The sequence below is a fragment of the Toxorhynchites rutilus genome, chromosome 2, assembly GCF_029784135.1.
Source record: "Toxorhynchites rutilus septentrionalis strain SRP chromosome 2, ASM2978413v1, whole genome shotgun sequence".
Taxonomy (NCBI): Eukaryota; Metazoa; Arthropoda; class Insecta; order Diptera; family Culicidae; genus Toxorhynchites; species Toxorhynchites rutilus.
This window is the reverse complement of record NC_073745.1, coordinates 331,873,645-333,001,392: the sequence shown is the minus strand read 5'-3', so window position 1 is coordinate 333,001,392 and position 1,127,748 is coordinate 331,873,645. Positions and strand designations below refer to the sequence as shown.

General features: G+C 38.2%; 19 protein-coding genes, 5 long non-coding RNA genes and 4 pseudogenes across 33 annotated transcripts; 15 read left to right on the top strand and 13 right to left on the bottom strand.

Moving 5' to 3' along the window:
• Positions 1-8,236: 8,236 nt before the first annotated feature.
• Positions 8,237-10,509, bottom strand: LOC129767459 (poly(A)-specific ribonuclease PARN-like). Of its 3 annotated transcripts, none has more exons than XM_055768386.1 (6): positions 10,365-10,509; positions 9,382-10,306; positions 9,037-9,321; positions 8,921-8,976; positions 8,625-8,863; positions 8,237-8,557 (listed from the first exon to the last, which is right to left on the bottom strand). In XM_055768386.1, exons 1-6 carry the CDS (start codon positions 10,381-10,383, stop codon positions 8,345-8,347), a joined length of 1,737 nt encoding a protein of 578 aa, XP_055624361.1. In that variant the 5' UTR covers positions 10,384-10,509; the 3' UTR covers positions 8,237-8,344. The 3 variants fall into 3 exon arrangements, with proteins under 3 accessions (XP_055624361.1, XP_055624362.1, XP_055624363.1); XM_055768387.1 differs by having other exon boundaries at positions 8,634-8,863; XM_055768388.1 differs by having other exon boundaries at positions 8,638-8,863.
• Positions 10,510-17,704: 7,195 nt separating this feature from the next.
• On the top strand, positions 17,705-18,176 carry LOC129767382 (DNA-directed RNA polymerase III subunit RPC10). Its single transcript, XM_055768241.1, has 2 exons — positions 17,705-17,927; positions 17,991-18,176. Exons 1-2 carry the CDS (start codon positions 17,787-17,789, stop codon positions 18,174-18,176), a joined length of 327 nt encoding a protein of 108 aa, XP_055624216.1. The 5' UTR covers positions 17,705-17,786.
• A 54-nt stretch (positions 18,177-18,230) lies between these two features.
• On the top strand, positions 18,231-19,095 carry LOC129767380 (threonylcarbamoyl-AMP synthase). The gene has a single exon (XM_055768239.1). The coding sequence runs from the start codon at positions 18,231-18,233 to the stop codon at positions 18,984-18,986; it is 756 nt and encodes a 251-aa protein (XP_055624214.1). The 3' UTR covers positions 18,987-19,095.
• Positions 19,057-20,031, bottom strand: LOC129767381 (mitochondrial inner membrane protease subunit 2). The gene is made up of 2 exons (XM_055768240.1): positions 19,418-20,031; positions 19,057-19,359 (listed from the first exon to the last, which is right to left on the bottom strand). The coding sequence occupies exons 1-2, from the start codon at positions 19,764-19,766 to the stop codon at positions 19,151-19,153; spliced, it is 558 nt and encodes a 185-aa protein (XP_055624215.1). The 5' UTR covers positions 19,767-20,031; the 3' UTR covers positions 19,057-19,150.
• An 11,921-nt stretch (positions 20,032-31,952) lies between these two features.
• Positions 31,953-32,159, top strand: LOC129772256 (U4 spliceosomal RNA; annotated as a pseudogene).
• A 14,618-nt stretch (positions 32,160-46,777) lies between these two features.
• Positions 46,778-87,306, bottom strand: LOC129767110 (uncharacterized; annotated as a pseudogene).
• A 35,671-nt stretch (positions 87,307-122,977) lies between these two features.
• On the top strand, positions 122,978-345,824 carry LOC129767236 (uncharacterized). Of its 3 annotated transcripts, none has more exons than XM_055767917.1 (9): positions 122,978-123,984; positions 159,642-161,118; positions 257,143-257,331; positions 257,463-258,313; positions 258,385-258,520; positions 266,987-267,223; positions 343,949-344,070; positions 344,136-344,301; positions 344,371-345,824. In XM_055767917.1, exons 2-9 carry the CDS (start codon positions 160,359-160,361, stop codon positions 344,424-344,426), a joined length of 2,517 nt encoding a protein of 838 aa, XP_055623892.1. In that variant the 5' UTR covers positions 122,978-123,984; positions 159,642-160,358; the 3' UTR covers positions 344,427-345,824. The 3 variants fall into 3 exon arrangements, with proteins under 3 accessions (XP_055623892.1, XP_055623891.1, XP_055623894.1); XM_055767916.1 differs by having other exon boundaries at positions 122,979-123,984; positions 343,946-344,070; XM_055767919.1 differs by having other exon boundaries at positions 122,980-123,984; positions 257,487-258,313; positions 343,946-344,070.
• A 2,354-nt stretch (positions 345,825-348,178) lies between these two features.
• On the bottom strand, positions 348,179-349,318 carry LOC129771116 (uncharacterized). The gene is made up of 3 exons (XR_008742288.1): positions 349,098-349,318; positions 348,601-349,038; positions 348,179-348,545 (listed from the first exon to the last, which is right to left on the bottom strand). It is a non-coding gene; the product is annotated as an uncharacterized LOC129771116 (long non-coding RNA).
• A 970-nt stretch (positions 349,319-350,288) lies between these two features.
• LOC129764225 (uncharacterized) lies at positions 350,289-350,907 on the top strand. Its single transcript, XR_008741085.1, has 3 exons — positions 350,289-350,684; positions 350,740-350,789; positions 350,849-350,907. It is a non-coding gene; the product is annotated as an uncharacterized LOC129764225 (long non-coding RNA).
• Positions 350,908-354,479: 3,572 nt separating this feature from the next.
• On the bottom strand, positions 354,480-355,571 carry LOC129769727 (serine-arginine protein 55-like). Its single transcript, XM_055772159.1, has 3 exons — positions 354,918-355,571; positions 354,736-354,827; positions 354,480-354,639 (listed from the first exon to the last, which is right to left on the bottom strand). The coding sequence occupies exons 1-3, from the start codon at positions 355,569-355,571 to the stop codon at positions 354,480-354,482; spliced, it is 906 nt and encodes a 301-aa protein (XP_055628134.1).
• A 12,408-nt stretch (positions 355,572-367,979) lies between these two features.
• LOC129770262 (uncharacterized) lies at positions 367,980-382,375 on the bottom strand. Of its 2 annotated transcripts, XM_055772974.1 has the most exons (5): positions 382,038-382,375; positions 369,264-369,417; positions 369,026-369,197; positions 368,401-368,969; positions 367,980-368,343 (listed from the first exon to the last, which is right to left on the bottom strand). In XM_055772974.1, exons 1-5 carry the CDS (start codon positions 382,056-382,058, stop codon positions 368,072-368,074), a joined length of 1,188 nt encoding a protein of 395 aa, XP_055628949.1. In that variant the 5' UTR covers positions 382,059-382,375; the 3' UTR covers positions 367,980-368,071. The 2 variants fall into 2 exon arrangements, with proteins under 2 accessions (XP_055628949.1, XP_055628948.1); XM_055772973.1 differs by having other exon boundaries at positions 367,980-368,969.
• A 14,284-nt stretch (positions 382,376-396,659) lies between these two features.
• LOC129767713 (cuticle protein 8-like) lies at positions 396,660-398,834 on the bottom strand. Its single transcript, XM_055768870.1, has 4 exons — positions 398,726-398,834; positions 398,401-398,538; positions 398,123-398,315; positions 396,660-398,053 (listed from the first exon to the last, which is right to left on the bottom strand). The coding sequence occupies exons 1-4, from the start codon at positions 398,729-398,731 to the stop codon at positions 397,977-397,979; spliced, it is 414 nt and encodes a 137-aa protein (XP_055624845.1). The 5' UTR covers positions 398,732-398,834; the 3' UTR covers positions 396,660-397,976.
• A 22,173-nt stretch (positions 398,835-421,007) lies between these two features.
• LOC129770701 (uncharacterized) lies at positions 421,008-423,461 on the bottom strand. Its single transcript, XR_008742181.1, has 3 exons — positions 423,324-423,461; positions 423,000-423,256; positions 421,008-422,940 (listed from the first exon to the last, which is right to left on the bottom strand). It is a non-coding gene; the product is annotated as an uncharacterized LOC129770701 (long non-coding RNA).
• An 828-nt stretch (positions 423,462-424,289) lies between these two features.
• Positions 424,290-426,919, top strand: LOC129769278 (uncharacterized). Of its 2 annotated transcripts, XM_055771407.1 has the most exons (4): positions 424,290-424,428; positions 424,492-424,657; positions 424,720-424,997; positions 425,062-426,919. In XM_055771407.1, exons 1-4 carry the CDS (start codon positions 424,310-424,312, stop codon positions 425,150-425,152), a joined length of 654 nt encoding a protein of 217 aa, XP_055627382.1. In that variant the 5' UTR covers positions 424,290-424,309; the 3' UTR covers positions 425,153-426,919. The 2 variants fall into 2 exon arrangements, with proteins under 2 accessions (XP_055627382.1, XP_055627381.1); XM_055771406.1 differs by having other exon boundaries at positions 424,296-424,657; positions 425,062-426,916.
• Positions 426,920-490,375: 63,456 nt separating this feature from the next.
• On the top strand, positions 490,376-495,787 carry LOC129767109 (uncharacterized). Its single transcript, XM_055767730.1, has one exon. It carries the CDS (start codon positions 490,376-490,378, stop codon positions 495,785-495,787), a length of 5,412 nt encoding a protein of 1,803 aa, XP_055623705.1.
• A 21,534-nt stretch (positions 495,788-517,321) lies between these two features.
• LOC129770038 (uncharacterized) lies at positions 517,322-525,713 on the bottom strand. Its single transcript, XM_055772626.1, has 2 exons — positions 525,619-525,713; positions 517,322-518,422 (listed from the first exon to the last, which is right to left on the bottom strand). Exons 1-2 carry the CDS (start codon positions 525,634-525,636, stop codon positions 517,850-517,852), a joined length of 591 nt encoding a protein of 196 aa, XP_055628601.1. The 5' UTR covers positions 525,637-525,713; the 3' UTR covers positions 517,322-517,849.
• Positions 525,714-533,621: 7,908 nt separating this feature from the next.
• Positions 533,622-537,709, top strand: LOC129767108 (uncharacterized). The gene is made up of 4 exons (XM_055767729.1): positions 533,622-535,199; positions 535,305-536,534; positions 536,853-537,464; positions 537,684-537,709. Exons 1-4 carry the CDS (start codon positions 534,182-534,184, stop codon positions 537,707-537,709), a joined length of 2,886 nt encoding a protein of 961 aa, XP_055623704.1. The 5' UTR covers positions 533,622-534,181.
• Positions 537,710-538,740: 1,031 nt separating this feature from the next.
• LOC129770040 (uncharacterized) lies at positions 538,741-539,959 on the top strand. Its single transcript, XM_055772627.1, has 2 exons — positions 538,741-539,015; positions 539,264-539,959. Exons 1-2 carry the CDS (start codon positions 538,851-538,853, stop codon positions 539,597-539,599), a joined length of 501 nt encoding a protein of 166 aa, XP_055628602.1. The 5' UTR covers positions 538,741-538,850; the 3' UTR covers positions 539,600-539,959.
• Positions 539,960-554,457: 14,498 nt separating this feature from the next.
• On the top strand, positions 554,458-556,962 carry LOC129770037 (uncharacterized). Its single transcript, XM_055772625.1, has 4 exons — positions 554,458-555,063; positions 555,123-555,703; positions 555,761-555,941; positions 556,003-556,962. Exons 1-4 carry the CDS (start codon positions 554,602-554,604, stop codon positions 556,870-556,872), a joined length of 2,094 nt encoding a protein of 697 aa, XP_055628600.1. The 5' UTR covers positions 554,458-554,601; the 3' UTR covers positions 556,873-556,962.
• A 23,214-nt stretch (positions 556,963-580,176) lies between these two features.
• LOC129770710 (intraflagellar transport protein 88 homolog) lies at positions 580,177-583,175 on the top strand. Of its 2 annotated transcripts, none has more exons than XM_055773705.1 (5): positions 580,177-580,377; positions 580,445-581,242; positions 581,315-581,659; positions 581,716-582,673; positions 582,733-583,175. In XM_055773705.1, the coding sequence occupies exons 1-5, from the start codon at positions 580,219-580,221 to the stop codon at positions 582,876-582,878; spliced, it is 2,406 nt and encodes an 801-aa protein (XP_055629680.1). In that variant the 5' UTR covers positions 580,177-580,218; the 3' UTR covers positions 582,879-583,175. The 2 variants fall into 2 exon arrangements, with proteins under 2 accessions (XP_055629680.1, XP_055629678.1); XM_055773703.1 differs by having other exon boundaries at positions 580,445-581,257.
• An 11,070-nt stretch (positions 583,176-594,245) lies between these two features.
• Positions 594,246-596,922, bottom strand: LOC129770711 (uncharacterized). The gene is made up of 3 exons (XR_008742183.1): positions 596,549-596,922; positions 594,947-595,065; positions 594,246-594,775 (listed from the first exon to the last, which is right to left on the bottom strand). It is a non-coding gene; the product is annotated as an uncharacterized LOC129770711 (long non-coding RNA).
• A 5,021-nt stretch (positions 596,923-601,943) lies between these two features.
• On the top strand, positions 601,944-1,105,750 carry LOC129764363 (bifunctional heparan sulfate N-deacetylase/N-sulfotransferase). The gene is made up of 8 exons (XM_055763357.1): positions 601,944-602,954; positions 873,788-873,838; positions 982,524-983,518; positions 994,419-995,440; positions 1,056,376-1,056,579; positions 1,100,403-1,102,251; positions 1,103,825-1,104,177; positions 1,104,242-1,105,750. The coding sequence occupies exons 4-8, from the start codon at positions 994,686-994,688 to the stop codon at positions 1,104,342-1,104,344; spliced, it is 3,264 nt and encodes a 1,087-aa protein (XP_055619332.1). The 5' UTR covers positions 601,944-602,954; positions 873,788-873,838; positions 982,524-983,518; positions 994,419-994,685; the 3' UTR covers positions 1,104,345-1,105,750.
• On the top strand, positions 686,002-691,443 carry LOC129764362 (fibrillin-2-like). Of its 3 annotated transcripts, XM_055763353.1 has the most exons (4): positions 686,002-686,077; positions 686,135-689,748; positions 689,805-689,870; positions 689,988-691,443. In XM_055763353.1, the coding sequence occupies exons 1-3, from the start codon at positions 686,064-686,066 to the stop codon at positions 689,843-689,845; spliced, it is 3,669 nt and encodes a 1,222-aa protein (XP_055619328.1). In that variant the 5' UTR covers positions 686,002-686,063; the 3' UTR covers positions 689,846-689,870; positions 689,988-691,443. The 3 variants fall into 3 exon arrangements, with proteins under 3 accessions (XP_055619328.1, XP_055619331.1, XP_055619329.1); XM_055763356.1 differs by lacking the exon at positions 689,805-689,870 and having other exon boundaries at positions 686,135-689,100; XM_055763354.1 differs by lacking the exon at positions 689,805-689,870 and having other exon boundaries at positions 686,135-689,632.
• On the bottom strand, positions 742,468-742,636 carry LOC129772249 (U4 spliceosomal RNA; annotated as a pseudogene).
• On the bottom strand, positions 788,996-866,864 carry LOC129767107 (uncharacterized). The gene is made up of 7 exons (XM_055767727.1): positions 866,572-866,864; positions 857,709-857,831; positions 821,125-821,360; positions 812,531-812,611; positions 812,107-812,225; positions 793,588-793,883; positions 788,996-792,767 (listed from the first exon to the last, which is right to left on the bottom strand). Exons 1-7 carry the CDS (start codon positions 866,862-866,864, stop codon positions 788,996-788,998), a joined length of 4,920 nt encoding a protein of 1,639 aa, XP_055623702.1.
• LOC129764364 (platelet glycoprotein V-like) lies at positions 1,004,192-1,005,634 on the bottom strand. Its single transcript, XM_055763358.1, has 2 exons — positions 1,005,475-1,005,634; positions 1,004,192-1,005,408 (listed from the first exon to the last, which is right to left on the bottom strand). The coding sequence occupies exons 1-2, from the start codon at positions 1,005,495-1,005,497 to the stop codon at positions 1,004,469-1,004,471; spliced, it is 963 nt and encodes a 320-aa protein (XP_055619333.1). The 5' UTR covers positions 1,005,498-1,005,634; the 3' UTR covers positions 1,004,192-1,004,468.
• LOC129764365 (uncharacterized) lies at positions 1,031,519-1,032,869 on the top strand. Its single transcript, XR_008741120.1, has 3 exons — positions 1,031,519-1,032,106; positions 1,032,202-1,032,277; positions 1,032,362-1,032,869. It is a non-coding gene; the product is annotated as an uncharacterized LOC129764365 (long non-coding RNA).
• On the top strand, positions 1,051,567-1,051,691 carry LOC129772214 (U4 spliceosomal RNA; annotated as a pseudogene).
• Positions 1,105,751-1,127,748: the final 21,998 nt, after the last annotated feature.

Below are 1,127,748 nucleotides of genomic sequence, written 5' to 3'. Positions count from 1 at the left end.
AAATATATGGCTCTTTTAATGCTTAACTTACAGCTTTAAATAAGCATTACTAAAACTCACTTATGGCTATCTGAAAACATCACTTGTTATGGCAGGCTCAAATAAGCATCATTCATTCTAAAATATGGTTTCATAAAAACGTCAAGATGTTCTTCTTCCGTTTTTTCTAGGAAAAAGCCATTGATATCAATCGACAGAAAACAAAAAAAATCATATACATTTCATGGGCCCCCACCCACACAGATTTATTGCAGATTATTGCAAGCTGTTATTGAGGTTATAACAGTACTCTTCTTTATTTAGATCTACGGCACACTGTTTGGAATGAGAAATAATTATTATATTAAAATTACATTATGAGATTCGAACCGGGGTACTTCTGCAACATGTGTGCTTCTCTGTTGTGCCTTTGCTATCTGGACAACTGTTGATATAGTTGATATATATTATATCAGGGGTTCTCAAACTGTTTTGGGCCAGAGACCCCTTTTCCAGAATGAAGTAATACCAAAGACCCCCATAGCCAAATTTCTTTAAAAATCTGTAGTTTTTTCTTATTCATACGTAATACTTATCAATTCAAAAACATTGCGGGTTTTTTTTTCCAAAATATATATTTTATTAAGGCACATGTGGCGTTAGCCTGACGGGGCCGAGAGTCCAATATTTTGACAATTTTTGTCTTACAACTATGTTAGTAATATGTAACCGATTACTCGTGGTTGGCTCGAGGATAATATTACAAAGATCTCATAATTGGGATGTTGCAGTCTCCAGTACTATGTATGTGTGGCCGACACGGGATACTTCCTATTGGGGTGTAACTGACCATTGATCAGCGACGCCCCCCTAGTCTGTACCTCATATCAATCGTAGTTCATCTCTCTTGACTCGAGGAATCCAGGGTAGAATGGTCACTGGGCGGTACAATCTTCAGCTCGTGTAGAGTTGCCATGAGCGGGGCAACCTTTAGCTCTTGTTAAATGATCAGTGGCCTGCACAACCTTCGGCCTGTTTATCTGTAAAAAGTATGTGTATGTATTGCCGCGACTAAGTAAAAGTTTATCGACATTGCGGTTGATGAAATTAAAAAACTTAACCTTATTTTCTTATTAAAATTCAACAAAATAAATATATACATGAAATTCAGTAATTATCAAGTGTTACTAATAATTTTTAAATACACATTACATACAAATACTTAAGCTTGAGCTTGAGCTTGGGTAGACTGTACAATTCGTAGTTGCTCTCCGTGATTGACCTGAACCAACCAAATTGCACAAAGACACATTACATACAAATACTTAAGTAGGTAATTAATTTTTGAAACTGACTTTAAAATTGCAAAGCGAAAATAAAAAAAAATATGTTCCGGAAAAACGAAATCCTACGTCAAAAACTATGGATGGGTTATACCTAAAATACAACCGCAAGGTTGACCTAGGGCTACCGTTGGCTTGGTAGATATTTGAGTGTATTGATTAAATTATTGATTGAACCAGTGATTAAATCAAACAATTTCTAAATTCAGATGCGAACCAATCCCAATATAGGTCAATTCATATATTGTGAAAAGATTACTTTCTTTGTTGCAAGTCGTATGGCATGATGCCTTGTTCATTTCATTCATTTCTCGTGAACTTCCAAAATATGTGAACGAAAGGATGGCTAAACGATCAATTTGTTTTACATTTTCCTCTGAATTTATTGCATCTCCCAAGTGTATGTACTTCTTGAACCGCAAATTTGCTTGATTTGTTCAACTTCAAGCACTCATTTTTTATCTTGACATGTCAGTTGAACGCGTTCAATCGACGTTATCGTAGCAAATTGTTATCAGAATTTTGCCAAACGGTATACGTAGAAGTTCAATTAGCTGAATATATCAAGTAATGTCTTCTAATGCAGTCTTGAATAACCGAGCCAAAGCATTGTGTTCATATTGCTTTTGAAGTCTGCACATATTCCCGAGTGTAAAAATACATGCGGGTACAAAAGTACCCTTGCATCAAATTAATGTGACGAATGAACAGTATGGTATAGAAAATTTGCATTAGGCACCAATCAACGTAAAAAAACGAAAACCAAGAAAACCGAACATTCATAATTTTCGGTGACAAGTATCCTGAACGCTACGCTCTTTTAAATTATGTTTAATCACTTCATTTAAGTTCACTTTCACTGTGTAATCACGTTATAATCTCTTGAATTAAATTAGTCGATGAGTATATTATCATTCAGGGCGGAAACTCTACCAGGAAAACCGGTAAAATCAGGAATTTTAATTCAAAACGAGGAAAAATCAGATGGATTGCATATTGTATGTTTTATATACATTGATCTTCAATCAGAGAGTCAACGGATTTTTCGTCGTCACTTGAGTCCCGTCTAGAGTCAGAGGTTCTAGTCGACGCAAGATTGATTTTTCATCTTCCATCAAACAAAAACACAAACATAAAGAATTACACCATTTCTTTCGATTGGTTTATAATTCAGGCTGTTGAAAATCTAAATTACTAAAAATAATAAAACTGAAAGTAGGCGCTGCCAAAGAAGATTCAACAAAAATCGCAGTCGTGGATACAATTCAAGACAACTGTAATTAGTTCATTTCCACTGAAACGCAGGATACACGCATGAGTAAGGTCGTGAGCTCATTTGGGCAATCTTCCTCAGCAAGTGGTAGACATGATCCCATGTAACTCTAGTGCTCTAGTGCTAAGCTCTTTCTTCAAATTCCGGACAGTGGAATGGTACCAAAGATGCAGCTCTGCAGAACTAAAATGAGCTACCTGATCACATACGGTATTGAGCTATACTTTTTGAATGGCATCCTTCGTTTGCTTGAAAATTGCAAGGATGTCGTTATCGGATTCGACGAAACGTTAAATAAGATTTCACAAAAGCAACAGATGGATGTTAGCGTCTGTTACTGGAATGTACCAAAGGGAACGGTGGAATCCAGGTACATAGGCTCAGCTTTTCTAAGCTCAACGCGTGCACTGGACTTGTTCGACGGATTGAAGAAATATTTTGAAGCTAAACCTAGTTTGAAGTGGGTCAACTCACCATTGACAGTCCCCATGTTAATTGGAGAGTAGTGAACCAGTTGCATGATGAAATTCGTGAATTCCGTGGCAGCCAAAACTACGAGCTCACGAATATAGGTAGCTGCAGTTTGCAAGTTTTCACAATTCATTCAAAGAAGGAATGAAAAAGACTGTTTGGAAAATTGATGAATTTCTCCAGTGCTTGTACAGACTGTTTTAGAACGTTCCGTTAAGATGTGCGGAGTATTCTTGAATTATCGGATCGGCGGAAGTTTTGCGGAGTAAAATGGATCGAAAACCAACCGATGGTATAAATAGCTCTGGACATGCTGCCGTACCTTACCGTACCTACGTAACCGCAGTTTAAGCACAAAAGGAACGTAAGTACAAAGATACACATCCAGATTTCCGTAGGAGCTTTGCTGCTGTTTTCACAGCCAGTACCTTCAGAGTAGTTGCAGAGGATTTTGAGGATAAATTGTTGGGGGCTTTTATTAACATCAGCTGCTGCAGTTCAACCATTTATGACGAGCTTTCAGAGTGACGAGCGTATAGCACCTTCTCTATTCGAACTGGCGAACCTTTTGAAACCAGTAATGAATAAATTGATCAAGCCAGCACATTTGAGAGGGAATCTGAAGTTCCTTATAAACGTCTTTCCGATGATTCGTTTCTGCTAAGCAGCGGCTAAAATTGAATTAGGATTCGCTGTAAAAGTTGCAATCAACAGTGTTATGGAAACAATCAAGTTTTTGAGATAAATATCTCGATTTTTGACCGAACTGTAAAGAGTACTACGTTTAGTTTGATGAATTCTATGAATTAATCTTATTTTGCAAACAACTTGCAACCTAAATACAAGCTTGTTATGTTTGTTTGAACTTAAATTTGATTATGGCTTCATTCGTTCTACTAAAATATTAGTCATTATTGTAACAAATTGCTTCACGTAATATAACTTATACAGTATCATGAAAGTTTCAAATAAGAACAAGTGTTAATTAATAGGGGTCGATTTTTAGACCTCGTCGACCCCCAAAATCAATTTTCGTTTGTGGCGAACCCTTGGAAACCGAGATCGACCCTAAGGGGACGATATCGACCACTTTGAGAAACCCTGATATACCTCAAACAAAACAAAATTGTGTGAAGTTCACTTCAGCGCTTTCTCGTTCATGTCTGTAGATTATACACGATGGAATGCAAAAAGCACACAACAAAAACCCCCCAACCCTGATATAGATTTTTTTTTCCAAAAAATATATTTTATTAAGGCACATATGGCGTTAGCCTGACGGGGCCGGGAGTTCAATATTTTGACAATTTTTGTCTTACGCCTATATTAGTAATATGTAACCGATTACTCGTGGTTGGCCCGAGGTTAGTATTACAAAGATTCTCATAATTGGGATATTGCAGTCTCCAGTACTATGTATGTGTGGCCGACATGGGATACTTCCTATTGGGGTGCAACTGATCATTAATCAGCGACGCCCCCCCTAGTCTGTACCTCATTTCAATCGTGGTGCATATCTCTTGACTCGAAAAATCCAGGGTAGAATAGTCACTGGGCGGTACAATCTTCAGCTCGTGTAGAGTTGTCATGAGCGGTACAACCTTTGGCTCTTGTTGAATGTTCAGTGGCCTGCACAAACTTCGACCTGTGTATCTGTAAAGAGTATGTGTATCTATTGCCGCGACTAAGTAAAAGTTTATCGATCGGATAGGAGGGATATGTTACAGGGATACAACGGAGGAAACATCATTAAACGTTGACATCGGCGTTTCTGAGGAACAGGTATAGATGAAGCAGAAGATCAGGATCGCGGCTACCTAAGATATCCCGGACGGGGCCCTGATATAGATGAATGAGTTGAAAATGGTCATATTAAAACAACCGCTCAGGTACCTGCTCAAAAATATCATGTATGAGCGGGTTTTGCTGGCCGGCTTGGAAGCATATTTTTGGCCTAAAATATCCATGTTATTTTTATTTTGAGCTTGCATCCGGATATCTAATGCTGAATGCATGAATGTTTTATCCTAATGCTTATAAGCATTATATGATAGCACTAAACGCGTATATAGGGCTTTCATGAATGCTTAGTTTCATATGGTTTATCCTAATGCTTATAAGCATTATATGGTAGCATTAAATGCGCATATAGGACTTTCATTAATGCTTATTTTCATTAATGTTTATATGCATTAATAATGTTGATATAAGGCCTAGAAGCATACAAAAGCAGATATACTGCCATTTGGCATTAGAGATGCTAAATTAGTGCTACAATAGAGCTTAAAGTATATAATAATATCGCAAAACTTCTGGTGCTTGAGGGATCCTCAAAGCTTCGTCAATAGATCCGCAAGCATATCGGCTGTAGGGCAGTACTCCAGAATGATCTCTTTCTTGTCAAAAAGTTCCTGAATAAGCCGTTCTCTGGTGTCCTCCTTAACGCCCATTGAAGTATCCTGATTCTCATTGAAATCAAAAAGCAGCTTCCTCATCCATAGTATTTCCATGAAGTCTCACGAAGTCTCATCTCACAGCTTCCATACTCGAGATGGTGACACTGTCTTGTCGACGACTTCCCACGAAAAAACCCCTCCACCGAGCGAAAGTACGAATCCAGTTGTCTAGCGTCTGGTATCGATGTCACCAGCCCAATCGGCATCTGAATAACCGGCTAGTGGTTGATCCTGGTTTGCGTACAGTTGTAATTTATAATGTCTCGTTCCTTTAAGGTATCTCAAGACCCTTTTCGCAGCAGTCCTATCTGATTCGCTGGGAGCACTCACTTTGCTCCCCAGGATAGCCATACATGCAGCAATGTCCGGTCGTGCAATCACGGAGATGTATAATAAAGGGTGTGTCACACCAAATTGCATCACGGAAAAAACGCTGTTGAAATTTAATTTTTAGGAATTATATCTTCAGCTTTCGCTTAAAATCAGATAAGAGTGTATAGATCACGTTGGCCATGCTTCACTGTCAATTTTTCGTAAATTTGGAAAAATGTCGTCGAACGAAAAAGAGCGTCGTGAATTAATCCTGTGCACTCATTTCGAGAATCCGGATTTGTCACATCGGGACATCGGTAAGATGCTGGGAATCGTCCAATCCAAGGTCAGCAGAGTACTAAAACGATACTTCGAGAACCTAACCATCGACCGGAAGGTGAAGAACGGCAAAAATGGATGCTCCGTCAGTGAAAAAAATCACAAGCGCGTAGTTAAGCAGTTTAGACGTGATCCGAGAAGTTCGGTCCGGGATGTCGCCAATAAGCTGAATTTGTCAATTTCATTCATCCAGCGGACCAAGCAGCGGGAGGGCCTGCGTACATACAAGGTTCAGAAGGCTCCTGACCGCGATGAAAGGCAAAACATGGTGGGGAAGACGCGAGCCCGGATGCTGTACACCGAAATGCTGACGAAGCCGCATTGCCTGGTAATGGACGACGAAACCTACGTCAAAGCGGACTTTCGTCAGCTGCCGAGCCTGTTGTTCTTCTCCACAGAGGACAAATTCAGCGTTCCGGAGGAGATTCGCAAGCAGAAACCAACCAAGTTTGCCAAAAAGTACATGGTGTGGCAAGCGATCTGCTCTTGCGGAAAGCGGAGCGCCCCCTTCGTTATGACCGGCACGGTAAATGGGCAGGTTTACATTAAGGAGTGCCTACAGAAGCTCTTACTACCACTATTGAAGCAGCACGAGGGCCCGACCATCTTCTGGCCGGATCTCGCTTCGTGCCACTATTCAAAGGGCGTGTTGGAGTGGTACGAAGCCAACGGGGTCATCTTCGTGCCAAAGGAAATGAACCCGCCCAACGCGCCGGAGCTTCGCCCAATAGAGAAATATTGGGCGATTATGAAGCAGGCCCTCCGGAAGAACCCAAAAGTTGTCAAATCGGAGGCGGACTTCAAGAGAAAATGGATTTCTGTTCAAAAAAAAAACTACAATCTGACGTTGTACAGAATCTTATGGACGGGGTAAAGAGGAAGGTGCGAGTATACGGGCTTGGGCTCGAAGTATGAATAAAAAGAAAATGCCAAAAGTTGTTTAATAGTTTTTATTTTACTGTCTAAAATTTTCAAAAAGATCGGTCTACTGGGCGAATTTCTACAGCGTTTTTTCCGTGATGCAATTTGATGTGACACACCCTTTAGTCCTCCAATTAGGCTGTGGTACTTAGTTGTATATTGTATTTTGACAATTTTTGCAGCCCAAAAAAAATAAGAGTATTACCGTATACCTTTAGAAGTCTTTGGTTAAGCAAAATATTGAAATAATATTCCAAGTGCGGTGAAAAAAATATTTTTTGGGTGGCAATATAGTTGACACGGCCTTATAAAGGGTTAAGCTACATTAAAAGAACGCATACTTATCTTCTAATCTGTGCTAATGAAATGCTCATTCTCCATCTTTCGCACCGTGGCCAGTCTGAGCCATTTTTGTACTGGAATGAAAAAACCAGCTATTCTGGTTTACACTAAAGTAAAAATGGCACATGCCGCGCATCGTGCGAACGCAGATTTAGCATGTAGCTTAAATTGAACCCAAACAGTTTTGTTTGTTGGGATTATTCATAAAGATCATACGAGTTGCGTAGTAAAGGTCAACTGCATTAGTGACTCGCTTAATGCAGTAGGGGCACAAAACACTGTGGAGGGCGCCCTGGTACTCCAAGGCTCCGTTAGTGGCAAGGTATTTAATAACGCTCGCTAAAGCTCGGACCTTACTAAAGAATCGTATCCTATGTTTCAAACTAACCGGGCAATCAGTGGAACACAGGGTAGCTCGCCAGAGACCGCCGCTTCCGACGGCGGATCGACATCCGACTTGGATGGTGTCATTCCGGCGACTTGCGACTGCCTCGATTTCATATCCTCGTTAACTGGGGATTGACTCCCATTATATTGACCTCGGAATGAATTTCGTAAAATGAAAACGAGAAAATAAATTTAGAATAAAAATTATACTTTTTTGTGTTAGACATTTATACCCATGATGCTTTACCCGCGTCACGATATTTCTAGCCTTCTTGTGACATTACTTTTTTTCTGTGCGGTTATTTCTGTTGCTTTTATTTCCCTTCCGATTTTTTCCGATCACGGTTTGTTGTGTGTATGAGCAGTGTTTTCAAACATTGCGTGATAAGTTCGTAGAATAATACAAATCTTAATTTATGATCAATATACGTTTTATGGAGAATTTATTTCCGTCACAATTATATTGTTATATAGAGTGTTTTTAAATTCTCTAGAAAACGTCGTCTTGCTCTTCAGGATGTTCACCAGTCATCGTTGTCAGCGAATGTCCTCGTCTTCATATTTTTGGCCTTGCTGGGTGATCCGAAATTGAGTCCATCAACTTTGTTAACCTTTGGCAGGGCTAACGTTGCTTCTTCTTCTTTTTCCTCCGAGCCTTTGGGCTGTTGTTGCAGTTGCTGTTGTTGTTCTCTGTCGGGACCACCACTATCATGTCTTCGTTTAATTCCAGTGCGCTGTAAAAAAGAATAAACAAAATTTGTAATGACATCAATTTCCATTTTACAAGAAAGGGTATCACACAAGAAATACTTGCTGCTTGGCTTTGAACTGATTGAAGGTGCAGATATTGATCTGGGACTTTTCGATGGTTCGTATCACATGGCTTGCGTAATCACGGTTATGCAGCGTCACGAATGCGGAAGTGTTGTTTACCCAGCTGACGTGAATTGGGCCGTAATTGCGGAAACGGGTCACTATGTCACTTTGGCGCCAGTTTTCCGGGAAAGTCACGAAGAAGATGTGCTCCCGCGAGAAGCTAGCTGTTGAAAGATAATATAGAAATGAAAATACGACTACGAATGTTCATTAAAACCTACGTTCTTTCCCATGTGTATGAATGAAATTTATTTCCGAAACACGAAGCAGAAAGATCCTGTAAAAAGCAAAACAATATTTCAATATTTTACGTTATGACAAAATGACAAAAACTCACCTATTGAAGTAACTCTTCAATATGGGATCGTTGGAAAGATTGCGCGTGTCCACCTTAAAATAACTTATCAAACCGAGAAAACAAATCCCGGTCAGATAGGCATCATACCCTGCTTCATGAAGCTTCATATTCTCTTGAGAATATTGATGATTCTCCAACTCAGATACGACTTCTGGCATTTTGAATGGTGCTTTTTTCACAGCTTCAAAGACGTGTCCCAGAACAGACGAATTCACGTGCACCTTCAGTTCCCCGTTTGTACAAAGATATTTTGTATCTAGCAGCCTAAAATATCAATATGTCAAATACACCTTCTATTCGTTCCGTTAACCAAACCGAACTCACATTGGAAATAGTTCCCGAACCGTTTTCTTGAATTCTTGAAAATTATTCGGAAGCGGTCGGAAGAACTGACGAATTACAAACAGTAAATCCAGTAGCATATTGTGACCGACAACTAGTTTTCTCGCTTTAGACAATTCCTGGAGTACGAGCGAAAGCCCTACAGCATTCTCCAGTTCATTGTTTTCCTGAGCTATCCGGTCTGCTTCGAGCTGCATTTCTTGCTTCTTCGTACGTTTGCGTTCGACCAGGATAGCCTTTTGATTATTCTCTAACACAACGGAAGCGGTCGACACTAGTTTCTGAAATTTAGAATCAATCAGTTGATAAACGAGCTTCCGCTGAAATCCATTGCAGTTCGCTATCGCCAGTTCTTTATCCTCAGATTTGATAAAATTCTCTATCCGCTCGCTGATATCCGATATTAGTTTCTCTTCCTCTGTTGGCACAGGAATCATGTTCAACGAGTCCTTTTCGTCATTCTGCTCATCCTCGGTCAGTTTTAGTGCGGCAGCCCGTTGAGCCTGACGATCCTTCAATTCAGCTCTCTTACGTTGTTCCTCCACCTCTCCACAATATGACAGACCCTCGCTGAACAATTTATTAAAATCAAACCCATTGTCAGCTAGAAAACGGATGCTCTCTCCCTGACACGCAAACACTTGCGTTCGACCCTTCGGGTAACAGTAGAAATTGTAACATTTGTAGCTCCAATGTCCGGTGTCCGGGTTGAGCTTGAAGGCGCACAAACCCAACTGGACGATAACGAAATTGGTTGAATTCTGAATCGTTTTCAGGTACACCTCTTCTGGTGTATCGAAAGGATAAACATTACGATCCGAGGTGAGACCGGTAAATTCGCCATCTATAGCGAAGAAGTTCGCCTCCTGGATGGTTTGTCGGATCGAAGGCAGCTGCTCGAGAAAGTCTGAAAGTATATACACTGAACTTGCTGCATTATATACTCAAACTTCACCAGTACTTACTTTTACTAGTTATTTCCATTGAATAGTATGGAACTTGTTTCTGTTTCGTACGTTATTAATATTTGAAATAAGTGCAAAAGTGCCGCTATATTTATTTATAAACAATTACACGAGTGATTTGTTTACGGAAAGTGAAGTTTACTGGGTTTGGTCCGAGACATTTGCCATAAAAGTAATCTCATTTTAATGCCATAAAAAGCACGGATGCCATGAATTCTCATAAGTTTGAAAGGTTTTGCATTTTAAATGATTTACTGAGAGCTACACCGAGAGAAATAATTAGTAAATATAACGAATTTTTTGGTAAATACTACCAATCTATAGTCATTTTCGACCGTACTAATAAACACATATGTCAAGCAGAACAATGATTCGGAAGCCCAATATCGGCTACATTTTCTCGCCGAAAATGCACGTATCAGAATTATATCCTTATTATACCTCCGTATTGCCTTATAGGAACAATGAAAATGGTTAATACGCGCTTTTCTAACCAATTTTCAGATATGACAATATCCAAGCTTACTAATGTTATCGAGTAAAATATACTAATCTCTGGTAGGGATGCGGGTTTGTTGACAATATGTACAGAAAATTTGTACATTGTACTAATTTTGCATTATCAAATGTATTTAGTAGTTTTCGACTGAGGATTTTTCTAAGGGTAGGCGCAAATTGAGAAGCGTATTGCGCTCGTAAGCGAACGCGAGACTACCAACACGACTCATACGTGCAACAAACGTATCGTGGTGGAGCGCATATTGAGTCGCAGTTTGGTGTAAATAACATGCCACTCGCATACAATGACTGATTAACACAGAGTTGCGTGATATATTTATTTACTAACACAATCACCCGACCAGTACAGCCATACAGTGTCAAATCCACGGCGCTATATGATTGTTCACCAACACAACTACCACAACCGGCATGACCAGCACGAGAAACTGTGGTTCAGCCACAGCGTCGCGCGAGTCGTGTCCCACGAGCGCTCCACCATCTCGCGTCATCTGGCCAATTTGCGCCCTTCTATCTGTTTTCATTAGCCACAAAAACAGGCGCTATATCGCGCCAAGTTACTCGCGCTATATGCGTCTCAATTTGCGCCTTGCCTAAGATTCCTGAGCTTCGGAACCACATTGAATTGGGACGTTCTTGAATAATGAAACTGATTCCAATAATGGACTTTGATGGATAATTCGCCTTCATGAAGAATAACAACAGTTAATAGTTAACAAGTAAATGACATGATTAAAGTATGAAATGATTGGTTGTAACATCACACATTATTTTGATGGAAAAATAGTTGAAAACACTCCTAAAAAATTCTAGTGTTGTAGAAACTTGCACAAAGGATGTTTACAAAAATGTTCAATTAGAGATCAATTGTCCAATAATTCGTGTCGCATTACAGGTTTGTCCCTAAGTAGTGCGGACTCAATCCACTTCATTTTCAAGCAAATTCATGCATGTTTTCAAGCGATTTCTTGCAATAAATTCTCAGACCACCAGAGATGCCAGATTTACAAATATGTTTGTAAATTTACAGACATATCTGTAAAACTCTTTTTACTTTTTTGTTGACTTTTTGGATATAACAATATGTCACAGGTTTTTTTTGAAAAAAAGATGCTCTATTCATCACATCAAAAATATTTGACTCACAATATGACCGTAGTCTTAGATCCATAGTTTTAATACAGAAAAGTTATTATATTTAGTATATATCAATACACATGACGTTAGACCAGCGATACTCAACCTGCGGCCTGGCAGTCTTTCTGGTTGGCCCCCAGCAAACATTAAATCGTATAATTTTGCACATGCCAAGTCTTACAAGAAATCCGAATAAATCATAATCGCATATAATATTAATCAAAGTATGTATAGTGTATATTGGAAATCGCATAAAATGTAAAAACTCGATTTTATATACCATTATCAAATTAAGTCGCAATTCGGTATAATAAACATCAATTTTATGATGTACATTGTCGTAAAATATATTTAATCCGCATCATATGCGTAAATTACGCTGATGCAGTTTGTTTGTCGTATAAGCGTATAATTTAAATCGATTCAGTACTGTAGTAAATCGTGTTGCATGCTGAAGAAAATCATGAAACAGTAAATCATATTAGATCCTAATAAAGAACATATTACATCATATTGGAACGTCAATGAAATGCTGATGCACTCGAAAGTTGCTAGAGACGTCGGTTAATCGTTCGATTAATTCAAATAATCGAATATCTGTATCAGTAATTTTATATCAAATAATGAAAAATCAAGGTATGAATACATCGAATAATTATCAAAGTAATCGCGATTAATGAAAAAGGGAACCATTTTTTTTCAGAAAATACAGTGCAAAATTTGTTTAACCGTCATGGTGTTTCGTCGAAATTAATAGAATATGCTAAATCATTTACGGTAGAAGCTCGATTCCTAGGTGGTGGAGGAGACTGGGAAGAAGAATTCAGGGTCTGCAGGAGTAAAATGCGGACTTGAAGAAGGTGGTCTCAGCTCCCGTTCTAAAATAGTAGTATTCAAATTCAGAGCGCCGAGGAAAATATACCACAATAGTGATCAATGATTCTATGACCAAGCAGAGATATTCAAACAAATCAGCTATTTCAACAAACAACATTCGAAGAACAGATAATTTTGAACAGCCAAAATTTTGTTTGGTGCAAAAAAATGCATGTCGGACTCGACTAATATCGACAGACTCGATAATATGTGATTCGATTATATACAATTTTGAACTCGATAATATACAGTTTGGAAAAAAATATTTTTTTTATATTTTAAGTATGACTTATTTCAAGAAGGAAGGTAACCTTTTAACGATAAGGTGAAATTTAAGTGGCTATTACATGTACAGTGGGGTGAAAATCGTCATTTTTGAAGATTTTGCTTGAGTTTTCACCAGTTATATCGTTATATCGTTATTGCAGCCAAATTAAAAAAGCAGAAGTTATGTGTCAAAAAACAAATTTTAGAGCGATTAGAGAGCTTTAATTTAATTGATAGAAATGATCTAGTTCAATATAAATTTTCAGGATAAAATTAATAATAACACATTAAATATTATTAACTTTCAAGTTTTCCACTTCCAAAATGTTAAAATCCACTAATTTAGATGTTCCACTACTATATCTTGTACAAAATTTTCTCATATTTCAAATGAAAGCAACAGAATCGTCTTCCGTAGCGTAGTTTTTAAAGTAGAGCCAGTCCGAAACAAACAAAAAATAGTTCTATAACTATTTCATTTTTGAAATTCGAACATATGCGTACAAGGATTTTTATTCATCAAATATGATCGTCTATTACCTCCTGAAAGAATCCGGATAATTTTATTTTTTTCATGCGAGAAAGGTATTTTCTGACTTTGAGGGGGTGAATCAAAAATCAAATTCCTCTTTTATATTCAAGAAATGAAAAAAACATACAAAAAACGATTAAAAACTTTTTGACGTAGGACTACGTCTTTCATTTCTATACCGGGGTGTAAAACCAAAGTTTCGAGAACGAAAGCGTTACGCTGGAGACCGAGATTTTGAGCGTTAATAGCTCTTAAACAACTGAACGAAATGGTATGATAAACACTTCATTTGAAAGATAAAATGTCTACGCGTCATATACTTGTTACTTTTTGATCCAAAAACTTGTTTCAATAGTCTTAAAATTGCTTTCAAAATAGGCTATTGCAATCACCAATCGGTATATAAGCGAGCGCCGCTCGTAAACCCACTCAGTTATGATTGAACAGCGATTGGAGCATGTTGTCGCTGTTGTTGTGAAGCTAATTTCGTTTATCATGAAAACGCTGATGAACGGTGTCACCAAGAGCCTGTTTGTGCACCTAAGGCCAAAAGGGAATCCATCAGAAGGAGAGTGATGCCACGGTTCCGCTTGAAACATCGGAGCAGCCGCCACACACACACACATACACGCGCGGAATTCTCGTTGCTGAAAAATAATCTGCCAGTTCCCCTGGGAATTGAAAAATACATTCATGCGAAATAGTTTATTTTAATGTTTTCTATCCATATAACACTGCAACCAAATACATTTGGTTTTGTTATTTTTCAATCAATCGCAATTAACAGGAAAGCTTCTGAATATATTTTTCCCCATCAGTGGAAATTTTCGTATCCAATATTGGATGCATAACATGAAAAACGGAAAATGTTTAACATCGCGAAAATCAAGTCATTTTCGAGCGATTATTTGCTTTCTACTCATATAATGCTGCGACCAAATACATTTCGTTTTGGATTTTTTCAATCAAGTGCGATCAACGTAAGACCACGTCTTTCGGCAATTTATTAGAGGTGCAATGAATATTTAGGAATTCCCGCTCTACGCGCACTGGCAAACAATGTTTACTCAACAATTTCTCAAACTAGAAATGGGTGTTGTGAGAAAGGATTAGCGAACGCGAAAACGACAAACGAGAGAAAGATACGTTTGGAGGTTGAAGGAAATTGGCAGAAAACTTCTTCATTCTATCATTCAAATAATGTGATTCATACCACATCGTTTTGCCAGAAAGAGATTATTAATGTTCAAAGGAGGAATCGAGTCCTCCGAGGAAATTACCCAACGCAAATTAGAGTCGACTATCGATTGCGGCATTCGTACACAAATAATTTCATAATGCAGTTTCACCAAAGTGATTTCTTCGGATATATTCACTACATCATGTCATATATTTCATATTCTTCATTAAGAAATCCATATCCATGGCACCTATCGGTAACGAATTATTATCGAAACCACGATTTTCGCTAAATGCTCCTTTCAGTTCGGCCTGTAAAAAACTTTTCTGTACTCTAATCCATCAAATTTGGAGCCCTGAAAAGGGCCGTTGATTATATGCTAAGCTAATATAGCACGCTCTCCTCGGATACGATGGGCCAGCTGGATGGCCTTGGGCATGATGTGACGCGTTTTGCATGGATAGCACACAAATTGGTATCTTCGAATAAGCCTCCTGCAGCGTCATAGCCGCGGAACTTTGGAAGCGCAAGTCGGTTTTGAAGTCCTGAGCAATTCCACGATCCAAATGCTGCAAAGGTAGCTGTGGATCCGCAATTCGGTCGATATCTGATAGCGACGAATTTCATGCGAAGTTCCCGGTCGATAGCGATGTGGCTTCTCCACCTATCCTGCTACTGGTGCGCTTATCCGAGCTGACTTCGTGTGCCTTACCACCGAATGACTCACGAGCTGTCTGCGAAAGACCAACGAGCTCGAGTCCTCACGGTGCGAGAGTAGAGTAAGAAATGAACGAAAGCAAAGGAAGCGTCATTTTATAAACCATAAAAGTATAGAATCTAAATCCCACCCTTATTATATTCGTGAGTATACAGTAAGCTTATATAATAAAGAGGGTGGGGTTTACATTCGATTCTTTTATGTTTTATAAAATGACACTTCCCTTGCTTTCGTTCATTTCTTACTCTACTCTCGCACCGTGAGGACTCGTTTCATCGGGACTAAGCAGACAGCTCGTTAGTCCTTCGGTGGTAAGGCACCACGAAAGCAGCTCAGATAAGCGCACCAGCCGCAGGAAGCGTGAAGGAGCCACATCGCTATCGACCGGGAACTTCGCATGAAATTCGTCGCTATCAGAAGTCGACCGAATTGCTGATCCGCAAGCTACCTTTGCAGCATTTGGTTCGTGGAATTGCTCAGGACTTCAAAACCGACTTGCGCTTCCAAAGTAATTAGCTGGAAAGCTTCTGAAGATTATTCTTTCCCATCGGTAGGATATTTTCGTATCCAATAATGGATGCATAACATGAAAAACGGAAAATGTTTCGTATCGCCAAAATTATATAATTTTCAATCGATTATTGCTCAGTCGCCGAAATTTTCATACTCAGAGAGTTCATTCTCCTCTAGTTTGTCTTCCAAATTGCCATCGTAAACCACACCTTCTCTCGATTCAATCACGCACGAAAAGCATACTGAAATAATATTCTGGTGGTGAAACCCATTCATTTTTCGTGAGGCGTCGTGCACAAATTACGTAACGCGATAAGGGGGGAGGGGTTAGATGTTGCGTTACTTTCTGTTTATTAGAGATAGGAAATTGCGTTACGAAAGGGGGGGGAGGTTCAAAATCCGGATTACGTAATTTGTGCACGACGCCTGAGGACATCGACAAGACAACATCGTTACTGAACGAGCTGAACGGCGAGGGATCGAGGTATTCATTACCTGGCTTGACCTGACCTGAAATGCAATCAGTTTGTTTTAACTGTGAGGAAGCGCAGAAAAGCCGATCGATCAGAAGGAGAAGAGAAGGTGACCAAGAGAGTATCAGCATCGAAATACGGTTCCTCGGGAAGACATAGAAGCAGCCGCCACACACACACACACATACACGCGCGCAACTCTTTTCGTTTGCTGGTTATCGAGAGGAAACCTGGAAAGAAATGATCGTTGCTGAAAAATAATCTGCCAGTTCCCCTTGGAATTGAAAATTACATTCAAGCGAGTTTATTTTAATGTTTTCTATCCGTATAATACTGCGACCACATACATTTGGTTTTGTGATTTGTCAATCAAGTGCAGTTAACAGGAAAGCTTCTGAAGATTATTCTTCAGAACAAGGTTTTTTGTATCCAATATTGGATGCATAAAACCTTGAGTCTTCAAAGTAACACTCTCGTTTTTGAAGTCACCCAAATATTTATTTATTCATTCATTCAGGATGGATTTAGATTCAACTTCAAACAAATGATCTCTAAATCAACGATAGTCCTACGTCACCCTTGCGGTTATACCATAGATATAACCCACTTCCTGTTTTTCTGACTCGATTATATACAGTGAAAAGGAATCAGAAACTGTATATAATCGAGTCCGCCCTGTATTGTGCATCATTTTCATGGTGTGCTCTTTTTTCAATCATCCTCAAAAAATCATGAACTTCAAAGTTATGACATATTTTTTTTATCATAAATGTCTGTTTGTTTTGATTAAAAGAAATAAATATTCGCTCGATTAATCGAATACTGAAAGACAATTATTCGAATCAATCGAATATAAAAAAATCACCCCACGATTAATCGACAATCGAATAAACGAAAAATTTAGACATCTCTATTTGCAGTCAAATCCCTTCCCACAATCCTCTGTATATTTATACCGTTTCCCCTCGCGCACTTATTGACCACACGGTCACACCTTTATTCTACACATTTTGGTCTCTAAGTAGGGATTTCCATTCATACATCTGGCAACAGTGCAACGAAGTGCGCACCTATCAAATAAAACATTGCGGCTGTGATCACACTTGCCGACAGCTCCAGGTAATTAAACGTGTTTTTGACAAATTGAGAAATTTAATTTAATATTGCTTCATTTTCGTGTAACTGCTGAACAACAATATACATTACAATGTTAATGTTTTGTCCTACCTGTGGAAATTTGCTGCTAGTGGAAGAAGGAACTGATTCTCTACGCTTTTCTTGCAACACATGCCCATATATCTGCAAGATAAAGCGAAAAATATCCACCCGTATCTATCCGAAATTGAAGGTTAGTATTGTTTCGGTTTATCAATTCCCGTATCGTATGTTGGATTACGTTATCTCTTTTCAGGAAGTGGATCATGTTATGGGCGGTGCTGCAGCCTGGGAGAACGTAGATTCAACTGACGCCGATTGTCCCGCGTGTGCCCACAACCGAGCCTATTTCATGCAGATGCAAACTCGGTCCGCCGATGAACCTATGACCACATTCTACAAGTGCTGTAACCCCGTTTGTGGTCATAACTGGAGAGAATAGTCTGATACTCCTGGTGAAGGGAAAATTTTATTAGTTCGTAGGGTCAGTATCAGAATGATACTGAATGCTCTATTTAAGATAAGAGATTTAGTTAGAATCAACCAAATACGTCTGCTTGGAAAAGCATCCACAAAAATGAACGGCATGTCTCAATCTGCCGGCAGCGTTTTTAGAACCAGTGACCAACAAGCGATTCGCCAGGCTGCTAACCTGCTCGAATCGGGTCAGGTCATTGCGCTTCCCACGGACACTGTGTATGGATTAGCGTGTAGTGCTAATGATCCGGAGGCGATTCAACGATTGTACGCAATCAAAGGTCGGAAGGAAACGAAACCCGTTGCGATTTGTGTAGCCGACATCGATAACTTACGCTTCTGGGGACAGGCGGATCATTTGCCGGGTGAAATGTTATCTCAACTGCTTCCAGGACCAGTAACGATCGTCGTCGATAAGTCTGCCAACCTTGACAATCCATTTTTGAATCCTGGTGTGCAAAAAATTGGCATCCGTATACCGAACTTTGAGTTCATTCGAGACGTGTCGAGAGCATTTCGATTTCCCATCGCTCTCACCAGCGCTAATAAGAGTTCCGAACAGAGCACACTGAATGTGCGGGAATTCGAGAATCTTTGGTCCACTTTGGGGGCAGTTTTCGATGGAGGACAGCTGGGATTACGGGAAGAGCAGCGGGCGGCCTCAACTGTGATCGATCTTTCAAATGAGGGTTTGTACAAAGTTATACGCAATGGTATTGCCGTTCAACGCACAGTTGAGCTTGTGGAGTGTTTTGGTTTCAGAAAAATGCTTTAAAATGTTATTTGAATAAGGAATTATAGGCATATTAAGTGAACTTGTTTTTATTTTCCAAATAATTTATTATTTAAAAAAAATCAGACAGTAAATATATTTCACTGGCAGAATATAATTTTTGGGATGTTTTACATCATGTTGAGGTACTCTAAATATGGACATGACTAAGTCTTCTTTTGAGCTTGTAATGTTTGATGGTTGACGCTAGCATTGTTTCCCGAAGCAGATTTACCCAGGGAAATGGGATGTCGCGTTTTCTGAATATCCGATTTTAGAGATTGCCAACGTGTCGGGGGCCACACAATCTGCGTGGCCCGAGCCGTTATTAACCCAAGCGATATTGGGCCAAAAGTATTGCTATCCAGTGAGTTCCCTGTTAGTTATTCCATAGTTTAGCGCGCTTTTCATTGAAAATAGAACCGAAAATATACCTGTATGATCCCCTTCGATCCAACAGTGTCCTTCGGGCACCTTCACGTACGGCATTTTATATCCTAACGTTGAGATCACGTCTCCCTGTAGCCCAACCACACGTTTGATAATTTTTTGACTAGGATCTTTGGGTGATATCAACGACACCACATCTCCCCGCTTCACATCCATGTTCCGAACGGCCCAACGTGACAGGAAAACATAATCAGTCGCAGCGCTCTCATCGGGATTCAAGGCCGGTTGCATCGAGATGCCATCCACCCGGACAACATATCCGACACAATCGAAAAAGGTCACTCCCACCGGAATGCTCAGCAGTACAGATTTGAAAAATAAAGGAATTTTCATAGTCGCGCTGTTGTCGTTCGTGGGGGTTTTCTGGAACTGCAACACTTCCGTTTTTTCTGTGATATGATTTGATCTTCAAGAGCCCAGCTTACATTGTGCACTTATAATTTGTCCTGTTATGCATTATATCTTAAGAATAGTTTAGGATAGGATTAAAGCGCACAGCTCCAGTATTTGACAGAACACGAATTTTATTCCGCTGTTTTGTTGAATAATCAGAGCCTTCGGAAGAGTAGCCGATCAGTTTTTGTTTTTAATTTGAGATTGGTGGGTAAGTGTTGCCAGTTGATCCTATTTTTAATTGAAAAAGCCAGTGTCTTAGAATATCAACAAATATTCACGAGTAACGAATATGATTTTGTTTCAGTGTAAATGACCTTTTTTCAGCTCGAAACACACTGCCCTCATTATATTGATGACAATAACAAACGAGTTCATTTTGTTCATATCGCTGATGCATGAACAAATTTGCTATAATGAATGAATGCGACATTGAGTAGGGTTCATAACTTCGCTGTTATTTATACTTTGAATATCAAAAGCAACAAATTGATATTCCTCACATTCGAAACGATATTCGTTCTGGCATTGATTTCGAGCCAAAATTCAAAAATAAAATTAAATTAGTCATGCTGGATCATTTAGAGAACAAAAACGCCAGAGCTCGATGAAACGATCTTTGCAAGAAATCGCGCAGGATTTTGTTTGGCGAGACGGTAACAACGGCATCGCGAACGATCCCTAAACACCGTATTGCAATTGAATAACAATTGCTCCTAGACTCGATGGTCAAATGGATTACAACATATCATAATCTTCTTGTTGCCTGCGTTGATTTGGAAGGACTTAAGCATCAGTACAATCCGACCTACATAAAAACCAGCCGCACACAGCTACCTCTGGTTAAAAGTAAACAACAGCTGATATTCATTTGGCTAAAATGAAATTCTGTTCTGGCATTCTGAATAATCAAGATGAAAATGACATTGGGTGGAAAAACAAACATCAAAACATATTGATGAAGAAAAGTTCATTTGCTCATATTCACTGGTTGCTTGGATCTGTAATTTTGATTTTCGTTTGGAGTATATAGGTTTTCGATGCAACCTAGCCCGAAAATATAAGCTTTTGAGCTAAACGAAGGTGATTTTTTTCAACACTGGAAAAAGCCACAGGAAGATTGTGTTCGAGAAAGGTCGCCTAGTCGGGGTAGGATTCCGCTAGGTCGCGATGGATACGACATCTGGATACGACATTAGTTTGTATGAGGCCAACTATTCTCTATCAGATTATCTTGTTTAGTTGAATAAAACACGTCTTGGTTGAACAAATGAACAATTACGAATGAGGTATATTTCTGATTATTCTAATGACATAAATAATCCTAGCTTACTACGACCATTTCCGTTTCTACAACAACAGATTAGTCGGCCGTAAAGGGTCCCTTACACGATAAATAATAATGACATTACTTCATCAGAATGACAATAATAATGATCGTGTTAAGGTTGACAAAATTGATATAAAAGGCAATAATGATGCAAATCCGGATTTTCTGATCTCGCTCCATCCAAGATGCTGAACTATAGGTGTTTCGTTCTTGACACTTTCAGGACATGACGTGAGACGAGTAGCGAGACGTAACTTTCAGAATTATTTACTTTTTGTTTGGGTGTGTGGTTATGATTTCAATGTCAATTCGCTAAGGAAAATAATCGAAGGAAAAAATAAGCAAATATATATTCGTGGAATATAGTGCACAACCTCCTTTTGCTCTAGCCAATTACCGTTACAAGCCCTTTCCGGATCTCCTTCCCGGTATATTCACAGCATTTTCCTCCTTCTTCTTCTTCTTCTTCTTCTTCTTCTTCTTCTTCTTCTTCTTCTTCTTCTTCAATGGCACTAACGTTCCTAGAGGAACTTCGCCGTCTCAACGTAGTATTACTTGCGTCATTTTTATTAGTACTTAGTTGAGATTTCTATGCCAAATAACACGCCTTGAATGCATTCTGAGTGGCAAGCTCTAGAATACGCGTGATCACAGTGCAAGTCGGAGGAAATTTCTTTGACGAAAAATTCACCCGACCAGAACGGGAATCGAACCCGAACACCCGGCATATTAGTTATGACGCTAACCACTCGGCCAAGGGAGCATTCTCCTCCTCCCTGAGCGAAATCAGTGGAGCCACAATCAGCGTTATTGTTTGTCACCATCGCCGTAAGCTAATAGTACTCTTTTCCCCGCTGATGGGAGCCAAACAGAATTACATTTTGCTTGGAAAGAAAGGCGAAAAGATATACTAAAACATCCTTCTGCACTGTTATGATTCGGCAATAAAGCGCGAGCAGCTATTTTGCCAACGAATGCATTTGTCACCAAAAGATACGACTTGTTTTGTAAACAAATTTGTTTTTTCACGAGCAATGGCCGAACAGCAATTTTGACATTGCGGTCCACCTATAATACAACGCCTTGGCTCCATCATTACTGTAATAGAGCAGGGACACTATCATTCGAAGTGCACTGAGAGAAATAATTAGTAAATATAACGAATTTTTTGGTAAATACTACCAATCTATAGTCATTTTCGACCGTACTAATAAACACATATGTCAAGCAGAACAATGATTCGGAAGCCCAATATCGGCTACATTTTTTTGCCGAAAATGCACGTATCAGAATTATATCCTTATTATACCTCCGTATTGCCTTATGGGAACAATGAAAATGGTTAATACGCGCTTTTCTCACCAATTTTCAGATATGACAATATCCAAGCTTACTAATGTTATCGAGTAAAATATACTAATCTCTGGTAGGGATGCGGATTTGTTGACAATATGTACAAAAAATTTGTACATTCTACTAATTTTGCATTACCAAATGTATTTAGTAGTTTTCGACCGAGGATTTTTCTAAGGGTGTCTAGGATGCTGTGCGACATCTTGTGTCAAAATCCATGTAGGTGAGCCAATTTACTCTCTATCAGATTAGTGGGCCCAAAGCAATTTAAAATTCTTAAAATTTGAATGAAAGTTATTATTTGCTGTTACTTGAATGCATAAAACATTTCTATGCATTTCTATAATTTTTCTGAAATCCCTACTAAAACTCATTAGTATTAAATAAAATTACCACCAGAATTAGTTTTAGCTCAAGATTTTTTGTACTCGCTTGTCGTTGTGCAGACCGGAATATGTTTCCCTAAAACGTACTTTCAAACTGAGAAGCCTGGGAAAATCGTCATTTCAGATATTAGAGGCGAATCAACTTTCGCGGTTCGTGAACTACGTAAACATGAGATGTGCAATAATTTCAGAGAAAAATGTAAAATACAATGATCGTTTGACAATTCATCCGTTCACATATTTTGGTAGTCCTAGGCATCACATCAAACGAAAAAGGACGTTCATCAAATTTATTTGTAACGAAGAACATAACCTATTACAATAATTTAGATGCGTTCTAAAATAATATTCGAAGTGGTAAAAAAGTGGATTGCATAATGTAATTGCGTAGTTCTACGTCTAAATATGCGATCGTGTCCTAGATACAAACCCTTAATTTTTTTCTTAGCGTTATTTACCTACTAGAAGTAAGTTGTTCTGACCCTGATTTGAATTATTTTCTATGAATTTTCAGATATTCTCACCAAAACTTACCATTATAATATAAAATGATCTTTAGACACAATTTTCGTATGATATTTTTTTACTACTAGCAAGCGAAAGTAATTTTCATGTACAAAGAATCTTCTACAACCCAATATCGTCATGCCTACTCCCCCATTCCGTAATACGAAGCTCAATGCCGTCAACGCGGATTGCTTCGAAGTACATACGAAAACTTTGTTCCACTTTGCTCGCTCCAAGGCGCCTCTATATATACCAGGTGAAACAATCATTTGAAATGCACTTTCAGCCATATTGGAATTGCTGTCGGTATTGTTTACAAACAGTTACCGGTAGCTCTCTACAAACTGCCACGACGCTTATTCGAACGATGCCTACTATGTTCGGCTTTCGCGAATTTATGTGAAAAAGAAGGGATGATTTTGTAGAATTTCATTCTCATCCAGTTCATCCACTACTCTCGCATGTGAAAATGCAATAATGGCGTATCCTAGCAATAACAAAACAAACAACCCCCGCTCCACAAACCATAATCCCCTTCTTATTGAAGTGATGATGTTGCTTCACCTGTTATACATTTATACAAGCGCCTTGGTTCGCTCAAAGCAGACGATTTCGAACGAAGCGAGGAGGAGCAATGTAACCAAACCAATACAAGTCTATGTAGTTGTTTACCTCTCACGATTGCATGCAGCCACATTTTCGTAAGAAGTTGCAAGCAGTCCCAGCAAACATTAAGTCGTATGGATAGCTATAATTGGAGGCGATATACATACAACCAAGACACATTTGTATGATATATGATGCTGATAACTAGCATATACACACAAAAGTGGAGGCGATATACGTATATGCCATATTTTGTACGCATATAAAGCCGTATATAACGATATGCGATGCTTTTTGGACTGATATGCGATTTGATACGACAACGTTACCACTCAATCCATCGATGACATGGAAAATCGTGTTTTTGCATTTTATGCGATTTTAGATATATATGATCGATATTTTGATTGATATTTTATGTGATTGTGATTTGATACGAAATTATATGTGACTTATCATGTGCAAAGTTATACGATTTAATGTTTGCTGGGGTGTCACCGCGGCGTTAGGCTATCTGTTGCATGCTGATTTTGGATATCTTTGAAAAATTACATTGTCAAACTGTTGACACGTCCCACTGTGCGATCTGGTGGTTCAAAACTCTGTCTTCCCCCACGGTGCCTCACAAATATATCAATCGTTAGTAGAGGGAGAACACACAATTATTTTCACAAATATAGTTAGCTAGAATATTTAAAAACATATTTAAAAACAAGGCCATACTCGAGTCGGGCACTTTATCTAAACCATCGGACAGAGACGCACAAATATGCAGACGTTATACGATATATTTTGATATAGTTCGCGGATAAGGGTAAAATTGAACCCCAGAATATTGAAGTGGAGATTCCCTTCCGTTCCCTTCGAACAAAACATACCGTTTCCGGAGGAAGTTCGCGTAGCGAGAGTTATACCGCTTTGTCGTCAATCATTGATGTGTCAACGGATAGTGAGACGGATTCGTAGTTTACACGTATCCTATCCAAACTCCCGTCTCCTGTGCACCGCTCAAGGAGCTGAAATAGGATGAACCAACGCCAGCAGACTGAACCAGTTCACCTGAAAACGGAGATACGAGCAGCGGACCGTGAAACATTCCGGACCGTAACCGTACCACGACATCACGAGAATCCAGGAAATTCAGGAATTACATAACAAATCTCCTTCGTGAACCAGAAGAAACACGTGTATTTTCTCTGTTGTGCCAACCTCTTACGGTTTATCCTAGTATAGGCTTTGATTGAGCTGACCCTGGGAAGGATTACAGAGTCCATGCAGGTAGGTAGGACGTAACAGAGCCTTGTTACATGTCATTGATTTCTATATGGGGGGCTCACTCTACGAAATTGAAAATGAGGCATGTAACGATTCACTAGGGACTGCCCACATACCAACGTGGACAGAACAAGTACGATTTCAGACACCCCCTCCCCTTCCGTGAACAAGCATGGACACTTTCTATACCCCTCCCCCTGTTATCCACGTGGACATTTCTCCATTTCATGGGAAAAATAATCAGATAAGTAGTCGAATTGAGCCTAAATTCAATTTTGTGCTTGTTTGCATTCTTTATGTTATGTTTTTATATTATAAAAATGTAAACTTAATAGGTTTCTTCTCAATTCTTTGAACAAGTTCGGGGAATAACAACCCGTATTGCTGTTTGTTTTCTTCCAAATTCCATTTACGTTGTGGTCACGTTATAAAACATTACATTTACGTTATGGCAAAACATCACATGTGAATCTCGGACATGTGAAATCGGACATTTTCTATCATAAACCGACGCAAGCTGGCTGAACTGTTTGAGTTTTCAAGAAAATCAGCAATGAAATCAAGTGCTTCGTTATTGGAACCCAATTATTATCATTGAAGAAAAACTGATTCTCGAAACAAGACAGCAGGTGTATAAAAATCGATTTGCATATTATCATGCCTTTGAGGGTAAGAACAGGTTGTGTTGTGTTATGTAGTTTTCGCTAGGTCAACTCCAAAATTGTCGGTCGATCTAATAGATGTAAGTCAGTACCAAATATTTGATGCCGTTCACTTAGCTGATTCGCAAATTCATCATCCCATTGAGACCAGTGTACTATTGCAAAATCTTTTCTCGTCTGAGCTTCAGTAATGAGTCCCCGCGTTTCATCTACCAAGATATTTCTTCGTTCAACTTCATAAATCTTGGGAATCATTGAGTTGTTTGGAATAATCATGCCGATTTTTAGGAAAAAAAATCAAAAGCAAAATATATAAGATACACATTTATACGATTCTATGTGCCCCGTTTTGTTCCACAATCTATCGTCATCCTTCACGCAGATTTCAAAATACATCATCGCAGATGGTTTGGCCTTATTCTAGAAGAGGACCTTGGCTAAACCTAAATGTTTATCTTAGATTGTCGATTTTGATTGGATTAGCTGCGAATAGTATTTATTGGAATTTATCGATTGATTGTTTGGTAGAAGCTCATAATGCAGAATTTCTCTCCTATCGCATTAGATAAAGGGTGTGTTACATCAAATTGCATCACGGAAAAAACGCTGTAGAAATTCGCCCAGTAGACCGATCCTTTTGAAAATTTTAGACAGTAAAATAAAAACTATTAAACAACTTTTGGCATTTTCTTTTTATTCATACTTCGAGCCCAAGCCCGTATGCTCGCACCTTCCTCTTTACCCCATCCATAAGGTTCTGTACAACGTCAGGTTGTAGTTTTTTTTTAACAGAAATCCATTTTCTCTTGAAGTCCGCCTCCGATTTGACAACTTTTGGGTTCTTCCGGAGGGCCTGCTTCATAATATTTCTCTATTGGGTGAAGCTCCGGCGCGTTGGGCGGGTTCATTTCCTTTGGCACGAAGGTGACCCCGTTGGCTTCGTACCACTCCAACACGTCCTTTGAATAGTGGCACGAAGCGAGATCCGGCCAGAAGATGGACGGGCCCTCGTGCTGCTTCAATAGTGGTAGTAAGCGCTTTTTTTTATATCTGTATTATAGTGACTTTCAACACTTTTGGCTGGTTCGTCACTTTTTACTTCCAATTTTGGAAGAATGTTGGGAGTGAGAATTGAACTCGTGATCTTCAGCGTGAGAGGTATGGATGTTACCACTACGCCAGATCGGCTCCATAATAAGCGCTTCTGTAGGCACTCCTTAAGGTAAACCTGCCCGTTTACCGTGCCGGTCATCACGAAGGGGGCGCTCCGCTTTCCGCAAAAGCAGATCGCTTGCCACACCATGTACTTTTTGGCAAACTTGGATAGTTTCCGCTTGCGAATCTCCTCCGGAACGCTGAATTTGTCCTCTGCGAAGAAGAACAACAGGCCCGGCAGCTGACGAAAGTCCGCTTTGACGTAGGTTTCGTCGTCCGTTACCAGGCAATGCGGCTTCGTCAGCATTTCGGTGTACAGCTTCCGGGCTCACGTCTTCCCCACCATGTTTTGCCTTTCGTCGCGGTTAGGAGCCTTCTGAACCTTGTATGTACGCAGGTCCTCCCGCTGCTTGGTCCGCTGGACGAATGAACTTGACAAATTCAGCTTATTGGCGACATACCGGACCGAACTTCTCGGATCACGTCTAAACTTCTTAACTACACGCTTGTGATCTTTTTCACTGACGGAGCATCCATTTTTGCCGTTCTTCACCTTCCGGTCGACGGTTAGGTTCTCGAAGTATCGTTTTAGTACTCTGCTGACCGTGGATTGGACGATTCCCAGCATCTTACCGATGTCCCGATGTGACAACTCCGGATTCTCGAAATGAGTGCACAGGATTAATTCACGACGCTCTTTTTCGTTCGATGGCATTTTTCCAAATTTACGAAAAATTGACAGTGAAGCATGGCCAACGTGATCTATACACTCTTATCTGATTATAAGCGAAAGCTGAAGATATAATTCCTACAAATTAAATTTCTACAGCGTTTTTTCCGTGATGCAATTTGATGTGACACACCCTTTAAAAGGAATGATTTTCTGCGCGTGAAGAGCTTCGGAGATACGATTCATTTCGCTCACCTCAAAGATCCTTTTTTTCGCTCACATTCTGGTAAATGATTATATTTTTCTTCGTCTGTACGATTTGCTTCAAACTGTGAGTTTTCATTGCATATATAAAGCGAGCCGTTGACGGAGATGCGATCCATTTCATGTTTTCGGTCAAAAAGCTTAGAACTCATACATTGTAGCGTTTGACGTAATCAAGCTTCATCATGTGCTCATGGACATAGATACTTGTAAGAAACAATGTCGTGAATTTTTAATATCATTCATATGCAATATTCTCGGAATATAAATTTCAGCAAAGAATTTCAAATATTTGAAGAAATATAGAATTGCCATCGCTCTGTACTATGAGATAACCTTCTATTCATACTACATGGGCTGAAAAGGTCCGGGATTTTAAATGAAAACAATCGTTTTTGGGCAAATCTGTATTTATTCCTCAACATAGTTTCCTTCGAGGGCAATACACTTGGTATAGTGAGTTTCCAACATTTTGATTCCCTTCCTGTAGCACGAAACGTCTAAGTCTTCGAAATATGCCTCAATGTCAATCTGCAGACTGTCTATTGGACTCAGGAGTGTGGTAATGGATTCACCTTTCGTCGTTTGTCACAAATCGTCGAAACAAGTCTACTCGTCGATTATGCTTCAACAACGCCAAACCGGCCGTTGAATCATCAACGCGCCGCTGTTTTTGGTCGTCTTTCATGCCCAAAACGTCGTGCAAAATGTATCTCAGTCGTTCTTTTGAAATGCCTATGACCTCAGCTAATTCGCGTAACTTCACTTTACGATCGTTCAAAACAAGTCGATACATTTGTTTTACGATTTCTGAATTCGTAGCCTCCTTTGGCCTTCCAGAGCGATCTGCGGTGCTTGTATGGTCCATTTTAAATTCACTATACCACCGATAAACTGTTGGTATCGAATGTGCAGAAGTGGAATAACATTTCGTCAACCACTTGCTCAGGAGTTTTTCCCACCAAAAAACAATGTTTGATCAAAATACGAAATTCCTCTTTTCCCATTTTCTATACGAATGCTCAGGTAGTGACACTTAAACAACTGTAGTTTGTGAGAAAATAAAAGAAATGACATGAAACTTCACATATAAGCTAGTGACAGATGAACCTCTCGAAATGAATCTGGTCCTTTTTAGTGGCGCTATCTGGGACTTTTCAGTCCATGTAGTAAATACGGATAAATTTCCTGGAAATGCAGAATATTTTTCATATATTATTGAATACAGATATATATATATATTTTCTTCAAAATATTTGTCCACGTGCATGTAATCTGTACCCCAACCCCCCTCACTGTGGATATTGGATGTTTTCAAAGAACATTGAAAAGTCGATGGATTGTTATCTTGCAGAACATTATTTGGGGTACGAGTTTGAAACCAATCTCTGAAGCATTCTGAAAGAGAAGGAGACAACACAATTCCCAAAGTAAAGGTGTGATCCAGTCCGTGGTGTTATGGTGGAGAAGCAGAGGGAGCAATAGAAATACGAGTTGGTTAACGAATCTGCAGGAAACCAGGAGGCACCCGACAGCGACGCATATAACATGGACATGCAGTCGAAATCAACGTGGGAACGAAAAAGATAACATTTTATAATGGGGGTTGAGGGAGGTCTCGTCGGTATATGTGTTTTGGTTATGACTAGTTACATGACAATGAGCACACCATTCTGAGAGTCAGGTTCTATTTTACCCTAGGCATATACAAGATAGAATGTGTGCTACAAAAGAAAATCTCGCCACTTTTGAAGTACGTTCTGTAATCATTGATTTGGCCGTTTTTAATATCAATACACCACTGTTTTACTTTGCTTTCACTCATTATTGCTTTCCCGTACACTTCACAAAGTTCGTGATGGATTACAATTGGATTGTAATGCCAACAAAAACCTAATCATGCAATATCTCAATGCTGGTCATATTTTAAATAGTCACAGTGAGAAACATAACGGATATGTGAACCTTCCCATATCACAGCTTGATGTGTACTGAGCGTAGCAATCTTTTGGCTTTAGCTTCACCCACTACCGCGCTAGTCAAAAACGTCTTCTACTTTCTGGATAGCCCTCGTGCTGTTGTTTTGCAACAAACGATGCCGTTACTGTGTGGGGTTTAAGAAAATTTATTCGACATTACATCGATTAGCATATTGCTCGAAGGTAGACGATTTACGAGGAAAGTTAATACATTTTATTTGGGTAGCGTATCCGTGTCGACGAAAAGTTCGATTCAATCATGTTCTATCGGTTGCCACACCTGGTGAATAATATGCATGTAGCCACTTAGAACTAAGTAACACTTTTGGGAACACCAGATGATAATCATTGAACAATAATCCATTCCCCGTCATGTCAACAGATACGATATCTATGAAATAACTGACCTAGGACTCTTATTCTAGGTTTTTAGCCTTGTGGTAGGTAAGATGAAAATATTCGAATAAACCAAAATCAGGTGAAAAAGTAACGAATGCGTTTAATCAGAACATGAGAATAAGAAAAATAAGTGTTTTAATAGAATATGTATGATACTGTTGGATTTGAAAAATTGAAAAATGCTTGATTTCCTGGATCCCTCGAGTTGAGATAGATCTCATTTCTTTGTATTCATAAATTACGTACAGCATACTGAAGAACGGAATGAAAGTGTTTCTTACTTTTTAAATGTATAACCACTCATTCATACAGAAATCACGTCAGGAACCATTAATTACATCAACCCTTTGGCGGTCGTATTAAATTTGGGCATGGGTGTTGTGCTGGTCGGAATTATTTTTCATTTCCATTTATTTTTTGACGTAGGACTACGTCTTTCATTTCTATGGCGGGGTGTAAAATCAAAGTTTCGAAAACGAAAGCGTTACGCCGGAGACCGAGATTTTGAGCGTTAATAGCTCCTAAACAACTGAACGAAACGGTATGATAAGCACCTCATTCGAAAGATAAAATGTCTACGCATTATATACTTGTTACTTTTTGATCCAAAAACTTGTTTCAATAGCCCTAAAATTGCTTTCAAAACAGGCTATTGAAATCATCAATCGGTATATAAGCGAGCGTCGCTCGGAAATCCACTCAGTTATAATTAAACAGCGATTGAGGTATCATCGCAGGAATGAATGGATTTTTCCCTAACACAGACATCTAAACCATGGAGTCTGGAGAAATCGGCATTGCAAAATGGATACAAGCAGCGGATACTTTCGTACTCGTTTGCGCTTTTGCAAATCGGAATGTTTCCCTAACACAGACTTCTGAACCATGGAGCCTGGGGAAATCGGCATTGCAAAATAGATACAAGCTGCTGGTACTTTTGTTCTCGTTTGCGCTTTTGAAAATTTGAATGTTTCCCTAACACAGACTTCTAAACCATGGAGCCAAGGGAAATCGGCATTTCAAAATAGATACAAGCAGCGGGTACTTTTTTACTCGTTTGCGTTTATGCAAATCGGAATGTTTTCCTAACACAGACTTTTAAACTATGGAGCCTGGGAAAATCGGCATTGCAAATGAGATACTTTTGTACTCGCTTGCGTTTTTGCAAACAGGAATATGTTTTCCTAACACAGATTCCGAAACCAATAAGTTGGGAAAATCGGCATTCCAGATCTCGGCAGTACTTTTTATACCTCCATGCATTTTTACACTCCGGGAAGGCGTTTTGCTAACACGGTCTACAAAAGCGGTTACAAATGCAACGCTTTGGCTCGGTTATTAAAGACTGCATGCCCCTTCATGTCGCCAACTCACTGAACTTCTACGCATACCGTTTGATGATTAGGCAAAATGTTGATAACTATTTGCTGCGATAACCATAATGCCATAATGCATGAATTGACCTAAATTGGGATTTGTTTGCAATTGAATTCGTGAATTGTTTCATTCATTTACTAGTTTAATCAATAATTTAATCAACAGCTTTGCGCAGCGGCGATATCGTACCCAATGAGGAACATTCGAAGTGCGATTATTGCTAATTGAAAAAACACAAATGATTACTAAGCCAACGGCAGTCCTACGTCAACCTTGCTGTTATATCATAGGTATAACCCATCCATAGTTTTTTATCCGTTGAATATGAGAAATTTTTGTCATTGACGCAAAAAATGTGCAATTAATGCCAGCAATGTGTATCCGAAAAAATCAGCACTTTTCACTTTTAACAAATAAAGATTTTTTTTTTGCATGAGGTTATTCAGATAACATAAGACAATTATTGTGCTCTTTAAAACAACTACTTCGACATAATTTCTGCGTATCCGAAATGATCAGAACTCTTCATTTTAAATTTACTAAGATTTTGTCGCTTGAGACACTTATGCGATTATTCAAATAATGTGAGACATTTATCCGAACAGTAGTTCTGATACTTATGAACAATCTTTTCCGGCACACGAAAGTGTTACAATGGTTAAATTCTGCTGTAATGATTTTTGTCCCACATTCCTATGCATTCAACGCACTGTGTGTTGTCTTGTGTGGGTGACTACTTTGTATGATACTGAATACCGCTATCTATTACTCTTAGAAACACCGTATTGATTCGTGAACATGTTCACTAGACAACAAGCTTCGTTTAGAAAAAAGTATAAACTGATACTTTATTGAGTAGAATATAAGATTAGAATGGTTTCCTGCTGTGGTGGCTGAGAGCAGACAAACGACCACAAAGAGTTAAATCCTGCAACAAAAGGTAAAAAAACAGTCGATTCTCACTGTTGTTTCCAATCACCCCAGGGTTGAAAAATCATTGCGTTAAGACATTCCAATATTCTGGTTATGACTCTCATAAGATGGGTTAAAAGGCAATATATCACGTCAATCCATCTTTCCTAGTGAAAGTATGAGTTAATTTAATCCAAAACCATTTTTCATACTGATGCTTCAGATTATCGTATAACATATCACAACTCCGAAACCTCTTCCTGAACCCCTACTTAAAGTTATTTGTCAGAGAAGGGTTTCTTTTTTTCGAGTCTGTCCTTCATTAGCAATGAGAGACTATCATCATGATATCTGTTAGCAGAGCTTCAGCGTGACCTTGATCTGAATACTTAGGTTTGAGCTGTATTTATTCCCCATTATAATTTTCTTCGAGGGCAATACCCATGGTATAGCGAGTTTCCAACATTTCGATTTCTTTTCTGTAGCTCGAAACGTCTTCTTCTTCTTCAATGGCACTAACGTTCCTAGAGGAACTTCGCCTTCTCAACGTAGTATTACTTGCGTCATTTTTATTAGTACTTAGTTGAGATTTCTATGCCAAATAACACGCCTTGAATGCATTCTGAGTGGCAAGCTCTAGAATACGCGTGATCACAGTGCAAGTCGGAGGAAATTTCTTTGACGAAAAATTCCCCCGACCAGAACGGGAATCGAACCCGAACACCCGGCATGTTAGTTATGACGCTAACCACTCGGCCAAGGGAGCACAGCTCGAAACGTCTAAGTCTGCCAAATAAGCCTCAGCGCCACTCTACGTACTACCTATTGGACTCAGGAGTGTGGTAATGCATCCACGTTTCATCCATTGTCACAAAACGTCTAAAGAAGTCCACTCGATTACGCTTCAACAACGCCAAACCGGCCGTTGAATCATCAACGCGCCGTTGTTTTTGGTCGACGGTCAGCAAACGCGGCACCCATCGCGAGGACAGCTTTTTCATGTCCAAAATGTCGTGCAAAATGTATTCCACTCTTTCTATTGAAATGCCTACGGCGAGTTGGATCTGAAATGTTTGTACGGCCCATTTTAAATTAACTAATCCACCGATAAACTGTTGTTCTCAAAACAGCGAAAGTGGAATAACATTTCGTCATCCACTGCATTGATTGTTAAGAAGTTTTTCCCATTAAAAACAATGTTTGATCAAAACGCCATCTGTTGAAAAATTCTGGGACTTTTCAGCTCATGTAGTAAGTCCAGCATATTCAGCATTTTTTTTTTTGTGAGGACTGCATCTGATTTTCCTGCATCTTCTTCCGAACCATAAAATCTCCGTTCGGTAAGTGCATTCCCGCTAGTTTCGCGAGCTCAAACAAGAACACTCGGGACCGTACGCAGCATCAAGTTCACGAAACGTTCATTCAATTTAAACTTCAGTTATGTGAAATTACATGTTTGGGTTCTCGAGCTCCTCCGCACGTTATTCACAGGTCGCTGTCTGTTATTAAAACAAACAAACAAGTACATATTTCGGCAAAAGTTGTATTTTTTTTTGCTCGCTCTCTCATCTTAATACACAGTGTCCCACTCTCGTAACTCTTTCGGTCCTCCACGGATGCTGCAACGATAAGAGCTACGGGCAGTTTTCATATGCTTTTGAGTAGAGTTCATCAAGTCGTGAGACTTTCCAGACATTCCAGCCAATATTTGTGTTGCCCGGAGTCATTTTCCCTCCGAAAGTTGCAGCGAGAAAACCGACGGGGAGAGATAAATCATATGAATACAAAAATAATAAAATTACATCCTATAGGATGATATGCTGCTGATGCACAGTTATCGGACATAAGGGTTAAGTGGTCCAGCTCACGATGATTCCAACGGTACGGTGGATTAAAAGTTTACACCCTGCTCTTCGGTGCGATTTCGCACCTCGAAGATAATTTTACGAGGCATCGGATGTGAGAGAACCAGCAGAGAAATGCACGTAAAACTTTATTGAAGAATAATAGCAGAAAAATAAGCATACGATGAAGGCTGAACTTGGGCTCTCGTTTGATCGGTATTCACTTTGGGAAACTTCCCTCGCCCCAGCCAGCTCAGGAAAAACAATCTCAACGTGTCCGCTATGAGCTATGAGCTATGATACAGTTATGTTAGTGGTTCTCGAGTTTTTCGGTCCATGAACAGGCGATTGAGTCTCGCCAAAGTTCGATAAAGTAGAAATCGTGACCAAATGGAGACGCACGGTGACCGCTCGAATTTTATTTTCGATTCTCCAGGCACAGGAGCACAGGAGCTTTGTTTTAGAATTGTTATGATTGGTACCGAAATGTATACCTTTTACGTTATATTATGGTTACAGCTGGTGTGGAATTATGTAAATGAATCATTTGTGATTTTTCCACCAATGTCACCCTTTTTTGATGTTTGTTTCACCATATCTTTTCGCGAAGATCAATTAGGATTGGGCGATCTTGGATCGATATCTAGAAGATCAATCTTTTCTTTCCAATTTCCGATTTTTTGGATTGATCCCCTGTACTTCGAAAAATGGCGAAAATCGATCTTTCCGATCTTTTTGATGGAAGATTTTTTTTTGTAAATTTGTTTTACAGTAAACATTGATTTCAATCTTTCCGAAAACTACCGGACAAATTTAACACTCCTATACTCGCGCATTGGTCTGTCAGACCGAGAAATCAATAATTGGTTCATTTCTCAGAAAATATCAACACTACGACTTTGCGATTCTCTCTAGCTTCGTTATTCGTCGTTCGTCATCGTTTAGCGTATCGCATGTGTTGGTACAAAGGGGACGTGTGCCACTTTCTGAACACTTTCGGTCTGACACACTGACGCGTGTATAGGAGTAACTATTTTGGACAAGTGCCTTTTTTCATATTCTAGAATATTGTTGAATGAAATGTATAAATTAATGTTAGTGGCGTGGAATATTTATTGAATATAATGCATAAGATCATTACCGGACTATTCTAATTTGATTTCAGTCCCTTTTGTAACTGGATTGAACGGATCCATATATTAACTATTCGTCGATATATTCGTCGTTAGATTCATACGTTCAAAAGCAAAATATAAATGTTTGACTTTCGTATAGTCATTCGCTAAATATAATGGTCATCCGAAAAACACGCAACAACTGAATGAAATGTAAAAAATATGTTTGTTTCGAGGATGAAGTTATGCTATGTTCTGATTCTTACTCCATACAACCACAATCGACTAATACATTTTTATGTTATTTTATAGCTCTTTATACTTCCATGAATTATATTCAGTTGCTTACTTTTAATTAAAACAGTGAAAAATTCGAATTTCGTTATTTGTGTTGGAGTATCAAAAATTACTCTATTTCGAGGAGGCTGAATTAGATGACTATTAAAACATAACAAAGACGAAGAAAACATGTTTTTTGGATTTTTTTCATTCGATCATACCCTCTTCTTCAAATAAATGCCAATAAAGCCTGGAAAATACACAATGGCAACATTACAGAGAAGTTCAATTTTCGGTCTGTGACACCGTGCGCGAGTATACGTGTTATGATTTTGCACGCGAGTACAGGAGGGTTAATACACATTGGGTCCCTTTCAAGGTTGTCAAATTAGTGGTCGTGAAGTTAGGAGAAGCAGTTTTGTAAGTTGGGTCATTACAAAACAAGTGGTCACAAGTTATATTAATGGTGATATCAGGTCCAACGGAAGCATTCTTTTCTAGAACTGGAACTACTACCAAAATGAACACCAGTTGTTGAATTTCTAGAAATAATTTTCAATTAATTTATTTAAATCAATAATTGCATGGCGGTACAAGATTAATGCCCTGGAAAATACAGTTTTTGTGAGTTTTATTTTTTTGTGACCTTCATGCTGATAATCAAGATAAAATGCCTCTAATGTTTGAATAGAAATGTGAAACACGTATATAGAACAAGTAATAACTGAAAAAAGCATTCGATTTTTCAAAGATCGAATCAGTAATGGTCGATTCTTTGGTATCGACTTAATCAGTAAATCGATCTTTACGCCATTTGGAAAGTCGAACCGTAAGAATTGATCTTTTTTCTAAAGTTCACCCAATCCCATAATCAACATGTCACAATCAGCGTCAAAAATACATGTTCACCTTCTCTTTCTATATTTGAATCCTACAAACAATTCATTTAAAAACTATGACGCAAAATGATTTGTCTACACGTATATTTGAATTATTGAAATATTAAGTAATGTGCAATGTGTCTATCTATTTCACAACTTTATAGATAGACAATTTCAGTAACAGTTCGACTGAGAAGTTTATAAGGTAACACAGTAAAACTATTTTTTTTTTTGCAAACTCAATTTAATTATTCAACATAGTTGCCTTCGAGGGCGATACAGCGATTATAGCGATCTTGCAACTTTTCGATACCATTTTTATAGTACTCTTTCGGGTTTTCCTCAAAACAGGCCTCAGTTTCGGCAATCACTTCATTATCGGTCTCGAATTTCTTGCCAGCGAGTGTTCTCTTCAGATCTGCGAACAGAAAAGTGTCGCTGGAGCCAGATCTGGAGAACACGGTGGATGCGGAAGCAATTCGAAGCCCAATTCATGCAATTTTACCATCGATACACGAAGTTCGGATTTTTCCATTTTTTCACAATAACAAAAGTTGCTTCACTCTCAATGCTGTGACTCACGAACCAATCGACCGATTGTTTTCAAATTTTGACACGTATCCATTGAAAGATGGTGCTTTGTGATATTCAAGTAGATTTTTGCAAGAGGCGCCATCTAGACATCAACTTTATGAACTTTTCAGCCGAACGTAAAAATAAGATTGCGTACGCGGGTATAAATTTCGTTCCTAGGGGAGTAGAAATGTGGATTGAAGTCAATTGAATGGAGAGGCAGATTTGTATTCATTAGTCGAGTCAGTTAAAATAACCACTGACTGGACTAGTTCACCAGTCATCCTCGCTAGTCAACTCTAGTCAATTCATTTTCTAGTCAAGTCACTTTTTGTTGTGGGCGACTGCCGAAGCAGTTCTAGTCGAAGCGAAGCTACTAAGAGTAGAGTCGGTCTTATTTGTCACCTTCGAAAATATCGGGCCCTGGTTATAAAACCAACGAGAGATATAAGAGAAGACTGTTGGTTTGTTTTAGAAATTTGGTCGAAGGAAATTGCGTGAAAAGGCGGGTTATATCGTGGATCTGACCGGAGAGACGTAGGACTACTCCAAGGGTTTTTGATTCCGGTTATGACCGGGAGATTTTGCGTCGAGGACATTTATTCAGGCTTGCATTGTGGGTATGCATATTCTAGAGCTAGCCACTCATAATACATTCAAGACGTCCACATTTTGGCACGTCCACGCAACAATCATCATGTGACGGTGACACCAGTTCCTCACCACCCCACATAGGGTCCGCTACAACATTAACAACAGAACAATGGAAGCCTGGTATCAACTGTCCCGCTGTCTAATTGCGAACATTTGAAAAAAAGGAATTCTCTTACGCCGAAAATAGGCGACATTGGAATACTCTTACGCCTAAATGTGTACTCTGTAATTTACAACATATTATCGATAAGATAATATTTAAACTGGATTAAATTCGGCTCTGTTACAGCTGAAGTGCTAAATGGACCTAATAAAATAAACAGGTGGGATAAAAAAATAGTTGAGGATATGTCTAGTCTCTATCTCGTGACTCAAACAAGTCCCGACACAATCCAACCGGAACTCATGACCCGCCAAATCCTCCTTTGAGCTGGTTTACACCGCCTTCAATAGTGCCAACCGCAGCGACTTTTCCAATAGAAGATGCAGATGGCCTGATGAATCATGCACTTTTGTGTAACTTGGATAGTTTTATAGGATAGAATACAATTTATAGTTTTTAGGCTAAGATTGTTTTCGTTGTTCACATCGGCACAATCAAACTTCGTATGCAACTCCGTATTAAACTTCCAGGTTAGTTGTTTGACCGTCGTGTTCAACCTGCCGTCGCGACTCGGAGTTTTCCCCTTCTTTAGGACGATAACCCGTTGCGTTTTTTTGCTCGCTGCCAGGGCTGGGATAGTCAGCTGACTATTTTTTTTTTTTTTCCAAAATATATATTTTTATCAAGGCTCATATGGCGTTAGCCTCACGGGGCCGGGAGTTCAATACTTTGACAATTTTTCTTATTATCTATGTTAGTAATATGTAACCGATTACTCGCGGTTGGCTCGAGGTTAGTATTACAAGTGTTTTCGTAATTCGGATGTTGCTGTCTCCAATGCTCTGTACGTGTGCCCGACTCGGGATACTTCCTATTGGGATGCAGCTGACCCTTGATCAGCAACGCCCCCCTAGTCTGTACCTCATATCTAGCGTGGAGCGTCTTTCTCGACTCGAGGAATCCAGGATAGAATGGTCACTAACCGGCGCAATCATCAGTTCATGTAGAGTTGTCATGAGCGGTACAACCTTTGGCTCTTGTTGAATGATCAGACGTTGACATCGGCGTTTCTGAGGAACAGGTATAGATGAAGCAGAAGATCAAGCTGACTATTTGACTGACTATTTCCGTATCCAGTTGGAAATGACTTTTGGCTTCTTCACGCAGTTTCTCCGCCAAAACGACTGAACATACAGTCGGGCGTTTAGTCGCTTTCGCCCTCAACGACTCGACTATCACATTTCATTATACCTGCTGTATCGAGGTGTGCTGCGACAAAGAAGAACAGCATACGCGAATTTTTTGTGCTAGTACGGATATGGAAGAGTATCCAGAATTTTGGAATAAACAAATACACTGCATTTATTTAGATAAACGTATATTTCATGAAAGTATGCTTTCAAATACCAGCAGGGTAACATTACTGTTGCATGTTGTGGGGTTCGATCACATCTCAAGCGGAATATAGGAGCAAAAGGATTCATAGTTTGTGATCGATATCTGAGTGGGAAAGAGAAAGTCTGATGCGAATTGAGCCAAATAAACGAGAAGTGCTGATAGCCTTCGACTCTACTCGACTCTTTCGAGTCTACTGAAGTAATAAAAAATTAAATAGCTATAAAGATATTACAAAAATTTCGATGCATTCTAAAATAATATCCGAAGTGATAAACGGGTGAATTGAATATTATAATTCCGTAGTTCTACGTCAAAAACTGCGGTCGTGTCCTAAATACAACCCATTACAATTTTTTTTGTCGTCACCGCCGCCTCCCGCTTCCTGGCCGTTGATGAACGTTCCCTGAAGATAGGCGACATTGGCGTTCCTTACTGTTGTTTTGGCTACATTCAACGATTTTTCTCTCTCGCAAGAAGCTTACATTTTTCCGTTGTGCGAGCAGCGTGCTTCTCTTGTTTTGGGGCTCTTTTGAAAACCCAAGACTAAACTTAAAAAATCAAAATATAAGAATTATTGTACATGCACATACTTACAAAACGTAGAATGTTTTTTTTTCAAATGCACATTGAGAAAAAAAAATACGTTGAATATATGTTGACCAAATTTTGATCGTTCCACCTGTTTGGTGGCCCGAGATCGAACTCTACGTATGTGGGATTTTTAGTTTTTTGAGAGGTAAAAAGTAATGTAAAGTGAGTGAAAAAGATGGATGGGTCATGTCGGTACTTAACTAGAGACGTAGGACTACAAAGTTCATTATATTGCTTCTTATACATATTTCAATGGGGATGTAATGTAAGTAAACTGAATGCTTGCACTGTCTGACGCAATCTATTCACGAATCACTGAAATTTTCAAAAAAAGAGCCCTCGCTCACTGCAGACTTTTTTTAAGCCGATAGTTTGGTCGGGTTGGGTTGCTAGTGTGCACACTGAGTCAACCAAACAGTCGTGTTGGTCAATAGTGCGCACCAGTCTTCCATGTTTCACAAAAAACACTGCGTCCAGAATAAACATGTCCACGCTGCTGTTCACAGTTTTGTGTTTGAGTACAAACATGATTTTTTCGTACCTATGTTAGAAAATGTGACATGTTTGTATTCGTGGTATGTTTGGACATACGATGTTTAATCCCAATGTTTCACATGATGTTCGAACATGGTGTACAGTTTCTCTTGCATTTTCACCCCAAGCACCGGCAATGCGTAGAGTAGAAGAAGCGAATCGGACACCACACCACCACCACTCAACGCGTGGTGTGTTGGTATGTTGACATGGAAAAAATGCTTTCCTTTCATGACAATGGGTGCTTCATCAAAAATATTGGGCAAATAAAATAAACCTCTTTTTCTGTTCTGAACAAAATAAACATCGATTGATATGAGAGTTTTTCACATTTGATATCATTATTTAGTGCACGCATCAATTTATATATTGAATTCATGTAACATTCGCTATTATTAGCTATTTGAACAAGTACTAAAATTGAATTATTCAACAGTGACATGTTAGGCGTGACGCTAACCACTCGACCACGGGAGCAACAATTTTGGCTGGATCTTTAAATACAAATGGACAAAACTGCTTGTTCGCGACGATCGCGACCCGAGCTATAAAACGAGCGGAGAAGAGGAGAAGAAAGGATGATACAATCGCATGCACACATAGCATATGTAGTGCAGTGTAAGTGTAGCTTTTAGTTTTTTCCTTCATTCAGTTTGTGATAACATCGAGAAATTAATGGTGTGTTTTAGCCGCTGAAATTCCTCTGCTGGTTCTGCTGTGTGCCGCTGAAGGTTGCATCTAAAACTAATTTTTGGGTATTTATTTTTTTTTTGGTCAGCATTTGTACGACGTCGCTCGCTGTGCAGTCGGCTCCCCAGACTTTAATTGCCAACATGCACGCAAAAAAAAATAAAAAGCTTCTTTCTATTCAGAGAATGTTGATGATTCAACAAGAGCCAAAGGTTGTACCGCTCATGACAACTCTACACGAGCTGATGATTGCGCCGGCTAGTGATCATTCTATCCTGGATTCCTCGAGTCGAAAAAGACGCACCACACTAGATATGGGGTGCAGACTAGGGGGTCGTTGCTGATTAACGGTCAGCTGCATCCCAATAGGAAGTATCCCATGTCGGGCACACGTACAGAGCACTGAAGACTGCAACATCCCAATTATGAGAACACTTGTAATACTAACCTCGAGCCAACCGCGAGTAATCGGTTACATATTACTAACATAGTTGTAAGCAAACATTGTCAAAATATTGAACTCCCTGCCCCGTTAGGCTGACGCCATATGAGCCTTAATAAAAATATATATTTTGGTGCATGAACTTACTTATAGCCTCTTAGTTCGTGCAATTTTTGAAATGCGAACTAAATTTCAAGTTCGTTTCTGTGAAAAAGTATTCTACGAAGAAATGTTTTGGGATGAATAATTTCTTTCCGTGTATGAAAAGAAACGAAACGAAAGCAATGAATACTGCGACATCGGGTGATATGTTTGTACATGATGTTCTTGAATTATAAACATCGTGTTTGTTTTCACATGTCTATATTTGTGTATCATTGTTCGTGTTGGGGATAGACACTCAACACTAGCTAGAATCATGTTCGAATTCAAACAAAAGCATGGAATTTTCACATCGCGTGGACATGTGTAAGTGTTTTTCGGAAGACTGGTGCGCACACTAGTCAACTGTCGGCCGAATATTCTCGAAAGACTGTATTTAATTTGTGTTTGACAGGGGAGAAGAGAACGGTGGAGGAAAATCAAAAAGAGATTCAAAGAGCATTGGGTGCATCACACTCTCAGTGATTCGCACGGCACGTATGCGAATTGAGAGCGAATTGAACTATCGGCAGATAAACAATCGTCGTTTGTGCGTAAATCGATGCTAGCTAGTACTGATTAAACGCACAGTCGATAGTTGACCGACAGAATAGTTTGAATGTAATCGGGAAGCCTATCAAACTTTTTTATCGGTCGTTACTGAATCGGTGCAGTGTGCGCATAAGGATCTAGCTCCATACTGATTAAGTCGTCCGACCAATCTATCGGCCGACAAAAGTCTGTAGTCTGCGGGGGCTCTAACTCTCAATCTTAACGATAACATCTACTGTTCATTGCTCGCTGTCTGGAGCGACATTGAAACACTGCACTTATTGACTATCCAAGTGGTTTTTCAGTATCGAAATAACGTCTCCTTTGTTCCCAAATATACCATTTTCAAAGAATCAATCCTCCAATTATACTATGCGATACTTTCCACAGAACGGCAAGAAAAAATCCGAAACCTACATTGGGTAAGAGAAAAATGAAAATTTTTAAAGCTCGCTGGCTGGACCGAAACTAGAAATAAAATCCCCGCGATAGGGATGTCTAAGGCAATGAATAAACTTCATATTTCTCTTTTGCTTCGCTTCCGCTAATCGATGCAAACACAGAACTCTACAGTTTTATTTGTTCATATTTGGGATTGCATTCTTAAGTCAACCATTCTGCATATCCGTTCAGCACGATAGAAAACCGCACCTACCTCGTAATCTCCCACATTTTGACTCACCTGAACCCGAAAGATCACTCATTCACACAAATATCTGGAAACCAAAGATCGTATTGAAATCCTATCGTCCTTACACAACAACAAATCGTGAGAAATCCTGGGCAAAGAACTACCAACATTTAGTGGGAATCCAGAAGACTGGTCACCTTGTGGGGGCAAAGTGGTCACCCGCACATATCAAGGTAAATGAGATAGATTTATGCGTTTTTTTTCGTCCAAATTTGTTCAAATCATATTTGATATAGTAGGTACATGTATGAAACAAGCTTGGTCTATTCACCTAGAATCTCAATTAAAATTTTCTCTAGCATACAAAAACGTAGTAAGAAACACATATCGTTCCGCATAATGAGGCTTGGTTTAGTTGGAATGGCATATTTATCCAGGGTCAAAGCCACAAAAGAGTCTTCTTCAAGAGCAGAATGTGGTGAGGTATATCAGCTTTAGTAAACAGAACATTGTAAGTTGTTATTCACCTATGACCACTTTGCCCCCAAACATCAAAATAATGTCTATGCTAATTAATCGCTGAGATTGAACAAAATATCTGTTCACCTCTTCTAGAATATGTGAACAGCCGTCCAAACTGATGATTTGTCCAATAGGGGAAAAGCGGGGGAAATTGGGCCACCTAAGCAAATCGCCTAATATTTCCAAACCAATACGGTCTAAATAAAAAATGTCACATTGTATACTGAGCTACACTTGTTTTCTCTCAATAAATGATGTTCAATCATTATATAAAGCTTCAATCTACTAAATATATCATAAAATAAAAGAGATGATTTTTGGACATTAGAATTTGATGCGGGGTGATTTGGTCCAGTGTGTGTTTCATCGAAAAAAAAACTCATGTTTAGGTAAAGTATTTTGGGATAATGTTACAATCAGTAACAATGTTTTGGGATCGATACCAGTTGCCTTGGCCAGATTCCAGACCAGAGAAGTTGGATTGACACCATTTCGAATTCTGCATGAATTTTTTCACTGTTGGTCGAGCATTTTCAAACACTTTTGATGCTTGGTCACAGAAAATCCGTTCTCGATGGCCTGCGTTGCTCTTTCAAGCTCCTCCTTCTTCCAACTTTGTCTGCCCATCCTCTTTTTGTAATTCAGCGACATCTGGAATCAATTAGACCAAACAAAAACCTCAAATATGTAGGACCAAATCACCCCACAAAAACGTGTCCATGTCACCCCACACAACATACAAAAACTAAAATGCAATTAATTTCATTCATTGTTATCAAACTTACAGTTTCACTACATCAAATTGTTTCTCTTCTGTAGGCGAACAGAACTTTACTGCACAATACACGAAAAGTTTGTTTAATTAGCGGGAAAAACCATAAAACCACGATCGGAAAACTCACATTTTTTGACGATCAAAGTGCTTGCTGTCCTCATGCTTCCGTTTCCCTCTAGTTGTGGAGTTTTACCAAAGTTTTTTTACTTTAGGTACATACGGTTCAATAATAGAAGGAAATCCAAAAATCCAAGTTGAGCCGTAATTTTTGAGATAAAGGGGTGGTCCAAATCACCCCATATGACCAAATCACCCCGTGTTACCCTATATCAGATTGAATAAACTAAATTTCACGAGAAATTCCTTAGATAGCATGCGCACTGAACTCCGGTCGAATAGCAATCGAGATAGTAATTTCTGTTTTTATTTGTATTTTGACATACGACAGCTCTACTGAAGTGACTCGAAAGTCATAAAATTTTTCAAACATAAGATGACTATCAATACGGCATCTATAGTCAATAGTTATACTACCAAACAAGCAGGTGACCACTTTGCCCCCCATGACCAATTTGCCACACTACCCCTATGATTCTGCTGCTTCATCATGCATGAAGAAGTTCGACAGGTAGGGGAGATGGGGGTAAGACGGACATGTTAAGGAAAACTTCAATTATATTTTTGGAAACTCATGAATTTACTTTTTCGTACATACCTAACATCACTTCTCTGTCAACTCACAAACTGAAATATAACCATCAGTGAATTCAATTTTGCAATTAAACCACTCAAAATGCTTAATATCGAAGCCGCAAAAGTTACATCCACACGCGGAATCATGTTCGATTTTCGGGTTTTGTTTCTCTATTCCACATTTGATCAGTATTCATTGTCATAGGATGGTTTAAATATTATAGAATAGCATGGAGAAAGGTTTCCCATCAACAGAAATTTGAAATTCATAATGCAACTATACAAATCAACCACCTGTCCATTATACCCCCACTGTCCGTCTTACCCGTGGCTCGTCTAATGAGTTAGAGGCAAAGAAGAATATAAACTTTTTGCACCGAAACCGTTCATGACGGTTTTGGTTTGCTTGTTCGTGTATCATGAAGTGTCGAACCGAAGCAGAAGTGTACCATTCTCTTTTGTGTCATGATTTGTAGCACGTAAAAACAAAGGAATGCCACTGGGGAAAGTGATTTCTGTAAGATCACATTTGAACAAACGAAAGCGAATTATTCAGTGAAATGGTCAATCGGAAAATACTGTGGATTGCACTAACGTTCCCAGATGAACTTTTGCCTTAGTAGTAGTATTAGTAGTACTCAGTTGAGATTTCTACGCGAATAACACGTCTTGAATGTATTTAGGAGTGGCAAGTTCTAGAATGTGCATGACCACAGTGCAAGTCGGAAGAAATCTCTTCAACGAAAAATCCCCCGGCCAGAACGAAACGAAATGCACGAAGTGTACTCGACCCACAACACCTGAAAAACCTTGTGGAGAGCATGCTGAAGCGCTTACAGGGGCCTTGAAGACTAAATACAAATTGATGATAAAGTCGAAAGCCTATCGGAGCTTCTAGTGCGTATGCAGGACATATTTCAGGACACAAACGCTAGGATTGATTCCTGTAAGCAGGATCTGCAGATGGAAATTTCGACGCTACGGAATGATGTTCAGCTTCTCAAATCGGAGTGCAGCAGAGAAATCAACTGTCTATCTTCATCTGTAAACAAGATTCGTACTAATGTCAACCAGAACTATAATCGAGTACGTGCAATGGAGAAGAGTTCTGACTTGCTGTTGGCTGGTGGTCCATACGCTACAAATGAGGACCTAAATGAAATATCTCGGAAAGTTGCGGTCGCTCTTGGTTACAACGAACAATGTATGCCATTGATCTATGCCAAACGTTTGATTAGGGGAAACATCTCGGTTGGTGCCACTCCAGCAAATGCACTGCAATTTGCGTTCAAACTGGCTCGCGAAGACTTCTTTCGTTGTTACTTCTCATTGAGAAATTTGTCATTGATTCACCTTGGATTCAAGGTTGACAAGAGAATCTATGTTAATGAAAATCTAACGGAAGAAGTTAGGAGGATCAAAGGTAAAGCCATCAGTCTGAGACGATCGGGAAAATTACACACCGTGTTTACTGAGGACGGATGTGTGTTTGTCAAAACTACGGTTGACGTAGAAGCAGTTTTGGTACGTACGCTGGAGGATTTGTCGCATTTTAATGATCGCTCCTGATGAAGTCGAAAATCTTTCCTTCGAAGCTTTATTTATTCTCAATTATGTCCATGAATCCTTTCCAATTTACATCCTTCTCTCCATCCTTCCTAAAAGTAAGGGGGGACGGATGTACAGATGAGCTGAGGCTGCTGCTGTTCCTGTGCATGCTGTTGCTGCTGTTGCTGTTGTTCCTGCTTTTGCTGCTGTTACGACCACGTTGTGAAAGATACATTCTTCACTTGAACCACTTCACAAATGTTAACTGAAATAATCGAAATACTAATGAATTGATATACGAAAGATTACGATTGATTCAGATTATGATTGTTGATTCTAACGGGTTGGGCTATATGACGCATTTTTTGTGGTTTCCACTTCTTTTGTTTTGTTTCGATGTTAGGTGATGGTGCCTACAATACTCTTGCGAATGTTTGTATCCCTCGTGTTGTGATGAATTGTGCACTAAAGACAGATAACTTAAATATCTGTCATGTTAATATTCAAAGTCTTTGTGCGCGCCAATTAGGTAAATTAGATGAGTTCTAAATGTGCTTTCGTGACAGTAAGATCCATATAATTTGTTTGAGTGAAACTTGGCTGACTGCTGATGTCCCAGATTCTGTTATAGAATTTTATGGTTACCACATCGTTAGAAATGATCGCAACTACAGCCGTGGTGGGGGCGTTTGTGTTTATTACAGAAGCCTCTTGAAGTCTAAAGTACTTTCCGCATCAGAGATACTTGTCGGGTTTGGTAGCATGTCTCGCACTGAATGCATGTTTCTAGAAATAATGCAATAATTCGGAGAAGTTTCTTTTGGGGGTTTGTTACAACCCTCCTAGAAGGGATTGTTCTAAGCTTCTTTTTGACAAACTGCGTGATATATCTGTAAATTTTCAAAATGTGATACTTTTGGGTGACTTTAATACCAACTTCAATAGAACTGATAGTAGATCAGAAAGATTGGAAAGTTGTCTTGATTTTTATGGCTTGAAATGCATAAATCCTACAAACACTCATTTTTTCTTAGGTGGTAGTTCGTTAATTGATTTATTTTCAACAAATAATGCAGACTTTGTTTTAAATTTAAACTAAGTTTCTGCACCAGCATTCTCAAGACATGATGTTTTATTTTCATCCATTAAAATAAGTCGATCTCATGTCGATTCTATCCATACCTTCCGCGATTATCGGAACTTGAATATATCGTCTTTTATGAATGCTTTTGAGAGGATTAATTGGGCATATCTCTATATTAGCATAACTGATGCCGACTTGGCTTTGAACTTTTTCAATGGAAATCTATTAAACCTGTTCAATTCTTTTGTTCCATTAAGGACAACACGTGCTAAAAAGAATCCATGGTTTACTAATGAAATTGCGTAAGCTATTCTGGAAAGAAACATTGCGTATCGTTTATGGATCTCGGATAGATCTGTTTATAACCAAAATCAATTCAAGCGCTCACTGAGTAAATACTGCAAACATTCATTATGCATCCAATCAACTAACTTCGACACATTCTAGCAAGGACTTGTGGAAAAAACTGAAAAGTATTAATGTGTGTCAAAATTCACAACATGTTGAACAGTTTGATAATAATAACGACGAAATACAAATGGTTTTGCATTTTCAGAAATTTCTGAATACGATATTATTTTATCGATAAACTCAATTAAATCTGATGCAGTGAGTTTTGATGAAATTCCTTTGAAATTCATAAAATTTTTGTTTCCTTCGGTTTGTCCTGTTTTAAGATATATATTCAATCTTATTATTGTCTCTTCTAAATTTCTACAAGCTTGGAAATTTTCTAAAATAATTCAAATTCAAAAGAAAGGGAAAAGTTAATTTCGCTAATTTAAGACCGATAAGCATTCTGTGCGCCCTGTCAGAAGTTTTTGAACGATTGATAAAAAATCAAATTCAAGACCATATTGATAGTTATAATCTAACGCACCGTCTTCAATCAGGTTTTCGCCGTGGACATAGCACAACTTCTCCTTTTTGGAATGTGCATGATGATACTCACTCGGTTATTGATAGGAATGGTGTTGCTGTTTTAATACTGATTGATTTTTCTAAAGCCTTCGATAAAGTATCGCATACTGAACTTTTAAAAAAAATATCCTCTGAGTTTTCGTTCAGCCGTTTAGCTGTTAGCTTGATTCACTCGTATCTATCGAAACGAACGCAAGCTGTTTTTGCAAATGGAAAATATTCCAAACACATTCAATTTTGGGCCCCTTGTTATTTTCATGCTTTATTAATGATCTATCGTCTGTTCTGAAGCACTGCAAGATTCACATGTTCGCCGATGATGTGCAACTTTACTTAGACGCAGAAGGTTTACCAGTGCCTATGATATCTGACTTCATAAATTTTGATTTGGGAAGAATTGATCGATGGTCAGTTCGAAACATACTGCCAGTGAATACATCATAAACTTAAGCTATGTTTATTACCAGAAATATTCAAAATAGCGAATATTAATAATATAAATAAGAATATTAATAGTGTGAGTGGATTTCATAGGGAATGCGTTGAATGGTTTAACAGGAGGAATTAACTAAATTAATTGGTTAAATTTAGAATTATAGATAAGTAAAAGTAGATAGAAGAGCTCAATGAATTAAAACTAAATGTAGTACATGAAAAGGAGAATTCCTTACGCTACAATGATTTGTGTATCAATAAATAAATAAATAAAAATAAAACAAATTACGATGTTTACTTTTCGTTTCAAGCACAAAAAAGAGAGAAATGAAAAAAAATGAGTGGACACTTTATTTTGCCAATCACTGTAATATTAATTTACTAATTAGCGGCATAGATGAGGATGCATTGTATTTACAAATTATATTACATTCTCTGAGTAAACGCAAATGCTGACCATTCGAAAATATATCGCAGATCATGGTACGAATATACGAGAAAGTAACAGAGAATCAACTAGCATCAAAAATAATTTCAATTGTCCATAACGGAAGCACACATCAATGTACAATAGCATTCATCCTCAATTCCATCTGCAACCTGTTGAACAGCCCCGGAGCTCGCACCGAGGATATATGCTTCATTCTTGAGAACTCGTGACAACGTAACAAGGGTAACGACCCTTTGCTACGGATAATGTTTTTTGCCATCATTGGGTGCTTGTTACCGCCGTTGTTGAGACATCATGCCGAGAGTCCTGGAAGATGAAGAGCCATTCTACGTCATCTTTGTTTGAGATTATCATTAACATAAGTTTATACTTCATTGAAGCCCGAAAAAAAATCAGCGCAACAAAATAAAACCGCACATCTGTCGGGCTCAACAAGTTTTCGGTCCATCCAGCCAGCCAACCAGATTACTGTCTGCGGTGTGGGTGGCACGAGGCTCCGATGCGAAAACCGCTACTTTTGCCTGGGATTTTGGCTGAGCTGGAACGTGGGTGCGGACGGGCGGTGGGTTTCGACAGCAGAAAAAAAACTGAATAACAACAGATGATGAAAGATGAAGATGTCGCTCAAACAAGTACATTCCAAAGTCAACCTCCACCTCAATGACATGGTTGAGAGGACTCTGGGAGCAACCCGGCTGGTATCGTGTCCCACTCTTGCAGAGACAACGCTCCCGAAAAAGTTTCAGAATCCCACAAGTTTCACCGGAGAGCAGACTGGCGGTTGCCAGTGGATACACATGGATGGTGCTTTGCCTGAACCCAGGGGAGCAAATTAAAAAAAAAACGCAAATCAAGTTCACAAGACTTCGTTTGTTTCGAAGGTACGCCTCGAGTATGCCCGGCGAGACAACTTAACTAACCACTGTTCATTTAATCTTAAAATTTCGTTGTTTTTGCACGCAGAAAACTTTCCAGACATGTTGATGATATAATGGGGAAAAAATAACACACACGTGTGTGACGTTAGAAACCAAATCTTCTACTATCGAAGACCACAATGAATGGCCGGTTGAATAATTGTATCCAGAAGAAAAAAACCCTTGAGCGCAACAAATCACATTTTCAAGTTCTCTCGAGAACGAGGCGAAAACAATGAAACATAACAGGAAGAACCTGTCAATGCGCACATGAACCAGTTCTGCTCGACGGGGCCAGGGAAGCACCCGAAACCTAACCGCACCTGCCGCTCGGTTAAGTCACATACATAATTCCACATGCACATTTTGCCAGCTTCATTCATGAAATGTTTCCTTTCTCCGTCAAATAAACATCCGCTGGCCGGTAAGCCTTTGGCACTGGATGATCCAGAGGGCAGCAAGGAAAAAAAACTGTTGGCCGTGTGTTGCGTTTGGTACTTGTATTTTTTTGTGTTTGCTTCTTCTTCGTTTGAACGTTTTAACCGAAGAAATTTCACGATCAAGATCAGGGACATGGCATGTCCGGTAAAAGCGAGAATATGCGCAACAAGTGGTGCGTCCTGGCAGTGAACGCAACCTTGTTGTAAACAAACACAGGGGGTAGAGAAGATTGGGTATGTTGTTGTTGTTTTTTTTTGCTCTCTCGGCAAGAAGATTCAGCTTCGAAGATAGCATTCAGACAGTGACAGTGACACACGCATCCCGCATTTTGGGGAAATTGACTACACTTGCACTTGCACTTGAAAATTTGAACGGTTCGTGGGGAGGGAAGGTTCCAATTACACGACCCCTGGAGTAACAGACATGCGCATGTAAATATATGGTGCTTTGGTAAGTACGCATCAGCCCATTAACGATCAAGCTGAAAAAAATATTTTTTTAAGGAAGGTTTTGGTATAATTTTTATTATTAGCGTTACAGAAACCTCAATCTTCAAAAATTATTTTTTTCCGTTCTTTCGTTTTCCGGAAAATTAAAAAAATCGAAAAATCGCCAAACAAAAACATTGATCAGACCCTGCATTTTTTGTTCCTGTAAAAGGATCAATCCAATGGTTTTTTCGTACATCACAATGTGTGTTTTTTTTATCAATGTAATACTGTAGAAAATTTTACATTTTTTTGGCATTTTATAAGATTTACTTTGTTAGGTTATGCAAGGTTATGTATTTTCCGCACACAGTTGCTTTAAATCGAATTTATTTCCCAATAAAGTTGTACAAAATTGAATTAAATCGATAGTAAGTGATAGCTAATAAATTAAGGTATCATTTGATGCCAAAACCTTAACATTTGGTTGCTTTCCAAAGCCATGGAAATTTCTCAAAGTTCTTGTTCGATTTTTCGAACGCTTGGCCTAATATGGGTTAAGTGGCTCAATATATATACTACAAAAAAAGTTTTTCTGAGTAAATGTTTCGTTTCTGGACGGAACCCACATTAATGCCTATTTAGCGTGAAACATGACGTGAACCCACAAAAACATTGAGCATTCTGGAAACGTTTGAAGATACGCAAATGGAGGCACTTCTTAATGAGGATTCAAGTCAAACGCAACAGGAACAAGTATAATCGTTAGGCGAAATGTGACAAGCCATTTAGTATAGTAACTTTAGAAATAATACAAAAACACGGCATACATGGAGACTTCGAACCGTGTTAGTTTGCGTTTGAATAGATGGTCCAACGTCATAAACGGAAGGTGTTCTAACCAGTGCTTCACGTTCACGACATTCAAATTCGGCGAATTACTGCCTTCCTTGTATTGATAATCTACTGCTCAAGCGAGAGTCGATAAATATGAAACAACACTATCAATGAACCCCAGTGGAATGAACATCAACATCAGCTTGCCATGAAGTTTATTTTTCATTTGCATCTTCCTTTTCGTCATGGTATTCGTAAGGTCGAAAATGAAGATCATTGCGTGTTAGTGAAAATCAGAGCATAAAATTCAACATCACCAATTGAGAGTGCAATCGATTAATGGTAAAGGATGTCAATTAATCACACAAAATTCTTGTTTATGACGACTTCGGCAATGGAATGTATAGAACAACTCTTGCTACGTTTTATAAATCTACTTACGATTGCTCGGAAATGGCATACACCACCATTTATATGTGCAATGGGTGACACGTTTTCAATAAAAATTCAGTGCAAGCGATGAAGATCAACTTAATGTACGTGATAATCACCTAAATTTATTGACAGTAATGAAAGTGCCTAAATACAAAATGCTTGTGCTCCCGTGGCCGAGTGGTTAGCGTCATAACTAACATGCCGGGTGTTCGGGTTCGATTCCCGTTCTGGTCGGGGGAATTTTTCGTCAAAGAAATTTCCTCCGACTTGCACTGTGATCACGCGTATTCTAGAGCTTGCCACTCAGAATGCATCCAAGGCGTGTTATTTGGCATAGAAATCTTAACTAAGTACTAATAAAAATGACGCAAGTAATACTACGTTGAGACGGCGAAGTTCCTCTAGGAACGTTAGTGCCATTGAAGAAGAAGAAGAAAGTGCCTGAATGTAGGCTTTTCGAAATTCGTTCATGCTGTTTTCGATCAATAAACCAGACAAAGTTCACGCGTCTCGACTCTTGTGTTATACTCATTATGGCAGATATGGTGTTGAGTTTCAACAGAAGAGAATTCATCCGATACTGGGAAAAATCTGATTCCTTCATTCGTGAATAAATTTTGATAATCTGTAGCACTGGTTCTAACATTGAATTGTTACTGGAGATGAGAAGTGAATCCATTACGACAATCCAAAGCGAAAAAAAATTGTAAGGGGCTGTATCTACGGCCGAACCGCATTTTCGACGTAGAAATATGGATTTATGAATTTAGATAATCCGCTTTTTTATCACTTCCGATATTATTTTAGAATGCATCGACATTTTTGAAATAACTGTTAAGGTACTTAGTTATTTTAGTTATTTTTACTACTTTAGTATTAAGAAGTTTCATTTGAAATTTGAAGAATTTAATACTGTCTTCCGGCCTGGTAAACTTATAGAGAACAATATGCCTTCTTAAATAAATATCGCTACCAGACGTCGACACTGTAGATTGTAATGTTTCGGTTTACTTGATAAGTGAAAAAATACACGTGATATCAGTTAGATGATCAATTATCAAAATTCTATCTTTATAACGCGCATCATCTCATATCTTCGAAGCACTCATTTAATTCATGTGTTCATGCAAAATCTATATCAAATCGGTCGATATCACTGACATTATAGTTCTTTCCCCTAAAGGTAATAGCTACACAATTCACGAATGAACCCAAATTTCTAAAACTAACATTTTTTCTACAATCAAGCAATTACGATATAATATTCAATTCAACATTCGAATGAACGAAAGTTCATCTGATATGACAGAGTACGATCCATGCATATACAAAATCATGTTTAATTTCCGGCTTTTTGATTCGCGAAGATCTCCGTAGCGTTGGAAGAGTAGTCTCTGGATCTATCAATGTTTCCATGTTTGGGTTTTTTTGTTATTCGATGTTGATGACATTTGATTTTTCAGAGCTCCTGCGTAGTCATCATCTACCGTCACCACTCTTTTCCTCTTAGTTGAGGTAATTGGGACCATTACGTTCAAGGTAGGACTTCTCACCTTCGGGATCTTCAGTTGATTTCGATGTGTATATGTAGTCACGTTTCCAACTGGCACGGTTTAAAGGTTTAAAGGATATCAGTTTATTTATCGATACTTTACAGTCCATGACCATCCTGATTTGATCATTTTTCTTTATCAACACAATTACAGGAGACGCCCACTCACTTGCTTCAATTGGAGTAATGACATTTTTTTTCTAGTTTGTTCAAGTATTTACAAGCCTTATCTCTTAATCGAAACGGCACCTCAAAGGCACGTTTTAAAATAGGTTGATCGTCTTGAGGTAACTAATTCGCCCTCAAATCCTACTATCGATGATGAAAAATCTTTTTAAAAACGTTAGCAAATTTCGTCTCAATATCACTCAAACAAAAATTTTGGTCTCTAGAAAAGACATTCTGAACAATGGTTAGTTTGTGGAAGGTGCTTCTCCACTCAGGAAAGAATACATCCAACCATTCTCTTCCTAATAATGGAATAAACCGATGTCGATTGATATAAGATTTCCAGTTGGTTATAACTATCAGTAAAACTTTTTTTTATAGATTTCTAACAACTACAGTTACTTCAGCCTCACCAAAAACATTCAGATTTTCTCCATCCGCAAACTTCCTGTTATTTTTGCGACAAGGCAAATTGAATAGTCTTAAAAATGTTTCTACATCCATTACAAAGACAACAGACCCACAATCAAATCCCATTTCAACTGATTTAGCCTGATTCTAGTAATAGACACCTCCTTCATACACGTATAATCACCTGCAGAATCTTCTTCAGATTCGTCACTGAATTCCATTTTCAAACAATTCATTGCGGTGTTCAAGTTCGATGCTGTGTTGTTAGGTGGGACAATTACACTTTGAACTTTATTTGACCTTGGGTTGAAACCACTTCCTTTTCGGCACTGACGTTTAATGTTACCCTTCAAACCACAGTTGTGGCAGTAAAAGTTTGCGTAATGATTCCAATCCTTGTTCTTATGTTCGTTGTTGAACGTTACTCTTCGTTGATGGCTAGTACTTCTGCTGCGGTTGCGATTGTTTCGCTTGTGGAAGTTGAAGTTCATTTCTATTGTAATACACTCTGTCCAACATCTATAAGACCACCCTGATTCTATTTCGTTGCAATACAAACAGTTAGAATTTCAACGAGATACATTCATACATTGTTGAATGCTTAGAATAAAGTATATTCAACGTTAATTTCATTCAAAAGGGTTGTTTGTTTATTTATTATGCTTAAATATGATCATTTCAGCTGTCCAGTTTCTATAAGACCATTTCAAAATTCATAAGTATTATCAATGAAACATTCAAAACGATCGGCTGATTTGCATGTCAATAATTGGCAACCTTGCCATTTCGACTAATAACTTGGAAAAAAATCGGTTAGCGGAAAATTTATTACAGAAGTTGATTTCATCAGCTGTAAAATTAATCGCTGTTTGGGATATTGAATGGCCTATACCAAGTTCTTTAAGATTTCTCCACAATTCCTTCACAAATTTTTGGATCAAATCGAGAAGCAAAATTATCTTGTTTTGCTGTGGGTATTAGTCTGTTAACCTGATTACGAGCCCTTCTGAATGCCAGATGGTCATTCAAGTCGTTACTGTTTTTTCATTTCTTGAATAATATATCACAGTTTATGATAGCTCTGCTTATTATTGGATTAAACCAAGGATTGTGCTTTTTATTACAAGAAAAAGTACGGATGGGAACAAATGTATCATGAAGATAAGTTAAAACATTATTTAAGAATTCAAGCTGCAGATTTTAGTCAACAACACTATAAAAAATACTCCAATCAAAAGAATTAAAAGCATCTATCAACGAGTCAATGTGTATGGCTTTGTAATCACGATATTCGATTGGCTTTGAAGTTGACATGAAACCGAAATCGAGAGACACAAAAATTAAGTAATGGTTCGATAGTACCGGCACTTCAATTTGACCGAATCTCAACACTTTCGGTGGTTCATTTGTGATGCATAAATCGAGTTGCGAAGCTCGCTTTCTATGAAAAACGTTCATTACCTACAAAATATAAGGAATGAGTATCCATTAGACTGTAAAGCCTAGCACATTTGGGTGAACCGTTATTCAACATTTTTTTTTTTATCCAAAATATATATTTTATTAAGGCTCATATGGCGTCAGCCTAACGGGGCCGGGAGTTCAATATTTTGACAATGTTTGCTTAGACTATGTTAGTAATATGTAACCGATTACTCGCGGTTGACTTGAGGTTAGTATTACAAGTGTTCTCATAATTGGTATGTCGCAGTCTTCGATGCTCTGTACGTGTGCCCGACACGGGATACTTCCTATTGGGATGCAGCTGACCATCAATCAGCAACGCCCCCCTTGTCTGTATACTGTAGATATGGTCTAGCGTGGTGCGTCTTTCTCGACTCGAGGAATCCAGGATAGAATGGTCATTAGCCGGCGCAATCATCAGCTCGTGTAGAGTTGTCATGAGCGGTACAACCTTTGGCTCTTGTTGAATAATCAGTGGACTGCACAACCTTCGGCCCGTGCATCTGTAAAGAGTGTGTGTATGTATTGCCGCGACTAAGTAAAAGTTTATCGATCGGATAGGAGGGATATGAAACGGGGATACAACGAAGGAAACATCATTAAACGTTGACATCGGCGTTTCTGAGGAACAGGTATAGATGAAGCAGAAGATCAGGATCCCGGCTACCTAAGATATCCCGGACGGGGATATCCGATTGTCTGTCTTGTGCTCTCAGTGCTCTAGAGAGCTGAGAGCGAGCAGCATGGAACCGGATACACGACCAGACAACATGCTCGATGTCGTGGTAGCCATCGCCACAATCACAAAGATTGTTTGCTGCGAGCCCAATGCGATAGAGATGCGCGTTTAGGTTGTAGTGATTGGACATAAGCCGAGATATCACGCGAATGAAATCACGACCTACATTCAAATCTTTGAACCATGTACTCGTCGAGACCTTAGGGATAATCGTGTGTAACCAACGACCGAACTCATCTTCACTCCACATGCGCTGCCAACTTACGAGCGTGTGCTGACGAGGAATGTGGAAACATTCATTATAAGCAATTTTCCTTTCAAAAAGTGTACCTTCTAAAGCGCCCACCTTAGCTAGCGAGTCCGCTTTCTCATTCCCCGGAATCGAGCAATGAGAGGGAACCCATGCTAAGGTAATCTTGAATAATTTTTCGACCAAAACACTCAATAGTGGTCTTATTCTTGTTAGGAAATAAGATGAGCGTTTATCAACTTTCATTGAGCGGATTGCCTCTATTGAGCTGAGACTGTCTGAAAAAATAAAATAGTGGTCGATGGGCAATGTTTCAATGATCCCTAATGCGTAATATATCGCACCCAGTTCAGCGACATACACGGAACAAGGATCTTTGAGTTTGAAAGAGGCACTGGAATTTTCATTGAAGATGCCGAAGCCAGTGGACCCGTTTATGAATGAACCGTCAGTAAAGAACATTTTATCAGATCTAACTTTCCCATATTCTGCCGACAATATCGGCGGAATAGAATCGGAGCGTAGGTGATCTGGGATTCCATGGATTTTTTGTCGCATGGACAGATCAAAAATGACAGAGGAATTGCAGAAGTATGGGAAGCAAACTTGGTTGGAGATGCCTGGTGAAGGGTGCACGTCGTGTGTAAGGTACTCATGGTATAAAGACATAAAACTTGACTGAGGAGTCAGTTGGAGTAGATTTTCGAAGTTATCAATTACCAATGGATTCATGATCTTGCAACGGATGAGAAATCTGTAGGATAATTCTGTGAATCGAAGAGTAAGCGGGGGTACTCCTGCCAAAACTTCGAGACTCATCGTATGTGTCGAATGCAAACACCCCATGGTTATACGCAAGCAACGATATTGTATTCTTTCCAGCTTGAGAATATGAATCCTGGCAGCCGATCGGAAGCAAAAACTGCCATATTCTAACACTGATAATATCGTTGTTTTGTACAACTGAATGAGGTCTCCTGGATGGGCACGCCACCATGTTCCGGTAATTGTTTGGAGAAAATTGATTCTTTGCTGGCATTTCTGTTTCAAATACGCAATGTGTCTCCCCCAGGTACACTTAGAATCAAAATATACACCCAGGTATTTGAAAAACATAGAGTGTTGGATCGTTTTGCCGGATAGGTGAAGCTGGAATTGGGCGGGTTCGTGCTTCCTAGAAAAAACGACCATTTCGGTTTTCTCCGTAGAGAATTCGATACCCAGCTTGAGAGCCCACGTGAACAGGTTGTTCAGGGTATCTTGCAACGACTTTTGCAGAACGACGGGATTAGTACCCGTGATGGAAATAACTCCATCGTCTGCAAGTTGTCTCAGCGTGCAGTCTCTAGTTAGACAATCATCCATATCATTGACGTAAAAACTGTACAAGAGGGGGCTTAGGCAGGAGCCTTGTGGAAGGCCCATAAAACTGTAACGAGAAGATTTCGAGCTGCCATGAGAGAAAATCATGTGCTTTTCTGACAGTAAATTGTACAGGAAATTGTTAAGAATTGGTGAAAGTCCACGATTATGAAGCTTCTCTGAGAGAATTTCCATGGAAACTGAATCAAATGCCCCTTTGATATCGAGAAAAACGGAAGCCATTTGTTCTTTGCGAGCAAATGCGATTTGGATTTCAGAAGATAACAGCGCGAGACAATCATTTGTCCCTCTACCTCGGCGGAAGCCAAACTGCGTATTTGACAGCAAATTGTTCGTTTCGACCCACTTGTCCAAACGAAGTAGAATCATTTTCTCTAACAATTTACGAATACAGGATAACATTGCAATCGGCCTATACGAGTTGTGATCGCAAGCCGGATTGTTGGGTTTCCGTATGGCTATCACTCTCACTTGTCTCCAGTCATGCGGGACAATATTCAGCTCCAGAAACTTGTTGAACAAGTTCAGCAAACGCTGTTTTGCCAAGTCGGGAAGATTCTTCAACAAGTTGAATTTAATCTTGTCCGACCCCGGAGCTGAATTGTTACATGAGAGAAGGGCAATTGAGAATTCCACCATCGAAAAATTCTCATAATCGTTTTGAAGTGGAATGTCGCGTACGACGTTTTGTGCAGGAACGGTGTCGGGGAAAACCTTCCTTGCAAAGTTAAAAATTCAACGGTCAGAGTATTCCTCACTTTCGTTTGTATGGTTCCAGCCACGCATTTTCCTAGCCGTATTCCAAAGAGTGCTCATAGCGGTCTCCCTTGACAAACCATTGACGAACTTCCACCAATATCCACGCTTTTTTGCTTTAATCAAACCTTTTAGTTTGGCTTCTAGAGCTTGGTACTTTCGAAACCATTCCACTAATCCAGTTTTCCTGAATTTTTTGAAAGCGGATGATTTTTCAAGGTAGACCTTTGAACATTCCTTGTCACACCAAAGTGATGGAGGACGACGTCGGAAAGTGGTAGCCGGTACACGTTTCTTTTGAGCTTGAAGTGCGCTTTCGTAAATCAAACTCGATATAAAGTTATACTCTCCGAGTGGAGGAAGTTCATGCATTGAAACAATTGCTTCAGATATTATTTCCGCAAATGTTCTCCAGTCAATATTCTTCGTGAGGTCATACGAAATATTGACTGACTCACGAGAGCTTGATTCATTAGCGATCGATAAAATTATTGGTAGGTGATCACTACCGTGGGGATCTTGGATTACCTTCCACATGCAATCCAGGGATAACGAAGAAGAGCATAGAGATAAGTCTAGCATGCTTGCCCGTGCAGGAGGGTTGGCTATTCTGGTTGCTTCCCCAGTATTCAAAACTGTCAATTTGAAGTTGTCGCACAGATCATAAATCAAAGTGGCACGGTTGTCATCGTAGAGTGATCCCCATGCTGTTCCATGGGAGTTGAAATCACCTAAGATTAACCGCGGCTCCGGCATTGCCTCGATAGTATCAAAGAACTGATGGCTCACTACCGTAGTTCTGGGAGGGATATATATCGAAGCAATGCAGAGGTCTTTGCCATTGATTTGTGTCTAGCAAGCAACAACTTCAATGCCTGTCATCGATGGGAGAGTGACTCTATAGAAGGAGTGGCATTTTTTAATCCCCAATAGTACGCCACCAAACGAGTCATTTCGATCGAGGCGAATAATGTTGAAATCGTGGAAATTCAGCTCATCGGCTGAAGAAAGTCATGTTTCACAGAGAGAAAATACATCACAGTTAGAGCTGTGAACTAAAAATTTAAACTGATCTAGTTTGGGAATAATGCTTCTGCAATTCCACTGTATTACAGTGGTCAAATCCTTGACCTCTTGCACTGAATCAGGCATCGAGGGAAATGAACGCTGCCAAAAAACCACATTTTTCTTTCAAAAATGTTCTCACAATCGGAAGCAAACATAATACTATGCTTTTAAGAGGGTCGTTTATATTTAAAGCATTAAAAATGTTGTCCACCAGGTCAGAAAGCGCAAGCAAGCCAGATTGTGGCTGTTGCCTCGACCGCGAAAAAGGAGCAGACGTGTTGGGTGCTGCTCCGGGAAGTGCTGAGGACCCCTGGTGCGTAGAAGAACCGCTTAAACCAGGAGGTACTTGCTTCGGTCTATTCTCAGCACGTTCGATTCGAGTTTTCATTCCAACTTGGGAAGTTTCGGTTTTCTTTCTGGGGAGTGATGGAAAAGAAGTAATTTTTCTTTTCCTGATGGCACCCTGCGATGTACCGGAACTTCCTGCATTGGGAGCGTCAGCAACAGGCTCGTCGTTCTGCAGAATGGAGTAGGGATTGTCCTGAGTCGTTGGAACGGGACTCTTAAGCATTTCTGCATAAGTCCGCTTGGAACGTTCTTTTAAGGAACGCTTGATTTTTTCCCCTCGTTGTATGTACACCGGGCATTGAGTAAGATCATGAGGAGTCCCGCCGCAATGAAGACACTTGCGCTCTTTCGGGCAAGGATTCTCATCATGGCTCTCTCCACAATCTGCGCAACGTTTTTTGTTGCAACAATAGGCGGCCGTGTGACCGAGTTGCATACATTTGTTGCATTTCATTACCCGGGGTACAAACAACCGAACAGGTAAACGAAGTGCACCTATTGCAACGTAGTTAGGAAGGGCGGAACCCTCAAATGTCACACGAAAAGAGTTTGTCCGATTGAGGACTCTTTTGTCATTTTTAAGTGACACAGATTTCAGTCGATCGCATGCAAGAATCTTCACACTTTTAAGTGAAGAGTTCTTGAAGCGACCGACACCATCGAGTATCTCTTTTCGAGTCAAACCCTTTTCGTTTATTACACCGTCTATTTCAACGTTGCAACAGGGTACGTATACGCGATACTCAATCGCAAAGAGATCACAGCGCGTTATTGCATTCGCTTGGGTCCTGCTGGAGACGACAACTCGTAATTTGTCTGGCCCCACCCGAGTAATCTCGGTAACTTCGGAAAATTTCTGTGTCAACTCTTTTGAGATGCGAATGACGTTAAGAGGTTTGGATTTTCGTCTAAAGTATACGATAAATGGGCCTTTGGCGCCATCAGAGTATTCTTTTAGACGAAAATCCTGCTTCTCGTCTTTTCCTCATCTTCAGAGCTTTCTATCTCGTAAACAGAATTTTCCTCCTCATCTTCTGTTTCATCCTCCTGCTCATCAGGAGGAGGATTCAACATGTTAGTGTTAAAATCACCCATGAAGATAATATGCTTGTAGGTAAAACCATTCGAAGACCCTAAATTTTCCACTGAATCAGAACAGTCCATTTCTGGAGGGTTATACAAAGTTGTAATCATTATTTTCTCATTTTTTGACAATAACCTCTATTGTTATGAACTCTGTACCAGTTACTCCTGTATCATTATTCGATTTTGAAATAACATTGAAGACGAGACCATTCTTTAAATAGAAACATACACCACCTCCTATTCGTCCAACACGATCATTTCGAACAATACTATAACCATTGATAGTTACAATGGTACTCATTGATACTTTCGCTTAATCATGTTTCACTCACTCATATTATATCAACATTACTAACCGCCATGATCTGACGTACTTCTTCAATTTTGCACAGCCTACGAGCACAAAAAATATTTACAGAACATATCGAACGCTTTCCATTGTATAAGGCGGATTTCATTACGGTTCGTTGAGGTGTAAAAACTGGAATCACTAGCCATTACGTAAATAAGGAAAGGACACAGCAAAAAACAGAGGATAGTATATGACCTTTTTTTCCAAAACACTATTTACATAATTCTTTTTTTTTTTTCTAATAATGTGACGCATACAGTAAACAGTAGAGATTATATTCCAGAATCCACAGCATCCAGGTAAAAGTACCATCCACAGTCAGCAACAGCAGCAACAGCATCAGCAGCATCAGCAGCATCGATAGGATCAGCAGCAACTCGAACAGACTTTTAGGAGGGGAGCGAATGGAATGTGAGGATAGAAGAGAAAGGAAATGCAAAAACTAGTAAGGAACGGGTTTAAATTGATTCACTTAAATCACTGTCTGACGATACAGTAATCTCCTTCTCATATCCGTTTCTCTTTATAAACAGAATTCCACCTCGCGTAAATACTCCGCTCAGCCTCCTTCCTTCTTCATGTGTAGCGCCTTGGAAGCTCTGAGACTAGGTCCCAAATTCTCATTTATGTAGATACGTTTGTTTACTGAGAATCCTATCCCAGATAGTGACAATGAATGGGATCGTAGATACCGTGAGTAAAAGTCGTTCCGCTGTATGGTTATAGCGAATTGTAGCAGGATCATATAGACTTTGCCCGCAGCAAAAGCTCCCTTCGAGAGCCGACGAATGTCTACTAGCGAGAACTCACTCTCGACGTATCCAAATGTTTTATACCATGAGTGGAAGTAGGAGAGCAGATTTTCACCATCCACAAACGGAATTCCACTAATGACAAGATCATTCCTGCGTGTCGGTCTATCCACTGCCAACGATGTATCTTTGTTCGATTTCTCGATCGAAGATGAAATTGTAGTAAACGTTTGTTTATTTTCCTCTCGTAGTCTCTCCATTTCAGTGGTGATGTTATCACGAAATTTATACACCACGTATACACCACCACTAAAACACTGATCGATGTCTTTTTGAAGGCACGTATGCCTTCTAGCAAAATTTCGGAATTAATTTTTGCACCTTTCTGGATATATCACAGATAAATCGATTTTGAATCGACACTTTTCCGTGGGAAAAAAACAACTATTATACTGTATGCACCGCAACAACAAATTTTACGTGCGCTTCATTCTACGTATGGTATGGAGTCGATCCATTATAGTCATTTTTTTTTCCCTGTTGGATGTGAACCACTGCGTCCATTATTCTGAACTATTGTGGTATATCCCATTTTTTTGTACTCCGCTTCAAGCTTACCTACTGCTTATTGATGAAGAAGTAGACTGACAGCTATAGCGAGATAGGTGCCAATCAGGAATACTCTGTTTGATAAATTTTATAATCCTGATCGGCGACGCAGACCAAATTTCCTTGGGCTCCAGAATAGCCTTATCAAGGTATTGAAGTCTGCGTCTAGTTAGAGCTCCATAATTACAGAGCAAATGTTCCGAAGTTTCGCTTTTCGGTATTACAAAAACGACAAATATCATCTTGCACTAAACCTATGTTTTTGAGATGGTATTTACTCGGACAGTGTCCTGTTATAAGGCTTGTGATTGTGCCTAAGTCTTTCTTATTAAGACTCAGCAATTGTTGAGTAATTTTAATACTCGTCGTGATAAATTTTTTTGACTGGTTAAGTTGTACCGCCAACCAGTTGGCTAACACTTCCCGGTCTTCCCAGTTCTTCAGCTCACCTTTCAACACACAGTCAGATATTGTGTAGTGAAATCAAGGTTTCAAAAAATTTTTTTTTGACGTGGGACTACGTCTAACCGGAATATATGGAGGGTAAAATGAAAACGTAAACACAGAACATGCAGGAAAAAATTAAAGATTTCGAATGCTTATAATTCGAACATTTCCTGATATATCGGAAAGATGTTTGCATCAATTGATAGGAAATATTCCTACGCTTCTATCGCAATTAATAAAATGTTATTTTTCATTAGATAAACAACTAAATAACTGTAAAATGTTGAACGTTATCTAAACGTCCTAACTGCCCCGTTTTGATTGGCCCGATTTACGGTTTCCCCAACACAGACTCCAAAACCAAGCAGCCTTGGGGAAATCGGCATTGAAAATACATGAAAGTAGGGGGAGCTTTTGTTCCACCCGAAATGAGTTCGAAAAGAAAGTTGAAACTGTTAATTGAAGTTTTTTTGGCACTCCGAAAAGTGTTTTCCCAACACGGATTACAAAAGCGTGTACGAGCACAACGTTTTGGCTCGGTTATTCAAGATTGCATTGAAGGATATGCCTTCATATCTTCGGCTCACTGATGTTCAGGCAAAATGTTGATAACCATTTGCTACGATAACGCCTATTGATTAAACAATATGCGTTCGACGTACATTTCAAAATCGAAACTGAGTGCCTGAAATTCATCAAATCAAGTAAATTCGCGGTTCGAGAAGTACATAAATTTGAGAGATGTAAACTTTAGAGGGAAATGTAACATAAAATAATTGTTTGATAATTCTTCCGTTCACATATTTTGTCCTAGGCATCATACCAAACGTAAAAGGACTGTCATTAAATTAACTTGTAATGAAGAACATAATCTATCATGATTCATGATTTGACCTCACATGGCATTTGTTCAATCTTTTTGCTCACAAATTAAATATATTAAATTCAGTTGAATTCGGGAATTGTTTCATTCAATCAAAAATTTTATCAATACAAACAAATGATTGCTAAGCTAAGGTAGTCCCACGTCAACTTTGCGGTTATATCATAGATATAACCCACCCATTTTTTTATGCCAAATGTCTTAACATTGCATGAAACATCGAAATTTACTCAGCTCAATCCGATTTCATTTACTAATGTCGCAGACTTTAAAATTCAAGTTTTTTGAAAACCTAAAATTCACCGGAGATCGGGGTTTTGAAAAAAAAAATTTGCATGGCAATTTTTTTATGGGATAATAATTTTTTTGAGGGTCGATTCCTCTCCTACATTCATTTGCATCCTAGTGTACACCTTTCGTGGTAGCAATTATCTAGAATGGACAGGTAGGGTAGGGCGGGACTAGTTGGTCCTATGGGTAAGTTGGTCAGTGACGATATCTCGGGATCTGAGCGTCCAAAAAATTTGCGATGAAATATAGCGGATTATTGATGCAATAAAATAAGCAAATCGGCAAAACTTTGTATTAAGTAGGTTGAAAGATACGGACATGGTTCCGATTTTCCCAAAAATCATTCACGGTTTGTGCATATATTCCAAAATATATATTTTTATTAAGGCTCATATGGCGTCAGCCTAACGGGGCCGGGAGTTCAATATTTTGACAATGTTTGCTTATAACTATGTTAGTAATATGTAACCGATTACTCGCAGGTATAGATGGAGTAGAAGGTATAGATGGAGCAGAAGATCAGGATCAGGTGGTCGTCATCGTCACAATCACATAGATTGTTTGCTGCGAGCCCAATGCGATAAAGATGCGCGTTTAGGTTGTAGTGATTGGACATAACGCGAATGAAATCACGACCTACATTCAAATCTTTGAACCATGTACTCGTCGAGACCTTAGGGATAATCGTGTGTAACCAACGACCGAACTCATCTTCACTCCACATGCGCTGCCAACTTACGAGCGTGTGCTGACGAGGAATGTGGAAACATTCATTATAAGCAATTTTCCTTTCAAAAAGTGTACCTTCTGAAGCGCCCACCTTAGCTAGCGAGTTCGCTTTCTCATTCCCCGGAATCGAGCAATGAGAGGGAACTCCTGCTAAGGTAATCTTGAATAATTTTTCGACCAAAACACTCAATAGATGTCTTATTCTTGTTAGGAAATAAGATGAGCGTTTATCAACTTTCATTGAGCGGATTGCCTCTATTGAGCTGAAACTGTCTGAAAAAATAAAATAATGGTCGATGGGCAATGTTTCAATGATCCCTAGTGCGTAGTATATCGCACCCAGTTCAGCGACATACACGGAACAAGGATCTTTGAGTTTGAAAGAGGCACTGGAATTTTCATTGAAGATGCCGAAGCCAGTGAACCCGTTTATGTATGAACCGTCAGTAAAGAACATTTTATCAGATCTAACTTTCCCATATTTTTCCGAAAATATCGGCGGAATAGAATCGGAGCGTAGGTGATCTGGGATTCCATGGATTTTTTGTCGCATGGACAGATAAAAAATGACAGAAGAATTGCAAAAGTATGGGAAGCACTTGGTTGGAGATTCCTGGTGAAGGGTGCACTTCGTGGGTAAGGTACTCATGGTATAAAGACATAAAACTTGACTGAGGAGTCAGTTGTAGTAGATTTTCGAAGTTATCAATCACCAATGGATTCATAATCTTGCAACGGATGAGAAATCTGTAGGATAATTCTGTGAACCGAAGAGTAAGCGGGGGTACTCCTGCCAAAACTTCGAGACTCATCGTATGTGTCGAATGCAAACACCCCATGGCTATAAGCAAGCAACGATATTGTATCCTCTCCAGCATATCGTGGGTAAATATAAAAAAAGTCCATTCATATGTAATACAATCTTAAAAGTACTGTGGTTATAAGGTAAAGTACTGGCATTCATACCCGAAAAATAATTTAAATAAATTAAAGAAGACTAAATTACTAAATTACAGATTACTCTTTTTTTTATTTTGACAACTAAATATCACACCGGTCAAAATGATCGATTTGATAATGATAGGTATATAAAAACTGTCGGTAGCTCTAGTATTAAGATAGTAGTATATAAAAAACAATGAATCAATAAGAATCATAATTATTTAAGTGAACTATTTTAAAAAAATCGGGAAACGTAAGAAAACGTTTTAAACAGCTTTTTTTTCAAGCGGCCGCCATTTTGTCAAAAAACATATATATCTGACTTGTCTGAGGTTCGTGCAATAGCACCATCTTTACTGTGTTTGTTTTTTTATTCAGATAACCAGAAGGGCTGGAATCGTGTACGCCATGGAACATTTTTTTCCTGAACCGCGTCACTTCATCAATTTGTAACTATACTAATCATGATTTTTTTTCCGTTCTATTTTTGTTTTATTGCTAATAGATAGGTAAATAAATAATGATAAAATGGACAGTTAAAATATTCGTTGTATTTTTTTTTCGGAGCTCGAAGAATCGTCCGAAATTCGTATCTCATCAGTTTATGCAACAGTTAAATCATCATGCGTTATAAGACATGTGTGGCGTTATCAGTTAGAAAAATTCGTAGTACATAGGTATACACAAAATTAAATTACACCCTAATCCATCTCTATCTTAGTTTTCAAATGTTGGCTTGGTTACATAGGAACGTAAACTAAAATATTGTCACTCAAACGAAAGCTAAATTCGCTGGCCAACAAATCTACCTGCGCAGTCCAGACATAGCGCAAATTTGAAAACCGAGACAGCAAAACAAACAGAAAAATGGTACTGTCGAAAATTATTTCGGACCCGGGCAAATAACTGGAAAAAAAATGTGACCATCAAATATCACGAGGGCAATAAAAATCCCCCATCGAGAGGAGTGCGAGAAAAAATATATATCGCAAGAGCACAAGTTTCAGTGCGGCGCATTGAGTGCATTTACTCTGCTGCCGGTGCGCCGTCGCAAGTTATTCGCCGAAGTTTTTGGAAGTGTTATTTTTTGTCCATCTTGGACTGCAACCGGGACGGGGTGGCATCCGGAGGGGAAGAGTCCGAGGGCAAAAATGTGGACTGGCCACAATTCACAGTCGTTTGGGACTCCGTCTGTTGGTCCCTTCCGCGACCCCTCCCACGGAGCGTTGGTGAAGTGCGCTGGTTTTATCATCTCTATACCATCGAAAGATGTCAGCTGCGGGCAAACTTTTTTTCCTCGGTCTGGGAATGCGTGAATTGCACCGAGACGAACAATTCAGCCCCAAAAAAGCCCAACGATGTGTACTTGAAAGAGACTGTTTTTGGCCATAATATTCTCTTCGGACAACGTCGTCAAGGGGAGGGAGGGCACGGTGACCGGCGACGGTCGGGCAATTGCATTAAAAATTCAAATTACATACTATTGCACCACATACATCCGCAAGGTAATCGGTACAGATGATCGAATTTCTCGCCAAACCAAGCGGAGAAACCCACCACAAGCAGAATGCTGCGAGTCAATGTCAAAGGGTCGCACAAATTTTCGAAAGCATTTTTTTTCCGGAAGGCAACATTTTCTACGCTGTTGCATAAATGGTTGCGGTTTCGAGGTAATATACAATGCAATGTGCAGCAGGGTTGAACCGATGGGTAATGAAGGGTAATAAAGTCTAGAAATTCAAAAAATTAAAAAAAAACTCATATTTCTGCAGTTTAGATATCCAAGAGTATTCGCTGTGAAGGGTTTTCCGACATTCTCATTATTCACAGAGTTCTTGCCATATTAGTGAAGCAGGCCTTGAAAGGAAACTTTAAACGCGTTTTTATGGAATCAATTTTTTTAAGCTGCACACTTGAGATATGCACACGATATCTCAAGTTCTACTGAACAGATTTGTTACAAATCAGATCTGAATAAATCTTTATACATCTTTCTGGTGGATCACACCATTGAGGGAGATTGCAGTTCTTCCGGCTGAAGGAGGCTTCGATGATAACTCAGGATTTGGAATGCGGCTTGTATGGAGATTTAAAAACACTTTGGAACAATACTCTAAACTCATTCGTCTTCGTGAAGTCGAGGCCGCCGGGTGTATTTTCTCCCGTCTGGTGATACCGTTATCTTGTAATACTGTTGTGATACCGTTACTTTCGCTGCTGGTGAAGTAATTGTTTCACCCAAACGGGATTTTTGGACTGCAATAGTGTGAAGCAAACAAAGCGGAAGGAAGAAGACCTGCATCGCCGACGCTGTGTGCTGGCGTGTTTATCGCCATATCATCGTCATCGAAATCATCATCGCACTGTGGAGCCATACACCGTTGCAGCTGTGCTGTACGATCGACACGCGGTTCGCTGGGAACCGTTCTAATTCAACCGCACGGGTGTGCGATATAAGTATATTTTTTATTAGATTAAGGTTTTCAGTTTAAGAAATAATCAGAAAAAAGATTGAGAAATCACTGAAAAATTGTACATCTGCCACTTTATATGGCAGAATGCGGAGAACCCGTTGACATGGAGATTGAATCCACTGTCTATCCCTCCACATCTACGGGAGGTGGGAAGTCGCTTAAACGCGTCCCCCCTTCAGAAGAAGTCTTTTCGGGGGAGGAATTAACCCACCTAAACAAGCCCCCCTCAAGAAAATTTGCAAACCTCTCCTCTTCACCCCCTCAATCTCCTGCTCCCGTTCCTCCTCTCGCTTCCGTTCTCGCTCTCCCTCTCGCTCCCACTCCCGTTCTCGCTCCCCCTCTCACTCCCGCTCCCGCTGAACTCCCGATCACGCCATCCAACCCTGCTGTTTCCGCTTCCGCTCAACAATCGACCCCGCTTTCCTCTCCTGTTGTGTCTCCACCCCGTGTCAAGGTTTATCCAGAAAATGCAACTGGAACTGGCACATGGGTTGTTTTCTTCCGACCTAAACCTAAAGGAAAATCTCTGAATGTCATTCAGATCATGAAAGATTTGACAAAAAAATATTCCTCCGTGGTCGAAATTCGCCCGAACAAACTGCGTGTTGTCGTGGCTGATCGGAAGCAAGCTAACGCTATTGTTGTCGACAAGCGGTTCATGTTAGAATATCGCGCATACGTGCCCTGCCATAACGTAGAAATTGCGGGAGTGATTACAGAAACGGGTCTGACGTGTGAATTTATTAAAAAAGGAAATGGAAAGTTCAAGAAGCTCCCCTCGATGGAAGTCGAGATCTTGGACTGTCGCCAATTATGCAAAGTCTCCCAGGAAGGGGGAGAAACTAAATTCACGCCGTCCGACTCGTTTCGAGTAACTTTTGCTGGTTCCGCTCTCCCTGACTACGTTATGGTGGACAAATTGAGACTGCCGGTGCGACTCTTTGTGCCAAAGCCCATGACTTGCAACAAATGCAAGTCAGTTGGTCACACTTCAGATTATTGTGCCAACAAGGAGCGCTGTGCAACTTGCGGAGAGCAACATGTGGGGGAATCCTGCAGTGCGACTGAGCATAAGTGTCCATATTGCGGGGGAACTCCACACGCGCTCTCAGCTTGTGAAACTTATAAAAGTCGCTGGGAGAAACAGAAGCGCTCTTTAAAGGAACGCTCGAAGCGCACATTTGCGGAAATTTTAAAGGGCGCTTCTCCACTGACCCAACAACAACAACAACCAATCTCAACACACAATACTTTTTCCTCGTTGCCAGTTGATGAAATGGAAGCGGACACAGCTAGCGGGGACACACCGTTTATTTCCAAAGGGAATCCCCGGCGCAAGAATGTGACCACTCCCAAAGTTCAAGAACAAGTCCCCCCGGTGATACCCCCTGTTAGCTTGCCTAAAAAATCGAGTGCCTCGGATAAGCAAAATCAGGTTCCTCCTGGCTTCCGTGGGAATAGTTCACCTTCGAACGACCCAGCACTCGAGGGGACATCAAAAACCCCAACTGTCCCTATTTTTTTGTCCAGTTCAACTTCCCAATCGGGATTTACAAAGTTGTCTGACCTTCTGGATCAAATCTTCAAGTGTTTTAATGTTTCCGACTCCATCAGAACCATTGTCATCTCATTGCTTCCAGTATTAAAGACAATTTTGCAACAATTGATGCAAACATGGCCCCTCCTTGCAATGATTATCTCTCTTGATGCCTAATTTAAATAGAGAGGTCGGAGATATCACTGTTTTACAGTGGAATTGTCGTAGTCTCATCCCTAAATTGGATACATTCAAATTTTTAATTCATAAATTCAATTGTGATGTTTTTGCTCTGTCCGAAACTTGGCTTTCTTCGCGAGATGATATCTCTTTCCATGATTTCAATATTATACGCTTGGACCGTGATGACAGATACGGAGGGGTGCTATTGGGGATCAATGAGTGCCACTCATTTTTTCGAATTGACCTTCCACCTATTGGAGGGATTGAAGCTGTTGCTGGTCATGCAAACATCAGAGGCAAAGACCTCTGTATTGTCAGCTTGTATTGGCCTCCGAGAGCTGCGGTTAGCCGCAAGCAACTTGTTGACATGTGCTCACTCCTTCCTGAGCCACGATTGATCTTGGGAGACTTCAATTCTCACGGAACTGCCTGGGGGGAACCGTACGACGACAATCGTTCATCGATGATATATGACCTTTGTAACAGCTTCAATATGACCGTTTTGAACACTGGGGAAACAACACGTGTTCCTAAACCTCCTGCTAACCCAAGTACTCTTGACCTCTCGCTTTGCTCGAATTCACTATCGTTAGATTGCAAGTGGAATGTAATCCAGGACCCCAACGGTAGTGATCACTTGCCAATCAAAATTTCCATCACCATTGGGTCGAATTCTTCTGAATCTATAAACATGGCATATGACCTCACAAGACACATTGACTGGAAAAAATATTCGGACGCGATTGCTCTAGCCATCAATTCCAGAGATGGTTTACCTCCATTGGAGGAGTATAACTTCCTTTCTCGTTTGATCTATGACAGCGCGGTTCGCGCTCAAACGAAACCCATCCCAGGTTCCACTATTCGTCGAAGGCCTCCCAATCTATGGTGGGATAGCATATGTTCCAAGCTTTATGTAGAAAAATCGAATGCATTTGAAGCTTTTCGGAAACGTGGAACCCCTGAAAATTTTCAGACGTATTTGGACCTTGAAAATCAATTTAAAAACTTGATCAAAGGGAAAAAACGAGCTTATTGGCGAAATTTCGTGGGAGGTTTGTCACGAGAAACGTCAATGAAAAAATTATGGAAAGTGGCTCGAAACATGAGAAATCGCTCTTCAACGAATGAAAGCGAGGAATATTCACATCGATGGATTTTTAATTTTGCACGGAAGGTTTGTCCTGATTCCGCTCCTGTGCAAAAGATTGTTCGAGATATACCACAAGATAGGTGCGATCTTGATTCTGAGTTTTCGATGGTAGAATTCTCTCTTGCTCTCCTTTCATGTAACAATTCTGCTCCGGGATCGGATCGAATTAAGTTCAACTTGTTGAAAAACCTCCCTGATGTGGCGAAACATCGCTTGTTGAATTTATTCAATCGGTTTCTGGAACATAATATTGTTCCAGATGATTGGAGATAAGTACGAGTTTTAGCTATTCAAAAACCCGGAAAACCCGCGTCCGACTTCAATTCGTACCGCCCAATAGCAATGCTGTCTTGTATCCGGAAATTGTTGGAGAAAATGATCTTGTTTCGCCTTGATCGATGGGTTGAAACGAATGGCCTACTCTCAGATACACAATATGGGTTCCGCAGGGGCAAGGGGACAAATGATTGTCTTGCGTTGCTTTCTTCAGAAATTCAAATGGCTTACGCCGAAAAAAACAAATGGCTTCAGTATTCTTGGACATAAAGGGGGCCTTTGATTCAGTTTCAATAGAGGTCCTGTCAGACAAATTACACTCTCGGTGTCTGCCGCCTCTATTGAATAATATGTTATATAACTTGCTTTGTGAGAAACATTTGAATTTTTCCCACGGGAATTCGACAGTAAGTCGGGTCTCCTACATGGGACTCCCCCAGGGCTCATGTTTAAGCCCTCTTTTGTACAACTTCTATGTAAGTGACATCGACAATTGCCTTACACAAAATTGCAGCCTAAGACAACTTGCAGATGATGGAGTGGTGTCTGTCGTAGGATCAAACGAATCCGACCTGCACGGGTCCTTACAAGATACTTTGAACAATTTTTCAACCTGGGCCATTGGGCTAGGGATCGAATTCTCCACGGAGAAAACAGAGATGGTGGTTTTTTCTAGGAAGCATAGACCAGCAAAACCAAAGCTTCAACTTTTGGGTAAACCGATCACTCATGCTATGTCATTCAAGTATCTTGGGGTCTGGTTCGACTCCAAATGTACTTGGGGGACCCATATTAGGTATCTGAGTAAAAAATGTCAACAAAGAATAAACTTTCTCCGTACAATTACCGGCACCTGGTGGGGAGCCCATCCCGAAGATCTTATAATGTTGTATCGAACAACTATTCTCTCAGTGATGGAGTATGGCAGTTTCTGTTTTCAATCAGCTGCCAAAACACACCTCATTAAACTCGAGCGAATTCAGTATCTTTGTCTCCGTATTGCGTTGGGATGTATGCCCTCAACGCATACCATGAGCCTCGAGGTTTTGGCAGGCGTACTCCCACTTAAAGATCGCTTCAATTTATTATCTCTTCGGTTCCTCATCCGGTGTAAGGTTATGAACCCATTGGTGATCGGAAATTTTGAGCCGCTGATCGAGCTAAATTTTCATTCTGGATTCATGAGCTCATATCATGAATTCGTCTCCATGCAGGTTGATCCTTCTTCGTATATTCCCAACCGTGTTTGTTTTCCTGACTACATCAATTCCTCTGTGCATTTTGATCTGTCCATGAAGCAGGATATCCATGGAATTCCAGATTATCATCGATCGGGGATCGTTCCTACGATTTTCGAAGCAAAGTATGGGCGTGTCAATTGTGATAATATGCACTTTACTGATGGGTCCTCTATGAATGAGTCCACAGGATTTGGAGTGTTCAACAAATTTTTTAGCACCTCACACAGTCTTCAGTATCCTTGCTCAGTGTATATTGCTGAATTGGCAGCAATACACTGGGCGCTGGACAGCGTCGCCTCACGACCTGTTGAACACTATTACATTGTAACGGATAGTCTGAGCTCTGTCGAAGCTATCCGTTCAGTGAGGCCGGAAAAGCACTCGCCGTACTTCCTTGAGAGAATACGAGAAATTTTGAGTGCTTTATCCAGACGCTGTTATGTCATTACCTTTGTCTGGGTCCCTTCACATTGCTCAATTCTGGGTAATGAGAGGGCTGACTCATTAGCAAAGGTGGGTGCAATTGAAGGCGAAATTTATCAGCGTCAAATCGCCTTCAATGAATTTTATTCTTTAGTTCGTAAAAATACCATCGTTAACTGGCAACGCAAATGGAACGAAGATGAATTGGGCCGGTGGCTCCACTCAATTATCCCTAAGGTTAGCCTCAATCCGTGGTTCAAAAGTCTGGACTTGAGTCGGGACTTTATTCGCACCTTCTCCCGACTCATGTCCAATCACTGTTCGTTAGACGCGCTGCTTTTTCGTTTTAATCTTGCCGACAGCAATCTCTGCGGTTGTGGCCATGGTTACGACGACATCGAACACGTTGTTTGGTCGTGCGAGTTGTATCTTGTCGCCAGATCGAATTTAGAAAACTCCCTTCGGACCGGAGGAAAGCAGTCCAATGTGCCGTTGAGAGATGTGTTGGCTCGGTTAGACCTTGATTACATGTCCCAAATATATGTTTTCCTTAAAGCTATCGATCTTCGAGTGTGATTGTTCATACATCCTTTTCCCCTCCTTTTCGTCCTTCGCGAGCTATCGGTTCCCTTCCTACTAACATTAGAATAAGTTAAATTGTAAACACATATTAAATGTAAGGATAGTTTTAAGAATTGAGTGTGAAGTGTCAGTGTGAATGAGAATGTGAATGTGAATGTGAATGTGAGTGCGAGTGTAAACACACATCTCCTTACATCCCATCCTTTTCCTAATGAAAATGTGTCACCCTTCTAAACTCGAGTCGACCGCGAGTAATCGGTTTCCTATTTCATTAACCATAGAATTAAGGAAACAACATGTTGATATATGCTAGTTGAAATATAGTTAAGAGTTTGGCTCCATTAAACTTATGTAACTGAGCCTGTAAAAATAATCGGATTAATAAAAAAAAAATACTCTAAACACTGGATTTATCAGCGATGCTTTACTTGCAATGATTGTAGTTGTGTTATGCTCCACATACTGCATTTCGGTCAGGAGAGAGAGGTTTGGATGAGGGGGTCTTCGTAGCCTAATTGGTTGCGTGTCCGCTACTAAGCGAACAATCATGAGCTCATAACTCGGGACCTTCAACTGACCATCTTTGTGTGTTATTCTAGCTACTAAGTCCACGCAACAATCATCATGTGGCGGTAGTCCCAGCCCCTTACTGCTCGAATTACGGTCTGCTGCGGTAATTGGTAATTGGTGCTATTTATAACACAACAATGGAAGTCTCATATCAACAGTCCCGCTGTGTATATAGCTCAACTGTGAACATTCGAACAATAGCAATATTCTTACGCCTAAAAATGGCTAATTTGTAATATACAACATGAGAAAAATGTACGCGATAAACACGATCCTATTACAGTTGAATTGCTAATAGGAGTACCGGCAAGTGTCTTCGTTTTTTTCAAAAAATAATGCTTTATTCCGCAAAAATGGTTACAAAAATGGACGGAGCAATGTCTGGAGAATACGGCGGGTGGGATAGGACCTCTCATTTCAGCGTTTCCAAGTATGTTTTGACCGGTTTCGCGACATGCGACCGAGCATTGTCGTGCTACAAAATAACTTTATCGTTTTTTTGCTCGTATTGTGGCTGTTTTTCCTTCAGTGCCCGACTCAAACACTTCAACTGTCATCGGTAGAGGTCCCCCGTAATGGTTTCATTCGGTTTTAGCAGTTCATAGTACACCACACCAAGCTGGCCCCGCCAAATAGACAGCATAACCTTCTGGCAGTGAATATTCCGCGCGGCCGTCGATGTTGATACATGGCCGGGGTATCCATACGTTGCCGACGTTTAGGATTGTCGTAATGGACCCACTTTTCATCACCAGTAACGATTCGATGCAAAAAACCCTTTCTTTTATGCCGTTGGAGTAGTTGTTTGCACGTGAAAAAACGGCGTTCGACATCTCGTGGCTTCAATTCATACGGCACCCAATGTCCTATCTTTCTTATCATTCCCATTGCTTTTAAACGATCGGATATGATTTGTTGAGCTACTCCAAGTGTATCTGCAAGTTCTTGTTGCGTTTGTGACGGATCTTGATCGAGTAAAGCCTTCAACTCTTCATCTTCAAACTTTTTTGGCGGTCCGGAACGTTCTTCGTCTTCCACGTCAAAATAACCACTTTTAAACCATGCAAACCACGTCTGACACGTTCGCTCTGCTGGAGCACTGTCACCACAAACTTCCACAAAAATGCGATTACTTTCCGCAGCTTTTTTCTTCATATTGAAGTAATGAAGTAACACTCCCCGCAAAAGCACTCTCGTTGGTACGAAATTAGACATATTCGAAGTGGCAAAAAACTATGTTGTTTACGCTTAAACTTTGGAGATAGGGATACTTGCCCCTCTTTCGCGCTGTGGGTCACGAACACTCTCTATCGCATGAACTAATACAAAATTATATTTTGTTTATTTTAATATTTAAAAAAATTGAAATCATCATAAAAAACGTGCTAAAAACAAAGCAAGTGTTTTGTGTGTCTTAACAAATTCAGAACCTGCTAGGTTTTTTTTTTGTTACAGATAAATAGAGTGACTGGAATCGTTTTTTTGACTCCCACACTCCACACACTTATAACTATTCTAATTTTAATTTGTTTACCCATTTAGTGCTTGTTGTATTGGTCAAAACAAAGATTAAAATAATGAATACTGACAATATTCTCGAAAAAACCAAATTCGTGTCTCTACACTAGAATACCCCATTAAAAACAGATTGTTGCCTTTTCCGTAACAGAATATAGTTGGTTGCCCTTCCAGGTCCGACTTGGCAGACTATCCCTATACATGTTCGATTAAGTTGCACAATGATAATCACGTAACTGTGTGTTCCCAAGCTGTGGAATCCGGCAAATACTCCGGAGCTTATGCCGATTGAGGAATAACGTTTGCATTAAAAAATGGCCAAAAATTGCCGATTTTTCATGGGTTTACTGACGAAACTACCCATGCAGCATCAATCATAGTAACTCATGAGTCAGTAGAAAAAAAATGGACAGCTCTATCAGTCGGACTCTAACCGTGATGGCGAAAACAGTGAAGCTATTCTGTTCAGAAGTGTGCGCGTTCAAAAAACGGTACCCCGCCGCGTCGAAAACGGACATCGTGCGGCACTTTGTGGACGCTGGATACGCCCGTTCCGACATCTACAACATCTTGGCACTATTGGACAACAATCAGAGCATCGAAAGAAAGCCCGGTTCCGGACGGCCGACGACCCTGAGTGACAAGAAACTCCAAAGGATACTGACGAGGAAGATCGAGGGAAAAGTGGCTACATCGCTGCGTGCGCTTGGCCGGGAGTATCTGGCGAACATGGACATACATGTCAGGAAGCGAATGTTCTGTCCACTGATCTCGGAGCTGCAGACAATGACACAGCGGCAGCGGCTGAATAAGATGGTCAACCCGTTTTTCTCGGCGAATCGCGACGTGGCGGTGGTGATGGACGACGAGACCTATCTCACCCTGGATGGCAGTGACTGGCAGGGCACTTCGTATTTTTGGGTTACGATCTTTCGGCACGAACGGTATCTTTTTCTCCTCAAGATACGCCAGCGTCTTCTTGGCGTGATGGGAAGACGCCTTGTCCGGCCAGAAGACGTACTTCCCATCCGCGTGATGCTCGTTCAGGAACGGCAGCAGGTTTTTATCGAGGCACTCTTTTCGATAGATTTGTTGGTTGATTGCCAGACCGCTCGGCTTAAACCAAGGCTTTGAAATGCCCCGGTCGGAAATGGCGATGTACAACATAAGGTTTTTTTCAAACTTGTGTTTGAACTTATATTTCACTTCAGGCGGTGTGGATGACTTGTCGCTGGAGTAGTAATTATCATTTCTTGGAATATGCGTTTTGGACAGCGTTTTGAAAAGCTTTCGTCGCCCAGAACGAAAGACGTCCCGCGGTTATTTTTGGTCATCCACCGACACTGTGATTTAACCGTCTCAATCTGTTCATCCGTGTACTCCGGCGACCTCGTCTTCTTCCTGCAGACGATTCCTTCCATTTTGAGGGTCCGATGGATCAATACGTGGGAGCAGCCATATTTCCGACCGGCGTCACGCAGGCTGGTTGCGTCCTTGTTGTCAAACAGCTTCTTTAACGATGTCTTCCTCTGCTTCGTAATTATCGTCATCGGACGACCACTTCCGACCTTCCGATCTACGTTCAGGGAACAGTCAGGTACATTTTCTTCCTTAAAATGTGCCACCGTGAACTTTTTTCCTTGCTGGAAATGCGTTTCGTAGAACCGTACAATGCGTTCGCGGAGCACGTGCTGTTTCGACGCCATCTTTGCTTTGACTAAATTCAAACTAGCAAAACCAAACACTCCTACTGTTTCTAGGGAGCCCAATGAGCAATTTTCTTGGAGAAAGAAAATTTTACGCGCTTTATTTGAGTTACTGAAAGGTATAAAAAAAATCTCATTTCTTATTTAACACCCGTTACTTCCCCCACGAAGGAAGTGAGCTCCGAACTGAAGTTTATTTCACACACCAAGTTGCTCAATAACGTGCTGCTGTGACTGACAATCAACGAGAAAGGGATGTCAAAGCCGCTCTTCTTTGGCTCCGGACTGGCCGTGAATGGGGAAATTTATAGTACGAAGTGCGGAAGTTGCGTCGTTCATCAAGAAATACCATGAAGGTGGATACGCGGCCCACTACTCGAAGCGATCGTTAGAGGAGATGGAGCGGCTGAATATCCATGTGGTACCCAAGTCGGCGAACCCGCCTAACATCCCCCAGGTGCGTCCCATCGAGAATTTCTGGGCAAACCTGAAGCGTAAAATCCACTCTAACAATTTTGTCGCGAAAACTGAGACGGAATTGATGAATAAAACGAAGAAAGAACCCAAAAACATGCCTACACGCATGTTTTCGTGCGCCATGGCGAATGTCCCGGTTAACTGCCGGAAGGCCGCTCGCAAGGGCGTAACTTTTTTTTTGCAAGTGAGCTAATATACGAGGGCGGCTCGATAAGTACTTAGCCTCATCGCCCGATGGTGTCAGTATCGCAAGAGAGATTACTTATCATGTAAAACATTCTCATAAACGGCTACTGTCAAAATTTCAGCCGAATCGGACTTTGGCTGTTTTGGCTGTGTGCGGAAGCGTGTGTGTACGTGGATTTTATAAAAAATGGAAACAATGGAATTTCCGCCGTCGCCACGGCCAAATTGGTCAAATTGTACTACGAACTGTTGCCCCATCCACCGTATTCTCCAGATTTGGCCCCGTGCGTTTTTTTTTGTTTCCAAACTTGAAAAATTCTCTCGCCGGGCAGAAATTTGGGTCCAATGAGAGGATCATTGCCGCCAGGGAGGCCTACTTTGTAGACCTCGAGAAAACGTATTTTCCAGATGGATTAAAGAAGTTGGAGCATCGCTGGATCAAGTGAATCGAGCTAAAAGGAGACTGTGTTGAGAAATAAATCGCCACTTTTCCAAAATTTTTGTTTTTTTTTGTAGGCTAAGTACTTATCGGACTGCTCTCGTAATTACCTTCCCTTGGAAAATTTATCAAACTAAATTATTTGTCTGTCTTAGTTTTTTTCATCATCATTCGAAAAAAGTCCATTTTTTATGCAAACGTTAAGCAGAGCATTCGCAATTTCTATCACACTGTATTGTTCCTGCCAGCGAGCAGTCAACATTCTTTTTTGATGTTTTTTAATGGCGTGTCCCGGGCACAACACTCTTTTTTGGATATCTGCTTATAATATTTAATTTAAATTTCATCCAGGACTTAGAATTCAGCCAGGTTTGCTTAGTTAAAGGGCGAACACGAAATTATTGCGACACCGAAAATGTCATGTCAATTTTCTTATAATGTTTAGAATCAAACCAAAATTTTAGGGTAGTTTTATACATATATTTACTTCAAAAATCAAAAGAAAAGTTAATCGATGGAGCCTTGAGGTGTAAAATTGAACGCATTTTCGCTTGATGCCCTCCATCAAAGTCTTCACAGAGTCATCCGGTACCAGTTTCTCAGTTTTTTTTCCATTTTCTTGACATATCCTTCTCGTCTTTGACTGTCTTCTTGCTCTTCCGAAGTTCCCGCTTCATTATTGCCCAGTGCTGCTCCACCGGGCGCAGCTCCGGACAGTTTGGTGGGTTCATGTCCTTTAGAACAAAATTGACAGAATTGACCTCATACCACTCCAGGACACTTTTAGAATAGTGGCATGATGCCAAATCTGGCCAAAATAGCGGAGCTTCGTCGTGTTGCTGCAAGAACGGCAAAAGGCGCTTCTCGAGGCACTCAGATTTGTAGATCTCGCCATTTACTGTGCCCTTTGTCACGAAAGGCTCACTCCTCAGTCCGCAAGAGCAGATGGCCTGCCAAACGAGGTATTTGGAGGCGAACTTCGACATTTTCTTCTTCTTAAATTTGTCGTCCACATCGAACTTGCTCTTGCCGTTGAAAAACTCCAACCCCGGAATTTGCTTAAAATCGGCTTCTATATACGTTTCGTCGTCCATCACACAGCAGCCATATTTTGTCAGCATCTTCTCGTAGGTTTAGCCGTCGATTGTTGCCACTCATCGCGGTTTGGGATGTTCTGTACCTTCCAAATCACGGCTTGAAACGTTGGGATTTGCTTTAATCATCCGCTTCACCTTTCCCTCCGTCTTTTTGTTCTCCGGTCCCGGTTTTCTTCCAGATCCTTTGCCGTGGTCCAACGTCAACCGCTCCTGGAACCGCTTCAACACTCTGGAGACGGTTGAATGGTGAATGTTCAACATTTTTCCCAACTGCCGGTGCGACAGGTCAGGAAATTCCAGGTGTTTGGAAAGAATTTGTTCTCTCGACTCGCGTTGGTTCACCTCCATTTTCGTTGAATCGAAAAACACGACTTCGAGTTTGACAGCATGTAGACAATACACATCAATGAGAAAGTGTGCAAAATTTGGTTGATTTTTACCCAATGGTAAAAAAGTTATGCCCTGTTGAATGTGTCACAATAATTTCGTGTTCGCCCTTTAATTACGTTAGGTTTTAAATGAAAGACATGACTTCAACATGTGTAGGGAATATGATCAATCCAGGTTCTTGCTAGGCCGCCATATTTTAGATGTCGTTATCTTTAGCACCGCAAATGTCAAATTCGCTGGTTTGAGTGGTTTGTTTGAAAGTGTATCTAGTGTATTGTAATAAAAATCAAATAAATAGAGGTATCAGTGATATTTTCATCGAGAAAAACTGTCAGCCCTGTACCCCGAAATCCCGAAATAATCGTTATCATGCAGTACTCGAAAAGTGCATTCAACGAGGACCCGTACAGATAGCGATCGACTTTTGCACCGCTGGCCGCCAAAGGGAGCAACAAAAAAAAAACGCATTCACTTTCGTTTTCGAGGCATATCTTCTTCTTTTCGTGACTTTGGACAGACTTGTCTCAAAGCAGTTTAAAATTAAATTTTATGTTCCCTCTGTCTATCCCGTCTGTCTCGAGATGGCCTCAAAAGGTCTTCTGAGTTGAGTCGCGGTTGCGGTCAGCCAGGCCCCGTCGTCACGGAACCCATCCATCCGTCGTCACCGGTTGTAATAATGTCATGGGAAATGTGCAATTTTTCGGCGGTTTGCGCTTGGTAATTCAAATGGTTATTAGCTTCAAATTGAAATTAGAAAGAAGCGTTTGGGCGCGTGATGTGCCCACTGATAAAGGAGGGAAGGTTTTTACATGCTGGTAATTTATTAGCGCTCATCATGCTAATAAAGGCAAAGGTGCAACTTAATGCTGCCATCGGAACGCCTTTAGGCGGAAACTGCAGGAGGTTTTAGAGCATTAATAATTTGCAGCTGGAAATATTTGGATAAGTACTCTAATGCATATTAAAATTGAAAGTGAATGCAGAGGGTGAACATTGCAACGAACTTGGGTTGAGGAATTTTTAATGAATTTTAGAATATTTATGCATTAAAATTGCGAAACAGTTCACCTGCTAGATGCACTATTGACCATTTCCCAAGCAGCAGCAGCAGCAGCAGCAGCACCGATCAACACAAAGTGCAACAAATTGGTACTCTCGGCTGCGGCAGGTCAATTACGGTGCAGAAGGAATTAATAAATTTAAACATATGTAACCAATCAAAACCTCCCCGTTTTCCCCATAAATCTTTGTGCTTTGATTCCAATAAACATTTACTATTATTATAGCCGAGCCTCGTTAAAAATATTTTCCTCCGGCTGAGCGCCCTTCCTCCTTTTTTTTCCTATCGATCGACCAATTCGATATGCGCGCGATCCTCGGTTCTCCTTTCCGCCGCTAATACATTTTCCATGCTCTCTCTCTTTCTATGAATGGGGCTGTTATTATTGTTATTGCGCTACACATCCATAAAATACGCGCACGGCAACAAGAATGCAGCGAAACCTTGGCGATTTGCCGCAAGTCCCGGTCGGTCAATTGGGAGGTTGGTTGTGGATTGCAGAGATTGCGCACCGCGTTGCAACAGCAGCAGCAGCTGAAAGGCTAGAATTTGTAATGGACCGAAACCAGCGGACTTAGAGGATCGGCCGTGGCGGCCAAACCACCTCTCATCCATGGAGTTGGAGGGGTAGCCGCACTAAGCAGCTCGAAGAATTATTAAGATTTATCTCCCGACTCGCGGCCGCGATCGGGCATAGTTTATTGGAGTTTTATGTTTTCGATTAAAGATTGGTGATTTCAGAATAATGACTATGAACGTGCCCCGTGTTTTTGTCCATGCGGACCGTGCGCGCACTGTCGTAACCGTTCCAATAAATTCCGAGGATTTATTGAAAGTGCATAGCTTCTGGCGGTTGAATGTGTAAATATAATTATAATTAAAACGAGTGTGAACTATTAGATCGAAGAATGGTTCGGCCGTGCTTAGATTGGCAGTTGTTACTTTCGGTCGTTAGTGGCTCAATCAATGATCCATTGTGGGAAATATTGTGAACGGGGAATTGTCGGGTGAAAATGACTGTTTTTATTTGTATTATTATTGTTCGTTTAAAATATAGCAAGAAGCCATGGACATCATTATTCGCCCTTATATCCCAACAATATTCTTCCATCTTCTGGCTTGATGAGTCCATGAGGAGATTGATCAATGATTGAGAAAAATAATGTTGTTCAACAAGATACATTCATACATCGTTTAACGTCAATTTCGTTTAAAAAAGTTGTTTGTTTATTTATCGTACTTAAATATGATAATTTCAGCTGTCCAGTTTCTATAAGACCATTTCAAAATTCATAAGTATTATCAATGAAAAATTCAAAACTATCGGCTGATTTACATGTCAATAATTGGCAACCTTGCCATTTCGGTTAATAACCTGCAAAATTCGGGTTGGAATACTATTTACCAAATTCTGCTGAACGGATTTCTCGAAAGCAAGCCGACCAGTCCAAAAACAAAAAAATAAGTTTTTGGTACCTAATCCATTGCTTAGTTTCCTTGCTGGTATGAATAGTAGCATTGTTTTGCTGGAATGTGAATTTTTTGTGACGATATCGACGCAAAAACGGTAGGAGAGGGATTTCAGAACATATATGTAATCCTTGAATGATGTGAAAGCTATCTTGAGCTTTCCGATTGCACAGAATCCCTCCCAAACCATGCACCAACCTCCACCAAAATTTCTGATTAGAAAATACAGTTCCTTTCTCCCGTAAATCACGCCAGTACCCATTGAAACCATCAGGACCATCCAAATTGAACTTTTTTTCGTCAGTGAAGATAAGCTATACATTGAAGAACTTTTCGTTATGTTATGGATTCGCCAAATAATCCAGCACTACTTGATGGGATCGTCCAACCCGACGAGCAATTTCTCTGACACTAATATTTTCTTGGTGGAATGAATCGATTTGTCTTTGTTCTCTCTCTCCGTGAGCACTTTTCCCTTCGGCATTTTCGAGATTTATTGATCAAAACAACTGAAACAACGGAAAATGTAACTGGTCTTATAGAAACTCGACACTTGAAAAATACAAAAACATTCGTTCACGCTCAGCGCTTGCCCACACACATATGAAAATCATGCAGTGTATGGTAGTCACCAATACCTACACACTAGAATATAAATTGAAGCATTGTTTGTATTCAACGACACAAAGCAGCAAGATCATCACCTGGTCTTATAGAAGTTGGACAGAGTGTACTAGAATAAGAAAAAGATAGAGAATCAAGATTTCTTGATTACAAAAAAAAATTGATGTTCGGATATTTTGTTCAGACATTTTAAATTGGACAATAAGAAGAACGAATAGAGCACGTTTGGAACAGTGCTTCAAACATCTAGTCAGTTTGATCATTTTGAGAGTTTGAAAATAAAAATGATTTTTTCAACTGATATTCGCTATATTCTTCGTCATTTGGTGAATCTAGTATGGAACGTGTATCAAGTCATTCAAACAATCATCATTAGATTCTAACCGCATTACAAATATCAGACATAGATCCGAAGTCAAATTGTGAATTGTTTTAAATAGATTCAGTTTGAATCACCAAACCTCTATAATAATCCCTCATTTTATGCATTTTATGTTGCTGAGTCTATTCCGAAGCTTATTTTTATTCTGATTATATTCAGAAAAAATTCGCTCGGCAGGAGTGGGGCATAGTGAGAACGTTACACACAAGGCATCGAAGTGCCGAAAATGCGAGTGAGCCGTCAACTCTTTTTAGGCACCCTATTTTTATCCACCAATCTTGCACATGCTCGTTTTCTGAATCTATGATTTCCTTACGGAGTAATTTTATCTTCAGGGTACGGAATTCATCCTCCAGATCTTGTATAATCCCATCGTAGAACCCTGGAAACGCCTCTAATATAACGTTGATGCTTGTCAAATTGGGAAAGTTTTTGGGATTCAGCATAGCCGCAGCCTTGAGCGTCGGATCATCAAAATCGTATCTTTTTCTCATTTGCTTGATCAACTCCACGAAAAAACTGCGACAAATGTTCTTAAAAACGGTCTGCCTTTCGCTGTCCATTGTTCTGATATTTTCTTCTGCATAAATATTCTTGCCGCTTTTTAAATGATCTTCAAATTTACTAGCATTGGACATTGAAACAACGTATGATTCCTCACAGATATTAGTGAGAATGATCAAATAAAAAATTTTAAGCTCTTCATGTAGCATCGTGAATTCAGGTTTTTCAGCCTGGAACAAACGATTCAATCTATTTATCTGAGGCAAAATATACTCCAAAAAAAGCAACAGAGGTTTTGTCATTAGATCTTTGAGAGCAGTCAATATTCTGCAAGCAGTCTGATTTCTGTCACATTCATACTGAATGGTGAAAAACAAAATCAACTCGGAAAATCGTGAAATGCATCTCTTCACCACCGCCGCTAACGAAAGCCAACGGGTGGCCGAAGGGTGTAAGATTTTCAGCGGCTTGAGTTCCAAAACTTCCTGTATTAGCTCGAATTCGTTAGTCCTTTTTGGACTATTGGATATATAGGGTATATATCCCTCAATAAATGCTCAAGATAATCGGGGATTTTCTCACATGCATAACTAGCACACAAAGCCAGCGAATGACATGTACATTTGACGACTACTAGATTTGGACAATGGATTTTTAGCAAGCGCATTACGGAATTTGAAACCCCCATCATCACGGTCGCACCGTCCGACGCGAATCCTTTCAGACGTTCCTTGTAAGGAACTCCGTCCTTATGAAACTGATCAATAATTGCATTGTAAATGCTTTTATGATCAGCAGCACCGACGGATATTGCGGCGTAAAAATCGTCATGTACTTTAATATTATTTTGTTCATCAACATCGCACATTCTCACTACCATTGCCAAAGTTTTGGTTGCTTTAATATCAGTTGACTCATCGACGATCAGCGAGAAATTAGGTTTTTTAATTTTTTCTACCAACTCCGCATGCTGCTCTTCTGCTATCACTCCACCAACGACAGCGGTTGCCATGGTCCTTCCGAGCTTAACTTTGGACAACACCTTAGAATATGGATCAATAGTTCGAAGAGCATCTACCTGCTTATCGATAGAGTTGAACGAAACGTTGTTTTCAACTGCCAATGCAGAAATCCTTACTTCTGCTTGCGTTGTCATAGCTTCGTCGGGTTCCTGAATATTTGCAAAATCGTCCAGTTTGTTATTGTCTTCAGCAATAACTTTCGAAGCAGCCTCCTTATGACGCTTAGTTAGAAGGTGGCTTACGAGGTTCGATTTTCCACCTCTTCTGATACTCAGTTTATCAAGACAAATCTTACACCATGCAAATGATTCATTTTTCTTGTATCTTTCGAAGCATCGGTATTCTGATTCACGAGTCCATTCATTCCTGAATCTCTGCAATTTTTCTTTGGCAGTTCTTACTCTCTCAGTGACCGGTTCTCCAACTATAATGTCTGTGTCAAGGTCATCAGCGTTCTCTGTATCATCGGAACCTTATCGATAAAAAAAAATGAATTAAGAGGTAGGAATCATAGGATGCGATTAAAAAGATTTTCTTACGGCGCGTAATCACGGGGTCCGTTTCTGTCACACTTTTCTCGGTGCTCTGTCCTGCGATCGCAATATCTTCATGTTCTGTGTAACACGAGATTTGTGTCCCTAAAATAAAGATATGTCGAATTGTAAATAATGTGTTTACCCGGCGAACTTCGTTCTGCCCAAAATTGATTTTTTTGGTTTGAATAATTTTGAGCAGTTACGTTTTCTCCCGATTGAATGCTTCATAGTAGATTACGTTGCAAGTGAATGTAATGATGAAATTACAACAATAACATCTACCATGTCACAAAATAATAAACTCTATTCGATTAGAAAGTCTCAAAACATTTTCAAATCGTACAAATATTAATAGAAATTGTTCCTGGATGTTATTTGAGTGCTCAAAATACGTGGTTCTGAGCCTTACGTAATAATATTTCTGTAAACTCCCTAGCATTTCCAACAAAACTCAATATTATCATATAAATCTATTATCAGACACAATTCAAGAATTTTCTCTACTTACAAAAAAAAAGTTACTTTTACATAGAACATACATTTGATACGGAATTTTCATCTATAACTCTATTCCAAAATAGCGTTTATTCCACCTACAATCTGTTGCCATTTTCGCCAGACACCAACGGAACACGAAGCTCAATGCCGTCAACGTGAATTTGAATCTCACTATAGAACATATCGGAAATAGATTTTTCCGGTTTTTCTTTCAAAATTTTCCAATTGTTCGCCGTAAAAACATCTCTTGAACAGTGACGAACACAACAACAATATAAAAAAAACTTCATTCTAGAGTCATGCGCGGATGAACATATGAACAACTTGTTTTTCTATATAGAACCGGGTTTCATACCAATCTCAAAATGCTCAAAATCCGTTTCTTTCGCTTGTTTTTTGGGATTCAAATCATCCATCTCATCACATGATGAATGCGGTATCGAAATAATCATGCCTTAAAAATAAATCAATAATAAAACACACATCAATATTGAAAAACAAATTAATACTAGGTTCGTACCACTCGACATCTCTGAATCTTTTTCGTTCGTTCTTTTTTTTGTCTTGGACTTTTCCGTTTCATCAATTTGCGGACGTGATGAAAGAATCTTGCCTAAAAAACAAATCGAATAATCTAATTTTTGCCATTTACAGTAAAACATACCTGCGTCAGCTCTCTCCTGTTTTTTAAAATAATCCTTCAGCGTTGTTTTACGGGACATTTTCACTTTTTCTCACTATAACCTTCGTAATCGAAATAAAAACCGAAAAAGGCTATTTCAGCTAAGCTTGTAAATGATTTCAAATGGCGGTTTTCAAGTCAATCAACATATTTTCTTTCTTATACATAGTGTCTTGACGTTTTCTCGGCAATGTTTTCAAGTTTACTGGAAGAGAGAGCAGGACAACAACAGATGCAATCATGGAGCACAAATCTGCTCTTCACATTGAGCTTCACAGATACGTTTTGTTTTGCTTTCATTCATAGCAAGGGGCGCATCTCTAGTGATTTCAAGTAATAACACTGAGCAAAAAATATTTAAAAAATCTGTACCAATCGCGGAAAAAATCTGTACCAATCTGTACTTTTCGACGAAAATCTGTACCCTGTACCGTACAGAATCTGTACCAAAAATATCGAAAAAATCTGTACCTTTCCAGATAAATCTGTACGTGTGGCAACACTGCTTGTACATTATAACCTTTCCCATGGTTCATCAAATTTAGCCCTATATTTCCAAAAAATGTAAAAAGTTAGAGGAGGATTGTGTTCGAGACTAGACCGCATGGATGACCCAGGATTACGTTAGGACATATGTTGCATATTGATTGTATGATGTTTTGATGTTTGAAAAATTCCATTATTAAACACTTCAATGATAACTAAAGAAACGTTTAGTTTGATTGTTTGAGTATTGTTTGTTCACTCATTGATACAATCAAACAATGATGGCAATCTATCTGTAATTGACAGTGTTTGCCAAATGATCCACTCATTGAAAAAATCGCTTTCGTTCGTTCAAATATGATCTTTCAGGAAACATTTCCCCCAGCGGTATTCTATTGTTGTTATGTGCTGCAAATCACGACACAAAATCGGCTCGCACTTCATTGCACACCAGCATGCAAGCGAAGCTATCATATACGCTTTCGGTGCAGAAAGCTTATTTTCTTCTTTGCCTCTAACATATGCATACCGACCTCTCCATGCATCATGAAACAGCAGGATCGTACGGACAACGCAAAGCGAAAGATTCATATTCAGCTAATGTAGCAGATCCTGATTTTTAAGTCTCAGAGAGTGCAAACTATATGATTATTTAGCTCGATAGAGGCTAAGGGAAGGGTAGTCAGATTATATTTTCCATTTTTAACGCCTCTATCCCTTGAAATGTGTATATTCATATAGACCGTATAGTTTTACTAGCAACACTGCTCTCTTTCCCCATTTGTTGCTCTCCGCAAATGGTGACCGAATGATGACGTAATTTTCTTGTATCATTTATTGCTTTGCACTTGCCTGTGCAGTGGGTTTCGCTATAGTAGAGCGGGACGATATATGCGGTTCAAACTTGTATGCAGGCTTCGAACATGGTATGCGATGTTTGATACAGATCGGATATGCAATCAACAGTCTTCGTTCCTCTCTCAGTTTAATCACTAAATATTACACAAGTGATTACTGACATTCATACAAGTATCTGAATGATCCTCTCATATTTGGTTATATGTTCGTGAGAGTTTACTTGCATGACACATTGTGTATCATTCGATTTTGATCGAAATCCAAACACTGGTAATTGATGAAGCCCTCGAAAAAATACGTCTGTGTGGAATCACTTTGCGATTTGAATAAGAGTCCGAAGTTTTCTTGTGTCGCCATTTCCTAGGGGCTGACATTGAGCTTTTCTAGAAAAACATTGATCACTGTTACAAAATAAGGTAAAAAAAGAACATGGTTTGGAACATATATTACTACTTTCTAGTTAACTTTCTGACAATAACTTTTCTACAACTTTGACTACAACTGACAATAACTTTTCTTTAGCTTTCTACGATAACATCTTTGGGAGCGAGGACCGAGACTGATATTATGAAATTGTCCTTAAAACGGACTGAATGGAAAGCGCAACAAGAACAATCCGGGGCTAAACCTGTTTAGACTAAGATAATCATCTTTGAGTCGTCCAAACAATTTTTTGCAAAATTTTTTCGATGGTACAGGGTATCTAAAAACTTTCACAAGCATTCGATGTGCTTCAGCTACACCTTTCATCCAATGGAAACAGAAAATCTAAACCCACAAATCATGCTACACAGTAAAAATTGGTCTTGTTGCGAAAAAACTCAAATAATTGGAAACAACATTTAGTTGACAGTTGCTTACCCAATAACTTTCATTCACACCATTGGGAATCTCCAGCGACGCGGCATTCTACAAATGTTCATGCCAACTAAATGTTATGGAATATTTAAACTGAATTTTTTGTGCTTATCAAATAAACGTTGAAATCCATAAACAGAGCTTGATTAATTTCCCTCTATCAAAAATCTGCTGCTGAATTGATAGTGGGATAGATTATCGCGAACGTAATGTTGTTCAATTTCTGATTCAAGGTTGAATGCATGCATTGGATGTTGTACTGTTCGGTTCAGAACTATTTATTTTTATAAGTTTTTATTCAAACATGAATTCATCACAGCAGTGAATCGAATGTTGAATTCTGTTCACGTTTCGTCACTGTGAAGCGGAAATGATAATATGTTTCATGATAATTTCCATGTGGAATATACACACTCTTGAAGTTAAAATACTGAATGAAAATTAACCATTTTTTTGAGGATCGGCAGTCGACTCAAATAACATTATATCGGTGGCTTGCGGCCACCCCTGTTGCTTATCCATGGATAGATGGGAACTTCATACTAATTATATTGACCTCAAAATAAATTTCATTGCGAAAAAATAAATTCATAATAAAAATTGCGTTTTTTTTCTGTGTGACATCTATATCCACTGCGCTTTTTCTCTGCGGTTATTTCCGTTACGCTTATTTCCTTTGCGATTGTTAAAATGTGCTTCTTCCTTTCACTCGGGGTAAGCGGTCATAATATTTCCAGCAAGAAGCTCGTCGACATTTGCCAGGTGTTCTCGGTCGAAGCTGCCGGAATCTTTGAAGCTGCCACTATGCCGTCAAGCAAACCGATCCTGATAGTTACCGACTCGGCTAGCGTCATCGATGCTGTTGGCGCGGCTATCACTAGGCACTCATGGATACAAGCTATCAGGAGGTATCTGCTGCCGGATACAGTCCTCATGTGGGTCCCCGGACATAGTGGCATAGCCGGCAATGAAGCGCCCGACCGTTTTGCCGGAATCGGTCACCTTGGACGACTTTTAACGCGCAACGTATCGCTAGACGACATCAGACTATGGATCGCCAACACCTCCAAAAGTTTTTGGGCGGAAAAATGGTCCGTTGAAGCGACGCTATTCCTCCGGAGCATCAAAGGATCCGTCACCAGTTTCGAAGACGTCAAAACGATGAGAGAGCAACGAATCTTATCTAGGTTAAGAACGGACCACTGCAACGTGTCTCATAACTTCAACAGAGGACCCTTTCATCCCCTTTGTGACTTGTGCGAGGTTCGCAATTCAGTCGAACACATCGTCTGTATTTGCCCAAAGTACGAGAACCTCCGGAACTTACACGGGATCAGCGGGAGCATTCGTGATGTGCTTGGCGACGATCCTTCACAAACTGCTGCACTGCTCTGTTTTTTGAAAGATGCCGATCTGTTTTTTTAAATTTAAACAAAAAACTTGTGATCAACAAGAACAGTCGGCATCTTCGAGTGGCGCGGATTCCCCACCTGTGGCCTGGGGCCATGGTAAACGGACATCCTCGTCAAACGACAAGGTAAAAAAAAGCTCAAATGCGTGGTACTTCTCGTGACGAAATCTGTTTTTTGTTTATTGTTTTATTTTTAATTGCTTATCCGTTTGTGCATGTAAAATGAAATATAGTAAGCGCACATCGCGGCATGGTTTCGGCCGTTTTTGCTGAGACGAGGCTGATAGTCTCAAAAATAAAGAATAAAAAAAAAATTCTTCCTTTCCTTCCCGTATTGCTTTTTATGGCTAAGAGGACATTTATACATTAACGCGGTATTTGGAACATTTTTTTTCGAAACTGTAGCGGGTGGTTTGACCATAAAAATCTAAAGCATTATTGTCTAGAAACTCTTCAAAGAAAAGAAAATTAAGTGTAATATTCTGTTGTTTTCTTTCCCTTCTGAACTTGAGCTTGAGCTTTGGTAGACTGTACACTCCGTAGTTCTTCTTCTTGAATGGCGTTAACGTTCCCTGTGGAACTTTTGCCGTCTCAAAGTATGCATTAACTAGCGTCATTTATTAATACTTTGGTTGAGATTTCTTAAGCCGAATAACACGCCTTGAATGTATTCCGAGGGGCAAGCTCTAGAATACGCGTGACCACAGTGCAAGTCGAAGGAAATTTTTTTGACGAAAAAATCCCCCGGAAAGAACGGGAATCGAACCCGAACACCCGGCATGATAATGTGAGACGCTAACCACTCGGCCACGGGTGCACTCGGTGTGCGAGAAGTCAAACTTCATTGTTCTCATTTCAGTTTCGTAGATTTTTTATGAATGGAATGGGAGCCCACATTTGTCCACACTCTGTAGTTGCTCTCCGTGAATGACCTGAATCAGTGGAATTGCACAAAGAACACATTGAATGGTACCTAGGAGCAGAAATTTATAGTAGCAACATCATTGTGCTTTAATACTTTCATCGCCCCGTCACCCAGATTTGGGTGACACTTTTCTCCTTCAATTTGAATAGGATTTTTGAACGAAATTTGATAGAATAGGCACTTTATTGTAAATATGGGATTTGTAGAATAATCAAAACATAAAAAAAATAAAAATATAGTTTTTATACTATACTTTTAAACGGTTTTATGTAACATGACCTATTGTATTTATGTTAGTATGTTTATCTTTAGGGTTGCCCCACATCAATAGAAATTTAACCCCCTTCCTGTTGACCGATTGATCTGAAATTGGGACCACACCTTTATCTCTGCTGTCGTTATAAAACTGCGTATTTCATGATCCTGAAAATCCAAGATGATGGCCGCTACAAAATGGCGGACTACGTATTTTATCAAAACCCCTCAATATGAGTATCAAATGAAAGGGATTGACTAGTAGAACACAGTTATTTATGAAAAATGCAAATTCAAAATGGCCGGCATCATAAAATGGCGACATTTTTTTCAATTCATCAATATGGGTATCGAACGAAAGGGTTTGACTAGTAGAACATACTTATTTGTGAGAACACAAATCCAAAATGGCGATATATGTTTTTTTCAAAACCCCATGGATATTAAATGAAAACGCCTGAATAGTAGAACACATTAGATCATGAAAAATCCAAGTTCAAAATGGCCAATTACTTTTATTCATACAACCGCCGTGTAGTACAATTCCACCCCAAATCAGCCGGCTGTTGACCCGACCCTCTACGAATATTTTAAAACTTGGTTCAAATGATGGAAACCACTTAAAATTACAAATTTCATTATTATATGACTAATTTAACCCTCAACAGCCCAAGCCCGCCTTTAGATGGGCTTCGCGAATTCTCTTTTCAAATTATTCAGACATTATTTTCAATGTTCACCCCCACTAGAACGTCTTTTGATTATTTTCATCTATCACACATACACATTGTTTTTATGCTGGCAGCTTTCTGCTAGGAGTATTTTATGTTGAAAGTCGGAAATTCGAGATAAAAGTGGAGTAGGTTTTTTTAGATAAATAAAAAACTTGGGCGGTAGAGGGTTAAATTACGACTGGTTTTTTAATATGGCGTATTTAAAATGATTGATCTTTTTTTCAAAAAATTGTAACTCAAAAACCAGATATCTGATTAAAATATGATGTTTGACAAAGATGTTGGAGGGGGTCTTCGTAGCCAGTTGGTTACGCGTTCTCTTACTATGCGATCGGTCGTGAGTTCAAACTCAGGACCCTCAATTGACCATCTTTGTGTTGTTATAGAATAACTACGTCCACGCAAACATCATCAACGATGGAGATCAATCCACGGTCGAAATTAGATCGATTCATCCATGCAACTGCTCTGCTCTGCAAGACACATCGGGCTGCTGTTCTATAAATAACCCAACAATGATCAATATCAACTGTCTCCGCTGTCCGGTCTGCTGAACAATGGAAGAACAGATAGAATACCCTTACGCCGAAATGGCTATTAGAGTGTAATTTACCATAATGTAATGGAACAGAAAACTTAACGCCTAAATGGCTACTACTAACTACTGTGTAATTTACAGTTTATAGAAACATAAACATATGTACATGTACACGATTAAAATCCGGCTCTGTTACAGCTAAAATGCTAATGAGCCTAATAAATAAATAAATGGGATAAAAAAAAAAGATGTTGGAAAATCAATAAACCATTTGAGAAAAATTACATTTTAAATGTACTGTTGAAAAATCATTCTCAAAAATTAATTTTAATATTGAAAATTTCTATATCTTTATGTCGTCTATAGTAAGTTCTTCTAACATATCGTCCATGTCTTCACTTGCGTATAATTCCTCAATATCCGAATCGGAACTCGATGAGATAATAATCGAAACTTTTCTTCTAACGCTTCGCAATAATTCGTCGTCACTACTCGCTTACAGATTTACTATAACGCCGTCCGGTGAACATTTTTAAGATGAAAAAAAAACACATGTGCGTCTAAGAAAAAAACTTTTTGGAATTAAAAGAGGTCTATCCGAGTTGCGCAATTATTATTCTCATTCTCAGAAAAAAAACTAGCAACTTGCTTCTTTTTTTAGCTTGTTATCTACTAAGCGCAAAGAACAATGAAAACGAATCACGTGAAAAGTCGAAATTGCCAAATGTGATATAGTTTATGATGATTATTTCCCCACAAAAGTGACATATGTTCTTGGTATGATATATTCAAAGAATCGTCGCAACCGATTGAACAGAATATTCCATATTAAATTAAATTGTAGTTATTCATCGTCATCGAATATAGTGTATAGAGCAAGTACGTTCGGTTGAATTTCATTTTTTACGTAGGACTACGTCTACGATTACGTCTACGACTACGTCGATAAACACTTCATTCGAAAGATAAAATGTCTACGCGTTATATACTTGTTACTTTCTGTACCAAAAACTTGTTTAAAAAGTCCTAAAATTGCTTTCAAAACAGTCTATTGAAATCACACCAATCGGTATACAAGCGAGTGCCGCTCGGAGATCCACTCAGTTATGATTGCGCAACGATTGAGATACGATCGCTGGAATGGATGGATATTTCCCTAACACAGACTTTAAAACCATGATGCTTAGGGAAATCGGCATTGCAAAATAGATGCGAGCTGCGGGTACTTTTGTATTCGCTTGTGTTTCTGCAAATCGAAATGTTTCCCTAATACAGACTTCAAAACGATGGAGCCGGTTGGCTCGATTATTCAAGACTGCTTTGGAAGATATCTCTTCATGTCGACAGCTCACTGAACTCCTACGCTTACCGTTTGATGATTAGGCAAAATATTGATAACTATTTGCTGTGATAATGACTACATTAATGCATGAATTGACTTGAATTGGGATTTGTTTGCAATTGAATTCGTAAATAGTTTCATTCATTCACTAGTTTAATCAATAATTTAATCAATACACATAAAAGATAGCTCTGAGCAGCGGCGATACCGTACCCAATGATGAACATCCGAGGTGGGATTATTGCTAATTGAAGAAATACAATTGTTTACTAAGCCAATGGTAGTTTTACGTCAACCTTGCGGTTATATCATAGGGTTTAACCCATCTATAGTTTTTTTATTATCATTAACAACAACAATTGGCTGAAAAATGATTTTCATAAGTTTTCTAATCAGCAGTCGGTTGATTTCATTCGGATTCAACAGAAAAGTAGTTCTGAATCGAACCCGAATTGATTATTATCATTGCCCGCTTATTTCTCTAGCGCACCGACTGTTGAATTTGGGCCCCGCCTGAAACTCGACCGAATCGCGCTGGGCGACGAAAGTGTTAAATAGTCAATAACGACGCCGGCCACGTTCTTGCAGTCACCTGGTAAAGTGAAGGAATGTTAGTATGATGTTCGCGGCCAGAATGGTCGCCCCTATAGCGTGGTTCCCTTGCGATTAAACCATCCCCTTCCCCTTTCTTAAACATTTTACGGGCCGGGTCGTAGTTTTCATTAGCTCGGGGGTTAAGTCATTTCTTCCTTTAGATATTAGTGATGGATGAAAGCTATTACAACCAACCTTCTTAGGGACTTTGGACTTTCTGCTCTGGTTCTCAATAGTTTTAGGTTCATTTTGGACATGCTACTTAAAAGATCCGTAATTCGCAGATGGAGTAATTAATTATTTTTAAATATTATAGAAACTTAAAAGTTCATTCGATACCAGCCTCTTTAGGTCTTGAGATCAGACCCATGTTCGTTCGATTGGTGGAACATCAAGGTCATACGATTCAAACGTCTACTTTACTAAACATGTCAATTTACTTTAAGAAAGGTTTAGGCCAGTTTCTTGAGCTTCATCTCGACTCCAAATATTACGTACGCTATGCCTAATAAGGTGTTTTTTCGGGCGTCCTCCGTTTGTTGATAATCAAGCAAAATGTGGCTAACGGCTACCGCAGTTTAAGGTTTCGGTTTTTGTATTATAGACTCTTTAAATTTTATAGTTATTTCGTCTCTAGCCTTGAGAAAGGCCCTTTTTGAAAACTTAACTCAAACTCCGCTCATGCCTTGAGAAAGGCAGTTTCAGACTCGTTCAACGCACGCCGGCAACCGATGTTGACACGATGACACGCTGAACCACACTGTATATCTTGTTTCTATTTGGTATCTTACTTAGGATAACAAATTCAACTAGTCTGTTGGCTGTTTTGTCGTTATACTTGATATAAAATCGATATATTTGCTCCACTGAAGAGGGCCAACGTCTTACTGATAAGGACATCTCTTGTTCCATATCTATCTTCTCCGTTAGTGAACTTTCCGTATGAGCCAGACAATGGCTCAATATTTGTATGCTCCCGGCTTTGCTATCCATAAATTGTGGTGCCTTATCATAGAGGTGAGGCTGGATCACAGGTGCTCAGCATCCAGTTCATCTATCGATCTCGATCACTCAGAAGTTTTTTGTACAGTGATAGGTGTATCTCATGGAGATATTCTATTGGCGTTCGATTGCATTTCAAAAATCAACCTCATATAAAAGAAATTACCTTTCTACAACGACTTGCGAGAGAAAATGAGTCCACAATTTGCCATTACGTAATTACCTCTAGAAATAACAACCCAGCGCCCAGCGTAATGACTCTCGCAAATGACTGTTCAGTAGAGATTTTCTTAGAAAAGTAAACCAGGCTTGCGACCTAAGACAACGTTATGAAGAAGGATAATTCTCCATCCTGTGAGCTAAAGCAGTGCCTAAGAAAATAATGAGTTGATCCCTGGCCCTGGCAGCTTGTATTCCATCGATCTAGCGTTGCTGAAAAACTATCCTCATTTCAGTAATTACTATACATATTCATCATCTTGGCTTGCTTTTATCTCATTTCCGCGGAAGTGATGCTGCACACTGCTGCTTCTACTGCTCGGTCCATTTATCGTAATGATGCTCTGCAGAAGTCATACCCGTACAATGCACAATGCCTTTAGCTGTGGCGAAAGCTTTACAGCATCTGCTTTAGTTTTCCCAGCGCAATCAAACCACAATTTTCCCCCGCTATTGCAATGGCCGAGACTCGAGTGCGCGAGTTCCACAGAAAGCAGCTAAAAGGGGAAAAAATAGTTTAAACTATAAGCGTTTTTTGTCGTGCCTTATCTAGCTTTCCAGTTATAGCTGTTCACCTTTACTCGTGGCACAACCGGTGCAGCAAAAATGGATTAGACATCAATTTTCAATTATCAGTTATAGGTTGCATCGAGCTAATCTCGAGTGGTTCGCTGGGGGAGAGATTGCTAATCGAGGCAATATTTATCTGATTCATCACCGTCATCGTTATCAATAGGTTTATGTTGTCATGCAACGGCATGTACCATGTGCGTTAGTTTTTTTTTCTTCTTTGGACTTATCTATTATACCCACTAGAGAAGGTGTGTGTATTCTCTTCTAATCCGGCGATAGCCACCATCAGAAGATGCAAGACCCTGGCGGCTCACTTATGGGTGACTGCTATTTTTCCCTTCCATGGCTGTAACTGGCGCAATCAGTCTCACCCGGCCTGCCCTGACCATGTTTGTTCCGATTGGACATCAGAGGTGGTCTGCGGGACCTGCCGTAACACTGACGACAGTTAATTTTTATGCGACTGGCGTGACAAAGCATAAAATGACCTATCATCGATCATGGAGAAATTGAAATTAATGTGGACATACAATTACTGTCCACTGAGGTTGAAAATTCATTTGATGATAAGAAATCTTGGCACTCTCTATCGACTCTAGCCAATAATTCAAGAAAAACATCGACAATTAGTTTGGGGAACTAACCAGCCAACAAATGGTGAAAAGTTATCGTAGCGGAAATTGAAACAAATGGAAAACTCGGATTCTAACTTCTAGCTCAAAATTTCTACGAATAGCTTTGGAGGTAGCTAGCCAGCAAGTCCTGCTGTGAGTTTGTGTTATTTTTTTGAGGAAGTGATAAGTTTTCTCGTTCAAAAGGCAATAGCAAGGCGGCGAAAAACAGAACTGGAGAAATATAGAGAGGGGATAAAAAGCATCCAATGCTACATAATTTCGTTCTTCTGCTACATCCCAGCGTATCTATCGGAATAACCATGTTTGCACTCTCGATTCTTCCAGGTTTCCGGCTGGCGGAGATGCCGCTGAAGCAGGCTGCTCGGAAAGAGGGGGTTGATAACCCGGAGAAAACATTGAATTTTATTGCTGAAAACAATAAGCGAGCTCGGTGAGAGTTTTGCTCCAGGAGTTCGTTTTTTATGGCGAAAATAACATAATGTATCCTGTCCGTATGCTAGGAAGTGCATTTCCTCTTTTTGCAGCTGCAAGAAATCGGACAACAATCGCAATGTACGCTTGAGTACGCTGGTGAGTCGTGCAGCGGAAAAAGTTTTGAAATTAATGATTTCCATGAAAGTGAATTTATTTTAACTGAACAAAGCGCATCCAGCCAGTCTCCTGCCGAGCATTAAACGAGCAAAGTTCTTTTCAATACAACCCCAAAGATGAAGCACTGGTCTAATTAATTTGACATAACTAGAGAAAAAATTCTCATATTTGCGACTACCGGCTAATAAGCCGGTTTATAAGCGCATAAAAACAATGCCAGTATGACATTTCTGCTTGTTTATAGTTGGCTTTCAAAACGAATCGCGCTATTTGAAGAATGAGTTCGAAATGAATTCGTAAGGCTCTTGAATGCTTTAGAGTTGGAAAGCGAGAGGAAAGCGGGTGAGAAGTTCATAAGGATGACGCCTCTTGCAAAAATTTACTTGACTATCACAAAGCACCATCTTTCAATAGATACGTGTCAAAATTTAACAGCAATCGGTCGATTGGTTCGTGATTTACAGCATTGAGAGTGAAGCAACTTTTGTTATTGTGAAAAAATGGAAAAATCACAAATCAATGAAAACAATGGCAAAATTGCATGAATTGGGCTTCGAATTGCTTCCGCATTCACCGTATTCTCCAGATCTGGCCTGCAGCGACTATTTTCTGTTCGCAGACCTGGAGAGAATACTCACTGGCAAGAAATTTAAGACCGATGATGAAGTGATTACCGAAACTGAGGCCTGTTTTGAGGAAAAACCGAAAGAGTACTATAAAAATGGTATCATGTTGCAAGATCGCTAAAATCGCTGTATCGCCTTCGAAGGCAATTATGTTGAATAATAAAATTGAATTTTGCAAAAAAAATTGTTTTACTGTGTTACCTTATAAACTTTTCAGCCGAACTGTTTCTGGTGTAATCCAGTTTCCCGATCAGAAAAGCGAAAGGCGATTAGCTGTAGTTTCTCGAGAATATTTTAATAATAAGTCAATAAATTCCATTGCTGTAAAACAATGGAATAGATTGACTTTGATTACAAACAAATGGTTATTAATGGTTTTTTGAGAGTTTGTGAAATTATTTACAAATTACAAATTTTTCAAAATCAAAAGAAAAAAAAATATCTATTAACACAATTTTTTATTTCAGTTCAAATAAAAATGGATAACATCATTGTCCGATGATATTATTATTGAAATTATTTTTTCAATCTATTTCAATATTCTATTTGAATTATATTGTAAAGTTATTTTCACTTTTTTTCCGCGATTTTTTCACTATAATTTTCATATTCACGTCGCAATAGTGAGATTCAACTAGGCCTGAAAGGATTATTATGCTTCAAATTATATTTGAAGCTTTTCACTTGATCATTCAAAAATTTGGCGACATAATCGATAACGACCTTATATCTTCAAAGCATTTTTGCGGAGCAAGATTCTGACTATCTAACAAATTAGAACAAATATACGCCGAATTGGTCGTTTTAATATGACCAATTATAGTCACGCCTAATTTTTATGAAGGTGTATCCACCATCGTAGACAATCTTTACAAAAATCGAAATCTAGCTGCCTGAATAAAATAAAGTTGTTGGAAAATCAATGAATATTCTAGGAATAAAAAAAACATCAACACTGAATTTATTATGAAACATTTTTATATCTCACTAGCTGACCCTTCGTCTTCGCCCAAAATATGATTTTTGTTATCAATACCTTCAAACATTCACGTTTTTTACCAAGCGCAAGTTCATGGGTCCAATCGCAGAACTGTTCATTGATTGATCTTCTAATCGACACCGTTGAATTTACCTTTTACTATAAAATTCCTAGTACTTCTACCAACACTCATCATTATAATATCAGATTATTTTCAGACACAATTCTCGTTCAAATTTTCAACCACTTGCAAATAACATGTTTCTCCGTTAAATGGAATAAATGTTTGATACCGAAAATGGGCCTGATTCTCGAAAACACTTCACGGTGAAAACGATAGATCATAATGGATTTCATGCAGAATGAGCACTTTTCAAATAAAAACTATCAATGAAAATTAACTCCGTTTCAAATTAGTATTCAATGTGAATGGAAAACTTTGTTTTCTTCATGTGATAAAATAATCTCATACAAAACATTTTTTCTGAAGATAATTTTATAAGTTTTAGTGGGAAAATAATCTCGAATCCAGATGTCGACACCGTACCGCTTTCATAGCGGATACACTTCATTTCGTTTCCACCGTGAAGTGTATTCGAGAATCAGGCCCAATATAATAGAACAAGGACAGCCCTAAATTGGACAATTCCTTCCTCGAGTTTTGCTCCTATCAACATATTCAATCCATTTTTATTGGTATAGATAGAAGAAGATAAAGATATTTCGTTAGCGCAAACATCAAATGGACTTTGATTTTGACAAACATCAAACAACGCTTGTCACTATATAATTGTAGAACATATGGGAATTTAATTTTCCGAGTTTTCCCTTTTTCATTCACAGTTTTCCGAAAGGTTCCCGGAATAAATCGCCACAGAAAACGACTGCAACAGAAACCACCGCTTATAAAATGTGTAGTAGGCTATAAATATTGTGGCGCGGTATTGTATTTCAAAACAAGAATTAACCGGGCAAACGTATCGCCCCAGGCAAACGTAACGCCCCGGGCAGACGTATACCGTCCGACGCTCGCTAGAGCTCGGTCGGACATTGCTAAAGGATCGTATCCTATGTTTCAAACTAACCGGGCAATCAGTGGATCCCAGGTTTGCGTGCGAGACACCGCCGCTTCCGACGGCGGGTCGGCGGTGGACTCGGATTGCGTCATCTTGGCGGCATGGGCCGCCTCGATTCCTTATCCTCGCCAAATGGGGACTTCGTCCCCATTACATTGTCCTCAGAATAAATTTCGAAAAACGAGAACAAGAGAATAAATTTATAATAGAAATGTGAGGCACATGATGTTTTTCCCGCGCCAAATATTTCTAGCCTACTACACTTTTTCTAAGCGGTTGTTTCTGTTGCAGTTGTTTACTGTGGCGATTTATTCCGGTCACCGTAGTGTCTAACCACCGTAAAAACATTTATTGCACCCTAAAACCTCCACATGCTTAATTTGGTTTCATTTGCTTGATTAATTCTCGAGTAATGCATAAATTTGTGTTTCCTTTGTATGGCAGCCCCTCTTAAGAGAGAGGGAGGAGTATCTAACTACCATAGAATCATTTATTGCACCCTAAAACTTCCACACGTCAAATTTCGTTTCATTTGCTTGATTAGTCCTCGAGTAATGTAGAAATTTGTGTTTCATTTGCATGGCAGATTCATTTCTTTAACACAAAAATCACCACTTTTAAATCGTCCAAATTATTCTCTGCGAAATCTAGCCGATGGTGCATAGTTACCATAAACTTTCACAAGTATTCGATGCGCTTCAGCTGCACTTTTTTTCCAATGGAGACATAACATCAGAACTTCCCACAAATGATGCTTAGTTGCAACGAAACTCAACATTTTCAACGTAGTAAAAATTAATCTATATATATAAAAATGGAGTGATGTCTGTCTGTCTGTCTGATTCTTATAGACTCGGAAACTACTGAACCGATCGACATGAAAATTGGTATGTAGGGGTTTTTGGGGCCGGGGAAGGTTTTCGTGATATTTTGAGACCCCTCCCCCCTCTCTAAGGGGGGGCTGCCATACAAATGAAACAAAAATTTCTGCATTACTCGGAAATTAACCAAGCAAACGAAACCAAAGTTGGCATGTGAAAGTTTTAGGGTGCAATAAATGTTTCTATGGTAGTTAGACTCCCCACCCTCCTTTCTAAGGGGGGCTGCCATACAAATGAAACACAAATTTCTGCATTACTCGAGAATTATTCAAGCAAATGGAGCCAAATTAGGCATGTGGAGGTTTTAGGATGCAATAAATATTTCTATGGTGGACACTCCTCCCGCTCTCTAAGGGTGGGCTGTCATACAAATGAAACACAAATTTCTGCATAACTCGAAAGCTAATCAAGCACAATTTGGGATGTAAGGGTTTTTGGGTATGAGAAATGTTTCTATAATGGTATGATACCCCTCCTTCCTCTGGAATGGAGAGGTGGTCCCATAAAAATATTACACATATTTCAACCTAAACTATTCCAGCCATACGTGACAATTGAAAATTATCGGAAAACTCCGAAGGAAAAAGGGAAAATTCGGAAAATTAAATTCTTATATGTTCTACAATTACAAAACTGGAAATGGATTTTAATGTGATGAAACGCACTCCTATATCTTCTTCTATCTATACCAATGAGAAAGTATCGCCGAATGTGTTGATAAGAGCAGAACTCGAGGAGGGAATTGTCCGATTTAGGGCTGTCTTCATTCTATCATATTTTCTGTATTAAACATTTATTCCATGTAACGGAGAAACATGTCATTTGCAAGTGGTTGAAAAATCTTGAACGAGAATTGTGTCTGAAAATAATTTGATATTATAATGATGAGTTTTGTTAGAAATACTAGTAATTTTATAGTAAAAAGTAAATTCAACGGAGACGAATAGAAGATCAATCAATGAACAGTTCTGCGATTGGACCCATTAACTTGCTCATAGTAAGAAAACGTGAATGTTTGAAGGTATTGATAACGAAAAACTAATTTTGGGCGGGACGAAGTTTGTCGAGTCAGCTAGTAATATAAATAAAAATAATATATCGACATTTCACGATTCACCAAAAATCAGCTTTCGCCGTCAATTATTATAGCACCTTGAGCCATCATGTGGAAACGGAATGAATTTTGCCTGTTTGTGTGGGTCCTAGATGGAAGATGTTGATGTTGATTGATCGTTACTTGCAAGTTCTAAGACGAGTTCTACTATGACTGGGTGGAAGACCTCTGGAACATCATCGTACACAGAACCGGGATGACTACAGGGTGTTGGGGGAATGGCTCGACTGCGACGAGAGGCTCAGGGATTTTCATGAAGTTTGCAGGCATGCATGCCGGAGACATCTGTGCTGTGGTGGACAGTACAGCCTGGTCGAAAGGTCGATTCCAGTTTTGAATGACACGAATGAAAGTATCCGTATCTCAGAAATAGCCATCGTAAGCGAATCATGCTCAGTAAGTTCAGTATGCTTCGAGATTATTTGGAAATGGAAATACTGGAACAAATTGTCGCAATCAACACACATCCAAAACATGTTGTTCTCGTTTGTTTGGCATTGGTCTACGACAAAGTACTGCTTCAAAACCCTGCATGATGCGGGAGCGGCCTTCAATGACTTTATCAATTCCAGAACTCGGAAGCTTTACGTAAACACGTTAAGCCTCGTCCGAGCGGAGGACCGACTATGCATTTTCTAACCGGCCCTCCGTCGATCCCTGTGGACCAGTTTAAGTTACCAGTTCCGACTTTCTCTTAACGAAAAGACTATTGTCGGTCTGCAGGGACCGGCGCGAACCAGAGGGTAATTTAAATGTCAGTCTCCAGGGATCGACAAAGGACTCAATTAGTAATCGTTTGTTGGGATGTTGTTTCTTGTTGACAAGAATGTGTTGATAAAAAATCGCGAATATTTATACAACCCAAAGTATTTCCGGACAACTCATTTTGAGTTTTTGATTCATTTAAATGATTCATTTAATATATCGTCCTTGTTCTAGCAGAATTCTTCGGAAGCTGGTCAAAGCTTCTAGCGTCCCACCGAGGGGTAGCTGGATCAACATACCTTGCATTTTCCATTCATCACAACTTCAACACTTCACAGCATCAACTCACCATAATTGCCTTGGTGATGTTGATGGCCCGAGAGAAAACAAGACAATCCTATCGCATCGGGAGTACCACGAATACCAAGCCCAAAGCAAACGGGACAAAAATAAAACGCGAACCAATGCAGCAGAAGCAAAAACCCTCTGCCCGAAACAAAGGAGAGTTTTCGCAACTTTTCAATTCCCCGTGTTAACCAGCTTGTTAAAAACACAACCTCTAATGTACGCGCAAGATTCTTCGGATATGCGATATTGTTAGCTCGGCGCGGAAAGTGCCCACTTAGGGGCACATAGATCGAATAGGCCAGATTTGTGTCTAGCATTCCAGCCTCTGTCGTCCGTGTCTGGTTTATGACCCCAAGGTGGTACGTACACTCTCCGTGTCCGGACGTCGCGCCTTCCGTTCGGGCGGACAGTGTCTGCGGTGGTAAGGTCGCTGCTTGCACAGTCGTGCGCGTCTGCGCTCGCCGATTTGTGCGGTGGATTATCGGTCGGTCCCCTTCGTATCAGGGCTGTAATTTTACCGCTTTTGACCTACCCACAATCTTTCGCGACGTGTTCACCCTCAAAGTACATCACTGGTCCGTCTTCATCGCATGCGACCAATCGTAAAGGTCGTGATGGTCCGCTGGCACGGCCAGTGGGGCTGATAGTTTACCATTGATTTATGTAAATCTATGTAGCACACGCAGCCTGGACCTGAACATGTGGACTTGTGTGCACTAGCATTATTGGTCCCCAATCAGAACAATATATTCTGGAAAAATGCACTTTTCACTCACTCTTCTTCTGACTTTGCTAATCGGCAGTTGCATGTTTCACCGTTAGCAGAGAATTCGCTTGTTGCTCACGCCAGCTCTAAGTGCTAATCAAATAGACAAATAAATTATGTCTTGAGATATCGGGGAATTCACAATGTCACACTTTTCTTTGTTGAATTCTGACGATTACGTAGAAACAAAATAATGCTATTTATTTTCCGTCACTTTATATTTGCTGCCGGTCACGATTGGTAATTTTCAAACAACTGCAGAGCCATTTTGTTCATCCGTTAGGTATCTATACAATCCATTTATTATTATCATATCCACAGTGACTTACAGTGACTCCTAAGAGATACCTAAATCTAGAACAACTATTCGCTACCTGACCGACCGATCAAGAGATTTTTGGCAGATGGCTATTGTTTCTCTCTGAATTGAAACATATTGTATTTGACTACAAAAACAAGCTGAAAACTGTACTTTAGTATCCAAGGGGCACTATAAATCCATTTCTACCTGTTATTGGTTCGATCTCCGTTGACATCGTTTGGACTTTTTTTTGGTACAATCCCAAGCTGAGAGGAAGAGATGTCTGCCCCATACATACAAACATTTTAAAGCTTGTGGAAAGGGTGCTTTCATTTGTTCATTTCACTCTTCAGCACATAAAATTTTTTTTTCTGCCGAAGATGAAATGATTTCTGCCAACGCTAGTTTGGGTGTACTTCGAACAGAAATATTTTGAGGTTCTTTTGAAAATTAAGTGTTTTGTTCAGCGAAAAACCAGATATTTTCGACTTACACACATAAAGTCTCCATTTTGTTTTACTGTATGTAATCGAATCTTACATATAAAACAATGTTTTTCCCACGTACGTATAACTCATCATTACAGGAGAACTATACAGAAATAAACAGATCAAGATAATCTAGATAGACAGAAAAATAAGAAAAATCAAAAAAATATGTTCTGCAGCGAAAAGTGTGTTCCAAAAAATCAATCACGAACTTATTCTGCAATGAATAAATTGTCCGATCGGGGTTAATTTCTTCAATTGGAATTAACTTTGACATACTTTGAAATTGAGATTCATGTTTCATTATTGTTAAAATCATAAGGGATGGTCAGGTGGAATATGTATATTAGGGTGCCAATGAAAATGGTCATCTCGAATTTCAAAAAGTTACCCCATAAAAAATGTTCACCACCCCGAAGAAACACCCTTTGCAAAATATCAGCTCAATCGGGCTAAAGGTGTGGCGCAAAGCGGTCAAAGTTTGAGTTTTTTGAAAATCGAAAAATCACCCAAGGGGGGAGTAAAGGGAATCGGGGTTTTCCGATTTTTTTTTGTGATGCCAAATGTCTTAAATTTGCATAAAACGTCAAGATCTAGTGTCATCTCGAAAAAAATCATGCAGACACTAGAAGCAAATTAACTTTCCAGTTTCAAGCAAATTCGCGGTTCGAGAAGTACGTACACTTGAGAGATGTAAAATTCAGAAAGACATGTAAAATAAAATAACCGTTTGATAATTCTTCCGTACATATATGTTGTCCTAGGCATCATACCAAACGTAAAAGGTCTGTCATTAATTTTACTTGTAACCAAGAACATGATTTCTCGGTTTTCAATGAACTCCCAACGCCGATTTTTGACAATTTTTTTTTCTCGAGATGACACTAGATTTCGACGTTTCATGCAATTTTAAGACAGTTGGCATAAAAAAATTGAAAATCACGATTTTCTTTACTCCCACCTTGGGTGATTTTTCGATTTTCAAAAAACTCAAACTTTGACCGCTTTGCGTCACTTTCCCTTAAGTCCGGTAGAGCTGAAATTCGGCATAGAGTGTTTTTTCAAGGTGGTGAACATTTTTTTATAGGATTACTTTTTGAAATTCGAGATGACCATTTTAATTGGCACCCTAATATATATACAGCCATTCCATGCCAAACCGATATAGTGGTTCTCAGATTTTCGTGAAAAGTTTTGTTCTTTATCGCTTAACATTAGATCCGCATTTTTTTTTTCAAAAAAGACTATCTGATTGGCTCTAATTTTATGTGTCGATCATCTGTTATTAATTTTTGTGTTGAAAACAAAAAGGAAAAAATTGATTTTTCGAACCATCGGTTAACTTTGAAAAATTTGGTTTAGTTTGCAGGATCAGCTAGTGTCATATAAAATGTATAAGATATACGTATGTTATACTGAATATAGTGGTATTACAATGCTCATTATATCAATATATGACTCAATCCATCAATGGTATATGAAATGGAGTATTTGCATTTCATACGATTTTGGATACACATAGTTTTGTTGATATTTCATACGATTGTGATTGGATACGAATTCATATGTGATTTAGCATGTGCAAAAAATAAACGATTTAATGTTTGCTGGGTAGCCACTCTTTCGCACCGCTTCTTGTTGAAAAGCTCAAATTTCGATTCGTCAGTGCAAAGTACCTTTTTAGAAAAGCTTTTGTAGAGAATCTGCTCTTAAATCCATGCTCAGCAAGTCTGCGGTGTACAGTTCTGGCCAATACAGCCAACGAGAGGTTTTCCTGAATGACTTTGACTGATACTTATGGAGATTTCTTCACTTCCCGGATGATTCGTTGATCCGTCCGGCTATCGGTCTTCCGAGAACTTTTCTGAAATCTTCTACAATCTGCTGCAAATGATCCGAACAACGAGATTTCGGACTTGTATGCTGATTTTCTTTGCACCCATTTTTATTTTGTTGCTTGTAAATAATATCGCACAGCCCTAGTTTCCATAACATGTGAAAAAGAGGGGTTACTTAAAGGTTTTCAATGATTTTAATATTATTTTTGTGGGTGGCCTTTCATTTTGTCATCGAATATATTTAATATACACTTTACACAATATACACTTTAAAGAATTCATGTAAATAAGTAAACAAACTCTAACAAAACTGGCAAAACTTGATAATTACCTGAAATAGTAATAGTTAATATACATTTTTATGAAATTACGGTTGTAGTTTTTGATGAAATAGTCCAGAAATTGAGAAAAGGTTTTCAATATTCAATGTGGGCTTTTTTATGCCTAAAGGGTGTGTCACATCAAATTGCATCACGGAAAAAACGCTGTAGAAATTTAATTTTTAGGAATTATATCTTCAGCTTTCGCTTTAAAATCAGATAAGAGTGTATAGATCACGTTGTCCATGCTTCACTGTCAATTTTTTGTAAATTTGGAAAAATGTCGTCGAACGAAAAAGAGCGTCGTGAATTAATCCTGCGCACTAATTTCGAGAATCCGGAGTTGTCACATCGGGACATCGGTAAGATGCTGGGAATCGTCCAATCCACGGTCAGCAGAGTACTAAAACGATACTTCGAGAACCTAACCATCGACCGGAAGGTGAAGAACGGCAAAAATGGATGCTCCGTCAGTGAAAAAGATCACAAGCGCGTAGTTAAGCAGTTTAGACGTGATCCGAGAAGTTCGGTCCGGGATGTCGCCAATAAGCTGAATTTGTCAAGTTCATTCGTCCAGCGGACCAAGCAGCGGGAGGGCCTGCGTACATACAAGGTTCAGAAGGCTCCTAACCGCGACGAAAGGCAAAACATGGTGGGGAAGACGCGAGCCCGGAAGCTGTACACCGAAATGCTGACGAAGCCGCATTGCCTGGTAATGGACGACGAAACCTACGTCAAAGCGGACTTTCGTCAACTGCCGGGCCTGTTGTTCTTCTCCGCAGAGGACAAATTCAGCGTTCCGGAGGAGATTCGCAAGCAGAAACTATCCAAGTTTGCCAAAAAGTACATGGTGTGGCAAGCGATCTGCTCTTGCGGAAAGCGGAGCGTCCCCTTCGTGATGACCGGCACGGTAAACGGGCAGGTTTACCTTAAGGAGTGCCTACAGAAGCGCTTACTACCACTATTGAAGCAGCACGAGGGCCCGACCATCTTCTGGCCGGATCTCGCTTCGTGCCACTATTCAAAGGACGTGTTGGAGTGGTGCGAAGCCAACGGGGTCACCTTCGTGCCAAAGGAAATGAACCCGCCCAACGCGACGGCTATGGCTATAGATTCGATAGCGGAGAATACGAAATGTTTGATATGGGATAGAGAATATTTCACCATATCAAATAAATTGCATTGTTTGCTGAAAGCAACAGCTCTATTATCGAATTTTCACGAATGTCACAATCGATTGATGATTTCAGTTCTCGGGGAGGGGAGTATTATTTTGCGCTAGGTATTACCGAGGAGGAATCGATTCACCTTTTGAGTTTAATAATTCTTTTCTAGGGCCAAAAAAAGTGGTATGATAATCACTTTATTCTAAAGATGAAATGTTCAAGAGTTATATGATTCTTCCTTATTGATCAAAAACTTGTTTCAATAGCTCAGAAATTGCTCTGAAAGTAAGCTTTTGGAATCTTAACAATCTGACTCATCTCATTTCTGGAGATCGGAATGTGCTCCCGAACACGGACGCAAAATAAACGCAACATGGTAAATCGTCTTAGCAGATACATGCAAGTTGCGAGATCTTTTTGCTCGCTGTCATTTGTGCTGATCGGAAAGAGTTCCTGAACATGGACACAAAATCAAGACGCCTCGGTATTTTCCAGGACCACCAAGTTGAAATGAGTTGAATTTCATGTGTTTCATGTGAATTATTTATACAGGAATATAAATAACTCTATACATATACTCATTGGAGGCGATCTGGCGTAGTGGTAACATCCATGCCTCTCACGCTAAAGGTCACGAGTTCAATTCTCACTCCCGACATTCTTCCAAAAATAGAAGTAAAAAGTGATGAACCAGCCAAATGAGTTGAAAATCACTATAATACAGATAAAAAAAAATATATATATATATACTCATCCACTAACCGCCCACTTACAAGAAAAAAAATCAGCGATCATTCAAAATATTCATTTATTCATTCATCGATAATTGATTCAGATGCAACTTCAAACAATTTTTTAAAGAACCAGTGGTAGTCCTACGTCTACCTTGCGGTTCTATCACAGATGTAAGCCACTCGTAGTTTTCGTTTTTTTATTTTGTTTTTGTTTTTCGAATACAGAAGAAGAATTTGATTTTTAATTATTTTTTTGAAGCCAGACAACTCCATTCTCACATGCAGAAAAAATATTATATATATACTGGCGGACTCGATTATACAAAGTCTCCAGTTTCATTCCACTGTATATAATCAAATCTTGTATATAATCGAGTCGAAAATATATTTTTTTATTTGTTTTCTATTCATATATTTTTTGTTTATTGATTATAAAAGAGAAATTTATTTTTTACTAGCTGACCCGTCAAACTTCGTCCCGCCCAAAATTTGTTTTTTGTTATCAATACCTTCAAACATTCACGTTTCTTTACTATGAGCAAGTTCATGGGTCCAATCGCAGAACTGTTCATTGATTGATCTTCTATTCGACCCCGTTGAATTTACCTTTTACTATAAAATGCCCAGTATTTCTAACAAAATTCATCATTATAATTCCAAATTATTTTCAAACACAATTCTCGTTCAAGATTTTTCAACCACTTGCAAATAACATGTTCTCCGTTACATGGAATGAATGTTTTATACAGAAAATATGATAGAATAAAGACAGGCCTAAATCGGACAATTCCTTCCTCGAGTTCTGCTTTTATCAACACATCCGGCAATCCTTTTATTGATATAGATAGAAGAAGATATAGGAGTGCGTTTCATAACATTAAAATCCATTTCCAGTAGGTAACAAAGATCAAATGGACTAACAGCACTTGTTACTATGTAATGGTAGAACATATGGGAATTTAATTTTCCGAATTTTCCCTTTTCCTTCAGAGTTTTCCGAAAATTTTCAATTGTCATGTTTGGTTGAAAAATTTTTGGTTGAAATATGTGTAATATTTTTATGGGACCCCCTCGCCATTCCAGAGGAGGGAGGGGGTGTCATACCATTATAGAAACATTTCTTTTACCCAAAAACCCTCATATGCCAAATTGTGCTTGATTAGTTTTTGAGTTATGCAGAAATTTGTGTTTCATTTGTATGGCAGCCCCCCCTTAGAGAGGGGGTGGAGAGTGTAACCACCATAGAAACATTTATTATACCCTAAAACCATCACATGCAAAATTTGGTTTCATTTGCTTGATTATTTCATTTGTATGGCAGATCCCCCTTAGAGAGGGGGGTGGGGTCTCAAACTATCACGAAAACCTTCCCCGGTCCCAAAAACCCCTACATACCAATTTTCGTGTTGATCGGTTCAGTAGTTTCCGAGTCCATAAGAATCAGACAGACAGACAGACAGACAGACAGACAGAAAGACAGACAGACAGACAGAAAACCATTATATATATATATATATATATATATATATATATATATATATATATATATATATATATATATATATATATATATATACATATATATATAATATATATATATATATATATATATATATATATATATATATATATATATATATATATATATATATATATATATATAGATTCCTCCCCTTAAGGCAGTAATTTAGTCTATAAATTTGAAAAAAAAATCCCTCATATTTCTGTAGTTTAGAAATTCAAGAATATACCCTAGAAAGGACTTATCGAAAATCCTATTATTTATCGAGTTAGAGCCATTTTAGTTATGCGGTATCTAACCTGCTACGGCCATAACAATGAACTTCAAACGCGTTCTTCTCGAAACTAGTTTTTTCAAACTGGCGTACACGATATCTCAAGTTCTACTGGACCGATTCGTGTCTAATGTATATACTTACAATCTGCAGGCATCTCTCTATCGCATGAATCTCTTAAAAAATAATATTTTTCAAATTTTACTGTTTTTTAAAAATTGGGAAACGTAAGAAAAAATGTTTTGAGCCATATTTTATTTTTTAAACGGTCGCCATTTTGTCAAAAAAGATGTTTTTGACTTGTCGGAGGTTCTGCAATAGTGGCATCTTCGCTGATTCAGAATCTGTTCGATTTATTTTAAGATAACCAGAAGGGCTGGAATCATGTACGCCATGGCACAAATTTTTTTTAATCCTTTCACTTCATCAGCTTGTAACTATTCTAATTATGAATTTACCGTTCAATGTTTGCTTTATTGTTAAAAGATAGATGAACAAATAATGATATAATGGATAGTAAAAATATCCTTTGTTTTATTTTTATGGAGCTCGAAGAAACGTCCGAAATTCGTGTTTCTACACTGGAATACCCCCTTAAATGTAGAAAACATTTTTCTTACATGGAATAATTAATTCATTCAGAATCTCTCAGGAGGTGATAGACGATCATTTTGATGAAAAAAATCCTTCTACACATATGGTCGAATCTCAACAATGACAGAGTTATTGAACTTCTTTATTATTCCGGGTTTTGTTTGCCTTAACATTAAACCTACCGAAGTCTACCCTTTTGTAAATAGTTAGTGAACAATGACTCGATTTGACTCGATTTATAAAGTTTTGTTGAGAAACGTGACATACCATATTTTTCCTGTATATTTCAACATTTTGGGATAACAATTATTAGCAAAATATTGAAATTACAATTTTTGACACGCAAAACAACACTGTAGCTGGGAATGGTTACTGGTAGCTCGCTTGGATAGTCAGCAATACAATTCATTCTGATCATTCACTATTCATTCACAAATACACCAAAATATATAAAGCAATGGCAAACAATGTGTAATGCAATGGTTTTGTATCACAACCACACATACAAATCTTTCTGATATCATATAAACGCTTGCAAGGGTCAAATGACCCGTTGCGGTAGTTAGGGCAGATTACATACACTCGACAAAAAAATTAGAGGAACAGAGTGCGAAGTCGGAAATTTTAAGTGATTTTTGACATGTTGTATCTTCGCATCATTTTAAAGCTACTACGTTTTTTCTAGCCGATAATTCAAAGTTTGGAGTAAATTAGAGGAGCATTTGATCGCAATCGTTTCAGAAGTACAAAATCTTACGCGACTCTCAGAACGAACGATTCGTAACTTTCGTTTTCATGCATTTGTAGTTACAAAAATTGTAAGGAGTGATGATACTCACACATATTCATACGCATTTCCACACATACACGCACTCTTCACCCATAAACTCATAGAGACGAAAGTTACGAATCGTTTATTCTGAGAATCGCGTAGGATTTTATACTTCTGGTACGATTTGCGATTAAATGCTCCTCTAATTTATTCCAAACTTTGAAAAATCGGCTACAAAAAACGGCTAAACGTATCAATATGGAACGTTCACAGATGTTTAGGAAATACACTAGGCTAAAAATTTCCCTGCAAACATTAGAACTTACTGCGATATTTGCAGAACTACAGTGAATTTTGTAACTTTTTTTTAAATCGATGCAAAAAATTTAACTAATTTTGTTTTCGTCAAAGTAATAAATTATCCTTGTGCAGAATTTATTGGAGTTTTCAAAACTGCCTTTCGATTTGCGGTGCGATGGTTGTTTATTGAATTATTCATTATCAAAGACGAAGGGGTAATTTTTCATTCAAACTTAAATATCTCTGTGGGGGAAGGTCCTACAGGAACGTTGTTTGAAAAAAAAGCTGATTGATGAGGTTAATTGGATTTGCTGTTGAGTTGGTTGGCAAAAAAATTGTGTTAGTCCAGAGTATTCTTGAAAAATTACAAAAAATCGTTTTTTCGTTTCTTCCTGATATTGTTGCCCACTACACCTGCACACACCAAGATAAAAATATGTACAAACTATATTCTAATACTTGAAAGTTGTAGCTTCAAAATGATGCATCCCCCATCGATATGCGTTTATTTTTCACGAAGTTACAGCATGTCAAAAATCGCTAAAAATTTCCGACTTCGCATTCTGTTCCTCTATTTTTTTTTTGTCGAGTGTATATTTCTCAGTGAAAAAAATTGCAAGAGAGGAGTAAACGCTGAAAAATACATTCGATGTATGTTTTAGGAAAAGTAGTGTAGGCAAATGATGTTGTGACAATGTAATTTGCAAGAAAATTTTGATTAAAAGTTTAAAATGGGTCATTTGACTCCTCGTGGTAGCTTTAGTGTTAAACTGGTTCTACTCTAAAAAAAAAACGCTACATAGGACGATTCTGTTCCTTCCGTTTGAAAGATGAAACAATTTAGTACAGGATATAGTTGTTAAACGTCTAAATTAGTGGATTTTAATAACATTTTGGAAGTGAAAGCTTTAAAAAAAAACTTTAAGGTGCTATTATTAATTTTATCCCAAAAAAATCGCAATAAACTTTTTTTTTGTCAACCAAATTAAAGCTCTCCAACCACTCTAAAGTTTGTACTTTGACACCCAACTTTTTTCTTTCTTAATTTCACTGCAAGCCTATTAAATTTCTCCTTAGCGCTGAAATATTACAATTTTTTTTAAATAAGTCATATCTGAAATATAAAAAAATATTTTTTTTTCAAACCGCATCATGAAACCGCATCCAAGGTTTCAGGTAGCTGAAAGAGGATCATATTTTAAAAAAATCGTTTTAAGCCAGTAACAGGTCTTTTCCTCATTCTACTCATGTGATCGCGTAATGTCGTCCGAAGTGAAGCAGCAGGAGCAGCATATGTGAGAACGTAAGTGAAACAGGTTATCTAATGCAGCACATACTAAGCTCAGAACATCATCAGTTGAGGAGAGACGACGTTCTAGGCAGCATGTTACATCATGTGCTTCGGTTTCCCCAACTGCTGTAATCAAGAGAGGATCCTCTCTGAGTCACCAATATTGTTTCAGAATACTGTTCAGTACTAGTGGATGTATTTTATCAGTTCTTGGATAATTCATTGATAAATATTTGAAACCTTCAATTATCGCATCATGCAGAACTGTCGATCAACAATCATTCCATTTAAATTGTTACTTGTTTTATTTGCCTTGAATTGAAAAGGTCTACTTACAGATGAAGACGATAAAAAATATAACATTATAAACAAAAAGCGTCCTTCCCACAATCAAAACAACAACTGCAATTAACTTTCATCGCGCGCAAACGTTCCGTTCTATCAAAACAAAAATTCGACGTCGCAATTTTCCGCCTAGGCTGCTGGTGGTTTTCCCTCCCGATTCTGATTCTCTCGAGTGAGTGCAGCATTCGGCGAATTGCATCCGTCCGAGAGAGTGTGCTCTGAGTGACGCTTGGAACTCAATGATGCATCGCATCGCGCTCTTGACGATGATGATGATGCCCCACGTAAAGTGTATGTATACCACCCCACACCGGGTGCCGCTTAAACTCACAGAAACATGCTCTACGAAGTTAAGCCTATCGTGGATTTGTTTTACTCGCCGATTCGGGTTGTTGTGGCGAGCTCTCTCTCAGGAATGATTTAAGAACACGGCTAACGGTGCGCAAGAATAGGTATGTTGTTTGATTAAGAATTTCTGTCGATTATTTTTTTTTTTCAGTGTGTAATTTGATTTACCGTATAATAATAGATTATAGATGAAATTCTTACATGTTGTAATTTAAACAGATCAGTAAATAGTTTAAATTATTTTTACCACGTTTAAAGTACTGTCCATATTAATTAGGACTACTGATCAAGATCGAACCATTTAACCTAACTGAAGCTGTAGTAAGTATATGTTTTCAAGACACGGTACGAGAGTGTGATGTTGAGAATGATTCAAAGCGCTCGTCATCATCATCACGTAGCAGCAGCGGCAGCACGCTTACCGGCTTATGCCGTGGCTATGCTATGGGTCTACATAGGTCTCGTGGCTGGCTGTTTGGTACGAGCCCACCACCTTCTCAAGCCGAATTATGAAAGGAACTCTCCTGAGAGATGAAGTGAGAGCACGAGAGGAAGTCAGCAAAAAAAAAACGGCGAACATGAAAAAAAAACATGTGCACGTGTGCCGCACAGAACTCTACAGTTGTGCAATGCTTCCTTTTAGAACATGCTTTCGCGAATAAATTCTGCAGGCTGCTGTGGAAACGGTTCGTGAAAGTTGTAGAGTTCGGTTCACTTTCATCTAGAAACAAAGATGGATTTCAAATATTGGATCAAATGTTTCTTCGTATGTAAAACTTGTATAACTAGTGACCAAATCTCAGGTCCAACCACATGTTTAGTTTACTACAAAAACAACATCTGTATTCAGTCGGGTTCTTTGAATTTCGGTGTATTGATAAAGTATTGATGAATGGGAATAGCTGAAATTTAACATTTTTTAAACCTACGAACTTATTGAACTTACGAATTCTCAAATTTGCAAAAAGTAGAGACTCTATCACCGTTACTTTCTAGTAGTTTGTTGAAATATTCTCTCTTTCTGTTGCAAAAAAATGTATTTGCACAAGGATGGGAATAGAACACCGAGACTACCTTGCACGAGAAGCGAGGTTTGCTGGAGTTTTTCTTTCAGCTCCTTGAAGAATTGTTCACTACTGTTAAAAATTAATGTTAAGAGTTGATGGGTCTGATTCTTGAATACACTTCGAATACACTTCACGGTGGAAACGGAATGAAACGTATCTGCGATGACAACGGTACGGTGTCGACATCTGGATACGAGATTCTCACTAAACTTATCATTATAATATCAAATTATCTTCAGATGAAATTTTTGTATGAGATTATCATATCACATGAAGAAAACAAAGTTTTCCACTCACATTGAATACCAGTTTGATACGAAGAAGTTAATTTTCATTGATGATTTTTTATTTGAAAAGTGCTCATTCTGCCTGAAACGTAGTTCAATGGCGTGCCATTTATTTTGTTTCCACCATGAAATGTATTCGAGAATCAGGCCCGATATTAGTTAATTTTGAAAAAAAAATCTGGCATCAAACCTTGTTTTCAATTATGTATGAATGTTTCAATGCACTATTTTGTTATGTTTTGTCTTATTGTTTTTATTCTAATATTCGGTATCCGGTCGTTTAGTAAAAAGTTCAGCTCTTACAATGGATACGTTTGATGAATACCGGTTCATATAACAAACAGTTTTTTCACTACTAAAAGTGGGGTTTTTGAACAATTAATAGAACTCCATTTAGAAGCAATTGTATCTAACAATTACAGTCCTACGTCAGACTTGAATCTGCGCCCCTCGGTGCAGATCCTTCTATTTTTTCATTTGTTTCAGTGTTTCAAAACAGCTTTGAATAGTCGATAATAAAATTACAACCGGCTGATCTCGCCAAATACAGAAGCAGAAGATTCGATCCAGATCCTCAATTACTGATTTTGCTTTACAAGATACACCCGCATGAGCTGCTGGCTCTCATGAATCACTAAGATGTGGGAACAGGCCGTAAAATCTGTTAGTGGAACGCCGAAAAAGACCAAATGTATCATCTAGGCTAAGACCACTTGATCCCGTGTTTAATACTCAAAAAGAGGGAGAGTTTGTACGGAATTTGTTTGATTGGAGAAAGGCTGTATGAAATGCGGCCGAAAAAAAACCCGATTACATCACATATTCAACAAGCTAAGCAACTTTCTGAAATGCAATCTCAAATTGTCATTCCGGGAGCCTTCTGCTACCTATGCAGCTTGATCCAGGGGGTTAAGTAAACTATTAGTGTCTACATTTTTCGATTCACTGGAAGAAGCGCTAAGCGGACGCCTGAATACCGAACTCAAGCTGACGGAAACCGCTGCAAATTAGACGCACGTAAATCTGTCGCTCGACCAGAGCGTAAATGCAGATTGTTTGCAAATTAAATTAACCAGTCTTGTTCCTGCCAGCGAGTGGTCAACATCACTTTGGAGGGACCATTCGTCGTTTGCAATTTTTCTTCGCATGCAGATGCACAATGCTTTAAAGACATGAGTAACACGTGGAAGCAGTTTTGCATGCCATGCATCGGTTTACATGATAGTCGAAATAGTCAATGTAGTGGCTCGTTATCTCCATCAACAGAAAATACTTGAAGTTGTCGGTCAATATGACATTGCAAAGTTTATGAAACCAGCATTCAATAAAGCGTTACCACAGAGATTGCCGATGGGTTCGAAAGAACAGGAAGTTTTTTTGAGAATTTTCTGAAAAAGGCCTGGTCTAGATAACCCACCACCAACACGAATGAACAGTCAGAAGTGCAACAAAGTACTTCAGAATCATTTACGGCTGTTTTTGCATCAAAAACAATGTGATAATTGGGTAATTTGGCATCAATTGGTAAAATCTGGAAGGTCATGGCATGGTTTAATTAATAGGGGCTTCAGATTCTGGACTGGTCAGCTCGTTTACCAACTCAAAATCCTATCAGGAACATATGAGGAGTGATCGGACAAATGGGAGATGCAGCATACCTACAGTATGAGTGTATTGAAGAGCTTAAACGATCAGTATCCTCTGCGTAGAACGAGATATCCACTATAACACGGCGCAGCTTGCTCGTAACCCCCCCGAACGGGTTTTTGAACTAATTGAGAACTAAAGATGACCTACGAATTAGAAATTTATCGTAATTCATGTTAAATTGGCTTTACTTCTGTAAAGGAGTGAGAGTTATTCCATCTGGTTCTATAGTTATGAAACACTGGAGTTTCAGTTTTTTTAATGTTTCGCGCTTGAACACAACAATAAAGTTGAAATGGCCAGGCTCATAAATGAAGATAGTTATTGTACTCTACACTATATACTTCAATTCAACCGACTTCTGACATATCTATGGAAACTCAGAAAAAATGAGTGGTTCTATAGTTGTGAAACGCAGTGTACTAACCTCGAGCCAACCGCGAGTAATCGGTTACATATTACTAATATAGATGGTATTAAAAATTGTCAAAATATGGAACTCCCGGCCCCGTCGGGCTAACGCCATATGAGCCTTGCTAAAAATACGTATATTTTGGAACAAAAAAAACTATTTGCCAGCATTGTTCTGAACAGAACTGAAAACGAATCAATTTCATGATATATCACTATCATTGAACATTTAAATGGTTTTAAATTTTAAATTAACTTGACCACTGGTTGAATTTTTTTTGTTATGTTTTATCGATACTCTACCGCTATGTTGAAATATTTTGAAGTAACTTTTTTATTATTTAATTGAAACTTCACTTTCCTGACGGGTCATTCACACTATATGTACAGCCATTCCATGCCAAACCAATATAGTGTTTCTCAGATTGTCGTCAAAAGTGATAGTTTTGTTCTTTATCGCAAATTATTAGAGTCGTATTTTTTATTTTTTTATTAGGGTGACCATTTCCATTTTAGGGTGGTCCGAAAAATAATTTTTTTCGCATTTTTTCCAAAAATGACTTTGTTAAAAACAATTTAACTTTTGAACCACTGTACCAATTCAGATGTACCATATTGTAATTAAAAGCCAATTAGCTGGACTTTTTTGGAAAAATACTACAGTCGCAGAAAATTTGAATTATGTTTTCGTTATTATTGATTGTATTTGTTTTTTATAGTTTTCATGGTCTCGGGACCAAAGGACCAAAATTTTTTATATTTTTTCCTGAAAGCTGAGGTTTTTTCACATAATACATTCGAATACCAGAGAGGTGTTATTTTTCGTTTTTAAGTTATGACTTTTCTAAGTTAACATGTTTTCAGTTTTCGTTCAGTATTTCTATGCGACTAGACTGGATGTATGTGACTTTAATCCAATTAATTGGCAAGTGCGTTATTTTTTCAAGAAAGGCTAGCTAGTAGGCTTTAATTTGATATATCCATCATCTGAATCGGTCCAGTAGTTCAAAAGTAATAATTTTTTGAAAAAAGTCATTTTTGGGAAAAAAGGGAAAACATGATTTTTTCAACCATCGGGAAACTTCGAAAAATCATTACTCAAAAACGGAAAAAACGCCTCCCTGGTTTTTAGATATGTTATTTGAAAAATCCTCAGCTTCCCATAAAGAAATATAAAAAAATATAGCGCCCTTGGTCCCGAGACCATGAAAACTATAAAAACAAATACAATCAATAGTGACAAAACCAAAACCTGAAACTTTTGCATGCATAGAATTTTTACAAGAATGACTAGCTTATAAGCTTCATTTTAATATGTCAACCGTCTAAATCGGTTCAGTAGTTCACAAGTTATGAATGTTTGAAAAATGTCATTTTCGGAAAATATATTTTGGATCACCCTAATGAAAATGTGCACCCTAAAAAATAAAAAAATAAAAAAATACGGGTCTAATAGTTTGCGATAAAGAACGAAACTACCACTTTTGGCGAAAATCTGAGAACTACTAAATCAGTTTGACATGGAATAGGTATAGGTTTTTTGGCGATTTTAGATCGGACAATTCCATCCTCGAGTTTTGCTCTTGTCAACACATTCGGCGATCCACTTTTATTTATATATAGATGAGTTATTTCTGCAGGTAAGTAATAGTGATAAATGCTTACATGTATAGCGTTTCTACTTTTTGTTACAGGTTTGCGGTGTGACCTACAATCTCATCAGATATGCGGCCAACACTAAAAGTTGTAATTGTAGGTTAAAAATTCAGTAAGTAATCATATTAAAGCTACTGCAAAAACAAACCTTCGATATTTGTTCCTTCTCCGTTTACTGCATGGGTGGAATACTACTACAAATAGTAATAATACTATTCCGAAATATTACCACTAAATAAAATACAGATTTGAAACAACGCTTTAACTTGAACTTTCGCTTTCTCTAAATGTTCCAATTCACATGTCCAAACATGAAAACCAAACCAATGAGTGCACCCGTGGCTGAGTGGTTAGCGTCGCACATTATTATGCCGGGTGCTCGGGTTCGATTCCCGTTCCGGCCGGGGGATTGTTCGGCACTGTGGTCACGCGTATTCTAGAGCTTGCCCCTCGGAATACATTCAAGGCGTGTTATTTGGCTTAAGAAAGCTCATCTAAATATTTATAAATGACGCTAGTTAAGGGGGTATTCTAGTGTAGAGACACATAAAACAAAGGATATTTTTACTATCCATTATATCATTATTTGTTCATCTATCTTTTAACAATAAAACAAAAATTGAACGGAGAAAAAATATTCATAACGAGAATAGTTAAGAGCTGATGAAGAGATGGGGTTCAAAAAAAAATTTGTGCCATGGTGTACACGATTCCAGCCCTTCTGGTAATCTGAAGCAAAAAAATCGAACAGATTCTGAATCAGTAAAGATGCCGCTATCGCATGAACCTCGGACAAGCCAAAAATCTGTTTTTTTGACAAAATGGCGACCGTTTGAAAAACAAAATGCGATTTCAAATGTATTTTCTGACATATCCCGTTTTTTTTTAAATAGTAAAATTAGAAAAAAATATCATTTTTAGAGGTTCATGCAGATTATATTCATATAAATTCGACATGAATTGGTTCAATAGAACTTGAAATATCCTGTACGCCAGTTTGAAAAAAAACTAGTTTCGAGAAAAACGCGATTGAAGTTCATTGTTATGGTCGTACCAGGTTAGATACGGCATCACTATAATGACTCTAACTTGGTAAATTAAAAGATTTTCGATAAGTCCTTTCTAGGGTATATTCTTCAATGCCTAAACTACAGAACTATGAAGGAACAAATTTTTGATTTTTTCCACATTTCTAGACTAGAATACTGACTTAATGCATACGTTGAGACGGCAAATGTTCCACATGGAACTTTAACGCCATTCAAGAAGAAGAAGAACATGAAAACCAAACGTCATTTTTTTTCGTGTGCCGTCCACTCTTTATTTGTTCAACAACTCATGGAACAACTGCACAGACGCAATTTAAGCCTGCAATATATCTTTTTTACACTTTTACATTTACACTCTGCCATACCGACACGAACCCTTCATTAGATGTAATAGAATTAATCTGTTTAATAATGGTCGAACAATAGTATTGAGTGCTCAATGAGACAATATGCTTAACTATACGTTGTATAAAAGCTTATTTAGACCAAATTGAAACTTTTATTCAACCATCGATGTTTACTTGGATAATATGCCACAGAAACGATTTGAAAAAAGTTTATTCAACTGCAAAGCAGCTTTTGTACAACACATGACGGACTACCAAAATGAGCATTTGCTGCCAGTGTTTTTAGCTCAAGTTCGACTGCTTGACATTACATTTTAAAGTGTTCCAACGGAGAAAATGGTTTGAAGGAGGATCATCAATGCAAAAGTCGTTGGGAAGTTGAAATCCGAGGCGCCAAAGCACATTTAATCTTAGTAGACTAAAATATTCAGAGAGAGGTTTTTTCATCCCCTTGGAAAATTCTTTAAAAAAATTCCGTGCAAGTGAAGGTGAATTCAATGTTTTCGCGTTATTCGTAATTAAAGCACATTTCGTGAATATGTGATACTTAATAGTTCTAAATGTAAATAAATAGAAACGTTATTCGCAGCTCTAAATAGACTGCTTTTACTTGGGGTAGAAAACATTCCCCCATTTGAAGAACATCCTCTTTTCAGCCGTCTCACAAGTGGAGTCTCACTAGTCCCGTCATCATCGTCGTCGTCATCCTCGCCGCAATCGTCTTCTCCTTGCAGCACCAGCAGGAAAGGGCTCCGCTTGAGTTTCGTTTCGGGGAGAGCAGCGCGCACTACTGTCCAGAGCAAGGCGGCATCATGCCGTCATCAGTAGTGGCAGCCAGTAGGTAGAGCGCGCGTCGTGTTCCGTCGTCGTAATACACACAACACAGCTCGGCAACAGCAGCGTGGCCCCTCACGTTGTATACACGCCGATGCGGGATTTGTGATTGTGTATACATAAGCAGTAGCACGACGGCAACAACAACAACAAAAAAAAGTAAAAAAATAAACGCCGATTTTCGCACTGAGACCTCCGAGAGACTTGACGACTGTTGATTCTTTTTAGCGTACTGCCTGCCAGTAATCGCACAGTTTTCCTTCGGCCGTTCGTGAGGTACAATCTCGCTCTCGCTCTCCGTATCGTCGTCTCGTCGTGTCATCTGAATTTGTGGTTGGCGCGCGACCCTTTTTTCACCGAGTTCTGAACTTTACGAGATTCCTTGGTGCAAGTTCTGCAGTTCTCAAGTACCGCTGGGACGGTCCTGTTCGATGTGTGTAGACGGTGAGGACGACTTAATGGTCCCAACTGCTGATCCTAAGTGTTGGCTTCAGTGTTCCCGAGAGGGCGTTCTTATCAAGACCGAATTTTCCTTCGATGAGGCAAGCGAATGCTGCGAACGAAAAACTATATGTGGTGAAAGTCTGGATTTTTGCGATCGTTCTTTTCCCTCGCTTGGGGCCGTGGTGTTTCGTGTGGAGATTTTCGCGTTAATGATTGAAGATTAATTTAGCCCTCATCCATTCCGCGGGTGACGAGAGAGCGCGAAGAAATTAAAACCGGGAGGATATAGATCGCGTGTGGTTCGCGTTTTTTTTTCGTCTGTTATTTGATGTGTTGTGCTCCATCTGCAGCACTTGGCGGAAAAACGGCGTTCAACTGACGGAGGGTGTCGGTTACGAACCGTTTGTGTGATCATGGTTTATTATCAGAGTGAAGAATACGACAAAGAGCATTAGTGACAAATAAGTGATGTGAAGAATGTGAGATCTTGGAATCGGGCCAAAAATAACCACATATTGTCGAAAAATGTGCACTTCTTGTTTACATGCTGAATGAAGGTATTTGCTTCTATGTAGAGTATACACAATGTTGAACAAAATATCCTGTCAATAAAAGAGTTTATTTTCGTTGTTGCTTTTAGCAAGGTGTAGGATTTGTGGGTATAGGTCTTTGGTTGTACTTCAACAATACACTAGACAAACTTTTGAAATAGAATCTTCAAAATATGGTTGTTGTTCTGAAATCCCTTTCCAATATGAGTTTATCTTTTCCAACAGATGATAATATGTTTCATTTGCTTAATTGTAGTAAAATAACTATCTGAATGAGTATTCAACCGATTATTTTTATCGAGATCATTATGAATCAGCTCTATCGTTCAGTGAGGGTTACAGGAGGGGGTTATTTTTCTGTTGTATGCTGGCCCATATTTGAATATAAAATCGCATTGTGAACTGATTGCACCCATAAGCAATAATAAAATGCACATATTGTCGTCAGTTAGTCATATTGTAAGCCCTTTTGTTGTTTTGCCAATTTTGCGTTTTTTGACTCGTATGAGTTATGAAATTTCGTGTGCTGTTGATCAATTTTTTTATGCTGGGACGATTGTTTCTATTATTTGTTGAGAGTTGTTACAAAAGAAAATTTCAATGCTTGTGTACAAACGAAGACGAAAATTGGTATATGTGAGGCAAAAGCTTATGAGATATATAAACGTTGGATCTGCAGTTGGTCATGCGTTCTAGACGCCGATAATGACAATAACGTGAAAGAAGTGAAGAAAATTGTTTTCAATAATCAGTGAATAACTAAAGGGTGTGTCACATCAAATTGCATCACGGAAAAAACGCTGTAGAAATTCGCCCAGTAGACCGATCCTTTTGAAAATTTTAGACAGTAAAATAAAAACTATTAAACAACTTTTGGCATTTTCTTTTTATTCATACTTCGAGCCCAAGCCCGTATGCTCGCACCTTCCTCTTTACCCCGTCCATAAGGTTCTGTACAACGTCAGGTTGTAGTTTTTTTTGAACAGAAATCCATTTTCTCTTGAAGTCCGCCTCCGATTTGACAACTTTTGGGTTCTTCCGGAGGGCCTGCTTCATAATCGCCCAATATTTCTCTATTGGGCGAAGCTCCGGCGCGTTGGGTGGGTTCATTTCCTTTGGCACGAAGGTGACCCCGTTGGCTTCGTACCACTCCAACACGTCCTTTGAATAGTGGCACGAAGCGAGATCCGGCCAGAAGATGGTCGGGCCCTCGTGCTGCTTCAATAGTGGTAGTAAGCGCTTCTGTATGCACTCCTTAAGGTAAACCTGCCCGTTTACCGTGCCGGTCATCACGAAGGGGGCGCTCCGCTTTCCGCAAGAGCAGATCGCTTGCCACACCATGTACTTTTTGGCAAACTTGGATAGTTTCTGCTTGCGAATCTCCTCCGGAACGCTGAATTTGTCCTCTGCGGAGAAGAACAACAGGCCCGGCAGCTTACGAAAGTCCGCTTTGACGTAGGTTTCGTCGTCCATTACCAGGCAATGCGGCTTCGTCAGCATTTCGGTGTACAGCTTCCGGGCTCGCGTCTTCCCCACCATGTTTTGCCTTTCGTCGCGGTTAGAAGCCTTCTGAACCTTGTATGTACGCAGGCCCTCCAAATTCAAATTCAGCTTATTGGCGACATCCCGGACCGAACTTCTCGGATCACGTCTAAACTGCTTAACTACGCGCTTGGGATCTTTTTCACTGACGGAGCATCCATTTTTGCCGTTCTTCACCTTCCGGTCGATGGTTAGGTTCTCGAAGTATCGTTTTAGTACTCTGCTGACCGTGGATTGGACGATTCCCAGCATCTTACCGATGTCCCGATGTGACAACTCCGGATTCTCGAAATGAGTGCACAGGATTAATTCACGACGCTCTTTTTCGTTCGACGACATTTTTCCAAATTTACGAAAAATTGACAGTGAAGCATGGCCAACATGATCTATACACTCTTATCTGATTATAAACGAAAGCTGAAGATATAATTCCTAAAAATTAAATTGCTACAGCGTTTTTTTCCGCGATGCGATTTGATGTGACACACCCTTTATCAGGGCATTTGCTCATTTTGTCAGTATTTAGATTCAATTCTACAAATCCAAATACCAAACACGAATGTTATTTGGATCATTTGTAGCAATATCTCAATCATTTTTGTTATTACATGTTTGGTCCAAAACTGATGAACTTCGATAAATAATAAAGAAAAATGACGATTGTTCTGGAGTTTATGAACAAAAATTCATTATTATTTTTATCAGTGAGGTAATATAAGTTTATGGTTGAAATGAAGCTCAATTTCAATAATCGGTAATTCGTGAAGAACCGAGACTGAAAAAAGCGGGAAATCGTTTTGGGAGTTACGGATTCGATTCCTCTTCTTGCCGGATTATTTCGTCAAAGAAGTTCCTCCGATTTGTGCAGGAACAGACGTTTTCTCGAATTTGCTGCTAAGAATTACGTATTGTATAACACTTTTTTACTGAGTACTAATTTAAAATTACGCAAACTCGTCTAGGAATATTGCTGAACAGAACGTTGAGTTTTTTCCCGTTTTTCACAACAGGCTCGTATGCTTACATAGCACCGTATTCTCACGATCTGGCATCTTTATATTCTATGACATCTTTCTATTCTTGAAAGTGGAAAGAAGAATGATTCAGTGTTCAGATGGTTTCGGATAGTTCGTGTTTACAAATTACATCACTTACCTCAGTGAATCCTGATGCTTATCTCTCCCTAATTTACAACTGTCCCTCCCAAGATAATCGCAAGGGAACCACGCTATCTGGCCGCGAATATCATACTAACATTCCTTCCTTCGTCGTTATTGGCTATTTAAAGTTTGAATCACCTACACTTGCACAATGAGAAAAGTTTGCTACCCTCAAGCGTCATTTAGTGTGTTCTTTGTTGATTTAGGTCAATTGATTCGTTGATTTAGGTCAATTACGGAGAGCAACTAGTTCAAGCTCAAGTTCGAAATTGGAGTGAAGAATGAGGGATGACACAATGAATTAGGCTTTAGGACGAAGTTCCTTAATGAACGACATTTGAAAAAAATCGACTACAGTATAATTTTCGTTATTTCCGAATCAAGTTTTGTATTTTAATTCTGAGTCAATATGGGAGATGTGTAAAAGCTTTCTCTTGTTCAAGTTGACAACATTTATCACAGCATAAAAAATCATTACTTTTATATTTCAAATTCTACATCAAAACTGTCTTCGCACGACTTTTAGAACTGATCAACCCCAACATTTTTCGATGCAGAACACTATCTCAATCCTACTCAAAGTTATTGAGGGTTTCTTACCCGAAAAATCATGATTTCGATTTTAATTTACTCAAACACGAATAATAACATAGTTTTGAAATCACACATAATGTAGAGTGAACTATGTTCTTTCAAATGCCGCCAATAAACTTTGGTTATGTTTGCCCCAGAAAGAATGACAAACAATTGCAGAGAGCGTATTTTTTGTGAAAAATATCAATAACTATGAGTGAAGTTGTGATATTGACAAGTTCTGCATCACAAAATATTTGTATTAGTAAGCTCTAAAAGTCTGTCGAAGACAGTTTGTATGTAGAAATTGAAATATGAAAGTTAGAGCAAAAAAACAGTTTTTTTCATGGTGACCCTAACGCAAGAGATAGGAAAAAACTTTGTTCTACAAGGATGTTTTAAATAACTGGGACTACAATATTGTCGAACTATGTTTACCTCTATATACAGGTCGAACTGGATTATCCGGAGATTCGATTATCCGGTATTCAATTATCCGGAATTTGAGACTCGATTATCCGGAGTATTTTATTTTTGATTTTCGGAAATTTGGAATAATTTGTATAATAATTCTATATTGAATAGCTAATATGGGTATCAAAAGGAAGGGCTTGATTAGTAGACTGCAGTTATTTATGAAAAATAGAAATCCAACATGGCGGCCGCTACAAAATGGCGAATTACATATTTTCTCAGAACCCCATCCATATGGGTATCTAATGAAAGGGCTTGACTAGTAGAATACAGTTATTTATGAAAAATGCACATCTAAGATGGCGGCCACTACAAAATGGCGTATTACCTATTTCCTCAGAACCCCATCAATATGGGTATCAAATGAAAAGGCATGACTAGTAGAACAAAGTTATTCATGAAAAATGCCCAAAAATGTATCAAAAGAAAGTTCTCGACTAGTAGAATATAGCAAAAAATGATAAATTCAATTTCAAGATGGCCGCAGTCCCCAAACAACTAATTACTTTTTGAATGGTTTCATTCAGCTTGACCTGTTTGTATGTATGTTTGAATGTTTTTTGGGTTGTCCCACATTAATTGACCCCGTTCCTGTTGAATGATTGATCTAAAATTTGGAACATACATTTAATTCTACTGTCATTATAAAACTGCGTATTCCATGAGCTTGAAAAATTCAATTTGGCCGCCGTAAAAAATTGCTGAATGGCTTGATTTGGAGAATACACTACACTATGAACAACATAAATTCGAAAAGGTCGCCGCCACAAAATAGTCGACTATGTATTTTTTGCAATCCCCTCAATATTGGTATCAAATGAAATGATTTGACTAATACAGACTCGATTATATGTGATTCGGTTATATACAATTTTGGACTCGATTATATTCAGTTTAGAAATTTTTTTTTTTTAATTTCAAATATGGCTTATTTCATGAAGAAATGAAACCTTTCAACGTTAAGGTGAAGTTTAAGTGGCTATTACATGTACAGTGGTGTAAAAACCGCGATTTTTGAAGATTTTGCTTGAATTTTCACCAGGAATTGTTTATATCGATATTGCAGCCAAATTGAGAAAGATAGAAGTTGTGCGTCAAAGAACAAATTGTGGAGCGGTTAAAGAACTTTATTTTAATTGATAGAAACAATCTAGTTTAATATAAATTTTTAGGATAAAATTAATAATTACACATTAAAAATTATTAACTTTTAAGTGTTTCACTTCCAAAATGTTATTAAAATTCACTAATTTAGTTGTTCCACTACCATATCCTGTACTAAATTTTCTCATGTTTCAAATGAAAGCATCATAATCGTCTTCCGTAGCGTACTTTTTAATGTAGAGCCAGTTTGAAGCAACCGAGTCCGAAACAAAAAAAAAGTTCTGTAACTCTGTCATTGTTGAAATTCGAACGTATGCGTAGGAGTATTTTTTTCATCAAATATGATCGTCTATCACCTCCTGAGAGAATCTGGATAAATTAATTTTTTTCATGTGAGAAAGGTGTTTTCTGACTTTAAGAGGATGAATCAAAAATCATATTCCTCTTTTTTTTTTTTTTTCAAAAAACGAAAAATACATGCAAATAAACAAATAAAGAAAAAAGATTGTTTTGACTCGATTATCCGTAGAATTCGATTATCCGGAGTGAAAAAAAAATCAATACTGCGGATAATCGAGTCCGACCTGTATAAAGATAAGAAAGTTCGATTTTTTATTTCATCGACAATTATGGTCACCCTATTTTTGATAACATATAAATGAGCGCTCTATTATGTGTAACAACTTTTTTGAAGACTGTTTTTGTCTAGAGAGTAACTGTCGAGCTCTAAATGCTGATTTCCATTTAAATGCATCTCCTGGACCATTGTGCAATGGTAACACTGCATTCCCCACTTCGGGACGATAATATTCAGTTACTCGTTCAGTCTGATCGGATGGTTTTTAGTGTAAGAATGTACAATTTACAAGAACGTGTATTTTTAGTGAAATCGTATTACTCGAGCATCCGAAGCCTTAATGAAACTCTGTCCTCTTATGGTAAGAATCTCAACATTTATCGTCGTCGATTACTTCCTCTGGGGGTACATGAAGGACCGTTGTTAATAATGTTAATAATCCCCAAAATTCGGAGGAACTTAGAGCAGAAATAACTGGGATTTTCAACAGCATCGAAGCATGAAGAATTTTGTTCGCCGTTTCTAAAAATAACGATGTTTAAAACATATTAATGACAAAATTGATAAATATTCCTTGCGAATACACCAAAAAACTCGTAGATAAGGCCAAAAGCAGCTAAAGATAGTTGCAATGAACGAGGGATATCATAATAATGATGGAATTCGGAAATTGGCCAAAGCCTTCGAAATCGAGTAGAGATTTCAACCAGCGTACGATTCAATTTTTTTTTGAGTCAATTTTCATACATTAACACATACATTCGTCATTTTTAGAGAAATAAAAACCATTACTCTGAAAACAGATAGCAAACCTTTTAACTCTCATACGACACTATGATTTTATCTAAATAGAAAGTTCCGAAAGCTTATTTTTAATTTTTAAAAGAAGGGAAAAGAGATCTGCATGGTGGAGTACGATTACGGGTTTGAGTCACTGTATATTTTTTCGTCAATGTAACAAATTATCCTAAAACTGCCTTTCGATTTGCGCTGCGATCAAGTCTATTGGGATTTGCTATTGTATTAGTTGGCAAAAATTTGTGTTAGTTCACAATTTTTTGCAAAATGCAGAAGAATTTTTATTTCTACCCGACATATTTGCCCCCTACATCAAGATAAAAATTTGTTCGTAAAATATCAAAAACTTAAGAGTTAAAGCTTTAGAATCTTGTACATCCACTATTTATGCGTTCATTCTATTTACAAAAAAATGTATTTTATTTGTAACCCAATATAAATACACTCGACAAAAAAATAGAGGAACAGAGTGCCAAGTCGGAAATTTTGAGTGATTTTTGGCACACTGTAACGTCGTGAAAAATCAACGCATATCGATGGGATGTGCAGCATTTTGAAGCTATAACTTTCAGGTATTAGAATATTCTACGTATATATTTTTATCTTGGTGTGTGTAGGTGTAGTCGGCAACAATATCGGATAGAAATGAAAAATAGTTTTTTCTTTGTATTTTCAAGAATATTCTGAACAAACACAATTTTTTGCTAACCAACTCAATAGCAAATCCAATGAACCTTATCAACCAGCTTTTATTTGGTTCTAAGAACGTTTCTGTAGGACCTTTCTACACAGAGATATTGCAGTTTAAATGAAAAATTACCTCTCGACTTTGATGATGAATAATTCAATAAACAACCATCGCACCGCAAATCGAAAGAAAGTTTTAAAAACTCCAATAAATTTTGCACAAGAATTATTTGTTACTTTGACGAAAAAAAAATTATTTATATGAAACGTTCACGGATGTTTAGGGAATACACTAGGCTAAAAATTTACCTGCAAACATTGGAACTTACTGCGATATTTGCAGAACTACAGTAGATTTTGTAAAGCACTATAAAAATCCTGTTTTTGGCACTTTTTTGAAATCGATGCAAAAAATTTAAATAATTTTCTTTTCGTCAAAGTAGCACATCATCTCTATGCAAAAATTTTTGGAGTTTTCAGAACTGCTTTCCGATTTACGATGCGATATTTGTTTATTGAATTATTCTTTATCAAAGGCGTAAGAGTAATTTTTCATTCAAGCTGAATTATCTCTGTTTGGGAAGGTCCTATAGGAACGTTCTTGGAACCAAATAAAAGCTGGTAAGGTTAATTGAATTTGCTGTTGAGTTGGTTAGCAAAAAATTGTGTTAGTCCAGAATATTCTTGAAAAAAACAAAGAAAAATCCACTTTTCATTTCTTCCCGATATTGTTGCCGACTTCACCTACACACACCAAGATAAAAAATGGCTACGTGAAATATTCTAATACCTGAAAGTTATAGCTTCAAAATGATGTGCATCCCATCGATATGCGTTGATTTTTCACGAAGTTACAGCATGCCAAAAGACACTCAAAATTTTCGACTTCTCACTCTGTTCCTCTAATTTTTTTTTCGAGTGTAGATCAATAAACCGACTTACAAACTCAAGAGCCCAATTGTACAAAATTGGTTATAACATAATAATATTAGGCTGTCAAAAAAGTCCTGCGGTATTTTTTTTTTAATTTTCATTTGTTCATAAAATTAGTTACAATCATCTGTTTTAAGTCAAATATGCGCCGTTTTGTTCGATGACTTGTTCCCAATGAGATGCCAACTTCATAATACCCCTGTTATAGAAGCTCGCTTCCTTATTGGCAAAAAACTCGGATAGCCAATTTTCACAGGCCTCTTTTGTGGCTAACTTCTGACTACCTAGCTCGTTTGCCATGGACAAAAACAGGTGGTAGTCACTTGGTTCAAGGTCCGGACTATACGGCGGATGCAAAAGAACCTCCCATCTGTATCGGGTTCATAAACTGCACAAATTTTATTGGCAGCTTGAGATGCATTTTTGCCTTTGTCATAGTAGTACTGTAAAATATGTCGGATTTTCTCTTTATTTTGCTCCATATTTGCGACACTATAACTCACGAACGACTTAACCAAACAAAACACTGTCAAGGACTATATTATAGCGCGCAAAAATACCTTTCCAACAAGCTATAGTATGACTCGATACAATGAATACAACTAGAACTACGCGCTTACAACGACACCTCGCGGAAATACCGCAGGACTCTTTTGACAGCCTAATATAAAAAATTATAGTTGTAGAACTAACGATAAATAAACAATACAATGATAATGCCTTTTAGCTGCAGCAGCTGTTCACAAAACATTACATCGAGACAATTGCAAAATATCGTAAGCGGTACGAATTCAGAACTGTTAAATTGAAAGCTTGCCTCAATCTATTAGCTCTTTCGCTACGAGCGTCGTCTAGAGACGACATCAGAGTGATACTGGACATCGATCACACCAGCGCGATATGCATACTTTTCGGCGCAATGCTCCGTTCAGTGGTAGCTCTCCGAGGGAGTACACTGCCGTAGAGAAAGGGTTAAGAATTGCAACTGCTAAGGACAGGGAAGGAAAGACATTCACTCAAGAGAGATGAAGAGAACTCTACGATTTCCCATACATATTTCGGGGATTTAGGAAATGTGTCAGTAGGGAAGGTAAGCCATAAGATACATGCACGCTACTCGCTGAGTTTTCCGATGTTGAAATGATATCTTCTTAATCCTAAATTAACGAGTCTTATCAGCCAGAGAGGAAATGAATTTTCACAACGAGCGTCTCTTTTAGTTAAATTCTGGCTACCGATAATCAATGATTATTATCTGATTCTATTACTTGCTATTAATTTTCACAATTTTGTGCTTCATTTCTATCGATTTAATGATTCGTCCAATTGACCGATTTCTTCTTGAACACTCTATGGAAAACACTGAACTGTACTATTATACTATTCTTGGAAAGCTTTTACACTTCAATGCCACTTGACCGATTTCCGATCTTTTTACAGCAATTTTACAGGTCTTTAAATGAACTTTCTACAAAAATTTGTAAAATTGCATACTAAATGTCTACTGCAAGACTAAAAGAAAATAATGATTCGTATAACATAGAAAAATGTGATGAACTTCTGAATGAGGTTCGTGATTGAAATTGGATATGTATCCATAGTATATATCTTAAAAGGTATTGGTAATGTGGTTCCTCTCTGTACTTCACTTGGAGAAACACAACTTTCCTACTCTGATACACAATTTCCCGGCTGAGTACATACTATTATACTATGGAACCAACATTCCTAGAGTAACTTTGGCTTGTTAATGTTACTTACGACTTTTTTTTCCAATTCCAATTTCCGCAATACGCATGTACAAATGAATATCAGAAAAACCATTCTTGACGAAAAAATCACCCGACTTGAACGGAAATAGAAACAAAACGATTTTTTCAAAAGTTGTTCATGTGAAGTGCAAGTAAATCCACACCAACCTTCCATTTGAATAATAAAAATTTTAATAAAAAATTCAGTTTTCTAGCAAAATCGGTGATATATGAGGGCAACAAGTTGAGATCCGATAACGACGTAAAAAAATCGATGAAAAACTTTCGAATAATTCTATCATTTCTCTGCAATAATGCAATAATCAGTAAGGCCAATACAGCCCTATGGGCATGTTCTAAAATGATAGGAAGAACATGGGGTCTTAAACCAAAAATGGTAATGTGGGTCTACACTGCCATTGTGCGGCCTAGAATAACCTATGCCTCATTAGTCTGGTGGCCAAAGACCAAGGAGACTGTAGCTACAAAAAAGCTAAACAAACTCCAACGACTAGCATGCATTGTAATTACTGGAGCAATGCGAAGCACACCCTCGAAGGCACTGGAGGCTATCCTTCACTTGCTACCTCTGAACCAACATGTTCATCTAGAGGCTAAGAAAAGCGCTCTAAAGCTTAAACAATGGAAAAAAAATACTAGACGGAGACAAAATTGGTCACTTGAGAATCCTGAATCTCTTACCCGTAGGACCATCCTCAGAGATGAACAGTGATTGGATGGAACCTAGGACTAACTACGACATTCCATACAGTGTAATCGAACCTTCTCGTTCAATATGGGATGAAGGCGGTCCCAGTGTTCGTAATGGTTCAATCATGTTCTACACTGATGGGTCAAAAATGGGAATCAGAACAGGTGCTGGAGTGTATGGTCCCAGAACAAAAATCTCTGTAGCTATGGGAAACTGGCCAACAGTTTTTCAAGCAGAAATAGCTGCGATAATAGAATGCTCAAATGTCTGCCTTAAAAGAAAATATAGACATGCTAACATCTGCATATTCTCAGACAGTCAAGCGGCACTTAAAGCTCTAAATGCTTTTAAATGCTCCTCAAAAATTGTCTGGGAATGCATTCTCCTCTTACGGCAACTAAATCGGATAAGTTCGGTACAACTGTACTGGATTGCTGGCCATTGTGGAATAGAGGGAAACGAGCGAGCAGATGAACTTGCCAGGAACGGCTCAAGCTCACCTTTCACTGGTCCAGAACCATTCTGTGGAATATCTGACTGTGTGTTGAAAGGTGAGCTGAAGAACTGGGAAGACCGGGAAGTGTTAGCCAACTGGTTGGCGGTACAACTTAACCAGCCAAAAAAATTTATCACGCCGAGTATTAAAATTACTCAACAATTGCTGAGTCTTAATAAGAAAGACTTAGGCACAATCACAGGTCTTATAACAGGACACTGTCCGAGTAAATACCATCTCAAAAACATAGGTTTAGTGCAAGATGATATTTCTCGTTTTTGTAATACCGAAAGCGAAACCTCGGAACATTTGCTCTGTAATTGTGGAGCTCTAACTAGACGCAGACTTCAATACTTTGATAAGGCTATTCTGGAGCCCAAGGAAATTTGGTCTGCGTCGCCGATCAGGATTATAAAATTTATCAAACAGAGTATTCCTGATTGGCACCTATCTCGCTATAGCTTTCAGTCTACTTCTTCATCAATAAGCAGTAGGTAAGCTTGAAGCGGAGTACAAAAAAAATGGGATATACCACAATAGTTCAGAATAATGGACGCAGTGGTCCACATCCAACAGGGGGAAAAAAATCATTTCTCTTTTATTTTAGATTCCACAGAATCTTCTGTTCTAGTGTTAATATGGTTAATGATGTGAGGCATAAAATTATTAATTAATTAAGTGCAAAATGAAGTTTTGCATTGTACTAATTGGATATATGAATTAATGGATTAATATTTTCGTACTCCTTGGTAATAACAGATCTAATCGTCGATTGGTATAAGAGTTTTCCAGGTTATACAGGGCATATAGACAATCAAACAAACATGGCGGTGCAAGTAAGGCGTGAAGCGGTGAAAATTCACGCAACCTCGCGCTCAGTTTTATTCCTACGGAGATTTAACAATTTGTCGCGAATAAATCACGCTAATTCAGTGTGTCTCACACGTTCGCTTCCACGAACAGTCATAGTGGCCATCAACATTCTGATATCATAAGCTATCCAATAAGGTAAAAATAAGAAATTCGAATTATTCGTTTTTTTTGCTCGGGATAATTACCATACAGCAATTCCAAATGAAATCGTCCTAAAAATGCAGAACTTGTATTTTAAAATTTTAATTTGCGATATCAAAAAATATGTATTTTTTAATATTTTTTTTCAATTTTTGCATATAAAATGGAAGTCATATCGAAAATTTAAAAAATGGGCCCAAGATGGTAAAACTATTTTTGACGAACTTTGTGGAACATCGAATTTTTAGGAATTTTTGTATGTTAGCAGTCATTTTCAATCACAAATTATGAATCCTGGTGTTATTTAAAACAAAAAATGTTATTATCAATCTCCTTCTAAATGTAGCCATTCTCGAGATATTTAAAAAAATATTTGTAATTTATTGTCTTTTTAATAGTAAATAGGCCCATTAAATAAGAATGTCGTGTTATACCATCGTTCATGAGATTTTATGAATTCGCTTATAATTTCCAACAACTTTTCCAAATACCTCGTTATGGTAAAGACATATGTTTAGGAGTTACGTTACGAAACATTCGAAGACATGTGGGTTAATACAAAACGTAGCGAAACTAAAAAATCTTTTTTATCTTAATACAAGCTTCAATCAATCAAAAAAAAAATGTCTGAAATTATAAGAAAATTCATAAAATTTCATGAACATGACGGTATAACACGACAAACATATTAAAAGGGACTATTTACTATAAAAAAGGCAATAAATTAGAAATATTCTTTTAAATATTTCGAGAATGGTTACATTTAGAAGGAGATTCATAATAACCTTTTTTGTTTTAAATCACATCAGGATTCATAATTTGTGGCTAAAAATGATTGTTAACATACAAAAATTCGAAGTTTCGAAAATTCCTAAAAATTAGATGTTCCACAAAGTTTGTCAAAAATAGTTTTACCATCTTGGGCCCATTTTTTAAATTTTCTACATGACTTCTATTTTGTATGAAAAAATAAAAAAAAAAATTTAAAAATTTGTATTTTGTAAATAAAAAAAAGAGTACTAATTTTTTTTCTCAGTGTACATTTTTTTCATATTCAACCATCAATACTCTATAACTCTTTCTAAGACACTATTTCGGTACAAAACTATTTCATAGTTTTTGAGATATAAATTATCGAAGATTTCTCTTTCTCGAATCGATACGCCCTTTTCAAAAGTTACGCTTGAGTCAAAAAATTCCCAATTGCTGTGGAAAACTCATATTTCCTCTAACCCAAACGGAATACACACTTTCATTCGAATCAAAAATACTCATGTTTTGTCATTTGTCGATTTCATTTGGAAATACTCCATAACACTGAAAAGTATACTCATTTTAAACCAATATTTTGAATCTTATCGTTGTTTTGTACAAGAAACTTTAATTCCATTTCACAGAGTGTGTGATGAAGAAAAAAATCCAGAATACAGAAGCGTAGCCAAAATTATTCTCAAAGACAAGCTTCATATCTCCCGTCATCGCTTGACGATTGAAACTAAACTAAGCTAATCTAATCGCTGAACATGGAACGGTTCCGAAGAAGCAAGTTACCGTTCCCTTCCGCGGCATCGTCGTAATGATTTATTCAATACAAAAGATTTTTCATAATTTGAGCTTTTTCTAGATATTCAGAGTTTTCCTGTCATCTTGCAGATGCACAAGTATGGATTTTTTGAAAGAAAAAAAGAATACAAACAGATTTTAGCATTGAAATGAAAAACTCTACCTCTTTCACAGTATTTTCCGTCGATAACTGTACAGTTTTCTCTAAGTTTTGACAATCATTTGATGCGATTCTGCAATCTTCTTTGAATTGTGCCAGGAGATCAATGCTGACCGCAAATTATACTTTCCAGGCACGATAGTCGATATGTTCAAAGCTCTCCGTACCTATACTAAAGAGTAAAACTTGTTTTGTTTTGAGTTGACATCCTTTGCTAGATGTAAAAAAAAAAAAAAAACAATAGTGCATTGAGAATTACATTGACAGTTAGAGCCATTTTTTGACATGGTGCATAAATTTATGGAAGCTTTCAATTCCAACCATATTTAACAGATTACCTATTGAATATTTTACATTTATGTTGCAATAGATTGTTAGTTTTCTCTATTATAGTGACTTTCAACATATTTCGGCTGGTTCCTCACTCTTACTCCCATTTTTGGAAGAATGTCGGGAGTGGGAATTGAACTCGTGATCTCTGCGTGAGAGGTATGGATGTTACCACTACGCCAGGTCGCCTCCGATAATTTTCTTGACGTGATCGATATTTATTATTTTGCGATTTGTACCCCCCATATGTAACCGAAAGACGTAACCCTTCATCAAAAAATGTTTACACTAGTGGAAAAAGAACTTTGTGTGTTTGTGAGCTAAATGTGTGTGCAATGCATCATGCAAATCAAAACCAGTCGATTAAAAATTGCCTTTTCACTAGGTTATTCCGGCTTGGAATGCTCGAAAGATGAATGAATAAGCAGGGACTGAAATGTACCAGTGATTCAAGAGAAAATTATATCGCAATACAGAGAAAACTATATTTTACTTCACTCGGAAAATCGTTATTCAAGGGAAGAAACAGCATCAAGTCAAATCTTCACTTGAATCGGCTTTCTCCAGTGGGTAGTGAATTGACATAATTTAAGTTTCAAGATATAAACATTATCCATCGTAGTAAGATATTATGTAGGTCTACTGAGAATGAAGAATTGTTCAAGACAAAAATGATTCATTCAATTCTGTTCCCAAGAAAATATAATTCCGAGACTCAACGTTGAATGACATGCTCGAAATGGAAGTTCATTCAATAGGCCAGATAATATCCCCTTCTAGGTACTCCTCATGGCTGTACGTTTACGTTTGATGCAGTTTCGAAATTATTTTCGGTACTCGATTTTCGGGTTTCCCTTCAGCGTCGTTTTCTAGGAATATCACAGCGAGTGATGAGAAGTGTTCAGTTCTTCATCGGATACTGATAAATTGGTTGACAACGTAATAGGTTGGTAACGACTTCTCTTGAAAATCGTTAATGGAATTAATCTCGCGAATAGAAGCTTTGAAATAGTGTAATTTCAGGATTATTTTACAGACATTCGCAGAAATAATTATATCGTGTCAACAGTTTCTTACTGCTTACTGCATCTCACGACTGGGATTAGCAGGAACGAAATGGATTGAAATCCATGCATCCTACACACAAGCCAATAAATTCAATTCACTTATTTGCAGCCTAGCCCCGATCAACAAACACTCGAGAGGCGTATTCACACAAACGGTTCAGTCAGCAATGCGCGCGACACGCTCTGTGGCATAGCTGGCATTCTTGTTCAATTTATTTATTCAGATTTTCTGCTGATCTTATAATATCCTCGCGGCACTTTTCTATTAATATTTCCTCCTCCATCACAATGGTCCTCATAATCATCGCGATGATCATCATGATTATCAGAGGAAAAATAACAAACTCTACGAAAACAACTCACCCATACTTGACACTGCGGCCTAAGAGGTTCCTCCATTTGGACCTTTCCCAAACAAAACATATTCGTGCATGAAAATGTCCACAAATAGCGAACCAGGTGAAACCATGTGGCATGTGTTGTTCTTGCAGCTAGTGTTCGGGGCAAAGCTTCTAGATTTCGCACTCAAAGAGACACTGAATCTGTACTCCCCTGGAATTTGATGAGACGAGATAAACTATGAATGTAAACATTCGATGTTTTGTCTACATTTATGATGGACTTGCACAGGATCTTCCGCACAAATGCCATTCACAAAACGCTGTTATTTTGAACGCGCTGGGGTCGGTTTAATATTTGTTTATCGAGTTCATTTCCTGAAACAGCTTAATGCTTTCAGGAAATTGATGAGGTAAACGACCGCTACACTTGATTGTGAGCCGTTTGAACTCTAGAGATTAGAGGGCTCGTTGATGTCAAGTTTGTCTAAGAGTTTTCTTTAATCTTCAGAAATACAGCAGATGAACACGAAATAATATTAAACTCTATTAATAACTGTCTGTGATTTTCAATTAAACGAATGAAAACTGCAAAATCTGTATGATTTTTTAAATTTTAAATGCCAAATTGATGTCTGCCATTTACTTTCTGGAAATATTGGGTTATCTGAAAAAATCATGCTGATTTTTTAGAAAAAAAAACGGAAGCGTCGTTTTATAGCTACCGTTCTGAATCATATTTCGGACACTTTGTTCTAATATCTTGAAATGCTTAATGCACTGATGACATAACTATAAAATTAATATCACAATTGCTTCTTTAGAGTAATTCTTTGGTTTCACTATCATTTCATATGAGAACTACATTTGAATTATAACACAATCGGCAAAAATCTGACAACACTACTCATTATCGTTTGTGTTTGACGTTCCCTTAGCGTGAGCACGTAGAATTTGCCCGTTCATAAACATTTAAATTTCTCCCGTGTCTCATTACCACTGATTTTTCATAAGATCGTATGCAGAAACATTGAAATTTTTTCGAAAAGATGTCTAGTTGAAATATTATGTACAGCGAAGTTGTTGCAAAATTATTGAATCATTTAGGAAAAATAATATTTCAAATACCGATCTGAATCATATTTCGGACGCTATGATATTATTCGGTTGATATTTTTAATATATTAGTTCAATATGCCTTCAAGCTTTCTACTTCGGTACCTATTTGATTAAAAACATAAAAAATCATCGAATAATTTTATTCGATGATTTTTTTTATGTTTCTATTCAAATCAAGCGAATAAGAATGAAACTTCGGACACTAATTATAAAACAATCTAATTTCGGACAGATTGAATTTAAATTTCGGACAGTTTATTTTGTAATTTTTTTAACTAAAATTACATTACACTTGATTACATTTTATTGTCAACTGCGAAACACTTACCAAGCAATCACAGTAACCTGATAACGACGATGAGAACTGATGAAACACGAGAGAAATTTAAATATTGATGAAGGGGTAAATTCCATGTGCTCACGCTAAGCAAACGTCAAACACAAACGATATTGAGTAGTGCTGTTGGATTTTTTTTCTACTATGTAATAATTCAATTGTAATTCTCAAATGAAGTGATTGTGAAACCAAAGGATTACTCTAAAGAAGCAATTGTGATATTATTTTTATAGTTATATTATCAGTGCATTAAGCATTTCAAGATATTAGAACAAGGTGTCCGAAATATGATTCAGAACGGTACCCCTTTAGAAAATATTACTCAGAAATTGAATTCGATGGTAAGAATGTATCTTCAAAGACCTCTCCTTCGATATTTTTTTCAAATATTTCTTTTAGAAAACTCCTTCAATTCAAAAAAAATTGATATGTAATGGTGCGTTGTCGGAGATATGATATTTTTTTTCAAATATGGAATTGTAAAAAAGTATTGAAATTGCTTAAATTTTAAAAAGATCATATCTTTTTTTAAGAGTGCGATACCGAACGCACTTGACGTGCTTGATATTTATTATTTTGCGATATTTACCCCCAATATGTATCCGAAAGACATAATCCTTCATCAAAAAATCTTTCGATTAGTGGAAAAAGAACTCCGTTTGTGTGCTAAATGTGTGTACAATGCATCATGCAAATCAAAAACAGTCGATTAAAAATTGCCTTTTCACTAGGTTATTCCGGCTTGGAATGCTCATAAGATGAATGAATAAGCAGGGACTGAAATGTACAAGTCATCCAAGAGAATAACGAAATGGTTCGTTGTCGGTCTTTTAAAAATGGAGATATGATATTTTTTTTAACATGGAATTGTAAAAAGTATGGAAATTGCTCAAATTTAAAAAAAAATCATATCTTCATTTTTAAGAGTGCGACACCGAACCACTATATGTCAAAATTTGTTGAATTGAAAGAGTTTTCTTATAAAAGTATATTAAAATGTATCGAACGACCCATACGTTTAGATACTAAAGTTTTATATATTGAAATCAATTTTCGATTAAAATTTTTTAATAGTGTATTCAAAATATTATTTTTCCTAAATAGTTCAACGATTGTACAACAATTTTTCAATGCATCCTATTTTAATCAGTCATCTGGATTTTCAACTATGATTTTTTGAAAAAAAGTTCAATTTTAATTTAAGTTAATAAAAAAAGGTCATATGATATTGAAAATTGTGATTTTGGGTAGCAGCCATGTTATGCACAAGTTTAAAAATAATCGGAGGAAATTGCTACATATACAGCCATTCCATGTCAAACCGATATAGCGGTTTTCAGATTTTCGTGGGAAGTGGAAATTTGTTTTTTGTTGCAAACCATTAGACCCGTATTTTTTTAATTTTTCTGTTAGGGTGACCATTTCAATTTTAGGGTGGTCCGAAAAATCAAATTTTTGCACTATTATCAAAAAATGACTTTTTTCAAAAATTCATAACTTTTGAACTACTGAGTCGATTTAAATGATCGATATATAAAATCAAAGACAATTAGCTGATATTTTTTGAAAAGAAAAAATATCAGAGCTGCAGAATATTTTAATTTTGATTTCGTTATTATTGATTGTATTTGTTTTTTATAGTTTTCATGGTCTCGGGACCAAAGGTGCTATATTTTTTTATATTTTTTCTGGAAAGCCGAGTATTTTTCACATAACATATCTCGAAACCAGGGAGGCGTTGATCTTCGTTTTTGAGTTATGATTTTTCAAAGTTAACCGATGGTTCAAAAAATATTTTTTTCCCATTTTTTCCACTACAAAAAATCATAACTTTTTATCTACTGGACCGATTCAGATGATTGACAAATCAAATTAAAGCCAATGAGCTAGTCTTGTTTGAAAAAATATTACTTTCTGAATAAAAATGGATTTTGTTTTCGTAATCATTGATTATATTTGTTTTTTATAGCTTACATCGTTTCGGGACGAAGAGCTCCATATTTTTTTATATTTTTTTCTGAAAGCTGAGATTTTTTCACATAATATATCTGAATAAGGACCGTATCGTTAATTATGGGTACGCTCAAAACACAGCTTTATTTCAAATATTGCATTTATTTTTCAGTTCTGATATCAAAATATTGTATCTTATGAATGAAAGAAAGGAGTAACAGTAAAAAATAATCAAGATTCTGATTTTCGCGCCAATGATCGCACCTGCTTCTTGATGTCCCTCATTAGGTTCTGGACAACCGTCTCATCGACTTGTTTGCTCACATTTATCCAATCCTTTTTGAACTGCTCAAGGTCATCGGCTGCCTTGTCCTTCTTCCGCAGTCGTCCCTTCATCAAAGCCCAAAATTTTTCAATAGGTCTTATTTGCGGACAATTTGGAGGATTCATCTCCTTTTCCACAAAATCGACATTATTCTCGCGATACCAATCCAAGGTCAAACGTGCATAGTGGCATGATGCCAAATCAGGCCAAAATAGTGTCGGACCAGTGTGCTTTCGGATGAGCGGTAACACACGCTTTTGGAGACATTCTTTCCGGTAAATTTCACCATTCATATTCCCGAGAGTGAAGAAAGGAGATGATTTCATGCCACATTGACAAACAGCTTGCCAAACCAGCACTTTCTTACCGAATTTTTCGCAAAAAATTGACTTCTCCGCGTTCGGGACATCTGTTCCTTGCTTTACAGTGTAAAACTGTGCCCCAGGAAGAGTTTTGTAGTCCAGTTTGACGTAGGTTTCATCATCCATGACGATGCACAGTTCGCGTTTGCTTAAAATCCCATCGTAAAGCTTACGGGCACGGGTTTTCACGGAACTTGCCTGAATTTGGCTGCGTTTGGGACATTTTTGCTTTCTATATGCCTTCAGTGAGTTACGTTCTTTGGCACGTTGAACCATACCGATTGATGTTCCATACTTTTTTGCGCAATCCCGTATCGATAATTCCTTTTTTCTTTCAAATTGCCTGCAAATCTTTTTATCCAAGTTTGGCTTGGATGGCCCAGGTTTTCTGCCGCGACCGGGTAGATCCTTCAATGTATTATACATACCAAATCGCTTGATAGCGTTTTGGACCGCATGGACGCTTACTCCTTCCGCCTTCGCCAATTTTCTCATTGATATTCCTGTTTCGGAGCAGTATCTGGTCACAATGGATTTTCGTTTTTCTTCTGTTAGCCCTCTCATGATTGCACTTTTAGGAAAAAACGATCTTTTAACAATGCTAACTGAACGCTAACTGTGTCAACAACAGGAGAAAAATAAACAGCTGTCAAAACAAGCTATAGTCTTTTTCAGACGGAGACTCTAAGGCGTACCCATAAATAACGATACGGTCCTTACCAGAGAGGTGTTATTTTTCGTTTTTAAGTTATGATTTTTCTAAGTTAACGGAAGTATATGAAAAAAAATTATTTTTTTTCGTACGTGTAACCCATCATCAACTACTCGACCATTGTTTTCGCACACTTCTCATCAAGTAATATCAATCAAACTCTACTCGATTACTCACAAGATATTAAATTTTCATCTGTCGTCGTAATGTATAATGAAAAACATTGCACTTCCAAAAGAGCCCCAATTCGCATGTGTTATAAATTTGCTCATGATACACTCGCGTGTAATCAAAATTTTACTTCATATGCAAATACACCTTTTATATATATTTATACTAGCTGACCCGGCAAACTTCGTCCCACCCAAATTTTTTTTTTATTTGTTTTTGTTTTGATTAGTTCTCGAGTACCTACCCTTAGAGTGGGGGGGTGGAGTACCCTTAGAGTGGGGGGGTGGAGTGTCTAACCACCATAGAAACATTTTTTGCCCCCTAAAACCTCCACATGCCAAATTTGGTTTCATTTACTTGATACATTCTCGAGTTATGCAGAAATTTGTGTTTCATTTGTATGGCAGACAAGCCAACACCCCCCCCCCCCATGTGTTTCATTTACTTTACATTTACATTTTTTGTTTATTTAATAATAAAACTCTTTAATACAAATGATAGCATTTTTTTTATTAATCCGTTCATTTTAACAGGCTCAGTTATGTAGGTTTAAAGGAGCCAAACTCTCAACTATATGTTTACTAGAATATATTAACATGTTTCTTTAATTCTATCTATATTTATATAAATGGATTTCTGTCTGTCTTTCTGATTCTTATGGACTCGGAAATAACGGTACCGATCGGCATGAGAATTGGTATGCAGGGTTTTTTTGGGGTCGGGGAAGGTTCTTATAATACTTCGAGACCCCTCCCCCTTCCCTAAGGGGGGCTTCCATACAAATGTAGCACAAATTGCTGCATTACTCGAGAATTATTCAAGGAAACGAAACCAAATTGGAGGGTTTAGGGTACAATAAATGTTTCTATGGTGGTTGGATACTCCTTCCCCCTCTCTCTAAGGGGGGGTGGGGTTGGTCTGCCATACAAACGAAGCATAAACTTCTGCAGAACTCGAGAACTAATCAAGCAAATGGGATTTGGGATGTGAGGGTTTTTGGGTACGATAAATGTTTCTATGATAGTATGACACTTCTCTCTCCTCTGGAATGGACAGGAGGTGCAACAAAAATAATACATATATTTCAACAAAACAAGGCAATTGAAAATTTTCGGAAAACTCTGCAGGAAAATGGGAAAATGGGAAAATTCGATTCCATTCGATTCGACAAGCGTTGCTAGCCCATTCGATGTTTGCGCTAGCGAAATTGATCTTTATTCGAAAGTGGAAATGGATTTTAATGTGATAAAACGCACTCCGCACGCATCTTCTTCTATCTATATAAATAAAAATGTATCGCCGAATGTGTTGATAAGAGCAAAAATCGAGGAAGGAATTGTATGATTTAGAGCTGTCTTTATTCTATCATATTTTCCGTATCAAACATTTATTCCATGTAACGGAGAAACATATCATTTGCAAGTGGTTGAAAAATCTTGAACGAAAATAATTTGATTTTATACTGATGAGTTTCGGTAGAAGTACTAGGAATTTTATAGTGAAAGGTAATATTAAAAGGGTCGATTAGAACATCAATCAATGGACAGTTCTGCGATTGGATCCATGAACCTGCGGTTAGTAAGTAGAACGAGATTGATAACGAAAAATAAATTTTGGGCGGAACGAAATATGCCGGGTCAGCTAGTTCACTATAAAATCGTTCTCTTTTTGGAAATCATGTAATTAATCATGAAAATGCGAACCGTCAAACCGTTGTCATGTCACGCTGAGATGGGTCATAAGTAAATTTATAAATTTAGTTTGATGTAAGCCATTGAAAAATAACTTCTGTGTCGCCTCCGCCCGCCTCATTTTGACGCGATCACACGTTCAGCGCTATTAATAAAGTACATTATGTGCAATAAAGCTATAAAACAAGACTATAAACGTTGTTACTTGGTCAGTTGAATTACGAGCTGAGAAAATCAATTTTTAACCCCCGTCGCGGACATTCCAAAACACCACGAAGTCATCTCCTCTGGCTTGCTGCAGTAGGTAGTAGGCAGTTAGGGAAGGTAAGCTATGAATTGAAATCCAATCCGAAGGAAACGATACCGGCAAGCAGCGAAATGCTTGCCTTTTGCGAATCTCGATGTGTTTCGCGTGCTGAAAGTGCAGAGAACCAATTATAAGACAAGCAAAAAAAAACTCGACAATTATTGGCGTTGGCGATTTTATGGGCGAAACGGAATTGCTTCTTAAACAAGTTTTTATCGACTTCGATCGTAACTGGATCAATTAGGTAGTTCACTCAGCAATACACGTCAGTTCTGGGAAAAATGGTCGTCGCGAGTTCCGATTTCTCACAAGAAATCTCTCCGAGTGCACCGCAGCCTCCGGGTGGATTCAAATTCCGGTTCCCTTACCCCGTTGATGCAGTGAACGTAAAAAACGCGACGTACCAATCCCCGATCGCTCGCTCATATTTCACCGGCCGGCCGCCACTATTTCTTTTCCGAGGTGTAACGTGACATTCAGAATAAATGAATTTACAAATTCCACGAGTTGCGAACCTCGCGGTTCGCGGTTGGCCGACTCGTAACAGAAGACAACTGCATGGACCACGACCACGGTCACCGCCGTTTGGTCGTTGCACGTCTCGCAAACCACGACCAAACAACGGTCAGCGTCACAGTCGGTGATTGTTTTTTTCCTTTTCGTCACTTAAAAATACATTCAGTTTATAAAGGTTTTTAATTGAATTGCAAGTTGGTCAACGTTACTGCGTTTGCCCTACCTCTCGGTGCCCGGGTATGTACGGACCATATACAACAACGAAAAACTGCTTACTCCGTGCCGTCAGAGTAAAAAAATAGAGGATAAATGGACGGCGAATGGCCGATGCAGTTCAGCTTTGCTTCACGCTGCACAACTGACGACGACGACGGCGGAGGCAAAGTTCTGCCCCAACTCGGGCCGGAGAGACTTATGCCGTTGTGCCACTAGAGCATGATAGAATACGAAATGTAGGTCTGTAGTTCACATGGTCCTGGTTGCGTGCATTTTTGCTTTGTTTTTCGGTGTCCCATCGCATACAGTGATGCAAGACGAATTCCGTGTTATATTCCTGAACTACAGTTCCAACAAACATGGACGTTAAAACGTCCACATTGTATCGCTGGCTAAGAATATCGTTCCGTACGATCTTTTGCGTGTACTGCATTCACGCATCCTGAATTTGCGGTCGACAGGACAGACCCCGAAAACCACACAAAACAAACGACGACGCAGAAATGGGGACCATATGACATGTGTGTCAAAGATTTCTGTATTAGATTACAGTTAACCTGAGCCCATTGAATGTAAACAAGAATTTCATCCCAGAGCAGTATCTCACGTGGGGGGGGGGGGGGGGGATGTAGGACACTTTTAGAGGACAGCAGAAAGTTCGTCGCAGCAATATGACGCAACAAGTACACGTACACGTATAGTACCAGTTTTGGGTAATAGGGCACCGAGAGGACATTCCTCGCAGCGGATCAAATTGCCTAATCGAGGGAATGTGTGTGAGTGTGTGAATGGTGCCTGCTGCGCTCTTCATCCTCCGTTTTCACGAAGGTCAGGAATGTGGCCACACCGTCGTCGTCGGTCGAGAGTATCAGCGTTTTATTTTCGTCTCGAACGCCTCCCGTCATCCGTGCTTCGATTATTATTATTATTTTCGTTGGTATCCGTGTGCAATACGGGTTTGAGTGGCGTCGGGAGGAAGATGCAATGAGAAAAAAAAAGTAAGAAATAAACAACAAGTACAATAAGCAATCTGTGTTTGCGGAGTGAAAAGACAGGAAAGCATGTTCGCAAAAAAAAGGGGGATGTAAACAACAAATCCGGTTCAAGTGCATTCGGGCAAACGATTCCTGTGGGGGGCAGTGTTCAGAGACGACGCGCGAACCAAGCCATGAATCATTTGTTGATTTAATTGCTCGGGAAGGAAGTTTCACAAATATTGCATAATGACCCATTGAAAGGATGTGTCAATATTCTGCGTGATTTCATGCATAATTTATAGCGGTTTTTATGATGTAAGACGATTCAAAGAGTTGAATAAATCCATTCACGACTCCAACTAACAAGTCAACTGTGAAATGCTACACTCAAACTAGCGTTGGCAGAAAACATGTCATCTTTGGCAGAAAGGATGCCATTTAGTGTGCTGTTGAGTCAAATGCGCAAATAATGAGCTGTTTTAAAAGCTTAATAATGGTTTGTATGTATGCGTGCAGACATCTCTTTCTGTTTTCTTTTCTCTTTTCATTTAGGATTGCGCCAAAAAAAATCCATAGGACGTCAATGAGGATCGAACCAAGGCCGGCTGGAATGCAAAGCTATTTTACACGACCACGCTATCCCCATGGTTAATGATGCTTCAGCAGTTGTTCAGCAAATACGTAATAATATTGCGCCTGATTATGTAATGAAATTGGGAAGTGTTTTCTAAGAGTAAAAAAGGAGCGCATGAAGGAGAACAATATCTATCTCGGTCTGGGCCGTGTATTTTAAAGCTTATTTGTCTTTTGTTTCGCTCGCTCATATTAATCTTATATTGCTGTACCATGTATATTATACAAATGCTTACCAGTATTTGTGAGTCATGACATTTTCTGTTATGTTATGTCTCATTTAATGTCTTAAATTGGGATGACAAAACATGAACTAAAGTCAATTTTGGGTGTAGCGTTTAATGTTCAATGTAGCAAACCAAAATCAAGTATAAACTATCATGCATCTCATTCATATTTCTACAACCTACAAAGCCGCCTTAAAATTTAAATAATTTCATATGCTAAGAGGGATTTTCCGCTCATTATTTTCTAAATAAAAAGGACTAGTGGAGTCACATCCGACGAAGAAGCTGATCTCAATTTATTCGGCATGATGTACGGTCAATGATTTTCACACCAGTGCGATCTTCTTAAATAGTAAGAGCATGCTTCATCAAATATCAGCTATCTTAAAGACATTTACTCAAATGTTCTATTTACAGCTATATTTATTCAAAAGGTATGCGTTATGAAAATGATCACATTCATACGTTTGTCAGATTTTTTTTTGCATTGAAATATGAATGATGATGTTCAAAGCAAAAATTAACCAGGGAAACGTAAAGCACCAGGCAAACGTATGCCGTCCGACGCTCGCTAACGTTCGGACTAAAGGATCGTCTCCAGTGTTCAAAATTAACCGGGTAATCGGAGGAACACAGATTTGCTTGCGAGAGGTCGCCGCTCCCGATGGCGGATATTTTTTATGTTAAAATTACCTGCCTAGTTTTCGAAATATTCCATAGCCCATGTTCATTTCCAAAAAAAAAAAGTCTCTTGAAGCACTAAATTGTCTTTAGAACGGAAAGGAAAGAAAACCACATGTTAATTGTACCCAGAGATGCCAACATTCCTGATTTTTCAGGATTTCCCAGACTTTTTAGCACGCTTCCTGATATCCTAACGAAAACTCAATTTATCCTGATTTTTCTGAAATGATCCTGATTTTTCCTGATTGTTGTACTCTTCATATTATTCGTAATAAATGTACTTGTTTCCATGCCAAATATTTCTGTCATGACAGTTCTCCGGTTACGTAAATGTATCTCACATTAAGTTAAACTGTGTACTTAACTTTTTCTATCTCTTCCCTCAATTGTTCCGTGGCATCCAAAAACAGTGCTAGAAAATTTTATGAAACCAGATTGTCTGAAGAATTTATGAAATTACAACGAGATTTAGTTTGAGTTTGTAATGTGTATGTAGATGTATCCCCAGAGTTATTAATGTAGGAATACGTTTCAGAATGTAAAATTACTCAAGAGAAAATTTTTGAATCCACAGTCAATATAAAAAGATCTGATTGAAAGTAGAATAAACTTTAATTATGGAACCATGGTAAAAATATCTATAACTGTACTAGATATCATAAAAATTAGGAAGAATTCAACAAGTCTTCCACTGCTGATATGCTTTCCTCATTTGTTGAGTAAAGATTTATTCCAAAGCATGGATGATGAATTCAGTGAAAATTTGAATATTGATTTCTCTGCAATTGACTGTATTTTTCGGAAAAAATATAAACAATCAAAAAGTCAGGCGGAACACTAGAATTTCCGCTTATGCGAGGATTTATACCATGCTTATTAATTCTTTTACATATCCGGTCTTCAACCGAAGGAAGATATACTCTGTTTCTGGAGAGATTTGGAATGGATTCTGTATTATGAGCTATTACCAAGCAACCTCTTTCTCACATGTATGGCTCGCAGTCGTGTGAATGTTGCATTCGGGAAATTGTCGCATTCGGATATTTTTTTTGCATTCTGATAAACTTCTGATTGGGGTAAATGTTGCATTCGGATATTTGTTACATGCGTGTAAATGTTGCATTCGGGAATTGTCGCATTCGGATATTTTTTTTTACATTCTGATAAACGGTATATTCGGGCAAATTTTACATTCGGGTAAATGTCGATTCTTGTATTATCTATTTTGTGTTTTTTTAAGAGACTTTCAGCCGTAGGCTCAAATGATCTATCATTTATTTTCGAATAGAGGTTTCTTCCATATTGTTTTCACTCGTCTTGACTTCGTTGATCAGTTAAATTGATGGCACAATATTGACTCGCGGATCAAATTATCTGGTTTAGTGTTATCACAGCAGTGGAACTCCATGCAATCCACTCACCAAAAAGTGTCCACATTTTCAATCCTTGTTTTTTCTTCAGGCATACTTGATTTGAGAGTGTATCGATTCCTAGCTGTCTTGACGCAATGTCTTTAATGAAGAATGATAAGATGGGAAAGTTTATATAAACATGTTTATGATTACATAAGTTTATTCAAACATTAATATTGCCCTTATATTAACTATTCAGTGCAATTTTATTAAAGGGGGTCTTCGTAGCCACTTGGTTACGCGTTCGCTTACCAAGCGATCGATCGTGAGTTCAAACTCAGGGCCCTCAATTGACCATCTTTGTGTTGTTATAGAATAACTACGTCCACGCAACCATCATCCGCGATGGAGAACGATCCACGGTCGAAATAAGATCGATTCATCCATGCAACTACTCTGCTCTGCAAGAAACATCGGGCTGCTGTTCTATAAATAACCCAACAAAGATCAATATCAACTGTCTCCGCTGTCCGGTCTGCTGAACAATGGAAGAACAGACATAATACCCTTACGCCTAAATGGCTACTACTGTGTAATTAACCATAATGTAATGGAACAGAAAAAACTTAACGCCTAAATGACTACTACTAACGACTGTGTAATTTACAATTCATAGAAACATATGTACATGTACACGATTAAAACCCGGCTCAGTTACAGCTAAAATACTAATGAGACTAATAAATAAATAAATGAGATAAAAATTTTTTTTATTAAAAACTTATACAAAATTTAAAAAAGTAATTTGTTTTTTCAATATTTTTTTCTGATATGATTTGTTCGGATTTCCGGTATATATTTATGCAGCAGTTTTGTTCGTAACAGCTCGAAACTGTAATAGTTTTATTTTAAATAAATCGATTCAGTACTTCTTTCTTCTTGAATGGCGTTAACGTTCCCTGTGGAACTTTTGCCGTCTCAACGTATGCATTAATTAGCGTCATTTATTAATACTTAGTTGAGATTTCTTAAGCCAAATAACACGCCTAGAATGTATTCCGAGGGGCAAGCTCTTGAATACGCGTGACCACAGTGCAAGTCGAAGGAAATTTCTTTGACGAAAAATCCTCCGGCCAGAACGGGAATCGAACCCGAACACCCGGCATGACAATGTGAGACGCTAACCACTCGGCCACGGGTGCACTCCGATTCAGTACAAATATAATGTCACTTACATTCTTTGGTATAGTAACCCGAAAATCAAACAAATTTCTAGCTCTACTAATTCAAATCTATTAGCTCCCAAAATAATAAATTTCAGTATATATTTCTCAAAAAACTAATAAATTCACCTTTCTTCTTCTTCTTCTTCTTCTTATATGGCACTAACGTTCCTAGAGGAACTCCGCCGTCTCAACGTAGTATTACTTGCGTCATTTTCATTAGTACTTAGTTGAGATTTCTATGCCAAATAACACGCCTTGAATGCATTCTGAGTGGCAAGCTCTAGAATACGCGTGACCACAGTGCAAGTCAGAGGAAATTTCTTTGAAGAAAAATTTCCCCGACCAGAACGGGAATCGAACCCGAACCCCCGGCATGTTAGGGTTGACGCTAACCACTCGGCAACGGGAGCACTAGCCTTTCACCTTTCTACTATTTCTAATTTAAATTTTATTACTTTTCCAGGCTCCTATTATAGTTTCTGTTCCCTATAACTTTATTCCTTTTAATTCAATTATAGTTTAATTTTCTTTCGCTTTCAGATTTCAACCAACTATAGTTTCCTGCTCAATGCACTGTATGGACCCTTTTCTTTTATAATTCAAATACTTTTTATCTCCTCCTTCATTCGATTATTCTTCAGTTTTCCATCTGTCTCTATCAATGTGCTAGAAACAGTTTCCTATTGCTTCACGCGCAGCATCTTGGTCCATTCTAACTCCGACAACTCCGATAATGGGATTCGGTGCATGGCTAACATGATTATTAAAAATCCATGATGACCTTTGCTTTAGCATTTACCCCCCATTATTTGTCAAATTTTCCTGCTTTTCATTCTTTCACCTATCATTTTAAGAGGTTTAAAATTGCAACAAGATGGAAATTTGTTGTGAAAGAACAAATTGTCGAAAATTAAGTTAAATTAATTTTGCCAGATATATAATTACAGTTTTTCTGTAGTCCTAAATTTCTGAGTTTGTTGAATGACAGATTGAAGTTGATTCATAGAAGAATATGATTTTATTTGATATATTGATTTTTGAATTCGGCTCAATGGTTAAAAAGTTATGAATTTTTGAATGAAATCATTTGTTTTAAATGTGTTTTTTTTAATTCTTAACTTTCAAATCATCGAGCTTATTTCAAGGATCGACATATCACATAGAAACTTATCTCTCTATGAATCCGGAAACATGCCTAGTAGTTACTTAAAACTTAAAACTTAAAAAACGTAACTTAAAACGACAAATGGAGTTTCCGATTTTAGGAAATGTAATGATAGAAAAATATTATATGATAAAATTTAATTATGTATAAAAAATATTACACTTACGATGGCGATATCCAAAAAATTAAAAAAAAAAACTTCAGCCATTCCATGCCAAACCGATGTAGTAGTTCTCATACTTTCGCCAAAAGTGATGATTTTGTTCTTTATCGCAAAACATTAGACTCGTATTTTTTATTTTTTTTTATTGGGGTGCCCATTTCCATTTTGGGGTGGTCCGGAATACCAATCTTTTCCACTTTTCCCAAAAATGACTTTTTTCAAGAAATCATAACTTTTGAACCACTGAACTGATTCAGATGATCGACATATCAAATTGAAGCAAATGAGCTTGTCTTTTAACCCTTTCACGACCACGGGGACGCCGATGTCCCAAGCAAAAATCATGGATTAATTAAATATTCACGTAACCATTGTAAATTATTTTTTTATTTTAATATTTCGGAATGTACCTTTTTATTATTTTTACTGGCAATACATAATAGCGACCATAGGGACATATTTGTGCCATAAATTTAACAAAAAAAAAGGTAAAAGTTTTTTGAATTTTTAGTATAAATTATGTTTTTAGGGTGCCTATTGATTCATAACATATAGCTAAATTGATTTAATAAGGTACCGTAACCTTATGGTCCTGAAAGGGTTAATAAAATTAAAAATTGAACTTGCAAAAGATATGGATTCTGTTATGGTAATTATTGATTGTAGTCGGTTTTTATTATATTCATGGCTTTGACTGAAGGGCGCTATATTTTTAATTTTTTTTTCTTTAAAGCTGAGGATTTTTTACCTCACATATCTAGATTTCGAAGAGGCTTTTTTGCGTTTTTAAGATATGATTTTGAAAAGTTAACCGGTGGTCCGAAAAATATTTTTTTTCCCTTTATACTTTCCCTTTCCTTTTATCACACTATATCGGTTTGGTATGGAATGGCTTATTACTTATATTTACTTATTTTATTGTCAATGTTTTCTGAACTCCTTATTTCCCAAAATTCAAGCCACTAAGAACAAAATCGACTAGGGCTATAAATAAATCAATGCAGTTTATCGTGTTTACATTTGAATGAAATTGAAGTTTACCGTCTTGTCTTACTATAGAATGAATCGACTCTTGAAGTAAAACCATTGACACTTTCACAGTTTTCGACAGCACATATTTTCTTTCCCATTTTTGTGATTTCATGAATCTTTTTCGATAAATCTGAAATACTACAAATACTTCGAAATAAAAATGGCTTTTTACGGAATGTGTTTGAAACTGAAGAATGAGATTTATTCAGAAATCATATTTTTATGTTGTATTTTAAGCGTATATAAATTATTTAGTCTTATAATTGTTTGATCATTCAATTTATTCCGATGAAAATACTTTTAAATATTTTTTTTCACAACTGATGCTCTTATCACGTTTCGATTTTTTTACTCAATGTCCACTTTCTATGGTGCAGCTTTATTCGTAAATTACAACACATTTGTTCTCATTGCTGAAATATGACCATAAATGTTGTTATGAATAGCTCAGCTAGTTAAGACTACGATATATATGTGTTTATTTTGATAATTCAAATATTAACGATATCATACATAAACCGATTAAAATGTGTTATAATATTTGTCCACAGCTCTGCCAGCATCTATATATATATTTTTCATTCAATGTTCAGTTCGTAACTTCTATCCTATTCGCCGTGTTTGTCATGGCGATGCTCACATTAATAACATAATATACGAACCTCCCACCTTATATATGATGTCTTCCACCGTTTTAGAAACATCTCAACAATCTGTTAAATTTTTGGAGCGTAAACCGCCTGTCAGTTTTTTCACTGTTTACATTTTCTTACCACAAATCGTTGCCACTTTTTTTCTCTCAAGTTCCACTTCGCTTCTCTGGTGTTATTCTAGACAGCTTCGACTCGATGCCAAGACATATTAAACGTGCAACAACACTTACAGAATTTAAGAGGCACTGTATTTCACACGTGAAAGCTGTGTTTCATTAACAGCCGACCGATATATTTTTAAATTTTATGACGAAGATTGTTACTGACAAAGTTTTATACGAACGGATAATTTAATGTGGGATTTTTTTGCAATTTGTTTTTAATATTTTCAATTAACCTAACGAAGTTTTTTTTGAACGGATTCTATTATGCAAACTACTTAATTTTTTAAATTATCTTTTTTTAATTTGTATTTATGTCCTCTCTATTATGTCCGTCATGATCCTGGTGATGATGGACTATTTTTATTTTTATTTTGTTGTTTTATATTATATTAGTTAAAAAAAATAAAAGTAGTCTACATAAGTTTGAGCGTCGCGCGTAACGCAGATATAAAGGATATTGAATTGAAAGTTTTCTAAGTGCCGGTCTAGAAATTTTTCGTTAAGGAAATTTTCTCGATTTCTCTGGATGAGGATATTCATAGTCAATCCAATACAAGGCTGGCGGTTGGGCTTGTGCTCTGGTGGACCACTCGGCTGCAAGGGCCTCGTCGGGACCGTATCGGCTCTGTTGCGGACATGACTGAATATTGGCTTGTCATTTGACATTGCAATTTTTTGAACTTATATCTGTAAATAAAATCAGTTCGTTGTTTTTTTTTATCTTTTAGATAACTCGTCTTGCTCAAATCTCTGTAGGGGAAGGAGGCGGGACCTTCATCATCATCTTTAAAAAAAAGGACATAGCTTATTAAAAATTCATTACTTGAATAAAATTTCAAATAAATAGTGTAAGCACCAGTAAGCTTGTTGTAATTTAGTCACAATATGCAATCAATTATATCCACTATGCAACACAAATTGAGCGTAGGCTGCATAGAAAGGGCTCAAGTGTACATGTTTCTTTTGTTCTTTTCGTGATGTGATTGTGGTCAATTTAGTCGTGCTGTCAACTACCTTTTTTTTTGGTCACAATGTGAGTGCAGTTGGAGTAATTTCTATGCTTATGATTTTCTATGCGAGTTACAAAAAAAAATAGCGACATACCAGGGCATTGGTCAGAACGAACTTTTGTTTTTGTAACCTACGTAACAAATATTTTTTTCTGTGTGTTCTGCCCCAGTTATTGTTTTCACAATTTTTGGATTTTTTGACAAACAGTCTTCCGTGTTTCACATTGAACACTGGGTACGAGACGAACAGTGTTCTCCCTACTCACGCAGTTTTATGTTTGCAGACAAACATTATTTTTTGTACCCGTTGTTTAAGAATGTGTCATGTTTGTTTCCCATGATGTTCAAACATGATGTTCAGTTTCTCTCGCATTTTCATCCCAAGCAACAGCAGTGTGTAGAGTAAAAGAAGCGAATTAGACAGCACACCACCACCACTCAACACACGGTGTGTTGGTGCGTTGATATGAAAAGGGAAGGGAAGCATTTATCATGACAATGGTGCAGTCGCTTCCCCAGACTTCAATTGGCAACATGCACGCAAAAAAATCTCATAGAAACTTCTTTCTATTCAGAGAATGTTTTCTTTGCACGAAACCAAGGATTATATAATCAGACTTGCAAAATGTGCATGAACTCATAGCCTCTTAGTTCATGTAATTTTTGTAATGCGAACTAAATTTCAAGTTCGTTTCTGTGAAAAAGTATTCTACGAAGAAATATTTTAGGATGAATAATTTCTTTCCGTGCGTGAAAAGAAACGAAACGAAAGCAATGAATACTGCGACATCGGGTGATATGTTTGTACATGATGTTCGTGAATTATGAACATCGTGTTTGTTTACAATGTTTATGTTTGTGTATCATTGTTCGCGTTTGGGATAGACATTCAACACTAGCGAAAATCATGTTTGAATTCAAACAAAGACATGTAATTTTCACATCGGGTGGACATGTGTAAGTGTTTGTCGGAAGACTGTTGACAAATATGACAAGTTGGGCCAATTTTTAGGTGTGATCATAAAGTTCAATGATTCGTTGTAAATGTAAATATTCTGTTATTTGAACATTGACTAATTGCAAAACCTTACGAAGCAACCATGAATATTTGCAGATAAGGCAGATGCATCACGTTTTCTTAATTTGTATCTTATTTTATTGTAATGGGAATGTTTTGTGTACTGAGGATATGTGGAGGAGATTACGGCGAACTGAAGTGAATAATGTAACATATCATTTTACATAACTAATCCAACGATTTTTAACAATTACTGGCTTGGGTCATTTTACCCCACCGGTGCGTTTTGTACAGTTCTCCCCTACTGTGTATTTTGTGCAATCTTTTTTTTAACGAGAAGTTGTGCGCCTCCATCAGAATGTGACGAGATTGTGGTGACGCATCATCTTTTTTCAATAGAACATTGAATGGGACTGTACCGATTGTTTCAGCCTCATACAATGACGGAAAATTCCCAATAATATACTAGCCATTTAAACGGTCTGTCAGTCTAATCTACTATAAAATCATGATACAGCTTACAGATCACTTTTTTCGTTTCTATCAGGGTTTAGGCTTTGGATTGCTTAGCTAGCCTTTGCTCAACTCAACTCAAATAGCTATCTCTGCACTAATGAGCATCTTCAACAATTATTCATGTTCGAGGAAATGTATTCATAAATTTATCAAGAAACTCAATTCAAATGAAATAAAAACATATTTTATACAAATATACTGAAAAGTAAAATATCGCGACCAAGCATTAGTCACAAAGAAAACTTTGCTCCATATAAATACAAGGGAGCAAGGAGGACCTTTCACTTTCAAAATGAATTGATCGTACATCAGCAATTTTTTTTTAATTTCCAGAAAACATGCTAAAATAATAACATCGCTTAGATCTTAATACAGTATGGCTCAGCTACATTCGAACATATGAGACGAGCCATAGAAATGAGTACATGAGGCGAATGTTGTGAGCCAACGTGAAGTAATTTAGTCGATCTTATGACAAACACTCCTCGCGTATTCCAAGACTTAGTGTCTGATTGGATGAATTGTCGCGTGTTTTCGTGACATTTATATTTTGTATGAGTTGATTTTTTCAATAATGAATGGTGCGATTTTCAAAGCCAATTGATAAATAATAATATAATTTGAATGTTGTCATTCTTTTTTCAATAAGTGTAAGAAAACAACATGGTTACTGTTGAGTCTGTATGGATAAATTATAAACGGTTGAATGTGCATTGTTTTTATTTATTGGTCTAGGAATGAATAAATCCATAATTTTTCAATACATTGCCTGTTCTCTCTATGCACGGTTGGGTTACACTAGGTGGCATATGAAGGGTGATATCCCATATCAAAAGGTGCACATTATTCTAATTGTTGCCATAGATTTGACCAGAGTTCCCCAGCGAAAATCGACCAATCATTTTTGGTATGATTAATTAGTAATTGTGTGTCTATTTGATGATAGATACGGTTACATATTTCTGTCATTTTTTTGTCATTTATGTAATTTTTATAAATACCATACACATATTTTTTGCAACGTACTCTGCCCTTGTTTTTAAACATTAAATAAATATATTTTATTATTTTTAAATTAGATTTGGATAATCTCTTCAGTTTAATTTGTTTACTTTTATTACGTTTACATTCTATAAATGCGAATTTTTCTTTAAATGAGTACACCCGGGGTTTTCTTACGCGGGAGATACGTACCTCGTAAAAAAACCGCGTAAATTGGAAAATCCGCGTAAAAAAACAGCGTTCATTCCAAAATCCGCATAAAAAAACCGCGTTAATTGGAAAATCCGCGTAAAAGAAACCTAGTCACCTAATGATTGATATCGAATGGGACTATCCTTGTACCGCTGAAATATTTTGTAGCGCAAGTTAATTGCGATTTCTATCTGTCCCAAATATTCCAATTGGAATTCTATTGTTTACGTCCTCTGTATGTTTTTTTTTCTTGTCATACTTGTCTTGTTTCAATACACAACGTAGAACGGAAGTAAAAAGTGTAGTGTTGTGTTGCTGTTGGACCGTCCAGAGCTAAGTAAACAGGGAAAGACATTCAGGAATCGATGCCCGTGAAAACCCCTCATCATCGATTCATGCATTTACGTTCGACACTTGTTTTCCCAAAACCGCGCCGTGACCAGCTAACCGTATAGCATTACGTAACCGCCCAGATATATTCGCGATATTCACACATTCCCAGCCGTCTGCGCGCCTATCGCGTGATCGAGAAACCCCACGAAAACAAAAACTTATTCAATTTCGCGGTAGCGGCCAACCGTACCAATTTTTCGAACAACAACTTTTTGTTTTTCAAGTTCACCACAAATTAAACTTTATCTTTCTCTTCTCCCCATTGCAGATATCTTACCGCGCAGGCAGCCAACAATTTTGATGCCAAACATTGGCACACAGCCGAGGCCATCGACCTCTCTGTGTCTGTCTCTCTCGCGCTTCATCTCTTTCTCTCTGTGGTACTTTTCGCAAACAGTGGAGTCTGTGCTGATGTCGAGGCGGCGGTGGCGGCGGATGCGATACGCGCCGAAAATGTTGCGTGCCGCGTACCGGTTCGAGCCGGCGTATATTTAGCTCTATTTCATCACTTTCGCTTCGCATCATCCCAACCAATAATAAACAATCCGATCCAGTCGTGCTTTGGGACGGTGGAAGAAGCTCTTTAAATCTTAACCTACGCAACGCGGGACGACAAAATTGGTGCTCGCTACTACTGCTACTACTGGAGAACCTCGAACCTTCCTAAAACAGCAAGCGACTCAACGCAGCCGCCATCGAGCGATGAATGGCGGCTGAGCTCATCTGTTACTCAATGAGTGTCGTAGTTTTTTTAAAAATAGGCCGCATCGTGACGCTACGAATAAGAGACGTTGTTTTGGGTTTTCTCTGTTGTGTCCCATCCTACAGTGTGCGAATGATGGATCTGAATCGGTCCTAGGAGCCGGAAGATCAAACGATTGAAGAGTTGTTGGCGTGTGGCGAAGGTGGGACCACGAGTTCCGCGAAACTGGAGCAAAGCCGGGGAAGATGTTGTCGCCGAGTTGCCGCATCGCGACCTGTAAAAATGAGCGTTCCATCGTATGTCGTTGCTGGGCTAAAATTAGACAGCGACATAAATTGTGCAAAATGTGTTGCCCAAAATAACGCGTCGATCGAATCCATGTATCGGCCAGCCAACAACAACAATAGCAGCCACAACAGATTCAGTAAATCGTTGCAATTGTCGAATCGAGGCGCATCGAGTGTTACGGAAGAGAAAGGAAGTATTAGCCTAAGTGATCCCACGGGTGACGACCCAGTGCAGCGAGACCTCGGCGATTGCAGCAGTCCTCAAGGTAGAAGAAGACCCAGTGGTCGTAGTCGTTGTCGTCACCGTCGCAGCCACCGACGGCTAAAGTGTGACTGGATGTGGTGGCGGTGGGTGAGCTCTATTCCGTCCTTGGTTTCTTCCCTTCTTGTTTCAGTTACCCCTGTCACGAGACCGTCATCGGCCGACCATGTTCTTCGTCAGAAACGGCGGGAGAAATATAGGGCCCGCCAAATCGGTGCCCCAAGTGAGTGCTCGACGACGAGTAACGAAAACAGAGAAGATGAAAATCGTTACGATCTGAAAGGTGTCAGTGATTGTGGAAATAATAATAAGCAGGTGACAGTGAGTGACGATGATGGTAGGAAAATGTGCGGCAGCAGCCATCGGAGGTGCCATCGGGCAGCAGCATCAGTGTCCCCATCGTCGCAATCGCTTCTCGGCGGCATCATTGGCATCGATGTGAAGTTGGTGCTGGTGATTATGGTGTTAATTGGCGTTATTGATTACTCGGAAGGTAATTTTCTTCAGTATTTCTCATTATTTGTATATTACTGCTATTTGCGTATGCAAATTATGGCCAGAGGGGACATGCAGGCTGGGCGGTTAATTGGAAAACGATATTCCCATGAAAGTTAACGCATATATCCATACAGATTTTCATTCGAACTACGAATGTCGAATGCCATTCACAGATATTTTACGCGACACAAGCGATTCGGTAGACGTTCTTCTTTCTGTCTACTACTTTCTTTGTTTGTTCTCTCCGTATTTGGTTATCCAAAATTATCAAAAAGTGTCAGTGTTTTTGCCACGGATTTCTTCAGATAGCTTAGTTCTATAGACGGATCTCGCGCCAACTCGTCTATGGAATTGGCATGACCCTCTCGCAACTTAATGAAACTTTCTGTGCGTGAAGACCTTATTTAATAAAGCAACTTGGCATACTCAGTTTTCCGAAAATTTATCTAGACTAACATATGGAAAAGGGCTAAACATTCATGATAATTTTTTTCTAATTTTTTTTACCCAAAAAATGTAAGTGATCTATGGGAGGGGGAAGATAATTGAATTTTCATAAAAAAATATTGAAAACATATTTTTTTATAATCCAACACTGAAAAAAATCGATTTCAAAAACTAAAAGTCGATTTTCTCAAAATGGTCATATCAGATTTCGATGAAATGGTAGATAAGTAGTAGATTAATATGTGCCATACAACTCATTCATACATCGCAACTTGTGCATATTGAGGGCAAAAAAAATTTTCTAACAAAAACTTTTTCAATATTTTTTCTAGAAATTTTTTTTTGTGTACTGTTATACAAAAAAATTAATAGCAGGTATGGATTTACGGTGACCCTAAAGTTTTCAGTTTTCAGCTTGTTTTTGTAGTCAATATGTTTCGATTCAGAGAACAACGACAGCTCTCAAACAATAGCCATCTGCCAAAAATCTCTTGATCGGTCGGTCAGGGATCGAATAGTTGTTGTAGATTTATCAACATCAACAGTAATAGAGAAAATACGTTTACTGTGATATACTCATCCGTTGGATTATACAATGGAAATTTGTGAATCTTGTTTGGCAGTGATTTGGCACAATAGGTGTGTTCCAAAGAAAAAACGACGTATAGATGAGGATAAAACTAACCAAAGTATTGAAGATTCACAAGCTTAATCAAGTAGTCTGGAGTTCGATAATGCAGAAGGCACGTAAATGAGTAGCCGACCGATCAAGAAACTTTTAGCAGATGGCTATTGTTTGGGAGCTGTTGTTGCTCTCTGAATTGAAACATATTGTATTTGACTACAAATACAAGCTGAAAACTGTACCTTAGCACTCTAGGGCCACCATAAATTCATTTCTACCTGTTATTGATTCTTTTCTATAACTGTACACAAAAAAAAGAGAAAATTTTCGAGAAAAAATCTTGAAAAAGTTTTTATTAGAAAAACTTTTTTGCCTCAAATATTCCAAAGTTGCGATGTATGGAAGAGTTGTAGGACACATATTTATCTACCATTTCATAAAAACCTGAGATGACCATTTCGAGAAAATCGACTTTTAGTTTTCAAAATCGATTTTTTTTCAGTGTAGGATTTCAAAAAATATTTTTTCAGCATCTTTTTCCGAAAATTCAATTATTTTATAGCTCACTTTTTTGTAGAACTTACCATTTTCGAGTAAAAATATTTCATGAACAAATGGTCAACAATATTTGGCCCTTTCCAAATGGCCGGAAAACTAAGTATGACAAGTTGCTCAATAAGGTAAGGTCTCCACGCTCAGAAAGTTTTATGAATCTGTGAGAGGGTTATGTCAATCCCATAGATAGATAGTTGGTGCGAAATCCGTCAATACGCCTTGAACGTGTTCTGAGTGGCAAGCTCTAGAATACGCGTGACAACTGTGCAAGTCGGAAGAAATTTCTTTGAAGAAAAATCTCCTGGCCAGAACGTGAATCGGATTATGTGAGAAGCTAAGCTGATAGCCACTCGGGCACGGACACTCTTGTGTGTTCGTTGCATCAGTCAAAACGGGTGTTTCAATAAATCGAATGTTCATTTCCAATATCCTTACGGAGTGTTTTGTCACTTTTTTTTATTAAGTTTTCCTTTCTAATCTAAGCTTGGTTTTTGAAGGTTTGATCGGTTAGACAGCTTCAAATTTCAAAAACAAGTGTTTCGAGTGAGTATCAATTCGAGAAATTTGATATTGGCTAAGTAGATCGGGTAAAGAAGTAAGAAACTGTTTGAAGGATCCAGATAACTATGCTATGCTCAAACGGAAGTGAGAAAATCCATATTGTCAGCGAAGCTTAATCGATCCATTGTGAAATTAGCTCTAAATTTCGCCAGATCAGCTCCAATTTTAGATCGATTTAGATAGATATTCTAAAATAATAATATCATAGAGAAAAATGTTTGAAATTCGCCAAGCTTAACACGACACGTTAGTGGACCCGGTAAAATTTTGAATTATTTCGATATTTTTTTCAACTGTAGATTAAATTTTCTGATGAAAAAATCAATTTTATTTTTGAATAGTCAGATTCACGGATTCACGGCTCTTTGGCAAGATCTAAGGAAGAGTTCACCGTACTTCTCTTCTCGCAATTTTGTAGGTGGACTTATACTGCCGTTCTACGTATAGTTGTCCCATTTTCCAAAATCAGTAACTGAGAAAAAAGCAATTAAAGATTTATAGCATATTTGTCTACCAGAAGCTTTAAGTATTTCAGTTTAGCAATAAACCGAGCTTTTTATGAACAGCAAAGTATTGTCCAATGAAATGTGTAGGATTCCCCTCACTTGAGTCAATCAAGCTTGATTATAAGTTTCAAAATTCATGGTGGGACAGTTATGCCTAGAATATCAATATGGGACAATTGAACTTGATGTTGTTTTTTGAAATACTGGGAGCAAACAATAAATTTTTTTATGTTTTTCCGAAAGATTATGCATAAAAACATCGTTCTTTGAAGAAGGGAGTTAACTTGCAACACCTCTGCAGAATATAAATATCATTGTTAGTAGGCATTCACTAACATGGTTTACACGTGTTCTGTAAACTTTTTTTTTTATTTTTTTCGAGAATCAGTTCTTTCTTCCAAACCAGAAATGAGTGCATTAGCCCTGTTGAAAGCGAGGCATTAAATTCATGTACTTGAACCTATTCATTTATTATGGATCTACAAAAAATATATGGCGGGACAGTTATGTCTAGAATTTCAACATGGGACAATTCAGCTTGGTGTTATTTTTTTTTAAAGCTGGGAACAAACAATAACGTTTTTTGTGTTTTTCCAATAGATTAGGCATAAAAACATCGTTTAATGAATAAAAGTAAAAATTGTCCAATAGTAACATGGGACAACTATGCGTAGAACGGCAGTATAATGGTTGAGACTGTATTTTGTGCGACTGGGATGCTTAACCTGACATTCACATCTTGCAAGATGAACTTGTCAAATTATGCCAAACTGATATAGTGGCTCTCTGATTTTTACGAAAATTTGTAGTTTTGTTCCTTATTGTAAAATTTTAGACCCAAAGTAAATATGTTGAATTCAATTGAGTTCATTCAATCAATAATTTAATCACATCTAAGCCAACGGTAGTCCTACGTCAACCTTGCGGTTACATAATAGACACCCCATTCCGTTATGAGTTATCGCATATGAAAAACTAGCGTAGTTTTATAGTCTAGTTGTCTTAACGTTTCGGGAGAATTATTAAGTTTTGCTGGTCTTAAATTGTAGGTTATTTAGGTTATGAACAAATATTATTTGATTGGGAAATGTTGACTACAAGTCATTTTTTATTTGCAAAAATTGTGCATTTTACATGCATTTCACTATTAAATAAATATCAAATATTCTTCACCATATTTCGCCAGTGCAGTTCCCAAACCTCGGACTACATGGTTAGTCATTCAAAATGTACTACACTCTGTCCAACTTTTATAAGACCACCCTGATTCTATTTCGTTGCAACACAAAAGTTAGAATTTCAAAAAGATACATCCATACATTGTTGAATACTTAGAATAAAGTATATTTAACGTCAATTTCGTTCAAAAGAGCTGTTTGTTTATTTATTGTGCCTAAATATGATAATTTCAGCTGTCCAGTTTCTATAAGACCATTTCAAAATTATCATATATTATCGCGTAAATCACGCCAGTACCCCTTGAAACAATCAGGACCATCCAAATTGACTTTTTTTCGTCACTGAAGATAACCTATACATTGAGGAACTTTTCGTTATGGTATATAGCAAAATATATTCCTTTGGAAACATTCTTTGTCACAACATACCATGTCCCACTGTCGGTTTATGTGAGCTTTGGCGATACTCAGACGTCTTCCGATGTGAGATGGTGTATGATTAGGAGCCTTAAAATTTTGAAGTCCCTTTTTATGTAAGGATTTTTTACCAAAACTTGACACATTGTCACCCGAGTAACATTTAAATTGAAATATTGATTTATTTGTATAAGCGTTTGTAAGATATTCGAAGCTTTTCTAGCTATTTCCCGCTTATCCCGGTCAGAGAGCTTCGATTAACGTGGAGCTCTCTTTTGCTTCCCGTATCCTTGAGAATTTGCCAAATAGTTGAACACTACTTGATGGGATCGTCCAATCCGACTAGCAATTTCTCTGATACCAACATTTCCCATTGGCATTTTCCAGATTTTTTAATCAAAACAACTAAAACAACGGAAGATGTAACTGGTCTTATAGAAACTTGACACTTGAAAAATACAAAAAACATTCTTTGACGCTCAGCGCTTGCACACAACACATATGAAAATCATGCAATGTATGGTAGACACCAATACTTACACACTAAAATATAAATTAGAGTCTTGTTTGTTTACAATGACACAAAGCAGCAAGATCATCATCTGGTCTTATAGAAGTTGGACAGAGTTTATGTTGTGCACCTCTACTTTGAACTACTCAGAAGACTCACGGGTACTTAGAATTGAAATGGTGGGAAGATTCATTGATAATAGATCTTGTATGGGGGCAAGATTCTGTATCGCATTCTATGGTGAGTTTTATGAACTAGACTTTCCAATAACTGAGTAGAACAAATCATGAAAAAAAAATAAAAATTAAATTGTTGCAATACGAGAATTGCCGATGCATCCAGCAAAATGCGTTATTTGGTGCGGAAATGGCCCACTCATTTTAAACCTGTAAATTGGCCACCTACATCGTGCGATTCAACGTTTATAGACTACAGGGATTTTCAAATTCAACGCTCACGCAAAAAATCGAATATCTCCATATAAATTTTTTTTTCGCTCCGTCGATGGTAATACTGCATTCCCCACTTCGGGCCGATAATATTCGGTTACTCGTTCAGTCTGATCGGATGGTTTTTAGTGTAAACATGTACAATTTACAAGAACGTGTATTTTCAGTGATTTCGTGTGATTTCTCGTCGTCGATTACTTCCTCTGGGTATACGTGAAGGACCATTGCTATGTTAATAATCCACAAAATTTGGAGAAACTTAAAGAAGAAATAACTCGGATTTTCAACAGCATCGAAGTTGTAATGTTAGAGGTGTGCATGAAGAATTTTGTTCACCGTTTAAAACGATATCGAAAAGTCCTAAAATAAGCTTTTTTTTTCGTTTTTTTAAAAATATTTTTATTTTTGTTTGTTGTTTATTTGTTGATTCACATTTGTAGAAGTTATTTATATTTGTTGCGCGAGCGTATAATCTGAAAGACCCTGTACTTGTTGTGGGGTTACGTAAAGTCCCTCTTCTATACGGATGAACCAGCTAGACCGAACCAGCAACAATCTTCAAATCCGGCCGGCTTGGGTTCAATTTTAGCTGGCGTCATTTGGATTTTCTGAGTAGAAAAAGCTCTGGTTACATTGTCTTTCGGAAGGGAAGTGATGTCGTTATCCCGGCCCATGAGTTGTTGATTCTGATAGGCAGGAGTCGCCTCCCTGATGCCGATGATTGGCACTAAGCGTGGCGGAAATATACCTACGGAAAATAAGCGAAGATAAAGATGAAACAGCCAAAAATGTAATACTATAATACAGAAACAAAAATAATGTTTTTTTTTATTTTTATGAAATTCATTCCTAAACGAACAGCTTACGTGCTAATTTATAACTTTTTTCATAAACATGAACACATAAATTCAATAGTAATTACTATGAACCGTTACCGAACAACTGCACAGCTATTTTCGATCACTGCATAAATAAAAGTTACGTTACCCTCCCAATGGCTCCAATCGTCTATCCAAACCAACGATATTTTTGATTAATGAACTTGTTTTCAATTGCGGGGAGACATTTACACCCAAGTTACAAACGATCGCTGCAATCAGCAGGCGCTCATTTGCACTTTCTCGTGTGAACAAACAAGTGTATGTACCACCGATTGCCAATTGGCCGCAAAATGATTATCATCGGGAAACTTTCCTCCTCCTGTTGCTCTAGGGAGACGAGAGATGGGTGAAGCCGCAAGGGGTACTTTTTCTTTTAATTAATTTAATGAATATCTTTATTTGCAATTAATTTATTATGAGCTTACATGATCGTTATCTTAGATCGAGGTCGAACAGACCCATTCGTGGGGACTGGTTTGGGTTGGCAGCCCCATAGCGGATAGCGGTACAGATCCGTTCGATTCAACCGACTGAGAGAGTGTCAACATTTTGACGAATGGGGCCGATTCAAATTCCAAAAGCGTGATGATGAATACGATATGCATACGGTCCTCTTGCGAACCACGTAACATAGTTCGACGATTGCCGCCTAGTACGAGACCTCATAAAAATCTCGCTAGATGTGTGACATCTCAGAATGGCACTAAATAATAAGTTGTTTTTCTACAATAATAGCAGCAGAAACTGATGAGGTGGGACGATTCCACTCTCGCGTGTAATAAACTTGTGCTCCCTTGGCCGAGTGGTTAGCGTCATAACTAACATGCCGGGTGTTCGGGTTCGATTCCCGTTCTGGTCGGGGGAATTTTTCGTCAAAGAAATTTCCTCCGACTTGCACTGTGATCGCGCGTATTCTAGAGCTTGCCACTCAGAATGCATTCAAGGCGTGTTATTTGGCATAGAAATCTCAACTAAGTACAAATAAAAATGACGCAAGTAATACTACGTTGAGACGGCGAAGTTCCTCTAGGAACGTTAGTGCCATTGAAGAAGAAGAAGGAGAAGTGTAATAAACTTGGTAAATATTACAAGGGGGGAATTGGTACGACGGTGGTTCCATTTCCTCTCCCCCCACTGCCATAAACATTCGGGTGGCCATCCGTCGCGTACTTTACCGCGCGCGTTCACAATTTGCGTCGCGCGCTGTGGCAGTCGTTGCACTTTCCGGACATGCAACTTGCACTACTCGCAAGTAAGTAAGTACACACCTCTGAGGCGGCAGGAAGAACGAAAGAACGGAAAGGGCAAAATAAACGGCACGCGGCCATAAAGGAGCGAGGCATTCTCTCCATATACACATAACCCGACAGAATCGTCGAAACAAAAACCGAATACTGCGGGGAGGGAGCGGGTAGACGCTCAGCAAAAAAGAAAAGCCGGATCGCCCGTCAAGCAAAATAATTAAAATCATAAAAAAGTGTAAACCACGAATCTGACCGGCCGGTTTCTTCTTCCCCGTTAACCTTCTCACCCTCGACCAGAAGTTTGGTCGTCCCTTGCAGGTTGGGAATAATGCTTTTTTATGGCCGCTCACTGGGCCGAGCGTTGCTGTTAAGTGTTCAGTGTTCCCAGCAAGACTGTGTTAAATTTGCATTTTTTTAGGAAAATCCACAAAAATTCACAGATAGTTCTAAAATCTATTTCCATCAAATTCCATCAATGTTCCTTAAGGAACTTCGCAGTCTTAACGAAGTATTTCTTGTGTTGTTTATGTAGTTCTTAGTTTGGGTTCCCAGGCCAAAGAACACGCCTCGATTGTATTCTGACTACTTGCTGGTAGATGTAAGCGTGGCTGGTGTGTTTGACCTAGCATGACTACTCGAAGATTCCGTATCAGCTTCAGCCGGTGGGGGCTAATTTCGTAGAATCGGCATCTCAGGTTCGGTTTGTAAGTTTGTTCTCACTTCACACAGTTGGTCGATGTGGCGCTTGCAGATACTATGATTGACTAGCTGTAATCGATAGTGTAACTCTTCCCTAGATTCTCCAGTACACGGCCATAATTTAATTTCTCCTGGTTCAAGGAGTTGCCGGCAGCCACTCTCCCTATTTCGGAAATAGGTCTTACATTGCTATCTACTTTCACAGTGTTCGAAGAACCAGGCAATGTTCTTCTGTAGGGCCCTTGAACCATTGCCAGGCAACATTGGATCGAGAAGAGAGCAAATGTGGCGATTAAATAAGTAACATTGACACTTGTCTGTCACTGGGTGGATAGTCTTTCAGAAACTCACAAAAATCCCGCATAGTTAACCGTGCATACCTGAATTTTCGCAGCGTATATCTTTCATTTTGTACTAGAAAGTCTGGACGAATCTTTATACTGGACCATTCGTCGCTGAGTTTTACGGCGCGCCCATTTTATAGAAGATGAAATTCAACTAAGGTGAACTGCACGTCGTGGTAACTGACAAAGTCGCAAGCTATTCTATTGGTGGCGAAAAATTCTCTACATGCATCATTTTTAGTAACAGTTCGGCTGAAAAGTTCATAAGGTTGACGTCTAGATGGCGCCAAAACTCTACTTGACTATCACAAAGCATGGATACGTGTCAAAATTTGACAACAATCGGACGATTGGTTCGTGAGTTACAGCATTGAGAGTGAAGCAACTTTTGTTATTGTGAAAAAAATGGAAAAATCACAAATCAATGAAAACGATGGTCAAATTGCATGAATTGGGCTTCGAATTGCTTCCGCATCCACCGTATTCTTCAGATCTGGCCCCAGCGACTTTTTTCTGTTCGCAGATCTGAAGAGAATGCTCGCTGGCAAGAAATTTAAGACCGATGATGAAGTGATTACCGAAACTGAGGCCTATTTGGGAAAAACCGAAAGAGTACTATAAAAATGGTATGTTACCTTATAAACTTTGCGGCCGAACTGTTATGAGTCCACGAAAATGATGATGTATTTTCCAATGAATGTCCCCGCGTCAAGATGGCAAGACGCGCAATTCTTGACCAACTCCTCGATGTCTCAGTCAATTCGGTTGTTGTGAATCTTATTTTACTGCGCTTTTCGCGCTTAATGCCACATGCAAGCATACAAAAGGAATAAAGGAAAGGGTTGCCCCTGCACTCACCAGATTTGCCTTCCAGTTTCCGTCGGCCAGGTCGTCATCAGTTGACCAAATCTGCGCTCGTCTGCGGAACTTCCGCGATGTTATTCGCGAGCACCACCTGCGCGCAGGTAGTGGGGAACTCGTTCTCGATTAAGCTTTGATGATGCGGGGATTTTTCCACGTGAATCTATCCAGCGGGGCAAAGTTCATCGATCTGAACCAAATTATGCTTTTTGGAAAGCTTACGCAACGTACCATAGCGTACCTACGGGGATTTTTAACGTTCCTCAATAGTTTCGGAGTTATATAACTTTTTAAGTGCGCGCTGGAGTAAATTTTGATCGTCCATAACTTCTTAACGGATTGACACAGAAACACCGAAATAGCAAATATCGAATGTACCAAAATTGTACTTTAAGAAAATGTGTGGGTTTTGTAACTTACTTAAAAAATTAACATACTTCTCTTATTAAAAATTCTTAAACATCTTCATATGTGTTATATGACAACAGATTCGGATTCCTAGTCGAATTCTAACCGGATTTCATGTATATATGTCTATACTTAAGTGATAGTAACAGTATTCATGATAAAAATGTGTGGTACTCTTGAAATATTTCAATGAGGCAATTGAATTAATCTAATTTGTCATTTTTTTAATCGACACATTCACAAGACGTTAGATTAGATCAATTCTAATGATTTTGATCCTGTTCTGTGTAATATCTCCGAATTCGCTGAAAAAATCTTTTTAGAGACCCGTTTCGACATTACAATTTCATTCTGAAGACCAATTGGTATTTATATGATACATTCAAGAAAAGCTCATTGAACTGCACATTCGAAGCAGGAAAACTAATGATAGATTATCCGCAAACAGAAAGGTTAGGCCACGTACAACGTACCTTCCTAGTTTTGGCTGAAATGTGTATGCGAACTTATAAATTTTTCATGAAATATTTCAATCAAATATACCATCTAGTATTTTATATTGAGTTGTTGGAAAAAAAGTCTTCAATTTTTATGTCCGAGGCATAGAAATTTACGTTAGATCATCCCCAATCAGAATTGGTATGTCACATGCAACGTACCTCGTTAGTTTTTGGTAAAATTACAAATTAGATTAATTCAATTGCCTCATTGAAATATTTCAAGAGTACAACATATTTTAATCATGAATACTGTTACTTTCACTTGATTATAGACATGTGGATTCAATTATTTTAATTGAGACTTTCGTGGGATCGGAAATCGATTGTAATAACACGCGTAGATGTTCGAGATAAAAAGAACTAGTTTATTTTCTACACGCTCTCTTCTTATATAGAAATTGGAACAATCATGGAATTCTCGTCTATAGTCCTGACCATCAAAAGGGTTATAGTAAGGCAGAACAATTGTATATTCAATTTGAACAAATTGATTCGCATTCGTATGGAACCTAAAGCACTTTCGTGTGCGACAAAAAGTGTTGCACTTCGGATGTCACACAGGGGCTGCAACGGTATCTCAGATGGCACTACAGACATATATACATGAAATCCGGTTAGAATTCGACAAGGAATCCGAATCTGTTGTCATATAACACATATGAAGATTTTTCAGAATTTTTAATAAGAGAAGTATGTTAATTTTTGAAGTAAGTTACAAAACCCACACATTTTCTTAAAGTACAATTTTGGTACATTCGATATTTGCTATTTCGGTGTTTCTGTGTCAAGCCGTTAAGAAGTTATGGACGATAAATTTTTTTTTTTTTTTTTTTACCTGTATTATAGTGATTTTCAACTCATTTAGCTGGTTCGTCACTTGTACCATTTTTGGAAGAATGTCGGGAGTGAGAATTGAACTCGTGACCTTCAGCGTGAGAGGCATGGATGTTACCACTACGCCAGATCGCCTCCACGCGATCAAAATTTACTCCAGCGCGCACTTAAAAAGTTATATAACACCGAAACTATTGAGGTACATTAAAAATCCCCGGAGGTACGCTATGGTACGTTGCATAAGCTTTCCAAAAAGCATAATATGGTTCAGATCGATAAACTTTGCCCCGCTGGATGATTGACGTGATTTTTCCTGCTTGCTGCTCGGCAGCTCTGTGCCGTGAAATCCGCCACGACACGAGCCCGTGAGGGGGCATTGTGAGGGTCATCCACAACTAGATTCGGATTTATAGTTTATAGTTCTTCAAGCACTCCAAGCTGGGGAAAAAGTAATCCATTATTTTCTCGATAGCTGATTGTAGTGGTTGATATCATCGATCCAAAAAATTCAAGTTTAGGCTCGCTGTAAAGATTATATTTCACACTAAAACAAATTCTTTAGCCGTTTTTTGTTTGTTCAATTCAGTTGTGATTTACAGGGAGTTTACAATGGAAGTCAACAAAGAGAAAATTCGGTACATTTTACATTTTTTATTTTATAAAAGCGAAAATGCAAGCCAAAACGCTGTAACTGTGAACGGTGTTTATGGTGCCGATACTGTAACGGAAAAATGTGTGCATCTTTTTTTGCAGACTTATCTCACTTCTTAACTAGCTTAACTAACTTAACAGAATTTTCACCTGCCCCCGGGCTTCTGAATGCCAAAGGGGGGCTAGGCTTTGCAGAATGCACGTATCTGCATGCTCGTGCTTTTTAGTCCTGATCGAGGGATTGTCGGACAATCGCGCAGGTGGTAAGGTTGACCGACTTTTGCATGTCGGCTCATTCCTTCTCCATGTTCAACACCTTTAGCGCTTCCAGAAGAGAGTCTTCGGGACAATTTCAGTTCCAGAGAGAACAACTGGAACAATTCTTGGGACCTCTCTTAGCCCCCACAGTTCCTTGAGCTTGACGGCCAATGGTCGGTACTTTCAAATTTTGCGAGCGTGGGTCTTCTCCAGATACTGTGGAATCAGTGGAATAGCGACACCGATGATGGTGACGTGTCGGTCGCTTTTGTCATACACCATAATATCTGGACGGTTGTGGTGGATCGAAAGGACGGTCAGAACAGTGCGATACCAGTACAGCTCGAAACGGTCATTTTCCAGGACCAGTGCAGGCAGGTACCAGTAGTTGGGTACGTTGTCTTCCAATAGACCACATTGGAGCGCCAGTCGTCGATGGACAATGCGGGCCACTTTGTTGTGGCGCTCGGTGTAGGCTGCGTTGGCCAAAATGGGACAGCCTCCCATACTGTGCTCTATGTTTTCACCTGGTTGATGACACATCCGGCCAATGTCATCAACGTCTTGATGCCAGACGTACCGCCTGCAGTTTCTTGTCGGCATTATCCTGTCCTGGATGGGTATCATGTCGGCTTCTACTACTGAAGAGAGTTCACCACGCGTTAGCCACATATTAGATGCGGCCTTGTCGACGTGTGGCCGGTCCAGTTGATGGGGGTGGGCACCATGCACTTCCTTCTGCTTCCAAGCTGCAATCTTCTCCTCCACTGTCTGCAGATTGCAGTTGAGTTGGTAAGATCAAACTAAGTTTGTAGACAACTTTTATATGATCTAGCAATATTTTATTTAATTTGAAAATTAGTTGACAACAATAACACATGCCAAAGTCATATTATATGGGTTTCGCAAAAAGCTGCAGTACAAACCATCCGCACTTTAAATTTAAATAAAGCATAGTATAAACATTGTAATAATATGGTTACAATTTTATTATTTCTCTACATGTCCTAAGTTACACTTAGGTGCCTATTCTATGAAGTTTCTTTTAAAAATCCTATTCAATTTGAACGAAGAAAGTGTCACCCATATTTGGGTGACGGGGCGACGAATGTGTTAAGAGTGATTCTACACTTACCGACAGCATTTCTTCTTCTTGTATGGCGTTCCCTGTGGAACTTTTGTCGTCTCAACATATGCATTAACTAGCGTCATTCATTAATACTTAGTTGAGATTTCTTAAGCCAAATAACACGCCTTGAATGTATTCCGAGGGGCAAGCTCTAGAATACGCGTGACCACAGTGCAAGTCTGAGGAAATTTCTTTGACGAAAAATCCTCCGGCCAGAACGGGAATCGAACCCGCACACCCGGCATGATAATGTGAGACGCTAACCACTCGGCCACGGGTGCACCCTACCGACAGCATTTATCAGAATCAAAGAAGAAGAGACGACTTGGAAGATGGCAACACTCTATTATCCCCAAACTTTCGATGAGATCACGATTATATTGAATATACGTTGAATACGTTGGTAATGTTGAATATTGAATGTACGAGTTAGCGCAACAGCAGTCAGCCACTCACAATAAATAAAATGCGAGTCATCACAATATCAATCTGCGAAACATAAACATTCACACGCTGCATCAACGACCACGATATCCGGACCGTTCCCGATAATATAAACATAAACATCAGGCCACCCAGAGCGTTCTCATCAAATATGCTGAATTAGGATAAGTTCAAATATTGTAAATTATTGCATTAAAGGCAAGGATAATCTTTGTGAAGAGTCAGTTCAGTTCTGAGTTATAATTCAAATAGTGAATAAAGGAGCTTCACTCCGAAATTTATTTTTTTTCAATAACTTAAGTACGAAAAGTATTAACCATACGTTGAATACATTGGTAATGTCGAAAAATGCTATGAAAAAATTAAACTAGCTACCGATTGAAATGTTCGGAAAGGTGCTATTACAAGGTGCTATTACAATTACTTAAGTTTAAGAATCCCCTGTAAGATGATGGTCTCTTATAGTCTTCTACTAAATTGAATAAACGAAATAAAAAGGCAACCGATCATTTAATATTTTTATTGCGACGGTTTTATTAGTAAGAATTTTTGTGTACATTTTTGAACATCGATACAAGGAAACCAAAAAATGTCGAGTTTTTCGTTTTAATGTTGGGCTATATATGTGATTTTTTGTTTTTAAAAGTACGCTATTGAAAAACAGAAAGTATTAATTATAAAAGGTTCCGAATTCAACCGCTAACACTTCAGTTCAGTTTATATAACAAATATTTTTTTCGAGGGCGGAGTATTGAAAGAGATTTTTGGATTGCTGAACAGTTACAAAAACTCAATTTAAAAGCAATTGTCCTCAAAGTTCTACGATAAGTTTCCGTCCGTGTCTCTAGGCACGAACATCACGGAAGAAAAATTGTTAGTGGGAATGGGTAAGAAGAACCAGGATTCACTTTCGTCATATGATCCTGAAAACGAAATTCAATTGGGCGGAACGAGATTTTAGGAATTGAAATTTTGGTATTTTTTTGACCTTTTAAGGTCGCTGAGAAAACTCATTCAAAAACATTCAAACTATATATTTTTATTCACCAATCGTATTACGTTTCGAAGTTTTCAATGCATTCGGCACAAAAGTCACTTGTAATTCCTCATTCTGCAAGATACTGCAACATACGTTCAAAAACGCTTCCGTGAGCGGGTGACTATTGATCAGAAATGAGGATCCGGCGGTAGAAATGAAGAAAATTTAAATTCTAAGAGGAATGCAATAATCTGAATGATTGAGCAAACACTAAACCATCCCGTGTGAGAGATGGTCCAAGAGGTTAAGGTGTCATCATCTTACGTTCAAAAAGTTTTGAAGTTAGATATAACTACACCTCATTAGAACATGACAAAATCATCGATTTTAATATTTTTGTATAGACAATATTCAAATAATTCAACCGTTGTTCGTTTTTCCAATCAAAACTTATTTATTTTCGTTGTTATATGACAGATAGCGCTACGTCCGTTTCATCGAACATTCATCTATACATGCACAAGTAACCTCAATTTGTCTAAAGTCAGGTATTTTTGAATGAATTATTGAAGTACTTCACATCACACTCGCTCGAATTATAAAAAGACAATCACGTTATTGTCTTCAATTCTGATGAAACAAAAGCTGAGAGGAGAGCAGCTGTGTAGATTTATTGCGCAAGTGCTGCTGGAATCATAGTAAGCGACTGCACAGTGACGCGAGAGAATGTGATTCGAAGAAAAAACAATAATCGAAAATTCATCTCTGACACACACGAACGACTGCAATTTCTACGACACAATCAACAAAAGCGGCGTGACGAAGAATACATTACCTTGCGAGAAGCTATCATGAGCAAAGCCGACACAGTCTTTGCTATCGCCAGGCCTAAAATGCATTATCATGACATTATAGCGCGCGTGTTCAAACAACGAATGAAGTCCGGTCGGATTCGCTCCTATTGTCAGACACAACTTGCAACTTGCCACTTGCAGGGAATGTGTTATGTACTATGTATCATAGATCAAAAGAGAGCTAATTTTTTTTTAAATTTTCGTGTTAAAAGCGTGATTACACCCATTGCAGAATTTACAGAAAGCAAGGGTTATTCCGTGATCCATCCGTAACAGATGGAACGTGAAAAACGAGAAAATTCGTGATCGGTCCGCAACAGATGAGACGCGAAACACGAGAAAACTCGTGAGCGGTCCCTCATATGTTAATGGAACACAAGAGTCACAAACGTTTCACTCTGGTCTTGTGAATCCCAATGCGCACCATCATTTCTGGCAGCATGAAATTCAAACACACTTCCGGTCAAATCGTTTCATTCGTTCTATTTTATCGATCACATTCGATTAATTTTACATTTAACATTTAAACACACTTACGATGCATTAGTTATTTTTTATTTAACAAACCAAATTTTTCACCAGAAATAATTTATATGGCAGAGCAACGTTTGCCGGGTCAGCTAGTAGGAAACATAATAAATAAATGTGTGTATTTGGAATCAAAATCCATCCATTAATTCAAGAGATGTTAACGAGCAAAATACCTTTTCCATCCAAAACGTTGAAATAGCCGCCTTTATTGAAATGTTAGAAGTTCCTCTACCTCTGAACTAACCTGTGTTAAGAATTGATTAACATTCCCTTTTTATTTAGCACGATAAGATTCTTTTTGCATCGATGTTTGTATTGGACCTTCAGCATACTTTTGATCGCTTCTCACTACGTGTAGGCCAGTTTACCTTTCAATTAGTCTGTCCTTGAATTGTTGAAAACCTTGATTGTTTTTCATGTTAAGAGCCCTACTAAGTTCAAAAACGTTTTTCTATACATTTTCCGCATTCCGCAAACCATAACCGGCAAAACACTGGCGACAGAAAAAGGTTCGGGAAGCCTGATCTGGAACCACTGCCGCAAACCGGTCAACCTCCTTGCAGGATGACGCGTTGCTCAGCTGAGACTGAGACGCGAACAGTCAGTCCTCGGCTCAACCGGTAACTGTACTCGGTGGCGCAAGACGGCATAAAGGTGAACGGTAATCGCCTTTTTTATACATTTATATGTACCCATCCACCAATCTCTTCCCCCTCGTCATCCCTTTGGTGCAGCCAAACCGAACCGCTGGGAAGTGGCAATAAAAATGCTTCTTAGCGCGACTTACTTCCCGAGCGAGGATAAGAAGACCGGGTGGTGCGTAGGATGGTCCGGGGAGTGAGTTCTCTATTGCATCATCATATCATCACCGGCCGGTAGGGTCACCATGGTCGTTTCTCCCATTAGCGCGCGATGACTTCTGGCTCGAAGGAAGGGAAAAGATGAATTATTACCAAGTTCTGTAGGATTTGCGCGCGCGGCAGTGGATTCGCGTGGTGATTTATACCTCTGAACGAGTTATTCATTCGTGTGCTAATAAACGAGCGAAACAAATTGAGTTTGTTAGTATTACGTACTTCACTCGGTCGGCAATTGACAACACAATTGACGCCATTTATGTCCAACTAATCGAACTTCCAGCGCAGACTTCCTGCAAATTGCAGAAAACATCGGAAACAAACAAGTCTCGGAAATTGCAAATCGTTGCATGGCACTTCCTCGATTAGAAACAACGAATAGCAGTCAGACCGATGAGAACAGCATGAAAGTGCATCATAGCATAATTGCACTCTCGACGTCGTCAGCTTTTGTGGCGGGAATGGATGGGTCGGTTGGGGGGGGAGGCAAGTGGAGGAAACCACACTTCATCAGAAAGTGCATATACGTGTTCGGGAAAGGATGAATGAAAACTAGCTATAAATATCGTTCCACATTTCACACATTCCAAGGGGTTTTTCCCTATCCGATTGTGGCAAGGATTCTTGACATCGGTTCTGGCTACTGGAGAGAAGGTTGCGAAAGGGGTGGCAATAAAAAAAGAGGTAAAAACGGTCTGACGTTCGCGCCAGTTTGCAGAAGTGATTTGTTAACATTTCACTTTCCGTTCTTTGCTACCGTTCGGTTGCAGCAACTTTTTCCTGTGTTTTTTTTGTGCTCCTCCAACCATAAGGATAATGAGAATTTAAATTGAGATTTTATCTCTCCGCTTTCACTTGCGCGATTTTTCCTTTGCGGTGGAAAAATCATGCTCCATTTCGGTGGGGAGGGAATTGGGGTTGGCACGAGAATCACGACACCTTTTCTTTTCAACCGGTGATTTACAATGCTCAACTATGAAACTGCATGTCGGAAGAGGCGGTCTACGAGTTGCTGTGGAATCCGAACAGGAGGGTGGGAAGATGTAATGCCAAGCACACATATTGGGGGAGACAAGGATGTACAAGTTCTACGAAATGTAATCTTCTAGTGGGCGGACCACATAAACTGCAAGTCCGGAAGAGTCTTCATGCTACACTAGTACAGGAACTCGCTTTGAGGCCGATCTTCAAACAGGAGCAAGAAAGCAAAAGAGTTCCGCACTCGGTTTCATTTTCAAAGGGGCGACCACAAGTGGTGGAGGCATGTTGACTTACAAGAAAGTGGTTTGCAAGTGTAGCTTGACGAAAAATCTAGGTTTTCCATCGCTTTTCCCCACTGAACCAGATTTTCACGTGGGGTTGGTGCGGCTTGGATCGGGCCTTACCCGTCTCGCTTCTCTCCGCTCCTCTGCGCGCTGCATGCTGCACACTGCGCTAATGACGACGAGATGGAAGTGTGTGAGAATGAAAAATTAGGGCAATATTCATCGCCGGCAGGCCGGGAGCTTTGTTTTTCGTGTTGAGGAAGGTTCGGTTTCGTGTTCAAGTGTGTATTTCAACTGACCGGTTTTGAGGGCTCTTCGCGAAATAATGACTCGCGGAGATAGCGGCGGAAAAGTTTAATCTACCGCACGAAAACTGTCTTCAAAGGGTTGCCACGGGTTACGTGTTTCGAAGGTTGTGTCAAGTCTGTATTTGAGTATTCGTGTTTGTAGGTTTGCAATGAATTATGTTTCTTAACACACGCTACCATAAGAACAACTTTTCCTTAAATTGTATTCTATCCCCCAAGCAAGGCATCAAAGAGTTTACAAGATGTTTTTTCTAGTTTGAATTTTGCATGACATCAATTTCTGCTGAAGCGTTCTGGAGAAAAAAAAATGGGATGGTTATATCTAAAACGTGAAAATCTGGTTCAGTTATATCTGATATAACCGCATGGTTGACGTGGGACTACCTTTGTCTTAGTAAGCATTTGTATTGTATTGATTAAATTATCGATTGAATGAAACAATTTTCGAATTCAATTCAATTCAACATATTAGCTTTGTAAGTAAAAAGTTTGAACAGTTGCCATGTGAGATCGATTCATAAATTGTAATAGATTATGTTCTTCGTCACAAGTAAATTTGATGACCCTCCTTTTACGTTTGATATGACGTCTAGGACTACCAAAATATGTGAACGGAAGAATTGTCAAACGATCATTGTATTTTAAATTTCACTCTGAAATTATTGCATGCATGTTTACGTAATTCTCGAACCGCGAAAATTCTTTCACCTCTAGTATCTGAAATGACGATTTTCCCAGGCTTCTCAATTCAGAAGTACATCACTGTTTTGAAATTCATCTTAGGGTGGATTGCTCGGTGGGAACAACAATACCCCCAACTTGTATGTATTTGCAAAGCGGATTCACATTGATTTTGAAGTCCGTGTTAGGGAAACATAGCTCGGTGGGAACAAAAATACCCCCAACTTACTCGTACTGCACGCCCAACATCATTGGACTCTGAAGTGCGTTTTCCTCTTCTGGAAATTTAATTAATTAGATCCATTGTCCTTAAGTATTACTTTAACCAGCAAACTAAGAAGCAAAAACTTGCAAAATGTTATTGTGTAGACAAATCATTTTCAACAAAACCCGTTTCTTCAAAAAATGGTTTATTTTAAATTATTTTTTACTGGTAATTTATTGGTAATGAAATTTTCATTACCGGTTATTGAAATTTTGGCACGGTAATGCAATCCCTAGTTCCTGCAGACCCTGTCGATAGGAATTGCTTCTTTGTATCCGAAGAATTGCTATTTAGAGCGGCGCACAAACTTAAGTTAAGCCAGGACCCGACGATCTATCAGTTATTGTTTTGAAACGATACATTCAATTATATCAACGCCACTCCTGAAGATCTTCAGACTTTCAATGGATCGAGCAAAATTCCCTGCAGAATGGAAGAAATCATACATGTTTCCAGTTTTCAAAAAAGGTGAGAAACGGTCTGTAAGTAACTGCAGAGGCATCAGTTCGTTGTGTGCTGGCTCTAAATGGCTGGAAATAATTGTGAGTGAAGTAATTCGCTTCCACTGCAGGAGTTACACTGCACAAGAGCAACATGCGCTCGTACAAGGCAGGTCTGTTGATACAAATTTGATGGAGTTCATCATGTTTCGCATTGACAATACTGGATCCGGTCACCAAGTTGATGTCATCTACACTGATCTGGAATCAGCTTTTGATAGGATTGTTTACCACGTTGCCAAACTCGCATTTTCTAGTAACCTTTGCCGTTAGTTGGAATCATACCTGAAGGATAGAACGCTGCAAGTCAAAACAGGTTCTTCGTTGTCGGATGTTTTCGTGAACGAAACAGGTCAGCAATCTCGGTCCCTTGCTATTTGCGCTATTTTCAAACGATGTCACTGTACCACTTGATGGAAGGTGCGAGCTGATATATGCTAACGACCTGAAAATATACATCGTTGTGAAAAGTTTAGACAATCGCTACTTTCCTGCCATCACTATCGTATCCTAGATTGATATGTTGGAACCAACAATCTGCCGTAGCCTAAAAAACCAATAGATAGCTTGGATTTATGTTCAAGATTGCGAGAGAGTTCGATAATCCGCACTTTTCCACAATCATGTGGTCGCCATACCACAATACGCCCTTCGAATAACCCGCAGAAAGAAGAAAAATGGTTAAAGCTGTTATGGCAGCTAAAATTCTCACGTCTGATGTGGGCAGCCCAATATTACTGGAATCGTTGCAAGCAAACGTGTTACCCCGGAATCTTCGTCAACGCAACGGATTTCTGCGTAAGCCACAGAACCGTTCGGATTTCACAAAAAAACACTGTTTCAATCTATGTGTTAAGCGTTTAACGAGTTTTACCATTTGTTTGAATTCGATGAGTCCTCACCGGTGTACAAACTGCAAGTGCTTCATCTGCTTAGCTTATCTAGATAATTTGAAGTGACCCCAAATATGTTTAATGTCTTATTTGTTTATATTTTAACCTAGTATTTGTTGGCCCATACATGTATTTGTAGTGTTTCTTTGGAGTAGACTAAAGTACGATGAATGTATAAAATAAATAAATAAAAAATAAATGAAGAAATAAATATTTTTCCACGGTAAAAACTTCACAAGAGACCCCTGCAAGATCAGAATGTGATAAGGTATATCAACTTTAGTAAACAGAACATTGTAAGTCGTTATTCACGACTGCCCACTTTGCCCCCAAACATCAAAGTAATTTGAAATTACTCTCCAAGAATATGTGAACAGTCGTACAAACTGATGATTTTTCGAAGATATCAGAATGAGTAAACTAAATTCTACGAGAATTTCCTTAAATACGATGCGCATGAAACTATGGTCGGATGACTACCGAGTGAGCGATACCTGTTTTTATTTATATTTGACATGCGACAGCTATACTGAAGTACAGAGTGACTCAAAAGTCATGAAAATCTTCTAACATATAGATGACCACTTTGCCCTCACTACCCCTAAAGCTTGTATTGAGCTGAGTGAATAATCGCAAAATGAGTCGCAAAAAGCCAATCTGATTTTTTTTCAAATTAACTCTCAGCCTTAACATATAGTGTTGGCTACTTGGTGTCTAGAGCGAAATGTGGAGAGAAATCACGAAAATTATGATTTATATCCTTGTCTGGCTGCCGCTTACTAATAAACCTGAACAATTCTTTTCTACGCCAGCATATTTTCTTGGCGGCTATTCAGTTTTGTTTACTAAAAAAAGTTAACCATTCCAGTCTCGTCTTCAATAGATTAACCCTCTACAACCTAACCCCGCCTTTAGATTACGTCTTTCGGGAACATATTGGGGTACAAATTGAAAATCGAGTACATCGTGAAAATTGTCCAATTTCAATCGCTTATTCCTCAGTCAATTCATGAAGGATTGATGACATTTTTGCGGCAATCGATTTCGGCACTCCATAACAATTTTTTATATTGAAGAATATAATATATGTCATGAAACTAACTATCGAACAATTGAAAAATCTCAACCCCTATCCTAACGGAAATACCCACTTCTGATTGGCCGAAATTGACGACACATGCGGCGGGTCCCTAACAGAGACATCAAAACCAAGCTGCCTGGGGAAAATCGGCATTGCAAATACATGAAAGTAGGGGAAGCTTTTGTTCCTACCGAAATGTATTCCCTAACAGAGACATCAAAACCTAACTTCCTGGGGGAAATCGACATTGCAAATACAGGGTGGGCCATTTAAAGTGGAAGCATCTGGCAACCCCATAACTTTTGACAGAGATGTCAGATTAACAAATGTCATACCGCGTTGGAAGCGTCATTTCAGTACAATTGTAACCATGGAACAATACACACCTAAACAACGCGCTGAAATTGTTCAGCTGTACATTCAAAATAACTTCTCAATTGTGTTAACTAAACGTGCGTGGAAAAATAAAAATAAAGTTAAAACATCGCCTGGAGACAACACTATACGTCGATTATATGCCAAATTTATATCGTCTGGTAGTGTTGGTAATGCCAGTCATCTGTCCAGACAACGACCAAGACGTTTCGACGAGAATATTGATGCCGTTCGAGCCAGTGTTGCAGAGACTCCATCGACATCAGGTCGCCATCGTTCGCAAGAGTTAGGCATCTTTTTATTGTTCCATTTGTTCGTGAAAATGAATTGGACAATTACTGGTTCCAACAGGACGGCGCTACATGCCATACAGCGGCTGCCACGACCAAATTATTGCGCGAAATGTTCCCCGGAAGATTAATATCGAAAAACGGCGATTATGACTGGCCACCGAGATCACCTGATTTGACGCCTCCTGACTTTTTTTTTATGGGGATATTTAAAATCCAAGGTATATACTGGTAAACCAAGGACCCTGGTTGCGCTGAAAGACAATATCCGACAAGAAATTGCTGCCATATCGGCCGAAACATTGGGCAAAGTGATGGAAAATGCCGAAAAAAGGGCACATTTTGCGGTCAAGGCCAGAGGCGGTCACTTACGAGATATCATAATCAAAAAGTAGTTAGAACAAATCTCCTTGGGCCAAAATAAATGAATTTCAAAAAAACAAATTAAAAATTCCACTTCTTTACTTTGCTATTGCAAAAACAAATCCTTCTACTTTAAATGGCCCACCCTGTACATGAGAGTAGAGGGAACTTTTGTTCCTATCGAAATGTGTTCCCTAATAGAGACATCAAAACCAAGCTGCCTGGGGGAAATCAGCATTGCAAATATATGCAAGTCGGGGGCATTTTTATATTGCAAGTAAGGTGAGCGATACGATTAGTTCTAGTAAATAAAATTTAAGTTTGAAACTTTAATGTTGGTTGCTTCGTGAAATTTCATATCAATGACCGATCGTGCATTGTGAAAAATTTAGCACAAGTGTAAGTGTAAAATTGTATATGGTAGCAGTTGTGTTAAAAATGACTTGACATATGAAACGATTTATTTCAATTTTCATAAATAAAACCAAGGTGTGTTCCCGCTCGAGAACGGGTCGTTTGGTCTGTTTTCTGTCTGTTTTGTTGTGTTCATTTTCACCCAAGGAAAGTTCATACGGCGAGAAAAATTGGAAAAGAAATATTAGAAAAAGTAATTTCCCATATGTTCTATTTATAGTTTTAGGTGCTGTTAGTTCAATTAAAATTCGCATTGAGTTGAATAAACATTCAGAAAGTAAAAAATAATAAAAGAAAATTACCTTTTCCATTTCAAATATGTTTCCTCTATATTAAAGAAACCTGTTTTTACCGATGAGAAAAAATGATAATTGTGTTCGGTATTGGTAATTATCATTTATTACATTGGTGATTTATTTTTTTTCTTTATTTCATCCATACATATCACAGGAGGCATCTCGTCTAGGATCACAGAGGGCGGTTTCATAATATCTCGTTCCACTTCGGTATTTTTTATCTGATATGCACCATACAACGACTGTTTACAACCCTTCTATTATCATCACTCAGTAAACACTGGTGGAGTGAACAAACAATACCCAACAACCAAACAAAACGGCCCTTTTCAGGGCCACCAAATCATTATCAAAGAGTGTAACGATGTAATTCTTCAAACATATCCAAAATTAACAGATAGCCTAACGGAATCCTATGTCAACTATGCGGTAGTGTCTTGGACATAACCCTCCTGTGACTTTTTTATATTTTTTAAATAAACCTTTAAAAAAAATTTAAAAACAAACCGAATTTTTGAACATTTCATTGGAGGAAAAATTGTTTGGTAAGTTTATTTTGATTAGCATTTTACGTCCGACATCAAGTTTTGTTGCTATGGTAACACAAAATTACAGTTTTTCGGTAAAAACCATAACCCGCTTTGAAGCGGTGTTGGACAGTTGAGCGAAAAAAATCCGACCCCTGCTGAAGTGTAACCTACTGAAAATTAACATCGGATACAGCTGTTTTGCAGGAATTGTTTTTTTGTGTTTTTTACAGGTTTGTCAGGCATGATATAATGGATCATTTTTCAGATACTAAGGAAAGAGGACTTGCAAAAACCCGTGATGCACATCAGAAACGCAGGTCATATACCTTCAATGCGACAACAATTTACACCTGCAGCCAAACCAGATTTGTTTTTATGCTTTCCATCATAAGGAAAAACTACTAGGAGCAGTTCAAAAGAAGGATTTTTTTCGACCAGATACCCAACCCCGCCTTAAGGCGAACTACTGGTTTTGTGACATAAATAAAAAAATCCGTGATTTAAAAAAAAAATGCCGCTATGTTTTTCGATTTTCTCATCAAAGATATGATCTGCTGTAGTTTTTTCACGCAAATCAAAAAATTTGGGCTTTAGAGAGTTAATAAGCGCTGCTCCAACAGCGATATCGGAAGTGTCTAACTCGAACGCAAACGGTAGGCTCAAACCTGAATTGGGTAGTATAGGGACAGAAATTAGGACGGCTTTAAGCTTTTGAAATCATTGTTTGCTGCTTCTGTCAGAAATAAATTACTTTGGTTCGATTTTGAGCAGATTTGAAATGGAAGGCCCAATACACTCTGTCCAACTTCTATAAGACCACCCTGATTATATTCCATTGCAACACAAAAAGTTAGAATTTTAACAAGATACATTTATATATTGTAGAATTCTTAGAAAAAAAAACATTTATATATTGTAGAATTCTTAGAAAGTTAAATATACTTTAACTTCAATTTCGTTCAAAGGAATTGATTGTTTATTTATTGTGCTTAAATATGATAATTTCAGCTGTCAAGTTTCTATAAGACCATTTCAAAATTCATAAGTATTATCATTGCAAAATTCAAAACTATTGCGTGATTTACATGTCAATAATAGGCAACCTTGCCATTTTGGGCTAATAACCTGGAAATTGGAATACTATTTACCAAATTTTTCTGAACGGATTTCGCGATATTTTTGCATTTTTCCAAAATTGCGACCTTGTGGATCCCCCTAAGATTTTCAACAGGATTCCAGCCTGAAGAGCGAACCAGTCAGTCCAAAAAAATAAGTTTTGGTCATTAATCCATTGTTTTTCTGCTGATTTCTTGCTGATATCAATAGTAGCATTGTTTCACTGGAATGTGATTTTTCGTGACGATATTCACGCAAAAGCGGTAGGAGAGAAGATTTCAGAACATGTATGTAATCCTTGAATGATGTGAAACCTATCTTGAGCTTTCCGGTTGCACAGAATCCCGCCCAAACCATGCACGAGTTTCCACCAAAATTCCTGGTTGAAAAATACTGTTCCTCCTTTCGTAAATCACGCCAGTTACCGTAGAAACGATCAGGACTATCCCAATTAAACTTGTTTTCGTCACTGAAGATAACCAGCAAAGATAAAAGTAAAAAAGTCACAGGAGGGTTGAGTAGGAGACACGACCGCATAGTTGACGTAGGATTCCGTTAGGCTATCTGTTGTTTTGGATATGTCTGAAGAATTACATTGTTAAACCCTTCGATAATGATTTGGTTTCCCGGAAAACTGCCGTTGTTGTTAAGTATTGTTTGTTCACAGCCGAGTGATGAGAATAGAAGGATGGTTATTAGACATTGGATGGTGCGTATCACGATAGAAGACGCCAAAGTGGAATGGGATATGATGAAAGCCGCCTCCTATGGCCCTGAACGAGATGGCTCCTGTGTTATGTATGGATGAAATAAAGAAAAAGAAACTCATGGAACTGCTTTTTTCCAATTTTTCTCGTCGCATGAACTTTCCTTGGGAGAAAAAAATCGTTTCATATTTTGAGTCATTTTAACACAACCGCTACCATATACAATTTTACACTTACACTTGTGCTAAAAGTTTTACAATGCATGATCGTTCATTGATATGAAATTTGACGAAGCAACCAACATAAAAGCTCCAAATTTAAATTTTATTTATATTCTACCAAACATAAGTTCAGTTCAGTTCATTGAAACATCATTCTTCAATCAATCCATCGAAAGATTGTTGGAACGAAAATTAAAAAAAAACACTCGTTCAACGCTCCCAACTTATTCGCCAGCACGTATGCAATCAGCAATGCACACGCCAAACAAAATGAGCACTATCCATTTGTGTGCGTCATTTGTTAAACTATTGACCACGAGGGTATTTATATGCTGATTTCCCCCAGGTACCTTGAATTTGAAATCTCTGTTATGGAATACATATCGGTGGAAACAAAAAGGTCCCCCTGTTTTCAAGTATTTGTAATGCCTAATCCCCAGGCAGCTTGGTTTTAATGTCTCTATTAGGGAACACATTTCGATGGGAACAAAAACTCCCCCTGATTTCATGTGTTTGCAATGCCGATTTCCACCAGGCAGCTTGGTTTTAATGCCTCTGTTAGGGAACACACTTCGGTGGGATCAAAAGTTCCCTTTACTTTGTTGTATTTGCAATGCCGATTTCTCCGTATCTTCAATTTCGACCAATCAGAACGAGGTATTTCCGTTTGGAGATTTTTCGATTGTTTGATAGCTGGTTTCATATAATATATTATTTTGTGATTAATTGTTATGGAGTGCTCAGATAGATTGATGCAGAGATCTCGTAAATCCATCAGGAAATAACTGACCACTAATTGTAAGTACATGAGCCATCGCATGTTTCGTCAATTTCGACCAATCAGTGGGTATTTCCGTTAGGATAGGGGTTGAGCTTTTTCAATTGTTCGATAGCTAGTTGCATGACATACATTATTTTATTCAATTTAAAAAATTGTTATGGAGTGCCGAAATCGATTGACGCTAAAATCTCATCAATTCATTATGAAGTGACTGAGCAATAAGCGTTTGAAATTGGATAATTTTCATGATGTGCTCGATTTTAGATTTTCAATTTCTCCCCCAATATGTTCCCGAAAGACGTAATCCTACGTCAAAAATAATTGAAGCACTTTTCGTTATGGTGTATAGTAAAATGTATTGTTTTGGAAACGTTCTTTGTTGTGACATGACTCATGTGAGCTTTGGCAAAACTCAGACGTCTTTCGATGTGAGATGGTGTAAGATTAGGAGCTTTAAACTTTTTAGCCCTTTTTATGTAAGGAATTTTTACGAAAATTTGACGAATTGTCTCCCGTGAAACATTTAAATTCAAAGATTGCTTTATTTGCATAAGCGATTTTGAAGTATTCGAAATTGTTCTAACTATTTCCCGATTATCCCGGTCAGAGAGCTTCGATTTACATAAAGCCCTCTTCTTTTTAACCGTATCCTTGAGGATTCGTGAAATGATTAAGAAGTACTTAATGGGATCGTCCAATCCGATGAGCAATTTCTCTAATTCCAACATTTTCTTGGTAAAATGCATTGATTTGTCCTTTTTCTCTATCCGTGAGCACTTTTCCTTTCGGCATTTTTCAGATTTATTAATCAAACTAACTAAAAACAACGGAAAACGTAACTGGTCTTATAGAAACTTGACACTTGAAACATACAAAAACATTTGTTTACGCTCAACGCTTGCACACAAACATATGAAAATCATGCAGTGTATGATAGTTACCAATACAAATACACAATAGAATATAAATTGAAGCATTATTTGTTCATAGTGACACAAAGCAGCAATATCATCGCCTCGTCTTATAGAAGTTGGACAGAGTGTATCGTTGTATCGTTGTATGGGCATTGATAAAATCCGGAAAGTCAAGGCATGGTTTGATGAATAAGGGCTTCAGATTCTGGACTGGTCAGCTAATTTACCAGATCAAAACTCTATCAAGAACTTATGAGGAGTGATTGTTCGAATAGTAGATGCGGCTTACAAACAGTATGAGTGATTTGAAGAGCTTGAACGAATCGTATCCTCTGCGTAGAACGAGATAAACACTACAATATGGCGCAGCTTGGTAAAAACCACCCCGAAGGGGTTATTTGAACTGATTGAGAATTAAAGATGACCTACGAATTAGAAACTTATTGTAATTCATGTGGAATTGATGTTAATTTTGTGAGGGAGTGAGAGTCTCTCCATCTGGTTCTATAGTTATGAAACACTCGTCAAAGTCGTAATCGTCAAAGTTTCATGAAATAATGAGGGAATTGCTGTGTGGTACTGAATAAAAGAACATTAAAATTCAACGATCAGAATCCAGTTCCAGACGCACCTAAACATTGTGGAAGAGAACAACGAAGCATATTCGGTGGCTACCTGTCGTACGTCTTCCTAATGCTAAAAATTAAGCACTGTTAAAGCGGCAGCCCCAAAAATACGACGATCCCCAACCGGTCAACCGTCGGCCATCTGTATGAATTTGTCTGGAGTCGTGCTTGAGTGGGAACCAGGCTACGTTACGCAATCATAGTAATACATTATCCGGATCCTCGCTTTACGCCGAGATTCTTTTCTCGTTTTTATTTCCTTTTTTTTTTGGGTATTTAGGTCTGTCTCGTCAGCAGATTCCTCGTGCTCCACAGCTTCCCACCTTTTCGCCACTGGCTGCCGGACGGGGGTTTGTCTTTATGGGATTTGTCGGCCGAGAGGCAGCAAAAAAAAAACGTTCCGACCAGCCGCACTTATTGGATGGCGTGAAACGATAGGTGTCTTGGAGAAAAAAGAAAATTAGAATGAATTTGTTGCTGGAAGTGCCGCCGTCGCCGCCGTCATTCGCCGGCTACTCATTGCGAACGACCGCTTCCTATGGATTCGTCCGTATACGTGGGTAAGTCTCGGTTCAGACGGTGGTTTATAAATATTTAACGAGCAGAAGAGACAGCAGATTTGCACCGTTTTTTTTTTGCTGCTGCCGTAGCCTCCAGCCTCTTTGCTGTTGGTCAACACGGCGTCCCGTAGCCCCCGTCGCGCAGCAGCCAGCTGTAGGCCCATTAGACACGAGAATACATTTGCATGCATAATTTGCGTGTAAGCGTGTGTGTGAATATGCGTTTTTGTGGTTAGATGGACATCAGGCGGGCGGTTGGCCAGCCGGTGGAATTCGGGCTCGAGTGGCAGTAATGTGTAAGTCATGTGTTTGCTGTGTAAAGAGAGATAACGGTTGTGCTTTTTCAACTCGGGAATGCCATCTCTGGACCACAACGATGAGATGGTATTTAGGGTTATTATGTGTGTTCACTTGTTTCGCCACATTGGGGGTTATTATCTTGGAGTAGATAAATATGACAGGGAAAAACTAACATTGGATGGGGACGACAATGGAGGATTCCGTATGGACCACACTTCATCTCGCGAAATTTAATTGCTGTTCCTCTGATTACACCTTGTAGGTGATTCTCAGCGAGGCTGACATTCATATTGAGGCTTACCAACTAAATGTTTTAATTGTATTCATTGCAATCAAGATAAGTTGATACTGGGGAGACTGGAGATTCTTCCACATCGAAATCAGTGAAATATCGAAAAAATTAGCAATGGCATTGCTGTTCTGGTCTGATCTGATCTGATCTGAAAAAAGTGGCTTCGGAATAAGTTCTACAAGGAAAGCCCTGAAAGGATAGTTCGTGTATTTTTACAACCACAACAAAAACCCCCACCATCAGGCAGCCAACCCTAGCGGCAAGGCGGAAGTTGGGACATATTCGGGATGACCTAGATCTCCTAGTTTACGTCAAAATTTGATATGCATATGTATGTGCATTGAGAAAATGGTTCAAGTGACAGAGTGTAATGGCTTCAGAAGCACTTTAGCGGCGCGAGACGTGTGATTGGCGGCCAAGTGTCAATCAATGCCGAGGCTAACTGACTTAGATTGGAGTTGTTTACACTCTGCATAGAAAGGCAAGTTTCTCTCTGGGAAAATATACATATGTCAGCTCCTAAAATAAGTGAAATGGTTGAAACCCGACAGCGCAAAGCGCTGCAGTGCATTCGTTGCAACAGCAGGACAGCTGGCAGGAAATATCAATACGATGGAAATTTGTAAAATGCTGCGCATTTTGCTCCCAAAAATAAAACATCAATTGGCGCCTGTTGATATTAATAGCAATATTTACATTAATGGAAGCTGGCTAGTGATTTCGGCACCCACCGGACGAGACCTTGAAATTGCGCCAATTTTCTTTTGCGTCCAAATACCAGAACCAAATATTTTCACCGCCGGATATCGACCACCTGGAAGGCAGCTGACACCGAGTGCAAATGATTCGGTTTTCTGAGTTTTCATCAGGCAGATTGATGAGATGAATTGTGGCGTTTCCATATTTTCGATCCGTACAAATTATCTGCATTTGATTCGAACAAATGAACACCAATCACGTCCCATTACAGGCGACTGTCCACAAAAACTCGCCTCGCCATCTCAAGTACTCACGTTTAGCGCCAGCTGAGCGTGCGAGGTGCGTCATTTCACCGAATGGATTGGCGTCAGAGTGCAATTGCTCGTGCTGCACTTTTTCAAGGGCATTTATTTCCATCGCCCGCTGCCAGTGGTTGTGTGGCTGGTGCTGCTGCGTCTTTTCGCTTCTAGCAACTGGCAACGAATTTCCTCTGGTGGTGGTTACGGGTTTCGGCGCCGTGGAAATTGGTCTCACAAAAATTTATAGCCTACCGGCTGCCGGCGGCTGATTAAAAACAAATAAACGGCACGAGATCAAGGCGGCTATTATTTGAGATATTCGCTGTAGATTACTGTTAAAGCGTACAAGATAGGATGAGTTATCTAGAGGATGCCTACACGAAGAATATTCTTTTGCTTGTTATGATGAATTCAAAGTTTTTAAATAGCTTAGCATCAAAATGTTTTAATGAGTCGTGTTTGCGAATAGGTTAAACCGTTTTCAAGAAGAACAACAATCATGTCCTTGAGTTGAAAATATCCTTTCATTTTTAAACATTATCGAAAAAAAATTAATAAGGTACACCGGAGCAAGTTCGCACGTCAGGTAATCAAATAGGGGTAATCAAGTGTAGTGGTTTTGAAAACTAAACTGAAAAATCTTTCCCCGTATAGCTCTGAGCATTTAAACTCACCTCATGTTTCTTTGAACCCTGAAATCAGTAAAAATCGACTATTTTTTAAACATTACTGCACATCCCGGACGATATTTGTCGATGATTGCTGTATGAATGAATGATGATAAATTCCATATTTCCATATTCCATATTTTTTTCCATATATCCATATTTCGTTCTTCAGTATGTTCTACATAATTTATGAATACACAGACATGATAAAAGTAAAATTTGTTAATTTTGCAACTAGGGTTCGTTCAAATATTACGTAACGCATTTTTTTTACCATAGTGCACCCGTGGCCGAGTGATTAGCGTCTCACATTATCATGCCGGATGTTCGGGTTCGATTCCCGTTCTGGTCGGGGGATTTTTTGTCGGAGAAATTTCCTTCGACTTGCACTGTGGTCACGCGTATTCTAGAGCTTGCCACTCGGAATACATTCAAGGCGTGTTATTTGGCTTAATAAATCTCAACTAAGTATTTATAAATGACGCTAGTTAATGTATACGTTGAGACGGCAAAAGTTCCACAGGGTACGTTAACGCCATTCAAGGAGATTTTTGTACCATTTTAAACTCCCTCTTTTCTACATGACATGTAACAAATGGTCATTTGGATAAAAATGTTTAGATTTGGTTGGATTCGAGCTTGAGCTTGAGCTTGGGTAGACTCAACAATTCGTAGTTGCTCTCCGTGATCGACCTGAACCAACCAAATTGCACAAGAACACACAGAATGACGCTTGGGACCAGCAAATCATTCTCGTTGTGCAATTTTCGGGGATTCGAGCTTTAAATGGTCAATAACGACGCCGGCCACGTCCTTACAGTCACCAGGGGAAGGGAAGGAATGTTAGTATGATATTCGCCGCCCGAAGGCCAGAAGGGTCGCCTCTATAGCGTGGTTCCCTAGCGTTTATCGAGGAAGGAATAGTTGTTAGTGGGAAGGGATAACAATCAGGATTCACAGCGGTAACACCCTCTTTGATAAAACAGACCAGACGTTGCATTCTTTCAAACTTTTGTATTTTTTAACTATCAAGTGCGAGATGTCAGTAGAATTGAACTGATATCTCGAAAATCAGTATTTTCCGGACCAAAAGTGGTTTCCTTCGCAGTTAAAGCAAACTGCAAATATAAATTTATTCCACCATCACCAATACCACACACAAAACACAATATCCCATCATAACTCTACGATGAACAATTTTTTTTTTTTTTTTTTTTTTTTTTTATCTGTATTATAGTGACTTTCAACTCATTTGGCTGGTTCGTCACTTTTATTTCCATTTTTTGGAAGAATGTCGGGAGTGAGAATTGAACTCGTGACCTTTAGCGTGAGAGGCATGGATGTTACCACTACGCCAGATCGCCTCCACATGAACAATTCAATCTCACTCTGACAAAGCTTAAAATCAACAACAGTGTGAATGAGTGATGCAAATATAGCCAAACATACTTCTCCAATTCATCGAACCTCCGTCACGAGTCTGAAATCGCATTCAAAATTCAGAATTTTAAAAGCATATGTTTTCGAGAAAAATAAATTTTCGTTTTCAAAATATATTTTTTTCAATGATATTTTTTTCCAAAAATTTCTTTGATAATTTTTAATGAAAATCAAAATAATTTCATACATTCCATTCTTTGACTAAAATTTTGTTGGTCTGATAGATTTTTTTGTAGTTTTTTTTTAATTTTGAGTTTTTTCAACTTTTTTTTTTCGAAAAATCTTAATTTCAAAACTATAAGATTTATTAAAAGTTGGTCAGAGAATGAAATGTAGGAAATTACTTAGGTTCTCATTAAAAATTATCAAAGAATTTTTTGGAAAAAAAATTCATTGAAAAAAAAATATTTTGAAAATTAAAATTCATTTTTCTCGAAAACATGCTTTTAAAATTCTGAAAAATAGATATAAATAGCCCTTAACATTTCCAACAAGTTTTCCGTACATCGGACAATGGGCACATTTACATGGAAAATTTTTTTCGAACAAAATCTTTTTCATTTTTTTCTTTGTATAAATACTATTAATGTTTAATTGATTGATCTTCTAATCGACCCCGCTCAATTTATGTTTTACTATAAAATTCCTAGTATTTCTAACAAAACTCATCATTATAATATCACATTATTTTCAGACACAATTCTCGTTCAAGATTTTTCAACCACTTGCAAATAACATGTTTCTCCGTTACATGGAATAAATGTTTTTTACAGAAAATATGATAGAATATAGACAGCCCCAAATCGGACAATTTCGGCGATACTTCTTTATTGGTATAGATAGAAGAAGATATATAAGTGCGTTTCATCACATTAAAATCCATTTCCGATTTAGAACAAAGATCAATTTAGCTAGCGAAAACATGGACTAACAGCACTTGCCACCATGTAATTGTAGAACATATGGGAATTTAATTTTCCGATTTGTCCTTTTACTTCAGAGTTTTCCGAAAATTTTCAATTGTCATGTTTGGTTGGAATATTTTTGGTTGAAATATGTGTAATAATTTTATGGGACTCCATTCCAGAGGAGAGAGGAGTGTCATACCATCATAGACACATTTCTCATACCCAAAAACCATTAAATTCCAAATTGTGCTTGATTAGTTCTCGAGTTATGCAGAAGTTTGTGTTTGTGTACCCCCTGTAATTTGTGTTTCATTTGTATGGCAGTCCCCCCTTAGAGAGGGGTGTGGAGTGTCTAACAACCGTAAAAACATTTATTGCACCCTAAAACTTCCACTTGCCAAATTTGGTTTCATTTGCTTGATTAGTTCTCGAGTTATGTAGAAATTTTTTATTACTTTTTATGGCAGCCCCACCTAAGAGAGAGGGGAGGAGTATATGACCACCATAGAATCATTTATTGTACCCGAAAACCTCCATATGCCTAATTTGGTTTCATTTTCTTGATTCATTCTCGAGTAATGCAGAAATTTGTGTTTCATTTGTATGGCAGCGAGACCCCCCCCCCTTAGAGAGGGGGTGGAGAGTCCAACCATCATAGAAACATTCATTGCAGCCTAAAACCTCAATATGCCTAATTTATTTTCATTTTCTTGATTAATTCTCGTGTAATGTAGAAATTTGTGTTTCATTTGTATGTCAGACACCCCCCCCCCCCTAAGAGAGGGGGAGGAGTATCTAACCACGATAAAAACTTTTATTGCATCCTAAAACCACCACATGCCAAATTTGGTTCCATTTACTTGATTAATTCTCGAGAGATGCAGAAATTTGCGTTTCATTTGTATGGCCGCCCCCCTTAGAGAGGGGGCGGAGAGTCTAACCAACATAGAATCATTTATTGCGTCCTAAAACCTCCACATGCCAAATTTCGTTTCATTTGCTTGACTAATTCCCGAGTAATTTAGAAATTTGTGTTTAATTTGTATGACAGCTCCCTCTTAGAGAGGGAGGAGGGAGGGGTCTCAAACTATCGCGAAAACCTTTCCCGGCCCCAAAAAGCCCTACATACCAATTTTCATGTTGATCGGTTCAGTAGTTCCCGAGTCCATAAGAATCAGACAGACAGACAGACAGAAATCCATTTTTATGTATATAGATTATCGCAATTTACATGCTCTGCTAACTTTTCTCTATTTAGAAACAATTCTCCGTTAAAAATGCTTCAAGAAACATAATGAGCCAAAAAAAAATCGTTCAACAAAATTACCAAAACACATGTTAGAAAAACACACGCGAAATAGTGGCACCGGCGAGCAGTCTTCCATGTTTCACAAAAAACACTGCGTCCGGAATAAACATGTCCACGCTGCTGTTCACAGTTTTGTGTTTGAGTACAAACATGATTTTTTCGTACCTATGTTAGAAAATATGACATGTTTGTATTCGTGGTATGTTTGGACATACGATGTTTAATCCCAATGTTTCACATGATGTTCGAACATGGTGTACAGTTTCTCTTGCATTTTCACCCCAAAGCACCGGCAGTGCGTAGAGTAGAAGAAGCGAATCGGACACCACACCACCACCACTCAACGCGTGGTGTGTTGGTATGTTGACATGGAAAAAATGCTTTCCTTTCATGACAATGGGTGCTTCATCAAAAATATTGGGCAAATAAAATAAACCTCTTCTTCTGTTCTGAACAAAATAAACATCGATTGATATGAGAGTTTTTCACATTTGATATAACATTTGATTTGATATTGATATTAGTGCACGCATCAATTTATATATTGAATTCATGTAACATTCGCTATTATTAGCTATTTGAACAAGTACTAAAATTGAATTATTCAACAGTGACATGTTAGGCGTGACGCTAACAACTCGACCACGGGAGCAACAATTTTGGCTGGATCTTTGAATACAAATGGCCAATACTGCTTGTTCGCGACGATCGCGACCCGAGCTACAAAACGAGCGGAGAAGAGGAGAAGAAAGGATGATGCAATCGCATGCACACATAGCATATGTAGTGCAGTGTAAGTGTAGCTTTTAGTTTTTTCTTTCATTCAGTTTGTGATAACATCGAGAAATTAATGGTGTGTTTTAGCCGCTGAAATTTCTCTGCTGGTTCTGCTGTGTGCCGCTGAAGGTTGCATCTAAAACTAATTATGGGTATTTATTTTTTTGGTCAGCATTTGTACGACGTCGCCCGCTATGCAGTCGGCTCCCCAGACTTTAATTGCCAACATGCACGCAAAAAAAAATAGAAAGCTTCTTTCTATTCAGAGAATGTTTTCTTTGAACGAAACCAAGGATTATTTAATCAGACTTGCAAAATGTGCATGAACGATCTATAAACTTTTACTTAGTCGCGGCAATACATACACACACTCTTTACAGATACACGGGCCGAAGGTTGTGCAGTCCACTGATGATTCAACAAGAGCCAAAGGTTGTACTGCTCATGACAACTCTACACGAGCTGGTGATTGCGCCGGTTAGTGATCATTCTATCCTGGATTCCTCGAGTCGAAAAAGACGCACCACGCTAGATATGGGGTGCAGACTAGGGGGTCGTTGCTGATTAACGGTCAGCTGCATCCCAATAGGAAGTATCCCATGTCGGGCACACGTACAGAGCACTGAAGACTGCAACATCCCAATTATGAGAACACTTGTAATACTTACCTCGAGCCAACCGCGAGTAATCGGTTACATATTACTAACATAGTTGTAAGCAAACATTGTCAAAATATTGAACTCCCGGCCCCGTTAGGCTGACGCCATATGAGCCTTAATAAAAATATATATTTTGGTGCATGAACTTATAGCATCTTAGTTCGTGCAATTTTTGAAATGCGAACTAAATTTCAAGTTCGTTTCTGTGAAAAAGTATACGAAGAAATGTTTTGGGATGAATAATTTCTTTCCGTGTATGAAAAGAAACGAAACGAAAGCAATGAATACTGCGACATCGGGTGATATGTTTGTACATGATGTTCTTGAATTATAAACATCGTGTTTGTTTTCACATGTCTATGTTTGTGTATCATTGTTCGTGTTGGGGATAGACACTCAACACTAGCGAGAATCATGTTCGAATTCAAACAAAAACATGGAATTTTCACATCGCGTGGACATGTGTAAGTGTTTTTCGGAAGATAGGATTTTTTTTATGCAGCTTAATTTTTTGGTTTTTCTGCGCCTAAATTTTCTCAGGGACCCCTGTGCGTCGGTCTGATCCGCGGACTGACACTGAATTATCCGTCTTTATTGTGCCGATCTCACCAGATCGACAGTAGACTTTGCGTTCGGAGAGTGTCGGCATTGGAAACGGCAACGACAAAGTTACAAAATGATGTTTAGAAAAGTCCACTATCGATACGCTGGGACCGACACGGGTCATTGTTCGGTTCATTGTCGGTCCCCTATTTCGGACGGGGCTCAACGTGTTAAATTCCGTCAATACGCCCCAACCGGCATTTCTAAGAAAGCCTAGCATCAATGATACTGTGAATATGACACGAAGAACTCAGCAGCCACTATCAATTTTGCTCTGGGTCGCAAAAAAAAACGTTTCGTTTTTTAATGAACACGACACAGCTGTATTCTAAAAAGGACGGTTGCATTCGTAACGCGTAAAATCTCTCAAATATAACAATACACATATTACCATTCACACATAATTCATCAACATATCACAATGTGCGATGGCATCCCGCGATGACGTTAAACTCGATTAGATAATAATAATAATAATCTGCTCGGTACCCAAACAAAACAAAACAAAACCAAAACGACACCCTACAATCGATTAACTTATAGACACAGTCGTCACCGGCGCAGACAGTGAGATATGTCTAAACGTGATAAGGAATGCGGGGCGACGTCGTCGACGAATAGTCGTAAGGAGGTAGGTAGGCGGAAAAGAGCAATCCAGACGCACCGACAGATTCTGTTGACTGTTCGGTGCGGTATGGCGTGGTGTGGATGCGAACACCAGCGCACCACGCAAAAGGAAGAAGACAAATTTGGACACCTCTTCCGTCTTCATACAGATCCTCCCTCGCCCCCCTTTTCACACCATCCCCCGTTCTCGCCTGCCACGTTTCCGCCTGTGTCGTAAATTGGCGAGCGCGGAGCTTTTGTTGTTGATACATAATCCATTCGAAGGCACAATCCAAGTCGTCAGACAGACCGGCGGGGAACGCTGTGGGTTGCCGGCAGGGATCGGCAGCAGTGGGCGGCGGGGTGCGTTAGTATAAACACGAATACGTTATACGTAAGAGCAGTGGCAGCCGCTCGAGACGACCTTGAAAATGTACGAAAGCGTGATGCATTCGACAGCGCGTGAAAGCTAGCAGGGGTGAAAAAAGGCGTGGAAGAAGTTTATTCTTTTCTTGGGCGAGATATCCTCCTAGCAGGTATGAAATCGAGTGTGTGGGGGTTTGGGAGCTAGTCAAGCACAGTTGCTTGCTGGCATCGATTGAGCAACCTGTAGGTATAACACTGTTTCAGTCATTCCGCACGAGGACAGTAATTTCGACGCGGTAATGCACCGCATTTTGGCTGGTTGGCCGTGAAAGAATGCTAGTAGCGTCGAGGCGATAACAGCGCAAAAGAAACCAAAGTCAGTGGACGGCCGGAGGATGATGAGGAGACCGGGAACCGCGTGTAAGTGGGTGGTAAAATTCTCTCTCCAGGCGAGACAAACGCAATAAAAATGTTTATTCAGTCGAACGCTCACACACACGCAATGGCTGAAGGAGCAGAAGAAATAAGGAGAAGAAGTCATGGAATGTGTATCAGGCGTAAAAATGGAAATGCATCTCGTATTTACGATATATATATATATATATATATATATATATATATATATATATATATATATATATATACTCTTATATTTAGGCTAGGAAGGTAGGAACGAATATTCAGATTGTGGCACAGACTGCAAAAGCAGCTATAAACATTATAAATGTGGATTATATGGGGAGATGCAAGTCCGGAATGGAACGCGTTACACAATACAAAGCTGGGTGCGGGTGGGTTGTGGTTCGTGTTGTTTTTTTTTCACAATTATGTAAGTCGATTTGACATTCCGGAATTCAACGAAGGGGAGATATTTTGTATTTGAACTGTTCGCAGCGGTACAATAGATTTCATAGCAGTACTGCATGCTGTGTAGTACAAATATCCAGGCCAGAAAATGCTACGATTTGGATTGTGTCGGTCAGCCAATTTTATTTCTCGGCTCATTCGTTCATGGTCATCAGCAGAATAAAACCAACCCTGTAAATTCGGAGTTCTTCAAATTGAAAATGTGGAATTTAAATTCATGGGCTGCAGATCCTCATTAGTTTCCCATTATAATCGGGAAAAATCTATTCGCGCTTCATATGTTTGTGTATGTTTATGTTTATGAACTAATCGAAAACTGACAAACTTTTTTCCGATTACAGTATTATGACAGTTTATGTCAATGTAATAAATAAGGTAAAGTATCGTATTGTACCTTTGCCGTACAAATGAAGCATACATTTCTGCATAACTCGAAAACTAATCAAGCAAATGGAACCAAAGGGCCTGGCCGGGTAAGGAAGTAAAAAGTGCCCCCAAACCAAATCACTAGCTGTATGGCAAATATTGTATAGGATATTAAATAAGAAATTTTGGCGGTTTATTTGAACCCCTATGTGGTTTGACGTAGTATCTATAGCGTTTATTTCACGCCAAAATTATCAAAAAAATTTCATCAAAAATTTTAGTACTAAAAAAAAATTGAAATTTTGAAATTTTTTTTTTTGGGATTGAGAGATTCAGTACTACTCTAATTCATATTTAAATGTGTTTCTACGGCTTTTCTAGATACGTGTGATTTTTTTTCAGATTTTTTTCAGTGTTGCGCGGTACTAAAATTTTTTTTTTTATATTTTCAAATAGTCTGGCTGGGTAAGAGAGTAAAAAGTCCCCCAAATCAAATCACCAGCTGTATGGAAAATATTGTATAGGGTACTAAATAAAACATTTTGGCAGTAGTACCATATATTCGAGTCCTTATATGGTACACCATATGATCTATGGTGAAAAAGGCACCTTTTGGTTCTTTTTCACGTCATTCTCAATAGCTTTGAGAAAAAAAATTTAAAAAAACCTGAAAGTGCATCTTACTTACGTGTATCGATCAATATTTTCAAACAATTTTTTCCTCAGAAAATAAAACACTAAAAAAAATTTTAATTAATTTTAATCTTCTTTTTAAATTAAATTTTTATTTTTTTTTATTTTGACATTCAGTACTACTCTGATTTGTATTCAAATTTCTTCCTACGTCTATTTTAGGGATATGTGATTTTTTTTTCAAAATGTTTAAGTGTTTTTCGCGGTACAAAAAAAAATATATATATATTTTCAGGTATTTCGAAATTTTGAAAAAAAATATTATAGACCTAATTTTACTCTACTTTTTATTTAAATGTGTTCGTATGTGTTGTTTTTTCCACATGTAGCTTATTTTTTTCATGAATTTTTAAGAGGATTGTGCGAAAGAATTGCTTTTTTGGCCTTTGGCCATTTTTAATTTATTTCGAATTTAGAAACCCATAACTGCTCTAATATTTTTTAAATTTTGTTTTTCATATGTCTAAATTTTGTCGGTATATTTAGAGTATTGCGCTGTACAACTTTTTTTCTTGCATCTTAAAATATATGAGATTATCTTTACATTGGATTTAGATGGTTTACCAAATTCATAGGAGTCAGCAGTACGATAGAGCTCTGTGAGAAAAAAAAATAAAGTCCTTGTGAAAAGATCATTCGGATTAATGAGAAGAACAAATCCGATTTGTTTTTTTTAATTTTAATCTTACAATTGAAAACCACGAATACAATAAAATAATCTATTTCGAGAAAATAAAAAAAAATAATGCAGACGATGAAGAAAATTATTTTTGTGCGCCGCAATGCTCTTAAAAATTCAGGAAAAATTACGCCACATGTAAAAAAGACACATAATAAAGCATTTAAATAAAAATTTGAACAGATGTGGGTCTCGAAGTTATTTTTTTTTTTAAATTTCGAAATGCCAGAAAATCTATAACATTTTTTTGTACTGTGTATTTATTTTTATTATTAGACGAAAAAATAGTTTGAAGATATTTATAAATCTAGAAAAGCCATAGGAGCACATTTAAATATGAATTAGAGTAGTACTGAATCTCTAAATCCCAAAAATTTTTTTTTCAAAATTTCAATATTTTTTTAGTATTAAAATTTTTGATGAAATTTTTTTTTTGATATTTTTTCTTGATACACCGTAGTAAGATGCACATTCAGTATTTTTTTCAAATTTTCATCTCGGATCTGTTGAGGATGGCGTGAAATAAACGAAAAAGTACGTTTTTCACTATAGATCCTATGTTCAACCACATAGGGGTTCAAATAAACCTCCAAAATTTCTTATTTAATATCCTATACAATATTTGCCATACAGCTGGTACCGCGCAACACTGAAAAAAATCACACATATCTAGAAAAGCCGTAGAAACATATTTAAATATGAATTAGAGTAGTACTGAATCTCTAAATCCCAATAATTTTTTTTCAAAATTTCAATATTTTTTTAGTACCAAATTTTTTGATGAAATTTTTTTTTGATAATTTTTCTTAATACACCGTAGAAAAATTATCACATTCAGTATTTTTTTTAAATTTTTATCTCGAATCTTTTGAGGATGGCGTTAAATAAACAAAAAAATACGTTTTACACTATAGATCCTACGTCAAACCACATAGGGGTTCAAATAAACCGCCAAAATTTCTTATTTAATACCCTTTACAATATTTGCCATACAGCTAGTGATTTGGTTTGGGGGCACTTTTTACTACCTTACCCGGCCAGGCCCTTTGACATATGGAGGTTTTAGGGAGCAATGAATGTTTTTATGGTGATTTGACACTCCTTTCTCCTTCTAAAGAGGAGGAGGGGAGGGTGCTGAGCAACTCGAGAATTAATCAAACAAATTGGATTAAACTTAGCATATAGAGGTTTTAGGGATCGGTAAACGTTTCTATGGTGGTTCGACACTCCTCCCTCCTCTCTAAGGAGAGGCTACCATACAAATGAAACACAAATTTCTTAGACACTCCTAGAGACGAATGAACTCTCAGAGTTTAAAGTCTCTCTAATTCAATACCTTCCTTCCTTCCTTAGACACTCCACCCCCACCCTGCATAACTTGAAAAATAATCAATCAAATGGAGCCAAATTTCGCATGGAAGGATTTTGAATATGAGAAATGTTTCCCTTCTTCCTCTGAAATAGAAAGGAAGTCCCATAAAAATAATACGCATATCTCAACCAAATATATTCCAACCAAACATGACAATTAAAATTTATTTTTAATGTGATAAAACTCACTCCTATACCTTCTTAAAAATATAAATAAAAATGGATCACCGAATGTGTTGATAAGAGCAAAACTCGAGAAAGGAATTGTCCGATTTGGGGCTGTCTTTATTCTATCACATTTTCTGTGTCAAATATTTATTCCATGTAGCGGAGAAACATGTTATTTGCAAGTGGTTGAAAAATCTTGAACGAAAATTGTGTCTCGAAATAATCTGATATTATAATGATGAGTTTTGGTTGAAGTACTAGCAATTTTCTAGTAAAAGGTAATTTTAAAGGGTAGATTAGAAAATCGATTAATGAACAGTTCTGCGATTGGACCTATGAACGTGCGCTTAGTAAAAAAACGTGAATGTGATAACGAAAAAAAAAATTTGGGCGGGACGAAGTTTGCCGTGTCAGCTGTCTTGCATAAAAACACACGTTCGAAACAGAACGCAAAATGTTACGTCTCGTACATCAGATGCGGACATTGTCTCGTGCGATAACCATCGATATGCCTGCTATCAGATTTAATGAAAAGTAGCTCGGAGCAGAAGCAAAAAGCGTGACACAAACGCTATACACCGCGCGTGGTCCCGCATACCAAACATTGGCAAAAGCACAAACAAATCGTAGAGTTGGCTCTATCAGGCGACCACTAACCATTCTGCAACTGCAACTTGTGGTTTGCCAACCTCGCAGCTCTGCGCTACGTTCCGGTTCTGGTATTCTTCTACTGCATTCTTGTTATGACTGCCATTGGCCGCATACAAACAGTTTGCAGTTCGCCAGACTAGGCGTTTTTTTGCTGGTCCTAGGCGCGAGGTCACTATCTCCCCGTTGGATTCGCTGTCAACGATTCCGTGTGACTGCACCACACCAGGATTCGATGATGGGGAAGGCTTCACTAGTGGCAAAAACGTGAATACATGTGGCGCGTCGATAGACGCGTCGTGTGTCGTTTTGTGTGGTTAGTCACTGTAAAACAGGCTCACATGAATTGGTGCGTTGTATTCAAGGCATGTCACGTTGGTAATTTGACATTATATTGTATAGATGGTACATTTTTTATACGGTTTATACGGTCCGCCACTTTGTCCCTTCCATTTCGTACTTGCGAAACTAATGCTATGTCCTGTGCATCTTTGTCCATGGGGACTTACAAGACGCCTGTCTCATTCGTCTGTTTAGTTTCAATATATTTGTTCTATTATTTTTAATCGCTGGGATTTTTCATCGCTTGACATCGCTTTGAGTTACAAAAAAAAATAATTTTTCATATCTTGGGAGCAAATAATTGAGGCAAAATCATTTTGATGTGTCTACAGGACGGAGAAATTAAAAAAAAAGTTGATGATGTGTCCGAAACACGATCGTGTAGTTGATACAGAATTACGTTAGAATATTTATTACATATCTGTTTGAATAACTTTGAAAAGATACACCACAGTTTTACTCGGCTGCTCGCAGCAACGCTCTTGCCGTTACTAACTTCTAGCTTGACTGACTGACTGACTTGTTCAATTTTTTTTATTCAAGGAAATGGCACATAAAGGGTGTGTCACATCAAATTGCATCACGGAAAGAACGCTGTAGAAATTCACCCAGTAGACCGATCCTTTTGAAAATTTTAGACAGTAAAATAAAAACTATTAAACAACTTTTGGCATTTTATTTTTATCCATACTTCGAGCCCAAGCCCGTATGCTCGCACCTTCCTCTTTACCCCGTCCATAAGGTTCTGTACAACGTCAGGTTGTAGTTTTTTTTGAACAGAAATCCATTTTCTCTTGAAGTCCGCCTCCGATTTGACAACTTTAGGGTTATTCCGGAGGGCCTGCTTCATAATCGCCCAATATTTCTCTATTGGGCGAAGCTCCGGCGCGTTGGGCGGGTTCATTTCCTTTGGCACGAAGGTGACCCCATTGGCTTCGTACCACTCCAACACGTCCTTTGAATAGTGGCACGAAGCGAGATCCGGCCAGAAGATGGTCGGGCCCTCGTGCTGCTTCAATAGTGGTAGTAAGCGCTTCTGTAGGCACTCCTTAAGGTAAACCTGCCCGTTTACCGTGCCGGTCATCACGAAGGGGACGCTCCGCTTTCCGCAAGAGCAGATTGCTTGCCACACCATGTACTTTTTGGCAAACTTGGATAGTTTTTGCTTGCGAATCTCCTCCGGAACGCTGAATTTGTCCTCTGCGGAGAAGAACAACAGGCCCGGCAGCTGACGAAAGTCCGCTTTGACGTAGGTTTCGTCGTCCATTACCAGGCAATGCGGCTTCGTCAGCATTTCGGTGTACAGCTTCCGGGCTCGCGTCTTCCCCACCATGTTTTTCCTTTCGTCGCGGTTAGGAGCCTTCTGAACCTTGTATGTACGCAGGCCCTCCAAATTCAAATTCAGCTTATTGGCGACATCCCGGACCGAACTTCTCGGATCACGTCTAAACTGCTTAACTACGCGCTTGTGATCTTTTTCACTGACGGAGCATCCATTTTTGCCGTTCTTCACCTTCCGGTCGATGGTTAGGTTCTCAAAGTATCGTTTTAGTACTCTGCTGACCGTGGATTGGACGATTCCCAGCATCTTACCGATGTCCCGATGTGACAACTCCGGATTCTCGAAATGAGTGCGCAGGATTAATTCACGACGCTTTTTTTCGTTCGACGACATTTTTCCAAATTTACGAAAAATTGACAGTGAAGCATGGCCAACGTGATCTATACACTCTTATCTGATTATAAGCAAAAGCTGAAGATATAATTCCTAAAAATTAAATTTCTACAGCGTTTTTTCGTGATGCAATTTGATGTGACACACCCTTTAGTACAAATATGGCTTTTTGTACCGAGCTATACAATACTTACATATACAAGCTATAACATATTACAATCTTAATAACTCATCCTACTTATAAATAACTTTAATCTAATTTAATTTAAGGTCTTAATTTTGTTATTTAATTTTGACTAACTAACTTTAACAAATTTTCAACGCCAGTGAGATCGTCTTCTTAGTTTGAAGTACTGATACCGAACTTTTGTCTCGCTTTTGCATATAGAGCGCAATCATCTAGAATGTGTTTGATTGAAAGATATGAATTACATCTTGTACCTGGAGGGCGAGGGGAATTATCGAGAAGATAACTGTGTGTCATGTGTGTGTGGCCAATTCTCATTCTCGTTAAAATCACTGACTCTTTTCGTGATTGCCTATATGACGTGAGCCATTCATAAGGTCCTTTTTTTATAATTCGTAATTTGTTCTCGGTGATGTCATTCCAGGTTTTCAACCAACACTCTTTTATTTTTGCCTTTATTTGAGCTTTACCACTAGATATGTCTAGAGCTGGATCATTAATGTGCAACACATAAGATTGTTTGGCCAGTTCATCTACCGTTTCATGACCATATAATCGAGAATGACTTGGAATCCATAAAAAGTTGATTACTTCGCCATAGCCTTTAGCGGTTTTTAAATCATCTTGGATATGTTGGATAATTGGATTATCACTGAAAATATTCTCAATAGCTTTCAGAGAACTCAGGGAATCGAATGCAATTAAGGCTTTGGTGATAAAACCTGCTTGAAATACATATTTTATCGCATGATGTATTGCTTTTAATTCTGCGCAGACAATCGTTGATCCTGGTGCGAGATGTTCTTGATACTGATACGACGAACTAAATACTGCGAATCCGGTGAAGTCGCCGGATTGAGAGCCATCAGTATACACAAATAAAAAATCACAGAACTTGTTTTCTATTTCACTAAAAAGCATACGATATTGATCATCTGAAGTACTAGATTTTTCAAACTAATGATAAATCTATGTTTGGTTTCGTTCCAGTCCATGGACAAATCGTATGAAAACCATGACGAGAAACACTTTCAATTTTCGATTGATATGTGTGTTTCAAAGTACCTTACATAGAATGGTCGTGCTAGACGAGGTCGAGATGAGTAGTGATTTGTGATTTCCGAATTATCCATATAAGAAAACAGAGGGTGGTTCGCTTGTGATTGAATTCTAATTCCGTATGTAACAGTCTGTATGTCTCTTCGTAACGTCAGTGGAATCTGTAACGTTTTCCGGTTGTTATAAATCAAAATGCATGAAAAATTTAAATGAATAAATTATAGCAACCAGTGCGGAATCAATAATACGCAATGCCATCTATGCGTCGTAATTTCCCAACTATTTCTTTGGGGTCCAGCTCCTCTCAAATAATTGCAAACGAGAAGGGAATATTCGGCGAATTTCTTTGCAAGAAATTTCACGGGCGGAAATCAATGGCCACTTGGCATACCACAAGTAGAACCTGTAATTTTTTGGAACTCTCGGCCATTTCGTTTGCGAAGCGGTCAGAGAGCGGAACGTTTTTTTTAAGTGCGAATAAGTACAAAAAGGTACATTTGTGAAATATTGTTTCGGAAGTGAAAAGTAGTATTATAATTTCATTTTATTTTTTATTAGATACAGCAGTTAGTAAAGTGTGAATTCAGTTTCAGTTTCGCTATTTTTACGTTGATTTTGAGAAACAAAGGTAAATTCCATTTCTTCCCAATCTAACCCAACACTGTAATTAATCACGCGTTTCCGTTGAACAGATTGCCTGTTCAACAGGCAGCATATCCGGGATTCTGGATATCCCATTTAACCGGAATAAACAGAGCTGAGGATTCTTTATTCGCAACGAACGGGTGTGAGTAATCGAGGATCGCCCGACCGGCACTCGGCGTGTTTCGCAGTGTCCCGCAGCGTCCGTCCCCATACGCTGCGTTTTTTGAGTTTCCTGACCGCGGAATCCTGGTCGGTAGCAACGAGCAACAACGGTGGCTTACCGTCAGCAAATTCAGCTGCGACTGTATCCAGCTCGTTTCCATCGCACGCTATCAGTCCGGTAAAAACCCTGCGCGCAGGTAGGTGACGAAAGTGAACGCATGGCCATAGCGTAGAAACGTAACGCTACTAAATTCCAAGTCTTATTGAGAGTGTTGGGAAGAGAGAGCTTTCGTTGAGAGTTTAGGATTTGAGAAATAGAGGAAGATTTTTTTTTTTTTTATCCAAAATATATATTTTATTAAGGCTCATATGGCGTCAGCCTAACGGGGCCGGGAGTTCAATTTTTCTACAATGTTTGCTTACAACTATGTTAGTAATATGTAACCGATTACTCGCGGTTGGCTCGAGGTTAGTATTACAAGTGTTCTCATAATTGGTATGTTGCAGTCTTCGATGCTCTGTACGTGTGCCCGACACGGGATACCTGCTATTGGGATGCAGCTGACCATTAATCAGCAACGCCCCCCTAGTCTGTACCCCATATCTAGCGTGGTGCGTCTTTCTCGACTCGAGGAATCCAGGATAGAATGGTCACTAGCCGGCGCAATCATCAGCTCGTGTAGAGTTGTCATAAGCGGTACAACCTTTGGCTCTTGTTGAATGATCAGTGGACTGCACAACCTTTGGCCCGTGTATCTGTAAAGAGTGTGTGTATGTATTGCCGCGACTAAGTAAAAGTTTATCGTTTGGATAGGAGGGATATGAAACGGGGACACAACGAAGGAAACATCATTAAACGTTGACATCGGCGTTTCTGAGGAACAGGTATAGATGAAGAAGAAGATCAGGATCACGGCTACCTAAGATATCCCGGACGGGGATATCCGATTGTCTGCCTTGTGCTCTCAGTACTCTAGAGAGCTGAGAGCGAGCAGCATGGAACCGGATACACGACCAGACAACATGCTCGATGTCGTGGTAGCCATCGCCACAATCACAAAGATTGTTTGCTGCGAGCCCAATGCGATAGAGATGCGCGTTTAGGTTGTAGTGATTGGACATAAGCCGAGATATCACGCGAATGAAATCACGACCTACATTCAATCCCTTGAACCATGCACTCGTCGAGACCTTAGGGATAATCGTGTGTAACCAACGACCGAACTCATCTTCACTCCACATGCGCTGCCAACTTACGAGCGTATTCTGACGAGGAATGTGGAAAAATTCATTATAAGCAATTTGCCTTTCAAAAAGTGTGCCTTCTGAAGCGCCCACCTTAGCTAGCGAGTCCGCTTTCTCATTCCCCGGTATCGAGCAATGAGAGGGAACCCATGCTAAGGTAATCTTGAATAATTTTTCGACCAAAACACTCAATAGTTGTCTTATACTTGTTAGGAAATAAGATGAGCATTTATCAACTTTCATTGAGCGGATTGCCTCTATTGAGCTGAGACTGTCTGAAAAAATAAAATAGTGGTCGATGGGCAATGTTTCAATGATCCCTAATGCGTAATATATCGCACCCAGTTCAGCGACATACACGGAACAAGGATCTTTGAGTTTGAAAGAGGCACTGGAATTTTCATTGAAGATGCCGAAGCCAGTGGACCCGTTTATGAATGAACCGTCAGTAAAGAACATTTTATCAGATCTAACTTTCCCATATTCTGCCGAAAATATCGGCGGAATAGAATCGGAGCGTAGGTGATCTGGGATTCCATGGATTTTTTGTCGCATGGACAGATCAAAAATGACAGAGGAATTGCAGAAGTATGGGAAGCAAACTTGGTTGGAGATGCCTGGTGAAGGGTGCACGTCGTGGGTAAGGTACTCATGGTATATAGACATAAAACATGACTGAGGAGTCAGTTGGAGTAGATTTTCGAAGTTATCAATCACCAATGGATTCATGATCTTGCAACGGATGAGAAATCTGTAGGATAATTCTGTGAACCGAAGAGTAAGCGGGGGTACTCCTGCCAAAACTTCGAGACTCGTCGTATGTGTCGAATGCAAACACCCCATGGCTATACGCAAGCAACGATATTGTATTCTCTCCAGCTTGAGAATATGAATCCTGGCAGCTGATCGGAAGCAAAAACTGCCATATTCTAACACTGATAGTATCGTTGTTTTGTACAACTGAATGAGGTCTCCTGGATGGGCACCCCACCATGTTCCGGTAATTGTTTGGAGAAAATTGATTCTTTGCTGGCATTTCTGTTTCAAATACGCAATGTGTCTCCCCCAGGTACATTTAGAATCAAAATATACACCCAGGTATTTGAAAAACATAGAGTGTTGGATCGTTTTGCCGGATAGGTGAAGCTGGAATTGGGCGGGTTCGTGCTTCCTAGAAAAAACGACCATTTCAGTTTTCTCCGTAGAGAATTCGATACCCAGCTTGAGGGCCCACGTGAACAGATTGTTCAGGGTATCTTGCAACGACTTTTGCAGAACGACGGGATTAGTACCCGTGATGGAAATAACTCCATCGTCTGCAAGTTGTCTCAACGTGCAGTCTCTAGTTAGACAATCATCCATATCATTGACGTAAAAACTGTACAAGAGGGGGCTTAGGCAGGAGCCTTGTGGTAGGCCCATAAAACTGTAACGAGAAGATTTCGAGCTGCCATGAGAGAAAATCATGTGCTTTTCTGACAGTAAATTGTACAGGAAATTGTTAAGAATTGGTGAAAGTCCACGATTATGAAGCTTCTCTGAGAGAATTTCCATGGAAACTGAATCAAATGCCCCTTTGATATCGAGAAAAACGGAAGCCATTTGTTCTTTGCGAGCAAATGCGATTTGGATTTCAGAAGATAGCAGCGCGAGACAATCATTTGTCCCTTTACCTCGGCGGAAGCCAAACTGCGTATTTGACAGTAAATTGTTCGTTTCGACCCACTTGTCCAAACGAAGTAGAATCATTTTCTCTAACAATTTACGAATACAGGATAACATTGAAATCGGCCTATACGAGTTGTGATCGCTAGCCGGCTTGTTGGGTTTCCGTATGGCTATCACTCTCACTTGTCTCCAGTCATGCGGGACAATATTCAGCTCCAGAAACTTGTTGAACAAGTTCAGCAAACGCTGTTTTGCCAAGTCGGGAAGATTCTTCAACAAGTTGAATTTAATCTTGTCCGACCCCGGAGCTGAATTGTTACATGAGAGAAGGGCAATTGAGAATTCCACCATCGAAAAATTCTCATAATCGCTTTGAAGTGGAATGTCGCGTACGACGTTTTGTGCAGGAACGGTGTCGGGGCAAACCTTCCTTGCAAAGTTAAAAATCCAACGGTCAGAGTATTCCTCACTTTCGTTTGTATGGTTCCAGCCACGCATTTTCCTAGCCGTATTCCAAAGAGTGCTCATAGCGGTCTCCCTTGACAAACCATTGACGAACTTCCGCCAATATCCACGCTTTTTTGCTTTAACCAAACCTTTTAGTTTGGCTTCTAGAGCTTGGTACTTTAGAAACCATTCCACTAATCCAGTTTTCCTGAATTTTTTGAAAGCGGATGATTTTTCAAGGTAGACCTTTGAACACTCCCTGTCCCACCAAAGTGATGGAGGACGACGTCGGAAAGTGGTAGCCGGTACACGTTTCTTTTGAGCTTGAAGTGTGCTTTCGTAAATCAAACTCGATATAAAGTTATACTCTTCGAGTGGAGGAAGTTCATGCATTGAAACAATTGCTTCAGATATTATTTCCGCAAATGTTCTCCAGTCAATATTCTTCGTGAGGTCATACGAAATATTGACTGACTCACGAAAGCTTGATTCATTAGCGATCGATAAAATTATTGGTAGGTGATCACTACCGTGGGGATCTTGGATTACCTTCCACATGCAATCCAGGGATAACGAAGAAGAGCATAGAGATATGTCTAGCATGCTTGCCCGTGCAGGAGGGTTGGCTATTCTGGTTGCTTCCCCAGTATTCAAAACTGTCATGTTGAAGTTGTCGCACAGATCATAAATCAAAGTGGCACGGTTGTCATCGTAGAGTGATCCCCATGCTGTTCCATGGGAGTTGAAATCACCTAAGATTAACCGCGGCTCCGGTATTGCCTCGATAGTATCAAAGAACTGATGGCGACCTACCGTAGTTCTGGGAGGGATATATATCGAAGCAATGCAGAGGTCTTTGCCATTGATTTGTGTCTGGCAAGCAACAACTTCAATGCCTGTCATCGATGGGAGAGTGACTCTATAGAAGGAGTGACATTTTTTAATCCCCAATAGTACGCCACCAAACGAGTCATTTCGATCGAGGCGAATAATGTTGAAATTGTGGAAATTCAGCTCATCGGCTGAAGAAAGCCATGTTTCACAGAGAGAAAATACATCACAGTTAGAGCTGTGAACTAAAAATTTAAACTGATCTAGTTTAGGAATGATGCTTCTGCAATTCCACTGTATTACAGTGGTCAAATCCTTGACCTCTTGCCCTGAATCAGGCATCGAGGGAAATGAACGCTGCCAAAAAACCACATTTTTCTTTCAAAAATGTTCTCACAATCGGAAGCAAACATAATACTATGCTTCTAAGAGGGTCGTTTATATTTAAAGCATTTAAAATGTTGTCCACCAGGTCAGAAAGCGCAAGCAAGCCAGATTGTGGCTGTTGCCTCGACCGCGAAAAAGGAGCAGACGTGTTGGGTGCTGCTCCGGGAAGTGCTGAGGACCCCTGGTGCGTAGAAAAACCGCTTAAACCAGGAGGTACTTGCTTCGGTCTATTCTCAGCACGTTCGATTCGAGTTTTCATTCCAACTTGGGAAGTTTCGGTTTTCTTTCTGGGGAGTGATGGAAAAGAAGTAATTTTTCTTTTCCTGATGGCACCCTGCGATGTACCGGAACTTCCTGCATTGGGAGCGTCAGCAACAGGCTCGTCGTTCTGCAGAATGGAGTAGGGATTGTCCTGAGTCGTTGGAACGGGACTCTTAAGCATTTCTGCATAAGTCCGCTTGGAACGTTCCTTTAAGGAACGCTTGATTTTTTCCCCTCGTTGTATGTACACCGGGCATTGAGTAAGATCATGAGGAGTCCCGCCGCAATGAAGACACTTGCGCTCTTTCGGGCAAGGATTCTCATCATGGCTCTCTCCACAATCTGCGCAACGTTTTTTGTTGCAACAATAGGCGGCCGTGTGACCGAGTTGCATACATTTGTTGCATTTCATTACCCGGGGTACAAACAACCGAACAGGTAAACGAAGTGCACCTATTGCAACGTAGTTTGGAAGGGCGGAACCCTCAAATGTCACACGAAAAGAGTTTGTCCGATTGAGAACTCTTTTGTCATTTTTAAGTGACACAGATTTCAGTCGATCGCATGCAAGAATCTTCACACTTTTAAGTGAAGAGTTCTTGAAGCGACCGACTCCATCGAGTATCTCTTTTCGAGTCAAACCCTTTTCGTTTATTACACCGTCTATTTCAACGTTGCAACAGGGTACGTATACGCGATACTCGTTCGCAAAGAGATCACAGCGCGTTATTTCATTCGCTTGGGTTCTGCTGGAGACGACAACTCGTAATTTGTCTGGCCCCATCCGAGTAATCTCGGTAACTTCGGAAAATTTCTGTGTCAACTCTTTTGAGATGCGAATGACGTTAAGAGGTTTGGATTTTCGTCTAAAGTATACGATAAATGGGCCTTTGGCGCCATCAGGGTATTCTTTTAGACGAAAATCCTGCTTCTCGTCTTTTTCCTCATCTTCAGAGCTTTCTATTTCGTACACAGAATTTTCCTCCTCATCTTCTGTTTCATCCTCCTGCTCTTCAGGAGGAGGTTCATTATCTGAGATATTCTTTGGCGTGGGTGGGGGATCCTCCCCGCCCTCTGCCATATTAATAAAAACGAAGAAGTAGACAACTGTTCGATATGAACAGAAAATAATAATTTGGAAAATATAAATTAGTAAAAGAAATTATATTTCTATATTAGTTATTGTTGAAAATTTTATTTATTTCAATTTTTGTTATTATGTGTAATTTGAAAATGAAAAAAAGTTCCAATAAATGTTCAACGGTGATGTAAGAAATGAACACCCCTAATGCCAACGCTTGCCGATATGATAAACACAAAGATAAACAATGGTATAAATCGAGCACAGAAGCTATACAGAATGATGGAAGAGGTAAGAGGAAAATAAACTTCTACTTGCCCCGCTGCTGTGTAGCGTGTGTGATGATGTGACTTGCTGCCGGATTGTCTCGATAGCGCACCACTTTTTATGAGCTTTACTCGCTCGCAGCGCACCAGATGAAAAAATACACACTAGAAACGGATGTAAAAAAAACACCTGTATCGGGTATCGGAGAAGGAAATAAATTGTAAATAGGGATGTAAATGAGTTTTTTTTTCTTTCACGAAATAATATTTCGTTTCGGTTAATTTTATTCAGAATCTTTTCTGGTTGATTCCATCTCCTAAAGCTACCTACTCGAATTGGGAAGGTTCCTGAAAATTCAGGTATTCGCGGAAATCGGAGTTTTGGGTTATCGCATTTTTTGCAGGGAAGTTCACGTAGGTTTCGTGACCTTTTCCCTATATCGTGCGTGGTCGTTCGAGGCTAGCTTGACCCTGAGAGAAATTCCAATAGTTAGTCGGGCAAATAACACGACAGGTGGTCTCCCTTTGGGAGTGGCGCTAAAGCCACCTGATTTAGCTAAACTCGCGTGTCGGGACTTCGAACGGTTACAAATCAATCCAGAATCAGCAAGAATGCTGGAAATCGGGCTTGTTCTGAATGCTCCTATGGCTAATCTCATTCCGGAATTATGAACAGGGTCGAGTTGCTTAAGAATGTTCTTTCGAGCTGTGGAGTATAGCATCGATCCGTAATCCAATCTCGACAGGACTAGAGTTTTGTGTAATGTAAGAAGTGTTTTTCGGTCTGATCAACAGTTTGTGTTTGACAGAGTACGTATGATTTTGACTGCTGCCATTGAACGAGCCTTCAATTGTTATTCGGTTATTCCAACTGAGTTTTGAAGCTAGAGTCATCCCAAAAATTTGTGAGAATCCACAACATTCAGTGTTTGCCAATTTAAGAAGAGCGATGGACGAACATGACGTTTGTCTGCAAAAATGCATGACTTCTGTTTTTAGGATTGAAATTCTGAATCCAGTATGATTGCTCCATTGTTGGAAGCTATTCAACAATGTCTGCAAATTTTGTTGAATTTCTCTCAAGAATTTCCTGCGGAGGGAAGCTACTGAATCGTCAGCAAAGATGAGTTTTCTTATAGAAGAGGTGAAGTATCTCTTTATGGAATTCATTGCAACCAAAAATAACGTTACACTTAACACTGCTTTCTGAGGGACTCCGTTTTCTTGATTATGTAGCGATGAGAAACTGTTTCCGACGTTTATTCGGAATTGTCGATCACGGAGGAAATTATCTACGAATCTAAGCATATTTCCTCTGACGCCATAGTCAGATAATAGTTGAATTATCAAGTATTTCCACGAAGTATCGTACGCTTTTTCAATATCGAAAAAGATACACACTAAGTGTTCCTTGTTGACAAAAGCCTCTTGAATAGTTGATTCTAGAGTGATCAAATTATCCATCGTATTTCGATATTTACGAAACCCGGATTGTGCCGAATCTAGTATCTCATTAGATTCTAGATACCACATCAATCTTTTGTTGACCATTTTTTCCATCAGTTTGCAGAGACAGCATGTTAACGATATCGGTCGATAGTTAAGGGGATTCAAAGAACTTTTCAATGGTTTTAGAATAGCTATAACGATTGATTCCTTCCACTGATCTGGGAAAACTCGTTGTTCCCAAATCTCATAGTTCAATTTTAGTAGGTGGTACAGTCCTTCCAAAGACAAATTTTTAATCATGTCATAATGGATGTCTACTCCAACTGACTCCTCAGTCAAGTTTTATGTCTCTATACCATGAGTACCTTACCCATGAAGTGCACCCTTCACCGGGCATCTCCAACCAAGTTTGCTTCCCATACTTTTGCAATCCCTCTGTCATTTTTGATCTGTCCATGCGACAAGATTACATTCCGGGGATATTTTCGGCAGAATATGGGAAAGTTGGATCTGATAAAATGTTCTTTACTGACGGTTCATGCATAAACTGGTCCACTGGCTTCGGCATCTTCAATGAAAATTCCAGTGCCTCTTTCAAACTCAAAGATCCTTGTTCCGTGTATGTCGCTGAACTGGGTGCGATATATTACGCATTAGGGATCATTGAAACATTGCCCATCGACCACTATTTTATTTTTTCAGACAGTCTCAGCTCAATAGAGGCAATCCGCTCAATGAAAGTTGATAAACGCTCATCTTATTTCCTAACAAGAATAAGACATCTATTGAGTGTTTTGGTCGAAAAATTATTCAAGATTACCTTAGCATGGGTTCCCTCTCATTGCTCGATTCCGGGGAATGAGAAAGCGGACTCGCTAGCTAAGGTGGGCGCTTCAGAAGGCACACTTTTTGAAAGGCAAATTACTTATAACGAATTTTTTCACATTCCTCGTCAGGACACACTCGTTAGTTGGCAGCGCATGTGGAGTGAAGATGAGTTCGGTCGTTGGTTACACACGATTATCCCTAAGGTTTCGACGAAAGCTTGGTTTAAGGGATTGAATGTCGGTCGTGATTTCATTCGCGTGATATCTCGGCTTATGTCCAATCACTACAACCTAAACGCGCATCTCTATCGAATTGGGCTCGCAGCAAACAATCTTTGTGATTGTGGCGATGGCTACCACGACATCGAGCATATTGTCTGGTCGTGTATCCGGTTCCATGCTGCTCGCTCTCAGCTCTCTAGAGCACTGAGAGCACAAGGCAGACAATCGGATATCCCCATCCGGGATATCTTAGGTAGCCGTGATCCTGATCTTCTGCTTCATCTATACCTGTTCCTCAGGAACGCCGATGTCAACGTTTAATGATTTTTCCTTCGTTGTGTCCCTGTTTCGTATCCCTCCAATTCGATCTATAAACTTTTACTTAGTCGCGGCAATACATACACACACTCTTTTCAGATACACGGGCCAAAGGTTGTGCAGTCCACTGATGATTCAACAAAAGCCAAAGGTTGTACCGCTCATGACAACTCTACACGAGCTGATGATTACGCCGGCTAATGACCATTCTATCCTGGATTCCTCGAGAAGACACACCACGCTAGATATGGGGTTCAGACTAGGGGGGAGTTGCTGATTAATGGTCAGCTGCATCCCAATAGGAAGTATCCCGTGTCGGGCACAGGTACAGATCATTGAAGACAGCAACATCACAATTACGAAAACACTTGTAATACTAACCTCGAGCCAACCGCGAGTAATCGGTTACATATTACTAACATAGTTATAAGGCAAACATTGTCGAAATATTGAACTCCCGGCCCCGTCAGGTTGACGCCATATGAGCCTTAATAAAAATATATATTTTGGATAAAAAAAAAAAAAAATAATGGATGTTATCAGGTCCAGTGGATCCTCCCTTGCAGCTATGTAATGCCCATTCAAGCTCAGCGAAAGTAAACGGCAAATTGAGTTCATTTAAACCTCCAATTTAATTAATTATAGTATTATGTTGTTTAGATTGAATTTTGTGTTCCAAAAATTCGGGGGAATAGTTTTCTGAGCTAGATGTAGATGAGAATGTATTTGCGAGTGTTTCAACAAACTTACTTTGATTTGTTAAGACATTATTATCAACTTTCAGTGTCGTAATTGCTCGAAGTTTTCCTTTTCCACTCACTTTTTGTATTTTTGCCCACACTTCTCGAATATGTGTGTTTAGATTTATACTTGGTACGAATTTAGACCATGATTCATATTGTGCTTTTCTCGTTTCTCGCCAGGCCCTTGCCCGCAAGATTTTCTATTCAGCTTCGTTTTCAGTGGTCATGCATCTGTTGAATTTCTTTGAAGCCTTCTTTCGGGCTTCAATACACTTTATTATGTCCTTTGACCACCATGATGGCTTAACTTTTTTGATTTCACTAGTAGTCATCGGAATAGACCGCTTAGCAGCATCTACGAGACAAGAGGAAAACTGTTCTACTTTATGCAACACATCGCCAGGCTGATCATAATCAGCATTTAAGGATACTAAATGTTGATAGTTCGCCCAGTCAGCTGCTTGCGTGATCCAACGAGGGCGTTTCGTAATATTGAGATTACGTTGGAGAGGTGTCAGTATAATAGGGAAGTGATCACTCGAGCAAAGGTCGGAATGTACCTGCCACGAAGAGTGGGAGAGGAGACAAGGAGAACCGAATGACAAATCAATAGCTGAATATGAGTTATTGGCAACACTATAATGCGTAGGAGAACCATCATTTAAAATATTTAAATTGTGTTCATCAATTACACATTCGATAAGTCTGCCCTTAGAACTTGTATTGCCAGAACCCCAAATTACGTTATGTGCATTACATATGGCACAGGAAGCTGTTTCAAGAGATCATTAAGTTCGGTATCAGTAACTGGTTTGTTTGGTGGCAAATAAAGGCTACAGTCATTTGGATTGGAAAAGTAATCGCTACAGCTACAGCCTGAAGTTCTGTGTCTACGTAAATTTCTTCAGAGAAGAAGGTTTCATGAACCGCGATTGCTACACCTCCTGATGCACTTAAATGGAATTGATCAAGTTTATAATACATATTGAAATTTTTTAAAGTAGGTCTACGATCATAATCGAAATGAGTTTCTTGAATCGAGATTACATCCACTATGAGTAATTTGAGTTCATCAAAATTATTATAAAAACAGTTTTCATTCCATTGTATGATTGTTTTGTCCATAATAAAAAGGATTAGCGTATTATGAAAGAAACTCAGAGGATCTTTAAAATTCATCTAAATAAACCTCGTCAACAAATATGGACATATTGACAGCTTGTGATATTGTAGATAATTCGTTATCGTCCATTACGGAATAAGATATTGAATTTTCAAATAAGTTTTCTGTTGTTAGTGTTTCATCTTGTCCTTTCCTCACAATGGAGGATTGAATGTTATTTTGCAACATATTTGTTTCATTCACTTCAGTTAAATTAGTATCGTCCTTTGGTGTTAGTGTTGTTAGTTTACCTTCGTTTCTTTGTTTTGTAGTTGTTCTTATCGGAAATTCTTTAACTCTTTGAGCCGATAGAGCTCTCGACCATATCAGCATCTTTGGATTTGTCGTTCGGATTCATTGTCAATTCAGGTTTGTTAGATGAATGGGCAGTAGCGTCTGTAGTAGTAGCCACAACAATATAGCAGCAGCATCTTCGGGTCTCGCTTTCTCGGTGACCATGTGCAGCAAAACTTCTAGTTAAAAAACGTGGATGATCGTATCGTTTTTCCGTCCTTGATGCGATCCGAGAATCGTCTGATGCTAATTACGTGTTCAGTCTTTAGAACTTCCAAGATTTCTTCATCCTTGAGAAACATAACACCCGACAATTTATTACGCCCTTGGTCAAATTGAGGGTTGGGTGTTCTTCAACTTTAAAGCCATATTTCCCTCCCAAAATTGTTTGTTTCAACAATTTTTGCGCCTGTTATCTGTTGATCGATTTCAGTAACATTTTTTCGCTCAGCTACAAGAGCAGCCGCAGCTTGTTTGTAGCGTCAGATGATGATGTTTGAATCATAGAGGCTTTTTCTCAGTTTCGTTCACCTCTTGACTTGAAAAAGACCAATTTGGAAAAGTAAACTAAACTTTCGGCCTTGAGAAAAGCCGCTTGGAAAGTTTTTTTTGTTTATAGTGGAATTTTTGGCTGGTTCGTTACTTTACTTCCATTTTTGGAAGAATGTCGGGAGTGAGAATTGAACTCGTGACCAGTGTTGTCACATTTTAATCTGTACCAGAGGGGTTAAAAATCTTTCTCATCTGTACTTTTCCTTCAAAAAATCTGTACCAAAAATCTGTACCATCGAAAATATTTGTTGTAGAGAAAAATCTATTTCATTAGCATGAAAAATACTCATTTAATTGCTACAAATACTACATTTGTATTTGCAAGTCATTCGTGTGTTTGATAATGCTTATACATAGTTTTTCTGGATATAGATTGCATACTATCATTTATTAAAAATTTCGAGGTGTGTCACTATGTTTAATGAAATCTTTTGATCTCAGAATAGCGTTTACCGTATCGTGGCAGAGCCGATTTCGAACCTTATTTTTGTTCTGATTATGATTAGCAAAAAAATCGCTCGACAGTTGCCGAGGAATGAGGTATAGTGAGAACGTTACAAACAAGGCATCGAAACGCCGAAAAATTATCAAATGATCTTCAAATTTAATAGCATTGGACATTGAAACAACGGTTGATTCCTCGCAGATATTAATGAGAATGACAAATAAGAATTCTTCAGTTCTTCATGTAGCATCGTAAATCCAGGTTCAGGAAAATCTGTACCAATCTGTACTTTTTGACGAAAATCTGTACCCTGTACCGAACAGAATCTGTACCAAAAATTACGAAAAAATCTGTACCTTTCCAGATAAATCTGTACGTGTGGCAACACTGCTCGTGACCTTTAATGTGAGAGCTACGGATGTTACCACTGCGCAAGATCTTCTCCACACTTGAAGAGTATCGCTGAGCTGCCGGATGACTGATGAATCGTGATTGAATGAATGATCGTCAGTGATTGATTGATATTCTTCAATACAGACCCTTGAAACTACAAAGTTCACAAACTTTTTTTTAATGGGATTTTCAAAGGGACCTAATGGAATAGGCACCTAAATATAAACAAAGGATATATAGAATAATCATAACATCGAAGTCATTAAAATATAATGTTAATACTATATTTTTTTATCAATTCATATTACACAGGGTTTGCACTGCTGTTTCTTACGAAACTAATATAATATGTCATTGATATGTGTTATTGATGTCAATTCGTCTTCAAATTAAAAAAAAATATTGCTAGATCATGCCGGAATCCATTTATATCATTCTACAATTTAGTTTTGTATAATTTTATTAACCAATTCTTCCAACAGATACCACTTGCATCAAGTAATAGTGATAGTAATAGTAATAGTAATAGTAATAGTAATAGTAATAGTAATAGTAATAGTAATAGTAATATTAATAGTAATAGTAATAGTAATAGTAATAGTAATAGTAATAGTAATAGTAATAGTAATAGTAATAGTAATAGTAATAGTAATAGTAATAGTAATAGTAATAGTAATAGTAATAGTAATAGTAATAGTAATAGTAATAGTAATAGTAATAGTAATAGTAATAGTAATAGTAATAGTAATAGTAATAGTAATAGTAATAGTAATAGTAATAGTAATAGTAATAGTAATAGTAATAGTAATAGTAATAGTAATAGTAATAGTAATAGTAATAGTAATAGTAATAGTAATAGTAAAATAATTATTAAATACCGCTAGATTATCAGTAATAACAAGCTTTGCCAGTAACACCGGCTGAGTGTATCCTATGGCTTACCTTCCCTACTAACACATCCCTGAATTCCCGTGACATTTATGAGAGGTCGTAGAGTTCTCTGCATCTCTCTTAAGTAAATGTTGAACTAACATTCCTTCCATTTTCCTTAGCAGTTGCAAGGACGTGGCCAGGACAATTCTTAACTGTTGGAGAAAACATGTCTTCATCTAAGAGATATTACTAATCATCAGCAACGGATGGAGGCTAGTTTTTAACATAACAGTTCTGAATTCGTACCACCTACGATATTGTGCAACTTGCTCAATGCTAATGCTAATGCTAATGCTAACTACAAAAAATTATATAAGATCTTACCATTAGGAAAACAAAAAAAAAAACGAAAAGGCTTTCTTTTCCCTTAATGACAGCCATCAGTCGGCCTGATTAGGTGTCGTACACAAATTACGTAACGCTAAAAGTGCGATTTTTGAACCTCCCCCTCCCCTGTTTAACAAAAAGTAACGCAAGACAAACCCCCTCCCCCTTAAGTTACGTAACGCTAATCTGTACACAAAGTCAAAGTCGTTGTAGATTTTCTGAGTAATGAGAATTGGAATCAAATATTTTTGCCAGCTATAGTTTTCAAGAATCAGGAATAATGAAAACAATAGTCAGGAAGCAACCAGGTTGGGTTGTCCGGAAAATCCGTGTCGATTTTTAGGAAAATCATCATTCTTGTAGGCAGACTTACATTTTTAAAAATTTCATTCTTCATTCTTCTTGATTCGTTCTACAATCTTACACCATCTTTCAAACAGCTTAGAAATATTATTCTCGTATTTTTTATGCTGACCATACAATTGTAGTTCTCGCCATTGAGAGAATTTTGCAGATATCATTTCATCGTTTATATATTTTTTCCCCAAAACCTACAGCAGCGCTACAATGATTTGCTGTGAAATCAATATTCAGAATTTCGTTGAATTCATCGCCCATACTTTGGAGTGAATCTTTACTCATTAAACGAGGAAAGCAGATCGACAAAGGATGAATTGTTGTTTTTTTTAAATTTATGTTATTTAATTCAATTGACTATAATTCACTTTACTATGGTAACACGCTTCAAGTTGATTCTACTTTGAATCTGATCTGACGAGCGAATGTTATAAAAATATTATTACACTGACTATGAATTCAATTCGTATCTACACATCATACAAGGTCATAATACAACGTTGTTCCTCGGACATAATCTCATCATTATTTCTTAGATTTGTCAAATATTCTGGTAACATGAAATTATATAGCACTGTTTCTAAAATCCTTGAAATATTTGTGCGTTGTGAAAATAATTCGGAGCTTTCACTCTGAAAAATCTGAAAAGTAATCGACTGAATAGATTTGCAACGATCATGCATATTAATAAATAACTTTGGTAGAGCATTGTATTAGGAGAATTTAATTTAATGTAAGCAATATACATGTACAGACCGGAGATCCATTATGACAGTTTTCATTTCGAACCAAGAATATATTTTACGAATAATTTTTATTCTGATAAAGTAAAAAGTACAACAATCAGGATCCATTTCATAAAAATCAAGCAAAATTTACTCACATCTGTTGGAATTGGTGCTTTCAAAACATCTAGTGAAACATGGGCTGGTATAAATTGATGTTTATCTACACAAAAGTAACTAATCCTTCGTTCAATGCAGCAGTTCCTATTGTTACATTTCACTACTAGTTCTTGGGATGTCCTTACATGACGAGCGAACCACTCGGCTTAATACCAAATCAATATATTTTGCTTTGACGGAATATCCGTCGATCGCTAGGTTATTCCACTAATCAGCTAACTATTCCCTCGCATACTCAAAATGTTTTGTTTCCAGTTCCGGGTTTCTTGTTTTGAGTTTTTCATCCAAATGAGATTCCTCATGATCATGAGGAAGTATTGAACCGTCTAACTCCCGGTAAAGAGGGGCAATCCGACGTTCAACTCAGTTGAAAGCACTCATCTGTAAGAACTAATATTGCATCAAGATTCCACTGATTAAAATGATAAATGGAAAATATCTAGCTGCTCTGTAGCTGCTAGCTGCTCAAGCATATAGGACCGCATGAAACTATTTAGGAATAAAAATGGAATTTTGTTCCGAACCTTCCAGCTGGTTGCAATTATTTCTTCTTTGCACATGATACTTCAAGTACAGAAGAGGGACGAATTTCGTGAGAGCTGACGAATAAACGAAGCTGACGAATAAACTTCTGAGCTGACGAATAAACTATCATCTTCCGTCACAATTTATCCCACAAACTTATCTCAGCGCCTGATTGCAAAGTTTGACTCAATGGTGAGCGAATTGAGTGGTCCTCGCAGGTCACTCAACTTTCGTTACCATTCTACTCTTTCGATTCCAAACTACTCTTCAGCATGTGGATAAAGCGTTGCTCAAAAGTACAATTTTAATTAAAGCTTTATACCCGCTAATTTGTCGAAAATCCAGACTCTCCAGGCCTAATAAACTTGCTGTCCATAAGCAGATTGTCGCACTCGCAATCATTCGTGGCTCGCCAGTGTGGGATTCCTGTGCAGCATCGTAAGAAAGTCCAAAGAACTCGGAACAAGTCCCTCCGGATGATCCTAGATATGTCTCGTAGAGCTAGAACGTCAGAGCTCCACGAATTATCCGCCATCAAATCTGTGTAAACAAACCTCTCCGAAATGAAAATAAAATTGATTGAGAGTTTCCACCTCCTCTGAATTTTCATATACCATTTTGGAAATTACAGCAAAAATAAGGATATAGGAAAAAAATTATACTAAAGATAAGAAGCAATAAGCTCATCCATGAAAAGGAAAAAAAACAAGATAAGTGCGAACATTTGTTATCAAGGTGGGCCTAGAATAGTGAGATTGCTTGAGTTATTTTAAGTTATCAGTGGGAACATCGACATTTGACTTTTGTCAGTATCTGATAGTACAGCTCATGGCCTCGGATTTTTGGCCTCTTCATTTTGTTCAAGGGTCCGATTGGATTGTTTACTTGCTCGATACGACTTGTAGCTTGCTCTCTAACGGAATCGACGCATCATGCAGAGATCAGCATCTTATTTTTTTCGCCAAATTGTAAACTGAGATTTTGGAATTAGCCTTGATTGGGTGGATAACCGCTCCCGCAAAGGTAGAGGCATTATTTTTGAACGATTTTCCGAGCTCTGAATAAATAATACACCCTGGTTTTTTTTACGCGGTTTTTTACGAGGTTTTTTTACGCGGATTTTCGAATTAACGCGGATTTTCAAATTAACGCGGTTTTTTTTACGCGGATTTTCCAATTAACGCGGTTTTTTTTAACGCGGTCACCGCGTAAAAAAAACTGAGCAATATCAAATCTGTCCCTCATGCTTCCTGAGACCATATGACGGAACTTAGTGCTATTGACGGATATTAGTGCCGCACCTATGTGCCAGGTTCGATGCATCTGTAGCGAACACAGATTCAATTTGCCCGCGTTGTTCACCACCGCCTATGCCAGTTTCGATGGGAACGACCACGTCAAGTCGGAGGACAGATTTTGCAACGCAAATGCCTGACAGAACAGAAAGAATTAGACCAAAAGCTGTTAGAGTTGGAACAGAGGCAATTAGTGCTGCAGAGAAAGCATTTCCAGGAGAAATACAAGCTGGGTCGCTAGCTGATGAATCTGCAAGTGCAAGAAGAAGTATCTCGAGATAGCATAAAGCTTGTGCAAGAATGGGTTGATGAGCACACCACTGCGAAGCAGAAATCCTCCGTACGACCTTCGTGTGCAACGAAGTTTCATCCAACCCCACATAACGGCTGGGGGAAGAAAGATTCATGTACATGTATTTAAGTCCGCTCGTCGAGAGCCACACACAATGAAATTCATGCATAGCATCAATCCCATTTAGGAATGAAATAAGCGCGATTTTTGCGCGTAAACCTGAGCAACATCACTTTTCTCTCTCAGTTCATATCTCTCCCTTTCAAGCTCCCTCAGAGCGTATGCCGCACCCCATCACGATTCTCAAGAGGATTTTTATGTGACCTTTTTTTCTTTACGGGGAGTTTCCAATTAACGCGGATTTTCCAATTAACACGGTTTTTTTTACGCGGATTTTCGAATTAACGCGGTTTTTTTTACGCGGATTTTCCAATTAACGCGGTTTTTTTTACGCGGTTTTTTTTACGAGGTACGTATCCCCCGCGTAAAAAAAAACCTGGGTGTACAAATATTAGTCAGTAATTCCAAATCAAAAATACAAGTTTTTAAAATCTGCATTTTTAGGACGATTTCTAAAAATTCAGATTTTAAAAACTTGTATTTTTGATTCCAATGAAAGTGTGTATTCCGTTTGGGTTGGAGGAAATATGAGTTTTTCACAGCAATTGGGAATTTTTTGACTCAAGCGTAACTTTTGAAAAGGGCGTATCGATTTTAGTAAGAGAAATCTTTGATGATTTATATCTCAATAACTATGAGTCGTACCGAAATAGTGTCTTAGAAAGAGTTATAGAGTGTTGATGGTTGAGTATGAAGAAAATGTACACTGAGAAAAAAAATTAGTACTTTTTTATTTACAAAATAAAAATTAAATTTGCAATGTCTAAAATATATTTCTAAAATAAAAAATGGGCCCAAGATGGTAAAACTATTTTCGACGAACTTTCAATTTCCAACAACTTTTCCAAATCCATCGTTATGGTAAAGACATATGTTTAGGAGTTACGTTACGAAACATTCGAAGACATGTGGGTTAATACAAAACGTAGCGAAACTAAAAAAATCTTTTTTATCATAATACAAACTTCAATCAATCAAAAAAATTGTTGGAAATTTTAAGAAAATTCATAAATTTCAAGGCATAACACGACAAACATACTAAAAGAGATTATTTACTATTAATAAGACTATAAATTAGAAATATTTTTTTAAATATCTCGAGAATGATTGCATTTAGAAGGAGATTGATAATAACCTTTTTTGTTTTAAATCACATCAGGATTCATAATTTGGGGCTAAAAATGATTGTTAACATACAAAAATTCGAAGTTTCGAAAATTCCTAAAAATTTGATGTTTCACAAAGTTCGTCAAAAATAGTTTTACCATCTTGGGCCCATTTTTTAAATTTGCTGCATGACTTCTATTTTGTAGGAAAAAATTAAAAAATATGTATTTTGGATATTGCAAATTGAATTTTTATTTTGTAAATAAAAAAAAGAGTACTAATTTTTTTTCTCAGTGTACATTTTTTCCATATTCAACCATCAATACTCTAAAACTCTTTTTACAAAACTCATAGTTTTTGAGTTATAAATTATCAAAGATTTCTCTTACTCAAATCGATACGCCCTTTTCAAAAGTTACGCTTGAGTCATAAAATTCCCAATTGCTGTGGAAAACTCATATTTCCTCCAACCCAAACGGAATACACACTTTCAAAAATCAAAAACACTCATGTTTTATCATTTGTCGATTTCATTTGGAATTACTCTAGTTTTAATATCAATTTATTTATCGGATCGGTAGAACTTAGGATATCGTGAACACCAGTTTGTACAAAAGTATTTTCGAGAGAAATGTGTTGAAAGTTTTGTGTCATAGACGTACTGAATTAGATACCGCGACACAAAATTTGCGATAAATTTTTTAAGGTTTTGTTTTAAGACAATCTCATCAACGTCCGCTGAGTTTGAACCCAAGTTAGATGGAGTTTGAGACTGTGAAGCTAAACACTTATCTGGACATTGAAGGAAGTTTCGATATAAAATTATGTGTATATTTTGTAAACACGCATATTCAAAAACGTGCTCCGCGGGAAGGATCGATGAAACCCCGACAAGTCATAGCTAAATAGTAACAAATCCGTGCTATTCTTGCATCCTTGTCAGATTTATCGCTACTCAAACAAAATCCGGGGCCAGATTCCCTTCGATTTCCTCTCGTCCGTACAACCCTCGACGGACAGCCACTCGAAATTACAGGTCCATTGTGTAGCTGCTGCCTATAGCTTTTGAATTCCATTGAGCGAACCTAGTGAATGTCTGGTAAGGGCACATTGGTTCCGACTGCACAAAAGTGCATCCAATGCGGGCCTCTATGCTGGCTCGTGCCGGTTCATTCCCATTGAAAAGGGGTTTTCGCCCGCCCTACAAGCGTTTCGCAATGGATCACATTTCGGACGGGCATCAACACAAAATAACAGTCAACCTGGACGTGAATGATGGAAGATTGGCTTCATAATAGATTCTGTTGCACACACAGAGCCACTCAATTGCATCTAGCTGCAGTTTGTGGATGCTCGACGGTAAATAGCACCGTCTCGCTGGAGTGCTGAGAGGAAATGATGCTGAAATTGAGTTTGACAGACTTTTCCAAAGATTGATTAATGGACAAAGCGGTAAATGCAACCGAGCTGAGCGATGTTGACATACAGTCGTTTACGGTATTGATTTACTGTAAACATGGACAGCAGAAGAACCGTGCAAATTAGGTAAAGTGGATAATTGAGGTTTAGCTGCAGTTACGGTCTATTAATAGAGAAGCAGGATGACACGATGTGGAAACACTGCTTTTCGACGAATAGTCTCATCCAATCAAATCATGTGGTTTGTGCGATTAATGACAACCTTCTCTGCGAACGCATTAGGCACACTTCAGTTGCTTTTCAATGATTGCATTCTAGTTTCCACGCTTCCCTAGTCACGTTCCATTGTAATGCATCTGCCATCGATCCTACAGTCCATAATACGTTACTTCATCGCAACAATTTACTTGTTTTCAAACCCCCCTCAGCTAAAAAATTGTCGTTCATTGATGGGGTACATCAGCTCGAGTTTTTGTACACAAACATCATGCCGCTGAACCCACTGAACTCTACTTCGCGCAAACAATAATGAACTTCAAACCCTACCTCATCCCCTTCCAGATTCCTTCACTCCCAAACGATACATGCAATTACTACAGCTTCTCGTTACTTGCATCACACTTGGTTTTCTTTTACGACGATAATCCGAATCTGACCCTCATTGGAGGGCGGCAGCAGCGGCACAAACGACACAACCGAAGGAGTAGACAACACATACACACACAGAAGGGAATCACATTCAATCCATGGTTTTGCTCGTAGTACGTAGTTACTACGACCTCTGCCCGTGGTTCCACTTCCCTGCCTGCTTACGGGGCTCACGACGACAACCTGTTGAACGTACTCCAGAGTGTACCACACATGAAATACGTCTATCTAGTATTCTATTTTATCATTTATGCTCTGTCTTTTCCGTTTGAGTTCTTGTTCACCCCCTTCGCAGAGCATCACTGAGTGAATATTTTCAGAGGGACGAACGCGGGGGATGCTGCAGAAGCAGTGTCAGCAGCACTCCAGTAGAAGTGGTGTTGATGAGAGCAAAACGAGAGCACGTGAAAGTTTCAGTTGTCGAATCAAGACAACAGACGACAGTTTAAGGAAACTGACATATTCAACACAAGCAACGTTAGTTATCGTGCGTTTGTGTTTTTATGTTTACAAAAATTTAGAGCTCGAGCCTGTTTCTTTATTGACTTTTTGAGGATCAATGAAGTTCGTCAACTGCGTTTTTAACTGTACCCAATTTAACATATTGAGTCCCGAAATGTGCTCGCTGCGCTTTTCATTCGTGAGCATCAAGAGCGCTTGCACAATATCAATATCGGTCCCAGTTCTCAAAGATATTCACTGTAAAAGCAAGAAATTCCACTAGAAGGAAGTCACATTTTGTAACAAATCCGAAAACAAAATCACTTATTTTTCATTTTTTTACTCTCCAAATAAAAAGCTCGATGTCGGTCTCTAGAAACTGACGCGCGGTAAAACGTGTTAAAAATTGAAACTTAAGCCAGATATTCGATCGAGCTTGAGTTCAAAGCTTGTGTTGCAAATCGAGCAAATAATTAAGAGCTAGACACTGAAGTTTTATTTATGGTGTCCATTAACTCTTTGCGGTCGTATGTCTGCTCTCATCCACCACAGCAAGGAACTATACTAATCTTACACCCTATTCAAAAATGTAACAATTCGTACTTTTTAGGCGAATCCTAATGTCTAGTGAACCTATTATCGAATAGAAAAATGGTGCTATAAAGAACGGTACTCAGTATAAACAAAAAATGTCACCCATACTTGAGGAAAGGTTTAACTCTTTGCGGTCGTCTGTCTGCTCTCAGCCACCACAGCAAGGAATCATACTAAGCTTATACTTTATTCAGCCATGTATCAATTTAGACATTTTTTAGCGTATCTTAATGTCTGGAGAACCTGTTCACGAGTTAATATAAACAAAAGATTATTAGCGTAGAAAAATGAGAGGATAGTCACGACGCTGAATAGCTACGATACATTAGACACAACAGTTATAGTAAAAGAGGAGTAAAAAAAATTGTACGATAGTTGGTGGAATGCCTTGTAGGTTCATTGACTTTATTCGAGAGACTTTCAACCGTAGGCTGGTTCGTAAGACTTGTAGGTTATTCTCGTGTGATATACACGTAGGAGAATTATAAGATATAAGTGCTATATAAAAACAAATTGTTCAGTAGAGTAGTGCGGGGCAAAGGTGCGCACCTAACTGTTGTCCAAAAACAAATAAAATTCAGTTTGCTGACCTAATTGTAACTATATATATTACCTTCGAAACGTAGTACAATTATTTCTCGAGTTTCGTTTGTAGTTGGGCAAAAACCTATTTTAATACAAAATGACAAATGCGTACTTTTGCCCCATAGTGGGGGCAAAGGTGCGCACCGCACGGGGCAAATGTGCGCACTTATTGAATTGTACTTCTGAGGTAACTTGTAACAAAAATAAATGCTTTATCATAACCAGCGGGAGAAGCAACATTACCGAAGTGTGTAGGCACCATCCAGTGGGGAGGAGGAGCTGCTGTATGATGTTTTATGGGCGGAGATGAATGGGTGTTATGGTCGAACATACCACGTGGAAAATTTTTGGGAGGGAGGAAACTGACAATATAAGATATCTGGAAATGTCCAACATTTGAAACAGAATTCGTTTTTATTAACAAACTAGCTGACCCGGAAAACTTCGCCACACCCACATTTGACATTTGATATAAACCTGATGAAGACTAAAGGGTGTGTCACATCAAATTGCTTTCGCTTATATTCAGATAAGAGTGTATAGATCACGTTGGCCATGCTTCACTGTTAATTTTTCGTAAATTTGGAAAAATGTCGTCGAACGAAAAAGAGCGTCGTGAATTAATCCTGCGCACTCATTTCGAGAATCCGGAGTTGTCACATCGGGACATCGGTAAGATGCTGGGAATCGTCCAATCCACGGTCAGCAGAGTACTAAAACGATACTTCGAGAACCTAACCATCGACCGGAAGGTGAAGAACGGCAAAAATGGATTCTCCGTCAGTGAAAAAGATCACAAGCGCGTAGTTAAGCAGTTTAGACGTGATCCGAGAAGTTCGGTCCGGGATGTCGCCAATAAGCTGAATTTGTCAAGTTCATTCGTCCAGCGGACCAAGCAGTGGGAGGGCCTGCGTACATACAAGGTTCAGAAGGCTCCTAACCGCGACGAAAGGCAAAACATGGTGGGGAAGACGCGAGCCCGGAAGCTGTACACCGAAATGCTGACGAAGCCGCATTGCCTGGTAATGGACGACGAAACCTACGTCAAAGCGGACTTTCGTCAGCTGCCGGGCCTGTTGTTCTTCTCCGCAGAGGACAAATTCAGCGTTCCGGAGGAGATTCGCAAGCAGAAACTATCCAAGTTTGCCAAAAAGTAAACGGGCAGGTTTACCTTAAGGAGTGCCTACAGAAGCGCTTACTACCACTATTGAAGCAGCACGAGGGCCCGACCATCTTCTGACCGGATCTCGCTTCGTGCCACTATTCAAAGGACGTGTTGGAGTGGTACAAAGCCAACGGGGTCACCTTCGTGCCAAAGGAAATGAACCCGCCCAACGCGCCGGAGCTTCGCCCAATAGAGAAATATTGGGCGATTATGAAGCAGGCCCTCCGGAAGAACCCAAAAGTTGTCAAATCGGAGGCGGACTTCAAGAGAAAATGGATTTCTGTTAAAAAAAAAACTACAACCTGACGTTGTACAGAACCTTATGGACGGGGTAAAGAGGAAGGTGCGAGCATACGGGCTTGGGCTCGAAGTATGAATAAAAAGAAAATGCCAAAAGTTGTTTAATAGTTTTTATTTTACTGTCTAAAATTTTCAAAAGGATCGGTCTACTGGGCGAATTTCTACAGCGTTTTTTTCCGTGATGCAATTTGATGTGACACACCCTTTAAGACCCATCAATCCTGATACTGACTTGTTAAATCCGTTGCTCCGTTCTTGAGTTAAATCGTGAGGAACGAACACCAAATCATTTTTATTAATACAGATCAAGTTTATAAATACATAGTTACCTTCACTTGATTTATTTGGAACTCATTGTTGAAAAAAATATATTTGAAGTTCACTGTGAAAACATATACATAAACGAAACATAACCGTTATAGCATTCAGGTGAAAATGAAAACATGTTTCTTTCGAAATTCATTTTGAATTATTTTGAAGCAATTGTTTATTTTTCTTCTTCATCTTGGATTTCGGTTTTTAAGGATTCCGACGCTTTGCCTTGGAGCGCTGTTGCGCTGTTTTGGGGTTCGAAGAGACAGACGATGGTTTCTCATGAAGCTAGAAGCCCAATCATTTCCTGCTAGTTTTGCTACTTGGTTGAATTCGTACTGGAGACTGCTCACTCGTAAATACTGGTCTGAACCACCCTAGGTGCTCGCTGGCACATCCCAGCAGAAGTAGAAATGTCAATAAAAGAGGATTCAAATCATAAATAACTTACTGATATGAGCCTCTTCCTCAGAGTTGATTCAGAAATACCGAAGTCTGTCGCAATCGGAGGCTTCGAGACTTCTTCCCGAAGCCTCTGTCGGGCCATTTGAGTATTTCTGGAGTGCATTTCTTCAAATCAGTTTTCTTCTTGTGGGTCCCGTAAAAAATTTGGTTGAAAACATTTTTAAAATTTTTTTGAGAGCAAAATGCTGCTGTACCACTGCGCACCTTTGCCCCACAAGCAGTTTTTGAACTAATCGATTTTTTTAAAAAAGCTTTTGAACTTTTACACAAGAGAATACATTGTTCAATAAATACATATTTTACGTTAAAAAAGTTTAAAAAAACACATGGTATAATCATATTTTGTTTTAAGAACAAGTTCTACTAGCAACTCCTGCCGATCTAAACAAGTTTTTGAAATTAATGGTATCAACAGAGTGCGAATTCTTACACACTATGGTTTTAAACAGTATCAAATAGGCTCAGTTAATTTCAATATTAAGAAAAGGTAAAAAGCGTATAAATTTTCATGGTGTCTGCCGCTGGAGCAAAAGTTCGGGTAGATTGTACAGCTCGTAGCTTTTGTTCATTTTTCATGAATTTTTTCTTCATTGAAAATCAATTTTAATCGTGAATATATTGGCCATTATTGTTTATGACCTACGTGTTGTCTCGTGTTGCCATGATGGAAGACAATACTTTTTCTGTTGATTGCTTCTGGTCGTTTTTTTCTCAATAGTGTAATCGATCCGGTTAGCGTAAACAGTAGAGCATGTAGAGTAATTTCACTACTCGGCTGAACATCTTAGCGCCTTGTGAAATGCAAGTGCACCACGAGAGACACTCGATGTTGTACGTGGACGGGTTAATCATGTTCTTTTGCGGTAATTCATGTGACATTCAAATATCGAGTTTCGTTGCGTAGCCGGTCTTTTTCGATCGATTCCAAGCTGCCGCATTGTTGATTCATAGTGTATACTGTCTTCTGTATGCCGGTCTTGTTCGACTAGCTCGAAAATTTCATCAAATTCTTCGGTGACAGGCCGACTACAGCGAGATCGATCTTTGGCATTAAAAACTCCGAAACGAAATCGAACGAAAGACTATATGTTTTGCATCCGTTCCATTAAAATTGTCCAATTTCGAACGCTTATTGCTCACTCATTTTCTGATGGATTTAGGAGATTTTCGCATCAATCAATTTGGGCACTCGATAACTGTTTATTGCAATGAAGAAATGTATATATTTTATGAAATTCACTATCAAGCAATTGGAAAATAACTAAACGCAACGAAAATCCCGCGTTTTGATTGGTCGATGGGCACAAGCGATCTGTGCTCAAGAAATCCGCATATGAAACTGTACCGTGAAATACGCGATTTTCTCCTGACGTGCGTCACACATATCACATGTCTCTGATGGCCTGGAGTTTAAGTCGTTTTGTTTTTGTTGTTGCTGGAGTCAAATTGTTCCTATACTTTTTTATAATTACTTTAATTAAAAACATCATCATCCTCAAGCAAGATGCGACGGCTCTTGTACTCAATCGAGAGATTTTTGCACACATTGGTGCAGATCGTTAGGTGTTAAGCTCTTGAATAGAAGCGAAAACTGCATCACAAGCCTCGCCCCTTAGTGATTCATTCGCCTCTCAGAGATGCATAAAAGTCGCGGTCTAGCAGCGAGAACCATTTAGTATATTGCGAAACGTTAAGTAGAGGATAAATAATGGAAAATGCGAAAAAGTGAAATGAAAACCGATGTTCTTGTTATGTGAAAAAAATATGAAAATCAATTTGCTTGTTATTATTTCGGAATGCTTATTTTAGGATGCAATCCAACTTCTTGAACAAAACTCTTTAGTAAAACTTTAGGTGGTCCTGACAAGGGCCGATAGTCTGCGTGCGTTTATGGAACTAAAAATGACTGATTCATAATTCATTCATGTCGGAATCTGTATCGCTACAGCCAATGCAAATAACGCATTTCTTATTCTAGACACACCCTGCAGCCATAGGGATAATTTCTCCAGATTTCTCCAGTTTTCTCCAGATTTATCGTAATAATATAACATTTAGTATTCTGGCTGGCTTCAACTTTCGTGAACAGTTGATGATTTTTAGCAATAACTGACATCCTGGAGGTACCTTATATATGTGTCATTAGAGTTATAGCAACCGAAGCTGTAGTCCTTTGTAATGCAGCAAATTTTATGCGATTCATAAATTTTTGATTGAATCGTTTGAGGATGTTACATTTTTGTATGAAAAGATAACGGTTATTAGAAGCAGTTACTCAGAGAGTCCTTGGTAGTGTGAGTTTATAACTCATTGAACGATAATTTTTATCAGTTACATTTGACTTGTCATATAACCTCAAATTGATGAATAAAACAAACATTCTCTGGAAAGGTACGTATCCGGAGTTGTAAGGTTTATTTTCTAACATTTAACGACAGTATTGCAATGTATGATTCACATACCGTTCCCTATGTATCAGCATCTGACTAATACCGTTCCATATGTATCAGATATTTAAAATCTTTTAAAAAAATCTGTATTCGAATCGGAAGAAATCCTCTTGAAATATCAGGACGGATTCAGACTTTATATTTACACACATCCATACTTTGCTGAAAAACACTTGACAACGCTGCTTAGGTGTCATTTACATAAAAAGGTATGATAGCCGACCTGAAGTATTTTTTCATCGAGTGTCCATCTCGGATTTGGATACAAAAATTCAAAATAAAATAAGAATTGTAATGCTTTTGCAATGGTTTGACATATTTCATTCGCAACTCTCCCTGCGGAGCGATTCCACGTTGAGAAAAAAAACCCTGGCTGTCTGACTGAAGAACGAACGACTTTGATAATGTCTTTAATTAAACCTCTTCAGTTCATTCGCCTCTAGCCGTGTACCTTGAACTCACAGTTACTTGTTGCATTGTGAATGGACGTGAGCTATTTTATCCGTAAAGTTGGTTATTTATTTCACTCTTTTCACTATATATGTCTTAGGCTTATATGTCCCATTAGTTTTTGTGTCATCTATTATTTCATGAGATTATCATTTTTTCAAATCCATCTCCATAACCTCTATGTAAGTCTCTATACTGAAAGGTTAGGTGTTGTCCAACGTCACAAATTACCAAACCACGCGGTCAAATTTTGATCATTCCACCCTTTATGAATGTTTAAGCATGTGTATTAAAATGTCAATATTTTATTCAACAAACAACAAGAAATTTTAATGCACATTTCTAAAAATGACGGGTGGGTAATGTCGGGGACATAACCGGAGTGACGTAGGACTATACAAAGGGGACAGCTTTTGTTAAATATATATTTTAAATATATTGTTTTATTTTCTTCTCCTACGTGAATACCTACCTATCTACCTGAAAAATGGATTAGTTTACTGTTTACTCTTTATGAATATGTTGATGGTTCTGAAAAGAACCTTTGGTGTTGTGTTTTTGTTATCACTCGATATTCCCATCTTGTTCGGTTAAACCTTCCTGTTTAGCTATTGCGTTTGCCACTCGCCACAGCTTTCACAGTTGGAAAATTTCTTTCCATCCAGCTTGTGACATATTGTTCAGTAAATTACATTCAATGCGACGTGCCGAAGCGCCACTCAGTGTCGCATTGGAGGCGATTTTAACCTGTAATTGAACATTTGCGATGACAGTGGTACAGTGTCGACTTTCAATGTGGGGTCATAATTTGGATCTATATGTTTACAAAAATGTCCAACTAAATAAGTCGCATTACATGTCCGTCCAATTAACTAAATGTCGAACTAATTGTAAATTACTGTACTTTAAATCTGGAAACAATTTAAGAATTGGTGAAAATCAATAAGCTCAGAACAACTGCCTAATTCACATACTCATCATATCCTGGCAAACAAATTATGAAAAAATCAATTTGTGTTTTATTATTATTTTGGATATTGTTTTAGAAAGCATTGAACTGTATTTCCTAAACTCTTTTTTGGAAGGTTTAATGGCCCTGAAAAGCGCCTTGTTTTATGGCATGGTTCCAATTTAGGAAACTTAGTACTCGTGGTTTTGAAAAAAACCATTTCGAACGCCCTCGATGCCGCCTTGTTCTGGATTTGCCACCAAAGCAGTTTGTATAAAGAACAAACTTTTTTCTTCTGCTACCTGATGCCGTTTTGCGATTGCGTTTGCCACTCGCCACTCGCTGCAACTGCCTGTTGTCTTGATGTCCACCGAACCGAATGTGTTCTGTTCCGAATGCGGGTTTTCTTATCGTCGCGAGCAGCTTTGCCAGCTCGATCACTTCGGCGGCCGAAACTATATAACGCCGGCTAGGTGGACTGGTGCACTGGTACTAACGCGCTCGGCCTAGCTACCCTTGCGGGGAACTCCAGATCAACACGGTTCGAGCAGGATTTTGCCTTTCCCTTCACTTTTCCTCCTTTACCATGTCCAGACATGGCTGCTTGTGTTGGTTTGTTGATGTGTTGTGATGCGAACCGATGTGGTGTACGGTTTGAATGAGAATGATCGTTACGGCAGCGGAGCGGGGATTTTTAAGCTGACTGGCTGGCTCGAGAATTACGCATGTGTGAGACTGCGACCAATGTTTCGTTCATTTTTTTCTTTTTCCTTTCCAATCGTGCTTCATTCTATTTCGCTGCTGCTCTGGTTTGGTCGGTACAATTTGAGGAGCACAAAATGGACCAATCAAAAATGGGCACATAGTGCATTTTAACAATGCTTGATATTTCACAATTATTCAATTATTTATCTCAAGAAAAATGAAATGTTATTCGTAATGATAGATGCGTAGATATATTTCCTATCAATTGATGCAAAAACCTTTGCGATCTATTGAGAAATGCTCGAGTTATAAGCGTTCCAAATCTTGCATTTTTTCCTACTTGTTCAGTGCCTAGATTTCCATTTCACCCCCTATATCTTCCGGTTAGACGTAGTCCTACGTCAAAAAATATTTGCGAAACTAAGTGGAAACTTTTTGTTAGATTGTCCATCTTAACAGTAAGTGTGCCTCAACAATTACTTTTCCAAAGTTTGATTTCAAGATTAAGGATTGACAAAGATTGCATTCGAACGCAATCAACTATTGAAAACAATGTGATAACAATGATAATGATTCTAAAAGCTCGTTACCGGATTTACTTAAAAATTAATTAAACTACGGTGTAATAAAAATGAAGAAAAGTAAGACAGGAAATTTTGTTTGCAACTAATAAAAATATGTCATAAGAATTCGAAACGCGGTAAAGCCAGATGAAACCTATCCCAACTAAAGAAAAAAAATATATACCAAGGTTTATACATCGTATTTTGTGAAAGATATTGACAGCCTGGTATTTTTGCAAGCGATATTTACCAATTCCAGAAAAGGATTTGAAGCCAGCTGTGATTGGTAGAATCGATCGGAAAGGGTGAATAGGCGTGACAAATTTTTGCTCCATCATGACTACACCAGACTAAGGCAAGTATCGTTAAAATATTATTGAATTGGTAGGAGAAAAGTGTTCCCTATGTGCCGTATTCTCCATAGCTCCTTTTTTTGGGATTATCGCTCATTCCGGACGATGTAGTTAGAAAATATTGCTCGATCATGAGAAAATAGGGAATTTTCATATTTCTATTATTGAATAAAACATTAGGGGAAGGTTGCCCTAATCCGACCGGTGGCCTTGAACCGACCACCCCTTGGATCTCGGGAATAACACTACCTACCGATTTTTTAGTAGTGTCAAATGGAAAATGTCACTACGTTGACAATTTGGTTGAATGGTGAACTTTTTTCAGCTCTCTTCATTCTAGCGTTTTGGTGCCGTTTTTTGTTTTCAATGCCCAAAGTTAGATTTTTTACCAGTACGAAAAATGTGGTCAATATTATGGTAGATGTCGAAAAATTACAAAATTAGGAAATTTCTATTGCTTATGGTCTGCTCTTTGAAAACAAGCTAGCAAGCAAGCAATTGAACCTACCTGTTACCTATAGTACAAAACATGCCGTTAATTGAAAAAAGTCAGGGCGGTCCTAAATCGACCCTTTGTTTTTGCTATGTGTGTGGCCGTTTGTGTTTGGGTGTTGACAGTTGAACCGTGAGCGTTGAGCATTGAACATTGAGCATTCCGTTTTCGGTTCCGTTTCCGGTTTCGTTTCCGGTTCTGGTTCCATTTTCGGTTCCGTTTCCGTTTGTGCATGTGTTCTTTCACTACCGCCATTTCACCCTAAAACTTTCTTTGTCTCGCTTTAATACTTGTCTAACTCAACTCCTTTATCTTCATATCCGGTCTATCAGTGCCGATTTCAACTAACCTGAAGCCACCATGTTGGTTTTCAAAATGGCATCAGAGTACGATATTCGACTTCCGTCTTTTCACCCAATATCCACATTATATTTTTTTTTCAGTCGTCAGTTATTTTCATCCATTATCTATATAATTAGGGGTATATGTTATTTTCGGGTGATTGGGAGTAGAATCGCTGTAAAAAATCGAAGGCCAGTTCAGGACCATGGGGAGGTCTGTTTAGGACCACCATTTTTGAAGGTGTCGAAAACTGAGACTTCCGATTTGGCCTCTTTTTTCCCCTTTATTTAGCACTCATGAACCACACCGACCAGTATAAAACATAGTTTGAGAGTTACAGTATTCATTGTAATGCCGAAGTTGCCAAAAATGAAAGATAATTTTATGTGATGAATGGCCGTTGCAATTTAGGGGGTCGGATCAGGGCTAGCTTCCCTTTTATTTGTAAGAATGTCCCAAATTTAGGAGTTCTAGAGAACAACATTCGTCTCTACTCCCATTTTTTTCATGATTCCATTGATGAAGGGGTATTCTAGTGTACACCCAAACTAGCGTTGGCAGAAAACATTTCTTCTTTGGCAGAAATGATGCCATTTACTGTGCTGGAGAGTCAAATGCGCAAATAATGAGCTGTTTTAAAAGCTTAAAAATGGTTTGTATGTATGCGTGCAGACATCTCTCTCTGTTTTCTTTTCTTATTTCATTTGGGATTGTGCCAAAAAAAAATCCATACGACGTCAATGAGGACCGAACCAAGGCCGGCTGGAATGCAAAGCTATTTTGCACGACCACGCTATCCGCATGGCTAATGATACTTCAACAGTTGTTCAGCAAATACGTGATAATATTGCACCTGATTTTAAAATGAAGTTGGGAAGTGTTTTCTAAAAGTAAAAAAGGATCGCATTAAGGAGAACAATATCTATCTCGGTCTGGGCCGTGCATGTGGCAAAGTATGCGGAAAGCTTATTTGTCTTTTGTTTCGCTCGCTCGTATTAATCTTATATTGCTGTACCATGTATATTATACAAATGCATACCAGTATTTGTGAGTCATGACATTTTCTGTTACGTGATGCCTCATTTAATGTCATAAATCGGGATGATAAAACATGTGCTAAACATCAAATTTTCGGTGTAGAGGCGAAAATTTCGAACATTACTCAAGCTCTGTACAAGTGAAAGAGCAAATATATTTTTACCATTCGTTATTTTATGATTAATCGTTTGAAGATACAAAAAAGTGAACGAGCCACAAGCAGGTGAAGTAGGGGATCCAAAAAAAGAGTGGTTATCTGTGATAAAAATCTAATTGGTTTTTGATTAGAGAAGGTAATGCTATGCAGAGTTACCTTCTGGGTTTTTCTTGATATTTGCAGTTTTTTTTAGCATGCCAGCGAAACAGCCAAAGACATTAAATCTTCAATTTTTTTACTTCTGGAAGGAATATACACTTTCTGCTAATGACTGCTTTTGTGACTTGATTGCTGTTATCGACACTGACTACCAAAAACTATACTGCGGTTGCCTGCTTTCATAGACATGGATATAACTCCGTAAACAATGAAAGTTTTGAAGAATTCGTCCAGGAACATATTCTTGAATGCCTAATATGTAGAAATCTATATGTATATAAAAATGGATTTCTGTCTGTCTGTCTGTCTGTATGTCTGATTCTTATGGACTCGGAAACTACTGAACCGATCAACATGAAAATTGGTATGTAGGGGTTTTTGGGGCCGGCGAAGGTTTTCGTGATAGTTTGAGACCTCCCCCCCTCTCTAAGCCCCCCCCCTTGGCTGCCATACAAATGAAACACAAATTTCTGCATTACTCGAGAATCATTCAAGCAAATGAAGCCAAATTGGGCATGTGGAGGTTTCAGGGTGTAATAAATGTTTTTATGATATTTAGACACTCCACCCCCCTCTCTAAGGGGGGCTGCCATACAAACGAAACACAAATTTCTGCATAACTCGAAAACTAATCAAGCACAATTTGGGATGTGAGGGTTTTGGGTATGAGAAATGTTTCTATGATGGTATGACACCCCTCATACATGACATGACAATCGAAAATTTTCGGAAAACTCTGAAGGAAAAAGGGAAAATTTGGAAAATTAAATTCCCATATGTTCTACAATTACATAGTAACAAGTGCTGTTAGTCCATTTGATGTTTGCGCTAGCGAAATTGATCTTTGGTCGAAACTGTAAATGGATTTTAATGTCATGAAACGCCCTCCTATATCTTTTTCTATCTATACCAAAAAAAGGATCGCCGGATGTCAAAAAACTAATTTTGGGAGGGACGAAGTTTGCCGGGTCAGCTAGTATTGAAATAACATTTTGCTAATTTCTAGGCTGGAATTGACTTAAACAATCAATTGGTAAAGTTAAGTCCCATCTTTTTACTTCGAAATACTCTAAGCTACACTCAGTTCGTGGAACACAGTCCATTACTCGAATGCAACAAGTGCTATCTGCAGTGGACCCCTATCTCAGCTTGGCATCCCCAGTCTATGACTGAATGCACACAGCTTCCAGCGAATCGCTCAGATGCATTCTTCTGTTCGTCACATACTACCAGCCAGCCAGTCAACAACCAGCTGGCAATAGAAATAGCATACAATCACTGCATGAAATAAGATATCCATTCCAACAAATTTCTTTAATTAAGTTCAAACATCCAACTCTCTGCTGGGCAGCTGCCGCATCGTCGTCGGTCGTGACACGGAGCCAATAGGAAAGTGCATAGACACGGAGTGAAAGCTGTTCAAACAATCAGTGCAATCAACGAGTGAGGGGGGAAATTATCATCAGCGTCGAAACTGCCAGGAGCATCACAAGTTGGAGCTGTGCGCGCTGTCATGTTTACCGCTCAGCTTGTCTGCTATCATCATCATTATCGTCATTATTGCGGACAACATAATTGAAAAATATAACTCAATAACAACAGCAGCCGCTGAAGTGCATTCTAAACTCCACCAAGCGCTGCAACGGAGTAATGCACTCTGGCACAGATGGGTGTGTATGTAACCATGGGTCATCTCATCGCATAGCTATAGCGACCTGCTTTTTTATTCATTTTGAGCGGTGTTTATGCGATGCATCGGTCGGTCTTTCAAAAGACGTCGAGCGCTCTGATTATCGTTTGCACTAATTCGGAATTCTGTTATGTTCATTATGATCCAGCCTCTCGTTGATTGAATTAGGCCGTAAACATCACACCCAACCCAATCTACAACTTTTACTAATTTCGTCATCAATTAGGAGCGAGTTGTAAAAAACAAACTTTACAGACAACATTGACGACGGAGAGGCTTCTTCTGGGAGCAAAGTTTTCCTCTTTTGTCCCAATTATTTTGTCGAGACGAAGATAACGCAGGCAGACCCGCAACGCGTCTGCGGTTGTTTGTGATAAATTTGAACATTTTAATATATTCCATCAACAGAGCCGCAAGGCGTTTCGGAAACTTCCGAAAAAAGGGGGAAGCAAAACTTTTCGGCCGACTTTTCCCGTCTGGCTGCGGCTTTTTTTTTTTGCATGAGGACCCTCAGAAAGAAGGTAACTGGGTGAGTGAGTTTCTGAGGTAACGTTTGATAATTTCTGCACAATGGCGCACAATGTCTCGGAGCCTAAATTGTTCTGCCTCGAGCGGCAGAGGGAGACGCCTGGCGTTTCGAATCATAATAGGAGGAAGTGATTACTCAAATTATTGTCAAAAGCAATTCATTCATCAAGTGGGAAGCCTTGTTTTACATAATTTCACTTGCCTCTTGAGTGTCTCGAGGCAGCGCGTTTATTGTTTTGCCTCTTTCCGCTTGGCGCGACGCGACTCCGCTGATTGTAGTGCCGATGGGCCGCTTTGGGGGCAAGTGCGTATTATGTATGGGTGAGAGGGAGAGGGTGGAGAAAGAAGCTGGAGAGGAGGGCAGGAGGGACTCATAAAACATATTTCATTCTGAGCTAAGCTGAGTTGAGCCAGTGGAGGCAGATGCATGTCACGTTTGAGCGCACATCGCACTCCTCGCATCATCAACGCGAACGTCGTCGTGCTGTTATTTATCATAAGACAATCACAACGGAAGGACAGCAATCAGCTTGATAGTCGAAATTCAATTTGAGTGCGGTGACATGCTGTAATGTTGCTGTAATAAACGTCGACAGCCATTCATTTCGAGTGGTGGGAAAGTTTGGAGATATCAGTGTGGGAAATTTGTTGATAACTATTCAGGCATTTTCAGGTTTATAAATATTGAATATCCACTGGTTGAACTTTAGGCGAGTACACTCCATAGTTGCTCTCAGTGTTTCAGCTGAACATGAAAATTAGCCTAAATAACGTTCGAGGGAGGAATCTGTTCTCATTATGCAAGTGAAAAGTAAGCATCAGTACTCAATACGGTATGTGACGTGATTATGTAGAGGAACCTTCAACCCCACGTCGAAATGAAATTCGAATCGAATGCATTTCATTACAAGACGGTCGGACCGACAATGTACACTCTATCCAACTTCTAAAAGACCACCCTGATTCTATTTCGTTGCAACACAAACAGTCAGAATTTCTACAAGATACATTCATACATTGTTGAATGTTTATATATATATTTAACGCATATTTAAGTATATTTAACGTCAATTTCTTTCAAACGAGTTGTTTGTTTATTTATTGTGCTTAAGTATGATAATTTCAGCTGTCCAGTTTCTATAAGACTACTTCAAAATTCATAAGTATTATCGATGAAAATTTCAAAACTATCGGCTGATTTACATGTCAATAATTGGTAACCTTGCCATTTCGACTAATAACCTTGAAAATTCGTGTTGGAATACTATTTACCAAATTCTGCTGAACGGATTTCTCGATATTTTTCCATTTTCCCGAAATTGCGACCTTGAGATCTTCAATCGTGGTGTACCGTTTTCCCTCAGTGTAGATTCTGCGTACAAGGATCCCCCCTAAGATTTTCAACAGGATTCAAGTCTGGAGAGCGAGCCGGCCAGTCAAAAAAATTATGTTTTTGGTCCTTAATTCATTGCCTAATTTACTTGCTGGTATGAATAGCAGCATTGTTTTGCTGGAATGTTAATTTTTTGTGACGATATCCACGCAAAAACGGTAGGAGAGAGGATTCCAGAACATTTGTGTAATCCTTGAATGATGAGAAAGCTATCTTGAGCTTTCCGGTTGCACAGAATCCCGCCTGAACCATGCACGAGCCTCGACCAAAATTCCTAGTTGAAAAATAATGTTCCTTCTTCCGTATATTGGGCCAGTACCCGTTCAAACCATGAGGACTATCCAAATTGACCTTTTTTTCATCACCTATATATTGAAGAACTTTTCGTTATGGTATATAGCAAAATGTATTCTTTTGGAAACATTCTTCGTCACAACATGCCATGTCCCACTGTCAGTTCATGTGAGCTTTGGCAAAACTCAGACGTCTTCCGATGTGAGATGATGTAAGATGAGGAGTTTTAAGCACTCTTTATGTGACAATGTTTTACCAAAATTTGACAAATTGTCACCCGAGCAGTTGAGTAGTAGAAATATTGCTTTGTTTGCACATGCGATTTTGAGGTATTCGAGCCTGTTCTAGCTATTTCCCGCTTATCTCGATCATAGGTGCTTCGATTTACGTGAAGCTCTCTCCTTCTTACCGTATCCTTGAGGATTCGTCAAATAATTGAGCATTACTTGATGGGATCGTTCAATCCGACGAGAAATTTCTCTGATACCAACATTTTCTTGGTGAAATGCATCAATTTGTCTTCCTTCTCTCTCTGTGAGAACTTTTCCCTTCGACATTTTCCAGATTTAAACAACGGAAAATGTAACTGGTCTTATAGAAACTTGACAGTTGAAAATATGAAAACATTCGTTTACGCTCAGCGCTTGCACATACACATATGACAATCAGGCAATGTATGGTAGTCACCAATACCTACACTCTAGAATATAAATTGAAGCATTGTTTGTTCACAATGACACAAAGCAGCCAGATCATCTTAACTTGTTCTTATAGAAGTTGGACAGAGTGTATAGTGTGATTTATCGTGTGTCGAATTCTTTGTAATTTATTCATAGTTATCATCTGAAGATGTACATCTGAAATCTTAAACCACGTATCTTACTACAGAATCTATAATCGGAATCTGGGGGCTTTTGCCGTAGGACTACGTCTTTTAGTGAGGGTGCCTGAGGAAAAAGTCATGAAAATTATGAAATACAATTAATGTTAATATCCACTTTCGCTACGAATTAATCTTTATAATTTGCACACCAAGCGAATCGAAAATTATCTATGATTTTTTTGGTATGCTACATGTTATGATTTCCCAATCCATTCCAGAAGCATTCCTATTTTTTCATACATTTGTTCTACCCATTTGTGTGCTAACCTATCTGTGTTGTTAATATCGGCGAGTCACAATAGTCATATACCAGTGCGGTAAATCTACGGGAGCTGGTATTACTGGACCAGGAATCGACATGTCAATTCCAATGGGACAGTGGCCTACAGTTTTTCAAGCAGAAATACAAGCTATTCTAACATGTACAAACATTTGTTTGACTAGAAAATACAGGTATATATATATCTGTATCTTCTCAGATAGCCAAGCAACTCTTAATGCAGTAAAAGCAAACACATGTCAGTCAAAGCTAGTTTGGGAATGTATTTTATCCTTAAAACAACTAGCTGTTACTAACGAAGTTAACCTATACTAGGTGCCTGGTCACTGCGATATAGAAGGTAATGAAAATGCCGGTCTCTTGGCAAGATTAGGATCTTCAACTAAATTCGTCGGGCCTGAGCCATTTTGTGGATTATCTACATCATGCATGAAATCGGAGCTCAAAACCTGGGAAATATCAATGATTGAAGCCCAGTGGAGGGCTCTATCAACACCAAGACAATCCAAATTATTCATTACACCTTGTAACAGAATAACACGCAACCTACTCAGCTTGAATAAGGCAGATTTGAGTACATTAACCGGTCTATTGACCGGACACTGTCCGAGCAGGTATCACCATAAAAAAATCGGAAAACTGGCAGATGATAAATGTCGTTTCTGCATATTCAAAGCTGAGATTTTGGAACATTTACTGTGTGGATGCAGTACACTAATTCAGCGAATACTGCGAATTCTTGGAAAGGGCATTCTTATGCCTAACGAGATTTGGTCTGCTGAACCAAAACAGGTAAGGAATTTCATAAAGGAAGTCTTACCTTCGTGGGGGGATATGCAAAGTCCTGGTGTGACTCACTTATTCCCTGAGTGATGGAACGAACTGACACTGCATACATACCAAGCTGGAGTGCACTACAATAGATCAAATTAATGGTCGCAGTGGTACAATGCTCCTTCAGAAGAAGTGTGTATTCACTTCTTTGAATTTGAAAGCAAACGCTTTCCCTTGACGATTCAAAGTGGTCTATTCATCATCATTTGAATGGGCTTTATGTCGCTTTCAGTTTCACATGTGAAAGAACAATGACTGTTTTCAATTAATTTCATTTAGATTTCGTCGTTCAAAAAAAGTCTTACAACCGGCGCCGACAACTGATTACGTCGGCTAATAAACTGCATATTCTTTCACATCGTCAATTTCATTAGTTTCTGTGAATACGGTTCGAGCTCCATCGAAATTTTCATTCGAAATAAGACATTTTCTTTCGATATAAAAACCATTCATTTTCATTTGACGATTTAATAATTTAGCTTCGGTGTGAAGAATGAAAGCAATGGACGTGAAGCGAAACGAGACTGTGTGAAGGTGAAGTGGTATTTTGTTTATTGAGCGTGAACAGAGAGTAACACTATTTTCAGTCTGCACGAGTTTGCAGCATATAGGAAGGCGAAAGGATCATTATTGAGTGGCGATGTTAAAATTGAAGTGAAATTGTATGGCCCTGGTGAAGACATTTGATTTTGTGAAGACTTTTTGAAGACATGAATTTTGTGAAGACATAATTGGCATTGTATGGAACAAATCAACATTTCGTAGCAAGTTTTGAATGAAAAATCGAGATAACTATTTTTTAGCACCAAAACCATACTTTTCGTTTCGTACTCCGAAAAAACTAATTCCCAGATTGCCGATTCCTGTCAAAAAAAAAAAAAAAAAAAAAATTCGAGATGACACTAGATCTCGACAATTTCAAGACATTTGACTTAAAAAAAAATTGAGACCCCCGATTTCCTTTACTCCCTCCTTGCGTGATTTTTCGATTTTCAAAAACTCAAACTTTGACCGCTTTGCGCCACTCTCCCTTAAGTCTGATTGAGATGAAATTCGGCATAGGGTGTATTTTCGAGGTGGTGAACATTTTGTATAGGGTAACTTTTTCAATTTTAGGGTCGATTTTTTCCCATACATTCATTGGCACCCTAATATTGTCCCTACACCCAAAATTGATTTTCAGCTCATGTTTTGTCATTCCGATGTATGACATTAAATGAAACATTACATTACAGAAAATGTCATGACTCACATATACTGGTAAGCATTTGTGTAATATACATGGTACAGTAATATAAGATTAATACGAGCGAGCGAAACAAAAGACAAATAAGCCTTCCGCATACTTTGCTTTATACACGGCACAGACCGAGATAGATATTGTTCTCCTTCATGCGCTCCTTTTTTACTCTTAGAAAACACTTCCCAATTTCATTTTATAATCAGGTGCTTTATTATCACGTATTTGCTGAACAACTGCTGAAGTATCATTAGTCATGTGGATAGCGTGAACATGTAAAATAGCTTTGCATTCCAGCTGGCCGTGGTTCGATCCCCATTGACGTCGTATGGACTTTTTTTGGCACAATCCCAAATGAAATGAGAAAAGATAACAGAAAGAGATGTCTGCTCGCATACATACAAACCATTTTTCAGCTTTAAAACAGCTCATTATTTCGGCATTTTACTCTCCAGCACACGGAATGGCATCATTTCTGCCAAAGAAGAAATGTTTTCTGCCTACGCTAGTTTGGGTGTATAAGACATTAGTTCATTTACACTCGAGAATTCGAATGATTGTGACATTTTTACTATTTTGGGCTTATACTATACAATATATCAACCTAGGTCTATCAAACGACTACACAAATCGAAGGTTTTCCGGTTACATACCATTTCAATAATTAGTTTTATGGATATGGTTTGAGTTACAACCAAAACTTTAAAGCTGAAATAAACAAAATATATCAAGGCATCATTTCTGAACCCATAGAATTTAGTTCACAGTTGCGGAATATATTCTTTACTTCATAAACTTCAAACCCTCATGGTAAGTTCGATGAAATGCACTATATAACAATGCCAATTAGAATAAACATAGAATGAGCTATCAAACTTTGTTCAAAAGTAAGTTATGAATTTTAGTTTCCTTCGATATGATTGTGAAGACATTTGAAAAAATCACCTGGCATCCCTGGTTACTATGTCTACATAGGAATCTCTTTTTCTACAGTTTTTCAGCCGTTTTGGAAACCAAGAATCTGTAGTTACAGATCGCAGATTTTTTGGGATTTATACAAAATTCAAATAATCGAATAATCTTTCAAATAACGTTCTATTATCAGTATTGGTGTCTTGATTGCTTGAATGCGTTTGTAATCTCAACAATTTTATTCATATATAATTTGAAAGAGATTGAGTCAGACTCACTCATTACATTTAGACATTCATATGTAGCGTGATTTCCTGCTTTCTCATGTTCGATCTAACGCGAGGAGATGTAAAAGTCTGCGCCATCAGTTAGCGTTACAATAAATAAATAACATGGTTTATCTTTTTCTTACTAAAGCACAGCAGTGTGAGCTTTAAAAGTGCGCTCATAAGGATTGAAAATGTTATATAAGCACGGAAAAGACCATTGTAGGTTTAGTCTGTGTTAGAGACACGCATTGCTGTCTACACATTTTTACTTATTGAGTGAACAAATGAGATTAACTGCATTCATGAAATATTGAAACAATTGAAAATAATGTCAAAAGCTATCTGTATCCTAAGTATACGACTAAATTCTATGATGATATTTATACTAAATGATACTAAAGCTAAGATTAATTTTCAAAATTGGACTTAATTTTGGATAATTTTTTATACAGGTACGAGGGTCACTATTTATATTTCGTAAATTGGCAACACTGATGTCATGTGAGTCCATCTGACGGTTCCATCGTAAAGTTTGACATTTTTGACGATATACGTACTCAGAACATTTTGTCATACGGACGCTATTTGTTTATTTTATATTTAGTTGAAAGTTTGGTCTCGGCAAAAAAATGGAACTGAATCGTGAACATTTTCGTGCGATGATTTTTTACGACTTTCGACGTGGATTATCACAACAAGAGTGCGTCAATCAACTTAATTTGACTTTTGGCGATGAAGCTCCATCAAAAACCACTGTGTATCTCTGGTATAGTGAATTCAATCGTGGTCGTAGTTCGCTGTCCGACGAGTTTCGTGAAGGTCGTCCAAAATCGGCTTTCACACAAAAATGCTCAATGTTGGCCTTTAGGGATCAACGCAGGGCTCAACATGTTAATACCGATTTCCTGGGAAAAAAACTATGATGAAAAGATAGATTAGATCAAACCCTAGGAGAGACAATATTTATACATTGTAAATTTATTTTACATAAAATGGGTAAAACTGAAGGACACATTTGTTACGGATCCTTACACCATACTTACCTTACCCTAGAATTAAAAGAAAGAAAATCAATACAAAAAGTCACAGCAAGGTTGTGTCCGAGACACGACCGCATAGTTGACGTAGGATTCCATTAGGCTATCTCTTGCATGCTGATTTTGGATATGTTTGAAGGATTACATCGTTAAACTCTTTGATAATGACTTGGTGGTCCTGAAAAGGGCTGTTTTGTTTGGTTGTTGGGTGTTGTTTGTTTACTCCACCAGGGTTTATAACCGAGTGAAGATGATGAGGATGGTGATTAGTCGTTGTATGGTGCGTATCACGATAGAAGATTTCGAAGTGGAATGAGATATGATAAAAGGCGCCTGGACGAGATGGCTCCTGTATTCTGTATGAATGAAATGGTGCGTTAGAAAAAAAATTCACCTATATAACATAAGACAATTACCATTATCGAACACAATTATCAATTTTTCTCACCAGAAAAAACTTGTTACATTATTATAGAGAAAACATATTCGAAATGGAAAATGTAATTTTCATGTATAATTTTTATTTTCTGCGTGTTTATTCAACCCATTTCCATTTATGCTTTAAAACCAACGGAACACGATGTGAATTTCAATTGGACTAACAGCACCGAATGTTTCTTCATTTTTCCAATTTTTCTAGTCGCAGAAACTTTCCTTGAGTGAAAAAAAATCGTTTCAAATTTCAAGTCATTTGAAAACAACAACTACCATATACAATTTTACACTTACACTTGTGCTAAAAGTTTCACAATGCATGATCGGTCATTGATATGAAATTTCCAAATCAACCAACATGAGAGTTCCAAATTTAAAATTTATTTATATTCTATCAAACATAAGTTCTATGCAGTTCAATAAAACATCATTTTTCAACCAATCCATCGGAAGATTCTTATTGGAACGAGAATAAATAAAAACCAATTGCTTTGGTCCGCACTCACTCATCGTTCCCAGATTGTTCGCCATCGCGTATGCAACCAGCAATACCCACGCTAGTTACAATGAGCACAATCAATTTGTGCGCGTCGCTTGTCAAACCATCGACCACGAGGGTATTTACATGCTGATTTCCCCCCGACACCTTGAATTTGAAGTCTCTGTTAGGGAATATATGAGCATGAGCCGCCTCATGTGTCGTCATTTTCGTCCAATCAGAAGTGGGTATTTCCGTTAAGATAGGGGTTGAATTTTTTCAATTGTTCGATAGTTAGTTTCATGACTTACTCAATGTGAAAAATTCTTATGGAGTATCGAAATCAATTGACTTAAAAATCTTATCTATCCATCACGAAATGACTGAGCAATAAGCGTTTGAAATTGGACAATTTTCACGATGTACTCGATTTTCGATTTTCAATTTGTACCCCAATATGTTCCCGAAAGACGTAATCCTACGTCAATATACTTACCTTTATTAAAACCTAGAATGAAGCCAACACGGAATCAATATAAAAATGTACTTACCTTAACTATACACTTACCTTATACATTATGACAGCTGAGAAAGAGATGAAACACACACACACATACTTACATTCATGCATTGTCAATCATACGTTGTGGAAGAAAGAACAGAGAGGAATAAATTGAATTTGCCATTGAGAGTTCATCTAGTGATGTCTAAATTTTTCATTTATTTGATTATCGATTAATCGTTAGGGCATTTTTCAATATACGATTCATTCGAATAATTGTTCTTCAATATTCGATTAATCGAACGAATATTTATTTCTTGAAATAATCACGTATCACGTTGTCATTCTGGTCGCGTGGTCTATCGGGTTGTCGATGTTAGATGGTTGGATAAAATATGTTGGATAAAAAAAATTATATAGCCTAATTCTTAGCCTAAAAATGCATTAACCTTGAGAAAGATTCCTTTTTTCATTAATCGCGATTACAGTGACAATTATTCGTTGTATTCATATTTTGATTTAAAATTATTCGATACAAAATTAATCGATTATAATTTCAGATATTCGATTATTTGAATCAATCGAATGATTAACCGACGTCTCTAAGTTCATCGAGTTAACATATTTTCTAAAGGCTATCCGAAAAGTATTTTTCTTTTGTTACATTCGTGTCCGCCATCGTGAGTTTTAGACCGGAACATTGCCGGCAAATCATTATCGAACATAATATTTGGTGCCGAAACCCGGGACAGTCCCGAAAAGTGAATTTTGTTCGAGTAACACCATGTGTTCTCGCGAACGATTGCCGTCACATAACCAACTCCGCCATTTTGGTCGTTCGTGCAATGCCGACTAAAGCCAACTCGGATTGCGTAGTTGCTCCAGAGTGAACGTAATCTTCGCAAAGACACCGGAAGAAAAATTTATTGCGGAGGAAGGAAGAATCGATGTACCATTGCTGTTGCTACTACAAACTGCTGTTGCTGATACAAGTTGCTGTTGCTGGTATCCATTGATGTTGCTGTTATCCATCGCTTCAAGACGCTTGCACTATTGTTGCAAGTCGCTGTTGCTGCTTCAAGTTACTGCCGCTGTTACTGCTGCCGAAAATCTTGGTTGCTCCCGGAATCTGGTTGTTGTTTCACATTCATTGCTGATTCCCAAGCGATTCTGAAAACGTCTACGACGTAGCGATTGAGGTTAAGTACCTGGAAATAAGGTGGGTGCTTTTTACTATATCTTCTGAATGCAAAATAAAATGGCGATGACCACACGGAGTAAAAAGGCAAAGCAACTTAAACTTTTACATGCCAAGCGTGCGTATGTCGTGGGGTCTATAGATTTGATACGTGGGTTCGAAGAACATTATGATGAATCGAAATGAAGCTCATGCCCTCAGAGATGTTGTCCTAAAAGGATTTTTCGATAGGATATTTGATTTCGCTGGAAAGTTACAGCTAAAAGTATGAAGTTACCTCAAGGAATATAGTATTGCTGTACGATTTTTGAAACGCGTTATTCTCGAACCACGTTTTTTTCAGCTGGTAGTATCGATATCTCAGTATTTACTCTACCGATTTGGCTGAATTTTTTTATCAGCATGTAAAAATGAATTATCTAAAGCGTTACATAGGCGTTTTTGATATCTCATTTTTCCGATTTTCAATGAGCTTCTATGACACCCCGTTGCTTCAGAACTGATACCACCAGTAAGGTACCGATTTAAGACAGCATATACGCATCCAGCTGTCAACAGCGTAATAATCATTATCGTGCACTCAAAAAATGGCATCTTCAAATATACCTTAAACAATAACTAAAATACCCGAACACTTCACTTTGTTCCCAACATCGGAAAATAAAATCACGGAAAGGGGTCCCCCCTTCAAGAAGTTTTCTCAATTATCTTATTAGGTTTCCTACAGTTAGCTCCCTCATCGCGATTGGATCTCGATGAAAAGTACGTGCGATAAATAACAGAATATATCCTAGTATTCCAATGCGCGATGTATTCTAGTATTCCAATTTTGTTCCAAATAATTTCATGGTTTACCCTCACAGATTACCGAGAGATCATCTTTTCCGCGTGTTGTGGCATAAGATTTTCAGAATTTCGTTTCGTTGAATCGTCGATAGATCGCGTTTATATAATCACATCACTTACCTCAGTGAATCCTGATTCATACCTCTCCCCACTAACAACTATTCTTCCCATGGTAATCGCTAGGGAACCACGCTATAGAGGCGACTATTTCACTGGTTCAGGTCAATCACGGAGAGCAACTACGAAATGTACAGTCTACCCAAGATCAAGCTCAGAACAGTAATGTAGCGACAAGCGTGAAACAATGACAAGGAATAAAGCAATGGAAAGGGAATAGAGAGATCGGTTCAGTACTAATTTTCGCGTAAGTATGGCACAAAATTATTCAAAATGTACACCACTGAAGCGTTAACGTGCTACTAGATAGTATATCTAGATGAGATACCAGCGGAAGAAAGCATGTTGGCCTAGCTTCAATTTATTATCTCTTCGGTTCCTCATCCGGTGTAAGGTTATGAACCCATTGGTGATCGGAAATTTTGAACAGCTGATCGAGCGAAATTTTCAATCTGGGTTCATGAGTCCATATCATGAATTCATCTCCATGCAGGTTAATCCTTCTTCGTATATTCCCAACCGTGTTTGTTTTCCTGACTACATCAATTCCTCTGTGCATTTTGAACTGTCCATGAAGCATGGAACATCAGATTATCTTCGATCGAAGATCGTTCCAACGATCTTCGATGCAAGGTATGGGGATATCAATTGTGATAATATGTACTTTACTAATGGGTCCTCTATGAATGAGTCCACAGGATTTGGAGTGTTCAACGAATTTTTTAGCACCTCCCACAGTCTTCAGAATCCTTGCTCAGTGTATATTGCTGAATTGGCAGCAATACACTGGGCGCTGGACAGCGTCGCCTCACGACCTGTTGAACACTATTACATTGTAACGGATAGTCTTAGCTCTGTCGAAGCTATCCGTTCAGTGAGGCCGGAAAAGCACTCGCCGTACTTCTTTGAGAGAATACGAGAAATTTTGAGTGCTTTATCCAGACGCTGTTATGTCATTACCTTTATCTGGGTCCCTTCACATTGCTCAATTCCGGGTAATGAGAGGGCTGACTCATTAGCAAAGGTAGGTGCAATTGAAGGCGATATTTATCAGCGTCAAATCGCCTTCAATGAATTTTATTCTTTAGTCCGCAAAAATACCATAGTTAACTGGCAACGCAAATGGAACGAAGATGAATTGGGCCGGTGGCTCCACTCGATTATCCCTAAGGTTAGCCTCAAACCATGGTTCAAAAGTCTGGACTTGAGTCGGGACTTTATTCGCACCTTCTCCCGACTCATGTCCAATCACTGTTCGTTAGATGCGCTACTCTTTCGTATTAATCCTGCCGACAACAATCTTTGTGTTTGTGGCCAAGGTTACCACGACATCGAGCACGTTGTTTGGTCGTGCGAGCTGCATCTTGTCGCCAGATCGAATTTAGAAGACACACTTCGGGCCCGAGGAAGGCAGCCCATGGTGCCGGTGAGAGACGTGTTGGCTCGGTTAGACCTTGATTACATGTCCCAAATATATGTATTCCTTAAAGCTATCGATCTTCGTGTGTGATTGTCCTTATACCCTTAGTTTTTCCTTTTCCTTTTCCTTTGTGAGAGATCGGATCCCTTCTTAAGAATAAGATGAAATGTAAATACATATTAGATATAAGATAGGCTTAAGAATTGAGTGTGATGAGTGTGATTGAGTGTGTGAGTGTGATCATTGTCAATATATCCTCATATCCCCCTCATAACTGCCATTTCCTGAAGAAAATATGTCACCCTTCTAAACTCGAGTCGACCGCGAGTAATCGGTGTCCTATATTATTAACATTAGAATTAAGGAAAAATGTATATATATACTAGTAACAATACAGTAAGGAGTTCGGCTCCTTTAAACCTAATCGATTTAAATTTAAAAAAATAACATCTTGTTCAGTGATCCTATGAGCCACTGGTTACAATACATCTCCTCAGCTTTCGCTAGTTCTGTTTCTGCCAATATTTGTACGGAAGTAAATCGTAGAAGAAGCGATACAAATCTTGATATTATGTTTGAAACAATGGTCAGGTTTGGTGAGATTAAAATCGCTGTGCACTGAAAAACAAATCTACAAAAGTATTGAAAAAATCGAAAGCAAAAAAATCGATTTTCTCGATTTTCTCGAGTACAACAGATTGATGCAAAAAATCGGAAATCGGCATGGAAAAGATCGATCTTCTATGAATTGATCTGAGATTGCCCAATCCTACGGCAAAAATCATCGGATTTTCATCCAAAGTTGTGTTATACACTTTTGAAACACAGAAAGTAGAAAGTGTTAGGTATGCCCGAATCGGACATTTCATCTAATACTGCAAAAGCATACATGTGAACAATTTTCTTTAGAATTAAAACTTAAAAATTAACTTTGAAGTACAAATTAAGCTGATAAGCATATAAAATCTTTCTCATATCTTAATTGTTTCACAAACATTGATTGTTCACCACATTGGATTATTCGTATTTTTTATTCAAGCCTCAGTATGCAACTGACATTGAAATTTAATAAAAAAAATCTCATTTTTTTTAATCTTTAAAACAAATTATGAGTCAAACCAGCAATGACATAGTGTAAAGCTTAATTGAAATCAGCTCATTTTTCATACCATATCATAGTAATATACACCAGCTATCATTCTTTCGAACAGCCGACAATCGTCACGTGAAGTAACGGCCGCAGATCGGGGATTTCACGTCCAATTATTCGCCCCCGATCGTCGCTATGCCGACAGCAATTTTTGCGTGGGAACCTATAAATATCGCTTCGCCGAGTAAACTGCAGCACTACCCTCTAGGTTTGGCGAGTCAAGCTCCATTAAGTGCACCGACGACAGATAGCGAGATCCTCCCTATCGCGCGATCTCGCGTTTTCCGAGGAACTCCGCAATGGTAGTGATCAAACGAAGTAAAAAGTCACCGTTCGTTCTGTCAGTCGGTGTCAGAATCGATTAGAACGACCCACCTTGTGCCAGTGTTCAATTAGACGTCGATTCGTCGCTTGGGAGTGTAATTGGAGCGCAATGCCGACAAACAACCGGTGTCGGCCATGTGTACGAATGTGGCCGCGGTTTCCATTAAATTGCACCGATCTCTCCGTAGCTCTTCTCGTGGCGAGGCGTGTGCTGGATGAGATGATGCACTACAAACAAACTGCACTTCTTACACCCCTCTCTGGCTGCACTCCTCTACTTGCCTGCGGTGAGCGAACTCTGGACGGAAAAAGGGCCTCAGAGGACCTGTCAACGGCTATGGAGACGCACGGTCTGCCAAGGTTAATTGTTTGAAAAATGAGATGAGCGTTGTCAATTTGTACGTCGTTTTCGTCGCTGGCTGTGTGCAGAGGCAGACGCTTTGCACCACTCCCTAATGAGAATAATTTAAAATTGCCAGTTCGAACTTGAAAGTTGTGCATTTTGGCTTGAAAGATGAAATTAATTAGGGGAATTTGTTTGATGTGTCCGTTTTTGCTGGCCGTGTCGTCGTCGATTCCCGCCGTCGTTGGACAGCGACATCATCAATCATGATCGCCGAATGTAAGACGGTCATGATCAGCAGAATTGTAAATACACGACCAGCACACTCATTTGTCCGCAATAACCAATAAAATTCCAGCTTTATGGTTATTTAGAACGCATCAGCAGAAAGTACAGAATTCAAATTTTTATTCCAAAGGTGTCCACATCACTCAGTAAGGAAGGTAAGGATAAGGTTTAGAAAGGGGGGTATCGATTGGTCGGCTGGATCGTCCAATAAATCTTAAATTTCGATTGTTCGTCACTGTCAGACTTTATGACTTCTTCGTACGGTTGGCTCCTCCTTTGGTGAGTTCCTCTCTTCGTACAGGTTGCGTTTCATTTAGTCCTAAAGATGCACAAAATATCCCTGCTTCTGTCCGCTGTCCGCTATGTGTAATGGCGTCTGGCTCAGCCGTATTTTCGAATGCATTTTCGTTTCGTTTTCGATTCGGCATATCAAGCAGGAACGCGATGGTGCCGTCGCAATATGGGAGCTTTTCGGAATACTTTCTGGCAGCATAAAGCAGCAGCATTGTTTTATTTTCAATTAATTTATGACGCGACGTGGTCGCTAATATTGCCGATGATGTATTTAAATTTTGTTTGAATGGTTCTGTGGAAAAAAAAGGCACGAAAGAAAGGGGCGCGCCTCTGGGTGAGCTGTTTTATTTTATTATTTTGTGCTGGGATTGGCCGAACATTTTTTGGTGTGTGGTTAGAGATCAGCACTAGTTGATTTGTGGTTATGTCATGGATGTTTGCATTGGCGTGGACTTGCATAGGGGTCACAGAACCCAGGAAACTTGTCAGTAAAGTTGGTCTTATTGTTCGTCTTTTTTTCTTTTCAGCTGGTACCTGTTGGCTGCGGCGGATGGAGAGCACCGGAAAATGCAACAAATTGTTTGCCCGCAACGTGACGAGAGATCACTGCTGTCACGCCGGTTCCAGTCTGGGCTTTAGTGATCGCGACATCACTGACGTGCAGATCTTCTTTGTGAACGCCTTTAACGATGGGATGGATTGCGCGTCTTGCTTGGGTAAGAGACGCCAATTGGAGGGAGTAGATTTTTCCATGTTCATTTTGAGTTCTCCGACCCTCCAATTGTTTCCATAATTTAACTATTTTCATTTATCCAGAATGGATTCAACCATCCTTAATTATCTCCAGCGTATCTTTCTTCTCCCTCAACAGACAATTGTGATCGGGCCAAATGTGGTCCAAACAAGCGCTGCGTCATGAAGAAGGGCCGCCCGAAGTGTATATGTGCACCCAGCTGTAAGGCCTCGAAGCAAGCCAAACAGTTGCCGAAGCAGAACATTAAAGTGATCAATTTGAGTGAGAGTCAACGAAACCGTGGACAGTATTTTTCGATTGGACCCCGAGCTGCCGCTTCCCGGTCCGCTCCGTCGATCCAGCTTAGCGCTTCGAGCAGCAAACGGAGCGTTCGCGTGCTGGGCGATGACCCTTCAACCCACCATTCAAGGACTCTAAAAAGTAGTAGTCTAAGTGAGAAAACGCTAAGCCAAAGAAATAGTAACCGTAAGCTTGATAGCTCTAAGCATAAGGATAACTTATTTGAATCTGTGACATTAGTGGATAGTAAGCATACAGACAACCGTTCTAGACGGAACAGAACTACCGTCGGGCCCAAACGGCCTACCACCGAGCGTATGGTATTTATGGCGGACGGCCCGGCGAAGATTGACATGCTTTCCGCGGCCAATGGAAGCCTAGCATTGGAAATAAGTTCCACAGCAGCCAGCGTACGCCATAGAAATCGAAAGGGTTCCGTCAGTCGAAACAGAACCCGTCATGAGCAACCGTTGCATCACAGTCGAGATTTCGGCACGCCACGATTGCTCCGGGTTGCGTCCCGAAAGGGCAATGCGACCACGTCGCCAGCGCGACTTCCCAGGCATCCCCAGTATCTGGAGGAGATGTTCTACGTGGGAATGGTCCCACAAAAACGGCGGGGTCGAATGCAAGGAAAGGATCTCGACATTGGGAATGACATAATGGTTAGTTACGCTTGGTCAAGTAGTAATGATGGTTTTTTCACTTATTTTTCTTTTTTTATTTTGATATTCAGCAGCAACACATGAGATTCTACAACCCGGTTTGTGGCACAGATGGCAAGACATACAAAACAGAATGCCAGTTGAAGAAACGAGCTTGTCGCCAAGAGAGCACGACTCTCACAGTTGCCTACAAGGGACATTGTCAAAGTAAGTAATCTATTATTATTTCATAAAATTAATAAATTTGTTTGCAACAGAAACAGTAAACGTTATCAGCCTTTATCCGCCTCTTACCGATGAAATTTCCAGAGGGCGTTTTACGTGATTTTTAAACCTTGAGTAATTTACCTTTTATTTCCATACCAGTATATTATAACTCCAGAGATCGCTAGCTGGAGTGAGATCGAGTGTTAGAAATTGCGAATAGTCCACTAAGTTATGAAGGGGTGGAGCTTAAATAGCATTTTTCCTCACTCCACAGTGTTTGTAGAAAAAATACTTTACTTGCATTTTGGAAGAGTGATTAAAGCAAGCAAAGCCGCCATGAGAAAAACTTTTGACCGCTCTTAGGTTGAAGCGAAATTGTGTATTAGTTGATGATGATAATGATGAAATCGGCGGAGCTTGAGTTGTTCAATCTTCTTTCTCCACAATGTCCGTAGAACGAACACTGTTTTGGAGCTCTTTCTGTATACAAAACGAGCATTCAATTCATTCCAGCTGAAGGAAACAGCTCGCGTCGGAGAAACTTTTTTCTCTTTTGACGTAGGATTTCGTGTTTCGGGTATATATTGAGAGTAAAATCTGAAAAACTACATATCGGTCGGTCACGAAAATTTTCCGATTTTAAGCGCCTGTTGCACAGTCAATTCTTTATGGATTTACCAAATTTTTGCGTTAACAAATTTAGACACCTCTTAGCTATCTATTACAGTATAGATAATCATTCAAATTTCAATAGTAACTGTGTCAACATAGGGTTAGCAGCATCATCAATCATGCGTCAAGTATGCAGTGATGCCTGGCACTCAGCTCTGTTTTTTCTCTCTCAACTCAGCTGTTCTTGTCATAAAAGTAAATCGGATCGAAAGTTGAGTGCATCGCAATGTCGAAGAAAATTACGCCGGAAACCGCTTCAAGTAGTAGAATACTGTTATGAAGTACTATGATTGCCCATATAGCTTACATTAATGTTCATTCTACTTTTCAAGCAAGGCCGTGGGGGGCATGTGGGGTTTATAATCGTTTCACAAACAATTTGACAAGTTTCGTCTTTCCTGTTGGGTATGGACCACACCATCCATTGTTTTGAACTATTGTGGTATGTCCCCGTTTTTCTTTCTGCACTTAAAGCTTACCTATTGCATATTGAGGAAAGAGTAGACTGAGAGCTATAGTGAGATAGGTGCCAATCAGGAATAACTTGTATGGAATTTTATAATCTAGGCCGGTGGCAAAAAAAACAAAAAAAAAAGATGTTGAGTTATGCGCCTTGTTAGAGCTCCGCAACTGCAGAGCAAATGTTCCGAAGTTTCGCTCTCAGCACTACAAAAACGACAGATATAATTTTGTACGAAGCTATGTTTCGAAAATGATATATGCTCGGACAGTGTCTTGTTATAAGACCAGTAAATGTTCTGAAGTCATTCTTATGAGAACTGAGAAAATATTGAGTAACTTTTATACTCTACGAGACACATTTTTTACTGTTTAAGTTGTACAGCTATCCCATTGACCATCACTTTCCGGACTTCCCATTTCTTCAGCTCACTCTTCAAGAGGGCCTTACAATTCCACTTCAATTGTCTCATCGTCACTCAATAATGAGCCTATCGCTTTTCAATTTCATGCAAACAAATGCCGGCTGAAAATAGTGCTACTCTTTTTACGGTTTAAAAATATAAACCGGAACGAATAAAAAATAAGCATAAAATTTAAAAAAAACAACTTATTAACACTAACAAGATTCTTAAATGTACCTACCTATGTTGAGGCACAGCATGTTGTCAAAAAAAAAATAAATAAATGATGTCAAAAAAAATAACAACATGGAAAAATTAATAACCACACCCATGGAAACGGTTGTGATATTTCCGGTCCCAACTGACTACGGTACAGCGGAAAGGAAGACCCGCAGGATACAAATGAGAGAGAGAGAAAGCGAAAAGAAAGGTTTGAGCTGTAAAGGAAAATTGAAGGTATTCGACGGCTTCTTGGCGCACGGACCGTCGAAGGAATCGAATCGTGATAGATTCAAGAAAAGAAATTCTAAAAGTGAAGTGCGAGGGAATATAAGGGATGGAGAAGTTGCTGCTCCCGGGAACCGTCCACGACGGGCGACATCCACCCTCCTCGCTGGTATACCGACGGAGAAGGTACCTAAAGAATGTGCCGGTGGTCAGCGAGCCCCATCGTTATCGCTGCTCCACACGCACACAGGTGAGTCGGTTGAACGTTTTGGAGGCCAGTACGGTGAGGTCTGGTAGAGCCAGGCCTCCGCTCATCGTACCTGGACCGATGAGACCGGCCCCTGTGTGCGGGCATCGTGCGTGAGTAACAAAACCCAAGCTAACCTCTCTCTCTACAAACCTTCGCCATACTTACCTGGTTTCTGCTCGGCCGCATCGATTGACTAACTACTAATCTGGAAAAAAAGAAAATATAATAAAATAAAATAATACTCACCATTCCCTTCTTATTAAAATACGATTCCTTATAAAATAGTGGTTCTATCTTCTACCGCCTTAATCGTGAGTCCGCTTCGTTCTTGGTTGAATGACGACCCTGAGGTTAACTTCCACCTCTGAGCTAGCCGCTACTTACACTCTCTCTCCACTCTCAATGAAGAGAATATCACTTCACCTTCGTTCAATTCCTTCATTCGACAAACTGAAGCGAAATTATCAAATCGTTAAATGAAAACGAAAGATTCTTATATCGAATGAAAGTCTTTTATTTTATATATAAAACAAGGTTTTTGTCACGTACGTTTGACTCATCATCACAGGCGAACGACTGATCAGACCTGCGTCGTCTTTATAGTTTGTGAGCCTGTTTTCACCCAAATTAGAATGCTAGAGTACGTTGGAGAATATTTGAGATTAATAGGAAAATTCGAAACGACACCAAATTAGGTATATGGAGGTTGTAGGGCGCAATAAATGTTTTCACGGTGGTTAAACACTCCATCCCCCTCTCTAAGGGGGTGCTGCCATACAAATGAACTCGACTCTCGAAGCTAACTCGAAAACTAATCAAGCAAATGGAGTCAAATTTGGCATGTGAAGATTTTAGGGGGCACGTTACGTTGCTATGGTGAATAGACACTCCTCTCCCCTCTCTAAGGGGTGTAACGGAAAAACATGTTATTTGCAAGTGGTTGAAAAATCTTGAACGAGAATTGTGTCTGAAAATAATCTGATATTAAAATGATAAGTTTTGGTAGGAGTACTAGGAATTTCATAGTAAAAGGTAAATTCAACGGTGTCGATTAGAAGATGAATCAATGAACAGTTCTGCGATTGGACTCATGAACTTACGCTTAGTAAGAAAACGTGAATATTTGAAGGTATTGATAAAAAAAACAAATTTTGAGCGGGACGAAGTTTGCCGGGTCAGCTAGTACTGTATATAAATAAAATGTATATAAATAAAAATTTCGAGTTACTGATTGCATTATGTTAAACATTTTGTGAGCTACATTCTGCATTCATCAGATTTGGAAAATCACGCGTACAGCAGAAATAACTTATCGAAATTGTTTTGAACGCTCAATAGAAACCCCTTGTAACACCAAACTTCAAACTCGTTTTTTCTCGAAATCATGAAAGTGTCACTTGGTCCGGTCTGACTTAACACCGACCATATGTGCCAATGAAATTGAACTTTGATCGAAAGTGAAAAAGGATTTTAGGCGAAATAACGCACTCCTATTGTCGGCGCTGATTGTAAGACTAATATGCCCCCTCTTATTTCCATTTTTCTAAAGGACCGTCTTTAAAATAAAATAATTTAAAAAATCTTTTTAAGTTCAACGGTTTAATTGTGATTAAACATAACAATGTACTAAAAGCTAGAAAATAATTAGGCAAGTAGCAGTTGGCAGTTATCACACCTCTCCTTCATTAGTCTAGGGTATTGATAAGAATAAAATAAAATCGGGGGCACGTTGGATTTCCATTATCCACGATTAGCGACTTCATCATTTTATTTTAGTCTTGTCAATGTCCTAGACTAATGAAGGATATTAAAATATTTTTATGTTATTCTCGCAGCAGGGATTTTCTTCCCAATGGCAATCCGTTTTTCCTTAGCCCAAATAATAACGTTTTCGATTCCACATAAGGGTGTTTCTTTTCAGACCTAATTGAGGGGCTTAGAATGGAAAGGGTGTAAGTGATTTGATCGATATCTCTACATCGACTCTTTCTTTTGGTCATAACTTAGCTGCAAATACATTCCCAGCTGTATTTGATAATGTGGAAGATAGGTCAGAACCACATCTATCGGATTCTATAGAAAACATAAATTGGAACATTTTTGCAATTGAGTTATTAACCAAAGAAAAAGTTAATGAAGAGAAACCGATCAAGTCACTTACACCCCTTGCATTCAAATCCTCTCAATTTTTGGACTCTTCATCATCATCAACCTGATGTAGTTCTAAAATTGATGAATCATTCACACCTTCGGAACTCGAAAATGAATTTTCATCCTTGTAGAAATATGTATTTGAACGCAAATCAATGTTGACTATGCCATCGTCGAACAGGGCCTCAAATTCCACATCCTCGTCATGTACGGCATTGTCCTAGTCAATCAATTTCCGCACAATCGAAAGTATGCGTTCTTTTACAACCGACAACGGGATATCAGCATTTTCCATGACTTGACAATGGAATCAGCCGGTACTTCGCTCCAAGCTTCGGTTACCCAAAACATGGCATCCCTAATGTTGATTCGCTTCTCATCGAACTCTTCTTCGCATCCAAGAAGCTCAAGTTTAAGACCCATTCCATGAGGTTATGCACCAGAAAACCAAATTTCAAATCTAGTTTTAGGAGAAAATTGAAAACGTTATTTGAATAAGCACTAATTATATCATAATTTTTTGCAACAAATTTAATTTTTATGCACCAACCTTTGAGAGAGGTGAGTTTAAAAAACTACTTAATTATATTTAAAATATTTTAGGTTTTCACTATTTTTGTGTTTTTTGAGATATCTCTGCACATGCTTAACCAAACTTCAATGTCTATATACCATTGAATGGGTGATTAAATGCTTGTATGAAGAGCCGTGGGTAGACCTACGTTTCATTTTGTAATTTATGAGAAAGAAGCATTTGAAAAACAGGTATTTTGAAGCGTTGTCACGTCACAAAAATAGAGCATTTTTTTAGTTTATCAAATGAACATAGGTTCAAACATTTTTATACTTGGGTTTCTCTGAGCAAACAGGGAAAGTCAACAACTCACAAAATTTGGTTGAGATCGGTCCACAAATAGAGGAGTATCAACTGTCTCCAGAAGTTGTTGTCACGTCACGAATAGATACATTACGATCTATTCAAACAATATTTTGACTCACTACAAACACTTTTTTGCGTTTTCATGAATAAAGCACACAAAATTAAACAATTTTATAATAAAATTAAGAAAATTTCCAACAATAATCATCAGTTGGAGAATATTTTATAATTAGGTTGGCTTGTTGTCAGTCAAATACTTTTGTGACGTGGCAACACCATTAATTACCGTTTCGTTTCAAAACATACAAATGATATTTCTCCTATGTTTTATCAACAATATATGAACGTAGATTCCATAATATAAAATATAATCTTATTTCAACTTCCGGTTTGCTGATGGTATTATTGAATGCTAAAAAAATATGGAAAACCAATACGATATGGGCTTACCAGCGGAAGTCGAATATCGTATTCCGATGCCATTTTAGAATCGAGGATGTTGACTTCCGGTTCGTTAAAAACGGATATAAAAGGCCGGGAATGGCATGAAATCCCACAATACGATCGTGAATGGTAATGTTGGCATACAACCATGGGTGCACGAAGAGGAATAAAAAAGAATAATGTTTGATAGTGAGAGATAGGATTTAAGTGAGAGAGAGATAATGTTTGAGTGGGAAGAACTTAGTCTTAGAGCGACGTGTGTGGAGTTATACAAAGAAAGTGCACATACAAATGTACACGTAAACATCAACGATTAACGATCAACGATCGAAGTCAACGTCAAAGTCAAAGTCATCTCCAATACCCAAACATAAACGCCCTTGCACAGGTATGTGAGTTTATCAAAAGTTTCTGATAGCAAAATCAAATGCGTTCCCTCTGTAGTGAACGCCACTCGATGAACCAGGATTGTGCTAGCCATTGATGGCAAGCGCCAGAGTGAACGTGTTAAACAATCACGATATAAAAACTGGAGCTCGGTTCTGGACCACCCCGACTTTTCCCAAATAAAGACATATCGTGTATTACAGGTAACAGGTAGATTCAAGTTATATAGCTTTTTTTTGATGAACATACCATAAACAACTAAAATTGCCTTGTTTCGCAATGTTTCACAAACTAAAAGAACATAGAACTCATTTTGCACACAGGTAGAATATATTTCTTTTCTGACTTTGGAGGAATGAAAACGTAAAATGGCGCTAAAACGCTAGAATGAAGAGAATTCACCATATTATTAAATTGTCAGCGTTATGACACCATTGAAAATTCAGTAGGAAGCACGGTTGCATTAGGACCACTTTCCCCTATAGGATGGACTTTTGGAAGGGGAAGGGGAGACCTCAGAGGAAAGTAAGAAGTATTCAGAGTAATAAAAAAAAATAAAAAATAGTATATCGCTTGCTACAATACGGTGAAAATCTTATTTAATACAACTTATTGATTGTATGACGTGACAACGCTTCGTGGAGACTGTTTATTCGCACAGAGCGCGTTGTCACGTCACAAAATGCATGCCGTCAAAATGCATGTTCTTGTGAGTTTTTTGAAAAACTGAGTATACAGGGATCTTCGTTCATCTTTCATTGCCAAATCATAGAACAATGTTTATTTGTATGTATTGAACTGAAAATACAACATTAATGTTCAAAAGTCGGAATCCGCAAAAATACAGGTGTTGTCACGTCACACAAGTGTTGGGCTGGCAACAAGCGAATTCAACTGCAAAATATTCTCCAACTGAAGATTCTTGTAGGAAATTTTCTCAAATTTAGTTTAAAATCGTTTACCTTTTGGAAATCGTGTGATGTATACATGAAAACGAGAAAAAACCTGTTTTTAGTGAGTCAAACCGTTGTCACGTCACGCTGGAATGGGTCATAAGCTTTTGCTTGTAGTTGGACTTGACAATTTGAATAATATATTGGTCCATGAGCTGTAACAAAGCGATGATTTTTTTTTCGGTTTTCAAACATAACCTCTCCCCCAGGAGACGTTAGATAATTTCATAGTTATAATCATAGTTATTTAACGTTTACCGACAGATTTTCTTTCATATTTTTTCATGATTCGATTATCCGGAGTGAAAAAAAAAAACATTCTGGATAATCGAGTCCGACCTGTAGTGGAGTTATACGCGTTCGAAATCTTGAGAAAAGTTCGATTTGTAAACCGATACAACAGACACATTAGAGAATAAAGAAACGAGGAAAAATTGCATAGATAATTGAGCGCACATTTAAGTTTGTGCCCATCCATCGCACAAAAAAAAACAAACCCATTCGAGCGGCTGCGAGCGTTCCCCTCCGTTCCTGGGCACGGTTCATTAATAAATTTAACACTTAATCTACGCCACGCGGCCAGAATAAAATGACCCTTCGCGCCGCGCAAACCCAACTCGACACAAGCGGCAGGCGCCAAATTTCTCACAGCCGCCATTCACTCGAGTCAACCGCTGCCGCAAGGCCCAACTCAAATGTCGTGTGTCGTATGAAGTGTACACTGATCATAACATATTTCAACTGCATTAAAGACACGGATCCCCATGTCATCGCAGTTGTTGTCTGTCGGGTCCGTCACCATTTTCCCTATGATGAGTATGATGATCGTGATGATGATGGTCAACGACTCGATCGTCATCATGATATTATTTTTGCGCAATTGCGAAACGCAAGGTTATTTAACAGCTCATTTAAAATTAACCATCAAGTCTCTAGGTCGAAGTTAAGCAATACAGGCCAGCTATCAATTACGCTTACGGTTCAGTTCAACTCGCTTTGTGACAAAGAAATCTCTGCTCAGCATCTGTCACCCAAAACAGTAAAACTAACATTAATTTGAGAAAACAGACGCTGCTCTGTTTTCCCCTCATTTATGTTTTCTGGCAGGTGTTCAAAGGCTTGTTATTTGCTTTTCATTCAAGAAATAATCCGTTCTTGGCAAAGATAAATATGGTATTGATTTTGTTCAGCGTTATGAACAGTTAACTGAAATTAAACTGTTCTCAGAAAGCATTGCTTCGCACTTGCGATCATCACGTATCGGAAGAACAGTTTCGAATGACAGGTTAATAGTTTGCAATGAGCCGTGAGGTAAATGTAGCACCTGAGCTGCTGAAACAAATGCGTCCCATGATCTCAATAGTGCATCACCATTCCCGTAACTGATGATCGACGAATAACAGAAGTCTATCATTTCAGCTTCTTGCCGTTTCGTGCAGTGCCCGGATGACAAGCACTGCGTGGAGGATCAGAACTCCTCCCCTCATTGCGTGACCTGCATAAAGGACTGCCCGCTGGAACCGAGAGCATCATCGGCAGCCAAATCCGTGGTCTGTGGCACCGATGGTACCACCTATCGGAGTATCTGTGAGCTGAAACAGAAGGCCTGCCTGTCGGGTCGAGCTATCCCCGTTGCCTATCGGGGTCATTGCATTGGTAGGTAATTTCCCTTTTTCACACAGCTTTTCGATCCGATCCGAATGCTAAGCCGCGGGTTGATCGCCCATGGCGACGGTCAGAACCGCTGCACACGAGATGCAAGTGTCAAAACAGAACCTGGAAATGCGCCAGATTTTACCCACACTGCCACTTAGCACCGAGTCGCGTGCGTCGACACAAACGGAAAGTCCGGTCTGGTCACATCCTGGAAGCCCCCGAGGATGAATTGAAAAAGGCAGAGACACTAATGATTGGCCTTCTCGTTTACTGTCGGTCGTCAATTTTGCAAAGTGAGGCGGGCGGACGAACAGACAAGCGGGACAAACTACTGGTTTAATTTCATGTTTTATGACGAATCTTCGCGTATAAACATAATCATTATGTATGGATCGTTCGGGTCCCACAGCGGAACGAGCCGATTGGAGTGCTGTCCAAACAGAATCATACACGCACACACACACATACACAATCACGGCTGTGGTTACCGATTTACAATGTGATACTTTTTTACGCTTAATAATGCCGTTGGGGTAGCCATGTGATCGGCAGGTTATTAAAAAGCAATTTGGTGCATATTACCGGCCTAATTGGGTAGTGAAACAGGGGTCGGGTGCCCACGGGGATACATGATCGTGTATTTTAAGTACTGCTTACACCGAGACGGTGGATACTATGCCTCGCAATGCAGTTTATAATTGTAGCATACATTTCAATCGAAGCTGGTTCCGATGCGATCAGTTGGAGAATGCACCAGGGTGAGTGGCTGATTGGGTTGTTCGTAATTTCGTTCTTTCCACCTAGATGACATATCAGTTGCTGTACACATTTCTTCAGAGTCAATTGGTTTCAATTTGATATATCGATCATCCGAATCAGTTCAGTAGTTCAAATCTTATGAATTTTCGAAAAAAGGTAAATTGGTGTGATATTATTTTTTCTTAGCTATAATAGGTGCGTTTTATAAATGAGCAGGCTCTGATCATTAATAAAAAAAAAAAGAATGACGGATCCTTCAGCTAAAGGAGGCCTCGATGTTGATAGGTCAGGAATTCAGGAGCACTGGTTTAAAAAAAGGGGTGGAATCAGTTTGCACTGGAGAAACAAAAACACTTTGGAAATACTTCTGGATACTCTTGGATTCATTCGGTTCTTGTTTTTTAAGGTGACTTCAATCCAAAGGTCATTTGTTCCTGGGTTAAAGGTTGGATTGGTATGCCTTACATATAGGTTCTGTTTCTTCTCTTTTATTCTGTATTTCAAACAATTTGAAAATTTCTAACACTTGCTTATCTTTAGCGCTGGTGATTCCGACACGGCACCACTATAGATAAAAATTTGTTAAATTGGAAGAGTTTGCTAATAAAAATACTTAGAAAAATATTGTGTGGGACATGTTTTGAGTTTGAGAATTTTTGATTTGAAATTAAGTTTTTCAATGGTGGATGGAGAATGTTTTTTTCCTAAATTTTGTTTTGCTTTGATTTGTTTTTTTTTTTTTTTGACGTAGAACTACGTCTTTCACTAAGGGTGCCAAATCAGAAAACAGACGTTAACTTTATGAAATAAAGTTAACGTTAACAACTATTTTTGCCGCGAACGGAGTTTGGCGATTTACATGCCGAACGAACCTGCAATTCCCTAAGATTTGTTTGATATTCTATACATCACAATCCCCTGGAGTGTAAATGGTTAAGTCATGAAAACTATAAGCCATTTCCATTTTCCCATACATTTGTTCTGCTGATGTGTGTGCTTTCCCGAACAGAGCTGTCAATAAAGAGCAACTTATCGACGACCGACGAAGAGGAAATCGTTAGACTTAAAGTCTCCGTGAACAAAGGAAAAGAAGAAGAATGAAGGGGAATACTTGCCTAGAGTATAAACAGTGGATCTCGCTGAGGCAAACTATAGAGGCGAATGAATTGCAAAGTTTAAAGCCTCTTAAAAACAAAGAAAGAAAGAAAGGCAAACTTTCATTCGGCATCGGACTGTTGAGCAATCCAGTTCACTTTGCGTTATTCGTATCGTGTTTTTCTTTCCGCGTCATAAATTGGACGCTTCGCATAGTGTGTGATGAGCAAAAAGAAGAGGAAGGCCCTGCGAGCCCTGCAAAAAACGAACGCATTGCCAGGGGCAATAAAATTTCGAGGCAAGCGTCATCTAATGATGCACGCGATGTTGGTGCAGTAAAAAGCGCTCGCACTGAACCGAGCCTTCGCATCGAACTACAGCGAAGTAGGCGAATTCGGCGCGTCGGTCGAAAATGTACACGCCGTTACCCAGGCAGCAACCAGCTCCCCCCCGCTGGTGGCAACCGCCTTCAGCTCTTGACAAACTCATCAGCGAATTCGCATTGAAGGGTGTTACAGTAGAGTACAAGCTGTGTGGCATAATTCAGTCTTTTTCCAAACAGTTAACATTGTTTGTTTTCCGTCATAAGGGCTTCGTTGGTGCTTTTGACAATGCATGAATGCATTAAACTGACGTTATGGCGAAGCAGGCGTTAAGGTTGTGCGCCAAAAAATCATTTGGAGAATACCAAGCATCTTGAATGTCTGGAATGTTATAAGTTATTTGGGTTCGCGTGCCAGTCGCAAAACTGCCTTCAGCTAGGATTGCATTTGCACTAGTCTTGATCATAATGAAGCAATGCTACTGTTTTCGAGTTTATTGATGTTAAAAAAAAGTTTATTTGGCTTGTTTAATCACCAAGAAAGTGAATGTCGTTCTGGAATTTTGTATGTGATTAGGTTTCGCCAGTAGCAAAGGTTTCGCCAGTAGTAAAACTTCCTCCATTAAGGGTGACAGCTGCGCTTATCTCGAGTATGAGAAAGTAATGCAACTTTTTTCGAGGTCAGTGATATAAACAAAAGTGTTTCTTTTGAGAATAGCACAAAATGATGAGAAGTGTTTATATTCTTAGTAGTTTCAAGCCACCAATGTATGGCTCTGTATGCATGCTATGGCGAACGCTTGTTTGGCGCTTGGTTTACGTTGTACGAACGATGCCTGAAGGTTCAATTCCACAGAGGTAATACTAAAAACATGTAGCATGATATTTGATACTTGCAAGTGTTGTATTGTTGTTGTTTCCTCGCGGTGCCAAAGATATATTGATAAAATCGACTGTAACCGAGTCTATGTCAATTGCGAAAAAGGCCACCGGAATAGCGTTCGTGGTAAATTTTCAATGCATTGACATGAAATAAATTGCGACATACGATCAGCTAGTGTATTGTTCTGCGAAGGCAAGAATGAATCATCAGTCAATTATCGTCAACTGATTCTACAATGAAAAAAAATAATTCAGAGATTATTCAACTAAGCAGTTGTTTCTAAAATTTCACAGCATTATAGAATAATATCCGAAGGTTTAAACAAGCGACTTTTATAATATAACAGCGTAGAACTACGCTGTTATATTATATATATATATATATATATATATATACGTAGAACTACGTCAAAAATGCGGTCGTATCTTGGACACAACATCCTATAATTTTTTTTGTTTAAACCGCATTGGTTTGGACATATAAGACGAGTTGCTTATGAAGTCCAATTTACCCTCTCCAATCCTACCAGTGAGAACAGTTGAACTGTTACTGAGAGAGAGAGAGAGACAGAGAGAGACAGAGAAAGACAGAGAGAGACAGAGAAAGACAGAGAGAGACAGAGAAAGACAGAGAGAGACAGAGAGAGAGAGAGAGACAGAGAGACAGAGAGAGAGACAGAGAGACAGAGAGAGAGTCAGAGAGAGACAGAGAGAGAGAGACAGAGAGAGAGAGAGAGAGAGAGAGAGAGAATACACGAACTAAATTGGATCGACAAGACGGCGCCACATGACAAACAGCACGAGATGATGGACCAATTCCGCAATGAACTTGGTACGACAATTCAAGCACTTGAAGACAACATCACAAGTGTTATCATCAAGATACAGGTCGGCATGCTCCAAAAAGTAACGCGAAATTGTACTTCGCGTATGGATCACCTGAAACGCAGTTGTGACCCTCATTTACATGAAATAATCTTAAAAGAGGCAAGGATTGATTTTAACCCCCAATAATGAATGTTACATTTCCTAACAAAAAATCTGTGTTTGTTCTGTTAAACAAAATCCAAACGCTTATAAAATCACCTTTTATTATTATATCCCTAAAAACTGCTGCGAAAATAGACCGACTTGATAACAAAATTTGGTTGGAGGGGTGACACCCGCCCCGGGTCACGCTACGACACTGGTTGGGTGTTTTTATGAAGTTATAGAATTTTAGGAACACATTCCATTATATGCGCCATTATGATAGCTCTTTTTGTGTTTGGTTTGATTCATCATTCCTTCAGTAATAGAGTGATTCCTAACAATATTGCAGATTTTTGACGTGACGTCATGATTTAGTCCGCGAAATTCATTGAGAATTTCACATAAATTTGTTTTAGAATTTCATTCAGAGATGTTTTTTTTAGGTTTAATGGACAGATTAATAGTAAAAACTGCCGCATTATGTGTGAAGCGAATTCTTGTATCAGAGTCGAAACACTATTGTACTCTGGAAAAGTCACTGCCGTTCAAAACATCACAGTTAACGGTGACTCACACAAGTCCATGATCACCGATATCAATAAAACGGTGCAACATTCCAATATTGCGGTTATAGCTCAATAACTGCAAAAAGTGGAGAGAATTGAAAATTTTATTCCAAATAAGCCAAATTTATAAAATATCGTTGAGCATGAGTTATTTGAGTAACCCCAATTGATAATATGAACTTTAAAAACAATTCTTCAATTGTTGAAAATCAGCAAAATAACAATTAGACTGTCGTGAATCGTTAATTACCAGCCATGTACAGATAACCCCCCCCCCCCTCGACTAGGGAGTGTTGAACAATCTGGCATGGTAATTGGTAATTAACACCGCACAAAGTGTAATGCGAATCCATTCAGCACTTCATATTTCCACCATGATACGATCAATCATTTGCTTAAAGTGAGCTGGCTGAGCGACTAATTATCAACACATTCCCTTCACTCGCACTGACCAGGCATCTTGGAGTCATGGGTAAAAGAAATGATATCAAGACGTTGATCGCATTCACAGTCATCACAAGCTGATTAGTGCCTCGATAACTACCGGCTCAGCGTTCGCTTCCAGCACTTCTCTAGTGCCGTTAATGATACAAGCTGGGAGAAATTTCGCTTTCGCTCTAGAATTATCACAATCCGTAACATTCGGTTCCTTCGCGAGACACACGAAATGATTAGGATGGAAATGAATGCAAATGTTTTGCGGTATTTGTTTTTTGCATATTGCATGATTAGAACGATGAGACAATGAGTGTATTACGACTGTTTACATGGGCTTTGTCTCGGGAGAATTGCGCATTTCGCAGATTCTTGTTATGCTAATAGGGTAGTTATTTAAGCGGGATAGATATCCATACATATCTATTTTTAGTCTCGTAATCACATGTCATTAACGCTGTTCAACTCCATTCATCTTTCCCAAAAGTACAATATTAATCATGTATATGGAGACAATCGATTATCTCCGTCGACCACCCTCTCTCCGCATTCTGCTGCGGGCATAATTCCTGCATCTCGCGCGCGCTAATGAAATAAGTGCTTTGTTTAATACACGTGCTCCTCCGCCAACGCCGCCCAGCATCCCAGCGCCGAGGTGAGGTGTTAATTGCTTATTTTCCACACGTCCTACACGCCTTGTTCGGCAGTAGTCACTCGAGAGAGTAGACCTGTTTTCAGAAGTCGCTTCCGATCGATTATTCATAAGTAATCATTTATATAATGGTTATAATTAACTTAATGTCATTCGGCGTTGTTGCAGCATCGTTACGGCTGTTATCGTGGTGATATGAATTCTTTCTGAAGAAAGTTGAGGAACAGAAAAAGCACACTGCCATTCGGTAGGACGAAATGAAAACGTCACACGGTATATATTCTTCAAACAAACAGCATTTTCGTAGCGCCTCGACAGCAATATTTCACCAATTTCCAATTCCATACCACAATGCACCATATTTTAGGCGCCGCGATCGTGGTTGTGGCATATGCATAAATATCGCGGCTTCACTGTTCCACTCAGGCGCGTCGAAATGAAGTTGTCACACTGTCAATACCTGGGAATGGGAAACATTGGTGCTATGACGTACGTAGCTTCAGCGGTTCGATGTAGGAAGAAGTTGAAAGGAGGAGAAACATGAACAAACTGTCCCATAAACAAGTCAAAGGTGCCGTCAGAAACGAAAAAAATAACCAAACGTCTGGGAGCATCTGGTTTTGTGTGGATTTATTGGAACTGGAAATTTAAAGCAGGATTCGTTTTGTTCAACTTATCTTAACGTGGAATTGATACGATAGTGATGTGATGCATATAATTCAAAACAATAATCAGATTCCTTGAAAAAAAATACACCGACTGTAAATATCAAAAAAAAAAAAAGTTGTAATGTTGTTCTTTATGGCAAAACAGTAGACCCGTCTTTTTTTTAATTAGGGTGGCCATTTCCATTTTCCGAACTTTTTCCTTTTTTTTGTTTTCCAAAAAAACTTTTTTCAAAAATTCATAACTTTTGAACTACTGGACCGATTCAGATGATCGTCATATCAAATTGAAGCCAATCAGCTGCTTTCTTGGAACTACTACATTAGTAAAAACTAGTTGAATTATGTTCTCGTTATTATTGATTGTATTTGTGTTTTATAGACTATGAGACAAGGACGATCTATATTTCTATATTTTTTCTGGAAAGCTAAGGATTTTTAACATAACATATGTCAAACCAGATAGGCGTTTCTTTTCGTTTTTGAATACTAACATTTCAAATTTAACCAATGGTCCATCATTTTTCCCTTTTTTCAAAAATTTATTACTTTTGAACTACTGGACCGATTCAGACGATCGATATATCAAATAAAAGCCAATTGGCTAACCTTTTTTGAAAAAATAACACATTTTACAATTAATTGGATTCTAGTCGCATACATTAAGTCTAGTCGCATAGAAATATTGAACGAAGACTGAAAACATGATAACTTTGAAAAATTATCCTTAAAAACGAAAAATCTCTGATTTTCTGATATGTTAAGTAAAAAAAAACCTCAGCTTTCAAGAAAAAAATAAAAAAAATATAGCATACCAGGTCCCGAAACCATGTAAACTATAAAACACTAATACAATCAATAATTACAAAATCAAAATCCATTTTTTAGCATGTCTGATATTTTTCAAAGAAAATAATCTAATTGGCTTTAATTTTATGTGTCGATCATCTGAATCGGTTCAGTAGATCAAAAGTTATGAATTTTTGTGTTGGAAAAAAGAGGAAAAAATTGATATTTCGAACCATCCGTTAGCTTTGAAAAATAATTACACGCCTTTCTGGTTTCGACATATGTTATGTGAAAAATACTCAGCTTTCCAGAAAAAATATAACAATATTTAGCGCACCAAGGGCGAAACTATGAAAACATTTAAAAAACAAATACAATCAATAATAACGAAAACTGAATTCAAATTCTCTGCAAGTGTAGTATTTTTGCAGAAAAGACCAGCTTGATTGGCTTTAATTTGATATGACGATCATCTGAATCGGTCCAGTATTTCAAAAGTTATGAATTTCATTTTTGAAAAAAAGAGGAAGAAGTTGATTTTTCGGACAACCCTAAAATGGAAATGGTTACTCTAATAAAAAAAAAAAAGAAAAAAAACAGTCTAATGTTTTGATATGAAGAACAAAACTTCCACTTTTCACGAAAATCTGAGAACCACTATATCGTATTGGCATGGAATGGCTGTATATTAGGGAAGATAATCAAAAAAATATATAAATCTCGTGTCACGATGTTCGTGGTCGAACTCTTCCGAAATTGCTAGATGAAATTATATACATAAAACTTGGTACGCATGAGAATAGCTCGTAAGCTATATATGTTACAGCTAGGATACCAATAACCGTACATTTAACCCTCTGCGGTTGTTTGTCTGCTCTCAGTCACCACAGCAAGGAATCATACTAAATACTTTATTAAACCATGTTATAGTATACATTTTTTCTAGACGAATTTTAATGACTAATGAACTTTCTCACGAATGTATACGGAGATTCTATGAACAATAGGTAACGGTATTCGGTATAAAAATATTATTAGCGTGGAAAGATAAGAAGATCTTTTTCAAGGGAAATAAATTCCGACCGCAAAGAGTTTTTTTTTATTAATCCGATTATTTTTACAGGCTCAGTTACATAAGTTTAATGGAGCCAAACTCTTAACTATATTTCAACTAGCATATATCAACATGTTGTTTCCTTAATTCTATGGTTAATGAAATAGGAAACCGATTACTCGCGGTCGACTCGAGTTTAGAAGGGTGACACATTTTCATTAGGAAAAGGATGGGATGTAAGGAGATGTGTGTTTACACTCGCACTCACATTCACATTCACATTCACATTCACATTCTCATTCACACTGACACTTCACACTCAATTCTTAAAACTATCCTTACATTTAATATGTGTTTACAATTTAACTTATTCTAATGTTAGTAGGAAGGGAACCGATAGCTCGCGAAGGACGAAAAGAAGGGGAAAAGGATGTATGAACAATCACACTCGAAGATCGATAGCTTTAAGGAAAACATATATTTGGGACATGTAATCAAGGTCTAACCGAGCCAACACATCTCTCACCGGCACATTGGACTGCTTTCCTCCAGCCCGAAAGGAGTTTTCTAAATTCGATCTGGCGACAAGATACAACTTGCACGACCAAACAACGTGTTCGATGTCGTGGTAACCATGGCCACAACCGCAGAGATTGCTGTCGGCAAGATTAAAACGAAAAAGCAGCGCGTCTAACGAACAGTGATTGGACATGAGTCGGGAGAAGGTGCGAATAAAGTCCCGACTCAAGTCCAGACTTTTGAACCACGGATTGAGGCTAACCTTAGGGATAATTGAGTGGAGCCACCGGCCCAATTCATCTTCGTTCCATTTGCGTTGCCAGTTAACGATGGTATTTTTACGAACTAAAGAATAAAATTCATTGAAGGCGATTTGACGCTGATAAATATCGTCTTCAATAGCACCTACCTTTGCTAATGAGTCAGCCCTCTCATTACCCGGAATTGAGCAATGTGAAGGGGCCCAGACAAAGGTAATGACATAACAGCGTCTGGATAAAGCACTCAAAATTTCTCGTATTCTCTCAAGGAAGTACGGCGAGTGCTTTTCCGGCCTCACTGAACGGATAGCTTCGACAGAGCTCAGACTATCCGTTACAATGTAATAGTGTTCAACAGGTCGTGAGGCGACGCTGTCCAGCGCCCAGTGTATTGCTGCCAATTCAGCAATATACACTGAGCAAGGATACTGAAGACTGTGTGAGGTGCTAAAAAAATTGTTGAACACTCCAAATCCTGTGGACTCATTCATAGAGGACCCATCAGTAAAATACATATTATCACAATTGACACGCCCATACTTTGCTTCGAAAATCGTAGGAACGATCCCCGATCGATGATAATCTGGAATTCCATGGATATCCTGCTTCATGGACAGATCAAAATGCACAGAGGAATTGATGTAGTCAGGAAAACAAACACGGTTGGGAATATACGAAGAAGGATCAACCTGCATGGAGACGAATTCATGATATGAGCTCATGAATCCAGAATGAAAATTTAGCTCGATCAGCTGCTCAAAATTTCCGATCACCAATGGGTTCATAACCTTACACCGGATGAGGAACCGAAGTGATAATAAATTGAAGCGATCTTTTAGTGGGAGTAGGCCTGCCAAAACCTCGAGACTCATGGTATGCGTTGAGGGCATACATCCCAACGCAATACGGAGACAAAGATACTGAATTCGCTCGAGTTTAATGAGGTGTGTTTTGGCAGCTGATTGAAAACAGAAACTGCCATACTCCATCACTGAGAGAATAGTTGCTCGATACAACATTATAAGATCTTCGGGGTGGGCTCCCCACCAGGTGCCGGTAATTGTACGGAGAAAGTTTATTCTTTGTTGACATTTTTTACTCAGATACCTAATATGGGCCCCCCAAGTACATTTGGAGTCGAACCAGACCCCAAGATACTTGAATGACATAGCATGAGTGATCGGTTTACCCAAAAGTTGAAGCTTTGGTTTTGCTGGTCTATGCTTCCTAGAAAAAACCACCATCTCTGTTTTCTCCGTGGAGAATTCGATCCCTAGCCCAATGGCCCAGGTTGAAAAATTGTTCAAAGTATCTTGTAAGGGTCCTTGCAGGTCGGATTCGTTTGATCCTACGACAGACACCACTCCATCATCTGCAAGTTGTCTTAGGCTGCAATTTTGTGTAAGGCAATTGTCGATGTCGCTTACATAGATGTTGTACAAAAGGGGGCTTAAACATGAGCCCTGGGGGAGTCCCATGTATGAGACCCGACTTACTGTCGAATCCCCGTGAGAAAAATTCAAATGTTTCTCACAAAGCAAGTTATATAACATATTATTCAATAGAGGCGGCAGACCCCGAGAGTATAATTTGTCTGACAGGACCTCTATTGAAACTGAATCAAAGGCCCCCTTTATGTCCAAGAATACTGAAGCCATTTGTTTTTTTCGGCGTAAGCCATTTGAATTTCTGAAGAAAGCAACGCAAGACAATCATTTGTCCCCTTGCCCCTGCGGAACCCATATTGTGTATCTGAGAGTAGGCCATTCGTTTCAACCCATCGATCAAGGCGAAACAAGATGATTTTCTCCAACAATTTCCGTATACAAGACAGCATTGCTATTGGGCGGTACGAATTGAAGTCGGACGCGGGTTTTCCGGGTTTTTGAATAGCTATAACTCGTACTTATCTCCAATCATCTGGAACAATATTATGTTCCAGAAACCGATTGAATAAATTCAACAAGCGATGTTTCGCCACATCAGGGAGGTTTTTCAACAAGTTGAACTTAATTCGATCCGATCCCGGAGCAGAATTGTTACATGAAAGGAGAGCAAGAGAGAATTCTACCATCGAAAACTCATAATCAAGATCGCACCTATCTTGTGGTATATTTCGAACAATTTTTTGCACGGGAGCGGAATCGGGACAAACCTTTCGTGCAAAATTAAAAATCCATCGATGTGAATATTCTTCGCTTTCATTCGTTGAAGAGCGATTTCTCATGTTTCGAGCCACTTTCCATAATTGTTTCATTGACGTTTCTCGTGACAAACCTCCCACGAAATTTCGCCAATAAGCACGTTTTTTCCCTTTGATCAAATTTTTGAACTGATTCTCAAGGGCTAAATACGTTTGAAAATTTTCAGGAATTCCACGTTTCCGAAAAGCTTTAAATGCATTCGATTTTTCTATATAAAGCTTGGAACATTGGCTATCCCACCATAGATTGGGAGGCCTTCGGGAAATGGTGGAACCTGGAATGGGTTTCGTTTGAGTGCGAACTGCGCTGTCATAGATCAAACGAGAAAGGAAGTTATACTCCTCCAATGGAGGTAAACCATCTCTGGAATTGATGGCTAGAGCAATCGCGTCCGCATATTTTTTCCAGTCAATGTGTCTTGTGAGGTCATATGCCATGTTTATAGATTCAGAAGAATTCGACCCAATGGTGATGGAAATTTTGATTGGCAAGTGGTCACTACCGTTGGGGTCCTGGATTACATTCCACTTGCAATCTAATGATAGTGAATTCGAGCAAAGCGAGAGGTCAAGAGCACTTGGGTTAGCAGGAGGTTTAGGAACATGTGTTGTTTCCCCAGTATTCAAAACGGTCATATTGAAGCTGTTACAAAGGTCATATATCAACGATGAACGATAGTCGTCGTACTGTTCCCCCCAGGCAGTTCCGTGAGAGTTGAAGTCTCCCAAGATCAATCGTGGCTCAGGAAGGAGTGAGCACATGTCAACAAGTTGCTTGCGGCTAACCGCAGCTCTCGGAGGCCAATACAAGCTGACAATACAGAGGTCTTTTCCTCTGATGTTTGCATGACAAGCAACAGCTTCAATCCCTCCAATAGGTGGAAGGTCAATTCGAAAAAATGAGTGGCACTTATTGATCCCCAATAGCACCCCTCCGTATCTGTCATCACGGTCCAAGCGTATAATATTGAAATCATGGAAAGAGAGATCATCTCGCGAAGAAAGCCAAGTTTCGGACAGAGCAAAAACATCACAATTGAATTTATGAATTAAAAATTTGAATGTATCCAATTTAGGGATGAGACTACGACAATTCCACTGTAAAACAGTGATATCTCCGACCTCTCTATTTAAATTAGACATCAAGAGAGATAATCATTGCAAGGAGGGGCCATGTTTGCATCAATTGTTGCAAAATTGTCTTTAATACTGGAAGCATTGAGATGACAATGGTTCTGATGGAGTCGGAAACATTAAAACACTTGAAGATTTGATCCAGAAGGTCAGACAACTTTATAAATCCCGATTGGGAAGTTGAACTGGACGAAAAAATAGGGACAGTTGGGGTTTTTGATGTTCCCTCGAGTGCTGGGTCGTTCGAAGGTGAACTATTCCCACGGAAGCCCGGAGGAACCTGATTTTGCTTGTCCGCGGCACTCGATTTTTTAGGCAAGCTAACAGGGGGTATCACCGGGGGGACTTGTTCTTGAACTTTGGGAGTGGTCACATTCTTGCGCCGGGGATTCCCTTTGGAAATAAACGGTGTGTCCCCGCTAGCTGTGTCCGCTTCCATTTCATCAACTGGCAACGAGGAAAAAGTATTGTGTGTTGAGATTGGTTGTTGTTGTTGTTGAGTCAGTGGAGAAGCGCCCTTTAAAATTTCCGCAAATGTGCGCTTCGAGCGTTCCTTTAAAGAGCGCTTCTGTTTCTCCCAGCGACTCTTATAAGTTTCACAAGCTGAGAGCGCGTGTGGAGTTCCCCCGCAATATGGACATTTATGCTCAGTCGCACTGCAGGATTCCCCCACATGTTGCTCTCCGCAAGTTGCACAGCGCTCCTTGTTGGCACAATAATCTGAAGTGTGACCAACTGACTTGCATTTGTTGCAAGTCATGGGCTTTGGCACAAAGAGTCGCACCGGCAGTCTCAATTTGTCCGCCATAACGTAGTCAGGGAGAGCGGAACCAGCAAAAGTTACTCGAAACGAGTCGGACGGCGTGAATTTAGTTTCTTCCCCTTCCTGGGAGACTTTGCCTAATTGGCGACAGTCCAAGATCTCGACTTCCATCGAGGGGAGCTTCTTGAACTTTCCATTTCCTTTTTTAATAAATTCACACGTCAGACCCGTTTCTGTAATCACTCCCGCAATTTCTACGTTATGGCAGGGCACGTATGCGCGATATTCTAAAATGAACCGCTTGTCGACAACAATCTCGTTAGCTTGCTTACGATCAGCCACGACAACACGCAGTTTGTTCGGGCGAACCTTGGAAATTTCGACCACGGAGGAATAATTTTTTGTCAAATCTTTCATGATCTGAATGACATTCAGAGATTTTCCTTTAGGTTTAGGTCGGAAGAAAACAACCCATGGGCCAGTTCCAGTTGCATTTTCTGGATAAACGTTGACACGGGGTGGAGACACAACAGGAGAGGAAAGTGGGGTCGATTGTTGAGCGGAAGCGGAAACAGCAGGGTTGGGTGGCGTGATCGGTAGTTCAGTGGGAGCGGGAGCGAGAACGGGAGTGGGAGCGAGAGGGAGAGCGAGAACGGGGGCGAGAGGAGAATCGGTAGCAGGAGACTGAGGGGGTGAAGAGGAGAGGTTTGCAAATTTTCTTGAGGGGGGCTTGTTTAGGTGGGTTAATTCCTCCCCCGAAAAGACTTCTTCTGAAGGGGGAACGCGTTTAAGCGACTTCCCACCTCCCGTAGATGTGGAGGGATAGACAGTGGATTCAATCTCCATGTCAACGGGTTCTCCGCATTCTGCCATAGAAAGTGGCAGATGTACAGTTTTTCAGTGATTTCTCAATCTTTTTTTCTGATTATTTCTTAAACTAAAAACCTTAATCTAATAAAAAATATACTTATATCGCACACCCGTGCGGTTGAATTAGAACGGCTCCCAGCGAACCGCGTGTCGATCGTACAGCACAGCTGCAACGGTGTATGGCTCCACAGTGCGATGATGATTTCGATGACGATGATATGGTGATAAACACGCCAGCACACAGCGCCCGCGATGCAGGTCTTCTTCCTTCCGCTTTGTTTGCTTCACACTATTGCTGTCCAAAAATCCCGTTTGGGTGAAACAATTATTTCACCAGCAGCGAAAGTAACGGTATCACAACAGTATCACAAGATAACGGTATCACCAGACGGGAGAAAATACACCCGGCGGCCTCGACTTCACGAAGACGAATGAGCAAAGAGTTAATATTGTAATATATTTTCTGAATATATATTTTTATTTTTGTTGTTTAAATTTGGCTTCAAATAATTTATAAAACCTAAAATTTTCACCTCGATCCCCTATTTTAGTGTTTGCCAAATGATCCACTCATTGAAAAAATCGCTTTCGATCGTTCAAATATGATCTTTCAGGAAACATTTCCCCCAGCGGTATTCTTTTGTTGTTATGTGTTGAAAATCACGACACAAAAGAGAACGAGACAACTCTGCATCGGCTCGCACTTTATTGCACACTAGCATGCAAGCAAAGCTAACATATACGCTTTTGGTCAGAAAGCTTATTTTCTTCTTTGCCTTCAAGGGTGGTGTTGGAATTATTTATAAAAAATTGTACCTTTATCCCACCGTTCAACCATAAGATACCGCTCGAAATGAAATGAACTATAATTGTAGTTTCTAAACCAATGTGTGAGAGATGAAAAGAGAACTGACCGATAGCCGACGGTCACTATATAAGCCACATCATTTGATAAGCTAGACCTCTTTTACCAAATATACGTTCTACACAACAAGTACGGTCGAATATTGTATCTCTTCATTTCGTTGGTCGGTCGATGACACTGGACATTGTCCTTTTCGCGTGGTTCTATTGTGCATTGTGCACAAGTTTTGGAGTGCGTGCTTTTCGGTTGCTAGTATCATCTAGCGAAGAAGTCCTTCGAGTGCGGTAAAGACGAGTGCATCGTCATCAGGTGGGTTTAGACTAGTGATATATTCATGTGAAGAAATATGATGAGATTTATAGAAATCGCATCAACCGTTTACACTAGCGTGAACTTCTATAATGAATATATTCATATTTTCGGTGAATTTATTCACCTGAAGTAGAACTGCATCCAACTTTAATGATTTCTCACCAGTGAGAAACTCACAAGCGTTTACATATGCTGAATTTATTCAAGTTATATATACCTCGAATAAGTATATCATATTTATTCTCACCCGTTTACACCTATTTTCACGTGAATAAATCCATCTATAGCTATAGATCTCCCTAATGTAAACCCGCCATAACATATGCATATCGACCTCTCCATGCATCATGAAACAGTAGGATCGTACGGACCACGCAAAGCGAAAGATTCATACACTGAGAGCAAAATTTAGTAAATATGACGATTTTTTTGGTACATGTTACCAATTCTCTAGTTATTTTCTACCCTACTAATCATTGGTACATGTTACAAAAAAAGAATGGTAGGCACATATGTCAAACAAACTACAAATTGTTGGTCCAACATTGGTGCAATAACAGTGAAAATTTTGCTTCATATTTGTGAGAGGTAATCATCAGGGAAAATGACAATATTTTTATAATAATTATTCTTAATTTAAAAAATTGTATTTTATTGCGTTTAATTCTACTTACTTAGAATACATTATACTAATAACTTATTCTATAAACAACATCAATAATTCTCGTTGGAATCATTCTATAAACTGCGTACAAGAGGCAAATTTTAATCGCAGCCACAACCACCTCAATTTGATGAGCATTTCCAAAGCAAGTTCCCGTTCCTCTTCCTGCTGCATCGCTCTGATTTGCAATAGCTGATTAGCAGCTGATTATCAGAGTGACGGTAGAATTAGCACGTTTCATCCGTATTTTGTTCTCTCGTGTCCCTATTAAGAAAAGAAATACATATGTTAATGATATTAAATATGCAATAAATTATGTATGTTAACCTTAAGTTTTTTACGGTCGATGATGTGTTGAAGAAAGATTCCAATCTTAGCGACAAACTCGTCGTTACCTTCAATCCCATAGCTTGGATGGTTTTTGGTAAACAGGTATTACGAGTCTGGGATCATGCCAGCTGTAAAGACAAAGAAAAAGGTCAATAGTGTTGTAATGTATAGAATATAACTGATGTTTATCCTTGGCGGGAATATGAAAATAGTTTCCCGACCGAGGTGACTGATGTAATGATGTAAAAAACGAATACTTATCTCCGATTTGTTTATGATGAATGATTGTACTGCATATAATTTTAAGGCCAACTAAAAAAGAAAAAAAATGGTATTAGGTCAATTATGTTAATATGGATCAAAATTTCTTGTGATATTTTCCCCGCCGAAAATATGAAAACAAATTCTCGGGGGAGATGAATACATAATTGAATTCAATAAAAACAAAGTGCTTACCTCCGAATCGCTTCGTCTCCAAAAGACAAAAGATAAAGTGCGCACATCACAGTTGTTAGGTATGACAATAAAAACAAACTTACTAATGGTATGAAGTAAAATATACGAATTCCTGGTAGGAACATTCATTGCGTCTGACATTTTTTTTACTCAATTTTAGTAATATTTACAAAAAATGTGTATATTTTACCAAAGTTTTTGCTACTAAAGATTTGATAGCTGCTTTTACTAAACTATTTCTCCAGTGTATTCAGCTAATGTAGCAGATCCTGATTTTTAAGTCTCAGAGAGTGCAAACTAACTATATATAGTGCTCCCGTGGCCGAGTGGTTAGCGTCATAACTAACATGCCGGGTGTTCGGGTTTGATTCCCGTTCTGGTCGGGCGAATTTTTCGTCAAAGAAATTTCCTCCGACTTGCACTGTGATCACGCGTATTCTAGAGCTTGCCACTCAGAATGCATTCAAGGCGTGTTATTTGGCATAGAAATCTCAACTAAGTACTAATAAAAATGACGCAAGTAATACTACGTTGAGACGGCGAAGTTCCTCTAGGAACGTTAGTGCCATTGAAGAAGAAGAAGAAGAAGAAGAAGAGTGCAAACTATATGATTATTTAGCTCGATAGAGTCTAAGGGAGGGTAGTCAGATTATATTTTCCATTTTTAACGCCGCTATCCCTTGAAATATGTATATTCATATAGACCGCATAGTTTTACTAGCAACACCGCTCCAGTGAGAAGCAAAAACTCTCGCGTTTTATCTCTTTTCCCATTCGTTGCTCTCCGCAAATGGTGACTAAATGATGACGTAATTTTTCTTGTATCATTTATTGCTTTGCACTTTTCTGTGCAGTGGGTTTCGCTGTAGTAAAATGGGACAATATATGTGGTTCAAACTTGTATGCAGGCTTCGAAAATGGTATGCGATGTTTGATACAGATCGGATATGCAATCAACAGTCTTCGTTCCTCTCTTAGTTTAATCACTAAATATTACACAAGTGATTACTGACATTCATACAAGCATCTGAATGATCCTCTCATATTTTGTTATATGTTCGTGAGAGTTTAGTTGCATGACACATTGTGTATCATTCGATTTTGATCGAAATCCAAACACTGCCCTATTTTTAATCGCGATTTTAGCCAATATTCACATAATTCAACCGGTGTTCGTTTTTCAAACAGAATGAATCTGTTTACGTTTTTAAATGACAGATGGCTCTATAACTGCTTCATCGAACTTTCATTCACACATTCGTAAGTAAACTGAATTTGCCTGAAGCCAGGCACATTGCCGATGAGCTGGAAATTAAATGAGCACAATGAATTCACGCTTAACTTTTCAATAGGGCATATCTGTTTTGATCGATTCTCTTCAACGGCTTTCTCTGCCATTAATAACTCAGCGATAAAAGTATTTCCTGATGTGTTCAATGATCTGAATCCAACAAGGTTCTCGTTTATCAAAATATCTAATAAAAATGTCGCAAAATCCGTTTACAAGGCAGTTGTTGTCTAAATAGAATGCCGATGAAGAGAATTGATCAAAACAGATAGGTCCTATTGAAAAGTTAAGCGTGAATTATCACACATGCTTGGACTGCAAAATAACAATTACGCTATTGTCATCAATCCACTGGCTGGAATGCACTCGTGTAGGTCCAATGCGCATGTGGTTGAAAACATTGCGACGATATGATAGGCGACTGCACAGGGCCACGAGAAATTGTGATTCGAAGAATAAACAATAATCTGAAGTTCATCGTCGACACACACCGTTCATATGACGCTCTGGTAACGTAAAATCCCACGACCGCTCTGAAGAGACAACACAGGTATTGCATGATCGTGAAACAATGTGATTATCACGAATTAATATTTATGAACATACGGATAGAAGAGACGAAACGGACGAGAGATCGCGGTCATGACAACGCCATTCTACGATGTCGAGAGCTGTGCCAACAATTCATCGTCGACATATACGCGAAGGTAGAGAGCGAATGACCGCGATTCTTACGACACAAGCGGCGAGAGGAAGAGTACATTCACTTACGAGACGCTATGATGAGCAACGCCGATACGGCGATACGGTTACGGCACATCTGTTTAAACGAAAGAACGAGCCTTTAAAGAGCTTCAGTACAATATTACATTATTCGGATGAATGGTAAAAAACGAGGATTACCTCATTCACACTTTTTAGTGTGGTTAGTTGGCAAAATAAGTCTTGAGAAAATCGAAAATCGTGCATTTTCCTTGGAAATTTCACATCTGACTAATGCTGAATTTGCCCGCAACAAAATGACTCTCACTGGAATAGTTTACTGTTTTTGAACAACATTTTGCTATTGATTGTTGAATTGGACAGAACAAACTGAAACACCCGAATTCACTTAGATTAATTCGGAAGTTTATCTTACTCTCTTGAGCAGTATATGCCAATAATAATACATCGAATTGTATGTAGCAGGACAAAAGGTTTGGAAATTTTGGGAAGCATCTAAATATATCGGTGTTGAAGCTGTAGGAACAGTAGCTACTGAACTGGGCGAGAACAAAACAATAACTTTTAGAACCATCCGCTGAATCATCAAATGGTTGAACGACGCATGTTTGAATAAATTTGAATTTAAATAATAATTTAAATAAAAACATATCCAATTAAATATTTAGAATGAAAAATTCCTGTCCTGTCCGTATCATAAGCATCGATAACTTCATTCTTTATCGATAAGTTTAACTTCATAGTAACTTTATGTCCCCTTTTCAAGCGTTGACAGTTTTGAAATTGTTACTGTATTGTGCTACCTTTGAATTCATTACAATCATTACCTTTGCGTATGTAATAGAAATTACGAGAGTACGTAACGTTCGGACGGGCTTTCAGTCGTAACACATGTTGTTTTTAACGGTTCTCAGTAGAATTTATGAAATGTATTGCTGAATCTTAAAACTCATGTGTAAAATAAATGTAAATGTTCCTATTTAAAAAATATATGTATTCGTGATTGGAAAAAAATGGCTACGAGAGTATATTGGAGAGGAAAATCGGAACTCCGGAAAAATACCCAATCGATGTAAGGGAGCCAATCTATAGAAGAAAGGCTCCCACATTCACGGCTCCCCTACACAAACTTTTGTTCAAATCGTTTAATTCGTTCAATTTTATCGCACATATTCGATTAATTTTATACATCGTTAAAACATTCAAACACACTTACAATACATTAGTCATTTTTTAATTAACAAACAAAATATTCACTAGAAATAATTTATATGGTAGAACAACGTTTGTCAGGTCAACTAGTAATCTAATATATTATAATACATTGAGTAGTGACTCATCAGCAAATAGTTTAAGTTTGAAAACATTTCATCCAGCGTAAGTAAAAAATACAACATATTAAGTGACAGTAGTTTTGGAGTCCCAAAAAATGTACAATTTCAATGAACAGAAAAGTTAAAGCATGATTTATCGCTATTTAGTTTTCTTATAATACTGTCAAATCTGTGAATCCTAAGCCTACAATAAATATATTTTCCGGAGAAGCTTACCAACGGCATAAATAAATATGTACACCACTTGCTAAGGATACTTAATTCTTCCTCGGTGAAACCAAAAACAAAATCTCTATCGTGTGATCCACACAGCGCCTTCCGCGAGTCGCGATTGTCAAATCTCCGAATAATCATTCCAAAAATTCCAGTATGATGCAAAAATTGCCCTTTCGAATGTCTCGACCGACCAAATGTACCATCCACAATAATAAAATAAAATAAAAACTGCAAAACGTCTAGACTTATTAATGATTTGACTGTTTTCCCCTCAGACTCCTCCTCCTCTCAAACCCATCAGAAATGCATGAGCTGGTGCATTTTTATTGTTATTATCTTATGCAATTTGTTTATGCCAGACTGATCGAAGAATGAAAACGAAGAGCATCATTCTGTTTCTCGTTCTCTCTCTCGCTATCTTATTCCCCTCATACTTATACCATCGCCATCACCTCCCCCCACACCTAAAATTGGAACATTTAGGAACATTTGTGTTCTCCGGTGAAACGAAACGAATGAATATCATATCAAAAACCTGGGCAAAAAGACGCGAAAGAAGTACTGCTTCCCCCTCGGCTGAGCCGTTCCCTATAACCTGCCTCGATGCATACACGAATATGTGGCCCGATTGAGTCGGGCTCGACTTGTGTGCATGATGACTGGCAGACGAATTCTCCAGCTGAGGATTGCAGTCGAACATGCATTTCATGACCGGTGGAGATTTTCCAAACATGTTTCTCGATTCGCGACTTGCCTTGCCTGTTTCCTCTTGTGGTGTGCGCCCGGCGATGGTTTCCCGACTGGTTTTCGTTTTGGGGAGACTCGAGCCCGAATTCAAACCCACGAACCCCCCTCACGATTCGCCCCAGGTAATTGTATCGAATTTCCTGCATTGCCAGCAACAGCAACAGCAGCAGTGGGCTCCGAGATTGATTGATGCTTATCATGACTACGAACGTACGTTCGTTCCTCGCACGAGTTCCTCCGAGGAATGATACGAACAGTTCTTGCTGCTCGAAATCAAAACAAATGCGAAGAAAGCGGATAAAAGTGAAAATGCTTCAATTAAAAATTAATTTGAAGCCAGAGGGAACCAGAACCAGCAACCGGATACTAACCGAACACAGAGCGCATTGAATTAACGGAGGAAAGAGAGGAATGTGATTGAATGTATCTTGTTCGAAACAATTCCAGCCAGTCTAAACTAAACTGTAGAAGCTTGTGTAGCTGCGGAAGGATATCTGTTCAAAGCTGCAAAAAATTCCGAAACGGGTACGAACTTGCAACGTGCCCACACGACGCAGAGTAGTGTTGCAAGCCGTAACCGAGCCGAGAGGAAGCGACCCACCGGGCCTATCAATTAGGCCAGATTACCTTCTCAGCCGTAATAACACATCATTATTGCTTATTCATGTTTATTACCGTCTGAGCAGCAATGTTGCACAAGTTTCGCTTACTGCATCTATCACTCGGCCATTCGACGGCAACAAGTTCTCTAGTGAAATGCAGTTATTTTCTGACATTTATCATGAGCAGCGAATGTTGTGAGACGTTTCGAAATACGAAATAGTTTCGGATTTGTAACCCTCAAAACAACGCGATGCTTCCTAATGTCGGTTTGATAAGAATTCATGTTCCCGATATGACTGTGTGACGGATGACACAAGGCCAAGATCTGTTTTTCGAAGCGGAATTGATCATCCAATCAAATGAGTCGTGAAGATGGTCACAGTTCCCGGAACTTATAATCTTATCAATCAATCCAATGCGTTTTGAATTCTCAAGTGTTCGATTGCAGCTGAGACAATTTGCATCGGAATTGCGGAATCCGTGTTTATGATTCTGGGAGTTACCTTCAAAACGACCTTCTATGCCTTTGCGGATAGATTTCAGACTAAAAAGATACCTAAATGTCAGAAACTCAGAGACATACAGAATCTGCTAATTTAAACGCTGTAGCCAAGTTCTACGTGTTGTTTGAACAAAATAGCTCAAATTGGCCCATACTTTCTTTTAGAATTAATTCCAGAAACAGTAGTAAAGATGTCAAATCACATTGATGCGCAGCTTATGCAATATTTTTTTTTGTTTCTTACCGGACCAAGATACAATAAATCAAGGTTTATAACTTCCTATCTGATTTTTGGTGTTCTGTATCGGCTAAATTCCCGGTAGAGGAGATGTGTCTAAAACGCCCCTGCCGGGTAATTTTATCCGCCTGATTTTCTCGTAAACCAGCAAGAATAGAAATGCATTGGTTATAGGCAATTGTGCTAGTCAATGATTGATGCCTACCATGCAAGTTTTACATTTGTTACATGCTTTAAAAAAAATAAGGAAAATAATTTTCTTTGGAAGCGATTTTCGTTGTAATTTTTTGTACAATTTCTATAAGGTTTTTGTTGCTTGAAACCGATTCCGAGACGATAACTGTGAGTCATATTTATTGAGTCGAGTTCTCAGTGGATATCTCAGATGAAGAAAACGGTAAGAAATGATTCATTTCCTTCTCAATTTGATATTTTCCGCATGGTTATAGGCAATCGGGCAGTATGGCATACCCTCGATCGGGGCAATTTGCTCGCTTTCGGTCGGATAACATTATCACGAGAGAAACAGCTTGTATGAGAGGGATGCCAGATGAGTTTTTCAAATATCTCTGCATGACACGAATAAATCAAGCCCCGGGCAAGGGGATATGATCCGCGAGTCAAGATGTGCTACAAATTTAGCTGTCATTGCCAAACCTATCAAATTACTCGGCGAACTCAAGGCAAATCTATGGAACAAGGTGCGCCCATTCGCTAACTAAAAAAAGAATTGTTTTTTGAAAAAAAAATTTATGTGAAATGTAATGATCATGATGATCACAAGGGTCTGAATGATAATATAAAACGTAGAACCCTAGGTTGATCACTTGAAATGTAGTATTATATTATAATGTAAACCAACTTAAGAAATTGAAAGAATTTAAGTGAAATAAAAGGGTTTGAATGAATTCTGCATTATTTCAATAATTTCAGTTGTATTTAGCTGCTGCTCATGCTTTATTCGAAAATTTGCGTTTTGCGTGCGGAAAAAATGAAGCGTTTGCCGAATAAAACGTTCTATTGAATAGAGTTCACAAACCGTGCACAAGTGTATTATGTTTTGTTTACAGGTAATTCGTATATTTTAAAAATGGCTACAGTATGGTTGTGAAATGTTGACCCACCACCATATTGAGATGCTTAGAAGTATACGCCTTGGATGAAAAGTGAAAACAAGCTAAAAAAAAACAACGGACGTGTTAAATTTTTGAATTTTGAGTTGAATTTTGCGATTTAATCATGAAGTGTCTAGTGCCGTCGTGCCCAAATAGTTTTCGGTGTATGACGGATCATCGTTCCTATTCGCGGCATCGGTTTCCGAAAGATACGAACAGACGACTGCAATGGGTGCGAGCTATTGCAGCTAATGACAAACGCATAATTAACATGGCCATTAATTTCGGAACGGCAGCAATTTGCTCCATGCACTTCTCCCAAGATTGCTTGAAAAAAACCAAACTGAAATTCGTGAAAATTTAAAGAAGGTAGTTTTGAAATCTTATAAATAGTATGTAGATTTTTAAGTTATTCGATTACTTAAAACACGTAGTCCTGACGCTTACTTAGCCATTTGGTTGTATATTTCCAAATATTTTACAACACAATAATCACAAAAACTCACCATTATAATATAAAATCAGCATCAAACACAATTTCAGTTTCATATTATTTCACAATTTTCGAGGAAACGTATTACTCTATTACATAGAATACATATTGAATACAGAAAAGTAAATTTTCATTCATTATTTTTTGTTCTAGAAGTGTGTTAATTTCGTCCTTAATTTCGTTTTCCAAATGGCGCAAATCATTATGGTGCCTTCAACGCAAAGACAATAAATGAAACGCTTGCAGCGTAAAACGTAATGAATATAATGAATATAGCAATGAGTATTTCATAAAGTATCAGTATATTCCACAAATTGTGCTCAATCGTCTTAATTTACTTTTGTGTATTTTTTAAATGGCTGCAGAAAACCACTTCACGTTTTGACCCACCTGGTAGTATGTTAAGTGCCTTGTTTTACACCAGCTTGAGAGTTTGGCAGTTCTCGCGAGTAACAGTGGTCGCAAATTGCATTTGCGACCCGGACATGTTTGACGCTGTCAAATCCTATGTGCTAGTATACGGATGCCCTCAGGCTGGAATAAATGTCTTCAAATGTAATCATAACGAACAAAAATGCGCAAACCATCACGATATTTCTGAAGCTGTTTCTCTGAGCATCATAGTCTCTGAGAGAAATAGCCTATGAGCATATTATACTGCTGCTGAGCCATTTAACACCTATGATTGGAGAATAAAGAATTTGGGCGCCTTACAAAATAAAATTCGTAGCACCTTTGTTACTCAATATCTAAAATACAGAACGATTACAGATGACTGATGGTTAACTAATCTACGTACTGACGTAGTTGTTACCTCAATTTTTAAGAGCACGGTCAAGATAAATCCAATATATATCCAATATATATTTGACAGAATGTATGCCAACTGGAAAAAGGCCGCCGCGATAGCTGTTATAGTTATCACCAATAAGTACATATGAGGTGGAGCAGTAGGCAGGGTATATTTGTATTAGAAAACAAAATATTGTGTCGTTATTATTTGAATTCAATATGGAATTTATATGGAACAAACGAAACAATATTTCAATAACTCACAATTTTATGATGTCATGATCCAAAATGCTCATGAAATCTTGTAACTGATTGTTTTTTAATATATAATAATTGTATTGTGATTTATTTCAAGAAATTCAAGGAACAAAAACGTCCAGAGAATAGTCGTGTTCTTAGTCCTCGGAAATAGAAGAATTTTCAATGAAATGTTTCTTAATTGTAAATTATTTTTCTCAAATCACATACACCGGTACTAGGAGCCTTCAAAATATCATCATATCATCGCTAAAATAACAAAAATTTGTTTGTTTCTATGAAGGTGAGAGAGTGAAAAGACACACAAAAATATCACAATTCATCTTTTTCGACATAATTTCAAAAATATGTGCAGTGGAGCATTATACGCATATTCAGTGGGAGCTTCACGAAAAGATCTGTTTTTCATTGAATAAAAAACATGCCGAAAAACATGTTTTCACATGGATGTGGAAGGCAATTGATTGTAAACACAAATATTGACGTCACAATGTGAAAAGTAGCTAGGGCGGCGCATGCTATCACGCACACTACGTTCGAAAATTCTGCCATCTGCTCCACCTAATAATCCTGCTCATGAAGCTATCACTAAGAAGAAGAAGAAAAAATACTTGCGATGCTTGACCAGTATTCTCGTGCTCGACGTATTGAACCATGACTCACCCATCATCAGCTGATTCAACAAATACACGCAAACCAATCGGTCCTTTCGAGGGCCAGAAAACCTTTCCAATAGAGAGTTTTTTTTTGTAATATTTGATTCTAGGGTAATATCCGAAGTGATAAATAGCTAATTGATTTTTATTATTATTTTTACCGGGAAAGAGCTTTTGTGAAGTGAGAAGAGTATTCGGATTTGACTTTTTTGATAGCTCATTCATCTCTTGTATTGTATGATATACTAGCTGACCCGGCAAACGTTGTTCTGCCATATAAATTATTTCTAGTGAATATTTTGCCTGATCAATTAAAATAAGTAATGTTTTGTAAGTATGTTTAAATGTTTTAACGATCTATAAAATTACTCGATTGTGATCGATGAAGGAGAGATTCCACGTGGGTATCGAGCCGATACGTGAAGGTTTGACCGTGTATTGCATTGGACCGTGGGAAAATGAACTTCCCGTACCCGAGTGAGATGTGAAGATGGAGATGAGATCTATGTGATACAGAGAAATGGAGCGTTTTAGACGATGACCGCTCACAAAAATTAAAAAAAAAACACAAAAATTCGTATATAATCTTATTGGAAAACGCTTTGTGCATTTTCCATCAGCTATGCAAGATGATGTAACATTTAAATCAGTACGTGGGTAACAAAATCGAACAGTATAGATCCATGTTTGCGGTAACAATATTGAACAGTCACTCATATTCCGGAATCCGATTGCTTTGAACCTCGATCGGATCTCACGATTCGTCTTTTGCATTCTGAAATCCGATCGATTTCAATTCATTCGTGTTTTGAAATGTGGTAATCTCGTCTTGGTGCAGAATAAACATCAAACTAATTAATCCATTTTCGTGGAGCAGTTTACTCTCTATCAGATAGGCAGGCACGAAATTTTTTAAATAATTAAAGTTGGAATGATAATCATTACTCGATGTCTTTGCATTTCCACCAAATTTTATCCATAAATTAAAATCATTGTCAGAGACAATTTATGCTCAATATTTTTCCACAATTGCAGAGAATGTGTTATCCTGTTACACAGAACACATGAAGGGTGTGTCACATCAAATTGCATCACGGAAAAAACGCTGTAGAAATTCACCCAGTATACCGATCCTTTTGAAAATTTTAGACAGTAAAATAAAAACTATTAAACAACTTTTGGCATTTTCTTTTTATTCATACTTCGAGCCCAAGCCCGTATGCTCGCACCTTCCTCTTTACCCCGTCCATAAGGTTCTGTACAACGTCAGGTTGTAGTTTTTTTGGACAGAAATTCATTTTCTCTTGAAGTCCGCCTCCGATTTGACAACTTTTGGGTTCTTCCGGAGGGCCTGCTTCATAATCGCCCAATATTTCTCTATTGGGCGAAGCTCCGGTGCGTTGGGCGGGTTCATTTCCTTTGGCACGAAGGTGACCCCGTTGGCTTCGTACCACTCCAACACGTCCTTTGAATAGTGGCACGAAGCGAGATCCGGCCAGAAGATGGTCGGGCCCTCGTGCTGCTTCAATAGTGGTAGTAAGCGCTTCTGTAGGCACTCCTTAAGGTAAACCTGCCCGTTTACCGTGCCGGTCATCACGAAGGGGGCGCTCCGCTTTCCGCAAGAGCAGATCGCTTGCCACACCATGTACTTCTTGGCAAACTTGGATAGTTTCTGCTTGCGAATCTCCTCCGGAACGCTGAATGTGTCCTCTGCGGAGAAGAACAACAGGCCCGGCAGCTGACGAAAGTCCGCTTTGACGTTGGTTTCGTCGTCCATTACCAGGCAATGCAGCTTCGTCAGCATTTCGGTGTACAGCTTCCGGGCTCGCGTCTTCCCCACCATGTTTTGCCTTTCGTCGTGGTTAGGAGCCTTCTGAACCTCGTATGTACGCAGGCCCTCCCGCTGCGTGGTCCGCTGGACGAATGAACTTGACAAATTCAGCTTATTGGCGACATCCCGGACCGAACTTCTCGGATCACGTCTAAACTGCTTAACTACGCGCTTGTGATCTTTTTCACTGACGGAGCATCCATTTTTGCCGTTCTTCACCTTCCGGTCGATGGTTAGGTTCTCGAAGTATCGTTTACCGTGGATTGGACGATTCCCAGCATCTTACCGATGTCCCGATGTGACAACTCCGGATTCTCGAAATGAGTGCACAGGATTAATTCACGACGCTCTTTTTCGTTCGACGACATTTTTCCAAATTCACGAAAACTTGACAGTGAAGCATGGCCAACGTGATCTATACACTCTTATCTGATTATAAGCGGAAGCTGAAGATATAATTCCTAAAAATTAAATTTCTACAGCGTTTTTTCCGTGATGCAATTTGATGTGACACACCCTTTATTAGAGACTATTTTTTTCCGTCGAGTTTTTTTTTCCATTTATAATTTTTGTTCTAAAACCGTGTCCATATCACCAGAAATTTCATTTCTATTTTCGTTTCACAGAAATAGATCAATATCGAATTGAATGGCAAGGCTGCTAGCTTTGCATAACTCGATTGAACTTGAGTTGCGATTCGTTCGGGTAATTCTGATTCGATCGGGTTTCTGAATACAGGAGAATAGTTCATCAGTAGACGAATCTGGAATCCCCCAGGAAATACAATTTTTTTTTGCTAATAGCGTATTTTGTCGACTAACCGAAATAAAAATGTGCGTATAAGGTAATCCTCGCATTCGAATACATACAGCAACATGTTGGACAGAATATGTGTAATTTTCTAATGGAGTTCTTCCAAGGCTTCATTTCTTTTATTTGTATTCACGGGCTGTCGTTGAAACAAAGGCTGTGTCCGTGTTGCTCATGATAGTGTCTCGCAAGGGAATGTATTATTCATCAAACCGCTTCTGTTGATTGTGTCATATAATTCGCATTCGTTCGCTCTCTACCTTTGAGTATATGTTGACCATAGATTATTGGCACAGCTCAAGACATCGTAGAATATCGTTGTCCTGACTGCGTCAATTAATCAAACGACACACATAACAATCCATCGAGCGCACTCTCTTGTTTGTTTCGTCTCCTCCAACCACATGTTCAAAAATATTAATTCAAAATGAGTAATGATGTTCTCAATGATTGAAGTAACTGTGGCGCATCTACACACATTTTCTCCAGCCAGTTTTTTTTCATCAGAATTGACGACAATAGCGTGATTGTTATTTTACATTTCGAGCATGCGTGTGATTAGTATAATTTAAATAATTCATTTTGCTCACCCAAAAAATCTTCCAGTTCGCTGGTCCGGCGCCTAGCTAAATTGAGGTTACTTGCGTATGTGTGGGATGAGGAGGATGAAGTGTCCTCTGGCATTTAACAACGTAAATAAATTCGACCTGTTTGAAAAACGAACGACGGATCAATTATTTGGTATTGTTTATATAAACATACAAATATCGCGGTTAAAATAGGACATAGGGGAGAAAATTGGTTGTATATGATTATATGTATTTTTTCAAGCCAAATTTATGCAAAAAAACACAAAACCAAAATTATTCTTCTTTTTTGCGTAGGACCACCCTAATCGGTATTAAATATACAGTAATCGGTATCCTAGCGGTATCATACAGGGGTTTCCAACTTTAAATTCCGAAAGTAAATTGAAATAAAACACACTTAGAATTCGAATTTCGATGAAACTTTTATTTCAAATTAAAGTTTGGTTTATGCCATTATGTGTGAAATACAACATCATTCAAATGTCCACCTAGGGCTTCCTCGCACACCTTGATCCGGAACAGGTAATTTTCGATGACTTTTCTGCACATATGGGGCGGTATCTCGGTCGTAGCTTCACGAATGTTGTCTTTCAAATGTTCAAGAGTTTGCGGAGAGCTGGCATAGACACGGTCTTTCGCATAACCCCACAAAAAAAAAGTCTATCGGGTACAAATCGCATGATCTGGACGGCCAATTGGCATCACCAAAACGCGAAATTATGCGTCCCTCAAATTTCGTTCGCAATATGGCCATGTTCGGTCATGTTGTGTGGCACGTGGCGCCGTCCTGCTGAAACCACATGTCATCCGTATCCATATCTTCAATTTGTGGCAAAAAAAAATCGGTTAACATGCGGCCATAGCGCTCACCATTCACAGTTACCGTCTCGCCGTCCTCATTTTCAAAGAAATACGGCCCGATGACTCCACCAGACCATAATGCGCACCAAACAGTGCCTTTTGGTGGATGCAATGGCCTCTCTACAATCACGTATGGATTTTCTGAGTCCCATATACGGAAATTTTGGGTGTTTACATAGCCCCCGAGCTCGAAATGTGCCTCATCGCTGAAGAAAATTTGATGCGAAAATTCAGCATTTTGCTGCTGTTGTTCGTTCACCCAATCGACGTATGCCCGACGCATTCCATGGTCACCACGCTCTAATTTTTGTACCAGTTGGACTTTATATGGATGAAGGTGCAAGTCCAAATGCAAAATTCGCCACAATGATGTGTTTGACAAGCCCAATTGCTGAGCACGCCGTGGAATCGAAACATTCGGGTCATCCTCCACACTGGCAGCAACAGCAGCAATATTTTCGGTCGAACGCACATTACGATGATGCACAGGTTTCACAATATCCGCTACGGATCCAGTTTGTTCGAATTTACGCACTACATTAGAGATTGTGTGCTCTGTAGGCCGTCCATGACGACCAAAATCCGTCCGTAATGCTCGAAAAACATTTGCCGGTTTTTTATCATTTTTATAGTAAAATTTAACAAAATTAACACGTTGTGCGATGCTAAAACGATCCATATTGTAAAATGGCAGACATTCAACTAACGATATGACGCTTTGGTTGACAGCTATGTCAAACGGTTGTCAGCGCAGGGCTGTATACTTTCGGAAGCCCGAAATGGAAAACCCTGTATACAGTTTACGACCTTTTCTCATGCCTACCAAGTTTTTTGAGTATAATTTCATTAAAATCGATCGAACCGTTCCGGAGGTGTTCGACCACGAACATCGTGACACGAGATTTTTATAATGATTAAACATTATAAATTGAGAGAAAACAATTGTAGCTCAGTATACAATATGACATTTTTTATTTACACCGTATTGATTTGGATATATTAGGCGAGTTGCTTAGGGGGTTCAAATTCCCCCCATTTCCCCTACACTTTCAGTTTTTGAAATTCGATGACGATGATGAATAATATATACAGCCATTCCGAGTCAAACCGATATAGTGGTTCTCAGATTTCCACAATTTTTTGAATATTTCGACTGCTAGAAATTGAACCGGGGTCCAATGGAACTTAAAAATTCATTGAAACGATTGGCAACGGTAGGACCATGTGAAGTTTACTGTCCATCCACTCCGATCATCACCACATAATCCCTATCTTTCAGTCCGATAATCCCGCTCAAGTTATTCCATATATTTTTCTGACCGGCGTTCCGGGACAGGTTATCACAGTTGCCCCTTTTACACTTATTTTTCATTTGTTGTACTCGTTGGGAACCGTACTGTAACAGGTTTCTTATATTACCGTCATGAGGATATTTTTCTGAAGAATATTATCTTTCATTCGCACCGTTTCCAAAGCCCAAAGGACATCCACGGACAGTGACCTTTGATTCCTGCTCTCACCTGAATTGATCTTGAAAATTTCTCCTTTAATCGGTTATACAAATTGAACAAACGTTCAAAAGCGGTCCCTTGAGGTATTCACACTGTGGCTGATGGTGATGGTTTTATTAAGAGTTCGACATGTGGCAGCCTTATGTACATTGAAGGTGGATAGAACAAAGTTGTGGTCGAACGAAGGAGGTCTATCAATAGCATGAATATGAAACGGGGCTCCACTGCATCTAGTCACAGGTGCACGTGATGGAAACCATTTGCATGTACATTTTCTAACACATCAAACATTACAGCTTCCCGAATGTAAACTGCTAATCCAACTCCAGAAAATTCAGGACGACAGAAAAAAAATTACCTGTAACCATTTATCTTGAAAAGATTTGTACGTTCACTTTGCACAGAAGTCTCTCCTGCTATTAAAACATCAATCGCTCCAATCAAAAACTCCAAATTTATTCAAAAACTCCTTTATGCCTCCTCCTACTCCGTGTGCGGGAAACACAGCTCAGTGGGATCAAAAATACCCCCGACTTGCATGTATATTTGCAAAGCGGGTTTCCACAGGTATAGTAGAACCCCGATTATCCGCGGAATAGTCTGGCTAGGTCACCGCGGATCACGAAAATCGCGGATAACGCAATAAATGACTAAAAAAGAAATCCAAACACAAAACGAAAATATTTCAGCGTGATAACTATGTTTTATCAATACAGGAATCATTTAACTATCTATCTATAAGCTCGCCAGAAGTCAAATAATGTGAAATCCATGACCAAAACACAAAAGTAAAATCCTACCAATCCCTGGATAAATTCCGGGAAAGTCCATAGCATTACTATGGAACTCGCTTTCGCGGATAAACCGCACCGCGGATAATCGAGGTTCCACTGTACATCGATGTGTTGAGGAAACCGTAAATCGGGCCAATCAAAACTTGGCAGTTAGGGCGTTTAGCTAACGCTTGACATTTTACAGTTATTCAATTGTTCATCTCATGAAAAATAATATTTTATTAATTGTGATGGACGCGTAGAAATATTTCCTATCAATTGATGCAAACATCTTTCCGATCTGTTAAGAAATGTTCGAAATACGGGTAAGTTTAAGTAATCATGAATTTAAACCGTTAAGAGATTAGCGAATTGTAATGTATAGCATATCAAACAAATCTTGAAGAATTTCCGATTCGATGGGTATGTAAATCATGAGAATTCGTTCACAGTGAAAATAGTAATTAACGTTAACTTTATTTCAAAAAAACGTGACCTGTTTTCTGATTTGGCACCCTTCCTGAAAGACGTAGTTCTACGTCAAAAAGTAACCGTTCAAGTGGGTTATTATAAACGTCATAGTGGAACTTGCGATCCGGGAAATCGGTCTTCGGGAAAATTATCGTTCTTTTTGTGTTGCGTCTGCAGAATCGAGCAACACTATATTCATGTAGCTTCCGAACACTATCTGGGGAAGAAAAACCGTCGGGTTAAAGCCCCTTAAAAACAAGATCTGAACTGAATACTTTATCAATGTGTAACAACTGTTTTCTTAATTATGTTTTGACTGATACAATAATAACGTCGCTCAAAGCACATAACAATTAGGTTAAATCAGGATTCCAACCAGTTCGAATAAGCATTCATAGCAATATAATGTGAATCCTCTTTTTGTAATGCTGTCTCCGTCGAGATACCAGCCAGTGCTGATTTATTCGCGTTTCGTACTAATTCTGACTTTGATTGACAAAACCAGCGAGCGTGCATGTAAACTCATCAACCATGTTTGCAATCGGCTTTGCACACCTGAGTGCAGCGGAGACTCATGCAGGTCCGCAGCTTTTTTTTTTACAGAGACCTGTCAAGTGATGTGTCACAACTCGAAGAGAAGTAGAAGCAATGCCATCGGGCAGCAGGCAACAGCAACAGTAACTGCGAAAAAGTGAACAACGAACGAGACAAGACACTGATCGATAAAGCTGTCCAATTGCGGGCCCCAGACTTTCGACAACATCCTTCCACGGGGGTTAAATATGAGGAATTTCGCGCGATCGTTATCTCCTACAGACGATCGTGATCTTCGCGATTCCGGGCCAAGACGTAGAATTCGATTTCGGCCCACATAAGCAGCTTTTTTTTCGGTGTGTGCTCCATCATCTCAACCGTCGCGCTCGCTTCACTTAAGGAGAACTTAAGAAGTCACGCGCACTTGTAGAGAGCGTCACTTTGGCGGAGGACGCAACGCGGTGTCAGCGCGAGAAGTATGCTATGAGCCACCCGCAGTTCCGGCAGAGTTCTGGCACCTTGCAACCAGCTTAGCTGTGGAGATACAAGTGTTTGGCTAACACCGTGTCAAGGAAGCTTTGTGTGTTCGATTGGTAATTCATTAGGATCTGAGTGCTGGAATTTGCACGGTACGGATGGCTGGACAGGCGTCCTTCGATTTTTGATGTGGGACTACGTCTTACATTAAGGGTACCAAATCAGAAAACAGGTCACGTTTTTCTTAAATAAAGTTAACGTTAATAACTATTTTTGCTGCGAACGGATTTTAACGGATGCATACCAATCGAATCGGTTTTTTTTATATTTGTTTTATATGCTATACATTACAATCCCTTAGTATTAATATGGTTTAAATTGATGAAAATTGGAAGCATTCCCATTTCCCCATACATTTGTTCTGAACATTTGTTTGCCTTCCCGAACAGAGCTGTCAATAACGGGCAACTTAAGCAGCCGCTGGAAAAGAAACAACGAAGGGGGATAGCGAAAAGAGAATATTTGCGAAGTAAACTCCACCCTTGCATAGTAAGTAAGCTGTTACTAGCGTATAAGTATTGCATCTCCTCTAAGGAATATTCTCAGAATCTTTCTGTGCCCGAAACAACAGAGGTCGCTTATTCCGCTCGTTTTGTGTTTTATGTTTCTCCTCGAGCTGTGAACGCTAGCGAATTTTTCACTTGAAGTGCATCTGGCATTGCAATTAACACAACTATCCTTTTTGTGTGTTCTGCTTGTTTTCGTTGCGCGAAACTCAGAACTTGTTCATTTCTTGTAAGGTAAATGATTTTGGTTTTTCCAGTCGAAAATATGATCATGGTTTGTCCACTGTTTTGAATGCTCTATATCAGCGCACCTGTGTCAAATCAGGTATTCGAATGTTTCAAAACATATAAATAAAATTGTCTTTTTCATGAATTGCATTAGTTTTTTATATTTTAAATTTTAGTATATTTTTACGGGTTCACATATTTAAAGGATTATAAAATCCACCTTCTATTGATGTCAATGCGCCCCTCATTTGAGCTAGCATTCAATCAATCACCAGATGATTATTTCGCACGTATTCAGACCTTTTCTGGGTTACAACACTTACAAATATTGTAAACATCATGCTTGCACACCATTTGTATCAGATTTACATAGCTAAACCACGTAATTAACGCATTTATATGATCTCAATTCTGATCATGAGTTGTCCGATTCACTAATGTTGTTTTGTCCACATGATTTCTATGGCAACCGCTTGGAACGCTGCAGTTTGTTTACGGTGTCTTTCGCACATAGCAGAAATAATGTTTCTCTGTATTGAGTGTGTTGAGGTGAACATTTTGAAAATGCCCAAGAAACGGCAATATTCTGAAGAAAGCCTAAATTATGAATGGATCAATATGATGACAGTATACTCAAACAATGATAAATGCAACATCTACTTGAAAAATCGATTTTTTTCATTCCAAAATGGTGATTTCTAAAACCGGACAAACCATGATCATTTTTTGGGCAAACCATGATCATAATTCCTCTTTGAGGAAAATCGTTAAAAAACATAAAAATTTGAATAATTACAACGCCTTATGGTCGTATTAGCTACTAGAAACTTGGGGCTTTTCAACAAACCCAAACTCGTATTGATTATATGTGATTTTCATGAAGAAAAAAAAAACACCCTAAATTAGACACACCCGGATCATTTACTCGACATGTGAATGGCACACCTTCGATACTTGCTATTCGTATTTGCTCTCGTGCGCATCGGCTCTGTTCTGATGCAACATGCTCCTAGCTTTGTTTGAACCGAGAGCCGAGAAACGATTTTTCATAAACGGTCATTCTCGCGATATTTCATTTTTATCGCTGCAACCAGAGATGCCAACCTTCTTGATTTTTCAGGATTTCCCAGACTTTCTAGCACGCTTCCTGATATCCTGACGAACATTCAATTTGTCCTGCTTTTTCTGAAATGATCCTGATTTTCCCTGATTTTTGTACTCTTTACATTATTCGCAATAAATATAGTGGCTTCCATGCCAAAGTTTTCTGTAATGATAGTTCACCGGGTCGCACTTGTATATATCTTACATTAAGTTAAACTTTGTACTTAACTTTTTTTATCTCTACCCTCAATTGTTTCGTGGCTTCCCAAAACAGTGCTAGAAAATTTCGTTTCATGTAATTTCAAAGTTATTAACGTAGGAATATGTTTCAGAGTGTAAAATTACTCAATAGAAAATTTTTGAATCCACAGTCAATATAAAAAGATTTTATATGTAATTTGTTCATCTGATTCAAAGTAGAATAAACTTTAATGATGGGACTATGGTACATATATCTATAACCGTACTAAATATCATAAAAACTAGGAAAAATTCAACAAGTCTTCCACTGCTGATATTAGGGATTGTTAACCGGTTTTACCGTTACCGGTTCATTTTTCATTACCGAATTATCGGTAATTTTACAATCGATAACCTGTAATTTTGGTAATTTATTGTTTACACCATAAATAATATTTGCCTTTATGCCGCTTCGAAATATTACTCGAGTATCAATAATAATACAACTGGCAGTGTTGCGCCGATTCTAGAACATCCGAGCTTCAGCTTCAGAACTTATTTCTCTGAAGACGAGGTACAGGATAAGCTTCAGCGATGAGGAACAGACAGTGATAAAGGAATGTGAAATTAATGCTCTCGAACCAGTTCTCGTCGCTGTTAAACTGCTATGGCGAAGGAACTGCACCCTTTATGAAGCTGATGTCGGATTGCAATTTATGTTAGAACAGCTATCGGAAAACCATCAGAAATCTCGAAGCAGCTTGAAGCCCTGATTGAAAGGATAAAGGAAAGGATAAACGTTTTGTAGATTTGTTCGCGTATATAAATAATCATTCTGCTCGTGGTCGTGACACAATTAATGATGACTTCGGCGTCTTCCATCAACCGTCACGGATTGCATTGATCAATCAGGCGTTTGAAATCGTTCGTGATTTCAGACTTCAGTAGCTGGACAACAGGAGGGAAAAAATCCAAAACCTGCAGAATAGTTGAGCATCAAGTGAAAACTTGAACGACCATTGCATCAATCAAAGGTATTAACAGGGGGTATCAGAGGCAAATACATGACAAGAGTATTCGATGCTTTTCGTACTGTACCCCCAACATCAGTGAACTATGAACGTGTGTTTTTCTCTTCTGGAAATTTCGTTCATGAGATCCAATTAAGATCAGAAGACGACAAAGTCAATATTATTTGTGTCCCTAAGCAACAAACTAAGTAGCAAAAACATTTTCTTGTAAACTAATTATTATCAATAAAAGCCGTTTCTTCAAGAAAATGGTTTATTTCAAGGTATTTTCTTACCGGTTTTACCGGTAAAGAAATTTTCATTACCGAATAACCGGTTATTGAAATTTTGGGCACGGTAATGCAATCCCTTGCTATTATGCTTTCCTCATTTGTTGAGTAAAGATTTATTCCAAAGCATGGATGATGAATTCAGTGAAAATTTGAATATTTATTTCTCTGCAATTGGCTGTAGTGATGCTGTAGGGTTTACGGAAGAAAATATAAACGATCAAAAAGTCAGGCGGAACACTAGCATTTCCGCTTATGCGAGGATTTATACCATGCCTAATAATATCTATTTACATATCTTCGCCCGAAGGAAGATATACTCTGTTTCTGGTGGGATTTGGAATGTATTCTGTATTATGAGTTACTACCTAGCAACCTGTTTTTCACATGTATGGCTCGCAGCAGTTTTTGACGAGGAAGCAAACATATTCTGGGCTGCCGTGATCTCGCAAAGTGACGTAAGCGCCAAAATTGACATTTTACTTTTTTTTTTTTTTTAGCGCCCTTTTCTACTGTGATGTGGCGCAAACGCCATTTCCCTTAGAATGTGACGTAATTTGAATCTGACGCGATGTGATTTTTAATTCGTTCCGATGGCATAGAATGAACGAGAAGGGACAACAAATTTCAAATAACAACATCAATCAACGGACAAAGCATCTTGACGATGTTCACTTACCTCACTTGCTCAATGTCTTTTTCGGATGAATTGAAGCTGAGAGTTGATCGAAGGGTAAATGTCGGATTTGCTGAACAGCTGCACTCTTCTAAAATCTCCATCGAAACGCATCTTACAACAAAATTTAAAACATCCTCGCGTAAACTGTATTTGCTTTACATCGGATAATTTCGGACGGCATGATCTTATTCAACAAGGATGTTTTCAATTGCATTTTGGATTGGAAAAGAAGGTGCTGTCCATAGTTTTACAATCGGGTTCTCAACTACGTTGGCCCGCTTGACACACGCTAAAAAGATGGAAAATGTGTAGAACTCTTCTCCCTGATGCTACCTCATGCTCCACTCAACGGTGGCATGTTGTAGAAAATATTTGGAAACAGATTCTCCCATACTTTGATGGATGAACGCCAATCGGTTGTGGAAACAGCGATTAAAAGTTGCTGTTTCCACAACAAACTGGCGTTGGTAACATAGCTTAAATAAAACTGCATTTTTTCAAAAATCGAGCCGATGGCAATGTATTTCCATCAATTGTACATAATTTGTACAGATCAGATTTTCGTAATGTACGCGTATGCTGATTATACATGCAATTTTGCGAAAAGTCTCGTACTGAAAATTTCTCCCTCTGGCGCTTGCGTCACTTTGCGAGATTACGGCAGTGGGAGGATAGAATATTTATGCTATGTGAAAGATGGCGAAAGATTGTGAAACAGAACCATGCATATAAAATTAAGTTATAGTGATTTGCAGTCTTCCGAAAAACACTTACACATGTCCACGCGATGTGAAAATTCCATGTTTTTGTTTGAATTCAAACATGATTCTCGCTAGTGTTGAGTGTCTATCCCCAACACGAACAATGATACACAAACATAGACATGTGAAAACAAACACGATGTTCATAATTCAAGAACATCATGTACAAACATATCACCCGATGTCACAGTATTCATTGCTTTCGTTTCGTTTCTTTTCATACACGGAAAGAAATTATTCATCCCAAAACATTTCTTCGTAGAATACTTTTTCACAGAAACGAACTTTTTAGTTCGCATTTCAAAAATTGCACGAACTAAGAGGCTATAAATTCATGCACCAAAATATATATTTTTATTAAGGCTCATATGGCGTCAGCCTAACGGGGCCGGGAGTTCAATATTTTGACAATGTTTGCTTACAACTATGTTAGTAATAAAGGGTGTGTCACATCAAATTGCATCACGGAAAAAACGCTGTAGAAATTTAATTTTTAGGAATTATATCTTCAGCTTTGGCTTATAATCAGATAAGAGTGTATAGATCACGTTGACCATGCTCCACTGTCAATTTTTCGTAAATTTGGAAAAATGTCGTCGAACGAAAAAGAGCGTCGTGAATTAATCCTGTGCACTCATTTCGAGAATCCGGAGTTGTCACATCGGGACATCGGTAAGATGCTGGGAATCGTCCAATCCACGGTCAGCAGAGTACTAAAACGATACTTCGAGAACCTAACCATCGACCGGAAGGTGAAGAACGGCAAAAATGGATGCTTCGTCAGTGAAAAAGATCACAAGCGCGTAGTTAAACAGTTTAGACGTGATCCGAGAAGTTCGGTCCGGGATGTCGCCAATAAGCTGAATTTGTCAAGTTCATTCGTCCAGCGGACCAAGCAGTGGGAGGGCCTGCGTACATACAAGGTTCAGAAGGCTCCTAACCGCGACGAAAGGCAAAACATGGTGGGGAAGACGCGAGCCCCGAAGCTGTGCACCGAAATGCTGACGAAGCCGCATTGCCTGGTAATGGACGACGAAACCTACGTCAAAGAGGACTTTCGTCAGCTGTCGGACCTGTTGTTCTTCTCCGCAGAGGACAAATTCAGCGTTCCAGAGGAGATTCGCAAGCAGAAACTATCCAAGTTTGCCAAAAAGTACATGGTGTGGCAAGCGATCTGCTCTTGCGGAAAGCGGAGCGCCCCCTTCGTGATGACCGGCACGGTAAACGGGCAGGTTTACCTTAAGGAGTGCATACAGAAGCGCTTACTACCACTATTGAAGCAGCACGAGGGCCCGACCATCTTCTGGCCGGATCTCGCTTCGTGCCACTATTCAAAGGACGTGTTCTTCTTTCTTCTTCTGTAGGAGCATTGAACCACTGCGACCATTAGTTTGATCTATTGTGGTGCACTCCAGTTTACTATATATGCGCTGTCAGTTCGTTCCATCACTCAAGGAATAAGTGATAGTCGCACTAGGACTTTGCATCTCCCCCCAAGAAGGTATGACTTCTTTTAAGAAGTTTCTTACCTTTTTTGGTTCAGCAGACCATATCTCGTTAGGCATAAGAATGCCCTTTCCAAGAATCCGCAGTCTTTGCTGAATCAATACACTGCATTGACACAGTAAATGTTCCGAAGTTTCAGCATCAAAATTGCAGAAACGACATTTATCATCCGTTATTTTCCCAATTTTTTTGAGATGATACCTGCTCGGACAATGTCCGGTCAATAGCCCAGTCAACATACTCAGATCGGCTTTATTCAAGCTGAGTAGGCTGCGTGTTATTCTATTACAAGGTGTAATGAATGATCTTGATTGTCGTGATGTTGATAGAGCTCTCCAGTTGGCTTCAATCATCGATATTTTCCAGGATTTGAGCTCGGATTTCAGACAGGATGTAGATAATCCGCAAAATGGCTCAGGTCCGACGAATTTAGTTGAAGATCCTAATCTTGCTAGAAGATCAGCTTTTTCATTACCTTCTATACCGCAGTGACCAGGCACCCAGTATAGATTAACGTCATTAGTTACAGCTAGTTTTTTTAAAGAAAGAATACATTCCCAAACTAGCTTTGACTGACAAGTATATGCTTTCAATGCATTTAGAGCTGCTTGGCTATCTGAGAAAATACAGATACTGGCATACCTGTGTTTCCTAGCCAAACAAATGTTTGTACATGTTAGAATAGCATGTATTTCTGCTTGAAAAACTGTAGGCCACTGTCCCATTGGAATTGAGACATCTATCCCTGGTCCAGTAATCCCAGCTCCTGTAGATTTTCCAATTTTTGACCCATCTGTGTAAAACACGAGTGATCCCGGACGAGTTATTGGACCACCTTCTTCCCATACGCTGCGATTGAATTCAATCACTTTGAAAGGAACGCTGAAGTTAGTCTCTGTTTCCATCCAGTCTTCGTTCATGATTAATATAGGATTCAGTTGAAAATCTTTCAGGATTTGCAAGTGCCCCTTAAGATCTCCTTGTTGGAATTGTTTCGTACGTTTAAGCCTAAGAGCACCTTTTTCCGCTTCAAGTTGCACATATTGGTGCAGGGGTAGAAGGTATAAAAGAGCATCTAGGGCTTTGGAAGGAATACTGGGCATTGCTCCAGTTATTGATAGGCATGCCAGACGTTGTAGTTTATCAAGCTTTTTCTGAGCTGATATTTGTGTTGTTTTAGGCCACCACACTAACGAAGCATAACTTAACCTGGGTCTCACAATTGCCGAGTATACCGAGGACGTGTTGGAGTGGTACGAAGCCAACGGGGTCACCTTCGTGCCAAAGGAAATGAACCCGCCCAACGCGCCGGAGCTTCGCCCAATAGAGAAATATTTGGCGATTATGAAGCAGGCCCTCCGGAAAAACCCAAAAGTTGTCAAATCGGAGGCGGACTTCAAGAGAAAATGGATTTCTGTTAAAAAAAACTACAACCTGACGTTGTACAGAACCTTATGGACGGGGTAAAGAGGAAGGTGCGAGCATACGGGCTTGGGCTCGAAGTATGAATAAAAAGAAAATGCCAAAAGTTGTTTAATAGTTTTTTTTACTGTCTAAAATTTTTAAAAGGATCGGTCTACTGGGCGAATTTCTACTGCGTTTTTTCCGTGATGCAATTTGATGTGACACACCCTTTATGTAACCGATTACTCGCGGTTGGCTCGAGGTTAGTATTACAAGTGTTCTCATAATTGGGATGTTGCAGTCTTCAGTGCTCTGTACGTGTGCCCGACATGGGATACTTCCTATTAGGATGCAGCTGACCGTTAATCAGCAACAACCCCCTAGTCTGCACCCCATATCTAGCGTGGTGCGTCTTTTTCGACTCGAGGAATCCAGGATAGAATGATCACTAGCCGGCGCAATCATCAGCTCGTGTAGAGTTGTCATGAGCGGTACAACCTTTGGCTCTTGTTGAATCATCAGTGGACTGCACAACCTTCGGCCCGTGTATCTGTAAAGAGTGTGTGTATGTATTGCCGCGACTAAGTAAAAGTTTATAGATCGTTCACGCATATTTTGCAAGTCTGAAAAAATAATCCTTGGTTTCGTTCAAAGAAAACATTCTCTGAATAGAAAGAAGCTTTCAATTTTTTTTTTTGCGTGCATGTTGGCAATTAAAGTCTGGGGAGCCGACTGCATAGCGGGCGACGTCGTACAAATGCTGACCAAAAAAATAAATACCCAAAAATTAGTTTTAGATGCAACCTTCAGCGGCACACAACAGAACCAGCAGAGAAATTTCAGCGGCTCAAACACACCATTAATTTCTCGATGTTATCACAAACTGAATGAAGGAAAAAACTAAGCGCTACACTTACACTGCACTACATATGCTATGTGTGCATGCGATTGCATCATCCTTTCTTCTCCTCTTCTCCGCTCGTTTTGTAGCTCGGGTCGCGATCGTCGCGAACAAGCAGTATTGGCCATTTGTATTCAAAGATCCAGCCAAAATTGTTGCTCCCGTGGTCGAGTGGTTAGCGTCACGCCTAACAGGTCACTGCTGAATAATTCAATTTTAGTACTTCAAATAGCTAATAATAGCGAATGTTACATGAATTCAATATATAAATTGATGCGTGCACTAAATAATGATATCAAATGTGAAAAACTCTCATATCAATCGATGTTTATTTTGTCCAGAACAGAAAAAGAGGTTTATTTTATTTGCCCACTATTTTTGATGAAGCACCCATTGTCATGAAAGGAAAGCATTTTTTCCATGTCAACATACCAACACACCACGCGTTGAGTGGTGGTGGTGTGGTGTCCTATTCGCTTCTTCTACTCTACGCACTGCCGGTGCTTTGGGGTGAAAATGCAAGAGAAACTGTACACCATGTTCGAACATCATGTGAAACATTGGGATTAATCATCGTATGTCCAAACATACCACGAATATAAACATGTCACATTTTCTAACATAGGTACGAAAAAATCATGTTTGTACTCAAACACAAAACTGTGAACAGCAGCGTGGACATGTTTATTCCGGACGCAGTGTTTTTTGTGAAACATGGAAGACTGGTGATTTGATTGAAAATGCTGTTTTTGTTTTCCCAAAAATAAACATTAACTTTTCGGACAACCCAATATTAGCTATCCTGATTTATCCTGATTTTTATTGCTCACTAGCTGACCCGGCAAACTTCGTCCCGCCAAACATTTATTGCATCCTAAAACCTCCACATGCCAAATTTGGTTTCATTTGCTTGATTAATTCCCGAGTAATGTAGAAATTTGTGTTTCATTTGTATGGAAGCACAAACCCCCCGCCCCCCCCTTGAGAGGGGTGTGGAGAGTCAAACCACCATGAAAACATTTATTGCAGCCTAATAACTCAATATGCCTAATTTGGTTTCATTTCGACGTATTCGCGAATAATTTCCGAAATGATAAACCAACAAATTTAAAACAAAGATTGCGTAGTCCTACGTCCTAAGCGGTCGTGTCTCGGATACAACCTCTTGAATTTTTTTTCCCGGTCATCCGACGGAGTGCATAAATCGAATAAATGAAGTCCGTTCAAGGAACAGAAGGCGCTATATACGATATGATTATAATGGATACAATCATTAGATGCGTCAATTTATATTAGCCGATAACTTCGGCTTATACTTTCTCCTATTCAGACGTTTTTCTTGTCTTTTTTCTCACTCATCGCAATCTATGCGACAAATAAACGCACCATCAATGGTTATTGTAAGATCAATGAAACTTGCATACACGACAGTCGCGAAAGTAGAAGATAATTCCAGTCGTTTTTAGATGGAAAATATGCTACTGAACAAGCACGATTTCCCCAAGTCGTTGAGCAGTTGTTGCTACCAGTTACAATAACGATGACTGTTAAGGTAATATTATATTATCAGGCACGTAGCGTAACCGGCACGGCACTTTTCATGCAAGACAAATATTGTTGCGTGTGTTTCAAATGTGTATTCGTACATATAGCGGAACGGCTCCGTGCATACACAGCACGTTTCAGACAAATGCATGAAGGAATTCTCGAAAAGAATATTTTGCCGGTGCCGGCCACGAACTACACGGGCGAGTAGCACCATACATACAAATAAAACGTCGAAGTTCGTGGTATGGGTGCGTTCGTCGCTCTTCGGTACGACATCGGTTCAATCACCAGTAGCATTTCTCCGCTCCGTCTGCGCTGCCGGTCCGTACAGAGAAGTTGCTATGCCTGATGATATGAATACATCATGTATTTGTCTGCCGGTGTCGGTACGTGCCCTTTACGCTACGTGCTGGATAATATAAAACGGCCTTTATTATCACGGTCGGTGTGAGAGTACATGCGATTAGTGTCTCAGTTGAAATTGCAACTTTGATTATCTGCTGTATTCCCGCGCTCTCTAACCCAGCTTATGGCTGTTCATGATCATTTGCATGCGTTTTTTTTCCGATTCCGTAGTATGTCCGGAGCGACCTGTTCCTTCGACACGAGATGCTACGACCTTTTTTTTCTTCGAGGTGAAAAATAAACTAATCGTATGCAGTCTGAATTGTCAAAATTTCAGCACAAGCTGAAATTGTATTATTTTCTACGGTCTCGATGACCACATACCCATAAAGCTGCCATTATTGCTGAAATTGATTTTTTTTATCAAATATCTCGGGGTTGTTGGGATGGAACATTCCAAAAAAGGGAATTGAGCAGGTTTTTTCGATTATTTTGCCCCCAACGAAACAAATGCAACTATTTTTTTGTACAACAAACATTCGATGGCGAATGTAAAAATGTTTAGGTACTGTAGCGCGAATGAGTCATGCCAAACGGAACGAAATCGGAAACCGATAACACAAGTGAACATACTACACATTCCCCGTTTCAGGAGCTAATTGCGTATGGTACGGGAAGTCGCCAGGAACTCGTGTCGTGCCAAACTAAAATATCTGATAATGCAGGCGAAGGGAATTAAAAAACGAAATTAGTGTTGAACTATCCGACCTTTTCAAATGGTACATTGCAATTGTGAAACATTGTAAGCAACAAGCAACAAGTCCAGCTGCCAGCTAACCACCGCCATAGGCCCCAAACAATTTCCGCACTCCTTCGGTTAACCATTGTTCTTGGCGGGCAGTAATTTCTTCCAACTGGAAAATAGCACAAAACAGAATGCCACACTATTCTCCTTTTTCAGGTTGATTGCGTTTTGCACCTCGTCTCAAACTGCAAACGGTCTGTCGGTCTGTCGGTGAGCATAATAAGAATTGCATCCGGGCTTGAATTGATTGCTACCTACCTCTCTTCCATTGAGCCCTATTGCCACTGATGGGACGCTGCTTACTTCTCGAACGAGGTTCGTGTACTCCTTCGAATCGGCTTTGGGCACGAATAGTGCCTGGAATCTGCATTTTGGAACCAGGTGGTATAGGGTTTGGATAATAGTTACCGTCAACGGTTGCAATAGTCTATGAAAAGGGCCTTTGTTTTGCACTGATTCTCTATCGTTCAGCTATTGAGGGCAACTTGCAGCGACAAGTCTTTCCGTTTTTTCATACTACTGCAAAGAAGGTCGTAAAATAATCGAATACCTTCTAAGTCAGAATTAACAATGTTGCGAGGCAGCGCAGAAGTCTCCCGCTGGGGAGAAGCGACGAACCTCGTCCGAGGTTCGTCCGAAATAAATCCTTCAAATGCTTTATGGTTGTCAAAATTATCAGCCATCACATAATTATCATGCTATTAAAAGACGGTGTGAAGAGCGGGGTGAAAACCAAAAAAAGAACCACATCGATATTTGGTGTGGTGCAACATTGTACATACTGTTTGCTGACAGCCAGAAGATGGTAATAAATATGATCCAATTTTCCGTCTGACATAGAACATATGAAAACATGAGACTCCGACGATAAAATTGATTTTTTTGTGGAAAACACAATTCATCACACCTGCAAAGAGCCAAAATTGAATGGCTCTAAATGCATGGAAACGATGGTAACATTTCACAGTCTGTTTTAGGTTTTTATGTGTTCTGCAATTTATTTCTTTAATTCTTTTTAAAATGACCAGTGGTCATTAGGATGGCAATGGATATATGGAAAAAAAATCATCATCGTATTTGAAGAACCGAAAACCCCGATTTTCCCCTTGGGAGATTTTCGAGGGTCAAATTAAAACTTTGATATTTTTTCCTAGGAACAGTACAGGATACATTGCTTGACTTATTTTTCAAATTGTTCTTGTGATTGAATGTTTGATGTTGAACCAAGTATGGAATATATCTTCAAGTCATTTAGGAATATTTCGATTCATTTGCTTTCTAAATTTCCATGTTCCATGACTTTGTTTATGATCTTTCATATTTCATATTTCATTTATACAGAATCATTTATCTTTTTTTTCTAAAAATCCCTATTCGAGATACAGCTGTCTGATTACAATATGGTGTAACGTAAAGTTGATGATAAATCAATGAACTATTTAGGAAAATAACATTCTGAATATACTGTCAACAAATATTACTCAAAAATTGAAAATTTATTAAAGCTTTTTACATCTCAAAACACCCTGTTTCGATATTTTAAAAATATAATTTATAAGATTTTTGACGTAGAACTACGTCTTTCATTAAGGGTGCCAAATCAGAAAACAGGTCACGTTTTTATGAAATAAAGTTAACGTTAATAACTATTTTTGTCGCGAACGGATTTTGGTGATTTACATACTAAACGAATCGGAAATTCCGTAAGATTTGTTAAATATGCTATACATTAGATTCCCCTGGTTTGTAGATGGTTAAAATTCCTGAAAACTTTAAGCGTTTCCATTTTCCCATACATTTGTTCTGTCCATTTGTGTGCTTTCCCGAACAGAGCTGTCAATAACGAGCAACTTATCGACGACCAACGGGGGAAATCGTAGGATTTAAAGTCTCCGTGAACAAAGGAAAAGGTAGAAGAATGAAGGGGAATACTTGCCTAGAGTATAAACAGTGGATCTCGCTGAGGCAAACTTTCATTCGGCATCGGACTGTTGAGCAATCCAGTTCACTTTGATTTCGCTGCGATTCGATCTAAGATTGGACCCCACCAGTGGTAATCCAACTTGGATATCGTCGTGTGGTTTTCTCAGTTCGTTTTTGGCGTTATTCATATCGTGTATTTTTCTTTCCGCGTCATAAATTGGACGCTTCGCGTAGTGTGTGATGAGCAAGAAGAAGAGGAAGGCAGGCTCGAGTCCTGCAAAAAAACGAACGCAATGTAAACGCCGTTACCCAGACAGCAACCAAAATCAAGCTCCCCCCGCTGGTTGTGAAGGCGGTCGCTCTTGACAAACTCATCAGCGTATTCGCATCGATGGGTGTTACAGCAGAGTACAAGCTGTGTGGCATAATCCAGTCTTTTTCCAAGCTGTTAACATTGTTTGTTTCTCGTCATCATAAGGGCTTCGTTGGTGCCTTTGAGAATGCATCAATGCATTAAACTGGCGTTATGGCGCAGCAGGCGTTAATGTTGAGCGCCAAAAAAATATTTGGGGAATACCAAGCATCTTGAATATCTTACTGCAATGTTATAAGTTATATGGGTTCGCGTGCCAATCGCAAAACTGCCTTCAACTAGGATTGCATTTGCGCTAATATTGATAATAATGAAGCATTGCTACTGTTTTCGAGTTATTAACAAAAAGAGTTTATTTCGCTTGTTTAGTCATCAATAAAGTAAATGTCGTTCTGGAATTTTGTATGTGATTAGATTTCGCTTGCCAATAGCAAAACCTCCTCCGCTTATGGTGACAGCTGCGCTTCCCTCGAGCATGAGAAAGTAATGCAACTTTTTTCGAGGCCAGTAATATTAACATAAGCGTTTCTTTTGAGAATATCGCAAAATGATGAGAAGTGTTTATATTCCTAGTAGTTTCAAGCCACCAATGTATGGCGACTTATATAAAATAACCGTGTAGTTCTACGTCAACAATGCGGTCGTATCTTGGACACAACCTCCTATAATTTTTTTTCGATTCAACAAAGATTGGCGAGTGGAGATTTAATTTTTTTTAAATTGATGAGCCTCCGATGTCTTGTGAAATCTACTACTCGTTTTTTTTTAAGAAAAAGTTTAATTATTATAAATAAACTCTTTCAAAAAACAGTCATATTTGATTTGATCATACTATAATGAAAATTGTGATTTTGTGTAATTGCCACCTCATGTACCGTTCTGAATCATATTTTGGACACTTTGTTCTAATATCTTGAAATGCTTAATGCACTGATGATATAACTATAAAATACCCCGTCATCAATATTTAAATTTCTCTCGTGTTTCATCAGTTCTCACCATCGTTATCAGGTTAGGTTACTGTGGTTGCTTGGTAAGTGTTTCGCAGTTGACTATAGAATATAATCAAGTGTAATGTAATTTTCGTTCAAAAAATTACAAAATAAAGTGTCAGAAATTGGAATTCAATCTGTCCGAAATTTGATTTTTTTTTATAAATAATGTCCGAAGTTTGATTCTTATTCGCTTGATTTGAAATGCATTTTTTTCGATGATTGTTTTATGTTTTCAATCAAATAGGTAACAAAGTAGAAAGCTTAAAAGCATATTGAACTAATTTGTTGAAAATATCAACCAAATAATACCTGTGCATAAGGTTGAGATCTGTCTTCTGCATCATATGCCTTAAGCGTCCGAAATATAATTCAGAACGGTACAAGGTTTTAAAAAAACGGAGAAGGTCGCGTTGAATCGCCTGTTTAAGGCGGATTAGGTGTGGAATTGCTCTATACAAAACATAACTCAATTCTCATAGCGAATATTCTAAACTTATTATCGACCAAACTACACTCTGTCCAACTTCTATAAGACCACCCTGATTATATTTCTTTTCAACACAAACAGTTAGAATTTCAACATGTATCTTGTTGAAGATACATTCATACATTGTAAAATGTTTAGAATAAAGTATATTTAACGTCAATTTAGTTCAAAAGAGTTGTTTGTTTATTTATTGTGCTTAAATATTATAATTTCAGCTGTCCAGTTTCTATAAGACCATTTCAAAATTCATATGTATTATTAATGAAAAATTCAAAACGAACGACTGATTTACATGTCAATAATTGGCAACGTTGCCATTTCGGCTAATAACCTGGAAAATTCGTGTTGGCATACTATTTACCAAATTTTACTGAACGAATTTCTCGATATTTTTCCATTTTGCCGAATTTGTGACCTTGAGCTCTTCAATCGTGGTGTACCGCTTTCCTTCAGTGTAGATTCTTCGTACAAGTATCCCCTATGATTTTCAACAGGATTCTGGAGAGCGAGCCAATCAATCCAAAAAAATAAGTTTTTGGTTCTTAATCCATTGCTTAGTTTCCTTGCTGGTATGAATAGTTTTTTTGTTTTGCTGGAATGTGATTTTTTGTGACGATATCCACGCAAAAACGGTAGGAGAGAGGATTTCAGAACATGTATGTAATCCTTGAATGATGTGAAAGCTGTTTTGAGCTTTCCAGTTGCACAGAATCTCATCTAAACCATGCACGAGCCTCCACCAATGTTGAAAAATACTCCTTCCGTAAATCACGCCAGTACCCGTTGAAACCATCAGGTCTATCCTAATTGTACTTTTTTTCGTCATTGAAAATAACCTATCAAGGTTAAAAGTAAAATAATAATTGACGAACTTTTCGTTATGTTATATAGCAAAATGAATACTTTTGAAAACGTTCTATGTCATGGCATGCCATGTCCCACTGTTGATTCATGTGAGCTTTGGAAAAACTCAAACGTCTTTCGATGTGAGATGGTGTAAGATTAGGAGTTTCAAACTTTTTAGCCCTCTCCTTAGTCCTTACATAAGACTTTTTACCAAAATTTGTCGAATAGTCTCGTAGTCTCGTAGTAGAATAGTGAAACATTTAAATTCGAAGATTGCATTATTTGCATAAGCGATTTTGATGTATTCAAAGCTGTTCTAACTATTTCCCGCTTATCCCGGTCAGGGAGCTTCGATTTACGTGGAGCCCTCTTCTTTTTACCGTATCCTTGGGGATTCATCAAATAATTGAAGACTACTTGATGGGATCGTCCAAACCGACGAGCAATTTCTCTAATTCCAACATTTTCTTGGTGACATGCAAACGATTTGTCCTATTTTTTCTATCTATTTTTTCTATTTATTTTCCTTTCGGCATTTCCCAGATTTATTAATCAAACTAACTAAAAACAAAGGAAAACCTAACTGGTCTTATAGAAACTTGACACTTGAAAAACACAAAAACATTTGTTTACGCTCAACCCTTGCGCACACATATATGAAAATCATGCAGTGTATAATAGTTATCAATACACATACACTAGAGTATAAATTGAAGCGTTGTTTATTTACAATGACACAAAGCAGCAAGCAACCCTGGTCTTATAGAAGTTGGACAGAGTGTATGTTTGTTAATTTTTATTTCATTTCGATTGTTCATTTTTCGAAAAACCGAACACTTCCAAATCTCGCAAAGTAAAAATACGCAGCGAAAACACATTGGCATTGAGGGGTGGGCGGTTGTCTTTCAATTAAAAAGATTCATCATTTAGAGTTTCTTCATCGATGTGGTGGCCCATAATATTTCACTGGCAAGAAAATAAAATCCAAATAGTATATATCGAATCTATTCGCACAGGAATTTTGAACGAAGACTAAAAACAAGATAATTTTGAAAAATCATAATCTAAAAACGAAGAGAGACACATCTCTGATTTCTGGATATGTTATGTAAAAAATCCTCAGCTTTCTAGAAAACATATTAAAAAAAAAATATAGCGCTCTCTATCTTTAACCATTTTTTGACGTGGGACTACGTCTAACCGGAATATATGGAGGGTAAAATGAAAACCTAAACACAGAACATGCAGGCAAAAATGAAAGATTTCGAATGCTTATAGCTCGAACATTTCGTACTGGATAGGAGAGATGTTTGCATCAATTGATAGGGAATATTTCTACGCATCGATCGCAACTAACAAAATGTTGTTTTTCATTAGATAAACAATTGAATAACTGTAAAATATTAGGCGTTATCTAAACGCCCTAACTGCATCGTTTTGATTGGCCCGATTTACGGTTTCCCTAACACAGTCATAAAAACCAAGCAGCCTTGGGGAAATTGGCATTGCAAATACATGAAAGTAGGGGGACTTTTGTTCCCATCGAAATGTTTTCCCTAATAGAAATTTCTAAACCAAGGTGCCTGGAGATATCGGTATTTCAAATTCATGCAAGTTGGGGGTATTTTTGTTCCGACTGGAATGTGTTTCCCTAACACAGACTTCAAATCCATGGAGCGTGGGGAAATCGGCATTGCGAATTCATACAAATCGGGGGTATTTTTGTTCCGATTGAAATGTGTTTCCCTAACACAGACTTCAAAACCGAGGTTTCTGGGGAAATCGGCTCTGCAAATAAATGCAAACTGCGAGTACATTTGTCCTCGCTTGCCTTTGTGCAGAGTGGAATGTATGTCTGTCCTAACATGCTCTTCTAAACTTAGGAACCTGGGAAAATCGTGCAGACACTAGAAGCGAATGAACTTCCCAGTTTCAAGCAAATTCGAGATTCGAGAAGTATGTACACTTTTGGGATGTAAACTTCAGAGGGAAATGTAAAATAAAATAACCTTAGCCTTAGGCTGGTTCATCAAACGTTTGATAATTCTTCCGTACATATATTTTGTTCTAGTCGTCATACCAAACGTAAAAGGTCCGTCATTAAATTTACTTGTAACGAAGAACAATCAATCACAACAAATGAATTGACTTTACATGGCATTTGTTCATTTTTTTCACTCAAAAAGCAAATATATTGAACTCAATTGGAAACTGTTTCATTCAATCAAGAATTTAATCAATACAAACGAATGATTGCTAAGCTAAGGTAGTTCCACGTCAACCTTGCGGTTATATCATAGATATAACCCACCCATTTTTTTTTGCAAACATGACAAGCTCATTGGCTTTAATTTTATATGTCGATCATCTGAATCGATTTAGTGGTTCAAAAGTAATGATTTTTTTGACGTAGAACTACGTCTTTCAGGAAGGGTGCCAAATCAGAAAATAGGTCACGTTTTTATGAAATAAAGTAAACGTTAATCACTATTTTCACTGTGAACGAATTCTCATGATTTACATACCAATCGAATCGGAAAATCTCTAAGATTTTTCTGCCGATATGTGTGCTAACCCTACCCGTATTTTGAATGCTCATAACTCGAACATTTCTTAACAGATCGGAACGATGTTTGCATCAATTGATAGGAAATAACAATTAATAAAATGTTATTTTTCATGAGATGAACAATAGAATAACTGTAAAATTTCAAGCGTTATCTAAACGCCCTAACTGACAAGGGTTGATTGGCCCGATTTATGGTTTCCCCAACACAGACTTCAAAATCGATGTACCTGTGGATATTCGCTTTGCAAATATATATGCAAGTCAGGGGTATTTTTGTTCCCACCGAGCTGTGTTTCCCTAACACGGACTTCAAAGTCAATGTGCCTGGGGGAATCCGCTTTGCAAATACATGCAAGTCAGGGGTATTTTTTGGTTTTGAGTACTTTTGTACTCGCTTGTCGTTGTGCAGATCGGAATATGTTTCCGTACGTACGTTTAAACTGAGAAGCCTGCGAAAATCGTCATTTCAGATACTAGAGGTGAATGAACATTCGCGATTCGAGAACTACGTAAACATCAGATGTGCAATAATTTCAGAGGGAAATGTAAAATACAATGATCGTTTGACAATTTTTCCCTTCACAGATTTTGGTAGTCCTAGGCATCATATCAATCGTAAAAGGACGTTCAACAAATTTATTTGTAACGAAGAACATAATATATTACAAAATTTTCGATGTACTCTAAAATAATATTCGGAGCGGTAAACAAGTGGATTGCGTAATATAATTGCCTAGTTCTACGTCGAAAATATGCAGTCGTGTCCTAGATACAACCTCTTACAATTTTTTTATTGTCATTTTTGGAAAACCATCGGTTAACTTTGATAACTCATAACTTATAAATGACAAGAATCACATCCATGAATTTTGGATATTTTATGTTAAATACAGCTTTCAGGAAAAATATATAAAAAATATAGTGCACTCTAAAGCAAAACAAACAATCAATAATTACGAAAAAAATCAATTGCAAGTATAATATTTTTGAAAAAAAAAAACTGATTGGCTGTAATTTGATATATCGATCATCTGAATGATCATCTGAGTGAATTTTTCGACAAAGAAAATCCTTCCGACTTGCAAAGCGGTCACGCGTATACTAGAGTTTGCCACTCCAGAATACATTCAAGGCGAGTTATTCGGCATAGAAATCTAAACTAAGTACTTCTAATAAAAATTACGTAAGTTACACCCACGTTGTCAAGGCAAATGTTCCACTGGGAACGTTAGTGTCATCCAAGGAGACAATAAGCATCTATAGGTTCAGTGTTAAATATGGGAAAGCTAAATTAATCCTCCCACTCGCATGTACACTACATTTCGCAGGCACAGCAGGCTTCGCATTGCATATATAAACATATTTTTCGCGTCCTAACATATCGATGTAATCGACCAATCAGAAAGCGAGATTTCCGTTTTAATAATGCAAGACATTTTTCAATCGTACGTTAATCAGTTTTTTTTAATATATCGTTACCTATATAATGTAATACATTGTTAGGGAGTGCCCAAATCGATTGATGCAAAAATCTCTTAAATCCAAAAGGAAATGAGGAAATGATCATCCTACATCAAAACACCATTAACAAAATCTTCCTTTTTATACTAATCGATTAGTCGCTTTTTTACTCATTTAAGTTGATTGACTAGAATAAGAAGCCATCATCTTTCACTGAATTTTCAAACAGCTTCACTAGCTATCTTGCCTCGTCGATATTATGATTGTCCGGAACATTTATTGTGGTGAGTCATAATAACTATATCATCAGGCTGGTGATATCATATTTCATGGCTGTTATTGCACCCTTATGAACAGAACGCCCTTCATAATGCAACGCATTGCTGATGTGCAACCAGTTTTCCGTACTCAATTGAACTCTCACTCCTTGTATACACATGCGCTCGTATCTGAATTCTGCGTCGTGTTTAAAACCGTCTGTCATGAGTTTGGTACATTTCGTTCCAATAGAGAACCCGTTTTTCTTATGAATACGCGCCTGATGAAAATGAAACTGTAGTGCAGCGCAGCTATGTGTTTTCTGAAGACTGCTCATAATGTTAGTGTGAGTCCTGTAGTGAACTGATTTCAACGGGTGCCGCTTAAAGGGTGTGTCACATTAAATTGCATCACGGAAAAAACGCTGTAGAAATTTAATTTTTAGGAATTATATCTTCAGCTTTCGCTTATAATCAGATAAGAGTGTATAGATCACGTTGGGCATGCTTCACTGTCAATTTATCGTAAATATGGAAAAATGTCGTCGAACGAAAAAGAGCGTCGTGAATTGATCCTGTGCACTCATTTCGAGAATCCGGAGTTGTCACATCGGGACATCGGTAAGATGCTGGGAATCGTCCAATCCACGGTCAGCAGAGTACTAAAACGATACTTCGAGAACCTAACCATCGACCGGAAGGTGAAGAACGGCAAAAATGGATGCTCCGTCGGTGAAAAAGATCACAAGCGCGTAGTTAAGCAGTTTAGACGTGATCCGAGAAGTTCGGTCCGGGATGTCGCCAATAAGCTGAATTTGTCAAGTTCATTCGTCCAGCGGACCAAGCAGCGGGAGGGCCTGCGTACATACAAGGTTCAGAAGGCTCCTAACCGCGACGAAAGGCAAAACATGGTGGGGAAGACGCGAGCCCGGAAGCTGTACACCGAAATGCTGACGAAGCCGCATTGCCTGGTAATGGACGACGAAACCTACGTCAAAGCGGACTTTCATCAGCTGCTGGGCCTGTTGTTCTTCTCCACAGAGGACAAATTCAGCGTTCCGGATGAGATACGCAAGCAGAAACTATCCAAGTTTTCCAAAAAGTACATGGTGTGGCAAGCGATCTGCTCTTGCGGAAAGCGGAGCGCCCCCTTCGTGCTGACCGGCACGGTAAACGGGCAGGTTTACCTTAAGGAGTGCCTACAGAAGTGCTTACTACCACTATTGAAGCAGTACGAGGGCCCGACCATCTTCTGGCCGGATCTCGCTTCGTGCCACTATTCAAAGGACGTGTTGGAGTGATACGAAGCCAACGGGGTCACCTTCGTGCCAAAGGAAATGAACCCGCCCATCGCGCCGGAGCTTCGCCCAATAGAGAAATATTGGGCGATTATGAAGCAGGCCCTCCGGAAGAACCCAAAAGTTGTCAAATCGGAGGTGGACTTCAAGAGAAAATGGATTTCTGTTAAAAAAAAACTACAACCTGACGTTGTACAGAACCTTATGAACGGGGTAAAGAGGAAGGTGCGAACATACGGGCTTGGGCTCGAAGTATGAATAAAAAGAAAATGCCAAAAGTTGTTTAATAGTTTTTATTTTACTGTCTAAAATTTTCAAAAGGATCGGTCTACTGGGCGAATTTCTACAGCATTTTTTCCGTGATGCAATTTGATGTGACACACCCTTTATTCAGAAGCGAATGAACGATTCGGGCAAGTACAGTTGGCTAAATAAGACGAAACATGAAAATCGACACTCCTCTTAGTCGCTCCGCTTCGAGCAGGACTAATTCCATAAGCATCGAACATGACTAGTTCATCAGTTCATCACCTCCCTCTGAACACTCGTCAACTCACTTCTAGTTGAAGCAAATCGTTATTCTTATTGGCGTGGCGAATGAATACAAATCTGCCTCTCCATTCAACAAGACTTCACTCCACCACTACTACTCTACCCCGACATGTACCTCGATGCCCGCGTACACAATCTTATTTTAACACTCATATAAAGAAAAACTTAATTTCTGATGCAAAAAAGTAGTTACACCATTCATGGGTGGTTCCATTGTTTACCCATCGTGAACTCATGTCCAATTTGCAACTGAGAGAGAGCGAACGAATTTCGTCATGGGGAGTTCATTTCAATACGCCGTGAGGTTCATTTTACGGTGAAAAAATATATGAGCACAGACCATCGTTGAACATGTAGCAACGCAAAGATCCGAATGGTTTTTGATTTATGTTGACAGAGAAACTGCTGAAAGAAGCGAAAACTCATTTCAAATAGAATGGGAATTCCGATGCTTCACAGTCCCCTGACAAGCCACAGTTGAAAATGACTTGGCCGATCTTTGGCAAGGAGATTAGAAAATATATCGACTTTCACTGAAATATGTGCATTAAAGCGCCAATGAATATGGCCATCTCAAATTTTCGAACGGGACTTCCAACAAAATGTTGATTCCCGCGGAACAAAAACTCTTAATTTACGAGTGTCACAGAGATCAAGAGATCATTTTTATTGGCACCCTAAACCATGCCTTCTGTCCCGTATTTCGAAAAAAACGACAAACTTCCAGAATGTTGATTTTTGTAAAAAACTAAATTCGAACTGACAGTAGATCTCAACGTGTTATACAATTTAAAGACATTTGGCATCATTTTTGTTTTAAACCCCGATTTAATGTACGGCTTTTAAAAAACTTAATCTTTGTCGTCTTTGCGACACTTCTTCTTCTTTTTTTATCTTCAAGAGGCTTTAAGCAGTTCATTCTTCTCTAATATACGACACTAGTAATGTAATCAAAATCCTAGTCAAAGTAAAGTCCGATGGAGCTGGAATTTTGCATAGTGGTTTTTTTTTTGCGGGAATAAACATTTTTCAGTTCCGTTCGAAATTTCGAAGGTTACTAATTCCAATACATTCATTGGCACTTCAACGTACATCTCCCATCATGCTACAGCGGCATAAAAAAACAAATACAAAGTTCTTTTAAAAATTAATTGATTAATAGATACTAAATTATTTAACAGTAGATATAGCAACTATATGGCGCGCTAAAAAAAGAGACAAACATTATTACAAAACCCAAACTATTTGTAAAATTACGTTATAATGAAAGTTTATCGATAATTGATGTGTCATTTTACTATTAAAATTTAAAATTAATTCCATATAATATGAGTACCGGTACGTTTCTCGTTTTTTTTTTTTTGTTTTAATTAATGCTTTATTTTGCAAAACTGGTTTCAAATTTAATATTCAAAGTATTGCCCATCGCTAGTCACAACTTTTTCCCATTTTTCTGGCAATTCACGGATCCCTTTACGGAAATAATCGGCTGGTTTGTCGGCTAACCACGAATCGATCCAATTTTTGAATTTCTCAAAATTGGAGAAGTGCTAGTCAACCAGGCCATGTTGCATCGATCGAAAAAGGTAGTAATCGGACAGAGCAATGTCTGGAGAATACGGCGGGTGGGATAGGACCTCCCATTTCGGCGTTTCCAAGTATGTTTTAACCGGTTTTGCGACATGCGGCCGAGCATTGTCGTGCTGAAAAATAACTTTATCGTGTCTTCGCTCGTATTGTGGCCGTTTTTCCTTTAGTACACGGCTCAAACGCATCAATTGTCGTCGGTAGAGGTCCCCCGTAATGGTTTCATTCGGGTTCAGCAGCTCATAGTACACCACACCCAGCTGGTCCTACCAAATTGACAGCATAACCTTCTGGCCGTGAATATTCCGCGCGGCCGTCGATGTTAATGCATGGCTAGGGTATCCATACGTTGCCCGACGTTTAGGATTGTCGTAATGGGCCCACTTTTCATCGTCAGTAACGATTCGATGCAAAAAAACCCTTTCTTTTATGCCGTTGGAGCAGTTGTTCGCACGCGGAAAAACGGCGTTCGACATCTCGTGGCTTCAATTCATACGGCACCCAATGTCCTATCTTTCGGACTATTCCCATTGCTTTTAAACGATTTGATATCGTTTGCTGATCTACTCCAGGTGTATCTGCAAATTCTTGTTGCGTTTGTGACGGATCTTGATTGAGTAAAGCCTCTATTACTTCATCTTCAAACTTTTTTGGCAGTACGGAACTTTATTCGTCTTCCAAGTCAAAATTACCACTTTTAAACCGTGCAAACCACGTCTGACACGTTCGCTCAGATGGAGCATGGTCTCCATAAACTTCCACCGAAATGCGATGACTTTCCGCAGCTTTTTTCTTTATATTGAAGTAATAAAGTAACATTCCCCGCAGAAATACTCTCGTTGGTACGAAATTCGACATATTCGAAGTGTCAAAAAACAATGTTGTTTACGCTTCAATTTATTGTACAGAAAAAGACGCGCAATGACAGTAGTTTTCCAACGAATGTCTGGAAATTTTATTCACTGGAATAATAATCAAGTTACGCCATCTGTTGTAAAACCGAAGAAACTTACCGGTACAACTTATATTATAATTAAAACAGCACAAAACTGAAACAATGATTTATATTTTTATACAACTTATGAACATAGTCTCAATGCATAATTGATTGCAATTACAATCTTTGCGAGATCCGTTAGATTTCTAGTTTCTAATGAATCCACGTTCGTTCAAATAGTTTGAATCATTCTCCAAAAAAAAACAAACCATTCTCCGCGTGTCCTTGAGCACCATGAGGAAAGAACAAACAGAGCAAATCCACAATCCGACTGCCAGACCGGTTCCGTCCGGCTACTCGCCTACAGGATGACAGGACGGAGCAGACGGGGAACCTTCTTGGCGCGAGCCACTTGTCACATGTGTTTAGCACTCTGTCCGCTGCCAGTCGGCGGGAAGCTCGTCCCAGCAGTCGAAGATTATTTATGATTCGCGGAGACGCAGTCGGTCGCCCGGCTATTTTTTCAGCTATTCCGTTTTTGAGCAGGTATTCACCGCCACATACCCAAGAGTCGGCCAAGCCGGAAATATAAAAATAGCACAAATCATAAGCACACCGGACCGACGGCGAGGACTTTTTACTTAAACGTATTTTCGCTTGTTTCCCTTTTATCTGGTCGTTGCTTTGGAGGGCGTTCCTTGAGTGAAGCTTCGCTCTGAGTCGTCAAAGTGTACCGTGCAGAATGTGACGTAATTCGTGGAACTTCCTTTCCCGGTTGATGGGGTTTCCACTGGTCTAGTTTTTCTGTCGATTTAACGATTTTCCTCTCTTCGGTTGATGAGGAGCGATTATGTTTTTGTGGTCATTCACATGATGATTGACGGCCTGCGGGGGGAGGCAGATACTATGGGGAGCGTGTTTTAAGATCTCAAGTGTCCAGCACTTGAGGGATAATGATGTCAATTCACTGTGCTCCGAAAGTGACGCATTGAATTTCTTCTTCTACTGAGGGGAGCAACATTGTATGCGTCCATTCAGCTGGGCAAGGGCAATTGATGTAATATTTCGAAGGTAAAAATTATATTCTTCCCGGAGTTGCATTGCCATCGGTTCAATGACTTTGCAGCAACCAACACTGCCCATAGGTGATGCTTTTTCCATCTCTCGCACTACAATCCATGGTGCGGACGATGCGATGCTTTTCATACGCGCGTGTGTACCTGTTTACCCATCAGCGCTAATCCAACCGGACATGCTTGAAACCGCGCGCAAACATCAGGCGAGAACTGCGTGACCGCCTGTCTCCCCACCGTTTGATAGATGATGCACTGGGTCTGCATGTTTGGCTCGCAGCCCATCGAATTAACCATCCGCTGCATGTGTCAACGCGTGTTGCCAACGCAATACGTTATTTTATCATGCAGTTGACATAGACCCCGGCCCCTCTGTCGTCTTCTTCCCTTCAACGGAACAGTTCCGTGGTGCAAGATTCAACTCAGAGTCATCAATTCCACGATACCGATGAGGAAGAGTCTCACAGTCTCGAGCAAGTCGAATGGTAATAATTACTTTTGCATAACATTGCCAATTGTGGAATGAAGAAGGGCGCATATCGATGGGATGGAACTGGAGGAAACTCGCGTTATTTGTTTTCGCACGATTAATCTCTGGTCGGACTCATGCGGGATGCGCAATAGGCTTGCCTAAGTCGGTGCAGAAACTGAAACGAAAGAGATGATAATGACACCGAGTGCTGATTCAAAGCAAATATTGACTTTTCATTTTAGACATTTTCTCATAAGTAGGTGGTGTAAGTAATAAACTACGGAGAGCAATTCTGTACCGTGTGCTTTTACTTCAGGAAGTTTATTTCCATCTAATTGAAGGTCGAGCGCAATCAACAGAATAACAAAAATGATTTGTTTTTTATGTTTGACCCATGGAAAAATGTTTGAACCATGGAAAAATTTCATGGGAAAACCCCAGGGAAAAATTTAAAAAAAAATAGGATATATATTTTTTTAGGATATTAGCAAGAGGTATTTTTTACATTTCATTTATTGAACTATTCATTAACGAAGATATTATATGACATGAGGAATTTTGATGGAGATCAAGCTGAAACCAAAATATGGTTTAGGCTTAAAACTTGCTCCAATTTGAATCTGTGCACAAGGAATCAGTTCTATTTTAGGATAGCTTTGATAATAAAAAAAAATGTTGTGGGCTCGTGATAAATGGTTTTGTAATTTCAGAAAAAAAATCGATTTTGTTTTGATGAAATTGTGTGCTTCTTCCACTCACACACTCTGTAGATCAACCTGCTCGGTATTCTGAAGACACTCCACCCTGTAAAGTTCATAGTTGTTCCCGTGATGAAAACCCGTAGTGAGTTGTAAAACATACAACAATTATATTGTATTGTATTTGAGTCCCTATTACTTTCCCAAAATATGTAAGTCTACGTGAACAAATACTAGAAAGTAACCATAGTCAATTTTCTTCGTATCAACTCTTGACCCGTTCTGTTTAACAGGTGTTTCCACTTAACCTCTGATTTCAGACTGAAACATGCCGAACTTTTTCATATTCTCTAACTCGAGTATGGGTGCTTCAACTCAGTAGTAGTGTTGGATTATAGAGCCTTTGACCTATTCAGTTCATTCGGCCCTGGTCTTAAAAAAGACAAATTAGAGGAAAAATTATGGCGTTGGGGTTGGAAAAGGTTCTTTGAACAGATTTGAGAAAAGTGGTTTCGTTTTCTTACGTCAATATTAAAATACAACACTCTAGTGGTGACTTCAACCAACATAAAAACAACATCAATGTGTGCATGTTAAGCAAAAATATACAAGCGCTCTCCGAAGTGATTTTGCTCTGGGATTTCGTATCGTACAAAACCGTTGCTTTAGATGTTGTATTTTCTTTTTCCTCAGTACCCATAGGGCAAGTGCTGTATTTGCACTTCAAGTGAACGATTTACGCGCGATTGACTCGTAGAGGTATAGGTTGCCCGTTTTAGACAGAACGGGCTTGAAAGCAAATAAATACAAAGTACAAATGTATGATAAATAAGAATAAAACCTTCTTTCATCGTTATTTTGATAATTCAATTTCTGATGATCTCAGAACTTTGTATATTACGATAGATTACTAAGGAATGTTCCAATTGATTGGAGCAAGAACCTTGTAAATCCATCAAGAAATGACTGAATCAAAATTGGACATTTTTTCGTGTCGCGACCGACCTTTAGTTTCGCAATTTACATTCCCAATATTATCGAAGAACGTAATAGACCCATTCCAGCGTGACGTGACAACTTTTTGACTCACTTAAAAACTGTTTGTTTGCTCGGTTTCATGTATAAATCACACGAATTCAAAATAGCAAACGATATCAAAGTGAAATTGAGAAAATTTCCAACAAGAATCTTTAGTTGGAGAATATTTTACAGCTGATTTCGGATTTCCACAAAGCGTTGTCACGTCACACAATCAATAAGTTGTATTAAATAAGAATTTCATCGTATTGTAGCAACTATTGTACTCTTTTTTATGTTTTTATTACTCTGAATACTTCTCACTTTCCTCTGAGATCTCTCCTTCCCCTTCCAAAAGTCCATCCTATAGGGGAACATGGTCCTACTCCGGCCGGTGATTCTGGACCTGCCCCTCTTTGTATCTCAGGGACGGTGCTTCCTATCGAATTTTCAGTAGTGTCAAATGAAAGGTGTCACAACGCTGACAATTTGATGATATGGTGACTTTTTTCTGGCTCTCTTCATTCTACACCCAAACTAGTGTTGCTATAAAACATTCCATCTTCGACAGAAACAATGCATTTTCGTGTCCTGATGCATCAAAACAGCATCAGCAATAAAATCATCTGTCTCAAAACCTTTAAAATTTTTGTATGGAAGTAAACATCTCTTTTGGGATTGTACCAAAAAAATTGTAAGGGGTTGTATCTAGGACACGACCGCATATTTTCGACGTAGAACTACGCAATTATATTATGCAATCCACTTGTTTAACACTTCGAATATTTTTTGAAAATGCATCGAAATTTTTGTAATTCGTTACAAGTAAATTTGATGAACGTCCTTTTACGTTTGATATGAAGCCTAGGACTACCAAAATATGTGAACGGAAGAATTGTCAAACGATCATTGATTTTACATTTCCCTCAGAAATTATTGCACATCTCATGTTTACGTAGTTCTCGAACCGCGAATGTTCATTCACCTCTAGTATCTGAAATGATGATTTTCCCAGGCTCCTCAGTTTAAAAGTACGTTTTAGGGAAGCATGTTCCGGTCTGCACAAGGCCAAGCGAGTACAAAAATACTGAACACCATAAAATACCCCCGACTTGCATGTATTTACAAAGCGGAATTCCCCCAGGCGCATTAATTTTGAAGCCCGTGTTAGGGAAACACAGCTCAGTGGGAGAAAAAAACCCCCGACTTACATGTATATTTGCAAAGCAGATTTCCACAGGTACGTGAATTTTTAAGTCTGTGTTGAGGAAACCGTAAATTGGGCCAATTAAAACTTGGCAGTTAGGGCATTTAGATAACGCTTGACACTTTACAGTTATTCAATTATTCATCTCATAAAAAATAACCTTTTATTAATTGTGATAGACGCGTAGAAATATTTCCTATCAATTGATGCGAACATTTTTCCGATCTATTGAGAAATGTTCGAGTTATAAGCATTCGAAATAGGGTACGGTTAGCACACAAATAGGCAGAACAAATATATGGGGAAAAAGGAAATTCTTCCAGTTTTCATGAGTTTCAACCGTTTAGAGATTAGCGAATTGTAATGTATAGCATATCAAACAAATCTTAGAAAATCAGATTCGATAGGTATGCAAACCATGAGAATTCGTTCACAGTGAAAATAGTTATAAACGTTAACTTTATTTCATAAAAACGTGACCTGTTTTCCGATTTGGCACCCTTCCTGAAAGACGTAGTTCTACGTCAAAAAAGTCCATACGATGTCAACGGGGATCGAACCAAGGCCGGCTGGATTGTAAGGCTGTTTCACACGACCACGCTATCCATATAGCTTAGGGTGGCAGCGAAAACGGTCATATCAAATTTCAAAAACCGACCATGTACATTTTGTTTAGTTTTGATTTTTTGATCCTCGAAAAACTTCCAAGGGGGGAGTAAAGGAAATTTGGAAAATCGAATTTTTTTTCGATGCCAAATGATTAAAAAATGCATGAAATGTCGAGATCTGGTGTCATCTTGAAAAAAAAAATTGTGACCGAAAATCGACCTTTTGGGACTGAGAAGCAATGAAGGTATGAAAAAAAAATTATCGAATTTAAAGAACTGACCATTTAAATTTTGTTTATTGGCCCAAAAAATAAGCTGTGCAAAATATCAGCTTAATCGGACATGGTTTAGGGGTGCCTCAAAGCACTCAAAGATTTTTTTGGCCACTTAGGCTAAGCCACAAAAAGTCGATTTTCGGCCAAACTTTTTTTTTCGAGATAACACCAGATCTCAACGTTTTATGCATTGTTGAGTTATTTAGCACCGAAAAACACATTTAGATTTTTCAAATTTCCTTTACTCCCCGCTTGGAAGATTTTCGAGGATCAAAGAAATAAAACTTCGAGTGCTTTGATGCACCCCTAAATGATGTCCGATTGAGCTGAAATTTTTCACTGGTTATTTTTTTGGACCAATAAACAAAATGTACATGGTCAGTTCTTTTAATCCGATTATTATTTTTTTCCATACCTTCATTGCTTCTCAGGCTGTTCATTATTATACCACAAGAGCCAAAGGTTGTACCGCTCATGACAACTCTACACGAGCTGATGATTGCGCCGGCTAGTGACCATTCTATCCTGGATTCCTCGAGTCGAGAAAGACGCACCACGCTAGATATGGGGTACAGACTAGGGGGGCGTTGCTGATTAATGGTCAGCTGCATCCCAATAGGAAGTATCCCGTGTCGGGCACACGTACAGAGCATCGAAGACTGCGACATACCAATTATGAGAACACTTGTAATACTAACCTCGAGTCAACCGCGAGTAATCGGTTACATATTACTAACATAGTCTAAGCAAACATTGTCAAAATATTGAACTCCCGGCCCCGTTAGGCTGACGCCATATGAGCCTTAATAAAATATATATTTTGGATATAAAAAAACTGCCTTCTTTAAATTTTAGCGAATTTGACGATTAATTCGAGCTAAATATGATTACCGAATGGGCGCACATTGTTATGTCGATCTGCCTTGAGCTCACCGAGAAGTTTGATAGTTTGGCAATGACAGCTAAATTTGCGACACATCTTGACTCGCGGATCATATCCTCTTGACCGGGGCCTGGGGCTTACACATCATGGTTCTGCTTGACATATATGTTTATACGTATGGTAGCTAATGATTATAGATCGGTGGCATTTACAAAAAAATCGTTACATTTACTAATTATTTCCCTCAGTGTGCAGTTTTACATGGAACAGTAGTATTTCTGCCAACCCTGCTGTTTAATTTATACCTAGTGATCCCCGATTTTTGAAATTAATCGTTCATCAGCTAATCGAATAGTTTTCAGCAGTTTGTTATTCGATACGATTAAGTGCGATTCACATACTGTGATATTCCGTAAAACATCGATATATCTTTCCTGTAAATACGTCCAACAATAACTCACATACTATCTTTTTGACGTATCAATCTGAGCTCTCTTTGGTTACCATCCCTCATCAGAGCTACACTCTAATTCAGGATACCACATCCTCCCCCGACAGGAACAATAATAAGAATAGAATGTAATCTAATCAATAGATGCAATGCCCAGACCTTCGAAAAGAGTATTTCCAATTCTTGTATTCTTGTTAACCAAGTTACCGCAGCATCTTTCGTATCATCAAAGTTTGTTTATTCAGTTGCTAGATGTGCCTCATCCTCCGGAAGCACTAAAACGATCAATAAACGAAATATGTCTGAAGCCTGATTTTGAAAAAAATAAATACTTTTTTTTATCATTCGTCCTGTTGATTATTTATTGTTTTAATTTGGAAAATAACGTATCGATACTTTCAACTGATTCTACGATTTTTTTTGTTTGTTGCTGGACAATGGCTAATTGACTGTCTTAGAAATTTTTTCTTGATTGTGATGTGAATAAATAGAATTTGAAATGATTACGAGCATACTTACGTGCAATAATTCTGGCCTTGAGTCAAACTCGGCGTAGTTCTAACCAAATATTGGCCTTGGGCTGAACCCGACTCAATATGGTGAATCTATAGATCTTGCTATTACTACAAGCTGGCCTTGGGCTTTACCCGACTCAACTGTTTCACATGCAATGGTTCTAGTCTTGAGTTGAATAGATTTTGATATTCCTATAAGCTGGCCCTTGGGTTTTACCCGACTCAACTGTTTTGCATGTAATGATTTTGGCCTTGAGCTGAAACTCGGCGCAAATACAATCAAATATTGGTCTTGGGCTGAACCCGACTCAATATAGTACATTAATAGTATTTAGTATAACTAGAAGCTGGACTTGGGCTTTACCCGTCTCAACTATTGTATCCTAAAATAATCTGAGGTAAAATCCAACTCAACTGTTCAGTTCACGAGATTCTTCGTTTTAACAATAATATTTGTTTTCTTGTTCTTTTATGACATTTTCACATAGCCAAACATATAGTTTGAGAAATTTGAAAAACTGTCAGTCCCAAAAGGTCGATTTTCGGCCAACAATTTTTTTTCGAGATGACACCAGATCTCGACGTTTCATGCATTTTTAAGTCATTCGGCAACGAAAAAAAAAAATCGATTTTCCTAATTTCCTTTACTCCCCCCTTAGGAAGTTTTTCGAGGATCAAAAAATCAAAACTTCGAGCGCTTTCATGTCCGATTGAACTGAAACTTTGCACAGGTATTTTTTATGGGCCAATAAAAAATTGTAAATGGTTGGCTTTTGAAATTCGATGATGATTTTTTTTTCATACATCCATTGCCACCCTAATATAGCTACTGATACTGTTGTGTAATGCGTGATCTTTCTCGGTCTAGGCCGTGTATGTGGCAAAGTACGCGAAAAGTTTTATTGTGAGTTTATTCGCAATGTGTATCTTTTTTCGCTCGCTCATATTATCTTATATTGCTATACCATATATATTATACAAATGCCATACAAGTATTTAGGAGTAGTACATTTTCCGTTATTTTTAGGCTCATTTAATGTAATAAATCGAGATGTACAAGAACATGTACTATAAATTAATTTTGTATGTAGCGTTTTAGCGTCATTTTGCGTTTTCATTGCTTCAAGAGCAGAGAAGAAATATGTTGTACCTGTATAGAAATTTAGTTCAATGTTCTTTTAGATTGCAAAACATTACAAAACAAGGCAATTTTAATTGATTATGGTATGTTCATCAGAATGAGTTATATAAATTGAATATACCTGTTACATGGTCCGTGGTTACGTGGTCCTGAACTGACCTCCAAAAAGGTTTTACATCGTGATTATTTAACATGTTGACTCTGGCGCTTGCCATCAATGGCTCGCACATGTCTGGTTCATCGAATGGTGCTCACTACCGGGGGAGCGCATATGATTATGTTTTCATAAACTTTTGATAATCTCTTTGTATACATCCGTGTGCATGCGCATGTACCTTTGCAAGGGCGTGTATGTTTGCGTGCTAAAGATGACTTTGACTTTGACCGTTGACCGTTGACGTTCGCGTTGTATGTACACTTCCTTTGTCTAACTCCACACGCGTTGCTTTAAGGCTAGGTTCCTCCCACTGAAACATTATCTCCATCTCGCTCAAATCTTGTTTGCTTATTATCAAACCTTATTCTATTTGTTCATTCTTCTTCTGACGATCATATTGTGAGATTTCATGCCATTTCTGACTATTTAGATCCGTTTTTAACGAACCGGAAGTCTCCATCCACGGTTCCAAAATGGTATCGGAATACGATATTCGACATCCGCTGGTAAGACACCATATTTTTTGTCATTCAATACTATTATCAGCCAACCGGAAGTTGAAACAATTATAATCTGGAATCTACGTTCATCTATTGTTGAAAAAAACATAGGAAAAAGTTCATTTGTATGTTTTGAAACGGAACTGAGAATATGATATAAATGTTCAAAAGTTGGAAACAGCAAAAAGTCAGGTGTTGTCAGTTCACAAAAGTATTCGACTGACAACAAGCCAAGCTAACTATTAAATATTCTTCAACTGATGATTCTTATAGGAAAGTACATGGAAACGTAAAAAAACTGTTTGTAGTGGGTCAAAATGTTCTCACGTCACCCTGGAATGGATCGTAAACTTTGCGTAACGTGACAAAAACTTCATGAGACAGTTGATACTCCTCTATTTGTTGACCGAGCTTAACCAAATTTTGTGGGTTTTTGACTCTCATTGTTTACTCTGAGAACCCCCAGTATAAAAATGTTTGAACTTAAGTTCACCTTTCTTTTATTCGTTTATTTTTGCAGAAAGTTCACCTGATAAACTAAAAAATGCTCTATTTTTGTGACGTGACAACACTTCTAAATGCATGTCTTTAAAATTGTTGTTTCTCATATAATACAAAATGAAACCTAGGACTCAAGTATTGCATATTGCAAGTAAACAAGTATTTAATTATCCATTCAATGGTATATTGACATTGAAGCTTGGTTAAGCAAATGCAGAGATATTTCAAGAAGCATATAAAATACAAAAAACCTGAAATATTTTAAACGAATCGCAAATTCCCTTAGATTTGTTTTCCCCTGGAAGTATTTTCATTTACCCATACATTGGTCATTTGTGAGCTTCCCTATCCATGCCGTTAATAACCAACAACTTATCGGGGATCTACGAAGAGGAATGATTTAAAGTCTCCGTGAACAAAGAAAAGAAAAAGAAGAAGAATAAAGGAGGGGGATATTTGCTTAGAGCAGTGGTTTTCAACCTTTTTTGCTCAATTCCCCCCTTTACGAAAATTAATCCCAGTGCTTCACCCCTATCAGTATTTTGTAAGAAAGCCTGTAGCATATCAGTAAAGTAATGTGAGAATACAAACGGTTTTCAAGTTATATTCACAACAAATTTGATTTTATACTTATATCCAGTGTTGCCACACGTACAGATTTATCTGGAAAGGTACAGAATTTTTTCGTTATTTTTGGTACAGATTCTGTACGGTACAGATTACAGATTTTCGTCAAAAAGTACAGGTTGGTACAATTTTTTATCCGCACGTGAAATTTATCTCGAAAATTTTATTGAATGACAGTACGCAAAAAAAAACAATCTAAAAGACTATGTATAAGCATCATCAAACACACGAGTAATTCGAGGCTATCAAATGTTAATGCACATTGTAGTAAGTAAATCTAGATATAAAGTAAGCAAGTAAATATAATATTCTCTAGTAAATAAATGAGTATTTTTCCATATTTCATGATTTTTCTCTACAATGAATAACACCAATGGTACAGATTTTTGAAGAAAAAGTGCAGATGAGAAAGATTTTTTATACAGATTAAAATGTGGCAACACTGCTTGTACCTGATTACAAAAAAGGTATATAAATTTTGGCAAGTCAGTACGGCACCTGCGCCTGAACGCCAGAATCGTAATTCTTGAGAACGTTGTCGTTGGTTGTCTATTCTTCGATATCCACTTTGTTACGATGTTTTGTTCTCATCAGCAGCATTGTAGGAAATCCAGATTCACATACATTCTACGCAAAATACAACAACAACGCTAACGCTTTTTCCGCATATCAGGAAAAGGATTGACCATTTGTAAATCGTTGAGTTTGTTCTGAAATTGATCCGAAAATTTCGTCACTGCCAGTCCGAAGGCATTTCAAACCATGTCCAATTTTTTTCCCTGAAAAAAATGGAAAATATGTTTCAAGTTTAATTTCTCGTTAAAAGTCGTATGCTGTACATGTTCCTATTTTATGGTCTTCTGTATTGTTTCCATCATCATTCACTGACGAAAGTCTTTCAAACATTGCGAATTACATTTCAGATTTGGAAATGTTTGCCGAGGATCGCACATTTTAGCGTATTCGATAAAGTTTTGACGTAGGACTACGTCTTTCATTTCTATACCGGGGTGTAAAACCAAAGTTTCGAGAACGAAAGCGTTACGCTGGAGACCGAGATTTTGAGCGTTAATAGCTCTTAAACAACTGAACGAAATGGTATGATAAACACTTCATTTGAAAGATAAAATGTCTACGCGTCATATACTTGTTACTTTTTCATCCAAAAACTTGTTTCAATAGTCTTAAAATTGCTTTCAAAACAGGCTATTGAAATCAAAAATCGGTATATAAGCGAGCGGCGCTCGTTAACCCACTCAGTTATGATTGAACAGCGATTGGAGCATGTTGTCGCTGTTGTTGTGAAGCTAATTTCGTTTATCTTGAATGCGCTGATGAACGGTGTCACCAAGAGCCTGTTTGTGCACCTAAGGCCAAAAGGGAATCCATCAGGAGGAGAGTGCTGCCACGGTTCCGCTTGAAACATCGGAGCAGCCGCCACACATACACACACACACATACACGCGTGGAATTCTCGTTGCTATCATCGTTGCTGAAAAATAATCTGCCAGTTCCCCTGGGAATTGAAAAATACATTCATGCGAAATAGTTTATTTTAATGTTTTCTATCCATATAACACTGCAACCAAATACATTTGGTTTTGTTATTTTTCAATCAATCGCAATTAACAGGAAAGCTTCTGAATATTTTTTTCCCCATCAGTGGAAATTTTCGTATCCAATATTGGATGCATAACATGAAAAACGGAAAATGTTTCACATCGCGAAAATCAAGTCATTTTCGAGCGATTATTTGCTTTCTACTCATATAATGCTTCGACCAAATACATTTCGTTTTGGATTTTTTCAATCAAGTGCGATCAACGTAAGACCACGTCTTTCGGCAATTTATTAGAGGTGCAATGAATCTTTAGGAATTCCCGCTCTACGCGCACTAGCAAACAATGTTTACTCAACAATTTCTCAAACTAGAAATGGGTGTTGTGAGAGAGGATTAGCGAACGCGAAAACGACAAACGGGAGAAAGATACGTTTGGAGGTTGAAGGAAATTGGCAGAAACTTCTTCATTCTATCATTCAAATAATGTGATTCATACCACATCGTTTTGCCAGAAAGAGATTATTAATGCTCAAAGGATGAATCGAGTCCTCCGAGGAAATTACCCAGCGCAAATTAGAGTCGACTATCGATTGCGGCATTCGTACACAAATAATTTTATAATGCAGTTTCACCAAAGTGATTTCTTCGGATATATTCACTACATCATGTCATGTATTTCATATTCTTCATAAGGAAATCCATATCCATGGCACCTATCGGTAACGAATTATTATCGAAACCACGATTTTCGCTAAATGCTCCTTTCAGTTCGGCCTGTAAAAAACTTTTCTGTACTCTAATCCATCAAATTTGGAGCCCTGAAAAGGGCCGTTGATTATATGCTAAGCTAATATAGCACGCTCTCCTCGGATACGATGGGCCAGCTGGATGTCCTTGGGCATGATGTGACGCGTTTTGCATGGATAGCACACAAATTGGTATCTTCGAATAAGCCTCCTGCAGCGTCATAACCGCGGAACTTTGGAAGCGCAAGTCGGTTTTGAAGTCCTGAGCAATTCCACGAACCAAATGCTGCAAAGGTAGCTTACGGATCAGCAATTCGGTCGACTTCCGATAGCGATGAATTTCACGCAAAGTTCCCGGTCGATAGCGATGTGGCTTCTCCACCTATCCTGCTACTGGTGCGCTTATCCGAGCTGACTTCGTGTGTCTTACCACCGAATGACTAACGAGCTGTCTGCGAAAGACTAACGAGCTCGAGTCCTCACGGTGCGAGAGTAGAGTAAGAAATGAACGAAAGCAAAGGAAGTGTCATTTTATAAACCATAAAAGTATAGAATCTAAATCCCACCCTTATTATATTCGTGAGTATACAGTAAGCTTATACAATAAAGAGGGTGGGGTTTACATTCGATTCTTTTATGTTTTATAAAATGACACTTCCCTTGCTTTCGTTCAATTCTTACTCTACTCTCGCACCGTGAGGACTCGTTTCATCGGGACTAAGCAGACAGCTCGTTAATCTTTCGGTGGTAAGGCACCACGAAAGCAGCTCGGATAAGCGCATCAGCCGCAGGAAGCGTGAAGAAGCCACATCGCTATCGACCGGGAACTTCGCATGAAATTCGTCGCTATCAGAAGTCGACCGAATTGCTGATCCGCAAGCTACCTTTGCAGCATTTGGTTCGTGGAATTGCTCAGGACTTCAAAACCGACTTGCGCTTCCAAAGTTCCGCGGTTATGACGCTGCAGGAGGCTTATTAGAAGATACCAATGTGTGTGCTATCCATGCAAAACGCGTCACATCATGCCCAAGGACATCCAGCTGGCCCATCGTATCCGAGGAGAGCGTGCTATATTAGCTTAGCATATAATCAACGGCCCTTTTCAGGGCTCCAAATTTGATGGATTAGAGTTCAGAAAAGTTTTTTACAGGCCGAACTGAAAGGAGCATTTAGCGAAAATCGTGGTGTCGATGATAATTCGATACCGATAGGTGCCATGGATATGGATTTCATAATGAAAAATATGAAATATATGACATGATGTAGTGAATATATCCCCATATCGAAGAAATCACTTTGATGAAACTGTTTATCGTTTGTCGTTTTTAATTGTTGGGAAAGGGCATTATTTCTGCTGACTAAATTCCAAGAAAAAATCCATTCCTTCTTTAAGCGTGATTCATTCTGCTTCGGATCAACGGAACAGTATGATAATCATTTCATACAAAAGATAAAATGTCCAAGAGTTATATGATTGCTATTTATTGAGTCGAAAAATTGTTTCAATAGCTTAATGATAGCTTCGAAAACAGGTTATTGAAATCATTCGTATCCGTATGTAGCGCGCCCACTTGGAAACCCATTAATCTTATTGGAATGTGAGATGGGGAAGCTCATACTTACGTCTATGCATTATGCTGTACACTACAGACTTTTTTCTCCGTACTGATTAAGAAGCCGACCGAACTATCGGTCGACAAGTCAGTCTGCAGTCGGCGGGGGCTCTTAATTTCGTTTTTGCAGGTCGAACCGAAAAAATTTCAGTCGAGTTAACTCTTTTTTACAGTAATGCTTTTGAATCCGGACACTTTGCATTACATTCAATATCATACCACAGCCATAACATTTTTTTCATGTTGAATTTATGCGATTAATAGTTGCTAATATAGTTACTGATAGTTTCTTGATAGTTACTTATCAATCGCATTAATTCAACATGCAGAAAATGTTGTGGCTGCGGTATGGTATTAAATGTAACGTAAAGTGTCCGGATTCAAATACATTACTGTATACTTACTTCGATGTTATTCGTTTCTCTCTCAGGGTAAGCAACGAATATAATAAGGGTGGGGTTTAGATTCTATACATTTATGGTTTATAAAATGACGCTTCCTTTGCTTTCGTTCATTTCTTACTCTACTCTCGCACCGTGACGACTCGTTTGTTTGGGACCAAGTAGATAGATAGTTAGTCTTTCAGTGGTAAGGCACACGAAAGCAGCTCGGATAAGCGCACCAGCCGCAGGATAGGTGAAGAAGCCACATCGCTATCGACCGGGAACTTTGCGTGAAATTCATCGCTATCGGAAGTCGACCGAATTGCTGATCCGCAAGCTACCTTTGCAGCTTTTGGATCGTGGAATTGCTCAGGACTTCAAAACCGACTTGCGCTTCCAAAGTTCCGCGGTTATGACGCTGCAGGAGGCTTATTCGAAGATACAAATTTGTGTGCTATCCACGCAAAACGCGTCACATCATGCCCAAGGACATTCAGCTGGCCCATCGAATCCAAGGAGAGGGTGCTATATTAGCTTAGCATATAATCATCGGCCCTTTTCAGGGCTCCAAATTTGATGGATTAGAGTTTAGAAAAGTTTTTTGCAGGCCAAACTGAAACGAGAATTTTCGTTTGGATGCCATACAGCATCGAGAAAATTCCGGAAAGATCTAATCGTTGCTGAAAAATAATCTGCCAGTTCCCTGGGAATTGAAGAATACATCCATGCGAAAGAGTTTATTTTAATGTTTTCTAATTATATGGCGAACACAGCGACCAAATACATTTGATTTCGTAATTTTTCAATCAAGTGTAATTAGCTGGAAAGCTTCTGAAGATTATTCTTTCCCATCAGTAGGATATTTTCGTATCCAATATTGGATGCATAACATGAAAAACGGAAAATGTTTCGTATCGCGAAAATTATATAATTTTCAATCGATTATTGCTCAGTCGCCGAAATTTTCATACTCAGAGAGTTCATTCTCCTCTAGTTTGCCTTCCAAATTGCCATCGTAAACCACACCTTCTCTCGATTCAATCACGCACGAAAAGCATACTGAAATGATATTCTGGTGGTGAAACCGATTCATTTTTCGTGAGGCATCGTGCACAAATTACGTAACGCGATAAGGGGGGAGGGGGTAGATGTTGCGTTACTTTCTGCTTATTAGAGATAGGAAATTGCGTTACGAAAGGGGGGGGGAGAGGCGGTTCAAAATTCGGATTTTAGCGTTACGTAATTTGTGCACGACGCCTGAGGACATCGACAAGACAACATCGTTACTGAACGAGCTGAACGGCGAGGGATCGAGGGATTCATTACCTGGCCTGACCTGACCTGAAATGCAATCAGTTTGTTTTAACTGTGAGGGAGCGCAGAAAAGCCGATGCTGATACTCTCGTGACCAAGAGAGTATCAGCATCGAAATACGGTTCCTCGGGAAGACATAGAAGCAGCCGCCACACACACACATACACGCGCGCAACTCTTTTCGTTTGCTGGTAATCGAGAGGAAACCTGGAAAGAAATGATCGTTGCTGAAAAATAATCTGCCAGTTCCCCTTGGAATTGAGAATTACATTCAAGCGAGTTTATTTTAATGTTTTCTATCCATATAATACTGCTACCACATACATTTGGTTTTGTGATTTGTCAATCAAGTGCAGTTAGCAGGAAAGCTTCTGAAGATTATTCTTCAGAACAAGGTTTTTTGTATCCAATATTGGATGCATAAAACCTTGAGTCTCCAACGTAACACTCTCGTTTTTGAAGTCACCCAAATATTTATTTATTCATTCATTCAGGATGGATTTAGATTCAACTTCAAACAAATGATCTCTAAATCAACGATAGTCCTACGTCGCCCTTGCGGTTATACCATAGATATAACCCACTTCCTGTTTTTGTGACAATTCTTGCTAATCATTGTCCTGTTAAAAGCGAAGAAAATGTGCAATATTTCCTTGTACAATTCCCCCCTTTTAATGACCAAATTCCCCACCGGTTGAAAATCACTGGCTTAGAGCATAAATATTGGATCTCGCTGATTCAAACATTCAGTATCGTTCTAGATACGAAGCAATTCACATCGTTTGTGCTCCCTTGTTTTGCGTCATCACATGTCTTCGCTTTGGATGGAGCTGTGGACGCGACCAAATTACTTACTCACTGATGTCTCTGGCATTGCAATCATTCAATCAAACTGACGCCATTCCATTAAGGTTTTGAACTACACAATTGTGTGGGCAATCATCAAACTGGGCTATCATCGGTTCACCAAGAAAATAATTGTTCAGGAATTTTGTGTGTGATTTGGTTTCGCATGACAGTAGCAAAATATATTAATAGGAAGGGCTTCTGTTGAGGAAAGCGCAAAGTGGAGGACTTGAACGAAGTAACATAGTAGTTCTACGTCAACAATGTGGTCGCGTCTTGGACACAACCTCCTATATATTTTTTTGTATTGAACCGCAATTTCTGTATATTATTTTCAAGCACTATTCTGCAAAACTTGTAGTTGTGTGACCCTTGTTTTCTATACATGCCTCCACTCCATTATTTCACATTGCAATAAGGAATCAATGAATGCAATGTAAAAAAAATAGTTAATGCTCTTTCGACACAACAAAGGGAAGCACAAATAATTTCTAAAAAAGTGTAACAACAATTTTGATATCAATTCCAATGGTATCGTAAGTACTGCTGAATCCTGAATCCTGAGTTTGTACAAAACATATTTTTTATTTCAGAGAGTCATGAAATCGTTCTACAAGCAGCTCTTCAAATGTGTTATTAAGCACAGATAGTAGGGACTCCGAATTTAAATATTTGTAACCATGCTACAATCCTTCATGTGTTAAATTTCCTGAACACATCATAATATATCTGAAATATATCCGTGTGTTGGACATGTTAAGAATATATTAATTCATTGTCGTTATCACGTCGTTTGTAATTCGTAGATTCACTTCCACTGTTATTTAAGCTGACGTGAGAACGTCTTAAAATTGAATCCTTATGTGTTCCACGGTCTAGATTTATTCATACTGTTGGTAGGATGCTCCCCTAAATTGAAATTTCTCCTCTTCACCTTTGGGAAATGTGAAATGTTAGCTCGTCTTCAACTAATTTTGTTCCATATTTCCATGAAATCAAGGGGTCGATTTGATCCAAATAAATATATAGTTCTGATGTTTTAGATGTCGACTAAATATTTTACAATTGGGTAACAATTGAGTAATGAATCAAAGATTCCTTAAAAAGTCAAATGTCAACCGCTTATTAGTTCGACAGTTCGTAATAACACAGTCTAATCGTTGAGATTCAGCGCCCACATTAAGGTAATTTGGCTGAAGTTTTGAAGGCATCAATTCTGATCATGAATTATTTGGTTTTTTTCTCCGATATTTCCATCCTAAATGGCTTCAGCTCAGCGTATAAATTATCTTAAATCGGACAAAATATATGAGCAATTCCAAAACCATAAAGCGACCGCAACTTTTGAACGTTTATAAAAGCAAGATGACCAGAGACATACAGAGAAAAAGAAACGCACAGGAACAACCAATCGTAATGTATTAAGCCAACGAAAACCTATCAATATCCCATAAAAAGTTTAATCCGTCGAAACGAGCGCCCGATCTGAGAGAACGGAACGAGGACAGCTGACAGGCTCTCGTTTGGCACTACGAGTCTTGAGCCACAAGAACTGCAACAGCAGAACAGAGCAGAATGTCTCGCCGTTAAATGGCATTTTATTCCTGTTGTATTATTTTGTCCGAAATCTTATCGCAGACACTCGCCAACGCAATATTCGCGAAAGTCCAATTTGAGGATGTGGAAAAAAAATGGAGGAGATTACAAATCTCATATGTTTTATCGTATATTTTAGTCAAGCGTAAAATCTGAAACTGAAAGCGAAGTGTTTACGCAGATAAGTTATTAAAACGATTTCCGATTTCTGATTGACAAAAAATCTTTCCCATGAATAAAAATTCCATCAAAGGAAAAGGCAATTAAAGTGCTTCTAATGGTTGTCGAAAACCCACTCAAAATTAAGTAGACTGTAAAAAAAGAGCCGAAGTGGGTAAAGATACCGCCGATCATAAAATGCACCAACGCACAAAATCCTCTCCTCTCGTGATCGTCTTGACGACTCGGGTCCGATTGACGGGTCCACCGTCGTTAGTTTGAACAGTAAAACCAAAAGCCTGCCCCAAACAGACTGTTTTGTACCTTTGATCAATCTTCTAAATTTCGGTCGTTTGTTTTCCCTTATCTCACTCTAGAAGCCGCTACCTGTGAGACCATAAAATGCAAAGATCGGCAGCATTGCCTTACCGATTTGAGGACACACAAACCACGCTGTGTCAGCTGCAGCTACAAGTGTCCCCGGGTGAAGCGACAGCAGCAGGTGAGTTGTGGCGAATATGGTCTTTTCGGGCTTATCGAAAAATGATAGCGTTGGGATTTTTGCAGGTACGGCCGCGACAATTTGGTTCCGGCGGACGAAATCAGCATCAGCCAAACACCAAACTTTGTGGCACCAACAATCACACGTACCACTCCTGGTGTCACATGCTGAAGGATTCGTGTAATACCGGGTTCTACATCGACGCGCAGTACGATGGAATGTGTAGCATTGGTGAGTAGAGGCAAAGATTTGGTGACAAATAAAACCAGGAAACTAATTCTATACTACCCTACTTTCCAGAGAGAAGTATCGCTTCGCCTTCGATTTTAACCCATTCGGTGAACCCGCAGCCGTAACGGAACAGGTCGCATCCAAAGCTAGGCAATTTAGACTATTTGAACCCACTGATTTGGCAGATCTTGGCTTGAGTGAAACAAGAGGTTTTTCACTGAGCCACGAGAAACTTATACCAAATATTGGACAGTCGTAGTTGATGTTTCAAAGATGTAAAAAGTAGGTTATCTCAATGTCTATGGCACTAACACAAAACCACAGTAAGATATGAACGAGCAACACTAACAATGTAAAGAGGATCGCTGTATAAAAACATAGTTTCATCCCTTAGCCTGTAGAAATGATTTGTAAAAAAAATCGATCCGATGGAAACGAACCTATTTATATTTAAACACACACAGAAACTGTTCTATTTATAAATGCACACAACACCCATTTACATTATTTATTGTACTTGTACATTAGAGAGCAGCTTTAGCGGTAGCTATTTTGTTTTTATCTCGAAAACTATTTATTCGTTTTTTATTCTGGGAGACACTATTTATTGATTGTAAGATTCCAACACGAACCAAAAACTAACCCTCGATAAGACGAAAATCCTTTAAATCCAATGTGAGAGTATCCAAATTAATACAAAAAGAGTAGTAGATAAAGTCGGTGCTGTGCTCATTGACCTGTTAGAAAAAAAAACACAAAATACATACAATGATCAAGAAAATTCCAACTGTTGTTATAGATTAATCGTTTAAAAAGTGCACTGAACTAAACAAAAAATCACAATTCAAGCGAAAATAATACTTAATTGAAGGCGGAAAAACACACCCATTCTAGTTCAATCAAAATTCCTGTTGTTCAAGTTGTAAAAAGTAAGCAGTATAAAAGTTTAGTGGGAGGAGAAAGGATAACCAAGATGAATCTGTATTAAGAGATTGACTGATTTTATCAAAATATAAAATGCAAACAAGTATATATCGCAAACTAATGCAAGCAAAAAAGAAACATAAGTTTTAGGGTGTACAATTTATCTTCTAATAGTAAAATTCTATTTACTTCCTACATACGATGGAGTCAGACTTAGACTAGAGAACATGGTTTACATGACAAACACCCACACGTTGCAAACTTAATAATAACTGTCGTACAAACAACGCCACTCACTCACACACACACACACACACACACATGAAATCGTTAACTGTTTTTCACAATGAAGCTCCCCACAGTTTGTTTCAGTGTTCACTCCGGTAGCGGACCTGAATTTGGTGTATACAATATACAATTAGCAGTTTTATTTGAAGTAGTCAGAGTTGTCGAAAATCTAGTACAGAAAGCTGATAGCCAACGATACCCAGATACGAACAGATACGGAAATTGTAATGGTTCTAGGCACATTGACAGCGTAACGAAAGTGAACACAAAATAGAAAGGAAATAAATGTTTATTAATGTTGATGAAAAGAATCTTAATGGTGTTTTTTCTTACATAGAAAATTGTTCATTCTCCATTCATTTCTCAACCAAACACGAGCAAGCTAGTCTATCAGGAAGGAAGGTATTGTATTATAGAGACTTTAAACTTTTGCAGTTCATTCGTCTCTAGCCTTGAGAAAGGCCCTTTGAAAACTCTACTCTATTCTACTCCAGCGCTACCACCTCCACCCTCTTGCCTTGAGAAAGGCACTCGATCCCTCGCCGTCCAGCTCGTCAAGCAACGATGTTGTCCAGTCGGTGTCCACACAAAGAATGCTGGTCTATCAGTTTGAAACGGATTTGAATTATACTCAGAGATTGATGAATAATGAATCCGATTATCGCTGATGTTCTGGAATTTAATACTACATGGGCTGAAAAGTTCCGGGTTTTTAAATGAAAATAATCGTTTTCATTTTTTTGGCCAAAGCTGTATTTATTCCTCAACAAAGTTTCCTTCGAGAGCAAAATACTTGGTTTAGCTAGTTCCTCCTTGGTATAGCTTTCGATTCCCTTTCTGTAGTCCGAAACGTATAAGTTTCGAAATATCCCTCAGAATCACTCTGCAGACTGTATATTGGACTCAGGAGTGTGTTAATGGATCCACGCTTCATCCATTGTCACAAAACATCGAAAGAAGCAAACGTAGCCCCTTTTGGCCTTCCAGAGCCCTTTCACGTACAACATCGAACCTCACTCGTGGTGTATCGATGTGAAATGATTGCACAGCTACAGGCGCATGGTTTCATGGGAATGCAAGGCCAGACTCAAAACTTGTCTCATTCACGCACACACAGCATAGTAGGGGAACGACTTGTGTTCGTGTTTAATCCATGATGACGTCTCCATCGTCGGTTAGCGTTACAATAAATAAATAACAATGTTTATCTTTCTGTTATTAAAGCACAGAGCACAGAGATCCCCTACCAATTTATTTCCATATGATTACAGAATTTCAAATAATTGATATGTTAAAATAGCGTTGAAAAAAGAACTTCTAATTTCATATGTTTTAGTTGAGACCGTTTCGCACAGCTCAAAGTGAACATAAGGATTCGATTCTAGTAACATTGAAGCTCAAATCAATGAAAATGCTGAATTCGTCCGCAACAAGATAGGACTACGCAATATTTTTTTTTAATTTATTGGTTCGAAAGTCGAAAAGTCGAGATTTCATAAATAACTCTTTAGTAAAAAGTTCCGGACCCTGAAAAGGTTTAATGGCTTGCGTGGTTTTGTAGAATCATTTCGAAAGGCAACGATTCTTTCTTGCCTTCGCGTAAAAAAATACAGTAATTAGTCATATGTCGCAATTTGGTTCCTTTATATCAATGCACGCATTGCACTGAGTATTTAACCTTTTCGCTACGAGTGTCGTCTATAGACGACATCAGGGTGATACTGCTAGTGATCCCCGGTTTGTGAAATTAATCGTTCATCAGTTAATCGAATACTTTTCAGTCGTTTGTTATTCGATACGATTAATCGCCCCAAATAATCGATTAATCGATTAATCGATTAAGCGTTACACTGAGACAAATAATTAGTTAGACTAATATTTCTCATTTGCTAGAAAGCCATCTGGAATCAAAAAAGTGTTAATTCCGCATGAAAATCAATCATTATCTTCTCGCTCCCTTGAACTCGTTCACGAAGCTCAATTCGCGTTGACGGCATTGAGCTTCTTTTACGAGTTTAGGGGAGCGTCAAAGATAATGATTGAATTTCAGGGTAAAACTGTAGCGGTCGTATTTTCTGGGTTTGAATCGATTAATCGATGTTATTCGTTCGCTTCGATTACTACCCACATTCCGTTTTGCCTGCCAAGATCGGGTCGAGGAAATGTCAACAATCGACCCCAAATGCTGCCACCAAGACGGGTCTATGGTACTAGGTGAGGCCGTTTCGTCACTAAGTTGGTTAGGGGAGCGGTATATGAAAACAGTACGGAAGAAAGCAGAAGGGGAATTATTTCCTTGAAGCGTGAAAGAGACAGACTGATCAGGAGCGAGCTTCGACACTAGCGTATTGTGTTTTGTTTACAAACAAAACACAGTAGATTTCCAAGATGGCTGAAGAGTGGTTTTAGCAAGTTGGCCCACCTTAGGATATACTTCTACGCGCCTTGGCTGCCACCTTGCAATCGAGTTATCGACCTTTCATATGCATTCATCGAACAACTTGACGCCACTTTTTCGCCAACATGTGCAAGGCGTCGACCTGCTTGCAGCGCTGCTCCAGCACTGCTTGCTGCTTGTTTGTATTGGTTTGTTATTGAAAATGAAAAGGAAATACATTAATCGATTTTAATCATTTTATTGAAAAAAAATAATAAAAAACCATGTGTAATAAAAATAAGGTATATAATGGAATCGGTGCATCCGGGTTGTCTGGAATGACGATTCAAATCCGACTGATTACATTGATGAATACCTCCTTGCCCTTGATGACACAGATATGTGGCTGAGGAGGATTCTTCAATGTGCGTGAAGCACGGGATCTCCGATGGGGAAAATTGCTCGAAATACTATCTATGGCCAGGTCCTGCTGTTGTTGATGCTGTTCCCCGGAATAGCACCCTGGACTTAAAGGATACTGCTGCGGGAAAGCTGATGCTGTTGGCTGGTGTGACAGAAGAGGAAATAAGCAATGTGGTGATGAGGGAAATCATCTTTCTCACTCGCCGATTGATTGAGTCGGATGTATTCATAGCTGAAACAAAATAAAATGATTAGTAAGTGAAAGCAGAAATGAATTCCCTACTCACCAGTTGTATGATCCGGATAAAAATGCGAACATTAAAATTTCATGCGATTACGTTCGCTTACCTCGCCTATTTTCATTCTACTATACTACGGAATCAGTGCATTCGGGTTCCTCCGGGATGGTAATTCAGCTGAGCAAGTTGATAAATACCTCCTTGTCGTTGGGTTTTCGTGTCTGAAGAGGATTTTTGAATGTGCGCGAAGCACGGAACCTCTAATGGGGAAAGTTCTTCGCAATACCATACCATGGTCAAATTCTGCTGCTGCTGCTGTTGATGCTGTCCCCCGGCATTGCCAACAGGGGTTGGAGGTTACTGCTGCAGGAAAACGGATGTTGTTGGCTGCTGCGATAGAAGTGGAAATCCGCACTGTGGTGATGGGAGAAATCATCTTTCTCACTTACCGATTGATGGAAGCAAACGAGTCAAATGTATTCATAGCTGATAAGACAAGAAAAAATAATTAATAATTAAAAAGCCGAAATATATTTCATACTCACCAGTTGTATGATCCATTTGTTTTTGTTTGAGATGACAGTTTAGCGGAGTGGAAAAAAGAACCACCAGTGATGCCATTTGGTTTGTTTAATTATTCAGTATTTTCGACTAACGAACTATCCGCGTTGGCGATATTGGGGAATAGGCATGACAGTATGGATTTGCAGAAGGAATGAATACACTTTTAAAATGAAAATTATGAATGAACATGATTTTTCCTTAATCAAATTAGTACTCTATGTAAGTGAAAATCATCATTGCCTGCAAGTGGTGAAAAAACGTCATAAAAAATATGTTTTGAGATAATTTTATATTATAATGACAAGTTTTTTTGAGAATATCTGAATAATTCAAATTAGGGTCATGACAACGTACTTTAAGTAGAAAAAATTATGCCAAGAAAAAAATTTCATACAAATTTTAGCAAATATAAACTGATTCGGGCCGACTAATATGATAGAGAATAGTTTGCGTCATACAAACTAATGCCGTATTCAGATGTCGATACCTAATCGTCGTCATCGTGAATAGGTAACAGCGTTACGGTCGTTGTTACCCACAATCCAATCGACGAAAAAATCATCGACCTAACACCGACCGTAACTCTGGAGCCTATTCGGTACGATGTTGACATCTGGATACGCCATTAGTTTGTATGAGGGAACCTTTTCTCTATCAGATTAGTCGGCCCGAAGGCAGTTTTAGATTGGTAGAATTTGTATGAAAATTGTTTCTTGGCTTTATTTATCTACTTGAAGTACGTTTTCCTGACCTTAGTTTAAATTATTTTCTATAAATTTTCAGATATTCTTACAAAAACTTACCTTCATAATATAAAATTACCTTTAAGCATAATTTTTGTATGACGTTTTTTCATCACTTGCATGCAATAGTGATTTTCATTTACATTGAGTACTAATTTCATTTGAGAAAAATAATGTTCATTCATAATTTTTATTTTAAAAGTGTGTTTATTCCTTTTGAAAATCCATACTGTCATGCCTATTCCCCAAATACGTAACATCGAAAATTCGTTGGTCGAAAATACAGAATGATTAACAAAACGAATCTGCATCACTTTTTCTTCAACGATGAACTGTCATCTCACACCAAAACAACCGGATCATATAACTGGTGAGTATGGAATCTTTTTCTGTTTTTCATTTTATATATTTTTTTCAGACCCATCTCAACAGATTTTCCTCTAGTGGAGTTTGTGGAATAGATAGGTTTTTACTTTATGAATCTGGAACGAACGAATTGCTACCGGCGGCATTCCTGAACGCAATTGGGTCCAACACGGAAGCTAAACTAGTTCATATGCATCCGGACAACGTTGCCCAGAAGCAGGCACAACAAGCAATTAATTTCGATACGGAACAACTGAGCAGATGCATATCAGTGAAAGTTTATTCCGTTCTGAGACATTTCTACCAACGAAGTAAGGACACGAACGGTATTGAATTGAATGATGCTAAGCCAGATCAACAGTGTGGGGAGACTGACGGTGTAGATTCGCCACAGGTGGAAATTAATCACAAACGCAAGATGTGACATTATTAGATTCTCCCAAAGTGGTTTCTTACCAGGTATACTATTAGATAGCAGACATTTTAAAATACTAATTATTTTATTTTATTTCAGCTATGAATACACCCGTTCGGATGATGTGGCTTTTTTGCTTCCATCAACTGGTGAATGAGAAAAATGAATTCCCCCATCACCACAGTGCTTATTTCCACTTCTATTACAGCAGTCAACAGCATCGGCTTTCCCGTAGCAGTATCTTCCAAGCCATGGTGGCTGTTCCAGGGGACAATATCAACAGCAGCAGCATCTGGACCTGACCATCGATAGTGTTTCGAGCAACTTTCCATATCGGAGATCTCGTGCTTCGCGCACATTGAAGAAACCTCCTCAGCCACAAATGTTTGTCAAGGAGAAAAAGGAGCTGGATTCGAATCGTCAATCCAGACAACCCGAATGCACCGATTGCATTATATATCTTGTTTATATTTTATATGCATTTTGTGTTGTTTTTTGAATAAAATGATTAAAATCGATCAATGTTTTTCCTTTTCATTTTTCATAACAAACCAATACAAACAAGAGACGATCAGTGTTGGAAGCAGCGTTACATGCAGGTCGACGCCTTGCACATGTTGGCAAAAAAGTGGCGTCAAGTTGTTCGATGAATGCATATGAAAAGTCGATAAATCGATTGCAAGGTGGCAGCATTTGAGGTCGATTGTTGACATTTCATCGACCCGATCTTGGCAGGCAAAACGGAATGTGGGTAGTTGCGCAGTATTCGTTCGATTAATAATCGATTTTTGTAGGAATTATTCGATTAATAGATTAATCGAACGATTATCGTAGATCACTAGAAGTATCTAGTACATCGATCACACCAGCGCGATATGCACACTTTTCGGCGCAGTGCTCCGTTCAGCCGTATCACTCCGACGAAAAAAAAATGGAAAGGTTATATTTTTTCGTGAAATAAGTCATATTTGAAATATTAAAAAAAAATTTTTTTTTTCAAACTGTATATAATCGAGTCCAAAATTGTATATGATCGAATCACATATAATCGAGTCTGTATATAATCGAGTACGACCTTTATATTGAACATATTTTTAATACGCTATTAATACCCTCTGAAAATTTCCCGAACTATCGCGGAAAAGGTTTCGTTTTGCGCTGACGACTAAAAGTGAATCGAATGTGAAAATGAACCGACATTTCCTGTGACTTTTTTCCAAAAATCTGTACCATCGAAAATATTCGTAGTAGAGAAAAAATTAATTTATCAGTATTGAAAAAATACTCATTTATTTACTACAAATACTACATTTACATTTGCAAGTCATTCGTGTGTTTGATGATGCTTATACATAGTTTTTCTGAACCTAGATTGCATATTATCATTTATTAAAATTTTCGAGCTGCCGCCACTATATTTGAGCAAATCTTTTGATCTTAAAATAGCTTATTTTTGTTCTGATTCTATACGGAGTAATTTTATTTTTAGGGTACGGAATTAATCCTCTACATCTTGTACATGGAATCGCTTCTAACACAACGGTAATGCTGGTCAAATTGAAAAAGTTCCTGGGATTTAACATTGCCGCAGACTTGAGCGTCGAATCATCAAAATCGTATCTTTTTCTCATTTGTTTGATCAGCTCCACGAAAAACTGCGACAAATATTCTTTTAAATGATCTGTCTTTTGCTGTTGATTGTTCTGATAATATCTTCTGCTGCTAATCACACCTAAAATCTTGTCGCTTTTCAAATGATCTTCATATTTAATAGCATTGGACATTGAAACAACGTAAGATTGCAGACATTAGTGAGAATGATCACATAAAAATCTTTCAGCCCTTTGTGTAGCATTGTGAATTTAGGTTTTTCAGCCTGGAACAAACGATTCAATCTGTTTATCTGTGGCAAAACAGACGTCGCACTGTCCGACGCGAATCCCTTCAAACGATACTTGTAAGGAATTTCGTCGTTATGAAACTGATCAATCATTGCATTGTAAATGCTCTTTTATGATGAGCAGCACCAAACGATACTGTGGCGTAAAAGTCGTCATGTACCTCAATTTTGCTTTGTTCAAATGTAAGAAATTTCACGCGTGGAAAAAATCTGTACCAATCTGTACTTTTTGACGAAAATCTGTACTCTGTACCGTACCAAAAATAATGAAGATATCATTACCATTCCAGAAAAATCCGTATTTTTCTGTCCACGTTAATTCAAATAATAGAATACAGGCAATCCTGTTTTTGTGCGGTCCTTTTTCGCGTGATTCCTCGTTTGTGCGACTCTTTTTGTGCGATTTTATTATGACATCTGGTCTTGAATTACACAAACTAATCGCACAAATAATAATATCGCACCTAAACAGTCACACAAATGAGAAATCGCACAAAAAGCAACCGCACAAAAACAGGTTTTCCTGTATCTGAAATTATAATCGAGTAATTTTGTATCGAATAATTTAAAATCAAAATATGAATACATCGAATAATTGTCATTACAACTAATAAATATTCGCTCGATTAATCGAATATTGAATGACAATTGTTCGAATGAATCGAATATTGAAAAATGTCCCAATGATTAATCGATAATCGAATAAATGAAAATTATAGACTTCACTACCCCTAAGGGGCTGTCCACATACCACGTGGACAACTTTAGGGGGGGTAAGGGATATGAAAATGTCCACGCTTGTCCACGGTGAGGGGGGTGGGGGTTCAGATAATGTCTACGTGGACGCGTTAAACAAATATTTTTTAAAAGTACATTCAGATTTGTTTTTAAAAATAAATAAAATCTGTTCCGCATTTTCAGGAGGGTTGAAACTTTCCGCCCATTTTGAGTTCTCATATTTATCCATAGAATGGTCATGTCGAATATTTTTCCATATCATCGAAGTTCTTCACTGAAATATGTATTTTGAATGAAACTTACATAAACGGTTAGCGATCGAGCTTCCATTGGTAGTGGAGGATCATCGTTTTCAACTTCTAAGCTACGTCATATTTAAGCATAAACAGAACTCTGTGTTCTAGGTCCAGGTGTTCACGAGAGTAAATTTAACATGGCGAACTGCTGATACATTTTTATCCGCAACATCCCATGTTGATAACTTGATGAAAAGAAGGACTTAGCGAAACGAGTGCTATCCAAATCTCTATAATACCTGCTCAAAACAGAATTCTGCACTTTTGTATTGAAAGAAGCAGATTTAGTTCACCTTTTCTGATGGACAGTACTCTCGTTCCCGAACTTCCCGAATTTGGCGACATTATCTTTGATACAGCTGAGTTAGGTATGCTCATCACCGAAGAGCAGCTTTTTAACACATTGCGGAACGCTCACGAGATTTCTAGTGTTTCGTGTTCCGTCTGTTACGGATGGATCACGAAATAACCCGCGTTTTCTACACTTGAAAGTTAAATCCTTGGTTTGCTAAGAATCTAATAAGGTCTACACGTGTCTAGTGCATGTCTGAAGAATTTTCTATGACGAAAAATCCCTCAGCTAACAAAGGAATGGAACCCGAAGCTCCCGGCATGATATGCGTGAGGCTAACCACTTGACAACGGGAACCACAAATATCATATAATCAGATTTGAAACAAATAGCAATGTATCATTTCTAGAAAAAAAATGTGAGAAGGGTGACTCAAAATGACTAAACGCAGTTTTTTTCATTTTTCTTTTGTTTAATTTTTATTTGCCATAATTAAACTAATTAAGTAACTAAAAAACATATACAACTTTCTTCATTTCTATCAGCAGTTCTATTGCTATGTAATCTCCTCTCCTCTAAACGTTGTATTTACCCTGTGAACGGGACAGATTCTTCATCGAGTTTTAGAGCCAGAGTGGGAACGTGAAGAGGATCGCGAGCGGGAGCGTGAGTAAGACTTTGAACGAGAACGACCTTTGTTGTCTTTTGATTTTGATCGACTGGTTGAATGACGCTCCGATTTGGAACGAGAACGAGAGCGGGCCGTATCCTTGCTTTGTTTTTGATCACGTTTTATATCAGAATTACTCGAGCGTGATCGTGAACGATGGCGTAGTGTTTCATTCTTGGATTCCTTAAGATGCACAGACGAGCGCGAACGAGAGCGTGATTTGTTATCCTTTGAGTTGGATCGCGAGCGAAACCGACGTTCTGACTTTGAACGAGATCGAGAACAATATTTCTTCGCATCGCCATTGAGCGATCGGGAGCGTGAACGAGACTCGTCACGATAACGTTTCTGTCGTTCGTAGCGTGGTTTTTTCGGCGACACCGATCTGCTCCTTGATTCTGAGCGAGTGCGATAATAACTGCCAGATCGTGATCGAGAACGACAACGCGATCGTGATCGGGAGCGACTGTCCAATGAACGAGATCGTCCACGTTTGTTGCGACCTCCATCGTCCTCTATCAATCGAATACGACGGCCATTTAATTCGGTGTCATCCATTTTATCGATCGCCTTCTCCATATCTCTCCTCGTTTCAAACTCGACTATTCCTTCATTCCTCCTTGGCCGATGAGTATCGGCATAGATGACTTCCCCGGCTTGACGAAGGTAGTCTTTTAAATCCTGCCAGCTTACACTTGATGAGACATTCTTCACAATCACACGATACTTGGACCTTCTCGGAGGCCCGTACCGAGATCCACCCCGGGCCTTTTCAGAGCGTCCACCCCGTCGTACATCACCTCCACGGGGTTTCCCTCTAGCTTGCTCAACGGACACCCTTTCGCCCAATAGATCTTTGCCGTCCAATTCATAGACGGCATCGTCCGCATCTTGGTGGTCCTCGAATTCCACGAAAGCATAGCCGTTTTTAATCATGATGTCACATATCCTTCCGTAGCCTTTGAAGAACCGTTCTAAATCACGTTCCCGTGTATTACGGGGTAAACCACCAACGTATACTCGTGAGCCAACCATTTTCGATTGATTTTTTTGGTTCTTTTTCACAACGTTCTGTTGATTGAATCTGCTGAAACTGTCTGATGAATCTAGCCAGAGTACAAGCTTTTATACCGATTAATATCTCAAATTACTACCCATGCTCGGGTAGATTATTCAGAGCTTGCGGTATAGTGTAATCATTCAAATGGATACACTAGATCAGGTAACATTTTTTTATTTTGTTTTGTTGCTCCTTACGTTGCCGGGTTGGTCGAATAATCTACCTAGACTGCACGCTCGTAGCGTATTCGAGAAGTGCGCAAGTATATCAGGTATTGCATAACATTATTGTGAAATTTTGTGTAATTTGATATACAGTGACTCAAATCCGTAATCGTACTCTACCATGCAGATCTCTTCTCCCTTCTTTTGAAAGTCGAAAACAAGCTTTCGGAACATTCTATTTAGATAAAATCATAGTGTCATATGAGAGTTAAAAGGTTTGCTATCTACTTTCAGAATAATGGTTTTTATTTCTCTAAAAGTGGCGAATGTATGTACTAATGTATGAAAATTGACTCAAACTCATATTCGTACGCTGGTTGGAATCTTTACTCGATTTCGAAGGCGTTGACCAATTTTCTTATTCCATCATTAGTATTGTATCCTTTGTTCATTGCAACTATTTTTAGCTGCCTTTAGCCTTATCTACGAGTTTTTGGTGTATTCGGAAGAAATATTTATGTTTGTACATATGCTCGTTTTTGATTGCGTGTTGGCCGTTGATCGTTGAGCGTTGAGCGTTAGCGTTTAGTCGTTTGATCGTTGATCGTTGACCGTTGACCGTTTCCGTTTCCGTTTCCGTTTCCTAGAAAGAAAGATCAATCATTTGGAATACGCACTTTTAAAAAATCAGTCATAATTAAAATTGGCCATATTATCATGAAAATTGTGATTTTAGGTAGTTTGTATAGGAGAAGTGCGTGATACGCACTCCCTAAGCGAGAATGGATTCATCTTGACCGATCTCTTAACAAATAAGGTTACAACTACGTCAGTACAAAGATTAGTTAACCCTGTGTCATCCGTGAACGTTCTATATTTTAGATACGGTTCTGAATCATATTTCGGACAGCTTCATATTTCGGACACTCCTTATAAATTACTTGAAATGCTTAATTCCTTGATGATATAACTAAAGGGTTACACTAAAGAATCAATCATGATAATAATTTTGACATAGGACTATGTGTTTGATTTCTATATAGGGAGTCACTCTAAGAAAAATGTAACGATTCATTAGGAGTTTTCAAACGCATATTACATAAAATGGTAATTGCGACATATGTTGTGTTATATATCATTATACAGGAAATTTATCCAGAATTTTTTTTGCTTGAAACATGAACAGTGAATTAGTAAAAAAAAGTTAACAATTTTTAATTTAATTGAGTATGTTTTCTTTCAATTGCACTATCCAGTCGCTTCCTCCCCGACGCAACGAGCAATCTTTTTGCCTAAATTCGGGCGTTAGCTCATAATGTGAGTTGATGCGTAAAATGAATTATTCTCCATTTACCGATTATATGGATTTATTTTATAGGTGCACCCGTGGCCGAGTGGTTAGCGTCTCACATTATCATGCCGGGTGTTCGGGTTCGATTCCCGTTCTGGTCGGGGGATTTTTCGTCAAAGAAATTTCATTCGACTTGCACTGTGGTCACGCGTATTCTAGAGCTTGCCCCTCGGAATACATTCTAGGCGTGTTATTTGGCTTAAGAAATCTCAACTATGTGTTAATAAATGACGCTAATTAATGCATAAGTTGAGACGGCAAAAGTTCCACAGGGAACGTTAACGCCATTCAGGAAGGATGGATTTATTTTATATTAGGGGCTGTCCACACACCACGTGGACAACTTCAGGGGGGGTATTTTTCCATATCATCGAACTTCTTCACTGAAATATGTATTCTGAATGAAACTTACATAAACGGTTAGCGATCGAGCTTCTATTGGTAGTGGAGGATCATCGTTTTCAACTTCTAAGCTACGTCATATTTAAGCATAAACAGAACTCTGTGTTCTAGGTCCAGGTGTTCACGAGAGTAAATTTAACATGGCGAACTGTCGATACATTTTTATCCGCAACATCCCATGTTGATAACTTGATGAAATGAAGGAAGGCGAAACGAGTGCTATCCAAATCTCTATAATACTTACTCAAAACAGAGTTCTGCACTTTTGTATTGAAAGAAGCAGATTTAGTCCACCTTTTCTGATGGACAGTACTCTCGTTCCCGAACTTCCCGAATTTGGCGACATTATCTTTGATACAGCTGAGTTAGGTATGCTCATCACCGGAGAGCAGCTTTTTAACACATTGCGGAATGCTCACGAGATTTCTAGTGTTTCGTGTTCCGTCTGTTACGGATGGATCACGAAATAATCCGCGTTTTCTACACTTGAAAGATAAATCCTTGGTTTGCTAAGAATCTAATGAGGCCTACCGATGGCTCGCCTTCGTCTCATCCCCATCGAAGGAAACGAAGAATCCGAACAAATGAAGTGTTCAAGTTTGCCCCGAAACGTGCGGTCCTTAATGTGTTAAGATTCACTTTGTCCTACCGAAAGAAAGATTGAGGTGCTCCAAGTGAGATTGCCGTTTATCAGCATATGTTTTTACGACATTTATTTTTTTTTACAAGGAGGTTTTGAATCCGGGATTGGACTACATATTCTGTACCTCGACCAAGAGGAAACTCTTATCAATACGATCAATGGCATGGTTGAAATCACAAGCAATAAGTCTTCCTGCTCTATATTTGGAATTGAGCTTGACAATTGTACGTTTCATGGAATTTGCCGCATTGAAAATATTTTCTTCAAATTGGGGCATTTTAGGCATTCAAAATATTGTTTTCTTTATTCTAATTATCGTTTCAATATCTTAACTAGCATCTAGCATCCAAAGTTCAGTAAATAAGTATGCCTAAACCCATTGGTTGCTTTTTATTCGAATGCTTTCGACACATTTTTTTTAATAGTACCTCGATTAGCTTCAATCAAAATAGTTTTCAATTGTGCTAAATCATTTCAGAAGTCTTCAGAAAAATTCTTTTCCATAGACACTCGTTTTTCGGAGATTTTCTGCAGGCGAATTACATTTCTTCAGATATTATTTTATGCGTCGTTTGATTATAGATTATTGATTCCGCTGTGATTTTTTTTTCTTGATTGTGCAGTGTTTACAGTTCTTTGAAGTCATCGAAGAAATGTTTCTAATTTCAGTAGGATTATTTAGGGTGCAAATGTCGGATGGAATCAATAGTGTTTTCGTTTTTGCTTTGGAAACACCTTTAGAAAAGCAGATATGTATTTGTCGTTGGTTCTCTCGAATTTTCCCGAAAATCGGAGTAGTATTTTAGGCTTAGTACCTGTTATTATAGTGGGATAATTACATAAATGATTAAATAGGTTTCCATACGTATTAGAACAAATGCGATGAAAAAGAATGAATTTTTGTTATAGTAACTTCAACCCACCATTTCATACAGTTGCCATAACCGAGCTTTTCCTGCAGCCAACGATTTCACATATTTTCGAACTCTAAGATTGGTAGGAAGAGCGTGATGCAATTATTTCCATTTTTTCAATTAAAATATATGGAAGAATGTCCACGTGGACAACAGGGGAGGGGTATAGTCAATGTCCATGCTTGTCCACGGTTGGGGAGGGGGGAAATCCTTAGAGCAGCCTTATTACATTATTGTGTCACCCTGTAACTTGAAGTACTCAAAACACACTATAGAAACGCCTTAATTTATACGTAAAAATTCCCATATCCAACATCAAAACTATCGTTTCCTCAATACTTTGCCAACAAATCTACCGAAAGTTGGAGAACACATCGCCAGTTTGCAAAAATTTTACTAAGGTGAAAAGAAAAGGTAGGGGAAGTGGGGGCATAAGGAATATGCTCATTTCCTGTGTCTAAATAACTCTTCAATCCTCGTTTTAGAAGAATATTGTAGTTCAACTTATCGTTGTTCAACAACGCCTTTTACTGTAAAAATTGAAAATATTACATTTTTCATCAGGGGCTGTCCACATACCACGTGGACAACTTTAGGGGGGTAAGGGGTAAGAAAATGTCCACGCTTGTCCACGGAGAGGGAGGAGGGGGTATACACTGAATCCACGTGAACAGGAAGATTATTTTGTTTAAATACAATCATCTATACATTCCAAATTAAATAAAAAAATACATGTTCAAGAATTTCAATTTTTATCAATAAATGGATTGAGCCGCCTGAGAGTGCTGCCCAGTCGAAAGTTCATATATTTTATCTGATATCATTGAACTTCTTCAGAGAAATCTGTATTATTAAAATATCTCACGTAAACTGTGAATGACGAAGCTATTTCCTATGATCGAACTTTTATAGTAACGGAGTTTGCTACAAAAAAAAAACGATATCATAATGGTTGAGCTTTCATGGTATGCGTAAATTGTTTTATTATCAAATATGATTTCCTATACATTTTATTATATTTCGAGAACAGTCTGTATAGTTTTTCATACAGAATTGCGCGTAAAATCATCCTTCCAAAGTATTTTTATTTCGTCAATTTCTAGGAAACAATATTTACATTCGCGTGATATTGTCGTCAAACTTAAAACAATTGATCCAGTATTCTGATAAGAATATACATGGAATTAGGTAACTGATCCGGAATATTTCAGAAGGTGACAGAGGAACATATTTGATGAAAAAGATTCTTCTACGCATATGGTCAATTCTCAAGTAGGACACCGTTGTTGAACTTTTCTTGAGCCTAATTTCATGTCTTGAACTAACTCTAATTTAGAAAGTACGCTACATAGAATAATTGTGCTGCTCATTTGAAAGATAAGAACATTTTGCATAGAATTCAGTTGTAAAACATTCAATTTTATGTAACCAAGAAACCTTAAGAAAGAAAAAAAGAACTTTAAAATGTTGTGTCTTTAATGGGCTTTTATTAATTTTCCAAAAATGCATGATAAACTGGATTGTTTTTATCAACCAAATTGAGGCTCTCCAACCACTCTACAATTCTTCCTTGATGCCACACTGTTTTCCTTATTGTTATTGTTAAATGTTTCACAACAGAATTTTATGCAAAATTTCTTCAAATGAAAGAAATTAAATCGTGCTAAGCCGCGTACTTTGTGAATTAAAATCAGTTTAAGGCAAAAAAAAAGGAATGTTCAAAAAAATTTCGTAGTTGAGATTTGACCATAAGCGTGGAAGATTTTTATCATCAAACATGATCCTCTATCACCTGAAATATTCCGGATCGATTACCTAACAATATTTTATTCAACTTATGAGAAAGTTTGTTTAAATTTTAATAGAAAGTTGATTGATCTCTCAAAAACTTATCAATCTTATCAATCGGGCAGAACTATATTTTTTTGGAAAAATTGAACAAATTTAAAATAATGAGTGGGGAGGGGCAGGAGGGGCAGTGGCTGATTAATTTGGCGTTTAATTACTCTCTAGTAAACTGTTGGAATTTCATAAGTGACGTTTTGATAAGGATTTAAACGGAGGAAAATCAAAACAACATAAATGGGAGAAACTAGAGAGCAATACAAATAACTTTTCGGGAAAGGTTAGTAAAAAATCAATGAGACGTGAGTTTTTTTATGTAAGTTTTCCCAACGAGCTCTTTGGAAGCCATCTAGACACTCAATGCAGAATGGTCAATAACCAGTTGAAAAATAAGAAATATATATTGAAAATATTTTTAATACGCTATTAGTGTCCTCTGAAAATTTCCCGAACTATTGCGGAAAAGGTTTCGTTTTGTGTTGACGAGTAAAAGTGAATCGAGTGTGTAAATGAACCGACATTTCCTATGACCAATCATATTCCGGAGTGAGCAAAGAACTACACTCAACAAGAAAGGAGAGCAAAATGCCACATCGAAAATTTTGAGTGATTTTTAAAACTCTGTTATAAAATAATGCATTCGTCAAAGCAACAACTGGACCTTGTATAGAATATTGTCAAGTTTGCAGTGGGCAGTTTTGACCATCGATTTGCTGTGCGTTCATTATCTCATGAAATATTCTTAATTCAAAATTAAGCATAATTTTTCATTCGATAGAGAATACGTTTGTAGTAAATAGAATCAAATGCGAAATAATCAGGTTGATTGGATTATTATTGGAAATATATTTAGAAATCTATAGAAACTTTGAAAGCAAACCAAAAACACTTTATTTTTGTTGCAATGTCTTGTCTACAACGCATATACATATTTGTAGCTTGAAAATGCTGTATTTTTTATTTTCATGTAATGAATTATATCGAAGCTACAGGCGTTCCGAAATCGCTTTAAAATTTCGACCCGTTACTCCTCAATCCTTTGTCAAGTGAAGATCTATAGATATCAGTAGAGTAGCACGGGGTGAGTTGGACATACGGGGTGATTTGGACCACCCCTTTATCTCAAAAAGTACGGCTCAACTTGTATTTTTTATAACTTCATCTCCTTCTATTGTTAAACCGTATGTAAAAAACGTAAAAAAAAAAATTTCTCATGAACACAACAAAAATTTTTTTTTCATGAACACAACAAGCACATTGATTTTCAAAAAATGTGAGTTTTCCGATCATGGTTTTAAGGTTTTTCCCGCTGATTAAAAAAACTTTTCATGTACACGTAGTATAGTTCTGTTCGCCTACAGAAGAGAAACAATTCGATGCAGCGAAATTGTAAGTTTGATAACAATAAATGAAATTAATTGCATTTCAATTTTTGCATGTTGTGTGAGGTGACATGGATACGTTTATGTGGGATGAATTGGTCCTACAAGTTTGAGGATTTTCTTTGGTCTAATTGATTCCGGATGCCGCTGAATTACAAAAACAGGATGGGCAGACAATGTTGAAAGGAGAAGGAGCTTGGAAGAGCAACGCAGGCCATCAAGAACGGATTTTCTTTGACCAAGCATCGCATGTTTGAAAATGCTCGAACAACAGTGAAAAGATCCATGCAGAATTCGAGATGGTCTCAATCCAATTTTTCTGGTCTGGCCAAGACACCTGGTATCGATACCAGAACACTGTAACTAATTGTAACATTATCCCAAAATACTTTACATAAACATAAGTATGTTTTTTTCGATGAAATACACACTGGACCAAATCACCCCGCGTCAAATTTTAATGTCCAGAAATCATCTCTTTTATTTCATGATATATTTGGTAATTTGATGCTTGATATAATGATTAAACATTATTGATTGAGAGAAAACAAGTGTAGCTCAGTATACAATGTGACATTTTCTATTTAGACCGTATTTGAAATATTGGGCGATTTGCTTAGGGTTTCCAAAATCCCCCCATTTCCCCTACATGCGTCCTACTTCATCTTTTCATTTCCTGGAATTCTTTTTAATTGATAAAAAAAACTATGCATATAAAACTGTTATGTTCGTTTTGGTGCGCTTCAAAAACTCGAAATATCCGGCACTGATAAAGCTCATATACAATATACAATCCACTTCAAGAATTGTTGTTGCTACTGCCAATACCTCAGGAAGATTTAAGATTTCCAGATAGAAGAAACACACTTCGGAAATAAAGCTGTGAACGTAAATTAACTTTCTAATATTGAATATGTATCTTTGGAATTCCATATGTGTTTTATATTCAGATGCGGATTGTTCAACTGTATATTACGCGTTTCCGTGTTAGTCTTTTTATCATCGCAGATAATAGAAAAACAAAGTATTACAAGTATTTCAAAATTAAACTCATATGAAACATATGTTTTGTTTTGCTACTCATTTTTCTGCAATAAAGCCTCAATGTGCCACAGCAAAGTGTGGCATGGTACAGCTAGTAAAATTTGAAACAAAATGGACTTAAAATTTAATTTATGCGCAATGCAGTTATTTCCTCAATTATTCTAATAAAATAAGGAAAAATGTCCATGTGGACAACAGGGGGAGGGGTATGAAAATGTCCACGCTTGTCCACGGAGGGGGAGGGGGAGTCTAAAGTCGTGATTTTTCTGTTTTTCTGTGTTTTTCTGTTCTGTTTTTCTGGTATGTGGGCAGCGTTTCATTAGAAAAAAAGTAGAAAATATTTTTTGATGTAGGACTACGTCTAACCGGAAGATATAGGGGGTGAAATGGAAATCTAGGCACTGAACAAGTAGGAAAAAATGCAAGATTTGGAACGCTTATAACTCGAGCATTTCTCAATAGATCGCAAAGGTTTTTGCATCAATTGATAGGAAATATATCTACGCATCTATCATAACGAATAACATTTCATTTTTCTTGAGATAAATAATTGAATAATTGTGAAATAACAAGCATTGTCCAAATGCACTATGTGCCCATTTTTGATTGGTCCATTTTGTGCTCCTCAAATCGTACCGACCAAACCAGAGCAGCAGCGAAATAGAATGAAGCACGATTGGAAAGGAAAAAGAAAAAAATGAACGAAACATTGGTCGCAGTCTCACACATGCGTAATTCTCGAGCCAGCCAGTCAGTTTAAAAATCCTCGCTCCGCTGCCGTAACGATCCATTCTTTGTGTGGACACCGACTGGACAACATCGTTGCTGGACGGGCTGGACGGCGAGGTGAAACTCTAACATGTGTCCTAGCAATTAAACCTGACCTGTAATCACTCAGTTGTAATTTTTCGGTGGTTTAGATTTTGTTTACGCCTGAAAATCTCTCACTTCCGCCAGATATAACCAATCTGGTATTTACAATATCCTCTCTCTGCAGCTCCTTAAGCCGGGAGATCGAAGCAACCGATCAAATGATGAAGGAGAATCTGGTCAAAATGGACATTTTTATGCGGAAGCGTCAGACAAGACCGACCGTATCAGAGCAGCAGGCAATCATCCAGAAGGAGTAGCTTGAGGTACCGGTGAAGAACTTCTTTCCGGTTAAAGAAAAGAAAAACTTCTTTTCGTACTTATAATGAAAGACAAAACGTACTTGATGCTAGAATTCAACGAATGCAAGGGACCGGATACTTTACGTTCCCCAGAGAAGTGATGGCGACGAATATATCACCCACATCAAGTTCTCCGAGAAGGTCATTCTCTGACAAACGAGAAGGGAATGTCCAAGCCGCTCTTCTATCGAGTCATATAGTAAACTGGGAGATATACAGTACGAAGTGCTTGCCGGAAGTTGCGAAGGTGATGTGGTCGAACCGGGAATCAGCCCATTATGCCAAAAAATCACTGGAGGATGGATCGGCTGGAGATAAACCGCCAACCTTCCCAACATCCCCCAGCTGCGACAGATAGAATACTTTTGGGCGAATGGCCAAAATGGAGAGACAGCCGACCACCAAAGCCACGAAAAGGTAAAAGAACGCGCTGACATACATCTTCTCATCGGCCATAGTTGAGGTTCCGGCCAATTTCCGCAAGGCCGCCAGGCGTTTCATTTACGATACTTCATCAAACAACCCTGTCTCTTCCTGTCCTGTATTCACTAGTTATTCCGGCTTATTTAACACGTTAAGCCCTGACCGAGCTAGGGGACCAAAGATGAACTTTTCGTCTGACTCACGTTGGTCCCTGCGGATCAATAGGCTACTTTTATAATAAACATTTTCTAATTTTTTTGCTGTCGTTTCCATTTGACACTCTCTAAACAAAAAGTCCACTGTCGGTGCGACGAAACCAGCTCAACGTATTAATCTTTGGATGCATTGGAAGATCTCTTGAACAGTTCATCCATTTAATAAAATCAACAATTGTAATATTGAAATATATTGATATCGCGGGATATTTTCGTTTCTTTTGCCAAATGCGGGACGTTTCGCGGGACGTAATCTAACGCGGGACATTTTGTTGAAATGCGGGACTGTCCCGCGTAACGCGGGACGTCTGGTCAGTTTAGGTATATCAGCTTGAGTAAACAGAGCATTTTAAGTCGTTATCCACCACTTTGCCACCTTGCCCCCAAATTTCTATGCGAAATAATCACTGAGATTAAACAAAATATCTGTTCACCTTTCCTAGAGCTAACAGTCGTCCAAACTGATGATTTGTTGGAGATATCAGGTCGAATAATCTAAATTTTAAGGGAAATTCCTTAAATACGAAGCGCACAAAACTACGGCCGAATAGCTACCGACATGCGACAGCTCTACTGAATGACCGGGTGGCTCGAAAGTCATGAAAATCTCGGGGCACAGGGCCAAATCTGGAGAATGCGGTGGATGGGGCAGCAGTTCGTAGTGCAATTCGACCAATTTCCCCGTGGCGACGGCAGAATTCCCATTTTCTCCAATTTTTTAAAATCCGCGGACACGCCCGTTTCCACACACGTCCGATTCGGCTGAAATTTTGACAGTAGCCGTTTACGAGAATGTACTACACGATAAGTAATCTTTCTTGCGATACTGACACCATCGGGTGATGAGGCTAAGTACCTATCGGACCGCCCTCGTACATTATATCCGCATTAACATTTTGAAAGTTTCAAAGTTTGAAGAATTGCTAATTTATCCTGCTTCATCCCATCAGCTTTCAAATGTTTCGTTTTATTCTTGAATTATCTCTCCTACTTTCTTTGCAACATTTTCTTGCGTTTCTGATCGCGGAATTTCGTTTTTTTTTCAGGTCACTACTTCAGCTTGTTCTTTATCTTTCATTCTCTGTTCAGACTTTTCTTCAATTCCCATTTCCCATTTCAGTGTTTTCGATATTTCTAGTTTAATTGTGAATTTTTCAATATATTATCTATATATATAAAAATGGAGTGATGTCTGTCTGTCTGTCTGATTCTTATAGACTCGGAAACTACTGAACCGATCGACATGAAAATTGGTATGTAGGGGTTTTTGGGGCCGGGGAAGGTTTTCGTGATATTTTGAGACCCCTCCCCCCTCTCTAAGGGGGGGCTGCCATACAAATGAAACACAAATTTCTGCATTACTCGGAAATTAACCAAGCAAACGAAACCAAAGTTGGCATGTGAAAGTTTTAGGGTGCAATAAATGTTTCTATGATGGTTAGACAGTCCTTCCCCCACTCAAAGGGGGGGCTGCCATACAAATGAAACACAAATTTCTGCATTACTTGAGAATTAATCAAGCAAATGAAACCAAATTTGGCATGTGGAGGTTTTAGGATGCAATAAATGTTTATATGGTGTTAAGATACTCCTTCCCCCTCTCTTAGAGGGGGCTGCCGTACAAATGAAACACAAATTTTTGCATTACCCGAGAATTAATCAAGCAAATTAAACCAAATTAGGCATATGGAAACTTTAGGGTGCAATGAATGTTTCTATGGTGGTTAGATACCCCTCCCCCTTTCTTAGGGGTGGCTGCCATACAAATAAAACACAAATGTCTGCATTACTCGAGAATTAATCAAGTAAATGGGCGGGACGAAGTTTGCCGGGTTAGCTAGTGGTAAATAAAATTGCAAGAAAGAATTGTTCTAATACAATTTTTGCTACAGCAGAGGTGTTTGCAATGGTATTACTTTGGTGCGTTACAAATTTCGTAAAAAATTGCAGTTTGTATTACTCTCAATTGAATGATTGAATAATAGCTGTAGTAATAAGTTTTCAAAGCCATAAAGTTACCAAATCGTAGAAATGTTTCCACAGAGCCAATACAAATTATCTGATAATGGTAAAAATGGTAAAGTCGCGCGGGTGGATGGTATGCCATTGTCCCCAGAGTTGTGCTGGGGCTGCAAATAGCTATCGAGGAAATGTATCCTTTTTTACCGATTTCTTTATCTGAGCCATCGACTGGGCACTCAAATAAATGAATTTGACTTACAGCAATCACCTCTGAATCGGTTCTAACTAATGAAAATCGCTCCGGGAGATTTATTTTTATTACTTTTCAAAGCTTGTTAAAGGTATCAATCTTGTATTGTAGGATACTATCATTAACTATCGGACATTTTCAATTATATGTTTTTTCACTTTCAGGAAATTCAAGCTGGACATTTTTGCGAGAGGCACGTTTTAAGAAGTTTTTATATTTTACGACACAACTCTGATCCGATGTAATGTTCTTTTCGATAATTGTTTGGCCGGACTCTTTATCCGCATTTAGAACACTTGAAAGACTTGCAATAATGTTTGTCTTGTATAAAACGCAACGTTTCCGCCATGTGTCGTATGAGAATAGCGTAACACAGGAATTGTAAGTGTGAAAGAACATAGCTCCTATGAAAAAGTACTAGGTAAGTAAAGTGGTATACAACTGACCTAAAAATTTCAACATAATCGTTAAAACTCGAGAATGAGCGTTACTTAATTTGTGTACCGAGCCTAATAGGATGATACATGTGTATTTCAAATTTTCCAGGAATTCATTGTGGAATGAAACAACAGCTTGAAAAAGAGTAATCCAAACATTATTCCAATAGCAGCTTTATTCCTAGCATTATTAGTATTTGAATAATATGTTTAATAAATAAATAAATTACAATAAATAAGTTAGTACATTGTTTTCTTTACAAAATAATCTTCAGCTAACCACGGCTTCGGTTGTCATCCCTTCGCCGGTATTCATCGCTGGTGTCGTAGTAGTTAATCCGAAAACCACTTCTCGTTTGCGAGTTTCCAGAAAACCATCCAGCCAATCATTCCCGTCGCGCGTTTTATATCCACTCTTTTTCTTCGTTGGGACTGTGGATCTACGCTTAGTTGTGGGAATCCTATTCATCGTACCCATCGCCGCGGGCATATCGCTGTAAACACCAGCAGGGAGTCCTGGACTGTTAAGCATGCTGCTGCTCCCTGGACGAGTAACGATCGGTAATGATTGCGTTTGAACACTGTTTGTGTTGAACCAACCTGCGAACGGATTGTTCTGCGGAATAATCTGCTGAAACTGCGCCTGAGCATTGTTTATCAGGCCTCCGAATGGGCTGTTCTGGGCTAGCTGCTGAACATTATTGGCGATCGTGTTGAAAGGGTTTTGCTGAGGGACAATGTTAGGGAAAGTCGTATGCAAATTGTTGTACAGATTTGAAGGAGTCAGGCTGGATGGGAACTCGCTGACTAGGGTCGTGAAGAAGTTTCCGTTCCCCGCACCGGCATCGTAGAAAATGGGCATCGGCAAGGAACCTGGGACTGCGAATTGCTGTCCCATGGGCGGCCCATATGGATATTGGATAATTCCCGCCGAAGGATAATATTGTTGGTTTTTTATGTGACTGAGTATTGCATTGGTATACTGAGGATCAACGAAGTTGGGATTCAGAGCAGGATTGTAGGAGGGTGGTAATCCGAACGATTGGTAGCGATTCGATGCTGCCGCATTGGTATGTTCAGCTGGGATATTTTGAGAACTCAGAGACTGTGCCTGGTTAGGGATTGAAGCGAGAGTTTGGCCGTCAGCTTGTTTGATTTCGGTAGTTGCGCTACGAATAAATATAATTTTAGCAAATGCTACCCATTTAACAACAATGTATAATACCGATATCCAAACAAATCAGCCACAAATCGGGTTATTATCACACTGCCATCCGGCTGCATGTACCCATATGACCCACGAACGGTCCCATTCTGGAGTTTCTCTTCATCTCGGAATTGAATGTTTCCGGTAGCAGGATCGTCCACTTCGTATCCAAATGCGTATGTTCCAGGACCTGGAATGTATAAACGAAAGAGTGTTTATCTTATGTTTCAAAAGTATCGGCCGCCCGAGTTCTCACCATATGGATTTGGAATGTTGTAAGAGGGGAACTCGATCATTTGCAGTCGCGGCGCGATGTTTTGCGGGAAATCGCGTACAAGTTTGGCCGTGCGATGTTTTCTGTGTTGCTCCTGGATAGCATACGCGAAGGCGATCGTCATCGCGAGTAGAATCTGAAAATGTATGAGAATACGTATTATTTTATTTTATAAGTAGAACCCCGATTATCCGCTAAAGCAAGTTCTATTCTAATTATGTAGAACTTTCCGAAATATGTCAGTGAGTAGTGGACTTTGCTCTTTTGTATGACATGGCTTTCACATTATCCGACCACTGATGTGCACGACCTTACAGATGGATAGTTCAATGATTAATGTATTGCACTACGCGCTATTTTATTTTTTTGCACAATTTCGCGTATAATCGGAATTCTACTGTATTTTGTTTCCATCGAAGAAAATAAATGTTTGAGTAAAAAGAACAATTTTTATTTAATGTACACAAAAACTGTGCCTTTCGTCAAAACTGTTAATATTGTAATTTCCTATAGCAGAAAATGACGTTTTTTTGTAATATTATATGCCGTCTTCAAACAAGAAGTAGATTCTACAATAATTGTATTAACTAACATATGTCTATTGAAAGAAAAAACGTCATTATGATTAATAATATAATTTTTTAATTTTATATATTTGTAACAAGTGCTGATTTGACAACAATCAAGTACAAACATAAGAAAACAGGATACAGAAGTCTCTACTCAATTTAAATGAATGCGGTTTTATTGATATGAGCACCACACAGCACTAGTAGCTGATTACGATATACCATTATGATTTCGTTGCATTTCTCAGGAAAACATCCCCACTTTTCCACCCTATTTTTACAAAGCACACAATGTACCCATCAAGTTTCGAGACTGATAGTGAAAATGAACTTTTCAACAAGTTGATTCACTATTTCATACATCATTTGCATCGATTAAATAGTGATTCAAATGCAACTCCGTCTGCGAATGACGATCTCTATAGTAGCATGTCCGAAAAAAGAACCTGAAACTATTGAGAACCAGAGCAGAGGGCACAAAACCCCTAAGAAGGATATTTGTAATAGCTGTTATCCATGGTTATTATGCAAAGAAAAAAAATGGATAAACTCCGTCACAACACGTCACATTCACTTCTTTCTTGAATGGCGTTAACGTTCCCTGTGGAACTTTTGCCGTCTCAACGTATGCATTAACTATGCATTAATCATTTATTAACACTTAGTTAAGATTTCTTAAGCCAAATAACACGCCTTGAATGTATTCCAAGGGGCAAGCTCTAGAATACGCGTGACCACAGTGTAAATCGAAGGAAATTTCTCTGACGAAAAATCTCCCGGCCTGAACGGGAACCGAACCCGAACATCCGGCATGATAATGTGAGACGCTAACCACTCGGCCACGGGTGCACGTCACTCACCATAGTGAATCCTAGTTCTTAACTCCCCCAATAACAATTACCCTTTCCTTGATAAAGGCTAGGTAATCACGCTATAGAGGCGACCCTTCCGACCTTCGGACGGCAAATATCATACTAACATTCATTCCCTTCCCCTGGTGACTGTAAGGACGTGGCCGGCGTCGTTATTGACTATTTAAAGCTCGAATCATCGAAACTTGCACAATGAGAATGATTTGCTACTCCCAAACGTCATTCGGTGTGTTTTTGGCGTAGGATTACGTCTTTCGGGAACATATTGGGGTACAAATTGAAAATCGAAAATCGAGCACATCGTGAAAATGGTCCAATTTCAAACGCTTATTGCTCAGTCAATTCATGAAGGATTGATGAAATTTTAGCGTCAATCGATTTCGGCACTCTATCACAATTTTTTATATTGAAGAAAATAATATATGTCATGAAACTAACTATCGAACAATTGAAGAATCTCAACCCCTATTCTAACGGAAACTCCCACTTCTGATTGGTCGAAATTGACGACACACGCGGCGGGACCCTAACAGAGACATCAAAACCAAGCTGCCTGGGGAAATCGGCATTGCAAATACATGAAAGTAGGGGGAACTTTTGCTCCCACCGAAATGTGTTCCCTAACAGAGACATCAAAACCAAGCTGCCTGGGGAAATCGGCATTGCAAATACATGAAAATAGTGGGAGCTTTTGTTCCCACCGAAAAGTGTTCCCTGACAGAGACATTAAAATCAAATCATTATCAAAGAGTTTAACGATGTAATTCTTCAAACATATCCAAAATCGACAGATAACCTAACGGAATCCTACGTCAACTATGCGGTCGTGTCTCGGACACAACCCTCCTGCGACTTTTTGTTCAATTTCGCTGATTCAGGACAATCACGAAGAGCAACTAAAGGGTGTGTCACATCAAATTGCATCACGGAAAAAACGCTGTAGAAATTTAATTTTTAGGAATTATATCTTCAGCTTTCGCTTATAATCAGATAAGAGTGTATAGATCACGTTGGCCATGCATCACTGTCAATTTTTCGTAAATTTGGAAAAATGTCGTCGAACGAGAAAGAGCGTCGTGATTTAATCCTGTGCACTCATTTCGAGAATCCGGAGTTGTCACATCGGGACATCGGTAAGATGCTGGGAATCGTCCAATCCACGGTCAGCAGAGTACTAAAACGATACTTCGAGAACCTAATCATCGACCGGAAGGTGAAGAACGGCAAAAATGGATGCTCCGTCAGTGAAAAAGATCACAAGCGCGTAGTTAAGCAGTTTAGACGTGATCCGAGAAGTTCGGTCCGGGATGTCGCCAATAAGCTGAATTTGTCAAGTTCATTCGTCCAGTGGACCAAGCAGCGGGAGGGCCTGCGTACATACAAGGTTCAGTAGGCTCATAACCGCGACGAAAGGTAAAACATGGTGGGGAAGACGCGAGCCCGGAAGCTGTACACCGAAATGCTGACGATGCCGCTTTGCCTGGTAATGGACGACGAAACCTACGTCAAAGCGGACTTTCGTCAGCTGCCGGGCCTGTTGTTCTTCTCCGCAGAGGACAAATTCAGCGTTCCGGAGGAGATTCGCAAGCAGAAACTATCCAAGTTTGCCAAAAAGTACATGGTGTGGCAAGCGATCTGCTCTTGCGGGAAGCGGAGTGCCCCCTTCGTGATGACCGGCACGGTAAACGGGCAGGTTTACCTTAAGGAGTGCCTACAGAAGCGCTTACTACCACTATTGAAGCAGCACGAGGGCCCGTCCATCTTCTGGCCGGATCTCGCTTCGTGCCACTATTCAAAGGACGTGTTGGAGTGGTACGAAGCCAACGGGGTCACCTTCGTGCCAAAGGAAATGAAGCAGGCCCTCCGGAAGAACCCAAAAGTTGTCAAATCGGAGGCGGACTTCAAGAGAAAATGGATTTCTGTTCAAAAAAAACTACAACCTGACGTTGTACAGAACCTTATGGACGGGGTAAAGAGGAAGGTGCGAGCATACGGGCTTGGGCTCGAAGTATGAATAAACAGAAAATGCCAAAAGTTGTAATAGTTTTTATTTTACTATCTAAAAATTTCAAAAGGATCGGTCTACTGGGCGAATTTCTACAGCGTTTTTTCCGTGATGCAATTTGATGTGACACACCCTTTACGAATTGTACAGTCTACCCAGTATAGTGCGTGCTCTAGATCGTTTTGAAAAATGGAGTCCAACCCATCGAGTCAAGCTGTTTGAATTGCACTAATGTCGTCAAAAATGTCATTTGAATTTTGTTGTAGCTTGGTGCCAAATCAGGCGGATGATTTTGGACACAGATGCTTTTAGCATCTTTCACGACAGCGCAGCGATAATCGTAGGTATTGGACAAATGCCATGCAAAGGTGATTTTTTTTTGCATTTTCAGAATACGCATAGCATTTTGTAGTTACTGCTGGTATAATTTGCGATGAAGTGCACCCCTTATTTACTCAAAACTTTGATCGAAAAAAAGGCTAAACGTATCATTCTGAAATTATCTCTGGGGTTTTGGGAATACACTAGACTAGGTTGAGCAAACGTACCGTTTTTAGCGAGACGGTACCGTTTTTTCGACCATTTTTGATTGTCCCGTCTAGGTTATTAATCTGTATTTCCGTATTTTGGATACGGAGAAAAACATATTCCTTTGCCATTATTTTCAATGTTTTTCTCCAATTGAACTTCTGATTGGAACTTGGATTTAAATTTTGCTCAGTGTATCCGTAGAGAAAGAGTTTTTCTGCCAATAGTTTGTTCATGGAGAACAATGGACAAATATATATTACCAGACATTGTGGTTTCGTTGGTGAAAATTACGATAAATTGTTTGTGCATGGTAGCACGTTATTCCTCTCACTTGGATCTGCTATTTCATACCGTTTTTATGGTTTAGTTTTCTATTTTCTTTCACAAGAAAAACGTTTTGTTGAATAACGTGACTTATTTGAAATCCCGTGCCTCGGACTCTGGTTGCTTCTCATCAGAGATTGTTTAGCGACCTTTCAAACATTTATTGTTCTTGTTGAGACACTGAAGTTTCGGAAGTTACAACATAAAAGAGAAGAAGTATTTTGACTAATGAGATGCAAACTGTTCTAAAAAGTTTAGTTGATTTAGGTGGTATACAAGAGGCTAAATTTATAAAAACTATGAACATTTTTTACGATCCTGCGTTGGAGTACATCAAAAAACGGAAGACTGGTCTAGGAAACACAATAGAACAATGAACACTCCGTGTTCAGATAAAGGGTGTGTCACATCAAATTGCATCACGGAAAAAACGCTGTAGAAATTCGCCCAGTAGACCGATCCTTTTGAAAATTTTAGACAGTAAAATAAAAACTATTAAACTTTTGGCATTTTTTTATTCATACTTCGAGCCCAAGCCCGTATGCTCGCACCTTCCTCTTTACCCCGTCCATAAGGTTCTGTACAACGTCAGGTTGTAGTTTTTTTTTTTGAACAGAAATCCATTTTCTCTTGAAGTCCGCCTCCGATTTGACAACTTTTGGGTTCTTCCGGAGGGCCTGCTTCATAATCGCCCAATATTGCTCTATTGGGCGAAGCTCCGGCGCGTTGGGCGGGTTCATTTCCTTTGGCACGAAGGTGACCCCGTTGGCTTCGTACCACTCCAACACGTCCTTTGAATAGTGGCACGAAGCGAGATCCGGCCAGAAGATGGTCGGGCCCTCGTACTGCTTCAATAGTGGTAGTAAGCGCTTCTGTAGGCACTCCTTAAGGTAAACCTGCCCGTTTACCGTGCCGGTCATCACGAAGGGGGCGCTCCGCTTTCCGCAAGAGCAGATCGCTTGCCACACCATGTACTTTTTGGCAAACTTGGGTAGTTTCTGCTTGCGAATCTCCTCCGGAACGTTGAATTTGTCCTCTGCGGAGAAGAACAACAGGCCCGGCAGCTGACGAAAGTCCGCTTTGACGTAGGTTTCGTCGTCCATTACCAGGCAATGCGGCTTCGTCAACATTTCGGTGTACAGCTTCCGGGCTCGCGTCTTCCTCACCATGTTTTGCCTTTCGTCGCGGTTAGGAGCCTTCTGAACCTTGTATGTACGCAGGCCCTCCCGCTGCTTGGTCCGCTGGACGAATGAACTTGACAAATTCAGCTTAATGGCGACATCCCGGACCGAACTTCTCGGATCACGTCTAAACTGCTTAACTACGCGCTTGTGATCTTTTTCACTGACGGAGCATCCATTTTTGCCGTTCTCCACCTTCCGGTCGATGGTTAGGTACTCGAAGTATCGTTTTAGTACTCTGCTGACCGTGGATTGGACGATTCCCAGCATCTTACCGATGTCCCGATGTGACAACTCCGAATTCTCGAAATGAGTGCACATGATTAATTCACGACGCTCTTTTTCGTTCGACGACATTTTTCCAAATTTACGAAAAATTGACAGTGAAGCATGGCCAACGTGATCTATACATTCTTATCTGATTATAAGCGAAAGCTGAAGATATAATTCCTAAAAATTAAATTTCTACAGCGTTTTTTCCGTGATGCAATTTGATGTGACACACCCTTTAGATGAAAAACAATTTTTTATAAGTAACAATGATTGAAGAAATTATAATTAAAGAGATAAAAAGGAAGAATAAATAATCCGTGTCAGTTGCAAATTATTAGGTGCAAAAATTTTCAGAAATGGAAAACAAATTTATAAGGTCTAATGAAATCATTGATTATAATTTGTTTCTGCCAAACATTACCGCACCACTTGAAAGAATTTTTTTCCTATGATGATAATCTACGATTCCTACGTTGTGGATAACGGAAAAGTCACGACTCAATGTTAAAACCATTAAAGCTATGATAATTGCCCAACACAACTTTGATCTGGAATATAACAAATTTTATGAATAATTTTCCAAAAATCATAATCTTCTTCCCAATGTCGCTTCATCATCTAAATACCCTTTCGCTGTAGAGCTTTGAGTTGTAGAGCGTTGTAGATGTTTGATTGCTTGGTTTTATTCTCGGTTTTATTCATTAAGTGAATAAAAGTGAAATTCTTCCAAAAAAAAAGACGGGTGGATAATGTCGGGGACATAACAGGAGAGACGTAAAATTGCATGAAGGGCTGTCAATTGAAATAATTTATTGAACATCCGAGTAGTTTTTCTGTACCTGTTAGCAAAAGTGCATAACCAACGACACCACTTCTAACCATTGTTTCCGGCACAAATACGTAGAAAATTCATTATTGATCGGAATCGAATCACCATGGTAGTGGATGTGGATGGTAGAGCTCAAAAACACTCCCAAAATCAAACAAGTTTTCCGCAAGCAAACCAAAATCAGTTTACTTTTTTTATTATTTTGAATATCACTTTAGAGGACATCGATTGTCCGTTGGATGGCAACAAAATTTAACTCGTTGACCATTGCTACCGCTGCACACTGCTGATAATTATATCCGTGGTTATGCTGGAACGTTGACAAAGCTCTGCTTTATGGTTAGAAAATGAATGATGTTTACAGAAGGCAACTACCAAATTTATTTCATTTGACTGGCGGTAGACTTGACATTAACATTTCACAGTTATTCAATTGTTTATCTCAAAAAAGATGTCATTCATTGTGATAGATGCGTATAAATATTTCCTATCTATTGATGCAAACTCCTGTGTGATCTATTGATAAATGCACGAGTTATAAGCATTCGAAATATTTATTTTTGTCCTACGTGTTCAGTGTTTAGATGTTCATTTTATTCCGTCGATCTATGTAGACCAATACATTCTTAATACTAATGCTTAATACTAATACTACTTAATAATAAAAGTCCTGTTGGACGTAGTCCTACGTCAAGATGTCCCGTTTTTAGCCCTGAACTATTTGGTCAGCCTACACTAGACTAACATTGTTTCAACTAACATTAGAGCTTACTACAATATTTACAATTGCAGAATTTTTTTCTAAAGCATTTCGAAAAACGTGTTAGGGTATTTTTTTAAAAACCGACCCAATTTTTTTTTTCTTTTTCGTCAATGCACAATGGTCCAGGAGATGCATTTAAGTGGAAATTAGCATTTAGAGCTTGACAGTTATTCTCTAGACAAAAACTGTCTTAGACAAAGTTGTTACTCATGATAGAGCGCTCGTTTTTATGTTATCAAAAATAGGGTGACCAAAATTGTCGATGAAATAAAAAATCTAACTTTCTTGTCTTTATAGATAGAGGTAAACATAGTTCGACAATGTTGTAGCTCCAATTATGTGAGACATTTTTGTAGAACAAAGTTTATCTCTATTTCTTGAAATAACCGATATAGCGCTTTTTTTCTAAGTTACGTTTGGGTCACCACAAAAAAAAAAACTGTTTTTTTGCTCTAGCTTTTATATTTCAAATTTTGCATGCAAACTGTCTTCGAAAGACTTTTAGAGCTTTCTAATGTAAACATTTTTCGATGTAGAACTTGTCAATAACTCAACTTTACTCAAAGTTATTGATATTTCTTCCCGAATAACACCCTCTTTTCATTTGTTTGTCATTATTTCTGGGGCAAACACAAAAAATGCTTGTTGACGGAATTTGAAAGAACATATTTCACTCTATATGATGTGTGATTTTCAAAACTATGTTATTTTTTGTGTTTGAGTAAATTAAAATTGTAATCATGAGTTTTTGGATGAAAACCCATCAATAACTTCGAGCAGGATTAAGATATTGACATGTTCTGCATCGCAAAATGTTGGTATTGATAAGCTCTAAAAGTCGTACGAAGACAACTTTGATGTGGAATTTGAAATATAAAAGTTAGAGTAAAAAAATCCGTTTTCTCATAGTTACCCTAATGCAACTCAGATAGAAAGCGCTAAAAACAACTTTGTGGGAGATATTTATTGTTTAGACATAGGGCCTGATTACGAACGTCACTTCACGGTGAAAACGGAATAAAATGCATACAAATTGCATACAATTCATTTCGTTTTCACAGTGAAGTGACGTTCGTGATGAGGCCCAAAAACTGTCTTAGACAAAGTTGTTACATATGATAGAGCGCTTATATTATGTTATCAAAATAGGGTGACTAAAATTGTCGATGAAATGAAAAATCTAACTTTTTTATCTTTATAATTAGAGATAAACATAGTTTAACAATGTTGTAGCCCCAGTTATTTTAAACAACTTTGTAGAACAAAGCTTTTTTCTATCTTTTAAAATAATCGAATTAGCGCTTTTTTCTAAGTTGCATGAGGGTGACCATGAAAAAACATGTTTTTTCTACTTTAACTTTTATATTTCAAATTCTACATCAAAACTCTCTTCGTACGATTTTTAGAGCTTATTGATACCAACATTTTGCGATGCAGAACTTGTCTATATCTTAATCCTACTCAAATTTATTGATGGTTTTTTACCCAAAAACTCATGATTTCAATTTTAATTTACTCAAACACGAAAAATAACATAGTTTTGAAAATCACACACCATATAAAGTGAAATATGCTCTTTCAAATGCCGCCAATAAACTTTGTTTACGTTTGCCCCAGAAATAATGACAAACAATTGGAGAGAGCGTATTTTTTGGGAAGAAATATCAATAACTTTGAGTGAAGTTGAGATATCGACAAGTTCTGGATCGAAAAATGTTTGTATTAGTAAGCTCTAAAAGTTTTTCGAAAACAGTTTGCATGCAAAATTTGAAATATAAAAGTTAGAGCAAAAAAAACAGGTTTTTTCATGGTGACCCAAACGTAACTTAGAAAAAAAGGCGCTATATCGGTTATTTTACGAGATAGAGATAAACTTTGTTTTACAATGATGTCTCAAATAATTGAGACTACAACATCGTTGAACTATGTTTACCTCTATCTATAAAGATAAGAAAGTTATATTTTTTATTTCATCGACAATTCTGGTCACCCTATTTTTGATAACATAAAAAATAGCGCTCTATCATATGTAACAACTCTGTCTAAGACAGTTTTTGTCTAGAGAATAACTGTCGAGCTCTAAATGCTAATTTCCACTTGAATGCATATTTTGGACCATTGTGCAATGGAGGTCAACAAAGAGAAAATTCGGTACATTTTACACTTTTTATTTTATAAAGGCGAAACTGCAAGCCAGGCCGCTGACATTGTTAATGGTGTGCTAGCAGTGATAACAGTGAAATACGTGCAATTTAATTTATTTTTATTTATTTATTTTTTTTAGTGCATAACATGCATAAGTGCATAACTAAATTCAGATCACTGCTGTCAACAAATGGTCCGTTTGGAGTTGAAATTGATTAGAAACAAAATAAGAAATAGGGACCAAGAGAAGATTGTAAAAATCTATTGCTAGAGTTTTTCGCCGTTAAGGACCAAGACTTCTATGATAGAGACATTATGAAGCTCCCCTTAGAATAGCAACAAATTTTACAACAAAACAGTACATATTTGACCCAAATCCAATCCGAAGCATATTAAAAATAGTTTTGAATTTCACCCAAAAATTATAGATAACTATTTCCCCAACCTAATACATGTATATAAAACAGTTGAAAAACCCTTTTCTCGATTCGTTTATAACCTGTGAGTACAAATTGGAGACAGTATATAAAGGGTGTGTCACATCAAATTGCATCACGGAAAAAACGCTGTAGAAATTCGCCCAGTAGACCGATCCTTTTGAAAATTTTAGACAGTAAAATAAAAACTATTAAACAACTTTTGGCATTTTCTGTTTTATTCATACTTCGAGCCCAAGCTCGTATGCTCGCACCTTCCTCTTTACCCCGTCCATAAGGTTCTTTACAACGTCAGGTTGAAGTTTTTTTTGAACAGAAATCCATTTTCTCTTGAAGTCCGCCTCCGATTTGACAACTTTTGGGTTCTTCCGGAGGGCCTGTTTCATAATCGCCCAATATTTCTCTATTGGGCGAAGCTCCGGCGCGTTGGGCGGGTTCATTTCCTTTGGCACGAAGGTGACCCCGTTGGCTTCATACCACTCCAACACGTCCTTTGAATAGTGGCACGAAGCGAGATCCGGTCAGAAGATGGTCGGGCCCTCGTGCTGCTTCAATAGTGGTAGTAAGCGCTCCTGTAGGCACTCCTTAAGGTAAACCTGCCCGTTTACCGTGCCGGTCATCACGAAGGGGGCGCTCCGCTTTCCGCAAGAGCAGATCGCTTGCCACACCATGTACTTTTTGGCAAACTTGGATAGTTTCTGCTTGCGAATCTCCTCCGGAACGCTGAATGTGTCCTCTGCGGAGAAGAACAACAGGCCCGGCAGCTGACGAAAGTCCGCTTTGACGTTGGTTTCGTCGTCCATTACCAGGCAATGCGGCTTCGTCAGCATTTCGGTGTACAGCTTCCGGGCTCGCGTCTTCCCCACCATGTTTTGCCTTTCGTCGCGGTTAGGAGCCTTCTGAACCTCGTATGTACGCAGGCCCTCCCGCTGCTTGGTCCGCTGGACGAATGAACTTGACAAATTCAGCTTATTGGCGACATCCCGGACCGAACTTCTCGGATCACGTCTAAACTGCTTAACTACGCGCTTGTGATCTTTTTCACTGACGGAGCATCCATTTTTGCCGTTCTTCACCTTCCGGTCGATGGTTAGGTTCTCGAAGTATCGTTTTAGTACTCTACTGACCGTGGATTGGACGATTCCCAGCATCTTACCGATGTCCCGATGTGACAACTCCGGATTCTCGAAATGAGTGCACAGGATTAATTCACGACGCTCTTTTTCGTTCGACGACATTTTTCCAAATTTACGAAAAATTGACAGTGAAGCATGGCCAACGTGATCTATACACTCTTATCTGATTATAAGCGAAAGCTGAAGATATAATTCCTAAAAATTAAATTTCTTCAGCGTTTTTTCCGTGATGCAATTTGATGTGACACATCCTTTAATCGAACTCACCCTGTTATCTAATTTATTATCAGGGAATTCGACAAAACTCACAACCTGATTTGTCGGATATTTTCCTTTTTCTTTCGGATGAATGATACATTCGGGTATTTGTCACATTCGGGTAAACGTGTTTGTTACACAACTGTTTCCGTCATAGACTCAATCAGATGTCGGACCATTCAAAGACTATAACTGAGGTCAGTCACTGTGAATCAGAACAACATGAAAAACAGGCAGATTAATAGATATAGGAAAATGCATCTGCCCATCATGACAAAACTTCCAAACTCACTTTGCCAGTTATCATGGACGCATTGTTCGGCACATTACATCTGAATTCAGAGATTCGGATCTTCCAATCATATATGACAAGTTAATCAATCCATCTGGATTTTGTCAGCTAATTTTGACTTATATTTGCAGATTAAGCAAACATTTACATTGATTAATTTCAGTTGGAATTATCCCATATTCATCGCACGATCTCAGGATGATGTCAAGAGCTGATAATTATAAGCAATCTGCATCCAGCCTCTTGCATACGAGAGTGGTGGGCGGTTGGGTTGTTTCCGCACATGACCATATTTTCGTGCACCTTTCGCTCTGCCCCGCTCTCGGTGATTATTGCGGCTTGTGGACAGCCGCAATTAACGGTCACCCAAAAGAACCGAATGGTCCGTGTGGCTTGACGAGTGGCGTGCGAGTCTTTTTGATCATCCGCCCACCCCGGCTTTTTTTCACTTGTGTGAGAATGGTACTGAAGGGTGATCTTGTCCCCTCTGGCGTTATGGGTAATAGGTTAGGTTCCCAAATACGAACACCAATGGTAGCAAGACATATCCCAGCGGGATTCAGTACAACGGCACAGGTTCATCAATAATCGACGTCCGACGCAATCGACACAGCTGGAGAGCAGCTAACAAGACACATTAAAAGCTACCAACTTGATGGGGCTCGCCTTCACGAGACAAGCCAAAACATTGTGCGATTTGAGGTTAACGGCCAAACGCAAACGGAGTACCAGCAGCCTGAATAGCTTGAATTGTTTTACTGTCAGGCCAAATGCGTCACTTCTAGTTCAGAGCGGAGGAAGATAATAAACTTTGCGACTCCCAGTGATGACGAATGAATTTTTCTAACTAGGAGCTCCTAGAAAAATGGTTCAGAGTTAAATGCCGAGAAGAAACCCGTTATATTGAGGCGAAATGTCAATAACCGGGTTATTGTACGAAATGGACACATCCTATTCAGATTAAGCAGACCGTTTATTCGCAACGAACCATCATCCAAACCTAAGCTTTCAATTTCTTCTCAGTCGTTAGACAGACATATGATCACCCATAATCGGTGTTTTGTTTTCTCATTTAAAATTCATCATGATTATGATTTTGGTTAATAAGTTTTTATCGAGTTTAATAACCCAGTACACTTACAATTATTGTTGGCAACTTCATCGTTATGTCCACTTTTGCAATCAATCACTTTTTTTAATCAACAAACACTTGAGTTCACTTCGGTAGCCGTAAAACAGTTGCCGACAACAAGATCTTAACTCAGCAATTTACCAAACAAGTCATTATCTTAAGTCCCGAAAAGATCCGACTCTTTGTCATATTAATTCACTTCACAACCTCACTTGAGAATTATACACACGCACATGTCCCCAGAGGCCACTTGCAAAACAAAGTTAAGCTCGAAGTCGGTCGAGGAAGAAAAATAAGCAGAAAAAAATCTCCAAGTGTCGCTACCACGAAGATCTTGCTCGCGGAAATCAACTCACTGTCAGACTGATTTGAATTGCCGGTTTGACAATTGTATTTATAACAAGCTTTTGGCACATCACCGGTACAACAAATTTCTTTTCGCACATTCCGCTTGTCTCGGCGCGGAATGGGTCCTGGATCAGCCAATGAGAGAAAGAAACCATTCTTCTTCCCCTGGCGCGATTGGTCGTTTGCGGGGTACAAGGTATGAGGTACGGAGATGCAGATGAGGAATAAACCTAAACTGTCTTCCACGCTTCTGATTGTGTCGTTTTTTTTTTCTTTAGCTAATTTGAAGAATCGCATGCTTTAAGATGAGCAACAGATGTTTGAACGTGCTGGGAGCCAAACTGGGCCAGCACAGTTCTAATTTGGGGTGAGGAGAACACTTGAAAGTGTCCATATAGGGGCGACCTGTTTTGCGCAGCTTTTCTCGGGACTCGCTATGATCATAGTTTGAGTTGTTCTTCGTTTGTGTATGAATACAATGTAAGAGCTAAACATTTCTGGATGGAGTTCGTGAACTTTGACAAATAAGTAGGATTTTAATGTTCATTCATAGCTAAAACTTGAAATTCGTTAAAGTGATCATTCTCGACAGTAGATTTGCCACTGCTGCAATACTTCTTTTTATTAATTTTCTCCCAAAAATGCATGAAATTCATCGTTTCTATTATCTAAACTAAAGCTTATCAATCGTTCTTAAATTCGTTCTAGTAAGTATAGTAAGGCATCAAACTATTATAAAAATGAAATTAGTTTGAAGGTAATCCGATCACACTTTATGACGCACATACGATTCGTTCCGTATTGATTATCATTGTTAAGACAAACAATCCTTCCAACTTTAATTGCAGCTTTTTGAGGGGTGTTATTTTATTTACAGCTTTCTCAACCAAATTGTTGAAAAACAAACTATAAAATTCCATGATTGAATACTTTATTCTTCCCGCAAAACCCACGCGCAACAAAACCAACAACAACCAACAAATCGAGTACTTCAACAATGTAACCCATAAATTGTACGTGAAGCATAATAAACGCTGTCCCCAAAAATGTAAATGTCATTTGACACCTCGGAAGGTACCGCCATACCATGAATCATCCCGTCTTCAAATCCGGAAATTTGAGAAAGTTGCACTAACCTAAAATGTGTGTAACATTGATTGAGCACCGGCGCGAAAAGGGCGATCACCTGAGCTAACTTCCTCGTGGGAAACCTTTTCTCGTATAATTCACTGTATGCGTCACCATTGTTTGGAGACTTTAGTAGTTAGACAATGAAACGCTCCCACTGATGACACAAATCAGCCGTTCTAATTGTCAGTTAATTGCGATTTTCAAATCAGATAAAAACCATTTAGGATCAGCGAGTTCATCAATCTATCCGCTCGTTTCGATTCGATTCAGATGTCAATCAGATTGTCGGGGATACTCGATCATTGTCAACCCGGGGGTGTTTACTGACGAAAGCTAGTACACAAGAGTGTACACAGTAGCATGATTCTGAAATTGGATATACAAGTCGCAAGTGGTTATTATTGGGGGACGGTACACTTTATGTCATCAATAGTTCCCACACTCCGTCTTCAGATATTGGACAGTAACACTTAGTGAAGCATCTCATTACAATTGAAAAAAAAAAAACATTGAAACGAATCTGATCGAATATATCGATTTTTAGTCTCAGTCTCAACTCTTCCGACATCTTTAAATCGAATATTAGGCAATATTATTATTTTGTACACTGTTTTCCACATTTCTACGAAGAGCACCATGATTAACAAATTTAATGGTCGAACACGGGACAAAAGGGACGTGGAAATCTTGTTTTATGCTTTTTGTAACTTACTTTTTATCAAACCCGATCGCCAGAACTTTTCCCCGAACACGGACCATCATCCTTCGCACCAGCTGTTTTCCTACTTATATGGTATTGTTGCGTCATTCAATTAGCAAAAGGCTAATCAGTCTCATGCTGTTCCAGAAAAAGCAGCAATCTCGTCTGAAGGTTCATGATTCCGGAAGCTACAGAAGCGTCACTTTTCAGTCCGCAGCTGCGATTTGCAAATTGGTCGATAAACGGGAAGAATTTCTGGGAATTTTCGTCTCTTTTTTTATTTAACCATGTTTCAAAATACCGTTTTGTCTCATATTCCTAACAGTCTCAAATTCCGAACACTTCATTTTTAAATGTAAATTTACTAAACTTTTATGTGATAAATAATTGAATAATGAAAACACACACATTCTTTGAGGTATAGGCTTCACTTTGACATCATTTACAGATATTGATACAGCCTATAAGTTATAATATTAGACATTTGCAAAAAAGTGACAGTCAAAACCAATGATAAAATATTTGTATCAGCAAATTCCGCAAAAAACAAGCATTGTTCATTTTTCAGTATTGGTAGTTGTTTCAACTATTTTGTTTGCTGTTTTCATGTTAAGTGCTAGAGAATGTAAGAACAAACAATAACTGGTTGAAAAAAATGATATTTCATGCAGAAATCTTCATTAAAATTAATATAGAAGTAGTGTTCGGAATATGAATCAAGTTTCTACGCATGATTCAAATTCCGAACACTTCATTTTAAAATGTAAATTTACCGAACTTTAATGGTTAATGAATGAATAATCAAAACCCTGAAATTCTTTGTGTTTTAGCCTTCATTTTAACTTCATTTACAGGTAACGATACAGCCTATAATTTTGTAATATTAAGCATTTGCAAAAAAGTGACAGTCAAAACCAATGTTAAGATGTTTGCGTTAGCAAAATCTGTGAAAAACAAGCATCGGTAATTTTTTAGTTTTTTTGTAGTTTTTCAACTATTTTGTTTGCTGTTTTCATGTTGAGTGCTAGAAATTGTAAGAATCTACAATAAATGGATGAAAAGAATGATGTTTTATGCAGAAATCTTTATTTAAATTAGTGTTCGGAATTTGAATCAAGCTTCTACGCTTAGCTCAAATTGCGAACACTTCATTTTTCAATGTGAATTTCCTGAACTTTAATGTTAAAAATATTGTAATATCTTGTAATATTGTAATATGGACTTCATTTTAATACAGGGTGGGCCATTTAAAGTGGAAGGACTTGTTTTTGCAATAGCAAAGTTAAGAAGTGGAATTTAAAAATTTTTTTTTTTTGAAATTAATTTATTTTGGTCCAAGGAGATTTGTTCTAACTACTTTTTGATTATGATATCTCGTAAATGACCACCTCTGGCCTTGACCGCAAAATGTGCCCTTTTTTCGGCATTTTCCATCACTTTGCTCAATGTTTCGGCCGATATGGCAGCAATTTCTTGTCGGTCTTTCAGCGCAGCCAGGGTCCTTGGTTTACCAGTGTATACCTTGGATTTTAAATATCCCCATAAAAAAAAGTCAGGAGGCGTCAAATCAGGTGATCTCGGTGGCCAGTCATAATCGCCGTTTTTCGATATTAATCTTCCGGGGAACATTTCGCGCAATAATTTGGTTGTGGCAGCCGCTGTATGGCATGTTTATACGGAAACATTTTCAAATCAACACGAATTATGCGTCGGAGAGTGGTTTGAGCGATGCCTAACTCTTGCGAACGATGGCGACCTGATGTCGATGGAGTCTCTGCAACACTGGCTCGAACGGCATCATTATTCTCGTCGAAACGTCTTGGTCGTTGTCTGGACAGATGACTGGCATTACCAACACTACCAGACGATATAAATTTGGCATATAATGTCTCCAGGCGATGTTTTAACTTTATTTTTATTTTTCCACGCACGTTTAGTTAACACAATTGAGAAGTTATTTTGAATGTACAGCTGAACAATTTCAGCGCGTGGTTTAGGTGTGTATTGTTCCATGGTTAAAATTGTACTGAAATGACGCTTCCAACGCGGTATGACATTTGTTAATCTGACATCTCTGTCAAAAGTTATGGGGTTGCCAGATGCTTCCACTTTAAATGGCCCACCCTGTATCATTTACAGGTATCGATACCGATATAGCGAAACCATGGTCCCGAAACCATGTAAACTATAAAAAACAAATGCAATCAATAATTACAAAGCAAAATCCAAATTTTTTGGAAGTATAAAATTTTTCGAAAAAAGACTAGCTAATTGACTTCAATATGATATCGATCCAGTAGTTCAAAAGTTATGATTTTTTTTTAATTGCATTTCTGCTGTTCGGAATTTGAGACAAAAGTGTTCGGAATATGAGTCAGTGACAAAAATGGTGTTCGTAATTTGAGACGAAAGTGATTAAACATGTTTTTAGTTTTTCACCATGAATATGTATTTGTAAATCAAATTTATTGTAGTCAAATGAAAAAGAAGGCTCTATTGTATCTAAAAATCAAATTAATTTCGCGTAAGTGCACCATTTTGAGTAATGAGACACTGTTTAATGGCCATCAAAGCTTAAGTGTTCAGAATTTGAGACAAAATGGTACTCTGTGAAGGTAGGAAGTTTTTTCCCAGGTTTTTTTTTTCTAAAATCCTAAATTCCCTGAAGCTTTTAACAACGCGATCGTAAATTTTCAGTTAATTTTTGTAGAGCTTCCTGGAGGGTTTCATTACCTCCGGACTTTGCTCCACGTTTCGGTCCGGTAAAACTTTTACCTTGGAACTTCTCAAACCATGCCTTTTCTTTGCTTCTTTCACTTAGGATTGCGAAATTTCTACCATTTTCGGCACGTCTCTCGAAGAAAAATTCGCGTTTCATTCGGAAAAAACCATCACATTCAAATGATTCTAAGTATCAGCTGCCTTTGCCTTACTGTATCTTTCGAGATTTCGTTCGATGATCAGATGTAATCTTAAACGAAGAAGTCTCACTGGAAAGGCGCAGTGTCTGACCAGATTGTGTGGGGTTTAATGAAATAAAACGTGAGATGCTTAACTCGGATTAAGTCTCAGTCACAGGGTCGGTCCTCCGACCCACATGGCGAGGCTTTGGTTTTGTCATTGAATGCAATACAGCGGCTGTTCAGAATGGCTCCATATGACGTTGATTCACCTTTTGAGAAAGGGTCTTCAGCTGATAATGTTAAGTTCTTCGGTTCTTCGATGATTTGGGTTGAATTCGACGTTACGGTGGCAGGATTCACCTCAACTGGAAGGATGCGGTGCTTGTTTATCGGCCACTTCGTTGCCACAACCAGGGCCAAGGAGAATGCTGATAACGCGTCCCAGTGACCACTTTTATAGCGGAATGTTCTCCTCCTTGAGAAAAACGATGGATCCTACGGCGAGGTTGCCGCTAGCTCGATTCCAGCGGGATCATAAGGGACACACACCAGTCCGCAAATCGTCCACTGAACTTTGATAGATTGAGCTCCGGCAATCGATCGTTTTCATCGGTTTGACAGATGGTGGAGGAAGAGGTACTGGTGGACTTCGACTTTTCAAAAATCTTATCTTCTTCGGTCATTTTCACTCAATTGAGCTCACTTTAGTTTTCACGGATTTGATCAGCAACTATTCGTATGTCGCTTCCACCAACGCTTGTTTTTTCGATATGTTTGAACTTATTTTATCAGTCCTTATAACCTTATCCCCTCCTTTTCTTTCTTCGCGAGCAATCAGTACCCTTCTTTCTAACAATATAATAAGTTGGAATGTAAATACATAATAGATATAAGAATAGCTTCAAAAATTGAGTGTGATCATCTACATTGTTACAGTCTCCTTATATCCCATTCTTTTTCTGAAGAAAATATTACACCCTTCTAAGCTCGAGTCGATCGCGAGTAATTGGTTTCCTACCTTATCATTATCCTACCTTAGAATTGAGGACAAATGTTTATATATACTAGTAACTATATAGTTATAAGTTTGGGCCCTTCGTACTTATGTAACTAAGCCTGTGAAAATAAACGAATTTAATTTAAAAAAAACTTTTTTAGTATACTCGAACCGCCAAGCAATCGATCACAGCGATATGCAAACAATATCGAATCAGACTAACTCAGGATACAACAATACCACAGGATTATTAATACCAAACCAATATCCACGTACCACATATCTGATGAAATTTTCTGTGTATATAAAAATCTCCTGTCATTTTGATGAAATTATACACAAAAACTTGGTAGGCATGAGGATAGGTCGTAAACTATATACAAGGGTCGGTCAAAAAAAAATAAGTTTCAGTGCCTCAGAAATCGCGGTAAATAAAGTTAGGACAAAAAACAATAAAACGTAAATAAAACGTAATCTACGTTTTATTTTCTATTTTTCTACATAATCGCCGTAACGTTCGAGGCATTTTTCATAGCGTGGCACGAGTTTTTCTATTCCGAGCGCGAAGTGCGTAGCGTCCAACTTTTTGAAGTACGATGTAATTGCGTCACGCATTTCTTCAGTGTTATCGAATCGTTGACCGCCGAACGCCTGTTTCATCACCGGGAATAAGTGATAGTCGCTAGGGGCGAGGTCTGGGGAGTAAGGAGGATGCTCGAACACAGTCCATTTGAATTTTTTCAATTTCTCTTGAGTTACGCGAGCAGAATGGGGCCGCTCATTATCGTGGATGAGGAACATTCCTTTCGTCAATAAAGCTGGCCTTTTGTTCTTAATCGCGGTTCTCAATCGGTCCAAAACTTCACAATAGTACGATGATGAAACAGGCGTTCGGCGGTCAACGAAGAAAAAAAACTGGAGTTCATCGTTGACACACATCGTTCATACGATTCTCTCCATGCTCTTCTTCAATTGCACTAACATTCCCAATGTAGTATTACTTGCGTCGTTTTTATTGGTACTTAGTTGGCCTTCTATGCCAATACGCCTTAAATGTATTCCGATTACCAAGCTCTAGAATATGTGTGCCTATAATGCAAGTCAGAAGGGTTTATAGTATTTGACGAAAAATCCTCCGGCCATTTTGAAGGAACATGAGAGATATTGCATAAACAATAAGATGAGAACGCGCCACAGGTACTTCGTTCATTATGAACATCATTTCCCATTTAAAAATAATATTTATAAACATTCAGTTTGTGGGAACGTAACCTACAAGAGAGTGTGCTAAATGATTTTTATGTGTATCATATGATGCTTCGACATGGTTAGGATAACAGCATTCTACTATGTCGAAAGCTGTGCCAACAATTTATGATCGACTTGTACGCGAAGGTAGAGAGCGAACGATCGCGATTCCTAAAAATAAAGGCGGCGTGATGAAGTATGTATTCACATGCGACGCTATCATGAGGAAAACCGACACAGCCTTTACTTTTGCATTTACAGTGCGCGTGTTCGAATTTGAACCCACATATTTCTGTATTTCTGTATGCATCCGGTTGAAAACAAAATACGCCCTGAGGAAATCGACGGTATAATTTCCTCAGAAATTCCAGATCTATCTACTGATCAACTACACACCCGTATTCTGAAATCCGATCGAGTCAGGATTGTGGGAGAAACAAGAATTACCCGAAGAGATTGCAAATTTTTGTTCTGTAATTTGTTCATCTCAAGTACAATCGAACTGTGCAAATGGGGAATCCTCGCAATTCAACATAGACGACAATGAGCTTCATGTTCCATTTCTGTGAAGCAAAAATGGTAATGGATTTTCGGATGGAATAAACACGCTTTTATAATAAACATAAATTATAAATGAAGATAAGCTCTACACATCCACTATTTTGTCTATATGAAAAAGTAACACATTTTCTGCAAGTGGGGAAAAATGCTGAATGAAAATTGTGTAATTATTTTATAATTTAAATTTTAAGTGATAACAGCAAGGTTGCTAAATGACGGGCTGAATCATCAACAATGGATGAAGTTTGATGAAGGAGCAAGGAAATTTATAAAAAAAAAGTTAAGTTAGGGTCAGGATTATGTCTTCTATCCACGATTATATCGGGTAATAATTTTCAATCAAATTTTGGCAATTTAAATTATTATTCGGGTCTGCCAATCAGATAGAGAGTAAATTGATCCCCATATATGGATGATTCATTTTGGCGTTTGATTTTCGTCAAAGTATGTGTAGAGAACAACTACATTTGAGTCGAACGGATCTATGATTGCAAAAGTTGATTTAAATCGAATCGTGAAATTCGTTCGAGTTTCCAGCTAATCGGACTACGGAATATGAATGACTGTTACCACAAGCGTGGTCATGATCTGGTACTTTTATCGCCTTGCATGACAGGTGAAATATGTACAGGGTCTTTCTGGTTAAACGCTCACGCAAAACATTTCAATAACTACTACAAAAGTGAACCGATTTTTATTTTTAAAATACGAAAATGAAGCTCCTAATTGCCCTAATTTTCGATGTGACCACCCCTTTTTTCGATAACGCATTTTAAACGGTGAACAAAATTCTTCATGCACAACTCTAACATTACGACTTCGATGCTGTTGAAAATCCGAGTTATTCCTTCTTTAAAATCCTCTAAATTTTGTGGCTTATTAACATAGCAACGGTCCTTCACGTACCCCCAGAGAAAGTAATCGACGACGAGAAATGTTGAAATTCCCTTTGCTAGAAATTTTATCAACGCCACGTTTTCAAGCATAGGACTGGTATACAAAAAAAAAAAAAAAGAAAAACTGATAATTGCGGACAATCATTCACAAATATCAACAACGTAAGTATTGGCATTGAAAATCGTTGAGTAATACCATATTCGCCTCAGCTGTGCAAAACATTCAATGCTCATATTAATGTTCTGCAGTTCTGCAGATCGGTAAAAAGCAATTAATACTTATGCAAGTCCGTGAATAAAGCAAGCAATATAACTGTTTTCAAATTTAGAATACCGATGTGAATACTCATCGACTGAATGACACGAACGAAATAATGCGGTTTTAAACATGGCGGGTTCTTCAGCTCCATTCAAGTTGTGTGACGTATACAGAGATGCTAATCTTCCAGATTTTTCAGGATTTCCCTGATTTTTTGACACGTTCCCTGATATCCTGACTAACGTTCATTTCAGCCTAATTTTTCTGAAAACATGCTGATATGATTTTTGGACTTATTACATTATTAGAATGAAAATTACTGTGATAAAAACACGAACCTAAATATACGCAATATTTCCTGGTTGGAAATCTGAACTGTCATAATAGTCTACATAAGAAGCTCTCCGATTCGCCAATGTGTAATGTTTAATCATTCTTTCGTTGATTATCTATTCCGAAGCTATTCGCGCTATATGTAGCTTCCCGTTGGCGTGAAAGAAAGATACCTTATAAGATTGCCGAAAGGCAATTTTGAAATCGTTGAATGAAAATAATTGCTTCAAGTTTTTTGAATGCTTAAAACATGTAGTCCAAACTTTTACCTAACCCTTTGTCTGTACATTTCCTGATATTCCCACAAAACTCCTCATTAGCATAATCTTTCAAAATTGATCTCGAAACTGAATTTAATCATTATTCTTAAACCTCCATCAGCGATTCGTTCTACAGAAGGAACGAAAAGATGAAAATAGCTCATTTAGGGAAACCGTGGGTAATACGGACAGTGGGGGTAATATGGACAGGTGGTTGATTTGTATAGTTACATTTAGAATTTCAGATTTCTGTTGAAGAGAACACCTTCTACAAGTTATTCTATAATGTTGAGGCGACCCTATGGGAATGAATACTGATCAAAAGTGGAAAAGGGAAACAAAAACCGAAAATCATACATGGTTCCGCGTGTGGATGTAATTTTAGCTGCTTCGATATTAAGCATTTTGAGTGGTTTAATATCAAAATTTAATTCGCCGATGGTTATATTTCGGTGTATGAGTTAACAGAGAAGCGATATTAGGTATGTACGGAAAAGTAAATTCATTTTTGAGTTAAAAATTTGAATCATTGAAATAATTGTACTGGTGGAGTAAAACGAACAGTTGCTAGTGGGGGTGAGATGGACTGTGAAAAGTCTGTTTCATCTATTCCTAAGGAATTCTTTGCGTCTATAAATGGAAATTAAATCGCCAAATGTGGACTGTTTAGAAGCTGACTGGAACCAAAAGCGAAATAGTTGAGGATCTTTCCGTTTAAACTGTTGAATAGCACGATATCACTTCTATGTGGATTAATTCGATTTTTTCGTCATTTAACGGACATTCGTGATGAGTTCAAATCTTGGTTGAATAAATTTATCCCTCTCGCGATCGATAAACCTCTACGCTTCATATTTTAGGCTGTCAAAAAAGTCCTGCGGTATTTCCGCGAGGTGTCGTTGTAAGCGCGTAGTTCTAGTTGTATTCATTGTATCGAGTCATACTATAGCTTGTTGGAAAGGTATTTTTATATATATAATATAGTCCTTGACAATGTTTTGTTTAGTTAAGTCGTTCGTGAGTTATAGTGTCGCAAATATGGAGCAAAATAAAGAGAAAATCCGACATATTTTACAGTACTACTATGACAAAGGCAAAAATGCATCTCAAGCTGCCAATAAAATTTGTGCAGTTTATGAACCCGATACAGTTTCCATTTCCACCGCACAACGATGGTTTCAACGTTTTCGTTCTGGTGTAGAGGTCGTCGAAGATGCGCCACGCTCCGGAAGGCCTGTCGTCGAAAATTGCGACAAAATCGCTGAATTAGCCGAGAAAGACCGGCATAGTAGCAGCCGTAGCATCGGCCAAGAGCTGGGGATAAGTCATCACCATTTGAAGAAGCTTGGATTCACAAAGAAGCTCGATGTATGGGTGCCACACACGTTGACGCAAAAACACATCTTTGACCGTATCGACGCATGTGAATCGCTGTTGAATCGCAACAAAATCGACCCGTTTCTGATGCGGATGGTGACTGGCAATGAAAAGTGGGTCACTTACGACAACGTGAAGCGCAAACGGTCGTGGTCGAAGCCCGCTGAAGTGGCTCAGACGGTGGCCAAGCCCTCATTAACGGCCAGGAAAGTTCTGCTGTGTGTTTGGTGGGATTGTCAAGGAATAATCTATTATGAGCTGCTTCCCTATGGCCAAACGCTCAATTCGGACCTGTACTGCCAACAACTGGACCGCTTGAAGGTAGCACTCATGAAGAAGAGGCCATCTTTGATAAACAGAGGCCGCATTGTCTTCCATCAGGACAACGCCAGGCCACACACTTCTTTGGTGACGCGCCAGAAACTCCGGGAGGTCGGATGGGAGGTTCTTTTGCATCCGCCGTATAGTCCGGAGCTTGCACCAAGTGACTACCACCTGTTTTTGTCCATGGCGAACGAGCTAGGTAGTCAGAAGTTAGCCACAAAAGAGGCCTGTGAAGATTGGCTATCCGAGTTTTTTGCCAATAAGGAAGCGAGCTCCTATGACAGGGGTATTATGAAGCATATTTGATTATGACGCATATTTGACTTAAAACAGATGATTGTAACTAATTTTATGAACAAATGAAAATGCAAAAAAAAATACCGCAGGACTTTTTTGACAGCCTAATATTACAAACCTGTATGTATGTGTATGTGTCAATGTCTGTGCCTACGAACGTCAATAGTCTATGTTATGTATTATAAAGTTTAATCAACTGTGAACATTTGTTCACGCCCAACTAATATAAATTTTCGGATACTTACAAAAACAGAAATTCAAGCCATAAACGATAGGGAAAGCTAATTGGAACAAATTAATCGAAGCATTGTTGTACAAGAATCCCGTCCGAGAGCAAAAGAATAAACTGCATTTTGCAATACATTTGAAAATGAATGTATTGTTTACGCAATTGTTTCATGGATAAAGCTTTTAATATCGAAATCAGGCAATAACTTGAAGTATCGTTTGTTTCACTACGAAAACATTCACTGCCCAAAATGCGTTGAAATACACGAATATCTTCAACGCTAAAAATAAATTGGAAAAAATTCAATGGTTCGAAAGGGCACTAAAAAGATAACATTGTCTGATGAATTCAATGTGCCGCACAATGCGAATTCATTCATCATCAAAAATATGGACTAGAGTCGTGGAAAGGGTAAGAATAATGACTTCAATTATGTTGAACATTGAACATTGGTATATTTTGTTTGGCGATGAGATAAAAAAACAATCATTTATTAAATCAGGGACTGATGGAGTATTCAACAATGAAACTATGAGCCCACCCTCTCAAAACCAGTAAGCAGGTGCTTTCCAGATTATCTATGCTGGTTTATTAACAAAAAAAAACAATTACAAATTACCGGACAAATGAGCTGAATTTCATTGTTTAATAAAAACATTAAGATGTTCCAAGATGGTTAGACATCAATTACTTTTGTTTCTGATATCATTTGATTGTTTTGCGTGAACTTGGGCGTTTCTCTCCTAGCGACATTTGAGCTCTCTATAACGACAATCTTTTAAAGCGACAATTCTCTATAACGACGGTTCCTTCAGTTGTCGCTATAGAAGGCTTTCACTGTATGTCAATTACGTACATTGAATCAATAAACATCATACAAACTTCCATTCAAATCGTTCCATTCGTTCTTTTTTATCAAACATGTTATCGTTCAAAGATTCAAACACATTTACAATACATAAGTTATGTTTTATTTAACACCCAAAATATTCATTAAAATAATTTATATGACAGAGCAACGTTTGCCGAGTCAGCTAGTAAGTATGTGAAAAAGATGTGAATTTTATCGGTAAGCAACTCGTTGATTATTTTGAATAATAAATCTTCAATTGTGATTATCGTTAAACCATAATTGTTATCTGAAGAATGTACAGTACAGGCTAGGATTATAGGCTATGTGTCCATATCCACATTTATTATTTCTATAGAAAACTAAATATTTTTCATGTCATTTGCTATACCTCCACTATATGAGCATGAAAACGGTTTTCGAAGCAGGGACGATCTGACGTTGTGGTAACATCCGTATCTCTCACGCTAGCCACGAGTTCAATTCTCACTCCCGACATTTTTCCGAAATGGAAATAAAATGACGAACCAGCCAAAAATGTTGAAAGCCACTATAATGCAGAAAGAAAGAAAAAAAGGACGAAATTATAAGCAATAACCCTCAGTTTAAATTGTTCGAAGGGAAACTGGAACTGAATTCAATCCGATTCCCAGTTTGTGAATTGATATTGACATTCATTGTGTTATGCAGTGTCAATTCAAACACGACAACAAACCGGTCAAGTAAATTTGTAGGACTCTTTTTTCTCAATAGGGGTCCCTAGATTCCATTAGACATTCAAGCAACTCGATTTATTGGAACTATTTCCAGTGTTCTTGAAATAACCAGATTTTTAAACGTGATTGTATCGAGTATCATTGTACCATTCTAAGGATTGAAGGCTCCCTGTCATACGGTAAAAAAAATCATCGGAATGTTTTCAAAATCAGGGAATTCCTGTTCTAAAAAAGCCTCCAAAAAACCCAAATCTGAATTAAATTGAGAATAATCGAAAGAATAGGGATAACCAGTTACTTGTTTTGAATATCAAATAAGAAATTCGACCGAACTCGAAGGAGCCATTACGAATATTTGATCAAATAAAATATTGAAACACAATATCTCTAATTCATAGGGAGTTAATCGAGCTGCCTATAATTATGACCACTTATTTGTTTAAGTTGTAATTCAATTTTGGATCACATTATAGTTGTTGAGTTGAGTGCAAGTATTCAAGACATTCAAGACTCAAAACTCAAAACTCTTTTAAAAAATTAAATATTCAACCAGAATTGGAGGAAGATTTGTCAATTTATTCATAGCATCAATAGAGCCTATGATTTTGACCAGCACTGAGTTTTACTTATTAAAATATGAACATTACATCAATAGACTAATTCATAAATGCCACTGCTTCTAAATATTATGAATCAAATTGAAACTGAAACGGTTTTTATGTTCCGTCACCGGTTGACACCAACTAAATGAGAAGAATGCACTAGCGTATACCTTAAATCAACAACACACAACCAGGGGACATACAAAAACCGCCTTGTTAAATTAATCAGCATCCATCGGCAGCTCTTTCCAACTGATTCCGAAATGATGAAGCCATGTCGAAAGCGTACATGCTTCTCCGAAGTAGCGAGCAATGCGGTTGATTTAAATGTTTCACTCATTACCCAAATCGAACGAGATCGAAATCCAAAACAGACACAGCCTCCCCCCTAATGAGCTGAGTCTGATCCTAATACGACCGTCGTTTCGCAGGCGCCATAGAAGGGTTCTCCTCCCTAACGGCGCTGAACCAGTTCACCAGTTTTCCATTTCGAGATTTATGGTCGACGACTATTGCGACAACCGTTTTTCTGTTTTTCTTTCGTTAATTTTTTTTTTTGCGTAATCCGCAAACAGTGATGAAACACGTGTGACTTTTTTTCGTTTTTTAAATTTTTGTATTTACAGTTTGATGTTTTTGTTTTTTTGGTTTTGCTTCCCACATCCTGCGATGGGCGCAATTTTCTAGTCTTTAGTAAAAGTACAGTTTTTTTTCTCGTATAAAAACAATTCACATATTGGTTCGTTCACATGTTTTGTCTAAAGCGCAGTTGACTAAGGAGGAAAATAGATACCTAAGGGGGGGTTTTACGCGGATTTTTAGGTTTTATACACAAAACAAAACTCGATAGCTACAAAGAGTGTATAGGAGAAGATCAGTTTGAAAGATAGTGTGTAACAGAGGTAATGGCAGATAACAATTATCACATTCGAGGGTAGGGCGATTGCTAGCACTCAAAACGTCACCAGATATCGATGCGTTGGGATCTTCACTCGGCTGCATTACGGGGTGTGACTTGAAAATAAGTCCCCCTGAGATGAGATGATTTTTTTTCTAGGTCTGGTGACAACGGTTTGACTTGCTCCTTCGAAAGGCGCCATTCTCACGTCGTCCAGGATTAGTTTTGTTGTTTCATTTTTGGTTCTTCCGAGGACACAGTTTTTTTTTTGTTTCGTTCATTTCCAACAGATGGCAGCGAGGTCAGGTTGCGCTACACTTTCCGCTGTGGCGCGTGTTTGCGTATGTGCTCTCACGAGAAGTAGGGGTCACTCAGTTCGGGAGTATCGGTGATGAAGCGCGCGCAAGAGCACCCATTAAGCACGTGGTGGCGGATGGTTGAAGAACAGAGCCGAACTTAACGTTCGCTGAGATGTTTTTGTTTACGTTTCTCGTCGTTGTTATTTGGCACGCTTATGCTTGTGCCGAGAGAGTGAAAGTGTGTGCGCTTTCGCGGTTCCGTTATCGTGGAGACCGAAAGGTTAAGGACAGTGTTGGAAAGCAGACAAAGTGTTGGCGGAAACAGGTGCCGAGCAATTGTGTAGGCGAGTAACGCGCTCTGAGTTTGTGCGGTAGACGAAGGTGTAATAGGCTAAGTATGAAACGCGAATAATTCGATAATTACTTAACAAACAAACAATATATAAACGATTACAATCGATGATAGCGGGCTTGGTACGTATGATCCATGTGTAGTAGCTTAACGATTAACGAGTGAGTAGTGGCTTGCGATGTAATCCCACGCTGTGGGGGAGTTCAGACGCGGTTCAATGAGTTGAAGCTTCTTGGCGGAGACAGTTTGTGGTTGTTGTTGGCTTTCGTGTTTTTGTGAGAGAGTGACTAAATGGGGGTGAGCCTTGCCGGTGGCCATTCCACGGATGCAACTTGGCTCAGCTCAACCCCAGTTGCAGTGTAGCGAACTTAGTGGATGTAGTGGCTGAGAGCTGGGGCGTGGTGGTAGACTGGGGCAGCAACTACGGCCTTGTGGACAGCTGGGGCTAAAGGAAAAGAAATAATTGGGGGTAATCCCTCATACTTCTAGCTATGCTCTGGTTTGTCAATCTTACCAGATTTGTGCACGACGGCGTTGAATCCGTTGTGGTCATCGGCGGTGTAGTCAACGGTGCGCACGGAACCGTCTGGTTCGACGAGGGAGTACTGTCCCTTGACAACATCACCGTCGCGTTCCTCGGCTTGGGACTTGATATCACCGGTATGGGGATCCTTGATGCCATAGTTGAACGAGTATTTCGGGTAGGCCTACACAGAGAAGTTTCAAGGTCCAGAAATGCTTGTGTCAGAACTATGTGCGCTACACCAAGGGGGCTTGTTCAGGGCTACTTACAACAGGCTCAGCAACGACATGTTTCACAACTGGAGCTGCATGTAAGACTGGGGCGGCATGCACCAGTCCTCCGTAGTGTCCGTAATCGATTGGCGATGCACTAGCGGCAACGGCAAGCAGGGCAATGGCAATAAAACACTAGAACGAGGATAAAATCCGTTAAAATTGCACTTCTCACTCGGGATAATTCTTCATCTGTTCACAAAACTTTAAAGTCCATTTTCAGTAATAACTCATATATCGTCAAACACTATTGTTCCACATCCTTCAGAACCATTTTTTCAAACACCTTCGGTATCATTCTAGAACTCAAACAGAACCGTACCTTCATGGTGATTTGGGTAATTATAATTTAGCTAACGCTTAGAACGAACTAAAACTTCTCTCTGGTACTAGAAAGCTGGTACACGGTATTGCAAAGAACTAAACTGAACTGATGACTATTGGAATGGCCATAACGTCTTTTATACCAAATGGAAACTCTGAAAATGTTTGTGTTTCGTGCTATGCAGTTACTGCCGCCTGTGTCTAGAACCAGCGGCTGGAAACGGTGACGGCGACGGCGAAGAACCCGCTTCTCTGCGCGCCTTTTTTCCGCCACAGCCACATAACGGGGAGGGGGATGCTGAGAGCTAAAAACTAACACCGCGCGCTGCAGATGGAAGAACAGAGCATGTAGCACGAGAAGATATATGGAGAAGCAAAAAAAAAACACGGTCGATACGGTCGCAGACGAAGCAATAAGCCTACAATTTCATTCATTCCGTAGACCCGAAAACGAACGTTTAGTACGCGCTCACACGCGGAGCGCGCGCCCCAGAGAAAAAGAGAGAAACCCGCGCAAAGACACGGTGGGGTGAGGTGGTGACGGACCTTCCCCCTCGATTGATCCTACTACTACTACAACTACTACTACCACTCGGTGACAATAACAACAGTAACAACAACAGGTTGGCGGCACCGAGCACCGAGCATAGGAAAAACGTGGGAGAGTCTGTTGGTTTGGGGGCCAGAAAGCGAGAGTAAGAGAATCTCATAATTTCCTAACTTCGTGCGGCAAACAGAACTGGCCTGGCCTGGCATAATGGCAGGAGTTCTGCCTCCAAAGGGGGCTGCCTAGGACCCACACATAGAGTTTATCACATCTCAAAGTGCTCTTGTACTGCGGCGCAATTAAAAACATGAAAAGTGGAATTTCGCTTTCTGTGGGTCGTGTTTCTTTGGGGTGGCCCATTTCTGCGCGTTGAATTGATCGGTGGTCGGTTCAGTTAGATGGTGAGACCGCAGGCCGCTTTGCAGGACCCAATTTGGTTTATTTCGGCCGGATCGTGCAATGCATGCAGTTGTGTCCAATTTTGGAGCAGACCAAACGCGACCCGTCTCCAGGAGTCAGTGAAATTTGCTGGTTATAGTTGAATTCTGTTAGTGTACCGTGTTCTCCAGTTTAGGAATAGCTCCAAAAAATAGAAGAACAATCAATTGAGGATGTTGTACCACATTCGGGATATATTGTGCTTGATGTTTGATTTTGTGGCACAATGAAGGGTCGTTGGAATAAATCATTCAGTGATGCACTTGATAGAGTGAGATTGAGATATCTAGATTTGTTGTTAAACACCTATGTGAATGTGAATGTGGACCATTTCTCGGAAATAATCTGATTCATTATGGTTCGCTTTGATTTTAAAGTCAAATGTGTTATTCGGTGAAGCGCTCTTAAAAGGATCCATTCTCGTGATATGAAATGATTCGATTTGAGCTCGACGTTGGGAATTTTGCAATGTGTAGTGTTAAATTATTTTTGAGTATGGCTAGAAAACACTGTTCTACATTCTTCAACGGTATTTGTTTCGTCAGTGTCAAAAAAGTATATGATTCTTAAACACGAATTTAGTTTGACTCAAGACTATTTGAGAAAACTGACTTTTTGTGAAAAAATATTTGTGAATTTTGATCAAACTCACTATCGATTTACTTCATAACGAATTGTTGAACAGTGAGGTGTTTTTTCTCTGTTCATCAGTTACGTTTTCGTTATTTTCGGCCACGCTCATCTGAAATATAATGTTGGATCATGTAGGATTCGATGTTGAACTTATCCTGGGAATTGATGATGGAAACCATGCACATAAATATGCAATGCTCGAAGTATTTGATGATATTGAAGTTGTGATAGACTCGTTGTGATAGACTCGCACTGAATGCTAATAAAATAAATTCCATTGTTATTTGTGGTTTTTTAAATGAGTCACTGAAAACGATTCTGTTGTTGAACAATGAGATTGTTTAATTCGTCGAGAGCGCAATCAGTTTAGGCATTCGTATCGAATCTAACATCCAGTGTGACAAACATGTAATGTCACAATGTGGAGAAAAATATATGCCTGTTTGCGAACTTTCTCCAGAACATCTTCTTTCTTATCTACTGCTACAAAACTGTTGTTGTTTAGAAGTTTAGAAGTTTAGAAGCATGCGTTTTTTTTACTTAACTCTATTTGTGTGGCAACCTTCAAGAAATTGAAAGTCGCCTCAATTCATGTAAAGTACACTGAGAGGAAAATTTAGTAAATATGACGAATTTTTTGGTACATGTTACCAATTCTCTAGTCATTTTCTACCCTACTAATCATTGGTACATGTTACAAAAAAAGAATGGTAGGCACATATGTCAAACAAACTACAAATTGTTGGTTCAACATTGGTGCAATAACAGTGAAAATTTTGCTTCATATTTGTGAGAGGTAATCATCAGGGATAATGACAAAACTTTTAATAATTATTTTTAATTAAAAAAATTGTATTTGATTGCGTTTAATTCTACATACTTAGAATACATTATACTAATAACTTATTCTATAAACAACATCAATAATTCTCGTTGGAATCATTCTAACAACTGCGTACAAGATGCAAATTTTAATCGCAGCCTCAACCACCTCAATTTGATGAGCATTGCTCTTCCAGAGGAAGAGCAAGCAAGTTCCCGTTCCTCTTCCTGCTGCATCGCTCTGATTTGCATTAGCTGATTAGCAGACTGACGGTAGAATTAGCACGTTTCATCCGTATTTTGTTCTCTCGTGTCCCTATGAAGAAAAGAAATACATATGTTAATGATATTAAATATGCAATAAATTATGTATGTTCACCTTAAGTTTTTTACGGTCGATGATGTGTTGAAGAAAGATTCCAATCTTAGCGACAAACTCGCCGTTACCTTCAATCCCATAGCTTGGATGGTTTTTGGTAAACAAGTATTACGAGTCTGGGATCATGCCAGCTGTAAAGACAAGGAAAAAGGTCAATAGTGTTGTAATGTACAGAATATAACTGATGTTTATCCTTGGCGGGAATATGAAAATAGTTTCCCGACCGAGGTGACTGATGTAATGATGTAAAAAAAACGAATACTTATCTCCGATTTGTTTATGATGAATGATTGAACTGCATATAATTTTAAGGCCAACTAAAAAAGAAAAAAATGGTATTAGGTCAATTATGTTAATATGGATCAAAATTTCTTGTGATATTTTCCCCGCCGAAAAGATGAAAACAAATTCTCGGGGGAGATGAATACATAATTGAATTCAATAAAAACAAAGTGCTTACCTCCGAATCGCTTCGTCTCCAAAAGACAAAAGACAAAGTGCGCACATCACAGTTGTTAGGTATGACGATAAAAACAAACTTACTAATGGTATGAAGTAAAATATACGAATTCCTGGTAGGAACATTCATTGCGTCTGACATCTTTTTTACGCAATTTTAGTAATATTTACAAAAAATGTGTATATTTTACCAATGTTTTTGCTACTAAAGATTTGGTAGCTGCTTTTACTAAACTATTTCTCCAGTGTACACCAGGGTAAGTGGATACAATAGAATGAAAAGTCCTTCTTCAACTTAGTGTCACATTCTAAAAAAATAGTATTTTACCGTCTACTCAACATGGAATAAATCTGAGGATATTGTAAAGAAGACAGGTATGAAACTAGAATCTTGGGTTTGACTAGAACACTATAGAAGCGAATTGAAAAAAGAATAACAGGTGATCCACTTACCCCTATGTTAAGGGGTAAGTGGATCATGATTGTTCATATGGATACAAAATCATAGGAGAAAAAAAGGCAAATATATCTTATTAACTTTTATTAGCTCAAATAGTGTATAGATAAAAGTCAATTGAGAAAAAATACATTTTTTTTCTTCAAAGTGAGTCTATCATTAAAAAAAATATAATCACTTGGCAACAGGTGGCTTGTGTGAGGTGGGAGTTTCAAAACCACGACTTGCTTCTCCATAGCCTTTACAATCAGTTTCAGAATGATATGCGATGAATGGCCGTCATATATCAGAAAAACTGACCGTGTCTTCGGAATCACTTTCAAAATTGGCGCTCGAAATGATTGGTGGATGGTTCAGTATCCATCCATCCGTTTGGAGTAGCTGCGTAAGAAACTCGTCTTCTTTAGATGCCATCCAGCATGTCCATAGTTTTTTTTTGTTTTAAATACCACCAACGGAGGCAGTTTTCCACCAACTGCGTTCCCACCCATCAACCACTCCCTTTCTCTCCAACAACCTTCACACGAGTAGGATCAAGACAGAAACTAGATTCATCTACATTGTAGATTCGATCAGGAGGAACTCCATAAGTTACTTCTTCTAGGAGTTGAAAATAATTAGCCATTATAAATGGATCGACATTTCTCTTTCGAGCAATCTCAATAGATTGAGCCTTCTTTTGAGATAAACCGTGACGTTTCTTGAAGTGATGGAAATATTTATCTTCGGGCAAAGAATGTTTGACAGGATTGGGAATATGGTTTTCAGTCAGATACCGTGCGATGGCCTATAGAAGCTCGGTCTTGGATAAGCCAAAACCCCATTTATCTATCGTTTTAATGCATGAGGCAATATTAGCTTCGACATTAAACGAAATCGCAGTGGGTCTTCCTCCTGTAGTACTTTTAACGCTTCTCTGTCCGTTAAATCTTTTTCGTAGAGTAAATCTGGGGATTACATAGCATCGTGCAGTTTGGGACACTGTCATTCTTTTACCTTCTACTGCGCCAATGGCCGCATCTAAAGAAGCTTTAGAATATGCCGGTGCCGACCTTTTCTTCACGTATGTCCAAGCCATTGCTGTTGGGATGATATGAGGAATAAATTGAATTTTCTATTGAACCACCAGGTAGCGAAATAAGCTAACTAATTATGCTGCACTCTAAGTGAACAAAAAAAAATCCACTTCCCCCAGTTAAATTAAATAATTGGGGAAGTGTATCATGATGAACATATTAGCTTATAATGCTTGAATCATTTGTTATTCATTCTAGAATTGTTTCATACTTTGTTATAGTTTCCTGAATATCAAAAAAATTGTTTTAACAATTGCTTTTAGCGCCTACTGAAGCTTACATTGACGTCGCAAACTAACTTTTTCTAGAGCTGAAAAAGACGTTTCGTGTGTTGCGCTTCATAAATGTGTACATACACTAGATTTGTTCGTAGTATTGGTGCTGGGGTGTTGTTACGGATCGATTCGTTATAAGACGTTCATTTAGATCGAAACGAATGCACAGTAGATTTTATAAAAATCAATTGATCCACTTACCCCGATGGTACACTTACCCCGGTGTACCTTATACGCTACGTTTTTAATTTTGATGAGTATAAGTATCTACTTATTGGATGTCGATTAGAAAATTACCGCAAACTTCGTTGTTGCTTCCTTTTGACTACAAAACAACCGAATTATTTGCACAGCAACAGTGCCGAAAATATTCACGTTCACGACACTCAAATACGGTGAATTTCAGCCTGCCTTGTATTGATAACCTACTGCTCAAGCGATAGTCGATAAATATGCAACAACACTATCAATGAACACCAGTGGAATGAATATCAACATCAGCTTGCCATGAAGTTCATTTTTCATTTGCATCTTTATTTTCGTATTGATGTTCGTAACGTAGAAATTGAAGAACATTGCGTGTTAGAGAAAATCAATGCATAAAATTCAACGTAATCCAATTGAGAGTGAAATCGATTAATGGTAAACCATGGCCATTAATCACAAAAAAATCTTGTTTTTGGCGACTTCGGCAATAGATTGTATAGATAACTCTAGCTGTGATTTATGAATTTACTCCCGATTTGGCCGGAAATGGCATACACCCCCTATTATATGGGCAATGGTTGACAATAACAATGGGCACTGAGAGAGCGGAAAACGAACATAATCTTGTTTTGATTTCCGGTTGAATGATACGCTCAACACCGAAAACCGGTTAACCCTCAACGAAAACTTATGTTGCCTTTTCCGGATTCCTGGTCCTTTCTTTTGTTCTAAATATGGAAATCAAACACGTTTTCAATGAAAATTCACTGCAAGCGATGAAGATCAACTTAACGTTTGTGATAATCATATGAAATTATTGTAACTAATGAATGTGCCTGAATGCAGGCTTTCCGAAATTCGTTCATGATGTTTCCGTTCAATATACCAGACAAAGTTCACGTGTCTCGACTCGTGTGTTATACTCATTATGACGGATTTGGTGTTGAGTTTCAACAGAAGAGAATTCATACGACACTGGAAAAAAAGCTAATTCTTTCATTCGTGGATAAATTTTAATAATTTGTGGCACTGCACAGCAAACAACGAATTGCGACAGCAAACTTGCGAATACTACCGCGGTATGGTACAACCAAGTACCGGAGCTCATTTTGACATACAGTGACATAAACTCTAATTCGTATGCCACCATGCACATATTTTGTCACTACTTTTGAAAGTCGAAAACAAGCTTTCGGAGCATTCAAATTCAATAATGGTTAGACATCATCTTAAAGCTTTTGGAATATTATACGAACATATGAAATTTGATATTCTTATTTGAATGAATAATTTCGTCTTCGTGTTTGATGATGTTTGTGGGTAAAGTGAGCATATATATGTGGGAATGCGTATGAATAAAGGGTGTGTCACATCAAATTGCATCACGGAAAAAACGCTGTAGAAATTCGCCCAGTAGACCGATTCTTTTGAAAATTTTAGACAGTAAAATAAAAACTATTAAACAACTTTTGGCATTTTCTTTTTATTCATACTTCGAGTCCAAGCCCGTATGCTCGCACCTTCCTCTTTACCCCGTCCATAAGGTTCTGTACAACGTCAGGTTGTAGTTTTTTTTGAACAGAAATCCATTTTCTCTTGAAGTCCGCCTCCGATTTGACAACTTTTGGGTTCTTCCGGAGGGCCTGCTTCATAATCGCCCAATATTTCTCTATTGGGCGAAGCTCCGGCGCGTTGGGCGGGTTCATTTCCTTTGGCACGAAGGTGACCCCGTTGGCTTCGTACCACTCCAACACGTCCTTTGAATAGTGGCACGAAGCGAGATCCGGCCAGAAGATGGTCGGGCCCTCGTGCTGCTTCAATAGTGGTAGTAAGCGCTTCTGTAGGCACTCCTTAAGGTAAACCTGCCCGTTTACCGTGCCGGTCATCACGAAGGGGGCGCTCCGCTTTCCGCAAGAGTAGATCGCTTGCCGCACCATGTACTTTTTGGCAAACTTGGATAGTTTCTGCTTGCGAATTTCCTCCGGAACGCTGAATTTGTCCTCTGCGGAGAAGAAAAACAGGCCCAGCAGCTGACGAAAGTCCGCTTTGACGTAGGTTTCGTCGTCCATTACCAGGCAATGCGGCTTCGTCAGCATTTCGGTGTACAGCTTCCGGGCTCGCGTCTTCCCCACCATGTTTTGCCTTTCGTCGCGGTTAGGATCCTTCTGAACCTTGTATGTACGCAGGCCCTCCCGCTGCTTGGTCCGCTGGACGAATGAACTTGACAAATTCAGCTTATTGGCGACATCGCGGACCGAACTTCTCGGATCACGTCTAAACTGCTTAACTACGCGCTTGTGATCTTTTTCACTGACGGAGCATCCATTTTTGCCGTTCTTCACCTTCCGGTCGATGGTTAGATTCTCGAAGTATCGTTTTAGTACTCTGCTGACCGTGGATTGGACGATTCCCAGCATCTTACCGATGTCCCGATATGACAACTTCGGATTCTCGAAATGAGTGCACAGGATTAATTCACGATGCTCAGTGAAGCATGGCCATTACGAATCGCTCTTGCTGAGAGTACGCATAGCATTTAGAACTCCTGGAACAACGTATCAACATAAGATGATCACTGATGTTTTGGGGATGGGATACACTAGGCTAAAATTCTTCTGCAACATTGAAAGTTACTGCAACATTTGTAAAATCACAGATGATTTTCTGAGACAATACAAAATCCCTGTTTACGGCACTTTTTTTTTAATTGATGCAAAAATCTCTATATATATAAAAATGTTGTGTTCGTTTGTGTACGCGTTAAAAATTCGAAAAGTACGGAATCGATTAAGCTCAAAGTTGGACACAATATACATTTCACTCCAATGAATGTTGTTACAGCATAAAAAATTAAAAAAATTGGAGAAAAATGATTTTTTATATGGCCATAGTGCGTTTCTGAAATTAAGGTTCTAATGGAAATTGACCATTCCGTATTAAATATGAGTTCTTCGTGATGGAAACATTTTTTGTGTGTTTCGAAATGATTTAAAACTTATCGATTTCCCTCTTCTATCTCTATATGTATATAAAAATGTTGTGTTCGTTTGTGTACGCGTCAAAAACTCGAAAAATACGGAACCGATTAAGCTCAAACTATGATACAATATACAAAACAACCTACACTTCTTGGATTGTTGTTCCGATATGAAAAATTGAAGAATATCAACTCAACCATGTAACCATTATGTGCCACAGCAAAGCGTGGCAGGGTACAGCTAGTATAGAATAAATTTGTTTTCGTCACAGCAACAAATTAAACTTGTACAGATATTATTTAAGTTCTCAAAACTACTTTTCATTTCGCGGGGCGATCATTGTTTTTTAATTATTTATCATCAAAGACGGGGTAATTTATCATTTTAATGAAGAGCTAATTCTTTATTCAAACAAAAATATCTCTGTATGCACCGTTATACAAGACAAGAACGTTATAAGAATCAAATAAAAGCTGGTTAATGAAGTTAATTGGATTTGCTATTAAGTTGATTAGCAAAAAATTGTTTTGATCCATTATTTTATTTTGACGTGGGACTACGTCTAACCGGAGTATATGGGGGGTAAAATGAAAACCTAAACACAGAACAAGCAGGAAAAAATGAAAGATTCCGAATGCTTATAACTTGAACATTTCTTACTGGATCGGAAAGATGTTTGCATCAATTGATAGGGAATGTTTCTACGCTTCTATCGCAATTAATAAAATGTTATTTTTCATTAGATGAACAATTGAATAACTGTAAAATGTTAAGCGTTATCTAAACGCCCTAACTGACTCATTTTGATTGGCCCGATCTACGGTTTCCCTAACACAGCCATCAAAACCAAGCAGCTTTGGGGAGGAGGCGATCTGGCGTAGTGGTAATATCCATGCCTCTCACGCTGAAGGTCACGAGTTCAATTCTCACTCCCGACATTCTTCCAAAAAATGGAAGTAAAAGTGACGAACCAGCCAATTGAGTTGAAAATCACTATAATACAGATAAAAAATCTTTGCTTTGGGGAAATCGGCATTGCAAATACATGAAAGTATGGGGATTTTTGTTCTCACCGAAATGTGTTCCCTAACACAGATTTCAAAACCAAGCAGCGTTGGAGAGATCGGCATTGCAAATACATGAAAGTCGGGGGTATTTTTGTCCCGACTGAAATGTGTTTCCCTAAAACAGACTTCAAATACATGGAGCATGGGGAAATTGGCATTCCAAATACAAATACATGTAAATCCCCAACACAGACTTTAGAACTAAGGTGTCTGAGGAAATTGACATTGCAAATTCACGCATGTCTGGGGCATTTTTGTTCCGACTGAAATGTAGTTGCCTAACAAGATGTCTGGGGAAATCAGCTCTGCAAATAAATGCAAACAGCGAGTACTTTTGTACTCGCTTGCCTTTGTGTAAACTAGAATATTTTTCCTTAACACGGTCTTCCGAAGTTACTTCTGCACTCGCATGTTTTTTTTTTGCACTCCGAAAAGTGTTTTCCAACCACGGATCACAAAAGCGGGTACGAACACCACACTTTGGCTCGGTTATTCAAAATTGCATTGAAGGACATGCCTTCATATCTCTTCTGCTCACTGAATTCCTTCTTCTTTCTTCTTCTTCAATGGCACTAACGTTCCTAGAGGAACTTCGCCGTCTCAACGTAGTATTACTTGTGTCATTTTTATTATTACTTAGTTGAGATTTCTATGCCAAATAACACGCCTTGAATGCATTCTGAGTGGCAAGCTCTAGAATACGCGTGATCACAGTGCAAGTCGGAGGAAATTTCTTTGACGAAAAATTCCCCCGACCAGAACGGGAATCGAACCCGAACACCCGGCATGTTAGTTATGACGCTAACCACTCGGCCACAGGAGCACTGAATTCCTACGCATACCATTTGATGATTAGGCAAGATGTTGATAACCAATTGCTGCGATGACGCCTATTGATTAAACAATATGCGTTTGACGTACATGTCAAAATCGAAACTGAATGCCTGAAGTTCATCAAATCAAGCAAATTCGCGGTTCTTCCGTTCACATATTTTGTCCTAGGCATCATACCAAACGTAGAAGGACTGTCATTAAATTTACTTGTAACGAAGAACATAATCTATCACAATGAATGAATTGACCTTACATGGAATTATACAATATTTTTACTCATAAAGTAAATATATTGAATTCAATTGAATTCAAGAATTGTTTCATTCAATCAATACAAACAAATGATTGGTACGATAAGGTAGTCCCACGTGAACTTTGCGGTTATATCATAGATACAACCCACCCATTTTTTCCCGATATTTTTGTAGTACACATCGAGATAAAAATATGTTCGTAAAATATTCCAAAACCTGAAGGCTTAAGCTTCAAAATGATGCATATACCATCTAATTGGAATGTTTCGCTTGTTTTCGGCCTTCAAAAGTAGTGAAAAGAGATCTGCATGGTGGGGTACGAATTCGAGTTTGGGTCACTGTACATTTTGATCATAAAAATATCAGGCAAAATCTGTTGGTAAGCGGAAAACCCGAAGAAGGGATGGTCCGATTTTAGGCTCCTGTATTTTGTTGTATTCGTCCCTTCCCGTAGATCGATATAGTGGAGAGAAAAATCGGAAAATCCTGAAGGATGGTCGGAAAATTCGGAAAATTGAATTCCCACATGTTCGAAAATTACATCATAATCAGCGTTGTTAATCCATTCGATGTTCGCGCTATCGAAATTGATCTTTGTTCGTAAGTGGAAATGGATTTTCAAGCGAAATAACGTATTTCCATATCTTATATCTATATAAATAAAAATGTAAGGCAAAATCTGTTGGTAAGCGGAAAACCCGAAGAAGGAATGGTTCAATTTTAGTCATCCTAATTTCATTGTGTTTGTCTCTTCCCGTAGAACAATATAGCGGAGAGAAAAATCGGAAAATTCGGAAAATTGAATTCCCATATGTTCTACAATTGACTAAGCTTTGTTAGTCCATTTGATGTTGGCGCTAACGAAATTGATTTTTGTTCGAAAGTGGAAAGGATTTTCAGACGGAATAATGCATTCCTATATCTTCTATCTATATAAACAAAAATGGAAGGCCAAATGTGTTGGTGTGCCCTAAACCCGAGGAAGGAATGGTCCGATTTGAGCTGTCTTTATTTTGTAATATCCTCTTTATCAAACATGTATTCCATGCAACGGAGAAAGATGTTATTTCCAAATGCTTGATGAATCTTGAACGAGAATAGTGCCTGAAAATAATTTTATATTATAAGGACGAATTTTTGTACAAGTACTAGACAATTTATAGCAAATGGAAATTGTAAAGGGTCAAAATGTAATCAATCAATGAAGAGTTCAGTGATTGGACTCACTAACGTTCACTTAGTAAGAAAACGCGGATGTTTGAAAGTATTCAAATCAAAAAATCTATTTTGGGCGGGACGAAGTTCGCCGGGTCAGCTAGTTCGTAATAAATGTCTGCGCTGTTATCTTAATCATTTTATCTATCAGAAGCACATCTCTGGGTGATTCGTTCTAGCAGACGAATTCACGGCACATTTTCTGGAAGATATTCATTGTATTGATTTGCATTCAAAAGAGCCGAAATCTAGAATTTTTGGTCGATACTTTTTGGGTTTATTTTCGCAGGGACGTATCGAAAACTTGTAAAGTGATGGACACAAAAATAAATCCACCCCCAGTTGAAATCAAAGTGTTCCAATATTAAAAGTTTTTTTCAAACTTTTCGGTATTCCAGTCAATACTGCATAAAAAAACAATTTGTTTTTGTTCTTAAATAGAATATGACATAAAAAATCCACTTCATGATTTATTTTGAAAATAATAATAAAAACAAAAAAACAAATAGTTAATAGTCAATATGACCCCTTTTATTCTCGGTAACCAACTGACAACGCTTTGGCATACTCTCCACGAGGTTCCGGAAGTGTTGGGGGTTCAGCTCGTCCCAATCCTTCCTCAACTCAGCAAAATAGTTCTGCTTGTTCGTAGCGTCAGTTTTGTCCACCTTGTTGTTCCAAAATCGCCCATATATTCTCAATAGGATTCAAGTCGGGGCTTTAGGGTGGCCACACCATTGGTTTGATTCAGGCCGATCGGGAGAATGCTGCTGTTTTCTCCGCAGTATGCTTCGAGTCATTATCACCGTGCTTCATAGTCGGTTGTAGATACCGGTCGTAGGGGCCTTAGTCGTACTTCCGCCACACTCGGAATCGTCTATTCCTGTTAAACAGCTCGAACTTAGACTCGTCTGACCAAATAACGCGCTTCCAGAACTACAGCGGCCTTGTTGTCATGGTCGTTTTTTTTGTTGGTTTGGTGTTGCTGATCATCGGTCGCTTTTTAGCGAAGTAGCTCTCAGGTCCCGTTCCCCCAAGCGTCGTCGGATAGTGTGATTGGAAAGAACTAGATCTAACCTTTCTTTAATCGCCCGAATAATCGTTCGTGGGTTTTTCTTTACTTCACGGATCCTTTCTAGCATCAGTCTTACGTTTCGATCGATCGGCCACGCTGACGAGTGATATTTCCGAATGACCAGCTGGATGACCATCACAACAGCGTAATGTAATGGCGTAGTGTCCGGGGGTGAGGGGGCGATTCGTTCTTCTAAGGGTGACACCCGCGACCATGATAATAGTTCTGTTATTTGCACTTCTGGTGCAATGTACTACGTGAAGTAGATCTAGCGCGGAACTATTTGCAGATCAAAAGACTTGATGTAGGGGAACCGCGAGTAAGACGGACAGTATGATGGTATGATGGACAGGTGTTGATTTGTATAGTTGCATTATGAATTTCAAATTTCTGTTGATGGGAACCCCTTCTACAAGTTATATTAGAATATTTAAACCATCCTATGACAATGAATACTGATCGAAAGTGAGATAGGGAAACAAAAACCGAAAGTCAAACATGATTCCGAGTGTGGATGTAATTTTTGCGGCTTCGATATTAACCATTGTAGTAGTTTAATCGCACAATTGAATTCGCAGCTGGTTATATTTCGGTTTGTGAGTTAACAGAGAAGCGATATTAGGTATGTACGGAAAAGTAAATTCATTCGTATGTGGTAAACTAAAATTATTAAAATAATTGCACTGGTGGGGTTGAAAACTGTCCATCCATAATCACATCCAATGCATGTTGGAAAGTGAAGGGAAGAATATTGAACTCTTTTTGATTTGATTTATTGATTTTTTCTATGTTTAATCTTTTTTTGCTTTTATCTAAGAAGTTCATTCCCCTCTAGACTGGAAAAAGGCCTATTAGAAGATCAATCAATAGAGGGTCCTGGGATTGAACCCACTGTCATTCGCTTAATAAGTGAACGCGCAACCGTTGAGGCTACGGAGACCCAATTGAACTTTTTTTTATATTGTTTTCTCTTTTTGATCTATTTCAGTTACTGGACACACAAACACTGAGAGAGAGCGAAATTATTCCTCTCGCGAGCGGTAAAGTTCTACGCTTCGTATATTATTATCCTGTCCATATTACACCCACTGCATGTCCATTATACCCGCATCGATAAAAATTCTTTCGGCTTTCTTGATTAACTTAACTTAATTACCCTTTCGGCTTGTTTTAATTTCAGTAAAAAATATGAAAAAATACATTTTTATAAAACATTTGGCCAATTATTTCGAAAACCAGTATATTGAACTGTAAGAAACTGCTTTTAAGTTTTGGAAAACATGAGTTTCCAAAGATACAATTGAAATTTTCCTTAACATGTCCGTCTTACCTCCATCTCCCCTACTGGAAATTTTCCTGACAGCTGAAAAGAAAAAAAAACTTGAAATCCTTAATGCCCCGATGATATAACTGAAGGGTTACTCTAAAAAATCAATTGTTATTTTAATTTAATAGTTATAGGAATTCGGGGTTTTCAAAAAAAAAATTGATGTCAAATGGCTTAGAACTGCATGAGACGTGGAAATTTACAGTTATCTCGATTTTTTTTTGTCAAAAATCGACCTTTTAGCACTTGGTTGCTTTTTCGTTTGTTTTCAGGATTATATACATTTACCCGAAAAACATCTACTCGAGTAACATTTACCCGAATGTAACAAATACCCAAGTGCGACATTTACCTGATATTTACATTTATTTTTTCATTAGGAAGTATTTGTATATTTGATTCCAATAAGCGGTATTAACATGATCATATATTTACAGTCACTAATGTCCAAAAATATTATGTTGTGTGGGTTCAGCAATAACAAGAAGAAGCGATGTTGCGTACTATATTGTTCAAAGTTTCGAAAAGTGATAAAGTTTCTCTTTTTAATGAAAACATTTAATTAAATGGTTTCGTATAAATGATGGATTTTAAAATTCGTTCACGAATATTATCCACTCATTTTGATCACTTAGTTCATATACCTAGAAGAAAGTTACCAATTTCAAGCAGTCGACATAAAACTCATAGAATAAGATACTGAAATTTGTTGAAATACATCCTGGAAGACATATAATAATAACACAGCGAGATTCTGGAGCATTTACGAGAAACACGGTCATTCGAATTCCATTTATCCGGATAGAACATTTACCCGAATGTCAAATAATCCCGAACGAAAAAGAAAGAAATATTCTAAAACAGACAATTTCTGTTAATTATCCTGATAATACATTAAAATCAGTTAAACTCCTCGAGGAAAAAAAAAGCTCATTTGTAAAATGAAGGTGGTGGATCACACCATTCAGGAATGTGGCTGTTCCTTCGGCTTAATGAGGCCAGGATGATAGCTCAGGATTTGATATGTGGCTTGTTGGAGAATGGAAAAACACTTAGGTAACTTTTCAAACACGTTGTTTATTTCGCGAACTTGCTCGAGTGAAGGTTGAATTTGGAATGGTTATGACATTGGTAGTGATCATCGTTATGCAAGATTTATATTTATATTTTGGTTTATGGCCAATCTGTTTCATATTTTTAAGGCATTTATGCTTTAGGTTTTTTTATTTTTTTAAATTACCCGCGACGAAAATATCCAAAGCTCAAGTTGATGTATGTATGGGAACTAAGTGTCAAAGAGCAATACGAATAGGAACGAAGAAGGAATAATAATTGTGCCTACACTAATTTCTATAGAAGAATCACCCAGGCTTCGCATTATTTTTTAAATTTTATCTTGACAATTTTCCATTTTACTTCGTATTTCGCTGTAGATCAAGACATTTAACAACAGTCATAATCTGATTTTTCGGAATATTTCCTTCTTTATTCAGTGAACGTTCCGTCGGGCGCAATATGTTCAGAAGTACGGTCGGGCGCATTGAGCCTGCTTGATTTATTAAACCTTTCTCCCTCTATAAACTTTTTTTTTCTTACATAAATAGTTGCTAACTACTATTAATAAAGACATATATGTTCTAAGAATACGGAAGAAACAATTCAGAGATGGGGGTTGATGTTTTGAGCGGGCGGAACAATCCAAAAAGTTCGAGATGTGCCTACCAGATCAGTTGCGCCCGACGGAGTGTTAAACATTACATATGGGTTCATGTTACATCCAGGTGAACGTAATCCGAATATTTGTTGCATTCGGATGAATGTGCTTCGGATAAACGTGTTTCGGGTGAATGATATTCGGGTAAATATTACTCCACCCATTGTGGTTTCTATAAGATGATCGCCTCACACCCTGCCTTAAAGCCTCTCCAGAAGCATTCCAGCAACTGGTAGACTCCATGATGACCGCAAGCTCAGTAACATCAGTAACATTGTGATTGACGGCGAAACCAAAAAAAAGTACTGGTCGATTTTTGGTCGTCGTATACGCAAGTGGCAAATATTCTTCGACTGAATTGGTAGGCTTGCAGTTTTGAAATAATCTTAACACAATAATGGAAGTAACAAGGCATAAATTAATCTTAAATGCGTTCAATGTCGAAGTGTTTATAGTTTATTCATGACATCCAATGATATGTCTACATTTTTTCCAAAGACATGAAATGATTCTCATTTGTATCGAATACAAATCCAATCAATCGCTTATACCTAATTTCCGGCAATTAAAATTAATTTTGCCGTGACCAAACTCCACAATGATTCATCGTAGAACCACAATTTATGCAGAAGATCGACAATGCGTAAGAGGATGACCAACTTAATAGCTATCACGAAGACGGATTTTCTTTGTCTCTAACTTCTGCCCTCCTGTACAACCAATTTTGAAATGTCATGTTCAATTTATCGACAACGTTTTGCCCACAGATTGACACGTAGTTCCGTACACCTGGAGAGCGTGTGGCCGGAGCGAGTTAAATCACGCCTCAAGTACTCTATGCCATCGAGCATGGTTGAACTCCGTATGCTGTTTCGAGTGTCCAACTTGTCACCCACCCCCACCGAATGTGCCGTGAAGAGAGAATGAAGAAGCTAATTAACATTCTAACCGCAGAAACGTGACCACAAATAGATGCACTATGGTCGATCGGGTTTCAGATGGGTACTACTCACAACGTACCCGAGTTGATCTCCACCGATCCTCGTCTGGTGGGTTGCACGGGGTTGTCTCATTGTGAGTCCCCTTCTGGTGGGATTTATTATGCCACTGAGCATAAACATCGCGAATGTCACAAACGTGGCATCTGATTTCGATAACTTTTCGCTGCTCGGCTGCTGGCTTCATGGGAAAATTGTGCATGGTTCGGCCGATCGATTCCATGGAATCGTTTCGGAGGTTTGTATTTCTAACGCAGATGACAATTAACATGAAACACTTGCTGTGAATGGTGGAACGATTATTACTGAACGGGGATCGAGTTCTAGGAAAATCTGAACAAGTTTTCTTTAGAGCATGAAGGTCGAATCGATTGCACTATTGAAAATGAACCTTTTGGAATGAAAAAATATTGTTGAATATGGGATTCGATTAATCATAACAAGTTAATGCAATAGTAATTTCAAAAAAGAAGAAAAACATTCCTACTACTGCTGAGATGCCCAATGATCAACCCAAAACATCACTTAACAGCATCCCTCATGGAGAAAACCGCAGACACAAAAACACACGCGATGGTATCAATCAAGTTGAGTTAATTTAATTGCCTGCTTCACAAGCAATCCGTTAAGCTACCGTGTACTTTGGTGTATAATGTTCACATTTCGCGATAGAGCAGGAACTTTAATTACTCATTAAGTCAGAGCACAAGCTGTTCGTTTTTTTGTCTTCTATTTTGGTGGGATGAGCTACCCATCCCACACTTCTTTGATGATCTAAAGATATCCAGGAAGCGTGTTGCTGACATTGATGCTGGCTAACGCCAAATTAATCTCGAAAACCAATCGTGTTAATACATTCATTCAGGAGTACAAAGAGAACTCGTCGTGACTAGAAGTGGACGTAAAAATCAAATCCATAAAAATGTTTCGTTTCCCAATCCTTTGTTCGGATGAGTACCAAGGATTCAAAGCATCGATGTTTATTCAGTTGACCTTTGCCTCTCTGTTCATCGGATGTATTTTTATAGCATGAATTATTATCGTTTGAAATCACAGCTCTAGATTGCAAACAATTGTTTCACACATTCTGACAGTTATGTGGCGATCACGATCGACTGGTCAGCGCGTTAATGTAGTGCACATATATCATGGTACTTCAGGTGGAATTCCGGCCACATTCCCAAACAGGATCTATAACTTATTGAAAATTCGTCCAGCTTGCATTGCTCTCTGAACTTTGCCACCCAAGCAAATGCAAATTACGCAACTAATACAACATCCATAGAGGCTAACTATGGAACACTGCTACTGATAGAGCAGTAGAAGAAGTAGACGCTAAATTCAATTAATAGCTTGTACACCTCAACCACTTCAATTGCCGAGATTATGTTTCGGGTTGCTCCTATGCGTATGGCAAACCAATCGCTACTGTCATTAAATCACGAACCCTAAAATTCGTCTGATTGCAAATTACACGTTAGGAATGTAGTCGGCTCAAGTGCAGGTTCGCTAGTTATGTTTTTGTTTCTGCAAAGACACAACTCACCGTCCGCAAATTGGAGGCTAGCTGAACGAGAGACAATTCGCCTTACTGGGACAAGGTCGATTCCAATAAAAGGAGCTGTATGGTCTCTGGTCTGGGGAGTATTTTAGAGCAACGATGCAGCAATATAACACTAATTGAAAACTATTGCTTTATATGGGTGGCAATTGCCAACCTTTAGTTTTATTTTGCCTGTTATTGCCCTTCGCTTCAATCCTAGATTCTAACTGAACTTTCGATTAATATTTTACTCTTACTTATTTACTGTTCCTTGAAATGGAATAGAGAGATATTTATAATTCGAACACCAAATAGACGACCTTTGCGATGGAAATTACATTTCGTAATATTTAGTTAAATTAGCCATCATGTGTTGGGGTAACCGCCCCACTTTTTGTTTGTGTTGTTTATGTAGCTCCGAATAAAAATTTTGTATTGGAACGAAACTGTACATACTCTAATATCCTGTAATAACTTCGTATAACTTTCGTATAACTGCGTATACTACCTGAAGTTTACACCGTCTTTCGATTCCAAATCTCTTTATTCATCTAGAATCTGTTTCGCCTTGAAGTCCTCAGATCGGTGGTAACGCTATCTCTGTCATTTTAAAAATTTGGCTCTTTCCTAAAACCAGAAAACAAGAGAACAACGTTTATCTTCAGCCAATATGGGTTAATGAACCGAGGCCAGGTCCTAGCATCCTCCTCCACGCGATGAATTTGGAAGGCGGTGACTTCCAACAGACACTTCATACTGTATATCTCTCCTTTCAACGCAAAACATCGAAGGAAAAAATAGCAGCTTGGACAATTCCTTCTCGCTGATCGTCAACCACAGAAGGTGCTTCTTCGGGAACTTGGTGAGGGAGATATATTTGACGTCATCGTTTACCTCCTTGGTCCGCTGCCAGTTGATACCGTCATGTAGGACTCGTCGCTTCGTCGGAAAAATGTTTTCTAACAGCACATTCAGTCGCTCTTTCGGGGTGATCGCCTGCTGCTCTGGCATGACCGGCTTCGACTGTCGCTTCCGCTGTCCATCGCTTCGGCTCCGGAGGAGAGTAAATTTTTTTTTATTTAAGTTATTAATTCGCATAGCTGCTCTCGAAATGGTCCAGTTTGTTGCTTTGATCCTGGGAATATATGCCACCCCAACTAAAACCAAGACTCATCGTGTGCTTCTTACTACAATTTTGTACAAATGATAAAATACAATTACAACTCTAGCTGAATTAGCCCAGCATATTTCATAAATGTACTGACTATTTCAATATTTTTTTAAATAAATTATAAAAAGAAACAACGCATAAATGTATTCTATTTAGCATGATCTGTACGAGGTCCTTTTATTCATACCAGGATTTAACACCACGGTAAAATTATATATTACACCTTATTTTTCATAATGGAAAATGTGCTCTATTCTAATTTTCAAAGTAAAAATAATTGGCTGTCTTGAACAACAATAAGTTGGGCTACATTATTCTTCAAAAAATAAAGATTGTAGCAGTATGTGAACGCAAAATATGGGCATATTCCTCGGGATCACCACTTTACTTCCATTTCCTGCAATTCAACTGATAAGAAAGCCAAAGTATTTTTGTGGAAGGCTTAATAGATGTAGAATTTAATCAAAATTTATTCCATTGAATTATCTGTTGTAGTTTTTTTCATCGCCATCCGAAATTAGTCTATTTTTGTATACATGCGTTAACCCAACATATCCAAGACATATATATTAAGAGACAACAGAAAAGACATATATATTAACAAGTTATCCGAGATTAATAATTTAAATAGAATGTAGGCATAAACTGCCGTTCTATGCATAGTTGTCCCATGTTCAAAAATCAGCAACTGAGAAAAACGCATTCAAAGCTTTCTAGCATATTTGTCTAGCAGAAGCTTTAAGCATTTCAGTTTAGCAAAACACTGGTTTTTTTTATAAGCAGACAACTATTGTTTAATGAAATGTGAACAGATCTCCTCACTAGAATCAATCAATCATAGTTACGGGCCTAAAAATTCATGGTGGGACTGCTATGCCTAGAATATCAACATGGGACAATTGAACTTGATGTTGTTTTCTGAAATACTGGGAATAGACAATACGGTTTTTTGTGTTTTTTTCCGATAGATTATACATAAAAACATCGTTTTATGAAGAAGGGAGTGATCTGCAACACTTTGCAGAATATAAATCTTATTGTTTTTAAGCATTCGCTAACAGGGCCCGAAATCTTCGAAGGTGAAAAATGAAGACCGACTCTACTCTCCGCAGAAAAAAAAAATTGACTAGCGCTGACTAGCGGGGATGACTGGTGAACTAGTCCAGTCAGTGGTTATTTTAACTGGCGCGACTAATGTATAGAAATCTGCCTCTTCATTCAACTGACTTCAATCCACACTTCCAATTCCCTCTGACGATAATTTTCTACCCGCGTATGCAATCTTATTTTCACGTCCATATAAAGAGGAACGAAAACATGATTTCTGATGCAAAAAAGAAGTTACCCCATCAATGGACGGTTTATTGTCTACCCATCGTGAATTCAAACCTACGAACTTACACATTTATCATGTATGCTATAAAGGTCCTCGCGTTAGTATTAGTAAATAGCGTGCAAAATAGCGCACACACACTGCACGATTTTTTATATGTGTGAATAATTTTCGTGTATGATACAAAAGAATCTAGCTCACCTGTGGCGTATAACAAGCCATGTTGAATTCGAGCATCGATGCATGCATACGTGCATGGGAGAGAGAAAGAGAGAAACGAATTCGTTTTGGGGGAAGTCACAAATGCAATGAGGACAATTTGACTGGGAAGAATGAAATGATATAGTCGATTCGGTAGAGGGAGATAGCGACTAAACGCCCAACTGACTGTTTAGTCGTTTTGACGGAGAAACTGCGTGAAGAAGCCAAAAGTCATTACTAATTGAATACGGATATAGTCAGTCAGATGGTCAGCTGACTATTCTCAGTTGACTATGAATATGCAGAACCCTGTTCGCTAATACACGGTGTACACGTGTTAAATGTTCCAAACCAGAAATGAGTGCATTGGCCCTGTTGAAATCGTGACATAAAATTCTTGTACTTGAGTCGATTTACTTGATATGGATGTACAAAAAATGCATGGTGGGACAGTTATGAATAGAATATCAACATGGGACAATTGTGCTTGATGTTGTTTCTTTTTAAAGCTGGAAACAAACTACAAACTACAAACTGCATAAAAACATCGTTTTATGAAGAGAAGTGTAAATTGTCCAAAAGTAACATGGGACAACTATGCGTAGAACGATAGTAAAGTACACTGAAGTTACATTTTTGAAAGGAAGAAAGTGGTTTGGGTAGGTATAAATGTTGGGATGAGAACGTGGACGGGAAACTTTTACATGGGACACTTACTCAACTTTCGCGCTATCTGCCGCAAACGAATATACATATAACATGTTTTTCATTAAAAACTTTTTTTTTCCTCCAAGCTCAAGCAATATTCAACAAGTAGAAAATATTCATTTAAACTTTTGCTTGGCCAGATTTTTTTTCAGGGAACTAGCAAAGTTTCATGATTTTGAGGATGTCTACCAAATTACCAACAAGCAGACCTAAATTAAGTAAACTCTTGCTAGTGAGTAAGTCAACAATGAATCCAAATATAGCTCTGAAAATCACATAACGTTAACGTGCGTTTCGCTTTCTATCTAAATTGCATTAGGCTAACCATGAAAAAACGTTTTTTTTTTGCTTTAACTTTTATATTTCAAATTCTACATCAAAACTGTCTTCGTACGACTTTTAGAGCTTATCAATACCAACATTTTGCGATGCAGAACTTGTCAATATCTTAATCGTACTTAAAGTTATTGATGTTTTTTACCAAAAAACTCATGATTTTTTACTCAAACACAAAAAATAACATAGTGTTGAAAATCGCACATCATGTAGAGTAAAATATGTATGCTCCTTCAAATTCCGTCAATAAACTTTGCTTGTGTTTGCCCCAGAAAGAATGACAAACAATTGAAGAGAGCGTTTTCATTTGGGAAGAAATATAAATAACTTTGAGTAGAGTTGAGATATTGATAAGTTCTGCATCTCAAAATATTTGTATTAGTAAGTTCTAAAAATCTTCTGAAGACAGTTTGTATGAAGAATTTGACATATAAAAGTAAGAGCAAAAAAAAACATTTTTTTTTCATGGTGACCCTAACGTAACTTAGAAAAAAGGCGCTATATCGGTTATCGGTTAAAGATGTCTCAAATGACTAGGACTACAGCATTGACGAACTATGTTTACCTCTATCTATAAAGATAAGAAAGTTATATTTTTTATTTCATCGACAATTTTGGTCACCCTATTTTTGATAACATAAAAATAAGCGCTCTATTGTATGTAACAACTTTGTCGAAGACAGTTTTTGTCTAGAGAATAATTGTCGAGCTCTAAATGCTAATTTCCACTTAAATACATCTCCTGGACCATTGTGCATTGTGATATGGGACAAACATCATTCGAGTGAACCTCCAACAGGAAAAAATACAGGTTTTGGCCAATGTTCGATTTTTTTGACCAGTCATTATCCCGGAAAATAGAAGATTGAAAGAAACAGTAATTCTTGAACGTTCGGGTTTCTTTATCGCCAATAATAAAAAATTACACAAATGACTTCCGTCAAAAAATATTTCAACAACTTGGTCGCTAATGGGTTGAATGTTGAAAACCACGCATTCATGAACACTTATGCTATGTAACAGTGAAGGCATTAGCTGTCCTCGGGTACACTATAAAACGACTGTAATCTAGTTCCATTGATGCCATCCCTTTGAAATCTGTCTCCTGTTTATTACTTCATAACATCCTCGAGAACGTAGTTCAACTATAGATTATAGACTATAGACTGAATAAATTCTTAATCTAACATTAATCGATCATAAAGTATCATCGTATGAATGTATCATAAATGTCAGAAAATCAAATTCACTGAAATTTTGTGCTTTTAGACGATTTGTATAGACGCCTATTTTTTTTCTTGGTTTGCAAATGCTAGAACAATTAGTGACGGGGTTTGAAATGCTGCGTTGAGCAGTTTTATACCAGAGAACAAGATGTAGAAACTGGTATTAACATGAATAAATTTCGCCCAACAATACAGACTCCTTACCAATTGCAAATAGTCCAATTTATATTCCGAGCATCGACTTTGCAGTAGTTCGGAATTTGCTCACAATTTTGAACAGATCACTAGAGCCCATACGCCGCGCTCACCGTCAGCAGCCTTTCTCTGCACCTTTTCCCACGGTTCAATAACATTTACAGTTTCACCTACACACAGGTGCTTGTACTCGGGCTGACATCAACCGCGCAACCGGGGGTGTTGATTTTAGCAGTACCCACCATTCAAGAGGGCACAGGTCAACTATCGAGTTTGGCAACGATTTTCCAGTCCGACACCGACACTGACTGAAAGGCAGCCTTCAGACGGTGCTCTTATAATGGCAGCTCTCGACAACGATCGGATCGGTACTCCGCACCCTATGTGGTCTTTATTCAGCGATTGGAAGCCCTGGAACATACATGTTGAGGAATAATTTAGGTAAATACTGTTGCTAATTATCTAACACGTTCGTAATAGATTTGGGGATCGGTTGAGCCGGTACAGTCGCCAGCTGATTATGGTTAGCCGATATCGGCGTTTAATTGAATAACCATTTCCTCGATCCAGAAAATGCAAATATACTGTCATAGTGAAAGCAAGGTGAAATTTTTCATCGCACAGCCCACCGCGCTCCCACAGGAGCACTCGCACACCCCGGCATGTATCGAGGTCTTAGGTATTTCGAAATTTTGCCTCACTCAGAGTGCTGACGCCTCCAGTTTTCCGCCGCACGCCATCCAACCTACGAGCGAAACATTGTCAATTTGCATTTGCATCAAAAGCAAAAACAAAACATTAAACTTTGTAGATTGGAGCGCCCTCAATCTTCCACTGAACACGAGATTGTACCGTAGCTTTAATAGCTTACCGTCAGCAGGTGCACTTAATAGCAAGCGACAAACGGAGCTCAAAACAAAAGACTTCATGTTGGGAGAATTGCGCGGTTCAAACGACGAACCCACTTCTCAGCGTGAAAGAAAAAGAATGCAATCTGTGTCTTACTACTTGCAGAACAAAACTGATTCCAATCAAACAATTCGCCACCAGCTGGGATATTGCTGAAATAATCGATAATTTTCTTCTTATTTTATTTTTCACTGTCAACCTCTTCATTGGAAAACATACCAGGTTCTGGTGATATGATTTACACTATCTGCAATGATTTATCCTATCCTCGCACTGATGACGCTGGGACCGCCAGAATGTCCTTCATGCTTGCCATTTCGCTCTGGCACTGATCGGTAGTGCTGGTAGTGCTCCCCAACCTGCAAAGCAACTGAACTGGGTACGGTTCTTCGCTCTATGGGAACTTTGATACACACAGGAGGAAGCCAAAGCACAATCGCAATAATCGTGACTGCATTTATTGTTGCGATTAATCACAACGCGCGAATCTCATTGACCGCCGATGAGATGAATTTGTTTGGCATTTGAGACTGCATACATCTTTTTCTGTAATTATACACATAGGTGGTACGAAAAATTGAGGGGATCTTGCCAATAATTACACGTTTCTGAGATCTGGATAAGGTGAGATCATCTAACTATTCTAATATACTCTGTGGCAGTAGCTACTCTATTACGGGAAGGGAAGTGATATATCTCCGAGGTTGTCCTACTTACATGCAAACATTTGCGGCGAAATGAGCAATGAGATTATTGTCGATTTGGATGAAATATTGCTCACGCTTCCAGTATACGGAACTAAGTATTCCATATGGATTGGAACACCATTCAGATTTTTTTTTCTCAAATGTGAATATGTTGAGTGGTAAGCAAAAACCAAAACCACGTAAGTTTCAAAACATCCTGAAAAAATATACACTGAAAAGAACCCTAGAAGTAGTAGATCTTTTTGTTCATTGCATCCCTCGGTAAAATATTGGAACTATCAATTCGACACCAACAGTCAACACTTACACTAACAAATGAACTCCAACTTTACCACCAATTCCCCTACATCTGATTAGGGGGAGTTACTTAATGATCATTGATTAGAAATGATTTTCTACTATTACTTGTGGGGGTAGAGTTCTGTGAACAATCGTGATGCGAAGTGATACTTTCCGTTGAAATGCAAGTCAGTTTAATCTCATATTCTGTGAGTGAGCATGGTTTGGACACGACCACAGGAACCGTCGATTCCGACTGTTTGGTACACTTTCAAGGCGAGAGATGCCGAGGGCGATACCTTGGTGAAGTATCGGGTGGAGGATTTAACCGATGATCGGTACGAAGATATGATCAAACACTTCTGCGAGAATTTAGTCGGAGACTCTTCATTCTATCAAAGTAAAGGACTGTCCGGCGACTGTCGTGCGATGTCCGAGTTTGTGGACATCTGGAAATGGTGCTTCGGACAGAAGATGACGCTCGTTTGCTACAAGGAGGGCTCAGATGAAATTGTAGGGGCGAATCTGCTTTATGTTAGGACATCGGACGAAGAAGAGGGTCGGCAAGTAGGGATAACCATCACGTTTAATTACAATTATTTTCAGTGCATTACAATCCATCTACCCAGTTTCAAAGCACTGTCGTTCAGGATATAATGGCCACAATTGAATACACGACCCAGCAGTTCAACCTCTTCGAGCACTATAAGGTGGACCACTACCTCAAATCGTCTGGGTTGGCCATCAGTCGTCGGTATCGAGGACGAGGGATAGCAACGGAAGTCCTGAAAACTCGCGTTCCTCTCTGCAAGGCCTTCGGTATCAAATTAACGGCGACCAATTTTGCCTCGGATGCTGCGCAAGTGGCAGCTACGATAGCCGGATTCGAGACGAATTTCGAAGTGACGTAAATAGCCGCCTCACCTCTGTGATGTGTGTACACTGCTGTATCGCATGAGTTTTTTTTCTAGCTACGAGGACTTTGCGAAAATGGGCTCCAGATACTCATTCCCTGGCATCCAATCAAAAAGTTTGAAATTAATGAGTTTGAGGATAGTATGAATAAATTATGATGAAAGTCTCAAGGTAGAAGATGAATCGATGATCTTGTGGTAGGTATAACATACATGGGTATACTCGCTCTTGGCCGCCACGAAACGGCTTGAATGATTTTTTGCTTGATAAATTAAACATAGGCACCCATCACTATTAGCACAACGTCGTGCGTATACACGTAAATTCAAATGTCCTTTAGTACGATCTCAAAAATACCGTACATCTTCACAAGGAAGAACCCCACGGCTAACACGCAGCCCTGGGGAACCTTAATTTCTTCTGCAAAACCCTAGATTTTGGGTTTTTAAGCCCGGTCGTACACCTTGACAATGTCCAGTGCACCTTACTCGATATGAAAGCCTTGCCTGTTCCAGAGCATGGCTCAGGGTACCCAAGTACGTATCGATCCTGCAACTTGGACGGAACGCATATTGTCGAAAGTCCAGCAGTCGGTAATGGGATAGATGCTGGGTCAGCCGTCGGTTGACCATTCTCTCCGTGATCTCGGATGCACGGCAGGTAAACGATATCAGGAGGCAGTCTTCCGTAGACCGTTCGGATTTGCCTGGTTTCTTGAACGCAACAACCGATCCATGAGACAATTTTAGAGTAAATTCGCGTTTTGTACATTTCCAACAATTTCGTATTCTTTGCTGGGGTGAGTTCATCTTAGAACGGGTAATGTATCTCGTCCGGTCCTGCTGATTAACCCTTGACGTTGACGCGTGCCAGAGTGAGTTCGTGGCGGCGGAATGGTTGGTTGTGATGTGGTTTAGGGTCATTATCTGAAATTTTGCCGATGTCAGATTTCGTCGGAGTACAACTATCACCTCTTCATCATTTACACATTTTGGCATGTTTCCGTGTCTCCGTGTCTCCCTCTTAAAGAGAAAAATCATTCCTTACCAAGCATTCAACAAAACAAGTCCGTTTGTGTATATTTCCTCAACGTTCAATAACATAATTTGTTAAAGTATTCTCGCGTGTGTAATTATTTTCTGTATCGAATTCCGTACGCTGTATTCCGCTGTGGTGTTCCCTCTGTCTGCCCGTCAGGTATTAGATATCGAACTTATCGCGAACTTGAGTGGGAGAGCGGTGTTCCGTTCGCCATGGATAGAGGAAAGCCTTGGCGTATCCTCTTCCCTGAAAGGGCATTGTCCCGCTGCCAAAGCTCGGCCGTAGAGCCTTGGTCATCGATTTCACTGCTGTTTTCGCTTCAGGAGATCACCATAGAACTGCTCTCTTGCCGACGACAGAGCTGCTTCTCGGTATTGATGTGGACGCCGCTCCGAATAGCACTTTTGGTCATTGGTCCGGAGTCTCTGTCATAATACAAGAATTCGTCAACGTTAGTTTGTTAGGTTCCCCAGTCTGTTTGATCGTACCACCACCATGGTCGTCTAGTGAGTGCCGAAGGTTTATCGTCGAGGATCGTTATGCATTCACCAAAGTAGGTAGGGTAGTAGATTAGGAATTGTCAAGCTCAAATATGTCGTTGTTTCAGTATTACCACGTTCGAAAAAAGGAGGTAAGTCGTTCAATACTACCAGGTCGGCTTGCTTTATGAACTCTGTGCTGTCAATCCCGCTACGGTTGTGATTGTTTATACCTCATGTTTGATGATGCCCATTGAAGTCCCCTAAAACGATGGTAGAGGTGGTTATGTTCCGCAGAACGTGGACCAGCTTGCTCGTAGAATGGGGATTTTCTAGTTCGGCCGGTATATCGAAATGATTGTCACGAGAAACAGTGTCAGTCCCAAGGGACCGACGCGGGGCTTAACGTGTTAATATAGAGAGGTAAATATAGCTCAATAATATTGTAGCTCCAGTTATTTTAAGCAACTTTGTAGAATAAAGTTTTTTCTATCTCTTGAAATAACCGATGTAGCGTTTTATTCTAAGCTGCGTTAGGGTCACTATGAGAAAAGCGTTTTTTTGCCATAAACTTTATATTTCAAATTCTATATGCAAACTGTCTTCAAAAGACTTTTAGAGCTTACCAAAACAAACATTTTGCGATGCAGAACTTGTCAATATCCTAATTCTACTCAAAGATATTGATATTTCTTCCCCAAAATCACGCTCTCTTCATTTGTTTGTCATTCTTTCTGGGGCAAATATAAAAAAAATGTTTATTGACGGCATTTGGAAAGGCATATTTGACTTTATATAATGTGACATTTTTAATACTATGTTTTTTTGTATTTGAGTAAATTTCATTTGAAATCATGATTTTTTAGGTAAAAAAACAATAATGACAATTTCAATTGGGATTAAAATATTGACAAGTTCTGCATCGCTAAATATTTGTCTTGATAAGTTCTAAAAGTCGTCCCAAGACAATTTTGATGTAGAGGTTAAAACATAACATTTGGTTCGAAAAACCCAGTTTTTTTCATAGTGACCCTAATGCAACTTAAAGAAAAAACACTATATCGGTTATTTCAAGAGACAGAAAAACAAACTTTGTTCAACAAAGTTGCTTGAAGTAACTGCTGCTACAACATTGTTGAACTATGTTTACTTTTATCTATAAAGTTAACAAAGTTTTATTTTTTATTTTGAAGATATAAAAGTCGTCGAAGTCTAGATGCTAATTTCCACTTAAGTGCACCATTGTGCAGTGTTGCCCCATTTGCATCTGTACTGGAAGGGGAAAAAATCTTTTTTAACTGTACTTATTCTTTCTTAAATATGTACTATAGAAAATATTCTTTACAGAGAAAAAGCTGTTTTATTAGCATGAAAAATATAGTCATTTATTTTGTACAAAACATTACATTTGCTTACTACAAATACTACATTTGCTGCACACTTACATTAATATTTGCAAGCCTCCAATCACTCGTGCGTTTGATGATGCAAATATGGGGCATGGACGAATCAACAGAGTGGTTTTTAGAAAGTGATCCGAATCTGTCTTTCCAAATGCCGGAAGCTATAAAATTAGAAAAATTACAAGCCTTCTAGGTGATTTTAGTCAAGCCTATTTGTTCGATTATCCTTAAGGCCTATTTGAAGATCTTCAAAACTTATCGAGTACATAAACTTGAATTTTTCAGTTAGTGTCCATCTTTCCCTTCAGGTGTCTTTCCCGACTTTTTTTATGTTTCCAATGATGCCGGACACATAAGTTTTGCAAGATTTCTGCCTCAAAAACAATCTTTATTATTAAAAAAAAACTTAGATTATCAATTCGTGGTTGGATAGATATATGTTTGTGGGATTGTGAAATTCACGAAAAAATCAACTTTTACTTAAGGTGTTCGGCTTAGCACCCAGGGGAACTTTACCACCCAGGGGAAGGGTGGTAAAGATGTGTCCGGCATCTTTTCCCTACACGTTTTCTAAATTTAGATTGCATACTGTTCTATAACATGTTCGATCTGCCGCCACGATGTTCAATCAAATCTTTGATCTTAACATTCATCGCATTCATCGCGTTCATCGCATCGTTGCTAAGCCGGTTTCGAAGATTATTCTTGTTCTGATTATATTCAGAAGAAATTGCTCGACGTATGCCGAGGAGTAAGGCGTAGTGGATTCGTCAAAAACAGCAGCCTTGAGCGTCGAATCATTTCCCTCAAAATCTACTGAAAGAATAGTACTCAAGCCACAAATTACTCATTTCTTTGATGATTGTCATACACACTCTTGCTAAACTTTGACTGCATAAGTTTCTGAAAGTTGCGAGCTGCTTTATGCTGATTGATCAATTTTTTTTTATCTGTATTATAGTGACTTTCAACTTATTTGGCTGGTTCGTCACTTCTACTTCCATTTTTGGAAGAATGTCGGGAGTGAGAATTGAACTCGTGACCTTTAGCGTGAGAGGCATGGATGTTACCACTACGCCAGATCGCCTCCGATTGATCAAATGTTTAAAATTCAAGATTATAGCCATCGTATCGATGCTTTGTTAGATATTTAGTTGATATATTCAGAAAAAAACATTCGATAGTTGCGAAGGAGTGAGGCATAATAAGAATATGCGAGCGCACTGTCATTTCTTTTCATGCATCCGATTTTTGTCCAACAGAGATTTTTCTTTACGAAGCAATTTCTTATTCAGGCATGGTTTTCATTCCGCATCATAAAAACATCCAATACTTCTTTGATGCTTGTCAGTTTTACCGGGGGCAAATTGATCAGGAATTTCAGAAAAAATGTGAATATTTCTGAAATTATTTGCTAAGTTTATACTCAATTGTTTTTAAAACCAGTACTGGTGCTAAAGCCATGAAACGTTATAGAAAGTTTTGTTTAAAAAATCCTTAAGCGTTAATTTGGAAAAAGAATCAGCTAAAAATTTCAAAACGTAGCTTCGGGGTGAAATTGATCAATCTAAAAACAATCTAAAAATATGTTTTTCATGATTTTCTAGTGTAATGTGCATAATGTATAGAAAATCATTGATTCCCTCACCTACGGTCATTTGAATGACAAGGGTTAGGATACAAAAACCAGATTTAATCCACCAAAAGGTGTAGTCCTGTCTTTCCATAACTCGATCGTAAAACTGATCTGCAGGTCATCCTGGGACCATTCGGATTATCCTAATGTGGCTAAAAACCCTTGAAATGGTCAAAAATGAGCTAGTTTGACAATCCAAGAAGTTCAATATGTCGCACGATGGGATTCGGTTCCGGTCATTCGCGGTGCTTTTTTGCAAAATAATTTTTTCTCACTTGTTTCAATAGTAATCACAAGTGTTTGATTACTATTTTAACTCATAAAGTATCGGCTAGGAGTGAATCAATATGTTTAGCGTCTATAAATGAATCGTTTGTTTGAGAAACCCCATAAGTCCATTTGACGCACTTGCGAGAAAATGACAAAAAACTGTTTTTCTCAAAATTTTGACCTGGACCTTAAACTTGTTGGTATGAGGTTTGATTATTAGACCCAAAACATATTGTTTGGAACCACAACTTCATCAAAATAACAGGTTAAGCTGAATATATAGCGCTTCAAAGTTGGTGGACTTGAGGGGTTTCTCAAAAAAACGAGAATTCAGTGGTGTATTTGGCTGTTTTGAAGAGACTCAATCCACTATTATGTATTTTGACGTAGGACTACGTCTTTCATTTCTATACCGGGGTGTAAAATCAAAGTTTCGAAAACGAAAGCGTTACGCCGGAGACCGAGATTTTGAGCGTTAATAGCTCCTAAACAACTGAACGAAATGGTATGATAAACACTTCATTCGAAAGATAAAATGTCTACGCGTTATATACTTGTTACTTTTTGATCCAAAAACTTGTTTCAATAGTCTTAAAATTGCTTTCAAAACAGGCTATTGAAATCACCAATCGGTATATAAGCGAGCGGCGCTCGGAAATCCACTCAGTTCTAATTGAACAGCGATTGGAGCATGTTGTCGCTGTTGTGGTGAAGCTCTTTATTTATCATGAAAGCGCGGATGAACGGTGTCATCAAGAGCCTGTTTGTGCACCCTAGGCCAGAAGGGAATCTATCAGGAGGAGAGTGATGCCACAAACGGTTCCCTGGGAAGACATCGCTACACACACATACACGCGCGGCTATTAACAGGTGGTTATCAAGTTGGCATTAACCACTGGTGGGCTTCCAGTATCGAGGAAAATGTGGAAATATCTAATCGTTACTGAAAATAATCTGCCGGTTCCTTTGGGAATTTTCAAAATATATTCATGTGAAAGAGTTTAATTGAATGTTTTCTATCCATGTTACACTGTGACCAAATATGTTTCAATCAAGTGCTATTAACAGGTGGTTATCGAGTTGGCATTAACCACTGGTGGGCTTCCAATATCGAGGAAAATGTGGAAATAACTAATCGTTACTGAAAATAATCTGCCAGTTCCTCTGGGAATTTTCAAAATGTATTCGTGTGAAAGAGTTTAATTGAATGTTTTCTATCCATGTAACACTGTGACCAAATACATTAGGTTTTGTGGTTTTTCAATCAATCGCAATCAACAGGATAGCTTCTGAAGATTATTCTTCCCCATCAGTAGGATATTTCCGTATCCAATATTGGATGCATAGAACCTTGTGCCTCCAACGTAACGCTCTCGTTTTCGAAGTTCTCCAAATATTCATTCATTCAGAATGACAGAATTCAACTTCATACAAATGATCTCTAAATCAACGATAGTCCTACGTCACCCTTGCGGTTATACCATAGATATAACCCACTTCCTGTTTTTAATGTTCATACCAAGTAAGAATGGGGCTGTCTATAAGTTACCCGGCGATCTACGTCCCAGCCAAGATTGATATTTTGATATAAATACTTTCAAACATTCACGTTTTTCTACCAAACGAACGTTTGTGGGTTCAATCGCAGAACTCTTCATTGGTTGATTACCTCTAGACCCTTTAAAATTTCATTTTACTATGAATTTCCTAGTTTCCTTCTACAAAAACTCGTCATATTCAGACACAATTCTTGTTCAAGATTCTTCAATCACTTGCAAATAACATGCTTCTCCGTTACATGGAATACATGTTTGGAACAGAAAATATAATAAGATGAAGACAGCTCAAATCGGATGATTCCTTCCTCGAGTTAGGCCTTTTTTACACAATATGCGAACGCACCTCCGTTACTGTTTTGAGCCCCTACCTGAACTCATCGTCACTGACACGGACAAACGGAAACAAAACTCACAATGGAACAAAATAATGTGAACTCTTATGATTAAATAGTTGAATTCCATGTTGAATTCTATACATATTTCATATTCCTAAAATCTTAAATACTATTCTAAAAGTAATTAAAACTATTAGTACGGTTTGATGAATTAAAGGTAAAACTGAGCTTAAAAATAATGCTTAAACTAAATTAAACTAGATATAATCGCAGGTTGTTTATAATAGGATATTGCTGAAATTGTAGGAATAACAATAGACCTCACAAATTTACATTAGCAAATCGCTCTCTGGATATAGCGGAATTTTAAGAAGACACTAAACATGAGTCACTGAATTTATGAATTGTATACTGTAGCTATATAAAGAAATATTCTTAACTTGCAGGGAAAATTTAACAACTCAACCTATAATAAAGAGTCTGTTCAAGTTTACGGAAATCCGTCTTTCATCTTGTTACCGTTTCGGAAACAGCCTTAGAGAGGAGGAACAGTGTCGAGCCACTTTAGAAACATCTCTTGCCCCCTAAAACCTCCGCATGCAAATTTTGGTTCCATTTGCTTCATTAGTTCTTGGCTTTACACAAATTTGTGTTTCTTGGCAGCTACCTGAACGAACTGCGAAAACTTGAAGTGGATTTTTTGGTCATTTGGGGTTTTCCAACCACTGCTTTCCAACTTCCTAAGCAGCACACAAAACACAAAACAACAACACAACAAAACAACATCTGAACAATCATGTAAACAATAACATCCCAATTGTCACGGTATAGGGAACGCATGGAAACGAACCCGCTATACAAAGCATATTGTTTATAGCGAACATTCGAGAAGGAACCCGACCAAAGAATCAATAGCAATTCAAATAACTATAGGACCAATCACATAAATAGGGCACGAAATGTTCAGAACAGAGTCAGTTGCAATAAATTCGTCGATCAGTGTAGATCAAGCCTTTGACTATATTCGATCTCATCTCTTATCCCTCTTCGGGTAGCCAGTCTACTCTACTTCGGAACTCTGCTCAGATACCTCTCTGGGCAGAGACATATTGGCGCTGTAGACAGGATTCTCTACTCTACTCAACTCAACACTCTGGAACTCCGCTTAGAACCTATCTAGACGGAGACACCAACTAAATGGTTGTTTTCTCGCGTAGTTTCTCGTAGTTTTCTCGACGATAGTATAGTGGGATACTTTAACGGGAATCGACAAAACGTGTTGACTTAGAAGATCAATTATAGTTTTCAGCTTGGCGTTTCCGACAGATTATTTGCCTCTATTTTTGTATGCCTTGCCATTGACTCTAGCCCTTTTTATGACTTCCGCTTTGTAATTTGTTGTCCGCCGAACATCACGCTTACATTTCGCAATCATGTCTGGGTAACAATCCGAATCAGAAGACATTCCGATTATGTTGGTTTGTGCATGCTTCTTAGGAAATCGAATGGAATTGTATATCTATCGGAACGTTGCCCATGGTGATATTTAGAAACATGGACTTATGTGGTTCCTCAAACAAACGAATATTTGCAACCCCAATTCAAGGAGGTTCGTAGAACTAACTAACTTGATAGTCCATGTAGGTACCCTCAAGGAGCAATTTGCCAAAAAGTCAATTTTGATAAAAATGGCGTTTATGGGGTTTCTCAAACAAGCGAGTCAAATATTGTGTTGATGTGTTGAAAATATGTTTCTTCACCATAGTTAAAAATGGAAGCGAAAATGCTATTCAGAAAAATATAAATTTTCATGCAATTTAATAAGTCATTTATTGATAGCCATTGACAAAAAGAATCTTCAGATGAGTATTGAACATGTCAGATGAAAAAAAGTGTAAAATTTAGTTGAATAATACCTTCGAAAATTTATGTTTGTTTTGAGCAATACGTTTGTTCAATTTCACCCCGGTAATCAATTTGCCCCCAGATGTATCTGTACTTTTGCACAAAAATCCGTAATCTTTCAGCTCTTTTTTATGTCCTCCGTTTCGTATTAAGTGGTTTTCGGACGCCTCATCTTCACTGTTTCGGAGTAGGGTGATCATAAGTTTGTATTTTCGTTCCACCTTGAAGTTTGTTGATTGTTCTTTCAGGCATCGTTAGGCATCGATTTGTTTTTTGGTTCCACATTTTTATTATATAGGAGGTCCTATTATTTTCTGGTCACGCGTCAGAAATTCTGGTGCCCAAGAAAGTTTCCACTGATTTGCGGATCTCGAAAGATTCCTTAGGAAGTGCTTTCGATACACCTGCTTGTATTGGTATTTGCAACTCATCTTTTTGTTTGTTGGCCGGAATTTCCGGTGTTGATGTTGAGGGTGAGGGGAGCTGATGGTAGAAACACACCTCGTATTATCGGCTCCTAAACTCGATATTTTATATCGAAAGTTGTTGGAAATCGAGTAATCATAATACTAGTTTATCGTCGAGTGACGCAGTTACATATTTTTCCAGTTTTGAAGGCCACTTATTTCAGTCACAACATTCTTTGAATGCGAGCAATTGATTACCCTGAATGCGAGAACACTTTATGTGGCAATTATTCGGCTTAAAAAATACAGCGTACCAACCATTATCCGAACGCACTTGCATATTACTCCGCCCTTCCCCCAGTTACGCAGGTACAATGATTTATGTGGATCGAAACTTGGTCACAGATCGTGATCTCGTTTCGGATCGTAACGCCAGCGGCATTTTTTGTTGATGTTTGTCAACCGAGAGTGCCTTGTCGCGGCATTCCGTCCAGTGAATAGTGCGAACCATTCCACCCACATGCTCTTGCCGTCTTGCGTTGGAAGGCGCCAACTCAGCCGATTCGCGAATACAAGAATAGAAACGAAATGCATCAGCGCGAGATCGTTCACATTGGATCGCATGGCGGTGTCGTGCAATTCATCATGGCAATTCGACTGCATAAATCAACACGTCGAAATCAGCAAATCGGAGAGCGGGGGGGGAGAGGGTTTGTTTGAGTAAATTCGATCGTTCCATGAACCGGAGAACGCCGAACGACATGTGATCGTGATGACCCCGTTTTGGATTTGTGTCCAGCGCATAATAGCTATGCTAATTCAATCAAAAGTGGCTGTCGCGAAAGTATACCCTCGGAACGGGTAGGCATTCTAGATGAAGGACGCGGTGTTTCGGGCCGCGCGCTAAAGGATTAATGATTGAAAATATTCTACGTTTGTTAAATTCGTCAGATAACGTGTCAAATCAGATTGTGACTAATAAACTTCACGAAATAATTTCAAACCGCTGCGTGACGACGACAAATCGATTGTATCAAGAAACGTTGATTCGAGTACCGTGGAAATTCAAACGAGTTTGTGAACACGCGAACGGTGCATCCGCACTGGTACGCGTATGCTGAAAACATAATATTAGTCATTGCTCAACCCGATTCTGTCAAGTGAGTTTCCGAGGCGATAGGACCCATTGAAGGTTGTATCTTTTCTGCAAAAAAGAAACAAACAATCTAACTACGAAAAAAGTCACAGGAGGGTTGTTTCCGAGACACAACCGCATAGTTGACGTAGGATTCCGTTAGGCTATCTGTTGATTTTGGGTATGTTTGAAGAATTACATCGTTAAACTATTTGACCCTATAAAGGGCCGTTTTGTTTGGTTGTTGGATAATGTTTGTTCACTCCACCAGTGTTTACCGAGTGATGATGACATAAGGATGGTAAACACTCGTTGGATGGTGCGAATCAGATATAAGATACCGAAGTGGAACGAGATATGGTGGAAACCACCCTCTGTGATCCTAGACGAGATGTCTCCTATGTTATGTACGGATGAAATAAAGAAAAAAATGAACACAACAGAACAGAGAGCTGGAACCAAACGACCCGTTCTCGAGCGGGAACACACCTTGGTTTTTATTTATGAAAATTGAAATAAATCGTTTCATATATCAAGTCATTTTTAACACAACTGCTACCATACAAAATTTTATACTTACACTTGTGCTAATTTTTTTCACAATACACGATCGGTCATTGATATGAAATTTCACGAAGCAACCAACATTAACGTTCCAAATTTAAATTTATTTGCTAGAATTAATCGCATCACTCACCTTACTTGCAATATAAAAATGTCCCCCGACTTGCATATATTTGTAATGTCGTTTTCCCCCGGGCACCTTGGTTTTGATGCCTCTGTTAGAGAATACATTTCGGTAGGAACATAAACTCCCCCTACTTTCATGTATTTGCAATGCCGATTTCCCCCAGGCAGCTTGGTTTTGATGTCTCTGTTAGAGAACACATTTCGGTAGGAACAAAAGTCCCCCTACTTTCATGTATTTCCAATGTCGATTTCCCCCAGGCAGGTTGGTTTTAATGTCTCTGTTAGGGAACCGCCGCGTGTGTCGTAAATTTCGACCAATCAGAAGTGGGTATTTCCGTTAGGATAGGGGCTGGGATTTTTCAATTGTTCGATGATTAGTTTCATGACATTCATTATTTTATTCAATATAAAAAAATGTTGTGGAGTGCCGAAATCGATTGACGCAAAAATATCATCAATCCATCATGAAATGACTGAGCAAGGAGCGTTTAAAATTGGACAATTTTCACGATGTGCTCGATTTTCGATTTTCAATTTGTACCCCAATATGTTCCCGAAAGACGTAATCCTACGTCAAAAAAGATCAGATTCGCCGTGTAGTTGTTTTTGTTTTGCTTCAAACTAATTCCAAGTGCTAATGGTCTTCGTTGTAGAAAATGAGAGTGAACATCTGGATCGAACCTTATAAGAGGAGAAGCTGCGTCTTTTTTTACTGTCGTTCGAACGCGACCTTCGGTTGGGCTTCGCTTGTTTCGATCGACAGTTTAAAGTGCCACTAACAATAATAATTGATCCCCAAGAGCGATGGTTTGCGGTCCGATTTATGGGTTCAGCCTTGGGCCGGAAAAACAATATAACCATCGGTGTAAGCCACCGCTATTCGGTGAACTTTGAGGTAAGGTTTGGTGTTTACGCGGATACAGGCTGGGAGAGGATTTTAGCTAGGGGTCTGAAGGTGATGGACTCCGCCAGGGGAATGCCGTGCGCGACTAAAAGGTCGCGAGGTCGACACTGACATTCTTCAAGACGCTTTAAAAGTTCTTTCTCTGTTAGCCTCAATCTATTGTTCCAGACGAACTATTGCTATTCTTGTTGAGCTTCGGTTCATTGGTTTCACACGATCAATTCAAACATTTATTAATTTTTATTCATCCTTATTTCAAGACACTATTGAACAGCACGGTTAAGTTTTATGACTAGTTTCTTATTGGCCTATTCGTAGAGATTTTATCGTTTCTCGTGGCACGCCGTGATGGGGCATACGAAAGGCAAGGGTCGAACTGTTATTGGCAGCTTTCCGCTACTTTGAGGCCTGAGATTTCAATTATGCAACCTTAATTGTGCCAGCCAAAACAGAAATTGACACACACACACACACACACTCGAGAAGAGCGACCGAAAGATAGTTTGAATGACCAGCAAGCAGATGGCGAGACAACCGAGAAGCCGTATTTGCATACAGTATGTGCAACAAACAGTGACGTGAACTCTGCAACTGATTCGGAATACTATACGCGTTTACATTAGGCCGCGGTGATGCAGAAAATACGTTACACAATGGATGTCTGTGAGCTGGTCAACCACTGGCGAGATTCATATCTTGTCAAACGGTTTTTGTTGGAAAAATTGTCGCGAACGTCATCAGAATTAACCGAATTCATTAACTATATTACCGAAATAATGTGTGTGATAAATTCTTTTAGTAATTTCACTACTCTTCCACATAGAAATCCGAATGTATGTCGAATTTTCCTTATTTGCTCGTATAGCGTATAGCGTATAGCGTATGAAGGTATAGCGTAATAGTAAGTAGTAATTTCTTCCCTGCTCCCTTGGCGAGTGGTTAGCGTCATAACTAACATGCCGGGTGTTCGGGTTCGATTCCCGTTCTGGTCGGGGGAATTTTTCGTCAAAGAAATTTCCTCCGACTTGCACTGTGATCACGCGTATTCTAGAGCTTGCCACTCAGAATGCATTCAAGGCGTGTTATTCGGCATAGAAATCTCAACTAAGTACTAATAAAAATGACGCAAGTAATACTACGTTGAGACGGCGAAGTTCCTCTAGGAACGTTAGTGCCATTGAAGAAGAAGAAGAAGAATTTCTTCTTAGTGTCTAGTTGTAGCTGTAAACTTATGTTTATCCTAGTATTTATAATATAAAATAATAATCAGCTAAACTGAATCACTAGGTAATAAGGTACTAACTTTTAGGAAAAGTATTTTTAATTTAGAATAGAATCGTATATCTTAAGGCTCTTGCAAATGATCATCTTTTATCCCTCGCAGATAAATGAAAAATGCTGATCATTGTCCACTGACAGATCACGATTGTTACGTGATGGCCAAGCAGACCGGACGATCGACGAACGACGATCTATCAGTAAGCAGTTACATTGCTACTGTGTACTGTACGTGAGGATCGCCGAATCAACGGGCGTATTAACAGTTCTATTAAGCTTGCCCTGTTTGTATGTTTAAAACATGTATGTAGCGCTGTGCCTCATTAATAGAAATTTGACCCCCTTCCTGTTGACCGATTGAGCTGAAACTTGGAACACACCTTTATCTCTGCAGTCACTATAAAACTATAATCACTAAAAATGGTGCAATATATATGTTTATCAAAAACTCATCAATATGGGTATCAAATGAAAGAGCTTGACTAGTAGAATACAGCTATTTGTGAAAAATTCAAATCCAAAATGGCGGCCGCTACAAAGCGGCGGATTACAGATTTCAGAACACCATCAATATGGGTATCAAATAGAATGGCTTAATGTAGATTAAAGGGTGTGTCACATCAAATTGCATCACGGAAAAAACGCTGTAGAAATTCGCCCAGTAGACCGATCCTTCTGAAAATTTTAGACAGTAAAATAAAAACTAATAAACAACTTTTGGCATTTTCTTTTTATTCATACTTCGAGCCCAAGCCCGTATGCTCGCACCTTCCTCTTTACCCCGTCCATAAGGCTCTGTACAACGTCAGGTTGTAATTTTTTTTTTGAACAGAAATCCATTTTCTCTTGAAGTCCGCCTCCGATTTGACAATATTTCTCTATTGGGCGAAGCTCCGGCGCGTTGGGCGGGTTCATTTCCTTTGGCACGAAGGTGACCCCGTTGGGTTCGTACCACTCCAACACGTCCTTTGAATAGTGACACGAAGCGAGATCCGGCCAGAAGATGGTTGGGCCCTCGTGCTGCTTCAATAGTGGTAGTAAGCGCTTCTGTAGGCACTCCTTAAGGTAAACCTGCCCGTTTACCGTGCCGGTCATCACGAAGGGGGCGCTCCGCTTTCCGCAAGAGCAGATCGCTTGCCACACCATGTACTTTTTGGCAAACTTGGATAGTTTCTGCTTGCGAACGCTCCGGAACGCTGAATTTGTCCTCTGCGGAGCAGAACAACAGGCCCGGCAGCTGAAGAAAGTCTGCTTTGACGTAGGTTTCGTCGTCCATTACCAGGCTTCGTCAGCATTTCGGTGTACAGCTTCCGGGCTCGCGTCTTCCCCACCATGTTTTGCCTTTCGTCGCGGTTAGGAGCCTTCTGAACCTTGTATGTACGCAGGCCCTCCCGCTGCTTGGTCCGCTGGACGAATGAACTTGACAAATCCAGCTTATTGGCGACATCCCGGACCGAACTTCTCGGATCACGTCTAAACTGCTTAACTACGCGCTTGTGATCTTTTTCACTGACGGAGCATCCATTTTTGCCGTTCTTCACCTTCCGGTCGATGGTTAGGTTCTCGAAGCATCGTTTCAGTACTCTGCTGACCGTGGATTGGACGATTCCCAGCATCTTACCGATGTCTCGATGTGACAACTCCGGATTCTCGAAATGAGTGCACAGGATTAATTCACGACGCTCTTTTTCGTTCGACGACATTTTTCCAAATTTACGAAAAATTGACAGTGAAGCATGGTCAACGTGATCTATACACTCTTATCTGATTATAAGCGAAAGCTGAGGATATAATTCCTAAAAATTAAATTTCTACAGCGTTTTTTCCGAGATGCAATTTGATGTGACACACCCTTTACATTTGTTTATAAAAAATGTAATTCCAAAATGACTGCCACCACTAAATGACGCAATATATGAATTATTTTTGAAAACCTCATCAAATCCAAAATGACCACCACTGCAAAATGGTGAAACGGTGGTTTTTTTTCAATACCTCATCATTATGGGTATCAAATGAATGTACTAAATATTAGAACGTAGTAGATCATGAAAAATCCAAATCCAAGATGGTCGCAGTCCCCAAATAACCAATTACTTTTTTAAATGGTTTCATTCAGCTTGACCTGTTTGTATGTATATTTGAATGTCTGTGGGTACCATTGTGCAGGGAAACTTCGATATAACGTACCCTCGATATAACGTCACTCGATATAACGTACACGTAGTGCGTAGTGTAAAGGAAATTTTTTTTAATATTTTTTTCTGTCAGAACAATAAATTATCTGTATTTTTCGACTAGAACATGTTTTGTACCTTTAACAAATCCCGAAATACAACTGGATTTGTGATTCCAGATTCTAAATGAATAAAGCTTTAATCAACAGTACGAAGGAAAACATCATGAGAAAGGCTTCGTTTTCTAGTTCAATTTATTCATTAACCTTACCCAAATAACAACACGATAAAGCAATATAAGCTACGTTTCTGAGTTTTTATTATGCTTCGATATAAGGTACAATTCGATACAACGCACAATTTTGAAAGTAAAATGTACGTTATATCGAAGTTACCCTGTACCATGTATTTTTGCAATCCCCTCAATGTCGGTATTAAATGAAATGATTTGACTAATAAAATACAGTACACAATGAAAATATTCCGAGGAAAATTAGGTAAGAAATAAAAGACAAGATGAGACTAAAATAAAAATCGTTGGGCACGTTGGATTTCCATTACCTGCATTTAATGGTTTCATCATATGCCTCGCGATTTTATTCAGGTCTCATCAATGTCCTTGATTAATGAAGGAAGGGGTATGATAACTGCTAACTGCTACTTGCCTTATTATTTTCTAGCTTTTAGTACATTATCTGTATTATTATTATGTTTAATAAAAAAGAAACCGTTTAACTTAAAACGTTTTCTTACTTATTTTATTTTTACTGTGAAATTTTGATGCGATATATCAGATGTCGCGCGCAAATATTTGTTGAAATTTCGTGGTAAAAATCGACAAATTAGATTCTCATAACAAACGTGAAATGACAGATTTAATAGCAATTTGGACCATCTTCAATTTAAAAGCTATGGATGAGTTATACCTAAGATATATCCGCAAGGTTGACGTAGGACTGCCGTTGGTTTGTACCTGCTTTAGTCCGTGTTAGCAAAACGCATTCCGGAGTGCAAAAATTCATGGAAATATTGAAGAACCGCCAGCTTCAATAGCCTGTTTACAAAGCAATTTTAAAGCTATTGAAAAATTTTTGATTCAATATGTAACAAGCACATAACGCGTAGACATTTTATCTTTCGAATGAAACGTTTATCATACCATTTCGTTCAGTTGCTTGAACGCTTTCTTGTTGTTTACGTTTTTTGAAATTTTGAACTTACACCCAGTGTTGCCACATTTTAATCTGTACCAGAGGGTTTAAAAATCTTTCTCATCTGTACTTTTGTTTCAAAAAATCTGTATTGAAAATCTGCACAATCGAAAATATCCGTTGTAGAAAAAAAAACTAATTTATTAGCATGAAAAAAAATACCCATTTATTTACTACGAATACTATATTTACATTTGCAAGTCATTCGTGTGTTTGATGATGTTTGACGATGCGAATCCATTCAGACGATCCTGAGTGAGGAATTCTGATCTATGAAACTAATCAATTATTGTAAATGATTTTATGATCAGCAGCATCAAGCGATACTGCGGCGTAAATGTCGTCATGTACCTTAATGTTGCTTTGTTCAAATGTTAGAAATTTCACACGTGGAAAAAATCTGTACCATCTGTAATCTGTAAATCTGTACTTTTTCAGAAAAATCAGTACTCTGTACCGTACAGAATCTGTACCAAAAAAAGCTATCCGCGCGATGGGTGCCGCGTTTGCTGACCATTGACAAAAAACAGCGGCGCATTGATGATTCAACAGCCGGTTTAACGTTGTTGAAGTGTAATCGAGTGGACTTCTTTGGACGTTTTGTGACAATGGATGAAACGTCGATCCCTTACCACTCTCTTGAGTCCAATAAACAGTCTGCAGAGTGGCACTGAGGCATATTTCGAAGACTTATACGTTTTGAACGATTGTTTCATTGAAAATCCCGGGACTTTTCATCCCATGTAGTATCTGCATTCCGCAGAGCCTAGTCCCCCTTGGGCATTCTGAAGCCCGGGGAGCAGGTGAATATTCTTGCTAGGTTCGCCTAAAGGGTGTGTCACATCAAATTGCATCACGGAAAAAACGCTGTAGAAATTCACCCAGTAGACCGATCCTTTTGAAAATTTTAGACAGTAAAATAAAAACTATTAAACAACTTTTGGCATTTTCTTTTTATTCATACTTCGAGCCCAAGCCCGTATGCTCGCACCTTCCTCTTTACCCCGTCCATAAGGTTCTGTACAACGTCAGGTTGTAGTTTTTTTTGAACAGAAATCCATTTTCTCTTGAAGTCCGCCTCCGATTTGACAACTTTTGGGTTCTTCCGGAGGGCCTGCTTCATAATCGCCCAATATTTCTCTATTGGGCGAAGCTCCGGCGCGTTGGGCGGGTTCATTTCCTTTGGCACGAAGGTGACCCCGTTGGCTTCGTACCACACCAACACGTCCTTTGAATAGTGGCACGAAGCGAGATCCGGCCAGAAGATGGTCGGGCCCTCGTGCTGCTTCAATAGTGGTAGTAAGCGCTTCTGTAGGCACTCCTTAAGGTAAACTTGCCCGTTTACCGTGCCGGTCGTCACGAAGGGGGCGCTCCGCTTTCCGCAAGAGCAGATCGCTTGCCACACCATGTACTTTTTGGCAAACTTGGATAGTTTCTGCTTGCGAATCTCCTCCGGAACGCTGAATTTGTCCTCTGCGGAGAAGAACAACAGGCCCGACAGCTGACGAAAGTCCTCTTTGACGTAGGTTTCGTCGTCCATTACCAGGCAATGCGGCTTCGTCAGCATTTCGGTGTACAGCTTCCGAGCTCGCGTCTTCCCCACCATGTTTTGCCTTTCGTCGCGGTTAGGAGCCTTCTGAACCTTGTATGTACGCAGGCCCTCCCGCTGCTTGGTCCGCTGGACGAATGAACTTGACAAATTCAGCTTATTGGCGACATCCCGGACCGAACTTCTCGGATCACGTCTAAACTGCTTAACTACGCGCTTGTGATCTTTTTCACTGACGGAGCATCCATTTTTGCCGTTCTTCACCTTCCGGTCGATGGTTAGGTTCTCGAAGTATCGTTTTAGTACTCTGCTGACCGTGGATTGGACGATTCCCAGCATCTTACCGATATCCCAACTCGGGATTCTCGAAATGAGTGCACAGGATTAATTCACGACGCTCTTTTTCGTTCGACGACATTTTTCCAAATTTACGAAAAATTGACAGTGAAGAATGGCCAACGTGATCTATACACTCTTATCTGATTATAAGCGAAAGCTGAAGATATAATTCCTAAAAATTGAATTTCTACAGCGTTTTTTCCGTGATGCAATTTGATGTGACACACCCTTTAGTCAAGAAATAAGACAAGTCTGCTAAAAATAAATGAGAATAAAAAAAAACAAATTGCATGTATTTAACTGTCACAGTATCGGTACCATAAACACCATTCACAATTAAGGCGGCCTGGCTTGCATTTTCGCCTCTATAAAAGAAAAAGGTGTGAAATGTACCTTATTTTCTCTTTGTTTACTACGATTGTTAACATCCTGTAAGTCACGACTGAATGGAACGAACATAAAACAGCGAATGATTTTTTTCTGTCTGTTCAATGTCACCTTTACAACGAGCCTAAACTTGAAATTGTATGATCGATATTACGCGAGACAAACATCAATCAATTCAAAATTGGCACCCTTCTTTAACCGTGCATTTAAAAAAAATGTCGTGCATTTTTAATGTGGGCTCGTGCGTCTAACGTACTAAAAAAGAGAATTAATTCCCATTCCCGATCATACAAGAAAAAAAAAGTTCAGTAAAAGGAAAACTGATTTATTTTATTGAAGATATGTAACGTTTTTCTGAATAAAAATGAATCTAATTGCGAAGCTTTGTCATTACTCGAACAGGAGCATTCTACACCTTTTTTGACCGACTTGATGAATGCATGTTTTGATTTTTAATGAATCAATTTTGGGCAATTCTTGGATCATTAATTGGTTATGTACATCAACGCGTTTAGATATCTGACAAAATCTTCAATTGTGATTTTTTTGCTTTAGTTGTAACCTTACAGTTAAACATATATTCAACATATTGAGACATAGTAAATTTTAAAAAAGAGAAATATCAATCGTTTGGAGAGAAACTTCAATGAAAATTCATATCTATAACCGATCATGCATTGTAAAACGTTTACTATAAGTGTGAGTGTCAAATAATTGTATATGATAACGGTTGTGTTAAAAATGAACACGACATTCGCTTCGAGGCATATAGCATAGTTTTCTGAAAATGGAAATGAGTTGAAAAAACACTCAGAAAGTACAAATTATAAAAGAAAATAACCTTTTCCATTTCAAACATGTTTTCTTTGTAATAAAGTAACATGTTTTTCTGGTGATAAAAAACCGATAATTGTGTTCGATAATGATGATTATCTTATACTACATCGGGGAGGCATCAGGAGCTATCTTGTCCAGGGCCATAGAGGATGGCTTTCATCATATCTCATTCCACTTCGGCATCTTCTATCTTGATATGCACCATCAAACGACTAATCACCATCCTTCTGCCATCATCACTCGGTTGTAAACACTGTTGGAGTGAACAAACAATACCCAGCAACCAAACAAAACGACCCTTTTCATTATCAAAGAGTTTAACTATGTAATTCTCAGGATTCTCAGCAAAATCAGCATGCAACAGATAGCCTAACGGAGCAATTCCAAATGAAATCGTCCTGAAAATGCAGATTTTAAAAATATGTATTATTGATCCGACTGAAAGTTTGTATTCCGTTTGGGTTGGAGGAAATATTAGTTTTCCAAAGCATTTGGGAATTTTTTGACTCGAGTGTAACTTTTGAAAAGGGCGTATCGATTTTAGTAAGAGAAATCTTTGATAATTTATATCTCAAAAACTATGAGTCGTACCGAAATAGTGTCTCAGAAAGAGTTATAGAGAGTTGATGTTAAAATGTGAAAAAAATATACGCCGATAAAAGTAATTAGTACTTTTTTTTATTTACAAAAAAAAATAATTCGCAATATCTAAAATACATATATTTTTTCATATAAAATAGAAGTCATGTATAAAAATTCAAAAATGGGTACAATATGGTAAAACTATTTTTGACGAACTTTGTGGAACATTGAATTTTTATGAATTTTTGAAACATCGAGTTTTTGTATGTTAACAATCATTTTCAGGCACAAATTAATAATCCTGATGTGATTTAAAACAAAAAGACTCTTCAATCTCAATCTACGATAACTCCTCCGTAACTCCTAAACATATAGTTTTACCATAATGATGTATTTGGAAAACTTGTTGAAAATTATAAGCAAATTCATAAAATTTCAAGAACATATAATACGATATAATACGACAAACTTATTGAAAGAGCCTATTCACTATAAAAAAAGATAATAAATTTGAAATATTTTTTTTAAATATCTCGAGAATGACTGCATTAAAAAGGAGATTGATGAAGAGCTTTTTTATTTTAAGTCACATCAGGATTCATGAATTGTGGCTAAAAATAATAGTTAACATACATAAATTCGAAGTTTCGAAAATTCAAGAAAATGCGATGTTCCACAAAGTTCGTTAAAATAGTTTTACCATCTTGGATTCTTTTATGAATTATCTACATGAATTCTATGTTATATGAAAAAATAAAAAATAAATAAAACATGCATATTTTAGATATTGCAAATTAAAGTTTTTTTTTGGTAAAAAAAGAGTACTATTTTTTTCTCAGTGTATATTTTTTCACATTTCAACATCAATTCTCTATAACTCTTTCTAAGACACTATTGCGGTAGTTTTTGAGATATAAATTATCAAAGATTTCTTTTACTAAATCAATACGCCCTTTTCAAAAGTTACACTTGAATCAAAAAATTCCCAATTGCTATGGAAAGCTCATATTTCCAACCAACGGAGTACAAACATTCATTCGAATCAAAAATACATTTGTCATTTATCGATTTCATTTGAAATTGCTCAACGGAATCCTACGTCAGCTTTGCGGTCGTGTATCTGACACTACCCTCCTGTGTTTTTTAAAGTTTTTTTTTTCACAAACCATATAGCAATTACAAATTTTGAATTTTGGATTTTAGTTTAGTTTCTTTCAAATATCATTTACTATCATTTACATTCATTTTTTTTTTAGGTTTTTGAGTTAAGTTATGTCTATTGGGACTATTCAAATAATTTATCCAATACTGATATTCCAGGCGTTGACTGCCATATCCGTTGTATAGCTGCCTTCAGGGCGCTGACACCGGGGTGAGATGTTTCAAAGACATTTGCTTGGTATGAGTTGTATGGAAAAATATGAGCTATTCAGCACGTAATTTTATTCGATTCCTCCGAAAGAACTGAAATCATATAATTTCAAGTGCACAATTTTTTCTCCGGTGTTTCCACATTCAACTATTGACGCAAGTCATGCTATTAGTTTGATCGACCTAGTGTCTAGCTTACGGATTGCCTACGAGTAAACCGTCTAAAACGGGAGACATTCTCTCTTTCCATCTGGCAGTTTCAGTGCACCGTATTGGCTTGCTCTAGTAGCTCAGATTGGGATTACGTAACGCACGTGTCTTTCATTGCTCTGTTAGGTGTCCACCGTTCAGCGCGCCGGTTCTGGCTAGACATTGAGTTCAGACTTAACAGCAGCAGCAGCCAATAGCAAACCACACGGCAATGTCGACTCGCCGCTAAATATGGGTCAGCAAATTTTAGCTGCCTCCGGAGCGGGAGCAAACGCAGATCAGCGGTGGGTGGGTGGTTTGTCGAAGGCTGTATTGTTTTGTGCACACTGTCTACTTTTTTACCCGCGAATATTCTACGAGATTGTATCGTCGTCAGATCAGCTGTTTGTGATCGCGCGCTGATGGCTTGCTCAACGAGTTGGGTACAAAAAGCGGTGACATGTACTGTTTTCTTTTGACGCGGGGTGCACTGAGACCCAAAACGCGAAGTAATATGGCGATACAAGCCAACGCACGAATAATCAGGTTAATGAATCAGTAAATGGAAATTATCCGATCCTAGCCGCTGATTGGAAATTAAATTGGACGTTTATGGCGAGGAAAAAGAAACTTCTATACGATGTCTGCCATTGGATAATGCTCTTCGTGCTTGACATTTTGTGTGGTTGAGAAATGCATGAGAAAAAGTGATGACAAGAGCTCCCTTTTTGTTTAGACAACAGTGTATCGAAATACCATGAATCATTGAATTCTGATGGCGTTCATTCCGAACATGTTTTACAAACATAACATAAATGTTTGAGCTGATTCAAATTCTTGAACAAAAATTTACATGTGGTTCAGGAGATCGCCAGGGATATAATCGAAAACCACATAGCACCACGATTCGAATAAATTTGAACTTCTGCCATTTTAATCTCACTAATGCAGGCTTTTGGTGCAGGAGCCATGGTAGCAGTGGATGTATTATTTAATGGTCATTGATTCTCAATGTTTATGGTACACCAACCATCCAAACTATGCTGAGTGTGGTGCATTTTCTCACGGTTTTTGTGGGGACACACATGCCACCATTCGAGCATGGAAAAACATGCAGTTTCAACGTTCAAGCAAGCATAAACTATTGATGCGGTTTTAAGTGGCAAACGAGCCTCGCACCGAATCTTAATTATCTTTTCGATACACGGTGGTTATTTTTTTTCTAGAGAGACGTCATATGTTTATGAGTTGGAATATAACTGAAAAAAATGTGTCCGAAAATATCGAACATAATCGTCGAAATTTATCGAATCAACTTTTCGGTAGCGTGCAAATTCGTCCCCACTAAATCAGCTTCCGCCGCTCTCCCAGCAAGCAGTCGCTTGAAACCATACATTTATGGCAAACAAGCCACTGAAATGTCAATGGTAATGATCCATGCAATGTGTGGTTCATAAGAGCTGGTTTTTCTTCTAGGAGTACTCGCTACAAGCGAATGAGAATGCTATTTAGGCACCCAATTAGCAGAGTGCATTTTTCCGCCTAAGCAAGTTTTCTCAATGCGGCATTGGGTGCTGCAGTAGCGTTCTTTTCTCTGATGCAATCGTTTTTGGAAAATGGCGATGGCTTTATCGGAATTGAAAATTATGTTGAGAGCATGTTTAAGCAAATCGTTACAAAAAACCATCGGAGCTTGCCAATGACTGAACTAAGAATTTAATGGATTTACTATGTAAATAACGTAATGAAGATACCATTTTGGGGTAGTCGGAATAACATCAATTCCATGCCAAACGGATATATATTCGTGTAAATTGTAAATTGGTAGTTTCGTTCCATATGGCAAAATATTAGACCCGTATTTTTTCATTCTTTTATTGGGGTGCCCATTCCGATTTTATAGTGGTTCGAAAATTATTCTTCCTTTTTTCTAAAAAAAATTTTTCTTCCTGTTTTCTAAAAATAACATATTTAAGAAAATCATAACCTTTAAACCAACCACTGGGCCGATAAAGCCTACTAACCAGACTTTTTTTGAAAAATATTTTGTATGCTGAAGATTTGGATTTTGTTTTCGACATTATTGTTTGTGTTTGTTTTTATAATTTTCATAGTCTCGGGACTAAAGGCGCTCTATTTTTTTTATATTTTTCGAAAGTCATGTAGTCTCCTTGTTGATATGATCGATAGTTCGGGTTGTACCTCCAAGAACAGCGGCGATATTATCAGCGTCGTGTTGGGCACAGTGACTTTTTCGTTGCATACACAAATCAAGGCGGACAAACAACATGTAGATCAGAAGAGAACTCCAACGATCAGCTGGTTCTCCCAAGCTCTTGAGGACCGAAATTTGCTGTTCGCAACGGTCCACCAAGGCCAGAAGTTCTTCGGAGGATTTTTTTATCATTTAAAATCTGAGCAATCCAATTACATACAATTTCCAACTATCCCCCCTTGCCGCTCTTAAAGTGACAACATAGTATAAGGTTGGGGAAAAAGAAATGTCGTATTTATGATCGATTTATTTGACATACTTAAAATTATCCAATTTAAGTCAAATATGCGCCGTTTTGTTCGCAAACTTGTTGCCATTTAGAAGGCAACTTCATGATCTCCAACCCTTCCCCCCCCCCCTTATAAAACCGTCCCTCCTTATTTGCAAAGAAACTCAGGCAGCCCATTTTCGCAAGCCTCTTTGGAGGCCAGCTTAGTATCACCAAAAGCGTTTTGCATGGACCGGGAGAGATGATAATCACTTAGAGCCAAATCCGGACTATACGGTGAGTGCAATATGACTGTTGTGACCTCCGAAAAAAGTGGTCTTTCATATTTCCGACGCGTATTAGGTTTCCGGGGTGATTATATTGCGCTTTCCCTATATTTGTTGCGTGGGCTGCTTTCTTTGGTATAAAGTCACTACGAAAGCTTCTGTCTCTTCGAGCTTATTTATTGCACGCGATCACACACAACATTGTACAATATTTAAAAACTTTATTACACGTTACATTTACACAAGACGAACTCTTTATTTGACGGTAACACTACATGTATTCTACTCAACTACTTTTAGTTCTAACATTCAAATGATAGCCGGCCGTGCGCCATTTGTTTTATTGGACATTCAAAAACTGAGAGAGCGTATCATGGATGCCGCGCCTTTTTATATCGTAACAATGATACGACAGTAGTGTAATTTCGTACTGCTCGAAGTGATCGGCACCTATCGGAAAATAGTGCAGCCGTGTATTCGCTACAGTGGATCTTTTTCGACTACGACTACAGTTGAGCTTTTCAGACTACCTACTACACTACTGCTATGACTACTATAGTCTTTTTCGTATCATACAATGACTTCCCATCCGAGCTCCCGTAGCTTCTGGCGGGTCATCAAAGATGTGTGAGGCCGAGCGTTGTCCTGGTGGAAAACAACACCATTCCTATTGATCATTTCTGGCCGCTTCTGGTCAATCGCCTGCTTCAAACGGTCAAGCTGCTCACAGTAGAGAACCGAGTTGAAGGTCTGGCCATAGTTGAGCAGCTCATAGTGGATGACTCCCTTCCAATCCCACCAAACACACAGCAAAACTTTCCTGGCCGTCAATCCAGGTTTGGCGATGGTTTGGGCCGGCTCCCCGCGCTTCGATCACGACTTTTTTCGCTTTAGGTTGTCGTACATGATCCACTTTTCATCACCAGTCACCATCTTCTTCAAAAATGGGTCGAGTTCGTTCCGTTTCAGCAGTGCATCGCAGGCGTTGTTTTGGTCTAAAAGATTTTTTTGTGTCAACTCGTGTGGCACCTATACATCCAGCTTTTTTTGGAATCCAATTTTCTGCAAATGGTTCCAAACGGTTTTATGGTTCCTGGCCAATCGAGCGAGTGCTCACATGCCGGTCTACTTGGATGATTTCAACGATTTCGGTTTCCACGACGATTGGCCTACCAGTACGGGATGTATCTTCGACAGACACTACACCAGAACGAAATCGATCAAACCAACGCTGTGCTGTGCGAATCGTTACAGTATCGGGTCCATAAACTACACGATTTTTTTCGGCCGCCTCCGTTGCAGTTTTACCTCGCAGGTAGTAAAAACGTAGAATATGACGAATTTCTTGCGTCCGTCTAAATATCATCCATCGTGTATGGATGTGTGAGTGAGAAGGTGGATGTATGTGTGCAGCTACGCTTGAATGCAGAATAAAGAGAGAAGAAGCATGCATACCACTGCAGTTTTAATGTCAAATGACATTAAAGCTACAGTCAAAGTAGCCGGAATTAAAGGATGGTTATGAGCACGAATGGTAGAATGGAAATAGCATATTTTCACCGCTCTTCTGGGTACGTTCGACAGAAAGAGTGAATATATAAACTTTCAATTGATTGTCGTGTTTGCGGCTGTGCGTTTATTTCAGAGGTGACTGTTCAAACCGAGCAATGCTTTCTTGGTCACATTCGCAATACATATTGAGCTATGACTCTCGCGCAAGAGCAGTATGTGATGGTTGAGAGAAATGTCGACCGTTTACAACACTGGGTGGACCATCTTTGACGCACTATAACTTTAGACTGAGAAGGACAATCACAACACTGTCAAAACGACACTTGTAACACAGATTGTCGTCTTTAAAAAGCCGTATAGTTTGACCCGATGCGATAAGTACAACACAAGATATGTTTAAGTGTTGCCATATATTGACAATATAGGACATTTCTTTTTCCCCAACCTAATACATAGCTACTATGTTTAATCAAATCTTTTGATCTCAAAATAGCGTTCATCGTATCGTTGCTGAACCGATTTCGAAGCTTATTTTTGCTCGGATTATATTCAGAAAAAAAATTATAGGAGGTGGTGTCCAAGACACGACCACATTGTTGACGTAGAACTACGTTGTTATATTGTTCAAGTCCTCCACTTTACGCTCTTCTCAACAGAAGCCCTTTCTATTAGTATTTCCGGTCTCGATTAGTTCAGCTGTCATCCTTGGTGGAGAAAGAAACTGTCATTCGAAACCAGATCACAAACAAAATTCCTGAACAACTATTTTCTTGGTGAGGCGATGATAGCCTAGTTTGATGACTCCCCACGTAATTGTGTAGTTTTGAACCTTAATGGAATGGCATCAGTTTGATGTAATAATTGCAATGCCAGAGACATCAGCGAGTAAGTAATTTGGTCGCATCCTCAGCTCGATCCGAAACGAAGGCATGTGATGACGCAAAACAATAAAGAACAAGCGATGTTCATTGCTTCGTATCTAGAACGATACTGAAAGTTTGCCTTCTTCTTCTTCCTTGTTTTTAAAAGGCTTTAAACTTTGCAGTTCATTCGCCTCTATAAGTTTGCCTCAGCGAGATCCAATATTTATGCTCTAGACAAATATTCCCGTTCGTCCTTCTGCTTCTTATTCTTCTTCTTCTTTTTCGTCTTCTTCCAGGGTTTCTCAAAGTGGTCGATATCAACCCCCTGGGGTCGATTTCGGTTTCCCAGGGGTCCACACAACCGAAAATTGATTTTGGGGGTCGAACAAGATTATTTATTTAAAATATTTATGATGTTGCATAAGTTGTGTTACGTGAACCGCCTTGTTATAAGAATGACTAATATTTTAGTAGAAAGTATAATTGCTGTCCATTTTAGAAAACTCAACAAGACGATGAGCGTGCACAAAATGGAAAGAAAAAAGTAGCGGAAGACGGGGTAATATCGCCCGGCGGGGAAATATAGACCACTCATAGTTTTATAAGAAATCCTCAGTATCATATTTGGCAAATATGCTCCGCAAGATTCATTAATAATATAAATATAAGTTTTCGTCCATTGCGGTTGCAGGTGATCTAATTTTCAAGGTAACCAAAATATAGATTTCTCTAGCAAAAACTGTATATTCCGTTAGTTGCCAGTATCCTAGTCCTTCAGCAGATTGTTCCGATTCTGCCTGCATGAATAGGTATTTAAAATATAATATAAAATGCGTGCAAAATAATGCAAAAGGAGCTTTGGGGGGAAGACGGACCACTTTCGACGGGGTAAAAGCGCCACACGTTGTGATATTGAATGATTTTCATATCAATAAAATACCATGTTTTTGCTCGTCTCTTTACACACAAATGCCTCGAAAGTACATGAAGAAGTCGTCGCGGATGCAGTGGACGTTGGATAAGCTGAATATGGCTAAAGCAACAGTGGATAACGGCATGTCCATCAGGACAGCATCAGTCAGTTCTGGAATTCCTAGAACCACCAACAAATCAAAGGCAACAAATCACCGACGATGAAGCTCGGATCCATTGATCCAGTTTTGACCACTACTCAGGAACAATAACTGGTGAAGCATTTGCTGCAGCTGTAGAATCGATTCTACGCCACCACAGATTTTGAGAGATTTTAGACCCACGTAGATAATCGTCCTTATAGATACCGAAAATTTGGTAAATTTATCATATTTTTAAAATTCTGCACGTGGAATATGGATGGCCTTTCCATAATTTATGAACAACCATAAAAATTTAATACCTTATACAACACTGTTCCTGTTATTTTTACTAGACTAAACTGTTTGAAAATAGCATCGCTCCGTCTTACCCCGCCATGGTTCGTTTTACCCCGCGGGTGGTCCTTCTTACCCCGTTAGCAAAATAAAAAGTAATTTTTTAGCATTACAAAAATTAATGAAAAAACGTCAAAAAACTTATATAATCAAAAGTTACACATTAAGGGTGCAAAATCACGTCTTTCATTAAGGGTGCAAAATCAGAAAACAGGTCACGTATTTATGAAATAAAGTTAATAGTTAGTAGTAGATTGTTATATACTCAATGATATGCAGCACAACAAATAGTGAAAAATTCTAAAGGATGCTTCACTGAAAATTGCTTTTCTTAGGAGGGTGGTCTTACCCCATCTTCCCCTACAAAAAAAATCATAGGAGGTTGTGTCCAAGATACGACCGCATTGTTGACGTAAAACTACGCTGTTATTTTATATAAGTCGCTTATTTATACCTTCGGATATTGTTCTATAATGCTGTGAAATTTTAGAAACAACTGCTTAGTAGAATAATCTCTGAAATGTTTTTTTTCATTGTAGAATCAGTTGACGATAATTGATTGATGATTCATTCTTGCCCTTGCAAAACAATACACTAGCTGATCGTATGTCGCAATTTATTTCATGTCAATGCATTTTTCGGAGTTGGCAGCCCCCTATGGATGATGCACCACTGGCATAATGCGAATTATGGCAAATATATATATATATATATATGAGTGTATGTAAATAGAGAAGGCGATAGGGTAATTGTCAGTTTGATGTTTTTGTTATCTATAGAGTAATTGTTGTCTTTAAATTTCAAATGGTTGTGTAAATTGAATAGAAGGTATAGATTTTAAAGAAATAATAGGAAATAGACATAGAGTTGAGAAAGGAAGTTAGGGGAAAATTGTTGAAAGTCTAGTTAGTCTCAGTCCAGTAGTCACACGGTTCACATGTTAAAATAAATGTAATTCCTGTAAAATAAACTGAGTGTAGTTTATCAAGTATCAATCGTTTTTAATTGTTGGTTGTGACAAATTCTCTGAGCTATCGGAAATTGTGACAAATTCTCTGAGCTATCGTTGGTGGATCGGGTCGATCCAGACAGCACTGAAAATTCACCTCAAACGCTATTCCAATGGCCTTTTTCGCAATTGACATAGACTCGGCTACAGTCGATTATATACATGTTGCACCAGCACCATTTTTCCAGATCTCATAACTACATCAATATATCTTTGGCACCGCATGGAAACAACAACAATGACAACACTTGCAACTATCAAATATCATGCTACATGTTATTTAGTATTGCCTCAAAGGAATCGCACCTCTAGACATCGTTCGTACAAAGTAAACCAAGCGCCAAACAAGCGTTCGCCATAGCATGCATGCAGAGCCATACATTGGAGGCTTGAAACTAATAGGAATATAAACACTTCTCATCATTTTGCGCTATTCTCGAAAGAAACGCTTCTGTTAATATTACTGGCATCGAAAAAAAAAGTTACTTTCTCATGCTCGAGAGAAGCGCAGCTGTCACTCTTAGTGGAGGAAGTTTTGCTACTAGCAAGCGAAACCTAATCACATACAAAATTCCAGAACGACATTTACTTTTTGGTGACTAAACAAGCGAAATAAAATCTTTTTGTCAATAACAACCTCGAAAACAGTAGCAATGCTTCATTATGATCAATATTAGCGCAAATGCAATCCTAGTTGGAGGCAGTTTCACGACTGGCACGCGAACCCAAATAACTTATAACATTCCAGTAAGTCATTCAAGATGCTTGGTTTTCCCCAAATAATTTTTTGGTGCACAACATTAACGCCTGCTTCGCCATAACGTCAGTTTAATGCATTGATGTATTCTCAAAGGCACCAACGAAGCCCTTATGATGACGGAAAACAAACAATGTTAACTGCTTGGAAAAAGACTGAATTATGCCATACAGCTTGTACTCTGATGTAACACCCATCGATGCGAATTCGCTGATGAGTTTGTCAAGAGCGACCGCCTTCATCACCAGTCGGAGGAGCTTGATCTTGGTTGCTGCCTGGGTAACTGCGTTTACATTTTCGAAATTTTATTGCCCCTGGCAATGCGTTCGTTTTTTGCAAAGCTCGAGCCTTTCCGCGTCATAAATTGGACGCTTTCCGCGAAATAAAAACACACATACGAGTAACGCGAAAAACGAACAGAAAAACCAAATGACCATATCCAAGTTGGATTACCACTGGTGGGGTCCAATCTTAGATCGAAGCGCAGCGAAAGCAAAGTGAACTGGATTGATCAACAGTCCAATGCCGAATGAAAGTTTGCCTCAGCGAGATCCACTGTTTATAGTCTAGGCAAGTATTCCCCTTCATTCTTTTTCTTTTCCTTTGTTCACGAAGACTTTGAATCCTACGATTTCCCCTCCGTTGGTCGTCGATAAGTTGTTTGTTATTGACAGCTCTGTTCGGGAAAGCACACAAATGGACAGAACAAATGTATGGAAAAATGGAAACGCTTAAAGTTTTCATGAATTTTAACCATTTACAAACCAGGGGATTCTAATGTATAGCATATGAAACAAATCTTACGGAATTTCCGATTCGTTTAGTATGTAAATCGCCAAAATCCGTTCGCGGCAAAAATAGTTATTGACGTTAACTTTATTTCATAAAAACGTGACCTGTTTTCTGATTTGGCACCCTTGGTAGTTCTACGTCAAAATATGGTTGGTCGTCATCGTGGTTTTACAGCTCACTCAAAGTTACAACTGCGTGAGGTACAGGCCATTAACTGGGTGATTCACAGACAGCATTTAGAAGCAAAAAAAACTGAGCCCTAGCTCGCATCAGTCTTTACTATATGTTATAAGTGCTATCAATTAGCTTCGAAACAACTCTTTGAACACTCGATTATTTGCTCAGTTATATGAGAAAAACGACGAAATCTTTACTCGTTTACTTCTACACGCTGGAGTTCGCTACTATCAAGAGGATCTTGCTTAGCAAGATTTTTTGAATTTGTGTTTCAGCTGCAGGGTGACGACTTCAACTTGGGTGAAACAATATCGAGAATATCGACCTTTCTGACGGAACTTTAAAAACAAAATTTAAACAGAAAAGAATATTCAGTGTCCGCATTTGTCAAAATTATCACAAAAGCTTGAAGACCATCACACAAGGATTTTACTAAAATGTTTGAGGAAAATTTTCAAATTCCTCAATGGATAATAAATCCGTACTATATCGTAGCCATGCAATAAGCCAAGGTGATAATGCAAGAAAAGTTGAATATCATCAGCACAGATGATGAGCTAAAGCAGGAGTACAACCAAGGTTGTCATAAGTTCTGGTTACAACGTATTATTGAAACACAGTATCCTGTGTTGTGGGACATTGCTGAAAAATACCTTCTCGTTTTTTCATCATCATACTCGAAAAAGGCTTCAGTGTGGTTACAAACAACGCGAAACCGAAGGAACCATTTGGAAATCAACGAACGCGGAGATTGAGGGCTTTAACTAACTAATATTGAACCGGCTTCTGATATTTTTGTAGATGCGGATAGATTGGTTTGCGATTTGAATGTGTTCATAGTTCATGAGTAATTTGTATTAATAATTATTAATTACACTTGATATTTACTAAATTTTATGTCTGTTCATTTTGTTGAATATAATGAGAAAATAATTGTTTTTCTGTATAATAGTGACTTTCAAGCACTTTTGGCTGGTTTGTCACATTACTTCCATTTTTTGGAAGAATGACGGGAAAGACGCAGTTCTACGTCAAAAAAATAAATTGCACGTAATCCATTATTTTCTCGATAGCTGACTGTAATGATCGATATCTCGCGTAATATCGATTCGCCAATTTCAAGTTTAGACTCGTTGTAAAGGTGGCATTCTATACTAAAATAAAAATCTTTTGCTGTTTTTGGTTTGCTCCATTCAGTTGTGAGTTACAGGGCGTTAACAATGGAAGTCAACAAACAGACAATTCGGTACATTTTACATAAAAATATCTGAAGCATATTGAAAAAGGTTTGAATTTCACTCAAAAATAATGGATTGTTTTTTCTTCATCCTAATATAATGAAAATACTAATCATGACATAATCAATCATCTTCATACTTCCACAGATCCAATAGCAAACACTTACATTGAAAAGGAGGAAAATATTTGCAAAAAACTTTCAGATGAAGTAATATCTCTATTGAAGAAAACAAATATTGAATCAGGAAAGGATGATAATGAATCAGATGACAGTTATGAAGCAGGTGAAGAAAAAGATGATTGTTCTTATTTGTAGTTTTTTTGTATTAAATTTGTTGTTTTAATTTGTGATCTAAAAATTTTTTTTATAGCTGAAATTGTTTGATTTGAGAGATTATCCATAAACTACACGATCTTTTTCAATAGAAAAGACTACATTGGAGTTGCTTATGCTCAAAGGTCATAAAATTATACCTTAAAAAAGTATGTAAAAAAACGGGTGGACGGTGCTATAATGTCCCAAAAAATGGAACACGTGCCTTATGGACGGCCAAAAAAAGGGTGCCAGATTCGTGTTCAGCATTTAACGGACCTTTTTTATGCCAGCCTTTGTATGGAGTCGCCCCACTGTGAAATGCTGTCAAAAGATATCGAAAATTAGACTGCCGAATTGAACCTACTTCAAGTTAGTGCAAAGAAATATCGCCAGATTTTGGCTCTTATGTCGGCTTCTATTACCACCGAGAGTTCACAGGTATGATGATTGCACCCCCAATATAAACATAACATGATATAACAAAATGTATAGAAAGCGTAGTATGAATTACACTTCTCAGACAGTTCCCTATAGATATGAAGCATAATTACAAATCAAAACATTTTGCGAAATGTACCTTTCAAGAACTATTGGGACCAGCCGGACCACGCGATCGAATACTCAAACAGCAAAGTTTTATAAACCATGTCACTACGAAGCAAAACCCCTTGGACAAACAGTAATAAAATGAAATAAAATATCACCGATCGCGATCGTGAATAGAGCCAACAGTCAATAGAAATGCGGCGGCCTTTTTCCCTTTTGACAGCCGACCCACAAACATGTTACACATTCTGAAGTGCTGGTGCCGCATTTCATTTGGCCACAGCAGTTGCACTCATTGCACTCATATTTTGTCGTTCAATGTTTATGGCTTGTAATTACACTGTAGCAGCCTTTGGCACCTCACTGCTGTTCTCCACTTTCCGTGGCTGAGGGTCTCGTTGGTGGTCAGGACCGGGGGTAAGTGGCCGTAATTCATAATAATAGCTATCAACGGTTTTTGATTCTTATCTGCGTTCAAGGCAAAATCGTGAGCTTATTAAAACTCAATTTCCACAATTGCCAAATTAGCCAATTAGCACCGACGAACGCACTTTCAAAAACACCCAACTTGAGCCTCATTTCCACCGCACATTTCCTGTGACGAACAAGTCTCCGATTCGATCTGCGCTTCGAAGGCCATTCATCATTGTGATTTGATTGCCATGTTCGTCTATGAACAATAAACTAATTTTCCCTATTTCTGATGCTGTTCGTGTTATGCAATTCGTGTTCCAACTTACGATCGTTCATCCGCTCCGTCATATGTCAGCGCGATGCTTTTATTAGGGTTATTCCGACGCGAGTGTTTGTTTGCCGGTGGCAAATTTTCTCAACCCTTGCGGCCTTGGCGACCTTGAGCAAAATTCGATGCATGACACGATGATTTTTACCTTCTGATTTTCGGAGAGCGTTTAAATTTTGATTGAATTCAATCGGATCGCGGCGAAGCCGGGATCCATGCGAGCGCGGATTATTGCGAAAGTGGCGTGTCATGTGGCCGCGATGCCACAAGGCAGATGACGGAGACTCCGATGGGTTTCGCTGGCTGGGCAAGGTCTGCATTCGTAGTAATAAATCATGTGCGCTTCGCGCTTGGCTGAATAATGAAATGTGTTTAAGTAGAAAATTGTATGTAAACACTTAAACTTTGATTTTTTCACTTAGTAATGATCATTCCCGGAGTGCACGGGGATCATCATTTTATGACAGCCCGGTGGGCAGTTCGAAGATATTAATCTTTGAGCAGCCGCGATGTATGCTGCTGTTATGGTATGAATTTATTGCATAAATTACTGTAAGCGACCATTAGCTAGATGGAAGTGACGGTTTGAAATGTAGAACTGCGGGAGTAACTGTTGGCTGAGGTGTGGGCTAGAGGGGGTATCCAAATTACTCGCACGCCATCTACGGAATTGGTATGTGCAATGGTGGGTTCGTTCCGCACTACAGCTAATTACCATGTATTCGTGAACCGAATGATCCGACGGATTTGCTCTTAATGAAGTTCGGTCTCGTAAAGGCCAAGGATTACATACCTGCGACAGCTTGTTTATGGCTAAAGGTTGGTTTACCACCTAGATTACGCTAAGGGATTTATATTATAGTCAATTTATCAATCTTACGGTTCCTTAAATCAATTCAATCGCTTGTAAACGTAGGATTTGAATTCTTGATTTATTCTGATGCAAAGATAAGAAACTTAAGTGTCCGCATTGCTGCAGCAACCCTATCCGAGATCCCGATATGTGAAACACGCAACACATACAATGTATCCGCCTCGTAGCCAGGGCACAGTTAACAAGGACACATCATTTATTGAAAAAAAAAGGGTAATAACGAAGTATCCACTCCCACAATTTAAGTTCAAACTGTAAATTCCCGTTGACTAATGTAGTGGACAAGCAAAATCAGGTTTCTCTTGACTTCCGTGGGGATAGTTCATCTTCGAATGTATCAGCACTCGAGGGGGTTATCGAAAACTCCAACTATCGCCATCTAGCTGTCAATTCCAACTTCCAAATCGGGGTTTTGACGTAGGACTACATCGACTTCAGGCCACAGTTCACGTTTTCATGAAATAAGGTTAACGTTAATAACCATTTTCGCTGCAAACAGATTTTGACGATTTACGTAACAATTAAATCACTTTTTTTTCAATTCGCTCGATACAATATCCCCTATTGATGAAAATTGGAGCCATTCCCATTTTACCATACATTTCTGCTCATTTGTGTGAGTAGGTATCCGTACCAACAATAACGAGTCGCAAATCTGTCGCTCAAATTGCAAATCCAGAGAAAAAAAAAAAACAATGCAACATGTGAACGGACACTCTGAAGAGAGGAAATATTGCAATTCAAGCCCACCCCGATGGCAACTTTCTGATGCGGCCAGAGCGTGAAAGCAAAGGATTTTCATATTCTAGTACACAGTTTTACTATTTCCAGCGAGCAGTCAGCATCGATTCGCAGTGCGATTTTGTTCGCAGTCTCAAATCCAAGATGGACCTCGATGAAATGATACAGAGCGTCAGTTTACATGCCGTCTAGTGGAGAACGCTTGTGAATTTTTGTATCAAACGCGCTGATCAGTCGGTGCAGAAAAGTGAAATTTATATCGGCCACCTCACTGATTAAATATCAAATTAGAAATATATAAAAATAGGTGCCCCACACCGAAGTAGATGAATCTTCTCCCAACAGTGAAGCAGTTATCATTCTATTAGTAGAAGCAAAAGCAAAAGTCTTAGCAAAGTAGTAGAAACAGCGTCAACTGTTATAGATATGAAACCAATAAGAAATAACAGGTATGGTCATCGAGTCGTTGAAATGATTTAAAATTAGTTTCACTATCAGGTTTCGGTTGAACCTCTCCATATTACGTTTAACGATGTATTCCAGCAATAGCCATCTTTTTTTTATCCCATTTCTTTATTTATTATTTAGGCTCATTAGCACTTTGGGGCTGTCCACATACCACGTGGACAACTTTAGGAGGGGTATGGGTTACGAAAATGTCCACGCTTGTCCAATATTTTGAAAGGAATATCTTGGAAATGCAGAATAGATTTTATTTATTGTTGAGCACACAATATATAAATAAAATCTATTCTGCATTTCCAAGAAATTTATCCCTGTTTATCAATAAATCAATAAAAGTCAGTTTTGAATAATCATAAATAAGGTCAAAGATACATAATACAAAACAAATCATCTTCTCAAAACCCTCTTTTCAAAGGAATTTCCCGATGACTACATTGAGGTTTTAAAACACTACAGATAAATTTGCCGGAATAGAGACGTAGCTACTCAATCTAACGGAAACCAAGGAAGATCGTAAATGCTTTTAGAATAGTTATATAATAATTTAGTCACATACATTATATGAAGTGCGATTCTGATATTTTCATATGTATTTAATTCGTGAAAAAAAACCTTGCTACGTATAAGATGAATTTGAGAAGCGATTAGATAAAACCATGAGCAGTAACCCTATCTACCTGGTTTGGGATAAGTGCAGATAACAGGTCGAATGTGATAAGACATCTAAATACGATAATCACAGTTGGAATTCACACTAATTAGTCAATTTGATACATTCAGTTTGAGTTTAGCTCAAATCCACTTCCGTCGGAACAACCAATCCGAAATATGTACGGATGACCTCAGTGAATCTATAAACACTTGAAGTGACTGTAAATGAACTAATGGAAAATTACAGTATATGTGGTTGAAAATATGGTTAATTCTGACCTTATTGAAACGGATTGCAAATGGCTGCAACGTGGTTTTTCATAAATTCTCAATTATTTTCGAACAATCATACCATGTTTATATAAAGTGGGTTTTGATCATGTTGGCGCTTACGTCAACCATGCACATTTGTGCATATATTAGATCGAACATGAGAAAGCGGGACATCACGCTACATATTTGCCATTAAGATGTAGCGTGATGTCCTGCTTGTGTGTTATCACTCTTCTGACTCGAACTGATTCAAATGTTATATGAATAAATGTAGATTGTTGATCTCAAAAAGACTGAAAAATTTGTAGAAATACAGCTTATTTTGTAGTTATGGTAACCCTGACGAGAATTCCTTAAAAAATACTTCGATAAAACTGGGTCGTGTCAAACGAGAATCATTGTGGTGATGTACGGGGATTTGTATAAAGAGTGAAAAAAGACCAACGACCGTCATACGAATGAATATTTCTCATACTCAACTGAACAGAGCGGTCAGTGTTCATAGTAGTTATGACAGGAATAATTCAACGCAAACCGATGTGGTGTCATGAGGGCCCAAACAATGTTGCATATTTCAATGTGATTGTCAAATCTCGATAAATCACGTACAGTCTACAATAATGGTAAATACAGAGCTGCCTTCTTAATTTGTTAGGTACAAAATATCAACTTGTTTGAGCGGTACCTAAACATCGTGTAGGAGTTGTGCAATATACAATCAATCGCGCCGAATACTTCGACGTATCAAAGGACACAAACCACGTGCAGAGTCGTGACTGTGCCAATTTCGCCGTTCGATCATAAATCAACCCGGTATCGACCCCAAAACACCCTGATGCAACTGCAACAAACTCTCCTGCCGGTGGCCCGAACTTCCCCATCTAATGATTCAATAAATTTCTAATGAGCAGATCATTAACGTTCCTGCTCAAGTGCCACGGATCGCAGTGCCCAACTGCAAATTGTCTACGGCTCGTTGGTACTCCAAATAGAGCCATTTGCGATCGAGAATATGTATCTGCTCATTCATGCGACTCGTCTTGTTCTGTCGACTGTCGCGCGAGGCGGTGATCCTCGTAGAGCAAACTTATTTGCATACCTTTCGCGGACTTTTTGTGGCCTAGCTGCAGTCTAGCACGGTGAGATCAGCTCGGATCGAAGCATAAACTGACGCAGACAAGATTGTCTTCGAATCGCAGTCGTAGCTCGTCGATGCTTAGCATGAAAATAATCATACCGTATTTTAGCATTAAAGAATTGCCGTCATTAGGTGTGCATGCGATCCTGCAGTGTAGTGGCCGGTCGAGGAATCCGATTGTTCGCGTGGAAAATTTGTGTGCAAATAATGTGCATTTCCCAGCACTTCTCTCGTACACCTCCGACGTTGGCCCTTGAAGGAAGGGTATGATAGCTGTTGACCATCAAGTTAGAGTTCTGGTCGTCTAGTTAAGGTAAAGAAAAAAGGAAAAACATGATTTCCGTCCATTGTCCGAACTAAGGTTCAATGATAAGGTACAGAATGCAATTATTTAGTTCTAATGGTAGCGAGTTCGCTGAGTGTGGAAATCGTGCATGAACGTAGCATAGATTATATACCCCCGGCCCTAACCAAGTCATAATTCAACCAACCATATCATTCAGCGGTATCCCACTTCCGCACGTCGTATGCCGCATTATGCGTCGATCGGATATTTGGCAATCGACACAAGAGAACGACGGTACTTATCCTAATGGACAAGACAACAACTCTCGTCCGAAGTGTGTCAGCCGCGCAAAAACGACCGCCAATGCGACCGATACGCCGAGGCCCCTCGGGATTGCAACACTTTGCTCCATAAAACCTAAACGCAGCTGTGCAAGTCATGCGCCCAAAACCTGTTTCTACGTTTCAGTTTCGCCGCGGAATGTTTGGATCGGCGACCCGCGGTTGGATCCAAACACCAGTCTAATCTCGTTGCAGTTTCCATCGCCGCGCGGTTTGTATGTTTTTGTCAGATGGCCTCCTATGGAACGCGGCGTTCTTTCTGGTCGTAATTATCAAATAACCTATGCTATAATTTCTACATAATCATAAACATTTTATTCTATCAATTAGACACCCAATTCCGAACGTTTGCATTTAATGAGCGCAAGCTGCGTTTGGCTCCGAACATGACACACGAATGTGTCGCCCTCGCTCGGTTTGGTTTGGTTTTGTTTTCTTTACCTTTACCATCGTTGCGCCCAGGGGCACTCGCATGCGGCCAGAGTGAGTGAGGCAATGATCAATTAATAGCCGATATGAATATGGGGACCCTGTTGTCGGTCGGTGGCAACAACATGTCGCAGGATGAAGTAATCGTCGGAATCGTCTAGCCAGCCGGGGAGCCGTGGTGGTTAAACCTTGGTTAAGAATGCTGCGAAGAAAAATCAATAACATAAAGCGTTCGATCGAGTCGTGCTTTCGCACTAACGAGCACCATTTGTTTCCAATTGTGAACCGCGAAGGAGTTACCATAAAAAGATTTTCCGACGGCCGTGGCGTTTCGGCAGGACATTCATCTGTGGGGTATTCCATCAATCGAGGGGCTTCAGAATTTTTGGCGTTGCATTCTCCGAGCAGTTTCTCGATATTCATATTTTGCAGAAGAGATACTTTACCATTCATGACACGCAACGAATTCTTCTAGTTTCGATCAGCCCCCAGCTCTGCGATCAACGGCTGATCTTCAGAGGTGCATGTCACAAACTACTGATTGACGACGGGTTGATTGATGGAAAGCGGTGCAAAGATTGTAGTGACCGACGCGTTTTAGTATTTGGCGTTTATTAGATAAAGCTCGACTCTCCGTACGCGGCGATGGCCACAGAAACGCACCGTTGCCTCATGTTGGCGACAAGTGTAATTTAAATCAATGTTTTCCAACGAGTACCCAACCAGTGTGCTCGTTCGCTCCATTTTTCCAACTGAATGTCTGATTTATGCTCGCTGCCGTTTGCAAACGTTTTGCAAGCACCTCACATTCGCACACAAGTCCGGGCAGACGGCATTCAAGGTGCGGACGAAACGAAATATAGATATCACAATTAGAAGTGTCTCCTAATCACTTTGGATGGTGATTAGGTTTTTTTTTCTGTGAGACTTTTTCCACCATTTCACTCTCTTGTGGGAGGGGAAGGCGCAGATCTATCGTGATGTGTTTATAGATTTCAATCGCGTCCAGTTATGCTAATCGATTATACGCTAGGCAACATTACGATTATAGGAGAAGCGGAAGATTCAGTGCCCTCATACTATGCATTGTTGAGATGTCGCAGACTGCCCCTTCGATGGACGCTCGAGGAATCACAAAACAGTGTGCCATCATAAGGCTGTCTGGTGTCTAGCCAAGTCGGCGGGATCTTCCGTGAGCTGGCGAATCGTAATTTCACTGATCTAGATTCGTTGCGTCACTATTGTTTTTTTTGACGTAGGACTACTTCTTACATTAAGGGTGCCAAATCAGAAAACAAGTCACGTTTTTATGAAATAAAGTTAACGTTAATCACTATTTTAGCTGTGTACGGATTCTAACGATTTGCATACCAATCGAATCGGAAATTTTCTAAGATTTGTTTGATATGCTATACATTACAATTCCATAGTATGTATATGGTTTAAATTGATGAGAATTGGAAGCATTTCCATTTCCTCATACATTTGTTCTGTCCATTTGTATGCTTTCCCGAACAGAGCTGTCAATAACGGGCAACTGTGCAGCTGCTAGAATAAAAACAACGAAGGGAGATAGCGAAAGGAGAATATTTGCGAAGTAAACTCCACCCTTCCATAGTAAGTAGCGCATTGGCTCTATTCTGATGCAACAAACTCCTAGCTTTGTTGACGGTTTTGACCGAGAGTCGAGAAACGATTTTTCATAAACGGTCATTCTCGCGATGTTTCATTTTTATCGCTGCAACTGTGTGTATCTGTTAGACGCGTGTTTGATGCTTGTTGAATGGCGATGCACGGAAGGTGCATATGAAAGGTTAAATACTCAGTGCAATGCGTGCATTGACATGAAGAAACAAATTGCGACATATGACCAATTAGTGTATTGTTCTCGCAAAGGCAAGAAAGAATCGTTGCTTCTCGAAATGATTCTACAAAACCACGCAAGCCCTTCATCCTTTTCAGGGTCCCCGGATCTTTTTACTAAAGAGTTATTTATTAAATTTCGAGGTATTCGCAAATGATATCCGGAATGATAAACCAACAAAATTTAAAAAACGCGTAGTCCTGCGTCCTAAGCGGTCGTGTCTCGAATACAACTCCTCAATTTTTTTTTGACGTAGAACTACGTCTTTCAGGAAGGGTGCCAAATCAGAAAACAGGTCACGTTTTTATGAAATAAAGTTAACGTTAATAACTAGTTTCACTGTGAACGAATTCTCATGATTTGCATACCAATCTAATCGGAAATTCTCTAAGATTTGTTTGATATGCCATACATTACAATTCGATAATCTCTAAACGGTTTAAATTCAAGAAAACTGGAAGAATTTCCTTTTTTCCCATACATTTGTTCTTCCGATTTGTGTGCTAACCCTACCCGTATTTCGAATGCTTATAACTCGAACATTTCTTAACAGATCGGAAAGATGTTTGCATCAATTGATAGGAAATATTTCTACGTGTCTATCATAATTAATACAATGAAATTTTTCATGAGATGAACAATTGAATAACTGTAAAATGTCAAGCGTTATCTAAACGCCCTAACTGCCAATGGTTTATTGGTCCGATTTACGGTTTCCCCAACACAGACTTCAAAATCGATGTACCTTTGGTAATCCGCTTTGTAAATATACATGCAAGTTGGGGATATTTTTGTTCCCACTTCAAAATTAATGTGCATGGGGGAAACCGGTTTGCAAATACATGCAAGTCTGGGGTATTTTTTGGTGTTGAGTACTTTTGTACTCGCTTGTCATTATGCAGACGGGAATATGTTTCCCTAAAACATACTTTTAAACTGAGAAGCCTGGGAAAATCGCCATTTCAGGTACTAGAGGTGAATGGACATTTGCGGTTCGAGAACTACGTAAACCTGAGATGTGCAATAGTTTCAGAGGGAAATGTAAAATACAATGATCGTTTGACAATTTTTCCGTTCACATACAGTGATAGACATTCGTTTAGCCGCACTTGAAAAAAAAACTTGAAACACTTACAAAACAACTAGGAGTGTTCTTTTTATCGGGATATTTATTTGCTTATTAGTGATAGTGATAGTATATTTAAGTCACTTTTATTGAAAGGACGTGCGTCACAATCACACACACAAGGCGGCATCGGTGGATATAAACATTCAAACGTTGTTTTTTCCCGAGATATACGTTAAGCCGCAGGGCATAAAAATCGAGTTTTCGCATAATCACTAAGCCTTTATCTGTGTTTTTTAAAAAGAATACTTGGGAATGTTCAATTTACAAGATAAATATTAGATGTGCAACGTAAGAAGTTGGTCAGATTAGTGATTTACGTGAAAATTAAAGGAATGGCGAAAGGTATTCTATTGACGGAAGAGGGGCGAAAATTATAAAGATATTCAGTGAACAAAAGTTTTCTAATCGCTCGATCGTAACAAAAATTGGTCTATTTGAGAAAGTGGTACGGAATTTCGTTAAATAGTGCCAGAAATATGGGATATAACGACCAACAAATGGGAACACCAAAGTTACTTTGCGTCTTAAAGGTCGGAAAAGACACGAAGCAACCAGGAAACGATGTCCTGCTCATATATTAAGACAGAATCGGTTGTTCCAGTAACGAAGAGGCATATTGCGTGCATCTTGAATGAGTCCCCAAACATCATGTGGAAGAAACCTCAAGCACGGCAGTGGAACTTCATACAAATCACTCGTCGAAAAGTGTCTCCTTTTTCACCGCTTGTTTACATCGACGAATATATTTTTTCCACTATGTTTCGTAGGAGAGTGTATGCATACTGACAAATTTGAAAAATTTGGTAGGAAATTTAATGAAGGATGAAAGGTGGGAATGTTTATGTTTATAAGGACCGTATCGTTAATTATGGGTACGCTCAAAACACAGCTTTATTTCAAATATTGCATTTATTTTTCAGTTCTGATATCAAAATATTGTATCTTATGAATGAAAGAAAGGAGTAACAGTAAAAAATAATCAAGATTCTGATTTTCGCGCCAATGATCGCACCTGCTTCTTGATGTCCCTCATTAGGTTCTGGACAACCGTCTCATCGACTTGTTTGCTCACATTTATCCAATCCTTTTTGAACTGCTCAAGGTCATCGGCTGCCTTGTCCTTCTTCCGCAGTCGTCCCTTCATCAAAGCCCAAAATTTTTCAATAGGTCTTATTTGCGGACAATTTGGAGGATTCATCTCCTTTTCCACAAAATCGACATTATTCTCGCGATACCAATCCAAGGTCAAACGTGCATAGTGGCATGATGCCAAATCAGGCCAAAATAGTGTCGGACCAGTGTGCTTTCGGATGAGCGGTAACACACGCTTTTGGAGACATTCTTTCCGGTAAATTTCACCATTCATATTCCCGAGAGTGAAGAAAGGAGATGATTTCATGCCACATTGACAAACAGCTTGCCAAACCAGCACTTTCTTACCGAATTTTTCGCAAAAAATTGACTTCTCCGCGTTCGGGACATCTGTTCCTTGCTTTACAGTGTAAAACTGTGCCCCAGGAAGAGTTTTGTAGTCCAGTTTGACGTAGGTTTCATCATCCATGACGATGCACAGTTCGCGTTTGCTTAAAATCCCATCGTAAAGCTTACGGGCACGGGTTTTCACGGAACTTGCCTGAATTTGGCTGCGTTTGGGACATTTTTGCTTTCTATATGCCTTCAGTGAGTTACGTTCTTTGGCACGTTGAACCATACCGATTGATGTTCCACACTTTTTTGCGCAATCCCGTATCGATAATTCCTTTTTTCTTTCAAATTGCCTGCAAATCTTTTTATCCAAGTTTGGCTTGGATGGCCCAGGTTTTCTGCCGCGACCGGGTAGATCCTTCAATGTATTATACATACCAAATCGCTTGATAGCGTTTTGGACCGCATGGACGCTTACTCCTTCCGCCTTCGCCAATTTTCTCATTGATATTCCTGTTTCGGAGCAGTATCTGGTCACAATGGATTTTCGTTTTTCTTCTGTTAGCCCTCTCATGATTGCACTTTTAGGAAAAAACGATCTTTTAACAATGCTAACTGAACGCTAACTGTGTCAACAACAGGAGAAAAATAAACAGCTGTCAAAACAAGCTATAGTCTTTTTCAGACGGAGACTCTAAGGCGTACCCATAAATAACGATACGGTCCTTATATGATTTATCGTACGATTTAATTGAATGCATAAAAGATGTCAACAAAACACCAACACCTTTTTAAATTTGAACAAATATTGATAAGAGATTCCCAGCAATTCTTGATGTTTATTGCGTGATTTGGTTACAAGTTGTTTGAAACGAAGGTTTAGTGTAATGATTTTATTTTGAGGATTATATTCACAAACATACAAGTATGATTAATATAAATTGCATGTATATGAAGCGCCTGCCAGCCCATACATGCAAACATGGAAGCGATATACATATTTCTTCTACGAACGGATTTAAACGATTTGCATACCAATCAAATTGGAAATTTTCTAAGATTTTTTTTGTTTGATATGCTATACATTACAATCCCATAGTCTTTATATGGTATAAATTGATAAAAATGGACAGAACCAATGTATGGGCAAATGGGAATGCTTCCAAGCATTCCCATTTTCCCATACATTTGTTCTGTCCATTTGTGTGCTTTCCCGAACAGAGCTGTCAATAACGGGTATCTTATGCAGCCGCTAGAACAGAAACAACGAAGGGGGATAGTGGAAAGAGAAAATTTGTGAAGTAAACTCCTCCCTTGCATAGCAAGTAAGCTGTCGCTAGCGTATAAGTATTGCATCTCCTCTGAGGAAAATTCTCAGAATCTTTCTGTGCCCGAAACAACAAAGGTTGCTTATTCTGCTCGTTTTGTGTTTAATGTTTCCCCTCGAGCTGTGAACGCTAGCGAATATTTCACTTGAAGTGCATCTGGCATTGCAATTAACACAGTCATCCGAGTCATGGCAAAGAAGGCGAAAAAAGAGAAGAATGCAAATTATTATAGGTCGCTTCTAAACATCGATGTTTGGTTGTTTGTGTGTTGCTTGTTTTCGTTGCGCGAAACATAGAAACTTAGAGAAACTTTGTTGACGGTTTTGACCGAGAGTCGAGAAACGATTTTTCATAAACGGTCATTCTCGCGATGTTTCATTTTTAGCACTGCAACTGTGTGCATCTGTTAGACGCGTGTTTGATGCTTGTTGAATGACGATGCACTTCTTTTTCTTTTGTATTATAGACACTTGAAACTCAGACAGTTCATTCGTCTTTAATGGCGATGCACGGAAGATGCCTCTCGTTAATATTCAGTGCAATGCGTGCATTGATACAAAGAAACAAATTGCGACATATGACCAATTAGTTCACATGACCAATTAGTTCACATGACCAATTCTCGAAATGATTCTACAAAACTACGGAAGTCATTAAACCTTTTCAGGGTCCCCGGAACTTTTTACTGAAGAGTTATTTATTAAATTTCGATGTATTCGCGAACAATATTCGAAATGATGAACCTTGATTCCAAAAGAAAAAAGATTGCGTAGTCCTACGTTTTAAGCGGTCGTGTCTCAGATACAACCCCTCGAATTTTTTACGATTTAATGTTTGCTGGGCAGGCCCGAAGGCAGTTTTAAATTGTTAAAATATGAATGAAATTTTTTACTTCATGTTATTTGATTACTTGAAACATGTAGTACTGAACTTTATTTAACCATTTCTATATACATTTTACGATATTTCCACTAAAGCACAATAAACAATCAGAAATGACGTATCCGATTGCAACTCTTTCGTATCAAATGTAAGAGCTTTAATTGCCCTAAAATCACATTTCAGATAGCCGATAGCTGCGGCTTGATAATCCAAACAACCGGAGTTGAAATCCCATCGGAGCAATTTTATAACCGTCGTCACCACTCATACAAAATTACAAAAATCTATAATAATTATTATAATTATCAAGAACGTTTTCCGCCATTCGTTTTTTGGTTGTCTGTAGTAAATCGTATATACGCATGACAATAGTCGTACTAGATACATGTATAAGTCGTATATTCATCCATCCAGTCATCGTGAATACTGCTGTGGAAAATAAATGTGTGTTCGTTGCGAACATAAATAACAATATAATACAGTAATTTAAATTTAATACGACATGCCGAGACACCACTTATTTATTTATTTATTTATTTATTGATACACAAATCATTGTAGCGTAAGGAATTCTCCTTTTCATGTACTACATTTAGTTTGAATTCATTGAGCTCTTCAATCTACTTTTACTTATCTATAATTTTAAATTTAACCAATTAATTTTGTTGATTCCTCCTGTTAAACCATTTAACGCATTCCCTATGAAATCCACTCACACTATTAATACTCTTAATTTCGTTAGGTAACTGATCCCAAAAACCAATGCCCCTGACAAACAATGTATTTGCATAATGCGATGAATTATATCGTGGTATCACATAGTTCCTACTACGATTACTACGAAAGGCAGTCAGTTTTTCATATAAGTATGTAGGGGAACGAAAATGAGTAATTTTGAACAAAGTTAGACATGCTCGCAACTTTACAAATTCATGGAAGGGACAGCCCAGTAGAACATGATGCTTATGAGACACTCTAGAAAATCTACCTAAATTAAAAACATATCTAATACAACAGTTTAAAACAATTCTAAATCTGTCAATCGCTCGAGTAGATGCATTCAACAGAAAAACATCTCCATACATAAAATGAGGAAGAAGCAATGATTGAAACAGACGTAACTTTATAGGAGTTGGAAGCATGTAAGATGAAAGCCTCAAAAGTCGTAAACCAGCGAATATTTTGCTACATTGTTTATTAATGTGTTTGTCCCATTCTAGATTGTTTTGGAGCCGTGTCAACGTAATCTAATTTCTCGGTGCCTAAGAACAAGGATGGTAACTCGCTATTTTGATTATTTCTGGCAATAAACATAGCTTTAGTTTTTGATGCATTCACTGGCAGCATGTTCCGAATCGACCATCGATAAATTCTACCCAAATCAAAATTTATGAAGTCAGATATCATAGGTACTGATAAACCTTCTACGGCTAAGTGAAGTTGCACATCATCCACGAACATGTGAATCTTGCAGTGCTTCAGAACAGATGGTAGATCGTTGATAAAGCATGAAAATAACAAGGGGCCCAAAATTGAACCCTGAGGGACACCAGACATAATTGGAATGTGTTTGGAATATTTTCCATTTGCAAAAACAGCTTGCTTTGATTTGGATAGATACGAGTGAATCAAGCTAACAGCTGAACGGCTGAACGAAAACTCAGAGGATAATTTTTTCAAAAGTTTAGTATGCGATACTTTATCGAAGGCTTTAGAAAAATCGATCAATATTAAAACAGCAACACCTTTCCTATCAATAACCGAGTGAATATCATCGTGCACTTTCAAAAAAGCAGAAGTTGTGCTATGTCCACGGCGAAAACCTGATTGAAGATGGTGCATTAGATTATAACTATCAATATGGTCTTGAATTTGATTTTTTATCAATCGTTCAAAGACTTTTGACAGGGCGCACAGAATGCTTATCGGTCTTAAATTAGCCAAATTAACGCTTTTCCCTTTTTTTTTGATAGGAATTATTTTAGAAAATTTCCAAGCTTGCGGAAATTTAGAAGAAACAATAATAAGATTGAATATAAATCTCAATACAGGACAAACCGAAGGAAATAAAAGTTTGATGAATTTCAAAGGAATTTCATCAAAACCCACTGCATCAGATTTAATTGAGTTTATTGATATAATAATATCGTTATCAGAAATTTCTGAAAATGCAAAACCATTCGTATTTACTGGAGGAATAGGGAATAATTCCGTGTCCTTAGAGAAATTAGAGCTAAAATATTCGTTAATTTCGTCGTTGTTATTATCAAACTGTTCAACATGTTGTGAATTTTGGCACACATTAATACTTTTCAGTTTTTTCCACAAGTCCTTGCTTGAATGTGTCGAAGTTAGCTGATTGGATGTATAATTAATTTTTGCAGTGTTTACTATGTGAGTGACTCTGTTTCGAAGACGCTTGAATTGGTTTTGGTTATAAACAGATCTATCCGATATCCATAAACGATACGCAATATTTCTTTCCAGAATAGCTTGCGCGATTTCATTAGTAAACCATGGATTCTTTTTAGCACGTGTTGTCCTTAATGGAACAAAAGAATTGAACAGGTTTAATAGATTTTCATTGAAAAAGTTCAAAGCCAAATCGACATCAGTTATGCTATAGAGATATGCCCAATTAATTCTCTCAAAAGCATCCATAAGAGACGACAGATTCAAATTCCGATAATCGCGGAAGGTATGGATAGAATCGACATGAGATCGACTTATTTTAATGGATGAAAATAAAACATCATCTCTTGAGAATGCTGGTGCAGAAACTTGGTTTAAATTTAAAACAAAATCTGCATTATTTGTTAAACTTAGTGTCGCTTTGGAGGCGATTTTGGCTTGTAATTGAACATTGGCGATGTGAGTGGTATAGTGTCTATGTCTGGTGGCAACTTTAATGTGGCGCCATAATTTGGACCCCGAACTCGATGTTTACAAAAATGTCCAATTAAACGTGTCACATTACAGGCCTGCCTAATAATCTAAACGTCGCATTAAATGTAACTTACTGTATATAAACAATAATTATTCCCACCTGTTTTGAGGCATCTCGCACAAATTGACAATATCATTCAGTTGTCAGTGCAAGTCGGTGCAATTTTTAGAGTGTAAAAAAAGTTTACTGTTTACATAAAAGCAATCTCGAATCGGTCCCACTTTTTTGCTTGAAGTTACTATCCCCTGCCTCAAGGGAAGCCGAAACTGACCGCCACCCATAAGCAAAACCATCTCTTTTTCGCCCGGCAATACATGGAATTGAAACTAGAATGGAGAAATGTTGTATTTTCCGGCGAAAAAAGTTCAATTTGGATGGTCCGGACTGTTACAGTTGCTATTGGTACAATTTAAGTCAACGGCATGTCGTGAGATTGAAGCGAAGCTTTGGGGGCGGAAGTTTGACAGTGTGGGGAGCCGTTTCCTATCACAGTACAATATCACTGGTACAAAATTTCCCCAAGCGAGAGGCGAGTTTGTGTATAACATGTATGACAGAGCATCCAAAATAGGGGAAACATTTTAATTTACGCATACATCAAAGACGTTAACGTTAATATACTGTTTTACGCTCTCTGTTTTGCTCTCAGCAAACACTGTCCCTGTATATCTATAAGATTCGTTGCGTTTTATAATGTAAGGTTATATTCACGTGCATTGGTATGTGTGATCACGTAACATAGAGTGGAAATATCTATAGGACGACTTTAGATGGACAGTTTGATTTAATGGCTGATGTGATTCTATGAGGTGCAAAAACAAGAAAATTAGACAAGAAACGATAAACAGTGGATTTTATTTTTTTATACAACTATTTTCATAGTTATATTTTGAAAGAATAAAGAACGAGTCTCAAATGATGTGCGATTTTGAATGTGAATGCGTGACAGCAGTGGTAACGGTACTGTAAATTTCAATTAATAGTTCCGTTATCACTACTGCCACATATTCAGCGCAGCATTACAACAGCTGCTACGCGTGCAGGTTGCACTCACGCACACATATACAATTGACAACATTGATACCCATACATGTACAATTCCATGCTGACACTCTCACAACTAAAATGAAAGTTCAACTAATACAAATGAGAAGTCTGCTCCATACATACAAGCATTTCACTCTCTCAAAAAGATCGTATCTGGGATGCTTTTTTCTGCGCATTTGCCTCCTCAAGGCAGGAAAAAGCATGTTTTGTGCTAAGGATGACCTATTTTCTATCAATGCTAGTTTGGATGTACTGGGGTGAGTTTTTCAAGGAGCTGATAACCAACCCCATCTGGGGCTGCTGAATTAACCTCAGCGACTGCAAATGCCAGAGCAAGTTCGTGAGGAAGGAATGGTTTATTGAGGCGTGGGTTAGGATCACGATCCGGAATTTTAAAATTTGATATCGATTCTTTCGTGACGACGTTCCTATTGATGAAATCCTTGAGATAGCCATTGACCCGCCGCCAAAGATCGGCTGAGGTATTGTCGTTGGACACACCGTCGATGAATTCCTGCCAGCTGTTTGTTTTCGAATTGCGGATTATCTTTCTGCACCCGTTCCGGGATGCACTATAGGATTCAGCTGTTTTCTCTTTGTCCAGGTGCCCAGCGGGTATTCGCTTGGTCGCCCGTAGTGCCTTCCTTCTCAATTTCACTGCAGTTTTTACTTCAGGGGACCACCAAGGATCTGCTCTCCTGCCGCAGACAGAGGTGCTTCTTGGTATTGATGCAGATGAAGTAGATGGCAGATGTCGCTTTGAATAATAATTTCCGAGAATTGACCAATAGTTATTGGTCCTGGATTACGGAAATGATACAGGAATTCGTCGACATTGGATGACTGCCACCGCGGTCGTCTAGTGAATGTAGATGCTTTATCGTCGGTCCGGATGATGATAGGATAGTGGTCGCTCCCCATCGGCTCGATATGCGTTTTCCACAGTAAGCGGAGGTAGTAAGTTTGGGTTGATCAATTGCTGTTTCGGTATGGCCTCGCACGAAGGTAGGAGATATGTCGTTCAACAACACCAGATCCACTTCCTCCATGGCATCAGTGGTGGCAATTCCACGGCGGTTGTGTTTGGTGCTACCCAATGCTTGATGATGTCCATTGAAATCTCCTAGAGAGTGGAGCCGATCTGGCGTGGAGGTAACATCCATACTTCTCACGCTCAAGATCACGAGTTCAATTCTCACTCCCGACATTCTTCCAAAATGGAAGGTAAAAGTGACGAACCAGCCAGAAGCGTTGAAAGTCACTATAATACAGAAAAAAAAAAAAAAAAAAAAAAAAAATCTCCTAGAGCGAGAATTGATCCGGTTATATTCCTCAAGGTGTGGACCAGTTTATTCCGTAGATTGGAGATTTTCTGGTTCGGTAAGTACATCGAGATGATTGTTACTGGGAACGGGTATTCAATTTTTACGGCAATCGCTAAAAGCTCCGTGTATCGACCGCCCAGTTATTTTAAGCAACTTTGTAGAACAAAGTTTTATTCTATCTCTTGAAATATCCGATATAGCGCTTTTTATTAGGGTGACCATGAGAGAGCGGTTTTTTTTCTCTAACTTTTATATTTGAGGGGCTTAGAATGAAAGGGGTGTAAGTGATTTCATCGATTTCTCTACATCGACTCTCTCTTTTGGTCATAACATAGCTGCAAATACATTCCCAGCTGTATTTGACAATGCGGAAGACAGGTCAGAGCCTCATCTATCGGATTCTATAGCAAACTCAAATTGGAACGTTTTTGCAGTTGAGTTATTAACTGAAGAAAAAGTTGATGAAGAGAAATCGATCAAGTCACTTACACCCCTTGCATTCTAAGCCTCTCATTTCAAATCCTACATCAAAATTGTATTCGAACTACTTTTAGAGCTTGTCAAGAAAAATATTTTGCGATGCAGAGCTTGTCAATACCTTGATCCTACTTAAAGTTATTGATGCTTTTCCCCCCAAAAAATCCATTTTAATTTACTCAAATACAAAAAAAGTAACATGATGATATTTTCCTTTGCGAGCGAAAAAGACTGCCACTAGACCGTTCGCGATGAACACTCAGTACGAGGCAGGCATTGACATAAGGAAACAAATTTTTACATTTGAAAAGCTTGTGTATTGTTCTCGTGAGAGCTGAAATTATTCATCAATCAACCATCTTCTACGAAACCACGCAAAACATTCTGTGGAAGAATGTTTTTTTCCCAAAATATCTGTGTATTCCTCACATAATATGTTTTCTAAATAAAGCAAAAATTTCCGCGCAATAAAAAGAAGCTATTTAATTACCTTATACTAAAGGGTGTGTCACATCAAATTGCATCACGGAAAAAACGCTGTAGAAATTCGCCCAGTAGACCGATCCTTTTGAAAATTTTAGACAGTAAAATAAAAACTATTAAACAACTTTTGGCATTTTCTTTTTATTCATACTTCGAGCCCAAGCCCGTATGCTCGCACCTTCCTCTTTACCCCGTCCATAAGGTCTGTACAACGTCAGGTTGTAGTTTTTTTTTGAACAGAAATCCATTTTCTCTTGAAGTCCGTCTCCGATTTGACAACTTTTGGGTTCTTCCGGAGGGCCTGCTTCATAATCGCCCATATTTCTCTATTGGGCGAAGCTCCGGCGCGTTGGGCGGGTTCATTTCCTTTGGCACGAAGGTGACCCCGTTGGCTTCGTACCACTCCAACACGTCCTTTGAATAGTGGCACGAAGCGAGATCCGGCCAGAAGATGGTCGGGCCCTCGTGCTGCTTCAATAGTGGTAGTAAGCGCTTCTGTAGGCACTCCTTAAGGTAAACCTGCCCGTTTACCGTGCCGGTCATCACGAAGGGGGCGCTCCGCTCTCCGCAAGAGCAGATCGCTTGCCACACCATGTACTTTTTGGCAAACTTGGATAGTTTCTGCTTGCGAATCTCCTCCGGAACGCTGAATTTGTCCTCTGCGGAGAAGAACAACAGGCCCGGCAGCTGACGAAAGTCCGCTTTGACGTAGGTTTCGTCGTCCATTACCAGGCAATGCGGCTTCGTCAGCATTTCGGTGTACAGCTTCCGGGCTCGCGTCTTCCCCACCATGTTTTGCTTTTCTTCGCGGTTAGGAGCCTTCTGAACCGTGTATGTACGCAGGCCCTCCCGCTGCTTGGTCCGCTGGACGAATGAACTTGACAAATTCAGCTTATTGGCGACATCCCGGACCGAACTTCTCGGATCACGTCTAAACTGCTTAACTACGCGCTTGTGATCTTTTTTACTGACGGAGCATCCATTTTTGCCGTTCTTCACCTTCCGGTCGATGGTTAGGTTCTCGAAGTATCGTTTTAGTACTCTGCTGACCGTGGATTGGACGATTCCCAGCATCTTACCGATGGCCCGATGTGACAACTCCGGATTCTCGAAATGAGTGCACAAGATTAATTCACGACGCTCTTTTTCGTTCGACGACATTTTTCCAAATTTACGAAAAATTGACAGTGAAGCATGGCCAACGTGATCTATACACTCTTATCTGATTATAATTATCTTAGATATAATTCCTAAAAATCAAATTTCTACAGCGTTTTTTCCGTGATGCAATTTGATGTGACACACCCTTTATATGGTATCTGTGTGCAGATCACGGATAATTATAGGTGACCTTTTCATATCTGACGATATCCCATAGAGAGAACTCAATGTTGCTTTCCCAATTACCGATTGCTAGCCCGGTTGATTGCTGATCACATGTTTTCAGTACTTTATTACATAGTGACAAACAAATTACAATTCGGGTTTGGGCATACATTACATAGAGTAACCTTCTAGTGAAATACAACTAATCTAGCATTCTTCATAAAACATTTTCTTCTCCTAGCTTTTATATACTGAGGTAAAATACCGGAGAAAAGCAACGGACAGACTATCGAAATAAAGCCATTTTCGAGCTCGGATTAATTGCTGCTGCCTGACGGACACGGCCCCAGTCTGTAGCTGGCCGACACTTGCGAAAACCCTTTGCATTTCTTTCGCAAAGGTAGCGCTGACCGCGCGGAGTACCGCCACACTTTCGCCGCCATGCATCAAATTGTGCCTTTCCTTTGCAATATGTAACGGGGAGTAGAGCACAAGGTATGCCTCCGGTTTGCGCTTACCTATCCGCACGAGCGCCGTGAGTGTGATACCAATTGCTCACCTCGAACTTTTGCTCACGCTCGGCATGAGACTCGATCAGAACCAGTGACGAGGTGGGTTATGTAAGCCTGACGCGAAATCTAAACGAGATTAGCCATGGGTCAGCGGAGGCTCATTGGAACTGGACGAGTGCTACCCGACCAGTGAACGGTTAGCGCTTGCCAAATCCACACTCTTCCCAAGCCTCGGTAAGGGCTTGGCAAACTTTAATTACTACCTTATCTGTCGTCCGCGTGTTCCAATAAGTGATCCGACCGAAACAACCTACCAGAAACAAATACGAAGAATTAGACTAGCGATCAGCCCCTATCAAGCCGCGGATCCGCTAATCGACCCCAGCCCACCAACCCGTTTATGAATCACATTCTACATTCTGAGCACGCTGTGATTGACAGAAATGTAATAATCTTCTATCAGATAAATCTGAACTAAGCGGCGAATGAAAAACGCGATGCCCACGACTAGACTATCGACTTAATGTTGGTGCCGTTGTTGGTACCCTCGGGCTAATTATCGTCACTCCGTTTCTGGGCAATGAGAACGAATTCGCGGTGATTTAGATTGAGGAAAACGCACTTTCGAATTCCGAAAATTTTTGATTGAAAGTTTCATTTCTTACCATAGTTTGGCTCCTTTCTGCGAACGGAGAAAAATTGGAACGCAGGACAAGATTTATGGAATGCGGCAATTAATGCCCTTTTCTTTACAGTTAGGGTGTGTCGCCGGAGAAATCCACGAAGTGTGAAGTTTTCACATATCAATCTAGTGTGAAGGCTTGTATGCTTGTGAAATTCTAATTACTTTGTAACGCATTGTAAAACTAGTTATGTGGTCCTGTCATCTTACCAACTTTTAAATAGCTTTATTATCATCAATTTATTACGAAACATGCTCTCATGCTAATACGCTCTCACTAATATATCACTTGCTCATAATTTTTAGCTGGACTTCCTGTAGAATATTTTTGATTTCTGCCACTGTAAAAAATAATCATAAATTCATATAATCAATTCATGTGCAATCATTACTTTTGAATTCAAATTTCTAACTAGTGACCGACACGTGCATAACGCGCCGTGATGGAGAAGCCGCAAGAAACTAAACAAGCCAAAATCTTCGAATATCTCATGCATAACTGTAGGCGTTAATAAAGTCATCGATATAGTAGGACAGAACAAACGGCTTCAAATAGATATAGAATCGTTCACACTAGTTTATCCCTTTAGGGGCTGTCCACATACCACGTGGACAGAAAAAGCATGATTTTAGACACCCCCCCCTTCCCCTCCGTGGACAAGCGCGGACATTCCTTATACCCCTCCCCCTGTTGTTCACGTGGACATTCCTCCGGTTTTGAGAAAAAAATCAAGAAATTTTTTTTTGCTTAAATTTCCTTTCAAGTTTGTTTCTATTTTCTATTCCATATTTTATTGATAAAAGTTATAGCCTTACCAATGTTAACGATTTGTCTTGAAATCTTAAATTTTTTTCAACATTGTCCAGGAGCTCATTATTTTTTTTCCGAATTCCATTTACGTTATATCATTCGCTATCCAACTCTTGACGAGTAAAGTTCAGTGTCGGTATTGTGCGTTGCCACTTTTGCTATTGTGCTATTGGTACGAGTGAATCGTGTACGAGTGAAGGTCATTGCTGTCCGCTTTCGACCTGACCTTTTGTGAAGTGGAACGAAGGAACAAAGGAAGCAGCGCTCTTGCAGCGAGCCGGATTGCGGCTGTTGAACTGATTCGGCATAACGGGATCGCCATCGCGTGACTGTCGCAAACGGGATTCATCATCACGTGGCTGCGTAAGCTATTCTTGCGCTATTGTGTTGTCTCCGTAGCGCGTAGCCTCTGTCTCTCCCTGATTAGGGCAGTAGAGCGCATTATTGGAACAACTTATATATTAAGGTACACATATTTATTATTAATATTATTATTCAATTCATTTGTTCATTGTTTGATATTATTATATTTTTTTTTTGCTATTTTTTTTTAAGATTATTGTTAAAATCAAAAATAATTTAGAAATAAGACAGAAATTTTTGTAAAATGGAGAATAGTGGAGGATCTCCAGAGATGGAGATCTCCGATAATGAATCTCATACAAGATCTGGGAAAAAACATAAACGAGTCCCTCATAAGGAAGATAATTCTTCTGGGGACGAATCCGCTCATCCTACCAAGCCCCCCTCTAAGAAAATTGCAAGCCTCCCTTCTCAACCCACTGTTACTTCCACTCCCCCTCTCCCATCATCGATTTCGCTTCCCCCTTCTGATGCTTCCGATCCAACCCAATCCTCGTCCTCGTCCTCATCCTCATCCTCGTCCTCGTCCTCGTCTTCCCCCTCTGTTGTCTCCGCTCCACGTGTCAGAGTTTATCCAGAAGATGCACCTGGAACTGGCCCTTGGGTTGTTTTCCTCCGGCCAAAACCGAAAGGAAAAAACCTTAACGGGATTCAGATCATGAAAGATCTGGCCAGATACACTTCTGTATCTGAAATTCGCAGGGTTAGACCGAACAAATTGCGAGTTGTCGTGAATGAACGGAAACACGCAAACGAGATTGTTGCTGATCAACATTTCACTCTCGAATATCGAACATTTATACCCTCCCATAACGTAGAAATTGAGGGGGTGATAACTGAAACGGGTCTGACGAGCGAACAAATAAAAGCAGAAGGAAAAGGCAAGTTCAAGAAGCTCCCCTCAATGGAAGTGAAAATCTTGGACTGTCGCCAGCTCGGGAAACTTTCCCATGATGGGGACCAAACTAAATTTACGCCGTCCGACTCGTTTCGAGTCACCTTTGCTGGTGCCGCCCTCCCTGACTACGTTATGGTGGACAAATTGAGACTACCTGTGCGACTCTTCGTGCCAAAGCCCATGACTTGCAACAAATGCAAGTCAGTTGGTCACACTTCGGATTATTGTGCCAACAAGGAGCGCTGTGCCACTTGCGGAGAGCAACATGAGGGGAAATCCTGCAGTGCGACTGAGCATAAATGTCCATATTGCGGGGGATCCCCACACGAGCTCTCAGTTTGTGAAAATTACAAGAGTCGCTGGGAGAAACAGAAGCGCTCTTTGAAGGAACGCTCGAAACGCACTTTTGCGGATATTTTAAAGGGCGCTTCTCCACTGGCCCAACAACAACAACCAATCAACACACAAAATGTCTTCGCCACGTTGCCCGTTGACGAAATAGATGCGGACACAGCTAACGGGGGCACACCGTTCATTTTCCAAGGGAATCCCCGGCGCAAAAATGTGACCACTCCCAAAGTTCAAGGACAAGCCCCTCCGGTGATACCCCCTGTTAGCATGCCTAAAAAATCGAGTGCAGCGGACAAGCAAAATCAGGTTCCTCCTGGTCTCCGTGGGAATAATTCACCTTCGAATGGCCCAGCACTCGAGGGGACATCAAAAACCCCAACTGTCCCTATTTTTCCGTCCAGTTCAACTTCCCAATCGGGATTTATAAAGTTGTCTGACCTTTTGGACCAAATCTTCAAGTGTTTTAATGTTTCCGACTCCATCAGAACCCTTGTCATCTCAATGCTTCCAGTATTAAAGACAATTTTGCAACAATTGATGCAAACATGGCCCCTCCTTGCAATGATTATCTCTCTTGATGTCTAATTCAAATAGAGAGGTCGGAGATATCACTGTTTTACAGTGGAATTGTCGTAGTCTTATCCCTAAATTGGATACATTCAAAATTTTAATTCATAACTACAATTGTGATGTTTTTGCTCTGTCCGAAACTTGGCTTTCTTCGCGAGATGATATCTCTTTTCACGATTTTAATATTATACGCTTGGACCGTGATGATAGATACGGAGGGGTGCTTTTGGGGATCAATAAGTGCCACTCATTTTTTAGAATTGACCTTCCACCTATTGGAGGGATCGAAGCTGTTGCTTGTCATGCAAACATCAGAGGCAAAGACCTCTGTTTTGTCAGCTTGTATTGGCCTCCGAGAGCTGCGGTTAGCCGCAAATAACTTGATGACATGTGCTCACTCCTTCCTGAGCCACGATTGATCTTGGGAGACTTCAACTCTCACGGAACTGCCTGGGGGGAACAGTACGACGACAATCGTTCATTGTTGATATATGACCTTTGTAACAGCTTCAATATGACCGTTTTGAACACTGGGGAAACAACACGTGTACCTAAACCTCCTGCTAACCCAAGTGCTCTTGACCTCTCGCTTTGCTCGAATTCACTATCGTTAGATTGCAAGTGGAATGTAATCCAGAACCCCAACGGTAGTGATCACTTGCCAATCAAAATTTCCATCACCATTGGGTCGAATTCTTCTGAATCTATAAACATGGCATATGACCTCACAAGACACATTGACTGGAAAAAATATGCGGACGCGATTGCTCTAGCCATCAATTCCAGAGATGGTTTACCTCCATTGGAGGAGTATAACTTCCTTTCTCGTTTGATCTATGACAGCGCGGTTCGCGCTCAAACGAAACCCATCCTAGGTTCCACCATTTCCCGAAGGCGTCCCAATCTATGGTGGGATAGCCAATGTTCCAAGCTTTATGTAGAAAAATCGAATGCATTTAAAGCTTTTCGGAAACGTGGAACCCCTGAAAATTTTCAAACGTATTTAGCCCTTGAAGATCAATTTAAAAACTTAATCAAAGGGAAAAAACGTGCTTATTGGCGAAATTTCGTGGGAGGTTTGTCACGAGAAACGTCAATGAAAAAATTATGGAAAGTGGCTCGAAACATGAGAAATCGCTCTTCAACGAATGAAAGCGAAGAATATTCACATCGATGGATTTTTAATTTTGCACGGAAGGTTTATCCTGATTCCGCTCCTGTGCAAAAAATTGTTCGAGATATACCACAAGATAGGTGCGATCTTGATTCCGAGTTTTCGATGGTAGAATTCTCTCTTGCTCTGCTCTCATGTAACAATTCTGCTCCGGGATCGGATAGAATTAAGTTCAACTTGCTGAAAAACCTCCCTGATGTGGCGAAACATCGCTTGTTGAATTTATTCAATCGGTTTCTGGAGCATAATATTGTTCCAGATGATTGGAGACAAGTACGAGTTATAGCTATTCAAAAACCCGGAAAACCCGCGTCCGACTTCAATTCGTACCGCCCAATAGCAATGCTGTCTTGTATACGGAAATTGTTGGAGAAAATCATCTTGTTTCGCCTTGATCGATGGGTTGAAACGAATGGCCTACTCTCAGATACACAATATGGGTTCCGCAGGGGCAAGGGGACGAATGATTGTCTTGCGTTGCTTTCTTCAGAAATTCAAATGGCTTACGCCGAAAAAAAACAAATGGCTTCAGTATTCTTGGACATAAAGGGGGCCTTCGATTCTGTTTCAATAGAGGTTTTGTCGGACAAATTACACTCTCGGGGTCTGCCGCCTCTATTGAATAATATGTTATATAACTTGCTTTGTGAGAAACATTTGAACTTTTCTCACGGAGATTCGGCAGTAAGTCGGGTCTCTTACATGGGCCTCCCCCAGGGCTCATGTTTAAGCCCCCTTTTGTACAACTTCTATGTAAGCGACATCGACAATTGCCTTACACAAAATTGCAGCCTAAGACAACTTGCAGATGATGGAGTGGTGTCTGTCGTAGGATCAAACGAATCCGACCTGCAAGGACCCTTACAAGATACTTTGAACAATTTTTCAGCCTGGGCCATTGGTCTAGGGATCGAATTCTCCACGGAGAAAACAGAGATGATGGTTTTTTCTAGGAAGCATAGACCAGTAAAACCAAAGCTTCAACTTTTGGGTAAACCGATCACTCATGCTATGTCATTCAAGTATCTTGGGGTCTGGTTCGACTCCAAATGTACTTGGGGGCCCATATTAGGTATCTGAGTAACAAATGCCAACAAAGAATAAACTTTCTCCGTACAATTACCGGCACCTGGTGGGGAGCCCATCCCGAAGATCTTATAATGTTGTATCGAACAACTATTCTCTCAGTGATGGAGTATGGCAGTTTCTGTTTTCAATCAGCTGCCAAAACACACCTCATTAAACTCGAGCGAATTCAGTATCTTTGTCTCCGTATCGCGTTGGGATGTATGCCCTCAACGCATACCATGAGTCTCGAGGTTTTGGCAGGCCTACTCCCACTAAAAGATCGCTTCAATTTATTATCTCTTCGGTTCTTCATCCGGTGTAAGGTCATGAACCCATTGGTGATCGGAAATTTTGAGCAGCTGATCGAGCTAAATTTTCACTCCGGATTCATGAGTTCATATCATGAATTCATCACCATGCAGGTTGATCCTTCTTCGTATATTACCAACCGTGTTTGTTTCCCTGACTACATCAATTCCTCTGTGCATTTTGATCTGTCCATGAAGCAAGATATCCATGGATATTCAGATTACCAACGATCGAGGATCGCTCCAACGATCTTCGATGAAAAGTATGGGGGTATCAATTGTGATAATATGTACTTTACTGATGGGTCCACTATAAACGAGTCCACAGGATTTGGAGTGTTCAACGAATTTTTTAGCACCTCACACAGTCTTCAGAATCCTTGCTCAGTGTATATTGCTGAATTGGCAGCAATTCATTGGGCGCTGGACAGCGTCGCCTCACGACCTGTTGAACACTATTACATTGTAACGGATAGTCTTAGCTCTGTCGAAGCTATCCGTTCAGTGAGGCCGGAAAAGCACTCGCCGTACTTCCTTGAGAGAATACGAGAAATTTTGAGTGCTTTATCCAGACGCTGTTATGTCATTACCTTTATCTGGGTCCCTTCACATTGCTCCATTCCGGGTAATGAGAGGGCTGACTCATTAGCAAAGGTAGGTGCAATTGAAGGCGATATTTATCAGCGTCAAATCGCCTTCAATGAATTTTATTCTTTAGTCCGCAAAAATACCATCGCTAACTGGCAACGCAAGTGGAATGAAGATGAATTGGGCCGGTGGTTTCACTCGATTATCCCTAAGGTTAGCCTCAAACCGTGGTTCAAAAGTTTGGACTTGAGTCGGGACTTTATTCGCACCTTCTCCCGACTCATGTCCAATCACTGTTCGTTAGATGCACTACTCTTCCGTTTCAATCTTGCCAGCAGCAATCTCTGCGTTTGTGGCCAAGGTTATCACGACATCGAGCACATTGTTTGGTCGTGCGAGGTGTCTCTGGTCGCCAGATCGAATTTAAAAAACTCCCTTCGGGCCCGAGGAAGACAGCCCAATGTGCCGGTGAGAGATGTGTTGGCTCGGTTAGACCTTGATTACATGTCCCATATATATGTTTTCCTTAAAGCTATAGATCTTCGTGTGTGATTGCCCCTACATCCTTATACCCTCCTTTCCTTCCTTTGCGGGTAATTCGTCCCCTTGCTATAAATAGTAGAATAAGTTGAAATGTAAATACACTATAGTATACTATAGATATACTAGATATACGAATAGATTTATAAATTGAGTGTTCATCAACATTGTTACAATTTCCTTATATCCCATCCTTCTCCTAAAAATATGTCACCCTCCTAAACTCGAGTACACCGCGAGTAATCGGTTTTCCACCTTACTAACCATAGATGTAAGAAAATTGTTTATATATATAGTTTTAAAATTATATTTAAGAATTCGGCTCCTTTAAACTTAAGTAACTGAGCCTGTAAAAATAAACGAATTAAAAAAAAAAAAAAAAAAAAATTACGTTATCTCCATATCCATTGTTTCCTCTAGGTATAGGGCCCTTGCCCTGTGGACTGGTTCCACCCTCGCGATTACTCGGTTGGTAATTTAATATTGAAATACACTTCGCTCAGTTTAAACGCCAATTACACAACTTTAATTTATTCTCAATATAAACTACAATTCACTACTTTATTTACAATAATTTACAATAGTTTTACAATAGGTTTTAAGTTTAAAAAATTGGTTTGACTTCCTTGGCTTCCTTTTTGGGTAATGGGTGCTTCCTATAAAACCTTTTTAATCTTCTATCCTCTTTTGAAATTTTATCCTCAATAGTCACAATACTTTCCCTTGTATTTATTGTTTTTCTCTTTTCTGTCCCTTTCCTTTCCTGCTTCTATTTCCATGTTTATGTATACACTGGAGAAATAGTTTAGTAACGGCAGCTACCAAATCTTTAGTAGCAAAAACATTGGTAAAATATACACATTTTTTGTAAATATTACTAAAATTGCGTAAAAAAGATGTCAGACGCAATGAATGTTCCTACCAGGAATTCGTATATTTTACTTCATACCATTAGTAAGTTTGTTTTTATCGTCATACCTAACAACTGTGATGTGCGCACTTTGTCTTTTGTCTTTTGGAGACGAAGCGATTCGGAGGTAAGCACTTTGTTTTTATTGAATTCAATTATGTATTCATCTCCCCCGAGAATTTGTTTTCATCTTTTCGGCGGGGAAAATATCACAAGAAATTTTGATCCATATTAACATAATTGACCTAATACCATTTTTTTCTTTTTTAGTTGGCCTTTAAATTATATGCAGTTCAATCATTCATCATAAACAAATCGGAGATAAGTATTCGTTTTTTTTACATCATTACATCAGTCACCTCGGTCGGGAAACTATTTTCATATTCCCGCCAAGGATAAACATCAGTTATATTCTGTACATTACAACACTATTGACCTTTTTCCTTGTCTTTACAGCTGGCATGATCCCAGACTCGTAATACTTGTTTACCAAAAACCATCCAAGCTATGGGATTGAAGGTAACGGCGAGTTTGTCGCTATGATTGGAATCTTTCTTCAACACATCATCGACCGTAAAAAACTTAAGGTGAACATACATAATTTATTGCATATTTAATATCATAAATATATGTATTTCTTTTCTTCATAGGGACACGAGAGAACAAAATACGGATGAAACGTGCTAATTCTACCGTCAGTCTGCTAATCAGCTAATGCAAATCAGAGCGATGCAGCAGGAAGAGGAACGGGAACTTGCTTTGGAAATGCTCATCAAATTGAGGTGGTTGAGGCTGCGATTAAAATTTGCCTCTTGTACGCAGTTGTTAGAATGATTCCAATGAGAATTATTGATGTTGTTTATAGAATAAGTTATTAGTATAATGTATTCTAAGTATGTAGAATTAAACGCAATCAAATACAATTTTTTAAATTAAAAATAATTATTAAAAATTTTGTCATTATCCCTCTCTTGACCTCTCACAAATATGAAGCAAAATTTTCACTGTTATTGCACCAATGTTGAACCAACAATTTGTAGTTTGTTTGACATATGTGCCTACCATTCTTTTTTTGTAACATGTACCAATGATTAGTAGGGTAGAAAATGACTAGAGAATTGGTAACATGTACCAAAAAATTCGTCATATTTACTAAATTTTCCTCTCAGTGTAGGTGAGTCTAGTTCGGAAACCAAATGATTCGACCTATGCAGCAAATTTTGTTGTACCAGGGGGTTCACCGAATTGAATTCGCTCTTGTATCCAACATCCATTTTAAAGTATCGATTGTGAACTTATTCTCGAGTATTTTTATTAAAGCTGGTTGGCTGTTTGAGTTTTCAAAAAATCAGCCAATGAAATCAAGCACATTGTTTGAAAACAGAATTTTCTCGTCTGAACATCAATGACATTCGCTTTTACAGGTTCGGTAGTGCCTGATGGCTATAATGAACCTTGTAAAAACAAAACATCTGCAGTATCATCGTGATCGATGATTCCGTTGACCTACAACCCTTAATTGTTAAATCATGCTATGTATTGTCCTGAAAAATTCTTGCCAATTCTGAGGAAAACACCAAAAGCATTTTTTGTAAACATATATCTTTTCGATCATAGATGCACCGTTTTTCCTGAATATTTCAGCATCCTTCATGCAACTTGAGAATTCCATCCTCTCGGAGCCTATTCTGTGCAGTAAGTTGAAGTTCTTACAAGAATCTTAACAGTTAATAATCTGAAGATGCAATATCTGGTGAGTAAGGCGATTGGAGTTTTAGAAGTGTACTGGAAGCGTTCTGGATCGTTGATTTTAATACATTCAGCTGCTAGCAAGACTTGTTGGAATTCATCGAAACTAGTTGCTTGGTTGCAATTCGCTATAAATATGTATTTTCGTCGCGTTTTTGAAACGAATCGCAGATTGAGATAAGTCCCTTCAAGTGTTTTTCGGTAAAATAAATCCTTAGTCCGAAATTCGGTCGCATTTGAAATTAGGACTATATTGCGTTCTTTAAGAGGATTTTCTTGTCTAGAAATTTTCAAATTTCTCTAATTCATACATTTAAGAATATACCATAGAAGAGACTTTTCGAAAATCTCATTACTTACCGAGTTATAGCCGTTTCAGTGATGCGATATCTTATCTGGCATGGCCATAACAATTAACTTCAAACGCGTTTTTATCGAAACGTGTTTTTTCAAACTATCTACACGATATCTCAAGTTCTGCTTATCCGATCTATGTATATATGAATACAATCTGTATGCATCTCTTTATCGCATGAACCTATAAAAAAATCATAAGCGAAATAATAAATGTAATGTAATGGATGTGTTGCGTCCAACGCAATATGGGTGGAGTCAACAAGCCGAGATCAGCAGCATCACATCACATCAGTTTGACAGTAGCAACCGCTACCCAACGAGTGATATAAATACGGGTACACTTGCCGCAAAACATTCATTCCCATTCCAAACTCTGTATAAACCAGTCGAAATAAATAGTGAATTGTTATAGTGCCACGAGTCTTTCTCTGCAGTGTTGAGCCGACCCCGAACAAAAGCCTTTGTCAAGGCTCAAAGAGTTTAAGTAAAGTTTTCTACCGTTTCAACGCTCACCGTTGCAGTCTGAGTGGCTGCCCCACCGTTGGGAATTCCCCGCCTCACCAACTAGTTGATACAGCATCAGTCGCTGTCCCACCGCCGGGAATTCTCCCCCGATACCGTCGCGTCAAGACGAGGATCCGTGATCGGACAACGGAAGGTCCGTAGCGGACATCTTATGGTCCTTCGAACCGGATGACGCTCACCTGCAGTAGAGAGACTCGCTTGGCAATTGTGTAGTGAACAATAGGAAAAAGTACATTGTGTTGTGCACAAAGTGGTGTTTAAAAAGAACAAATAGAGCACATTGTGTACAGTGAACAATACGACAAAGAAAAATATAACAAAGAAAAGGACAATAAGTGACACGAACAATACATTGTTAAAACAATAGTTAACAAAGAAAGTGATATAAAATATACAGTGACGAACAATAAAACGTATCCCAATTGACAAATTACAAAAAAATCAAAAGAAAATAAAATCAGTGAAATAGCCGCAGCAGCGCCCGCAGAATAATTCAACACTTCTACACCGCAGATTCATCGTTCCGAAACAAGTGGCGTGGCTTGGGTGTGCCAGCATAGATATTTGGTGAGTCCTTTCCAATTATACTTTAACGTAAGGAGTTTTTTTTGGAATTTGTTGGGAGCAGGAGTGAGGAATTGGACAGATTGTAAATTCATCGAATTTAGAAGTGAATTATTTTTTGGTAAAGGCATATAGCGTCCCTGAGGGTACACCATGTCTCAACTTAGAGAAAACATAAAATTGTTGAGTGTTACTAAAACTTCAATTTTGGCGATTGAAAAGTTTAAAAACGGGTACGATGCAGAAACTGATCGTGACCAAATCGAATCCCGTCTAATGAAACTTGACCAATTGTATGAACGCTATGTGAATACATCAATCTCAGTGGAAGTATCACTGGATGATAACGCCGAAATTGATTACAACGAAGAACGAGAGGAAATGGAAGAGAAATACTATAAGCTGCGTGCCTTTTTGTTAGCACAAGGAATAGATGATCGTAGATCTGCCCCATTAGAATCTACACATACTACTTCAACTATTGTTCGATTACCGAAGATCGATTTGCCAACGTTCGATGGAAATATTAATAATTGGATTCCGTTCCGTGATGCATACGATAGTCTCATCCATGATAATAAATTTCTAAAACGAATCGATAAATTCCACTATTTACTAGCTGCGCTTAAAGATCCTGTAAAGAAATTACTTGATACGATCAGTATTAGTGATGATAATTACACCATTGCTTGGGAGCTGTTGATAAGTCGATTTGATAACAAACGCTTATTAATCAGCAATCATATCGCTTCTCTTTTCTCTATCGAAGCTATAAGGAAGGAGACATCTAACGCAATATTAAAATTAGTCGATCAATTTGAACGACAAGTAAAGATTCTCACGACTTTAGGTGAACCAACTGAATCGTGGAGTTCTCTTTTAGTACATATGATATGTAGTCGCCTGGATAAAAACACTTTAAGAGAATGGGAAAGGTTGACAAGCAAAGAGAAAGGTAAGATTCCAACCTACCACGAAATTATAAATTTTCTACAAGAACAAGCTCGAATATTATTATCATTAAATAATGGAATCACTAACTCCAATCCGAAAGAAACAGCACGATATTCACTCGCCCACACCGCATCTGTATCACATTCAACACCCCCCACGACTATTATGACGACTAATTGTATGGTATGCAACAATGTACATCGAATATATGACTGTGACAACTTCAGACATATGACTCTAGGACAGAAACAAGACATCGTTCGTAGGAACAATCTCTGCTGGAATTGTCTCGGTTCCAGTCACATGAGCCGCGACTGCTCATCGAAATGTTGCCGAAAATGTAATGGCCGACACCACACTCTTTTACACTCTCCCCCACCAAACGATCAGTACCCTCAAACGACTATGAACACGACCTCGACAAGACATCAGACCACGACTAAATCTAACGGGAATGATACTCCAACTCGCTCTCCGACGCTTACATTCACGAAACTGTCCTCACCAATTCAGAATAATTCACACGGAACATCCTCGATGCACCCCAAGTCCACTGCCCCACCACACGTAGCAACCAACGCTCTCACTGCCGCCCAATCAATTGATAACACCTGTTCCACCGTACTTCTCTCCACCGCAATCGTGAAGGTTTATGGGCCTTCAGGAAAAGCAGCATTTGTTCGTACATTGTTGGATTCTTGTTCCGAAGCAAATTTCATCACGGAAAACATTGTGCAACTACTCGGATTGAAACGCAATCGGAAATCGTCCACCATCGTAGGCATGGGTGGTTCTACAGTGAAAAGTGTTCACTGCACAGAAGCCACATTCAGCTCAGTCGACTCTACATACTGCCACACATTAACGTTCAGCATACTACCGAAAATTACGAATGATCTTCCTGTTAGACCAATCAATATCTCACAGTTGAATATTCCTTCGGGTCTGGTTCTTGCGGATCCAGGTTTTGCTTCACCTCAGAAAGTTGACATGGTTATCGGTGCTCAACTCTTCTTCCATCTATTGTGTGATGGACGAATTTCCAGCAGCGATCTTACCACCGGTACTCAACCCGTTCTACAGCGTACAGTATTCGGCTGGATTGTGAGTGGTGCTGTTGCAGATCAAGTTTCATCCACCGAACCATGCAATATTGCCCTACTTTGTGTTACCGAATCGCTGGATAAACAGCTAACAAAATTTTGGGAGACAGAGAGCTGTACTGAATTTCGAAATCTGTCCAAAGAAGAATTAGCTTGCGAGAAACTATTTAGTGAAACCACCACTAGGGATGAATCAGGTCGATTCATTGTCCGATTGCCGAAGAAAGAACCGATGATAAGTCAACTTGGCGACTCTTCATCAACCGCCATTCGCCGTTTCTGTTGGATGAAGCGACGTTTGGCTAAAAATCCCACGCTACAAGAGCAATACTCCATTTTCATGCGGGAATACATGGAGCTGGGGCACATGATTCCAATCAACAACACCGAAAACATACTTTGTTCTCCCACGTTTTACCTTCCACACCACGCAGTAATAAAACCGACTAGCACTACCACTAAATGTCGGGTTGTTTTCGACGGATCAAGCAAGTCATCAACGGGAATTTCATTGAACGATTGTCTGATGGTTGGTCCAACGATTCAAGATTCACTAGTCGCTATTATTACACGCATCCGATTACATGAAATTGCCCTGGTTGCGGACATCGCCAAGATGTACCGGCAAATTTGGATACACCCTGATGACAGACCACTCCAACGTATATATTGGCAGAATGAATCTGAACCCGATATTCGACAGTTCGAACTCACGACGGTTACATATGGCACTGCTAGTGCCCCGTATTTGGCAACCCGCTGTCTCAAACAGCTATCTGTTTTACACTCCAAAGAGTGTAACGATCCTGCTGCGAAATTAGGCAAGGATTTTTACGTAGATGATCTGCATAGCGGCGCAGACACCTTTGAGGAAGCGTTTGAAATTTACACACAACTACAAAAGATTTGTAGTAGTGCAGGGTTTGAGCTCCGGAAATGGGCATCAAATTCCTCTGAAATCTTATCACGCATCCCCCCTGATATGAAAGATGAGCGATCAATTTTGGAAATTGATGACACACTCAACGACTCTATTAGTACACTTGGTTTACTGTGGCATCCTGCCTCTGATACATTTCGTTTTAAAGTTCCTGAATTCACCCACAACCGCCCAATCACAAAACGAATTGTAGTATCGGAGATGGCCAGACTTTTCGATCCACTCGGGATTCTGGGTCCAATTGTTGTGAAGGCAAAAATATTCGTCCAGAAATTATGGAAAGACAACCTCTCCTGGGACGAAACGCTCCCTGATAATTTGATATCGACATGGGAAGCATATCGTCTCGATTTAACAAACTTGAATGACTTTTCCGTGCCTCGTCTGGTCAAGGCTCCAGGTTCACGGATTAACATCCAGTTACACGGATTTTGTGACGCATCGGAATATGCATACGGTGCATGCATTTTTGTAAGAAGTATAGGAGTGGATGGCAGAGTTACCGTCCGCTTGCTCATAGCGAAATCTCGAGTCGCTCCAGTGAAATCGTTAACAATTCCACGACTGGAACTCTGTTCAGCAGTCCTTCTCAGTCAACTTTATTATCAGACAGTTCTCGCTCTAAACATAAACGCTAATGCTTTCTTTTGGTCTGATTCTATGATCACACTCCACTGGTTAAAAGGTTCCCCATCCAAGTACCAGACGTTTGTATCCAACCGCATCGCAGAGGTACAGCGTCTCACCGAAGGTCATCCCTGGAATCACGTTCCCGGACTGGAGAACCCAGCAGACATAATCTCCAGAGGCATCAGTTCTAGCGATTTGATCCACACAGCCTTGTGGTGGAAAGGTCCACCTTGGCTAACATCCGAAGCAGATGAGTGGCCGAGCATGCACATTCCTCACCATCCAGTGTCAACTGACATCCTCGAGGAAAAACCCCTCAAGAAGATAGCAGCGATTGCCCACCAAATAATCGACAATCAATCGTTATTCCAACGGTACTCATCTCTCACCAAGCTGGTGCGAATCGCAGCATGGTGTCGCCGATTCGTACAGCAATGCAAATCGAAGAATCAGGGGAAGCCACTGAACTCAACACGTTACATAACTGCTGAAGAATTTCACCAAGCTCTCATGGGCCTCGTTCAAGTTGTCCAGAGAGAAAAATTCAGTAGTGAAATAAGCTCAATTTGCGCTGGCAGAAGCGCTGATCTCAAGCGGTCATCCCTCCGAAGATTGAACCCGTTTTTTCAGGATGGAATACTCCGCGTCGGTGGCCGGTTGAGCCACTCACTTCACACCTTCGAGAAGAAACATCCAGTCGTCCTACCAGCTGACCATCCTTTCACCGCGCTCTTGATCGCATCCGCACACAAGCAGTTACTCCACGCTGGCCCTCGATTGATGATGGCACACATCCGAGAGCGTTTTTGGCCGCTCAATCTCCGTAACCTGGCACGGAAGGTTGTACGAACGTGCATACAATGCTTCCGCACCAAACCTGAACTACAACAACAGCTGATGGGTCAGCTTCCGAGTGTACGGGTGACACAATCCCGTGCATTTCTCGACACCGGCGTCGATTTTTGTGGTCCAATCCATTTGAAGCCCCAAGGCAGAAGAAGCAGAGCAGGTCCCCTGATTAAATCGTACATTGCACTGTTCGTTTGCATGACAACAAAAGCAATCCACATCGAGATGGTCAGCGACCTCACCACCGAAGGATTCATCGCAGCGTTGAAGCGGTTCGTGGCTCGACGTGGAAGACCACGAACTATATTCTGTGACAACGCTACCAACTTCACCGGAGCCGAGAAGGAGTTGAAAACTCTTCTCAGGCAGTTCAACGATCAACAACATCAGCACACAGTAACTTCACTATGCGCCGAAATCGGTATACAATTTAATTTCATCCCGGCTCGCGCTCCCACGTTTGGAGGTCTGTGGGAGGCGGCGGTAAAATCATTGAAGCACCATCTACGAAGAGTTGTCGGCTTAGAAGCTCTTACCGCCGAAGCAATGCAAACGGTTTTGACCCAAATTGAGAGTTGTCTCAATTCCCGACCTCTGACTGCCCTGTCTGAAGACCCCAATGACTTGGCAGTCCTCACTCCTGGACACTTTCTGGTCGGATCAGCACTCCAATCAATCCCGGAGCCCGACCTGGCCGAAGTTCCAGTAAACCGATTATCCTTATGGCAAGCGATGCAGAGAAAGTTACAACTATTCTGGAAGCTCTGGTCCACTGATTATCTCCAGCAACTCCAGCAGCGTACAAAGCATTTCATTCGTCAACCGAATGTCTTAGCTGGTCAGCTAGTTCTGTTGAAAGACGACAATTTGCCCCCACTAAAATGGATTGTGGGACGCATCATCTCGACGCATCCTGGCACCGATGGTATAGTACGCGTCGTGAAAGTCAAGACATCATCTGGTGCAGTATTCGACAGGACTGTTGTGAAGGTCTGCATTCTCCCCTGCAACGAGCCAGCTGCAGCTAACCAAACCCATACCATGGAAGAAGACACCGACCGACAGCTCCCCACACGTTCCTCCAGCTAAGGTTCCTGAATGGAATCAAGATCCCATTGGTGGCCGGTATGTTGCGTCCAACGCAATATGGGTGGAGTCAACAAGCCGAGATCAGCAGCATCACATCACATCAGTTTGACAGTAGCAACCGCTACCCAACGAGTGATATAAATACGGGTACACTTGCCGCAAAACATTCATTCCCATTCCAAACTCTGTATAAACCAGTCGAAATAAATAGTGAATTGTTATAGTGCCACGAGTCTTTCTCTGCAGTGTTGAGCCGACCCCGAACAAAAGCCTTTGTCAAGGCTCAAAGAGTTTAAGTAAAGTTTTCTACCGTTTCAACGCTCACCGTTGCAGTCTGAGTGGCTGCCCCACCGTTGGGAATTCCCCGCCTCACCAACTAGTTGATACAGCATCAGTCGCTGTCCCACCGCCGGGAATTCTCCCCCGATACCGTCGCGTCAAGACGAGGATCCGTGATCGGACAACGGAAGGTCCGTAGCGGACAGGATGGTAAAAATATTGTTTGTTTTACTTTTTCGGAGCTCGAAGAAACATCCGAAATTCGTGTCTCTATCCCCCTCAATCTGATCGAGTCAAATTCTATCGGATTGTGCAAATGTTGCAAGCTTGAAATACAGAATGCAAAAGTTTATTTCGTTCGGATTGCGATATGTCAAATCCGATCGGGTTCCGTAATATGGTTTAATATGTAGTCCTTGCATTGTAGCGTTTTTCGTGATTTTTCGTCTCTCATGAACGGTGATTTTCGACATCTGTAGCGAATCTACTAATTCATGTACATCAAGGATTAATCTTTTCTTCTAATTAATCAGCAGTAGCAGCAGGAACTTTCCAGACAACTCAAAAGAACCGTATTACAAAAATTACCAGACATCAATGAAGAACAACATCATTACAAGAAATAGATCTCCTGAGATACGGCCCGTACAGTCATGGATGAATTTGTTGTTCGTTTCAATGTTCAGAAAAACCTTTGAGAGTTCTCGAAAAAAAAAAAACAAACAGTTTTGTCATCAAGAGCAAAGCTGAATTCAACCCGCACTTAAGTCGTGATTTTTAATACTACAAAAAATCCAACATTCTTTGTGTTATTGGGTGTCTTTATCCTGACGGATTTAATGGCCCTCTATTACCGATTGGAATAAATTGATGGATCCTAGTTCATGTGCGTTACCTTCAGAATATACATTTCAGGAAAGAGGTTCAGTCATATGAAAAAATATGGATGTTTGACCGTGCAGCACTCTGATGCAATTCAGTCTTTTTATTGATGAATACTGAGTACTCAGGGTGGCCGTGAAGCTCAAAAAACCGTGTAAATACAAAACAGATCCCATTCAATTTTGACTATTAACTTGAATGTTTTACTTGACAAAATTACTTAACGTATCCACGTGGACATTATCAAAACCTCTTCCCCCTCACCGTGGACAAGCGTGGACATTTTCGTAACACCTACCCCCCCTTAAAGTTGTCCACGTGGTATGTGGACAGCCCCTTATAAGGCCGTGACAACTATATTGTCATCCAGAATTTTTTTTTTCACTGCACTTAGATTATTATTTCAATATTCTGCTTAACTGAAGATCATGCAGTTTTCCGATAAAATAAATGATGCATTTTGATGATTTTGTTCCCACCGAAATGTGTTCCTTAACAAAGGTGTGACGTCACATATTTGTGTGTGACGTGTGACGTCACATATTTTATTTATGTTATGTTACCTTTCTTAAACAATCCAGTACACAGGAAAAATATTGTTATTAAAAGTAAAAATAATTGAATAAAAGATAATTAGTTCATTATCTTCCAATCGTCCAATAAATTAATACCATCGTTCCAAATCATAAGGGCCCAACTGACATTCTGGCATAATTACAATACAATTTTACTTCTCATCATAAGTTTTTATGATTCTTAACGCTAGAATTATATTATTTGAACTTTTTCCCTCATTGAAACAACAGAAAATACAATTTACACAGGCTACAACATTTATCTCATTTGTGTTCAATTAAAAGGCAATCGAGATCAATGCACCGGACTTAAGTGAACAAGACTTTTCTGTATTCAATCTCTTTTTATAAACTCTTCAAATCGTGGCAGTATAACTACTGAAACTTACAAAGAATTTCAATATTTCGGATAAACGTTTCCTGAATTTTCGACACCTTCGTCTCTTAGCTGCGTATAGCAGTAATCTAACTTAACAAAACAATGAAAGATTTCTTTTTTTTTAATATAAATTCGTTTATTTTTACAGGCTCAGTTACATAAGTTTAAAGGAGCCGAAATCTTAAATATATTTTTAAAACTATATATATGAACAGTTTTCTTAAATCTATGGTTAGTAATGTGGGAAACCGATTACTCGCGGTGGACTCGAGATTAAAAGGGTGACATTTTCTCAGGAAAAGGATGGGGTATAAGGAAATTATTACAATGTTGATAATCACACACACTCAATTCTTAAATCTATTCGTACATCTGTTGTGAATTTACATTTCATTCTCCTGTTTATAGCAAGCGGACCAATTACTCACAAAGGAAGAAATGGAGGGTATAAGGATATAAGGGTAATCACACACGAACATCGATAGATTTAAGGAAAACATATATTTGGGACCTGTAATCAAGGTCTAACCGAGCCAACACATCTCTCACCGGCACATTGGGCTGCCTTCCTCTAGCCCGAAGGGAGTTCTCTAAATTCGATCTGGCAACAAGATACACCTCACACGACCAAACAACGTGTTCGATGTCGTGGTAACCTCGGCCACAAACGCAGATATTGCTGCCGGCCAGATTGAAACGAAAGAGTAGCGCGTCTAACGAACAGTGATTGGACATGAGTCGGGAGAAGGTGCGAATAAAGTCCCGACTCAAGTCCAGACTTTTGAACCATGGTTTGAGGCTAACCTTAGGGATAATCGAGTGAAGCCACCGGCCCAATTCATCTTCGTTCCATTTGCGTTGCCAGTTAGCGATGGTATTTTTACGGACTAAAGAGTAAAATTCATTGAAGGCGATTTGACGCTGATAAATATCGCCTTCAATCGACCTACCTTTGCTAATGAGTCAGCCCTCTCATTACCCGGAATTGAGCAATGAGAAGGGACCCACACAAAGGTAATGACATAACAGTGTCTGGATAAAGCACTCAAAATTTCTCGTATTCTCTCAAGGAAGTACGGCGAGTGCTTTTCCGGCCTCACTGAACGGATAGCTTCGACAGAGATAAGACTATCCGTTACAATGTAATAGTGTTCAACAGGTCGTGAGGCGACGCTATCCAGCGCCCAGTGTATTGCTGCCAATTCAGCAATATACACTGAGCAAGGATTCTGAAGACTGTGGGAGGTGCTAAAAAATTCGTTGAACACTCCAAATCCTGTGGACTCATTTATAGTGGACCCATCAGTAAAGTACATATTATCACAATTGATACCCCTATATTTTTCATCGAAGATCGTTGGAGCGATCCTCGATCGTTGGTAATCTGAATATCCATGGATATCTTGCTTCATGGACAGATCAAAATGCACAGAGGAATTGATGTAGTCAGGGAAACAAACACGGTTGGTAATATACGAAGAAGGATCAACCTGCATGGTGATGAATTCATGATATGATCTCATGAATCCGGAGTGAAAATTTAGCTCGATCAGCCGCTCAAAATTTCCGATCACCAATGGGTTCATGACCTTACACCGGATGAAGAACCGAAGAGATAATAAATTGAAGCGATCTTTTAGTGGGAGTAGGCCTGCCAAAACCTCGAGACTCATGGTATGCGTTGAGGGCATACATCCCAACGCAATACGGAGACAAAGATACTGAATTCGCTCGAGTTTAATTAAGTGTGTTTTGGCAGCTGATTGAAAACAGAAACTGCCATACTCCATCACTGAGAGAATAGTTGTTCGATACAACATTATAAGATCTTCGGGATGAGCTCCCCACCATGTGCCGGTGATTGTACGGAGAAAATTTATTCTTTGTTGGCATTTTTTACTCAGATACCTAATATGGGCCCCCCAAGTACATTTGGAGTCGAACCAGACCCCAAGATACTTGAATGACATAGCATGAGTGATCGGTTTACCCAAAAGTTGAAGCTTTGGTTTTGCTGGTCTATGCTTCCTAGAAAAAACCACCATCTCTGTTTTCTCCGTGGAGAATTCGATCCCTAGCCCAATGGCCCAGGTTGAAAAATTGTTCAAAGTATCTTGTAAGGGTCCTTGCAGGTCGGATTCGTTTGATCCTACGACAGACACCACTCCATCATCTGCAAGTTGTCTTAGGCTGCAATTTTGTGTAAGGCAATTGTCGATGTCGCTTACATAGAAGTTGTACAAAAGAGGGCTTAAACATGAGCCCTGGGGGAGTCCCATGTAGAAGACCCGACTTACTGTCGAATTCCCGTGAGAAAAATTCAAATGTTTCTCACAAAGCAAGTTATATAACATATTATTCAATAGAGGCGGCAGACCCCGAGAGTGTAATTTGTCTGACAGGACCTCTATTGAAACTGAATCAAAGGCCCCCTTTATGTCCAAGAATACTGAAGCCATTTGTTTGTTTCCGGCGTAAGCCATTTGAATTTCTGAAGAAAGCAACGCAAGACAATCATTCGTCCCCTTGCCCCTGCGGAACCCATATTGTGTATCTGAGAGTAGGACATTCGTTTCAACCCATCGATCAAGGCGAAACAAGATCATTTCGATGTGAATATTCTTCGCTTTCATTTGTTGAAGAGCGATTTCTCATGTTTCGAGCCACTTTCCATAATTTTTTCATTGACGTTTCTCGTGACAAACCTCCCACGAAATTTCGCCAATAAGCAGGTTTTTTCCCTTTGATCAAGTTTTTAAATTGATTTTCAAGGTCCAAATACGATTGAAAATTTTCAATGGTTCCACGTTTCCGAAAAGCTTTGAATGCGTTCGATTTATCCTGATAAAGCTTGGAACATTGGCTATCCCACCATGGATTGGGAGGCCTTGAAAGATTTCTGCAGAAGGATAATCTTTCTTGGGTGAAATTCTGGCTCGACCAAAAACGTAAATAAACAAAGTTATAGTAACAAAAACGTTTTTATTTTGATCGGAGAAACATTTGACAAATAGGGCATGGGGAGAAAAGTTTTTTTTTCATGCAAAATGTACTTGAAAAAGAAATTGATTGACTCCACAAGACCTAGATTGAGACGAAAAGTTTTCCGCTTGCGTTCAAGGTTTGAAGATTTTTCACAATTAAGATGTTTAGCGCTCCAATTATGAATGAAAGTAATTAAATGATCTCGTGGGTTGAAAATTTCAATACCATTCTCAAGGGTTTTGTTAATGTTACTAGAGCTGTACCTGTGACATTTTCCAGCTTTGTTGGAATAGACTAATACGTTGACATAATACACTCAATAATTAATTTATTTGTTCCTATTTGTAACACTCGGCGTGTGGTCGGACATCACAAAAAATTGTAGCCATATCGTACTGGTCGAAATTAATTTCACTTGATAGAGATCATCTTTTCACTTTCCACCCAAACAATCTTTGATTTATACCGAGTACCGTTATCTATTATTCATAGAAGCTCCAAATTAGTTCGCGAACAGGTTCAATGGACATTAAAAATCGTTCAGAAAAATTTTAAACTATCACATGGTTGAATAAAATATTTAGTATGATTCCTCGCTGTGGTGGCTGAGAGCACACATACGAGCGGAACGGTAAAAATGATTTGGTGGTTGAGAACAGACATACGACCAAAAAAGTTATTTTGCCTAAACCTAAAAATTCAATTATTCATTAGATGATACTTTTTTTTTTTTTTTTAATTCGTTTATTTTTACAGGCTCAGTTACTTAAGTTTAAAGGAGCCGAATTCTTAAATATAATTTTAAAACTATATATATAAACAATTTTCTTACATCTATGGTTAGTAAGGTGGAAAACCAATTACTCGCGGTGTACTCGAGTTTAGGAGGGTGACATATTTTTAGGAGAAGGATGGGATATAAGGAAATTGTAACAATGTTGATGAACACTCAATTTATAAATCTATTCGTATATCTATAGTGTATTTACATTTCAACTTATTCTACTATTTATAGCAAGGGGACGAATTACCCGCAAAGGAAGGAAAGGAGGGTATAAGGATGTAGGGGCAATCACACACGAAGATCTATAGCTTTAAGGAAAACATATATATGAGACATGTAATCAAGGTCTAACCGAGCCAACACATCTCTCACCGGCACATTGGGCTGTCTTGCCCGAAGGGAGTTTTTTAAATTCGATCTGGCGACCAGATACACCTCGCACGACCAAACAATGTGCTCGATGTCGTGATAACCTTGGCCACAAACGCAGAGATTGCTGCTGGCAAGATTGAAACGGAAGAGTAGTGCATCTAACGAACAGTGATTGGACATGAGTCGGGAGAAGGTGCGAATAAAGTCCCGACTCAAGTCCAGACTTTTGAACCACGGTTTGAGGCTAACCTTAGGGATAATCGAGTGAAACCACCGGCCCAATTCATCTTCATTCCACTTGCGTTGCCAGTTAGCGATGGTATTTTTACGAACTAAAGAATAAAATTCATTGAAGGCGATTTGACGCTGATAAATATCGTCTTCAATAGCACCTACCTTTGCTAATGAGTCAGCCCTCTCATTACCCGGAATTGAGCAATGTGAAGGGACCCACACAAAGGTAATGACATAACAGTGTCTGGATAAAGCACTCAAAATTTCTCGTATTCTCTCAAGGAAGTACGGCGAGTGCTTTTCCGGCCTCACTGAACGGATAGCTTCGACAGAGATAAGACTATCCGTTACAATGTAATAGTGTTCAACAGGTCGTGAGGCGACGCTATCCAGCGCCCAGTGTATTGCTGCCAATTCAGCAATATACACTGAGCAAGGATTCTGAAGACTGTGGGAGGTGCTAAAAAATTCGTTGAACACTCCAAATCCTGTGGACTCATTTATAGTGGACTCATCAGTAAAGTACATATTATCACAATTGATACCCCTATATTTTTCATCGAAGATCGTTGGAGCGATCCTCGATCGTTGGTAATCTGAATATCCATGGATATCTTGCTTCATGGACAGATCAAAATGCACAGAGGAATTGATGTAGTCAGGGAAACAAACACGGTTGGTAATATACGAAGAAGGATCAACCTGCATGGTGATGAATTCATGATATGATCTCATGAATCCGGAGTGAAAATTTAGCTCGATCAGCCGCTCAAAATTTCCGATCACCAATGGGTTCATGACCTTACACCGGATGAAGAACCGAAGAGATAATAAATTGAAGCGATCTTTTAGTGGGAGTAGGCCTGCCAAAACCTCGAGACTCATGGTATGCGTTGAGGGCATACATCCCAACGCAATACGGAGACAAAGATACTGAATTCGCTCGAGTTTAATTAAGTGTGTTTTGGCAGCTGATTGAAAACAGAAACTGCCATACTCCATCACTGAGAGAATAGTTGTTCTATACAACATTATAAGATCTTCGGGATGGGCTCCCCACCAGGTGCCGGTAATTGTACGGAGAAAATTTATTCTTTGTTGGCATTTTTTACTCAGATACCTAATATGGGCCCCCCAAGTACATTTGGAGTCGAACCAGACCCCAAGATACTTGAATGACATAGCATGAGTGATCGGTTTACCCAAAAGTTGAAGCTTTGGTTTTGCTGGTCTATGCTTCCTAGAAAAAACCACCATCTCTGTTTTCTCCGTGGAGAATTCGATCCCTAGCCCAATGGCCCAGGTTGAAAAATTGTTCAAAGTATCTTGTAAGGGTCCTTGCAGGTCGGATTCGTTTGATCCTACGACAGACACCACTCCATCATCTGCATCAATTTTGTGTAAGGCAATTGTCGATGTCGCTTACATAGAAGTTGTACAAAAGGGGGCTTAAACATGAGCCCTGGGGGAGGCCCATGTAAGAGACCCGACTTACTGCCGAATCTCCGTGAGAAAAGTTCAAATGTTTCTCACAAAGCAAGTTATATAACATATTATTCAATAGAGGCGGCAGACCCCGAGAGTGTAATTTGTCCGACAAAACCTCTATTGAAACAGAATCGAAGGCCCCCTTTATGTCCAAGAATACTGAAGCCATTTGTTTTTTTTCGGCGTAAGCCATTTGAATTTCTGAAGAAAGCAACGCAAGACAATCATTCGTCCCCTTGCCCCTGCGGAACCCATATTGAGTATCTGAGAGTAGGCCATTCGTTTCAACCCATCGATCAAGGCGAAACAAGATCATTTTCTCCAACAATTTCCGTATACAAGACAGCATTGCTATTGGGCGGTACGAATTGAAGACGGACGCGGGTTTTCCGGGTTTTTGAATAGCTATAACTCGTACTTGTCTCCAATCATCTGGAACAATATTATGCTCCAGAAACCGATTGAATAAATTCAACAAGCGATGTTTCGCCACATCAGGGAGGTTTTTCAGCAAGTTGAACTTAATTCTATCCGATCCCGGAGCAGAATTGTTACATGAGAGCAGAGCAAGAGAGAATTCTACCATCGAAAACTCGGAATCAAGATCGCACCTATCTTGTGGTATATCTCGAACAATTTTTTGCACAGGAGCGGAATCAGGACAAACCTTCCGTGCAAAATTAAAAATCCATCGATGTGAATATTCTTCGCTTTCATTCGTTGAAGAGCGATTTCTCATGTTTCGAGCCACTTTCCATAATTTTTTCATTGACGTTTCTCGTGACAAACCTCCCACGAAATTTCGCCAATAAGCACGTTTTTTCCCTTTGATTAAGTTTTTAAATTGATCTTCAAGGGCTAAATACGTTTGAAAATTTTCAGGGGTTCCACGTTTCCGAAAAGCTTTAAATGCATTCGATTTTTCTACATAAAGCTTGGAACATTGGCTATCCCACCATAGATTGGGACGCCTTCGGGAAATGGTGGAACCTGGGATGGGTTTCGTTTGAGCGCGAACCGCGCTGTCATAGATCAAACGAGAAAGGAAGTTATACTCCTCCAATGGAGGTAAACCATCTCTGGAATTGATGGCTAGAGCAATCGCGTCCGCATATTTTTTCCAGTCAATGTGTCTTGTGAGGTCATATGCCATGTTTATAGATTCAGAAGAATTCGACCCAATGGTGATGGAAATTTTGATTGGCAAGTGATCACTACCGTTGGGGTTCTGGATTACATTCCACTTGCAATCTAACGATAGTGAATTCGAGCAAAGCGAGAGGTCAAGAGCACTTGGGTTAGCAGGAGGTTTAGGTACACGTGTTGTTTCCCCAGTGTTCAAAACGGTCATATTGAAGCTGTTACAAAGGTCATATATCAACAATGAACGATTGTCGTCGTACTGTTCCCCCCAGGCAGTTCCGTGAGAGTTGAAGTCTCCCAAGATCAATCGTGGCTCAGGAAGGAGTGAGCACATGTCATCAAGTTGTTTGCGGCTAACCGCAGCTCTCGGAGGCCAATACAAGCTGACAATACAGAGGTCTTTGCCTCTGATGTTTGCATGACAAGCAACAGCTTCGATCCCTCCAATAGGTGGAAGGTCAATTCTAAAAAATGAGTGGCACTTATTGATCCCCAAAAGCACCCCTCCGTATCTATCATCACGGTCCAAGCGTATAATATTAAAATCGTGGAAAGAGATATCATCTCGCGAAGAAAGCCAAGTTTCGGACAGAGCAAAAACATCACAATTGTAGTTATGAATTAAAATTTTGAATGTATCCAATTTAGGGATAAGACTACGACAATTCCACTGTAAAACAGTGATATCTCCGACCTCTCTATTTGAATTAGACATCAAGAGAGATAATCATTGCAAGGAGGGGCCATGTTTGCATCAATTGTTGCAAAATTGTCTTTAATACTGGAAGCATTGAGATGACAAGGGTTCTGATGGAGTCGGAAACATTAAAACACTTGAAGATTTGGTCCAAAAGGTCAGACAACTTTATAAATCCCGATTGGGAAGTTGAACTGGACGGAAAAATAGGGACAGTTGGGGTTTTTGATGTCCCCTCGAGTGCTGGGCCATTCGAAGGTGAATTATTCCCACGGAAACCAGGAGGAACCTGATTTTGCTTGTCCGCTGCACTCGATTTTTTAGGCATGCTAACAGGGGGTATCACCGGAGGGGCTTGTCCTTGAACTTTGGGAGTGGTCACATTTTTGCGCCGGGGATTCCCTTGGAAAATGAACGGTGTGCCCCCGTTAGCTGTGCCCGCTTCTATTTCGTCAACGGGCAACGTGGCGAAGACATTTTGTGTGTTGATTGGTTGTTGTTGTTGGGCCAGTGGAGAAGCGCCCTTTAAAATATCCGCAAAAGTGCGTTTCGAGCGTTCCTTCAAAGAGCGCTTCTGTTTCTCCCAGCGACTCTTGTAAGTTTCACAAACTGAGAGCTCGTGTGGGGATCCCCCGCAATATGGACATTTATGCTCAGTCGCACTGCAGGATTTCCCCTCATGTTGCTCTCCGCAAGTGGCACAGCGCTCCTTGTTGGCACAATAATCCGAAGTGTGACCAACTGACTTGCATTTGTTGCAAGTCATGGGCTTTGGCACGAAGAGTCGCACAGGTAGTCTCAATTTGTCCACCATAACGTAGTCAGGGAGGGCGGCACCAGCAAAGGTGACTCGAAACGAGTCGGACGGCGTAAATTTAGTTTGGTCCCCATCATGGGAAAGTTTCCCGAGCTGGCGACAGTCCAAGATTTTCACTTCCATTGAGGGGAGCTTCTTGAACTTGCCTTTTCCTTCTGCTTTTATTTGTTCGCTCGTCAGACCCGTTTCAGTTATCACCCCCTCAATTTCTACGTTATGGGAGGGTATAAATGTTCGATATTCGAGAGTGAAATGTTGATCAGCAACAATCTCGTTTGCGTGTTTCCGTTCATTCACGACAACTCGCAATTTGTTCGGTCTAACCCTGCGAATTTCAGATACAGAAGTGTATCTGGCCAGATCTTTCATGATCTGAATCCCGTTAAGGTTTTTTCCTTTCGGTTTTGGCCGGAGGAAAACAACCCAAGGGCCAGTTCCAGGTGCATCTTCTGGATAAACTCTGACACGTGGAGCGGAGACAACAGAGGGGGAAGACGAGGACGAAGACGAGGACGAGGATGAGGATGAGGATGAGGATGAGGATGAGGATGAGGATGAGGATGAGGATGAGGATGAGGATGAGGATGAGGATGAGGATGAGGATGAGGATGAGGATGAGGATGAGGATGAGGATGAGGATGAGGATGAGGATGAGGATGAGGATGAGGATGAGGATGAGGATGAGGATGAGGATGAGGATGAGGATGAGGATGAGGATGAGGATGAGGATGAGGATGAGGATGAGGATGAGGATGAGGATGAGGATGAGGATGAGGATGAGGATGAGGATGAGGATGAGGATGAGGATGAGGATGAGGATGAGGATGAGGATGAGGATGAGGATGAGGATGAGGATGAGGATGAGGATGAGGATGAGGATGAGGATGAGGATGAGGATGAGGATGAGGATGAGGATGAGGATGAGGATGAGGATGAGGATGAGGATGAGGATGAGGATGAGGATGAGGATGAGGATGAGGATGAGGATGAGGATGAGGATGAGGATGAGGATGAGGATGAGGATGAGGATGAGGATGAGGATGAGGATGAGGATGAGGATGAGGATGAGGATGAGGATGAGGATGAGGATGAGGATGAGGATGAGGATGAGGATGAGGATGAGGATAAGGACGAGGATTGGGTTGGATCGGAAGCATCAGAAGGGGGAAGCGAAATCGATGATGGGAGAGAGGGAGTGGAAGTAACAGTGGGTTGAGAAGGGAGGCTTGCAATTTTCTTAGAGGGGGGCTTGGTAGGATGAGCGGATTCGTCCCCAGAAGAATTATCTTCCTTATGAGGGACTCGTTTATGTTTTTTCCCAGATCTTATATGAGATTCATTATCGGAGATCTCCATCTCTGGAGATCCTCCACTATTCTTCATTTTACAAAAATTTCTGTCTTATTTCTAAATTATTTTTGATTTTAACAATAATCTTAAAAAAAAATAGCAAAAAAAAAATTATGATAATAATATCAAACAATGAACAAATGAATTGAATAATAATATTAATAATAAATATGTGTACCTTAATATATAAGTTGTTCCAATAATGCGCTCTACTGCCCTAATCAGGGAGAGACAGAGGCTACGCGCTACGGAGACAACACAATAGCGCAAGAATAGCTTACGCAGCCACGTGATGATGAATCCCGTTTGCGACAGTCACGCGATGGCGATCCCGTTATGCCGAATCAGTTCAACAGCCGCAATCCGGCTCGCTGCAAGAGCGCTGCTTCCTTTGTTCCTTCGTTCCACTTCACAAAAGGTCAGGTCGAAAGCGGACAGCAATGACCTTCACTCGTACACGATTCACTCGTACCAATAGCACAATAGCAAAAGTGGCAACGCACAATACCGACACTGAACTTTACTCGTCAAGAGTTGGATAGCGAATGGGCCCTTCAACGTTAAATTCCTTTCAGATGGAGGTTGGATGCCAAAAACTTCGACTACGTAAGTCTTTTTCCACACAGCAGTCAGAACTGCAGTTCCAAAATTTGATGAAACACTGCATTACAATTTTCTCAATATTTTGAGAACACTCCGCTCCGTGAATCACTTTCGAAAAAATACAAATGGGATGATACTTGAAATTATGATGCTTACAATTTCAGTTCGCCATCTAACTTAATTATTCCTCTAACAAATATGTTTTGATTATTAGAAATTCCACGCAAAATCAGCGAAATAATGAACATGATAATTAACCCCTTTTGCAACAAATCAACATTCTACTAGTCTAAATGAACTAATCAGACATTAAGTAATACCTAATTAGATATAGAAAAGAAAAATGTTACCAAATGTTAACACACGTATTAACAACTTATATTCAATAGATTATTCCATTATCTGGCCTCTGCAGCAGAGTTAAAAGGACGGCAAAACAATCGTTTACGTTTTCTTTGGTTCATTTTGTCGCAAAGAAATACTGTTACGGACCCAGCTCAGATAACAGGGCCGGCAATAAAATAATAATATATTTTTGAAGCGCAAACAAGCGGACCAATCTGGAGCCGTCTGATTGTGAAGTATTTCTGCGACTACGTTAGTCGGGATTTGCTTGAACCAGGGGCTTGACCCATAAGCAACAATTAAAATTCCATAAATCCAAAGAATTAGTTTCCCTAATTTTATTAGTTTTTTATTAGATTTTATTAATTTTAAGTAGTTATTTGTTCTCGAGATTCTATGACAAACATACGTTATCGAACACACATTATAGAGCGAGGTTTGCGCGTTTCGGAAGTGGTTATTGGTTTTCGTTTACGTTTAAATGATATTTTGAAGATATTGAAGCGTCCTCGAGAACCTGGACTCCATGAGGCGAATCGGAAATGTATTGCTTGAGAGTCGAAGTCTACATTGATGATACCAAGGTAGTGATCTGTATTTGGTGGGATCCGAAAGGATTATTGCGAACTAAGCTCTCTAGTTATTTTTGACCACCAAGGAGCTAAAAATTCCGAAGAAGTATTTGTCGGGTGTATTCCGGAGCTCCCGTCTTCTTCCGACAATTCATTCCGACTCTTTTCAATGTTTTGCAGATGTACTAGGGAAAACAGCTAAACTTTTTGGCGGCATCCCGTTGGCTCAGTGGAAAACAGTTGAGGCCTCAACGTCTTCGCTCGATTTTAAAATTTTCTGCCCGTGTTTGTATAGGAGACGTAAGCGACAAAATGAACAAAATCCACTTTTTCGCCGTTATGCATTCTACGCAATGTAATACGTTTGCTCAACATGCAAACAAACATGCTTGTGACGATAGTTTCCTAATAGATATATTATGTATTATTACTTAGTGTTTCCTAATAGAAGAATATGTGCTCCCTTGGCCGAGTGGTTAGCGTCATAACTAACATGCCGGGTGTTCGGGTTCGATTCCCGTTCTGGTCGGGGGAAATTTTCGTCAAAGAAATTTCCTCCGACTTGCACTGTGATCACGCGTATTCTAGAGCTTGCCACTCAGAATGCATTCAAGGCGTGTTATTTGGCATAGAAATCTCAACTAAGTACTAATAAAAATGACGCAAGTAATACTACGTTGAGACGGCGAAGTTCCTCTAGGAACGTTAGTGCCATTGAAGAAGAAGAAGAAGAAGAATAGATGAGTATAAAAAAAACCATTGAAACACTGCTCATATAATTACTATTTTCTGTACACTGCACTGCGATGAACAAAGAGAAGCAATTGTGTTTCTCAATGTTATAACTACCTAAATTTCTGCATTTGAATCTTCAAGTAGATAATGAAACAATCAGATCAGTAGTAAAATTAAAATAATATTGGTTCTTAGCATTGTAACTCCTTGAATTCGACATCGAATTATTCCACATACTCAGCATTTACTCATACCGTTGGTGTAAGTCACCCCACCATCTTTATGCGATATCGGTAAACCATGTTGCTAAAATTACCAACATTGCAGATTGCCTTTACAAATTCAATTGATTGAAAAACACGAACCTGCCGTTCTTATCATATCTCAAAGTATTCAGGAAAAAAGTATCATAGTATCCAGACATTTCACTAAATTTCTTCCAAACCTTTTTAATTTTATTCGATAACAACTGAAACTACCGACGGAGACGTTTTCACCATTATCGAAAATGTAAATACTAACGCTTCAGACAGGGCAACCTGGTGATTACGTCTAGCTATGCGAAAAATGTTCATTGAAACTATTGATTGTCCGCATAAATAAACGCAATCGTTTTCCAAATGTAAAAAATATGTTTTAATCCGGAAAATCTACTAGGCCCTCTTTTTGCCGATAATATCCTTCAAGTGGACAGATTATTTCATTGAAAATTTGCATGGTTGCCCTTGTAGACAAAAAAAACAATAAAAATACGTTCTCCCATCACTAATGGTGTTGGTAATCTCCTATACAGCGCATTCGCAAAATGCTTCTTGTTTCGACGCCTCTCTGAAAATAACTGAGCAAGCACATAGGGGAACCGCGGGTAAGACGGACAGTGAGGGTATGATGGACAGGTGGTTGCTTTGTATAGTTGCATTATGAATTTAAAACTTCTGTTGATGGGAACCCCTTCTACATACTATTCTATTTAAACCATCCTATAACAATGAATACTGATCAAAAGTTGAATAGGGAAATAAAAACCGAAAATCAAACATGATTCCGCGTGTGGATTTTGCGGCTTGGATATTAAGAATTTTTAGTGGTTTAATTGCAAAATTCGCTGATGGTTATTTATTTATTTATTTATTTATTTATTTATTTAAATCTGATTCATCTGACATCTGTGGTCTTAGTGAATAAATATATAAAAATATAGTACAATTATTTATACAATCGACGAACTATTTAATCTTTTTTTAAAGCGACTGGATGTCTCGCCGAAATCAAATAGATCCTCCACCAATGTGAAAGTTCGAATCATCGACGACAGCGGTTCGTTGTATCCGAACAAAGTACGATGAAATCTGTTCTGTAGCAAAGATCGCTGTCGGAGAGGTCGTTGAGCAGCACGAAGGTCCAGTAATGAAAGTAGCCGAGGAGAATCAACTTCAACCATTGAACAGCTTTGATACGAAAATTGCCTGTTGTATTCTGCGTCTTCTCTCAAGGGTGTCCAGGCTTAAAAGTCTGCATCGATCCGGGTAAGCAGGAAGATTCAATGGATCGCGCCAAGGTAGATGACGCAAGGCCAACCGGATGAATCTTCGCTGTACACGCTCAATCCTCAAATTCCAGAAAATCACATTTGGAATCCAAACTACGGCTGCAGTTTCGAGAATTGGTCGTACTAAAGCGCAATATAAGGACTTCAAGCAGTATGGGTCAGTGAAATCCTTCGCAATTTTCGAAATAAATCCGAGCTGTCGGTTTGCCTTAGCAATGATTGAGGTGTAATGAGCGGTGAAGTTCAATTTCTGATCCAGCACTACTCCAAGGTCAGTAACTTTTTCAACTCTTTCAAGCAAAGCACCATCGATGCAGTAATCAAATTGTAACGGACTTTTGGAACGATAGAACGTCATGACGGAGCACTTCGGTACGCTGATAATCAGTTTTTTTAGATGGTCAGTCAACAAACACATTCAGCAAATGTTGCAAGCGTTGGCAGTCTTCACCTGAACGGATCATGCAGAATATTTTCAAATCATCAGCATAAATTAATTTGCAGTTCAACCCTAATTTCGCAGCAATGTCATTAAAAAATAATATGAACAACAAAGGGCCTAAGTTGCTTCCTTGAGGGACTCCAGAAGAATTGCAGAAGCACGAGGAAACGCAACCATGAATTTTAACGCGCAGTTTTCTTTCCGTCAGGTATGATCTCATCCACGACACGAGTTTTGCAGATGATCCGAGACGTGATAGTTTAGACAAAAGTATGTTGTGGTCGATCCTATCGAAAGCCGCCTTCAGATCGGTATAGATGACATCGACTTGAGCCTTGCCCTTCATAGCAGTAATGCAGGTGTTGGTGAAGTTCAACAGATTCGTGGTGACCGACCTGCCGGGCATGGAGCCGTGCTGATCGGTAGAGATGTAACGCTTGGATTGAGTAAGAATAACTTCACTGACGATGATCTCAAATAGTTTGGACGCAGCCGACAAACTTGTTATTCCACGATAGTTCCGTTTCGCTTATCACCGTTTTTGAAGACAGGAAACATGAAAGACTCCTTCCAAATTTCAGGAAATACTCCATCATTGAGTGATCGGGTAAAGATGACAGAAAGTGGCTCAGCTAGATCAGCAGCGCAGCGGCAGAACAATACCGATGGTATGCCGTCAGGACCCGGCGAAAGCGAACTTTTATTTTTATTTGTAGCGGAGATCACCATGGCAGGAGTGACCACGAACGTCGTCAAACTTATGACGTCCGAAGGAACACCTAAGGAGGCAAAGTTAACTTGAGCTTCACTGGCTGGTATATGGTCAAACACGGATGTAAAGAACTTGTCGAAAAGCTCACAACATTCAGTATGAGTATTCGCTTCGACGTCGTCATAGAGCACGTTGCTTGGGAGGGTTGAGTTTTTCCTCTTACTGTTGACGAATTTCCAAAAGTTTCTCGAATTTTGTCGCAGATTGGTTTGCATTCTCAAGACGTGGGCCTTGTACAAAGTTGAATTTAGCTTACGATACGCATTACTTGCATGTTGAAATCTGAGTTTGCTGTCAGACGATTGTAGAACACGATGTTTTCGCTGACAGGCGTTTTTTTCGCGTTTCAGCTGTCGAAGTAAAGCCGTACTCCAAGAAGGCGAAACTGGACGTCTTCTGTGGGGTACATTCTCCCGCAACCAACGTTGAATGGTGAAACAGAAATTGGAGGCCATTTCATCAACATTTTGACAGGCATTCAGGTATGTCAAGAGTGGGGAGGTAATAACCAAGTGCATCGTAGTCGTAGTAGTAGTTTCCAAAATCGGGGGTGTATTCATCGGCAACAGGATACCCGTCACTGTACTGGCACGTACGAGGTACTGGTAGAGATATTTCCTATGGTGGATGATGCGTATCCACGGGTAACAGTGCAACCACAGCTGCATTGACGATTACATTACAGTCATTTGAGCAAAAAACAAGATCAAAGGTTCGATCCAGTTATATTTCGGTTTGTGAGTTGACAGAGAAGCGATATTAGGTATGTACGGAAAAGTAAATTCATTCGTGAGTGGAAAATTTGAATTATTGAAATAATTCCACTGGTGGGGTTCAAATGGACAGTCACATCCATAATCACATCCAATGCATGATGGAAAGTGAAGGGAATGATGATGATGTTGAATTTAAGAGGCTTTAAACTTTTCAGTTCATTCGCCTCTTGAAAGTGAAGGGAAGATTATTGAACTCTGTTTTATATTGCTTTCTCTGTTTGTTCTATTTCAGTTACTGGACACACAAATACTGAGAGAGAGCGAAATTATTCCTCTTGCGAGCGATAAACTTCGACGCTTCGTATATTATTAACCTGTCCATATTCCCCCCATAACATGACCATTATACCCGATAAAAATGTTCTACTTTTCGGCTTGTTTTAATTTCAGTAAAAAACATAAAAAACCATTTTTTATAAAACATTAGGCCAATTATTTTGAAAACCAGTATATTGAACTGTAAGAAACTGCTTTTAAGTTTTGGAAAATATGAATTTCCAAAGATACAATTTAAGTTTTCCTTAACATGTCCGTCTTACCCCCATTTCCTCTACAAAACAAAAAGTACTAGCAGAAAGAGGAGAGAGACCTAAAAAATATACTATCTCATTTCTTTCTGAACTCGTTTGTTCTTGAGCATAGGGGCCTCAAAAAAAATTCAAAATTGTAATTGCTACCTGTAAGTACCATAAATGTAAATTCATTTTAAAGATTTGGCAATTCATATTGGCCGAGTGCTGCCGCAACGCCGTTGGAGTGCAAAGGGTCAAACACTAAAATTACTTCGAACCGATGTGGGTTCTTTTTTACCTTCCAGGTTTTGTATGAAATTGAATATACCTTTGATCCACAAAATAGGCAACCGGAGTACCATGAAATAACATAGTAACTAACTTGACTGATGTTATGATGAAACTTTTCGAACAAATTGAAATATTTCAGTCTGGTATCTACCATGGTATCTCGTTTTGGCTTCAAATATTGGGGTTTGTTTTCGAAGTTACACCACTTTATAACCAATTAACGTATTCATGTCCTTGGATACGAAAGTGACCCAGTTGGCTTGGTAGCACACCAAGACATCCTATGAATAGTGGCGCGAAGCTAGATCCGGCCAGAAAATCGTAGGGCCCTCGTGTTGCTTCAACAAAGGAAGCAGACGCTCCTGTAGAAACAGCTTGAGATAGATCGTCCCGTTTACAGTCCCGGAAGTCACGAACGGCGTACTCCGTTTGCCACATGAGCAGATCGCTTGCCAAATCATGTATTTCTTGACAAACTTTGAATGTTTCGGCTTCCTTACTTCCTCCGGAACATCAAATTTGTACTGGGCGGTGTAGAACAATAGCCCCGGAAGCTACTGGAAATCCGCCTTGACGTAAGTCTCATCATCCATGATGAGACAATGAGGCTTCGTCAGCATCTGGGTGTACAGTTTTCTGTGGGCATGTGATTTTCCCATCGTATTTCGCCGTTCGTCACGGAGCCTCCTGACAGACTTGGACAGATTCATTTTTTTGACCACATCCCTGACCGAAGCAATTTCCGCCTCAACGTGGATTCTGCTTGAACGCTTTCACGACACGCTTGAGGAACATCCATTCTGACCGCATTTCTCCTTCCGTTCGATGCTCAAAGTTTCGTAGTAACGTTTAGTCTCACGACTCACCGTTGACTGCACGATTCCGAGTTGCTTTCCGATGTCCCTATGAGAGAGTTGAGGATGTTCCAGGTGCTTGCAACGTCGCGAGCTTTTTGGGTGACGCCATTTTATTTTCAATTTTAGAAAAACTGACAGCGATAAAAATACAATACAAAAAATACAATCCACTCTAAACTACTTCTACCCAAATTTTCATGGGAAAACAGTAATTTTCTACAGCGTTTTTTCGTGATACAATTTGATGTGGATATGGTAAAATACAGACACAAAAATATTTCGTTTTGTTTTTTGAGAAGATAATATTGTATTCTACAAAATTATATTTACATGAAAAATATAGTTTCTTTTTGTTGTTCCTCTTGATTATTCAGGATATTCGTGAAAATTATACGGTTTCGAATATGGTGTTCCCGAACTGTGATAGAAATGCTAAAACATGGGTAACAATGCAAAACAAAAGTCGATGCAAATGTACAAAACCTCATGAGTTGTATTGAAGCTGAATTTTTATTTAAAAGTGAATGGATTGCAAAGTTTCAAGCCTCCTAAATACAAACGAAGATTTTTATTCCAGTCTCGCTGCACCCAGTGAGCTGAATACATGCTAAGAATTCACTTTAAAAGATGATGATATTAATGTTTAATTACAGAGACTTTAAAACAAAAGAGCCTAATTCGATTATAAAGAATTGATTTTAATCTTCTAGGTTTCCTCAAGGTTTGCGGAAAACAAAATTTGCGCATTATGATACGTGTTGGCATTACGACTGAATATTGCTAATGGAAGGTAAAAAGTCACAGGAGGGTTGTGCCCAAGACACGACCGCATAGTTGACGTAGGATTCCGTTAGACTATCAGTTGATTTTGGATATGTTTGAAGAATTACATCGTTAAACTCTTTGATAATGATTTGGTGGCCCTGAAAAGGGCCGTTTTGTTCGGTTGTTGGGTATTGTTTGTTAACTTCATCAGTGTGATGATAGCAGAAGGATGATAAACAGTCGTTGTATGGTGATATCAGATAAAATATACCGAGGTGGAACGAGATATGATGAAAACGAATTTTAATTGGACTAACAACTTCTAATACTATATGTAGAGGATATGGGAAATTACTTTTTCAAATATTTCTTCCCTTTTCCAATTTTTCTCATCGTATAAACTTCCCTTGGGTGAAATCAAAACAGACAGCTTAAACAAAACGACCCGTTCTCGAGTAGGAAATTAAAATAAATCGTTTCATATATCAACTCATTTTTAACATTTAACTGCTACCATATACTATTTTAAACTTACATTTGTGCTAAATTTTCCACAATACAGGATCGGTCTTTGATATGAAATTTCACGAAGCAACCAACGTCAAAAGTTCCAAATCTAAATTCGATTTACTAGAATTAATCGTATCACTCACCTTACTTCCAATACAAAGATGCCCCCGAATGGAAATATATTTGTAATGCCGATTTCCCCCAGGCAGCTTGGTTTCGATGTCTCTGTTCGGGAACACATTTTGGTAGGAACAAAAGTTCCCCCTACTTTCATGTATTTGCAATGTCGATTTCCCCCAGGCAGCTTGGTATTGATGTCTCTGTTAGGGACCTGCCGCATGTGTCGTCAATTTCAACCAATCAGAAGTGGGTATTTCCGTTAAGATAGGGGTTGAGATTTTTCAATTGTTCGATAGTTAGTTTCATGACATATATTATTTTCTTCAATATAAAAAATTGTTATGGAGTGCTGAAATCGATTGACGCAAAAATTTCATTAATCCATTCTTAAATGACTGAGCAATAAGCGTTTGAAATTGGACAATTTTCACGATGTACTTGATTTTCGAATTTCAATTTGTACCCCAATATGTTCCCGAAAGACGTAATCCTACGTCAAAAAGTGATTTGTGATTTGAACATTTGTGAAAACCGGAAAATTAAAACACCTATGTAAGGGGGGTTCCAGTTAACAAAAAAAAATTGAACAGCTCTTCCACAACTTGAAAAATATCTAATTATAATAACAAAACAGTAAAACTACGATAGATTTTCTGTACTCAATCATTTTTATTGCGTGAGCACTCGTACTCATTTTTTAATCGTATACCGTTTACCTACATATATCGTAAAAATTCATAACAAACTAGTTAACAATACATTTTTTTTTTGTTTGTAGATTTCATGGTAGTGTCTTTCGACTACACTAACTACAGAGGGCGGCAGTGCAATTTTCGTGTAAGCAGCTTCGATTGCTTGACGAAAATTGACTTCATCATTTCGATTTTTATCACATGTACGGATTGAGCTATTTAACGATTGACTTTAAAAATTATAACTTTGAAACAGATGGAATTTGAAGCAAGCATAGGAACTCGATGTCGATGCGGCAAAAGGAACACGAAAAGCGATAACTTCGTATACGTTATTTTTGAGCTTCGACTAGACCTTCCAAACAATGCGAAAATCCTTTACAAAAATTAGGAAAGTAACTTCGGCGAGCGATCCAACGACTCAACGCGAGTCACGAGACCGATTGAGCTAAAATCGTATACATATCTCTTAACATTAAAAGGTAACTTTCGAACAATAATCCTAATCTCAGCGTGATGTGGAGTTTCCTTCATTCTCAGTGGTAGTACTCGTGGCCGCCCTCGTCGCTTCCGTAGGATGAGGATTCATCGGCCTCGTAGGTCTGCCCCTCATGGCCACCATACGAAGGCTCCTCCTCCTGATAGGAATGTTCGTGAGCCCGGGAACTCTGTTCCTGGGCTTCCTGGGCCAGCTTGGCCAGTTCCTCCTGGTACAGTGGCTTTCCATCGATCAACACTTCAGCGTGGAATCCGGTGTGCTTGTTGGCGGAGTACTTAACGACACGCAGCTTACCGTCCGGCTGCTGGACGCTATATTCTCCGTGCAGCTCATCCTCGTGGCGATGTTCCTTGCGGCTCTGCGAAACCTTGCTTTTGGGATCCTCTACTCCGTACTCGAAGTGGTAGTCCGGCTTGGCCACATAATCGATGGCGTGGCCGTGGCCGTGCTTGTCTTCGACGTGGATTTCGTGAGCGGGTCCACTGACCGGTCCACTGAACTTGGCGTACGAGAAGCCCACCTCTGGTTCGAGATGTTGATGGTGGTGGTGCTCTTCCTCTTCGCCATATTCGGCCGCTGCCAGCGACAGCAAGGTGAGACAGGCAATGATCTGCAAGAAAAAAAATCAAGTCGAATTTAAAATATTAAAATGTTGTCTGAAACTGTGCCTTTAGTTGAAACTTTCTGACATATGTAGAGGAGATTGGAGCGATTGACAAAAGTAATTTTTACCAATGAGTACCCTATCTTCATGCTATTCTATGATATATGAATCATCCTATAACATTGAAGACTTATCAACAACAACAAATTCGGAATATCACAGATAATTTCTGCTGCTTCTATTTTAGACATTATGAGTTGTTAAATTTTAAAATTTGATTCTCTGGTTGTTATATTTCGGTAGGTATTTCTACGCGGCTGGAATTTGCGAATTTATTGGATTTTGACGAGAAATTTGTGCAAGGAACCTCAATACTTTCTAAGAAAAAATTTGAGGATTGATTATGGTCTAGGATGCATTCTGGTATTTTTGAAAACTGAAATTTCATCCGCCAAAGCTTAAGTTCCAGCAGGACAACGTAAGAATTCACAACCAGCTAAACTGAGTTTAGAACGTGACTGAGATCTGAAAACTTATGTTTTGGACTAACCTGATTATTACATAGATTCAAATTCAATTGAAAACATGTGGGGAATAATAGTTCGACGGATTTACGCTTACAGTTATTCCGGTATTGGATGAAATTGAACTGTTAACACTACAAAACTAACACAAAGTATGCAGAAAAGTAACTTTTCGTAACGTACCGTACGTATCTTTTTTAATAGTTTGTCTTATCCGTAATATTCCGGAACTTTGGTGGTTTTTTTAAATTTTGGCCTCTAACAACACACAAACAAACACAATTGAGAAAATATACGTGGATGTACAGCCAATTTTTTAATGTTTCGATATCAGATTGACTACCTGTGTGGCTGAAAACTAATTCGATCGCAATGTGATCATAAAAAAATCGGAATTATTTTTCGATACTTTTTCTCGAAAACTTAATTTCGTCGTCTCTATACTTACTCTAATTTAATCCAAAAAATTCCGAATATTTTGACTGACCCGAGCTATAAGACAGGAAGTTGCTACTACTATAAAATCCGATTATAGTTTGGTATCCTCCAAACAGGTTCAAATGTTGAAGTGGTAGGAAGAATCCGGATTCATTAATTATTAATGCTTTCTATTTTCAATAGTCACCTATTGAAAAAAAAATCAAACGAATATTGCAACATAAGCACGAGAAACTCAAACAAATTGATCGCTACGTTTTCGGTTTTTTTCCTTCGTTTCGTAAGACCTATATTGCCCCCAAAGAATAAATTTGACTGCACTGGGAATATTATTTCAATATTTTGCTTAACCAAAGACTTCTAAAGTTATCTAAATGTTAATGTACGATATTAATCTGGGAGTCATTTTTGTGTAAAAAAAGCGCGATTTTAGAGCGCCGGCAGAAAATTCTGTTCAAATTCGTTGAAAATGTAACGAGTTGATAAGTTCTCCGATGCAATAGAAATATTGTTTTAATTTTTGCATAACCAAATGCGCAATTAAGTAAGGTTACAAAGCAGCGTCAAATAGTGTGCCACCAATTTTTTCAACTGTTTCAATAGTTTATTTTTTATCAAATGTTAATATGTGTTCTTCCTCATGTAAGGATTACGTTCTCTGAAATTGAAGTCGATTCCTTACCTATTTCCCACGGTCTTATAAAGGGTTAACACGTTGAGTCCCGCGCTGGCCTCTAGGGGCCGACGTTTGTTAATCACTGGGACGCATAATTGCAAAGTAAGAAAAAAAAAGTTTTTTCAGATGTGTGCGACTATGCGAAATGTGCGAAATGTGACTATTTTATAGTCGAATTTCTGACTATTTTAATTTTATACAACAATATTGTTGTGACCTAAGACCAACATTGATTAGTACAAGCAGAGATGTCATCCTTCTTGGTTTTTCAGGATTTCCCAGATTTTTTTGTCACGCTCCCTGATACCCTGACAAACGCTCAATTGTCCCTGATTTTTATAAAATAATACTGATTTTTCCTGAGTTTTGTGCTTTTCATTTTATCATATAAAAAATATCCGTATATCCGTAAATACACTAGGATATCTAACAAAATCCATCTGGTACAAAGCTGTACCTATCCTAATCCTGTCCAACTAATCTAGTGTTTAGTTATTATTAAATTGTTAGTCTTAAGTATATAGAAAATAAGTTATATTTTAAGGTGATATTTGACTCTGTAAACGTTAGATAATAAGTAATTCATTCTGATTAATAAACGTTTTGGAAAAAAAACTGTACCTAACTTCATATCATACATATTGCCAGATGCAAATCAACTGAATATGCTTGTTCAGATTGAAAACCCCGAATCATATTCACTACACACAAAAAAATCTAATATTTCCTAAACAGGGCTAGATACTTTCGAGAAACCAGGATATTTGACGAATTGAAGGGATTATAACGAGATTATGTTTAAGGCACATCATAACCTTAGTGAGGATGATGTGTATGGAGGAGTAGCCGCAAAATTATTGAAATTATTGTTGTAATTACTGAATTCTTTTCAGAGGGTTAAATTACACATATGAAAGTTCAATTCTTCCTCTGCCCATATGCTTTCCTCATTCTGTGAGTAAATATTCAGTCTAAAACATGCATGCAAAATGCAGAGAAATTCTGAAAAAATTCTGCATTGGGCCGAAAAGTTGTAAATTATATTCAGAAGAACCGGTCTGCATCTCTTCGTGATTCGGCCAAGAAGTTCAAAACCAGTATTGGGATGATTCAGCGGATTAAACAGAGACATGGTCTAAAGACCTATAAAAGGCAGTGGCCAAACAAACACCGGAACAGCAAGATCGCGTTAAAACACGAGCTCGAAAGCTATATGGGCGAATTTTGAACAATCCCAACCAGTGCATTCATATAGAGTATTGTTGTTTAAAGGTGAAAAAATATACACTTAGAAAAAAATTAGTACTCTTTTTTTTGTTGTAAATAAAAAAAAGAGTACTAATTTTTTTCTAAGTGTATATTTTTTCACCTTTAAACAACAATACTCTATATGAATGCACAAACAATTTAATTTAATTCTTAATTTTAATTTTTTTTTTCTAATTTTTTTCATATGAAATAGAAGTCATGTGGAAAATTCATAAAATGAGTCCAAGATGGTGAAACTATTTTTGGCGAATTTTGAGAAACATCGAACTTTTATGAATTTCGAAACTTCGAATTTTGTTATTTACAATCATTTTTAGCAACAAATTATGAATCCTGATGTGATTTAAAATAAAAAAGCTCTTTATCAATCTCCATCTAAATGCAGCCATTCTCGAGATATTTGACAAAATATTTCTAATTTATTGTCTTTGTTATTTTTTTTTAAATTTCTATATCTATTTTTTAATCCTTCTTTAGATTTTTCATATAAAATAGAAGTCATGTAGAAAATTTAAAAAATGAGTCCACGATGGTAAAACTATTTTTGTCGAACATCAGGCGAGAGAATCATGATTAAATTTGGGACACATTGGATCAAATCCGAAACATAGTATGATTTCAGTCAAAATCGAATACGATGCTAGTGGTTCTTCGGGGTTGCAACTGTGTTGAGCGTTTTTTGCCAAAAAACCACAAATTCAGTATTGAGTACGATTTGGATGTAAAGATGAATTTTTCGCAAAAGGAATTATTTGTGATAAAAAAAACTTGTAGATTTTGTACCATGATTCGACCTTTAACATTTTGTGAACAAAAATGAACTAAAAATCTAGGTTTTCATTCATTCTAGTGCGAGGTTGGTTGCATAATTCGGGTCACGAGCAAAGAAGAATGTAAATTTACTCACGAAACCCTTAGTTACATTACAAAACGATTTATAGGCAACTGTCCTGATTATAAGTCACAAACAAATATTTTCAGTATTATTTAAACGCCAACGATGCTCCCTAGAGTTTTAATGCATTGTGTTCCTTCATGGTCAACCAAATCAGTTCTAATTGGTCAAATTATGAATATCTACTCGCGAGGAGACTCGTAAGTATACTGTTGATGAGTTAGAGGTTTGCTACATTCACCATGATTCAAAAACAGTGAATAAAGTTAGAGCTGTGTGAATAGTGAGAGTATGTTGTGTATGTTGAATCAGATATCACACAAAATGCTCATGAATTTCCATCAGTATTTGCGATTTTTTACTAAAAACGACTAAGAACAATTCAGTTGAGTAAAAACACAATTTTAACAGCCGCAGTTTTAGCTGCCAAATTTTGAATATAGTTCGGATGATATATCATACATCAAGTGGCGGAATGTTTCAAGAAATAGATCAAACGTAGAGAGAATGCAAATATTACGCAAGATTATCCATTTCGTGGTTGGCATTTTGACAATACTACAACATTTATCCATATTTCATTAACCTGAATTTCACATAAAGCATAGTATAATATTTGGTCGAAAAAAAATAAAAATCCTAAAAAATTGTTCAAATTTACAGATTAATAAGAATAAGAATTGTCTAATGCAACTTAAGGGAGGACCCCTGTCTGGAAGGTCGGAAAATAATGATTTTTCGTAGATTTTTTTCGGATGTTACGAATAGAGTGAGGCGTTCGTGAATTTCGGTTATTATTTAAGATATATTTGAAGATGTATTTTCCATTTTTTGAGTGCACGAATAATAATTATGACGCTGTTGACAGTTGGATGCGTAGATGCTGTCTGAAAATCGGTAGCTTGCTGGTGGTATCGGTTCTGAATATTTTGAAACTTTAGGACAATACCTAAAGCGTTACATAGGGACTTTTTAGAATTCGAAAAATTGCCAAAACGGCGACCATTTTTGCTAAAAATTAGATATTTTTCATGAAAAATCTCTAAATAACGAATTCTAAATAATCGGAAAAATTAGATGTCAGAAAACGGCTATGTAACGCCTTAGATAATTCATTTTTACATGCTGAAAAGAACATTTCAGCCAAATCGATCGAGCAGATCCTGAGATATCGATACCACCACTTGAAATAAAATGGTTTCGAGCAAAACGCTTTTGGAATTCGTACCGCAATACTATATCCCTTGAGGTGACTACTTTTCGCTGTAACTTTCCAACGAAATCAAATATCGAAAAATCCTTTTAAGACAACATTTCTGAGGGCATAAGCTTCCCAAAAATGCAAAAAACAAAAAAAAAAATTTTTCGATTTTCCAGACCGGGGTCCCCCCTTAAAAGAGCTTGAAGTATTAAAAATATTCTATACCCATTTTGAACGCTGTCAAATTTGGATGTCATTCAGCTTGTGAATCGTTTAATTCCAAAATTACAGTTTTAAATATGCATTATTTCTCAATGTGTGAGACATTATTGGAAACTCTGTTATGAAAAGTTACCTGAATTAGGAGCGAAATGTCGGTTTTATGGTCGAGAAATTCTCAAATAACATAGTTCAATGTATTCAATTTATGACCGACACACGAAATAAAATGTGCTTGAACGTAATTTACAGACACCTCAAAAGGATTGAATTTTTGGGTCGTGGATGGTATTTTAGCGACTCAATCTAACATTCCAAACAACAATGAAAAAATTAAAATACTGGAACTACTCTTGCATTTTTCAACTTCACTTCCCGAGACAAGAAATAGATACAGGTCGGACTCGATTATGTATGATTCGATTACATATGATTCGATCATATACAATTTTAGATTCGATTATATACAGTTAGAAAAAATTATATTTCAAATATGACTTATTTCAAGCAAAATTGAAATGTGTCTACGTCAACGTGAAAGTTAATTGGCTATTACGAGTACAGTAAAGTTAAAGTCGTGATTTTGGTAGATTTTAGTTGAAGATTCACCAAGAATCGTTTAAAATGATATTGCAGCGAAATTAAAAAAGGTTGAAGTTGGGTATCAAAGATCAAATTGTACAGCGGTTAAGGAGCTTTAATTTGGTTGATAGGAACATTCAAGTTTATTATGTATTTGTTTGGATAAAACTAAGAGTAACACCTTAAAAACCACAAACATTGAAGTTTTTCACTTCCAACATGTTACTTAAATCCACTAATTTGGAAGTTTCACAACTGTATCCTGTATAAAATTTTATTATCTTTCAAATGGAAGCAACATTGTATTGTGCTACGTAGCGTAATTTTGAATTAGAACCAGTTTAAGGCAAGACGGCCAAAAACAGAGAAAAAGTTCAATAACTCTGCCATTGTTGGAATTCGAACATATGCGTAGAAGGATTTTTATCATTAAATATGAACCTCTATCACCTCCTAAAAGAATTCGGATTTTTTATATGAAAAAAGTATTTTATGGCTTTAAGGGGATGAATCAACTTTTACTTTTATAGTCAAAAAACAAAAAATATATGTAGGAAAAACAAATAATTTTTTTTTTAACTCGATTATATACAGCGTTCGATTGCATACAGTGAAAAGAAATCGAAGACTGTATATAATCGAGTCCGCGCTGTAGTACAAAAATTTCACTTTATTTGTCACGTCTTGAATTTTCATGAATTGAAAGTTTCAGAGCAGAATTCAGTTTTTGTTTCGATGACATTCTTACAAATTCGAGACAAATATGTAGATGCATTATATCCATCTGGTATCTTTCTATACACTTTTGTTTATGAGGTTTACTCAAAACATAGCCATAATTAGTCCCTTCAGCAATATTTTCACGACATTAAATATGATGTTATCATTATTGCTCCATCATCACTATGATTCTATAACTGGTTTTCTTTTAGAGTGGAGCATCGCACCGATAATGCGCTTATGCAAAATAACGTTAGTCATCCAATTTTTTTTTGCACACATTCACGTTCCGTAGATCCACAGCAGATAGTGTCAATCAAGATCTTACTAACAACACTTGGCACAGCATTACCATTCCGCTAAACCGACCATAAATTACATCACAAGCACATTGTTATGACTCTCGGCTTCCTTATTACACCTCACATGATCATTACAAAAAATCCATCATCCAACTTTCGTTCAACCGCTAATTATCTCTCCGCCAGTTTTTCTCCCTTATCCTGTACGACACCGCATAAATAATCAGCTGCGATTTCCACCAAAACACGATCTACGCTTATCTCCCCGCGGTAGTCTCCAAGTACTAAGTACCATTCATCACTTTTCACTTTCACATCAGTAGGGAAAATAGTGCGCTCCCGGGTTAGAATCTCTACCACTGCCAGTACTACTTACTTTAAACAGGAACGCCATTTTCGCGCTAGTTCTGTGCTAGATTCCCTAGATGCTTCCACGAAGCTGACTATTGTTTCTGTATCGATGGAAAACGTGCGACTGTGATTTCGGTAGGCCCAAACAACAATATTTATAAGCGCCCAGCGTTCACCGCTTTTCTCCACCTTGAGGAGGATGGATTGGGGGAAAAGCTGCAATCGCGGCGCACTCGCGAAAAGTTTACATACAAGACGCGACGCCACAACGGATGGCGTAACTCTAACGGCGAAAATGAGTGAAAACGCGTTCGGGAAAGACACAGCCGCGGACGGAGAGAACCCATCCAAGCTCGAAACCAAAACAGACCGGAATTTGCCCATGCCCGCCTGTGGCAAAGGGAAAATTTGAGAAAAAAAACTAAGCGGAATTAAATAAACTGTGCGAAACCCGAATAACCAACCGAGAAGCGGGGGAAATTATGATAAATATCGGATGGAATGAAAAAAATGTGTTCGTGATATAAACAGAATGTTTACGCTTAACTTCTCATTCGATTTACGCTGGCTCCCTTCACGGACAGATTAGTTTCGTTTTGTCACCTGTTTGTGAACTTAATGTGTATTCATTAGTGCGTACTAATAAAGTGTCTAGTAATTCACGGTTTTCCCCGAAGACTTTACTATTTTTTTTTTGCTCATGGCTTACCGAAGCAACAATTTTCACTTTTCTTCAAAAAAAGATGTTTTTGCGCATGATCTTCCGGGAAACACTAAAAAAATTATTGTTTGTTCCCAGTTTCAAAAAAAAAATTATAGGAAGTTGAGTTCAAGACACGACCGCATTGTTGACGTAGAATTACGTTGTGGTTTAATTGAAGTCGCTTGTTTATAACTGCAGATCTTATTTTATAATGCTACGAAAATTTTGAAATAACTATTCTACCAGTTTGGTCGCCCTGAAAAGCTTTTTTTATTGTAGAATCATTTGACGATAATTGTTTGATGATAGATTCTTGTGCTCGCAGAACAAAACATGCTCGAGAAAAGCGCAGCTGTTATCCTTAGTGGAAAAAGTTTTGCTACTGGCAAGCGAAACCAAATCACATACAAAATTCCAGAACAATATTTACTTTCTTGGTGACTAAATAAATGAAATAAACTCTATCTGTTAATCTCCATAACCTCTAAAAGAGTAGCACTGCTTCATTATGATCAAGATTAGCGCAAATACAATCCTAGTTGAAAGCAGTTTTGCCACTGACACGCGAGCCCAAATAAATTAATAACTTAATATAACTTATTGAATAACTTGGTATTCCCCAAAGAAAATTTTGATGCACATCCTTAACACCTGCTTGACCATAGCGTCAGTTCAATGCATTGATGACAGAAAACAAACAATGTTAACTGCTTGGAAAAAGGCTGAATATTTGTCTCAGGAGAGATTCATTACTAATACCCTAGCGTAAATATTTCCCTCCCGCTATCTCCCCTCTTCGTTTATATTTATCATTACGACTGCATCATTTGCAACACCAAACAATCGTCAATCTTAACATAAAAAATAGGCGATTGTTGCATCGTTACAGGGCTAATGCACACGGGAGCAGATACAAATGGGATTTCAGCGTAGCGAAGATGCACTATTTTTACGTACGGGTTATGAAGCACGCACGTACGCACACAAATATCCATATATCGATGGCTAAAAACAACTAAATATACACACACTAATCTCTGTTTTGCGCTCTTCTCAACAGAAGCCCCTTCTGCTAATATTGCCAGTCTAGATTAGTTTAGCTATCATCCTTTGTGGAGAGAGAAACCAAATCACTGACAAAATTCCAGAACATTTATTTTCTTGGTGAGCAGACGATACCCTAGCCTGATGATTCCTCACACAATTGTGTAGCTCAGAACCTTAATGCAATGGCATCAGTTTGATGCAATGATTGCAATGCCGGAGACATCAGCGAGTGAGTAATTTGGTCGCGTCCACAGCTCAGTCCGAAATGAAGATATGTGATGACACAAAACAAGGAAGAACAACCGATATTTATTGCATTGAATACAGAAGGATACTGAAAGTTTGCCTTCCTTCCTTGCCCGAGACTTTAAACTTTCATCAGTTCATTCGTTTCTAACCTTCAAAAAGGCCCTTGGAAAACTTCGCTTTGTCCATTATATTACTCCTCCACTCCCATTGCCTTGAGAAAGGCATTCGATCCCTCGCAGTCCAGCTCGCCTAGCAACGATATTGTTCCGTCGATTTCCTCACGAAGAATGAAAGTTTGCCTCAGCGAGATCCACTGTTTATAGGCAAATATTTCACTTCGTTCTTCTTTTTTTCCTTTGTTCATGGAAACTTTACATCTTACGATTTCTCCTACGTTGCTCGTCGATAAGTTGCTCGTTATTGACAGCTCTGTTCGGGAATGCACACAAATCGGCAGAACAAATGTATGGGAAAATGAGAATGCTCCCAGTTTTCATTAATTTAAACTGTTTAGGCATTGATGGGTTGTACTGTATAGTATATCAAACGAATCCTAGAGAATTTCCGATTCCATTGGTGTGCAAAGTATTAGAATTTGTTCGCTGTAAAAATAGTTATTAACGTTAACTTCATTTCACAAAAACGTTACCTGATTTTCTGATTTGGTACCCTTCCTGAAAGACGTAGTTCTACGTCAAAAAAAGTTCAACAGCACACGTGTACACCTTGTTAGTGATTGCCTAATAACAATGAGATTTATATTCTGCGAAGGTATTGCAGATCACTCACTGCCCTCACACCACTGTGCGATTCATAAGCGATATCACTACCATATACTACATAGCGATAATACTTGCTACGGCACCAATTGTGTTTACTTTTTCATGCTATTAAACTGCAGTTTTGCGCATAGTTCTCACATGTTACTTTTTGGCAAATTTCACTTTCCTTCATAAAACGATGTTTTCATGCATAATCTTTCGGAAAAACACAAAAAACTTATAGTTTGTTCCCAGTATTCCAAAAAACAACATCAACTTCAATTGTCCCATGTTAATATTCTAGGCATAACTGTCCCACCAACTTGTCACATTTCATCAAACAATAGTCTTATGCTTATAAATAAACCCAGTGTATTGCTAAATCGAAGTGTTTAAAGTTTCTGGTTGATAACAATGTTGTGTTTGTTGCCAAGAATTTGATTTTGTTCGAATTGATTTTCGGAATATGTTTTTTTCGATAAATTTTCGATAACTTTTTGCAGAAATGGAGGCCGTATATCAGTGATAACGCAAATGCTGACTTCCGAGGGATCAATTATATGCGACTAATCAACGTAGATCATTGAATTGAAATTGAATTTCATTAACAGTTCCACAAAAACGATGTCAACGGTGTTGAGCAGTATGGTCTTGGAGACAAATTCACAGGTTCATTATATAAATTTTTCTTCTGCCAAACTTTTCCGTTTCCGATAAATGGATTGTAACATACACGAAATGTGTCTTGTTACACCATCTTGTTGAAACCATAACTACATCCATTGAGGGCACTCAATTTTCGCACAAAAAAGTTGGTGATTAGCGATCACCTTCAACTGTTATTCTCTGGCCGGCATCATTCTTGAAAAAAAAAGAGAAATCATTCCGTCATCCCATAAAGCGCACCAAGTGTCGTCACGCACTGTACGACGTCTCAACGACGCGTAGTATTTATCCATGTTTGCACGATTTAATTAAAATGTCAAATTAAACTAAACATAAAACAAGTGATAGCGCCTATCAAAAAGTGGTGGCAACATAAAGTTCAAAACCTCTATGGAACACATTGGAAATTGCGGAAATGTATGCTAGCTGAATATATCAGCCTCCACCAGACGATTCACGTTTTAAAAGAATGAGAAACTGTTTTCTGAAGCACTATTTTATTCACTGGTCTCCCCTGTTAATCCGGATTTTGACGCATCTGAGAAGGCTGCCGTCTCAACATACTTTTTATTACATTTATGTGTGCAATCTGAGACATTCGCGATGGCACATAGTGATTATGATGATGGTTATGATGATGATGATAATGAAGATTATGTTTGTTAACTTCACCCGTGCAATGCTACTATGTAGATATGGTTGCGTTGTTAAACTACATAATTTACACATGATTATTTTTTCAGAAACATACCGTGTTTAGTTTCGTATTATTCAAATTGTATTAAAGTAAATCAAAAGGGGTTGAGCTTTGTCCATCCTAATGATTTGAAATGATTGTATAGAACTATTGTTTTTCCTGCTATGATATATGAAAATTAACGCTAAAGCATTGTCCCGCTTCCTGTACTCATATTCTGCATCAGGAGAGGATCCAAATGTCACCAATTGCCTGTATTGCTCCAGCTTGCATACAGTCTTACGTAGAATGATTCTAGAAATTCTAGCTGGCATGCTATTTATTCCGTTTGTTGATACGCTGTAGAATAAATAACCCGTCATTCATAAACAATAAATTGAACAATATTCCTCCAATCCACTCGGATGTGGGCTGCGGGTCTCCAATTTCTTGGGCATCGTGTACTCGCCGCCAGATGGCGCTTCACCTGGTCTAACCATCCAGCTCGCTGGTCGTCTTGTACCTACTGGATTTGCGGCAAACATCATCGTCGCAGGGTAGTTGTCCGGGATTCTTGTAACATGCCCTGCCCACCGTATCCGTTCAGCTTTGACCACCTTTGGAATGCTGGGTTCGCCGAAAAGCTGTGCGAGTTTATGGTTCATCCCACGTCTCCATATTCCGTTCTTCTGCACGCCGCCGAAGATCGTTCTTAGTACTCGTCTTCCGAAACTTCGACCACTCGCAGGTCCTCCTTGAGAATTGTCCACGTTTCGTGCCCGTAGAGAACAACTGGTATAATAGGCGTATTGTACAGTATACACTTTGTACTTTGGCTCAGTCTGTTCGACCGCAATTGCTTGTGAAGGTCATAATAGGCACGGCTTCCGCTTACAATACGCCTCCGATTCTCGCGGATAGCTCATGGATAGCTCAATATTAATCCCTCTGTTAATATTGAGCTATCCATGAAAGATTCTGTGCATGGTATTCCAGATCATCAACGTTCATTCGGTATACCTGCGATAGTACTGTCAAGTTAGAAACATATTATAATATTAATTATATATTGCTATGGAGTGTATCGTGAAAGAGGTTTTGCCAAATCATGGTTCAAAGGGAGTAATGCAGAGTGCAACCTTATTTCTAGCCATGACTCCTCGGATGCACATCCTTTTCGAATTAACGTAAGTTATAGCAACCTATATGCTTGTGGGAGAGTTTATAAAGATATTGATCAGAGGTTTTATTCTAAATTTCAAATGATTATAATTGATAGATTTTTATTTTGCTATAGACGGATTTCATGGCAACTCTGGCTTTTTTTTGAACTTTTTAGTTTTTTTTTAATTTTTTTTCAAAAAATCTTAACTCAAAAACTACAAGACCTACAAATTGATGGTTAGAGAATAAAATGTAGGAAATTATTTACGTTTTCATTAAAAAATATCAGACGAATTTATAAATCAAAATTTTATTGGAAAAAAAATATTTTGAAAATTTAAATTCATTTTTCACGAAAATACTTTTTTTTTCAATTTAAAAAAAAAGATGTGAATAGCCCTTACAATTTTTAACAAGTCACCCATACATCGGAAAGTGGCACTTTTACAGAGAAAGTGTTTTTCTAACAGCAACTTTTTCATGTTTTCTTTGAAAAATTACTAACGGGTATTTCAATAGGGACGCTACAAATGTAGACTGATAGGGCAGCAAACGACGCCATATTTATTCCCGCTCTCTTCGACATTTCTCTTCAGTAAGGTTTTCATAATGGAAAGATATACGATTCAACAACGAGTCGAGGTTATTAGGATTTATTCCCGAAATTCGGCGTTAATGGCCTCAACTTTAAGAGCGCTACGTCTAATTTATGGTCGTCGAAATAGTCCTGCCAGATCAACAATGGAGCGTATAAAACATTTATTCCATGTAACGGAGAAACATGTTATTTGCAAGTGGTTGAAAAATCTTGAACGAGAATTATGTCTGAAAATAATCGTATATTATAACGACGAGTTTTGGTAGAAGTACTAGGAAATTTATAGTAAAAGGTAGTTTTAAAAGGTAGATTAGAAGATCAATCAATGAACAGTTCTGCGATTAGACCCATGAACGTGCACTAAGTGAGAAAACGTGAATTTTATGTCGAAAAATAAATTTTGGGAGGGACGAAGTTTACCGAGTGGTGCTCCCGTGGCCAAGTGGTTAGCGTCAAACCTAACATGCCGGGGGTTCGGGTTCGATTCCCGTTCTGGTCGGGGAAATTTTTCTTCAAAAAAATTTCCTCTGACTTGCACTGTGGTCACGCGTATCCTAGAGCTTGCCACTCAGAATGCATTCAAGGCGTGTTATTTGGCATAGAAATCTCAACTAAGTACTAATGAAAATGACGCAAGTAATACTACGTTGAGACGGCGGAGTTCCTCTAGGAACGTTAGTGCCATATAAGAAGAAGAAGAAGAAGAAGAAGTTTACCGAGTCAGCTAGTGAAGTTATAAAGCTGCTAGAAATTCCGAGTAGGACCTGTCGGGGATTCTTGGAAATAGCAACTGTTGATCCTAGAGATAAAACTACGAATATTCCAGGGAACAGGTTGACGATACACTCTTTGAACGAGAATGTTCAATAAGTCTCCAAGACAAAACAAAGGGTAGGGAGCGCGTTAGTCTATGCCAGGCATTCTCAAAGTGGTTTCCCGGTGGTCAACATAAACGAAACCTGATTTCGGTTTTAAAATAGAATTCTATTATTTAACACAAGTTGTTTTTTATGCTATCAAGATACTGTATAAATTGTGTTACGTGAACCAACTTTTTACTAGAAAGACTAATATTTCTGAGAAAGTATTACTGTTGTACTTCACAAAAACTTAACATGTCGATGAGCGTGCACAGGTTCGTACGAGATGAAAAATTTGGCAAGTAAAAAAATTATAAGAGGTTGTGTCCAAGACACGACCACTTTGTTGACGTAGAACTACGCTGTTTTTCGTTTTGTTCAAGTCGCTTGTTAATAACTTCGGATATTATTTTACACACACACACACACACACACACTTATCTCCGCTTTGCGCGCTTCTCAACAGAAGCCCATTCTATCAATATTTCTGGTCTCGATTACCATAGATGTCATCCTTGGTGGAGATAGTTTTGCTACTGTCATGCGCAAAATTCCTGAATAATTATTTTCTTTGTTTAGTTTATGACAATCTAGTTTGATGATTCTCCACACAATTGTGTAGTTCAGAACTTTGATGGAATGGCGTCAGATTGATGTAATGATTGCAATGCCAGAGAAATCAGCAAGTAAGTAATTTGGTCGCGTCCACAGATCAATCTGAAACGAAGACATGTGATGACGCATAACATAGGAAGATCAAGCGATGTTCATTGCTTCGTATCTATAACGATACTGAAAGTTTGCCCCAGCGAGATCCAATATTTATGCTCCAGGCAAATATTCCCCTCCGTTCTTCTTCTTCTTTTCTTTGTGACTTCAAATCATTCCCCTTCGTTGATTACCGATAAGTTGATCGTTATTGACGACATGGGTAGGGAAGCCCACAAATGAGCAGAACAAATGTGTAGGAAAATGGAAATGCTTCTAGTTTTCATCAACTTAAACCGTTTACACATCAGGGGATTGTAATATTTGGTTGGGGAAAAAGAAATGTCGTATTTCTGATCGAAATTTGACGCTTTATTTAACATACTTAAAATTATCCAATTTTAGTCAAATATGCGCCGTTTTGTTCGCAAACTTGTTGCCATTTAGAAGGTAACTTCATTATCCCCCCCCCCTATAAAACCCCCCTCCTTATTTGCCAAAAAAACTCAGATAGCCAGTTTTCGCAAGCCTCTTTTGAGGTCAACTTAGTATCACCAAGAGCGTTTTGCATGGACCGTGTTTGATATTGCATTTTTTATACGATAATGTATTCAGAAATACTTTTCCGTGCATGCTATAAGTATGGAACACCTTCAATCCAATGTACTGAAATTACACAAGCTTGAATATTATGAATTATTTTGAATTCTACTGTTTCCTCTGTCTATTGGTATCGCATTATATAAAAGCCCGAAGTGGATAAATAAAACTCTCTCTTATCATACAACTCTACATCTGTGTACATCATTTATTGGAAGAAGTCAGTGATTTCGACAAGTTCGCCTCGCTCGCTCTCGGAGGATAGAGAAAATAAGTTTATCTAAGTCTACAACAGTGGTGCCGAAACCCGGGAATCGTCTCGCCGGATAACTATCGGGTCAAAAGTGTGTCGCAGCAGTACAATTCGAATGTGTCTGAGCCCCCTTTGGCTGACTCGAAGCAATTGATCGACGAATTCTACATCAAGAACACGTGACCAGCCGTCGTCACCTCCGAAAGCGTGAAGTTGCCTCAACTTCTCTTATTCATCTCGTTCATCGAAAAACCGACTCAGTTACCAGGTACGTCACATTTATCTCGTTGATTGTCCGAGATCATGCCAACACCTGCAATGAGAAAAACTCGCACTAGTGTAGTGAATCGGTTAAAAATTTTACACAGACGTAGGTCGAACATTCTCGGCTCCGCGCAGCTTATAAAAACTTTTAATGATGAATACCATGAAGGCATGGTTCATCAAATACAGGTTAGAATAGATCTACTCGATGATCTATGGAAAAGATTTTGTGAAATACAGGATGAAATCGAAATATATGAGGAATCTGAAGATTCTGAGGACCTTTCAGAACAACGTGTGTCATTCCAGAACATTTATGTTGATCTCAAATCCTCTCTAATCACAAAATTGCCTCGTGATAATCTCGTTTCAACTTCTCGAGTACCGACAGGTCAGGTACAGCCACAAATCACACAAGCAATTCGTCTTCCGGAGATTAGAGTCCCAGAATTCGATGGGAATCCGGAAAAGTGGATTGAGTTCCGAGATCTTTTCAAGTCGCTTGTTCACGCCAATGGGCAGCTAACTTCCGTTCAAAAAATGCATTATTTGAAGGCTGCATTGAAGGGTGAAGCACATCAAATAATTTCGTCAATTCTCGTATCCACCGAAAATTATCAAATTGCGTTGAAAGCTATCGAAGAAAGGTATGATAATCCTAACCTATTGATTAAGCGTCATATTTCTGCATTGTTCTCTATTCCTACATTGAAACGCGAATCTGCTTCAGGGCTATCCGAATTGCTCGATCAATTTGATCGCCATGTTAGTGTGCTGAACCAATTGGAGGGTCCAGATCGTCACTGGAATTCGGTCCTCGTGGAGAGTCTAAGTCGTCGTTTAGACTCAGTGACATTAAGGGAATGGGAAAAACAGTGCAAAGATAATGAGCGACCAACGTATGAACAATTAGTGAACTTCGTCAGAAAACAAGCTCGTATGTTACTATCGGTGAAACTATCCCAAAATGCAAGTGTATTTAGCAATGATGAGAAGCGACCAACCAAAACGGGTTCGACATTGGTCGCCACCGAACCTTCGATTAGATGCCCTCAGTGTAAGCAGAGTCATTTTTTGTATAACTGTGTACAATATAAGAGTTTACCGCCAAAGCAGCGTTTTAATCTTGCCAAACGATATAAATTGTGTATAAATTGTCTAGGTGGTTATCACATGGCTAAAAATTGTAACTCGGCTAATTGTGGAGTGTGTGGAAATCGGCATCACACACTATTACATCTGCCGACAGCAGATAGTTTGGATCGTTCTCAAACTAACTCGAGAGTATCGCACTCATTTATCGCTAATGAACAATCGGTAGAAAGTGAAGAACAATTATATCCTAATCAGTACAATACGCAATCGTATAATACATCACCGTCGGGTTCAAAATCTACGCATATGCCAGTGGTTCATACCCTCGCGACTCTCTCGTCGACTACATCTACCACAGTGAGTTCATTATCTGCACACTCTGAAGAAAATAAGCCAGAGTCAACTTTAACACAGATGTATCCGTCGCGTAATATCGGGTGTGAAGTGTTTCTAGCAACAGCCTTGATCAAGGTGAAAGATTTGTTCGATCGTAATCACTTCGTGCGTATCGTGTTGGACAGTTGTTCGCAGTGTAATTTCGTTTCGGAGTCCCTAGTTATGAAACTTGGACTCAAGCGTAGTAAAACAAACGTGGATGTGATCGGTGTCGGCACGGGAAAAGTACATATCACGGAAACAGTTATGCTTAATATAAAGTCTCGAGTAAGCAAATTTGAAGCTGCAGTGTCATGTCTGGTTATCCCGAAAATACCGGCGATTTTGCCCAGTAAAAACATCAACATTTCGAAATGGAATATACCGTCGAATGTAGTGCTCGCTGATCCTCGTTTTAACATTAGTGCGGGAGTTGATGTTCTCGTCGGCGCGGAATTATTCTTTTCGTTGCTAGAATCTAGCCGAATTTCGTTTGCTCAAGGTTATCCTCTATTACAGAGTACCGTATTCGGATTCGTGGTGTCGGGAATGTATTCATCTGCTGCAAATCAATCGCCGATTTGCATTATTAGTACCGCCAATAGTCTAGAAACAATGCTCCAAAGGTTTTGTTGGGAAATTGAAAATTTCGACGTCGGTAGAGCGTTAACTTTAGACGAGCAACGGTGTGAAGATCATTTTAGAAGAACTGTGTCGCGGGAACCTGATGGAAGATACGTGGTTCGACTACCGCTACGCGAAGACCGGTTACCCTATCTTGGAGACGCGTATCAGCTGGCTCAGCGCCGGTTCCTATCAACTGAACGGCGTTTCAGGACGGACTCGAACCTCCGTGACAGCTATCATCAATTCATGGATGAGTACGCAAGATTGGGGCACATGCAGCGCACTACGCATACAGGTAAACCATTTACTTTTCTACCTCACCATCCTGTAATCCGCCCTGATAGTACCACTACAAAAATACGTGTAGTTTTTGATGGTTCGTGTAATGAAGGTAATCAATTATCTTTAAATGACGTTTTATATGCCGGACCAACGGTTCAACCAACTTTAGTATCGATTGTTTTAAATTTTCGAATCCCAAGGTATGTGTTCATCGCTGACATTGAAAAAATGTTCAGACAAATTTGGGTTCATCCGGAGGATCGACGTTGGCTTCAAATTTTTTGGAGAATAAATTCGACTGATCCGCTTTCAATATTTCAATTGACAACAGTTACATATGGCACAACGTGTGCTCCTTTCCAAGCTACGCGAGTTTTGATGCAATTGGCAGATGATGAAGAGTCGCGGTTTCCGTTAGGTGCAAAAATAATTAGGAAAAACACTTATGTTGACGATACATTGGCTGGTGGTGACAATTTGAACGACGTTGTCAATGCTGCAGCGCAGTTAAGGCTGCTATTAGCCGCCGGCGGTTTCAGTCTTCGGAAATGGTGTGCTAATGACGCGAAGGTTTTACGGGAAATACCCCCTGACCTAATTGAGATGCCGAGTGAGATTGAAATAGATAGGTCGTCGTCAGTGAAAACTCTAGGGTTGCTCTGGAATCCTCACATCGATCAATTTGCTTTCAAAATTCCAGATTTATCCAGCACAGATACGATCTCTAAACGCGTTGTTGTATCGGAAATGGCCCAATTATTCGACCCCATGGGCCTAGTCGGATCGGTAGTTGCAGCAGCTAAAATCTTCGTACAGCGTTTATGGATAGGTCAGCATACGTGGGATGAACCACTCCCGGATGAGTTGAAAGACTGGTGGCAAGATTATCGCGAACAACTGCCGCTACTGCACCAGTTGAGAGTGCCTCGACGTGTAATCACTAGTACGTCATATACGATCCATTGTTTTTGTGACGCATCCGAACGAGGCTATGGATGCTGCGTATATATAGTTTCTACTAACACGAGTGGTGGAAGAATAAGCAACCTACTAATCACTAAATCGAGAGTTGCTCCTCTAAGAACACAATCAATCCCTCGCTTGGAATTGTGTGCTGCTTTGCTAGGCAGTCAACTGATTAATCAAATTCTAACTTCCACAGAATTTTCTGGATCTGTGGTATTTTGAACAGATTCGTCAGTGGTATTGCACTGGATTAATTCACCGTCATTTGCTTGGAAAACGTTCGTATCGAATAGAATTTCAGAAATTCAAAAACTTTCTGACGGACATACATGGAGGCATGTTCCATCAGAAATGAACCCAGCTGATCAAATATCTCGAGGAGCTCAGCCGAAACAAATTTTAAATGATAAATTGTGGTGGCATGGTCCAGAATTTTTATTGAAACCTGAACATCTTTGGCCAATTATTGAATCTGCAACAGGTGAAAATGATATACATTCAACTGAACGTAGACTTGTCGTTTCGTTGCTCACTAAAAATAGTGCTCATGAGCATTGGGACATTTTTGAAAGATTTTCGGAGCTGTCGAAATTGTTGAAAGTCGTTTCATGGTGTACGAGATTTTTCTACAATACTTCGAAGAAGCATTTAAAAATTACTGGTCCGTTAACACCAAACGAGTTAAACACTACACTGAAACTATTAATTCGAGTTGCACAAGAATGTTCTTTCCCGAATGAATTTAAATCAATTAATAAAATGAAAGGTGAAGACTGCACTCAGCCTGAAATGAATTTCAAATCGCTATTGAAAGGTTTAAATTTGTATTTGGATGATTTTGGTTTACTTCGAATCAAAGGGCGCCTCGAAAGATTGTCCGCACCTTTGGATACCAGATGTCCGATCCTGTTACCTTCAAACCACAAAATTACATTTTTAATTGCTCGGTCAATTCATCTTCAAACGTTGCATTCTGGTCCTACATTATTATTATCAACCATTCGTCAACGTTTTTGGCCATTGCATGGAAGGAAGATTACACGAAAAATAGTTCGTGAATGCATCCAATGTTTTCGTTGTAATCCTCGGATGAGTAATCAAATCATGGCTCCACTTCCTGAAGTGAGGATTACGCCAGCGCGAATATTTTCGAACTGTGGATTAGATTATTGTGGACCTTTCCTCGTTCGTCCACTCGTAGGTCGGGGTGCGTCGGTTAAAATTTACGTTGCGAATTTTATTTGTATGGTCTCGAAAGCCATCCACCTGGAAATCGTGTATGATTTATCGTCACAGGCTTGTATAAATGCAATGAAACGCTTTATTGCCAGACGTGGACGTTTAGTAAACCTGTACTGTGACAATGCAACCGCCTTTGTTGGAGCAAATCGAGAGCTCAAAGAACTTCGCTTACAATTTCTCGACCAATTTAAACATGAGTCTTGGAACAGTTTTTGTTTACAACAAGGAATTAATTTTAATTTTATTCCAGCTCGTTCCCCTCACTTCGGAGGCTTGTGGGAAGCAGGTATAAAATCTTTTAAATTTCATTTCCGTCGAATTTTGGGAAGTAAAGCACTTCGGCTTGACGAAATGGTAACAGCTGTGACTCAAATTGAGAGTATACTAAACTCCAGACCACTAACGCAGTTGTCTGACAATGCAGAAGATTTGAATGCATTGACACCAGGTCATTTCATAATAGGAGAGCCAATGTTCTCTATTCCTGAACCAGATATATCAAATTTAGAACTTAATCGACTGAATCGATTCCAGGAGCTAAGACGTTCCGTCCAAGATTTTTGGCGCCGGTGGTCCCGCGATTACGTGAGTCAACTCCATCAACGACCGAAATGGCAAACCGAAACGCAGCTCCATCCCATCGAAGGCGTTTTGGTATTGGTCAAACAAGAGAACCTCCCACCTCTACAGTGGAACTTAGGACGCATTGTACAAACGTTTCCAGGGAGCGACGGTCACGTCAGAGTAGTCCTAGTTCGCACCGCAAATGGACTGTTCAAACGCGCCGTCACCGAGGTATGCATCCTCCCAATAGACGTCCCACAGAAGCCAGGAACAATCGAGGACCAAGTGTGGACCGAACCAAAATAGGATAGGGTTCGCATGCGGATGCACTGAAGTGGAGGACCTGGATGTCGAAGTGTTGAAACTAGGGAGTTTCAACGGGGGCCTGTGTGTTTGATATTGCATTTTTTATACGATAATGTATTCAGAAATACTTTTCCGTGCATGCTATAAGTATGGAACACCTTCAATCCAATGTACTGAAATTACACAAGCTTGAATATTATGAATTATTTTGAATTCTACTGTTTCCTCTGTCTATTGGTATCGCATTATATAAAAGCCCGAAGTGGATAAATAAAACTCTCTCTTATCATACAACTCTACATCTGTGTACATCATTTATTGGAAGAAGTCAGTGATTTCGACAAGTTCGCCTCGCTCGCTCTCGGAGGATAGAGAAAATAAGTTTATCTAAGTCTACAACAGACCGGAAGAGAAGATAATCACTTGGAGCCAGGTCCGGACTATACGGTGGGTGCAATAGGACATTCCATCCGTAGCTTCTGGCGGGTCATCAAAGATGTGTGAGGCCGAACGTTGTCCTGGTGGAAAACAACGTGATCCACTTTTCATCACCAGTCACCATCTTCTTCAAAAATGGGTCGAGTTCGTTTCGTTTCAGCAGTGCATCGCAGGCGTTGATTCGGTCTGAAAGATTTTTTTGTGTCAACTCGTGTGGCACCCATACATCCAGCTTTTTTTGGTATCGAATCTTCTATACCCAGTTCCTGGCCAATCGAGCGAGTGCTCACATGCCGATCTACTTGGATTATTTCAACGATTTTATCGGTTTCCACGACGATTGGCCTACCAGTACGGGGTGTATCTTCGACAGCCACTACACCAGAACGAAATCGATCAAACCAACGCTGTGCTGTGCGAATCGTTACAATATCGGGTCCATAAACTACACGAATTTTTTTGGCCGCCTTCGTTGCAGTTTCACCTCGCAGGTAGTAAAAACGTTAAATATGGTGAATTTCTTGCTTGGTGGACTCCATTTTTGACGCGCTATAACTTGAAACTGAAAAGGACAATCACAACACTATCAAAACGACACTTCTAGCACAGATTGTCGTCTTTAAATAGCCGTATAGTATGACCCGATGCGATAAGTACAACACAAGATATGTTTAAGTGTTGCCATATATTGACAATATACGACATTTGTTTTTCCCCAACCCAATATTTGCCTCATCCCTCAGCTCTCACTCGTTTTGTTTTTTTTTCTTTTTAGGCCATCAGAAATAGCTAACCATAAAAAAACTAAACCAAGAAATAATCTCAAATAAAAAACTAATAATCTCAAATAGAAAATTACAAACTCACCTTCCTGCTATAATGTGAAATGTAGAACTAATGTTTACTTTTGGACATGAATGTCAGGTGCCCAGATTAATCTGCCCAATTTTTTTTTATTTATCCAAGGCCTAAAATTCATTGATTAATTTTGGGGTTGATGAAATAACTCAGCTGAGCAATTTAGGTACAAAATACATGGTACACAGATTTTCACAGATTTTTTAAAGAAAATTATTTTTTTGCAATGTCGGAGATGAATTTGATTGAACACGGTGAGGTATTGATGGATCCAGATTTAGATTTCAGGCAGATTTATTTATTCACAACACGTTTTAACTTCAAATGCCTGAAGGCTTTTTTGTTTATTATTCATGTTAAGCCTGTTCATTAATCAAGGCAAAAGAAAATCAAAATGACGATTATGAAACATGCTACGACCGTAGAGTTGTCATGAGCGGTACAACCTTTGGCTCTTTTAGAGAAAATCATTCACAAAACTCAAAACGTGGAAGTTCGTTGAATTCGTTGAAAAAATCAAACTGTCTTCAAACAACTTATTTCGTGTCAAATTTTGCTAAGCATCTAATGCAATTGTTATACTTTCTAAAGTGACAGTAATTGAAATAACGCTCCAATAATTTAGTGAAAAGCTAAACCCACAACGAAACGCATACGCAAAGACATTTTTCCCGATTTTACTCACCTCTCGATCCATCGATCATGATGAAATGATCTTCCTGCCATCATGTAGAGCGGCGCAATCCGAAACCGCGCTCACCTTCTAATCGACCGTTAATTCGACCAAAAAAGGTAATTTCTTTTGGTGGTGGTCTTGATTGAATTAGCACCGGCTCATCCACCACTGCAGGTGGCAACAGTTAGGATTAATTTGATATTTTCCCCTTTTTTGCCAATTCCATCATCGAGCTACAGCTTGTAACGGAATGCGAACAGCTACTGGACACACCGATGGGCCACCTTGTACAAATGCACCGCTGGCAAAACAGCTTGCAGCGGTCATTAGCTACAGGGGTTTATAATGCATATCTTCAAATGCGAGTAAAGTATACTTCGCACATGTTAAACCACAGAGTCGGCTGCTCAACACTAAGCTGGTCATTTAACATGCTTTGGTAGGTTTTTAACGAAACTAATTCTACGCAATCTTTCATTCAGTTTAGAAACAGGTGCAATTAATTTCTACTCCAGCAATCAAAACTTTGCATAACAATATAAATGTGGTGAGCTTCAAAGTTTCGTTTTCAATCATCCCTCGGAAATATGGATAAATCTCTTGCCCAATACGAAAATTGCTTCGGTTTCGCTCTGAATTTTGATTTCGATCGATTTTCCCCAGTTAACGCATTTTGTAGAACTGGGCTTCGTACAGTCTGACTGCTGTGGGGTTTTTCTTCGCTTCAGTAGGCCTCAGTAGACTGACCACACTCTGGGGGGTCTTTGTACCACCCACACCAGCCTCGTGGCCAAATGACAGACTATCGGCAACATCGAATCCGAGTTACACCTGAAGCCCGGTCAATAATCGGCGCGCATTGGTTGTAAGGTTGTATACATAAATGATTCTCAGGTTGGAAAATGCCGGCAAAGCTATACGCCAGAATCAGCTGAGCGTAAATTCGGGTCGAAGAAATGTTTGCGAAGCACTGCGCTGCGCTTGGGTAGTAAAACATGCTCATGCCGCGAAACGATTATTCAATACTAGCTTTCCGCCACACCGTCTGTCTGTCTTCAATCGTGTCTGTGAGAATTATGCGCTCGATAACATATGCTTCCAGGTGTGAATTAGTGGCCCAGATCAGAACACCGATTTTGGAAGCATTTGTTCGTACTAATCTTTTTGGAATCAGTTTTGATGTCTGAATAGAACTTTCGTTATGTAACCAATAGAGCCCAACCCAATTGCAAGTATTTTTCTGACGAAGGGTTTTTTGTTGTACATAGTTTATCCTACCCAAAACCAATTAATATATCGCTGTCATGCGGAAACCTACACACAATAAACTGAGCATGTTTCAGCTCCAAGTCAATTGCGCGTGTACCTTTCGAGTTGTGATCGAAATAAAACAGCGCTCTAATGTTCTCCGGTCTGTTGATAAACGACGCAAGTTTTTTTTTTCGTTGCTACTACTGTATTGCTCCAACTAATTATTTATTACGTGGTGTGCCTAATTGTGAGATCGTTGTTTGGAAGGCACCCATCTACTGATGAAAAGGTTTGGGCTAAATCAGGCGAAATGACGTAATAGCTGAGTCTTGATTTGATCGTTCAAGTTGCATGGCATCAATTTGAACCAGGGCACTACAAGTCTTCGAGGAAGTTCCATCACCCGAAACAGCAGGAACCTTTACTGCGGATATCTACATACCGGTGTCGCGTGTAGAGGACCTATAAAAGCATATTCGAATGCTACCGCTACCGGAACACTGCCGGATGCGCGACTGACACGCATGAATATGAGCCATTCGTTGAACGCGTAAAATGTAAATGAATCGGAACATCAGCTACTGTTGGTTTGGTGTGTTTTGCCCGTGACTGTCGGGGTTTTGGCAAAAAAATTGTATCAAACTTCCGTAAATTCATGATATGAAATCAAAAAGGGTCGTTTGTTCCCCAAATGTAAGGGTAGACAAGTCAGTACTACAGTTCGCTATTGATTTATTAAATCCTATCTGGCTCTAAAAGTGAACTGTAACTGAAAGAGTGACAATGAGATTTATTGTAAAGAGACAATAATTATGCAGATTATGCTCTAAAATAGCAGTTCCACGCCAAATTAAAGAATGAGTTGATAATTTCTTTCGAACTTGCGTAACTTTTTTCATACTTGATCGAAATAAATCAAATATTGCTCAGTTTCTATTGAAAGTATTTATTTACATTCGCTCAGTTTTGTAGTTGTAAGGGTGCTCATACACTGTTTGACCGAAGCCAAATATTTGACTCTTTTTGACAGATAAAATTTGGTCAACGTGTACTGATCAAATATATTCTACACAAAACACGACAAGCAAATATTCAATTATTGGATGCCTAAAATATTTTTTCAGTCTGTTCTTCGAACCTGTCGGTACATGGTTAGGTTACCTTGAATATTTCAGTTGATTTTTTCCATGTTCGGTGTTTGATATTGTTTACTACTGTTGAAAATTGAAGAGTGGCAAACAAAATAGTGTTTGTACAAATATCAAATCAAACCTTATCTGTCAAAAAATATCAAATATTTGACCTCCGGGCAAACAGTGTACGGCCACCTTATGTGATGGAAGAAAATCAACAAACCGTTCGCGAATCGTTTTGTTCGCCCACATGGAAGATCTTGGGTTGTCGCATCGCACTATGGGAAAGTCATGAGTATATCTGGCGTTGCAAAAGTTTTTACCCATATGTGTGTTAGCGGTTACATATAGGCGAAGGCATAGATAGGTGCATGCGGAGCTTTCACCCAGATGATTGATTGCTCATTTCAAGCGAAATCTGAATTCGACACGATACTTCATCGCAAAGTTTCATCGAGAGAGCCAAAAAACGATCCGGATTGAAAACTGACGATAGCTTCCCAAATAGGGACGAACGCCAGTGTTGCCGAAACGCGCACCCGCAAACTCTAAACGAAGCCGATGACGAAATTTTGATGCAGCGTTATTGATGATGAGACCTAGGTCAAAGTGAATTTTAACCCTCCTGTACTCGTGTGCAAAATCATAACACGTATACTCGCGCACGGTGTCACAGACCGAAAATTGAACTTCTCTGTAATGTTGCCATTGTGTTTTTTCAGGCTTTATTGGCATTTATTTGAAGAAGAGGGTATTATTAAATGAAAAAACTCCAAAAAATACGTTTTCTTCGTCTTTATTATGTTTTAATAGTCATCTAGTTCAGCCTCCTCAAAACAGAGTAATTTTTGATACTCCAACACAAATAACGAAACTCGAATTTTTCTCTGTTATTAATTAAAAATAAGCAACTGAATATAATTCATGGAAGTATAAAGAGCTATAGAATAACATAAAAACATATTAACCGATTGTAGTTTCATTGGAGTTAGAATCAGAACATAGCATAACGGCATGCTCGAAACAAACATATTTTTTACATTTCATGCAGTTGTTGCGTGTTTTTCGGGTCTGTTATCGAAGAGAAGAATGTATAACGGCCTTCTTTTTTTTTTTTTTTTTTTATAATGATGATGGTCTAGATAATCACCAGATGATAAAGGTTCTGGAATATAAAGTTTGCATATTTCTAATATTCTTTGTCTCTGTATTCTTGGTAAACTAAGAATTAATGCCTTTTTTAGATGGGGCATAAAAAGATGATATAAAAGGATTTCCAGGAACTTCCTTTTCTTTTCCTTGTCTTCTTGTCGATATTGTTCATTATAAAAAAATATCTCCGAAACTGTAACTGTTCAAAATTACTATACGCCACCGATTAGTTTATAGTTTACTGTTTACAATTCTTCCACAAATGAAATTGTTTCACAAGTGTGTATATGTATGACCATTATATTTAGCGAATAACCATACGAAAGTCAAACATTTATATTTTGCTTTTGAACGTATGAATCTAACGACGAACAGTTATTATATCGATCCGTTCAATCCAATTAAAAAAGGGATTGATATCAAATAAGAATAGTCCGGTAATGATCTTATGCATTATATTCAATAAAAATTCCACGCCACTAACATTTTATTCAACAATATTCTAGAATATGAAAAAATGCACTTGTCCAAAAAAGTTACTCCTATACTCGCGTCGGTGTGTCAGACCGAAAGTGTTAAAAAAGTGGCACACGTCCCCTTTGTACCAACACATGCGATACGCTAAACGATGACGAACGAAGCTAGAGAGAATCGCAAAGTCGTAGTGTTGATATTTTCTGAGAAATGAACGAATTATTGATTTCTCGGTCTGACAGACCAATGCGCGAGTATAGGAGTGTTAAGCAGTTGTCGGAACAGGAATATTTAATTTTTCGAAATTCGCTTCGAAATACCTAATTGGTAGGCAAACGAAGTGAACCATACGTGACCAAAAGTAAAATCACACTCAGATCTACAAAACTGAGTGTCTCCAAAAACAGTTTTTGCTATTTTTGAGACGGTACGATCAAAAATCCTTGTTTTGGCCAGATTTGGCTTCATGCAACTACTCCAAAAACCGTGTAGGAGTGATATGTGGCTAATTCTGTGGATTTTGTGCCGAACCCATGAACCCACTAAACTATCCTGAACATCGTCCGATCGAAATCTATTGGTTTCGTTTTCCATTCATCTATCGATATATATAAAAATGGAGTGATGTCTGTCTGTCTTTCTGTTTGTCTGATTCTTATGGACTCGGAAACTACTGAACCGATCGACTTGAAAATTGGTATGTAGGGGTTTTTGGGGTCGGGAAAGGTTCTTATGATAGTTCGAGAACCCTCCCCCCTCTCTAAGGGTGGTGGGGGGTCCTGCCATGCAAGTGAAACACAAATTTGTACATTACTCGAAAAAATTATCAAGCGTTTGAAGCCAAATTCGGCATGTGGAGGTTATAGGGTACAATAAATAATTCTATGGTGGTTAGAGACCCCTCCCTTCTCTCTTACGGGGGGCTGCCATACAAATGAAACACAAACTTCTACATTACTCGGGAATTAATCAAGAAAATGGAACGAAATTTGGCATGTGGAGGTTTTAGGATGCAATAAATGTTTCAATGGTGGTTAGATACTCCACCCCCACCCCCCAGGAGGGGCTGTGAGTGAGTGAGTATCATTGGAGGGAAAAATGAAAATGAATTTTCAGGTAAAATTAATACACTTTAAAAAAATACAGATTCTGAATGAAAATTTCTTATTCCCGTAGTGTATATGTATCTAGTGTAATAGTGTAACATGCGAATTGGCAAATTATGAAAACATATTCAACGAAAATTGTTTCTAACAATGATTGATCATTATAATGATCAAAATTCCTAGTAACATCAGGAAATGTATGTGTACGTGTACGTGTTTTAGGTACTCAAATGATATTGATTAAAAATTTGAATTGAAATTTTATCAATATAAAACTGCTTTCATGTATTCTAATCTGATAGAGAATAATTTGCCTCCCAAGCACGAGTGTTGCCAGCAGAAATCGACACTGTCCATTTGTCATCGCGGATAAGAGCTGTACAGGGATGCCAGTTGATTTACTTAGGTGTTCACATGATTCGAAAAAATGTCTTCAAATGTCTTCACAATCATATTAAAGGAAACTATAATCCATAACTTAATTTTGAACAATATTTGATAGATTATTTAATGTCTGTTCTTATTGATATTATTATATAGCGCGTTTCATCAAACTTTCCTTGAAGTTTTGAAGTTTATTCCAATAAATGTGAACAAAGAATATTTTGCGCAACAACGAACTAAATTTTATGATTTTAGAAATGATAATTGATTTGCTAAACCGTTGATTGAATGAATATCGTCTCAGTTCTTCCACAAAAACGTAACTATGGTAAGTGTTTTATGAGGGTGGGCTCAAATTCCAAAAAAAAATGAATGAATGACTCTCATTTCTCTAGTAATTTTAAATAACTCAATTAGTTTGTTTCAACTTTTTTGGTTGGTTTTGGTTTCAACAAGCTTTGATTGTAACTCAAATCATATCCATAAAACTATTTTCGAAACGGTCTGTAACCGGAAAGCCTTCGATTTGTGAAGTGGTCGTGAAAAAGGCGGAAGAATAACTCTGAGACAAAACTGACGTTCTACGCATGTTACTTTTTGACAATTTTCACTTTTCTACATGAAACGATGTTTTTATCCATAATATTTCGGAAAACACAAAAAAGGTATTGTTTCTTCTCAATGTTTTAAAAAAACAACATCAACCTCGATTGTTCCATGTTGATATTCTAGGCATAACTGTTCAACCATGTATTTTTAAATGAATCGGTTCAAGTATAAGTATTTTATGCCACGCTTTCAGTCGCAAATGCACTCATTTCTGGTTTGGAAGAATGAATTAGTTCTCAAACAAATAGAAAAAAAAACAACAGAACACGTGTATTCCTTGTTAGCGAATGCCACATAACAATGAGATTTATATTATGCAAAGGTGTTCCAGATGACCCACTTCTTCATAAAACGATGTTTTGACGTAGGACTACGTCTTTCATTTCTATACCGGGGTGTAAAACCAAAGTTTCGAGAACGAAAGCGTTACGCTGGAGACCGAGATTTTGAGCGTTAATAGCTCTTAAACAACTGAACGAAATGGTATGATAAACACTTCATTTGAAAGATAAAATGTCTACGCGTCATATACTTGTTACTTTTTCATCCAAAAACTTGTTTCAATAGTCTTAAAATTGCTTTCAAAACAGGCTATTGAAATAAAAAATCGGTATATAAGCGAGCGCCGCTCGTAAACCCACTCAGTTATGATTGAACAGCGATTGGAGCATGTTGTCGCTGTTGTTGTGAAGCTAATTTCGTTTATCATGAATGCGCTGATGAACGGTGTCACCAAGAGCCTGTTTGTGCACCTAAGGCCAAAAGGGAATCCATCAGGAGGAGAGTGATGCCACGGTTCCGCTTGAAACATCGGAGCAGCCGCCACACACACATACACGCGCGGAATTCTCGTTGCTATCATCGTTGCTGAAAAATAATCTGCCAGTTCCCCTGGGAATTGAAAAATACATTCATGCGAAATAGTTTATTTTAATGTTTTCTATCCATATAACACTGCAACCAAATACATTTGGTTTTGTTATTTTTCAATCAATCGCAATTAACAGGAAAGCTTCTGAATATTTTTTTCCCCATCAGTGGAAATTTTCGTATCCAATATTGGATGCATAACATGAAAAACGGAAAATGTTTCACATCGCGAAAATCAAGTCATTTTCGAGCGATTATTTGCTTTCTACTCATATAATGCTTCGACCAAATACATTTCGTTTTGGATTTTTTCAATCAAGTGCGATCAACGTAAGACCACGTCTTTCGTCAATTTATTAGAGGTGCAATGAATCTTTAGGAATTCCCGCTCTACGCGCACTGGCAAACAATGTTTACTCAACAATTTCTCAAACTAGAAATGGGTGTTGTGAGAGAGGATTAGCGAACGCGAAAACGACAAACGGGAGAAAGATACGTTTGGAGGTTGAAGGAAATTGGCAGAAAACTTCTTCATTCTATCATTCAAATAATGTGATTCATACCACATCGTTTTGCCAGAAAGAGATTATTAATGCTCAAAGGAGGAATCGAGTCCTCCGAGGAAATTACCCAGCGCAAATTAGAGTCGACTATCGATTGCGGCATTCGTACACAAATAATTTTATAATGCAGTTTCACCAAAGTGATTTCTTCGGATATATTCACTACATCATGTCATGTATTTCATATTCTTCATAAGGAAATCCATATCCATGGCACCTATCGGTAACGAATTATTATCGAAACCACGATATTCGCTAAATGCTCCTTTCAGTTCGGCCTGTAAAAAACTTTTCTGTACTCTAATCCATCAAATTTGGAGCCCTGAAAAGGGCCGTTGATTATATGCTAAGCTAATATAGCACGCTCTCCTCGGATACGATGGGCCAGCTGGATGTCCTTGGGCATGATGTGACGCGTTTTGCATGGATAGCACACAAATTGGTATCTTCGAATAAGCCTCCTGCAGCGTCATAACCGCGGAAGTTTGGAAGCGCAAGTCGGTTTTGAAGTCCTGAGCAATTCCACGAACCAAATGCTGCAAAGGTAGCTTGCGGATCAGCAATTCGGTCGATATCTGATAGCGACGAATTTCATGCGAAGTTCCCGGTCGATAGCGATGTGGCTTCTCCACCTATCCTGCTACTGGTGCGCTTATCCGAGCTGACTTCGTGTGCCTTACCACCGAATGACTAACGAGCTGTCTGCGAAAGACTAACGAGCTCGAGTCCTCACGGTGCGAGAGTAGAGTAAGAAATGAACGAAAGCAAAGGAAGCGTCATTTTATAAACCATAAAAGTATAGAATCTAAATCCCACCCTTATTATATTCGTGAGTATACAGTAAGCTTATACAATAAAGAGGGTGGGGTTTACATTCGATTCTTTTATGTTTTATAAAACGACACTTCCCTTGCTTTCGTTCATTTCTTACTCTACTCTCGCACCGTGAGGACTCGTTTCATCGGGACTAAGCAGACAGCTCGTTAGTCTTTCGGTGGTAAGGCACCACGAAAGCAGCTCGGATAAGCGCATCAGCCACAGGAAGCGTGAAGAAGCCACATCGCTATCGACCGGGAACTTCACATGAAATTCGTCGCTATCAGAAGTCGACCGAATTGCTGATCCGCAAGCTACCTTTGCAGCATTTGGTTCGTGGAATTGCTCAGGACTTCAAAACCGACTTGCGCTTCCAAAGTTCCGCGGTTATGACGCTGCAGGAGGCTTATTAGAAGATACCAATTTGTGTGTTATCCATGCAAAACGCGTCACATCATGCCCAAGGACATCCAGCTGGCCCATCGTATCCGAGGAGAGCGTGCTATATTAGCTTAGCATATAATCAACAGCCCTTTTCAGGGCTCCAAATTTGATGGATTAGAGTTCAGAAAAGTTTTTTACAGGCCGAACTGAAAGGAGCATTTAGCGAAAATCGTGGTTTCGATGATAATTCGATACCGATAGGTGCCATGGATATGGATTTCATAATGAAAAATATGAAATATATGACATGATGTAGTGAATATATCCCCATATCGAAGGAATCACTTTGATGAAACTGTTTACCGTTTGTCGTTTTTAATTGTTGGGAATGGGCATTATTTCTGCTGACTAAATTCCAAGAAAAAACCATTCCTTCTTAAAGCGTGATTCATTCTGCTTCGGATCAACGGAACAGTATGATAATCATTTCATACAAAAGATAAAATGTCCAAGAGTTATATGATTGCTATTTATTGAGTCGAAAAATGGTTTCAATAGCTTAATGATAGCTTCGAAAACAGGTTATTGAAATCATTCGTAGCGTAGCGCGCCCACTTGGAAACCCATTAATCTTATTGGAATGTGAGATGGGGAAGCTCATACTTACGTCTATGCATTATGCTGTACACTACAGACTTTTTTTCTCCGTACTGATTAAGAAGCCGACCGAACTATCGGTCGACAAGTCAGTCTGCAGTCGGCGGGGGCTCTTAATTTCGTTTTTGCAGGCCGAACCGAAAAAATTTCAGTCGAGTTAACTCTTTTTTACAGTAATGCTTTTGAATCCGGACACTTTGCATTACATTCAATATCATACCACAGCCATAACATTTTTTTCATGTTGAATTTATGCGATTAATAGTTGCTAATATAGTTACTGATAGTTTCTTGATAGTTACTTATCAATCGCATTAATTCAACATGCAGAAAATGTTGTGGCTGCGGTATGGTATTAAATGTAACGCAAAGTGTCCGGATTCAAATATATTACTGTATACTTACTTCGATGTTATTCGTTTCTCTCTCAGGGTAAGCAACGAATATAATAAGGGTGGGGTTTAGATTCTATACTTTTATGGTTTATAAAATGACGCTTCCTTTGCTTTCGTTCATTTCTTACTCTACTCTCGCACCGTGACGACTCGTTTGTTTGGGACCAAGCAGATAGCTAGTTAGTCTTTCAGTGGTAAGGCACACGAAAGCAGCTCGGATAAGCGCACCAGCCGCAGGATAGGTGAAGAAGCCACATCGCTATCGACCGGGAACTTTGCGTGAAATTCATCGCTATCGGAAGTCGACCGAATTGCTGATCCGCAAGCTACCTTTGTAGCTTTTGGATCGTGGAATTGCTCAGGACTTCAAAACCGACTTGCGCTTCCAAAGTTCCGCGGTTATGACGCTGCAGGAGGCTTATTCGAAGATACAAATTTGTGTGCTATCCACGCAAAACGCGTCACATCATGCCCAAGGACATTCAGCTGGCCCATCGAATCCAAGGAGAGGATGCTATATTAGCTTAGCATATAATCATCGGCCCTTTTCAGGGCTCCAAATTTGATGGATTAGAGTTTAGAAAAGTTTTTTACAGGCCAAACTAAAACGAGAATTTTCGTTTGGATGCCATACAGCATCGAGAAAATTCCGGAAAGATCTTATCGTTGCTGAAAAATAATCTGCCAGTTCCCTGGGAATTGAAGAATAAATCCATGCGAAAGAGTTTACTTTAATGTTTTCTAATTATATGGCGAACACAGCGACCAAATACATTTGATTTCGTAATTTTTCAATCAAGTGTAATTAGCTGGAAAGCTTCTGAAGATTATTCTTTCCCATCAGTAGGATATTTTCGTATCCAATAATGGATGCATAACATGAAAAACGGAAAATGTTTCGTATCGCCAAAATTATATAATTTTCAATCGATTATTGCTCAGTCGCCGAAATTTTCATACTCAGAGAGTTCATTCTCCTCTAGTTTGCCTTCCAAATTGCCATCGTAAACCACACCTTCTCTCGATTCAATCACGCACGAAAAGCATACTGAAATGATATTCTGGTGGTGAAACCGATTCATTTTTCGTGAGGCGTCGTGCACAAATTACGTAGCGTGATAAGGGGGGAGGGGGTAGATGTTGCGTTACTTTCTGTTTATTAGAGATAGGAAATTGCGTTACGAAAGGGGGGGGGGAGAGGTGGTTCAAAATTCGGATTTTTAGCGTTACGTAATTTGTGTACGACGCCTGAGGACATCGACAAGATAACATCGTTACTGAACGAGCTGAACGGCGAGGGATCGAGGGATTCATTACCTGGCCTGACCTGACCTGAAATGCAATCAGTTTGTTTTAACTGTGAGGGAGCGCAGAAAAGCCGATGCTGATACTCTCGTGACCAAGAGAGTATCAGCATCGAAATACGGTTCCTCGGGAAGACATAGAAGCAGCCGCCACACACACACATACACGCGCGCAACTCTTTTCGTTTGCTGGTTATCGAGAGGAAACCTGGAAAGAAATGATCGTTGCTGAAAAATAATCTGCCAGTTCCCCTTGGAATTGAAAATTACATTCAAGCGAGTTTATTTTAATGTTTTCTATCCATATAATACAGCGACCACATACATTTGGTTTTGTGATTTGTCAATCAAGTGCAGTTAGCAGGAAAGCTTCTGAAGATTATTCTTCAGAACAAGGTTTTTTGTATCCAATATTGGATGCATAAAACCTTGAGTCTCCAACGTAACACTCTCGTTTTTGAAGTCACCCAAATATTTATTTATTCATTCATTCAGGATGGATTTAGATTCAACTTCAAACAAATGATCTCTAAACCAACGATAGTCCTACGTCACCCTTGCGGTTATACCATAGATATAACCCACTTCCTGTTTTTATGCATAATCTTTCGGAAAAACACAAAAAAAAGTGTTGTTTGTTCCCAGTATTTCAGAAAACAACATCAAGTTCAATTTGATATTCTATATTGATATTCTAGGCATAACTGTCTCACCATGAAATTTAAACCCGTAATCAAGCTTGATTGATTCAAATGAGAAGATCTTGTCATATTTCATCCAACAATAGTTTGGTGCTTATAAAAAAATCCGGTGTATTGCTAAACTGAAATACTCCAAGCTTCTGGTAGACAAATGTTGTAAAAAACTTTGATTGTGTTTTTCTCAGTTTCTGATTTTGGATCATGGAACAACTATGCGTAGAACGGCAGCTTACTTCTTCTGACGATATTTTCGACCAACAGTAGGTATTTTATGGAAATATTATCTTCAAAAAGCAACATATATTATCATACTGAAATGTCTTCACATACTTCATAATGTCTTCACAAAATCAAATATCTTCACAGTAAGTAAAATGACTTCAAAATCAACAAGGAGTGCCAGATGTGCAGATTTTCCTGCAAGGGTGCAAAGTTTATTTTAAATTTTCCTTTTTTGATTTCATTGTAAAGTTTTCAGAAGCCACGCATACTTTCAATTTAATGAAATTTGCAATATTAGGTAGCTATGTTATTTTCCTTTTGCTCCAGCTAAAAAAAATCTCACTTAACACATTGCGGACCGCTCACGAGATTTCTCGTGTTTCGCGTTCCGTCTGTTACGGATGGATCACGAAATAACCAGTAATTCGCTCTTCCTAAGATGTTCTATGTCAGTTAAAGAAATGGCATCTCTGCCAACGATTATGCAGTTTATGATGACAGATGAAAACTTAACGATCACATCACGTTTGAGTTGCCTTAATTTGCAGAGCTGAGTTGGCGATACGCTTGACATCGCCAACATAGATCGGGTTGCGGTTGCCTAATGCGCAGAGGGTCTAAGTAACTTAACCTTGAGAAAATTGGTGCTCGGTTCGTTTTGGCAGAACCCCCACCATATGTCCAATTACAGATCACATTCGCCTCTAATGCGACACTAAGCGGTGCTTCGGTGTATTCAATTAGGGGCAAATCACTGTATGGATTATTTAACATTTCAAAACCAACGACATCTACCAACAAGGAGAAGCGTTCGTCATGCCACAGTTGATTCAACATTTGTACAACCGTCAAAAGCGTAAACAAAACGGCGCAAAGAAGCACAAGCATCAACAAATTTTGTTTGCATCGCAATTTTAATCCAAGGCAACTCTGAATGCTGTATTAGTGCACTGAAATTTTCTAAATATATTGTTTGGAGGAAACCTCTTCCCATCGAAATGGTTTTATAATGCCAAGAACGCGTAATAGTGTTCCTTCCAAGCCACTGCCGTCAAATCAGGTGCAAACTGTGGTTCAAATAGGCAAAAGGCGCTCAGCAGTCTGTGTGGCCTTTGACGATAAGGTGGTGAAAAAGTTAAAACAAGAACATAATCCTAGCGAAGATAAAAGATCGAGAAAGCTCAAGAATATTACGAACATTGCTGATCAGGCGGCACTCACAGGGGATGCCGTAGTGGAAGCAAAGAAACGTAAGCTATCGGATGAGAGTCGCGTATTAGCGCGAAATTTCGGTTCGGTGACGGACGAAGCGGCTGTAATAACCGAAGCCCAAGACAAGCTGAAGAATGTTTTGGGAAAGCATTACTTCGATGCTGGTGCTCGGCTAAATCTGGACTATGTTCCGGGCTGTTTGCGTAATGTTTCCAAATGCGCGGAATGTCATGCTCGGCGAACCAGTCACGCTAAGAGAGTACGTAATACTTGATAGTTGTAAATGCTTCCGTTAATCTTATAATTTTCTGTTTGTAGCTAAATCTCCGATGGCAGCGTGATACCAAGGAGCTCCTAGTTGAGAATCGTCCAATGCAATTTTTAGGAAGCCTTGATCAAGCTTTTCTGCGCAATGAATTCATCGATTCGGATCTGTTTGTGGCAACGCTGGAAATGATTCTAACAATCAACAAGCCATCTTTGCATCTCAACGCAGACTACAGCATTCCTTCCGTACTCGAGCGGGCGGTGGAGATCATGGATCGAACAGTGGAACGGTTTACACCATGTTGGCTAGATTTGAAAGTGTCCTATCAGAACATTATTTTTGGTAGACTCGAGGAAAGTTGCTTCGCCAGATATGATCTAAGCGAAGGATTGTTCAAAGTTGTGTTTGTTCTGTTGGAACGCTGCGTTGAGAGTGAAGAGGAGATCGAAAAATCGGTCAGAAGCACAAGTAACGAGCGGTGGATGGCAACATTCCATATGTGGGAGGTGGAACATAACCAGAAGTATGACTTCGATCTTCTGAACAGAGATGATCAGCTCGAGCGATTGTTTTTGGTGTTGCAGGTTTTGGTGAAAATTCTGGAAATCGATCTAGCCATGTGGATTCTAAGGTAATGGTAATTTTCATTGCAATGTTGGAATGTTTCATTTCCAAATTTATTCTACAGACATCCTCACAAAACAAAGGAAAACCTGATTAAGCCAACGCGTAGACCATTAGTGGCCAGTCTTCTGTGGCACGATCATTCCATCATCGGCGAAGTCAACACCTTCATAAAACGTATTATCAATTTATACGTAAATGTGGTTGCTTTGAGTTATCCCGATGAAAATATCAAAGTTGTTTCGGTGAGAGCTTACTATAAAAACAAAGAAGTGCAATTATTCATGTAATGCTTTTTACTTGCAGCGACTTCTATCTGTTATCGCGACGGCGATAAATCTGAGTGAAATCCAATACGATGGCACTATCGATTATCCGTGCATTAAGGACAACACGCGCTACTTTGCGCACCAGATATCTCGCCAAATAGAGGCTTCCAATTATTACAGTGTGTCGCTTTGGTTGCGCTCGATACAACAAACGCGTTCATCGCTGGTTCGGATGCTCCTGGTCGATGAGTTCATTCTGAAACTGAACCACAAATCGAATCCACCTTCGGCTGCTTCGTACCTGAAACATTTGACCGCTGGACGATGGAAAACCTATCGGTTACATCCACCGCCCAACTTATCTCCCAGTACTGTCCTTCGTCGTTATCCCTTCCTAGATGGAAAGAAACAGCGAAAGGCTTCCCATGAAATCAGCGCCTCCGAATACGTCAATTTGCTTCTAATCGGGTTCCGTTCCTACGCGGAAGTCTTCCCACTGAGCAACTACTTCCGTAGCATAAAGTGCAACACAGTAGTATCCCGATGTCACTCGAGCAGTTCATCAGAATCATCTTTCCCAATCACACCAACTCGTAGTCAGCTAAAAAATCATCGCTACGATTTTGCACTGTTCGAGCTGCATATCCACAAACTATCCAAGAAACGGAAACCCAATAGGCCAATCGTTCGCAACTCGGTAGAAGCGCGAAATGCCAACCCAATGGTGCTGGAAGAGATTAACGTTACCCCAGCGCTTCTAGTTCACTATCGGGATGAGGTGAAACATTTACTTCTGATACAACGCTGGCTGCGGACAAAAACCATCGGTTGCGAGACAGAGCAGGAACTGTTTGCGCCGTGGAGGAAGTATCTGGCCCAGATCGATGACACCTTGAGTTGCGAGTGAGGTTTTTTTTCTCTTTAGGAGGTATTTTGTTAACTTAACTTAACTTAAGACACTTCGAACATTGCAAATAAATTGGTTTTTTGTTATACATTCCTCTATGCGTTTTAGTGAGTGTTACTGGTTATTACTGATTTAAAATCGAAATCATTTTCAACTATCACTTTAAGGAATCAATGATCCTTATTCTTGTATTAGATACTATAAAGTTTTATCCATCCGTATTCCTGTTTTCGTTCGAAACATGGAAAATTTGTCCGTTTAAACCAGGGACAAAGCCATCAATTCCAGAGATGGTTTGCCTCCATTGGAGGAGTATAACTTCATTTATCGTTTGATCTATGACAGCGCGGTTCGCGCTCAAACGAAACCCATCCCAGGCTCCACTATTCGTCGAAGGCCTCCCAATCAATGGTGGGATAGCCAATGTTCCAAGCTTTATCAGGATAAATCGAACGCATTTAAAGCTTTTCGAAAATGTGGAACCATTGAGAATTTTCAAACGTATTTGGACCTTGAAAATCAATTTAAAAACTTGATCAAAGGGAAAAAGCGTGCTTATTGGCGAACTTTCGTGGGAGGTTTGTCACGAGAAACGTCAATGAAAAAATTATGGAAAGTGGCTCGAAACATGAGAAATCGCTCTTCATCGAATGAAAGCGAAGAATATTCACATCGATGGATTTTTAAATTTGCACGGAAGGTTTGTCCTGATTCCGCTCCTGTGCAGAAAATTGTTTGAGATATACCACAAGATAGGTGCGATCTTGATTCCGAGTTTTCGATGGTAGAATTCTCTCTTGCTCTCCTTTCTTGCAACAATTCGGCTCCAGGAACAGATAGAATTAAGTTCAACTTGCTGAAAAACCTCCCTGATGTGGCGAAACATCGCTTGTTGAATTTATTCAATCAGTTTCTGGAGCACAATGTTGTTCCAGATGATTGGAGACAAGTGCGAATTATAGCTATTCAAAAACCCGGAAAACCCGCGTCCGACTTCAATTCGTACCGCCCAATAGCAATGCTGTCTTGTATACGGAAATTGTTGGAGAAAATGATCTTGTTTCGCCTTGATCGTTGGGTTGAAACGAATGGCTTACTCTCAGATACACAATATGGGTTCCGCAGGGGCAAGGGGACGAATGATTGTCTTGCGTTGCTTTCTTCAGAAATTCAAATGGCTTACGCCGAAAAAAAACAAATGGCTTCAGTATTCTTGGACATAAAGGGGGCCTTTGATTCTGTTTCAATAGAGGTTTTGTCAGACAAATTACACTCTCGGGGTCTACCGCCTCTATTGAATAATATGTTATATAACTTGCTTTGTGAGAAACATTTGAATTTTTCTCATGGAGATTCGGCAGTAAGTCGGGTCTCTTACATGGGCCTCCCTCAGGGCTCATGTTTAAGCCCCCTTTTGTACAACTTCTATGTAAGCGACATTGACAATTGCCTTACACAAAATTGCAGCTTAAGACAACTTGCAGATGATGGAGTAGTGTCTGTCGTAGGATCAAAAGAATCCGACCTGCAAGAACCCTTACAAGATACATTGAACAATTTTTCAACCTGGGCCATTGGGCTAGGGATCGAATTCTCCACGGAGAAAACAGAGATGGTGGTTTTTTCTAGGAAGCATAGACCAGCAAAACCAAAGCTTCAACTTTTGGGTAAACCAATCACTCATGCTATGTCATTCAAGTATCTTGGGGTCTGGTTCGTCTCCAAATGTACTTGGGGGGCCCATATTAGGTATCTGAGTAAAAAATGTCAACAAAGAATAAACTTTCTCCGTACAATTACCGGCACCTGGTGGGGAGCCCATCCCGAAGATCTTATAATGTTGTATCGAACAACTATTCTCTCAGTGATGGAGTATGGCAGTTTCTGTTTTCAATCAGCTGCCAAAACACACCTCATTAAACTCGAGCGAATTCAGTATCTTTGTCTCCGTATCGCGTTGGGATGTATGCCCTCAACGCATACCATGAGTCTCGAGGTTTTGGCAGGCCTACTCCCACTAAAAGATCGCTTCAATTTATTATCTCTTCGGTTCTTCATCCGGTGTAAGGTCATGAACCCATTGGTGATCGGAAATTTTGAGCAGCTGATCGGGCTAAATTTTCATTCTGGATTCATGACTTCATATCATGAATTCATCTCCATGCAGGTTGATCCTTCTTCGTATATTCCCAACCGTGTTTGTTTTCCTCACTACATCAATTCCTCTGTACATTTTGATCTGTTCATGAAGGAGAAAATCCATGGAATTCCAGATTATCATCGATCGGGGATCGTTCCTACGATCTTCAATGTAAAATATGGGCGTATCAATTGTGATAATATGTACTTTACTGATGGGTCCTCTATGAATGAGTCCACAGGATTTGGAGTGTTCAACGAATTTTTTAGCACCTCCCACAGTCTTCAGAATCCTTGCTCAGTGTATATTGCTGAATTGGCAGCAATACACTGGGCGCTGGACAGCGTCGCCTCACGACCTGTTGAACACTATTACATTGTAACGGATAGTCTTAGCTCTGTCGAAGCTATCCGTTCAGTGAGGCCGGAAAAGCACTCGCCGCACTTCCTTGAGAGAATACGAGAAATTTTGAGTGCTTTATCCAGACGCTGTTATGTCATTACCTTTGTCTGGGTCCCTTCACATTGCTCAATTCCGGGTAACGAGAGGGCTGACTCATTGGCAAAGGTAGGTGCAATTGAAGGCGATATTTATCAGCGTCAAATCGCCTTCAATGAATTTTATTCTTTAGTCCGTAAAAATACCATCGTTAAATGGCAACGTAAGTGGAACGAAGATGAATTGGGTCGGTGGCTTCATTCGATTATCCCTAAGGTTAGCCTCAAACCATGGTTCAAAAGTCTGGACTTGAGTCGGGACTTTATTCGCACCTTCTCTCGACTCATGTCCAATCACTGTTCGTTAGACGCGCTACTCTTTCGTTTTAATCTTGCCGATGGCAATATCTGTGCTTGTGGCCAAGGTTACCACGACATCGAACACGTTGTTTGGTCGTGCGAGGTGTATCTTGTCGACAGATCGAATTTAGAAAACTCTCTCCGTCCAGAGGAAGACAGCCCAATGTGCCGGTGAGAGATGTGTTGGCTCGGTTAGACCTTGATTACATGTCCCAAATATACGTCTTCTTAAAAGTTATCGATCTTCGTGTGTGATTGTCCTTATATCCTTATATTTTTCTTTTCCTTTTCCTTCGCGAGAAATTAAATCCCTTCTTACTAACAATAGAATAAGGTGAAATGTAAATACATGTTAGATATAAGATAGGCTTAAGAATTGAGTATGATGAATGTGAGTGCGAATGTGAGTGTGAACATTGTCAACATATCCTTATATCCCTTCCTTTTCCTGAAAAAAATGTCACCCTTCTAAACTCGAGCAAACCGCGAGTAATCGGTTCTCTACTTCATTAACACTAGAATTAATGAAAAATGATTATATATACTTGTAACAATACAGATAGGAGTTTGGCTCCTTTAAACTTATGTAACTGAGCCTGTAAAAATAAACGAATTAAATAAAAAAAAAAAAAAACCAGGGATTGTCAGGCTATTTTATGCAAGAGACCCTTTTTTCCAGAATGAAGTGATATAATCGACCTCTATAGCCGAATTTCTTTAAAAAAATTATCTTTATCTTATTAATACAAAATACTTATAGGTCTAAAATACAGTAAACATCAAGTGTAATTGATAATTATTAACCCATTACTACCCACGTGTACAAGAACTTGATCCAAATGGTATGAAACTTTCTAGTCCATCTAGGTTTGTCCAATATTTTGGTTTGGAGTTCTTTGGAAGTTGAGATATCTGACTATGAAATTTCATACACTGAGCCGATACAGTATCAAAATTGGAAATCATTTGAATATCGAAAAAACGGTTTTATTTCATAAAATTCAACTTCAACAACCATTTTCATGGTTTATTAGCACTTTCGTGTACTGCCGTTCTACGCATAATGATCCCACGGTTCATAGCAATTGCATAGAACATAGTACAGTTATGCGTAGAACGGTAGTGTATTGGATTTAGTATCACTGAGTACGGTACCGGAGAAAGCACTCCAAAGGGTCACACTTCAAGCAAATATACGTCGTACATCGGTTGCAAAACGCACACCTTCGTTGGGTACCAGTTGGATTCGTATTAATGAAATGATTTATTCCGTCAAACCTAACTTCCGATGACTTCGAATGTTTAGGCTTGATCTGCATGAACTCGATCCTTGCTGGAATTATTTCATTCATCCGAATTTTAGGTCATTTTTTCCCAGTGTCTGGCTCTCCGTTTCTTGCTGCTGCCCGAGGAGCATTCTTGTGATTGGCCTCGTTCAATGTTGCTCTCGACATTCACTTGTTTGCCAAAACCGGAAGGGCCGTCCTCCGAGTCACTATCTCCAGCATCCACATCGCTGTCTCCATCGCTTGGGGGCACGATGACAAATCATTTGTCAATATCATTTGTTGACACTAGATTTTCGAAAGCGTCTTCGTCCAAATCAATCAGATAATTGTACAGCTCTTCCGGATTACCGGGAAGCTGTATATCCTATTGAGAAAAAAATATACCGTAGTTTCACAGCGTATGTAATTTCATATGCTCAAAAGTAAACATAATTTGTTTTTGCGGTTTCATAATTTTCTTCGGATTTTTTGCTAGATATCATTTTGACGTAGAACTACGTCTTTCAAGAAGGGTTCCAAATCAGAAAACAGGTCACGTTTTTATGAAATAAAGTTAACGTTAATAACTATTTTTACTGTGAACGAATTCTCATGATTTGCATACCAATCAAATCGGAAATTTTCTAAGATTTGTTTGATATGCTATAGGGTAACACGGGGTGAGTTGGACATACGGGGTGATTTGGACCACCCCTTTATCTCAAAAAGTACGGCTAAACTTCGATTTTTTATAATGTCATCTTCTTTCATTAATGAACCGTATGTAAATAACGTAAAAAAAACTTTACAGAATTCGAGATGGTCTCAATCCAATTTTTGTGGTCTGGAATATGGCCAAAACACCTGGTATCGATCCCATAACACTGTTACTGATTGTAACATTATTCCAAAATTCTTTACATAAATATAAGTTTGTTTTTTTTCGATGAAACACACACTGGACCAAATCACCCCGCATCAAATTTTAATGTCCAAAAATCATCTCTTTTATTTTATGATATATTTGATAGTTTAAAGCTTGATATAATGATTAAACATTATTGATTGAGAGAAAACAAGTGTAGCTTAATGTACATCTTCTTCTTCTTTGTTTTTAGGAGGCTTTAAACTTTGCAGTTCATTCGCCTCTATGAGCTTAAAATACAATATAACATTTTTTATTTAGACCGTATTGGTTCGGAAATATTAGCGATCCCCTACATTACACTTCGCTAACCTCTAAACGGTTTAAATTCATGTAAACTGGAAGAACTTCGTTTTTTCCCATACATTTGTTCTGCCGATTTGTGTGCTAACCCTACGTATTTCGAATGCTTATAACTCGAACATTTCTTAACAGATCGGAAAGATGTTTCCATCAATTGATAGGAAATATTTCTAAGCGTCTATCACAATTAATAAAATGTTATCTTTCATGAGATGAATAATTGAATAACTGTAAAATGTCAAGCGTTATCTAAACGCCTTAACTGCCAAGTTTTGGTTGGCCCGATTGACGGTTTCCGCAACACAGACTTAAAAATCAATGTACCTGTGGGAATCCGCCTTGCAAATATACATGCAAGTCGGGGGTATTTTTCCCACTGAGCTGTGTTTCCCTAACACGGACTTCAAAATCAAAAAGCGCCTGGGGGAATCCGCTTTGTCAAAACATGCCGGTTGGGGGTATTTTTTGGTGTTGAGTACTTTTGTACTCGCTTGTCGTTGTACAGACCGGAATATGTTTCCCTAAAACGTACTTTTAAACTGAGAAGCCTGGGAAAATCGTCATTTCAGATACTAGAGGTGAATGAACTTTCGCGGTTCGAGAACTACGTGAACATGAGATGTGCAATAATTGAGGAGGGAAATGTAAAATACAATGATCGTTGGACAATTCTTCCGTTCACATATTTTGGTAGTCCTAGGCATCATATCAAACGTAAAAGGACGTTCATCAAATTTAGTTGTAATTTATTTAGAAGAACATAGTCTATTACGAAAATTTCGATGCATTCTAAAATAATATTCGAAATAGTAACCAAGTGGACTGTATATAATTGCGTAGTTCTACGTCGAAAATATGCGGTCGTGTGCTACATACAACCTCTTACAATTTTTTTACACTCGTCTAGTAGTGTTGTGTCACAGATTTGAGCAATTTAGAATCCTTTAAGAGGTAAAACTTTGATAAACTTATGTTTACTTTTGCGACTCCATTAAACTCGAACTTTGCAAGCTTCAATACAAAACAAAACAACAAAAATGACAGATAAAATGACACTGACACAAAAAAACACTCTTAAATTGTCATGTAGTGCGATTCACATAGCACATTACGGAGAAGAACGTCTACGTTCCGTCAACGTCTCCATCAATTCACACATGCAGTCAATGCTTCCACCAGCACCGTCACGTCAAATGCCAAACGAATGATTTATTTAATTTTATTCATGGTGTCGCCACCTACAACAATTTTAAATTGCAATGTCCTCTTACAAATCAGCATGCCTCGAATCAGTTCTAAATTTTGAAAAATTCAATGAGAATCATTGAATTCAATTATTTAAATGCATAAACCCCGTAGTCCGAGCCTTATGCAATAATAATAATAAATAGAATAATTCTTTCTACTAGTAGCGAATGATTTTCACTCCGAAATTTGGAGCTAAGAGATATGTTGGCATAAAAAATACAGTAAGTTACTTATAAAGCGATATGCTGAGGCACCACTCAGTGTCGCATTGGAGTCGGTATTGACCAGTAATTGGACATTTGCGACTGGTGGCGACTTTCAATGTGGGCCCATAATTTGGGCCCCGAACTCAATGTTTACAAAAATGTCCAACTAGAGGTAAAAAGGTCTAATTAAACGTGTTGCATCACAGATCTGTTCAATTAGCTTAATGTCGATGTAGATGTAAATTACTGTATAACCAAATCAAAACAAAAGCCGAGACACAATTGACGTATCGTGACATGACGGGACGTGAACGTGACGTGACGGGCATTTTTGCGTATTAAATTTCATGCGCTGGGCACTAATAACTATCGTCCGTTATAATAACCGTGCAAATGTTTGAATTACAAAAACCTGCTTTACAAAACTACACGGTTGTCATTCGATACTCAAAATATCAACAAATCAATACAAAACATAATACATAATCAATCATAATGATCGTTCTTTCTAATGAGAGATGACGAATTGTTGTTTCTCTACACTGTTACAACGTATTAGGGCCAGTGCCCTCAATTTACATTTATGGTGTTGCATCTTTCTGTGAGTCTACTACTAAAAATGGAAATAAAAAGACGGGTGGGTAATGTCGGGGACATAACCGGAGTGACGTAGGACTATACAAAGGGGACAGCTTTTGTTAAATATATATTTTAAATATATTGTTTTATTTTCTTCTCCTACGTGAATACCTACCTATCTACCTGAAAAACGGATTAGTTTACAGTTTACTCTTTATGAACATGTTGTTGGTGGTTCTGAAAAGAACCTTTGGCGTTGTGTTTTTGCGTTTTTTTATGAAGGCTCACCACCTATCCCCGTACATGGAATACATATTTACATTGTCTTTGATCCCCATGTACGTCCATCACGACCATTTGTTTTAGAAAGCATTGAACTGTATTTCCTAAACTCTTTTTTGGAAGGTTTCATGGCCCTGAAAAGCGCCTTGTTTCATGGAATGGTTCCAATTTAGAAAACTTAGTACTCGTGGTTTTGAAAAAAACCATTTCGAACGTCCTCGGTGCCGCCTTGTTCTGGATTTGCCACCAAAGTAGTTTCTATAAAGAACAAACTTTTTTCTTCTGATACCTGATGCTGTTTTGCGATTGCGTTTACCACTCGCCACTCGCTGCAACTGCCTGTTGTTGTCTTGATGTGTTGTGTTCTGAATGCGAGTTTTATTATCGTCGCGAGCAGCTTTACCAGCCAACTCGATCACTTCGGCGGCCGAAACTATATAACGCCGGCTAGGTGGACTGGTGCACTGGTACTAACGCGCTCGGCCTAGCTACCCTTGCTGAGCAACTGGCGGATACACCTACGAGGAATTGCACACCTGCACGGTTCGAGTGGGACTTTGCCTTCCCTTAACTTGTCCTCCTTTGTTACGTCTACGATGCCGATGCCGTACAACCACACGGGTTCACGGTTTGAAAGAAAATAAGATATTTTTTTGGGGTCCGCGTGTTTTATACTCTAGCGGTACACACTCACAGACAAATCGGCAGACTCAGCCAGAGGGGCGAGTCCAACCAGACGAACGAATGAGCGTTAAAAGGGAGCGATGGCAAAAAAATACATTCATTACGATTTGTTCGCTCGTTGGATTCACATGCAGGCTAAAAAGGGTCTTTTTCAGGATCACAAAATTATCTTCAATCTAAAGAGTTTATTGTTTTGTTATCACTCGATATTCCCATCTTGTTCGGCTAAACCTTTCTGTTTAGCAATTGCGTTTGCCACTCGCCACAGCTTTCACAGTTGGAAGTTTTTTTCCCATCCAGTTTTGTGACATGTTGTACAGTAAATTACATTCAATGCGACGTGCCGAAGCGCCACTCAGTGTCGCATTGGAGGCGATTTTAACCTGTAATTGAACATTTGCGATGACAGTGGTACAGTGTCGACTTTCAATGTGGGGTCATAATTTGGACCCCGAACTCTATGTTTACAAAAATGCCCAACTAATTATGTCGCATTACATGTCCGTCCAATTAGCTAAATGTCGAACTAATTGTAAATTAATGTACTTTCAATCTGGAAACAATTTAAGAATTGGTGAAAATTGAATAATCAGGAAAGTCCCCAACTATCAATAAGCTCAGAACAACTGCCAAACTCACATACTCATCAGATCCTGGCAAACAAATTATGAAAACATCAATTTGTGTGTTATTATTATTTTGAATAAGTTTTTAGAAAGCGTTGAACTGTATTTCCTAAACTCTTTTTTGGAAGGTTTCATGGCCCTGAAAAGCTTACTTAGTACTCGTGGTTTTGAAAAAAAAACCATTTTGAACGCCCTCGATGCCGCCTTGTTCTGGATTTGCCACCAGAGCAGATTGTATAAAGAACAAACTTTTTTCTTCTGCTACGAGCTGCCGTTTTGCGATTGCGGTTGCCACTCGCCACTCGCTGCAACTGCCTGTTGTCTTGATGTCCACCGAACCGAATGTGTTCTGTTCCGAATGCGGGTTTTCTTATCGTCGCGAGCAGCTTTGCCAGCTAACTCGATCACTTCGGCGGCCGAAACTATATAACGCCGGCTAGGTAGACTGGTGCACTGGTACTAACGCACTCGGCCTAGCTACCCTTGCGGGAAAATCCAGACCAACACGGTTCGAGCGAGATTTTGCCTTTCCCTTCACTTTTCCTCCTTTGCCATGTCCAGACATGGCTGCTTGTGTTGGTTTGTTGATGTGATGTGATGCGAAACGATGTGGTGTACGGTTTCGATGAGAATGATCGTTACGGCAGCGGAGCGGGGATTTTTAAGCTGACTGGCTGGCTCGAGAATTACGCATGTGTGAGACTGCGACCAATGTTTCGTTCATATTTTTGCTTTTTCCTTTCCAATCGTGCTTCATTCTATTTCGCTGCTGCTCTGGTTGCCCGTTTTGGTCGGTACGATTTGAGGAGCACAAAATGGACCAATCAAAAATGGGCACATAGTGCATTTGGACAATGCTTGATATTTCACAATTATTCAATTATTTATCTCAAGAAAAATGAAATGTTATTCGTTATGATAGATGCGTAGATATATTTCCTATCAATTGATGCAAAAACCTTTGCGATCTATTGAGAAATGCTCGAGTTATAAGCGTTCCAAATCTTGCATTTTTTCCTACTTGTTCAGTGCCTAGATTTCCATTTCACCCCCTATATCTTCCGGTTAGACGTAGTCCTACGTCAAAAAATTGCTATTCATTTAGTACAATCGAAAGTAGAGTTACTTACCTTTTGCCATGCTTCAATGGGCTTGCGGAAGCTACATTATTAGTTCTTAATAACTCCTCATATCGCAGTAACCGAGTCCAAAAAACAAATTTACGTCCTCTGGACACGTCAGGATTTCGTCTAAAAGTGCCACCAAACAGGTAAATTGCTGTTTCACTCATTTTTTTTCTGGGTTGTGCTAACGTAAGAACTAATGTACACAACACTATACGCGGGGCGCGACAGGACACAACACTTAGGCAAGGCGCAAATTGAGACGCATATAGCGCGAGTAACTTGGCGCGATATAGCGCCTGTTTTTGTGGCTAATGAAAACAGATAGAACGGCGCAATTTGGCCAGATGACGCGAGATGGTAGAGCGCTCGTGAGACACGACTCGCGCGACGCTGTGGCTGAACCACAGTTTCTCGTGCTGGTCATGCCGGTTGTGGTAGTGGTGTTGGTGAACAATCATATAGCGCCGTGGGTTTGACACTGTATGGCTGTACTGGTCGGGTGATTGTGTTAGTAAATAAATATATCGCGCAACGCTGTGTTAATCAGTCATTGTATGCGAGTGGCATGTTATTTACACCAAACTGCGACTCAATATGCGCTCCACCACGCTACGTTTGTGGCACGTATGAGTCGTGTTGGTAGTCTCGCGTTCGCTTACGAGCGCTATACGCTTCTCAATTTGCGCCTAGCCTTATTGTTCTTAAAAATGTAAAAAGGATGTTGAATTTACCTTTTTAGTCGACCGGTTTCGGGCTCGATGCTGCCCATCTACAGGACGATGTCCGACCCGACGTCCGTCCGACGACTTTTACGTTTGTAAGAACAATAAGTGTTGTGTCCTGTCGCGCCCCGCGTATAAATTGCTGTTTGTTTATCTTTTTTTTTCATGAACAAGACAAGATTCAAAATGTTAGCAACAAAGCTAAACAAATACGAAATTGAACTTACTCCATTCCGCGTGACTAGCTTTCACCATCTATGTAAAACACAAGTGATAAATATACCTGTTTTTCTACGTGACATGACAGTATCGTGATATTCATAATAACACCGAGTTCATAAAAGTTGTCACGACGGATGAACTCTTCCGAATTCTACACACACGGTGGCAGCCGTAACAAGGTTATATACAATTCACTTCGTTTTCACCGTGAAGTGACGTTCGTGATCAACCCCATTGTCCTAAAGTTTAAAAACATCCATTGGAATTCGTTCTGCGACACCTCGTTGCTTCAGAACCGATACCACCAGCAAGGTACCGATTTTCAGACAACATCTACGCATCCAGCTGTCAACAGCGTAATAATCATTATTCGTGCACTCAAAAAATGGAAAATACCTTTTCAAATATACCTTAAACAATAACCAAAATGTTCGAAAACTTAATTTTATTCTTAACTTAAAAAAACACGAAAATTCATTATTTTTCGACCTTCCAGACAGGGGTCCCCCCTTAACACGAGCGAAATTAGAAAAAAAAGTATTTAAATAGTATCAAATTGAATGTACGTGCAACTTTTTAAAACTCTTCAATGGGATCAAAATAGAACCTTCGAAAGACAATTTGCACTTTTTCCGAAACTGCGCTGTACTTGAGTTTCTTTTTCATCAGCGCGCGTTCGTAACAAACACGTATTCTCTCTTGGTACGAAGCAGTGGCGTAGCGTGACTGGGTGACTGGGGGCGGATTCCAACCAAATCTTGTTATCATGACTTTGTTTTCGTTTTCTAATAAAAAAATAGATTTACCGAATCAATCGTTTTATTTCAATTTTCAATTTATTCACAGTCAACAGGCTGAACATAGATGCCGTAATGCTTTCAATTAAATCTACTTATATACTATTACTACCAACTAATTTAACAATCATAAAAGTCCTACTACTATTAACATTGAGAAAGATTACCAAAAAAATTATTCATTACTAGCTGACCCGGCAAATTTTTTCCTGCTCAAATTGACGTGTTCTTACTAAGCGAACGTTCATGGGTCAATCTCCGAACTATTTGTTGATTGATTTTCAAATTGGCCTTTGTCAAGACTGAGACGACTAAAGGAGTTCGGCTCCTTTAAACCTATGTAACTGAGCCTGTAAAAATAAACGATTTAAATAATAATAATAAGACTGAGACGAATGTACTTTGTTTGGTAGTTTACAGTCTCTATAATAGAAAAGAAAACAAACCAATAAATTCGCGATGGCTGTCGACAAATACGATAGTGTGAAGCAATTAGCCCTATCTATTCATTTATTGGATGTTATTTGAATGCTTAAAACACGTCGAAATATTCGTTATTCCACCTGAAAACCCATTTCCATTTTCGAACAAAGATACAAATCTTTAACACAATCATCGAAACTTGAAGTATTTGTAAAAACATACGGAAATTTCAACTTTCCGCTTTTTTCCATCTTAAGTTTTCCAAAAAACTACCGATTTTTCAATGCGTAACATTGATCTATAGGCAAAGACGAATACACCAATATAAATTAGCTTAGCAACACATTTGGCGATCCATTTTTATTTATATAGATAATATCAGTATAGTCTCGTCTCGAATTAACAGCGGCAATTTGTCTGAAAAATAATTAATAGAGTTAGTACATTCACTTTCAGTTGACAACAAAGTCAAATCATTTAACCCTCCTGTACTCGCGTGCAAAATCATAACACGTATACTCGCGCACGGTGTCACAGACCGAAAATTGAACTTCTCTGTAATGTTGCCATTGTGTATTTTTCAGGCTGTTCTGGCATTGATATGAAGAAGAGGGTATGAATGAATGAAAAAACTCCAAAAAATATGTTTTCTTCGTCTTTATTATGTTTTAATAGTCATCTAATTCAGCCTCCTCAAAACAGAGTAATTTTTGATACTCCAACACAAATATCGAAATTCGAATTTTTCACTGTTATTAATTAAAAGTAAGCAACTGAATGGAAGTATAAAGAGCTATATAATAACATAAAAACGTATTAATCGATTGTGATTTCATTGAAGTAAGAATCAGAGCATAGCATAACTGCATGCTCGAAACAAACATATTTTCTACATTTCATGTAGTTGTTGCGTGTTTTTCGGGTCTTTTGACGTGGGACTACGTCTATCCGGAATATATGGAGGGTAAAATGAAAACCTAAACACAGAACATGCAGCAAAAAATGAAAGATTTCGAATGCTTATAGCTCGAACATTTCGTACTGGATAGGAGAGATGTTTGCATCACTTGATAGGGAATATTTCTACGCATCTATCGCAACTAACAAAATGTTGTTTTTCATTAGATAAACAATTGAATAACTGTAAAATATTAGGCGTTATCTAAACGCCCTAACTGCATCGTTTTGATTGGCCCGATTTACGGTTTCCCTAACACAGCCATCAAAACCAAGCAGCCTTGGGGAAATCGGCAATGCAAATACTTGAAAGTAGGGGGACTTTTGTTCTCATCGAAAAATGTTTCCTAACACAGACTTTAAAACCAAGCAGTGAAATCGGCATTGCAAACACACGAAAGAGCCTAGAGGCGAGTGAACTGAAAAGTTTAAACCCTCTTGAAGCCAAAAAGAAGAAAAAGAACACACGAAAGTAGGGGGAGCTTTTGTTCCTACCGAAATGTGTTCCCTAATAGAGATTTCTAAACCAAGGTGCCTGGAGAAATCGGTATTTCAAATTCATGCAAGTCGGGGGTATTTTTGTTCCGACTGGAATGTGCTTCCCTAACACAGACTTCAAATCCATGAAGCGTGGGGAAATCGGCATTGCGAATTCATACAAATCGGGGGTATTTTTGTTCCGATTGAAATGTGTTTCCCTAACACAGACTTCAAAACCGAGGTTTCTGGGGAAATCGGCTCTGCAAATAAATGCAAACTGCGAGTACTTTTGTCCTCGCTTGCCTTTGTGCAGAGTGGAATATGTCTGTCCTAACATGATCTTCTAAACTTAGGAACCTGGGAAAATCGTGCAGCCACTAGAAGCGAATGAACTTCCCAGTTTCAAGCAAATTCGAGATTCGAGAAGTATGTACACTTTTGGGATGTAAACTTCAGAGGGAAATGGAAAATAAAATAATCGTTTGATAATTTTTTTTGTCTTTATTGGAAAGATTTTCAGCCTTAGGCTGGTTTATCAAACGTTTGATAATTCTTCCGTACATATATTTTGTTCTAGTCATCATACCAAACGTAAAAGGTCCGTCATTAAATTTACTTGTAACGAAGAACAATCAATCACAATAAATGAATTGACTTTACACGGCATTTGTTCATTTTTTTCACTCACAGAGCAAATATATTGAACTCAATTGAATTTGGAAACTGTTTCATTCAATCAAGAATTTAATCAATACAAACGAATGATTGCTAAGCTAAGGTAGTTCCACGTGAACCTTGCGGTTATATCATAGATATAACCCACTCATTTTTTTATCGAAGAGAAGAATGTATAACGACCTTCTAGATAATTACCAGATGATAAAGATTCTGGAATATAAAGTTTGCATATTTCTAATATTCTTTGTCTCTGTATTCTTGGTAAACTAAGAATTAATACCTTTTTTTTAGATGGGGCATAGAAAGATTATATAAAAGGATTTCTAGCAACTTACTTTTCTTTCTCTTGTTTTCCTGTCGATATTATTCATTATAAAAAAAATATCTCCGAAACTGTCACTGTTAAAAATTACCATAAGCCACCAATTAGTTTATAGTTTACTATTTACAATTCTTCCACAAGTGAAATTATTTCACAAGTGTGTATATGTATGACCATTATATTTAGTGAATAACTATACGAAAGTCAAACATTTATATTTTGCTTGTGAACATATGAATCTAACGACGAATAGTTAATGTATGGATCCGTTCAATACAGTTACAAAAGGGACTGCACTCAAATAAGAATATCCGGTAATGATCTCATGCATTATATTCTATAAATATTCCACGCCACTAACATTAATTTATACATTTCATTCAACAATATTCTAGAATATGAAAAAAGGCACTTGTTCAAAAAAGTTACTCCTATACTCGCGTCGGTGTGTCAGACCGAACGTGTTAAAAAAGTGACACACGTCCCCTTTGTACCAACACATGCGATACGCTAAACGATGAAGAACGACGAATAACGAAGCTAAAGAGAATCGCAAAGTCGTAGTGTTGATATTTTCTGAGAAATGAACCAATTATTGATTTCTCGGTCTGACAGACCAATGCGCGAGTATAGGAGTGTTAATAATTTGCATAATTTTGAATTAATTTCAATTTTGATAAGCATCTTTTAAAAACTGTCACAGAAACGCAAACTGCTTCAAACTCACTGTAAAATTAGGAAGCGTTTCATGGAAGTCCCACTTCACGAGAAACTATTGAATGGGTTATATGTAGTCTAATGACGTACATCGTCCATGATATTTTCAGTAGTCTTTGAATGTCAACGAAATATTGGTATCTCTAGCAAAAGCGCGCTTCCCGAAACTTCGTCATAGATATTTTCCAGTTTAGAAATCGACGTTTTCTATTTGGTTACTGACAACATGTCTCGTACTTGACTCGCTGCTGAGATTTCGGTTACTACTTTAAACTATTTTGACCGCTCTTGTAATTCTCGATGAAAGGGATCAATATACTCCAACATTCCCATTTTGTTGTCCTCCTCCATCGTTAGTTCGACTTCCGAAGGCCTAGTTTGCTCATATCATGACGAATTCTCCTCCCTGTAGTAAATTCGTAATTGTTGTATTTTAATAGTATTTAAATAGCTGCAAGAAAATTTACTAGTGTATGTGTCTGGTTAAATCGTTGCCCAGAGATAATCATTTGGCTCGTAAATAGTTCTGCGTTAGATCTACTTCACGTAGTACATCGTACCAGAAGTACAGATAACACAGAAATATGAAACTGCAATCTACTGGTAGAAGGGACCGTGCACTTGATCTAGTGTTTAAATGTTCGGAACTTTGTCGAAAGATTGTGACGGGTATTTCATGAAATATAAGCCATCTCTCTTCCATTCATGAAGGATGTGATTTAGGATTGGGCGATCTTCATAGAAAGATCGATCTTGTCGTATCGATTCTGCAAACGGCGAAGGGATCGATCCACTAATTAAATCGGTACCAAAGAATCAATCTTTGCCGAAGCTATTTTTGAAAAATTAAAAGGTATGTCAACGATCCCATAAAAGCCAAACGTGCCATACTTCTGTCATGTAGTCGAAGCCGATTCTTGATTTTGGCTATAAAAACAACCTTTCGCCTGGAGTTGATGTCAACATCTAGTTCAGTGATCCTATGAGACATTGGTTACAGTACACCCCTCAGTAGCTGCCGCTACCCTTAGAAAAATCTTCGGTCGAAAACTACTAAATACATTTGGTAATGCAAAATTAGTAGAATGTACAAATTTTTTGTACATATTGTCAACAAACCCGCATCCCTACCAGAGATTAGTATATTTTACTCGATAACATTAGTAAGCTTGGATATTGTCATATCTGAAAATTGGTGAGAAAAGCGCGTATTAACCATTTTCATTGTTCCTATAAGGCAATACGGAGTTATAATAAGGATATAATTCTGATACGTGCATTTTCGGCGAGAAAATGTAGCCGATATTGGGCTTCCGAATCATTGTTCTGCTCCCTTGGCCGAGTGGTTAGCGTCATAACTAACATGCCGAGTGTTCGGGTTCGATTCCCGTTCTGGTCGGGGGAATTTTTCGTCAAAGAAATTTCCTCCGACTTGCACTGTGATCGCGCGTATTCTAGAGCTTGCCACTCAGAATGCATTCAAGGCGTGTTATTTGGCATAGAAATCTCAACTAAGTACAAATAAAAAAATGACGCAAGTAATACTACGTTGAGACGGCGAAGTTCCTCTAGGAACGTTAGTGCCATTGAAGAAGAAGAGAAGATCATTGTTCTGCTTGACATATGTGTTTATTAGTACGGTCGAAAATGACTATAGATTGGTAGTATTTACCAAAAAAATCGTTATATTTACTAATTATTTCTCTCAGTGTAGTTATGTCTCTGTCAGCATTTGTAAGGGTGCTCATACACTGTTTGACCGAAGCCAAATATTTGACTCTTTTTGACAGATAAAATTTGGTCAACGTGTACTGATCAAATATATTCTACACAAAACACGACAAGCAAATATTTAATTATTGGATGCCTAAAATATTTTTTCAGTCTGTTCTTCGAACCTGTCGGTACATGGTTAGGTTACCTTGAATATTTCAGTTGATTTTTTCCATGTTCGGTGTTTGATATTGTTTACTACTGTTGAAAATTGAAGAGTGGCAAACAAAATAGTGTTTGTACAGATATCAAATCAAACCTTATCTGTCAAAAAATAACAAATATTTGACCTCCGGGCAAACAGTGTACGGCCACCTTAAGGAAGTAAATCGTAGAAGAAGCGATCCAAATGTTGACTTTATCATTACAAAAATTATATTATGTGGTCTTTGGTTATATTGAAATTGATGTATACTGAAAAACAAATATACAAAAAGTTTTCCTAAGATCGATAAATCGAAAGCAAAAAAATCGATATTTTCGATTTTCTCGAGTACAAAAGATCAATCCAAAAAATCTAAAATGGAAATTTTCCATCCAAAAAAACCCGAGAATGATTCTTCTACATGACCTATTTCATAGTTAAATTTCTCACTAAATAATACCACTGACGGGTGACGTTCATTCGTTCAATGTTGAATGATTTTTTTCTCGTAAAAAAATACTTATAATGGTCGTGAGTGACACCCCTCTGAGGATGACACCCAGGGCGGACCGGATCTTTACCCATTAAACGAGGAAAGCAGATCGACAGTGGATTAATTGTTGATTTTTGAAAAATTTTGATGTTATTTGATTCGTATCTAGGGGAACCCGGGGTAAGAGAGCCACCTTAAACCAATACGCGTTTTTGAATGCTCTTTTGTTATATTTTTTCCATTTTTTTTTTGCTGGTTTGTTCATTTCTACTACTATTTAGGTGTAGCTATGCATCAAATTGTTCAAAAGTTATGTTTACTATGAAAATATTTCATTTACAGAAATGATGTTTTTGGCTTGTATTTTTCCAGAACGGGGCAAGAGTGCCAATCTTAGAAAAATATAATTTTTGATGAAAAAAGCACTGTGAAATTCACGGTGGTTCCAAAGAACACAAACTCAAGTTCTGGCGGCGTTCACGAAAACCGGCAAGCCACCCAGCAAACATTAAATTGTATAATTTTGCACGTGCCAAGTCTTACAAGAAATCCGAATAAATCATAATCGCATATAATATCAATCAAAGTATCTATCGTGTATATTTGAAGTCGCATAAAATGTAAAAACTCGATTTTATATACCATTATCAAATTAAGTCGCATATCGGTATAATGAACATCAATTTTATGATGTACATTGTCGTAAAATATATTTGATCCGCATCATATGCGTATATTAGGCTGATACAGTTTGTGTGTCGTATAAGCGTATAATTTAAATCGATTCAGTACTGTAGTAAATCGTGTTGCATGCTGAAGAAAATCATGAAACAGTAAATCATATTAGATCCTAATAAAGAACATATTACATCATATTGAAATGTCAATGAAATGCTGATGCACTCGAAAGTTTTAACCGCTGTTGAATTAAATTTCAGATAGCCGCGCGAGATAGCTGGTGGATGATAATTCAGACGACCGGAGTTCGAACCCACATCAGAGCAGTTTTCACCATTTTAAACATTCATATTCCACTCCCAACACAAGTCAATCAAACAATTATTATTTCTACAAACATAAATACTCATATATAAAAATGGCGATTCGTGAGGCTATAATAAACATTTCACAAACATACTTTGCGCCATTGGTTTTTTTCCATGTCTGTTATAAATCATATATGAGTATAGCAAAAGTCGTACTTGGTGCTTTGACAATTCATGAATATATTCATATCAGATCGCAAATCAATTTCAACATAATCGCTATTATAGCCGGTCAAAGTTGCATATTCATCCAAACAAATTCGGTAAGCATTTGCCATGTATGTATATGGCCTTCACTTTTGCATGCATATGCCAGTTAGGCGCATTATATGCCAACCAAATTTTAGGGCATATGATGTTATATATACGCTTGTTATGCGATTTAATGTTTGCTGGGCAATCTTCTCCGGCCAATTTGGATGTTTGGTCGAAAGAGTGATCTAAATTATTTCTCTCTGCGATTTTATATCCTAGATTCGCGATGTCGTGTGTTGTCAGCCCATAAAATAACTTCTGCATATTAAGGATGTGACTCACGAGTTACTCCTCCTGTTGTTTAGAAAACACAGTTTTAAAACGGCCTAACTTCTGCACATATTTGGCCAATGCTCTTCTGGACAAACTATATTCCTCCGCAGCTCGTCTCCATGATTTACAGAATGTACGGCAACAACCATAGTTTCCATCTGCCACTGGTTTCGGAACGAAATCCGTTCATATTTACAAACCATGACCACAACAAACACAACCACGATAACACTATTTGCGTTTGACAGATCGAATTCGAGGTTACGACTATGGCATTTTTACCCCGGTAATAATGGCTCCTTTTGCCCCGGAAGTTGAGAGATAACAAATTTATTTTTTATTGAATAAAAAGCGTACGATTTAAATTAGTTGATACAGTAAGTTGAAGAAAAATGATTATTCTATTTGTATTTATGGGTGGAGTCATGCAAACATATAGAAACTGAGGGTATTTCGTTAATTTGCGCCTGTGCGTTCTTATATAGATTGCAGTTATAAGAAGCTCAGTTAGTATTTATCTGTTTTCCAATAAAAAATATTTAAGGTTCTGGCTGATAATATGTGAGATGTATGCAGTATCTGTATAAAATACAGTTCTGTAGTTAGATAATTGTAAAAGATGGAAATAGGCAAAATAATCAGATGGGCACTCTTGCCCCGGGTTCCCCTACACATCTTACAAGGTAATGTTGTTCCTCGGATATAATCTCAATCGTTGACCGCCGAACGCCTGTTTTATGACCGGGAGTAGGTGATAGTCGCTTGGGGCGAGGTCTTGGGAGTAAGGAGGATGCTCGAACACAGTCCATTTGATTTTTTTTCAATTGCTCCTGAGTTACGCGAGCAGAATGGGGCCGCGCATTATCATGGATGAGGAACACTTCTTTCGTCAATAAGCCTGGTCTTTTGTTCTTAATCTCGGTTCTTAATCGGTTCTTAATGGACGCTACGCACTTCGCGCTCGGAATAGAAAAACTCGTGTCAGGCTATGAAAAATGCCTCGAACGTTACGGCGATTATGTAGAAAAATAGAAAATGAAACGTAGATTACGAAAATCACCTTGTTTTTTGTCCTAACTTTATTTTCCTGCGATTTCTGAGGCACTGAAATTTATTTTTTGAACGACCCTCGTATATGTTCAATAGTTTTGTTTTGAAATTTCAAATCCATTCGGGGTAAAACCGACACCCAGTTTGTGTCTCACTGATAGGGAATATGCTTCCTCGTTTTTATGTAGATGCCTCAATTATATTTTAAAGACAAAACGGCAGAGCCAAACCGTGTTTACTTTTAATCACGAGTATGAGTTTGTATTTCACTTGCTTGATCTTAAGAACTGTTTTATGAGCTCCGATATTCGTCGTCTGGCTTTAGTTATGGGGTTCAAGAAGCCAACCGCGACAAGCTTTTATTTGCAGTCGAAAAAAATTAATTTGATTGTTTTCTATCACTCAAATTATGTATCATTTATAGCTATAAACCCTCCCTCCCTCATCTTTTTTCAAGGTATGGATAGTCTCTTAGTACTTTGAAATTATTGTAGTATGTTTCCATTCGTTTTTCCAGTTGTCGGTTTTACCCTGACAGAGTGTCGATTTTACCCACACTCCCATTTATTTTATATAAATCCACATATTTTTTCTTCTATCAAAATTCGATTTCCACATAATGAATGATCAACAGAGATCTGGAAAATGATTTATGTAGAGTTTAAGAAAGATTCTGTACCGATTTGAATACAAACAAACATGAGAGATCTTGGAAATATGGACAAATCATTAGGGTGTCGGTTTTACCCTGATTTCCGCTACGTGATTCGAATTAGTATTTTGCATGATTATTTTGATCTACAAAAGTTTTATGGTTTTCTTCAATTTCTGTTGTGTTTCTGGGCCTTTCTGCCCGATTACTTTCCGGTAGGACCATACCTAGGCTCTGAACCAATATTTCGGACGATTCAATCCTCCATATATGCCCACGAAAGCGGCGCCCCCCTGTGGAAAGTACCGATGTGTCGCGGTATACAGGTGGAACATTGCGAAAATATATGCTCAGGTAATTCTTAAATCGTAAGAGAACGAAGTAAGATGCACTTTCCGTATAAATTTCCCCCATACACCGATAACAAGAACGACAGGTTGATGCTGTAGAAACCAGAAGATCCTGATCATTCTTTACCATCGGGTCAATTAATCCGGCGTATCAGAAATAAATATTCGTACGGCCCATATAATCCCATATGTAGAGGCAATCTGGCGAAGTGGCAATATTCATACTTCTCACGCTAAAGTCCACGAGCTCAATTTTGACTCCCGACATTTTTTCAGAATGGAAGGTAAAAGGTAGAAGTGACGAACTAGCGAAAAGCGTTAAAGGTCATTATAGAGGTGGGCAAAACGGTTCATTTCGGTGAGCGGCTCAGAGCCGCTCGTTCATTAAAACGAGCCGGCTCATTTGAGCGGCTCTTCTTCGAACCGCGGGCCTTTTTTGAGCCGAGACTCTTTTGAACCGCAGCTTTTTTTAGCCGAGACTATTTCAAAAAGCGGCTCTTTTTAAGCCGAGACTCTTTCAAAGAGCGTCTCTTTTTTGAACCGCGGCGTTTTTTTGAGCCAAGACTCTCTCAAAGAGCGGCTCTTTTTTTAACCGAGGCTTTTTTTTTTGAGCCGAGACTCTTCCGAAAAGCGGCTCTTTTTTGAAACGCGGCTTTTTTTTGAGTCGAGACTCTTTTAAAAAACGGCTCTTTTTTGAACCGCGGCTCATTTCTAAAGAACCGTGGATCGTTCGCTCGTTCTGACGAACCGGCTCAAATGAGCGGCTCGTGAGCGCTCGCCCATCTCTAGGTCACTATAATAGAGAAAAAAATGTAATCCCGTGTTCGCCAACCAAAACGATAACATCGTATAAATATGAGTTAACTGATGAGGACATCTTTGACGTTGATAATAATCGATTTAAAAAACATATTCATACCTATCTGTAAATAGATTCCTTCATTGGAATATGCTATTTCGATTAAGTATTCCTTATCTCCAGGGGTTCTATTTGGAAAAATTCGAATGATTGAACACATGAAACTGAACTGTTAACCATTTGAATTTAATGAATATACAATGAATTGACAAAACAGGAAATACAGAGCAATCAGATTTTAGTATACAGATTTTTTTTTAGAACGATAACGCCCATGTCAAATCACAATTGAAGAATAAGCCCGATAGCATGGCTTGTCCCGACAATAAAACTTATCATCCACTCCCAGAATCCATGGAATCATCATACTTCTATTACAGCATCGGTCACGTTTTCGATTTTCGCCTTACCATTCATCTATTGTCCTTTCCGTGAATCGTACTATTCTTGTTCCATTCACAGCGGAAGGACACAGGGCTTACACACTACTCGCCGAGAGTGTGTCCGGTATAATACGGTGACGATAAATATTTTACCCATATTCAAGATTATTACGTATGCGAAATCGAAAGAAGTACGTGCCAAAGGCGAAGTGGCGCGCAGGAAAATGATGAAAACCCATTCGATATCGAGAATTCAGTTCACGATTACCAATAAACGCGATTGAAAGGCAGGAGCTTTAGCTGTTCGTTATTGAGTCTTGCGTTTGAATACAAATGAAGCCTAATAGCGAAGACCGGAAAACGGAAACGGGACGCTCGTCGTGAGCAAAGCACGTGTCGTGTACTTTCTCAACAACAGGTGCGAAGGGCGGGAATCAAAACAAACCGCGTGGAGTGCGATTGGGGGTGGGCGCAATGCCTTCATCACCCTTGGTTACCCGATCAGGTAAACAAAACACGGACACGAGTTTTCGCTATCGATTCTCAGATCTCAGAAGGGAAAAAATGAACGCCGGTGGCAATTTCGACGACGACATTTACGGAGGTTTCTCTGGCGTCACGAATAAGTTGTTCAACTACGATGTGAAGGAGGATAAGGCCTTCCAGAATGCCATCAAGACGTCCAGCTATGGCAAGAAGACGGCAACTCCGAAATTCTACTGGGTAAGCATGGCTCAAATGTTCGCAGGCAATGATGGTTACATTTTTTTTTTTCGTTATCAACTCTAAGAATGGAGACAAGTTGGGTTCTGCGGATGCCACGACCACAATGGCCCGGCCATCGACGGCAATCCGTCCCGTTGGGTACACCTCACAAAATAGCAAACTGTTCGATCCTTTGAATCAAGCGTCGAAGAGAATAGTTGTGATGGAAAGCAAAAAGGAGGAAACTCCCGAGCAGCGGTATAAAAATATGGAGACCAAGATTTACGGCCTGCTGGAGGAATCGATCATCGCAAGCACCGGTCCCAAGCCGGACATGTCCGCCGGTTTGGCGAAAGCGAAGGAAGCTTCCTCTCTGGATCGCACTCTGTTGCGTATGAGGGATCAGGAAGGTGGAACGTATACCCACAATTTTGATCTGACCTTTTTCGTTCTGTTCAATTTGGCCAATGTGTACGCGAAGAACGAGATGTACATAGAAGCGTTGAACACGTACACGTTGATGACAAAGAATAAAATGTTCCCCAACGTTAACCGACTCAAGATTAATATGGGGAATATTTATTTCCAACTTGGACTGTACACGAAAGCAATCAAAATGTACCGAATGGCACTCGATCAGGTCCCAAGTAATCAGAAAGAGCTGAGGTTGAAGATAACACATAACATTGGAATTTTGTTCATCAAAATGGGACAATACTCGGATGCTGCGACCAGCTTCGAATTCATCATGTCCGAGAAAGGAGATCTCAAAACTGGGTTGCATTTAATTTTATGCTATTATGCTCTGGGCGATGTTGAGAAGGTTAAACATGCGTTTCAGCTGCTTTTGGACGTTCAAGTCGATTATATGGAGGACGACAAGGTATTTCAATCGAATGTGAGTTCAGCATCAATGTTAGCTGAAATATTTTTCAACAATGTTTTATCTCTGCAGTCGAATGCCTCCTATGAGTACATCAACGAGATGACTAAATCCGATGAGTTGCACGCTTATGAACAGAAGATTCGCCATCTTGCCGAGAAGAATATATTAATCTCTGCGAACCTAATCTCTACGATAATCGATGATTATTTCAACGATGGATACAGCTGGTGTGTGGAAACGATTAAAAACTCCTATTTTTCTTCCTTAGCTATCGATCTGGAGCTAAAGAAGGCGGTCATTTACTTGAAGCAGGATGACATCCAACAAGCTATCGAAACCTTAAAATATTTCGAGAAGAAAGAATCAAACATTGCGATCAATGCCGCAATCAACCTGAGCTTCATTCACATTTTGGTAAGCTATACTCAAAATGATCGCTCTCTCGAATAACAACCATCGCATATCTTCAGAAAAAGGATCTCGCCACAGCGGAAACGTATGCCGAAGCGGCCAAGAAAATTGACAGCTACTGTCCAGCGGCCTTCATCAATAGTGGCGTCTGCAGCATGCTTAAGAACGATCTCGAAACAGCGAAACTGATGTTCATGAACGCCTTGGATATCGATTCAACCTCGTTCGAAGCCCTCTATAACATTGGTTTGATCTTCAAGAAGCTTGGGGATCATAACAATTCGTTGCTCTACTTCCGGAAGATCATCTCAAGCCTGGGACACGAGCAGCACCCGGAAGTGTTATACCAAATCGCTTGTCTGTACGATCTTCTCGGGGACGTTGGTACCGCGCTGGAATATTTCCTTCAATTGCTGAGCTTAGTACAGCAAGATAACAAAATTCTCCAGAAAATCGGAGAACTGTACGAACGGGATGGAGAACGTCAGCAGGCTTACCACTATCATCACGAGTCCTATCGTATCTATCCGATCGACAGTAGCGTGGTCAACTGGCTTTGCTCGCACTACATCGAACTGCAGGTAGTGGAGAAGGCGATTGGTTTCTACGAAAAAGCCGTACTGAAAGATCCCCAGGATCCGTATTGTTTACTCCGTATTGCGGGGTGCTACCGTCGAATCGGGAACCAGCAAAAATCGTTGAATTTGTTCAAGATGATTCACGAAATTTACCCCGAGAATACGGATTGCCTGAGGGCATTGATTCATCTAACCCAGTCCCAGGGAAACAACGAGCTGTGCGAGCGATATATGAGTGAGCTACAGAAGCTGGAGAAACAGAAAGAAGTTCGGCAGCGCATTGGAACGAGCAGACCGCCAACAACGAGTAGTTCGCGGATATCTAGTGGAGAGCACAGTGGAAGGTCGGGTGGTGCCGGATTTGAGAGCTATCAGCCGCCAGCGACGGCCTCCGGACCGGGGTCTGGATTAGGGAACAAAAGCGCAGATGTATCGCCTGGTAAGAAACGCCTGTATGCAGGAGAGCGATATTATAACTTATAACGTTCGGTGTTTTAGATTATAACGCTTACTCGAATGCGTACGGTTATGCAGATCCATTGGGACCAGCCCAAGAAAGGCCACGAACAGGAATTCGTAAAAATCTAACCGTTGAGGACGATTCGGATGAGGACATCAACCCATATGATTTGCTGCCTGTCTAAAAGTCGGTCATTCATAATATAATGTATAAGTTGGTTTTGAAGTTGTCAATAATTTGAAAATAATAAAATGTACTCTCCCAGCTTTACAGAACAGTTTTTTTCCTCGAATCGGGGGAAAAAAATATAGTTGAAAGCTATAAATATAGTTCAAACAGTCATTTTCAACAACAAATTAAAATTTGCATTGCTGATATGAAAAGTTTTTATGTTATATCATATAGTGCTCAATAATTTTGAGAAAGTCGTTCGCGTTTTGGTACAGTTTTGCTATAGCAGTTATTGCAAAACATCATAAGAAAAGCAACGCAACGCTAGTTTGTGCTGAAAAGAATGGATCACGGCCCAAACTAAATCAAAATTTCAAAATCATAGTTTGTTTTTCTATATATATTTTTAACGAAATTCGGACATACAATTATTTGCTAACAAACAGCATTCTATGAATAAATAGAACAGTCCTACATAACATCCCACACTTTTCTTTTACTTGCTTTGGAATATCCCTCTCATGTACGAAAGAGTGAGTGAACTGCTCAAAAAAAACTGGTTAAGTGAACCGTTTGAACGGTTGCAGCAATTCCAAATGAAATCGTCCTAAAAATGTAGATTTTAAAAACTTGTATTTTTGATTCGAATGAAAGTGTGTGTTCTTTTGGGTTGGAGGAAATATGAGTTTTCCACAGCAATTGGGAATTTTTTGACTCAAGCGTAACTTTTGAATAGGGCGTATCGATTTGAGTAAGAGAAATCTTTGATAATTTATATCTCAAAAACTATGAGTCGTACCGAAATAGTGTCTTAGAAAGAGTTATAGAGTATTGATGGTTGAATATGAAAAAAATGTACACTGAGAAAAAAAATAGTACTCTTTTTTTTATATACAACATAAAAATTGAATTTGCAATATCCGAAATACATATTTTTTAATTTTTTTGAAATTTTTTCATACAAAATAGAAGTCATGCAGAAAATTTAAAAAATGGGCCCAAGATGGTAAAACTATTTTTGACGAACTTTGTGGAACATCGAATTTTTAGGAATTTTCGAAACTTCGAATTGTTGTATGTTAACAATCGTTTTTAGCCACAAATTATGAATCATGATGTGATTTAAAACAAAAAAGGTTATTATCAATCTCCTTCCTGAATGTAGCCATTCTCGAAATATTTAAAAAATATTTCTAATTTATTGTCTTTTTTATAGTAAATAATCCCTTTTAATATGTTTGTCGTGTTATACCGTCATGTTCATGAAACTTTATGAATTTGCTTATAATTTCCAACAACTTTTCCGAATACATCATTCTGGTACATTTTTGACGTAGGACTACGTCTAACCGGAAGATATAGGGGGTGAAATGGAAAGTAGGTATTCAATAATTGAATAATTGTGAAATATCAAGCATTGTCAAAATGCACTATGTGCCCATTTTTGATTGGTCCATTTTGTGCTCCTCAAATCGTACCGAACAAAACGGGCAACCAGAGCAGCAGCGAAATAGAATGAAGCACGATTGGAAAAGAAAAAGAAAAAAAATGAGCGAAACATTGGTCGCAGTCTCACACATGCGTAATTCTCGAGCCAGCCAGTCAGCTTAAAAATCCCCGCTCCGCTGCCGTACCGATCATTCTCATTCAAACCGTACACCACATCAGTTCGCATCACAACACATCAACAAACCAACCCAAGCAGCCATGTCTGGACATGGTAAAGGAGGAAAAGTGAAGGGAAAGGCAAAATCCCGCTCGAACCGTGTTGATCTGAAGTTCCCCGCAAGGGTAGCTAGGCCGAGCGCGTTAGTATCAGTGCACCAGTCCACCTAGCCGGCGTTGTATAGTTTCGGCCACCGAAGTGATCGAGTTAGCTGGCAAAGCTGCTCGCGACGATAAGAAAACCCGCATTCGGAACAGAACACATTCGGTTCGGTGGACATCAAGACAACAGGCAGTTTCAGCGAGTGGCGAGTGGCAAACGCAATCGCAAAACGGCATCAGGTAGCAGAAGAAAAAAGTTTGTTCTTTATACAAACTGCTTTGGTGGCAAATCCAGAACAAGGCGACATCAAGGGCGTTCGAAATGGTTTTTTTTTCAAAACCACGAGTACTAAGCTTTCTAAATTGGAACCATTCCATAAAACAAGGCGCTTTTCAGGGCCATTAAACCTTCCAAAAAAGAGTTTAGGAAATACAGTTCAATGCTTTCTAAAACAATATCCAAAATAATAATAAAACACAAATTGATTTTTTCATAATTTGTTCGCCAGGATATGATGGGTATGTGAATTTGGCAGTTGTTCTGAGCTTATTGATTTTCACCAATTCTTAAATTGCTTCTAGATTGAAAGTACAGTAATTTACACTTATCTCGACATTTAGCTAATTGGACGGACCTGTAATGCGACATATTTAGTTGGACATTTTTGTAAACATAGAGTTCGGGGTCCAAATTATGACCCCACATTGAAAGTCGAAACTGTACCACTGTCATCACAAATGTTCAATTACTGGTTAAAATTACCTCCAATCCGACACTGAGTGGTGGTAATGCGACGTGCCATTGAATGTAATTTACTGAACAACATGTCACAAGCTGGATGGGAAGAAATTTGCCAACTGTGAAAGCTGTGGCGAGTGGCAAACGCAATAGCTAAACAGGAAGGTTTAACCGAACAAGATAGGAATATCGAGTGATAACAAAAACACAACACCAAAGGTTCTTTTCAGAACCATCAACATGTTCATAAAGAGTAAACAGTGAACTAATCCATTTTTCAGGTAGATAGGTAGGTATTCACGTAGGAGAAGAAAATAAAACAATAAATTTAAAATATATATTTAACAAAAGCTGTCCTCTTTGTATAGTCCTACGTCACTCCGGTTATGTCCCCGACATTACCCGCCCGTCTTTTTGACTCAAGTGTAACTTTTGAAAAGGAAGTATCGATTTTAGTAAGAGAAATTTTTGATAATTTATATTATATTATTTGATAAATCGAAGTTTCAAAAATTCCTAAAAATTCGATGTTCCACAAATTTCGTCAAAAATAGTTTTATCATCTTGGGTCCATTTTTAAAATTTTCTTCTTGACTTCTATTTTACATGAAAAATTGAAAAAAAAAATTTAAAAAACATATTTTTTGATATCGCAAATTAAAATTTTATTTTGTAAATAAAAAAAAATACTAATTTTTCTTCTCAGTGTATATTTTCTTCAAATTAAACCAACGATACTCTATAACTCTTTCACACTATTTCGGTACGACTCCTATTTTTTGAGGTATAAATTATCAAAGATTTCTCTTACTCAAATCGATACGCCCTTTTCAAAAGTTACGCTTGAGTCAAAAAATGAACCATAACGATGTATTTGGAAAAGTTGTTGGAAATTATAAGCAAATTCATAAAATTTCATAAACATGACGGTATAACACGACAAACATTTTTTTTCCCCATTTATTTATTTATCAGGCTCATTAGCATTTTATCTGTAACAGAGCCGGGTTTTTATCGTGTACATGTACATATGTTTATGTTTCTATAAAATGTAAATTACACAGTAGAAGTAGTAGCCATTTAGGCGTTAGGTTTTCGGTTCCATTACATTATGGTAAATTACACTGTAGTAGCCATTCAGGCGTAAGGGTATTCTATCTGTTCTTCCATTGTTTAGCAGACCGGACAGCGGAGACAGTTGATATTGATCATTGTTGGGTTATTTATAGAACAGCAGCCCGATGTTTCTTGCAGAGCAGAGCAGTTGTATGGATGAATCGATCTTTATTCCACCGTGGATCGATCTCCATAGCTGATGATGGTTGCGTGGACGTAGTTATTCTAAAACAACACAAAGATGGTCAATTGAGGGCCCTGAGTTTGAACAACAAACATATTAAAAGGGATTATTTACTATAAAAAAGACAATAAATTAGGAATATTTTTTTAAATATTTCGAGAATGGCTACATTCAGGAAGGAGATTGATAATAACCTTTTTTGTTTTAAATCACATCATGATTCATAATTGTTAACATACAACAATTCGAAGTTTCGAAAATTCCTAAAAATTCGATGTTCCACAAAGTTCGTCAAAAATAGTTTTACCATCTTGGGCCCATTTTTTTAATTTTCTGCATGACTTCTATTTTGTATGAAAAATTTTTAAAAAAATTTAAAAATATGTATTTTGGATATTGCAAATTCAATTTTTATTTTGTAAATAAAGAAAAGAGTACTTTTTTTTCTCAGTGTACATTTTTTTCATATTCAACCATCAATACTCTATAACTCTTTCTAAGACACTAAAGGGTGTGTCACATCAAATTGCATCACGGAAAAAACGCTGTAGAAATTCGCCTAGTAGACCGATCCTTTTGAAAATTTTAGACAGTAAAATAAAAACTATTAAACAACTTTTGACATTTTCTTTTTGTTCATACTTCGAGCCCAAGCCCGTATGCTCGCACCTTCCTCTTTACCCCGTCCATAAGGTTCTGTACAACGTCAGGTTGTAGTTTTTTTTGAACAGAAATCCATTTTCTCTTGAAGTCCGCCTCCGATTTGACAACTTTTGGGTTCTTCCGGAGGGCCTGCTCATAATCGCCCAATATTTCTCTATTGGGCGAAGCTCCGGCGCGTTAGGCGGGTTCATTTCCTTTGACACGAAGGTGACCCCGTTGGCTTCGTACCCATCCAACACGTCCTTTGAATAGTGGCATGAAGCGAGATCCGGCCAGAAGATGGTCGGGCCCTCGTGCTGCTTCAATAGTGGTAGTAAGCGCTTCTGTAGGCACTCCTTAAGGTAAACCTGCCCGTTTACCGTGCCGGTCATCACGAAGGGGGCGCTCCGCTTTCCGCAAGAGCAGATCGCTTGCCACACCATGTACTTTTTGGCAAACTTGGATAGTTTCTGCTTGCGAATCTCCTCCGGAACGCTGAATTTGTCCTCTGCGGAGAAGAACAACAGGCCCGGCAGCTGACGAAAGTCCGCTTTGACGTAGGTTTCGTCGTCCATTACCAGGCAATGCGGCTTCGTCAGCATTTCGGTGTACAGCTTCCGGGCTCGCGTCTTCCCCACCATGTTTTGCCTTTCGTCGCGGTTAGGAGCCTTCTGAACCTTGTATGTACGCAGGCCCTCCCGCTGCTTGGTCCGCTGGACGAATGAACTTGACAAATTCAGCTTATTGGCGACATCCCGGACCGAACATCTCGGATCACGTCTAAACTGCTTAACTACGCGCTTGTGATCTTTTTCACTGACGGAGCATCCATTTTTGCCGTTCTTCACCTTCCGGTCGATGGTTAGGTTCTCGAAGTATCGTTTTAGTACTCTGCTGAAATGAGTGCACAGGATTAATTTACGACGTTCTTTTTCGTCCGACGACATTTTTCCAAATTTACGAAAAATTGACAGTGAAGCATGGCCAACGTGATCTATACACTCTTATCTGATTATAAGCGAAAGCTGAAGATATAATTCCTAAAAATAAAATTTCTACAGCGTTTTTTCCGTGATGCAATTTGATGTGACACACCCTTTATTTCGGTACGACTCATAGTTTTTTGAGATATAAATTATCAAAGATTTCTCTTACTCAAATCGATACGCCCTTTTCAAAAGTTACGCTTGAGTCAAAAAATTACAATATTTTTTCATCATCATCAGCGAAGATATAAAGGTTATCTGGTTTTCCAACACGGAAACACGCAATGTACAGTTGAGCAAGTGAGGAACAATCCGCATCTGAATATAAACTTCACAACTTCAAAGATTGATCTTGAGTTTACTAATTATGATTGCAAACGTCAGTCGAATAAAAATAAATGAATTTAAAATCATCTTTAAATACAATTTGAGTACCCGTTTTTTTAAACATTTGCAAAAAATGTGTTGATATCACCGTGAAGTGACTTTCGTGATCAGGCCCTACATATTTGATACAAGAAAGTTAATTTACGTCCATAGTTTTATTTCAGGAGAGTGCTTATTCCATCTGGAAATCCATGAACATCTTCGCCAGTAATAATGCAAATAATCTGATTATTCCAACATTTTTCTACAGAGATATTCTCGATCGAATGAAAAATTATCCTTACCCTTTGGATTATGAATATTTCATGATATAACGATCGCAGAGCACATCGATGGGTAGTTGTGAAAGTATGAATATGTTCTATACAATATCCAGTCATTGCTTTGTTTCATGACATAGTTACAGCGTTCCAAAAATCACCCAAAATTTACGATGTCGCATTCCGCTCCTCTATTTTGTTTTTGTTGAGTGCAGTTCTCTGTCCCCTTTGGTATATGATCGATCACTGCAAATGCCGATTCATATTCATTCTGTATTTCTGATTCACATTTTGTCGGTAGCGCAATACGAAACCTTTTCCGTCATAGTTCGGATAATTTTCTAAGGGTCCTTATCGAACATTCTGCTTTGAGTGTCTAGATGACCTTCAAAGTGCTCTCGGGGAAAATTTACATCAGACAACTTACGATTCATTCATTCCCAACTATGAAATCAAGCTCAAATCTCAATTATGAATGAATTATTGAACATTTCTTGCGACCTATTTTTTTGCCTTAAATTGACCCAAATGAAAAAGTACGCTACTTAGAACGATTCAATTGAATTAATTTGAAAGATGAGAAAAATTTGCGGGAAAGAGCTTCATTTTGTTGATAGAAACTGTGAGGTGTACATATGGTTTTACATCATCGATATCCTTCCCCCTCGAATAGTTGTCATATAATTTACTTGGGAACACTGCTTGACGCAATATTGATTGACATCCTCTGCGTTGTCGTCAGTCTGGCATGCGGAACAAGAGAGGCAAGTCATATCGAGTCACCGTCTCCCTGTGTAAGCGATTGACGAAATACAAGATGACTGCCTACCCAAAACAAATAAGCTTATCATATATTTTTGGCAGAAAATTAATAAAAACCCTTAAAAAACGAAAACTTTAAAGTTTTTTCCGCCTCTAAAAGGTACTTAAATCCATCAAATTAAACGTTTTACAATTGTGAAATTTTCAGAAAAATAAATATTAAAATACTGGGTCAATTGATTAAAGTTTGACGACTAGTGGTGCATGGATCATTTTACGCAAATGTAAATATTAATTCCTAGAAAACGAAATTCCAATACCTCGGAAAATTGCAACTTTTCGAAAAAAGAAATACAAAAAATTGATTTTACACGAAAAACTATACGGACATTATTATCCTAAGACCAACTGTTCTCAAGATAGAACAAAATCTATATAAAATCATATTTGATGAAAAAAGCCGTATGCGTGATAGCATGAAAACTCAACCATAATGGAATCGTTGAATTTTTATAGTTTTGGGCTATGAACGTTTAAGCATAACCCCTATCTATGAAAGTCATAGGATCATAGGAAATAACTCGGTCGTTCACAGTTTACGTGAGTTATTTTCAGAATATGTATTTTAATGAAGAAGAATGATATTAGTAAAACTATGTGAAGCACTCTCAGGCAGCTCAATTCGTTTATTGATAAATACGGAATACTCAAGTTTGGCGGAATGTTTCAAAAGTCTTGAATATGGAACAGTTTTTATTTAATTTAGAATGTATCGGTGATTATATTTGTGAAAGTATTTATTATTCGTGTCCACGTGGACAAAGTCTATACTCTCTTCCCCCTCTACGTGGACAAGCGTGGACATTTTCATAACCCCTAGTTGTCCACGTGGTATGTGGACAGCCCCTTTCGTGTGCGACAAACATGAATGGCTTCCCACTCTACATTGTTGTGCCAAATCGGTCCCAAAAAATGGTGTCGACAACGGTGCCAATATCGTGCCATTTTACAATGATTTTGTCGACCTATCCTTCGTGTTCGACAACAAATTACGAGCCAACACTGTACCAATCTGGCACCGCGTCGACCGAATGCAAAACTACTCGACGCTTATTATGGCGGCATTTTGACGTAGGACTACGTCTAACCGGAAGATATAGGGGGTGAAATGAAAATCTAGGCACTGAACAAGTAGGAAAAATTGCAAGATTTGGAACGCTTATAACTCGAGAATTTCTCAATAGATCGCAAAGGTTTTTGCATCAATTGATAGGAAATATATATACGCATCTATCATAACGAATCAAATTTAATTTTTCTGGAGATAAATAATTGAATAATTGTGAAATAACAAGCATTGTCCAAATGCACTATGTGCCCATTTTTGATTGGTCCATTTTGTACTCCTCAAATCGTACCAACCAAAACGGGCAACCAGAGCAGCAGCGAAATAGAATGAAGCACGATTGGAAAGGAAAAAGAAAAAATTGAACGAAACATTGGTCGCAGTCTCACACATGCATAATTCTCGTGCCAGCCAGTCAGCTTAAAAATCCCCGCTACGCTGCCGTAACGATCATTCTCATCCAAACCGTACACCACATCGGTTCGCATCACAACACATCAACAAACCAACCCAAGCAGCCATGTCTGGACATGGTAAAGGAGGGAAAATTAAGGGAAAGGCAAAACCCCGCTCGAACCGTCTGGAGTTCCCCACAAGGGTAGCAAGGCCGAGCGCGTTAGTACCAGTGCACCAGTCCACCTAGCCGGCGTTATATAGTTTCGGCCGCCAAAGTGATCGAGTTGGCTGACAAAGCAGCTCACGACGATAACAAAACACGCATTATGAACAGACCACATTCGGTTCGGTGGACATCAAGACAACAACAGGCAGTTGCAGCGAGTGGCGAGTGGCAAACGCAATCGCAAAACGACAGCAGGTAGCGGAAGAAAAAAGTTTGTTTTTTATACAAACTGCTTTGGTGGCAAAACCAGAACAAGGCGGCAATGGTTTTTTTTTCAAAACCACGAGTACAAAGTTTTCTAAATTGGAACCATTCCATAAAACACGGCGCTTATCAGGGCCATTAAACCTTTCAAAAGAGTTTACGAAATACAGTTCAATGCATTCTAAAATACTATCCAAAATAATAATTAGATACAAATTGATTTTTTCATAATTTGTTTGCCAGAATATGATGAGTTTGAGAATTTGGCAGTTGTGCTCAGCTTATTGATGGTTGGAGACTTTCAGGATTATTCAATTTTCACAAATTCTTAAATTGCTTCCAGATTGAAAGTACATTAATTTACATTTAGTTCGACATTTAGCTAATTGGACGGACCTGTAATGCGACATATTTAGTTGGACATTTTTGTAAACATGGAGTTCGGGGTCCAAGTTATGACCCAACATGTCTCAAGCTGGATGGGAAGAAATTTTCCAACTGTGAAAGCTGTGGCGAGTGGCAAACGCAATCGCTAAACAGGAAGGTTTAGCCGAACATGATGGGTACATCGAGTGATAACAAAACAATAAACTCTTTAGATTAAAAGATGATTGTGTGGTCCTGAAAAGGACCCTTTTTAGTGTTTGCTTCCGAATCAGCAGTCGGAAAACGCTCTTTATTTGGAGCTGGTATACTTCTTCACCGCTTTGGTACCTTCGGAAACGGCATGCAAGTTCACCGGGCAGCAACAGACTGATTGCGATCTGAATTTCCCACGCCGTAATGGTTAACCGCTTATTGTAGTGGGTCAGACGTGAGGCTTCCGCTACGATACGCTCAAGGATGCATTGACGAAGCTCATGACGCTCATCGCCTTCGATGAGAAACCGGTGTCGGAATGATCCTGATTCAGCACCTTATGATGTAGATAGCATATGATTCCTTCTTCTCCCTCTTGTCGGTTTCCGAGATATTCTTCTGCGCCGTGCCGAACTTTTTGGCGGCTTTTCCATTATTCCACTAGTCTTCGGTACCTTCGTGTTTGTTAGAAACAACTGCATGTGAATCCAACGAGCGAACAAATCGTAATGAATGTATTTTTTTGCCATCGCTGCCTTTTAACGCTCATTCGTTCGTCTCGTTGGACTCGCCCCTTTGGCTGAGTCTGCTGATTTATCTCTATCCTGTGAGCGTGTACCGCCAAAGTACAAAACGCGCGGACCCGCAGAAAAATATATCATTCTCTTTCAAACCGTAAATCAGTTTGATTGTATGGCATCGTTTCACATCACATCGCATCAACGGATTGGTGCCGGAGCACCAGTATACCTAATAGCGGTTATAGAATTTCGCCCGCCGGAGTACTCGAGTTGGCTTTCAAAGCTGCTCACGACAATACGAAAACCCGCCTACAGAACAGAGCACATTCGGTTCGGTGGCAACAACTAGTTTCAGCGAGTGGCAAACGCAATCGCAAAACGGCAGCATGTAGAAAAAGGAAAAAGTTTGTTTATACAGACTGCTTTGGTGGCAAAACCAGCCACCGTAAAACACGGCCTTTTTCAGGGCCATTAAACCTTTCAAAGAAGAGTTATTAAAAGTTTTTCACAATATATTTCAAAATGCATTCTAAAGTGACATAATATGACATATAATATAAACCGATTTATTTTGTTTATGCTTGTTCTTGAGCTTATTGGTGGCTGAGGTCTTTTAAATTGATCATTCAGTTTTCACAAACCCATACATGGTTTCCGAATTAAAAGTGGCTTCAAATTACAACACATTGTATGCAGGATGGCATTAACGAAATTTCTCGGTAGCAAGAACTGCTTTCTTTGGTTGATAACTGATGTTGAAAATTGACGGACGTTACATCTGCATTGTATAGAAAAATAACTAAGGAGCAACATGATGAGCTATGTATTTCCTGCTGCTCTGTTCTTATTTTAAGGGACTTTAATCCAAAGGTCATCCGTCCCTGTATTTACTGTCATTTATGTCTGTGTATTTACTTTTCATTTTTATTTATTTTGTTTGCGGAGACTACAAATCTTACAATTCATTCGTCTCCGAAACCACAGTTTAAGGTACGATAATATGCTCAATAGTGAAATATATGATAGTGAATGAGCTGATGACCACCTATGCATTCCCTGTCACAGCCATCATTTTGATTGTACGATATGTGCATACGCCGAAAGATGCTCGGCGTTGAACATTTAATAAGTACAAAGCCTTCAGAAAAAAATCAAGAATCAAGTTTGTAACAAAAAACGCAAAAACACAACACCAAAGGTTCTTTTCAGAACCCCCAACATGTTCATAAAGAGTAAACAGTAAACTAATCCATTTTTCAGGTATATAGGTAGGTATTCACGAAGGAGAAGAAAATAAAACAATATATTTGAAATATATATTTAGCAAAAGCTGTCCCCTTTGTATAGTCCTACGTCACTCCGGTTATGTCCCCGACATTACCCACCCGTCTTTTTTTTTTCATGAGAATGAAAAAAATCGTGGAAAATCGTAATCGATGGAAAATCATTTATTTTATTCAACATAAGTACAACGAATTACAATGAATATGTACTACATTTTTACAATACATTACTACTTATTATGATCAATAATTCCTAACGCCCACAGTGGCTGTTATACACTAAGCTATATCCCTGTATCAGATTAATCGCTGACATAGTCTGATATTAGATTGATTAATTGTTCATATTGGGCATTGTGAGAATAAAAATTTGTTTCCAGTGTTAACATAACAATTTACAATTCAATGGTTAACCAAATCACTCAACCTGCACAGCTAAAACTGCTTCTGTTTCGGAATGTGTTCTTTCATGGACTACGTAAAAAAACTGCCGATCGGCTTGTCTGAGCCTTCAGAGGCCAGTGAATCTTCCTGACGCAGTTTGAAGTTGAATGTTCTAAATGAATGATTGATTTTTTCCAGTAGAATGAATTCCTTTTCACTCACGGTAACGATTTTACTGATTCGACATCGTCGGTGAGATGATGAACGGGGCTAATAACAGGATCGGAAACGTACACTGGAGAATGGAGATCCTCTCGTTGGAGGGGGACAGCGTTTGGAACATGATACCTGTGGAAAGATTTGTTGAATATCATAAAGAAATTGAAACACCAAGAAATATGAAAAAATAGAAATGGATATAAAGCAAAACTTTGAAATATATGTAACATTTTCCACTGATCTTCGAAATGCAACGAAAATTTTTATATTGTTTGAATAGCTTGGTTTTTGAGAGTTTACCTGATATTCACAGATAGTGACATTATTATAGAGATAGAGAAAGATTGTCCTATGTCCAGTGCCAATGAGTTGAAGACTGATGATCTTTCCAATGTCATTTAACTTTTAAATCTTCAGCACTGAAAGAAATATAATTTAATCAAATATGTTACTACCACAAAACAGATATTATCAACACCTGACACTAATATCCTTGATGACTGGTTAAAATGATACCTATAAGAAACATTTTCGGATCACATAGAAAATGCTTTTATCTACAAAATCCATTACTTGAATTGCCAATCCATATGGTAATGCGGCAATATAAAATTCAGATAGCCAGATGTTCATAAATCCGATGGATTCTTCCTTCGTGTCAAGCTCAATTGTAATAGCCTCAAATGGTTTCTTAATCCAAAATATTTTATGCACAAATCAAACAAGAGGTTTCCGCTATCGACAAGAGGAAACTGTAGAGTACAGAATAGGGTGATGAAATAATAATAATAACAACAATAAAGAAACATGAGAATCATGCCATGAGAACTATAGACCAATCACATGTAAGGAAAAGATGAGCCAGGCTATAAAAGCGCGAGCGACTCCGCGCAGCCGGCATTCTTACAACGGACGTGATACGAGCAACATCTAACAAGGAATACCAGCAGCAGTGGCATCAGCTAACAAGGAAGCTAACCCGAGCAGCCAATATCGAGCTGGGTGTCGCATCGGTCTGCTCCAATAGCAACAGCAGCAGCAGGAGCATCGGACACTGAAGCTAATCCGAGTAACCATCGAGCTGGGCGTCGCATCGGTCTTCATCAAAATCAATAGCAGGAGCAGCAGCAGCAGCGGACATCGTAGTTAAGCCGAACAACCAACAATCGAACTGTGCCTCGCATCGCATCGGACTGCAGTAACATCACGAGCTAAACATTGTCGGCACTCTCTCTCCGCTGATAGCGCGAGGACGCGCTTCCATTGAGCTGGGAGAGTGTCACAGTGTGGAACACAATCAACGCCGCATTACGTGCTTAACACCCACGTACTAGCCGGCTTCATAAAAGAGTTTATAGAGTTTTCCTCGCTGTAGCCAGCAAAGAACTTTCTGGGATGAGGCTTCATGTTTGAAGCCCATCTATCGATCGCAATGTACGATTATATTGGCGGTCGCGACAAAAACCATATACATACATTAGTGTGAAGTCTATCTCGCTACTTACGTTGCATAATAACTCACATTGTTTGCCCCACAGAACAACATGAGCCCCATGCTACGAATGACTCCTATCACTGCATGCGGATGTTCCAAAACACATGTTTTTTGTTACGGTATTTCTCGACAGATATAACGCTATGAAGTGTATAATTTCACGAATACCCTCAGTGTTGAAAAATTCTGCCAGTCTTATGCCTTTTCCGTTACTATTGAAAGCCAAATAACCTTGGAGGAACCCGATGGTAGAATATAGAGAAATCTGTTCTTAGATAATGTTTAGCCTGAATGCGGCAAATCACGACAAATTTCTGTTGCTGTGTTCCATTATTAAATAGTTAGAATTTAAACGAAATCCATAGCATATAGGTATTGAATAACTGTAATTTAAACGTAATACTTACACAGTTTGAATCTCGATCCATATTCTGTTTCGTTTTGAATGACAGTTCAGTTCAGGGAGAAAGAGAAAGGATACTCGCTCAGTGATGCCGCTTCTTTCAGCGAAAGTTATTGCGTACGATTATAGCTAAAATTATAGGCAGTGCTGCCTGCGGGGGGCATGCCAGGGTTAGATTCAAGTACTTTTGTAGCAATTTTTACGGATCGGTCAACATCGGGTCGATAACCGCTCGAAAATAATTTAGAACGGGTTCTTGATTGAAAGTCGCAGTTTTTAATAATTTCACATATAGTAAAATTCAACTAAGCTTAAAACAGAGAAGAGAAGTGGAACTTGAGAGAAAAAAGTGGCAACGATTTGTGGCAAGAAAATGTAAACAGTGAAAAAATTGACAGATAGTTTACGCTCTAAAGATGTCTCTAAAAGGGTGGGAGACATCATATATAAGGTGGGAGGTTCGTATATAATGTTATTAATGTTAGCATCATCATGATAACTGAAATTGAATAAAATATACATATAGACCCAAAAACGCTGTGGATAGATATTACAATGCATTTTTATCGGTTTATGTATAATGCATTATCAAAATAAATCCATATGTATTGTAATCATAACTTGCTGTGCTATTCATCAGTTCATCAGCATCAGTTGAAATATTTTAAAGCATTCTCATCGGAATAAATTGAATGATACAATAATTATACGACTAAATAATGTAGGTACGCTTAAAAAACAACATAAAAATATGATTTCTGAATATTTTTTTTTCAGTTTTGAACACACCCCATAAAAAGCTATTTTTATTTTTTTTAAAATACCCTCTGTTGGTATTGTATCTAGAATTTACAAGGTAATAAAACGGTAACGTCAATTAGTTTCTAGTAATCAGTTTTTTAGTAGCAGGGGAAATTAACACCAAACTATCTTTGTTTAGTATTATATATAGATTCCATGCCAAACTGACATAGTGCTTCTCAGATTTTCGTGTAAATTGGTAGTTTTGTCCCTTTTCGTTAAATATTAGATCCCATTCCATTTTTGGGTGGTTCGAAAAATCTAGTTTTCTCCTTTTTTCCAAAGATATTTTTTTTAGATTCATATCTTTTGAACTACTAAACCGATTCAGATGATCGACTTATCAAATTGGCCAGTTAGCCAGTTTTTTTAAATACTATACCTGCAATAAAAATAATTTTGTTTTCTTGATTATTGATTATTTGATTATTCATTCAAGGGCGCTATGGCGTTTTTATATTTTTTTCTCGAAAGCTGAGGATTTTTTAGATAACATATCCAAAAATGTGTTCTTCGTTTTTAAATTATGATTGTTCAAAATTAACCGGTGGTTCAAAAAACCATTTTTCTCCTTTTTTCCTAAAATGAGGTTTTTTAAAAATTCATAACTTTTATCTCTTGAATCGATTCATATAATCGACATAGTTAATTTAAGTCAATAATATCACAGGCGCAAATTTTTTTTTGACGTAGGACTACGTCTTTCATTTCTATACCGGGGTGTAAAATCAAAGTTTCGAAAACGAAAGCGTTACGCCGGAGACCGAGATTTTGAGTGTTAGTAGCTCCTAAACAACTGAACGAAATGGTATGATAAACACTTCATTCGAAAGATAAAATGTCTACGCGTTCTATACTTGTTACTTTCTGATCCAAAAACTTGTTTCAATAGTCTTAAATTTGCTTTCAAAATAGGCTATTGAAATCACCAATCGGTATATAAGCGAGCGCCGCTCGGAAATCCACTCAGTTCTAATTGAACAGCGATTGGAGCATGTTGTCGCTGTTGTGGTGAAGCTCTTCATTTATCATGAAAGCGCGGATGAACGGTGTCACCAAGAGTATGTTTGTGCACCTTAGGCCAGAAGGGAATCCATCAGGAGGAGAGTGATGCTACAAACGGTTTCCCGGGAAGATCTCGAAGCAGCCGCTACACACACACATACACGCACGGAATTCTTTCCGTTTGGATCGAGAAAGATCCGGAAAATAATCTGCCAGTTCCTCTAGGAATTTAAAAATACATTCATGTGAAAGAGTTTATTTGAATGTTTTCTATCCATGTAACACTGTGACCAAATATGTTTCAATCAAGTGCTATTAACAGATGGTTATCGAGTTAGCATTAACCACTGGTGGGCTTCCAGTATCGAGGAAAATGTGGAAATATCTTATCGTTACTGAAAATAATCTGCCAGTTCCTCTGGGAATTTAAAATTACATTCATATGAAAGAGTTTATTTTAATGTTTTCTATCCATGTAACACTGTGACCAAATACATTAGGTTTTGTGATTTTTCAATCAATCGCAATCAACAGGATAGCTTCTGAAGATTATTCTTCCCCATCAGTAGGATATTTCCGTATCCAATATTGGATGCATAAAACCTTGTGCCTCCAACGTAACGCTCTCGTTTTCGAAGTTCTCCAAATATTCATTCATTCAGAATGAATTCAGATTCAACTTCATACAAATGATCTCTAAATCAACGATAGTCCTACGTCACCCTTGCGGTTATACCATAGATATAACCCACTTCCTGTTTTTATTTATGAAAAACAAAATTATTTTATTTATTTTTCGTTTTTATTTATTTTTCGTTTTATTATTTCAACTCTGAATTCTTGGCTTTAATTTGATATATCGCACGCAGTTCAAATGTTATGAATTTTTGAAAATAGGGAAAAGGGGAAGAAATTAATATTCCGAACTATCGGTTAACTCTAAAAAAATATAACTCAAAAAAGAAAAAAGAATATATCTATATTTGAGTAAAAAATATAAATGTGTAAAAAAATCCTCAGTTTTCAAGAAAAAATATAGAAAAATATAGCGCCGTTGGTCCCGAAGACTAGCTAATTTACTTCAATTTGATGTATCGATCATCTGAATCGGCTTAGTGGTTCAAAAGTTATGAGTTTTTGATAAAAGTCATTTTGAGAAATAGTGAAAAAATCGAATCACCCAAAAAAATAATAATATAGATTCAATGTTTTACCATGACGAAAACAAGCTACCAATTTTCCAAAAATCTGAAAACCAATGTATCAGTTTGGCATGGAATGGCTGAAGTAATACTGCAATAGTTCACAAATTTCAAAGTTCGTGTTTTTCTTGTTGTTTTTCATGTCTTTTAGTGCGGCCATAATAATAATTAGAATTACTGCATTCGGATTGATGCTAGAAAATATCATTAACTTCCTTGAATAGTGGATGTGATATAATTCACTTTATATATGTAGATGTATTAATAAATGTTTTCAAATGAATACATTTGTCAAACAAACTGCAAAACTAAATACTTTTATACTGTGCCTTCATTTTTTGAGTTTAACGTTCAAAGACCCTTCAATAAAAATGGCATTGGAACAACATAGTAAAACTGACATACAATTATGACAGATGATTGCTTTTTGATTGGCGCGTGCTCCAACTGGTGAACCGCCAATTAAAAGGCACTCCAACCAAAAATACGCCAATAACCAAACGGTACTGTAAAACTGTGAAAAATATATAAAAAATATACAATCTAAGACTCTTTTTGTCGTTTATGAGTTTGTTTTTTTTAAGTTACTGCTTGGCATGTTTGCGAATAACGGAAAGATATGATATGTTGGTTTGCACATGCCACTAGGGCCTTTTGCTGATTAAGTAAGTAAGATTTCTTACAAAACGTCATAACTTTTCATGACTTTACAACCATTGAGTCGATTTAAAAAATCGTCATATCAAATGAAATCTTATTCTTTTATGAATCAACTATAATCTGTCATTCACACAAACTCAAAAATTAAATACTACAGAAAAACTTTAATTATAACGCTTAGAGAATTTGCGACTTAATTTTCCACAATTCGGTCTTTCACACCAAATTTTTATCTTGTCGCAATTTTAAACCTCTCAAATTGAATTGTTAAAATGATAGGTCAAAGAACGAAAAGCAGGAGAAATTAACAAATAATGGAGGGTAAATAATAAAGCAATATTAATCATGGATTTTTAATAACCATCTCAGAAAAATATTGAAAAAAAAATTCCTTTTTTAATTTCTCTTTCAAATTTTGATAAAATTGCACTGAATAGTTAAATAAGACCAATATTAATATTTGAATAAACTTATGTAATTATAAACATGTTTATATAAACCTTCCCATCTTCTCATTCTTCATTAAAGACCTTGCGTCAAGACAGCTAGAAATCCATACACTCTCAAATCAAGTGCGCCTGAAAAAATTATATTCTTCACGTAAACAAGCGATGAAAATGTGGACACTTTTTAGTCAGTGAATTGTATGGAGTTCCACTGCTGTGGTTTAAGCATAACCCCTATCTATGAAAGTCATAGGATCATAGGAAATAACTCGGTCGTTCACAGTTTACGTGAGTTATTTTCAGAATATGTATTTCAATGAAGAAGAATGATATTAGTAAAACTATGTGAAACACTCTCAGGCAGCTCAATTCGTTTATTGATAAATACGGAATACTCAAGTTTGGCGGAATGTTTCAAAAGTCTTGAATATGGAACAGTTTTTATTTAATTTAGAATGTATCGGTGATTATATTTGTGAAAGTATTTATTATTCGTGTCCACGTGGACAAAGTCTATACTCTCTTCCCCCTCTACGTGGACAAGCGTGGACATTTTCATAACCCCTAATTGTCCACGTGGTATGTGGACAGCCCCTTTCGTGTGCGACAAACATGAATGGCTTCTTGATTCAAAGTCGCAGTTTTTAATAATTTAACAAATAGTAAAATTCAACTAAGCTTAAAGGAACAAAAAATTGCTGTGCAATGCTCACGTCGGTTAATCGTTCGATTAATTCAAATAATCGAATATCTGAAATTATAATCGAGTAATTTTGTATCGAATAATTTAAAATCAAAATATGAATACATCGAATAGTTGTCATTGTAATCGCGATTAATGAAAGAAGAAATTTTTCTCAAGGTTAATGCATTTTAGGTCAAGAATTAGGCTATATAATTTTTTATCCAATAATGGAACATCGACAACCTGATAGACCACACGACCAGAATAACAACATGATACGTGATTATTACAAGAAAAAATATTCGCTCGATTAATCGAATATTGAAAGACAATTATTCGAATGAATCGAATATTGAAAAATACCCCAACGATTAATCGATAATCGAATAAATGAAAAATTTAGACATCACTATGCTCACCCCTGCGCCGGCCACAGTTGATAGGTTCGTAAACATTCAGCGAGGATTCGATGTTTTTCCTGACAGCTGACAGTCTTAGAATGAGTTTTGTGCGCAACAACAAAACAAAACAACATCGCATCGCGACGGTTGTTTGGATCAATTTTTATCAAAAAACACACCAACACAGCCCCAAAACACACGCTTACTCCGAGCGGGGTCGATCGGAAGGAGGACTTTCTGAGCTGATACTCACTTTTTGTGGAGAACGCGATACGTCCGGACGTATTCGGTGTAGTAGTCGGTTGACAAACGCGGTTGTCCTCTTCGTCGGTGTTCGATTTCGTAATTCCCATCAATTTTGGGCGACATGCGGATGATATTCTCAATCCTAACAGAGTTTTGCTGAAGTGTGTACAAGTGTTATTTGTTTGATGAAACTGTTTATTTCGTTCATCTGAACTGACTCAAAGAAAACAACATTCGAACGGTGTGAACTTCCTTGTTTCGTGTCGAAATCACGGATTTCCCGTCTGAACTTTGTGACTCCTGTGAGTTGAATAACGCAAAGGAGCATCTCTACAAAAACACGAAAGCAACAAACGAATCGGTTGAGGGTGGAGAGTCAAAAATCAATCGAATCGAAAACTCGTGTGATGTTTGTTTTTCATTTTATCTGTCAAAAGGGGTTCAGTGTTGATATTTGATTGCGAAATGTAACCTGCCGACATGTGAAACAAGGCTGATAAACATCTCTTCGTTATCGTAGATGTCCCATGAAAGTGTCCCAAACTACAAAGTGTACGAGATAATCACAGCGGAATGATTGCAGAAAAGGCGTGAAATTCCTGTGCATCTCGCGAACGACCTCCGCGACTCGGTTGCGATTTTTGTGTAGTGCGTGTAATTTAGTGCTCCCAGCCGCGAGCGCAGAAGAAATTTGTGTTATTTCCGCGTACGAAGAAATAATGAAATGTGGTGCCTAAAGTGCGGTATGTGAAGTATTTGTGTTTTATTTTCACGTCGAGTTGTGTCGAAGCAAAGGATTCCCACAGTTCGACAGAGTAAATTATTATAACCAGAATACATGAAGCAGTCAGAGCGAGAGCAGGACGGTGATATATAAACAAAAGGAGCAAAATAACACCGCAACGAGTCAACGGCGAAGGAGTGAGCGGAGACGCATCGATTTTGACAGATTCTGATATTTTATGTAAGTATTTGTTGATGGTTGGGTGGTTAATTTTAGATGTGACTTTATGAACGACGAGAAGTATGGAAATATAAGTTCAAATAGGGCCTGATTCTTGAATACATTTCGAATACACTTCACGGTGGAAACGGAATGAAACGTATCTGCGATGACAACGGTACGGTGTCGACATCTGGTTACGAGATTAGTTTCTCACTAAACTTATCATTCAATATCAAATTATCTTCAAATATCAAATTATCTTCAGATGAAATTTTTATATGAGATTATTATATCACATGGAGAAAACAAAGTTTTCCACTCACATTGAATACCAGTTTGGTACGAAGAAGTTAATTTTCATTAATGATTTTTTATTTGAAAAGTGCTCATTCTGCCTTTTTTTTGCTATCAAATAAAATTGCTATCAAATAAAACGATGTTTGAAATCAAAATCTCAACTACAAATCTCAAAACTCATCCCATCTGAGAAAACGTTAAATTGTTAATGGAAAAAACTTCAAAAACTTGATAATATGAAGCAAATCTCTATTTTGAGAGAGATAATTTTTAATACCGTCTACAAAGTATTAGAATAACATGGTTTTGTCTTTGAAAACTACACATGTTTCTTCCTGTTCAGATACATTCGGGTGAATTTTAGGAAAGTAAATTATTCAAATTAAGTTGTTTATTCTTTGTGCATCGCTATCATCTGCACAACTTAACTCTGTTATCGTTGAAAGTTTTTGTATTGCTAAATTCTGTTGAACCATTTCTATTCGAACAAAAATTAAATCAATTCGAATCTGTGTAAAATGTTGGGATGTTAATTTGGCTAATTTGAATTCTTCTTTAATGACACTACATTTCCTAAAGAAATGAATCTCTCTAACTAGAATTACTCGCCATTTTTCTGATCAATCTTTTTCTTCTTGAATGCCACTAACGTTTCCAAATGAACTTTTACCGACTTACTTGCGTCATATTTGTTAAATCTTAGTTGAGATTTTTATGCCAAATAACATGAATAGAATTTATTCTAACCGGCAAGCTCTAGAATACTCGTGACCACAGAGCAAGTCGGAAAAAAAATTATTCTTTAACGAAAATTTCCCCGACTAGTACGGCATTCGAACGCGAAATCCCGTCATGGTAGGAATTATGATGCTGTTTGTGTTTGTGTTAGCCACCACACATTGCACTCGTGATTAGTACCACTCCGTACTATTGGATAGGAATAATGAACAGCAGGGTGTCGACTACCTGCAAAAAACCTTGCAAATCTTGGCATTTAAACACCGTCAAAAAAAATGGGTGGGTTATATCTAAGATATAACAGCAAAGTTGATGTGGGACTATCTCAGCCTAGAAATCATACGTTTGTATTAATAAAATTTTTGATTGAATGAACCAATTTCCGAATTCAATTGAATCCAATATATTTGCTTTGTGAGTAAAAAGATTGTATGATGCCATGTAAGGTCAATTCATGCATTGTGATAGATTAAGTTCTTCATTACTAGTGAATTTAGGACTGTTATCCTTTTACGTTTGGTATGATGGCATCTTGGTTTTGAAGTCTTTGTTAGGCAAACACATTTCAGTCGGAACAAAAATGCCCCCGATTTTCATGAATTTGCAATGCCAATTTCCCCAGGCACTTTGGTTCTGAAGTCTGTGTTGGGGAAATACATTTCAGTCGGAACAAAAATACCCCCGACTTGCTTGTACTTGCAATGCCAATTTCCCCACGCTCAATGGGTTTGAAGTCTGTGTTAGGGAAACACATTACAGTCGGAACAAAATACCTCCAACTTTCATGTATTCGCAATGCAAATTTCCCCAAGGCTGCTTGGTGTTGATGGCTGTGTTGGGGAAACCGTAAATCGGGCCAATAAAAACAAGGCAGTTAGGGCGTTTAGATAACGCTTAACATTTTACAGTTATTGAATTGTTTCTCTAATGAAAAATAACATTTTATTAATTGCGATAGAAGCGTTAAAATATTCCCAATCAATTGATACAAACATCTTTCCGACCCAGTAAGAAATGTCCGAGTTATAAGCATTCGGAATCTTTCATTTTCTCTTGCATGTTAGGGGCTGTCCACATACCACGTGGACAGAAAAAGCATGATTTTAGACACCCCCCTCCCCCTCCGTGGACAAGCGTGGAAATTCCTTATACCCCTCCTCCTGTTGTCCACGTGGACATTCCTCCGGTTTTGAAGAAAAAATCAAGAAATACTATTTTTTTCGTTTAAATTTCATTTCAAGCTTGTTTCTATTTTCTATTCCATATGTTTATTGATAAAAATTATAGCCTTGTTAACGATTTGTCTTGAAATCTTCGATTTTTTCCAAAATTGTCCGGGAGCTCATTATTTTCTTCCGAATTCCATTTACGTTATCTCCGTATCCATTTTAAAATATCGATTGTGAGCTTATTCTCGAGCATTTTTATTAACGCTGGCTGGCTGTTTGAGTTTTCAAAAGATCAGACAATGAAATCAAGCACTTTGTTTGAAAATAGAATTTTCTCGTCTAAACATCTTTCTGACTTTGACTTTCGCTATTACAGGTTCGGTAGTGCCTGATGGCTATAATGAACCTAGTAAAAACAAAACATCTGCAGTATCATCGTGATCGATGATTCCGTTGACCTACAACCCTTAATTGTTAAATCATGCTAAATATTGTCTTGAAAAATTCGTGCCGATTCTAAGAAAAAACCAAAAGCATATTTTTTGTGACATACATCTTTTCGATCATATATGCACCATTTTATCCTGAATATTTCAGATTCTCTCATGTAACTTGTGAGTTCCATCCTCTCAGAACTTATGCTATACAGTATGTTGAAGTTCTTACAAGAATCTTAACAGTTAATAATATGAAGATGCAATGTCTGGTGTGTAAGGCGGGTGGAGTTTTAAAAGTGCCCTAGAAGCGTTCTGGATCGTTGATTTTCATACGTTCAGCTGCTAGCAGTACTTGTTGGAATTCATCGAAACTAGTTGGTTGGTAGAAGCTCATGATACAGATTTTATTCCAGTCCTACCAGACCCATCCATAACTTTCTTCAAGCGAAAACCTGCTTCGGGTTTCCATTCCATTCTTTACTGTTTCAGAATCTGTTCGATTTGTTTGTTTTAGATAACCAGAAGGGCTGGAATCGTGTACGTCATGGCACAACTTTTTTTTAACCCCCTCACTTGATCAGCTTTTAATTATGGATATATTTTGACGTAGGACTACGTCTAACCGGAAGATATAGGGGGTGAAATGGAAATCTAGGCACTGAACAAGTAGGAAAAAATGCAAGATTTGGAACGCTTATAACTCGAGCATTTCTCAATAGATCGCAAAGGTTTTTGCATCAATTGATAGGAAATATATCTACGCATCTATCATAACGAATAACATTTCATTTTTCTTGAGATAAATAATTGAATAATTGTGAAATATCAAGCATTGTCCAAATACACTATGTGCCCATTTTTGATTGGTCCATTTTGTGCTCCTCAAATCGTACCGACCAAAACGGGCAACCAGAGCAGCAGCGAAATAGAATGAAGCACGATTGGAAAGGAAAAAGAAAAAAATGAGGGAAACATTGGTCGCAGTCTCACACATGCGTAATTCTCGAGCCAGCCAGTCAGCTTAAAAATCCCCTCTCCGCTGCCGTAACGATCATTCTCATCCGAACCGTACACCACATCGTTTCGCATCACCTCACATCAACAAACCAACACAAGCAGCCATGGTTGGATATGGCAAAGGAGGAAAAGTGAAGGGAAAGGCAAAATCCCGCTCGAACCGTGGTGGTCTGCAATTTCCCGTAGGTGTATCCGCCAATTGCACCGGAAAAGGTAGCTAGGTCGAGCGCGTTAGTACCTGTGTACCAGTCCACCTAGTCGGCGTTATATAGTTTCGGCCGCCGGAGTGATCGAGTTAGCTGGCAAAGCTGCTCGCGACGATAAGAAAACCTGCATTCGGAACATAACACATTCGGTTCGGCGGACATCAAGACAACAGGCAGTTGCAGCGAATGGCGAGTGGCAAACGCAATCGCAAAACGGCATCAGGTAGCAGAAGAAAAAAGTTTGTTCTTTATACAAACTGCTTTGGTGGCAAATCCAGAACAAGGCGGCATCGAGGGCGTTCGAAATGGTTTTTTTCAAAACCACGAGTACTAAGTTTTCTAAATTGGAACCATTCCATAAAACAAGGCGCTTTTCAGGGCCATTAAACCTTCCAAAAAAGAGTTTAGGAAATAAAGTTCAATTTCTAAAACATTATCCAAAATAATAATAAAACACAAATTGATGTTTTCATAATTTGTTTGCCAGGATTTGATGAGTATGTGAATTTGGCAGTTGTTCTGAGCTTATTGATAGTTGGGGACTTTCCTGATTATTCAATTTTCACCAATTCTTAAAATGTTTCCAGATTGAAAGCACAGTAATCTACAATTAGTTCGACATTTAGCTTATTGGACGGACATGTAATGTGACTTATTTAGTTGGACATTTTTGTAAACATAGAGATCCAAATTATGATCCCACATTAAAAGTCGACACTGTACCACTGTCATCGACAATGTTCAATTACAGGTTAAAATTACCTCCAATCCGACACTGAGTAGTGGTAATGCGACGTGTCATTGAATGTAATATACTGTAAAATATGTCACAAGCTGGATGGGAGGAAATTTTCCAACTGTGAAAGCTGTGGCGAGTGACAACAAATCGCTAAACAGGAAGGTTTAGCCGAACAAGATGGGGATATCGAGTGATAACAAAACAATAAACTCTTTAGACTTTTTGTGATCCTGAAAAGGACCCTTTTTAGTCTGTATGTGAATCCAACGAGCGAACAAATCGTAATGAATGTATTTTTTTGCCATCGCTCCCTTTTAACGCTCATTCGTTCGTCTCGTTGGACCCGCCCCTTTGGCTGAGTCTGCCGATTGGTCTCTATCCTGTGAGTGTGTACCGCTAGAGTATAAAACACGCGGACCCCAAAAAAATATCTTATTTTCTTTTAAACCGTAAACCCGTGTGGTTGTACGGCATCGGCATCGTGTACTCAACAAAGGAGGAAAAGAGAAGGGAAAGGCAAAATCTCGCTCGAACCGTGGTGGTCTGCAATTTCCCGTAGGTGTATCCGCCAATTGCACCGGAAAAGGTAGCTAGGTCGAGCGCGTTAGTACCTGTGTACCAGTCCACCTAGCCGGCGTTATATAGTTTCGGCCGCCGGAGTGATCGAGTTAGCTGGCAAAGCTGCTCGCGACGATAAGAAAACCTGCATTCGGAACATAACACATTCGGTTCGGCGGACATCAAGACAACAGGCAGTTGCAGCGAATGGCGAGTGGCAAACGCAATCGCAAAACGGCATCAGGTAGCAGAAGAAAAAAGTTTGTTCTTTATACAAACTGCTTTGGTGGCAAATCCAGAACAAGGCGGCATCGAGGGCGTTCGAAATGGTTTTTTTCAAAACCACGAGTACTAAGTTTTCTAAATTGGAACCATTCCATAAAACAAGGCGCTTTTCAGGGCCATTAAACCTTCCAAAAAAGAGTTTAGGAAATAAAGTTCAATGCTTTCTAAAACATTATCCAAAATAATAATAAAACACAAATTGATGTTTTCATAATTTGTTTGCCAGGATTTGATGAGTATGTGAATTTGGCAGTTGTTCTGAGCTTATTGATAGTTGGGGACTTTCCTGATTATTCAATTTTCACCAATTCTTAAAATGTTTCCAGATTGAAAGTACAGTAATCTACAATTAGTTCGACATTTAGCTTATTGGACGGACATGTAATGTGACTTATTTAGTTGGAAATTTTTGTAAACATAGAGATCCAAATTATGATCCCACATTAAAAGTCGACACTGTACCACTGTCATCGACAATGTTCAATTACAGGTTAAAATTACCTCCAATCCGACACTGAGTAGTGGTAATGCGACGTGTCATTGAGTGTAATATACTGTAAAATATGTCACAAGCTGGATGGGAGGAAATTTTCCAACTGTGAAAGCTGTGGCGAGTGACAACAAATCGCTAAACAGGAAGGTTTAGCCGAACAAGATGGGGATATCGAGTGATAACAAAGCAATAAACTCTTTAGACTTTTTGTGATCCTGAAAAGGACCCTTTTTAGTCTGTATGTGAATCCAAAGAGCGAACAAATCGTAATGAATGTATTTTTGTTTGTTTGTTTCTTTGTTTTTAAGAGGCTTTAAACTTTGCAGTTCATTCGCCTCTAGCCCAGTGAAGAGCCACAATAAAACCAGCCCAGAGGGGACTGGCGAAAGGGAAACCAACAAAATCACTCATCAGACCTGTCCGCTCGACTCTCGGTTAAAGAAGAAGGTAGGAAGGGATCCTATGCTTCATAAGATATTTAATATATGCTGTAAAGAAAAGTAAAAATTTTACTGATCCGAGGACCAAAGCAGTAACGAAGCACAAGTGACCCAGCGAAAGGCGTGCTCCAAAGCCAAAAAACAAAAAGGCCCTTCTCAGGAGGATAGGAAGGAAAGGAGTGGAAAGGATTTGGGTGGGATTAGTGGAGTGGGAGGGGGTGGGAGTGGTATGGGAAGGAAAGAGGGGAGGAGTAGGTGTGGGGTGGGGTGAAATGAAATGAAATACAGTTTGAATAGATAATAAAATATAGTGGTTTTGAATTTAATGGTATATAGTATAGCTGAAAAATGGAGAGGTTTATTTAATGAATTTATCCTCCTTGGTGAGTGTGGCTGTAGGAATAGGAAGTTGATTAAAGTATAATGTAATGGATAGAAGATAGATGTGGGGATGAAAGTATATATTATATTATTTGTTATTTATTATTATTGAATGCGTGTATATACATGTATGAAAACCTTCCTTCCGACCCGTACATACATGTGTATACACACATAAACACGCATACATGACTGTGAAGTGGCGAACTTTAATAAGCAATTTCCAAGGTATTTAGTATTTCGGTTTAGATTTTACCAAAGAAGTCGGTTTCTTTCAGAAACGCAATTAAATTGGTTTCTTGGGTCTCGTCTCTACTGAGGATATCTCGGAGACTCTGACCTATGTTGTGTCGGACTCGAGCATCTTTGGTATGTTGACATTCAAGTAAAAGATGGCTAACGGAAACCGGAGCTTCGTTGCAAGCACATTGGGGTTTTTCGGCTCTGCAGAACAAGTGTGAGTGGGTGAAGTTAGTGTGCCCAATTCGAAGACGGGTAAGGACTTGCCTTTCCCTACTATTGAGGCGGTCATCCCAAGGGAGAGTGGAATTTTTAATTTTATGAAGATGAGTGGGACGGCTGTTTATCCAGCCTATGTTCCAGCTTTCACGGACTTGCTGTTTTACCCAGCGGACAATGTCAGATGGAGGACAGGGCATGTCTGGGGGATCTATTTTGCTGCCCTTGCCGGCCAGTATGTCGGCGGCTGTGTTTCCGCGGATTCCTGAGTGACCAGGAACCCAGCAGAAGGAGATGTTTTTATTTGAAGCAGCCTCTTCTGTTTGCTTAATCCATGGGTGTTTGCTGTTTCCACTTAGAAGATCGTGGAGACAGCTAGCTGAGTCTGAGAATATTGTGGTAGGAAGAAACTCATGGGTGCATTCTTGGGTAGCTATTAAAAGGGCGAAAGCTTCCGCACTGAAGATGGAGCATTGCGGTGGAAGAGAAAAGCTACCAGTGTATCTACTCTCAAAGATTCCACATCCAACTCCATCGGCACTGACTGAACCATCTGTGTATACCTGGTGGTTGATTTGAAAATTGGATGCAACGAGGTTATTGAAGCAGGCTTTGACTTTTGGAGAAGGGTCTCCCGCCCGAACTGCCTTGAGAAGTTCAAGGTTAATGTTCGGCGGTTTGACGTTCCAATTTCTTCCCGTCGCAGATGAACGTTCACATATATCGGGAAGATCTTTGTTCGTGAGATTTTTGAACCATGTTTTAGCCCTATGTATTAATGGGACATTGTGGTCGTTTTCGGGGAGTGACAAGTGACGGATGGCTTTATTGGTGATGGCTTTTGTTACCAGGTGGGTGAAGGGAAGTTGCCCACTTTCTGCCATTACAGCAAGAGTAGGACTGGTGGGAAAAGCGCCAATTGCGAGCCGAATTGCTTTATTGTAAATTGGTTGAATGGTGTTTAACACCCTGTCCCCTCCACAGCTGAAGGTGCCTATTCCGTAAAGGATTTGTGGGACCAACCAAACATTTACAACATTTAGCAGCGTCTTTCTATGACCAGAGGCTAGGTTGCCTGCGATAGCCTTGATGATGTTCAGTTTCTTTCTGGTGGCTATTTTGGTCTTTTGGGAATGTGATAGGAAGTTGAGTTTCTTGTCGAAAGTAACCCCTAGTATTTTCAATGTCCTCATTGTAGGGATCGGGATTTTGTTGAGCTGAAGATAGGTTCTCCTTCTGAGAGCTTTTCCGATATGTATGTGTTTGGATTTCTCCGGGGAAATTTTAAAACCTGTTTTTAGAGCCCAGTTTTGGATGGAGTCTAAGGTTTTTTGAAGCCTCTTTCTCTGAATTAAGCCGAAGCAGCTCGTAGAGATAAGAGTAATGTCATCTGCATAGACTATGACCTTTATATGGTCCGGGATAATCTCGAATAGAGATTGCATGGCAATGTTGAAGAGGGTTGGTGAAAGTGCTGAGCCTTGTGGGAAGCCGTTTTCTGGGATTTTTAGAGAAGATTGGTGGTTGTTAATAACGGTTTTGAAAGACCGGTTTTCTAGAAAACTTTTAACGAAGAGACCTAATCTCCCACGAATCCCCCAGTCGAAAAGGCTTTTCAGCACTGGGTACCTCCATGCCCGATCGAAGGCCTTGGATAAATCCAGGGAAACAATATCAATGTGGTGTAATTTTTCAGTTGCGTCGTCTAGGATTTTTTCGATTGCTACAAGGCAATCTTCTGTACCTTTTCCCGCACGGAATGCGAATTGTCTGGGATCAATCAGCTTATTTGACTCTAGAAAAGTCGTTAAGCGTCGATTGACCATTTTTTCCAAGACTTTCCCAACACAACTTAGGAGAGTGATGGGGCGGAAATTGTCAAGAAGATGATTGTTCATGTCTGGTTTCGGGATACAGATCATTAAACCCTCTTTCCAGCAACTGGGGAGGGTTCCACTGTCCCAGACTTTGTTGAGGAGCTTCAGAAGTGCTTTTTTCCCGAGATGGGGTAGATTCTTAAGCATAGGGTAGCTGATGTCATCAGGTCCTGTGGATTCTTGTTTGACTTTGTTCAGTACCCAATCGAGCTCTTTGAGGGAGAGGTTTTTGTTGAAGTCAAATTCCACATCGGTATGAAAATCGATGGGAATTCTTTCGCATTCCGTTTTGTGGGTTAGAAAGGTTTGGTCGTAGTTTTGATTGGAGGAGGCGGAAGCAAAGAAATCTCCAAACGCCTCGGCGATGATTTTCCGGTCATTGGTGTATTGACCGTTAATTAGAAGATTATATTCTTTGCTTCTTTTCTTTCCATGAAGCCTGCCAATCTTACACCATAACTCCTTTGTTGACGCGTTGGGATTAATTTCGCTGACGAATTTAACCCAACTGTTGTGCTTGGCTGTGTTGATAGCAGTCTTAGCTTCTTTGCGAGCCCTTTGGAACTCTGCAAGCAGAGTGGGTCTCAGTGGGCTGTCCGGATGGGCCTTTCTTAATTTGCGTAGGGCCTTACGTCGACCTTTGATCGCTGCCTTCAGCTCAGGTGACCACCATGGGACACATTTCCTGCCAGGGATGCCACTGGTTCTGGGGATGTGCACCATTGCAACTTCTAGGACAACTTTGGAGAATTCCTCAGCTGTCCAATCTCGTTTAGCGGAGAGGCGGTTTTCAATGTCAAACTGATAGCCAGCCCAGTCAGCGTATTCAAATTTCCATCTTGGCCTTGTTGAAAACTCTGGAGAAGTTTGGCCGAAGGAGGTGAAGATTGGAAAATGATCGCTTCCGCAAGTATCATCGTGGATGTTCCAAGAAAGTTTTGAAGATAGTTTGTCTGATACTATAGTGAGATCGATGGCTGAAGTAGTACCAGAATAATGGGTTCTGGTGTGTTGGCCGTTGTTAAGAAGGAGAAGAGAATGGTCGGATATGAAATCCTCAATGATAGATCCTTTTCGATCGAGGTATGCACCTCCCCAGGCGTATGAGTGGGCGTTGAAATCACCCATAAGCATGATTGGGGCGGGAAGTTGGGCGAACAGATGGTCCAGTTGTCCGCGTAGAGTGTTCGGATCGGAATCATTAGTGATGTAGATGCTAACGACGGTGATTGGAAAGGGGTGTTTAATGCGCACTACCACTGCCTGAAGATCAGTGGTAATGGGAAGAAGATCATGTGGAGTGCCATCTTTGATTGCGATTGCAACTCCGTTTTTTGAGGGGTTGGGACCCTCTTTGAAATATGTGATATATTTTGAGATGAAGTGTTTATCGAAGTTGTTTGGAGTCATAGTTTCTTGAAGGGCTATGACTGTGGGATTAGAGTTTGAAATAAGCATTTTCAGTTCTAGAATATTTCGTCGGATACTTCTGATGTTCCATTGTATCCCGAATTTCTGTGTTGGAGTGAATGTGTTGGTGTTTTTAACTCTAATTCCTAAGTCTTAATTGTGTGTATGTTTGAACTATTCAAAGAGAATTAGTTCGATGGTCCTTTACCCTTGGAAAGAGAAGCTTTCTTTGAGGTATTGGTGTTGTTTTTGTTTGGTGTAGAAGTCTTTGGAGTGTTTGTTGTGTTTGTGTTGTTTTTTGTTGAATGTGCGTTGCTGTTGTTGTTATTGTTGTTTTTTGTTTGATGTGTGTTGTTGTTGTTGTTTTTTGTTGGTGTTGTGTTGTTATTTGTTGGTGGTGTAGTTCTTTGTTCGTTTTTTGTTCTTTTCTTGTCCTTGTTATTTTGGATTTCATCTTCGGATTTTTGATCTGAATCAGAAGATGATCCTTTCGCCATTTTCCGTTTATTTTTATTTTTGTTTGGAACATCAGAAGTGTCCATTGAAATGACTGATTCGGATTCGGATTCCGTTGTTGAGCTGTCGGTTGTCGACTCTGTCATAGAAGTATCGATTGTAGTGTCAATTGGGGGAGTGCTTTCGCGGCTAGAAGAGGCCGAAGCGGCCGAGGCGCAGTTGCATTTGCAGTTGCAGCTGGGTGTTGGTTTTTGCAAGTTGGAGAGTCTGTCTTGCAGAACACTTGCAAAAGTTGGTCCATTATTTTGACCGTTGTATTTTTCTTTCGCCTCTTTGTAGGAGATACCATAGTCGATTCTTAATTTTGTGATGTTGTTCTCAGTTTGCCATACGGGGCATTTCCTATTCGAAGAGGAATGGTCCCCTTGGCAATTCAAGCAAAATGCTGAAGCATTGCAGGTTTTAATTCCATCCTTTTGTTCTGGATGTTCCTGTCCACAATTTCGGCAAAGCGGGTTCTCGCGTTTGCATCGCTTGCTCGTATGTCCAAATTTATAGCATTTGAAACATTGCATTGGGTTGGGATAGAAATTTCTAGTCCCAGCCCGAATAAATCCGAAGTTAATAAAATCGGGAACAACAGTTCCACGAATTGTCAAAATGAGAGTAGCGGTTGGGATAACAATGTTATTCTCCTTCCTGGTGATTCGCTTGACATCGATCACACCTTGATCGGAAAGCTCTGTCACCAGTTCGGATTCTTTGATGTCAATTACATCACGGCAAGTAACAACGCATTTACGTTGATTTAGAGTAGGGTGGTAAATTACTTCGATAGGGGTTTCATCGATCAATTTGTTGATTAAAAGGAGCTTACCAATTATATCCTCGTCCTTGGCCGTAAGGATATACTGCGTCCTCTTTTTGTCGTCCCGTTGCGGTCGCGCTGTGTAGTATTTCTTTCCTACAGCGTTGGCGATCGTCTTACTCACGACGAACGGGTTAGTCGGGATCGCGTTCTCTCCTGTGGCACGAAGTAACAGGATCTGAAGGTTGCCGTTCAGTGGGTCGGCCCACCTTGGAGCAGTACGTTGGGTAGGTTTACCCTCGTACAAATTTGTAGCCCGGCCTCCCGGAGGCCCGGAGCTACTTGAAGCCATGCTTCTGCTTGACTATACCTAGGTTATAGTCAGCAGGTACGGATATTAAACCACTAAAATTCCTTATGGGGGATATTCACTAAGGGGTATTTTCCCAGAAAATTACACTTTGTTCCGATAAAGCACTTTGAAAAGCCACCAACAGGTGCAGAAAATTTCAAATTACACTTAATCTAATAATTGCTTCTGTCACTTCACTGTTTGTATGCGTGTTTTTTTTTTCTTTTTAGATTTTATTTAATAATTAAGATTCACTATTAGCACTACAGAAAAAAAACTGGCAACACTGCCCGAAAGAAAAAAAGGGGGCGTGGCGTCGGTGACGCCGAAAAAGCGCGCGCTTTTTCCGGCGAACCGGTGAGCACCGCCACCGCAGTGAACGTTTGTTGATATCCTCTTCTGCTATCCTCGGGTTGCGATGCTGAAAATCAATTTGTATTTAGGACTAATCAAGCCTTCAGAAAGGCTGCTCTAAGCATTTGATTAGTTGTGCGAGAAAACTCCTATTTTTCCGTACTCTTTTACAAGGGCGCTAAAAACACGACCGAATCGGTTGAATGTCAGTAGCACCTTGATGTATTTTTTTGCCATCGCTCCCTTTTAACGCTCATTCGTTCGTCTCGTTGGACCCGCCCCTTTGGCTGAGTCTGCCGATTGGTCTCTATCCTGTGAGTGTGTACCGCTAGAGTATAAAACACGCGGACCCCAAAAAAATATCTTATTTTCTTTTAAACCGTAAACCCGTGTGGTTGTACGGCATCGGCATCGTGTACTCAACAAAGGAGGAAAAGAGAAGGGAAAGGCAAAATCTCGCTCGAACCGTGGTGGTCTGCAATTTCCCGTAGGTGTATCCGCCAATTGCACCGGAAAAGGTAGCTAGGTCGAGCGCGTTAGTACCTGTGTACCAGTCCACCTAGCCGGCGTTATATAGTTTCGGCCGCCGGAGTGATCGAGTTAGCTGGCAAAGCTGCTCGCGACGATAAGAAAACCTGCATTCGGAACATAACACATTCGGTTCGGCGGACATCAAGACAACAGGCAGTTGCAGCGAATGGCGAGTGGCAAACGCAATCGCAAAACGGCATCAGGTAGCAGAAGAAAAAAGTTTGTTCTTTATACAAACTGCTTTGGTGGCAAATCCAGAACAAGGCGGCATCGAGGGCGTTCGAAATGGTTTTTTTCAAAACCACGAGTACTAAGTTTTCTAAGATGGAACCATTCCATAAAACAAGGCGCTTTTCAGGGCCATTAAACCTTCCAAAAAAGAGTTTAGGAAATAAAGTTCAATGCTTTCTAAAACATTATCCAAAATAATAATAAAACACAAATTGATGTTTTCATAATTTGTTTGCCAGGATTTGATGAGTATGTGAATTTGGCAGTTGTTCTGAGCTTATTGATAGTTGGGAACTTTCCTGATTATTCAATTTTCACCAATTCTTAAATTGTTTCCAGATTGAAAGTACAGTAATCTACAATTAGTTCGACATTTAGCTTATTGGACGGACATGTAATGTGACTTATTTAGTTGGACATTTTTGTAAACATAGAGATCCAAATTATGATCCCACATTGAAAGTCGACACTGTACCACTGTCATCGCAAATGTTCAATTACAGGTTAAAATTACCTCCAATCCGGCACTGAGTGGTGGTAATGCGACGTGCCATTGAATGTAATTTACTGTAAAATATGTCACAAGCTGGATGGGAAGAAATTTTCCAACTGTGAAAGCTGTGGCGAGTGACAACAAATCGCTAAACAGGAAGGTTTAGCCGAACAAGATGGGAATATCGAGTGATAACAAAAACACAACACCAAAGGTTCTTTTCAGAACCATTAACATATTCATAAAGAGTAAACAGTAAACTAATCCATTTTTCAGGTAGATAGGTAGGTATTCACGTAGGTGAAGAAAATAAAACAATATATTTAAAATATATATTTAACAAAAGCTGTCCCCTTTGCATAGTCCTACGTCACTCCGGTTATGTCCCCGACATTACCCACCCGTCTTTTTTCCGTTCAATTTTTGTTTTATTGTTGAAAGATAGATAAACAAATAGTGATATAATGGAAGGTAAAAATATTCTTTGTATGACTTTTTCGGAGCTCGAAGAAACGTCCGAAATTCGTGTATCTATCCCCCTTAATCTGATCGAGTCAAATCCTATCGGATTGTGCAAATGTTGCAACCTTGAAATGCAGAATGCAAAAGTTTATTTCGTTCGGATTGCGATATGTCAAATCCGATCAGGTTCCGTAATATGGGTTAATATATAGTGCATGCATTGTTGCATGCATGTTTTTCGTGATGTTTCGTTTCTCATGAACGGTTATTTTCGACATCTGTAGCGAATCTACTAATTCATGTGCATCAAGGATTATTTTTTTCTTTTAATTAATCAGCAGCAGCAGCATGAACTTTCCAGACAACTCAAAAGAAGTGTATTACAAAAATTACCAGACATCAATGAAGAGCAACATCATTGCAAGAAATAGATTTCCAGAGATACGGCCCGTACACTCATGGAAGAATTTGTTGTTCGTTCGCTCAGAAATCCTTGAAAGTTCTCGAAAAAAAAACCAAACAGTTTTGTCATCAAAAGCAAAAGCTGAATTCAACCCGCACTTAAGTCGTGATTTTGAATACTACAACATTCTTTGTGTTATTGGGTGTCTTCATCCTGACGGATTTAATGGCCCTCTATTACCGATTGGAATAAATTGATGGATTCTGTGCGTTACCTTCAGAATACACATTTCAGGAAATAGTTTCAAAAAATCGTGTTATATTTATGATATAGCCGCAAGGTTGACGTGGAACTTCCGTTGGTTTAGTAATTATTTGCTCGGTGTTCAGTCAGAAGTGACCAAGTCGGAAAATTAAGAATTTCGAGTTATTGATTGCATTAGGTTGAGCATTCTGTAAGCTGCATGCTACAATATTAGATTTCGAAAATCAAGCGTACATCGGGAATAACGGATCGAAATTGTTTTGAATGAAACAATTTTCGAATTCAATTAAATTCAACATATTTTCATTGTATTTTTTGCACTCATTACTGGCCTGATTGAATTGCAGCTTCGAGTGTTGAGATCGTTGACTGCAGTAGGGACGTAGAGCAGCAAATCGACGACGTTTCAGCAAGCGTTAATGGGTTTTGACCATGGCGGTTTACACGGAGAAAACCCCAGAAGAACATGTGCTATAATCGCCTGAAGTACAGCGTTGGAAAAGAATCCAACGGCTTCATCGGTATCTTGAATCGTGTCCAGTGTATTTCAGTCGACCACAAGCAATGCTGCACACAAATGTTCAAAGTTGACCCGTTTGAATTGCGCCGTTTGAATCGATGTGTTCGTGAATAGCAGGGATGGCATTCTTCCTACTTGGTTGAAAATAGAGAACTCCAATACTAACGGTTCTATCCATAGATTGCATCCTGATCCAAAGCTGTTCAAGCGTATGGTCGACCGGTGTTGGATCTAAACAGGAACTGTATCGTGATGAAATCGATACTTCGCCACCAGTTGATTTGCGGTTGTTTTGAGCATTGTGATCTACTCTCTATATAGAGTAGCCGTTCCCGAAGAGTTGCAATGAATAGATGCAATCATCTAACCAGGTCTCGGTAAGCACAACATTGTCGTAATCAGCATCGCTGAATCAAGAAAATAGAACGAATTTGATATGTGATCAACGGACGTTCTGATAATAGATGCGTAGGCTACTGGAAGGTATCAGGAGAGTAACTGTTGGTTGATGTGTCATACTTGCCGAATTGAGCAAGCTGGGAGATCTCTTTGATAGACCCTTCAGCAGGACTGGGACGACTGGTAAGTGCAGGATGGGTAGTCACGACTGCAGAGGGTGGCTCGAGGACATCCGAAATGCACGATGACGTGCGTCTCGGTTGAGAGACCATGTCCAAAAAACGAGAGGTGGATTGACTGGAGCTGAAATTCACAGAGTCGTCAGAATGACTGGCAGCACACGAATACTTGCTTGGAAGTGCAGGCTGGAAGACCGCTTCCGGGACCCCGAAAACAGCTGGGATGGCTGGAACCGGATTGAATTTGCATTGTATCACGCATGGGGAAGGACGACTCGACTGTTTCGGGGCTTCCATCATGCTTTGTTTCGTGCGTTCCGGTGATGCTGAAGACGTTTTGGTCTTTTCTAGGTTTCAGTGCTTAGGGATTCCGAGCTTTCCATCGTCGACTAAGGCTGGCTCTCCGGTGGTTGTGCCGTGAACAAACTGACGATCTGCGGTCCGTTTTTTGCACGGTTGTCCTCAAAAATACGGGAGCGGATATTTTCGGGCCAGAAAACACATGAAAGAGCCTTATCTTTGAATTTCTCATGTTTGTCAATTTTCAACTATGCGAAGTTGAGCGAGCTCACGTTTTTATCTTTAGGGACCAGTTCGATAATCACTTAAACATATCTTGTGTTGTACTTACCGCATCGGGTCATACTATACGGCTATTTAAAGAAGACAATCTTTGCTACAAGTGTCGTTTTGACAGTGTTGTGATTGTCCTTTTCAGTCTCAAGTTATAGCGCGTCAAAGATGGAGTCCACCAAGCAATAAATTCGCCATGTTTTACGTTTTTATTACCTGCGAGGTAAAACTGCAACGAAGGCGGCCGAAAAAATTCGTGTAGTTTATGTACCCGATACTATAACGATTCGCACAGCACAGCGTTGGTTTGAACGATTTCGTTCTGGTGTAGTGGCTGTCGAAGATATACCCCGTACCGGTAGGCTAATCGTCGTGGAAACCGATAAAATCGTTGAAATCATAGTAGACCGGCATGTGAGCACTCGCTCGATTGGCCAGGAACTGGGTATAGACCATAAAACCGTTTGGAACCATTTGCAGAAGATTGGATTCCAAAAAAAGCTGGATGTATGGGTACCACATGAGTTGACGCAAAAAAATCTTCTAGATCGAATCAACGCCTGCGATGCACTGCTGAAACGGAACGAACTCGACCCATTTTTGAAGACGATAGTGACAGGTGGTGAAAAGTGGATCGCGTACGACAACCTAAAGTGGAAAAAGTCGTGGTCGAAGCGCGGTGAGCCGGCCCAAACCATCGCCAATCCCGGATTGACGGCGAGGATGGTTTTGCTGTGTGTTTGGTGGGATTGGAAGGGAATCATCCACTATGAGCTGCTCAACTATGGCCAGACCCTCATCTCGGTTCTCTACTGTGAGCAGCTTAAACGTTTGAAGCAGGCGATTGACCAGAAACGGCCAGAAATGATCAATAGGAATGGTGTTGTTTTACACCAGGACAACGCTCGGCCTCACACATCTTTGATGACCTGCCAGAAGCTGCGGGAGCTCGGATGGGATGTCCTATTGCACCCACCGTATAATCCGGACCTGGCTCCAAGTGATTATCATCTCTTCCGGTCCATGCAAAACGCTCTTGGTGATACTAAGTTGGCCTCAAAAGAGGCTTGCGAAAACTGGCTGTCTGAGTTTTTTGCAAATAAGGAGGGGGGGGAGGGGTTTATAAGGGGGGTGATGAAGTTGCCTTCTAAATGGCAACTAGTTTGCGAACAAAACGACGCATATTTGACTTAAATTGTATAATTTTAAGTATGTTAAATAAAGCGTCAAATTTCGATCAGAAATACGACATTTATTTTTCCCCAACCTTATATAAAGGCACTCTGTAACAAGTAATGCGATCTGGCTTTCAGAGGTACTCGGATGAAGCGCAGATAAATAAATCCATGTTAGATCATTCTCTGCGAGTCTTTCGAGGCGTATGGTCTCAATCTCAACGGTTTCTTTCGTACCGATTCTGTTTGACGCATTACTAACGTTAACTGAATTTTCGTTGTTACATCTTAGGCGTATAGAAGTATTCATTAACAGATGAGATCGATTCACATTAGGCCAGATGTTTGGGGTCACAAACGGAGTAGGTGCATTCGATTTGGCTTTTTTTTTTCAGATAGAGTTTGCAAAGTAGAGTGAAACTTTTCCATTTCTGCTTGCATCGACTCAACAGCAGCAGGTAACGTTGTGAATGTGCCATTCAAACCCAATATAATCGATCGGAAGTGGTTGTAAAATGTCCTTGGCAAGTAATGCGGTTAGCTTTCGAAACCCTCTTCGTGCAACGCTGACAAGTTGTCAAAGGCCCTTCTCAGGGCTAGAGGCAAATGAACTACAAATGTTTTTCTATAATTCAACCAGAAGAAAAAAGAAGTAGAAGAAATCCTTTTAGTTAACATGAGAAGGATCTCGCTAGCTCGCCAATGACTATGCTCTCTTCTCCCAATTCCATTTTATTTCTGCCGCCGGACTGAACGAAGCCGGATTGTTTGGTGAAAGCAGCAGTTCTATTATAGAATTCTCACGAATACCGCTAACGGCCAATGATTCCAATTGTTGGGGGTTGGGGAGAGGGTATTATTTGCGCTGGGTACTTTCGAGGAGGAATCGTTTGTTCATTTGAGCGGTAACCCTTCCACGTACAACATCGAGTCTCACTCGATGTGAAATGATTGTGCCAAAATGTACAATGTCGAGTCTCTCTCGTGGTGCGCTTGCATATCACAAGGTGCTAAGACGCTCAGCAAAGTGATGAAATTACTCGATGTGTGACCCATCGAAACGTTTGCATTTGGTCCGCTCTTTTGAAAATTAAATCGTACGCGAAGGAGTTTCATATTTTTTCCGGCTAAATGAAGCGGTATGATAATCACGTTGTTTGAAAGATGTAACATCTAAGAGTTATACGCTTGTTACTTATTGATTGCTAAGCCAACGGTAGTCCCACTTCTAGTTTTTTTGTTTGCTGGAGGAGAAAATTTGCTGAAGTATGAAGTATGAAAACAAATCTAATCGACCTTTTTTTGTTTGTCTCTCCTCCACGCACCGTTTCGCAGCGATTCCTTCTCATCTCGCTTCGCTTGAAATTCTGTTTCCTATCTGTGTTTGTGTTATCCAACAGTGGCAGCATATTTCTGATTCTCCGCTCACTCAGCATCCCAAGCAGCGGTCCATCGACATTCGGCCACCTTCTAGCAAAACAATCATTCTCCCGATACCGAAATACGATTCTTTGCCCAATCACCTTCGATTGTTTACCGTAATTAGACCCTATTTAAGCTAATCTGTATCGATTTCGGGTGGATTTGCTTCCATCTGGAGGAACCGGCACCGTGGTTAAGGCAATATTGATTATGTATTTGCGGAGGTTTAGTTTGGTTTTTTTTCCTCCACTCTCTGCCGCGCTGTTGTTTCAGCGCTCTTCACGGACCGGTTCCAGAGGCGACCTCCTCTGGTCTCCGGTGCGGTCGGTGGCGGGAGGCATCATGCCGAGAGCCTTGTTGACATACACTTTTTCTCGCACGCATGCGACGGAATCCGCTGACAGCGCTGTTGACTTACTTTATAGAGGCGTGCGGGGGCGCGTCACATTTCATGGGATGGTGTTGATTGCCAGATGATACGGTCCGAGACGTGAATGTGATCAAATGCCATTTAATACCCTGCACAGCGCTCTTGCAATGTGGAATCACCCCATCAAAGTCGAGGGTCTCCAGGGACAACAGCGCTGCGAGCCGTATGCCACCGACCGAGAGTGAGAGAAAAAATGAAACGTTTCAAAACAAATTGATTGGAAACGAAAATACATAAACCACAAGCCACACTAGCCTAGCAGTCAAACGCGCGAACTCCCCCTGTTCGGGAAAAGGAAGACGGCAAGAACAGGGTTGCCAATAATATTTTTCAAAAAACAGGAAGATTGCTCTAAAAAAAAAACTGAAAGAAAACTGGATCCTGTAGAACCGTTTTATTAGAAGACGATCGGCTTTGGTTCATCTAAAATGATTCTTCACCCATTCCAATGCTTGAGAAACAGCTTTTTTTTTCGAAGCTTCGTGTAGTATTTATACAAAACTGCGAAATAAACCATTAATCATATCATTCGAGCAAAAAATGGCTCTGCCCACCACTCATGACCAAGGTTGCAATAATCAGTGTTTTTAGTCTGAAAAAATCTTTTTATCTTAGTTTTTTCTCAAAAAATTTAAATCTGTTTCAAATTTGAAAGTCCTTTTGTTGCGGGCGAATTCAGCATGGTTTGAGCTCCAATATTTCCTGAAAATTACTATAAATATCTCGACCGCAATGTGTTTTTCTAATTCGGACTACCGATGTTCTAGTCTGTGTAAGGGAAACGCCTTGTGGTCTACACAGATATGTAGGAAAATAGAAGCTCTATTTTCAACACAATTTTGACACCTTAGCTATAGAAGATATTATTATTGCATTGCAATAGATTGTTAAGGAGTATCCATTGGTACAAAATTGGTACAAAAACATCATGAATCAAAAAACCATCATGAAATATCCGATCATAAAACACACAAAAATTGACATTTGACATTGACACATATATATATATATATATACTAGCTAACCCGGCAAACTTCGTCCCGCCCATTTACTTGATTAATTCTCGAGTAATGCAGAAATTTGTGTTTTATTTGTATGGCAGCCACCCCTAAGAGAGGGGGGAGGGGTATCTAACCACCATAGAAACATTCATTGCACCCTAAAGTTTCCATATGCCTAATTTGGTTTAATTTGCTTGATTAATTCTCGGGTAATGCAAAAATTTGTGTTTCATTTGTACGGCAGCCCCCTCTAAGAGAGGGGGAAGGAGTATCTTAACACCATAGAAACATTTATTGCATCCTCAAACCTCCACATGCCAAATTTGGTTTCATTTGCTTGATTAATTCTCGAGTAATGCAGAAATTTGTGTTTCATTTGTATGGCAGCCCCCCTTTGAGTGGGGGAAGGACTGTCTAACCATCATAGAAACATTTATTGCACCCTAAAACTTTCACATGCCAGCTTTGGTTTCGTTTGCTTGGTTAATTTCCGAGTAATGCAGAAATTTGTGTTTCATTTGTATGGCAGCCCCCCCTTAGAGAGGGGGAGGGGTCTCAAAATATCACGAAAACCTTCCCCGGCCCCAAAAACCCCTACATACCAATTTTCATGTCGATCGGTTCAGTAGTTTCCGAGTCTATAAGAATCAGACAGACAGACAGACATCACTCCATTTATATATATATAGATTATCGAAAACGTAATGCTGTCGAAACGCCTCGATCTTTCTTTTAGTTTTTTTTTTAATATTTGAAAAATTTAGAAAGCAAATGAAATTTCATGTGAGTATGAGCACAATTTTGTATTTCATATCCTCTGTGCTATAGTAAGAAAAAGCTAAGCAGTGTTATTTATTTATTACTAGCTGACCAAATAAATTATTTCTAGTGAATATTTTGGGTGTTGAATAAAACACACTAATGTATTGTAAGTGTGTTTGAATATTTTAACGATCTTTAAAATAAATCGAATGTGACCGTTAAAAAAAACGAATTAAATGATTTGAACGAAAGGTTATATGATGTTTCTTGGTGTATTTCATTAACGTAACTGACATGTTTGATCTCTTAAAAGTTAAACGTCAACTGAAAAAATACTATAAGTTTGTCGTAAAGTATAAATAATGAAATACAGAGAATCAATATTTATTGCTGTCTCCTTGTTAGAAAATACGTGGATGTGATTTTTAACATGGCTTAGTTTATAACAGCTTGGTCTCGTTCATAAATTGGAAAACAGCGATACGCCAGCTAACTTCAATGGAGCTGATTAATCGGCATGTTTGGAATCGCGTTATTTTATCGTTGTCATTCAATCGAGGAGTATTCACATCGGTAATCTAAGTTTGAAACACAGCCATATTGCTTCCTTTATTCATGGATGTTTTTATTACTCTTCACCGATTTGTAGAACTCAATATTCATATATGCATATGAGTGATCGGATTTTACAATTCGATCGAAATCGACTTTTACACTCTTAAATTCGTTCGTCTTGTCGCGAAACAATGGTCAAAATAAGTCATCCGTATTTGTGGTTCAATTTACTCTCTATCTGATCGTCATAATTCCGGAAATAATTTTAAATTGTTGAAATTTGAATGAAAATTATTATTCGATTTCGTTTGGATGCTAAATTTGTTTTGAATGTGTTTGAATGCAAAATTTTGCGTGTTTATTCCACCCGAAAAACCATTACTATTTTTGCTTCACAGAAATGGAACATGGAAACCAATGTTGTTTACGTCGAATTGCGTGGCAAGGTTGTCATATTTGCTCAACTCGATTGGACTTGAGCTTGAACAGAATGCAAAATTGCGCATTTTCCATTCAACAGAATACAACCAACAATATGTGGGAACGAATAGATTGAACTTCATTTTGTGTTTGAACACACGCGCAATGTCATGACAATGCATTGCGCTTTGGCCTGGCTATAACTAAAGCTGTGTCGGCGTTGCTCATGATAGTGTCTCGCAAGTGAATGTATTATTCCTCGCACCGCTTTTGTTGATTGTGTAGTAAGAATTGCAGTCGTTCAATCTCTACCTTCGCGTATATGTCGACCATAAATTGTTGGCACAGCTTACGATATCTTGAATTGGCGTTTCTTGACCATGTCAAATCACCATATGATAAACATAAAAATCCTTCGAGCGCGCCCTCTGTTTGTTTCGTCGCATGTTCATAAATATTAAATCAAAATGAGAAATGATGTTCATAATGAATTAAGTATCTGTGAAGGGGTCTCGTTGGTCTAATGTTTATGCAAGAGATTTTTCGTTAAAGAAACCCTTCTGACTTGCACTGTAGTCACGCGTATTCTTGAGCTTGCCACTCCAGAATACATTCAAGGCGTATTGTAATACTACGTTGAGAAGGCAAACCTTGGGAACGTTGGTGCCATTGAAGAAGAACATAGCGAGGGTCGTATGAACGGTGTGTGTCAACGATGAATTCCAGATTATTGTTTTTTCTTCGCATTAAATTTCTCGTGTCACCGCGCTATCATGATTCCAGCAGCGCTTGTGCTTTGGATCTACACACGTGCTCTCCAGCTGATGTTTTATCAGGGTTGATGGCAATAGCGTGATTGTCATTTTGTAATCCGAGCAAATGTGATTTGAAGAATTTCGATAACTCATTGTGCTCATTCAAAAAGGCTTCCAGCTCGTCGGAGATGCTCCCTGCTTTAGATGAATTGATGTTACTTGTGTATTTGTAGATGGATGTTCAATGAGGCGGGCGTTACGCCATCAGTCATTGAACAACTTAAATGAATTCGTTCTGTTGAAAAAACGAACAACGGTTGAATTATTAGAATATTTTTGACACAAAAATAATAAAATCGCAATTAAAAATAGGGAATTGGGGTCAACATTTAAGGTTATATGTATGGTATGAAGTCAAATTTTTGAAAAAAAAAATCCAGATCTTTTTTTCTGCATAGAGCCACCCTATTCGGTATTAAGTGTATGGTTATCGGTATCCTACCGGTATCATACATAGTTTACAACCTATTCTCATACCTGCCAAGTATTTTGAGTATAATTTCATCAAAATCGGTCGAGCCGTTTCGGAGGAGTTCGATAACAAACACCGTGACACGAGATTTTTATATATATAGATTTAGAACATTCACGTTTTCTTAATAAGCGAACATTTGTGGGTTCAATCGCAGAACTCTTCATTGATTGGTCTTCTAATTGGTATTTGGAATTTTTTTATTTTACTAGAAATTTCCTGGTACTCTTACCAAAAATCATCACCATAATATAAATTTGTTTTCAGACACAATTTTCCCTCAAGATTCTTGATTCACTTGCAAATAATATGTTTCACCGTTACATGGAATACATGTTTGATGCAGAAAAGTAAGTTTTCATTCATAATTTTTATTTTCAAAGCGCGTTATTCTACCTGATAATCGATTGCTATTTTCGTTCCACACCAACGGAACACGAAGCTTAATTCCGCAAACGCAAAATTCAATTGAATTAACAACGAAGCAAGTACCTCCTGGTTTAAGCTGTTCTTCCACGCACCAGGGGTCCTCAACACCCACCCGGTCTGTTCCATTTTCGCGGTCGAGGCAACAGCCACAATCTGGTTTGCTTGCGCTTTCTGACCTGGTGGACAACATTTTAAATGCTCTAAATATAAATGACCCTCTTAAAAGCATAGTATTATGTTTGCTTCCGATTGTGAGAACATTTTTGAAAGAAAAATGTGGTTTTTTAGCAGCGTTCATTTCCCTCGATGCCTGATTCAGTGCAAGAGGTCAAGGATTTGACCACTGTAATACAGTGGAATTGCAGAAGCATCATCCCTAAACTAGATCAATTTAAATTTTTAATTCATAGTTCTAACTGTGATGTATTTTCCCTCTGTGAAACATGGCTTTCTTCAACCGACGAACTGAATTTCCACGATTTCAACATTATTCGCCTCGATCGAAATGACTCGTTTGGTGGCGTACTATTGGGGATCAAAAAATGTCACTCCTTCTATAGAGTCACTCTCCCATCGATGATAGGCATTGAAGTTGTCGCTTGCCAGACACAAATCAATGGCAAAGACATCTGCATTGCCTCGATATATATTCCTCCAAGAACTATGGTTGGCCGCCATCAGTTTTTTGATATCATCGAGGCATTGCCGGAGCCGCGGCTAATCTTAGGTGACCTCAACTCCCATGGAACAGCATGGGGGTCACACTATGATGACAGCCGTGCCACGTTGATTTATGATCTGTGCGACAACTTCAACATGACAGTTTTAAATACAGGGGAAGCAACTAGGATAGCCAACCCTCCTGCACGGGCAAGTATGCTAGACATATCACTTTGCTCTTCTTCATTATCCCTGGATTGCACGTGGAAGGTAATCCAAGATCCCCACGGTAGTGATCACCTGCCAATAATTTTATCGATCGCCAATGAATCAGGTTCTCGTGAGTCAGTCGATATTGCGTATGACCTCACGAAAAATATTGACTGGAGAAAATTTGCAGAAATAATATCTGAAGCACTTGTTTCAATGCATGAACTTCCTCCACTCGAAGAGTATAACTTTATATCGAGTTTGATTTACGAAAGCGCACTTCAAGCTCAAAAGAAACGTGTTCCTGCTACCACTTTCCGACGTCGTCCTCCATCACTTTGGTGGGACAAGGAGTGCTCAAAGGTCTACCTTGAAAAATCATCCGCTTTCAAAAAATTCAGGAAAACTGGATTAGTGGAATGGTTTCGAAAGTACCAAGCTCTAGAAGCCAAACTAGAAGGTCTGATTAAAGCAAAAAAGCGTGGATATTGGCGGAAGTTCGTCAATGGTTTGTCAAGGGAGACCGCTATGAGCACTCTTTGGAATACGGCTAGGAGAATGCGTGGCCGGAACCATACAAATGAAAGTGAGGAATACTCTGACCGTTGGATTTTCAAATTTGCAAGAAAGGTTTGTCCCGATTCCGTTCCTGCACAAAACGTCGTACGCGACATTCCGCTCCAAGGCGATTATGAGAATTTTTCGATGGTAGAATTCTCAATTGCACTTCTCTCATGTAACAATTCAGCTCCGGGGTCGGACAAGATTAAATTCAACTTATTGAAGAATCTTCCCGACTTGGCAAAACATCGTTTGCTGAACTTGTTCAACAAGTTTCTGGAGCTGAATATTGTCCCGCATGACTGGAGACAAGTGAGAGTGATAGCCATACGAAAACCCAACAAGCCGGCTTGCGGTCACAATTCGTATAGGCCGATTGCAATGTTATCCTGTATTCGTAAATTGTTAGAGAAAATTATTCTACTTCGTTTGGACAAGTGGGTTGAAACGAACAATTTGCTGTCAAATACGCAGTTTGGCTTCCGCCGAGGTAAAGGGACGAACGATTGTCTCGCGCTGCTATCTTCTGAAATCCAAATCGCATTTGCTCGCAAAGAACAAATGGCTTCCGTTTTTCTCGATATCAAAGGGGCATTTGATTCAGTTTCCATGGAAATTCTCTCAGAGAAACTTCATAATCGTGGACTTTCACCAATTCTGAATAATTTCCTGTACAATTTACTCTCAGAAAAGCACATGTTTTTCAATCATGGCAGCTTGAAATCTTCTCGTTACAGTTTTATGGGCCTCCCACAAGGCTCCTGCCTAAGCCCTCTCTTGTACAGTTTTTACGTCAATGATATAGATGATTGTCTAACTAGAGATTGCACGTTGAGACAACTTGCAGACGATGGAGTTATTTCCATCACGGGTACTAATCCCGTCGTTCTGCAAAATTCCTTGCAAGATACCCTGAACAATCTGTTCACGTGGGCTCTCAAGCTGGGTATCGAATTCTCTACGGAGAATACTGAAATGGTCCTTTTTTCTAGGAAGCACGAACCCGCCCAATTCTAGCTTCACCTATCCGGCAAAACGATCAAGCACTCGATGTTTTTCAAATACCTTGGAGTATATTTTGACTCTAAATGTACCTGGGGAATACACATTGCGTATTTGAAACAGAAATGCCAGCAAAGAATCAATTTTCTCCAAACAATTACCGGAACATGGTGGGGTGCCCATCCAGGAGACCTCATTCAGTTATACAAAACAACGATATTATCAGTGTTAGAATATGGCAGTTTTTGCTTCCGATCAGCTGCCAGGATTCATATTCTCAAGCTGGAGAGAATACAATATCGTTGCCTGCGTATAGCCATGGGGTGTTTGCATTCGACAATTACGATGAGTCTCGAAGTTTTGGCAGGAGTACCCCCGCTTACTCTTCGGTTCACAGAATTATCCTACAGATTTCTCATCCGTTGCAAGATCATGAATCCATTGGTGATTGATAACTTCGAAAATCTACTCCAACTGATTCCTCAGTCAAGTTTTATTTCTTTATACCATGAGTACCTTACCCACGACGTGCACCCTTCACCGGGCATCTCCAACCAAGTATGCTTCCCATACTTTTGCAATTCCTCTGTCAATTTTGATCTGTCCATGCGACAAAAGATCCATGGAATCCCAGATCATCTACGCTCCGATTACATTCCGGAGATATTTTCGGCAGAATATGGGAAAGTTAGATCTGATAAAATGTTCTTTACTGACGGTTCATGCATAAACGGGTCCACTGGCTTCGGCATCTTCAATGAAAATTCCAGTGCCTCTTTCAAACTCAAAGATCCTTGTTCCGTGTATGTCGCTGAACTGGGTGCGATATATTACGCATTAGGGATCATTGAAACATTGCCCATCGACCACTATTTTATTTTTTCAGACAGTCTCAGCTCAATAGAGGCAATCCGCTCAATGAAAGTTGATAAACGCTCATCTTATTTCCTAACAAGAATAATACATCTATTGAGTGTTTTGGACGAAAAATTATTCAAGATTACCTTAGCATGGGTTCCCTCTCATTGCTCGATTCCGGGGATTGAGAAAGCGGACTCGCTAGCTAAGGTGGGCGCTTCAGAAGGCACACTTTTTGAAAGGCAAATTACTTATAACGAATTTTTTCACATTCCTCGTCAGGACACACTCGTTAGTTGGCAGCGCATGTGGAGTGAAGATGAGTTCGGTCGTTGGTTACACACGATTATCCCTAAGGTTTCGACGAAAGCTTGGTTTAAGGGATTGAATGTCGGTCGTGATTTCATTCGCGTGATATCTCGGCTTATGTCCAATCACTACAACCTAAACGCGCATCTCTATCGAATTGGGCTCGCAGCAAACAATCTTTGTGATTGTGGCGATGGCTACCACGACATCGAGCATATTGTCTGGTCGTGTATCCGGTTCCATGCTGCTCGCTCTCAGCTCTCTAGAGCACTGAGAGCAAAAGGCAGACAATCGGATATCCCCGTCCGGGATATCTTAGGTAGCCGTGATCCTGATCTTCTGCTTCATCTATACCTGTTCCTCAGGAACGCCGATGTCAACGTTTAATGATTTTTCCTTCGTTGTGTCCCTGTTTCGTATCCCTCCTATTCGATCTATAAACTTTTACTTAGTCGCGGCAATACATACACACACTCTTTACAGATACACGGGCCAAAGGTTGTGCAGTCCACTGATGATTCAACAAAAGCCAAAGGTTGTACCGCTCATGACAACTCTACACGAGCTGATGATTGCGCCGGCTAGTGACCATTCTATCCTGGATTCCTCGAGAAGACGCACCACGCTAGATATGGGGTACAGACTAGGGGGGCGTTGCTGATTAATGGTCAGCTGCATCCCAATAGGAAGTATCCCGTGTCGGGCACACGTACATAGCATCGAAGACAGCAACATCACAATTACGAAAACACTTGTAATACTAACCTCGAGCCAACCGCGAGTAATCGGTTACATATTACTAACATAGTTATAAGGCAAACATTGTCGAAATATTGAACTCCCGGCCCCGTCAGGTTGACGCCATATGAGCCTTAATAAAAATATATATTTTGGATAAAAAAAAAAAACAACGATGTCATTCAAGAACTAATAATCAATTTCATTCGAATTTTCCCTTAAAGTTTAAAAAAATATTCTACGTGCAGAGGCGAATACAACAAACTAAAACCGGCTCGAATCAGACCATTCCATACTCTGGTTTTGCGCTTACGAACACATTTGGCGTTCCATTTTGATCTATATAGATAACGCTAATAACGCAGACGTTTGTGTGTAGAATGTAGGACATCATGCTACAAATGAATCTCGAAAACAGATGATTCTCATTTGAACAGATTCGAAGACTACACTGACAGAAATATTTAGTAAATATGACGATTTTTTTGGTAAATATTACCAATTCGTTAGTCATTTTCGACCCTACTAATCATTGGTACATCCTACGAAAAAAAAAATGGTGGGCACAAATGCCAAACGAAACTACGGTTTGTAAGTCCAGTGTTGGCTCAATTATGACCCAACAAAAAAATAATTCCTGGTTCTCATTTGTAATTGGGATTAGGGATATTAACAATATGTTTTGAACAATATTTATTTCAAAGCTGTGTTGAAATATTTTTATCTTTATTTAATTATTGAAAAGCTTTTCCAGTAGGGTTTTAACGAGTGAGTTTTGTATTACAGTACTCAATAGCATGCTTTTTCGGCCATCCTCATCCTCTACTGCTTAGACAGAACTACATGGTTGAAATACAAAAATTGAGATTCGTTATGAAAAAGGTCTTGAGTACGGCAGGTGTTTTTCACCTGAAAATGAAAAAAAAAGATGCACAGTCAAAACTTGAAAAGAAAATATAGAATGGACTTAACCGTTCAAAAGAATCCAAATATGCCAAAAAATTATATGTCAAACAATAGGGAGTAAAATACAAACAAATTTACAAGCCTTCGCAACTTATCGCCTTCGTAGAAGTTTGATGTTAGTGGCAGTTGGACTCTCAGTGCTTCCTACATATCCACCTCGTCGTTCTCACTACGCGACCCGAATCGCAAATTACATCAATTCATCCTCATCTTCGAAGGTGATTTGAAGATGGAAATCGGAACTCGGATGGGACATCGAAACACAAATCCTCGATAATGCATGTCGTACGCACTTTGCTCTTCTTGATGTGGCTCACGTTGATCACGGATGCCCCTATCGCGAATACGTTGCCAAATGCAACAATCACGTTCAACAAATGGAATAGCTTGAGTTCTATACGAAAATAAAACGAGTTGTGTAACACTGCGGCAAACATTTAGAAAATAATTCAATATTCACCTATTTTCACTGGTAATCCCGATGGAAGCTGCATGGTACCGAAATCTTTTAGTTTGGTCACTCACGGACTGGTCATTGTAGCCATGTATGTTGTATGTTTTTCACTCGGCCACATTATAGCTTTGAATCGAGGTACCTTTCTTTTCTGTTTTCTAACATCTCTCCCTTGAAGGTCAATGTCAGTAAAATACTCCTCCGCGGCGGAATCTGTCATGAGCAATTCATTCGACGAGATAGCAGTCTCCTGAAGTTGTCCGAGGGGAACATGCATTGACAGTAGAGGCAGCTGGCTTGGTTTGGCGCTAGGTTGCAGGTGTATTTTTTCTTCTGCAGTATCGACGATTGATTTGAATCTCCTGTGTCGCAGTTGTTGCTCTTGCACGCCGAGCCGGAAGCCACCAACCCCTCCTCGTCGCTTGTGCAGCGGAACATCGGATCTGCTGTAAGAAAAATATTCTTATTCATAACATATAAGATCTTTCACAAATCCAACTACACAAAAAAGTCGAAATTTACCTAAAATAGTTCTCGTACACCACGTTCGTACCGTTATCTTCGCCGACGGTTCCAGCAAGGAAGCGGACGAAATAACTTCGGAGCAATTTTATACACAAAATGACTCTCCGTTAACCCCCGAATTTTCTGTTGTTGAGCGACCGGATATGCTCGGGAAATAGTGCTTTGACGGTAGGGTTTGTGGGCTGCTGTTGGTAGTCGTCGCTGAGTGCCATCGCAAAGAGCTGCTGTAGAATGTTGCTAGCCGTGATAAGCGAGTGCGTACGTTTCCCGCTGTAGTTGTTATTATTGTTGTGACGATGTGATTGGAACTATCGAACATATTGTCCATCCGCTGGTGAGAATTTTGGCTGCGGATAGTGTGTAACTGAAACAGCACAGACGATCTGCTCTGGTGCTAATGCTCCTCATCCGAGTCGATTTTGTCCGAATTGTTTCTTCGTTTTCTTTTTTGCTGATGATTGCTCGGTGCATAACAGTTGCGCCACGCTGCTGGCGGTCCCTGGGACGACGAGTCGATCGAGGGGGAGCAATTCATCGCTGCGGCTGGTTGTCATCTGTTGAAAACGGAAGAAGGGAAAAAGTAAACGTTAGTCGGAGCATCAATCAAATGTCATCATCGCAATGCACGTGGATTTCTGTCGTTTTTAGCCTCCAATGATTAGTCTGTCCAAAAAACATTTCGATCCTTATCACTTATCAGCTCCTCGTTTTACGCCCGCGTGAAACATTCGTTATTGTTCTCTGCGGTTAAAAACTGAAAAAGAAAAATATTTAGGTAAAATAAATCATAACAAAACACCACTTACCTCCGAATCGATTCTCTTCCACTAGAGGAATGGAGATTGCGCACACAGTTGCTAGGTATGAACATACTAAAGATTACTTATGCTATGAAGTAAAATTTACGAATCATTGGTAGGGTTGTAAATTGCATCTAACATCAGTTTTACAGAATTTTGGTAATATGTACAAAAAATTTGTATATTTTACCAATGTTTCAACTACTAAAGATTTGGTAGCTGCATTTATTAATGGTTTTCTCCAGTGTACATGAATAAAATGGGTGAGATAAGAAAATAATATTAACATCAAGCCGTAACTTTTATTGGAACGTTCTTTAAAAAATCTATATATTCTGTATGAATCTCCAAACATCTGTAATCTGAATCTACAGATTCTTGGTCTCAAAAAGTCGAAAAAATCGGTAGAAATACAGATTATTCTGTAGATATGGTAACCCTGCTCATGACTGTGAATCAATATTTGAGGATTTTTTCCTAGAACCTCTAGAAAGTACGGTTTTATTTGAGTAAAATTTGAAAAACCTATATATATATATATATATATATATATATATATATATATATATATATATATATATATATATAAATTAAGAAAATCTGATAGAAGATTGTCGCAAAACTGCGCAACAATGTTATTAATTGAGATGCCTGGAGACACGGTTTCTAGTTATAATCTAACCCAATTTTTTGCTTTTTTTCTTCTAAGGCGAATTTTGACATTTCTGAAGCGTTTCTTTTAACCATCTTCGTTGTCATCTTTTTCACAAGCACAAATAATGTAGAATAAATGAAATCAATAAATCAATGCACAGCGCCTAGCCTTACCATCGATTCGACGTTTTTGCATGGTTTGTTTCACTTTCCTTTCCTCAATAATTGATAGGGACATGTGGAAATTGCAAAGAATGGGAACGGAATCAAAACACGGAAAACTGTCAAATTGACATTTTCACGCATTGATGTTTACAGTGATCTATGTACAGTAGAACCGATTATCCGCGAAAATAATCTGGCAAGGCCACCGTGTATAACGCAGTTAAGGTCTAAAAAGAAGGTGCGAATACGAAAAAAGGATATTTTATCATGAAAACTGTTTCATCAATACAGAAAACGATCCATCTTCAAGGTCGTGTATAGTGATCAAATAATGTAAAGCCCAAAACAAAAAAACCGAAACCCTACCCCTCACTGACAAATTTTGACTATTACAAATTCGCTTTCGCGGATATTCGAGGTTCTACAGTATTAAAATTCTGGAATATTTTTTATTATATCCCACAATATTATTCCAATACTGCTCGGGTGTTACTTTGGTATTGAAATTACCAAAAAAAAAAAAGATATTTCTCCCCAATTTTTTGGTCTTATCCTTTGGCTTATTATATCGGGCTTGTCTAAAACAAATTTAGATAACGAGATCAAAATAATGTATCCTTAAGTATTTTCTCCAGCTCGAGAAAATATTTTTGGAAATAAAACATAATTAGCATACTTGCAAGATAAACACTATTGCATATGCAGTTCATGCAAAGGATGCATTATCTGTTTTATCACGAACTATGCGTCATAGAAGAGTTTAGATCATACGTAATATTAGTGCTATTCACAACTAAAATTTATTTGAGTGACCATAAAAAACTATTATCACATTGCACAATGGTCCAGGAGATGTATTTAAGTGAAAATTAGCATTTAGAGCTCGACAGTTATTCTCTAGACAAAAATTGTTTTCGACAAAGTTGTTACATATGATAGAGCGCTCATTTTTATGTTATCAAGAATAGGGTGACCAAAATTGTCGATGAAATAAAAATTCTAACTTTCTTATCTTTATAGATAGTGATAAACATAGTTCGACAATGTTGTAGTCCCAGTTATTTGAGACATCTTTGTAGAACAAAGTTTTTTTTCTATCTCTTGAAATATTCGATATAGCACCTTTTTCTAAGTTACGTTAGGGTAACAATGAAAAAAACTGTTTGTTGCTCTAACTTTTATATTTCAAATTCTACATACAAACTGTCTTCGAAAGACTTTTAGAGCTTATTGATACAAACATTTTGCGATGCACAACTTGTCAATATCCCAACATCACTCAAAGTTATTGATATTTATTCCCAAAAACACGCTCTTTTCATTTGTTTGTCATTCTTTCTGGGGCAAACATAAAAAATGTTTGTTGACGCAGTTTGAAAGAACAAATGTCACTCTATATAATATGTGATTTTCAAAACTATGTTATTCTTGTGTTTGAGTAAATTTGAATTGAAATCATCAGTTTTTGAGTAAAATAACATCAATAACTTTGAGTAGGATTGAAATATTGACATGCGACATGCATCGCAAAATGTTGGTATTGATAAGCTCTAAAAGTCGTACAAAGACAGTTTTGATGTATAATTTGAAATATAAAAGTTAAAGCAAAAAAACCCGTTGCTTTAATGGTCATTTCATGGTCATGGTCACGGTTATTTGAAAAGATAGAAAAAAAACTTTGTTCTACAAAGATGTCTCAAAAAACTGGGACTACAACATTGTCGAACTATGTTTACCACTATCTATAAAGATAAGAAAGTTAGATTTTTTATTTCATAGACTATTTTGGTCACCCTTTTTTGGATAACATAAAAATAAGCGCTCTATCATATGTAACAACTTTGTCAAAGACAGTTTTTGTCTAGAGAATAACTGTCGAGCTCTAAATGCTAATTTCCACATAAATGCACTTCCTGGATCATTGTGCATTGATGTAAGCGGAAGCAAGATTATTTTGATTTTATTTTCATATCAATAAGCGCCAAAGAGTCGATATGCCTCTATGATCTTCTGAACATCAGAATGATTTGGAGGACCTATAGCATTTTAGTTTTCAATAAACTCAAAGCCAGCCTAGCACGCGGGATCTATGAACCATTTTTGGTATAATTTTTTTGCCATGAACATGACAACATTCGGGTTTGAAATGGTAGATCAATCGGTCCGAACTTCAGAATGTTTTGGAGTACGTAGAACATCTGATATTTTCAAAGATTCTAAGACAGTGTAGCACGTTTCTGCTTGCGAAGACTTTTGAATATGATAAAAGTTAAGCGATAGAGGGTTTCCTGTATGCCGTATTAGTAATTTACACCAATTCTTTAAAAATACAATTATAGTAACAAATACAAACTGAATATGTTTTTTCATTCTTGCTGGCTCTTCTTTCAACCTGTTCGTACTTTATGTAATTATATGAGGTTGGGGAAAAGAAATCCATTAGTCCTCGGTGCTAATTAATTCACAGAAATAGTCGAGGTTAACCGGCATATAGTCGTAGCATCGCCCAGAAGCTAAAAATCGACCTTAACATAGTTTTAAACCATTTGCGCAAAGCAGGATTACAAATAAGCTCAAAACTTGAAACTACTAAAGGAGCTGAAAGAAACATGATGGATAGAATTCTCATCTGCGAAGCCTCGCCCAAACGGAATTATATCGATCCAATTTATGAACCACATCAAGACTAACGGGCAGGTGGGACTTGAAAGGACAATTTATTATAAGCTGCTTCTGTGTGGCCAAACACTAAATTCAGATCTCTACTGTCAACAACTGGACCGTTTAAAGTTAATAGTGGATTTCTTTTTCCCCAACCTAATATTTCAACCTTATACTCTCGTCTTTATTTTTATCCCTTCCCGATTGCTCCCCGTGAAAGGGAACATAGCTTCTTTTCAATGTTCCCCAACCTGTTTATATTCTTCGTTGAGGTTATATTCAGAAAAAAAATCTTTTCAAAATTTCCACAGGGGTAGGAAGGATGAGAAAGATATAATATTTATACATTGTAAATTAATTTTACATAAAATGAAACATACAAAAACTGGAAAAAAAAACTGGCTTATTTTTCAAAAAACTGGAAGATTTTAGGAATTTACTGTTTGACTGGATCGAGAAAAAAAGACTGGAAGAATCCAGTTTAATATGGAACATTGGCAACGCTGGGCAAGAAGGAGCAGGTCGAGCAACTGGACCATTTCGTATGCAAATCGAACGAAAACGAGGCCTAAACAAACCGTTTTTTATATCCATTTGAGCGTTGTTTTATTTTGGCACCAGCCCTTGGTGCGCTTGGTTTACAAATTGGCTTTCCCCTAACAAATTGGGGGGAATAAATTAGCTGGAACTATTTTTGTTGGCTCTGGCATATTTGCCAGCGATTAGGAAATCGATGAGAAATGAGAGTTTATTCGTTGCCCATTTTTTTGCTGTCTAAGTTGTTGTCGATCAATATCGTACCAGAAGTATTTATAAAAGTAATGTAATCATTGTCTGAAACACGAAAGCATCTGTCGGAGGATACGAATCGCAACAGCATCCAGACTCCACAACACACCATCATAGGCAGCGACATCTGGCGTCCGCTTCGCGTGGCCTTGGATCCGTACCGCAAACATTTGACTAACAGAGTCGAGATTATTGACACGCAAACGACCGACGCAAGGCGGCTGCAAACGATGATGACGATTATTTGGTGTTGTTATTCGGAAGCAGGTCATTTATCTCGTGTTTAACTTTTACTTTTTGGGCATTCCTGCTGCTGGGTAATCTTTTCGTCATCAGTTCATTTCGGCAAGACAAGCTAAACTGAGCAGATCTGATGAATCACGGAGTACGATGCTTTCGCCCTCACGTCCGGGTAGCGCGGAGTTCGAACGGAAGCAGGCCACACCAACAAACCGTTGTTTATTATTTCTTTGCAGCTACTAATCGTTGGGATCTCTGTTCGATGTTCGTCGTGTTGCTGCTTTTGAAAATACGCCCTACTCATCGGGGCCGCTGGTATGATGTAAGTGCTTCCTTCATTAGGAAAGAACCGCCCTTCGATTCGTTTTCGACGATGGAAATGGTTCCGGAGCGAGGGTTAAATTTTATTGACAGTATGAATTTGTGAATTCATTTTACAGATTTTGAAAAGGAAAAAAACGGGCTCGAATGTTTTAGCACATGTTGTACTGCGTTCGGTTCCAGGCTTCATGTATGATTCGTTTCGAATGTATTTGTGATTTACAATATTCTTCCCCCAATAGTAATGAGTCTTCGCATGTGCTCGTGTTCCCTGGGCATCGAAATCGGATGTTTGTGCATTCTTTTGTCCCGCGCAAAGCTTCACCATGTTGCGTGGGTGGGTGAAACGTATGTAAAGCGGACTGGATATGCGTGGATGGCATGTGTTTTTATGTTTTTGTGGAATTTTCCTTCGCTCGGTTCGGTTTGGTTTGGTTTGCAGAAAAGAAGGAGAGGAGAGATTTACTCCATCTATGCTCATTAATAATTCTTCGTATTTGTCTTCAGTTTATTTTACTGTGTTATGCGATCCAAACTCATAAAGGCTGTGATTTTTGGAATTGGCAATTGACTATATTACTGATTTTGTTGCGTGCTAAGCAGGGATTTCATCGGGACAACTTTAAAAGCCTCCGCAGACTGCAGACTTTTTGTCGGCCGATAGTATGGTCGGCTTCTCAATCAATACGAAGAGATTCGCATATGCGCACATTACACGATTCAGTTGGTTCGGCGACTAAACTATCGGCCGATAAAAATTCTGCAGTCTGCGAAGGCTTTAATTGGCTTTAATTTGATATGTCGATCATCTAAATCGGTTCAGTGGTTTAAATGAATTTTTGAAAAAAGTCATTTTTGGGAAAAAGTAGAAAAAATGATTTTTCGGAACATCCTAAAATGGGAATGAGCACCCTAATAAAAAATGCGGGTCTAATGTTTTGCGATAAAGAACATAATTATCATTTTTGATGAAAATCTGAGAACCACTATATCGGTTTGGCATGAAATGCTGTTGTAACCAGGACCCGAAATCTTCGAAGGTGTAAAATGAAGACCGACTCAGTAGCTTCGCTTCGACCAGAACTGCTTCGGCAGTCGTCGTCAACAAAAAATGAATTTACTAGAAAATGAATTGACTAGCGAGGATGACTGATAAACTAGACGAGTAGGTGGTTATTCTAACTGACGCGACTAATGAATACAAATCTGCCTCTCCATTCAACTGACTTCAATCCACACTTCCATTTCCCCCTGACACTAATTCATACCCGCGTACGCAATCTTATTTTTACGTCCATATAAAGAGGAACGAAAACTTGATTTCTGATGCAAAAAAGTAGTTACCCCATTAATGGACGTCAGGCTAAGTCCCAAAAAGTCGATTTTCGGCAAAACATTTTTTTTTCGAAATTACACCAGATCTCGACGTTTCATGCATTTTTAAGCCATTTGGCATCCAAAACATTTTCCGATTTTCCTAATTTCATGTACTCCATGTACTTTATGTACTTCATGTACTGTACATGTACTTGGATGATGATGATGATGATGATTTTTATTTTTCCAAAATATATATTTTTATCAAGGCTCATATGGCGTTAGCCTCACGGGGCCGGGAGTTCAATACTTTGACAATTTTTCTTATTATCTATGTTAGTAATATGTAACCGTTTACTCGCGGTTGGCTCGAGGTTAGTATTACAAGTGTTTTCGTAATTCGGATGTTGCTGTCTCCAATGCGCTGTACGTGTGCCCGACACGGGATACTTCCTATTGGGATACAGCTGACCATTAATCAGCAACGCCCCCCTAGTCTGTACCCCATATCTAGCGTGGTGCGTCTTTCTCGACTCGAGGAATCCAGGATAGAATGGTCACTAACCGGCGCAATTATCAGTTCATGTAGAGTTGTCATGAGCGGTACAACCTTTGGCTCTTGTTGAATGATCAGTGGACTGCAAAACCTTTGGCCCGTGTATCTGTAAAGAGTGTGTGTATGTATTGCCGCGACTAAGTAAAAGTTTATCGATCGGATAGGAGGGATATGAAACGGGGACACAACGAAGGAAACATCATTAAACGTTGACATCGGCGTTCCTGAGGAACAGGTATAGATGAAGCAGAAGATCAGGATCACGGCTACCTAAGATATCCCGGACGGGGATATCCGATTGTCTGCCTTGTGCTCTCAGTGCTCTAGAGAGCTGAGAGCGAGCAGCATGGAACCGGATACACGACCAGACAACATGCTCGATGTCGTGGTAGCCATCGCCACAATCACAAAGATTGTTTGCTGCGAGCCCAATGCGATAGAGATGCGCGTTTAGGTTGTAGTGATTGGACATAAGCCGAGATATCACGCGAATGAAATCACGACCTACATTCAATCCCTTGAACCATGCACTCGTCGAGACCTTAGGGATAATCGTGTGTAACCAACGACCGAACTCATCTCCACTCCACATGCGCTGACAACTTACGAGCGTGTACTGACGAGGAATGTGGAAAAATTCATTATAAGCAATTTGCCTTTCAAAAAGTGTGCCTTCTGAAGCGCCCACCTTAGCTAGCGAGTCCGCTTTCTCATTCCCCGGAATCGAACAATGAGAGGGAACCCATGCTAAGGTAATCTTGAATAATTTTTCGACCAAAACACTCAATAGTTGTCTTATTCTAGTTAGGAAATAAGATGAGCGTTTATCAACCTTCATTGAGCGGATTGCCTCTATTGAGCTGAGACTGTCTGAAAAAATAAAATAGTGGTCGATGGGCAATGTTTCAATGATCCCCAGTGCGTAGTATATCGCACCCAGTTCAGCGACATACACGGAACAAGGATCTTTGAGTTTGAAAGAGGCACTGGAATTTTCATTGAAGATGCCGAAGCCAGTGGACCCGTTTATGTATGAACCGTCAGTAAAGAACATTTTATCAGATCTAACTTTCCCATATTCTGCCGAAAATATCGGCGGAATATAATCGGAGCGTAGATGATCTGGGATTCCATGAATTTTTTGTCGCATGGACAGATAAAAAATGACAGAGGAATTGCAAAAGTATGGGAAGCAAACTTGGTTGGAGATGCCTGGTGAAGGGTGCACTTCATGGGTAAGGTACTCATGGTATAAAGAAATAAAACTTGACTGAGGAATCAGTTGGAGTAGATTTTCGAAGTTATCAATCACCAATGGATTTATGATCTTGCAACGGATGGGAAATCTGTAGGATAATTCTGTGAACCGAAGAGTAAGCGAGGGTACTCCTGCCAAAACTTCGAGACTCATCGTATGTGTCGAATGCAAACACCCCATGGCTATACGCAAGCAACGATATTGTATTCTCTCCAGCTTGAGAATATGAATCCTGGCAGCTGATCGGAAGCAAAAACTGCCATATTCTAACACTGATAATATCGTTGTTTTGTATAACTGAATGAGGTCCAGACAATCGTTCGTCCCTTTACCTCGGCGGAAGCCAAACTGCGTATTTGACAGCAAATTGTTCGCTTCAACCCACTTGTCCAAACGAAGTAGAATCATTTTCTCTAACAATTTACGAATACAGGATAACATTGCAATCGGCCTATACGAGGTGTGATCGCAAGCCGGCTCGTTGGGTTTCCGTATGGCTATCACTCTCACTTGCCTCCAGTCATGTGGGACAATATTCAGCTCCAGAAACTTGTTGAACAAGTTCAGCAAACGCTGTTTCGCCAAGTCGGGAAGATTCTTCAACAAGTTGAATTTAATCTTGTCCGACCCAGGAGCTGAATTGTTACATGAGAGGAGGGCAATTGAGAATTCTACCATCGAATAATTCTCATAGTCGCATTGGAGCGGAATGTCGCGTACGACGCTTTGTGCAGGAACGGAATCGGGACAAACCTTTCTTGCAAATTTGAAAATCCAACGGTCAGAGTATTCCTCACTTTCATTTGTATGGTTCCAGCCACGCATTCTCCTAGCCGTATTCCAAAGAGTGCTCATAGCGGTCTCCCTTGACAAACCATTGACGAACTTTCGCCAATATCCACGCTTTTTTGCTTTAATGAGACCTTTTAGTTTGGCTTCTAGAGCTTGGTACTTTCGAAACCATTCCACTAGTCCAGTTTTCCGGAATTTTTTGAAAGCGGATGATTTTTCAAAGTAGACCTTTGAACACTCCTTGTCCCACCAAAGTGATGGAGGACGACGTCGTAAAGTGGTAGCAGGAACACGTTTCTTTTGAGCTTGAAGTGCGCTTTCGTAAATCAAACTCGATATAAAATTATACTCTTCGAGTGGAGGAAGTTCATGCATTAAAACAAGTGCTTCAGATATTATTTGTGCAAATTTTCTCCAGTCAATATTTTTCGTGAGGTCATACGCAATATCGACTGACTCACGAGAACCTGATTCATTGGCGATCGATAAAATTATTGGCAGGTGGTCACTACCGTGGGGATCTTGGATTACCTTCCACGTGCAATCCAGAGATAACGAAGAAGAGCAAAGTGATATGTCTAGCATACTTGCCCGTGCAGGAGGGTTGGCTATTCTAGTTGCTTCCCCAGTATTCAAAACTGTCAATTTGAAGTTGTCGCACAGATCATGAATCAAAGTGGCACGGTTGTCATCGTAGAGTGAACCCCATGCTGTTCCATGGGAGTTGAGGTAACCTAAGATTAGCCGCGGCTCCGGCAGTGCCTCGATGATATCAAAAAACTGATGGCGGCCAACCATAGTTCTTGGAGGAATATATATCGAGGCAATGCAGAGGTCTTTGCCATTGATTTGTGTCTGGCAAGCGACAACTTCAATGCCTGTCATCGATGGGAGAGCGACTCTATAGAAGGAGTGGAATTTTTTGATCCCCAATAGTACGCCACCAAACGAGTCATTTCGATCGAGGCGAATAATGTTGAAATCGTGGAAATTCAGTTCGTCGGTTGAAGAAAGCCATGTTTCACAGAGGGAAAATACATCACAGTTAGAACTATGAATTAAAAATTTAAATTGATCTAGTTTAGGGATGATGCTTCTGCAATTCCACTGTATTACAGTGGTCAAATCCTTGACCTCTTGCACTGAATCAGGCATCGAGGGAAATGAACGCTGCTAAAAAACCACATTTTTCTTTCAAAAATGTTCTCACAATCGGAAGCAAACATAATACTATGCTTTTAAGAGGGTCATTTATATTTAAAGCGTTTAAAATATTGTCCACCAGGTCAGAAAGCGCAAGCAAGCCAGATTGTGGCTGTTGCCTCGACCGCGAAAAAGGAACAGACGTGTTGGGCTCTGCTCCGGGAAGTGCTGAGGACCCCTGGTGCGTAGAAGAACCGCTTAAACCAGGAGGTACTTGCTTCGGTCTATTCTCAGCACGTTCGATACGAGGTTTCATTCCAACTTGGGAAGTTTCGGTCTTCTTTCTGGGGAGTGATGGAAAAGAAGTAATTTTTCTTTTCCTAATGGCACCCTGCGATGTACCGGAACTTCCTGCATTGGGAGCATCAGCAACAGGCTCGTCGTTCTGCAGAATGGAGTAGGGATTGTCCTGAGTCGTTGAAGCGGAACTCTTAAGCATTTCTGCATAAGTCCGCTTGGAACGTTCCTTTAAGGAACGCTTGAGTTTTTCCCCTCGTTGTATGTACACCGGGCATTGAGAAAGATCATGTGGAGCCTCGTCGCAATGAAGACACTTGTGCTCTTTTGCGCAAGAAGTCCCATCATGACTCTCTCCACAATCTGCGCAACGTTGTTTATTGCAACAATAGGCGGCCGTGTGACCGAGTTGCATACATTTGTTGCATTTCATTACCCGGGGTACAAACAACCGAACAGGTAAACGAAGTGCACCTATTGCAACGTAGTTTGGAAGAGCGGAACCCTCAAATGTCACACGAAAAGAGTTTGTCCGATTGAGAACTCGTTTGTCATTTTTAAGTGACACAGACTTCAGTCGATCGCATTCAAGAATCTTCACACTTTTAAGTGAGGAGTTCTTGAAGCGACAGACACCATCGAGTATCTCTTTTCGAGTCAAACCCTTTTCGTTTATTACACCGTCTATTTCAACGTTGCAACAGGGTACGTATACGCGATACTCGATCGCAAAGAGATCACAGCGCGTTATTGCATTCGCTTGGGTCCTGCAAGAGACGACAACTCGTAATTTGTCTGGCCCCATCCGAGTAATTTCAGTAACTTTGGAAAATTTCTGCGTTAGTTCTTTTGAGATGCGAATGACATTAAGAGGTTTTGATTTTCTTCTAAAGTATACAATGAATGGACCTTTGAATCCCTCCGGGCGGGTATTCCTTTAGACGAAAATCATGTTTTTCATCAATTTCCTCATCTTCAGAACTTTCTACTTCATACACAGAATTTTCCTCCTCAACGTCTGCTTCATCCTCCTGCTCTTCAGGAGGTGGGTCAGCATCAGAAACATTCAATGACGTGGAGGGGGGATCCTCCCCGCCCTCAGCCATAATAATAAATTAGTCACCTGTTCGATGTGAACAGTATAGAATAATAAAAAAATAGAAAAAAATAAATGAGTAAATAAATTATATTTGTATTCAAGGTATATATAAATTATATTTATTTCAATTTTTTATTGTATAAATTCAAAAATGAAAAAAAGTTTCAACAAAAGTTCAACGGTAATGTAAGAAAAATGTACACCCCTAATGCCAACGCTTGCCGATTTGGTAATACAATGTTGGACAATGGTGTAAATCGTACACAGGAGGTTGAAGGAATGATAAATGGAACAATAGAAAAATAAACTTCTACTTGCCGCTGCTGTGTAGCGTGTGATGAATGTGTGTTGATCTGAAGTGGATCCTCAGCGTCTCGATCGTGCACCACTTTTTATTGAGCTCGCTTCACTCGCAAGCGCTGATGAAAAAAGCACAATATAAATCTACGTGAAAAAAAAACACCGTTATCGGATCGATTCTCAAACTTGTCCGATCAGCTCGCGAGTTCTCGAGTGAGTCTCATCATCATGATGATGCTGATGATCAGAATCATCAGAATCATCATGATGATGCTGATGATGATGATGATGATGATGATGATGATGATGATGATGATGATGATGATGATGATGATGATGATGATGATGATGATGATGATGATGATGATGATGATGATGATGATGATGATGATGATGATGGCCCACCTCATACCCCTACAAAGGTTTGAGCAGGACGATTTATCTTATAGATAATATTTATTTTCAAACATATCAAGAAGCCAGTATTATAAAAACAAAAACAAAGCGAACTGGCTCTGTTGCAGGCATAAATATCCATCAATAGAACATTAAAAAATAGGCATAAACTGCGAAAAAACAAACAATGTTCCTATCCATATTGACATTGACATAGTCATAGTCTCAACATCAGGCCCAAAGTTTTTTTCCAAGGCATGTCAAGAAAATTTCCAACCCGGGAAGATCCTTGACTGATTGGGAATTGAACCCAATATCCAAAAGTTTCAACTTAGAACATAAAAGAGATCTGCTACAATCAGAAATAATCGATACCACCATCTGATGAAAGATAGTTTACAACAATTCTGAATGAGCTATCCCAATTCCAGTTTCCACTTCAGACCCTACATAAAATTTCATTGTGTGTCAGTTTTCTGCCAGTGTTCATTATTAACATTAGTCCAGGCCCACCAAACGCGCGCGAGGCTCAAACTTTCGTAGACAACGCTCGTTTTTCTTTTTCTTTTTCTTTTAATAATCTACAATAAAATAAAAAAACATCATCATCATCAGTACGAACATGGCAGTTTGAGATACCTGTAATTTTTATTAAAATTTCAATAATTAGTAAACACAAATAGATTAATTTACAAAAAAATTTCGAAACCCTGTTTACAAAACAGATTTAACGTGGGAAATACATATTCGCTTAAACTCTGCCATTGTTGCCGCTCGTTTTATTTCCCTGGGCATCGAATTGAAAAAATGTATTCCTTTGTATAGCAACGAGTTCTGCGACCTACTGAATATAAAGTTAGGTGTTCTTGCATCATCCGCGTTTCTAGTATTGTATCTATGAACATCACTTCCTCTTTCAATTCGATCACACAAATATCGAGGCAGCATACCGTTTAAAATTTTAAAGATGAACACCATTGTCAAATAGTAAATTCTTTGCTTCACAGATAGCCACTGTAGCGCGTCCAACATCAAATTAGAGGAAGTGTATCTACTACATCTTAAAATCAAACGCATAATTTTATTTTGTAAACGCTGCAATCTCGTTAATTGTGTATTGTTTGCAAGGAATAGGATCGACGAGCAAAAGTCTATGTGCGGTGAGATCAATGATTTATACAATTTAATTTCACTGTTCACCGTCAGTTCTTTTTTCAAACGACACAAAACGCCGTACTTCTTGGCAATCTTCTTGATGACATTAATGTGAGACTTGAATGTTAAATTGTCATCAATGATAACTCCTAGGTATTTGATTTCATTCACGCGTTCTAATGTCTCACCATCTATTTCAAAATTTACGTCAATACTGGAGTTTGCTGAAGAAATTAGCATGTATTTTGTTTTGCCAACATTCAATTTCAATTGTTTGAATTTAAGCCACTGAGCCAGAGAATGCAAATCTTCGTTTATGTGTTCCTCGGTTTCTTTTATATTCTTAGCTGCGACGAACAGGACAGTATCATCCGCGAACAAATTAATGTCACAATATCGTAAAACCCGTCGCAGATCGCAGAGATTTATATATAAAATAAACAAAATGGGCCCTAAGACACTTCCCTGTGGCACCCCGAGTGAGTTGCCGATGGGATCGGAAAAAGAATCATTAAAACGAGTCTTTTGAGTCCTGTCGCACAAATAGCTTTCGAACCATTTGTACGACATTCCTACAATTCCATTGCGCTCTAATGTGTGTAACAATAAGGGCCTAGAAATTGTTTCAAAAGCGCGTTTAAGATCCAAAAATACCGCAAATATAGTCTCTTTCGCCTCGATATTCTCTTTCCATTTTGCTAATACCAGATTCAGTGCGGTTTCACAAGAGTGTCCCTCTCGATATCCCGACTGTTCCGGTATTAGCAAATTGTTGTTATTTACAAAATGCATCAGCTGGACTTTCACAACAAGTTCTAACATTTTTTCTAATATGTGCAACATGTTAATAGGGCGGTACTCTTCGGCTTTATCCGTCCCATTAACTCTGGGGATCGGAATCACAAGGGATTCCTTCCAAACCGTTGGCACGTGCCCAGTTCGTAGAGATTCATTTATTAGGTCCAGTAGATCGTGTCCAATGACATGAAAGCAATCTTGTATCACTTTTGCGTTGACATTATCGATACCAGCCGATTTTTGCAATGAAAAACAAATATCTCTTAACTCAGCAAAAGTGATGGGTGAAGAACAATCTAGTCTACAATTGATATTAATCGGCTGTATTATTTCGTCAGGTTCACTGACCAAGCCAATACTTTGGTTGATCAGCAGAACACTATTGACGAAATAACTGTTGAATTTATCGGCAATAGTTTGGTCTGACTGCTCTTCTGACCCTTCGAAAACTATGGATCTCGGTACACTATTTTTAGAATTTAATAACATTTTCAATAACTTCCATAGTTCTTTGCTATTATTTTGATGTTCATCGATTTTCTTCTGTATATATTCACTTCTAGTCCTTTTCAAGACCTGTGAATATATATTCCGCGCGAAGGTGTACCTATTCCAATCATTTTCTAAATTAGTCCTTATAAACTTTCTGTACTTTTTATCTCTTTTGCGTTTGAGACGCAGCAGATCAAAAGAGTTCCAGCTGTTCGAATTGTTTAATTCAATATATTTTTCAACCACTAATTTATTGGTACACTCTCTCAGAATATCGGTCAGAACAGCTGCTTTATTATTCAGATGTCCCGCCATCGCTTCAAAATCCAGGCTTGTCGAAACAAGCTGAGACATGGCTTCTTTGGAATATCTATTCCAGTTTTTAATTTTTATTCTATTTCCATCACGGTCATCCTGTCCATTCTCAATGTAAACAAAAATTGTCTCATGATCAGTTATTTTGAATTTGGCCTCTGTAAAAGAGTGGACAGTAGCAAAATTTGAATACACGTGATCTATATTTAGATATTCTCGTAGCTTCGTTAACAGATTGTTTTAAGGTAAAGTAATGTGATAATTGTTTCAATTGATTCGAACTTCGGACATTAAACCAGTCAATGTTAAAATCACTAGCAATTATATTTAACTTACTGTAATCAACAATGCTTTCCCACCAGTTTTCCAAAATATCTAGAAAACGCTGGTCACTAGAACTGGGGGAATGATTTATAATTCCATAATTCCCCATCTGCATGCCTCTTTCAACTGAAATTGTCAAGAACCAGTTATTTTCAACAGCTTCGTTTAACAGAATGTTGAATTTGACTGATTCTTTTGCATAAATTGCAACACCTCCAGTGTGTTTGGAGTGCGACAAGCAAAAAGCAACTTTATAGCCCGGAATTTTGTACTGATCATATGATTCTTCATCAATCATGTGAGTTTCAGAAAGAAAAACCATCTGAGGACGCATGTTTTCTACAATTTCTGCGTAGTTTGTAGGAAGCCCAGCATTATTCAGATAAATTATTGCTAACTTCTTCTCACATATATTTTTTCTAAATTGCTATTTGGTTTGGAAAAAGTTACTTTTTTTCTTGTCCAACAGTCTCCGATAGACAGGACACTGTATGCTATAAGCTGGATGATTTATGTCCAAATTCAGCTTCCGCTCCTTATTAAACTTGATACAATTTATGCATTTCAATTCATTTGATGAGCACTCAGATGTTTTATGTTTTTCATTACATTTTGAACATATTTGTTCTTTGTCGCAATCTGTACTCTTATGCCCGAATTCTCCACATTTGAAACAGCGCAACACATTAAAGGCCTCAACCACGGTACATTTATCCCACCCAATGTGTTGTTCGTTAAAATTAAGATGTTAGTATTGGGCCATAGTGGCCCAACACGGCTTTCGGACTAAGTACTAACTCCTTCACGGTCGGTTTTAGACTGAACTGTATTTCCTTAAATTTTACATTGCTTAGGTCACTTGGGTGTTTCTTGTTTCTCCATGTCAGCACAAAATGTGCGTTTGATTATACAGCGGTCGCATTATTTTGATTATACAGCATTCACACTATCGAGTCGGATCCTCCGCTGCGCCCCTTCCAGTTCGCGCAGTCGTTTCGTGTTTCTCCTCCAATGGTAGTAAATGATGGCGATCACCATCGCCACGATGAATGCCCCGTCTATGGAATATGATGCGACGTCGTGCATCGATATGGTATTCTCGATCTTATCGCTGCCGAACATTATACTTGTTTTTAATTGTCGCGTTTTCTTGGAACTCGTAATGTTCCCTACATTGTGGCGCATTTTATTGCATCGAGGAGGGTCTTAATCGCTGACCCAAGCACTCGAGCGTGTGAAACCACTTCGTTTGGAATTTCGGGTCTCGCTATTATCAGCGGAAATTTGCATTGTCAATTTTTTCATAGGGTCGTCACCCAATCTGATTTCGTGTACTTCCTTTACTAGCAGATTTCGTGTACTTACTTTACTAGCAGTCATCAGGTTTCTGTAAGTATCATGGTCAACTTCTATTATCGTGTTGTATTTGTTATATTTCAAGCGTGAATTTTAATATTCAGCAACAACCTTGACATCATTAATCGAAATGTTTTCATTTTGACTCTTCAAGTTGTCAATGAAAACATCAGAGGAATATCGATCACTCATCCCAATAGTTTTCAATTTCGGTTTTATTGGCTTTGGAATAAAAGTACTAAACCCTTCTCCAAGATTGGTCTCAATTCCATTTTTCACTTGTTCAATATTATCCCCTGGTGCACACTCAACAATAATCGAGCCATCTTTCCCGTTTCTGAAATTCTCTATTTTGTGTATTTTAGGATCTAATTTAGTCTTCAAGACTTTTCTTGTTTCATCATTTTTCTTGCCAGACTCTATTGGCTTTACCACAATGACTGGACGAGCCTTACGAGCCACGACATTCGCGAAAGTTTAAATTTTACTATTATTATTTCGAAGCATTTTTCCTTTTAAACCATTATTTTTATTCGTTAACATTATTTTCTTGCTCGGAGTGTCCAAATTAGCACTAATTGAGCTTGGACTAACCTGTCGCTTTCTGTTCATAACAGCTAAGTCAACATTTACTTTTTCAGAGAAAAAGCTTGAAGATTTTCGATGATCAAAAAATCAAAACTGTGGGTGCTCATGTCCGAATGAGTTGAAAATTTGTTGAGTCAACAAACAATATGTACATGGTTGGTTCTTAAAATACGATAATTATTTTTTTCCATACATTCATTGCCACACAGGCTCTCAGAAGGTCTCAGATGTTTTCGGCCAAATCCAGATCTCCACGATATTTTCTACAGTTACATCGCTGTGAGTTCTATTGGATTTCGCATTTGCGGAATTAAGCTACGCGTTCCGTTGGTGTGAAGTGAAAATGGCAATAGATTCTCAGGTGGAATAACGCGCTTTCAAAATAAAAATTATGAATGAAATTTTACTTTTCAGTATTAAACATACTGCCGTTCTACGCATAGTTGTCCCATGTTCCAAAATCAGCAACTGAGAAAAACGCAATAATAGTTTTCTAGCATATTTGTCTATTAGAAGCTTTAAGCATTTCAGTTTAGCAATACAATAGGGAAATAGGGAATTCAGAAGTAACAGGAAATTCGTTTTAAAAGGAAACTGTAAAGGGCCAATCGAGAGAGATCAGCGCTTGAACACACGAACGTTTTCTTACTAACAAAACGTGAAAGATCGAAAGAATTTATATTAAAAAAATAATTCTGGATGGAAAGAAGTTCGCTGGAACAGCTAGAAGGTATTTAAAAACTTTCGATAGTGCTAGTGTTAACTAAAACTTTGAAAACAACATTTTTGTATGAAATTCACAAAGACTAAGACGAGACTAATAAAATTCATTAAATATTTCGAAACAAGAAATATATAAGTTAGACCACATTCATGATTATGGACACGATTGGAGAAGTTATTCGAAATTATGGATACATAATCTTACAGCGAATGACATATCTGTATGATAGTTCTGTAGGAGGCGATCTGACGTAGTGGTAACATCCATACCTCTCACGCAGAGATCACGAGTTCAATTCTCACTTCCGACATTCTTCCAAAAATGGAAGTAAAAGTGATGAACCAGCAGAAATGTGTTGAAAATCACTATAATAAAGAAAAAAAAATAGTTCTGTAAATCGAAGAGGTAGGGGAATCATGTTTTCAGTTTATTTTGCTGTGTTATGCTGTGTGTTGAGGCGGGATTCCACTGGGGTAATTTTTAGGCAACATGTAGTCGGAGGCCTTTAGATATGCTGCACACAGTCTATTTTCTATCAGTATTGATTATTTTATTGAGAATAAAGTGTTAGTTGTACAAAAAATCATGATGCTTACTGGCAATCCCATATCAATGCGACACATCTTGTGCGCGCCAAAAATCAATAAACAAACCTCCTGAGCAAAAAAGAACGAACTCCTCTTCCTACACCCCTAAACATAGTATTAATCAAATTAAGCTGCTGATATCTGATATTTTCGACAAACAAAAGCCAAAAAAGCGCACATCCCCGCAGCGCTAACTAATCACGTCAACACAGCGAAAATCAATTCACCATAAAGAACGCTAGCAAGCCACTCCTACTTCCTTCTCCTGCAAGCGCGTTAAATTACTGACCACGCGGCAATTTCTTCCTAACACCTCATTAGCGGTGATAACGTCGAAATATATAACTTCGTATGGCGATGCTCTAGGGCAACATAGTCCTCGAATTCACACCTAGAGTAGGAGTGGATATTGGAGTTACACAAGTTACGAGCTGAGCAGCAGCAGCAAGGTGACGGAGGGTGGATCAAATGTCAGCACCTATCAACTCTCGGGTCCGAAAATAAAGCAAACAAGCCGACGGTTATATATTACGCTACGTGCCGTTACGTTAAGTCGCTCGTACAAGAAACGCGTCAGTTTTGGTTTGATCTGCAATCATTTGTTTACGTTGTCGCATTCGAGGAATGCCGTTATCGGCAGAGAAGAATTTATATTTGTTTTTGTGCGATGGGATTTCTCTAGTTTCTGAACTGATTTCAATACTTTGTTGCTTCTTGAATGTGTTCAACATAAAAATTCAGATGTCTGCTAGCTATAGAAATACAGCACTGGTGCTTCCTGCCCATATTTCTATCTGTTAGCAGTTTCATCAGTTGATATACTCCTTCAAACTTTGAAGTTGGTGGTTGGAAGTCCATGCAGTTCATTATTAATTATTAATTTAATTAATTAATTAATTAATTAATTTATTCATTTATTGTATTGTTCTCCAAAAACATACGACATACGACTTTTGTGTTCAAGTGCCCCTGGTAACACTAAGTGATCCAGTACATTTAGTATTACATGAAAATTCCTTATTCACAAAAAGTAGACTTTTAAAAGAATATAAACTAATTCTGATTCTGATTGAAATGCTTTGTACACGCTCTCTTAAATCCCACTGCTGAATCTGTTAATTGGGCAAAAGAGGGTAACTCATTATCAGAACTCCTCTGGCAAATAATGAGCTTCCACAATGCGATGTCCTGTATCGGGGGATTATTTTTTTTCCCCGGCTGGCTTCTCAGCCGTTCCTAAACGTTTTACGTATAGGAAAGACGAAATGTTTGCAACGTAAGATGTCGTGTTGCATAGAGCTTGAGATTGGGTATACTGTACAATTCGAAGTTGCTCTCCGTGATTGATCTGAACCAACCAAATTGCACAAAGAACACACAGAATGACGCTTGGGACTAGCAAATCATTCTCGTTGTGCAATTTTCAGTGACCTTACAGTCCTTACAGTCACCAGGGGAAGGAATGTTAGAAGGGTCGTCTCTATAGCTCGATTCCCTAGCGATTATCATGGAAAGGATAGTTGTTAGTTGGTAGGGTTAAGAATCAGGATTCACTGCGGTAAGTGATGGTATTCTGTAATCGCGGACTTTCAACCTCTCGACCAAACAAAATCTCGGAAATTGCATATTCGATTGTTCGGAATATTGAAGGAATTGAAGAAATGAATTTATACTTACCTTTCAAAAGTCATACTTACCACATACACACCCTACTATAATTTACCATAATGTTATACTTACCCTAGATTTTATACTTACCTTGTATTGAAATACCCTTGAAGTTATTGTAAAACCATGAACCAGAAACCATTGCTCATATTGGAATAAACTCTCGTACGACACACATCGTAAGTTTTATTTAGTCCGACAAAAAGACCAGTGACCGAGAATAGATTCTCGAAATATAGTTTCAAAAGGGATAGAGTGAAATTCGCAACACCGATTGTCCGGCGGCCGGGCAGATGATATTTTTCATTGTGTGTCGAACTTTTCAATTATTCCCATATTTTGACACCCGACGACGGATGTTATTCTTAGGAAACCTAAAAAGTTCACCGGGAAATACCTCTACCATAAATCGCACCTAAAATATTCCTATGCTTCCTAAGTTTTGAACTATTTTTATACCCAGACAAAGGATTCATGAGATACCTGAGAAGGTAAACATAAACATGTGACCGTAAAATACCTATGCATATAAAGCTAATTTACAGTATATTTCGTGAACACTCACGTCGCTACCTTCTAGTTTTTGGAATATTTTTCTACCCAACGACGAAGGATCCATGAGAAATTTATGGTTTCCGAGAAACAGCAACAATCGTGGCGTGGGATGAACGAAGAATTGTGAAATTGGCGTCGAACTCAACAATATCGGTGTCCAAGATCAAATCTGAGCTGGATCTACCTGTTGCGGATTAGACTCTCCGTAAGGTTTTGCACTCCAGCCCCAACATAATTCGATCTAAAATGCACAAGGCTCCGAGTCTAACACTAGATCACAAGCAAAAACGTTTGAATTTCGCAAAAGTGAACATGGCTCGTCAGTGGGAAGGAACCAATGTACTTCTCTACACGGAACTTTGGAGGAAGATTTTGATTGTCTGGATCGGATTTTGCGCAAACGGAAAGTTCAACCTAAAGGGTGTGTCACATCAAATTGCATCACGGAAAAAACGCTGTAGATATTCGCCCAGTAGGCCGATCTTTTTGAAAATTTTAGACAGTAAAATAAAAACTATTAAACAACTTTTGGCATTTTCTTTTTATTCATACTTCGAGCCAAGCCCGTATGCTCGCACCTGCCTCTTTACCCCGTGCATAAGGTTCTGTACAACGTCAGGCTGTAGTTTTTTTTGAACAGAAATCCATTTTCTCTTGAAGTCCGCCTCCTATTTGACAACTTTTGGGTTCTTCCGGAGGGCCTGCTTCATTATCGCCCAATATTTCTCTATTGGGCGAAGCTCCGGCGCGTTGGGCGGGTTCATTTCCTTCGGCACGAAGGTGATCCCGTTGGCTTCGTACCACTCCAACACGTCCTTTGAATAGTGGCACGAAGCGAGATCCGGCCAGAAGATGGTCGGGCCCTCGTGCTGCTTCAATAGTGGTAGTAAGCGCTTCTGTAGGCACTCCCTGAGGTAAACCTGCCCGTTTACCGTGCCGGTCATCACGAAGGGGGCGCTCCGCTTACCACAAGAGCAGATCGCTTGCAACACCATGTACTTTTTGACAAACTTGAATAGTTTCTGCTTGCGAATCTCCTCTGGAACGCTGAATTTGTCCTCTGCGGAGAAGAACAACAGGCCCGGCAGCTGACGAAAGTCCACTTTGACGTAGGTTTCGTCGTCCATTACCAGGCAATGCGGCTTCGTCAGCATTTCGGTGTACAGCTTCCGGGCTCGCGTCTTCCCCACCATGTTTTGCCTTTCGTCGCGGTTAGGAGCCTTCTGAACCTTGTATGTACGCAGGCCCTCCCGCTGCTTGGTCCGCTGGACGAATGAACTTGACAAATTCAGCTTATTGGCGACATCCCGGACCGAACTTCTCGGATCACGTCTAAACTGCTTAACTACGCGCTTGTGATCTTTTTCACTGACGGAGCATCCATTTTTGCCGTTCTTCACCTTCCGGTCGATGGTTAGGTTCTCGAAGTATCGTTTTAGTACTCTGCTGACCGTGGATTGGACGATTCCCAGCATCTTACCGATGTCCCGATGTGACAACTCCGGATTCTCGAAATGAGTGCGCAGGATTAATTCACGACGCTCTTTTTCGTTCGACGACATTTTTCCAAATTTACGAAAAATTGACAGTGAAGCATGGCCAACGTGATCTATACACTCTTATCTGATTATAAGCGAAAGCTGAAGATATAATTCCTAAAAATTAAATTTCTACAGCGTTTTTTCCGTGATGCAATTTGATGTGACACACCCTTTAGCATTCACATCATGCAAAATGAGTTCACCAGACTACATTGAGGTCTTGGAAAATAGCCTGATTCCATTCAAAGCGAAGTATCGTCACCAAAAATTCGTGTTTCAGCAAGATAATGCTAGTATTCACACAAGTTCAGTGCCAAATCTTGGTTTGAGTCCCGATAAATTGAACTGATGTGGTGGCCAGCCCGCAGCCCGGATCTGAATCCTGTAGAAAACATCTGGGGAATTATCGTGCGACGAATCTACGCCAACGGAAAGCAGTATAACAGCATTGCTGAAATAAAACTGGCAATTTCGGCGGCTTGGGAAAATTTTGAGATGGAAACTATAAAGAACTTGATCAAAAGCATGCCCAAGGTGATCGAGCGTGGCGGAAGACCAACTGACTACTAAAATGCAGAAATTTGTGAGTAATACAACGTTCCACACCTTAAAACAGCCGGTGCGTTTATAGAAAGTAGAACCGGTTTTTATGAAATAAGCACAAATCATGAATTTTTGCTTACACGTTTTCGTTTTTGTTATGGATTTTGGTTTTTGAATACATCTCTTTTGAAATAAAATACATGAATTGGTCAATTTTTTCCTGGTCCTTGAGATCTTTGAAAATCGGAAGTGCGTTTATAGAAAGTGAGAATAGTGTATAAACAATCCCGAACATGGAAACGCACGTATCGATAAACAAAAATATCGCTTCACGCTATTGCAAATATGTATCTTATAGGCTTTCCCGACACTGCTCGAAGAATCGTTTTATATTTTAATCGATTTTGTCACTGATCTCCCTAGCTTATACCTACACACATCGGGTAAAAGAGAATGCAAAAAACTTGAGAAAACTCAAAACGCAAACACAATGACCCCGAGCAAACAAAGCGGGAAATTTTTTCACCGTAGCGTGAGCATTTCCTATACAATTCATACTTATTTAACTAATGAAACCAAGTTTATAAACGGCGTCATTATAAAATTTCGTCAAATAACTTTACGGTGAGCTTCGGGAACAGCACTTTTCAATTACAACTGAGTTGTGTCACCACATACAGAGAAATGAGCAAGAACTACATTTAATCACGGATCAAACGAAGAGCGCGTCTACTCTCGATGACTACTCGCGCGAGACTCCGTAAGATGTCGTGCTGCATAGAGTTCACAAACCGTGCACAATCGTATTGGCGATCTAAAGCAAATCGCAAACGATCGGTGAGGCATCTGGATTTTGTTTTTGAACTAAGAATTTTGTTTTTATCTGTATTATAGTGATTTTCAACTCATTTGGCTGGTTCGTCACTTTTCCTCCATTTTTGGAAGAATGTCGGGAGTGAGAATTGAACTCGTGACCTTTAGCGTGAGAGGCATGGATGTTACCACTACGCCAGATCGGCTCCATCAACTAAGAATATAATGATAAGGTAACCTAAAACTCAAAAACAAATCACGTATGTTTAGTTCCGGATATCCAAGGTAGTTCTCACATGCAGGAACCATGCATTTTTCTACTTGTTTTTGATTGTGTTCTCGAATTTCCTTCTTTGATTCAACCATTGTCAATATTTATAAATTTTTCACTACTAAAAGAGATAAGAAAATAACATGTTATGTATATAAAATTGCGCAGAATTAAATTTCGTCCAAACTCATCGCAATCAAATAATCTTTGTAATTTATGGAAAGAACTACAAACTTTCCATAAGCCCACATGGCAAAATTTTTAAACTTTCATCACTTTCACCACAGCGCCGCCTAGGTGTAGATTTGTACGTTAGATCGCCAATTTTGTTTTGTGTACAAATAACAATATATTTTAAAGATTGCTACAGTGGTTCTCACATATTGGCCATAACATCAAAACTTTGAGCGCTTTGAGGCACCCCTAAATCATGTCCGATCGAGCTGAAACTTTACACAGGTCATTTTTTTGGGCCAAGAAACAAAAAGGAACCTGGTCGGTTTATGAAATTTGACATGACCATTTTCGCTGCCACCATAATCTACACACACCAAGATAAAAATATGTTCGAAAAATATTCCAAAGCTTGAAAGATTAAAAACTAATTGAAAAATCGCCTAAGAAGTTCGACTTCGCACTTCCTCTAACTTTTTTGGTGGAGTGCAAAAGAACTAATCAAAAAATTAAAAGCTAATTAGAATTTGGTTTCAAGAATGAATTTCATAACTTGAATTGCGATATTTCAAAAAGCTAACCCTTGCTTGATTTAATTTTGGGACGAAAATTGTTCATGTTAAATTTCTACTAAAAAAAGTTGATGGGTCTGAGCCTAGGGACACGGACGGGAGTTTGACGTAGGACTGTGATTGCTCAGAACAGTTGGTTTTTTAAATGTAACGCTTTTCATTGTTCAAAAATATGTTAGTTTGACTCTTTTGAAACTAGTGGCCCTGAAAAGGGCCGTTTGTTATATGTACTCATAACCGTCAAACGGTTCGTAACGAACAAAAAATGAAAATAAGCTTCTCTCAGGAAGTTCAACTGTCTACCTAAAAATGATTAATGAATATCAGTGTGACCAATAACAGGGTGGAATGGTAGATAAAGTATAAGTGGATCGGTAAACAAAAAAAAATATATCGTCATTGATTACATTGAATATGAAGTTTATGGGGAAGAAACAAAAACAAATTGAAAATACTTACGATTTCGTGACATTTTGAGGTAAAATACACATGAAATCATGAAGTTTGTAATATGGTTTTATGGCCAGATTGCCAATTTGTTTTCCGCGTGTATTCCGACCTATTCCGTTTACGACACCTTTCCGATGAGTGTGTATTCCGTGTGTTTTCGTTCAGTATGGTTGCCGTTCTTTCGAAACGTCATCGTTGAAAAAACCGGATTGCATCATTCGTGTTGAGACAAGCTGCCGCGTGGACGGAAAAACGTCGGTCTAAAAATTAAAAGTTTTGATTGAAGAATAAAACGTCGGTTTAAAAATTAAAAGTTCAGTTTAATCTACGATACATTTGACCCCTTTACAAGTTGCTTTATTTTTAATGGATAGCTATGGCATGATTGTGATTTGCTATTGCTTGGCATTTCTCTCCATTGTGTTATTTCTATTATTAGTCTCATTCTAAGGCATCGGGAGCAGTAGCAGTTTTTTGATGAAACAATGTTCGTTTGCAGATCATCACAAACAAGTCGTATTGGTTCTACTGCTCAATCTATCATAGAAGGAATTGAGTGATTAAGAATTATGATTATGAGTGATGAAGATAATTTCAATTTTTCATTTTCTTGATGCTATGTAATGCCGATCTCAATAAGTCCTCGCATGATAATCGCTGTTATCCTCCTAGTATTGATATCATTTTTCGCTGTACAATTGCCGCAGCTCGGAACACGCTCGCTTCAGATGTTCGTCACCCCGTCATATACAGAAGCCATTCGCCAACTGGACTCATCTATAATAGGGCTTAAGTTAGCTGGACTGCAAAGCAGTTATGTATCTATAATAGATATCATCTTCAATTCGAAGTATCGCTATTGCTGTTTTGCAGTCCAGTTAGCGAGTAAATAATTGTGTTGATTTTCCGGCCCAATTAACGAACAATCACTGTATGGGTGACACTTTCCTCGTTGCTTCGATGAAATCTTGCATGAAATTTGAGTGATACATGAAATCTCGAATCTGGTTACTTCAACATGTTTACATTCGGAAAAGGTCTTGCTAATTTGTTTGATAGAACGAATTATTGCATACAATTTTGTGTTGCATACAACATTCATGGGAACGAAGCTGAAAGAAAGATTTACCTCCGCATCCCCTCGCAAAACATACTTCTTTTATATGTTGAATTGCTCACTTGTCTCATAATTTCCACTGTTGATGTCCCATGCGAAAAAAATGTTGGATAAATTTGCTTTCTAACATTATACATACATTATACATTATAACATATACATTATAACATATATCGTAAGAACGATTCTGCGTAATATGCATTTGAAAACTCTTAATTAACGTTACATTTTTCGTAGAGTGACCCCCCTATATGAAATCAGAGACGTAGTCCAACGTCGAAAAAAACAAGTTAAATTCTGCAGCATAAGTTTGACGAGCTTTAAACATGTCCAGTTATGTTATGGCCTAGGAAGTACGATTTTCAATCAGCAAATTGATTTTCTGCTACCATTTGAAGCAATCTGCTGCAGAATCGCACCGGACGCTTGTCAAATTTTACGGTGAACATGCTCTTAGAAAACCGAAGTGATTTGGGTAGTTAAAAAAATGAAAATTGTGATTTTGACGTTAGGGACGAAAAGCGTGGAAATTTCCGAAAAAAAAGTTGATGGGCCTAGGGGCACGGACGGGATCTTGACATAGGACTGTGATTGTGTGTAGCAATTGCATTTGAAAAAAGTTTTTTCATTGCTTAAAATCTGTATTTTTTTCTTTTTTATTACATCAAATGGAAGCCCTGAAAAATATGCGTGAGTATACCCTTTCGAACTCCTAAATCAGCAGCCAGTTAAATTTATTAGTTGCAGTTTTTACATAACCAAACAACATGCTCGATATAATTACATCCTGGACCACAAATCCATAAATAATTAGTAGCAAGACCTACATGATAGAACGTGAATTGAGTACGAATTGATTGGACAACTACCTGAACTTCAATATAATAAAATCTCTATCGTTTTACATTTTGAGCCAGGCTCTCGTCAAATCTTTGGGGAGTAGAGAGTGGAATCATTCAATATCACCTTCAAGACATTCCTCCATTGATTTTGACAACTGATAAATACCTATTATCGGCAAATCGAGAATAATTAATAATACGCATATAATCACATTGTGCGCTAACGCTGAATTGTAGGCCAAAAGATTGCTCGTTGTGTTATGGAGAGAAACGAGTGGCTCGTAAAATCGAAAGAACATACCCATCTTAATTGTCAAATTGGTATTTATTTTACTATATTCATTGTTCATGTCTTAAGAAGAAAAAAATTTTCCTGTCTAACGATTTTAAGTAATATGCGTTAGAAAACTCTTAATGAATCGTTACATTTTTCGTAGAGTTACCCCCCTATATAGAAATCTAAGACATAGTCCGATGTCAAAAGTTCGAGGGCAGTACACTGCAAGCACGTTTGGGAGAAGTGAAACACTCAAACGCAACAATAACTCACAGATGAAATAAATGTAACGCAAGAAACCACCCCCATACGTTTGAAGCCCATGGGAATGATCCAGAAAATCTGAAAATGTGTTCTAAACGAAAAACAGCAAGAACATCGAAAAATCACATGTGAGCTACTAAGGTAAGTCATTTCTCCATAGGATTATGATTGACAAATGAAAGAGGCTTTATTTCGAGAGTCCTAAGCGTTAAAGATCATGGACAAGCCCAGAAGAAACATCGACATCGGTTGCGTGGCGGAATCGCCATGGATGGAAGACCATGCTCTGTGTTTTGTCTTTTGGCGCTGTGTTTTTTGAATAAAGTGAAGCTTTTCTCCAGCCATGCTCTAAGCCATGGAATAACGTGTGACCTCCTCTTTGTGATAGAGTATCGCGTGTATATACCCTGCCATGACGTCGAAAGTTATTTTTTTTTATTTGCAGCTATCAATGGAAAATATTTTGATTAAAATAGAGTTTTTCATTTTTATTGTATTAAGTGTTTTTTTAAATTTTAATACTTACATTTTATATGATATAAGAAACCCATGCGGTCATTCGTGAAAATATCGTTTCTCAGGATAAAGCAAACATTGACCCTATAGAGCCATATACTGCGTTCTTAATAATATCGGAACGTGATAAAGGTTTCGGAGTGGAAGCCGACTTTATCTGATGAAGTAAAAGTTAGAAAGCGAAGGCGATCTGGGGTAGTGGTAACATTCATACCTCTCACTCTAAGGGTCATGGGTTCAATTCTCACTCCTGACGTTCTTCCAAAAATGGAAGTAACAGTGATGAACCAGTCGGAAAGTGTTGAAGGTCACTATAATACAGAAAAAAAATAAATAAAAATCAGAAAGCAACCTGAATTGTAAATGTTCTAAGAGCAGGCTAATCCATCCGAGGTGAAGAACAAAAATTTGCAAACAAAGTACATTCGAAGAAGCAGAAATATTCAATGCTTGGTACATTTGTATTTCAATCGGTGGCGATATACATCGGTATTTTATCATTTTTGAGGGACAAATAAGGAATTGTACTACTCACTATTTGCTCTTGATAGTTAAAAATGTTATTTAGCAGTTATAGCAGTCTGATAAGACGTTATACACGAAACGAATGGCAGAACATTAGCTTCTGATGTCACCTCTGCCGGTGTTGGCTTGTGGCTTCCAGATTTCTGTTCTTCCCTACCAAACAACGTATGAACAAGTCCGAATACAACCTTGGAATGGGAGTAGAAAAAATTACACGCGACACCGTTTCACAACCGATCGTTAAATTGTGTGCCCGGATAATACAGCAACGATATCGCCGTACATAAGTTTACCGCAAATACTGCCAAAGATAAATATCCCCACAAAAAGACAGCCGGAAGCTACTGCCGCAAAGGTGAGCATTACTCTCTTTCGCTGTATCTGCTTTACACTTCTTGTGTATCTTGCCCTGGGACTGCCAAAATTGCTTGGGGTGGTAATCATTCGGTATTAAATTTATAATAGAATTGGACCGAGGGAGTAGTAAGCCGAAAACGGTACACAGTTTGTTTTTTTTCATGTTTGCTCGTTTTCGTTTCCACTCTTGGTCTCTCTCTTCCTGCATTAACGATACGACACCGATAAAGTGGAACCATAACGTAACAGAATGAAACACACACGTATATAGTAATGTGAAACTACCATAAAACGCTTATCGCAAATGTTGCTGCCACACAACCAACTATAAAGAGGTCTTTCTCGTTGACCAAGGTAACTTCTGGTGGGGTTTGCCGGTTCCAAAGTCGGTCCTATCGACGGTATACTCGCTCCTCCATTCATTGCGCGCGGGTGATGCACTTCTCATTGCACAATTCTTGTCCACCTCATTCATGTGTGAATAATGTTCCAACCGAACACGTGCTCTCTTCCCCTGCGAACCAAAAATAGCAAACTATCTTACGCGATATTGGAGTATGTGTCCTAACCGCAGATATGGAATTGACATTGCCGATGCCGCCGCTCCTTAGGGCGAACGCCAACGAAGGGACGAACGAAGGTAAAGGTCATGAACTGCTTTGGTTTCCATTCTCCTGAGTGTGTGGGTGTGTGTCTACCTGGAGGCGCAAGCTGTAGATTACCAACCACTACCAACCCACAGTTGGGTTTGCTGCATTTTGTGATCCCTCGTCGATGACGATGATGACGACTGGTGGTAGCCATAGTGGCGACGAGGATCATCAATGCCGCCAACCCATCGCGGTGCTCGAAGCAAGACTTAATTATGTTTGTCGAAGGGAGTATTTTGCTGTAGATAGATATGATTCAGCAGCGCATTGGGGCGCGATGTGGATTACGAAGGGGGACAACAATGTTGTGAACGCCAAGAATAGAAGTGCTATCGCGCTGTTATTGTGAAAGGGATTTATGCTGAAATTTAAACTTCAAGAGGGATGCAGGTCGGGGGAAATGAAATTCTTTTATGGTTTCATTTGACGGAAAAAATGTAGAATCTTACTGGCTTCGGTGTTGTTATGTGAATTAACGAGAGAAAATCGTGTCGAAAATCGATATATTATTCTTATCCCATTCTGATAAATACAGATAGCTTAAGGAGGAACCCCGGTTTGGAATATAGAAAGAAAAGAATTTTTGTTTTTCGCATTTTCGGGAAGCTTTTGCCCTCAGAAATGTTGTCCTAAGAGGATTTTGCGATATTTGATTTCTTTGGAAAGTTGCAGCCAAAAGTATGAAGTCGTTTCAAGGGATATAGCATTGCTGTACGAATTTTAAAACGCGTTTTCTCGAAACCATTTTATTTCAACTGGTGGTATCGATATCTCAGGATCTACTCGACCGATTTGGTTGAATTTTTTATCACCATGTAAAAATGAATTACATTTCGGACTCGATCATATATAATGTTTGACATTCATACATTAATGAAAAATTTTTTTCTTTAGATACGACTATGTATAGGATTTGGAAATAGTTGTTGAAAAAAAAAGGTCGGCTATATATAATTGAATCTGACCTGTATCTAAGGCGTTACATAGCCGTTTTTTGATAATCAAATATTTTACTTAACCAAGTATCAGTTTATGCTTTTTCCTAAACGAAGCTTGATGTCTAATGAACCTGTTCACGAATCAATACGGTGCTCCTATAAGTAATCGATAACGGTATTCCGTATCAAACAAAGTAGTCACCCACACAAGACAACGCACAGTGGGTTGAATGCATAGGAATGTGGGACAAAAATCATAACAGCAAAAATTAGCCATTGTAACACTTCATTATGATGGAAAAGATTGTTCATAAGTATCAGAACTACTGTTTGCATTAGTGTCTCAAGCGACACAATCTTTGTTCTTTTAAAGCGAAAAGTTCTGATAATCTCGAACCAGAGAAATCATTATTTGAGTAATTACTGGTTTAACTTATGTTGAAGAGAGCAAAATAATTGTTTGCATGAGTGTATTATGTAATCTAAATAATCTCATGTAAAAATAACTTTGTTTGTTAAAAGAGAAAAGTGCTGATCTTTTCGGATACACATACACATTTATTACATCAATGGCAATATTGTTTCATATTCAACGGATAATAAAATTAAAATTATGTGTTGATTATACTTCATATGATTTACTCTTGGAGAGGGTTTCGGAAGATTTCACACGAAGACGAATTATAAAATATATTTTTTTATATAAAAACCCCACATCACATCGTTAAGTTAACACATATACATAGTTTACATAAAAACGAAAGCAATGTTTATTTTTCATAATCTTGTATTTATCACTGCTTTTACAAGGAAAAATAATTCCGACCAGTACGACACCCATGCCCAAATTTAATACGGCCTCAAAGGGTTAAACTATGCACATCGTTCTGAATAGGAAGAGTTTCTACATACAATTCCAATACTTCTTTTTGAAAACTCAGATAATTTTCCAACTCTCTGTGAATTCCATAATAATTCCAGAAGTAAATCTTTCATATTTAGTGGTTTTGACTCAGGACTACGTCTTTCATTTCTGTACCGGGGTGTAAGTTCAAAGTTTCGAAAACGAGAGAGTGACGCTGGACTGCAAGGTTTTGATCGTTAATACCTCTTTACCGGCTAAATGGAGTGGTATAATAATCACTTCATCCGAAAGATATAATGTCAACGAGTTATATGATTGTGACTTATTGGTCCAAAAAATCGTTTGTACAAGTACGTGAGTACTTTTACTCGCATCAGTTTCTGTTCTGCTTTCGCATGGAATATTCATGAAAAATCATTTGCGTGTGAATGCGTCCGACTTGGTGTTCCCGTGATGTGATCCAATAGCATCAGTTTCTGTTCTGCTCTCGCATGGAACAGTCATGAAAAATTGCCACATCAGTTTCTATTCTGCGCATGGAGTGATTATGAAAAATCTCGTGTTATCCACACGGAAACAAAAATGAATCATGTATCAAACGTCTTCAGTTGCTTTTACAAGGCCACCTCAAATTCCATCGGTTCGTTTCGGGACCACCAGTAAGTTCGAAAGAGTTGAATGTTATGTTAATAACAATCCCATACTTATACTCATCCACAAACTAACAAGAAAAACTTTCAGTAATCTTTCAAAATATTCATTCATTCATTAATTAAGAATTGATTCAGATGCAATTTCAAATAAATGATTACCGAGCCAACGGTAGTCCTACGTCTACCTTGCGGTTATATCACATATATAACCCACTTCTTGTTTTTAGAAGTTTTTTAAAAGTATTTTTAAAGTCCAGTTATTGATTTGGCGAATGCATTTTCTCATAACAGAATAAAAAGTCACTCAAAGTTTTCGATATAGTATTTGATCCTTGATTTTTTTTTTGCGAATGTAGTTCTTTGTCCACTTCGAAATATGATCGATCACAAGAAACGCCGCTTCGTTTTCACTCTCGATTTCCGCAATAGGAAACCTTTTCCGCCATGGTTCGGAGAATTTTCAGAGAGCTATAACGTATTGAAATATTTAATTATTTTTTCAAATTCTTATCGACCATTCTGCATTGAATGTCTAGATGGATTCCAATGTGCCCGTGGGGAAAAATTACAGCAGACAACTCACGACTCCTTGATTTTCCATTAACCTTGCCCGAAAAGTTATTTGTATTGCTCTTTAGTTTCTTCAAAATTACATTTATGTTGTTTTGACTTTCCTCCGCTTAAATCCATATAAATCATAGCTCTGAAACCTGCTGCCCGATTGAAAAAAGCTTTTGAGATATCAATGAAATTTCTATAAAAATCCAATTAAACTGCAGAGCAAAATTGAATGAAATATCGAAAACTTTTACATCTCGTAATACTGTTCGAAATATTGTTTTATATAGGTTGTTAAATACCTGATCCGGAATACTTCAGGTGATCTGCTACCAATGTAAATATTTGATAAACAATATCTTCTACGGTTATGGTCAAATCTCAATTATGAAAGAATTATTGAACTTATCTTTAGACCAATTTTTTGTCATAAACTGACTTCAATTGAAAAAGTACGCTGCTTAGAACGATACAATTGATTTTATTTGAAGGATAAAAAAAAGAGGATAAAATGCAGTTGTGAAACATTAAAAATAGTGGAAGATAACAAGAAGAACAAAAGTGTGGTGTCAAGAGAAGAATTATAGAGTGATTGGAGAGCTTCAATTTTGTTGATAGAGACAATCAAGTTTGTCATTCATTTTGGGGAGACAAGCAATGAAAACTCATAAAAAACATTTTTTTTACTACTAAAAGGTAGTTTGTTCCATCCATTTATTTAAATGTTTTACAACTGCATTCTATGCAAAATTTTCAATTTTTTCAAATGAAAGTGAAATAATAATTATAAGTAACCTAGTTGACCACATGCTATGTGGACAACCCCTTCAAGTTTTTAAAATAGTTTATTTTGAAAAACGTTTGAAAACTTTGAAAGCTACAACTACAGAAATTTGGTCAGGAATTCTTCAAACCTTCACTAAAAAATAGCAAGCAAATTTCAAAAAAATAATAGGAGGCCATTGTTGACGTAGAACTACGCTGTTATTTTATTAAAGTTGCTTGTTTATAACATCGGATATAATTTTCGAATGCTGTTAAATTTTCATTTCGCACTACTCACAAAAGAAACGCCTCGAAAAAAATTACTTTCTCATTCTCGAGATAAGCGCAACTGTCAGCCTTTGTGGAGAAAGTTTTGCTACTGTCATGTGAAACCAAATCAAGCTGTCATGTGAAACCGAATTCCAGAACTATTATTTTCTTGGTGAGCCGATGATAGCCTATCTTGATGATTTTCCACACAATTGTGTAGTTCAGAACCCACATTGAATGGCGTCAGTTCGATGTAATAATTTCATTGCCTGATACATCAGCAAGTGACTAATTTTGTCGCGTCCACAGCTCAATCCGAAACGAAGACATGTGATGACACAAAACAAAGAATAACAAGCGAAGTTCGTTGCTTCGAATACAGAACGATACTGAAAGTTTGCCTTCCTTGCTTATCTGTGTTTCACCGGCTAAAACTTATCTTTCACTCATACAGCATTCTAAGGCCAATGGAACCTAGCGCGATAAGTAATGTGTGCGATCTATTTGGTCCCTTTCCTTTCCGTTATTCTTTGCATTGGATTGTATTGCACCCGCTACCGATAGGTGAGATTGTTATTTTAGGATCGTACACACGATTCACGCCTGTAGCGTAGTGTTTACCTTCTGTCCTTCTTTCGATCGTTTACGATATTAAAATTGAATTGCCTAATTCTTTCGATTTCTTACAACCCCTATTGCCTTGAGAAAGACATTCGATCCCTCGCCGTCCAGCTCGCCCAGCAACAATGTTGTTCAGTCGATTTGTTGCTCGTTATTGACAGCTCTGTTCGGGAAAGCACACAAATGGACAGAACAAATGTATGAGGAAATGGGAATACTTCCAATTTTCATCAATTTAAACCATGTACAGACTATGGGATTGTAGTTTATAACATATCAAACAAATCTTAGGGAATATCCGATTCGTTTGGTATGTAAATCGCCAAAATCCGTTCACGGCAAAAATAGTTATTAACGTAAACTTTATTTCATAAAAACGTTACCTGTTTTCTGATTTGGCACTCTTAATGAAAGACGTAGCTCTACGTCAAAAAAAAAAATAGGTACACATTACATTTGTACACACTCCGAGCACCTTGCAACGGGTTCCGACCTCGTATGAAAGACGTTGGTGCTGTCAGTCAGTGAATGAGTGAGTGTGTACTTATGTGTGGCGATAAGTACTATAAACAAAAACAAAATATAGATTTCTAAGGCTGAATGTGAATAGAATTAGATTGGAAGAGTGATATTATTGGAACGGAAATTAAATTCTCTGAGTAGATAAAAAATTTAGAAATTGAATTTTACGTAAGTTGAGGAAGTTTGACGTAGGAAATTTATTGAAATACTCAAAATTATAGATATACGTGAATCGCGAGCACCCGTCACAGTCCTGAAAAGAAAAAAAGGGGATTAGGTATAAATGTAAGCCGTATATCCGGCTATCCGACCTTGAAGCTTACCGGATTACTGGTATTCGGTATCCGGCCAAACTACTATCCGTTTCTTCACCAATTTACCAATTTCATCAGATTTTTATCAGATCGTTTCCTATACTTAAAACTGATCATGTATGTCTACGACAATTATTTTAAATGGACATAAGAAAGGTTCATAAATGCTGCTGGGTTATAGAAATTTAGTTTTTGCCCATTTTTGAGTAATCATGAACAGTTGTACAGCAATCAAACAAAAATCCTGTAGTCTTATGTCAAAAACCAAATCGCGGGTAAAAACGCACAAACAAAGGTTCACGCCACATTCGAACACTTTTCCCGAAAATGGATGACATCAAACCGAATTGCAAGGGGGCTGCTAATTTGGTTGAAATTGCACGATTTGAATTTTTATTATGAAAGAGCGTGAGAAGAATGAGATTGATACAAACTATCAGTGAAACAATCACTTCAATCCCTTACGCTGCGAGTCGTTGTTTCCATCGTGGGCATTGAAGAGAAAAGCTTTTGATGTGCATGCAACTATATTGTCTCATCTGTTGACATTCGTCAGCAATGGACCATCCACTACAAGCGCAGGTTGAAGATGACGGCGATGATGGGTTTATTCTCGTTGGCCACCCACGTAGCAGCACAAAATTATCCCGCTTCACCGTTTTCGGATTGAGGCACTCACTTAATTTCGCATTCCTTTGATGCAAATTTAATCTGTTCAGTGATTCCGTACTGCTTTTTTTTTTCTTGACGTGAATCACAAAATATGTACCCTTTTCTCCCTTTCAGTCTCCCTGTCACTGAAAGTGGCAGGACCGATCTTGTATGTTTTTCGTAGAAAATTAGTCACAAACAGCAGAAACAAAAGAAACTCTTTCAAGAGAACCCAAAATTATATTTCTCTAATATGCCGCTTTCGGCAATTTTTGAACAATCTCATGTGCCAGCCAGAGAAAACAGGTTGAATTCCATATCCAATCAGAATTGACAACCTTTCCTCCCCCCGAGCAGCACGAATCACAACAAAAAGAAAAAAAACACGGGTGAAAATGTCAAAAGTGATGGTTCACGGGCGCAACCCCAAACATTTCACCTTTCCGCATGATGACTCATTCTGAACCAATTTACATTCCGTCCGTCTGCAGCGTTTCCCAACCAAAAAAAAACCGAGTGGGTTCACTGGGTCTGTCTCTTTCTCACACGACACACACACCCCCTTGCTGTCTCCTCTCGTTCACCTTTCCTAATAAAGACCGAAATTCACGTTCCACTGGTTCTCATAAAGCACTAACGCCACTTAGGGGTTGCCGGGTGCTGCGCGATGTTTTTCGGCGTTGACCTCGCCGCGCTGAAATGTGATGGTCTCACTCTCTTGCCCTTCTGGGGAAAGAGGGCGCTCGGTTTGTTTTTGCCGTCTCACCCAAATTGATTCAAGTTTGTTTGTTGTTTTTTAATGATAGGCACATATCTGCTGCTGCTCTCAATTCATAATCGTGAAAAATGGTTTTTTCCCTTCCATCTCTCTTCCACACAAAAACGGTCCCATTTATTTGTGTTTGTTTTCCCCGTTTCGGGGTGGCTTTTCGTCCTGTTTTTGGGTTCATGGGGTTTTGACGAGCGGAGTTCACTTCCATCTCCCCGGAGAAATTGATGGGCGAATTTTTTTTTTGCTGTTTTTTTGTTTTTGACGATTGGCTGCTTTAAACACAAGAGAATGGAAATGAGAAGGACGAACAAATACTATAAAAACACACGTGTCATATCATACTTCAGAGGATTATTTATAACGATCTTTTCGATTGATTTTAATAGGTTAGAAAAAAAGCATTCCAACGCAAACCTCGTAAATTGCAAGATACATTTCAAGCGCTTATTTTTATCCATTTTGTTCAAAAGTTTACACTTCACTCTATTTTTTCTGAAGATTACATTTGCTATGTGTCTCCGGTTGCACTGAGGTTTGGTGACGTTACTTTGGAAAGCTTTTAAAGCTGTGGAAAGCCTAAATTTCGTTTTCTGAAAAGCATTGATAGCTGTATGAATCAATGTCTTAAAGGAGACTGTCATTGAATGAAACCGATTTTTTTCATCAAAAATCTTTGTGAACAAAATGTCAGATTTAAAGGAAATTTCGACAAACGTGTTGATTAATCCAGCATTATATTTGGTACCAATGCTAACACCTTTTCAGTTGAATTACCAAGATCAATTATTTCGTGTCTCATCATGTTGCAAGTTTTCAAAGCATTCACATATTTCAACTCGTGGCGGCGGAATATATCCATGGCAATCGGAAAGGACACAAAATAGCACAAAAATAGATTCTTCATCTCATCGATCAACCCAATTTTACGTAGAATCAACTAGAAAATGATCGATATTGTCCCAACAGTTTTCTTTTTTTCTTAACTTTCTCAATGTATTCCTTTTTTGTTTTTATCGAATTTGTTAATAATTGAATCGAAGCTTTACGAAATTGCTTTTTCAGAAAACTAACACGCTATTCGTGACATGTGTCAAAGTAACAAATGTTCAGTTTGTATTACCATTTCATCATGGAAAGAATTGCAGCTTAAAAACTGAGTCTCGAAAATTTGGTCTATTCCGTTGTGTGATGAAGCACATTTCTGGTCAACGAATTAAGTAACCAGAACAATCAAAGTACTCTTCGGAGACAATCTTGTTTTTTTTATTTATTTATTAGTGCTTAACGTTCTTACAACATGGCCTGATTCACAATATCCATTTATATTCTGACGTAGGACTACATCTAAGTTCATTTCAATGTTTCGGCTGGGAAAAGTACAAGATTTTGAACGTAATTTGGAATGGATTTGGACTCCACATACCTAAATTAATGGGAAATACCCCGACATATTTTTGTATGCCCAAGACACATGTAGTGGAAATAGCAGAATAAGTAAACAATGAAACGAATAAAATAGGTAGGTTCTTCCGATTTTATTCGATCACATTCTTTCGCAATGCAACGAGTAGCCATGCAGTTTGAGCGTTAGCTTACATGGTATGGCATCATTCTTCGATGTCACAAAGCACCGAAAAAGAAAGAATAGTATAAATTGGGTCGTCTATCAATTTGAGGTAAGTTAAACTCTAGATAGCGAACAGCTAACTCTATGTATTAAAGCTGAGAGTTAATTTGGGGATATTGATGATGTGCCAGATGCTCGCGCTGGGTGGTGGAGACATTCTGTGCAATGAAATATGCATTCGTTGAATAAAACAAGACACTGCGGATGGATGTGTTTGCCAACTCATAAACATTTCCATTAAGCGTTGATTTTTCCAGTCAACTAATTCATTTTCCGTGTAGATTATTTCACGCACAAGTTACAATATCATTTGAAAAATCGAGAATATATGAGAATAAAACAATATATTCAAATTGACAGTCCTTGGTGTAGTCTTCCGTTTCTCTGGTTATTTTCTCCACGTTTTTTTATTGTTAAGTTTTCGCCTTACTTTGAAACTTTCTGAAATTGTCAACTGACAACTAACGCGTAATATGTATTAAAATCAAGAAAAAGCTTAATTTGTATTGCAATTTCATTATGACTATAGACTTCCACCCGAGGAACGTTTAAAAACCGTTGAATTTAACTATCAAACTTCTTGCTCTGTGAAAATGTGCTTGGTAAAATTTGATCTTTTTTATCTCTGCTCTCTCTCTCTTTCTCTCTCTCTCGCTCTCTTTTTCTCTCTTTTTCTATCTTTTTCTCACTCTTTTTCTCTCTTTTTCTCTCTCTTTCTTTCTTTCTTTCTCTCTCTCTCTCTTTTTCTCTTTCTTTCTCTCTCTCTCTCTCTCTCTCTCTTTCTCTCTTTCTTTCTTTTTCTCTCACTCTATCTCTCTCTTTCTCTCTCTCTCTTTCTTTCTCTCTCTCTCTCTCTCTCTCTCTCTCTCTCTCTCTTTCTCTCTCTTTCTTTCTTTCTCTCTCTCTATCTATCTCTCTTTCTTTCTTTCTTTCTTTCTTTCTTTCTCTCCCTCTTTCTTTCTTTCTCTCTCTCTCTCTTTCTCTTTCTCTCTCATTCTCCTTCTCTTTTTTTTCTCTCTCTCTTTCTCTTTCTTTCTCGTTCTTTCTTTCTCTTTTTCTTTCTATTTCTCTCTCTTCCTCTCTCTTTCTCTCTCTCTCTCTTTACATCTCTCTCTCTTTATCTCTCTCTATCTTTCTTCCTGTCTTTTTCCTCTCTGTTCTTTTCTCTCCTTTTCTCACTAACTCTTTCTCTTTAATATTTCACGTGTTTCGAAACGCGGCGGCGGAGGATCGTAATTTGGGCAACCTGAGAAGACAGTCGAGTGAACACTCCCGTAATGGAGTTTTGTAATTTTGTGTAGCATTCCTACGCATCTCTACCGTTCAATTTACATACGCTAGATCAAGTGACTCATACCTAAATTACTGTTTATTCCCATTTCCTTACTGGGACACAAATTATAACATTAAGGCCTTTCCGTCTTGTTCCTGATATACATTATTTTGCTGTATTGCCAAACAGCTGGTCGACATTATCTGTTCTTATCTTTTCACTTTTGTCTGAGATGGTTTTATTTTGAGTCAAAACAATAAACTTTTGGATCTAGAACGTTAGATAATTGGTGAGTAATAAATATAGAATGAAGCATTGGTAAATTATATTACGGTAGAAACACACATTTCACCCATTACTCCTTTCGTGAGTTACTTTCTAATTTTGTAATTTTGTACCTTTGTACTTTTCTAATTTTGTTCTTTTGTACTTTTGTACTTTTGTACTTCTGTACTTTTGACGAATTTCATGCCAACTCGACTGGTCGTTGGCAGCGCCATCTCAGATAGCAGTGAAATGTTGTGGGTGTAAACACATGGGTCTTTAAAGCAGCTTTGCAAGCTTGAAATATTAAAAAAAGAATTAGATTATTTTTTGGAAAGGGGCAAAAAAAATTTCTTGTTCGTTTACAAAAAAATATAACTCAAAAACTAAAAAATTCTGGTCACAGAATGAAATGTAGGAAATTATTTAAATTTTCTTATAAAATATCAATATTTTTTTAAATTCGCTAAAAAAATTATTTTAAAAATTAAAATTCTTTTTTTTCAAAAAAAATTTTTTTTAATTATCAAAAAAACATATATGAATAGCTCTTATAATTTTCAACAAGTCGTCCATACATTGGAACATGGGCACCCCCTTATTAACCCCCTATTATTAAAATATGAACTGCCGTCGAAGTCGTCAGCTTTCTATCTATTGTAGTCTCTGGATTATAAGACTTTTTTATATGGTACTCCTGAAAAAATTATGTTTGACTCGTAACATTTTTGTGTGTAAATTGCATGTATATCGCGAAAATGTATACATAAAAATGATACAAATTGAACATTAATATAAATTTTTCAAAGATAAACATAAAAAAGTTGTTGTTCCGAAAACTTTTTCCCTGTAAAAGTGGCCATCTTTCGATGTATGGGTGAAAAAAATATTCATAACTAGAATAATTAACAGCTGATGAAGTGAGAGGATTCAAAAAAAAGTTGTACCATGGCGTACACGATTCCAGCTTATCTGGTAATCTGAGACAAAAAATTCGAAAATAAAAACCTGTTTTCTTAGATTTCCCGATTTTTAAAAAATAGTTGAACTTAAAAAATATATTTTAAAGGTTTATGCGATAGCGAGATGCCTGCAGGTTGTATTTATATAAATTCGACATGAATCGGTTCAGTAAAACTTGAGAAATCGTGTACGCCAGTTTTAAAAAACTAGTTTCGAGAAAAACTAAAAGAATAAAAAGATTTTCGATAAGACCTTTCTATGGTATATTCTTGAATGCCTAGACTACAGAAATATAAAGGAAAAAAATTATTTTTGTCAAATTTCTAGACTAGAATGCTGCCGTAAACAAAATTGGGATTAGTTATATTTTTTTTCGAAGAAAACATATAAAATTTGTTGTTAGAAAAACTTTTTCTCTGTAGAAGTGCCCATCTTCCAATGTATGGACGACTTGTTGGAGATTGTAAGGGCTATTCATATATATTTTTTTGAAAATTTCTGAAAAATACGTTTTTGAAAAAAAAATAATTTTAATTAGGTTTAAAATTTTTTTTTCAGTGATTTTTTTTTTAATAGGGCATGAAAATTGAAAATTTAAACAATTTACTACATTTTATGCTTTGACAAAACAAAAATTTTTGGTACCATAGATTTTGAGTTATATTTTGTTTTGTAAAAAAAAACAAGAAAAATATGTTTTGGCTCTTTCCAAAAAGTAGTCTATTTTTTTATATTTCAAGTATGCAAAGTTCCTTAAATGACCCATGTCTTTACACACACAACGTTTCATTGCTACCTGAGATAATGCTGTCAACTCCTGTACTCCTGAATTTTTGTTATTTTGTAATTGTGTCATTTTGTCATTTTGTCATTTTGTCATTTTGCAATGCAATTGTCATTTTGTCATTTTGTCATTTTGTCATTCTGTCATCTTGTCATTTTGTACTTAAAGAAATTTTGCTTCTCTTTTCAACCTCACTTGTTAATTAGGAAATGAAACGCAAACAAATATTTCAAGGAAACCGAAAGCTAAATGGAATCTTAACGCCAATGAAAAGGGGTTTCCCTTTGGGATAATGCGATCGAAGAAGGTCTCACCCCCACCGGGGGAAAAGGGCCAACCAGAAGACCGTGAGTCACATGAAATATGTAATCGATTTTAGCCAGCACCGTAACCACATTCTCCCGATGGGAAAAGCAACGAAGAAGAGGAAACCTTAGTTTTTTCGTGTTCGGTGAAACTAGTTGAATTGCAAATTTGAAGATACCTTTCGAAATGCTTCCTCCTGAAAGTTTTGGTCAAGATAGGTAGTGCCTCCATTACCTACAATAAATATCAATGTTTATCTCCCCTTGAAATCAGATCAACACTATCTCTTTCCGGCTGTAATCCATGTTATCCACTCTCATAAATGATGGAACTGATTGAATAACAGCTTTCGGACACAACTTCCACCAGACAAACCAACTAATAGATATTACAAAGCTATTAGGGTCGAAAATCGCTGACAGTCGCGCGCTATCCCCTCAGTCAAATGGAAACCCGCCAAAAACAAGCGACACGATGTGACACTTTGCAAGTGTAACGATGGAGCGATAAAATCCTGTTCTATCTCGCACGCATAAATTATAAACCACCAAAACGGTCGGACACTCGTAACACTGCTGTTCTGCCGCTGATTTAGTTGTCGGTTTTTGTAAGTAGGGGATTTGGACTGGTCACGAGGGTCGGAGTGTAAATAATCTCGACGGATTGAATGAGGCTGCGGTGATTAAGTTCGTACAATCCGTCAGGCGAACATGATGAGTCGTTTCAATGTTGTCTAACAATCGAGTAAGTGCCCTTGTCCCATCAGAGATTCCCGCTAACGGCCACTAGGAATAAATTTCATAAATGGGATGAATTGAGAAATTAAACTCAGTATCAGCAGTACAGAAGTTGTTCACGGTTAGGATTGATATGGTTATTTATTTATTTATGGTCATGTATTATAAAAAACAGATTACGAGCGATATGGATACAACTTTCGAGTATATTACATCGCTAAAGCTAATTTAAATTTCTCACCCTTGTGCTTCTTCAATGGTGCGGGAGAAGCTTCGTGTTCTTAACATAGCATCACTTGGGTCATTTCATTAGATAAAAGTTCGATATGAAATAACACACCTCTAATGTATTTTGAGTGGAAAACTCAGAGAAAAGCTTGCACGGGTACGAAGCGCAAAACAAATATATTTAAAAAAATAAACAATCAGTTTGAATCTTTCTACGTTACCATCCCTTCCTCAATGATGTCCTGAAACACAATACCAGTTGTGTGTCAAATGCTAGTTAGAGTCCCCTGGTCATCTAACGAGCGTAAATTACATTGTGACCCGGTGACAGAGTAGCAACTAATTCGATTTCTCGTCGTGTTATTGTATCATTTCTCAATCTGCAAGTGTGTCACACTGTGTGACACAGTTCCTTTCATCTGTCAGGGGCACTTGGGATTGTGGTGATACTTCCAGATGTCACGAAGCCTTCTGCTGATGCTGGGAACCAAGTGTCGACAAAATTCCACTTCAAACGATTTACCCAACTTGGGTTGTTGTAGTTTCTGCAGCATCATTACTCGATCCGTTTTGTTGTTGTTTGATGTGAGGAGAGGAAATCGGAAGTGGATGGCAGAGCGGATGTCATGTGGCACATGATGAGAGAATAAAAAACAAACATTACTGTGCACACATATTTTTACAAGAGCTCTATTGCTTTTGGTGACTCCTCGATGGAAGCGCTGCTCAGGCAGAGGTGGATGGTGCTATATGTCAACCGTTAATCAATATACTTTAAATACGTTTGAACTTTTCCCTGCTTGTTCCTCATTTTCCCGCAAAAAATTATACAACAATGGATCATTTCATTCTCAGTGTACTCAATACTGTTCCCACGTTGCAAGCTTCTACATTTATTTCACCCCTGACACAATGTATTGTTTTTTTCTTTCTTTGGAGGTTCTGATCATTTTTCCACCACAAAAAAAAATCGTTCGCGAACACATACTTTTCATGTACCGAACTCCCAAACGCAACATAGAACGGGTCACAGCGATGACTCCGACAGAACACCGAAGGACAAGAAGGCGAACATTATGTAAGCGGCCATGTCTAACGATTCTGAAGCAGTTTTCTCGCCCTGTTCAAACACGTGACGCGCCTTCCCCGCTGCGTCTTCTCGTTGTACCTTCTTAGGGATGACGACGTGTCACACATTTGTTGGAGCAGAGTGCACTTCATAATCATCGAAAAAGTGAATAGCGACATACGGCACTCGGATTTGGGGTTGCGTAGCATAAGGGCCGTTCTCGGTGCGATCGATAGGTACAGCATTGGTCGAGGAGTAAAGCATTGGATAATAGGAAGGTCGTCGAGGCTTGTGGATTTAGGGATTAAAAAAATATGTGTAAGTACTGTCAAATCGTGGGGTTTGTTTGTTTATATTCATAGGAGTTTGGGTAACATAATTGCATTTTGGTTATGCCTGTGCATTCGATTACTTGCTTGAGTGTATGTCCGTTATTTATTGATATATAATTCAGTACTTCAGAGCGTGGAAGCAACGCTTTCTTCTGATGTGCGCCAGAAAATTTCATTCAGCTATTATAAATAAAAAAGTGTTGACAAACGTTGTTGAATTGTAACAAATCCATTAAAAGAAAATACATATAAGTTTGAATTTAGTAAAAGAAAAAAACAAATTACCAATGACAAAATTACAAAATTACAAAATTACAAAATTACAAAATTACAAAATTACAAAATTACAAAATTACAAAATTACAAAATTACAAAATTACAAAATTACAAAATTACAAAATTACAAAATTACAAAATTACAAAATTACAAAATTACAAAATTACAAAATTACAAAATTACAAAATTACAAAATTACAAAATTACAAAATTACAAAATTACAAAATTACAAAATTACAAAATTACAAAATTACAAAATTACAAAATTACAAAATTACAAAATTACAAAATTACAAAATTACAAAATTACAAAATTACAAAATTACAAAATTACAAAATTACAAAATTACAAAATTACAAAATTACAAAATTACAAAATTACAAAATTACAAAATTACAAAATTACAAAATTACAAAATTACAAAATTACAAAATTACAAAATTACAAAATTACAAAATTACAAAATTACAAAATTACAAAATTACAAAATTACAAAATTACAAAATTACAAAATTACAAAATTACAAAATTACAAAATTACAAAATTACAAAATTACAAAATTACAAAATTACAAAATTACAAAATTACAAAATTACAAAATTACAAAATTACAAAATTACAAAATTACAAAATTACAAAATTACAAAATTACAAAATTACAAAATTACAAAATTACAAAATTACAAAATTACAAAATTACAAAATTACAAAATTACAAAATTACAAAATTACAAAATTACAAAATTACAAAATTACAAAATTACAAAATTACAAAATTACAAAATTACAAAATTACAAAATTACAAAATTACAAAATTACAAAATTACAAAATTACAAAATTACAAAATTACAAAATTACAAAATTACAAAATTACAAAATTACAAAGTTACAAAGTTACAAAATTACAAAATTACAAAATTACAAAATTACAAAATTACAAAGTTACAAAATTACAAAATTACAAAATTACAAAATTACAAAATTACAAAATTACGAAATTACAAAATTACAAAATTACAAAATTATCAAATTATCAAATTATAAAATCTTAGGGAGGGAGGAGAAGTGTCAAGCCATCATAGAAACTTTTATTGTCCCCTATAACCTCCATATACTAAATTTACCCATCGGTTCAGTAATTTCCGAGTCCATAAGAATCAGAAAGACATACAGAAATCCATTTTTGTATACTAGAAAATGTCCTAAAATAAGCCTCATTTTGGTTTTTTTTATATAAAAATCGGTTCACTTTTGTAGAGGTTATTGAAATTTGTTGCGTTAGCGTTTAATCTGAAAGACCCTGTATATAGATTTAGATTCAATTTTTGCCTTTTATTTGTTTCACATTTTGCTTATTTTTTGACATTTCATATTCATTTGACTCCAAGAACTTCATGTTTTGAGTATCAAATATTTTATTGAATTCAATAATCCACGAATTTCACGTTCCAAAATTTATTGTTTATGCTTGATATTGTATGGTTCTGCCGTTTATTTCCTATTGCAGTCAACTTTAACTTCAGTACTTTTAATTTCAAATTATGAAGTTTCCATCTTACATTTATTTTCCTCATTTAATCGAAATTTATTTAAAAAAAAATTCAAACATGACATCTAATTTTACAATTTGTAGTTTTTTAATTTATTTTTTTTAGAGTTTGAACCTTTGAATTACTAAACTAAACTAAAATAATAATTTAGAATACATGTTTTTCCATTATGAAGCTTAAGTCTCGAAACTTTTAATTTGTTTTAAGTTTTAAGTCAAGTTTGATTTTAGCCTGTTGATATTTAACTTCTCATTTCTTACCTTGACTTTCTATCTTTTCGTTTTCATTATGTGTTTCAAATTTTTCAATTTAAGGTATAGAATACTACCTACTACTAGTATAGAATCTAGAAATTTGAAAAAAATAAAAAAAAAATTCTTCATATTTCTGTAGTTGAGGCTTTCAAGAATAGGGTATAGGACTTATAGAAAATCCTATTATTTACCGAGTTGGAGCCATTTTAGTGATGCGGTATCTAACCAGGTACGCCCATACCAATGAACTTCAAACGCGTTTTTCTCGAAACTAGTGTTTTGAAACTGGCATACACGATATCTCAAGTTCTACTGAACCGATTCATGTCGAATTTATATGGTTACAATCTGAGGGCATCTCGCTATCGCATGAACCTCTAAAATATGACATTTTTTAAGTTTTACTGTGGAAGGGGGTCTTCGTAGCCTAATTGGTTGCGTGTCCGCTACTAAGCGAACGATCATGAACTAATAACTCAGGGCCCCTCAACTGACCATCTTTGTGTGTTATTCTAGCTACTACGTCCACGCAACAATCATCATGTGTCGGTAATCCCAGTCCCTTACCGCTCACATTACGATCTGCTGCATCGGTATTTGGTGCTAATTCTAACACAGCAATGGAAGCCTCATATCAGCAGTCCCGTTGTGAACAGTCCAACTGTGAACATTCGAACAATAGGAATATTCTAACGCCGAAAAAAGGCGGCATGTGTTGTGTATCGATAGAATTGGAATATTCTTAGGCATAACAGCTACTGTGTTATACATAAAAAAAAACAAATGTTTATCGATGGATAGGAATCTTAAGCCTAAATAAAATACAACAATAGTTATCTTAACATAAAAAATGTATACGAATAAATTCGGCTCTGTGACAGCTGAATTGCTAAATGAGCCTAATAAACGGATGGGATAAAAAAAAAAGTTTTACTGTTTTAAAAAAATTAAGAAACGTTTAAACCGCATTTTGTTTTTCAAACGGCCGCAATTTTGTGAAAGAGATGTTTTTGACTTGTCCGAGGTTCATGCGATAGCGGCATCTTTACTGATTCAGAATCTGTTCGATTTTTTGTTTCAGATAACCAGAAGAGCTGGAATTGTGTACGCCATGGCACAACTTTTTTCTAACTCTCTAGTTTCATCAGCTCTTAACTATTCTAGTTATGAATATTTTTTCTCCGTTAAATTTTTGTTTTATTGTTAAAAGATAGATGAACAAATAATGATATAATGGATACTAAAATATTCTTTGTTTTATTTTTACGGAACTCGAAAAAACGTCCGAAATTCGTGCCTCTACACCAGAATACCACCTTAAACTAAAATCAATCCAATTATAAAATGAAATTTGTTGAATACTTCCATTTATTTTTTTCAACTGCTCCGCTCATAATTTTATGTTTGCTAACCTTTGCATTTTTATTTACGATTTCAATAATTTATACTTTCAATTTTCGTTGGATTTTTTCTATTTAATTTTTGACGTTGCTGTTTTAAGCTCTGAATTATCTTTAATTTGAGTCATCTTTAAAATTGATTGGAATAGTCTTTTGTAACTCGAGAATGATGGATGGTAACTAATAATTAAAAAATGTGAAAACATCATCTCAAAAATTACTTATCAATTTACGTTTGAGCTATACAGTTTGATTTTCTTTATATTTCAAATACGATTTATTTCAAGAAAAAATGTAACCTTTCAACTTTAAGGTGAAATTTAAGTGGTTATTTTACGTACAGTGGAGTGAAAATCGTGAATTTTGAAGATATTGCCGGAACCCGAATACCTCAGTTCGAGATGTGGCTAAAAAGGTACATGTGAGCAATGCTTTTGTGCATAATACCAAAACTTGAGCTGGACTACGTAGGTTTAAGGTTCAGAAATCTCCAAAACGTGACGAGAAACAGAATACGGGCGCAAAAACCGTGCCCGGAAGTTAACGAAACCACACTGCTGCGTGATGGATCACGAGACATATGTGAAGTCATATGTGATCACGAGACATATGTGAAGTCATATGTGATCACGAGACATATGTGAAGTCATATGTGATCACGAGACATATGTGAAGTCATATGTGATCACGAGACATATGTGAAGGAATACGACGCACAGTGCGTTGAATATATGGGGATGCGGGACAAAAATCAAAACAACTCTTATAGTCATTTTTTCGAATAGGTATAATGGAAAAAATGTTAGTTATGATGAAATCTACTATTTGAATTAAAGACTTATGTATTATACGTAATCGCAAAAGTGTCATAAGCGCCAAATTAATAGTGTATAGTATATTAATATTGACATAAAATTAAATTGTTCTCTGGAATGCTTCTCCTATTTAGATAAAAGGCTAATAACACATAATGTTTTATATCTCATCCGACGACACAGTGACCTAAACGCCACCGTTTTCATTTTTTTATACATTTTTTCGTCTAATTTGCTAATGCTTCATTTTACACAATTAAATACATTTTACTCTAGGGCAATGTTTGATTTATATATTCTTACTCTTAGCATAAAAGATTAATGTTTTATACGATTTTGTTTGCATAAAAGGCTAACGTTTTGTACATAATCGCAAAAGTATCTTAAACGCCAAATTAATAATGTTATGAATAATAAAATGCTTTCTGGAATATTTCTCCTGTTTGGATAATACACAAATAATATAATCTTTTATTTTTCATCCGATGGCAAAGTTACGCAAACGCTATTTGATTTCTCAATTTTTAAATGTTTTCTATTCCAGGGTCACATTTACTTTTTACATTCCATACATGTATTGTATAGCAGGAGAAACTCTACACTATTTATTATTTATTTATTATTTTGGAATTTTCCTTAAAGGTAATTTTTTTTCTCTATTTTGAAATATTTGTAAGTTTATGAATAAGTACACCTCTTTTAATTAATGTGATGAGAAAGCTTATGTCTTATTTCTTTTCTTACATATTTCGATTATTTTGTAAATTATTCAGTTTCATTAAAAAGACAAACAGAATCAAATTCAACTGTATCAGCAAAAAAAGAAGAAATATCATTGACATCCGTGTGATGATTATTCGCTGTAATTTTTCTCTCCCCTGCTATGGAAGGGTCAGAAGAAAGCAGCATATAGCTCATCAAGTCCTTACCTGTTCTTCCTGATCAGCCTGTGTGTAGCTTCTAAAGCCTCTTACGATCACTGGCCAATAGGCAGATCAAATGCTTCCATAATATCTGAACTGTGTATTTCAATTTTTTTTCACGACTGTCAATTCTGAGGCCGTTCAGAACCTTATGGCTCGGGTTAAGGCCAAGGTTCGCGCATTCGGATATAAGGGCGAAATGAATGATGTCAAAACGAACTTTAATTGTTTCTTTTTACTCCCTCAAACTCGAATTTTTAGAATGAATTTTGTATACGCTGATGGTAAACGGTACACCCTTTATTGTTTTCAGAACAAAAGTGAATTATATATCAATCATCTTTTGTTTGCTTCTACAAAACCACGCAATCTCTCGGTCCTTTTCAAGACCACCAACCAAGCAAAAGGAGTTGAACTTCTTTTTCCCTGTATAAATGTTAATTTCATACTTTTACTAATCCATTCTCACTTACGAGAAGATCTTTCAGTGATCTTCCATAGTATCCATTCATTCATTCATTCATTCATTCATTGGGGATGGATTCAGATGCTACTTCAAACAAATGATTACTTAGCCAATGGTAGTCCTACGTCTACCTTATAACAGATATAACTCACCTATTGTTCTTAACCCATTAACGACCAAGCCGTAAAAATATTTTTTTTGACAAAAGCCATTGGTGTAATTTTGATTATTGACGCTAAAGAATCCCCAATGTTCAAGAATTATTTTTTCCCATCTCCCGTTTTCCGGGAAATTACTGTTCGAAAAATCGAACATTGGCCCAGACCCGCACTTTTTTTATAAGTACAAACATACTGCGAACTAAAAGTCACTTCAATTAGCAAGTATGCGGCATTCATAAATGCATTGATTTTACATTCCGGGAGCACAGGAGAATGAAAGTCTCTAAGTATAAGCCTTAATCCTTTCATCCTTTCAATCCTAAGTAATAAGACTTAAATTAATAAATTTATGTTGAGATGTGACATTTCTTGTTTCATGTAGTTTTAACTTATTACCGGCAGGCATTTTCTTTCAAACAAAAGTTAGTGCTGTTATTTTTATCATTGACCGTGGAGCAATATCATTGCTTGAGAATTATTTCTTTCCGATTATCCATTTCTCGAAAAATCGAACATTTCCCAAAACCTGCAAAGTACAAAAACGCTGCGAAAAAACAACGACATTGAGTTTGAGGTGTTATTATTCAGTTGGACAGAATCGTCACTTAGGTTTACTTCATCGATGAGACCGCCCACCGGATCCGGCGGAAGAATATTGACACCAGAAGTCCTTTTAGAATCCTCGTTACACGTACTGAAGATTTCCTCCAGATCCTCCAGACACGAAATTCTATGGACTCCTAAGGTTATTATGGACAACAAATCATTTCTTAATTAATCAATACTTGCGAACATTCACATTTGAGAATGCAAAAATTAATGAAAAAACCTTCCGTCTTCTAAAGTGAACAAACCAGAGAGCGCTGCGGAGGCTAGATGTGTTGGTATTAATTCAGCAGAAAAAAATGTTCGTTATGGCCAACGTTCGATTTTTCGAACACTCAATTTTCCCGGCTGTTATTTCCCTGCAGGAGGATCAATCGAATGATTTTTGCCCTGCAATACAATGTGTATCGTTTTATCAAAGTAATACTGTAGGAAAATTTTCATATTTTTGTATTTTATTGGGGGTTTTTATTTGAATTTAAAACACCTTCCATACATACTTGCTTTAAATCGAATCCATTGCTCAATAAAGTTGTACAAAACTGAATAAAATTGATGGTAAGTGGTAGCTAACAAATTACGCTATCTTTTGATCCAAAAACATTACCATATGGTTGCTTCTCAAAGACATGAAAAATTATCAAAGTTGCTGTTCGATTTTTCGAACGCTTGGCCTGAAATGGGTTAATATCATTCTGTCTTCATTAGCTTTTTACCTTGATCTAAAGCGCAAACCTTAACTCCCTATTCGCAATCCAGGTCGCTCCTTTTTATTTATTCAAATTCCACTCCCGTTCGGTTTTCGAATCGAAAAAACACACATTGAGCATTTCACTCATGCCCTGCCCTGAGTATTTTTCGGTATTTGCCACACATTGAACCGTTCTCATGTTGCATAACTTCTTCTTGTCTTCTTGAATGGCGTTAACGTTCCCTGTGGAACTTTTGCCGTCTCAACGTATGCATTAATTAGCGTCATTTATTAATACTTAATTGAGATTTCTTAAGCCAAATAACACGCTTTGAATGTATTCCGAGGGGCAAGCTCTTGAATACGCGTGACCACAGTGCAAGTCGAAAGAAATTTCTTTGACGAAAAATCCTCCGGCCAGAACGGGAATCGAACCCGAACACCCGGCATGACAATGTGAGACGCTAACCACTCGGCCACGGGTGCACTCATGTTGCATAAGTCAAAAATTATTCTTGTACGCGATTATCATGCTTCTCCGGATTTTTTTTTCTCATTGCAAAGAAGGAGCAAGTGATCCCACTATGTGTGTGTCTTAAGCCCAATCGGAGGCGGCTTACTGTTGATAAGGAAAAACGCGTCCAAACAGGAACGAGGTTCTGTTGCCCTGATTCATCGCGATGAGTCACACTAGCAATGAATGATCCGTCTCAATTATGCGCTTATAGTGCTCTCCGAATGTTATCATGCGCTGTAGACGTAGTCCGATTTATGATAAAAGTGACCCATTCCTTGCGATTAGGATACATAAATTGCATCACTTTTGCATCGTTTCGTCCAGTGCAAGATGAAACTCAACGTGTTGCTGTTGCTCGCGGCGATAGTTCCCATCGTTGTGGGAGACCGGTGTATGCAACGAATCCAGTATAAAGTCCGGATCATCCAGGATCGTCCTTGCAATAATATTTGATATTGTTTCAGGACACCGTACATTGAAAGAAGTTACGAAAGACAGACCGGTCACACAAACTGTGCTTACCAATGCTGGTCAGGTTGGTATAACAAATGGGCCGACTACTCTTACTACACGACCACTTGTGAGCTAGCCTATCGACTCGAGATGCAATCTGGCTGCTGTGAGGGATATTTACTGCGGGATGGAAGCTGTATTCCCGCGTGTAGTTCCGGTTGTCGCAATGGACGCTGTACGGCTCCAGAGAGATGCACTTGCAATCCGGGATTCGTCGAGGTGAACAATGAGTGTGAACCGCATTGCGAACGGTGTCAGAACGGGGACTGTGTCGCACCGGACAAGTGCATTTGCCACGAAGGTTACGAGCCTGATTCCAGTGGGAGCTGTGTTCCGAGCTGCAGGGATGCTTGCTTCAGAGGACATTGTGCTAACAGCCGCCAGTGCGTTTGTCCCGAAGAACAGTATTTCAATCCGATGATGCTGGAGTTCGGTTTCGCTAATGGTACCATCTGCTCGCCGAAGTGTGACACGGATTGTCGGAATGGTTATTGTGTTGGAAGAAACCGCTGCAAATGTTTCCCTGGATATCAACTGTCGGAAGATGATAGATTCGAATGCGCATCGGTGTGTGATCCAAGCTACGTAGACTGTCAGAACGGTGACTGTGTGGCGCCGAACACCTGCGCATGTAAGGCTGGGTACCAATTGTCTACAGGGAAGTGTGAAGCAATCTGCGATCCCGTCTGTTTTAATGGGTTTTGCAATGTACCCGGACAATGTGTTTGTAATACTGGCTTCCTTCGGAATCCTCAGAAGAGTAACGAGTGTGTCCCAAGTTGCGAGCCTCCCTGCGAAAACGCTGAATGTGTTGGACCCAACACTTGCGCATGTTTTCACGGATTTCGGAAGGACCCACAATCCTCGAGTGTATGCCATCCGACATGTGATTCACGGTACATTGATTGCAGTAACGGAACATGCATTGGACTCAACCGATGTAGCTGTGATGATGGTTTCATCTTTCATGGTACAACTTGTATTCCCGAGTGTACAGTGCCATGTGTGAATGGCATATGCTCCTCACCCAACGAATGTACGTGCCATCAAGGCTACACAAAAAGCGAGGACAACCCGAACGTCTGTCGGCCAGTGTGTGATCCGCGGTGTGAAAATGCCGACTGTATCGAGCCTGACCTGTGCCAGTGTCAAGGTGGATTCAATCAATCTGCCGATCAGCACATCTGTTCCCCCGTCTGCGATCCAAACTATCTAGATTGTACGCATGGACAGTGTAAGGCTCCAAATGTTTGCGTCTGCGACCTAGGCTACCGCTTGGATGCGAGAGCTTGTGTTCCCATATGTGTACCAGAGTGCATCAACGGAATGTGTAACAGTCCAGGGAATTGCTCGTGTAGCGCTGGTTTCCAACAACATCCTCTAGTGGATCATGAATGTTTTCCAGTGTGCGACCCTCCTTGTGAAAACGGAGCTTGCGTAAAACCGAATGAGTGTCAATGTCTCTATGGTTTCCAGCAACTGTCGGAACTAACGCACATCTGTGATCCGGTTTGTGATCCACAATACGCTGATTGTGGGAATGGAACGTGTATAGCACCAAACCGGTGCAGCTGTAAGCTCGGCTACGAATTCGTTGGAAATCGTTGCGTTCCGTTGTGTACGCGCCCTTGCACGAACGGACAATGTTCAGCTCCCAACGAATGTTCCTGCAAAGCAGGCTATAAACCAGACGAAGAGTCTGGTACATGTGTTCCGGATTGTGATCCTCCCTGTCGTGACGGACATTGTAAAGCACCGAACATCTGTGGATGCTTTCAGGGATACGAACCATCTATCGAGATCATCAACAGCTGTGACCCAGTTTGCAATACCACCGTAGTTGATTGCGAGTTTGGAACCTGCATCGAACCTAATCGTTGCGAATGCAACGAAGGTTATGTTTTCCGCCATGATAGGTGTGTTCCAGTATGTGAACCAGTGTGCATCAATAGCGTATGTATTGACCCTAACATGTGCGATTGCTTACGAGGTTACAGAAGATTTGTAGATCGACCAACCAATATCTGTAGTCCCATTTGCGAATTACCCTGCATAAATGGAGATTGTATAGCACCGAACACTTGCCAATGCTTCAATGGTTTCAAGTTGTCCGCCACCGATCGACATAACTGCATTCCTATCTGTGACCCGCGCTACGTCGTAATCCAAAATGGTCACTGCGTCGCTCCCAACATTCTGCGATGCGACGGTGGATTCATTCTACAGCAGTCTCTCGAATCCGGTACGATTCATTGTACACCAGCCTGCAATCCCAACTGTGTGAACGGCCAATGTCTTTCGAACGGAACCTGCGAATGCAATCCAGACTACAGATCTTCGTCCGGGACTCCAAACGTTTGCGAACCGATTTGTGAACCACCCTGCGTTAACTCCAACTGTGTGTCTCCGCACCGTTGTGCATGCTGGGATGGTCACCAGCGGACATCAGACAAAGGGCTGACGCAATGTTCACCGATCTGTGATCCTTCCGTTGTCAACTGTACCTTCGGTAAATGCGTTGACGTCGATAGCTGCGTTTGCTTCGAAGGATATTCATCAACGGAAGATGGAAACGGAACACGATTATGCAGCCCCATATGCGAAACAGCATGTCGCAACGGAGAATGCATTGGTCCAAACATCTGCGAGTGTTCTGTGGGATATAGTCGAACGATGGAGATGGAGGAATGCCAACCGGAATGCGCTGAAGACTGTGTGAACGCGACTTGCTCAGAGCCTGACGTTTGCAGCTGTTTGCCTGGGTTCATCCAGCAGAATTCCACTGTCTGTCGTCCGTTCTGTGATCCGGAGGTGGTCAATTGTACATTTGGAGAGTGCGAGGAGCCGAACTTGTGTCGCTGTTGGGATGGCTATGAGCTTCCGAATGAATTTCCGAATGGCTGTGAGCCTTTTTGTGGTGAGTTGCCTGAGAATGGAATCTGCGTGGAACCGGGGAGATTCGTATGCTTGGAAGGTTACTCTCGGGGGGAGAACGACACTTGTGAACCGGTGTGCGAGGAGCAGCCTTGTGGGAATGGAACCTGCGTTGACCCGAATTGGTGCGAGTGTTGGAATGGCTATGAGCTGGACGAAACAAGTGGTGGATGTGTGTCCAGCTGTGAGCGACATTGCGAAGCTCCCTATGGACGATGTGAGGCTGACCTTTGCCTCTGCGTAGATGGTTACGGTAACGCGCAAAGTAACTACAGCTGCAATCCACTATGTGAAGATTGTGGAAGTAATGCGTGGTGTGAATCCCCGGGTAATTGCTCTTGTTTGAAAGGATTCGAGCTGTCGAATCGTACAGGCGCCTGTGAAGCGGATTGTGAAAACTGTACAAACGGTTTTTGTGTGGAACCGGGGGTTTGCGTTTGCGATGAAGGCTACCAGCAACAGGAAATCGAGGGGTTAATGCACTGTGCCGGAAATCACAAAATTGGCTCCGAGCGGTGGGTTAATCAAAAGGTCATTTTTGTGAGTGTAGTCTCCCTCGTAGCAGTATTGGTAGTTTGTTACACAGCAAGATGGCTTTTCAGGAGGAATCGTGTTGATGCAGTGCACGAAGGTATTATGGTGTTGGATATAGGTTTCCAATGGTCAAATTGTTTTTTTTTGTTTCAGATGTTTTCACTGACAACGCAATACAGGACCATGACCTTTAGCGCTTCAATCACACCGATGAACCTGGTTATTTTCATTCGTGATATATTTTATATTAATGATACATCAGTTGAATTTTTCAAATTTTTGTATTTCATTTCATCGAACATTTTCTAATCTATGTTTTATTTTACATCATTACAGGTAAGTTTGATGAGGTGACAATATATGCTGCAGTTCAATAAGGAGTTTTTTAAGGTACCTGGAGAATACAATTTATTCTTACTAATTTTTCGTCAATATCAATTGTGCTCTCTTTAATACTGAATTTGCCATTTGAAATAATATACATAAAGCTTTGCTAAAATAAAATCAAAAAATTATAGAAGGTGTCTCGACGACATTATTGACGTAGGACTACACATTTATTATTTCTTCCTAAAATTTGCTCGCCTATCACTTCGGACATTATTCTAAAATGAAACGAATTCAGTAGAATCTATTGACCCAGTGAATTACTCTCAAACGAATGCATATGGAACAGCTTTAGCACGCCCGTTCAGCACGATAGCAGATCGTAAACTGGCCTTGACGAATTTTTGGTTTTTTCTGTTAATTTTTTTCAAATTCTAACTAAAAAACTAGAAGATCTACTTTTTTTTGTCGAAAACAATATGTGAGAAATTATTTGAATTACCATTAAAATGTATCAAACAAACTTTTAAACAATAAAATGAAAAAAAAAACTATGTTAAATATTAACCCTTTGCGGTCGTATTAATGTCCTTTGAAAGAGAGTTATGAACATAGAAGAATCAGAATAAGCTAGGAGCAACACTATATATCATTTATCAAAAAGTAGGATTTCAATAGGAAGACATTTAGTCAGTTTAATTTGGGATTTTATTTATCTAACCTTACACCGGCGATGCCTAGGCTAGAATTTCCCCGCCAGTGTACACTGGAGCTGAAATTTAACGGAATGAGCGTAAAGGAAAAATTGTAAAGCGCTGTTTGATTCTCTCTCTCTACGCGCTTATTGCTAAATAGCGCACGTGAGCGACAATAGTATTAGTAGAGTTAAAACTTCAGCCATTAGTAGCGCAAGTCGGCCGCCGAAAATCAGCCAAATTTTATGTTCAATTATACGTAGTTTAAATAAGAGTCGAGTATAATAAATCAATTTTTGTGTTAAATGAACATTTTGTACATTAAATTAAACTGTGTATTAGTATTGTCACTTTGTGTAAACGAGTAAAATAGGGCTTAAAACTGACCCCTACTCAAACTGGAAGGAAAGTGCAGTAGCAGCGGTGTGTAAAAAGGGTATCGTTACGAACTCGGAAACCCTTCACCGGAAAATCCATTTGGAACAGCTTGAAGGCTGGTTGAAATTCGAAACAATGTTTTTTTTTAATTCTGAATAATATTATATGCATAGCCCACACAATAACCAATACTACTACAGGAAAAAGTTCTTCTAACATCTACTTTTACATGTTTTCTTTGAAAGATTACTACAAACGACATTTTTGTATGTAAATTCTCGCGATTGACATGTTCTGCGTAGGACTACGTCTAACCGGAAGATATAGGGGGTGAAATGGAAATCTAGGCACTGAACAAGTAGGAAAAAATGCAAGATTTGGAACGCTTATAACTCGAGCATTTCTCAATAGATCGCAAAGGTTTTTGCATCAATTGATAGGAAATATATCTACGCATCTATCATAACGAATAACATTTCATTTTTCTTGAGATAAATAATTGAATAATTGTGAAATATCAAGCATTGTCAAAATGCACTATGTGCCCATTTTTGATTGGTCCATTTTGTGCTCCTCAAATCGAACCGACCAAAACGGGCAACCAGAGCAGCAGCGAAATAGAATGAACCACGATTGGAAAGGAAAAAGAAAAAAATGAACGAAACATTGGTCGCAGTCTCACACATGCGTAATTCTCGAGCCAGCCAGTCAGCTTAAAATCCCCGCTCCGCTGCCGTAACGATCATTCTCATTCAAACCGTACACCACATCGGTGCGCATCACAACACATCAACAAACCAACCCAAGCAGCCATGTCTGAACATGGTAAAGGAGGAAAAGTGAAGGGAAAGGCAAAATCCCGCTCGAAACGTGTTGATCTGGAGTTCCCCGCAAGGGTAGCTAGGTCGAGCGCGTTAGTACCAGTGCACCAGTCCACCTAGCCGGCGTTATATAGTTTCGGCCGCCGAAGTGATCGAGTTAGCTGGTAAAGCTGCTTGCGACGATAAGAAAACCCGCATTCGGAACAGAACACATTCGGTTCGGTGGACATCAAGACAACAGGCAGTTGCAGCGAGTGGCGAGTGGCAAACGCAATCGCAAAACGGCATCAGGTAGCAGAAGAAAAAAGTTTGTTCTTTATACACACTGCTTTGGTCAAATCCAGAACAAGGCGGCATCGAGGGCGTTCGAAATGATTTTTTTCAAAACCACGAGTACTAAGTTTTCTAAATTGGAACCATTCCATAAAACAAGGCGCTTTTCAGGGCCATTAAACCTTCCAAAAAAGAGTTTAGGAAATACAGTTCAATGCTTTCTAAAACAATATCCAAAATAATAATAAAACACAAATTGATTTTTTCATAATTTGTTTGCCAGGATATGAGTATGTGAATTTGGCAGTTGTTCTGAGCTTATTGATTTTCACCAATTCTTAAATTGCTTCTAGATTGAAAGTACATTAATTTACACTTATCTCGACATTTAGCTAATTGGACGGACCAGTAAAGCGACATATTTAGTTGGACATTTTTGTAAACATAGAGTTCGGGGTCCAAATTATGACCCCACATTGAAAGTTGACACTGTACCACTGTCATCGCAAATGTTCAATTACAGGTTAAAATTACCTCCAATCCGATACTGAGTGGTGGTAATGCGACGTGCCATTGAATGTAATATACTGTAAAATATGTCACAAGCTGGATGGGAAGAAATTTTCCAACTGTGAAAGCTGTGGCGAGTGGCAAACGCAATAGCTAAACAGGAAGGTTTAACCGAACAAGATAGGAATATCGAGTGATAACAAAAACACAACACCAAAGGTTCTTTTCAGAACCATCAACATATTCATGAAGAGTAAACAGTAAACTAATCCGTTTTTAAGGTAGATAGGTAGGTATATAATATATATTTAACAAAAGCTGTCCCCTTTGTATAGTCCTACGTCACTCCGGTTATGTCCCCGACATTACCCACCCGTCTTTTTTTTTGCTATTTAGAAACATCTCATTTTTTCCTTTATTTTCCCTTTTACAGCATATGGTTGGGAAACATCTAAATTAGTGGATTCAAATAACATTTTGGAAGTGAAAAACTTCAAAGTTAGTCATTTTTAATGTGTAATTATTAACTTTATTCTAGAAATACATATAGAACTTGGTTGTTTCTATCAATTCAATTAAAGCTTTGTAGTCGCTGTACAATTTGTTTTTTGACACCCAACTTCTATCTATCTTAATTCCGCTGCAATATCTATATAAACAATTCTTGGTGGAAATTCAAGCAAAATCTTCAAAAATCACGATTTGGACCCCATTGTACATATGAAAGCCACTTAAATTTTAACTTTAACGTTGAAAGGTGATTTTTTTTCGTGAAGTAAGTCATATTTGAAATACAGGTCGGACTCGATTATCCGGAGACTCGATTATCTGGAGACTCGATTATCCGGAGTATTTTATTTTTGATTCTCGGAAATTTTGAATAATTTGTATATAATTCCCTTTTGAAGAGCTGATATGGGTATTAAATGAAAGGACTTGACTAGTAGAATGCAAATCAATATTATGAAAAATGCAAACCCAAAATAGCGGCCACTACAAAATGGCGGGTTTCATATTTTTCTTAGAACCCCATCAATATGGGTATCAAATGAAAGGACTTGACTAGTAGAACACAGTTATTTATGAAAAATGTAAATCCAAAGTGGCCGCCCCATCAATATGGGTATCAAATGAAAGTGCTCGACTGGCAGAACACAGTAGATCATGAAAAATCCAAATCCAAGATGACCGCAGTTCCCAAATAAACAATTCCTTTTTAATGGGTCCATTCAGCTTGCCTTGTTTGTTTGTATGTTTGAGTGTTCTGTAGGGTTGTCCCACATTAATAGAAAAATTGACCCCGTTCCTGATGACTGATTGATCTGAAATTTTGGAACATACCTTTAATTCTACTGTCATTATAAAACTGCGTATTCCATGATCTTGAAAAATTCAATTTGGCCGCCGCTGAAAAATGCCTGAATGGCTTGACACTATGAACAACATAAATTCAAAAAAAGTCTCCGCCACAAAATGGTCGACTATGTTTTTTTTTGCATTCCCCTCAATATTGGTATCATATGAAATGATTTGACTAATAGAATGCAGTATATTATCAAAATATTCCGAAGAAAGTTAGGTAAGAAATAAAAATTAAAAAAAATTTTTTTGATGGTTTTAATGTGGAGAAGTATACTATTGATACAAATAATTTACTCAAAAACTAGAAAATAAAATAAGTAAAAATAACTTTAGTTAAACGGTCTAATGTACTAAAGGCTACAAAATAATTAGACAAGTAGCAGTTGGTAGTTAGCACATCGTAGTATAGGTAGGTAGTATTGATGGGGTGCTGAGAAAATGTGTAATCCGCCATTTTGTAGCGGCCGCCATCTAGGATTTACATCTTTCATAAATAACTGTGTTCTACTAGTCAAGCCCTTTCATTTTATACCCACATTGAAGCGGTTCTGAGAAAACATGTAATCCACCATTTTGTAGCGGTCGCCATCTTTGATTTACATTTTCCCTAAATAATTGTGATCTACTGGTCAAGCCCTTTCATTCTATACCCATATTGATGGGGTTTTGGGAAAACCCATGATGATGGTATTTTGAAAATATGTTCATAATCCGCCATTTTGTAGCGGCCGCCATCTTGGATTTTCAAGATCATGGAATACGCAGTTTTTTAATGACACCAGAGATAAAGATGTGTTCCAAATTTCAAATCAATCGGTCAACAGGAAGGGAGTTAAATGTGGTACAGCGCTACACACAACAAAGTTACAAAATTACAAAGTCACAAACATAGAAACGGGTCAACCTAGATAAAACCGTTTAATAAATAAGTGCAAATCATAATTATATTACGTTTACCGAGAGAAAATTAGTTTTTTTTATGACTCGATTATCCGGAGGATTCGACTATCCGGAGTGAAAAAAAATCAATACTCCGGATAATCGAGTCCGACCTGTATAAAAAAAATTCAAACTGTTTATAATCGAGTCCAAAATTGTATATAATCGAATCACATATAATCGAGTCTGACCTGTATTTGCAAGTGGTTGAAAAATCTTGAACGAGAATTGTGTCTGAAAATAATTTGATATTATAATTACGAGGTTTGGTAGAAGTACTAGGAATTTTATAGTAAAAGGCAATTTTAAAGGGTAGATTAGAAGATCAATCAATGAACAATTCTGCGATTGGTCCCATGAACAGCGCTTAGTAAGAAAAGATGGATGTGATAACGAAAACTAAATTTTGGGCGCGACGAAGTTTGCTGGGTCAGCTTGTTTAATATAAAAAAGACAATAAATTAGAAATATTTTTTTAAATATTTCGAGAATCGCTGCATTTAAAAGGAAATTGATAAAGAGCTTTTCTGTTTTAAATCACGTTAGAATTCATAATTTGTGGCTAAAAATGATTGTTAACATACAAAGATTCGAGGATAATACCGACGAGGCAACGAAGGAATAAATTATATATTTTTTTTATATTGTTCTGTAGTTTTAGCTAATTAGACTTAAGTTATAGATTATGTCGTTATAATATATTCAAATAGTTTAAAAATGTACTGCTTGATGATGGCTCTTTATCCACTTGAGCCTAATTAAATAAATAAAGGAAAAAAATACAAAGATTCGAAGTTTCGAAAATTCATAAAAATTCGATGTTCCACAAAGTTTGTCAAAAATAGTTTTACCATCTTGCACTTTTTTTTTTTGAATTTTCTACATGACTACTATTTTATATGGAAAATTGAAGAAAGTCTTTCTAAGACACTATTTCGGTACGAGTCATAGTTTTTGAGATATAGATTATCAAAGATTTCTCTTACTAAAATCAATACGCCCTTTCGAAAAGTTACGTTTGAGTCAAAAAATTCCCAATTGCTGTGGAAAACTCATATTTCTTCCAACTCAAACGGAATACAAACTTTCATCCGAATCAAAAATACTTATGTTTTGTCATTTGTCGATTTCGTTTGGACTTGCACAAATATAACCGATATTTTTTTCCATTTCGTATTCCAACATTTGAATGCAACTTCTCCCACGGAAATCAAGCGTGATCACATTTCTGCGGAACATGCTTTGCAAATTGGAGCGAATCATGTATTTCAACGTAAGGAAACACTAATAATCATCTCTGATTCCGATGAAAAGCTGTACAAATTGAATTCAAGAAATGTATGTTTCGTTGCGCGCTTTCAACGGAAATGTGTTCGATCCGAGGAGGAGGAGCAGCAGCAGCAGCTGACCTGGAACCTTCCAAGCTTTATCGAATTTAAGTTTCTGGAAACATTAAAATCGACACATGTGTGTGGGCGTCGAGACAACACATTTCAAATGTCACCAATGTGCTCTGTTCTGTCTTCTGTGCCGATGATGTGAACCGGGCGCGGAACCGTAACCGTTGAAAAAGTAGAGGTGTGGGTGGCACATAAAAGTCACCGAAAACACTCCAGCAAAACAAAAATAAAACACAAAACACAAAACAAAACAGTGTGGGGAAGAACAGAGTGAACGAGGTAAAAAACAAGAATCTCATCGACGTGATTTCCAATTTCCCATAACATCGTCCAATAACCGTTTACATTTCGCTTCCACGGATTCCCTACCTCCTTCTTCTACCGGTTGGGAACAAAAAAAGGGAAAGAACAAACCATGGCAGAGCCACCTTCCGCTTTGTTCGATAAATCATAATACAATAATGTGATTTTTATTCAAGGCGGCAAGAGCAGCGTATCCGATATCGATTTGGATTGTCTTTCGCCAGTTGGGATTTACTGGCGAAAAAAGAAGGAAAAAAAACTACTTGTTCTTGCGTAATCGAATGACGAATTTTGTATAATCTGGAAGCAGCTCATCATGGCCGATGTCAGCAGAAGAGGCGGAATTATTACTAATGATTCGCGAAATCCATCGCAAATATATTCCAATGAAGCACTAGACGGTATCACCGGCGAAGCGTCGAGAAGCGAAAAAGGGGCAAAAATAATGGCAGGCTTACGTGAAAAATTCCTGGATGCTGCGCATAGTTTCGTGCTCTCGAAAGCTGAGCAGCGAAAATCAATATTGATGATTTTATGCCTCGTGACCGATACCTGTCAGGTGTGGTGGCGCGTCAGGGTGTGGCGGAGAATTCAACTGCCTATTTGAACAACTTTTCTGGAAAAAAATTTGTCTTGACTTGATGGCTTCGAGAGAAATTCAGTTTCCGGAACCAATTATATTTCTTCGATAGGGAACCAAAATCTAGGCCCTGAAATTAAATAGTTAAGGACTGCAAGATTCTCAAAGCCCTTGATTCCAACTCGAAAAAGCATCGAACAATAAATAAACATTCTTTCAAGCAAAATTTCTGAGGCTTGTCGGAAAAAAAATATTACCCTCGGTTAGGTTTTGGCGAGCAGCTTGTGTCCTCCCCTTCCACCGGAACCAATCAAACGAACACATGGCTTGTGGGGGATCCAACAATACAAAAAAAAAATAACCCTAACCCAACATTTTCCACAATGAATAATTAATGTCCTAAGAACATAATGGCCGTAAAATTGGTGCCACAGCAGCGTCTCGACCGAATTTAGAAGAAATCCAACAAAAGAAGAAACACACAATCACACACAATGTCCCACTCCTAGGCGCCTCTTCTTCTCCCCCAAAGCTGGGCTGCCCGGGGTTTGTGAGGCCATCGCGAAAAAAAAAGTGGAAGGGGAAAATTTAATGGAGAAAGAAAGAAAGTGAGACTGGAACATCCTTTGAAACTGGTGCCACCCGCTGCGGAGAATCTTGAGTGGTTCTGGGTGCTGTGTGCTATTCGGAACTAGTTTTGTAGAAAGCAGCGGTCACTTCAGTTCCGCAAAGATCTGCGGTAGCCTTAAATTAAGTTAAATTCGGCGTGCAGCAATTTCTTAAAGTCCTCACTGGCATCCGTCATTTTTTGTTTTGTAAGGCGGTAGCAAAGTTTTTCGGGGGAGGAATGTAGGGTCCCTCTCAACGTTCAGTTCAGTGGAGCGGCAAAACAATTGATGAACGAGGCTAAAAGGGTTGAATCGCAAAAGGACAGAACGTGGGAACGAGAAGTTTTTCTCCGACTTTGACTGATGTTGGTGGCTTTCTCGACTTTAGAAACTGATTACAAATGGTCAACTCGTCAATACGATTAAAGATCGGAAGATTGGACGTTTTCATATTCCCTGTGGGCTTTTCAATTGGAAAATAATTTGTCCATGGAGATGCAAAAGATAAACAATCCGAAAAATTTCCACGCAGCGATGCTCCTTTTCTCCATGCATAAACAGCAGCAGCAGCGGCATTTGGCCTTGACCGAGCTTATCAACATTGCAAACCGTACCGAGCATACGTGCATTCTGCACTTATTTTTGGCCAAATCGTGCTATTGAAGAGCGCGTATCGATTCCCGATTGCCGACCGGCTCTTTGCACAATGGGTGGGATTCGGTCCAAAAAATGCTCGTAATTTAGAGCATGCGATGATGTGCAGTGAACCGTTCCATCACTGATATCGATTCCTCGAGCCTCCGAGCGATGTTTATGATTTATTTAGGCTGTATATGATGATACTTATATTATTAAGTTGGCAAACTGCCCCCTCGGTTCGGAGGATAAATATGATTCCAAATATTCAGCCTTCAGCTCCTTCATCGGGTGTATCCTTCCAGGAAGAATCAGCAACAAAGCGAGAACCGGTAACCGTTATCGGGGAGAGGAAATTGAAGCGGCACCTTCCCAGGGCCCTAACACTAACTATCCCGAGTAAACAGAAATGAAATACGATAACTCTTGGCGCTTTCCGTGAGTATTAGTCATAATACCGCCCGAGAAGCTAAACCAAGGAAAGACCTCCCACCGCGCGTGGAAACAACAAACTCATAATGCTCTTGGTTTAATTGCCCTCGCCAAGGTGAGATTTGTTTTCTGCCACTCCCTTTCTTCGCAGCGCCATTAGCGCGCTTGTTTCGTTGGGTTGCCCCCTTCCTTCTTTATATGAACCCATAATATTATATCATGTATACTCTCTACTTTTTGTCGCCGCCGCCCACTTTGCCTCCCCCCCCTCCTTCCGAATCAAATGGAGCCGACGACTTTGGCGCGGTAATCAACAACTGAAAGTTGATACCTATATTTTCGGGGTTCTTTCGGGTTTCTCACTATTTCCCCGGTCGATTTCAGCATAACTGTATGAGTCAGGGGACACATAAATACGGATATATTTACGTTTGGGGGCATCCCACCGTCGAGCGGTGGCTTTGTCGCGTGCTGGATCGTATCGCGTTTTGACAGATACACGCTAAATTTGTTGAGCATGTTTCACGATTAATCTTCGATGTAAGATTACTTCATAACAGTGGCGTCTCGTCCCTGTGTGCATCTCGTGCACTGCACAACCTAATATTTCAAAAAGAAAAAAAATGTAGCGCCTCCACTATGCTTATTAGCACAGCCTATAGTTCTCAATTAACACTTTCGACGCCCCGTCACCCACATATGTGTGACAGTTTCCTCGTTTTGATAGAATAGGCACCTAAATGTAACTATAGGATATGAAGAAAAATAATAAAATCATAACCATAATATTATACTGTTTATACTATACTTTTTATTGATATATAGTACGGATGGTTTGTACTGCAGTTTTTTGCAAGACCCCTAGAATATGACTTTGGCATGTGTTATTGTCATCAAATCGTTTTCAATTGAAAACAAACATTGTTAGATCATGTAAAAGTTATCTACAAACTAAGTTTGATCTTCATTTAATAATTTATTCGCATGTTGGGCCCTGTAAGAAACTCAAAAACGTCGCGTTGGGCGTCGAACGTGTTAAAGAAACGTATGCAAAGTACGAAAATCATAAGGAACTTGGCTACCCCGTGTACGCAAGCGTTCTTGATAGTAAAGAAGAACGAACGGCGTGAATTGAGGATGTAAAGAAGACTTTAATTTGTGCACGAGAATTACGTATATCTACACACAGATTGATAAAAACGAAATATTTTGAAACATTTAAGATAATCTAACCACGTACCGACAATTTTGACGAATGGACTGAAAAAATATTTCAGGCATCCAATATCTGAATATTTGCTTGTCGTGTTTTGTGTCGAATATTTGAGTATTTTTTTACCGATTTGAGTAATAATTGATCGATTTGCCCATTGCACAGAACGAATAATTTCATTACTGTATCGCTAGAAGAATTTTAATAAGAAGTTGATGGGACAGAGCCTAGGGGCACGGACGGGATCTTGACATAGGACTGAGATTGTGTGTAGTAATTGCATTTGAATTAACTTTTTTTCATTGTTCATAATCTCTTTGGATACATTAAATGGAAGCCCTGAAAAAAATGTTTTCTGTATGAACTTGTATCCTTTAGACGGGTTAGATGAGATAACGTGGTAGAATCCGGAACCACATTCTGTTCAGAAATTGGCACAAAAATACCATTAAAGCCATTACTACCCTTTTCTTCTGTTTATTCAATTATGTAGACAGAAGACACGGAATCATGATTTATCCTTTTTATACACAAGTCTAAATAATTGAGATCTACATAAATATAAGCCTGGGTCAAATAGCATTTCTGCTTCGTGGCCACGTTGTCTGGAACATTGTTTGTCGAGAGTTGTAATAACTTTATAACCAGGTAAGAACTAAGTTCTGCTTATGTATAGGAACGGGAGAGGACAATGGGCAAGTGCATACGAAGAAGTGAAGCGGGCTTCTAAGGAAGACATACATATATTAAGATAACGACTATTCAAGATTGCGATATGCGTGAGTATCCCCTTTCGAACCTCTAAATCAGCAGCCAGTTATATTCTTTATTTGCATTTTTTAAATTACCAAACAAAATCGATATCATAATATCGTGGACCAACTTTACATGAATTGTTAGTAGCGAGACTCACACGATAAAAACGTGAATAGAGCACGAATTGATTGGACAACATACAATACAACAACTGATAAATGCCTATTACCGGCAAATGGAGAATAATTCATAATACGCATCGATTAACATTATGAACTAACGCCCGAATGTAGGCAAACATATTGTTCGTTTCGTCAGGGAGGAAAGCGAGTCAAATTGTTTAACTTTTTTATTATATTTTCTGTTTCCGTTTGAAGTAAAAAAATTGCTGGATAAATTTCCTGTCTAATGGTATACAACACAACATATGTCGCAATAACGACTTTGAGTAATATGTGTTTGAAAACTCTTAATGAATCGTTACATTTTTCGTAGAGTTACCCCCTATATAGAAATCAAAGACATAGTCCTATGCCAAAAAAAATTGTTTCCGAAAACAAGACTGTGATATTATATTTAAGAAATGTCCAAAATTAGAATTAGACTCAGAAGATGCTTGAAATACGATGAAACACGAGATAGTTCCCATTAAGCCAACCCATTAAAATTCATGCATAAAGAAAACAATATTCGAGCACTAATTAACCCCCATTTCGCAATATTGAGTAAAAGTTTTGGGTCACCGTGTAGGTGCACAACTAGTCAATCTGCTCACGAGATGCCACTGCTTCATAGATATAGAGTGATTAAGATACAATAAAAGCGTACTGGATCCGGTATTGGGAGTAATATAAAGGAATCATCAATTTTTTTTGTTCTCGAGTTATGATTTTTCAAAATTAACCGATGTTCCTTTTTTTCCAAATAAGGCTTTTTTTCCAAAGATTCACAACATTTGAACTACTTAGCCGATTCAGATGATCGGTATATCAATTTGAAGTCAATGAGTTCTTCGAAAAAAATACCAGACTTGGATTCTAGTAGCATAGATATAGTCTAGAAGCATAGGGATATTGAACAAAAACTGAAAACATGTTAACTTTGAAAAATCCTAACGCAAAACGAAAAAAAAACACCTCTCTCATTTTCATTTCATTTGCTTGATTTATTTTCGAGTATGTAATGCAGAAATTTGTGTTTCATTTGTATGACAGCCCCCCTTAGAGAAGGGGGTGCAGTGTCTAACCACCATAGAAACATTTATAGCACCCTAAAACCTCCATATGCCTTATTTTGTTTCATTTGCTTGATTAATTCTCGAGTAATGCAGAAATTTGTGTTTCATTTGTATGGCAGCCCCCCAAAGAGAGGGGGGAGGAGTATGTAACCACCGAAAAAAAAAAAATTGCACCCTAAAACCGTCACATGTCAAATTTGGTTTCGTTTGCTTGAATAATTCTCGAGTAATGTAGAAATTTGTGAAATTTTAAATTTGAACGTTTACTACTTTCCGTTTGTGTTTAGCGTTCTGAATGACTAGTACGAAAATACGCAGTGCGAGTTGGAGTTATTTTGTTGACAAAAAACTGGGTCAGACATGGCCTCCAACTCGAAGCTCCCACTAGATTATGGGGGCCCACTAGATTATAGGGGTTATCTGCTCCCGGAATATCTCGGAATAACGTTTGACTTCAACAGATTATTTTTTTTCAACAGATTTTTTTTTTTGCTTTGAGAACAAGATATTTGAAAAGTGGCTAGAGTTGACAGAAAACTCCAAGCAAAAATGCACTCGCGAACATCATAATATTTCTAAATTCATTGATGCAATATAGTTTGCTTAGACCTAGCCCAATTTGCAATAGCAGTGATGTTCTAGATTTTCTCACGATTCACGTGAATGAGTTCTAAATGTTTGATGAACAGTCACGAAATGTATCGTGATCCTAAAACAGTAACTCGCTGAACAATCAAGCCCAGCTATACGTGCTCTTTTCACGAGATTATAATCCCACGCCCCGTTTCGCACCAAGTGTATTATATCATCAAAAGCGCCCCATCAACAAAAAGAACAATCCGTCCAATCTCCAAGTAGCGCTGCTGAGCAGCGCTTTGTCGGCTAGCACGAATTTATTAATATTCATCCAACACACGTTTGCGACGCGAAACGATGATCCAGTGGGAGAGGGGGAGAAGGGTGATCGCGCAGAAACGGGACGCGCCGTAAATCTCCGCGCTATTTGCGAAAGGACAGAACCCGCTTATATAATCCATAAATGCCTTCGTCCGCAAGATTACTTCCCTGCGTCCTTTCTCCACCCAGGCTTCTCCCGCAAATCCCGATCGAGGGATTAAAGCTCGCGCTTTTACAGTCGACCCATCCCGTATCATCCAACGACCACAAAGAATGCCAACCCTTCAAACAGCTACAGCTGACGGAACGGACGCGGACGAGGACGGTTTTTGTTTTATAATCGCTGGAACCGCCCTTCCGTTTACATTGAACAAAACAACAGTGTGGGGATGGCAGGCGCCACCTAAGAGTTGTTTACTATGAAACGACGGGAGGGGAACATCAGATAGCAATTAATTTATAATTGCCATCATTAATGCATCAAACGTGTAACACGGGTCGGTCTCTAATGATAGAGACGACGGTATCATGTGAGCGAGGATTCAACCTTCTCGTCTCGAGCGACGCGTAATGCGCGCGCAACAAAGCGCACATTTTTCACACTTCATTCCGTGAATGTGCATGTGCAAGCTGCGTCAAGGTTAGAAGAGTCGAGATGATGGGCAGTGGATGTTCAATCGAAACGGTTATTACGCAGAATGTCTGGATTTATCCCTTTTCCTGTTTTTTTTTTGTTTTGTGAGCAATTGATTTCTCGATGGCCAGTAGATATTTATTGAAACGTTTACGATACATTCCACAAAATTAAATTAGCGAAACACACTCAAAGAACGTTCATCTTGTGATTTAGTTTTGTTGCATCTTGTTCTGAATTGAAGCGTGGAAGCACTCTGTGTCGATAGAAACCAGTGATAGTCAGAAGAGGTATAGCCTGGACTATAAGACAGATGAGGCAAATTCGCTTATCCATCATTTTCAAGTCCTAAAATGACTCCGTCGAATCTTTTTTTGACGTTGATTAGAATAACTGAAGCTACAACCTTGTCGAACTATGTTTATCTCTATTTATAGAGATAAGAAAGTTAGATTTTTGATTTCATCCAAAAAAAATTGGTCACGCTATTTTTGACAACATTGAAATGAGTTCTCCATCATATATAATAACTTTGTCGAAGACAGTTTTTGTCTAGAGAATGAATATCTTCCATAAAGTTGTTTTTAGCGCTTTCTATCTACGTTGCTACGTTGTAAAAGGTTTTTTTTTATATTTTTTATATTTAAATTATACATTAAAACTGTCTTCAGACGACTTTTAGAACTTATCGAGAACAAAATTTTGATGTTTATTTACCTGAAACTCATGAATTCAAATTTAATTTACTCATATACAAAAAATAATATAGATTTGTAAATGTCACATTATGTAGAGCCAAATATGCTGAAAGGGCATGCCGTAAATATATATTTTTTTATGTTTGCCAAAGAAAGAACGACAAGCAAATGAAGAGAGCGTATTTTTGGAGAAGGAATACCAATAGCTTTCAGTAGAGTTGAGATACTGACAAGTTCTACAGCGGCTATTTCAATCACAATCATTGCACCATATCTAATTTATCGTATACACTGAAGTCGCTTTTTACGCGGTTTTATTTTACTCGACTTTTTTTTACACGGTTTTTTGAAATTTACGCGTTTTTTTTACGCGGATTTCGGAATTTACGCGGTTTTTTTACGCGGATTTCGAAATTTACGCGTTTTTTTTAACGTGGCACTTATCAACTAGGTAAAAACTCAATATGCTCATTGATGGGACTTATCACGAAATAATTTTGTATTGTATCACTGATTAGTAGCTGAGAAATAGAAGGAAATACAGATATCATGATTGTAGCATGCAAAAAAAAATCAGTTAATGAATTGGTAGAATATGGGTTGCATTTTAAACTAATAATTCACTGTTTGTTGGATTTTTTCCCGAATTTTGAAAATTACCCGGTTACCCGGTTTTTTTACGCGGATTTTGAAATTTGCGTGGTTTTTTTCTACGCGGATTTTGGAATTTACGCGGTATCCCCCGCTCTAAAAGCGACTCCAGTGTATTTCAACTCATGGCGGCAGAGGTTATTTTTGGGTATCCTGAGAATGCAACAAATGAATTTCGTTACGTTTATTTCACAACTGGTTGTTTTCACGAAAATCAATTATCCTGCTTCGCTTATTTATGAGCTTTTTATGTCAATCCCATGATTCAGTAGTAATGATTACGTTAAATTAGATAAGACGTTTTGTAAAATAAACTTTTTTTTACATGTTCCTTTTTTTCCCTGTTGGGTGTGAACCACTGCGTCCATTATTTTGAACTATTGTTGTATACCCCTTTTTTATACTACACTTCAATGTTCTTCAACATATTGTATTGTGTTTTTTATGATTTTCAAAGTACAGATCGGACCCAATTATATATGATTGATATTACAATACAATTATATACAATTTTAGATCCGATTTTAAACAGTCTAAAATTTTTACTTTTATTTTCCATGTATGACTTATTTTGAGAAAAAATATTTCAACATGAAAATAAATGGCTATTTTATTGGTACAGTGGAGTGAAAAACGTGTTTTTTTAAAATTCTCATTGGAGGGAATGGATTTCAGCAACATTAAAAAAAAATGAAGTTGGATGTGAAAGATGGAATCGTAGAGCGAATAGATTGCTTGAATTTGTATGCTAGATTTGAATTTAACTGGTTGCTGATTTACAGATTCGAAAGAATATACTCACGGTATAGTCTAGGGCATTGATAAGACTAAAATAAAATCGTGGGACGTATCATAAAGTCGCTAATTGTGGATAATGGAAATCCAACGTGCCCCACGATTTTATTTTAGTCTTATCAATGCCCTAGACTAATGAAGGAGAGGTGTAATAACTACTAACTGCTACTTGCCTAATTATTTTCTAGCTTTTAGTACATTATTACGTTCAATCACCGTTTAACTTAAAAAGTTTTTTTTATTTATTTTATTTTATAGTTTTTAGTATATTATCTGTTTCATTAGAATATTTCTCTACAATAAAAGCATTGTACTGTATTCTATCAGTCAAATAATTTCATTTGATACCGATATTGAGTGGATTGCAGAAAATACATAGTGTGTTCTTCAAGTCAAATTCGTTCGTTTGATACACATATCTCAATCATCCTTTTTTTTGAGATGATATTAAATCAGCTATTTTGTAGCGGCGGCCAAATTAAATTTTTCAAGATAAGCAGTTTTAAAATGACAACAGAGATAAAGGTATTTTATAAATTCAGTCAGTTCCCATTGGTCAAATTTATATTAATACGGGACAACCCTACAGACATACAAACATACATACAAGCAGTTCAAGCTAAATAAAACTGTTTAATAAAGTAATTCGCTATTTTGTGATTGCGGCCATCTTGGATTTATATTTTTCATAAATTACCGTATTCTACTAGTCAAGCCCTTTCATTTGATACCCATATTAATAAAGTTTTGAGAAAACATACAGTCCGCCATTTTGTAGTGGCATCTTGGGTTCGTATTTTTCATAAATAACTGTGTTCTACTAGTCAAGGCCTTTCATTTGATACCCATATTAACGGGGTTTTGACAAAATATGTAGTCCGTCATTTGGTAGTGACAGCCATCTTGGATTTGTATTTTTCATAAATAACTGAAGTAAAGTCCTTTCATTTTAACCCATCTTGGGTTTATATTTTCCATAAAAAACTATATTCTACTAGTCAAGCCCTTTCATTTGATACCCATATTGATGGGGTTTTGGAAAACCCATATCGATGAGGTTTTGAGAAAATATGTGATTCGCCATTTTGTAGCGACCGCAATCTTGGATTTTCCGGATCATGAAACACACAGTTTTATAATGACTACAGAGATAAAGGCGTGTGCCAAATTTCAGATCAATCGGTCAACAGAAAGAGGTTCAAATTTCTATTAATGAGGGTCAGTGCTACATACAAACATACAAACATACAAACATACAAACATGAAAAAAAAACAAACATACAAACATACAAACATACAAACATACAAACATACAAACATACAAACATACAAACATACAAACATACAAACATACAAACATACAAACATACAAACATACAAACATACAAACATACAAACATACAAACATACAAACATACAAACATACAAACATACAAACATACAAACATACAAACATACAAACATACAAACATACAAACATACAAACATACAAACATACAAACATACAAACATACAAACATACAAACATACAAACATACAAACATACAAACATACAAACATACAAACATACAAACATACAAACATACAAACATACAAACATACAAACATACAAACATACAAACATACAAACATACAAACATACAAACATACAAACATACAAACATACAAACATACAAACATACAAACATACAAACATACAAACATACAAACATACAAACATACAAACATACAAACATACAAACATACAAACATACAAACATACAAACATACAAACATACAAACATACAAACATACAAACATACAAACATACAAACATACAAACATACAAACATACATACATACAAACATACAAACATACAAACAGATTACGGGGCAAGCTAAATAAAACCGTTTAAAAAAATCAGAGAGTGTCGAGTTTTTGTGTTCATTTTAGAATATGGTTCCGAATTCAACCACGTAAACTACTCCAATAACATACCAATTCACATAACAAATATCGATTTGAAGTATTAAAAGAGTACAGACATACATAATCAGTTGACAGCCGTGGTGGCTCGTGCTGTCTCAATAATTCGTCTCCAATCTACTCGGTCCTGAGCCACTCGTCGCCAATTCCGTAAGGGTCCCGTTACTCGCAGGTCGGCTTCGATCTGGTCGAGCCACCTGACACGTTAAGCCCCTCTATTTCTGGTGCCGGCGGGGTCATTGAAGAGAACGGATTTCACTGCACTGTCGTCCGGCATCCTCGCGACATGTCCGGCCCACCGTAACCTCCCGACTTTCGCCAGGTGTACAATGGGAATCCCTCCAAGTAGTGCCTGTAGCTCATACGTCTGCGCCACTCTTTGCTCTCCGTTTGTACTCCACCAAAATTAGTCCGCAGCACTTTCCGCTCAAAGACGGCCAGAGCGCGTATGTCCTCCGTGAGCCGCGTCACAGTCTCGAGTCCGTAAAGGACCACTGGTCTTATTAAGGTTTTGTACACCGTTAGCTTCACGGTTTCATGATATAGAGTTAACGTTCATAACTACCGTTCCGAATCATATTTCGGACACTTTGTTCTAATATCTTGAAATACTTAATGCACTGATTTTTTTTTTATTAAATCGTTTATTTTTACAGGCTCAGTTACATAAGTTTAAAGGAGCCAAACTCCTGACTGTATTGTTACAAGTATATATAAACATTTTTCCTTAATTCTAATGTTAATGGTGTAGAAAACCGATTACTCGCGGTCTACTCGAGTTTAGAAGGGTGACATATTTTCTTCAGGAAAAGGAAGGGATAAAAGGATATGTTGACAATGTTCACTCTCACATTCACACTCACATTCATTACACTCAATTCTTAAGCCTATCTTATATCTAATATGTTTTTACATTTCACCTTATTCTATTGTTAATAAGAAGGGATTTGATTTCTCGCGAAGGAAAAGGAAAAGGAGAATATAAGGATATAAGGACAATCAGACACGAAGATCGATAACTTTTAGGAAGACATATATTTGGGACATGTAATCAAGGTCTAAACCAGCCAACACATCTCTCACCGGCACATTGGGCTGCCTTCCTCTAGCCCGAAGAGAGTTTTCTAATACAATTCATCTTCGTTCCATTTGCGTTGCCAGTTAACGATGGTATTTTTACGAACTAAAGAATAAAATTCATTGAAGGCGATTTGACGCTGATAAATATCGCCTTCAATTGCACCTACCTTTGCTAATGAGTCAGCCCTCTCATTACCCGGAATGGAGCAATGTGAAGGGACCCAGATAAAGGTAATGACATAACAGCGTGTGGTTAAAGCACTCAAAATTTCTTGTATTCTCTCAAGGAAGTACGGCGAGTGCTTTTCCGGCCTCACTGAACGGATAGCTTCGACAGAGCTAAGACTATCCGTTACAATGTAATAGTGTTCAACAGGTCGTGAGGCGACGCTGTCCAGCGCCCAATGAATTGCTGCCAATTCAGCAATATACACTGAGCAAGGATTCTGAAGACTGTGGAAGGTGCTAAAAAATTCGTTGAACACTCCAAATCCTGTGGACTCATTCATAGAGGACCCATCAGTGAAGTACATATTATCACAATTGATACGCCCATACTTTGCATTGAAGATCGTAGGAACGATCCCCGATCGATGATAATCTGGAATTCCATGGATTTTCTCCTTCATGAACAGATCAAAAAATACAGAGGAATTTATGTAGTCAGGAAAACAAACACGGTTGGGAATATACAAAGAAGGATCAACCTGCATGGAGATGAATTCATGATATGAAGTCATGAATCCAGAATGAAAATTTAGTCCGATCAGCTGCTCAAAATTTCCGATCACCAATGGGTTCATAACCTTACACCGGATGAGGAACCGAAGAGATATTAAATTGAAGCGATCTTTTAGTGGGAGTACGCCTGCCAAAACCTCGAGGCTCATGGTATGCGTTGAGGGCATACATCCCAACGCAATACGGAGACAAAATGCACTGATGATATAACTATAAAATTAATATCACAATTTCTTCTTTAGGGTAATCCCTTGGTTTCACTATCATTTCACATGAAAACTACATTTTAATTATTACATAATCGGCAGAAATCTTACAACACTACTCATTATCGTTTGTGTTTGACGTTTGCTTAGCGTGAACATGTAGAATTTACCCGTTCATTAATATTTAAATTTCTCCCGTGTTTCATCAGTTATCATCATCGCTAACAGCTTACTGTGATTGCTTGGTAAGTGTTTCGCTGATTACTATAAAATATAATCAAGTGTAATGTAATTTTCGTCCAAAAAATTACAAAATAAAGTGTCCGAAATTTGATTTAGTGTCCGAAGTTTGATTCTCATTCGCTTCATTCGAAAAGCATTTTATTCGATGATTTTTTCATGTATTCAAACAAATAGGTATCAAAGCAGAAAGCTTAAAAGCATATTGAACTAATGTATTAAAAATATCAACCAAATAATTCCATGTGCATAAAGTTTAGATCTGTTTTCTGCATCATAAAGGGTGTGTCACATCAAATTGCATCACGGAAAAAACGCTGTAGAAATTCGCCCAGTAGACCAATCCTTTTGAAAATTTTAGACAGTAAAATAAAAACTATTAAACAACTTTTGGCATTTTCTTTTTATTCATATTTCGAGCCCAAGCCCGTATGCTCGCACCTTCCTCTTTACCCCGTCCATAAGGTTCTGTACAACGTCAGGTTGTAGTTTTTTTTTGAACAGAAATCCATTTTCTCTTGAAGTCCGCCTCCGATTTGACAACTTTTGGGTTCTTCCGGAGGGCCTGCTTCATAATCGCCCAATATTTCTCTATTGGGCGAAGCTCCGGCGCGTTGGGCGGGTTCATTTCCTTTGGCACGAAGGTGACCCCGTTGGCTTCGTACCACTCCAACATGTCCTTTGAATAGTGGCACGAAGCGAGATCCGGTCAGAAGATGGTCGGGCCCTCGTGCTGCTTCAATAGTGGTAGTAAGCGCTTCTGTAGGCACTCCTTAAGGTAAACCTGCCCGTTTACCGTGCCGGTCATCACGAAGGGGGCGCTCCGCTTTCCGCAAGAGCAGATCGCTTGCCACACCATGTACTTTTTGGCAAACTTGGATAGTTTCTGCTTGCGAATCTCCTCCGGAACGCTGAATTTGTCCTCTGCGGAGAAGAACAACAGGCCCGGCAGCTGACGAAAGTCCGCTTTGACGTAGGTTTCGTCGTCCATTACCAGGCAATGCGGCTTCGTCAGCATTTCGATGTACAGCTTTCGGGCTCGCGTCTTCCCCACCATGTTTTGCCTTTCGTCGCGGTTAGGAGCCTTCTGAACCTTTTATGTAAGCAGGCTCTCCCGCTGCTTGGTCCGCTGGACGAATGAACTTGACAAATTCAGCTTATTGGCGACATCCCGGACCGAACTTCTCGGATCACGTCTAAACTGCTTAACTACGCGCTTGTGATCTTTTTCACTGACGGAGCATCCATTTTTGCCGTTCTTCACCTTCCGGTCGATGGTTAGGTTCTCGAAGTATCGTTTTAGTACTCTGCTGACCGTGGATTGGACGATTCCCAGCATCTTACCGATGCTCGAAATGAGTGCGCAGGATTAATTCACGACGCTCTTTTTCGTTCGACGACATTTTTCCAAATTTAGGAAAAATTGACAGTGAAGCATGGCCAACGTGATCTATACACTCTTATCTGATTATAAGCGAAAGGTGAAGATATAATTCCTAAAAATTAAATTTCTACAGCGTTTTTTCCGTGATGCAATTTGATGTGACACACCCTTTATGCCTTAAGCGTCCGAAATATGATTCAGAACAGTATTTTCGATACAAATGAATTCTGATGATTTGTATACCAATCGCATAGGAAATTTTCTAAGGTTTGAAATGAGGTACATTACGATTTTCCAATCCATAAGTGAATGAATACTGGAAGCATTTTTATTTTCTCATACATTTGATTTGCCCATGCGTGTGCTTACCTACCCATACCGTCAATGAAGAGCAACTAATGCATTCGCTTATGCTCGTTTTCAATTTATTTGGTATAAATAAGCCATCCGAGATTTGAAATCACAGTCTCAATACAGCTAGTGAGCGGACAACATTCATTCCTACACCCAACGACAGAAAAATGCTTTTTCGTGTGCTGAAGTGTGAAATAAGCAAATAAAAGCATCTGTTTCAACAGCTTCAAAATGTTTGTATGTATGAGAGCAGACATCTCTTTTTTTTTGTTTTTTCATCTCTTTTGGGATTGTACCAAAAAAAAAAAGTTCTAACGATGTGAATGGGGATCAAACCATGGCCGGCTAGAATGCAGAACTTTTCCACACGACCACGCTATCCACATAGCCACCGGTGCTGTTGCATAAATGCGTTATAACATTACAGCTCATTACAAAATGAAGTTGGAAAGTGTTTTCTAAGAGTAAAAAGGAGAGCTTAAACGTGAAATTATCTCTTTCTCGGTCTGGGCCGTACAAAGTATGCGGAAAACTTTAATGCGTGCTCATTTGCAATGTGTTTCTTGTTTTGCTCATTCGTATTGCTCTTATATTGCTATAGCATACATATTATACAATGATATACCAATATGGGGATGTAGCGCATTTTCTGTTATTTTTAGGCTCATTTAATGTAATAAATCGGGATGCCAAAACATGTGCTAGAATTAATTTTGGGTGTAGTATTTTTCCTGTGTGCTTGAATAGTCAAATACGTCCATCTAAATGTTCATCAACGAAAATAACGGTAAACTGAAAATTTCATATTCCAAGCAATAAATTTCACCATTACCTTCTTAAACGTTCACCAAGTTCGCCACAACACACCCGACAGACATCTTCACCATTGAAGTGCTGTTCCACGTTGACTTAGATTTCCCTACGCAACACTTCAGCTGTAAAGCTCATTTGATGATCCTTCGGTGGCTCCCATCGAGAGCACACCTTATCTCGTTTTTGTCGCTATCCCGAGGCTTGTTTGCCTCCGTCATTTAAGCCTAACGCTTTCTTCCTCGCTCTCTCTCCCTTTCTCGCCTGGACCGTTATCACCTCTGCCTGCGGCAGCACACAAGAAGGAGTACTTGGAAAATCCCCTCTCGAAAATTGAGCGATAGAAAAACGCAACGAGCCTCTCGACAAACACAATACATGCCGTCCCACCAGTTTCAACATCCAGCCAGCAGCAAGGACAAGAAGGGAGGAAACCGAAAAGGAAAAAGTTATGTCGCGACAGTGTTATATAATTTATTGGACCCATGTTACACAGGCTTTTCGAATTCTTTTGGGGAAGTTCTTGCACTGCGAGAAGTTCCGGCCGCTGTTGGATTCCGTAACACTCGCCACCATCCACATCCATTTCTCTTCGGTTGCTGAAAATCGGAGTTATTTACGAATAGGAACAACCGAAAGCCTGGAGAAGAGAACACTGTTGGGCTGTGATTGTGTATAAATTTTACCCGGAACATCGTCCACAAACCGAGTTGTGTGCTTTCGTCGTGCAAACGTTGGCAATACTTCTTCCTTCACAGGCACACACACACAGAGTGTACAAATTATTGCCGGCGAAAATTTACAAGGCTGCGTGTGCCGTAAAGAAATCGTTGCCCTCTCCTCCTCCCCCTGAGCTGTTCGTCGTTTGCGGAGTTTGGGAGCCGTAGCGGAATGAATTAATTATGACGTCCTAAATCATTGCCGCTGTCATAAGTGAGAGAGGAATGGCAGTTTCGGTTGAAATTCCTCATAGATGTTGCCTTGGCAGGGAGTGATTTCTCAAACTCTTTGACGGCATGAAATTTACCATAGTTGTTCAACTCATTTTCAGTGCTCGATTGCACTTGTTCCACCATCGAAACAATAATGTCCAATTCGGATGTTTTTTTTTCACCAGAGGAAGTTTACTGACTCGCCTGGATGCAAAAAAACTGCTACGTAAAATACCAATCTCTACAAAAAACCAAAAGGAATCTAGTAAATCTTTGTTAGAAATAGAATTTCCAAGGAACGCCTTTCTCATTGAATCGAAAGAAAGCCGGGTGTTCAACTCTTCATTATATTCAAAAACAATTTAAAACAGATGATTATTGAACCCTACTCGTTTCACAAATATAGTCGTTATCAGCTTGGATCACCTATTAACCACAACAACAAGCGCACATAAAAATCCAAAACATTCCAATGGAAACGTGACTAAATCTGCTACTCGAGTCGCGATTCAATCAGTCAGAGGAGAGTCATGATTTATTTCCACAGTGTCCAGTCCAATGGAATGTGCTTGAGAGAGACGGGACAATGAATAATTTCCCGTCACCATCAGCCCATCAATCACTCGATTGGAAGTGCGATTTGATTACTCCTAGTATTTAACGCCGTGAAACAGTAGCGCCGAGATAGGCTTGGCGACGGCTCGCAATCTGCAATTTGGCGGTCAGCGATTTTTTTTTATTTGGCGGAAAATGATTATTTAAACTGTAATAGGCAGATTAAATAATCATTTTCAGCATTTTGTATTCCGTAGAGGGAGCAATTCTTCGCCCATGAATTACATTTTTTACCACACTGTAACGTTTCTATCAGGCGCCAGTCACAAACGGTACTTCTTCGTTCGTGTGAATTTACCGCGATCATTTGCCTTTTCTACAAGCCCACATTAAATTGGTCCGGTTGAAATCAAAACTGAAAAAAACAGTTTGGAACAAACATGGAACGTAATAGATTCGAACTAGATGGTCCTTGAACCGCGACAATGCACAAACCATGCCTACGATCAAAAGTCAGGGGGTGTGCAAACTCTTTCCAGCTCGCAATTTCGCTACCGGACATTATGGTTTCACGGCAGCGAACCAAGCGCGGAATAATCAAATAATTATCTTTTCTTGGCAGGTTGGTACTTAGTCCTGTTTTCGAGGACGGGAAGGTGACTTGATTTTCTTGATTTCTCTCATCATTTTATTTAACGGTGAGAATAAATTTGATAACATCGCAAAGAGGTGTTGAAATTTCTTATTTCACTCTCTTATGAATGAAATGATGTTGCTCTGTTTTTCAATCGCATTTTCCGGAAATCCATTTCTTTTCGCGAATTTTTTTTTAATCGAATCGGGTACCTCAAAATTTAAATTTTAGTTAAATTTGGGTAGATATCAGGTGAATACGATGGTTTCATTCTCAATTTTAGCCTTGAGAGATCGTAATGAAAGATCCACAGATGTTCTTTGGTTTTTGAGGTTTTCTCGACTAATTTTCTCTCTCGCAAGTGCCTCATAATGCCCACATAATATTTATTATTAATCGTCTGACCTTATGTTAAAAGTTACCAGTGCACAATATTGCCATACTGAAAGAGAATCGACAACATAACTCTGATTTTTTTTATCGACCATGTTTCTTCGTTTATGGCTTAATTGAAAGGCGCCATCCCAAACCATGTTCACTGGTTTGCATGTCAAACTCGTAAACTCATGTCTCTAAGCTTTTTTAGCAGAATTAAGTGTTTCGGAACTACTCGAGCGGTAATGCATTTCATGCCGAATAGTCGTGTAGAAGAGTATTAGTTGGTTCGTGAGACACAGGAAGCCCAGCAATTTTTTTATTCGAATTTAAATTTAGATTTTAATCACCATTTACGTTTATTTTTCCATAAATAAAATAATGAAAATATGCTGTTTCAAATTTATTCTATATTTCCAGTTACTGTTATTATGTTATTACCCTATTTCGTAATGTTTATACAATATTTTGATTTATTTCTCATTGTTCTCTCCTTTTGTTTCAATAACTTTATTTTTGGGATATACAGTTGGTATTCTTCAACTAAAGGGGGGTTGGCGTGGCTTAGATTGTTTTTTGAACGATAAGTTAATTGATGCGGATAGTCCAGAGACAATAAGGAAAATTCGTTCGTTGGGAAAAATAACCGATCAGACTGCCCGAAGAACTCATCACGCAATGTGCTCTGATCACTCCGCTGAACATTCGACCATGATTAGTCATTGGTTAGTTTATGTTGGTTTGTTTGTTAGTTAGTTAGATTGTGTTAGTTTGTCATAGTTTTCTCGGTTAATGATGGAGGATGCTATATTTTTATATATTTTTTATTGAAGGCCAAGGTTAGGTAGGTAGATTAGATTTTTACATAACATATCCAAAAATCAAAAATATATCTTTTTTTTTCGTTTTTGAGTTATGATTTTTCAAATTTAACTTAAGTTCAGCCTTCGTTCAATATCCTTATGCAACTAGACTAGATCTATGCGATTAGAATCCATTTTTTGTGACTGTAGCTTCAATTTTATATGTTTATTATATGAACCGATCTGGTAGTTCAAAAGTCATTTTTGGAAGTAAAGGCAAAACATTATTTGTCGGACCATCGGTTGGCTTTGAAAAACCATTACTTAAAATCGAAAAAAAAATCACATCTTTGATGTTTGGGTATGTTATTTGAAAACGCCCCAGCTTTCGAGAAAAAATATAAAAAAATATGGCGTCCTAGTTCAAAGCCATGAAAACAACAAAAAACAAATAAAATCAATAATTACGAAAACAAAATCCAATTTTTTTGCAAGTGTAATATTTTTTCTAAAAAATGCCAACTAAATTTCTTTAATTTGATATGTCGATCTTCTGATTCGGTTCAGTAGTTCAAAAGTATGTAAAATGAATTTTGTCGGACAACCCTAAAATGGAATTAGACACCCTAATGAAAAAATAAAAATATACCGGTTTAATGTTTTGCGATAAAAAAAAAAAAAAAACAGAGAATTATCATGGTGGACATAGTATTGTGTTTTGTGCTGTGATAGTTTATGAATATTTAGTGTGAAATATTGCCCTGTGCAGCGAAAGAAGTCTTCGTTCGCGTGCCCTTTTTGTTGAGAAATCAGGATAAGTAGGGGAACGGTTGCCTACAACAACCGATTCTTGTTTAATTTTGCCTTTTTCAGCCGGCCCCGGCGTGCTGTTTTTCTTGTATAGCAGCCGTGGCGGTTTATTCTTTCTTTATTTCTCTTCTCTGTATGGTTGTATAGCGTCCCGCTTTAATCTGTGTTGGCTATGGAATGTTCGGTGTGTAAACTGGGGATAGTGGTAAGCGATCTGCCGGTTTGCTGTATCGGTAAGTGTAGCGGAGTGTTCCACTACAAATGCACACTTCTGAGCAGGCCGACAGCAAAGCTTATCACGGAGAACGTAAATGTTTTTTTCAAATGTAATGACTGTCTATCAGACCAGGGTTGTGGTGAGCAAAGTGATCTTATCTCGGGTGTGCGAAAGGTAGAGAAGGAGGTGATGAAACTATCTTCACTCTCTGACTCGCTTACGGACATGCGAGATCACATTACGGCTCAGCTAGACAGCGCGCTAAAGTGCGGTATGAAAGATTTGAGACAAAATATATGTGAGTCTCTTGAAAAATTGATATGTGAGAGATTGGATTCTATGACAAGTTCATTTTTAACATTTACCGCGCAGAATAATTTAGCTGCAAGGAATGATTCGCTCGATGAACCTGGTGCAATTCCTTCTGAATCGCACCAAAACATTCCTAAACGGAAGAAACGTAAATATCAGAATAATGATAATGATGATGTCATTCTTAATAACATAAGTTTCGCGGATGTAGTCAAAAGTTCAAACAATGCTATTGATAATAATATAAAGAGCAATAGTATCAAGCAAAATAGTCGTAAAACTCAGTCGGTTATTGTAATAAAACCCAAAGAGTCCAAACAAGCTTGCGAGGAAACTCGTAAGCATTTAAAAACAAAACTAGATCCAAAAACACACAAAATTGGGAATTTTAGGAATGGTAGAGATGGCTCCATCATTGTCGAGTGTTCAAATGGAGCCAACATAAATGATGTCAAAAATGATATTGAAAGCAATTTGGGTGAAAATTACCATGCTGTTGTTCCCATATCGGTGCCAAGATTAAAAATTGTGGGCATGAGCGATCAGCATTCCTCCGCCGTTTTCATTGACTATTTAAAGAGTCAAAATGAAAACATCGCAATAAAAGATGTAAAAGTTTTGAAAGTTTTCGAAAATCCACGCTTCACATACAATAAGTATAGCGCTATGATTGAAGTAGATGTTGACACATATAATAATTTACTGAGTGCGAAAAAAATAAATGTGGGGTTTGATCGGTGCTCCGTAGTTCCCGCGATTAGTGTGTTAAGATGCTTCAAATGCGGAGAATTTGGACATAAGAGCACGGATTGCAAACAAAATTGTGAAACGTGTTCTAGGTGTAGTCAGAAACACAAGACATCTGAGTGCACGTCAACTGTATTGAAATGTGTTAATTGTTTGAAAATGAATAGAGAACGTAAAATGAATTTGGACGTCAACCATGCCGCATTTAGTTCTGAGTGTTTAGTATACAAAAGACTTTATGAATTGAAAAAAGGCAGCTTGCATTTCAATAAATAGCAACCATGTTCCAGAAGAATTGTGAATCAATTTCATGTTCTGTATTTGAATATTGCGGGGTTGTCAACAAACTACGTAGCATTACGTCAGATTGTTGAGGAAAAGCGTCCACTTTTAGTTTTATTATCAGAAACACATATTATTGAAATTGAATCATTTGATCAATATAGTATTCCGGGATACAATGTAGCTGCTTGTTTATCGCATTCTAGACATACTGGCGGTGTTGCTATTTATGTCAAAGAATCAGTTCAATTCAATCTTCGCCTCAACGAAGTTATTGATGGAAACTGGTTTTTGGGCATTACAGTTGAACGTGGCATGAAGATGGGTAATTATGGTGTTTTGTATCATAGCCCCAGCTCAAGTGATCAGCGTTTTGTTGAAATTTTAGAAAACTGGCTCGAAATGTTCCTTGATTCTAGCAAATTAAATATATTAGCTGGTGATTTCAATATCAATTGGCGTGATGACTACAATTCGAACCATCTGAAGCGCTTATCTGATTTCTTCAATTTGAAACAAACAGTAAATGAGTTCACGCGTATTTCCAGGCACAGTAAAACTTTAATTGATCATGTTTATTCCAATTTTGAAACTATTAACACAGTCATTGATACCAATTTGAAAATAACCGATCATGAGACCTTAGTTATCAATATTGTAGATAATTTCGTGCCAAACGACGATTTTGTTAAATTAAAGTGCTGGAGGAAATATTCGAAACATGCTGTTTCGAATCTTGTGATGAGAAGCCTGGATTTTCCATTCGAGGTCGATAATTTAGATGAATCAGCAGCTGTTCTTACTATTACCTTGAAAACGTGTACAAATCAGCTAGTTACGCAAAAGTATGTGTCTTTGAAAAACTCGAACAGCTGGTACAATTTGGATCTTTTGCGCCTTAAACGTGAGAGAGACAAATGGTACAACAAATTTCGTAGAACAAATGATGGAAATCACTGGAATATGTACACGATCGCGCGCAATAGATATTCACAATCGATTAAGAAAACTCGTTGTGAATATATTCAGAGGAAGATTGATCAGCATCAAAACAACAGCAAAGAGTTATGGAAAATTTTGAAATCTTTATTGAAACCTAGTAATAGTAAACCGCGGTCCATAGCTTTTCATGGCACACTTGAACAGTCTGAACAGGCTATAGTATCCAAGTTTAATGATTATTTCGTCAATAGTGTTTCATTGCTCAATCAGTCCATTGAATTGGTCGATGAACCTGATGAAATAAGACAGCCGGTTGATAGTAATTGTAGATTTGAAAGATTTCACCCAATTACATTAAATGAACTTAGAACTATTTGCTTTTCTTTAGGTAAAACGGCTGGAGTGGATAATGTCAATGCTAGAGTTATTCAAGATTGCTTTCATGTCATTGATCACATCTTGCTGGACCTTATTAATAAGTCTTTATTAACTGGGCATGTGCCTCAGGTGTGGAAGGAATCTTTCATAGTTCCTATTCAAAAGGTTGCTGGAACGATTAAAGCCGAAGAGTTTCGTCCCATCAACATGTTGCACACATTAGAGAAAATATTAGAATTAGTTGTTAAAGGCCAGCTGTTGCAATATTTAAATCTCAACGCTTTGCTAATACCAGAACAATCGGGATATCGAGAAGGACATTCCTGTGAAACCGCATTGAACTTGGTGTTAGCAAAATGGAAAGAGAAATTAGAATGTAAAGATACCATCATTGCTGTTTTCTTGGATCTGAAACGCGCTTTCGAGACAATTTCTAGGCCCTTGTTGTTGAATACGATTAAGCGCTTTGGAATTACGAGTACTGCATATAAATGGTTTGAAAGTTATTTGTATGACAGAACTCAACGGACTATTTTTAATGATTCAATTTCCAGTCCCGTAGGGAATAATCTTGGAGTACCTCAGGGAAGTGTATTAGGGCCCCTTCTATTTATTATGTACATCAACGACATGCGACGAGTTTTACGATTTTGTGATATTAACCTTTTTGCAGATGATACTGTGTTATTCATTGCAGCTAATGATTTGAATCAGGTCGTTTTATATTTGAATGGAGATTTGCGTTCTTTAAGTAGATGGTTGAAGTATAAGCAATTGAAGTTGAATATAAATAAAACTAAATTTATGGTAATCTCGCGAAATCGTTCTAATGAAAACGTCTCTATTATAATTGATGATGAGACCATTGATCGCGTTCGGGAGATTAAATATCTTGGCGTGATTATTGATGACAAACTCAAGTTCAATACTCACATTGACAATGTCATCAGGAAAATTGCCAAGAAGTATGGAATCTTATGCCGATTGAAAAACGATTTAACTATGTGCAGTAAAATACAGCTATACAAATCAATCATCTCTCCTCATTTAGACTTTTGTTCTTCCATATTATTTTTAGCCAATGATACACAAATATCGAGATTACAGCGTTTGCAGAATAAAATAATGCGGTTGATTCTAAAATGTAATAGATTCACTTCCTCATCTTTGATGCTGGACGCTCTAAAATGGTTATCCGTGAAGCAAAGAATTGTTTATTTAACTATGGTGTTCATTTTTAAAGTAGTTCACGGTTTGCTGCCTCGATATTTGTGTGATCGAGTTGAAAGAGGAAGTGATTTCCATAGATATAACACTAGAAACGCGAATGAATTAAGAACACCTAATTTCTTGTCATGTGCTTCACAAAATTCGTTGTACTTCAAAGGAATAAATGTTTTCAATTCGATGCCAAGACATATTAAATGCGCAACAACACTTACAGAATTTAAGAGGCACTGTATTTCACACGTGAAAACTGTGTTTTATTAACAGTCGAACGATTTTTTTTTTAATTTTATGACGAAGATTTTTATTGACGAAGTTTTATACGAACGGATAATTAATGTGGACAATTTTTGGTAGTTTGTTTTTCAATGTTTTTGAGTAACCTGACGAAGTTTTTTGAACGGATTATATTATGTAGACTATCTTAAATTTTTTTAAATTATCTTTTTTTTTAATTAGTATTGATCTCTATTATGTCTGTCATGATGAACTGGTGATGATGGACTATTTTTATTTTTATTTTGTTGTTTTTATAGTTGTATTAGTTGAAAAAAAAAAATAAAAGTAGTCTACAAAAGTTTGAGCGTCGCGCGCGTGCCACAGATATAAAGGATATTAAATTGAAAGATTTTTAAGTGCCGGTCTAGGAAATTTTCGTAAAGGAAATTTTCTCGATTTCTCTGAATGAGGATATTCATTGTCAATCCAAAGCAAGGCTGGCGGTTGGACTTGTGCTCTGGTGGACCCTTTGGCTGCAAGGGCCTCGTCGGGACCGTATCGGCTCTGTGGCGGACATGACTGAGTATTGGCTTGTCTTTGGAAATTGCAATTTTTTTGAACTTATATCTGTGAATAAAATCAGTGCGTTTTTTTTGTGTTTGCTAAACTGATTTCAATGTTGAGAAAAAATAAATAAATTATCTTTTAGATAACTCGTCTTGCTCAAACCTCTGTAGGGGAAGGAGGCGGGACCATCATCATCATCATAAAGAACAAATATACCACTTTTCACGGAAATCTGAGAACCATTATATCGGTTTGGCATGGAATGGTTGATATACAAAATATACAAATTATACAAATTATACAAATAAACAAAATATACAAATTATACAAATTATACGAAATACAGGTCGGACTCGATTGTATATAATCGCAATTTCAATTTTAACGTTAATTTTCCAAGCTATTTTTCTATTAATGTTTTACATTCATACATTAATGAAAAAAATGTTTTCTCGAGATTCGATTATGTATTGGATTTGAAAAGAATTGTTGAAAAAAAAATGTTCGACTATATATAATCGAGTCCGACCTGGGACCGACAAAATATACAAAATATACAAAATATACAAAATATATAAAATAAAAAATAATCAAAATACACTAAATGCCTAGATTACGTAAAAAACACATAACACACAAAATACCTAAAATGCGCAAAATTTAAAAAACACGCAAAATACATATAAGAAACAAAATATACAAAATTCACAAAAATCACGAACAATACTCAAAAATATGCTAAATACGCAAAATACACAAATTCACAAAAGTCACGAAAAAACTGACAAAAAACACACAAGACACGCAAAATACACAAAATATACAAAATAGACAAAATACGAAAAATTCCCAAAACATCCCAAAACACGCAAAATACATAAAATACACAAAATATACAAAATATACAAAATATACAAAATATACAAAATATACAAAATATACAAAACATACAAAATATACAAAATATACAAAATATACAAAATATACAAAATATACAAAATATACAAAATATACAAAATCTACAAAATATACAAAATATACAAAATATACAAAATATACAAAATGTACAAAATATACAAAATATACAAAATATACAAAATATACAAAATATACAAAATATACAAAATATACAAAATATACAAAATATACAAAATATACAAAATATACATAATATACAAAATATACAAAATATACAAAATATACAAAATGTCTGAAATACGTAAAAAACACGAAACACACAAAATACGTAAAATGCGCAATATAAAAAAATCCCAAAATACATATAATAAACAAAATATACAAAATCACGAACAATACTCAAAAATATGCAAAATACGCAAAATACACAAATTCACAAAGTCACGAAAACACTGAAAAAAAAAAGCACAAGACACCCAAAATACACATAAAAAAACACAAAATAGACAAAATACGCAGAATACCCAAAACACACGAAATACATAAAATACACTAAATACGCAAAATACAAAAAATATTCAAAATATACAAAATTCACAAAAATTACAAAATACACAGAATACGCAAAATACACTAAATACATAAAATACACAAAATGCTCAAAATACATTAAATATACAAATTATGCTAGATGCACAATAGACACAAAATAACAAAAAACGCAAAATACATTGAATTCATAAAATACGCAAAATGTACAAAATATACAAAAAATCAAAGTACACAAAATACACAAAAATATACACAACATAAACAAAACACACAAAATACAAAGCAATGCAACAAGGGCATGACTGGAAACTTGACGTAGGTCTGTGGCTGTTCGGAAAAATCGTTATTGAATTCAATTCTTTTCTTCGTCTACAAATCCGTAAATTCAACTAATTTAATATTCAGAAATCACAACAGCAATTCTGCGTAATATGTACAGGTCGGACTCGATTATCCGGAATTTTAGACTCGATTGATTGATTTGATTTTCGGAAATTTTGAATAATTTGTATAATAATTTCATATTCAATATCTAATATGGGTATCAAATGAAAGGGCTTGACTAGTACAATGCAGTTATTTATGAACAATGTAAATCCATGATGGCGGCCACTACAAAATGGCGGATTTCATATTTTCTCAACCCCATCAATATGGGTATCAAATGAAAGGGCCTTTCATAAATAACTGTGTTCTACTAGTCAATCCCTTTCATTTGATATGCATATTGATGGGGTTCTGAGAAAACCCACATTGATGGGATTTTGAGAAAATATGTACATAGTCCGCCATTTTGTACCGTCCGCCTTGGATTTTGGATTTTCAAGATGGAATAAGCAGTTTTATAATGACACCAGAGATAAAAAGTTGTTCTAAATTTCAGATCAAACGGTCAACAGGAAGGGGGTTAAATTCCTATTAATGTGGTACAGCGCTACAGACAAAGTTACAAAGTTACAAAGTCACAAACATACAAACGGGTCAACCTAGATAAAACGGTTCAATGAATAAGTGCAAATCATAATTATATTACGATTACCGAGAGAAAATTCTTTTTTTTATGACTCGATTATCCGGATTGAAAAAAAGTCGATTCTCCGGATAATCGAGTCCGACCTGTATTTTCAATCTCGAAAGTTTGTTACATGTCTAATTTTCAATTTCGTTGAGTAACCCCTTCTTCAAGGAAATCAAAGCAGTAGTCATACGTCAAAGCTCTAAAAATGCTAAAAGTGTAAAATATCTTAAATATCTTAAATATCTTAAAATGCTAATATGCTAATATGTTTAAAATTTTTTTTTTGTTTAAGATTTGGGAAAATTTTCAAAACGCAAAAAAAAAAACGCAAGGATGTAAAAATTCGACAAAAAAACAAAATGCAACGAATGCAAATATATTTAAAAAAAATACTAGAAACGTAAAAATATGCCTAAAAATGTAAAAACTACAAAAAAGTTACCATAAAAATGTAATAATATAAAAAATACAAACAATACAGAAAGAAAGAAAAAAAATATCTTGGAACACAATAAATAAAATGCAAACAAATAGAAAAAAAATCAATGCCTCTGCAATGTCTGCAGTCAGCTTCAATTCACAGTTTGGAATGTCAAATTGGACCCAAAATTTGCGACTGGAATCGGGATTTGTGTCAACTCGCTTGCCGGAATTCAATTGCATTCCATATCTTTTATTCATATCACGCTTAATTATACAATGCTGATCTATTTCAGATACTAACTTGTCAACGGAAAATAGTCTGCAATTAAACAGGTGATAAATCTTCCGCTTCTGAGGGCTAAAATTATGACTGCTGCTTGGCCCATTTCTGCTTTTTGGCACATTTCTACTGTTGTTTAGCCATTACTGGAAAAAGCCACAATACAACTTCCGTCAATTGAAAATCAATGCATTTAATGATTTCAAGGGCTTTATCTCCTGTTTGCAGAAAATTCGTAGTGTATATCACAAAAAAATGTCCAAAATCCATTCATACAAGTTATACAGGGTCTTTCAGATGACGATAACGCGTTTTAAACGGTGAGCAAAATTCTTCATGCATGCATAATGACTTCGATGATGTTGAAAATCCGAGTTATTTCTTCTTTAAGTTCCTCCAAATTGTATGGCTTATAAACATAACAACGGTCCTTCACGTACCTCCACATGAAGTAATTTACGACGAGAAATGTTGATAGTTTCATTAAGGCTTCGGTTGCTCGAGTAATACGATTTCACTTTTTTTTTATTTATTTCACGTTCTTGTAAATTGTACATCTTGACACTAAAAACCATCCGATCAGACTGAACGAGTAGCCGAACATTATCGTTCTGAAGTGGGGAATGCAGTGTTATCATCGACGGAGCCAGTAAAAAAATTTTACAACGAGTTTTTCTTTTTTTTTGCGTGAGCCATGTACAAAAAATCTAACACACCAGTAGTAAATGTCTAACCACTTTCCATATGTTTTGTTTTGATTATGCCTTTTCCTTCGATATTTTTCAATTTTAAAATCTTAATTCATTAGAATTTTAACAGAGACGAACACAACGAAATAAAGACATCTCGATTCTGAGCATCTGTTCTCCTACGATGATGGGTTATTCTCAACATTCATATCAAAGGGACCACAAGCACGTGTTACTCATGGTATCGCGGGCCGCAAAGATGGTGGCATAAAAGACACGATCGGATTGTTAAAGTAGGACCATGAAATCATAAATTCAAGAATCAAATCAAGTGCAAACATGTATAAATGCTTTCATAGAATTAGGGAGCGAATCCGAACCGAATCAGGTGTGTGTGGTGGTGTTCATTCTTGTTCTCGAGAGATCTATCGAGCATTCGGAAAAACTCACTGCAATTTGGTCACTAACTGGATGACTGATGAATTGCGAAAGCTGTGAAATCGCGAAAAACTTGTTTATACCCAATAAATTCAAACGGGCGGAGCTGAAATTGCAATATTTTCTCTATCCCTACTGTCCGTAGAACAAACGCTGAAAACAAAATCATACCTGGTGGGCAAACTAGAAGAGCCCGCGAGCTGGGTATAGCTGGGTTATACATATGAACCGAATCTATGTTTTATGTTTGAGATATTATTAAACGGGATATTTATACATCATTTGTGGCGTAGAAAAAAGTGCCAATAGTGCCAACTACTAAAAAAATCAAGTTCACAATAGGAATGCTTTTTTTTACATTTTTATCGCTGCTCATATTTCTCCAAAACGCCGCAAGTCACGTTTTTGCATACACCTCTGAAGTTAAATTATATGGCAAGAATCTTCTTGACAGAACCTTCTGGTGCTTAAATTTTTTCGTGGCGGGCACTGCGAAATAATCTATTGTTATATATGTAGGGACGGTTTTACGTGTGACGTTTTTTGTGTATATTTGCTAAATCGATGTAAAAAACCGAAGAATGCCGAATTTCTCGTGTTTGTGCTAGAACATCTTTTCTCAATAGTTCACATTATTTAGTTTCTTTTGAGACTTTTTTTTGGAAAATGTTTCGTCGTATCTCATATAACAATGCGTTCGCACAAGACAATAATTTTCCCGAAAAAATGGAAAGCGATCCCAACAAATACAACATGTACAAATAACATACACTTACATTGGAAACGGGATTGTGATTCATCCACTGTAACATCACTGTAGTAGGAAAAAAACTTTTTCCCCAAACCTCATGAAAATATTTCAAAAGCATCGACTCAAAAAACAAAATTATTACACATATTTGAACGCTTGAAAAATTGATTTTTTCTATCATTTATTTTTTCTTATTTCAGGTGAGTGCATTTTGAGTTTGCCCGTGCAACAAACTATCCGTCAGAATATCACTTAACACAACAGCTACTCTGTGCGAGTAAGTAAACTGCAAATATCTCCAAGGCTAGATAAATGTTTACGTGGACAAACATTACATCTGTATTTGTACAACCTAAATTTACTGAAAGCTATTTACATAGAGCCCGGAAAGCAGCAAAATTTATCATACCGCGAAGCTTGTCGATGTTTTGCCGTGACAACGTCGATGCGTTACACAGTTTACCGTTATGAATTATCAATTCCAAGAAAACATTGATCAACATTGTAGAATTTTTGTTGGGCTTCATAACCAGTCCTATCCGTAGCAGTACATACAAATTGTCCGAATTCCTTACTCAATCAATTTAATAACATTCCTTATCATATGCTATTTCAGCATATCTTTCATCAATTGCAAATTACCCAGAAGAAGTCCACTGGCGCGAGGGATACCAGTGTTTGCAGTCACGTGCCACTCTCGTGCTCTTCTCTTCAACTGTGGGTGATCGAAACACAGCACACCCCACCAAAAGGGGTGGCGCGAGCGGAGGAAAGGATTGCGAAGCGAAATTCTTTCCCCCATTCCACTCGCTTGCGATCGTTCACTCTCGTCTCAATTTCCCTCAGCACAAATTGCCTTTTCTCTCGATTACCTCATTTCATTTCAGCGCTCAGTAAATATTGTCCTCATCAGTCAGCCGTCAAGTGCGCGATGTGTAATTCAAATTTATGACCACCATCGCTGCTTGGCAGCGAGCCTGGCAGAGCAAGTGGCGCCGCGGGTTGTGCTGCTGCCTAAGCTGCCAAGACCGTTTGTGCTGCGACCGTTTAAGGATGGCTCGTATTACGTTACGCTGTATATTTGCATGGAATAGAACAAATATCGGTCGCCACTAGCAGCAGCCCCTCCCAAAAGATTCCATCCACCTCTCTCTATCTGCCTCCCTGTCCAAGGATGATGGCATCCGCGTTGAGTCAAGACGATATTTGCGGATTAGATTTCGGTTACCCTGTTTATTTTACAGCGCCAATTTGTTATTTTTTTCCTCTCTGTATCTTCTTCGTTCGGGCTGTTCGTATGCAAATTCGTTCTCCCACTTGAACGACCTGAGACCTGAGCGAGGAGGCAAATTGTGAACCTTATCAACGGCGCCACGCACTTGATTCTGTTGCTTGCTATAGTAGTCTTTCTATCGTGCCTTGTTGTTGGCTCGGAATAAGGGGAAAGAGGGACTGAGTTAGACATGTGAGACGTGCGAGGCAAGATACAAATAATGGAACTCTCAGCGGGACTAAACCAAATCATGCGGCTTGAGATCAACCACAGCAAAAACAAAGTAGATGCGAGAATAAATTGCACCATATTTTCGAGGAGGCTACCCGAGTGCGCTATATAGGTAGATGGGCACGGAACGGGGGAAAAGCGTTGAACAAGAGAAATTTTTCCATCACCTTTTCTCAATTTTCCCACCCAATGCGAAACGAGCGAGGCGCTTATGAGCTAGAACCCGATGCAATGGATGCTGAGTAGTCTCAGCGTTGAAATTAGGGTAGGATTTTTTTTTCTGGTAAATTCACATGTTTGCTTTGTCCTTTATTAACCGACAAATCTTTCGTGATTCCTTCGCTGGAATACCATCAGAACAGAGAAGAAATCAACGCAACTCTTGATGCCATTAAGTTGAGTAATGATGAAGAATATCCTTTTTTAACTAACCCTGGTTTACTTGTATAGAGAAACACAATACATAGTGAAGTTTCTTCAGACACGAATAATTACCGAACTCTAGGAAAATACTTTTCAGTTCCTTTTTTCATATGATCTTGCAGTGAAATAGAGAAGCAGTACCAGTGAATTGAGAAAGCTAGTTTCCTCTCTAGAACATTTAAGAAAAAGGATCAGATGCCTCTGGATTTGGAATTTGTGATCTGAAGTCTAAAATCGAGAGCCTTCAATTCGCAATTTGGAATGTTTAAGTGGAACCAACATTTACTAATGGAATTCGTGTTCTAGATTTCTATCAATTCTGAAATCTGATTCAGGAATTTGCATCCTTAATTTGTAATCTATGTCTGAAGAAACAGCCTGGAGCCGAGTTTGCTATATTTGGAGTTTGGAATACACATTAGAATTTTGCAACAGAAATTATAATGAACCATCTGATTACCGTTTTGTCTCAAATTCCGAACGCGTATGCTTTGTTGGTCATTAAACAGTGTCTCATTAATATATGTTCATGGTAACAAAAAATAAAAATATGCTATAACATATTTGTCTAAAATTTTGAATACTATTTTTGTCACCGACTCAAACTCCGAACTTTTTGTCTTAAATTAAAAAAACCTAATTTTAATGAAGATTTTTGGATAAAAGATCATTTGTTCATCCATATATGGTACATTCTTACCATTTCTAGAATCTACCATGAAAACAGCAAACAAAATAGTTAAACCAACTACAACTACAAAAATTGCCAATACTTGCTTTTTACGGACTTTGCTAACACAAAAATTTTACAACTGGTTTTGACAGTGACTTTTTTGCAAATATTTAGTATTACAAATTATAGGCTGTATCCATACCTGAAAATGATGTTGAAATGAAACCTATACCCCAAAAAATGTCAGGGTTTTCATTATTCTATTATTTATAATATTATAGTAGTAAATTTATATTTAAAAATAAAGTGTTCCAAAACTGAGACAAAACGGTATACTGATGTGCGATCATTTGGATTTGGGTTAGTTATATGTAGTTATATTGTCATACAATTATCTGAAATAAAAAAAATAATTAAGGATAAATTATGGAGCATGGAGAAAATGCGCACTTCCATGTGATCATTTGAAGGAATTGTTTTGACGTAGGACTACGTCTTTCATTTCTATACCGGGGTGTAAAATCAAAGTTTCGAAAACGAAAGCGTTACGCCGGAGACCGAGATTTTGAGCGTTAATAGCTCCTAAACAACTGAACGAAATGGTATGATAAACACTTCATTCGAAAGATAAAATGTCTACGCGTTATATACTTGTTACTTTTTGATCCAAAAACTTGTTTCAATAGTCTTAAAATTGCTTTCAAAACAGGCTATTGAAATCAAAATTTGGGATAATAGCGAGCGGCGCTCGGAAATCCACTCAGTTCTAATTGAACAGCGATTGGAGCATGTTGTCGCTGTTGCGGTGAAGCTCTTTATTTTTCATGAAAGCGCGGATGAACGGTGTCACCAAGAGCCTGTTTGTGCACCCTAGGCCAGAAGGGAATCTATCAGGAGGAGAGTGATGCCACAAACGGTTCCCTGGGAAGACATCGCTACACACACATACACGCGCGGCTATTAACAGGTGGTTATCGAGTTGGCATTAACCACTGGTGGGCTTCCAGTATCGAGGAAAATGTGGAAATATCTAATCGTTACTGAAAATAATCTGCCAGTTCCTTTGGGAATTTTCAAAATATATTCATGTGAAAGAGTTTAATTGAATGTTTTCTATCCATGTAACACTGTGACCAAATACATTTGGTTTTGTGGTTTTTCAATCAATCGCAATTAACAGGATAGCTCCAGAAGATTATTCTTCCCCATCAGTAGGATATTTCCGTATCCAATATTGTATGCGCCCGCAATCGATTATTGCTCAGTCGCCGAAAGTTCCAAGCTCAGAGAGTTCATTCCCCTCTAGTTTGCCTTCCAAATTGCCATCGTAAACCACACCTTCTCTCGATTCAATCACACACAAAAAGCATACTTAAGCGATATTCTGGTGGTGAGACACATTCATTTTTCGTGAGAACATCGACAAGACAACATCGTTGCCTAACGTGCTGGAGGAGGTGGACGGCGAAGGATCGACACATACACGCGCAGAACTCTTTCCGTTAGGATGCCATTCAGCATCGAGAAAGTTCCGGAAAGATCTAATCATTGCTGGAAAATAATCTGCCAGTTCCTCTGGGAATTTTCAAAATATATTCATGTGAAAGAGTTTAATTGAATGTTTTCTATCCATGTTACACTGTGACCAAATATGTTTCAATCAAGTGCTATTAACAGGTGGTTATCGAGTTGCCATTAACCACTGGTGGGTTTCCAGTATCGAGGAAAATGTGGAAATATCTAATCGTTACTGAAAATAATCTGCCAGTTCCTTTGGGAATTTTCAAAATATATTCATGTGAAAGAGTTTAATTGAATGTTTTCTATCCATGTAACACTGTGACCAAATACATTTGGTTTTGTGGTTTTTCAATCAATCGCAATTAACAGGATAGCTTCAGAAGATTATTCTTCCCCATCAGTAGGATATTTCCGTATCCAATATTGTATGCGCCCGCAATCGATTATTACTCAGTCGCCGAAAGTTCCGAGCTCAGAGAGTTCATTCCCCTCTAGTTTGCCTTCCAAATTGCCATCGTAAACCACACCTTCTCTCGATTCAATCACACACAAAAAGCATACTTAAGCGATATTCTGGTGGTGAGACACATTCATTTTTCGTGAGAACATCGACAAGACAACATCGTTGCCTAACGTGCTGGAGGAGGTGGACGGCGAAGGATCGACACATACACGCGCAGAACGCTTTCCGTTAGGATGCCATTCAGCATCGGTAAAGTTCCGGAAGAGTTCTAATCATTGCTGGAAAATAATCTGCCAGTTCCTCTGGGAATTTTCAAAATATATTCATGTGAAAGAGTTTAATTGAATGTTTTCTATCCATGTTACACTGTGACCAAATATGTTTCAATCAAGTGCTATTAACAGGTGGTTATCGAGTTGCCATTAACCACTGGTGGGTTTCCAGTATCGAGGAAAATGTGGAAATATCTAATCGTTACTGAAAATAATCTGCCAGTTCCTTTGGGAATTTTCAAAATATATTCATGTGAAAGAGTTTAATTGAATGTTTTCTATCCATGTAACACTGTGACCAAATACATTTGGTTTTGTGGTTTTTCAATCAATCGCAATTAACAGGATAGCTTCAGAAGATTATTCTTCCCCATCAGTAGGATATTTCCGTATCCAATATTGTATGCGCCCGCAATCGATTATTACTCAGTCGCCGAAAGTTCCGAGCTCAGAGAGTTCATTCCCCTCTAGTTTGCCTTCCAAATTGCCATCGTAAACCACACCTTCTCTCGATTCAATCACACACAAAAAGCATACTTAAGCGATATTCTGGTGGTGAGACACATTCATTTTTCGTGAGAACATCGACAAGACAACATCGTTGCCTAACGTGCTGGAGGAGGTGGACGGCGAAGGATCGACACATACACGCGCAGAACGCTTTCCGTTAGGATGCCATTCAGCATCGGGAATGTTCCGGAAGAGTTCTAATCGTTGCTGGAAAATAATCTGCCAGTTCCTCTGGGAATTTTCAAAATATATTCATGTGAAAGAGTTTAATTGAATGTTTTCTATGCATGTTACACTGTGACCAAATATGTTTCAATCAAGTGCTATTAACAGGTGGTTATCGAGTTGGCATTAACCACTGGTGGGCTTCCAGTATCGAGGAAAATGTGGAAATATCTAATCGTTACTGAAAATAATCTGCCAGTTCCTTTGGGAATTTTCAAAATATATTCATGTGAAAGAGTTTAATTGAATGTTTTCTATCCATGTAACACTGTGACCAAATACATTTGGTTTTGTGGTTTTTCAATCAATCGCAATTAACAGGATAGCTTCAGAAGATTATTCTTCCCCATCAGTAGGATATTTCCGTATCCAATATTGTATGCGCCCGCAATCGATTATTGCTCAGTCGCCGAAAGTTCCGAGCTCAGAGAGTTCATTCCCCTCTAGTTTGCCTTCCAAATTGCCATCGTAAACCACACCTTCTCTCGATTCAATCACACACAAAAAGCATACTTAAGCGATATTCTGGTGGTGAGACACATTCATTTTTCGTGAGGACATCGACAAGACAACATCGTTGCCTAACGTGCTGGAGGAGGTGGACGGCAAAGGATCGACACATACACGCGCAGAACTCTTTCCGTTAGGATGCCATTCAGCATCGGGAAAGTTCCGGAAAGATCTAATCATTGCTGGAAAATAATCTGCCAGTTCCTCTGGGAATTTTCAAAATATATTCATGTGAAAGAGTTTAATTGAATGTTTTCTATCCATGTTACACTGTGACCAAATATGTTTCAATCAAGTGCTATTAACAGGTGGTTATCGAGTTGCCATTAACCACTGGTGGGTTTCCAGTATCGAGGAAAATGTGGAAATATCTAATCGTTACTGAAAATAATCTGCCAGTTCCTTTGGGAATTTTCAAAATATATTCATGTGAAAGAGTTTAATTGAATGTTTTCTATCCATGTAACACTGTGACCAAATATGTTTCAATCAAGTGCTATTAACAGATGGTTATCGAGTTAGCATTAACCACTGGTGGGCTTCCAGTATCGAGGAAAATGTGGAAATATCTAATCGTTACTGAAAATAATCTGCCAGTTCCTCTGGGAATTTAAAATTACATTCATGTGAAAGAGTTTATTTTAATGTTTTCTATCCATGAAACACTGTGACCAAATACATTTGGTTTTGTGATTTTTCAATCAATCGCAATTAACAGGATAGCTTCTGAAGATTAATCTTCCCCATCAGTAGGATATTTCCGTATCCATTATTGGATGCATAAAACCTTGTGGCTCCAACGTAACGCTCTCGTTTTCGAAGTTCTCCAAATATTCATTCATTCAGAATGAATTCAGATTCAACTTCAAACAAATGATCTCTAAATCAACGATAGTCCTACGTCACCCTTGCGGTTATACCATAGATATAACCCACTTCCTGTTTTTAAGGATCATTTCAAATCGTTTAAAAACCACTTCCAAACGATCTAATACAATTTCTGTAATAATAGATAATGAAGATCTGTGCACACTTTTCGCTAAAAAATCGCTAGAGTGGCTTAAGGCAAAGTATAGAGCGTTTGTATTTAAAAATATCTTCCATTCGAAGTACACTCTGTCCAACTTGTCCAATCTTGTTGCTTTGTGTAATTGTAAACAAACAACGCTTCAATTCATATTCTAATGTGTTTGTACTAGTAACTATCATACACTGCATGATTTTCACATGTGTGTGCAAGCGTTGAGCGTAAACAAATGTTTTTATATTTTTCAAGTGTCACGTTTCTATAAGACCAGTTACGATTTCCGTTGTTTTTAGTTAGTTTGATTAAAAAATCTGGGAAATACCGAAAGAAAAAGTGCTCACAGAGAGAGAAAAAGGACAAATCAATGCATTTTACCAAGACAATGTTGGAATTAGAGAAATTTCTCATCGGATTGGACGATCCCATCAAGTAGTTCTCAATCATTTGACGAATCCTCAAGGATACGGTAAAAAGAAGAGAGCTCCACGTAAATCAAAGCTCCCTTACCGGGATAATCAGGAAATAGTTTGAACAGTTTCGAACACTTCAAAATCGCTCATGCAATTAAAGCAATCTTTGAATCTAAATGTTTCACGGAAGACAATTTTTCAATTTTGGTAAAAAGTCTCTACATAAAGAGAGCTAAAAAGGTTAAAGGTCCTAATCTTACACCTTCTCACATCGAAAGACGTCTGAGTTTTGCCAAAGCTCACATGAATCAACAGTGGGACATGGTATGTCACGACAAAAAACATTTTCAAAAGAATATATTTTGCTATATACCATAACGGTTAGTTCATCAATAACTGTTTACTTTTAACTTTGCTAGGTTATCTAAAGTGACGAAAAAAGCTCATCTTAGATGGTCCTGAGGGTTTCAACGGGTACTGGCGTGATTTATGGAAGAAGGAACAGTATTTTTCAATCATGAATTTTGGTGGAGGCTCGTGCATGGTTTGGGCGGGATTCTGTGCAACCGGAAAGCTCAAGATAGCTTTCGTATCATTCAAGGATTACATACATGTTCTGGAATCCTCTTTCCTACCGTTTTTGCGTGGATATCGTCACAAAAAATCACATTCCAGCAAAACAATGCTACTATTCATGCCAGCAAGAAAATTAAGCAATGGATTAAGGACCAAAAGCTTAATTTTTTGGACTGACTGGTTCGCTCTCCAGACTTGAATCCTGTTGAAAATCTTAGGGGGATCCTTGTACGCAGAATCTACACTGAAGGAAAGCGGTACACCACGATTGAAGAGCTCATGGTCGCAATTTTGGAAAAATGGAAAAATATCGAAAAATCCGTTCAGAAAAAAATTGGTAAATAGTATGTCAACACGAATTTTCCAAGTTATTAGCCCAAAATGGCAAGGTTGTCAATTGTTGACATGTAAATCAGGCAATCGTTTTGAATTTTTCATTGATAACGCATATAAATTTTGAAATTGTCTTATAGAAACTGGACAACTGAAATTGTCATATTTGAGCACAATAATTAAACAATTCCTTTGAACGAAATTGACGTTAAATATACTTTATTCTAAGCATTCTACATTGTATGAATTCATCTTGTTGAAATTCTAACTGTTTGTGTTGCAACGAAATATAATCAGGGTGGCTTTATAGATGTTGAACAGAGTGTGTGACTGCAGAATCAATAAGCATAAAGAACAAAAAATCTTAGAACGAAAACAATTACAAAAATCTATAAAATTTATTGAATATAAAATTCAATAAAGTTTTCGAATAAAAATTTATCGTTTGGATCTCACAATTAGAGTGTCACAGTGAAAAGAGAAAACTTGTTTGAGTATCGGATATCGGCATTATTTCACTACAAACTCGTTAACCGAGAAAATCTTGTAATGTTTTTTTCATCGAATGCCTTACTTTCTTAAAAAAAAAATAAAAATGGGTATATTCGAATCAATCCTTACGGAAAACTGGAAAAACTATTTATCCTAAATACAAACAATATACTTTTCGAATTTCTTGCATGCTGAGAAAGTGAGCTGAATGAAAATGTGAACAATATAAACAGCTAAGGCTTCTTTGGCTACAACACCTAAAAAACTTGAAAACGAAAATTTCTGAAGGCTTTGTTCGTCTAGAAGTGATGTTCTGTTGATGAAATTCAATTGATGTTCTTGTTCGATATTCTTCTCAGAAACTTTATCTAATTATCTTATGTTGATGAAAAGTTGAAAATCGGTCAAGAGAAGCACGTTACGAATTTGGGTTGGGTAAATGGAAATGTTCGGCAAAACTGGCAGGAAACCCAAAAATTATTTGACCATTCTATTTCAGGATGGTTCACTTCGAAAACGAAACGGAAGTCTAAAAATTTTCGATAAAAAAAATGTTTTAGTTCTGAATTAGATGTTTGGTTGCAATTTAGTGACAATGGAACCTGAGAACTTTGAAAAGGAAAAGATTATAATTTTAATTTTCACCATTAGTGCTGCCGTGGCCGGTTTGCGTCACACATCATCATGTCGGGGGTTCGGGTCTCTTTTTATTTTTCGGTTCGATCTCTTTTTATTTCCGGGGTATTTTCCGTCAAGAAAAGTTTTTCAAATTCTCAATAAATTATATGACATATTCGGAATTTCGACCGCAAACTTTGTCCAGTTAGTTCCTTTTCATATACCACCACATAAAAAAAGGATCACACAAAAACAAGTTTGACTGTTTGTCTATGTATTTGCGATATCTATAAGAAAATTGAACACAAATTAAATATATCAAGAACGAAAAAAAAATCATTCAAAATTTTTGATATATTGGGTTGGGTAAAAAAAATTCGTATGTTGTCAATATATGGCAACACTTGAACATATCATGTGTTGTACTTATCGCATTGGGTCATACTATACGGCTATTTAAAGACGTCAATCTGTGCTACAAGTGTCGTTTTGACAGTGTTGTGATTGTTATTTTCAGTCTCAAGTTATAGCGCGTCAAAGATGGAGTCCATCAAGCAAGAAATTCGCCATATTTTTCGTTTTTACTACCTGCGAGGTAAAACTGCAACGAAGGTGAGCGAAAAAAATCGTGTAGTTCATGGACCCGATACTGTAACGATTCGCACAGCACAGCGTTGGTTTGTTCGAATTCCAAAAAAAGCTGGATGTATGGGTGCCACACGAGTTGCCTGCGATACACTGCTGAAACGGAACGAACTCGACCCATTTTTGAAGAAGAAGTCATGGTCGAAGCGCGGTGAGCCGACCCAAACCATCGCCAAGCCCTGATTGACGGCCAGGAAGGTTTTGCTGTGTGTTGGGTGGGATTGGAAGGGAATCATCCACTATGAGCTGCTCAACTATGGCCAGTCCCTCAACTCGGTTCTTTACTGTGAGCAGCTTAACCGTTTGAAGCAGGCGATTGACCAGAAGCGGCCAGAAATGATCAATAGGAATGGTGTTGTTTTACACCAGGACAACGCTCGGCCTCATACATCTTTGATGACCCGCCAGAAGCTACGGGAGCTCGGATGGGATGTCCTATTGCATCCACCGTATAGTCCGGACTTGGCTCCAAGTGATTATCATCTCTTCCGGTCCTTGCAAAACTTGGTGATATTAAGTTGGTCTCAAAAGAGGTTTGCGAAAACTGGCTGTCTGAGTTTTTTGCAAATAAGGAGGGGGAGGGGTTTATAAGGGGGAGATAATGAAGTTGCCTTCTAATTGGCAACAAGTTTGCGAACAAAACGGCGCATATTTGACTTAAATAGGATAATTTTAAGTATGTTAAATAAAGCGTCAAATTTCGATCAGAAATACGACATTTCTTTTTCCCCAACCCTATATTATGCAAAACCATCTCAGCTTACTAGAAATGATATAAATTTCTATGGTTTCTGCCGTAGTGACACCTCAAAAACCACAAAAAAAAAATTCGTGAGGTATCGCCTAGGGTCCGCTTTAGGTGCAATATAGGGGCTTCAATATTGCTCCTAGGCGAACAATTATATTGCACAGACCAAAATATTGCGCAATAATATTAAACGTCTTTCAAAAATCTCGGAAAAAATATGATGTTGCACAGTGCTTTGCTATCTTACCAGTTAACCGATATTTTTATGTTTTCTTCGTCATATGTCATATGAAATAACATTTCAAATCAAGCGAATTTTAATTTTTAAGCGAAAGCAGTCGTAGTTTTTGTAATTATTATAATTATATATTATAGTAGTTAGAATATTTTAATTATATATTCTTGCTATTGAAGAAAGCATGAAAAAACGCAGTTATTTCCGGAAAAATACGGATAAACTCTTTGGGAAATCTATGTCTTTATAATACTTCTAAGACTTTCAATTTTTTATATTCTGACACAAAATCTATTTTCAAAGTATGTAGTTCTACCCAGAGCCCGAAATCTTCGAAGGTGAAAAATGAAGACCGACTCTCAGTAGCTTCGCTTCGACTAGAACTGCTTCGGCAGTCGCCGTCAACAGAAAGTGACTTGACTAGAAAATGAATTGACTAGCGTTGACTAGCGAGGATGACTGGTGAACTAGTCCAGTCAGTGGTTATTTTAACTGACTTGACTAATGAATACACATCTGCTTCTTCATTCAACTGACTTCAATCCACACTTCCATTTCCCCCTTACACTAATTTTATACCCGCGTACGCAATCTTATTTTTACGTCCATATAAAGATGAACGAAAACATGATTTCTGATGCAAAAAAGAAGTTACCCCATCAATGGACGGTTTAATGTCTACTCATCGTGAACTCAAATCAACGAACTTAGATTTTTATCAAGTATGCTATTAAGGTCCTCGCGTTAGTATTAGTAGATAGCGTGCAAAATAGCGCACACACACTGCACGCTATTTTATACGTGTGAGTAATTTTCGTGTACGATACAAAAGAATGTAGCTCACCAGTACCGTATGTCAAACCACGTTGAACTCGAACATCCATGCATGCATACGTACATGGGAGAGAGAAAGAGAGGAACGAATCCATTTTGGGGGAAGTCACTTCAAAATGCAATGAGGACAATTTGGCTTTGAAGAATGAAATGATATAGTCGAGTCGGTAGAGGGAGATAGTGACTAAACGCCCGACTGACTGTTTAGTCGTTTTGGTGGAGAAACTGCGTGAAGAAGCCAAAGGTCTTTACTATCTGAATACGGATAGTCAGTCAGAAGTCAGCTGATTATCCTTAGTTAACTATGACTATGCAGAACCCTGGTCCTAACAGTTCATCACGAGCATACACTAAAACCAATACGTCATTACACGAGTAATTCAGCATTTTTCTGAAAAAGAACGAGCGAGTGGAGAGGGTAAACTTGGGGAACCAATTTTCGCCAACGCTTCACCTTTAGAACTGACAATCTGAAATAAATTTTCTCTATACGCCCACGAACATAGCACTGCGTTAATTCACCGGAATCCCATTTCGCGTTTTCAACAATATTGTTGCTCGATTTTTCTTCAACTCATTTTTTTCACCACCCTCTGATATTCATAGCTCGCATTTTCATAAGGGCGAATTACTTGTTCCGTCATCTCCAAAACGAATCTGAAATTTCGCTTTAAAATGCATCCCCTTCAACTCACCGCTCGGTCCTGAAGGCTTTCGGCATTATCCTACCAAGAAGCGGTATACCATACTCTGTGTCGCTGGTAAAACGCCTCTGCCTGCGCTAGTTAGAACATTTGATACAGAACAACCCACCGGCAACTGGTTATATCCTTCTGTGTTAACCCCTTCGGAAATGAGAGAAGCAAAAAAAAACAGTGGAAAAGGAAAGAAAACTTTTCAACATCCACCAAGCCGGGAGAGTTGGAATGCCAACCAACATCGTGGAACACGAGGCGGCGGTAAGAAGTGGTCCGTTTATGTGCGCTGAGGTGAAAAAAAAAACGCGAATTCGCATTCGCTCCGCAACGTGCGCTGTCAATGATTACATCGGCCTGGATGCTGGCTGCTGGATGCTGATGATAGCATGGTAATGATGAGCGCAAACCAAGGATCAAGTAATTCAATTTTCTCCTCCTAACGTTAGTGCGTGCGTGTGTGTGTATGTGCGAATGGGAATACAAATATACACAGGATTGCTTATTTGCCATGCTCGACTTGATGGGTTTTTTTTTCTGTTACATCTAAATGTGAGCTGTTGATGATGATATTATGTGTTGCAATCAGTATCATGCGGGTAATTTTGAAATTATCGTTATTTCGTTCTCCATTATGAATATTACATGTTTTAATAGTTGTCTGGGTTAATTTGACTATGCAATAAATCCCACTGTGCACGCCGCTGTCTGAGCCAATCGAAGAACGGAAGCAGATGGAAGTTTATCACCTTACTCAAGACCTTTTGCGCGTGCCTCCCTTCATGTCCCACACTTCATTACTGCTTCTGGGTCTTACTTATTGCACCATCACCATCCCTCTCCTCTCCCACTTAGGAGCTCGAGCTGGCAGCTGTTACTGTTCAACAACATGTAGAGGTGCTGAACTTTCATTAAGAATCATTAGGTGATTATCGCTCCGACATGGCTTTTTTTTCTCTCCTTTCCAAGACGACGGAGGTCAACCGTTGGAGAAAATTGCAAGCTGGCATGATATGATGCGGAAAAAAGTACCGCAAGCAAAAAAAAAATGTTCAGAGAAAAAATTACCATTGCTCACAGCGTACGATTTTAACGAGGTTCAACTCGGTCTTCCGTTTTGTTTGATGGTCGATGGCCGTATTTTTGTCTTCGTTATGATGTGTAATCATGGGATTACAGAACCGATTCAATGAGGTAATTTTGAAGGAATGTTCCTTTAGCAATATATTTCGTCACTTTTCAATCTAATTTTGAGAAAGAATACGAAATTGTTATTTATCGATGAGAATCGTTTGAACATAAATGCTCGGATAAAAGTCGGATTTAGAATGCTCTGAGAGAAACACGAGAACTAAAATATAAAATTAATCGAGAAAAAATCTTGAATAGAATTTATCACTCCCAAGATAATTTGTTTTGAATCCATTTTCAGTTTTCATAATCCGTGTAGGTGCGAAAAATGGAGCACAGCATGTCAACACATCAACCGTCTTGAGCAGATTATTCTCAAACAAAGGAACGCAAAAAGAAAGCAACTTAAGCTCGTTCCGTACATCCGCTGCAACTCCGTTCTCAAACGAGCAACAAGAGTAAAAAAGAAAATTAAGTCAAAAACTGTCTCACTGCATAAATGACACTTAATTGCTTCGAGTTCCGAGAATTATATGCAGCAGACTTGTGCTGCACGAAAACAGCTGAGTGAAAGAAATATCTATGCATTCCGCGCTGCTGCGAAACACCACGGCAACCCCTGGCACATAAATTTGCCTTTTAAGAAAGTTACTTGCAATTGTACTCACCTCTTCAATCATGATGGTTGGTACTCATCGACCGCGAGAGAATAAAAAAGAGGTAATTCCCGCTGTTTCGTATTTTCATTAATAGTACCTCAATCAACAGCTGTGAATATTCCGAACAGATTTGTCCTCTGATGAACACCGCAACGCGCGAGACGTGGTTCATTCTCTTGTGCTCTCGGCGGGGTAGTCATTTTTCAGTCGGCCACTAATGAAACCAATTCAGAGGTTGACACATTCTCGCTCAGTGTTTTAACTGTTATGAGGTTAATTTACGATTTCGCGGCAACATTCCTCCCTCAGCTCAGCGCAATCTCATGGTGACGGCAATGTGCGGGGAAGACTTCGGCGGTGACGACTGAGACAACGAGTTGAAGCAGCGGCATGGTGTGTACCTGACACGAGGAATCGTCAAGGGATTCGATCTACAGTTCTTTACGATGTGCGCACATCATAAATCAACACAGGCGGGCGCGCGCGTTCGATGTAAACAAATGTCTATTTTCTGCGCTCTCCCACTGGAATTTCATAGTTTGGTTCGAAAAACTATGTTTGCCCTGGGCCTCCGATTGGTTCGATATTTTGCTTATATGCGCATATGATGTTCCGTTGGTACGCGATGCTGTGAGCGGTTTCGGTGTATAGTTTCTCGCACGCGTTGTCTTCTGATGTACTTTGTGCGGTTCTCGGTACTTCGTATTAAAAGGTTCATATAGATTCATCCGGTTACACACTCCCATAATCACAACCCTCCTTCAACGTTTTGGAATATACGAATCCAACCGTACATGTTTCGATTTCTGCTGAACTACCAGTCATCACCACCAAGATATTCTAATTCTTGAACTACTTGTTTTAAACTGTCACAGTTACCACAAAAAAAAAAAGTTCTCCACCTTGAAAAAAACACCCTATGCAAAATATCAGCTCAATCGGACTTAAGGGATAGTGACGCAAAGCGATCAAAGTTTGAATTTTTTTAAAGTCGAAAAATCACTGGAAATCGGAGTTTTCGAAAAAAAAAATTGATGCCAAATGTCTTAGAATGACATGAAACGTCGAGATCTAGTGTCATCTCTAAATTTTTTTTTGTCAAAAATCGGCACTCTGGGACTTTTTTTCGGACTACGAAACGAAAAGTATGGTTTTGGGTGCCAATAAAAATAGTTACGTCTCAATATTTTATTTGGAACTTGCTACGAAATGTTTATTTGCACGATAATATACCTTATGCAAAATTTTAGCTCATTCGGACTTCATTTACTGGTGTCACAAACGTTAAAATCTGAGTTTTTTGAAAACCGAAAAATCACCGGAAAACGGTGTTTTAAAAAAAACTATGGATGGGTTATACCTATGATATAACCGCAAGGTTGACGTAGGACTTCCGTTTGTAATGATTTTTGTTTTTTTTTTCAAATAGCAATAATCGCACCTCGGATGTTCTTCATTGGGTACGATATCGCTGCTGCACAGAGCTATCTTTTGTATGTATTGACGAGCAACTGCTACAGTCGTTTCTGCCCGTTTTCAACATATTTGGTTTAAATAAGCCATCCGCGATTTGAAGCCACACCATTCGTTGCGTGGACACCGACTGGATAACATCGTTGCTGGACGGACTGGACGGCGAGAGATCGAGTACCCTCTTAAGGCAATGAGGGTGGAGGTGTTGTAGTGCTGGAGTAGAGTAAAGTTTTCCAAGGGTCTTTCTCAAGGCTATAGACGAATGAACTGAAAAAGTTTAAAGTCTCTATAATACAAAATCTAACCTAACCTGAAGCCACACCTCTTCTCGTTTGGTGGTCATCGAAGCTACATGGTTGCCGCAGAGCGTCGAGCGAGAGAGGATTATTTTTATGTCGGGTGAAGGAGGAGTATGTAATAGTTTCTTTCCGCAAGGGCCCTTCTCAGGGCTAGAGACAGAAACCAAAAATAGAATAGAATGAAAACACAGATGCGAGTGAGATATCATACACAACGAGTGGATATCATTTATGCTTAATGCTGATTTCACACACATACACACAGCTCGATACAATGAGAGGAAGCCTTCTGCATCGAGGTGTGCTACGACAAAGACAAGAATTTTTTGTGCTAATGCGGATATGGAAGAATATCCAGAATTTTGGAATATAGATATACACTGCATTTATTTAGATAAACGTATATTTCATGAAAATATGCTTTCAAATTCCAGCAGGGTAACCTTACTGTTGCATGTTGTGGGATTCGATCACATTTCAAGCGGAATAAAGTAGCAAAAGGGTTAATAGTTTGTGATCAATATCTGAGTGGGAAGGAGACAGCTTGATGCGTGTTGAACCAAATAAACGAGAAGAGCTGATAGCTTTCGACTCTACTCGACTCTTTCATGTCTACTGAAGTAGTAAAAAATTAAATAGCTAAAAAGATATTACAAAAATTTCTATGCATTCTTAAATAATATCCAAAGTGATAAACAAATGGATTGAATAATATAATTCCGTAGTTCTACGTCGAAACTGCGGTCGTGTCTTTGGTACAACCCATTACAATTTTTTTCTCTGTATTATAGTGAATTTCAACACTTTTTGGTTTGGGGGTCTTCGTAGCGTTCGCTTACTAAGCGATCGATCGTGAGTTCAAACTCAGGACCCTCAATTGACCATCTTTGTGTTGTTATAGAATAACTACGTCCACGCAACCATCATCCGTGATGGAGATCGATCCACGGTGGAACAAAGATCGATTCATCCATAAAACTGCTCTGCTCTGCAAGAAACATCGGGCTGCTGTTCTATAAATAACCCAACAATGATCAATATCAACTGTCTCCGCTAGTTAGCGCTCAACTTCCGAGTTGAACAGACGCTTTTCGTGTTCTGCTATCGTCTACGGAAGTCCATTCGCCGGCTATTTAATTCAAAATTTACGAGAGTTTTCGTGTGCTATCGCGAGCCGATGTCCGCGATAAAACGCCGCGAAAACACATTTCGCATTGATTATGCGAATGTGCCAAAAAAGCCATCGTCCGAGGAGGTCCACCGTTTTGTTGGAGTAACACTCGGTATGAAGCGCGAGGAGATAAAGCGAATCCAATACGAAGATCACGACAACACGCATGAAATTCAGGTGGATGGGAAGATGTATGTACTACGTCTGAAAATGGAAGATGGAGCGGTAGAAGTGAAGATCTTCAATCTTTCCGAAAACGTATCGAACCAAAAGATCGACAAATTTCTCTGTGCATACGGGGAGGTTCTATCCATTCGTGAAGAGATATGGGACGAGAAGCATTTATTCCCTGGTCTACCGACCGGTGTCCGCATCGTCAGGATGACGGTTAAAAAAAATATACTATCTTACGTTACCATTGATGGTGAAACGACACTTGTGTCGTACTACAGTCAGCAACAAACATGCCGACATTGCAGTGAATTTATTCACAACGGCGTTTCATGTGTGCAGAACAAAAAGCTGCTGGTCCAAAAACTGGCAGCAAACAACTCCTCATATGCAGACGTTGCGAAGAATACGAATCCCTCACGTACGAAGCCATCAGCTCAGCAGAAACACCAAAATCCACACAAACAAATACATAAATGTCTACAAGCAGCACAATGACCCCTCCTTCTGTTGTGGTTGAGCTCGAGAGATTTGATAATTTCGCTATACCCGCAAACGTGCAGCAAGAACACGAACACGAAAACGATAAATGGACCAAAGTTAATCGCAAATCATGTATACAGAGGAAAACTAACGGCAATGAGACAGACTCATCTACTTGTAGCAGACGCTCGACACGCAGTACCAAAAAAATGCGCTGCGATGACGGCGATGACCTGCAGGACAATGACTTCCTCTGAAAATAATCATGTTCACTAGCTACAATATTGCAACCGTAAACCTGAACACCATCACGAACACCACCAAAATTAACGCACTTCGAACATTCATCCGAACAATGGAGCTTGACATCGTGTTCTTTCAAGAATTGGAAAATGAGCAACTCACTCTCCCGGGCTTCAACGTCATAGCCAATGTCGATCACACTAGAAGAGGCACCGCCATCGCATTGAAAGATTATATCCAATTTTCGCATGTGGAGAGAAGTTTGGATGGGCGATTGGTCGCTCTAGGCATTCAAAATACCACGCTTTGCTGCGTGTACGCTCCGTCCGGAACGGCCCATCGTGCTCAGAGAGAACGTTTTTTCAATGATACGATCGCCTTCTATCTCCGTCATCGTACCGACCATATTATTATGGCCGGTGATTTCAACTGCGTCATACGACAATGTGATTCTACGGGATACAACATGAGTCCTTCTCTCCAAACTACCGTTCAACAGCTGCAGCTTCATGATGTGTGGCTTAAGCTGCGCAGAAATGATATCGAACATACTTATATCACGGCCAACTCTTCCTCTCGATTAGATCGTATCTATGTAAGCAGGGGTTTATGTGAGCAATTACGAAATGTACATACGCATGTATGCTCGTTTTCCGATCACATGGCAGTAACATCACGGATATGTCTACCCAACCTCGGACAACCCCACGGTCGTGGTTTTTGGTCGCTTCGACCCCATCTCCTTACCAACGAGAACATAACGGAGCTCCACACACGATGGCAATTTTGGACACGGCAAAGGCGTAGTTTTCGTAGCTGGATGGAATGGTGGCTATTGTACGGAAAGCCAAAAATAACCAGTTTCTTCAAATGGAAATCAAAACAAGTGTATGATGAGTTCCACCGCGCGCAGCAAATGCTGTATACGCAGTTACGACGAGCATACGATAGTTATTATCAGAATCCGGGAATGTTAGCAACCATCAACCGTCTAAAGGGAGAAATGCTCGCTCTTCAGCGACGGTTTACACAAGCTTTCGTTTGCATTAATGAGCAAATAGTAGCAGGAGAGCCTCTATCGATCTTCCAACTCGGCGAAAGGAGAAGAAAACGAACTACGATTACACGACTAAATATAGATCGTGGTGAAATCATTGATGATTCACGACATATACAAGAACACGTGCTTCAATATTTTTCCGAGCTATATACGGAGACAGTTGGAGAAACAGAACAACCCGAAGACTTCCAGTGTGTCCAAATAATTCCAGAAAATGATCCATCCAACGAGGCATGTATGCATCCCATAACAACAGCTGATATTTGGACCGCCATAAAATCGAGCGCCTCCAAAAAATCACCAGGCCCAGACGGAATTCCGAGGGAATTCTACATGCGAACTTTCGACGTTATCCACCGTGAATTGAATCTCACTTTAAATGAGGCCCTAGCGTCCAACTTTCCATCAAAGTTTGTAGAAGGTGTCATTGTACTGGCGAAAAAAAGAGGATCTGGAGACACTGTTGGTTCGTACAGGCCGATCTCCCTTCTTAACTTCGATTATAAGCTCCTCTCCCGTATATTGAAGATGCGTTTAGAGAAAGTAATGACAGAACACCACATTCTCACCAACGCTCAGAAATGTTCAAACGGCCACAACAACATATTCCAAGCCACGCTGGCTCTCAAGGACAGAATCGCGCGATTAAACACACGAAAGCAAGTCGGTAAGCTAGTATCGTTCGATCTGGACCATGCCTTCGATCGAGTAAGACACTCGTTTCTATTCGGGAACATGCGCTCTCTCGGTATAAACATCCAGCTCGTAGAACTGCTTAGACGGATCGCAGCTCTATCCTCTTCTCGCCTGCTGGTAAATGGATGTATGACGGCACCTTTTCCCATCGAACGATCTGTGAGACAAGGAGACCCAATTTCTATGCATTTATTCGTACTTTATTTACATCCTCTGTTGGTTTCTCTTGAGCGTGTGTGCGATACTGACTTAATAGTGGCATATGCGGATGATATTAGCGTTGTCGTCACATCTGTGAGAAAAATAGAAGCAATGCTTGATTTTTTCCATCGGTTTGGGAGAGTATCAGGCGCTGTGCTCAACCTAAACAAAACGACGTCGATCGATGTCGGCTTTATGAATGGAAATCCGATGCATGTAGACTGGTTAAGAACGGAAGATCATATAAAAATTCTGGGCGTAATCTTCGCAAATTCGCTTCGTCTTATGATCACTATGAATTGGAATATAATGACAGGAAAAATGGCACATCAGGTGCGGCTACATTCTACGCGCACACTGACTCTTCAAAAGTGATACTTCTCAACACGTTCGTTACAGCAAAAGTGTGGTATCTGTCTTCGATTCGTCCATTGTATAATATTCACACGGCAAAAATAACTGCCACTATGGGAATACTCCTATGGAACAGACATCCAGCACGCGTTCCGATGCAACAGTTGGCAAGACCACGTAAACAAGGAGGGCTGAATCTACAGCTACCGGCGCTAAAATGTAAAGCACTACTAATCAATCGGCAACTTCAAGAGATCGGTTCCACTCCCTACTATGCCTCCTTTATCACTCAAGCAAATCCCCGCCATCCCCCACCGAATTTTCCCTGCCTGAAAACTGTTCTGCAAACACTTCCACGTTTGCCATCTCAAATTCAACAAAATCCATCCTCCGATCAAATTCACCGTTTTTTCATTGATCAGACAGCCAAACCGAGAGTGGAGCTGCGTCATCCCACAGTAAATTGGAGGTGTGTGTGGCTTAAAATCGGAAGCAACAAATTAACTTCAGCCCAGCGTAGTTATTGGTACCTATTAGTTAACGAAAAAATGGAGCATCGTGTTCTTTGGCACACCATTGGACGAGTAGACAACGAGCAATGCCTACACTGCAACGCTGCACGAGAAACACTTAAGCATAAACTGAGTGAATGTCAACGAATAACAATGGTATGGACGCTTCTACAGAGGATATTAGCAACAACACTCGACGTCCGCAGGAGACTTTCATATGATGATTTGATACATCCAACTTTGAGCGGTGTGAATGGACAAACGAAAACAAAAATAATGAAAATTTTCATCAATTACGTAATATTCAAAATGAATTCCGACAATGTGGTAGATGTAAATGAATTAGAGTTCAACTTAAGAGTTGGATTTTAATAATACAATATATTATGTAAATAGCTTTGACGAAACAATGAAATAAACCAAATTTTTAATTTAAAAAAAAATCGATCCACGGTGGAACAAAGATCGATTCATCAATAAAACTGCTCTGCTCTGCAAGAAACATCGGGCTGCTGTTCTATAAATAACCCAACAATGATCAATATCAACTGTCTCTGCTGTCCGGTCTGCTGAACAATGGAAGAACAGATAGAATACCCTTACGCCTAAATGGCTACTACAGTGTAATTTACCATAATGTAATGGAACAGAAAATCTAACGCCTAAATGGCTACTACTTCTACTGTGTAATTTACAATTTATAGAAACATAAACATATATACATGTACACGATAAAAACCCGGCTCTGTTACAGATAAAATGCTAATGAGCCTGATAAATAAATAAATGGGATAAAAAAACACTTTTTGACTGATTCGTCACTCTTACTTCCATTTTTGGAAGAATGTCGGGAGTGAGGATTGAACTCGTGACCTTTAGCGTGAGAGGTATGGATGTTACCACTACGCCAGATTGTCTCCTATATTATACCATTTCCATGGGAGAATATTTGACAGTTCATTTATTTACATTGACTTCATGGTAACGGGACGTTATATGTGTAGAGCACTTTATACATTCGTCAACGGAAGAAATACAAATGATTTTGAAGTTCACCCCTCTGAACTTTAGACAAGAATTCATTACAGTAGCGGATAGTGCACGATGATCTGGCCGATTACCCACGTGCCAATCACCGATAGTGGCACTGTTACTTTCCATGGCTCAGCCACACCATCGTCGGCGACTGTCTTCAAAAACACCATTTCGGCGATGGGAGAGTGGCAGTTTCCTGTGGGGGCTCATTAAAGCAACAATGTTTAAAAAGGGACTTTGAATTTTGATATAACAAAAACATTGGTGTAAACGACAACCAATTAATGCTTGCTCTATAGTGTTGAGGGAAAGTGTTTACGACCGCACCGTTCTCGTGAGCATTTTGTCATCGCAGCAATCACTGCTCACTGCATTCTCTCTGTTTATTTACACCGCGCTTTTGGACATGAATTTTTTGGCGCCTTTATTTATAGTGAGATTAAATTATTGATTAAACTAGTGAATGAATGAAACAATTTACGAATTCAATTGCTAACAAATCCCTGTTTAGGTCAATTCATGTACCCGCTTTTGTAGACCGTGTAAGCAAAACGAATTCCGGAGTGTAAAAATGCATGGGAATACAAAACTACTGCCAAGATCTGCAATCCGGTTTTCCCACCTTATTGGTTTCGGGATCTGTGTTGGGAAAACACATTCCGGTTTGCAAAAATGCATGCGAGTACAAAATTACTCGCAGCTTGCATCTCATTTGCAATGCCAATTTCACACGCTCCATGGTTTTGAAATCCGTGTTAGGGATATATTCCGATTTGCAGAAACGCAAACGAGTAAAGAGTACCCACAATTTGCATCAATTTTGCAATGCCAGTTTCCCCAGGCTCCATGGTTTTGAAGTCTATGTTAGGGAAGCATTCCGATTTGCAAAAACGCAAACGAGTACAAAAGTTCCCATGGTCCATGGTTTTGAAGTGTGTGTTAGAGAAACATCCATTCATTCCAGCGATGGTACCACAATCGTTGCGCAATCATAATTGAGAGGATTTCCGAGCGACACTCGCTTTTATACCGGTTGGTGTGATTTAAATAGCCTGTTTTGAAAGCAATTTTAAGGCTATTGAAACAAGTTTTTGAATCAAAAAGTAACATGCATAGAACGCGTAGACATTTTATCTTTCGGATGAAGTGTATATCATACCATTTCGTTCAGTTGTTTTGGAGCTATTAACGCCCAAAATCTCGTTCTCCGGCGTAACGCTTTCGTTTTCGAAACTTTGAACTTACACCCCAGTATAGAAGTGAAAGACGTAGTCCTACGTCAAAATTGATACCAAATGTCTTAAAATTGTATGACACGTCGAGATTTACAGTTATCTAAAAAAAAAATTTCTGACGACTTGCATACTAATCGAATCGGAAATTCTCTAAGATTTTTTTTTTTTTTTCCCAAAATATATTTTTTATTAAGGCACATGTGGCGTTAGCCTGACGGGGCCGGGAGTCCAATATTTTGACAAATTTTGTCTTACAACTATGTTAGTAATATGTAACCGATTACTCGCGGTTGGCTCGAGGTTAGTATTACAAGTGTTCTCATAATTGGTATGTTGCAGTCTTCGATGCTCTATACGTGTGCCCGATACGGGCTACTTCCTATTGGGATGCAGCTGACCATTAATCAGCAACGCTCCCTAGTCTGTACCCCATATCTAGCGTGGTGCGTCTTTCTCGACTCGAGGAATCCAGGATAGAATGGTCACTAGCCGGCGCAATCATCAGTTCGTGTAGAGTTTGTTTAAGATTTGTTTGATATGCTATATATTACAATCCCCTGGTGTGTAAAGTGTTTAAATTGATGAACACTAGAAGCATTCTCATTTTCCGATACATTTTTTCTGTCCATTTGTGTACTTACCTAACCGTGCTGTCAATAACGTACAACTTGTGCAGCCGCAAGAATATAAACAACGAAAGGGATAGCGAAAAGAGAATATTTGCGACGTAAACGACGTAAAGTGAGAATGAATTACCTTTCTAATTCTGCTTATTTTGTGTCATTTTCATTTTCCCTAGAGCTGTGGACTACAGTGCTGGTGGAACTAATATTTAATCGCCGCCTGGAGCATTATAAATACTCAGTGCAATGCGTGCATCGACATAAGAAATAAATTGCGACACAAGACTAGTTCGTGTATTGTTCTCGCTAAGGCAAGAAAGAATCGCTGCTTCTAGAATTGCTTCTGCAAAGCCAAGGGTTAAAGATTTACCCTCTTCAGGCTCACCGAAACAAATCTAGTGAAGAATTTGAATGCTTTGTGAAATTTCTTTGCATTTATGAATGGTATCCGGAATGGTAAAAAAGCAGATTAAATATAACGAATTTGTTGTCCTACATCCTAAGCGGTCGTGTCTTGGATACAACGCCCCAGTTTTTTGGACTTTTTTTATCATATAATCAATTTTAATTATGACTCGGTGACGAGGGCGAGGAAGATTTTTTTTATTTCCACGAAATATTGAAGTTTTATATTTAAAAAAATTGTAAAGGATTGTATCTAGGACACGACCGCATTTCGACGTAGAACTACGGAATTATATTATTCAATCCGCTTGTTTATCACTTCGGATATTATTCTAGAATGCATCGATATTTTTGAATAGCTTTTCAGTTATTTAGTCATTCAGTAGTTTTGTTATGTAGTAGTAATCGGTAGTGAAAGAATCATTTAAAATTTGAACTATATAAAAACTATTGAAAAATTTTCAAAGTATTTAAAACTATTTAAAAATTCGGGCATGGTAAGCTTATAGAGAATAATATACAGGAAAGCCTGTTTTTGCGCGGTTTTTGTTGTGCAATTTTTGTTTTGTGCGGTTTTTTTGTGCGATTTTTTTTTGTGTGGTATGTGAAACGAAGCCTATTCGACGAAGTTATCGTCCATTTAGTGTTTTTCGATAGTTTACATGTATTTCAGTGCGAAAAAGGCATATTTGTATCTGAATTATTCACTTCTCGAATCATTCCCATTCTTCCATCAAATGCTCTAAGTTGCGCATGACATGATTTCTAACAGCAACAAGTTTCGACATGCAACTAAAAGCACAATACAGCCACGCGCAACCGAAAAGGAAATCTGTCCCATCGCAAAGCAGGGAAACAAAAGGAAATCGAACGGTGAACGGCGTGGATTTGACGTGGACTTTTTTTATGCGGTCCCTAACAACCGTACAAATTTTTTTTTTCGAATTGTGTACCGAACATGATTTTTTAAAGCTACTGGTGAAGTTTTGCACGATTTTTTTGTGCGGTTCCTATCCCCTGCACAAAAAAAGTTTGCCTGTCCCTCCCTAAATAGATATCGCTGCCAGATGTTGACACTATTAGATATTCGATATAGAACATATTATATATACAAAAGTTATTTTTCATTCATAATTTTCATCTTGAACATGTGTTCATTTCACCTTAAAATCCATTATAGTCACTATCGCTTCCCAAACTCGTTATATAAAGTTCAATGTCGTCAACGCAAACTAATCTCGCTAAAATCTAATATGGAATCAGCATTAGGCATGAATGATGTCCGCTCGTTGTGTTGTGATTGCTAGCTCGTTCGCAACTGTGGTTTCATTCCTTTTCATTTTGTTTTTGAGAGGCTTTAAACTTCTTCAGCTCATTAGTCTCCAGCCCTAAGAAGGGACCTTGTGGAAAGAAACTCTGCTCCATACTCCTCCTTCACCTGTCTTGAGAAAGACAATCCGCTCCTGCTTGACGCTCGCCGGCAACGAAGTTGCTTCGATGACCAATGTTGCATGTTGCTTCGATGTGTTTTAAATTCGCGTTTGGCATATTTATACCAAATAATTTGAAAACGAGCAAAACCGAATGTATTGGTTCCTCAGGTACAGGAAGGTAAGCACACAAACTGGCAGAGCTAATGTATGGGAAAATGGGACTGCTTCCAGTTTTCATTAATTTAAACCGTTCAGGGATTCAGGATTCGTAATGTATAGCATATCAAACAAAACTTAGAGAATTTCCGATTCGATTGGTGTACAAATCATCAGAACTCGCTGTGAAAATAGTTATTAACGTTAACTTTATTTCATAAAAAACGTGTCCTGTTTTCTTATTTGGCACCTTTCCTGTAAGACGTAGTTTTATGTAAAAAGAATCGAATTTACGCGGGTTACGAATATTCGATTCTAGTTTTTTTGTGGCAAAATCAAAGATGGATGCTGCCAATTTGGCAGCACCATCTCAGATTTCCATCAAACATTGTGGGTGTGAATAAATTGCTTATTTAAGTAACTTTGCATATGAAAAAATAGACTTCTTTTTGAGAAAGCCAGTGTTTATTTTTCTTGAATTTTTACAAAAATGTTCAACTCAAAAACTATAGGACTTACAAAATATTGATCAAAAAAGAAAATGAAGGAAGTTATTGAGAATATTCATTTAAAATATTAAAAAAAATCAAAAGCTTACGCTGAAAAAACATTTTTCAAAAATTAAAATATTTTTTTTTCAAAAATGTATCTTCAAAATTTTCAAAAAAATATGCGTGCTTGAAATTTTAAAAAAAATCAAATTAGACTTTTTGGAAAGAGTCCGTTTTATTTTTATTTTTTTATTAAAATTTATGACTCAAAAAATGTTAGACCTACGTTAGAGAAGGAAATATAGGATTTTTTTGCATCCTTTGGAAAATATTATTTTTTTAAATTACATTAAAAAGAAAATTAAAACTAAATGAATTTTTATTTATTTTTTCAGTGTAATCTCTATTTTTCTTCATATTTTTTGAAATTTTATATTTTTTTATTCTCAAAAACATATTTTTTCACTTCCACAAAAAATATACATGAAGCTCATAGTCTCATTAGATAATCTTGATATTCATAAATCAGATAATTCTAGTGGTCTGTCGAACACCGATTTGGTCGATGGTTTGTTTCTTTCCTTAATAACCAGAAGCTAAACAACTTGACGCTTATATTGTGCTCTATATAAACACTAGTGACACTTTTCTAAAAAGCAGTAATTGTAGCTTTTTAACAAAAAATATTTCGCCTTTTTTGCAATATATGCCCCATATTACCATAAAAAACGAATTTCATGCCAACTCTTCCTAAGATTCAGCATCATCATTTCATATTGCTTTGAAACTTGTGTAAACAAATTGTTAATTTAAGCAACATTGCATGAATCTGAAAAAATCAGACTACTTTTTGGAATGGCCACTGTTTTTTTTGAGTTTAAAAAAAATCTAACTAAAACCTAAAGGACTTACAAAATTTGAACTATATGACTAACAAAAGTTGAAAATTTACAATAAACAAAATATTTAGAAAATGAAGATTAATTTTGTTTCAAAAATGTATTTTTTTAATTTCTCAAAAAAGTCATATGAATAGCCTATACAATATCATACAAGTGGTCCATACATCGGAAGATTGACACTTCTACAGGGAAAAAGTTTTTCTAACAATTTTTTTTCGCTTTCTTTGAAAAAAAAAATTAAACTAATCCAAACGTTGTTTAAAGTCAAGATAGCTATGTAGTATGTTCGGCAAAACTTTAGATAATATCAAAAAATGGACTTTTGTCAACGATGCCAATTTTCTATCTCTTATACCTTTGAAATATATAGCATTTTGGTATGCAGACTCTCGCAAAACTAATGTCTTACTCGTAACATTTTTGACATGACAAAAATTTTCCTCTGTAGAAGTGTTAATTGTGCTATTCATATATTTTTTTCAGAAATAAAATAGAAAAATCACCCAAAGGAGGAGTAAAGGAAGTCGGGGCTTTGGAAAAAAAAAGTTTGATGCCGAATGTCTTAAAATTGCCCTGCTTTTCGTTTCGTACTCCGAAAAAAAATAAGTCCCAGAATGCCGATCTTCGACAAAAAAAATTTTTCGAGATGACACTAGATCTCGATGTTTCATGCAATTTTGAGACATTTGGCATAAAAAAAATCGAAAAACCCCGATTTCGTTTACTCCCCCCTTGGGTGATTTTTCGTTTTTCAAAAAACTCAAACTTTGACCGCTTTGCGCCACTCTCCTCCGATTGAGCTGAAATTCGGCATAAAGTGTTTTTTTCCAGGTGGTGAACATTTTTATGGGGTAACTTTTTGAAATTCGAGATGACCATTTTCATTGACAATGTTTTTTTTTTTTCATTTCCAAAAAAAAAACAATTATCTAAATATATAATATATAATAGCCCAAATTTCTAATTTTTTTTTATAAAAATTTTCAACTCAAAAACTATAAATCGTACGTCAGAGAAATAAATGTAGGAATTAATTTAATTTTCATTAAAAAAATATTAAAAAATTTGCACCGAAAAAAAATGTAAAATTCATATGAATTTATTTAAAAAAACTTTTTTGGTGATGGTGATGAACATTTTGTATAGGGTAACTTTTTGAAATTTTAGGGTCGTTTTTTCCCATACATTCATGGCACCCTATGATCATTTCCATTTTAGGGTGGTCCGAAAAATACTTTTTCTCCTATTTTCCATAAATGAGCTTTCAAGAAAAAAATAGAAAAATATATAGCGCCCTTGGCGCCCGAGACCATTCACACAATAAAAAACAAATACGATCAATAATTACAAAAACATAATTCAAATTTTTTGCCAGTGTAATATGTTTTCGAGGAAGACCAATTGGCTTATTGGCTTCAAATTGGTACATCGATCATCTGAATCGGCCCAGTGGTTTAAAAGTTATAAATTTTTGAAAAAAAAACGTTTATGGAAAAGGCGAAAAATTGATTTTCGGACCACCCTGAAATAGAAATGGGCACCCAAATAAAAAAAAATGACAAAATACGAGTATAATATTTTGCGGTAACCACTATATCGGTTTGGCATTGGATGGTTGTATATAAAAATAGATTTCCGTCTGTCTGTCTTTCTGTCTGGCTTTCTGAATCTTATGGACTCAGAAATTACTAAACCGATCTACGTATAAAATTGTATGTAGGGGTTTTTGGGAAGGGTTGATAATTCGAGATCCCTCCCCCTTCTCTAAGGAGGTGCTGGCATACAAATGAAACACAAATTTCTGCGTAACTCCAAAACTGATCAAGCAAATGAAACCAAATTTGACGTGTGAGGGGTTTCAGGGTGCAGAAAATCTTTTCACCCTCTCAAACACGGGGCTGCTATACAAATGAAACACAAATTACTGCATAACTCGAGAACTCATCAAACTAATCAAGCAAATGGAGCATGTGGAGATTTTAGGGAGCAATAAATGTTTCTATAGTAGTTTTACACTCTTCCCCCTCTCTAAAAGGGGGGTCTGCAAAACATGAGAACAAATCAAGCAAATGGAGCCAAACTTGGCATGTAAGGATTTTTGGGTACGACAAATGTTTCAATAATGGTTTGGTTCCATAAAAATATTACACATATTTCAATAAACCATATTCCAACCAAACATGACAATTGAGAATTTTTTGGAAAATTCTGAAGGAAAATGGGAAAATTCGAGAAATTGAATTACTATATGTTGTAGAATTACATCGTGACAAGGGTTGTTAGTCCATTTGAAAATGGAAATGGATTTTCATGTGAAAAAATGCACTCCTAAATCTTATAACTACATAACTAAAACGGATTGCCAAATGCGTTGGTGAACGTAAAACTCGAGGAAGGAATCGTCCGATTTGATATGTCTTCTTTTTATAGTATTTTCTGGATCAAACGTATGTTCCTTGTATCGGATGAACATGTTTTTACAAGTGATTGACAAATATTGCACGATAATTGTAAAAAGTAATTGTAAAGGGTCAATTAGAAGATCAATCAAGGAACAGTTCTGCGTTTTGACCCATGAACGTTTGGTATTGATAACAAAAAATCCATTTTGGCCGGGACGAGGTCTGCCGGGTCTGCTAGTAGAAATATAAAATTAATATACAGTAGAACCCCGATTATCCGCGGAATAGTCTGGCTAGCTCACCGCGGATCACGAAAATCGCGGATAACGCACGTAATGACTAAAAAAGAGATGTAAATACGAAATAAAAAGATTTTTCAGCATGATAACTATGTTTTATCAATACAGGAATTATTAAACTATTTATATGTAAGGTCGTGTACACCAGTGGTCAAATAATGTGAAGGCCATGACCAAAACAAAAGCGCAAAAGCCAACCACTCAATGATAATAGAATTACTATGGAACTCGCATTTGCGGATAAACCGCACCGCGGGTCATCCGCTCGCGGATAATCGAGGTTCCACTGTACCTGTATAATCTATACCTTTATAATCATCTATTGCACAAATCGTTTTCGCTGCTGATGTCTCCCGGGCGAAGCCAAATCAAATTATAACTAATTCCTTCGGTTCAATCCGGATATCGGCTCTTTTCTGTGAAACTTTTTTTTCATCTTATGAAACATAGAACGAAATTACAAACTCTAGTAATAACCATCATAGAGACATCAACGTTTACGGCATTATGTGATTATCGTCGATCAGTAGCAGCAGGCAGTCAGCCAAGCAGATAATCGTGAAATCGTTCTTCTCCTCCCCATCCCCTAGACGTCTCCGCTCCAACGCAGACTTCGCAGACGGGACGCAGATGATTGTTAGGATAACGATAACTTTACCCGGTTAGCGCGACCCAAAACGAATCAGACGTTCGCAGCCTCCTTCTGAAATTCAAATGATAAACAAATTAGCATGAAGCAGAATTTTGACGCATTAATGAATTTAAAGGGAATTTAGACCTAACCTGGTTTGACAGAACTATTTCAAGGCGCAACATTCGATGCATACAAAGTATATTCAAACCAATGTCATACAAGAGAGTTACATCCAAGCAGTTTTAACATTTCCAGCTAATACCTTCAAAGGCAGTGTGGAGATTAATCTCCGGGGAGAAATAAATTAAGCGATGAAAACAAAACGTCATTGGGGTAGCTTTCCGGCACCTTGAAAAGAAGAACTGAAAAACGAATGTGTGTGAGCACTCCGAATAATCCCATTTCAACAAATAGCCAACCAAAGCGGATTCCCTCACTTCTTGCTCGCTCTTTTACTCTGTTTTTTTTTCCTATTTTGCTGGTGATTATGGTGTATGCTGGGGGAATAGAGCCGCACAGAGCAGAAGCTCTCTAATAAACAAATTGAAATTCAGGACACACCGCTCGACTCCTCGAAGAGGAGATGGGGGGATGCATAAAAACGAACAGTCGAACGACGAACATTTTCCTACCGTGTAGCAATAAAAACAAGCTGCAATTAAGTTCCAGAATGCATGTAAATTCCAGTAAAGTACATTCCTGCCCTAAACTGTTGCTTGCCGCGTTGACATTAGTGCCGGCGGTATTTACAGCAGTCCTTGGAAGCGTGTGTGTGTGTGGATATGTAGCGCGCGCAATCCGCCCAACTGCAGAGAGTAGCATAAGAGTGGAGTTACTACCGGAATAAAACACAAAGAATGCTCGTGTATGTAAATCGAGCATCGTTCCTTTGCTTTAGCCCCGAGCGGAGTGAACGAATAACGATAAAGACATGCATAAATTTGAATAGTTCATTTCATACGTCCGACGGACTGCGCGAAGCTCAGCTGTTTTCCTTTGCCCCGGAGTAGAGGTTTATGCTACTGTCGCTGGCCTACATACATATGTCCAAACGGAGGTGGAGGAACTGGTCTCCCGGCTTGCACAACTGTATTCAGCTTAAGTGAAATGGAAAATGGTTTTAAATTGCAAATTGCTAGAATAAACTGGAACGTTGTCGTAGTTGGGGACGGAACACGAAGAAGTGATAGGGTAAGCGAAACTCCAGAAATCTTTCGCCATCTCCAGCCAGTACCAGTGCCCATCTTCATTAGGGAAGCAGAATCCCCCCCCCCCTCTTCTTCTCCCACCCTCGCTCCCTTTCTAATGAAAGCAGCCAGGAGGAAGTCTCCAGCAGTACGAGAGAGATACGAGAGACCGGAATGGAGTTGGCGGAGAAAGTCAGCAATATTAAATTAGCATCAGCTAGTGAATTTATTGTATTGTTGTGAACTTTACGCCCGGAAGGAAATCCATCGTACGGACGGGGATCGTACAGAGTGCACACTAAGCTGAAATGTAATATGTCGGAAGCGCAAGACAGTTTCAATTAGCTACCCCCGTATTCCTAACATAACAAAGCCTGGGGCTAGGGTTAGCCGTCTCTGAGTTATTAGCGCTCTTTCTGGAGCTGACTTTTTCGTCCGGTTTAATTATTACATCGATTCGGAAAGATACACAAATTAGGGGAGCGCTTTTGTCCGAGGATATTCCGCCCACGGTTTCTCTCTCCAGATGTTGTCCGAATCGAGCTCACCGGGATGTGTGAACGGGAGCTAATTGCAGTCTAATGGCAAAAAATATTTAGATATAATACTCAATGGATAGAGAATACTTTTATCCATCTTCAGCCAAATTTTCGTTGGCCGGAAAAGAGTCTGAGAAAAGCTGTGGGTCAAAATGTATACAAGTTGCAGGAAGGAAATTAATAAATTTAACGTAAATGGAAGTAGAACTTTTTCACACTCGAAAAAAAAATTGAAGGAACAGAGTGCGAAGTCGAAACTTTTAGGCGATTTTAGAAATGCTTTAAAATCGTGAAATATCAACGCATGAAGATGGGATATAAATCACTTTAAAGCATAATTTACATGAATTTACACGGAATATTTTACAGAGAAATTTGTATTTAGATGTATGTAGATTCAGTGGACAAAAATATTGGGAAGAAATGAGAAATCGATTTCTTCCTGTTTTTTTTTTTTTTCAAATCCAATTAACGTTATCAACTATCTTTCATTTGATTTCTATAACGTTGTTGTAGGACCATTCAGTAACTGAGATATTATTGTATGAACGAAAAATTTCGAATTCGTTTTTGATAATAAATAGTTCAATCAATAATTATCGAAAAACAGTTTTGAAAACTCTAATAAAATCTATAGAATTCTATAGAATTTTGTTATAATTTTTCGCGGTACACCATAGTAGATATACTTTGAGTATTTTATCAAATTTTCATTTCCAAGCCTATTGAGAATGGGGAAAAAATCAAAACTCATTTTTTTACTATAGCTCTTATAGTAAACCATATAGGAGAATTATCTTATTATTATCTGAAAAAAATCACACATATCTATAAAAGGCGTAGGAACACATTTAAATACGAATTATAGTAGAACTGAATCTCTAAATCCTCAAAAAAAAATTTAAATCAATATTTCAAGATTTTTTTTAGTACTTAAATTTTTAAGGAATGTATTTTTTGATTATATTTCTCGGTATATCATAGCAAGATGCACTTTCTGTATTTTTTTCAATTTTATATCTCGAAGCTCTTGAGAATGGCGTGCTAAAAATTGAAAGGTACGTTTTTCACCAAAGATCCTATGGTGAACTACATACGGATTCGAAAAATAGTCAAACTTTCTATGCAATAGAAATTTTTACTTCCTTTTCACTTTTTACTTCCCTACCCAGCCAGACCCTTTCCCCCGTACAACTCATGAACGTTTTGGCCAATAAATTTTCTCATACTTTTTTCGGACCAATCGATTTGGCTAAAGATAAATAAAAATATTCTTTACCGAATGAGTATTATCTCGAAAATGTGTTTTGAGTCCTTTCCAATAATTTTTAATTTCTTTTAATTAATTTAATTTCTTTAAATTAATTTATTTCATTCATACAAGTTGTACAGGTTTTGGCCTATAACTTTTCTTAGACCTGAAATGAAAATTTGGCTAAAGATAGATAAAAATATTCTCTATCGAATGAGTATTATCTCGAAAATGTGTTTTGGGTCCTTTCAAATAACATTTTTCAATTTTCTTTAAAATAATTAATTTCGCCCATACAACTTGGCCTATAACTTTTTTTTCTTTTTTTCCGAACGATAAAATTGGGGTTGGAAGATAGGTAAAGTATTTCTCTATTGAATAACTTCGACAACTCCATTCGAACAACTTTTTTTGATTTTCAAAATTATCTATATTTTCCTATATTGACCCATGCTCACATTTCAGTCTATAACTATTTTCTGTCACGATCAAGAAAAAAATGTATCATGTGGAAAGATGAATGATTTAATTATCTATCTAATGATCATGATTTTGGAGGTTGTTACTTGATAAACAATCAATTTATTTCAACTGAAATAATTCATTCATTAAATCCAGCAAGACGTTGAACAGAAATTTGCACGCAACGAAAACTTTTATCCGCTGAACTTTCATCCGCTAACTTCACACATAGAGGCGAATGAACTGCAAACTTTAAAGCCTCTTGAAAACATGCAAGCAAAGCAAGCAACTTCACACAAGTCAAAACGTGCGGTCCCAGGCGTATGTCTTGCAGATTTCTTCCCGGTCCTTAAAGTGTTAAGTATGACCATAATCAATCCGCCAATCGTATATTGACTCATTTCCTACGACTAAACCGATTTTTTTTTTAATTTTTTTTTATTTAAACCTAAGCTTCGTTCTACCGCTCATCAATAACGACAATTTTTCAATCAGAAAGGTCTCAATTTGGCGAAATTCATAACGAGCCAGAAGTCTGAGGATGTTTACGTTGTTATCAATACCGAAGAAGCTGAAAAAGGATTGGATGCAGCTAGAAAGCTCACTTTCAAATCGGTTTGCCGGGAGTTCTATATTGAACTCGTTCAACAGATTTCAAAGCGATTTGATTTCAACGATCCGGGTATCAAAACTGCGGCCTTGATAAACTCTTAAAATTTTGGCAAGCTACCAAACCATAATGATTTGATGCGCTATTCTCCTCAATTTGTCTAAGCGGGTAGGGTAAGACGGGCCACTTCTAGTTTTATAAGAAATCCTCAGTTTTTTTGCAAATATGCTACGAAAGAAGCACCATTATCCTATTTTTGTCGTTTCGAAATACTTGGCAACACTTTTTTTTTATATCCCTTTTGTTGAATCGATCTTATTGGATCGATCTCCATCGCTGATGATTGTTGCGTGGACGTAGTTATTCTGTAACAACACAAAGATGGTCAATGGGGGCCCTGAGTTTTGAACTCACGATCGATCGCTTACTAAGCGAACGCGCAACCAATGTGGCTACGGAGACCCCCAAACTTGGCAACACTTGAGCGCACGAAATATCAAAATTGTAAACAAAACAAAGTTTTCGTCCATTGCTTCCAATTCTTCAGTAGATTGTTCCGGTTCTTTCTGCGTTAAAAGGTATGTAAAAAGTAATATAAAATGCTTGAAAAGTGCAATATAATGCAAAAGGTGCTCTGGGGGGGGGGGGGGAGGACGGTCCACTTTCGACGACAGGGTAAAAGCGCCACACGTCGTGATATTGAATGATTTTCATATCAAATAAAATACCATCTTTTTGCGCGTCTCTTCACACACAAATGCCCCGAGAGTACATAAGGAAGTCGTCGAATAATCGTCCTTATGGATTCCGATAATTTGGTAAATTTTTCGCGAATATTTGCAAAACTTTGCACATGGAATTTTGATGGCCTTTTCAGAAGTGTGTGTGTTGTTTATGAACAACCCCATACATTTAGTACCTTAGACAACACTGTTCCTGTTATTTTTAATAGACTAAACTGTTTGAAAATAGCATCGCTCCTACTTACCACGTCATGGTCGTTTTACACCTGCGGCTGGTCTTTCTTACCCCGCCAGCGAAATGAAAGCAATTTTTTTTCATTTCAAAAATTAATGAGAAAACGTAAAAAAAGTTACACAATCAATAGTTACACATTTTTTAGCAGTAGATTATTAGATACTCAATGATATGTAGTACAACAAATAGGGGAAATCCTGAAGGACGTTTGAATGAAAATTGGTTTTCTTAGGAGGACGGTCTTGCGTCGTTTTCCGCTAATAGACATGTCTTGGATAACGAATTCAGGCTACTCAAGACGAATGTTATGGGGTAGAAATTTAGTGACTCAGACATATCTTGGTCCTAGGTGTTGGATGTCAAAAAGCTTGGTGCGAAATTTTTGTATCCATCGATAAGGTCGTTTGTAAGACACTTTTCGATAAAACTTGTCAGCGTGTGTTGAGCGAATATTTTCGCTTTACAGTGTCAACAAAACAAAGTCAGAAAACTGGTTGGCATTCAACATTATAGATTCTACTAGCTGACCCGGCAAACTTCGCCCCGCCCAAAATTTGTTTTTTGTTATCAATACCTTCAAACATTCACGTTTTCTTACTATGAGCAAGTTCATGGGTCCAATTGCATAACTGTTAATTGATTGATCTTCTAATCGACCCCGTTGAATTTTGTATGGCAGCTCCCCCTTGGAGAGGGGGTGGAGTGTCTAACCACCGTAAAAACATTTTGCACCCTAAAACCATGTCAAATTTGGTTTTATTTGCTTGATTAGTTCTCGAGTTATGCAGAAATTTGTGTTTTATTCGTATGGCAGCCCCACCTAAGAGAGGGGAAGAGTATCTAACCACCATAGAATCGTTTATTGCACCCTAAAACCTCCATATGCTAAATTTCGTTCCATTTGCTTGGTTAATTCTCGAGTAATGCAGAAATTTGAGTTTCATTTGTATGGCAGAGCCCTCCCCCCCCCCTTAGACAGAGGGGTTGGAAAGTCTAACCACAATAGAAACATTTTTTGCACCCCAAAACTCCATATGCTTAATTTGGTTTCATTCGCTTGATTAATTCTCGAGTAATGTAGAAATTTGTGTTTCATTTGTATGGCATAACACCCCCCCCCCCCCCACCTTAGAGAAGAGAGTTGGAGATTCTTACCACCATAGAAACATTTACGACACCCTAAAACCTTCACATGCCAAATTTGGTTTCATTTGCTTGATTAATTCTCGACTAATGCAGAAATTTGTGTTTCATTTGTATGGCGGTCCTCCCTTAGAGAGGGGGGTTAAGAGTCTAGCCACCATAGAAACATTTAATGCGTTCTAAAACCTCCATATGCCAAATTTCGTTTTATTTTCTCGATTAATTCCCGAGTAATGTAGAAATTTGTGTTTAATTTGTATGGCATACCACCCCCCTATTTTTTATTAAAGCTTAATCCATAGCTCTGGTAACATTTGATATTGTATTGAAGTTTGCAAAATTTGAATGAGTTTTATAATGCTTCAAAAGTCTTATGACAGAAGCGGCCAAAGTTGCATGAAATCATGTTACTATTTTGAGAAGGTAGACAAGGTTTTCGGTGCTACTATACTTTTATTTGTATTTATAATGAATAAAGGAAGTTATAAGCACAGAAAAATTCGCCAATTACTGTAACATCTATGGTTTTTCATGGTAATGCATTTTACCGACACAGTGCGTCCTGCCCTAAGCTCCCCTATTTCGATAAAATCATGCACACGAACCTAAATTGCAAAAAAACACTACAACGATAAGCTCAAATTAAACTATATAACAGATAATCCACGACGAGCACAGATCCATAGAGTGATTGGCAAATCAGTCAAACATTGCAAAAAACGCTTTTCCAATAATTTGGATCCACTCCACTCGACAACCACATTGCTTTGAACATGAAATCAATCGAAAACTCCCGCAATTCTGCCGCACTACCGGGCTCAAACTGGATTCAGTTATTTTCCCATTGAATTCGCACTTCCGATTCCACCCTCTCTCTCGTCACACCCGTCCTGTCCGTCGGCTTATGAATCCCCCCGAAAGATGATTGCTTGATAGGTTCGGCAGCTGGAAACCACATCAAACACCCATAAGCACGTATGAACAACAACACGGATGGTCCACCTCAGCAGCGCCCAACAACGGCCCTCGGGATGTGCCCCCCGAAAGGGGTGTAAACTGCACGCGAGTACTTCCTTCTGCCTGCGGTTTTGCAGTTCCGATTCAATTATCGTAATCATTGTGCTGGTAAGCCCCGGCCCCGTCTCTTTTCCTTGCTCATTTAGAAACGAACAAAAAAAAAAAGAAACCCAAATGAAAATTCAAACTCGCTGCCGGAGGAGGAAATAAAAAAAAACAAGCAGCGGCTGATTGCGATCGGAGCTGTGTATAAAATCAAAAATAATAATGAAAATTTAATTTTATTTCCACGGGGTGGGGTGGATGGCGGTACAGATTCTCCGCTGATTGAATTTATGGTACTTCTTTTTGCCGAGCGATGGAAGTTGGAGGGGTTGGTAAAGGGGAGCGAAAATATCGATGGAAAAGATAAAAAAACAAATTTGCGAATGGAACTGTTAATGAACCTGCGAAGTGGAATAAAATAAAAATGAGAACGGGGCACTGTGGGCTGCAGCGACCCCAAAAGAATACGAAATCAAATTTACATGAAATTAAAAATTGTTTGTAAAATTTTCCGAATTGTCCGCATTGTGTTGATTTAATAAGGAGGTCATTTCCAACCAACCAGCTTCGATGATTGACGGCCACAACCCATTGCTGTTTGGCACAACTTGCTTTGTTGGTCTGTGTGTGCAATGAGAAACTCGTTTTTATCACTTCATCGTCCCGTTCCGGCACCAATCTGACCGGATAATTTTCCACCTCCTTCTCGCGCCCCAAAGCCAACACTCTTCGGGCTGACCTCACGTAGTATCATATTCTCGCTCTCGTTCGTACACCTGTTGCCTTGGCAGAACAACAAGAGCAATGGAAATAAAAATTGAAACGCTCATTAACTAGCAGTTTTTCATGATTTCGCGAAAATAATCTCTTTTTTATCATCATGTGGCAACCAGCTTTTTACAGCTCACGGAATCGTTAAAACGTAACCTACCGACAGCTGTTATCTTTGTTTTAAATGGTTTGCTGCTCACTTGGACGCTATGGAGGGATGAAAAAAAAATTATTGTTGGTGTTGCTTTTTCCGCGAGTCGTACCACCGAACAGAGCAAAAACAACAACGATTAAGGGAAACCCATTATGCGTTCATTAAAATGTAAGCCATCATATTTGGGTTTCAATGATATTTTTATAATTTCCATAAAGGCCAATTGAAATTCAAGCTGCTGCGTATAATTAAGAGCCAAAAAAATCCAGTAAACGACGTCTCTTTAAGCGCAGTTAATCAGAAAAAATGTTTCTTTTTTCTTTCGCCAACATAAGCGTCGTTTGCGTGGGAGGCTCCCTCAAATCTACCAATCATGGTTTCACCAACTTATCCACCCACGCGAAACGCGAAAGCTACTCTAACGGGTCGAATTTTAATATCTGTGTTAAATTTCATCCCCGCAACCATGCGCGCCGCGCACATACCTGCACACACACATGCACACCGAATTCGGTTGGAGTTTGTTGTGGGAATGAAAAACTTTTCGGACCCGCGGGGATCCTACCATAAATGTTAGTTCACCAAAACACCGCACTAAGCGGGTAGAGCCTCAGCGACAGCATCGCGTGGGAGGATACTCCGCCGGTGAACCACAATCACCGTTGAGCGTTTTATGTCTCTCGCATGTGAATAACAGCAGCAGCGCACCGAAGGTGATCGCGGCTTCTCTCCCGCCACCATTCCGTCCGCACCATTCGCGAGATTATTAGGGTCGTTAAAAAATTCATCTCACCAAACATAATTTCTCTCCGCGCGCGTTTTGTTATGTTTACGAATGCAGCAGCCCGCTGAGCAGGGGACGGGACGCGGACGGACGGATCGTTCGTTTTCTCAACTCAATTGTCGGAGCCATTTTTCTTTCCCGTCGTCATCTCGACGTCGACTTCATCCCACACGTATGCGCGACTCGCCCTCTTAGGGTGCCTCTCTACCTGTTGGGCTTTGTCGGATCGAACGAGTGTTATCGATGAGTGGTAATTTATATGTTTCGTGTCCTCTCTCGCATACCGCCCCCACCCACACTTCAGCAACCGAGTTAGTGCTGACGGTGAGATCGTCATGCTGGGCCACATTGTATCGGACAATCGAGCCAGACACTGTTGGGAAACGGTCGTCGGTTGCCAAGTGGCTCCAGAGCTGCTTCCTAAGCACCCGGCTTTGAGACGGCTTTGAGACGGCTTTGGACGGTGAGTTGAGAGATGCAGATTTGGGACGACGTAGCTGTCAAATTATCTGATCCAATTCGATTGGATTTGATTGTTATTCAAATGGGGCAAGCTGTCAGTAGGGTACTCGTGCGAGCTATCAATAGCCGATGCCGATGTGAGTGTGTAACTGTAACATAAAAGTCTATTTGGTCCGTAGAAAGTACAATCCACAGAGAGGTATGTGAGACTTGACATTCAGTCAAACTAGTGACATTCCAATATTTTTTCTTCTCTATCCGATTCATGGGTTATTTCCCAATAAAATAGCAAGTTCAATCCCTAAATCAGAAATTCGAATTTGAACCCAACACTCTGATCTGATTTTGTTAAAGGTATCTGGAGTTGTAGATCACAATGCTGGATAAATAAAAATGCTGGTTTCAAGCAAAAAAAAAGCTGGATAAAATGCTCAAAATATATTTTTGAGTTTTTTTGAAAATCGAAAAATCACCCAAGTAAAGGAAATCGGGGTTTTCAAAAAGAAAATTGTTGATGCCAAATGTCTTACAATGTTATTTCTGTAAGTCTGTCTAATTGTAAATCTCGACGTGTCAATCAATTTTAAGACATCTCTCCCCTTAGGTGATTTTTCGATTTTCATAAAACTCATAGATAGAAAAAGCACGATTTTATACTCTCCCCCTCCCCCTCCGTGGACAAGCGTGGACATTGACTATATCCCTCCCCTGTTGTGGACATTCTTCCATATATTTTAATTGAAAAAATGGAAATAGTTGCATTGTGCCTATATTCAATTTTAATTTTTTTTTTTTTTTTTTTATATCTGTATTATAGTGATTTTCAACTCATTTGGCTGGTTCGTCACTTTTACTTCCATTTTTGGAAGAATGTCGGGAGTGAGAATTGAACTCGTGACCTTCAGCGTGAGAGGCATGGATGTTACCACTACGCCAGATCGCCTCCTCAATTTTAAATTAGTCTTATTTGGTGTTTTTTTAATGATAAAAAAACAATTCAAGAAAAAACAAATTTTTCTTTTTTTGTTAATGGTGACTAGAAATCTTCCGATTCATTCGTCGCTACAAATCATATATTCAAAAAATGAAGTAGGCAAACGTTCTAAAACTTATCAACTGTACTTTGTCCAGCTCCAGTATCTCAACTTGACTGTTGTCAGCGCAATACAAACAAATTTCAGAGGACGCGTTCCATTCCATATATCGGTTAAGATTACACCAGCGCATTGAAAATATGTTTTATTAACAAATTCCCAGCGGCCAATCTGCATTGAATATCCAGATGACTTCCAGAGTGCTCGTGAGGCAAAATTATACTAGACAATTCTCGACTCACACATTGTTCTTTCGGGGCTTGCAACATTGAAATTGTTTTATTCTGATTATAATCTTAAATCAAATAACCTTTTTTTGAAAAAAGAAAACAATGCAAATAGGCTTTATTAGTAGTAGCAATTGTTTTCTATTCTTTGATTTTTTCATTAACATTGCCCGAAAAGTTATTTCAAATACTTATATAATAACTTATTTGTATCGCTCTTCAGTTTGTTCCAAATTCTATTCATGTAGTATTGATCACGCTTTTCCTACCAATATATCTTAGAGTTTGAAAATATGTGAAATCATTGGTGCAAGAAAAACTCGGTTATGGCAACTGTATGAAATGGTGGGTTGAAGTTACTGTAATAAAAATTTCATTCTTTTTCATCGCATTTGTTCTAATGCGTATGGAAACCTATTTAATCATTTATGTAATAATCGCACTACAATAACTGGTATTAAGCCCAAAATACTACTCCTTCAAAATCGATTTTCGGGAAAATTCGAGAGAACCAACGACAAATACACATCTGCTTTTCTAAAACACTAGTGATTCCATCCGACATTTGCACCCTAAATAATCCTACTGAACATGTCTTCGGTGACTTCAAAGAACTGTAAACACTGCAAAATCAAGAAAAAAAAAATCACAGCGGAATCAATTATCTATAATCAAACGACGCATAAAATAACATCTGAAGAAATGTAATTCGCCTGCAGAAAATCTCCGAAAAACGAGTGTCTATGGAAAAGAGTTTTTCTGAAGACTTCTGAAATGATTCAGCACAATTGAAAACTGTCTTAATTGAAGCTAATCGAGGTACTATTCAGAAAAAAAATGTGTCGAAAGCATTCGAATAAAAACAACCAATGATTTTAGGCATACTTCTGTACTGAACTTTGGCAGCGAGATACTAGTTAAGATATTGAAACGATAAATAGAACAAAGAAAACAATATTTTGAATGCCTAAAATGCTCCAATTTGAAGAAAATATTTTCAATGCGGCTAATTCCATAAAACGTAGAGTTGTCAAGCTTCATTCCAAATATTATCGCTTGTGATTTCAACCATGCCATCGATCGTATTGATAAAAGTTTCCTCTTGGTCGTGGTACAGAATATGTAATCCACTCCCGGATTCAAAACCTTCTTGTAAAAAAAAAACAAATGTCGTAATAACATATGCTGATTAACGACAATCTCACTTGTAGCACCCCAATCTTTCTTTCGGTAGGACAAAGTGATTCTTAACACATTAACCCTCCTGTACTCGCGTGCAAAATCATAACACGTATACTCGCGCACGGTGTCACAGACCGAAAATTGAACTTCTCTGTAATGTTACCATTGTGTATTTTTCAGGCTTTATTGGCATTTATTTTAAGAAGAGGGTATAACTAAATGAAAAAACTCCAAAACATACGTTTTCTTCGTCTTTATTATGTTTTAATAGTCATCTGATTCAGCCTCCTCAAAAAAGAGTAATTTTTGATACTCCAACACAAATAACGAAATTCGATTTTTTCACTGTTATTAATTAAAAGTAAGCAACGGAATATAATTCATGGAAGTATAAAGAGCTATAAAATAACATAAAAACGTATCAATCGGTTGTGGTTTCATTGGAGTAAGAATCAGAACACAGCATAAATGCATGCTCGAAACAAACATATTTTTTACATTTCATGTAGTTGTTGTGTGTTCTTTTTTCGAAGTCTTTTATTTCATCGGGTCTTTAATCGAAGAGAAGAATGTATACCGACTTTCTAGATAATCACCAGATGATAAAGGTTCTAGAATATAAAGTTTGCATATTTCTAATATTCTTTGTCTCTGTATTGTTTGTAAACTAAGAATTAATGTCTTTTTATAGATAGGGCATAAAAAGATGATATAAAAGGATTTCTAGGAACTTCCTTTTCTTTCTCTTGTTTTCTTGTTGATATATAAAAAAATATCCCCGAAACTGTAACTGTTGAAAAATACCACAAGCCACCGATTAGTTCATAGTTCACTGTTTACATTTCTTCCACAAGTGAAATTCTTTCACAAGTGTGCATATGTATGCATATGTATGCATTATATTTAGCGAATAACTATACAAAAGTCAAATATTTATATTTTGCTTAACGCTTCATTTGTTCGAATTCCACGAATGAGATCGTTTCCTTCGATGTGGATGAGACGAAGACGAGCCATCGGTAGTCCTCATTAGATTCTTAGCAAACCAAGGATTTAACCTTCAAGTGTAGAAAACACGGGTTATTTCGTGATCCATCCGTAACAGACGGAACACGAAACACGAGAAATCTTGTGAGCGTTCCCCTATGTGTTAAAAAGCTGCTCTCCGGTGCTGAGCATACCTAACTGCATTGCGGATGAAAATTTATCAGCAGTTTGCCATGTCAAATTTACTCTCGTGAATACCTGGACCTAGAACACAGAGTTCTGTTTATGCTCAAATATGACGTAGCTTAGAAGTTGAATACGATGATCCTCCACTAGCAATGGAAGCTTAATCGCTCACCGTTTATGTGAGTTTCATTCAGAATACATATTTCAGCGAAGAAATTCGATGATATGGAAAAATATTCGATATGATGATTCTATGGATAAATATGGAGTACTCAAAATGGGCCGAAAGTTTCAACACTCTTGAAAATGCATTTATTTTTGAAAACAGATCTGAATGTACTTTTAAAAAATATTTGTTTAACGCGTCCACATGTACATTATCTGTACCCCCACCTCCCTCACCGTGGGCAAGCGTGGACATTTTCGTACCCCATACCCCCCTTAAAGTTGTCCACGTGGTATGTGGACAGCCCCTTACGCCACTCTCCCTTAAGTTCGATTGAGCTGATATTTCGCGTATGGTGTTTGTTCGAGGTGGTGTACATTTTTTATGGGATAACTTCTTGAAATTCGAGATAACCATTCTCATTCCATCATAATGGACAGGCTTGTAATATATGAAGCGTAGAGGTTTATCGCTCTTGAGAGGAATAATTTTATTCAACCACTGAGAGCACAAGGCAGACAATCGGATATCCCCGTCCGGGATATCTTAGGTAGCCGGGATCCTGATCTTCTGCTTCATCTATACCTGTTCCTCAGAAACGCCGATGTCAACGTTTAATGATGTTTCCTTCGTTGTGTCCCCGTTTCATATCCCTCCTATCCGATCGATAAACTTTTACTTAGTCGCGGCAATACATACACACACTCTTTACAGATGCACGGGCCGAAGGTTGTGCAGTCCACTGATTATTCAACAAGAGCCAAAGGTTGTACCGCTCATGACAACTCTACACGAGCTGATGATTGCGCCGCCATTCTATCCTGGATTCCTTGAGTCGAGAAAGACGCACCACGCTAGATATGGGGTACAGACTAGGGGGGCGTTGCTGATTAATGGTCAGCTGCATCCCAATAGGAAGTATCCCGTGTCGGGCACACGTACAGAGCATCGAAGACTGCGACATACCAATTATGAGAACACTTGTAATACTAACCTCGAGTCAACCGCGAGTAATCGGTTACATATTACTAACATAGTCTAAGCAAACATTGTCAAAATATTGAACTCCCGGCCCCGTTAGGCTGACGCCATATGAGCCTTAATAAAATATATATTTTGGATTAAAAAAAAAAAAAAAGGTCTGAACTCATCACGAATGTCGTTTAAACAGTGTAAACGGATAGACCCAATAAGCATTTTGCTTTTGGTTTCAGTCAGTCAGTTACAGTCCACCTTCAGCGATTTGATTTCCGTTTATAGACACAGGGCATTTCATACAAATAGATTGAACAGTCTTTTCATGGTCCAGTTGCATGTAAATAAGCATATTTTTCGAGGAGTTAGAACTGCTTGAATTTTGAAAATATGGCTATCTCCCTGTATGTGGCCTACATGTGTAGTAGGTGCCACTCATTTATAAAACTCATGGTATGCTGGACGAAAAAAAAATGAGTGAAACCGTAACTTTATACACTCGAATCCTTCCGCACGTAGCTGCAAACATACCGTTACCCAACTCAGTACCGTCATTCAGCCGGTAGATGGCACATTTTCTCAACATTCTGCGCAAAACTTACAAGCGTACACAACTGAATTAGTAAACATGTCCACGGTACAGTTTCGCTAGCCCCGCGATTGCATTACCTTACTTTCCAACATCAATTATGCAGGCGGCGCCATTAAGCATAATTTTCCTGCAATTTCGCTCTCAAGCGATTCCAATTACTGATTCCCATCTCCAGCTGTGTGTGCCCACTCCGGCTGACTAATGTTAATTGTGATAATCAAACTTCGCCACGTATACCGTGTATATACCCAGGGTCTGGTCTGCTCTTGATTGTGATTGCCGAGTGCGAGCCATTGAAGACACACAGACGCAAAACACACACACATTCACACACCGGACAGCGTCGGAAAACTGGACCAATGATAATAACAATAATGAATCACCGAACTTAAGTTGCATTAGAGACGGGCAAAATGGGACGACAGAAACGCAGTGTAAAGGACACAATGTGTTAATGGCGCGGGGAAGTATCGGGACTTGGTTCAAGTCAGTGCGCACATTAGTTAATTAATTCAAGACGATCATTATTCATGTTTGATAGGTATCATGAAAACAAATGTCGGCAATGAATTGTTATTAACAATCGTGACATAATTCTCGCTTTTTTTTCTTTCGTCTCTATTGTGTTCGTGAATTACTCCGTAGATTGCAAAATGCCGTTGGGCACGTCTCCATTGAAACCGACAACTTTTGGCCGCTTTGTGTCATGTCAATCCAGCAGTTTATTAAGTTAGCTGACTTGCTCGCCCGTCATCGCGCCCACACATATGTGCGCATATATGTTTCGCTGCACGTCCTGATAAGACTCTGGCTGCGAACTATCCGAAGCATACTGGAGAGTATGGTCCTGCAAGCGCGCACACATATGGTGCATGCATGGGGGAATGCATGACTGGCACTGGGTACGAGGCGGACGGGGTCTTGATGAGAGCGATTCTCTTGACAATCTTGCCGTCTGCATCTGACGGCACCCGAGCTAGCGCCGCCCTCATCGCGCGGCTCGCAGTCAACGACGGCGGCGACAATGACACTCGAAACACTTCGTCAGACAAGTTCTCGGCACAAGGATGATGACGTTGGCGCTATCTCCTCGAGCGGTTGTGGGACATCCTTGCGGGGAGCATCCGGCGGAGTGGTACTTCAAATTAATTCGCTCTAAACGAAGCGCTTGGCTCTAAAGAGAGAAAAGAAGGAAAAAATCACAAAAAATGCAAGCGGTGATTCACGGGGAAAGGTTAGCGCTGACATCGCGCTTCAAAACAGAAAAAGAAAATTGCTGCTGTTCTCTACAAATATTTGATGTGTCATCAGGCGTGTGTTTGAAACCGTCGATCGATTGTAAATTTCTTCATTGAGCGTGTTATTGCAATGGTTTAGCAATTGATTCATTATTCGTTGAGTGTAATCTGTATTCAAATGCTCCATGTCTATAAAAATAACTAAAAATGTTTTACTGCTTCTTAAAGTTGGAGCATTCAGAATAAACACGACGCAGAATGATGTCGTGATTTGGAATTTTATTAGCAAATGCGTTCCTCGAATGTAATAAAATGTGTAATAAAAATTGGGCACTTCCTTCGCAACCAGAAAAATTGATAACAAAGGAGGGGTTCGAAGTCGCTAGCTCTAGATGGAGAAATCATTGGGAATAACATACTCAACAAATTATCTCTTTATGATTGACAACTTTGGGAATGAATAAAAAAAAACAAGGAACCCTGGTTCAAAGGTCGGACTCGATTATATGCAGTTGAATCTTTTTTTTTTAGTTTAACCCTTTGTGGTCGTTATATTTTACACAAGCAAGTATCAGTTTATGCTTTTCCGAAACGAAGCTTGATGTCTAATGAACTCCGTATCAAACAAAGTGGTCACCCAACAAAATAATGCACAGTGCGTTGAATGCATAAGAATGTGGGACAAAAAATCATAACAGCAGAATTCAACTATTGTAACACTTTGGTGTGATGGAAAAGATTGTTCATAAATATCAGAACTACTGTTTGCATAAATGTCTCATGTTATTTGAATAATCTTCTTCTTTCTTTGTTTTTAAGAGGCTTTAAACTTTGCAGTTCATTCGCCTCTAATTTGAATAATCGTATAAATGTCTCAAGCGACAAAATCTTTGTTCATCTAAAGTGAAAAGTACTGATCAATTTCGGATACGTTGAAATCATTATTTGAGTAACTACCGGTTTGAATCATGTTAAAGTAGTTGATTTTAAAGAGCAGAATAATTGTTTGCATAAGTGTCTTATGCCATCTGAATAATCGGTAATTTTTTTTTATTAAAATTGAAAAGTACTGATCTTTTCGTATACACACTGCTGGCATTAATTATTCATTTATTGCATTAATGACAAAAGTGTCTCTTATTTAATGGATAGTAAAAATAAAATTATGTATTGAATATACTTCATATGAATAACTCTTTGGGACTATTTCGAAAAATTTTGCACGAAATAAAGTTCACAAAATAAATAAAAAAATGTTTATTCTCATAATCTTGCATGTACCACTGCTTTTTCAAGGAAAAATAATTCCGACCAGTACGATACCCATGCCCAAATTTAATACGACCGAAAAGGGTTTAATATGATTTATTTAAAAAAAATGTAATAGATGAAAGCAAATTGCCTATTATAAGCACAATGCACAATGGTCCAGGAGATGCATTTAAGTGGAAATTAGCATTTAGAGCTCGACAGTTATTCTCTAGACAAAAACTGACTTAGACAAAGTTATTACTCGTGATAGAGCGCTCGTTTTATGTTGTTTAAAATAGGGTGTTGTCAAAAATAGTGTGACCAAAATTGTCGATGAAATAAAAAATCTAACTTTCTTATCATTATAGATAGAGGTAAACATAGTTGGACAATGTTGTAGCTTCAATTATTTGAGACATCTTTGTAGAACAAAGTTTTTTTTTCTATCTCTTGAAAAAACCGATATAGCGCCTTTTTATAAGTTACGTTAGGGTCACCATGAAAAAAAAAACTGTTTTTTGCTCAAACTTTCGTATTTAAAATTTTACATGCAAACTGTCTTCGAAAGACTTTTAGAGCTTACTAATACAAACATTTTTCGATGCAGAACTTGTCAATATCTCAACTTTACTCAAAGTTATTGATATTTCTTCCCAAAAAACACGCTCTTTTCATTTGTTTGTCATTCTTTCTGAGGCGAACGTAGACAAAGTTTTTTGGCGGTATTTGAAAGAGACAGTGAAAGTGAGTGAAATATGCACTCTAGATGATGTGTGATTTTCAAAACTATGTTATTTTTTGGGTTTGATAAAATGAAAATTGAAATCATGAGTTTTTGGGTAACATCGTCAATAACTTTGCGTAGAATTAAGATATAGACAAGTTCTGTACCCCAAAATGTTGGTATCGATAAGCTCTAAAAGTCGTACGAAGACAGTTTTTATGTAGAATTTGAAATATAAAAGTTAAAGCAGAAAAATCAGGTTTTTTCATAGTCACCCTAATGCAACTTAGAAAAAAGCGTTAAATCGATTATTTTAAAAGATAAAAAAAGCTTTGTTCGAGAATAAAGCTTGTTTTAGGATATTCGATGTGACCACCCCTTTTTCGATATTGTGTTTTAAGCAGTGAACAAAATTCTTCATGCCATCCGATCAGACTGAACGAGTAGCCGAATATTATCGTCTCGAAGTGGGGAATGCAGTGTTACCATCGACGGAGCGAAAAAAATTTCTAAGGAAGACATATATGGGGAACAAAATATTAAGATCGCGACTACTTAAGCTATCATCATCTGATCCGAAAAGTGGTGATTAACTCGTGATACGCACCGACTCACATTGTGAGCTAACACCGAATTGCTGGCAAAACGATTGCGTCGTTGCGTCGGGGAGGAAGGTGAGTGGTCAGTGCCATCGAAAAACATACCCATTTTAATCGCAAATTGTTTAACTTTTTACTATATATTCTGTTCGTGTTTCAAGCAAAAAAAAAAGCTGGATAAATTTCGTTGAAATATACTTTTTTGTAAAACATTTGACCAATTTGATGGAAAACAGTATATTGAATTGCCGGAAACTACATCAAAGTTTTGGGGAACATGAGTTTCCATAGACATAATTAAAGTTCTTCTTAACATGTCCGTATTACCTCCACCTCCTCTATTTACTTTTGTTTGTTTTCGAAAGCATTATGTAGGACATAGAAAAAACCTTTCGTGTTTCGAAGATCTGTTTTTCTTAATTTTCAGATCCAGTAGTACTGCTCTAATTTTTATCCGCATGTGTTCGTATGTGTGATTTGTTCTGATTTTTTAGCGCAATACGGAATTCTATTTTTTCCCTTTTTTGCTATACCGTAATTTTGTTTTAAATTTTGAGACCCATTATTGTCTCAATTTTTAATTTTATGTTTAATTACGAATACTTTTGTATGATTTTTTATTGCGCCACACTGCATTTTTTTTACATTGTTTTATATTTCAAGATTTATTTGTTTTCAATTTTTAAGACCCACTACTGCTCTAATTTTTATTTTAATGTGTTCGTACTTGCTTTTTCAATTGTGGTTTTGTTTTTCAGAATTTCAAAATCATTGCGTAGCATAAAAAAAAGTTTTTTTTTGCGACCCTTTAGTATTGTTCTAATTTTTATTCACATGTATTCGCGCATGTTTTTCGATATGTGTAATTTTTTTCTGAATTCTTAGCGCATTTCGCAGTATTATTTCACTTTTTTGCCATTCCTATATTTTTGATTTTTGTTTTCAATTTTGAGACCCATTGCTTATTGCTCAATTTTTCATTTGTTCGTACTCATTTAATTTAATTTTCAAAAACATTGCACGGCACACAAAAAAATCGTGTTTCGATGTTTTGTTTTTTTAATATTGAGTCCCATCACTGCCTCAATTTTTAATAAAATATTCCAATACTTTTTTGTGTGATTTCGTTTTATAATTTTATAGCAGGAAAAAATATTTCATATTTTTTTTACATTTCGAGATTTATTTGTTTTTTGAGACCCACTACTACTCTAGTTTTTATTTCAATGTATCCGTATGTGCTTTTTTAATTTGTAATATTTTTTACAGAAATTTAAAACTATTGCGCGATACAAAAAATGTGAATCTTCAAGTTTTTTTTTCAAGACTCATTAATACTGTTTCAATTTTTATTCATATGTGTTCGTGCATGTTTTTTGATATGTTTGAATTTTTTCGCATTGCGCAGTTATTTTTTTTCAATTTTGAGATTCATTGCTTTCTACTCTGATTTTTTAAATTTGTTCGAACTTGTTTTTTTTTCATTCTCACAAGTATTGCGCCAAAAACTTTTCGTGTTTCGAAGTTTTTATATTTTTTTAAATTTTGAGACCCAATAGTACTGTAGTAATTTATTTTTTTTTTAATTTTTGGGATCCATTACAGCTTCAATTTTCATTGAAATATTTTAATACGTTCTTTTGTGTGATTTCGTTTTTATAATTTTATAGCACAAAACATATTTTATATTTTTCGACATTTCGAGATTTATTTATTTTCAAATTTGGAAACCCACTACTGCTCTAGTTTTTATTTATTTTAATGTGTTCGCATGTGTTTTTTAATTTCTGATATGTTTTCCATACTTTCGATAATATTGCGCGATACAAAAAATGCATATCTCCAAGTTTTTTTTTGAGATCCATTAGTACTGTTTTAAGTGTTTTTTTAGTGCACCCGTGGCCGAGTGGTTAGCGTCTCACATTATCATGCCGGGCGTTCGGGTTCGATTCCCGTTCTGGCCGGGGGATTTTTCGTTAGAGAAATTTCATTCGACTTGCACTGTGTTCACGCGTATTCTAGAGCTTACCCCTCGGAATACATTCAAGGTGTGTTATTTGGCTTAAGAAATCTCAACTAAGTATTAATAAATGACGATAGTTAATGTATACATTGAGACGGTAAAAGTTCCACAGAGAACGTTAACGTCATTCAAGAAGAAGTTGTACTATTTTAATTTTCATTCATATGTGTTCGTACATGTTTTATTAATATGTGTAAAATTTTCTTTTTTCACTTTTTTGCCATTCCGTAATTTTTATTTTTCATATTTGTTTTATCTTCGCTTATTTTTCGTCGAACTATTTCCGCCACTTTAGTTTCAATCACCGACATATGGGAGAAAACTCCACCTGTTCCTATCTATCAGACTCAACAACTCATGAGTCGGGCCAACTCCTTTCACTTTCCTTCCAAAGGAAGACGTAACCAGATATTTTTCGCCTCTGAAAATCCCAACGACGCCAGCTGGGATTGAGTCCAGACCGATCGGCACCGTCTTTTTATTTATATGTTTTCGTTTTTTTTTACTACTTGTAATTTTTCAGAATTTTTAGCGCATTGCGCAGTAGTTTTTTTGCGATTCCGTTTTTTTTTCAATTTTGAGACCCATTGCTGCTCATACTTTTATTTAAATGTAAGATTTTTTTTATGCGTGAAAAATTTCTATTTCAGAATTGCGGCCCAACAGAAATTTATATTCTTTTGGCATTTTGGGATTTGTTTTTTTTTTATTTTACAGACCCACTCTAGTTTTTATTTAACTGTGTTCGCATGTGATTTCGCGAAAAGCAGTATTGCGCGGTACAAAAAATATGTTTCCGCATTTTAAATTTTTTAATGTTGAGAACCAGTAGCACTGCTCTATTTTCTATTTGTATATGTCCGTACGTTTGTTATGCCTGATTTTTTTCAGAATTTCGAGCGTGTTGCGAGTGTACTGCTTTTCACCTTTTTTTACTATTCCGGTATTTGGATTATTTTCAATTTTTGTTTGTTTATTTTAGAATTAATTTTATTTCTCGGAATTTCAGAAGCGGGGCACAAAATGTTTTTTTTCCTATTTCGGAGTTTTCGTTTTTTCAATCACATCCTCCGAAAATAATTTCGATTGGACAACACCATGAATATCAAAGAAAATAACTAGCATCATCTTCAGTTTCTTCGACTTTGACGTGTTTTTTGTTTGCAGCGTTCCATTATGATTGTTGACTCGTTTGCATGTCATACTCGTTCACCCATTTCTCGACGCCAGTAATTATGCTTTGGACAAATGTGGGATCAGAATTTGATCGCACAAATATATCTTCAGCCACTTGATTACTATGAAATTTTTGAAGAAAATTGAACTATTTTGGCACTAGTCGTGTTGCGACTTTTCTCATACCCAAACATCTACCAAAATATGACGAACGGTCTCGTGAGAGATATTTTCACGGGTTAACTCTCCCAAACTTGAATGACGGTTTCCGTGCACCATTTTGTCGTTGTTTTCATCAGTTGAAGATCAATCGAAAGATGGCGAAATTGCTTGAATAACTAGTAAGACACCGTGCAACCGCTCGACGGACCAATCAAAGTGAATTGTTGGTACTTGGTTGTTAATAGACCTTTTCTGGTGCATCATTTCATTGAGTTTTTCGTTTGATACACGTGTTCTATACCTATCACACTATATAGTGATTTAAGAAGATAATTTGAATTTCCTATATCTTTTATGTCTTTATTTTCAGGTAAGTTCCATCCTATTGAGAGCACTCACCATGTTGTACACAATACAGCGCATCCTAGGACTTTTAGGTGAGTATCAGCTCTGATTTGGAGGTATGCTGTTCCAATGTTTTCGATGCTTGTGTGGGATTCTCCCTCTCGTACCATAAAGTTTTACCAAACAAATAATATCCCCCGGCAAATAATGCCATGATTGCAATCCGGGGGCGAACATACACAGCCCCATGAAGATGGTTTATTTTATGACTTATTTTTCACGAACCGCCTGTTGCAGCAGCAGCAGCGTCATCCCCTTCTCTGCATCCAGCATCGTCTTCATCGGCATCACCATCTCAGATCGTCATGTTGTGCTGCGGCAACAACTTCAAAACGAAACTCCATAAAGTTTCATAACTATAATTCACTTTTATGACTCGAACCATCCCTGTGAGAGGTGTTTTGGCATTTTGTGCAGAACACACGAGACATATCGAGGTTATCTAGGGTGCCGGATTATTCCCAACCAACAAGAGATAATCGCTGCAAAGTGAACTTTCTCCCACAAAACCAACCAGGTTGTGCCGGATTCAGTTGGTGGATCCTGTTCGATGTTTGCCCTGCAGCGATGATAATGGAACGATGATGATGATGTTGTTGCTGAAGGAATTTTACGCTAGCAGTTGACTCCTGGCATGCAATCTTCACAATGAGGACTTCATTTTTGAGTGTGACATAGAAATGGTTTAACAAAGATGTTTGATAATAGAAAATACGTGGGGCAACACCTGATTGAGTTCGAGCTTCGTTTCGTTTAGCTCATCTCCAATCCGGTGAAGAGAGCATTCTGCATTGTGTTCTCGCTTTTCAATTTTCCCACGTCATAAACACAACTTTTATGATGTTGTTGCGGGCAAATCGTCATCTCCGCTGTGCGGATTCGAAAATCGGATAATGCAATCACTAGCTAGCTAGCTAGTAAGCTTGCCGTACCGAAGGTGATGATAACAGGTATCGTTTCATAGTCTGAACGTGACGAATCTGGGAATCAATTTCACACCACTTTTTCCCCCTAAGCGCCCCATATACTCATAACAGATTGTGTACAGTCCGTCTGCTACATATAGCTCTTCCCACAGCCAGAGACACCAGAGCAATCGGAGAACTCGTACAAAACGATAAGCGTTGCACTCGTGCACGATTGCAGTCAGGAATCTCGTTCCATAAGAGCAAAACTAGCTCACTTACCGTGTTGCGCTGGCATTTCTTCTACTCCTACATTTTGTACGGTTGTATGAAGTGGCGAATCACGACGAAGTTCGTTGGGATGGAAAACGTTCCTTCCAGTTGTGCAGCTGAAGCTGAAGAGTTTCCCTGTTTTTCTCATATTCATCCTTTCGCATCTTAGGAACATGCGTACGAATCAACGTCATGCGTTTTTTTTTTGTTTGCGTGTGGGTAAATTACCTAGACGACGCTCTCATATTGGCGTAATTTCCCAACTGAAACTCATCAACTTTCCGCCAACTTTATTTCCGTCTTCTGCTTTGAACAGTTGCCTGAGATCCTCTCACAATGCAACAATGACTGGGAAGAAAAAAAGAATTACTAATTACATGAAACACGCTTACCGACATCTTCGTCGAGCGAGAATCCTGTAAATGATGATTAACTTTTCTTCTCCCCATCTCGATAATGAAGACCAGGAAGAGGCGAACTGTGTTCCGTCACCCTTTGAACATTATATCGATCTACTGTGCGATGGTGGAGCCTCAGCGGAGGCAACCCTACCAGAGATGATGAGGAACTTTGGAGTAATTAAAATTGTGTGTCAAAGAAGGAAAAATCTACTAGCGTACTTTCCGGCGGGGCGGAACTGAAGCTGGGAGGAGTCTCGAAGCCACTCTTGCCATAACTGCAATTGATAAGAGCCATAGCAAAAGATGGCATGAATAGTGCACGTATAGCAGCGCAACAATGGCGAGCTTGGTGGAGGGTATTTTATCATCCATCCTTCTGTTGAATACTTGATTGAACGTAAACGTACTTTGGGCGCTTCTCATGTTGTGGTTTCCCTGGCAGCTCTATGCTAATGCGAAAGGAACCTTCCGTGATTTTGGTTTCGTTCGACGTAAAAAGGTTTTTTTTCTGATTTTTTTTTTCAAGTGTCTTTTTATTCTGGAAAAAATTCAACATGAATATTCTATTCATGGACGAATTCTTGTGAGATTTGGAAACAGTGTAATTCTAAAGGTAGTGAAATTTTTCCCAGCGATAAATCTAAGAATTGTTTTTTCTTCGTAATATATGAAGCTCACTGGCATGTATGTAATGCTTTTGTGTAGATTAGTTTTTCATTTACTTTTCAATTTTTGTTTCCTTTCGCCCAATATTCTACGGTTGAATATTATTCAATTTATTGTATCATTCTTATTTGGGTTCAGACTAACGCAACGAAATAAGGACAGCTCAAATCTTGCAATCCGTTCTCTTGTGATGATGAGTTATACATACGAACAGAATCTCTGTTTTATACTTTCTCACACAAACCAACCAGGTTGCGCCTGATTCGGTTGGTGGATCCTGTTCGATGTTTGTCCTGCTCAGAATGTAACATTTACAAAATGTATTTACTAAAAAAAATTGGAAAGGGGTACGATACAACCGCATAGTAATCGTAGCACTACGAAATTATTTCATTTAACTCGCTTGTTCAACACTTCGGATATTTTTTTGAAGTGAACAGGAATTTGACAATTGTGGACTGACAAAATATTAGTTGTATTCATAAGTAAGGATACAACTAATATATTGCAAATCCACAAATACACATGAACCATTGAGCGAACCCCGAAATCGTTCTTGTTTGTTTTCATCCAATTGGCTAACATACATACTTGAAATCATAAGATGAAAATCAACTTTCCTCGTAGCTATTAATTTAATCTCTTAGAACCCATTACGATTAGCTGATTTGACAATAAAACCCATATCAGAAAAAAGCAACGAAATCCGGTTCGTATGCGACTTACACTGTGTAAATTCGGTGTTAGCTTCGGTGATGTCTGCTCGCTAGCTGGTGCCGAAACGAGAATGAAAATCTTGACTTAACTCGTTAGTATTAAAAAAGCATTAAATCTTGTAGTCCATTTGGCTTTTTAGATTGAAATCGCGAATGAAATTTCTATCATACTCACGACAGAGTATAACTTAACATTAACAATTTCCTGTTTTCTTTGCATTACCTCTGCGTGTCAGTGTAACAGTGTAACAAGCTTTGTACTGAGATTATTTTGTGCTTATTCTGAGAATTCATTCTAAAACCAATTATTTTGCACGTCAGTTTCACAGATTCACAGAACAGATGCTGAAGGTTTTCCGCAGCTGAAGCAGCATTCATTACGCTACTTCTTTTTTCTTCGCGGATGTACGATTCGATACAAATATTTCCGTGATCTATCAAGAAATTATCCAGTTATAAATGTTCAAATCTTTCATAATTTCGTTACATGTTTAAAATTTTTGTTTTTTCATTTTAAAATGCACACCTTCCTATTAAACCTAGTCCTACGTTAAATACCCATGTTTTAATGATTAAAACATATTTCTATACGGTGTGCTCTACAGTGTAGAGCACTGAGAAAACTAGCAGCGTTGCGTTGAAATCAAAATCTGAATAATTATTATTTGAAGTAATGGAAAAGTGATTTTTTTTTCTTGTGATAAGGGCTGGATACAAACGTTGTTCAAAAAATCCTAAAAATTTAGATTTGAACGTTTGTCCGTATACGACATTTTTGTGATCATTGGTCAACCCTCTTTTTCCTTTCCAACAACACCTCCCATGTCTTCCTGTCACTTTCTTCCTTCTCTTTCTCGGGAATAATTTCCTGCAATTTGGTTATCCAAAAAATGTTCTCCCTGAAAATTAGAACGGGGCAATTATCGTCAAAGTACAGTTCATGTTTAGCCCTCCTCTACGCAAAATCATAACTCGTATACTCGCACACGATGTCACAGGCTGTGTGTGCCTCTGTAATATTGCTATTGTGTATTTTTAGGAGTTATTGATGTTTATTTAAAGAAAAATATATAATTGAATGAAGGAACTACAGAAAATATATTTTCTTCAACTACATTCAGTTTTCATAGATATTTAATTCAGCCTCCTCAAAACAAAATTATTGATTCTCGGTCTGTGAGACCGTATGCACGAGTATAGGATGGTTAAAGAAGAGAAAATTTCTATTACGCTTTAATCTGTGTTTTCTTCTCGTTCTTTGGATTTTTTAAAGCCTAAATCATCTTTTAAATTTAATGTTCCAAAGCGTGTTAAGGTGCGTCTTGAACTTGAAGAAATGCTCTTATTCTTATTCCTAAAGAGAGGAACGGAAAGAAATAACGAATTCATATTTGTTTTATCTACAAAAAAATTCGAACAATTAAACGACGAATCGAATTATTTTAACATTTTTCCATTTCATTTCATATTTTTGTTGCTTTTTCACGTTGCACTGAACTCATCTTATATATTACTAGAAGATTTGACTAAAATCATTTGAATGTTCGATTTTTTTTCTTCTAAATTCTCGTAAATGTTACATACGGATAAACGTTATATTCGTGCCAATATTGTATACGGATGAATTACATTCATTACATTCTGGTGAAGGGCCTGGCTGGGTAAGGAAGTAAAAAGTACCCCCACACCAAATTACCAAGTCTGTGAAAAATACTGTACAAGGTAGTAAATACGAAATTTTGGCAACTTTGTTGAATCCCTATATGGTTCATCATAGGATATATGATGAAAAACATACTTTTGGTTTTTCGCGCCATTTTCAATAGCTTCGAAATAAAAATTGAAAGAAAAAACACTGAAAGTGCATCTTATTGTTTTGTATCGAGAGATATTGTTAAAAAATTTCTCATAAAAAATTTTCGTGGTTCAATTTTCCAAAATATGTTTTGGGATTTCGCAATTTCGATTTTTTTTTCTATTTGGGAACACAACATTGCTTGAATTTATATGAAATAAGTTTGTACATGTTTTTCTTTACATGTGGAAATTTTTCAGAATTTCCTGAGCACAAGAGTATTTTTCAATTTGTTTTTTTAGGTTTATTTTAGGCTCATTAGCATTTTAGCTGTAACAGAGCCGAATTTTAATCGTGTACATGTCTCACATTTTTATCATATCTATAATTAGCACATTACACAGTTGCCATTTTTCGGCGTTAGAGTATTTCCTTCCATTCAATTGCATATGGTACAAATTTACACAGTAGCTAATTAGGCGTAAGAGTTTTCCTTCTATTCTTCCATTATCCAGTTAGACCGGACAGCGGAGACAGTTGATTGATCATTGTTGAGTTATTTATAGAACAGCAGCCCGATGTGTCTTGCAGAGCAGGGCAGTTGTATGGATGAATCGATCTTATTTCGACCGTGGATCGATCTCAATTGCTGATGAATGTTGCGTGGACGTTGTTATTCTGTAACAACACAAAGATGGTCAATGAGGGCCCTGAGTTTTGAACTCACGATCGATCGCTTACTAAACGAACGCGCAACCAATGTGGCTACGGTGACCCCTTAATTAAATAAGTTTGTACTTGTTTTTCTTTACATGTGAGATTTTTTTCTGAATTTTCTGAGCACAAAAGTATTTTTCAAATTGTTCACCGTCAAGCATTTGAAATGGAGGGGTCTCCGTAACCACATTGGTTGCGCGTTCGCTTAGTTAGCGATCGATCGTGAGTTCAAAACTCAGGACCCTCATTGACCATCTTCGTGTTGTTACAGAATAGCTACGTCCACGCAACAATCATCAGCGATGGAGATCGATCCACGGTCGAAATAAGATCGATTCATCCATACAACTGCTCTGCTCTGCAAGACACATCGGGCTGCTGTTCTATAAATAACTCAACAATGATTAATCAACTGTCTCCGCTGTCCGGTGGTCCCACTGGATAATGGAAGAACAGAAAGAATACTCTTACGCCTAAATGGCTACTGTGTGAATGTACCATATGTAATGGTATAGAAGGAATACTGGCGAATGGCAACTGTGTAGTGTGCTAATTATAGATATACGATAACCATGTGACATGTACACGATTAAAATTCGGCTCTGTTACAGCTAAAATGCTAATGAGCCTTAAATAAATAAATGGGATAAAAAAAGCATTTTAAAGGCCTGACAGAGTAAACATACAAAAAGTGTCCTTAAACCTGAAAAAAATGACGCCATTCTCAATGGCTTGGATATGAAAACATGAAAATATTACTCAAAGTGCATCTCTACTATGGATGGTATACTACGACATTTCGTCAAATAAAATATCGTTTGAAAATTATATTTTTTTGGCATTCCAAAATATTGATTGTTTCATTTAAATTTTGATACCCAGTACAGCTCTATTTTTTTAATATGTTTGTTTTATTTGTTGGGTTTTGTTTTTATTTTTGAGAGTATTAATCCTTGCATGATTTTTTCTTTATTGGTGACATAAATCAAGGTTCAGACACGATAAACTTAAAGTGAACTTGTTCTTTTATTTATTTTTTGGTCATTCAATGTTATGATAAAAATTTCCATCATTATGCAAAGAAGGGTAAACATTGCATAGCTTTCCTCATAATAATAATAATAGATAATCGCTTTTGCAGTCTTTTGCTTTCCTTACAAAATCAATGCATTGCATCGCAATTTGAATCGGAAAAATACAAAAAAAACTAAAACGGATAATAGTACAAATAGTTTAGATGTTGAGATGTCGATTTCGGGAAAATAAAGAGCTGCAGACAGTTCAACTCTCGAAAAATTCTAAACGTATAAACGTGTTTTTCTATGTGTGAAATTTTAAACATCTATTTTTGTCGATTAGTCCCGGTACACCATAGTAAGATAAAGTTTAAGTATTATTTTCATATTTTCATTTTCAAACTATTGAGAATGCCGCGAAAATCTAAAAAATACGTTTGTCACTACACCCAAAGTTAAATTTTAACACAAGTTATGGAATCCCGATTTATTACATTAGTGCTGAAAAATAACAGAAAATGTTCTTGATGGGTAACAAGTGGACTTACAATGATGGGTAACAAGTGGACTTACCGAATGATTAGTGCACCGACATCTAGCGCAAGCGATGAATCTCGCAGCGTGTGGCCTCTCCGAGCCTTGCTGCTGTCATCGGACGACCAACAATTCACACGCAACATGGACTCTAGTCCTTCGGGGAACTTCCGCTTTGCCGAAATCGATGACGTGATTAGGGACCGACTCTTCCGCTGCACACTGCCTAAAAATGACGAATGGTCTTCCTTCTCTGGTTCCGGGTTTGAGGTTGCTTTCCTGCTGCTTGCATGAATCTTCACTTCAGTGAACTTTTTATTGCACTCTCGGAAGCACTTGATGGGAAAAATCGCGTTTTTTTATGTACTGTTTTCATTCGCGAACTGTCAGAGCTTGCACGGATGCCAGTATAGAGTGATTTCACACACTGTTGAAATATTGCGGAAACATTTCACACTATTAATTCAATTTTATATCCAACATATTTCCGACCACCTTTTGAAAACCTTTTCAAAACTACTATTATTTTCAGTTCACTATAATTCACTTCAACTTTCAAATACACTTTTTCTTTAATTCATTATTACTTCTTCATAAACACACTTTCCTTTTCTTCAGATTATTCTTCTTTTCAGCTTCTTCTTCTTCTAATCTTCACCACTGCATTCCAGTGGACACACTTTGCAAACCGCACGCTTAAAAACTCCATTGGGCGTGCGGAGAGTTACGACTCGGGTCACACCGTCGGGTCCGGGATGAAGCTCGATGATGCGGGCTAGCGGCCAGCGTACAGAAGGAAGAGCATCATCCTTGATGATGACGATGTCACCGACGTTCAGCTTGTGGTCCTTGGGGTTGATTTTATATAGCATGTTCAGCTCCTTCATGTATTCGTTTCGCCAACGGTACCAGAAATTTTGTACATGTTTCTGGAGCTTCTGATACTGGGTGAGACGATTCAGAGGCACGTCTCGAACATCAACTTCGAGAGGAGAACGGTTTATGTTTCTCCCCAAAAAATGAGCTGGAGTGAGAACCGCAATATCATTAGGATCGCTGGATAGAGGCTGGAGTGGTCGGGAATTCATGGCCCTTTCTATCCTTACGAGAACCGTCGTAAGTTCCTCGAACGATAACAGAGAGGATCCGAGCTGACGAGCCAGGTGAACCTTAGCCACCTTCACTGCTGCCTCCCAGAGGCCACCGAAGTTGGGAGCACGGGGTGGGATCAGGTGCCACTGGATATTGTCCTCGGCGAGGTGGTTCGAAATTCTATCAACCTCCGTTCCTGATTGCAGCATGGTGTAAATTTCATGCAGCGCATTCTTCGCACCAACAAAATTCGTCCCGTTGTCTGAGTAAATATGTTGTGGCGAGGTGTGTCGCCCCACGAAGCGATCTAGGGCCATCAGGAACGCAGCCGTACTCAGGTCACTCACCAGCTCCAAGTGCACCGCTTTCGTGCTCAGGCACACGAAGACACAGATGTATGATTTGCGGGCGGCGGTTCTACGATGAATCGGTTTAAGGTAGATGGGACCACAATAATCAACGCCAGTACAGGCGAATGCTTCATTTGCGGTCACTCGAGCGACTGGCAATTGTCCAATCGGTTGTTGAATGGGTTTGGGGTTTGCTCTGCAACACTCGTAGCACTTCCGGATGGCACTCCGGACTGCTTTTCTGCCGTTCAGCGGCCAGAATTCGTCGCGGACGACTGAGAGAGTCATCGTGATTCCGCCATGTACCAGCTTGCGATGATGGTGCTTCAGGAGGAGTTGAGTGAACGGGTGGAAACCAGGAACGACGATCTGGTGCTTCACGTCGTAGGGAGCATCGGATAAATTTAACCGACCACCAACACGAACTAGGCCCTCGTTGTCGAGAAACGGATTCAACAAACGAAGTGGAGATTTGGAGGATACAGTATGTCCTCTCTTCAAGCGCTGCCGGTCTTCGGGAAACGCCTCAGCTTGAACGAGCTTCACGACTGCTACCTTTGACTTTCGCATTTCGGCAACCGAAAGGACTCTGCTGGAAATCCGTTGTCCTCTATTGCGGGTGTTGTGTGTGAAGCGAAAACAATATGATACCGCCCGAATGAGAGCGGAGTAGGACGAAAACTGCTCGAATAGTGAATTTGGCGGGAGAACTTAGGTGTTCAGAATCGTATTCTGCTTTAACTCTAACTCCTTGGCGGTAAATTCTTCTTCGGGAACGTTTCGGGAGGGCCAGCTAGATTTTTCTTCACGCAACCAGCTCGGACCGTGCTTCCACAGCTCACTGTTGATTAGTTCCTCGGCGGAGACCCCGCGCGAAACCATATCTGCCGGATTTTCGTGGCCAGAGACGTGTTGCCAGTTGGATCCATTAGTGGTGGCTTGAATTTCTGCAATACGATTCGCCACGAACGTCTTCCACGTCCGCGGGGGAGCTTTCATCCACTGGAGGACAACAGTTGAATCGGACCAAAAGAAACTGGCGGAGAAACTCATATCGAGGGCGTTGAGGATTTTCTCATACAGCCGAGAAGCGAGGAGTGCGGCGCACAATTCAAGGCGCGGAATGCTGAGGGGTTTCAGAGGAGCTACTCTTGATTTCGAAGCGAGGAGATTCACTTGCACGAGTCCATCAGCGGTTTCGGAGCGAACGTATATGCAAGCGCCGTAAGCTGACTCTGACGCATCTGCAAAGCAGTGTATTTCCGCTGTGGCATATCGAGCGGTGAACGCAAATCTTTCTATACGGAAGTTCGAGAGATGAGGGAGCTGCTCACAGAATCGAGCCCATTTTTGTTGAAGATCAGGTGATACCTCATCGTCCCAGTCCAACGCCAGCAACCAGAGATGCTGCATCAGTATTTTTGCTTGCACGACGACGGGTGCGATGATTCCGAGAGGATCGTAAAGTTGGGCGATGGCGGACAGGATGCTGCGTTTGGTCGGTAACTGATCTTTCAGGACAACGGATACATCAAACCGGAACACATCGGCTTCGGGTTCCCAGCGTATACCAAGAGTCTTCACGCTTTCTTCAGGATCAAACTTCAGCGACGATTGTGTCCCAAGGAGTTCGGGAGAAAGTCCGGCCAATACCGGGAGTGAGTTGGAGCACCATTTGCGGAATCGGAATCCACCCTTTTGAAGCAGTTCTGATAGTTCGTCACGGAGCTGGATTGCGTCTTCAATGCTGTCATCACCTGAGATGAGATCGTCCACGTAGATATGCTTCTTGACTGCTGTACTTGCTTTCGGGAACGGGGTACCTTCATCTCCGACGAGCTGCAACAGTGTCCGCGTCGCCAGAAATGAGGACGGAGCGAGGCCATAAGTAACAGTGCCGAGTTCGTATGTCTGAATCGGCTGGGAACTGTCGAATCGCCACAAAATTCGCTGTAGAGGTCGGTCTAATGGATGCATCGAGACTTGACGATACATCTTTTCTACGTCTGCCACTAGCGCAACGGGAAATTTTCGGAAACGGAGGATTAGAGTAAGAAGCTCGTCCTGAACTACAGGTCCAACCAGTAGCGAATCGTTCAACGAATGGCCAGAAGTAGTCTTCGCTGATCCGTCGAAAACCACTCGAATTTTTGTGGTTGAGCTCGACTCCTTTACTACAGGATGATGTGGAAGGTAACACGCATTCGGGACGTCCTCTTCGTCCTCTTGTACGGGTGCCATCTGGCCCAGAGAAACATATTCACGCATAAACTCGTGGTATTGAGTCCTCAGATTCTCGTCCTTCAACAGTTTCTGCTCAAGCCACCTGAATCTACGCAGCGCTGTTGGCTTTGACTGCCCAATCATTTGATCGTGCTCGGGATGCTTCGGCATGCGAACAACGTACCGACCAGTCGGGTCTCGGGAGACGGTTTCCCGGTAATAATCTTCGCACTGCTGCTCATCCACGGAATAATTCGGACCTTGAACCTCCTCAACTCGCCAGAATCGCTCTAGCTGCTCGCTAAGCGATGTAACTGTCGCCGCATGACAAGTTACTGTTGGTCGAGAGCTCATACCAGACAGATTTTCGAACTTTCCAGTCACTATCCAACCAAACACTGTCTCAACGAGCATTGGACCTTGACTAGGCAGACGGAACCGTCCGTCCCGCAAATATGAATAAAAGCGAGCAGCGCCGATGATCATATCAACTCTTCGGGACGTGTTGAAGTCAGGATCAGCGAGTGAAAAACTTTCGGGAAGTTTCCACTGTACAGTGGGGAACGAGGAAGACGGGGTATCTCTGGTCACCTTACGGAGTACTAAGAAGTCTAAAGTGTCGCTGAACTCTGCTACACGGGATCGGATCTCTGCACGCACTTCATATTTTGCATTAGTGACGGTACTATCTACACCGGCTATCGCAACGTTAGCGATTTTACGTGGAAGGTGAAGCATCTGACAAAGGCGTTCGCTCATGGCGTTGGGTTGAGAACCTGTATCTAACAGGGCGCGGGCGATGTGTTCTTGACCGTAAGCGTCGACTACTATCAATACCACAGTAGTGAGGAGAACGCTGGCGTTGGATACCTTCAACGTTGTTACGACTTCGGGGGTTGGCAGGGCTGCTACAGCTGTCACTAAGCTAGACCCGGAACCTTCGGGATTATTCGTGGGTTTATTTTCGGGTCCACCCCTGGTGGCCTCAAATGGTCCAGGATGGATCATGGAGTGATGTCGTTTGGAACAATGCTTGCATGAATAATTCGAACGACAGTTGCGGGCGAAGTGGTCGCTGCGGAAACAATTGCTGCAGAGCTTTTTATCCGAGACCACCTTTAAACGGCCTTCCGTATCTAGACCGTTGAAGACTGAGCAATCAAAAATGGAGTGCTTCTGCTTCCCGCAGGCGGGGCATAACGGGTACATTCTTCCTGGGACTGTATTGGCAGCGTTGGAACTCAATCTGGGCTGATTTGGCTTCTTAGGAGGAGGAAAACTGGGATTTTTGGAACCGGAATGCTGCGGCCGGTTGATCGAAATCGTTTCTAGAACACGGGCCCGCTTCTGGAGAAAATCAACCATTTTAGCGTAGGTGGGTTGCTGATCAGCTGCGATTGATTCCTCCCAAGCGGTGAGTGAAGCGTCGTCTAACTTATCCTCCAGTAACTCGATCAGAATCGAACTAAATTGATCGACTGGCTCACCGAGCTTCTCCAGAACCTTCGTATGACGTTGGAATTCATCCACAATCTTGTGTAGCGACTCGACACTATGGCTGGAGATTTTTGGATGCTTTAATAAAGCCCGGATGTGTTTTTTGCGAAGAATAGCTTTATTTGAGTAACGGTTCACCAAAGTCTGCCAAGCGACAGCATAATTATTAGCAGTAATCGAAATAGACTGAACTAAGTTTGCTGCCTCCCCCTTCAGAGCCGCACGGAGGTAGTGAAACTTCTGAACATGCGGAATCTCCGTCGATGAATGGATCATCGAGACAAACGTGTCATGGAAAGTCAACCAGTTGTTGAAATCTCCATCGAACTCCGGAAGCGAAATCGCCGGAAGCTTTATGTTGGCGAAGACGGGTTGAGCAGCAGGCGCGGCAGGGAATCCCGCAATAGCAGGGGTGGGTGGTGGCGACGGTATCTTCGAAGCTAGTCCGGCCTTGACACGTAAATAAAGTTCCTCAACTTGGGCTCTCATCTCCAAATTTTTCTGTGCATCATCTTCCGAATCATCTAGCTCTTCTAGTTCTTCCTGAACTACCTCGTACGATTCCCATACTTTCTCCAACCGTTCCAATCGAAGAGGCACCTCGTGCAGGTGTTGTTCGGGAACGTAGTCATGGAGAAACCGTTCGATCCGCTTCAATGAATCGACCAAATTCTTCCGCTTGGTCTCCTTCGCCTTCAACCGCTTCTCGTCGGGAACCGTCGAACTCTTCGACGCCATCGCCAGTCGATCAGGCATACAGAGACTGAAAGATCAAAGAAGACCCAGGAAGTACCGCAAAAACGGATTTTAACGAATTGGAGAGGTACTCACCTTGTACCTCTTGAAATGAGGCCTTGTATTTTTAAATTCGGAAACAGCAGTTAACTCTTGCGCGAGTGTCAAGTGTCCAGTCCAGCCAAAGAACAGGAGCGGGTTATAAATTCCACCAGCACTCAAATCCAATTACGCCCAAGGGGGGTGCGGCGACGGGTAAAATCCAGCAACGGGAAAGCGGGAACGCAGCGGTACAAATAAACGGGTATGCGATTCACAATAATATCACCGAAAACTCAAATTACATCTTCCTCATAAAGCAATTTAGAACCACTGTGGATTTTTATACATTCGCAGCAGCTAACTTCATGCGCGGGTAACGAATGTTCAGTCAAAGAACGGGAATGGGTTATCAAATTTACCAGCAAGTAACTTTCGGCTCGGAATTAAATTCGATTAAACGTAACGGCGGCGCGGGGAAAGGATAAAATCCATCAACGGGAATGCATATAATCGGGCTCGGAATAAACTCTTCTCGGTATACAATTAACTTTCGTACTTCTTCGCCGTACCAATAATTTTGAGCGACACTGTAATTCACCCACGATAGTTCACTTATCACACACACGGGAGAACTCTTACACAAGAGTTTTTGTTCTTGCTCTCACACACGGGCGTTTCAATACAATGTAATTTATGCGAATGCGGGCAACGGTGAGGTTAGGTATTTCCACTCACGCGGTCGGGGACGGGATTGACCAATAATCCTGGTCACGGCACCAAAAATGATGGGTAACAAGTGGACTTACCGAATGATTAGTGCACCGACATCTAGCGCAAGCGATGAATCTCGCAGCGTGTGGCCTCTCCGAGCCTTGCTGCTGTCATCGGACGACCAACAATTCACACGCAACATGGACTCTAGTCCTTCGGGGAACTTCCGCTTTGCCGAAATCGATGACGTGATTAGGGACCGACTCTTCCGCTGCACACTGCCTAAAAATGACGAATGGTCTTCCTTCTCTGGTTCCGGGTTTGAGGTTGCTTTCCTGCTGCTTGCATGAATCTTCACTTCAGTGAACTTTTTATTGCACTCTCGGAAGCACTTGATGGGAAAAATCGCGTTTTTTTATGTACTGTTTTCATTCGCGAACTGTCAGAGCTTGCACGGATGCCAGTATAGAGTGATTTCACACACTGTTGAAATATTGCGGAAACATTTCACACTATTAATTCAATTTTATATCCAACAGTTCTACTCCCCAATACATGTATATCATTTGTATAATATATATGCTAGAGCCAACATGAGCGAGCGAAACAGGAGACACATTTAAATGAGAGCATATGAAAGCTTTTCGTATAGTTAGCCAAATACACGGCCCAGATAGAGAAAGATATTTTCTCGTTCATATTCTTCTTTATCCTCTTAGAAAACACTTTCCAACTTCATTTTATGATGGGGTGTAATATTATCACGCTTCAATATAACAGTGCTGGCAGCTATATGGATAGCGTGGTCGTGTGAAACAGCTTTGCATTCCAGCCGGCTTTGTTTCGATCCCCATTGACGTCGTATGGACTTTTTTTTGTCACAATCCCACATGAAATGAGAAAAGAAAACAGAAAGAGATGTCTGCTCGCATACATACAAACCATTTCTAAGCTTTGAAAACAGCTCATTATTTGCGCATTTTACTCTCCAGCACACGAAATGGCACCATTTCTGCCAAAGATGAAATGTTTTCTGCCAACGCTAGTTTGGGTGTATAAGATTCACAATAAGAGCTATAGTAAATCAAATTACCTGCTTACCTTGACAGGCTCTTTGAGTTCACGAATACAATGATAAATAAATTTAGGGAGTGTGAAAAAATTGTAGACGATGAAGAAATAAAAAGATATTTTTGTACTCGAAAAATTTAGAAGAAATTCTCACATATCAAAAAGAACTTACGAACACATTCAAATATAAATTCAAATATATAGATGTCAAAAAATATAAAAATGTTTCGTATCACGCAATGCTCCTAAAATTCTGAAAAAAAACCACGCATACAGTAAGAACATATTTAAATACAAATGGAGATGGTGATTTAGTTTGGAGCCACTTTTTACATCCTTACCTAAGCAAACTTCATTTTCATATTTTGTATAGTGGAAATGTAAGAAATTGTTTTCGTCTGTCTATACTACGATTGCACTATTCCTTGATTTTGACCTTTGCTCTTCAGCTCTCACAATCGAGTCCAAGAAGCAAGAGACATCTGGGGCGTAGCTTTCTCGCCAATTTCTCGTCTTTGACAATTTGAAAAAAAAAACATTTAAGGAAAATCGCCTTTCAAGGAATAAACCATTATACAAAAAAATTTCGCCAAGGATATGGACATCCAGAAACCTGTTGTTATTATGGTTGAATTCTAAAAAAAAACTCCTAAATTTTATTTTCTCCTCGACAAATTCCTTGGTCTTTGATCCTTTATTGTTCCAGCAGTTCCAGCTCATTTTAGTAGTGCCGCGTTTGCTCGAAGGCTCAGAAGGAGGTAAGGAGCTTTTCTCCAATAGAAAGCATAGGAAATCTTGGGGTAATCTGCCATGCGTCGACCTTGAAAATTAAATCGACAGATCAAATCCAAGAAAATATCGCTTTACATTTGATGGTACCTGTTTGTTGTGATTTTATTGATGAGGTACCTATAAAAGGAATTTCAAAATGGGTAAAAAAAGAAGAAAAAAATCTATACTGCCAAGAATTATAACATGTTCAGTTGAATTCTTTTAAACACTACAACCAATTTCATTTATATACAACAATTATTGTTGTCCTGCTGAATAATCCCATTTTTAAGCAAAATATCTGTTATGAACGAATTGAAAATTTGATATTACCAACTCAATATTCAATCCTTTTCTTCCATTCTGTTTTTTTGTTCTTCTTTTTTCTATTCTTTTTCTTCTTTATCCTTTTCATTTCTTTTCTTTCATTCTGTCCTTCTTCTTCATTTTTTCTCTTCTTCGTCTACTCAGACGGCACTAGCTATTTTAGAGATACATCGCTGCCTAAACGTAATATTCCTTGCGTCAAATTTACTTTGTGCTTAGTTAAGATATTGTTGCCAAGTAACTTCAACTGTATTCTACGTGGCCAGCTTAACAGTACACGTGTATCAATACAAGTCGAATGAACTTTCTTTGATGAGAAAATCCCAGCTAGAACGCGAATCGAACACGAAGCTTCTGTCACGACCTGTGCGCTAACCAATCGGTCATGAATGCGATATTTTTACAATTTTTTACAAGGCTTATGTGCCAAAGCTTTGCGAAACCGACTGTCACTTCCATCCAATAACGCCTTGCATTTGAAGGTTTTGGTAAATACATCGTCAAGACTCGCAGAAAACAATATATAATTTTATCTCACTGCTTGTCTGTCTCACCCTGATTGATGGTGGACTTAGAGATGTTTGCTGATACCACACCTTCAGCCTGTATTTCTGTTTTCATTCTTTTCTGGGAAACTCAACGCGTTTGACGTGGGTCGAATAAACAATAACCTCTAAACGTCAAACTCTTCTCGCCATTCTCGCCCCCCAACCATGCGATAAAACTTTGCGTCCCCACTTCTCAATCCCTGTTCAGCCATGTCATCATCCTTTGAGACAGACGAAAGCGTAGATCCGTTCGCATCTGTGTTTCGCTGGAGCTGCTGTCACCATCAACGTGGTTTGTGTTTATTTTCCTTGTTGCACTAAGACTCCCCCTTTCCCTGTGGCCCAAATAATCGCATGGTGTGCGTGCGGGGGTGGGAGGCTTCTGTCAACATAAAATGCATACGAAAAAGGATGGTGCAAACCACCACCACCAGGCGAGCTAGCAAACTCTGCTTTGTCGAGATGTCGGTGCTGTCTTATGGTTTATGGAAATTGAAAATTTTATTCCGAAAGCGAACAAACATCTATCTCGGGTTTCCACTGGATGTCACTTTACGCTGGGTAATGGATTGGAGCCCGCGATGGAACCGAGGGGTCTTGTGATGCGTTCTACCGATCATCGGATTGAATTGAGATTGGCGACGATAACGATAGATGACGAACGGACGAAAGATACGTTGATATTGTTTCAAAACAATATTTGCTATCGACCATCGGATCGCCCCTCGAATCTCGATCGGAGCTGAAGACAACCGACGAAAAGGATACAGGGGGAGAAGCAAAGAAATACGAAGCAATAATAACAAATATTTCCGCTTTTCTCGGGTGGCGGTGGAGGCGATGCCATCGTCGTGTCACTTTTCACTTCTGAATTGTTCTTCGCAGACACTGTGGTTCGAAAGTGTCGTATTTGAACAGGTTAAAACTAAGCTCTCGGAGGTTCGGTGGAGCTTCTAGACCTGACCGAAGAAGGTGTGGAGTTGTGGTCCGGAATATTCGCAACTGTCGGGCGTTGTTCGCAGCAGCGCCGGAATGATTGACGAATGTGAGCCGTCAATGGCAGAGGAGCAGGAAGAACCTGGTCTTTTATGGATGTGGGAGATCCATTCATCACAGCTATTCGTCTTGTTGTAGCACTACAGACTTGGTGGCGTTGGCTGCCGGTTGTGTCAGCGATCTCCAATGAAGTGGATGTTCTGTTATTATTGTTTTTGTTCTTGTTTTTGTAGGATGTTCCGGTATGGTCTGAATTCAGGGATGCAAACATTGCCAGCAGTGAGATATAGGGTCTGTGTTGGAATGTTTCTACTGAATGATTTGGTGCCAATGACAGCTTCATTTATTACCAACCAAACTTTGATGAATTGAGAAGAACGCAGAGCTGGAAAGATGTCGTATGTCTTGGGTTATCACACTTTTAAATTAAAACTTGAAGTGATTTGCAAAACATTGAGACCACCATCTATGGAATCAAGCTCGGTTGCAAATCATATAAAAGAATAGTTATACTGTATGTCATTGATCACAAAATTCTAGTTCGAAATACATTTATATAAACCTTTGGAAAAAAATGGCGTCTAGCATTCTAAGCCTTGATTCAATATGTGGTGGTAGAATCATAGTAACTAATCAATTCTTGCACTCTTTTGTGTTGATAGAAATGTAACACTATCCGATGATCCATAATCAGGTAATGAATAACTCCTTAAGTCAGCATGTGATCAGCTTTATATGCCATCGCTTCTGATCAAATACACGACTACTTTATTGCTGAATGCAGTTTTGATGTCGATTACTCATAAGAAGTATTTAAGTATTTGAATGGTACTGTGTATGCGGATTTAAGACAGCTATTCTAATGCTATACTAATAAGCAGCTGAAATTCAAGTATAAGATTGGTTTACTGTTGACTTGAAACTTGAAATAGTCACTCGCCGGGCAGAAATTTGAGTTGAATGAGGAGGTCATCGCCGCCACGGAGGCCTACTTTGCAGACCCGGAGGAAACGTATTTTTCAGATGGATTAAAGAAGTTGGAGCATCGCTGGGTCAAGTGTATCGAGCTAAAAAAAGACTTTGTTGAGAAATAAATCGCCTCATTTTCAAAACTTTAGTTTTGTTTTGTAGCCTAAGTACTTATCGGACTGTCCTCGTAAATAAGTCCACTGCTTTCGCAGTTTGAACATTTACAAAATCTTGCTTGACTTTACAAAATTTCGAAACATCAAACATAATTTTCAGTCTCAAAAAATGCAATTGACTACGCTCGCTGGCTGGAACGATACTGGAATAGAAACAGCAATGTTGCAAACGGACAGAACTCAAGTCACGATGTTTCTGATTCTATTCCTTCTGTACACCGCCGAAAATGGTTCTAATCACTAGTCGTTCAAAGACTCCGTGTGCTCGCAGATCCTCTTCGGATCTCGCGGCTGGTACAATTGTCAGACGTTACCATTGAGTCAAGGTAGACAAATTGGTTCACTACCTCAAACTCATCGCCGTCAATCATTACACTACTACCTAATCGGGTCCTGTCGTGCTCGAATCCGGAAGCCAGCATGTATTTGGTTTTAGACGCATTGATTCTCAGTCCAATTCTCTCTGTTTCGTGCTTAAGTCTGGTATAATGTTCAGCTACCGTTCCAAATATTCTGCCGACAATGTCTACGTCATCAGCAAAGCAGATGAATTGACTGGATCTATTGAAAATCGTACCACGCAAGTTAAACGCCGCTCGTCTCATAACACCCTCTAGCGCAATGCTGAACAAAAGGCAAGAGAGACCATCACCTTGTCGAATCCCCCTGCGGGACTCGAATGAATCAGATAATCCACCATTGTATAGAACTTGTTTTATCTCACAAACGTTTAGTCTTAATACAATAATATTTGTAATCTTTTATGCAGAATTGCGTGTAGAATCTATTTGTTGTATTACTTTCTTTGAAAGTTTCTCATTTCTCAGTTTCTACATTATTCTGAGGTCCAGACCCATCTACTTTTTTAGTTCTTCTTGTTATTTTTGACTGCTACACCTATTTTTGTCATTTTTTTGTCTGATTATGGGATTGTGGTTGATTTTAAACTGTTTCTAGTTTATATTTTGGTTAATTTTTACTTTTTGGAGTATTTTTAGGCTGATTCTTGGCTACATTTGTGACTAATTCTGATTCTTTGAGTTATTTCTAGTAATCTTGGTTAGTTTTGTGACTGTTTTTTGGATGATTTTTATCTGTTTCTGATTGATTTTTTTGTAAATTATTATCTTTTTTCGAATTTGTTGGCCTGTTTTTGAACATAGTCCGACTTGTCAAACAAGATCTATAGTCTCATTTTCGGGCTATATTTTTTTTATATTTATTTTTTATATTTTGAACTATTTTTTTACATCTTTTCACGATCTTTCTTATTTCTTAAAATATTTTTTGGCTATTATTCTCACTTTTTTTCAACTGACTTTTTGAATTTCCTTTTTTTTCTGTTTTAGAAATTGTTTTTTTCTCCCTAATTTTGTACTTTATTTTTTGGCAATTTTTTTCATTTTTTTTCGACAGTTTTTTATTGTTTATTATCCTTTTTTATTATGATGAGCAGTTTCCCTCTGTTTTTGATAGTTGTATGGCTTTTTGCTTATATTTTGGATGATTTTTGTGTCTGATTTTTTCCTTGATTTTTTGGCTAATTTCTGACCATTTTTTGGCTTTTTTTGTTTTTTTTTGCAGGTCTTTTGAAAAATTTTGACTAATTTATAGGTAAATTAATGACAACTTTTTTAAAGTTTTTTGATTTATTTTTTAGCTGTTTGATAATTTATTTTTGTTAATATGTTGATTGATTTTCGGCTGATTTTTTTCCAACTAATGTTTCGATTCATTTTTTTGTGCCTTTCAGTAGTGTAACAAATCAGAAAACAAGTTACCTTTTTATGAAATAAAGTTAATGTCAATAACTATTTTCGCTGATAACGAATTTCGAAAATTTGCATACCAATCGAAATAGAAATTCCCTTAGATTTGTTTGAAATGCCTTTTATGACGATTCAATGGTCCAAATGTAGATTAAATTGACGGAAACTGTAAGCATTCCCATTTTCCCATTCAGTTGCTCCTATATATTTGTATTTACTCTCATGCTTATCGCTACCGTCGCTTTTCCACAATCGCCTAACTTTGTTGATGGTATTGACAGGGATCTCGAGGAACGTTTTCTCATAAACGGTCATTCTTACGTTGTTTCATTTTTTGTCGCTACACCAGTGTGGCCCTTTGTGGATTCTCTGTTGGACGCTTGTTTGGTTTTGATTGTACGAACGATGTCTAGAGGTGCAACTACACTGAGGCAATACTAAAGAATATGTAGCATGATACATGATACTTGCAAGTATTGCCATTGTTGTTTTTCAGGCAGCTGGCTCGCCTTACGACTTTTTGAAGAAAAAGATCAGTAATTGTGGTCAAATGCTTAAAAAAGTCGCATTAAAAAGTGATCACACTGTAGTTCTTTTTGGTAGCCTTCACAATATGTAACAGTTGAGAGAAAAAAATCGCGTCGGTTTCATAGGACCAACATCGGGCCTTTTCGTTTGGAGAGTTTCGTTACTGGAAACTACAGTAACAAAGGTAGAAAATGATTTTTAAAGAAGCTCACTATCGATTTGAAGGAACCGTCAAGGGCCGTGAAATACGTGCAATTTAATTTATTTTCAAATTTCTTTTCTAATTTTTTTAAATTTTTTTTTAATTTTTTTTTTCAAACTAAACTAAATTATGATCTCTACTGTCAACAAATTGACCGTTTGAAGCTAGCGATTGACCAGAAACGTACAGAATTGGCCAATAGAAGAGGTGTTGTGTTCCATCAGGACAACGCAAGGCAACAGATTTCCGAGAGCTTGATTGGGAGGTTTTTGTGCATCCACCATGTAATTCAGACCTGGCCCCAAACCATTATCGTCTTTTTCTCGCGTTGGAAATTTTCCAGAATAATAAGAAATTGGGATCAAGTGAAGATTGTAAAAATCTATTGCCATTGTTTTTCGCTAATAACGACCAAGACCTCTATGATAGAGACATTATGAAGCTACCTTAAGAATGGCAACAAATTTTCCAACAAAACGGTGTATATTTGACCCAAATCGGACAATCCGAAGCATATTAAAAAATAATTTTGAATTTCACCCAACAATAATGGATTACTTTTTCCCCAACCCAATACATAGATTAAAGCATATTGATTCTAAACGAAAATTCAATCATCGTTCATTATTTTTATGTAAAAATTTGTTTATTTCTCTCAGAAATGTAATTCTTTATTTACTTCATGCACACATGCATTTTCTCCCAGTTCCGTGTTCGCTAATAAAGAACCGCATATCCGGCATTTTTATTTTGCGGATTGTTTTGCCCGCCACTGTATCAGTTAAATTTTATAGTATCATTTTAGTTGGAAAAACAGTCTATTCCAGACTAGATGTTGAAATGTATCGAGATTGATACAGGGGTAATAAATTATAGATCATTGGATTACTGTAAAAATTTTAAATCCAATTCATATACATATTCTATATGTAAGGCTAATATGAAAATCGCTATTCGACTAGACGCGAGATTCCACCGGGTCCATTCAGTTTATCATCCCGCTATTAAACTGAAAAGAAAATTGGCATTCGTTTCACTTTTTTTTTCTCCGACTCAATCATGCATATTTTCACTTCAGTCAATTTTCTTGGCCTCTCACTCACAAATAAAGTTAGGGCAAAGCACTGAACGTGCGCTCTCGTCGTGTCAATTTCGGGTTGAATGTTTTTATGATTCAACCGCGGAAAACAGCGCGCCACTCAGTGGATCTGTGTGCGCGTTAAAGTGATTGAAGCGGTCCATACGCGGAGGAATGCCCGTTCGCCGGAACGATTCGCGCAATGCGAGGGTACGAATTCTGCGTGCGGGTTGAGCACAGTGGGTAGTAAAACAAATAAGCACAATAATAGCGCAAATTTATAAAATCATTGCTCGCTGCCAACCTTTTTTTTGCGCTCCTTTTTATAGTGAAAAGGGAGTCAGCCGCTATCCACCGCCCTCTCCCTAGGGTCTCGATTCAACCGAGGCCAGGTTGGAGTAGCAGTCCGACCGTCGATCGGTCTCTATGATATGTGAATTTGGAACACGTACCGGCAATAGAAATGGCTGGTTTATAACAGTTCGAGTCGTACTGACGTTTCGCCCGCGCTGTTTTCATATACTTTTTTTCTTGTTGTTTCTATTTCGTCCTTCGCGTGCGCACTCCCTGACCGCCCCCACGTGAAGTGGTTTTATTTTTCAGGAATTTTTCCAATCAAATAGCATTGCTACGTGCGCGCGCTTGCTCGCTCTCTCTCTCTTCGCTTCAGTGACGAGATCTTTTTTCATTTGGCCAACATCGTGGTTCCCCCCGGAACGTGTGCCGCGTCAAGGGGGCGGCGAAGGAGGCGGTGAGCACCAAAAAGTATTCGGTGTTGATTTATGTCAGACTCGACAGCAGCAACAGAAGTGTTAGAGGGGGAGGGGTCTGGCAGTGACGAGTGGAGGTGCTTAGAAATAAAAAAATAATTTCACTTGTATTACATATTTTGCGATGCCATTCAAGTTGATTGATTTATTGGCCATGAGATTTTCCGCTGTTGGGAAAACCGTTCATTGTTTAGTGATTTGGAGAGCGCGATATTAGTTATTCTACAACGAACCCGTTTTCTGGACGAGAAGTTTAATGTGAATGCGGCGATCTGCGTATTTAGTTGAACAGTACTTTTGCTATACGTATGTGAAGTAAAGCAATACATCATAAATTTAAATGAGGTCAGAGATTGATCCACACATCATTATGCATGAGGATCATGCAATAATATAAAAATAATTCTTGATAAACTAATCATACAATAAATCGATACACTCTTTGAAGCTAGAATGAAACGAGTGAAAGTATTTTCAAGAAAATAAATGGATTTAACATTCTTCTTCATGGAAGTGTGTACAAAAATATGATATGAAAAATATGAAATTGAAGTTGACGCGGCAAATGAATTCTTCATTAACACGGCCATGAATGGCTGTGAATAAATTAAACCGTATGTCGAGAGAACTCCTCGGAATCATCCCATAACAATTACCGAGCATCCGTCACATAAATTCCTCCAAACAAGCACCGGCCGCGCTCCTTCCATTACTCAAAACCATGCTGCGAACACAATTTGTGTGTTGGTTCACTCTTTCAACAATCACAAAAAGAAGTACAAATCGCGTGAGAAATATTGTTTTATAATCCTCAAAAGCTACAACATTGCGAACAACAAGAATCCACATCCCAACAAAAGAGCAAACGTGCGAACAATAGGCGCGCACACAGCCGATGTTTGCTGATTTAGTCGTGTGCCCTCTCGGCTAGGCTATTTGTGTGTGTGTGTGTGTGTGTGTTATGTGGTGTACCCCTCAACTCCGTGTTTGTCGTTCGCATTTGACTACTTCTAACAAATCACCATCGCTGCTGCTACCGAGAAAGGAAAGAAAGAAGAAAAACAAACCATTCAAAACGGATCCAATCCTCATGCAAAAGCGTGCGAAGAAAAATGAGACTGGGAGAGCCCCCCGGCTGACCGGCCATCAACAGAGTGTCCTCGTTCGGGGTGGACAAACATTTGCCGAGCTTCGTTTTCGTTGTTCAACAATACCCCCCCCCCCCCCCCCCACTCCCATCTGATGATTGATCGATGTATTCTTGCCTCGGGCGAAGCCGCGCTGGCTGAGAGTTGGGGCCAAGATAATCCACTTCAAGTTAAGCGGTGCACGAGAGGACGAAGGTTATGTTCGACCGTTTCTGTGCTTTGTTGTGGGTGGAATTGTTAGTGCTTGAGATACACATTTTGCGACAGTAAAGTGTGATTGTTTTCGGTTATATAACTTTTACCTGAATACCATACTCGAACCCCATTTACTCGAATGTAGGGCCATTAATATATTACCACAGGCTATATGACATTTTGTCGAAAATGAAGCAAGTATTTTTTTATTTTTTTCAATAAGAACCATAAATTTTGTAAAAAAACATTGTCATGAAAAAAAGCTCAAATTTCATGGTACTTTTTTCCCTTTTCAAGACAAAAACCAAGAGCAAAAATCTTCAACTTCATCCTAGCTTTGGAGGTCATCGTAGTCACATTGGATGCGAGTCCGCTTACTAAGCGAAACGATGGTGAGTTGAAAATTCGTGGCGCTCAATTGACCACTTTATTAGAACATTTACCTTGTAACCTTGTAACCTTGTAACCAGTTACATTTTAATGCCTATTCTATTCAATTCCTTTTAAAAATTCTATTCAATTTGAACGAGAAAAGTGTCATCCATATCTGGGTGACGGGGCGACGAAAGTGTTACTCGAAATAGCCTCAGTCTTTCAATCAGCTAATTTCTTCCCTAAATACAAGGTTCCAGATGTAGAGGAGATATAAAACATTTTCCCAAAGTTTTTCACACATCGGTTTATAAGAAATCGAGATATCATGGCAACCAAGTCGAACGACGTGGTTTTCTAGAAAACTCCAACATCGTGGACATTACATGCAATAATTCAGATCAAATAAGTTACGACTTCCACATGATCGATTTCTTAATGCATAATTTAAAAAGAGAATTCTATAATGCAGCTATCTTCCATTTTAATGGTCGTAGTTTATTTATAATCCGAAGATGGAAAATACATCATTTCATAATCCTTATTTTGGAATCCGTGAGTCAAATAATTTTTCCTTCCATGTGTATTTAATTTTTTTTTATCCCTTTTGTTTATTTTAGGCTCATTAGCATTTTAGCTGTAACAACGTAACGAATTTTAATCGTGTACATGTCACATATTTATCATATCTATAATTAGCACATTACACAGTTGCCATTTTTCGGCGTTAGAGTATTCCCTTCTTTACCATTGCAAATGGTACAAATTTACACAGTAGCCATTTAGGCATAAGAGTTTTCTATCTGTTCTTCCATTATCCAGTTAAGACTGGACAGCGGAGACAGTCGTTGATCCATTGTTGAGTTATTTATAGAACAGCAGCCCGATGTTTCTTGCAGAGCAGGGCAGTTGTATGGATTAATCGATCTTATTTCGACCGTGGATCGATCTCCATCGCTGATGATTGTTGCGTGGACGCAGTTATTCTGTAACAACACAAAGATGGTAAATGGGGGCCCTGAGTTTTGAACTCACGATCGATCGCTTACTAAGCGAACGCGCAACCAATGTGGCTACGGAGACCCCCCATGTGTAATTCATATAATAAATGAAAGTTTGAATTTGTTTCTTCTGATTTATAAATTTTTTTGTAAACTTTGCGGAGCCGCCAATTCAAGATTTGTTTATACAAAATTTCAACTGAAATCTATGTTTAGTAGGTTTTGACCGGTTACTCGCGATTTACTCGAGGTTAGAAGGGTACCAAAGGACAGCATTTTTGTAACCAAACCAACTTTACGTATTACCGTTAAAAAGTATAGTTAAGAAATACTAAAACTAGAAACTTGTATCTTTATTTTTTTTTCCCAAAATATATTTTTTATTAAGGCACATGTGGCGTTAGCCTGACGGGGCCGGGAGTCCAATATTTTGACAAATTTTGTCTTACAACTATGTTAGTAATATGTAACCGATTACTCGCGGTTGGCTCGAGGTTAGTATTACAAGTGTTCTCATAATTGGTATGTTGCAGTCTTCGATGCTCTATACGTGTGCCCGACACGGGCTACTTCCTATTGGGATGCAGCTGACCATTAATCAGCAACGCTCCCTAGTCTGTACCCCATATCTAGCGTGGTGCGTCTTTCTCGACTCGAGGAATCCAGGATAGAATAGTCACTAGCCGGCGCAATCATCAGTTCGTGTAGAGTTGTCATGAGCGGTACAACCTTTGGCTCTTGTTGAATGATCAGTGGACTGCACAACCTTTGGCCCGTGTATCTGTAAAGAGTGTGAACTTGTATCTTTATGTTTTTGGTTGTATATTTCATCTCCATAATTCATTCACATAACTTCATCCTTTCATAGATCACAACATTTTTTCGATTGATTTTTTATTTTTATTTTTTGAGTCTTTAAGAGCATTTTGATGCAACATATTGTAGAGAATGTTATTATATGTCTATATCTATTTAAACAGTTCCCAGAAAAAAAAATCAATAAATGGTACATTGTAGAAAATAAGTACTGAAATTTGGAGACCTTTTTTTTAGTTTTTTGAAAAATATGCAACTATTCAAATTTAAAGAATAATAGTTTCAGTGTACAGGGTCTTACAGATTAAACGCTCACGCAACAAATTTTAATAACATCTACAAAAGTGAACTGATTTTTATTTTAAAAAAAACAAAATAAAGCTTATTTTAGGACATTTTGGATGTGATCACCCTTTTTTCGATAACGCGTTTTAAACGGTGGAAAAAATTGTTCATGCACGACTCTACCAATACAACTTCGATGCTGTTGAAAATCCGAGTTATTTCTTCTTCAAGTTCCCCCCCATGTTGTGGCTTACATAGCAACGGTCCCCCAGAGGAAGTAATCGACGACGAGAAATGTTGAAATTGTTACCATAAGAAGACAAAGTTTCATTAAGGCTTCGGTTGCTCGAGTAATATGATTTCACTAAAAATACACGTTCTTGTAAAGTGTACATCATGACACTAAAAATCATCCAAAAAACTAAAAACTGTTTTTTGGATGATTTTTATCTGTTTGTGATTGATTTTTTCGTAAATTATTATCTTTTTTCTAATTTTTTGGCCTGTTTTTGAACATAGCCCGACTTATCAAACAAGATTTATAGGCTCATTTTCGGGCTATATTTTGAACTATTTTTTACATCTTCTCATGATCTTTTTTATTTCTTAAAATATTTTTTGGCTATTATTCTCACTTTTTTTCAACTGACTTTTTGAAATTCCTTTTTTTTCTGTTTTTGAAATTGTTTTTTTTTCTCGCTAGTTTTGTAGTTTATTTGTTGGTAATTTTTTTCATTTTTTTTTAAGTTTTTGACTGGTTGACTAATTTTTCGGTTGATTTCTCGGTCTATTTTTTTTGTCTTTTTTTGGTATATTTTTCACCTATTGTTTGACATTTTGGATGAATAATTTTTAGATTATTTTTGAATGTTTTTTCGCTGATTGTTTAGCTGGTTGTTAGTTTTTTTTGTTGATGTTTTGACTGACTTTCTAACTATTATTTAACCATTTTTGCGTTGGTTTTTTGCATATTATGAACTTGGATTATTTTTTTTTTGTATATTTTTGTCATTTTGCGGCTTTTTGGTCCTTTTTTGACCGTTTTCCTTTTTTATTATGATGAGCAGTTTTTGCCTCTGTTATTGATAGTTGTATGGCTTTTTGCTTATATGATTTTTATGTCTGATTTTTTTCTTGATTCTGTGGCTAATTTTTCTGACCATTTTATGGCTTTTTTGTTTTTTTTTTGCAGGTCTTTTGAACATTTTTGACTAATTCATATGTAAATTAATGACTACTTTTTTAATGTATTTTTTAAATTTTTAATGTTTTTGATGTATTTTTTAGCTGTTTCATAATTCATTTTTGTTAATCTGTTGACTGACTATCGGCTGGATTTTTTTTTGTCATTTTGCGGTTTTGGGCCCTTTTTTGACCGTTTATTATCCTTTTTTATTATGATGAGCAGTTTTTGCCTGTTATCGATAGTTGTATGACTTTTTGCTTATATACCGGATGATTTTTATGTCTGATTTTTGTTATAAGGAACAATTCGATTTATTTTTTTTGCGAGAACGTTTAATCTGAAAGACCCTGTACACAACTTTGTATACACACTCTATATACACAACACAAAATATTACATATTTACACATATTTTAGGGACAGTTTATTTTTATTTCAATGTTTTGTCTGTTCGTTTAATTTGTTCGTTCTTCCAAAATACGTTGCACGGATTTCGGATTCGGATTTTCCACATCTAGACAAATTCAAAAATATAAATTCAAATCACACATCCATATAAAACGGAACAGATCACTGAAGTAAGATGAGTATGATGATATATCAGTTATGTATGGTGTTTGTTCGTATGGTTTCCAACTATTCTCCTTATATCTGTTTATTAATATTTTCTTGTGCGATTTCAGACACTTAAAAACAAATAAAAGTAAATTTGTGTTTTGTGTGATAACATTGATTCGATGAACAGGAGCGTACAGGAGCGGAATGCACACGTCCGCAAATATTCGCTCTCCATATTGACGTATATTATCTTTGCACATATATCAGATAGTTTGTACTGTTTGGGATACAAAGTAGGTGTGTTTTTTTGTGTTTATATATTGGTTCCTACTCCATAAGTGTTATGTGTCTGTTTAATTGATGTTCAGAGATGCCAGATGATTTTTTTAAAATATTACTTACACGGAAAATCTGTAAATATTTTCACTTATTTTGCCATGTCTTTGCGGTAAGTCTGCAGAATGAAGTGCGTCACGATGTATCTATTCTTGTAGTTCGGAGGTGGTGGCTTGGTGGTGTGATGTAGTGTGGGACATTTCTGTGGTTCAAGAAGGAACTACAAAAGGTTTTTGCATTGTGTTGCACTGCCGAGCATCCACCGACGAAATATAGAAGGCGATGTGTAGTGTGGTGTTTCATTCTGGGGACTTACTGTAAAGACATGTCGTTCGTTCTTTTTCTATCGTGTGTTCGTGTTTATGTGTAGAATGGTTTCAGAAGCTCCTGAAGCACCACATGAGATTTTAGGATTCTTGTTTTGTCGAGAGGTCAATTGTTCGCATTTACATAATCACATCACTTACCGCAGTGAATCCTGATTTTTCTTAACCATTCCCACTAACAACTATCCCTTCCATGATAAACGCTAGGGAACCATGCTATAGAGGTGACCCTTCTGGCGAATATCATACTAACATTCCTTCCCTTCCCCTGGTGACTGTGAGGGTGTGGCCGGCGTCGTTATTGGCCATTTAAAGCTCGAATCATCGAAGATTGCACAACGAGAATGATTTGCTAGTCCCAAGCGTCATTCTGTGTGTTCTTTGTGCAATTTGGTTGGTTCAGGTCAATCACGGAGAGCAACTACGAATTGTACAGTCTACCCAACCTCAAGCTCAAGCTCAAAATATGATCCTCTATCACCTCCCGAATTGATTCGGATTTTTTTTATATGAGAAAGGTATTTTATGACTTTAATGGAGGACTCGATTATATGCAATGAAAGTAAATTCGAAACTGTATATAATCGCCCCGTATAAAAATGTTGTAACTCGCCGATGCATTAGTTGCTCGTTATTGAAGGTGGATAAGCACACAAATGGGTAGAACAAATATATGAAAAAATAGGAAGGCTTCCAATTTTTCGTTAATTCAAACCGTTTTCAGATTACGGAATCGAGATGTGTGAAGGGACCAATTTAGACTTTTCAATATATGTGATTATTTTTTTTTGTGGTATCGTATTAATTCATAAAATATAAACATAAAAATGTTTTAATGGCTCCTCGTTCAATAATTCTTCTAACAAACTTTTCTCAAACAAGACTTTTCATGTCTACAGCCTGACTATGAGTCTATGCACAAACACTGTTTGGAAAACAAATACTGTTTGGAAAAAGTAAATTTCTTTTTGAACAATCTAATATACAGCCATTCCAGGCGAAACCGATATAGGGGTTCCCAGATTTTCGTGAAAAGTGGAATTTTTTTTCTTTTTCGCAAAACGTTAGACTCTTTTTTTTTTAGTTTTCTTTTTTAAGATGACCATTCCCATTTTAGGGTGGTCCAAAAAATCTACATTTACCTCTTTTTTCCAAAACTGACTTTTTTCAAAAACTCATAACTTGTAAAAAATTGGATGTTGTTTTCATATACATTGATTGTATTTATTTTTTATAGTTTTCATGGTCTCGGGACCGAGGGCGCTTTATTTTTCTATATTTTTTCTTGAAAGCTGAGGTTTTTTTAAACAACATATCCAAAAATCAGAGCGATGTTTTTTTTTGTTTTGAGGTTATGATTTTTGAAAAGCTAACCGATGGTCCAAAAAATACAATTTTTCCCCTTTTTCCAATCAAAATTTCATAACTTTTGAACTACTGGACCGATTTAGATGAACGACATATCAAATTAAAGTCAATGAGTTATTCTTTTAAAAACTGAATTATGTTTTTTTTAAAATCAATTTTTGGAAAAAGGGTGAAAAAGTAGATTTTTTGGACCACCCTAAAATAGAAATGGTAACCCTAATAAAAAAATAAAGAAATACGGGTCTAATGTTTTGCGAAATATTCGTCTCTAAAATAGGTTACAGTTAATTGTAAACGTCCTTTTCGAGGCTAGGTGTTAATATGTTTCAAATAATTCTGAATTCATCCAGTTAACTGAGTTATAACGAACGTTGAACGATAACGATTAAAATTTTCTTCTAGAAATTTTGATGATACGAAATTTGGTTTGATTGTGTATGAAGTAATCTGTTTCACTACTCACAAAAGTACGAAATTTTGAATGGAATGATTTTGAAGCAAGCGTACAAGACAAATGTGATCTGTTCAGTAACGAATGCCTTCTGTTAATAGAACTTGCATCTTCTCAAATAAATATAGCATTCGGGTTGGCGGAGTTTTGGAAAATGTTACAGAATCTCTATTTACAACGCACAACTCAACAAATGATTCCAGTCTGCTAATAAGCTCACTTATCCCGTTCGAGCTTTGCGATCTTGGAAAAGCCTCAGCTCGTTAACGTCCACATGATGAATTGGTTCATAATCTTTAAGTCATATATAATTTGTCAAAACAACCTTTCATGCGAGGTTATTTTTTCTCTCGACCTGAAAAAAAAACGGAACGCAACATAAATGGACATCCTTTTGTGTGTATCTGTGCTTGTATGTGTAAATGTCTTCTCACAACCATTGTGTCCCTTTTGGTTGGTTGACCGGAAAGTGATTTTATCCATCGTCTGTTGCTATCGCCAACTCGTGTGGTCGATTTGGTAATTTTTTAGGACCTTGTCAGCTTGTCGGGTCGTCCGATAGCCAGACCAGGCGCTAGTGCTGCTACAACGCAGCAACTCGATGATTGATATTCTTTGCCTTTTTGCGACGAAACAGGCCTTCCAAGTTTCCGCCCCTCCCCCCATTCCGAAAGTGGGGAAGCGAAATTTGACCTAATCGCTATAATTGATGACTTTCTGGGCTTAGTCTGAGGACGCACGAGTGCGTGCCTGTGCCCTGGAATGCTTGGGTCGTGATGGGGTTGGACCGGTGGAGAATGCATTAATTCAAGCTTGCTCTCTTCTAACCACCCCCAATAGCTGGCTGTAAAATCCACTTACGAAAAGCAGCCGTTTTAATAAATCAATTTTATCGGAGAAAGCGGGAGGCACAAAGCAGCTTTTCCGAGGTCTAGAAGTCACACCAGCCGGAGCTCGGGGAGATTGATACCGAGTCCAATATTTCGCCCAACGGGATAGGTAGCGCTATAGGGTGGCAATAGCAGTCGATAAGTGGTTGTTCACGCGAGGGCGGCTGTGGGGCGAAGTTTCGGTGCGTGCGATTTACATGAAATGAAATACTGAGACTCCGGTATTTGAATTTCAGGAGGCTTTACCCGGTTGGCTGTGAATGCGATGGTTTGAAACATTAGCTTCCCGAAATTCGAGCACGACAACCACGTTCCCAGTCCCAGTATATCATCCAGAGTATCGAGGAACGGTTGTAGTTCAAAGGTTTTTACTCCATGCCGTTCGCAGAATGGACGCTGAACAACCGCCAACTGTACAGCGCTTTACGGGAGAGCAGAATCTCATCTTTGGTACCATAATTCAATATGATCAAAATACGCAAACACACATCACACGGTGCGGTGGTGGGGGCGTTGCAGGTAGCGCAGAGTTTTGGGGTGTAGATATATTGAAAGCTTCGGTGAGACACGAGCGGCCCAGAATGACCGTATCCGTGCCTGCAAGTTTGTAGCTCCGGTGCGTGCCGTTATTGAGATACGGCCGAGGGATTGAGCTCTGGACGTTTACCATAACATGCACGTCAATAATGGCGAAAATGTATAGGCTAGCGAATAACATGCAAATAAACACACGTACACGGCATCAGTTCGAAGCATGCTTTGCACCCGAATCCTTTAGCGCTGAGCCTGAGCCTGGGGAGAGAGGAGGAGCGAATTTGGGGGGATTCATAAATACAAGGGCTATTTGTCAGTGGTTTATGAGGGTGGTCGGACCACACACACGAGCCGGAGGCCCAACTGACCACACGATTTGGGATGGCTCGTTGAGTCGAACAAGTGCATAAATATCGGATCCGAGTGATGCTGCGTTGTGCTGTGCTGAGCTGTGCCCACGGACATATGTACATATGTACATGCTCTTTGGGGATGTGGGCGGAACGATCACGTTCATACTTCCGCATCCGAAGCCGGCGGTTGATTTGAAGGAAAAGGAAAGGCTCTGTTTGAGGTAATGGGGCATGTATAAAATGATAGCAATGTCCGGAAATGGGTGGTTTCAGAGGAGACACATAAGGCACTCGAGAATTTTTTGTCGAAAAATGCTGCAAATCCTACAATTATATTACATTCATAAATGCGAATGGTTGAAGAAAAGACGCATTTGTTGTTTTCATTCCAACATCATGTACCATCGAAATAGCTTTCATATTGCTGTCTACATGCTATTCTGCATTTTCTTAGCTTCATTTCGATTCTACATTAAATAATTGGCTTTTTTACTTTTAGGAATAAATTAATAACTTCAGTTAACGAAGTGGCAAACGAAAATGATAGTCAGCATCGCGTTCAGGAAAAAAATCCCATTGCTAACGAAATCGAGTTTTATGCGAAAACATTTCGAATCAATCGCAATCACGTTCCTTACGTTTGGTGGTTATTGAACTCTAAGCAGTACTCTCAATTGACAAGGTTTGCTAAAGTTTATCATTCAACTCTTTGCGGTAGAGTTCTCGAGTTCGGATTGAGCTGTGGTGAGAGATGGACGTGTGTGCTGCTTTCTCTGTCAGTGTTTTGTGCATATCGAGTTTTAGAACATCGAATGTGTAATTTGTGAGAAATCCGAATCTAGTGCAGTTTGCCATGTTAAAAAATGCTTATTGAAGTGATATTGAGTAGCACACATTGTTTCATCTTCGTTAATTGTTGATTGTTGCCCCTACACTAAAAGACAAATTTTCACTTCGGCCACTTTTTTACTGTTTAGTTAGTGCATATTTTTACGCGTGTTTGTCAGGGCCGTGAAGGATAGGCTTTTGAGCACAAATGTGAATTATTTGTTAAATAGGAGTTCGTGCCAAGGAATCAAAAACTGAACATTTAAGTTGGGTTTTTGTTCGCTGAAAATGATTCTGTTATGTGAAACTATTTTCATTCCCGGCGGACGGATTCATGTTCGTTCGTGTTCGTGTTGCTGGAAATGTGGATGTGTCTGTGTGAACTACTAAGTTGCATCGATGCAGGGCAGATGCAGCGAAATAAGGAAAATTACGTTTTTCTAGGAGACCTACTCACAAAGTACAGCCGTCTCTGTACTTAGATTGAGCAGTGATAGTATCACAGTATCAATATGGTTGAGACGTCGCATCTCAGCAGGACTATTAAGCTAAGCTATAGCATGCATTATTTATTATTCTTCTCTCCCTCTCTCCCACAGTATGTGGTTACTGCGTACATACAATTTTTTTTCATTAATTTGCACACGTGTTGTGTGTTACTCTTGTGATAACTGGGGGTGTCTGGTGTTTTGAATTGTTAATTGGAATGTACAGTATATCTTTACGTTATAATAGCCATTCGTCTCTCATGACGTGGTTTTGAATGCATGGCTGTGTAATGTATATGCGTATGATGTGTGCCTGTGCGCATTGCTGGAGATACAGTGCAGTTCCTCGTTAAGGAAGTCTTCCGATTTCAAACATAAATTCATGTGTCGTGCGGTTTTGAATCTCTCTCATATAAATGTGTATTGTGTAAACATTCTGTTTCGTACTTATTCTGTGTCAAATGTGCCATTTTATTGTTGCGTATACTAGCGTCCAGCGCTATAAATAAAGAGATTTCAGAGGCAGATCTTTTAGTTGTGGATTTCACAAAAATGGAAATTCATTTTTATTCATCACTCAATATATGTTTCTGTGGATACAACTTTGTTTTTTTGTTTTAATAGTTCTATAGGTCAATGCGAATCTTGTGCAGCATATAACAAAACAAGGATAGTGAACAGATAGTTTGTGTATACGAGTCGTCATCGTAGTGTACGCCATAATTATTTAACCCTTAAATTCTTTGATTCTTTTTGTTATTTTTTGTTCCCGAATTATTCAATTCTTGAACTTTTAAATTATTTAATAATTTAACTATTTAGTTATTTGATTCTACAATTATTCAATTCTTTAACTCTCCAGTTCTTTACAGTTTTTAAAGAAGTTTTCTATGACCTTTTCAGGTCAGGAAAAGTATCTATGTACTATGCACGATGAATAATGAAATGCATGACCGGTCCGATAAGAATGTATGTTTTCTTCAAATCTCATCTCGCCGCATAGTTGAGAGTTCACGTTTTTAGAATCACATCACTTACCGCAGTGAATCCTGATTTTTCTTAACCATTCCCACGAACAACTATCTCCTCCATGATAAACGCTAGGGAACCACGATATAGAGGCGACCCTTCTGGCCTTCGGGCGGCGAATATCATACTAACATTCCTTCCCTTCCCCTGGTGACTGTAAGGACGTGGCCGGCGTGGTTATTGACCATTTAAAGCACGAATCACCGAAAATTGTACAACGAGAATGATTTGCTAGTACCAAGCGTCATTCTGTGTGTTCTTTGTGCAATTTGGTTGGTTCAGGTCAATCACGGAGAGCAACTACGAATTGTAAAGTCTACCCAAGCTCAAGCTCAAGCTCAACTCTTTGCGGTAGGGTTCTCAGTGGAAGACTGTTCTCTGAAGCTGGCCTGGTATACGAAGCAAAGCGTAATCAATCGGTTAAAAAAAATGTATAATAAAAGTCATAGTGTTAATGGTTTAATGTTATGAGTTAATATTAATTTAATTTTGAAAAAAAAATGTTTATCTTGTGTTAATAACAAATTATTGATTTTTGTTAAATACCCGGCCGGCCGGATATCCGTTCAATAAATCAAATTCTTCATATAAACCGCATAGGATCTCCCACGACTGTAAACATTTTTCAGATTTAACTTCCTCAATTCTATTTCCGCATCCACTTTCAACGAATTTCATGCCAAATCGTCTTAGGAGTTGGTAGCATCATCTCAGATAACAGTGCAACGTTGTGGGTTTAAAGACATTGGTCATTTAAGCAACAAATCTTCAAAAAAGAATTGGACTGCGTTTCGTTTCGAAAAGAGTTTTTTTTAATAATTTTTTCACAAAAATGTATAACTTAAAAACCATAATACCGAAAAAATGCTGAGCAAAATATGAAACGCAGGTTTTTTTTTAAATTTTTCATAAAAAAAATGGAAATTGTAAGGGCTATTCATATATGTTTTTTGAAAATTAAGAAAAACTGTTTTTGAGAAAAATTAATTTCAATCTTTAAAATTTGTTTTTCAGTGTATTTTTAAATTTTCTTTCTCTGTTTTTTTATTAGAATTTAGTTTTTTACCTTTCATTATTTGACGAGTGTTTCCTAGGTCTTATAGTTTTTAAGGTATGATTTTCCGAAAAAATAATTGAATAAAACAAGTATCGAAAAAATCTAACTGAAAAATTATAAGACCTACACGATGTTTGTCAAAAAATTAAATGTATGAAATTCTTCGAATTTTGATTAAAAAAAATATCAAAAGAGATCTTTTAAAAAATTACTCTAAAAAAAGATAATTTAAAAATTGAAAATCAAAAACGCTTTTTTTTCTAACTGAATTGGATTAGTTGTATTTTTTTCAAAGAAAGCATGAAAAAGTTGTTGTTAGAGAAACTTTTTCCCTGTAAAAGTGCCCATCTTCCGATGTGTGAGTGACTTGTTGGAAATTGTAAGGGTTATTCATATATTTTTTTCAAGAATTGAGAATTAAAATGAAAAGAATTAAAATATGTTTTTGAGAAAAATGAATTTCAATGTATAAAATATTTTTTGTTTCAGTGTATTTTTTTCTATACTTTATATCAAGTTTAGACAATTTCCGACATTTTATTATTCGACCGATATCTTGAAGGTCTTATAATCTTGAGTTAGAATTTTTTTGAAATATTGTTGTTTTTTGAACTTTTTTTCGAAAAGTCTTAACTTAAAACTAGAAAATGTACGTCAAAATATAAAATTAAAAATACAATGAAAAAAAATTAAAAAATTGAAATTCATTTTTTCTCAAAACATTTTTTTAAATACTCCAAAAAAAATATACATTCCTTAAAATTTCCAACAAGTGACCCATACATCGGAAATGGGGCACTGTTACAGAGAAAGAGCGTAGCAACATCTTTCTCATGTTTCCTTTGAAAAATACTATTGATGTTTTATTCGTAACATTCTAGTGTATAAATTATCGCGACATATTCTGCAAACTTTTTTCTACACGTCAAGAGCATGTCTATGATATATTTTTTATGAAAATTTCTTACAATTTATCTTTGTAGGTTTTGTAGGAGTTATAAATTTTTGTGGGTTTTGAGTTATATTTTTTTTGTAAAAAAATAAGAAATTTTTTTTGGCCCTTTACAAAAAGTTGTGTAATATTTTTTTGAGATTTCAAGTATGCAAAGTTGCTTAAATTACCAATGTCTTTACACTCACAACGTTTTACTGCTATCTGAGATATTGCTGTCAATGACCAGTCGAGTTGGCATGAAATTCGTCCTTCTTCAATTGCGCTTCGCAAAAGATACTTCACATTTTATTCACATACTTGTTAGCGCCAGATCCCATTGTATTTAGAGTGTCGAGTCCAAAATACACTTGTACCGGTGCAAATTAGAACAGTTTTCTCAGATAAAATACAACAAACTTGAAGCAAAATGGGATCCGTTAATTTGATATTTTTTATTGGAAGGATACGAAAGTTGAGACCTTGTCTGGTAGAAATTTATGATATTCCGATGGAAACAGATCTCATGAAGTTTTCAAACCAATCTACTCAAGGATGTTGCGTCCCCACGATAGATAATCATGCTTTCTACGATGTACATGCCACTCAAATTAGCTTTAACGTGTGTCATTCAATAATTTCAACAAAAGTCTCAGGACATCCAGATGGTTCGGGTAACAATAATTTTAAATGTGACAATTTCATGAAAAGAAAAAGATCTGAAGGAAAAAATCTGCTCTATCATTACTATATTTACTCCTTTTTGAAAAAAACGTTTTTATTTTTTTTATTTCGTCCTTAGGGTTCGTAAGTCAGAATTAGAATTGTCCAAAATTTCGTTTTATTGCCAATATGCCCATTTTCAAAATTTTTAGCTTTTAAACTACTCAACTGATTCACGGTTTCCCGGATTTTTATGTAAAAAAATGTCGGCTTTCCGAAAATCATATAAAAAACAAGAGTGTCTTTGGTTTTGAACATCTCAAAAACCATACAAAAACGTTCTTTATAAATAAAAATAAATATTCTTTATAAATCTAAATAAAAATTTGCTCTATATTTACTCCTTTTTGAAAAAAAATTTTTTTTATGTTTTTATTTCGTCCTTAGAGTTAGTCAGAATTAGGGTTGTCTAAAAATCAGTTTTTTGCCAATATGCCCATTTTCAAAATTTGTAGCTTTTACATCCGTGGCGGAGTGGTTAGCATCTCACATTATCATGCCGGGTGTTCGGGTTCGATTCTCGTTCTGGCCGGGGAATTTTTCGTCAGAGAAATTTCCTTCGACTTGCACTGTGGTCACGCGTATTCTAGAGCTTGCCCCTCGGAATACATTCAAGGCGTGTTATTTGGATTAAGAAATCTCAAATAAGTATTAATAAATGACGCTAGTTAATGCATACGTTGAGACGGCAAAAGTTCCACAGGGAACGTTAACGCCAAATTTCGTCTACAAGTGGAGATTCACATTTTTTTTCGTAAAAAATCATTGTTATACTTTTTATTTGTTGAAAAAAAAACAAAAACGGTCAGGCGGTTTGAAAATTCCTATTTTATAAAAAATTAGTATATTTTTCAAAATCAGCATAGAAACGTGAAAAGATTATATATCTCAAAAACGAAAAAAAAGGGTTCCTGTTATTTTGACATTATTTTCAAAAAAAGTATCATCTTTCTAAAAGTTCTGAAAAATGTAATAATAATCTGTCAATAAGCGGTTGAGCTGTTCAAACGATACGAATTTTTCAAATTTTCAAATTTGGCATAGTTGCAAAACAAACGATTTTTCAGACCACCCTAATTTTGAAGAATGCACCCTTAAGGCGAAATGTGAATAAAAAGTATTCACCATTTTTCGTAAAAAAGTGAATTTTTTGGTACATCTTTTTTTTTAAATGGAAATACATATTCTAGAATTATTTTCCAAACACTGACAATGTCAACACAAGTCTTGAAGCTGGAAGACAGTACCTGAATTTTGATTGATGATTAGGATTGTAGGGTTGGTCCTATGTGTGATCCGGAATAAGCATCTCATTTTTGGATTTTTGGAATTAGTCTTAAACTTCACTTTTTGGAAGAAGGGTTCGTTACTATGAACTCGTAGCGTTTTTGGCAGTTTTTGAAAGCGGACATGGCATTCGCAGTTTTTTCTATGGCTTTTCCTTGTATGGTCTCACCGTACAGTGATAAATTAAAATGGAAAGAATCCGCCAATGACAATCGCGAATAAGAATGAAAATGATAACATTTGGGATGACGTCATATTTTAGTGATCTTTTCAAGGTTTTTCGTGTTATTTTTCTTGTGATTCTGATTTCATAAACACATGGGATGTGCTTTGAGTGACAAATGTAAAGGTATAGATGTAATTGTACAAAATTGGTGGATAACTCCTCCGCTGTTGAGAACCAGAGCAGAAGGTTCAAAGCTCCTAAGGAGGATGGTTGCAACAGCTGTTATTCATGGCTATTTTGCAAAGAAAGAAATCGATAAACTCCTAACCACCAGAAGGACGTGACCGGCATCGTTATTGACTATATAAGCTCGATTCACCGAAACTTGCACAATGATAAGGATTTGCGACTCCCAAACGTCACTCAGTGTGTTCTTTGTGCAATTTCACTACTTCAGGTCAATCACGGAGAGCAACTACTAAGTGTACAGTCTACCCAAGCTCAAGCTCACCACCACTTTTGCGAAGCATGTCCAGTCACACGTCAATTACTCGTTCGAAATGCAAATGCAGAAGAAGGAAAGAAGGAAAATTTTGCAACGTAAGCTCCACCTTTGAACCGGGTAGAATATGAAAGAAAATTTCACTTGTGACCAGACTGATGAGCAGTTGATCCGTGCGGGAGCTTCTAAGGACTCTGGAATTTTAGAAACATTTTCTATTGGCTTATCCCCTTAGTATCACCAATTATTTTGAACGTTAATAATTTGGAAAATTATTTTTACTTGAAAAAGCAGTATAGCATGTAAAGTTTTGACAGATAAGCAAGACTTATTATTTTTTTGTGAACTTTAGATATGCATTGATGAAAAAATGTTTTAATTCACAGATAGTGTGTATCAGATCACATTTCATTGCTGAATGAAATATAAGATAAGTATGCCTCTTTGTTGTGGTGGAGGAGAGCAGCCATACGACCACGAAGGGTTAAAATAAACCCCTCAATAATGGTTTGAATTTAGCCACAATTAATTCACATACTTCCCATCAATATTCTAATGTTGTAATTTTGCCTCGTCTCCGATTATTCGGCTTATTTCATCAGTTTAAAAATAAATAATTTGACCTCAAAATGCCACCAGCAAACATCACATCACTTAATAAGAAAGTCACCACAGAATTTCATGTGTTTTTTTTTTTCATCAACTCATTCGGGGTGATTAATATGATATATTCACCGTATATGGCACGTATCTGAACCACTGGAAGCGGTTGGAGTAACCGCATGAAAATTAATTCCTTCTCGCGTGAAATATGAGTCACTTCATCGAGTGACAGATTTTTCTGGGCGGACAATTTCAAAAAGGCTGGAACATGTAGCCACATTCGCTTCAATATACAAATTTTCCATCCATTATCGGAGGGTCGATATTGCAAGAACGTGCTCTCCAACTATATGTGCGGTTGTGTTGCCCGATTTTTTTACCAGATCTGCATTTTTACGGCCTCATTGTTCGATTCGCTCATTCGTCATATTTTATTTGGGTTGAATTTTAATTAAAATAACACATGTTGTTAAATGGATGACGACTCTCTCATTCTCCATCACTCATGATGATGCTTTTCGAAGGTGAGATGGGTTTTCTGGTTTGAGGGCAGGAAACCCCAATTAGAGAATTTTTCCGCGGGGAAATTGTCGAACGTCGGTTAAATTGCATAACAGCCCTTCGAAAGGCTAAATGTAATAATCTGAGTGCGCTCTAGCGCACGCCAAACCCTCCAAAATTTTAGCATACGCGAGCTTATGATGCACATGATGCATTGAATGGTAATCCCACACAAAACTTACGATGCACTTTGGCCGAGAGAAAAAAATAAACAGAATGCGAGCGAAAACGAAACGCCCGACCGAGTAGACAAGCAAATCCTGTTCTATATTCTATTAAAATTTATATTGTGAAAATAGAAAGCGAGTAGCAGCAGCAGCAGTGGTTTGTGGCATTGCTTTGCCGCCGCCTAACTCTCAACCATTTCCGGTGTTGACGGTGCGGGTTGCGGGAGAATCGGAGAAGCGGCAGAGGCCATGCAAACATTTTCCCACTTCGCGTAGACATAATCTTCTTAACTCCTCTTTCTCCTCCACGGGAGCCGTCAAAGGACGTGTTGCGCGGGGTGGCAGTGTTCCAAAATACGGCAATGGCTTGGCACTTGTCGGTCGCAATAAATATGGCTAAAAAATTGTCGCAATTTTCGCATCCTAATTCAAGTGACAAACACAGCGGCGGTGGCGGCGGCGGCAGCACATCGTATCCGGTTTTGCCTATGTTGCTGCCGCCGCTGCAATAAATTTGTTTGCAGTGCATCTCAAGTCTGAGCAGATTAAGGCGATTTTTTTTGCACCTAGTCGTTGAGATTATTTTGGGGTTGAGTTTGGGCGCGCAGACACAATATGAACACTTTGTTGCTGGAACAGATTGGTATGCGACTCATGATACGAATTGGATAATTTGTATACAACATTCCAAGAGAGGAACAAGTTATGTGATGAATTCTTGAAAATAAAGAAGGAATGCTACCCTCTATGCGAAGGCTTTTGAAGAGAAGGATGCAATGGAATGTCGAACGTTTACCGACATTTTACTTTTTCTTTATTATAAGTTGTCCTCCGACAATATTGTTGAAAATTTTAAAGGTAATACAAATTCAATTAAATGTGAAAATGTATAAATCATACAACATTATTTCAAAGTAATGTAGTATATAAATATGAATTTTTCTTCCTATTCCTATTCCTAATAATGATGCTTCAGTTTTTCCAAAATCATCCAGCCTTATATGCGTATATGCTTATATTAAGTACCCTTATTATCATATAGGGATGGGGAAAAAGAAATGTCGTATTTCTGATTGAAATTTGACGCTTTATTTAACATACTTAAAATTATCCAATTTACGTCAAATATGCGCCGTTTTGTTCGCAAACTTGTTGCCATTTAGAAGGCAACTTCATTTTCGTACGGGATAATGAAGTATACAATAAAATAGCAGACCCAGTCAACTCTGCCCCACCTAGATAATTTTGACGTAGGACTACATCTTTTAGTAAGGGTGCCAAATCAGAAAACAGGTCACGTTTTTATAAAATAAAGTTAATAGTATTAACTTTTTTCGCTACAAATGAATTCGGATAATTTGCATATCACTCGAATTGAAAATTCTCTAAGATTTGTTCAATATGCTATCTATTACCCCTGCTGCCGGTAACAAGCCAATAATTCAATCGTTTCTACCCGCTTTCAACCTATTTAGTACAAATAACCCACCCGCGATTTGAAGTCCCAGTCTCAATAAATTTGGCGAGCTGACAACATTCCTTCCTAATGATGATATCACTCAGATACACACATAGCTCGATACGAAGAAATAATGAAAGATACTGCGAACCAAGCACAAGCGAAGCACAAAACGGGTGTTATTATTGTCCGAATAACGGTGCTGCATGCCAAACAGTGAGTGTGAATTCCAAATTAGTTGATAATATTTGCACTTTGGTTTTTCTTTTAGTGTTTCTTTTGCAATTACCAAAAGGACAAATAGTTTACATACGGGAAGTTTTTGTGCCAGCGCGAATATGGAAGAGTATCAGTAATTTTGGAATCTGAGCATACACTGCACATATGGAAGTATGCCCGCAAAAATTTGTACTAAAACGTTGATTCTTAAATTTCAACTGTTACAATTTCGTCGACAATAATTTCGTAGTTCTACGTCGTCAATGCGGTCTTGGACGACACCCTTCGATGTTTTTTTTCGAAATTTTCTCCCGATTTTTCGAATTTTTAAGTTTTTCAAGTTTTCAAAAGTTTGAGGTATTATTTTTTTTTATTTTAAATTCCTAGAAGTTCTGATTTTTGAAATCCATTAATTTTGTTTTTGATTTTTGGAATTTTCAATTTTTTAAGTTTTAAATTTTGGAATCTCGAGATTTGGGAAATTCGCAATTTTTCAAAGTTTCAATTTTTCGAATGTTAAATGTTAAGTATTTTCAACTTTGTCCGTTTTTGGAGTTTTAAAATTTTGGGATTTTTCAAATAAAACAAGAATTTTCAGTTTCAGCATTTTGCTTTTATTTGACAAATTTTTGAATTTTAATATTTTGGGATTGTCAATTTTCCGATTTTTTTATTTCCTGGAATTTTAAATTTTTGGGACTATTTTTCAAGCTTAAATTTTTTCCATGTCTTGAATTTTCCCTTTTTTAAATTATTTTGTTGTGTTTTAAATTTCAATCTAATATATTGAAGGCTCAATTCCTTAAAATTGTCAATTTCTTGAGTTCTAGTTTTTCAATTTTTTTTCAAATAACTCTTTTAATTGTTCTGAATTGTATTTTTTTAATCTTAAGTCGTTTTGGTTTTTTTAAATTTTCGTTTTTATTGAGGTTTCTGATGTTTGACTTTTCACGTTTTCAACGTTTCAATTTTATAAAATTTATTTTAAATTTAAATTTTCACTTTAATTTTTTGATTTAAAATGTAAATGTAAATTGTAATTTTTTTGAAATAGCAGTTTTTGATTTTCGGAATTTTCAACTATTTTAAAAAATTTCGGAGTTTTCAAGCTTAAGAATTTTTATGTTTTTCGATATTTTAATGCTTTGAATCTTCAAATTTTTCAAATTTGGAATTTTCAATTTTTTGAGTTTTCAATTTTTATCAATTAATTTTAGGAACTTCCCATGTTTTTACTATTAACTTCTTGAATTTCCACCAATGTCTTGAGTTTTACTATTTTTAATGCACTTTTTTTAATTTTTCATTAGAATTTCAAATCTGTTTAAGTGAATTTTCTTCTTCTTCTTCTTCAATGGCACTAACGTTCCTAGAGGAACTTCGCCGTCTCAACGTAGTATTACTTGCGTCATTTTTATTAGTACTTAGTTGAGATTTCTATGCCAAGTAACACGCCTTGAATGCATTCTGAGTGGCAAGCTCTAGAATACGCGTGATCACAGTGCAAGTCGGAGGAAATTTCTTTGACGAAAAATTCCCCCGACCAGAACGGGAATCGAACCCGAACACCCGGCATGTTAGTTATGACGCTAACCACTCGGCCAAGGGAGCACAAGTGAATATTGGATTTCTTTATTCTTGGAATTCGTAACACATACGTCAAATCGAATCGAAATCGATTTTATTTTAGCATTCTAATACACGAACACAACGATTAATAGAATCAGAAAAGTATATACAGTCAACTCTCCCTAACTCAATATCCAAGGGACCATCGAGTTAGGGAGGTATCGAGATACAGAACATTTTTTCATATTTTTTTTTATGCCACAAATTGCAAATATATGATGTTAGGGTAAGTGTCCCAATATTAGGGCCTAAAAATATGACCCAATTAGGAATAAACCAATTATGGTACATGGGGTTTACTATAATTGGTACCATTGCGTATACAGGATATTACTATAATTGATTTGTTTTTGTGCATTAGTACATTTACCCTTATATGTACTAATGCGCATGTACTATTATACATTCTTTTCTCAAATTTTAATATAAATTTAAAATACATAGGATGTTTGTTTAGTAGGCCAATTTTATTGTAAAAAGGAATTGGAAATGGAAAAGGAACTAGGTTAACAAAGAAAATATTAATTATGTATGTAATTCAAACTAAATTGTAACGATCACGCAGGAACTGTTCAATCGCAAAGAAATGTTCAAATAGTTTCACGGGAACATTTTCAGTTGATTGCAATATTTCGGACATATTCTTTAGGTTCGATTTAACGTTCGAAGGTGTAATTTCAAAACAATCAGCTGAAACTTCCTGAACCTCCTCTAACTCCATAGGACTACTATTTTCAACGTTTTTTTCAGCTTCTTCAACACTTTCCAGTATATCGGTATCAGTCATTAGATCACAGCAAATCACGTTTTGATCCATTTCGCAATATTCATCAAATGACGATGAACAATCGAATGGTACTGCACTGTCGACAGCAGCAAGCTCACGACGCATTAATTCTGCCAGCGGAATATCATCATCATCATTTATGGAAAATCCGGATTTCCTGAAGCAATTTTGAACAGTCTCAGATTTAACCTTGTTTATCCAAGAGCGTGAAAGTAATTCAATTGCATCCAATACCGATATATCTGAAGGATCCTAGAGTATATTTGAATACAGTATGAGTGCTGAATAAAGGGTGTGTCACATCAAATTGCATCACGGAAAAACCGCTGTAGAAATTCGCCCAGTAGACCGATCCTTTTGAAAATTTTAGACAGTAAAATAAAAACTATTAAACAACTTTTGGCATTTTCTTTTTAATCATACTTCGAGCCCAAGCCCGTATGCTCGCACCTTCCTCTTTACCCCGTCCATAAGGTTCTGTACAACGTCAGGTTGTAGTTTTTTTTGAACAGAAATCCATTTTCTCTTGAAGTCCGCCTCCGATTTGACAACTTTTGGGTTCTTCCGGAGGGCCTGCTTCATAATCGCCCAATATTTCTCTATTGGGCGAAGTTCCGGCGCGTTGGGCGGGTTCATTTCCTTTGGCACGAAGGTGACCTCGTTGGCTTCGTACCACTCCAACATGTCCTTTGAATAGTGGCACGAAGCGAGATCCGGCTAGAAGATGGTCGGGCCCTCGTGCTGCTTCAATAGTGGTAGTAAGCGCTTCTGTAGGCACTCCTTAAGGTAAACCTGCCCGTTTACCGTGCCGGTCATCACGAAGGGGGCGCTCCGCTTTCCGCAAGAGCAGATCGCTTGCCACACCATGTACTTTTTGGCAAACTTGGATAGTTTCTGCTTGCGAATCTCCTCCGGAACGCTGAATTTGTCCTCTGCGGAGAAGAACAACAGGCCCGGCAGCTGACGAAAGTCCACTTTGACGTAGGTTTCGTCGTCCATTACCAGGCAATGCGGCTTCGTCAGCATTTCGGTGTACAGCTTCCGGGCTCGCGTCTTCCCCACCATGTTTTGCCTTTCGTCGCGGTTAGGAGCCTTCTGAACCTTGTATGTACGCAGGCTGCTTGGTCCGCTGGACGAATGAACTTGACAAATTCAGCTTATTGGCGACATCCCGGACCGAACTTCTCGGATCACGTCTAAACTGCTTAACTACGCGCTTGTGATCTTTTTCACTGACGGAGCATCCATTTTTGCCGTTCTTCACCTTCCGGTCGATGGTTAGGTTCCCGAAGTATCGTTTTAGTACTCTGCTGACCGTGGATTGGACGATTCCCAGCATCTTACCGATGTCCCGATGTGACAACTCCGGATTCTCGAAATGAGTGTACAAGATTAATTCACGACGCTCTTTTTCGTTCGACGACATTTTTCCAAATTTAAGAAAAATTGACAGTGAAGCATGGCCAACGTGATCTATACACTCTTATCTGATTATAAAACCAAAGCTGAAGATATAATTCCTAAAAATTAAATTTCTACAGCGTTTTTTCCGTGATGCAATTTGATGTGACACACCCTTTAACATGAATGTAAAAAGGAAAAAATACCGTTGTATCCTCCATTTCTAGCAGTCTTCGTTTTACTAATTCATGGCGATAATACTGTTTCAGGTTCTTGATTATGCCCAAGTCCAGCGGCTGAACTACTGAAGTGATGTAGAGGAAAAAACTGCAAATTTATCGATTTAAGCTTTGGTTGGAGAGATTTTGGGTGCGCTGTACAATTATCAACGAACATGACCACCTTTGAGGAAAAAGAGATATAAGTATGATACATTCCCATTACACATAATTCCCGAATCAATACCTTTCTATTTTCTTTGGAAAATCTTTCGTCAAGTTGCATAATCCATTTCTCAAAAAGAATAGAGGTCATCCAGGCCTTGGTGTTACTCTCGTATATCACTGGTAATGATTTCTTCTTTTTGAAACACCGTGGGTTTTTACTCTTTCCAATGACCAGCAATGGTAGTTTATCGCTTCCGTCCATGTTGGTTGCACACATGACTGTCAGACGTTGTTTCGAATATTTTCCTCCGTGGCAAGTTTCTGATCGAAATGCAAATGTTTTGTCTGGCAAAAATTTGTAGGAAAGTCCTGTTTCGTCTGCATTGTAGATATCACGTGCATCATACTCGGCGATTATACTGAGTAGGGTTTGCGAAATCCAGTTGTCCGTTACACTGAGATCTACACTGGCACTCTCGCCACATAGCTTCCGAAATGTCATCTTTTGCCGTTTTAAAAATTTACTTATCCATCCAGAACTTCCTTTAAAATTGGGAATTCCCAGTTTCTGTGCAAATTCGCAAGCCTTCTCCCGAAGAATAGAACCTGAGAAAGGTAAATTATTCTCTCTGGCTTGATTGACAAAAATTTCCATTGACCGTTTCAGCTTCTCGTTCCCAACCAACCTTATACGCTTTTTGTCCACATTCAATTTTCCCATCCGATGCCATTTTTCCTTTTGCTTGAATAGTGTTGACACCGTACTTTGTGCAATACTGAAATTCTTTGCAACTTCAGACACCTTTCGCCCATACTTTTCGACCTGCTCGATGATGCTCAAACGTTGCGCTATGGTTAGCGTTTTAATCGTTCGCTTGAAAGGTTTTCCCTGGTTTTCCATACTTGAAAAAAAAAATCCTTGATAATACGAACACTTCGTCTTCACTTTCAAGAGCAATTGAAATGACAGCTAGAAACGCACAAAAACAAGTACGCGAAAATCAATCGAGTTAGCGAGGTAAAAATCCATGGAAAAATGAAACAAAGCCCATCGAGTAAGAGAGGCATCGAGTAAGGGAGGTATCGAGTTAGGGAGAGAAGAATGCATGTAAAATCAAAGGTGCCATGAAATTCATCGAGTTAGGGAAAATATCGAGTTACAGAACATCGAGTAAGGGATAGTTGACTGTATCTCCATTACAGAGATGGATTTTTTTTTCTAAATATTGAGTGATGTCTTTTATTTGTTAGAAATATATATCAGCTAAATGTTTTTTATGAAAGGTTGTATCACTTAAGGAATCGTAAATCACTTAAGCGGCCAAGATTTTATTTTTGTTTCGCTGTTTGTATGCTATTTCCGACAAATGTAAAATGTAAAATGGAAAATAAAAAAATTGTAAATCGAAAATCGAGATTCGCAAATGGGAAAAGGGAAGTGGAAACTTGAAGAAGAGAAATAGGAATAGAAATAGAATAAACTAGAGTCGCTTTTTACGCGGGGATACGTGACGCGTGAAAAACCGCATATAATAAAACCGCGTAAATTCCAAAAATCGCGTAAAAATAAACTTCGTGAATTCCAAAATGCAACCCGTATTCTAAAAAATTGATCAACTGATTTTTTTGCATGCTACAATCTTTATATCTGTTTCTCCTTTTATTTCTCAGCCACTTATCAGTGATACAATACAAACCTATTTCGTCAAAAGTTACATTGATTAGCACATAAAAACTATCTACACTGAAGTCACTTCTTACACGGTTGATTCGTGCCGCGTCAAGTCCGAAATCCGCCCAAAAATATTCCGAAATCTGCGTGATAAACCGCATTAATTCCCAAATGCGCATAAAAAAACCGCGCAAATTCCTTAAACCGCACAATAAAGCCGCATAAAAAGCGACTTCAGTGTTGTTATACTGCCATTCCATGCCAAACCGATATAGTGGTTCTCAGATTTTCGTGAAAAGTCATAATTTTATTCTTCATTACAAAACATTAAACCTGATTTTTTTTATTTTTCCGTTAGGGTGACCATTTCCATTTTAGGGTGGTTCGAAAAAATCAATTATTTCCACTTTTTCTCAAAAATGACTTTTTTTAAATTCATAACTTTTGAACCTCATTTTCTTCAATTTGATATGTCGATCATCTAAATCGATTCAGTGATTCAAAAGTTATGATTTTTTGAAAAAAAATCATTTTTGGGAAAAAGTTGAAAAAAATGATTTTTCGGGCCACCCTAAAAATGGAAATGGGCACCATAACAAAAAAATGCGGGTCCAATGTGTTGCGATAAAGAACAAAATTACCACTTTTGACGAAAATCTGAGAACCACAATATCGTTTTGGCATGGAATGGCTGCATACGTTTAGGAGTCCTATTTTATTCCTATCGCTTATACGATTTTTGTTGTAAATGAGCTGTTATGCATTGAAATTTTTTAGTGCTATTTGAAAAGCTGTAACTTTGTTATAAATTAACACATCGATGTAAAATATGCTTCATTTCAAACTACAAGTCTGGATGTTTCCTTTGTATTGTTTGTTTGTTTTTTTTATCTTGATGCGTAGTGTACAAAAATATGCAATAGGGAGACAATATTAGCTTTTCCATGGCTGCTCCAGCTTAATAAGTATAATCCTAACATGATCAATAGCAATTCCTGTAAAACTAATTATTCACGTTCATTTCATTCATAACACGATATTTTATTACAGATTAAATTTCGATTGCACTAAAAATAACTCTTTTCACTGCAATTATAAATAATTCAAGAAAAAATAAAGAATGCACAGAAAATCGATATACAGTAAAATCTGTTTTTGTGCGGTTTTTTTGTGCGAAATTTTTGTTGAGCGATTTTCTGTTCTTATGCGTTTTTTTTGTGCGGTGTATGAAAAGAAGCATATTTGACGAAGTTATCGTTCATTTAATTTTTTTATGTTTTATAAGCGTTTCAGTGCGAAAAAAGCATATTTGCGTCTCAATTATCCACTTCTGAAATCATTCCTCCCCTCTCATCAAATGCTCTAAGTTTTTTATAAGTTTTTGCATGATATGATTTCTAACAGTAACACGTTTCGACATGCAACTAAAAGCACAAAACAGCCACGCGCCAAAGGCAAAGCAAGCTGCTGGTGAAGTTTTGCACGATTTTTTTATGCGACTGTTTTTGTGCGGTTCTTATTCCCCGCACAAAAAAAGGTTTGCCTGTATAGTTTTGAAAATTTGAAAAAATATACTGTATTGCATAATTTTACATTGATTCGTCTGCCCGTTAGGTGGCTTTGACCATTGCACAATGGTCCAGGAGATGTATTTCTAATCTAGATTCGAATCTAGAAATTTGAAAAAAATCAATTTTTTTTTCATATTTCTGTAGTTTAGGCATTCAAGAATAAACCCTAGAAAGGGATTATCGGAAGTCCTATTATTCACCGAGTTAGAGCCATTTTGGTGATGCGATATTTAACCTGCAACGGCCACTTCAAACGCGTTTTTCTCGAAACTGGTTTTTTGAAACTGGCGTACACGATATCTCAAGTTCTACTGAACCGATTCATGTCGTATTTATATGGATACAATCTACAGGCATCTCTCTATCTATCTTAAAAAATAATATTTTTTAAATTTTACTATAGACGTAAAACGTAAGAAAAAACGTTTTAAACCGCATTTTGTTTTTCAAACGGCCGCCATTTTGTCAAAAAAGATGTTTTTGACTTGTCCGAGGTTCATGCGATAGCGGCATCTTTACTGATTCAGTGTACGCCATGGCACAACTTTTTTTTAACCCTATCACTTCATCAGCTCATAGCTATCCTCGTTATGAATATTTTTTCTCTGTACAATTTTTGTTTTTTTTTTGTTAAAAGATAGATGAACAAATAATGATATAATGGATAGTAGAACATTCTTTCTTTTATTTTTACTGAGCTCGGAGAAACGTCCAAAATTCGTGTCTCTACACTAGAATACCCCTTAAGTGGAAATTAGCATTTAGAGCTCGACAGTTATTGTCTGGACAAAAACTATCTTCGACAAAGTTGTTACATGTTTGTGTTATCAAAATTAGGGTGACCAAAATTGTCGATGAAATAAAAAAATCTAACTTTCTTATCTTCATAGATATATGTAAACATAGTTCAACAATGTTATAGTCCCAGTTATTTGGGACACCTTTGTAGATCTAAGTTTTTTTCTATCACTTGAAATAACCGATATAGCACCTTTTTTCTAAATTACGTTAGGGTCACCATGAAAAAAACTGTTTTTTTGCTTTTTTTCTATTCCAAGTTATACATACAAACTGTCTTCGAAGGACGTTTAGAACTTACTAATACAAACATTTGGCGATGCAGAACTTGTCAATATATCAACTTCACTCGAAGTTATTGATATTTCTTCCCAAAAAACACGCTCTTTTCGTTTGATTGTCATTCTTTCTGGGGCAAGCACATAAAATGTTTGTTGACGGAATTTGAAAGAACAAATTTCACTCCATATAATATGTGATTTTCAAAACTATGTTATTTTTTGTGTATGAGTAAATAAAAATTGAAGTCATGAGTTTTTGGGTAAAAAAACATCGATAACTTTGAGTAGGACTAAGTTATTGAGTTCTGCATCGCAAAATATTGGTATTGATTAGCTCTAAAAGTCGTACGAAGACAATGTTGATGTAGGATTTTAAATATAAAAGCTAGAGTGAGGAAACCCGTTTTTTTCATGGTTACCCTAATGCATCTTAGATAGAAAGCGCCAAAAACAAGGTTTTTTTTGCTTAACTTTTGTATTTCAAATTCTACATCAAAATTGTCTTCGTACGACTTTTAGAGCTTATCAATACTAATATTTTGCGATGCAAACTTGTCAATATCTTAATCCTACTCAAAGTTATTGATCTTTTTTTACCCAAAAACTCATGATTTCAATGTTGATTGATTGGTTGGTAAAAAAGGTTGTGCCATGGCGTACATAATTCCTAAACAAAAAGAATCAAACAGATTTTGAATCAACAAAGATGCTGCTATCGCATTAGCCTCGGACAATTGAAAAACTTTTTTTTTTTTGACAAAATGGCGGACATTTGAAAAAAAAAAGCTTTTTTGCACGTTTTTATAACAATTTGATTTTTTTCAAATAATATAATATATACTTTATTGGTTCATGCGATAGAAAGATGTGTTAAGATTTTTTCTTATTTTTCACATTTTTTTTACATTTTACAGCAGGGCCCGAAATCTTCGACGGTGAAAAATGAAGACCGACTCTACTTCCAGTAGCTCCGCTTCGGCTAGAGCTGCTTCGGCAGTCACCGCCAACTAAAAAATGACTTGACTAGAAAATGAATTGACTAGCGTTGACTAGCGAAAATGACTGGTGAACTAGTCCGGTCAGTGGTTATTTTAACTGACTCTACTAATGAATACAAATCTGCCTCTTCATTCAACTGACTTCAATCCACATTTCCATCTCCCCCTGATACTAATTTTGTACCCTCATACGCACGTCCATATGAAGAGGAACGAAAACTTGACTCCTGATGCAAAAAAGTAGTGACCCCATCAATGAACGGCCTATTTTTTACCCATCGTGAACTTAAACCAACGAACTTAGACATTTATCAAGTATGCTATAAAGGTCCTCGCGTTAGTATTAGTTAGTATTAGGCGTGCAAAATAGCTACACACAGCACGCTATTTTATACGTGTGAGTAATTTTCGTGTACGATACAAAAAAATTTAGCTCACCTGTAGCGTTTGTCAAACCACAATGAACTCAAACATCGATGCATGCATAAAAATACATGGGAAAGAGAGAGAGGAACGAATTCGTTTTGGGGGAAGTCACTTCAAAATGCAATGAGGACAATTTGACTGGGAAGAATGAACTGATATAGTCGAGTCGGTAGAGGGAGATAGCGACTGAACGTCCGACGGACTGTTCAGTCGTTTTGGCGGAGAAACTGCGTGAAGAGCCTAAAGTCATTTACCGACTGACTATGGATATAGCCAGTCGGTTAGTCAGCCGACTATCCTCAGTTGACTATGACTATGCCGCGCCCTGTTTCACAGTAGAACTTGAGATATCATGACTGCCAGTTTGAATAAAACTAGTTTCGAAAAAAACGGGAAACTTTTTTTGACGTAGGACTACGTCTTTCATTTCTATACCGGGGTGTAAAATCAAAGCTTCGAAAACGAAAGCGTTACGCTTGACACCGAGATTTTGAGTGTTAATAGCTCCTAAACAACTAAACGAAATGGTATGATAAACACTTCATTCGAAAGATAAAATGTCTACGCGTTCTATACTTGTTACTTTCTGATCCAAAAACTTGTTTCAATAGTCTTAAATTTGCTTTCAAAACAGGCTATTGAAATCACCAATCGGTATATAAGCGAGATCCGCTCGGAAATCCACTCAGTTCTAATTGAACAGCGATTGGAGCATGTTGTCGCTGTTATGGTGAAGCTCTTCATTTATCATGAAAGCGCGGATGAACGGTGTCACCAAGAGCCTGTTTGTGCACCTTAGGCCAGAAGGGAATCCATTAGGAGGAGAGTGATGCCACAAACGGTTCCCCGGGAAGATCTCGAAGCAGCCGCTACACACACACACACACACACATACACGCGCGGAATTCTTTCCGTTTGGCATTCTTTGTGTGGACACCGACTGGACAACATCGTTGCTGGACGAGCTGGACGGCGAGGGATCGAGTGCCTTTCTCAAGGCAAGAGGGTGGAGGTGGTAGCGCTGGATTAAATAGAGTTGAGTTTTCAAAAGGCTTTTCTCAAGGCTAGAGACGAATGAACTGCAAAAGTTTAAAGTCTCTCTAATACAAGACCTTCCTTCCTTCCCTTCCGTTTGGATGCCATTCAGCATCGAGAAAGATCCGGTAAATGATCTGCCAGTTCCTCTAGGAATTTAAAAATACATTCATGTGAAAGAGTTTATTTGAATGTTTTCTATCCATGTAACACTGTGACCAAATATGTTTCAATCAAGTGATATTAACAGATGGTTATCGAGTTAGCATAAACCACTGGTGGGCTTCCAGTATCGAGGAAAATGTGGAGATATCTAATCGTTACTGAAAATAATCTGTCAGTTCCTCTGGGAATTTAAAATTACATTCATGTGAAAGAGTTTATTTTGATGTTTTCTATCCATGTAACACTGTGACCAAATATGTTTGCATCAAGTGCTATTAACAGATGGTTATCGAGTTAGCATAAACCACTGGTGGGCTTCCAGTATCGAGGAAAATGTGGAGATATCTAATCGTTACTGAAAATAATCTGCCAGTTCCTCTGGGAATTTAAAAATACATTCATGTGAAAGAGTTTATTTTAATGTTTTCTATCCATGTAACACTGTGACCAAATACATTTGGTTTTGTGATTTTTCAATCAATCGCAATTAACAGGATAGCTTCTGAAGATTATTCTTCCCCATCAGTAGGATATTTCCGTATCCAATATTGGATGCATAAAACCTTGTGTCTCCAACGTAACGCTCTCGTTCTCCAAATTCTCATTCATTCCAAATCTCCAAATATTCATTCATTCAGAATGAATTCAGATTCAACTACAAACAAATGATCTCTAAATCAACGATAGTCCTACGTCACCCTTGCGGTTATACCATAGATATAACCCACTTCCTGTTTTTTGTTAAGGCCACACTAGATTAGGTACCGCATCACTAAAATGGCTATAACTCGGTAAATAATGGGATTTTCAAAAAAGCCTTTCCTAGGGTATGTTCTCGAATGTATTAACTTAAAGAATAGAAAGAAAAAAAATTGTATTTTTTTAAATTTCTGGATTAGAAATTACTATTTACTTAGCAAAACTAAGTAAATTTTCGAAATACGTGTTTATTTGTAATCGCTTGAGATTCAGTTCCTCTAATTAGCCATAAATTCAAGCCATACATAATTAAAACTAAACTAAAGGTAAAATATTCATTCGTCCTGATACCATTAGAAAGCGACTATCATTGAAGAGGAGAGACAGACATTAACCGAAACAAGAACTTGCTGATTGCTCCCCCTCAACATCGAAACCAATTTGGAGACAAACATTACACTCTCGTCGTATCATTTGTCTAAACTGCCTTGCTTTTTCCATCCGTACACACACTCCTTTCGAACTCAAAGCCGAAGTTTGTGTCGTTTTTACGATTTCCAATCGAACGCTAATCCCCATTAAACCTAATTAAAATGTTGTACACATCGCACAGCTTCTGAAGTACGAAAGCGAAAATAAGGGGCGCGAAAAAACCAATTAATTAGTCGCTATTTTAGAGGCACCAAATTGAACACTCAAAAACCTGTCCTGCACCTTGCTCCTTTGATAATGATAACACCAACACCAGCAGCGGGACCAGCGGAAAGGCAGCAAAGAAAACGAATCACGAAGCTGGCTCATTTGAATTGCAAATTGAAAATTTCAAAATATTGTTGCTATATTAGCAGCGAAGGAGCCGAGTCGAGTGTACACAAACAGAAAAGGTGAAAACGATCTCGTTTTGGGGTGGGGGGAGGGAGGACCGAAAGGCTACCTCCGCGGAAGGCGATCGGTGCCAATCGAGCACGGAGGAAGCATAGCGCGGAAGCGAAAACGCCGCTTCGCGTCGCGAGGCGCCGCGTGAATCAAGTAATTAATGGCGAAGAACGAGCACAGAGATTAAGTGCCGGAAAGGTGCGCCGGCGAGCCGCCAAGCGGCAGTGAGATAATCCGGGATGGAGTAAATCACTGAATTGAATTTAAAACGCGGTTCCAATCTCTCTCTCTGAATGTTTTCATTAAGGTGAGCACGGTGATAGCGAATTAATTTAGATTGATTGGCATAATTGAATATAACCCGGACGGAAAAAAAGACACAGTATACGTTCGAACAATTCTGATACAATACGTAATCCTCGGTGTTTGCGATTGACTGCAATTAATTCGTTGATTGGGGAAACACAAAAAGATTGCGATTGTCTCTCATGCGTAAAATTGTAACGAATTAGTTGGATTATTGATTTCGCGCGCGGGAAAACCAAAGCGATAATGATGGACAGCTTAACACCTGACACTCAGTGATGACGAGCGAGCGCTGTTGCTGATGCAGAGGTGTGAAAATGTCAGAACCAAGTCAGAACAATTACCATAAATGCCACAACATGTTGTTTTTGCACAAATCATCACAAAATCCGTTCGCAAAAAAACAAAAGACTGACGATATGAAAAGCGCTTGAGTTAACTCGCGGGATATTTTGCATCTTTTGAAAGAGAATATGCTCTCCGAGGAGGAGGAGAAGCAAAGAAAAAAAAACAACGGGAAATAAAAACACTTGTACTCAGGGTTGCCAACTATTATTTTGAAAAATCAGGGAGAATGAAAATAAAAATCAGGAGAAATCAGGATAGCTCATATTATGTTGTCCGAAAAGTTCGAACCGATTTTTGGAAACACAATCGCACCATTTTTATAGGCAGACTACATTTATTCAAGTTTGTGAGCGCAGTTTTGTTCCACGATCTTTCGAAATCTTTTACACAGCCTAAAAATATTATCCATATTCTGGTTTACATTCTCGTCGAAAACTCTTTTATATATAAATGAAAGATATTTTCTATGCTTCTCGACACTATGTTCGTGTACTAGAGATAATTTCACATGGACCCTAACCTGTGATAATCTGAAGGTGCAATATCGGGTTAGTTTAGCTGGTGGGATAGCATATTCCAGTCAAACTCAAAATTAAATTGCCGTGTTGTCAAAAAAAAACGAAGTTTGGCGTTGCTCTGATGGAGCACGACGGCTATCACATTGATTAATTCTGGAAGTTCCTCCAGTTTGTTGCAAGCAGTAGTTGTGGTTATTTATCGACTGTTTGATTAGTGGAAGCTCATAATGGAGCTTTGAGAATGCTAATGTATGTTAATGATGATGAGTGCTTGTGGAATATCAGGAAATGTATAGACAAAGTTGTAAAATAAGAATTAGGAATAAGGTATACAAAAAACTACAATTTTTTTCAATTATTCATCATTCATAATATAACGATTTGAAACTGCCTTTGGGAGTGCTAATCTGTATCTTTCTAACGCTAACTTCAAGCTTTAATAAATGTCGACAGGGTATCTTGAATAAAGCGAATCGCTTCGGAATATATAGATAATAAACATAAAATGATAAAACATTATACAAGTGCGGACTGTAGAGCTTTTTTATGTAGGCTATTATGATAATAATGATTTACAACCAGGAAAACATCGTATATTTATTACGAATAATTTTCATTCTAATGAAGTAAAGAGTACCTTCTAAACACGAGTTCAACACGCGCAATCGGTTTTCCACCTTACTAAGCATAGAGCTAAGAAAATTATTTATATATAGTTTTAAAAATATATTTAAGAATTCGGCTCCTTCAAACTCATGTAACTGAGCCTGTTTAAATAAACAAATTTAATAAAAAAAAAAGTAAAAAGAACAAAATCAGGAAAAATCTGGATCATTCCAGAAAAATCTGGGAAAATTCAGTGTTTGTCAGGATATCAGGGAACGTGTCAAAAAGTCTTGGAAATCCTGAAAAATCAGGAAGGTTGGCATCTCTGCTTGTACTGCGTAAGTGAAAACACGACACCGACAAACGGCGGCGGCGTAGGAATCAAGTGAAAAGTTTAATCTTCTAAATGTACTTCTGAATCAACATTCATCATTGGAAGAGCACACCCACGCGCAAGCCCCGGAAGGTGGAAAATGCTCGAGTGCCATTGTTCTAGCGCAGTCGGCAATCGCAGGAATCGCAGCGGGGCGGGTGGGGAAGAGAGAAAGAGGACGGAGATACACACACACAAGAGGCAAAAATAAATCGCTATAAACGAACCAGCATAATGTTGCTGCTCGTAGATTGAAATGATAATGATGATGATGATGACGGATGATGGATGGTGGAATGTGTTGTTCGAAGCATTCCTCTCAGCTTTGCAGAAAAGCCTAAGGGATGGAAGCACTGTTGACAGCACTCTGAGTGTACACACAATGGTACGCAAGTTAGAAATAAGTATTCCAATTTGCGAATCTCGTATTCTCTTTCTGAAGTCAAGTACGAAGGCGAAGTGGGGATGTTTTTTTTAAATTAAAAATAATATGTGACATTCAATAGGTTGGTTTTAATATATGTGAATTTCATTTTATATTCAATTGTTGAAATATAATTCGATTCTGAATGGTATTGGTATTTGTAAATAAGTAAGGGTAAGGCCATTTACATAAATAGCCATTCCATGCCAATACGATATAGTGGTTCTCAGATTTTCGTGAAAATTGGTCATTTTGTTCGTTATCGCAAAATATTAGACCCATATTGTTTTCATTAGGGAGACCATTTCCATTTTAAGGTGGTCCAAAAATTACTTTTGAACTACTGGACCGATTCAGATGATCAATATCTCAAATAAATTCAATTCTTTTTGAGTTTTATTTGGAAAATTATTACACTCCCAAACAAAAATGGATTTTGCTTTAGTAATTATTGATTGTATTTGTTTTATTTATAGCTCACATGGTATAGAGACATATTTTTTATAAATATTTATTTTATATATATTTTTAAAAGCTCAGACTTTTTTACATAACATGTTTGGATATCAGTGAAACGTTGTGGATGTAAACACCTGGATCTTTAGAGCAACTTTGCATACTTGAAATATTCCAAAAACAATTAGGCTACTTTTTGAAAAGGGTCAACAGATTTTTCTAATTTTTTTTCAAAAATTTCTCAAAAACCATAAGACTTATAACATTTTAGTCAAAGAAAGAATTGTAGGAACTCGTTTAAATTTTCATAAATATGTTTTTTTTATTTACACTATTTATATTCAAAAAATTAAATTTTAATTTTCTCAAAAACGAAATTCTCAAAATAATTATGTGAATAGCTCATACAATTATCAACAAGTCGTCCATACATCGGAAGATGGGCACTTTTACAGGGAAAAAGTTTTTCTAACAACAACTTTTCAGGTTTTTTGTTTTAAATACCACTAATCCTAATTTTGTCAATAGTCAAGATAGCAATATAGTGCATTCGACGAAGTTTTATATCTTATTGAAATATGAACTTTCGTCGAAGACGACAACGTTCAATCTTTTATAGTTTCTGGAATATAAGGCATTATTGTATGAAGACTCCTGGAAAAAAAATTGTTTTACTTGTAACATTTTTGTTAAATCCTCGCGTTTGACATGTTCTTAATAAGAAAAAAATAGCAGAACATGTAGAACGTGATAATTTACACATAAAAATGAAAGAAAAACATGAAAAAGTTGATGTCAGAAAAACATTTTCCCTGTAAAAGTGCCCATCTTGTTGGAAATTGTATGGACTATTCATATTTTTTTCCAGAATTTTTAAGAAACATGTTTCCAAAAAAAATATTTTTTTAGATTATAATTAGTTAAGTAAATTATTTAGGTTTTCATCAAAAAATATGAAAAAAAAATTCATATAAAATTTTTTTTTTTTCGTAATCAGGTTTTTTTTAATTTTGAAAAAATAGCTATTAATAGCCATTACAATTTCTAACAAGTCACCTATACATCGGAAGACGGGCACTTTTACAGGAAAAAAGATTTTCTGGCAACAACTTTTTTGTTTGTTTGTGACCATGGTTACCACGACATCGAACACGTTGTTTGATCATGCGAATTGTATCTTGTCGCTAGATCGAATTAAGAAAACTCCCTTCGGGCTCGAGGAAAGCAGCCCAATGTGCCGGTGTGTTGGCTCGGTTAGACCTTGATCACATGTCCCAAATATATGTTTTCCTTAAAGCTATCGATCTTCGAGTGTGATCGTTCATACATCCTTTTCGTCCTTCGCGAGCTATCGGTTCCCTTCCTATTAACCCTTTGCGGTCGTATTAAATTTGGGAATGGGTATCGTACTGGTCGGAATTATTTTTCCTTGAAAAAGTAGTAATACATGCAAGAATATGAAAAAAAAAATTTTTTTATGAACTATACTGCCGTTCTACGCATAGTTGTCCCATGTTCCAAAATCAGCAACTAAGAAAAACGCAATCAAAGTTTTCTAGCATATTTGTCTATCAGAAGTTTTAACCATTTCAGTTTGGCAATACACCGGATTTTTTATAAGCAGTAAACAATTATTCAATGAAATGCGAAGAGTTCTCCTCACTTTAATCAATCAAGCTTGATTACGGTTCGAAAATACATGGTGGTACAGTTATGCCTAGAATAACAACATTGGACAATTGAACTTGACGTTGTTTTTTGAAATACTGGGAACAAACAACTAGTTTTTTTTTGTGTTTTCCGAAAGAATATACATAAAAACATCGTTTTATGAAGAAGCGAATGATCTGAAACACCTTTATAGAATATAAATCTCATTGTTATGAGGCATTCGATAACACTGTGTACACGTGTTATGTTAAACTTTTTTTATTTGTTTGAGAATTAGTGCGTTCTTCCAAACCAGGAATAAGTGCATGACCCCTGCTGGAAGCGTGACATAAAATTCTTGTGCTTGAACCGATAAATTCATTGTGGATTTACAAAAATACAGGGTTGGACAGGGTTGGTTATGCCTAGAACATCAACATGAGACAATTGAGCTTGATGTTGTTTTTTTGAAAAGCTGGGAACAAAAAATAAGTTTTTTTGTGGTTTTCTGGAAGATTAGTCATAAAAACATTGTTTTATGAAGAAAAATGAAAATTACCAAAAAGTAACATGGGACAACTATGCGTAGAACGGCAGTATATGTGTGTATTAACTCAACAATGTATTTCAATGTGATGTTTTTTTTTTGTAAAAAATATACGAATTAAGTCTTTGTGTGAAATCTTTCGAAATAGTTTCCAAGAGTAAATCATATGAAGTATAATCAACAATAATTATCAGATGAATATGAGACACTTTTGCCATTAGTGCTATAAATGTATAATTAATGCCAGCATTGTGTCTGAATCTGGATTTTTTCTTATATTCGGATTTTTTTTTGTGTCATGATTTTGTCGTTTTTATTCGAGTGTTCGGATTTTTTTTCTGTTTTTCTTATGTTCGCTTTTTTTCGCGTTTTGTTTGCGTTCGGCTTGCTTTGTCGTGCGTCATGTATGTTTTCGTTTCTCTTTCATTCGGTTTTTATCGTTTGTCCTGTTTTTCTTTCGTTTGCCTATATTGTTCTAATCTTTTATACGTGCCCATATTTTTTTCGTTTGTCTGGATTTTTTCCCGTGTCTCCATAATCATTTTCCTTATTCATCGCGGATTCTTGTGCGTTCAGTTTTCTGTGTGTGTCCGAAATCAATTTTATTATCTCTCGGTGTTCTTTTTCGTGTTTGGTGTGTCCGAAATTTTACGTTTGTTCGGTTTTTTTTCTTAATTTGTTTCATTTTATTTTCGTTTATCAAGTTTTCTTTATGTTCGAATTTCTTTAATGTGTCTGTTTGCGCGTCCGAAATGTTTTTTGTTTGTTTGGCTCCCTTATCATTTTCTTGTCGTTTGGTTTCATGTTTAAGATTTATTTTTCATTGATTTTTTAAGGTCGGTTTTTATGTGTCTGGATTGTATTTTGTATTGTTGTTGTATTCTTAATTCGATTTTTTTTGTATGTACCTCAATCATTAATTTGTGTTTTTTTTTCGTGCGATCGGTTTTATTTCATTTGTCCGTATTTTTTGTGCGTTTGGATTGCGTTCGGAAGTGTCGGAACTTTTTTCGTTTTTCGATTTTCGGATTTTTTTTCGTGCGTCGGATTTTTTGTTTTTGTTTGTTTGATTTTTTTAACCCTCTACCGCCCAAGTTTTTTTTATTATAAAACCTACTCCACTTTTATCTCAAATTTCCGCCTTTCAACATAAAATACTCCTAGCAGAAAGCTGCCAGCATAAAAACAATGTGTATGTGTGATAGATGAAAATATTCTAAAGACGTTCTTTTTGGGGTGAACATAGAACATAATGTCTGAATAATTTGAAAATAGAATCCGCGAAGTTCGTCTAAAGGCGGGCTTGGGCTGTAGAGGGTTAATGTCCGTATTTCTTTTTGATTTTGTTTTTTTTTTGAGTTTGTCTGAATTTTTTTTGTTAGTTTGGAATTTTCTTCATTTTGTGTATTCGGAATCATTCTCTAAATTGTCGGTTTCTTTCGTGTACTCAGATTTATTTTTTCGTGTTCGTCCGGGGTTTTCTTCGCGTGTACGAATTTTCTCGTCTTTTTTGTGTGTCTGGATTGCCTTAATTTTTCACATGTGTTCAGCTTGTTCATATTTCTTTCGTGTCCGGAATCTTGTTTCTTATTTGTCAGTTTTTTTCGCTTGTCCAATTTTTTCGTATTGATTTATTTTTTTCGTTTGTTTCATTTTTTTCGTTTTGTATCGAGTTATCATCAATTTCGCAAGGATCCATCCTTTTTTATTTATTCCTTTGATTTCCTTCAGTTTTATATGAATCAAGTTGACCATTTTCGATGATCGATTGGTTTTTTTGTTGTTTTTATTTATTTTGTGTTTTCAACTTTTTACTATGATTGATATAATAGTAATGATTTTTTTATTAACAGACTCATATTCTCAAAATATATTCTTTTGAAAAGAAATCTTTTATATCCAGTTGTTCAATATATTCATAATGTTTTTTCACGAAATATATCATCAAATTGCTATTTATTGAAGAAGAGTTTCCTCGACTGTCCTTCGACAGTCGTGTCGACAGGCTTCGTATGATGAACCATCAAATACATCGTTAATCTGATTTATTATAGATGAGCTTTTTGTTGTTTTTAAAAATACAATAGAAATTTCGCGCAGCGAATCATGGAATATATCGCTGATCAGATTTATTATAGAGGCAGTCTCGATTCTTTTTTTTTATTTTTACTTCTTTTAGGGTTCCATCTTATAATGTATTTTTGTCATTAACAGACTCAATCTCTCAAAAATTTTATTCTACAAAGAAATGTTTTATATACAGTTATTCTATTAATTCATTGTGTTTTTTTCACGAAATATATCGTCATATTCATATTCATTGAATAGTTTTCTCGACTGTCCTTTGATAATCTTTTCCATAGGGTTAAGAAAAATACGAAGCAGGTTTCGCGAAATTTATCACCAATCTGATTGATTATATGGGAATTATCTATTGTTCTGAAAAATACAATAGAGATTACGCATTTAAAATATCAAGATTGACAGCTGCGGTTCTCTTGATTGCCTTTTTTCAGCCTTCGCTGTCTCGTTTAGAAATATACCATAGTAAATCATGAAAATGAATCATGAATCATAAAAAACATCTCTCACCCGATTTATTACAGAAATATGCCGCGGTTTGCTTTCCCGCTGCGTTTTGAAAAATATGCGTCTTTGTGCGATAAATCATAAAACATATCGCCGACTTCAAATTCAAATTTAGTCAGTTTATTGTTTCATTTTGCTCAGATCGAGAATACAATTTCATTTAGTTTTCCCAATAAAAAAAATCATTTTCCTCATGTTGCTAGGATGAACTTATTGTATCGATCGAAGCGCTGTTACTTGCAAAAAAAAGCAAATTCAGCTATCGGTGTGTCCTAACAACCTTGCAATACAGTTTCCGACTGTGGAATACCGATTGCATTGTTGTGCTAGCTCATTTTGGGAAAACAGAATACAATCATACACTTATCACTTCATCCCTAACTTTTCGTCCCACAAGTTGGATGCTTCCATGGGAGAAACAAAAATTTCAAAACAAAAGTTTGACATTGTCTTGTGTCTTGCGTCCTCAACGGATGGAAGAAAAGTGCCTGTTAAGGCGTTATCATTTCTTCCTCTATCCGAGTAGTTCTTTCGATGTTATTATGCATCCGTCCAGGCTACCTGTGAGAGGTTGCTATCAGACGGGATAGGCAATGAAGATGATCAGTAGAAATAAATTACACAGCTGCAGGCGAAAGTGTGGGCACCTTTAGTGCTACTGCTGCTGTTTATTTTTCTCAAATAACTTGTTTTTTTTTCTTTATTGAATGCTCCACAACTCGATGATAATGAAGTCGGGAATGAAGCGACGGTTAGTTGAAAGATGGCTTGTTCTTAACCAGCAGCATGTAAACATGAAAAACCTCGAGGGTGCAAATGTTTTAATTTATTTTTCCCGTTCTCATTTCTTTCGTTTCAGATCAGGTGAGTGTGCCGAGGGCCCTGGACGAGATCAAGATGTGTGGAATAAAGGTGTGACCGTGTCGTCAATAAGTGCGCGAGGACTGTATACAGTGCGCGAGGACTGTATAAGTATACAGAGGACTGTGGAAAGGGATTTGACTGATGTCTAAATTTTTCGTTTATTCAATTATCGATTAATCGTGGGGTCATTTTCAAATATTCGATTCATTCGAATAATTGTTTTTCAGTATTCGATTAACCGAGCGAATATTTATTTCTTGTAATCAAAAAGAACAGACATATTTGTAATAAAAAAGTATGATGTAATAATTTTAAAAGTTACATTAAATATAATTTTGAAATAAACATGGTGCAGAATAATGGTTTTTGAATGAAATGGTATTTTAGTATATTGATAAATTTACCATTTCATGATTTTTTGAGGACGATTGAAAAAAAAAAGTACACAATGAGAATGATGCACAATATTATTATTGTACCAACATAAATTTTTTTCTGTTCAAAATTACCTGTTCTTTGAATGTTGAATGAGATAGCTGATTTGTTTGAATATTTCTGCTTGGTTCTTATAGCTACTAGTTCAAAAGAGGTACATTTATAGAATCATTGACCATTAGTATGGTATATTTTCCTCGGCACGCTGAATTTGAATACTACTATTTTAGAACGGGGGCTGAGACCACCTTCTTTAAGTCCGCATTTTACTCCTGCAGACCCTGAATTCTTCTTCCCAGTCTCCTCCACCACCAGGGAATCATTTTTATGGTTCAACCGTAAATGATTTAGCATATCCGAAGAATTTCGACGAAACACCATGACGGTCAACACTCCTATACTCGCGCATAGGTCTGAGAGACCAAGAAATCAATAATTCGTTCATTTCTCAGAAAATATCAACACTACGACATTGCGATTCTCTCTAGCTTCGTCATTCGTTGTTCATCATCGTTTAGCGTATCGTAAGTTGGTACGAAGGGGACGTATATCACTTTTTCACCACCTTCGGTCTGAGACACCGACGCGCGTACAGGAGTAACTTTTTTGGACAAGTGACTTTTTTTCCTATTTTAGAATATTGTTCAATGAAATGTATAAATTAATGTGAGTGGCGTGGAATATTTATTAAATATAATGCATTATATCATTTTCGGACTATTCTTATTTGATTTTAGTCTTTTTGTCACCGGATTAAATGGATTCATATATTATTCGTCGATATACTCGTCGTTAGATTCATACGTGCAAAAGTAAAGTACAAATGTTTGACATTCGTACAGTTGTTCACTAAATATAATGGTCACGCATATACACACTTGTGCAATAAATGCACTTGCGGAAGAATTGTAAACTGTAAATTATAAATTAATCGGTGGCTTATGGTTATTTTTACAGTTACAGCTTCGGGTTTTTTCTATAATATATGAGCTGAACAATATCGACGATAAAACAAGTCGCAGGGAGTTCCTAGAAATCCTTTTATATCATCTTTTTATGCCCCATCAAAAACAGGCATTAAGTTTTTGTTAACCAAGAACACAGAAACAAAGAATATTAGATATAGGAAAACTTGAAATTCCAGAAACCTTACAATCGAATAATTAACCGACGTCTCTAACTGCAAAACGCGGGAAAAATACCTCCATCACCGACCGACACCGAAAGTCGATTTATTCTCTTGAGCTGAAACATATAAGATAGAGTATATTACAAACCTAACTTTAACCGTAAAAGACTTACCTTTCGACTTTTCAATGCTCTTATTCCCACCAAAACAATACCACACACAAAGAGCAAAAAAAAGATATTGCAAAATATTGCAGATTGTTTACATACAAAATCCAAGATGGCTGAAAGGCCTTTCTCATAAGTCGCGCTAACGTATTGTATCTATCGTGGACGAGATTGTTATTGATAGTTTGGTCGTCGTGGTCGGTCAGGTTAGTGGGATTCTGTACCACGCCACGACCGATGGCGATTAATAAAGATTAACAACGTCATGGAGTTATTTTATTCGTTATGGTTTATAGAAGCACTGATCCAGCGATTAGATTACATCGTTCGATCCCACCTGAGACTAGCAATTAGCGACAGAAATGCTTCTTTGCGGCGTGATTTATTGATGTGGGTATCTCTAGGGAATCACCGTTAAGGTGCTTTCTGACAGTAAATGTAATTTATGTCATATATGGCGTAAACACAGCACAGAAATGCTCTTACCGGTTCGCATAGGAGATTCTGCTCCGCGTTGCGAAGTTGCTTTCACTTTACTGGAACCCACCCGTTCAGTGTGTGTTACATATATTAGAAGGTGAATATTTTATAACTACATTTTGGGGCTTTTGCCCGCCCCCACTCGCGCTCGCACTCTTGTTTCAAATGCTTTCATCTGTTAGGTAACCATCGATTGCGGCGCTGATGACGCGAGATACGAGCTATCTGAATAAATCATTTAGTGACGTTATTCGTCCGCCTTCGAAGATTTCATTTTGACGAAACTCACAGAATAGACAAGCCAGAGATCTTAAGGCTGCTTGCCCTAGGTGTGTGGGCAATGCCGTGGGTCCGGAGCATTATGTTCGAGCGCCAGAGTAAACATCTGACGGCGGCTCGGCTGGTTGGTTTGTGTTTATTGTGCGCGCCATTGGTGGGCGTGATTCAAATTGGATTTGTGCGGCTGTATTTACACGTGCCTGAATGATGGAATATCCAGCGGAAAGTGTGTCAATTCCAAATTAACCAAACACAATCCAGATGGGCGATTAGCCTGTTTTAGATTGGATTGTTTATGTTTGTTCGTTACTGTGGACATAAGACCCATTATTTAACATGTAACAAATTGCACAAAAAAATAAACGCAATTGTAGAGTAACATCTGACTTGTTATAGACTTGATTTTGAGAAATAAATACGTCCTGGTTTGCTTCCGAAATGGAATTGTTTATTTCCTTGCTATCATGAACCTTTTGGTTTGTCTGACTAAATTGAACTGAGTATTTGAACTAACTTATTGAGTATGAATTCAGATTACATATTAGAGTGCCAATGAATGAATTTCATAAAGTTATTCTATACAAAATGATCACCACCTCGGAAAAACACCCTATGCTGAATTTCAGCTCAATCGGACTTAAGGGAGAGTGGCGCAAAGCGGTCAAAGTTGGAGGAAATCGGGGTTTTCGTTTTTTTTTTGATGCATGAAACGTCGAGATCTAGTGTCATCTCGAAAATTTTTTTTCTCAAAAACCGGCATTCTGGGACTGAAGTTTTTGAGATTTGCAGTTATCTAAAAAAAAATTGTCAAAAATCGATTTTTCAGGTAGAAAAACGACCAAGTGCTAAAAAACTATTTTTTTGACAAAAAAAATTCGAGATAACTGTAAATCTCGACGACTTACGCAATTTTAAGACATTTGACATCAAACTTTTTTTTTTTAAAAAACCTCGACTTTTGGTGATTTTTCGTTTTTCAAAAAAACTAAAATTTTAAAGTTTGTGAGACCATTTACGAAGTCCGAATGTGCTAATATTTTGCACAGGGTAAATTATCGTGCTAATCAACATTTCGTAGCAAGTTCCGAATGAAAAATCGAGATAACTATTTTTATTGAAATCCAAAACCAAAACCAATACCTTTCGTTTCGTTCTCCGAAAAAAAGTTCCAGAATGCCGATTTTGGAAAAAAAATATTTTTCGAGATGACACTAAATCTCGAAGTTTCATGCAATTTTATGACACTTGGCATCAAAAAAAAAAATCGAAAACCCTGATATCCTTTGCTCCCCTCTTGGGTGATTTTTCGATTTCCAAAAAACTTCAACTTTGACCGCTTTGCGCCACTCTCCCTTAAGTCCGATTGAGCTGATAATTTTCATAGGGTTTTTTTTTCGAGGTGGTGAACATTTTTTTTGGGATAACATTTTGAAATTCGAGATGACCATTTTTATTGGCACCCTACTATATATACACGAATCCTTACTCGAGCTTCAAATTAAAGGGAGAGAAAAGATCTCTTTTTCCTACTAAGATAACGGAAACCGCATCGCCTATGTCGCATATGTGCTACATAAAATTCATCCCATGTTTTCCATCCTTCGCTATCGCTAGCTAAAAAGCTTATCCTCCACTAGGCCACCCGCGCTGCCGTTCCACGCATAGTTGTCCCATGTTACTTTTTGGCGATTTTTACTTTTCTTCATACAACGTTGTTTTTATGCATAATCTTACGGAAAAACACAAAAAATATGTTGTTTTTTTCCAGCTTTTAAAAAAAACAACATAAAGCTCAATTGTCCCATGTTGATATTCTATTCATAACTGTCCCACCATGTATTTTTTGTAGATCCATATCGAATAAATCCATTCAAGTGCAAAAATTTCATGTCACACTTTCAGCAGGGCTCATGCACTCATTTCTGGTTTGAAAGAACGAACTAATTCTCAAACAAATAAGGAAAACTTTGACATAACACGTGTACACCTTGTTAACGAATGCCTAATAACAATGAGATTTTTATTCTGCGAAGGTGTTGCAGATCACTCATTTCTTCATAAAAAGATGTTTCTACGCATAAACTTTCGGAAAAACACAAAAAAGATGTTTGTTCCCAGTATATCAAAAAACAACATAAAGTTCAATTGTCTCATGTTGATATTCTAGGCATAACAGTCCCACCATGAATGTTTAAAGCCGTAATCAAGCTTGATTGATTCAGTGAGGGGATCTCATCACATTTCATGAAACATTAGTATAGTGCTTCTAAGAAACCGATGTATTGCTAAATTGAAATGTTTAAAGCTTTTGGTAGACAAATATGCGAGAAAACTTTGAATACGTTTTTCTCAGTTGCTGATTTTGGAACATGGGGCAACTATGCGTAGAACGGCAGCGCGTGGGATCCTAAATAAACATTTTTGTTTCTTTGCCCTCTTCCTTCTCTGCCCTTCGCGCTCATTCCATGCGCGATAAAGGGCGAGACCTGAACAAAACTATTTTTATCACCTCTCGAGTGGCTCATATAGCGCTCTCGTCTAGGGTCTTATCAAAACATGCTTCCTACGAAAAAGGTTAAAGTGGAAAAATCTATCCAATTGCCGGCAATAAATATTTACTCCTATTCCTCCATCTAATGCGCTATCTCCGGCGCGCTTATCTTGGGAGCTATATAGAACAATTGAAGAAAAGGAAATGAAACATGTGGTTTCCTCCTGCTGGCATTATTTTGTTTTTTAAATGCGCGTTGTGCTACAAATTTGATATTTGATTATTTTATTTTTTTTAGCCCTGCTATCCAAGCTGGGTCCGTAACGAAGGTCTTGGACTGGCCAGCACGTAGTCCAGACCTCAATCCAGAGATCCTTGCACGACGTATGTACAGCAGTAGGGAAAGTAGTGCGGAATAGTTCAGGAACTAGAAGGTGCTGTGCGAGAATTCTGGAGAAAATTTCGAATTTCCTCTCCCAAAAACTACTTTTATGTCGTACTAGCTGACCCGGCAAACTTCGTCCCGCCCAAAATTTATTTTTCGTTATCACATTCACGTTTTTTCACTAAGCGCACGTTCATAGATCCAATCGCTGAACTATTCATTGATTGATTTTCTAATCTACCCTTTAAAATTACCTTTTACTATGAAATTCCTAGTACTACTACCAAAACTCGTCATGATAATATCAAGATTTCAAGATTTTTCAAGATTCAAGATTTCTCAACCACTAGTAAATAACATGTTTATCCGTTACATGGGATGAATGTTTGATACAGAAAATATGATAGAATAAAGAAAGCCTCAAATCGGACAATCCTTATATCGAGTTTTGCTCTTATTAACACATTCGGTGATCCATTTTTATTTATATGGATAGAGGAAGATATAGGAGTGCGTTTTATCACAATCACAAAAACTTCAATTATCATGTTTAGTTGAAATATGTGTATTATTTTTACGGGACCCCCTCACCATTTCAGAGGAGGGAGGGGTGTCATACCATTATAGAAACATTTCTCGTATTCAAAAACCTTCACATGTCAAATTTGGCTCCATTTGATTGATTAGTTTTCGATTTTTGCAGAAATTTGTGTTTCATTTGTATGGTAGCCTCCCCTTATAGAGGAGGGAGGATTGTCGAACCACCATAGAAACGTTTATCGATCCCTAAAACCTCTATATACTAAGTTTAATTCCATTTGTTTGATTAGTTCTCAAGTTGTTCAGCACCCTCCCCTCCTCCTCTTAAGAGAGGAGAAAGGAGTGTCAAACCACCATAAAAACATTTATTGCTCCCTAAAACCTCAATATGCCAAATTTGGTTCCACTTGCTCGATTAGTTCTCGAGTTATGCAGAAATTTATGTTTCATTTCTATGGCAGCCTTACAGAGGGGAGTGGGGTGTCGAACCACCATATAATCATTTATTGCACCCTAAAACCTCCACATGCCAAAATTGGTTTCATTTGCTTGATTTATTCTCGAGTAATACATAAATTTGTGTATCATTTGTATGGCAGCCCCTCCTTAGAGAGGGGGGTGGGGTGTCTAACAACCATAGAAACATTTTTTGCACCCTAAAACCTCCATATGCCTAATTTGGTTTTATTTGCTTGATTAATTTCCCAGTTATGTAGAAATTTGTGTTTCATTTGTATGGCAAACCCCCCCCCCCCCCCCCCCCCCCTTAACCACTATAGAAACATGTATTGCATCCTAAAACCTTCACATGCAAAATTTTATTTCGTTTGCTTGAACCACCCCGTCCCCGGGGTTCTCGTTCTCGTTCTCGTTCTCGTTTTCGTTTTCGTTTTCGTTTTCGTTTTCGTTTTCGTTTTCGTTTTCGTTTTCGTTTTCGTTTTCGTTTTCGTTTTCGTTTTCGTTTTCGTTTTCGTTTTCGTTTTCGTTTTCGTTTTCGTTTTCGTTTTCGTTTTCGTTTTCGTTTTCGTTTTCGTTTTCGTTTTCGTTTTCGTTTTCGTTTTCGTTTTCGTTTTCGTTTTCGTTTTCGTTTTCGTTTTCGTTTTCGTTTTCGTTTTCGTTTTCGTTTTCGTTTTCGTTTTCGTTTTCGTTTTCGTTTTCGTTTTCGTTTTCGTTTTCGTTTTCGTTTTCGTTTTCGTTTTCGTTTTCGTTTTCGTTTTCGTTTTCGTTTTCGTTTTCGTTTTCGTTTTCGTTTTCGTTTTCGTTTTCGTTTTCGTTTTCGTTTTCGTTTTCGTTTTCGTTTTCGTTTTCGTTTTCGTTTTCGTTTTCGTTTTCGTTTTCGTTTTCGTTTTCGTTTTCGTTTTCGTTTTCGTTTTCGTTTTCGTTTTCGTTTTCGTTTTCGTTTTCGTTTTCGTTTTCGTTTTCGTTTTCGTTTTCGTTTTCGTTTTCGTTTTCGTTTTCGTTTTCGTTTTCGTTTTCGTTTTCGTTTTCGTTTTCGTTTTCGTTTTCGTTTTCGTTTTCGTTTTCGTTTTCGTTTTCGTTTTCGTTTTCGTTTTCGTTTTCGTTTTCGTTTTCGTTTTCGTTTTCGTTTTCGTTTTCGTTTTCGTTTTCGTTTTCGTTTTCGTTTTCGTTTTCGTTTTCGTTTTCGTTTTCGTTTTCGTTTTCGTTTTCGTTTTCGTTTTCGTTTTCGTTTTCGTTTTCGTTTTCGTTTTCGTTTTCGTTTTCGTTTTCGTTTTCGTTTTCGTTTTCGTTTTCGTTTTCGTTTTCGTTTTCGTTTTCGTTTTCGTTTTCGTTTTCGTTTTCGTTTTCGTTTTCGTTTTCGTTTTCGTTTTCGTTTTCGTTTTCGTTTTCGTTTTCGTTTTCGTTTGTGCATGTTGTATTCTTCGTCCTATAGAGATGGAAGATGGAAGTATAATACATTCTTTACTATGCGTTACGAACGGCCATGAGAATGGCCGATCTGATTTGAGTCGCCTATTTATCGTTGCATTTGTCTCCACCCAAACTAGATTGATAGAATTTAGATAGAGTATTCATATTAAAAACACAATTTTGGATGGAACAAAGTTCGCCGGCTCCATATAACTGAGGGTGTATATAATTTCCGACCAATTCAGGGTAGATTAGCTGCAAAAAACAGGGTCGGCTCAGGATCACCATTTATGAAAGTGTCGTGTCGATGAGTAGTATACATTTCGAGTAATTGTCGAAATACCAATTTCGAAAAGTAAATCATCTATAAATAGAGCACTTTTCAATCACCTTCCAGTCGAAAGGACATCGAGCTACAAAAACAAAATTCCAATGAAAATCAATTCCATCTAGTGTGATGACGACTATATCCATGCGTAAACAATAGAATCTCGGAATCGAACTCCCAAAGTCCAAAAGGTAAAATCGGAAGCCATTTACACTTCCGTGGCAGATTTACGACTAGACAAGTCGTGCACTGGAGAACATGTTAGATTTTATTCTCTGCTATCCAACCAATTTCCCTGTCCATTGGACGGGGCAAGGACTCCACTCTGGGCGTATGGGAAATGGAAATGTCCAATCTTCACGCTCAAGCTCATAAATAAGAATCCCACTTCGACACAAATCTGTTTTCCCCTCCCCTTCCGGCACCTCTCGTGACCATCCGTTTCCGGAACTGCTGTGTGCAAAGATACCAACCGATCGAAAAACAGTCTGTTTACTTCCTGAAGTGTGTAGGTTCCTGTTTCGGAGGACGGAAATTCTGTAAATGTGTCGATGGTATTGAGGAGGATAAGTGGAGCAATACTCAAAGCTCTGAATCCCATCATATCAGAACAAGCCATCTTGAACACAAGCGGCAAGAAACGGCGTGGGAGGGTCAAACGAGATTCGATCAGGGCGAAAAAAAGTGAATTGAAAGTGTCATCTTCCATCGTAGTGTAATGCTGCCAGGGAACCATTGTGTCCCTTTTTCGGGAATGGCGATGACCGTCTCCGAAATCCAGACGACGGGGGAACGAGATTCCGATCGGTTGCGAGCAAATGCGCTCCCCAGTTGGGAAGGTTTCCCACGGCCGATGCGAACGGTCGGGCAGAAAATTGCATCGGTGAGCTTGATTTATTCACTGCTATTTTCCGCTCGATTTTCGCCCAGATTTAACACCTTATTTTACGACTCTCGGAGTGCACAAAAAAAGACGGTGTGCAAGCCCTCCTCTCCTGTCGTGACAGGAGCGCATTAAGCCGAAGGATGTATCGCGCACATGAATAGGGTGAATAGGTAGGAAGATAGTAGAAGATAATGCAATTTTAATATTAAAATAGAACGTTTTTGTGCTCTGGAGGCGGTGTGAAGGAGGGTGATTTAGTACGTAAATAAATTGTACCGTTTAATGGAACCGTAATGGAATTATTTCAGACTACAAGAATACGTAGGATGGTTGTATAATTAAATTTTAAAATTGAAATGTAAGCAATAGGTACAGTACAAATCTTAAATCAGACATCTGGATTTCGTTATTCGAAGTCTTTCTCAAGGCTAAATATCCAATGGACGAATTTCATGCCGAAGCCGTATCAGAGGTTGGCAACACCAATCCAGATTGCAGTGAAACTTTGCGGGTATTAAAACATTAAGCATTTAGGCAACTTTGCATAGTCAAAGTCTTAAAAAAAATTTGAAGGCTTTTTGAAAAGGGCCTAAGTTTTTTCTTAAATTTTTGAATAAATTTCCAGCTCAACTCTCAGTCAGAAAACACCTTTCTCACATGAAAAACAATAAATTTGCCCAGATTCTCTCAGGAAGTGATAGACGATCATATTTGATGAAAAAATCCTTCAACACATATGTTCGAATTTCAACAATGGTATAGAACATTTTTTGTTTCGAACTCTGTTGCTTCAAACTGGCTCTGCATTAAAAAGAACGCTACGTAAGACTATTTTGTTGCTTTCATTTGAAAGATGAAAGAAAATTGAGTATATGATATAGTAGTGGAACATTAGTGGATTCTAATAACATTTAGGAAGTAAAAATCCTCAAAGTTGATAATATTTAATGTGTTTTTATTAATTTTATTCTAAAAGTTTACATTAAACTTGATTGTTTCTATCAATTAAATTGAAGCTCTCTAACAGTTCTACAGTTTGTTGCTTGACACCCAACTTCTTAATTCGGCTGCCATATCGATATAAACAATTCCTGGTGAAAATTCAAGCAAAATCTTCGAAAATCTCGATTTTTACGCCATTGTACATGTAATAGCCACTTAAATTTCCGTTTAACGTTGAAAGGTTACATTTTTTCTTGAAATAAGCCATATTTGAATTACAAAAAATATATATTTTTTCAAACTATATATAATAGAAACCAAAATTGTATATAATTGAATCACATATAATCGAGTCTGTATTCCCTTACCAATTTCTGTTTCTTATAAAAATCCCATTCTCCCTCTAACAAATTACTTTCTCTTACTTACGAATTCTTTTCTCTCATTTACAAATTCCTTACATTCCTTAGAATTTTTTTCTTTTTCTTAAAAGCTTATTTCTCTTTCTAACAAATTCTTCTTTTCGCTCTCCTAGAAATCATTTCTCTTTCTTAGAAATTCCTTTTTCTCTCTAAAAAATTTCACTTCTCTTTCTAACGAATTTCTCTTCTCTTACAAATTCCATTCTCTTTAACAAATTACTTTCTCTTTTTTACAAATTCAATACTCTCTCTTACAAATCCCTGTCTTTCTCTTATAAAATCATTTCTCTTTCTAACAAATTTCACAAATTTCTATTCTCTTACAAATTTCTGTTTGTCTTACAAATTCTTTTCTCTCTCTAACGAATTACTTTCTCTTTCTTACAAATTCCTTTCTCTCTTACAAATTCGTTTCTTTCTCTTACAATTTTTTTCTCTTTCTTCAAACTCCTTTCTCTCTTCAACAAATTCCTCTTCTCTCTCCTAGAAATTCATTTTTCTTGTTTTACAATTTTTTTTCTCTTACAAATTCCTTTTTCTCTAACAAATTACTTTCTCTTCTTTACAAACTCCTTTCTCTCTCTCTCACAAATTTCGTTCTTTCTCTTGCAAATTCATTTGTCTTTCTTACAAATCCCTTTCTTTCTCATACAAATTCCTGCCTTTCTCTTATAAATTAGTTAGTAAGAGTTTTTTAGAGAGAGAAGAGGGATTTTTTAGTGAGTGAGAAAATTATTATTTGTTAGTGTTTGGATTTGTTAGTGAGACAAAAGCGATTTGTTAGTGAGAGAAAAGGGATTTATTAGTGAGAGAAAGGGGATTCGTTAGTGAGAAAAAAGGATTTGTTAGTAAGAGAAAAAAGATTTGTTAATGGAAGGAAAGGGATTTGTTAGTGAGAGAAAAGGGATTTATTAGTGAGAGAAAGGGGATTCGTTAGTGAGAAAAAAGGATTTGTTAGTAAGAGAAAAAAGATTTGTTAATGGAAGGAAAGGGATTTGTTAGTGAGAGAAAAGGGTTTTGCTAGTGAGCGAAAAGTTAGTGAGGGAAAATGAAAGAGAGAAAAGGAAATAGAAAAAAGGGAAGAGTGAAAAGGAAAGAGAGAAAAGGAAAGAGAGAGAAGGAGAGTGAGACAAGGAAGAGAGAGAAGAGAGAGAGAGGAAAGAGAGGAGAGACAGGTGAGAGAGGAGAGAGAGGAGAGAGAGGAGAAAGCGGAGAAAAGGGAAAATTGAATTTAAAATAAATTGTGAAAATTCGTCAATATGACTTATTTTATACACAACAATTCCATGAAATGTGGTTAGAGCGGAAAAGCTTCAAGATGGTTATCATAATAAAAATGTCGAAGTGAAAAGAGAAGTGCTTAAAAATGTTCGTAGCTCTGGACAAGGTGAATCCTGCTTTCTGCAAGGGTAAAATAAACGGCAGAATATATAAGAAGTCACGTTTCTCGAATTTTTCTTTACTTTTCCTATTTTTCTGGCCAATTTTTGTTTCGGCTCCGATGTATTTGGAGCAAAACGACTACCAGATAGTGTAACACTTACACGTATGCTTAACGTTTTGCAAGGCATCATACTATTTTAGACGCTCTCGCCGCCACCATCGACTGGTTGTTCGCTGGATAATTGCCAAATCCTATTGAAAATAATTTGTCTGTAACTGATGTAGCCTTCAAAAATTACGTCTGTGTCAGGGAATCACCATGCAGTCCGATCAAATGTATGCTCTCACAGCTTGCTTGTGTCGTTAGTGGCGATTGAATTATGCTACCTGAGTTTCGTACTCATTTTATTATTCATTCTTTACTGTACTTTACTGGAAAGATTTCCAATCACTTAGCAGCAAACGGAGGTATTTAAGCAAATTTGCTAAGAATAATACTGAAATGTACTCCAAATGCCTACGTATAGTGAAAAAAAAAATTTATGGTTTTCGAGGTGTCGATATATTCCGTCAAATATATACCGGGAATTTGTAATTTTTAATCTTGCCGCTGATCATTTTTCATGATTTAGAGTTGGTACTACTGTCAGTTGTGTATTCGGGCGTTTGAGTTCGTTTTGAACAACTCAATAATCAATAGAAAAATGTAGTTGAAGAATCAGTAAAATAGGTTTGACCATCGAGTCGTTGAACAGATTCATATTTTACTGTATGGTTTTCGGTCGAACCTTTCTAGGTTATGTTTAACGATTGATTCCAATCAGTTCTTGCTGCGGGCAAATTTTGCATTCCAAATGGTTTGAGTTACAATATTTCCTGGAATCATTTAATCTCTGTTATTCGCTTTGAGCTGTACTAGAGATAACTATAAATGTATAGATTAGGATTGGGCAATCTTGGATCGATATTTAGAAGATCGATTTTTCAATTTCGATTTTCGATTTTTTTTTTTGTTCGATTGTTTGTACTCGAAATAAATAGAGAAAGGATACCGAAAAAAGAATAATTAGTTCGATTTATTTACTGATTTATATGGATTTTGTTTCATTTTCTGAGCCGCAAAAACTAAGCAAAAAAAACCTTACTATATTATCTCAAAACCAGAAATTAGAATGTCGTACATTGTTCTGTGCTGGCTTTCCACGAAACAATGGCTTTGAAAAATCGTTGAATGTTTGTTACTCCGATTCGATCAATACGGATTCGATATTTTTATTCCTTACACTGAAACTAAACTCATAAAGTTTAAAATGTTAGATCTGTCTTTGTTAAATTAAATAAAGTAAAATTGGTCATATGAAGATGAAAAAAAAATCATTTTCGGAACCCACCATCTTATAGAGGAGGTTTTCGAGACAATCGGTAATAACTGCAGACGAAAAAAAAGTTTTGAAGGCCTATTTCAGAGGAATCTTATTTCATTTGAGCGACGTAAAGATAAAGCAAAAAAGTCAAATATGGCCATTACTGTAATAATGACAGTGAAATAAAAAAATATGAGACATTTTATGGTAGCAGATGTTTGCTAGTAAGTATCGTGTCGATACATAACTCACCGGACAAGCTCTAAAAAGGTAATGCATACCCAATGTTATATTACAGAACTCGATTTACTGAGACAATAAACAACACCGAAAAAGATTTGCTAAGTGTGCGTCTTCCACAGAAACATATAATATGATCCTTACCTAAGGTTTCAAACCGAGGGAAAAACGGGCCTTTTTTGATCACACATAAGCACAGGCGAAATCCCACGAATCCTAATTGACTTCCTAACACGCTTTGCTCTCTGCCTGAAAGCACTTGTCCGGGCCATAACTTTCCTTCGGACCGCCGCCGCCACCGAAATCTTGATGTTGTTCTTTTTTATGTTTATTACATCACCTCCGTTTGCTTCCACAACGAAGAAAAAAACAACAACAAGAAAGAAGAAAAACGCGCTCCTTATTTATTGTTCTCTGAAATAACTCACCAATTTTCCGGCTTATTAATATAGCAAGGCGCGCGTTGACATTCATTCCAGGCGCCCTGGAAAAGTTCGCTCTGCTGTTGCTGTTGTGCAACCGCCGCCCGCCTCTCTCCCGTAAAGGCACTTCTTTGTGCAACAGGGACAGCGGGGACAAAAAAATCGGATTTGGCCTTCCGAATCCGATCTTCTCGGGAAGGAAGTTTTTTTGTGCTCGCCTCGTGTGAAACACACAAAAAAGAAAAATGTCCTATTAATTTAGCGATGATATAAAGCAATTTCCGTTATATTTCGACGGTCGCTACGCACCGAGGATAACCGCGTTCGAACGTGTGATGGGGGTATAAAGCGGCAAGGACGAGAGGAAGAACTCAGGTGGCGCAGGAGGCGGTGGGCCAAAAAATAAAGGAGAGAATAAAAAACCGACCGAGCCATTACTTTTTCTTCGCCGGAAGCAAGAAGGAAAATTTATTGCTTCATTACTTTTCCGTCGATTTGCCGCGGGAGGGCTCCTCACCACTCGCCACTTTGTGGGGACATTTTGCGAAATATTTTTCGATAGCGGCAATGGCGGGAATGGCGCGCAACAAGATAAGAGCGGCAGCAATGGATTACCGGCGGCCATCTTCTACCGGGTTGAACCCACACGAATCGGTTGAAGTATAGCGCACATTTTTCACCTCCTGTATGTGGAGGGTTTTTTTTCGGTTCCCTCAAGGTATAAACATGTTGGGAAGGCAATGACAAATCAAAGGGATGTAAGCAAAATACCAATTTTGTTCCGAATCACTTATATTAGGAAAATTCTCGACGAATAAAAAATTTACCTCTTGAATTTTATTAATACTTCCCAGCTCTCAGTTATGGTAACACCTCTGAAAATTTTAAACTTTTCGCACTCAGCTCTGGATGTTTCAACTTTTCCCAGCAGAGGAAACGAAACAATTCCGAAAACGTTTACTAGCTTCCGGCCGAACGAACGTCTTGGAACGGACTATTCTCCCCTGCCACAGAGCGCACTATCCCCGGGGGGGGGATTGCAGGAAACTTAATTTTATGATTTTCACATTGTTTCTCGATTCGAAATATTCAAAATGAAACGCCGAGTGGAAGCGATAAGGGTGCGAAACCTCTTGGCGTAATCTTCCTCCCTGGAACGTGTTTCGGTGGTGGTGTGTATGAGGGTTTTGTGAGGGCACACCCGGAAGGAGAAAATCAAGTGGATGTATAAGTCAAGTTTTCTCTATCGTGTCCGCACAAAGGTTCTGTTCGTTTTGCCCCGCATGGTTCTTGTAACCTTCTGGGCAAGGATGTTGAATAGACAGGCGCCGGCAACGGGAAGAACCTTAATTTCCTTCTTATTTTACCTCGATCGTTGGTTTATCTCCGCTCTCCGGTCCGTAGGTCATGTCGTGTGGTGGGGTGTGTCGTGGACTGGAAATCATAAAATATACCACCCTCCGCACATCTACTCCCGCATTTCTCTTCCGGCGAAGTTCGGAATGTTGGCGGAAAATAACATCGTACTACACGTTCAACAAAGCTGACGTTTTTACAAGTGGTGCGCTATTTGGTCGAAACAATTCGCGAACCAAATAGGGTAGCGCACAAGTGTATGCCACCCCCCAATATACAGTTGGTTGGAATTTAATGGCGTTCAATTATGTTGTTCCCGTCGTTTATTGCCTTCTCTTGTTGAACATATAACATCGTAATCAAGTGAGCTTTCTCCTCGCTGTTAATGTCCTCAGCCTCGTTCATGTTTATACCACAAAATCTCGCTTATACTTCCTTTCCTTCACGTGATTAGTTCTATTCTCACTCAACAAAGCTAAAAAGAATCGCGCCTGCTTACCAACATCACAAATGAAAAAAAATCAACAATAATCTGACATTTCACGTAACGTTCAATGACGCACCACTAATTTTCAAAAGTAGTTTGATGTGGTTACTATTGGGTAGTACACCTATCCCTCGGTTTACACTGAAGATAGGTTCCCAATAAAACCGTGTAGAATGAAATCTCCGATTTTGCTATGTAAAACCGTGTAAAACGAAATAAACTTTCAATATATGCTCAATTTAATTATTCATTTAAGTGAAACAATTATAAACATCTAATTATGGAATTTATAATAAATTGTAGATACAAATAAAACAAAGAATTCTTCAAGAAACCGAATTATAATAAGTTTATTCGCTATCACCACTTTTAGAAACTACCAGTCTATTTATTCTGATTAGTATAAAGTCGTTCAACAGCCGACGAATTCGGGAAGATCAAAGATTCGACTTCAGACTTAGTGATAAAAGATTCAGTTAACAGCTGCGTTGATTTGTTTTGCTTTATTTATCATTAAATTTATTAAAGAGATTTTCAGCCGAAAGCCGAAGATATAACTTTCCTTTACTTTTCATTTTTGTAGATATTCCTGGCGTTCTAAGAGTTTGGAAAGTTGACACAAATTACACATCAAGACTCCAAAAATGCTAGTAAATCAATAATTCTGGAACATAAAATCGCAAAACTATGATCCTATTTTACTTGCTTTCATATGAACTACATATATAAAGGGTGTGTCACATCAAATTGCATCACGGAAAAAACGCTGTAGAAATTCGCCCAGTAAACCGATCTATTTGAAAATTTTAGACAGTAAAATAAAAACTATTAAACAACTTTTGGCATTTTCTTTTTATTCATACTTCGAGCTCAAGCCCGTATGCTCGCACCTTCCTCTTTACCCCGTCCATAAGGTTCTGTACAACGTCAGGTTGTAGTTTTTTTTGAACAGAAATCCATTTTCTCTTGAAGTCCGCCTCCGATTTGACAACTTTTGGGTTCTTCCGGAGGGCCTGCTTCATAATCGCCCAATATTTCTCTATTGGGCGAAGCTCCGGCGCGTTGGGCGGGTTCATTTCCTTTGGCACGAAGGTGACCCCGTTGGCTTCGTACCACTCCAACACGTCGTATGAATAGTGGCACGAAGCGAGATCCGGCCAGAAGATGGTCGGGCCCTCGTGCTGCTTCAATAGTGGTAGTAAGCGCTTCTGTAGGCACTCCTTAAGGTAAACCTGCCCGTTTACCGTGCCGGTCATCACGAAGGGGGCGCTCCGCTTTCCGCAAGAGTAGATCGCTTGCCGCACCATGTACTTTTTGGCAAACTTGGATAGTTTCTGCTTGCGAATCTCCTCCGGAACGCTGAATTTGTCCTCTGCGGAGAAGAACAACAGGCCCGGCAGCTGACGAAAGTCCGCTTTGACGTAGGTTTCGTCGTCCATTACCAGGCAATGCGGCTTCGTCAGCATTTCGGTGTACAGCTTCCGGGCTCGCGTCTTCCCCACCATGTTTTGCCTTTCGTCGCGGTTAGGAGCCTTCTGAACCTTGTATGTACGCAGGCCCTCCCGCTGCTTGGTCCGCTGGACGAATGAACTTGACAAATTCAGCTTATTGGCGACATCCCGGAGCGAACTTCTCGGATCACGTCTAAACTGCTTAACTACGCGCTTGTGATCTTTTTCACTGACGGAGCATCCATTTTTGCCGTTCTTCACCTTCCGGTCGATGGTTAGGTTCTCGAAGTATCGTTTTAGTACTCTGCTGACCGTGGATTGGACGATTCCCAGCATCTTACCGTAGTCCCGATGTGACAACTTCGGATTCTCGAAATGAGTGCACAGGATGAATTCACGATGCTCTTTTTCGTTCGACAACATTTTTCCAAATTTACGAAAAATTTACAGTGAAGCATGGCCAACGTGATCTATACACTCTTATCTGATTATAAGCGAAAGCTAAAGATATAATTCCTAAAAATTAAATTTCTACAGTGTTTTTTCCGTGATGCAATTTGATGTGACACATCCTTTACTCTAGTTTGTATTCAAATTTATTCCTATGTCTATTTTAGGTATATGTGATCTTTTAAAAAAATTTTAGAGTGTTTTCCGCGGTACAAAAAAAAATATTTATATTTTCAGGCATTTCGAAATTCAAAAAATAAATATTACTTTGAGACCCAGCTTCACCCTTATTTTTATTTAAATGCGTTGGTATAATTTGGTTTTTCCACACTTAGCGTAATTTTTTCCAGAATTTTTAAGAGGATTGCTTGAAAAAACATTTTTTTTTTGCCTTTGAACATTTTAAATTTATTTTGAATTTAGAGACCCATTTATATTTATTAATTTTTTTTTATATGTCTAAATTTTGTCGGTATATTTAGAGCATTGCGCTGAACAAAGATTTTTTTTCTCATATCTTAAAATATATGAGATTATCTTTAGATTGGATTTAGATGGTTTATCAAATTATAGAGCAGTACGGTAGAGCTCTGCGAGAAAAAATAAAGTACTTGTGGAAAGATCATTCGGATTAAAACACTTAAAAAAATCCAAATTATTATTTTTTTTTATTTTAATCTTACAAAAATTACAAATTTTTATTTTAATCTTACAATCTAACAATATAATAATCGATTTCAAGAAAATAAAAATAATAATGTAGACGATGAAGAAAATTATTTTTGTGCCTAGCAATGCTCCTAAAAAATCAGGAAAAAATTACGCCACATGTAGAAAAGAAGACACATACAAACGCATTTAAATAACAATTGGAGCAGGAGTGGGTCTCAAAGTTACATATTTTTTTATTAAAAATTTCGAAATACTAGAAAATATATAAAATTTGTTTGTACCGCGTATTTAATTCTTTTTTATTAGGTTTTTTTTATGAAAAAAAAAGTTTGAAGATATTTATCGATACATCTTAGTAAGTTGTTCTTTCAGATTTTTTTCTTATTTTTATCTCAAAGCTATTGAGAATGGCGTGAAAAAAAAATGTAAAGGTGCGTTTATCACCATAGATCCTATGGTGTAGCATATAAAAAATCAAATATATGGTACTACTGTGAAATTTTTTTATTTAGTACCCTGTACAATATTTTTCATACAGCTGGTGATTTGGTTTGGGGGCACTTCTTATTACCTTACCCAGCCAGACCATTTGGCAATATAAAAAAATATTTTTCCTTACCGCACAACAATGAGAAAAGTAGTACTGAATCTCTAAATCCCAAACTAATTTTTTTTCAAAATTTCAATAGTTTTTCAGTACTAAAACTTTTGATAAAAAAAAATGTTTTGATAATTTTTCTTGATACACCGTAGAAAGATGCACATTCAGTATTTTTTTCAAATTTTTATCTCGATGTTTTTGAGGTTGGCTTGAAATAAACGAAAAAGTACGTTTTTCACTATAGATCCTATGTCAAACCACATAGGGATTCAAACAAACCACCAAAATTTCTTATTTGATATCCTATACAATATTTGTCATACAGCTGGCAATTTGGTTTGGAGGCACTATTTACTCCCTTACCCGGCCACAGTCTTCCGAAAAACACTTACACATGTCCACGCGATTTGTTTTTGTTTGAACTCAAACATAATCATCGCCAGTGTTGGATGTCTATCCCAAACACGAACAATAATACACAAACATAAACAAACACGATGTTTTTAATTCAAGAACATTATGGAGGCGATCTGGCGTAGTGGTAACATCCATGCCTTTCACGCTAAAGGTCACGAGTTCAATTCTCACTCCCGACATTCTTCCAAAAATGGAAGTAAAAAGTGACGAACCAGCCAAATGAGTTGAAAATCACTATAATACAGATAAAAAAAAAAAAAAAAATTCAAGAACATCATGTACAAACATACCACCCGATGTCGCAGTATTCATTGCTTTCGTTTCGTTTCTTTTCATGCACGGAAAGAAATTGTTCATTCAAAAACATTTCTTCGTAGAATAGTTTTTCACAGAAATGAACTTGAAATTTAGTTCGCATTACAAAAATTGCATGAACTATGAGTTCATGCACATTTGCAATTCTGATTAAATAATCCTTGGTTTCGTGCAAAGAAAACATTCTCTGAATAGAAAGATGCTTTCTATGAGATTTTTTTTGCGTGCATGTTGCCAATTGAAGTCTGGAGGACCGACTGCACAGCGGACGACGTCGTACAAATGCTGGCCAAATAAATGAATAAATACCCAAAAATTAGTTTTAGATACATGTTTTCAGGAAAGTTTACGGATATTCTTGATATTTTTGATATTTTTTCTAACTCCATTTTTTTCTGCTTATGTTCTTCATTATTTTTCCTCTTAGCTCTTTCATTTTTTTTCTAATATCTAATATCTAATAATCTTTGCATTTTTGGTGGATGTGTGTTGCTCTCTGTATGTTTGCCATTTTCAATTCCTATGTTTGGGTCTCATTACCATCAATATCAATAATGCTTCCAAAAAATCTAATAAAAGAATGACTATGATACATAGTCACATGTGTAACCGACCAGCTTTATACACCATTTTTCCATGCCAACTCGTCTGGCCGTTGGCAGCACTCAGATAGCAGTGAAACGTTGTAACTGTAAACACTTTAAACAACTTTGCATATTCGAAATATTTAAATAAGAATAAGACTACTGTTTGGAAAGGACCAACAAAATTTACTTGATTTTTTACAAAAAATTATATCTCTAAAACTATCATATCTACAAATTTCTGATCAAAGGATGAAATGTAGGAAATTGTTTAAATTTTAGAAAAATATAGAAAAATACCAACATTTTCTTCAAAACAAATTTTGTTGAATAAAATATTATTGAAAAACTAAAATTCATTTTTCTCGCATACGTTTTTTTTAATGCTCAAAAGAATTATATGAATAGCTCTTAGAATTTCCAACAATTCATCTATTCATCGGAAGATGGGCACTTTTTCAGGGAAAAATTTTTTGCTAACAACATGTTTTTCATGTTTTCTTCAAAAAAAATACAACTAATCCTAATTTTGTTTAAAGTCAAGGTAGCGATATAGTTTACTTCACAAAGTTTTAGATCTCATTAAAATATGAACTTTCGTCGAAGACGTCAATTTTTTATCATTTGTAGTTTCTGGAATATAAAGCATTTTTGTATGGAGATGATATCCGAAGTGATAGATAAATGAATTTAAAAAAATAACTTTCTAGTCAAACGGTATCATTGCGATCGTGTCCTTTACATAGTCCTCTATAACTTACGGCTAATAGGATGATAAGTGTGGTAAAATTAAAATCTGAATAGTGATGTAGGCATGTAGAAAATAATGCAAGATTTGCAACTCGACCAAGATGTTTGCATCAATTGATTGAAAATATTATGTTGGGGAAAAAGTTATTCATTATGGTCTCGGTAGCCGGCTTTGGTGATCAATATCGATCATACAATTTTTTCACTAAAAAAATATCTTGCTGTTTTTTGAAAGAGAAAATTCGGTACATTTTACATTTTTTCTTCTATAAAGGCGAAAATGCAAGCCAGGCCGTTGAAATTGTGAATGGTGCTTATGGTGCCGATACTGCAATAATAAAATACGAGCAATTTAATTTATTTAATTTTTTTTTTATTTTTTTTAAATTTTTTCTCTATTTTTCTACTCAACTGTCATCAAATGGACTGTTCGAAGCTAGCAAACGACCAGAAACGTCCAGAATTGGCCAACAGAAGAGGCGTTGCGTTCCATCAGGACAACGCAAGGCCACACAATTCCGAGTCCGTACCGGGCACCAAGCGATTACCACCTTTTTCTCGCATTGCAAAATTTCCAGAGTGATAAGATAAGTGATGGGATCAAGAGAAGATTGTAAAAATCTATTGCTAGTGCCAACAAGGACTAATACTTCTATGATAGATACATTATTGAGCTTCTTTCAGAATGGCAACAAATTTTACAACAAAACGGTGCATATTTGATCCAAACCGGACAACCCGAAAAAAATATAGTTTTGAATTTCATCCAAAAATGATGGATTACTTTTTCCCTAACCTAAAACAATATGGTTTTTTCAAATATGACTTTCGCGTGAATAATCCGGTCGGAAAATGAATTAGTTGATTGGAAAGATCTACTCGATGCAATTTTTGGCGATCCTGGAAGTTATCTTTGCCAGAGACAAAATAGGATCAGATTTTTTCGAAACGTTTAACAATGGTGGCCCTAAACCGACTCCCTTTTTTTTGTGGCGAATTTATTCCCAATCGGTAAGAAATGAGGTACACCCCAAAAAAATCCCAAACGATATCAATCAGAGATTGAACCAAGACCGGCTGGGTTGTAAGGCTGTTCCATACAACCACTGGTGTTGTCATACCAACACACGAGAATATAACACCATATTATGAAATGAAATTGGATCTACTTTTACGCTACTTCTACACGGAAAGTGTTTTCTGAGAGTAAAACAGAGAGAGAGAGAGCATTTTAACGTGAAATTTTTGATGCGTGATTTTTTGCAAAGTGTCTCTTATTTTGCTCTTAGATAGTCTTCACCATTTGTTTGTCTTTCGGTATTCTTATAACTTTTTGGTGTAGTCTTTTTATAAACTCCATAAACCCACGAGCTTAAAAAACCCGTCTATTTTCTAATTACGTTTGTAAGTGGCTTCTCACTGAAGTTCAGCTTGCTGCGGTAAAAACTTGAACCTACTAAACATGTTTTATGTAAATCGTATTCATATCATTCGACTTAGAGTACAGTTTTTATGTCAAGTTTTCACGTCAAGACGTGTAAGATGCATGTAAAATCTGAACTTAGTCTGACAAATTTATCGGATACATAAAATTGAATTATCTAGATAATGGTTGCTATAATCAAGCGATTGAATATTTGTCATTGTTACGAAACAATTTATACAAAGTGCATATTAAACGTAGACAGAACGCATTTAGAACACCACCCTCAAACTAAGCCCACGTTCCCTGCCTTGAAACGTCGCAGTTCTTTATCGCCCCGGAAGTAGCAGAAAAAAGTTATACCTTCCCAACAGGAAACCGGCCAGCACACGATTCGGGTAATTGGAAAAGTTTGAGCACCCATTCGGACCCTGTCTTGGCCTGTGGAAAGTGGTCCAGGCCAGTTTCGCGCAACCCAGCCTGAACGTGTCCGTGTCCCTTCTGGGAGTCTCAACCAACCAACCAACCGAGCGCAATAATAGTGTTTCGGGGTTTGTGTTGCTGTAGCTGTTGTTATTTCTGGCCAGATCATAACTCGAACTTTCGCACCAACCGAACCGTTTTATGGGGGATACCAGCAGCAGCCAGCCGTCCATCCGTCCATCCGTCCGTCCGTTCGTCGTCCGTCGAAAGGAAATATTGTGAATGGAAATTTTCCGAAAAGCAGAATTAAATAAACTGCCAGTTGTGGTGGAATGGTTCCGTTTTTTTTTTGCTATTGGACGTCGGGCGTTTAATAGTTCACCGGTGCTTCTAATAATCGCAAAAGGAGAATGTTTTGGAATATGTGAAAGTTTGTCTACCTGTGTGTTTTTTCGGGAGCCGCTTTTGGCTTTGGCCCGCGTACTGCAGCAGGGCACGAGAAGTGAATAAAACTTTTATTTGCCGTTCGCGGTTTATTTTTTGGACAGCGTATAGCTATTTAGGGCGTGGCGTAGAGAGGGAGTTCTGTGGAGGGCAAATTGGGCGAACAAACTTTGCTATTAGGCAAACAATTTGTGTATGATGGTGCGAAATGTTACATTACACGATTATTCGCTTAGTTTATCATCACAGGACTGTGAACAAATTAAATGGTTTTTTTGAGAAATCGATTTTCGTTCTCTGAGACAATGTTCATGTCTTGTTGGTTTCAATTTTTCACATTCCCTTCATCAGAACGTCGATTTTTTATCCACCACCCGATTCATCATTCCCAACTAATGAACTATAAATATACACACAACTCCCACCCCCCACCACCCCCTTCAAGCGCTTCAGGTTCCGTTGTGTCCTTTGCCCTTTTTTCTGGCGTCCTAGCGCGAATACCCACTCGACCCCGGGCATGAAGGCACGTCTTTTATCCTTCCGATAAATCCTTTGCTTTCACAACGGCAGGGAACCGAATCGGAAACACATTTATGACCCTGCACCCTGCACACTATTTATGGAGACAAGCTTGCGAATAAGTATTATGTACGCGAAAAGCCCCGAAGCTCTGCTACCCTTCTGTCGTCTTGTAGATAAGCATCACAGGAAGATTTGCGACGGCACTAAACGCTTCATATCGATAATTGAATGAATATATCAATTTTCGTTTGTACTGCGAGCAAGTTCACAGTATCTAACTCGGCATTCTCCGGTATTTTCTAAATTTATGTACCCTGTTTTGAAGCAGATGCTTAGTTCGGTATCGCAAACGCGAACTATTTGTTACGTGTGCCCGAAATTCGGTTCACCCGTGCCAAAGAATGGCTTATCCCGAGTATTGCTTCCATCGATTTGTACACTGTAAGCTAAGCTGGCCAAAGTTCCTGAACTGCGAAGCAAATTTTGTGTTTGCAAATTTGCCACAGTGTATCATTTCCACCTCGGGCCAAAATCAATCTCTTTCTTTCGCTATCGCTCCCCGAGGGTCTTGTTATACGCTCCGATAAGACGCGCTCTTTGTCCTTTCGACTCCCAAGTTTCTCCGCTTTTTGGCTCGCTTTCAAACCGCCCACCTCCTCCCCCCTTCTATCTTCTGCTATCGAATGACTGATGCAAAGAAAACCATCCCGAAACCGGTTGAAAATCCCAGCGCAATCTCAACGGATCAATAAGCTTGTCGTCTCCCCCAACGGTCTTTGCTGGCTCCTACACTTTGATGTAACACTACCCCCTCCTGATGCTTCCTTCCCCATTCTACTAGTGGCGAATCGTGATACAAGAAGAAGGAGGAGGATACGAACGTTTATCGTCACTCGGAGCCATTGTAGTTATAGAGCGCGCGCGTACAAGCAGAAGGAGGATACCCCCTTAATGGATCGGATGGCAAAAATCGTGGTTCCGTTGGGTGAACCGGGTGAACGGGACAGAGACGTGAAAGATGAACCTAATTATTCTCCTAGAAGCGCTGGCTAACGCTGTGTTCAAAGTCGTTGGAGCGCGCGTGTGTGTGTGTTTGTGCTCGGGAGCAGGGGTTTCTTTCTTCTTCTTTTCAACAATGCTGGCGCGAAACTATTGTTTGAGCGAGAACTGGATTACGAGGAAGCTTGCTTTCTTTGTACGATGATCGCACAACACCCTAGACGTGGCGGAGTAGGGGAGGGGAGGGGAGATCAATGAAGTGGAATCAATCGTTGGAAGCGGATAAATGATTGTGATATGAAAATATTCAATACATATTTCCCAATCGTTTCGAGCTAATTGCATAGCGGAACGAGTGCTGATTCATCGTTTAAGATAGTTGTTCGGCCCACGAATACACATAAAAACGGTGGTTCTGAGCGCAACCCTCTTCAACTTCCAGATCTAACGGAAGAAACATGAACCTTTCAAAAATTATGAACACTACAACGAAACAAGAATCAGAGAACTAGATGAAACAAATGAAAAAGACAAAACGAATATATCAGATAAGACAAATGAAAATAGTACAAATAGAACAGATATACAGGTAAAAAGATGAGCATATAAACCGATAGAATAGATGTAATAAATAACACAAATAAAACAGATGAAACATAAAATATCAAAAAATAAAATCAGATAGATGGAATAACACAAATAAAACAGGAAAATAGTCCAACCAGATAAAACTAATACAGGTCGGACTCGATTATATGTGATTCGATTATATACAATTTTGGACTCGGAATTTTGGACAGTTTGGAATTTTATTTTTATTTTTCAAATATGACTTATTTCAAGAAGAAATGTAACCTTCCAACGTTAAGGTAAAATTTAAGTAGATATTACATGTACAGTGAGGTAAAAATCGTGATTTTTGAAGATTTTGCTTGAATTTTCCACCAGGAATTGTAATTGTCGATATCGATTCAATATAATTTTTTAGGATAAAATTAATAATAACACATTAAAATTATTAACTTTTAAGTTTTTCACTTCCAAAATGTTATTAAAATCCACTAATTTAGATGTTCCATTACTATATCCTGTACTAAATTATCTCATCTTTCAAATGAAAGCAGTACTTTTAATGTAGATCCAGATTGAGGCAACAGATTCGGAAACAAAAAAAATCTATAACTCTGTCATTGCTGAAATCGAACATAGAACATAGATACATAGATAAAATAGAGAAATACACAAACAAACGGATAAAAAAGCATAAACAAATAAATCAGATAGATGAGATAACACATACAAAACAGGTGAAATAGCCGAATCAGATATAACTAAATAGATAAGCAGGTAAAAAGATAAGCAGATAAATAGATAAAACGAATAATACAGATATAACAGACAAAACAAATGAAATAGATAAAACAGACGAAATAGATAATATGAATGACACAAATAACTAAAATAAAACGGATAAAACATAAAAAAAATCAGATAGATGAAATAACATAGATGAAACAGGTGAAATTGTCAAGGATAATGGAAGAACAGAAGGAAAACTCTTACGCCTAAATGGCTACTGTGTAAATGTGTACCATGTGTAATGGTATAAGAAGGGAATACTCTAACGCCGAAAAATGGTAACTGTGTAATGTGCTAATTATAGATATGATAAACATGTGACATATACACGATTAAAATTCGGCTCTGTTACAGCTAAAATGCTAATGAGCCTAAAATAAACAAAAGGGATAAAAAAGAAATAAAACTAATAAAATCGATAAAACAGAAGAAACAAAAAAACAGATAAACAACTAAAAAATTAAAACAGTTAAAACGGATACAATGAATAAAAAGATAAAACAGATAAAACAGATTGAATAGATAGAACAGATGAACCAGATAGATCAAATAAGACAAATAATACAGATGTACGGAAAACTATCACCGTCTCGACATTGTTTATCTAGGATTCAATCTCATGGAAGGTAGGTCCGCAGACATGGTGAGACGTGTTTTATGATCGATTCGTCTCATGGCATCCTATGAGTAAACCAAGACGGGTACATATTACGAATTGGCAGACAAACAGATGAAAGATAAACGAGAGGCAGTCGGTCCTAAAAGTTATCAAAAACCCCAAACAAAATAGATTAAACAGATAAAGTACATCAAACGATATGAAAGATGAAACAAATAAAACAAATCCTACAGATGAAACGGATAAAACAGAACCTGATAAAACTGATAAAACTAATAATACAAATAAAATAAATAAAACCAATAAAACAAGCACAAAACAGATACAACAGTTTGAGTAGATTAGACAGACAAAACGGATAAAAAAGATACAACAGATCAAACAGATGAAACAGATAGAGCTAATGAAACAGACAAAATACATAGAAAAAGATAAAACAGATGGACCAAATAAAACGGAGTAAACGCGATTGGATTGTTTTAAAAAAGGAATACTTTGTTATTCACTATCTCACTGGTGCAGCACTGTAAGCGCTCGCCTTCTATCGTCATGAAATGTTTACCTAACCTAAAATACTCTTACCTAAAAAATACTCGCTTGAGCTTCCTGGGGTAAGGCTTCATTTGATTCAAAGCAAATAAAAGTAGACGAAACACTGAACAATGTTAGTAGGATGGAAGCGAGCTGACTAGCTGAATAGAGCGCTGACGTTTGGATCCCAGTGAAAATAATTTGCCGTAATATTTCTTTTAAGGGAATTTTAAACGATAGTAGAAATATTGAATAATAAAAGCATAAAGTTTAGAGATTATACTGGAAAAATATATTGACAAAAATAGATTAGACACATAGTGAAGCAAGTTCAATAAGTTACACTAGACGAACAAGCTAAATAAATGAAACAAGTATAACAAGTCAGAAAAATCAAACAAGATTACCAAGTTAAACAAGTTAAGCAATTTTGAAATTAAAAACGCAGTCCTACATCAAATCAGATTAACAGATTGACCCGTCAAACAAAAAAAAACAAAAGAGTTAAACAAGCTAAACAATTGAAATAGGTTAGACAAGTTAGACAAAGTAGACAAGTTAAACAAGCTAAAAAACAAGCTAAACAAGTTAGATAATTTAGGCAAGATAAGTTAGATAGATAAGTTAGAGGAGTTAGACGATTTAGACAGGATAGACAAATTAGACAATGTGGTCAGACGAATTAGGCAAATTAGATCAGTTAGACAAGTTCGACGAGTTCAACAAGTTAAACGAGTTTAACAGTTTAACAGAGTTATACAAGTTAGAGAAATTAGAAACGTTAGAAAAGCTAGACCTGCTAGGCAAGCTAAACAAGTTAAACAAATTGAATAAGTTGAACAACTTGAAAACAAATTAAACACGCTAAACAGGTTGTACAAGTTAGACAATTTATACGTGTTAGACAAGTTAGATGAGTTAGACAAGTTACACAAGTTAGACAAGTGGAAACCTCGTATATATTTTTGGCCATTGAAAAATTTCAGACCGATTTTCTAGCACAAGACATACAAACGAATCACAAATTTCGACATTACTCAAGAATTATTCAAGCAAATGCAACCAAATTAGGCATCTGGATCTTTTAGGGTGCAATAAATGTTTCTATGGTGGTAAGACACTCCACCCCCTTCTCTAAGGGGGGGAAGGGGGGTGGGGGCTGCCATACAAATGAAACACAAATTTCTGCATTACTTGAGAATGAATCAAGAAAATGAAACTAAATTTGGCATGTGGAGGTTTTAGGAGGCACGAAACGTTTCTATGGTGAATAGACACTCCACCCCCTCTCTAAGGGGAGAAGAGGGAAGGGGTCTGTCTTTATTCTATCATATTTTCTGTGTCATCCATTTATTCCATGTAACGGAGAAACATATTATTTGCATGTGGTTAAAAAATCTTGAACGAGAATTGTGTCTGAAAATAATCTGATATTATAATGATGAGTTTTGGTAGAAGTACTAGGAATTTTATAGTAAAAGGTAAATTCAACGGGGTCGATTAGAAGATCAATCAATGAACAGTTCTGCGATTGGACTCATGAACTTGCGCTTAGTAAGAAAACGTGAATGTTTGAAGGTATTGATAATAAAAAACAAATTTTGGGCGGGACGAAGTTTGCCGGGTCAGCTAGTCTTATATATAAAACCAAAGATTCTGTTCGTACGTATAACAATTGTAAAATTTGAGTTGTCTTCATTTCGTCTCCACCCGGATTAGAATGATGTAATAAGTTAGAGAATGTTGAAGAAAAATGGTAGAATTTGAACAAATCGATTACGCATATGCTCTGCAGTTGCGTCCGAAGAACAGTAAGAAAAAATAAATTAAGGCGGGCCAAAATTTGCCGGGTCTGTTAGTATTTTTATAAATTAGATCATGTCCAATGTTTTATTGAAATCATGAGAGAAAAAACCATAAAAATCAAAAGACAGTACTGATTTCTGCTGTATCACGCAACGAAGTATTTAGACATCTTCAATTAGACGATTCATATTGTTGCCTTAAAGTGGCCATTTGAGATAGAGTTTATCATTTATCCTAGAAAATTGATGAATTAAACCAAAAAAATCAGTTCTGCTATTCAAAATAGTTTAGAATATTGAAAATATTAAAAAAAATTCAAAATCAGAATAAGAGCAGAAAAAACGGTTGTATTACGTTTATCCGAATATCATTCATTGAGGTGACGGAAGTGAGTTATGACTATGATTTTTGTCAAATTACCTGATAATGAATTGGACTAATGAAATACAATGTAACATACATACGAAGCTCAATGGAAAACATTTGTATGCTGTGTTCAGATTTAAACATAAAAAAATTTAAAACATAAATGGCTTGTCCATGTCAATAGAATTGTCAAGAAAACAAATTGTAATATTTTATAGAATTGCATTCTTTCTTTAAGCATGAGCACCTGAGAGAATACGTTCGTTCTTTGTAAAATTATAGAGGCTTTAAACTCTAAGAGTTCATTCGCCTCTAGAAAGAGAACACGTTTATCTGTTTTGTATTAGTATTTAAGCTGGAAATTTGGTGATTGAGAGTGGGAGTGAGAGTGAGAGTGAGAATACATGAACCGTATAATTTAATTACAGTTTGCTCGGCAGTCAATGACATAATATTCAATATTTATGAAAACATTTTACTCATTGTCATTTCCGTTTTTTTTTTCTCCAGGTAAACCTTATTCAAGAGCACCAAATTGATTTCACACTACGATCGAAACAGGTATGTTCCAAATAGCACATTTCATTCACAACAGCAATCTCGCGACTACTAATTATATTGCCTAAAACGGTGTTGTAAACCAACACTCGATTGAATTGTTATAGCGCGGTCCCCTGAATTTTCAGTAACCTTAGGCTATTAGCGCAATGTCACAATAATGGATAGATTTAATTAAATTTTCCTGTCTGCCCGGCAGTTTTCCGCGTGGTCTCATTATGCCGTTCTTTTGCAATACACTTTGATGTTTTGTCGAGGCACGCAAACAGCATCCATGGGAACCATTGGAACGATAGAATACAATGTTTATCGCTGTTCATTTAGAGTATTTGTAGCGAGCGAATGAACCTATCTGGTATTTTTCGAATTGCAGTGGCGCTTTTCCGGGAATTTTCACGCCTATCGATATAACCGTTCCATTCATTCCTTCAATTTATTTCGATTCAGTCCAACCCCTGTTTCTGTTGCTGACTGCATAACTGTACCCTAGCCCTAAATGGTGCCATCCATCGATGGTTCCGAACAACTCTACTGCACGAATACCACGAATACGGATCAGCCCCTCGCTGGTAACGTCTGATTTGTGACCAGAGCTCGAAAAATGATTAACGATCTCAATCGCAGATGTGCAGCCAGCCTGTTATTCGCGGGGCGGGCGACCCCCGTCTTGTCGGGTGTCGTGTTTTACACCACTGCTCCGTGTAACTCCTCCCACCGCCTCTCTTTCCCCCGTCTACGGAGGGGCTATTCTGAAATTCGAATATGGACATTTTTTTCGCGCAAGAGAAGATATCCCTGATCCCATGGTCGTCCACTTGTTGGCTGTGTGAACCGATGTCAAAGGGAAATTTATTGCATTGAAGTCCCGATCGGACGGTCGGAGTACTGTGTGCGACGAATTGAATTTTAACTTATAACAGAATAATTGATCTGTTGGTGGATTTATATTCGCAAATTACCATCTTTATATTACTGAGCTTTGGGTATTTTCCTCTATCCTTAGACGGGTGTACTATATGCAAAAAGTCACTCTAGGACTAGTAAAGTCAATTCGTCGTTCAAAAAGTTTTGAGTTCTGCAAAAGCTGCTTATATGCTCGTATGTTTTGGTATTCGAGAAAAATGCTTCCAAACCGAGAGTAAAACAAACTTTTCTACGTTTCACACTTCCCGAGCATGGTCGAGACGAGAACGTTTCCGTTTTCTTATTCCGTGAAGCTGATAATAGCCCGGGTGATAGTGAGCCCCAGTGGACATGACATTTATTTTCCGAAAACTTTTTTCATCTTGCACTCTGAACGTTGTTATTGATTGCGAACGAGGAAAAGAAGAAGAAGAAGACCCATCGAACGCATCATTGATCAATAAAACTTTTCTTCTCGATGTGTGTGTGTGTGGGAATCTTCCGATCTGATGGCCACACGACGCTACTATCGAATTACGGAGGAAGCGTATCGCAAAATGGGGATAATTTTTGCAGACATTCGGCAAATACAAATCGAACCACTGATGCAACAAATATAACGACAGAGACTATTCGGAAATGATCTAATAATTTTTTTTTCCATCGTCGTTTGGTTTCGGTTTTACTTCCGTGTTTTCTTACCAAGTTTATCTCACTTTTCTTCGACTTTGAAGGGAAAACCCATCCCATTCTTCTGCCTTCGTTCTCTTCTACAATTAATCAATTGCCTAATGCTAAATCAGAAAATACGTCACGTTTTCATGATAAAATGTTCACGTTAATGACTATTTTTGTTCCAACCGTATTCTGATTATTGGAATCTACAATCAATCGCTACCGAAATTCTCCAAGATTTGTTCGATATGTTATTTGTCTGGTGGAGAGCGCTTATGTATTTTTGCACTACATGCACACATTGTTGTTTTGTTTATGCATTGCCATTAAGCGATTATGCGATTTTAATGTTTTTTCAATAGAAATTTAGATACAGGACGGACTCGACGGACTCCGATTTCTTTTCACTGTATATAATCGAGTAAAAGAAGTTTTTTTTACTTGTTTTTATACATATATTTTTTGCTTTTTGAATATAAAAAGTCATAAAATACCTTTCTCATATAAACAATCCGAATACCTCCAGGAGATGATAGAAAATCGAATTTGATGAAAAAACGTTCTACGCATAAGTTCGAATTTCAACGGGTTTTGTTTAACTTTGACTGGTTCTAATCCAAAAATTACGCTACGTAGGACAGTTCTGTTGCTTTCATTTGAAAGATGAAAGAATTTTATACTGGATACAGTTGTGAAACTTTCAAATTAGTGGATTAAAGTATCATTTCAGAAATGACTTAAACTTAAAAGTAGTAGTAGTAGTGATCCTTAATTTTATACAAAAAAAAACATAATAAACTTGAATGTTTTCATTAGCCAAATTAAGCTCCCTAACCGCTCTACAATTCTTTCTGTGACAGTCAACTTCTATCTTTTTGAAAACCGCTACAATATCTTTTTAAACAATTCCTGGTGAATCTACAAGTAGAAACTACCAAAATCAAGATTTTTACTTCACTGTACACATAATAGCCAATTAACTTTCAGTTTAACGTTGACATATTTTATTCTCTGTATATACACCCATACCTCGCTTTACGGCCGAGATACGTTCCACGAAATTTGGCCACAAAGCGAAAGGCTGTATAAGGATTCAATTATTCTAATAAAAATTCAATCAGATCGGGTTCCAAATTTGTTAAATATGTAACATGGTTTATAATTCAAAATGCATTTTATCTTTTTACTTTTATTTCATTTGAATCAAAACTTAAATTCATTCAAATTTATTTCATTTGAATCAAAAATATATACACAACATAAACCTAAAACATACAATACATACAACATACATACTTAAAAACCAACAATAATCTATAAACAAAAATGAAAAATCTTCATGTTACGTGGAATCTGTGGATATATACATACCTAATATTTTGTTGTTGCTTCAGTTTATTTTTTTTCACTTCTGTACAAAAGTGATTTTTGTACCAATCCTCAAATTTTATTTTGTCGTTATAACGAAACATTTTAGGCCGTAAATCTAAAACGTGCCTGAATTGAAGAGGGCCGTTGTAGCGAAATACCGTATAAAGAGGGGCCGTATAGCGAGGTATGGGTGTAATCGAGTCCGACCTGTATATAAAAATGTAGCTACAGCGCTAAGAAGAAGAATAACCCCACAAAAACGACAAATGACTAGTGATCGATTATCGGATACAACTCGCTATAGTTTTTTTTTTTCAAAACAATCACTGTGATCTCGCTTAAAAATCCAAATTAATGAATCTTAGCAAAGCGCTTCAAAAAAAAATTATTTCCAAAGAAATAACCCACTAATTATGCTATGCAGAACTTTTTACGGAACAGCAACATAAAATCCTAACATAATCGATTGTGTTGTGGTAGGGGTGGTGACAGCAACCGATACGGAACAAATTTCCACCTTCAGTTTTCCCCCGAAGAACACAGCTCTCACCGCTGGAAAATACCTTCTTCACAACCGGTGTAAATACACTGCACTTTGACGCTATTTCTAACCCGGAAACAATGCACGAATATGCGAAAATTGAATAATCAATTTTAGAATAAGAAACATACATTTTTGACTTGAATGAAGGTTTGTATTTGTTTTAGACAAGAGGAAATGAGAGTTTCCCACTCGGAATTGGGATTATTTTGACTCAAGAGTGAATTCTCAAAAAGGGTGTATCGATTTTGGTAAGAGAAATTATTGATCAATTATTCCTCAAGAACTATGAGCCGTATCTGAACTTGAGAAACGTGAACAAAGTATAATACAAATGTTTTGCTCATTTTTCATTTGTGAAAAAAATTATTTGCAATATATCAAACACGTAGTTTTTAACTTTGCTGCTGTTCAAGCTGTTGTTGTGGATGGAACACTCTTTATGCTCTTTTTGATATTGAATTCTCTCTATCCTCTGCTTTTTTTTTTCTCTTTACGACCACTTCACAGCAGGGCAGCTATTTTATGGATACTGGCTGGCAGAAGACTCACACAGCGTTGGGGCTTTCGACGCAATGTTTTGCTTACATTCGAAAAGTTAACAGCGATATCTTCCTTTATATCGGGAAAACTATGATATTTGAAATCAGCGATGTGTGATATCAGCATTAGGAATGAGACGAATTTCATGCCACCTCGACTAGCTACTGACAGCACCATCTCAGATTGCAATAAAACATTTTGGGTGTAAAAACATTGGTCATTCAAGCAACTTTGCGAATTGATAGGAAATATTTGTGTGGAAATGTGTGGAGTGTTTCTGAATTTATTGATCACTTTCCGATCGATCATTGAATTTTTGCGAATTCATGCGTTGTTTCCGAGATAAAATAGACTTAATCTTAAGGTGGTAATTTGTGTGAAGAAGGTATTCTACTGTTGTGAGAGCTATACTGTTCGTTTGAAAACTGAAGGTGAATGTTTTGATGCGATTACTTTCGCCTCTGCCGAGAAAACATAATCGATTCGATTCTGTTACCGTTCTGCAAAAGGTGCCGCAGAGTATAATCTGTAGATCATTTCTTTGGGTATAATGTTTTGTAAAATATATAGAACTAGCTGACCCGGCAAACTTCATCTCGCCCAAAATTTATTTTTCGTTATCACATCCACGTTTTTTTATTAAGCGCACGTTAATGGGTCCAATCACAATTTCCTTTTACTATAAATTCCTAGTACTTCTACCAAAATTCGTCATTATAAAATCAGATTATTTTCAGACACAATTCTCGTTCAAGATTTTTCAACCACTTGCAAATAATATGTTTCTCCGTTACATGGAATAAATGTTTGATACAGAAAATATGATAGAATAAAGACAGGCCTGGATCGGACAATTCCTTTCTCGAGTTTTGCTCTTATCGAAACATTCGGCGATCCATTTTTATTTATATAGATAGAAGACAACGCGCTCCTAGTTTTATCATATTAAAATCCATTTCGACTTTCGAACGAAGATCAATTTCGTTAGCGCAAACATCAAATGGACTAATAACGCTTGTCAATATGTAATTGTAGAACATATGCGAATTGAATTGTTCGAACTTTTCCTTCTTTTTCATAGTTTTCCGAAAATTTTCAATTGTCATGTTTGGTTGGAATATGTTTAGTTGAAATATGTGTATTACTTTTAAGGGACCCCTTCTCCATTCCAGAGGGTGGCAGAGTGGTGGCATACCATTATTGAAACATTTCACCCGAAAACCCTCACATCCGAAATTTGGCTTGCTGGATTATTTCTCAAGTTATGTAGAAGTTTGTGTTTTATTTGTATGGCAATTTATCCTCCAGGGTTGTATTTTCACTATGATTGAAGAAAAATTGTACAATTTTCCGAACTTTCTCTTTGCTGTCTTTCATTTTCAAAAGCTGACAACAGAATGAATCAAGCTGGAAACAGTGAAATATTTTCTTTAATACGACTTTTCAGCTTCCAACGAGCATAAATCTGGAATGAATTAATGGATACTTTCCGAGATATCGATCGCTCCTACCACTAGGAAAATAGTGGATTTCTAAGAAGTTTTCGAAAGTGCTTTGCGTACTGCGTAAGTTTGAGAAACATGACACGGTTCAAATTTTTTTCTCGTGTTGATTTCAAAAACAGCTCCATCGATAAAAAAAATCTTCTTCTTATTTTGCTATGTGCACGGAGACTTTAAATCATAATATTTTTTCGTCTCCGGGAAAAAGGCTACTGCCTTAATATAATGAAATAACCTCCCTAAAAAAACTACCTCTCTTTGGCATTGAATATGATAAAAACGTTAAACAGAAAGCGAAAGTTCCACAGCAATTGATCTGATAGACGCTATATGTGATCACAAGGCATCCCACATACCTTTCACACGAAGTAGGTACCACAATGCGCATAATAATATTATTCTCTCATCAGAATCTTATATGCGCACCATCTCGAAGCACTATTTGCCCTTCGTGAACACTTTGTTGTTGTATGGTAATGAATAACAACATGACCTTTCTATAATCTCCGACACGTTATGCGCACTTAGCACTTTTGAAATATGGGAGGTAAAATCTCAACGCAACGTGAAGCTGATCCCACGGTAAACACACAGAATTTTCTCGCGTTATAATATGGAGCTCATATGGAATTTGCCCAATCTCAAGAAGGTTTCCTTGCTCTTTTTTGTTTTTGTTTTGGACGACGCTATGAAGATGTCTTCACCCTGGAAAAAAGCACTCTTGTTCGCTCTTCTTGACGCAATGCTCGGAAGAACTTAACAAGCAGATTACCCTACTCCTCACATTTAACTAGTCTGTTTGTGTGTGTGTGTTTGTATGTACTCAAGCCAAATCCTGGAAAAAAACAACAAACGATAAGTCGCGCCGCCGGAAAATCTAGCTACAGACACTTCGTCGTTCCAGACGTCTAGACATTGGGTCGTTTTGTATGTTTGCATAAATGGGGTTGGAAAGAAACACGGGCATAAAAGCGTCCCCTTTTCTAGATTTTATGGACATCTCCTTCGCTCACTGCTGCTCTGTGTGTCTATTTGAAAAAGTGACAATTCTCTATCCTCGGGACTCGTGAATAAAATATTAATATTGAAAAGAAGAATGTCTCCTAGCGCAGTGTCCCGTTTTGCAACTTTCAACTCTCAAAATTAGCTAGATGTAAATTTCACAGACAATTAAGTCTCTCCCACCTATTCTATATTTGATTGCTTTCGTCCACAGCCTCCACAGGCCAATCTCAAACATTCATTAATATTCAAATTGGCTTTCCTCTCCGGCAGTCGGTCGGAGAGACAATGAGGGGATCTTTCAACAACAAAAAAAAACAAACTTAAAACTTCGTGACCTTTAGGCCAGCTGGCGGAGGAGAACCAGCGCAAGCAATAATCTAGTTTGACCGGTGGAGTTTTTGAAGCACTGGCCTGCCTGATGAGGACCTGCAAGCAAAAAGCGCTTGTTTTATATTATATGCGCTTTTCTTACGACTGGCTTTTCACCAGAGTGCGCGCGTGCTTGCGGGAGGAATAAAAAAAAACAAGAAATCTCATTGTGCGGTGGCACACGATGGTGGAAGGAGCAATTCATCGTCCGAACCACCCGAACACCGCCGGGAATGAGTTTTTCATGCTTCTGTTTAGCTCATTCCGTTCTATTCATTCGCCGCGTCTGCCAAGGAAAAAACAGGAAACTATAAACCATGGAATGCCCTCTCTCCCCGAAAAAAAACTTCAGTGGTCGAGTGCTTTTTAATCTGTTTGGGTCAAGTTGTGCACTCTTTCTTCCACCGCGAGACACTGGTTTAAGAGGGGTTTTTACTGTCTTTGAAAATAGTTTTTATTCTTATGATGTTTGTGTGATATTTTTCGCGAAGCGATTTGGCTGTTTTGCCTGCATTAAAATGTCAATGAACCGGAAAGATAACAAGTCCACGAGAACGATTACACCCCTTCGAGAGGATAATGCTGCAATCATAAATACTTGTATAAACATTTAATTTTTCATTCCAACGATTTTGCGTCCGCTCTTTTGTACTTTACACACAACGCACCGTGGCGGACCAGAGAACACATCCCTTCCGGAGGCATCCGCTCCGCTGTTGGGCTATTTGCGATTCTATAAATCATACACATTTTTTCACACATTCGCTTATTCAACCTTTCTGGTTTTGTGTGTGTATATGAGTTATCCCTGGGGCCGCGTGTCTCCAGGTTGGCCACGTTAGAACCTACGGGCCCAGGGGTTGACTGTGAATGAATAACGAGCGAATTCCCGCGAGGTGGTTCCGGCGGCCGGCGCCGAGAGGACAAAGTGATGCTACAAAGCGATACAACAGGATTCGGAAACGGCCCTGTCGGACATTGTGTAGTTCTCACTGTTTGTGAACGTTTTACGGCGCTCACATAAGAGTGTTGCATAAAAGCAGGAAGAAAATAAAAGTGTGTGCGCAACTTGTGGATCTCTGGTGTGTTGTGTGTGTGATGGATATTTGTAAACCCTGAAGGGATTGCTATTTTTTCATGCCTAACACGTTTTCCTTTCGCACGATTGTACTTAGAATTCCGATATGGAGCAATTCCAAATGATATCGTCCTAAAAATGCAGATCTTAAAAACATGTATTTTTGATTCGAATGAAAGTTTGTATTCCGTTTGGGTTGAAGGAAATATGAGTTTTCTACAGCAATTGGGATTTTTTTACTCAAGTGTAACTTTTGAAAAGGGCGATACAAATGAAACACAAATTTCTGAATGACTCGAGAATTAATCAAGCAAACGAAACCAAATTTTGCATGTGGAGGTTATAGGGTTCAATAAATATTTCTATGGTGATAAGATTCTCCACCCCTCTCTTTAAGGGGCGGTTGCCATACAAATGAAACAGAATTTTCTGCATTCCTCGAGAATAAATCAAACAAATGAAACCAAATTTGGCATGTAGAGGTTTCAGGGTGCAATAAATGTTTTTACAGTGGTTAGATACTCCTGCCCCCTCTCTTAGGGGGGGGGGCTGTCATACGAATGAAACACAAATTTCTGCATTCCTCGAGAATAAATCAAACAAATGAAACCAAATTTGGCATGTAGAGGTTTCAGGGTGCAATAAATGTTTTTACAGTGGTTAGATACTCCACCGCCCTCTCTAAAGGGGGAACGGTGTTTGCTTCCACACAAATGAAACACAAGTTTCTGCATTACTTGAGAATTATTCAAGCAAACGAAACCAAATTAGGTATATTGAGGTTTTAGGGCGCAATTTTCACGGTGGTTCTCTACCTCTACCACTCTACCTCCCTCTCTAAGAGGGGGCTCCCATACAAATGAAACACAAATTTCTACATAACTCCAGAACTAATCAAGCGAACGAAACCAGATTTGGCATGTGGAGGTTTTAGGGTGCTATAAATTTTTCTATGGTGGTTCAAGACTCCTCCCCCCTCTCTTAGGGTGGGCTGTCATACAAACGAAACACAAATTTCTGAATAACTCGAAAACTAGTCAAGCAAATGGAGCCAAATTTAGCATGTGAAGATTTTAGGGGACACGAAACGTTTCTGTTTAAAATATAAAAAATATATAAACAATTTCGGACGGGACGAAGTTTGCCGGATCAGCTAGTGTCAAATAAATTGACAAGAATAGATGAATCTAGGAAGTTAATACTTTCATGCTATTATTCCTTCATTGATACTGATCTTCTCTCTCAAGTTGCATTGAACCAATTCTATTTATTATCAGTAGCTCCGGTAAACATCGTCATTCACTCTATTTCTTAACAAATCACAAATATGTTCGCATCAATCAATTGCAAATATTTGTACGCATCTAGCGTAATAAAGAAAATTATATATTTTTCTGAGATGAACAAACGCGATAAATCCCACATTTTTATTGGCTCAATTTGTGTTCCTCATTTTTTACTGATCGAAAGGAGCGACTAGAGTTACAGTAAATACGTTTTGAATACATCAACACCACTCAACAAACTTAGCTATCCACCATGCTTATCATTCTATCCAAGGGTAATAATAAAAATTAGATCACGAAACCAAACACGCACAAAGTGAACTGTTGCCTGTTGTTTTTCTTCCCCGATGCGTATGTCACAAAGACAACTTTTTTTTCATTCCCCAGTTTACTAAAAAGAAGGTTCTTGTACTATCGATCACACGCACTATGATACAATTTATTCGCTTCTATAAAACTACGACGCTTTTTAGGGCCACGATAGCTTTCACCAAAGATGTATACGATGTACTCTGAAGTAGTGTCGGGAATAATACGCCTCAAATTGATTTCTGTTGCCGGTCAAAGCTTGTGTGAATTTAGGAGTTTTCTTCGGATTATTGGTGACTTTTTCCGATTGATCATTCCTTCGCACATTGTTTCTGGGATCAAAGGGGCGTCAAATTGCAACTCATTGCGAGGTATTAAATTGTATGAAGAAGGTAATTGGTGAGAGCTGTGTTCTTCAGGTTAAAACTGAAGGTGAAATTTGTTCCGATTCGCACAACCGATTCGGTTCGGATTTTCTGTTGCCTTTCTGCAAAAGGCCCTACATAGTATAGTTCATTGCTCAATTGTTGTTGGGTAAACCTGTGTTTAAGATACCTTTTCGAGAATAGAGACGGATGAACTACAAGAGTTTAAAATCAATATAATCAAACACACACTCACTCGCCTAAACATCATTAACGATTCGACAGTCATCAAGCTAGCATTTTTCCCTTTACATAATATATTACTAGTAACCAATTCTCAAACCCCTTGCTTCCGTTGCGTGTGACATAATTTGTGCCCCAATGGACAAACATTTTAAAAAATTGTCGAAAATTTATTTTTCTAGCGGAAAAACGATCGAGTGCCAAAGAGTTTGTAAAAAAAATCCAAGATAACAATAAAACTCGACGTTTCATGCAATTTTAAGACATTTGGCATTAAACTTTTTTTTTCAAAACCTCGATTTCAAGTATTAATTTTTTTGCATTTTTTCTTCCACTTGTAGTGGAATTGGGAGTAAGGTTGACATGTTGAGAAGAAATTCAATAGTATCTTTGGAAACTCATGTTTCCCGAAACATGAATGCAGTTTCCTTTAATTCAATATACTGTTTATCGAAATAATCGGCCAAATGTTTTACAAAAAAGTGTTTTTCAATGTTTTTTACTGAATTTCAAACAGACCAAAAAGTAGAATTGTTTTTTTATTCGATGCGGGTTATATAGAGCAATTCCGCGCCAAATCGGTAAAAACAAGGCAAATTTTGACCCGACTCTCTGATTTTTTCGAAATTTATACTTGAAAGCTACAAAAAACACAATTTTCATTATAATATGATCAATTTAAATTAAGACTGATTTTGAAAAGGGCGTATGCAAAATCGTTGATCTTTTTTTCACGAAATTGTAGCTCAAAATCCAGATGTCTGATTTAACTTTGATGTTTAACAAAGTTGTTGGGAAATCAATGAAATTTTTAGGAAAAATAAAATTTTAAATACACTGTTAAAAACCTTGCTAAAAAATTAAATTTTATGTTAAAAACTTTTATAGCTCAAAACACCCTCCTACGATGTTTTTAAAAATATATTTATTGAGGAGGTCTTCTAATTTAACAAAGTTTGATATATAGTGATGCCGTGTCAGACTCTCCAAATAGAGATATAAATTTTTGAAAATTTATGAAATTTCAATACTCGTAAAATCGTAACTATTTAAGAAAAGTAATACGAACAATAGAACCTACATGCGATTTAACATGAAAAACTAAATAGAACGTTTCATCCTAAGACTAATGGTTCTTGATATTATAGAATATCATGTAGAAGGGGTTCTCATTAACGGATATTGAAAATTCATAATGTAACTATACAAATCAACCACCAGTCCATATTACCCGCATCTCCCCTATCGTTATTGCGAACAAAAAACTTCGTTCATCAAAATCAATCACAATTGACCCGTACAAAATGTCATCGTAAAATCGATTAATCCGTGTGCGCAAATAACCCCTTTCAAAAACTCAATCAATCGAAAAGGTAATTACGCTCTCCGGACATGACCTCTGTGGTAGCTCAGAAATCCGAGAACAACAGTTAAAATAACATCAAATGACGGTGCACACTTCAAAGCCCAATCCCAATTATCGACACAATCGAGGAACAGATCAATTCTGCGTGACGTGACGTGTCCCGTTGTGGTTGTCAACTTTTTTTTTCGGGCGCAGTTTTTGCAGTACTCCATATTGTGATTATCGTCGAAATCAAACCACCGTGAAACAAGCGAGAAGTATATAAAAATATCGATATGTTTTATTTGCTGCTCTGTGTTTTTATTTTCATTGAATAATTGCCGCCGCTCGTTCGGGTAGCTTTCGATCTGACGCTTTGGATGTGCCTCCATTCTTGCTTTGTTCGCGCGTTAAATACGAATCGGTGTTTTTTGCTCTAGATTGATGTAATATACAGCTTCGGAAAAAAAAGATTAAAAATCGATTATTTGAAACTGTATAAAACTCGGGCGGGATTGGCGGAATCGGATCATGGTTGATACTCGACGTCTCACAGGACTGTTGCAAGACGTCGAACTTCGGTCGGAAGTGGAATATTTGATTCCGACAAAGCACACACACACACACACACAAAGGGAATGGTTTCGAGTGAATGTAAATATTTGTTCCAAAGAAGGAGGTGAAGCGGGAGAGGTGGGGAAGTGAAGCGGTAGTTTGACTTGAGAAAAAGTTAAGAAATTTTATCACTGCTCGGAAGCAGCAAACCTGAGAAGCTGCTGTAGCGGCGAGAGTCAGTAAGAAGAAAGGCACTGGCACTTGAAATTCAGAGTTCGAGCGGAATGCGCTCGCTCATAACGAATGGATTAGTTGTTAGGGGGGACACATAAAACGAGGACGAAAGTTTTACAAAGTTGATTCAATAATCGATGACTCGGGGAATTGAGCCCGAGCTGTGTTTACGAAAGGGTACTTGGCTCAAATATTCCGTGTAAGCGCAAGTGTTTTCAGAAAGCACCTTGCGTCCACTTCGATTACGTTTTTATGTGAGACAAACGGTATGATGCGTTTCCATCAAATTTCAATGTTGGTAGAGGAGACGTGTTTGAATCATAAAGTACAGTAATGCTTTTGAATCCGGACACCTTTCTAATCCGGACATTTTTTTCTTTTCGTTCAATATCATACCAAAACCATGACATTTTTTGTATGTTGAATCAATGTGACTGATAGTATGAAGATATCAATTTAGTATAATGTCAGGCATTGTACTTAGCTGTTGACAAAAAATGGCAAAAATCAAAACAAATATTTGCATTTCACAAACCCACGTCTGGAATAAAAAGCACATTCAGAAGATGATTTTAACTACGGACGGATAAAAATTAATATTTAAATTTATTATTGAAGAAGTTGCATAGAAAGGCTGACCAAATAGTTCAGGTATGAAAACGTGACAGGTAAGCCAAACAAAATTATCTTTTGATATTTTTCGAAGAATTTTATTGAGTGAATAAAACCGAGTATAAAACAAAATAATCAAACATTCTTAAATGTATCTGCTTTGTTGTCTACAACGAAGCAATATTCAGATGATGAAGCGACGTTGTGAAGGAGATTATGAGTTATAGAAGTTTTATTATATTTATATTTTGTCACATTCCAGATCGAAGTTCTGTTTGACAATTATCATAGCTTTTATGGTTTCAAGATTGAGATGTGACATTTCCATTGTCCACATATTGTTCATGGCAGAAAAAATACTTTTAACAGATGCGGTACTAGCAGGTAGATAGAAAATATAAAACAGCAGATTTCGACGCGACACTCTTCCTTTTTTTTTGTGTAGGACAATGTTTTTTTTTTGAAAACCTCGATTTCCTTTACTCTTGGGTGATCTTTATAGTGAGCGTACAACTTCCGTGCCGAACAGACGCGTTTTTTGTCATCGTTCTGTGGAAGTCAAACACGAGCTAATAATACAAGTATCTTTGTTATCTACGAATCCTGCTCATCGCCGAGCCGCTCCGTGTCGCTGCGCGTCCAAACGACTTCGCGATGGGCCGCCGAGAAAACACGTTTCGAATTGATTTTTCGAATGTGCCGAAGAAGCTGGAAAATGGAAAAATCCACAACTTTTGTGCGACCATTCTGGGTGTGAAGCAGTGTGATGTGCTTCGCATCCAGAACAGCAGAACCCTCGGTGTTACTTTTGTCAAAGTCACCGACCTAGCGTTAGCGCAAAAAAATTGTGAAGAACATGACAACAAACACGAGATCGAAGTCGACGGAAAAAAATACCCCTTGAGGATCACGCTAGAAGAGGGAGCTGTGGAAGTGAAGCTCTACGACTTATCCGAGGACGTATCGGACAAAAAAATCGCCGAGCTTCTCTCAAGATATGGTGACGTTATCTCCATTCGGGAGCAGCTAAACGGGGCCGATGTTTTCTTTGCCGGCACGCCGACCGGTATCAAGATAGTCAAAATGGTCATTAAACAAAACATCCAGTCGTGGATTACCAACGACGGCGAGATGACGCAGGTGTCGTACTTCGGACAACGACAAACTTGTCGGCACTGCCGAGAATATATCCACATCGGAGTTACTTGTGCCCAAAACAAAAAGCTACTCGTGCAGAAGTCCTACGCCGATGCTGCAAAGCAGATGGGTACAGCACCGACACCGCAAAAAAAAGCGAACCCCGCAAACAAAAACCCAACTCAACTCGCTCCCAGAGCGGAAAAAACAATCTCGAACTCTTCTCAGTCGGCAAGCATGCTGCCTCCGAAAAACAATTCTCAACACCAGCGGTTACCACCACCGAATCGCACGGAACAAAACTTTCCGGTATTACCCTCCACCTCGGGTTCGACCAAAACATCGGGCTGTGGGTCGTTGACCGATACAGCAGGTCAAATACCCCCTGTTAACAGTGAAGTGTTTCGCAAAACTGCCAGCAGCAAGTCCGATGGGAACGATACGGATTCCTCGGTGGGCTCAACTCGTTCTAAGAGACAGCTACGCGATCGCCCACCAGGCAAGAAGCATCGAGTGGAGGATGTAGACGACAAGCGCGAAGGAGATAAGTCACTGTCCCAACTTAGAATATTGCCTCTATCAATATAAACACGATAACGAACGCAACGAAGATAGCCGCTCTTCGGACTTTTGTACGAACGCTGGAACTTGATATCGTGTTCCTTCAGGAGGTAGAAAATGAGCAACTGTCCCTCCCGAATTTTAACGTCGTCTGCAACGTAGATCACGCAAGACGTGACACGGCAATAGCGCTAAAGGATCATATCCCATTCTCGGACGTCGAAAAGAGCCTGGATGGCCGTCTCATCGCCTTCCGATTACAGAACACAACTCTCTGCAATGTCTACGCACCTTCGGGTACAGCTTTACGTGCCGAGAGAGAACGTTTTTTCAACGGTACACTTGCATTCTATCTCCGTCACACCACACCACACGTTATTCTCGCTGGGGACTTTAACTGTGTACTGCGTACCAGCGACTCAACGAGTGTTAATTCGAGTCCGGCACTGCAAGCCACCATACAGCAACTGCAGCTTCATGACTTGTGGGTGAAGCTGTACCCTACGACCCAAGCATCTACCTACATTACACACAATGCGGCATCCAGGCTCGACCGGATATATGTGAGCACAGGGCTATGCGAGCATATTCGCAACGCCGCAACACACGTATGTTCTTTCACAGACCATAAAGCGCTAACAGCACGAATTTGTCTTCCTAATCTCGGGCGCGAACAAAGACGCGGGTTCTGGTCCATGCGCCCCCATCTTCTCACTAATGAAAATATACGAGAATTTCAAATCCGGTGGCAATTTTGGACCCGACAACGGAGAAACTTTCCCAACTGGATAACATGGTGGTTATTATTCGCAAAACCAAAAATTAAATCTTTTTTTCGGTGGAAGTCGAGAGAAATATTCAGTATTTTCAACGCGGAATATCAAAGACTCTATGCACAATTACGAACGGCTTATGATGGATACTATCAAAATCCCGCGATGCTGGTGACAATCAATCGCGTTAAAGCACAAATGCTATCGCTGCAGCGGAAGTTCGCGCAAAATTTTATTCGTATCAACGAGACGCTCGTAGCGGGGGAAAATCTGTCCACTTTCCAACTAGGTGATAGACGACGGAAAAGGTCAGTTGTAACAGAGCTGCAGAATGAGCGAGGAGAACACATCCGAGGATCCGACGAAATCGAACGACATATGGTTCAGTATCTGGCGGACCTGTATGCGATGGGAGAGGCGAGGCAAGCTCCAGAAGAAAATTTCGAGTGCGAGAGAGTAGTAACCGAGAACGATGAGACTAATGCAGCAATGATGGACGAGATCACAATCAGTGAGATCGAACACGCCATCCGAACCTCGCAGAAGCGTAAATCGCCGGGTGCCGATGGGCTGCCGATAGAGTTCTACCAACGAACGTTTGACGTCATATACAGAGAACTTTATTGCATAATCAATGAAGCGAGAACAGAAGAACTCCCCGTAGGGTTCACCGATGGCATTATCGTGCTGGTGAAAAAGAGAAGTGGCAATGGTACAGCACGAGCGTACCGACCAATTAGCCTTCTCAACGTAGACTACCGAATTCTGAGTAGAGTAATGAAATTCCGTCTAGAGATGTCAATCCGAACTCACCATGTGCTGAGTGATGCGCAGAAATGTGCAAACGTCGATCGGTCAATTTTTGAAGCTTCTCTCTCGCTGAAAGATCGGATGGCCCACTTGATTGCGAATAAACAGAAGGGAAAGATGATCTCTTTCGACTTGGACCATGCTTTCGATCGGGTCTCTCACGAGTTCTTGCATCGAACCCTACTTTCTCTGGGGATTAATCCGAGCTTCGTCAGCTGGATCTCTAGGGTAGAAGATTCCTCTTCGTCACGGCTACTATTGAATGGGCGCCTGTCACAACCGATTCGGATAGAACGGTCTGTTCGACAGGGAGATCCGTTGTCGATGCTCCTGTTCGTGATTTACTTACATCCACTACTTACACGGTTGGAGCGCATATGTGGTGGAGATATTTGCGTTGCGTACGCCGATGATATTACGGCGATTATAACATCAACAACAACAATCGATCGTATTTTTGGGGTGTTCGGCGAATTCGAGCTTGTGGCTGGGGCAAAACTTAACCGGCAAAAAACTGTGGCTATCGACGTCGGGTTTATTAATGGAGAGCCAATGACGATACCAGGGCTGCAGACGGTGGAAAATGTGAAAGTACTGGGTATTATCTTTACCAACTCAGTGCGTTCGATGGCAAAGCTTAACTGGGACAAATTATTGTCCAGAATCGCGCAAATTATGTGGTTGCATAGTATGCGATCTTTGAACCTGCAACAGAAGGTAATACTGTTGAATACATTTATTACATCGAAAGCGTGGTACGTTGCATCCATAATACCACCACAAAACATACACACTGCTAAACTGACTGCGATGATGGGAAGATTCCTGTTTCGTGGCTTACCAGCACGGATTCCAATGCAGCAACTTGCGCGGAAGAGGGAGCAAGGCGGACTTGAGCTGCAACTACCGGCGATAAAAAGCAAAGCGCTACTTATTAATCGTCACCTGAAAGAGATGGATTCTATTCCATTTTACCAATCCTCTCTGCTTCTAAATCACACTCCTTCTGTCGAATTTCCGTGTCTGAAAATTCTGTATCAACAAATACCTTTGTTGCCGCACCATATAACACAAAATCCCACAAGCGATCAAATACACGATTATTATTTGGAACAGACTGAGCGTCCAAGAGTTGAACGAAACCAACCGGGTTTAAATTGGAAACGAATCTGGAGAAATATCTCTACGAAAAGTCTAACGTCGAGCCAGCGTAGTCACCTTTATCTTCTAGTGAGTGAGAAAACAGAAAATCGAAGATTAATGAACATCATCGGGAGAGCTAACGACCCATATTGTCAGCACTGCCGGACGCAAATCGAGACGATAAAGCATAAATTTTCTGAGTGTCCCAGAGTAATGTGAGCATGGAGGCGCATGCAACAAAAGCTCATAACAGCACTTAACGGGTGGCAGAGACTAACGTTTGATGAACTCATGCGACCGGTACTAGGCAACGTAGCACCAGAACAAAAAAATGAAATTTTAACGCTTTTTATCAAATACACAAATTATATTCATAATAATCATGAAATTGATGTCAACGAACTGGAATTCTATTTGAGTTTAAATAACTAATCATGTAAAAAAATCTGTGATGTAAATACTGCTAATAAATAAACTATATTTAAAAAAAAAAAAATCTTTCGATTTTCAGAAAACCAAATTTTGATCTTTTTTTTTTCGAAAACTTGGGTGATTTTTCGGTTTTCAAAAAACTCATACTTTGACCCTTTTGCGCCACTCTCCCTTAAGTCCGATTGAGCTGATATTTTGCATAGGGTAGTTTTTCATGAGAATAAATATTTTTCATCAAGTTCGCTTTGAAAATTCGAGATGGCCATTTTCATTGGCACTCTAATGTATATGTATATTTTCTATTTCTATCATATTTTATTCAGATCACCTTCAATTTTTTTTTGTTTTCAACCTATACGTTGTCGGAACTTGTTCCTATTAGAAATCATATCATGCACAATATATTGCATTTGATGGAAAGATGGGAATTACTTGAGATGTGAAAAATGTGGATGTAAACCTGCCCTTTTCGCACTGCCAATTGCGAATAAGCTACAATTCGCGCTTCGGAACAATGTCAGGTTGCGATCTTATGAAATAAAATTAACGTTGATAACTACTTCGATACGAATGAATTTCAATTATTTGCACACCAATTGAATCGGTAATATTCTAAGATTCGTTTGATGTATGCATTGTAATTCTCTAATCAGCAAGATTTTGAATAAACGAAACTTGGAAGCACATTTTTTCCTTACGCTGAGAGGTTTTACGCGATACATAGAAAGAATGGAAGAAAAAGCTAATAGCAGTTTTGTTCGATGGGTCAATTCGAGCATTGTTTTCGGGTTGAAAGTGGCGTCAAGGTGCAGCAAATTTCAAATTTGATGCTTTTGGCAACCGGTTCTTGCATGTGTTTTTATTATTATTATTTATTATTTATTATTAATCTTCGACATAGTCGCACAGATCTTAAACTTATACTACGTTCATAATTCGATTTTTAAAAACATTTTTAGCCATATTAAAGTCGAAACTGCTACAAACATTGTTGAACGCCCTTAGGCAGCTGCTGAATGGGCTGTTGAACCCATAACTTTTTCTATGTCTAGGAACGATAATTAAAGGCAATTGTCTAAGTTGACGTTGAGGAACGTAAAACGAAACTTTTTCAAGTAGGTCCGGACAATCGATGTTGTTTTTCAAAAGGTCGAATATGAACAGCCGCTGTGTCTGGGTTCTTCGTGCTGATAGTAACTGAAGGTCAATAAGTTGGCAGCGAGCCGCATAATCAGGGAGATTAGCCGGATCGTTCCAGGGAAGATTACGGAGGGCGAAGCGCACGAATTGCCTCTGTACACGTTCAATGCTAATCACTTGAGCAACGTGATAGGGTGACCAGATCGGCGAGGCATATTCCAGAGTACTGCGCACTAACGTACAGAAAAGCACTTTCAGGGCATAGATGTCGGTAAACTGCGATGCGTTTCGGCGGATGAATCCGAGAACAGAAAACGCTTTGGCTCTTATGGTGGCGATATGTTCGTTGAACGTCAGCTTGGAGTCACTGACAACGCCCAGATCGCGGATGGACTGAACACGTTCTAGAGGAGTTGTGTTAATTGAGTAGACGTGATTGATCGGCGACATACCACGGGTGAACGTGATTACCTTGCATTTAGTGATGTTCAAATGCATACCATTATCGGAGCACCATTGTCAAGTGATGTTGATATCCGTTTGTAGCGCAGTACAATCCAGTGTTGACTTGATTACCCTGAATATTTTTAGGTCGTGTGCATATAATAGCTTCCCGGATGACAATAGATCATTTATAAAGAGAACAAAGATAAGAGGACCCAGTACGCTTCCCTGTGGAACACCGGACGCTATTTCAAATAATTCCGATCGTGCAGAGTTGAGTTGTACGAACGTCTTCCGGCCCGTCAGATAAGATAGTAACCAGTCCGTGATCCAGTTTGGAAAGCCCATGTGCTTCAGCTTCTCCACTGCGAAGGAATGCGGTACAGTGTCAAAGGCCTTCGAAAATCGACATAAATAGAATCGACTTGATTCCGACATTCCATTTCCTGGAACAAGCTGCTTGTGTAGCAGCACATCAAGTTGGATGTTGTTGAGCGACGAGGAACAAATCAGAAATCGACGGTGTTGCTGCAGCCAGTAAAACTTTATGAATAAGGGATTGTAGAACTTTTCCTAAGCAACAGAGTATCGAGATGCCGCGGTAGTTCTCGACACGTTGCAAGCTTCCATCTTTATGAATGGGGATCATAGAAGCAGTTTTCCACATAGCCGGAAACGTTTTCTCTTGCACGGATCGATTAAACAGTAGTGTCAAAGGCTCTACTAGAGATGTAACACAGGTTTTGAGTGGTGGTGATAAACCATCGACTCCTGTTCCTTTTGACACGTCAAGATCTTCTAATATATTCCGCACTTCTGCCCTAGAGAAATCGATGAGGGGCAGATGAACATTATAGAAAGGCACATCTTGGAAACTACTTTGATGAATTTGAAGCGAGGTAGAGCTGAACACACTTTGAAAGTAGTTTGAAAATAGATTTGCAGCTTTTTCGGCAGAGGTAGCCGTAGATGAGTTGTAGCTTACGTTGTTGATGATGATGATGATGGCCCGCCTCATACCCCTACAAAGGTTTGAGCAGAACGATTTATCTTATAGATAATATTTATTTTCAAACGTATCAAGAAGCCAGTATTATAAAAACAAAAACAAAGCGAACTGGCTCTGTTGCGGGTATAAATATATATCAATAGAAGATTAAAAATAGGCATAAACTGCGAAAGAACAAACAATGTTCCTATCCATATTGACATTGACATAGTTATAGTCTCAACTTCAGGCCCAAAGTTTTTTCCAAGGCATGTCAACAAAATTTCCAACCCGGGAAGATCCTTGACTGATTGGGAATTGAACCCAATATCCAAAAGTTTCAACTTAGAACATAAAAGAGATCTGCTACAATCAGAAATAATCGATACCACCATCTGATGAAAGATAGTTTACAACAATTCTGAATGAGCTATCCCAATTCCAGTTTCCACTTCAGACCCTACATAAAATTTCATTGTGTGTCAGTTTTCTGCCAGTGTTCATTATTAACATTAGTCCAGGCCCACCAAACGCGCGCGAAGCTCAAACTTTCGTAGACAACGCTCGTTTTTCTTTTTTTTTTTAATAATCTACAAAACAATAAAAAAAACATCATCATCATCAGTACGAACATGGCAGTTTGAGATACCTGTAAAATATTTTTAAATTTCATTAATTAATAAACATTAAAAAAAATATTTACAAAAAATTTTCGAAACCCTGTTTATAAAACAGATTTAACGTGGGAAATACACATTCGCTTAAACTCTGCCATTGTTGCCGCTCGTTTTATTTCCCTGGGCATCGAATTGAAAAAATGTATTCCTTTGTATAGCAACGAGTTCTGCGACCTACTGAATATAAAGTTAGGTGTTCTTGCATCATCCGCGTTTCTAGTATTGTATCTATGAACATCACTTCCTCTTTCAATTCGATCACACAAATATCGAGACAGCATACCGTTTAAAATTTTATAGATGAACACCATTGTCAAATAGTAAATTCTTTGCTTCACAGATAGCCACTGTAGCGCGTCCAACATCAAATTAGAGGAAGTGTATCTACTAAATCTTAAAATCAAACGCATTATTTTATTTTGTAAACGCTGCAATCTCGTTAATTGTGTATTGTTTGCAAGGAATAGGATCGACGAGCAAAAGTCTATGTGCGGTGAGATCAATGATTTATACAATTTAAATGTTGGGCACACGATTATTGGGTCGTTGTAGTTTTACAAATTTCCAGAATGCCGAAGGATTTTTCTTCAGTGATGACTGTGACCTGATCACATAATCGTAGTGGGCAGAGACAAGACGTTCCTTATAGCTGACTTCAGCTTGCTGTAGAAGATCTCTATTTGAATCTGTTTTAGATTCGAAGAAATGTTTGCGGGCTTTGCGGAGTCTGTTTCGCAGGTTACGCAGCTCGGCATTCCACCAAGGCTTCCTGTAGGTAGAGCTGATAGCACGGCGACGACGGGGAACATTAGCGTGCAAGATTTCGAGTAATTTATCATAGAACAGCAGTACGTTCTCATCGACAGAGTCACCTTGGAAATAATTCTGTCAGTTTACTGACGAGAATTCAACATTCAGAGATGGGAAATCATACTTCCGAAAGTCAAAATCGAAAGCTGCGGGATGCAAATCTACCTGGTCGTGAATGCAGCAATGGGTATCTACTTGCGAGACGAATGGTACGTGATGAAAGTCGATATTCAGAAGAGGAAGTGGAGGTGCGAAAATTTCGAGATCGTCCGGTGAATCAACGAACGCCAAATCAAGGAGCCTACCATTGCAACTTGTGAGAGAGTTCACTTGTACCAAACCACAAGCAAGAATGGATTCCGCAATTGTAACTTCATGTTCACTAGATGCGTTTACCGGCAAAAGTCCATTGATATCTTCGTCAAAATGCCAACGCAAATAAGGGAGGTTATAGTCGCCCAATAGTAGAACGATATCATTTTCAGATGATCGATCACTAATGCTCTGAACAGCCGAAGCGTGAGTGGAATATAATCTTGGATCAGAGTTAGGTCGTAAGTAGATACCGACGACGTATATGGATCGATGTGGAAGCACTAAGCATATAGCAACTTGCTCTAAAGGGTGTATCACATCAAATTGCATCACGGGAAAAACGCTGTAAAATTAAATTTTTAGGAATTATATCTTCAGCTTTCGCTTATAATCAGATAAGAGTGTATAGATCACGTTGGCCATGCTTCACTGTCAATTTTTCGTAAATTTGGAAAAATGTTGTCGAACGAAAAAGAGCGTCGTGAATTAATCCTGTGCACTTATTTCGAGAATCCGGAGTTGTCACATCGGGACATCGGTAAGATGCTGGCAATCGTCCAATCCACGGTCAGCAGAGTACTAAAACGATACTTCGAGAACCTAACCATCGACCGGAAGGTGAAGAACGGCAGAAATGGATGCTCCGTCAGTGAAAAAGATCACAAGCGCGTAGTTAAGCAGTTTAGACGTGATCCGAGAAGTTCGGTCCGGGATGTCGCCAATAAGCTGAATTTGTAAAGTTCATTCGTCCAACGGACCAAGCAGCAGGAGGGCCTGCGTACATACAAGGTTCAGAAGGCTCCTAACCGCGACGAAAGGCAAACATGGTGGGGAAGACGCGAGCCCAGAAGCTGTACACCGAAATGCTGACGAAGCCGCATTGCCTGGTAATGGACGACGAAACCTACGTCAAAGCGGACTTTCGTCAGCTGCCGGGCCTGTTGTTCTTCTCCGCAGAGGACAAATTCAGCGTTCCGGAGGAGATTCGCAAGCAGAAACTATCCAAGTTTGCCAAAAAGTACATGGTGTGGCAAGCGATCTGCTCTTGCGGAAAGCGGAGCGCCCCCTTCGTGATGACCGGCACGGTAAACGGGCAGGTTTACCTTAAGGAGTGCCTACAGAAGCGCTTACTACCACTATTGAAGCAGCACGAGGGCCCGACCATCTTCTGGCCTGATCTCGCTTCGTGCCACTATTCAAAGGACGTGTTGGAGTGGTACGAAGCCAACGGGGTCACCTTCGTGCCAAAGGAAATGAACCCGCCCAACGCGCCGGAGCTTCGCCCAATAGAGAAATATTGAGCGATTATGAAGCAGGTCCTCCGGAAGAACCCAGAAGTTGTCAAATCGGAGGCGGACTTCAAGAGAAAATGGATTTCTGTTAAAAAAATACTACAACCTGACGTTGTACAGAACCTTATGGACGGGGTAAAGAGGAAGGTGCGAGCATACGGGCTTTGGCTCGAAGTATGAATAAAAATAAAATGCCAAAAGTTGTTTAATAGTTTTTATTTTACTGTCTAAAATTTTCAAAAGGATCGGTCTACTGGGCGAATTTCTACAACGTTTTTTCCGTGATGCAATTTGATGTGACACACCCTTTATTTGCTCACAATTCACCAGGGAGACTGAACTGCAGCAAATACTGGCTCTAACTGCGATAAGCACTCCACCGCCCCTCTGAAGATCGCTAGTGGTCTCATTACGATTGCAACGAAACACTGAGTAATCTGACGTCAGCTCGGCGTCGCATATATCCGGGCGAAGCCATGTTTCGGTGAGCACGACCATGTCATAGTCACAACTCGATAAAGCAAGCTTGAGATCGTTCGTTTTAGGGCGTAGCCCTCTAACATTCTGGTAGTAGATGGACAGGATGGAGACTCCGTTGCAGTTGCAGTGGTGGCTGCTGGCAGAAATCGAAGAGGCTAGGCGATAAGACTCTGGCTTTCCGCTCGCAGGTTCATTGGCGAGTGTGGTACTGTCGACGGTAGTGCAGCTGGAATCGGGTCGAGTATCAGGAAGCGATGATTGGGCGAACGATATGTACTTGCCTGGAATAGCAGGCTGGAAGCCCCGTTCCGTGGCCACAGACACAGGACCGGGACGACTGCGACGGCAGGAACTGGATTTATTTGGTTGCGACAAAGTGGTCGGTTGAACGGTCGCGACTGTTATGGGCGTAGAAGGGGCTTCCGTAGTGCTTTTTGATATGCGTCCCGGCGAATGCTGAATTCCATTGAGTTGTGTGCGTCGATGCCAGCGATCTTTTCGCAGTAAGTTGCTGAAAGCCGAGGTTTGGTCAGAATGCAACGAGTTCGTATTGTAAGTGTACTTGTCCGACTGAACGGGTTGGGCAGCCCCCTCTCCGGAATCGAACACAGGACCGGGACGACTGCAGCTGGAACTGATGAGATTTGGCTCGACTGTGCCGAAAGGATAAGGGCTACCCATAGAACCTGTGCGCATGGGTCCCGGACTGCCCTCAGTGCAAGATGTTGATGAAGCTTGTTGACAAGGTGATCGATCGTTCGTTGCTGATTCTAAGGCAAGTTCGGATGTGGCAGAGCAGAGCTGTTTTTTTTATTGTGATTGAACACACGGACAGTAACTCCGTCGGGCCAATACCAAGGATCACCGACCACGTCGGACACGGCATTGCTGACGGTTACTTTGAATGAAACGAATGATAAATCCTCGAGGCTTTCTCCACGCGGAACCAGTTTTACTACATTCACGAACGAGGAATCCACATTTGCGATGTTGTGAACATGCTGTTTTATATTTTCTTTTTGGTCTGGAGTAAAGGGTGTCACGTAAAAAGCCACTGTGTCAGTTATAGTCTGGCAAACTTTGGCGACGCTCAACGTTCCCGTACTTGGTCGGGACTACCCTCACTACCCTTCTACATTTTTTTAACCTTGTGGCAACTATTCAAAATCATAATTTTGTTTATTAGATGACCAATTTTAACTACGATTGATTTTTATAAGGGTGTATACAATACTATTCACCTTTTCAAGCGAAAAAAAACATTACCTGAAATTAAAAAATCAATGAACTATTTAGTCAAAATAACATTTCTAATGCAACGTTATAAGATCTTACTCAAACCCTTACTCTTACTCATAACCCAATTTTGTAAATATTAGCACCTTCCGATTTGCAACTGGCAGGGATTCTTTGTTCCATATTTTTATCTAAAAAATTACTGTCTTTGATATATCGACCATTGTCGATGTATCAAACAAAATATTTTCATCTATTTGAACAGGATTTTTTTTCGGGGGTCTCCGTAGCCACATTGATTGCGCGTTCGCTTAGTAGGCGATCGATCATGAGTTCAAAACTCAGGGCCCTCATTGACCATCTTTGTGTTGTTACAGAATAACTACGTCCACGTAATAATCATCAGCGATGGAGATCGATACACGGTCGAAATAAGATCGATTCATCCATACAACTGCTCTGCTCTGTAAGACACATCGGGCTGCTGTTCTATAAATAACTCAACAATGATCAATCAACTGTCTCCGCTGTCCGGTCTAACTGGATAATGGAAGAACAGAAGAAAAACTCTTACGCCTAAATGGATACTGTGTAAATGTGTACCACATGCAATGGTATAGAAGGGAATACTCTAACGAAAAAGGGCAACTGTGTAATGTGCCAATTATAGATATATGATAAACATGTGACATGTACACGATTGAAATTCGGCTCTGTTACAGCTAATAAAATGCTAATGAGCCTAAAATAAACAAAAGGGATAAAAAAACAGGATTTTTGTTACCAATGCTACTTTGATCATCTGACCATTTAGAAATGAACGTTTATACAATCCATGCATTCTATTGTGTTTCTCCTAGACTAGCCTTCCATTATTCAATGTATTCCAGAGTAGTATCAATTTTTTTTCGCAGTTTAAAAAAAACAGCATGCTATGTTTCACTTATGTCCTTATAAAACTGCGTAATTCATTTTGAAAATCGGAAGATGGCTGCCGGTACAAAATGGTGGATTACATATTTTCTCTTAACCCCATCAATATGGGTATCAAACAAAGAGGATTGACTATTTAGTAGAGCACATTTATTCATGAAAAATTCAAATCCAAAATTACCGCCACTATAACATGGCGCCATATATATTTATCAAAACTCAACAATATAATAAATCGTGGGACATATGATGAAACAACTAACTGTGAATAATGGAAATCCGAAGTGCTTCAAAATGGAAATCGAAGGGAACTTCGATATAACGTACCGTCGTTATAACGTACCCTCGATATAACGTATACATTTTCAATGTGTAAAAATCTTTTCGGAATAGGTACTGAAAGTTTCATGTCAATCTCACAGATTTAACAAAGGTCAGTTAGTGGAAATCCTATAAAAACAAACTATCTGTGTATCGTTCATTGTGAATAAGGTTATTATAATCTCATGTCTGAAACCAAAGTCAAACTTCTCATGTGAAATTTGCATTTCTGCTTTGCATGCTCTGCAATATGGCTTGAACGCTTGTGCTGAAGAATAAAGGTGCCAGCGGTCATTTTATTCACTCACCTTTAAGGTTTGATTCAGTTAGAGTTCGGAATCACTCTTCATTTTATAGCAGAGGTCGTAGTAGGCGTATCTCAAATATGTTGACACGTAAATTGTTTGGAAAATCTGTATCTTTTGTCGGTGAAAGTTTCGGATGATCAATTTTGTTTTGATAAGGTCGTGCAGGATGAATGTTGAGAGACACCTCCATTAAAAATCCGATTTGATGTGTTGAAACGTTTTCGTGAACTTGCAACAGCCGAAAGACGCGCTTGAAGGTTGTTCGAAGGTATGCAAGGTATGTATGTATGTTGTATGAAGGTATGCTGATTCAAAATAACAAAAAGAATATCTGTATTTTGATATATAAACATTTTTTGCACCTTTAACCAATCCCGAGATACAGCTGTTTTTGTGATTCCGGATTCTAGATGAACCAAGCTTTAATCAACAGTATGAAAGGAAACATGAAAAAGGATGGTTTCATCTTCTAGATGAACTTTTTCATCATTATTTACTAACCTTACACAAAAAGCAACACAATAATGTAGGAAAAGCTATGCTCCGATACAACGTACAATTTTGATAGTGAAATGTACGTTAGATCGAAGTTCCCCTGTATTATGTTTAATCAAAATAAAACCGTTCAACTTAAAATTTTTTTTTACTTATTTTATTTTATAGTTTTTAGAAAATTATCTGTATCATTAGTTATTTCTTTACAATAAAACCGTTCAATATTTTTTTAAATTTTTGTTACTTGCCTAATTTTTTTCGAAATATTTTCATGATGTACTGTATTCTATTAGTCAAATCATTTTATTTGATACTGATATGAGGGAATTGCAAATAACACATATTCGACGGTTTAGTGGAGGCATCCTTTTCGGATTAATGTCGTTCATAATGTAGTGTGTTCTACAAGTCAAGTCATTTTTTAGCGGCGGCCAAATTGGATTTTTCTTGAACATGGAATACGCAGTTTCATAATGCCAGCAGAGATAAAGGTGTGTTCCAAATTTCAGATCAATCAGTCAACAGGAACGTGGTCATTAATGTGAGACAACCCTACAGACATTCAAACATACATACAAACAGGTCAAGATGAATGGAAGTACATGGTTATTTGGGGACTGCGACCATCTTGGATTTTGATTTTTCATGACCTACTGTGTTTTACTAGTTGGGCATTTTCATTTGATACCCATATTGATGGGCTTCTGAGAAAATATTTTGTAGCGGTCGCCATCTTGGATTTGCATTTATCATCAATAACAATAACTTCTACTAGTCAAGCCCTTTCATTTTGATGGGGTTTGGAGAAAAATATATGTATCACCATATTGTTGTGGTGGCCATTTTGGATATGCATACTTCATAAATAATTGTGATCTACTGGTCAACCCATTTCATGTGATATCCGTATTCTTATTGACTCGAAAACTACTGAACCGATCAACATGAAAGTTGGTATGTAGGGGTTGTTGGGGCCGGGGAAGGTTATCGTGATAGTTTGAGACCCCTCCCCCACTCTAAGGGTGGGCTGCCATACAAATTTTACACAAATTTCTACATTACTCGGGAATTAATCAAGCAAATGAAACGAAATTTGGCATATGGAGGTTTTAGGGCACAATAAATGTTTCTATGGTGGTTAGACTCTCCACCCTTTCTCTAAGGAAGGGCTGCCAAACAAATGAAACACAAATTTCTACATTACTCGAGAATAATCAAGAAAATGCAACCAAATTAGGCATATTGAGGATTTAGGATACAATAAATGTTTCTATGGTTGTTAGACTCTCCACCCCCCCTCTCTAAGGGGGGGGGGGGCTGCCATACAAATGAAACCCAAAGTTCTGCATTACTCGAGAATTAATCAAGCAAATGAAACCAAATTTGGCATGTGCATATTTTAAGGTGCCATAAATGTTTTTACGGTATCTAAACACTGCCATAAAAAATTCAACGTGATCGATTAGAAGATCAATCAATGAACAGTTTTGCGATTGTACCCATGAACTTGCTCATAGTAAGAAAACATGAATGTTTGAAGGTATTGATAACAAAAAACAAATTTTGGCTGGGACGAAGCCTGCCGGGTCAGCTAGTAATCCATAAATAATTTCTCTCGCATAAATTCTGCTGACAACATGTAACCGGAATTTGCTTTCAAAAGTGTACGGAATTCAAATTATGATTAAGAAAAAGTGTCCAGATTTAAAATCACGACACAATGAAAAAAATTCAAAATTTTGAACAAACATGGCATGATTTTGTGGAATTCTGTGATTTAAAAATTAAACGGATGTCTTCTAGTTCTATAGAAACGGAGTTATTATCGTAAGTGCTTAAGTGTCCGTATTTCAGTGCATCGCTATAAGCGATGAAATTTCTTATTAAGGTAGTATTCTAGTCTAGAAATTTGAAAAAAATCACATTTTTTCCTTCATATTTCTGTACTTTAGGCACTCAAGAATATACTCTCGAAAGGACTTATCTAAAATTCTATTACTTACCGAGTTAGAGCCATTTTAGTGATGCGCTATCTAACCTAGTACGGCCATAGCTCAAGTTCTACTGAACCGATTCATGTCAAATTTATATGGATACAGTCTGTAGGCATCTCTCTATCGCATGAACCTCTAAAAAAAAGGTATATTTTAAATTTCACTATTTTAAAAAAATCGGGTAGCGCAAGAAAAAAACGTTTTAAACCGCATTTTGTTTTTCAAACCGCCGCCATTTCGTCAAAAAACATGTTTTTGGCTTATACGAGGTTCATGCGTTAGCGGCATCTTTACTGATTCAGAATCTGTTGGTTTTTTTTTGTTTCAGATAACCAGAAGGGCTGGAATCGTGTACGCCATGGCTCAACTGTTTTTTTAAACCCCCTCACTTCATCAGCTCTTAACTATTCTAGTTATGCACATTTTTTCTCCTTTTAATTTTTGTTTTATTGTTAAAAGATAGATGAACAAATAATGATATAATGGATAGTGAAAATATTCGTCGTTTTATTTTTGCGGAGCTCGAAAAAACGCCCGAAAATCGTCTCTCTACACTAGAATACCCCTTAAAGGAGTTGCATAAGAGTGTTCGAAATTCAAAGCTAAAGTGTCCGGATTTAAAATCACGGCACAATGAAGAAATTTACAAATTTTGAACAAATATAACATGATTTTGTGCAATTCTGTGATTCATAACATACATGAAAGCCTTCTTATTCTATAGAAACGGTCATTTTTCATGCTATGGTATGTCAATAATTTTTACTAGTTGAAGATATCATCGTAAGCGCTCAAGTGTCCAGATTTTAATGCATTACGATATTTATTCTAGTGAAAAGAGTCATTTTCATTCACACTGTTCAAAGTAACACAACTCCGGACAACATAACAGTAACCAATATGCCTTCAATATGCCTTGAATCCATCCAAAGTGTGGTTAATCCTGCTGTCAATGCCTGGCTTCACCAAACGTTCCTCTTCGCAACGGATTTCTTAGTAATGGTGGTAATACAGTTGTGGACAACTTGAAGCAAAAAATCCAAGTAAATCTCCACTAGCTTTGCTGCGAACCAGTCTACCACACAAATCCTATCCGAAGCCCTGTCCATCAAGTTCGCACTTCTCCACCCCCTTCCGCCCGACTCAGTTTCAGGCTGGAACGTATTCCGATCGAACAAATTAGCTTCCGACAGCAGTTAATCCCGTCTACGCCATGCTCTGGATATCGGTTGAAATTACACCGCTCCGCGCAAAGTTATTGACCGGCTATTCGATCCGAATGGATCACGACGAAGTTGGCGGCAAATGACTAGGGAAAAAAAACGGAATCGGAAACGCCCCTTTGGGACGCAGAATAAATTATGGTGAAACGGATTTCTACGATGACGCATGGTAGCCCACTCTCACCGACGGCGAATTCATCGTCGTCACCTTCCGTAAAGTTCGCAGCGGTGGTGAGAATCACGGCTTGATTTGAAATTCAAATTTGGTACTTGGTACGCGTGGTGATGATGGGGTGCTTATATAGCCGTTGAAGCACAGGAGCTATGTATCATGAGCTATGTACAGCTGAAATGTGTGAAGTAGTTAATATACCTCTGAATAATGAAAACTTCGAATGGTGTCAAAAAGGCAATAATCGAATATGGAAATGACCCATTTCGAGACTACTACATCTGTCAACCAACGCGCTATCCGATGTCGATGATTGCCCGCTGGTATTCCCCTATTCAAACGCAACAGCCGCAACATTTCCCATCAATCCAGATGTTTGCCTCCGAATGCAATTGCTGAAAATCTGCTCCCATCTGTTGCCACAATCAAAACTCATCCGTCCGCTTTGGGAACTATAAAAAGTAAACCGACCAAAAAGTGCGCTTTGAAGAGAACCTCTTATGCATATCGAGGCGGAGGTGTCCACCGGTTGTTGATATCGGACGCCGGAGGGCTTCCACGAGATCCCATCATCATCGGATGTAGTTCTGCTGAGTGGGCGCGCGCATGCTACCCGTCGTGAATTTCGATGAAGCCACTCGGTATGACGGTCCTCGAAACTCGGGGTTCGTAACTGATCCATAACAGTTGCGATTATCCACCAGAGACGAGTGAGGGACATCGGCCCATCCTACCTGCCAGCCAACCCCATCGCGATATCGGGTTCTGAAATCGAAAGGCAAAACCACAACAAGCAATTTTCTCGTTGTCGACGGCTCCCCTCGACGGATACACATACGAATTTATTACATTCCGTTGCGAAAAGAGAGCATGAGAGGAGGAGAAAAAAAGCTGGAAACTTTCAGATGAATGCCTCCTGGAAGCACGGTGAATTGAATTCCGCCCGTCCCGATGGGAATGCATCCCAAAATCCTTTGATCATCCCATTCGTAAATAGATACAGATACACGGCGGAGTACACGGGGGAGGGGGAATGAGAGCGAAACGTTCGAACCCCGTGAAAGAAACAGATGAGCTGATCTTTCGCTACGAGTTATTTGTTGCACGCTTGGGAAACATATTCCAAGTGGGTTCCTTTTTTTCCGTCCTCGAGAGGTCAACCGTTTCGCTGATTCAATCTTGAGATCAAAGGAGAAGTTTGTATTGTTATTGTCTTTCCAAGAAAAAAATCGTTTAACGCAGGTCTGTAAACATGGAGAACTCTCAATCGAATGGTGATTCGGTCTGGTGGAAGTTATTCGAAGATTTGAAGTTCGGTTCAGGCAATTGACGTTCGGGATATGAGCTATGGGAACGAGCCTCGATTTTTTTTTATTGTAATGGTACCGTAAATCGGTGAATATTTCCGAAATTTTGTGTTAAATTTAATCCAATTACTAGCATCGGAGCTGATGTGCCGGCAGATTTGGTAGTGCATCATTTCGTCGTGGTCATTCAATCGAGTATTCTCATCGGTAGTATTCCAAGTCCGTGAATAACGGAAGCAATATGGCTGTGTTTTTTCTCTTCACCGAAATGCAGAACTCAACATTAATATGATAACTAAATATTTTACTCAGCTGAGGCGAATATGGTACGATTATCAAAGTCAATGTCTGCGTTGTTCTTGTTGTCTTTTGGTGAAATCCTCAGAAAATCGCTTTTTACATCTGCCATGCAAGTCGATAAAAATTTAAATCACCATGTTCGTGGTGGCAATATCGAACAATCACTCATATTACGGAATATGAACGGTTTGAAACTCGATCGGATTCCACAATTCAATAGAAATCGACTCTTGCATTTTGAAATCATTATTAGCCGATGTAGTTCAAACCCTAACATATTTTTCTATAATGGGCCTGGCCGGGTAAGGGAGTAAAAAGTACCTCCAAACCAAATCACCATCTGAAAATATTGTGTAAATATTGTATAGGATATTAAATAAGAAATTTCGATGGTTTATTTGAACAGCTATGTGGTTTAACATAGGATCTATAGTGAAAACTGTACTTTTTCGTTCGTCACGCCATCCTCAAAAGCTTCGAGATAAATTTTTTTTTTAAATACTGAATATGCATCTTACTACGGTGTATCAAGAAAAGTTATCAAAAAAAAAGTTCATCAAACTACTCTAATTTCAGTAACTACTCTAATTCATATTTAAATGTGTTCCTATGGCTTTTCTAGATATGTGTGATTTTTTTTCAGATTTTTTTTAGTGTTGCGCGGTACAAAAAATAGTTTTTTTTATATCTCAAAAGAGTCTGGCTGGGTCAGGGAGTAAAAAGTCCCCCAAACCAAATCACCAGCTGTATGGAAAACATTGTATAGGGTACTAAATAAAACATTTTTGCAGTAGAACCATATATTTGAGTCTTTATATGGTACACCATAGGATCTATGCTGAAAATGCACCTTTTCGTTTTTTTCACGCCATTCTCAATAGCTTTGAGACAAAAATATTAAAAAAATTAAAGTTCATCTTACTTAGGTGTATCGATCAATATTTAAAAAAAAAAGTTACTTTGAGACCAAATTTTACTCTAATTTTTATTTAAATGCGTTCGTATGTGTTGTTTTTTCCCACATGTAGCGTAACTTTTTCTTGAGTTCTTAAGAGGATTGCGCAAAAAATGTTTTCTTGGCCCAAAGCATTTTTAATTAATTTGAATTTAGAGACCCGTTACTGCTCTAATATTTTTTAAGAGATTATCTTTACATTGGATTTAGATGGTTTACCAAATTCATAGAAGTACGATAGTGCTCTGTGAGAAAAAAATAAAGTCCTTGTAGAAAGATCATTCAGATTAATAAGAAGAACACTTAGAAAAATCCGAATTATTTTAATTTTTTTTTATTTCAATTGAAAACCACGAATACGATAAAATAATCGATTACAAGAAAATAAAAATAATGATGCAAACGATGAAGAAAATTATTTTTGTGTCTCGCAATGCTCTTAAAAATTCAGGAAAAATTACGCCACAAAAAAAAACACATACGAATGTATTTAAATAAAAATTAGAGCAGAAGTAGTGGGTCTCAAAATTATATTTTTTTCAAAATTTCGAAATGCCAGAAAATATATAAAAAAATTTTGTACTGCGTATTTAATTTTTTTTTATTATTAGATTTTTTTTATGAAAATACTTTGAAGATATTTATCGATACACCTTAGTAAAATGTACTTTCAATATTTTTTCATATTTTTGTCTCAAAGCTATTGAGAATGGCTTGAAAAAAAACGAAAAGGTGCATTTTTCACCATAGATCCTATGGTGTACCAGATAAGGACTAAAATATATGGTACTACTGCCAACATGTTTTATTTAGTACCCTATACAATATTTTCCACACAGCTAGTGATTTGGTTTGGGGTACTTTTTACTCCCTTACCCAGCCAGACCCTTTGGAAATATAAAAAAAATATTTTTTGTACCACGCAGCACTGAAAAAAATCTGAAAAAAATCACACATATCTAGAAAAGCCATAGGAACACATTTAAACATGAATCAGAATAGTACTGAATTCCTAAATCCCGAAAAAAACATTTTTTTTTAATTTCAATATTTTTTTAGTACTTCAATTTTTGATGAAATGTTTTTTTTAAATATTTTTTCTTGATACACCGTAGTAAGATACACATTCAGTATTTTTTTCAAATTTTTATCTCGAAGGTTTTGAGGATGGCGTGAAATAAACGAAAAAGTACGTTTTTCACTATAGATCCTATGTTAAACCACATAGGGGTTGAAATATACCGTCAAAATTTCTTTTTTAATATCCTATAGAATATTTGCCATAGAGCTGGTGATTTGGTTTGGGGGCACTTTTCACTCCCTTACCCGGCCAGGCCCTTTCCTTGCCTTCCCGCCAGAACTTTGTCCATATTATAATCATTAATCTTTCAAGATTTTACTCCATTTGTAGATAATGTGCTTTTCTGTTATATATAACATATATTTGATATGGTAGGGCCATTCCCATTCTCATCGATTGCCATTCCCATATTTGCACAACTCGATTGGACTTGAGTCGGACTAAGCAAACTAAAAATGTGTATATGAGGCATTACTTGCTTTCTCCATGCAACCGAATACATTCAGCAACTCGAAACTTTGAAACGAATGTCTTAACAATGCATTGTGTTTTGGCCTGGTAATAGCAAAGACTGTGTCGGCGTTGCTGATGATAGTGTCTCGCAATTGTATGTATTCCTCCTTATGCGGCGTTTTGTTGATCGTTGTCGTAAGAATCGCAATCGTTCATTCTTCACCTTCGTGTACATGTCGACGATGATTTTTTGGCACAGCTCACGACATCGTAAAATGACGATACATATAAAAATCCATCAAGCCTTCGTTTTTTTTTCGTTAGAAGACCAACCACATGTACATAAATATTAATTCAAAATTAGTAATGAAGTAATAATGTGAATCAAATACCTGTGATCAGCAATGTTGCCACATTTTCATCTGTACCAGAGGGATTAAAAATCTTTATCATCTGTACTTTTTCTTCCAAAAATCTGTGCCATCGAAAATATTCGTTGTAGGGAAAAATCTATTTTATTACCATGAAAATTTACTAAAAATAGTACATTTACATTTGCAAGTCATTCGTGTCTTTGATGATGTTTATACATATTTTTTTCTGAATTTAGATTGCATACTTTCATTTATTAAAAATTTTCGAGCTGCCGCCACGATATTCAATAAAATCTGTTGATCTCAAAATAGCGTTCATCGCATCGTTGCTGAGCCAATTTCGAAACTTATTTTTGTTCTGATTAAACTCAGAAAAAAATCGCTTAACAGTTGCCGAGGAGTGAGGCATAGTGAGAACCTAACAAACAAGACATCCATGCGCCGAAAAGGCGAGCGAACCGTCAATTCTTTTTTGGGAACAAATGTTTGTCCACCAATCCTGCACATGCTCGTTTTCTGGAACTGTGATTTCCTTACGGAGTAACTTTATCGTTAGGGTACGGAATTAATTCTCCAGATCTTGTATATTCCCATCGTAGAATCCCGGGAACGTCTCTAACACAACGTTAATGCTTGTGAAATTGGAATAGTTTCTGGAATTTAACATTACCGCAGCCTTGAGCGTCAGATCATCAAAATCTAATCTTATTCTCATTTGCTCCACGAACAAAACTGCAACAAATATCCTTAAAAGTGAGCCGCCTTTCGATGTCCATTGTTCTAATATTTTCTTCTTCCGCTCTTCCAACCTAAAATATCTTGCCGCTTTTCAAAGGATCTTCAAATTTAATAGCATTGGACATTGAAACAACGTGAGACTCCTAGTAGATATTAGTGAGAATGATCAATTTAAATTTTTTCAGCTCTCAATGTAGCACTGTGAATTCAGGTTTTTCAGCCTTTCAGCGATCAGCGATTCAATCTGTTGATCTGGTGCCGAACACACGTCGCACCGTCTGACGCGAATCCTTTCAGACGTTCTTTGTAAGAAATTCTGTCCTTATGAAACTGATCAATCATTCCATTGTAAATGTTTTTATGATCAGCAGCACCAAGCGAAACTGCGGCGTGAAAGTCATCGTGTACCTTAGTGTTGCTTTGTTCAAATGGAAGAAATTGCACGCGTAAAAAAATCTGTACTTTTTGACGGAAATCTGTACTCTGTACCGTACAGAATCTGTACCATAAATAACGAAAGAATCTGTACCATTCCTGATAAACATATACGTTTGGCAACCCTTCAATATGGGTATCAAATTAAAGAGATTGACTAGTAGACACAATTACTTATAACAAATGCAAATCCAGAATGGACACCACAATAAAATGGAGATACATATATTACTTCAATCCCCATCAATATGAATATCAAATGAAAGTGCTCGACTAGTAGAATACAGTGAAAAAATGAAATTGATAGAATTTTAACCCTCTTCCCGTTGACCGATTGATCTGAAATTTGGAACACATCTTTATCTCTGCTGTCATTATAAAACTGCGTATTCCGTGATCTTGAAAAATCCAATTTGGCCGCCGCTAAAAATGAATGAATGGCTTGATATGGAGAAAACAACATCATTATGAAAAACTTGAATTCAAAAAGGTCGCGGCCACAAAATGGCGCTGTGTACGTTTTGTTTGTATGTTTTTGGAACATCGTCATCTTTTTGCACATCACCTGTATTATTACCATGTTTAATCAACATTGAATCGTTGAATTAAAAAAGGTTTTTTTACTGATTTTATCATGATAGTTTTTTTCAGCTTTATGCTTAATGCCTGAACTATTTGTTATCAAAATCTCTATTCAAGCCTTATTGAGGCAAATTAGGAGGAATTATGAAGTTATAGCCAATAATGTTCATTGAATGCAGTCAAAAGCAAATCAGAAAACGTTTATCCGACCCCAACGCGTAGTGGAAACATTTATTCGACCATATTTTGATTTATTCGGCTCAGAAAACGTTTGCAGCAAATGCTCATTTTAAGGTCCGTCATGTGTTGCACAAAAGCTGCTTTGCAGTTAAAGAAGCGTTTTCATAACTTTTGAACCACTGGACCGGTTTAAAATTAAAGCCAATGTTTTGGTTGAAAAACATTACACTTCGAAAAAAACAGATTTTGTTTTCGTAATCATTTATTATAATTGTTTTTCATAGCTTACATGGTTTCGGAACTAAGGTTACCATATTTTTTATATTTTTTCTTGAAAGCGGAGATTTTTCTACATAACATATCCGAATATCAGAGAAGTAGTTTTTTTTTCGCTTTCGAATCATTTTGCAAAGTTAACATGTTTTCAGTTTTCGTTCAATATTCCTATGCGACTGGGCAACATCTATGAGACTAGAATCCAATTTTTATGCATATTTCATGTGGCTTCAAATTGATATATCTATCATCTGAATCGGCCCGGTAGTTTAAAAGTTAACACAATAACACGAAATAACGCATCTCTGAATTTTGGATATGTTACTTAAAAAATCTTAACTTTCAAGAAAAAATATAAAAAAATATAGCACCAATGGTCCCGAGACAATGTAAACTATAAAAAAATACAATCAATAATTATAAGACCAAAATCCAAAATTTGGGCGAGTATAACATTTTTCGAAAATAGACTAGCTAATTGGCTTTAATCTGATTTTTTTTTACTCTTTTATAGTGACTTCCAACACATTTCTGGTTCGTCACTTTTACATCCATTCTTGGAAGAATGTCGGGAGTGAGAATTGAACTCGTGATCTCTGCGTGAGAGGTATGGATGTTACCACTACGCCAGATCGCCTCCTCTTTAATTTGATGTGTCGATCATCTGAATCGGTGCAGTAGTTTAACAGTTTTGAGTTTTTAAAAAAGTAATTTTTGGAAAAAATGAGAAAAAAATTATCTTTTGGACCACCCTAAAATTGAAATGGTCATCCTGATGATGAAAAATACGGGTCTAATGTCTTGCGATTAAGAACGAAACTATCACTTTTCACGAAAATCTGACAAATTTGACATGGAATGGCTGTACAGGTCGGACTCGATTATCCGGAGACTTGATTATCCGGAGTATTTTATTTTTGATTGTCGGAAATTTGTAATAATTTGTATAATAATTCCATATTGAATAGCTAATATGGGTATCAAATGAAAGGGCTTGACTAGTAGAATGCAGTTATTTATGTAAAATGTAAATCCAAGATGGCGGCCACGACAAAATGGTTGATTACAAATTTTCTCAGAACCCCATCAATTTGGGTATCAAATGAAAGGGCTTGACTAGTAGTTATTTATGAAAAATGCAAATGCAATAAATAACAGTTATTTATGAAAAATGCAAATCCAAGATGGCGGCCACTACAAAATGGCGAATTACATCATTTCTTAGAACCCCATCATTATGTAATATGGGTATCAAATGAAAGGGCTTGAATAGTAGAATGCAGTTATTTATGAAAAATGTAAATCCAAGATGGCGGCCACGACAAAATGGTTGATTAAAATTTGGGTATCAAATGAAAGGGCTTGAATAGTAGAATACACTTATTTATGAAAAATACAAATCTAAGATGGCGGCCACTACAGAATGGTGGATTAAATTTTTTCCCAGAACCCCATTAATTAGGGTATCAAATGAAAGGGCTTGACTAGTAGAATACAGTTATTTATGAAAAATGTAAAACCAAAATGGCCACCACCACGAGATAGTACCATATATATTTTTTTCACAACCCCATCGATATGGTTATTAAATAAAAGGGCTTGACTGGTTGAATCATGAAAAATCTAATTTCAAGATGACTGCAGTTTTCAAATGAACAATTACTTTTTAATGGTTCCATTCAGCTTGCCCTGTTTCTTTGTATGTTTGATTGTTTTGTAGGGTTGTCCCAGATTAATAGAAAATTGACCCCCTTCCTGTTGAATGATTGATCTGAAATTTGGAACATACATTTAATCCAACTGTCATTATGAAACTCCGTTAAAAATTCAATTTGGCCGCCGCTAAAAAATGGCTGAATGACTTGTTTTGGAGAATACACTACACTATGAACAACATAAATTCGAAAAGGTCGCCACCACAAAATGGTCGACTATGTATTTTTTGCAATCCCCTCAATATTAGTATCAAATGAAATGATTTGACTAAAAGAATACACCATATTATCAAAATATTCCGAAGAAAGTTAGGTAAGCTATAAAAATTCAAAATATTTTTTTTTAATGGTTTTAATGTAGAGAAGTATACTAATGATACAGATAATCTACTAAAAACTAGGAAATAAAATAAGTAAAAAAAACTTTTTAAGTTGAACGGTTTAATGTACTAAAGGCTAGAAAATAATAAGACAAGTAGCAGTTAGTAGTTATCACATCCGTTCCTTCATTAATCTAGGGCAATGATGAGACTAAAATAAAATCGTGAGGTATATGATGAAACAACTGACTGTGGATAATGGAAATCCAACGTTTATTTCTTACCTAATTTGCTTCAGAATATTTTGATTATGTGCTGTATTCTATTAGTCCAATCATTTCATTTGATACCGATATTGAGAGGATTGCAAAAAATACATAGTCGACTATTTAGTGGCGGCGACCTTTTTGAATTTATGTTGTTTATTATGTTTCGTGTTCTCCCAGTAAAAATAATTCAGTCATTTTGCCAAATTGAATTTTTCAAGATCATGGAATAGGCAGTTTTATAGTGACAGTGGAATTAAATGTATGTTCCAAATTTCAGATCAATCAGTCAACAGGAACGGGGTCACTATTCACTACTTTAACCCATTGTCACCTCCTCTAAGGGGTGAGACTTCCATTCAAAAAATCTATGCTACACTCTAGGCACAATTATAAAAAGTGTGCCTAATAAAATTCAAGTAATTGGGCTAACAAAATCTTGAGACATTTTGTACACATTATTCGACCTGTTGAGAATTAAATTCTTCTGCATGCGCCAATTTGCCAATGATGAACCGCCGATGGACCACCACCTCTACTGCAGTGCGATTTGTGCCGCAGCTTTCTACAATTTGCATCAAATTCGAAACACCGCATCACCTCCCGGTATACAGATGGTGTGTGTTAGCACACGAAAGCTTATCTATTGCTACCCCGCCACAATAGTGGGACCCACTGAAAAAGTACACTGGGAGCACTGGGGCGTGACAGCAACCGTAACAATGAGTTTGTACGAAAAACAAAAACAGAATGCTGAACATTAAACGGCTGACAGAAGCACCCATCGGGCGTTATGCAAATGGACTGAAATGTTGCAAAACTGTGGGGGAGGAGATGGAGGGCATTAGAGGCGACAAGCAAGGATGAGGGGTGATGCTGCCACTGTGGCCATTGTAGTTTATGTTTACCCGCCGGTGCCACCCATTCCGTGCTCACCGCATCAATCGGACCGAAACCAAACCGAGAAGAACACAATGGAACTCGGGTGCGGCCTTTGGTTGACACCTTTTGCTCCTCTGCCATTTTCCATCTCTCTCGGAATGTCAACATTTGACCGTGTCTGTTGTTTGGTTTTGCGGAATCGGAAGCCCGCTGGAGAACGGTGTTAACGAGCGGATTTTTTTTCTCTGCTCGGTTCTATCTCTCGGTGTTCAAATAGAACCAACTCTCTGGAATGTTTTGGTAAGAAAATGAGTTCAGTGAAGTTTGCCTAAGGCCACGAATGTTTAAACAAACGACCGGACAAAATCTGTTTGTTTATGTTGAAAGTAATGAGGGCTACCAGATAGTAGTTAAAAATCATGCGTCTCCTTCATTTGCATTTCCCAAGCGGACGCATGATATGTAGAATGTTCAACAAAGTTCAAATTCAACAAAGTCAAACAAAAACATTGACCATTTCCCGCCGCCGCTCGCTGCTGGAAGTGGCATTATGGCATCATAATAACGCCAACTTTTGCCATATCAAGGCAGATTCAATTAAAACATTAAAATAAACTTAACAACAGAAGACCCGGATCAGACTTGGTTGAAGAAATCTGAGCAAAACTTTGCGTTCCGCTCCGCCCTGACGATAACGGGCTCAAACACTGGCGCAAATTTCTCCATTTCAGTCAGTCTCTCGGAAGTTTTATTGTTCTCGGTGGCGATGAAGACGACGACCCATATTTACACTTTCAACCCTGATAATACTTCAAATCGGAAAACAGAGTGGCTCCGGGTCCTCCAAACGCTAAACCTTTCCGCCCTCTCCTCCACGCGGTACCTTTCGTTGTCTTCCCATCTCACCAATTAATAACAATTGGAAATGCCATCACATCTTCAGGGAACTAATTTCGAGCTCGACAGTGAAACTTTTCGGGGGTTCGTGGTTGAAGTTGAAAGTTTACCTCTTCTCCGAAAAACCGGTTCCGTCTTCATCCTCCTGGTCAGTGGGGGTGTCGGAGGAAGATACAAGTCAAGGGGTTGTTTCCACTCTTGTTCGTTTGTTCGGGGGAACAAACAAATGAGACATCGCACAGGGCTTTAGCAGGTCGCAGGGGTGAGAATTCATGGCATGCGCGCGAGGTGAGGAATTGCTGAAACAGAACTTCATGACACTAGTTTTTGGTCTTCGCTGCTATAGTGTTTTTGCTTCGAGTTTAAGTTTCGAGAGAAGGTAAAATTAAATCGGCTGGTGACAAGTTGGAATATTCCTGACATATTTTATCGGTGGTGCTGCTTGCGACGAAGACGACGCAAAGCGTCTTCGAAAGTACATTTTAATTTAGCAAGAACAAGCGCAAATTTGCACTGAATGGTGTGTGTAGAGCAGTGCATTTTCTAGTTGGAAAAATTTCTCTGCTATGACGATGATACGATTGAATAATCGCTACACATGATTATCACACATCCACGAACCAGCAAATAATATCAGCAAATAGAACACCGGTCATCGACGGCGATATCTCGCTTCATCTCCTCAACATGTAATTACACAAATATTATCCTGCGCTACAAACTTGCAACTACTGTACGTGATGTTGATGCTTCAAAGTGGAGATAGAGAGCCGGAGTACACGAATCTGCAGCTGATTACATGCGAAGGCCAAAAGGCAGAATAACTTCCACTGGTTCACGTCGTCGTCATCATCATTATCATTATACTCGTTGTCGTCATCGTCGTTCGGACAAGCGGTTGAAAATTTTTAATGAGATTTTTTTTATTCTTTCTCTGTGACAATCTCGTAACACGAACAAGTGTACTTCGGGCTGATCACTTTGCTGAATGGAAATAGCCTCATCAGTTTACTTGGCTCTACTTTCGTTACTTGTAGTGTTGTTAACTAGATTTTGGGTGGTTCTTTCATTCTATTCAGGATGTATCAGAACAAACTCGGCTGAAAACAAAATACTAATGTACGAAAATACTAAAATACAGGTCGGACTCGATTATCCGGGATTCGATTAACCGAAATTTTAAACTGGATTATCCGGAGTATTTTATTTTTGATTTACGAAAATTTTGAATAATTTGTATACAGGGAAACTTCGATATAACGTACCCTCGTTATAACGTACCCTCGATATAACGTCACTCGATATAACGTACATTTTACCTCGATATAACGTACACCTATTCAAAGTGTAAAGGAATTTTTTTTTCAATTTTTTTTTCTGATAGAACAATGAATTATCTGTATTGTGATGCTAAAATAAGTTTTGTACCTTCAATCAATCTCGAAATACAGCTGGTTTTGTGATTCCAGATTCTAAATGAATCAATCTTTAATCAACAGTACGAAGGGAAACATTATGAGAAAGGCTGACTTCGTCTTCTGATTGAAGTTATTCATTAACTTGACTAAAACAGCAACAAAATAATGTATTATATACTACGTTTGTGAGTACTTTATTATGCTTCAATATAACGTACAATTCGATACAACGTACAATTTTGAAAGTGAAATGTACGTTATATCGAAGTTTACCTGTAATAACTCCATATTGAATAGCCAATATGGGTATCAAATGAAAGGGCTTGAATAGTAGAACACAGTTATTTATGAAAAATGCAAATCCAAAATGGACACCACCACAAAAATTTTTTTTTGAGGTTTCGAAATATAGATTTTTTTTTAAATTTTGAAACCCTGCTCTTATTTTTATTTTGATGTGTTCATGCGTTTTGTTTTTGATGTTTTTTTATTTTTTCCAGAATTTCAAGAGCACAAAAAATATTTTTTTCTGCATTTACAAATTTTTATTTTCATTTTCTTTTAGCATTTTGAAAACTTGCACTAAGCTGTTTTGTTGTTGTTGTACATTGTTTAGTACGTGTGATATTTTCAAAGAATTTTCAGAACATTTCATAGAACACCCAGTACTGCTCTAATCTTCATTGAAAAGTGTTCGAACGTGTTTTTTTTTATGTGTGATTTTTTTTCAGAATTTTAAGAACCTTGTGCGGTACAAAACAATTTTTTTTTAATTTAGAAAGCTTAATGAATTCGTTTTAGAATTTTGAGATCCAGTGTACTGTTTTTCAATGTGTCCGCACACGTTTTTTATGTGTGTTTTTCTCCGAATTGTTAATATAGATAATTATGAGACCCAGTACATTTTTTTAAATTTAAAATTTTTGTATGTTTTTTCAATATATGCGATGCAATATATTTTAAGAATTTCGCGGTATAAAAAAATAACATATTTTTGGTATTTCGAAATTCACAAAAAATAAGTTTTGAGACTCAGTACTTTTTTATGTTTGTTGTTTTCGAAATTTAGATTTTATTTTGAATTGAGACCCACCAGTACTACTATTATTTCTATTGAAATATGTTCGTATGTATTCCATTTTTTTTTTTTTTGAGAATTTTTAAAGAATTTTAAGAGCATTGTGCGTTACAAAACATAATTTAGTTTTTTTTTTCAATATGTCGAAATATTCTTTTATTTTCTAGAATTTCGAAACTCAGTACCGCCCTAATATTTATGTACATGTGTTTGGACACGGTTTGACGGTTATTGAATTTTGAGACACTGTTTTTTTAATTTAAATATGTTTGCACGTTTTCATTACGTGTAATTTGTTTTCAGAATTTTAAAAACATTGCATGGCACAAAAAATATATTTTTTTGGAATTTCTAATTTTTTTTTTATTTTGAGACTTACCAGTACTTCTCTAATTGTATTTCAATGTCTTCATCCGTTTTTTTAATTTATGATTTTTTAAAGATTTTTAAGGCTATTGCGCGGAACAAAAAAAAAATATTTTTTGGTATTCAGCAATTCCAAATGAAATCGACAAATGACAAAACATGAGTATTTTTTATTCGAACGAAAGTTTGTATTCCGTTTGGGTTGGAGAAAATATGTGTTTTCCACAGCATTTGGGAATTTTTTAATTCAAGTGTAACTTTAGAGAAGGAAGAGAAATCTTTGATAATTTATATCTCAAAAACTATGAGTCCTACCGAAATAGTGTCTTAGAAAAAGTTATAGAGTATTGATGTCCAAACGTGAAAAAAATATGCACTGAGAAAAAAATTGATAATTTTTTTATTTACAAAAAAAAACTTAAATTTTGCAATATCAATAATTTTTTTAAAAATTTTTTCATATAAAATAGAAGTCATGTAGAAAATTTAAAAAATGAGTACAAGATGGTAAAACTATTTTTGACAAACTTTGTGGAACACCGATTTTTTATGAATTTTCAAAACTTTGAATTTTTGTATGTTAACAATCATTTTTAGCCTCAAATTATGAATTCTGATGTGATTTTAAACAAAAACACTCTTTATCAATCTCCTTTGATTTGTGACTTTTTCAGAACTCTTGGAGAAATAAAGATAAATTCATATTTGTTTTTAGTACACTTGAGTCGCGGGGATACGTGCCGCGTAAACAAAAACCGCGTAAAGTCCTAAATCCGCGTAGAAAACCCGCGTAAATTCCAAAATCCGCGTGAAAATAAACCGGGTGATTTTCAAAATCTGTGTAAAAATCTAGCAAACAGTGGATTATTTGTTTAAAATGCAACCCATATTCTAACAATTGATTGACCGATTTTTTTTTGCATGCTACAATCATGATATCTGTATTTTCTTTTATTTCTCCGCTACTAATCAGTGATACAGTTACGATACTTATTTCGTGAAAAGTCACATCGATTAGCATATTGAAAAATACGTGCCGCTTAAAAAAAACACATAGATTTCGGAATCCGCGTAAATTACGAAATTCGCGTGAAAATAAATTCCGTAAATTCCAAAAACCGCGTAAAAAGCGACTTCAGTATATTTTGTTTTTTTTTGGATTTTTTGGAAGTTTTACTATTGAATCTTGAGACCCACTGCTTTTCTTTTTTTATTCAAATATATGTTCGACTGATTTTTTCTCAAAATTTTTACAGCATTTCGGGGTACATTTTTTGTATTTTGTAATTTTGATTTTTTTCTAATGTTGAGATCCAATAGAACCAATCTATTTCTTATTGAAATGTATTCATTCGAATTTTTATTGATGTTTTTGTTTTTTTTTTTAGAATTTTAAAAGCATATCGTGGTATAAAAAAATATTTAATGCTTTTTGATATATCAAAATACTGAATTTTGAAACCCAGTACTGCTCCAATCATTATTTCAAAGTGTTCTTGTGCGTTTTTGATATTTGTTTTTTTTTTAGATTTCATACAGTGGTACAAAAACAGTTTTTGGTAGCTCAAATTTAAGGAAAGTTTTTGATTGAATTTCCAAACCCAGGTCTCAAACTCAGCATTTTAAATTTTGTATTTCATTTTTATTTCAATACTTGATGTTCAGAGTTTTTGTCTAAATGCTATAGTAGTGCTCTCATTGAACTGCGTTCGTGTTATATGTGATATTTTTTTTCTGAATTTGAGGTGCAATGACTAGTGCTATAAATGATAAAAAACAAATTCTATTAAATTTTGAGACCTAGTACTTTTCTTTTTTTATACAAATATGTTCGTACGTTTTTCAATACGTGTGATTTTTTTCAAAATTTTTAGAGCATTGTATTTTTTTGTAATTTGTAATTTGTTTTTCAAATGTTGAGACCCAATAGTACTGCTCTAATTTTTGAAATGTATTCATAAAAATTTTTATTATTGTTTTTGTTTTTTTTTATATTTTAAAAGCAATACTCAAATTTGATATTTTAGAATATCAAATATTTGTTTATACCACGTAATTCAAAATATTGAATTTTGTTTTTGAGTTTTGGGATCTGCTTTAATTTTTATTGCTCGATTATTGCTCATTTCCGTGCTGGTTTTTTATGTGTTTTTTCACAATTCTCAGACCATTGCGTGGTACAAAAAATATTTTTTGGTAACTAGAATTTTAAGAAATTTTTTGTTTGAATTTTCAGACAAGTATTTTTAATTCAAAAAAGGTGTTTCGATGTTTAGATTTCTTCTAAATGTTGATAGCCAATAGTACTGCTCTTATTTTTATTTATCTGCGCCCCTACTTTTTTATGTGAGATTTTATTCCTGAATTTTAAAAGCAATGCAATTTATAATTTTTATATTTCTAATTTTTTTTTAATTTTTGAGCCCTTGTGCTGCTTTAATGTTTATCTAAATGTGTTTTTGGGCGTTTTTAATGTGTGTTTTTTTTCAGAATTCTTAGAGCGTTGCGCGGAACAAAAACATATAATGTTGAAATTTGTTTTTAAGACCCTGTACTTTTCTTTTTTCGTGTCAATTTAAATATGTTCGTATGATATTCAAAGCTAATTAATAGCATAGCGCGGTTCAAATTTTTTTTTTAACTTTTGGTGCTCCGAAACTTTTAACTTTTGAACGAATTTTTATAACAATTAAAGCAGTACGGGTCTCAAAATTCGAAAAAATAAATCTCTATGAAATATAAAAAATATATATATATTCCGTACCGCTGTTATGCGGAAAATAACTAGAAACACACGAATGCATTAAAACAGAAATTATTACAGTACTAGTGGGTCTAAGCATTCAAATAAAATTGAAATTTCTAAATACCAGAACGATATTTTATCGAAGCGCACAAATCTAAAATCTAAAAAATCTGAAAAAATCACTCCTATAAAAAAGGTACGAACGCAATGAAAAAAATAAATAAAAAGCATTCGAGCACATTCAAATGGAAACAACAATACTGGGTCTCAAAAATCAACGAAAAACCGTCTGAAAATTTTAAACAAGAAAAAAAAAGAAATTTTTATATTTTAAGCGAATACGTTTGACTTTTTCAATTAAAATAAATTTTGAGTAGCCTTGGGTCTCTTTGGGTTGGACATCTCAAAAACCACTCAAAACAAACATCTGTAAATCTTTCGCCTGAAAATATTTCTTTAAGCTGCAGTTTTTTTTTTTTTTTTTGAAAAATCAATCAAAGTACGATTGCTCTGGAGAAAACTCAAATCAAGCAGTTTAAAAAACTTAAAATTTTAAGGAATAAGCGTATTGGTAAAAAAGCCGATTTTCAGACCATACTCATTCTGATTTATGTACCTTGACTCATTAACGATCATTTGTTCGTAAAATTGAACAGCAGCTTCGATAATTTTTCATGTCTTTGGAAAACAAACATATGGTAATGTTTTCACACTGAAAAAGATATCCTAATTTATTAACTACCACTCATTATTAATGTAATTTTATTTTGTATAACTTCATAACCTAACTTAACATAACAAATAACAAAACCAAGTAAAATACAAATTATGTAAACTTTTTAAGACTGTATAAATATGACACCAGAAGAAAATCGAAGAAGACTAGGATTATTTTATTGGTTTTGACCACAAGATTTGCTCGACGATTTTTCGATTTTTCGTTATTTCCCGGAAAATGGAAGATCGGAAAAAATTTCTCTCTCCCAATTCTCGAACATTGGGGTTTCTTCAACACCAATAATCAAAACTACATCAATGGCTTTCGCCAATAAAATATTTTTCACAGCTAAATAGCAAGTTACGAGTCCAATATTTTTCGGAGAGCAATGCACAAACGAGATTTAATCAAACAATGTTTAAGTTACATTTTGCATTTTTTTGTATACGAAATGATTTTGCAGAATTAGCTTTAAAAAATCGTGTTCGTTACAAATTTTGAAAAAAAAACTTTGAAAAATACTTTTTTGTGCGGTAGATAGGGACCGCATAAAAAAAGTTTCCCCCAAGAAAATAACTCAAATCCACCGTTCACCGTTCAATTTCTTTTTGTTTCCCTGCTTTGCGATGGGACAGTTTGCATTTTCGGTTGCGCGTGGCTGTTTTGTGCTTTTAGTTGCATGTCGAACGTGTTGCTGTTAGAAATCATGTCATGCAAAAACTTAGAAAAACTTTGATGGGAGGAGGGGAATGATTCCAGAAGTGGATAATTGAGACGTAAATATGCTTTTTACGCACTGAAATGCATATAAACCATCGAATAAAAATAAATGGACGATAACTTCGTCAAATATGCTTCTTTTCATCTACCGCACAAAAAAAATCGCACAAAAACCGCATAAGAACAGAAAATCGCACCAAAAAAACCGCGCAAAAACAGGTTTTACTGTATACTAGAGTGCCAATGGATGGGAAAAAAGTGACCCTCGAATTTTTAAAGCGAACTTGATTAAAACTGTTGATTCCCACGAAAAACTACCCTGTGCAAAATATCAGATCAATCGAACTTCATTTACTGAAGCGGTCAAAGTTTCAGTTTTTTGAAAACCGAAAAATCACCCAAGGGGGAGTAAAGGAAATCGGGGTTATCGAAAAAAAAAATCATGCCAAATGTCTTCAAATTGCATGAAACATCGAGATCTACTGTCATCTCAAAACATTTTTTTTGTCAAAAATCGACACTTTGGGATTTAGTCGCTTTTTTCGGAATACGAAGCCAAACGTATGGTTTAGTGCCCAAATGAAAATCGTTATATCGATTTTTGATTTCGTTTGGGAATCAACATTTTTAATCAAGTTCGCTTTGAAAATTCAAGATGGCTATTTTCATTGGCACTCTAATATATACATTTACGTTAAGCTCTCCTTTTTACTCTTCGAAAACACTTTCCAATTTCATTTTATAATGAAGTGTAATATTATCACGCCTTTACCCAACAGCATCAGTAGCTATGTGGATAGCGTGGTCGTGTGAAATAGCCTAGTATTTTAGCCGGCCTTGGTTGGATCCCCGTTGACATCGTTTTACCTTTTTTTTTGTGCAATTCCAAAAAAGGCGAAGAAAGAAAAAAGAAAGAGATGTCTGTTCCATACATACAAACAACATTCTAAAGCTTCTGGGACAGATGATTTTATTTGCTCATTTGACGCTTCAGGACACGAAGAGGCATTTTTCTGCCGAAGATGAAATGTTTTCTGGCAATGCTAGTTTGGGTGTAGGAAAAAGGATCTAGCGGAAAATAAAATTTGTTTCGACTTTGCTTAGCCTTCTTCATTATCTTTAAATCGGTTCATCCGTCCAAGAAATTCTAAAAATGGGTATATTCATGTCAAAACTTCAATTTTCTAAAATTAGTATAGTTGGCAAAATCTGTAAAAGTCAATTTTTCCTATCCAGGCGCCATTTTAGGAGCAAAATAAAGAATTTGGGAGTCAAACTTTTGTGTTTAGAGAAAAATTAAAAGGAATGAGCAAAAACTGAATATTTTCAATAAGTCCTTTTTTCGTGGAATTTCTGTACATACAAGGAATCCAGGCAGTCATACTCCATCGTCAAAAACCCCAAAACCCCAAATGAGCTTGATTGAAACAGGAACAACCAATTGAAGGGATGATACGTGGATGAAGTGGGGGCGGCTCCGAGGGTCGATTACAAGCTGGCGTTTGAAAAAACTCCAAAAAACTATAAAAATTGATTCGTTAACCACCCATTCGTGGAACTCAATAACATACATTTTTGAAATATATTTGTTGAATATTCATTTGCCACGTCAGTCGCGAAGCTTTATGCGTTATTTCTTGTGGGTATGTATGCAGCATATATCGTCAATCATTTCCCTGTTGTATTTCCCGTTTTATCGGGCACATAAAGTGGATGGATAGTGCGGAAATACAAATGTCCATTAGTATTACGCTCCACAACTACCCATTGTTTGGCGCGCCATGATATACTATCATTGCGCTATTATATTCGTTTTGTCATAATACACTCTCAGTGTGTGTGTGCCGCCTTTTATGTGTGATAATGATCCGAAAACAGTATTACAGTAAATATGAAAATACCAGAGCGCATTTTCATCGCTGTCAACGGACAACAAGGCGAACAAACAAAAACGAGATCCTATCAGGACGAAAGGGGTGATTTACGTCTCTTTTGTTCGTGTAATTGCGCGAGATATTGAGCCTGACCTGGTGATTAAGGATTTTTCAGCGATTAGAAAATCTGGGAAGAAGATATAATCCAATCAACCCTGTGTAATCGATTTGTAACCGATGTAAATGGTAATTAGTTACCATCCCAAGATCCACTGTGCCAGAACACGTGCCGTTCCGGAAGGCAGCTCAACACAGGATACACCGTATATAGTGAAGCGCAAAAAGAAATGCTCCATTCGATCCTGCTGGGTGTTCCACTTCCGTCCCGCCCCCCCAGAGAAAGGAGAAAAGATACCATTAGAATAATTTTATGTTGCGGGTAAGTGAACCGTCGTTTCTAACTTCATGATTGGCGACAGGATTACGACTGCCTGCAAACGGTTGCTTGCTGCTGGCAGGAGAGTTCGCAGCACATCTGAAATAGACACGCGATGTTTTCTATTCTGCTGCTTGCGGCTGTTCGAATTTATTACGGCTGATGTGATTGCCTGACGGAATAATTGCCTTGGCACATGCGATGGCGGGTGGCTTGAGATTGGTTCGGTCTAATCTTATTTTTTTTATGGGGTGCACCAGGAGCGGACGCCGATATTTGTTGGGTTTGGATACCGAATTCAGTAGCAGTTGTTCGGAAATGATAGTAAAACGCTGGAAGCGTGTAGACGAGCAATTCGAAAATAAAATGCTATTTATAATTGATATTTCTTAGAATTTCTACGAAAAAAAAATTCTATCGATTTTAATTTTTTGCACAGTTAAAGGAAAGTATCTAGATGAATTTTCTAGAAAAAAATATTGAGATTAAACTCAAATGTGTGTTCTAAGACGATTATCATTTTCAGTTTTATGATCATCTTTTAGGTGTCGAGACGATACCAATGAGGTCCTAAAAGTTCTTTACTTTTTGGGAGAACTCTGATTTATTTACATAGTACAAGTCGGACTCGATTATCCGGAGTATTCATTTTTGTTTCACTCCGGATAATCGAATCCTCCGGATAACCGAGTCAAGAAAAAACAATTTTCTCTCGGTAAACGTAATATAATTATGATTTGCACTTATTTATTAAACGGTTTTATATAGCTTGGACCCGTTTGTATGTTTGTGACTTTGTAACTTTGTCTGTAGCGCTGTACCACATTAATAGAAATTTAACCCCCTTCCTGTTGACCGATTTATCTGAAATTTGGAACACATCTTTATCTCTGGTGTCATTATAAAACTGCGTATTCCATTATCTTGAAAATCCAAGATGGCGGCCGGTACAAAATGGCGGATTGCATATTTTCTCAGAACCCCATCAATATGTCGACCAAATCGAATTTTTCAAGATCATGGAATACGCAGTTGAATAATGGCAGTAGAATTAAAGGTATGTTCCAAATTTCAGATCAATCAGTAATCAGGAACGGGGTCAAATTTCAATTAGTGTGAGACAATCCTACAAATACTCAAACATACATAGAAACATGGCAAGCTGAATGGAACCATTAAAAAGTAATTGTTTATTTGGGAAATGCAGCCATCTTGGATTTGGATTTTTCATGATGTACTGTGTTCTACCAGTTGAGCACTTTTATTCGATACCCATATTAATGAGGCTTTGAAAAAAAAAATGGCACCATTTTGTGGTGGTGGTCATTTTAGATTTGCATTTTTCATAAATAACTGTGTTCTATTAATCAAGCCCTTTCATTTGATAATACGGGTATCAAACGAAAGGATTTGACATTTGATACCCATATTGATGGGGTTGTGAAAAAAAATTATAAGGCGCCATCTTGTGGTGGCGGCCATTTTGGATTTGCGTTTTTCATAAATAACTATGTTCTACTAGTCAAGCCCTTTCATTTGATACCCTTATTTTCTATTCAACATGGAATTATTATACAAAATATCCGAAAATCAAAAATAAAATACTCCGGATAATCGAGTCTAAAATTCCGGATAATCGGGTCTCCGGATAATCGAGTCCGACCTGTATATCAAGAATTTAGTTTTTTTTTGTTTTTGTGATTTTTTTTTCTTTGTGTCATCAATTCCATTGCCGCTTGATGGAAAAACAAAAATAATACTCAAAAAATTTCCTTGGTATTTCTGAATTCTAAATTTAACTGAATATGTTGTTTTTCAATACGTTTTTTTTTAATTCTCTTCTAATTCTATCAAATTCATCCGAAGCATGTTTATTCGTGGGATTTTATTATTCGAAAAACAACGCCATTCCTGAAATCCATGAGGGTCGGGCCATGACAACCCTCCTATACTAGTTTAAAACACAAAAGATAACAAAATTAGATGTTATTTTTGATAATTAGAAAAAAACATGTTTATTAATGTATTGTTTATTTCTTTATTGCAGGTATGTCTTCAAACCGTATTGCTCGGCCATGTTGCGTAAGTAGCGCTTTGGAGCCACACTTCAAAGCTCACTCACTCGTTGTGATGTAATCAGTTAACTGTATTGGGAATAATGAACACTTTAAAAAAAATGCTCTTCAGTCTCAGGCGACAGTGCTGCTCACATAGAATAGGTCTTCATATCTATAACTATTGTTCGATGCTAGATATAGTTTTTATTTTGAATAGAGACAATGAAATGCCCAGTTTTACTGTCAAAGTTGTTGAAATGGTTTAATAACATTTACCAGAATACTACTCAATTCGAAACACTTTTGTCTAAATACAATTGTTCAATTCCAGTAGCCCAAATATCACATAAACTTGAATGTTGTAAAAACCTCAATTTCAGAAACCCGAAAAACATGTTTTTTATTACTTACCCAAATGACGAATTATGGTAATATTCTTATTTTTTGTCAATAAGTAATAATCTTACTATTAAATATTTTTTTACTCTTTTTTGTTGTAGGATTATGTCTAACTTTTCAATAAATATAAAGCGTGTAAAAAAAAATTATATTAATTACAACAGTAATATTTTGTAGTCAAATTTTAGTAATTTTTATAACAAGTTGGTTCACGTAGCACATCTTACACAGTATCTTGAAAGTTTTAAATATAAACTCCCGAGTTGTTATTTATCTGACCTCCATCAGTCTACTGATCTTCCAGACCATGGTGCATCTTCAGAATCGAAATCGTTACAATGAAATTTCACAGATCAGTTTCGGCACTGGTGTTCGTTCTGTCAATGGATATATATGGGTGACACTTTTCTCGTTCAAATTTAATAAAATTTTTGAAAGGAATTTAATGGAATAGGCTCCTAAATGTAACAATTTTTTTATTAATCCGTTTTTTTTTACAGGCTCAGTTACATAGGTTTAAAGGAGCCAAACTCCTAAATGTAACTATTGGATATGTAGAAAAATAATAAAATCATACCCAGATTATAATGATGATCATACTATGCTTTTTAGTATATAATTAGATTTTGGCATGTGTTATTGTTGTCAATTCGGCTTCAAATAAAAAAAATTTCGTTAGATCATGTAAAAGTTGTTTACAAACTAAATTTGATCTTCATTTAAAAATTTATTACGTTTTCAAAGGCTTCAACTTTGCAGTTCATTCGCCTCTAATTTGGTAAACATGTTTTTGGGAGCGTTGGAGATGTAATTCTCCTAAGGGATACAGAAAATTACATTCCATACCATATAGTTTTTTTTTCTTATATATTGTTTTCTTTAAAAAATTTATGAATGGCTTATACAGCAACCAAAAAGTCATCCATACATCAAAAGAAGGGCACTTCAACTCGTAACGTACTCTCGCGTTTTTCAGAAGTCTCCATGCAAAAATATCATATATGCCAATGTTGGGATGCTTCACAAAAGTTCATATTTGGACATTATCCGAATAAACTATATTAATACTTTGAACAAAATTAGAGTTAGTTGTAACCTTTTCAAAGAAAACACGAAAAAGGTGTTGTTGGAAAAACTTTTTTCCAGTAGAAGTGCCTTGCTTCCGATGCATGAATGACTTGTTAATTCTTATATGGGTTATTCATACTTTTTTTTCGAATTTGAAAAAAAAATTGAGGCAAATTAATTTGAATTTTTAACTTTTCTTCTCATTGTAAATTTAAAAAAAAAGTTTTTTGTATTTTCTGTACAATTAAAAACAAAAATCTATAAAGAGCAATATCACACCAAATCGAGAAAAATCAGCTCAATGTGATCCGACCATCTTCAACCTTATTGAAACTTGATACCTATGATGGATACTACCTGAAAACACAATTTTCGTTGTCTTATGACCAATTTTACTTACCGCTGTTTTTTTAAGAAGGGCGTTCAATTCATTGATTCTTCTTTTAAAAAATTGTAACTCAAAATTCAGATGTCTGATTGAAATATGATGTTCGACAAAGTTGTTGGAAAATCTATTGACTCTTTAGGAAAAATAACATTTGAAATATACTTTTAAAATTTCTTACTCGAAATTTGAATTTAATTGAAAAAACTTTTATATTAGCGGATCGATTTGGCATGGAACTACTCTATAATGAAAATCTGAATAATTTCCAACATTTCTTCTTTGATTGAAATTTTGTAGGTATTGCGTTATTTTTATATCTGTCTCTCTTCTATAAGTATAAAAATTTCGTGCCACGGGGTTTGTGGTCGAACTCCTCCGAAACAAAAAACTTAGTAGGCATGAGAATAGGTCGTAAACTATATGAGGGGCTTTGAATGCAAGGGGTGTAAGTGACTTGATCGATTTCTCTTCATCAACTTTTTATTCAGTTAATAACTCAACTGCAAAAACTTTCCAATTTAAGTTTGCTATAGAATCCGATAGATGAGGTTCTGACCTATCTTCCATATTGTCAAATAGAGCTGAGAATGTATTTGCAGCTAAGTTATGACCAAAAGAGAGAGTCGATGTAAAGGAATTGATCAATTCACTTACACTCCTTTCATTCTAAGCCCCTCATATATGAAACAGCTAGGGTACCTATTACATTAACTCATTAACAGAAATCGTAAATTCAAAATTTAACTATACAAATCAACTACCTGTCCAAAATACCCCACTGTCCGTATTACACGCGGTTCCCCTATGTATGTCTGTATGGAAACAGATTTCAAAAATTATTCTCATGTTTGATGCGTTTTGGTCTACATCAGGTTTTTTATACCTAAGAAGTTATTAAAATAAATCGGGAAGTTTATTTGCACAGTAAATAAAAAATGTTGATTTCAATCGAATTCGAAAAGTGATCCAGGAAATCACAAATGCTATTGGAATGGCGTTGTTTATTATCGATCGCTCTTGTACGTTCAGAAGACTAATTTCGGGAGGAACGTGAATGTTCGAAAATATTTAAAACAAAAGAAAATTAAGGGCGGGACAAAGTTCGCCGGGTCAATTAGTTATTTTATAAAATTTTTCTTAGTTTTTATAGTAGAAATTTTTGTAAGAATTTAAGAAAAAAAATTTTTGTTTATACCCCGAAGTGGAGCTTGAAAAAGACCTCGGCGGAAAAATGGAAAACGAAATACAGTTAGAGTGGGAGTGGAAGTGAGAGCGGGAAATAGGCTATTCATATTTGGCAAAGCGTAAGTTTAAATTAATATTTTTCTTTGCGTAAATATTGATTGAGAAAAAGAAAAAAAATGGGACAAAAAATAAGAAAAAGAAAAAATAAGACAATTTCCAAATTAAAAAAAAAAGATTTTGGATTTGATTTCAAATATGATCTTCTGTCACCTCCTGAAATGTTCCGGTTCTTACACCCTGTATTCGTGATACGATTATTTTCCTGAAGATTTCTAGAACACTAAAATAAATACAAAATAATATATCACCAGGAGATTTAAAAATGTTATGAACAATTTTTTTCGAATCCAAGATACGCAATTGTAATGTTCATAAATTTTAAGTAGCACAATTTCTTTGATGTTAGTTGTTACATTCGGGTGTTATCAACATGTTCTTGTGGCATATATTTAGGTGAGTGGAACTCAAGTGAATGTGATAGAGTCATCGACAGAACACCAGTGCCGAAACTGATTTATGAAATTTGATTCCAACGATTGCGATACTGAGGATACATCATGTTCTGGAACACCAGTTGAATGATTAAGGTTAGATAATTAACAGCTCGGGAGATCGTTTGAAATATTAAATTCATTCATTTTCACAGAACAAGCAATAAGGTGACTTCCCCAACGAACTCAATAATATAAATGTTCAGTGAACACGTTAATCCTGTAGTCGTTCTATCTAGAGGGTGATTCATTTCAAATGTTACTTGTTACCGTAACTGATTTTCGTTTCGTTTCCAGCTATCGTACATCAATTCTCGTACAATGTTGCCCGGATAAACTTATTTCCCCAACACAATTGGTCCATAGGAAACAAAATACACCGAAAAAAAATTACCCAAAATAAAAAATAACCACCAAATCACTATCGGAGTCGACGGACCTGCTCACCGGCGCACCACCGCACTGTTGGGAACGGAAGTGTATTGCTTTCGTGACAATTCAACCAAATTGTCGGTTTCCCCCAGAACACGTACAGTTTTGTTTTCCACCATTATTTGCGCGCGCTCCGAAATTGCAATCCGTGTAGCAGCGGGAAATCGTGCCGCCTCTCGAAAGTACCAATTTCTGGGGGGATCCTGCAAACAAACGAATGAAAAAAAGTCTGAAATAACCGAACCGCTTCCAGACAACTTCGAGTGCGCGGACATTCAGCGGTGGTGTTTTAATCCAATTTTTCATATCACTAGGGGTTTTTGTGGGGTTAAATTTTTTATGCACCTCCGAGGTGAGATGAATGCAAAAATATGCTTCGAGCGGCAAAGTGTCTGTCCGCAATAATATGCAGTGGGGCTTTTTTTCTGAAAGTTTATGTATCGAGTAGTTTCGTCGGAGAAATTGATACACATAATATACATGCACTCAAGCCCATTGGAGCCAGTTTTTTCTTCCCGCCTAGCAATTTCATCCGAAGCCCGTAAAGAAGCAATTTCTGACACGTAATGGTGTCCGCTCATTATTATCCATTTGTCGTCCATCGACGCTGCTACACTGGTGGCACCCCAAACGAAACTACGACAAATGTTCTCTCATTCTCGGGGTGTGAAATGGTACATGATGTCTCTCGTGTGTCCCCTCACCCCTCACCGGTACCATTACTAACCATTTTCCCCTGATGGGCGTGATATGGAATCGTCCCACTGGAAACGAAACTCTGAAACATCTGGTCGAAATGGCTGGTCCCTACCTTCTTCTGTCGGGGCTATCGGGATGTGTGTGTGTGTTGCTAACATTATTAGACACATTTACCCGGGTGAACGTGTCAACCTCCGTCCAGCCCTCGTACTCTTGCACCCATTCGCACCGCAGCAAGGATCTCGATCTCGCATGGGGCAGCTTTCGAGAAGCACGAAAGGACAAAACCCCGAAGATGCATTCACCTGTTCTCCGGAAAATGTGTCAAGAAGAATGCTATTATTTTCACACTTAGCTCGCTATTAGACAGACCCACTGGAGATGCTGTCAAATATATTTTTCTGTCGTTAATGGGGGAGGACATGCTAAACGCTTTTTTTAGTCGTCTGCAGAAAAGCAAGGCAAATAGTAGTATCTATAGATTCCCTCGATTTTTATAGAAATGCGGAACCGTAGGCAGAATGTGCGGAATTTGGTTCAATCTTCCCGGATTCATATGGAGTTTTGTTTCCAGTCACCTTTACAATCAAAGTGTTGTCTGACTTCTCAATGTCAACTCTGTAATATGTATTTCTGACGTAGGACTACGTCTTTCATTTCTATGCGGGGGTGTAAATTCAATGTTTCGAAAACGAAAGCGTTACGACGGAGAACGAGATTTTGAGCGTTAATTGCTCCTCAACAACTGAAAGAAATGTTATGATAAACACTTCATTCGAAAGATAAAATGTCTACGCGTTATATGCTTGTTACTTTTTGATCCAAAAACTTGTTTCAATAGCCCTAAAATTGCTTTCAGAACAGGCTATTGAAATCACACCAATCGGTATATAAGCGAGTGCCGCTTGGAAATCCACTCAGTTATGATTGCGCAACGATTGTGGTACAATCGCTGGAATGGATGGATGTTTCCCTAACACAGACTTCAAAACCATGGAGCCAGAAGAAATTGGCATAGCAAATTAGATGCAAGCAGCGGGTACTTTTGTACTCGGGGAAATCGGCATTGCAAAATAGATGCAAGCTTCGGGTACTTTTATACTCGCTTGCGTTTCTGCAAATCGCAATGTTTCCCCAACACAGATTCCAAAACCATGTAACCTGGGGAAATTGGCATTGCAAAATAAATGCAAACTACGGGTACTTTTGTACTCGCTTGCATTTATGTAAACCGGAATGTGTTTTCCCAATACAGATTCCGAAACCAAGATGCTGGGAAAATCGGCATTGCAGATACATTCAAGTTGGCAATACTTTCATATCCCCATGCATTTTAACACTCCGGAATTCGTTTTGCAAGTACGGTCTACAAAAACGTTTTGGCTCGATTATTCAAGACTGTATTGGAAGATATCTCTTCATGCCGCCAGCATACGCATACCGCAAAAGACAAAATGTTGATAACTATTTGAGCTTGGGTAGACTGTACAATTCGTAGTTGCTCTCCGTGATTGACCTGAACCAACCAAATTACACCAAGAACACACAGAATGACGCTTGGGACTAGCAAATCATTCTCGTTATGAAATTTTCGGTGATTCGAGCTTGAAATGGTCAATAACGACGCCGGCCACGTTCTTACAGTCACCAGAGGAAGGGAAGGAATGTTAGTATGATAATCGCCGCCTGAAGGCCAGAAGGGTCGCCTCTATAGCGTGGTTCCCTAGCGATTATCATGGAAGGAATAGTTGTTAGTAGGAAGAGGTAAAAATCGGGATTCACTGCGGTAAGTGATGTGATTATGTAAACAATTTATGAATCGAAACTCCGAAAATTTCATGTGTCACAGCGCGCTGCACTATCTCCAGGCAGCATGAGAAGGGAAATCTGTAAAAATAATTGGGTCGTTTATATTATTTATCGCGCGTTATCGAACTCCAATCGCTATGACGGGAAACCTGAGAAGGTAACCGAGAGATTTCCGTTAATCATCGAGCATTCTTTTTTATCCAATTCCTATCGCAACACTGGAGATATAATATTTGGAAACCTGAAAAGGTAACCAAGGGAACTCCTCGAAAATAATTTAAACCTGCGTTAACAATGAAGCAAACTTTTTATCGAACACTAATCCCGACGGCTGAGAGTTAACTTTAGGAAACCTGAAAAGGTAACCGAGAGAATTCCTTCGATCATCGATCGATAAGACTTAGTACTAAACGGCGTATATTTGATCTAAGTTATTTAATCTAATTTTGCTAAGTAAACGTTTCAATTCAATGTAAAAATAATGGATTTTCTTCCTCACAACCTAGCATGAAAAATAAAGATCCACCACAAAGACAACGTACGACGATTTTAGATCTAAGCAATGTAAAATCTTGTAGTATTTAATAATAATATTTCAATAATAATATCTTATACTATTGGAAACTACATTCATTGAGTGGATATCCGAGTTCACATTTAAGTACACACTAGCGTTCTAATCATGATTTGCAAAACAACATGAATATATTTTTTACTTTCAATATACAAACGAAACCTCATTTGCAAAAAACTGACCTACTAAAAAAAAAGTTGGAATAATTGTAAGTATGGTTATATATTTTAACTCAGAAACACATTTAGCAACACTTTAGGCCTGATCACGAAAGCCACCCCACGAAGAAAACGAAATGAATTCCATATATCCTTGCATACAATTCATCTCGCTCCCATCGCGAAGTGGCGCCCATGATCAGGTCCGTTATTATGTTGATCAATTTATTGACATTTACTCTCCCTCTCACAACACCGGAAGACACTCTGCAAGCGAAGTACACTTCGGGCAACTTTTGGATCGGTTTTCGAAATTACGAGTAGCGAAAAATATCAGGCAAAAGAAGCAAAAGACAGCGAAAAAATAAAAACTTAGCTATGATGATTTTCGGCATGCTCCAATACCATCCTGTTAGCAGAATTAGTGTGATTCCTTGGCTAACTACCACACACGCACATAGCCACGGTACGCGAGAGAATGATGCGAGAAACGAGTAAAACCGACAGTTTGCACCAGTAAACTATCACAAAATGTTGATAACTATTTGATGCGATAACTACTACCATAGTGCATGAATTGACTTAAATTGAATGTGGAACATCCGAAGTGGGATTATTGCTAATTGAAGAAATACAATTGATTACTAAGCCAACGACAGTCCTACGACCAATCTTGCGGTTATATCATAGGTATAACCCATACATAGTTTTTATTCATTTGTACATGAATGGTATCTGAAAAAAATGTAGAGAATAGAGAAGACATTTTATAACATACATTCTGAATTTGTGTTTTTAAACAAGATATTTTTTTATCATCTAAATTTCTTAAAAATAGGCTCCTTCTAAAGCAATACACTTTTTCCAACGAACAAACCATTCATTGAAACATTTTTATAGCTGTACTAGTAGACCCGGCAAACGTTGTTCTGCTATGTAAATTATTTCTAGCGAATATTTGGTTGGTAGGTAACAAATTACGAATATATCTGACGAAAGTTTGAATTTATTGTTGAGATCTACATTTTTGATCTGATGATGATTTTCATTGTGAAACATATGCTCAGTCGATTTTATCGAATTTTACTATCAATATTTAATATTCTCCTAAGTATTCCGTCATTATGACTTGGGTGAAGACAAACTCAACCATATAAACACGATTCGAATTTGACTAAATTTGTCCCGCCAAAAAGAGGTGTTTTGAATTTTCTCCCAAAATTGCGTTTATCGTACATTCACGATTCACGAACGGAATACGGAAGTCAATGTCGTCCACGTTAATTTAAAATAAAGAAATTAACTCCAATTGGACAAACTTTTCATTGTAGAACAAATGCGCAATACATATTTCCGGAACCACTTTTCACTGCAAAACGTAGTGAATTTTTCGACTTATTCTATTCATCGCAAACATCCTCCAAAGTATCCCATCATTCCAATTTTGGTGAAGACAAACTCAACGATATATAGACAACTCGAATCTAATCAGCCGTTCTCCTGTGATGGTGAGTTATGCGTACGTGCGAAAACCTTATTTTATATATAACAAGATTCAGGAATTCCCTACATGTCGCACAGCACATGTCTTCAATAATGCAGTAATTTTAGATTCCACCAGCAAGCATAAGCAAGCATCAAAATACAATGCATCATTGAGGAGTAACACAAGTTTACACAACTACGAGGGGATTCCTGTTCACATTGCTAAACAATTATAACATACTTTGTTTCATGATTCATTGCAGCAAATGGTCCCAAAAGGTTCGAAATCTCCAAAGTATTAGGCTGTCAAAAAAGTCCTGCGGTATTTTTTTTTTAATTTTCACTTGTTCATAAAATTAGTTACAATCATCTGTTTTAAGTCAAATATGCGCCGTTTTGTTCGATGACTTGTTCCCAACGAGATGCCAACTTCATAATACCCCTGTTATAGAAGCTCGCTTCCTTATTGGCAAAAAACTCGGATAGCCAATTTTCACAGGCCTCTTTTGTGGCTAACTTCTGACTTCCTAGCTCGTTCGGTGGTAGTGGTAGTCACTTGGTGCAAGGTCCGGACTATACGGCGGATGCAAAAGAACCTCCCATCCGAGCTCCCGGAGCTTCTGGCGCATCACCAAAGAAGTGTGTGGCCTGGCGTTGTCCTGATGGAAGACAATGCGGCCTCTGTTTATCAAAGATGGCCTCTTCTTCATGAGTGCTACCTTCAAGCGGTCCAGTTGTTGGCCGTACAGGTCCAAATTGAGCGTTTGGCCATAGGGAAGCAGCTCATAATAGATTATTCCTTGACAATCCCACCAAACACACAGCAGAACCTTCCTGGCCGTTAATGAGGGCTTGGCCACCGTCTGAGCCGCTTCAGTGGGCTTCGACCACGACCGTTTGCGCTTCACGTTGTCGTAAGTGACCCACTTTTCATCGCCAGTCACCATCCGCTTCAGAAACGGGTCGATTTTGTTGCGATTCAGCAGCGATTCACATGCGTCGATACGGTCAAAGATGTTTTTTTTGCGTCAACGTGTGTGGCACCCATACATCGAGCTTCTTTGTGAATCCAAGCTTCTTCAAATGGTGATGACTTATCCCCAGCTCTTGGCCGATGCTACGTCTACTACTATGCCGGTCTTTCTCGGTTAATTCAGCGATTTTGTCGACAGGCCTTCCGGAGCGTGGCGCATCTTCGACGACCTCTACACCAGAACGAAAACGTTGAAACCATCGTTGTGCGGTGGAAATGGAAACTGTATCGGGTCCATAAACTGCACAAATTTTATTGGCAGCTTGAGATGCATTTTTGCCTTTGTCATAGTAGTACTGTAAAATATGTCGGATTTTCTCTTTATTTTGCTCCATATTTGCGACACTATAACTCACGAACGACTTAACCAAACAAAACACTGTCAAGGACTATATTATAGCGCGCAAAAATACCTTTCCAACAAGTATGACTCGTATGACTCGATACAATGAATATAACTAGAACTACGTGCTTACAACGACACCTCGCGGAAATACCGCAGGACTTTTTTGACAGCCTAATATAATCCTGCGAAATTAGATTTGATGTATTGTCCTGGGCATTTATTGCATAAGATAGTAATATAAAGTGTTCTGTTTCCTGAAATTGAAATGATTTGTGTTTAAAACAAAGAACATATGACGTTTAAATGAATCAAAATTTATTTTAATGTTTGCTTTTGGGTGAGTGGATTTGGAAATTCAAAAACAGTTTTAGTTTGATGAACTCCTTCCCCTTCTTTTAACGGCGGAGTCCAGCGACATTTTGCCATTTTGTGGCGGACCAATTCAGCGTTTTCAATGCTGAGTGCTCCAATTTCTAGTAATCCGCATTGTGCAACACATTGACACGAATTTTGAACGTTTCTTCGAGCTCCGTAAAAATAAAACAAAGAATATTTTCACTACCCATTATATCATTATTTGTTCATCTATCTTCTAACAATAAAACAAAAATTGAAAGGAGAAAAAATATTCATAACTAGAATAGATAAGAGCTGACGAAGTGAGAGGGTTCAAAAAAAAGGTGTGCCATGGCGTACACGATTCCAGCCCTTCTGGTTATCTGAAACAAAAAAAAAATCAAACAGATTCTGAATCAGTAAATATGTCGCTATTGCATGAGCCTCGGACAAGTCGAATACATGTTTTTTTGGCAAAATGGCGGCCGTTTGAAAAACAAAATGCGGTTTAAAACGTGTTTTCTTACGTTTTTCGATTTTTTAAAAATAGTCAAATTTTAAAAATTTCATTTTTAGAGGTTCATGCGATAGAGAGATATTTGCAGATTGTATCCATATAATTTCGACATTAATTGGTTCAGTAGAACTTGAGATATCGTGTACGCCAGTTTGAAAAAACTAGTTGCGAGAAAAACGCGTTTGAAGTTCATTGTTATGGCCGTAACGGGTCACGCATCACTAAAATGGCTCTTACTCTGTAATTAATAGCATTTTCGATAAGTCCTTTCTAGAGTATATTCTTAAACGCCTAAACTACAGAAATATAAAGGAAAATGTTTTTGATTTTTTTCAAATTTCTAGACTAGAATACTCCCTTAATCAGCAACGCCCCCCTAGTCAGTACCCCATATCTAGCGTGGTACGTCTTTCTCGACTCAATAGGATAAAATGCGATAAACTCATCTTCACTCCACATGCGCTGCCAACTTACGAGTGTGTGCTGACGCGACATACACGGAACAAGGATCTCTGAGTTTAAAAGAGGAATTTTCGTTGAAGATGCCGAAGCCAGTGGGACCCGTTTATGTGTGAACCATCAGTAAAGGACATTTTATCAGATCTATCTTTCCCATACTATGCCAAATATATCGGCGGGATAAAATCGGAGCGTAGATGATCTGGGATTCCATGGATTTTTTGTCGCATGGACAGATCAAAAATGACAGAGGAGTTAACTTGATTTTGAGAAATGAATACGTCCTGGTTTACTTCCGAAATTAAACTGTTTATTTCCTTGCTATCATGAACCTTTTGGTTTGTCTAACTAAATTGAACTGGGGATTTGAACTAACTTATTGAGTAAGAATCCGGACTATATTCTAACTCTAGCTTGAAATGAAAAGAGAGAAAAAAAGATCTCCTTTTTCCTACTCAGTTAACCGAAACCGCATCGGTTATCGGTCAGCCTATTTGCTACATGAAATTCATCCCATGTTTTTCATCCTTCGCTATCGCTGAAGGGGCTCATTTCATCCGCGTGAAATCTTAAATAAACATTTTTGTTTCTTTGTCCTATTCCTTTCCTGCCCTTCGCGTTCATTCCATGCGCGATAAAGGGCGAGACCTAAAGAAATCCATTTTTATCACCTCTCGGGTGGCCCATACAGCGCCCTCGCCTTAGGTCTTATCAGAACATGCTTCCCACGAGAAAGGTTTAAGTGGGAAACATCTAGCCAATTGCCGGTGATAAATATTTACTTCTATTTCTTCGTCTAATGCGCGATTTCAGGCGCGCTTATCTTGGGAGCTATACAGAACAATTGTAGAAAAGGAAACAAAACATGTGGTTTCCTCCTGCTGGAATTATTTTGTTTTTCAAATGTGCGTTGCGCTACAAATTTGATATTTAGTTATTTTAATTTTCTTTTAGTCCTGCTATCTAAGCTGGGTCCGTAACAGACAACCTACCATACCTGATACTGGAACGTTATTTAAAAACATCTGTAAATTCTGTATGAATACTCAAACATCTCTAGTCTGAAACTACAGATTCTTGGTTGGTAAATGTCTGAAAAATCTGTAGAAATACAGCTTATTATGTAGATATGGTAACGCTCACCCCCTAAAGTTATAAAATTACGTATATTTCCTTCTCGGGTATTCATTTATGAAAAAATACAACTTTTCACTGCTCGTGAATCACTAAAAAAATATGTTGCACCATGTTCCTCTAATTTTTTGTCGAGTTTAGATTTACAGATTCCATATTAAATGAACCATTTCTTATTTTCAAAATGAATTTAAATAGAAAACTAAATTTCGGGTGAAAATTTCAGGTGCAGGGCCATAAATCTGTCATTTCTGATCATTCACAGATTCATTAGCTTTGTTTTTTTAAATAAAACAAACCAATTTCAATGGATTCAATTTCGCGAAGCCATTGTCTCCAGCGTTTTTTTTGTACTCCATGAAAACCATTTAACCCCGAAATTAGTTGCGAGAGTTGCTCGCGCTCAATGTGAAAAGTTTTCCGACCGAAAGGCGAGGAATTCATCCACTACTGCTGTCAGTTCAATCCAAGCGAGCAGGCAGGCAGGCTGGTAGACAGGAGTGGACAGTCATGTGGTTTGCAAATATCTGCCCGTGGCAGGAGCTAAAATAGAACGTCAAATTTGTGGCCTCCACCGCTATCGCTCGACGTCGCAAAACGGGCTGTGATTTGGTGGCCACCCCCAACCAACGTGAGAATGTCGTGTCCATTCGCCGCCTGAATATGGTTTACGATCGCCAAAGTTGCCTCGCTTTAGTTGGTTGGTTTAGTTCCGAGCCATCAGGGGGGCTCGTTTTGTGGTGGTGGTGGTGATGGTGGCGATGGTGGCATCGCGCGATGCATTCAGCGCCACCTAGTCCAATAAAGTTTTCCAAACAACGCACGGGTGCGATGTGAGGTGTAAACCCGACAGGACCCAGAACCAAACAACTGAAAGGTTGATGGTTAATTTTGTAATCCACCGCGCCGACACACGACTCAATCGCGTGAGTGTGTGTGCACGCACACATATGAATTGGAACTGGTCTACGTGGAATATGCATTTGAAATTTTTCCTGACACCCTCCATTTGTGGGGTGCGCGCAGGGCAGCAACCCTTTTCTCGTTGGTCTGGAAAATGTGGGACTTTGGGTGGAAAATTTCCCAGCACTTTTACACTGGCTTTCCGCTCAGGTTGGCCAGGTATTAGCCGCCACTGATGGCTATTGTGGGGGCTTCCATTGGATGATTGTATGACCACAGAAGAGCTGTGATTTTGCTTCTAATTACTAGATGATATTGTTTTAGGGTAAGCCTATAATTGGCTGGCACGTTCGTATGCCGTCGCCAATGATGTCTGGGCCGGTATTACTTCGGATGGGAAGGGAATTAATTTTAGGTTTGTTAGGTCACTTCAAATCAATATTCCGATTGGTTCCAGAATTCGCCGATTTGCAGAATCAGCCTGAAGAGAAACCATTGGCAGCAACATCTCAGATTGCAGTGAAATGTTGTGGGTGTAATAACATTGGTCATTTAAGCAACTTTGTTTACTTCAAATCTTCGAAAGAGAATTAGACTACTTTTTGAATAAGACCATTTTCTCCTTTATTTCTTTACAAAAAAATCATAATTCAAAAACTATAATATCTACACAATTCTGGTCAAAGGATGAAGTGTAGGAAGCGCATTTCGGGCACTTGGTTAAGCCATCAGCATTTAGTCCCAGTAGGAACGTAAATGATCTATATAAAAAGCTATAACTTCATGATGTATTTTTTTTATCATTCTTTTACTAAAAGAACCCCTAACTTTGTTTTTTGTTTAAGAATCCTGCAACAGCGACAGCAACCGCTACGGAACAGAATTCCACCTTCCGATTCCAACCGAAGAACAAAGCTTTCGCAGCCTAAAAATACAGAAACACTCTGTTCCAGATGAGTTGGAAATTGACGTGATGTTCCACCGAACGAAATTTCACCGCTATTTGTGATATCAGCAATAGGAAAAATATTTGTTTGTTGTGATTTGAAATCTTGGATGGCTCATTTATCACTGTGCATTTCCAGACGTTGAAGACGGGCGGATCTTAAATCGCAATTCTTTCCTCTCCACATTGTCCGTAGATCGAACAGTGTATTTGCATCTCCAGTGAGCGATTTACACGCGGCTTATTCATAGCAGTACATAAATGTTGTGTATCGCCGGTGCATTGGTTGCTCGTTCCAATTTTCGTTAATTTCAATCGTTTACGGATAAGGGAATCGTGCTGTATAACATATCAAACAAATCTAAGAAAGTTTTCGATTCGATTGATATGTAAATCATCAAAATTCGTTCATAGCGAAAACAGGTACCAATTACATTATTTCATAAAAAAGACCAATTTTCTGATTTACGTCCTTACTGAAATTACTTACTGAAAACGTAAAAAAATCCATTTGAAGAAAATTACATTCAGTCAAACAATTTTAATTGTAGAATTATGGTTTACATTTCGATTTATTTAATTATACTTATAAACAACGTTACCATACCTTTTTTAAACCGTGCTCATTCTTATAAAATCCCATGATATTAAGTGATATTGATATTAGTGAAAAGTGGTAATTTTGTTATACCTGTTTTCATTAGGGTGTCCGTTTACATTTTTGGGTGATCCGAAAAATCAAATTTTTCCACTTTTTTTTCCAAAAATAACTATTTTCAAAAATTTATAACTTTTGAACTAGTGAGCCGGTTCTGACGAACAATATATCAAATTGAAGCGAATGACTAGTTCTCCTTGGAAAAGTATTGCACTTCCTAATAGAATGATGTAGTTTCCTCAATTATTGATTGTATTAATTTTTTATAGTTCACATTGTCTCGGGACTAAGGGCGCTATATATTTTTTAATTTTTTTTAAAGCTGAAAGTTTTTTACATAATGTATCCAAAAATCAAAGAGGCATTATTTTTTGTTTTCGAGTTAAAATCCGAAATCCGAAAAATCATTTTTTTCCACCACAAAAATTTCATAGATGGTCGACATATCAAATTGAAACCAATGAGCTATTCTTGTAATTGTATTAGGTGTACCGGTAAGTTTCTTCGGTTTTACAACAGATGGCGTAACTTGATTATTATTCCTGGGTATCAAATTTCCAGACATTCGTTGGAAAGCTACTGCCATTGCCGGTTTTTTTCAGTATTTGTCAAATAGTTGAAGCGTAAACAACACAGTTTTTTGCCACTTCGAATATCTCGAATCCCGTTCAAACGAGAGTTTTTTTGCGGGGAGTGTCATTACTTCAATATGAAGAAAAAAGCTGCGGAAAGTCATCGCATTTTGGTGGAAGTTTATGGTGACCATGCTCCAACTGAGCGAACGTATCAGACGTGGGTTCTTCTTCTTCTTCAATGACACTAACGTTCCTAGAAGAACTTCGCCGTCTCAAAGTAGTATTACTTGCGTCATTTTTATTAGTACTTAGTTGAGATTTCTATGCCAAATAACACGCCTTGAATGCATTCTGAGTGGCAAGCTCTAGAATACGCCTGATCACAGTGCAAGTCGGAGGAAATTTCTTTGACGAAAAATTTCCCCGACCAGAACGGGAATCGAACCCGAACACCCGGCATGTTAGTTATGACGCTAACCACTCGGCCAAGGGAGCACAGACGTGGGTTGTACGGTTTAAAAGATGTGAAGAACGTTCCGGATCACCAAAAACGGTGGATGGGTTATATCTATGATATAACCGCAAGGTTGACGTAGGACTGCCGTTGGTAATCATTTGTTTTTTTTTCAATTAGCAATAATCGCACTTCGAATGTTCCTCATTGGGTAAATTATTGATTAATCTATTGATCAAATTATTGATTAAACTAGTGAATGAATGAAACAATTTACGAATTCAATTGCAAACAAATCCCTATTTTGTTCAATTCATGCATTATAGTAGTGGTTATCGCCGCAAAAGTTATCAACATTTTGCCTAATCATCTAACGGTATGCGAAAAAGTTCAGTGAGCTGGCGACATGAAGAGGCATGCAGTCCTGAATAACCGAGCCAAAGCGTTGTATTTCTACCCGCTTTTGTAGACCGTGTTAGCAAAACGCATTCCGGAGTGTAAAAATGCATGGGGGTATAAAAAGCACTGTCGAGATTTGGAATGCCGATTTTCCCAACTTTTTGGTTTCTGAATCTGTGTTGGAAAACTGTGTTTATGTACTCGCAGCTTGCATCTCATTTGCAATGCCAATTTCCCCAGGTTTCGTGGTTTTGAAGTCTGTGTTAAGGAAACATTTCGATTTGAAAAAAAGACGGGTGGGTAATGTCGGGGACATAACCGGAGTGACGTAGGACTATACAAAGGGGACAGCTTTTGTTGAATATATATTTTAAATATATTGTTTTATTTTCTTTTCCTACGTGAATACCTACCTATCTACCTGAAAAATGGATTAGTTTACTGTTTACTCTTTATGAATATGTTGATGGTTCTGAAAAGAACCTTTGGTGTTGTGTTTTTGTTATCACTCGATATCCCCATCTTGTTCGGCTAAACCTTCCTGTTTACCGATTTGTTGCCACTCGCCACAGCTTTCACAGTTGGAAAATTTCTTCCCATCCAGCTTTGTGACATGTTTTACAGTAAATTACATTCAATGCGACGTGCCGAAGCGCCACTCAGTGTCGCATTGGAGGCGATTTTAACCTGTAATTGAACATTTGCGATGACAGTGGTACAGTGTCGACTTTCAATGTGGGGTCATAATTTGGATCTCTATGTTTACAAAAATGTCCAACTAAATAAGTCGCATTACATGTCCGCCCATTTAGCTAAATGTCGAACTAATTGTAAATTACTGTACTTTCAATCTGAAAACAATTTAAGAATTGGTGAAAACTGAATAATCAGGAAAGTCCCCAACTATCAATAAGCTCAGAACAACTGCCAAATTCACATACTCATCAGATCCTGGCAAACAAATTATGAAAAAATCAATTTGTGATTTATTATTAATTTGGATAATGTTTTAGAAAGCATTGAACTGTATTTCCTGAACTCTTTTTTGGAAGGTTTAATGGCCCTGAAAAGCGCCTTGTTTTATGGAATGGTTCCAATTTCGAAAACTTTGTACTCGTGGTTTTGAAAAAAAACCATTTCGAACGCCCTCGATGCTGCCTTGTTCTGGATTTGCCACCAAAGCAGTTTGTATAAAGAACAAACTTTTTTCTTCTGCTACCTGCTGCCGTTTTGCGATTGCGTTTGCCACTCGCCACTCGCTGCAACTGCCTGTTGTCTTGATGTCCACCGAACCGAATATGTTCTGTTCCGAATGCGGGTTTTCTTATCGTCGCGAGCAGCTTTGCCAGCTAACTCGATGACTTCGGCGGCCGAAACTATATAACGCCGGCTAGGTGGACTGGTGCACTGGTACTAACGCGCTCAGCCTAGCTACCCTTGCGGGGAACTCCAGATCAACACCGTTCGAGCGGGATTTTGCCTTTCCCTTCACTTTTCCTCCTTTACCATGTCCAGAAATGGCTGCTTGGGTTGGTTTGTTGATGTGTTGTGATGCGAACCGATGTGGTGTATGGTTTGAATGAGAATGATCGTTACGGCAGCGGAGCGGGGATTTTTAAGCTGACTGGCTGGCTTGAGAATTACGCATGTGTGAGACTGCGACCAATGTTTCGTTCATTTTTTTCTTTTTCCTTTCCATTCATGCTTCATTCTATTTCGCTGCTGCTCTGGTTGCCCGTTTTGGTCGGTACGATTTGAGGAGCACAAAATGGACCAATCAAAAATGGGCACATAGTGCATTTTGACAATGCTTGATATTTCACAATTATTCAATTATTTATCTCAAGAACAATGAAATGTTATTCGTTATGATATATGCGTAGATATATTTCCTATCAATTGATGCAAAAACCTTTGCGATCTATTGAGAAATGCTCGAGTTATAAGCGTTCCAAATCTTGCATTTTTTCCTACTTGTTCAGTGCCTAGATTTCCATTTCACCCCCTATATCTTCCGGTTAGACGTAGTCCTACGTCAAAAACGCAAACGAGTACAAAAATACCCGCTGCTTTTATCTATTTTGAAATACCGATTTTCCTTGGCTCCATGATTCTGAAGTCTGTGTTAGGGAAACATTCCGATTTTCAGAAACGCAAACGAGTACTAAAATACCCGCTGCTTGTATCTATTTTGAAATGCAGATTTCCCTTGGTTCCATGCTCTTGAAGTCTGTGTTAGGGAAACATTCCGATTTGCAAAAATGCAAACGTGTACAGAAGTGCCCGTACCCGATTTCCCCAGGCTCCATGGTTTCGAAGTCTGTGTTAGGGAAACATTCCGGTTTGCAAAAACGAAAACGAGTACAAAAGTACCCGCTGATTGTATCCATTTTGCAATGCCGATTTCCCCAGGCTCCATGGTTTAGATGTCTGTGTTAGGGAAACATCCATTCATTCCTACGATGGTACCTCAATCGCTGTTCAATTATAACCGAGTGGATTTCCGAGCGGCGCTCGCTTATATACCGATTGGTGATTTCAATAGACTGTTTTGAAAGCAATTTCAGGGTTATTGAAACAAGTTTTTGAACCAAAAAGTAACAAGTATATAACGCCTAGACATTTTATCTTTCGAATGAAGTGTTTATCATACCATTTCGTTCAGCTGTTTAGGAGCTATTAACACTCAAAATCTCGGTCTCCGGCGTAACGCTTTCGTTTTCGAAACTTTGATTTTACACCCCGGTATAGAAATGAAAGACGTAGTCCTACGTCAAAAAGTTTGAAGATGAAGAAATGGAAGCTTTATTTGATCAAGATCCGTCACAAGCGCAACAAGAACTTGCAGATACGCTTAGAGTAGCTCAGCAAACCATATCCGATCGTTTGGAAGCAATGGGAATGACCCGAAAGATAGGACATTGGGTGCCGTATGTATTGAAGCCACGAGACGTCGAACGCCGTTTTTTCACGTGCAAACAACTGCTCCAACAGCATAAAAAAGGGTTTTTTTTTGCATCGAATCGTTACTGGCGATGAAAAGTGGGTCCATTAGGACAATCCTAAACGTCGGGCAACGTATGGATACCCCGTTCATGCATCAACATCGACGGCCGCGCGGAATATTCACGGCCAGAAGGTTATGCTGTCTATTTGGTGGTTTTGGTTTCGAGCTGGGTATGGTGTACTATCAGCCGCTAAAACCGAATGAAACCATTACGGGTACCTCTACCGACGACAGTTGATGCGTTTGAGCCGTGCACTGAAGGCAAAACAGCCACAATACGAGCCACGACATTATAAATTTATTTTGCCGCACGACAATGCTCGGCCGCATGTCGCGAAACCGGTCAAAACATACTTGGAAACGCTGAAATGGGAGGCCCTAAACCCCCCCCCCCCCACCGTATTCTCCAGACATTGCTCCGTCCGATTATCACCTTTTTCGATCGATGCAACATGGCTTGGTTGATCAGCACTTCTCCGGAGTAAGACTGCCTGGCGGGGTATGACGGATCACTTCCAGTTTTATAAGAAATCCTTAGTTTTTTGGCAAATATATTACGTAAGAAGCATGATTAGCCTATTTTTGTCGAAATACTTGGCAACACTTGAACGCACGAAATATCAAAATTGTAAACAAAACAAGGTTTTCGTCCTTTGCTTCTAATCCTTCAGTAGATTGTTCTGGTTCTTTCTGCGTTAAACGATATGTAAAATGTAATAAAAAATACGTGAAAAGTGCAAAATAATGCAAAAAGTGCTCTAAGGGGAAGACGGTCCACTTCCGATGGGGTAAAAGCGCCATACGTCGTGATATTGAATGATTTTCATATCAAATTAAATACCATATCTTTGCTCGTCTCTTTACACACAAATGTCCCAAAAGTACATAAGGAATTCGTCGAATAATCGTCCTTATAGATTCCGATAATTCGGTGAATTTTTCACGAATATTTGCAAAACTCTGCACGTGGAATATTGATAACCTTTACATTTAACATTCAGTACCTTAGACAACACTGTTCCTGTTATTTTTACTAGACAAAACTGTTTGAAAAAAAAAACATCGCTCCGTATTACCCCGCAAAAAAAAGTTATCAACAGTTATCTACAGTTACACATTTTTTTAGTAGTAGATTATTAGATACTCAATGATATATAGTACAACAAATAGGGGAAATCCTGAAGGACGTTTAAATGAAAAAAATAAGTTTCCTGTTCTCAAAATGTTTTTAAATCTACCAATTTAGATGTTTCATATAAAATTTTGAAAAATATAAAATGTAGAAAAAATACTATTTTTTATCAGTTTTTAAACGGAAGCAACCGAATCGTTTTACGTAGTGTACTTTCTGATGTACAGCCGATTTTGCCCAGTTTCGTGATTATTGATTGAATTTGTTTTTTTACAGTTGACATGGTTTCGGGACCAAGGGCGCTATATTGTTGATATTTTTTCTTGAAAGTTTCTTCTTTCTTGAAAATAGTCATTTATGAAAAATGGGGAAACAATTTTGATCAGCTTTCATGAAAAAATATAAAAAATAGTGCGCTCTTGGTCCTGAAACCATATAAATTCTCAAAAACAAATACAATCAATAATAACGAAGGGGGTCTCCGTAGCCACATTGGTTGCGCGTTCGCTTAGTAAGCGATCGATCGTGAGTTCAAAACTCAGGGTCCTCATTGACCATCTTTGTGTTGTTACAGAATAGCTACGTCCACGCAACAATCATCAGCGATGGAGATCGATCCATGGTCGAAATAAGATCGATTCATCCATACAACTGCTCTGCTCTGCAAGACACATCGGGCTGCTGTTCTATAAATAACTCAACAATGATCAATCAACTGTCTCCGCGGTCCGGTGGTCCAACTGGATAATGGAAGAACAGAAAGAATACTCTTACGCCTAAATGGCCACTGAAGGAATACTGGCGAATGGCAACTGTGTAATGTGCTAATTATAGATATGATAACCAAGTGACATGTACACGATTAAAATTCGGCTCTGTTTCATCTAAAATGCTAATGAGCCTGAAATAAAATAAATGGGATAAAAAAAAATTATAACGAAAACAAGATCAATTTTTTGGCAAGTTTAGCATTTTTCCGAAATCACTAACTAATTGGCTTTAATTTGATATATCGATAATCTGAATCGGTAATTCGAAATCATTAGCTAATTGCCTTTAAATTATTATATCTTCACTGTTCGGAATTTGAGACAAATGTAATTGAATAATTTTTTTTTTGTTTTTTAACATGAATATGCATTTAAAAATCAATTTCAGTGTAGTCAAGTGAAAAAAGGCTTTCTTGTATCCATTTTGAGTAATGAGACGCTATTTAATGACCAACAAAGCTTATTGGCTCGGAATTTGAGACTAAATGGTACAAAATGTTGGTTAACGAATTAAATGTAGGAAATTATTTAAGGTTCAAATCGAAAATATCAAACACATTGAAAAAACGAAATTAAATTGAAAGAAAACTACTTTGAATATTAAAATGGTTTTGTCACAAAAACATGTTTTTTTGAAACTCTGGATAACAAATCACCCATTCATCAGAAGAAGGGCACTGCTCCAGGGAAAAAGTTTTCCTAACAACAACTTTTTCATGTTTTCTTTGAAAAATTACTAATTATGTTTAACTCGTAACATTCAAGTATGTAAATTACCGCCATTGACATATTCTGCAAACTTTTTCCTATTTAGTTTTTAATGAGTCTCCATACAAAAATGCCACATATTCTAGAAACTATAAAATAAAGAAAGTTGACGTCTGCGACAAGAGTTCATAATTCAATAAGATCTAGAACTTTGTCGAATGCGCTATATCGCTATCTTGACTTTGAACAAAGTTAGAGTTAGTTGTAATTTTTTCAAAGAAAACATGAAAAAGTTATTGTTAGAAAAAATGTTCCCTGTGAAAGTGCCCATCTTCCGATGTGTGGACTTGTTGGAAATAGTAAGACCTATTCATTTATATTTTTTTAAATTATAAATAGAAAAATTATAAATGTTTTTTATGAAAACTTATACAATTTCCTACATTTTATTCTTTGACCAAAATTTTGTAGATATTATAGTTTTTGAAATATAATTTTTTGTAAAAAAATAAGTAAAATAAACTTTGGCCCTTTTTAAAAAGTAGTGTAGTGATTCTTCTTTCAATATTTCAAGTATGCAATGTTGCTTAAATCACCAATGTCTTTACACCCACAACGTTGCACTGCTATCTGCTATCTGAGATGGTGCTGCCGACTCATAAGACGAGATAGTATGAAATTCTACTATATCATTTAATCTGAAAATAAGCTCTTCTTAGCGTTTATCATAGAATTAAAAAAATACTTTGATTTGAGGTATTTCTCCAAAAAATACAACTGTTTGTAAGCCTCCCTCCTCCCTGCAGGAAGAGGAGATCCAAATAGCACCTAAATTTTATTCGTGAGGTAAACAAGAATTCAATACACATTACTCGTTCGCCCAAAATATATTTTTACCGAACTGAAGAGGAAACACATGACACGCAACAAGGATGTACGATTGCGTGTAGACCTGGGAACGAACCGTGCAATAAATTATGACTGTTTATCATCGCATCAGGAAGAGAAATGGAAACAGATGGATGAATGGTTTCTGTTACAGGATAATTTCCTGCAGAGGAGGGGGGCGTAAACAAATAAGCGATGGGAGTGGGGCAACCTTTCAGGGTGAATTCTGACAAGACAAAATATGACTTACTAATGCGGGAAAATGTTTGCTTCCCAAAGTGTGGGGCCGCGAATGGAAGTGCGTTAGAAGAGGCGTTTATCTGTTGAGACGAAAGCTATCTTCTCGAGAGATGCTGATATTGATTGATGGTTGAATTATTGATTGATATGAGAACATTGAACGTAGTACAGGGAGGCAAAACTCGGTTTCTGAAATAAAAGATGAGATGAATGTTGATGTTGTCATTCAAGGATCACACTCCCTGAGAATACAATTAAGTTAATAAAAAAACGCGCTCATCATTTGTTTCGAATCGATCATAAACAGCACAAGTTCTATAGAAGTACTAATAATCTCATTAATCATCAATTGCAAAGTCTTATATGTTTGATTTTAATTCACAATCATTAACCGCCCTCCCTTTCGGGCAGATGAATTACTGTCCCAACCTTTTGTCGTCGATTGGATCCGACTGTCAGACTGGAATAATACCGGTGTTCATCACTCACGGCCCTCTGATTGCCCGGATCTATCTTTTAAAATACAAAACGGCGCGGCGCGCGCGACTAGGGCGTTAAAATCCCCTGAAAGGCCATTAGAGCCTCGAATATTATCCATTAATCCGATTCCAACATATGCAGCGCTTTCGGGTGTGTTTATTTTTCCCCGGCATCGATTTATTTTCATTTTTTTCCTTCACTCGTGTGCTCTCCCCCCAAACAGAGTGCACGCGGGGGAGTTTAACACGTTGAGTACCACGTGCTGATATCGTAGTGCGAAGCGCAATACTGGAAAATTAGAATTAATTATGTATTCGGGCAATTTTTTCTTATCCTAAGAAGATATTTCTGCTCGAAAGCAATAAAATTTCTGCGAAAAAAATAAATGAAATTCTACCTTCATCATCTATTTCATACTGTCAGTCACCGATGACTGTCGTGGCAGTCAACGTGTTAAAAGCGCACGACGCGAATGAAGGAAAAAACTCGCGTGATAAAATGCAGCAACAAAAAAAACCCAAAATCAATCAATATCGAATTCCGTCCATCCGTACACGGAGAGAGAGCACATTTCTGTGCGGCCTATTGCCGAGTGGCGACCAGGAGGCTTTAGTTTCAGTGGGGTGTGTAATTGGGTATTGATTCCATCTGGTTTGGCATTCATTCGACGCTCTGGGGAGGTAATTTTTCCATCGCAGGGATTATATTGGATTCCGCGCGTCAGGATGGTTCGATTTTTTTTTGCATAACCGAATCAAACTTTTGGGGTTGAATATATCCGGAATCTTGCCAGATTATCTTTAAAATTTGGATGGAATGTTGCATACGCTTTGTATGTTTAAATATTTCCCCCGGTTAAAAAGGTTATTCTCACTAAACAGTAATTTTCCAAAAGAGTGTTTGAGTTTTAATAATAAAAATTTGAGGCAGGTAATCAAAGCTCTTTGGTTATTCAGACAAAACTGTCGCAGCAAATATTTATGAAAATTAGAAACTAACCGATTTTCTAAATAAAGAGAAAATACTAAAATGAACCTTCTGGAAACTAAATATTGAGTTGTTCTAAATTAATTGTCCATTTCTAGGTGCAACCATTCAAAAACTTCTATTTCTATTTTTTGAGGTGTCGATATCCAAAACAAGGAGAGTTTATATCATTTTTAGAAAACTGAAACTTTTTCACGTAACACATTAAAAATTCAGAGAGATATATTGCTGATTATGCCGATTATACCCATTCTCCAAATCTGGATCTATTGAGCTGCTGGACTGACTGCCGATTTTTTCTAATGAAACAAAGATATTTGGTTGAACTTTCTAGGATACATGATAAATTGCGCTTCGAGTATCTACTTATATGCATTTTTTTATCAATATCAAGGAGATACAAATATTCATAGAATTTTGAGAAAACAGGGAATATTTATACAACATATTTGTCTAACAGTAAACATTTTAAGAGCATCTTTTTTCTATATTATTCATCCAAATAAATCACGGCACTGTCACAAATCATTCACGGCTCTTTCACGCCCCCTGAATAGCTGTAAACCAGTGGGCCAAAAATCCAATGTAAATAAAATCTATATATATATATATAAAAATTTATTTCTGTCTGTCTGTCTGTCTGATTCAATCGGAATCGGAAACTACTGAACCTATTGACATGAAAATTGATATGGTGCCGGGGAAGGTTTTCATGATAGTTTGAGACCCCTCCCCCTCTCTAAGGGGGGTCTGCCATACAAATGAAACACAAATTTCTGCATTACTCTAGAATTAATCAAGCAAATGAAACCAAATTAGGCCTTAGGGTTTTAGGGTGCAATAATTTTTTCTATGGTGGTTAGACACTCCACTCCTTTCTCTAAAGGGTGGCTGCCACACAAATGAAACACAAATTTCTGCATAACTCGGAAACTAATCAAGCAAATGGAGCCAAATTTGGCATGTGAAGATTCTAGTGGGCACGAACGTTTCTATGGTGAATAGACACTCCTCCCCCTTTCTAAGGGGAGAAGAGGGGAGGGGTCTGTCTTTATTCTATCATATTTTCTGTATCAAACATTTAATCCATGTAACGGAGAAACATGTTATTTGCAAGTGGTTGAAAAATCTTGAACGAGAATTGCGTCTGAAAATAATCTGATATTATAATGATGAGTTTTGGTAGAAGTACTAGGAATTTTTAAGTAAAAGGTTAATTCAACGAAGTCGATGAGAAGATCAATCAATGAACAGTTCTGCGATTGGACTCATGAACTTGCGCTTAGTAAGAAAACGTGAATGTTTGAAGGTATTGCTAACTATAAACAAATTTTGGGCGAGACGAAGTTTGCCGGGTCAGCTAGTTCGCTTACAAAATAACTTGTTGATTTTATATGTTTTTCCAAATTCCAATTGATTTTCATAACTTTTCCAATGCATAAATCTGGCGCAAACCAAAACACATCAAACCTGAATTGAATTATTATAATCCTTTGACCCGTTCTTGAGTTATATTATAACATACGGAAACCAAATTGTGCTCGCTCTGGTCATTACTATTTTGCTACCGTGTTGAAATTTTAAAATGAACGTACCGTGTCAGTTTTCTTACCATCAGTTGGAGAGTGTTTGTTTATAATTGAATCACACATAAGCATTTTTGATGTTATGCGTTGTCAAAGAATGGTATTGGCGAAACAAATAGACGTGAAGAGAATATCGTGTATTATTCGTACAAGAACGAGAATAAGAATAAGAACAAGAATGAATTATGTATTAGTTAACTTTAACCACTTCTCAAAGCCGCGCAAGCGCATCAGTCCTTTTCAAGACCACCAATAAGTTCCAAAGAGTTGAATTTTATAAATGAAGATTCCATTCTTATAGTTTTCCACTCACAGTAAATCTTACAAAATATCCCTTCATCCAATCATTTATTACGAAATAGTTTCCCTGCGTAACGTGGCATTTTTTGTACGTTTCGAAACTTTGATTTGATTTAAACTGCTCAAAAAATGAATATTTCAGTTCGCCCTGGAAATCACGATTGAAAAACGTTTTGTTCCTTTATGAGAACAATGAATCACATTTTCAGGAGCCATTATTCTATGCCAAAGGGTCACATGCAATGGGAGTTGGCTTATTATATAGTGAAAATGAATTAAAGGCAAATAAATGATACTTCAGATGAAATCGGAAAGTTCATCCGAAACTGGCTATGTCGTGTTGGTCATAATGCTCGGGCCCCAAAACTCATCTCCCTTTTGCAATCAACTAACGATCCCAATTGCATCAATTATTTCCTCCGCTTACTCGGCAGCCTGTGACCTCCCTACTCTCTATCAACCTTGTGCAGTTTATTTATAGGCTCCCTCCTGCGCGAAACAGCTATCCCGAAATCGATACAATATATTACTATTTTGCATTGTTTGATCATTATTCCCAAACCAACGCGTATAGATTTATTGGCCGAACATGTGTATCTTTGCTATCTCTCCGGCCCTCTCTCTCTCTCTCTCTCTGTCGCTGTGTCTATCCTCGGCATCCAACCTTGTTTCGATTATATACACTGTAAATTTCTGTGGAACCTTACCGTGGCAAAATGATTTATTTGCGAATTCGCATATTGACCCGCGAAACTCGGCCGAACGCCGAATGCCTGCTACCGGACTAATAAATATACTCATTGGCTCACTGTTCACAGCTGCCGGAGCAGAAGGGGTGGGGGAAAACGGGAGGAAGACAACAGAAAGCGCAATTGTAAATTGTAAATACTCCACTCAGCCCGGCTTACGCCGGATTTGCTCAACCAGGCATTGTAATATTTCAATTTGTCGATTGTGTTTTAAAAATATTTTCCGGTGGTATCCACCAGACCTTTTTTTCTCATTTCGCGAAACAACTAGTTGATTTTCAATGACGAGGACCCGGGAAATTTTTTCAGGTAATCGGTAATTTTCTTACTAAACCAAATTTTATCAGGGGCAATACGAATATGAACAATAACCGATATCGACCAAGATCATTATTTAACCATCAGCGCCTGTCGGAGCTAGGGGAAAGTTTACCCACCAAATTCAGCCACTTTAACTCTTGCCACAGTGCAGTGTTGTGGTGCACACCGATGTCACCGGTTACAATTTTCCGAATGCAATATTCGTGTCGCGTGTGATGGATAAATGGATTGGAGTTTTTTTTTCTCCGAGAGCCACATCCCGTCGGACGAAATTCAATTCGGTGTGAATCAATCACCTCGATAGAGTGGCGAACAGATTGAAGGATTCATCTCCCGTGGCTGTATAAATGGTGGTGGTGGAATAAAAGGTGCATTGAGCTTTTGTAAACGTGATTTGTAAGTTGATTTGAGTTTTGCGATAGTTTTTTTTTAGTAAGCCACGTTTTCTAGGAAACTATTCAGTTAATTTTTTATAGATTTTAAGAAGGGTTCAGAAAACACCTCACATAAATTAATTGTTTGTTTGAGCAACCCCATAAGTTCATTCGACGCACTTGCGAAAAAACCACAAAAAACTGTTTTTTCTCAAAATTTTGATCTGGTTTTTTAGGATTTTTAGAAATCAGGTTCTTTTTACACACCCAGAACACATAATGTGAACCCACTTTTTATTCAATATAACAGTTTTCAAAATATAACGCTTTGAATTAATGGACTTAGGGGGTTTCTCAAACAAACGAGAAATCAGCGTTATATTTAGCGGTTTTGAAGTAATTCAATTCAGTATGATGTACTTTTAATGATCATAATGCTCATACCAAGTAAGAATTGGGCACAACGATGCGCTTATTGCTCCAGGATTGTCGAAAAAATTTACAACCCGAAAAAGACGTTAGACAGTGGCTAGATTCAAACCTTTCTCTTCCTATTTTAGTATGCCGTTCCATTGATTCTTGCCCTTTTTATAACTTCCGATTTATTTTCTACTGTTCGCCAAACACCGCACTTACATTTAAGGGTCGTATCCGGGTTGCAATCAGAATCAGAAGACATTTCGATTATTTTGAGTTGCGCATGCTTCTTATGAAATCGGATGTAAACAATGAATAAAATTGTATATTCTTCACAGCGTAGCCCATGATGATAATTAGAAACGTGGACTTATGGGGTTTTTAAAACAAACGAATATTTGCAACCCCGTAGAACTAACCTTTTAAAATTTTGATAGTCGATTTTGGTAAAAATGGCGTTTATGGGGTTTCTCAAACAAACGATTCAAATGCTTTCTTTTGTTGTTCAATTCAATGTACGATCGGATCATAAAAACCCAGCCTGTAAAAATGTTGAATATACCAAGGAATATTCTAACTCTACAGCTGATACGATATTTTTCTTAAATTTGCGAATTTAAAAATTCTTAAATTTTCGGATTTTGTGATTTTGAAAATTCAAATTTTTTAAATTTTTACATTTCTGAATTTTGGAATTATCGAATTTTCGAATATTCAGCTAGATTTAATCGAACTTTGAGATTTTCGAATTTCTGAATTTCATTTGCCATAGTATTAATTAAATTCATTTTTAATAAAATATTAAAGACAAAAAATTAGAATATGAAAAATTGAAACATGGAAAGAGTGAAAAATTTAAAAAATGAGAAACGGAAAAATGGAAACATGATAAAATGATAAAAAAAACCAAAACAAATGAAAAACAAAAAACAAGTAAAGAAATGAAAAAAATAGAAAAACGAAAAAATTGATGGATTGGAAAAAATAGAAACATGAAAAAATTTAAAAAATCGAAAAGGGAAAATGTGAAATGAAGAAAGAAAATCAAACAATGGAAAAATTGTAAAAACAATTTTTGATCTTTTACACTTTTGGATTTGAGAATTTGTGAATTTCTTTTTTTTTTAATTTTCAAATTTTAAAGTTTTTGAATTTTGGGAGTTTCGAATTATCAAATTTCCAGATTTACCAATTTAGGAAATCGTGAATTTACAAATTTTTAAAATTACGAATTCTTCGAATGCTTGAAATTTCGAATTTTTAATGTTTTGAATTTTGGAATATTTTTCTGAAATTTAAAATTTTTCGTACTTTTGAATGTTCGAACTTTCGGAGTTTTTATACTTGATTTCGGAAACTTTAATTTTCTACCTCATGAATTTTCAAGTTTTCAGATCTAAAATCCTAGAATTGTTTTGGTTTTTTTTAAATTTCGGAAAATTTGATGGACTGAAAAATATAGAAACGTGAAAAAAAGGAAAAAAATGAAGATAAAAAACGTAAAAGCTAAAAAAACAAAAATGGAAAAATCGTGAAATCAATTTTTGATGTTTTGAATTTTTGCGTTTTCGTTTTTTTTTCTTGGAATTCTAAATAAAGAATTCTTTATATTCTTGAAATTTCAAATTTTTATAGTTTTGAATTTCCGAATATTATTTCAAAAATTGGAATTTTCGAACTTTTGAATATTCCAATTATCGTCGTTCCTGGTCGAATTTTCGATGTTTTGAATTTTGTGATTTCCGAAACTTCTAATTTTAAAATTTCTGAATTTTCAAATTTTTGAGTTTTAAGGTTTGAATTTATTAGTTGCGCGTTCGCTTAGTAAGCGATCGATCGTGAGTTCAAAACTCAGGACCCTCATTGACCATCTTTGTGTTGTTACAGAATAGCTACGTCCACGCAACAATCATCAGCGATGGAGATCGATCCATGGTCGAAATAAGATCGATTCATCCATACAACTGCTCTGCTCTGCAAGACACATCGGGCTGCTGTTCTATAAATAACTCAACAATGATCAATCAACTGTCTCCGCTGTCCGGTGGTCCAACTGGATAATGGAAGAACAGAAAGAATACTCTTACGCCTAAATGGCTACTGTGTGAATGTACCATATGTAATGGTATAGAAGGTATACTGGCGAATGGCAACTGTGTAATGTGCTAATTTATAGATATATGATAACCATGTGACATGTACACGATTAAAATTCGGCTCTGTTACAGCTAAAATGCTAATGAGCCTTGAATAAATAAATGGGATAAAAAAAAAGGTTTGAATTTTTTCAGAACGGTGAAATGAATTTCAATTTCCGAAGTATTAATAAACATTAAATTTCAATGAAAAATGTAAAACCAAAATATAGGTTTCGCAAAAAACTCCAGTGCAAACCTTCTGTACTATAAATTGATAAAAAGTATAGTATAAATATTATATTAATATGATTATGATTTTATTATTTTTCTACATATCCTATAGTTACATTTAGGTGCCTATGTTGTCAAATTCCTTTTGAAAATCCTATTAAATTTGAACGAGGAAAGTGTCACCCATATCTGGGTGACGGGGCGACGAAAAAGTTAATAAAGAAATCGAAAAATTAAAAAAATCGAAAAACAATTAATCAAAAATTTAAAATATGAAAAAATCAAAATCGATTAATCGAAAAATGAATGAAAATTTAAAATAATAGAAGCTATAAAAATTGAAAAATTAAAAAAAAATCAATTGATCAAATAATCTGAATAGAGTCATTTCTTCCATCTACGGGATGTGTAGCTATATATGTTCTTACCCTGAAAACTTTTTCGAAAAATTACCTGAAACGAAAAAAAGGAGAAAAATGTCTTGGTTGTGGCTATTCTCGATGAAGGTTAAAAAGATGCGATCCTACTAATCTTATATTTTTCCGTAGCCAATTAATGCTAATTAATAAATTGTTGTTAGTAGTTTCTGTGTCTGAGATTTCCCTTAAAAAAATATTTCCAGTAAGTAATCCCACCAACAGCAGTTCCATCACCATCCATCTATTCATTGAATCTTCTGAAAATTATTGATGAAATTTGCTTTCGCTCTTGGAATCCGTAGTTGGAAGATTGTTGACAACTACCATTAATAATTCTTCTTAAAATTCGAACATGAATTATCTCTCCCGGTTAACATTGTGCTAATATACATATGCGATGCACTCAATATAACTCAATCCTTTCCCCTGTTCTCTCTCGGAACAACACGGCGCGCGCATTCACTATTGCAATGAATGTTTAATACAACAGAATTGTAACATTTTTCTCGCTCGGACTAATATACGTCCACGGGAGATCTCCACCACCAGCTACCAGCTTTATTGGATTGAAAAATTATTCAAATCCAACTGGGGAAATTCCCACGCATTGGTCCGTGTTTGATTTTCTATCGATAGAACTCGACGCGGTTCTTCATCCATCCATCCATCCAGCAACCGTTCATTCATCTCTATCCGGCTACTGTTGCAGCATAAAATACGAGTATGAATAATTCTCGTCTCGCTTCACTACTGCTGCTGGTGATGATGTTTAGCAACGTTTCCCGGGCGGCTCATCTATGATTCAAGGTGGACGAGAGCACGGAATTTAGCGGAGTTTAGTGCAAGACCTGATGGATTTCCAAGTAAGGTGGGAGCAGGCGAGGGAGCAAACGTTACGTGTGAAAACTGAATGCCCCAAAAAAAACAACAATGGCTGTCGTGTAAGGACATCCATTCGGTATACGTAGTTTTCAGGAAAATACTCCGACCGCGGACACGCGCCGATACGCTGTCGCTGATTCCGACGAATAAACACCGCACACAGAGGCTTCTAAACAACTTTAATGAAGTGTATTCAAAACATTGATTTTAGGATGTGACGTTCGTTTAGCGGGACAGGTTTTATGTTCATTCCCCGTATCCCATCGCTATGCGTCGTCGCCAATGTCGCGATGAGCAATAACTATATTATCTCGGTGAGAGCCTCGTTAGAAGCCCGTTGTCGATGTGCCGATGATAATAATTTTGCGCGAACCGGCTCCCCTCCCTGCGGGTAAAGCGCCCTAATGCATCATCAGAGCATGTTGAGTGCGTTGTTAAATGTTTGTGGCGGTGATTGGAATACATTTAGCGGAAAATAGCATACATTTAGAAGCCATCCGCCGCAAATCATGATTGCTGTTTGATGTGGCGCTGCGACAACAAGGCGAGCAAGTGATTGCTGATTGATGATTCGGTTGGTGTTGTTCCCCGAATCGATCGGTTTGGCGTTTCTTCACAAGCTTCCCGACCTCGGGATTTCTTCCCAGCAGCAGCAGCGCCTTCAAGATGTGAACACGCTCGCGGAATTTAAAGCAGCGAAAACAATCGATTCGAGAAGTACAAACTTTCCCGGGACGTGACTTGCGATGCAATGAGTCCCTTTTTTTCTTCCTGTGCCATTCAACAGCCGGGAACCAGCTGCAGCGGTGGCAGCAGAGCAGGAAAATTGTCCACACTTTATGAAAAACACCAATCGACCCGCCCCACCCTATAATTTCATGCCGCCCTCCCTCAGTTGTTCCCTGGAGAGTCTTGTCGACTTGTCGAGTGACATTGCAGCAACACAAAACGATAAAATTCGAGCAATAACGTCAGCTTGTGTACTCTCGGGCGGAGGCTGCTGTTGTGCTCGCAGCAATTGAACATCCCCCATAAAATCCAACGACAGTTCTAGCCGTGACAAACATGGGAAAAGTGCCGCCGGAAGATCGGACATGGCTGAATTTTTCGGACGTGTATTTGACGGGGCGAAGAAAACGGAACAACGCGCTGGAATTTGTTTTTTTTTTGCGGAAAGGCAATGCACAATCCACATTTTTATTTGTTTATTTGGCTGTAATTTGGCAAACTTCATTCGTGATTTCATGTGCTTCATATTGGATACAGCTTGCATTATTGTTATTGAGTTGTGGATCACCACATAGAAATAGACAATTCCGTACGAAGTCATCAGCGGATACGCGTGATCCAGTCTTGATTTGTTCTCCGATCCATCATGTTTAGCGTCAATTGATAAATCAGAAAATTAGGTAATACATTTGGCTATGGTACAAGCTATGGTACTCTGTACTCTTTTTTTTTTTAGCAGCATCGATATCCATAGTTGACTTCCAAGGACGTATCGTTGGCCAGTTTTTCGAATATCATAACTCGGAATCTAGATGTCTGATTGAAATATGATGTATAGCAAAGTTTCAACCAATGAACTACGAGGGTCACTATTTATATTTCGGGAATAGGAACAAAAACAAATAGTTAAGCTGCGAATATATTTTTATTGTTCTTCAAAGTACTCGCCACGATGACCGATACACTTTTGCATGCGCTTAAACCAATTTTCAAAGCATTTATTCCAATCGACACGAGCCTTTTTTTGAGCGATTGTCAAATTATGTGGGATCCAACGTGAACATAATTTTCGCGCAACTAAGTGTTCATGTAAAATCGCATATATGCTGGTGGAACTAATGCTTAGGGATGCCTCAATCTCACAATAGGTTACATGACGATCTTGCTTAATCATTTCGTGCACAGCATCGATGTTTTCTGGCACTACAGTCGATTTTGGACGACCTTCACGAAACTCGTCGGACAGCGAACTACGACCACGATTGAATTCACTATACCAGCGATACACAGTGGTTTTTGATGGAGCTTCATCGCCAAAAGTCAAATTAAGTTGATTGACGCACTCTTGTTGTGATAATCCACGTCGAAAGTCATAAAAAACATCGCACGAAAATGTTCACGATTCAGTTCCATTTTTTTGCCGAGACCAAACTTTCAACTAAATATAAAATAAACAAATAGCGTCCGTATGACAAAATGTTCTGAGTACGTATATCGTCAAAAATGTCAAACTTTACGATAGAACCGTCAGATGGACTCACATGACATCAGTGTTGCCAACTCCCGAAATATAAATAGTGACCCTCGTATAAACCCCAAAAATCTTTGAATTTAATATTAGGTTGGGGAAAAAGTTATCCATTAATGTCTCGGTTGCTGGCTTCAGTATCGAGCATACAAATTCATGTATAAAATCTTTTACTGTTTTTTGTTTGTTCCATTTAGTTGTGAGTTACAGGGTGTTAACAATGGAGGTAAACAAAGAGAAAATTCTGTACATTTTACACTTTTTCACTCATTTTTTTTGGGATTGTGCTAACGTAAGAACTAATGTACACTATTGTACGTAAAAATGATGTTTAATTTACCTTTTAGTCGACCGGTTTCGGGCTCGATGCTGCCCATCTACGGGTCGATGTCCGACTTAAACCGGCTAAAAACGGAGGCTTCCATTGTTGTGTTTATAAATAGCACCAACTACCGATGCAGCAGATCGATCGTATGTGAACTTTTTCCCCAACCTGATATTAAACACATTCAAAACTCAAACCCTTAAAAAGGAGTTATCTATGATATTGTTTGAAAATTTTGTATGAGATTTTTTTTTATTTTTAAATTAGGGTGCCCATTTTCATAAAAAAATATTTTTCTTCCAATTTCTTCCAAAAATGACTTTCTTCGAAAATTCATAATTTTTGAACTACTGGACCGATCCAGATAATCGATGTATCAAATTGAAGCCAATGAGCTAGTGAGTTCTTTGAAAGAACTGCTTGCGAAAAAATGGATTTTATTTACGTAATTATTGATTGTATTTGTTTTTTATAGTTAAAATGGTTTCTTGTAGGTAGAGTTTTTTTTACATCGCATATCCAAAACTCAGAGAGGCGTTTTTTTCGTTTTTGAGTTTTGATTTTTCAAAAGTTAACCGAAAATTTATTTTTCCCATTTTTTTCCAAAAATGGCTTTGACTAAAACAACTAAAATTTATTTCATTTTAAGTATGATTCGCTGCTTGGCTATTGAGCTGAGCAGTCCAGTCTTTCCTTCACACCTCAAGCCCGTGGCAAGTTCGTTCGTTGCGATAGTGTACGCGTTCGCGCTCTATTTTGAACTCGCTTTTGGCGCTCTTTCAAGAGTGTTAGTAGAGAGTGAGAAGGACGGAATATCCTCGTAGTGAAATGAACGGAGAACAAGTCAATCCGTTTGTAAAATCTGGCCTTTCTAGAACGCCGACGAAAAAAAGTGATGCGGCAGAGAACTCGTTAACCCGCACTCAAAGTGAGCCCGCGTTGAACAAAACGCCGGAAAATAGTAATCTCATTTTAAACCTGAAGAAACCAATAGACAATAAAAAAGTGCAAACAGGGCTAGATCGCTATTTTAAAAGAAAAATGAGCCCCAATAGTGCAAACACTGGCAACGCAGCCAAGAAAACAAACATGACAGCCAACACATTTATCCCTCTGAGCAATAGGTTCGATGCCCTTGCTCCAGTGAACGACGAAAGTGCACAGCAAGAAACTGTCCAACCGAAGCCCGCACCGATTTACCTGCGTCAGGTGGTTACCAGAAATGCGATTGACCTAGTTAAAAAAGCTATCGGTAGCAACAATTTTCTGTGCCGTAATGTGCAACGTGGAAATATTAGTGAACTGAAAGTGCAGTGCAATACAATTGACGATTATCGCAAAATTGTGAACGCGTTAGAGAAGGAAAAAATTCTCTATTACACCTACCGCTTAAAAGCTTGGAAAGGTCTAACTGTGGTGCTGAAAGGTATAGAACAGGATGTTTCTCCCGATGAGATAAAAAACGTTCTAACCGATAACGGGTTTGAAGTGGCTTCGGTTACTAATATGTTGAACCGATTGAAAAAACCACAGTCGCTCTATAGAGTAGAACTAGAGCCATCAACAAAGAAATTGAAACCGGGTGAAGTGCATCCAATTTATAAAGTCACCCGTCTTTTAAATCGTGTAGTGATGTTTGAAGAGCCGCACAAACGGACTGGCCCTGTGCAGTGTCATAACTGCCAAGAATACGGGCATACTAAAGGGTATTGCAACTTTCCAGCAGTCTGCGTAGTCTGCAGTGGTATTCATGAGACAAAAAAATGCCCAGTCTCAAGAACATCAACAGAAGCAAAAAAATGCAGCAACTGCGGTGGCAACCACACGGCAAACTACAGGGGGTGCCCTGTATACACAACTTTAAAGAAAAAACCGCAAGAATTTCGACAAAAAGCTGCAACTAGCAGGCCTGCAAACTGCAAATCAACCAACCCTGCAACCAACGGTAAATTTAGCCACACACTCGAAACCTCAACCTCCTGGTTTCACGCCTACACCTAGCACATCGTATAGGGATGCTCTACTCTCCCAACCTCCAGCACCAATAATTCCTCCCGCGGACCAATTACAAGTATTTATGGGTTCAATTATGCAACTCATGACATCAATGCAAACAATGATGCAAGAAATGTTGCGCAGCCAGCAACTTGTCATCCAAAAATTGCAATGTTCAAAATATTTTTTTTGAAAATCTGCTATTGGAATGCAAACGGGATACATAACCATTTGAATGAAATTAAACTTTTCTTGAACCAACACGACATTGGCGTTTTTCTTATCAATAAAACTCATCTGACGGATCACTACAACATCAGAGTCACGGGGTATGATTTCTATGGTATAAATCAACCGCACGGGTCAGCAAGAGGAGGGGCTGCGGTCCTCATAAAACGAGATATTCCACACTATTTATGGCACCGTCACAGTACTCTAAATATCCAAGCAGCGGCTGTGTGCATCGAGAGTAAGTCAGAGAAATTAGTACTAATAGCACACTACTCTTCACCGAACCACCACCCTTCGGAGGAGGAACTGAAAAATTTCTTCTCACTCCAAGGGCACCAATTTATCGTCGCTGTTGACTTCAACGCAAAACACACCTTTTGGGGATCAAGGCTGATTACCACTCGTGGTCGCGTATAATACAACGTCATCACTGATTCTGGCTATGACATTGCATCATGCGGCGAACCGACACACTGGCCAGAGGATCTCGCACGTCATCTAATCTCACTAACTTTTCAACGAACTGGACAAAATATAAGACATATATCTCCTCTAATATTCTCGATCTACCTCTGGATAACGAACATCATATCGAGGACGCAGTAAACCAGCTCAGTGTACTCATGAAGAATGCTGCGAAGATAGCTACCCCACCTATGAAGACCCAGAAACACAAAAAAATTATTACAGCCTCCCACATAAAAGCAGCAGTTGCAGAAAAGCGAGGATTAAGACGTATCTGGTATAAAAAACGATCGCCAGAATCTAAAAACCAATTCAATATGGCACAACGCAAATTAAGAAAGTTATTACAAGACGAGAAAGATGAAAAATTCCATAATAACTTGACTGAATTGTCGCCAAATCAAGATTTTTTTACTAATTACTCACTATGAAAGGCAACTAAGAATCTAAAACGACCTCAGTTACAGGTCCCGCCGTTTAGAATGCCCTCTGGTAATTGGGCCAGAAGTGACGATGAGAAAGCAGCAACTTTTGCAAACCATCTTCAAAAAGTTTTCACTCCGGATCAATCGGGACCCAATCAAGAAACGCTCGAATTTTCAGGTGCTACAAACCAAAACAAAATGAAAACCAAACATCGGCTGGTGAGACATGTTATCAAAAATCATATCAATGTGAAAAAGTCACCCGGCATCGACCACATCAACGGAAATATGATCAAGGAACTACCTGACCTAGCGATTAAACATCTCACGAGAGTTTTCAACGCAATGACCCATATGGGATATTTCCCACAAGCATGGAAAATTTCGACCATAATTACAGCAAGTAATATCGAAATCATCGAAAGAGTGCAAAATAAGCTGCTAAGACAAATTACTGGCGCCCCTTGGAACATCCGCAATATCGTCATAGTCTCATACAAATTGAAGCCAATAAGCTAGTATTCTTTGGAAAAATATCACATTTGCCAAAATTGGATTCTACACCCAAACTAGCGTTGGCTGAAAACATTTAATCTTTGGCAGAAATGATGCCATTTCGTGTGCTTGAGGGTCAAATGCGCAAATAATGATCTGTTTTAAAAGCTTGTAAATGGTTTGTAAGTATGCGAGCAGATATCTCTTTCTGTTTTGTTTTCTAATTTCATTTGGGATTGTGCAATAAAAAGTCCATACGACGTCAATGAGGATTGAACCAAGGCCGGCTGAAATGCAAAGCTATTTCATACGACCACGCTATCCATTTAGCTGCCAGTGCTGTTAAATAGAAACGTGATAATATTCCACCTCATCATAAAATGAAGTTGGAAAGTGTTTTCTAAGAGGATAAAGCAGAACATGAACAAAAATATATCTTTCTCTGGCTGGGCCGTGTATTTGGCAAACTATACGAAAAGCTTTCATATGCTTTCATTTTAATGTGTCTCCTGTTTCGCTCGCTCATATTGGCTCTAGCATATATATTATACAAATGATATACATGTATTGGGGAGCAGAACATTTTCTGTAATTTTTCAGCTCATTTAATGTAATAAATCGGGATGCCATAACATGTGCTAAAAATTAACATTGGGTGTAGTCGCATAGATCTAGTCCAGTCGCATAAAAATATTCAACGAATACTGAAAACATGTGACTTTGAAAAATCATAACCTTAGCTTCCGAGAAAAAATATAAACAATATGGCCTTTGGTCCCGAAACATTGGGAACTATAAAAAAAAAACAAATACAATCAATAATTACGAACACGAAATCCATTTTCTTCGCAAATCAATACTTTTTCAAAGAGACTAGCTCTTTGGCTTCAATTTGATATGTCGATCATCTGAATCGGTCCAGTAGTTCGAAAGTCTGGAATCTTAAAAAAAACATTTTTGGAAAAAGGGAAAAAAATGATTTTTGCGAACCACCCTAAAACGAAAATGGGCACCATAATGAAAAAATTTAAAAAAGTTTAATATTTCGCGATAAGGAACGAAATTACAAATTTTCACTATTCTGACCCGATTTTCTCCTATTTTTTATTTTAGTCTCATCAATGCTCAAGATTAAAGGAAGGGGTGTGATAACTACTAACTGCTACTTGCCCTACTATTTACTATAAAAAAGACAATAAATTAGAAATATTTTTTTAAATACCTCGAGAATGACTGCATCTAGAAGGAGATTGATAAAAACCTTTCTTGTACCCATTTTTTAAATTTTCTACATGACTTCTATAATACATGAAATAATTTTTAAAAAAATAATATGTTACACTTGAGTCAAAAAATTCCCAAATGCTGTGGAAAACTCATATTTCCTTCAACCCAAACGGAATACAATCTTTCGTTCGAATCAAAAATACAAGTTTTTAAAATCTGCATTGCAGTTCGATTTGATTTGGAATTGCACTATTATATTATTATCTATCCGACCCACCCCCACTATATGTCCATTTTACCCGCACCACAAAACATGTTTGGTTTTTCGGTCTGGTTTTATTCCACATTTGACGAATTGATCCGGTAAACAGTACTGCAATGTACTTACGTTTTGGAAAACAAAAGTTACCAAAAATCGAAACGAGGCTCTTCTTAACCTGTCCGTATTCCCCACATTTACTCTACCAAAGTTCGAGATTTGCAGAGTTCACCTTTAGCCCTCAAGAGCTATTTATGAAATGCTATCAAAATAGTTTTTTTCTTGCAATCTAAAACAGAAAAAATGCAAACCAAAGAAATTGCATAACTCGTTCTGCATCGCATCGCGCTAAGGCCCACGATAAATGTTCTTTTCTAATGAGTTTGCAATAAACTGACGTCGTCTTCGTCGGCGAAGAAAAATGAACTTGCGTTGGCACCAGCATTCAGCATTTGCATTATCACTCTCCCCTCAAGGCGAACCGGAGGGATCCGGATCCGTTCGCCGGAAAGTGGATTGTGGTCAGCAAACAAACCAGTGCCAACGAACGAACGATAGTGGAGTGCAACAGCCGGGCTCAGAAGAATAGCCTCGTTTTTTCGCAGCGACAGATTCAAACGGAAGGCGGGGGAGGCGACTACACGTAAAACTGCAAGTAATTTCAAGTTGTTTCTTTCTTCTGGTGGCACATGAAGACGAGAAAAAAAGCTCGAGAAAACTTGCAATATCAACCAGAGATTATATTTCCTTGCTGCATGCTTCTGCCTAAGCCAAGTTGTGATGAATCAAGAAAATACCGCACGGAAAAGTTTTCACACAGTCAGTCATAAGATGTCCTTGTGCGAACGAACAGGATAATCTTAGGAGAGAGAGAAAGCAACAAAAAAATGGAATAATTCTCTGGTACACAATCCTAAGGAAGCTCAACGATGATGGGAAAAGTTGATTCGTTTTCCATCTTTTTTTTGTGTAGTCAAATGCACTTAGTGACAGATGTATAAAATAAAAATAAAAAAGCATTTGCTTGGATTCTGAATTAAAAATGTGGCTTTTTTTTCCTTCTTGCAATTAGTTTCTATGACGGTTGCTTCAAACACAAGGCTCGTGCAAGTGTTCGCCTCAACACCTTTCGGGCCTATCTGCACCAGCCTATAACGCTCCCACCAAGTGTTCATAATTTGTGACTCGGTTTTCACCGGCAAAAAGCACCATTAGCCCTGAAAAGACAAAATGGTACCGAGCATACGATCAGCAACAACTTCGCCGACGCAAGGATGCGATATCTTCTGAATACGAGGAAAACGTTCACATTCCGGTGGTTGCCGAATTCGGAGCAGCATCAAGATAAATTATAAACTATCATCATACATGTGCTTGTGTGTGTGTGTGTGTGTGTGTTTGTACGTTTCATGCTTGCGATTGCGGAGAAAATTGCAACCATCAAACATATGCAGTCGTGTGTGCAGTTGTGAGAAAAGTATGCTTTCCGCCATATCATGAACGATGCTAAACTGGAGTTGGACAGCTCGGGAAAAGGTATGCCAGGCAGGTTGCAAGCAAAACTATTCTTCCGGCCGGATACCTCTGGACCTGGTATTGTTACTGGCGCTCGCCCCATCCACTGATTGCAACCATTGCAACCCCGGAGGGCGAGGGGCAGGGGGTAGACCAAAAGTAATGGTCGGATGTGGAGTTCACCCACTCGTTGCTGGATTATCGTTCTCTGTGTGTTTATGCATTCTTCCCACACACAACGGACCACCGCTTTTTGCTGCGCATTAGGGGCTAACGTTTGAGTTGAGTGCTCTGGGAAAGACCATACGCAATGGGGCGGTGTGCATTGTGCGCGATGATAGTGGAAGCTGAATTGTGCCGGAACGCAAACGAAAACTGCAACCACTTGAGAAGCGAATATCTTCTTCTCTGAAAGTATGCACAATCTGTTGTTGTGCAGCTCTGCAAATGTATGCAGAAAATATGAACAGTTGGGAAACTGATTCTTGAATCTCTCGGCATCGCGAACCCTGGATTTGTATCATACGAATATTGCGGAATGGATTTCAGTTTGATTCTATATAACCTTTGCCCTGGAGGAATTCATTGTGACGGGAAAGCTTCGGGAAACGATACAGCTGATACAGCTGACATTATGTGGTACCGCTCATGGTGAGGGAAGAGCTTTGAAGGAAGGCTGCATGTTTGAGTAGAAAATAGCAATAGACGAATTTCATGCCATCCCCACTAGCCATTGACAGTTGCATCTCAGATTGCAGTAACACTTTGTGGATTACCTTAAATCTTTAAAAAAAACCTAGACGACTTTTTGAAACCAGTCTGAACAGTTTTCTTAATTTTTTACAAAAAAAAAACAATTCAAAAACTATAAGACCTATAAAAATATCGTAGAATAAGATATAGTAAAATATAAAAAAAGGATATTCATCGAAAATCCAACAAAGGGCCTGGCCGGGTAAGGGAGTAAAAAGTGCCCCCAAACCAAATCACTAGCTGTATGGCAAATATAGTAAAGGATATTAAATAAGAAATTTTGGTGGTTTATTTGAACCCCTATGTGGTTTGACGTAGGATCTATAGTGAAAAACGTACTTTTCGTTAATTTCACGCCATCCTCAAAAGATCCGAGATAAAAATTTGAAAAAAATACTGAATGTGCATCTTACTACGATGTATCAAAAAAAATTATCAAAAAAAAATTTCATCAAAAATTTTAGTACTAAAAAAAATAATGAAATCTTGAAAATTTTTTTTTTGGGATTTAGAGATTCAGTACTACTCTAATTCATATTTTAATGTGTTTCTACGGCTTTTCTAGATATGTGTGATTTTTTTCAGATTTTTTTCAGTGTTGCGCGGTATCAAAAAATTTTTTTTTTATGTTTCCAAAGAGTGGTTAGGTAAGGGAGTAAAAAGTGCCCCCAAACCAAATCACTAGCTGTATGGCAAATATTGTAAAGGATATTAAATAAGAAATTTTGGCGGTTTATTTGAACCCCTATGTGGTTTGACGTAGGATCTATAGTGACAAACGTACTTTTTCGTGCATTTCACGCCATCCTCAATAGATCCGAGATAAAAATTTGAAAAAAATACTGAATGTGCATCTTACCACGGTGTATCAAGAAAAATTATCAAAAAAATAATTCATCAAAAATTTTAGTATTAAAAAAAAATTATGAAAATTTGAAAATTTTTTTTTGGGATTTAGAGATTCAATACTACTCTAATTCATATTTAAATGTGCTCTTACGGCTTTTCTAGATTGATAAATATCGTCAAGCTGTTTTTTTTTAAATATCTAATAATAAAAATAAAATAATAAAAAAGAAAAATACACAGTACAAAAAAATGTTATAGATTTTCTGGCATTTCGAAATTTTGAAAAAAAATATAACTTTGAGACCACAAATTCGATTTGTTTTTTTATTTTAATCTTTCAATTGAAAACCACGAATACAATAAAATAATCGATTTCAAAAAAATAAAAATAATAATGCAGACGATGAAGAAAATTATTTTGTGTCACACAATGCTCTTAAAAATTCAGGAAAAATTACGCCACATGTAGAAAAAAGACACATACGAACGCATTTAAATAAAAATTTGAGCAGGAGTGGGTCTCAAAGTTATATTTTTTTTTTCAAAATTTCGAAATGCCAGAAAATCTATAACATTTTTTTGTACTGTGTATTTTTTTTCATTTTATTTTTAGTATTAGATATTTGAAAAAAAAAACAGTTTGAAGATATTTATAAATCTAGAAAAGCCGTAAGAGTACATTTGAATATGAATTAGAGTAGTACTGAATCTCTAAATCCAAAAAAAAAATTTTCAAAATTTTAATATTTTTTTAGTACAAAAATTTTTGATGAAATTTTTTTTGATAATTTTTCTTGATACACCATGGTAGGATGTACATTCAGTATTTTTTTCAAATTTTTATCTCAGATCTATTGAGGATGGCGTGAAATAAACGAAAAAGTACGTTTTTCACTATAGATCCTACGTCAAACCACATAGGGGTTCAAATAAACCACCAAAATTTCTTATTTAACATCCTTTACAATATTTGCCATACAGCTAGTGATTTGGTTTGGGGGCACTTTTTACTCCCTTACCTAACCACTCTTTGGAAACATAAAAAAAAAATTTTTTGATACCGCGCAACACTGAAAAAAATCTGAAAAAAATCACACATATCTAGAAAAGCCGTAGAAACACATTAAAATATGAATTAGAGTAGTACTGAATCTCTAAATCCCAAAAAAAAAATTTTCAAGATTTCATTATTTTTTTTAGTACTAAAATTTTTGATGAAATTTTTTTTTGATAATTTTTTTTGATACATCGTAGTAAGATGCACATTCAGTATTTTTTTCAAATTTTTATCTCGGATCTTTTGAGGATGGCGTGAAATTAACGAAAAGTACGTTTTTCACTATAGATCCTACGTCAAACCAGATAGGGGTTCAAATAAACCGCCAAAATTTCTTATTTAATATCCTTTACAATATTTGCCATACGGCTAGTGATTTGGTTTGGGGGCACTTTTTACTTCCTTACCCGGCCAGGCCCTTTCAAAAAAAAAATGAATCTGCTATACTAAAACCAGCAAGTCATTCATACCCAGAAATAAAGGCACTTCTACAAAGAAACAGTATTTCTAACAGTTTTTTATGTTTTCTTTGCAAAAATTACAACTTATCCCAATTTTGTTTGAAGTCAAGTCAAGTTAATGTATTCGACAAAGTTTAAGATGATATTAAAATATGGACTCTTGTTAAAGACGTCAACTTCTTATCTCTTATAACTTTTGAAATATATGGCACATTTACATGGGATTTTTTTCTATTTAGAAAAAAACTTGTCAGAACAATTCAATCGTGGAAATTTATATAAAAATGTGTTACGATATAACACAAGAATGAATCCACTGGCTCTTTTGAGGCCCACCAAACCATTCACTAACGACAACTTTTATTTTTTCTTCTCGTTTGTGTAACGGGAATGACTAATGTCACCCCTGCCAACAACACCATATTATTTCCGCTGATGATAGTTCTAATACTTCCATATAATTGGAAAATATGATACTCTACTTGGGTGTATTTTTTTAAATTATTCAAACATTCTCAGATATTTACTAATAAGTCTTAAAAAAAGATTTACTTATCAATCATTTATTAACCGATAGTTTTTTGATATTGCTTTTGTTGAAACTTTGTTATATAGTTTCGTATTAAATTCATTTTCTAATAATTAGTTCATACAGTCAACGTTGGTAGAGCACGACCTGACATTAAAACAATTAATCGCCCGCAATAACCTAAAGTTTGGCTCATTGAGCGTGAAAAGAGAAACAATACTTGAGCCAACGTGAATATAAAGATGCATGAAATGCAGTAGACTCATTGCTAAGTTACGATTTTACAATCAGAGTGACTTTTGAAGACACTGGATGAGACATGTACTTTAGAAAATATGAGAAAATGGCTCTAACTAGGTTTGTTTCCTCCTGACAGAAAATTATTTCATTTTATTATTATGTATACAGGGTAACTTCGATATAACGTACATTTTACTTTCAAAATTATACGTTGTATCGAATTGTACGTTATATCGAAGCATAATAAAGAACTCTGAAACGTGGCTTATATTAACTTATTGTGTTGCTGTTTGAGTAAGGTTGATGAATAAATTCTATTAGAGGACGAAGCCAAATTTTCTCATGATGTTTCCCTTCGTTCTGTTGATTGAAGTTTAATTCATTTAGGTTCCGGAATCACAAAACAGTTGTATTTCGGGATTGGTTGAAGGTACAACACAAGCTTCAGTATCAAGATACATATAATTCATTGTTTTTTCAGAAAAAGAATATTCAAAAAATTATTCCTTTGGACTTTGATAATGTGTACGTTATATCGAGTGACGTTATATCGAGGGTACGTTATATCGAAGTTGCCCTGTATACAGTAAATTTTGAGGCCATACAACGGAGAAGCTTCTTAATCCTCCGTAGTAACTGTACAGCTATGGCGTTAAAGGTTAGCAACATTGGCAATTTTTTAAACACTCGATGGCTGCAGCGTCTTAACAAAACTAAATATTCAAAACTATGATTGATACATGCGTTATGCCCTCCTGCCGAGCGAATATATTACCCGCCGTTTTTGCTCACTTCAACCTACGGAATGCGCTATAAATTTTCCAAAATGCTAACGTTTTATGGACTGTCCCAGCTGCATCCCGGCGCCTCCCTAAAACCCAAGCGGTAAAAAGCACAACTTTCGGGGATGAGTACATGGAGTGCCTAGCTGCTGGAGTGCAATAAATCAAACTCTTTTCCCCCGACTCAATGTGGTACTAGTACTAGTTGAAAGTGGTTTTTACCGTTTAGTGTCTGGGTCGTTGTTCCGAGGACGTGGAACGAGAGGACTGATATTTGCTGCGGTTTTTCATGTGAAATAATAAAGAAAAAATACCCGGTATGAAATCGGACGGTAAACTGAACAGATTGCACCGAATTGCAAGTTTACTACATGTATTGCGTGCCAGAGGCAACTTTGTCTTCGGTGGAGTTTTAGTCCCGGTTCCATCTGCTCCAAGGATACCGCCGGCAAAGGGTAATGTGCCGTGGATTTGTCGTGGTTTGCTTCATACAACCTCTACAATGATAACTACCCAAATATTATGGTTTTAAAAGCAGTTATATTTTAATTGTCGGAATGAACTACATTTTTAAAGTGCCATTTCCACACTCATTCGCAGAATAGCAGCTGCAGCAGTAACACACGGTCGGACTAATTAAATTTTTTCTCGTCGTGTTGTCATTCCGAAATTGAGGACTCTCGTTTACTTTCCACTTCCGGCTGTGTGCAGTTATCATCACTGGCGCAAAAACATTTTCCTGTTCGTCCCAACACCCTTCCCTCTTTCCCTCTCCACTCATTCTTTTCTTCGAGCGAACTTTTTCTCATTCCGTATGTTGATGATGATTATTCTACCGAAGGAATGAAAATTGCAGCATATGACGACACTCTGCTGCTGCTACTATCGACGCTAGTGTCCTTGCGTTTTGTGCACATTAGCACAGATAGCGAGAGAGAGAGACGAGCGGCGAAGATATACATTTGCCTCTGCAAAAGAGAAGATCACAATTCCATTAAACATATGCTGCATAATATTCCTTGCACGTGTTGATGGGGGGAGTAAAAGTGCAGGTTCAAGTGGGATAAGTTTTTTGAGGGAGGGGGAACCGGGAAGAGTCCCGAATAACGCCAACTATAACACTCGGAGCAAACAGTGTATCAAGCCGAGACGAGTGAGACGGAAGATTTTGGGTATAATGAAGAAGCAAAAAGATGAGGTTTTTATGTGCTCCAGGTCGGGTCAGGTCGGGTGTGGAAGTGGTAAGATTCTCAAGTGGAAGGCAGTTTCCACAAGTGCTTGCAGCAGAATCCTATCTGGTGAGCGTGTTGTAGTAGATACTAAAACCAGCAGAAGCAAATCATAAAATTTTTAATTATTTTTACACTTTCCTGCGAGCGTTTCGGGATTGTGTGTATGGATGGATTGAGCAGGAGCATTGTAACGAGAGACGGAAGAATTTGTAACATAAAATGAGTGATTAACACGAATAAAAAGGATATGAATAAATTATTGCTGTTCCTGTCGCAATTATGAAATGTTCTTCCTTTTTCAACGCTGAATGAAAAAACCAAGGACGACCGAACAGGAACAGAACACGGACTTTTATCTATTCTTTTATACTTCAACTCGCTGGCCCAACGAATTTTTTCCCGCCCAATTCACGTTTTCTTGTTAAGCGGAACGTTCGGGGGTTCAATCGCAGAACTCTTCCTTGATTGATTACCCTTTGATCATCTACAATTCACTTTTACTATAAATTTTCTTAGTATTTCTACCAAAACTCGTCATTTATTTTCAGACACAATTCTCGTTCAAGATTCTTCAGTCATTTGCAAATTACATGATTCTCCGTTTCATGGAATACATGTTTGATACAGAAAATATAATAAATAAAGACAGCCAAATCGGACGAATCCTTCCTACAGTTTTGCGCCTACCAACACATTTGGCGACCCATTTTTATTTATAGAGATAGAAGATATAGGAGTGCGTTTTTTCACCTGAAAATCCGTTTCCATTTTTGATCAAAGATTAATTTCGTTAACGCAAACATCAAATGGACTAAAAACACTTATCAAGATGTAATTTTGTAGCATATGGGAATTCAATTTTCCGAGTTTTCCAATTTTACCAATTTGCAATTGTCATGTACGGTTGGAATATGTGTTACATTTGTATGTGTATCCAGAAGAGGGAGAGGTGTCAATGCATACATTTGAGTTTCGTTTGTATGAGGTATGTAAAAGCATTATAGAAACATTTCTCGTATCCAAAAACCCTCACACGCCAAATATGGCTCCATTTGCTTGATTTGTTCTCGAGTACCCCATACAAATGGTGGGTGTGTTGCTAAGAAAAGGGCTGTTAAAATTTGAGTGATTATTATTCCAGTGAATCAAATTTCCAGACATTCGTTGGAAAGCTACTGTCATTGTCCGTCTTTTTCAGTATATGTCAAAAAGTTGAAGCGTAAACAACATAGTTTTTTGTCACTTCGAATATGCTGAATTCCATACCAACGAGAGTTTTTTGCGGGGAGTGTTACTTCTTTACTTCAGTATGAAGAAAAAAACTTGCGGAAAATCATAGCATTTTGGTGAAAGTTTATGGTGACCATGCTCCAACTGAGCGAACGTGTCAGACGTGGTTTGCACTGTTTAAAAGTGGTAATTTTGACTTGGAAGACGAAGAACGCTCCGGACCGCCAAAAAATTTTGAAGATGAAGAATTGGATGCTTTACTCGATCAAGATCTGTCACAAACGCAACAGGAACATGCAGATACACTTGAAGTAATTCAGCAAACCATATCGAACAAATGGTCCTACGCAAAAAAGGTTTTTTTTTTGCATGAAATCGTTACTGGCGATGAAAAGTGGGTCCATTACAACAATCCTAAACATCGGGCACCGTATTGATTAGACGGCCGCACGGAATATTCACGGCCAGAAGGTTATACTGTCTATTTGGTGGGACCAACTAGACAGTATATAGGTGTACTATCAGCTGCTAGAACCGAATGAATCCCTTAAGATCTTAACCCTCCACCGACGACAATTGATGCGTTTGAGTCGTGCACTGAAGGAAAAACGGCCACAATACGAGCAAAGACACGATAAAGTTATTTTGCAGCACGACAATGCTCGGCCGCATGTCGCTAAACCCGTCAAAACATACTTGAAAATGCTGAAATGGAGCTCCCACCCGCCGTATTCTCTAGACATCGCTCCGTCCGATTACTACCTTTTTCGATCGAGGCAACATGGCCTGGTTGACCAGCACTTCTACAATTTTGATGAAGTCAAAAATTTAATCGATTCGTGGTTAGCCGACATATCGGTCGGTTATTTCCGCAAAGAGATCGATCCGTGAATTTCCAGAAAGATGGGGAAAAGTTGTGACTAGCGATGGGCAATACTTTGAATATTAATATTGTAACCATTTTTGCAGAATAAAGCATAATTTTTGAGAAAAAAACGAAGAAACTTACCGGTACTCCTATGATTAAAAATCGATGTATTTTATTAGTTGTAATATTCGTAGCTAGATAAGGGGCTAATTTTGAATTTGATTTACTTAACATTATTGCCCTATCTACTTTAAGACAATTAGGTGTAATAATACGAATGTTATCTATTGGAGAATTTAGATTAGCTTTTTTCATGTTTCAACTCATACTTTATTGAAGGCATTATCATTTGTATGTGCTAATATAAAAATATATATAAGATTTTCGTTATATTGGGAGTTATTTAGTTGAAAGCTGTTGGTTTGTAGATGTTTTAATATTACAAATTAGCTTTATGTGGTATACCTTTTTTAGCCGGGTTTTATTCAAAAGATTTAATTTTAGAAGTATTTAGGCTTTGTCATATGTTTTTTTCTTTTTTTTTGTCTACAGGTTTAACAGTTTGCTATTCTTCGCGATTAGTTTATCTTCTATGTATATGCATATATATATATATATATATATATATATATATATATATATATATATATATATATATATATATATATATATATATATATATATATATATATATATATATATATATATATATATATATATATATATATATATATATATGCATATATATATATATATATATATATATATATATATATATATATATATATATATATATATATATATATATATATATATATATATATATATATTATGGACTCGGAAACTACTGAAGTTTGAGTTTGAGACCCCTCCCCCTCTATAGGGGGGTTGCCATACAAATGAAAAACAAATTTCTACATTACTCGTGAATTAATCAAGCAAATGAAACGAAATTTGGCATGTTATGCAGAAATTCGTGTTTCATTTGTTTGGCAGCCACTCTTAGAGAGGGGGGAGCCGTCGAACAATCTTATGAACCTTTCCGGGTCTCAAAAACCCTTATACAGTAAAACCCCCGAGCAAGTTCCATAGTTAAACTATAAACATTCCCAGGATTTTTCAGTGAGTGGTATGCTCATATATATTTCGGTCATGGCTTTCACTTTGTCTGAAAACACGACCTTATAGTTTTCATGCTGAAATATTTTTTCGCGATTACCCTACCAGACTATTCCGCGGATAATCGGGGTTCTACTGGATTCAAATGTTCACGCCCGTCGGTTCAGTAATTCCCAAATTATATCTGTATATAGATTCCAATATTCTCGAGAAATAATATAACCATGAATGAGAATGAGAATGAGAATGAGAATGAGAATGAGAATGATAATGAGAATGAGAATGAGAATGAGAATGAGAATGAGAATGAGAATGAGAATGAGAATGAGAATGAGAATGAGAATGAGAATGAGAATGAGAATGAGAATGAGAATGAGAATGAGAATGAGAATGAGAATGAGAATGAGAATGAGAATGAGAATGAGAATGAGAATGAGAATGAGAATGAGAATGAGAATGAGAATGAGAATGAGAATGAGAATGAGAATGAGAATGAGAATGAGAATGAGAATGAGAATGAGAATGAGAATGAGAATGAGAATGAGAATGAGAATGAGAATGAGAATGAGAATGAGAATGAGAATGAGAATGAGAATGAGAATGAGAATGAGAATGAGAATGAGAATGAGAATGAGAATGAGAATGAGAATGAGAATGAAAATGAGAATGAGAATGAGAATGAGAATAAGAACATCCACTTATGAAGCAGTTTTAATTTGAAAAATAGACCGTTTGTGGTTTTCAGACCAAAGAGATCCTACATGTTTGTAGCATTTTAGGCAAGCCCTCACTTTCCACATAATATAGTTCCATGAATCATACGATAGGCAGCAGTAAATAAATAAATTTAAAGTAGGTAGCAGAATAAGTGAACTCTGCCTGAGTTCAGTCGGTAGAAATTAAGATTAATAATGATATCGGAATTTTACATACTAATGGAAAATTCCATGAATCATCAGCTAGGTAGAAATATAATATGGATCAATTATACGACAGTCTGAACTCAGAACTTGAAATAAAAAGTTGTTTTTATTTCCTAAAAGAAAGTGCCTTGGACCGCTTGGGCGCTTCAAAATATTTTGTAAACTAAAATTCATTCTTCTATTTTTATGTATAAATTATCGCGACGTCTTCAAAAAGTCATATTTTAATAAGATCCAAAACTTTGACGATTTCTCTATCTTGATTTGTAATTGGAATGGTAAGGGCCATTTATATCCATTTTTTTTTTATTATTATAAAAACACATGTTTTTGAGAGAAATGAATTTTAATTTTCAAAATATTTTTTTTCAGTGAATATTTTTTTCAAAAACTTTGTTAACATAAATGAAAACCTGAATAATTTCCTACATTTTATTCTTTAACCCACATTTTGTAGATCTTATAGTTTTTAAATTAAGATTTTTCGAAGAAAAAAGTTGAAAAAAAACTTAAAATTTCAAATATATTCTCACAAAAAATCTATCAGACCTACAAAATTTTAGTCAAATAATGAAATGTAGAAAATTATTTACGTTTTCATTAAAAATATCAAGCAAATTTTTGATAAAAAAAAACCCATAACCCATTTTGAAAATTAAAGTTCATTTTTCCCGAAAACATGTTTTTTTTTTAATTCTGGAAAAAAATAGATATGAATAGCCCATACAATTCCCAACAAGTCATCCAGATGGGCACTTTTACAGGGTAAAAGGTTTTCGAACAACAACTTTTTGATGTTTTTCTTTGAACTATTAATGCTTAACACGTTATATGGCCGAAATACGAAATATGGGACCGACAATGAACTTTTCGACTGGTTCATGTCGGTCCCAGCGAATCGATAGGGGACTTTTCTAAGCATCATTAACTTTGTTGTTGCCGTTCCTAATGCCGACCCTCTCCGAACCAAAAGTCTACTGTTGTTCTGGTCTTATCGGCGCATAAAGACGGAAAATTCAGTGTCAGTCCCCAGGTACCGACGCGGGGCTTAACGTGTTAATTGGTAAAATTATCGCGATTTATATGCTCTTCTAGTTTTTTCCGTTTAGAAACATGTCAAACGCAAGAGTTATATTCAAGAAAATATAAAAGATAGAAAGTTCATATTTTAATAAGATCTAAAACTTTGTCGATTACGCCATATCGCTATCTTGACTTCAAACAAAATGAGGATTAATTTTAATTTTTTCAAAGAAAACATAAAACAGTTGTTGTTAAATAAACTTTTTCCCTGTAAAAGTGCCCATCTTCCGATATATGGACGATTTGTTGGAAATTGTAAAGGATCTCCATATAATTTTTTTGAGAATTAAAAAAATACTTTTTTGAGAAAAATGAGTTTTATGTTTTAAAACATTTTTTTTCAGCAAAATTTAAAAAAATAGTATTTTTTCAAGAATATTTTATTAATTTTACATTTCATCCTTAGACCAGAATTTTGTAGGTATAACAGTTTTTGAGTTATAAATTTTTGTGAAAAATTGAGAAGTATGCAGAGTTGCTTAAATGACCCATGTCTTTATACCCACAACGTTTCACTGCTGTTTGAGATGGTGCTGCCAACTCCTAAGACGAGTTGGCATGAAATTCGCCTTCTTCTTCAATGACACTGACGTTCCTAGCGGAACATCGTCGCCTTAAAGTAGTAATTATTGAAAACAATATTGAAAAAAAGTTATAATCTATATTTTATATTTTAAACACAATCTATACCTACGCGTTCATTACTTTTTTGAATAATAAGTCAGTGTCTTTGACAAAAATAAACATTTTTTATTCAAGCTATACTTGCCGGAATCCGGATAGATGGAATGTTGGTAAATGTTATAAAATCTAATATTCTCGAAGAATGTTCCATCTAGAGTGTCTCGGTTGGCTTAATGGAAGGAATTTGAATTAGAAATTATGTATACCCTACTAATAGAATGACCTGTTAGTATGAGTTAATTTTATGTTCCGCACAAACATACAACTGATTGTATAAAAACTGAGTAGTCCTTAATCTACAAGTATTCATAAAAAAAATAAATAAAAAAAGGTATACAGGTTGGACTCGATTATATACAGACTCGATTATATGTGATTCGATTATATACAATTTGAAATATTTTTTTTATGTTCAAATATGGCTTATTTCAAGAAGATTCAAAGTGAAGTTTAAGTGTCTATTACATGTACAGTGGGGTAAAAATCGTGATTTTGTGATTTTTGAAGATTTTGCTTTTGAGTTTTTACCAGGAATTGTTTATATCGACATTGCAGCCAAATTAAGGAAGATAGAAGTTGGCGTCAAATAACAAATTGTAGAGCGGTTAAAGAACTTCAATTTAATTGATATAAACAATCTAGTTTAATATTAATGTTTAGGATAAAATTAATAATAACACATTAAAAATTATCAACTTTTAAGTTTTTCACTTCCAAAATGTTATTAGAACCCACACATTTAGTTGTTCCACTACTATATTCTGTACTAAATTTTTTCATCTTCCGAATTAAAGCATCAGAATCGTCTTCCGTAGCGTACTTTTTAATGTAGAGCCAGTTTTGAGGCAACAGAATCCGAAACAAAGAAAAAAAGTTCTATAACTCTGTCATTGTTGAAATTCGAACATATGCGTAGGAGGATTTGTTTTCATAAAGTATGATCGTCTACCACCTCCTGAAATAATCTGAATATTTTTTTTTTCATGTGAGAAAGGTGTTTTCTGACTTTAAGGGGATGAATCAAAAATTAAATTCCTCTTTTATTTTCAAAAATCGAAAAATACATGCAAAAAAAACAAATAGAAAAAATTGTTCCTGACTCGATTATATACAGGATTCGATTATATACAGTGAAAAGAAATCAAAAACTGTATATAATCGAGTCCGCGCTAAAATTGGTCATTTTGAAGCCATTTGCGTGAAATGACTCAAATATAAACCATCGCGGTCGAAGGAATCAATTGTGTATATGCCACTCGTAAATTTCATTTGTTCAACAGTCGCTTCGGCAATAAAGGGTGTGTCACATCAAATTGCATCACGGAAAAAACGCTGTAGAAATTCGCCCAGTAGACCGATCCTTTTGAAAATTTTAGACAGTAAAATAAAAACTATTAAACAACTTTTGGCATTTTCTTTTTATTCATACTTCGAGCCCAAGCCCGTATGCTCGCACCTTCCTCTTTACCCCGTCCATAAGGTTCTGTACAACGTCAGGTTGTAGTATTTTTTTAACAGAAATCCATTTTCTCTTGAAGTCCGTCTCCGATTTGACAACTTTTGGGTTCTTCCGGAGGGCCTGCTTCATAATCGCCCAATATTTCTCTCATTTCTTTTTCATTTCCTTTGGCACGAAGGTGACCCCGTTGGCTTCGTACCACTCCAACACGTCCTTTGAATAGTGGCACGAAGCGAGATCCGGCCAGAAGATGGTCGGGCCCTCGTGCTGCTTCAATAGTGGTAGTAAGCGCTTCTGTAGGCACTCCCTAAGGTAAACCTGCCCGTTTACCGTGCCGGTCATCACGAAGAGGGCGCTCCGCTTTCCGCAAGAGCAGATCGCTTGCCACACCATGTACTTTTTGGCAAATTTGGATAGTTGCTGCTTGCGAATCTCCTCCAGAACGCTGAATTTGTCCTCTGCGGAGAAGAACAACAGGCCCGGCAGCTGACGAAAGTCCGCTTTGACGTAGTTTTCGTCGTCCATTACCAGGCAATGCGGCTTCGTCAGCATTTCGGTGTACAACTTCCGGGCTCGCGTCTTCCCCACCATGTTTTGCCTTTCGTCGCGGTTAGGAGCCTTCTGAACCTTGTATGTACGCAGGCCCTCCCGCTGCTTGGTCCGCTGGACGAATGAACTTGACAAATTCAGCTTATTGGCGACATCCCGGACCGAACTTCTCGGATCACGTCTAAACTGCTTAACTACGCGCTTGTGATCTTTTTCACTGACGGAGCATCCATTTTTGCCGTTCTTCACCTTCCGGTCGATGGTTAGGTTCTCGAAGTATCGTTTTAGTACTCTGCTGACCGTGGATTGGACGATTCCCAGCATCTTACCGATGTCCCGATGTGACAACTCCGGATTCTCGAAATAAGTGCACAGGATTAATTCACGACGCTCTTTTTCGTTCGACGACATTTTTCCAAATTTACGAAAAATTGACAGTGGAGCATGGTCAACGTGATCTATACACTCTTATCTGATTATAAGCCAAAGCTGAAGATATAATTCCTAAAAATTAAATTTCTACACCGTTTTTTCCGTGATGCAATTTGATGTGACACACCCTTTATAAATACATTTCCCCATTAGGAAACCCGACTCTGAATCCATAACAAACGTTGATAAAGGTCTCCCATTCGAAATGTCAAGCATTAGCAGGCGCAAATCAATTCAATTCACATTCGCAGCATCCTCCACTAGCCCAACAATTAACATTAACATTCCATTCCTGTTTTCGTTGCATTTTCAGAGTGTGCACTCCCCCCGAAATTCAACATCGTTATCTGCGACTGATGGGCTAGTTGTAGGTCGGGGTGTCATCATCATCAGCAGCAGTCTAAACTGAGTGGAAAACTGCGCCCCCTCCTGTGAGAGATCAACAAGCAGCACATTGTGGCCGCATCTCATTCTCATCGGAAGCGCAGCATCAGCCAGCAGTGATGGCAAATTATCACTAAATACAACCTGGGATGCCATTAGAGCGGACGCCACTCGTGCTATTTCATGGAATTTTGGACGCGCAATTAGAGATTCAACGCCGATAGCGCCCCAACGACAACGACGACATTGAGGACGCACCGTCCGCGCGCGCGTTTCTGTTAAAATCCCAACGAATTTGGCAATTAAAGCTTGATGAAGGCAACGATCGATCGCAACGAGCGGCCAAAATGCCCATTAGTCGCTTCTGCTCCTGCGACTCCAACTGGCCAACTCAAAAGCTAGTCTCGTTCAGCAGTAGTGGTGTTGGTGGTGACAACTGCCGGAGTAATCCCGCTAGTCTAGTCAGCAGTCAGCGAAACGAACGAGACGACCGCGTCCGATCATCGGGGTCCGGGGACCGTTTGGAGAATTTTTGATTTCCTATTCCTGGCCGCTCGAAGTGTTTTTTATTACCCATGCCGAGAGACGCGTGTTGTGCTTGGATTAAGGGGAGAACACAAAATAGCTAAACGCGCGACAAACGACCGGACGACCAACCGAACGACGGCGACGAGGATTGGTGGGTGCCGTATCGGAATGTGCTATCGAGTCAGTTTTTATTGATAGTGTTTAGAAAACAAAATCTATTAATGTCGAAGAAGAGAGCGTCACACGGTGAAGAGCGGTGAATACCTTGACCTCGAAGTTTTGCGTGGGAGGGTGACTGGACTGGTTAGGAAGCGCGAACCCTCATTGAAGTGCGATAAGTGAGCGAAGATTGACGTGATCCCGGAAGAGCTCTAGTCTCGACAGTGTGGCTTTAAGGTGAGTATTTTCCCGCTGGAATTTGCTTTTGATTACTGTTGTCTTGATAACAATTATGATGTAACTTTGGTGTTTGTTTAGAAATTTGATTTGAAACTGGTGTTATAATCTGCGCTAATCATCAATCCCAAGGAATTAACAATTATTGCCTCTTCCTGTCTAATTCATTTTATTTTTCGAACTGTTTTAAACCAACCAAAACAAGCGCATCTTCCTCACCATAAAAAATTGCCACTAGAAATACACTCTGCTGCATATATTGGTTACTGATTTTTTTTTTTATTTTTTCTACATACCAAAATAAAACTAAATCACTCTTTATGAATAGAACTTTCAACGCCATCTGTTGATAGTTGATCGATACATCCATTGTGACATATCGTTCAGTGGAAACTGAAATTCAGAACATTTTGTGTATTTATTAAGGTCTTCCAGTAAAAAAAGTTTTAATTGTTAGAAAAAGTTTATGGTGATTGTTTATCCGAAATACATGTGTTTAAGTAATTTTGAGTGAATGACCGCGAAAATGTGGGTGACTTTTAGCATCTCGATCGTATGTTTGGGGTTAATATCGAGAATCCGATTCTATACTTTCCCTAGTCACAAGAACAGTTATCTGGGTGTCTAGAAACATTAGTGAAATGTGGCTCTTCTTCTAATTCTAATGTGAATATTTTCAGGTATGTTCCTTGAATATTGGCCATTTCCACTGGTTGTTCTCTGAAAAACAACTGTGAAGTGGTTTCTGATCTCTGAGATCTGATATCGGCACACGCTCTTTAATCGATCTTTGTGTGAAACTTGTGTCTGTAAATGAAATAATCTTTTTGGAACTTATGCTCATTAGGAGCTTTTTGAGATCGGCTATGTCGCAATCTCCCTTGAACAATTTGTCTATCCTGTAGAATTGAAAGCGAATTAACAAAGGCGATCGATTTTGAAGAAGTATGACTCAAAGAATCTATTTATTTATTTATTTATTTATTGTCGTCAATCAAAATTGTAGACCGATACACTCTTAATACTACTTAAAACTACTTACTTAAAATTAAACAAACTAAAGAGAGCTTGCTGGATAATTTATCCATTTAGTTTAGAAGAGGATTTTAACAAGTTACATAATCAAAAAAAACATTGTTTTACTTATTAATTTATATCGTCAAACCAGCGTAGACTGAATATGCTGCCCAAATATTACAGTGAAATTTAACTATATCTTACTCTATTCAGATAGTCTTTAAGCATTGACCTTGACATGGTCACATCAATTATTTCACTGTGTTCGTTACAGAGGCTCTTCATACGATTAATAGGACTAAATTTGACATAATTCGTTCTTCGGTAATCTATGTAGCAAATGTTAAGGTTTCTCAGGTGTCTAATCGGTGCATAAAAATTTAGGTTTCATAATATTTCTTCTGAGTCCACTCGTTGTGATATGATATCAATTATAAATAGAATCGTGGCAGAGTTCCGACGTTCATTTAGGCTTTTAATATTGCTGAGCATACAGCGTTCTTCATATGGAGGGAGATGATTTGAAGACCAGCCTAGTTTACGAATAATAAAAATTGTTTTTGTACAGATTCAATTCTGTCTTCGTGTGAAGTTATATAGGGGGACCATACAATACTACAGTATTCGAGAATCGATCTGACATATGTAATATACAATGTCTTTATTGTGTACGGATCGTGGAAATGGTAACTAAAGCGTTTGATGAAGCTCAACATATTATTTGCTCTATGGATAATTGTATTATAATGATCAACGAACGTTAGTTTCGAATCTAAGACCACGCCTAATTCTCTTACTCGTTGGCATCTATTGATGGGTTGATTTCCCAGCTTAACACCATTGTTCAATGGTGTTCTTCTTCTTGTAAAAGTCTTCAAAGTGCATTTCCTTACATTGAGCTGTAATAAACTCTACACTATTTACAGTACACTATTTATAAAATATGTCAACTTCATTTTTGAATGTTTGATAGTCTTCTTACTTCTTAATTTCCATATACAGCTTCATATCATCTGTTAATAAAAACGCAAACGTCATTGACAAATAAAATGAACAAAAGTGGTTCCAAATGAGAGCCTTGAGGAACTCCGGATATAACAAATATTGGTTTTGAAATTTTCCCATTAAATCTCACCATTTGCGTGAGGTCAGTCAAATATGATTCTAGCCATTCCAATAGCTTGACTTCTATCCCTATTTTTTGAAGTTTAAGAAAGAATAAGGGTATATCAACACGATCGAAAGCCTTACTAAAGTCAGTGTATAGAGCATCAACTTGATTACCATTATCCATTGCATTCAAAGCGAATGTGACAAATTCCAGCAAATTTGTTATTGTTGATCGTTGATCGTAATTCGTGGCTTTGTGTTGAAAAAGTTTTTGGTTTATTATGGCTTCAAAGAGTTTTGGAATGCAATAAATAATTGCTGCTCCACGATAATTTCTTACATCGGATCTATTACCGGAATTGAATATTGGTACAAGAGAAGAGTTTTTCCATATTTTTGGGAACCTTTCTGATTCCAATGACTTATTGAAAAGCCATAAAAGTGGATGAGTTAATTCAGATGCCAAATTTTTTATAAAAACCGGTGGAATTCCGTCAGGACCACTTAGTATTTCTTATAAAAAATCAAACGAAAACAATAAAAAAACGTTACCTCCTTTGAGCTCTATTGCCAATGTTTCCGATGCTTTCGGCGAAGTTTCGGAGGTGCTGTGGGTTCTGATCGTCGCAAGCCTTTTGCAAAATAGGCTTGCTTGTTTGTCACATCTGTTTTATCCATCTTGTTTTCGAGAATAGCTCTAAAATTTTCAATTCTTGGTTCGGCTCAGGACTCCGGAGTAGTCACAATATGGGTTTAGTGCGAGTCGATAGGAAGAATTTTTGTGTTTTTTCACCATATGTTTTGGATCGTTTCCCTGCTGGAAGATGCAATTATCTTTCAGTCCCATTTTCGGCCTCGACTCTTCCAGCTTTTCGCAAAGAATGTCGAGATATGCCTCTGCAATCATAATCCCTTTGATTTGGACCTAATTTACAATCTTATGAGAAGCAGCCCAAACCAACGTTGCGAACCTTCCAGATTTATTTGGAATCTTCCAGACTTTTACGGATCACCCAGACATCCAGACTAGTCTTTATCTAGTCCAGACATTTCATGATTCGTCCAGATTTCTCCAGATTATTCATCGTAATAATCTAACATAAACTATTCTGGCTGGCTTCAACTTTCTTGAAACAATTACTCTATGACATTCATTTATAGCAAACTAAGCTGTGGTCCCTTGTGAATCAGCAACTTTGATGAGATTCATGAGTTTCTGAAAATGAAGCCTCTGAGGATGTCACATCAATGCGTGAAAAGATGGCTGTTATTAGCAGCAGTTGCTTAGAGAGTCCTTGGTAGGTTTGCGAACAAGCTCTTACAAAGTAACCCTTTGGTGTTGCAAGCTCTACATTCTAGCATTTCACGACATTTTCGGACGGTTCCAGATGTTTTTCATATGTATCAAATATTACAAATTTTAATTCACTCCATGATTTTTTTTTTCGAAAAAACGTAATTTCATAAATATCCAGACAAATCGAGACTTTTCATTCACCCGCCTCCGGTTTTTTTTGAAAAACACTTGGCAAAACCATAATATTTTCACCGCCATGTCACATGGTTGGTTAGAGATCTCTGTTGTGGAGTCCCTCATTGCTATTTCGTCAAACTCTTAGTCGCCCTTCTTTGTCGAACATAGGAAAATCCCAAACCATGCTGAAGCGTATGAGTCACACCGCCCATTGAAATGCACTGATTATCCATTTCTATTTACCCATCTTTTAGTCTATTCTCTTTTTTTATGATTTATTATTCATTATTTATTATTTCTTAGCAGACTTATCTCACTTCTTAACTAGGCGAACCTAGCCAGAATTTTCACCTGCCCCCGGGCTTCTGAATGCCAAAGGGGGACTAGGCTCTGCGGAATGCACGTATCTGCATGCTCGTGCTGTTTCAGTCCTGACCGAGAAATTGTCGGACAATCGCGCAGGTGCTAAGGATGACCGACTTTTGGATGCCGGCCAATTCCTTCTCCATGTTCAACACCTTTAGCGCTTCCAGAAGTGTCTTCGGGACAATTCCAGTTCCAGAGAGAACGACTGGAACAATTCTTGGGACCTCCCTTAGCCCCCACAGTTCCTTGAGCTCCACGGCCAATGGTCGGTACTTGCAGATTTTGCGACCGTGGGTCTCCTCCAGATTCTGGTTCAGTGGAATAGCGACATCGATGATGGTGACTTTGCGGTCGCTCTTGTCGTAAACCATTATATCTGGGCGGTTGTGGTGGATCGAGAGGTCGGTCAGAACAGTGCGATCCCAGTACAGCTTGAAACGGTCATTTTCCAGGACAGGTGCAGGCAGGTACCGGTAGTTTGGTACGTTGTCTTCCAGTAGAGCACATTGGAGCGCCAGTTGTCGATGAACAATACGGCCCACGTTGTTGTGGCGCTCGGTGTAGGCTGCGTTGGCCAAAACGGGACAGCCTCCCATAATGTGCTCTATGTTTTCACCTGGTTGATGGCACATCCGGCAAATGTCATCAACGTCTTGATGCCAGACGTACCGCCTGCAGTTTCTCGTCGGCATTATCCTGTCCTGGATGGCTATCATGTCGGCTTCTACTACTGAAGAGAGTTCACCACGCGTTAGCCACAGATTAGATGCGGCCTTGTCGACGTGTGGCCGGTCCAGTTGATGGGGGTGGGCACCATGCACTGCCTTCTGCTTCCAAGCTGCAATCTTCTCCTCCACTGTCTGCAGATTGCAGTTGAGTTGGTACTCCGCTTGCGCCAAGTGCAGAGCGCTGTATCCTCTGTCGGCGGCGCAGACAGCCCGGTATAGCGCGTTTTGGTTGGCGCGTTCTGCGAAGTACTCGCGCAGTTGTCGTACCTGGGCAACACACAGTGCAGATATGTCGACTATTCCAAGTCCCCCTTCTTTGCGTGGCAGTGAAACTCTCTCCAGTGCCGATTGAGGATGGTGCATTCCGGCCTCTTTGAATGCTTTCCTCATCCTCCTCTCAAGGTCCTCTAGGTCAGTTTTGCTCCATTTGACTACACCAAAACTGAAGGTCAGCAGGGGAACCGCGAATGTGTTGATCGCGCGTACCTTGTTCCCCGCGTTGAGGAAAGTCCTCAGGACACAGTTCACTCGACTCAAGAACTTGTCTCGCAGCTCCGTCTTGATGTCGGAGTGGCGAATCCCGGTGAGCTGTCGGAATCCAAGATATTTATAGGATTCGCCACGAACCATGTCTCTTATGAACTCGCCGTCATAGACCTCGTAACCTCCGCTGGTTATATACCGTTCCGCTGGTTATATACCGCCTGGCCGACTATGGCTGCGTCGATGATGGCCTGGTCTTTGCAGCCATGCGTATTTTTCCTGCATCCTTTCTGCTCTTCTGCGATGATGTGATGCTGTTCGCAGTGAGCAGAAACTTTGGCGGTAATTATGCTGCTCAGTATTTTGTACAGACTCGATAGGCACGTTATCGGTCTGTACTTTGATGGGTTCAATGTGTTGCTGTCTTTCGGGAGGAGGAAGGTGACGCCACGGATGGCGAATTCAGGAAGGTTGTGTGGGTCACGTAGCACCTTGTTGAAGCACTCAGCTGTCTTTGGATGTGCGACGGTCAGCTTCTTGTGCCAAAAGTTCTGGACACCATCGGGGCCCGGTGCTGCCCAGTTCCTCAGGTACCGCGAGGCTTCGCGGACATCGTTCTCTCCGACGATGATAGCTGGCATCTCTCCAATTTCACCACAACTCTCCTCCTCCCGTCTTAACCACATTTGCCCGTCGCGATGTTCTACTGGGGTCTCCCAGATACCAGCCCAGAAGTTCGTCACATCGCTAATATCTGGCAGACCTTCGCGGTAGTCGGGCTTCTCGTCGCTAATGTGGTCGTAGAACGCTTTCTCGTTATCTCTGAACATCCGATTTGGTTCCTGGCGCTTTGCAGAGTCAGAGTAACGTTTCAGCCGTTTAGTTAGGACGCTCAATTGCTGTACCAGTGTGTCGAGTTTTTCCGTCAGCTGGTGAGCTCCCAGCTGGCGAAGTTCAGTAGGCCGCACGATCACAGCAACTTGGCGACATAATTTCGCCGATCTGCTGCCTCTTTTGTACGCCATCAGTCTTCCAATTGCGGCGCGCTTGTTTAGGATCCGTTGCTCCAATCTCCTTCGCCATGGAGGCTCACGCCTTTCACGGAGATGTTGGAGCAGTCTGCCTCTTGGCCTAATACGGTATCCTAAACTTTTGGCGGTCGCCACAGCAGCACAGTAAACTTTCAGTTGCAGCTCCTCCATGTTCTCAGCATCAACCAAGTGCAGCGGAAGAACGTGCTCGTTCATGAGCTTTACTACACTTGTCAGCCTGCGGGAATGCTGCAACTTCGGGATCCTGGGGCGCGACAAAGGGTCCGTGTCGCGGAACTGTGAGATCGCCTCGTCGTAATGGAAGACCAGATCGCGTAGTAGTTGTTGATCTGGCTGTGGGTCTTCCGGCTCAGGGGGTTGTTGTACTGTGGCCTCCACTGGTGCTGATTCGCGTGCCCCACTCGCGAATGAATTGCTCAGCCGTACTGAACTTCGTCTCGACACATCGCTTGCTCTGCTTGTTCTGGAGCTTAGTTCTCTCTGCACCTGCTGCTTGATCTCGTCGACTTGCGTTTGAGAGAGCATATTGTTGCGTACAATCGCTCTACGCCTCGCGTTCATCGCGTTTTGGTCAAGCCTCCCGACGAACTCTGGATACGCTTCCTCGAACATTGTTAGTATTCGAGGGCGACCGCTCATGTCCGTCTCCAAAGCAGTGCAGATGTAATAGGCGCGGATCACGAATTCGTTCATTTCGTGTGTCCACATGATCCGTCGCCTAGTAGTACCCACAAGTGTGGACGACTGTCGTCTGACAGTCGCAACACGCCTCGTAGGCGCAGCGTTTCGTTGGTGATGTCGATGGCTGCTGTTTCCGTGTGGCGGTAGCTCTTCGGGTTGAACCCGGCTGGTGGCCCGCTCTTGCACCTCGCCCTCCAGCCGCTGGCCGCTCGCTCTTACTCCCGTTCCAGGACCAGCTCCAGTTCGGGGACCCTCCTCGGGCGATCGCATTCTAAGTATTCTTCGTGAACGTAGCTCCATTTTCTGGGTGTATCTCCTTTGCCCGGGAGACAGCGGGTTGGCAAGGCCTCCATGACCCGGGAGGCCTTCCCCGGGAGAGATATAGCGCTCTGACTCGCTCGCACCCCCTCACTTAGCCACTTTCGACACCCGTTCTCGGAGCCAAGACCAGGTGTGTGTTTCCAGTTCACGCCCGATCTAAAAATGTCGTCATATGATCTTCGTGGAGGCGTGAGATAGGAACATTTGAGACCAACGGGCAGGCTCCTACCCTAGTGTTGATCCCCATTTGAGAACCAGATTTTCTTATTTATTATTATTTTTTTTAATTTTTTTATTATTATTATTATTTGTTCTCCATTTACTCTTTTCAATGCTGCTTTGAAAGTTCAGTTAAATATCCTCAATATTGAAAATCGTGGTGGTTCAAAAGTAACGAATTTTCGGTCCAATATTCGACAAAATCGGAAAAAGACAAATTAATCAGATTTTTTTTTCGCAATTTTTCACGAAAATTCATAACTCAAAGATTATAACACCTAAAAAATGTTGATCGAAGAATTTTATGTAGGAAATTGAAATTTCAGAATAAAATACCAAAAAGTAAAAAAAAAATAAACGAATAAAAAGTTATTTAAAAAAATTGAAAATCATTTTTCTAAAAAACATATTTTACTTAAAAATTCAAGACAGATATATGAAACGTCGGAAGACGAGCACTTTTACTGGGAACTTTCATGTTTTCTTTGGAAAGATTACGACTAAACCTAAACTTGTTACAAGTCATGATAACGATATAGTGTATTTCACAAAGATTTAGATCATATTAAAATATGAACTTCTGTCAGAGACGTCAACCGAAGAAAAGGATCTCATTTGTGGAATCCGAACAAATGATGCTTTCAAGTTTGTCCCAAAACGTGCGGTCCTTAATATGTTAAGTTTGCCAAGGTTTTCTACTGTCTACTCATCGATGGAATACCGTTGATTTTGGGAGGTATTGATATTTTAATTCCCTTTCCATTAAAGCTGCCATTTTGGGTTGAATCTTTTTGGTTTGTACGATAATGATCGTCATTTGTAATAACATCGCTGACTGTGGTTCGAAGGATTGTAGCTGAATGTTTGTATGTTAGCCTGGTACAATGCGGCTCCTGTGTGCGTTTTGCTCATCGTTGACCCCTTCAGACCTCTTTTTGTGCGCGCTTTGTTCGTACAAATATACGCCTTCCACCGCAATCCCATGCTTGCGTATTGTATGCTGAGTTAGCATATAATTGAATTTGAAAAACACGAATATATATTTACAAGACGTTCATTGGAGATAGCAACAGATCTACTAACCGATAATCTGCACCACATATATCTCAACTGTCGTAACAGCTGCATTTGTGTTTATAAAGATTTTCATCGTGAAGTAGCACATGCCGCCGGGGACTTTTCCTCCAGTAGCACTTTAACTCGCAGATGCTTCAGACGAAGTCCTTTTTCTCATGGATTGATTCGATATAAATATACCCCTTTATTCCGCGCGGCGAGTGACGTTAGATTGCAAAATTTACTACTTTATTCTGGAAGCCACTTTACTTTTTAGCTCCTATTTGACGCTCGAGTAGATAACAAATGAGGACACGACTTCAAATATCACCTAGTGACGAACTATAGTCACGCCATTCGCCTACGGGAATTCAGTCACTTGAGCCATCTCACGTCATTCGCCGCGTAGAATAAGGGGAATAGATGCTGCTTAACGTAGAATCACCAATCACAGATCGGACAGACAATATCTTTCTGCTGAGTATACGTCATCATGTATACGTATGAAGTGGCGCTGCTAGACATTTTACCATTTTACCACATACAGTGATACAAACTCAAAATTGTCCGTCCACTATGCAGATCTTTTTTTCCTTTTTTGAAAGTTGAAAACAAACTTCCGGAACATTCTATCTAGATAAAGTCATGACACGAGACACGAGAGTGAAAACCTTTTCACTCACACTCGTATTCGTATGGTAGTTGAAATTTTAACTCGATTTAGAATGCGTTGATCAAATTCAGAATTCTATCTTATGTATGGTAACCAGTGTTGCCACACGTACATATTTATCTGGAAAGGTACAGATTTGTTCGTTATTTTTAGTATAAATTCTGTACGGTTCAAAGTACAGGTTTTGATTTTAACCCCTCTGGTACAGATGAAAATGCGACAACTCTTGTTGATTGCAACTATTTTTAGTAGCCTTTAGCCTTCAAAAGGACCTTGCGGTGTATTCGGAAGGAGTATTCATCCATCCAAAACCACTTGTTCGGTTTTGAAAATAGTTATTTTTTTAAATTTGATGGTTTCGAACTTTCCTACTCATATTATTCCTATAGTTTTTACTACGGGATTGTGGAAGAGTATCAATAACTTGTATGAATTATCGCGATTGATATATGCTGCAAACTTTGTTTTAATTTAGCAACACGTCAAGAACATGCCAAATTCGTCCAAACGTGTTTCGGTTGCCAACATTTGTTTCGATTCATTCTCCACATTGACAATCTACTGTGGTATAAATTTGACAGCATATATTACATATTTAGTGAACATAGAGTTGTGGAATCAAATCTCGGAACATAGAATATTTCCAATTATGATAGTAGAGCGGAGGAATTTTTGTGACAATAAACACTCAAAATACTACATGTCATAACAAAATTTGTTAAAAAATATGCCTAATTATTTCCGCAATCTGACCGAAAAAGTCACTGATAGGGGTATCCACTTGAAGTCAGGCCCGGACTGCATGAGCATTTCTCAACGAAGCTTCCGCATCTTTGTATCGTTCCTCCATACATATTAGTTTTTTGGGAACTCGGATTGCCCCAAAAGTAAAGGAAGAAAATCCCATATTTCTCAAGAACACATATTGCCATCTGTGAAAAAACGAGTGAATCAACAAATAGTGCCAAATTTAACAGCATAGTTACGACGAAGTTCAGAACAGAGCAATAAAATAAAACAACGGACCAAATCGGGAGCGGAGTGTGGGCGCAAACACTGATTCTTTGCACGTGTTTGTGTGTATGTGTGTGCACACTTGTTCCGGTGTGATTGTCCGTCAAAAAATAAAAGTCTGATGTGCCCAACCGAGCTTGGAGCGCGGAACAACAGAACGACAGCTAATAAAGAAGCGAAACACACAAGTTTACCGGTATCTAGCGGGAGCGAAAAAAAAAGATTTCCAACGTTACCGGAAAAGAACGGAAATTCATCCCGTTTCCTGCTTTCATCGCTAGAACAAATAAAAAACAAAAAAAGCTCACAGATAGCTGCTGTTCGACATGGCAATATAACCCACGTCGGAAGGATCTCTGCTTTTTCTTTTCATCCGCGTTTGGCAACTGCCAAACAAGAAACGGAGAAGTTTTCTCAGTTCCGCGCCAGTTCTGGAAGTGGAGTTTTTTTTTTGCGACAAGGTGATATTATTGCCTTGATTCGACTTCGGGACATTGAACAAGCGTAGTTCGAATTTTGTTTAATGCTTCAAGCGCATCTCTGATGCACTCACTCTCTGAATCGATTCTTCGTGTCAGTCGAAACCATAGAAACATATGAACTAATTTTCCACGCCGTCATCCAACATTCCATCGCATCAAATCACATTTCGATTACAAGCATTCGACTGCCAACTAATTTCAGTTTCTCTCCTTTTGTTTCGCAGGGACAACATTCCACGGTCTGATCCGACCCATCAACAACAGAAGCAGCAGCAGCTCATCTCGCAGTAGAATGTATTTCAAAATTACATCACGTTCATAGGATTAATCATCACACAAACAAACAAACACACAGAAAGCCGTGTTATCATCACCAGCGAAATCAAAAACAAGTTGTTAGCAGCGCCGCAGCTTGCGGGACGCGCAAAAACGAACGCGATACCTACAAAGGCAAAGAATAGTCCTTTCGGTGTGAGTAGTTATCTCGCACCATGAAAGGATCCGACTCTAGCACAAAACTATGGAGCGCCTCGTCTTCGCCATCAGCCAGCAGCCACGATCTGACGACGACCAGCGACAACCATCACCACCGCCACCTCCACCACCACCATCAGCATACGCAACAGCAGCAACAGCAGCTGTTCCTGCCTATAGCTATGAATACCCTGAACAGCAACAGCAACAACCCGCACACGGGAAGTGGTTCTACACTGCACCTGCTGGAGGCCGGTACCGACAGTCCGGGTCCGGGTGGTGGAGGCGGAGGAGGAGGTGGAACCGGAAGCGGTGGACTAAAACTAACGACCAGCTCAGCTTCAGCTGACAAAGTCGACCACAAGAGCAACGGGTACGCAGCGATGCGCTCCTCGTCTTCTTGCACGATCTACGGCTTCAATGGCCGCAGCGGCGCTGGAAGTGGTGGGGTTGGTGTAAATAGTAATCATTTCACAAACGGCCATAGCAGTACTACCAAAACCAGCAGCGGTAGCGGCAACGGCAGCAGCAGGAGTAGCAGTAGTAATAAGAGCTATTATTTCTTCGGTAGCGGCATCGGATATTCCGGCTGCGGAGGCCACCATCACCACAGCGTGAGCGGTGGGCCCGGAAGTGCAAACATTTTCGCGCGGTGCTGCATATACCTGACCAAGGGACTGAACCTGCGGATATGTGCCGTCGCGCTGGTGATAGTAACGATATTCTCCATGCTGTATTATAACTACTATATGGACAGCTCGCCGATAGCAAGGTATGTTCTGATACAATCATCTGATACAATAATGTTTTCTTATTTTGGTCTGAGTATGTCATGGCGTGAAACGGATTTGGATAGGAAATGATAATTTTCTGCTTGACTTTTCATGAAACTTTGAACTCCGCACCTTGCTAGGGGACTTCAGAATCGATTGGTGATTACGGATTGTTTTTTTTTTCCAGCGCAACTTTTTGCGGGTTTCTCCAAAACATATAGAAATATCAGCGGATTTTGTGTCAGAAGAGAGAGTGCTTGGCTAGATTTCGAAGCGTCGAGTGATACATAAGTACAGGCAAACCTTTTTCTTTGTACGAGGGATAGGAACCGCACAAAACAAATCGTACAAAACTTCACCAGTAGCTTTAAAAATCATGTTCATGGATAATTTAGACCCAAATACGCATATGAAGCTGAATGGATGATAACTTCGTCAAATATTCTTCTTTAAAAAAATCCCACAAAAAAGGAACGTGCAAAAAAAGGTTTGCCTGTTAATAATTTCATTTCTAACTTTTTTCTTTATTTTAATTTTTTGTCCCTGAATAAGGATGTTTTTTAATATCTGCAGTGTACTTTCTGCTTCAGTTTACTGTTATATGATCAGTTCACGTTAAAGTAAACTGCAACATTTAACGTTAAACTTTTAATAAGTTTTTAACTTCTACAAAAGTGAACCGATTTTTATTATAAAAAAAGCTTATTTTAGGCATTTCCGATGTGACCACCCCTTTTTCCGATTACGCGTTTTAGACGGTGAACAAAATTCTTCATGCAAAACTCTAACATTACGACTTCGATGCTGTTGAAAATCCGAGTTATTTCTTCTTAAGTTCCTTAAAATTTTGTGGCTTATTAACATATCAACGGTTCTTCACGTACCCCCAGGGGAAGTAATCGACGACGAGAAATGTTGAAAATCGTACCATAAGAGCACAAAGTTTCATCATTCGGTTGCTCGAGTAATACGATTACACTAAAAATACACGTTCTTGTGAATTGTACATCTTGACACTAAAAACCATCCGATCAGACTGAACGAGTAGCCGAATATTATCATCCCGAAGTAGGGAATGCAGTGTTAACATCGACGGGGCGAAACAAAATGTTTCAAATGAGGTATTCGATTTTTTTTTTACTTGAGCGTTTGATCTGAAAGACCCTGTATATTAACGAACGTTCTCAGTGAAATTTTCGTCGTCTCAACGTACGCATTACTTGATTCTTTTTATCAGTAGTAGACTAAATTCTTTTTAACGTAATAGATGCGTGTGGGAAAAAAAATTAAGAAAAATCGTGTAATTTTGAGCCAATCGCGTAATTTTGAGAGAATCGCGTAAAAAAAGATTTTTGGACGAGCGCTCTTCACAACCACACTCGCACGCGCACTCGCAGAATATCTCTTCTCATAATCTTCATACTCTTGAAAAAAGAAGAAAAATCTATTTTCATTTCTTCCCGATATTTTTGCCCACTACACCTACACATATCAAGATAAAAATGTGTACGTAAAATATTCTAATACTTGAAAGTTGTAGCTTCCAAATGAAAGTTTTTGAAAAGTTGCCAAAAAAATTTGTTTTTCGGTTTTCGGTTTTCAAAACTCAAATTTTAACGTCTGCAACAATAATAATTGAGGGGCTCAGAATGCAAGGGGTGTAAGTGACTTGATCGATTTCTCTTCATCAACTTTTTATCTAGTTAATAACTCAACTGCAAAAACGTTCCAATTCAAGTTTGCTATAGAATACGATAGATGAGGCTCTGGCCTATCTTCCACATTGTCAAATACAGCTGTGAATGTATTTGCAGCTATCGATTAAATCACTTACACCCCTTTCATTCTAAGCCCCTCAATTGAAGTTCGAATGAGCTAATATTTTGCATAGGCTATATTATCGTGCAAATCAACATTTCGCAACAAGTTACAAATGAAAAATCGAGATAATTATTTTTATTGGCACTTTAAACCATATGTTTCGTCTCGTATTCCGAGAAATGAACTGTTATCTCTAGATCCAGAGTGTCGATTTTTGATATTTTTTTTCTCGAAATAACACTAGATCTCGACGGTTCATGCAACTTTAAGACATTTAGCATCAACATTTTTTTTTCGGAACCCCGATTTCCTTTACTCCCCCCTTGGGTGATTTTCCGATTTTCAAAAAGCTGAAACTTTGACCGCCGTTCTCCCTTAAATCCGATTGAGCTGATATTTGGCATAGGGTGTTTTTTCGAGATGGTAAACATTTTGTATAGGGTAACTTTTTGATATTGTAGGGTCGATTTTTTCCCATACATTCATTGGCACCCTAATATACAGCCATTGCATGTCATGTCATGTCGCAAAATATTAGACCCGTATTTTTTAATTTTTTCATTAGGGTGCTCATTTCCATTTTAGGGTGGGCCGGAAAATTCATTTTCTCCCCTTTTTTTTTTCAAAAAATGACTTTTTTGAAAATTCATTACTTTTGAACTAATTCAGACGATCGGTATAACAAATTAAAGCAAATTACTTAGTCTTTTCTGGAAAAATATTACGCTTGCCAAAACTCTCGATACTGTTTTCGTAATTATTGATTGAATTTGTTTTTTTGTTGTTTTCATGGCTTTGGACTAGAGGGCGCTTTTTTATATTTTTTCTTGACAGCTAAGGGTTTTTCAAAGATTTTTTGGGAAAAAGTGGAAAAACTTATTTTTTATACCACCCTAAAATGGAAATGGGCGCCTTAATAAAAAAATATAAAAATAATAATATATATCTAATATTTTGCGATAAAGAACAAAATTACCTCTTTTGACAAAAATCTGAGAACCACTGGCTTTATATAGATGCATAAGGAATACAAAAAAAAACTTTGTGGAGGAAGATAGAGGATGTTTTAAAATACTTTTTGCATTTCCTAATACAGGTCGGACTTTCGGATTCGTTTTTTTTTTGCATGTATTTTTTGTTTTTTGAATATAAAAGAGGAATTTGATTTTTGATTCATCCCAGTCAGAAAACACCTTTCTCACATGAAAAAATTAATTTACCCAGATTCTCTCAGGAGGTGATAGGCGATCATATTTGATGAAAAAATCCTTCTACGCATATGTTCGAATTTCAACAATGACAGAGTTATAGAACTTTTTTCTGTTTCGGACTCTGTTGCCTTCATTTGAAAGATGAGAAAATTAAGTAGAGGATATAGTAGTGGAACATCTAAATTAGTGTATTTTAATAACATTCTGGAAGTGAAAAACTTAAAAGTTAATAATTTTTATGTGTTATTATTACTTTTATCCTAAAAATTGTACTAACTGGATTGTTCCTATCAATTAAATTGAAGCTCTAAAACCGCTCTACAATTTGTTCTTTGACACTCAAATTCTATCTTTCTTAATTTGGCTGCAATATCGATATAAAGAATTCCTGGTAAAAATCAAGCAAAATCTCCAAAAATCACTATTTTTACCCCACTGTACATATAATAGCCACTCAAATTTCACCTTAACGTTGAAAGGTTACATTTCTTCTTGAAATAAGTCTTATTTGAAATATAAAAAAAAATTTCCAAACTGTATATAATCGAGTCCGACCTGTATCAAATGAAAGGGATTGACTAGTAGAACAGAGTTAGTTATTAAAAATGCAAATCCAAAATGGCCGTCACCACAAAGTGGCGCCAAATATATTTTTTTTTTCAAAACCACATCAATATGAGAATCAAATGAAAGTGCTGGACTAGTAGAACATAGCAGATCATGAAAAATTCAAACTCAAGATGGCCGCAATCCCCAAATAACTGACTACTTTTAAATGGTTTCATTCAGCTTGCCCTGTTTGTATGTATGTTTGAGTGTTTGCAGGATTGCCCCACATTAATTGAAATTTGACCCCGTTCCTGATCACTGATTGTTCTGAAATTTGGAACATGCCTTTAACTATACTGCCATTATAAAACTGCTTAAAAATTCAATTTGGCCGCCGCTAAAAATGGCTGAATGGCTTGACTTGGAGAATAGACTACATTATGAACAACATAAATTCGAAAAGGTCATCGCCACTAAATAGTCGACTATGTATTTTTTGCATTCCCCTCAATACAGGGAGACTTCGATATAACGTACCCTCGTTATAACGTACACATTTTCGAATTCCAAAGGAATAATTTTGTGAATATTATTTTTCTGTAAGAACAATGAATTATCTATATTTTGATACTAAAGCTTGGTTTGTACTTTTAACCAATCCCGAAGTACAACTGTTTTGTGATTCCGGATTCTAAATGAATCAAATTCAACTTTATTCAACAGTACAAAGAGAAACATCATGAGAAAGGTTAGCTTCGTCTTCTAGTTGAATTTATCCATTAACCTTACTCAAACAGCAACACAATAAAGTAATATAAGCTACGTTTCTGAGTTCTTTATTATGTTTCGATAGAACGTACAATTTTGAAGGTAAAATGTACGTTATATCGAAGTTACCCTGTATTGTTATCAAATGAAATGATTTAACTAATGGAATACATTAAATAATTAAAATATTCCGAAGAAAGTTGGGTAAGAAAGAAGCATTTAAAAAAGTTGAATGGTTTTATTGTAGAGATACCATTGATACAGATACAGATACAGATACAGATAATTTACTAAAAACTAGAAAATAAAATAAATAAAACAGCTTTTTAAGTTATACGGATTAATGTACTAAAAGCTTGAAAATAATTAGACAAGTAACAGAATATAATTTAGTAGTTATCACATCCGTTCCTTCATTTATGTTTGTGTTGTTGATAATGTAGTGTATTCTCCAAGTCAAAAGGCGGCCAAATTGAATGTTTCAAGATCATGGAATACGCAGTTTTATAATAGCAATAGAATAAAAGGTATGTTCCAAATTCCAGATCAATCAGTGATCAGGAACGGGGTCAAATTTCAATTAATGTGGGGTAATCCTACAAACACTCAAACATACATACAAACAGGGCAAGGTGAACCTTTAAAAAAACATTATAAAGTAATTCTTTATTTGGGAACTGCGGCGATCTTGGATTTGTAGTTTTCATAAATAACTGTGTTCTACTAGTCAAGCCACTTTTCATTTGATACCCATATTGAAGGGGTTGTGAAAAAAATGGCACCATCTTGTGATGGTGTCCATCTTGGATTTTCATTTTTCATAAATAACTGTATTCTACTAGTCAAGCCTTTTCATTTGTTACCAAAATTGATGGGGTTCTGAGAAAATATGTAATCCACCATTTTGTTGTGGCCGCCATCTTGGATTTGCATTTTCCATAAATAACTGTGTTCTACTAGTCAAGCCCTTTCATTTGATACCCATATTGATCGGTTTCTGAGAAAATATGTAATCCGCCATCTGTTGGTGGCGGCCATTTTGGATTTGAATTTTCATAAATAACTGGGTTCTGCCAGTCAAGTGCTTTCATTTGATACCCTTCTTCTTGAATGGTGTTAACGTTCCCTGTGGAACTTCTGCCGTCTCAACGTATGCATTAACTAGCGTCATTTATTAATACTTAGTTGAGATTTCTTAAGCCAAATAACACGCCTTGAATGTATTCCGAGGGGCAAGCTCTAGAATACGCGTGACCACAGTGCAAGTCGAAGGAAATTTCTTTGACGAACTTGCGATTCCTGTTCTGGCCGGGGGGGCCAGAACAGGAATCGAACCCGAACACCCGGCATGATAATGTGAGACGCTAACCACTCGGCCACGGGTGCATCATTTGATACCCATATTGGCTATTCAATATGGAATTATTATACAAATCATTCAAAATTACCGAAAATCAAAAATAAAATACTCCGGATAATCGAGTCTAAAATTCCGGATAATCGAATCCCGGATAATCGAGTCCGACATGTACCTTCAAACATTCACGTTTTCTTACCAAGCGCAAGTTCATAAGTCCAATCACAGACCTGCTCATTGATTGATCTTCTAATCGACCCCGTTGAATTTACCTTTTACTAAAAAATTCCTAGTACTTCTACTCATCATTACAATATCAGATTATTTTCAGACACAATTCTCGTTCAAGATTTTCCAAATTTGGCTCCATTTGCTTGATTAGTTTTCGAGTTATGCAGAAATTTGTTTTTAATTGTATGACAGCCCACCCAAAAAGAGGGAGGAGAAGTATCTAACCATAGAATCATTTATTGCACCCTAAAACATCCACAATGCCAAATATTTTCGTTTGCTTGATCAATTCTCGAGTAATGCAGAAATTAGTGTTTCATTTGTATGACAGCCCCCCTTTCCCCTCCCCTTAGAGAGGGGGGTGGAGTGTCTTACCACCATAGAAACATTTATTGCACCCTAAAACCTCCATATGCCTAATTTGGATGCTTTTGCGTGATTAATTCGCGAGTAACGTAGAAATTTGTGTTTCATTTGTATTGTAGCCCCCCTTAGAGAGGGGGAGGGGTCTCAAACTATCATGAAAACCTTCCCGGCCCCAAAAACCCCTACATACCAATTTTCATGTCGATCGTTTCAGTAGGTTGCGAGTCCATAAGAATCAGACATACAGACAGACAGACAGAAATCCATTTTTATATATATAGATGTAGGTACCCCCAGGGACTCAAAATCTGCCAAAAAGTCAATTTTGATGAAAATGGCGTTTATAGGGTTTCTCAAATAAACGAGTCTATGTCTATTTGACTAAAATCGTTAAAAAACATTAAAAAAATGACCCTTTATTCCGCGCGGCGAAAGAGGAGAGATGGCTCAAGTCAGTGCATTTCCTTAGGCGAATGGCGTGACTATAGTTTGACACTAAGTGAGATTTGAAGTCGTGTCCTCATATGTTATCGACCCGGGTATCAAAAAAAAAGTTGAAAAGTACGGTAGTTCCCACAATGAAGCGAGAAACTTTGCTATATCACGTCACCCGCCGCGTGGAATAAGGGGGAATTTGAACGCCTTGCGATATTATTAGCAACAAGAGACTCGGGGCTTTTCAACAAACCCAAACTCGTATTCATTACATGTGATTTGAAGAAAAATCAATTTGTATTTACCAGTTGCATGAAAACTCCCAAAATCGGACAAACCAACATCATTTACCTCATGCTAATATTGATAAACAATGATAAGTACCCGCTACATTTTTTTTTTTGAGATAATTCTTTGAATAAGATTAGGATAAGGAACTCTTTCCCTGTAGAAAATCCCATCTTCCGATGCATGGATGGCTTGTTGGTTGTTATATGGGCTATTCATACAATTTATTTCAGTATTAAAAAAAGGTTTTTGAGAAAAATGAATTTTAATTTTTATAACAATTATTTTTCAGTGTGATATTAAATTTTGATAATTTTCAAAGAAAATTTAAATAATTTCCCACATTTAATATTTTTATAAAAATTTCTTTTATATTATTATATTCTTATGTTTTTACATCATCAAAGTTTCACTGCACTCTGACATGATGCTGCTAATGAATAGTCGAGTTGACATGAAACTCGCCAATAATGGCATGTCAGTGTCTTGATTTTAATTTTAAATTTGTTATGATAGGTGGATGGTTTTTTGTACGTGTGAACAAGAAAAAGAAAAATTGTCGTACTGATATGAAAGCGACGGAACGAAAAATCGAACTAAAGTGATTAAATTGCAATTAACCGACGAGTTCAAATAGCTAAAAAAAGGTGAAACCAATTGATTAGTTTTCGGAAGCATAAATTAACGATTGATTCCGATGTTAATTAGAGCTCCGCATCCTATGCAATGGTTATTTCATGTGACAAATAAAGAGCACATCAAACAGACTCAACCACTCAACTAGGGAAAATAAACTACGTTTCCACTGTGTGTAAACCGAATTGGCCGGTGGCTTTTCAATTCCAATTAATCGTTCCGACGTGTAACGAATGTGCGCATAAATATATGAAACAAACAGTAAACACACAAACACACAAAATGTTTTCCAGGCGATTTTTTGTCACTTTTGTTCTGTTCAGTATTTTAACTGGGTTTAAATTTTTCATCGCGCTTAGCAAATAATCGCTACTATGAGGGGGGAGAAGCGCAAACGCAACAACAATCGGACAACCATTTTCTGCGATGTTATGTGTCACAATAAATGGCTGCGGTACAGACCGAATCGGAAAGGGTTGGTTAAACGACTCGATGTGTGCTTTCGTTGCGTTAAATGACTGCTATGGGTGGTCATTCACCATTTATTGCTGCTGTCCGCCTGGTCGAGGGTTTGTCGCAAGGGCAGCGCAAAATATCCGACGCAATGAGTGTTGATTATTTTATCAACTGGAAACTGTAATAGTGTGAACACCCCCTCAGCTAAAGTGAGAAAAAAGGGGAACACTTCTCATCTGTGCTGTGTGGGGTCAAAGTCGCATATTGGAATCTGCGAGTGTCACACTGTCGGAGCGTACAATTAATAATGCAAATCGAGCGGACAAACAAATGGTCGCGAAAGTGGTCACCGATGATAAATGGTTACTGGATGGGGAATTTTAACTGTTTTTTTTTTTTTTTTTTTTTTTATCTTCGCTTATTTTTCGTCGGCCTATTTCCGCCACTTTAGTACCAATCACCGACAACAGGGAGGCGACTCCACCTGTTCCTACCTATCAGACTCAACAACTCATGAGCCGGGCCAACTTCTTTTACTTCCCCTCCGAAGGAAGACGTAACCAGAGATTTTTCGCCTCAGAAAATCCCAACGACGCCAGCTGGGATTGAACCCAGGCCGATCGGAGCGAATTTTAACTGTTGATTGGCTGCAATTTGAGTTATAATTTTTGGTGGCTTTTGTATGGCCTAACGATACACAGTTTTATCGGTCCCGCGCATAAATTTTATGCCACTTTTCACTTCAAGACCCAATTTCACACTTTCCATCGCGATTGAAACTTTTCTTATCGGCACATATCTTTTCTGCTGTAAAGGCAACATTTTTCATTCCAGGAGGAGGGAAAAACTTATGAAATAATGCTATCGCAGAGAAAAACGTTCTTCTTTGCGTCTCTGAAACTTCAAAGCTCAATTTTTATTGCTTGCCACTTCCAATTTGTGCACACTGTCACTCAACTGCTCGAGCAGATGCTTGAGAGTCTGGCTCTGTTGGGCCACCGCACGGAGCTCCTCCCGATCTTTGCCTGTTTGTTCCTGCTGAAGATGCAGCACGAAATCCATCACCGTTTTGTAGCAGCAGATGTCCCCGACCCAACGATCCCGGCAGAGGGCATCCTTGCGAGCGATCTGAATCCGTCGCTGCTCGATGTGACTCATCGCCGACTCGAGCCAGCGGCAGTTCCAGGGATTCTTGCGAAGTGAGATGGCGTTCAGCAGGGGGAAGGCCTCGAAGAAGTACGGAATGAACGCCAGCTTGTTCTTGCTCAGCGAAAGAGTCTGAAGGTTAACGAAGCGGAGGTCCACCCGAGAATCGAGCGTCTTGATCTTGTTGTCGTAGAGCGAGAGCACTTTGAGGGAGGTCGCGTTCTCGAACAGCTCCAAATCCACGTACTCGATGGAATTGTTGTAGAGGTATAACTTCTCCAAACCCTCCAGAAAGCGGATGTTTTTGGGAATGATCGTGATGGCATTGTGGACAATGGTTAGCGTTTTCAGCACGCTATTTTCCACTGGTTCTATATCGAATTCCAGCAATCCGTTTCGCTGCAGGTTAATCTCGGTGAGGTTGCTGCTCGCGACCAGTAGCTTCCGGATACCAGTGTTATTGTACATATGCAGAAGGCGAACCGCTGGCATATGGGCGTAGATTTCCTTAGTGAAGTGTGGAATTGAGCCGGATTTTATCAGCAAAATCGGGTGCTTGGGAACCTCGAGGGTTTTCATACTGTACGAATCGTTCAGAACAACGTTTTCCAGGAAGCAGAAACCGGCTTCGTTGACGACAGTGCATTTGTAGTTCTTGGATGTCACGATCGTGACACAAATTATCAAGATGCTAGCGAGCAGCCTGAGGAAAAAAGATTTGTATACAATAATCAATCACTATTATATCATTTTTTCATGCGAAACTTACGAAATCAACCGGACCTTCAGCATGTTGTCTACCACTTTGAATCTCTAGCGTGTATCACGGTTGACGATAAACTGAGCGAAAATGTCCGAAGAGTAACGCAAGATATAAGTTGGAGTCTGGTTCTTATCAACTGCCCATTTCCTATCCGAAATGGTAAACAACGCATTGCAAAAGTCGAGAGAAGCACGCAGCAGGAAGCAGACCACGTTGTCGGCTGATGGCCCCTGGGAATAATGCACAGCATCCGGTTCGCTCACACACACACGCGCGTGTGGTGTACGATGTGGTTAACGCCCCCCAAAACATCACACCGACCACATTATTCACACCCAGCAGCAGCAGACGTGTCACACGCCAGTAAGCAGAGGCGGGGGAGTGAGTGGTGTGAATATTTGATGCCCTTTATAAATTAATCAAACGCGAATGCACTCTAATCATCGGCGCGCCCAACAGCACGCGTAGAGCACTGCTGCACTTTCACTGCTACGTGACGCAATTTCGATCTCATCACACGGATGGCTTTCGATGGGCGTTAGAATTCACTTTGATGTGCACGGGATGAGTGCACGCGCCTGGGAGCAGCAGCACTTTGAAGAGGCGTCGAATCGGATTAAACGATTGATGGTGTTATCTCTGCGGAATGAATGTTTAATGTATTACGGTATTACACTGAATGGCGAATGGAAGGTGGAACCATGGTGTGGTAATTATGTATAATTCTAAATTGCGCATTACGCGGAATACAATAATACTCTATGAGTACCTCTGACCTCGAGATTTCGCTCTGTTTGTCTCTCATACTAAATATTTTTTGTATCATTTTGTGAAGTGTTAATGTAAATCCCAGTCGCAGTCCATCCACTCTTCTGTCTAATTTATGAGCTCATACTTATTTTCCTATTAACTTTAGCACTCGCTTTTCCACCCAACCTCACACTCATATTTTTTATTTGTCAGTTTTGCCTTCAGATAAAAGGAAGCTTGATTTTTTTTAATGCGTCAACAATTCACAATTAACTTCCAATATTGGATTTATCTACGAAGGCAGGAATATGGAGCGCAAAAGACGTTCGTAGAGTGGTTTTGGTATGTTTTATATCGATCTCCGAGTTTTGGCTTCATGATTCTTCGAGACCTTCAGGAATTGAGGTCGTACGAAACAACATCGAAATTTTTTTGTGATTTTTTTGTGATTTTGATGCAGCCTTGTTATAATTAGGTGAATTTTATCATGTACCGTCGATGGGGCTGAGATTGGGTCAAAACGGAGAAAATTACTATTAGTATTTACTTGACAAATATTGCGAATATCTTTGAAAGTTGTGAACCGTTTTTTATGAGACATTTTTTCACTACTTTTAATGCATAATACTTAACTGTACGGTACAAATAGTTATTTTTTAATAATTCATCAAATTTTGATGTGTAAATAACCATCAAATAACTCCCCAGAAAAATCGTATGCTTAGCATTAGACAGAACGACTACAAGGCTAAATATTTCATAGAGTGATTTCTTTTATGTCTTGTCTAGATGAATCATTGTTGTTTTTGAACATCAAAAACTTTTTCACATCGGAATTTCCACATTTTATATATAAAAATAAAATGTGGAAATTCCTTATTTACGCTGAGTGGGGGTGAGAATGGGTCAAGCATAAAATTGAACATATACAACTAAGTTGCAATTTTCATGCAAAAATACACCAATACACTCACAATTAAGAGCAATTCTCCAAATTCAACACTCATTACCTCGCCCCTAGACGCTTTTTTCGGCCCTATGAAGAGGAATTGAAGGCAGATTCAGAAGAGCAACTCGATTTCGAGATTGTAAAAAATGTAAGTTAATCATTTACTTAAGAGAGATGCAGAGAACTCTGCGACTTCTCATAAATGTCTCGGGAATTTAGGACTGTTTTATTATTACTATTACTATTACTATTACTATTACTATTACTATTACTATTACTATTACTATTACTATTACTATTACTATTACTATTACTATTACTATTACTATTACTATTACTATTACTATTACTATTACTATTACTATTACTATTACTATTACTATTACTATTACTATTACTATTACTATTACTATTACTATTACTATTACTATTACTATTACTATTACTATTACTATTACTACAGTCAACCCTCCCTAACTCGATATCCAAAGGGACCATCGAGTTAGGGAGGTGTAGAGATACAGAACATTTTTTCCTAATTTTTTTATGTCTTAAATTGTCATATATTAGGGTAAGTGTCCCAATTATGGTATTAATTTGAATTTTTGATTCATTCCCTTAAAGTGAAAAAACAGCTTTCTCATATAAAAAAAATATTTGTTCCAGAATCTTTCAGGAGGTGATAGACGGTTATATTTCACGTAAAAAATCCTTCTACGCATATGTTAGAATTTCAACGATGACAGACTCATAGAACTTTTTCTTTGATTCGAATTCTGTTGGCTCAAACTGACTCTACATTGAAAAGTATGCTACGTATATACGTATTTTGTTGCTTTCATTTGAAAGATGAGAAAATTTAGTACAGGATATAGTAGTGGAACATCTAAATTAGTGGATTAAAATAACATTTTTGAAGTGGAAAATTTAAAAGTTTTTTTTCTATGTAATTATTAATTTTATCCTAATAATTCATTCTAAACTTGATTGTTTCTATCAATTAAATTAAAGCTCTCTAACCTCTCTACAATTTGTTCTTTGACGCCCAACTTCTATCTCTCTTAATTTCGCTGCAATATCGATATAAACAATTCCTGATGAAGATTCAATCAAAATCTTCAAAAATCGCGATTTTTAATCCACTGTACTTATAAAAGCTACTTAAATTTCACCTTAATGCTGAAAGGATAATTTTTTTTCTTGAAATTATTCATATTTGAATTATAAAAAAAAACTTTTTTTTTTCAAACTGTATACAATCGAGTCCTAAATTTCACATAATCGAATCATATATAATCGAATTTGTATATAATCGAGTCCGACTTGCACGAGGCACTAGGTTAACAAAGAAAATATTGATTAAGTATGTTACTCAAACTGAATTGTAACGATCACGCAGGAACTGTTCAATCACAAAGAAATGTTCGAATAGTTTCACAAGAACATTTTCAGTTGATTTCAATATTCCGGACATATTCTTCAGGTTTAATTTAACGTTCGAATTAACATCTCAATAGAACTACTATCTTCAGCGTTTTTCTCAGGTTTTTCAACACTTTCTAGTATATCGGTATCTGGCATCAGATCACAGCAAATCACGTTTTGGTCCTTTTTGCACTAATTATTAAAAGACATTGAGCAATCGAACGGTATTGTACCGTCGACATCGCTCACGACACATTAATTATGCCAGCGGAATATCACTCCCGTCCATGTTGGTTGTGCTTTAAAGTTAGGATTTCCCAGTTTCTGGACAAATTCTTTAGCCATATCCCGAAGAATAGAAGAGGGGTAAATTATTTTGTCTAGCTTGACAAGACAAAAATTCATTGACCGCTCCAGCTTCTCGATTCTGACCAACCTTATATGCTTTTGGTCTAGATACAATTTTCCATTCCGATTCCATTTTTACTTTAGTTTGAGTAGTGTTGATACCGCACTTTGTGCAATACTGAAATTATTTGCAGCTTCAGACCCCTTCCGTCCATATTTTTCGACCTGCTCGATGATGCTCAAACCTTGCGCAATGGTTAGCGTTTTGATTGTTCGCTTGAAAGGTTTCTCGTGGTTTTCCATACTTGAAAAGAAATTGTTTGATGACACGAACACTCCGTCTTCACTTTCAAGGGCAATTGAAATCTGAGGTAATAACGCACAAAAGCATGTACGCGAAAATCAATCGAGTGTTTTTGTGCGTTATTACCTACATTACCGCACAAAAACATGTACGCGAAAATCAAATGAATCAAAACACATCGAGTAAGAGAGGCATCGAGTTAGGGAGGTATCGTGTTATGGAGAGAAGAATGCTTGTAAAATCGAAGGTGCCATGAAATCCATCGACATTAACATAACATAAACATTGGAAGTATTAGACTGCAATTATCGAAATTCATCAGTACTAATTTAACTTTATTGTCCTGGAAACAGGAACGTGAAAATGCTATCATTATAAAGGATTAATACTCCATTATGTTATGTAATGAATAAAAATATAATACAACATGAATATTGTTATAAATATAATAATGCATGAATTGTTATATTGATATAACAAATATAAATATTTCTAACCGAACTCTCCGGAGATTGAAGTCATGATAGATGAAGAAGATTCGACGTATTCAGTGGTTCTGTTAATGTTAATTTTATTTTCATTGATAACTGGTAGAATCTGCGAAAGTGAAATTCTTCAGCTATATTTTCCTCCGTAAACCCCAATAAAATGATTGACCTGATTTTCCAAATATTGATCAAATTTACCATAGGATTTAACTAAAAGTGCACAGATAAGATAATATTAAATTGGAAATTAATTTTATTTTACCAATAATTGATTAGAAAAATTGTGCGATACTAAAGTAGATGAAGTAGAATGTAACAATTGAGAAAAGAAATGTTTTGTTGAATTTGAATATGATATCTTCATTGATAGAGGAAAAAATCTACGTCAGAGAGTGTGTCAACCATGTCTTCTCCCGTAGGCACAATACAATCTTAATCATCATATGCTCGACCTGATATTCAAAAGATAGATGAGATTCTTTTGAAAATTTTTAAATCTAACTTATAAATTATAAAATTAAACCCATACCCCATTTGCTAATTGCAAACTGCTACCCGTTACCGTAATCCTATGCCAGTAGCTGTAGCGATAATCTATTTTTGAAGAAATTTTTCGATGATTCTTATTTTAAATCTGAAATATCAATGTAATGGAGAGATGACTGGAAGAAACATGTGTTAGAAACATTTTATGTAGCACACATCACTATTCCAGAATCCGCTTAAAGTTAAAAAATAATCGATAATGAGTTATATATAATGAAATATAAAAATAAGAAATAATTATAATTAACACAGCCGGACGGCATGTAGGCGATTTTCCTTCGAAGGGTGGTATTTACACTTCGACACATACACAAATGAAAAATAAATATATATCCGCTTAAATTTTTAATTCGGTTAAACGAAGCATTAACGGAATCAGTGAAGCCGAATTGCTCGCGACACTATTGTATCTGAAAATATAGTAGTATAATCACTGCATCAATTCTATCTTATTCAATTTCTTTTTATTTAAAGAACTTATGGATATTGATATGGGACTACTTTTTTGGTACCCAACTACAGAAAGTTCAAAACCAGAGGGATAAAGAAAGAACAAGGTAAATTTGTGGCATTGAATATGTTGAATTTTATTTCAAATAAACATCATTAGCTGGCATTTGATAATTTTTTATAATTTTCAATTTTTCGACAATTTTGATCACCCTATTTTTAATAACAATGAACGCTCTCTCATTTGTAACAGCTTTGTCGACGGCAGTTTTTGTCTAGAGAATAACTGTCGAACTCTAGATGTTAATTTCAACTTAAATGAACTGCCCATGTTTTCATAGGAGACGTAATAACCGACACCATTAGTGTTGGGAAAACGCTTTTTTGTTGTTTTTTGGCATACGAGCATAACCATGCAAATTTCCAATGAAATGATCTGTCCAGTTGAAGGATATTATCGACAAAGAGAGGGTCTAGGAGATTTTGCGTATTAAAACATATTATTTAAAACCTTTTGAAAAACGCTTGCGTCTATTTATGCAGACTATCAATCGTTTCAATGCACATTTGTTCGTATAGCTAGACGTAATCACCAAGTTGCTTTGTCTGTAGTGTTTGCACTTTCAGATAATAGTCAAAACGTCTCCGTCGATAGTTTTGGTTGTTGTCAGATAAAGTCAAATAGGTTTGGAAGAAATTCGATATTGTCAAAAAAAAGTACTGAAAGTTGTTTTAAAGCCTTCATTCAATTTCATTGACCAGCTTTAGATTCAAAAATCACAAAAGGATTTCATAAGTAAAAAAGTTTTGGCTGTAATACCGATAGATAAACATGGCTATTGAAATAATTTGCCAGAGACTCGTATAGATTAAAATTTTAAGATTAATTGTATTAGATTTAAAATTAAACAATTGGAAATGAAATAAGTTTAAAAAAGAAATATCGATGTGTTTCATTGATCTTGGGTTAAGTATTCAAAATAGATGTTCGCAAAATAAATTAAACGGCTGAATTGAACAAGCCATTGTTCGGTTCGATTCGAATCTGCTGACCGTCCAGACCATGTGCCAACAAATAATTTTCGAACGACGCAATATCTGGGGAATATGACAGGTGGGAAGTTACCATTTGACTGTTTTCGTGTAGGATCTAACGGGCTTGGCAATGTGAAACGAAGCGTGTCAATGCTCAAAATCACTTTTCCGTGCTTCTGCTCGTATTGTGGCCATTTTTCGCACAGTGCTCAGCTCAATCCCATCATTAGAAGTCGATATCGTTACCCATGGATGAATTCAATCGATACTAACATCTCATAATAAATAATCGAGTCTAACCAGATACATCGCAAAAACTTCTCACCGTGAAGATATACCCGCACCGACCACGTAGAGGCATATCCTGACAATCCTCATGACTTATTTATTTTCTTAGTTTTTGATTATTATTTTTTGAGTTGGTTCATTGAAACCTTTTATCATCACCCGTCACGATAAGATGGAGAAAAATCTTCCTGTTTTACCCCTAAAGAAGTTGTTCACAATTTTAAATTCAACGCTCAATGTCTTCTAGCTTCAAATCAGGAAGCCATGTTATTTGCCTTGCCTTTTTCCCAACACATGCAATCGAAAATACTGGAGCAAGCTTTTTATGAGTTTGGCACGAATCCTCATCGAGCAATCCTTTTAGATCAGCGGAAGTTTTTGGCCGTCAACATCTACATAACCGTTTTTGAAGCAGCATCTCCGTAAACTTTTTTGGTGTCTTCTCTGAAACAAGATAATCAACACTCCCCGCAAATAAAGATTCTGTGCTACAAAATCCAACATCATACACAATCAGAACTATGATAAGAAAAAAGGATATAAGTTCGTAGACTACTTCTCTCATTAGTCACTGGTGTGGCGCGACCATGAGTCGTATAACGGACTGCAGTGAAAGGTTTGAATGTCGGATGTTCAACTGTTTTGAAACGTTCGCAAGCATTGGGAATGATTCAGGAAGCTAGTAACTGCATTCCACATGAATAAAAAAAAAAAGGAAACAAAGTCGAAAGTCGTTGGGATCGTTTGTGAAATGCCTTCTCTATGTCGAATAAGCTGTACAAATGTTTCCACACGTTCACCTAAAGGTATCTAGTTTATATTTATATGTTTTCAATGAAAATTTATCTCATTGTATTCATCCTGTTTCAATATTTTGGATCATTTTATGATTTTCTCTTTTCCCTTTTCAGCATAAAAGTGGTAAACATAGTTGGAATTCAATGCATCATATGATGAGATAACTATTATTTTAGGTACGATTTTTCCAAATTAGGATTTTCGCTTTAATATTAATTTTCGAGTTTAAAGGTTTTTTATGGCAATCTCTCTCTTTCTCCGTTCACTCCTCCCCTTCCTCCCTGGGGTGTAACTAAATTGATGGCACAGTGATACTCCTCGTATTACATCTTGATACAGTGATACTCATATACAAACTTGCGCATCGATCGATTCAATAGTTTCCTAGTCTATACCCGATTATTGATTCCGATTTCCAGCAAATGACAGGTATTCAATTGAACATTCTATAAAAATAAAAAACTGCACTTGAAATGTCTACTTTTGGACGAAACCTTAAACCATTTAATGTTTTTGTGGTTTTTGAGGTGTCGAGTTCAAAGAGACCATTGCTGTTTACATCAGTTTTCTTTACAGAATATTTCAATATTCAAAAAGTCTTATTTTTCGTTTTCGAGATAAAGTAAACCGGGGCAAGTTGAAATTCGGGGTAAGTTAAAACGGAAACCATAACTTTTACTGGGAATGATGGATTGACGTGATAAAAATATATATAGTAAACATTATCTTTCAACCCACCTTATGACAGCCACTACCAGAGTATCCTTTAACACAATTTACGCCTTTGTTTACTTCTTGTTGTTCCGTGGAATCAAAACAAACATTTTTGTGCGCTAACTCAATCAGTCTGAAAACACTGATTTTTTCAAAAATATCGCCAGAATCGCACGTCAGGTAATCAAATAGAGATAATCAAGTGTAGTGGTTTTGAAAACTAAACTGAAAAATCTTTTTCTGAGCATTTAAACTCACCCCACTTTTTTTCAACTTTGGGGTATGTTGAAACCAGTGAAAATCGACTATTAAACATTGCTGCATATTCCGGACGTTATTTGCCGGTGGTTGCTGTATAAATGAATGATGATGAATTAAAAAAAGTAAGAATCATTTATATTTCGTTCCTCAGTATGTTCTACATAACTTATGAATATACAGACATGATACAAATAAAATTTGTTTATTTCGTAACTAGGGGTCGTTTAAATATTACGTGATTTTTTTATACTATTTTAGACTCCATCTTCTCTACATAACATGTAACAAATGGTCATTTGCATAAAAATGTTTAGATTTAGTTGGATTTCTAAACACGTTTCCTCAAGCCATTTCCTTCCCTCCTATTTTGAGTGCGTTGCGTAATATTTGAATATTTGAATGATCCCATAAATTTCATTAGTGGCCGTTTCGGGTGGCTTTACTTTGACATGGAAGCATCTAAAACAGTATTCTTGATGTTATTTTTTCGTATACTAGCGGCCCGGTCTCTTATTTTTATAAGCTTCCCGCATAGTAATTGGAATAGCTTTGCTTTATATAGATTCTCGCAATTTTTTTTTTTCTTTTCTTTTCTTTAATGTTTGTTTTTACCCCCAAATGTCACTATGTCTCTTTTCTTCAACTCTTACTCTGCTTCCATTTTTTGCTCTTTTAGTTGTTTTTTTTCGTCTACGATTTTAAATTGAGTTTCTAACATAGTCTTGCTGCAGACTCTATTGCGATCCTTATCTGCTATAAGTTGTTACAACGGTTTTCACCGGTAGCATCTATTTCAAGCTACAGTGATTCATGTATTTAAAATTAAAATATCTTCATCTTAAACGGATTAACAAATTTTGCATACTTTCTCTAGAAAAAAGTACAAAGAATCATAACCGCCTTTTTTCATCGCCTTCAAGAATGATTCAGGAATAATTCACAATTGTCTTTAGATTGATATATCATTTGTCTTGTCTGGTGTTATGTTTTCTGCAACTCGTAACGCTGCAATGCAATTATAAGAGATTATGATAAAACAAATACTATTTTTGGGATTTTCTTTCATTCATACTAACCGTCTCTTTGGTCTCAACACCTCGAAAACGACAAAAACCCGAATTTTTCAATGATTTCGCCAAAGTTGCCTAAGACATTTGGAGTTCTGTTCAGTATAAAGCAGAAACGTTTGAAAATTTTCATGCGAAGTACTGGTAGTAAGGGAACATCACTGAATCTTGAAAAAATTGAAACATACGTTTTAATCATTTCTGGTCGGTGCACCAAACTGCGTGTTGTCGAAGCTGATCGGAAAGACGCAAACGGTATTGTCGTCGACCAGAGGTTTACCCTGGAATATCGTGTCTACGTGCCTTCCCATGACGTAGAAATCTCGGGGGTGATAACCGAAACGGGTCTGACGTGCAAATCAATTATGGAAGGAGATGGCAGATTTAAAAAGCTGCCTTTGATTAAGGTTAAAATCTTAGAATGCCGACAACTCGGCAAAGTCTCCCAGGAAGGGAAAGAATCGAAATTTACGCCGTCCGACTCGTTTAGAGTCACTTTTGCTGGCTCCGCCCTCTCTGACTACGTTATGGTGGACAAATTGAGGCTACCGCTGCGACTCTTCGTGCCAAAGCCCATGACTTGCCTGAAATGCAAGTCAGTTGGTCACACAGCAGCTTACTGCGCCAACAAGGAGCGCCACTTGCGGAGAGCAACATGTGGACAAATCCTGCAGTGCGATTGAGCAAAAGTGTCCATATTGCGGAGGAACTCCGCACGTGCTCTCGGCTTGTGAAACTTACAAGAGTCGCTGGGAGAAGCAGAAGCGCTCTTTAAAGGAACGTTCGAAGCGCACTTTTGCGGAAATTTTGAAGGGCGCTTCTCCGCTTCTGTCCGAAACTTGGCTTTCTTCGCGAGATGATCTCTCTTTCCACGATTTTAATATTATACGCTTGGACCGTGATGACAGATACGGAGGGGTGCTATTGGGGATCAATAAGTGCCACTCATTTTTTCGAATTGACCTTCCACCTATTGGAGGGATCGAAGCTGTTGCTTGTCATGCAAACATTAAAGGCAAAGACCTCTGTATTGCTTGTATTTGGCCTCCGAGAGCTGCGGTTAGCCGCAAACAACTTGATGACATGTGTTCACTCCTTCCTGATCCACGATTGATCTTGGGAGACTTCAACTCTCACGGAACTGCCTGGGGGGAACAGTACGACGACAATCGTTCACTGTTGATATATGATCTTTGTAACAGCTTCAATATGACACTTTTGAACACTGGGGAAACAACACGTGTACCTAAACCTCCTGCTAACCCAAGTGCTCTTGACCTCTCGCTTTGCTCGAATTCACTATCGTTAGATTGCAAGTGGAATGTAATCCAGGACCCCAACGGTAGTGATCACTTGCCAATCAAAATTTCCATCACCATTGGGTCGAATTCTTCTGAATCTATAAACATGGCATATGACCTCACAAGACACATTGACTGGAAAAAAATATGCGGACGCGATTGCTCTAGCCATCAATTCCAGTTGCCTCCATTGGAGGAGTATAACTTCCTTTCTCGTTTGATCTATGACAGCGCGGTTCGCGCTCAAACGAAACCCATCCCAGGCTCCACTATTCGTCGAAGGCCTCCCAATCCATGGTGGGATAGCCAATGTTCCAAGCTTTATTAGGATAAATCGAACGCATTTAAAGCTTTTTGGAAACGTGGAACCATTGAAAATTTTCAATCGTATTTGGACCTTGAAAATCAATTTAAAAACTTGATCAAAGGGAAAAAACGTGCTTATTGGCGAAATTTCGTGGGAGGTTTGTCACGAGAAACGTCAATGAAAAAATTATGGAAAGTGGCTCGAAACATGAGAAATCGCTCTTCAACGAATGAAAGCGAAGAATATTCACATCGATGGATTTTGAATTTTGCACGGAAGGTTTGTCCTGATTCCGCTCCTGTGCAAAAAATTGTTCGAGATATACCACAAGATAGGTGCGATCTTGATTCCGAGTTTTCGATGGTAGAATTCTCTCTTGCTCTCCTTTCATGTAACAATTCTGCTCCGGGATCGGATAGAATTAAGTTCAACTTGCTGAAAAACCTCCCTGATGTGGCGAAACATCGCTTGTTGAATTTATTCAATCGGTTTCTGGAGAATAATATTGTTCCAGATGATTGGAGACAAGTACGAGTTATAGCTATTCAAAAACCCGGAAAACCCGCGTCCGACTTCAATTCGTACCGCCCAATAGCAATGCTGTCTTGTATACGGAAATTGTTGGAGAAAATGATCTTGTTTCGCCTTGATCGATGGGTTGAAACGAATGGCCTACTCTCAGATACACAATATTGGTTCCGCAGGGGCAAGGGGACGAATGATTGTCTTGCGTTGCTTTCTTCAGAAATTCAAATGGCTTACGCCGGAAAAAAACAAATGGCTTCAGTATTCTTGGACATAAAGGGGGCCTTCGATTCTGTTTCAATAGAGGTTTTGTCGGACAAATTACACTCTCGGGGTCTGCCGCCTCTATTGAATAATATGTTATATAACTTGCTTTGTGAGAAGCATTTGAACTTTTCTCACGGAGATTCGGCAGTAAGTCGGGTCTCTTACATGGGCCTCCCCCAGGGCTCATGTTTAAGCCCCCTTTTGTACAACTTCTATGTAAGCGACATCGACAATTGTCTTACACAAAATTGCAGCCTAAGACAACTTGCAGATGATGGAGTGGTCTCTGTCGTAGGATCAACAGAATCCGACCTACAAGAACCCTTACAAGATACTTTGAACAATTTTTCAACCTGGGCCATTGGGCTAGGGATCGAATTCTCCACGGAGAAAACAGAGATGGTGGTTTTTTTCTAGGAAGCATAGACCAGCAAAACCAAAGCTTCAACTTTTGGGTAAACCGATCACTCATGCTATGTCATTCAAGTATCTTGGGGTCTGATTCGACTCCAAATGTACTTGGGGGGCCCATATTAGGTATCTGAGTAAAAAATGTCAACAAAGAATAAACTTTCTCCGTACAATTACCGGCACCTGGTGGGGAGCCCATCCCGAAGATCTTATAATGTTGTATAGAACAACTATTCTCTCAGTGATGGAGTATGGCAGTTTCTGTTTTCAATCAGCTGCCAAAACACACTTAATTAAACTCAAGCGAATTCAGTATCTTTGTCTCCGTATTGCGTTGGGATGTATCCCACTAAAAGATCGCTTAAATTTATTATCTCTTCGGTTCTTCATCCGGTGTAAGGTCATGAACCTATTGGTGATCGGAAATTTTGAGCGGCTGATCGAGCTAAATTTTCACTCCGGTTTCATGAGTTCATATCATGAATTCATCTCCATGCAGGTTGATCCTTCTTCGTATATTCCCAACCGTGTTTGTTTCCCTGACTACATCAATTCCTCTGTGCATTTTGATCTGTCCATGAAGCAAGATATCCATGGATATTCAGATTACCAACGATCGAGGATCAATTGTGATTATATGTACTTTACTGATGGGTCCACTATAAACGAGTCCACAGGATTTGGAGTGTTCAACGAATTTTTTAGCACCTCCCACAGTCTTCAGAATCCTTGCTCAGTGTATATTGCTGAATTGGCAGCAATACACTGGGCGCTGGACAGCGTCGCCTCACGACCTGTTGAACACTATTACATTGTAACGGATAGTCTTAGCTCTGTCGAAGCTATCCGTTCAGTGAGGCCGGAAAAGCACTCGCCGTACTTCCTTGAGAGAATACGAAAAATTTTGAGTGCTTTATCCAGACGCTGTTATGTCATTACCTTTGTGTGGGTCCCTTCTCATTGCTCAATTCCGGGTAATGAGAGGGCTGACTCATTAGCAAAGGTAGGTGCGATTGAAGGCGATATTTATCAGCGTCAAATCGCCTTCAATGAATTTTACTCTTTAGTCCGTAAAAATACCATCGCTAACTGGCAACGCAAATGGAACGAAGATGAATTGGGCCGGTGGCTTCACTCGATTATCCCTAAGGTTAGCCTCAAACCATGGTTCAAAAGTCTGGACTTGAGTCGGGACTTTATTCGCACCTTCTCCCGACTCATGTCCAATCACTGTTCGTTAGACGCGCTACTCTTTCGTTTCAATTTGGCCAGCAGCAATATCTGCGTTTGTGGCCGAGGTTACCACGACATCGACCACGTTGTTTGGTCGTGTGAGGTGTATCTTGTTGCCAGATCGAATTTAGAGCACTCCCTTCGGGCTAGAGGAAGGCAGCCCAATGTGCCGGTGAGAGATGTGTTGGCTCGGTTAGACCTTGATTACATGTCCCAAATATATGTTTTCCTTAAATCTATCGATGTTCGTGTGTGATTATCCTTATATCCTTATACCCTCCATCTCTTCCTTTGTGAGTAATTGGTCCGCTTGCTATAAACAGGAGAATGAAATGTAAATTCACAACAGATGTACGAATAGATTTAAGAATTGAGTGTGTGTGATTATCAACATTGTAATAATTTCCTTATACCCCATCCTTTTCCTGAGAAAAATATGTCACCCTTTTAATCTCGAGTCCACCGCGAGTAATCGGTTTCCCACATTACTAACCATAGATTTAAGAAAATTGTTCATATATATAGTTTTAAAAATATATTTAAGATTTCGGCTCCTTTAAACTTATGTAACTAAGCCTGTAAAAATAAACGAATTTATAAAAAATAAAAAATAAAATTTCTGGTCGGATTTTACACCAGTTTTCACACACCCAGCAAAATTCACCGAGCAGCATTACATAAATTTTATTTTGAAAAGAAATCTGTGACGCTGACAAATGGTGTGATATCAGCCACGACAAATGGGAGCGGCCCAGGAAACGCTTCTAAGTTGAATAAGAAAAAGAAAAACAAATTCACAATGACAACAGTGCTAAGGTGGATCGAGGATCAATTGAAAGTACGATAAATAGCGCTGTGTTTTGTTCGTCCGCGGGAATCGACGGTAATGTAATATTATCCGACTATTTGTAGGTGGCCAGGATATGCTGATGAACTTAAGAGCAACTAAAGTTGAGTTCGCTCAAGCCAGCGAAAACACCAGAGGAGGCACTCAATAAAGCTTTCAAGTTCTGACTTACACAGCCGGTGCCTAAGGCACGGATGAATAGAACCGATAGAGGCAGACAAATCCATGTTTAGATTCGATTCTTGAAGTGAGCACTTCAACCATATGGTTGGTGCTCGGAATGCTACTGTGGAGTAAGAGTAGTCAAGTTCGGTCGGCTGATAGGATTCATTTCGGCTATTCCTGGCACTCTCAATGCAGAATCAGAAGGGTAAATCTTATTGGGATCATTCAAGCGGTCTTTACGGCAGATATAGTGCTGCTAAAACCGGTCGCTTCTCGTCGCCACTGAAATATATCTCTGAACCCGAAGAAGGTGGTTGATGATACGGATGATACGAAAACGCCTGGTTTCCGCAAAAATACGGGAAGCGGATTTGAAAGAGACCTATCTATGCTGGAGAACAAGTTCCCTCACTGGTTCTTGCCCCAGGATGGTATCATCGATTGCTTCGTGGGAAAGTAGCATTTGTTTTCTATTTAGTGTTATAACAAATGGAAACGATGGGCGATCATGACCGTACTAATCAAAGTGATTTAACCCATGTGTCAGACATGGTAGTCCACCACTGCGGGTTTTGCAATGGTAGCATCCCTCGAACAGACTCATTATTCACATCTTCCTCAGTCACACCCAGTTTTGCAACAACAGCAGTAATATCATCACCACCAACCAACCAAAATTGACAGCTTCTATGGGGCGGGAAAAAAACACGTAAATTCTTCCCGAAATCATTGGTTTTTCATCAATAAGTAGACAGTAGAAAACCTTGACAAAGGTATACTAAAAAACGACATTATGAAAATGAAATAGATTATTGTAAGCAGACTCTCAAATTTTAGAAGTTTTTGTTAGTTTAAGGGAAGACACCTGTCAGAAAGGTCGAAAAATAATGACTTCTCGTGATTTTTTTTTTCGGATGTTGGGAATAAAGTGAAGTGTTCGAGTATTTTGGTTATTGTTTAAGGTATATTTGAAGATATATTTTCGATTTATTTGATTGCACGAATTATGATTACTACGCTGTTGACAGTTTGATGATTTGAATCGGTACCTTGCTGGTGGTATAGGTTCTGAAGCAACGGAGTGTCTCAGAACAAGTTCCAATGAATATTTTGAAACTTTAGGACAATTCCTAAAGCGTTACATAGAGGTTTTTGAAAATTCCAAAAATTGCCAAAACGACGGTCATTTTTGTTAAAAGTTAGTAATTTTTTATGAAAAATCGCTGTTTAGAAGCTCATAAAAAATTGAAAAAAATGAGATATTGAAAAACGGCTATGTAAGGCTTTAGATAATTCATTTTTACATGCTGATAAAAAATTTCAGCCGAATCGGTCGAGTAGACCCTGAGATATCGATACCACCAGTTGAAAAAACATTGTTTCGAGAAAAACGCGTTTGAAAATTCGTACAGCAATACTATATCCCTTGAGGGATTTTATACTTTTGGCTGTAACTTCCCAATGAAATCAACAACATTCCTAAAAGCATAAGCTTTCCAAAAATGCAAAGAACAAAAATTCGATTTTTTCGATTTTCCAGACCGGGGTCCCCCCTTAAGTCCGCTGCACATACACATCACCGTTACCGTCCCGTCAACTATTCTCTTGGACTTATTTTGCCGACGTCAAAGTTGCCGGTGATGTTGTACACCAAGGTTTTCTTTTACACGGGGGATACGTACCTCGTAAAAAAAACCGCGTTAATTGGAAAATCCGCGTAAAAAAACGGCGTTAATTGGAAAATTTGCGTAACCTGGGTGTATTTGATTGCTACCATACGATTTCCATGTGAGAATATTTGACAGTTCATTCCTTTACATTTATTTCATGGGACGTTGTATGTGTAGCGCACTTTATACATTCGTCAACGGAAGAAATACAAATGATTTTAGGGTTCGCCCCTCTGAATTTTAGACTACAATTCATTACAGTAGCGGCTAGTGCACGGTGATCTGGTCGATTACCTACGTGCCAATCACCGATAGTGGGACTGTTATTTTCCATTGCTCAGCCACACCATCGGCGACGATTGTCTTCAAAAACACCGCTTCGGCGATGGGAGAGTGGCAGATGTTCCCGGGGGGGGCTCATTAAAGAAATAACGTTTAAAAAGGGACTTCAAACGGCAACCAATTAATACTTGCTATATAGAGTTGAGGGAAAGCTTCTCTCAGTGTTTACGACCGCACCGTTCTCGTGCACATTTTGTCATCGCAGCAATCACTGCTCACTGCATTCTCTCTGTTTATTTACACCGCGCTTTTGGACACGATTTTTTTAGCGCCTTTATTTATAGTGAGATTAATTCCTAGTATATAGTGTCCATTTTGTGTGTATTAAACTACTCCCTCCATTCTCTAGATCGTATAGATGTTGAAAGACTCTATAACATTCACCCGAATTTCATCCATTCGACCATTTTTTAACTCGTCATTACTATTCTTCATTGCGCTATTTTTATGCATTTTAAATGTTGTTCGTTGTTACTTCATTACTCTCGCTAGCGAAAAAAAATCTATGTACTATTTCGTCTTCAATTTTACAAATTATTCAGGCATAACTTGAAACTCTTCATTCATTTTTTTAAATTTACCTTTATTTATCCCAAAGTCATTCATTTCGCCTACGTTACGAAAGGTACAACATTTGTTGAACGGTTTTTTATGCACGTAAATCGTTCGATAACTGGTTTAGGAAAATTCTTAGGGCACGTTCTGCTATGTTGAGGTCGATTCATCGGAGAAATTCACGGCATTTGAAGCTGTCCTCCAGTATATCGAACACAACATTAGCAGGAAATGGTTCGTCTGGCCGCTTATTCACTCTGTATCCGTTCCAATGCACAATGGTCCAGGAGGTGCATTTAAGTGGAAATTAGCATTTAGAGTTCGACAGTTATTCTCTATACAAAAACTGTCTTTAAAAAAGTTGTTACATATGATAGAGCGCTCATTTTTATGTTATCAAAAATAGGGTAACCAAAATTGTCGATGAAATAAAAACATTGCAACATTGTTGAACTATGTTTACTTCTATTTATAAAGATAAGAAAATTATATTTTTGATTTGATTTCATATATGAATACTGTTGTATAACCTATACACAAATTTTCAATGTATTGTGCAATAGTTGTGAAGAAGACATCAGTTTGAAAGTGCTTCAAAGTTTGACAATGAATTTCAAAACAAATTATCCAATAAAAAAATTAAAAAAAACGACGTCACCTAACTATATGATCGTATTTTGGGAACTAACGTAAATATTTTCCGTGCATTCATTTTTGAGTCATGATTTTGTTTTCAAAGAGAAGATAAGAAAAGCATCAGCACAAACGACACGATGATAAAATATTTACGACCGGAGAGGGTTAGGACTGTTGTTGGACGATTATACCCGAAATTCCTCTATGTTTGACCAATTTGCTGGACAAATTTGATTTGAACATTCTGAGCTGAACGGAAAAACTTTTGTGCTGCAGCTTTTGAGGTAATTGAAATTAAGGTTATTCGTTGTTTATGCGTTGTCGTTTGGGATATGATTTTCAATCCCCTTTAAACCTTTAAACTTCTGGATTTGTTTTTTCTCAATTTAATTTTATTTATTCTCATCAACCAGAAGTCGGGTGTTTCTTTGCTTGCTTGGTTATCTTTAACCCATAACAAACAAAACCATGACGGGCTGAATACAATTCGAAAACCTTTACCTTTTCCCATCAAACGGTTTCCTTCCTGGAAGATTGAGAATTCAATTACCGAAAAAAACCATCGTTGTATATTCCAGCGTGTAAAAATTGAGCTAATTCAGTTTTCCTATTCACCGGGGATAAAACGATGCCCCTCCATGAGTCTATAAGTGAAATTAGCTTCCACTAATTTTTTTTCTCTCTCGCAATTTTATTATGATCCAGCGACCCCGCCGAAACAAACAGTCCTGCCGTCGTTGGCAGTGCTCCAATCGCGCTCGCTTCCCATCTGGACAGACTCCATCATGCCGGGGTTCATCTTCAATTTCAGTTTTTTTTTATTTTTTGTTTTTTCGTGACATACCATTTTCCATCTCATCTCTCCGGCCCGCGCCCTTTGGCGATTCTATAATATTAGCGAGTTTTCAACGACACGACGCGCGGAAGCAATTCCCTAAGAGGATTCCCATCGTAGCTTACGGCTCCTCGCACTGGTTTCGATGACTTTAACACTTTTCGACCGCGTGTGCTTTTCTATTACACTTGAATCTGAGCCAATTCATTCCCGTTTTTTTTTTCTCTAAACCATGGTTTTACTGACTTCGGGTTGGTTAATGGCTTTCTGCTGGGGCGGTGTAGATGTGTGCAAGTACCGTAAGACAATCCAGAGCAAAGTGGGTTTGAAGTTTTAAATTTCGTGCATATTTCTACTTTTGTTTGTTTGTCTTGCCCGAAGAGTTTTTATACAACTCGAGGGTTGAAAGAGTTTGCACAGTTGTACCTTCCATCGAGGCACAGCAAAAGTCGGCCTGAAAAATCTATGGTTATGTTAAAGCGTTGCCACCGTAATTATCTTAACTTAATGCCTAAAATGCGATCATATCGGAAGCTTATGATAAAATTCTCTGACGTGGGATGGCATATGCTGAAAAGCACCGTCCATGGAGGGCGTAAATTAAATTCCTACCTGACATTAAATGCATGTTCGCCCAGTTAGCATTTACAGGTATAGAGAGCTTCTTGCCGCACCTTCGGAAAAGTGAGGGGGAGAAATGAATCGTCGGTTGTGTGTTAAAAGCCTCCGACCATCGTTGGCTTGGGGAGTACTCCTACGCGCCGCTACTGGAGAACTTGGGACGGGGCACATTCCTGCTGCATCATGCTACCATCTAATTGCATTTTGTACGCTTGTCTTCACCAAACCGACGGCAAGTTCTGCTCAAACTTCTACCCAACAGCAGTAGCTCCATGGATGTATCGTCCGGAACCTTCCCCCTCCTCTCACACACGCATTCCAATACGGACCATACGGATACCGGGGGGCAATCTGGAGCGCTAGAGAGCAACCCGGAGTCAGGAGCACACGAGAGGGCCTTTTGGATGCTATCCGTCGAACGGAGGGTGGATGGTTTGTGGTTATGTCGGTCGTCCCCCGTCAACCTTATTTATCGGCCCGAATCGTTGACTATGGCCATGGCGAAGAAGATATCCGGTTTGTGTGCCGCCAGTAAGGCCGCTTCCGATGATGCAGGATATATTCACGCACACGAACACACGCGCACGAACTGACCACGTAAACAAATTTTACTTGCATCTTGTTTCGGATTTTAATCAAAATTGATAGCTTAAGTGGAGTAAAATGGGAGATAAATTTGATTAAAACTCGATACGGTCGCCCTCGTCCTTCGATATATTGTCCCTTCGATTGAAGACTAGAAGGGTGCGACCTGAAATTGTAACGTATCTACTAGATTCACGGTGCAAAAGAGTGATTATATTCATCATTTTAAATGACTATGTGCCTGTGAACTGAAATAATTAATTTCGATTATTTGTGCATTTGTTCCCCAACTAATAGAAAAACATTCTGTCAAATATATTCCGGAAATTTGTGTTTTGAAAGAAAATGCTTTATTTATCATCTATATATTTTTTGTTGCCCTCCACTCACCCCCATCTCGAAGAAACTATTATTTGAGAATCCTAGAGTTCAATCCTAGAATGGACCGTTTGAAACTTTGTGTGTTTGTGTTCCATCAGGACAACGCAAGGCCACACAACTGGGATGTTTTAATGCATCCACCATACAGTCCGGACCTGGCACCAAGCGATACCACCTTTTTCTCGAATTGCAAAATTTCCAGAGTGTAAAGAAATTGTAATCAAGAGAAGATTGTAAAAATCTATCTCCGGAGTTTTTTGTCAATAAGACTTACGAGAAAGGCATTATGAAGCTAGCCTTAGAATGGCAACCATTTTCACAACAAAACGAGCCATATTTGACCCAAATCAGACAATCCGAAGCATAAAAAAGTTTTGAGCTTCACGCAAAAATAATGGATTACTTTTTCCCCAACCTAATATTGTCGCCTTCAAAATAGGCCCTTTCTGAAGTAATACTCTTTTTCCAACGAACAATCCAGTCATCGAAAAATATGTATAACTGTATTCAGGAATTGCTTTCAGTTCACGCAGCGAATTCGTTTTTATGTCTTCAATGCTATCAAAATGGGTTCCATGAAGCGTTGATTTCAGTTTCGAAAATAGGAAAAGGTCACACCCATATCTCGTTGCCAGTAATTATGCATTGGAGAAACGTGGGATCAGAACTTGTTCGTTCAAGCATATCTGCAGCCATTTGATTACAATGAGAATTGAACTCTTTTGGCACTAGTCGTGCTGCGGCTTTCGCCATGCCCAAAACATGGACACAAATATGATGAACGGTCTCGTGAGAGATATTTAATTCACGGGCTTGTTCTCTCAAATTCAAATGACGAATTCCGAGCACCATTCCTTTTATTGTCGATGTTTTCATCATTTGAAGAGGTGGCTCTTATCAATCGTTGTTGGTTGTTGAATGCCTTCTACCATTCATACACCCGTGTTTTCGACATTCGACACCAAATGTATTTTGCAACATTTTCAACGTTTCGGAACAATAAATTTTGTTTTGAAATTTCACAAAATAACTTTAATCAATAAAATTATCCATATCAAAAATCACCGAGCACAAAAAAAAATAACTTGTTCTTAATGACGCTGTAAACAATTCAAATGACAGATCACGCTCAAAATTGACATTAAAACCACTGACAGTAGTACTGACTTTAAAAAACAATTGAAAAATGTTCAGCGGGAAATAACAAATAACAAAATCTCAAATCTCTGGCTCATATTTGACAAAATGTAAGCTTTATTAGGTTTACGATAATACCATGGAATGCGATATCTGTTGAGATATTCGAAAAAATGAAATGAAGTTTGAAATAGCAGATACGGTTTTTTTTTCCAAAACATTTATTTATCAGACTCAATAACTTATCGTTTACAGCAGGGATACTCAAACTATTTTCGACAAGAGACCTTATTTCCAGAATGGAATGATATCATCGATCCCCTATGACCAACATATGTTATCTTTATGTTATACAAAAACATCATTTTCACAACAATAAATAGACATAAAATTCAGTAAATATTAAGTGTAATTAATAATTATTAATACAAATTACAACAATAATATTTCCTCAGATCACAGATTTTTGGTATATTTGTTCTTCATAGCAAAATATTAGACCCGTATTTTTTATCTTTTCGTTAGGGAAACCATTTCTATTTAGGGAGGTCCAAAAAACCTTTCTTTCCCTTTTTTCATGCTAAGACTTATTACAAAAATTCGTTACATTTGAACTACTGTACCGATTTAAATGATCAATATATCAGATTGAAGCCAATAAGTTGGTCTTTTTTTGAAAATATAACAAAACTTGCAAAGAAATTGAATTTTGTTTTCGTTATTGTTGATTGTATCTGTTTTTTTGTTTTTTTAGTCTTTATGTGCTCCCGTGACCGAGTGTGGCCGAGATATAGCGTCAAACCTAACATGCCGGGGGTTCGGGTTCGATACCCGTTCTGGTCGGGGAAATTTTTCGTCAAATGAAATTTTCTCCGTCTTGCACTGCACAATGGTCCAGGAGATGCATTTAAGTGTAAATTAGCATTTAGAGCTCGGCAGTTATTCTCTAGACAAAAACTGTCTTAGACGAAGTTGTTACATATGATAGAGCGCTCGTTTTTATGTTATCAAAAATAGGGTGACCAAACTTGTCGATGAAATACAAAATATAGCTTTCTTATATTTATATATAGAGATGAACATAGCTCGACAATGTTGTAGTCCCAGTTATTTGAAACATCGTTGTAGAACAAATTTTTTTTCTATCTCTTGAAATAATCGATATAGCGCCTTTTTTCTAAGTTACGTTAGGGTCACCATGAAAAAAACTGTTTTGTTGATCTAACTTTTATAGTTCAAATTCTACTTGCAAACTGTCTTCGAAAGACTTTTAGAGCTTTTCCTAAGTTAGATTAGGGTTTTTTAAAACAGGGTTTTTTGCTTTAACTTTTATATTTCAAATTCTACATCAAAACTGTCTTCGTACGGCTTATAGAGCTTAATCATACCAACATTTTGCGATGCAGAACTTGTCAATATCTTAATCTCACTAAAAGTTATTGATGTTTTTTTGCCCAAAAATTCATGATTTCAATTTTAATTTACTCAAACACGAAAAATAACATAGTTTTGGAAATCACACACCATGTAGAGTGCTCTTTAAAATGTCACCAATATTTTTTTTTTATGTTTGCCACAGGAAGAATGACAAACAATTGAAGAGAGCGTATTTTTAGGGAAAAAATATCAATAACTTTGAGTAAAGTTGAGATATTGACAAGTTCTGCATCGCAAAATGTTTGTATTAGTAAGTTCTAAAACTCTTTCCAAGACAGTTTGTATGTAGAATTTGAAATATGAAAGTTAGAGCATGAAAATAGTTTTTTTCATGGTGACCCTAACGTAACTTACAAAAAAAGCGCTATATCGGTTATTACAAAAGATAGAAAAAAAACTTTGTTCTGCAAAGATGTCTCAAATAACTGGGACTACAACATTGTCGAACTATGTTTCCCTCTATCTAGAAAAATAAGAAAGTTATATTTTTTATTTTATCGACAATTTTGGTCACCCTATTTTAGATTACAAAAAAATGAGCGCTCTATCATTTGTAACAATTTTGTCTCAGACAGTTTTTGTCTAGAGAATAACTGTCGAGATGTAAATGCTAATTTCCACTTAAATGCACCTCCTGGACCATTGTGCACTGTGGTCACGCGCATTCTAGAACTTGCCACTCAGAATGAATTCAAGGCAGTATTCCCATAGAGAGGCATTATTTGGCATAGAAATCTGAACTTAGTATCAATAAAAATTACGCAAGTAATACTACGTTGAGACGGCGAAGTTGCGCTAGGAACGTTAGTGCCATATAAGAAGTAGGAGAAGATGTTTTAGTCTTTATTCAACATTCCTGTGCGACTAGAATACTTTTTTTAACAAGTGTTTTATTTTTTCAAAGAAGACTTGCTCATTGACTTCAATTTAATATGTCGATGATCTAAATCGGTTCAGTAGTTCAATAGTTATGAATTTCTAAAAAACGCCATTTTTGTAAAAAGGGAAAAAAGATTATTAATACTTAACACTTAATAGTTAATACTTAATACTTAATACTTAATACTTAATACTTAATACTTAATACTTAATACTTAATACTTAATACTTAATACTTAATACTTAATACTTAATACTTAATACTTAATACTTAATACTTAATACTTAATACTTAATACTTAATACTTAATACTTAATACTTAACACTTAATAGTTAATACTTAATACTTAATACTTAATACTTAATACTTAATACTTAATACTTAATACTTAATACTTAATACTTAATACTTAATACTTAATACTTAATACTTAATACTTAATACTTAATACTTAATACTTAATACTTAATACTTAATACTTAATACTTAATACTTAATACTTAATACTTAATACTTAATACTTAATACTTAATACTTAATACTTAATACTTAATACTTAATACTTAATACTTAATACTTAATACTTAATACTTAATACTTAATACTTAATACTTAATACTTAATACTTAATAATTAATACTTAATACTTAATACTTAATACTTGATACTTAATACTTAATACTTAATACTTAATACTTAATACTTAATACTTAATACTTAATACTTAATACTTAATACTTAATACTTAATACTTAATACTTAATACTTAATACTTAATACTTAATACTTAATACTTAATACTTAATACTTAATACTTAATACTTAATACTTAATACTTAATACTTAATACTTAATACTTAATACTTAATACTTAATACTTAATACTTAATACTTAATACTTAATACTTAATACTTAATACTTAATACTTAATACTTAATACTTAATACTTAATACTTAATACTTAATACTTAATACTTAATACTTAATACTTAATACTTAATACTTAATACTTAATACTTAATACTTAATACTTAATACTTAATACTTAATACTTAATACTTAATACTTAATACTTAATACTTAATACTTAATACTTAATACTTAATACTTAATACTTAATACTTAATACTTAATACTTAATACTTAATACTTAATACTTAATACTTAATACTTAATACTTAATACTTAATACTTAATACTTAATACTTAATACTTAATACTTAATACTTAATACTTAATACTTAATACTTAATACTTAATACTTAATACTTAATACTTAATACTTAATACTTAATACGTAACTCCTAAACATATATTTTTACCATAATAACGTAATTGGAAAAGTTGTTGGAATAGTAAGAATATTTTTTTATATATCGCGAGAATGGCTGCGAGAATGTTTGAGATTGATATTGAGCTTTTTTGTTTTAAATTACTTCAGAATTCATAATTTGTGGCTAAATATGACTGTCAACATACAAAAATTGTATGTTTCGAAAATTAATTAAAATTCAATGTTCCACAAAGTTCGTCAAAAATAGTTTTACCATCTTGGACCCATTTTTTAAATTTTCTACATGACTTCTATTTTATATTAAAAAAATTTAAAAAAAATTAAAAAATATGTATTTTGGATATTGCAAATTCAAGTTTTTTTTTATTAGTGTATATTTTTTCATGTTTAGACATCAATACGCTATAACTCTTTCTATGACACGATTTCGGTACGACTCATAGTTTTTTAGATATAAATTATCAAAGATTTCTCCAACTAAAATCGATACGCCCTTTTCAAAAGTTACGCTTGAGTCAAAAAATTCCCAATTGCTGCGGAAAACTCAAATTTCCTCCTGCCCAAACGGAATACAAACTTTCATTCGAATCTAAAATACATGTTTTTAAAATCAGCATTTTTTGGACGATTTCATTTGGAATTGCACTATTGCAAATTAATTTTTTTTTGTAAATAATAAAAAGGGTACTAATTTTATATCTGTGTATATTTTTTCACATTCAAACATCTATACTCTAAAATTCTTTCTTGAGATATAAATTGAAATACAAATTGAGATATAAATTATCGAAGATTTCTCTTACTCAAATCCATACGCCCTTTCCAAAAGTTACACTTGAGTCAGAAAATTCCCAATTGCTGTGGAAAATTCATATTCGTTCCAAACCAAAAGGAATACAAACTTCCATGCTTCCATACACTTCCATACATCGAGTCAAAAATACGTGTTTTTAAAATCTGCATTCTTAGGACGATTTCATTTGGAATTGCACAAAAAATCCCAAATCGCGTTTTGGAAAAGTTCAATGATTGATAAATATTCATCTTCCCCAATCGAATAGAAAAAAAATAAAATGTCGGCTTGCTTTGAAAAGTAATTACGGAATTCCAGTTTGTTGTAGATAAAATCCCTCATTTGCCTTCGCGAGTTATGGAAGCATTTCGCCGCCGCTTGTTACTTAAACGATTGTAGCACGGTACTGATTTCGACTTTTGGAAGCCCCTCGTTTCGTTATTTTGAATTTCAGATCCAACACAATCTCTCCTGTGTGGATCTGGGATTCTCTCTTCTTTCTATGTATTGGATGTTTGGCAACGCGAGTGCCGCTCCCGATTTTAGATTTGAGCAACTAGCCATAATGGGTGCTGGATGTGACTGGGCGGCTGTTTTAGCCAAGACACCCACATACCAACACTCCGAAAGACTCATGCTTTCTTTTTTTTTGCTATTTTTTCATTTGGATATTTCCCCCAAATAGCAGAGTCTTTCGGCGGGGTTTTCTTGTTCTTCAAATTTCAAAACCCGGCGAGCGCTTCGACTTGAACTCTGCTCGGGAGGTTAAAGGGTATCGCCCGCGAATGCTTGAATGCGCGACCAATGAAAGCGCAGGGGAATTTCGGTGTGAATACGGAATAGTTAACATCGTTAACTATTACGTAATTCCGGTTCCAATGAATGTCTCGCTGATCTGAGGATCTTGAGATATGCTTGCCCATTCCGACTTCGACCGTGGAATAGGCAGGGCGGACCAGTTTTTTTTGCATCGCGAGTGGACGGTAAAAAGGTACCGTAGGTGAAAGGCTACACGTGCTAGTCAGTAGACTAAAGTTTTTTTTGGTTTTTTTCTCTGTTTTTTTTGTCTCTTTGTTTCATGTTTAGTTAGTTTAAAATAAGTTTTTCCGAGAAATCGAAAAGTGTAATTCTTCGCTTGTGTTCCCGTTTAGCGAAATCAAAGGTAAGCTTAGAGCTCCAAGACATGTGGCTGATGCTAAAATTAATTGTGGCATATGTGTGGTGTTTTAATCTTTGTTGTGTGTAGGAAGGAGCCGTATCCTGACCCCATGATCGAAGATTGGATCTTCGCCACCACATCAGTCAAACCAGGTGGCCGCGCGAAGCGCGAATCGTCACTCGAATCAAGGGAAGGCGCCGCACGGCACCACTACACGTCGGATGCGCATTCAACGTCTACGTCCCATCATCTACGCCTACGGACTCGTCATTCATCGCCTACCGTGGAACGGCGGTAAAGTAGATGCACGTAAAGCCTAGGTAGTGTGAGTACAAAACTTCTTTCACCCTAAAAATAACATGCGCATGTAGGGTTAAGATCAAAAATAAAAACCACACACAAATTAACAACGCCACACAAAAAAATGCCACACAATTTAGAAGCATAGAGCAATACCGTCAGCGTGCACATGCTGCTCGCTAGCAAGAAGGGTTCACACAAGATGGAGAATTAGACTCGATAGTAAGATCGCTGGGCTTGAATTCCAGGGTCCGGTGTTCGAAACCCATATGAGGATTTAGTGAAATAAATTTAGTAACCATTATTTTTCGTTATTTGTTGTGATGATTTCGTATGTAATATAGATGTGAATATAACCTAAATTCGTGGGAAGATGTGGAGAACTTAATAAATGTTTAAAGAATCAATGTAATTTGAAGTAGACATAAATGTTGTGCATTTACTGGCTAGCGGTAGCCTAAACACCCGATACAATTTTCAGATAGGTCACGAGCCCAGGGTTGGGGCTCCTCTTCTGTTGTGGACAACTTTTCAACCCCCGCACCTCGTCCTCTGAAACTTCAAGGTGGGTGGGTTTGGCATCATTGCGTAGGTCCAATGATGAGAATTTTGGCATAAACGGTGTTCATTGGAAACAACCGTATTGCCTCTGTTGCCTGAATTGTGGAACGCGGACAAACGGTGTCGCGGGTCCTTCTTAGCGCAGAAGAGTCGCGGAAATAACCGGGTTTGTGAGAAAAAGGACAAACCCGCCCTCAGTGGGTGTCTCATTGCCGGGCAAGGATAAAACACGGCGGTCGGTCTCCCTCGCGGGAGTGGCGCTTAAGCCGACCGCTTATCTGCGCAAAATCCCCGGTCGCGACGAACTCGCGCGCTTCCCCGGCGTCGCGGGTTACACGATAGAGTAGAGTAAATTGTATGTGTGATAAGAAACGATTCAAGAAGATCACGGTTGATGTAGATGGACGGTCCAGCTGAAGTAACTACCGATGAAAACATCAAATACCTTTGGACGAAAAGCTTCTTCGCAAATCCTTCCACAGAGAACCGAGAAAACAGAATATCATTAAACATTTCTCACCGACAAAACCTAAACACTACCGATAAATAAAACGACCACACACACGGCAGGGGCCTCTGTCCGAGCCCACGCAGTAAAAAAGAAGTCGACCTCCAAACTTTCCTCCAGTTCCGACAGTCTAGCTTGTATTTTTTCATAAAATTATGGTTCCCCCAAAAATTATGAATGACTTTGAAAGTATACTTTCTTCCGGATTTTTGTGCTCCATTACAGTTTTATTTTGCATCGTTATTTATTTGATTTTGTATCGTAACTCTCCTCTCGTATTTCGTGGGTGGATTTTCAGATAGCACATTGCGCAACAATTCAAGAAAACCACTCATACAGGTTGAAACCCAATTTGATGTTGGCAGTTGGTCATTTGAAATTCTGTTTTTTTAGTGACGTTGCTTAAAACTTTTTGCGCTTCGTCAATAATATTGTGGCTGTCTTATTAAAAGTCCATTACCGGGATAATTAATTCCAATTCGGTACTCTTCGGCGGAAAAGGTCAACTGCTCTGTTGGCAGAAATTTTTCCCACAACTAAAAGGACCCTCTCTCGCACACGGCCACTTTGTTGAAAGTGAGTTGTAAATAACATTTCTTTATTGGGTGACTCGCCTAAGCAACTTCCCAACGGGTGGCATTCCTCCGATTCACATCGGAGCTTTCCCTCCAGAGACCGCGTTTCGTTTCTGTACTTCATTATTACATAATTAATTTAAATTTATGCCTTATTCACTGCAATAATAAGCAATTAGCAGCCGCCCAGCATCACTCATCCGCAGAGACGCGGTCTCCTCAGCAACGGCGGTCAACAGAATGAGTGCCAACCGAAGATAATTAGACTATTTTAGTGGATTCGCCATCCTCCCCCACAGTCGGCGCATTCCTTACGGAAGAAGTACTATCTTCGTTCAATTTCCCTCATTTATCATTCTTCTTTCTGCCGGTCCAGGCAATAGATGCCGAGGGGCTGACGAAGCGGAACCGAGATTCTGTGCGCTAAGTGTAATTAAAATGACATTTGATGCTATCGTTGGTCTGCGAGGGAAAGTCACTGTCCTGGAGAGTGAGCGCAATTGTTTTCCTGGAAGAGAAAATATTGGCAGTCAAATTTGAATTAAATCCTTTTATCTCGAACTGGCGACTAAATAAATTCTTAGATTAAAAACAGTTTTCATAATCATATGTTGCCTCTAAAAAAAAAGTTGCGGATAAACATGCTTACAATTCAATTTCGGATCTCCCCCGAAATCCAATTTCAACACTCCCCGCCCGTGGCCCGAAATTAAAATCTGAAACACCAAACGAAAGATTAAATTTCACCGCACTCTCAACTTTCCTGGAATCCATTTCCTGTACCGACAGGATTCCCTTTTCCCTCAACCCCGACGATGTTGTGTAGGTGTGCGTAGCAGAAGTAATTTAACATTTTCGGGTGTTAGCAAACAGCAAAGTCCAAAGAAGTTTGTGCGCTTCGTTTCCACCGAGTTAACATTCGACCATCCGCCTCCACTTCCACCGCCATCGCATCTTCCGTGCAGGTTTTTACGCCCCCCACGGGAGTAGTAACCCTTGAATTCGATGAATTCGACGATGGAAAAGCAGAAAAAACTATTTTTAATTGAATTTAATAACACTTGGTCCAGGGAGTGACGTGGGGAAAGTGAAAACTTTTACATTTCCCCCCTCTCACTCTCTCGGGTATGTGCAATCTTTGGTTGTCTGATTTGCACCCACCCGAAAAATGTTTCGAAACAACGCAGGCAGAGCAGGCAAAAATAAGACTTTATTCGATTTTCCCCCGCCATTTTCCGGCAATAGTTTTGGTCAAGGAAGAGAGCGTAAAATACGACGATAATGGCTTAGGGGTAGGCTTTAGCTGTTGCAAGAAGAAGATGAAGACGAGAATTATGGTGGAATTCGGAATCCAAACTTTGCTCGATAAATATCAGCACTCGTGAAATTATGGTCTGATGATAAAATAAAGACTTTTCCTGTTTTTTTTGACGGGTTTTTGATTGGAATGCTTCAAACCAAAAATCGTTCGAAAGGAAAAGACAAATACCCACTATTATCGAATGGCAACACCTCAATTTCACTAAATCACTCGATAAGATATAAGGGTGGGTTTAGACTAGTGATATATTCGTGTGAAGAAATATGATGAGATTTACAGAAATCGCATCAATCGTTTACACTAGCGCGAACTTATATAATGAATACATTCATATTTTTGGTGAATTTATTCACCTGAAGTAGAACTGCATCCAACTTCAGTGATTTCTCACCAGTAAGAAATTCACCAGCGTTTACATATGCATGAATTTATTCTATTCATCCTATACATTTATACCTCGGAGAAATGTATCGTATATATTCTCACCCGTTTACATCTATTTTCGGGTGAAGCTATAGATGGATTTATCTATAGCTATAGACCTCCCTAATGTAAACCCGCCATAAGATATAAAATCACTCGATAAGAGTAAAATTTGTTGAATGGCCCAGTGCCTGAAATTTAATTGTTTGGTATCTATAGAAGATTAAAGTGATTTGAACAAGAAAATGTTTACCTTTTTTTTGTTGAAATATGGTTTATTTATAATCAGTATATATGTTACAAAACTAAAACATAACTAATCTTTTAAGTTTAATATGAATACTAGTTCGATCATGTCTATTGAATTGCTATTATTAATGTAATTTATATACTTGATGAAAAGCTTCAAGATTTCAACTTTTTTTTGCGGTTGCTATTCTGTCCAGAACCGGCCGTAGGAGTTCGTCAAAACTGAGACGTTGCCACCCACCGAGTATTGTTGCCTCAAACTAGCTCTACATTAAAAACGATTAGAATTAAGAAGACGATTCTGTTGCTTTCATTTGAAAGATCAGAAAGTTTAGTACAGGATATAGTTGGGAAACATCTAAATTAGAGGATTTAAATACCATTTCAGAAGTGAAAAACATCAAAATTAGTAATTTTCATTGTGCTATTATTAATTTTATCCTAAAAATTCATATTGAACTTGGTTGTTTCTATCAATTAAATTAAAGCTTTTTAATCGCACTAAAATTTGTTCTCTGACACCCAACTTTTATCTATCTTAATTTGGCTGCAATATCGATATAAATAATTTCTGGTGGAAATTCAAGCAAAATCTACAAAAATCACGATTTTTACTCCACTGTACATATAAAAGCCAATTAAATTTCACATAAATGTTGAAAGGTAACATTTTTTCATGAAATAAGTCATATTTGAAATATTAAAAAAAAAATTTTTTTTTTCCAAACCGAATATAATCGAGTCCAAAATTGTATATAATCGAATCACATATAATCGAGTCTGTATATAATCGAGTCCGACCTGTACTGTGTTCTATTAGTCAAATCATTTCATTTGATACCAATACAGAGGGGATTGCAAAAAATACATAGTCGACCATTTTGTGGCGGCGACCTTTTCGAATTTATGTTGTTCATATTTTCCAAATCAGTCATTCAGCCATTTTTTTACGGCGGCCAAATTGAATTTTTCAAGCTCATGGAATACGCAGCTTTATAATGACAGTAGAATTAAATGTATGTTCCAAATTTCAGATCAATCATTCAACAGGAACGGGGTCAATTTTCTATTAATGTGGGACAACCCAACAAACATTCAAACATACATAGAAACAGGTCAAGCTGAATGAAACCATAAAAGTAATTAGTTGTTTGGGGACTGCGGCCATCTTGAAATTGGATTTTTCATTATCTGCTATGTTCTACTAGTCGAGAACTTTCTTTTGTTACATTTTAGGGAATTTTTCATAAATAACTGTTTTCTACTACTCAAGCCTTTTCATTTGATACCCATATTGATGGGGTTCTGAGAAAATAGATAATTCGCCATTTTGTAGTGGCCGCTATCTTAGATTTGCATTTTTCATAAATAACTGTATTCTACTAGTTAAGCCCTTTCATTTGATACACATACTGATGGGGTTCTAAGAAAATATGAATTCCGCCATTTTGTAGTGGCGGAAGATTTGCATTTTTCATAAATAACTGTATTCTGCTAGTCAAGCTCTTTCATTTGATACCCATATTGATGGGGTTCTGAGAAAATATGTAATCCACCATTTTGTAGTGGCCGCCATCTTGGATTTGCATTTTTCATAAATAACTGCATTCTACAAGTCAAGCCCTTTCTTTTGATACCCATATTAGCTATTCAATATAGAATTATTATACAAATTATTAAAAATTTCCGAAAATCAAAAATAAAATACTCCGGATAATCGAGTCCGACCTGTATAATCGAATCACATATAATCGAGTCCGACCTGTATCATCATCTGCCTTTTCTTCCAAAAATGACTTTTTCAAAAATTCATAACTTTTGAACTTATTGTCTTTAATTTGATATATCGATCATCTGAATCGGTTGATTAGTTCAAAAGTTATTAGTTTTCAAAAAAGACATTTTTGAGAAAATGGCGAAAAATTGATTTTTCGGACCACCCTAAAATGGAAATGGGCACCCTTATGAAAAAATAAGAAAATACGGGTCTAATATTTTGCGATAAAGAACAAATATACCACTTTTCATGAAAACTTGAGAACCACTTTGTCGGTTCGACATGGAATGGCTGCATATAAATAATTAACTATTGAATTTAATATCTATGTTGAAGAGAATCTCTTTTACATGTTATTTTATGATGTTTGAGCTTTATAACATAACAACCAAATGGAAACTGTAAACGAAAATTCCAAATCATTATTTCTTCTGAATGCGGAAGTAAATTTTATATTCCTCAAATTAAGGTTTATTACTGTTAATACTTCGTTGGGATCAAACTAGATATTTAATGATTAAAATGATAAATCTTTCATGACAGATCGCTTTCGCAGGTTAGTCCCCATTATCTGTCTGTCTTACCCCTTTCTAAATTTCACAAGCACCACAATTTTTTCTCAACTTTCGATTTTTTTTTATTCCAATAAAAACAGTGAAAAATCTTTCTTAGTGAAATATTTGACCAATCAATTATAAAAAATGGGGACGATAGTGTCCACCACACGACAGCATTTTTTACGTGGGACTCCGAAGTTATTGTTTTCGTTCCGCTTGTGCATCACTTTGGATGCTATTTTAGAATGCACCGAAATTTTTGAAATAGCTATTTAGCACAGAGTTTTAGCGGTTGTAATTCTTTAGTATAGGCTGAACGTGGTTGTTAAATCTGTGTTTTTGATCTGAAAAAATATTTTCAATCTTAGGTTTTTCTCAGAAATTCTGTATAAAAAATCTGTATAAAATTTAGAAGTCCAATTTTGAAGTATAATTTTAGCTTTAGTATCATTGAATGGCATAGTTATTATGTATGGTATCCGTGTAGAGCCAGAACTGTAATGCAAGACAAATCCTCATTGAGGTATAATGGAAGTTTACACAGTTACCAGGTTTTGAATGTTTACATTGCACTATGTAAGTAGCTTTGTTATAACTACAATAAAATAATAAGGTAACAATTCAAAACTGCCTTGCTTGGGACACGGACAAGTTCTGATAGAGTTTCCTCATTCCAAATAAGCGCACTATTTAAATTCACGTTTACTTTGGTTTGATAAAAAAAAAGATAACTGTGTTATTGTTATTTATCCATTATAACGCTAACTTTGCATCTTTGCGCCTCATGTACAACATGAAATAGCAGCACACCACGCTATACACTCTGTCCAACTTCTATAAGGCCAGGTGATGATCTTGCTGCTTTATGTAATTGTAAACAAACAATGCTTCAATTTATATTCTAGTGTGTAGGTATTGGTGACTACCATCTTCTTCTTCTTCTTATATGGCACTAACGTTCCTAGAGGAACTCCGCCGTCTCAACGTAATATTACTTGCGTCATTTTCATTAGTACTTAGTTGAGATTTCTATGCCAAATAACACGCATTCTGCATTCTGAGTGGCAAACTCTAGAATACGCGTGACCACAGTGCAAGTCAGAGGAAATTTCTTTGAAGAAAAATTTCCCCGACCAGAACGGGAATCGAACCCGAACTCCCGGCATGTTAGGTTTGACGCTAACACCTCGGCCACGGGTGCACGGGTGACTACCATACACAGCATGATTTTCATGTGTGTGTGTGTAAGCGCTGAGCATAAACGAATGTTTTTGTATTTTTCAAATGTTTTTCGGCTCGCTCTCCAGACTCGAATCCTGTTGAAAATCTTAGGGATATCCTTGTGCGCAGAACCTACACTGAGGGAAAACGGTACACCACGATTGAAGAGCTCAAGGTCGCAATTTCGGAAACATGGAAAAATATCGAGAAATCCGTGCAGCAGAATTTGATACATAGATTCCAACACAAATTATCCAGGTTATTAGCCGAAATGGCAAGGTTGCCAATTATTGACATGTAAATCAGCCGTAAATAATTTTTAATTTTACATCGATTATACTTATGAAATTTTAAATTATCTTGAAATGGTCTTATAGAAACTGGACAGCTGAAATTATCATATTTAAGCACAATACATAAACAACAACTCTTTTGAACGAAATTGACGTTGAATATACTTTATTCTAAGCATTCAACAATGTATGAATGTATGTTGTTGAAATTCTAACTGTTTGTGTTACAACGAAATATAATCAGGGTCATAAGATCATAGAAGTTAGACAGAGTGTATGTGCCCATAATTGTGAAAGTGGTCTAAGTAAAAATTAAATAAAAAAGAGTTTGTCAACTATCTTAAACCACATTATTCGACGTAATTTTTATGATATCGTCAAAAAATTAAAAACATAACATAATATTTGTCTTATTTGATTTGAAAAAAAGCACTTCCGTATCCTAAACTTTCCATTTCGTTAGCCTATTACAGGTCGAACTCGATTATATACAGACTCGATTATATGTGATTCAATTATATACAATTTTGGACTCAATTATATACAGTTTGGAAAAAAATATATTTTTATTATTACAAATATGGTATATTTCAAGAAGAAATGTAACCTTTCAGCGTTAAGATGAAGCTCAAGTGTTTATTACATGTACAGTGGGGTGAAAATCGTGATTTTTGAAGATTTTGCTTGAATTTTCACCAGGAATTGTTTATATCGATATTGCAACCAAATTAAAAAAGATAGAAGTTGGGTGTCAAAGAACAAATTGTAGAGCGATTGAAGAACTTCAATTTAATTTATAGAAACAATCTAGGTTAATAAAAAAATTTTGGATAAAATTAATAATAACACATTAAAAATTATTAACTTTTAAGTTTTTCACTTCCATAATGTTTTTAAAATCCACTATTTTAGTTGTTCCACTATTATATCCTGTACTAAATTTTCTCATCTTTCAAGTGAGAGCATAGGGGGTCTCCGTAGCCACATTGGTTGCGCGTTCGCTTAGTAAGCGATCGATCGTGAGTTCAAAACTCAGGGCCCTCATTGACCATCTTTGTGTTGTTACAGAATAGCTACGTCCACGCAACAATCATCAGCGATGGAGATCGATCCACGGTCGAAATAAGATCGATTCATCCATACAACTGCTCTGCTCTGCCAGACACATCGGGCTACTGTTCTATAAATAACTCAACAATGATCAAAACAACTGTCTCCGCTGTCCGGTGGTCCAACTGGATAATGGAAGAACAGAAAGAATACCCTTACGCCTAAATGGCTACTGTGTGAACGTACCATATGTAATGGAATAGAAGGAATACTGGCGAATGGCAACTGTGTAATGTATTAGAGATGAACCAGCCATTGGCTGAAAATCTCTTTAATAAAGAAAGAAAAAAAAACTGTGTAATGTGCTAATTATAGATATGATAACCATGTGACATGTACACGATTAAAATTCGGCTCTGTTACAGCTAAAATGCTAATGAGCCTTAAATAAATAAATGGGGGAAAAAAAAGTGAGAGCATCTGAATCGTCTTCCGTAGCGTACTTTTTAATATAGAGCCAGTTTGAAGCAACAGAGTCCGAAACAAAAAAAAAAGTTCTATAAGTCTGTCATTGTTGAAATTCGCACATACCGTTCTGATCGAAAAGGCATATGATGCAGAAAACAGATCTAAACTTTATGCACAGGTATTATTTGGTTGTTATTTTCAATAAATTATTCAATATGCTTTCTACTTTGGTGCCTATTTGATTGAAAACATAAAAAAATCATCGAATAAAATGCTTTTCAAATGAAGCGAATAAAAATCAAACTTCGGACACTAAATCAAATTTCGGACAGATTGAATTCAAATTTCGGACAATTTATTTTGTAATTTTTGGGACGAGAATTACATTACACTTGATTATATTTTATAGTCAACTGCGAAACACTTACCAAGCAATCACAGTAAACTGTTAATGATGGTGAGAAATGATGAAACACGGGAGAAATTTAAATATTTATGAACGGGTAAATTCTACGTGCTCGCGCTAAGGAAACGTCAAACACAAACGATAATGAGTAGTGTTGTGGGAGGCGATCTGGCGTAGTGGTAACATCCATGCCTCTCACGCTAAAGGTCACGAGTTCAATTCTCACTCCCGACATTCTTCCAAAAATGGAAGTAAAAAGTGACGAACCAGCCAAATGAGTTGAAAATCACTATAATACAGATAAAAAAAAAAAAGAAGTAGTGTTGTAAGATTTCTGCCGATTATGTAATAATTCAAATGTAGTTCTCATGTGAAATGATAGCGAAACCAAGGGATTACTCTAAAGAAGCAATTGTGATATTAATTTGATAGTTATATCATCAGTGCATTAAGCATTTCAAGATATTAGAACAAAGTGTCCGAAATATGATGTTGTCCGAAATATGATTCAGAACGGTATGCATAGGAGGATTTTTTTTCATCAAATATGATCGTCTATCGCCTCCTGAGATACTCTGGATAATTTAATTTTTTTTTCATGTGAGAAAGGTGTTTTCCGACTTTAAGAGGATGAATCAAAAATCGAAAAATACATCCAAAAAAAAACAAATAAATTTTTTTTTCAACTCGATTAAATACAGGATTCCATTATATACAGTGAACAGAAATCAAAAATTGTATATAATCGAGTCCGCGCTGTGTAAGGGAAGTATGTACATAATTTTGGGTTTCCATAATTTCCAAGCTGACAATGTCAAGATGTATGTATAGGATAAAACGACAGCTTCAAGAGAGTATTTCAGTCCATTTGGTCGGAGTTCTGCCAAAACGAACCAAGCGCCATATTTTTCAAAATTGAGTTACTTACACCATTGGATGGAGAAAATAATAATCCATCGACTGTAAAATGGCCATGTCATCCGGACAATTGACAACATCTCCAAAAGTAAAATTCTGTGTAAAAAAGACTGTAAAAAAGAAAGAAATTTCATTCAACCAAAGCGAACCATAAAACCACAATATGGCATCGGACGATAGTGATCGTTTTCTCCAAGAAGGGAGATCCGAAGGTTTTTCTGTTCCGTACAGCTCCTGGATTCAGATGTTGTCGGAATCTGGTAAGTAAGACAGCCTTAGGGCTGCCATGAAGTGTAGAAGCGCTGAACTGCATTTTTCGAAATTATGTTCAACCACAACGAACCAAGTGTGATGCATTCCTCAATCAATTTATTTTCATTTATCAATATATTATTTTGTCAAAAACAGCAAAAGTGAGTTAATGTATATACCATTCATGAAATTATTCAAGAGCCGTAACAAAATACTAATGTGTTGTAATGATATTATGTTAATAGCTAGCATGGACTTGGTTCACTCTGACTGCAAAGAAAACAAAGTTTTGCGTGTCTAGCAGAAACATAATTTGTTTTTTTTCCTATTTCTAAAGGTTCTGAATCAGAAATTGACGACGATGTGTGCTTACAGCATAAAAGGAAGTATTATGTTTGACATCCTGTTTGTAACACGTGAGCGGTAAAATAATAGATTTGATCCGACACAATCAATTAGTGGGAGCCCAAATTGAAATATATCAAAATAATGTTTTGCCTGGTTCGGCGCTTGGTTCGTTTTGGCAGAAGTTATAACGGAAGTTATAACTACTCAAAAACACGTAATAGCTTACAATGATTCTTGTTCGGGCCAAAATCGTAACGTAAAGGTAGCATTGACAAGGATAAAAAATGCTAAATCATCAAATAGTGATGTTTTAACAATAAACCACAATTTTTCGATATCGAATCGATCCTTCCTACCGAATGACCGTGATTTCGGTTGAAAAAAATGAAAATACAAAAAGGACATTATACAATCCTGAACATTATTATGAACTGATAGGAAAATGTAGAAGAAGAAATACATTTTCGATATAACGAATGTCGCAGCCGGATTCAATTTCAACAAAAACATTAGAATCGTCAACAGCAAGAAAAACAAAATATACCGAGGGCGAATATTTTCCTTGAAATACAATGGATGAAATTCGTCAAAAATGAACCATGTATAATCTATATATATATATATATATATATATATATATATATATATATATATATATATATATATATATATATATATATATATATATATATATATATATATATATATATATATATATATATATATATATATATATATATATATATATATATATATATATATATATATGTATATATATACATATATATATATATATATATATATATATATATATATATATATATATATATATATATATATATATATATATATATATATATATATATATGTATATATATACATATATATATATATATATATATATATATATATATATATATATATATATATATATATATATAAATAAATGGATTTCTGTCTGTCTGTCTGTCTGATTCTTATGGACTCGGAAACTACTGATCCGATCAACATGGTGATGGTTTTCGTCATAGTTTGAGACCCCAAACAAATGGACCCAAATTTTGCATATTGAGGTTTTAGGATGCAATAAATGTTTCTATGGTGGTTAGACTCTCCACTCCCCTCTCTAAGGGGGAGGGGGTCTGCCATATAAATGAAACAAAAAATTCTGCACTACTCGAGATTTCATCAAGCAAATGAAACCAAATTTGACATGTGAAGGTTTTAGTGTGCAATAAATGTTTTTACGGTAATAAGAAACTCCACCCCCCTCTCTAAGGGGGAGCTGCCATACAAATGAAAGACAAATTTCTGCATAATTCGAGAACTAATCAAGCAAATGGATCCAAATTTGCCATGCGAATATTTTAGAGGCACGAAACGTTTCCATGGTGAATAGACACTCCTCCCTTCTCTCTAAGGGGGAGCTGCCATACAAATGAAACTCAAATTTCTGCTTTACTCGAGAAATTATCAAGCTAATGGAACCAAATTTTGCATATGGAGGTTTTAGGGGACAATAAATGTTTTTACGTTGTCGATTCCCCTCATCTATCTCAATATATATAAAAGTTTTCTGTTCGTTTGTGTGCGCGTTAAAACTCGAAAAGTACGGAACCGACTGAGCTCAAACTATGATACGATATACAAAACAACCAAACACGTCTAGGATTGTTGTTACAACATAAAAAAATGAAAAATTCAACTCAACCATGCAACCTCACTGTGCCACAGCAAGGCGTGGAAGGGTACAGCTAGTATATTATGTGTTTACTACCAAACATCCCTTCAGTTTTCAGGAATATTATAAAAATCCTAAAAACTCCAAATAGTGTATTTTTACATTATTATTTTAGAGTCATTAATAAATGTTGATGATTTCTTCATTACTGTCATTGTTTTAAATAAAACTCATAGTTCTCATATATTAAGTCATTCATAGGATATTCAGTTGATTTTGAAGTGGTCTAAATCAGTTCAAACTTTTAAAATAATAATTTGGTATGAAATTCACACAAACTCTCATGTTCATTATTGATTTTTTTTATTTTTGTAAATGCAACTCATTAAGTATATTGAAACAAGAAATATATAACTTAGACCACTTTCATAATTATGGGCACATATATGAATGCTAAAATGACGCTCAATAAATCTGATTCAAATGCTACGAGCCTGATCACGAACGTCACTTCACGGTGAAAACGAAATGAACCGCATATAACCTTGCATACAAATCATTCCGTTTTCACCGTGAAGTGACGTTCGTGATTAGGCTCTATATGAATAAAAATGGTGAGACGAGAAAAAAAAAATATTTTCATCAAGCCATTACTAGTATTGGAATGTTGTTTTTGAAAATCTGTAAATTCTGTATGAAATCCAAAAAATCTGTAATCTTTAACTACAGATGGATGTGGATGTGGATGTGAATGTGGATTCGATCAGTATTCATTGTCACAGGATGGTTTGAATATTACAGAATAGCATGTAGAAGTGGTTCCCATCAACAGAGACTTGAAATTTATAAAGCAACTACAAAACAAGCACTTGTCCATTATACTCCCATTGTCCGTAATACCCGCACCTCCCCTACATATAATGGATTCCTGGTTCATCAAATGACTTGAACAGAATACATTAATCGAAAGATTGGAACTGGTATTTTAAAAAAACCGTATTCGGGGATATCAGTTTTGGGAAATTTGAAACATATATCAATCCACCCGTAAACCGATCAAATTGCTACATATCAACAAAGAGATATCGAGAGATGTTTCAGAAACATATTGTACATCAATTCCAATAAAAATTTCACATTCACCTCCCCTTATTCCATCTCGCACACCGAATATTCCATAAAACTTTAAACGGTCTTCCCGTGAAACGAAATTTACGACCAATTCCGACACTATCGTTAGAACAGCTATGAGGTACTTTCCCGTACAGTCGGGAGCGGGAGGTTGCTGCCCCGGTGAAGCCAATCTGCTACGACGTCGTAAATAACCGAAAGGGATGAATAATAAGTCCGAGATTGGTGCTGCCCGGAGAAGATAGAACTCGTTGTCTAAGGTAACCGTGTCTCAGCCGGCGAGGGCAGTAGCAAAAAGAATAACCGAAGCACGCCCACGAAGTAAAAGGCGTCCCAAAAGCGCAACCGGCCGTGAGGATGACACAAATCTTCTGAAGTTGTAAAAAGGCGTATCCCAGTGCCACTAGGACACCCGGGATGTGACAGGTGGGAAGAAGGCGGGCGTACAATCTCTCGGAGAAACGACTAGCCAGACTACAGCACAGTTGGCATTGCATTTCGGGACATCGTCTTTTACGGTATAATGTAAATTTGCACATGTATTATTTATTTCATTCACTTGTTCCCGTTCTTCCAGCTCGACATTTTTTTCTAGTTTTCAATATTCTGCTTCCCAACCATATCGCCAGGCACAATCCACCCGGAAGGAAGCTTATTTTTAGTATCTCATTTACGACATTTTCGTTGGAAGGACTTTTATGGAATACTCGGATACTATCCTGAAACACTCCCGTGTTTTACGTAATGATGTCATACAGATGATTATTGAGGACGTGTCGTAAACTTTTCCAAAATTTGTTTTCTTAGCGTCATGTCACTTTCAAGTGTGGGATCATTAGTATTCCAACCGTGGATATGATTCCGACCGCAAAATGCTTGAAGAGGCTGTCAATCCTAGCCTTCAGAGTTTTTGAAATTGGACGACTCATCGGAAACATTCACCACCCAGAAAAAGATGACACTCAGCTGTCGAACGAATGCATCAGACATATGCCACGATGCATCTGGTACATCAGAAAGCGATTCAAACAGGAAATATGTTTATGGAAAACAACTCTGATAGGTCTCCCCGCAATCTCGTTCCCCCCACAACACAAAAGAACTCGCAAAGCGAGAATGCACATTTCGGTATAAACTCAGCTGCTCAAGAAAAGGCATCATCAAAAGCTCGTCTCTGATGATCTCACCGAATGCAAACCGTGAAAGTGGAGGAAAAAAAAGCTCCAAAATGGGACCGATTCTTCTCTCCGGCACCTCGTTCCTCGGACAGGTTTCCACTGTTGTGCTTTTTTATCCTCCCTTCAAAGTTACTCATCATCCACGGTGAAATATCGTCCCACTTTTGTTCACTATCAAGCTCAGGTTCGTTTGAGCAAAATTTCAATTTGCACTAAGCGTCGCGTTCCCGCTCCCCCCTCTCCATTCTATTGAAGCGCTCCCACTCGAAGTGCCAATGAGAAAGGAAGTGGAAAAAGTGCAATTCTTGTGCCACTTCAACCCGGAAGAAGCCGGTATTCACCAGCCAGCCAGCATGAAAAGTTTGAGGTGGATGAGCGTCTTTTTCTTTCTGTGTTTTTTTTTCTTCCATTATTCGACTCCTGGCATATAAAAGTTTCCTCACCCCATCCAACGTGACCATATTAAATTCCTCCAAGTGAAGCTGGCATTGAGCAGTCCCTCCAAGTGGAGCGTTTCAACAGTGGAAAATAGCTTTTTGATTTCCCGTTCTGTTTCTTCGCTTTTCTTTTTTTTCGACTGTCCTAATTGGGGAAAAAATGAATTCAATTTACGCTGAGAAAAGTGTTGCTCTGCGTGTGATATTATTTTCTGGCAAATGATTGCTACAATATGCATGGCGTGAGAAATGTAGACTCTTCATGGAACGGAAACTTCATAAAAAAAAACTTATAATGAAAGAACAACTTGTGTATTCAAATATTCTACGTTTCTCTTGCTTCGGGTAGCCAACAGAACTTTTACAAAGGGAAGAGCATTTCTTAAAGCACAAATATTCAAACCACAAGTTACAGAAGTTACTTGTACAGGTTCTATGGTATTAGGTTTGATGGTTCGAACAAAACGAAACTTCACCAGAGCTACCCTCTTTACTGAGAACATGTACAGTGACGGACAAAACAATAATATCACAAACTAGGGGAAAGTATCGTTATTATCGCTTATTATTATTATCGCTGATATTAAACCAACGGAATCAATCTTTTTGGGTTTGACGCTTTGAATGCTCCGAATAGTAGTAGAAATACGCGACAAAATTTGGATAAACTGATATTCTCTTACTTCAACAGATTTTGTAACAAATATCGCTATCTTTCGGAAGTAAGTTAGTTGTCATGCCAGATCCCCGTAAAGTCAATGCCGAAGATTCCACGCATGCATCAATCAATCCGGGACAATGGTTATACCACCAAATATCGATGTTTAAGCTAAGGAAAATATTTTTTTCCGAATGGAATTCTCGTTTTATATATCAACGCACAATTTTTGTACTTAAGAATTCTGGGGGAAATTTTTTTGTTCTCAAATACGTATTTAACATTGACGTTGACATTGACATTGACATTTTTTGAGACGATAATAAACTACTTTGTCATGATGGAGAACATACGATTTGATAATTATTCTGGTAAGCCGGGTAACTGAATATGTTTCTAAAAGTGATGATCCTAATGTTTTGTCCGGTTCATACAGGTCATACATTACTGACCTTTTGGGCGATATACAGCGCTACTAAATTCCGAACAATTCTATATTTTTGAAAATTCTTGGGATCACGGCCGAACGTAGAATTTTTTGATGTAGGACTACGTATTTTATTAAGGGTGGCAAATCAGAAAACGGGCCACGTTTTTATGAAATTAAGCACGATTTGCATACCAATCGAATCGGAAATTCTTTAAGATTAATCTTAGAGATCAATCCCTTAATCTGTAAAAGGTTTAAACTGATGGTAATTGTAAACATCCCCATTTTCCCATAAATTTGTTCTGTCCATTTTTGTTCTTACCTAACCGTGCCGTCAATAACGGGCAACTTATTCAGCCGCGAGAATAGAAACAACGAAGGCGGATAACGAAAAGAGACTATTTGCGACATTTGCACAGTAAGTACACTGTCGCTAGCGTATAAATGTTGCATCTTCTCTGAGGAAAAATTTCAGTCTCTTTCTATACCCAAAACATTGAACATCGCTTATTCTGCTCGTTTTGTGTCATCTTCGTTTCCCCATCGAACTGTGGACGCAAGCGAATATTTCACTCGCTGTGCGTCTGGCGTTGCTACCAACACATCGAGCCATGGCAGGCGTAATCATAATGTTTTTCATCATATAAGAAAAAAATAAGCTGGCCCATCAGCGTTGGCTCACAAGCAAAATGATTCTTCTGCTGGAATGCTATGTGTGGTTTAGTGGTTCGCGTTCCAGCCTCAAAACTGTCTCCACCAAGGATGACATCTACGCAATACAACTGAAACTGCGCCAAACAATCGTCTTTTTTCGAGGCCAATCCACGTTGACGGCATTGAGCTTCGTTCACCAGATTAGGGGGCGTCAAAATAATTGGTTTTCAGACGGAATGAACACGTTTCTAAAATTAAAATTATGAAAAAAAATAAACTTTTCCGTATCAAATTAGTATTCTTTTCAAATTAAATACACTATTTTTGTAGGTGGTTTTTGAAGAAAACTTTATATTATTATGAAAAGTGTCAGTAGCAATGTTGAAAATGTATAGACAAATGCTTAAATAAAAGTCAGAAATACGTGTTTCAAGACATCAAGTAAAAATTTTCATTCAAATCTTAACATTTGAAAATTGGCTTCGTGTCTTCTTATCTGATAGAGATTACACTAACGAATTTGGGACCCAAATCATGGCGCCTATTCGAAAGTCGCTACCAGACATCGACACTATCCCACTGTCATCGCGAATAATTTTAACAAAAGAGTTTATTTTGAGAAGAGTTCAATATGATTATAGGTGTGTGTATATTAAGTCGCTTTAAGGGGGGACCCCTGTCTTGAAGGTTGGAAAATAATTAATTTTCCTGAATTTTTTTTCGGATGTTAGAAATAAAGTGAAGTTTTTATTGTTTAAAGTATTTTTGAAGATGTATTTTCCATTTTTTAAGTGCACGAATAATGATTATTACGCTGTTGACGGCTGGATGCGTAGATGATGTCTCAAAATCGGTACATTTCTGTTGGTATCGGTTCGGAAGCAAAGGGGTGTCGCAGAACGAATTCCAATGAATATTTTGAAGCTTTAAGACATTACCTAAAGCGTTACATATGGGTTTTTGAAAATTCGGAAAACTGGTTCCGAGAAAAATGCGTTCAAAAATGAAAAAACATGATGCGTTCAAAAATTCATACAGCAATACTATAACCTTTGAGGTGACTTCATACTTTTGGGTGTAACTTTCCAATGAAATCAAATATCGAAAAATCCTTTCAGGACAACATTTCTAGGAGCATATGCTTCCCAAAAATGCAAAAAACAAAAATTCGATTTCCCAGAGCGGGGTCCCCCCTTAAGCCACTAATGTTTGACTTTGTGTGTGTTGCTTGTTTTCGTTGCGCGAATAATTTAATTTGTTCATTTACTGTAGGGGAACCGCGGGTAATACGGACAGTGGGGGTAATATGAACAGGGGGTTGATTTGTATAGTTACATTTTCAGATTTCTGTTAATGAGCACAACTTCTACATGTTATTCTATAATGTTTAAGTCACTCTATGACAATGAATACTGATCAAAAGTGGAAAAGGGAAACAAAAACCGAAAATCATACATGATTCCGCGTGTGGATGTGATTTTATCTGCTTTGATATTAAGCATTTTGAGTAATTTAATATCAAAATTCAATTCGGTTTGTGAGTTAACAGAGTGACGATATTAGGTATGTACGGAAAAGTTAATTCATTTTTGAGTGGAAAATTTGAATTATTGAAATAATTGTACTGGTGGGGTAAAACGGACAGTTGCCAGTGGGAGTGAGATGGACTGTGAAAAGTATGTTTAATCTATTCATAAGGATTGCGTCTATAATTGGAAATCAAATGCGTCTATAATTGGAAATCAAATCACCAAATGTGGACTGTTTAGAAACTGACTAGAACAAAAAGCAAACAAAATTGAGGGTCTGTCCGTTAATACTGCTGAAAAGGACGATATCACTTCTAGGTCTGATCCATATGGTCATTCAATCTATCGATTTCTAAATATCGTATTCAGCTTTGCGCAGAGGCGATATCGTAACCAATGAGATTTTATAGAGGAACGATTATTGCCAGTTGAGAGATGAAATCGAGATTCGTATTATGGAATTCCGTATTACAAGTAGCAGAAACATATTTTAGATTCCAGATTCAAATTCCAGTCTCTAGGTTAAGCGTTCATTTGCATCATGTATAGAAGTTCTAATATCATGGCTTTAATCTTTAATATCTTTATAGAACTCGATATTTTTTTTTTAATTTTCATAACATTATAGATTTACCTGTTATAGAATTTGAAGTTCCAATCTCAAGAACAGATTTCAGGTTCAACTGAGGTCTAGATTCCGGATCCCAAATAACTTCAGATTCCTCAAACCATGTGCGAAATTCCAAATTCAGAATTCATATTGCGATCCCAGATTTGGGTGCAATATTCAGTATTCTTCATCGCAAATTCCAAATCTTTTATTCATACCTAATATTTATATTCATATTTCAGAAGCAAATTCAGATGCTTGGTTCTCAGATGGTAAAATATATATTTCAGGGTGGATTCCAAATTCTGAATACAGAATGCCACTCAGAGTATTTAGGTGATCTGAATTTTAGACTTCTATAGTTGAATATATATAGTAGGGTGCCAATGAAAATGGTTATCTCGAATTTGAAAAAGGTACCCCACCTCGATTCAAAATATAAGCTCAATAGGACTTGAGGAAGAGTGGCAAAGCGGTCAAAGTTTGAGTTTTTTTTGGAAATCGAAAAATTACCCAAGGGGGGAGTAAAGGAAATCGGGGTTTTCGAAAATTTTTTTTTGGTGCCAAATGTCTTGAAATTGCATAAAACGACGAGATCTAGTGTCATCTCGAAAAAAAAATTTTGTCAAAAATCGGCACTCTGGGACTTCTTTTTTTTCGGAGTACGAAACGAAAAGTATGGCTTTGGGTGCTAATGAAAATAGTTATTGAGGGTCTTCGTAGCCACTTGGTTACGCGTTTGCTTACCAAGCGATCGATCGTGAGTTCAAACTCAGGGCCCTCAATTGACCATCTTTGTGTTGTTATAGAATAACTACGTCCACGCAACCATCATCCGCGATGGAGAACGATCCACGGTCGAAATAAGATCGATTCATCCATACAACTACTCTGCTCTGCAAGAAACATCGGGCTGCTGTTCTATAAATAACCCAACAATGGATCAATATCAACTGTCTCCGCTGTCCGGTCTGCTGAACAATGGAAGAACAGAAAGAATACCCTTACGCCTAAAAGGCTACTACTGTGTAATTCACCATAATGTAATGGAACAGAAAACTTAACGCCTAAATGGCTACTACTAGTTACTGTGAATTTACAATTTATAGAAACATAAACATATGTACACGATTAAACCCGGCTCTGTTACAGCTAAAATGCTAATGAGCCTAATAAATAAATAAATGAGATAAAAAAAAATGTTTATTCCGATTTTTCATTTGGAACTTGCTAAGAAATGTTGATTTGCATGATAATATACCCTAAGAAAAATATTAGCTCATTCGGATTTCATTTACTGATGTCACAAACGTTAAATTTTGAGTTTTTTTGAAAAACGAAAAATCACCGAAAATCGAGGTTTTCAAAAAAAAAATTGATGCCAAATGTCTTAAAATTGCGTTAATCATCGAAATTTACAGTTATCTCGATTTTTTTTTGTCAAAAAATGTTTTTTTAAGACTTGGTCGTTTTTCCGCCTGAAAAATCGATTCTTCACATAAAATTTTTTTTGGATAACTGTAAATCTCGACGTGTTATGCAATTCTAAGACATTTGACATCGAAAATTTTCGTTAAAAACCCCGATTTCCGGTGATTTTTCGGTTTTCAAAAAACTCAAATTTTAACATTTGTGACACCAGTAAATGAAGTCCGAATGAGCTAATATTTAGCATAAGGTATATTATCGTGCAAATCATTATTTCGTAGCAAGTTCCGAATGAGAAATCGAGATAACTGTTTTTATTAGCACCCAAAACCATACTTTTCGTTTTGTATTCCGAAAAAAAGTCCCAGAATGCCGATTTTTGACAAAAAAAATCGAGATAACACTAGATCTCCACGTTTCATGCAATTTTGAGACATTTGGCATCAAAACATTTTTTTCGAAAACCCCGATTTCCTTTACTTCCCCCTTGGGTGATTTTTCGGTTTTCAAAAAACTCCAACTTTGACCGCTTTGCGTCACTCTCCCTTAAGTCCGAATGAGCTGATATTTGGCATAGGGTGTTTTTTCGAGGTGGTAAACATTTTGTATGGGGTAACTTTTTGAAATTTTAGATTTCAATCGATTTTTTCCTATACATTCATTGGCACTCTAATATATATAGTACTAGCTGACCAGGCAAACTTCGTCCAAATTTGGATTTATTTGTTTGATTAATTCTCGAGTAATGCAGAGATCCCCCTTAGAGAGGGGGGGATGGGTCTCAAACAGTCACGAAAACCCAAAAACCTCTACATACCAATTTTTATGTCGATCGGTTCAGTAGTTTCCGAGTCCATAAGAATCAGACAGACAGACATCACTCCATTTTTATATATATAGATATAGATTTATTGAAGTGTCCAGTTTCTCGATTTTGATCTCCGTTCTCATGTTGTAATCCTTTCAGATTTAAGATTTTAAATCAAAGATCGATCTTACAGGTGTAATGAACTTTCTATAAAACGAGTTGAACCCAGTGAACCGTATAACACTTATACTACACAAAATGAACTTATTAGGTTCAAACACTTTAACCGAAATACAAAACAGTCAGTCTATTGTGCTCCCGTGGCCGAGTGGTTAGCGTCAAACCTAACATGCCGGGGGTTCGGGTTCGATTCCCGTTCTGGTCGGGGAAATTTTTCTTCAAAGAAATTTCCTCTGACTTGCACTGTGGTCACGCGTATTCTAGAGCTTGCCACTCAGAATGCATTCAAGGCGTGTTATTTGGCATAGAAATCTCAACTAAGTACTAATGAAAATGACGCAAGTAATACTACGTTGAGACGGCGGAGTTCCTCTAGGAACGTTAGTGCCATATAAGAAGAAGAAGTCTATTGTAAACCACCAAATTTATCACATCGTTATCCGAATCGTCTTTGCCCTAGAGGTGTCTCCAGTTCACTGGATTCATAAGAACAACTTCTTTACACAGGTTATCACCTGTTTTTCTTTGTATAAGAAGATGCATCTCACTCAAAAATGTCACACTCTAGATTTCCCAGAACTCCAGATTCCGCATTTCCTGTTTAGACTCCGTATTTTAGATCATACATTGCTGCACACAGATTTTGAATACCGAATTCCGTATATTCGTATAATTTCCAACTTCATATTTAGTTGAAATGCGTGAAATGCTGGATTTGGATCTTGAAACACGAGGTTTAAGATCAAGAATCTGAATTCCGATGAACGAGAATACATAAGTACGCAATCGAAAATGATTCGGAATCCCTAATTATAAATTTGAATTCAGAACCGAGATTTTGATGATGGAATATTCTTGAATTTGAACAAGTTAGAATTTGGCAACTGTATATATGTACAAGGTCGTTCAGATTAAACGCTCACGCAACAAATTTTGACAACTTCTACAACAGTGAACTGATTTTTATTTTTAAAAAACGAAAATAAAGCTTATTTTAGGACATTTTCGATGTGACCACTCCTTTTTTCGATAACGCATTTTAAACGGTGAACGAAATTCTTCATGCACAACTCTAACATTACGACAACGATGCTGTTGAAAATTCGAGTTATGTCTTCTTTAAGTTCCTCCAAATTTTGTGGCTTCTTAACATAGCAACGGTCCTTCACGTACCCCCGAAGTAATCGGGGGTACTAATTGACGACAGTAAGTAATCGACGACGAGAAATGTTGAAATTTTTACCATAAGAGGACAAAGTTTCATTAAGGCTTCGGTTGTTCGAGTAATACGATTTCACTAAAAATACACGTTCTTGTAAATTGTACATCTTGACACCTAAAACCCTCCAATCAGACTGAACGAGTAGCCGAATATTATCGTCCCGAAGTGGGGAATGCAGTGTTACCATCGACGGAGCGACAAAAAATGTTATAAGGAGCGATTATATTCGATTTTTTTGCGTGAGCGTTCAATCTGAAAGACCCTGTAGAACCTTGAGGCTTTTCAACACACATAAACTCGTCTTAATTATATGTGATTTTCATGAAGAAAACTCGATTTGCATTTACTAGTTGCGTAAAACACCCTAAATCTGACAAATCAACATCATTTACCTTATACTCGCAAATGAATGTACAAACGTTTTTCTTAAGCTCTATCATAGAGCTTAACAACGGAGTTTTTCCTACTGTAAAATCAACTCATGGGAGTGCTACGGCAATCACCCTGAATTCACCTCCAAAAGAACATCATAATATTCATCATACTATTTAGCAAAGTGCATTTAATTGAGCATACACATTCTCAGCTCTGATGGAAATAATCCTCTTCCCCGTATTTCACCAAGAGATAAACTTAACCCTCCGTTTCCTCAGGAATTAATTAATTGGAGACGAGAAAATCCCCAACCGTGATAAACTCGTAATCCGTTGTGACTTAATCCTTCCCCTTATCAACAGCTGCAATGGAGGGAGCGAATCCCGACCTGTACGATGCATTCTCCGCTCGGGTTCCCGAAAGGAACCGAATTAGAAAGTTGGTCTTTTGTGTCGACGCACCCCGTTCCTTTGGGTCGAGTGTGCAAACTAACACTCAACTATACCAACACCGGAACTAAAATGTTGTGTGTATTGTTTCTCTTTTCTTGCAGCTTTATGCATCGTGATACTCGGCCCGCCCCACTGATCCACTGTCGAATGCTAAACGGGAAAGCCGCCATCGAAGCCTCCCCCGCGCCGGACCATCGCTCCGAAGCCCGGCTTCGGATCGACCCCAAGGTCTTGGTGTTTGTCGAAACAACGTACTCCCGCCTTGGGCGGGACATCGCCGAGCTACTCGTGTACAACCGGATCAAGTAAGTACTTTACGAGTATCTGCATTCTTTCGAACGCATTTGTATAGGATCACATCGGAATTAAATCGCCGAACGAACCGATGAGATTGTGTTATCTAACAAGGTCAAAACAAGAAAATGGTCATCAACTGGGTATGCAACGAAACCGAAATGCGTGAATCCACCCGAGAGCATATTTTCATCGACGTATGTAAACCTCTTTACAAACAGATTCGAAGATTGGCCATTCCGGGAAAACTCTTCCCCTCGTACCATATGCAGGAGGAGGGCATTGATTTCAAGAACAAAAGAAAGAACAATGCTCCGCTTCATGCTGCTGCAACTGCAATCGTTTCTGCTTTGAGCAGAAAATATGGTTATTTAATCCGATCGTTATTTGCATGAGCCCAGGAAGTAAATGACTATCACTTGTGCCATGGCAATATCTGCACTTCCCAAAACGCCGCTCCGAGACCAGAATATTGGCCCGGATCATGTGCCCCAGAAGAGAGGTCCATTCAATGCCGCCGACGATTCCGTCTTTGTGGTGGCTTAGTTAACTCAAACGCTGCCGTCCAGCCAATCTGTGAGCCAATGTGAGAGACTATACACAGGGCATTCCGTCCGCTAGTAAGGGCGCGACGGTGGCGGCGCTGGGTTGGAAAACGAGATAAAGAAAATTCACCCACGCAAATACCGTACCGCCGAAATGGATGTTTACATGTTTCCAGTTCGTTGGCACCAGCAAACGAACGAGTGGCGAGAGACAGTCAGTGGGGTGCTTGTGTTGGTCCAAAATCCTAGAATCCACACCAACGGACGAACGAAATACGAAATGATGCATCCGGAAAAGCAATCAAGTCCATTAGACACAAAGCGAACGCGCGGGAAGACGACGAGGGTAGCGAAGTTTGGTTGAAGCTCATTCACAACCCCACACTTTGCCACTTTACAAAGCGTATCGGAATGGCAGGACCAGCAAGCAAGCAAGCAGGCAGCATCGGAGAAGCTCATGTCTCTTATTAATTTGAAACGATTTTCGAAAGAGAGAAGTAACATGGGACTTTGGGACTTGTTCCCCCCCTCCTGTCGGTCTTTGTCAGGATAACGCATGCCGATATTGCGGCCATTGCAGTTCACAATGCTAATCCCCTTTACTTTCCTGTGTGTAGAACAATGTTTTTTTGGGGATTACAACGGTTGGGAGACAATGCAGGTAACTAATGTGGTTCTGTAATGCTTTCAAAATTTATCGACGCAATTTGCTGTCGGAAGGAATCGCAGAGGTTTAATCAAAGACTAATCAACGGAAATTTAATTTAAAACATATAGAATTTCTATTCTGGACTGTTCATCCTATCATCTTGTTGTCAAAGAGTAATACTTTCCAAAAAACTTGTTTTGAAAAAAAAATTTAAAAATCACTAAAAATCGACTTTCAATGCGGCCAAAGTCTTGACTGCGACTTTGTGTTTGATTTCACGTTTTCACGTTCCAAATATGAAAGGGAAAAAGAACAGAACAACTTTTTTTTCATCGGTTTTTATTTTTTTACAAATCTTCACTTCTTCACTTCTTTCTGAATGTCTTCGTAATTTCAAACATCTGATTCTAGATTGCACATTCTAGATGCAAATTACGAATTGAAATTTCGCTCACCGGCTTAGATCCACACTAGAGATTAAGAGACTTAATTTCATATTATTTTTTTACAATAATTCCATAGTTTCATTATACGTTCTTAAAAATATTTTTAATTTAACATATGAAATTAGAAATCTGGCATTTTCAGTATAGAATTTGGTATCTGAGACCTAAAACTGTGTATAAAAATATAGAACGAATTAAAACGCGTAAAATATATATTTGATATTCATATTTTCATATTACCTACGAAAAAATGAATTTATTAAGTGAAAATTCTCTTGAGTTGACTTCGTTGCTTGCTTCTGATGAATCAATTCATCGAAAAGTTCACAATATGAATCACGAACTCATGTAACTGATCGATGCAAAAGATGCTAAATTACAAATTACGCATTCAAAATTATGGTTTAGATGTGGATGTGGTCTGATGGTCTGATGTTTTTTATTCCTTGTAACGTTTCCAAATACAGGTCGGACTCGATTATATATAATCGCAATTTCACTTTCAACGTTAATTTTCGAATCCAATAAATAATCGAATCACAAAAAAGCTATTTTTCCATTAATGTTTTACATTCATACATTAATGAAAAAAATGTTTTCTTGAGATTCGATTATGTATAGGATTTGAAAATAATTGTTGAAAAAAATGGTCGATTATATATAATCGAGTCCGACCTGTACCATATTTAAATCCCCCACTCTGAGGGTCGACTAACTGATCTCGGATTCTGGATTTGAAAATCACGATTTCAAATTCCAAATTTTAGATTTTAGATCCTATGTCCCTGATACGGGTTCTATATTGGGACACTGGATCCAAGATATCGGACTGAGTTCCCCTAATTGTATTCGTATTCTAGAAATGGAAGTTTAGATCACGATTTTCAGACGAAGAATTGTGTTAAATTATAGATTTCGAATTCCAAATATCATATAGCAGGTTTATGCATCTGGACGCGTCTTCCGGATTGCAATTTCCAGATGCTCGTATTCACATTACAATTGCAGATTCAATTACAGAACTATATTTACAATTAACAGCTTTCAGGTTCCAAGTGCCAGATACTTAATTCCAGAATTCATCTCCAGCTAACTCCTGATTCTCAATTTGAATTTCAAATTCAGACTTTGCAGAATGCAAAAAAAAAATGGAATTTGAAACCCAGAATTAGCTTTAAATTCCATATTTGAGCCCGCTTCCTGAATTACAGACTGTACTGATGAAGCAACAATTTTCCGGCAAAATTTATTCATCAACATGATTCCAAACTTTCAGATACCAGATTCCAAATGCAATTTCTTGATTGAGACTATATTCAGAACTTCAGATATTGCGTTCCAGATTCATACTAAAATTTAAGGACTTAATTGGTTTCAAATTCTAATTACAGATTTCTGATTGTAAATTACCGATTTAAGGTTGTGAATTAAATTTCATACTCAGTTCCTTGTGAATGTCATATCGTTTAACGTGGAGTGATTTTTCGGCTCCTTTAAACTTATAAAATTTAAAAATAATCGAAGTTATATAAAAAAAAGTGAAGTGATTAATATACTATATATCATGCCGGGAGATTCGGGTTCCATATCACGGTCAGAACGGGAATGAAAATCAAAAGTTCATAAAGGAAATTTCGTCGGACATACAACGGTACACGATTATTTGAATTGACCACTAAGAATACCATTGGTCTGGTCCATTCCAGGTTGAACTGGTCCAAAATATCGTGATTGTCCAAAACTGAGATTTAAAAAATAAATATCAACTCCTCAATCAATTTTGGAGAAAAATTCTTAAGCAGTCAAAAACCTTCAAAAAAAAATTCTTAAACAGTTCAAAGTCTTCTTTGTGTAGTTGTGTGTATTTGACATTCACCCGAATATCATTCACCGTAAATACTTTTAACCGAATGTAACAAATATCCGAATCAACATTTACCCGAATGATAGCTGAGAATTTTTCACATAATGTATCCAAATACCAGAGAGGTGTTATTTTTCGTTTTTAAGTTATGATTTCTCAAAGTTATCATGTTTTCAGTTTTCGTTCAATATTTCTATGCGACTAGACTGGATGTATGTGACTATAATCCAATTAATTGGCGAGTGTGTTATTATTTCAAAAAATACTAGCTAGTAGGCTTGAATTTGATATTTCGATCATCTGAATCGATCCAGTAGTTCTAAAGTGACAATTTTTTTGAAAAAGAGCCCTTTTTGGGGAAAAAGAAAAATAGATTTTTGGGATCATCGAGTAACTTTGTGAAAATCATAACTCAAAAACGGAAAAAACGCCTCCCTGTTTTCGAGATATGTTAACACGTTGAGCCCCGACCGTAATAGGGGACCGACAATGAACTTTCCGTCTGTCTCGTGTCGGTCCCAGCGCACCTATAGTGGACATTTCTAAATATCATTTTGTAACATTGTTGGATGAACTTTTCGTCTGTCTCGTGTCGGTCCCAGCGCACCTATAGTGGACTTTTCTTAATATCATTTTGTAACATTGTTGTTACCGTTCCCAATGCCGACACTGTCCGAACGAAAAGTCTACTGTCGGTCCTGTGAGATCGACGCAAAAAAGACGGACATTTCAGTGTCAGTCCCCAGAGACCGACGCTTTACTTAATGTGTTAAGTAAAAAATCCTCAGCTTTCCATAAAAATATAAAAAAGCGCCTTTGGTCCCGAGACCATGAACACTATAAAAAACCAAATACAATCAATAATAACGAAAACATAATTCAAATTTTCTGCAACATCATTCAAATGTCCACCTAGGGCTTCCTCGCACACCTTGATCCGGAACAGGTAATTTTAGATGACTTTTTGGCACATATGGGGCGGTATCTCGGTCATAACTTCACGAATGTTGTCTTTCAAATGTTCAAGAGTTTGCGGAGAGTTGGCATAGACACGGTCTTTCGCATAACCCCACAAAAAAAAAGTCTAGCGGGTTCAAATCGCATGATCTGGACGGCCAATTGGCATCACTAAAACGCGAAATTATGCGTCCCTCAAATTTTGTTCGCAATATGGCCATGTTCGGTCGTGTTGTGTGGCACGTGGCGCCGTCCTGCTGAAACCACATGTCATCCGTATCCATATCTTCAATTTGTGGCAAAAAAAATCGGTTAACATGCGGCCATAGCGCTCACCATTCACAGTTACCGTCTCGCCGTCCTCATTTTCAAAGAAATACGGCCCGATGACTCCACCAGACCATAATGCGCACCAACTTTTGGCGGATGCAATGGCCTCTCAACAATCACGTGTGGATGCCCCATATACGAAAATTTTGGGTGTTCACATAGCCACCGAGCTCGAAATATGCCTCATCGCTGAAGAAAACTTGATGCGAAAATTCAGCATTTTGCTGCTGTTGTTCGTTCACCCAATCGACGTATGCCCGACGCATTCCATGGTCACCACGCTCTAATTTTTGTACCAGTTGGACTTTATATGGATGTAGATGCAAGTCCAAATGCAAAATTCGCCACAATGATGTGTTTGACAAGCCCAATTGCTGAGCACGCCGTGGAATCGAAACATTCGGGTCATCCTCCACACTGGCTGCAACAGCAGCAATATTTCGGCCGAACGCACATTACGATGATGCACAGGTTTCACAATATCCGCTACGGATCCAGTTTGTTCGAATTTACGCACTACATTAGCGATTGTGTGCTCTGTAGGCCGTCCATGACGACCAAAATCCGTCCGTAATGCTCGAAAAACATTTGCCGGTTTTTCATCATTTTTATAGTATAATTTAACAAAATTAACACGTTGTGCGATGCTAAAACGATCCATATTGTAAAATGGCAGACATTCAACTAACGATATGACGCTTTGGTTGACAACCATGTCAAACGGTTGTCAGCGCAGGGCTGTATACTTTCGGAAGACCGAAATGGAAAACCCTGTATATATAGCCATTCCATGCCAAACCGAATATATCAGATATAAAGTTTTCTATGTTGAATCGCATGTAGATTCCATTTTTTATATAACTTTTTTTAAATGGATAGGAATTCACAGAATATTGAAATTTAATCAATTATCAAAAAATCATATCTCCATTTCGGCGAGTTTGTCACGACATCACTGTACGTCAAACTTTGTTAAATTGGAAGGGTTTTTTATTTAAAAAAAAACCAAAAAAATCGAAGGAGGGTCTTTTAAAAGTTTTTTATATTAACACTTTTCCGTTTTTCCGTCCGGCGACACCACAATGATTTCGTACACAAACTAGCGGCTAGCTGCCGGGGTTTTGATTGATCAATCATGAAAATTTCGATTCGTTATTCCAGCTATATGCATGATTTTTCAAATCGGATAAATATGGGGTGCAGACTACGAAATGCTTAATCTAATGCAATCAATGACCTGATTTTTTTCAATTTTGCGACCGACTAAACACCGACCAATATCTTTCGGAACTCATGTTTCCCCAAACAGGTTCTTGCAATTCAATATACTATTTTTCGAATCATCGTCCAAATGTTTTACAAAGAAGTGTTTTTCAATATTTTTCACTGAAATTAAAACAGATCGAAAAATAGAACTTTTTTTTTGATGATTACCCGCATGGACATATAGTGGGGGAAATATGGACAGATTTGAAATATTTTCGTATGTATATCTTCAAAATTTTATGAAAAAATGGGACCATTCGGTTGTGTACTTATGAGAACTAACGATAAGATTAGTAAAATTCATCAATTTCTAATTTCCCGATGATGTCAAGAAGGGCCGGCGACAAGTGAATATTTTTCTACGAAACGTGCGGACGACAAAGCGTTAGATTCAATTTTTGAATAAGACTTTTCGAAGTAGTACACCCAAAATTGATTTTTAGCTCATGTTTTGTCATCCCGATTCATTACATTAAATGAGCGTAAAAACAACAGAAAATGTCATGACTCTCAACTACTGGTAAGCATTTGTATAACATATATGGTACGGAACTATAAGATTGATACGAACGAGCGAAACAATAGCCGCGTTTCAAATAAGCACGCATTACTTTGCCACATATGTACACGGCCCAGACCGAGATGGATATAGATCTCCTTTGTGCTGCAAAGTGTTTTCTAAGAGTAAAATCAGAAAACACTTTCCAACTTCAATTTGTAATGAGATGTAATATTATCACATTTCAACACAACAGCACCATCAGCGTGCGACCACGTGGATAACGTGGTCGTGTAAAACAGCTTGCATACCAGCCGGCCTTTGTTCGTTCCCCGTTGTCATCGTTTGGACTTTTTTTGGGGTGCAATCCCAAAAAAGGTGAAAAAAGACAAAAAAAAGAGATGTCTGCTTCCATACATACAAACATTTTAAATCGTTGGGGGACAGATGACATTATTTGCTCATTTGACGCTACAAGGCTTGAAAAGACATGGTTTCTGCCGAAAATTGAGTGCTTTCTAGCAACGTTAGTTTGGGTGTAGTGGTCCTGTAACAGACTCACCCCAATTGGAGTGAGTGAATAAGAAAAGAGCTAAAATAAGTGAATAAGTGAATAAGAAAAGAGCTAAAAATTATATGCAGAAAGCTGAAATCCGAGAAAACGGATCACATAAAAAAAGGTTATGAGATTTTCTAAAATTTTCTAGGATTTACAAAAATATGTCTAGATCAAGTAAAAAATTGAAATTGTTGGCAAAAAATGAGCGATTAGTGCCTAATATCATCTATATTAAAGATGGACGAGTCTATCCGTCTATCCGCCATCAGTTATGTATTTGTTCACATCTTGTAGAGCTCTTTCATGTAATGTTCTTACCCTATCTACGAACCACTTCCCCTATTTCCTGAACGAATACGCCGGCAGCAGCAAGGCGAAACTTTTTGTTTGTGATTTAATGCAAGTAGCACTCACCCCTACACTCCTCACGTATTGACCATTCCCCCCTTTCTTATGAAACGGGTTATTGGGTAAAGGCAAAGTTTTACGCTCATTACATTCGATTCCATCCCTGCGCGTACACACAATGGTGTTTTCTGTCCTCCTCATCTCCCCGCCAGGCATTCAGGCATCCTGCACAGGTTCCGGACTGTTCGGATGCTCGGATGTTCGGAAAATAAACAAAACTATTAATCTCCGCTGAGGCGTAAATGGATTCGAACAGACAATGTACGGAACACAGAGACGAGATTTCCTGTCTTCGATAGATGCGGGTGGAAACAAGACTTCCATTTGCACACACGTACTAGCCCCGGTTCGATGAAATGATCGGAAACTTGACTAATCCGTCTTTTGTGTGAACCGTAATTTGATGGGTTCTGTTGAATGAAAAAAAAAACAAAATGAAAATCAAACCCTGCAAAGAAACTTGCTGCGGAAAAGTTTTTGTGCAGTTCCTGTTAGGACATAGTTCAAATGCTCCAATTATCCTAATGATACGCCATGGCCCGGTATTGACTTTCTTTTGTTACAATTTGTGTCCAAGAAAGTTACCCTCTCCAATTCTTCTAAGTTCTTCCCAACACCGATGATTGCGAACCATTGTGGCACAAAATACGGCATCGTTTCCTATACCCCAGTCGGTACAATGCACACGTACATATGTTCGTCAATTGGAACATTATTCGATACAGTGCATCGATAGAAGTGTAAATAAATCGATGCCCGAAAATCCTTTTGTCCTTTCACCTTTCTTGAACACTTCGATTTACAGCCATTTTCCAGGCCTTTCTTCGGATGAGCAATTGCTACGGGTCAGTAGTACCTCCCCCCAGTGCAACCCGGGAACCGGAACGGACCTCAGGGATTAACTGGTGTAACAGGGGAAATCAATGTCTGTATCCGGTTAGACTTCTCGTGTTCCGATGCTTGTTGATACGGGGTGTAAAGACAAGAAGTAAAACCAAGATAAAAGTTGTACCGGAGCGAAACATTTTCTTCGTAAAGGTTAAACGTTGCTGCGTTCTCGTTCGAGTACATGAACTCTAGACGAAAGTCACATTATTTAACTGCAGATGTTAGAAGAAAAATTGTGCGGACTCTTGTGTTTGTTTTGTATAAATGATTAGTAGAAGAAGCGAGGTAGGCTCGAGAAACCTATAAAACGACGTGCATTTGAGTACGATTGTATTCTATGAGCAACACTTCGCACTTCCAGAGAAAATGATTCTAGTAGAAATGGGTGGGTTATATCTATGATACAACCGCAAGATTGCCGTGGGACTACCGTTGGATTAGTAATCATTTATTTGTATTGATTGAATTATTAATTTAATGAAACAGTTTTGAATTCAATTGAATTCAACATATTTGCTGTTTAAGTAAAGAGTTTGAACAAACACCATGTAATGTAAGGCACCATGGTTTCGATGGCTGTGTTAGGGAACATATGTCGGTGGGAAGAAAAGTTATCTCAACTTGCATGTTTTTGCCAATTTTCCTATGCAGCTTGGTTTTGATGGCTGCTAGGGCGTTTAGATAACGCTTGACATTTGAAGTTATTCAAAAATAACATTTTAATAAAAATTTTTTCAATCCGTTTATTTTTACAGGCTCAGTTACATAGGTTTAAAGGAGTCAGACTCTTCATTCTATTTTTACTAAAATATATTAACATGTTTCCTTTATTCTATGGTCAATAGAATAGGAAACCGATTACTCGCGGTCGACTCGAATTTAGAAGGGTGACACATTTTCATTAGGATAAGAATGGGATGCAAGGAGATTGTAATAATGTTCACTCTCACACTCACATTTACATTCTCATTCACATTCACATTTCACACTCAATTCTTAAAACTATCCTTACATCTAATAAGTATTTGTAATTTAACTTATTTTAATGTTAGTAGGAAGGGAACCGAAAACTCGCGTAGGACGAAAAGGAGGGGGAAAGGATGTAAGAACAATCACACTTGAAGATCGATAGCTTTAAGAAAATCATTTATTTGGGACATGTAATCAAGGTCTAACCGAGCCAACACATCTCTCACTGGCACATTGGGCTGCCTTCCTCGGGCAGCCCAATGTGAAAAATTTTGATGAATATTTCACCCTCATATGACTCAGTATTCTCCAATACATGTTTTTAAGATACAATCCAAATTCAGATTATGCATTCAGGCATTCAAAATAAAAACCTAAACACAAAACATGCAGGAAAAAATCAATATTTCGAATGCTTATAACTCGAACATTTCTTAATAGATCGGAAAAATGTTTGCATCAATTGATAGGAAATATTTATACGCATCACAATTAATAAAAAGCCTCCCAAGGGCTCATGTTTAAGCCCCCTTTTGTACAACTTCTATGTAAGCGACATCGACAATTGTCTTACACAAAATTACAGCCTAAGACAACTTGCATATGATGGAGTGGTGTCTGTCGTACGATCAAACGAATCTAACCTGCATGAACCCTTACAAGATACTTTGAACAACTTTTCAACCTGTGCCATTGGGTTAGGGATCGAATTCTCTACGGAGAAAACAGAGATGGTGGTTTTTTCTAGGAAGCATAGACCAGCAAAACCAAAGCTCTATTGAAGAAATACTCTAGCAATCGATTTTTACAATCTTCTCTTGATCCCAATCTCTCGTTACATGGTTTTACAATGCGAGAAAAAGGTGGTTATCGCTTGGTGCCGGAATATACGGTGAATGCATCAAAACATCCCAATGACGCTGACGGAGTTGTGTGGCCTTGCGTTGTCCTGATGGAACAGAACACCTCCTCTGTTGGCCAATTCTGAACGTTTCTGATCAATCGCTAGCTTCAAACGGTCCATTTATTGATTGCAGAGATTTTAATTCAGTGTATTGCATTAAAAAGTTACAAAAATGTATTGAAAATTTAAAAAATTAGAATAAATCAAATAAATTACACGTATTCGGCACCATAAACACCATTCACAATTTCAGCGACCTGGCTTGAAATTTCATCTTTATAAAAGAAAAAGTGTAAAATGTACTGAATTTTCTCTATGTTGACTTCCACTATCAATACCCTGTATCCAGGGTTGCCATAATAAAATCTGTGTTTTTGGTCTCAAAAAATCTTTATATCTTAGTTTTTTCTCAGAAAATCTGTATTTAAATCTGTATAAGTAATTTATAAGTCCAATTTTGAAACATAATCTTTGGTTTAGTATCATTGATTGGCATAGTTATTTTGAATTCGATGAATTGGACGATATCGATGATATCCACGTAGAGCCAGAACTGTTGTGAAAATACCAAGGCGCGTAGAAGTATATCCTAAGGTGGGCCAACTTGCTAAGACCACTCTTCAGCCATCTTGGAAGTCTACTGTGTTTTGTTTGTAAACGTGATCAGTCTATCTCTTTCACACTTCAAGGAAAAAATTCCCCTTCTGCTTTCTTCCGTATTGTTTTCATATACCGGTCCCCTAACCAACTTAGTGACGAAACGGCCTCACCTAGTACTATAGACCCGTCTTGGAAAATACAATGCTTCATTGAAGTGTGATGAAAGTTTACACTGTTACTAAGCCATGCTTTTTAGATTGCGCTATGTAAGTAGCTTTGTTATAACAATTACAATAACATAAGGCAGCAATTCAAAAATAAGAGAACTCTCAACGCTTCAGAGATGGTCACAAAGTTGCTTCGATCCCCATATGCCTGGGATATGGACAGGTTATGATAGAATTTCATCATTCTAAATTAATTAATCGGATATGTGTTTATTAAGATTTACATTTTTTTTCTTTTCTATGTAACACTCCCAGTTCAGTAACTTCTGTTCCTACAGCTTCAAACCCGACGTAAGTTCTTGTAGCTTCATCAGATGCTGTTAAAAATTTCCAAAATTTTACGGTCGTAGTTGAACCTTTTTAAGTTGCGTTTTAATACGGATTCCAGTAAATAAAATTAGACCCATTATGAGTATCATTAGCCATCATCATTATTTTCAATGGCTTGAGCTCCAATATTTGCTGAGTTGAGTTAATCTTAATTATTCACTTTAGGCGATATGGGCCTTAAAATAACTATAAACGTAAAGATCGCAATGCGTTTTCCTAACACGGACTAGACAGTTTTTTTTCTATTTTCAAAACATTCTAACATAAAACTGTTGGAATTTTATCAATTTATGTTGTAATATATTGGTGTAAAATATCACGAATCCCTCATGAAATTTCTGAGTAAAAATTGGATACTTTTCGTGACCGATATTTTTTTTTATTTGTAATCACTAAATGTTTCCGAAAAAGTAATCCAAATCCAATTTTTAAAACAAGACCTTTCAAAGAAAAATATGATATAAGTGCACTTTTGAAATTCAAATTCACTGTGGGCCTGATTCTCGAATACATTGCCATTGAACTACGTTTTATGAGTTAGTGAAGTGTCCAAGATAATAATGAGTTTTCAGACAGAATGCGCATTTTTCAAATAAAAATCATTAATGAAAATTAACTTTTTCGTATCAAACTGGTATTCAATGTGGGTGGAAAACTTTGTTTTTTTCATGTGATATAATAATCTCATACAAAAATTTCATCTGAAGATAATTTGATATTATAATGATAAGTTTAGTGGGAAAATAATCTCGTATCCAGATGTCGACACCGTACCGTTGTCATCGCGGATACGTCTCATTCCGTTTCCACCGTGAAGTGTATTCGAAGTGTATTCGAGAATCAGGCCCTGTGCTTTAGAAAGAAACGAAAAAAACAGTGTTACTTATTTATGATAACGCTAGTGGATGACATAGATTGTTGCATCTTTCCGCCTTAGATCGAACATGAGAAAGCAGGGCATCACGCTACATATGAATGCCAAAATAACTCTCTTTCAGACTGATTCAAACGCCATTTGAATAAAATGCGAGATGGGAAAAAATATTATTGACATCAGACATAACTAATAATGGAACGCTATTTAAAAAAAAAATGTAGATTCTGTATGAAACCCAAAAAATCTGTAATGAACACTACAGATTCTTGGTTTCAAAAAGTCTAAAAAATCTGCATAAATACAGATTATTCTGTCGATATGGTAACCCTGCCTGTAACTCGCAACTGAATGGAACAAACAAAAAACAGCAGAAGATTTTTATTAGAGTGAAATGACACCTTTACAACTAGACTAAACTTGAAATTGTATGATCGATATTACGCGAGATATTGATCACAAAAGTCAGCTACCTATAAAACAATGGATTATTATTTAAATGGCACATATGGATTTTGTTATGTTTTTTTAAAAACAAGCTGATGATTTTGGATACACCATAATAAAAAAAATCAATCGTAATTAAATTGGTAATCTGATAATGAAAATTATGATTTAGGCTGCCACTTTATGTACAAAGTTTCGAAAAAATCGGAGAGGGACAGCAGCCGACTGATTTGGCGTGGAATTACTATAAACGAAATCCAATTCTTGGAAAATACTTAGTTTCCTAAGCCTAAGTTTTAGGAAAAGTTTCATTCAAGTCACAACCACTCGAATTTGTTCGATTCGTCGTTGTTCTATGGGTTTCAATATTTTTAAATCATTCTGGGTGCAATACTTGTGTACGATCGACCTGAATTCCTTTTTTCATATCTATATATATATATATATATATATATATATATATATATATATATATATATATATATATATATATATATATATATATATATATATATAAAATGGAGTGATGTCTGTCTGTCTGTCTGATTCTTATAGACTCGGAAACTACTGAACCGATCGACATGAAAATTGGTATGTAGGGGTTTTTGGGGCCGGGGAAGGTTTTCGTGATATTTTGAGACCCCTCCCCCCTCTCTAAGGGGGGGCTGCCATACAAATGAAACACAAATTTCTGCATTACTCGGAAATTAACCAAGCAAACGAAACCAAAGTTGCCATGTGAAAGTTTTAGGGTGCTATAAATGTTTCTATGATGGTTAGACAGTCCTTCCCCCACTCAAAGGGGGGGCTGCCATACAAATGAAACACAAATTTCTGCATTACTCGAGAATTAATCAAGCAAATGAAACCAAATTTGGCATGTGGAGGTTTTAGGATGCAATAAATGTTTCTATGGTGTTAAGATACTCCTTCCCCCTCTCTTAGAGGGGGCTGCCGTACAAATGAAACACAAATTTTTGCATTACCCGAGAATTAATCAAGCAAATTAAACCAAATTAGGCATATGGAAACTTTAGGGTGCAATGAATGTTTCTATGGTGGTTAGATACCCCTCCCCCCTCTCTTAGGGGTGGCTGCCATACAAATAAAACACAAATTTCTGCATTACTCGAGAATTAATCAAGTAAATGGGCGGGACGAAGTTTGCCGGGTTAGCTAGTCTATTATAAATCTGGAATCGTAATCCACCATCCATAAACAGTATAAATCCTTCCCTCTGCATCAATTTATAATCTCGCTTAAATCTTATTCAAATGCTTCGAGGGGGAGAGCAAAGCAGGCAGCATCGTTCACTCAATCATCGTTTCGTTACAACAAAACTCCCATTTTCTTATGGGCTGCTGCATGAATATGCAAAATGTTTTACCCGCACACCGGTGGACGGGGGGAGCATTGGCTCGGTATCAAAATCGTATTAAGTTCGATCTGCTCTCCCGGATTGGGAAGAAGGGAGACCCAAGGAGCAATCAATCAATCGTCCAGCTTGTTCGGCGGCCGGCCAGGATCGGATGGGGATACTAATGTATTCATTGGTAAGCAGCCTATTGATTATGTAAATCACCCAAAAGCCACTGAATATTGAATGCAATATTGACAAGTCCGCAGTTGGCCGACCAAAGGGAAGCAATGTTGACACTGTGCTTGTACCACACACAATTATTGCACAGTTCCAGTGCCCTGGGTAAATCGCCTCCTCGCCAATGGCTCCGTTGCGCGGAGTATGAAGCAGATAGCCGTATAAACTGCTACAGCACAAAGGCTGTCGAAGTCGTGACCAACTCGAGACCGCCTCGCCGGATAGGAAAGACCGGTAGCCGCCGCAACATTAGGGCCCATGAAATGTTTATTCATCCGCAATAAATTCTGATAATGATAAAAAAATGTAATTGAATTGTTTACAACAACATGTCCATTGCGAACTCCTTCTCTCCTCCACCGCGTTGGAATATAAATAAATATGGTTATCTGAACCAGTGGCGGCAGTAACCGCCTTCGGGAGGTTATACATGCTATGATGCATTTTTTTTCTCCTCGTGGAGCTGTCATTTTCATGGAATCGTCCAAAGAAGTATGTATCCGGAAAACGTTTCTTGTCTTGCTTTGCAGGGACCGAAGCAGTAGGTGGACATTGTGTGCGCTCCTTCACGAGTTGTACATGCGATAATGTTGTTATTGTTGTGGGCGAATGTGGAGAGCGGCAAACGAGGTGAAATAATTTGAACATACGTATTGGCATAATGGCGCACGAGATCGTAATGCGACGACGAACGGTCACGTTCCCATCTGAACTAGCGGCTAAACGAGCTCGTTACAAGTTCTAAACAACAATGGAATTGCACCGTGGAACTTGTCTCCGTCATAGCAAATTATATTCCAATGTATTCTAATTGATATGGTGTTTATTCGCTTCCTCAGACATGTTATGTTTGTTTAGCTATATTCATGCATTAAATACTGTCTATTAAGTTCGTTTACATAGTTCAAATTGCGAAGTTCATCGGCTGAAAAAAATCATCCATCTAAAGCCACTATCACTTATTTTCACTTCGTCATTACTTCGACCTCATTTCCCGCCACAAACCTTACCAATGCTTTGGTGCATTGAAACGGGACCTCGTCCCCAACGCAACCTTCATCACGCGCCCCCAATCTCGAACAAGTCTCAATTCGTGTTCGTAGAAAGGTTTGCCGAAATCACGTAACACATGCACGTGGAACTCGCGTCCACGGTTTCCCTCGGAACAGCTTCCTGTCGGATGTGAACGCCCCAAGAAGGAACTATTCACCCGAAAGAGCCGGGGAGAGAGAGAGGAGCGCAGTAAAAAGTTTACAGACGTCTCTGGTTTACCTTTGCCACGGTTAGTGACGCATGAAGGCGGCGTCGTGTGGAAGGAAGTGAGCACGTACGATAAATTTATACATTCATTAATTTCAAAAGTTTTTCCCGCTGGCTGCGCTGCGAAAAAAATGTCCGGTCTGGCAAAAGGGTCGACCGGAGACATTTTGAGATCCTGCGAGGAATTTTTTTAAAGAAACAAAACAACATTCTTGAGATTCACACATTTGGTTTTGTAGAATTTCCATAAGAGTACGGATATTTTTCATTAAAATTTAGATAGGATTAAAATAAAATAAAACAAATCTACACTCAAACTAGCGTTGACAGAAACCATTTAATCTTCGGCAGAAAAAATGCTTTTTTGTGTGCTGAAGGGTGAAATGAACAGATAAATGCACCTTTTTCAAAAGTTTTAAAATGTTTGTTCGTATTTTTTGCCACATACCACATGCCAGATTGAAAAGGATATGAATTCACTCTCCTTTTTACTCTTAGAAAACACTTTCAACTTTATTTTATAATGAGGTGTAATATTATCACGCATTTCTGCAACAGTACTAATAGCTATGTGGATAGCGAGGTCGTGTAAAACAGTTTCGATTCTAACCGGCCTTGGTTCGATCCCCGTTGACATCGTTTGGACTTTCTGTTGGTACAATCCCAAAAGAGATAAAAAAATGGGTGCGTTATATTTATGATATAACCGCAAGGTTGACGTGGGACTAGCTTAGCTTAGCTAGTCCTCATTTGTTTGTATTAATTAAACAATTTCCGAATTCAATTGAATTCAATATATTTGCTTTGTGAGTAAAGAGATTGAATAAGTGCCATATAAAGTCAATTCATGCATTGTGATGGATTATGTCCTTCCTTACAAGTAAACTTAATGACAGTCCTTTTACGTTTGGTATGATGCCTAGGACAAAATATGTTAACGGAAACGATTATTTTATTTTACATTTCCCTCTGAAGTTTGCATCTCTCAAGTGTACGTACTTTTCGAACTGCGAATTTGCTTGATTTAATGGACTTCAGGCACTCAGTGCCAGAAATTCAGTGAGCAAAAGATTCAATGCAATTTTGAATAACCGAGTCAAGCGTTGTGTTCGTACCCGCTTTTGTAATCCGTGTTAAGAGAACGCTTTTCGGAGTGCCAAATAACATGCGGGTGCGGCTTGCATGAATCAACAGCTTCAACTTCTACTGTTAATACTATAGAGGCTTTAAACCCCAATTATCCGTGAAAGCGAGTTCCATGCACACGCTCTTCAGATGGATAGTTTAATGCTTACTGTGTCGATAAAACATAGTTTTCATGCTGAAATATTTTGACGTAGGATTACGTCTTTCGGGAACATATTGAGGTACAAATCGAAAATCGAAAATCGAGCACATCGTGAAAATTGTCCAATTTCAAACGCTTATTGCTTAGTCATTTCATGATGAATTGAAGAGATTTTTGGGTCAATCGATTTCGGAACTCCATAACAATTTTTTATATTGAAGAAAATAATATATGTCTGAAACTAACTATCAAACAATTGAAAAATCTCAACCCCTATCCTAACGGAAATAGCTACTTCTGATTGGTCGAAATTGACGACACATGCGGCGGGTCCCTAACAGAGACATCAAAACCAAGCTTCCTGGGGGAAATCGACATTGCAAATACATGAAAGTAGGGGGAACTTTTGAATATAAGAAACTATTTATTTCAATTTTCATAAATAAAAACCAAGGTGTGTTCCCGCTCGAAAAAGGGTCGTTTGGTTTAAGCTGTTTGTTTTGTTGTGTTCATTTTCACCCAAGGAAAGTTTATACGGCGAGAAAAATTGAAAAAAATGGAGAAATATTAGGAAAAGTGATTGCTTTACATATAGTATTAGGTGTTGTTAGTTCAATTGAAATACGCATTGGGTTGAATAAACAATCAGGAAGTAAAAATTATAAAAGAAAATTACGTTTTCCATTTCATAATGTAACAAGTTTTTACTGAGAAAAATTTATAATTGTGTTCGGTATTGGTAATTATCTTATATTACATTGGTGAGTTTTTTCCTTTATTTTCATTTTTTTTTTTTCCTTTATTTCATACATACATCGTCTTGGAGGCATCTCGTCTTGGATCACAGAAGGCGGTTTTTTTCATATCTCGTTCCACTTCGGTATCGTTTATCTGATACGCACCATCCAACGACTCTTTACCATCCTTCTGTCATCATCACTCGGTAAACACTAGTGCAGTGAACAAACAATACCCCCCAACAACCATAAAACGGCCCTTTTCAGGAGGTCACCAAATCATTATCAAAGAGTTTAACGATGTAATTCTTCAAACATATTTAAAATCAACAGATAGCCTAACGAAATCCTACGTCAACTATGCGGTCGTGTCTCGGACACAACCCTCCTGTGTATTTTTTTTTATTTTTTGTTTACACCTCATTTTTAGTCGTACATCGCGATATCCGCGATTTTAGTTATTCGCGGTGACCTAGCCAGACTATTTCGTGGATAATCGGGGTTCTAATGTATTTGCAATGCCGATTTTCCTAGACACCTTAGTTTAGAAGTCTGTATTAGGTAAACACATTTCAGTCGGAACAAAAATACCCCCGACCAGCATGAATTTGTAATACCAATTTACTCAGACACCTTGGTTCTGAAGTCTGTGTTGGGGAAACACATTTCAGACGGAACAAAATGCCCCCGACTTGCATGTATTTGCAATGCCAATTTCCCCACGCTCCTTGAATTTAAAGTCTGTGTTAGGGAAACACATTTCAGTCGGAACAAAAATGCCCCCGACTTGCAAGTATTTGCAATTTTTTTCGGTAAGAACAAAAGTCCCCATACTTTCATGTATTTGCAATGCCGATTTCACCAAGGCTGCTTGGTTATGATGGCTGTGTTGGGGAAACCGTAAATCGGGCCAATTAAAACGAAGCAGTTAGGGCGTTTAGATAACGCTTAACATTTTACAGTTATTCTATTGTTTATCTAATGAAAAATAACATGTTATTGATTGCGATAGATGCGTAGAAATATTCCCTATCAATTGATGCAAACATCTTTCCGATCTATTAAGAAATGTTCGATCATTCGAAACCTTTCATTTTTCCTGCACGTTCGGTTTTTAGGTTTTAGGTTAGGTTAAATTAGGTATTTAATGTAGTAAATCGGGATGCCAAAACATGTACTTAAAAATTAATTTTGGATGTATGTTGATTTTTGTTTTCCGCGTTCTCATATCAAACATCTTCTCATGTGCGTGTGTGAAGTATAGCAGACCCTATTATAATCCTCTTATCAACTTTGAAATTCGTGAAACGTATGCTCCATGTTCGCAGCCCCAAAATTATCCGTCCGTGCCGAACTTGGTGCATCCCGCTTCCCGTTCCCAGCTTCAATATCACTCTCTTCATCATATTATCCTCGTGCGTTATAATTGGGGGAGGAAAACGGTAGCCCGTCGTGGGCCAGACGGCGAGAGATGAGTAACTGTTACTTTGATTACGGATGTAATATACTTTACTCGTACACAAAAGTCTCGGGTGCAGTAGACTGGAAGAACGGACGGCGTTCTTCGACATTATTTGTAATTCATCACTACTGCCTTCACGTGTACCGTGTGCAACATGTGTACAACATTATCTCGCACGTAATTTACGTGCTGAATAAATCAACACCCTTACAATGTAACAGATAAAAGAAGCTAGAATAAAATGTTTTACTGATTACTCCTCGGTGCGGGTTTCTCTACAATGTTACAGGTCCCCACAATCATTCGAATGAAAGGATCAAGATGAAAATGAGACTCCGGTTGTTAGTGCAAACACACTTTAATGGCTTCCTTTTGTGAGTAGCTGGCCCTTTATAATGTCCGCCCTAACTCTCTCTCTCTCTCTTTCTCTCTCGGACAAACGGACCATATATTTTGGGAAGCTGATATACGAAGACTGCCCTCCCTGATGGTGGCCATATTTTATCGTTTCTTTGTGAAAATTGTGAACCTATCGGCTTACGAATCGGCAGCTCCAGTCGGTCGGCTCCGGAAAGAACCACCGGAAGAACAAAGCCGTCTGCATAAACGAGCATCATATGTTCGTGTTGGAGAGTGCGGATATGCTTGCCTTGTTGTTGGTTTCTATGGTCTTTTGCACATGTTCTTGTTGGTGGATGGGGATCGTATACAAACTGAGATTAAGCTTGATGAGTTATTGGTTTTGAATACTTTTAGAAAAAGAAATAAATCGTCAATGATTTGCTTAACAATTTGTAATCTGTATTTCAAATACATTTCTAATTTCCATTCTTTTCGATCTAATTTATATTTTTCATCCAAAAAGCCATTTTTCATTTTCATAAGAAATTTTCAATTAAAAATATTTTCGATAAGAACTTTAAAAAAAATCATCATTTGGAAGTTTATTGTCTGTTTAACACTAAGGCATGGGGTGTAAATGAAAGTCCAAAAACTGAACATTCAAAAATCAATCAAATATTCCAGCGGTTATAACTTGGCCATTTCTTGATGACATCTATCGATTGGAAACATTTCTACGCAAATATCACACGGAATAAAATTAATTTTTTTTGGAAAAAAGCAATTGTTGTCAAACTTCAAGCGTTAACTAAACGCGCTGAATCCCACTTTGACTGGATTTATCTGTGCTTCTCAAATTTTACCGACCATTTGGGCAGTAACAAAATTAGCAATGAAATACAATTTGAATACATCACCGCCGCGAATACAATCGTAACTATCCAATATGCATATCATTCTATCCAAGGAAAACAAGAAAAAGCCACAATATAAACATTGGGGTCGCTTTAGTTATCTTCATTTTCCGGGCTGAAGACTATAGAAAAAGGTTCTTCGTGTCGGTTGAGTGAACAGAGGTGAACAGAGATTGAATCAAGTATTTTAAATTGTAAGCGTTGTTAATGAGAGTGGATGTACAAATACAGAATCATCTGAGGATGCCTGTGTCTAGAAGAAAAGGTGCATAACGTTTATTGGCAATAAATACACAACTCTTGACATATGCCCAGCTTGTGTATTGTTCTCGTGAGAACAAAATTGAATCATGAATCAAACATCCTTAAAACTACGCAAACTGTCGGCTCTTTTCAGGGCCACCAAATCTTTCCACGAATGGGTGGAAAGTTCGATTCATGTAATATCCGAAATAAGAAAAATCGAATTAATTTATATACGAGGTCTGTTCAAAAAGTATCGCGACTTTCGAATTTACGCGGTTTACGTATATTCGATTCTAGATTTTTTTTTGTGGCATTATGTTGGTACTCCCACTTGTGCTGACAATTACGGATATTTTGAATGTTCAGTTGATTTTTGACAACTGCTTTTCTTACACTTTGATTTTTGCCTATTGCCTATCTCTAGAGAAATCCCTTCATAGTGCTAAAACAGTATCGGCTATGGCTATAGAAATGCTTAATGGGATGGGATAGAGTGGACCACTCTATCAACAAGAGCTGTTCTAAAAGTATCACGATTTTTGTATACCCACGGATTACATATATACGATTTCAGTTGTTGACGTGCTCGGGCTTCCGGCACACTTTATGTCGTTTACATCTTTTCGAGCCTCCGATAATCGTTGTTCACCAGATGTCATAATCAACATTTGGAATGTGTTCGCGTTGTCAAAAATTAATTAATCATTCAAAATAACCGTACTTTTCAGCATAAGTGAGAGTCATGAGTACCAACATAATGCCACAAAAAATAATCTAGAATCGAATATACGGAACCCGCGTAAATTCGAACGTCGCTATACTTTTTGAATAGACCTCGTATACAGCCATTCCATGTCACACCAATATAGTGATTCTTCAATTTTCACGGAAAGTGGCAGTTTTGTTTTTCATCGCAAAATATCCGTATTTTTTTAGTGCCTGTTTCCATTTTAGGGTAGTCCGTTTACAAAGTTTACAAACAGTTTGTTAGGTTACTCTCAAAGATTATGCAAGCTCTGTTTGTGTTTGACACAATTCTTCATCTTTGAACTCTTTCGGTTGACCCGGACGCATTTTTCTTGAACACTAAAATCACCACTTTTGAATAGTCCAGACCATTCCCTATAAGATCTATCTGATGCACAGTGGTCCAAAAGCACTCAAATCAGGGGGAAATTAAGAGCTGCTATGAGATGCTCTCTAGAAGCATGGTGTCTTCAGTAAAGTTGGTCTTAGAGTTCCTGGCCATCATGAGGAGACAATCGTTTAGTTCACAATAGAGCGCTAGGGCGCGCAGCGGTAATAAAAAAAACTCAAAACGGGAAAAAATTAATAACTCTCCAGGAATACTTTCTGAAAACATTATGTCTTCAGTATAATTTATCCTATGATCCCTGGATATAACGGAAAGATAATGGTTCAGTTCATAATATCATCGCTAGGGCGCACATCGGACAGGAAAAATTAAAACGGAAGAAATCATAACTTCTCAGGAATGTTTTCTAGAGACATTGTGTCTTATCCAAAGTTGATCCTATGATCCCTGATCATATCGGCATGACAATAGTTTAATTCACAATTTAACCGCTTTAAAATAATCAAATCGAGGTAAAATTCATAATTCATCAGGAATAGTTTTTCGAAACATGGTGTCTTCTGAAAAGTTGGTCTTACGATTCCTAGTCAAAACGGGGTGATCAAAGCTTAGTTCATAATATCATCGCTAGGGAGTACAGTGGTCGGAAAAAATTAATTCAAAATGAAAAAAAAATTATGACTCCTCTGGGATACTTTCTAGAAACATTGATTCTTCTACAAAGTTGATCCTTTGATCCCTGGCCATAACAGGTTGACAATAGCTTAGTTCAATCACTGGAAACTTCTAAAGGTATCTGGCAATACTCCAAATTCTTTTTGGGCTTAAATGGTGTATTTGATCAATAATTCAAATTTTGATTTTTTTTTCTTTGTAACTCTATATGAAAAACACAGCACTAGAAATATTGTTTTGATTTTTGCATGACTGAAGGCGCAATAACGTGAATTTACAAGGCAGCGGCAAACTGTGTTTTTGGGGCAGTGGCAAACATATTGCTTCCAATTTGTTCAACTGTTTCAGTAGTTATTTTTAACAATTGTAAATATGTGTTATTCCTCATGGAAGGATTATGTTCTCTGAAGTTGGAGGCGATTCGTTTCCTAGTTTATAAGGCCGTGAAAACTAGGAAACGAATCGGGTTAAACGGGTGTTAAAAAAAAGAAAAAAAAATATAAAAAATATTTTATGGGTAATTTCTTTGTATTTACTGATAAAATGAATATAAAAAGGAAATTCAGGAAATTCCTTAGGCATAGTTGCTCTGTAATTCCTCTTCGGCATAGTTGCTCTGTAGAGAAAACCACATGGGAATGTCCACTTGTCCCATCGCAACCCCACTTATATAAAAGCTTGAGATTTGTCTCAGTCAAATTATTTAGTAATCCGTTGTTGTTCAAGGCTTCAACAATTCGGGATGCATTCAAATCCAAAAGATTTTGTGGATTTACTACCGCACTCATTTCAGTAACTTTTATGGAATTCGGAGACGGATATGTTTTCTTTAGCCTCAAGAGGGAAAGCGGTCAGCATGACGATTTTGAGCAATTGATTTCCCCAAAAGATACTGAGCTTTGCTAAGATCCGCTTCAAAAATCCAAGACACACCTACTTCATGATTCAGTTTTACAGGACGAATGAGTTCATCGTAACGCATCCAAAAAGGTGGCAGCCATCTGAGGATTATTGAAAATGATAAAGAGTAGATTTGAAACATGTTCCTCACCATCTTAATTTTGGATTTAGTAGCAGTGGCATACAAATTTTCTCGAAGCGTTCCTGTTTTTTGTCTTCCGGTTTACAAATTTTAAACACCACGTCATGTGCTATAAACAAATAATACTAATAAAAAAAACAAAATGCTTATTTCCAACGACACTCGATATTTGTACTTGTTGTGCATAAATTCAACAACTTGTAGATAATATCTACTTTACAGATGTCGACACTTCGCGATTCATCAAAAATCAGCTGTCGCTGAATCCTATTGAAACGGAACGAATTAAGTTGCACACCCGATAGATTGTGTAGGCTATTTTATTATTAGGACTACAACTTTTCATTGTTATCGTTACAATAGAATAACAAGTCGGATTACTTTTCATTAAATGCTCAGTGCATCTAATATATTTTTTTTTCACAGTTCTCATAGGCGACTTGTTAACGGCGTCTTTGTAGTTCGCATGTCTTCGAGGTAAAGTTCCGAATTTATCCAGCACAAGTATTAATAGAAATAAATTGCGAAATCAAAGTTTCTCTATGGCAAGTATAACCGAAAAAAAAACTAATTCTGATTTCAGTTTTCTCGAAATCTTTTGAATAAACGATTCCTAAGTTTCACATGCAATTAATTGCTTAGATAAAACGTTTACATGTTACTCATTTAGTTGACTTTCTTGGAACCGGAGCTCATTTTAAACGAAATTCCCTTCTCACAATAACAATCCGCAATGCCACAATTCAAGAGAAAACACAGAAAACGACCGCTCCAAGAATCAAATTAAGCACACGACACCATCCATTACCTACTTTACTGTCAAAGTGTGCCTATTTCAACAGAAGTGGAAATGGAAAACTACAGTCCTACATTATTCTGTAGATTGCAACCCACATCAACCCACAATGAGAACAGGATCTGTTCTCGGCATCGTGTATATGTGTGTGTGTGCGCGCGTTAGTGTTTACAAATGAGAGGATCCTTTCAAGTTTAATTCCAAATGCTAAATGCACGATTAATTTAGTTCTGCATCCCAGCCCCCTCGTCCTCTTTTGGGTCACGCTTCAAGGCTTCAAAAAGAAGACAAGCTGAGTTCGGTTGAGTGGCAGTAGCTTGCGTTGGTTTGCTCTAAGCTTATTTATCTTGGCGCTGTCGTCGTCGTCATCTGAGCCGTGTTTCTGTGTAATGTAAAGCTTTGTTTCATTTTCGATTCTACAAGATTAGTGTGAAGAATAGAGCGGGAGCAGACGTCAAGCCAGGGTTGAATTTTGATACCACTGTATTTGCTAGGGATATCACCATCATCACACTAGTGGGCAATGTGCGAGAGAGGATCCCGAAGCAATTATATCGCCAATTTACGGAAGTGGTTTAACTTACATCCTTTGAAGTCATTGCACAAATAGTCCTGCGAGACCACCGGCACCGGCAGATCTCCAGGCTCCAGGTCTACAAGCAAATGCCGTGCTTGACAGTGCGCCTTACGAACTAGATGATTCAAATTGAATAATCTGCTCGGAAGCGAAACCAAAACAGTCAAAGCTAAGCACAGTTGAGCGCTCTGTGTTCCTGGCCCCAAGATGAACTGTCTTATTTGCCCATGAGAAGATGAGAGAACGGAACATCCGCCCCGAGGCGAGACTATATTTACAAGCTGAGAAGCCATTCTCGTCTTGTCGTCGAACGATGTTGCCTTCCGGCTTGCAGCAGCTTCGCTTGTTCCCAGGTCTGGATCCGCGCCTCTCATTATTCACCTCTCTTCCACTGCCCGGAAAAGGCTGTAGGATGAAATGACCACAATCAGCCTCTGCGGCCCGGTCTAATACACTCGCTCAGGACACGAGAAAAGGGTAAGCAAATGGTAACGTTTGCGCTATTCATATAAAAGCTTAGTGTGTATGCCGAGTTGTAATCTCATTCCCAAGGTTAGAAATGAAAGAACCTGTGTCTTCTCCTTTGCTTACCTCGCAATCCTGCTTATATCGGATGCTCTGAGTTGCCGAACTATGATTGAAATAATTGTTTGAAATCAAAACGACCGTTATGCAAATTTTGAACGCAATTTTTCGCTTCAGTAGATTCCACCGTATCCTTCAGTACCGCCGAAAGTAAAATCAGCATCGTTTAGTTTAGCATTTCCCCACCTGCGGTACCAATTGTTACCGTCGAAAATGAAAATGACACATTCCAACCGGGCAACAGTGGAACAGATTCCTTCGCTTCGCTCCGAGATACGATAACGTGCACCGATTTGTGGTTCCCACCGTCGCGTCGCTCTGTGACAACCAATGACAACACCAGGTGAGGCGTCATCGCACAGGAAAAAGCGCTTACAATTCGCGCTAATTATAATTGAATACAATTTGGAAAGTCTGTTCCTCGGGTTCGGTCCTTTTTAGCGACGGTCGTTGGATCCATTTACCGCGGTCCCGTCTCTGTGGATGTTTGTTTGCGAGAGCGCGCGGTTTTTGTCCACGTGTGGCGCTGCTGTCCCCCCAGAGTGGTGGGAGTGGTGGGAGGAAGGCTGCTAGATTAGAACCAACGGTGTAGTGTTCCATTTTGTACTCCGCTACCCACACCCACACGGTTGAACGCTAATGTGTACTGACAATCCACGTCCAATTGGAGCGCTGCGGAAAACTGCAAGCAAGGTTCCATCGGATTTGTTTTCGGTTCGTTAGACGACGTGAGTGGCTTCGGCGAATGGATGCAGTCAATCTTATCTCTTTTGCTAGGGTCGGCTAATGAAGGTAGAATGTGTTGTTTTCCAGCGGAGTTGCGCTGGGGTATAGTGTTTATTAAATTTTAGAGTAAAATTTGTTTGGTTGGTAATTTGTGTGGTGTTTGGGTTAGAATTGTTAGGAATTGCAATTCCAATAAAATTTTCTCTATAGAAATTACCGAATGTGTCAAAGAATTTTGAGACGAACAATACTTGAAGATTACCATTAAATTCGTTCTATTTATTTTCACATAACTTAGTACGAGATGTATGTTATTGTTATTGTTCACAAACTGGACTGCGAGAACACCAGCTGGATTCTAGTCCATAACATTGAAAGTAGTTGGAAATCTTGTTCGGCGAATGAGAAAAATGGCCGGAATTGGAATAAAATAATAATTATGTGTTTTATTTATGTTTTTCAATATATCAAGTATATTTAACTGAATTTCATGCTTTATTGCTAGTGCAGCTGAAAAAATAGAAGAGTTGTATCCAGGACACGATATCATAGTCGACGTAGGATTACGTTAGGCTATTTGTTGCTTGCTGATTTTAAATAACTCTGTGAAAAAAACGCCGCAAACTACCAGTGCACAATGGTCCAGGAGATGTATTCAAGTGGAAATTAGCATTTAGAGCTCGACAGTTATTCTCTAGACAAAAACTGTCTTTGACAAAGTTATTACATACGATAGAGCGCTCATTTTTATGTTATCGAAAATAGGGTGACCAAAATTGTCGATGAAGAAGAGAGCGTATTTTTTGGGAAGAAATATCAATAACTTTGAGTGGAGTTGAGATATTAACAAAGTCTGCATAGCAAAATGTTTTTATTAGTAAGCTCGAAAAGCCTTCCGAAGACAGTTTGTATGTAGAATTTGAGTTTGAGCAAAAAAACAATTTTTTTCATGGTGTAACGTAACTTAGAAAAAAGCGCTGTATCGGTTATTTTAAGATATAGAAAACAACATTGTCGAACTATGTTTATCTCTATATATAAAGATAAGAAAGATAGATTTTTTATTTCATCGACAATTTTGATAACATAAAAATGAGCGCTCTATCATATGTAACAACTTTGTTGAAGACAGTTTTTTGTCTAAAGAACAAATATCTCCCACAAAGTTGTTTTTGGCGCTTTCTATCTAAGTTGCATTAGGATAACCATGAAAAAACGAGTTTTTTTTTGCTTTAACTTTTATATTTCAAATTTATATTTCAACATCAAAACTGTCTTCGTACGACTTTTATATCATTTCAATACCAACATTTTGCGATGCAGAACTTGTCAATATCTTAATCCTACTCAAAGTTATTGATGTTTTTTACCCAAAAACTCATGATTTCTATTTCAATTTACTCAAACTCAAAAGGTAACATAGTTTTAAAAATCACATATTATATAGAGTGAATTCTGTTCTTTCAAATTCCGTCAACAAACATTTTCTTATGTTTGCCCCAGAAAGAATGACAAACAAATGAAAAGAGCGTGTTTTTGGGAAGAAATATCAATAAATTGAAGGATGAAGTTGAGATATTGACGAGTTCTGCATCGCAAAATGTTTGTATTAGTAAGTTCTAAAAGTCTTCCCAAGACAGTTTGTATGTAGAATTTGAAATATAAAAGTTAAGGCAAAAAAACATTTTTTTCATGGTCATCGTAACTTAGAAAAAAGCGCTATATCGGTTACTTCAAGATATAGAAAAAAATCTTTGTTTTACAAAGATGTCCCGATAACTGGGACTACAATATTGTCGAACTATATTTATCTCTATCTATAAAGATAAGAATGTTATATTTTTTATTTCATCGACAATTTTGGTCACCCTATTTTTGATAACATAAAATGAGCGCTCTATCGTATGTAACAACTTTTTCGAAGATAGTTTTTGTCTAAAGAATAACTGTCGTGCTCTAAATGCTAATTTCCACTTAAATGCATCTTCTGGACCATTGTGCAGTGGCCTTGAAAAAGCCTAATTTAAGGTTAACTAAAACCTTTTCTCGAGGCTTTGAGAAAGGCCATTTGGAAAGCTTTGAGAAATACTGTTGACAAGTCGCTAATCCTATAGCTTCAAAAGTAAAAAAAGGGCTCCGAATGACTGATCTGCTCCTGGTGCCGCTGCCGATGAATGAGAGGGTGATAGATAATTTGTGATTGAAAATTATCTATCATCTTGAAAAGATTTATTCTGCGATTTTTATACCTGTATCGCTCTAGCCAGCGAGCAGTCAACAGCATTTGTTGATACTGAGACTTAGTTGCAATAAAAAACACGAAAATCATCTTAAGGGATACCAAAAATTTCTTATTAAATCTCGTTTCTTTCTAAGACAATATCCGAAGTGATAAGCACGCGAATTGTTTGAAATAACTTCGTTTGGTTTACAATATGATCGCATTTCGGACATCGCACTATTTCGCATCGAGCGGCGCGAACGATGCGCATAGAAACGATTAGAAATTTTTATTTAGTAACATTAGGCTCAGAATGCCGCGTTGTGCGTCGCGTTGTATTGACGGGTCACCTTGATGATATGTGTATCTGTATACGTCTAAAACATTATATTTCTTAAATTTTACTGTTTTTAAAAAAATGGGAAACGTAACAAAAAACGTTTTAAACCGCATTTTGTTTTTCAAGCCGCCGCTGTTTTGTCAAAAAACATGTTTTTGAATTGTCCGAGGTTCATGCGATAGCGGTATCTTTACTGATTCAGAATCTGTTCGATTTTTTTTGATTCGGATAACCAGAAGGGCTTAAATCGTGTACACCATGGCACAACTTTTATTTTAAATCCCCTCACTCCTCTTAACTATTCTAGTTATAAATATTTTTTTCTCCGTTCATTTTTTGTTTTATTGTTAGAATATAGATGAACAAATGATGATATAATGGATAGTAAGAATATTCTTTGTTTTATTTTTACGGAGCTGGAAAAAACGTCCGAAATTCACATTTCTTCAATAGAATACCTCTTTTAAGGTAGGTGTTACTCTATATATCAACCGCGTAAAAATTGAACACGCTAATTGATGTGACTTTTTTTTTGTAGAGGCGAATGAACTGCAAAGTTTAAAGCCTCTCTAATACAAACAAGGAAGGAAGGATGTGACTTTTCACGAAATAAGGTTGTATTGTATCACTGATTAGTAGCTGGGAATTAAAAGGAGATACAGATATCATGATTGTAGCATGCAAAAAAAATGCATTTTAAACAAATAATTCACTGTTTGTTAGATTTTCACACGGATTCTGAAAATCACCCGGTACATTTTTACACGGATTTTGGAATTTACGCAGTTCTTTACGTGGATTTCGGAATTTACACGGTTTTCTTTTACATGGCACGTATCCCCCGTGTAAAAAGCGACTCCAGTGTAATCACAACAATAAAAAAAAGATCAACAATCAAAAAGAACTGACAAAGTACAAGAGGTGCTGAGAGGAAAAAATCTTACACATACACATAAAAAATTTATTGCTGGAATTGTTATAATTGTTGGTTGGTCAGACGACGCAAAAAAGTCAATTTTTGACAAAAAATAATTTTCGAGATAACAGTAAATCTCAACGTTTTACGCAATTCTAAGACATTTGGCATCAATTTTTTTTAAACCCTGATTTCCTTCATGACTAATTCCTTGGGAGATTTTTTCGGTTTTCAGAAATCATAAATTTTGACATCTGCGGCAATAGTAAATTAAGTCCGAATGAGCTAATATTTTGCATTGGGTATTTTATCGTGCAAATCAACATTTCGTAGGGAGTCCCGTATAAAAAATCGATATGTGGATTTTCAATGGCACCCTAAACCATACGTTTTGCCTCGTATTCCGAAAAAACGATCCATAGTCCCAGAGAGTCGATTTTTGACAAAAAAAAATCGAAATGATAGTAGATCTGAAGACATTTTACATAAAAAAATGAAAATGAAAAAAAAATTAAAACATTTTACAATCGATGCAATTCCAATTATTCCATCTACAAGCTCAGTGATGGTAGGTACAGTGCTGCATCCACGCCTGAATCCATATTAAAGTCTGTAGAAAACACGATTTCGATTCGGAAAATCAAGAATTCTTTTCACAAGCAATTTTTCAATTATTTTATTAAACACAGATAGTGTTGAAATGGGTCTGTAATTGCTCGGATTTGTGGAACCGCCGGATTTGGCACAACTCTAGCAAATTTCAGGCAACTGTGGACAACATTCTATCGAATATATCCAAAAAAACCTTGAAATGCAATTGAATTCCCTTTTATGACACTTATTGGAATATTATCAGTACCACAACTCTTATTACCGTTCAATTCATTTATAGTCAACAGTACCTCATTGTGGTTTGAGGGATACAAAATATATAGTATTTTGGATGTGTTGGGGATTCATTAATGGAATATTATCATTATCTCTAGGGATTTCCGATTACGGTTTTTTGAAAGTAAGATCAATGATTTTCAACGCCCTTTCAAAAAATCAGTCGTAATTTAAATTGATTATATGATAAAAAAAATTGCGATTATGGATCCATCATAAGTACCAACCCTCTGATTTTGCGTGAATTTGCGCTACAATTGAACAAAAATCATCGTTGAACAAATATTTCATTTTTTTTCCAATTCATTTATTTGTAAGGCTCAATCGCATGAGCTTTGCGGAGCCACTAATTCATGATTTGTTTATACAGAATTTCAACTTAAATCTATGTTTAGTAGGTTTCGACCGATTACTCGCGGTTTACTTGAGGTTAGAGGGGCAAAAATGTTTGTGGGACGGGTCTGGTTTGGGATATGGATATGAGGTATCGTTGTCTCAACCGAGAGATGCCGCACGCACTGTAGCATTGTGCATAATGACCAGGGATAGCATCTGGTGTTCGACTATCTGTCGAGGGGTGGGCGACGGTGAGACGAGTGGACAAGACAAAAAAAACTAGAACAAATATTTCATATTTTGTATCATCCTGAAAACGGAAGCAAACATGTAACGTTTCAAACAGTAACATTGGCGGGAATTTCGACATGTAATAATTTGTAGGATAAGTTTTTATGACATAACATGACAACAAATTCCAAAGGTGAATATATTTTTGAATAATACATACTTGTCCATTTATTCCAATGCATATGGGGTTTCCTGATTTCATTTCTCCTGTTTACGGTAATGTTTTATGGTTTCTATTATTTGCAACATCAGCACTAATGATATAAATTTTAAGTTTTTTTCCGATACATTCGAGTGTCCATAAAATGTCATGGAATTTCTAACATAACCTTCGGAGGGCGGATTTCATCCATTAACCCTTAATCCTTAAGGCTGCAATGTTGAATCACATAATTTTTTCCAATCTAACGAGCATAAATGTAGTATTGGAAGCGTTTCTAGGTTTCTACGAACAAGATTTGCAAGAACTGGAAATCGAATATTGTGACCTAAAACTGAAATTGCTCCGTAACTAAATCATTATTACAGCAAACATGTGCAAGATTCATAAATAAAAATCGGATACCTGCAAAAAATGAGGTTCGTTTGCATTTTCAACGCTTTGATGCCTCATTTTCATAAGTCTTACTAGTTATGCCGCACTCCTCGGCAACCATCAGGCGATTTATTTTTCTGATTATAACAACAAATACAATCTTCTAAATCGGCTTAGTAACAGCGTGGCGCAGCTAGAAACGTTTGACATAAGACAGAATACAATCTAAGATTAGCAAGAATATGTACAATAGGGTTCCAATGAAAATGGCCATCTCTAATTTCAAAAAGTTACGTCATAAAAAATGTTCACCATCTCGAAAAAACACCCTATTGCATGAAATGTGTGTCGATTTTTGACAACAATTTTTTTTCGAGATGACACTAGATCTCGACGTTTCATGCCATTTTAAGACATTTGGCATCAAAAAAAATCGAAAACCCCGATTTGCTTTACTCCCCCCTTGGGTGATTTTTCGATTTTCAAAATACTCAAACTTTGACCGCTTTGCACCACTCTCCCTTCAGTCCGATTGAGTTGAAATTTGGCATAGGGTAACTTTCTGAAATTTTAGGGTCGATTTTTTCCCATACATTCATTGGTACCCTAATGTACAAGCATCTTCAAACAAATATGTAATTAGAGGCTCGAGTAATATTTTTATGCTAGTAAAACAGATTTTTATATGCAACTAATATTCCAATAGTACAAATTGCAGTACAGATTTTTGAAAGAAAAGGTACAGATGAAAAAGTTTCGTTACCCTTCCAGTACAGTGTGGCTGCATACAGCTCTCATTCTTCACAAACACTGCAAAAATCAGTCAGGAGCGCATCACCTGTATCACCTGTATCACCATTCGTATCGTTTCTTTATCTTCTGCAGATATTCATGCATCTTTAATACATCAAAAATCAAAAATATCAAATTTAGTATGATGTCAGAGAATAATGGATCTACTGCATTCCTCTGTTACCTGTCAGCCGACGAATAATAACATCGTGTTAAATGAAAAAGTAACGCGTCACGTAGTATTTCATCGTATGCAAGGGAGGGAGTATTAGCTGCGGCCCGCTTTCCGCAATCCAACTTTCACACGAAAATCTCAAAAACCCATTAAAAGTGATCCCCCTCGGCAGACTATTATATTCTCGTAGGATCGAAACATTCCGCTTCTAGTTTTCAACCAATCTCAGTAAATCTTTCACCACAAAACACTACCGCTCATAAGTCAACCTCGAAAGCCACGGGAGGCAAGATTCTCGGCGGCCCGCATCTCTCTGCCTCCTTTCGACAGTCTTTCAAAAGTAGATCTCCGAGTGTATTACGCGTGTGTGTGTGTCTGTGTGCCACCACACAGCAGGAAGACGATGGCCAACAAAAGGCGAAAGGCCGAAACATCCGCCTCAGTGAGAGAAGCCACATCGTCCTTGTTTGGCCGAAGACTATGGTGAAGTGAAGACACTCTACACTGGCTGGCACTGGTTGGTCGGTCGGTCGTCATCGATAGCAGAGTCTGCGGAGGCTCCCACAATGGGAATTGCTCATACGAAGGAAATGGAGAGATTTTCCATTATTGGAAAACTTTTGATTTATTATTATGTTAATTGAGTGCGGCTCGAATGTTGAACTCTATTTCTGGCGAGGTTTGGGGTCACCATCCATCCTGCCCTGCCACAGGTTTCATATCACATAGACGCGCCACAAAGACGCCTCAAGAGCCGTTCAAGTGCGCACCATTTCTCCATCCGAAGTGTAATGAAAAAGAGATTAGGTGAGACGTTTTCCGGAGAAACCCGGAGCTTTGTATGTTTAAGCGGGGTACCGAGTCAAGTGAAAAGGAGAGTTTAATGGAACAATTTATGCTAATTAAGAGAAGGCTGTAATTAATCATCTAGAGCGAGAAAAGACAGCAGGGAGAGTGGGAGTTGTGGGCGGAAATGGGCTAACTGTTGCCACCTGGAGATCGATGGAAGAGAAAGAGTATTCAGCACCCGAACACATTTCTGCTGCTGCTGCTGCTGTGTATACTTCACACCTCCGTAAATGGGATGGCTTAATTGAGAGGACTAAAGAGACAGTGACAAATGGGTTTAGAGAAACGACACAATTTAACAGATTAATATTTATCATCCGCAAAGGGTCGGTTGTAAGGGATCCCAAGTTCGTAGGATGGACTGATGCTTGAAAATGTACCGCAGAATGTATGGAATCACAGGTGGTAGCGATAATTTCATATTCTACCGATAGATTGATGGATGTTGCGAATATTCAACTTTAAAGTTGTTCATCTTGTTATCCACTCAAAATTCCATTTTTTTTAACGATGCCCGACAACAAGGCCATCTTCATTCAGCTGGAATGTCGATAGAAATTATTATATAAAATCCTCCCGGCAAATTTTTAATCAGATCGATATTTTCAGGTTCGTGTTGAGACAATCAGAAAATTGAATTTTGTATTTTAAATTATTGTTACTTATTAGGAAAATCATCTTCTTTCGAACTGATTGCCTATGGATCCACGACTTTGGTCAATATAAGCTGTATGTAATTTGAGAAAAAAGATTTTCAAGTTCCAGAGCCAGAATTGTGATTCGAAATTCAGGTTCAAAATTCGAATCCCAATTTTTAATTCCTAGAACCAAAATTCTAGAATCGAGAACCAAATTTTTGTCTGCACTCTTATCTGGAATATGAGATATGGATAAGCGAACACGATCTGAAACAAAAATCTGTACTCAAAACGTAATACAGATTTGAAATCATAATCGCTGATCTGAAGTTAAAATATAAAACCCAAATCCGACATTGGCAGATGGAATCGGAAAAATGAAAACAAAATATGAATTTCTGTTTGGTTCTAAATGGTCGACTTCATATTCAGAATCAAATTCCGAATTTCTATTTCCATATTCAGATTTCAATGCTTCCAGAGGTGGGTCCTGCAAGGCATAATCTAAAGGGTGTGTCACATCAAATTGCATCACGGAAAAAACGCTGTAGAAATTTAATTTTTAGGAATTCTATTTTCAGCCTTCGCTTATAATCAGATAAGAGTGTATAGATCACGTTGGACATGCTTCACTGTCAATTTTTCGTAAATTTGGAAAAATGTCGTCGAACGAAAAAGAGCGTCGTAAATTAATCCTGCGCACTCATTTCGAGAATCCGGAGTTGTCACATCGGGACATCGGTAAGATGCTGGGAATCATCCAATCCACGGTCAGCAGAGTACTAAAACGATACTTCGAGAACCTAACCATCGACCGGAAGGTGAAGAATGGCAAAAATGGATGCTCCGTCAGTGAAAAAGATCACAAGCGCGTAGTTAAGCAGTTTAGACGTGATCCGAGAAGTTCGGTCCGGGATGTCGCCAATAAGCTGAATTTGTCAAGTTCATTCGTCCAGCGGACCAAGCAGCGGGAGGGCCTTCGTTCATACAAGGTTCAGAAGGCTCCTAACCGCGACTAAAGGCAAAACATGGTGGGGAAGACGCGAGCCCGGAAGCTGTACACCGAAATGCTGACGATGCCGCTTTGCCTGGTATTGGACGACGAAACCTACGTCAAAGCGGACTTTCGTCAGCTGCCGGGTCTGTTATTCTTCTCCACAGAGGACAAATTCAGCGTTCCGGAGGAGATTCGCAAGCAGAAACTATCCAAGTTTGCCAAAAAATACATGGTGTGGCAAGCGATCTGCTCTTGCGGAAAGCGGAACGCTCCCTTCGTGATGACCGGCACGGTAAACGGGCAGGTTTACCTTAAGGAGTGCCTACAGAAGCGCTTACTACCACTATTGAAGCAGCACGAGGGCCCGACCATCTTCTGGCCGGATCTCGCTTCGTGCCACTATTCAAAGGACGTGTTGGAGTGGTACGAAGCCAACGGGGTCACCTTCGTACCAAAGGAAATGAACCCGCCCAACGCGCCGGAGCCTCGCCCAATAGAGAAATATTGGGCGATTATGAAGCAGGCCCTCCGGAAGAACCCAAAAGTTGTCAAATCGGAGGCGGACTCCAAGAGAAAATGGATTTCTGTTCAAAAAAAACTACAACCTGACGTTGTACAGAACCTTATGGACGGGGTAAAGAGGAAGGTGCGAGCATACGGGCTTGGGCTCGAAGTATGAATAAAAAGAAAATGCCAAAAGTTGTTTAATAGTTTTTATTCTACTGTCTAAAATTTTCAAAAGGATCGGTCTACGGGGCGAATTTCTACAGCGTTTTTTCCGTGATGCAATTTGATGTGACACACCCTTTAGTTTAAATTTGGAAACTCACATGCAGATCTCAGATTCAATATTCGTGTTCATTATTGATTCCAAATTCCACATACCGAACCGAGAATTCTATCCAAGAAATACAGTTTCAAGAGAGTCCATTTAGACACTTCAGTTTCCAGATTCAATTTAAATAATCTTACATTAAATACAAGATCCAAGTTCCATACGCATGTTCTTGATTCAAGGTACAGTTTAGGGTGCCAAAGAAAATGGTCAAATGGTCATCTGATGCTGAATGTCTAAAAGTTGCATGAACGTCAAGATCTACTGTAATCCCGAATTTTTTTTTTGTCAAAATCTACACTCTGGGACTTTTTTTCTCAGCATACAAAGCAAAACGTATGGTTTATGGTGCCAATGATTATCTCGAATTTTCAAAAGAAGCTTTATGAAATTTTAGGGTCTATTTTTTCCCATACATTAATTGGCACCCTAATACAGATCCTTATTCCTATCCATGTTGCTTTTTGATGACTGCAGATTCAAATTCAAGACTGTAGATATTGAATCCGGATTTCTGATTTTGCCACAGAATAAATATTCTAAATTCAGGTATCTTATACTAATTCTCAACTCTTGATTCCAAATATCAGAATCCAGAAACAGATTATTTCCATATTCCAGATTAAGATTCTAAGTAACATTAAATGATAAAATTAAGGGGGGAATAAAATTGTAATATATTTCAATTAGTGGAATTAAGTATCGTTTGAAAAGTGAAAAACTTTAAAACTCCCTAAAACGCATGTACTCAAACCGCTTCATAATTCGCTCTTCAACACCACGCTGTTATATCTCTAACTATCGTTTTGTTTTATTACTACTTATTCATATTTCATATATATATTATATTTAAATTTTCATATTTAAATTCTAGAGGTTACCATGTAATTTCAGCTTCTAGATAAACATTTAAGATTAAGTATCATTTTGAAGTTGTAGTTTCCAAACGACATTATTTTCTAATTTCAATTCCTAACCTATACCGAAATCCAAAGGAAAGTCCAGAATTCAAATGAAAAGGTTGATACTAGAATGCAATACTAATATGGAATCTTGCATTTCAGTATCAGACTCAGAAACTGGTTCCGACATTCATATCCGCAGTTCAAACTCTAGATTCAGGCCCTTCATAAACATTCCAATTTCTCATTCAGGACTTGATTAAGATGTCGCTTTAAGGTGAAGGTGGAAGCTAGCCACAATGGCGCTCATTTCTTTCATCTGTCTCCCTCGCCCCTCGTCCGAAAATCAATAATTTTGCGAATCAGTGTGAAGAAAATGATCGTTTTCGCACACTTCCCATCAAGTAATATCAACCAAACTTTAATCGATTACTCACAAGAAATTAAAATTTCACCTGCTTTCGCACTGTATAGTGAAAAACTTCGGGAAACTCGAGCTAGTGCTCTGAAAGTTAAATTTTCATTTTTCAATTTTCGGCAATTGTTTGGTTTGTATTGGTGAAAGCATCGTTATTTTTTGGAAACTGATGCCAGACAACATCATCGAAACAGCTACAGAAACCACTCAATAAAATGTTATTCCTGAATCATAGCGTTTCATGTCATGAAAATCAATAGAATAAAATTGTGTTGATATCAATACAATTATTATCTTTACGTTTAAAGGGTCTATAATGTAAGTTTTAGCAACTTTAACATTGGTTAAGCAAATTGTATTGCAGAGCTTGGAACACTGCCACGGCTGCCTTTGCAGTAAACAGTAAAGTATTACATTCAATCAAAATGCCTCGGCCAACGAAGAGAAGGGTTAAGGCTCTGCAACGTAAATATGTGAAAACAATACGATCAATGAGGGAAAATATAAAGGAATTCAACATCGACATCGAGTTACTATGCGGAAGAACTTGTTAATACCAAAAGAGACCCTATTCGAATGTGTTATAAATTTGCTCATGTTACGCTCGCGTATAATCAGAATTTTGCTTCATATGCAAATGCAAGGTGCATATATATTTATATTTGCAATTGTTCATCGGAACATATCGTTCATACATTTTACTTTAGTATTGAATTGTATTTTTTTTTTTCAAATGTATTCAAAGACTCGTGTCAATGAAGCGCTACAAGGACTGATAAGTGAATTGATCTATTTACTTGTGCTTTGCTCTTCTCTCACCTTTAACCTGGTGCAGGTGGAACGAAGCCAATGTAGTAGTTTAGGTAAAACCACGTGTTTTTCATGAGGTAATAGTATTTATGAGAGAAGAGCAAAGCGCACCGTTTGTTTTGGTTTTGGTACGTAAATAGATCAATTCACTTATCAGACTGTGTGGCGCTTCACTAACACGAGATTCAATACTGAAGTAAAATGTATGAACGGTGTGTTCCGATGAACAATTGCGAATATAAATATATATAGAAGGTTTATTTGCATATGAAGTAAAATTCTGATTGTACGCGAGCGTAACATGAGAAATTTTATAACAATTGGGACTTTTTTGGAAGTGTATATCCAATTATACTTTAGCCATTGAGACTATTCCTATGTCCATCTTCCGATGTATGGGTGACTTGTTGGAAATTGTAAGGGCTTTTCTCATAATTTTTTTAAGAATTTAAAAAAAACGTTTTTGAGAAAAATGGCTTTCAATTTTTAAAATAATTTTTTTCTGCGTGTTTTTTTTTAATTTTTGGTGTGTTTTTTACGAAAACTTAAACAATTTCCTACATTTCATCCTCTGACAAGAATTTTGTAGATATTTTAGTTTTTGAGTTATAAATTTTTGTAAAAAACAAAGCGAAAAGTTTTGGCCCATTTAAAAAAATAGTCAAATTATTTTACGAAGAATTTAAGTATGCAAAGCTGCTTAAAATCACCAATGTCTTTGCACCCACAACATTTTACTGCAATCTGAGATGTTGCTGCCAATGGCCAGTCGAGTTGCCATTGAATTTAAGATGCAATAGGATTCAAAATTTCTAATTCTAAGTTTCAGATATGGAACTCAGATGCAGATTAATGTTCTAATTCTCGATTCGATATTTATCCATATTAATTTACGGCTTCAAGATCCAGATCATAGATTCATATATTTCATATATATTATATAAAGGGTGTGTCACATCAAATTGCATCACGGAAAAAACGCTGTAGAAATTTAATTTTAAGGAATTATATCTTCAGCTTTCGCTTATAATCAGATAAGAGTGTATAGATCACGTTGGCCATGCTTCACTGTCAATTTTTCGTAAATTTGGAAAAATGTCGTCGAACGAAAAAGAGCGTCGTGAATTAATCTTGTGCACTCATTTCGAGAATCCGGAGTTGTCACATCGGGACATCGGTAAGATGCTGGGAATCGTCCAATCCACGGTCAGCAGAGTACTAAAACGATACTTCGAGAACCAAACCATCGACCGGAAGGTGAAGAACGGCAAAAATGGATGCTCCGTCAGTGAAAAAGATCACAAGCGCGTAGTTAAGCAGTTTAGACGTGATCCGAGAAGTTCGGTCCGGGATGTCGCCAATAAGCTGAATTTGTCAAGTTCATTCGTCCAGCGGACCAAGCAGCGGGAGGGCCTGCGTACATACAAGGTTCAGAAGGCTCCTAACCGCGACGAAAGGCAAAACATGGTGGGGAAGACGCGAGCCCGGAAGCTGTACACCGAAATGCTGACGAAGCCGCATTGCCTGGTAATGGACGACGAAACCTACGTCAAAGCGGACTTTCGTCAGCTGCCGGGCCTGTTGTTCTTCTCCGCAGAGGACAAATTCAGCGTTCCGGAGGAGATTCGCAAGCAGAAACTATCCAAGTTTGTCAAAAAGTACATGGTGTGGCAAGCGATCTGCTCTTGTGGTAAGCGGAGCGCCCCCTTCGTGATGACCGGCACGGTAAACGGGCAGGTTTACCTCAGGGAGTGCCTACAGAAGCGCTTACTACCACTATTGAAGCAGCACGAGGGCCCGACCATCTTCTGGCCGGATCTCGCTTCGTGCCACTATTCAAAGGACGTCTTGGAGTGGTACGAAGCCAACGGGGTCACCTTCGTGCCAAAGGAAATGAACCCGCCCAACGCGCCGGAGCTTCGCCCAATAGAGAAATATTGGGCGATTATGAAGCAGGCCCTCCGGAAGAACCCAAAAGTTGTCAAATCGGAGGCGGAGAGAAAATGGATTTCTGTTAAAAAAAAAACTACAACCTGACGTTGTACAGAACCTTATGGACGGGGTAAAGAGGAAGGTGCTAGCATACGGGCTTGGGCTCGAAGTATGAATAAAAAGAAAATGCCAAAAGTTGTTTAATAGTTCTTATTTTACTGTCTAAAATTTTCAAAAGGATCGGTCTACTAGGCGAATTTCTACAGCGTTTTTCCGTGATGCAATTTGATGTGACACACCCTTTATTTGTTTTTATATCTCATGTGTCTTTCCAATTATTTTATATTTTTAGATTTTAGTTCAATAAGTTCAATTCTGTCCTTGTGAATGATGGTCATATCATCTGCATATAGTGATAGTTGTTCATAAGATGGAAATGCAGGAATATCTGATATTTAAATGTTAAAATCAGAGGAATGTGGGAAAACCAAATTCGTAAGTTCGTAGATAAGACCACTATGTCGAACATTATCGAACACTTTCCCAACATCCACAAGAGCCATGGCAGATGATTTTGAAACAGACTTGTTTCGTCTGATTTTGTAGAATACCCTACGAAACTGACGAATGATTGAGTAGCCTTCCCGAGATCCATATATATTTCACTGCAATTTCTGCAATACAAGAAGGCGCGTTTTAATATCTTTAAAAAGATTCATCGTAACATTTTTTAAAGTTGTATACAGAAATTACCTTCAGTTCACGCAGCGAATTCTTTTTCATGTCTTCAATGCTGTCAAAATGGGTCCAAAACAGGACGGGGTAATTTGAGTTTCGGAAATAGGAAAAAGTCACACCCATGTCTCATCGCCAGCGTTGAATTCGAGATCGGTGAGATCAGATTCGATTTATTAAATAAGAGCTTTTTAGCACTAGTTGTGCTGCGACTTTTCTCATATCCAAAACATCTACCAAAATATGACGAACGGTTTCGTGAGAGATATTTAATTCACGGGCTAGCTTTCTTAAACTTGAATGATGGTTTCCGAGCATCATTTCTTTTTTTGTCGATGGTTTCATCAGTTGAAGAGGTGGGTGGTCGTTCTTGACGGAGCAAACCGTTCATCGCCTCTCGACCGTCTCGACCGACCGATGCCTTATCCAATCCATACATCCGTGTTTTCGACATCGTTTCGGCATAAAAAAAATGTTTGCAGCACAAAATTTCACCCAATAGCTTTGACCAATAGAATTACTTAATATCAAAAATCGCCGAGCAAACAAAAATTAACTTGTTTTTAATGACGCTGTGAACAAACTAAATGACCGATAGTTTGAAAAAGTAAATGAAAAATGTTCAGTGGGAAGATTAAAAAATTGCAAAATCTCGGAATATATTTCATAGAATGTATTTAAATTCGGGGTCCGAACCGGGTAGGGCTAAGTAGTTAAGGGTAGATATCATTCGTGAAAAGCACTAATTTCGTCTTGTGGATAGTGAATCGCAGCTACACAATCTGAAAAGAAAAAAAATTGTTTTTCGCAATCATATAATAAACATGTCCATCTCTGTCGCGACTGTGGATGAATGGTCAAAAAACTTCATCCTACCAGGGGCGAGCTCTTTTCTATTTTCTTGCTTGACTACAAGAGCGTTCGCAGCTTTCTTCTTCTTCTTTGTTAGTGGAATCTTTGATTCTTTCGATTCATTCGTCTCCGATGTTCTTTCAGTTCTTATTTTTCATCATTCCAAATTTAAGTTTCTTATATTTTTTTGTAAAGTTCTGTTTTTTTCTTAAATCAATTAGATTATTTTCCTGTGTTTCTTCATTTTTCAGTATGTCTTAATATCTTAATAATTAGGAGATTAAGATTATTGAGATTATTTCTAATTCTTGCGTTCAGATATCCAGCAGGAGGTTACTTATAAAAGTGGGAGCCTCATTGCAACAGCATTGAGGTTTACCTATTCTATGAATAAGGTAGGAATAAGTGAGCTTAGTGCGCCCGTTTCGAAAACAAGTGAGAAGCCATCTTTTCTTACTGTTAGTTCTGTCATACCTTGAAAGAGTGGAGTTTTAATTTTTCGAAGAAAAGTTGGACTACTGTTTCTTCAGGCTATGTTCCAACTTTGACGAATCTGTTCATTTCGGAATCAGCCTTTTCTATTGAAATAATCCACGGCGTTCGATCTGCTCAATAGAAGGTCTTTATACTAGAAGATATTGGTTTTTACATGGTTTAGGGAGTGAAACTATCAAACCTTCTTTCATTTGGTATTGGAATGTTCTTTGTTGAACCAAACCGTGTCATAAAATTACAGTAATATTTTTTCCGATTTAGGTAAGGTTTTTCAACGAAGGATAGCTGACCCTATAGAGCCTTAATCAGTACTATTATGTTCCTGTTCAAGTTCAATGAATGTTTCTGTTGGAACCATAATCCGAATTGGAAATAAAAAAATATAATTTTCTATATTGTATATTTTGCGGAAATGTGTGCAAGTCGATTAGTGCAAAAATCTCGTAAATTCATCATGAAATCTTTTCGTGACGCGACCGATTTTTTCAATTTCTAACCCCTATGCTGCCGCTCTACGCATAGCTGTCCCATGTTCCAAAATCAGCAACTGAGAAAAACGCAATCAAAGTTTTCTAGCATATTTGTCTACCAGAAACATTGATTGATCTTCTAATCTATCCTTTAAAATTATTTTTTACTATAAAATCTCAGTACTTCTACCAAAACTCGACTTTATAATATCAAATTAATTTAGACACAATTCTCGTGCAAATAACATGTTTCTCCGTTACATAGAATAAATGTTTGATACCGAAAATATTATAGAATGAAGACAGCCCTAAATCGGACAATTCCTTTCTCGAGTTTTGCTCTTATCAACACATTCGGCGATCTATTTCTATTTATTTTTTTATTTATTTTTATTATTTTATTTATATTTCTATTTACTGTCGAACGAAGATCAATTTCGTTACCGCAAACATCAAATGGGTTAACAACGCTTGTCAATATGTAATTGTAGAACACATGCGAACTGAATTTTTCGAATTTTCTCATTTTCCTCCCGAGTTTTTCGAAAAATTTAAATTGTCATGTTTGATTGGAACGTGTTTTATTTTTATGGAACCCCCTCTCCATTCCAGAGATGGGAGGGGTGTCATACCACCATAGAAACATTTCTCGTACCCAAAAACACTCACATCCCAAATTTGGCAAATATGGTTTCATTTGCTTGATTAATTCTCGAGTAGTGTAGAAATTTGTGTTTCATTTGTATGACAGACGCCCCCCCGCCCCTTAGGGAGTGGGGAGGGGTATCTAGCCACCATAGAATCATTTGTTGCACCCTAAAACCTCCACATGCCAAATTTCGTTTCATTTGTTTGATTAATTCTCGAGTAATGTAGATATTTGTGTTTCATTTGTATGGCAGCTCCCCTTAGAGAGGGGGGAGGGGTCTCGAACTATCATAGGAACCTTTCCCGACCCCAAAAATCTCTTCATACCAATTTTCATGTCGATCGGTTTAGTACTTTCCGAGTCCATAAGAATCAAACAGACAGACAGACAGACAGAAATCCATTTTTATATATATATATATATATATATATATATATATATATATATATATATATATATATATATATATATATATATATATATATATATATATATATATATATATATATATATAGATGAAAGAACTTCAACCGGAAGTGAATATGTTATATGTACAATTTAATTAGATTAATACGACTTCCAACACACTTTTTAATAAGTATCAAGTTCATTGTAATTAATGCTTTTCCCCCTTCCTGATTTCTTCCCGACAGATACAAAATCGAGGTCGCCGGAAAGAATGTCCCGGTGCTGACGATCCAGGACAAGGGCCGATACGGGGTGATCGTGTTTGAGAACCTCGAGAAGTACCTCCAGATGGACAACTGGAACCGGCAGCTGCTGGACAAGTACTGTCGGGACTATTCGGTGGGGATTATCGGATTCGTGGCACCGAGCGAGGAAACGCTAGTGGGTGCCCAGCTGCGGGGGTTTCCACTGTTTGTGCACACAAATCTGCGGCTACGTGATGCCAGCCTCAATCCGGGATCACCCGTGCTACGGCTGACTCGTGCGGGAGACACCGCCTGGGGACCTCTACCGGGCGGGGATTGGGCTATTTTTCAGCATAACCACAGCTCGTACGAGCCGCTGGAGTGGGCTCAACGAAATACTCAGGACTATCCGACGGATGGATTGATCCAACCGCCGCTGGCTACGGTCGTGCAGGACCACGGACGGGTTGATGGCATACAGCGGGTGTTGTTCGGGGCGGGACTGAAATTCTGGTTGCACAGGTTACTGTTTTTGGACGCGTTGTCCTACCTAAGTCACGGCCAATTGAGTTTGAATCTGGAGCGGAGGATACTGATCGATGTTGATGATATTTTTGTAGGAGAGAAGGGCACACGATTGAAACCGGATGATGTGCACGCACTGATTGCCACCCAGAACCGAATAGCGGGGATGGTTCCAGGGTTCAGATTCAATCTGGGCTTTTCGGGAAAGTATTTCCACCATGGAACGCACGAGGAAAATCTGGGAGACGATATGCTGCTACGAAACGTGCATCACTTCAATTGGTTTTCGCACATGTGGAACCATCAGCAGCCACATCTGTATGATAACATAACCACCCTGATGAACGATATGATGTTAAACAAAGACTTTGCCAAGGAGAAGGGCATTCCGACGGATTCTGGGTATTCCGTTTCGCCGCATCATTCCGGAGTATATCCAGCGCACGAGTTGCTCTATATGGCATGGAAAAAAGTGTGGAACATTAAGGTAACTTCCACCGAAGAATATCCCCATCTTCGGCCAGCCCGGCTCCGGCGGGGCTTCATCCATCGTAACATAATGGTTCTTCCGAGGCAAACTTGTGGCCTCTTCACCCACACAATGTACATCGATCGCTACCCGGGCGGACGCGATAAACTCGACGAATCCATTCAGGGTGGAGAATTGTTCCAAACGATCGTTTACAATCCGATAAATATTTTTATGACACACATGTCCAACTATGGTAGCGACCGGCTTGCCCTGTACACATTCGAGTCCGTTATCAAATTCCTCCGCTGTTGGACCAATCTCAAGTTGACTTCCGCACCGCCCTTGCAGCTGGGGGAAACCTATTTCAAACTCCACCCGGACGAAACGGATCCGATCTGGGGAAATCCTTGCGACGATTCCCGTCACATCAAGATTTGGTCGCGTAACAAGAGCTGCGATACTCTTCCCAAATTTCTTGTGATTGGTCCACAGAAAACGGGAACCACTGCCCTGTACACGTTTCTGAGTATGCACCCATCGGTGGCGAGCAACCTGCCCAATCCGGACACCTTCGAGGAGATCCAGTTCTTCAATGGGAACAATTACTATCGAGGGTTGGATTGGTACCAGAATTTCTTCCCCGTCCAGCCGAACGGAACCGGTGGGCGGTACATGTTTGAGAAATCCGCGACCTATTTCGACGGGGAGCTGGTTCCCAAGCGAGCCCACGCATTGCTTCCACACGCCAAACTAGTCACCATATTGATTTCACCCGCGAAACGAGCTTACTCCTGGTATCAGCACATCAAGGCGCACGGAGATCCGATAGCGAATAACTATAGTTTCTATCAGGTGAGTGTATGATGTTTCTATTTATCAGACACAAGGCCTGATCACGAACGCTACTTCACGGTGAAACCGAAATGAAGTGTATGTAACCTTGCATACAATTAATTTAGTTTTTTTTCGAGAAGTACGTTTGTGATCAGGCTCACAATCTTTGCATTTACTCATGACGAGAAAAACACATTAGGATACGGTGACATTGGATCGGAGTACATACGAAAAATTGACTGTACGATAACTGACGAAAAGAAACAAACTATTTTGTAGAGGCCAATGAACTGCAAAGTTTAAAGCCTCTTTAAAAAAAGAAGGAAGCAGGGAACTGCAGACAAATTCGAATGGTGCGACTGGGAAGCAATGTAAGCATACCAATACTGTTCTATGTGGCTATTTACTTCTCACGATTATCCCATCCATCGCCTCATCAAAGTCCTCTTTGAGTTTCAAACGATTCCGACAGGTCGCCTGAGAGGAGGATTGGAGAATCTGGGCATGAGTCCGGCCTGATAACTTCCCACAAATCTACTTACTATTGGAAATAGACAGCGAAAGAGGATCTGAGACTGAATTTTGTAGGTACCATTCAGGATTGTGATGACACGGTAGTTCTCACAATCCATCTTGTCACCGTGTTTATAGATGAGGCAGGTTACCCCGTCCTTCCATTCATCCGGTAGTTGTTCTGTGCCTCAGATCCTGCCTATCAACCGGTGCATACACTCTACGCCGCTTTGTGGTTCTTCAACTGCCGTCTACTGACTGCGCGCTGTTCAGGTATTCATCACAGTGCTGCCACCACCTTTCGATCACCTCGCGTTCGTTCGTCAAGGTGCCTCCTTCCATGTTCCTGCACGTTCCGGCCCGTGGCACAAAGTCTTCGTGCGAGGTGTTTAGTTTCTTGAAGAACTTCCGCGATTCTCGAGAACGATATAGCAGCTCCATCTCCTCACACTCTTTCTCTTCCAGACGACGCTTTTTTCCCGAAAGAGATGTGTTTGCTGCCTTCGCTTCAGTCTGTATCGTTCCACGTTTTGTCGAGTCGCTCGTTGCAGCATGACTGCATGATGCAGCACCCTTCTCGTTCAGGAGCGCTCGGCACTCGTCGTCAAACCATTCATTCTATTGTCCTTATTGTTCATACCCGATGGATGACGGTTTCTGCTGTGCTGCTAATTGCTGCTTTCGATGTGTTCATCCACTACTCCATTAATTTCAACGTCGGATCAGAGAATACATACTCGGTACAACTTGTACAGTAGCTCATTTTCAACATATTGATTGGCCTCGTTAAGATCAGAGAAGATAATCCTCAGCTTACCGTAGTTCACTTTTTCAGACAGTTTTACATTCTTAAAGCACCTGTAAAGTTTCGCAGATATTAACAATACGTTAATTGGTTTTTTCACTTGTCGAACAAAGACAACGTAGATAGCCCTTGCGCTTCAGGATGCACGCGGAGCCGTTTAGACTGTGGATTATACTGAGATTTAGAATACTTACTCGGAATACTCAACGGTCAAATCGATGTTTTTCGTAATCACAAACAATTTTTGCATTCACCCTTTTTGTATATTTTCAGGTCATCATGGCAAGCGATTCGGCGCCGAAACCGCTGCGTGATCTACGCAACCGTTGTCTCAATCCGGGCAAATACGCCCAGCACTTGGAGCGATGGCTTGCGTACTATCCACAGCAGCAGGTGCACATAATCGATGGTGAACAGCTGAAATCCAACCCGGTTGAGATTATGATGGAGTTGCAGCGCTTCCTCAAGCTTTCGCCCACCTTCGACTACAGCGAGCATCTCCGCTTCGACAATAAGAAGGGCTTCTACTGCCAGATCGTGAACGAGAACAAGAACAAGTGTTTGGGCAAATCGAAGGGCCGCCAGTATCCACCAATGGATGAGAAGAGCTCCAAGTGGCTGCAGAGGTATGAAAATAAAACGGAAACCGCTTACAACATTTTATAAATATGTCACTTTCTCTTATTACAGGTACTATCAGAACCACAACAGCGCCCTCAACAAGCTACTGAAGAAGCTCGGTTCCAGACCCATCCCTCAGTGGCTGAAGGATGATCTCTCGACGACTTCCTAACAGCAGCAGCAGCAGCAGTCAATAATGATACAATGCATTCAACGATAGTCACAACCCCCCTGTAGGATATAAGGCTTTAAGTCAGTTCCCCTGTACAAACTAAAGAGAAACAAAAAGCATAAGCAACAAAGATTCGGATGTTTTACTAGTATTAGAATCTATAGTATTTAGGTGCCGCGAAAGTAAAAAAACAAGAGTGAATCGAACGCACGCTTCATGCTAACGTGTGTAACCGACTCGGTAAGATGCTGAACATATTAAGTAAGCTTCGGATGTTTTAGTTTGATAAGTGAAACTGTTATTATCATTCCTTGCTTCGAAATGAAGCAAATCTGTATTCGTTTCACGCATAAAATAATGTTCATAGGTGCGTGCATGTGTGTATAAAAAACAGGTAGCTTACTGACCAACTAACTATTTCGTTTACAATGAAAATAGGTACGAGCTTAATTGAATAGATCAAAAACAAAGTATTGATTAAGTTCACAATTTTGCCAAACAGTTTATTTTTGACTTGGCATCACGAGCGCGGTTTGTGTCTCGGATATATGCCACATTTTTCTTATGCTCACCACCAGATGGACGTTACAATTTGCGAGAAAGAACGTTGAAAAGTGGATGTTAATTTTGTCCACCTAAAAAACGGGTTTAGTTGTTGCTAAATATATGTAAATATACCTGTTTAGCTTTAGAGCGTCGAGCCGCCGTCGGCGGTTTCTGTTTCGTTGCCATATTTAATTAACCCTAGGTTAAACTCTCGCTAGTAATCTTTAGGCTCCCCGTCTCCCAACTTTTTAAGCTATCATGTACTTACTCTAAGGCAACACAAAAGGAATCACAAAACAATGAGCATATACATTTGTACTTACTGCAAATATCTATTTAATGCTAAAAATAAGTAAACAAAACTACTTTACGATTAAGGAGCAGAAAGGTGCAAAAGTTGTAAACCTGAAACCCGCGCAGAAAAGCAAAAAATAACATATCTAAAAGAGCAACTAAAAAAGGAAAACAAAAAAACATACGTTATTCGTCCCAGCGAAACAAAAATAGAATGTCTATTTTTTGAAAACCTAGAAAAAAAAACAAATAAACGTTGAGAATATGATTCGCTCCTTTGCCCCATGTAAAAGATACAATATTAGAAACAAAAAAAACAACGGTCTAAGACAGTATCATCACAACAATGTTCAATTTGGAATCAAAACCGTTTTGTCGTTCAAGATACCGCTGGTTTGTGAGTGGACAGTTCATAACCGGCGAAAGACTTTGGGCAGCTTCAGGAAGCAATCTCTTTTCGCTACGCGCACGCTGTGTGGAGCTGTATATAGTCGTGTTAGGAGAAAATACGAACAAAAATGTTATGAGTAAAATAAAGCCAAACAAAAAATCGAGCTGGAAACATATGAACTTTGAGTGGCGGTCAGGTTTGGTTTAGAAGTTTCAGAGAAAGCCTTTTCGTGTGGTGTGGTGTGGTGTGGTTAGATTTTCAATTTGTCAATATTGGATTCTATTCAATTTCCTAGAGCTTGAACTTGAGCTTGGATAGATTGTACACTTCGTAGAGCTCTCCGTGATTGATATGAACCAGCAAACTTGCACAAAGAACACTTTATTCCACTTCTTTAGGCTTTAAACTTTGCAGTTCATTCTCCTTTAAGAGAACCCACCAAGCGGCGCTTGGGAGTAGCAATTCATTCTCATTGTGTAACTTTCGATGATTCGAGCTTTAAATAGTCATAAAACATTAGAATCAGGATTCACAGAGGTAAGTGATGTGATTCTTTAAACGCGGAGTCTCAACAATGATTGTATTCTAATGTGTTCTATTGCGCAGCGGAGAAATATATCGAAGGATAACCTGAGAAGGTTACCGGATTCTTATACAATTTTTCGGATCGACGATATATTCGTGGCTGGTCTTGTTATTCTTATTTAAAAAGTCGGCAACGCAGGATATTAAATGACAACCTGAAAAGGCAACCGAGAACACGTATATTTTTTGCGAAGGGGGAAAATATGAAACGGGGAACGATATTTTTTGTGATTTACACGCGTAAATTGCTTCCCATTCTAAATAAATTTAACGCATGGAATGTTCCAGTAATATGTAGAAAGTATGTAGAAAATGACTAACGATTAACACTCCTATACTCGCGCATTGGTCTGTCAGACCGATAAATGAATAATTCGTTCATTTCTCAGAAAATATCATCACTACGACTTTGCGATTCTCTCTAGCTTCGTTATTCATCGTTCGTCTTCGTTTAGCGTATCGCATGTGTTGGTACAAAGGGGACGTGTGCCACTTTTGACGTGGGACTACGTCTAACCGGAATATATGGAGGGTAAAATGAAAACCTAAACACAGAACATGCAGGAAAAAATGAAAGATTTCGAATGCTTATAGCTCGAACATTTCGTACTGGATAGGAGAGATGTTTGCATCACTTGATAGGGAATATTTCTACGCATCTATCGCAACTAACAAAATGTTGTTTTTCATTAGATACACAATTTAATAACTGTAAAATATTAGGCGTTATCTAAACGCCCTAACTGCATCGTTTTGATTGGCCCGATTTACGGTTTCCCTAACACAGCCATCAAAACCAAGCAGCCTTGGGGAAATCGGCATTGCAAATACATGAAAGTAGGGGGACTTTTGTTCTCATCGAAAAATGTTTCCTAACACAGACTTTAAAACCAAGCAGCGAAATCGGCATTGCAAACACACGAAAGAGCCTAGAGGCGAGTGAACTGAAAAGTTTAAATCCTCTTAAAGCCAAAAAGAAGAAAAAGAAAACACGAAAGTAGGGGGAGCTTTTGTTCCCACCGAAATGTGTTCCCTAATAGAGATTTCTAAACCAAGGTGCCTGGAGAAATCGGTATTTCAAATTCATGCAAGTCGGGGGTATTTTTGTTCCGACTGGAATGTGTTTCCCTAACACAGATTTCAAATCCATGAAGTGTGGGGAAATCGGCATTGCGAATTCATACAAATCGGGGGTATTTTTGTTCCGATTGAAATGTGTTTCCCTAACACAGACTTCAAAACCGAGGTTTCTGGGGAAATCGGCTCTGCAAATAAATGCAAACTGCGAGTACTTTTGTCCTCGCTTGCCTTTGTGCAGAGTGGAATATGTCTGTCCTAACATGATCTTCTAAACTTAGGAACCTGGGAAAATCGTGCAGCCACTAGAAGCGAATGAACTTCCCAGTTTCAAGCAAATTCGAGATTCGAGAAGTATGTACACTTTTGGGATGTAAACTTCAGAGGGAAATGTAAAATAAAATAATCGTTTGATAATTTTTTTTTGTCTTTATTGGAAAGATTTTCAGCCTTATGCTGGTTCATCAAACGTTTGATAATTCTTCCGTACATATATTTTGTTCTAGTCATCATACCAAATGTAAAAGGTCCGTCATTAAATTTACTTGTAACGAAGAACAATCAATCACAATAAATGAATTGACTTTACACGGCATTTGTTCATTTTTTTCACTCACAGAGCAAATATATTGAACTCAATTGAATTTGGAAACTGTTTCATTCAATCAAGAATTTAATCAATACAAACGAATGATTGCTAAGCTAAGGTAGTTCCACGTGAACCTTGCGGTTATATCATAGATATAACCCACTCATTTTTTTTTTACTTCGGTATGACACACGGACGCGAGTATAGGAGTAACTTTTTTGGACAGGTGCCTTTTTTCATATTCTAGAATATTGTTGAATGAAATGTATAAATTAATGTTAGTGGCGTGGAATATTTGTTGAATATAATGCATAAGATCATTATCGGACTATTCTTATTTGATTTCAGTCCCTTGTTCTAATTTTTCCTACTTCCCCACTTAAGAGGGAAAATTATTCAGCGCAACTGCCAACACTGCAGATCATGCGCATGCAACGAATTTATCAGGCTTGAGCTTTCGGAGTAAAATAGCAACAACCGAAAGCTCGCGCACCAACACACGGCTCGCAAACACTCACTCTCACTCAAGCTATCGCACTCACCTGGATTGTCACTGCCGTCGGTGTTGCACGGTCTTTGAAGTCGCCGACGTCGCGACACTTATCCGCCACTGGTGGGTATCTTAATTGTCTCGTTCCACTTCACAGTATCTCTTCTTTTTGCTCGTCTTTCTCTATACAACTCTTTTACTTCACGTTCCACGGATATGCTTCTTTTAACTTGCAATCTCACTCGCACATAGGGTGGCTACTCGAAATCCCTAACATTCGCACGAACGCGAATAACCTTAGCGCCCGATGAACGGTGCGCAACAACTTGCAGAAACTCGCACTCTGCTTTCACACGCACATACGAGATGTCACATCCAAATCAATGCGTGAACATCCGCCAACAAGCTCCAAAACATCAACTTTCCCGCGATTAGTTTGATCGCCAAATCCACAACAAAACTAATCCACTAGTCCAAACGACAATATCCTTCCGTTACGCCAGTTCTTTTTCGACTGTCCTCCTCATATCTTTTCGACTCATCCCGGCCGATCCGAATGAAAGCTCTCGTACCGTGATCTCTCGTACTCTTACTCGACGTCATCTAACTCCCACCTCAAAGCTTTCTCCCGCCTTCTGCTCTTTCGCTCTTCACACGACAGTTGGGCCAAGTGCGGTTATAGCATGAGAGTTGTTGACATCTTGCGTATTTGTGTTGGTGCGCCTATTCCACTACATATTGACCGCTAGTCAGTATCGATATCGCTCACTGACTAGGGTTGCTACACCCTTTTGTAATTGGATTGAACGGATCCATATATTAACTATTCGTCGATATATTCGTCGTTAGATTCATACGTTCAAAAGCAAAATATAAATGTTTGACTTTCGTATAGTTATTCGCTAAATATTAAATATAATGGTCATACATATACACACTTGTGAAAGAATTTCACTTGTGGAAGAATTGTAAACAGTAAACTGTAAATTAAACGATGGCTTATTGTAATTTTTAACAGTTACAGTTTCGGGGATATTTTTTATAATGGACAATATCAACAAGGAAACAAGAAAAGGAAAAGGAAGTTGCTAGAAATCATTTTATATCATCTTTTTATGCCCCGTCTTTAAAAAGGCGTTAATTCTTGGTTTACCAAGAATACAGAGACAAAGAATAACAAACAATAATACAATAACAAACAGCAAACTTCATATTCCAGAATCTATACCATCTGGTAATTATCTAGAAGGTCGTTATCATACTTCTCTTCGATGCAAGACCCGAAAAATACGCAACAACTGCATGAAATGTAAAAAATATCTTTGTTTCGAGCATGCATTTATGCTATGTTCTGATTCTTACTCCAATGAAATCACAATCGATTAATACGTTTTTATGTTATTTTATAACTCTTTATACTTCCATTAATTATATTCAGTTGCTTACTTTCAATTAATAACAGTGAAAAATTTTAATTTCGTTATTTGTGTTGGAGTATCGAAAATTACACTGTTTTGAGGAGGCTGGGTTAGCTGACTATTAAAACATAATAAGGACGAAGAAAACATATTTTTTGAGTTTTTTTCAGGGTATGAACCCTCTTCTTTAAATAAATGCCAATAAAGCCTGAAAAATACACAATGGCAACATTACAGAGAAGTTCAATTTTCGGTCTGTGACACCGTGCGCGAGTATACGTGTTATGATTTTGCACGCGAGTACAGGAGGGTTAAAGAATATTCATCTCAAAATCAGTCATACTTACCAATTATTTCTCTGAATGCAGCAATTAATTTGCTATAGTTCAACCAAGACGGGTCTATGGTACTAGGTGAGGCCGTTTCGTCACTAAGTTGGTTAGGGGAGCGGTATATGAAAACAGTACGGGAGAAAGCAGAAGGGGAATTATTTGCTTGTAGCGTGAAAGAGACAGACTGATCACGAGCGAGCTTCGCCACTAGCGTATTGTGTATTGTTTACAAACAAAACACAGTAGACTTCCAAGATGGCTGAAGAGTCGTTTTAGCAAGTTGGCCCACCTTAGGATATACTTCTAGGCGCCTTGAGTTCAACAACGCATCGACGCCGAAAAAAGCGAAAGCGTAGTGCGTAAGCTTTACAAACATCAAATCTTCACCGAGCGCCTACTCGTATGCAACTTAATGCAATTATGGTTACTTAGAGCAGGTGTTTTTTTATGACAGAACACTTTTTATAGCAAAAGTATTTGACGAAGCACCTACATGTTTTTAACCCTTTACAAGGCCGTGGCAGCCATGTCACCCATAAAAAATATGTTTCCCATCGCACTTGAAATATTATTTTAATATTTTGTTTAACCGAAAACATTTAAAGGTATCTGGGAATACTCCAAATTGTTTAGGGGTAGCTTAAATTTAAGATATAAATTTGGGAGTAATTTTTACGTAGAATAACCGCGATTTTAGAGCACCAGCAGAAATTTAGGTTTAAATTAGTTGAAAATTATCCGGCAAGCTTCGAGACCGGATAGCAGCATAAAAATTTTTTTTCTCATTGTACTAGATATATTGTTTTGATTTTTGCGTAACCAAAGACGTAATTTTTGAGGTGACTCCTTTATAAGGCCGGGGCAACTATATTGCCACCCACGAAAATATTTTTTTCGCTGCGCTTGGAATATTATTTCAATATTTTACTTATTACTTCATATTCTTTGGACTGCTAAAAATGTACGATATTAATTTGGGAGTCATTTAAATCACGATTTTAGAGCAATTATGCATCGGTATCGTTGCACTAGAAATATTGTTATGATTTTTGATAACCAGAGGCGCAATAAAGTGAATTTACAAGGCAGCGGCAAACAGTGTTTTTGGGGTTGACGGGCAACTATATTGCCACCAATTTTCTCAACTGTTTGAATAGTTTTTTATCAAAGATAAAGATGTGTTCTTTGGGCGCTCCTGTGGTCGAGTGGTTAACGTGACATACCGGGGGTTCGAATTCGATTCTCATTCTGGTCGGGGCAATTTTTCGTCAAAGAAATTTTTTCCGACTTGCGCAGTAGTGACGCGTATTCTAGAGATTGCCAATCGGAATGCATCCAAGGCGTGTTATTTGGCACAGAAATCTCAACTAAGTACTAATAAAAATGACGCAAGCAATTCTACGTTGAGACGCCCTCTGCTTCCCGAGTGACAATAAATTATTAAATGGAATTGTGAGTTATTGCACACTCGAAAGCAAGGGGCATTCAAATCGCTGATGATTGAATATCTTAGTATTTAAGAATCAACAACTCTGTAAATAAATCCATTCTTTGTGTGGACACCGACTGGGCAACATCGTTGCTGGACGAGCTGGACGGCGAGGGATCGAGTGCCTTTCTCAAGGCAAGAGAGTGGAGGTGGTAGCGCTGGAGTAGAATAGAGTAGAGTTTTCAAAGGGCCTTTCTCAAGGCTAGAGACGAATGAACTGCAAAAGTTTAAAGTCTCTATAATACAATACCTTCCTTCCTAAATAAATCAGTATCAAACTAGTATCAATAAAGTATCACTGGAGAAACACTAAATTGGAGTGTTCAAGTCCTCACCAAATCCGAAATAGGCTTTCCTCGGGTGCGAGGAAGTTACTTCGTTGAAATCCTCCACTTCGCTACTCATCTCATACGCTACTTGGTTTCACTTGTACTGCGAGTGAAACATAGAACTGTCGATCGCCGATAAATTTGGTATAAAAATAATTTTCTTGTGATAAGTTCCCGAAGAAAATACAAACAATTTTCGCGTATCAAATTATTACGCACGAAATTGTAGGATGAGAAATATATTTTTAATACCATTTTCGATTTTTAAAGACGAAGCACCTTTTCTTTCTCCAGCAATTACCAAAAAAATAATTCCACACCAATTAGAAAATGTTCTATCGATAGGATTCATCCAATATAAAAATCTTGCTCTGAATCACCCCTCATGATTGTGTGGCATGCCCATTTCTGGCAACACGGGCATCGTCAGTTTAGCAATCAAGTGGGCTGGGCACTCGGCACATTTTCCGCCATCTTATCAGCAGGCAACCATCGTTCGGCTTCGGGCGGTCTCCGATTGTTCCGCGGACGCTCAGGGACACACAACCAGGGTTGCCAATAATATTTTTGAAAAAACTGGAAGATTGCTCTTAAAAAAACTGGGAGAAAACTGGATCCTGTAAAACCTTTTTATTTTAAGAAGACCGGCTATGATTTATCTGAATTGATTTTTTACCAATTTCAATGCTTGATAAATAGAATGCTTCGTGTAGTATTTGTATGTAGTTCATAAAACTGTAACTGTAATTACTGTAAAACAATATTTGAGGGATGGTTTTATTTGGGAAAAACTTGAAGAGTTTCGTATTTATCGCTTCATAAAATCCATTAAATCGCTGATAGAAGAGCGTAGCAAAACTGCGTATAGTTCAAACCTCAAAAAGGTACGTATCAGCATGAGATACGAGGTAAAATACCAAAAAATACCATAAACCACTTCTCATAGTGTTATTTCAATACTCAAATAACCACAAACAATGTTGCTCAAGTATTACTTTGGTATTGACATTATCAAATTTTGGTTTTGAGAAGCTATTTCTCTCAATTTTTTTTGGTGTTATTAATTGCTAATTTACATCTTTTAATTAGGCCTGCACAAACCAAATTTCGGTATCAAGATCAAGATGACGGACCCTTAAATATTTCCTCTAGCTCGAGAAAGTACTTTTGAAAAAATATGCATAGTATGCTTTTTTGCAAATCATACACTATGGTTCACATGCATTTTATGCAAAATATCTAGGGGAGTTTGTTTGCATTAATTAAATTAATTATATTTAGAACTAAAATTCCTTTGAGTGACTATGAGAAACTAATATCCATTTGTTGTAAACGGAAGCAAGGTTACTTGGGTTTTATATTCATATCAATTAAAGTCAATGGAAACTATTCACTCTATGACCTTCTGAACTTCAGAATGTTTTGGAGGATCTATAACATCTGATGCTTAATCTAGGCTGTTAAATAAAATTAACAATTGAGTGGTACCCTGTTTTTAAAGTAGTTTGATAAGTTTCCACCATTCGGGAAAGCTCTTCGTTTTGGAATTTTCGACAAAACACCGACGGATTGAACAAAATGGAAAGAACCGAATTACAACCTCGCCAGAGATCGATCCAACGTCGAATGATAAATGTCAGAAAATAAAATTACATAAGGAATAGGAAGAGGGAGCGACAGATAATATAATATTTATCATTGTAAATTTATTTTTCATAAAATGGATAAAACTAGGGCACACATATGAAAAACTGGATAAAACTGGACGATATTCCAGAAAACTGGAAGATTTTAGGGTTCAACTGGATGACTGGATCAAGAATAAAAACTGGAAGAATCCAGTTTAAACAGGAACATTAGCAACGCTGTACACAACGATGTCAGCAGGGAAAATGGAAGAAGAGAATAGAAAACCCGGCTAACACTCTATTATCCCCAAAATTTCGTTTCGGAAAGTTGCGGATATCTTATCAAAAAGTACAAATGGTTTTGTTTAGCCAGTTACACTTTCCCAAATCCACCTGTTCGTTCCCCTTTCTATCCCCTAAAAATAAACGGCACCCGTTGGGATCAGTTCACCACAGAATCCTCACAAACTTCACAAAGAAGCACACTGAGAGAAATAATTAGTAAATATAACGAATTTTTTGGTAAATACTACCAATCTATAGTCATTTTCGACCGTACTAATAAACACATATGTCAAGCAGAACCATGATTCGGAAGCCCAATATCGGCTACATTTTCTCGCCGAAAATGCACGTATCAGAATTATATCCTTATTATACCTCCGTATTGCCTTATGGGAACAATGAAAATGGTTAATACGCGCTTTTCTCACCAATTTTCAGATATGACAATTGTAACCGGTAGGTTCCATATCATATGTGTCTTTGACACCTTTCAACACACCCACATCACAACACAACAAACTACACACACAAAAACTGCGCACAATGCGAATACTGCAGCGTGTCATTCCCCTGGTAATCGAAGGCAGATGGCTGCGTCGGTTTGAGCTGTAGTGAGAACCGCATTTGAAGTGTTCTACACACCGCTCACTAGGCAGGGCTCTCAGCCAGATAGCGAAGGTACAAACCCATTGTCGGAGTTGGGTTTTTTCCGCTTCCCTCCAACAATAGGCTTGAACACTCGGCTAAAGGCGATGGTCAGTCTTTCTGCCTAGAACTATGAACGGGAGTAGAAGTGCGCGTCGTGTGTAGTAATTTAATTTTTGTATTTTGTGTGTAATATGTGTATTCATGAATTTTTGTTGTAGGCATAAATGAAAAAAAGAAACAGTTAGTGGAAGGAATTGTAGAATAATTGAGTTTGTGAAAAAAAGGTTTGTCAGAATAGTAGTGAAAGATAGAAGTACATAATATAGGTTTTTTTTATAGAAATAGGAACCTGAAAAATAATTAATTATACACTTACCTGGAAACCCTGAAAAAGAAAAAGAAACTGAAAAAAAGGTAAAGTAAAATAAAACGAGCATGTGGTGGCGAGTGGTGGTGGTCTTCGATCGATACAGTGCTAACCTCAACTGTGCAGGTCCGCACAGTGGGCCTTTTTTTTATGTCTTCTCCAAAATAGGCATCAACCACAACTTTCTAGGCAGAAAGTGTAGAGAGCCACCAACAAACTCAAGCGATTGGCTTACAGCAAGACCGAGCACTCTAACCGCAACTTTTACAACCGATTGCGAAGGACAATCGAACCTGGACAGACGTGTCCCAGAGGACGAAACAGGAAGACATATTCACACAAGGATATGGATAAACAACGTATCACACCAAATTGAGGACCACACCACATTGCTCAAATACATAACGATTGCGCAAGTATACAAAACCATAAACTGTGACGTCACAAATAGTAAAGTATATCAAAACACATAGAAAAGTATATGTTTAGAATTAAATTAAAAGTAAAAGAAGTATTTACACATAGAATTTATATAGTACGCCACTACAAACATAATACACGTGTAAGAAATTAAAAGTTTGGTTTACATAAATTTTCGTTTGTACACATATTTCCGTATTTCTGTTTGTCGTTTTCCCGAACTCAAACGGAGTTGTCAGGCCTCGCCCGCTCTAGTTTGGTAGGAATCGTGTGCCCTCGTCAGCCTTTGAGGAAGTTGGAAAACGGCTGAAGGTTCTGTCCCTTGTTGCGTGTGTATAACACTTTTAGGAAATTAAACCCGAGCTCCCGATTAACAGCTAGATGCTGCCGGTGAGTGCTGGGAGAACGACCCTGTGGTTTTCTCATCATGCTCTTTGAGCTAGACACTCATAGTCACTCACGAGTAACGAACAGGAAGTTACACAATATCCAAGCTTACTAATGTTATCGAGTAAAATATACTAATCTCTGGTAGGGATGCGGGTTTGTTGACAATATGTACAAAAAATTTGTACATTCTACTAATTTTGCATTACCAAATGTATTTAGTAGTTTTCGACCGAGGATTTTTCTAAGGGCACTCACGCCCATGAGATATCTAAATCTGCAACACCTGTCAATATAATTATTACGAATCTCCACAGGCAATGTTTCAGACAAGGATAACATCGCCGAGGTAAGCTGGATATTTGAGCCTCAGTTCAAGAATGCACTGTAATATGATAGCTTCTTCTCGTATTCAGTTAAATTGATTAATCTTAAGAGAAAGGGTGAACGACAATTAATTTTTCTGTAGGGACGGTTTGATTAATAAGGATTATGATGCACATTTATGAGCATAGATACATGAAAACCAGAGAATGTCGAGTATTTCGTGTTGATGTTGGAATATCTATCTATCTGATTTTTTCAACAGTTTGCTATTGAAAATAGATAGAATCAATAATTAATGATACCGGATTATTTCTGCCACTACAACTATTAGGCTATTTACACACTAGGCAACCTAAGTTGGAAAGCAACTTAACGAATATGTTAGAAAAGTTTAGAGCATATGTAATCAAATGGGAACATACACACTAGGCAACTGGCAACTTGGGTTGGACCAACTTTTTCGATTCAACCTAGCATCAGGGGATAGTAACTTCAAGCAAAAAATGGGGACCGATTCGAGATTGCTTTTATGTAAACAATGAACTTTTCTTATACTCTAAAAATTGCACCGACTTGCACTGACAACTGAATGATATTGTCAATTTGTGCGAGATGCCTCAAAACAGCTGGTAATAAATATTATTTACATATACAGTAAGTTACATTTAATGCGACATTTAGATAATTGGACAGACCTTGGTTTGGACATTTGTATATTTTATTGGACATTTTTGTAAACATCAAATTCGGGGCCCAAATTATGGCCCCACTTTAAAAGTTGCCATCAGACATAGACACTGTACCACTCACATCGCCAATGTCCAATTACAGGCCAAAATCGCCTCCAATTAGACCCTGAGTGGTGCCTCGGCATGTCATATTAAATGTAAATTACTGTATTATATTGTTATTTATGTTCGCATCATAAGCAACGAACACACATTTATTTTCCACTTGCAACCAGCGTTGCCAATGTTCCAGTTCAAACTGGATTCTTCCAGTTTTTTTTCTCGATCCAGTCATCCAGTTGAGCCCTAAAATCTTCCAGTTTTCTGGAATATCGTCCAGTTTTATCCAGTTTTTCATATGTGTGCCCTAGTTTTATCCATTTTATATAAAATAAATTTACAATGATAAATATTATCTGTCCCTCCTTCTTCCTATTCCTTATGTAATTTTATTTTCTGACATTTATCATTCGACCTTGGATCGATCTCTGGCGAGGTTGTAATTCCCCAGCAAACATTAAATCGTATAATTTTGCACGTGCCAAGTCTTACAAGAAATCCGAATAAATCATAATCGCATATAATATCAATCAAAGTATGTATCGTGTATATTTGAAATCGCATAAAATGTAAAAACTCGATTTTATATACCATTATCAAATTAGGTCGCAATTCGGTATAATAAACATCAGTTTCATGATGTACATTGTCGTAAAATATATTTAATCCGCATCATATGCGTATATTACGCTGATGCAGTTTGTGTGTCGTATAAGCGTATAATTTAAATCGATTCAGTACTTTAGTAAATCGTGTTGCATGCTGAAGAAAATCATGAAACAGTAAATCATATTAAATCCTAATATAGAACATATTACATCATATTGAAATGTCATTGAAATGCTGATGCACTCGAAAGTTCTAACCGCTATTGAATTAAATTGCAGATAGCCGCGCGAGATAGCTGGTGGATGATAATCCAGACGACCGGAGTTCGAACCCACATTGGAGCAGTTTTCACCAAACATCAATCTGTGACATTTTAAACATTCATATTCCACTCCCAACACAAGTCAATCAAACAATTATTATTTTTACGAACATAAATACTTATATATATTAATGGCGATTCGTGAGGTTGTAATAAACATTTCACGAAAATATTTTGCGCCATTTGTTTTTTTCTATGTCTGTAATAAATCGTATATAAGTATGGCAAAAGTCGTATTTGGTGCTTTGACAATTCATGAATATATTCATATTAGATCGCAATTCAATTCCAACATAATCGCTATTATATCCGGTCAAAGTTGCATATTCATCCAAACAAATTCGGTAAGTATTTGCCATGTATGTATACCCAGCAAACATTAAATCGCATAACAAGCGTATATATAACATCATATGCCCTAAAATTTGGTTGGCATATAATGCGCCTAACTGGCATATGCATGCAAAAGTGGAGGCCATATACATACATAGCAAATGCTTACCGAATTTGTTTGGATGAATATGCAACTTTGACCGGCTATAATAGCGACTAGTGCCATACTCATATACGATTTATTACAGACATAGAAAAAAAAACAAATGGCGCAAAATATGTATTATATATTTATATATTATATATTTATTATTGAGTATTTATGTTTGTAGAAATAATAATTGTTTGATTGACTTGTGTTGGGAGTGGAATTGAATGTTTAAAATGGCACAGATTGATGTTTGGTGAAAACTGCTCCGTTATGGGTTCGAACTCCGGTCGTCTGGATTATCATCCACCAGCTATCTCGCGCGGCTATCTGCAATTTAATTCAATAGCGGTTAAAACTTTCGAGTGCATCAGCATTTCATTGACATTTCAATATGATGTAATATGTCCTTTATTAGGATCTAATATGATTTACTGTTTCATGATTTTCTTCAGCATGCAACACGATTTACTACAGTACTGAATCGATTTAAATTATACGCTTATACGACACACAAACTACATCAGCGTAATATACGCATATGATGCGGATTAAATATATTTTACGACAATGTACATCATAAAATTGATGTTTATTGTACCGATATGCGACTTAATTTGGTAATGGTATATAAAATCGAGTTTTTACATTTTATGCGATTTCAAATATACACGATACATACTTTGATTGATATTATATGCGATTATGATTTATTCGGATTTCTTGTAAGACTTGGCACGTGCAAAATTATACGATTTAATGTTTGCTGGGTATGGCCTCCACTTTTGCATGCATATGCCAGTTAGGCGCATTATATGCCAACCAAATTTTAGGGCATATGATGATATATATACGCTTGTTATGCGATTTAATGTTTGCTGGGTCGGTTCTTTCCATTTTGTTCAATCCGTCGGTGTTTTCGAAAATTCCAAAACGAAGAGCTTTCCCGAATGGTGGAAGCTTATCAAACTACTTTAAAAACTTAATTGATATGAACTAAGTCACCTTGCTTTCGTTTACAACAAATGGATATTAGTTTCTCATAGTCACTCATAGGAATTTTAGTTCTAAATATAATTAATTTAATTAATGCAAACAAACTCCCCTAGATATTTTGCATAAAATGCATGTGAACCATAGTGTATGATTTGCAAAAAAGCATACTATGCATATTTTTTCAAAAGTACTTTCTCGAGCTAGAGGAAATATTTAAGGGTCCGTCATCTTGATCTTGATACCGAAATTTGGTTTGTGCAAGCCTAATTAAAAGATGTAAATTAGCAATGATTAACACCAAAAAAAATTGAGTGAAATAGCTTCTCAATACCAAAATTTGATAATTGTTTGTGGTTATTTGAGTATTGAAATAACACTATTGAATTGTTTATGGTATTTTTTTTTTTTGGTATTTTACCTCGTATCTCATTCTGATCCGTACCTTTTTGAGGTATCGAACTATACGCAGTTTTGCTACGCTCTTCTATCAGCGATTTAATGGATTTTATGAAGCGATAAATACGAAACTCTTCAAGTTTTTCCCAAAGAAAACCATCCCTCAAATATTGTTTCACAGTAGTTACAGTTACAGTTTTATGAACAACATACAAATATTACACGAAGCATTCTATTTCTCAAGCATTGAAATTGATAAAAAATCAATTCAGATAAATCATAGCCGGTCTTCTTAAAATAAAAAGGTTTTACAGGATCCAGTTTTCTTCCAGTTTTTTTAAGAGCAATCTTCCAGTTTTTTCAAAAATATTATTGGCAACCCTGCTTGCAACAGTAATTACGACATTACTGCCCAGCAAACATTAAAACGTATAACCAGCGTATATAAAGCCAGTCGCATCGACTGGAGGCGGACAGCCCCCGGGTGCACGATTTTAGGGGTGCAGAATGAACCGAATTTATATGAAGGAATTGAATGAATATGATTTCTGACGGGGTGGGCGTGCGGGTGCAAATCGTCTCTTTCGCCCCGGGTGCGACACAGACTCTTCCCTGGGTGCAAATGTTTCTACTTTTCTGGTGAAAGGGGGTGCAAATTAACTCTTCTGGCCCAGGTGCAAAAGCTTTACTCGACGTCTATACAGTATCATATATCCCATATTTGGATAGTATATGATGCGCCAAACTGACATATAAATGCAAAAGTGCAAGTGATATACATCCCTGATATCTGCTTGCGAATTGGTTTGGATGAATATACGACTTATGCATGCATCTAGTACGACTATTGTCATGCGTATATACGATTTACTACAGATAACCAAATAAAAAAACGAATGGCGGAAAATGTTCGTGATAATTATAATAACTATTATAGATTTTTGTAAATAAAGTAATTTACATTTAATACGACATTTTGCTAATTGGACAGACCTGTAATGCGACACGTTTAATTGGACATTTTTACCTCTAATTGGACATTTTTGTAAACATGGAGTTTGAAAGTCGCCACTAGACGTCGACACTGTACCACTCTCATTGAAAATGTCCAATAACAGGTCAAAATCGCCTCCAATGCGACACTGAGTGATGCCTCCGCATGTCGCATTAAATGTACATTACTGTACATATACGTTTGGAATATACCGTACAAATTATTTTTAAGTCCGAATATTTCCGTTTTCCAGAAAAGTGAAAGTTAAAGTTGATTTTTTTATTTGATAAATTGGTATGTAGGGGATTTTGGGGTCGGGAAAGGTTCTTATGATAGTCGAGACCACTCCCCCCCCCCCCTGTTCAGAGATTAATGCCATACAAATGAAGTATACATTTCTGTATAATTTAAGAACTAATCAAGCAAACGGAACCAAATTTGGCATTCGGAGGTTTTAGGAGGCAAGAAACATTTCTAAGATGGTTCATTTCTAGAGATGAAACACAAATTCATGCATAACTCGAGAACTAATCAAGAAAATGGAACCAAATTTGGCATATATTTTAGGGAGCAATAAATGTTTTTATGGAGGTTTGGCACTCCTTTCCCCTCTCTAGAGAGAGAGGGGAGGAAGGTTGCTGAACAACTCGAGAACTAATCCAACAAATGGAATCAAATTTAGCATATAGAGGTTTCAGGGATCGATAAACGTTTCTATGGTAGCTCGGAACACCTCCCCCTCTCTTAAGGGGGGCTCCCATACAAATGAAACACAAATTTCTGCATAACTCGAGAACTAATCAAGCAAATTGGGCCATATTTGGCATGTGGGGGTTTTAGGGGGCACGAAACGTTTCTATGATGGTTCGACACACCTACCCCCTCTCTAAGGGCATGGAGGCTGCTGGACCCATGAACGTGAGCTTGGTAAGAAAACGTGAATGTGATAACGAAACATAAATTTTAGGCGAGACGAAGTTTGCCGGGTCAGCTAGTTAAGTGATAAATGTTCTATGAAAGTGGGCTAGATATTTGAATGTCAACACATAACTCTCATTTTTTTAATAATTAACTCAATTTGTTTATTTCAGCTTTGAAGCTTTGGCTAAACGGTATATAACGGTATGTAACCAGAAAACCTTCGATTGTGAAGTGGTCGTGAAAAAGTCACAGGAGGGTCACGACCGCATAGTTGACGTAGGATTCTGTGAGGCTATCTGTTGATTTTGGATATGTTTGAAGAAGTACATCGTTAAACTCTTTGATAATGATTTGGTGACCCTGAAAAGGGCAATTTTGTTTGGTTGTTGGGTATTGTTTGCTCACTCCAGCAGTGTTTACCGAGTAATGACGACATAAATATAGTAAACAGTCGTTGGGTGGTGCGTATCAGATAGAAGATGCCGAAATGGAATGAGATATGATCAAAACCGCCCTCTGTGACCCTAGACGAGATGTCTTCTGTGTTATGTAGCAATGAAATAAAGAAGAAAAAAAATCACCAATGTAATATAAGATAATTACCAATACCGAACATAATTATCAATCTTACTCATCAGTAAAAACATGTTACTTTATTATAGAGAAAACATATTTGAGATGGAAAAGGTAATTTTTAAGGTGATTTTTAACACAACTGCTACCATATATAGATTTACAATTTCACTTGTGCTAAAACTTTCACAATACACGATCGGTCATAGATATGAAATTGCAATGACATTAAAGTTCCAAATTTAAATTTTATTTGCTAATCGTATCACTCACCCTATTTGCAATATGAAAATGCCCCCGACTTGCATATATTTGCAGTGCCGATTTCCCTCGGGTACCTTGGTTTTGATGTCTCTTTTAGGGAACACATTTCGGTGGGAACAAAAGTTCCCCCTACTTTTATGTATTTGCAATGTCGATTTCCTCCAGGCAGCTTGGTTTTGATGTCTCTGTTATGGAACCGCCGCATGTGTCGTCAATTTCGACCAATTAGAAGTGGATATTTCTGTTAGGATAGGGGTTGAGACTTTCCAATTGTTTGATAGTTAGTTTCGTGACATATATTATTTCATTCAATATAAAAAATTGTTATGGAGTGCCGAAATCGATTGACGCAAAAATTTCATCAATCCATCATGAAATGACTGAGCAATAAGCGTTTGAAATTGGACAATTTTCACGATGTGCTCGATTTTCGATTTTCAATTTGTACCCCAATATGTTCCCGAAAGACGTAATCCTACGTCAAAAAAATCGAATGAATGACACCGAGATAAAAGTCTCGATTAATTACTAAGGACAATAGTAAACAAGTGACACTGATAAAATGTGAGCGGATGGGGGGTTTTTGTTGTGTGCTTTTGCATTCCATCGTGTATAATCTACAGACATGAATGAGAAAGCGCTGAAGTGAACTTCACACAATTTTGTTTTGTTTGGGGGGTGAGCGGATGACACCAAGACAAAAGTTTTATTTTTTATGGGCCAATTTTATGAAAATTATATCTCCGAAAAATTCACATACACTATCCCACTGAACTGTCCTCATATACTTTCTAATATCTTCAAAATGTCTTCACAAAATCAAATGTTCTCGCAGTAAATTAAATGTCTTCAAAATGAAGACATGTCTTTGAAGTTGGCAATTCTGGCTGTAGCACTTTCGGAAAAAAGCATAACCAGGTACGCCATACAAAACAGATTTTTATATATATAGTGAAAATTGTATTTCATAGATTGCGTTTTGATTCCATTGTAGAGTTTCAAAAAGATGCGCATACCTTCAATTTGATGCTATTTGCAAAATTAAATGCTTTTTGTTTCCTAATTTCGCTCGTGTTACGAAAAATGTTATGTAAAGTTATATTTTTTTTTTAAATGTTTCTCATAAATTTCTCCTCATATGATTTCTTTCAGTAGTTAAAGGAACGGCATCACTGCCAGTTTATTATGACGGATGAGAACTTAACGATTTCATCACGTTTGAGTTGGCTCAATGTGCAGAGCTGAGTTGGAGATGCGATAGACATCGCCAACATAGAGCGGGTTGCGGTTGCCCGATGTGTACAAGGCTTTCTAATCCGCTTGAAGTTCAATTCAGTTCATATAGCTAATGGTTTTTCTAGAGCCACAATTTGGAGTACTGATTGAATAAAATTTACGGGTTTCTGAACTGTTTGAAAAAAAGTCCTACGTCAAGTTTTCGTTTGTGCCTCTTGACTCGGACACTTCTACATTTTTTGACGTAGAACTACGTCTTTCATTAAGGGTGCCAAATCAGAAAACAGGTCACGTTTTTATGAAATAAAGTTAACGCTAATAACTATTTTTGCCGTGAACGGATTTTAGCGATTTACATAGCAAACGAATCGGAGATTCCCTAAGATTTGTTTAATATGCAATACATTAGAATCTACTGGTTTGTAAATGGTGAAAATACATGAAAACTTTAAGCGTTTCCATTTTCCCATACATTTGTTCTGTCCATTTGTGTGCTTTCCCGAACAGAGCTGTCAATAACGAGCAACTTATCGACGAGCAGCGAAGGGGAAATCGTAGGATTTAAAGTCTTCATGAACAAAGGAAAAGAAGAACAATGAAGGGGAATACTTGCTTAGAGTATAAATAGTGGATCTCGCTGAGGCAAACTTTCATTCGGCATCGGACTGTTGAGCAATCCCGTTCACTTTGCTTTGGCTGCGCTTCGATCTAAGATTGGACCCCACCAGTGGTAATCCAACTTGGATATCGTCGTGTGGTTTTTTCAGTTCGTTTTTAGCGTTATTCGTATCGTGTGTTTTTCTTTCCGCGTCATAAATTGGACGCTTCGCGTAGTGTGTGATGAGCACGAAGAAGAGGAGGCTGGCTCGAGTACTGCAAAAAGCGAACGCATTGCCAGGGGCAATCAAATTTCGAGGCAAGCGTCGTCTAGTGAAGCACGCGATGTTAATGCAGTGAAAAGCGCTCGCACTGAACCGATCCTTCGGGAGTGTGACACCGCATCGAACAACAGCGAAGTAGGCGACTTCGGCGCGTCGGTCGGAAATGTAAACGCCTTTACCCAGGCAGCAACCAAAACCAAGCTCCCCCCGCTGGTGGTGAAGGCGGTCGCTCTTGACAAACTCATCAGCGAATTCGCATCGATGGGTGTTACAGCAGAGTACAAGCTGTGTGGCATAATTCAGTCTTTTGACGTAGGACTACGTCTTTCGGGAACACATTGGGATACAAATTGAAAAACGAATATCGATCGCATCGTGAAAAATGTCCAATTTCAAACGCTTATTGCTCAGTCATTTCATGACGGATTGATGAGATTTTTACATCAAAACATTGCGGCACTCTATAACAATTTTTCACCTTGAATAAAATAATATATATCATGTAATTAACTATCGAACAATTGAAAAATCTCAACTGCTATCCTAACGGAAATACCCACTTCTGATTGGTCGAAATTGACGACACATGCGGCGGTTCCCAAACAGAGATATCAAAACCAAGCTGCCTGATGGAAATCGGCATTGCAAATGCATGAAAGTCGGGGGCATTTTTATATTGCAAGTAAGAAGAGTGATACGAATAATTCTAGCAAATAAAATTTTATTTTGGATCTTTAATGTTGGTTGCTTCGTGAAACTCCATATCAATGTCCGATCGCGTATTGTGAAAAATTTAGCACAAGGGTAGGTGTAAAATTGTATACGATAGCCGTTGTGTTAACCCTTTCCCGTACAACATAGTCTCACTACATATAGTACATATAGTATTAGGTGTACATATAGTATTAGGTATTGTTAGTCCAATTAAAATTCGCATTGGGTTAAATAAACAATCAGAAAGTAAAAATTATAAAAGAAAATTAACTTTTCCATTTCAAATATATTTTCGCTATATTAAAGTAACATGTTTTTACTGATAAGAAAAATTGATAATTGTGTTCGGTATTAATAATTATCTTATATTACATTGGTGATTTTTTTTTCTTTATTTCATCAATACATATCACAAGAGGCATCTCGTGTAGGATTATAGAGGGCGGTTCTCATCATATCTCGTTCCACTTCGGTATCCTTTATCTGATACGCACCATCCAACGACTGTTCATCCTTCTGTCATCATCACCCGTTAAACACTGGTGGAATGAACAAATACCCAACAACCAAACAAAACGGCCCTTTTCAGGTCCACCTAATCATTATCAAAGAGTTTAACGATGTAATTATCCAAAATCAACAGATAACCTAACGGAATCCTACGTCAATTATGCGGTCGTGCGGTCGGCTCGGACACAACCCTCCTGTGACTTTTTCCAAGTAGTTAACATTGTTTGTTTTTCGTCATCATAAGGGCTTCGTTGGTGCCTTTGACATTGCATGAATGCATTGAACTGACGTTATGACGAAGCAGGCATTAAGGTTGTGCGCCAAAAAATCATTTGGGGAATACCAAGCATTTTGAATGTCGTACTGGAATATTATAAGTTATTTGGGTTCGCGTGCCAGTCGCAAAACTGCCTTCAACTAGGATTGCGCTAGTCTTGATCATAATAAAGCAAAGCTACTGTTGATACCAACAAAAAGGGTTTATTTCGATTGTTTATACACCAAGAAAGTAAATGTCGTTCTGGAATGTTGTATGTGATTAGGTTTCGCTTGCCAGTAGAAAAACTTCCTCCACTAAGGGTGGCAGCTGCGCTTAACTCGAGCATGAGAAAGTAATGCAACTTTTTTCGAGACCAGTAATATAAACAGAATCGTTTCTTTTGAAAATAACGCAAAATGATGAGAAGTGTTTATATTCCTAGTAGTTTCAAGCCACCAATATATGGCTCTGTACGCGTGCTATGGCGAACACTTGTTTGGCGGTTGGTTTACGTTGTACGAACGATGCCTAGAGGTGCAATTCCACTGAGGTAATACTAAATAACATGTAGCATGATATTTGATACTTGCATGTGTTGTCATTGTTGTTGTTTCCTCGCGGTGCCAAAGATATATTGATGTAGTTATGAGATGTGGAATAATGGTGCTGGTGCAACATGCGGAATAGTCTACGGCGTAAATTTTCAATGCATTGACATGAAATTAATTGCGACAAATGATCAGCTAGTGTATTGTTCTGCGAGGGCAAGAATGAATCATCAATCAACTATCGTCAACTGATTCTACGATGAAAAAACAGGAAGTGGGTTATATCTGTGGTATAACCGCAAGGGTGACGTAGGACTATCGTTGATTTAGTGAGCATTTGTTTCTAGTTGCATCTGAATCAATTCGGAATGAATGAATAAATTAATATTTGGGGGACTTCGAAAACGAGAGCAGTACGTTGGAAGCACAATATTCAGCAAAAGAAACAATCACATAAAAGTTGTATAACACATAATACATTGCTCGAATTGTGATATGATCTGTATTCCATTTTTAATAGACATTGCATCAAATCAGTCTACATAATTTTTGCGTTCCCTCATCCTTTCTCACAACACCCATATCTCGTTTGAGAAATTGTTGAGTAAACATCGTTTGCCAGTGCGCGGGGAGCGGGAGTTCCTTCTTAAGAATCATTGCACCTCTAATACATTGCCGAAAGACTTGGTCTTACGTTGATCGCACTTGATTGAAAAATCACAAAACTAAATGTATTTGGTCGCAGTGTTTTATGGATAGAAATCTTCAAAGTAAACTCTTTCGCTTGAATGTATTTTTCAATTCCAAGGGGAACTGGCAGATTATTTTTCAGCAACGATTACATCTTTCCGGAATCTTTTCGCTGCTGGATAGCAACCAAATGAAAATTCTGCACGTGTATGTGTGTGTGTGGCGGTTGCTCCGATGCCTCAAGCGGAACCGTTTTTCGATGCTGATACTCTCTTGGTCGCCTTTTCAGTGACATCACTCTCCTCCTGTTGGATTCCCTTCTGGCCTAAGATGAACGAACAGGCTCTCGGTGACACCATTCATCAGCGCTTTCATGATGAACGAAATTAGCTTCACCCCAACAGAGACAACATGCTCCAATCGTTGTTCAATTATAACTGAGTGGATTTCCGAGCGGCGCTCGCTTATATACCCATTGGTGATATCAATAGCCTGTTTTGAAAGCAATTTTAAGGCTATTGAAACAAGTTTTTGGATCAAGGAGTAACAAGTATACAACGCGTAGACATTTCATCTTTCAAATGAATTGTTTATCATACCATTTCGTTCAGTTGTTTAGA

Coding starts and splice junctions, on each gene's coding strand:
- LOC129767459 (XM_055768386.1), bottom strand. Junction 9,322..9,381: donor GTTCGGGAACTATTTCCAAT/GTGAGTTCGGTT, acceptor TTGATATTTTAG/GCTGCTAGATACAAAATATC. Junction 8,558..8,624: donor CCAAGCAGCAAGTATTTCTT/GTGTGATACCCT, acceptor TCTTTTTTACAG/CGCACTGGAATTAAACGAAG.
- LOC129767382 (XM_055768241.1), top strand. CDS start 17,787: ATGTTAATGTTTTGTCCTACCTGTGGAAATTTGCTGCTAGTGGAAGAA. Junction 17,928..17,990: donor GTATCTATCCGAAATTGAAG/GTTAGTATTGTT, acceptor ATCTCTTTTCAG/GAAGTGGATCATGTTATGGG.
- LOC129767380 (XM_055768239.1), top strand. CDS start 18,231: ATGATACTGAATGCTCTATTTAAGATAAGAGATTTAGTTAGAATCAAC.
- LOC129767381 (XM_055768240.1), bottom strand. CDS start 19,766: ATGAAAATTCCTTTATTTTTCAAATCTGTACTGCTGAGCATTCCGGTG. Junction 19,360..19,417: donor GATCGAAGGGGATCATACAG/GTATATTTTCGG, acceptor AATAACTAACAG/GGAACTCACTGGATAGCAAT.
- LOC129767236 (XM_055767916.1), top strand. CDS start 160,359: ATGAGCGTTCCATCGTATGTCGTTGCTGGGCTAAAATTAGACAGCGAC. Junction 161,119..257,142: donor CGTTATTGATTACTCGGAAG/GTAATTTTCTTC, acceptor TTTTCTTTTCAG/CTGGTACCTGTTGGCTGCGG. Junction 344,071..344,135: donor GGGTGAAGCGACAGCAGCAG/GTGAGTTGTGGC, acceptor GGATTTTTGCAG/GTACGGCCGCGACAATTTGG.
- LOC129769727 (XM_055772159.1), bottom strand. CDS start 355,571: ATGGTTGGCTCACGAGTATACGTTGGTGGTTTACCCCGTAATACACGG. Junction 354,828..354,917: donor CAGAATCAAGGAGCAGATCG/GTGTCGCCGAAA, acceptor GGCGATGCGAAG/AAATATTGTTCTCGATCTCG. Junction 354,640..354,735: donor TCACGCTCTCGTTCGCGCTC/GTCTGTGCATCT, acceptor TCAAAAACAAAG/CAAGGATACGGCCCGCTCTC.
- LOC129770262 (XM_055772973.1), bottom strand. CDS start 382,058: ATGAAGTTGCCAACAATAATT. Junction 369,418..382,037: donor TGAAGTTGCCAACAATAATT/GTAAGTGTACTG, acceptor ATACATTTTCAG/ATTCTACTCGCGATGACGAT. Junction 369,198..369,263: donor CAACATTCCAAATCCATATG/GTGAGAACTCGG, acceptor TATACATTCCAG/GTCCTGGAACATACGCATTT.
- LOC129767713 (XM_055768870.1), bottom strand. Junction 398,316..398,400: donor ATGTCGTTGCTGAGCCTGTT/GTAAGTAGCCCT, acceptor TTCTCTGTGTAG/GCCTACCCGAAATACTCGTT. Junction 398,054..398,122: donor CGCCGTCGTGCACAAATCTG/GTAAGATTGACA, acceptor CTTTTCCTTTAG/CCCCAGCTGTCCACAAGGCC.
- LOC129769278 (XM_055771406.1), top strand. CDS start 424,310: ATGGTTTGGACACGACCACAGGAACCGTCGATTCCGACTGTTTGGTAC. Junction 424,658..424,719: donor ACGAAGAAGAGGGTCGGCAA/GTAGGGATAACC, acceptor CCATCTACCCAG/TTTCAAAGCACTGTCGTTCA. Junction 424,998..425,061: donor GAGACGAATTTCGAAGTGAC/GTAAATAGCCGC, acceptor TTTTTTTTCTAG/CTACGAGGACTTTGCGAAAA.
- LOC129767109 (XM_055767730.1), top strand. CDS start 490,376: ATGTCTCAACTTAGAGAAAACATAAAATTGTTGAGTGTTACTAAAACT.
- LOC129767108 (XM_055767729.1), top strand. CDS start 534,182: ATGCCAACACCTGCAATGAGAAAAACTCGCACTAGTGTAGTGAATCGG. Junction 536,535..536,852: donor GCAGCGCACTACGCATACAG/GTAAACCATTTA, acceptor AATTGACAACAG/TTACATATGGCACAACGTGT. Junction 537,465..537,683: donor GCCTCGACGTGTAATCACTA/GTACGTCATATA, acceptor TAACTTCCACAG/AATTTTCTGGATCTGTGGTA.
- LOC129770040 (XM_055772627.1), top strand. CDS start 538,851: ATGCAACCGCCTTTGTTGGAGCAAATCGAGAGCTCAAAGAACTTCGCT. Junction 539,016..539,263: donor CGGAGGCTTGTGGGAAGCAG/GTATAAAATCTT, acceptor AATCGATTCCAG/GAGCTAAGACGTTCCGTCCA.
- LOC129770037 (XM_055772625.1), top strand. CDS start 554,602: ATGCCAAGAACGCGTAATAGTGTTCCTTCCAAGCCACTGCCGTCAAAT. Junction 555,064..555,122: donor GAACCAGTCACGCTAAGAGA/GTACGTAATACT, acceptor TTCTGTTTGTAG/CTAAATCTCCGATGGCAGCG. Junction 555,704..555,760: donor CTAGCCATGTGGATTCTAAG/GTAATGGTAATT, acceptor TTTATTCTACAG/ACATCCTCACAAAACAAAGG.
- LOC129770710 (XM_055773703.1), top strand. CDS start 580,219: ATGAACGCCGGTGGCAATTTCGACGACGACATTTACGGAGGTTTCTCT. Junction 581,258..581,314: donor ACAAGGTATTTCAATCGAAT/GTGAGTTCAGCA, acceptor TTATCTCTGCAG/TCGAATGCCTCCTATGAGTA. Junction 581,660..581,715: donor TGAGCTTCATTCACATTTTG/GTAAGCTATACT, acceptor GCATATCTTCAG/AAAAAGGATCTCGCCACAGC.
- LOC129764362 (XM_055763353.1), top strand. Junction 689,749..689,804: donor TGTTGATGCAGTGCACGAAG/GTATTATGGTGT, acceptor TTTTTGTTTCAG/ATGTTTTCACTGACAACGCA.
- LOC129767107 (XM_055767727.1), bottom strand. CDS start 866,864: ATGGACGGCTGGCTGCTGCTGGTATCCCCCATAAAACGGTTCGGTTGG. Junction 812,612..821,124: donor GAAGATTATGTCTACGCGAA/GTGGGAAAATGT, acceptor CCGTGGGCACAG/CTCAGCACAGCACAACGCAG. Junction 793,884..812,106: donor ACCGTGTGATGTGTGTTTGC/GTATTTTGATCA, acceptor TTTCCCATCAAG/TGCTTCCGAGAGTGCAATAA.
- LOC129764363 (XM_055763357.1), top strand. CDS start 994,686: ATGAAAGGATCCGACTCTAGCACAAAACTATGGAGCGCCTCGTCTTCG. Junction 995,441..1,056,375: donor GACAGCTCGCCGATAGCAAG/GTATGTTCTGAT, acceptor CTTTTCTTGCAG/CTTTATGCATCGTGATACTC. Junction 1,056,580..1,100,402: donor CTCGTGTACAACCGGATCAA/GTAAGTACTTTA, acceptor TCTTCCCGACAG/ATACAAAATCGAGGTCGCCG.
- LOC129764364 (XM_055763358.1), bottom strand. CDS start 1,005,497: ATGCTGAAGGTCCGGTTGATTTC. Junction 1,005,409..1,005,474: donor CTGAAGGTCCGGTTGATTTC/GTAAGTTTCGCA, acceptor TTTTTTCCTCAG/GCTGCTCGCTAGCATCTTGA.